Source organism: Dromaius novaehollandiae, chromosome 5 (genome assembly GCF_036370855.1).
Source record: "Dromaius novaehollandiae isolate bDroNov1 chromosome 5, bDroNov1.hap1, whole genome shotgun sequence".
In the NCBI taxonomy this organism is placed as follows: Eukaryota; Metazoa; Chordata; class Aves; order Casuariiformes; family Dromaiidae; genus Dromaius; species Dromaius novaehollandiae.
Genome location: NC_088102.1, coordinates 48,182,490 through 49,335,922, shown reverse-complemented (window position 1 = coordinate 49,335,922; position 1,153,433 = coordinate 48,182,490). Strand labels below are relative to the sequence as shown.

At 37.7% G+C, this 1,153,433-nt stretch overlaps 1 protein-coding gene and 1 long non-coding RNA gene across 15 annotated transcripts; both read right to left on the bottom strand.

Annotated features, from left to right (window-relative positions):
* Nucleotides 1-180,276: 180,276 nt before the first annotated feature.
* Nucleotides 180,277-207,174, bottom strand: LOC135328657 (uncharacterized). Its single transcript, XR_010389618.1, has 3 exons — nt 206,890-207,174; nt 204,531-204,612; nt 180,277-180,746 (listed from the first exon to the last, which is right to left on the bottom strand). It is a non-coding gene; the product is annotated as an uncharacterized LOC135328657 (long non-coding RNA).
* A 65,455-nt stretch (nt 207,175-272,629) lies between these two features.
* Nucleotides 272,630-818,833, bottom strand: LRRC4C (leucine rich repeat containing 4C). 14 transcript variants are annotated; one of them, XM_064512763.1, is made up of 11 exons: nt 818,097-818,698; nt 686,937-686,994; nt 600,513-600,602; nt 595,521-595,626; nt 560,261-560,421; nt 505,368-505,514; nt 451,232-451,337; nt 381,599-381,735; nt 330,329-330,460; nt 276,176-276,273; nt 272,630-275,291 (listed from the first exon to the last, which is right to left on the bottom strand). In XM_064512763.1, exon 11 carries the CDS (start codon nt 275,247-275,249, stop codon nt 273,333-273,335), a length of 1,917 nt encoding a protein of 638 aa, XP_064368833.1. In that variant the 5' UTR covers nt 275,250-275,291; nt 276,176-276,273; nt 330,329-330,460; nt 381,599-381,735; nt 451,232-451,337; nt 505,368-505,514; nt 560,261-560,421; nt 595,521-595,626; nt 600,513-600,602; nt 686,937-686,994; nt 818,097-818,698; the 3' UTR covers nt 272,630-273,332. The 14 variants fall into 14 exon arrangements, 12 of the variants coding, with proteins under 12 accessions (XP_064368833.1, XP_064368831.1, XP_064368836.1 ...); XM_064512761.1 differs by lacking the exon at nt 595,521-595,626; XM_064512766.1 differs by lacking the exons at nt 276,176-276,273; nt 595,521-595,626.
* Nucleotides 818,834-1,153,433: the final 334,600 nt, after the last annotated feature.

Genomic DNA, 1,153,433 nt, shown 5'->3' with positions numbered 1-1,153,433 from the left:
AAGTTGACTGATTTAATAGAAAAATTACCTATGAGTTTCTGTGAGAAGTACATCACTCTCACTGAAGTCTGTTAATGCTTTCAGAGGTTGAACCAAATCCTCAGATAGCATATATCAATTGCATTGGTTGTAACGGAGCTCCCCCAATTTACACCAGCTGGAGATATCATCCCATTGATTCCAACAGAGACAGGTTAGGTTAGATTAGCATCAGCAGGTAGTACCAGTTTTTCTGCTTGTGTCTTAGTTTACCAAACTAAAAGAATGGTAATACTGGCCATCTCACAGAGATGCTGAGAAGTGAACTGGTTATCTTTTGCAGAAGTGTCCTAGCAGTCTTGAATGTATTACACATACATCAGAAACACACTACAGAAACACATAAAGATAGGTAGCAATATGATAGTTTTCTCAGTCTGGAGAAAATACAAGCCACTTTTGACAGGATAAAGCCAAAGAATCTACATTTACTTAGAGCTCACTCTGAGAACAGCAGACTCAGTCATCAGCTGAGACAAGTTTACACTTAGAAGACCTGAAGGGGAGAAGTGGCTTACTTTTAAGCCATGCTATTGCTGCCTTGATACTGCAAATCGTAGTGCTGTGTATGGAGTCTCAATTTAGCTTCAAAGAAAATACGTATCTTATCAAAAGCAGTGTAGTTATAGCAGCATGAAGCTTGGCACAGGAAAAGTCATCCTGGTAAGTAGCTTATTTCAAGGTAAAGGGAATAAAAAGAAGTCTCTCTCTGCTACTGTATCATCCACCAAGGAGCATCTCCTTGGTTTGGGTCAAAACTGTACCTGAGATCCTTTCGAGTAGGACTGGGTTTCTGAGCAGTGACAGCAGCCATCTGCTGCTGCTGGACCTCTACCCTCCTGAAGACCATAAGCTCTTTCTGATACCTACTAATTCCCTTTGCATACTTAACGTGCTTGGTGTTGGAAAGAGTTGGAAGTTAAGTACCGTAAGTAGAGTACTTACTCCCTTAAGAGCTGATTCTCCTCCTACTGGAACATTTTGGTACAGAGAAAGATTTCTTCTGTTAAATGTATTTCTTCTAGCATTTCTTTCACTTATTGTTTTATTTAGGACTCCTTGAAGCGCTAACTAACACTTTTCATTGATAAATGCCTAAAAACACATGATGGAGCTAATAACATGGTTTTTTTCTTACCCAAAGATTCTTCTGCTGCAGTGCAAATCTTTGGACATCCTTGCAGGGCAGTTATTCTCTATTGTACGCCTAGCAGTGCAATGCACATGGAGCAAAGACTAAGCAAGAGCGTGTTTATTTTTGTGTTGTCTAAAGACTGTATAAAAGATGTTAGCATGTTGTGGAAACATATGCATACAACATTAATGTTCTCATCCATATATATAGCGTAAAGGGTCTCTCCGCACCCGTTGCAGTGAAAGCTTTCAAAGCCTGTATGCAAGCTTTTGGTGTTGTATAAGTTTAAAGATCATATTGACTTCTCCTGGAAATCTTTAAAAGTCTTTTTTTTTTTTTTTCAGGTAGCAAGATCTCTGCTACCATTTTATACACTACATATATTTCTGTATTTCTTTCAAATAGTTCTATCAGTCCAAATCTAGATTTTTCCTACAGCAAATCATAAATTCAAAATAAGCAAAATATTTCTAGAATATCCTTTTAATTCTTCAAAAGCAAACAAAGATAAATAAATTATTGTGTCCATGCTTTCAGTGAGGCTAAACTAAAGCAGTAATACATTACGGCGAAGAATTTACCAAATTACATATGAAAACTCAAATGACTGAAATATATACATGGTGAGTCCAGCTCTGCTTTCCTTTTTAATAAACATTTCAATGCTCTTTGCATAAACATTTTAGAGCACAGTTGCCTTTATTAAAACTAGCAAGATCTATCTTAAAAATTGTAGGTCCCGCTATCTAATTGGAAGTTGTTTAAATACCCAATGAGCTGATAGACGCTTTCTTCTAATTCCACCCTAAAACTATGCACGTGCGTTTGTCTTGTGCCAATGCTGTCTTTCAGCTTAAGTAGTTCTTTCCCTCCCAGGTTTTTACTTCAAAGTTGTATTTTACAGAGCGATTGTATTCCTCCAATCATACCAAAATCATACAAAAAATGTGGTGTCTTTTTAAAGTTCTTCTCACTTATTTTTCTTAAATCTTACATAATCTTAGGATTCAATGATCTTTACTTTAAAAAGAAAATCAGTGATGTGAAAATATTCATAATAAAGTATTAGGCCTGGCAGAGCAAAACTCCTTAACTCAAAAGGAACTGTAAGTTTGGGATCCTACAGATGCTGCGCATCTCAGAAAGGAAGACATAGCAACGATGGGAAAAAAAAAGAATAAAACCTCAAACCTTCTTTCATGTCCCTATACATCTTGGCACTGAAAAAATTATATCGGTGACTAAATAATCCTTTCTTTTAACTTGACAATATAATGTAAAATTGACATTAGCTTTTTTAGGATCTTTTCTCTAGATCCTTCTCCCCAAATCTAGCTCCTTTAAATCACATAAAAGACCAAGTAAGCCATAGGCAGACAGATGGATTTTGTCTTAGAACAGACAATATGGGAAAAAAAGCCACAAAGCTGCCCTCCTACTCATCCCTTATTGGAGAAATGGTGACGATTGGTCTGGAAACAAACAAATGGCTTTACAAGTTTTGTTACAGATCATCCTTGAATTGAGATGAGTGGATTTCTAAACTTTTCTTTCTGATATTTTTCTCTTTCATTACATCCCTTTTAACTTTATTGTAGTAGCACTTTTCTGTCTAGGTCAGTGACTGTGTAGTTATTTCTGAGTCAGACAAGATACATAATACTTAAGGGGAGACTGCTGTATCAAGAATAACAGAGTAGAATTTGCCACTTGGAAATAGTGTAAGGGCATAAATTATCCATATAATTTTTTAAATGACTCAAATTGCCATGTGTAATCTTTGGGGACATATATGCAGAGTTTGAGATTTTCCAGTTTAATTTTGATTTTGGTTTAGTTTCTTCCTTGTAAGCGAAAAGGATAAAACACAAGCAAATAAAAGCTACATCTATCCCTTCTCAGAAATATGGATTGGAAAGTCATTAATGAGACTTACAGACTGGTATCAGAACACTAAATTTAAACTTCAAAGTGGCTTCCCTGTTCTGTGGTTGTTTTTTTTTTCCTTCCCTCCCTGCCCCCCGCCCCCAACCCTGATACACTGTATACCTGAAGAAGGAGTGGAATAGGAAACTGCAGCCATGTATTTTTACTAGGGGCAATCCATTTTTTATTAAAATTTAACAAAAAGAGAAGTAAAAGCCTTATGTCACTCTCACAATTTCACTAGCAAGACTACAAGTTCATAAAAGTAAGTCCTCCTGACAAAGGTTTTAAAGCAGCATTTCGTTTTTGTTTAATAAAATTTGATTTTTATAAAGCCTTCCACATATAAAATGCACAGGCAGTTTTTATTACTGACTCCATGATTTTTTTTTTTTTTACAGTTAATCTTCTTACAAGACTAACCTCTTCTCATTACTTTAATTATTCCTTTATAACAGTATATGTTTCCCTTTTTTATTTATTATGTAGTGAATTATCAATAAAGAAAGTGTAACTTTTTTCTTATGATAGCATTTTAAGAAGTATAAACCTTCCAAATTAATTTCTTAATTAATATCTAAGAGAGGAAATGATGTGCAGGTCTGTTCGATATGGTATTATCGACTTGCTGGCTACCCTGAGTGGCATTTAGAACCTGTCCCTGGAAACCTTTCATCGGATGACTAATTTTTACCCTAAGCACAAAATCTGCTGAAGTGAAAGTGTGCCTTTTGCAACTGGGTTGCAACTAGCCTTAGTGAGCATGAGCCTTGTGAGCTGAACAGCTTGGATCTTAGAGATGATGAAAGACTGCATGGCTTCTGCATCAGGTGTGCCCCTCAGGGATTAAATACGCGAGGAGGATGAGGAGAGATGAACGTATTTCTTTTAATGCCCAAACCACTGCAACAAGCTGTGTTCTGAAAGTTGTTGCAACTCCTTCTTTTTTTCTTTCTTTCTTTCTTTTTTTTTTTTTAACTGGGGTGCCGCAGAGGGAGTGAATTGCTCTTGGTCACAGAGGTGAACTAGTTGCAGGCATGGTCCTTTTCTGAGGGTATGTAATTAAGGATTTGAGGGTCATGCCCCAAACACTGTATCTCAGTAGTTTGCATAGTTGTTGTATGAATATAATAATGCTTCCCTCTCCTCAGAGAGAAGGTGTGCAATTAGTTATCTAATAAATGCTTGTAAAGCACTTAGGAACACTCAAATGAGAGATGATTCTATTACTGTAAGTGGGGAAAAATGTAATTTTCTTCTTTCTTTTCACTGCTTCAGTTTCCTTTTCATGCTGAAATATTTATCGTGTGGACCATAAAATCTTTAAAACAGCTGGTATATCAAAGTTAATAAGCCAGACAGCACAGTGAACACACGTATTCCGATCAAAACATTATCAACATATCCTAGCCTGTGTGAAACTTAACATGCCAGAAAATGTTATGCTTGATGGATAGTTATGGCTGAGGAATTTTTCATCACAGAAAAAGAGATGTCAGGAAAGTGGAAGGGTTCAGAGTGCAATGAAATCTCAGGCTCATCCAGTGAATGGAGTGAATCTGAGTGTCAGATTCATCTGTGTGCCGGTACTGACACGATCTCGGAGATGAAGACAAAATGGCTCAGAGAGAGTCTGGTGCCACTCGCAAGCCAGGAGAAGGTATCGGTGAGGGATACGCCAGGCTGCATACCTGCTGTTTTTCCCCTGATGAATACAGCCAGGGCTCAAAATCAGGGCACAGGTTCACTGGTTTCCTCTTATCTCTGGGCTTTCTTCCACCTGGATATGGACATTTTTTCCCTTCACTTCAGCTCTGTCTCTTGCTTATTCTAGAAATGTGTGCTATTTGCATGTTGTGACTAGACCCTGCATGTTTAGTTTTAGAGCTTACGTGTTTTCTCCAGAATGAATGACAAAACGGGTGTCTTAGTATACAAACATATGAAGTTTTCCACTGTTTGGGGAGAATGAGATTTAGGATTTAGGAGAAAGACCCTTAAGGAAAGCCTTACTTTCCTTAAGCAGACAGATCAGAAAGACAGATGTTTCCTCCAGAATAAGGCACAAGTTTCTATTTTCACTGCAGTTATTCTCTCAGTAATTTTTTTGTTGCTGCAGCTATCAGTTCAAGGTTGATTTTTTGACCTTTTCATTTTTGTATATTTTAATTGTATTGTATGTAACATTGCATTAGGTAAACTTCTTCTTTGGCTGCTTTTCCTTTTATCTTTCTGAGGCATTTGGATTTGGAGTTTCAACTTTTACTCATTTCAGTAAGCCTTTCTTCATACACTATGTCCAAATATAATTTGGAATAAAGTCTAAAGCTCAAATGAAGTCAACAAAAATGCTCTGAGACATAAGAAAGAGTAACTGCTTGCCATTAAGAGTAATGTTTGTATCCTCAGGCCCAAAAAGTTATGGAAATTTGGTGGCACCTAAAACAGAATGGATTTTATTTCACTTTAAAAAGAGCTGATGAATTTTGTCCCCTGTGCTGATTTATCATCATGATTGTTAACTAAGTCCTTAGTTATCATACGTATTCACATTGCTTTAGGCAAGAAATCAGAAACATTTGCTATTTGGAACAAAAAGTACTTGGACATCTACATTAGGAGTTATAGAAGCTTTAGGAAAAAGTTGTCACTAGTCAGAGCTAAAAGTGCTTGAGCATGCTCAGTTTCTTCTTTTGGGCCTGAAAGATGCATACGCACCTGTGCTTCTGCTACCGTGCCTGACCAGCGGAGTTTAGGTTCCAGGTTATAGTCAAAGATGCCCCTAATTTTTCTGTGCAGTGCTAGACAAGGAGTAGAGTAAATCTTGCATTGACAGAATCAGTCTTTCCCAAAATACAGTTGCAAATGCATCCTTCTTTCTTAAAACCAAAAAAGAGAGTGTGGTAGCAGAGAGAGCAATGACGCCAAGAGATGCTGTCTACCATTCTGCAGATGATGCAAAGGTATTATTCCTTTAGTGTAGAGGGACATTAGCTCTCTGATTATTAGTAGCATGTGTTTGAACTACCTGTCAAAAACTGATTTTTGAATTGAGATGATTTGCTGTTCTTCAGAGGTAGTTACTTTAGGTAGCAATTATCCAAAGCTTTTTGTCTTTCCACCCAGCAGTGCCACCACCTTGCTAGTCTTGAACTGTTGTATGCCTAGACAATGGGACAAAAATATTTTGCTTTTGAAGGACAAGATAGTTTTAGACTGCCACTGTGAAACAATATAAAGTGTGTTCTCAGGTGTTCAGACTGCACAACTTGTGCCTCCTTGCTTTCTTGCAATTTGCAAATGATTGCTAACCCCTAGTGGCATCTCTTCAGTAAGTACCTGCTGATTTGAATGTAGCTGGCCCCTCAACAAATAGCTAATGGATTTTGGGAAGTTTTAGAAAGCGAAGGCTAGGATTCACTTTTCTTTCTGTGTGAGCATACATATGTGTGTGTTTATTAGGGATTATGATGACTTGGTTTTTTTCCTCCCTCAGGGAAAGCTTGTGTTAAATCTAGGAAAACAAATCAAGGCTAATTGGAGAAATTTCTCAGCCCATATTAAATTCTTATGAAGGACTATCTTCCTTAGACAGCAATCAGACTCAATGGAGTCAGGCTTATATTTTGAAAATAATAAGCTTGTTATCTGGTGCATATATATATACATATATATATATATATAAAAACATATATATATAACTACATATACAAGCAAGGTTAGAATGGTGCATCCAGGGCCATCACATATATTTAAAATGTAGAATTTATCACAACTAAAACCAGAAGCCTCCAGAAAATCTGGAAATAAAATGTTACACTGCTCCAGCTGTGAGGAGTCTTTCCAGCTGTACGTATTTGGGGCCTCTACATACTCTTCTTTATTCTAAAGCCTGGCAAGATCTAAAGATTGAGGTTATATCAGCTGTGGGTAAAGAGAAACAAAGTTTATCATCTGGTCTTCGTGAAAAATAGTTTTCTTACAGCTTTCTCATTCAAACAATAGGACTTTTCTTTAGGCAACATATGGTCTTGTTAGTGTGGGCATGGTCACATGCTATTGTGCCCTTTTTAAGTACATTCTCATGCCAAGGTCAATATAAACATCTTAAAATCAAAGCCAATAACCATCAGGCAGTCAGTAGTGATCTTAGATTGGCCACAGCAAGAGAACCATTTTCTACATAATCAGTAAAAAGATATTACTATGCTCAGGTATTATCACCTATTACAGAGCTGAGGTAAATGGGTATAGAAGGTTCTTAGAAAAGTCTGAAATGCAGCTGAGCAATTTTGTTATTCATTCTAGACTTGATTTTTTGTTAAATAGGTACCTTGCATACCTATGCAGAGGCATAACTTTTGATGATGATAATCAGTTATCTGAGAGAATCGGTGCTTCTAGTTGCTTTGTTAGTATGGAGAAAAGAGCTGAGACAGGAGTTGTTAGAGAGGTGTGGCAGGAGGTTAATGCATTTCAGTGGTTTCTGATGGAGAAGACAAGCACCCCATAAGCTCAGCATGCAGACACAGTTGGAGGCAGACAGTCATAAACTATGTATGCTCACAGGAAGCTTTATTTGCAAAGCTGATTTTGCTGGAAAGCTACCATTCTGTAACAAGAAAAATCATGTTGAACTTGGACAAAATTGTTTCAATTCCCAAATTCCACATTTGGTTGAGAAAGATGTTCTCCAAGAGAGATGAGGGTAAAATCATACTTTTATGTGGAAAAGAGTATTTGAGCTAAAGCAACTGCTAACGCTCTACTCAGGTATTCCGTTTTCACACATTGAGTAACAGCACATGCAGTGTTTAAAATATTCAAAATTTGCATAAGCATTTGAAATACAGATGAGAACCTGAATCTGCTCTTTGAGAAGACTGTGGGCACTATTCAAGCTGCTGGAAATACACTGATTTTTGTGGATTATAGAAAATGAAATGAGAGAACCTTATTTGGGTGAAAATATGCTCCCAGTCAGCATACTTTTAGGCCAAGGATCATGAGGATTAAGTATACTTCAAAGACACAGTTCAAGTGCTGCATGCATTTCTAGCAACAGTAGCACCCAGCATATGGTATTCAGACGTAGGGTTCTTTCTGTTTAATGTTTATGTTACACCCTGTTAAAATAAATGTCATTTACAAGGGAGGCAAGAAAACAGAACTCTGAAAAATCATACATATAGGATACTTAAATGAAATCTGGGTTTGCTTTACCTAAAAAGTAGCAGTAAGATTTGATTACCAGTTTTGGTTTCAGCTAAAGGATTTTCCCTGAACTGAAACTCAAATGAAATTAGACGTCTGCCCTAAAAAGAGATTTTGCCCTAGAAAACAATTAACTGACTCAATCTGCAGTACAGAAAATTATAGGAGGAAAAAAAAAAAAAGAAAAAGGAACAAAGGAAAGAAAAAGGTGGTAGTGAATGAAGCGTACAGTCATACCTTGACATGCATAGCCACTATTTTTGTTTCAATTTGAAATTCTTCCTGCAGTTCTACTGAGATTCTACTGTCTTTGACTTGTTTGTATTTGAACAAGACTTTCAGAAGCACCAGCACAGTACGTGGATACATGAAGGAGGAGCCCAAACCAAACCTGTGAATGTTCTGGCTTATGGGCAGCTCTGCTACTCCTCAGCAGCTGGTGCTTCATTCAGTATCTACCACGCTCACCAGCATGAGCTCGGTCTTTACTTACCCTTTACTTACTGTGCGTTGCTGTGTGTTTTATTTTGTGCCAAGTTCTAGGAATGCTATGACTTCTATTTGACTTTATGAAAGTATTGGAGAAAATGTTTCATATCATAGGTCAAACAAGGAGATAAAAACACAGGATATTACATTTCACAGACTACTGAGTCTATCATCATAATCATCAATAGCATCAAACAAAGGAAAAAAAAAACATGTTGGATTTTCAGTGATGTAGTGGCACTTTGAAAATAGCTGTGCCCATCAGCAGATATCTGCAGTACTGTCTGTGTTTTGAAGTGAGTGCTGCGAAGATGAGGCCTTTTCTCTCCAGCCTAAATTCTGAGGACTGATACTATCGTGGAAACATGTGAGGCTTTATACATACACACATGTGCACTTGTTTTAAGTCCAAGATTTACACTACTCTTCTGCTGGTAGCATTCCCAAGGTATTGGCCAAAGGACACCAAAACTTGCTGAAAGCACAGAGAGAAGCAAATGCATTACTAGGTGTATAGTGATTTTTTTCAAGGTATAATCCTATAAAAGCTGTAGCAGAGGATCGAAAGCACAATATCTCTTTTCTGTCACTCACTTAAAATGCTCAAAAGGTATACTCTGTCTTGTCTGGAGAGAACTGCACATAGAGGATTGAGTTTGATAGACTTTTTGTTTTGATACATCTCTGTGAAAATACATCATCTTGGCATGTTGCAATCTGGTCTTTCAGTGCGTAATCAGACCTTAATCTGACCTTATCTCAGTATTTTTGACTGTAGGAAATGTTTTAGGAACCTTTAGCCCCTTGGCTTAGGCTTTTGGGTAGTCCTACTATGGACTGCCAGATACAGTCTGTAAGAGAAATTTCCTGTAGGTATCTCATGAATATGAATAAGGACTATTTTAATTAATCACTTTCAATTGCATTATATTCATATGTAGTTTAAAAAAACTTAATTATCACTGCCTCAAATATTTACTGATAGCTGTCCAAAAACATTTTAACTGTTTAAAAAAAAATTTAAATTTCAAATCTTCAAAAACTATGGGGACTTTAGGCTACAAAAAATTTGTTATAAAAGAAAAAGTCATGCCTCTGGAACTGTTACTTATTAGCATGAAGGAGGAATCTGACAAGTGTTCTTGCAAAGAGCTTAACTTGAATGAATATTCAATAGTAGTTAATAATTAAGGATATGAGTCAGATCTTAATTTAAATAAATATTCCTGAACATTACTTGATTTTTTTAAATTAATTAATTTATTTTTTAACACTGCTAGACCAGTCTGAATGGTGAAAGGATAATCCATTTTGAGAAGTGTTTTTTTTTTCACTTGTTGGACTTTACTGGCACAAGCATTTTGCTGCTCTCTATAAAAATTACTTTTTTCTCAGTTCATAAAACATAATGTAGTGTTATTGTAAAACCAGATTTTACAGTGTCACAGCTTGATAGTTTATACGCTCATATTAAGCTTCAGGAAAACAAGCAGCTGTGGTAAGCAACACAGTAAACCTGCCTTACCTTATTCTCTGTTTTATGAACATCAGCACATGAGCAAGGCATGAAGATTGCCTTTTGTAGGCATAATTTCAGAAAGAAATCCCTCTTGCTACTGCTTCACCAATTGTAGCATTTGTTTGAAAATTCAACATAGAATCACTTACTTCCATATTTTATTACCATCATGTTAGTTAATCTAGTTAATTTTTAGTCTTAATTAACCTGATGGCTATAAACACAAGAAGGTGACAGACCTGAATCCAACCAAGGATTCCCATTCATAGTAATGCTAATGCAGATCGCAGAGCGGTCCTTCACTCCGCAGAAAGTACATTGCACCCTGAATTTGCTGCTAATACTATTTCTGATTTAATTTTCATAAGTAAAATTTGATAATGAGGGCTACCATAAGCACACATTATGGGGGATATTTTTTTCACGAGAAAATGCAACTGTTCGCGTGCTATGCACTGCCTCCTTCGCTTCTGCCTCTGCCAGCCCAAATGCTAACTCCTCCAAGCGCTGTCAGAGGAATTCGGACTTGTCTGAACCAAGATGTGTCAGCAGTTTTCATCATCATAAAATGTTACCACATAATAGGCCATACATCTGGCACGTAGCCTGAAGGAACCACAAATCTAAAGGGGATGGTAAGCCAAAGTAAATGTGAGATGCTAATATCAGTTTCTGATAGCACACTTAGGAAATCCTCTAGAAATCAACGTATCAAAGTCATTTCAGTCCCTAGGCAAGTCTGGTCTTTGTAACACTGGAAACATCAATTTCCTATAGAGGAGCTACTGGATCGTGCAAAGCAGACTGAGGAACAAATCAACATATTGTCTCAACAGAACATGCAGAAGTGATGTCTCTGTTTCCTTTGTCACAAAATAGTATGTTTTTCACAGGGATAAAGTTAAGAAGGTGAGTTTCGGAAAACATGTTTTGACCAGTACAGGTTCGTAACAGCAGGAATTTTTAATATTACTACCCTTGGTGCCAGTCAGCTGTAATCCTGCCACATCCAATAGCCTGAAAAAGATCAAGCTGTGTCTGTCCTTGGAGGGGAGAACTCCAGCTGCCACCTCGCTGCAACAAGCTGTTGATTTCAGTGATTGAGAGTGTGGCAGTCTTTTTTTTTGGGCTGTTAGTGAGCTAATGCTTCTGGGTGGTAGTAGAAGCCAATGTACATCTGCAACTGCAAATTTTCAGATGAGACGTAGAACAGACTCATTAAAAGATGCCATGTCACTTTTCCTCATAGGGTGGGGATTTGAAACCTGTTATTCAGACTATATAGCAACTTGACTAATACCTTTTTCCTTTGGAAATGCTGTCTGAATTGTCAGTGGTTAGTACTATAGTAAAGACGCTCTGTCATTTGCTGCTTTGAACTCTTGACTACTACTCCTATATGCTGCAACAGCTGCCTTTCAACTTGAAGTGGCTGTTTAACAGCAATGGTTGACATTATACGTAACGCAGATCTGTACATAAAATGCTCTGGGCAAAAATCATAGCCGTTATCATTCAATTTTATATGCATTAATAAATACTAAGAATGCACGGTACTTTTACTCACATTTACAACTGAATGTCAATGGAAAAATGCTCAAGGAACAAGATGCTTTAGAGAGCAAATAATGGGATAAATAATGTTTCATAATAAGGTAATGAGCCTAACTGTAACTCAGACATATAGCTACTTTATTACCAGGCTGCTGTTTTGTGACCTGTAAGAAATGAATGTGATGTTTTCCGCAGTTTGGTGCCTACATCCCAGTAGGACACTAGCTTTTCACTAAATGGGCTCTGCTTTTGGCAAGCCCAGATGGCAACTCAGTTTTGATTGCCAAGGGCTGACCAACTTTCATGACATCTATAGCAGCTCTCTTCAGATCAGAGAGGAGCTGAGCACTCCGATGGTTTTGTTTGGGGCTGAAGTATGCATTGCTGCCATTTAAGAGGTGTTGAGTTAGTAAATAAACTCTTCCAGTGTCTGAACAAAGTATCACTGCTTTCGTTGGCTTGCGATGTCTAAAGGATTTTTAAAATAATATTGCTAAATATTTTCTGTTCTGTAATTTCTGTTTTTCCTTCACCTTTATTTTAACAGTGGCAACTAAATACCTATTTTCTGTTTGTACCAAAATTTTGTCTGTGATCTTGCTCAAAGTCTCTGGTATGATACCTTTGATGTTTTCCCATGGCTCTCATCAAGTTCCAAACTTGTTCCAAATTCATGACCTTATGCTTTTTTTGGACTCCCTTCTCAGGCCTTGCTACCAAAGAGTAACTGGCAAGGTTTATTGGTCTCCTGCTGTAGTAGTTACATCACGTGGCTCCCCAAATTGCTTTATTCCTTCTCCTGGCACAAGGCAATCTCAAATGTGTTCGTTTGGCCCTTTGTACAAAAGCATGAAGCAGCACCAACAGCAGATGATGTGGCGAGAGCAGCCCGTTTGGCATTGGCAGTGGCAGCATCAGGAGCCTCAGCAGGAGCAGGGAACACTTTCTGTGGCTGTACCCCAATGCTGCGTCACGAAGCCAACCTGCTCTTGGCTTTCTGGTGAGAGAGAGGATCTTCTGGTTTGACTAATTCTGTTCCAATTTCTCTCCATGTAAGTTCTTGTTTAAAGGAGAGAAAGAGGGTGGAAGCTATTTTACTGCTTTGGTTCAAAATGTGTTTGCGTGCTGCTATGCAGGTTTCTATTGCAGAGGTGCTTTGTAAACGGGTCCCACACAGTGTTCTATACAGATCAACCGCAGCAAGTGAAACTAATAAAGTAGAGCAGTATAAAAACAGAAACTGGAGATGAAAATAACAGTGTAGAGTACTTAGTGCTTTTCTTCTAATGCAAGAAAATATTACAGTATTTTCTCCAGGCTACTCAAAATGTGCCAAGTGAAACAACCTATGGCATTTCCCTAGTGAGATTGTTCTGTTTTTTAATACAGCTCACCCAGGAAGTGTTTATTTGATATTCACTGTTCATTATTACTCTTGATATTTTGCTGTAAGTGCTGCATTTCGCAGTGATTGGGGTTTGTATGTGGATTGCAACCATTTTGAAAACTAAAAAGTCTCTATCTCAGTCTTTTTGGAAGAATTATCTTATTATGGACAAATTCTGAAATTCTGATGGACTGCTTGGCTGGATTCCTGCTGCAATGAATTCATATGATTCAGGAAAATAATGAAGGCTGCTGAAGACAGCTAGTGGTCCATTAGTTTGGATAAAACATACCCAGTATTTTAAAAACTCCAATAATTTTTTGGATATCATTATTGTATTATGAATTATCCATATAGTGATGTTTCTGCTCTTTTACCAGCTCTAGATATTTTACCTGTAATGTTCTTCAAAACAGTTTCCAACAATTTTTCCTCAGTCTAATAACTATGCTTTTATAGTAGTTAAACAGCTCTGGTCAGAATAAGGAGCCCCTCCAATATATAGTCTCACTGTTCAATCTCAAATCGTTTCCACTTTTATTAATCACAGATCCATGGCAAGTATTGCTGGTGACTGTGCAATTTAGTCAAATGAGATTGAGCAGTATAGTTGTAGTCAGTGTTTTTGACTATATTTCAGACTTTTTCAGTGTTAATAAAATTGGGGATAAAAGTCTGCCATTGATTTTCTTGGTGCGCTTGTACTACTCTGCAGCACTTATACTACTAATAAGAAAAGAATTTCTTGTTATTTCACTTGTAAGCGGAGGAAATTGTCTAGTAGAATAAGTCAGCAAACAAGAAAAATATGGAATTACATACTATTTTTACAAAATCATTTCTCTTACTATTTTATTGTAGCACTCCTTCATTCTATCTTGGATATAAATTGAAAAAGGTCCCATCTGAGAGTTCATAAGAAAAAACTATATGAGTCATTATAACAGAATCAAAGTTTACTGCAAGTGAGAATAAATGAATTCTATCCTGCCATCACTATAATTTCTAGAACATTATTCAAGTTGTGAAGGAGGTCTTGTTTTTTCTTACAACACAAAAAGTAGGTTGCCACCTGTGTCTCACAACATATCTGTAAATAACAGATTGCACCAATTATGTTAGTGTTTTTGCTGCCATGCATTAAAATGAAATGCAGCAGTGAGAATGACTTATAGCAGAATGAACCGTTTTGGTTTCTAAAGCTGATAAGCAGAGAAGCATGAATTATTAAACTGAGTAGCAGCTTTATAGAAAGGCGAGTAATCAAGATTTGCTTGCACAAAACAAGAAAGCTGTGACTAATTTCATATAATGATGTTTGCCTAACAAAATGGTACATTTAAAGGTCAGCTTAATAGTGGAAATCTGATTTCGAGGGGAAGGAGCACCTTTCCTTTTGCTATATAATTCAGCTGACACACGTATACAGCTGAGTGTGCTGAGTTTAGTTTTGAGTGAAATAGAGCAGATTCTTCCTGTTACTTCATATACAAGCTAAAAAAGGAGAGTCATTTAAAACATATTATAAAGCTATACATAAAAAAATCAGAATTTTTGGAAGCATGGCATTACAAAGACCACAAAGACCATAATGATTCAGACCTCATAAAAGTCTTTGAGTGTGTCTTACAAGGCTCAGTTTACAAACCATAGTAGGTCAGGCTTGACTTCTAATAATTCAGTTTTCTGCATAGGCTGAAATTAACTTTAAAGTATAGCTTTTTTTTTTCCCCCCTGTGTTTCTGCCCCTCCTCTCTCTTTCCAGTTCATAAAATGAAAAGCAGAGATGAGTATATATATGAAACTTTTTCTCTCTGCATAACCATAACTAAAAAAGAATAATTTTTTTGTCAAGACAGATGTTTTGTCTCTAACTCAGTTCCTATGGTTACAAAATTCTTCTGTACCTTCATTTCAAACCACTATCAACTGTGAAAGTCTCAAAATTAGAGTACTTGACTGAAAGGAAGTAACACAAAAACATGCTTAGGGTCATATCCAGAGCTACAATGTTAGGTGAATAATTTTTCAAGGTTGGCAAAATTAGCATGAATCCTTTAGGTCCAGTAAGCAAGGAAAACAAGGATAAAAACATTTCAAAGACTCTATACTGCCACATGACATTCATTTTTGTCCTGTGCTTTAGCTCCACAAGAGTGCAGATGGTTATTTTATGAATGCAACCAAGGTCATGGTTACTGGATCTAAGACTACCTGGGTCTATCAGGAAAGCCTCTCCGTTTTTGGAAAGCTAGCAGCAGTCTGGTCTAGACTTTCATGGTGATCCCTGGGAAAGAGATCGTCTTTTCTCTACTTAAAGATTTCTTTCCTACTACTTGTTTAGCTAGACTGTTTGGAAGCAGCAGGATTTCACAGCTGGTTTTCCCTGTGCTGTTCCCTTAAATGTGTTATCTTTGTGAGTGTCCCCATTGCTGATGTCTCTTCCTGCAAATACTCTATTGCTGAATTTCTTGTTTTTTTCCTTACTTTATCTAGTCTCAGCATGCTCTTTTTTTTAGCATAGGGACTGTTTCATCAGTAGTAAGACATCTTTAATTGACCTTTAATAAGAACTCTCCTTTCTATATTATAATCTCTCAAGTTTTTGTTCTGCACCCTCATGACTTTCCCTTACTTCTTTGTTTCTCTGAGCACAAGATGTTCAATTCCTTTTTGCTTTACTCATCTAACAAGAGCCTGAAGTTCCAAAAAGAAAAGAACATAAAGAAACTCATATCTGAGGCACTCAGAATCATTTCTGCACTTTCACAACAGATATACTGCAAACAGTCTTGTTTTTTCATGATGACAGCCCAAATTCTCCTTCTGATAGGCTTTCAGTTCTTCCAGCATTTGCATCAACTGTTTGCAGAATCTTCAGAAACACATTTAAAATATTTACAAGGCTTTGAGTGTTTTACATTTGCTGTCACCTTGAAGCGTTATTGATCTCAGATGTGGGTGCTTGCCTTGATTTAGCAACACTTAAAATGTTTTAGTTCTATAGTTTGCTTTGAGTATAACAAGATGAAAGAAAAGAATCATAGAGGAATAAAGAGTAAAGTAAAATGTTTCTAAAGAAAAATAACTTAGAATATAATAAAGGATCCCACATAACTCCCACGGGAAAAGCCATTAGAAAGACTTCTCAGGGAGATAAATTGAGGGGCAGCGAGGTGAAGGAGGCATTCTTTAGGGATGCAGAAAATCTCTTCCAACAAGTAATGGTCAAGGGATGTAAAATATACAGGATACTAAGCATGTTCCTTGAAGGTGCTGCACTTTCATTAAACTGTACAACTGTACATTAAACTGCACTTACATTAAACTGTATCATAGTGATAGACTGCACTAGAATACAAAAAAAGGGAGGGGAAGATCTTTCACTGAAGTTTCAAGAAGTTGGAGGTCTTTAAGTGCCAATCTTTTCTTATTTTTATTGTTACTATTGCTGATTTATACACAAAGGACAAGATCTCAGGCTATGAAATATATATAGGTCAGCTCAGCACTACTGACAGTATACAAGATGCATCAAGTGCTAAAGCTGGGAGCAGTTTACAGATGGTCTGAGGCCTTTACAACTTGCCGAAGAGGGCAAATGAGCCTGTGTGAAGTACAGGCTGTTTAAAGCTTGTCCCTACTGCTCCTTTGCTCAGGATCCCTGAAAATTAAGGTACCAGCTTCCCCTCATTTCATCAGCGATAGAAGAATAAAGGCATCTCTTTACTGAATCACACCTGAAATCTTCTATTTCCATATCTTTACAGTTTCCGATATTCGTCGCCCCCAGATGTTTTTGAACCTAAGACTGTTTCTGCCAAACTAGAACAATTTAGCTGAATCATTACCAACAGTCTCCCTCCTTTCTCCTTTTATGTCACATATAGAACTGGAAAAAAATGATCACTGCAAACAGGCCACTGCTAGAATAAATGTTGGGGCCTTCAGTAAATTAATCCATGGTACCATAATACTTGTCCAATCACACAATTTTTTAATTAGTGTAAAACCATATGGGATACAGGAGGAAGAAGTTTAACTTTCTAGTGCTTAAATCACTGGATTATTACTCAGTTGTTACTTGTGGTTGGAGCCATGATGTTTTTCTCTCTATTTTCTTTCCAATTTGAAAAGCTCTGCATTTATTCCCATCACAGACCACAAAAATCTTGGCGGTGACAAAACTTCCATGAGATGTTTCTTCCCCATCTTGATTTGACAATCTATTTTCTCAGGATCCACTTTAATCTCTTAGAAGAAGATAGTAAGAAATAATAATATCAGGTACAAAATAGGCTATATTACTATAAATTGAGGCAAAACAAATGCTTTTTCTTTTAGTTTGTAATGAAGTGGACCTCATTATTCTCATCCCTCCTCTGTAGTCAGTGAAGTGTGAACTGTATCAGCTGCAGCTATAGTCTTACTTTTTTTATTCTATTTTGAAAATCTGTAAAGAAAGTTCAATACATCCTTAGCAATATAAAACTGTAATAAGACTGTTTCAAGAACACAGCTAGCTAAAAATGGTTCTTACTGCTTTTAGAATGTGCTAAGCAGTTTGAAAGTGGCTTCTATCAGCATAGCTAAAACAGAGACCCCTTATATCAAAATTACTAGTTAGAATGGATACACAGTGATGTTTCTGTCAGTTTATCCCAATTCAAAACCAAGGTGAGACCTGTACAGTTTCTGAATGCCAAGAGAAGTACAGACAAAAAGATATGAATTAACCTACGCAAGTCAATGGGAACACAGGAAACAGAATCCATGCTCCTAAATTATAAAGGTTAAGATTTCTGCCATTTTACACCAAGACAGTAGCTGCATGGGTATATACTTAGACTTGATTCATGACAGTTTTATTTCAATACCTACTCTGAAGTAAATGGCTGTGGCTTTAAATACTTAACATGGTACCCTAACCACTGGGCTATTAAATATTGCTGTCTAACTCCTGGCCACCTTCTCAGAAGAATTCCCTACTGAGCTGGCATATTTTTGTCAGCACTTTTAAGCAGTTTTATTGCTGTACTAGCATTGTTCTTATCCTCATTCTCTATGGAAGTATCTGCTGGACAGCTGCATGAGTCATGCCATCTTAAAATTATTTTGAGATAACTACATCTTAACAGAAAGAAAAATAATCAGTTAATGATACCAGACAAAGGATAACACACATTATGTTGGGGTAAAACTATATAATTTGCTGCTAGTGAAATATTTAAGTAACATCTGTATAATGAAATTCAAATCTGAAATTCAGTGGTTTATTTGATTTTTAACAATTTAGTATAGCTTGTTGCCAATAAAATAATTGCTGAGGTACTTGTCCCTTGAAACCAATGATAGTTGTGTCATTTTGTTTCAGAAAACTATTACAGCATTCACTACATTCATATTTTTTGTAAAGTAGTCCTTGTATCTGTGATTTTTACAATTAGTGATGCATTGATAGAGTTTTTAGGAAAAATAATTTCTGAATTTTGTTGATGTACCTTTTTTTGGTTCTGACAAAAATGAACACATTTACAAATTTGAAATTGCTTATGAATAATTTTGGTTTTAATATGGCTGTTTTTCGCTGAGCAATTATTTTGAATCAACACTTCTCCCCACGTTTTATCTCAAGAACCTGTTCTAGTATTACTCTCAAAATACATATGATTCAAAGTACTACTCTAGAGAAAGGTTGCTTAAACCCATGCTTGAAGTGCAGAATATGCTTAAATGTTGGTTCTTTGAGCTAGAATGTAGAATTAGATAGCTGAAATAGGAACAGTGAGCTTTTCCAAACTACAAATCAGATATTCTGTGTAACAGTGTGTTCAGTCTAATGAAAGACACTTTATACTAGTTCCTCAAATATGTTTCAGCTGCTCATCAGAAAAGTAATTAGAGTCTTGTCAGTGTTGAATATAAAATGTTAGGACCGAAACACTTGTTTTTCCCCCTGCGTCCTAAAATGAAGGGGCGGGGGGGGGAAGTGCTGTGCTTAGTACAACCACGTCCCAAGACTGTCTTCCACCAGCCACTCTATCCTCCTACTGATACAGAATGGCGGAAAGCGTAATCAAATTCATGTTTCCAGGTAATAGTCTTCCTAAACAAGCAGGTTTGACTAAAGTTTTGCCACAGTACGGTTTATTCTAATTTCATAGAGTGATGATGTATCAATTAAAACTAATCCATCTTCGAAGTAGGAGCTGTTGAAAATTCTTTTATCCTCAGGAAGAGAGTGCATGAATCAGTAATTACAAAGCATTGCTCAGCTTCTCCATTTACTTTCATCTTGTGAGGAGATTAATAGCCATCCTTGGGACACCAGCTGCTTTCTATTTATCAAAGGGATGCCAGGGGCTGGCAGTTCTCCTGGAGGACTAAGGGGTAAGACAGGATGTGAAGAGCCAGCAGCATCTTTACAGTCAGGCAGGGGGAGGACAAACAAGTGCTAGTTTGTACATCTGATCCTCCCAAGTGCTCCCCGCACTCCCTGCTCAGTCACACTGTCTTCAAGGCTCCTTGTCATGCGACTCAGCTTAGCTGGTTACCCAGACCTAAGGTCAAGAGAATGTGTTATTGGAAAGAACTGCAAATTAAATTTAATTTGAATCTCTCTCCCCTTGCTCCCCTGTCACACCCCAACAAATCACAAGGCTGTCTCTCACCTAAAATTATTGTAATTAGTGTGCTGCAAGTCATGGAATTTCATTTGGGGGATCCATTTTGTGTTTCATTTCTCTAATGCATATGAGAATCCATCAGATTCATGCATCTCTCCATTTTATTTTATTTTATATTTTATTTTATATTTTATTTTATATTTCATTTTATATTTAAACACTGCATTTTTTTTGCAAATTCAGAGATGAAAGCAATCAAAGCAATTTTCATATCCGTGTCTTCTGTTCAATATCTCCCTGTACTCCAGAGAATCATGGTAAACTGGTGAAATGTTTAGGATTTTTTCTTTCTTTTTAACCTTTTCTTTTCAAATGTGAGTAGAAAACTGAGCATCTTGGGCTGTATATTCTGTAATCAGGTGACAGTTTGGTCTGGGTCTAAATGTCTGCAGACTATTGAAAAGGCATGTGAAAATTTGCTCTTTATTCTCTTAATTGTGCCTGGATTTTAACTCTTTTTGCAACTCCACCGAAAATGGTAGAATTGGGCCCAATAACTTAGGAACACTTTAAAATAATTTTCACTCATCTCAAGTATGGAAATTATTGATGGTTTACTGTTAACCCTAATAATATATACACCAGATCTAAAAATTCCCATTTACATTTAAATAGAGAGAAAATCCCATATGGCTTCAGTATACTTTATGTTTTAATATTGAGTTTTCTATCTCTATATTCAGCTAGTTGAACAAAATAATGTTTTGAATATTTATCCAAGTTTCTCAATCAGTATTCTTTGGTTGTTCACTGTTGACTCTCAGCACCAAATAATGCTTTATATAGTCCCAAATCTTAACAAAGTGCTTATTATGACTTTTGATAAATGGTTGAAATGTATCTTTTAAAGTTCATCTATCTCAATATTTTCATTGGTGGGAAAACTAATAGAAACAATAATGTATAAGTTACTTGGTATACAGTTCACAAAATATTCTTTTGAAATTTTTGTAGTAAGTATTCATAGGTGAAAATTGCAAGCATTATTTAGGTCATAGTCTCAAAAGAATGCTTCTATGCACTGTGAGAACAGTTATCTATTACTTCAGCTGAAACAGAATGATTTTCAAACTGTGATTACTGAATATTTTCTGCAAGCTGCTTACGGTGCAAATCTCAATTATTTACAGAAATTATCTGGCAATCTAGAAGAAATACAGTTGGATTCATAAAATGAGAAATGATCGTAATTAGCTGAAGAAGTAAAAATAGTTAGAATCAGATCTTTCAAGTTGTTCATCCAGCTTTTCTCTGTCCTAAACCAGCTCTGTCATCTTTTTTTTTTTTGAGCTGTCCTTGAGTAAAAACTGAAAATAGAGTAAGCACTTCAGAATTATATCATAATGAAGTTACATGAAAAACAGTAGTCCTAACCGGAGTGAGAAATAAATAGATATCTGCCTCACAGTGCAGACACATTCAGACTAGCTGCGTTGACTGGACAAAAATCTAAGTAGAACAGGTACCCAGACTGAGTCTGTATATTCTTAGGGTGATGATTTATCCAAGCTAGAATGTTTTAGTACTGATGCACTTTTCTTTCTGTTAGCTCTAAGATACCTGCACAGAGCTTCATTGCACCATATGGTTCATAGGATCACAGGATAATTCAAGTTGGAAGGCAGCTCCAGAGGTCCCTACTCCAGCCTCCTCAACAGGGTGACTGTGAGGCTGGACCATGTTACTCAGGGCTTTATCCAGTCTGGTCTTGAAATCCTCCAGGGATGGAGGTTGAACCAGCTGGATCGACACTATCTGCTGTGCCATGCTTCTTGAGAAGAGGAAATGAATTTCGGTTTTACCTGGAATGAAGGAAGGATTTAAACGGGAAGTTCATGATAGTCATTAACACAGGCAGTTTATTAAAATCTGGCTCATTGTCTTAGTGCAAAAATGCAACATGATTCTAAGAGATGTGTGTCATTACTTACCTGTCAGGAGAAGCAGCTTAATGCCACATCTGAAGGAAAGCAAAATAACTTCAGGATTTTGTTTGGATACTCTGTATCAGTTAAAAAATACCAATCACATTCTTAGATTTCGAAGTTAGATCTGAATGCTGATGGTCTGATCTCCACACATGAACAAGACCTCTTCTGGGATGTCCAGAGGTCAGACAAAGTACTGAAGCAAAGTATTTCATGAGATAATTTTCCTTTAAATATACACTGATGATATCTCTCCCTCGATCTCAACTGGCAAATGTCCATATTGTGAAATGTAACATGTAATAAGAGCTTAAAATGAAGTTAATTTTGGAATACTGAAGTTTTACAAGATTCATTTCTTCTCTGTAAATGATTCTTACTCCATGAAAGCCTTTATTTCTATGAAAATTCCTTTTTAGTTAAAAAGATATTTTTGTGGAGTTATAAATCTTAGGGACTAACATAAATGATCACCCATGAATTAATAACGCTTTAGAAACTCTCCTCTCTCTTTTTCATGGTATATAAGGCCTCCAATGTAAAGCAATATAATAAAGAGTGGGTATCTGAAATACGTCTGTTCTTCTGCTTATGAATAATCAGATCATAAGCTGTAACTTATCTTTTGTTTTTGCCTTTTAAATGACTCTTAGCTGTGACAGGAAGCTTAGTAATAAGAAGGACTAATTTTATTTCATATGTTCTGGTCATACACAATTCACTAGAGGCACAGGGTAATCTCATTAGCTTTCCTCGTGCCAAGGGTTTTCTCTTGTTACATTGATGACTTCCAGCATGTTTCACGTAAGTTTTATTTTCTTTTATCTAGTATTCCTCCTTCTTGGAAATAAAAAGACAATCTGTCACTGGAAATGAGATAATTATGTATAATTTTGTTTTTATCATTATCTATATTATATTACAGTACATCCCTGGGCAATACAAGTACTTAAGTTGTGTGGATAATATTGCAATAGACTTTCCTGGGTGAAGCATATATGTATTTTATTTTCATTATGATTGGCTAAAGCATTACAGTCTAATGGTTAGACCAGGGAAATCTGAGATACAGGATTCTGCTAAGCAAACCACAAACCAGTGAGCAAATGCTCTGATACATTTAATTTTTTTTTTCTTCTCTTGAAGTATCTGGGAAAGACTTCATTATTTCTTCTTCTACTATTCATAATTATTAAAATTATTTTATACAAAGCTGTTTTAACCTATGAGCTAAATAAGCTAACAGTAGATGAGTTACTTGTGAATGATTTCCTTTGCCTATGTCTTTGACAACTTTGCCTTTAATATGTGTAGTGTGTTTATTGGGCATCTGGATGATTTCTTTCCCTTGTTTTACTTGGAGATTAATGTTTTCAGCATAGACACATTAAAATCACTGTTCTTGCCTCTCTTTATTGAGTTATTAGTTAATAATTCAATGTGTTACACATATCCCAAACATGCTTTCCACATGGAACTAAACATCATTTGAAACCCCAAGTTTTGTTTGCTCATTAATATTTTATGCATTCCACAAAAATACTTCAGAAAAAAGACCAAAAAAGGAATGTGTACTGAATAGGGATTTGGAACCTAAATACAGAATGCCATAACCTTTTTGTATAATTTTTATTCTGAACCATATCACTGCTGATATGGTCCAGAATTTGAATTTAGGTAAACTGCTGCGCTTAAAAAACAGGCAAATTTTTTACCATAGCACTAGAATTTTGGGGGACAGATGAAAATATTCCTAGAGCTAAGCTGAACTTGGGAAATAACTTCAGCCTAAATAAAAATGATAAAAATATAAAAATAATGTTGAATAATAACATTTTGCAAAATCAGTTCTTATTTGCTACCCTTTTGCTTCAGGTCTTTTCTATCAAAAGCCAAAGAAATGAAGAGCTACATCACCAGTTTTCAAGGTGAACAGAAACCAATGTAACTACCGTAGTTCAATAGACTTCAATAGACTCTGAACCCTCAATAAAAATGCCTGAAGACACAAGGGAATGTACTAGAGGTATATATTTTGGATATCCCTGGAGGGGCTTAACTTGCAAATCCTCTTTCTCCAAAGCAGGTATCATTCCACAATGTATATAGTGTGTAAAATATTCATTAGGTTTGAGAGGGAAGCTAAGAAAAGTAATGACTCTATTACACAGTGATAAGGCGCTCACACTGGATGAATGCAATTTCGGTTCAACTCTCCTGTTTTTCAGAATAAGAGGAATTTGACTTGTCATACTTCTGTAGCTGCGCTTTTTGCTTTATTGTGTCAAAATTACAACCACACATCAAAAACAGGATACTATACCAAACGCAAGTAATAGACTAGGAGACCAGACCCAAATGATATAGATATGTTAATAAGAAAAAAGTGATACTTAATGTGTGCAGCAGTACACGATATCAGTGCATACCCAGTTCTGCAGAAAGGAACCTGCACAGCTAGTAGGTTTTGTTGCAGATTTATGTATGTCTAAAGACAGCTTGGCCTATGCTATGAGTTACGGGTAGCTTTTACAGGTTATAACACAGTTCTAAATATGATCAAGTTATGTGGTCACTATCCAATAGTTGGTATGCTTTCCCCCAAAAGGAGGTCCTTTTTCTTTTTAACATTTGTCAGGGTTTAACTGTCTAATAGCATAACTAAAGGCTTCACTAGCACAATCAAGCCATGCATGCCTCCTTGCTTTAGGAATCACTTTTGTTATGCCCTAAAACCTGTAAAGGTTGCATTTCTTTAGTGATCAGTAATTGGCCATCTGTTTTTATAGCCGTAGGGCCTCTGGTATCACCCTGTGCCTCTACTTTCAAGCTCTCTGCTATATTCATGTGGATCCTGTTAGGATTTCATGATTGTTTACTCTACATACAGCAGAAACTTAGAAAGGATAGAAAGGATATACACAGATGAGTGCTTGTATACATAAATATAATATTTATTTTATATTATTAGATTTGTTCTTTTTATAGTATATAGTTATAGTAAATATGTTTATATTTTACATATATAGTGCTTTCGCAACCTTGTTTTCATTGATCTCTGTCTAAACTTGTTTGATTTTCTTCAGGTTACAAGAGTCTGGCAGTGTTGACATGTTAGCTTATTGTTTATTTGGCTTTTATTTCAAGGCCTGAATGGTGAGACTTTCTAGTTCATTATTTCCTAAACATTTCCAGCTAGATCATTTTTTTCAAGTCAAACATTTTATTCAGCACAGAATAAAATATTTCAGTTTTTCATTTGTACAGGAAGAAAACAAGCCAATAGACCAGTGTGACTTGTGTTTTGTAATTTAATGATAGATGTGTTTGAGATTTAAGATGCCTATACTAGTCATATAAGTCTGATTTTGTTGGTGCCCTGACCAATTAATTTTTCACGAAGGTCTGCCACGAACAACTATGTTTCTCCATTTTTCTCTCTGGCCAAAACAAAGAATCCTGATCATATAGGTTAGAACTAAGCAAGCTCAGAGTTATTTAATTTTTGAAGATATATTCTTGGTTATTTAACAGTTATTAAATATATTTTCATTACTTGAGAATTTGTGGGCTGGGGAGTAACAGAGCCTCTAAACATACCTTAGAGTTTCTTTCTGTGTTATTTACCTGCTAAAATCCTCTCCTGGATTTTCCAGTAGGAGGAAATTGCCGGTATATAATCATCTTTTTCTTTTATTGGACTGAAAAATTCTGCTTTAGGAGGCAAGCTGTTGATGTACATTGTATTAAGACAGAAATGATAAGGCAAGTAAAAAGAGATTTTTTTTTCAAGATTCCCTTTGAGCAGATTCTGGCTATTGATTGTGACCGCTGCATGTCGGAGAGTGCAGAAGCTGGTTTTTGCTGCCACCCATTATTTCAGTAATCATGATGAAGCTCTTGTGCTATTGCTTTCTGGCATGGAAAACAGATATGCACCTTCTTCTCACAGAGGCACCTTTGTCCTCTTGATTACACACACATGTGAGACTTTGGTTAATACATTAGCACTTGAGGCTTATATGTCACTATGTATATAAATGTTCCTGAGAACAACTTAAGGAAGGAGTTGGAAAGCAGAGTATTCTACTGTGAAGAGGATTTGGGGGGACCATTTGAATGATTATTTCAAAGAGACAAAATTAATAAAAATATTACTTCTCCTTACAAATCTTTCCTCTTTTATGGTCCTTAGATCCTTGTGGCTATAGCAACGCTATTATTAATTAATGAGGAATTGTTCAGCTCTAATTTCTCTCTTTCATACAGAAAAGCTGGCATTTTTGTATCACTTGAATTTTGATGATAAGAATACACACTGTGTGGACTTTTTCCCTTTGTTTTTTATCTTGCTGCCGTTTGAGAAATATATTAATACATGAAGCATTGGGATTAAGCCAGCTGTTTTCTGTCTTTTGACTTTCTGCTAGCTTTTCTGTAGCGTCCACAGAACTGCAGGCTCATATGAGAATAAGGCCACTATTCAACATGAAGGATGATTAATGTCCCTGCACTGCTACCCCGAGGAACTGACCTTCGCACTGGTGAAGCCTGAATCAGTGAGAAATCCCTATCTCATCTTTCATTAAAATTACCCGTCATGGCCAAAGAGTGGCCTAGATATCGGACAGTTAAGCGAATCACAAAATGATCTTTCATCAGCAATAAATGCAAGCTCTCCCATGTATAGCTTTTACAAACAGTAGCTGTGTAGGAACTGAGGCAAAGGAAATGTGTGTGTGTGGGGGGGGAGAAGAATGCATAATGTATGGTTACTTTTCTGTTCTCCCTCACGTGGCATTTCTGTTCTTAAATAGCTCAGCTTTAATATTAGCAATTACATGAATCATGCTACGTGATTTTAACCTTCTTGGTTGTTATATAACAATAGCTTAGAAGTTTTCAAAATCACTTTCATTATGGCTGTGAAACTGTTCAATTATTCATTTTTTTTTAAGAACAAACTATTTTCTGAGTGTTCTTTCTATTGCTTTGGGCAAATTATCCCAGCAAATCTATCTGTCATACTCTGGCACCTCTACATTTATCTTAACAGTAATGCAATTAGAAATCGTTACTGTTTTTTGTTTTGTTTTGGGTTTTTTTGCTTTATGTTTATATCTGATTCCCTCAGCATCCCTCCGATGAACTTTCAAATATCCAGACTTTAGGTAAGCAGTGTCTTCTTCCAGTATTTGCAGTAGGTATTTGTTTCTCCTTCCCATTCCAGGAAAATGACTATCATGTAAATCCAATGGCAAAAAATTTAAGTGGTAAAAAAGCCTGTAATGTTAAGCCAATACCAGTAACACCAGTGGCAATATATATTATTCAGTTTAGTGGTATAAATGAAATTCTAAATGTAACTATGATATTGATGAATTATTTCACATAGAATAGACAGATAGAAAGGTCAGAAATTAGTACTGTGTAGTAAATGTCAGGTTCTTCTGGGTTAGTAGCATTTAATTGTTGAAGAGGAAACTTCTGGTAAAAAGGGAAGATTTTTCTCTTTACAAAATCCTCTGCTTAATTAAGTGGCTTCTTAACTTACTTATTCTTAAATTTTCAATTTAAAGAAGTCCTGAGCCCCTGTATTTTTATAGATATGTGCCAAAACAGAGTCAGGAATAGAAGAAGAAAGAATTCTAGAGACATCCAAGTTTTAAATGCTGCTAGAAGCTTGCATGAATTCTTTGCATCTGTAATCACTAGTGTATTAATGCTCATATCTTAGCACAAAATAAGGAGTAAAGGATTTGCATATTTGTAGGTAAGAGAATAAAAAGAAATACCAAAGGTCCTTCAAACTGCACTGAAGAAACTAGAGCTGGGCTGACTGAAAAATTCCAAAGGAATAGGCAAACACCTGTATCAAAAAGCTCTGCATCTTAAGGAGATAAAAAAATATTGTATCAGAAGACTCCTGGCTGAGACTGTGCTGCTGTATGGGACTTAAATCTGAAATTATGACAGCTTTTTGTCTAGTGAATGCTCAGTAAGGTTTGCTTGTTTCTTTCTTGGGTTACAGAAATGTTAACTGCATTGTTCCAGCCAGCTCCGTCTCAGATTATGGCACTGCAGTTGCATATGCCTGTATAAAATGCTGCTCTTTAGTACCATGGCTACTTGTGTCACAAACTGTAAGTGTCCTTTCTAGGGTGGCTGCAGTGATTCCTTCAGATAGTTTACACTTGCTAAATGCTTTGGGAGCTTATTTTGGGAAATGAACATTATTGCCTAAATTCCATATAGCATTGTTTTTTATATATAGCAGTAGCATGGAAGTATTTCTTTTTCCTTTTTGTGAGAAGATTTTTGAATATTCCATTCTTTCTCTCCTTTGCCTTATCCCGAGAATACAGAAGATCATATGAGTGCTCTTTGTTCTCTTTCCTCCACCAGAAAGCCTAGATACTAATTTACCTAATTCCAAGCTGATAATAATGAATACTAAAGTGATGAACACTACCTAAGAGAAGAAAGTGAGACATAGGAGTAATAATGCAGATAGCTATGTTGCCTTGCAGCTCTGAATTATGAGTTCAGTACTTAAGCTTCTGCTCTGAACCGTCTCCAGGCTTTGATTAAATGCATATGCTATTTACTCGCAGGCTTTTCTGTAATACCTTATTGAAAACTGAACCTCTGTTTCAGAAGAATCTTTTCTTCGACAAAGCATTCTTCCTTTCTTTCTTTAGATAGTATTTGTCTGCAGGCCCGGGTCAGGGGGCGAGGGCCTTGGCTTCAGGCCACCCGGGGCAGGGGCTTGTGCCGGCTGGCCGGCACTTGCGCCCATGGCCACCAGCTGCACCGTCTCTGAGCTGGCCACTCGGGAGAGGGGGGATGCGCTCAGCACCCTGATGCTCACTTTGGCTGAATTTAGCTGGGGTGCTTATTTTCAGTGTTAGATACATTAAAAAATAGCTCATGCTTATCTTCACCAAGTCCAAGGGGTGCAGACATCCAGAAGCTCCTCTGAGCAGGAGAATTCTAGCTCTCCTTTCTTGCCTTCCATGTTAATGCCCTATACTTATTTTTAAAAATGTAGTATCACCCTTTCCTGTTCCATTCAGGTTGAACAATTATTATGAATGAACAAATAACAGTCAGAAAGTTAGGTTCATAAGCTGACATTGATATTGACTATGTCCTCACATTGCAGGTAATAATACTAGATAAACTACTTAATTGCTCACAAACAACAAAGCCCTTTCCTGGGACTTCATCCGCCATCAATTTCTTATAGTCACATTTATTCATATCAGTCTATGTGAAATAGTTGCAATAATCATCCAAAGCACATAAAACATATGTGCTTTTTAAATGGGTATTTTATTATTTAACAGTACTTTAAAAATGAATTTGACACTTAGGAAAAGTGTTGACAGCCTTGGAAATTGACTTATCTTTTTATCTACAGAGGTTATATCACTAGCAGAAGTACAAGCTTCCCTCACAATTCTCTAAAAATAAGCCAATTGAATTATTTCCTCTGCTCATTACTGGGTCTTTAATTTGGAAATGATACAGGAGGAAATGTTTATGCTTTAGCTAGGACTGTCTTGTGTGACTGCCTGAAAGCCTTATAAAACGGAAAAGTAGAGATGGAGGGAGAGAAGAAAAGATGAGTAAGAACACTTTCTCCTTTAAATGTCAGATTTTATAACTGCTTATACTGAAATATGTGGTTTTATGAATATGCACTGAAGCTACTGAAGTAGCTTAATGAAAGACAGAAAATCAAACAGATTAATTCATTAACATTTTTTTTTTCTTTTAGTAGGCCACTATCCCTGCCCCTAAATGTATTTCATTCCTGATATGGATAATATTTCATCCACATTGTTTATTTTCTGCTCAATATACTTATGCTGAGATGCTTTGCAATCTGCCTGCAGGTTTAGCAAATACCTGTCTTCTTTATAAAAAAATCTGATCACCTGAGCCAACATCTTGATATTATAAGACTCCAGAGGCAGTCAATATAACATTGGCTATATTTGTGTTCTGCTGATACTCAAACTGTCCAATTGTTGGTTTATTTTTCAATATAAATCAGGCCTCTCTGCACTGCTTTAATTGACAACTGCCTACAAGTTTAAGTGGTTCTTCTAGCCAACAGATAACCCGGCATTATAACAAAGGCTAAATATCCTTTGCTCTTTCTGTACTTCTCAAGCCAGTGACCTGCAGTGGGGCAATTTAGTTGGCAGAAATGAAGGATTCAGCAAAACCTGAAGCTCTAGAACTTACATGTCAAAGAGTTGCCCAGGAGTTACTCTGACCTTACTGCACTGCTGTGGTAGGAGGAAGTTTCAAATCTACAGCAAGGATTAGTTATTCAAAGACTCTTTTTTCCAAAACCAAAACCCAACAGCCATCAGATGTTAACAGTTTTTATTTAGTTCCAAGTATATATTCTAAAATAAACAACTAATTTATTTGTATATCTCAAATTCTGAAACATACTTACAGGAAAGATAAATTTATTACTGATCTGACTTCACATTTTGAAATACAATTCAAATTCTTCAGAATACTGTAACAAATCAGATTAATCAATTATTTTGATCTAAGTAATTATTGCATAAAACTAAGATTCATGCAAAAATTCCTCAAGCAATTTAATTTTATTAGTGTCACATAATAAATTAATCATGGAGTTGATAATTGCAGCAGTGACTTTTTTACTTAAGTGAAATAGAACTTGTAAAAGCATATAGAAAAATATAACTAGTATTTATGAGCATAAAAATTATTTTAATTAAGGATCATATAAGAATGAACATATGCCTCCACCACAAGTTTATTTTGGCCTTCTGTGAGCATGTGGTGGTGCATTGAGGTATGACAAGAGAGAGATTTGCTGTTTTGATGGAAGCAAAATGGTAGATTGTAAAATGGGAACAGTAGAGTCTTATGGAGCACATGTGTATGGTTTTGGTATGGTGATTGTACACATACAGAGATAAGATTCACAAGCTATCATAGAGCAAAAGTAGTTAATTCTTATTTAGTTAGTTCTTTCAAGATTAATCTCCCCAGCCTTTTTGTGACTTCTGTTATGCCTTCCCTTCTGTTGTTTAGAGGGTTATATGGACTCATCAGAGGGTCACAGAAAATAATGTTCTGATTTACGTATTGTAGCTGGCCAGCAGAATAAATGAATAAGAACTGAATAGTGTAAAGAGCCTTGCTTTGCAGAGGAGAGATTAGATCTTGAAGAAACAACTTTATGTTTTGCACATATATAAAAATGCATGTAAAACATAAATACATGTGCAAATACACCCAGAGAAACATTACTTTGTATAAAATCTACTCTCATGTAAATGTGCACAGCTGCTTTTTTTTACAGATCTAGTGCAAAAGAGAGCTCATCACGAGCAGTATGTGCCTTATCCCAGGAAATTAATCAAATCATCCCCAGCATAGGTGATGAAATATAAAGGAGTCATTTCTTACCCAGTGGTCAATTGAATGACAGCCACTAAACTCAAACATTGTGAAGGAGTATTTTTTCAATCTCTGTACAATTAGACACTTACTCTTTACAGCTCTTGACCACTTACAGTTTTTTCTGGGAGGTAAAAAATACCCCTCTCATCATCTGTGAGATGAAACACAGCTTCAGGTGTGGCAGTGCAAGTTAGCTGTGTGCATATTTTGTTTGTTTTGCTTATTTCTCAGAATGGATTGAGTTTATACTGTTGCAATGGCACATAAAATATGAGCTTCAGTGAAAAATTTCCCCTGCCCTGCACACTCTGCATTGCCCAGCTTGCAACCTGAACAAGTCAGGAATCCAACAGAAGTTATGAAGTTTAGTTTCGTAATTGCTTTATTATCACATGCACATATATAAAAATGCATATACTTATACTGTTAAGCACATGAGATTCTTTAGAGATAAAAAGTTCTAAGTAAGTTTAACATGTTGTTATTAACTCTCACCAGACAGTTAAATAAAAGATGTTAAATCTACTGAATAGGAACATTAATGAAGTTATACTTTCTAGACAACTAATTAAAGGAATTTGCTTCTGCTTTTCTAGTGGGTTTTCTCATTTTCTGATATTTTACAGAATTCACACATCAGGAAATCAAATGACTTTAATGTTAGCAATGATTTGCTTATTGATATAAAGGCAGCATATTAATATAAAATTGACATATGTTTCTACTATAGTGAAGAGCTGCATTTAAACAAACCAAAAAATCTATGCAATTATTCTAATGATTTTTATTTGCAGGCTCTGTCATGCCAGTTTCTCATGTTCAAAGCCACAGGTGCAAAGACGTTCATGTCAATTATTATCAAATCAGTGAGAGGGTGCTTCAAAGACACTTTTCCCCAAAGATTACACAAAAATAGAAAGAGGAGAAAGAACAGAGGGCAAATTGCATTTGATGCACAAAGCATCAGGCTGAGCTTCCAATATTAATATTTATAATATAAAGAAAAAAAAGCATGATTGTTAAAAAAAGGCCGGCACTTTATCCCAGAAAGGGATAAAAGTAAGTTATATTGCTAGAATATCAAATTAATTTGCAGTTGTATAAAGCAATGAAAATGAAACATATTATGTCCTCTGCAAGAGATTTTTGTCTCAATGTAATTTCATTTACCGATTCTCCTTTTACTATAGATGATCACTGATATATTTTCAACTTCAATCCAAATAAAATGCATCATTGCTAAAATGATGTAAAAGAAAAGACTACATTTTTATAGTTGTCTGAATGAAGTTTCTTGCAGGGGTAGCGTGTGAGACATGGTAGTATATGCTGCTCTACAGTATGGTAGTATATGCTGCTCTACAATATATGTTGCTCTGCAATTCCCATTCCCTCCTACCTCTCTTGTTTTAGGTCTCCTTGCTATTCATACTGGAATCCCATTTGCCAGAAAGCAAACTTAGATGGGCTTTCTGGGCATAGCAGTAGTGCAAATAGCAGTGGAATCTATAACGAATGAATGGCATTTTGACAAGGGGGGAGTTTTGGGGTTTTTCAAATTTGCTTAATTCTCATGCCAGAGATGCATTTGATACTTTTATCAGAGGCATTGTAACAGCATGAAATTTCAATATCGTTTTGCAAGGCAATGATCTTTGACCCTGAGTCCAAAGCACTGAGATAAACTCAGTGCTCTTCTAATATCTTATCTGACTGGAAAAGGAAGAGTAGTGGCCGGCTCTAATTTGTACATTAGCTTCCAGTATACTTGCTGCTGTTCCTCCTCAGCACGGAAAACCCCTAGTTTTCAGCAGGGCAGCTAGTCAAAGATCCAGACTTTGCACCAGACAGCTTCTCTTTTCAGTATTCAGACTACCACAGTGTTTTACAGTAAGAGCTTAATTTTCCTTTTGAACCATTTATTAACATAATTCTTATCATCTTGATTTCATCTTGTATGGAAAAGTCAGCTGTATGCGTGTATTAGATAATTAAAAACATCACAATTCCTTTAATCATTTCCCTTCATTACAGTTCAGCTAAAAGAAATGTAATTGTGGCCACAGTAAAAGAAAAAGTAGTCATGTTCCTATTGCTGTACAAGAAGTCCTAATATTCACAGACAGGAATGTGTCAGGAAAAGGAAGAGAGAAACAGCTTTAGGAACCTTTAAATGTCAGGAGCCATTAAATAAAAGTTCATAACTAAAGCTATAGCAAGTGGTTTAAAGACTGCTAACATACCTATTTAAAAACATCTCCTCCTTTTCCTTTTATATCTAAACATGATGTTGCTGTTTGTGAAGTAGGCCAGATGGACCAAACTGGAGATACGGTTATTGCTTATTTACAAAATAAACTTAGCAGAAACGTCAGTGATGTGTTTCAACTGTTGTGACCCTGATGTAGAGCGATTGCCCTTTATGGTACATAAGACACGTAAGCCCATTAAATTGGCCTAGCTCTTCTTCATCAAAACCAAAATGCCTTTTTCTTTTATTTTATTTTTGGAGCCTCATGTAGAACCAGCCATTACAAATAAATTGTTTAAATTAAACCTGATTACTTAAAGGTAAAGTAATCTATTAAAGGGTCCCAAGTCTACCAGTCTTCTCTCAGGTTTTTAGAGCTTTTAGTCTAAAAGTGATTCCTCCAGCCTCACAGTTAGTAGAAACAGAATACATCCAGAGAATTCCTTTTTTATGTTCATTGCAAATGTTGATGCCATCTATTTAAAGCAAAATTTCAGTGGAGACGTTGCCTTACTCTGTTCCTACTTAGCTTTCCACTGCTAAAGTACCTTTGCAAATTTATGGTAAAAGTTTTCTGAGATTCCCAAAATAAAAATTCTAGCTTTAGGGACACAATATTCTTCATCTAGAGACTATGTGATTGATTTCTTTTACTTTGTAAGAGGAGCTGTCACTGAAAAGGAGGAAGGCAAGAAAACCCATGGATGTTAAAGAGGAACAGATCCTGGAACATCATGGAAGTAGCAGGAGACAGTTATATTCATGGTTGACTTTTCTTGAAGGACAAGCTCACTTTGAGCTCCCAGTCATATTGAAGACCTTTCCCTGACACCAAAGAGTGGCAGCCTAGCTGCCTGGTCCTTCGTGGGAAATGGATTTTGCAGGGATGTAGGTTCAAACTGGTATGGAGGCTGCTTGTGCGGAGGGTAGGGGTGGGGATCTTTCGTAAATATGTGCCATCTACCCCTGAGCAGTGAGTGCTATTGCAGGTCAAGTCAGATTATCTCAGGTTAATTTGAGGCAGTTCTCCTTTTTGAGATTGGTGGCATCACAATTTAGGGACTGGGATACTGGAGGGGAGAAAAGTGGGTTTTGTGGAGAAAAAACAGAAAAAGAGTTTTGATAGGAAAGCATAGTCTCTACTATGCCATACTGGGCATGTTTTGCAATGAAAATAAAAACTGCTTCTGCTAAGCTACTCTCTACATGTCTATTCATATTTTCATGCATGCTATCTTGTCTGCAGCCTATTCAAAAATGGCTTGGCTTGCTGGGCAACCTCCAATGATTTTGGGGAGAGAGGAAAAGGAATAGATATGAGCAGGCACGATCTCTGGCTGTGTAGAGAATACTGATAGAACGGACGACATATGTTGGGACGTTGGAGCATGCTGTGGTTGCCCAGTGTAGTCTTGCTTGGTTGCTATGTGGATTTATATTCACTGTTGGCAATAACAATGCATGGCTCCAAGCAAAGCACGCACCGTCTTGGAGATCCCATACGAGTAGGTGCCTGTTCTCTCGGGCAGCTCTTTAATCCTTATTGTTTGGGATAAGGTGACTCTGGATGCAACTGTGTGCACAAGCTTTCTACTGTCAATATCTCAAATGCAATTCCTCTGTGTTGCTGGAGGCCTCCTTGTGTGAAAGCATAATCAGACCTGTAGAGCAAGAAGCTAAGTCCTGCCTGTCTTGAAATCTTTGTGAATACCTCTGTAGGGGGGCTGGCTCCCTGGAAGTCTTCCAGGTCTCAGACACGGTCCTATTTAGAAGTGCTGGAGGAGGGAGGGTGTCCCTCAGGGTTTTTAAGGTACTTTCCTATACCCCTGGATGCCTTCCAGCCTCAGCAATACCAGAGATGTTGCCAGAAGTGGCTGTAAATCCAGCTCCCTATTCCTACCTACTGCAGAGCTGTTGGATGAGCTAGGAATATGTACTAACCCCATGAAAAAATAATTTCATCAAATACTTTTCATACTATATTTACTATTTGTCTTCCCACTCTTGAGTCTGTCCTTGAAGTTTTTGAGGGAAGGGAACTGCTTTTGCATTCCTTATAGAAGGCTCCAATTTAAGATCAAATCAAGTGTGGGATATTAAAGGCTGAGCTGCTATTGCATTTCATAGGTGGGCACAGGCTGAATACTTTGGCTGAGGATTAAACATTGAAACAGTGAGTAAGCAAAGAAAGAAATGGCATGGCCAGACTGCTTGGAGACTTGCATCACTGTTTCCATGGTTTATGATTTTGTTTCATGAAAAGGCATGAGAATTCCTGCTGGGTATAAAATAATAAACTGTTACGACATGGAATATGGAATGTTTTGCGTTAGCTTAGGAAATGAAATGTGAGGCAGTGCTGTGTACTTAATGATGAGCTCCTGGTGTTAGGAATGTAGCTTCCTTTAGCTCTCTCGTGCTTTGTAATGCTATTGTAATAGAAATGAATAATAATAAAACTGTATGCTATTTCACATGTTTTCATAGTCCTGTATATATAAATAATAAAATGGCATCATTTCCTTGCCTTCTATTGGCTGTCCGAGCAATAGTTAAGCTATTCTAAACTTAATATATTGTGGACTGTCCAGAAGAATAGAGGCATATTTATAATGGTTTCTAAGGCAACCTAAGTAGTTTTAAAAGTAAACTTAGTGATTTATTGTCTGCCCTGGCTACCTGTTGTGTTCAGTGCAATTCCCTGCTATTAGCTTATTTCTTGAAAAATCTTTGCAGTCCCAACTGTAAAATGAATGATAAACACTTTGCCACCCAGAAAGCCACCCTGTAGACCCACGCTATTCTTCTTCTTTTAAATATATTATTGGGGAACAACAAAAAATAACCTGAGGGTTACTCTGTTACATGGAGTGAAATGTAATGTTTACTTTAACGTAGATTTGTATTTTGGGGAAACTCACAAAAGAGAGATTTTACAGAAGAAAAGATAGTTTTAAAATATAATTTTGAAATAGAATCATTTTGCTCTTCACAAATAATTCTAAAAATAATTTGGTGAAAAATCTGTAAAATGAAAAAACTGTATCCAGATTTGTCATGGATTGAAAATACTCATTAGTTTGAGGAAAGTTTATACAAAATATCCATAATCCACTTTATCATAAATACAAACACCTTGAAATCCATATTTATTTTTTCAGAGGGGGAGATTTGCCATTTTACATGCTTATTATCTGGTTCATTTCATTAGGTCCAACTTGAACGGAAGTTATCCTTGCCTTTCAAACCAAACTTGTAGAGTGAAGGAGATTGCATGCGTCTTGAAAGGCAGAAATAACTCTGGAAATATATTTTTGCAAGAAAGAAATACACTCTGCAGCTTCAAAATCAGTGCTTTCCTGTAGCTGCAATATTGCAGACCTCCATGCTGGTGTTAAAAAATTAAATAAATAAAAATAATAGATGGACTGGAAAAAGAAACAGGTGGATTTTTTTTAGTTTTTTTTTCTTGTTGTTGAGAGTAGGGACAGTTGGAAGAAGTTTGAAACATTAAGAATTCCTGTAACATCTGGACAAGATCCCAGGCTGAATATAAACATCTTTACAGTAAAATCATAGGTGTTTTCGTAAAAAGATACCGTAGAACTAGGAAATATATGGAAAAGGATGGAAGGGAAGAAGACAAAGTAGACCAGGATTCTTCTGTTTGAAAAAGAGGAATAATGGGGGACATGATAAAAATCTATACAATGAATATTATGGAGAAGGTGAATAAAGGATTTGCTTTCACAATGCAAGACATGGAGATCGCTCAGTAAAATTCTATGGTTTTAAAAAAGAAAAAAATTGTTTTTTGCTGGTTTCCACTTTACAAATGCATTTCCACGGGCTGCTTTGGAGACTCAAAGGACAAAGAGATTCAAAGAATGATTACACAAATCCATGGAAGACAGAAATATTGCTTGCTACAAAAGAGAACAATATGGATGCAATTCCAGCTCAGGAAGTCCTAAATCACTGATTAATGGAAAAGGATACCTAAGTAAGTAGGACACTATATATGCATTTTTTTTGTATATTCATCCATTTTGTCTTCACTGGTATTACAATCCATCACAGGAGACTAGCCTAGACTGATATTTTCTGATAAAGAGCATAAGTTATAAATTTCTTATGCCTTCTACTATATTTTCTGAAAAGACAAGCATGCCTCATGAGTAAGGGGGAAATTCCACAACTGTAACTCCACCATCTATGGGAAAAAGAGTGTCTGTCTCCATGCATTGTGCCACTTAATTATTTTAATCTAGCAGGGTGTGCTCCAAATATCCAAGCATTTGTTTATGCAAGGAGAACTGAAATCCCTGGGCAATGTACAGATGATACCTAAGCATGGAGTTAATACTTATTTTCATTCCTTCCTTGGATTCTGAGAGCTTAGTCGGGAATCATAATATATTCAGAAGATCCATTATAGCCATGAAGTCAGAGAGGAAGTTTTCTTATTTCCCAGTTTTCTTATAGCGGATGCTGCTATCACTGTGCAGAAATTCTAAGATCTCCGGGATGCAAAGTAAACCCTTATGCTCTATTGAAAGTGAAGGAAACCATGAACCCTTTCAAATGGAAAAAAGAAATCAGAAAATTTTGAAAGGTCCTTTACTATGAAGGACGGTCCCTGTCTGTAAGTCTTTCAGTAATGAGAACATTCAATAATAAGCAGGCAAAAATCAAGAAAGGACTGCAAGATTTGTTTGTACTTCAACCTTTCTTTGCAGACAACCAGCCTATGCATTGAAAGTACCAGCTAGAAAACCCTGTAGCTGATATTTTGTGCTCTTTCTCACCAGCTGAGAGAAAGAGAATCTGCATACACCCCTTCTGTAGATAAAGGATTTTACATGTGTCTCTCATTCCTCAGCTTTTAAGTTCTTTAATCTGAAGAGTGCTTTTACCAGTGCTGCAGTTATGAATGAGAGTAGAGACCTGCATATGCTCCTGTCTGTCCTAAGTGTTGAAGGTTCTGATTTCTCCTGCACATCAAACACTTGTGTGTAAAGGGAAAAGATGAGTGAAATGTGGCCAGGCCATCAACTGTTCATTGTTTCTTAGGTGTCCCCCCAAGAAGTAAAACAAAACAAACAAACAGACTTATATTTTTGTATCTGGATGTGAATTTTAAACTATGCTAATTTTGTATATAACAGTTGTTCCAGGCAGACTCTATTTACAGTGTTCCTGCAGTTAGCAAGACATTGATATGCTCTGGCAATGAGTGTTTCCATAAGAAAACCTGCTATTGTGGTGCCTCATTCCAGTGCATCAGTCATATGTTGTTATGTTTTGGGAACATCAATCAAATACACGAGCTGAAATTAAAATAAATTCTAGATTTCTTTTAATCATTTGAAGCTGGAAATTTGCAGAAGGGCAGTGTCAAAATATGCCTGGTAAAAGTATCCAATATATAACATTCAAAACATACAAATTTGAACGTTTTACATTTAAGCTGAGAATGACCATAAGCTAAGGTCTTTCTGCCACACACAAGAGAAATGGATACACTGATCCAACAGTTCTGGCCTTTTCCAATCACAACAATTTGCTACATTGAAAGAAATCTGGTGTCTGTAAAATTCATGCTATGATAAGGAGAGAAAGAAATGAAGCTTAATCTACCTACAAGTCCTTCTGCACTTCGATTGCATCTGACTCCCTATGTTTAATGGAGGCATTCTTCTAGCTGTCTTTCATATCATAAAGAGCTTTTTCTCCATAGACTCCAGTCCCTGCTGCTTACAAACACTTCAAAAATGCATTAATGCAGTTTAGGCTATATGTAAATGTGGAGTGGTTGGATACAAACATAAAAATACCAAATCCCAAAATGAGAAAAAAGGGACAGAACATTTGTAGGAGGAAACTATCTGAAAGCTACAGGCAAATTCATCATGCCATCAAATTTTAGTTGTGTATCTATATTAAGAATTGTTGAGAATTTAAATCTATGGAGAGAGAGACACCTTCAAAATTTAACTCAAATCTTAGGTTGGATGAATCTGGACATTAAAAACTTCATTCATATCTCACATTTTTATATGCACATCTTGGACCTTAGATAAGAACATAGGAAAGGTCATTTATTTACAGTCCCATAGTTTACAGTATTTGCAGTTGTAGCAAATCTTCAATTATTCAAGGCTCTTTATAGAAAAGCGTAACTCCATAATACATCTTTTTCCTTACTATTACATGACCGTAGGCACATACCTTCTGCTCTAGTATAGTGGACTGAGTTTTGTTTATGGAGTGGAGGATACGTGCACACGCACACACACACACACACACACACACACACACACACACACCCCTCTTAATATTTTCTTCTGATATTTTAACTGAACTTTTAGTTATTATTAACCCAAAATTTCATACTTTTTAATTGCTGAAGTGAATTGCTTATCAGGCATCAAAAACAAATTTCCTTTCCTGTATTTGGCTGTATTCCAATACAGTTGTTCAGATTGAGTCAACAGCTAGGTTTTAATCTAAAGATGAGTGCCATGAGAGGTTTCTTCCCTAGATTGCACTTTTGGGTGAAGGTTATAAGCATGCTGGGGCATAGAAGCATTTACTCTCGAGGGTAACCTTACTGGATTATGCTCCACCATAAGGTCTGAAGAAGTTTTGAGAGTTATAGAGGTTATTCAGACAGAAGCGAGGAAGATGTTGATGAAACAATGTCAGGATGGCTGAAAAGAATTGTCTACAATTCTTTTCAGGCACAGTTCTGGAAAAGGATGGGTGGCTTTCTGCAAAGCAACGCATCATCTTAATCACTTCAGCACAGATAAGTTACAGAGTAAGATGAGTTAAAAAGAACAAACACCCTGGAACATACAGAGATGTCTACAGGGCTGAACCTTGGAGAATGGTCAGAACAATGTCATGTGTGATACCAAACTAGGAAGAGATGTAGTATGTAGAGGTATAGTGTGCACAGATGTGAGAAGTGAATTATTCACAGGAACATAAACTACTGCACAGCTTAGTGGGCTTTGAAGTGCGACAACTGATCCATTCACAGGTTGATGGATAAATGGAGAACTTCACTTGGGGGGACTGTGTTTGGGCATACACAGAAGTTATGTCTTCTGAAAAATGTCTGCATACTTGCATGTGCCAATTATGTTATGCCAGTTGTATACATAACAGTTCTAAGAAGATAGTGTTTGCAGTATTCTTCTTCTACCATTACAAAAATACTTTCCCATTTGTGGTAAAAAAGCAATACTGGATCAGCTTTCTCGTATCGCTTCAATAGTATTCTGTCAGGGCTTGCACAAACTACTACAAAACAGTTCAAAAAAGTCATTATAAGGGTAAGGGATAGCTCAGGTAAAATGTGACCTTTCTAATCAAAGAATTTGGACTTGGGGAAATGAGAAGGACATAGGTGAAAATAAAACTACCTTAAAATTAAAAAAAGGAAAAGAAGCTTTTTGGAATTAACATTTTTCCATTTATTTTGTATTAATATTAAAATTAGAATGGATAAAACATTCTATGAATGGTCTTCCTATATATTGTTTTGAATTTATTGAAAAAAAAATTTCTTAATATATTTTAAGCTTACACTTTAGTGACCTCTTTTCTCCCTGTCCCCCCAAAAAAGATTGCACCAGAAATGTGGGGGAAGTACGCAGCATTGGGGATAATTTAACTTTGCTTTTTTAAATGTAGCTATAGAAAACAAACATAGCTATTATTAGCCAAAGGGGCCCTTGCCAAGCTGCACTCATAGGATTTGAAGCAAGCTATTTCAGTCACAAATGATTTGATGCATATATTACAGCTGCGATATCTAAATACAGCCTGTTGAAAGTATGTGCTTTTTTGTTTCTAACAATATCACTGAGGATGAGGGGAGAACTGTCTTTCACAGATGAAAGTGGATTAACCTTATACCCTTTGTCTGTCCACTGAGATTTCCATATCAGACAGGACTGCTAAAATGAAGCAATCTCGTGAGTCACTGCACTTTTGAATACTTAAAGGAGAAATGAATATAATGTTGCTGAACAAATAATTTCATACTATGGGATAAAACATATTTTTAGTGGTATTACAGGATATTCAGTCACTCTATGACAAGAAAGGAATTAGGAAAATTACGGGAACTGTATATATAAAACGATTTATCTACCGGACCAAAATGAATATCATCATCCCCAGCTTTGTGAAATATAGCCAGGTAATGTCAAAAGGTTGGAATAAGTGCTGAGTATGAATTTTACTTGGTTGTACTTTAGCAATATTGCCACAAAACTTAGATTATTCATAAATACATAAGTAAAAACTTCATCATAGAAATGCACAAAATACAAGCAAAAATTATTCTTATCCATCTAGAGTCTCCATTATGATCATCAGTAGCAGAGATCTTGAAAAGTGAATTTAATCTTAAGATTTTCTATTGTTTTATTGCATAGTTTCTCTGGACAGTGTTTTGCACAACAACATATTTTCCTATTCATCCTAATGCAGCACTTGCATTAAACTATTGGAAAATGAATCCATGGTTTTTATAATTAAACCACTTCATTTCTGACTATCCTTAATTATGCTAGGCTTGGAACTTCAATAAATAACTTTTTTAACATGAATGAGTTCAAACTATATGAAAACCTTTCTCTATTTTTTGTTTTGTTTTGTTATTTTTCTTTTTTAAACATAGGCCTGAACCAATCATATCATTTGTTTTTATTTTGGTCTTTTAATTTAGTTGAAAAACCATAAACTCTTTATCAAGTACTTTCCTCCTCATTCTCACAACATGGAGATACAACTGTTTTTCATTTTTAATAATTTGTTCTCTATCTTTTCAATTAACTATCACAAAACATTGATATGAGCTGTAAAAAATAGATAAATGAGCCAATAAAATAATTTACCAAGAATTACAAGATTAGGTGTTATACGTTCTGAAACTATTTTAAAATGTAAATGAATTGAATTAAATTTTAAATAAATTTCATTTTCTTTTTAAATTAACAGGGTGCTGTGAGCAGAAGTTGAAAAACATATTCATTAAAATCTCCAAAAAAATATAAACCAGAAATTTTTGTTTGGGTACCAATAAAATTCAGAAAGAATAATTTTAAAATAAAATTATATGATATATAGGTGGTATTTCAGGAAGTAAGCAGAACAATATTTGTAAAGAAAGATCAAATTATCATTCTTTCACTTTCCCTGAAACATTGAAGAGAGGTAACCTAATGATAGAATAATTTATTTAAGTTTCTCTCAAAAATCCCTTCTGAAATCCATGAAGGAATTGTTTTAAAAAGTTTAAAAGTAAATAAAATGGGATGAAGAATATTGCTTAAATACACAATCCTTTATACAGTTCAAAAGTACACTTTCACCAGAAATGCTGAGACCTTCGGTTGTTCGTGTTGTTAATTGCTCAGCTCCCAACGTACGCTGTAGATAAGCCACACCTGGGCTCACTCTGGTGACTCACCAAGTCTTGTGGGAAGGACCAGAAGGCAAAGGGAAGCTTTGCTTCATGTTGCCTTTGTGTTGTCTCCTTTCCTTCTAACCCCTCTTTTTTTTTCAGGTTCTTTTCCTCACTAAGTTTTTTCTCCTTCCCTAGTGTGTTTCCTTTTTGCCATTCCATTTTCTGCTGGGATTTTTTTCTGTTTTCTGAGCCTTTTCCTCCTAGAATGTACTAGCTTCTGTTATATCTAATCTCTAATATCCCAGTCTCTAACGACCACTGCCATTACATCTACTGACCTGTGGTCTTATGGGCTTATCTGGATCAAGACGGGCATTTTTCTGTTGTGGTTTCTTGTTGAAAAGAAAAGAATAAGGATGTTCTTGACTGGGAGAGCAATATCTGTTTTCAAGGCAAGTTCCAACTAAGTTGATCCCATAACAGATAATATTTTCAATGCAATCTCATGCTTATTATGTTCAACATATTCATAAATCTACTAGAAAAAGGGGTAACTAGTGACTGACAAAGTTTGCAAATGAGACAAAATCATTCAAGATATTTAAATCTAAAGTTGATTGCATTTGTCGATACTGAATTTCTTCTGTCGTCTTATCAGCCAGTCATGTGGCATTGGGGAATCCTTTCACAACATGTACCTTACATAGTAATGCATATGGGAAAAATAGCTTTAAGCAGTGGTGAGTTCTGAATTAGGTACTGCCATTTAAGAAAGAGATCTAGAATCATTGTGACTAGTTCTCTCAAGCAGTAAGCTCAGACCTTCGTAACAGTAAAAAAGGCAAACAGAATATTAGGAATTATTAAGAACAGACTGAAAAAAACCAAAATGCAAAATATCATAATGACAGTATTTAAGAACTTTGGGCACCCTGTTTTTTGTTATTCCAAGAAGGTATAAAAGCACAAGAAAAGATAGAAAACAACACAAACGATTAGAGGTAGGAAGTTTCTTTTGTACAAAGAGAAATCCAGTACATTAGATGACATGAGAGGAGATATGATAAAATCTTTAAAATCATGAAAATACACAAAAATTATTGCTATTGTTTTGCTTAAGGGTGTCCTACTAAAATAGGTAGCAGATTCCACTTCCCAAACAAAAGAAAATTAAATTGTAGTACTCAGGCACAAGATGCTGTAGAACCTGTGGTCTCAGAAGGGGTTTAGACAAATATTTGGGGAAAAAAATATGTATTAACTGAGTGTTTACTAAACCATTGATGGTAAGAGGTGACATGGCAGTTTTAAGGTGTTTTTTAGGCACTTTTCTGAAACAGCAGTTACAGGTTACCAGTGGAGGTGAGATTCTTGTCTAACTCGGTATGTTGTTTCTAAAAGTCTTTTCCTTCTTTTCCTGTGTAATTTTAGGCTGAAACTTTCTAGAAAGACATGTGATAAATTAAGCATTTCTCATCTTCATGTATTTGTTCCCAGTAATCTTTGTCAGAAGAGGTGCTGGATTTTTAGTTCAATTTCCAGCTAAGGGGAGCATCTCTCTTTTGAAGTAAAAGATCAACATATTTGATTGTATTTTGTATAGTCAGTGATCCAAAATCAGAACATCCAGCTATTGATGTTTGAGGCAGCAAACTCCGGCGATGGCTTTTTAAAGATGTCTTATCTACGAATGATGTTTGGATTCAACATTTGCTAAGTGGCAGTTCAGTTGGGATAAACTCTTTTCTTACCATTGATGCCTTCCATTACAGTTAGGAATATATTTTGATACCATTTATAACATTAAACTTATTTATTAGATAACAGAGTTATATAAATAAGTAACTAAACAGAATATACCATGCTGCAGCCATAGAATATTTTTCCTTCCTGCAGGTCTGTAGGTTGTAATGTAAGGTACCTTTGAAATCTACAGCTCCTTCTCCTGATGTCTTCTTTAAGATGTTCTTGCAAAGCTTTCTCTTGTTCATGAATGGCTTTCTGACTGATCCAGGATGGCAGCTTGTATATCTGTACACTGGGGTTTGCCTAAGGATGCATTTCTTAATCTAGCTCGAACAGTGGCGTTTCAGAAGCTTCGGGGCTGCTTTTGACGAACCGGTTGTCTGCTGACCGTCCAGACTCTTTATAGCACCAGGTGCCAGTTGGAAGTTGGTAGAGTCAGTAGGGTTAAAAAAACATTGCAGGGATTGTCTCCAAATTCCTTTTGAACGGTCTGCAGTCACTGGAGACTGGTATACATATTATTTATATAGCGGGAGTTGGCAGGAATCAATTTTTACCTCAGTTGGCATGAAAAAACTGATAATAGCATTTACCAGTGGATGCCCTTTTGGGAACATACAGATAGCATATGAATTCCTGCAATTTCTGAAAGCGTTCTGGTAAAGGCTTCAACCGTAGTTCACATTCAAGTAAAAGTGCTGTTGTAAGTGTTAGCACTCCCAGGTTTCCCTTACCTGCAAAATCAATGACAGTAGGAGCATGAAGGCTAATCAGTGCTCTGCATACACCACTCCCAAGGAAATATGCTTCTTTAGTAGTGCCAGGATGTTTTTCTGGATTTGTGCTGTGAATTTTCCATATTAAGCATAAGTCATTGTTGATGAGCCCAAAGCAGAAGGGAATTAAAGACTGAAGGTCCCATGAAATAATACATCTCATGGGATGCTAGGTTGCCTTGTAATCGTCTTTGATTAGTCTGAAGTAGATGGACTGGCTCATGAAAGACAGAACTCTACCACATTTTTTTTCTCCATTTATGGCCTATATTTTGGAGGCCTGATTTGTTTATAGAACTGAGCAAACACTTTCCCTGCCATTGGGTCTTGTTATCTGTAGCTGTGTTCTTGAAGGAAATGCTTTTTGGATCCTTAGCTGCATTTCCCAGCATGTTTTAGTGGTATTTCTTGGTGAATAGTGAAAATTACATCAGTACTATGACTTTCTGCTTTCTTGAGGAGTGGTCATTACCAAGTACTTTCACAAGGTCTCAAAATGCCTTGTGAGCACTGTCCATTCTCCACATGGCAAGGCAGTGGTTTCATCAAATCACTTTTTTATTTTTAATTATTATTGTCACCTAACTAAAGTTGCTTTATTTGTTTTTCATAGTTTTTTTTTTTTTTTTTTTTTTTTTTTTTAATGCAGGTAATAGGGCCTAAGGGCTATGTCAATACCTCTCTAACTGTGTTTTGAGCAACAATTAACAGAAGGCAGTTTATCATACTCCAAAGTCCTGGGGAGCATATCACGGACGGAATGCAGATGCAGTATTCGGTCCCCTTCCTAGAGATGTGTATTCAGCTGATGGTAGTGTTTACGATATCCAGCAAGAAATCTGCAATATTATTAGGCTTCCATAATCTCTGAGATAACTAAGGTTCGCTTCTAAGAGAAGCAGGGTTTATCCAAAGGAGTAGTTTTGAAGGACTGTATTGTGATCATCTGCTTGCTGATTCATTTTTGTTGTTTCTTCCAAGTGGGCAATACTGTCAACATAATTATCTTTTAGGCAAGAAAGAAATGATTTCCATGCCAATCTAAGGATTATTCAGTATATCATTTCATGGAGGCTGACTGCACTGTCCCTCGATTACCTGTGCATAGCTCCTTGACACTTTGTGTTTCAAAGCTACAATTAGAAACTGCATACGCTGCAAACTGTGAACAAGTTCTTAGCATTGGGTAAATGAGAACAGCAGCAGCAAATTTCCCAAGAAACCAGTACTGTAGCATCCATCTTGGAAAATCAACAGAATTTGGAATGCTTATCATAAAAAAAAAAAAAAAAAAAAAAAAAAAAAAAAAAGATCAGATGAATCAAGTTAGTTCTACAGATCAGCTAGTTTGTCCCAGGCATGGCCCGCTCAGTTGATAGTTTTCCTGTCTGAAACACAAGCCTAGATTCACACTACAAGACACAACAATAATAACCATCCACAAGAAACCAGGAGACATGCAGAGAGTGGAACCTGCAGAGAGCTAGCCTTACACAAAGCCTGAAGGTACATAACAGCTTCTGAAATTTTTGTTGAAGTCAAAGTCCGTAAGTGAATCTGACGTAAGAATGTGCATTTAGTAGCATAAATTTGTCTTTATACTTCCTGAACCTGAAGCCAGTTTGGTAAGCAATGCTTCACAGAGATGTGGATCCACAGGGATGTTCTTATTTCTGATTTCTCTACTTAATAGGTGGAAGAGTTAGAGTGGCAGGGCTATTCATGAGAACTGTACCTTGCCTTGGTAAAGAGATCTAATATCTAGGTCAAATTCATCTTGATGTTTCCCTATGTCACTGAAAACTAAATTGAATCTGAGTCTTGATCCACCATTTACTCTGATTGAGTGAATTCTGGCTAAATTGTGGGTAAATTTGTGTGAAAAATCAGATTTTTCTGATTGGCTAACTTCTGTTGTTGCATCCTTTTAAATACCGACTTTTCACTCAATTATAAGAAAAGATCTGGGCATAAATAAACAGTACTTCCTAGATAAATGAGTTATCTGAACTCATAGTGGTTTTTATTTCTTTCAGGTTCCTGATAGTCACGTGGGCTCTGCTGCATTAATGTGCAGTTGATTTAATGAATGAATCTGATTTTCTCACATAATTTTTCCTTTAAAAACCATTTTTAATAGAATTTGCTACGTAAGTTATTATAACAGTAAACTTGTTTAACTGAAGAGGCCAACAGCAGTCTCCTAGCTGAAAAGTACAAAGTTCAGCTAGTGAATTTTAGGGGCTGGATGGCTCACTGGGTTAGTTTAGCTATGGACTTTAGACCTTAAGTGAAATTACACCAGAATGACTAAAATGATTAATGCAATCTTAACTCTCCCCCCCCAGCCCCTCCCCCCCCCCCCCCAAAAAAAAAAAGCTCTGAAGTTTGTGACAGGAAAGATACCTCCCCACACCATTCATTTGCATGAATAGAATATGTTCCTAGGCATAAACACTGCAAAAAGCACTAAAAAGATCAAACCAGACTGGAGAGGATCGTGTTCAAGACAGGCATATGTTCAGTTGGAAGTGAGTTTGCTGATTAACCACGCCTGCTGCGTATTGTAATTTGTCATTTTTTAGATAATCGGAGATCTTCAACTAATAATTACATTCTCCTCTCTAGAGCCCATTTGTCTGTGTGGTGGAGTGTTAAACTGTGATAGTCTGACTTATATGGTGTTTCTTCTATTTGACAGTGCTGTACTTCCATTAAAATGAAGTATTCTGGTAAAAGTCAGTGCTGAAACTTAATAAACAAAATCAACCGAAAGTGTCTCTGTAAAGGTAAATAAATGTAAGCATCTTCCATTTTGTATGTCATTAACTTTGAGATAGTTGTGTTTATTTTGCCTTAAGTACAAATAGAATTTCTGTTATTAGTTCTTAAAACCCTATTACGCATATATGTGTTTAAAGAATTATAATAAGTACCTAAGAATTATTTATCTATACATACATCATTCGATAGACTTTATGGAATGTGTGGTAGAAATAAATCAAAACCTTTATTCTTAACAGCATTGAACTGATGGTGGACTCTGTCTTGTGAAAGAAACCTCATGAGTGGCTACTACTGCAGTAACTTTGGAGAAAGGTCAGTGACATGTTCCTTAGCAAATATACCATTTACAGTTAACCAGCATCCACTCTGTAAAGGTGCCTGCCCTCTTGTATTTGTCACTGTGTTTTCTGAGCTAAGAAATAAAATTCATAACGATGTGAATAAACCAGTAAATAACAGGAGGCATTTTTCAAATAATTAGGAAGCAGGAGAAAGTATGCAACATCTAATCGTAACCTGTGGAATTCTTTGCTGGAGGGATTCAATAATTCATAGTAACATTTTTCACAAAATAATTTTAATAGGATTGGATAATTCCAGGCCTAATAAAAAATGTATTTTATGCATAATCAGATCAGGATAATCAAATTTCATGCTTCTGGGTATAGGCAGACCAATACAAGAGTAGAAACATTAACACCCTTCTTTCTCTTCTTGTGATAGAAACTATTGAAAAATGAACACAGATACAGTTTGAATGTTTGGTTTTATTTTCACATTTGGAGGGGAAAGAGGTTGCTCTCCATCAGCATCAGGTGTCACCTTAGGACTGTGGGAGAAGGTTTCCAAACACTGAATTAGTTGTCAGCACAGTGTGGCATAATATATTTTAGCACACTAAAAAGCAAAGGAGCAAGGTGTAGCTAAAATAATGAGAAATTTGATTAAGCAAAAGCTTTATACTCTTTATTTTCATTCCATCTTTTTTAAAATATAATTTTAGAGCTTGATTCAGAGTTACACTAAACCAACATTCTGTGTGATTAGTCCATAGCGTGTATTCATTGCTACTTGTGAAAGTATAATTTTCAAATTCCAGCCCGATCAGGGTTTGTTTGTGTATTTTTATATGAATATTGACAAAATAAATACAGGGCTTTAGAGAAGTTGAAATCAGCAACTTTTTAAGATTAAAAAAGATTTTTTTTCCCTGTTATTCCCTTCTATTATATTTAGGATATTTTTTTTGCAGTCAAGTGATTTTTTTGGACGCTTACTTTCTTCATTTTGTATTTGGTGCCCTTTGACTCTTCTTCCTGTATTCCATTTTTCTAACGTGTGGCCTCCGTAAGTGTAAATCCTCTTGGGGAAGAAAGACTTCAAGAATACTGAGCTGCAAGGTCTCACTCATATCTGGCATTTCCAATATCATAAATTAGCTCTCTTGTATCCTGGTGTTTGTCTGAACTCTTTAGCCTGACACAGTTGTTCTTCAAGGCGTAGCTTCCCTACCACATGAGCAGGCAGTGATGAGTAGTCTACGTGTCATAGCCTGAGCCATCATCCTCAGCATATAATTTCCATTAATATCTGACCCAAGACATTCATTGCATGGGTGATGGCACGAGTTCAGCTTGTTGTGGTCAGCAGTTCCTGTACCCTGCTGATCTGTGATCCACACCTGAGCAGCTGTGAAGCGGCAATTGCTGACTCAGGCTGTTCTTGCGGTATCGGCAGTGACAGCATACAGAGGGGTTAACACGCCTCAATACTAGGTAATAACTGACACTTTTATAAGCCTAACATAGATAAAATAAGAATGCCAAGATAAAGAGAATAGTCTAGCCTGAATATAGGGCATCTGAGCAAGACCAAAACTAGCCTAGGCAAAATTACTCATCTTCATAGTTTGAGTAAAATGCTCATGAGGTAGCGTGGGTTATTATTCTCTGAACTGAGCTGCACTTTGACACCTGCTCATTATTAATTAGAGTGCTAAACTTACTGACTCTTTCTGGGAGGAAATCTATCTTTGCAGGCATTTAGGGCCATGAGGGATCATTATGATCATCTGGCCTCACCTTCTGTATAACCACACCTGTAGTTTTTCACATCCAAATTTCTGTGTCTTTCACAATGAATGTACAGTGCTAATAAAGTGTAAAAAACACTGGTACCGAAATTTGATTGTATTTTTTTTTCATTCTAAGGACTTAAGAGTTTTATTCCCTTATAACTTTATTCTCTTACATATAATAGCTCCCCCTCTTTACAGAAAAAAGTGTCTATGTCTTTTGTAGTGATTATCAGGAAAATATCTTCTTACATTATCATATTCCAACAGTAATCAGTAGTATGGTGTCAGTGAAAAAGGATTTATTGGTCTTGGATTTCTGTGCAAATTAATGCAATAATATAATAGCTGACTTAAAAAGTACCAACTCATATCGCACTCTGTTATTTCTTCCTTCGAGCCCAAAGGTGTTATATGTTACTCCCCCGTTTTTTGCAGCTTCAGTGAAGTGAGGAAATATATTTTCATAAAGAGAACACAGGATCCCAATTATGTCAGTCAGCTGAGGTAGTGTAAAGTCTAGAGGTAGTTGCAAATAACAGAAAATAACACTAAAATCAGTTTATCTCATTACACCATGGACATATGATGTGTTCCTATGCTCATAATTACATTTCTTCCTACACAATATTCCCTGAGATTTTTCAGTGGCATCCTCCTCTGACAAGACAAAATCAGAGTGATCAGAGTATCCTACAGTATCTTTGAACTTTCCCCATAGAAACAGTAATACAAAACTATTCTAATGAAAATGAAAATTTAAATGCCCCGGTTTCTGTAGGTCTTACTGCTCTAATTAGATGGCAACATTTCAAGACTTGGGATGCTATTGTAACTGAGGTGATGGACTTGAATTTAAAAAATCCAAGTTCATTCCTAGCTTTGTAAAACACTCTTTCTAGCCTTGAGGAAATCCTGCCTTGTTTTTTCATTTGTACGATAGGGAATGATTACTATTCCTTAATTCCCGGAGGATTCAAACCTTTATGTATGCATGCTTTAACAGTGGTTAAAGCCACAGGACATCTTAGATGTTTAAAAGAAACTATAAAAAAATCTATAACTGATAAGAAAACTGAAAAGAAGATTAAACAGGCTACGTTACTGCCCTTAGCCAAAAACCTGCAGCAGTTGTGTTAGTTCAGCAAGCATTTTACCTCAAAGCCCCCTCCATTGGAAACACTTTTCTCCTCTTTTTTTCTTCTCGCTCTGGGATGAGGTTACTCTAGCTGTTGAAGGAAGAAAGCTTACTCTTAGTGTCATCCCTATGCAGCTACTCTAATGAGCAGCGAGGGAGGAGAACGAGGGCAGGAGTCGCAGAGCAAGGGGGGAAGGAGGCAGATCCTCGTGCCCAGAAGGGGCCAAACAGGGCTGGAGACTGCAGCCCCAGATCCCGTGCGTTGGCATCTGGTCCCTGTAGTGACGAAGTGAACATTACTTCGATTTCTGGAACAGAAGGTGAGTTCTTTCCTTAGCAGTGGACTTAATTACAAATAAAGAAATCAAGCTATAGAATATAATGATGTTCACCAAAGGATTAGAAACTTCAGTGGCAGGAAAGCAATTGGGCAGAATGCTGTTAACTAGTCTCAGCAAACGATCCCCATGAAGAAAGTGGCAGTTCAGAACTGAACATTTATTACACTGTTTTGCCTCTCCAAGTTAACAGTTTATGCATCTGACCACAAATACATGCTTTCCAAAATGCTTAGTTAAATTGGTTTTGTTCTGTCTAACATATGATGATACTAAAGTTCAAAACACCACCACATCTATACTCAATTTATACATATGTGGATGAATAAGATGAAGGGTGTTGTTGTTGTTGTTATTGTGGGCATATATGAGGCATGCAGTATAAATTTTGCAAGACAGTGCTACATGAATATTCAGTTTGAAAGTTGTTTTGTCTCATAACTACTGTTAAACAGGCTTTTTTAAACCCACAGTAATGTATACAGGTGCTAATACAATCACCAGGCTCTCAATGTCTCTGCTAAAGCAACCTTCAAAGTAAAATGGCAGCCTCAGCCCATCAGCAGCTCAGTGCCAATTTGAAAACGTTATCTTGCAAATACACTTCACAGTTCATTTCACAGCTATGGCCAGACATGGCTATGGTCTTGCCTCTACAATTTGAAATTTTCTATGCTGTGAAAATGGGAGATATTCTTTTAAAGACAGATGAAAACTACTTATTTTTTTCTTATCTTTCAAAAATTGTTACTCTTAATGGTGCAAAAATCTCTACAGATAAAATTTAGAACACCTTTATTCCATACAGGTCTACATGGAATTACATTATATGTAAACTACATAACCTACAACTAATATAACTCTCTATTTTTTATTCAAAGTACTCTTCTTCTTTCTCACTTTCTCTCCTTTCTGTTCTCTGCTCTGCTTTTCTTACACTTCTTTCTTTCTTTGCTGGTAGGTAGAACATGCTTAGAATTCATAATGCTGTCTGTGCATGTTATTTTAAACTTTTTTCAGTCCAAATTGATATTTTTAATCTGGTCAAATACTGCCAAAGGTCTATGCACTATTTTTAAATAGACAAATGCTAAAGATATTCCAAATCATAGTTTTAAAAAGAAAAGAAATCATAGTTTATAACCATGTAGTTTGAATATCCAAGTATTGTAAGAAAGTCCCTTGCTATATCTGTAATCTTTCTGAAAGTATCAAGAGAGTCAGCACAGGCATCAGAACCCAGACCTGTTTAAATTTCTTTTTAAAATTACACTAGCTCTGAGCTTCAAAGGCACAACTGTATTTTTACAGCAGTCAATGAAAGCTTAAAGTGAGCAGGAAGAAGCAGGATCTCTGTGTCAGTCATTTACTAGAATTTCCTGAAGGAGGAGGAAGAGGGAAGGAACAGTGGTTTTATTCCTCCTCTTCTCAAAGAAAAAAATTTTTTTTTGTTTAAGCTCTCAGAGTGCCCTGAAAGAAAAAAATAAAAGAATAAAAGTGAGCACACTATTCAAGAGTCAAGCTGGAACTGTTCTTCAGTATTCACTTCTGCCCTCTCTAACCTTGGTTCAACACTCTAGGAACTCTTCAGCTTTTACAGCCTGCCCTGGGCTATGAGCCCCAGCTCAGATCAACACCTCAGCATCCCCTGTCTCCTTATGTGCTACTTCCCAGCTGAGCATTACTAGAGTCTATCCTGTTTTTTATTCTCTTCTGTGCACTGCCTATGTCCTGCAGCTAAAAAGGAAATAATTTTATTTCTTTATTTATTTAGATTAAAAGGCAACAGAATTAAAGATGAGCCCAAACAAAACCCAAAGCTTTGGCTCTTATTATTAAGTGGAAATCCACTCTATCTAGCTCAGTATTGAAACCCTATAGTAAGGTTAAATGAACCCCTGAGTATGAGTCTGAACTTCACTCTTGGGAAGTTAGCTCCATCTCTAAAAAATCAGTTCTTTTTGATACACAGAAGAAGAAGAATATAGTCTCCTTGACTATGGAAGTAATGTCATCCTGAAAGACTCTTGGCTGACAGACGTTTTATCCTAATGGTACAGAATAGGCTGCTGTGACTACTGAAGAAATTCATTTCTTGTGCTGTGAGTGCCACCAGATCCTCTTTCAGAGTGGAGATTTCGAAATAGAAAATATTCAATAGGGCAATCCCACTGCAGTGCATTTCTGATGCACTGCACTGTGTATTATCAACAGGCTTAGTGGTTTCCTTTGAATATTAGACCCTGCATGGATTTCATCACTCTTTCTTCTACAAAAAAAATTCCTTCTCCTCCTGCCACTGCAGAATACTTTAGAGAGAGAAGCTGGCCCTGTTATCTTCATGCACTTCAGTATTTGTTAACGGAAAAGCCAATTCCTAACACCATAGCACCTTTAAAAATTTATTTAATTACAGCAATAATTTTCTGTTAGCCATGCTACTGATCCTGTTTGGGTTTAAAGTTATGGCTCATTATGTTTAGCATCTGCTTTATGCACACTGTTTTCTCATTATGAATAAATCAATAAATCAGTTAGGGGCAGTGAGCTTTGCATAGACATGCGGGAGAGAAAGTGAAGATTCTGTTAGTTAACCCATGGTGCATTGAGTACCTTTTTTCCTGCTACTGGTGTATCTAGAAAAGAGGAAAATATTGGCATGACAAGTTGAGAAAAATAAGACATCCCAGTGAAAGGGGAAGAGTTTGTCATACATCTGAACTAGATTCCCAGGCTGTCTGCAGGCTTGGGGTAGCTATGATCTGGCGTAGAGAATCTGGGATGAGTAGCCCTGTCCTAAACCCATGTGTTGCTTTCGACACCTGAACGGATGAGGAAGTGTGTGAGCCAGATGACCTTTCCCATCTATACAGATGCCACTGATTACCGTCACGGTCAGAGTACTGAAGTAGAGTTTCCTTTTGTGTCTTCAGACAGCTTCTGCCAGGGAGAAGCACTGATCTCTCAGTAAAAGTCCATGTCAAACTGTAAGGTATTCACTTAGCAATTTCCAAACCTTACTCTCCTCCAGCTCATGCCAACAAAATTGCATGGCATGTGCTACTTTAACTTTGCACCAACTCCTGGAGGTCTTTGGCTGATGTGGGGATGAAGTGTCTTGTTTCTAGATGGCTCTAAGTGGAATCTCCTGAATAATGTGCAAGTTTTCAGGTAGGAGTTTGTTGACCATGGGGTGTTACTGTAGGAGAGATGATTTATTTTGTGATGGCTTGTGTGTGAGATGCAGTATAGAAAGCAGGATGAGTTTTGTGTAAATGGATGAAGAGTGGACATTCAATAGGAGACTGTCAGGTGCAGTGTACAAGGCAAAGCTGAGGTTCCCTGTGTGGTGCAATTGGCCTGGCTTGGAAAGTTCATTTAGCATGGGGTTGTGAAGGTGATCGAGAAACTTAAGATTTAACTGGCAGTGTCGGCACCTTTCCTTCAGCCTGCCTGGGCAGGGAGAGCCAGAGGAGCAGAAGTGTCCCCAGGCAGTTCAGGGACCACTGCAAGGTTGATCCTCAGCAAATTCTAGATAGTGTCATGGATGGAGCATAGTTTGGTCTTCAGCTGTTAAACAGATAGTGAATTTAATTTTTTCAATAACTTTTAAATATTGTAATGGATTTGTTACAAGACATTTCTCCCTGTTTCACTGTGTTCTCTTCATTGCTGATGGAGATACTCTAAATTAATTATCGAAGCATGAACCCCGAAGAGATCTCTTATTTATTATTTCAGAAGATATCCTGAAGTACTATTTTTTGAGGGTGGAGAGGTGCAACTCATCGTTGCAGAAGGCTCCTTGCAATTAGTGAGGATCAGGAGAACACTTTGGTCAGAGATATTAGGAAAGGCTTACTTCTTGGAAAGCTCTGTGGAAACCAGAATGTCTTTGGAGATTGTATGCAAACTTCAGATTTCCCAGGTTTAAAGCTAGACGGTAATCGCTGCAATGATCTAGTCTGAATTCACAGATACTACACAGAATTCCACTGTTTGCAGTATTTCTTGCAAAAAGAACATGCATGCTGTTTAAAACTACATAAAGAAAATATATTTGACAAGGTTATCAGATGATCCCAAATATACTGGGCATCTTCAGAAGTATATTTCAGGTTGTAAATAAAGGATAAAGCACAATCTGAAACACTGGGCAAGAGTCTCCATAGATTATTTTCTAATACACTAGTATGCCAACTTCCAAGAAATATATTTCTTCATTTTGCAAACATGAAAAAGAAGAAAGGGAGAGACGAATGTTAGAAAAGTATTCAGATAGTCAGACTATAAAAATACATTTAAACAAATGAGTAAAAATCATGAACATTGCAGAAAATGTGCAATGTACATGGCAAGTATCACATTACTTAAAAAGGCTCATTGGACAAATTCTTGAAGTAGTTTAGAAAGTTAGTTGTCTTCTGCTATACATAGATGAGAGCCATATGGGGAAGTGTGATGGGTGGGGAGGAAGAATTGTAGAGCTGAAACCATATTGAGGCAATTGTACTACAAAATCATCTGACAAAGTGAAGGCGACTAATGAACAGGACTTTAAATTATTATTTTAGTACAAGGAAAAACACAACACATCTACCTGCCTGCCAAAGTAGGAGGTATTCTGCATTGCTTTAGATACCCTTTCTATTGCTACCAGGTTCTCAGGAATTTTCTGGCTTCTGCAGATAAAGGGCTGGAGCAATATCAGCAAGAATCCTTGTACATTCCAGCTTTCCAGGAATACACCTTTCTCCCCAATTACTGTTTCTGGGTTTGTTTCTTCTCCTTCCCTCTCCTCCTTGCACATTTTTTTGTTCCTGAAATCCATTTACATTATCAAAGAAACAAGCTTGTTGCTTCAGGGACATTTTTAACACTCATAAAATGAAATTCCATTTGAAGTCCACATATGGAAATACTGCAAGAGTTCTTTAAAATCCCTGAAACTAAAAACCGAATGGTGTCCTGTTAGTTGTCTGTGGTGTACCTGTCACTTTTTCCTCTGCTCAGATGACATAGAGTTTCCCTGGAATTAAGAAGATCAAAGCAAATTCTGACTTCAGGTAACTCTTGTGTTTGTGAATTCTGGCAACAGCTACAGCTACCTCAGAGACTGCCACATTGCCTGGAGTTTCAATTGTGAAGTTAGCAGAATAGTAGAGAAGAGAAGAGAGGAGGAGGAATAATGCTCATGGGAAGGGAAGCTGTGAGTGAGGTTCTTTATGAGTGTTAAGTTTTTCTCCAGAGTGAGCTAGTACATCTAGTAACCTGTGAAGGCTTGTCCTTATCCTAACCTTTCTCAGGTTCTTTCGGACATAAAATCTAATATATTTTGGTGTTCCTAACATAATGGACAAGAAGAAAGTGAGATTTCTTTCTGTTCCTTCTGTTCAATCTTTTGTGCACACATCAGAAAATAAGGCTTTTGATTTTGGATTTTGGTTGTTCTCCTTACAACTTCCATTAGATTAATAGCTATTTCTCACTTCCTAATTTAATACTTTTTATACTTTTATCTAAAAAAAAAAAAATCACATTTTAGGTATCTTAAAGAATAGTTTTATTTCATTTGGAAATAATTTCTCTTTATAATACTGTTGATCTGCAAGGATTTGTTATCGATTATCCCTTCCAACAAAATCAAAAGGAAAGAACACAAAGAAAAGGAGATTTTGTCCTTAGCATCTGGTTCCCCTGGACTTTTAGGACGTGGACCAATGACCAATGAAAATCTGCTACTCTGAAATGTGTTAATGTTTTGCATATTATTTGGAGACTGCTTTTTATGTTCCACAAAGCATGAAAAGTTTCCCTAGTAAAACATTTTCTCTTCCAACTTCATTTGTTGTTTCACAAATATTTTGTGTAAGACCAAAATCCTTCATATGTAATATCCCTTGATATTGCTTTTTGTTTAATCTTTTGTCTTTCAGTGTTCAGTTTTATTCAGGATTGGCTCTCTGTCTTAGCCAGGTAATCAAAACTGGATAGAATTGGATATGTGGCTGTTCTGCTCATTTTGTTTATCCACCTTATAAATGTTCTTCTCCTCAGGGTTTCTTTGGAAAAAATCCTCTTTACATTTTTCTTGGCAGAATTTGTGCACTTTTTAAATTGCTAGTTCGGGTAGAGTGTCCTTTGAGTTGTGAAGAACTAATCAGTTGCAAGGCTTGGATTAAATAGGTCATTTCTATATTTCTACTATTTATCAAGAACACATCTCTCTCATAACAGAAAAACCTCGAAAGACATATGATTGGATTTTAAAATAAACTGTACACTGTTACCTTCTGTGTTTGGGGTGTGGTCCCGAAATAAAAGTTTTAGTAGCCCAACAAACTAGAGATGGCTTGAAATGAACTTTGTATTAGACCTTCCATTGGAAATTAGAGTCGTCAAGGTATGGCTCCAAACTTAGCTGCTGTGGGATGCCATTGTCCCAGCAAAGTCTGGATGATTGGATCCATGTGTTCAAGCTGTGATTCCTCTTTTAAATATATTTGATAGAACTAGGCTAGTACTCAAATACATTCTCTGCAAGTACTAGTTCAAATTTTCAAAAGCATGCAACACAATCATGCTTGAAACCCTGGTGTTTGTTTTTCATTACATTACAATTCAAATTATCTTAATTTCTTCTAGAAATAGCAAAAGAATGAATTATAAACTGGAAAGGATTTTAATGCCTTAAAAAAACCCTTGCTTTGAATTGAATGATATGTGTTTGTGTGCCTGAAATGACACTTTCCACAACACCCTCTTAAATGTCTGAGATCCAAAGTTTTCTCTTTATGGGCTGAAAAATTGCATTCTCTATGTATCTATAGAAACAAATGTACTTATTACCCCTTCTTATTACGATTTTCCATTCAGTCTAATGAGATAAGATCCCATTCTAGACTTCATCTCCTATAATGCAGCAGACCTATGTGAGGAGTCTGCCATGAAATCAGCCTCCCTCAAAGAAAATCTGATATGCTATCATCAGTGCAAATAAATAAACAGATGTTCCTTGGCTTCAGAGGAGAATACAAGTCTGAGACACAGAAAATGCAATGCTGTAGAGCATTATTGCCAGAGCATGACTCTGCAGTATGCCAAAATTGAAATATTCTACTTTTCAATTTTTTTGTCAGCATTCAGCTAGTTTCATGGGAGAAAAACAATCTGATTAACTCATTGGATATTGACTGTTTGAGAAAAATTAACATACAGTTTGTCTGAGCCCGCTAAACAGGTATTTACATAAATCAGCACCACTCAACATACTACAGCTAAAGCTATAGATTAAATAGACATATTCTTTTGAAAATATATGAAAATAACAAATCATACCAGCTAATCTTGGCATAGCTGTTTATTTTTCTTGAGACAATATTTTGAGAAAGACTTGCAAATTGTTCAGACAGGCATAAATGTAAAAAAAAGAAAAAAAAAGTCTAAACCTCTCTTTTATTGTGTTCTGTTCTTGTCTTTCTCTGTTTCTGTTTCTCCCCCATGAGTTCTGACATCAGCCTTATCTCAATTCTAAAAGTTAAGAGTATTCAGTTTTCTGAAAAGCAGCACATCCTTGCTAAGAACAGGACCAAGAACACCTATTTTCTATTTTAAATTTCTATCAAATACTTTTAACAGGACAACCAGTTCATAGTGTAAAAAGAAAATCTCATCAGTATATTTTTCAAATAATTTTGCACAAGAAATTTTGCCTGAGTTCATTAAAAAAAAAGAAATACACATTAAAACAGTAGCTTTTAATAGCAGTAGTTTTATAGAGTACATATTAAAAAAAAGAGCAGCTTGGAAAAAAGTTTTGTAGTATAATTTAGAATGCTAGTGAAAATATACAAAGACATAGCATGCCACTAAATTCATTGGAAAAAAAGTTTTTAGCTTTTATACTAAGGTTATCTGGAAATCTGCTGCAAAATCTTTCTGTTATTTTTTAAACTATTATTTATTTTCCTGCTGTTTTTTTCACTGTCTTCTGCCTGTGAGTATGTAATAGCCATATTCACATCTGACTGTGGTTTCAAAAAGAAAGAAATGATGTATGTCTCTCAGTAGTCCTAAGTGGCATGAAACAAACCATATGCTTAAAAACAAAAAAGAAAAGGAAATTGTCCTGGATTTTTGACCAAAACTTGTGATATGGGTTATTTTAGCATCACTGGTTCTTTCCTCATTTCTGTAGTCTGTGTGATGACCATGAAATATTAATCAGCAGCTCTAAGTACTGATGAATAATAATCATCCTTCCCTAAGGATATGTTCATTCATCCATCCATTCATTTATTCATTCTCTATGCTGGCATGCATCAATGTTTGTTTAGAAAAGAAAGGCACTACCAGAACCAATGCCCAATAGTTAAGACAAATTCAAATATTCAAATTAGAAGTAATAAAAGCACTTTTAACAGTGATGGTAGTTAAAGTTTGGAAAATCTACAAAGAGAAATATTGGATTCAGCATCTTTTCAAGTCTTATCAAGCCTGGATGCTTTTCTAGAAGTTTTGGGGATAGGGACAGTTGTATGAAAGCATATTAGTTTGTATAATATAATAATCCTCAGTAGATGATCCAGGAATTTTTTCTAGCTTCAGTGGCTGAGAACATTTCTTGTGTTATATCAAGTGAGGATTATATCACTCAATTTCAATTCCAAACAGAATTGCTGGCAATTCAGAGAACACTCTGGTTTTCTTGAAGTTGAAGTCACCATATTCCTAGTGTAATATTTGTTAAACATGTGTTATATTGATACTTAAAATCTTGCCACTAGTGTAAATTCAGCTCTTGTTCCCTGTATCACAAGCTCTGGGAGCAGTTAAAAATTCTTTAAGAATCTTTCTACTAATTTACTAGCTTTGACTAAATAAGATGACCACAATTTCATTCCAGCATTGTTATATGTATTATTTATTTCCAAAAAATCAAACCAAGAGCTCATATGAACCAAAATATCCGAAGAACCAAAATTTGATGTGGAAGAGGACATAGACCAAACAAGTTCTGACTTTCCTCCATCAGCACTGCATGTGTCCCAGGTCATGACTGGGAATCTCAATATCCATGGAAACCTGAGCATCTGGGCACTCTCTCTAAAGTGTAAGGAAAGCAGCTCTGTTACAACTTTATGCATATAACCATGTTTAGTATTTCTATTAAACAAATGTATTTTTAAGAACGTTGGATTAGCTGATAAGAACATTACCTAGAATTCATTTTTCTTCTCTCTTCCCTTTTTGTAAAGTGACTTTGGATTTACTTACGCACAGAATAATATAAATTCCGCATGTTTAGTAGCTATTTCTTTCCCTTTTCAAGATCACCTTTGAACACCTCACTTTCTGGAATTGCTAGCCTCTAGTCAGGTGGGCAGAAAAGATCCCCCCCCCCCCCCGCCAAAGTTTCGGTTCTTTGGAGCCAGAAAACAACCTGGTTTTAGCTCTCTAAAATCACACTCTTTGGTGGCTCTCTAAGGTGATTCCAAGCCTTTGAAATCTTCCTAATCCCATTTCTCTTCTTCAGGCACCATTTGCATTGAAGAAAGCATCAGGCACCTCCTGACGGGAGCTCAGAGGCAGATGTCTCTCACAAGCCACTGGGAGGCCCCGAGAAGCTGCAGAGCTGGCAGGTGCCATTACTCACCTGTTTGGAGGACGGCAAATTTGGTTGTAATGCGGAGCAGCCCAGCCTGCGCGTGCCAAGGCTGCTGTGCAGCCCCGTCCTGAGGAGAGACGGGGCAGTCGCTGGTGCACGGCGGCTGCACGAACGCTCCAGCAGCCAGTCCCCGACGAGGGGACGGGAGCAGGAGTAACCTGACAGTGCTGCGTGCGGCAGAAACAGGCTCGGCAGACGCCTTCCAGCTGCTGCCTTCTTCAGAGGAGCTGTGAGTGAAGGCATACTCCTCTCCCGCAGAAGCCAGAGGTATATAAGTGTTAGTGCTGCTGTGCAAATCACAGAGCACCGGTCTTCTGCTGCCCGTGAAATGAGCGCAATAAAATGCTCTGCTCCGGGCTCAGCGCTGCTGTTGGCCAAAGGAATTTCTCCTTTGATTCAAAGCAGAAAAGTTTTACGGTTTGCTGCATTTTGATTTGATTATGGGAACATGAAATAAAATGAATTGCCTCTGCTGACAACATTATAACAAGCAAGAGAAAATATAGATTAAAAAAAAAAAAAAAAAAAACAAGAACAACATTTTTCCCCAACTGACTGCTTTAATAAAGTGTTGCATTGGATAATAAGTGCGCTGACTTGATCAGCATAAACAAAAGATACTTAACTGAAGTCACAAACCCTAGCTCACCACTTCAGAGGAGCTGGTGTTATTTGTGTCATAGTCCAGCAAACACTGAAAATCTTGTGCATGGGCAAAGAGGAAGCACCCCGATATATAAGTAAAGCCAAGAATTTGTTGTTAGTATAGTAGTTAAGAGTCTGATCATTATTAGTCCAGATCTAATTGTCACAAGAAAAGAAAGAATAATAATGCGGTTAAAACTGTTATACACACGCTTCTTAATTCCTGCACCTTTTCCTGGTATTGTGCTCCCTCTTTCCCTGCTCCTCTGGGTCCGAAGGTTGGTGGTTTCCTTCTGGGGGGGGCGCAGGTGGGCCAGGGGGGCTTCGGTGCAGTGGCAGCATCTGGAGTCCTCCTCTGGGAGGGATATGATGCTGGTGCTGATGATGTATGATTACTTCTTCCTCCCTCTAGGTCCCCTTGGGGTCATTTTTATATGTTTGCTAACATGCTTTTACACCTTTGCTCTTTCTTCATTGGTCTGCAGCTCCATGCTATATCCAGGTTTACTCTATATGGTCCATTTTACTTGTTAGGCACTATTTCTGTGTTCACTTCGTTACACCTAAAACCAGTTTTGTCCAATTCCAGTTCTGCACCTTTTTAACTGACCACTGATGATCGGTTTGTAGCTGCAGGATGTCCAGCACCAAACTGGGCCCCATCCCTTACCATCCCGTGCCAGTGCTTCTCTATACTGCATCTTATGTCTCCGCTTCTCAAGGCCTCTGTTATCATACCAGGTCTGTATTTCTCTGTACTGTGTCACTGTGTTAGAGTCATAAATATCTCATTTTACATAGAATAACTGCTTGTTACTGTTATCTCTATGAAACTATGGTTGTACCACAGAAACATAAACAAAAGTAAAGTAAATTAGCCAGAGACACCTTGTCAATTAGAGAAACTGCTGTCAGGCTAAAGCAAGTAAAACAAAGCTGCAGGCAGGTCAAGAACAGTTCACACAGAGCAAGCCTGACAAGCCTTAGTCCTGAGGCCTTGCAAATTCAGTACAATGCTTATGGCCTATTGCTAGCAATGGCAATACTGTATTGCAGGGCTACATGGTTACAACTTGACCTGTGCCAAGTAAAAATAGGAAAACATTGACAAATTCATTATTTCCAAAGGCATTGAGAATAGACACAAGGGGTATTTAGAACACTGGAAATCACTTCTGAAACTAAGGAAAGCCTTCAAAAAATAGAAAAAAATGTCAATTTAATCTTGACCTCTGCTTTAAAGAGTCCTAAGAATCAAATCTATCAACTCAGTTCGCTGAAGCAGTTCCTGGAAAGTATGTTTGCTACAGGATAGCAGAAGGCTTGTGCTCTTTTAAAGTTCTGTAGGCGCTTTTTTTATATCCTTGTTATGTAAGGTTTGCAGTTACTTTGATGATATAAAAGGAAAAGGTGCTTGAGTTATTCTCTAGAAACATTTAGAGCCAGGGACATATCCACAGCTCATGACAATATTTATAAAGCTGCAACTCATAGGGGTGCTAGCGTCTTTCAGATGAAATTTTAAAATTTATTCTTTTGGATCTTACTTATGAATATGATCTTCATGACATATGATGTCAGTCAGATGCAGAAAAGGTGAAGTTTTTTCTCACACCAGTTTGCTGAAATGATGCTAAGTGAACGTCCGCTTAGTCTAATGCCCTGTTTTGGGTGACTGAAGCACCAGGCTAGCTTGTAGCATGCTTGCGTTGCTCCAGTCTTGGCCGCCTTCACACTGCTGCAACAAAGCTCCTTCGTACTGACTTGCAACTTAGTTCTCCTTTTGTGCTAATTGATCAAAAACAATTGGTCTCTTAAGAAACACAAATTAATGTGTGTTTTAAAAATAAGTATAAAAGTAAATAAATAAAAAGACAGATCTGGGGTGCTCATAAATTAATTACAAAATCTGGGGGAAAACTACAGATTTTTTTTTTTACCTCCTTTTTCTTATTTCTAGGTCAGACATCCCACTTAAAACAAATAAAAATTGTTCACACATGAGCAGAAATACATAATCTAGATGGATCAATTAATGTGTATAGATATATCCGCCTCCTGTGGGCATGGGTCATAGTTCTGAGAAGAAGCAATTTCTATTTACTACTGAACCAATCTGTCAGCTTCTGTTTTTTCTCTGCCCCTGAGGCCAACATGATGTGCACACAACTAGCACAAAAGGACAAAGATGTTCCTGTAAAATGAACCATACACTGCAGTAAAAACATATAATTCAATCTGCTTCAGATTCAAGTTTCACACTTGTAACGGGAAATATTAAGACTTGTTGTCAATTGAACATATACATAAAACCTGATTTCCTAAAAAGTAATGGCATTTCATATCCAGAGTGAGATATTAACAGATGTATATCAGGCCTCTGGTGGGACTGTCTCTTTGAATATTTCCAGTATTTATCTATTGTTGACATTTTATACACATTTTGCTTGAAGAATTCATTAGCCAGCTGTGTTATCAGGGAAAAAAATTCTGTCTGCATTCAAAAAAAATCACAATATTAAGATAGATACCATTGTTGTAAGGAATAAAAAATGAAAAATGTGACAGTGAAGGAGATCAGCTGTGTGAAACTAGTTCCTATTGGAGACTTCTGCACAGTGAATGAACAAATATTTGACTACATTTTTGGCAGAGAAATATTTTGTCTTCTGGAAAGGTGCTCCAAAGCAAAGAGCTTTACTGATATCTCTTTAAATTTATTACATTTTGTTTAGAATTAACTTTATTAATCCAACTCGGTCTTTAAGCGTGAAGACTCAGAATATTATTCTCATTACTTTTTGGAGAATTGCTTGAAAATGTAAGGGGATTTCATAGGACACTTGAAAATCTGTTTGCCCACTGAGCTTTCTAGGTTAACTTCATCTATTTCTTTTCTCTTTGAGTGCACCTTTTTTACACCAAATGTAGTCTGCTCTGCAGTTCTGCTTTTAGATAAAGCAAAAGAATGCGCAAAACCTGTGGCACTTGTCTGCTACATTATGAGCCTAATCTTGCTATATATATAGTCAGATCCTTTCATCAAGAGGCTGAATCAGAGCACTTACATGGTTTCCTGTTTCCTATCTTTCTACTGTTGACTAAATATGGAGCTTAAGAGATGATTTGTGTCCTAGTTCTCTCTACCTTGTTCTCTCTCTAGTCAGCGACCTTGCTTTTCTTGCATTTTGGAGCTTGCGATCGGAGATACAGAAAGGCCTTCTTATACTTATTAACACACACTAAGTATTAGAGAACAGAATTCTATAGATAAAGAACTTAAATTGAAGTTTAATTCCTAATAATCCTACATCTCATTATAAGACAAAATAGTCTGCTTTACCAAGATATGTAAAAATATCAGAACTGATTAGTGTACCTTACATAAGCCAGGAAGACCATAATAGCCAATATAAAGACCATTTTCCTTAGAAACAGGGTGTCTTTCATCATTCTCCCATCTCTGTGTTATCTGCCTTTTCCCAAAGACACCTTCCTCTTTTTATGTACTTGGATCCAGTTATTCTGTTCTGTGATCAGATCAACATAAAAAGGCTAAATGTTTGCACTAGGCGTTTTTGCAGGGTGTGAAACTAGGAGGGCTCACATCAGCACCAGTGCTGGTTTTGAGAGGCCTCTCCTTTCTTCAAAATGCCATCTCTGCTCCATGTGTATGAACACAGCTGAGGCAGCAGGACAGCTGTGAATGAAAAAGCCTGGGAAGTAGGACCATTTCTTAAATGTCTCTGCCATTGACTGCTTTATATCATGGAACTACCATTTTACTTTCCCAACATACCTAATCTCAGCTGGACAGACAGACAGCCTGTCCTGGGGTAATGAAAGCTTGAAGCCCCAGAGGTAGATGTCTGTGGCATTTCCTTTTCACTTGCAGTCTCAAATTGCAATCAGTGATTTTTATCTGAAATAGGAATAAAACATATTTTGAACTATAGAGTTGTTTCACAAAGTAAAATTCAAAGGTTCTGTTGATCTTTAAAAATGAACAAGGTAGCAAATGTACCACACTAATAATTTTATTTTGGAAAATTAATGAAAGTCTTATATGTGTGACTTTTAAAAATTATTTTAGCCTAATCTAATATTGCCTGCAAAGAACAATGTCTGAGGAAATATTATGCTGCTGAGATTAGCTAGCACACGGAGTTTTTTACTGTAGGCCATGCTATTGAGCTTAAACATTATAGAATAAAGTTTCAAAATATGTCGCCTTCACTGGCAAACCTCAGTTCACAAGTTCCCACCCCAGGCTGTTCATTTCTGCTCACACTTCAATTCAGCAGAGTGCTATAGGTTGATCAATAATATGATACAGGCCAAAAATACTTGTGCTAATCTGTTTAATTTTTTCAGATGGTTATTTTTATTTAGAACTTTTTACAGATCTGGTTTACAGTATGATCCCACAAAACGTAGTCTGGGTACAATTTGGACAACACAGAAAACTGCAGCATGTCTTGACATTTAAATGGGTGACAGAGGTTTAGTGCTTTAAGCTAGCTTTTCTGTCAAAGCAAGCATATTTTGAAACTATGACCTGCTTAATTTACTCTTTGTGCTCCTCACATCATTCAACAGAAATTTAATGCTGATAGGAATCTATATAAAAGATTTTTTGACTATCTATGGACACCATCATATATTATAGCTTTATACTCTACCTATATCTTCTGACTCTGCTTCCATTTAAGTGTTAAATGCTTCTACTAATAACAGCCTGTGACACAGAGCAGAATGACAGGAATAATACAGATGCAGTGGTGCTTAGCCATGTGAGGAATTCAAGAAGCAAGTGTCAAACTACATTTTTCATGTGCCTTTATCACAGCACTAGCCGTCTGTCCTCTAATCCATCTTCACTTAGACTACGACTAATATTCCAGAATTCTCAGAGGCTTCCAATGGCTAATAGTTTTAACTCTAGTAAATCAAATTGCCATAAAAATGTTGCTTCACTTTCTACTAATGTAGAATTCCCACTTGAAAATTATATTGAACTGAAGAACAGAAGTGATATTTTTCACAGTGACATCAAGATGTCTGGATCAAGATTTAATGACTTGATCACTGTGATGTTGCAAATAACCAACTTTTCAGTTTTCCTGTCAAACAAAAATGTTGAAAAAAATCAACTCATATTAAATAGAATGTCATTTTTCTCAGTAAAATAAATGTTTTATAGAATGTGAGTGATTACATTAACCCCAAATAAAATGCCTGGGTTTGGTATATGTGATATAGACCTATGTGATAGGTCATCACTTCTCATTGCTCAACTTCCTCACTTTGAAAATTGAAGGCTTGGCAAATATTCAGTTCCTTTTCTTTTTCTGAGAAAATCCATCCACCTTTTATCATTATCTGTGGAGATTGCTCTAACAAGGGGATATTGGATATTTTGGGAGGAGGGGCAGAACACGTGAGTGAGAGAGACTGAGCAGTAAATTTTTTACCTCTTAAATTATGTAGAGCATTAAAATTTGCCAAATAATTTATGGAGAGCTGAGATTACATTTTTATGCTGAAATTGTAATAGCAGAAAAATACTTGGATCTCTATTTTTGACTCAGTTTACTAAATTTGTCAAAAAACCACTTGACTTTTCACTTCAAAGAACACTTTTTTTTTTTTTACTCGAGATCTGTTAGATATTAAGAACAAAAACGGGGCATCTAAAGTTTAAAATCAGTGCTATCTGTCTTCCTTGAAGATTGTTGTAGAAGTTATCATTACAAAAACAGAGCCTGATTTTTTATGTATAGAAAGTAAATAGTTCTATAAATATGTGCATAATTGTCTATATTGTTTTCAGGTCCACTGGAGCAGGAGTTACTGCTATATTTTTGGGTTTGCCCACATAACTTCACAAGCTTCGGAATACATGAGCTGACATCCTATTTAAGTCTTTCTATTATATTGCACTATTGTTTACTCTTTAACTGAAGATAGGCATCTCTAACTAAGTGCATGTGTTCACGTTCATGGATTTGACTGCTTAAACTATAGACTTTTTTTAAGCTTGCTTACTGTAACCATCTCTTCTTATTACTGCTTCAAACTAATCTTGTACAGCTTCCCTCCATGCTCATTGTTTTCTTCCTTCTTCTTCATAGTTTAATTAAATTACCTTCATAGGTGCACATGACATATTTGGCACCATGAATAATTTGGCAACAGAATACTGAAAGAAACTTGCACACATTTTTCTGCTTACCCTTTGAGATTGGATTTTTAGCTTTCTTTCATAATTTTATAGAGAAAATTGATGGATCTTGAGTCAACAGATTTCATGCCAGCTTCTGATACCGATCCATTCTTCTTACAGGAAAAAAGATTACTGAGGACTTAAAAAAAAGTCTGATTTCAATTTTTTAAAGGATTTTCTGTTTAGTGTCTTGTAAGACGTCTCTTTTCTTACATCAAGGGTTAAGATGCAACGTTGTGGTCCTATCATAAGCATTATCTACTCTTGCATTCTTTGCTTCAGGGTGGTGGAGTCAGACATATCAACCTTGATTATTAATATATTTTTTGAGAAGATTCTTTCAATTTTAATTCATCTCATAAATAATTTCTCATGGCTTATGTTGTGTAGTTGTATGCAACTTTCAGTAAGAGATCACCCATTTTTTTTTCTTTTTGAAAATAATATTTCCTTTCAGATGCTTGTTACCTATTTGGAGGTGGAATTGACAACTGAGAGTGGGGCCTGTAGTGCCTGCAGTGCTCTATGCTGTACAAACCTGTAAAGAAAGAACAGTTTCTGCCCAAAGGACCTCATGGGATAAATAGTTAGGAAAACCAAAGAATGGGGAAAGTAAACAGTGTAATTCCTGTTTTGGAAACAAGGTTTGATAAGATAAAACAGTTCTGTCACAAGAAGACTGCAGCAGAACTGAAGTAAAAATTGCACTCAGATTTCATGGTGTTCATTGCAAGTGGTCCGGCAGGAATCCCTAATAACGTTTGAACACCTAATACTTAAATCCATGATAGTTTTCAATATTGATAATTTTTAAGTAAAAGGATTGACTTACCAATGGAGTGATAAATGGTGGAAAAACAGTTCACAGAAAGCACAAAATATTAATTAGCCAACTCTGCATGTTTTCATATGTTAATTTGACCTTTGCTTGATTCAAAAGTAAAAATATGCACAATAATTATTTCAGTGTAGCAGATGTATAAAGAAGAACCTGAGAAATCATCAACAATATGATACAGTGACAGAATTAAACTTTTCTAGAAAAGTTGTTTTATTCTGAGTCCATTGTATTGGTTTGGTCTCCCTGCAAAAAGCTTGTAGGCACAGACACTGTTACTGAGCCTTAGGCTTGATAAAGTTATACTGTTCTGCTACTTCGGCACTGTTCTACTTTTCTTTTTAGTCTCTCAGAAGAAGAGGCATGAGCATGGGTAACTATCTTTTAGTCTGAGGCTACCTTGGAAAGGGAAAAAATAGGCCTCCTACAACTACAGAAAGATTTTCCCTTCTGCTCAGGAAGCTCTGTGGGACTTCCTCATGCCAGTTTAATTTGTCAAGGAAGTTTAAGGTGTTGTAGGGAAAGCCAATACAGAAAATAAAAAGATTTTTCTGTATGTGACTGTAAAAGTGATTTCCACAGAAATAATTTTCATAGAATATAACCACTGTTTGAATGGGACTAAAGAAGTTCTGTTTCTAGTTTTCTTTTTTTTTTTTAGTTTTGGGAGCATGGGGTTTTGATTAGAAAGACTATAGATGAAATGCTCTTTTCAGGACTGCTATACAAAACCCTTTTATCTCTGTTGTTCATGCTGCTTTCAAAGATTTTTTGACCTTCTTGTGAACACTATTCTGAAGTTCAGTAAGTTATCAACTTCCTTAAAACAATGCAGTTGTGCAGAAACATTCTCAGAAATCGTATAGCCTTGGAGTGTGGAAGAGAGGAAGAACTAGTCAGCACGTAGTCAAATTTTGTGGGGATTTGGAAAAGTCCTGTTAGGATTTAACTTGTTTGTTTGTATATTTGGATTTCTTATTAAATAGAGAAGAGGATCCTATTACTTTAATGGTGCCAGCTGAAAGAAAAGGCATTTAAGCTCCAGCTCCTTTGACATTTTGAAAATTAATGAAAGCTTCAAGACATCATTTCTGCTGCTTTAGCCATGGTGGTTTACATAGTCTAAATACATAGTTGATGAGCTACCAGATCTCTAACATGTATCAATACCTGTCAGCTGCCTAAATTTTCAACACATTTCTGTTCATTGTTACTTTAGTTTCACTGATATTTTGATAAAAGTTTTATTTCATTTACAATTTATCTGCAATCTGAGAAATAACATTTGCAGTTTGCAAGCAAATGTGGGGAACAGTGCCTTTGGGCACAGCTTGGGCATGAGCCAGTGGGAACCTTTGCGCCATGCTGAGTAATGCTGAACATTACAATGCAGATATTGAATAAAGGCAGCATCTGCTGTACCTCTTGTTTCGGAACAGCAATCACTGAACAGCATAGGAAAATGTATCTATTCACTTATAGACTGAACTCTTGTCTATCTTCCCATATCTGGCAGAAAGCAAAAATCACTGTGAAAAAAAAACCTATATTTGTAATTGTTTAGACTTTATTTTCAACCTCCTTTCACTTCTTTTCTTTGATGGAAGAGGAAATAAAGAAATAGAGGGAGAAGGAAGATAAAAAGAAAATAAAAAATAATCAGGTTTCACTGAAACTTACAGAAAAATATGCAAAATGTGAAACATCTGCAAATGTTTTTTATAAATATCTTATGTTTTGTCATTAAATGTATTACTGATCATTCTTTTGACCAACCTTATGTGGACTTTACTTTTTAAAAATGAAATGAAAACTGCCAAACTTATCTTCTGAGATTCTCAAATCTCCTCATATACATATAGGCATGTGAAGGACATCTCTATATGCATACCACTATAGATATCATTGGAACTATCCATTTCAACAAAGCTTTGCACAAGTGTTTGTGTGGTCCCTGTGTTTTCTGAGTGTTGTAGTATCTCTTTTCAGCAAAGATTTGAATATTTTATTACACTGAATGCTCAACACTGCAGATTGCTAGTGAAGTTTAAAAAAGAAAGTTCTACTATATTACAGTTATCAAAAATTTGATTATTGTGCCAGAACTGTCAATAACCCTTACTTGTTGTTTAGTTGACTTAATACCATTTTTATATGGGAAATGGTTCCTACTGAAAAAGTACTGATTCATTGAAATCAAAACACTTGTGGAAATGTGCTAATATTTAGTAATTTTTTTGACAGGATAATTCATAATTTTATAATTTGCAGCCCCAGAGAGGTGAGCAACAGAACAGTGCTCCAGGCTGTTCCTGAGTGTGTGACTCCAATGACAAATTCATATAATTTGACCTATGACCAAGACATCCAGACCTTAAAGGACTTCCATGTACTGAGATATAGAAACATGAATTTGGAAGTCCTGCAAGCACCAATTCTTTCTAGATCCATACTGTTGCAAACTCTCTAGGGAGTCCTGATGTTCGGTTAGACTTCTGTAGAAGTCGGAAAGCCAACCATGAAATTATCTGCAGTGAAGAATGAATAACCTACGCTCTGTCAAATACACATTATTTAACAAAGAAGCTTAAACAAAATCTCAAACAAACCCTTCTTAATTTATGGTCAGTTGCAAAACAAATTCAAATTCAATCTTTTCAAAGAAGATACAGAGAACTGTAGGGTAGGATCAAATTGCAGAGTTGGGGGAGAGGAAGAGAACAAGCAAGAGAGATATTCAAGAAAAGCAGAGACCTTCCAAGACCTCTATACAGTGTTGTAAGAAGCCAAGTGTACTAATAAATATAGGGAAAAAATAGGTTTTCAGGAGACAGAAAGTGTATTTGTTCAGAATAAGAAAGAAGGATGAAGGAAGGGACAGAATAAGTAAGAATGATTTCAGAAAGGAGATGGGTAGATAACAGAGAAAGTGCTTCTAATATTTTCCTAAGAGTTGTGCAATCCATAGGATTTTATTATTTGTGAAAATGCATATAATGGTGATCAAATGATCCGCTTGGATCTGATAGAAGCCAAATCACAGCTAGCTCTGTTGTCTTACCAGTTTGTGACCATTCTTGTAAGACCTGAGAGTGTATTGTATGAACCTTGGGAAATGTCCTGAAGCTTCTACTATCATCTCTTTACAACTGGAAACAAAACATCATGTGTTGGTTTGGATTTGACTGGAACATAATGGGAAGCCTTACTGTCTTACTAAGAAAGAAGTTATATTTGAGGGTTATTGACGATCACCTTCTTTGTATTAATAACAGTTAGATACTGTCACTGCAGAATAAAGAAAAAGGAAATGGCTTGTCTAGAAAAAAAAAAAAGCTCTTTAAATTCAAACCTTTAATTTATTAAAAAAGGCTGAAAGATGTCACCAGTTACCATAAGCCGTTTCAGACATTTCTCTGTGTGTTTGTGTGTGTGTGTGTGTTTGTCTATGGCAGTTGACTCCCAAGAGATAACAGCTTTTTGAAGGAAATCAAAATGGCCTGTTCCCTGACATATTTTCTAGGTTGATGCTTTTTTCTAGCAGAAGCCTGCTCCTGAGGCTTACTCTAGGCAGGGAGCTGCAGGGAGTTACAGGATCCTAGAGTTTATTTTACCAAGAGTCTTTGCCAAATGGTGGCTCATTTCTGAATGTATGCTACACTTTTATAAATGGCTGCAGGGTTATCACCTTGTCTTGGCACTCAAAACTGGCATTAAGCAATATGGAGAAGGAAATATTTCTCAAATTCTTCAACCTTTTGGGCAAGCAACTGTTTTCCAGGGTATGACTCAGCAGTATATATCTTTCGCAAATCAGTTCTCCAATACTATCGGACGTTTATTGTGCGTGTTAAATAGTCCTTTCATCAGAAGAACAAGTATCCAACTGAGGACAAAGAGCCAAATAGGAGCTTTTAGAAATTAAAAATAGTAAAAGTCAAGAAGCCCTCCGCTTAACCTGAAAACCAGTAGAGCTGTGTGGATTGAAGAGCATAAACTGCACTACACAAACAAATTACTGGTGCTGGAGAGGTGTCTGCTAGCGTTTCAGAGCTAGAGCATGTTTCAGAGTGAAATATACACAGGCAACGAAGTACCTCCCTCAGTTTGTTTCATTTCATTAACCGTAAGTGCTATGTCATCTTAGAAAGGCTAGGAGGGATGACCTGTCTAGCCAGGAATGCACTTAGTACCACGCGGAGAGACCTTTTAGAAAAAAAGAAAATAGTGTTGCAGATTTTCTTTTTAATCTGCTGCCTTTTCTAATGTAAATAGCCACAAACATTCAAATGGGTCTGCAATTGTCTGAAAGAAATAAGATCATCCAGGGTTTTTCTTTACAAATTTCAGCTGACATAAACAACTGCTAAAAATTTTGCTAGCAGGTAAGCATGAAAGGGCCTGCTTCTTTGCCCAGCAGAATTATCCTTAGTTTGCCTTTCTCCACAGACCCTAAGAAGAACGTTTATCGTCCTGGCCTCTGGGACAGAGCTGTAGCAAACTATTTTGGTGGTACTGTCACTGGCTCAGCTAGACTGGAGGAGGAGTGTTATGTTAACACTGCCCACTGTAGTGTTAAAGGCTCATGGTGTCTATTTGACAGATGGGAACGTCTCACTCACACCGAGCACAAGGATAGGACTGAACTTTTGGTCAGAATGGATTTATATTTCCTTTGGGGCATACTGAAGAGGTTTAACTATGTATTGCAAACACAGCTTTCAAGAGCAAAACTTTTGGAAGAGGCTACTAAAATCTTATCTATAGTGACTTTTGTATTTAAAAATACTGTTGCTGTTGGCAGCACAGCTGCATCGCTATTACCGACTGGGTAAGTCCTGCTAAGATGACATTTTCATCATGCAAAGTTAAGTGGCACAGGTCAGAAAATATCCACTAGAAATGGAAAACTACTTTGACTTCCAGTGCAGGTATTTACGGAGCGCAAGAACTTGTGTGGTGACTTTGTTATACAAGTTGACATGCACTGTAAATAACCATTATTTCAGTTTTATGGAAGAGCCCAGTGTTGATGAGTCATATAACAGCTACATTCTAGAAGCACTAAATGTTGCTTCCCTATGATACATCTAGGATAAAATTATTTGGTATTCCAAATTCAGCTAATAGGGGAAAATACAGTATAAAATGACTAGCAATATAAAATGACTAGTAAAGACAGGCACTGTCTGCAAAGAGGTCAAAAACTGAATGATTAATGGCAGCTGAGCTGTCCTTTCACTTGTAGAATTTGTTTTCAAGGTAGACTTGGAGAAGTTTGGGCAGAGATGGTAGAAACTTACCCTGTCATTTTCTGCTCCCCCCCTGTGGAGAACAACTTTTCAGTCTGGCACTTTTACAAACTCTCTTATATAAAAGTCTCTTAAAAAGTTGCAGTCCTGAGACGTTCCTAACTTTTTGACTTTGATAAAAGAAAACACTTTCTTAATTATTTATCCAAGTGCCAGAAATATGCAGAAAAGAAAAGAATTATCATTTCCCAGAGAGCATTTTTTATTCCAGCCATCTAAAAAAAAAAAAAAAAAAAAAAAAAAAAAAGGAAAGCATTTAATAAATAAATAAGAGGAGTATTTCATCTGCTGGCACTGCAGTAAGTGTATAGACAAAAAGAGTACCCGCTCGGGCTCCAAACAATAGCCTTCATCCATTAGATGTTAGACGCTGGAGACAACGCTGCTGCCTGCTTGTCCAGGGACACTGGGGCAATGAATTTTTCTTTCACAATACTTTCCACTTGTCTCTCTCTTTTCTTTTTTATCTCTCTCTTTTTTTTTTTGACATCAGACATTAATTGGATGTTTTAACGCCAGCTACAAATTTCATAATGTAGTAAGTTATTGAAAACTGAAGATAAACCTGTTAAAGAGAACAGACAAACGTGGATTTTCCGAGTGCCGCCTTTCAGCTCCTAGCATTTGAAGCATGAAACTGCTTTTAGAGAAACTCCCCCCTCTCTGCCTCCTTTTCCCCCTTCTTGTGAGCATACAATGTGGTCTTTTCAGACTAATCTACTACTCTTTACTAATTTTAAACTTGTCTTTAAAGAGCTCTTACGGAAGATTTTTCACCCCTCTGAGCATTTGTGAAAGGAAAAAGCACCGCAGATGCCACCATCGCACAGCGTGCAGTTTAACCCGCAGTAGGGCCAGGGTGGGCTGCTGTCAGCTGGTGCCTGGGTACCGGGCGGCAGGGCTGGGGGGCACTAGCAGGGACCCGGGGGGCACCGGCAGGGCTGGGGGGCATCAGAAGGACCTGACGGAGGTACCAACAGGACATGGGGGGGCACCAGCAGGACCTCAGGGGATATCAGCAGGCCCCAGGGGGCACCAGCAGGACGTTACGGGGGGCAGGGGGGACTGGAAGGGCTGGGGGACACCCACAGGCCCCACAGCCCTTCCTGCCACCTCTTCCTGGTCCCGGCTGCCTGCCCCATGCCAGCCTCATGCAGCGCAGCTGGTTCCCCTGGGAGGGTTTTGGCAGCCAGCTGTGGTGGGGGCAGAGCTGTGAAAAGCCTCCTCTCCCTAGCAGGTGCCTCTCCTTCACTTGGGAGCAGCATGCGTGCCTCAGCCCTGGGTCAATGCTGGAGCTGCGTGGTGCTGGGCTCTGGCATGGCTCCCCGCTGCCGTCACCTCTACCTGCCCCGTGGCCGTGGGTGGCTTCGATGGCTCTCAGCTGACCCGGCTGCCCGCGCTGAGGAAACGCGGCGCCCCGACCTCGCGTGTGTGCCTGGAATAGGTATTGTTGTGTTGTGCGTAAATGATACATTGCAACTGGATAGTTGCTGCATTTTCCTTGCTTGTCCAGATGTAATATAAGGGCAATTTTTTAACATTCAGTGGTAAGAAAGAGCTCTCAAAATTCAGCAACATGGAATAAATAGAACAGAATTGACTGTCACCAGAGGCTACTTCTGAGAGGTTGCCTATGAAGTATTTTTCCTTATTTCTGTTCTTGCAATGTGATGGAAAACTACTCATATGAAAGGCCTGCTGTTTCAAGGTCACTGTGAGAAAAGTTGGCTCGATACCAATTATGAACTGATATGGCACACATATGAACTAGCAGGGATATCTGACACTGAGAATGGTCCGTGACTCTTGCATATTAACTCTCTTTACAGCACAAATTATTGGTTTGCTTTGCTTCTAGTTAGTCTCATGGATTGGCTGATTTGGGTTAGAGCAGCTGGATGTCGTTGGTCACGACCTGAGCTGGCATGAGTACCTGAAGTGAGCCAGCCTTTAGTAGCTTGCACCATCTGATGCTCTGAGGACTCGCCTGTGCGCTCCCACCCTTCTGTAAAAATGCCATGGATTATTTATTTGCTTTAAAAGGCACCAGGAAGCCACGGTCAGCCATGGTCTCAGAAGATTAGCTCTGAAGACTACTAGAGAGCTAAACTTTCATCATAAGGTCAAATTTTAAAACTTTCCAAAGCCTTTAATGGCAAAGTCATTATTATATGAAAATTGCTTCATGGCCTGTGTTAAATGAGCTTTAAACTGGGTTCATATAATCCCCTGGCAAAAAGGGGATTAATATCACAAAAATCACCATCATTATAATTGACCATGTCAAAAGAAATGCCAAAGAGCCACATCTTGGTGGATGAAGGAATTGCATCCTGAAGAGCCCACTTAATGGGGAATTACATGCATCACAAAAAATAGCACTGTTATTGTTATCAAAGCTCACTGAAGATGAGTTTATCAGAAGCCTGAATACCTCTTGCGATGCTCAGCAAAGCTGCGCTTGGAAAGTCCTTGACAAAAGCTTTCTGGAGATAAGATGTCTCAGTAAGAAACTGTCTGTATTGCACCTGTCATGAATTCTACTTTTATTCTTTTTTTGGTTTGGTATGGAGCGTTTTTTGTTTGTTTCTAAAGCAATCTTAAAAGGAAGGTGCATTAAAGTTTTACAGCAATTTCTCATTTAAAGACTCAACCTAAAGCTACAGATCTGATAGTCTGTTGCTAGTCTTGCTTTGTCTCTCTTATAAATTACAGTATCTGTAAAGTTGGAAGTGTTATCTGAGGTCTAGGAGTTTCAGAATGTTACTGATCCCTTAAAAGGGGCAAAGATCTTGGGAGCTTTTTTCCTCAGAATTACACATGCATATTGGAATATATGAATGAATATATGTGTATACATAGATGTACATATGTATGTCTATATCTTTGTAAACACAGGCACGTAAACACAATCCCCTTCTGTCAGTGAAGACAACTTGCTTTGAGACCCCAGTGTGGCTAGTTAGTGTAGTCTATTTGCTTAGATTATTCTATTTTCTACTTTATCACAACTCTTCAACACTTTCAAGCTAAAAATGTCAGAAAGGTCATAAAAAACTAGCAAGGTATATCTAAGCTAAGACATGTCTAGGAAGGGAAATTACCTGTTTGAGTTATTAGATGCATTTCATTTGAAATATTTATTGTTAAATATTTACTATTTAAGTCATATATACAGTAGACATTCATAAACATAGATACAGTTAAAGAATGTGACAGAAGTATCACCTGTAAGGAATTTAGGATGAGATGATCGATACAAGTAGGTTGATTAGAAAAGCACTAGAGGATTTAAGTTAGTGCTGCACAAGAAATCAATAAGATACACGGGATATTAAACAATATTATTTTGTTTCTGTGTTGGATGCAGGTTATTTAGTGAAAAAGATCGAAAAAGCGGGAAAAAAAATCATTTAGTTTATTTTTCCCAGAGCAAGTGTCTCAGAGTTCCTAAAACCAGTTTAAGATCATAAATAGTAGTTTCTTCACTAGGTTACAACAGTGCATTTGTCAGCAATAAATAGGAAGCATAAAACCCTGTAAACTTTAGTGCAGAATGTTCATTATCTACTTCAAACAAGCACTATATTCTGGGCTAAATCCATTGCTGGTGTAATTTGAAGTTAATGACTTTTAAGCTAGAGGAAGTTTAAATAGGAGGCTGCTTGTTGAATAGGTACCTCTGACACAGCATGCAGTGTACTTATTTCATACCATATTATTTATGAAACATTACATGCTCCCTTCAGACTGCCATCTCTCTGGTTTAAACTGAGGATCAATGGAAGTCAGTTGACATCTACTGGAGGTTTTGGCTATGTGTGCCAAAGGCAGAGTGATCTTTGTGTAGGCATTAAAAGAATGCATTTAATGCCCCAAAACAAGTGGAAAAAGTGCAGCAAATGGATTAAAAAAAAAAAAAAACAGCAATGCTCAATATATTCTTCTATAATGAGTTTAAAACTAGCATTTGGCATTTTCTACCTGCAAGAAATTTTAATGAAGGCTTAGACTAGCATGTGAAGCTAAGCTATCAACACACTATTGACTACTACTTTGACGGCTTGCATTTCTGTAGGTATTTCAGTGAGTTTTAAAACAAAGGCAGTGAAGCAACCTTTTCTTGATGTTCAAGTTGGTATTGCACTGAAGGGCACTTATCTGAAGTTTACAGTTTGCAGTATTTTATCAATGAACAGTTTTAGCACCTTGTGTTTTGATTTTGGCTTGTTTGCTCAAGTTGCTGCTCTGTTTCTCCTCTTTGGCTTTCTGTTGTTTTGTTTTGTTTTAAGCTCATTAGAGGGTTTAAGCTGATCATTAGACTGTGAATGAAAATTCAAGCCATAGTCTAGAGCAGCACAGGATCAATTATAATCTCAAAAATTGTAAGGGTTTTTTTTCTAATTCCAAGTCTAATGCATCCACATGTGTGAGATCTCTGTTTATGTTAAACTAGTTCCTATTTTTAAGCAGTATTTCAAGATCTTGAAGTTAAATTGTTGCCAATTGGAGAGAAAAACAAAAGAATTCTGTTCCATTAAGTAAAAAGCAAGCACAGAAAATAATCTATTGACATTTTTTGTTTTGATTTATAAAATCAAAGAAGTTAACTTACATATTAAATTTAAAATAGCAAAGTTTCAGTGTTGTGAATTCTGAAAGCTCATGCTTCTTCAGTTTGATTCAGCCAGCTCTAACCTATTCCCTTTAAAAAGGATATGACAGGGGCTGTTAGGACAAGCCTATCCTACCACTACTTCCATGATCCCCAACCACAAGAGGAGAGAGTACTCCACCACTGATTTATGGCAGCAGTGAGAAACCCTTCTGATGCCATTAACTTCATACAAACATGTTGATAAGGTGTGCAGGAATATGACTTAGATTTTTAATACAGCACCCAGTTGTGCGATGATACTGTTTCTGCAGGTTTCCCACCACTCAGCTGTCGACTGAGGCAGGACCACATGCAACAGTGAGTGACATAGGGATGGGGACTCCTCACAGTTGCCATGTTATAGCTGCAGCGTAGTAATTGTGTGCTAAAGCCCCAAAAAGGAAGCCATGCTTAAAATGTGCAAGAGACTCATGCAGCTCAAGAGTCACAGGTTGGTCGCACCTGTAGTATAGGTGCAAGTTTTCTTTCTCTTGTAGGCAATCTATGGTCATGCTCTAGTTTCTCATATTTTCATTGCTTTCTAAAGGTAGTCTTTTTATCCTTCTGGGAATTATTTTGAGGTGCCTTAACAGCAAGCATCAAGGAAAAAATGTTTTTTATAAAATAAACCTAATTTTAGGAAAAGCAGATGACCTTTTCTGTCAGTGGTCATACTTGCAGTTCCCAGCTGTTCACATCAGAGTTTATCTAGGACAAGATAGGAATTTCCCTATGCAGAAGGCATATCTATGGTATTTCTAACTGTTTCTGATCTGTGGCTGGCATCACCAGAAGGTAATGACCATCCGTATTTAACAGGACCAGCACACTTTGCTCACAATCCTTTGACCCATTAGCTCAAAGCACCATGGAAATGAAACATGAAAGAAAAACCGTATATGAATTCTCCAATGAGTATCTTTGAGACCAAGGATCTTAAGATCTTTCCACTTTGCAACACTACGGACTTTAGGTTGCACCATGGAAAAAGAGGCCACAAGCCTCGTTAGCGTGATGAATATATTTCACAATAGCCAATTTCTTGGATTTGCGGTTCCCCTCTTTTTTAAAGCAGTATCACAGCTTTCATCAGATATCACCTACTATTTTGGATCATCTGAGTTCCCTGAAGCATAGGCTTTTCCTTGTCAGTTTTCTCAATGGCCAACCTATCAACTATCAGTAAAACAGCAGCCAAAACACTTCTTCATGTCTTGATATTCCATTCATCAAGAAAATGCCTGAGGGAATTTCGCTGTTTAGTTTTCCTTGGATCTTACACAAGTGAAAATTCTCTTGCTCCATTTTGAAAGTGACTGTAGTACAAGTTCATACCCCCCAAGTTCTGTAGGTCTTCTATAACTCCAGATAATTTGAGGCACAGAGTTCTCTTCACATTTTATGTGCCTTTCATGTTTTAATGATCACTTTAATGGATCAGCAGACTCAGTCTAAGAGAGTCTTTGTCTGAGATAGTCTTTGCATCTCTAATCTAATGTCAAAGCTTTATGTGAAAGGAAGTTGGCAAGAGGTAGTGGGAATGTTGACATAGATAGAATTCTCTCTGCTGAATTTTCAGTCCTTTAAATTAAAATGTAAAAGGAATAAAGCTTCATAAGACTAAATTCTTCTAGAATCTTGGGGATGGTTTAAATTAGAGGCCTCCTGTTTCAAGATAAATGGTTATTTATAGATATTTTTATTTAATGTAAAAAAAGTGCAGAAAAGCAGAATCTACAGTTCACAGAAGGAAGAACACAGGGGTGAGGTTTTTGAAGTTACGGACTTTTGGAAAAAGAAAAAGCTACTCATCTGAACAAAAAACTTTTGACAGTATTGCAAGAGGAAAGATGTATCAAACATAATGAAAAGCATGACTGAACATGTATGATCTGGGGAAAGGTCATTTTCAATAAAAACATGACACGCAAACAAAAATAATGGAAATGAAATACAGAGCAAAAACTATGCAAGCATAGCGAGACTTCCAGATCCAGAAATAATGGAAATAACTTTTCCCGTATAGTCTGGCACAGGCTGTCTTTTGACCTTTACAATACAGTGAAAGATTTATCTAGTACTCTATTGAGTATTTGCTTGAGGGAGTGGCTAATGTTTTGATGGGGGGCGGGGGAGAGATTGTTAGCTGTCTTTTCCTTTTTATTACTTGAAAAAAGAGACAAAAATAAAGTTTCAGTTAAATTGTGTACTTGTATACAGACTGAAGTACCTTCTTTGAATGTAAAATAGAAGAATATGTGCAGGAGTACAGAATTCCCCTTGATAAGATTTTGAAAGCTTACCCTGAGACAGAATTTAATTCACAGAATCAAATGTATAAAATGTTTCATGTGTCTACTATCATCATTTATAATAGTGCAAAGGACATGTAAGGTTATCATTCAGCTTTTGTTCTGCATGCCCTTTGTATTCATATTATACAATGATGCAAAAGATAATACATGGAAATAAACAAATCATACAAAGGAAATACAATGAAACCTGTTACATTTGGATAGAAACCTATTTAATTCCCTTACTCTAGAAACAAACATAGGGCCACATGTTCTGCTTTCACATTGCATCAAGTATGGAATGAGTTATGAGGCACCAGAATTCATAAATACATGGAGCATTTGCATTTTTTCAAAATGGAAAGCCCAGAAAAATCAAAGAAAGCAATAGAAGTATAAGGCTAATTCAGAACAACTTTAAAATCACCACTACAACCACTGGAGCAAATAAGATGAAGAGCAACATTCACTGCTGCACAATGAAAATGACTCGGAGAATGAAGATGTGTTTTACAGAAGGGAGAAAAACAATCTTTTTGAGGGGGAGAGAATGAGGGGAGATATATCGGGAGCTAGCTACAGAGGTTATGAAATGAGTAATCAGCCCCAAAATGTGTGGCATAGTATTTTCCTTAAGAATACCACCTCTTGTTTGCATGCATTTATTAAATTTTTTTTCCTTTTTACACAGCATTAAAATAATAGGTGCTATGAAGATATATTTTACTAAAATAACATGTAATTGAAATCAGTGTTGACCCAATCAACCTGAGTGTAGGCATACGTCAACCACAGAATGGCTGTGCTGAGCCAGTTCTTCCTAAAGCAAGAAAGGAAGGAAGGCTTTGTAAAACGTTCCGCAAAAACAGTGCGACTACTTTACATTTAACTGTGCTATGGCTTCCTTAAAGAGACAGAGCTGTTATACACTGCTTTTGAAAGCTGTTCATTTTCTGCTGCTTTAAATATTCAGAATGTTCAAAGACAGAAATTATGAATATTTCATTTAAATTCAGAGACTTGGAAGTGACTTGTAGTTATACAAAAGAGATTAGAGATATGAGCTAAACTCTCAGCTGAACGTACGAGAGACTATTTATTATTATGTATATCTACGCTCATGTCTCTCCTAGCCCCTGTCGTTTGGTTCATTCGCATGTCAGACTTTAGGCCTTACGAGCACTGGAGAATATTCAGAGCCTAAAGAAAGATTTCTTGTTCCAGTCAGCGAACTAGATGCTCAGCCTCCAGTGAGGACACATCCATTAGTGTCAGCATATTTTACAAACTCTTTTTGTGGCAATTGAGAGAGTCTCTGAAAGGGAGAATGGAATCGACAGAAAAAAAACACTAAATAAAAGATGAGAACAGACAAGCAGCAGCATCACAAATTGTGAAGGCCTGAAACAGGCCTCAATTTCATTTTGTAGAAGTGCGAGTCAGTTCATATCTTGCCTTTTTTTCTTCATATTTACTTTTTTTGCTGCTGAGAAGTTACCCCGGTGTTGGTCCTTTTCCAAGGTTATGTCTGAACCTTCTGTTTGGCTCACGAAGTCGTGCCCTTCACAGGGACGGAGTCACTGACTTGCTCGGCTCTGTCCTCCCCATGACATGAGGTGTCCCTGGTCCTTAGTAGGCCAGGTAAGAGCTGACACAGGCCCAAATTCTTTATCTCTATTTAGTGCTGAAGTGCGCAAGCAAAACACCTGCTTTTTCTTTTTTTCTTTTCTTTTTTTTTTTTTTTTTTGTAAAAGGACTGTGGTGAAGAAAAATCAAAATGGAGAGCTGATGAAGGGATGGATGAACATAAAGGGATTTCTTATGCCAGGAATTTTACAGATAACGCTTCAAAGGCAGGAAAAAATGTGACAAATTTCCTTACCTTTCTTTTTCCCCCCTGATATTTCTTCAGTATTTGACACTTTTTTTGCTTAAAAGATGGTATAATTTACAATAGTTCAAGGAAAAAAATTATATTTTATTTACTTAGGACTTTTCTGGAGAAAAACAGAAGCTTTTTCTTCAGCAGATGTTCTTGATGAATCAACACTTGCTAACAGATGAGACATACTGACATATGCAATTTTCCAGTATAAATGTTATAATTCTTGGTAAATGATAATTATTAATGGAGATCATATCCCATAAGAAAGTGGCCCAGATCAAAGCTTTGGAATTTCTATGATATTCAGAAACTAGGTATATATCCAAATTTTGCAAATGGGCTCTAACTTACCTACACCCAGGTGTTTAGCAGAGTTCAAAATACAGATCTTAAAGTAAATTAATTTTTGCTGTAGGCCATTTTATTAAAAAAATAGCATTTCTGTTCATATTGAGTGGTTTATATTGTTACTTGTCATTTTTTCCTGAACATTTTGAGACAGCCATTTTTACCATATACTTTAAACCGCTTCTAAAACTATTTAATAATTTGACCTGTTCTCTCTGCTGATAATATATCTGCAAGATATAATACACAGCCAGTTCTTCTGATCTATTTGTCCAAGTTGATCAGCAGCAGTAATAATGTACAGAGGACACAATTGCTATGCACTGAAAAAAGAAAATACATTGCTTTTCACTGATGCAACACTATGGATATCCAGCCTTTTCAATGGAGGCGATGACTAAAAGATGCCATACTGTAGATTCTGCAAGATCAACTATTTTAAGACTTGAGCTCCTTAGAGGTTTCCACAGCATGTTCTGTAATGTTTCAGGTGCTAATGGTAAAGGATGCTGAGAAGAGCACGTTAATGCAAACCTTATCCGAAGCATCTACCTTGAGATTAGGGATCTTTTCCTATGGATCACTGAAGGGAAGGGAAGAATGAGCATAAATGCATTGGGGTGTACAGTCCCTCTATGGGCTAGCTGAAGTCTACACAGCCATCACACACCTACTGGGTGTCCGCAGGGACACATTTAAGCTCAGCGTGCAGGAACATAGGGAAAATAAAATCGCTGGCCTTGAATTCTGTGAAGTACATGGATTTTGGTAGAATAGGTCTGATTTCCCAGATTCTGATTTACTTTTGCACAAAGCTGTTATGTGGCTTCTGCTATGAAGCCACCAGACCTCTCTCATGCATGCAGAGAGGGCTAAGATCAAGATTTATCCTACAAGTAGATATCAGAGTTGGCAGAATGATTGCTGACAACAGAAGGGGTATGCTTTTCATGATACTCATTGTTAAAACTTCCAACGTCCTTTTTTAAAAATTATTTTTTGATTTGAAACTTCCTTCAGCTAACAGTGTTTTAAATTCGGTATATGCTAAAGGATTTATTTTTCTAAAGTGTGTTTCTTATGTTTTTAATCAGTTCTTTTTTAAAATCTTGGTATCAAATGAGTTAATCATCACAGTAATGAGATAGTAGCTTGAAATAATAAAAATAAAAGTAACAACAATGAAAACCCTTATCAAAGTGCTTAATAAATATTCTGCCATTTCCAAGGAAGTGAACTGAATGAGGCTATTTCTGCTGTGTTCAACTTGCAGCTTGCTGGGCTGGAGCTGTGAATGGACTGTACCTCGTCCAGCTGACCAGTCAATTGACTGGGACTGCCATTTAGGCCTCAAGTGACAGATCTAAACATTAATGGATGTTTATCAAATTGAGGCAGGAAGAAGGCAGAAGTGAGTCAGTCTGCCACTGGGCTTAGTCTTTAGTTGGCATTTGAGGAAAGTGTAGTACATCATCCTAAGGATGTCTACAGAGACAGACTGTGACCCTTAAAGTCACAATCTCAAGTCTAGGTTTTCATTGCTTCAAGTTTATTTGAGCACAGAGCACACTGGTAGCAGATTAGAGCAGGTATACCGGATAGTTTTGTTCCACCAGCTTAACAGGGTTTGCAGAGCAGTACAAGATGCAAGGTGCCCTACTATGAAGCTAGGAATTGGCTGTTTTCTCTTGGGAAGTTGGACAAAACCAACCATCGTTGGGCACTTTTTCTGCAACTTGCCAGGAACTTTTAGTTCCTATTGACATTTTTGAGTATCTCACTGAACTAGAATAGAAGCCATTTATGGAAGGCATTGATTTCTGGAAGAGTTAATCATACATAATTAGAGAAATGCAAAGACATAATGGAAAAATGAGGGATAAATTGTCAGCTACAGTATTTTCACAAGTGCTGTTCGGAAATAAAAGTAGTTTTGGATTTGATTTTTATCAGTACTATATTTTATTTTGTAATATATGTTACTACTTAAGCTGATAAACTTTCTGGAAGGAACTATATCATTTACACTAATAAACTTTTTGGCATTTCTGCTTTCTTTATTTTCTGTAGAGAAGCACCCTGTTCTGCATACAGCCATATGTAGATGTCTTCTTGCACACATTGCTCCTCTATGCTGACAAAGCAGGACTGAAATCTCAATCTCTGTTTTCTTTCAATAAAGGTATGTATCGCAGAACTAGAATGTTAGAGATGGAAAGGCAAAATAAACGTACTAACTGGTGGAACCACCAATTAATATGCTAGCCATTTATGAGGAAGACCTGATGTGCTAATCATTAGAGCATCGTTCATTGTTTTACCACCCTCATTTCCTGCGTCTGTTCAGTGCTGTCCTGTGGACCGCCCGCAGGGGATACAGGTTGCAGTCAGAGGCCCATTCTCCGCAGCGGAGGGAGGCTGTGGGGCCAGGCGCTGGCAGAGTCTGTGGCCAGCTGACAGGGCCAGTATTTTTTACATGAAAGTAATAGGTGATTTATTTTTACAACTCAAAATGACACTTACTTTTTTTTCCATTTCATTTTTGATCCTGAGTGTGAAGGTGTATCTCCTGAAGTGAGATACAAGGTTAGGAGAAGAACATTGGAGGTAGAAAGTAGCTGCAGTGAAAACAATGAAAGTCTGTATTCTCCAGTGATTTCAGGAGTTTCTCCAGGAGAGGCTTGCAATTCTCTCTCCCTGGTATAGGTTCCGATTGTGATTTTCAACATTAGGATCTCAAAACATTTCACATGGTTGAGGAATCCCCTTCCATTGTGAAATAAAGACAGGAAGAGAGGCACCTATGGCTAAATCTTACAGACACAGAGTCAAAACAAAAATAAAACTTCATCTGTGAATGCTTTTTGTCATATCTGAAGTCCAAATTGAAATCCAAGTAATGTGTTAGATCAGTATCTCCTAAAACCCAGTGCTTATATCCACTGTATCTTGGCACTTGTTTTTGTGAGGCAGTGACTGTTTGTGGTGCAAGGCCAGATAACTGGTCTTCATGTCAATTCTAAAGTGATCTATGATGCCTGACTGGTTATGGGCATTGACAACATATACTCTGCAGTGTTAAGATTCATGGAATGAAGGTAATGGACATCGAAGTGATGCCCAGACTATTAGGTAATTTAAAAAACACAGTCAAAAATCAAAAGAGAAAATCAGCACTCTTTTATGATTATTCGTTTTTGGCAGTTTAGAGAAACAAAACAATTTGACTAACAAATGAAAAAAATGTCCATCAGGAGCTGTTAAACATAAAGTTGAAGATACAATTTTAACATAAAAAGTTATTAAACTGCAAATTGCTGGAAGCTGAGAAAATATGCCAAGGAAGTATCACTTTAAAAATTTCTCTATTCTGGTGCTCCTTCCCTAAGAATTCATGACTAGCCATTTTCAGAAACAACATACTAGGCTAAATGGATCCTGCATTGCTGTTCCACTGTATATTCTTTGGCAGAATAAATCAATCTTAAAGAAATATAATTTTAACTAATTCTAAAATGTGGCCTTCTCAGCCTCTGTTTGTCACACAATTTGTTACAGCAAATGAAAGCAATTGCTCAGTTTGAATCTACAGAAGAGTGTAAATAAACAAGTTTCATAATTACTCCACCCAGAAATTTTACCAGCATCTTGGATTAAAAAAATCTTCCTTGTAAAACATGCAAATACCATAAAATATGCGCATACAACCAGAAGTGCTTCCTCTTCCTATCATTTCCACTTTTTTAAATAGCAAGAATTTGTTGCAGAACAGTTTTCACTTTCAACTTTTGGAGTGCTCAAAAGTCATATTTTACAAATGAGGACATTGCAGAACGAAGGCCTGACCTACCCGCACAGCAAGTCAGTGACTGGGGCAGTGGAAGCTGTGCACTTACTTTTCCTTAATGTTGGACCGAGCAGCTTCTCCAAACACGAGCATCCAGGGTCTACAAGCCTGGTAGGCTTACTGCGCTTTCCCACATATCCTGTGGCAATTATACTCTAAATATTTCTGCTGGGAAGTATTTACCCTTACTCTGGATATGAATAATATATGGGAGGTTATAGAAGAGGGAGTTGAAGAATATAGCTTCCTGGTATCTCTCAATGATAGCAATTATATGAATACCCTGTGGCACATGCAGAAAGTATTTATCGAGTCCCAAAGACTTTTGTAATTCAGGCTGTATTTTTGTTCCTTGTCCCACAAACAAACAGCTTAGCTACTGATCATATGACATTCTGTTTCTTTCTTTTCTTTTCTTTTTTTTTTTCAAATGTCATATAAAAGCTTGCATGGATTTCTCTCGCTGATTTCTAGGTACTACTGACTTTTTGCATTAGTTACAGCACAGATTCTACTGGCAAAACCAAAATCACCTGAAATCACAAACTCAATTATGATGCCTGCAATATTCAGATAATATTTAGATACTATTGAAGAATGGGTCATTATCACCTATATGTTGAATAGAGCGGATCTGTATATCACATAATGTGAATGCAGAGAATATTAACTGAGTAAAATCGATAATTGCTTTCACTGTTATCTATACAGTGAAAGAAATGTTTTTCACTACTGTGAGAACATTTAAATAAAAACAACATGAAATGCCATTGGGTTTACCACTGCTGATGATGTTTTACACATCAATTTCCAATATGTAACTGCTTAAGCTTTAGCAAGTCCAAACTTCTTTTCTAATTAATTCAGCCTCCTGACATGATGATCTGCATTGTATTACCCATAGTAATAGGATTTTACTTCCCTAATTTATCTTCTAAGATTTATTCAGACTTTATGCCTCGAAAGGTTTTACCGTGGTGATTATCTTTGCTGTAGTAAAAGCACATGGATTCATAAAGAGATAAGGTTTTATTGTGATTTCTTTCTTTTGTTTTATGATATAGTGATTTGTATTGCAATAACCTTACTACATTACCCCGCATCCTTTCCCCGAACTACTCTGTTTGTCAGAAAGCACACCACAGTCTATGCTTACCTCCTTTAAAATGATGAAGAGATCATTTTAATTACTGTAAACAAAAATGATCTTATACTTCAGTACAACTTTAAATGTCTCAAGATCTTTCAACAAAGGATTGATTGAGGATTAAGAAAAATCCTTTAATAGTGTATTTCTGGACACCATTTTTATCCTGGAGTAGAGTACATAAAATACAAATCTGAAAGATTTTGAAAATATTTGTTAAGTATTTGGTTAACTTATGCCTGGAACAATTTAATCTTGTAGACTACTGCTATTTTTCTCTTCTCTTGTATTCTTTGGTTCCAAACAGGCATAAAGCATGGGATTTATCTCATCTAATTTCAAATGTCTAAAAGATTGTTTCAATCTAAGCTAGCTGAGTAGCTAAGTAAACTCTTTATTGTGAGATCTAGACATTGTAGGCAGATGGTTTGTCTAAGCTGTCTTAGATGCTCATCTTCACTGAGATGAATCATTCCCTGAAGGTGTTTATTTCTTTCCATTGACTATAAAGGAAGACTAGATGACTAGCTCAGGTGACAACTTTTAGTTTTCTGATGTTCACTGAGATGGATCCTACACAAAGTGCCTGGAAGCATTCTGGTTTATAAACGCATTGGAGCATTATCATTCCCAACAGAAAGAGTCTACATGTCCTTAATTAAGGGACAGATTTAACCTCCTCCCTTGCTCATCGATCAAAGTTGGTTTAGAAATATGTATAATTTAAAGAACTCATATATGGCTCCATAAAAAAGGAGGATTTTTGCCAAAAAGTTTGGATTCAGTGTTCTGAAGCCATATTGTACAGGACAAAATATGCAAATATGTTATGCAAATAGGAATAAAATGAAAAGATGGTAAGAATACTTTCAAATTTTCTTGACGATTAATTCCCCTTTCGCTCAGGGTTGTGATGATACTGAATAGATCAAAACCATCTTGCTGACTTAGCATTTGCCACCAAACCCTACTTAATCTCAGCTTTTAGTCACCTGCAAGTCACCTCATTATATACATCGTTTAAAGTTAACACCGCTGTGTCTCTTGTCTGTCTTGCTCATTCTTTGCAGTCTGTGTTGCAATTCTAAATATTTCTCCTGCAAGCTCTTAGCACTGAGACAGTTTCCTCATGGACAATATTGGGATATCATTACGCAGCCACTTCCTGCGTGAGCTAATATCGGGGACGGCTAACCAGGATCCCTGGAAGAATGTGCCCTTGGGGTGGCACGAAGGCAGGATGGAGGGTGCTATGGTATACCAGCCCAATATGGAGGGTGCTGTAATTCATAGAGCTGTTGCAAAGGGCTGCTGAACTTGAATTTCAAATATTATAAAAAATTAAATAAATTAAAAATAATAGTTCTTGACAGGTCAGTTTTGTTCTAACAGGATTTATATCAGATAATTTATGTCATAATGTTTTCACTGCTGTAACTTTTTTAGAGGATCAGGTATCATGTGCCTTCTTCTAGCCAGAATAAACTTCATATCACGTGCACTGGTTAATTTGACAAAAATTAGTTTCTGTGTCCAGACCTTATACAGGTCAGGCCTGCCTTATTTGATGGTCCACTAACAATCATTGCTATAGTATTAGTATTATTAAATATTAATAAAAGTAGAATTATGGTGTACATTTTATCTTCTCTGTCTGTAGAAGTCAAATTAGTCAATTTTTGATGTTTGTTTTTTGACTTATAACTGTTTAAAAAAAAAAAACTTGCTCCCTTTGTATAATGTTATAGAACAGGCTAAAGAAAAAAACTCTCTCAGAAGGACCTCCCTTTGCAAATACACTGTTAACTAGATTGCATTTATATTTCTTTTGTCCTTTGAGCCTATTCTTTACACCAAGCTTTCTAGGACCTTTACTCTTTTTGCAGCTGCTGCAAAAGCATTAAATTAAAAATAAGTACATCTAGGTCTAATGAAATGGTTAATCATAACTAGATGAATTAGTTCAGATACATTAGAACTTTAAACTTTTAGGAGCCTTTTGAACTCTCGCTAATGCTCTTTTGTCATTTTTTTTACCTCGATATCTCAGTCTTTTGTTCCAGAGAGGACTGAAATGAATATCCTATGATATGTCTCATTTTCAGCAATTTCTCACTCAGTTCTGAGGAGAGAATAAGTCAGAATAAACTTAATGAAGGTATCCCAAGCTGAAGGGCTTTGAAAATGTTCAAAATTCATCTATTACTTTTGAAGTTATTTATTTTCCTGCTAGTAGAAGAAGCTAGCATTTTGATAATATGATGGGAAACTTGTTGCATACAATATTAACAGATTAAAAAAAAATTTCTTGTACATGAGCTGTATTCTTATTCCATACTTTCGTTAGGTAGTAGTAATAATTAACACTCAGCTTGTTTGTTAACAAGCTACTAAATAACTTATCAGCTATTGTGAATATTCAGCATGATGTTTCAATGAAGCAAGCAGATTTTAATGTTGATTAGGTTAGCTTTATAAAAACTCAATTTACAATACAAGTCTCAGTGGATACATTTCTATTGTTTAGGTACTGAAGAATAGGATTTACTATTATATTTTTTGAATGCCTTGCAGAAACCGGTTCTTATCAAGGATGACCTCTAAGTTATATAAGGAATGGACTGGGCCCATTGTAGTTTTCTCAAAATAATATGATGCAGCTAGTATTCTGTTATACAATTGTAAAACAAAACAGGCCAGTATTTACTTAAGTGCTTTCATAAATACAGTTGAATTTAAGCACCTGCTTAAGTTCAAAAAATATATATCAGTGCATCATACTAAAACAAATTCCAGAAGCTCCATTTTCACCCAAAGCATTTTAAATAAGATGGCTCATCTGTAGCCCATTGATGAAAAATGCCAAAATTTGTAATAAGCCATGAAGATTACAAAATACAATCCAGAAGACCAATTTTTAAGCACAATTTTTGCCACTGTTCCTATCCTCTTGAGGAAAAAAGTTGAATGTTACTGAATACAATCCTAACAATTTATTTTAAAAGTCTGTGGCAGAGGAGAGTGTAAGCATTCTGCAAGCAAACTGAATAGATTTATTTTAGGCCTGTCATGTTGTATTTAGGGGATGGTGTTTCAAGTAGACAAAAAAAAATCTTGATCTATGTTAAACTGCTGTAGTCTAGTGAGATGTGTCCCATGTTGGCACATAAAATTACTGCTTTTATTTTTCTTTGTTATTTAGACAGAGATAATAAAAAATCATCAATGATCACATAAGACCTAATTTTAATTAAATGGTATCCTGATAAAGTTGTACAAAACACAGCTATTGAGAAAAAGCTAATAAGTCTAGACTAAATCTAAACTGTTTTTTTTATAGCTATCTATCTCACATATTTCAGTGAAGGTGAAATGTCAAGGAGAAAATGACATCTTTCTTCTGTGTTATAATTTTAATCTCATCAACAAACCACAGGGTAGCTCAAAAACAATATAGCTGGTTCCTATATCAGAAGGCATTTAACTGTGGGAGTACGGGATTTTTGTACTCGATAATTTAGCCTACAGTATCTGTGGCACACTACTAGGTAGACAAGACTAAGTTTTTCAGAAAGGTGAGGGAGTCACGTCCCTTGGTCAAACGTCACCCCAGAAAGGTTGAACTGTCATGTGTTGTTGTTTTTGTTACACTAAAAAACCCTGAATTTTAAGACACGGCAGTGAAAAAACTTTTTGCAGGCTTGAAGACAGAGGAGAAAGTATTCCTTATATTACTTCTTGCTTAAATGTTACCTATGTTGGACTGTTCTGAATTTTGAACAAACAGCAGAGCTGGTATTCTTATTTATCTTGAAAGTTGATGCCTAGCAACTCTGAAAAAAAATTAAAAATACCCTCTTTAAATGACATACTTTCTAAAGTTTTAAGCTTATGTTCCTAAATTATCCTACCATTTCAATAGTTCTAATAAAATATTCTTTATGTATCAAAATCATAAAATTGTTTTACATAGTGTGTTGTTTCCCACCAGCCTTACTTTCCACATATAAAGGGATTGATTGTATTTAAACACTTGAGTCCAGATATTATGCACTTCATTGTGAATTCCTCTTTGCCATATCCATCTTCTAGTCATGTTTGATTTTAATTTAATAGTAGAACAAGGAAATATGCCAGTACACAACCATAGACAGAATTTATGGTTGTCTGTCTTTACCCCACTGTATTTAGGACAGTTACTTGCTGAACAACAAGATTTTACAGGAGAAATGTTGTATGGTAACAAAAGATTGAGCAAGAGATAGGTAGACTGAGTGATCTTGGAAAACTGTCAACATATCCATCTTATTTCTGAAGGAAATATGCCAGTAGAAGTTGATTGGATCTAATCTGAATATAATGAATATGAGGTTTTAATGCTGCATATGACATTTCTTATCTTGGCAGCAGCCTTTCAGGCCTTGAATACCAATTGTCTATAGAAGCACAATTTATGTATGGTTTCTAAGTTGACTATGATGCAGATCCCCATTATAACAGCATATTTCATAAACATTAATATATTCAGTCAATCAACACCTCTGTGAGGTAAGGGACTATAATTAATCTAACGTTATGGACAGGGAAATTGAGGCTCAGACAGGACAAGTGATTTGCCCATGATTACTTGACCTACTCAGGGAGGTGCAGCTTCTAGGTCTGGCAAGTTGGTATCTTCTAAATTTTCCTGCTAAAGAAGGACATTCAGCAGTCACTGGAGAGACTTTAGTTATTCTAAAGAGCAACAGACAAAGCATTTTTCCTAATTATTCATTTTTCTTTACTGTGCAGGGCATGGGACAATCTCAGACCTAGTGATACTGTGGTCCCTAGAACTTCCAGAAAATTTCTTTTTTCTGCTAGAGCCCATTTGCTGTTTGTCACTGACTTTTTCCACTCACTGGTGAGATTGTATCAAATTTCCTGTGAAAATTAATATGTGCATTTCCTGTTGAAGGAAAATAACATTTTTCAGAAGGACAGAAACCACCCTGGTTCAGTACTTGGAAAAAGGGAGAGAGTCCTCTCGTGCCTCTTGTCATTTCTGACAGCTGGTAACACAGCCTCTCAGTGAAGCTTGCACTACTGGTGTTTATATCTCCTGCCATCATCCTAAATTCCTCTGATACCACCAGGGACATGAGGTTTTGTATGGCTGACAATGCAGGAACAAAAGTATGACGGATATTGGTAGTCAGATATAGAGCCTTACTTCTGCTATGTGAATCTTTTCAGATAAAGTTCATAGTGATTAAAATTCATTCCTACTTGTAGGCAGCTCTTTCATAATGAAATTGGTGTCTATGCATTTCTTAATAGAAAAATACTCACCTCATTTAAAAAAAAAAAAAAAAAAACAATCACTACAATTGGTGCTAAATAGCCCTTTTTCTTTAAGGCTTTCTAAAGCAGAGATCACCGTGGTAGAAAGGTATGGTACAAGGCAAAGACTTGTCCCTGAAAGTTGTAGAAAAGCTGAGATGCTCTGACGAGTCTTTAGGATACCTGAAGTAGGTAATGCATCTTTGCCAGAAAGAAGGGAGGAGGGGGAAAAAAAACCCAAAAACCCAAAACGCACACAGAGCAATCATGCCAGCTAAACCACTGTACTTTTCACAGATACAGGCTCTAGTCTCTTCTTTCCTAAATTAAAACAGTCAATTTCTTGATAATAACATCTAAATACAGTAAATGCAACTGCTAATGTGTTATTCTCTAGTCATTTGTTGCAGCTGATTAGGGAGAGAAATGTAAAAGGTTAATTTTCTAATTACATACTCCCCCGAGGTAAATTATGCATGTTATCACATCCGCTGACACTCTATAATGGGCACTTTTTATTGCAGAGTGATTTTCTATGAAGTAGTGTGTCTTCATACCAGTTCTTTTTTTAGTAGGCAAGAAGATGAAGGGAGGGAAAAAGGAATATCCATCCTATCAAAAACCACTGCTTTTTCTGGAGAGGTTAGTATGAACAGGATACCGAAGGTGGCCAAAACCCCATCTCTTATCCCTTTGTTCTTTTTTTTTTTTTTTTTTTTTTTTTTGAAATTTTATAAAACTCTAATGAATGGATGAGAGAGCAATGAGAGTGAGTAAAAGACAAACTAATTTTGGATGACTCTCAGTAAAAGTTTTAAAAATGGTTACAGTTGGCTTCCTATGAAATTCATATTTTAAACAAGAATTTCCTTTGGCAAGGAGTGTGGTGTTTTCCAGGAAGGAGTTGCATATACTCCCCAACCTTAACATCCATTAATTGTCAGCCTTCTGCTGCTCTCACCTGTTTTGAAAGCCTTTTGTAATGCTAAAAAAAAAAAAAAAAAAAAAGTGACACGTGAATCATGTAAAAAAGTTAAAAAAGAAAACAATTTAATTTCTCAGAAAATTAAATCATTTCAAGATTATTTTATGCACTAAACAACATTGAAATATATGTGAATGTATTGTTATTATAATTTGTAAACAAACAAACAAACAAAAAAAAAAACAGTATTTTTCAGGCCCAAATTGTTTTAATAGAAATTTTCAACTATCTCTAATGAGCGTATTAACATAAATTTGAAAATGATTTAATGACCATACTAAACAAAGTTGCATTGCGCTTAAAAGTTACTAGACCAGATTCAGAGCTTTGGGAATGGTAGAAAAACTTTAAGCTGGCAGATCAGACAGACAGAAAAGTTGAGAAGGAATTTGGGAAACTAATTTGAATTAGTTGAGACCCTGGCCTTATTTCATTCCTGGTCAGCAGACAATACTTTTTCAGGCAGCACTAGCACCCTGGTAGTCCTTTCTCCTTCACAGCCTCTGGTATAAAGGGAGCTTATGGCTGATTACTGCTATGTAAGGTTTGTATCTCTTCAGACTTTTTACCACTGTTACCCTTGTCTGATGTAGACTGTATACTGCATTTAGTCTATTGAATTTAAAGCAGAATAAACAAAGCCTAAATGTGTTTTATGAATCTGAAACTTTGCTAGTATAAATGGACAAACAGAGATCAACTGAAATTCAGCAGAGCCCAGTTACACCAATGGAAAATTTGACGCTTCGGTATTTTCAACGTTGAGATAAATCTCTCCTCTTCCTCTTTCTCTCCTATTCCACTCCCTTTATTCTCTCTTCAAAAAGAAACTCTGAAGAACAATCTTTGAAGTTGCATATACTTCATTTCTCCCATGTTGGTTTGCCCTCAACTGTTTATTACAGAAACAAAACAATTTATTCCCAACTCTCAGCATTATAGCTTATGAAAATCAGCCTGTCTCCTCTCTCTGTCCTCCTGTACATCACCCTCAGAATAGTCAACTAGTGAAAAAAGATGCCAATTCTAAACTGGTGATGAATGATGGATGAGCTAAAAGGACACAAGGACAGAATTGATTTCTTTAAGCTAAGAGAGATCAGCAACTCAGGAGGGAAAGAAACTGGATAGTTGTGGGTTTCTCTTAATTTATTTTAAATTAAATGAAGCTTATATGAGGTGAAAGTAGCAAAGTATTTCTAAATTTAAGATAAGAGGCTAGACAATAATCCAAGGGATCTATTTATGGGTTATGGAATGTTTCTTGTCTATGACACTGATCCGTCATCCAATTTATCTGAAATAGGTAATGAATGATAACTCTTCACAACTGAGTGGGAGTCTGATCCAGTCTTTAACTGTGTGGGAGTCATCCTGGGATTCCAACAGGTTTGGGACCAAGCTAAATACAGAAGCAACCAGAGGTCATGTTGCAGTTGCTGGTAATAGTGGCTACAAAGTGTCATGAGGGTATATTCCAAAAATTTACAATAATTCCATAAATAAACAGAATTATGGATTCCCTAAAAAGAGTAAAGGCATATAAATAGGCAAATGTAATAGAAAGGTTAAGAGTGGTGTGAACGGTGAGTGAACGGGAACCTTGTGCATAATCCATTCAAACTGCACTGTGATGTTTTTTCTGTGCAAAAAGTTCAGTAATAGACATTGTGAAGTAACATCTGAAACAGTATCATGCCTAGGTGTGTAGGCATGAAAAGGAGTAGACAGCAGGGAAAGGGCTCTCAGAAACCTGTTTTGTTTGAGTTTTTATTTTAAATAAAATCACCTTCTGCTTCTATAAGGTCTCATTGATATTTGCTACACTGTTGATATAGTGTTGCAACAATATTTCCCATATATATATGCTTTCAGTATATAGAAAGCTTATAGTATGAGAATAGTCTTGAGTACGTCAGAATGTGCATCGATTACCGAGTTCAGTAGACCCAAATTCCAGGGAGGGCTGTTTGCTTTTTAACGTTCTACTTTACATTTAACACTTTGACTAGCTTGTGTCCAATGCTAAAATTAGCTGGTAACAGGTAAGCCAGATGAACAGCATACAAAGAAAGCAGTTTTATGATGGTGTCTGTAATGAAGGGTTTCTTCTGAGTTGTCTGGAGAAAGAAATTGATGTTGTGCTTATGAAGAAAAAAGGGCAAAAAGAAATGGGAAAATACCTATACTTATCCAAAATAGTCTTAATGTGAGCACCAGACCTTTTCAAGTACTGAATGACAGGTATGAGTCAAATCTTTTTTACGAGCCTTAGAATTTCTTTCTATTTCACATCTTCATGGAATAAATGTAACATGATAGTTTGCTACTGTGTGTACACTTATCCACCAGCAAACTACTTTGATCCCTGGTGTAAGCATATCCATTCTAATAGAATTACACAAAACATGAATTTGGCCCATGTTATGCATTCGCACAGTAAATGCTATGAGTGTTTACTTTACTTTACAAAATCAACCCGAGCAATTACCCACAATCCATTCCCAGCACAAACATTGCTAAGGAGCTGGGCAAGAAGGGTGACTGGAGGGCAGGATGCTCTGATACTCCCCAGTTGATACGCAATCCCCTGTGACTGATACAGATTAGCTGAAAAATCCTAGAGAGCAATAATCAGCTTACTGACAGTGCCACACTAGAATGGATTCTAGCACAGAGGAGAATCTGAAGTCTTTTTTTCCTCCATCTCTTGTCATTTTTATAGCAATAAAATAAAAATAATACTGTGCAGATGTGGATGGCAGATATGCATGATAAGAAAATTCTTTCTTCCCTTTTATGTTGTTGAAAAATAATTTGCTAAAATTCCAATTATGGTAGAATCATAAAATGTTCTCATTTTTCAGTCTTATTTCAAAGCTCTCAATCTTCAGTTCTCTCATGTTGACTGATTCCAAGAATCCTTGTGCAAAATCCATTCAAACTCTGCTGTAATTTTTTTTTTCTGTCCAAGGAGTCCAATAATTAAAGTCTGCAAAATAATATCTGAAACAACATCATTTAAACTCTTCATGCAACTGGTGAAGCTATTTACATCACATCTGCAATTCAAGCACTTAATCTTATTCTTGCAGCCTGCAATATACAAACCAAACTGTTGTTTACCACAAGGCTTTTAAGTAGTGTTGGGTGAATCTTAAGAGCTATAGGCTAGCTGCTCCGTTTGTTTTCACTATATCCAATTCATTCCTTGTATTCACTATTAAAGGTGCTTAAAGGCGTTTAAAAATAGAATGTCTACACCACTCTCTTTTAAATGGACTCTCTCATGATAATAATGCCCATTTCATGCCGGTAGTAAGGCACGCAGTGTTATAATTTTCTGTTTACAGGCTGGTAAGGTAATTTACATTGGTGCCAGATAGAAACCCTAGAAATAGAGACCTTTTAAGTTAGCTAAAACTGTGGGTTGCAGGAAACTATGTTTTCCAATGCTGTCTCACAATTTAAGGCTCAGAATATAGTTTTCTTCTCTTATCTAAACAATAGTTGCTTTTTCTGATGAGATTACCTACAAGCCACCAAGAATTATAATGTTTTAATTGATGTAGTTATTGCTCAAAAAAAAAAAAAAACAAAACAAAAACAAAAACTGAGCATCCTTCAAATGCTAATTTATGCTTCAGCATGTTTAAGCTTAGCTGACAGTTCCAGGTTCTGTCACCAAATTCCTAAATCATCTAGCAGGATTCTACTCCGAATCTGTTGTACAGTAATGATGCACCATTTTATCAAAACTGGCTTCAAACTTCTTCCTCAACAGTCTTGCTTAAACCTTCAATTCGCATCCTCAGGGCCATCAGGTGGCATAATTATTCTGATATTCTTAACCACAAATATCATCTGGAAGCCCTGCTAAACATTTCTTTTTTAAATAAAATCATTTAATGAAATAAAAAATACCATTTTCTATTTAGGGATTGTCTTATCTTTATTAATTTTAGTGGTTGTGTATATCAATAACATAGATAAATGAATCTAAACCACTGGTGGTTGCTATATGTCTGTGTTCATAGAAGACAACATAAAAGGGAGAAAGGGGATAAGTAAAGGAGCTGAACTGATAAGCAGGAATTCTGTTTACTTCAAGTAACTACTTTTAGCCACTAAGCAGTGGTTCATCTTCATGGGAAGCTTGACCATGTGCCTGGGAAAGCCTGTAATATAGGCTGCTATAACTTTAAAAAAGCAAGAACCATTTAACCAATCCCTTCAAAAGACTTTTTTTTTTTTTTCTTTTCCCTTGATCAGATCAGATTGAGAAAGTGGTAACATCCAGGAGTGAAGAGAAGTTCATCAGAAATTTAACTAAATCCCAAGAAATACCCAGGAGTGATAAGGTAACTTAAGCTGGGAAAAGTCTTAGCTGTGTTTCTCTTTTAACAAGACATGTTTGTTTGGAGGTGGATAACAAAGTGTGCCATGCTTGTGAGCTGCCCTCTGTGCCCAGAGAAAGGCTTTTGAACTAGGCGGGAACTGTGGGGAAGAGGTATAGAAATAGCTGGATTATTGCAGAAGGAGCAACAGGATAACACTTGGATGGGCCGTTTTTGTAAATGAGTCACAGACAGCATTTGCCTGGAAAATGCTTTGGAGAAGCCAGGGAAAAAGCTGTTGTAGTTCACTCAAGATCAGGGAAATTGAAGTGCGTATAACCTAGTGTCATGGTCCCTGAAAACCTCTGTTGCCGAGTGTCCACTAGACTGTGAGTATCTTTGCTATGTGTTTGTTGCAAAATAACATAGAGTTGGGCATCTTTCTTTTACGTGCAGTTACCCAAATTTATTCAAGGTTTTGAAATTCAGAGGAGCAATGAGGTATACTGTTCTCTTTAATTTTAACTCGTTCTCTTTAATTTTAAGTGGATGTGCAGGCAAACATTGCCTTTTTGGATTAAGTCCCGATGGTCATGTGCTTATCTGAACTTTCATCAATATTCAGCAGTGTGTTGAAGCTTTTTGTAGGGGAGGAGGTTGTTTATTTCTTTTGCAGGGTTGGAAACAAAGATCAGAAATTAATGTCAGTTTTACTGGGGTTTTGTTGTGTTTCAATCTGGTTCACGCTTAACCTCACTTCATTCTGGAAATGGGTTGGCTGATTCAGAAGATGAGGATTTGTAAAAGATAAACGTCATTCCATTTCATTTCTGTCTAATTGGAGGATGAGGTGGGAGAACCCATTCATGTAATGATGATCTAATTATATGTTTGGACTGACTTTTAAAATGCAAGAGCAAAAATACATTGTTAATAGATTTACTAACCTTTTTAAATCCTTGAAAGGCTTTTCAAGATTTATTACAACTTATTATTTAGACTCATAACTGAGTCTCAAGCACTCCGCCTACTTTGAGTTTTGCATCTTTTTTCCTTCTACTCAGATGCTCCCTAACCCTGCTGGCAGGATTCTCACGGCAAAATGTCCAGTGTGTCTTTAAATATAATGGAGATGTTCTTTGCTTTAGCCCTGCCAAGTGGCTGATTGCTGGCAGCTGAAACAAGGGACAGATGGCCATCCAGCTTTATCTGCACCCTATTGAGATGAACAAGTGACAATCTGCAAAATGCTCAAAACTAATTTAAACTGTTTTAACCTCAGGAAACCCAAGAGTCTCTTAGGTTTCTTTGGTGATGTGTAGGCAGATTTTGTGCTTTTCCATGCAGTGCTGTCTGTCATAAAGAACTCAATGCTCTCACAAGTGCTTCTGATCCATCATGCCCCAAGTGCAATGATACCAGAAGTGCCTGTGAAAAAGCTGCAGGGGCATTCTGGCTGTTGATAGTCAAGCAAGTGACACTGAGCCCTGTGCATTGTTCCAGAATTCATCTATCCAACAATTCTTCAGCAAACACAGCTTTTAAGGTAGAATGATACTTTCTTAGGCCTTGTGTGAAACCAAAACATGTACTTAGCCTGAAAGCTATTGGAGCTTGGTTCTGTGCACCTTAGCAGAAGAGATGGAAGGGATAGACTAAGAGATGGCAGAAATCTAGTAATATTAGGTAGGTTAGAGGGATAGAATTTGAGCTCAGAATGATTTAACAAGATAAACATATTCCAACAATTATGTTACAATACTCTCGTTCTGATGCTGGTGGCTCTGAAAAGTGTTTGGCAGTAGATCAGATTTTTCTGTTACTCTTCTATACTTATTCCACTGCATTATAAATTTTTCCATTAATCTTTTCTTCAAAATTAGACAGAAGATGCTTGAGATAGAAGCATCTCATATTCTCAGAAAGTACTTTCCCGTGTGTATCCTTTCAGACTACGGCTCCACAATTACTAATACTAGATTTCTACCTGCTGTATCACCCAGCAGGATCCAGATCAGATGGGGAGGTATGGCTGTGTGTTTGTTTCATTAGCAAAAGCACATAATAGGGATTTCCTGCTGATGTTAGGCTTTCAGACTAACTTTATATTTACATAAGGGAACACATAACACACAATATCTGCTGATACTATATATAATGTTTTTAACAAATCTGAATTGGCAGAGAAAACATACACTAGATCAGCACTGCACAACATCGATCACAACATTATTCTGGTGTAAGGACCCCTAATGCTGGATTCCTTGCATTTTCAAACCACTTTGTCAAACTCCTTTAGCCTTTTTGTTAGGAAGCGCGGGAGTCATCTTCATTGGCTGATGCAGAACAAATCAGAGTATTCATTTGTCCAACTTTGCCTGAAACTCATCTTGGAAACTTTCAAAAAAAAAGAAATTGTTACTTTTTCATCAGCTGTGGTGAGTGGAGGAAAATTAAAGCCTTCCTCAAGGGTATCAGATTAACCCTCCAGATGCTGGGGGACTGAACAATAGCTCTAATCTTACAGTGCCTTCAAGAGGACTTTGCTGAGGCCTCTTCAAAATCAAATGAAGCAACAAAGTCCTTAAATTTAGGGACAGGGGTATACTTGCTCTGGTTTGTAGCCATGCATGCCCTCTGATGAGTGTGTTTGATATTGCGTACTCGTGAAAATGAAAGTGGATGGAAAATAGGCAAAGGTGGAGGAACTTTTAACAAACTTCTGGTTTCTCCTGGAAGGAGGCTGGAACATGCTTGAGAAGTAGAATAGAAGAAGCAGGATCAGAACAGAGAAGTCAGATCAGAAGTTTGGAAACCAGTGTTAAATCGCTGGCAACCTTTAGGTCAGTAATGAAATACTGGTTCTACGTAGACCCATAAAAGGTCTGATGCAGACTACATACATACCTACATATCTGGAGATTTTATTTTCCTATGAACTATATGTGCCACAGACAAAAAACACCATTAGCTATCCCACTGGCCTGTTTAAAAGCGTATATGCAAGTTATCTATTAATACATTGGTGTATCAATAAGATATTAGTACAGGAAAATCTACTTAAACTGTGTAGATTGCACTGTGAAAAGTTGCATTGGGTATTTCAAGTGGTACCTTAAAAATACGGCTAAGGACAAGTCAAATTCATCATCATTCCAGGAAGTGGCTTGGAATAAGATTCAGTTATGGTTTTCTGAATATAACTTGTCCTTGAACAAACTTAAACATCAGCTGAATTACAACCTGTTGCTGGCAATCATCATCAGCAACAAATTATGGCCCTTTCCTTGTCCGTTACGTGTCCGGAAAGGAGCAGTAATCTGGCTATAGAAAACCTAGTGGCTGTGAACTCTGACTTACTCCTTAACACTACATGCCCTAGAGATGGGTGAAAACAACAAATCAATAGTGAGCATACTTGGGACAATCTGACAGCCACTGAGGATCCCTTGTTGTTCATGCGGACACCTGAAATAGATTATTAGGACAAACATTTCAGGAAGGATTCCTGACTCCTAAATATAATCCATCTAAAAGTTAAGCACCTTGTCTAAGTGGCTCATCAAGACTCCCTCTAAAAGCGATGGAGAATTGATTCTAAAGGCAAATTAGTACCCATTCCAGGTGAGGCAGAAATATAGATAGGATAACTCAATGACTCAACCTCCAGACTTACTGATCTCTGCTTACTAGGGAAGCTGAAAGGACCAGTTTAAACTAGATCATCTTAAACTTTTAGGTACTTTTAGATGATACATGATGTATGTTCTGTGCTCTCTTCCTATTTGTCCCTTCCAAAACTTCTGGGATTTGCTGATGTTTTTTGTTTTTTTTTTTTTTCACTGCCTTATAACTATTAAAAAGTGTGAATACTCTTGTTTGTATTTAGAGTCTATATAAACATCATGTTCTTATCAAACCTCTTTGAGAGTGTTTTCTCCTCAGTGACTTACATTCTAAGCTAATGAGTTTCTCAGTATGATTATTGTAGTCAACTTTTTTTTAATGTGTAAACAGCCCAGGTGTGTAGTCAGGCAAAACTCATGGAGTACAGACATGGCAGTAGGGCAACATCCTATAATCATTCTGTGCTGAAATCCTCCTTGGAAGCTGCATATATGCCTCCTTGGAAGCAGTGTGAGTGTGCTAGACTTTGAGATTAGGGACAAGACTTCTAATGGTACTAAAATAAATGCTTTAGGTACACAGAGGGATACAGGTAGGAAAAGTATTTTTAGTCAAATATTTCTGATAAAACGGAGGAAATATCAAAATATTGCATGTCTTCAATTTGTGTTCACCCATCTGTTAATATGAAAAAGCCAAATGAAATTGTAAAAGTCTTAAGTGTTTCAAGAGTGTCATGTTAAATGGTTATATTTTGACTGTCTTTCAAATTACTGAAATATTGTTTTTAGATTTTCAATTTTGATTGACATGCTTTCTAATTGAGTTGGAATTGTAAGTAAAACTTCTCCGAGATGGTTTTTTGTGGGTTTTAATTCTTGAAACAAATGTGTTCTAGATTTTAAATAACAAATTATGATTTAAATAGAAATTTCCCCAAAATATTGATTTTTGGTATAATTCCACCACAAACAACTACCTTACCATAATTGCCTGCAAAACTGAAATAGTAGTTATTTACATGGCTTTAGGATGCGCTGGAACTTTATGCGTCCTCTGGCAAGTGCTATGATGAGTTAACTGAAGATTTGCAAGAAAATGATTCATGTTAAGCCTCTCATTTAACTTATAACAATAACGTAAGAGATTACATTAGTACTGCTTCTAAACAATGGCTAAATGCCATGCCTAGCATTGTGTGCAAGCCTGTTCAGAGTAATTAACAGGTGTGAATTGTTGTTTGCTGGGATAAGCCTCCCACTGTGCAGCCCTTTGTTGGCTGCAGGCTGCTTCCCTGCTGTATTAGGACTTCTAAATGAATCAATCCCACTTTAACGTGGTATCTTACGCACGTTAATTCTTAGTACACTTGTTTATTTTTAAACTAGTTGAGGAAATAACAGTGAATCTCTTTTAAAAATCTCTATTTCTGCAGGCTTCTAACTACCTCGCACCCCTCCAGCCTGTTTTATGTGGTTCTCTTTTCAGCGGGGTCTGTTTCAATTAAAAGAAAATACTGTAGTAACTTGTAGGAGCATCAGTCTGACTCCTTAGCTGTAAGACCAAACCATGTTCTGAGGCTTAGAGAATCATAAATCTGCCCCACTGGGTTCTTACCCAGAATTATACAAGAAAAGTACAGAGAGTATGGACAAGCCTATGGAATTCTGTATCTACAGGCTCAGCTCTAAAAAGAAAATTTTAATTTCGCTTTGAAATTCTCATAAATCTTCGTAAATCCCAGTTGGGGTCATCTGTAAAGACATGACAGCAGCTCTGAGCGGAAAAAGTTTGGGGGTTTAGAAATTCAAATAAAATAACTTTTTGAAACTCAGGTGTGAAATACTATTTCTCTGTCAATAGAAGTTTTGGGGGTTTTTTTTCTGCTTCATTTTAATTGCATCTCTTGCCTTTCACATCATTGTATAAACCTCTGCTTAACACTCTTATATGAACTTTTCTATTTTTTTCTACTGTTCATGTTTAAATTCAGTTGAGGAATGGCAGGTCCAGAAATAGAATCCAGATATACTAATATGTTTTCCCCCCATATATCTCTTTCAAATAATTGTTAAATTACAGAATCACTACAAATGCTCTTACATTTTAAAATGACATAATTACAAAAATTAAAATGTTTTTCTACTTAATTGTGATTCTGTTATTTTAGTTTATACAACCAAGATAATAAATTAATCCATTTATTATAAACATCAATGATTTAAAGTACTTTGTATTTCTCTTGCATTCCTTGCTAGCATAGGTCTGAATGCCTCCAAAGAATAATGTTTTACAGGTTTAAGACTAGAAAGACAGTTAGATATCTGATCTCTTGTATAAAATCAAGAATTTTAACCACAGAGCTGAAAAATTGCCCTTACAAGGACAAGATATTGTACGTAATCTTGAAACTTCTTTTAATGAGGCATTGGGACTATCACTTATGCTTACATTTTTAACTCTATCTCATTGTGCTGATGACTTTTTCTGCCACCTTAGTAAATCCAGTTTGAAGCTTACAAATATAGATAAATGCTATTGTTCTTTTATTTCCCTGCAAGCTACTCTAACACCAGTAATTTAATGTGGCTGAAAGCCTGATATTTTAGCCAATGTGTGGGTGGATTCCAGGAAATCTGCTTGTGATTGGTACCTCTGGCACCCATGAAATATTGGTTTCCTGATTTGGAACAGAAAATGGACTTTCCATACTCTAGTATAGTTAAAAGGCTTAATTCTTTCTCCTTTCAGCACAGAACAACCTACACCACAGCAGGAGAGTTAAATTATTAAGTCATTCTATGGAAAAAATAAATATTGAAGCAAATTAAATGCATTGTCTTTCTTATATATTAAGTATTTTATTTTAGATTTTATTATTTGTCAGACAATAGGAGAAGAATGTGCCTTTTTATATGAAGAAAAAACAGTACTAAGCTGCTACTACCCTCATGTTTCCAGTTCTGGAGAGAGAAGAGATATTTATGACACACTGTCTTCTTTCGTTTTTAATACAGTACCAATTTTCAGTGGACATTGTACAGATTAGACATAAATTGGCTAGAAGCGCCAATGGACAAAGCACTCAAAGCTCCTTACGAAGAGTTAAAACGTTGATCTAAATGAGGCCAAAGATATTCAATTAGGGAGCTGAAATCCTCTTAAAAGAGAAAATTCTGCCTGCCTAGAAAGCAGCTTTTGGTTTGTTTAGTCAGACTTGAATGTAACTGTACCATTGGAGTGTTTAAATATTTGGTAATAGAGAAGAAGTTTGCCAAGGATCTATCTTCCTTTTCTGTGTGTTTCTGATGCAGAAAAATCACATAAAATAATTGCACAAACAAGAAAAAAAAATATTTCTAAGGGGTAGCAATATTCAGATAAGATACCAATGTGACATCTTACAGATTACTACTTAGAATGGCAATTGTCGAATGCATCAGAGCTGAGCCTATCGTATCTAAATCCACCATCTTGAGGCTCTTGGACTGCATCTTACCAGAAAGAAGGTTACATCACTTTGTAACAGTCCTGTAGAGGCCACTATGCCTATATGATTCATGAGCACAGAGTGTGCCTTGTTCCACACAGGAAATGTTGAGGCTGGCTAACTCCATCTAAATCCTTCCCTCTGTGCAACCTTCAATGTATGAAGATACCTTAAAGTGGCATAAGCAAATCTGACAGAAGAATCACTTTGATTTCTCCTTCAAGACTATACCCTTTTCAGTTCCTTCAGTGCTTTGGTTAACGACAGACCAGAGACCAATGCCATCATAACACAACAATTCTCTCAGCAGAAGTTAGGGTAGACCTGAGAAGTTTTTGGGTGCTAGTGCAATTGCAATATCTATGCTGCTTGGCTCATTGGACACCCTTGTGTGGTCCTTCTTGGCCACACGACACCTCTGCACAACTGCTCTCCAAGCTGCTCCACATAAGCAGGCAGCGCTGCCTGCCTGCCTGCCTTCACGGGGGCTGGAGACAGCTCCATCCTCCTATAGGTAGGTATAGAAATTGATGGGCATCGATGCCTGTCTAAATGGAGAGATATCGATGTTGATAGTTGTTGATGCCTACAGAGAGCAAAATCAGGTGGAGAGGGAAAGATATAGATGCCTCTGGAGATGGAGAGGTATCGATGCTTATCGATAGGGATCGATATTGATAGGTAGGGAAATTGATAGGCATTGATGGCTATCGATGTCGATAGATGTGGATGGCTACCAAGAGCAAACTCAGTGCGAGAGCAAAAAATAGGGATGCCTGTCAAGATCAAGAGGTTTTGATGCCTATCGATAGGGATCGATGTCAATACCGATCACTTTCAATCTCTATGGATAGGTATGGAAATCAAAAGGCATCGATGCTTGTTGAGATGGAGAGGTGTCGATGGCAACAGTCATGGATGCCCACCAAGAGCAAACTCAGTCTGAGAGCGAAATTTGTGGATGGCCCTTGAGATCAAGAGGTCTTGGTGTCTATCGATAGGTATTGAGATCTTTAGATGTGGTTCCCTAGCTCTACATCTGGAGATCGATACTCATCAAAGCCTCTCAATATTAGGAATGGTCAACGTTGACAGTTGTTGGTGCATCCCAAAAGCAAGATCAGTCCAAGGGGAAGCTAGGGATGCCAGCCGAGACAGAGAGTTAACAGTGGCTGTCAGTAGGAATTGCTATCTATAGTTATTCCTAACTATCAGTACTTATCTTTATCAGTACCTGTCAATTGGCAAGGCAATGTACGGGCATCGATGCCTGCCAAGATCGAGAGGTCTTGATGCCTATCGATAGGGATTGATGTCTATAGATGTGGTTCCCTAGCAGTATGCCTGAAAATTGATAATCAGTGAGGCAACTCAATATTAAGAACGGTCAATGTTGATAGTCATTGGTGTGCCCGAGAGCAAAATCAGGTGGAGAGGGAAAGCTATAGATGCCTGTGGAGATGGAGAGCTATCAATGGCTGTCGATAAGGATTGTGCCTCTTCCTTTGCTGTAAATTTTCCTCTGTCCTTCCCTTCCTCTTCTACATGACCTTATGCTGTCTGTTTAAGTCTCCCCTCTATGGTAGAAAAGAAAGGATAGCACTGATGAACTAAAATCAGCAAGTCTTAATCAGTGAGCTACATCCTTGGTCCTTACCATCTTCAAGCCATCAGCAAGTGCCAGAAGAAAAACTTGAGGGATGCTAGGCTGAACTTCAGGATTTTTCTCATCTCTGACTTGTGTTTTTTAGTATGGCTGTCAGGTATCATGATGATGACTTCATTAAAGAGAAAAGGAGAGGAGAAACTTTTATCCATTCTAATAAACCCCCTTGATATCAAGTAGAAATTCTCGCATTTCATCAAAGAGCTTTGCTAATATTATTGGGCACTGCAGTACAAAGTCCTTATTCATAACTCTAAAAAGAGCTCAATGTGTGGCTGATATTACACATGCATTCCTCACCTCCATAAATTAATCCTGGTTAATTGTTCTAAGTAAGAATACTCGATGCAATGTGGTCACTGTTCCTCTGTGACTTGTGCATGCTAATATCAATTTTGAAGGAAAAGAGCTTCCTTGACATCCATTGAAATGCCTTCATTATAAGTTTGAGAAAATGCCTTATGCCTTTTGCCATCTTACTGTAAAGGGAAAGAGAGCTTAGATGCTTTGTGTGTCTCTTCCTGAATACTCTATAATCAGATAATAATACAGATACCCCACACTCTTTCTTCAAGGCCAGATGTTTTGAACTCCTGGAGAGTTTTCATGCTGAACAGATTTTTTTAATCCCTTGATATGTTCTCTGTGTGATTTGAAGAATTTGGATAATCTTTATGTATACATATTATATGTTATAGATTATATAATTATATGTTATATGTTATATAGTTATATAATTATATATTTATATATTGTGACTGACACTGGACAAAGCTTTTGTAAATATGGCTTTTCTCAGCACAATTATATATAGTGGATATATTAACATATATACATTATATATCATGTGTTAAGCTATTGTGTGTGTGTATATATATATAATGTATAAAAGATTTATATCCTTTATTTAGGTTTAATTAGTCTCACATTTAATAACAGTTCATGTATTTTCCAGGCAATGCTCATGTGTTAGTTCTTTCTTTATAAAAGCTGTATGTTCTAGCTGGAAAAAGTAGGAAAGAAAGCTGTCAAAAGTATGTTTGCCTTCCCTCCCTGCTACTTTTTATCAGTTATGTTACTGTCTCAGTCCCTTAGTTTGCCTGTGTGTATAATGTATAGTACATTCCAACTATTCAGAAGTGTTTTATCAGTAGTGGCTTATATGTGAAACTGATGTATTGGTTAGGATCACCACCAAGAAATATTTTAGGAAACTTTCCCTGGCTGAAATTATATCAGGAAGGTTAGCTGTGGTCAAAACCGTGTTGAATATTCTTAAACATTTAGGCAATCAATAATTTACTCATTAGCATTTTTTCCCCAGTCTCATGATCTCTTTCGGATAATTAACATCATTATGAAAATTTTGTCATGAGAAACATGGAATAAATTGAATTTTTTTCAATACATATGAGTGCTTTTATATTTATATCTGGTAGCAGAGCTCAAACATTTTGCTGTTTCTGTTGAAAAATGAACACGTTCTTTAATTTGATTTTCTTTGTTAGTTCTCATTAAATCACTTAGTAGAAATTTATGAAAGACATTCATATTTTTATTTTCTGTTGGTCATAGGTGTGAAAAAAAACCCAACCCCCTCTTTTTTTTTTCCTTTTTTTTCTCTCTGCTTTTGTCTGGCATTCTTTTTCCTCATCAAAATAAAATAATGAAAGTGAACAAAAAGATTTTTTCTTCTTTTGATGAAAGACATTTTCTATTAGAAAATGGTGCCAATAGGAAACTTCCAGCTTGAGTTTGGGTCCTACTCTACCAGTAATATTTCCTATGCAGCTAAAATAGAGTCTCTACAGTACCCAGAAAGCTTTTTTGAAAAGCAAAAATGTATGTATGTGTGTGTGTATGTGTGTGTGTGTATGTGTGTGTGTGTTTGTGTTGGGAGGGGTGCTCTTGTTACTTGTTACTTTTTCCTACATAATAAAAACACTAGTGAAAATATCCCACATTTCAAAGTCACCATAGCTGCTTTAACATATCCTTCTTAATTTTAAAGCTCATTCTCGAGTTTTCTTTTCATTTTCTCATCCTACTTAAATCCCACTGCACTCTGGAAGATGGGATAAGAATTGCTGCCAAATATGATCATAAGAAGTGAAAATGGATAGAGAAATTTTGCCCATATTTGATAATGTCCTTTATAGTCACCATAATATGGAACTGCTAAGACTGGACACTTCTATTGGCAAATGGTTAATAGCTGAATTTAGAATATGATATTCAGGGAGAGTGGAAATATTCTAGCTAGAATGTATCTCTGAAAAGATTGAAAATCCTTAGGAGAATCTCAGTAAGTTACCAGCTTGTTGTCATATTTGTAAATAAACAGAATTATTTTTATAATATTTCAGCAATGTATGACATTTATTTTAGCTGGAGATCTCAAATGAGCTCAAAGAACAGCTTTAGGGCTGAGCAGTGACTATATAAATATAAACACTGAGACAAACAGGCAGATTTCCTCTCTATATCATAAGAGCACATACTGTTCCACCACCAAACTAGCAAGCTTTGCATATATACAAGAATGTCCTGGAAAAAAAAAAAATGGAGCTGACCTTATGAGCATCTGGATTTTTTTTTCTTTGAACAGATGTTTCCAGTCTAGTCTGCCCCCCCCCCCCCCCAAAAAAAATCCTATTTGAATAATAGCTTGGCACATCCATTGTTTAAAGTTGCCATGTTGCACTGAGGTAATCAAGTGTCCCATTCCAACTCAGTTTTATTTATGGGGACAAGCAGAATTACTAACTGCAGGAAGAAAAATATATTTTCCAGTATTTTGAATGTAAATCAATTTAAATTTAGAATGTTTTTGAATGATATTTTGGGTTAGGAGGCCGTTTGTTTTCTATATTTTGGCAGGGGGGTTCTCCAACAAATTTGTGTTGCAGACAATGCATCCAGTAAGCATTACTATGGATGCTGTGGAATAAGCTTGATCTCAGTCTTGCTACTGGATCAGCGTGTTTTTGGACCCTGGCAGAGCCAAGCTGAGTTTGAGAAAATTCTGACTGAGGTCTGCTCTGTTTTTACTGCAGGACTGAATTTAAGGAGATTACTGTTTATGAAAAACTTAATGCTAGTCTTCAGAAGTGCAGCTGTCTTTTATTGCAAACCATACCCATTCCAGTGTCTCGAACAGTGGGTGCAGGGATGAATTTATCTGACATGACGCAAGTGATGATAAGCATAAGGGGGAAATTTAGTCTAGTGATATAGTTTTCCCAGACTGTGTCATTAGTCTAGACTAAGTCAGCTCTTTCAGGAGCCAATTCAGAGTACACTTCTTTCAAGTACTTAAGCAAGTTCTTAAAACTCCTAGTTGGAAACAGCCTGACTAGGAACCTGTCCCTTCTCTAGCTCCAGAATTATTCCAGGCATGTCAGCTTCCCAGGCTAACCATTATAACTACCTTGTTGAGATATGTAGATACTTTTATACACCATAATGTCGTCTTATAGGAGATCTCTAAGGGTAGCAAAGCTTGAACGTAGAATTAAAATGGAAGATAACTCTGGAGTTGGAAGATCAAGATCAACAGTAATGGAACTTTAAATCTGCAGAGCTCAGAATATAATTGTTTTTCTGCTCTTCCTCGGTCTTCTGTTACTCTCCCCATAATACTTACTGGCCCACGTCTAATGAGAAGCACTAGTATCTAGATCTCATCAATGACGTGGGGGTTATATATGGTAGGATGGACCACCATACTTCTTAGGCAGGTGTGTTGCTTTGCTGACTCAAGGTTTGCTAGCCTTCTTTCTGAAGGACAATCTGTTTATAGAAAGACTGAAGAACTATGCTCTAGTCATATCTAGATATATTCTTGAACAAAGAAACTAACAGACATGAAGCTTGTTGTTTATTCCAGGTCTAGAAAATAAAGATTTCTAAGCAGTATTTAACAGCCAATCTGCCCTATTCATATATGCAGTTCCTGAGGGCGACTCTAAGAGGAATCACTTAGTTCTGATACGTAAGACAGATGGAAGTCAGCACCAAATTTCTGTCTGTACCAGCCCCTAGAATGGAGCAATTAATACAGGTATGAGGAATAAATTTGCTCTAGTCTCCATCTTGTGGCTCAGGAAACTGCTTTTCTATAGGCTTCTGTGTAAAATCCACAGCTGAGCTCATAACAGTGAAGCAGTATCTCTACCAGAAGTGATAACTCAGAAAAATAAATTGCAGAGCAACCTTGCTCGCTGTGCAGGACATAATTCCTACATATTTATTGGGAAAAAATCTTAATGGAAGGTTGATTCTGGTGATATATGAGTTAAAGTGGTATCTTTGTATTTTTGTGGTTATAACACTGGTTGTGAACATAGGACTGCTACTGCAAGGCAATAAAACTGCTGTTTTATATTTACCATACCGAGGTGGCAGCTAGCTATAGGGCAAAAATATCATCAATTTTAAACCTTCAGAATTTACCACAGTGACTGGCAAACCAAGCTCTCACTTTTACCAGAAAGTACAGTTTTTCTGTACTTACAGTACTGCTCTTGTACTTCAAAAACTTGGGGGTCAGGTTCTCCTGTATGAATCTGCACAATCTGTTTAAATTGTTGTGTAGCCAAAGGAGAGGCCTGTGACACCTGTGGGTTACCACTGCACTATGCAAGATATAAGTAATATTAGTGTGCCTTGAATCCAATTATAAAGATACTATAGATTATTAGAAAGATATTATCTATCTAAAGATAGATACTGTTGCTAACAACAGTATGTAAGTATTTTGTAACACTGTGATAGCCTAGCCAGATGCAATGTCTAAGCATTTTACATAGGTATGTGAGCAATGTGACCACCATCAAGGTGTGAACCATTAAGGACCACAGCCATGAGAAGTAACTATCAGATCACAGCTAATTTATGAATGTTCTGTGATGAATGGATCTAGTAAAATTTTGCTTTAAAATTTAATACTGTCATGATTTATCAGTCTTCTAAACACTTCCATCACAGTGATATCTAATTGCCTTACTGCTTTACTGATACACATTTCCTAAGTTACTTACATTCAGGTGTAACATCCACGTATTTTGTTCCCTGCTTCTTATTTAATCCACATAACTTCATTAATCAGGTATCCTTATTTTTGTACTGGACCATTCATGTAAGCGCAACCAGGAGCTGCACTTTCTTTCAGGTCTTCCTAACTCATTCTTAGTGGCATTTGGCTCTTCAGGAACAGCAAACGGATATATCCTTCCCTGGAGTGACACAGTTAACCGAAACAATAGTTTCTACCAAATTCAGAGAAGTGCCAAAAGATTTGTAGTCTTTTTCTACCCTGCAGTGTGATGATGATAACAGGAAAGACAGAAAAATTTGTTAACAAGTAATTCTTTAGCCACAGATTGTCTAGGTCATAGTGTTGCAGACAGATTTCTTTAACAAAGGCTACCTCTGAGTAAATGAAGAGCCTTTATTCCTATTAGTGACAACTGTACTTGGTAAGGAAGATTAGTTTCATGCCTCTCTGTGTTAGCAGCCATGAATGATCACAAAGTGTGAAGCCCAATAAATAGGAAAGTGGCTGTTTTGTAAACACAAGGGATATGGGATGCTCTCCTTCTACAGCTGCAACTGTTTGAAAAATGTGTTTAATAAAGCTTCACACACTTTTACACTGATTAGTATTTTAAGACACAATTCAACAGCAAAGGTCCGAACCACTGAGCATAGTGGGAGGTTGTATGTTCAGCTTCTTAAATAAGTCATCAATTGCTTTAGAATGGTTGTTGGAAGGCGAATTCTTTAAAACTAGAATGCACTGCATTTTGTGCCTGTTTGTCCTCCCACAAAATATGTATATGTATTTGTGTATATCATTGACTTTTACTGAACAGAATGACTGTCAAGCACATTTTATCATGTTTCCTTATGACCACAGTTTACTGTTACTTTAAACTTAGACTCTGCTAAGCTTATCATGCAACATGCATGGAAATATGTTTGGATTATGTTTGGAAATGTGTTTTTCCAAGTTCACAATGTAAAAAAAAAAGCATAGGTATAATTTATTAGAAGAGTGGCAGGCAAATTACACAGAGAAGAATATCAGCTCAGGGACAGATGGAATTTTTGGAACTGTTGTGTGAGATAGCTTTTATTCTTACGGCTACAGCCAGAGGCACCTTAAAAGATTTGCTTTTCAAGCCCTTCCATAGCATGCGATACTTGTACAAATGAAGATCTGAGTTAATCTTATTCCAATTTGATTATGTCTACAAGGTCTGGGAGCTTCAAAGCTGAATTTTACTTCACTAACTGAAATAGTCTGTCGTCTCCTTTGTCAAACAACTTTTATTACTTGGATGCCTCCTGTGCACAAATACATTTGTCTTCCTATGCCCTTTTGGTGGTCACATTGCTCACACTTCTGTGAAATGATTATACAACGTGTCTGGCTATGACATCACAGTGTCACAAAATAGTCATATACTGTTGTTGGTAACGCTATTTTTGTACACTTATATTTGGGTTCAAGGCACACTAATACTAATTATATCCTGCTTAGCACACTCATAATTTATAGGTGTCACAAGCCTCTGCTTTGGTACCCTACTGCTGTGTTCCTTCTGCCTTTGACATGCAAGATCATGTTTTTAAAGGTATTTAGATGTTTAATATCCACTGAGATACATATTTTAAAAACATGTCTTTGAATCTCAGATTTTCCAGTGTGGCTTTTTTTTTTTTTTTTTTTTTAAGGACTAAATGACACTACATATTTAGCCATCTATCCTAGGATTCCTCTTGCCTAACTTTAGCTCAGATTAGATACCTTATTTTTAGATGACTACTCCCTTATGCTTCATCCATAGTCAACGGAAAGAAAGGCACAACAAGAAGTGATTCATCTCTTCCTAAAATAGATGTCTCAAGTAGGTGGGTTTCATCCCACCTACTGTGGTTCAAGTAACCACAACTTCAGCTGAAAAAGAATCTAAATTTGATAAGAAAGGACAGAACCATCCATGAAAGAGGACTAATAAGGCTTTTGACCTTTGCAGAGCATACTGAAGTGTATGTGAAATAAGACTATGCATTATATTGCTCTCTATCACTTGGCATGTGCTAATGCTTGATTTTCATTTTTGCACTGAATAAATCATATGCTCTGCTATTTCAAGAAGCATATGAATGATTCTGCTTTTTTAGGGTCTATAAAATGGATCCATAATTAACCCTTACACTAGGTACAGACAATTAGTTTGGTAAAAAGGAATTTACTATCAAACTGTCTCAAATCCCAAATTAGCGCAGAGATTGCAAAAATCTAATTCATTTGTTGTCTTGCCAATACTGCTCTTACTACTGCTACTGGTGTCTTTGATAACCCAAAATGTTTGGACAAAGGCTGCACATGGATTCTTTCTCACCGAGTAGCATGAAATGTTCCTGACTTTGCATAGAGACTGGCTCTCAGAGAGGCTTTCAACCCATTCTCTAAGCTGAAGAAGTTCAGATAAATGAGTTACTTAATGCTAAGGCTGCAACAGTTGTTCTTCACTTGAAATAAAAGGCAAAGAAAATGATAAAAATGTAGACAAGTTTTACCAGGGAACTGATTCTTTTTCCTACAGAAAAAGAATAATTAATTAGTATCCAATGTAGCCTAAGACAGATCATTCAGATTCTACTAGGGTGAAAGTATTTGTACTTTTATTTCTGCCTTTAAATACTTGAATAAAAAACTCTAGGTCATACTGCAGTTCTGTAGTACAGGTATTAGAAAATCTAAAAAATTATAAATTATGATGCATTTCATGTTGCATTCAGTTATCAACATACCTTATCAGAAAGAAAAGCAAGTCTCTTATTTTCCTGTTCCAGCATAATGGTAAAACTGTTACTTGGCAGTTTTTCTTTTTGTTCTCTTGCTGGCCACAGTGCTTTCAGATTATAACATGAATACTTTCTCAGATGAGAGCAAATGAGTTATTTTTAGGTACTATTACAGCAAGGTATTACAAGTTACCATTTCCTATTGCACAGCTTCTGCTTTTGAACAGGACCAAATTCTTCATTGCTTCACTGCAGCTTGACATGTGCGAGGTTTTGTTCTGTGCTGCTTTTTCTGGACTGCTGGTAAATCCTCAGTGCATGAGGGTGCCCACTGGATCTGATTCATGGATTATACAGAACTTAGTGGGTACTTGACGAGTAGATATAGAGATGCTTCCCTACCTTACTGGGTGACCAGAACGTCTTTAAAATAATGAGGTGTCAAATTTCAACTGGAGTATGCGCTTTAACCTTCCAGCTCATAGTGGCCTAGAGATCTGTACTATACAGATTAGGAACAGTATGAATAGAGAACAAACTGGATTAGCAGGACGTAAAAACACAAGAGGAAATGGCAGAAGGCATGGATGGCACCTGGGTCAGTAAGAGCACAGCGTATCTACAAGCAGTGTCTCAGGTCGCCCAGATCTGGAAAAGGATGGAAGCTAAAATGAGGGACAGTTTCTACTTCCTTTTGTCCCTGTCCTTCTAGGAATATTTTCTTCTGTCATCCTAACTCTTCTGTCTTGGTCTTCAGAGAGTCTTATCAAGATTTTGTTTTTCTTTCTCTTTCTTTCCAGGCCACAGCTATGCCCTTCCTCTTGTATGAATTGTTTAAGCTCAGGTAAAGGTCTCACCAATTCCAGCTAAACAGAATTAAAATCATATTTAAATATCAATTAGCACTTAATAATTTTTTTATCAGTGTTGTTAAGCATGTCGTCTATGACTTTTCAGGAATTGGCAATGACCCATATGCATGTCTTAGCTCTGTATAATTACCAAGACATTCTCAAATTCTGTGGTTAAAATATGTGACCGAGTCAAAAGTCCAGAAGACAGTTTAAAAAGAATACAGTCGCATTTGAAATTTTCACAATTTCTTGCTGTCATTGCACTCCACGCTGTTACTTACGTCTTTTTCTCTCCTTTGGGAAGAACCAGCAACATGAACACTATGGACCCAGAGCTGACAAGTACTGACTCACCCTTGTCTTCATGTTCAGGGCACAAGTGGTGGAATGAACATGGCAGGTTGAAGTGTATAAATCATGTTTCATTCAGATTCAGTGTCTGAAGTGCCAAATGCCAAATTACCAGTGGCCTACTTGTCTGTCACATTAATATTCATTCACTTTAGAGCACACGGGTAGTGTCCAGTGTTCAAATAAAATGGTATTATGTAGTAGAAGTGGACATTATGTGAAAAGACAAGCAGTTTGTTTCCATATTAGATTGCTCAACTATTGTTGTAGAACTGCTGACTCCAGTCCGTGTTCCTGCCTTAATCAGGCTGCAAAGAAATTTGGGCCTGTCTCTGTGACAAATACTTGGGAGGCACTGGAAGAGCAGGACCACATAAGTGTGCCGTCAGAGGGGTCTGAGTTAAACTGGAGATGTCAGTTATCTCTGCCTGCCACATACTTGCCTGTTAGGTGCTGAGAGTTGCTAGGGGACATCATAACAGAAGTTAACTTCTTCCTCAAAGATTTAGTGCAGGGCTTTTAGGCTCCTATTCAGTGAGGATATTCCATGAAAAAGGACAACATGGAAGGGCTTGAGAAGAGATAGGCCTTCAGTCAATGGAGTGAAGTGGGGAGGTGGACAAATTCAGATATAAAGAAAATAATTAGGTAGGGCTTAAGTCTTTAAGATGATTTTTTTTTTAATACTCAGATCTCCCAAAGAAATGTGAGAAGCAAAAAAGATAAAAATTTGGTTGTAACCAACCAGAATGTGATCGATTTGGTGGCTCTTCTTTTGTCTTATCTCCAGACGTTTCAGCTGAGGAGTCAGTTATGTTGCCATTGTATTTAGTTTCTCATGCACATATCACCCTCACTGTTCTTGTCAAAGCTGATGGGAATTAGTCATCTGGTGTTTCTTGAACTGAAGAAGTCCCATAATCTTTTCTGAGCTGGCATATATTATCAAATATACGTGTGTATATTGGACTATCTGAACATAACTCAAGTTCTTAAACAGATTTTAAATGACTCAACTAGAACACAAATTGTGTGCCTTATGTCACTTTCCAGTGAGAGAACGAATGATAATCTTTCATGATTCTTTATCCTGGTAATTATTTATATTTGCTTGCTGTGATTTATTCATGGAAAAGGCCATAGTCTTCACTCTTGCAGAACATACAAGTTTATTGATTCGTAAACATTTCTTTGATGCCTACATAATTCGGCTAATATACCAGGTCTAACACCATTATAATGCAACAGGTAAAGAAATAATGGGTAAAACTGCACACACCTTTATATCACTAATTCTGTTTGTTTACTTTATTTCAACTGCGAGGTTAGAGCTACCAAATTGTTTGATTAGCATCCAGACAGAAATAATTAATTAGGCTTTCTGCACATTTAATTCTATGACATTTTGAATTAAAGACTTTCAGCTTACATTTGAATTTTGTTTGACATCTGAAAAGATCAAAAAAATAAAATTAAAAGTCCTCTGTTATTTAGTCATTAAGTAAATGTTCTTACTGATTTAATTTTTTTAATGTAAAAAAGGGAGAAACAAAAAACTTAATGAAACTATTGCATATAGTTACCTTGGCAAAAAAATTGCTCAAACCACAGAAGTCTGTTGTAGAATCTTTTAAATCCCTTAAATATATAATTTCTTAAGCCCAATCAAGGCTCTTTGCATATCAATTTTAATATAAAGAGATTATTTTCTTGCAGTACTATATGAAGTGTAATTTTACCTTGTTAGTGTATATTGAATAACTGAGCATATTATGCAAATTAAAAAATAAAAAAGTTAAGTTACCTTATCATGACTTCACAGCAGCTGTCGCCTATCTTACCTAGGTAATGGTCCCAACATAACCCAGATACTCTCTGTAAAAAGAAGAATCAGCATGCAGTTAATGTGTGTTAGAAACATAGGCCTAATTCAGGCCCCAAACCACTGACACATACCATATTTCTGAATCACTGTTTCTAAAAGCCATGCCCTCTCATGGTACAGCACTTGACATAGAAGACAACAGGCTTAGTGAACTTGGTCTGCTTATGAGCTTCAGTTTTCTCCCTTGGAGCTCTGAGGGTGAAACTATCTTGCAAGACCAGGACTACAGAAAAGTAGAATACAATTCCTGAATCTCTTCACTGAATTTAGATCAAAATTTACTTTTCCTAATAATTTAAATAATGTATGCAGCTGTATAGTCCACATGTACCAGGCCAAAGTCCTACTTGAACTTCAGAGAGGGACAGAGGGGATCCTGTGAAAATTTTGAGTAAAAAATGAAAGGATTACATGACTTGGCCCACTGGTAACTACAGCTACCTAGCCCACAGCATACATGCTCTAGATGCAGGTTTTTGATGTCAGACATATAGCAATCGAATGCAAGCATCACTAAGCATTAAGAAATGAATGCTATATTTGCTCTTGAGTTGCCTTGTTTTGAAGCCTCTTTCAAGAAAACACAGTAATTTGAAAGTCTGTGGTTTTGTTTATGGGTTTCTTTCTCAGTTGTGATTTGTAAAACTTGATACTAGCTCTAATGATGTTAGCTATTTTTAATGTAATTGACTAATATAATTAATAAATGTTTGATTTCTGGAATACAAAGCTGATTGATATCAGGTAATGGAAAAATAAGTGTTAGCCACCTATTGCTCACAAGATTTTCTTTCTGCTAGAAGAATAGCGGGTTTGCTTTTTCACTTTCATTTTTTCAGAAAAAATATAAGTAATCAGCAAAAGGTGTATTTTAGTAAACATGGAAGTTCATTTGTTTTCACTTAAAATTTTGGCAAGAAATTTGTCCAGTGTAGAAGAAGCTGACACGTTGCCTCAGTTTATCTGAGTCACTGCAGTTTGGGGCACTGAGAACAAGATTCTGGTTTTGGTCTATTTCTTACAAGTTTTTAGCATACGGATGAATTTCAGATATGTGCGCTGAGTATCAAGATTAGAAATACTCATGAAACATAGGTATCAGAGATGGTGTCATGGTTATGTGACAGCTCCTGCATTTGGGGAAAAGGAAAGGGAAGGAAACACTGCCTAGCACCATCAAAGGAAAGATAATGTTGGCCTTCGTATATTAGAGTGCTTATCTGTCCAGCTTCGAGGCAGAAAGACAGACTGAGCTAGATGAGCTCCCAAAGTTTCTTCCAGACTTATTTTCTATGACTGATATACTTTAGAATTTTCTCTCTGTTCCGCTTATCTACCGTCTCTCTGTAGCTGCTCTACATATCTTTTTTCACTCCTTCAGACTCTCCAAAGGAGAAAAATTAGTCCATTCAAATAACATTTAATATTTCCACCCTATCAAATTAAAACTGAAGTTAAGCATCAGGGCTTTGCCCTTCAGCTGAGAACAAGCCACAGTTGAAAAGTTCATTATAGAATTGTCATCCTGATGATGTCCTTGCTACATGTATATTTTAAAAGACAGAAAGAAAGAGAAAACCTCTGCCAACATAATTCCATCAGAAAAATCACTTAAAAGACTTTTTATCCCCCACCTACACCTCTAAGAGAATGAATTCTTTCTTTACTGAAGAGGGCTTGTTCTATTCCGTAATATTATCTTTGTCCCCAGGGTAGTCTCTGACTTTCAGAGCCTGACAGCTTCATCAAAGTTTTCCAATTGCATTTTTTCTCCATTTCAAAGCAGAAGATTTTTGCTAACCTCTAACTGGAATCCAGTCACCAGCAGTTCACAGCCGCTGAGCCCCAGTGCTGATAAAGTTTTCATGCTGACCTTTTCACACCAGCAGTTTGTATTACCTTCATTTTTAAGCCCTATCCATTACAACAGATGTAGGTGTTTGAGTCACAAATAATCAGCTAGGATTGGGTGGGATAAAAATGACAGTCACTTGGTTAAATAATGGTATTTGGAGAGCTAGCTGTGGCAAATAATGTGCTAATACACAGAAAGATGCCACTACTGCCTTAAGGAACATATATATGTAGCTTCTGATACCTGCATGTGTGTGTGGAAATCATAGAAACATGACTAAGCCTTTCAGTGAACTTTAGCTGCTAATGTTCTACCAAAACTGTGAAGAATAACATATTAAATTCTATGAGTGGAAGAAATCTGCCATTTCTCAAAATCACAGAAATTAGATTCGCTTGCACACTGTGAGTGTTTTGTCTTGCTCAGGTACAGTAAGAGAAATCTGGTGCAGTTGAAGAAATTTGTTTTTTGGGGGGGGGGGGTTTGCTGGCTAAAAATCATGCAGAGCACCAATGACAGAAATGAATCTGATCTGAAGTTTCCATTAGTCCTTCTGAAATGATGCTTCAGATGAAATTTCCCATATTGCCACACAGGGAGATAGTCCTAGGCACTCCCAGAATAGATAAGAACATGGCAACGTCATCTCTAATTCATTTATGAGTTCTGACTCAGAGTCAGGATTTTCATCTTCACTGTGAAAAACCTCAGTCTTGCTGAGGTACTTCAGAGTCCTGCTAAGTGTTTCAACATCAGCATTTTAATTCTTTTACTACTTTTTCTCATTTTTAAATCAATTGGTACATTTTGGGAACTCCTGTGATTTGCACTGTTTTTATTATTTACTGGGACTTTAAACCAGAACCCATAGTCTAGAACTTAGAACTTACCTTCCCTTGGGGCTAAACATGACTGGATTAAAATAGGAAAAGAGCAGAAACACAAAGTCAGACTATCTACAAAATTGTTCACAGTTCCAGCCCACGTACACACACAGCAGGTGAGTTCTGCTAAACAAACTACACATAATTAAAACAGGTTCAGATAAAACATATTACAGTATGAACCCACACAGTCTTTCATTCATGAAGAGTATACATCTTCTGTAAAATTTTTATTTCAAATCTCAATCTTCTACCATTGTAAATATTTAAAAGGTGACATTTTCTTTCACATCTGCATGCAAAGTCCAGTCAGACGGTTTGAATGCCAACATCTGATCACTATTTCTTCTATGCATGTCGCTTTCATATGGGACATCATTCTTACCAGGCGCATGTGGCAGACACTGAAAAGTAAATGCATATGTGTTTGCAATACAAGACCGTATGCTCATAATATTTGGCAAACATTTGAAAACAAATCTTTTGTCTGTGGCATTTGTCGCAATCTTTTCCACCTACCTCTCATAACCTATCAATTCATTCTTATAATTTCTTTCTTCATTTCCTTCTTTGCCACCATATTAAAGTTCTCTGTCTGACCTCTGAAGCCCTGCAGAATGTTCTGTGAGCTTATAACTCAGATCTCACTGCATCCTTTCTCATTTTGTTTGTGCTGCTGTGGTTTCCGGTGTCATTACTTCTTCATTTTCTTTTCCTTTTCTCATTTGCAGGTTTTCTGCCATGCTGTCCCAGGTACAGAAGACAATGCATAAAACTTGGTCTTGCCACAGAGGCCCCAAACTCTACTCTTGTCAGACAAAAGTATTCTATATCTGGGCACTTTAGAGGAGAAATAAGAAAGAGAATTCTTTCTTCTCAACTCTACATTGGCAAATGTCCCAATACTACCTCCATCTTATTTCTCTTCGTCTTTCAACCTGAACGTTTTCTGGGCAAAATCTAGTAAAATATGCTTTAAGCATTTATGTACCAATATAAAGTTAAATTTACACATGTAAAAAATAGGAGTTCTTAACCAAAATGCAAAAGCCAATTTTTTTTTGTGCTTTATTAATAACAGCATCTGCTGTGCCTCACTCTCTGTGGTGACTGATTGTGAAGTATATCTTATTGTTTTAAAAGAGCTAAATCCAAAAAGAGCTTTTTGGATTTTAAAGTAGGAAAATATGACCGTGTCAGACTGGATGACTCACAAAGTACTGAATGGTCACATTTAGGTTATCAGTTGTAATGTAAGGCAGCTATTGGTGACTAAGAATAAGCGTTAACAAATAGCCAGCAGATGAACTGTAGAAAATTATTTGTGTGTCAGTCTAGATGTTAACTGACAGATATCCACTTCACAAAAACCTGCCACTGAACTTGGCAGCAGCTTGCAGCTGGCAGTCTCAGAAGAGAAGCCAAGACTGAAAAGAGGAGCCCAGAAAGCATTAAAAATTTTTCATCAGCAAAGCAGTGCTGCAGTCAGGACTGCAATACAGTTTAAGACTCCAGTGCCCCTTTTACACATATTTGATCCAGAAACATGTTATTTCTGTCTCCAGGTCTGCAGGTTGGTCCTGAATGCATAATTGATCTTGGTTTTGTAGTGTGACTTATGTATATGTACATATAGATGACAGGCTGTGGACTACTCATACATTAACAATCTGATTTAGGTGCCTAAAGTAGGAAATTATCTGCATATGTGATCTTTGTAGTGAATGAAATGGGAGAAACACTTCTGGAGTAGAATTCAGGGTAACTAAATCAACTTCTGGAGGGACCTGACTCGCTCTGGGTTGTAGAGGAACCTACAGAGATTAGCAGGCTAATATAAACTAACTAAATCAAGGGCTTAAAATTAGAGCCCCCCTATTTTACACCAGAATTATTACTTTAAATAATAAAGTTAATTTCAAATTTATTTTCATATTTCCTTAGAGCTAGATTCTGCTGAATATAAGGACATTCAGTTTAATAAGTGTGTTTCAGAATGCCTTTATATTGGTAGCTCTGGACAGTGGCTGTCAGCTGGTGTAAAATTGGTATACCTTTCTCTCGTGACTGTTTTAGGAGTATAGGGGAATGCAAAAGTTGGAATGAAATTAGGTTAAGACTGGGCTGGAGGTACAATTACACTTGCTGTTTATAAGTTGAATAAAGTCAACCAGTTTATTTTAGCTGTGTGTTATTTAGCTGGCCAAAACCCAGAAATAGTAGAACAAGCAGTGTCCTTCTCGTCTTTTGCAGAGATAATAACCTCTACTCCTCCATAATTGATGTTTGATCCCATAATATGCATCACGATACAAAATGCCAATAAATAATAAAGCAACTGCTAAGTCACTTTATTTCTTTACTCCTCATCCTCTCCAGAAGATGTTAAGTATCAGTGCATCATACAAATCCCCAGGTGGCTTTTTCTCTTGTAGCACAAACTCAATAGCATGAAATAGATTCAGTGATCTGTGGCAACACTTGTATTACTCATCTGCAAACACAAATTAACTCATTAGTAACAGAGGAATCAAGACTAAACTCAAGTTTTGTATATAGTCTACACCCAGTCTTTTAGGGTAAAAAGGGGATTGGTTAATTTTAGTTATTACAACTAACATAAACTGCCTCATGGAAGTTAAATACTTTGACAAACCATGTGCGTATTAGACTCTGGTTTATACACCAGTCTGACCAAGTGAGCATCAGATGAGAGAGTACTGGAGTATCAGAGCAGTTGCAGAAGGCAAGGGAGGGACAGCACTACAGCCTGCTGGTTACCTAGCTCTGTAAGCCCTGTAGTAAGGGGAAAGTACAGGCATAGGAGGAGGTTAAGATGTCTGCAAGATATTAGAGATGGTCTCTGGCAATTGGACTGAAAATATCTGAGAAAAAATTGGACCATTAGAGTACACACCCTATGAAAAAACAGTTATTCCTTGAACATACTATCCTTTCTGCTGACCTCTTAAAGTTACTCCCTCCACAAACCATTGGAAAGAGTCCATGTCTTCTCCACCTCTCCTTGGTGAACCAGTTAGCTATCTGTTTCATAAGGAGAACATTTTCAATATGTCTCACAATCTTTCCCCAGTTCTCGGTATGAACAGAGAAAGGGAAGCTCAGAGTTTGTGGCTGTACTTAGCTGTGCATGTTGTTGTGAAAGGCAAGGTTTTTGTTCATATTGCCTTATTCTCACGGTTTTATTTGCTTTGAGGAAAAAAAAAAAAAGAATTTGCCTGAAGAAATGGTGTCAATTATGTGGTCAGACAAATTGAAATTGTTGCAGAAGCCTCCTTCAGCAAAGAATTAGATCTTTTCTGCAAGGATACTAGATTTTTTTCTGATTGTACATAACGTTCCCTTGGGTACAGAATGCAAAGAAAGAATGACCTCAGTGAAATAGCCTCTGCATAGAAAAGCACGGGATGGGGGGAAATTTCCATACAAAATTTTGTGTTGAAATCCCATTTTGACTGCTTCATTCATTATATGTTGCATTGTTTCAAGATCATCAAGGAAAAACATACCACCAGAGCATTCTAGTATATCCTCAGTATCCCAAGGGCAATCTTGCACGGTATCATTCATGTTTATCTCGCAGATGGCATCTGTTACTGTGGTGGTTTTAATAATTCCCTGAGGTGAAATTGGATGACAGAACCATCCATTTAAACTGTCAGAAAGAGAAAAATCAACACATTTATGATAAGTGGATAAGAACTTTCTTATTTGCTTTGTAGTTGACATTTGGTTTATTTGATAACTTCTACTGTACAAAACCATTGGTGGGATCAGCTCATGACACTACCTGCTTCATCCTCCTGTGCCTAAAACTCTGTCTGGTTAAGGAGCTTTGATTTACAGGGCTTCTTAGAGGCTTTTAAAATTCCAGTTTCTCGATCTTCAGCTTAACTAAAGTTCATTTTCAGATTGATCTGAAATTTGTCTCTTACATTCTAATACATAATACACTGGGCCTAAGAAATTTGGCAGCTTTTTAAGTCAAAATTGTTGGATTTCAAGGTTGCTTACATACCTGAGTTATGAGTATCAATAAGAGATTAGAGAGGTAAGGATAGGTGAAATAATAAATTCACTGAATTCAGATTGGGTTTATGTTGCAAAAACGTCATGTCTGTATTGTTAGCATCTCAGATTTTTAATTATAAATGATCTCATCATTCATCTTACATTTTGTATTATATGATTTGCTTTGCTTTTTTTTCTCTTCTTTTATTCCCCGCATTCTGTTGAACAAAGATCTGATCAGTCAATTTGCTTTTATTTCTTTTGTGATTACTGTTACTGCTGATACTAAAACACTCTGTTGTTATTACTAAAGTTGTCTCCTTTCTATTCTGTGATTTATATGATCCATGAGTTATGTCCTATCTAGTAGGCAATAAACAGGGGTATGGGCTGTTGTTCTCTAGCAATTTGTACACAGCCTAGTACAACAGGCCTGATTGTGACCTTTGGTGTTACTGCAATAAAAATATGAGCATATTTTACATTTGCAGAGCTGTAGGAAAAGCCGATTTTTATGGCTTGCTAGCTGAACAAGACAAACAAACAAACAGACAAAGGTTTTTCAGGTCAAACAATTCAACCTGAAACTGAATGCTTCTTCTTTAACCTTCTAAAGAGTCAAATGCTTAGACTAAGCAACATGAGCTCCATCTTTAATCAGTGGAAACAGGTCTGTTGAGAAGATGATTCACCCAGCTTTGGACAGTCATATATAAATATATATATTTGTCCAGTTTTGGACATATGTATAAAGACACATGTAGAGATAAGTCTCCCACACTTGCTGTCTTTTCAGTGACTTCAGGGCTAAAGATAAAAAGAACTATTCCTAGAGATGCAGATAGACCTAACATTATTAATTATCTAAATAATATTATTTATTTGTCCAAAGTTAAATACAATAAATCCCACTTTAAATGCCTACCTTACAGGGAGCGGACATAGTTCAAAAAGTGTAAATTTCTAAATAAAATATTGTTTAATTTAAAACACTTAAGTAAAGAAATAGATTTATTTGCTGGCCAAACTAATCTGATGAAAAAACATGAATTTATATTCTATGTGGACTTAAAAAACCTTCCACATGAAAATGTCATCTAGCTCTACTCCTTATTACAGTTATTTCAAGGCTTCATTTTGTTACAGTTGATCAATTCATTCTTTCAAAATAACATTATATTTGCTCTTACATTATAACCCGCATCACACTTGCATAATGGAGTCTGAGTATTGCTTTGTGTGTCAGACTATTATAGAGGCAGGGCTGATATTTGGTATAAACGACATGTACATCTGGTGGAGTACTGAATTTTCAAGACAGCGTTGCCTACAAGCATCTGTGTTAGGTGTTGCTGGACAAAGGGCTCTTATCTATGTCTGCCTTCTAGCATTATTAACTGAGGTTGTGAGAGCTTTTGTCTTCAAAAGCATCTGGGGAAAAAAGTGCTGGCATCTAAGTCCATCTATGGAGACTTTGAGTTACCAAAGCACAACATTCTTATTTGCAAGGCCATTTCTACATGAAATAGCAGTTGGACTGTGGGTCTCTAGCACGGCAATATCCTCCCCAGGAAGGACAGTCTCTTCTCAAAAGGATGAGATTAGAAGATGGGGATGGCCAGGGTAAAAGAGAGAAAGAAAAAGCATCTTTGAAGTGTGCTGTCCTCTTTTCTGCCATGCCCAGCAACTATGGCAAGTCAGAACCATTGCTGTTCTCCTGACTTCCATCTCTGCCAGCTAATACTGTCTCCAAAAATAATAACACTGGCAGTCTGGAAGTAAAACACGAAGAGATCAGAATGGGGCACTATGATGGTGAACAGGTGACCAAGTGGTACTCTTGTCCCCAAATGCCATTTTCTCCATACTTTGTGGCTGTTGTGACCAATAACAGCTAATGTAATGTGGAGTTCAGCTTTGGCAGGCAGCCAGCCCAGACACAGCAACCTCAAGACTAACTTATGCTTTGTGCCATTGAAATATAGAAGAGGAACCAGACCTATTTTATTTAAAGTACTCGATGAACTAGTGCCTGAGTCCTTTAAAAATTCCTTTGTGTCAGAAAATATTGCAATAACAGAGATAACAAAATTGACAGTACTTAGGACAAAGCTTTGGGATCTGGGAAAAGGCATTTTCAATTAAGGGCTTCTGCTTGCAGACCTCACAATTTTTGAAGGAGAAATGAATCAATAACTAGATTACAGTGCTTTGAACTTGCCTCTTATGGAGGAATCAGCATAATTTCTGAACTTCTGGCACTAATCTTTTTGGAAAATTACTTCCATTTCAGTATTTAATGGGGTTAAGAGTATCGGGACAGGTGACTGCAAGCACTAAGCAACATAACAGGTTAAGCAAATTAGCTACTTTCATCTTCCTCCTCGTTACTTTTTTTCCTTCTACACTGTCAGAGCACCATATAAACTACATGCATACGCTTCCTCATGCTACTTCTGCTCCCACGTGCTCCTGTGGTCAGGTGGGCAGTGAGCATGAGGACATAACCACACCGGCACAAAGAAGCGTATCTTGAAAACATTCTGCATTAAATAATTCATATCTCACAAACAGTTGCATTCCAAGTGTATGACAATTTTCCATTTTTGAAGAAACAGACCACTATTGATATTTTTTATTTTCTTAAAAGGTTTGGGGTGTAGACTGAACAGCGAAGTTATCAGTAGAATCTGGCGGAGGGCAGTTGCGCTTGAGCCAACTTACTAGTTGTCTTGAAGGTGGCTCACTTGGAGTAGGAGGGTGTCTAAAGGAAAAGTTTCTCTTCTGAGTCTGGAATCACACTGCCAGCAGATTTGCTCTCAAGGCAAAACCATTTTTCAAGAAATCATGTGTTTTCACATTTATTTTCTCAAACGCTGTAATTTTATTAGCCATTGGACTGAAATGAAGAAGATATTTTACCACTTATCATAAATTAAACATGTTTAGCAACTCTGCTGTATAGTGAATTGCATACAGATGGGGAAGCCATTTTATTCATAACTACTGCATGGCAATACAAACACACGCTACCGAAAGAACACTGGCTATTTACATAAAAATGCTCTGACAGCATCAGCGGTGCCAGAGTTCATGATACAAAACTAAACTACTTATTTATTTTTTTATTCTTATAAACTATGAAAAATGCTCAAACAATGTTTGTTCTAAAGGAAACAAAAGTATCACAACATATGAAATGTCTAGCTCGTCAGATATAAATTATCATAATGATAAAGAACTCAAAAGCCTGAAAGCAATATGATAGCAATAATTACATATGTTCACATGTGCTACAGCAAAGACATTTGCAAAATAGTAACTGAATCATAAGTATGTGTGATCCGAAGCTGTTTCTGTAATGCTGAAATGATCTATTCTGCCCACAGACTTTATCACAAATTTACTTCTAATAATGGAAGTTGGCTCTAAACACAGCAGTAGTGAGCAGTTGAACATTTTATTCCAGGATAGGGATAATTTCAGGCAAATGCCATAAAGATAAACCAGTGCTGTTATGACCAAGAGTATTTTGCCAGCTGATTACTGTGTTATTGGTTTTAAAAAAATAAACCTATGACATACTGTATCCCATATGCATTAGGAGTAGTTAAACTATCAAAGCATAAATATTTGTCTGGTTCGTATGTTCCAAGTTATCCCTTAAAGAACTAAATAGACAAAAATAATTTCAAGCAAAATAAAATGGAAATGGGTGGCTTGGCCTCAAGAGATTCCTTACATACAGAAATTGCAGTCAAGTACTTTAGCTGTTTGGGGTGGTTTGAAGGAAGCAAATGACAAGAAGCTTATGAGCTATAATGTAAGCACAAAAGACCATTTCTATATTTGCCCACGTAGTTCAAAAGGACAAGCAGAAGTACACACTGTGGGTCTGTACGGCAGCTATGGCAATAATTCAAATGAAAGTCAGCGTCCTGAATCAGGTGGCTATCACATCAGCCACCCAACATCACTGCCCTTTGACTCTGCCATTAGATACATGCCAGAGCAGAATAAAGTAGGTGGAGGATAAAACTCACCAAAGAGCTGATACGTTAAACTCACAAGGTCTTTGAAGACTCTTGAAAGCAAATTTGAATAGTTAGGTAGAGTTTCTCTTTGTGTTTCCAAGGATCTCTCTCCTTCCTCTTTCCTTACCTACACAGCCAAATCCCAGAGCACAAACTCCAGCTTGGTTCCAAAGTGCATGTTGCGTATTTTCACAGAGGTCGATTTGATAGCCTACATAAAACTGATTAAGGAATGGACCCTCCTCCCACTATATTTAATATGCGCTACACAATGCACTTAACTTAAAGGAAGAGATTTTTCTTCAGTAGAAATCAGCTTCCCATCTAGGTTACTTCGGTGTAATGATGAAACTAATTACATTGTTATATTATATTTACATTGGTATTTCCAATATCAGAATTTGACCCAGGTGTCTTTTGTGTAGGAGCTGTTTATGCAGGAAGACTTAATAAGATGAACGAAAACTACTTACATGGATGAGGACTAGTCATATAAGTGAGATATTTAAGACCCAGCTCCAAAACTGCAAGCTACCAAACTGGCCTTCCAGAAATATATATTTTCTACTTGATGACCTTCCTAAATTTAGAAGACTTTTTTTCCCATTTTTTAATAAAGTCATCTCCAACACTTTAATGAGTAAAGTATAACAAATGACATTTTGGTTGCCATAGGAACATATTTTTTCTTATATACTGCCAGGCTGAATGCCTTTTTCTTTTCCCCTTGCTTTGTTTTAGCAGGATAAAGGCCACAGCTGTAATAAAAGCAATTTCACTTTTCTTTATTATAATGAATAAATAAATTTAAGAAAAAGGATATATGCCCTAATAATAGAACATGTTCATACTTAATTACTGGGTGCCATTATTTTGGAGGAATAGTGTTGCTGACAGACATCGTGGCTCTCTGCTCCACAGAGTAATTAATAGTGTTGTTTATTGTACTATAAGTTTTTCTCTTTTGTCAGACACAATTTGTTAAGTAAATTAGATACTGAAAGGCATATGGGTTTAAAAGATAGTGAATAATAAAGTATTAGCACGGATTTAATGATACTGAAATAGCTGGAGGGAAAAGTAGTATTCTGATGCAAACAGTTTCCATGGTAATGACTTAAAGCCTTCAATATTGAAGGGAGAAAATCATAATTTAAAACCTGTATATTTGTATATCTGTTCTAAAAGGAGGATGCAGCAGGCATAACAGTACTCCATTTCAGACAAAATCTTCCATCTTAGATTTCATTGAAATCCAAACCACCATCAATGGGTAGATGTTGTTGTCTCAGAAGATGTCACCTCTACAAGAATCAATGTGCCTATGCTCCTGAGCAGAGCTCAGACTGTTTTACCAAATTCTTTCATTCCATTGTAAGGCTTCATTGATCCATTGATCCATTGTAAGGCTTCATTTTGTTCATATTAAGCCAGGCTAATTAAATGTAATCTTCCATAGACTGGTCAATTCCCTTCTTCACAGGTTTTCTGTCAAAATCTATTAGCTATTCAACCTGTGAATTATGAATCACGTGAAATGCTTCTGCATCACTGAAATTTGGATCTCTTGAATTCCTTCTCTGTATCAAACCAATGTTTGAAGCCAGTATGACTGTGTTGTATAATAATTAATAATAAAAAAGACACAAATATATTCTTCAGATTCCTATGTCAGATCGTAAAACTTCTCTTTCAAATGATTGAAAGAGGTTGTGTTGTTATTGTTTTTGAGAATAAACATCCTCCTGACAAATTTTCTTTCCCATGCATAGCAAATGAATTTATAAGTTGAAAAAAAAATTCATAAGTTTCAATTTTTAAATGGTCCTTTCAATTTATAAGGCCAGTAAACATACTATTTCAACCTTTTCTATCCCAGGTAAAGCTTTCGTTTTCATGTCTGTATCAAAAAAACTGTTGTTTCAACATTTTGGTGAAAGAAAGTACAGCAGGTTATTCTAAGACTTATCTGTGATGAAGACCAATGGCCAGCAATATTCTGGCTGAAATTCTATACTCCAATGGGCATATGAAGATAGCCAATGTTCCCTCAACTTGAGTCAGAAAATCCCACCTAATGGCTTCAAAAATGCACACTTGTTATCTCTCAGCTTTTTTACAACTCCTTATGTTCCTCACCAGAAGAGGATGTCAGTACTTCATTGCATTACTTTGTGGCTCATCTTCGAAGAAGAAAGATGTCCACTAGTAAAAATCATATGCTCATATAAATAAGAGAATGCATCTAAAATCCTTAATTATCTATTTTCTTTTAGCAGTAAATTTATTTTTAATTCTTTCTATTTAGGCAAAAAAATTGAATAAGCTGTTCTAAGACTGCCCCAATACCACCTGCCCGTCACTACAGTAATATCCTTGTAGAACTCCTATCAATGAAGTAGTAGTTTATAGACTTGGGTTTGAATGAGGTTTATACTGTGATCTGATCTGAAATCAAATACCTGTGAGGCTCTATAGACTAGATATCAAGGAAAACTATTTTTCCTAATTGTTTTTTCAACTAGTAGAGCATGATAGAATACCCCACTATTTTGAACAAGTCTTTGTAGTTCATTACTTTTAGTTACTGATAACTGCATTGGAAATAGAGTTAAAAATAAGGAAATCTAGAAATTTTATTTAGGGTGCCAAATGGTCTCCAAATTAAAACCAGAGACTCAAATTTGTGTGTGAAGTTATATTTCAGATTATTGACAAAGAAACCAGAGGCGAGAAAGGATTAGACTGAGCTCAGTCATTCTGTAGTTAAAATTTGTCACAGATACGATTATGTAATGTTCTTCAGCATGAGTTATCCAGTATCTGTATAGTAGAAAAATATTCTTTTCATATCAAGGATCACTCTTGGGAAAATGGATTACTTAATTCATGCACTAAAGCATTAAATCATCCCTCATACCTTTTTAAAATGGGTGAAATGGATCACAGGGCGCTCTCTCTTTCATGCAGCTGAATTACTGAAAGAGACCTCAGTGCACAGAGGTTAAAGATCAGAAATAGAAAAGGTCTCTGCAACATGTTGAGCTGTTCTTTACAGGAACCCTCCTGTTCTGGCACCACCTGTAAGGTGGTTTTATTGCCTTTTCAGTTGTGGCTTAATGAACAAAAGTACATATAAGAAAGAAAGTAAAAGGCAGCTGTGTTGCCTTTATACCTGTTACAGAAATCTCTTGATGATTCTTTAAGATGGCTTCTAAACATTGTTTGCAAGTATTTACTGCAAATGCTACATTGCCACAGCACTGAAATGTTCCATGGCAGATCAGTCTCCTTCTTCGGGTATTCAAAAGATGAAGAATTCAGTCGTATAGCCAGATTTACACAAAAATAATGAAAAGTGAAATTTGCAGATGATCTGCTGGATAATCACTGAGGACAAAGGGATCACAGCTGTTTTGACTCCTATTTAACATGTGAATATTTGAATGCATAATTGAAGTGGAGACTTTTTTTTTTTAATGCCCTTTTTATGCTTACAATTTAGAGTGCCACCAAAAAGGAACTGGAGAGGTTGTTAGGGAATGAGCTGATTTCTGCCAGTAAATTCAAAAGAGAAGATTTGATCATCTAGGATATTAATAACAAACAGAGTCCTTTCTTTTCTCACATGCCCTTTCAATTCATTTCATCTATACCAGGTATATCTTTTTTGGAACAATGAAATATCTACCACTGCCTGAACCCAGTAAATGTCGGCTCCTGCTTTATATTTCAGTTGCTCAGCAGGGAGGAACAGGGGCGAGTGTTCATACGAGCTGACTTCAGGTACCCACAGTAGTTGCCCACTGAGCTAGGTCTGCAAAGCTGGTGGGGTGAATATTCCTCCTCCTTGCTGATCCCCCAAGGCAGCCTAGTGGTAATAAAAGGTACTGGAAGCAGACAGCTCTGTCTTGGCTCGTGCAGAAGGAAAACTTTCTCTTTAGAACAGGTTTTTAAGTCTACTGGCATGAAATCAGACATAACTCAATTGTTAGTGGAGTAAGGTTTTACCAAAAAAAGGAAGAAAATGGGATTGAAAAGTTCGGTAAACACATCAACATATAAACTTCTTACTGATTGAAGAGGCGTTCTGTAAGGCCTTCTGAATTCAGATGGCAGAGAAGCAAAGATCTTACATGCTTAAAGAAGAAGTCCCAGATCTGACACTTCTTTATCAGTCAGACCCTGCTGCTCTGTGACAAGAGAAATGAGCTGTTCTTCCTCCCTCAAGCAGCTTATTAAACCCTGCATTCAGATGTGCTTGAGGCCAGGAGGAACCATTAGATCATTTAGTTTCACCATTAGTGATCATTTAGTGTACGTCATGTAATTTATTAAGCCTAAAATTTTTAATTAAGCTAAGTTCTCTCAAGACAAAAGTTAAAGTAAGCACCTTGAACAGCTGTGACATTATTTCCCTGTCTATATTTGGTTGGTGTTATGTTAAGGGACATACATAGCTATCATCAGAAAGATGCTAACATACTATTTTTTTTTGATTTACCATAATGTTTGCTGTATTTTTATGTACTCAGAGACTTTCACTTTTGTATTCTTACTAGATTTTGAGGGAAAAAATCAGTTATAAAAGCCTGAATTCTTCATAATAGATGATATCTAGATAACATAACAAGTGTACAGTAGTCTGTATTTTAGAAAAATGTTAGAAACTTGAAGCAAAAACAGCATCAGAAACTTATCAGTCTAATCTAAGGGGAAATTCCTGTCTGACTCTAAATGAAGTGCAAAATATAATCCTGAGTACATAAACAAGGCAAAGCAACCAGACACTTTAGAGAGAAGATTGCTGTACCACGTCCAAGAACTTGTCTACTGTAACATTTGATTTCCTTTTCTGTTTTGTTGTGGCTAGTGTGTGAAGCTTCGCACCATGATACAACAATATAATAGACACAGCCTTATTTATGTCATACTAGGCGCTATCTCATAGCTCCTAAAACAAGATCAAAAACATTCAGGGCTCCCTGATGCAAGTCACTAATCAATCACTGTCTGCTCATACAGCTTTGTTAAGAAAAATAAAACAAAAAGGGAAAGTAAACTTTCAACCAGGAGCCTTTATGGCAGAGTTTTTATTTTTATGCTGAGTTCATTCTATCTTTTTGGGAAATCAAGATATAACCCATTGTCTTGTTCTTTTGCACAAGATAAAGTTGGCAAAAGAGCATAAAGCTGCTATTAAACTCCCTATCTTTTACTCTAAATAACTCCATGGAGTTGCCACTGTATGCCTGTACCTCTGGTAGACCATGCTTTAGTGGTCATGAAAAGATATTAGAAAATTAATAGTCCAAAAAAAAAAAAAATCCAAGCCTGCAATGTGCACAAAAATGTTGTTGATAGAGCCACAAATTATGCACTATAACTACTTTTCCAGGCTAACCAGCCTAAAGTTGCCTTTTTTTTCTTTTGCTATTAATGGAATCAGAATGGCATTCCTCTAGCTCTTTGCATTTTCCCCAGTTTTCCAACGCTTATTAAACACTAACATTAAATGTTCATAGAACTTCTCAGCTAGTTAATTCTAGGTCTTCAGTTACATATTATCTATGTCTGCAGATCTGAAATTCTTTAATTTTAGGATATGTTGCCCTGCTGTTCAGTTATAGATAGTTTTTCTTCCAAGCTCCCTTCCTTCCCATAGGATAATGTGGGAAGGTTATAATATATGTTTCAGATACAGAACAGGGCTATCTGTTTAACACTTCTGCCTTTCTCACAGCACTGTCTGTGGTTTTTAAGCCTCAGGTAGCAAAGACACTGTGGCTGATACAGGACATTTTCTTAAAATGTTTAAAGATGTAATCTTATTATTTCTAATTCTGCTGGCACTGAGGTTGCATAGAGGCTCTCTCTTCAGTAAGTTATATGCCTTCCTTTACCCTTTTCAAATCATTATACACACACACACACAAAAAGAAGAGGTAAATAAAAAAAATACATATAACTATTCAAGTGATGTATATTTACCACATATCTAATTAGCTAGTACGGCTTTTTCTCCAGCATAATGTCTGTGCATGTCAGCTACTCCTGACACAAGGCAGCCACATTTACTTTTCGAATTAACATGGGATTTTTGAAAGTTAGCAGACTGAACAGAAGGAAGAGGTTTCAAAGGCAAGTTTACCAGCCATTTTCAAGGAGACAAGACGGGAATGTCAGTCAGGGAGACGAACAGAAAAAGAGAATCCTGAATCCTAAAAAAGGCCCAAATTCAAAAGAACTGAGGTAAAGACAATGCTGAGAGAGAAAAAGAAAGGTTTTGTAGCCATAGATCTACGCATATTTCTCATTTACGTCCAAAATACAAAGATTTTAAAAGTCCCTTTGCAAAGCCTGTGCATGATTTAAGTGTCTCTTTTCCAAAGGAATAAAGATTAAATCCAGAGGTCTGGAAAAATTTTAGGGATATGCAGTTTGTTCCCAGATGAAGGAAGCAGAGGAGATCAAAATTGGTTTCAGGACCTGAATAGTTCAGGTTTTTTTAGGAAAAGGTTTTAGATTAAATGTATGCTTACATGCATGGGGGGTTTGATACAGTGACTGGGCTCTGGCCTGGAGCAGCCCAGCCCAGATTTACAGTTTAAATACATTGCAGCAACTAGGTGTGCATCCACAAGGGAGCAAATATCCATAGTTATAGTAAACTATTATTAAAATACCTATTTACAACTGACACAGAACTTAGTGTGGGTTTTTTTCTAGCTCATTTTTATATTGTCTATTGCTTTTTAACTGTCCTTTCTGTAGAAAGAGTTTATCTTTCTTCTGAAATGTGAAACCAGTTTCATGGTCAGGGATTATTTGCATAAACACTCAGTTACCCTTAACCAACAGCTGAAGAAAAGGTTTGTCTTTTTACATAGATGGTTTCCACACCCACACAAGGACGTTCCCCAGTGCTGATCAGATCTGGATTTGTTCCAGTAGCAGGACTTAGTGACCCAAAGGTTAGCATTTTGCTTACTGGAGCTAATCTGTTCTTGAAATGATTAGCACAGGCCATGACCCGCTGCCTTATTACCACTATTCATTGATCTATTTTTGCATGTCTTTCAGAAAGAACCTGTTGCTTATTGTAGTTTTCTTTCTTTCTTTCACTACATACTCATATATATATGTATATACTCTCACTCCTCTCATACATATACATATATATACATGTGTATGTTGTGAGGGTATATGTATGTACCTGTATATGTAGGTATGTCCATGTACCTTATAAATATATAAGTTATGGAATGGAAATGGAAATGGCTAAAATAAATTTTATTATAATTCTTTTTCAGTAGCCCAAACTTGAAGGCACTGCTAAAATTTTCAGACAAAATCTATGTAATGTGGGATTTGGTTACTGGCTTTCTCTTCCTCACAGCATACAAAACTGGCCAGCGATTAATTGAAATAGGCTGAAAGGAATTTGTAGACAGGGAGACTTAAACCTTAATTTTTGTTTTCTTCTGCTATTTACTGATTTTTCAAACAATTTCCATCTTCTCTCTTTTCTCTCTCCACTTCCTTCATTGTCTATCTAAAAGGAAAAGAAGGTTAAAGATGCCTGATGTTACTACTTGTTGATGTAGTAACTTTCCATGATTAATCATTGTTTTTAATAACATTTAAATCATCGTTCTTTCTATTATTACTACTGCTTTTCCATTTTCTTTAATACGCTGTCTGTGAAACTGAGATGGCTCTAGGGTCAAGTTATCATTCTCACACATACAGTATATTGCTCTAATGATAAATGATGGTTCCTTTTGCTTCAGCAGTCTCTCATTATGTTCATTCATTCAACAGGAAAGGACAATTGTCAATGGATTATTTGCTGGCAAGCAGTGGTTAAATCATATTTGATTAGATATTTACTTTAAATATTTATCCCTGTTAAATAATGCATTTCAGGTAAAATTATTCAAACTGCTCATTGCAAATCATGTTATGAATTAACATCCCAGTATTGATAAATAGTGAATTAACATTCAGTATTGATGAATTAACATCCCAGTATTGATTCATCCCAGTATTGATGAATTGTTTGAAAACCTGCCATGTTTTGGCCATATTTCTTAGATATCTGTCTGTAATCAATAAGCTGATGGAAAGCTGTTCATCAAAAACTGTGAAATACTTTGCTGAAGACACATCAAGCAATGCAATATTCACCATTTCAGTTGTGCTTGGTGACTGGGTTATGTACCTTCATTTTGGATGCTTGGGACAGGTGAATGCTGAATGATGGATCTCAAGTATGAAGTTTCAGGGAGAAATTCTCAGACAAAGGAAGTCATCCAAAAACCAAAGCTTATAATTTCACTGTATGTATTTTTCTAGAACTTATCCAAATACTCAGCAACAACAATTGTTATGACTAAACAAAACAGAGTATCACTGAACTTACTTGGTGGTATTACTCTCAGAAGTATTCACTCAGCAGTTCTTTCCTTACAGTGCAATGTACGGTGTGTACCTGTAGGTGAAAACAAAACTGACAAAATAAGTATAAAGTGTGGGCTTATCTCAAACTGACCCATAGTTCTATCAAATTCAAGGTCTAACTTTCTTTATGCTATAAATACATATTTATGCACATTTAATTTATGCTATAAATTACACAGGATCTCTTACAGACAAAACCTTTTTTGTACCTGATTAAGTGTACTGGGAGTATATACTCATACATTACCACTGCTACCTTTGGACCATGCAAACATACTAAAAATCCAAATTATTCTGCTCTGAAGTAAATTATTTCAATATTGAAGGTTGCTTCTTAGTAAATCTGATTGATCATAATATTTCTTCTCTCTCGTTTGCTCCTCACTCTGAAGTATTCAGTATGCATCTCTACTAGAGGCGAAAGTCTTCATGGGTCAGAAGTCTGATCTGATGGGGAGAAGTTTTTTTCCTAGGGATCTCAGGATTGATAAACTCTGTCCTTAGGAGAAACTGTGCTATGTCTGTGTTAGGTTGCCTGACTTCTTACATATTGGCAGAGCATAGTTAGAAATTATGGTAATCTTGCAAATTGCACAATGCAGTTGTGCAAAAGTGACAGATAGATGGGGCCGTGTGAGTTCTCCATGGCAACTCAGGGACAGAAAATCAAATAGGCTTCGATATGAGATGTTACTGCTATAAATGAGGCATGCTGTGCATGGAAGTTTTACATGAAGCTTCACAATGGCACCATGCTACAGAGGAAGGTACTGCCTTTAAACTCAATAAAAAAGATGGCTAGAGGCTAAATCAAGCAACTTAGAATTTTTTATCAGGTAGTTATCATACACCACTGGTTTTCCATTCCTCAATCTTGCCCTGACAGTGCTGGAGGGCAGGTGTTGAAGTAGAACAAGTGTGGGTGGGAGAGAGGAACTTAGAATAAGGATAATTTTCAATTTTATTGCTTATTTTTCAGCTCTTTACAAGTTTAGTTCTTTGAAATATGATTAAACATGATAAGAGATTAAAGTGATGCATTGGGGCATCCAGGCTCTGGACAAAAAGATACTCTTGTGATTCTTACCTAGGGTATGGAGAACCTTAGCTAGACAGTTAGAGAGAGAGAGAGAGACAGAGAGGCAGAGAGACGGAGAGAGAGAGAGAAAGGGAGAGAGACACCAAGACAGATTATTGTTATCTAATTTATATCAGAAATGAATAGATGAAACTGAAGAAGGAAAACAGAAATAGGGTGAAGTATAAACAGACAGTATTAAAGACAAAGCCAGTGGTTCAAAGTGTGTTTTCCTAAAACGCAGTGATACATCTATACAACCTCATTAAAGATAACTTCAGAATCAGATTATGGCCTTAAATGTTTTGGGGGAGACAATTATTATTAAAAGATGGAATTAGTGACTTCTGTTCCTAATTCTTCCTCATAGTGAGTGCATCAGGAAAGATCTCTGTGCCCCATTTTTCCAGCTAAAAACTGGATCCATGAGAAATAAAGTAAAATAAAGAACTGATTATCATGGTTTGAACAGTGAATAGGTCCTATGCTAGGTTTTAGGCTGAACCAAAGATCTTGGTATCTATCTTTGATACAGAATAAACTGTATCAAAAAATCCTAATTGTTTTATTGTCAATAACATTAGCTTAAGCCACAAGTCAAGGAATATTTCTGTCTTCAACAGGCAAAAGGTTTTTGTGCAGGGAAATAAATATCATTATAGCATACACAATGTTTCAATTCCATGTGTCTCAAACACTTAACAAAGAGCTGCTTTTGAATATAGTTTCTTTAGTTCTAGTACGCTTAGTTCAGCCTGCAGCTCTGCCATTTCCACTTCCAAATAATCCATCTGGCCTTCAACAGTAGGCACAATCTAAGAGTTACCATGATTTAGCAAAGTATGTTGTGTTATAAATATTACTCTGACAGTCCAAAATGGCCTTGGTCCAGTTGCCTAACCTTGCCGTCCAAATTTCCCCATGAGCTTAATGGGACTAATAATACTTGCTTACCTATCTGACAGAATTAATTAGCTAATGTTGCAATTAGTATATGACTATCTTACTGTCAGCAGGAACATGTGGGCTAGAGTACAGCTTGCTTCCATGTTTCCTGAGTTAGTATTGCTAACAGAGGTAGCATGCGGCTTGGCTGTCTACAAATCCAACTCTATGTAGCTCCATGCTGTGGCAGACCATGGAGAATGGAGTCCATATACATCCCTGAGCTACCTTCAAGCAAACAGGCCAAGCTATACAGTACAGTATACATTTAAACAGGAACAACGCCTTTTTCTATTTCAATAGAAAAAGCACAAGCTGCTTAAGTAAGATTATTTCAGCCTGTGGCTACACTACTTTTGTTTCATGGTCCATCTGCTTGAGGTACCCTGCCTGGTGCTCTGCTGAATAACAGAAATCCCCCTTCTGTCATCTGAAATTTCCCATTCTTATGCTTTAGTTCTGCTGAAACTTATGCATTTCCTGACAGAGGTAGAAAAACATACTTTAAAAAAAAAGTCTTAAACACTGGGCTGGAAATTTGTCCTAGCTGAAATGAATGAAAGGTATCTTTATTAAGATCATTAGAAAAGGCATTGTAGTTGTCGTCAATCTGCACTGCAGGCATCAAATAAAATACCTCCACCCCTTGCACTGCACATTTCTCCTAAGGAATCAGAGATACATAATTACTGTAGAAAATGTCCAATCTTTAAAATCCCTGTCCCTTTAGCTGCTTTTTCACAATGTCTGTCTGTCAGATCTTTCCACACATAACTGAATAGCAATATTCATATTTAAACCAGAAGTCTAGCTGATGGGAGGAAAACTGACTCTAAAGGGGATTACTTCGCCAAATCCCTGTTGACTTTTAAATCTTCCAGAGGTACCTGCAGCCTCTCAGAACAATAATCAAAGAGAAGTGGGCAGAGACAGAGCATGAGGAGGGGAGATCCTGTTTTGCTTGTTTGTCTTGTCTCCTTTTTTTTTCTTTACAGTGAGAGATTACTGAGCTGGAAAAAGCTATTAGGACCCAAACAGGGAGGTCTGATGCCTCCTACTTGCTTGGTGGGGCCATGACTGTACCTCATTCATATTCTAGTGGATTAGCCTTTTGTGGCCTGCTGAAAAGCCACAAAGGCAATGACAGCAAGAGTGACTGCATCACAAGTGCACCCTTTCTCATTGCCGTCTCTGCTCTCCTCAGAGACTCACATTATTAGAAAGTCAAATGCAGTCGCTGCAGGAGGTGTGTGTGGATTTTTTTTAATCTTTCTGCTTTATTTCAGCCACACTACCTGCTCCTTGCGTTCCCACTCACAGTCCAACCACTTCCCAGTGGGTCCACATTATCAGTGACGTCTGTCTCTCGTGCTCTCTCTGCTTTTTGTCTGAATTCATTTCCTCAAAACTCAGCTGGTTCTGTAATATGGAATTTAACCTTGAGAGATACTTCTCTAAAGATCTCATTCATAAAAAGGCATAAGTAAACATCACTACAAAAAAGTTAAATGGAGAAAAACAATGAAAACAATAAAAATTCCCTCAAAATCTGTATTTTGAATTAACTATGATGAAGATTTTTGATATATTTACACCTTAATGCCTTCCTTGGGATTGGGGCTCAATATAATTATAATCTTATTAGAAGTCACTACTTGACTCAGTCAGCTTAGACTCTTAACTAAAGATAAAATACAACTGAAAAGTGTAATCATGAATGGAGTGGAAAAATATGCAAGAGAGATTTAACACTAATAGAGACATACGATTAAATGAACAGCTATGATCTGAAGCTTCTGAGACAAGTCTTATTTTGGACATACAAATATGAAATACTGACTTTTCTCTTTAATCACCAGACAAGTGTTTCTCAACTTGCTTTTGATAATAGGTATCTTAGTAGAAATGAAAAAAAAAGGAAAGAACAGAGGTGGCAAACAGGCTAGTTAGTTAGTAGTCTTTGCCGCCTGATTGGAGATGAACATCTTTTGCAGGAAAGCAGTTTAAGAAAATTCTAAAAGTATATGTGAAAGAAATAGGCAAAAGAGTGGTAGACAATTAGCATTCAGTTGAAACAGGGATGACCACACAGAATGGCGAATGAGGAAGAGCACTGTTGGAAGGATTGTGTTTTATGGGAAACATTTAAACAGTGTATAAAAAGCAAATAAACTGAATGCCATGGCATTTACTATGCATTGGTCTTTCTACGCTGCATGGACATTAAAGAGCCTAGGGCAATTTTACTGTTTTCAGAATTTGTCCCTGAGCCCTTGACCAAAATTTGTCTTCCTCTCTCTCGTTGTGCAGAATACTGATTTTCTCTGGTCTGTTTGCTTGCCAGCATCTATCACCGTAGTAAATTTATTTCAGTGATGACCATGGATACATGGCTGTGGAACTCCCAGATATCTTTCAGGACAAAATGTCATACAGAAATTATGAATGAAAAATATTATTGTTATCATTGCTATTACTGTGTCATAAACACAGATTTTGGAGTTCCAGCTAGCATCACTCAAGTTCTAAGATCCAGTCCTTGACCTTCACGAGTTTAGTTCTGCTTCCTCTAGTTACAAGCCTGAGCCACCATGCTTGGAAACTGATCCAAACCTCTCCTACTTGGAGCTGCATGGGCATCTTCCCATTGTGCAACAGTTCTGCTTTTCCTGTTCTTTAAAAGGTATAACATTAAAAAGGAAAAAAAAGATATTATTTAAAGCCAATATAACAGTGCTGACCACTGAAGAAAAATTCATAAGGCTGTGTAAGAGGAATATTTCGCAAAAAGAATGCTGACCTATGTCAGGTACACACCTGTGCTCCGTAGTTGTTCAAGAAGTTAGCTTCTGTAGGAACATACCTTTCCTACAAGTTTAGAGAAAAGGATTTTCTTGTTCTCAGGAGCTGATTATACTGTGTACTTTTTGTCTTCAGTTGGTAGCTCCCTGCACAAGTAAATCTGCCCACATTTAGTCCGTCTGCCTAATGTACAAATGATACAAAGCACGTTATCACCTGTCACTGTAAACCACCCGCAATCAAAAGCAACAGCAGAAGCATGCGGGGCGTTGCTGCTGAGCCTGTGTTTAACAGCTAAGCAGCCCTTCAGACACCCTGAGACTCCCCTGCAGGTGGTTCCTCTGCTCCCAGGCACCAGCTGGGCTTGGCAGGACTGGGAGAGTGTGTGTACACACACACACACACACACACGCACGCACGCACGCACACACACACACACACACACACACACGCACGCACGCACACACACACACACACACACACACACACACACACACACACTTTCCCAGCGCAAAGGCAGCTTCCAAAATGCACAGCAGCAAAATCCCAGTGCTGCTGTTACCTTGGAGACAGCCAGGGAGACGATGAGTGAATGTGTGTGTGTCTGTGTGTGTCTGTGTGTGTCTGTGTGCGTACACGTGTACAGTCATGTGTGTGTCTGCGTGTGTGCGAGGGGGCAGATTAAGCCAGGAAAGGTGGGAGGAAATTCAGGAAGAAGCATTTTTCTGGCCTATTTTGCATGCAGAATAACCACTTTGTTCTGCTTCACCCAGCATTGCTGCAATTCCTCATCATACAAATGGGTAATGGTAGCAGTTTCAGCAGTAGCGCTATACAAAAGGTCAGGCATCTTTTGGCTATTTCGATTGTATTTTCTCTTTTCTTAATAGGCCACCATAAGGACTTTTCAGTGCCCTGTCTTTCAGAGGCACCAGAAGAATATTAGTCAAAAGACACACTGATTGCAGCTGAATTTGATATTAATGTTTACCAGAAGTAACCCCTTCTGCACTATTGCTGCAAGTTATATAACAAATATGTCCATAACATTTCTTTAGCAAATGTATAAACTCCCATTGAAACTAAGGGCCCTGCAAAGGTCATTGTTACTGTAGGAGGCTCAGCAGAAACTCTTTTTTATGCTGTCCTTTCACAGCTCATTTCTGTGCCTTACGGTCTGTATGCCGTTCCTGTCTGTCTTTGTCATCATGCGAGAGGGGCGATCTTCGTATGCAGACCTTAGAAAAGGTTAATGGTTATAACTGCTATTTTGTACGAGATGTAGAGTTCAGAATGACAATTCAGATTCATGCCCATACTTATTTAGGTGGATATTTGTCTTTGAATATCAGCTGAGCCTCAGCTGCTTCCCTCTATCAACGCACCTCAGTGATTAGCCATTTGTACGCCTGCATGCGGAGACGCTGCCGCGCTCCTCGCGGACTTGCCAGCCCCGCCATGCTCTGAGAGTTGTCGTCATTGATCAAAAGCAGCCTGTACTACTGGGCATCTGCTCTCAAATGTGTCATATGATACGGCTGTTTAAAACTTTGAATTAAATTAGGATTAGCATGAAAACGTCCAGGGAAAAAATGCAATGTCACCACCTTGTTTGGTACACTATTTTCCAAATGTTCTAGCTTTGAATGAACTCAATTGAGTTTTATATTAGAGAAAAACATGGAAAACAGGAGTACTTATTGGCTTAGTATGGCTGGTAGTGAAGTTGTGCATTGTTCAGTCATAGTTACTTAACAATTTCTTTTTACAAGAATCTTGTTTTCAGTTGTTAGTAGCTTTGTTGATTTTAATGATTTGGGCTGAGAGTTTCCGTGAAACATCCTGTCATAGGGTGAACCCATCAGGAAAGTCATTTCAGCTGAAATAATCCAGTACCTTGTGAGCATGTCTCTTGGTTTGCCCAGAGGAAAAACATTGTTCCATCTTTTTCACTTAGAAATAGTAGTCTCTCCATTATCGCTGTAGGTTTGAGAAAGAAGTGGCCTTTTGTCATCAGGAAATTTTTTTCTTATGTTTGGAAAAATTATGAATGCATCTGGGAAAAGGAAGGAAGGAGAGAGAGAGAGAGAAAGAGAGTAAGAAAGAAAGAAAAGAAAGAAGGAGAGAAAGAAGATAAGAGAGAAGGAGAAAAAGAAAGAAAGAAAGAAAGAGAGAAAGAGAGAAAGAGAGAATGTAGGCTCTGCTCTGGTACGGTGCCTAAACGTGTTGTAAACATGGAAAGAATTATTCATTTTCAAGAAGCTGTAGTTTGGCAACCTGGACATGTGAAATGCTGTATATATCTCCAGAAGAGATATGTCACAGACAGCTGCTCCAACTTTACCAATAAATTTTGGTTAAAGTTGGAGGAATAGCTTAATGTTATTTGGTCAATATTCTTATTCAATCCAGTTAAAATTCCTAATAAAATTCACAGTGGAAAATTTAATGTAGGCATTAAGAGGTCAAGAAAGTCCAGGATACCTGATAGAAAACACAGGACAGCTATAAAACCTCACATTTTATTTTTTACAAAAAGTAGAAGGCTTTGTAATTAAAATATAGCCCCTATTTTCTATGCATTATTCTGGATGAATCTGTATGTGATTATTGCTTGAAAAAAGCATTAATTTAGCTAAGGAAATGACTCTCAGAACTTCTTCAATAGGAACAGAACTTTATGATGAAAATAAAGATTGTCCCTTAAAACAGAAAACAGATTGTGAGTCTATCTAGATGTATTGCCCAGGAATACATAAAGAACAAATTTCATCTTATATGATGACCTGTCTTTAGACGATAATAATATTCCCTTGTGCAGGGTACATGCAGATTCAGTAACTTAAGAAACCTCTCCTTGGTAGCACAGGTCGATGGATCTCTCTTTCATCTACCACTAGATGTCATGCACTGATATCGGTCCCAAATGCGTAGGCCAGGATCACAGTTTCAGATACAGAAATGTATCAGAATTCTTCCCTTTAAACTTTTTCAGTTGTTCTCATCACTTAAAATGTCAGTGGTTATCTTATTTGATTTCTGGATAAAAGAAACACTATATCCAATTATGGATAGCAATCACAGATGGAGCTGAAGAGATCCAGGAGTATCAGACAATGGTAATGAAATAGGAATGCACAATTGTGATGAGTAAAACTAAATACAAAATGACAAAATGACATCTCCATCACATTTACTAATTTATGTTAGCAATTTTTTTTCATATTCTCAAAGACAGCCTTTTTTATGTGACATTTAATTGTGGACTTACATTTTTCTAATATGAAAAATAGTCTCTCCAAATGTAAATTAACTTTCTTAAATCCTATTTTAAAATATTAGAAAATGTCTACAAAGATTGGCTGGTTGTTTTCATGCTTGTATAGGTTAAGCAGAAGTGTTATAACAATTCAGAAAATGAGTAGAGAGAGAGTCTTAGAGAGCAGCATGACCATTAACATTATTCTTCATGTAGGCAGTGAAGTAAAGTAACAATAATAGTCAAATTCACCTCTGGCATCATTTAGAAGGATGGTTCCCCTCCCATTATTTTAGTTTAGACTGAACAGTACCAGATCTGATCAGAAATTTCCCTTTGAAGTATTTTTTTTTCCAGCAGAAAATGGTTCATTGATTACATTATATTTTTTCTAAGAATGTCCTTCTTACTGAAAAAAATCAATTTTTTCATTTTCAAGCCAATTTTTTGGCATTTAAAACTTATTTGGATTTTGCTTTTAGCAAACAAAAAAACCCAAATGTTTTCAAAGCATACTTTCTGCAAAGAGAAAAAAATCTTCTTCATCAGAAATATGCATGGAAAAATAGTTTCTTGGCTGTGTTTCTGTAGAAGCCCTTTGAGATAAATTTTTCTCTGCCATTTTATAACGAGCTAAAGTGATTCACCTCAGTTCATACAATCCATTGGTGACAGAAGCATAAATAGACTCCCAGCACTCTTGGTCTTTTGTTTTAACCGACTGTTCTCAGTTAAGCAGCTAGCAATACAATGCAAAGGGCTCAGCTCTCTCAGTGCCTCTGTGTGATTGCTTAATAATTCCTCCTCCCCCAATATATGTATAACACACTATTTAAAAACAGACTAGATATGTGGAGAACAACAGAAAACCATGGAAACAAGATGAGGTTAGTGGCACAAGTCCATGCACTATATATATATATTGAATGCTGCAGTTACTTCACTAAGCAACAGCTTAATATATGGTATAAAAATAAATGTTAGAACATTTCAGAATTCTAGATTAGACAAAAATGACATAAAAAGGCACAAGAGCCCAGCAGAGTGGCACTAACAGTACTATCCTGATAAAAATCTTTATTGCTGACAGAGCTGGGCCTGATGTCATTTATTAGACCTTGAAGTGGCTCTAAAGGTCATGAAGGCCTACATCTATAATGTGATTACAGTCTAATACAAAAAGGCAACTCACTCAATCCCCCAGCTACTACTTGGTTTCATTGAATTTCAGTACTCATTTCTGCTTAATTAGAAATTAGAATTAAATTTATTTCAATGGCAGGTTGTTGTCGCTGGTTTTTTCAAACCACATAAACAAAATGAAACTTTGCAGATGATATTTATGTTTGCAGGAAAGTATGGCTGCCTGTCTTTTTAATTGTGATTGATTGATGCCCCAGTCCTCCCTTGGTGGAGGACAGTGAAAATGGAATGATGTACACTTAAACCAAAGGCACACTGATTTAGAGAAGACCCTGACTTCACATGTCACGTTATGTTCTCCCGTTATATGTTCTACATTTATTAAGCAGATAGAAACTTAGACACAGTGTGGCTGTTGACGATTCATGTTTTCCTTCATTTTTTGGCTTAGGAACAAATTTCACGTTAATAAAAATGAAATACTTTACAGCACTGAGTTGAGCCATGTATGTCAGAATTAGTCAGGACAGCCAAAAGGTGGAATGTGCGGAGTATAGAAAGGTTTCACCAAACCTGTCAGAAATTCTTCAGCTGAAGATCTGCTGCTGCAGAATGCAGATTGCTCGAAATTAAGCATTTACCAGAGGCTTCAGTGTTACCAAAATGCTGACAGAAGTCAGGAAGGCTCCCCTGAAACCTTGCCTGGCCAAAGAAGCGCCGATACCTGCCTGCCCAGCATGCGCCCATCTTCTTGGGAGCCCTTTTGGCCGGCGGCTGAGCCAGGAGCGAGAGCACCTGCAGGGCTGGCTCGTTCACACGCGTTAGATTTAGGAGCCAGCGCTCCGAGAGCTCCCCATTCCCGCCTCCCTTTCGGTCAGACCCGTGCGCTGAAGGGGCACCAGGAGCCTGGCCCCGCTCACTGAAGCCTCCAGATGTGGCAATCAGCACACTCAGGCCTTTTGAGTACTGTTAAGGCAATGCAGCTGTGACACACCATATGATTTTTAACTTGTCAGTATCCCCTTCAATCTGCCTAACCAGGCAGTTTCTATGGAAGAGTGCGAAACTCTCCCCAAGCAAGATAATTCAATGTCCTATAAATATGTTCTTCTGAACAACTTTCAAACAGGGGTACATAAATTGAGTGATATTTAAAAGATAACCAGTAGCTACTATCAGTAACTCAGCGTTCATCATCTCTGCACTTTTCACAGTTACTTCGTCATATATTAAGAATAAAAAATCTAAGCCTCACTCTAAAAAAAGAAAAGATATTTTTGTTCTTGTTCTATGACTATTTTGAAACTACTTAATGCTTTCTCCCCCACTGTTTTACTGTTACCTGTGATCACCTCTTTAAGAGACTCCTTGTGGTCCTAAATATCTCATCCCAAACAAGAGCAGTCTCAAGGGCTGTAAGAACATCCAGTGCAGAATGCAGGTAATAATTTAACATATGATGATACAGAAGTTTTTCAGTCATGTCTCAGTAACAAATGTACTGCATGAGTGTTGATATTTATAGGTACATTGTTGTGATAACTGTAAGAGGAAATAAATGCTCTAGGCTAGATTATCTGCTTATGTAAAAGACTGAAGCATGTCAGTAGGACCTCAGTGCACAACGGAGAATCAGAGCTGGAATGTCTTTAACATAATAACCTCTGGCAAAGCCACAATTATCTCCTGTTAGCATTTTAAAATTGTATTAATCCAAAAATAGTCTGTATATATTGAATTATGAAAATTATGAATGCTGAAAATTAGTTTTGATTCTAATCATTTTAGGTAGCAATAGGGAGGGTTAGCCCTCCTTCCTTTCATCCTAACAGAATAGTTTTTGAAGGCATTCTTTAAAAATGACTTCCAATCATTAAATATCTTGTGATTTTAGGGAAAATTTTGAACAGTTCTGAAGCAGCGTGCTTAGGCCACTGGCACTTTTCAGTGAGAAAGAGTTGAATAGTGAGCAGCCCTGAAAATATCATGCTTGGAAAAATAACTTTTAATTTCTACTTTTATGCTAAAGCATTCCATTCATCTACTGAAGTGCCAAATGTGACTGAGAAGAAAAGACATATTCATTGATTACTTTTTCAATATATCTGACTTTGTTCTTCTGACATGTGCATACATACGCCTTTTCATTATAGCTTGTAGAGCAGCTTGGTGAAAGTTAATGGAATCTTGTAAAATGGACTGAGTGAGCTCAGAGGTTAGGGGAGCAGGCTATGCGAGTAACTCCTGGAGCCCTATTTAACAGGCTTCAGACTTACAAAGGCTTTGGACCCATTTCACATGCTAAGTCTTCCTTACTCATTGAATGACATAATCTATAGGCACGGATAATAATACACTGGCCTCTGAACCAGGGGAAGGAGTGCTGTCAACAAGTGCAAGAGGATTTCATAACTCTTCATAATCCCACAAGCAGTGGGTGAATTCTCACATTTCAAAATTACACATGGATATGTACCTAATTACTTGTCTTACCCTGCAGTAAATAACAGGATTACTGAATTATCTGTGCACTGTATGTATGATTCGAGGAAGAGTCCTGACACCTCTTTCCTTCCTGTCACTCTGTGGGTATGTTGCTTTTTTCTTTTGCCCTTCTAAGTTCCTCCCCTGAAGGGACTGGCAGCTTTGAACTATCTTCCCAAACATCTAAAGCAGGAAAAAGGATCCACACACCAGCGGTTTCTCTAGTAAACAAAGTCACACACCCCAATCTGTTTAAAGGACTGCAGAAAGCAATCAACAGAGGATTAGGGCAACTAGAATCAAAGTCACCTTGATATTAAGGATGTTAGAAAGCTGTTTTTAAGGACTGCATGAGAACATACGGTCTTTGAAAATACATGAAGAGAGAGACAGTTTAGTAGCTCTATCCATTTCTCTAACTTCCTTTCCTCCTTAAAATCGTAGCAATGCAAAATATAACTGGGCACTTTAACCTAAATTCTCAGAGCTTATTGCCGAGTTCCTTTACATTCAGCTCACACGGGGTGAAGTCACCTCTGATCTCACTGCTTCACAGTCTGGCTGTGCTACCTGCCCAACATCTTAAGATGGTGATTAACCTACATGCTCTCCAGAATGCAAGAGAATTCAAAAACTTCCCTCTCACACTGAGATCTGCCTCTGCCAATCTCTTTCTTGTAGGAACAGCTAGAGGAAATATTTTCCAAATGGAATGAATGCACCACAATCAGCTTGAAATCTGTTTACCCTCTGCTAGGAAATGCCTTGTGTAATGCTCACATTTTTTTGGCTATTTGAGTACAACCTTGAAAAAAGGGGCCAGGCGCTAAACAAGAGGAAATCACCATAGCTCCACAGAATATGCTAATTTCTACTACTGAGGATGTAACCTGAAAAATAGCCTTCTGCAGCACAAAGACAGTACATTGCAAGGAAATATAACTTCTCCTTTCTTTTAGCTGTAACAAAACATCTTGATGTGAAGAAAAATGATGGTGTGGATATACATGTTCTTTACTTATGTTCTGATGCGATCGGTAAGTGATAGGAACTAAGAATTCTCCTATATGTCCCTAAAAGGCAAATATTGAACACTGCTTTCTGTCTGTGACTTTTCCTCACAGCTTCTTTATTTGAGAGAAGTCTCTATGCTTGAGTAACTCCCATTGGCACAGTTGCAGGCAATGCACTACTGCCTGCCAAGCTTCTGAATAAATCACTGGTGAGTGTAGTACCCCAGGAGTGAGAATCTGGAGGCTTAAAATTAACATGAATTCATTTTTATTTTTTGTAGCTCTGGCACTGAGCGAAGTGCTTTAGAGCATAAGCTGCTGCATTAGCCCAGTTTTAAAAGATAGACAAAATAAACCATTTAGAGTTTTCATTTCTTTCCTACAATGGCTGAGAAGCTGGAATTCGGTTTGTGTCATTTAGTTGCATCAGTTGATACTTTGCATCATTTTGTCTGAAGTCTGCTATCTTATTTGGTTATCTTTGTCAATGGTTATCTAACAACAAACACTCTTAATTCTCTCTTACTTTTATATACAAACATAACAACAGAAGAAAACATTGCAGATAAGCACGCAAAGTCACACGTATTCTGGTGAATACATTGCGGTTGAATAACCCCAGAAGAAGAGCCTTTCCAGCCAGACCTGGTCATTAGTCAGCAAAAAGTCAAGGTTAGATTTTGATTTGTGTAAAACCTTAGGTTTCAAAAACTGTCTCTCTCTGAAAAAGAATAAGCTTCCTAGAATTGCTAATAATGTGGGCTAGAGGAAAAAGAAGATGTGGAGGTTTAGGGCATCTGTCTGGGATGATTCAAAACAGACTTCCGAATGATTATTAGCTGGCCAGGAAGAAACTGGATGAGGCAGAGGATAGCTTTGAATCCAGCTGCAATCGCCAGTCCAGTCTGGAGTTGATCTTCCAGCTTTCCCATGTGAAACATTCCCATGAAAAGATTTCCTTTGCTGACTCTATTCTTTTTCTAGAAAAAATAAATATTCTGAAGACAAATTCCTGGTCAGCTCTGCATTAGGCACTAGTCTTAGATACCTGAGTAGCTTAGGGGAAAACACCCTTTGATGAAGAGACAAAAAACAGATAGAAACTTGTTAGAATATATAAGGGCCAGCTGTGAGACATCTAATATCCTATTTACATTATATTTTAACTTGTAATTAGAATAACAATAAGTGATACGCGATAGTCAAGAATTGATATGCAGTCAGTCTATACTCCACCCAGCACGCACTGCCTTTCAACTACTGTCAGATCAAGCGAGATAGAGCTTATCTCCACGGGCGCTCAGCACCTCAAATTCTGTTGTCTTCTACTTCCTGACTAATGCAGAGAAGAGTTCTGTGTCTTTTTCAGGATCTAAGTTAAGCTCCCTAGCACTTTCTTCATAAGCTATATTCTCTAACTATTGACTTATTCTTGTTGGCTTTATTGGAATGCCCTCTAATTTTTCCAATGTCATCTATGTAATGGGAGGACCATTATTTGTATGAGAATTACAATCATCTGTCTTATTAAAAGCTTGTTCACTTGCGTATACTCCATTTCCCATAGGTTTCCATAAAGTTATTAGCCATTCCAGCTTTCACTGCTGAAAACAACACAGTGTATGAAAAATGTTCCAAACCTCCCTCCATGTGTATTCCCAGTTGTTCCTCTTTATTCTCTCTAATGGACTTCCTTAACAACTGTGGAACATTAGTAGTACCTTTTAAAAAGATTTTATGTGCTTCTATTAATTCTTGCACATGGGAAATGATCATGTTGTATGTACTTTCTATTTACTTCCAAAGATTAAATTGCTCTCCAATAAGCTACTTGTAGAAATTCCCACTTTCCAACAAGTGCAGAATAGCATGTCAGGTATTACAATATGTGAAGAAAATAACTAACTTGCTTGCCAAGAAGTTGCACTGAAAGTGATATTGCATCTGTAATCCAAAGTCCTCCTTTTTTATAAATATGCACTGGTGCTGTATTTTATTTTTCATACTTCTGCTGTACTTATTAATTACTATATATCAGAAGAGCATCACTTATTTTTGAAGAGAATTATTGGCATTTCATCGCCATCAGTCAGAACTTTTTTTTTGAAATATGAAGAGTTTTGCTACCCTATTCTCTGGTTTGAAGCACTTTGAAATCAAATTTTATTTTAACTTAACACTGATCTATTTCAAAAGACAGTCCTTGCCCCAATCTAAATATAAAAGACAGACAGTTCATTTCCAGTCTGCAAACGTGAAGATGGCAAGATCCTCCTACTTGTCACAAGGTTGGAAGAAACATAAGACACAAACGTGAGAAAAGATTTGCTTGAAATCAGACAAGAAGTTAACAAACAAACAGGAAATAAGATGTAGAGTATTTCAACAGCTTGTTCTCACCATTAGGTGCTTCTTGCTTTTGATCCCTTTGCCATGTTTAGTTTGTGTTCAACAGAAAGAAATCTTACCTTCATTCCATTAGCACCTTGTTCTTTCTTAATTTATCATACTGCCCCTTGATTTTCTTTAGAAGAATTTAGTTTCAGTGAAAAGAGCATTTCCTCTTTGGGTTATGGGTTCAAATACAGCCTCTTCTGGTAAAGTTAGTGAAGCACTCAGAAGATGAAAAGTGCTAAGTGCCATAACTGTTACTAGAAAAAAATTGTTACCCTCTAATAGTGTTTTGGTTGTTTATAACCTGGTGGCTTCAGTCCAGTCATAAGAAATGGTCAGATAATAAAAGCTGTCACTGTAATTGGCAGTCCTTATGCCAGTGAAATTATTGGAGTCTGTGACTGAGTAAGCATTACACATTTGAGCAGCTCTCACCTTTTGATGTTGATCTTCTGGTATGGATTGCAGGTGGCCTGTACAGTTTCGGTGTGGACAACACTCAAGTTTCCCTTTTGAATATGCTTTAGAAGAATATAAGTCACAGTTCTAAAATCCTAGTAGTTTTTTGCAAGAATAAAATTTATTTGGATTTTTATGTCTGTATGCTTTTTTGTTTTTCAAATAATAAATGGTAATGCTGAGGTTTTGCCAACGTTCCCTCACATTGAAGGAGAGTCTAGCTCTTCAAAATAAGGAAGATATTAGTAATAAATACAATTATTGTGCCATGATTATACCCAAAATTCATAATCTTTACTCATAATTCATAATAAATGCCAGAGGACTCATACTTTGACCAATATAGTTCTTATTTTGTAATAAGACTGTATAAAGAGAGTTCAACCAATAAGCTAAAGCCATATCAAGATGAGTGGAAGAGACAACACAGTTTTGAGATTAAGATACAACAGACAGATTTTATTTGCACATCTGGCAGAGACCCAGAGCTGCTTAAGGGTGTGAACACTGCATGTACGTGAGTGCTCACTGCCACAGCAGCAGAGCCTACCATCTCGTCAGATAAACTGTATTACTCATGCAGGGGGAACAGACACAAACATGAACGTAGCCTCCTGACCCACTTTGCCTGTATGTTGTGCTGTTGCCCAAAGACCAGGATTTGCAGCACAAGTGCTCGGCAACCTGTCCCAGCCCCTGTGAGTAGCTGCTGCAGCTTGGCTGGGAGGCACAGGGACTGCCTTAGCCCCGTGCCCTACGGCAGGCAGAGCTTGCCTTTGCAGCCATTGCCAGGTCACCAGCATTTTCATTGAATCCCACTGGAGTCAGTGAAAAAAAAATCATTGCCATTTGGTCTCACCAGAGAAAACACATATTGTGTGTATGGGGGTGGATCTTTTTAATACCTTAATTCTTTGCTAATGCCCCTTGGTGGGGGGCACTAAGACAAACAAGACCTACTAGACTTTTTTTGCAGCCCAATAAGTCAAAAGAAATAATACTTCTAATGTAATTCGGGTGATCTGAGGATAAATCCACTGCTGGTTATGAGAGCTCAGACACTAATATGATGAACACTGCCCATAAGCTGTTAAATAAATAAATTAATTTACCATTAATGTGTTGCCAGCTCACTCCCACAACAGTGATTGCTTCTCCTTCCTTCAGTCTCTGACCCTGCCACAAAACTCTCTCAACTATCCATGTAGCCTAATTTTTGACTTGGCAACTCTCAATCATTTAAGTGAATTTTTTTGGTTTTGCCATCTCCTATTTATATTTATATACTAGTACTACCATTAAACAAAAGAAACAGAAGTGATATTAGGCCTATCTGTTAGGCTTCTGTGATAGGCATTGTTACAGTTGCTTAACTGCCAAGAATACAAGATACGACAACACTTTCAGACAGGGAATGACAGAGAAAGCAATTTTAGGCAGTTAGAATGTTAATAACAGGCTAAAACCCTGGTGTGAAATGTCTGAATCGTCAGTTATCCCAAGAGATCAGCATGAGAACTTTGCATGCAAGTTTCAAGTTTGTCAAATTTGTATTTTCTGAATCAATATTTTTCCTGCAAATATAGGTTTATTTCACAAAGGGCTTTAACATTACAACACCATGCTTTTAGACCATTTCCCTCTGCAGCCTCCTAGGCTCCTTAGCTAATCCACAGATGAGTAAACCTGATATCCATACCATGCAAATTGGTAAAATCTATTTTTAAAATGGAATTTAGGAGCCACATGGATTAAAAAAAAATCTATTGGGGATGAATCAGCATGGCTTTTTTAAAGGAAATTAATTTAACACAAATCTAGTGAAATTCATTGAAAGAGTCAATAGGCATATCAGCGAGAGACGTCTAGCTCATGTCATCTACTTTGATTATCAAAAAACATTTGGCAAAGTCTTTCACCAAAGCCTCTTAAAGAAATTAAGCAGTCATGCAATAAGGAAGAAATTTTTCACATCGATAGACAAATCTGTGAAAAATATGAAATATGGTAAGAGCATGCAATCAGTCTTTAAAGTGGAGGAATGTCACCCATGGGGTTCTGTGTTGTTGCCTGTGCCATTTGACATAACCGTAAATGGGCCACCAACGGAGGTGAAATGAGGGAGGTGGAGAAATTATTCATGGTAATAAATGCGTTATTCCTGGTAATAAAGACAAGGATTTGCAGCAAAGAAGGACTTCACAAAACTGAGTAGCTTGGTAATAAAAGGGCAGATGAAATTAACCATGAATAAATGTAAAGTGATGCATACAGGGAAAAGGATATTCTAATTTCACATATATAGCAAAGGGATCTAAACTGATTATTGCTACTCATGAATGAGATTTGGATTTATAATAAGTTCTATGAAGTGCCAAGTTAATTATCAGTAGTCGTCAAGAAAGCAAATAGAATGTTAGGCACTATTTCAAAAGGAATAGAAATCCAAAGAGGAAACTTTCTTATGCCACAGTTAAATCCATGGTACATGTGAATTTTGAATACTTGCTCAGTTCTGGTTTTCTATTTCAAAAAGAATATGATAAAATGGAAAAGATACAGCAAAGGCTGATATTGATGTTCAAAGATATGGTATGCCTTTGTATGATGAAAAAAGTAGGTAGTTTAATAGTTTTCAAACTGGAAAAGAGAAAGATGGGGAGGGAATATGACGAAGGTCTACAAAATTGCAAGTGGCATGAAAAAACCAAATAGCTGATAAAATTGTTCTAAGTCTTTTCCAAAAGAAAAAGTAGAAAGCATCAAATAAAACTAGCAGGAGAAGGTTCAGAAGTAACGAAAAGAAATACTTCATACAACACCTATTTAATCTCTGGAATACTCTTCCAGTGAATGTTGTGGGTGCCAAAAGCCTTCAGAGGTTCAGAAAAAAAATGACTGTCAAAAAAAAAAAGAAAAATCCATCAAGGACTCTTAAATACAAAACACTATTAAATTCAAGAAATTTCCGAACCTCAAATTGCTGCAGAATCAGTGAGTATTGCAGTATCACCATCCACTTCTCTAATTCCTATGCACTGTCCTAGACATCCCCTGGCAGACTCGGCTGAAGGCAGAATGGTTTGCCTAGAAATGAAGTGGATGAATGCACACTTAGTTTGTTGCTCCAAAAAGTGTATAAGCATGAATACATCCTTAGATGTTTAGTATGAAGAAGATAGGTTAGGATGCTTCAGAGCAGAAGCATCTTCAGATGCTTCAGTTCAGAAGCAGGATTTTAGGTGCTCATGGAATTTTATTAGCAGGAAGATGAGATGCTTTTGGATACTAGGCACTTTCCAAGGCCATATAGCAGCTAACCCGAGAATTTGAGGATCCTTGTCTCAGGTTTACATGCCTAAATCTTTTTGTGGGCATAGCTCAGAATAGAAAATTCACAGCTTAATTTAAGATGTTAGATACCTTGAGTATGAAAGGTATCCATATCAAAGCAAATGTTTTAATCCAGTTATATTCAATTTGAAATTGCCGTAGTGGAAGGCGCCTTTTTTTTTTTTTTTTTTTTAAATCCGCTCATGTAAGAATTTACAAAGCAAAGAAAAAAAAGTATTTTTAATTTAAGTTACTGAAAGCCTTACATGTTTATGCATTCCTTTTTGGTAAATATGCAGTAAAATATGTAGTAGCACAGCCATCAAAAGCTTCATTGCTCCCTAATCCTTTAATAAATGTCCTCTATAAATCTTAGCAGCAGATTATGCACATGCCAAATTCATTTATATAGTGGCTGAGTAGATTTAAAGCCCAAAGATATTAAGTTAAGATAGGATCACTTTGCTCGTTATAAACAAAAATAAAGAACTGTGAGATTCACTATGAGCTATTTGTTATTTTCCAGATCTCACAAACCAAAGTTCTGATTAGATGGTACTGTAAGCAGAATGTTATTAAAAGATATCTTTCAGCTTTTTAAACAAACAATTCATGCTCAACTTGATCTGCCAATTGACAGCTTTTTCCCCCATTTCTGGTACTTCTTTTGATTTTAACACCAAAAGGAATAGGAAGATATTCCAAGGCTTCTAAGCTCACAAAACAGGCACATGAGCTTCGTGAAGATTTTTGCACTGCTGCAGCTCAAAGCACATTTTTGACATTAAGGATTTACCTTTCTTGCTCTTTCATAATTTAGATAATTACTATGAGCACTATTAGAAGTAGATGAAGACCTTGGAATTTAGAGGTTTAAGAGACTTCTCTTGGTAATACTTCAACGGTAAAATTTGTATTGATTTTAATGTGACATGATTGGGCCCTTAGCTTTTGAAGAAACATTATATCGTTGTTGGGTTTTGTTAGAATGTTTCTGAAAAAGAAGCCATGGCATATTGCAGAGAGCAAACTCATCTTTTAATCTCTATGTTCTAGAGTCAATTTTCTGAATAAAATGGACTTATCTGGGAAAAGGAAATTTGTGTGTGTGATCTGAGACTCCTGGAAAGGAGAATTGTTTGAGTGCTGCTCTTAAGTTCATTTGTTCTGGATTTGTGTATATATGTAAATAAAACAAGCTATGCTATGGGCTTATATGAGGAAATTTGCCATCATAATTAGACTGGTATCTTTACACTGCTACCAATAGCATTTCCTGTAGACAGAATTATTTTTTAACTTATTTACTTTTACTTTTAACTACAGTGGTATTATATTAATTATATAGTTTAATTATTAGATTAGTAAATATGCACATACAGGTGGATCCTTAAAACAAAGCCAGCATCTGTCTTTGATTTCTTTTTAACTGGGAAGCTGAAAAGCCTGGGATCCTACCATTTGACAAATGTCACATTTATATTAGAGCAAGCGGTTAGCCTTCAGATAATAGAAAACCGTTTGTTTCTATGTATGTGTAATTATACTTCATCTGTTAGATCATATCTACATGCCTAATTTGTGTCTGCAGCTTGCACTTTGATCCTACAGACCTTGCCTTACTTTGTCCAAATTAGGATACAAATTGGCATCTATCTTAGAGGCGAGATGAAAGGCACTGGACTGGCCTCCCAGCCAGAGGCGTTCTCCTCTTTTCTGTTCCAGTACAATCAACCGGATCAATGCAAACGCAGATGGCTTAATTTCAAATTCTTGACTTCGAAGGGAAACAGAGGAGAAAACGTGCTTATACAGATGGCTTTGGTCTCATGATCTGCCAACCAGGGCTGTGCATTTGTATGTGAACACTTTCTCACCACCCCTTTACCTGTGGTTTAATCTGACCTGTTCGACCTTATTCTGGATGCGAACAGAAGAGAAGAGCGAATGTCTGTGATCAGTCTTAACTGAGATGCATCAACAGGGGACTGCATCAGCTCACTCCCATGAAGTCCAGAGCTATGACCCTGTGCCCGCATCCTCACCCTTCCCTGACCCTAATGACTACAGAAAGAAGAAGAGCGATGGCACAGGATTAGTGTATTGGTGGTGTGAATGGGTCGTAAGCTCAGTCACAAACCCAGTCTCAAGCCTGGTCTGAACTTGCAAAGTAGACATACCACATTGTGTCCCATACTGCTCATCTTGCTCTGAGCTTTGGACAAGATAAAGGGATTTATCAGTCAGAATGAAAGCTATGCCAAATTTTGGGTTCTGCTTCACAGCCAAGCAGTTTCAGATGAATTTCACTTTGAGATTTTGTTTTAATTCAAAGCTGAAATTCAAGTCAACAACATGAGGTAAGAACTGACAGAGACAGAAATTCAGAAAGGATTTCCTTGAAATATTTTCCCAGCTTAACTCATTTCTAATATTACCTAGAGTGTCTTCTATGCTGCATATTATGAAAGGTGCTTAAGATTCCCTTGGTGCCAAGGTAAAACATACTAACATGGGAAAAGGGAAGATCTACCATTAGTATCCATATGTCTCTTTTGGCACTAATCTCATCAGCGCTCAATGTTCTTTTATATCATCACAGATGCATCTTACTATTAGTTTTTACTGAAACAGTAATGCATCAGGCAATTCAGTCCTCCAGAGCACTGATTAAAAAAAAACATTTGGGGCATCAGTGCCAAAGGATGACATTTTTATTGGTTGTCCTCTGCCAGCTTCAGCAGGGTGCCTGCTGTCTCTCCACTCCATGTCACGTCTGTTTTTCCTTCCCTTATTCTGCTTTTTCCACTCCTCAGCCCTAAAAGATACAAAACTCTATCCCAGTGATGTTATTCTCTGCTAATCCTATGTTCCCACAGTCCTAGTAGTTTCAGGAATCCAATTTTTAGAAAAAAAGATCTCAAACCCCAAAGCAAAGCTTAAGGGATTTCCGTGACCTCTGAAATAGCATTATTTTGTAATTTTACCTCCAGACGTGATGATGTTTTGACGCAACGTAATGATTTGGCAGTTTTATTTCCCCATGGGTCTGCCTTGGAAGAAAATCATTGCTACAAAAGTACACACTCAAGAGTAATAGTTTACTTATCAATGTATTTATTCATTTAAAAGTGCAAACAATTATGGAACTGTTTGCATTTCAGAGGCACTGAAAGTTCTAATCAAATCAAGACTTTGATTTTTTTTAAATGGCATCAATCAGCTAAAAATATATCTGCAGGTAGGGAAAATGAAACATCTTTTTTTCTTCCTAGAGACATTAGGGACTGATAACGGCAAAAGACTACATCATGCCTCAATGTGCAAATAGCACTGCATGTTAAGAGTTTAAGGTAACACTTCAGAAAGCTTTTCATTTTTGGTATAATATACAAAATTTAGTGTTACAAGTGGAGCTTATCACCTGATGGAATATCAGTGGAAGACTGTGAAATATTCTCCAGTGACTTTGAAAGAGGCTGCCGTGTATTTACACAACACAGTTTTCGGAGGCAAAGACAACTTTAAAAATTCCCAGTAATCTTGCCCCCGACTGTTCATTCCTATCCCAGCAGCAGTTTATTGCCCCTTCAGCTGTTTTGATACAACTTGCAGAGCCTCAGTATCAACCAGATGATTGAAATCGTGACCTGAATTAAATAAACACACTTTTGGAGAGGGTTATTTTTTTTTAACCTGGATCATTTCATAAATCTGTTTTACAACACAGTCCTACAAACAGTTATGCTGACACAACTGAATAGGCTGCAGATTATACCGGAGAACCAGAAATAATCAACCAGGTAGAAGAACTTTCATTCCCAAAGCTCTTTTAAAACAAGCAATTAAGTTCCATGTGAACTAATACTCACAGAAAATAAACTGGTCTCCCACTGGTAGATCTAACAGTGAAACTCTGGAGTCCTAACTTCCACTTTCCTACTTAACTGGATAATACGTCTGAAAAGAAATGCTGCAAAACCTTTGCTAACGTCCTGTGAGCTGACACGTACAGCAGAGCTCACCCTGCGGTTCTAGATCCGCATCTAGGTACACAAGCAGCATTGAGGAAGGCTTGCGCTCAGATGCTCTCTACTAAATATGGCCTGTAATAAATCCCTGTCACAGTATTTTCACTTTCAAGGAATATGGCAAGAAAGGAAAAAAATCCATATTTATGTTTGTTTATGTAGATATCCCAAAGTTCAGCACAAATATTGCTCAGACGCTGCTGCATGGTTGGACCACATCATCATTACAGGCTCCAGACTTCAAGCTCAGGGGAAGTCTGGCTTAGTCCATTTGCAGCTCTAATCAGCATTAGCTAGACTCAGCCTAAAACTTGGGTTATTGTAGGGATTTTTGCTTCTATTTTCTCTACTGTCTTCCTTCTGGTTTATTTTCTCACTGGCCTCATTTTAAATCATTTTTAATTTCTCCATTGATTCTAATTAAGCTGCTCCCAGGGCTTATGAGCTTCATTTAATTAAATTAATTAAGGTATTTATTTATATAATAAAAGCTAACTAACTCACTGAGCTTGCTTTCCCAAGCTCCCACAGCTCTAATAGAAAGAAAATCAAAGACACCTAGTTTAAAGTTAAGTGCCTGCAGCCCAGTAACATTGTGATAAAGTAACAAAACCCTGGCTAGCCAAATACTTCACAGTTGCTTTTGCTTTCTTTGACACTTTACTGCATCCCCTGGGTGTTTAGAGTATGAACAGAATATTTGCAGTGATGCTGTATTCTGAAAGGCATCTGCCCCAAAAGGAAAGGTCTTAACCACACAAGCGAGAGGAGTGTTTTTCTCCCCCCACCTCCAGGGTTTACGATGCATAAGGGAACATTTCTATTAGAATTATCTAAGACTCGCACAAGAAGAGAAATCGTGTAACACATTAAGGGTAAGGGGTGTAGAAATAAATTCATTTTCTGATGTAATTATATGATTGCAGAGGAAGAGCCCAGGATAAGATGATGTGAATTCTGATCCTTGATCTGAGTGCTTTGTTCAGTGCAAGATACCCAGTTTCAGCACCATGCGGGGTCTCAGAGGAGTACTTAGGACTTTGCAGGCTTCAGTTCTCCTATGACAAAGTTGGATAACTTTTATTTCACTATGCTCTGCAGTTCTGCTTCTTTGCAATCAGGATATATTGTTCTGCTTTGGAGACAAGAAGGCATTCCTAAATGTGTCTGGTTTGGATATGGACACCCTACAGTCAGATTGACATTAATCATTTCCATCAACACAACAAAAGGTTATTAAGTCTTTGCCATACAAACAAGATTTAATTTCTCCAGCTGGACACTGCCAGCCTCTTTACAGCACACTGCTCTTGTCACAGTGGTTGAGCACAGTTTTAAAATACATTTACTTTAGCCTCAGGCTAGTGTGCAGCCTTTTTGCTTGTTTGCTTTTGTTTCACCCTCTTCTCTCTCCTAGTAATAGAAGGAAGGTGCTGAAAAGGAAGACCTTGATAAGCCATGCAAAGCCAGGATTAGTTAAAGAGTAGAGATAAGGAATGATTCATCATTTTAATCAATTCATATATGAGAAATAAGATCCTTTTCTTTTTCTCTCCCTCCTGCTTTGAAACTCTCTCAGATGAATAACTTGTTTTGCTGATTGGGCAAAAAGAAATCTTTGCCTGCACTTACATCATGTACAGGAGACACATATCCATGTACAGAAGACGTATCAGGCCATGAAAATAGCTCCATACACCAATCCTGGCTTTCCACAAGATAAATAAACAAACATACAGGGAAAAAAAAAACCCTAAAAATCCCCAAACAATAGATCATAATGACATTATGGACTGAATCACAACTATCTATTCTGGACAATGCCCAAATCTTGCAGGCATGCAGATAGTAATGCTCAGCTCTAGAGGAGCACCTAGCGTTAACGCTGGCAGTGGTAAGGATTATCAACAGTATTAACTCACAGCCAGTATGTTAAAAATATTTCCATGAGAAGGAAAGAGACAGGAGTTATACTAAAACATCTGCACACTCAGCAATGGGAAGGCTACCTCAAAAATCATTTAATACAGTAGTTTCTGATACATATAGTATAGTAGTTATAATGGTTTCTGAGAGATGTTTACATACCATCGTACAATCTCATGGAAATCAGTTGGACTATTTGTGGAGTAAGGCATTAAATAAGGATTTTGCAATATCACCTTGTCCTGCAATTAAAAGCTGAGCTAAATTTAGCAGAAATTAATTCTTAAACCCAGAGAACATGATGGACAGCTGGAAATAACCCCAAATTAAGGGTAGCATAATAATTTCGTTTAGCCTTTTAAACCCATTCCTAACCCAGTGCCACCAAAATCTGATTTCAGAGAGGACTTTGGGCTAAAGTCTTTGATCCATTCATCATTCTTTTATCTGATTCATTTAATCTGTACTTGTTTGTTTCCATTAAGTATAGTTTATATCACATATCATGAGCTGGCTGGGCCAGTTCAGCTTTTCACTGTATACTCAGCCATATCACCCTGGGCAGTGTTTTCATCAGATATTGCAAATTAAGCAGAGTTGAACTAGGTCACCACCTAGGTGGAATGAAACCCAAAATGCTGAAATGGTTATTTAAGACTGAGGTTTTTCTTCTGCTACTATGTATGTGCTGGGAAAATGGCATTTACTTTCAGCAGAATATTTGGACAAGAATTACAATTTCTTTTATTTAAAATGACAATTTCCCAGAACATCATTTTGATTTTGCAAAGAAAGGCCAAGATAAAAACATACTTACATACATAAATATATAGATTTAAATGATTTCTTATCTCCTCATTAAAAAAATTAAATAAGAAACAGTTTTTTAAATCAATTAAAATAGTTTCAATAATGACTTCATGCAACACATGCCTCAGGGTTATCCTGGAAGTGCCCTATTTGGCTGAGAAGTAAAACAGACTCTGTAGATTCACTTTCATTAACATACCATATTTATCTGTGGTTTTCATAAGAGAAGAAGTGGTTTTTCTAAAGACCAAACCAGAATCCAGTTGGAGCAGTTGTCCCTGAGATAATAGTTGTGGACTTATTTGAAGACTCTGGTTTCTGTGTTACACAGAGTGGCAAAGTTTTAGTCCAGAAAACGTTTAAGTGTAGGACTAATATGTGGTGTGCCTACTTGAGAATATACCTACCATGGAAAATAAAACAAGGCCTGGGAGGATTTGTTGACCCTATGTCCAACGGCACAGAATGAATCCGCGCTTGACAGAACTTGGCCCTAGGTCTCTGGGGCCTTTAAGTTATTGTTAGTCTCCCTTTGCGTGCTCTCTTGTCCAGTCTAGTAGGTCTAACAATATAGGGGCACTATTGCAGTGCATTGGTATGTTTTTAATAACACAAATCTAAGGGTAAGGGCTGCTTGCCATAGATTGTGACATAAGGATCTATAATGTTAGCTGAAGAGGAAAAATTTACAATAGCCTTGAATAACCAGTAAGCTAAAGTAAACAGAACCTGTGACAGTCCTATCCATACTGCCTGTTCAGCATGCTTTATCCTCTGAGCCAGGCAAAAGTATGGCCTTGAAGAGCACTAGCTGGCATAGGACAAAACCAAGCAGGGAAGACCCTAATAAATAGTGAGGAGGATAGCTGCATTAACTAATTTAGATTAACTATTTCCCATGAAGTTCTATTTAAAGAATTCTACGAAGGAAGTGCATGAATATGCACAAAGTTTCACATAGCTCCTCTAAACAAATGTATTCAAACTACTGAAAATTTTTACAAAAATGTTTTTCATCTAGTTGCACGTGAGCTTATGACTACATGCTGTTTCCATGAAACGTATCCTCAATACAGATACAAGCGGATACCATTTGCTGTCTTTACCTAATCATTTTCACACAGGTAATCGCTCAGGTGAAAACCAGTTGTTGGATTTGGTCAATAATTGCTGTATCTCTAAAATAAATTAATGTACCTGCAACTAGAGTCTTGGGGAATTATTGGAAATAAAGTGAAGTCAGGTCTCAAACCATTAATATATTTATTAATTTACTTATAGAAACAAGCCAACAAGTATACTTCTGGTCTTAATTGTGCTGTTTTAGAATTGAAAGAACATAAATGATACTGAAAATTTTATCCTGGATTTATAAATGCAACAACTGTGAGCCCAAACTGGCCTAAAACCTGAAGATGAGACTCTCTGTTACATAATGCAGGGATGCAGAGCTCTAGTAGGCTCTTTCAAGCTCTTTCAAGGCCATCTTAACTGGCAACAGGGAATCAATAGATACACAGGATCACAATAGAAGGTGCAATGGCATTGCCTTCAAGATGCCATTATAGACGGTTGTTAGATAAAAGAAGACGCAAATAGGACACCCTGCATACCAGTGACCCCTAAGTCCTTAGCAACTATGAACTGGTCTATGCAAAACCGTAGACCTACTGGGAACCAGATAGAAATTGAGTAGAGGCTAGATAGGAACCAGTAAAGCTTCAGGATGGGAGAAGTGGAATAAGCTTAAAGCCAGCCAACAAAACATTGCCTCCCAAAGAGCATTCTGGCTACAGCCCAGGGCCTGAGCCTTGCGACACCTCCTGCCAGTAGAGCCACGAGTGGATGTTTAAACACCCGTCTGGACATTTCTCCAGCCACAGAAGCCAGACACTGGTGTTACTACATGTTGACCTGACAAATTAGAAATAAGGCAGGTAACTGCATTTCAGGAAATAAATCTAGCACCCATATTGAGGTCCAACCCTATTCATCGATAATGCTTTAGGAATCATCACTAAGCAGACTAACTGCACCGGCACAAACAACACTGACTAACCCTCCCCAGCACCTTCTGGTCATCTGCTAGCTAGTTATGAAAGGAAAAGACACAAGGGGTGTTCCAGTCTCTAGTCCACAAGCTGCTAACAGAGTAGTTAAAGAACAAATACAAGACATTAATTGAATTAAATCACAGTATGTTCCAAAAAATTCTCAAGTTCGGAAATTGCTATTTTATCTCTCAGAGTTTAAAGCATTAAATATAATGACATATAGCACTTGATATCCTCATCAGTCTATTATAATACATAACTCATCTTACTACAGAAACATTAACTCTTTAAGCTTCCCATCACCTTTGCGACAGACCTCCTGTGCGCCTCTGTCTGCCTCTTGTAGAGAAACTGAAATGCACATTTGCCAGCACAGACTGAAATTTTAGTGCAGTCATTCCCAAATTTGTTTCCTGTCTTTACATATGTTTTAGGAAAAAAAATTGGACACCAAAATAAAGTGACCCGTTCTGCCTATGAAATTTTGCCTTTTAGGGGACATGGATTCCACTCACTTTATCAGTCTCAGGAGGCAGTCAAAGAATAAAAGATGGTGGGAAGTAGCAGGAAGAAAAAGCAACAAGATTGGAGAGAGTAGACGTTAAGCTGTTAATAGTAGTCCCAGGGTGCTCATTTGTTGATACGCGACACAGCTTTTTTATTAGCAGGGTTCTGAGTGTCCGTATTTTTTCCAGCTGCTGCAGATATTGCTGCTTGGACTATAATAGTTGGGAAAGGTCATGCTGTCCTGACAAAACTTTGTGCTAATGACCAGAGCTGTGTGGATGGACGGTGAAGCACTGACATTCCTCAGTGCCAGAGTGACTTTCCTGACCCCAGCCTAGAGCTGCTTTGGCTGGTGACCTGCTGCCTTTGTCTCCCCGAAACAATTGTCAAATTTTACTTAAGCCCCACTCCTGCAAAAAACTCAAAAGACACTTATTGCAGAAAAACCCAAGTATGTAAGTATTGCCAGATCAGCACCTTTGGGTATTTAGGCTTGAAACTGAAAATGAGAGAAAAGTCAGTAAACCACAAAGCACAGCAAATCAGTTAGGTATACAAGGTATCCCACAAGTCACAGACTTCTTTGCTACCACTGGGATATTACCTAGTGAGGAAGAATTCAGGCTTCAGTCATATCACAGGAAGGCTGCAGTAAATTACAAATTAATGTTCTGAAGTTAATGAATTTAATTGATTTCAAGCAGTGTAAAGGAGTTAAGGATAGTATTCAAATACAGAGAGAATATTTAAATATAGCCATCACTGGCAGGTGCATCTTATGCTCACCAAATATCAAGGCTTTTCTCTCACAGTACACAGAGGGGCCATCTGAAGCCTCCCGTTTCCTTTGGCTGAAGGTGGAACAGGCTCATAATTTTCAGATTGGATAAACTGTAAATATAAGACTTTTGATTTGGGGAAATACAGTGGAATATATATAACTGCCCTCAATGGAAACTTATTCCTGAAGCTCACGGTATTGGTTGTCTTCAGAAACTTGAACCACACACTGGCAAATACCATTCTTTTCAAAACGCTCAGAACTCAATAAAATCTTCTAATGCAGAACTGCGTTCTTTAGCAGATGCATTGCTTACTGATGATATCTCGCAGCTCGGCAGGCAAGATTAAACGGAAGCAGCTAATTAAACTATTTTAAGTATAAGAGAAAGACTATAAAGGAATGAAAAGGCAGGCAAAAACAGTTACCAGCCACGATAAGGAGGTGCTATTTCATGTTCTTTCGCTGCTGCCATTTTAATGATGGAAAAATCGCTCTGTTTTTTCCATCTTAGACATTGAAGACTAAACCACCATATTGATTTCTTAATACAGTAATCAAACCCAAGTTTTTTTTTTCCTCAAGACCACGCTAAGCTTGTCACTACTGTCTTTAAATAAAAGTGTAATATCTTGTATATCTTTCAAGATAAGAATTACAGAATTTGTACATCAAAGGCCTGTTTGACATTCATTAACAGTAAAAAGAAAAATTGAAGCTGCATGAAAACATGCAGCTAGATAACATATTAAATATAAATACATGGCAGTGCCTGAAGGACAGCTCTCATTCTGAAATCAAGATAGCGTTCATGTACTAATTTGCTTCACATTCTCCATTAGATAACTTATGATTAGTGGTGTAATAATACTAATAATAATGTAAAACTTTTATTAAAGAGAAGTTTAGGACTGACATTTCATATCTTTAGATACCAGCATTAATATGACACAGATTTTCTGTGAAAACTGCGCAAGTATGAGAGAAATATGTAGGATAATTGAAATAATGTTTCTCTGCCTCACACAGCATTTTAGAGAGTCAGTGCTTTAATGTCTGTAAGGTATTTAAAGGTATCTCAGAAAACTATACCTTATAGTTGCAGAATTTTCTTTTTGATCTGTGACCTGTGTGAGACAGGTTTTCAAATACTTTCAAATAGTAATACTGGAGTTATGTAGAAATTTGAGCGATATACAAGGAATAAAAATAATGTTCTGAAACCTCCTTACTTACTGTTTTTGTCTTTACTGTTCTATGAACATTTGTTCAAACAATATTTCTTTGCTAGAACTTCTGGGAACAGTTTTTCTCACTTTAGTCTGTAGTATTCAAATGTACACATATGTGTGCACGTACCACATGTGTGGCATTTGTTATTTCTTGAGGAATGCCACAACCAATGTATGAAATGTTCATCATCCAATCTTAGAGTCTAATTACAAATTAATCAGTATGGTTATTTATCATTATTACTGCTATTACTAATTCTAATAATATTTCTGAAATGTAGTGGCTGCTAAAAGATTATGTTGTAGACCCTAATTCAGTTTCACTCACTGTGTAAAGACACAATAAATACGTTTCCTGCTCCACAGGGCTTAGAAGTAAAGTATAAGCTAAAAGACAGAAGATGACAGAGATGACAAGCAAAGGAAAACAACATGAGAGTAGGTAACAAGCAGCCAAAAATACAGCTGTAACAAATAGTTTATCTATCTACAATTTTCGTATAAGCCTTTGTTGAACAGTTCAGCAAGTCATCCAACTATAAAGTAAAATTCAAAAAATGAAGTCTGTTCAAGAATAACTCAGTGAATAAGTCCACGCTACAGTCACAAGAGTGCATAGCAGGGATGTATCTGATAGAGCCTTAAAGTATGTGTCCTTGTGCTACAGAGCCTGTGGTTGTGCACTGCTCATTGTAAGTCAGTATACTTCAAATACGCAAAGGCATGTTCACTAGTGGTTAGAAACCTACCCACTAAAGAAAACTTTGTATATTTTAACCTACTTAAGTTTTGTCTTTAGAGTTCCAACTTTATTTGAACTCTGAAGGGATTGACAGGGCCCACATAGTTGCTACACATCCATTTTCATTGCCTGATTTTCCCACAAAAATATTTGGAATCTGCTTTTCTTCTAGTTGCAAAACTAATATCATATCCTTCCCAGTGACACAAAGAAGTGATTTGAATGTGTTGTTCTCCTTGATAAATATGGAGCTTGTCAGCTTGGAAAGAAAAGTAATAAAAGTGTCAAAAGAAACCAAGAAATCACAGTGCTCAGTCAGGGAGCCAGAGGACAGGATATCCAAACATCTGCTCAGCTTTGCTAAGTATTTACCAGCCCCCAGTTTTGCACAGTTATCATTTCAGTGCACATATACAGCACTAAGGTAAAAGATACATTGACATCAGTCAAATGAAACCAGCAGCCAGGGAAAGACTTGAAGAAAAGAGATTGTTAGTTTAAGCAGAATGAAAAGCAATGGAAATGGTGACTAAAAGTTACAGATCAGGAATACATGTGATGCATATTGAAGCAATGTCTCTTTTCAGCTTTCTTGAAGCCACCAATCCTTGCAATAAGTGGTAAATCATTATTAATTCCTTTGATAACCATGGAAGTCATGTTAATTGCACACAAATTCTTTTGGAGCTGGTAGAAATGTCATGCATAATTCCACAAGCATCGTAGAGCACATAGTGAATGACCTGGAGAGATGAAGAGAAGATCATAACTCACTGACCAACATGACTACACTGATACCATAACAGCAGCTAAGCACTTTATCTTCTCTTTTTAACATAAAACTTTCTTTTCTCTTTTCTTTCCCCTTTAATATTGATTTCTGTCAGCTTGGGCTTCTGCACTGGAAGTGTATGTGTTAATGTGATTTTTTTTTTTATGAATGATTTGCTGTGGCAAGTCTATACACTGATATTTTAAACTAACTGTAGTTTCATGTGGCTTATTTTGAAAACAACTTACAGGGTTTTTTTAAAAATAGTTGTATATACAAATTAACTATCACAAATAACAGTAATTCGAAAATCTTACATCTAGTGCAATCTTTTAAGGTTGTATGTCAGGCAAAACTTGATCCACAGATTTTGTCTAGCATAGATCTTTTAAGGCAGGTTATAATGTATAGACCATGTCAGTGTCTAAATACAGTCATGATCACTAGGCTTGAAATGGGAGATGACGATTCCTGTGGAACCACGAGGGGGAGGGTTACTGTGCCCTGTGCAAACCACCCAGGACAACAGTTTTATCACATGAAGCAATCCCAGCCATCCCCACATCAGTATTTACCCCTGGGAGGTAAACTGGAAATTCTCCAGTAGCAATGGGAAAGATACTCACTTCTCTTTCTCCCCTCCCCCCGCCCCCAGTGCATCTTATCTAGGCCAGTAAAGACTCACACTGAAAATTTTATCATAGATTTAAAGAGATTCCAAGTGTATTTTCCATGTTTGTTTAAAAAGAAACTCTACAGACTGTTTGGTATTAATGAAATACAGCTGTGGATTTGCACTAATTACTGAACCCCCCTGTGATGTTCTGCAATTTTGTAAGGCTCTGAATAGATAATATTTGTGCCTAATTTGATGGAAAGAATTACAGTGATCCTCTCAGAGTAATGGGAGCCCGATCCTGCCCCCCCTGCCTCAGGTGACCAGCAGAAGGGACTGGAAGGATATGGCATCAGTAGCAGCCTCGGTGAAATGGGCTGGAAATATTTTTACAGGTCTTGCTAGTATTCTCACTGATTACTTGAGGGCAAATAACAAAAGTCTTTAAGGAGCCCACTTTGTGCAGCTGTTTCAAGAGGAGCTGACAGATGTGGAATAGAGCACTCAGTTTCCTGTTTCCAAGATTCCTGCCACTTTCAGGGCCCAGAGGTGACGCTCTGCATTTTTAAGGTTTGTGGTATTCTTCATAACACCACGGACTGCAACGTGAGGGCACTGAGCCTCCTTCCCTCCCACGCTGTCAGGCAGGGCCATTAAACTCAATGTGCGCGCAGGGTGGGTTTGTGCTCTGCTGTCCGGGGGTCTCTAGCCGAGCACGCGGAGCCGGAGCTGGAGCCAGCCAACGGCTGGGCAGCGGGAAGCGTCCACCCTGCCAGCAGCTCTGCAAGCTGGCACTAACACACCACTAACGCTCCCCACCTTGCCTGCCTTCTCTCTTCCCAGGTCTGATAAATCTTTGCTTTCTCTGCCTGCCTATTTTGTGAGTTTTCCTTGTTTTCCTTCCATTACATAAGGAATTTATACCTTTCTCTAGTGCTTTCTCACAGAGACTTGCAGGTTTAGTATGTTTGAGAGGGAGTGGGTTTGTACATTCATCTCCAATATCAATTTATATCATTTCATTCTTCATTTTTCTACAATAGAGTTTAGGACAGTTTGCCACCACATTATCATCATTTCCTTTCTCAAGCTTCTCTTACTGAATGGAAAGAAAGTTGAAAAATAATTGTTTATTATTTCATTATTTCATTCATGAAAGTTATTCCTTTATTGCAATTCAAATTCTGCCCAAGATAAATAGGAAATGCAAAATAAACTATTCTGGTATGAAAAAAAAAGAAGTTTTTAATGTTAATTTTCAATTTTGCAATAAAAGACTAAGAGATTCTAACCATACTGGATAGTTCATATTCTAATCATGGGAATGGTTCATATTTCTTTGGGAAATTTATCCCATAACTGTAGGTCTTTTCATATGCTAACAAAGAAGAGACAGTTTCTTACATTTTAAAAAGGCAAGAACATTTAAATAAACAAGACTTAAATGTCTGGAATCTCCAATTACCTCTAATAGCTTAAAAATAATTATTTTTTTCTAAAACAGAGAAACATTATTCTGCATTTTACCTTTTTCTTTTTCTCTCCTTGGAGTGACAGACTGAAATTTTTTGGTGATATATACCTTTTAGGCTAATTGCATTTTCTTCCTGGATGCTTCCCAGGGAATTTTATATCTTTCCTATAGGAAACATGAGTGAGAACCTAATTTATCTTTCTTGTAATTTGGTTCTTTTCCCCCCTAGAGCTCTTTTTTTCCCCCCCTGTTTTTTGAGATCTCTCAAACGCTGTAGCCACAGTAGCTCCAATAATGTAGATGAAGCCTATGTAGAAGGGGACCGTAGCCACAAAGGTGAAAAAGTGTCCTGGAAAAAATAAACCTGCAGTGGCCTCAGGGAAATGTTCTGAAAAGTCTAACAGGCCTGTCCTTGTTTTTAATTCAATGAAATAAGCTGATATTTGAACTTGCTTTTTGATAAGGCATAACAATCAGCAGCAGATTTCATGTTCAAAACCCTCTAAGCACACAAAAGTCTTGCTAGGGGAAAAAAGATTTCTACGTGAAAGGCCCTATACTGCTACCTATTCTTCTGTCATTATTTCTTTAAGAAGGATCTATAGGTGTTCTTCTTTTACTCTTTACTGCTACTCTCAGTGTCTCTGTACCATCCTACTGCTCGTATTTCCCTTTAACACATTTGCTCCTGTAAGTCAGAGAGATAGATAGCACAATGACTCTTTGCAATATTTGTTTTCATGTATTCCTTCCTTATGGAACTCATTTCAGCTAGACCATTAAATAACTTCCAAGCAGTGAGAGAGGCAGTATATCCATCACACAGTGAATACAAAGCTTTTAATGCAGATCTCAGATCGATCCTTTTCTTCAAATACTAATTTTTATTTATTTCCCCTCCCTGGGGGCCTTAGCAAATAAAATATGATATTCCTGCCAGTGTGGATTTATAGCACCAGGAGGGAGATGAAATAAGAGAGCTGAGCATACTCTATTAGCTGTTATTCATAAACTATTTCTATTTGTCAGATGCTTTCTGTGAGGCTCAAAACGTGTTATTTCCGACCCTTTCAGTTTGACCAAAGCTGGTGAAGTTGCTTTAAGTTTACACCTCACTGCAACTGAGAACAAAGTCAGTGACTGAAGGCACCCATTCCTGCTTCCTTGCACACTCACGCTATTTCTCCTTCCCAAAGAAAGCTTATTTATTATTCCAAAGGCAGAAACCAAGACTATGTCTTCTTAAGCATACAATTCTTCAAAGAAAAAAAAAATTATACTTCCTTCTGGGATTTTGGTCTTGATTCTATTTCTGACATTGTTGCTATTGAGAGTAAAGCAAGATCAGGCCTGGGGAGAATTCAGTCTCACTTTAGACTTCTCAGCTCTTAGGTGAAGCCCTTTCATGTTACCAAATTGATTTCATGTCAATATGCTGTCTAAAGTTCAAATCAGGAAAAAGTGATGCCATATTTCTGAAGAGTTCAGATGTAGTATACTTTCATCTTTCTGAATAACAGACTTTTTCTACCACCCTCTCTCTTATCTGTCTCCAGGCCCTCCATCTCATCAAACCTGTGAAAGAATTTGGCTCACGATGGCTTTCAGCTTCTGCCCATGGTCGGACTTACATGTGGTCCAACATGCTATTTTTTGCAGGCATAACTGGTTTTAATTATCAAGGCCTAATTGCTCTTGACAACTTCATGTTTTTTCCTTTGTGCTACTTCTATGCACTAATATTTAAGCATCTAGAAAAATACAGATAAAATTATTTTATATATGACATAGTCAAAAGGAGAAAAAAATTAGGATTGTTTTTAGAATAATGATCAATAAAATAAAATGTATTGACCATTTTATAATTTTCAAACTGTGAATGTGTAACAGGAACAAATTTTGATTTAAAAATGAAGAAAAGTAGGTTCACATGTTTAATTATCTCCTCCATGGGGACATTAACATTTCCAGTAAATATTTATGCCAGTTGAATCTTAATCTTGAAAATAACTATCCAACATCATCCAGAGAAGTTCTGAGTTTTTGAAAAAGAAAATCCTCAACAGATGCCAACAATTGAAATGAGATATCAGGAAAATTGCCACTGGTAAGAAGCCCTTATGTTAACAGTTTGGCATGAAACCACATAGTTCTAGAACCTCTTTTGTCAGTGGAAACAGACTATCATATGAGCAGCCTACAAAAGTTACATCTGTGGATGGATTTTGAGCCATGCCTCTTCCTCTTTTGGGATGTGGCTTCTTTAGAGCAATGCATAACTGACCTGAAGACACCATAAAATTTTGCAAAATGCACGTGTCAGGAGTTTATATCAATTATTAAAAAGCAAAACTGAAAAAATAGCTGCCTTGCTTGTTTATTACAGCTGGTATGTACATGTGCTCTGGCGTACCTCCCTTCAGCACGTATAGGAAAATAAGCTCTACCGATTTTTTCTAACATTTGTAAGAGAATAATTCTACATTCTTACCACTGTACATCTCTTAATACTTCTGAGAGATAAATAAGGGTGAAATCCATATTTAGAGAATTTTCATGTTTTGATGTTTCATAGATTTATATCCAGCCAGCCCAGAAAAACCTGTTGGTGATTACACCTGAAAAGCACTGGGTCAGTGAAGAAAATTCCCCACCTGCTTTATCAAAACTGGCCCGTCTATGAAGGACAGGGGATTAAGTAGCCTCTGTAAACTTGTGGGTTAGGAGGGAAGAACATACTTCCCCTAAAAGCAGCAGTTTCACTACTCCAACTTTTACACTGAATTCCTCGTTACCAACAAACTTGCTGGCAATTCACAAGCGGACGTGGTTTTGGCCATCGCTATTTGCCACTCAATGTTGTTGCACAGCTCCTGGGACCCAGGATTGCACTGTGAAGATAACATTCTGGATTTTTCACGGAAAATTTCTTGATCACCTCAGTTGGCTTTGCTTCAGTTCTAATTGCTTCCTTTCATGTTCCTGTTTGTACCAGGAGAGTCAGGCAGAAGACTTTGAGCATATATCTTTATATCTTTAGCAAAAATACCGGCAACCCAGAAGCCTGTCAGGGGAGCTTATTTGATCCCACAGTCTCAATATTTCTCCAGGATATGAAATTCTATGTCCTTGGTAATACTGTTGGTATAATAATTTATACTCGTCACAGAGGGGTCAGTGTGCACCATCTCTGCTTCTCCACACCTTGCTTCTGCTTCTGTTTTTTTCTTCTTTGTCACTCTGCAGTATGTAGACATTTAATCTCATGAAATACTGTCTAATAGGAATATTCTCTTAGGACTTGAGCTGCTGTGGAGAATAGCAGGATTTCTTTTATTATTTTTTAATTTAACTCTCTAAAATTCAGTTTGGCTCTTCATCACTGCAACTATTGCTTTTAGTACTGGTTTGCTAGTGGCAAATGCCAGAAGCACTTTTTTTTTTTTTTTTTTTTTTTTGGATGCCCTCCTCCTTCTTCTTCCATTTTGCCTGAAGGGAATAAAAGAAGGACACTGGTCTCTGCACTTTCTAAGATATTGTTATTTCAACAGTAAATCAGAAAAAAGTGGAACTGCTTTGGGCTGGTATAGTTCAGGCTCTGTGAAGGGCCTTTTTCTCTAGAGTATACCCTGTGCATAATCGAATCCTTTCTCATTTTGTAGTGCAAAACCTTGTTACCTCGAGATTGAGTAAGGACCCTAGCTTTTATGCAGGGACTCTCTCTTTCCAATACTTCCAAGAGGGATGCTGTAGTGTTGGGGGGGGAAACAGACTCAATAAAACTTGTATGGTACCTTCTAGCTGAACGTTTTGGAAAGAAAAAAAAAAAACACACACACAAAAAACCCTCTGCAATATCCCTTGCAAGCCTTTGTAAGTTCTCAAAGTTTCTCTCACTTTCTGAATGTGTCACCTCACTGCCATGAAGGTGGCTTGCTCCATCTATTCTGCAAAATCCTTCCCCTGAGGAGCTGGCAATCTCCCAGCAAAAATCGCAGGTTCTTTGCTACTTAGCACTGTGTAAAGATTGAAAGCATGTCTCTACTCTTGGTTCTATCACTATAAGACAGGACCTATTAAGTGCTGAAGGGATGAAATGCATATATCTATCATGAATTTGACATCCTTCCTCATCTTCCCTTCCTAGGTAAGAAAATTCTGCATTTTCATACTTGAAAAAGAAGTGCTCTGAGGGAAATCAGCTTTCATTCTTTTTTGTGGCTGACTTTGTTTTCTCTCAGGTTAGTGCCAGACTACGACAATGTGGGGTTAATCAATTATATGGTTTCACTATTCATTATGATAAAGGTCCTCCTAGAAGCTACTCCTTCTCTTGGACTACTCCCTTTTCTCTTGGAAAATTTGGTCCGTTCTTTTCCTTTTTGTTTTAAGACAAAATGGTGTCTCATCTTAGTAAACAGAGACCAATTAATGAGAAATAAATTGGTAGTTGTACCCCAAATGCTCTACCTTTGCCTCTGTGTATCATGATTCATAGATTCTTGAATCATGATCATGATTCTTCATTCCTAGAAGGTTAATTGTCCGTATGTGCAGCATCAGGTGGGAGCACTGGCTGCCAGGACGATAGTTGCTGAGATTTTTGCAATACAATGTTATTTTTTAAATCAGAAATTATTTTAATAGATGATAATATTTTGATGAAAATGTTTCACTTTTGATAATCTGCCACTGAAAACTACTTCACATCTGCATGTTTTCAGGCCTGCTCCTATACGAGGCACTTCTTGGGAGGAAAGGATTCTGCCATTCTGTCAAAGGGGACTGCCAGGGACTAGGAGACATATAGGCTGCTTGAGAGTGGATTATTTCAGGGTTTCTAGGCTTCCTGCTGGGAGAAACATTAACCTCAGTTTGTGATAGCTTTCAGTAAAAAACATATCTTTCAGTATGTCGGTGTCTGACAAAGTGTTTTCAAAGCTCCTGGTCTTCCTGCTCCTGTAGCTCAGAAAGAAACTGCCAGAGCTTCCTACTCCATCATCAAAATTTACCTAGCTTTCTATGACCTCCTGATCCCGATCTCCAGAATCCCTCACTTATGGTGCCCTGCATCACTGCAGATATCCCAGAAAATCTCTGAAGGTTGGCGTTAGCCCAAGAGGCTTGTGAGGCTCACTATAGTTCCTGCACAGTGGGAGAGGAGAAGCTCTACCAGCTCTGATGATACTTTGCAACTGACTGACTTAATTTCATATAGGAAAACAAAATAAAACAAAAAAGCACAAACAATGTAATTCTTCTCATCTATAACACCTGTAAAACACCGTGAGAGATACTACATTTTTAGTTTTCTATTCTGGCTTCTTACACGATGGAAATTCTGAATTTAAATCAGCTACCGTTATAAAGAGATGCCCATTGGCACTGGGAATGGAGGAAAGAAGGAACACGACAAGATCCATATAACTATATTCATCTATTTACATAATACTAACCCTTCCTAAGTGCTCAAAACAGATCCCAGTCTTTCAGTGCTCTCTCACATGCAAGTCCCTACTAAAGTCAACTGAATATACTGTGTAGGGAAAGGATTCAAAAAATTGGCCGTGCCATTCGGCATAATCCTTCTCCAGCTAACTAACTGAAACCGTTACTCAGAGTTTGCCTCTATTCCCTGACTGAAATCACCACAGATGCCTCAGTCACTTGTCTAGGGGGTTACAGTCAAGGGAGGGAGGGAGGCACCTGAAAAGCTGCAAGTAGACGTGTGCATCTGAGCAGTAACTATGCTAAATACAGTTTGTATGAGCCATTTTGAAAAGCAAGTAGGCTTAATGGCTGACCTAATAAAAGCCCTGGAAATATGGGACCACTTAATCTGGCAGCGGTTTTATGACACCTAAATAGGTTGTGCTCATGCAAGTAATATTTTTAGGTTGCTTTTCTCTTTCTTCCAAATTTGCTTTTATGTATTTTTAGTCAAGCTTTCTGTCTTCTCATGCTGAAAAATTGCTGATGTTTTTACTCTGCAGAAATTGAGGACATTTCCACTCTCCATGCCACATGAATCAGCAAATCTTCCCCTTAAAAAAAGTCAACGCTTTTCAGAACAAAGCAGGAATAAATGAACTTGCAATTTTTCTTTCTTCTTACTTAGAAACAGAGAGGAGTAGTCCAATAATTTTATTTAGATCTTCCTCCTAGAGCTCAAGTGTGATTTTTTCCTTCTACAACCTATCCCTCAATAGTTTGCAAAAAAAAGTCTGGGTTCTGTCCTATTACCATATTTGAAATCACACATATTTTATCTTTTTTTTATAGGACATCACTGTAGAAAACCAAACCTCAGCTTTTGGAGGAAGCAACATGAATTTCAGACCCAAAGTTTATTTTGCACATGCTTTTTCACATTTCTGCTCACTTTTCTTCACAGCACGTATCTTAGTGCTCCGCCCAATTCAGTTTAGCACATCATACATAGAAGTTTCCTTTCAATATTATGGCTTAATATGTAACCATATAGAACAAGGGTAGCTACTATTTACCTGTTACTGTTCCATCTTTCTGTTAGTTTGAGATATCTTGCTAAGCCAGCCATTATCAAAAAAAAATCAGGCGATTTACATTTTTACACATGTGCATGTCACTTTTTTACTTGCCAATAATTATATAAAATACACCACTTTTATGGGTTTCTGTAAGACACCAAGGCATCAAAAAGAGCAAAGAATGGCAGAAATAACAAAAAACTAGTAGAGGCTGGTTTTCCTCAATTTTGGGGGAAGAGTCTTGCAGAAGACTAACTTCTGGAGATCAACAGTCTTCTCAAACCATTCTCCTTTTCCATGTCTTGGAAAAGACTTGGAATTAAGCCTATGAAAAATTGCTTTTTACATTAGTAGAAAGTGGCGTTCTTACCCTGACTTTAAAACATAGGGACTGACAGAAGGGAAAGCAGCAGCTGGAGACTGAAGAAGAAGTTAGGCTGTACAAAAGCATCCCTGTATGCTGGAGCTTGCAAAGCTTTCACCCACAGTTCACCCTTCCAATGTGAATTGTCTGCCTGTTTTGTCCCATCTTCTGCTCCCAGCAGCACTACAGTTAGGAAGAAGTTTATATTTACATTTTCACATCCATGTATAAATAATTTATGTGCAACCTAACACTGTCTCCAGCATGGAGGAAAAAGGAAAAAACCACGATGGGATGGTAATATGTAGCCACTCTATAATGGCTACTGAGAGCAGACAAGCAATTTAGCATGAAATGTCAAAGAAATTTCTTTTGCCTTAAGTGAGAACTTGTTTCAAGAATTCTTATTTCTGAGACTGATGGCCTAATTTAGCAAGGTCACACAACAGAAGAGGGAAGAATAGAACTAAGAAAAATGTCATCTCTATATGTGCTTCTGGGTATGAATTCTTTTCTTTGACCACCTCAGTTTCCAACTCTCAGGAAATAAACAAAAAAGAAATCCACAAAGGCCCTACAGCTACTGTTGTTGTAAGGCCAAACTCAGCAGTATACTGAATACCCTGGTACCTCCTGGACATTCACTGTATCCTTTTCTATCAAAGCTACCAGCAGTGCAGTTTAAGGGCCAGCGCAAGAACCATGACTTGTGCCATATCTGAACATGGGGACGAGGACTACACCTCGCTTCGAAAAACAAGATACTAAATATCCTGTGATCCTCTCTGCTGGAGAGGTCAATTTTCTTCCTACCCTCCCCAAGCAAATGCCAGAAAGCTGCTAAATAGATCACTGCAACCAGACAGGATTTTCACCGGTAGCTCATCAGCTTCTTAATTCTTATAAATACTCCAGTTTCAATTCTTTCTTCGTCCTCACTGCTGTAAATCAGCAGTTATTTCCATCGACAGTGAGGCAGTAGCACCACTGTTGCATGTGGGCCCCTAAGTGGAGAATAAGGCCTTTTGGAGAATAAGGTCAAGAGTGTCAGCAACAAACTATAAAATCCACCTCCAGGTCATTAACTTCTTTTTCATTTCCTTTTTTTTAAGTGAAAGCAATGATATTAGCATTATCTAATGAAGTACAAATGTAAAGACTGTCTTTCTGCTTATGCTTCAAGAAAAAATAGACACAGAAAGATGCATGCAACAGGAAGAGTAGTGAATATTTTAAATTGTTTTATGCTACAAGGACTTACCTTTTTCTTCCCTATGAACACAAGGATAGGATGGGGGGATCAGAGTTCTCTGGGAGGAATTTAAACAAGAAAAGACTAGAAATGCTGGAACTGGGAGATTGTTAAATGCATTAGACACATTAAATACATTAGCAGAACATGCAATGAGAGGAGAATGGGCAGAGGACAAGAAGCAGGTGTCAGCAGTAACAGCCAATATAGTATTCACAGGTGGCGATGAATGAGAATTCAGCATCCGACCAGTTTTTAGTATAACATGTAGAACTAACAAAAATTTTAAGAGTCTGTGTGAGAGAGACATTTCTGTTTCTTTAGTTACTCAGGCTCTTCATGCCATTGGTCCTATTCAGAGTAGTCCAGAGCACGTAACATTTTGTCTGAAGTCTCATATGTACTTTGCATCCTTTATTTTCTGAAAGAAAAGAAAATATTTATACTACTTATTTCATAACCAGTCTCTCAATTTGGCATCCAAAGCAACTCATGGGATCAGCACTCCGTTATGTTTTACTCAGGCTTTGCATGTTTTGTTCTGTTATGTTTTACTCGAGTTTGCAGTCAGGTCTGCACCTTTTTTTGTCCTTTGTGCTGTTTAACCTTCTGGCTTCTCCTGGTTAGTTTTGGGATTTGAAGACTCAACCCTTTTCTCTCTTTTTTTACCTCTCCCTTCTGTAGAACAATCTGATTTTCAGCTCAGCAACAGACCTGTTTCTATAAGTCTGTTCTCATTTAGCAGTCATCTTCTAGGAGTTAAGAATAATTTCACACAAATCTGCTGCTTCTGTCACTGTTAGCTACCCTGCACACACATTACCTTGCAGCTGCAAGGGGTCGGACATGATGTTTTATCACACTGTATTTTCTCTTTGACCTTTTTCTACGATTCATAAAAAGTTAGAGCATCCTTGTTCATATCTTTTAGCGGTAATATAGTCAGGTAGTCTCATTTTGAACTTCCTGTTGAACAGTACTTTAGCTAATGACAATCCCAGGCTCAAGAGCATTGCTATGTAATTTAGCTATGCCAAGCAAAGATCTGAATCAGTCCCAGAATTTTTAATAGATCTTAGAATAATTATGACACTATTTTCTACAAGACCATTAGACTGTGGGTTCCCTGGGCTTAGAGTCTTGTGTTTAGAATTTTATTCTTCTGCAAAACAAATAAATGCAGAAAATCAAACTGTGATCGATTGTCTATAATGACCACAGTTGGTTTCCCAAAGTTTTTATATTACATGGCCTATAGCTGTATTCTTTAATAATGCCATTTCTGTATAGCGGGATAATAATGCAGAGCAAATATATTTTTTTCAGCATAAGCAAACAAATTTACAGCAACCTGTGATTATGGACTTATAATTTTATGAGACTTATTTATGTATGCAACATCAGATGATGATCTTTGCAGTGGCTTTCACTTTGATTTTTCATCAGATTTCTTTAAAATATTTTGGCTATCAGTTTGCATAATATAGCAAGAATGATTACTCTATTTTATAATGTTTTCTTTGTCTATGTTCATTATTACTATTTTTTCTCATTATTTTAACCCAGATTTTTAACTTACTGTCACATGCACTAGTGTTCTGCCCACAATATAACAGGAATTCTTATTGTGCACAAGCTAGTAATCTACTTACTCTTGAATAATTTTTAGTAGTTATATTCATTATAATAATAATTCCTCTTGTTCTTCTCCCTATATGCTCTTCACTTCCCTTCTGGAATTTTTTCTTTATACTTTGCAAAATGTTTTTCCTTCTAACAAATATGCAGTTTAGTACAAAGGCAGGACATTGCTTAAGCTTCACGAAGAGGCAAAAACCTTGTTTGAACCTTTTCCATTGCTCTCTACACCTCTAGAAAGCTCAGCCTGTGTTGGGGTACCATATTCTCCTCTTCTGACTTTTCTTCATGGGCAGAACTTCTAAGGATGGGATTCACCTCACCCAGTTTTGATGTTTATGATGCAAGTCTTTCTGAGACTAATCTCTCACTGTAGTCAGTTGAGATCTAGTTAATACAGTCAATAAATCTAAAAAGCAAATAGTCTAAAAAGCAATTCATCCTAAAGGAGAGACACCAACATTTGATCTGCTTAATCCCTCTCCAGGATATAGTGACTCTTCTGATTTTCTCACTATTAGTAACATTTCAGCCCATTGTTGCTAAAGGAAGTCTTAATTTGCTAAGCTGTTTCGCTGTAATATTGGCCATTTTTCCAATGAAAACTTGCAGTCTGATCTGATTTTATCCATCATCCTGGAAAATCTGATTGCTATTTTAAGTTTGAGACAGAAACTTCTATAAACCCTTATTCTCAGCTGTAGAATTCCAACCTCTTGAATTAAGAGTCCTCCATATTAACAGTCTCACAATTTTTTAAAAATTTCAATGTCTTCCACTTTTTGATTTCCTATATGCAGCCAATGCCTTAAGAAAGAAAAATCTTTCTAGTAGTGCAGTGTTTCCCCAAATTCTAGGTAGTGGGTCTGATAACTGGCCTGCTCTTCCTAATTGGCCATGAAACTGTACTAGAGTTTTCATCCCACAGACATTAACAAAATAGAATAAAACACTTATTTTTTCTTTAGCTTCACTTAACTTCATGAAGGTACATAATTCTTATTTGAATCTCTGACAGCTGTTTGTCTTATTTCCTAGCAATCTGAGCACTATCAGAACTCTGTGTAGTTCGTTCATGAACTTTTCTTTGTGGCTAGTCTTTCCAGAGGCACTCTCCTGGTTTTAGGCATTTTTACCATATCTAATATTCAGTGGCTCCGGCTTCTTAATGGAGCTATTATCCATATAGACAAGAGGGATTCAGAAAGAGCACAAATGAGAGGCCAAATCAACAGGAAGATTTAGAGTTCTCAGGACCCACCAGCGAAGGCAGAAAATAAAGAGGCAGCTTACTGCCAAGTTACATGGCCTTGCTGCGCAAATGTCTTTTCAGATCCGGACACCACAGCAGAACTGCCTCAAAAGAGTCTTGCTGACTGGGATCCACTCTTACAGGAAAAGTTTGGCACCATGTGCTATTAACCTGTAGCTAAAGTACAGGGAGGTTGGTATGCCTTTTGCCTGCTCACGGCACTTTCAGCTGGCAGCACAAGCCAAAACCAGATCCTGCAGTGCTGTTTTCTTCTCAAAAATTGATAAGCAATGACTTAGTCCAGCTCTTTACTTCTATGGGGACTTACAGAAAAAGTAACATAAACTGGATACTTTAAATGTTTGAGAGAGTTTCCGGAGAAACTAAGAGGGACCACAGCCGGTAATTCAGCCTGTCAATAGATCTAAGAAAGAAAATCTGCCCCTTAGGACTGCACGCCCAAGGGGTACACAGAGGGGGTTTTTAGAATTTGCTCCCTTTTTAATCTTTGAATGTTCAAAAGACTGCAATTTCTCCACTTCTTTACAACCATTACTCAGGAGAGAGGTTTCCATTTCGGCTGTAGACCATATAATCTCCCAACCATTTCTTCCCCTTCTGAGTATAAAATTAATCCTGGTATTAAAGTGAAGTTATTTTAAACTTTATGACTTTAAAAAAGTCATAAAACCAAATCACATTCTCTGGCAAACTGCTATCAGAATTCCATGGAAACTGCAGAGGAAAAAAGGCTAGAAATTGTTTTAAAGTGGTTTATTTTTAATCTAGCATTTTGCTGCTCGTTGCTAGCCTGGAATTCTCCTGAGTCTAGAGTACAGTGAATATAAAACATTGAACACTGGAGAATCTTTAAGGACATCATAAACACAGTAGTTACAAAGTTTTTTATATATATGTATAAAAAAAGTTCAAAACTATAGGCCTCTTTTCCATACACCGGTAACCAGATGCAAGAATATCTCTATTGCAGCAATAATAGCTTTGGATGGGATTAGACTAATTGCATGCTTGGTGGATGAAATAATTGATATACAGAAAGCTTTTAGTACCTCATTGTTTTCACCCTCCAGTTCCCATGCAGCAGATTTTTATTTGAGTGCTATGTCATTGGTGCCAATTCTGCAAACTTTAAACACTGCAGGTGTGCAAGGTTTATCACAAGGACGGTGCGTTCAGAAGCAGGAAATTCAGAAAGTTTTCTAACACTGTATGTGCACTGTACATGCACAAGTTAGCACTGCTAGAATTAGGGCGTTGTAAGGTCATTCAGTGAGGCCTACCTATCCCAAACAAACATGCAGACCATTAAATACTTTGCTTTTCTATATGATAGAACAGTTTCACCAGTAAGTAATCTTGCATGTTGCAGTGAAAATCTGAAATTTCAGAACCACAATGTTGACTGTTGTCTATCAGTTTTATGATAACATGAAGTGTAGATTAGCCTGAACTTATTTCATGAAGGACTGTGGTCTCATCAGATTTCATGAATTAAGTTATGCTAGGTCAGTATTTTGTTAGGAATAATAGGCATGTGTTTCAGGAAAAAAGACCTGAAAAGAAATTCAGTTCTCAGCATGCCACAGAATTTTGTTTGTCTTTAGGCAAGACATGAAGAACTCAGACAGGTAAAGGTAGATCCTGGTAGCTTTTGAGAACTTCTCCATCCCTCCCCTGTTTCCCTGAAGTGGGACACAGAAAGCTATGTTAGGCATGGACTTCTCCCTACATCGAGCAAGGGCAAGTAAGGCATCTCAAAACACAGTCGAAAAGCAGTCGGGTGCTGTGAGGAGACATATTCAGAGCTAGCTGAATGAAAACTGAGCACAAGTGTACATGCGCCATCCTTCCTCAAACCATCACCTCCCAAAGCCAAAACTATTCAAAGATACGTGAAAACATTTCTCGACATTTGGAGTGCATGGTACAGGCTGAGAGAAAAGCAGAGGAAAAAGCACAAAATATAAGTTCTGAATTTTAGCCCCCAGTCCTGGTGGGCTTGGTTCTGTATTTCACATCCATGTAATATTGAAATTTTGCAAAAAATTTCCTGAGTAATTATCAGAAGCGAAGTCTTCCTTATTTCTAGATAAATTTGTCAATCAGAGAGGTCCAAAGATTTCATTTTATACATCTTCTCTTTTGAATTACTTGTCTGCAAATGGCATAGCTTCGGCAAGAGGGGAGGCGACTGCATGCATTAGATTACAGCCTGCCCCACTGCTGAGCTGTCCTTTGAATACTGCCTTGGTTTTGGTACCACAACACAGAAAGTGTAGGGCAGCAAACCCCCAGGAAAGAGGAATAGCAGCTAGCTGACACTGACGTGAACTTTGGGAAACAGCTGAGGTTTTTACAGAACCAACCAAATCATTGTCAACACAGGCGAAACCCATCAATGTGCCTCTTACATCACTTGAACATGACATTCAGAAGAAAAATGAAAAACAAAGAAACACAGTTATAGGCATGAGAACTTACCACAACACTGTATTTCGTTAAGTTCCTCACTCTAAGTTTTGCCCCACACGGGGCTGGGCTATCAGCTGAATGGAGCTTATTACTGTAACACTGAGATAGCTAAGAAAGCTCAATTATTTAAAGCCTATGCATTTAATTGCTGAGGAAAATCAGCTAAATGGGGAAGGTAATTTCTAAATGAGAAAGGAATAAGGAATGCCACTGATAACTGCATTGTCTTCATGACAACATCTAATTGCTGACCCTATAATCCTATTGTGCCAAATGACAGCGGATCTTACTGATGAACTTCCTGATTCTGGGGAGCAGAAATGAAATTAAAACCTCGGATCAGACTGCTCCTGGGTCAGTGTGCTTACTGATCTTTATGGGCTGCATCCGGCAGGGTGCTGAACGCTGCTGTGACGCTCTGCTCATCTGCTTCTGCCAGCGGAGAGCTGGGAGCCTCCAGCATCTCTCCGGAGACCGCAGAACCCTGCTGGATGCGGCTCCCTATCTGGGGCTTAGGAAACAGCTTTAGGACCAATTACTGCATATTGTCTGCTTCCTCAGCGTTTAGCATTGATGTCATCTGTCTATAAACTTTATCAGATCAGATCAATTTCAAACCAAAACACTGACAAAAACAAGATCAAACTCAATATGTTTTTTTCTTTTGATTGCTAGCTTAAATCTGCCGTGTATATACCGCCTATATGCCGTATGGTTTAGACATCCCAGAATGTAAATGCGCATGTAGGTTAAATCAGCCTTTATCTATGTGGTCATACATATTACTTGTGAACTAGCATGTTATCGTGCTCTATGATACACCGTACATTAACACTTAACAGTGTAACACATATCAATTAGTTAAAAAAAAGTCTACAGGGTTAGCGAGTAAACTCATTAAAGTTAAGCCCCCTTGAACCTTAATTTAGCCAATGGAAATTAATGATTCACAGATTCTTACATTAGCCCAACATTTAATTAAAGGCATTAATTAGTGGGAGACAACATCATCTACAAGTTAGTACAGCTGAAAGAAAACAGAAGAGTGAATGCTGCTGTCAAGACAGTCTACTTTGGGGAGTTGCTTATTCTCTGAAAGTATGTGTTCCTGAAAATATACAGGAGGACAATAAAATCTGTAAGTGACATCTGTAAGTGTAAGTGATATTTTACAAAATATACACTGGGTGCACCAAGTAATTAAGACTGCCTCCTTTCCTGGTATTTTTTTGTTAGTACAGAACTAAATATACAGTCCAGCATAATTCAGTGATGTCTTCATGCGCCTTAGTTTCCTCAGCTGTCATATGGAGAGTATACTCCCTTTGCTTTGCTTTCCTTGACCTCAAATAGGAAATTGAACTGAAATCTTGCAAGTATTTGGGAACTAAACATTTGATCATTTCAAAACTCTTCAATCTAAAGTTTTCATTTTAATGTCTTTGAAATGGTTAATTTGACTTCACTATTTTTTAGTTATTAATTGTCATACAAATGAAAAGCTATTTCCAAAATATGTGGAACTCTTGCATTTCAAAATGTTGACATGTGAGCTTTTGTCTACTTCAGAACTGCTATCAGAATGTTTTCTAAATAGAAAATTTATCAAAACAGACTCCTGGTTTTGATGAATCTCTGTGTTCCATGAAAAAAATGATCAAAATATTCCTGAACATCTCCACTGTGAAGCTTTATTAATGTTTGATCAGCACTTTGAAACCATAGCTATAGAAGTGTACATTGCTCTGAATATCATTGTTAAAGTTTTGCAGCACTACAAGGAGACAGGAACAAAAGTTAAATAAAAGCAGGAGCGTGACAGTAAGAATGAAATTATTCTAAGTTACTCAAGAGTCTTGAAATTGGGTTGTCATTTTTTTCCAGTCACTAGATAGAATCGTGACCCATCAGGCTCACCAGGAAGGACAGAAAATATGGTCAGAGTGACTAAAAATTGCAAATACAATGAAAATAAAACTTCTTCAAATAACTCTAGTAAGTACCAGCAATATAATTCAAAAAGTTCAAGGAGATATTATAAAAATACTTTTTCCTATATCAAATAAATGGATGACTCAAAGAACTGTTCATGGCATATGCAGATTTCACATGCAGTTCCTATTAAACGGGAACATGTCTGCATATTTAATACAGCTTGGTCATTTGTTGCTCTGGAGAAATTTTTTGTGCCAGGAACTGGAGTAAAGTTTTTCTTGTACCAGAGGGATGAAACTAAACCAGTACAGATAGAGAGCATAATACCAAAATTGCTAAATCCCCAACTCACAAGCAAATAATCAGATCACAAAGATATTCAACTTTATGAATACTGCAATCCACCAAAGGTTGGATGCAAATGCTGCTTTGCAGATCTGCAAAACGTTACTAGGATGAGAAATTAAGCAAAAGTACTTTTTGGTAATGGAGACAGACTGGCAGTGAGAGCTACCAGCTTTCCCAGACTGACAGCCTCCAGGCAGGAATTCACTGTCCCAGGGTGCGGGTTCTTCAGGAGCGCCGTGGCACCCGTCCTGTGAGGAGTCATACAAACAAAGTATTATAGTAGCATGTATGCTAGTGGCTGGTTTGAAATGGATAGACAGGGAGATATTGCTGGCTGATTTACCTTGCTGCTTGCCCAAATACTTGGAGGCTTTGTAACGACCAGAGCAGGCTTTCTTCTCTATTGTCTGTGATTAATCTAACATTTCATTCTGCTTACAGTAAACCACTGACAAATCAACCTCCCTCCGAGCACTGATATACCACTAAATAATAGCACATTAAAGCTAAACTGGAAACTCATCTCTTGAAAATAATTAGTTTAAAGAATTCCCAATCCAGTTCATTTACTTTTTGCCTTCTGTTTTGTCAAAGATGAAGCACAGAAGACAAAATGCCGGAGCATTTACTAGCTGACTTCCCAGGGAGAATGGCATGGTTTGTCCAGAAATGGTAAGTGCCCCAGTTTTACTGTAGCTGCCAACCCTCTTTAATATTCAGAGCCTAATGTCTGCACAGTTATCAAAGGCAGACACTTGTTTCTGCTCACTCAGGCGAAGCAATATTCCAGCTAAAAGTACAGCCTCTTTCCCCTGGGCTTTTCAAAATTCTCCCTAATAAATACACATGTTGGGGGGGGGGGGGAGCTTTTATATTTCTTTTCTATCACACAATGCTAGATTAATGAGCTTCCTCATGTTTTTTGACATAACCAAAACCACCTCTTCCACCAGCATTCTCACTCCTTTCCCGTAAGACATAGATATTTGCTCCTGATCAAACACCTGACATTTTGTCTGGTGGAGGAAGAAATAAGTGAAGATAAAAGTCCACAGGAATGAGCAAAATAGATTTAAAGTTATCCCCATGCACCAGCAGGAACGAAATTGCCACCTTCTATCTGAATAAAAGAAGTCCGAGTTTTGAAAAAGGTTATGCACTGGCAACAAAAATAAAAATCTGACCTCTGCTGAACCCCATATGTGCTCCCTTAACTGTAGCTTCTGCAGCATAAAAGGCAATGCTAATTGATGACCACTGTAATTTGTTTCAGTACAAGTTTATCTGAGTAATATTTTGCTGCAGCTCTCTTGAAAATGTCTCCATGCGATATGACTTCCTCAGTTGTTTCTTAGTGCTTCTAGTTTAATGCTAGTAACAAACCATTGATTTTGAATGGATAAAAATTAAATTTGGGAACTTCAGATATTTCTGCACAATCTCTGTATAGATGGTAAATTTTACCCCAAAACTGGGTAATGTTAAATTATTTAAAATTTGAATATAAATTATTACTTTTGTTTGGGGGATAATTGAGGTAAAATAGTGGGGTTTGATTTATTAATTTAATAATTCATGAAGTCTTTAGTAAATAAGAAGAGCAAAAAATTCTGTTGAGACTGTCCAGTAAGAAAGTCAATTAGCTAGATGCTAAATTCTTTACAGAACACCTTCTAAAATGTTCACTTTAATGTCTTTTATTGAACTGGAATACGGTGCCTCATTGCAACGAAACAATCTGTCTTCTTACCCACAGAGGTTCAGGGGGGTCAAGCATCTACAAAATCTCAAAATGTTAATTAAAAATGGTGGCACATCAATCAGTCCAATAATAACTGAAGAAAAGAATAAAACATATAGTAGCCCCATACAGTCCTGGCTTTATTGTTCAGGCACTTCCATGGTGTGGCATGTTTCTTTCCAGAACTCAGTAAGTCCCTGTATTGATTTTACTGGCATTTTAGTACCTAGAATTTGAAGACAAAGACCGAAGACTTCATAATTACTACCAAAGTACAGAAATTTTCACATATGAAAAGTTTCTGTTTTATATCAATCTCCAATATCTATGGTTAATCCTTTTACCCCCCTTACACATATTTTCCTTCAGGGAAACCACTAGAATTGAGCCAGACCTTACATAGGCCAAATCCTATTTATTTTCAGTAAGAAAGATTCAAGATTCAGCCTGTAAGGGTAGTGCTTGTAATCTCTCAGGATTTGACCCAAATGTATAAGCCCCTTTAAGAAGTAATTTTATTTTTTCCTTCAGATCATTTATAAAAAATATGAAGTAGTATTAAGTTGAGAAGAGACCCCTGAGGAGTTTAAATAGAAACACCCCCCATCAACGGTGATTCCCCATTAGCAAGTACATTTTGAGAGCTGTTAGACAATTAGTTTTTAATCTTTTGAATATGAGCTATTTAGTACATTTTTCCATAAGGCTTTTGAGCCGAGACTCCTTCAGTTATGCCTGGCATACGCTCTGGAGTTGATCCACTTTTATATAATTTTCTTATTACTTTTCAAGAGCAGGGGGCAAGCCATTTTCTCTTTTATTTTATGAGATTAGTCCTTAATTTTAGATCAACAGGAAGACGAGTCAAGTAGGCTGCAGCTAATATCCAGCCAGTGTTGAACTCAACAACATAGAGCGCCGTAGGGACTGTTCTTTTACAACTTTTTGGTATCTTTCACACACACACACACACACAGACGCATGCCCGCGCACAAACACACACACGCTCTCTCTTTTTCTCTCTCTTTCCAAAATAAGACCCTTCCCAAATTTTCATTAACGTATGTCAGAATTGACTTGTGAAATGTGGGCATATTTATACTGAGTAGTCTATAACACCTTAAAATAATATTGTTTTAATCCCAATCTTTATTAAACTCTTAGCAGGAATAAGAGAAAAATAGTTGTTAGTAAAACAAGGCTGATATTAAATACACCAGCAAGCATGAAATGCAGCTTGGAGAGCTCAGGTAAGTTTCTTTTAACTGACGTTATTTTAAAGCTGCTGTTTTCTACCAATAATCTTACTTTCAGTTGTAACGAACAGTTGAGCACTCAGATGAGCTGCGCTGGAGATGGTTGATCTATTGGCTTATCAAGTTTAGGGGGGAAGACTACTTTGGGGGCACTTTCAAGGAAAAGGTCTTGCCTAAGAGCTGTGCCCACACTGCACTGGTCGTGGATTGGAGAGAGGAGAGTCGTGTCCAGAAGTTGCTCAGAAAATCTCTTGGGAAAATTTTGATGGAAATTAGTGATTATTGTGGAATCAGCAGATGGCAACACCAGAATGAAATTCTCTGTTTTGAGTTTCATGTGTTACAGCTATGAACAGCTTCAGCTCTCTGAAAGAAATAGGAGAGTAAGAAAGCAAGCGCCAAGTCTGTGTCCTAGAAATGGGACATATTATCTCTCTTCAACTCATCTTATAACAAAGTTGCATATATTACTTTCTGGAACTAGGTTAATGGGTGTTTTATTGCTTGTGGTATCCCTTCCAGAGAAGATAGGAAGCTAAAGCTCTCATTATTTTTATTCACTGAAAATTACTTTTGCATGATCACTGAATTTCATTCAAACACCTGCAGAAGTACGGCTCAGCCTGTCCTGAAGCTTGCAATATTCGTAATATATCAGCATAACAAAGACAAAATCCAGGCAAATGGACATGCCTTCCAAAATATCTAAGAACCTCCAAGAAAATTACAGCTAAAAGCAAGATTGCTGACAAGATCCTCTTGGAGATCTTAGTTTAGACTACTGAATGGTTCAGTTGCTATATTATACTTTAATTCAAGCTGGAAGTTACCTAACTGAACAGAAACAGTCTTCCTGAATAGCCGGTTCTATTCAAGAGATTAATGCTGAATCCTCCAGGTGTTGTTCAAAGTATGCACAAAAGGAGTTGTTTCTCAGCAGAACTGTAGAAAACTAGGGATGGATTGGACCTGTTCCAACCCAGGCTGTAAATACCTGTCATTACCAGGAGGTGTTTTTCCAAGCCTTTCTTACTTGGGAATAGCAATTTCTGATTGATTATTTCTTATCAAATCTTTGTGTGCATGTGCTTCTGCTTAAAAAGCACACAGTAATGCTACCTCACTTCCTTTTATACTCAAACCTCGGGAATACGTTCTATGAGAAAAAGCCAGTCCAGAGAGCTGTGTCAAACCATGCGGAGTCACACGATGAATTGGTACATTGCTGTAGCTTCACTAAAGCCATCATACTGTTTTTTGTGGCATACGAGAGGCACTACCGAATATTAACAACTCCATGTAGATTTTTCCTGTGTGCTTTGAAGAATGGCTTTTACTTTGCAGATAGTATAATCCCCTTGACAATGTTTAGGCTGAGAAACAACGGATCCAGTTCCGATATCAGCTACATGCATGTATGGTAAGAAATTCATTTAAGTTAACCAATTTTCTACAGGTTTCAGCCACAGAGCCCTTGCATGTTATATTTGATCTTCCAAATATCTACACAGATACTTTGCACACACGTTGTCCAGCAGAAAACATTTGATATATTCTTATTAAAAAAATTGTGTCAACAAGAGTTTACAGAAGGAGGCTATTATACTAAGAAAGTAAAACCTTAGCTAAGGATCCATTTGTAATAAGAACCACTGACCTGAAGACTAGACTTTTTATATGAAGGATCTAAGAAATGGTGTGCACTTTGTTTCGGCTGGCATCATAGTTTGAGATTTGTATTACCTTAAAAAAAGAAATAACCCAAAACACTAAGTACAGAAACCACCCATTTTCCCAAACTGTTAAGATAACCCAGTGATATCTGTTTAAGTTCTTCTATGTTCCTTTTAAGATTAAAAAAAAGAAAACGACAAAGATGAAAAAAATCAATAAGCTGATGCAGGGTCAGCTCAGTGAATGGGTTTCCATTGAGCTGCATGAATTAGTTACATTGAATTGGTAACCTCTGAGAAGGGAGAGATAGTAAATATCATTCAGGAAATACTGTTCTTGATATTACGAACTATTTTCGATTTCATGTCATGAATGTCTAGGACTCAGTGAAAATTCCCAAAGACCTCTGTTGCTCTTCAGTTTCTAAATCATTGGTTTTGACCTTATAAGGCACAGTTTCAGAGTCTCATTTTATTTTACATTGACATAACATATTTCACCATGAAAATTTCTAAACACTTTGTAAACATTCAAGATTCAATTTGCCCTCCAGTGAAAAAAAGTCTGATGTAAGGTGAAAAATAGCAATTCTTTAACTGCCTTAAAGTACATTTTAGGGCAAGACATGTTAAAAAATCATGATAACCAGCTAAAGCTGCAGAGAGCGTTTAGCTATGACACTAGGATTAACATTCTGTTACTTCTTAAAAATATACATACGGTTTAAAATAAGGCAGTGGGAGAACTCTGATCCTTCCTCAAACACCTCCACAGTTCCTTCCATTAGCTACCTTTAAAGCATAAGAAAAATCCCCTATAAAAATTACGAAGTCTTTGAAAAGCTTCCTGAGCTGTCAGGCCCTCATTTCACTAGTATCCAGGTTGAAAAGAGGGAAGAAAAAAAAAAAATTGCTACTTCTCACAAATCGTATTTAATTGGTCTTTTTCCCTCTACTTGTCAGAATCTGTCTGACACACAGACTGTAAGCTTTCTGAAGCAGCCGTCGTTTCCATTGCTACTTGTTTATATAATGCTTAACATTAAAGGGAGATGCAAGATGTGGAGGTTGTGTTTTCTTCCTAACCACAGTAAACAGTACTATGATCTGGTCAACACCTCTTGTTTTTAAAAGGATGTAGTTGGTAGCGTTTGAGGTTAGCACACAGACACTGAAGCATCATGTGAGGCCATTAATTCAACAGACCCACTGCCTAAATCACTGGTAGGGCTTGTGGCAGACAGATGAGTGAACTTTTGCCTTAAATATTTCTTGGTACATAAGGTGCAAGCAAACCATAAACCCAAACAAGCCATCTGTTCCCGGCGGGAACAGGACTGAGCTGCTGCGACCCCCGAAATGGTCTCCCTGCGACCACCCGGGATACACCGAGCCTGCGCTGAACCAGACCACGATCGGGCAGAGACTTTGGGACCTGGACTGTAAATTACTGCTGCTTAGCACAACTTCTATAAAGCTTGCTTAGCATGAGTAGCTAAATTTGCTGAAGCCTTGGGCCGCACTCCCTAGTTCAGTGAGAAAGGGTCCCAGAGCTGGTGCAGGCAGGAAAGACAAGGGGGTTACCAGCAGTTTGCATTCCCATGCTTCACGCTCCGGGAGGGAGGATGTCAAGGCATTGAAGTGAGGCCTGCTTGGGCACCGGGACCCTGGGGAGCAGGGCCTCCTCTCGCTGCGGAAACAATGCTGATTGGGGGGTCTGGGCTATCTCGGGGTCCAGATCATATTCCCTTTGTCTGGACCTTGGGAAATAACACCTACCGTCACTGCTGGGGAAGTAATAAATTGTCAGGGCCTTGAGAGATAAGGGCAGGACCTGAAGAATGAAAACGCATCTGTCAGCAGAAACCACAACAGTAAACAACCTACCTAGGGACAGAATAAGGAACAGGAGACCCCAGACCTAAATATTACTATTGGTCCAAACTACTGCATGAAGGGCGGAGAGTTTAGATTGGAAAGTATAATTGCCCAGGGATTTCTTTGGTCGGGGTCCCTCTTCGGAGGCACCCAGCCTGAGCTGTAATTCGAACGGAGTCAGCAGAACATCATCGGACTCAGAGTGGTGGTAGCTAGCTTCTCCTCTCCTTTTCCAACTTTATCTTTCCCCTTACCCTTGTTCCCTTCTTCCCTTCGTCTCCCCTTCGCCTTTCCCCACCTTTTCTCCCCACTTTGTGGAAAATAAAATTAAAAGGTTGTACGATATTTGATTGGTTTTAGCGTCTTAATCTCGTCCTTGAGATCGTAACGAAACCCCCCCGATATTGGATCGGGACAGGGCTCCCTGCAGCCCCCCGATTTTTCGTGTGGGTGCTGCAGTCCGATGCCAGCAGAGCCCATCCAGCCTTCAAGACTCTGAGTGAATCCCAGCCAAACTTAACTCAACTGATTATTTTACCAGACGAGTACTTCTTTCTACAGTTTAAATTTTCCAATTTTTGCTAAGAGTGAAAATTGCACAACTTCAGCATCCTTTCAGTTATCTTTCCTAGAGGAAGTAAAATATGTTTTAAGACCCTGAAAATTCCTGCAATTTGCACATAGATTTTTGTTACCTTCTTCAGTCTCAGATCAAGACAAACATCTGTTTGCCTTGGTACATTGCAGTAGTTTTCACCCTGAAAACGCTGAACTTCTTTTGCAAATTTATGATTGAGCTTTTGTCATTTCAGTGGTGGCTCAGCTAGAGTATTGAGCTGACTGGAATAAAAAGTTCTAAAAATGATTTACTACAAAATACTTCTGTTGCAGTCAATGCCATCTCTTTTCCTTCCTTTTTTCCTTTGTTTACTAGACTACTTCAAAGTTTGCTTCAGTTTTCGAGTATTCTGAGCTAGTGGCAAAACAACAGTTGGATCTGGAAATACTAATAGGATGGACTGAGAAAGCTAACAGTGGTAAAGAATATCACTTCTCCAGTAGGGAAATCACAAATAAAAAAGTAGATTAAATGTGCCCATTTGAGGTTCCAATCAGTAATGATAAATTCTGTATTGCCCAAAATAGAAGCAGGTAAGGACTATAGTCACCTTATTTTAATTCATGTAACACATTGTTGATGAGCTAAAATCAATGTAGGCCAATCAGCATGGCCATATTATGCATTGCAGTTTCACAGCTGTCCAAATTGAAGACACAAAATGTGAATTTTTACAATAGTTACAGATAGCTACATTTCCTGGAGATTCAACACCTCCATGAGGAGTAGATATGAATAATAAAGAGAAGGATAAATTAACATTTTTTTTTCTGAGATCTTGGTTATTTCCATTTGATAAATTAATCTAAAGCTTGATGACTAAGTGTGGCAACATTTATGCTTAGTGAAGAATAAAAATAGTTTTACCTTAGATAGTTTGCAATTTTAAGATATCCACCTTACAAAGCAAAATGCTGGGACTCTGGTGACTAGCTGGCAGAGTGACATTTGGCAAGTCACTTCTTGTCTCTGCTATATCATTTCACCCTGTAAAATAGGGATAATGTTATTGACAGAACAGGCTTGCAATGCCCAAATGAAACTTTATAATGAAATATTTAAGTTTTGTTTTCTGCTGACTCCAAAGTCAGAATCTTGCTTGTCCATCCCGCAGAGTGGGCCTAGCACCTGGGACCTCAAAGCTATGAATTTCTGCAGGCAGCATAACAACTGGTCTAAGGGCAAGGAAAGATGGAAAGGCCAGAACTGCTCACCCTGGGCCAGACACACACGCCAGACCTGCAGTATAGCTGACAGCCCCAGGGGGTGCTGCAGTCATAAAATCAACTTCAGAGAGGCATGAGATCAGGTGAACTTCAGATTTCCATAGTAAAGTAAAATAAAAATTACCACAGTAATTTTCCACAGTGTGTTGATTTCATTTGATTTTAGCCTGACTTGGAAATCTATATTTTCCGAGAGCTCTTATGAAACATTTTCAATTCATCTTAGGAAAAAAGTATATAAGTAAGTTTTTTCACCTCAAAAAAAAAAAAAAAGCGTAACTTGATATACCTGCATAACTTTGGACATAAGTCTTGAGGGTCAATGAGTAATATGGTGGTCCTATAAAAATGATGGTCAGTTGCAATGGGAAATGGTAACTGACTTTTACTTGAAAAGCAAAAGCTCATGGCATTGAGCTTTCATGTAGCAATTGCTTACAGAAACTCAGATAATATTGGGACAGTCTACACATCTCTCCACAACTTTATCTCATATTGTGAGACATTTAATTCACAGAGCTGGCCCACTTACTGTTCCGTTATGTCATTTAAAAAAACAAGTCAAGAAGAACTTTTTTTATCCACAAGAGGCAGGGACTTCTGAACAGTTGATTTCTTAAAGATTCCTATTAAATCAATAGATATAATACTTCTTATTATTTAGAATGCAAATGCATTTCCTCCATATCCAGGCTGGATCTGAAGCAGAGCTCTATCAGGTGAGCTTAGTGACTCAAATCTTCACTAGCATTAGGATATTTGCATGGTATTCTATTGCCCGATGTAGATATTTCTTCATTTCCAGCATCAAAATTCCTTAGCTGACTAATATTCTAGGCTGATGCAGCCTAACTTTGGACCTGTTTTGTATGTAACCTTCCTTCAGGATTCCTTTTCTTCTACAGAGTTGGATCCGACAGATCTCCTTAGAGGCTTCATCAATATTGTCTGCGGTAGGAGCACATTTCTGCATGCTCTAATTTTGAATTCAGTGGTAAACATGAGTTGTACCTACCTCGTATGACTTCTTTGGATTAAAAATCTATTCTACAGCTAGGGAAGGCACTCAAGTGCACATCAGCTCTTCTGCTGCTTTCTATGTATCAGGGAGGTTATCAGTATTTATATCAGTATGAAGACAGTGTGGACAACAGAAGGACTAGAATGCAAAATCAGGAACACACCAATACAAAGTATAGTTGCACTAAGGTGTAGCATCTAATAGATTGGTCTTTGCACCAAAAGTAAGTATCTTTATTATTACTATTATTATTATTATTCAATCAAGCAAAAGAGAAGGATTTGCTCAGGACACAGGAGAACTATGTTCCATTGCTCTGGCTGCTTGAAGTCACTTTGACTTACTGCTCAGGTGATTGCGCTAAACCTTGTAAGGTTCAAAGGTGCTTGGAGGCAGAGCTCAGCTCCACTGCTCTCCTTAAAGAAATTCATACAATTCATTAGTTCATTAAGTATAAATGGCACAAGAAAAGGAATCTGATTCTATGTTTTACAAGACTCATGGGCTCTTGAAAAGAGAAATCCAAGTTTCCAAGGATAATTGCTTGCTTTTTTATATTAAGTGCTTGGGAATTTGTATGTGTCTTACCTGAGGGTTTTTTCCATTACAGGGATACATAAATAATATATGCGAAGTGTATCATCTTCAACAACATCCTCTGTTTCAGATTTCCTTACAACTTATAGTTACAGCTGGCTATCAAAAGCTGGAACTTTGCATACTTTTGGGCAGAGACTAGGACACAGGTCTCTTGGCCCCTGCTCGAGTATTCTGTTCATGCAACTTCTGCTTTCTTCCAGTAGAGAAAGAAAGAAAAAGTCATCTCAGTACAGAAGTTCATTAGTGGAGGTGGGAACTGATTTGCAAATCAGAATTAGAACCTATATGCCAGAGAGATGCAAATTTTAGGAAATGTACTTCTCCTTGGTATTTTCTTTTCCTACTGACTAGGGTTTGGGTCATTCTTCTGCCTAGATACCTACCTCAGTAGATGTGGTTTGTAATGAGTGTGTTGATGCAATGAAGTAGCTGAAAATTGGTGCTATAGTATTCAGTGTTGTGATAAATTTTTGTAGATCTAATTTTTGAGGCAGAGGTTATTATTGACTCCAGCAAACTATAATAAATAATTCTTCCTGTTCTTACCGTTTGAACATCAACATATATATTACTGAGATAGCTCATAAAGGAGACCTGAGCAAATGTTCAGACCTAAACACACTGACTATGCAAGATTCAGATCAGATGCTACTGAAACAATAATAATGAACAACAGCTGCTACAAACGCTATGTAAACTTTTACTTTTCAATACATACCATGAACTATCCTATGCCAGAGATGACCAACAAACCAAAAATTTCCCTTCCCAATAATTTTGATGTGATCCTGGCACATATAAGTCACTATTTTCCAGAGGATCATCTATCTCAAGGTGAAATTCATACATATGTAGATAGACAGCACAGGATCTATGAACTTCTTATAACAACTCACTTACAGCTTCAAATTAGAATGTAATTGGAATGTAAATAACGCATTGGTCTACTGCCAGTTCCAAGAACAGTGATGAGTTTCACCCTCGTAAGAATTTAGTAAGTATGCAGAAAGATCTTTCAGGTAATTGGCCTTCGATTGTTCCCCATTTCTGTCTCCTCTTCTGCCACATTTAGGGATCAACAGCAAAAGACAAATCATAAGCTGTTCAAGACAGCAATTCAGAAGACAGAAATAAGTTTTTGTTTAGTACCCTGCCAATGCTGCCATTGTGAACCCTGGCAATCAAGAATCATCAGCGCCAGAGTCTGCAGTGGGTTCAGTTCAGGGCTCCAGGACCCAAATCAGGCTGTCGTTCACTCTTTGTTAACGTATAAATCATTTACTGAAGCATAGCCAGTCAAAACAGAATACCATTTGTGTGCATGTGAAGGTCTGGCTGTTCGTGCCAAGAGTGACTCATGTGTAAGGGGCATAAAAGAAAAAAGGGCTCAAAATGGATACTTACGGTTGCATTTTTCATTGCTTGTAGCTTGTATCAGCATTTCTACCTGTGCAAAATAGCATCCAGTTCTTTGGAAGGTTTAACACCTGCTTACAGAGAAGTAAATGACAGTACAAATTGCTAAGGTATGGAAGCTCAGGTTCACAGAATACACCCATATATAAAGAAAGGCCATATAGAAATGATTGGGATACATGGATGAGCTAAGAGTGAATGCTTGTCATGATTATAAAATGTTTCCTGTAATCCATTGCAGAGAAAAATGAGTTTTATAAATTGACTTGTACACTCCCCGTTTTCCCTAGCTGCTGTACTAATAGAAGTAGAAGAAAGCAGAGCAGGAACTGGATTCTGTGATCACCGCTTACACACTGGCAAATGCAGAAGCCACAATGTATAGTGCTGTAGTGGACAAAGATATCTCCCCTGCCTGGAGCCACATTGTGCTAGCAGCTGTACATGTATACAACAATTGTCCCTGTCTTAAGAGCTCACCATCTAATTCCCCATCAACATGGAAAAGTTTATCCACTATGTTCCTTTAGTTATCCCCACACTGACTGTCCTCTTCTTGGAATGCAAATAACTATTTTAAGTTTAGCTGAAACCACTTCCTGGGCAACATAAAATAACCAAAAGAGTGTTTTAATGATTGTTTACAATAGGGTAAATAGATTATGCATGTATTATATTACTTTAATTGAATGCCTTAGTTTCTGCTGGTATCAATTTCCCATGTAGTCCACCACCACCACACGGGAGAAACAAACAAATGCAGGACTTCACCAGATAAAATGGTCAGCACAGCAGTTTGTGGCCACAGTATATCAGGATCTTGCTCAAGAATCGTTATATTCAATGAGTTCGCCATTGATTGCAATAGCAGTAGGATAAAATCCTGTTGCCTAGCATTGCCAACAATTTGAATGCTAAGTAATAACTAACTTTTATCAGCAAGTCCCTGCATGTTGAAATATGACTAATAGTTTACTGATTTGGAAATGAATAATTGCTTAATAATAAAAATATTAATAACTATAAGAACTCTTGAATTACAGAGAAAGGATTAGATAATTATGTCTCTACTCAAACTGAGTGTCTATACTGACAATTCAGGAAGGGGGAGTGAAAAATATTAGTCTGCAATTTCTTTGTTCCAATGATTCCGCTGCAAGATTACACATTACGGTAGGTTTGTTTTAGATATTCCTGTTCCTTGCACTTGGCAAGACCTCCATAGACATGCACCTAAGAACAGCGTATGCATACTTCCATCTTCGTGAAATATTTGAAATAGTACCTGCTACTGAAATTCATCATTGTTTCTTACTAACTAAAAATCTGAGGGGAGTTAAAAAAGATGATAAACTTTGGCTCTTCCTGACAGCTGACCTTTCAAGGTTAAAAAAAAAGGATGATAATAACAATGCAAAATAAGTCCTGAGCTGGTCTCCACCATGTCAGCCAAGGCCCTGCTTAGAAAGCTAGTGTTTAAGGCTCTTTGTTCAGGTTCTGTAAATCCAAACTGTGCTCTTCTGTACATATGTGAATGAATTTAGTACCTACTAGAGAGAATAACAGGTCAGACTATCCTGAGTGGGGTGAAAATGTGAAGATTGATACCTTGCCATATGCAATTCCTCTGATAAGAACTTCATGATAGCCTGCAATACTTGTGGTAATCCAGATCTGAACCGCACATAAGTACATAGCTCCATCCTGACATACACTTCTTTTCACTATTCCCAGTCATATGACTTCTTACATAGGCAGACTCTCCCTGGAGCCCAGAAAAAGCAATGCCTTCCCTCTGTCCTTCGCAACAACTTTACAAACCTAGTTTCAAAATATGCAATGAAAATAAGCAAACTAATCCTTTCATGAACAACAACAAACCAACAGAACCTATGGCTACATGGGCATCTACGCACAAAAACCAAAACCAAAAAATATTTTCGTAAAGTACCAGAACTGAGGTTGTATATTTATTATATAACTGAGGCTGTATACATGTAGTTAATCCTGTACATGGCTATGTCTGTCTTATGAATTCAGCGTCAGTCGATTCTCTTCTTTCTCCTTTCTTACTTTCAATAAAGCTGTCAGCATTTTGATTTGAACCAGCAATGGGTGAAATAGTAATTAAAATAAGATGACTCTTCTGGAAAGTGGGCTGTTTCCTAAAGTTATTTGGTAGGAATGAAATAGTTTTTTGGTCTGTACCAATCAATGTAACAAATGACAGTGCACCACTTCATATGGTGTCTTCCAACACACATCTTTAACAGCTAACTTCATCTGGTGCACTGAAAACATGCTGAAAGATGCTACTTTAAAAACTTGTGTAAGATCTCTGCTAGCTTGACTGCTGTGTTTAAGAGCTCTCATAGAAAATAAATTCTCAAAGACACAATTGTACTGAGTAGGAATGTTTCATTTTCAGGAGCAGGAGAGACATATGTTTCTCACTCAGTTGTGACTCAAAACAAATGATTTCAAAACTCTGTCAGTAGTAGGAAATAGACAGAATTTTCACACTTTTGAATTTAGAAGGACAAACCAACCAGTCAACCACATTTGCATGTATTTTCCAATTTGGTGTCCAGACCACCTTTATTCCTTGGTAAATAAAAGAAAGGCCACTGTCTTTGCTGTGATTTTTTTTTAATGGCTGTCAAAATCTAGTACTACAAAATTGCTGTCATCTTATCAATAAGATTAACACTGATTTAATATACGTATGCATTATCTATTTCAAATAAATGAGTACACACCCTGAAAAAGCCATTTTTGTAGTTAGCACCTCTGTCGTGTAATTGCTTTTCTGTATCAGGATTTTCTCTTTTTTTGCAATTTTCTCTCCTTGCAATTGCCTTACAGAAATACATTCCTCTGCTTCACTGACTGACAAAAATACATCTTTAACATATTCATCTTTTGATTTTCTTCTCTTTCCTTCTTCCTTTTACTGGATTTCAATCTCTTAGGGCTTATGCTGGAATCTTAATCTTAAAAAGACGGCTTCTGATATCCACATATCCTTAAGATTATTTCACTGCACAGTGCTTTCCACTAGGATGGCTTTAGGACTGAGGTACCATATGAAAGATGCTGAGGATCTACTTTAAAATGACCATTTTTTTTTAGCATTTATGGCTAACACGTTCCCTCTTACAGTGCTGTGCACTGTTTCTTTTCCAGCAGTGAATCTTGAAGTCTGTTACAAGCAGTGCTAATTAAACCTCAGAACAGCCCTGCTACAAATGGCATGACATTCTTAATGACTCCTTTGGGTCACAGCCCCTGACTTCCCTAAATCAACCACAAGTCCTTGGAGACAGATGAGTGCAAACAATCTTTACATGTGTTTGTAAATCGTTAGAACTGCTACTGTATTAAGAATATTCTGAGTACTGATGATGATTGTAAGGTTACTGCGAATATCTCAACAACACTAAAAGGTCAAAGGCAAAACTGTACACGCTTCAGCCATGACCCTGTATGGCAAGAAAAATGCCCCTCTGGTGCTTTAGCTGCGACAGGTAGGTTATGCTCCGCTGCAGCCTGAGCGGCACACTGACAGGGCAGAGCAGCACAGACGACCGACTGGAGAACCAGCAGAGATTGGTAACTCCGTAAAAACATCACTGTGTTTCAAGATGCCATCAATAAAAGCCAGATATTTTGCCTTTCCTCCTGTCTAGACTATGTTTTACTTAAGTTAAGCCAGAGAAATTAAGTCAGAGCTGGAAAGAGCAAAAATCACAAAAAACCTGAAGTGACTTTTCAGTTTACACTGGCACAAGTCTTTCATGTCCCTGCCCTATCAAGTAACCAGACAGAGTGACAGAGCAGTTCTGCAATTAGCTGGCTGCAGTGTTTACAGTATTTGCTCTTTATTTACTCGTAAACTTAAACTTTCAAAGCTTTCTGCCAGCATTATATTTTTCAGTTGCAGCTTTTACCTTTTAGAATCTCATGCAAGTTCTTCTTTCTGGAAGGAATAATTGATAAGATCATTATTCTTTACCTACCTAACTCTGAGCAAATATTTTGCCACACCTCAGTACTTACATTTTGCCTCTACATGTACTCCTAAGAATAGTTTTTCCTGTCCCAGTGAAGTTCTGGGAGTTAACGTACATGCTTTTGTGGTAATCATCAAAAAGAAACATACCTATTTCATTTTTCACTTACTACCTCTGAAACCATTTTGCTGATGCCTGAAAAAGTCTTTCATAAAAGAAAATGATTTGTTTTCTTAATTTCTGCATGCCTGTGTTTACTTAGAATATCAGGGGGCACTTGCTGTATAATTTTGTGCCTTATATATTAATGGTATTAATGTAATTTACTCCACGTTTTTCTTCTAAATTTAGACTCTTCACATAATGTGTTCTCTTTCTCGGTCTCCTTAGCTCTTTTCATCTGAAAACCTGTTTGATTTTACAAAAAATTTAGAAATATGCAGAATACATGCCAATAAGAACAAGTAGAAATAGTTGATTTATATTAGAATGATAAAATATGTTATTCAGATTGAGTCATTCATCATGTTAATCATCTCTGCCATTTATTTTTCTATTAAGATACCAGTTTTTCCAATGATCCACAGTATAATTTTGTTCTACTAGATTTTCAAAGGCTGGAAAGAACAGTTTACCCAGAAGTTCACTTAACTATTGTAAATCAGTTTAACCTAATTGATTTCAGTGTTGCTTTGCTGACTTTAACTACCAGTATCAATAGTCAGTCCTACTCTTGGAAAGATAAGGACTTTAGTTGCAAGGTCAGGATTGTAAAGTTCATAAAATCTTACAATTACATGCAGGTATGAACATTGATGAACAGGGATATAAGAAAGGAGACCAAGTATACAATTAGTCCAGACAAATAGGATTATACTTCAGTTTCAGCAGTGCAATGAGGATCATAGCTGGTAGAGACCAAGATGATGCAATTAAAAAAAAGAATACGAAAAGTATATTTGAAATTTGGCTAAATGAAATCAAAGGGCAGAATATACTAACCCACAACCTTCACTTTGAAACTAGAAAGCCTGACAAACCTAAAAGGGAAGATGATACTTTTAAAAGATGCTCCAAGAAAGCCAGAAGACTTTACCTTAGTTCAAAGATTCAATTCTGCTCCCATGCTCAACCATCAGAATTAAGGCTGCCTTTCTTGGATGGAAATAAGGGATGACCTAATGAAAAACGAGATACAATACTTTCAGAATTGTTGTACAGAAACACCTGTTCATTTACCATATAATGATTTTTATGTCAGGTAATGTCAAATGTACAAATAGAATAAAGTTCAAATTAATTTTATATGAGTGATTATTTATCAAATTTAACACATTTCAATCCAAATGTTTTATTAAAAAAAAAAAACAACCCTTTAAAATAACCTCTTTCACATGTATAATTGAAACAAACTTGGTATGAAATTCAGTCTCCCAAGTGTGCTTGTCCAAATCTGCTTACATGCAGAAAACATTTTCCAGTGCTGCCATGGTTTTAAGGTAGAAGTGGATGTAATACATTCCATGACTGTTAAGAGACTGAGACAGCCTATACTGAATATAAAACATTTGACCATAACACAATACAGAATTCCTGAACAAAATTCACAGACTATACTGAATCTTTTAATAAATAACTCTTTATACAAACAACACATATTACTTAATCTTGGTCAAGATTTAATCTTTAATCATCCATAACATTCCTTTAAAAATTAACTATTCTTTTCCTTTTTTCTGAAAACAAAACATGAAATCCAACATTGAAATCAGGCATCTAGCCCCGAACAACACTGTTTCCAATTGTTTAGCATTACCATAATTTGGTAAACTTAATAATAAAGAATTTGCCATTAACTGTTTTCTGAAATTTAACCTTCACTGAATGAATTGTGTCATTAAGTATAACTCATGTATGATTAGATTGTTTTAGTTTAAAATTGTATTAAAAGACAGTTTTAGGACATATATCCTCTGTAGGACAAAGGAAATAATTCTTTGACCAAAGAAAGATGATTGCAAACATTTGTTATACAGCCTTGCAAATCACACAGCAATCATATGTGCTGCCCTTTGTTCTGCGCTGCAATTTATAAACTGGACAATTAGCTGGGAGAAAATATTCATTTTCCTTTTTTATCTTGCTATAGAGAGAGTGGTGTCACCTAAAGTTAGGAGTACCATTAACAGCTACATATGGTGATTCATTGTCAGTTTTAAAACCATTTGACAGCAATTCACATCTCTAATGCAGTTTCATTTCTGACTTGAAAACACTGAAGCAGACAATGGGTTATTTCTCTTTTGTGACTAGTAATGAACAGCTATGAAAAACATTTTGCTATTTCCATGTTTTAAAGGAGGAGCGTCACAGACATAACATATTCCCTTTTTAACAAGCTGTTATTTTTTTTCTTAATTGAAAGAAAGACTAGTATGCTGCTGGAAATTCAAAAAACTGTTGTATTACCCAGTCTTACCATGATGCTGGAAAACATGAATCAAGAGAGCTAAGTGGATGATATTTGACAATATTATAATAGTTTCTGGCTGCCTGTGCATTAGCCACCATATTTTCTAGATTTCTAGTTTTTTTCCTCAATTTTATCAGCAAAACCTTTTTTTAAAAAAACAACAAAAAAAAATCTATTCTTGCAATCCACCCGAGAATATTTTTAAGACCTTATTCAGTTTCACCCTTCAGGGGAGTGACAGCACCCTTTAAACACTTCCCAGTTTTTTTTCCTCATTCTGGTTCTGCAGATTTGTGTTTGTGGTAGGATCCAATGGAGATATTATTCACATTTTTTGCTAATGCTTTTTATGTTCGCCCCTTTCCTGAAGCTCCTACCAAACCCTACTCAATTCAGAGGGAACAAATTTCTTCTTCCACCTCCACCGCATGTTCTGACACCGCGCTCTGTAACCTCGCCGGCAGCTCAGAGCGCGCCGGTGCACAGCGCAGCAAAGTCCCTGGCGGCTGCACTACTCCTCTAGCGCAACCTCCTGACCTTGAGTAGCACTTTCTAGACACTTCTGGTAAGGACTTTAGAGAAGGCCTTTGTTATTAGGAGGAGCTGATTTCTATTATTGTTTTAAAACTATCTGTTGCATATAGCACTCTCTATTTTTTTTTCCTGCCAATAAAACATACTGTTACCTGCATGTTGAAGGAAGTGACAATTACCTTGCCTATTAAAAAACATTGCTGGAAGATGTCTTCCTGAGTTATTTTCTTCCTTTTTATTTTCCTATATTAAAATGTAAAATTCAAAAGGCAAGTATAATATTTTAACTAGTAAGCTAGTATAGATTTAACTCTTTCAAAACTTTAAGCTTAATTTTGTCTGACCACTGGATTTCCTCAAGCTTAATCTGACAGCAAAAACCAAGGCTACAGTACTCAAATTGCTCACGTCCGCTCTGCAAAGATTTGCTCAGTGCATTCAGCCCTACCTTATTCAGCAGCCCATTCAGAAGACATGTTTAACGAGGGAAGCTCTTCTTCAATCCTGACCCATCAGTAGCTCAACTGCATACACATGTGACATCTCTATTTCTTTTGCTTCCCAGTCTCCCTCCTGCTCTGTTTCCTTCCTTAAGTTAATTCCTTTCCTGAAGGAAGAATAAACACAGAATAAAAAAGGACCTAAGCAGGTCATGCAGAAGTTGCTTTAGGAAAAAGCGATAAGCTTAAATTTAGTTGGTTTTGCAGTTCAGAGCTTCTATCTAGGACTTATTAGCATTTCATAAGCTGGGGAACTCTGTTTTCCTGCTTGTTTTGTTTGAATCCCTGACCCCATTTAACTGCATTGTGCAGGAACAGGGTTGCATAAACATCTATGACCCTTTGGTCCAATTTAGTCCAATTACATTTACATGGCACTGAAACATTGGCTTTTAGACTTCAGTTGTCTAGTTAAAACTTAACAACTAACACACTTTAGCAGCTTTTCTGACATGAGCAGATATCTGCTGCCTGCATGTTGGCAATATTAATGTGGCAAACTGCAGTATTATGCGATGCATCACCTTTTTCACATCTGCCCTTTGTGCACTAATCCATACAACTTCAAGTGTTTTGTTTGCTAGTTTTTTAAAGCCTTTTTAAAAATTATTACATCTTTTGCCATCCATTAGCCTCCAGATGACCATGGTTCAAAGTTCATCACAAACAACATTTAATATATTACCAGTCAAGGTCTAAAATACGAAAATCTGATATATTACGACTCATCAAGAATAAAAATGGAAGGTCTATGGGAGTAGAAAGCAAGGGCTATCATTTTTGCAAGGACAGAAAGATCAGGTCCACAGTTTGTAAGTCAGTGAAGTATGCAGAGAATTTTATGATTCAAAGGAATAAAAGGAGCCTATATAAAATGGAAGATCATTATCATCATTTGCTCTTCTGATCAGAGAGCCCATGCTGTGACTGCGTAGGACTTTAAGATCCAGAAATGACTGTTGTATTCACATAAAAACGGAAGGACCTTGAAAAGGTCATTTCTTACCACAGCTTTCACTAGGTTTTGAACTCTAACAGTGAAATCCTAAGAGGGCAACCACAACAAATGACAGTGTTGGATTGCAAACACTGTCACACAACCCTAGACAGGAAAAATATTTCTCTTTCCATTTCATAGGTCATGCATTGTCCATGCTTTAGCTGGTAATAAACAGTAGTTAATTAAAGTGCATAACATCTCAAGGCCTTTATATTAAGTATTCATGTAATATTTACATTTCTCTTATTTTTTGCAGAACTAACAGTCAGTAGATTGGAATATTATTATTATTCCAAATGGAAACCCAACAATTTCCTATCACCACTGAATACACTTTTGCCATTTTATAGGAACATTTAATCACAGAAGACAGTTACACCATTTCATATTCCAAGAGAAGTCAGAAGGGAAAAAAATGTAAGCCTGAATGTATATCATAAGGCATTCAGTAGATTTAACTAAACTTTACAGGATTTTAAGCTTTATCTCTATGGTTGAGCATGATCTCTGGTAAAGATATAATTCTGCAAATATATCTGTTTCTTAAAAAAAGGTATTTATCTAACCACTCAGTGCAAATATCTGTGAAACGCTAAGCTGTTTCAGTTCCCATCTTTGAAAATAAAGGATACTCAGGACCTCAGAGAGTCACGCCTCTAGCTAGCACAATTGATCAGCCATTGCAGCTTATATTTCAACACAATTCTTTAGAGAAAATGAAAACAAAGAAATCTTTAAGAGAACATCAGGAAGCTGTTCTATTATATACTACACTTGCATGAATTTGAAAAGTTAATTCATGGTATCATATAAAGCTTTCCAAAGTTTATTTGTGATTATGAAAACATGAATTACCTGGAAAAAGTGGGAAAGCCCAGCATCAAGCTTAAGCCTTTTCATTTTCAATCATGTATGCATCCAAGTGTCATATTTTCCAGTGTCATAAAAAAAACCCAACAAAATAAAAACAAGTATAAGATAATTATACAGAAAAGAAGGCTTGGCAGCAATTCTTATAATCAATAGCCAAACCTGGGGAGAGCAGAGAGTAATATTTAAAATGAGCTCAAAGTAGACTCAGAGATATTGATTTGATTCCAGTACAGCACATTTCAAGCACTGCTATTTTTCTGTGAGTCTTATGGGTATAATTATTCTGTCCTTCAGGAACTATACTGGTTAAGAAAAAAAATGACAAACTGAATACATTTTATCTTATATTTTTTAGTACCATATCGCCCTTTAATACAGCGTAGGAAGGTATTTTTTTATCGTTTGTGGCATACTTAAGAAAGCAGGAATGATTGAAAGTGGGTAGCTCTTGACAATTTTCAGGTAGGCTTATTCTTTCATAAGCTGTGCATCCAGTATTCTTACATAAGCTTAGGATGCTCTCCGTTGTCAGGGCATCCCCAAAAATAAAGACAACAATGACTTCATGTTCTCCTGTCAGTTTTCCTACTTATAAAAGAGGATAAAAATTATATTTACTAACAAACCTACCACACTCGATGTATGGGAGGATGAACTTGTTGACAAGCTACATTCTGGAAGCCTAGTAAAGACCAAACATCTATTCAAATGTGCAATGCATGTGCATTTCTACAAAATTGTACACGTCAGAAGTTCTTAGTTATGCTTTTTGGAAGTAGTTTTACAGGCAAAATTTTGAATTTGCTAGAAGTTAAAGGTCTCAGTCTTAGCTAAACACAAATGTAGAGGCTTGTATTTCAGCGGTGCTAAGCATTTGTGAAAATCAGGACAACTTGGGAGCGTGCAAATCTGTTGCTCTCTGTGATACTAGCATATGTTCACAGGATGCAGAGTGAGGACCTTGCTCATTACACTGCTGATGGAGAAGAATCTGCTGGAAATGGCTACCTCCTATGTAGGACACTCACCCAAAAAGTGGGAGAGTGAGTTTAATTTTTTCCTTAGTCTGAACAGTATCCGACTTACATCTTTCATTTCCTTTGCAGATGCCCTAACCATGAGAGTGTATGCAAGATATTCTCCTGTTGCAGCTATACACTTTCCTATGAAGGATACAAGGCTGACCAGACCAAAGAGAGAGAAAGTACAAGACACCTTATGACTGTATTGTCTCTTCAAGATCTATAATTAGTCCTAATTAGTATTTAAACATGTTGCAGTGTTATCCAGAGTCTCCAACTGACTTCTGTATTCCCTTGTGCTAGACAATGTATGTGAGAAGGCATGGCCTGTGTTCACATAAAACTCAGAGTGTAACATCATTAATTTTTATATATTGGAAGTTCTCTGTTTCTTAGCAGTTTATCCCTTATCGGACCCCTAGTGCTGCTTATGGAATTCTCAGCCCTGCTGGAGGTTCTGTGTAATACATTTATACATACTTAAGCATGCAACACACTCCGGGTCAAGGCAAAAACTAGAACGTGTCCTTTTTGGATTCTGGCCTGGAATCTCAGAGAACTGGAATAAGATATCTGAAATTTTTATCCCCATGTGACATCATCTTTAAAAACCTCAGGCTTACCTTGTCTAGAATTTTATGCAGCTTGTGTGAATGAAGCTGAAAAGAATTTTCAAAGTAATATAGCGGAAGTGCAGCATTTAGCCTCCTGGAATAAAGAGTGAACCTCTTCAACAAAATAGACTAGTCAAACATATGTCACTATGTAAGGTTAACTTTCAAAGAACCAATTTCAATATTTTTCTGCTTAGCTGCCTAGAAGACCCCATGCATCTTGACATGCACATATTCATAATACATACATGTATGCATATTAAAATATTTACATATTTCACAAATAAAGATTATATTAAGTATACCACTGATGTGCAGGACTCTAAAATGAAGATTGTAGATTTGAATTATAGCCAATGTCTATTTCATCCACACACAGAGATATTACAGTTTCTAGATTTTTATTGTTTCCCATCAGCATACCAGGATTTTATATTCTTATCTATTATAAAAGTTGGCTCAATCTGTACAATGCTTTCAATGCATTGTAGTTTCACATTTGTAATTATACAGGTAAGTACATCACTGTGATAGTAAGACTGTTCAAGCTGGTTCTGCCAGTGGAGATCATTCATGGCCTACATCCCTCCATTCTAGTCTTGAAACCTCAATAATCTACTAAAAGATCACTCTGACTTGCTATTTATATGTTTTACTGATAAACCTCATTCCTCTGTTTGGGGAAATACTTGTATTTCAAATTTTCTTATTTGCTCAGAAGCTTTACAAAGCAATGCTGTTATTCTATTATCTTCCTATTATCCCCACTGTCCAATATCTATCCCGCTAAGCCCAGTGGTTTTGGGCTCAGATTGTAACCTTATCTTACTCAAGAGTAATTAATCAATATCCCAAGCAGGTTTTATCAAGAGACAGCTATCCATCAGAAAACTCTAGTCTGTAAGAGCTGCAAGCACATACATGCTTGCATTTCCTGATTAGGAAAGATCCCAGATCTGCTGTGCTCCACAAGGGCATATAAAATGAGTCTACCAGGAGCTCAAATCAGTGTTAGTTTAATGATTCTGGAGACCTAATTTTCTCCTGTATAGTCTATACTACCAAAAATCACAGGAATCAGATCCCTTTCCTCATTTACCCCGATAGATTACAAGGCTGGTAAACTGCAGTAACCTGAAATAAGAATTTGGCCTGGCTATTTAAAGATGAATGAAAGAGGGGATAAATCCAATTAATTTAGATTCTAATTCAAGCTTTATGAATAGATAGAGAATCTTGGAAGAAATAACATACTCAATCCTGAAATATCTTGATAGTTCCAGCTTGTGTTGGATGTATATCTACTCATATCTTAGATACGGGCTCATATAAGCAAGCATTTCCTGTTTGAATTCACTATGAATAACAGAAACTTGTTTGCAGGCACATCCTTTCAAAATTAATAGCAACATTAATACACATATGCCAAAAATATTGGTATAATATGTAAAAACTTTAAAACTAGTATTTTACATTCATATTGGCAGTATTCCATTAAGAAGCAGTCGTATATCACCAAATCACATATCACTGTAAAGGAATTAAGATTTTGATCCAAAGTCCAGTGAAGGCAATGCAGTCTTTACATGCATAATATATTATTTGTGATGGCTATTTGAGTTTAAAAGACTGAAGGAAACTCTCTTTCTAAATTGGTTTAAATTTGCTAATATTAAATAGAAAGTAGCTATGGAGATTACTGAGAAAGAGAATATAATTAACATGACCTATCAAACTTCAGAATTTTGAGCAATTACAGAAATTGAATAAACAGATTTTATGTAAACTCATCTAAACTCAGTAGTAATGTATATCAGTCAAAAAAGAAGCAGGTAGACAGCCTTAAGGAAATTATAGTTTCAAACAGGAAAATCAAACAGTACAAAATTAAGGTTTGATTCAGTCGTAAGGAGAAAGTTCTTTTGCACATTCATCCCGAAAACTTACCCACTGAGAGTTTAGGGTCTGTATTCACCTCTCAGGCTGGTAGGAAATATTATAATACAAATGTAGTTAAACTGTCTGCATATTTTTAAGGTTTGCCTCTCTCTCTCTCAATCTCATTTAAGGATAATAATAACCCCCCACATATATGGTTGCCCCTTCACCTCTTACTGCTAAAAAAGTTGAATACATTTTTTATAACTACTAAATTTCACTTTAGTTAGTTTTGCCCTAGACTTTGTAGCTTCTTTAAGTTGCACTCAACTAAAACTATCTGCAGAAGGCCTCCTACTCAAATCTCTGAATAAATGTTGCAGCAGTCTTGACCTCTTCTAGCTCCCAATCTTTGTCCTTTCCTAATTCTTCCTATTAGCTTCTATTTATAGTTCCTAGATATTCTGCCCAGGATCCTGCATATTCTCCTCTGTGATTCAGCTGGAAGGTATTACTGTTCATCATCTCTTTTCTGTCTGTTGCTCCAGTCTGGATAATGTCACCTATCCACACAAATTTATCTCGTATTTCTATGTGAGTAACTCCCGAATGTTCCACTTTTATCTTTTCTGTCTGAAAAATCTCCAGACTCTAACCTTAATTTTTCCTCATGGATGTCTAGCTGAACATTGTAAGACAACTTTCTGAATCCTCTCCTCCATGAAATATTCTTGTTATCACTTTCCTTGATAACTGTGGTTATTGTATCCTGTCTGTCCCTCAGGTCCATGAAAAGAACAGCATATTTGACTCTCTGAAGTGCTGCATAGATAAGCTATGCCAAAGTTCTCAAAATTGTTTCCCTATAACAGCAGCAAAATGTAACCCTTCTTATCTATCTGAAACACCTATCCACATTACTATGACACTTCAGTCACTGTCACATCCTTTCTCTGACCTTGACAAAAGCTATCTCATTCCAGCTGTATCCACGCTCATGCAAAGACCATTTTCCAAGAAAATTTCCTGGCCTCTGTTTAAACACCTACTATCTAATCTAAGCAAAATACATAATTAGCCTGATTATCAGATCTATAATAGAATAGCAGTAGACCTTCATTCAGCAAAGTAAATGTAGTCAGAAAGGTACTTAAGCATATACTTAAATAAGCAGACCGCAAAATAGCACTTAATGAACTACTGAAGCATAAATAGAGCCTAACAAGGGAATATTTTCTATAAGATTTCTTCTTTCTGCCTTTAACAGATACTTTCATAAATAATCAATGAATCAGACACAGCTGTTACTTGTTATTGTGATTTTTTTTGGAAAGACTGAAAGATTTTTAGAATCCCTCATATCTTCTTCAAGGTTAGGTGTGATGTAGGAGCATCAAGTACAGCTCTAGACCCATTAAGCTGTGTGTTTTGTGCAGTAAGACAGACAAAGCAACATTTTGAGCGTGATGAATACATGAGAGAGAGGCAGAGGACTATGACAGGGCAAACTAGTTTTGAGTAAGATTACTATAGCTGGTTGAACACTGCAGAACAGTGTATATGAACATTTCTTTGAATATTGAATTGCTATCTGGTTCAACCACGTTCATTCTTATTATCTCCTGTTCATGAACACATGTGCAGAGAGGCTTTCAGTCCCATAAATCCTGATGAGAGGTTGTCCTGCACAAGTTTAAAAATCTGCACAAGATGAAACTAGTGAATAAGAATTAAAGAACAGAAAAAAAATGTTCAATTCATGATGACTATTCACTATAAGTATTCAGCCAGCTTCCCTCTGAAAGATATTAGTCTAACACTTTTTAATATCCACCATCTGGTTTTGTCTATTGTAAACCATTATGGAGACGCAACCCTTAACAAAAATGGTAAAAGCAAGCTCTTATATAGACGTACGTATGAATCTGTATTGGGTACCTTTTCTGACTACAGTGAATTTCTACTGCTGTTAAATATAATTTATGCACCTTAAGATAGGAGATACTTTACACTTTTCTGAATCAAAACAATGGAAAAGAGACAGAAATGAATTACCTTCAAGAGACCTACTTAATTTGATTTTCTCAAATTATCTTTGCTCTGCTTTAGATATGTAAATGAGTTAAGATTTGAAAAATCTGTTAGAATTAGCAGGAATTGCATCTGTGCCTCAAGAGAAGAATAGGCCCCTACTGTTTATAATTGATTCATTAACAATGTGCACAATATTGTGGGCAAATCTTTAATTGCATTAGCTCCTGATGAGCGCCTGTGTCGTCATTTCTCACAGTGTTTACATTTTTTTCTTCAGATGACAATTTTATGGTGTACTTAGGTGTGCATTATATGCTTGTGGAAGCACATTTCAGGCTCAGAAGGATGTTCTTTTCTCTCCTGTCACATCTGTGTTCTTCAAAGTAAATCTAAAAGGGGACTTTCACTTCTATTTCTCACCTCTCCTGCCCTCTAGAGTCATCCACACTTCTGAGGTGGGTCCTCAGGATCCTCACACAGCGCATGTAGTGACCTAAACCTAAAAAAAGAGGTTTACACAAGCCAGAAAGTCATGGGGAAAACTCCCTAGCACAAAATGGCAAGAGAAGGATAGTGCTTTGCATCACTTTCTCAAGCCGCAAAGTGCCTTCTGCCAAATAGTATGCACACTCATATCTTTTAACTGGAGCAAGAAATCTAAGCCATGCCTATATTAAGATGGTGATGCTGCTACTTCCTAAATGCTTAAGTAGGTCAGAGAGAGCATCGGAAGTCTGGGAGACAAGCCTTTACCCTTACACATTTGGCATGGAAATATAAATCCTGATGTACCCTCTCATCATCCCAGAAAATTACCATGAATATTTTGCTGTGGGGTTTCCTGAGATGTGTCACTTCCATTGAAACTCTTCCACTTTCTAAAAAATACTTAGATACTCATTGAGCCAAGGAGAATGTGGAAATGACTCTATAGCCAATGCAGCAGCATACTTTCTTGGAAGACCTGCACTCTGTTCCCTGCATCAGTGAATATCTGAGTGTAACATAATCCTTGTACTGTTTGCCAATTCTTTTTCACAGTGGAATTTTTATTACAATTAAAAAGCTTTCTTTTTCTCATTTACAACATGAATGGACCTTCCCAAGCTTTTTCCGTTTATTCCTGCTAAGCATAAAAATGAGCAGGATTGCTTGGACTTACACTTATCAGAATAAAAAACACCGAACAAGTTCATTCTAAGACAAAAACAATTTTTATTAGTTATTTTTAGAGAATACTTTTCCAGATGTTAGCAAGATCACAATCCTAAACACCCATAGCTGAATGTTACACTGGAATGTCCAAAGGTGCATCCTGACCCACCAATCAGATATTTATGTTTAAGGTGCATAAGTTTTCTAAACTGTGTCAAGTAACATGGGTCACATGCAGCTTACACAGATCTCATATTCTGAAGAGTAAATATGTATTTACAGGTGAGTCAAATAAACTTTAATGTAAAAACCAGTTGAAATTCATCTTCCTGACTCAACAAAAAGGTGCAAGTTAGAATATTTAAATTATAAATTATCATTGCTCTTCTTCTTCCCAGTGAATTAAAAAAAATGTTAATTGAAGGTAGTTAGGTAAAGAGAGGATATTCCCAAGCAGAAGATGCAGGGTTTCTCTGGAACACCATTGGAGGCTGACAGCTTGCTAAAACATGAATATGATCAAAACTCTGTTTGTAAAAATAGCACCACGTTACTGGTTGTGTCTTGCTTGTTATATGTTGTGAGTCACATCTGTTTAGCCTAGTGACACAAAAGAAGTTATATTTTTTAATCACTGACAGCACTGCTAAGTCAATGCAGCTTGATGGCACAGCTGGGTCTGATTCAGCCTCCATAACTATTTAATAATTTTTTGTTTTAATTTATGATTTCCAGCTCTTTCTTGATGGTGTAGTTAGTGATGTAGCAGACAAGAAGTCCACATTTTGATTTTGGAAAATCAACTGAGTTAGCAATTAAAAATAAATACTTGAACAACTTTTACTTCATTCTTACTTAATCCAAACATCCATTTTACTTCAGAAGTAGTTTCATGTGAGCAGAAATGAGTAAAAAACCACAGGAGTCTGGCCACATGTTTTAAGCTGCAGTATACAAAACCAAGAAGTAAGAATAATATTTTGATCCTTCTGTAACAATATTCAACTAGAGCCTTCAAAAAATTCTAAAAGCAATACTTATACATTATCAAATAAGAAACAATATATGGGAGGATGAGTTACCTGCATGTAGTAATACAGTGTTTCAGTGGCTGAGCCGAGAAAGTAACCTAGGCTTTGTGAATCTAGTTCACTTGAAGTTATAAGGTCAAAGTATTATTTAACTTCCTACCAGATTGTTTCTTCCTTAAAAGCCATATATCGGAATAATTCTCTCCCTAGCCCAATTCAGCAGAATTTAGACATGTAAAATAAAAGGGAAAGGGGATAGCACCCTGGTACATCAGTACCTTCAAACCCTTCTATTTGCCCCATGGGAAGAAACTTCATGGCTGTTTGACTTCCTGTGAGAGATTTTTGAGACTAAAGTCTCAAATACAGCCTGCTATGTTCCTGGCTCCAGACCCAAGAGGATTACTGTTGGCCGAGATGAGCTTTGAAGACGTTCCTCTCAGCAAAAGATTCCTAGAGGGGATTATTGTTGGCTGAAATAAGCTTCAATATACTCTCTACAAAAGACTCATCCAAAATGACTTGACAAAAGTATTAGGGCTTAAAATGCTAATAGTCAAAAAAAAACACATTGGAATTAATTATTATTGAAGTATGAAATTTCAATTATTTGGGTCATTGATGGTTTATATAACATCTAAGTCATTTGAGTGTAGTGATTTTACAGGAACAAAAATTGGGTGACAGAAATCGTATACTTCTGACCAAAAAATATAAAATAACCCTGATAAGAAAACGTATTTAATTCAATGCTGTGTGTGACTGATGTTATCTCTTAACAGACACACAGTTTCTGAAACACAAATTGATGGTATAATATCAGGAAACAAAAATAATAAAACTTCTTCTCTCTTTCTGAAGGAATAAATATGATATGAAATAGTATTAAAGTGGATAGCTCATGCTCTCTGATTGCTCTGAGTGTTGTAAGTAACAGATATAAAACACATAAAAAGATTGTACACAATCCAATAGCCAACTTACAGCACTCATTCCCATAAGATATCATTAAGATCAAAATTCAGGCTTTAAGAAAAGATTAAAGGTTTATATAACATATGTATGTATATATAACTGGTAATAAAAATGTTAGAGAGAGAATGAAGAGAGAGAGACGGAGTCTGTCTTTCAAGGGAATGTAAGTGCTTAATTCCCACTAAAATCCAAGATGTAGGTTTATATATATTTTATACAGATAGACCTTAAAACTATGAAAACCCTTACAAAAATTGCAGCTCTGGCGCCACTGAAATAAAATTAAATTTTGGCATGACTTACGATGACTACATAAGTACTCTACAGCATAAGACCACTTCAAGCAAGTATGAAAAGAGAGTGAAGCTGAAGCAGAGCTGCCACTTCTAAAACAGCAAGAAAACCAACTAAGCTAGAAAAAAAGTTGCTGAATTGGTATGTGAGCTTACTCAGCATGTGAGCTGTAGATCAAAAAACAAGATATAAGTTCACAGTTAAACCAGCCAGGCCATCTGGAAAATGATGAGTTGGCAGCGTTAAACAGAAGTCTTTACAACTGAACTAATAATGAAACAACAGTTTAATGACTATGCCCAAAAACAAGCTCAGCAAACCCATTGTACATAATTCACAAATTCAGAAAAGTTTTTATGATTGCCCTATAGTTAAGACAATATTACCAAGTTGGTAATTTCATTATTTCTAGATGACTTTTTTGAAAGAGGGAAAGGAAGAGAGAAGAAAGAGAGAAGAAAGAGAGAGGAAAGAGAGAAGAAAGAGAGAAGAAAGAGAGAAGAAAGAGAGAAGAAAGAGAGAAGAAAGAGAGAAAAAGAAAGGGAGAGAAAGAAAGATGAGAGAGAAAGCAAAAAAAAGACAGAAAAAGACAGAAAAGGAAAGGAAGAAATGAAGGGAGAAGGAAAGAAGGGGAAGTGAGGAAGGAAAAGGAAGGAAGGAAGGAAAAGGAAGAAAGGAAAAGGAAGGAAGGGAGGGAGAAAAAGAAAATAAAAAGGAGATTTTATTATTTGTTGTTAAGTTCACAGAAAATTAGTCAGGTGACTGACATTCAAAACTAGGTCTATGCTGTTGAAGAAAAAATTGATTGAAAACCATTATAGAAATTATTTGAAAATTGACTGAAATGATAAGATACTGACTGATTTCAAGAAAGGCCTGAGTGTTTCTTAACAGAATAAAAAATTCAGTTGATCTGATAAAGTACCTATGAAGAGGGTTATATTAAAGCCAAGCTTATACCAAATGATAACATTTCCATTACTTTTTTTATTTTTAATCAGTTCTATTCACAATTAATAATTTGATTTGATCTAGAGGGTAGCTTTATCACTTTCTACTTTTGTAGATAAGCTTTACAAAGATTCATAGTTAGGAAAATGAATCCTAAGTTTCATGAAAATAATGGGACTTGAATTTCTTGCTAAAGTGCTCATATTAATGAGCAGGAAATATAATTACCCACATTTAAACTCTGAAGTCTAGACAGACTGGCAGCACAATCCAAGGAATGAAGCTCTATGTGTTGCTCTATTTGTAGATGTTGGAGGGCTTCCCTTTTTTTTTTTTATGAGTAGCTCCATTTAGTAGCTCCATTTGACCTTTTTAAAGAACCAGCAGTAACCTCAGATTTCACAATTACGCTGACCTTCCTCTTTTGAATGATACGACTCCTGATGGAATCAAACACAAAGAATTATAGTCATGAACTCAGAAGGAATATGTGGAAGTCCCACATTCTGTGCAGACCAAAAATTAGTAAATCACCTCGGTAGGCAGAGAAAAGTGTTAGGAGCTGATAAGAGTTTGTCCTAAGAATCAAGACTAAAGGAAAATCTGTTGACTCTCTGAAATATGAAGAGCAATTGTGCTGTACCACACTTGGGAAATGAAGGTTTGTTACATCTAAGTAATCCTGGTCTGAGTAGAAATAGAAATGCATTTTAGGAAGATGGAGCAAAAGTTGGAAAACAACATACAAATACATATTCTAGCTATCTGAAAGAAAGAAAAAGAAAACAAATACAAATATAAGCTCAGAGAAAGCTATTTTTAAAACAGATGGATTCTAAAGAATTAGTTTAGATCATTGTTAATATTGAAGGCAGGTACAAAAATTGGCTTTAATTAGTCTTGTTCTTGTTATCACAATTAAGTCCTCAATAATGAAGTTACAGTGTGACCGTATGTGATCTAAGATTGAAACTAGTGACAGGTTTCTACTGGGACCTTTATCATATATGGTAAAATTAGCTCTGTAGAGAAGAATCTTGAGGTAAACATTAATTCTTAATGTGCAGAAACAATTTTACATTCTAGGAAATATAGTTCACAAGTCATTTTTGCAGAGCAGGAACCATTACTTGCTTTGTTTTATCTGCAGTGAAGTTAGTACTGGTGAGCTGGAACCCCACAGGCTGAAGCTCTTTACCATAATTGACAAATCCAGTATAAAAACAGGAACACTGCTGTATTCTCTTTTCCAAATTTATCTTCTCTGTTCCAGAGAAATGACCCTTGCAATGAGAATTTTTTAGACATTTTCCAAAACGCATTTTTTTCCAAAAGCAAAAAAAAGGGCAATTAGCATTAATCTTCCTGTTGCTCAGCAAAAGTGTTTTTTTTTAACTCTGTTATGATTTGTGATCTCCATCCTGCATTTGTAACCATTGTGCACATACAAGAATTCACTTCCATTGACTGGGTTAGAGGGTGGTTCATCAATGACATTTTCAAGAGGTGGAAAGAACAGATGTTCAGTACTAGTCACCTGGAAATGGGCATTAATACAGTAAAGCAGTTAAGCACACAGTAATGTTTAACAGAGCACACTCCATTAAAGCTAATGTAACTATGTATAAGCTATAAATTAAACACATGCTTAAGTCATTTGATGGATCATAGGCATGAGCTGAAAATGAGCAATTTCAATATCTTACATTGATCCCAGGACACCACAATTTCGGTTGCCTCATGGTAAATAAAAGTGTATTATGTAGTCATGAAAACATGTTCTCCATGTCTCCAGCCTTTGAAGAAGTGTTACATATACCCCTTGCAATTTAAGAGGAAAATCACGTTCTTATGACCCTGAAAAAGGCAATAAAAAGGTTGTAAAGTTTAGTCAGAATCACCTCCTGTTATAAAGATTATCCTTTGCAACATTTTCAGATGAATTGGAACCATATTTTAAATCATTCTGTCATCCCTGTGGTATTAATACAGGTTTAGCTACCCAGGATGCTTTTCTTTTTAATGCTTTCAAATTTCTCTTTGATTTGAGGAGGAACACAAATACTTCCTCATTATTCACTGTTCTTTCCATTCTTTAGATGTCGGAAAGTTTCCTCCTGTCTTAAGCACCTTTGAGGACAGATTCTCGCTCTCCAGCACCAAAAATGAAGTACCTTAGAAACACCAGCAGGCTTTGACAAACAAAGAGAATTTTCCTTTTTACTACCTGTCTGATAACTGTTTCCTGCAATTTCTACGTGATTTCACTTTTTTTGTCCTACTGTGTGAACATTATTCCTTTGGTTAAAAATAATATCACATTCACTTGACTCCCACTTCCCTTGTATCAGGTGTGGTTTATGCTGTCGTTCCAACCCCAAAGCTAACAAGCCTCGCCGCCCGCTCAGGAAAGCATCCGTGTTCATTGCTCCTGAGCAGAGACAGAGGGCTCTGTCCTGAAATTATAAAGCACTCGAGTCTGCCAGAAAAAGAAAAAACAGACACTGAAGCCTTGGCTTTACCCATATGAATAGCTCCAATGACTTCGAAGGTTTTGGTGGGCTGGGTAACTGTGCCAGGTGTCACTGATTCCAGGATTAGAAAACTTCGATCATCTGACATCTCACACATCACAGAGCCATAGGCTTTCACCCAACAGTTCCTGCGTCAGACATGAAACAGCAGCGTTCGATTTAAATGCCTCGAGTGAATGATGCTCCTTCATATTTTTTTATTTCAACAGCTACCAAATGGTGGCCTCACTTCCAGTCTAAATGTCTACTCTTTAGACTCCACCCCCTAGCGCTCTCCGTGCCATTTCGTTATATATTAAAAAGCCATGAATCATTAGACAATTCTTTCTGATCACTTTGGTCACTCTGACCTTTCATTGGATAAAAAGAGCTTAACACTTTCTAGAATCAAAATTTTCTGCAACTCTCCAGCATCATTTTCAAGCATGCACACCAATACTGACACCATATTTTAGGCATAGATGCAGCAGTTCATGACAGAATCACTGAAATGGGAGTCCATATAAACAAGCCTTTAAGTGCATTCCTAAAAGGTTTTTAAAAGAGCATTGAACTGATAAACTAGGACAGTAAAGTCTCAAGATTTTTTTTTCTTTACCATGATAACTTGTACTATGTTTTGGCAAGCTCTGTGAATACCAAAATATAATATAATAATATATATGAGTAGAGGAATGTGATAGCAAAAAGTGTACCGAGAAAATATCCCTGCATGCTTATTTTCTCTAACATTTCAGAAATTCATTTTTGAACAGCTCTAGACAATACATATCTGCAAGTTATTCAAATGTAAATATATAATCACATGCACACTTGTAAAATGTTAAATTTGGTTCACACAAATGTCCGTGGAATCAAATAGAGGTTTGCAAGTGAGTTCATTGTTTCTGTGAGAATGAATGTTCTCAAATACTTCTCTGCAATATTTGCCCAGCACTAGTCATTATTGTCCAGTTTTGATTCTGCAGTAGATTGTGTCTTGATGCAGTATTATCCAGTTCATGCCTTAAATCTTAAAGTTAGGCAGTTTTACTTCTTTGCTTTGTCATAAAGACGTATTTGATTATGTCCTATAATTTGAAGAAAGAAATGCTTTGTTCTATTTTAAATGTTGGAGAAGAAAGTAACCGCTCAATTACACTGTTGCAGATGTCCCAGATGGATTGTGTTGTGTTTTGTTTTTCTCCCCACTTTTACCTTTTAGTCAACAATGCTTCATTTGGAGAGAGCTTGTCTCTGTTTTATCTATGACACTGCAGAGGAATGAGCCATCATACTAACCTATATCAGGCTGACTTTGGGATTTGTTTATTCCTACTTACCAAAGTATTTTTTTACATTGTTATTTTAATATACAGTTTAGCATTTTAAGTATCAGTCAGTCTCTATGCATAGTCATAATGGATAGCTCAAAAATGCTAGCAGCATTAAGGGCAAAATTGAATTTTCCACCAAAGGGACAGATAAAATCATTTATTTTGGGGCAGCTGGGGAATTTTCCTTTGTGGCAAAGGCAGAGTAGGAGGAAAACTCGGAGGCATCAGCAAAGTGTGAGGATACAGGGGCATGCCGGGGATTACAAGTATGTAAGCAGTCACATGACTTAGCACCCAGTGTTGAAACCATCTGCTAGTCTACTTCCTATCTGGCCTAACAGCCAAACCTTGCCCCTAAGAGAGAACATTTCTTCTGCACATTCTTGTTCTGCAAACGATCAAGGAATTTCTGTACCCATTTTAAATAATAGGGGATTACTCTTTGCATTTGAACGGTACTTTCTTGTTCTCCAGTGCATATACTATATCAACTTTTACTTATTCCTACATAAAACCTGCCATTGTCACTGTTGGAGGAAGAATACTGGGCTAGATGGACCATTAGTCTCATTTAATAGAGCATTTCTTATGTTCTTATTTTCTTTTCACTAGGAATTTAACTCATTGTCAAAGACAAATTTCCCAGTTAACACGGTCGTCAGGCAGAAACCTATATCCTTCAGTCAACAGTTGCATTACCAAGCCAAGTGTCACGTTCAGAGACAGAGAGCAAGCCGCAATAAAAAAGGGGTAAAACTAATTCTCTATTCCCACTACCACATCTTAAACGAGGATGTGATCCAGCATCCATGTTCCCATGGTCATCTCTGCTCTCTGATGCAGCAGCAAGAAGACTGAGAAAGACTAAGTAAAGCAAGAAGGAAGCCAACAGCGAATCCAAACTCAGAATTAGCACACCTCAGGACATCAGTGCCCAAAAGAGCTTTTCCTAACCATCAGTGATAAAACACATAGCTTTTACCTGAACCTTATCCTTCTCGCATTATTAGTCTCAATTTTGAACATGAGAACTGGCTGGACTATTCTGAGAGCTGTCATACCAGCAACACAGACATTATTATAATGTCTTTATACTTGCTGTATCTGTATGCATCAACATCACATTAATCCTTTTGAGTACTGGTTTGGAGAAATATTTAGTAGTCTCAGTCTAGTCTCCTGGCTGGAAACCACTGCTAATATTCCTGTTCTCTGTGAAAGGCTTTCTATTGGGTAATTATAAAATGTTTTGTTTAGTTACGCAGAGGGTTTCATATCGTGACCTGTCTGCCCTCTTATTCATTCATCAAACTTCTGCATCACTTTCAAACTTTAGCAGTTATGAGTTGATGTGTTTCTTTCAGACCATGGATTTTAAATACCACCTAGGCCAAGGGATAATTACTTTGGGTCCTCCACAGAAGCACAGCAACGCAGTTTATGGTTTCATTTTCAGACCTATTACCATGCCATTTAATGTGTGCCACATTGATTTTGTCTTATTCTTCTCTCTGGATCAAAATGTTTTGAGGTAAAGGACAATCCTTTACACTAGTGTGACGCTGATCCTACCATTTTCTTCAACCAAACTCATGATCTTCTGAAATAGGATATCTAGCTCCGGACTGCATAACTGGTAAGCGGCTATTACAACCAAATTTTTCCAACGTTTCTCTTTTCATCAGTGAATCCATCTGGATTGTCTATATTACTCACCTTTGGCTTTTCACTTACTAAGTCCAGAAGCAGACATTTAGTTTCTGCCAGGATCAGTTCTGAGACACTTTCCTCCCAAATATAACACAGGCATATTTCTGGAATATTCCAGCTTTTTCTGTGTTATTACTGACATTTTTACATTTCCATTCACTGTTATATTAGTACTATTGTGAAAATGTTTTATTCTTAAAGCTGTCAAAGAACTCTCTCTCAGATTTTTTCCTTCCTTTATCCATTTGCTATAATCCAGTTCTTTTCTATTATATTCAATGCTGTAATTTTCCTTTTTTTACTCTTTTTTGTTGTGAATTTTCTTCCATTTCTACTCTTATTCAATATATTTTTGAATGTCAATGTTGTCAACTTTTCCTTGCAGATTTTTTTTGCAATAAACTGGTTTAAATGTGATTCCCAAATGTCATTTACATTTTTCTGTTCAGTACTTTTTCTCCACATTATTTGGTTCATAACTATTTACATGTATACATGAATAAAATATGGATATTATTGTTTGTACATTACAAATCTAATAAAAATCATAAAATTTGCTTCTAAGCAGCACTCTTTTTTAATCTATAATCAGTTCTTTTTTTCATAATGAAATCATACCCAGTACAAAATTTTCCTATACCTGTGGCAGTCCCATTTGAATGATGAAGTTGTAACCCATAATTTTTAGTAATCTTGTCAACATTTCACTAGCCTTCCAGCAAGCCTGAAGTCCCCTATGACAACTTAGGTGTTTTGCCTTGTGTTTCATTTTTTTTTCTTGACATAACAAATATGTCCTCAGGGAGCCAAGCATCCTCTTCTGTCAGCATCAGTCAGAAAGAGGCCTTTTTCATAAAATGTCACTTGACCTCTTTTTCATCCAATTACATAGATTATTACTGTTGATGCTAGTATTCCAATCACACAGATTTTAGCACCATGCTTCAGTAATGTCAGATTGGTCAAACGTGCTCATAAATGAGTAAAATTTCTCTTTTTTTTATTATGCAGTCTTTGGCTTACAGTCACACCAAGAATGCCACTCATAAATTGTGGTTCCAGTTCATGTAATCTTTGCATCAATATTTTGATTTTTTTTTCTTTTTTTTTACATTTGCATTGTGTTTCAGTGTCTTCTGTCTCCATAAAACACTTGAATATGAAACCATGGCTGATTACAAAGAAAGCCCTGGGCAGTAATATAGTGCCACCCCTTTTTGATCCTATTTAAACTGTGTTGCAGTCCTCCTGTGTGATAATGCACCTCTCACTGGGCTTTCCCAGGGCTCCAAGCCCGGGGACTCCTCTTTTCTCTCCATTGCCCTGAAACCATGTCATTTCAAGACCTCAGTCCCACTCTACCAGTTATATTAATCATTTTTTGATATGCTGCCTACACAACTCAATACTAAAAGTGTAAAAAGCATTGCTTCTATTTTTTCCTACCACATCAGCATCAGAAAAGTGTGATAAGGAGATCTAAGTGGACTCTTAAACTCTCTTTTCTTCAGTTCATTTTGTCCAGAGGTACCTTTCTTTGCCTTCTGATTTGTTTTTAAGCATACATTACATCCTTTTCACATTGTAGCCTGTCCATTACGCGCACACACAGACCAAATCAGTCTGTTAGCAGCCTGCTTTTACTTACTGGATTGATCCAGCCAAATAGATACTTATTCAGTAGTTGTACTCTATACTGTAAAATCTGTGAAATCAGAATGACACTTGTTCAACCAGAGCAGAAGAGAACTGAATGAATCAATTAAATCATTGTGAACATAGATATTAACTTCTTAAACTCATGACTATGGCTATAATGGGGTATACACATCAATTTTTCCTTACTAGGAGGGACTAGGATCATTCAGGATAGCCAGACATCACATATTCTGCTGGGATGTCTTATAAACTTAACCATAAAGGCCTAAATAGTGACAAAGTATATCCTTTCCTTTTTACTTATCCACTTATATATGGTGTACTAATTATCAATGTACTTAAATGATGATTAAGCAAAATACAAATTTGCCAGCCCTAACTGCTAAATTTGTAGCTATCTGGGAGGTCATTTTCCACAGGATGATGGTAGAACCTATCTCATTAACTGACTTGCTGAATCGTTATCACCTTTTTTAGCTAACTGTTGTCTCAAGTTCATGCTCAAGGTGTAGAGTAAATTCTTGATGCAATTTCATTGTATAGAAATTCAGGGCCAAATGTTGTCTTTCGTGATAATATAGTCCTACCACTCTGTCCCCTGTAGCAGCACTACTGTATAAAAGGAATGACTTGACATTGTGACCTACTGGGAAAAACTGGGTCTAGATTTCTAAGTCACTATGTTTTACTTCTTTTCTTTTATTAGAATTCCCATTTCATTGTCTCCACTAAATAAAAATGCTGCCTCTTAACCATTTTTCAACAAATTTTGGAAACATCTTATAGAGCAAAGAAAAGCACCCAAAGCTGTAAAGAAAGAAAACTTACTGAAGAGGTATAAAGATGTATACAATGCATATATTAGAGCCCAAGGACACAGTAACCTGGATCCCAGTAGGAAATGGTTTTCAGGACCATAGAACGCTGCTACCGATAATCACTAGAGAAAACTGGTACGTCTCACAATACCTGCAAAAAGAAGTGTGGAATTGCAATAAACTGCAGTGTAATGAATCAGAAAATACATACACAGACATGATTGCCAGGCCTTGATCCAGCAAAATCCTTTAAAATTTTGATCAGTTTAAATATGCTCGTTGTTTAATTGGTGTCATCTCTGACTGCCTTCTTTCCTGTTGGAGGAGATGATTGTGTGAGCTTAATTGAATTTCTAGGGCTACAGGGAAACTTTGTACAAGGATAAAGAAAAAGCTTGTTCATATGAGGTCTGTCAACTGGAGAACATCTGGAGAGGGTATGAGGCAAAACAGAATTAGCTCTTCCCAGTAGCCCAGTGGCAACTGGGTTATCCGACAGCTTGTCAGAGATGGCAGGCTCCTGCATTCTTCATAATATGTAAAAAGATAAGTGTCCCTCTTCATCTAATAGGTGGCAAATGTCTACTGTCCTGTTCCTGATGGAACTGTATTTATTCAGGAAAGATTAGAGGAATTTTAAAACACCCCTGGAGAAGAAATCAGGTAGGCTTACTATAAGCACCCATCATCAAAAAAGAACTATACTTTCTTCGTTTGCTCTCTCTCTTAAACACAAACACACAAATAAGCGCCAAATTCCCAAGGCTTCTTTACAGCTGGATTGTAATAACTGAAATTCACATCCAATCAATGCAAATGTTATTAGTCTGTGTGTTCCCTTTTAGTCTGTTCCAGCTGACTGGACTGTTGAGTTAGTGCAGAGAAAAGCAATGTACTTTGCTTTGCTTTCAAGGACCATGGATTACCAGCTGACAGGGTCATTAAAAGAATTCCTAAGGAGAAAAAAATACAATTGACATTAACATTAATCTAAAAAAAACCCCAACAAATGACTTTGGCTAAAGGCACTGACTACAAGTATTTTTAAAAATCATTAGGACTAGTTCTTGGCCTATTTAAAAATTATAGGCAGGAAAGAAGGCAGGAGAAGAAAATACACTAGTGAGCGATGGAATACAGAAGAAGAGAAACTACCTGCTTGGTAGAGAGCGACTCGGCTATGGAATAGTAACCCTACCCACATGGGGGCCAAATATAAAGGAGAGGATAGAATGGCAATTTCAGCTCTTCTATAGAAGAAAAAAAAAAAGAGACAGGATTCAGGAACAAAATAATTGTGCCATGGATGAAGGAAGGAACAAAAGGAGAGGTTTGCATCAGACTATCCACAATCTTACCTCACAGGTTATCTTAGTACAAGAGCCCAGCACCATGCACAAATGCAGGTACAATGAAGCTCAACTGTCATGTTTTCCACCTAATTTATTTGATCTTATGACGTTCTATACAATTTTCCTTTCACTAACCTTGCTGAAGAAGAATTTACTATAGGCGATTACTTAAGAGTCTCACTACTACTAGTACATTTAGTATCAGAAAAAAAAAGGGACTGTAATTCTGCCTATCATTGTGTGATCCTTATGGCACAGACATCATAAAGAAATGGAAACAATTGCCATTTACAATTAAAATGAGAGACATGTCACTGAAAATAATACTTTTAAAATGGTACCTTTCTCTTTCAGTAGCTTAATAGCCAAGATCATACTGGGGATAAACCAAGGTTTGAAGACAATTTTCTGTTGAATAAAAAGATAAGAATGAAATATTGCATATGGCTAGAGAGTAAAAATGTCTGTGGAAACAAATTATCCACCAATAATCCAATTACCTGTTGCTTGCAGAACTCCAATCTGTTAATTATCTCCATTCATTCTGAATCACTTCTCCATTACTGAGATTCATTAAAGGTCCATTCAGGCCTCTCAAACTATTTAATATCTTTTGTGCCCAAAAAAGTACAGCATCATCAAGCTTTCAAACCTCAAAGGTAGGGTTCCGTCCTTGAATATATTTATGAATTTCTCATTGTAGTTAAATAAGTTGGAGTACAATAATTGATCCACCATATTTTTATTGTTTTATCACTATTTAAAACATTGTTTATATCTGTCTACAATTTCTAAAACCAGCTGGAGATAACCAGCAGTTTGATGCCTGTCTATCTAACTTTCAAAAAAAAAAAAAAAAAAAAAAAAAAAAAAAGCAAATCTGGTATCTACATGCATTCAGTACTTCTTGCTTTTATTATAGGGGCCCCGCATAATGTTTCAGCACCTATTTGGAACAGCTCAGTTTTCACATCAAATGTTTTTTGAGAATTTGTATCCATGCAACTACTTCAACACCTTGATGTGAGTAGGGTATTCTAACATAGACACTCAGTATGAAAATTGGACTCCTAAGTCTACCATCACAATTAGGACACAGTTTAAAATTTAGGTACCCTGTTGTTCAGAGGAAGCACCCCAGCAGGGTATTTATTATAATACCTGGCAACAGTTAGAGGCTCAAACAGCATACATTCCAAAAAATAGCAAATGAAGGAGCTTTGTAGGAAATATGAAGTTTGGGAGATGCCCAGACCTGTTCTGTCCAATGTACCGAGGATCCTAAACTCAGAGTAGAAGAAGATACTATCCCTATTACAAATAGGCTTGGGATTCACAAGAGATGAGACAAAATTAGTCTATTTTGCTTTGATTAGAGGAGCAGAAAAAAAGGCCTTTCCTGTGTCTAACATTTAGGACAGTTATCAGAGAAAGGAAAAACAGATTATTTATTTATCTATATCTAAATTATATATACATATATATTATATTTGTAATTTATTATCTATATATATAAATGCTTCTTCCGTGTTTCTGAAGCATTTGAAAATCAATGTATCCTTCAGGCTGCTCTAGTTGCTAAATGCTTTGAATTGTATGTGGAAAGTTATCACCACTGAATGCTTCATAACTCAAAGTGGTTGAGCTTAAACAGGCAAGCATTGAAAAGACCCCTTCATTACCCAGTTGTTAGCAGGGCTTTCTGAAAGGTGGAACATTATAGTTAAATTTCTATTTCAGTGCAGAAGGATAGATTTGAAATGCATTCCTCCATATCCCAAGTGGTTATTGTAACCACTTGGATGTCACATGAAAAGGTGGGATACTGACTTTCATCTGCATCTACATATGTTCTGAGGACACTCATTGTTTGAGGTAGATGCAGTAAAATCACTTTAATATCTTGGTTCCTCACTGAGGACAAAAAAAACTTCTGCCACGTAGATGTGGAGAAGCTTTATTCACAAAGTACTCTGCAATCATGAAAGTATCTCTGTATATTTTAATAACAAGTGTCTTTATAGAACCTGTAATTTGTATGCTTGGAATTGTATAATTGAATAATACTGTTATGTTCAAGCCTTTAAAAGCCCTGAACCTGATATTTCAGAAATGCCTGGATTTTTCAGCTAACTTGTTCACCTGTTCTAGACTGCATTTGAAGACAAAGAAAGCTGAATTGTTATATTCTGTATTTTATTACAATATATCACAGTATGTTACAGGTTAAATGAAGCCAAAACTACTAAGACAAGTTTTGCTTTCAGGATACTGGAGAAATGTGGGATTTCACTTTTTTCCTACGTGGTCTGCTTTATCTTGACTGTCATTGCGTAACTGGCTCCACAACGCCCTTTGTACATTGCTGCGAACTTTCATGTAAGGCCATGTCTATGGATCTTGCTTTTAGATTAAAAGATTGTTTTAATAGATTAATAGATGCAGAAGCTCACTGAACTTTTCACTGTTTTTAGGATATGAGAAGAGAAATATTTCAGAATGAATTTTGACTTTACTAACAAGAAAGCCTTTAAATGAAGGCTTCCAGCTACGTGTTCAATAGCATATTGCCTGACTTTTCCAAGATGACTTTGGGGAGCTTTAGGATTGGTACCGTAGATTCCTCAGATATTCATTCTCTAGGGAAGTATTGTTTTTCCCCTGTTTAATGTGAATTTAACTATTGAGAAAGGCATATGCTTGTCTGTTCGGAGTTTACAGCCTTTTTTCAGTAGAGAAGCAGAGCAGTAGGGATTACCGCAGTTGAATCCTTTCACTCTTTCTACTCCTCATCACTATTATTGCAGCCTCTACAGGACCACATTTGTGGCATCCCCTCAGTCCCCAGAGAATAACCAGACTTCCACAGATATCCTTGGGAACAGAATTTGGCCACCGAATCTTTAATAAATTTGAATGTGAAAGACAAATAAAGCGTTCAGCACAACTACCAGACCGCAAAGTGAATTTGTAGTCCTAAGCTTCAAGAGAAAGAATAACAATAATTACAACTAAAAGATCAACAGTCCCCTTCTCTCCCAAACATTCTTTTACTTATAAATTGAAGATATTTGATCTACAATCTCTAGAACATTAAAAAAAGAAAAAGAAAACACACACACACAAAAAACAGGCTTCCAATAGCTGTTTCTACAACTTTACAGAATGAATCTCCCTTAGCGCACAAAGCTATGGGTCACTTCTTCAGTATTCATTTCGACCAGAACATGAGAAAACATCTAACCAAATAAGGACTCACTCCTTCCTGCAACTGCATCGAGTAAAATGCTGGAAAATTATGAAAATAATGTAAGTAACCCAGAGGTGTATTCACATTGCATTGACAGCCACCAAGATGCTTGTCAAGGATTCTTTTGTTACGATAACTTAGGAGGCACAGATTACATTTTTCACTCATGCTATGATTCTATAGATATGGAAATGGATCTTATTCCAGTGTTTATGAAAGAGCTGTAGCACACCAGGAGCATCTTACAGTTTTGGTTGCATAACAGGCTGCTACTAGCTGTTAGCGTGAGCTATACGAAATAACCTGATGGAGTTACATGGCTTACATTTAAAAATTAATTCTCTGTGTGTAAGAAATACTTCCTTAACATTGAGGAAATACTAATACTAAAAAGGAAAAATGCTTAGTGGGGTAAATTCATTGTATTGGTATAAAAACAACCCTCTAAACTTAGGTCCTTGAAAAGGATGTCATTTCTAATAGCTGATCATATCAAATCTATTTCAAGATATATTAGTCAGCTTTCCTGGAAGCCTGTAATTAGTGAGCCATTAGTTGGGTCAGCATCTTCTTTATGCAAAATCTGATGATAAATTGTTTTATTTTTTATATTTACTTTTTCTATTAAGTCATGCTGGGGAGCAGGAAGTGAAATAAAGCAGCATACATGAAATAAAAGGCTCCCTGAGGTTTCAGTTCAACATTTTCAGTGCCAAGAGACAAAGAACAGAGGGTGTCATTTCCAAATGGGTGTGCATATATCTATTTAGGAAGAGGGACATGAATTCACAGGGTGGCAGTGTCAGCCAATAAAACATAGGAAGAAAACTCTATTTCCCCCCTTCCCATTCCACAGCAGTCCCAAATTCTGTGAACCATCCACTTCAATGTGCCCAGTAATTGCTGCAGAAGAGATATCCGATATCAAAGTTACCGCAGGTTGAAGGGTGGTAATTAGCTCTCAGAGGGGGGAATGCAAGGTGTGTAAGGAGAGTCATTGCCGATAAAGGGCCAATGTGAATTTGTTTAAGCTTTACAGCCTCAAAGAATGGCTGTCTGAACTTTCATCAGCTGTGCTGTTGTCTTTGATAAATCCAGCAAGAAAGCCTGACAGCCTCATAGCAAGTTACAGGACTAAAACTGTCCACTATGGCAGGCAGGCAGGCAAGACGGAAGGAAAAGAAAGAGCAAAGAAAAAGGAAAGCAAAGTAGAAATCCTAAATAAAGAATAATTCATTCTTTAACTTTATATTTAAAAATATCTCTGGAGATCAATCAGAAGTTGAATGTTTGGTGTTAAATCCTTGCCATACTTTACTATCCTTGTCAAACCATTATTCAGAGTATACCACCAAAGGTTTGCACACATGTACTAATTAACATTACATAAGTTAAAAGCACTTTGGTATTATCACTATAACTTGTATACTTGTGAGGAAGTGACATACTGGTCGGGCTTTTCAGAAACTCGTAGGGTCATATCAGTGGTAATTGCTCGTATGTGCATTATTAACCTAGGGGAGATTTGCAGACCAGCTCTGAGATCTCTTTAGTTCAGTGTCCGCTCAATTTTGAAGGGCCACGATCCTTCAAGTTTTACTTCTGAGCATGCAGAGAACTACTCCAAGCCAATGAGCTCACACCTACATCTAAAAAGGTCACATCTATTTAACTGTTAGCAAATACTAGCTATCACCCTGCTCAGGAACTGTTTGGGAAGGTGCAAGCTGGCGCAGATCAAAACCGCATCAGAGAACGTATTAAGGACTGTTCTCAGCACTTTGCACAGAGACATTGTTTTGGGAACAGCAAGAGTTTAAGAAGGCCAGAATAAGTTAAATCATGTTACTTGGATTCAAAGACCTGCAAATAGTTCCTGGTCTATTTTGTTCAAAAACAGTCTTCAAGCCTGTGGTCCAGTGATTAAGATACTCTCCTAGAAGACAGATTTTATCACTATTAGGCTAACAGAATAATTGAATTTTGACCTCCTTTAGTCTGACAATTGCTGCAATGACATTATACTAAAGATGGGTAATAGAGCACCATTACCACTTATAATACAGAGATAAAGTTCTTTCTGGTTATAAATGGATCCTGACTGTCACTAAATGTGTCGTAGCATTTCCCTGCAATCCGAAATTCAGCCTTTCAGCCCTGGGGCACAAGGAGGTGGCAAGGTAGGATTCTGGACCAGCAGTTTCCTGTATACTCTGAATTATAGGGCTTCTTCCTCAAAATTGAGTTTTCATGTCAATATACTGGTCCACTTAACTCTCCTAATGTGCTGTGGTGAAGCCAGACACATTTCTACCCTTGGATTCTAAAAATCTCCAGGCTAGAGTAAGCCTAAACACTGCTTTAGTGAGGGCCTAGCCCTAAGTATTGCAAATGCACTGAACCTGTACTAAATACATAGGACTGGGATAGCTTTGAATTTGATTGCTTAGGAATTCAGATTCACTTGTATTCATTAACCATTTAGCAAGCAGTATAGTTCTTTAATAAAAAAAGAAAAAAAAAAGGCATAAAATCCATGGATGTAACAGGAAAAAAAGAATAACATACTTTGAAGATCAAATTAATGTTAGTCTAATCTTGGAGAATGCAGTTGATATGCATTCATTTTAGATTTATAAAAGGCACAGACTGGACCCAGTGAGCCTATTTACATAACTGATAAATGAACTTGGCATGAAGACCACCCCAACCCTCTCACCGTGATACTGTTGGCACAAGAAAAAGATGGAAATTACACAAAAGATTTACAACATGTATTGGATATGAGGTTTAACACATTCAGGTTCTCTTCGACCAGCTACTGACTGTGAGGTAGGATAGTTATCAATTTCCGTGTACTTACTCAGGGTTCACTCATAGATTGACTTTGTCATTATGTCAGAAATAAGCAAATAAATTATACTTTAGTGAAATTGTGCTAGAATAGGCAAAACATAAGCATGAGCCAGAAGGTACCATGCCTCACTCTTGCAATTCAAGACTACAGGCCCTCAAACTTCCAAGTCCAAAGAATATCTTTCTGCATCATCTGTATCTGCATTAGCTGTCTCTAGAGATGCTTATAAATGTGATATATGAGCTCATAGGTTGGCTGCCTCAGATGCAGTGTGGTTCAGGATCAGTGCAAATGTTGCATAAAGTAGAAATAGTCAGAATTTGGCAGTCACCTGCATGTGAATAATTCCTAAAACAAGGGTCAGAGGTGTACAGCAGAACAAAGTTATTAGATCACATTCTGCAGCTTAGTGAGTTCTAGAAATGGTGCCTTCTCTGTCACCGTAGCCTTCAGCCCTCAGGAGGCATGAAGAGCACTGTTTCTATAAGGCAAAACAAAATCTTTTAATACAAACACAATACATGCAGGTTATTTCAGTGTAACTAAATTTAACACAACAGGGCATGCTGGCAAACACACAGCACCAGCTGTCAGCACTCAGAGCTGACACGGCTACTCTTTGCTCAGTTAATTATCTAGGTTGGTTCGTTGCTATATTGCAGTCTGATTACCACAGAAGTTAGATGATCACTCCTTTCACTGATCATTTGGCTCTATGGATTAGGACTTGCTTTCAAACACAAAATTCTCTGATTTATATCAATTTGTAATGTCAGGTTACAGAGATGAGCATTGGAACTACTCATTTTCTTTCATCATTTTAAAGGTAGCAGTTATTTTTACTCTTAAGGCTATCACTTGGTTTGAGGTAAAGAATGTGGTATGTGATGGAAGTGCCTCAGTCAACCTCCTAGAGCTCTGAATGCTCTGAAATACTCATCTTCTGGGAAGAGAGAGATTTTGCTCTTTCTTTGGAGTATAGGATCTGTGTAGCTGCACACAGAGCAATCACAAAAGGACGAGCCTCAAAATGATCTTCAGAGGGCTTGTTCACAACTGGAACTGTCCAGGACGGGCTTCTGGAGTTTGATAAGGATTGGGAAGTTTCGACTCACTAGGTCCAAAAGTGTTTTTGTTTTATCAATCAGCCTCCCAGCCCACACAGTCCATTCCTTCGTTCCTGCTGAGAAGTAATGGAAATGTTGTGAGAGACTCTATGAATGAAGCGACATCAGAGCAAATGCTACTTCTGAACAAAACACCAAGTTCTCACAAAAGCCAATTGTACCCATACACTTCTTATGAAGGGTCCTGTGATACATACTGATCACGTGGAACTGTTAAACTGAAAGAAACAGATTTTTGTTAGATTCCTTGGGCTCAAAGTAAGTATTTGGCAGCTTGAGACTCCTGCCATTTTGTGTGCATTTCCAAACGGCACAGATTTCGTTAGGCAGCCTGGGAAGCACAGCTCGCGAGAGAACCACTGTTGCTGTGCCGCATCACCGAGAAAGCAAGTGTGCTCTTTATATCCTGGAGTCTCTGTGTCTTTTAATCTGTGAAAGATACCAGGAACAAAGACTAACATATCTATTAACACTATATTTTACACCACGGATTAAATCTGGAATCCCACTGTAGATTAAATCCACATTATACATTCACAAATTTGAACTAGTTCTAATTCTACCTTCAACCATTTTACTAAGTACTACTAAGAGATATGGGAATATACCATGTCACCACTTTAAAGAAAAGTACTTACAGAGCGTTTTCTAAAAAAAATTGTGAAAATCTGAATGTTCAACAAAAAGTTTACTGCTTGTATCTTTTTTTGCGTGTACAAAGAAATGCAATTGAGGCATCCTGAAAGCTTGTGTTTGTCCTTAATAATCTAAGGCTTTACTCAGTACACTTGTACTGAATTTATCTCTAATGTGGCACTGCACCACACATCAAGTTTTTATCTCTGCAATTCATAATATAAAAGTCCATTTATAGCACAGAATAATGGGCATATTTTATTTCCAATTAAGATTACTCATCTGTTCACACCCACCAAGATTTCTACTGTGCTTTTAATTTATCATTGCTTACTTTAATGCACCCAGTTTAATCACAGTAGCACCAGGAATCAGATCATTATAACCAGAGCTGTACTGAACTAATTTAATCTTCTTGGGGGGGGGGGGGGGGGGGAAGCAAGAGCAAGAGAACATTTTAGATTCAAGGGTATGTGTGGTTTTTTTTTTTTTCTTTTTACAATGTTACTTTCCATCTCCCATTTTATTTCAAAGCTGCTTAAAATGATGGGACTGACACACCAGTTTGACTACCCTCCACCATAACTTCAAAAAATGTTAATTCTCCCTGCAGAACTGCATAAAGTGGGGATATATATTACAAAGAGAAAGAGTTGATTTAATGTAGCAGTAATGAACCAAAAAAAAAAAAAATCAATGTAAAGGCAGTGGCCTTTCACATTTCAGCTCAAGACTGAACTTTGTAAAAATTCTGGAGAATGGTCATATTTTATTGCCCACTTTTGCACATTTCAAAAGCATCATAGAAATTTTCCAGCACCTCTATCTATTTCTGTGCAGGAGAGACCCAGATAGAGGGAATATTGAAGAACAAGGACTGAGGTGCTCTGACAAAGTGCCTCAGGAGTACAGGAATGTTATTTCAGAAACTACTCCAAGCCAAGATCAAAATGCTATGTTGAAATAGCAGAGAACTACAGATAAGAATTACTACTGCTTGTGATATACAGGAGAGGCAAAGGAGTGTGAGTCCTGACATTGCAAATACATCAAGGGTTAGGACTGCAGTGAATCACAGTAACAGCTGAAGGATTCTCTCACAAACTTCTGCTAAGGAGGCATTTCTAGTACTGAACTGTCACAGTTGAAATATGCCGTTCTAGAAGTAGACACCACGTAGGCTAAAGTTTAGCTGTTTGTTCAATTAGCTCCAAATCTTTCACTTGCAGAAACAGAGGCAATAAATTCTGGGTGCATTTTCAGCTCCAGAATGCAACTGGCCAATAAAAGGTTTTAAAGCTGGTGAATATATTGATTTTTCACTGTTGCATATAGTAAGTTGGATTTATTTTATTTTTCCAAGTGTGTGCTTTTAAAGTCAAGGTGAGGTTAATTTTGTAGTTACTTGGCAAGTTTTCCTGCAAAGCAGTTGGTCAGCGAGAACTTCAATCAGAGAAGCAAGATGTCCCAAAGGTCATTCTCCAAAGTGAAAGTTTTAGGATGTGAATACCCTCTGGTTCAACAGCTGTTTGTCATGAAAAACTTCACTGTCTAAAGAGTTTCAGGGAGGTCCCAGGGAGAGGCAAGGAGCACAGAACAGGGAAATTCTATTATTCTGACACTTGACTCTATCAGTAGCCCCTTCAAACTCTGCAGTCAGCATAAAAAAACACAGCCTTCAGGCTTTGAGACTAACCAGAGTAGAAGCAACTGCTGAAGAACAGAAGAGTCATTGTAAACTGCAATGGGACTCTAGATAGATTTCCAGTAATACTGAAACTATTTGTGAAAACTTAATACCAATACAAGATTTATGTATATACATTTCTGTTCAAGAAGGTCTTGGCAACAGAAATAAAGGTGAAGGACTGAGGTGCATCAGCAGCGTGTCTCAAAGGTACAGAAATAAAATTTCATAAAGTGTTCCAAGCCAACAACAAAATCTAATGTTAGAAGAGAAGCTGGATACAGATAAAAAGCTAAGGAATACCACAAGATGTAGAAATGTCTAGCAGTAAACACTTTCAGAAATCAGGGATAGAACAATCTGCACAACGCTACAGCTCATGTCAAAAAGTAAGATACAAGTACAAGTAAGTAATTTTCATTAGTAAGAACTTCAGTATCTTTTTTGTGCAGGCTTTGCAGCACTAGCAATCATCTGTTGCTATACTGTCACCAAGTCTTTCTCTATCAAGCCCAGTTAGCATTCATTACTTGCGGTAATGAGTGACAGCTCTTTTGGCTCTTTTCTTCATTTCAAATACTACTGTACAAAAACCGCTATGCTTCTTTCTACAAAAACAATTGTAATTTTCAACCCAGCTTGAAATATTTTTGCTTGTTCATCTAAAATACATTTAAAAAATGTGCATATAATGTAATGAATTTTTATTTTTTATTTTTTTTTTGCAGGTGATCTACAAATAGAAACCTATTTACAGGTAAATGGTATTGCATTCTTCTATTCTAATATATAATATTCTTGTGTTGACACCGATACCTCTCACTCCTACAAATAGTTATCACTAGCGATATACAAAATACCCATATCAGTCCTCAGATTAGATGTGCAAAGATGATGGAAGACTCCAAGGACTCCTACCCCTGGTATGCAAGCGAATGCACTTTGAGACATTTGGTAAGCATACAAATGCGTGTTAGGAAAGAAGGCTAAAAATCTCTGCTACAAAGCCAGTAGAGCTAGCATGTTTTTTTTTGTTTTTGTTTTTCCCCAAGTCTTACTACAGTGCAAGGCATGAATAACATCTTCCCCCGCTCCGAGAAGACCATTAATCTTACAAAGTAGTTGAGATTTGAAGCCTTCAAAGATACTGTGGAAAAGGAAATCCACTCCAAAGACCACAGGAAAGATCTGTTCTGGAGGAAAAAGAAATGGGATAGGGAAACAGATTATTCCATATGGTTCATAAAGGGATAGCCAAGATTGTACCCAAGATTTCCACTGAAGGACTTTGGACAGAAGAAAAAGACCTAGAGAATGACAAAAGGATTAGCTGCATGAATCTGGATAATCAAAGCCCAGAGGAAGCAGCATTCTACAATGAATTTGTCCCTCTAAATTAGATCTGCCTGAGGTTGGAGCACACTGGTAGTCAGAAGGGAGCAGTGGGAATCTACAGGGGTCACTTCAGTGGCAGAACAGTGCTATGAATAAAGAAACTTCTGTAGAATTGTCAATCTGGCCTTTTCACACAACATTAAATTAATTAAATAACAAGACCAAAGCATTTCTTTGCCTGAGTTATTCCATTTTTTTTCCTGAAAGTGATAAAATATTATTATGCTCACATATGCAAGAGGCTCCTATACAAAGGAGAATCTATTAATCAGTTAATCAGGCCACGCTTCAGTAGAACCTTTAATGCTGTGCATCCAGGGGTGCTTTACCAAAAGGCAAATTAGAAACTCAATTAATTATGAATTTTTCAAATAAATGAGTTGTTAAACTGGATTTAAGGAGGTGATACATTTGCCAACACAGCAAATTAGCATTGGTATGGGAACCCCAAAGCTGGGGTGAACTGCTGCTGGAAACATTACAAACAGATGAAACTAAAGATTGCTCTAATCCGAATCTAGAAAAAAAACAGAAAGCCGCTGAGTTTTGAAGATCTTAAACAGAAGTCTAACACTGTAGGATCACGAGGAGAAAGTAAGTGTAACTAAACAATTCATACAAATGTCCCAATTGTTAACAGCATACTAGAGCTTTCTAGGTTTCCAAAACTTCCTATGAGATCCAGAAAAATTGGGGTTAACAGATCTGAAAAAGAGAAGCTTACTATAAGACTCGACTAAGTAGCTCACTTCAGGTATGCTTTGATCTGAAAACATACCTTTAGCAGAAGTCAGGTACAGCAGGGACCATTTAAAAAAAAGAAAAAGCATTTTCCATTCTAGGTACCTAATAACTGCAGCATGTTAGCATACATGCAGTGGGAACATGCTGCAGTAGCGCATTACTGTGTAAGGCCAGATGCAGAGGTTTTAATGGTGCCTACAGAATTAATAATAATTTGCTTTTATGCAGATCATATTATCTTTACTGAGGATTTAAAAAAATCCCTTTTAGGCTTTCTATTGCTCAAGTACTTATAGCTTACCAGGGACTTGGTTAAATTGCTTATATGAAGAGAAAAGAAAATTTGTAAACAGCAGTCTCCCTAATTCCCTGAACTACTCAGAGAGCTGTGCACTCAAGACAATAAAATGTCATACAATTTCATTGCTGTTGTGAGAAGGGAGAGACTTTCACTGTGGATGGTACCTGAGTATCACTAGCTTTTAGCTACGTTGATTCTCCCAGCACCGTAATCTTTACTCCTGTCAGCCTTATTTCCATCCCTCGATGACTCCTCACCCTTTCCAGATGAGTGGCTCTGACACCTTTCCATTGCTGCATGTTGTCTGATAAGCAGGTGACTGCCTCCCCAAGCACGCGGCGTGCTAGTCTCGTACAAAACAAACAGGTACGAAAAGAAAAACTCCTAAGTGTCACTCGTTTTGTTTGCTGGACTTTCAGAATACAGTAAACAGGGAAGTAGGGCTTATGTCATAACACCTTTGATGAGAAAACACGTAGATTGCTGAAGCAAGGAAACAGCTTAATGTTCAGCTGGATGCCCAGACACAAAGCCCTCTGTGGATACTTTTCCTGTAAAACGTTTTTACCCATGGAAAATTTTTTTAGTGGAAAATTCTTACAATAGTTAGAAAATATCAGCCTGTCATCTTCTCTAAAGATGGTAGCCAAGTGAAAAAGCACATACTGTCCAGCAGTTTTTCCATCATTTCTGGAGAATATTTTCCCCAGATGGAAACTTTTTTCCTGGCTATGTAGTCATGGCCTGGTGCACTACCGTGCTCGACAGAAAGGTTTCAACTAGTGACCAAAGCCCGGCAGTGGCAGTGCAGAGTCAGCCTCTAGGTTGTATGCGGAACATCTTTACCTGTTCTACTGGTATTTATCTGACATATTTCGGTATTTTTTTACTGAGCACTTTACCAAAGGTATTCTGATTACACTTTCCTCATTGTTGACATTTTTATCACCAAAATTGCAACCGAGTGACTTACGACCAAAATTCAGAAAGGAGCAGCAAGCACTGCTGAAACCCACAGCAGCTGTAGCATACGTGGTATATTGGTGCCAGCCTGGGCGAGTACTGTTGCACTGCTTGAACAATTCAAGGACTTGAAGAAAAAAGGTGAGGGAAAATAGCCAATTATACATGTACCAAAATAGAGATTCACAAGTGTATTCACAAGTCTGTACTAAGAAACCTGGAAGCAAACAAATGATACAAAGAATAACCCCTCCCTATCACTACGATCAAACAGATTTTTGCCTTTTGTCTTACATTGCTGTTCATGGTTACCTTCAGCTGAGTGTCTAATACCATCCAGCTGGTCTCCTTCTTCAGCAGATCTTTATCCCAAAAGTAATCTGCTGGTGTTGGCTTTATGCTTTATTCAGCAGCAAAAACATCTTTCTCCTATAGCAAATAGTAATAACACTGCAGCACTGCAATTTTAACCAGTACAGAAAATAAAAAACGACTTAGATGATAACTTAAAAAAAAATATTCCAATTTTCATTTTTCAGCCATTAAAAAGTTGAAATGAATTCGAGCTGGTTTACAGTTTTATCATACTCCATTGACCCAAAGCCATAAACTCACATCACAAAAGTGATCACAGACTGAAAAGCACATTAAAAAAAAGGTGAGAAGATTCTGCTTGCTTGTTTCTGCTATGGTTTACATTTCTATCGGCATACTAGTTTAGCTGTTAATATTGCAAATTTATTTGCTTTCCAAAAATACAGACAGATAAAATCACCTGAGTATTAGGACGTGTCAAAAATATTCAGAAATTATACCCGGTGATGCTAATACCTCTAGATGAAGAAACAAACATAGGGCTCAGTCCTGCAATGTAGTGCAGTTCCAGCAACATGAAGAATCCTTCTAACTCCCATTAAAATCAGTCTGCATTAGTAACGTCAGCAGGATGAAAGAGTACTAAAGCAGCCAAAGTTCATACTTTATTCTATTTAATTCTACAGTAAAGTAACAAATTACATTTTGTGCACATATGCATATTTATCTGAGAAATCTGAAAATTTGTTCTCTCCACCATCAACTCTGAATATAGGAAAGTTTAGCAAAGGATCACATATCCTTCTCTCTGCAGAATATGGGACATTAATGTCATGTAAGTGACTTGAAGTCTCCAAATAAGACTGAAGAAAATATGGGCATTTCAAAATTAAATAAGAAAGGTTTTTACTTATTTCAATACAATATGATTAAGTGTCATGCTCATTGCTGTTGGGAAGCTCTGAGGTCAAGAATTTAAGAAAGGCTAAGGATGTCAAAATTATCCAGAATTAGAAGAAACAACTCTACAAATTTGGAAGAAATAGTAAACCTCAAGATAATCTCTAATTTAGGTAATCTCCAGCTACTAAAAAACAAAGATAAGAACGGATGTGGATGTCTTATAGCTTCATCTGAAACATTAGATATTGGACATTGTTGGATTACTAGACTTTAGACACACACACACAGATAAACAGACCTTGGGTCTGGTTCAGCATGGCAAAAAAGTAGGTAGCTTTGTTCCTTATTATATAAAATTAAAACTTATTTAAATTTACTTTAAACTGTAGTGAAAGAGAAATTAGGACTATATAAGAGCAAATTAGGAACAGAATGACTAGGACTATTCTACAAAATATTTTTCTTTCTTTTCTACAATTCTAGTCTTCCTGTATCATGTGAGATACTTATGCTTGCTATAAACATGGAAACTGAACTGAGGCATATTTGAAATAATAGGCATTTAAAATAACCTTTGGAAAGAAAAAAGAAATTAAAAAAGATAAAGAAGCCAGATTATTGAGGCAAGAGAGCTGGATTCAGGCTTGACTCTTCCTTAATTTCTAACTCAGTGCAATCTGCTTGGATACTTTTCGAAGTTGTAACTAATGTGTGTAATACCATTATTACACACTTGCTTACATATAAGCACCTATACTGTCTTCTGGCAGAGAAGTATCTTTTAATATTCAATTATTGGCATGAATGTCTGTAATAAGAAACAATAGTGGATAGGGTGATTTTTGGAGGCCAAAAGATGATTATTTTGAAAGTACCTGGAATTTAGAGTTCTGAAATGTCTATCTTCTATAAAGCTCCTGAAGCTGGAAATTTAAAAATACTATTCACTTTAGGAAATTGCCTGCTCTGAAGAATGACTTCTACATCACTACTCCATTGTGAAGAGCAAAGATGTCTAATTCTTCACATGAAATAAGTTGTTTAACATCAGAGTAAAATAAAATAAATTCATAATTTATGTAAAAATGTAGCAGAAATGATTTATAAATGCAAAAATGCATGTGCAAAACTGAGGGTGACATTTTAGACATTATTCTCAAATGCCTAATACTTTCTGTGACTTTTTTTTCAGTAGAAGATGAGAAGAGAAGGGGGCTGTTAAAATAAACTGTGTGTTTTGGAAACATCTGGAAATCCTGAAAGAGAAGGTGATAATGAAAGCAAGGGGATTATTCGGTCTCCGCATGCCCTGTGATTCTTCTTGCGTTTAGATGTTTCCGCCTTTGCCCTAGAGTTGCTGAGGACACTGCAAGGGGCTGGTGTCCGTTCCCGGCTGGCTAGCTGAGCCCCTACCCTGGGATGAATGCTGAGATTTCTCAATGAAATACACGATCTACTACTTTATGAGGGGTAACCTCAAAAGCACATTATCCTCTGAACTTCTAGCCTGTTGTCAATAATTTTTTCAATATTAAAAACAGATGATTAACTAGATTAGGCCACTTGAAACCATTAATTTTAATCTGCCACAACATTTTTGAAAAAAAAAACCCAAAAAACAAAAAAACAAGTATAATTAGTAGTGCTAAAGCAAAATACTGTCAGAGTGCTTACTAGAAAGGTGTTAAAGGATTTACTATGTTTGATATTCTTTATAGTTTTATTTCTGGAAAGGGTAAAGCCATTTTTTTCATTTCATTTTGTATGAGAGAGATATTTTCCTCTTCTGACATCAGATGAACAGCACTGGGCTAACTTGTCACATGTCAGCTTACAGGTCTATTTATGACACTCATCCCTGAATCTGCGAGAGTCATTAGAATTAACATTCACACCGATGTTTAACTGTAGCAGAAAGTAGCGTTCACTTCAGATTTCCCTCTGTGAGTAATATTAGCCATATTCACCATCAAGGAATGTCTCTGAACATTGTGCATATTTGTTATGACTTAGAGACACACATGCATGTACATACACACACATAGGCCAAGTCAGCAGAAAACATAATTTAGATAGTTTTAGAAGGCCAACGGAACAGATTGCAGTATTTTCCCTTTAAAACTTCCACTGTACCCATAAAATGACTTCTTTTGGGTAGGAAGCATCTCAAAAGGCTCCTTGTCATTGTGCCCCCTGCATCCATCTAAAATGGAGTACACCCTTGCGCTGCGCAGGGGACACTGATGGGGACAAAGGTAATGAATAACCAAGCATCTCCAGAAGTCACCTGAAATAACTAGTTAACTAAGTGTCGATAATACGTGGTAATTATAACACCTACAATAGCAAATGGGTCATATTCTTAGTGATGAATAGAAAATTATGCTTGCAGCTCTCTCCTGTGCATTGTTTCCCTCATCCTAAGGTCATTGCTCTAGAAAATCACAAAGAAAAAAATTGTTTTTGGTCTCCCAAGTGGCAGGAAGGAAGGACACATTTTGATTTTCCTACCTCTGTAGCACTACTTACAGGCAAAGTAATCAGACATTAATAAAACACATTCAGTAGACACTTGCTTACTCAGAAACAAGAGTTAGCCTAAAGTGTGCTGTTGCTCCATCGTTGCTTTTGTTTCCTTTATACACTTCAAAAATTGTATTTCCTCTTATTCAGCTGTGGAAATCTTGTTCATCTTGCTTGTCACAGAAATTCAGTGAATTCAGTGATTGGCCTTAGAAAGTGCTTGGAACTACAAGGATTAATACAAATGGAAATTATGACTATATTCCAGTAGTTATACTTGAAATATAGAAATAAATTTCCTTGATTCTTCCTTGTTCATATCTTCAAATCAGATCTCTTTCCCTCAAGGCAAAAACTGGTACTTGCAACAAATACTGTCCATAATTCTGTGCAAAGAATAACTCTCTTATTTCACCCCCACTTTATGTGTGTGGAAAAAAACTGTCTTCAGAAGGGCATAACTAGTAAAATCAATCAGCTATAAAGCTAGATTTGTTTTTGTAGTTAATCACTGAACATGAGAGCCCAGTCTATTCTTTATTTTGTAGGCACAAAGTCCTCAGCAATCAATAAGAAATTATTGGAGATTGCTCAACTCCTTTAAGACAAATACAAGTTTGTAAGACTAAATTAACTTCAATATTCACTGAATTTCAAAGGCAGTTATAGGATTTTTTTAATTACTTAAAAAAAAAAAAACTTTCTAATGGGAAATAATTCAATCATTGCACAAGATTCCATTAACATTTATGGACAAATCAAACTTTTGGCTAGGTGATATTCTTCCAGTTTTTAGATGACTGACATTGTCAATCTAATGTGCGTTCTGCCCCACAAGAAGCAAAATAATGAAATTTTCAAAAGTAATCTTCTTCAGATTACTTTTCTTCAGATCACTTTACTTCAGATTTTCAGAAACCAAAAAAAAAAAAGAACGCATATGCCAAAAGAGTGCTTATGAATAGTAATGATAATGAAAACTTATGCAACCTAGAACTCATTGAAATTAATATATAAAATTCAGTTGAGCTGAACTCTGAACTGGATCTGAGTAGATGTATGCTGGTACTGCCCTGGTTGTCTAATGCCATTTGAGTCTTATGTAACTTATACATAGTGAATTTTTCACTGATCTAAGGTGTATCAGAAAGGAGTAGATGGCTCTGAAACAAATTCTGCTTTTGACTATGCTGGTGTAAATCAAGATTACTTCAGATAAATCAGTGAAGTGGCTTCAAATTTATGAAGTTGTTATCAAGAGTAGACTCCCTTACATCTGCTGCCATTATTCCTCCTTTCATCTTTTGATGTCCTTTATGTGCGGAGATGAGATGTTAGGAACATATTCTGGAGAGCTAGATTTCACCACCAGTTTTTATTATTACATTTTAATTGCCTTTGCTGAAAGTTCCACCTAAGCATTAAGGGCAGTACATGGTTGAATTAAAATGCTTTACAGTGAGATGGAAGTGTTTAAGCCCATAAAAAGTTTAATGCCATCTGATACTATGCATGATATATTTAAGATAAATTGTATCATTTTACAGCTTATACATAGCTTTCAAAATTTTGAGGATTTTGAGAAGAAATCCTTTAGTGCTCTATGTGGTTGCAAGCAATCTGGCTTAAAACGTTTGTGAAAAAACATATGCACAGGAAAAGCTCTGTAAAGCTCTGCATAGCTCAAGACTGCCTTATCTTCTAAAATACGAAAATGAGAGTCTGAAGGCACATGTAGGGTCATTTAATCTGGTCTCCTCCTTTGACAGATGATTTCCTTGTAGCTGCTCATTCATAAACTATTTAAGCTCTATCTTTAAATCAGCTATTTTGTTTTCTCTGCTTCTCCTTTCCAAATGTGGGACAGCCTCATTACAACCTCCTTTTGGGCTAAATTCACTCATAGTCAGTTTATCTCCATTTATTCTTGTGCTGAAATTGTCCTTAAGCTTAAACAGTTTTTTTCCATCTCTGATGTTTACCCTCTGAGACATTCACAGTGAGCACTCATCTCCTCTCTCAGCCTTTGTTTTATGAGGTTAAACATCATGCTATTCTAGTTCATAAAATAGGTTCTCTCTTCTCTTGATCACATTAGTTGCTCTTGATTCTGGGATTCTCCCAGTGAAAAAGGAAGTTCCTACTTTTGGTAGTAGAGTAGGAAATAAAGCGATGTCCAGCTTGTATTGCAAAACATAAGGTGTTGAAATGCTGTTATAGACAACATGTAAAACGGAGCTTTCTGTGGTTCAACACCATGCAACCATGACTTTTTCCACTTTAAGAGTGCATTGTCGTACAAAATGTCATGTATTGTCATCAATTATCTCCTAAACAGAATGATAAAATATTTATTGAAAGCCAGGCAAGGAGGACACACACAGTTTATTCACAATATGTTTGAGGCCAGAATCTCAGCTGTAATTTTGTCCACCTTCCCCGTGTAAATGGAATTATAACAGCTAAGGAGTTGGTCCTAACATGCAAGTCAATCAGAGCTGCTGTGGCTCAGGCCTTATACAACAGAGCAGGGAGTGTAATTATCTCCTTTACAATGCCAGCATGCTATTGTTTTTTAGTGATATAAATACTTCAGTATCCCAGAAGAATTATTCCCACCTTATTTGTAGTTTCAAAACATAATATATTAGGATATCTCAGAAAGACAACTACCTACTCCAAAAGAGCATGACATGCTGGAAAATACATGCTGCTCCTGGGAGAGCTTTAATATTGTACTCTCGTAGGGGTTAATGGACAAACAAGAAAGACTTCTACGAACTGCATAGGAAAAACTGCTGTTTCCTCTCCACAGTGCAAGCCCCAATGAAAATTTTATGATGAATAGTGATTGGATCCAATAACTATTAGTTTCAGCATCTGCCACATGTACCACAGGAACACTCGCATGACCTTCTTTGAGTTGATTAAAGATACCACTGACTCAGCTCAGGATCTATATCCTTTTGCCTTAGATTTGCAGAAGAAAACAGACCTTCCTAGGGAGCCATAAAGCAGGCAAACCAGGAGACAGGCTCCCCCTTAAACAGCATTTACTTAATTTAAATCTGGGGTGAAAGTAAGGTTAATTATCGCTATGCCAGCATTTTGTTTATGTGTAGCTATACAAACAGATTGTGATGTTTAATTCCAGTGTATCTAATTTATTTAAAGAGTATATAATAGAGGAGCATGAGAGTTTTCAAACTTTTTCAGAGCATGATTCTTATTTCACTAAAGATCGTTTATCCATACATATATTCCATATATATCTATACACACATATATACACACACTGTGTGTGTATATATCTTAGTTATATACACACACACATATATATTCCTACATATTCACAGTTACGTAGAGGAACTAACCATAATCTTTTTGTACCTTATTTCAGCGTGAACTGAGAATACACATCATCCAATCACTGACTTACTCTCCAGTTCACTTCATCTCCTAAACTTCATGTCTCTGTGAAACTGTATTACAGACCATTTGTCTGTCCATTACAACTTACACAGCACTACAAATCTATAATCTCTAGTTGTCATATAGAACTGAGAATATATTTGGGACCATGATTTGGGAAAATTAGAGATTGTTCCATCTACTGTAATAGAAGACTATAACCAAAGAGTTAAATAGAAGATCGATGCAGCCTCCTAGTTTTAACATCTATTTAAAAAAAAAAAAAAAAAAACCCTCTGAGAGATGCCAGAAACCAAAGTGCAGAATTTAAGGAGCCTTCTGCTGCACAAACTCCCTGTAAAGGGACATGGATCACCAGTGGATTCAAGCAGCTAAAGGCAAATATATTTTTGACACTGTTGGCAAAAATAAAGTACTTAAAACTACCGCATTAATATAGAATGAGTTCCCCGACTTCCAGTTATCCTGCAAGTTATCACTGTTGGCATGCCTGCAATTACTCTCATGACCAATTGGAAGGTACCAGCTACAGAAAAAATTCCACCTGTTGTATGAGGCTTCTTTACCTTCCAGACAGACAGGGAAATAATGACAAGACCTTATAGCTTAATTAAATTATCAAAATCTTACTTGGACCTTTGAAAGCAGAATATGTGAGCAGGGTTCATTGCAAATGCAATGCTTCGCCTCAAGTCTCCAGTGGTTGCCGCCGCCACATGGTTTCTTCTGTGCTATGTTGTGCTGCTGCTTTTAACTCCAAAGCCAGCGTGAAGCCTGCAGACTTAGAAAGAGGCCTGCTCATTCATCCCAAATCTGATGAAACTACTAGTAAGAAAAACAGTTCTGATCCCACTTTCAAAACTATTCAACTGTGTCCGCTCTATTCTATTTTCCTCCCCCCACCAGTTACGAAGCAGTCATTATGCAAAAGGCTTGGAGTGAAGCAGCGCAGCCTGCTCCCCATTCACATCACTGTGACGGGTGCTCACGTGGGAACAGTCATTAGCAAACAGATAAACCCAGAGCTATAGAAGAAAATACTGGGTCTTCATCCTAAAGGCACATTTTGCCTTTCCTTCCACATTTCTAGATACCTGCTTCATGACAACTTCCTCCCTCCCTGAATCCATGTTTCCTAATCAATTTGCAAACACAGATAAGAAACAAACCTATCAAAGTAGACAAGTAGGGAGAAAGAAGAAAGGAGAAGTTTCATCAGTCAAAAATACTGCCCTCTGAAGATGAAAAGACCTGACCAGTCCCCCTATAGTAAGATCCCTGCATTCACCTAAAGGGGCCCTTGGGCTTTGCAGAAACCATTCATGACAAAAAGAGCACCAAGCACATATGCAAGTGTTTGCAAGACTGAACTGCTGGTTTGATCTGATATCTATGGTTTATCTACCAGTTAACACCAGTTATCAGTTCTGAGCTCCATTAACAGCAGAGCTCACACTGACTTCAGTGAGAACAGGATTATCACCTGGCTGAAGCTCCATCCCAGCTGACTGCAGCACAGCTGGCCAGCAAGGGCAAACTGGCCCATCCAATTTGTGTTTCATGGAGAGGCAGGCTCAGTCCCTCCTGCCCTTGAGGACCAGCTGGAGGAGAAACCCACTGGGGCAGCAGCTCCTGCCACAGTTCCAAAAGCCTTTGGCTTCATCACGATAGCATTTTGTGGCCACAGCTACGTTTGTTCATATTTTACATTGCTTCAGGTTACTGTTTATAAAGTGAAGAAAGACAAGGCTTCCCAGTAACAGACAGATACTGTGATACCAACCTATTTAAAGGTGGTGATGCATGTGGCTACTACAGTGATTAACACCAGGGAGGTAGATAATTTGATAACAGGGAGCAGCTGTAGAGTTATGTGTTACCAGGTGAACTCAGTGTTACGAAGATTGGTGTCTACTGCAGAGGGACATCAAAATTCTGAAATGAGCTCTTTAAAAGCAAATAAAGAATGGGGCATGCATAAAGCCTTTTAAGAGGTACTTACTGGTTAAACAGTGGCAGGATATTATTCTGAGGCTGAATTTTGCATTTATAAATTCTTTGGATTTATACATTTTTTAAAGTCTTTTGATCCTATTTTTGTAATTAAAGCAATGCAGTCTAAGTGCACTTAATAGAAAGTGGCAGAACATGCCAACACACCTTTGGGAACACAATTGTGTGCTACTTTTGCTGCTTTGTTTAGTCCCAGAAAATTAATGCTAACATTGATACGCAATACTCATCTCAAATTCAGGTCAGGTAGTGCTTCTTAGCCTCATTCTGAGACTAGAAATCATTTCAAAGGCTTACATCTCCTTCTTTGGCATTCTCAGAGGCTTGAATTACACCCAGGGCACTCAGAGAGTTGCCAGCAGGGTTTCATCAATGGAACATCAAATTAAGCTTCATTTTAATGCTATTTTACATGTGTGCATGGGGTTGTGGTGAGAAATGAGTACAGTTGTACTTGATGCTTTGGTATCTGTAAATAAAAAATGAGTTTGTTTCTTGAAAGCAGGATTGGTGGCATTTTTTTTTAATTTATGTTCTTCTAGAGCTCTGATGGGAAAAATGTATGAATCTCTTATTTGTTTTCAGTCCTATAAACAGCAAAGCACTTTTTTCAAGGTAAATAAGTTTTGAATCACAAATGGATTTGACTGGGTAAGCTCCAGGGACTTGTAACAGGATACAGAGCATATCACTCCTATGACATTGGTTTGAAATTAGTCCAGGTGAACAGAGAGCAGGAGTCATTTTCATCTAATGTCTACACAAAATGAGTTCCTGGGTTTAATGCAGCTCCTTGGGGGTCACACAGCTACTTTATAGAAACCAACATTAATCAGTAGTCAGCCTGAACTATGAATATGCACAGCCAAACTGGTAGTAGTATGCAAAGTAATACATACAGGGAAGGAACTGCCCTAAATATACATTTGCATACAGTAATGTACTCCAAAGGATCTGTTGTCTTTCAGGGGAAAAATCTTGACCTCAGTGGTGGTAGTTCTTCGAAATCAGCAGAACAGAGCATGCAGCCCAATAGCAATCGGAAAGGCAAACAGATGTTCAAAGTTACTGGGAAGCATACAGAAAAAACAGGAAGCAGCACTGCTCCGCTGTATGACTCCATATTAGATTCACACCTTGAATATTATTTTTTTCTAATCACCCCCTCTTAAAAATACAGAAGATCTAGAAAAGTTATGGATAAAGGGAGCAAATATGATCTGAAGTATGGCACAGATTGAAAATGGAAAAAGATTAATTAGACACAATTCTTCAGTTTGGAGGAGTGTCATTGGAGAGATATGAAAAACTAACGCAACCCTGAACGGCATGAACAGGGAGTATGGAATGGGTATTCATTCTTTCACATAAGCGTAGAATTAGGGGGCATTAAGTGAAATTACCAGGCAGCAGGTATAAAATGAACCAACAGATATACTTTTTCACACTATACATAATTAAATTACGGAACGCATGGCCACAGGATGTTACAGAAACCAAACGTGGTTAGAGAAAGTGGTTAGACAGGTTCACGGAAGAAAAGCCCATCAAGGATTACAGATACAGTGCAGTTACAACCTCTGGCATGGGGGTGCCCAAGCTACTGATTACAAGGAGCTTAGAATACAAGCTTAGGGAAAGCATTTGTCTGTGCTGTCATTACTGTTCAATTTTTCAATAATATTTTTTCTCCTAGGCATGTGGAGGCTGTGAGGTTAAATGGTATGGCCATTTCTACAACTATCTCAAAAGTCCTACTTGCCTATCATTTTTGTGAATATATTCAAAGCAAACAAGAAATTGTCATGGCAAATGTACTTAAAAGGACCCAGCATCTCATCAGAATGAGCACAGGAAACAAATTATTCTCCAAGGGCAAAATACCTCCTAGCTTTTTTTTTATTTTTTTTTCTTAATGCAGCTGCTTTTTTATCATTAATTGAAAAGCACCATGATAATTGGCTCCCTGATGCACATTGAGAAATATTTTGTGAACTCACTGGAGTGATAACATCTATTTCAGGGGAGAAATCTGTTTAATACTTAAGGGAAAAAAAAACCCAAAATAATGTACAATATCTTGGCACTTTATACAACAAATTACTTGCTTCAAATTTAACATTCTCAATGCTGGTATTTGTTAGTGTCCTATGTAATGTCAAGGCTCATGTCAAAGCATCTCCTGTAGAGTTCAGCTTACTATAATTTAGAGATGGATATGAAGTTTTCTTCGCACAGAGAGTATCCACTTCTTGGTATAAGTTGGGACCGTGTATTATGATTTTATTTTCTGAACACTGCATCTTTAAGATGAGAACTGTTTTCCATATTTGTTACAGAGGAAGCTGCCATTTTCTAAATATGTGTAATCAGCTACATATATAAATATGTGCACATGTATAGAGGGGCATGATCACATTGTATAGGTCCCCTGTATTTACTTTCCCTCTACTTTTTAGTGTCTTAAAACAAAGTAAATTCTAATTCTTTGTGTGCTCTTGTCCATAAATCTCTGATAGATAGGCCCTCTGCATTTTTGTCTTTTAAACCAACATGTTGTGCTTTCAAATAGGTTTCAAACATCCAAGAAAGAAGTGGTTGAATTATCTTTGGGATTAAGCAAATAGTGCACAAAATGGACATTGTAGTAGAGTCACATGGGTCAGGGCAATGGTTGCAGAAGTGACCAGGACTAGTCTGTAACGCAGCCAATAAGTTGGGAAGTGCTTGGGATCCTCCAGGACCCTTGTGCATGAAAGCCATAGACATTCATACACATCACAAACATTACTGCTAAAAATCTCAACAAATATAAAATGATATTTCACATTGAACTAGGTTCCAGGTGAATATTAAAGTTTCCATATCCACATTTTCCAAAGGGGAAAAAAATCCAGTAATTTTACATGAAGACACTAGTAACAGAACTTGGCATTATTATAGGAATCAAATTTGAGTATCTAGACCATTATGGCACATAATGGATGGAAGTGGGTTTTTTTGCTGTTATGTCTTTGTGTTTAATTTGAAGTACTGTTATGCATCATAAGAAATGGAAATCACAGCTAAAGGAGGAATAGCCTCTTATGCCTAATTCACATGAAATATACTTGGACGTGATCTTTGAAGTCACTAGGCATTGCAAGCTGTTCATCAAGGTCATTAAAATAATTTCCTAATACATTCATGGTTACATTCGAAGGCCAACGTGGAGCACCTTTTAAATTCCCTACCTGTCAAGTGACAAGGAACATAAACTCTATTTCTGAAAGCCTAGGAAAAGGAGGGGATCATTACCAAACCGGAGGATCTTCCTGTAACAGTGGAAGGCCGATGAGAGCTGACAAAAGGACAGCATTAGGCTGTGGCCGAAGACCTCTTCCACACCAAAGTGCTAAAATCCTAGCTGAAGGGAAGCTAACAGAAACCTTATGTGGACCCTGAATATCTCACTGAACAAATTCCAATATATTTAGAGAGTAGTTTAAGAGTATTCTTCCCTCTGAGTCATGCACATAGCTTTAATTAGCTTCCCAAGCAGCTACAGACTTAGAATTATTTTAGAAAATGATAAGCTATACTTGGAAATTTGGGGTAATCATCAAGCAAAAAGATACAATCAGCTTGACTGCAGTGTGAAACTTAACTTTTACAGAACTGCTGTTTTAGATTCCAGTCACCAGAGGCTGCAGATCTTAGAAAAGAGAATGCAGATATTAATGATGTGAAGATGACAGATAAACAAAGCCAACAGACAATGAGCATTGAGACTGTGCAGACTGGGCATGAAAAGAGCCAAAAAAGACACAGGCCCACGTGGAAAGCGCATGCCTTGGTACACCTTAATTTGCATACAGCTGCTCAGTCTAAACCTAGCCCTAGTTTCCTGGTACGTAAATCATTTAAGGAAAGGGACGTGGTCTTTTCTAAGATATGCCTATCTTTTTTTTTTTTTTTTTTTTTTTTTTTTTTTTTTTTTTTTTGGACTAGAGACCATTTCACAATAATTCCCCCGTTGTGGACATGCTATCTATCTCCAGCATAATTTTCTTTTTTGGACATAAATCCCATTCTATAATTACTTGCATTCAAGCAAACCATATTTTCACTTTGACAGGATGACAGGGTTTCCTCGGCCTTCTATTATGATTGTATTTGTAGATCAGATTAACAAAAACATGGCTGAATAATTCATATAAATAATGTACCTTTTTTTCCCCTTCTTCTTCCATAACTGTTTCTTAGACCTGGTATATTCTTATATTCTGAGTCTCCAAGATTATGTTCATGCCTTAAATGTTTTAAGCTAGATGCCCCATCCCAAATCTATTCATATCAATTGATCCTTAATTCTGGTAAAATTTGTCTGATTCTTACCTGGAGTCCCCCTTTGACCCCCCTAAGGTCCTCCCTACGACCCATGAAGACAAAATTTCACCTCACAGATTTCAAAAAATGATGGAGAAAGCAAAATGAAATAAATAAAAGCATCAGAGTTCCCCTCAACATGCAGCTGTCTCCTGGTGGGCACAGAGCGGCTCTGGACCTGGGACATGTTTCTGAAAGGCACAAGGCAGCCAGAGACCTCTGCACGCCTGACCATGGAACAGAAAACAGGTCCCATCAGGATGTAAATCTTTCCATACTCCCCTATTTTTTTGCCTTTGGTTAATTAAGTTTTTCCTTCGATGTCTGTCTAGAGCAAGATGGTCTCCGCTTTGCAAAGATTAAACCCATTAATACCAATTAATGCATAACAAAGAAGGCTTTTAATGTTTTACAGCAGCAGACTAAGGAGGATGGTACGAAGGAGGATTGGGGGGGGGGTCACCTGTATCTTCAGTTTACGACATCTCATTAAATAATGTATAACAACTGCCAAACATTTTATGATGAGGAGGTTGTAAATGTTTAAGCTGGAGGATCTATCGGCTGCAGTGGAGAGAAGAAATGTTGCTCATGCTGTTATGATATATGTAGGAAAAGAGGAAAGGACAGTTAGGTCCTAAGGAAAGGAAAGACTCAGAGAGAAAACCTCCAGCACGTGGAGGAGCTGGTCACTCTCCCGCTAGCATGGAGGGTGAGAGTAGCAAGTCGTATCTTGTGTTTGTAGTGAAGGACCATAGCCAGGACCATGCTCAGGCATCTGCTATGTGATTTTGGACAGCCACTGAACTTGTCCATTTTTTCAAGGGTTTTACATACACCAACACTGTCTTCCGTTAGTAAAATTGTCATACTCCAGCCACTCAAGCTCGCTCCTGGGACCAGCTGTACTAGTCGCTTATACTATAACTGCTGTTATGAATAGGAGAATACGTCATACCGGTATGACTTTGTAGACACCACATGTAAGTATTTCCTCAGAGAGCCACACTTCCAATCAAAGCAGTTAGCACTGAAATCAGCCTTTGTTTCCTCATCTGCAGGGGGGAAAAACACACACACACAAAAAAAAAAAAAACAAAAAACCCCACCTTTCAGGAAATTTGTCATCTTCTATAGTGGGTTTTGTCAACATATCTCAAAGCCATCTGCAAACAAAAGCAATTACTACTGTCCCCATTTAAAGTTAAAAGCATTCGGAGTTCAATAGAGAAATTCTTTTTTTTTCTGATTAAAGGTAATGATTACACTATCTCAGTTTCTTTTATTTTTTAGCTCTAATTCTCCCAAAGAAAGTTTGTCTAAGGTAAGTGAAGTAATGTTTTTTTTCTGAATTAGAAATTCAGAAATGAATTATTAAAATTTTCATTTAAACTAAGAAGCATATATTTAAAAAAAAATAGTATCATACTTTCAAATGAAAATATATTATTACTAGCTTTCAAACTATTCCTAATACATTTTTACATAACTGAAGTGAGAAAGGGGTCCTCCTGGGCTAGAGATCCCTCCAAAATATTAAGGAAAAGCCCCAGTCCTGAAGCATTTATGAGGGACATCAGAAAGATAGACGATGTAAAAAAGAAGCATTATTGTCCTCCATTTACAGAATTAATGCATGAACAGGAAAAGTTCATATAACCTTTTTTTTTTTTAACAATGCTATATATCGAATTTATAGGTGAATTCATATTTCTGCTCAACAGACCCACACTCTTATTCCTGCTCCCCTTTTCTAAGAGATATGCTGAAACAACCATACAAAGGAGGGTTCAAAAAAAAAAAAATTAAATCTTCTTCCTACTTCCTATTCCAGTCTATTTGCTAAACTAATATCACTGCTGCCGACACATGCCTATCGATTCAGACCCTTCTTGCTCTCCGAGATGCTTCCCGCTAGTTGCTAGGGAACAGGAAGGATTTTATAAGCCAGCCCAAAGTTAGCTTTCCAGTTTAGGCATAAACTTTTGTTTTTTTGTTAATGCAAGCAAATACCTATGCTCTTTAAACTCAGAATTCATTAGCTGATGGCAAAATTACATCTCCGGGGGTGTGTGTGTGTGTGCTGCTGTCTGCAGCAGTACAGCCTCTTTGTTAGAAGCGCAGTGAGTTTACAGCAAGTGCCACAGGGATATCGAGTGCAGCAGTTCACAAAACAAATCACATTATCGGAAGAATTTCAAAAGGTCATTAAGAGCAATTTCCTTTCTACTAGATGATGTCAGACATGCTCTAAAACTTCAAATGAAGTAACAGAACAAACAGAGATACATATATGTGCTTGCATATGTTATGTGTTCACCATCCTTCATTCAAGAAGATCCCAGAAAGTATTACAGAAATACAGAAGTTTTGTATACTAGGAGTGTGTACATTCCTAGCAGGCTTCAGCAGCACCTTTGAGAAGAAAAAGAAAGAGAGAGAGAATGTGCATACCTTAAAGGACACCAACCTCCTGCAGCAAATTTCATCACAGCACATCTTTGCTTTCATGATATAGCTGCATAGAGTTATAATAGCAATGTCAAAGTTTATTAATCTCTCGACCACACTTTCTATAGTTATAGAAAGGGATATTTTACACCCATTAAGTTACCCAATAGAAGAAAGTATACACGCACCATGTTCATCTTTTTCATCTTTCCTTTTCCTCAGACCTACTCTCTTCAAATCTAACCTCTGACTTGACTACTCCTGCTCTTTGCATTGGACTGACTTACTCACAGCATGCAAATGCCTGGAGACCCTGGTGTCTGTGCTCTAAATCAGGCAGCTCTTTAAAAGATGCATTTTCCAAAAGGCTTAAGCCCATGGTTTACCCCTTAGTCTCTCCCAGAGAAGTGCTAAGAAAAGATACAACAGTTCAAATTAAACAGCACCCCGCAAATCACAGGATTTCTAACAGCTGCGCAACGTAACACTGCTCACTTAGTCACTTGGCTTTTTCACATCCCATCACTTCATCACCTGTACTAAATCTATTTAGACTGTAGTATTTGAGGACCAGAGAGTGTTTCTCTTCATGCCTGTACTCCTTGTATATCTTTAGAGGAAGTTCCCTTTGCCTCCATTAGACTATTTTCTGCTTGTTCATTAGGAAGACCTGCAGCACCAGAGTCTTTCCAGTCTAAAAACCCTCTGCTCTGTGTTCAACACCTGATATAAGGAACCACGCAAAAAACCCGCCATGCATACAACAGTCCTCCCAAGTCTCGTATCCTGCTGGGCACCACCCAGATAGCACTTACATTGTGTTTAGCATCATTACTACATAAATCCTGCACTTGGGATTATATGATTGCATTATGGCTGTTAAGGATACTACAGCTAGATAAAAACAACTCTCCCACACTGTTGATACTAGCAAAACACATCTTCAAACCCCAGAAATCTGATCACACAGAATTTGGCAAAAGGACCTAATATCCAATATAGTGTTTTAAAAATGTTGTGGCATGGATGATTTTATTGACTTTACAGGCCAAATCCAGTTCCTGCAATCACCACTGTCGTTAATTCAAAATCAGACACACACCTCTCCATTTACTTCAAAATAACAATAATAATAATATACCTCTATTTTCTGGTATCTACCCTCCCTGACTGTCATTTGAATTGTTTCTATGCTTCTGATATGACCCTGACTAGCAAATTCTGGTCTGAGAATGATATAAACTATGCACTGTCTGGATGATTGCAGTTGCCAAGGGGATCGTGATGCAGACCTCTCTTATCCTGGAGGTGTATAATTGCAGGTACTCAGAATAGACATGAATGCCCATCCAGTTTTTGATGATGCTCCATGATCTGCCCTATTATTTCATAGAAAAGGAGGAGCAGAGCAAAATTAAAAATGTAAAGGTACAGCAGAGGGAGGGGGAGGGGGAGGGGGAGGGGGAGGGGATGGTAATTTATCTGGAGTCACGTATGAGATGCTTGGATTAGCTCCTGAAGTAGTATAGCTTGTATGAGGTCAGTAGAAATATTCTGTTTAGACATTCTGAGAATCCAGACACAGAAGTGTGCATCACCATCAAAACATCACACAGAAAGCAACAGCATAACATTCAAGAAGTTCTTGTGCCAAAAGACGAGTCCTTCAGGGCGTGGAACGTTGGTCCTCATCCATCCTGCCCACCCGCTTCCTCACGCACCGGCCACCGCGTGCTGAGCAAAACCCCAGGGAAAGCTTTGCCCAAATGTAAGTGCGAACATCAGCGTAGAAAGTACAATTTATTTGTGCAACAAAATGCCCTGGTGGCTGGAGTCAGGCCAGCACAAGTGTTGCCATCTCCAGAAACTTGTCAAGACGTTATGAGAAGCAGCTGTGCCGACATGGTGATTTTGCATCACCATAGTTTGTTTTGAGCTTCTGTTTCAATTTTTCCTTTACTCAAAGCAGAACTTATCCAAACAATACATCACTAATTTCTGTTTCCAGAAAATCCATAAAGTGATTCAAGTTAATGTAAACCTCACTCCAGGTTCTCCCAAAACTCAGCTGGAGTGAGATAGATACCTAATATTACAGAGATCCTCCTTTTGGTCAACTGAAAGAAAGCCTGCATGTCCCTTGGAGCAAACCCCCTATATTTATTCCCCATATCAGATAAGTGGAGAGAAAGTACTAATCATCAAGCTATACATCATATACCTATTACTTAGATGGATATTTTCTGGAGGTGAAATTCATCATTATATAGATTAAGATAGCTTCCTGGTAAAGTTCACATAAAATACAGATGAAAGTCATTATTATAATGTAATTCTTACACTCTCTCTTGGAATGTATTTCCATTCTGTATTAAATCCAAGCAGAGTAGTGTTTTGTTTGCTTGGGGGAAAATAAATAAATAAATAAAACATTTAAAGTGATCAATGAAACTCTACCACAGTCCATGAAAAGACTTCAAGTGAGTCCCACTGAATCTACACACACACACAACCTTCCATAGCAGGTTCAAGACTGCAAATGCTGCATATTCAATTGCATTTTTCTGAAAATGGGTGCATGTGAGAGACTACATTTTGCAAAACTTTTCATGTTCAGGGTTAAGTCTCAACAACATATTCCTATAAAATGAAGCCATTTCCTGGCAGAATTGTGCTGAAGAATATAGCATTTGATATAATGACTTCTGATGGGAAAAGCTTCAAAATGGTTCAGTGGGTTGGTTAAGCTGGACACTTATTTGGAGGTCAGTGGAAATGACTTTAAATAGAAGCAGATTTTGCCATTGAAAGTAAATAACCTGGGAAGACAATTTCATATGCCATTTTGGCTTTCTTCCAATGTTGGTCTCACCAAAATACTGCAACAAAAATTAAGTTGCATTGGCAACAAAAAAATGACACCAAAACAAATCAAAGCAAAACACTCATAGCATTAGGAATTCCTGATAAGCTGTGAAAGAGTCAACATGGGATGAATTCTGCATGAGGGCTTAATGTCTTACTTTATGATATATGAAAGTGTTGTCACATCCCTCTGTGATTCAGCTCTCTCTTCAAGACATTAAGATATATAAATATTGTATCTATTTCATTGCATCTGTAATGATATTTGAAGGTATTTGCCATCTCTGGAGAGTATGTTTTTAAAAAGACAAATAAATAAATAAGCCCAAGCTGCCATTTTTCATTTACAGTGAAAAGTTTGAGCTCACTTAGCTGTAAAGGCCTGTAGATTTGCCTCAAGAGCTTTAGAAGCTTATTAAGTGGAAACTGTTCTCTAGTGCACTGCACATGAGAAAGAAGGATGTAGATTTGTATTTGGTTTCACTGGAGACACTTATGAATGCAATTTCATACACACACTCCCTTCTACATACTCACAGTCAGTCTCTGCCCAAAGAGGCTCAGTTACCACTCACAGATCAAGTAAGCATACATGACAATAAACCTAATCTTCTGCTGGTGCCCTTCGTGGTGGTATTCTTTTCTACAAGTCTCTAACACTAAGTTTGCTCACAACCAAGCAACTGAGAAAGAAATTCTTAAATTTTGAGAGGAATTTTAGAAGTCCATTATTCTGACAAACTTACACCTGCAACGAAAATCACCCCATAATTTCTCTTCATTAGAAGAGAAAGTCTTCCTGATAAATTGTTTAATACATTGTATTAAACCAAAAATGAATGGTTTAATGAGCTTGCTCCATTGGAAACCGCTGACTGCCATGTACCTTGTTTCAAACCAATGAGGATTTCTGTGTTGGTTGGGCAGTAACAGGCTGGATAAGGCACTCTTTAGACCTGCCAATGTTTGAGCTGCTCTCTTCTTGAAAGAAGGGGGAACACTGGCTTGATCTGATGCTGCTGGACCTCCTCACTCTCTCTGATCCCACCTATCCTCTCCAATATCTTAACATCTTACTTGAGGAAATAAAGTTAACAAATTGCATTCCATCCAGGAACTCTGTTTTTGCTTGAATTACCCTTTCACACCAGCTGCTTTTCAAATCTCCGTTAACAACCTGCTCCTACGGAGCGTCTGAGCGTGGCAGTCCTGGCATGGCTTTCATTCCATTTTGCTTTTACTTCCCAATGGCACGTTGCTTTCCTATTTAACATACCATCTCTTCCTTATTCTCTTTTACATATCAGAAACTGCGTCCTACAGCAAGCTGTCTAATTTGGGCAGCTCTAATCATGAACACTCCAAGCTATATTAGTTTTAGGAAACTAAAGATGCACCTGGGCAAAAATAAATATATAAGAATATGTATCTGTATAAACAGCCAGATAGGGATTTGAGAGTGGGATTGGGGGGGGTGGGGGGGGGAAGAGGGGAAGGAACGAAGTTGAGAACTGTAAGGAAACCAGAAGTCTTATTGCAGATCCAAAGTATATGTTGTGTGGAACCACACTCTGCTTCCCTTTTTTTTTTCCATAAAACTCATGTAATTCCTAACCAGTGGGGAATATTTTCAAATGAACAAATCAGTATTAGGACCTGGCTGTAATCTATTTTCTCCAAAGGGTGGGAATTTTAATTTTAGCTTTGGAAACCTCCCTCCTCCAAAATAAACTTCATTATACGACCTTAAGACCAATTATTTTCATTCTTCAAAAGAAGCGTCCTCAATGCTGAGCTGCAGATTTGTAATCCTCCGGTAGACTATGCAACGTCTCTGGAATTGCATAGCAGCCCTCATCACAGACCTGATCTGGCATTATTCTCCTTCAAACTCCAATCAAAAACTCCTTGTGGAAAGGGGAGACCCTGAGAGGAGAAACAAATTAAATTCTTTTACCCCTGGAAGTCATGCACAGTTAGCACAGGTTTCTTTAAATCTTGTATTTTGCTCTCCAGACTGCAAAGTCACCCTGAATTTATTGCTGGAAGGCATCATGTGCCCATTGCAAAGGAGAAGGTACAATATGCTTATGCATTCAAGTAAATGTATGAATTCAATTCACTGGATTTCAGTCAGAGGTCAATGTGGCTCTTCACAGCATAATTCAGTTACAACATAATTCAACTTTTTTTGGTTACAAGCATTCCCTGATGGGTGAGCTACACCCTTTCTACATTACAACAAGATTAATTCATTAGCAAATGGGTGCAATTTAATCACTTCCGTACTATATGGACTACAGCATGGAAGAGGGTTAATAATCCTCAGAGGCTGAATGCATTCCAAGTGCTGACCATTTGTTTAGAAGTGAGATTTAAGTCTCTTGAGTACTGGCTCACAATTCCTGTATGCTCCCTCAAATAACTATCACCCAAAATGTACTTTAAAAACACTCAATCTATTTCTTTATCTACTTTTTGTGATAATCATTGCTAGAAAAAGAATGCAACATAACTGCATTATTTCATACAATAAAACAATCATCCCCACAGAAAAAAATCAAGTAATTTAAAATTTGGTCATGATTGCCTGAACATCCAGCTTTTGATTCTAAGAGACCTGCTATATAATCTTGAATATAAATATTGTTCTCTAAGGGAAAAATCATCTTGCAATTCCTTCTTCCTTCTTTTGGAGGAGGAAAAGTGTTCAGCAATAATTTTTTTTTGTGAACATCTTGTATGCACTCTAGATATAGTAGTACAAAAAAATCCTAAAGGAAAGGCTAAGAATAGCTCATCCATTTTAAGAAACTTCAGAACTCTTTTTTTCCCTTTTTGGTCTCACTTTCACATAAATACACCTTTTTTTTTTTTTTTTTTTGTCTCTTTCTTTGCAGCTAAGGACTCAGACTGTGGACTTTCTTGTCATTTACTGTGATACCATAAGAAATACAGAAAACTGTTAATAAACCCCATAGACAAGGAAGGAGCAGGAGAAGGTAGAAAGACAGATGATGGCTATACCAAGAACACATTCTTCATAGGATAAAACTTATCTATATAGACTTCACAGGCCTGAGGCACTGAATTGAGATCAATTTGATTGACATCACATGCACCAGCCATCAAGTTAGAATCTGCATCTCAGCTTATCCAGTATTTAAGGTTTTTTTAAACCAAAGCTTTGGTTCAGACTTGACATCATTTTTTCCAAAGGTATTTAAACAAGCCAGAGCCAGCTGTAGCAGTGATGGGTGATTGCATTTGAATCTGGGCTCTATCCATAAATAAATGAATAAAATCAGTATCATTATCACATCAGGTAGCACAATACTATTACACTTCTTAGAACATAGGACGTGTAGGAGAAAGGATGAAGCTGGGGATCTCATCATTTTCTAATTACCTTTTGACTATCATATCTGATTTCCTGCAAGGCTTCACTCTATGAAGAACCCTATTTTCCAGCATTCTAGAAACATACCCCCACTCCAACATACTATACTTACTCCAAAGACCACCTTCTCTCCCTCTTCCCTTAGCCATAGGATCTGCCTTCTCAGCATGTCTCATCAGACCCCATTTCCATCTGAGGACACACAGAGCCTCATTTGACCTCATAGACATCACCTGCGGCTCCTAAGTGGGAAGAGGTGGTTGGGAAGAGGAATTAGAGTCCAGCTGGTCTGTCTTCATATCCACTTAATCATCACTGCTGCAGTTAAGAGCCTTAGTTAGGAAACTTAGGACTGACTCCAACTCTGATAAGGGAAATGTGTTGGAAGGCAAAAGCAACGTGACCTGGCATCACAGTACTGGACAACAACCAAGTGAAAGAAAAAAAAAAAAAAACCCTAAGCTATCAAACAGGCACTGAATAACTTTTGTGTTGTTAGATGTTATGTACTTTAAAACTGTGATACTATTTGTCCAGTATCAAACAATAAATCAGTATGAACAACATGATTACACTCATGCGGTGTTTGATAAAATCACTTATTGCTGTATGCCCACTGGCTGCAGTGCAGTGTAACGGTCTTTCTTCTTCATGATACCAACCACACGAAACTTGCTCCAGAACCCTTCTATAATTTATTTCCTGCAGTTGGCTCCAAACGAAATCTTTGTCCTCACCTCTCATAGCTGTAATGAAGGCCCCTTTCCCCACAGTTCAGTAATCACAGACCTCTGATAGCTGCTTGCTGTCCTTCAGAGACCAGGTATCTCTTCATTAAAAGGCTTTGTTCATTAAAAAAGTAATTATATAGGAATATTCTAAATCAGCATCCCCACAAAATCCCCAGTCTGCACAAGTACAATGAAATTAAGGTTCCCTGTAATATTTCATAAAGTTACATTGAATTTGTCATTTTTATGTTAAAAAAAAAACCTACTGTCCTATTCTTCCGCACAGAACTGTCTTTGTCATTTCTGTCTTAACCCAGATGGGCAGTGACAACAGCAAAACCATTGCTGTTTATATATATTATTTTTTCTACCTAGGTGATGGTGAGAAGTATTTTTTTTTTGCTTGGTGATTATGTAGAGCACTGGAAAAACTAGTCATCATAGAGAGAGAAATTTATCTTCTCCCGCTTTCAGATACCTAAACTAGAGTACTCTGAATTTACTGGTGAAGAGTCTTACCCTTCTCCCTTGTTATACATGAGAAAACATAGTTTTCAATGCTTAGGTTCATTGATTTTCATCTTAATTTGATAGCTAAGTAGTTAGAATGAATAATCTTGACAGTCAGTCAGTCCAGTGCCCTATGCATTCATCTAAGCTGCTCCATGAGAAAGCAGAACCAGCCAGCTCACAGATCCTCCAAACTTCAACTAAGTTGCTTGCACTCTGTGCATGGGGTTGACCCTCACCTCGGGGGTAGTGGGGGATCATCCCCACCAGAGCCTTTTTCACCTTTGGTGAAAGCTTTTTGCGTCTTCCCTCCTCTGCTAAGCTTGCCAGCAGGCATGCTAGCACCACGTCTGGCATCACAACGCACCCAAAAAGGAAGTGTACTGCATCTTATAGGGTAGACCAGTAAAAACCAGAGTAGCAACAGTGTTTATATATGTGTATGTTTGTGTGTGTGCGTATGCGTGTGTGTATGTACACAATGAAGGAAAGCATGGAATTTATATTTGGGTTGAATCTTTTGTGTCTTGACTGATCTATTTCTTCTAATAATTATTTTCATGGGCTCTTCATACAAACATTATCTGGATTCATGCATGTCCTGAAAGCAAAATTACCCACTTCTGCCATTACCTGTGTCACTTCTCTGAAGCACCCTGAGAAATTAAAATAGGAATAAAGAGAATTAATCTTATCAAATAGAATTGCAGAGAAATATGACGATTGGAAGCTACTATAAAGGATGGACTGAGAGCAGCTTTTATCTAATTGACAGACATACAGCGATGACTCATTTGCCTTTGCATAACTTTCTCTCCAAAGACAGAACTTTAGCTACGAAACACTCCGCAGCTTCACTAATGTGGAGATCATGTGTTGATGAAAACTTGAATGCGGATATAGAAAGCTAACCACGAGGCTAAACTCAGGAGGATGAGACATTACATTTATTATCCTATAACGTATATACTGTGGTCTATTTGAAATGTGTGCGATTAGGTTTGTGCCTTAGAAAAAGTCTGTATAGAGAATTGCACTTGTCACAGAGGACTGGTTGCAAGAAAGCAGATATGGAAACTGAATGCTTCTCACACACTTCAGCATACCTTTAAAGAACCACACCAAGAGCAGCATGACTTCAAAATTCAACTAGAACAGACCACTGCCAGTGGATTAGATGCCACAGATTAGTACAACTGTAAAATTCTAGCATCACTTCTAGTAATGTGCTTCCACGACCACTATATCAATACTTAATTGTCACTCCAAAAAGAACCATAATTAACTGTGGTCGGAAGAAAAAAAAATATTCTAAAAACAGGTTGACCCAATCCTTCCAGCAATGTTAACTGAATGCCAGTCTTGAAGTACTTCAATCAACCACATTTGAAATATGATTTCAGAAATCAATAGAGTGGAGGAACTGTAGATAAGAAAACAGCTTAATAATAATAATAATAATAATAATAATAATAATAAAAACCTTACTTGTTACTATGTCAAACAGTTTTGACACGAGACAGAGTTTCCTCCTCCCATCCTGAGATAACACCCTTCCTGTGCTGCTATACACAGCAGAAGAATTACCTTACACCGACCAGGTTATCCTGCTGATACTCTGTAGTCATCCATGATCCACCACAGCAGCTTAACAGCCTTTTGCTGTTAAACTTCGAAATTGATGCTGGACAGTCCTACTCTTCTACACATCCATTTAACAGCACAAACTTTGTGTTTGCATGGAGGAAATATACTTAATAACTGTAGGGGCTGACTGCCCTCAATTAGGCACAAAGTGAAACAACCAAGCAACGCTACAAGGGGACAGACTGACTGTGGACACCAAACATCAGCACTCCCATCAAGTCAGGGAGGATAAAAATAGCAGGGGCAGCTAGGACCCTACAACAGTGCATCACACAGGAACTGTGCAACGAGGAAAGACTCAGCTTTTGCAAAAATAGGTAGAGGGACAACTGAAGGTAGAGAAAAGAGCTGAAACTATAAAAGAGAAAAGAATAAACACTTCTAAACTATAACACAATAAAATGTATATAAAATTTTTTTGATCAGTGGAAGGAAAAAGCATATCAGAAAACTAAAGAATCATGAAATACATTATAAGAAGAGCTTAGCTGGGCTTCCTACCCTTTACCTGACACTAAAGTAGAATGAAATCAAGAAAATGATCAGTACATATACATCTTGCATCTTCATAAGCCTTGCTGCAGGGTCAAGTTTTTTATCTTGCTGTTTAATTTTCTTAACTTACATGTGTTTGTAAAGGGAAGAGGAAAAAGTTAAAAAAGAAAAAAAAAGACTAGGAGTTTTGCAAGGTATCTTTTTTCTCCCCCCAAATTCTAAGACCAGTCATATGAGCTAGCCAAAATGTTATCCCCACTTGAGTGGACAAAGGGGGAAAAAGCATGAAGCAACCAGCCTCTCAGTTCCTAATTAAAAATACAGTATTACTGAAAATAGCTACAGAAGTCAGAAAAGGATAGATCTACTAGGTTAAATGTTTCATTACTATCATCCTTGTCAATTTTAGTGCTTCTTCCAGATTAATTTTAAGGGATCGATTTTAAAATTAGCAGAGGCCAATGTTAAAATTATATTTACATGTAGAAATTGCCAATTAGGTGCCCCCAGTATGCAAATTTCCACATCTTCTCTAGGGAAACCATCTTCTACTGATAAATTATGAACAGTTTTTTTCAGATTTTCAAGTTAATTTTGTATGTTGCTACAGTAATCTCATAGTGTCTTAGTACAATATCATAACATCTTAAATAGTCCTCTGAGACTGGTTTGACCCATACCTAATTGAATATTTGTCTACAAATCTACACATGTTGCTTTTATTAGCTTTACAAATAATCCTTCAGACAGTTTTCAGTGTGATTTATTTAGCCTGCATTCATCACTGTGTCTAATCGTTATCAAAACAAAAAGCATGGAAGGAGAAGAAAAGGAGGGGAAGAAAAGACAGAATAGCTTCTCACTCCTTTTCATCTTCTTTCCTCTTTATTTTCTTTTTCACTCCCCATAGTGCTCTGTTATCTTCACAGGGCTCTTCTTTCCCCATTAACACTGCATTTTATTTCATTCTTCCTCTTTCTCACCGGGTTCAGCAGCCCTCTATTATTTCATTGTTCTGTTAGGTGGGCTAAGGCTTCCTTTTCAGTATAGAATTGATTGCTTTACTATAGGAGTGTCAGAAATAAGCAGGGAGATGAAAAGAGAAACACCCACAGACAATCTCTCTTCAGGCAGAAACAAGAGGTGACAATATTTCTGACAATAATTACCCATATCCATTCTGATCAAAACACTGCTGACATAGGCAAGGGAATTTATATATATTAAAAAAAAAAAAAAAAGCAGAACAAAATAATCTTTGTTGTGGAAGTCCTATGCATAAGGCATGCCACTTGTCAGTGCATCAGCTTTATTATTCAGTTTGACAAGGCTTTGATGACTTTCCAAATCCAAATAGAGAAACTGTTCTTGACCAAAAAAAAAAAAAAAAAAAAAAAAAAAAAAAAAGAGAGAGAGAGAGAGAGAGAGAAGGGGGAAGAAAAATATGGGAAAACATTGTGTAGGAATTTACTTTTCAAGAATCTGAGAGCATGGCTATTTATTGTCTTTTTTTTTAAGTGGAGTTTTATACAATTTGAAAAACTTTTATAGTCCAAAGACTGAAAGAAATGGATATTTGTTCTCAAAATCTTCAGCATTTGATCAAATACTTGATCATAAGGAAAGGTGTGCTCCAACAGAAAAAAAAAATATACATATATTTCAATCTGGAAGATTGTTAACTTACCCTCAGCAGGTTATCAACAAGTATAATCTTATATACAATATTCAAAAACTTATAAATTATTTATGAAACTGCTTTTCAGTATCAAAGACCAAATAGACTTAAATTCCTAGTGCCCAGGTCTTCAAAGGCTCTACTTAGCATCACAACAGTGAACTGTTAGTTGTCAAGTTAACCCCCGGAATTCAGCCCCAGGATGGGCTGGAGAGATGAGTGGCTCCGGAAGAGTTTTGGAAAACAATAGTTAAGCAGCTAGACAGAAACAGCAAGCCAGGAAAAGGACAGGGAAAACAAGACTTGCTTGATATCATGTGAGCGGTGTCAGAAACAGAACCCAGATTTCTATTTCCTTGCTGAGACAACTAACTGTCCTTTTGAGGAATTAAACAAGCAAATTAAATCAAACTGAATTACATGTTACAGAATTAAATTAGTCAAAGGGGTTGGACTCATTCTGTGGTCCACTAACTTCAGTTCAGTTTCACTAAAGACTCCCTCAACTCACTTATTCCCTCTTTCTCTTCTTATAGTTTTTTTCTTTTATTTCTTTAATCTCATCTGCACAGTCACCTTTTTAATAATACACACACACACCTGCATGCATAGCTTTCCAAGGTACATTTTTCTTCTTTTATTTCTTGTAACTTAGTTGAGTTTAACTGACCTACTATGAAAGAAACAGAAGTACTCGCTAAGTCAAGAGAATTCAAAATTTGTTTCTAATATAATACAACTGCAAATTTGCAATTCATACTTTAAATATGATGAAAACACAATCCATGAAAACCATCTCTCTAATCTAGGCCATGAATCAGGTATTGGTATTGCACTGTAAAGGATCAAAGAAATTAAGGAATCCTCCACTGTGCAAGCCACTGTGGACTGAAGAAAGTCCTAGGGAATGTTAAACACGAACCTGCAATGGAAGGAGTTGGAATGACTTAACTGAGGTTTCAGTTGCGTGCTCTGTCTGGAAGACTATTCCAGAGCTGAAAAAACAGATTATATAACACATATACAGTGAAATGTTAGAAGAAACAAGAAAACTATGAAGAATCTTGCATGAGACGAATAAAGTTTTTTGTTTGATTTGGGGATATTGCTGTTAACTTTTCAGTGCAGTATTATTGTCATGATCTGAGCAGCTTTCACATGAAGGTATCATCTACTTACTTTACAAATTTAATTAATCTTCACAAACCTCCCATGACACATAAATACTGGAATATAAACTTTAGAAAAGGGGTAATAGGTTAGAAAGATTTTCCATCCTCACCATTTAAAAGACTACAGGAATATTTATATCTGAGATAGAAAAGTTTGTGACAGCTCTTGTGAAATATTTTCATAAGACTTTGAAGCTAATTCTAAATACCATATTAATTTAGATATGCCTTTTCTGATGCTGCGATTAACTCACAATGCCATCAGTGGGAAAGGGAATCTTGAAAACTATTGCATATAATTTTTAATGCAGTAGAATATTTTAGCAAAAGAAAACCCCAACACCAAGATAATTTTCAAACATTTAGCTCTTTTCAAAAAAAAAAAAAAAAAAAAGTCCATCTTGTATGGTGAGTTGAATGAAACTTGCTTGCTTTTCACATGTTATTTCTGCATATGGCAAGATTTGTGAGACTTGGTGACTGTTCCAGAGAGAAAATGGTTTGCACTTTGTATTTGTACAGGACAGCAGGCAAACATCTTCAAACTCGATAAGATGAACTGAAGAATAATTCATCCTTTCTCATGAGCACACTAAAAAATGATATCTCATAATCAAGATCACAATTTTGTTGTACAATTTATTTTATATCATCCCCCATCTAGTATGTTACCTGCAAGGGAAATTTCATAAGAGCTTTCTAGCTGTTGTGCTCTGCTGTACAGAGACTCACTGCTTGATTCTTAACATCGCAGTCTAGGGAGCATCAGCAAGCTGCAGTGGCATGTGATCTGAGCAGCAAAAGCAGGCTGCAGAGCACTCCTCTCACATTAGTGCAGAGCTCAGCTCATAACTTGAGTTGTGATGTTCTCTAACTCTTAGTTAATCCGCAAAAGTAACAGGTGTCTTACAGAAGTAGGAAAGAATCATAAATAATCTTTAGGGTTGCAAGAAGGAAAAGTTATGTCTTCCCTGAGAAAGTCATAACTGGTATAATTGCTACAGAATACATATATCATCTTCCAACCAAACACCAAAACGCCTTTTATTTAGCCTTATCAGGAGCAAACAGGAATATCTGAAAGATACGAGGTTTTTATTTGATTAGCCAATATAAACGATTAACACTCAATAAGAATGTATCTATTATTTAAAGCAGTCACTGACATTATTTTGTATTAATTAAAAGAGGAATAAAGACTGCTACTGATCCTGTGTCCCACTTTGCAATAGCTATTCCTTTTTTCTTTAAGGCCTCTTCAACTTAATCTTCAGGAATTTGTAAAATGTGTATGCTTATAAAACCATGGTGACCATAAGTGACTTTAACAAATACTGGCTAGAGAGTAGCCATCATTTTCTAACATAAGTATGTTGATTACAGATGGCCCAGATTTAGGTTCCTTAGAAATATTTTTTTGTATATTGTCGATAAGCATTGGTCATAAGGCTATAATGGACATAATGTTATTAGCCAGATGGGCAAAGTGCAAACAGCAATGTACTTGCAATGTTTCTGCACAGACTTTATCACAATGCTTAAAAGAGATCACTAATGAAATGCTCTAATGCACTTTGAAGAAACAGGAGGCCAAGCTAGGAATGACTACTTCAGCATTTCACATTCAGGTCTATCTTCATCCTCTATTAAATTTCCCTTAGTGTAGATATTATTTTTCATGTAATACATCAAAGAATAATGTCTTGCCAAATGTTTCTTTGAGATTACTACAGGACTTTGGGTTTCATTCTGCATTATACTTATCAGAGTCCTTGCAGAGTGTGATTCATCGTCACCTATCTCCAGTGATCTCTTTAAATTAGGTCCTCTTCCTGCAATGTTCACTTACAACCTTGAGAACTGTGCGTCCTATAGGAGATATTTACCCTCTCAACCTATCTAATAGATATTCCTTCTTAAATTTGCAGAAGAGAATTATACTGTTCAGTATAATTCACCCTAAATGCTCCTGTGTACCAGAATGCTCCAAAGAGATTTTGATAAAAAACCAAGAACATTACTTACCTTGCAGAGCACCCTGAAACTCATAGTCAGTTCAGTAAGGAAGTCAGTGAAAAGACATTCAGACCTGATGCATAAGATTATTTTTCCTAACCTAAATCTTCTTAATATTCTTCTACTCACTTGCGAACACATGAAGTAGCTTAATCTGGCAGAACTTGGACACCTAGAAGAATAGTCTCCTGACAGCTGGTTTTCTTATGCAAACCTGTCCTTTTAGCTTTCAGCATACAAGTTATACGCCATTCCCATGCCAGTAAGGTAAATCTAGAAGACACATTATAAAAAGAAAGGAAAAGGATGTACATTTCCTATTGGTGACTCTGAGTTTAAATCAGTGTAAACTAGCTACTCTAAAGGAAGTTTAATTTGTCATGCAAGTTACAGTAACCTACATTCTCCTCTGATTTGGCTGAATCAGTTTTTTGTGTTTTTCTTTTTTGTTAAACCAAAATCCTCAGACTTTTTCCTGTGAGTTACTCCTTTAATAGTATTTTGGTATCATTTTGTACACAGGGATGCAGACCTGATATGTATTATAGATATCTAAACAAATTTTATATTTATGTCTAGAAAGACTACCGAAACAACTGACCTGGAAAACACTAGCTTTGAAACAAAGATGAATTTTTCTTATTGACAGTTATGGGTAGCAGAAAAACAGCAATGTTTAATAAGTTCTTTGTAGAACTTTTGTAGAACTTCTCTGGGTATTCTGGAATATATCTCTCAACACAAAGGAGATAAATGAAAATACTGTTAGAATGAATCATCGTAATTTTGCATTAAGAGTCAAGCATCCTTGTTTGCCAGTAGGTTGTTTACATATGCTAAAATGAAAACTATGTTATTCTTCAGTAATGATCCAAAATGCTTTAATTATTCTCTTTAAAGTGATTGTGTTTTGGGCCATCACAGAAGAATACTGTAAAAATTTAAACAAACTTCTGACTTTTAAAGCCACACTAAAAATGAGCTATATCCAAGTACAGAAAAAAACAATATTTTATTTATAATCTTAGTTTAGTGTTTGAACTACAAATTCTGGTTCTAGAATTGTTTAAAAGACCATGGGTTTCACAGGTTTGCACAAGTAAATTAATTTCCTGGGTTTTGTTTTTTGTTTTTTTTTTTTTTTTTTACTTTTTCCCACTTCTTCACAGAATGGTCCTTTTGGTAAATACAGAGAAGGTCATTACATGAAAAAAAAATTGTTTGTTTATTCCTTTTTCTCACTTGTAAAGTTGCTGCTAATATACCATTCCCTGTCAAATAATTTCAAAAGGGCATGTGAAAAGAAAAGAAAAAAAGAGTGACAAAATAGACCGAATCTCACAACTAGAATTCACCATAAAAGTTCCCAAAGTGTAACAGAATTCTTACAAAATTTCCTAGACCAGTTCTTTTAGGGAATCAAGATCTCCTATGAAAAATATGGCAAATGGGAATCAGGGTAGGCTGGGGAGGAAAAAGGGAAGGAGGAGGGTAAATAAGTGCAGCAAAAACAGGTTCTGAGGAATACACATAATTTTGTCTGCTTTAGATCACAATAGAATTTTTAATAAATAAATTTTTTTCTTTGTAAAGACACTTTTTTGAAACAGTAGATTTTGCCCAGTCATTTGTGTCATTTGTTTTATAAACCGTCTTTTGTTGTCCCCCCCCCCCACCCCATAATGTCATAAATGTTTTAGATTTGAGTCTCTTGTACATTGTCTTTTGAGTTCATTCGGATCAATAACGGTTCATGCACTGAACTGTGTATTGAATTTATTGTGTTAACTGTTGTTGTGTGGTTGAAAGGAGACTTGTAAGAGTTATAGTGATTTAGGTGCTCATGCTCTATTGCTGGCATGGGCAAGTGACTCTCTATGGGTGTGTCACCTGTAAGCTCGTCATCCACATTAATGATCTCTACAGTCCGTGTTGGAGCATGATGGTTCTGCCGGTGATGCTGTTTCCTCATTTTGTAGAAAATTACCAGCATCACAGCAGCCATAAGAGTGATAGCCACAAAACAACCAATTATGATTTTGGTAGTCTTCATAACCTCATCTATTCCTGGGATCCCGTTGTTTGCATCCGTCACAGGGATGGTGAATGTTTTTTCTGTTGATCTTGTGCTCTGTGGAGTGAGTGAGGTTGTCATGTTAGTGGTCTCCCAGTTGGTAACTGGTGTGGGCCCAACCTGCTCTGTGGTCTGTGCCTCATCCTGAGAAGGTTCCACAGTCTCTACTGTGACGGTCGAAAAGTATGTGTAACCAGGGTTATCCAGGGCAGTCACATTCAGTGTGGCAGAAGCTGTGGTATTCCCAACAGAGTTACTCACCATGCATGTATACAAACCCGTGTCTTGCACAGTTACCTTTGTAAAATTTAATGTGCCATCACTGAGCACAGCAATCCGAACTCTGTATGCCCCATGCGTCATAACAGATCCATTTGGAGTAATCCAAGATACAGAGGTCAGGGAGGTTGATGCTCGGCATTTCATCTCTGCAGCCATGCCTTCTGTGACGTTGAGGTCCGCTGGTGGCTCCACTATGACTGGAGCATAACATGTGAAGTAATTCAGGTCCAGCTCACCAATGTACCTTCCTTTCAAACTGGGAGGTGTGTGGCAACGGGCACAGCATGCAGTATTGGAGGGTGCCTTGTCTTTAATCCACCAGCTGAGCCAAAGGATATCACAGTTGCAGTTCCAAGGATTGTGATGCAAGTGGATCCTTTCTAGACGGAGTGGCGTGAACAGGTCATGAGGCAGTAGTGTTAAATTGTTGTGTGCCAGATTGATCTCCACAAGTGACTGAAGGTTATCGAAAGCATTCCTTTCTATCACTTGAATCTGAGACTGTATCATCCACAATTTTTGAAGATGCATTAACCCTTGGAAGGAACCTGGCCGGATGGCAGTCAGGTGATTCCCAGAAAGATCTAACTCATCCAGTTTTACAAGTGGCGTGAGGTTAGGAATCTCTCGAAGGTTGCACATGGCAAGGTTCAAATACCTCAAATTGGACAGACCTTCAAAGGCACCTTCTGAGATATATGAAAGCCTTTTCAATTCCCCCAAATCCAACCTCCGGAGAGAAGGGATTCTGTTAAAAGCATAAGAAGGGATACTTTCAATGGGGTTGTTTCTCAACCACAGTTCCTTCAGTTTTGACAGATATACAAAAGCCCCATTTGGGATAGTGGTCAGACGATTGTCAAAGAGTTCCAAAGTATTGAGATTGGCCAGACCATTGAAAGCCCCTATCTCAATTGTTCTGATGTGATTCCTGCTGAGCTGCAGGATTTCTAGGTGCCTCAGATGTTTGAAGCTATTCACTTTAATGATTTGGATCTGGTTCTCATGGAGATTGAGTAACCGGGTGTTGGTGGAGATACCGTCTGGCACGTCTCTCAGATTTTTCCGTACGCAAATCACTTTACTGAACTGGTTGCTGCAGGAGCAGACTGAAGGACAAGTTTGAGCCCTCACTAGACCAGCCACCACAAGAAGCTGAAGAGCCAGCAGCACCACAAGCAGGGGGTCAAATAGGGCCCTGTTAAACCTAGGACCTATCATTATCTGCTGTGGATGTAAGGTCATCTTGTTCAACATTCATAATTTATTTGGTATTGGTCCTTCTGGAATTTGAATAGCCTGAAAGAAAGAAGGGAGAAGGAGAACATTAAGTTAATTCTGAATATTTAAATCCACTCTCTAAACAAAGACTTTCAAGTCTTTTCAGTCAACTCTACCAGTTTCATCAAATTCTACAGCTACAATTTTTACAAATTCTCATACTTTATTTCTCGTACAGCTGTGTCAGTTGTAATTTGCAATGAGATATGACATATCCAGACATTATTTTTTTCTGCTCATTCCAAATAATAATATACGTAGCTGGTTAGCAGATAAAAAGTTCAACTACACTGGACACCTAAAAGAAATGTTCTAATTCAAGAAGAGAGTTGTAAGTAGTGACAAGGGCTCAACAGGCAAAAATGAGTAAGATAGGAATCACCAAAGTATCCAAGGTTTTAACTTTCTTCATACATTCTAAGACAAGACTTAACAGATATTATGAAGAGCAAGTGGAGGCTCCTGTTGCGTGTGGGTGAAACTCTTTGTCTATACAAATGTGATTGCTGCATGGGAGTTCAACTAGAAGTAAAGCCTTTAATACTGATCGTAGCAGCTGATGCAAACGTTAGAGTCAGATCTTGCTTTTTTCAGATTTTAAAGACAATAATGCAAATGAAACACAGGTTGTGTGAAATGCTGAGCATCAGTCCTCCCCCAGTGTTAAACAGCATCATCCAGTTTCATGATATTTCCTCCTCCATTCCTTTGTTTGGCAGCAGCAGCAGAGAAACACTCATTAGTAAATGTGTGCTGAACACAGAAATAAGAATAGCCATTTAAGTGCTGAAAAATATCTCTGTAGCTGCAGGGTTGACAATTTCATTGGTATCTCTAAAAAAAATCCTACAGATCTTAGTGTAATGGGAAAAAAAGACTTTTCCACTACAAATGATCATTACCATTCAAAGTTTTTCAGTCCTGATTCATTTGTGGTAGCTCTTAAAGCTCGCAGCCCTCAGTTCATTTTCAATCTGCTGCTCACTGCAAGGTCCCTCTGCTGTAGAGATTAATGAAATTTCCTATAAATCAGCCAAAAGTGAAGTCTTATAAATTACAGCAAGCTTAAAGCATATTTATAACCCAGAGCACCCAAATGCATAATACATGTATTCAGTAGAACAAAACACTGTCAAGCAGAGGATTTCTACTCCAAGCTCTGAACTGTTTCATTTTGTGTAAAAATCTATATTTCTTGAAAAAAAAACAAAGCAAAACAGAAATAAAATATATTAACTTGCATTTCACAGTAATTCATTTAATGACTTTTTTCTAATTATATAGTCAGATAATATATTTTTGAGAATTTACTTCCTCATTTTTTTGAACTTGTTACAATGTTTCAGACCTAGCAAGTGTTTTCTTCTCACTTTTAACAATTTACTGAAGAGAAAGCCAATGTAACAGTTAAAAACCTGTGAATGGTAATTGGAAGATCTGGGCTGTATCTGCTTGTTTGATCTGCTCTATAAGTGCTATTTATAAAACCTCAGTCTTGTTATGAAAGATTCATGAAACTAATGTGTTTTGCAACCTTGAGCAAGTCACTGAACTTCTCCCTCCATGGCTTACACTTCTGTCAGATGTCTCTGGAGAACCCTGGGGCTGGGGGGTCAGATGTCACTGCTCCCAGCTCTCCCTCCCTTCCCTCTGCCAGTGGCTAACCACTGTACTCCAGAACATCAGCTTCATGGGTTTAGGATAATGTACTAGACTCTGATCAGGTATGGCTGTGGTACATGCCTTCCTTTCTACTACAGGTTTACGAAGTCATTAATCTCTTCAGCAGTGCTGACCACAGCAGGTGGAGACACACTCTCAAACTACATCACTAAAATTCACTACACTAAAATTCACTAAAAGACAACTTCCTTTCCATAAAAAAACCAACTGTAATAAAAATAACTGCAAAATGGGGGTGAAAAGGACCAGGTTCCCATCTTTCTTACACTGTCATGAAGAAGAATCTGCCTGTTGAAGTCAACAGAATCACATCAATGAGCACAACACCAATTTCAGGCTCTTCTTTAGTTAAGATCTGTGATCTGTGAGTTTTGCTGTTGAATAGTTATTAACCATCTCCCGTGATCATTAATACGATTGTATTAACCTTTTTGTTTGTCTCTAGTTTTTTTTTTATTAGGTAGATTTGTCTTTTTTTCTCTTTCTCATTTTTTCTTAATTCTTTTAAATCTTATCCCCTAAGGACTTGGACCGAATAATGAATTCCATTAACAAGTAATAAAACAGATACAGAAACACACTGAACCGATCTTTTTTACCACTGCACTGGTGCAATTTTATCATCTTCACTGTAAGTGAGATGAGAACTCAGACTACTATCTTAAACTTTAGGGCCGCCAGTTATCGTTGAATGCCTGGCATGGCATGGGGCTTGCTTGTAATACTACAGGATTCTTTCATGTTTTATCTCATACCCATTTGCTATTTTGCCAACCCATTGCCAACTTTGCAAGATACCATATCGCTTCTCTACCTTTCTTTTTGCTACTTTCCAGCCTCATTCCTGCACATACCTTGCAGGAGTAGGAAAACTATGGGATTATTAGAACACGAAGGTGTAGCAAGAATAAGAAAGGATATGAGAGAGCAAGCACCTTCAGCATCAGTCAGTGTATACATAATCTTCTTTCAGTTGCTTCCTTGCCAGTCTCCATAAAGCCAGGCATGTCAAACCACGCTGCAAGCACTCCAAGGCACTTCCCTCCTGTCCCTAGTTTTAGCTCCCAAAGGTAGCTAAAAATCCCACTATGCCCTTCACCTCCACCCAAACTTTCCCTTTCCCTCACTACCCATATGCTCTATGGGAAAAAAAAAAGATAAAAACCTTATGAGATATGAGACTGATTAGCATAATCTGTTCCACCCAAAGCAAAATGTTTCCATGTTTCGTTTGCAAAAAGTTTTTGAAAAGAAATGCTCTTGTTTCGTCTTGAGCTAAATTCCCTATATCCTCCCTATGTTTGATTACTGAGTCAAAAAATGAATTAGTCACACAGAACAGCTCTTTCCTTGTGCTGAAGGCCAAACTAGCCTTTGGCATTTATGTTTACTTTTCTCCCTGGGTCCTGTGCTAAGTATGTCTCAATCAGCCATACCTCTCAGCACTATGCTCTCTCAAAGCCCCTGAGGGAATGTTTCTACATTATTTAAATCTATGTATACTTCAAATATAAACTTGCTCACTGACTTCCGATTTGTTGCCCTGAGTGTGTAAGTCCAAAGTCAGGACTGCCATTTTCTGAGACGTCAACATAAAGTTTTAGATATGTTTCCATGTGTTTTTGTGTCTTTGTTTTTTCTGCCTCTAGCTACATCCTGTTTAATACATGAGAGATCTACATTGTTATTCCTCTGGAATCTTTTTTTTCTCTCTGTGAGAAGCAGTGAGAATGAATCTTAGCTTTTGTGGCCACCATTTGATATAACTTTGGATTTATTTACATTACTAAACTTTTTTCCCTCTGTTTTTGTAAATAGAGGAATCAAAACGCAGTATTTAGCAAAGGACCACACTAACTGGGCTTGGTACTGCTGAAGTACAGGGGATTTGATGATGCAAAAAAGCCACCATGCCAATAGAAACTGCAACAGGCAACTGCTTGCAAGCTCTCACTTCCAACCTGTGAGCTTTGCATGAGCCAAGTAATATACTGCAGTGAGATTCCTCGTGGTGATATGAACGTATTAAGAAGGTCCTCTCTATTATACTGGTAGCTCTCCACAGCTCAGAGCTTAAGCATTCTGGAAGTCTTTGTGCAGTCATTTTATATCAGAGTCATTTTAAATCATAGTAATACACTGGGGAAAAAATGTAGCCAGTGCAAAAACACACTGGAAAATTCATTTAAAGCCTTGAAGAATATTATGGAAATATTTTAATGGACTTTACATAAAGACCCATCTGGAACTCTGTACTACAGTAATTTGCTATTCAATATCTGTCTATTATGCTAGAGACACACATGAAGGTTTAGTTTTATAAAGCCACACATGGACACAGACCATCAACCAGCTTCTTTGGTTTCCATTGACAACTTTTTGTCTTCTGAGGGATATTTTTGCATTTTTCTAGTGCCAAAATATCAACTCTATGGTCAATTCAATAACACTAGTGCCCTCTGCTGTATTTATTTAAAATGGAGTTTAAAACGCTAAGGATATCCTTACTGCACAGCGAGTTCCCCGAACACCATATAATTATTAAACTGTGTTTCCAAACATGACCTTAAATCTGTCCCTGGAATTGCTCTAATTACCAAAGCATAAATTATCTGTCATTCTAGTACAGTAATGTATATTTTGTTTATGGTCATGCAGACATACATACACACACACACGGGAATTTTTGTTCTCTCTTTCTACAGAATTCAGACAATCTTTACTCAAATAGGCATTTGATATGCACGTTCTTCTCTCTATATGCACGTTCTTCTCTCTATAGCTTATCTGATACTTCTTCAGTTAGTCCCAATGTAATACATATTTGCCTTTGAGCAAAAAGCATTGTCTTCTTAAGATCCAATACAGAAGACAAAGGACGTAATGACAAAGCTAATCTACCTCTGCAGAGAGGTACAGTGCAGGTTGCTTTAGGGACAGCTTGAAGGATTCAGCAGTTATTCTACTGTAAATTAACTTTGCTGAACACATGTATGCAGAGAAGTCTTCCTAAGGTGCACTGAAATGGAACAGATGATTCATTTTTCTATTTTTTGTAATTAGGCCTTAGGCCTGATGTGCTTTGCTCATTTTTTATTATTTTACCAATGTAAAGTGGTTATAACCGCTCTGATCACTGGCAGATTTTCCTGTAAGGGTGGACTTTGATTATAGAAGGGAAGTCCCATACCATTCCCAAACATCAGCCTAATGAGATATGGCAGGTAGCAGAGATATTTTTCTAAACTCCAGCGATCCTTACCTGCCACACTGGCAGTTTAATTGCTGTTAGCAACTCATACTCAGCTTTCTAGTGTGGGGGCCTATGAACAATCATCTCGGCAGTGGAGAAGACCCAAAGACCATGGTTTTACGCCACTTCCTCAGATGCACAGATTCTTTTCAATCACAGATAAATGTATAGGCCTTAATCTATTATACAATATATGGTTTATGATACAGTGTGATCTAACACACTTTGGTTGACAGCTGTGCATCTGTCCTAAAAAAGCAGGCTGTGATGCTGTATGTTGCTATACTGAAAATATACAAAGAACGTTTCAGGTATCAGGTGATTAAATTATTTGTATACAGATAAATCATCATAACTATATCACAGAATAAATCTAAACTAAAACCCAATTAAATCATCGCAACTCTCCTTCAGGCTTGTGCCAGAAAGTTCCAAGATAAGGAGCATTAAGATCACTTTTTACAACTAAGCTGACAACATGTCAATGCATTCAGAAAAGGCACCTTTGCTTCACTTTGTATAGCACAGTTACGTGTGCTGTACACCACACCTTTTTAAAGAGCTTACTGAGAAAAACCCTTTGCTAAGATATCTGCATTTTTTAGTAAACAAGCCACTCTACAGTTACAAATTAAATGGCAGATTTCCAAACATATGAAGAGGAGCGAGGTGCATCAAGCAGCTAATTATGCTGGAAAGTCTCTTCTGGTAGTATCAGCACTGGAGCATCGAAAATAGTTTCTGTATAGAACAGAGCATGGAGCACAATAATAAAAATAGGCCTAAATCCCAGGATGACCTTATGCAGAGGTGACTCTTTCGACTCTCTTTGAGGAACTCTGAATGCTCCCAGGATGTCAGACCGATCCCCTTTTAGCAGCAGTGCCAGCAGAGGAAGACAGGAGAGTTTTAGTCTAGATACCAGGAAACAGGCACACAATCTGTTTTAGCTGCACAGAATACTGAAACACATTAGGGTAAACCCTTGTCCCTGAACAGAGACTGAACTGTGGGCAGGGAGCTCCACTGGGGTCAGAAATCCTCAATCGACATCTGCTCCGCAGATGCTCCTGCAGCCTCAGATGTGTGTCCCCATATGGCTGTGGAGCGGTGGGCTGGGGGAACCACGTTGCTATGGGTTCGATCACCATACCCTCCTGCTCCCCTTCCGCCTTTCGGTCCTGAAATTCCTTTCCACCTGGCTCAGCCCCCAAGGAATAGCACTCTTCAGCTCCAGAGGAGTACAAACACCTTGCGTGCTGTTCTCTGCCTGTATATGGTACACCACCACCATTTTTTTTCTCCATAGAATTTCTTTGCCACCAACAACAGAATAACATGCTATGTCCTTATTAGAGTGTTACAATAAACATAATCCAAAATCAGTAAAAAGATTGGCTAAAGTCTGATTGCAAGTCCTTCTCTTCTTAATCTACTGTTTAATTTTTCTCATAGATTGGTTCCCATCTAAGTTTTTTTTTTTTTTTTTTTTTTTAACAGACTATTTTACAGGGAAAACTCATCATTGCAACCATAGAGCTGTGTATCCTTTCCTCCATTCTTAAAAATCAGTTTTCCCTTTTCATTGCTGTAGGACTTTAAAAGTCTCAACAACAGTTTGGGGAGCCATTGCAATAATGCCTAACAACCTGGGAGGTTTCAAAGCCCAGCAGCTTTTATCTATTTGGTTTTTATTTTATTTTTAGTTAAATGCAGTAGAAGGCAAAGAGTGCTAGATAGGCAGCCCGGCAATGCAATTTGATTACTCACGAGATTAGGTAAATGGAGACACTCACCATGCAAATTACTCTCCTCTTTGTGTGTCTCACTGGTTGGCTATGGGACACAGCCAAGATTCCCTATGGCCCCCTGAAGCATGTAAGTGTGGGAGGTTGAGCTGATATTGCTGTACCACGAATACTTCCCCCTTTCCCTTCTGCAAACCCTCTAAGACTCAGCTGAACTAGTAAGACACTGACCTGTAAGACCTAAATGTGGTTGGACACATTTAATCCTACTGAATCACCATTGATTTCAGGGGAGGTCAATCAAGGATGAGTTTGATCCAGTCTGCCTTTTTCTTCTTTTCTTTCATTTTGTTTTACAGAAAACAGATTTATTTTCCAGCATGATTTTAACCCCTTATTTTCCAGCACAATTTCATTTTTCTTCTACTACATCTTCGTGAGGTTTGTAGTTTTCTCCATAAATTCAGCTAACATAAATGAAGCTGAAATAGACCTTTTTAAAAAATGAGATATTTAGTGCACGTCAGTCCAGGCAAGATTATTTGCATTTCAGCCAGAAATTAAGAGGTTTCACAGACTTTCAAATTATATCAGTCTGGCAAGTCCCTTAATTTCTAAAATTTCTTTTACTCCCAAGCTCCATTTCACTTTGTATCCTCAATACAACTGGTAACATTTGCTAATTTTATAGGACAAACACAGAAAACATCAGATAAAATGTAATGGATATTTCTGTATGAAATACTGATTTTTGTTAAGAGGAATTTGTTGATATTTTTTTGGCCCTTATACTTTGCCTAGATGTCACCTGAAGGGTGAAAAGGCCAAAATAGTCCCAGTCTCTCTGTTGAGACTGCTCACAATGGTGTGAATAGGAGCAACCTATGAGCTGTCCACTATCAACTGACCTAAATTCATTTAATAAAAGCCACCAAAATACAGCTAGGTACATAAACATTCCAGAAATTTAATTGGAATTAACTTTGAAAGTGGGTTAATTATTGCATTAAATCTTTGTGTGGTCACTCCTATTTAGAATCTAATTTAAGCTAAACTGAATCAAGGCCATTGTAATTTTAATTAACAGTGTCCATAAAAGAATGTAATCCAGTTTAGCTAGTCCATTTTCAAAGTTAATTTGGATTCATTTTTTTGAGACCCCATGTAGGCATTAGGAACTTTCATTCTGTATTGACTTGGGCTCATTCAAACCAATTGCATACAGGTAAAAAGGTTTTCTACCTCATCACTGATCTCTTGGGTTATTCAAGCCCCACTTCACTCTTCTCACTTCGCTAATTCAGTTGATAAAACACAGTTTCTCTGAGGGTTTTTTTTTTGCTTCCCACTTTCATCTTCTATATTCTTCTGGACAGATATTTATGTGGAAGAAAAAAGGCAACTGTACAGAAGAAATTTTGCAATAGCCCTGAAAACCAAATTCTTCCAATTACTTACAGCAGCATATCAGTACTTCTCATGTGAAAACCATGATACAAACCAAAGCCATATAAGCACTTTCAGGAAATCATTATCTTACGCTAGAAATACCTCAGCAGGTAAAGATTAAGCTACAATAGCTCTATAATTATTAAAAGAATGCTTTCTTAATCCATTTTTGCTTTATCATCAAAGCAAACTCACAGATCCCCTTTTGGAAGGCATCAGTGAACAACAACAAAATTAGTAAAAAAGCGAACTTTATTAAAAAATTAAATGATAACCCAAAGCAGCGCTTCCAAACACTGCAGTTTTCACTCCTGTCATACGGGGGTCATTATCTTGGAACACCGTAGTTCTTCTTTGTTTTAAGCAGACTAACAGTGATTTAAGACTACATCTATTTAAAGGTACTGCACTGATGCTTCATTTTAAACAAACTAGTTCTGGTCTCATAGAGTATTACCATTTTTTTCATATGGAAAGATTAAATTATATAAATCAACATCATCTTCAACAAAATACTGCAAGATTTTTAACTAGCAGGCAAAATTCTGCAGGTTAAGGCTATGGAATGCTATAATACAGTGTTTTAAAAGATGCAAAGGCAAAAATATGTGAGGCTGGCAGGAACCAAGACTTTAGCCCCAATGCCTTCCAAAGCTTTTTGCTCACAGTGTATAAAAAAAGATGTAGGAAATGTCAGATCAGAACACCACATAGTCTAACAACATACATACAAAAGCAACCAGTACAATGAAGATCAAGGATAAAAATTGGCAATTAGAATATATACTTGCCCTTAAGAAAGTTTCTTCCAAATCTCATAATATTAGGGTTTATTTTTTAAAGCCCAAACCCTGAGGGTTTAACATCCTTTCCTAAATTACAATTTACATATTTGCCTATTGAAAGTGCCAGTGCTGAATATTGTTACCTATACAAAGTTTTTCTTTGAATCTTGTTGAGCCCTTGACCTCAGCAGATAATATAAAGTAGGAGACAGAAATATTTGTGCCAATTATTTTAGTTTAATGAACATATAATGCAGTTGGGAATCAGTAGTACTTTCTATATTTTGGCAACAGAGATGCTCTGGTTAACTTTGAAGTCATCTAGAAAGATCTTGAGATTATTTTGAGATTAACAAATCAGAGGATAGTCCACTCCAGTGGCATGAAAAATCATGTTTGTGATTTACAAAGTGCAGTTTTTCCAAATTCATTTTGTAATTTGAAAAACAGAGCAGATTGTGAGGTGAAAGTTAAATATATTAAAGCAGCAGTGCAAAATCTGCAGCAATGCTTTTTGTACTGTGAATTAAAATCTGCTTAAATACTTCAGTGCAGTAACACTGTCTTAAGAGAGGTGTTCTCCTGTTTTTAAAGTCTGAATTATTTGATGTTGAGCTGGAGAAGTGCTAGGTAAGTTTTTCATAACCTTGGTAACTATGGGCTCACTTGCTAGTATGCATTATTGTAGAGGACCTTTTGTGAGAAACATACCCAGCTAATAACACACTAAAGCACCAGACTCCACTTTCCATCATTGCATTTATAGTGACTAACTGAGTCCAAATTACTTCCTCATTCTGTTAATAAACAAAGAGACAAAGAGAAAAAGACAGAAGATAAAAAGTTAAGGCTGCAAATAGCCTCGAGTCTGGCAAATGATGGTTAAACTTCTTTGTCCTTCGTAGCTATGGAAACCCCATAAGGTAAGAGTGGAACACAGGCGTTTTGTGGTCTGCAATTTACAAGCTGTTTATTTAATTATGAAGGAATATGAAACTGTTAGGGGCAATGCAATTATCATACTGTGATAGCTTTTTGGTTAAAAAAATAGGTACAGAGAAATAAGAAGTTAATTTTTTGGAAAATTGCTTGTTTTAGGACTTCTTGAAACTGTAGCACATTGTTTTTTTACTGAGATTTGCTCCCCCCCCCCCCCCCGAAAGGGTGCGGGGAGCCAAAATTAGTAATATGACATTTTGCAATTATATCCCTCCATAGATTCATAGTAATTATGTCCATTCTATGCCCAGTGAACAAAACCAAGGTCAGAGTGTATTTCAATTAAACCCTAGGTGTTACCAAAACGCAGCACAGCCAGAATAGCAAGCACATTATTACCAGATCTATCACTGCTGAGCAATGAATAGGTCACAGGTGCTCTTGCATACAGTATTTGTACACCTTTGAATATCACAAATGGGAAAATGTTTCAATTCAATTTAGAAGGCAGCAAGTGAAATAAAATTAAGAGTGAAACTATGTGATGACTCATGAGGCCTATAACAACTACCTACAAGTATTTTCCTGGATCTGAACAACAAACTCCGACCTGATACTTCTGTCATTGGGAGCTCCAGAAACGTCGGGGCTGCAATGCCCTTTACACACAATGGAGTTTTGACAACAATCCATCCTTGACTGGGTTGCCTTAATAAGACATCAAACATAAATGCATCCTTACAAGGCCTCTGAAAAGTAGGTAGGTATTATTATTTTTAGTTTACGGCTGCAGAAACTGAGGCATTAATGCATTCAATCAGCTGGCAAAACATAGTATAGGTCTATGTGGTATTTTGCAAACAAGAGCTCCACAATCCACACTGACTAGGTGCGCGTTCCTCCAAATTACAGCGGTGTAGCAACTGTTAGATTGTTGCTGACCCTGAGCTGATGTGCCTTGCAGCACTGCTTCGGCCAAGTGCTCCCAAGAGCACGGACAGAGTCTGCATCAAAGCGGAGCGTGGATGAGGCTTGCTCTCAGCAGTCCACAAGAGACCATGTGGATATGCTGTAATGAAAGTTGTCAGCGGCACAGGCAGGACTAAGACTCACAACTCCAGAATCTCATTTCCACGGGAAGATACACTTTGTGTGCCTATTAAAGGGTGTGATGACGTTTTAGAAGACCAATATGCTATGACATTTAAATCTAAATTTGACAAAATACTAGAAAATGTTCTGTCCTATTCCACAGATTCCTGTATTACTCTGATGATAGTGTTTGAATACCTTCCAGAGATGCATTAAATATCTAAATTTGTCTTTTCATCTGTGCATTCTTTCTCTCATCTCTTCTCTTAAAGAAGGACTGTATTCAGATGGTGTTTTGTTGGTATTAAGTATCTGCTCCTAGCCGTTGATACTACACACAGGGCAAGTTTGAAGAAATACACTGTGAGCTTAGAATGATAGTTTACCATGTTTGTTATGCCTTTTATTCCTTCCTGAAACTCATGGGACATCTCATAAGAAACGTTTCTCTTTTACCAAGAGAACAGACCACAGAGGCTTGTAACACTGGATCATCTGGGACCCAGTCCAGTCCTTCCTGCAATGGGAACTGGCAGGGGGACTCCTGGGGAGCTACTGCCACCTTTTCCCTGCAAGCAGTTCCCAAAGCTTTCTCCCCCCAGGGCTTTCCAATATGTGTGCTATGATCTTCTGATTCTTGGCCTCAGAAAGGTTTTCATATAAGCCTCACATCAGACAGGGTCTTGGCAAACTCTGAACAAGCTATTCAATGTAAATGTTTAAAAGAACCAGAAAGAATATTGCTGCCATAGAAGTGAACAACTGGCAAAATGTGATGTTTCAAATCATTATCCTTTGGGGACAGCTAACCAGGAGATATTTAAATCACTCGAGAAAGAGCAATAGCTCACATTCTGGGGTCTATTGCACTGGCTGAGGGTGCAAAGGGAAGAAAGGAATCATTAAGAGATTCAAAACTGTTTCACAGTAAAGAAGGCAGACTGTCTTCTGGTCACGTCCACACCAGCCCATGAAAATGTGAACTCAACCTTTCCCGTCTGCCATAATCATATTCTCTCAAACACCAATCCTACTGCACCAACGTCTGTTTCTTACCTAGCAAAGAACTGATGCTGTTTCACAAACCATAGTACTTCTGAAAGACAGCATGTTCCATAACTAGTTTCACTCTAAAGTGAATCATTACTAATGTTTTAGTTACTAAGAGCCAATAATGACTGCACTGGCCCCTTGCATATGTTTGTATAAAGCATAGTTGTAGGGTCACACACATATATGAAAGACTACATGTGAAATATGGAAATGATTCACACTGCAATTTTCCACTGCCCCTATCAGGTGAAAAACATCATTTCTCCATATTTTCCTAACAGCTTAGTCAAGCACTGGAAGCGGAACCTGACCCACCACAAAGATACAAGTAATTGGAATTTTTTAACTGTGTTGTCTACTTTGAGCATTGTAAATAAAAATAATAATGTATTTTTACTTTGCATTGTTTTAATTTTATTTAAAAGTTAAGTTAATTTCAAAGTAACTTGTTAACACTGAAGCACTCTGTTTCTATGTACTAGGCACTAGCACACTTCTGCGTCATGGATTTCAATGTGTTTTTCCAGGGTATCCAAAACATTGTAGTGCACATCTCCACAGAATATATGGACTGATTCAAGAACGAGTAATGAGTAATGCAGATCTGCATGGAAAAGTTAGTGTTAATAAAGAAAGCTCCTTTGAATGCAGCAGCAGGGTGAAACAAAGGCTCCAAAGGAGTTTGTGACAAGCAGTGGTAAATTATATGAGTTATTCTCTTCCTATCCACACCATCTATAACTCCAAAAATCATAAATGATAAAGACAAAGAGATAAGAAGTCTGTGATAAGTCTTACAGAAAAAAACTAATAGATTACTTCATATAGACATGTTTTGTAAACTGACAAATGTACTTTTATATGATGGAATATTTTCTTTATGTAGACTGCTTATAGACCATTTATTGAAATCATTGGCCAAATTCAAAGTATTGTAACATCAGTGTGAGATTCATATTGATGCAGGAAAGTTAACAAATACCTTTTAAGGAAATGAGCAGGTTCACTGATGTACTATTTATCTGCTTCAAGCTAAACAACACGATAAAATGTCCAGTATCAGAAATGCTGCCTGCTTGTTCATATGCAGTGATCCTGAAGTGCTGATACAGTATTCTATATTCATGAGCTGACCACAGACTTCCATTTTTAACTAGACCATGAGAGAAAATCATGGGAGAAAAACAGCTCCTACAGAAATCAATGGGAGTTTTGTCTTTGATTTCAGTGGAGCCAGGACTCCATCTCGTATGTCAATAAGAATTTGCTACACAGAGCCTACTGCAGATTATCGTGGATGCAAGTACGAGGGCTTTGGCGCCATTCTTTTAGGATAGTTTTCAGGGAGATGGAAATTTAATTTTCATTTAATTAAAACTGTCATATAACATAAAAGGAAAAGTAATAACTGAGCTAGCTAAAAAAGACAGAGTTCATGTCTGTGAAAGTGTGCTATGAAACAAAAATAATTTTATACTTTAAAATATTAAGATATTAATATCTTAGATTCTTAAAAGATTCCAAGCCATTACACTGCTAGTTCAAATCCTTTAAAATGTGTATATCAACAGAATGAATCCAAGGTTCAAAACAAATCTGAAAATTCTCTCTCCAAAGTGGAATAAATTTGATGGCTGATGTTATTCAAGGATATAAACATGCCTGTTTGCCATAAAGCTTTCCATTACTCTGCTGACTTGTGTAGCAGTACAAATATATTTATCACAGACAACAGTGATACTACGTATTATTAAGGATGTCCAATATCTGCCATTACACAACACTATTTTCAGTTTCTTACAACTTGGTAAAATTTTAACCATTTACAGATGAAATGTTCCATGTTAGGGATATATCCATACTATATTCATTGAAGGTTATACAGAAATACTTGATATACTTTAAAGTATATACTTTAAAGCAGTTAGCATACCTTATGGTAACAAACTGTTGCAAAAACAGGGAGCTCATTGCCTCTACATACCCAAGTATTAACTTCAGATTATTTTTTTCATTCTGTGCACTGAATGACACAGGGTTCCTATGAGAAAAATATGATGTCATTATGTAGTTAAAGATAGTAATAAAACACATACAAGGCAGCCAACGAGGTTTGCACACAAATGCACATATTTATGTATGCGCATGTATACATAATACCCTTTGTAAATTATAGTTCAACACTTTCTAAAAAGCTATTTGTTTCCTATCAGGATAAAAGCAAAAAAAAGTATTTTCTGAATTTTAAACTTCTAACTAGTGCTTAAGCCAGAGAACATCAAAAATATAGTTGAATGACAAAATACTAAGGTAAGCAGATCTCTCTGGCTGACAACTTTTTCTTGGATTCTCTTCTATGCCATCTACTCCAGCATACTGCATGATGATAAATACATTAACAATTTGCAGATAGTTACTAGTAAGAGGATCATTTAAATACTTCAAGTAGACAAATAAACTGATAAAGCAGCCCTCCCAAAGGTATGCTGGTGAAGCCTTTTGGCACCATCATGCCCTCTTCTCTTACGAGACTATTTCACATCAGTTTCATGTGGTTTAGGGCTGCTATTAGCAATGATAACTGTAAGTGCTTACCAACGTAAGCACTAATGTTGCACCGAAATACAGGTATTGTACAGTGTATTTATCCCCAGCGCTGCTCTGCCTTGGAGACTTTCATCACACAGTGGACCATTTAGTCTGGAAGTTAGAAAATTAAATGTAGACTATTTTTTGCTGTTTGGCTGACATTTCTAGCTATATCCACTTTTGCAACCATGCCTAATGGTGGCTATTACTTGGTTGTCAATGTCTAACCTTGATCTGCAAGAATGATTTCAAAAACTGAGTTTCCGTATTTGGGGAAAAACACCTTCATTTGTTTATTCGCATTGCTGTCCATATGCTCAACACTTAGGAAAGCTCAGGAGCTGACAAGATATAATAGTAGCAGCTAGAACCAGTGAAGACCACCAGGACTGTAAAGGTTTAGTCTCACAGGGGAACTTCACAGAAGCACAGAAATCCCTTTTATTAGACCTGATTTCTGGACTGGGATCTAAATCTCAAAAGGATTTCAGTGAAGCCAGGAGGGCTGCTGGGTATCAGAGATAAGGAGTAAGCACAGATTTAAGAACTTCCCATACTACTGCAGCCATAGCTCTAAAGCTGACACTATCAGGGAGAGGATGATGGAAAAATGAAAATTTTTATATGTGAGCTCATCTGTGGCTCTGAGGAGAAAAGAAATGTGATATACATAGCACATTCCTGTGGCTTCTCTTCATTTTAATACTTTCCATTCCAGAAGTGCAAAGGCAATCTTCTTCCCTATAACTCTGCAGAAGCTGGCAGAACTTGATCTAGTTCTTAGATGGGTAAACCGGTATTGCTCCATTCCAGCCAATGAAACCAGACTGACTTTTATTCCAGCTGAAGTTTGGGACCCTTGTTACCCTCTAAACCAGACTGACCCATTCTTGAGGAATATCAGGAGGTTCAGCTAACTAATTGCTAAGAAAATGTAGCTTCTATAAAATAGGCTTCAACTGGCAGGGATAAGGTGAATCCTTTTGTTTTAACAATAAAGCAGATCTGTGTCCTGATGGCTGAAATGCTGAAGGAGGGTAATAGTACATTAGAAGACTGGATTTAGTTTTAGATCTTAAACAATGACTTTTGATTTTTTTTTTTTCTAAATGGTAAGTCTTTCCTTTCTTTCTCTCTTTTTTCTTCCTTACTGCTATGAAATACAGGGTTGAAATGGTAGCTATGAAATAATAGGCAGCAGACATACCCTGTGATGAATCAAGAGAGGTCCTTATCTCTAACCTTTATAATGTGTTATATCTGGTGTATGTGGGATTTAGGAGGTTTTACACTGACTAATAGATGATAATAGCTTACAGTTATATACTGACTTTCATGTAGAAGTTTTCCTGTGAGCTTTAAATCTTACATTGACAAACAACATATAGTGTATCAGAGTCACCTTTTCCTGCACCAAAATGCAGCTGTTTCTGGAGAGAAGCATAGTAGCTATTTTATAGTATATTGTGTTATGTCAAAAAATTCTGAAAAGTGCTGCCTTCAATTCAAATTGAAAGCATATTTTTGGAAATATGGGATATTTATCCACATTGAAATTTGACCTACAACAGTAGGGTAAACATCCCTACTGTTTTGGAAGGTGAATTTTGCAAAGAAAGCTTAACTCCCAGCAGGGTGCATTTCTCATTTACCTGTATCATGCTGGAGAACAGGCTTTCTGTTAGCGCAGCACTAGAGTGCTGCTGCAGGATTAGCCTGGAAGAACAACTTCCTATTATGGAATTGCTAAAATAGCTTCTTGCAACTGTCTCTCTTGTTCAGCAGATGTAACGGCTCTTTTTTCAGGACAGTCAACAAGCTTGGTATCCAATGCGAGGAGACCACAATTCTATAACCTTGACTCAACAGTAACGCATGCATACTGGCACTCAACTATCTATCAGTATTTGTAGAAAGATGTGCTGGATGGTCTCTCCTATCCTGACAGCCATCTTCAGTAAGCCAGCAAATGAGAGGTTACTTGGAAGACAGTTAGCCAGGCCTTATCTTGCTTGTTCTTTAAGACGAAGACAAATGCTGCAAGGGAGCAGCCATCATCTGGCAGAATCTATGAAAATTCAGTATCTGCTCTTTAGGCTACCTTCAGCAACTGCTGCTTCCTTTCTACTTGAAATGGGAACAAGTTAAAGCTCAGTGGCAAATATGGGGATTTAAAGTCCTCTCTACAGGTAACCACAAGTACAAGAGAGCAAACCTGTATTAAATTTTACCATAATTCTTTACGACTGTTTAAGGAGGTAGAGTTTTCTGCTGCTCAACAAAGCAGCCCATCAATGTAAACTGCAGGACTGCAGTATACTGCAGTCAGCAAAACAGCCTTAATAATCTCTCCTGAATATATAGAAATAGAATAGCAAGACACCTTTCAATTTAATTAAGGGTCTGTCAGGAACTTACAATCTAAAACTTCATTTTTCTTTCTTAAAGAGTACTAAATCCTCCTTTTAAAATTTAATTTACCTGCAGTATGGTGTCAAAGTTGTCAGAATTTTTTTTTCCTGAAACGCAGTACAAATTGCTAAGTCATTTAAAAATTATATAGCACCAAAAAGCACAGATTTTTTTTCTTTTAATGGTTTGGGGTGCTTTTTTTCTCACCAGGATCCCTCACATTTACACTAAATACAGCTTCATTTCTCAAAATGAAATTTAACAAGCAGTACTTAAGAGTGAGAAAGGCACTTACTAGGCTAAATTCAATTGCTCTTCACTGCTATTCTTTATCTTCCAATTTTTACTGAAAAGCAAAGTAAGAACGTACTAGGGAGTGAAAAGAATAAATTCATTAGTGACTGCAGAAGAGGAACGCAGCCACAGCAGACATTACACCTGAAAGTTGGTGTAGGGCTGTTACTGTCCTTCTCTTGAAATTCTTTGTTTCTCGAACTTGGTTCACAGATTCTGAGCAGGCAGTTGCTTTACCTCCCTTGCAACCTGCAAGGACTAACGCTGACTCTATTTACAACAACAACACCTTCACTTAATTTATTTCCCTGTATTGCCAAAGTAAGGTTTATAGCTGGGTGCACATTCTAAAGGGACCACTTGTGATTAGTTTGGCATTCATTCTTTCCTTCCTTCCGTACACTAGCATGAACTAGGAGAACCATCCCAGGAAGAGACCTTACGAAGAGCTTATGCCATATGAAGCTTACAGGCCATACCACTCTGCCCAGTATATTGTGCAGTAATCATCAGTTACATGAAGAACTGCAAAGATCCAGACTTTATACTTCAACTACAGTAATCTGACTCTTCGTCCCTCTGAAAAAAAAAAGAAAAAAGGTCCTTTTTCTGACCACACACTGAATTTTGCTATCTGGGGGCATTCTTTTAACAGGAAGTTTCCAGTTCAATTCAAAGCATGAAGATCAGGTCATTCAACACAAAATTTATTGCAGTTATGGCTGCTGAACCAGTGCTTTATAGCATGAAGAGCGCCTGTACAAAGTCCTGACTGTGCTGTAATACTGTTTACTGTCAAAAGTAAAATTCACCAGCCAGATCCACAGCATGTATAAATCAGTGTAGCTTCACTGGCACAGGATCTGGCTCACTGCATCCATTTAGATAGTTTCACAGTCTTCTGATCCTACATTTTTATCCAAGTGCTGATGACAGGCAATTGAGGATTAAAAAAAAGAAAAACATCAGAAAGGGTACCCACTCTTTTAGTTCATTGTTAATGAAACAACTGTTGTTAGATTCAAGGATGAAGATTAGCTTTTTAAATATGTCTGGTATTTAGTTCATTATATTCATGGAAAAATTACATTTAATGTCATATTTCTCAAAAATGTTTGACCTTTATCAACAGTAGGGTCAAAAAATTGCCGTACAACTTTTCATGTCTCTGTCTTTTAGGATGACTAATGACTATTGGATTTCTGTCACAAAGGCGGTTTCTAGAAACTGTGGATTAAATAATGACAATTACAAGAAATTCAGTGGTTAATACTGGTGAGAGTCTTCTCTCTGGAAACAGGGCATTAAATGGTGGAGAATATGAGTACTGCTGATGCATTATGACTTGCCAAGTTATATGGTCAGTAACTAACAAATTCAGGATGGGCACTCAAAGGTCCTAAGCTCAAGCTTCCTCTTTTCATCTAACCCAAATTGTCCCCTAAATAATATTAAATCCACCATAGGTTTACTTTTATGATCTAGTATTAAATGTTCAGTTGTTTTGAACCACAGAAATCAAATGAACCACTTCTTACTTTTCCTATTTGCCCAGACCTCTCACTCAATTACTTCAAAAGTGAATCAGAATGAGTTCTTCCACATATTTCTATTACATTTTTTGTGCTTTAAAAATGCACTGTGATACATTTTACATGTTTCTATGCCATTTTTACCTTCAGGGTAGTGCTATATACCTTACCAATATTACGTTTTCATATGCAATATGCAGAAATCTCTCCTTTCTGTTTAAAGTTACAGATTCATCTTAAACATGAGTTAACAACATATATTGGAGAAGATCACAGCCTTCCATTATCTTGAATGTTTGATCTTAATAAGGCCTGACTGCACTTCAATCCAGTTAGAACAAAGTGTGCAAAACTATCCAGACTGCGTTCAAAAATGGTAACCATAATCTCTGATGTTTTGATTCCTTTCTTATTCATTCAAAGGCAAGTGTGAGCTAATAGAATTTTTCTTGTTACTTAGAGCAGCTGTTTGCAAAATCTGGAAACTATATAAAGGCTTTGCCAAGAGATTGTACTTCAAAAATTAATCTATAGTTGATTGAAGACCTGAAGTTCATTGTCAAAATTGTATTTAAAAGTGTGATTTACTATAGCTTACAGTGTAATTCACAACATTTGACCAAGAAGAAAATGACTAATATTCACTTAAAAGGGTAGAACTCTAGGTTTCCAGGACACGAAAATGCCACTTGTCCATGCATACCATTCTTTCAGGGATTTTTTTTTGTTGTTGCCTTATCATCGCCTACCTGTACTATCTGATACCTGCAGTGTCTGAGCAACGGTGATGATTAATCTTCAAGAGTTAAGTTTAAACATGCTACAGAGAAACACGAGCACTGTCTGTAGCATAGTATAGCATGCAGACATGTGAGGGAGAAGCATGAATACATGTTTTCATTACTTGCACAACTCTACAGATACTGAATAATATTAGGTCAAAAGTTTGTGAAAAACTTTTTACTCATTAAATATTGACCATACCTCTAATGAATAAAAGCTTTTATTATTTAATCTGTTTAGTGTTTTTTTTCTTTAAAGCATGGGCCTTGAGAGTAGCATAGGGCCTTTCGAAATTCTAGCAGTACTGTACAAAACTTCTGCTAATGTCATAGTCTAATTCTTTCTGCTTTTGTCACCCACAAATATGTTACCATAATGTTACCCATTTGTCAACACACAGATTGTCTTGGGTGATTGTACAATAATAATTAAAATAAAAATCTGTGGCAATGTGTAGACTTCATGGGTCAGACAGGGAAGTTAATCAAGCTACAGATTCACCAGTACTGAAAGCATAGTCTAAGTAACTTAAATATTTAGATCTAGGGAAAGAATTAAGGGCAGTGGTGTTGTGGAAGGGAATAAGAGACTCGACAGAAGAAACAGATACTTCACATACTGAGCTGGCTCCAGGTTCACTTCTATACTAAATCTCTGCCCATGGTTTCTCAAGCAGTACCTAATGTTCCTATACGAATTATTGCTGCCGCGATGCAGATGCAGTGACATAAATGACTATAATAAGGAGTAGAAAAGGTGGATTGGGCTAGCATTAGTCAGATATACAAGTTTTTCTTAAACTCCTCAGAACAAGCATGACCTTGAGCTTCAAAATTCACAGTATGGACTGGATGACTGGTCAACCAAGTCACTTTGTGTGGTCTCTGCTCCCCATCTGGGTGACTGGAGGATGAGCACTTTCAGGGCAAACAAATTATAGCTGAAGTTGGAGTTTGCAATGGTAAATTGCCCATACAATTAAAACATGGCCACATATTTTTGCTGCAAGGCAGCACAGTAATGAATGAATATGGTCAAGCAGAATTAAAACTTTGATTTTGTAAACAGACTGGGGATTATTTTACCTACCACTTGCTCACTCAGAGTAAAGCTGAGTGGTGTGTGTCAAATTTGCTGTTAGTTGAAACACTTAGGTGAAGAAAACAGCCATATACCACAGCTAATGGAGTTATTCCCATAATACATGTAGCAAAACTTTTGTGCTGCAATGCTGAAGATTATAAATTTGCACCCTGCTGCTGAAAGATGCTGGGAGGGTCATTACTTAGCCTGAGCTGAAGCTGATTTGATCTTGAAACTCAGCAGAGCAGCTTCCTGACTCAAGATCATATGGTTATATAGTCTTTATAAAGAGTCAGAAAGGAAAAAAAAAAAAAAAAAGCTCATCTGAGTTAATTACTACAGCCATATCTGGCTCATTAGTGCCATTGATTCATGTGGTGTGAAAACACAACTGAAAAGGTTGCACCCCAGCAAACTAAACAAGAGAAATGCTCTTTTATAATTATGAATGAAGTAGAATCTTTGATTTATGGTTAATTATTGCTTTGACCACCTGATTTATCCATAATTTAAAGCTAAACAGGTAGACAATGCAAGAAACATAGGGCTTGCCAGAGAAATTTAATTTTAATTTAAGTTTAATTAGAAGTCATGTCTTTTTTTAAGTTGCCTTCTTAATATTCTTTCTATTCTTTTTTTCTACTTTTTCTTCATCTCCTCCCCCATTCCAAAAACTCTGCCAGCAGAATTTACCAAACAATAGCCTGTTATGCAAGACACTGAAATGTACACAGTGTTTTTGATAATAACAAAATCCAGAACCCTGGAAATACTTTTCACAGAGCCTGGGGATAAAAATCTAAAGAATTTAATTTCTATAGACCTTACAAGAGAGTTTATCCATGCTACAAGATAACCCCAAACCATTATCTAAAATAAATCATTTTTAATTAGGTTGTAAGGAAGTAATTCTGGTTTCAGTAAAATCATTAGAAAAACACCTTCTTTCCACAAGAGTTTCATTATACTCTGTATGTTTTTAGAAGAAAAGAAGTGCAATCTTGTTTAATTTTTACAAGATCTCTATTTTCTTCATCCCTGTTAAAAGCTACATCCAGATCATCTCTCTCAAACATATTTTCTGGTAGGTCAGCTACAGATAAGCATATATACTTAGAGAAGGAATGGGCTGAGGCCAACATATGTCACGGTAACCAAATCTTTAATTCCTAAAAGAGGAGTAAGGTATCTACGTATTTTTGAGAATCTGAGCCTGAGTTACTCTGTGTCTTTTTATTGTTTGGTTTACTGTTATCTTCCTGGACTTTTTAAACTTACTATCTTGGATTCAGTTGAATAATATAGAGACCTCTTACGTCTAAGTCAGAAAGCAAAGCATGTTGTGATGCCCTCTATCCCTAATTTAGTCTCATTCCTTTCAAGCTCCTACAAATGCCGTACTCTAGACAGAAATAAGAAGAATGATGTCTCTCAGAAAGACTGGAATTATACTGTACAAGGAATGTTTATACAGAGGGTCTGAAACCACTACTAGTCCTCTGAGAGAGTCCTAAGGGACTAGGATTTAACAACTTGAGTTTAGTGCTAGGCAAATGAAACAGAATTGCTTCTGGGAAGAGGAAGTGAAATGGGAAGACGAGTGTCTTTGTTACCATTTTCTATTTCATAGAACAATCCTACCTCAAAGCTGCTAAGATCAGTTCCTCAGATACTCTGTTTGCAAAGATGCGATGTGGGGTTCCAGACAAATAATGCCATGTTACAAATGCTACTGCATCCTGCCAAGGACTTCAGGCCAACTGACTATCTGTTCTGTTGTTAGCTGAGAGATGAATATATATATATATGTATAAACATACAAAGCATACATGCATCACAGACTCACATGCTTAAAAAGGAGGTAGGGACAAAAAGGAGGTAGGGACTGCAAGTAAGGCCTCAACAGAGGAAAGACACTCACTTGCCTACTGAATAACCCTAGTCTGGCTTGGTTTGAGGGCAGTCACATGTAATCCATTAATTTGAAATCTAATTATGCTCTGCTGCTAAGCACTAATGCACAGAACCTTACACATCCAAGGAGACATTTCGAAGCGTTTTCCTTTGCGGAATGTCTGCAATACCTACTTTTAAATTAAGGACCCAAGATTATACCTTCACTGAAATGAAGCTAATATTTGCACAGTGAACCAAAAGAACATTCTCCTAATGAGCAGTGTGCTGTATTAGGGCAGACGCAAACATGAGACAACTCCGATCCAGTCCCCACTATCAAACAAAGTCTCCATCAAATGTGTCTGGTGGAAGCACAAAGATATGCTCCTTTGTGACTGAAAAATTTGCATTTTTAAGAAAAGAATTTGCTTGCTCAGTGTTTTAGTTACAGTGGTTAAAGAGATCTTTGAATCCTAGTTCATCCTTTGGACTGAATAGCCTTGGAAAACGAGTCCGCCAACAAAAGAACAACGACCTGCATACCCTGTCTAAACTTCACTGTGACTCTTCCAGGATTAAATCACGTGGAAGATCTTTCTTTATGTTCCTCTTTAAAACACAGTTCCTGCAACATCATTGATATCCTTATGTCCAAAAATACTACAGGTTCTGGATTTTGTGTTTCATTTGAAAGGATCCAGCAGCACAACAAAGATGAAAAGCTTACTTGGGCAGAGATTCAGCATGCGCTCAGAAGACCTCCTGAAATATTACTTTTAGGTCCTGCATCACCAAAGATTTCATACTAAAATCTGTCACTTATGGTTTGGTCCTTCTGATACCTTGAAAATCAGATGACATTATGTACAGAGAACATTTTATTCTTATTATTATCATCAACACATACAATTCAATCAAAACTGTCACAGCTAAAAAAGATCAACAGAGATTACCGCTTTTAAAATTACATGATCACCAGAACATGGAAATCACTATGAATTTCTAAGAACAGCTGTAGGATGGACAGTGCTTTTATAACCCATTAATGCTATCTGAACTTGTACATCCTTATCAAGGTTCCGCTATTTCAACAAATTGCTACTTCAGAGGAGCTTTATCTGAACACACAGTGTTCCATACCGGTGGCCCTGCAATCAGCAATAAAATATAATGAAACAACATTAACAGCACAGTGTGCTAGCTTGAGCCGCATGTAATTCAATAAGTTCTGTTGGTTTGGCCAAGGCAATTCCTGTCTGTATGTTACTTTCTATCGAGTTTGATCTGCTTAAATGCTAAGCATACATTCTGATTTTACCACATTAACATCAAAACAAAAATTAGAATATGAAACATTAATAAAAGCAAAATGATTTGGCTCAAAATCATTTAACCAACCTGCTGGCTTGAAAACAGAGGGTATCTAGCAGGTTTCTGAACTACCCATGCTCAAATTTTGTGTTTGTACTGTTTTTAGCTCTCATGATTTCAATGCAAGCTTGTCATGGCTCATGCAGAGCAAACCTGCAGCCAGGATGAAGTTAAGGCATATACTTAAATGAATGTACACCATCTTAAAATCTGTCCTATGAGGATTATAATAAGAAATGGACATATAGAAAACTATCTAAAGACCAAGATACCTTTAATTTGCATGCAGAAACAGTATGAAAAAGTCAGTCAGGTCTAGGATTGTTTGTGATAAGCAGGAGAGTCTAACTGGAGGTGGAGAGCAGGGACTGGTGCACCTTTTTCTCTTCTCTATGTATCACTTGACCTGACTACTAAAGCAAATTTTTGTTAGGCTGATACAATATTTAAAATTAGCTGTGTTTTAAGAGGAGACTTTTCAGAGTCCATCCCAAATGCTGATTCAGGCAGCCTCTAGCAGTAAGGATGGAAAGAGAATTAAAAAAAAAAAGATCAGATATACTTTATACCTCACAGAGTTGAAGTAGTACTCTTTCTTGGACGTCTGGCTTGGACATCTATATATACTATATAATATACAGGTCTTTCTGTACTTGACAGAAAGAGAATAAACTATACATCCTCTTATGCTTTAGGGATCTGAACCCACACTGCTGACACCAAAGGCTATTTATTCATTTCATGAAACCAAATAACTAATCTCTTAAAACTAATGTCTACTACAAAATATTTACGGGTGTTATTGTTAGCACTTTGTGCCAAAGCAAACATGCAATTATCTGAGACATTAATTACGGATGAGACGTTTATGCAGATAATCATATGTACATATAAACATATAAGAAAATTAGCAATATCAGCATCTGTCCCTTCAGAAGCCTTCAATGCAAGAGCACAAGCAAACAGATCAAACTGCAATTATTTCTTCAATTAACACGAGAGCCAAGAGTCCAGAAGGGATGATCAAGACAGATCAAAAGTAATGTCACTATAGCAAATGTCTGAAAAGAGTTCCCTTATCTGAAAGGATGCAGGTTTTAGTTATTTGTCTAAGTGTCCTCCATATTAAAGCCTCTCTGGTGCTGCCATCCTGCAACATTTCACTGAAATTACTGGTCTGCAGATTGTCTACCTGAAACATTCAACAAAACTGTATGCATACCATGCCTGATTTGGAGCTATCTCTATGTAATACCCTGAGGGGAAACATTACATGCAGCTGCAGCCCTTCTGTTTTTTATTATTGGTATTTCTTTAGCTAGTTACCTACTGGCATATAATCTTTACCAACTGCACATATTTGGCTATAAGAGAAAGTAAGTATGCCCTTGCAATGTGCCTTTTCTGCACAAGAGCAAAGTATTTTCTAGCCCTACCATCAGTAAGGCTGCTGCAGCCTGTACTCTGTACTTCTGTAAAAGAAGCAACTGCTCTTTTATTTCAGGAGGCTAACAGAGCCAACAAAATAATCCCTTGTCTTTCCCATACCCAATTCTCTAGTTACATTGTCAGACACTTTGGGCTTCATTTGAAACATCAGGTATTGGTCACTGCTTAAGGCAAGACACTGGACTTCGTGGTTGTACGACCTGACCCAGCATGGTAAAGCCCCTGCTTCCAGGCGGCAGCCTGCTGGATCTCCCTACGGCACTGCAGCGGCTGCTGCAGCGACCACGGCGGCGTGTGCAGGGGCGCGCTCGCCTCGGGGAATTCACGGCTGTGCACTGCGGGCGAGGGGGTGGGCGTGCGGGGCGCGGAGCCGCCGGAACTGCTGGCAGCCCCCTCGGGCTCTGCTGCAGAAAAAATGAGTGCGAGGGAGCTGCTGACAGCCTCCACGCTGGATGATTGGTTTCCTTCTGAAATCAGGAAAGTAAAACAACACTCGGCAGCGATGAAAAGAAGTAAAAACAGCCCCGAACTATCGCTTCTCTCAGCATCCCAGAGACTGGCTCGGTGCCCAATGCAAAATTACATCTGAACTCTCACATGCAGCTGAGCAGATGAGAGAGAAATGCTGCGGTGTGCAGGGGCTATTGGAGCTGAAGTTCCCCTCTCTATTTGATCCTAAAAGCAGCTGAAGATCTCGACCTAAGGATTCCACCTAGACATTATAAATATATTTTTTCGCAGTCTTGCACAGACAAATGTAGTGTTGTTCAATGATGCAGGAGTGCCCCTATAGGAGACTTAAAACTCCTTATTCAAGAAAGCTGCAGCTCCTGGTAACAGTTCCCCAAAGCTGGGCTCTCACATCTGTGCTTCCCCGAAGCCAGGGAACCTCTCTCGGCACTGATGGCCACCCGGAAAGCAGCCAGGCTCTGAGGTCCACCGCTACATTGCACCACCGAGGGCAGGAGCTTGGCCTCTAACATGAGGGCAGGGCGGTTTATTGATACTGCGACCATTCAAAATGGCTCAAACCCAAAGCTTTAGCAAACTGAGTTTTAAAGCTACAAACCCTTGTGTTTTCAAGCAAGCATTCGTATATAATTAGATAAATTTAGAAAGAAAATTCTCCTATGCACAGGTTATTTTATAACTGCCATCTGTGCAGGGTTTTTATCCTTTCCACTGAAGCGTTTTGTGCTGCCCACTCTCAGAGATGGGAAACTGGATGAGCGTAATCACTAGGCTGAGCTAGCAAGGCAGTTCTTCAACTCTCTTCCTACAGGGAGGACATATGAATGAGGCTACAGATCAGTTCCAAGAAGAATGGATATTTTACTTTCTAAGATATTAAGGTACTCGTTCATTACAACCTGAAAGGTGAAGCTCTTCAGATAGCTGAAATTTAAATCAATCTACAATTCTTTTCACTTTCATGTCAAAATCTGCATTTTTTACTGCAATAGGTAACATTGCTAGCCTTCTAAAGCAATGTTGTTAGTTGTTCTCTATGCTGAGTTAGGGTTACTATATGTGAGATCAGCTTTTCTGAGAATAATCAGCATACTGTATTCAACTCTTGCAGGGGAAAGAGGAGCTAGTTTTGATTCCTCTTCATTTCAAGTTTAATTTTCTCTTCTTAATCTGAGTTTTAAAGGGTCTCACAGAAGTGTCAGCTATTGCTTGATGATGGAATTTCATTAGTCTAAGGTGACATTTTAGGTTTTGTTTTAATCATTTCTAGTGTTATTGCTTCCTGCAGGGAAGGATTCATTTAAATACTACACATTGCTGAGCACAGTAAAGACCTCCTTTGGCAGGATATGAGAAAAAAAATCACTTATTGCAGTGATAACTATTCAGACCCCAAAGAAGGACAGAGAGTAGAGAGGAATACAGCAGTCTGAGAAACTCTTAAGTCTGGCCAACTTTTGTAAAAAGAGTAATCAGATGATAATGCATGGTTTGAAATTACTACGGAAAATCTTTTGGCACTGAGAAGCAATTCCATCTCCCATGACCAGCATCCAAAAACAAATCTATGGCATTTCCTTCTGCACCAGACATATGTGTATATATGCATATACAAAGTCTGTATTAAGACGCTGAAACTTTATTTGCATTAACAAGTTCCCTTAGAAAGAACTCAAAATATTCAGCAATATACAATACACAGGAATTTGAAGAATCTGTAATGAAATTCTTTAGACCACAGCTGTCAAAGTTCAGCTCTACATTTTCTAAGTTACCTCCCATTCCTACTGATTTACATTTACCATAGCCAGCTGCATTCATTAAAATCAATGTCCGGCTCCCAAATACTATTCTATTAATTGTTCTAGAGAATGAAAGCTCAAGTTTCTGAACACAGCATGCTCGGTATTTATTTCTAAAGTTGTATTTTAGTGATGGTGCATAAAAATATGACTTAAACATTCAAAACTTTAATAAGGTACAGAAATGATTCACAAAATTAATTTTGTATCTGTTAATTCTCTTGCTTTTGAGCTTAAAGACAAGCAAACCATTTTTTTATCACTTGTTTTCATAAATCTGTCTGGAGCTTAAGATCTCAGTTTAAAAATATGGCTCTCTTTCCTACAAGGAAAGAGAAATGAATTTTTGTTTATCAGAAACATCATGAAGAACGATGACTCAATGACTCTACTAAGTAATGAGATTATCAAAGCCATTGGACACATTTAAATTTTGCATTATTTAGATATTTACATTTTCCATTAAAGAAGGGGATTTTACAGGAATGTACTGTCAACAGAAAATTTAATTTAAACCCAAGGGATTATTGGTCTTTTTTTTTTTTTTTTACCTTTTCTTTTTTACATTTTAACATTTTCCTGCAATGCTGTGATCCCAAATCACAACATTGTGCCGGGGCGTGAACAGCAGAAACCAAAACTGATCTGTGTTCATGCATTGTCCAAGCTGAGGAAAGTGCAGAGTGCAAAGAGCATGTGCATTAGCTATAAAAATTCTGTCAGCTTTAATAATTTATGTTATTATTAGTAACACTGTGTGAGCAGGCATGTTTCCCAGGATTCTCTATACACAAAGCAGAGTCCAAAATTCATGCCTTTCCTGTGGCTAGGCTTTATCATTGCATGGAAATTAGCAAAATAGCTTAGCATTAAAAATATATACATGTTTCTACGTAGACCTCCTCAAACTTCACTGCTGGTAGGTTTTCTCCCTTAGGATACCTTCATCTTTTCTCTTCAAAAAAGCCATTCCTACTTCTTTTATATTTAGGTCATGATAATGAGTTACCTGCCTCAGTGAGTCATTGTGCTGCTATTGACAATCCTTATGATTTTATAATGAGTTATTATTTTTAAGTGTCAAATTATATTACCTTCTCACAGTCAGTCATGATGCTTTCTGTTCTTTGAAATAACTGCTGGCCACATTCCTATATTGGCATTTGCTGCAGAAGCAAGAATGGTCCACGTATAAATATCCACTGCTTTTTCCTGTTTTTAATAAAATAAAGGTAGGCTTCCCTGTCCCTGAGAGTCCACCTCCTGGATTTGATTTTACACTTAATGGGCTGAATAATAAGACTGGTCAGGAATTTTACAGGACTTTTTTTTCTTTTCCACAAAACTCTTGCCAATAAGACAATTTTGTCAAGGCTTCCAGTGGAGTGGGAAGCCCAGGCAATGTGTGAGCCCTGTGTAGAGACTATGTCTATGACCATCCTTCCACCTGCTACTGAGTGAGAGGCTTGGTGGCCCTGGACAAAGTAACCTGGATGCTCTATAAGCCTGGCTTAAGCTGATTCTCCAACTTTCTTGTTGCCAATCTTTGCACCAAGGCTCCTGTAAGAAGAAATACTGGTTTCCTCAGCAGCCCAGGGATCTTAATATTTTGTCACTTCAGTTTGATTGAAACAAAATCTCGGAATTCCTATGTCACGTTAAATTCATAAACTTCATTCTGCTATTAATACTTTTATTTGTGATTTTTTTGATTTTTGCAGTGATGAATTTCAGCTCCCAGTCAGTTTTACCAGGTAAAGGGAGGAGGACATGTACGAAGAATGTGACAGTCTGAAGGGTAGCAATAGGAGGTTGAGGGTAATGCAGATAAATGCAAAATTTTGCAAAATAGGAGAAAACAGTGCAGGAGAGAGATTGTGAAGTTATAATGGATAACTATGAAAAGAATTTTAGAGCAGTCAAAAAGCATATTAACATTAGCAGTTATTAGAGAAAGAACAGAAAACAAAATAAAAACATCACCATGCCATTTTAAATGATTTACACTTCCATTTCTTGAATATTATGCCACATTTGAGAAAGGATTTTTAGAAAGGAAAAAGATTCACAGAATAGTAGCAGAGATGATGAAAGACATGGAATAGATTCTGCAGGGGCAAAGACCAAACAGACTAGGATTCTAGGAAAGAAATAGAGAGGGACAAATAATGGGAGTTGATAAAATCATGAGTGATATGGAAAAAATGAATAGGAATTCACCAATTTTTCCTGCTTCTTCTTACTTGAGAATTAGGAATTATAAAGTGAGTGTATCAGGAAGACCTAGGGGAAGTAGCACATACAGTTTGCCTGCTCTTGCTCTTTGGTGTGTACTTATAAGTACTGCTGGAAAGAAAATACTAATCCAGACAATCCCATGGTTTGAACCAGTATCGCCATTCTTATGGTAACAGTGTCATTCATCGCCATAAAAGCAGTTTTGCATCAAAACTGAGGAGACAAACTAGCAGAATGAAAAGCCACCAAGAGTACTGCTAAAATATCATCCCAGAGAAGTCCCAAGTTGAAAATACTGCAGAGTAAATCAATAAGTCATCCTTATAATCTTGTTCTTTTCCTATATTTCTCCCTACATAACCACTCTGAACTAGTACAGGAAAATGATACTGGACTAGATGGATCCATATTCTGATTTGGAAAGGCCATTCTTATGTTCATGCTCTTAAGAAAGGATGCCAGAGGTGAGAGACCAGAATTATTAGCAATATCATACGTTAAAGGAAACAGGATGATTAGATCTTCTAAAGAACTAATCCTCCTAGTGAGAGACTCCCTAGTGAAAGGAAAGAAGAGGCAGCACAGTGATTTGAGAAGAAACTGGAAAGAGCTAAAACATACCTGATAATATTAGAAATGAGGAGGTCTACCTTTCTGATTTTGCATTTCAACATGAATTTTGGACCTTAAATCTGAAAGCAAGTGGGTGGCTAAAGAACAAAAAGAAAATGGATAGCACATCCCACAAAGTGTGACTAGGATTCAAGACAGAACTCTTAAATACTTAATGCTAATGGCAGTGGAGTCAAGAGAACATACTTAACCCTTTTCTTACTGGATTGGTATCTGCATACTGAGTGGGATGTTTTAATGTTACTAGTACCAGCTAGTTACATAAAGAATTTCCTTAATCCTGTATATTTTTTAATATATACCCACACCTCAAGAAATCTCTCTTTTAATTCAAGCATAGGAAGTGTAGAAAGCTTTGGTGAATCAGTGGAGTTATTTTACAGTAGCAGAGAAAAATAATAATCAGTTCTACAGGTGGTCTTAGATGGTTAGGAGCTTAAAGGAAAGACTCAGTCAAGCATCTCCAGTGGAACGCTACCAAACAATACACCATTCACTACTGTAACACAGACAAAACATCTAAGTAATAACAGGATTCCACATCATCCACTCCTAGAGCAGACAGAAACAACTCTATTTTTCTGTTGCTAAACAGCTTACATTGTATCAATACCACACAGTAGAATAAGATAAATAGAAAGCAATTAATTTGTTTCTCTGCAAAATATGTTTCTAAGTTAACCCTCACAAGAAAACTTAACACACAAATATTTGACATGAGAGTGCTATATGCACATACATATATTCAAACACACACACAACTGTGCATGTGTGCACGCACACGCAAATCCTTGTATTTTAATTCCCAACCCTTCTGGATTAAGTTTTCATCTCTTAATTACTCTAAACAGCTGAAAAAAATTTCCTTTGATCCTTGTTTATGTATTTGTTTGTCCAAAGTTAGATGCCCACAGGGGAATTATCTCTCAATGTTTTAATATGTGATATAGCGATTGCTGCTGTTAAAAACTTAATGGACATGTTGATTGCCACTATGCCACCTTTTGCATTAAATATTAATCCTTTACTTATACTCCAAGATTTAGTACAGGGGAACATCCTCTAAATTGTCTACCAGCATTTAATTGCAGAGCAGACTTACAGAAGCAGAACAAAACCTACAGATAAGCAGATAACTCAGACCCTCAAAATAGCTTACACGTTCTTTTTCTAGTATTTATTTTTATTGCATGGCATACTGTGGTCTTCTCACAAACCAAGGTCAACCTTGACCCATCTATGTTCGCATTTCCACTAATTTGACAAGGTTGGGGCTAAGCTCCTCTTTGAAATAACCTGCAGTTAGAGAGATTTCATGCTCATATAAAGCTGTAGTGATTTTAGTGTGAACCTACTCATTTAGAACAATTTTCAAGTTTTGGGCCTTTCTCAATATTCCATGTGAAGCAAAACCAAAATTGCTCAGGAATTCTGCCTTCCCTCTAAATAAAACTGCAGCAATATCCTTAGGCAATGTTAAATGGAATTAGACTGCTGGAAATACTAGGCACATATAGTTTAAAAAGCATGCAAAGTATTTCTTTATACTTTTGGAAGTAGTATGTCTCTTTCCCAAATTAATTATAGCTGGATTATCAACTGCATTTCCGTCTTTTTCCCTGCAGTCAAAAGACTCCAATTACAAGCATATTTTCAACTTAACGTCTCTGTTCTGCTTTGTGAAACGACCATATTCCATGTGTAGTTTTATCCCACAATGCAGTTGGAAAGCATGTCCACAGGTATCTGAAGAAGCTGCGATTCCAGACATGCCTTCAATGGCAAGGAAAAGCAACATTCGTTGATAATCTGCAAGTAGGGAATTCTGAAGCTTGGTGTTTTCATGCTCAAGAAAGAAAAAGTTACATAAGTTTAAAATATATACTTTACGTATGGGAGTAACTAGGCCTAGCAGTGCAGATAAACAGAACACAAGAGAATATTTTCTTTTCCTCAAAGAAACTCAAGAAGCTCATGGGACATAACAGCTTGCAGAGCAAGGAAACCCTGCCTACGTGCCTGGGAGGTCTGTCACTGAGCTGTGAACCATGAAAGCTGCTGATAATAGAAATAAAATGGGAAAAAATAACAATTTCACTGATAGTTTGAAGGGAGCTTCCACTTCTTTCCCTCCCAAAATTTCTGAATTTTTCTAGTAAGTAGAAATCCTTTCTTTTTTTTAAAAAAAAAAAAAACCCTACTGCTCCTCATTAGAGACTTACAGAAGCATTTTATGACAGCATCACATAAGCACCAAACAACACTCAGATTCGCTCAGCATTGGCCTGTGGCAGACTGATGAATGAATTTTTTGCCTTAAACATTTCTTGGTGCATGGGGTGCAGGCAGGCCACAACCACTGGGCTGCTGCGACCCCTGAGATGGTCTCCCTGCGACCACCCGGGACACACCAAGCCTGCACTGAACGAGAACTTCTATAAAACCTGCTTGGCATGAGTGGCTAAATTTGCTGAAGCCTTAGGCCGCACTCCCTAGTACAGTGAGAAAGGGCCCAGAGCTGCTGCAGGCGGGAATGATAAGGGCGTTACCAGCAATTTGCATTCCTGTGCACTGCTGAAAGAGTGCTAATTGCTGGAGTTATCACCTTCTTTGTCAGGACCTTGAGAGCTAATGGCTGGACCTAAGAATGGAGACACACCTGTCAGCAGAAACGGCAACAGTAAACGGCCTACCTAGGGACAGTGATGAGACCCAATAAGGAGCAGGAGACCCCAGACCCAAATATTACTATTGGTCTGAACTACCACGTGAGGGGTGGGAAAACTTAATTTGAAAAAGCTATAATTGCCGAGGGATTTCTTTGTTCGGCCCCCCCTCTCTTGCTCCTGCTCTCGTCCCTCGCTCCTCGTCCCTCGTCGGAGGCCCCCCAGCTTGAGCTGTGATTCGAGCGGAGTCAGCGGAACATCATCGGCCTCGGAGTGGTGGTAGCTAGCTTCCTCTCTCCTTTTCCAACTTTTCTCTATCTTTTCCCCTTACCCTTGTTCCCTTTTTTCCCTTCGCCTCCCCCCCCCCCACACACGCCTTTTCTCCCCACTTCGTGAAAAATAAAGGTAAAAGGTTGTACGATATTTGACCGGTTTTAGCGTATTAATCTCGTCCTTGGGATCGTAACGAAACCCTCCCGATATTGGATCGGGACATGGCCTAATTCTGATGCCAGAGAAATCAATGAAGTGAGAGCAAAGATGGTTCAACATGAAACGCTTTCAAAAATCTCACTCCTATTCAACATCGACCTAGATGTAACCAAATGATGACTGAATTGAAAAATGTGGGCTACACATCCACTGAACTCTTTGTATTCTATGTTTTAGAGTTCAAACTATTTTTAGTTTTATGCTGCGCAACCAGGTAGGCATTTTTGTGCATTAACAGCTTAATTATGTTGGTTTCCCACCTTTTTTTTTTCTTGAAGAGTTGCCACTAAGATTAAAATTCTTGTTCAAAGCACATCTAAGCAAGAAGGTGACTTTAGGGTTCATTTTCTAATTGATCAAACAACGTGCTAATTAAATGCATCTGTGCCTAATCAAAGTATAGATACAATGGAGAAACACAGTGAAACTGTCAGCTAGGTGCATGAGACCCAGACCATAAAGGCTACTGAAGCTCAGTGTGTTTTTTATTTACATTAACACTAGGATTTTCAAAGGAGTCTAGCAGAGGGAAATGGCTGTATTTCTTTTGTTTCCTTGGTTAGCTAAGACTGTGGTTTAGGGGTGTCTGTGCATCTTAGCAACAATGTCTGTTCCACGGGACTGCTCTTGCCAAGCTTGCTCAGCTCCTATAGTCTTGACTCAGCACCTATGAGGTTAGTGTAAAATTTGGGCTGAATTATCTAAGTGAATGGTCTTGGTTCCATACTCAAAGTCAGACATACAGATCTGGCATGTCTGTAGTGTTTAATAAAAACCTTGTTTCTATTGTTTTAAAGCACTGACTCACAATATGGTATAGGCAAAACTGCTTTATGCCATCTCTCTCTTAACTCTACAGCCAGTACTATTTTATTTTTCAATAATGGCAACCCCCATTCTGAAAATACAAACAAGCAGCTGACTTGAAAGCATCTGTTAGTGTCTATGAGTCATCTGAAAAGAAAAGGAGATTGAGTGAAGCTACTGTATTCACCACATTAGCAGAACCTTTCCCATACTCGCACAGTAAGGCAAGGACAGTGACTTGTGAAGGACTGCATTATTTGAGAGCAGATATAACAGTCTATGATTGATAACACAGGTTGGAGCCAGAGATAATACAGGTTTAGGTCCATCTGAACAACAACAGGTTTGTCTCACTGATTCAAGACCAATATATTCAAACAAGTGATAATATATACTTTGCACTGAAGTGTTTCTCATGCAAAGGTGATATAAGTTATTTTTCATTACTATTATTATATGTATTGCAGTAACATCTGGAGGTCCAAATCATGCCTGTAATGCTGAAAGACTTTGAATTCACCTTAAAAGTGAGGACAGATGCAAGATGATTTGTTTGATGCCATTTACTAAATCAGGAGCACAACCATGACCAGAAATCACTGGCATCACTCTTCTACCTGAACTTGTGGGCAAAACTCCAGTTGTTTAATGATGTGGATAGAAACTCTAAGGCATGTCTCTGCCTGGTGTCTTTCCTGGTTAGGAAACATTGCCTCAGTGTTTAGCTTGCCCTGGAACCCAGCATGGCTTTCCCTTTATCTTACAGAGTGGCATCTCCAGAATGGAAGGAATTAGTAATCCTGTTCATACACAGCTTACCACATACCCATTAAGTGGTTGAGTGTTTTTGAACTCCTGATTACTATGAAAGATATGTAGCAATAGCCCCCAACAGAGGGAATTAAATGCTGTCATCCAGATGCATTTACGGCCATTTTTCTGGGTACAGTAGAGATCTCTGGTAATAATTCATACAAAAGTATTTCCAGAAGTCTAAGTAGGATGGATCTCACACTGTGGCTCTTTAACAGAAAACTGAAATAGATAATATGGTTTTATAAATTCAAACTAAACAAAAGTTAGTGGGTTCCAAAGCAAGAATCTAATGAAATTCACTTTAATGCTATATTATGAGAACAGGAAAGAAGACGAACTAAAAGCCTGTGTATTTATACAGACTTTGCAGTTAAGCCAGATCCCAGAGACTCTGCCTCTAATGATCTTCTCGAACATAGTCATTGTTCCTTACGGGAAGTATCAGCTGGTTTTAAAGCAACTTCCTACTGAGATTAGTTTAATATATCTACTACCAGCTCCCCAAAGATGACCAATGTACTCTGATTTGAATCTCAGCCATTGTGGGAATATCTAGCCACTGAATTTGAGTCTCCTATTAAATTCAATTTCACTTCATATGCTCCAGAGACTGCTATAGCAATAGAAATTACACTATGACTCTCCTAAATCAAAACATTCCAGTATTTAACAATTTCCATGGAGATTTCATGAGTACATCAGGAAGAAAGTATGTGTGTATAGGAATATACATATGCATATCTATATAAACTGACATATAAAGTTCCAGTTACGTTATCAAAGAGATTTCATATCTGACTTACAGTTTTCAGAGGTAACAGGCCATTCATCAGCAGTGCTAATCAATTACCACCAGTCCTTTCAGTTCTTCAGTCTTACTTTTGATTATTTTTACATGCACATGAACTGAATAACTTTGTCTGAGGTCAAAAATAAAAATGAAACCTATACCAGCATGTATCTGTAAAAAAAAAACAAAAAAAAACCCCAAACAAACAAAAAAAAACCTTCCATTTTTTCATTATTCTTTTTTTAATATAAGCTCGGAAAAAAGAGAAGCATTAGTTCAGAGACAGAAATTGTTGTTCCAAAGCTTAGCATGGTTAACAGTTTCAGAGTCTACTACCTGGATGGAGTTGAGAACACAGCTTTGGGGAAAGATCTTCATCTGGTAAATCTATAAAGCTCTAAAGTGTTAAGACTGACAGAAGCTGAGGGCTTTACCCAGATCCAGCCAAAACCCCCCACAAGAATAAGTTAAATTTAATTTTTCTGCACTACTGGGGAGGAGTCAGGCAAATTCCAGGAATTATAAGATAAAATAGAATAAATGGATAAATAGATAATAGTAGATAAAATCAGTAAAAGCAGCTTCAGAGTCAAGTAGTAGTCTTCATCCCATAGAACCCAGACTATTGACTTCTTGACACAAGCAATGGCTTCACTGCCTAATGTTTTGCCATATACAGATAGCACTGAGGAACCACTGCTGTTTTTCTGTCCTCAGAGGTCTGCTGCTTTAGGCAACTGCCTATTTTATTCATTTCTAGACCTCTTTTGAAAGGTTTAAAATCTCAAGAACTCACAAAAAGAAGCCTGAAAGAACAATATGTTTTTCCTCTTTTTTTGATGACAAAGGATTCCCAGCTTGGGGTTTCCATTTGCCTAAAGGTTTTTAGAACTGCACTTTGTATCTTGCCCTCAAGAAGCTTTGCAAGAGTAAAGCCATTTAAATCATTGAATCTTCTGTAAATGTGCTATTTACAAATTAGGTGTATTGAGAAAGAAAGAAGAGTTATAGACAGAAGAATGAACAACTAGCAGTGGTGAAGCATGAGCAGTTCTACTGAAGCCAATGGTTTACTAAAAAAGTCATTGCTCAAAAAAACTAAAAAGGGGGTTTGATTTGACTTTGGCTAACCTTTCAAAAACTTGCAGGAAACATGCAAGGAAGAAGGAACAGAAGACTTGTTTCCTGCTCCATGCCTTTGCCAGAATATCACCTTCCTATCATGGAAAGAAACTTACTTCCAGTCCCTAAATTCATGCTTTTTAGATTTTACAGCAAACAAGTGAGCACAGGTATTTATTGTATCAACATGAGAAATGTCTGGCAGCCTACCCCTCTGTAAATACACAGAAAGCACAAATACAGGAGCAACGCCTTTTTTATGCTCTTCTACTGAAATGTTGGCACATTAGCAGTCATATTTTACCACATAATTAGGACATTATGAAGGAAAAAATCAATTAATAGATGTTTCCTATAGGTTGGAAATATTGCAAGTAACACATTGTGTCTTGAAAATTAAGTACTTGGACACTCTTTTGAAAGGGGCCATTGCCTCTCCTGTTTCTAGGCAGAGGGAAACTGAAGCAGGGAAAGATGGGATGCCTTGGCACAGACTACGCTGCACATCAGTGGCAGAGCAGGGAGAAGAATTCAGATCTCTGACTTCCAGCTCACTTTATTTCCTCCACAACAGATGCATTATCTGCTCAAGAAGAGGGAGTAGTTTCATCCAGATCACTGACTAATTGCTCTTGTGTTTATCCTGCAATCTGCACTTTACATTTCTTCACAGTTCGAACACAGTGCAAGATGCCCAGCCAAATGAGAATGCTGTTTTCTCTCCTTTCAAAAATCAAATGATCCTTGCATAATTTGCAGTTACTGTATTAATTATGAAAACATCTATTTACTTAAGATTTTTCTAAACCACTCTAAAAGTAAAATCATTTAAACATTGATTCAGTTTCAGTGCGCAAGTGAACTGCCCCCAAGGAATCCCAGCCACTGAATCGCTTGAAAATGCCCTTGTAAATTAGCAAGCATTGCACAAACACTGCTGGCAAATTCAATCATTTCTGTGTCGTGCTGCATTGTTATCTGCTGTTCACGCAAAGAGCTGAAGTTCATTCTTCCTTAATTCCAAGCAGGCTAGTGAGATGATACGAATGACTTTGCTTAAGTGGCACTGACTCTATTAATATTTAACTACAGAGAATAATAAAAACAGAGCAAAAAGGCTTAGAAATTAAACAATCACTTGTCTGGCATTTCCTCATGCTCTCTATTTTTTAAATATCTATTATCTCCTGAAAAGTACTTTTCCATTAAAAAAAAAAAAAATCTTTGTTCAGTAATTGTCTTTAATGTAGAGCTATTAGAAAAAAGAAATACAAAAAGATCAAGGTTTGGGCTACAATAAATCTTATGCCTCTAGATCCCTATGGACTTCTACAGAATTAACTAGGGCCAGTATTTTCTAAAACAGATGCCCATAACTAGGCCCAGTCACTGGCTTCCATTACAGCTGTTGATATATCAGCCCTTGCAGAAAATCAGACCCTAGGCAGATATGAATAAAATAGAATAAAATAAAATAAACTTCTTGTTTATTATTTCATTATTTGCTTCCCAAATTATAGGAAATTTTGAGATAACATTGAAACCTATGCTTTTCAATGAAACTGTAATATCACTTATATATTCATTCAACAACAAAGATGATAATAGCATGTGAAACTCCTATGAACCATATATGTCAATGATAGATAATCACTCCTCCTATAAATCTGCATTACACCTGCAAGCAGCCATTTGTAAGTGAAAACTATATAGCTAAAGAATAAGAAATCAGATTTGAAAATGTATTCTCATATTTCATAAACTGTTTCTTAAATTTTAGACCTAATGTCTTTATTGTATAATTATTTTGATGAGAATATAATTATATCTTAGTGATTAATACAATTACATGAGTAAATATTTACCTCTGTTAGGTACTATAAATCCAAATATAAATATTAAAGAAAAAAGGCTGCATTTGTATTTTTTCCATTTTCAGGATTAGGTAATTTTTGCAGAAGATTATGAAACAGTTTCTAATTCTGTAAAAGGTCTAGAGTTCTTTGTATATAATGTCCTACTGCACTGCTTTTCATTACAACAGGGTTAAAAACGGTAACTCTCAATGGAGCAGTGACAATTTAATTGAAGTTTGCAAATGCTGTGTTTCCAATATTTGTAAAGGAGTATGAAAGATGTGCAGAGCCATTCTTATTACAGTATTACAACTGTTATTCCCTGACAGTCTATTAATATTTTCCCCATTTTATTCCCTATACTCAAATAATTTGAATGTTGTTCTCAGACATATTATAAACCTTCTGCTTCTTCTATTCTTTTAGTTTCCTGTACTCACAGCAATTGGCATTGTCTATATTTGTATAGACAAACAAATGTTCTTCCTTAATTCTGGAGCAATCCTTTCTTGCCTGAAAAATAGAAATGATTAAGCAACAGTTGGGTAGAGAACTACAGCCCTAGTTGGCTGCCCCTTCTACCAGCTAATATTTCAGCCTTAATGAAGTTAGTCATCTTACATTAAATATAATGGTGCCAGGCAAATTGTGAATGATGCCAATAACTTGTATAATTTTCTGAAAAGCCACTTTAGCTTATAAATTGTCTTACTTCTTCATTCTCATGATCTTGCTAATGGAATAATTTGAAATTAAGGCAAACTAAAAGTATAAATAAACTACAAATAAAATGGAGTTATCTGCTATTAGATGTGAGGAGGATGCCAGTCTTGGGTCCTGGTCTTACAAGCACTTAAAACAGACATGCTTTTACTTACATAGGAGGTTTACTTACTTTGTGAGACAAGATTCTTGTGTATAAAATGGGAGTAGATTTTAGTATAGGCAGGAAATTGATAAACTGATGATGTTTCACTTATGACATTTAAGCAAACGAGAATATTCATCACAACAGGGATGATGCCTTCAAATTCCAAAGCCTTTTGAAATTCAGATTCCACCAGTCTAAAACTCCAATTATAACTGGATACAAGTGTTCTTCAATATTTCCTATCTCAGTTTTGTATGGTATTGCTCTGCACTGTTAAATGGTTCCTGTAGACATAGTTATGTTTCAGAGACTATGGCAAATGAACAGCACTTGTGAGGTGTATTTTTTTTTCCCCCAACAAAAAGCATGAACCTATGGTCAAAGAGCAAGTTGTGATTTTGTTACCCCCTTTGAAATATCTCATGGTACCAAAAAGTATTAATAAGTAATCCTTTACAGGTTTTGGCCCATTTAAGACTGTCATGCCAGGAAACATGCCAGACTTGTAGCATTCTCTGCCTTGTGAACTCACTAGGGAATTCAAAATGATGAGGAGCCAAAACTGAGATACAGGCTGCAAGCTTGGAAGAAATGGCTTTTGAGTTCCTAAAGTTAAGCACTCTAACAATAATGAAAGTAAAATCATAAGGTGCTCTCCAAATGCATGCTTCAATCTCTATTAAACATCCATAATTGTTAATCTTAAAGCCTAATTTATGATATTGTTATTTGCACTGAATGTTTCTAAACTGCAGACAAGGTTGATAGGAAAACAATCTGCATTTTTCAAGAGGTTTATTTTATAATTAAAGACTCCAGTGGTTCACATGAAACATGAATAATGAATCTTTAAAATCGTCTTTGATACATGTATGTACAATAAGCAATCATTACTTAGAGGTAGAACTAAAATGTGGAATAACACAGGTATAACTAACAAAATGAAGCATCCTGTGTGGGGAGATTAAACAAAAAAAAAGACCCAACCCCTCAGGATATTGGGCTGATATCAAGGAAATTATAGGAATTTATTATTATGACTATTATGTATTTATAAAGCACCTTCCAAATGAGCACTTCAAAGGACTTGTCATAGAATTCATTAATTAGATCTCAGCAATCCAGTGAATTAAGCATTATGGTATTCATTTTAAAGATTGTTAAACTTGGCATGGACAGGTTAAGTCACAGAGGCAGAAGAAAAGCTCAAGTATCTTAGTTCTCTTGACAGCTAGGGAGCTGGAGGGGGAGACTTCAGCTTTCTGTCGTGAAGAATAGAGAGGGGAAAAAAGTACAGGTTGTGCGTGGAAAGGGATTTTGACCATCACAGGCTTAAGTGCTGTAAAGAATCAAAACTCAGTGAGGAGCAATGAGCAGATAGAGCCTGGAAAATAGAGAGAGGAAATAACTACTTTTTTTCTGTGCAGTGAGATTTAGTTAACTAAGACAAGAACCTAATGCGAACTGGAGGTGGCACAGAATCATTATGGGAAATTATAGGCAATATTGGGATTACTTTGATAGTAGACATGTGCTAGATGCCCACCTGATCAGAAGAGGCAAAATGAGGAGGAGATGATAACTGAAATGAAAAACAGGCAGATGAAAAGATGACATAGCTAGCAATCAATGGGAGATTTCAACGGCTGCCTGGGCAAATGCTGGAATCCATTAAATTGGATTAGAAAATGTCACTAGTGCAGCAGCCAGTCAGATTCACTTTACAGTAGTTTGGCACAATGGATAGGTCATATTTCATTAGGATTAGCCCTGTTTCCTGTTAACGTTGTTCCGTGAATATCAAGCAAGAAGCGATATGGTTCCAATTTTCACAACTTCTCAGGTTACTTGTATGTACCACTGTGATTTTAGATACTCATCTACAGCATATCTACAGCATATGTTTTTGCTGTAGCTGTGCTTGCATCAATGTAATTGCATCTCTCACACTGTATGTATCACTTCAGCAAGCAGTGAGAATTTTAAAATTCCCAAAGTCTAAACCTGGATTATCACACAGCTCTTTAAGAAGCAGTACAGATGCTTATCTTGTTTTCTTATGCTTGAAGTCTTTCTCATTCTATCCATTTCTGCATATTCCCCTTTGATCACTTGCTGATCTGAAGTACTGACCATGTAACTCTGGTCACCATCTTCATAGCTCCTGTCCAGAACTACATGCTCTCTAAAGACATACACGTAAAGAGGCTACCTTTAAGCCACTGATACCAAATCCAGCAGAGTAAGCATCTCAGGTTTTGTCTTTCACCTTGAAGAAAAAAATGTAAACAACAGTATTTTTGATATTATCTCTTACTTCCTCATCATTTGTCACAGAGGCTGTAGCTCCCTCGGGGCCTGCTCTTTGCAGGCATCATGAATAAAGCAACATTACTGATTAACATATCAATTAAATGAAGGTCCAGGTGCATTATGAGCACAGACTGTAATAGCCACTATGACAAAAGAGAATAAAATGATCAAGGTAATATTATTTCCAAATCATTTTCCACAGTCTTGGTTTCAAAATGCGGCATCTAATATATATATGAAGCCATATATCTGAGCCACCAGACATAAAAAGTGATGGAATGCAGCACTAAGATATAGGTTTGGATTTTATAAAGCACTGATCCTCCAAACGCCTTGTAACTTAAAACTGAATGTCAGAATACTCACTGTATTACATGTTCTTATTACTCAAATTGAATGAAATTTCTCTGAGTGCTCTGAGGCTCATAAAAATTAGCTATTTAACGGAATGCCACAAGAACTGTCCTCCACAGACCTGGGATGTTTTGGAGTGGTACGCTGCTTTGCAGGAACTGACTTTGGTCTAGGGTTTGATCTTTCTTCTATCCTCCTCAGCATAGTATCTGAACACCTTCCACACCATATGGATTGCAATAGCAGAATTTCCTTGTCAAATTTGTATGTTACTTGAACATGTTATTTGACTGAACAAACTAACATAAAAGAAATCAGGAAATAAAACAAAAGAAAAATCCCTCCTCATAATCTTTTGATATTTGAAGGCAAATGCTGCATGACGGAACCAGCCATTTAACAGCTTATATCAAATCATGGTCATATCATGTAAGTATAGAATTTTACCTTACAACGAACTTGAAAAAAATCAAGATGAATACATTGTATTTCATTATGTCAGGATGACACTCGGATATTGAGGGATGTCTTAAAGCACAGGAAACAGCTTAGAATTTCTGATGGGAATCATTTACTGTGATAAGTAGTAACAGCAAGAACAGTTTGGGATCATCTCCAGAGAGATGCTGAGAAAGAATTTAAGCATGTATTTTAGGTCTATATCCCTCAGTGGGTTCAACCACTGTTCTCCAAATGCATGATGCCTCAGGAAACAACACATTTTTTAATGAAATGGAACAATTATTCTCCAGGACAGTGGTACTCCATGGAGTAAGACTCTAACCTGTGTGTGTAAAAGAAAATTGTCAGTGGTTATTTACCAAATAGTAACTTATAGCAGTATACTCAAGTAAGCTGACGCAAAGACATATTAATGGCACAAAGCCAGGCAGATCTTAAATACTCAGAGAAATAGCCAAATGTAATAATTAATGATTAATTTAAAAGTCTGAGGTTAGCAAAATTAATCACATAGCACAGAAAGATTTCACAAGTAGATAGGAAACATTATATAGGGAAAGGGGATGGGGCTGCATTGCCATTAGCTGCCCTCTGTGATAGCTCATTAGGTTAGCTTTTACCAAAGGAGTCAAACCTAAGTATGTGTGTGTAGTAGTTGAAACATAAAAAGCAAGCAGGAAGCTCCTTCTGGGGACCTAGAGCACTCAGATTTCTCCACATGAGGCTAGAGAAACGTTTGGGGATACGTTCCCCTGCAGAGTTCAATAGCAAAGTAACCATTAAACAGCCAAAAGCATGGCACCAGCAGAAGAGAAAGACAAAAGGCAAAAAGCAGCTATAGCTGCAAAGTCCTGTGCTAGCAACAAAAACTACAGCACTGAACGTAATGGTCATTACTGGTATGTTGCCATTGCACTAAGGAGAAAAATAGGGAGATAGATTAGCAAAGCATTAAAAGTGAGCACTGACCATAAAAAAAGAGTAGGGGATGTGTGTTGCTGAAAGGCAGATACTTAAAAATAGAAAATCTCTCTGACCATACATCAGTGCAAGGGAAGAGAAGGGAAGAAATTTTTTTCTCCTGATCAGCGTAAGTAATAAAAGTCAAAAAGATTGATACGGGGAGAAACTGCCGCCTTATTGGTCCAGAAGTGATGGGGAGGAAAGTCTACACTGGAAAGTCAAACCAACTTACTGTGTCTTGCATCATCACCAGTAAAAGATAAAATACCTCACAAGTCATAATGCTTGTATCCAAACAGGAGCCAGCTCCTGCTCCTACAGTGACATGGGCTTGGCCTTGAATTATAAAGCATATGCCTTTGTCAGTAAAATAGGCTGCAAAGATCAGCTGGGAACAAATTATACTAGGTAAGAAGGCATCACCTCGCTTGACAAACAAGTAGGAAGGCCATGAGGCTCTGTGCAATTGGATCTTTCATTCCAGATTTCCATCTACTGGCTCCTATGCCTAGCTGACTGGGCTTACTTAACAAGCTTAGGAATAGCCTCACTTTGCTGTCATATATCTCCTAGTAAAATAAATACTGCTTGCTGTGGGTTGATGGGATGAGGTTCCAAGAGAGAAGAGAAGAGTCATAAGAGAACAGCATATGAGACATTTTCTTTAAAGAAAGGCTAGCATATGAGACCAGGAAGGGCACTGGATTAGTACTGGTTTCTCTAACTATGGGTCATAAATCTCTTGCAGATCATAAAAGGAAAAAAACGAAAAAGAGCCATCAGTGGACAACAGCTCAGTCCCTGCAGGGCTGGAAAATAAAAATGACTATTATTACTTACTCTAATTTTTACACTTCCCAGAAAACTTCAAATTATCTTTAATTGCTGGAAACAGTTCAACTCCTTCAAAATGAAGAAGTCAATAATCACAGTTGTTTTTCACTCTCCTGTCCCAGAGGGACTAGTTACTACTGACTGATGGAGATCACTAAAAAACAGATGAGCCTAAAGGGCCTTTAACTTTCAGAAAGTTGGTGAAATATAAGCATTAGAGTAAAAGATCTGGGGAGAGATGACAAGGCAAATAGATCATAGTTCTGCGGCCATTTCTCTTGGCAACAATGCCTTTTTCACGAAATTATTGCTTCCTGTATCCCCAACCACTTGTTTCCATCTCCTGAATATCCGTTTGGTTGTGCTGATATAATTCTTTGATCCCACTCCCTGCACAGACCTCCAGTTATTATTATTAACCCCTACGTTAATAACAAGCCTCCCCATAAAGACAGAATATCTTTAAAACCCTACCTGTTTCACCATGCTTTAAAACCCTACCTACAGGTTCCCTACCTGCTTTATTATGCAACCCCATAAATGGTGCAGGGGGCAAGCAATGGGGACAGAATCAGCTTAAGCATAATAAGCATCTACCTAATTGCTGCCTCAGAACGGAGGGAGAATAGAGCTAGGGGACAGAAGGACAAGGACTAATTACTAGCTAGAACACAGATCTGGGAGACAGAATGACAGTGTGTGTCAGGAAACCACAGTACATATCTGGGGCAGAGAAGGACAGGGTGAGTCAGCAACAAGAAAAACAAAAAAAAATCATGATTTGATGCAAATGAAATCAATGAGATGTTGGCAGAATTGTCTGCAAGTAGAATGTTTTTCAGTCATTTCCACGAGGTCTTTAGCAGAACCAAAATGATGAGGCTATCGAAGCTTGCAAGGGCAGAACTACAAGACCAAGTGAATACAGAAGCGTTGATTAAATGCAGAGGGAGGAGAGTAACAGTACATCGAAGGAGACCAAAAGCATCTCTTCAGCATTGGGAGAGGAAAAAATTGGAAGGTTAATCAATTCTACTTTTAACTTATATAAATAATACCAAGCTAAAAAAAGAAAATTAAGTCATATTATAAGAGAAGTCCATGCCTGTTTCTTTTGGAGAGAAACTGAAGTAGTGTAAAATAAGCAAATGACAGTACAAGTCAGGGCATCTAGAGGATTAGCCCTTAACGTCCGTCCCACGTTCTATCTACTGACAGAGGAAACAAAGGTCTAGGGAGGCACCTTACTTTCTGAGACACACTGCTGAGCTTAACTTGATATTCTGCTTTCCCTCTACATACAGATCTCCAGCTGTTTTTACTGGGAGTTCTGGGCACTGACTGACAGTGGGAAACCAGAGTTAAAACTTCCTAATAACAGCAGGAAAAAAGTGTACAGATGCATTACATCTAAAACACTCTCATAAAAATGTAAGTTCTTTCAGTTGCAAGGACAACGTTCTCTGCAGTTCCATTTTAAGTCATCCTTGAGCATGAATAAGGCAAGATCTCAATGGCTGTTGGTTATAGAGGAAGGAATACCTACGACATGATCACATTAGATAGCACCATAATACTTATGTAGATGTGTACAATATTATCCCTCCCATGTTTATTTTTTACTGGAAATAGCATATGAAATAAATTCATTTTGAAGAGCGGAGGAGAAGGAGGGGAAGGAGGATGGCAAAGTTCTGTCTCAGTGAGGTTTGTCCAGGAAAATGAAGAAAAAGTGAAAAGTGGAGGTGTTAATGGATTCTGCATGAACGCTTTTATTAAAATGGTCATAGAGTAACACAGGTTAAAATCATAAAGCTGAAAAGTTCCAAATTAATTTATGTATTGATAAGTTGTACAGCCCCCACAAATTTCATTTATTTTAATACTCATTATTATCAACACAGATTTGTATATGGAAGTATATGGGTCAACATATAGTTGTAGATATATATTGCTGTATCTGTCCTGCTCAGTATCATTTCTTATATGCACTAAGTCCATTGGCATGACTAGGGAATATGCAGCCTCTTCAACAGCAGATTGTAATGTATAAATAATGAGACTGAATTTGTCCTTCTTATTTGCAGGGCACTAGTAATAGCTGTGGCATTCTTGGCATGATAGTGGGGTAAGCATGATTCTGAGCAACCATACTTCTATGAGCTCCATGACCTCATTGTGAATTGAAGAAATATAACTTTTTTTTTTTTGATAAGCCTTGACTCTTATAAAAATAACAAATACCTCTTCTTTCGTGTCCTAAGCCAGTCCTCCCCTGCCTTTAATTTCATTTGTTCCTAACAATTCTGAAGTTTATGTTTGATCTGTAATAATGTATAAAACATTGAAATACATGTGTATAATTGAATTAACAATAAGAAAAGGTTTCTGCCCAAGCTGTTATGAAAATACAGGGAATAAAATAAATTCAAGTATATACACCTTCATGTACCTTAATGGAACTGCATCCTGTTACTAAGGCAAGAGGTCAAACCCTGCAAAAGGCAGAGAGAGTCTTTCCATCAGAATTAATAGGTTTCAGATCAGGACCTATTTACAGAAGGGCCTTGTTGCTTGAAAATGCTCATTTTTTACTCTATTTTTCATTCTTTGATGACTCCAGAGATAAGGAGTAATGAATGACTGAGCATACTGACAACTGCTTTTGAGACTAAAACTGGATCTGGATGATCCATAGTTTATTTTCGACATTTTCCTTGGTATAGCTACATTTTTTTTCCTAACTTGAAAATAAAGGAATGAATTAAAAGATACCTCCATGAGACACTTCTGTACTTTTTTTCAGGAAGTCATTTCCAAGCATGATGGAAAAAAGACTGCCTGTTATTTCATTTTGCAGACAACACAGCTTTGAGTGTTAAATCTGAAATTCTCACTGAATTCCACATTAGACTCTCCTAAAGGAAAGTCATTATTCACCCTTTGCTGAGGAAAATTTGAAACTTTGGCAAGTGAGATAAATAATGTCTAATATTCCTCCCTCACCACATTCCTTTCACAAAGGAAACTGAAGAAAACATTTGGTAAAATAGATTTGAAAATGCATGCCAGCATTTTCAAGCAAGAAAGGCTAGGTTTGCAGTTCCCTCACATCAGATTAAATACCAAGAGAATCAAATTTCACTTTTCACCTTCTAAAACATTAGACATATAGTCAGACTTTAATCAAACTGAAATAGGAAATAAAACAAAAATACAATTTACAAAATACAAAAATACAAATACTATTGCAAATAGCTGTACTTCTAGTTTGCTCAGATTTTCTTAGTGATCTTCAGCTGTTATCTGAATCTCATCGGCCTGTTAATTGGACAGTGGGAAGGTCTTTAGAAAAATATTTCTGGTAGCATTCTATCTGAAACGGAACCGTTAGAAGAAAAGAGGTCTGAGAATGCCCCCCCCCTCCATCCAAAAAAGAAAAAAAAAAGGCAAGGATGAACAATTTCCCAAACATGGAGTTCAGAAAAGTTGTAAGCTATTATTTGGTCTTGGATGAACATTTGAGAGGTTCTCTAGCTAGCATAAACATAGTTGAGCATAGCAGGTACAGTAATGGTGAAAACCACTGCTACTTTGAGGCAAATTCTTAAACCCAGCGCACACTTTCTACTTTTTTTGCTGTTAATAATGTTAAATAGAAGCCTGGTTTAAGTAAGTGAATAATCATTGCTTTCACTCTGTGACCATGCAGGATGCACAAAGTTTTTATGCAGCTTGAATTTATTACTGCTAACACATTTCAACCCAATGTGGCAGACAGGCCCCATTTTTCAGGCCCCCTGTTTAGACATGCCAGCTTGAAGCTTCATTTTTAAATGATGACCACATAGTCTCAAACTACTTACTTTACTAAAAAAAAAAAACAAAAAAACCAAAAAACCCCAAAAAACATCTTTTTCATGGGAATTTTAATTTCAATTTTTGGCTGGAGTAAAGGGATGGATTATGTCACTAACAGATATTTGCCAACATTACCCATTACTGTGGAACTCAGCAACTAGTTGTGATGCTTAGTATATATTTAGAAGAGCCCAGGACAGACAAAATAGGAATATCTGTTACTTAGAGCTCAAAACATATAGACTGAGCAGTACTGGAACTTCAGCATTCCTAGCAAAACTAAATGCAGATATTTGTGCAAGTGGCCAATAATCTATCGAGGTTAGCTATTAACCCCTTGCTACAGCAAGTGCTAGTCTATCTTTAAAAGAGTGTAGAGGACTGAAGAGAGGACCACCGCTGCCTCTCTTTATTCCATTCCCATGACTAAAGTAGCCTTGCATTCTCACAGAGCTAGAAAGAAAAGTGATAATGAACATAAGGGCTCTAAGTGATGCTTTCTGTAGGGAAAATGGCTTGGATTTCTACAGCAAAGGTGGTAAGAAAGGGGCCCTAACACCTAGTTTTTTGGAAAATGTCACATTTATTAAATGGTAGCTTTGTGTCCATTCCATGCATTGCCGCAGTTTTTTCATAATGTGATCTTACGCAATTCACTTAGAATGTTTATGGGTTTTGAGTTAAATTCTTAATCTCAGTGCTTCAGCTTTCTTGTTTGTAAAAGAGGAATAATGATCAAACAAAGGGAGTAGCAAAGATAAACAAATGATCTACTCACTTTTAAAATACACTGCTTTGAAATAAGATGTCTTGCTAAAGTCCACTCCTTAGCGTAATATTCAGGGAAGTTGAGCACTTTTGTGCTGCCTGGTTATTTAACACATTAGCCAGTATGCTGCCATTTTCATTATGATGTATTGTAATTTTAAGTATTGATCAGAGGCTCACTGTGTTCAGAGAGGCATCTCTTGTCACCATTCCTTTATGCATCTAAATGAATTAATGACTGTGAAGCAAATACTCTTGTAATCAGCACAGTAAAACAAAAACCAACACAGCTATAAGTCAGGAGGCTTAAATAAAGATATTGCTTCCCTCATTGCAGCATATGCCTGAAAGATGCAGAGCACTCTTTTGCTCTGTGCTCATACAGCTCTTTTCATAAGCCATCATAGGGACTGCCATCCTATAACAAGAAAACTATTGGAAATAATTCTACGACAATATATAAATAGATTCTTTGGCCAATCCAAAACAATGCTTTAATATATTTAAAATATCTTCACAACTTAGCTTTAGTTCATTTATGTTAGTTACTATGTTTTCTGTTGTATAAAATCAGCTGTGTTCATACTACTCACTTGCAGTGAAAAAAAATGCAGAAAAAAATGCAGGGTTTGCATCCAATACAATTCTTACTTTACTTTAAGTCAGTTGAAGTATCTATATGGCTGAAACAAACAACAGCTTACTGGATATTAAAGTAGTTTTCTGCCTTAAGGAGGCACAGCATATCCAGGATTGCCTGGTGATGTGGGCTGCCTCTCTGCCATCTGCTCCTAAGCAGGAAGAACATGGGACTGCTCTGCCAGAGGGAACTCCTTCCCAAAGGTTGGTATTTGGCAGCCACGGTCCCCATACTGATGCTTTACAAACAAGTAGGAAGCACTCCTCAGCACCTGTGTGTCAAGGTGCAGCTCCTCTACAGGTACCTGCATACATCTTCTTCTGACTTGTTACCTCTAGTGAAGTAGACAGCCTTACTGTTTCATACTGTGATTCATCTTGCTCCCCAACACAAGATGGGTTAAGAATAAAAACGAAAGATATACTTAGAAAGATTTGAGATAAAGGCTTTACATAGTGCATGTAAACACAGCATTGTAAGCAAAAAAGAAATATATATATATATGTATACACAAAAAACACAGTTCTAGTCTATGCCTACAACTAGCTTTCATTCACATCGCTCATGCAAATTTCTTTCAGTGTGTTCTTGCTCAAAGGCCGCATAGCTATGTTTCATGAAATCATACCCCTTCCATGTAGCTCCACAAGCGTACTTGTCATCTCCAGCTACTTTGATATACCTCTAAATGCCCTGGAGAGTTCTATCTGCAATCAGACAGTTTGTGTATTTAAGTTGTTTTCATTTTGCTCTTTTAATACTGCCTTATCCAGGCTGCTCATCTGGTAATCTTCAGTTCCTGTTAGAGATATCAATGCCTTCATAATAAATATTATACCAAACACTGAATATAAACACGTGCTGCTATGCTTCTGATCTCTGGTAAATGAACAACTTGGCACAGAGAGCTCACTTCTCACATACGTATAATTGACAGATCAGTAAGAAGTGATCTGCCTGATATGTCTGCGAGTAAATTTTTTCCCTCCCCTTTACCCTCCTTTTGCCTGGGTTCCTTGGTCACAAGAGGTTTAAAGTGGTTTGCAGATGAATTTTTTTGTTATCTATCAACCACGTGTTGCCAAATCAACAGCTAATTCTTCACCATTCCCAGAAAAGGAAAGTAAGGAAGTAAGGAAATAAATTTTACTGAGTGCTTTTTATTTAGATCAACTTCTCTACCACCAGTTTTACTCTATTTTAGCCAAAGTAAAATTTCCACTAAAATAAGTAAGTGTTAAGAAGTGCAAGACAGGAGCCTGGAACAGGACAAGAACCAGAACATTCAGAGGAAGGTACGTGCCTATTCAGTCTTACAAAGAATAAATAACCCCAACTATTCTCCTCCAGTACTTGAAAGGTAAGGTGAGCAGTTTTATGTCATCTATCATGAGAGAACTTGAGGGATGAGATGGGAAATCAGAAAGAGGAACACAGTTGGTAAGAAACGAAATAAAAATGGAGAAATAAATCCAAAGAGAAGATGAGAGGAAAAAGAAAGAGTATGGGTTTAAAAAAAGTGTGTGGAGGGGGGAGCTGAACAAAAACAACAGCCCTACGGAGAGGAAGAGAAGAAAAAGGAAATGAGACACTGCATCGTTGGCATACTGACACACTACTGGGGCCAGGTTTTCTCCCAGCCTTTAAAGAAGGAGGAATTTCACATAGTAAGTTTAAATAAAAAGAAGAAGACAACACTTTCTCCACATAGCACACAGAATTTAGGATATACAGTGTTCTCAGCTGTGGAGAGCGCAATGGATACGGCATTGAGTAATGCAAGTTAGGGCTGCATGGTAACTTGTCTCCTTTACATTTGACTTCTCGGATCATTCCAGAGATCCAACAGTCTATTCTTGTCATGTCACTATCTTTAGTCTTTTCTGAAGCATTAAAAGGAATTGCTACTAAGCTCTCCTGTCTCCATTTGTCTCTTGAGGGTTATTGACTTTGGTTTTATCTAAAGGTTCTTTCTTCTAAGATAAATCCCTGGAGGCCTCTTGGTGTAAAGAAAAGAAAAAAGAAGTGGAGCAGAGGAGGGGAGGAGGGGAAGAAGAGACTGAACAGAAGCTTCCCAGTCTTCATTTATAGAAATACAGAATATAAAAAATTACTCAGTTGAGCATTCCCTTTGTCTGGTAGCAATGGGCACTGCCTACAAAGTTTTGCATGGAAAATATTCTTGTTCTGTGACTGCAGTCTTACCAATTGCCAGCTGTGTATAATAGGCTGTGCACATGCAGGTCAGTATCTATAGCCATTCAAAATACCAGCTTTGTTCTAAACATGGCTATGTGGATTGGTATTAGGTGAAAAGAGTTTTTGGTTTGATCTGAATATCTCATTTCTGCCGTTCCTTTCCAAACTCTGGCACATGTCTCATCCTCAAATGGAGTTTTTCATTATGTTTAAGGACTTAATTCATTCTGATGTTGTATGCCCCTAATTGCCATTTTTTAAGATGGGAAACAAACTTTCATAGAGACTTGAACTTTTCCATAAAGCATAGAGCACAGCTGTGACAACTTTGACTTTACTACAGATGCCTTTATAGGAGCACAGCAACTGCCACAAATACAAAATTTAGGACTATTCATCTTACAATAGACCAAAAATAAGTATTTATCACACAAAAACATAACACCGAAATGCAGCTACCTCTAGAATAAATTGAGCAGCCAAAGAAACACACAGAAATAGTCAGTGGAAGGTCCACATGCTGAACTAATGTGAAGTTTAAGTGGTTCCGACCAGAAGCAGAATCTGGTAAGAATTCAAGAATATGTATTTGGTAGTGATGTCAGATCAATATTGTTAGAATCCACTCAAGAAAAAAAACCCTCTTGCTGAAAATACAAATCACCTTTAACCACGAAGATCTCAAGTCATATTAAAACCACATTATTTCCTTCCCCCTCCCTCAGTCAAAATGGCATTTCCAACAACACGCTGTATGAAACACAGTTTAAATGGTGAGTCAGAGACTGAAGCAGAAATCCATTCAGTATCCTGTGCAGCGCCTGAGAAGTTCCAACTTTATATAGTATGTTGCAGCTAAAGGGATCACAATGTCATCTCACCTAATTTCAATTTTATTTTATAACTTCTTTGCCCAGTGTAAAGCCTAGCATCCAGACTCTTCTCTATGACATTGAGATTAGATTATCACAAAAGCATTAACGAAGCAACACTACAAAACTCCCATGAGAGTCTATCCATTTTATAGGCAGAAAAAGGCCCATCTGAAACAGAGGTAGGCACTGCAGCCACAGCACTGGATCTCAGACCAGTTCCAACCTTAAGCAAGCTATTATTTTATTTTACTCACACTAAATTACATAAAACTAATTGATACAATTTTTATAAAGACTATTGGATCCCCCAAAACAAAAGGCTCTGGTAACTCATTTCTTCTACACAGTAGAAAACCAAATTAGCAGAAGAGTCTTGAAAGGCAGATTATAAACCAAAAATTATGACTGCCTTATAAATGCAAGAGGCAGGACCTATGCCTACCCTCACTTTCCTGCATCAGCCTCTGCCACAAATACTTTTATAATGTCTCCCAGGTAATAAAGTAGTTTCTGATCCTTCCAGAGAGGGGGGCTTTAGACTCTCACTCTCTTTTACAGCTACAGGTTATACAGAGAAGTAACTCTCAGTAATGTTATGCGACTGCAGATCAGGCTGTTCTCTTGCAGTTGCCAAGCCTGGTGAAGCACAGAAACAATCTGTGAATTGCAGCAGTGGAACCTCTGAATGGTTTTAATTAATCGATGCCAGGGACCTGGAGGGAGCTCACCAGCAACAAGAACGAAGGTATTTCCCAGAGTCTTTTGAAATCCTAACCTATTACTCAACCAGCCAAACCTTCTATACCCCTGAGCGAAGGAAAAAGCTTCCTAATTTAATGATGCTTTGTGCTTTTTGGGTGTCTCATGAGATGGGGGAATAGACCCTTATGATAACTTTTGCATCAAAAATTCCATTTCATTTTCCACCGGCATGATTTTCTATTGTTAATATTTTTACTCTCTGCATGTATTAAGGCACATTAATAAATGAAGGGAGCAAGTTAGCTTGTCAGATATTTCCTGAAGTATTGTGGGAAATGATTGGTTTAGGATGACTGCACAAAAACTGTTCAGCAAACCTAATTTTAGCTGAGGACCAATAAACATGTACATGGCATGGACATATTGAAAGTTAACTAGGCTGAGAAGTATAGCATATAGCTGAGCTTTTGGGACAGGAGAGAAGCTTAATGCTCACTGATCAGGATTTAACGTGAAGGAAAAAGCATTAGAGTCAGGCTGAAAGACTACAGATCTTTAGTTTGTGCATTCCCTTGAATTTCTCAAACATTAGCAACAAAAACATCCATAGTCACGGCTTCAAGGAAGAAAAAGAGTTTCCACAAACACAACAGTTAAGCTTGGAAGACAAGAATGAAATAGGCCCATCAGGCAAGATTATTTACAGTTAAAATTAAAGCCATTAAATCTCCCTGTGAAACAACAATTCATTATGCTAAATTGTTATATGGCTGATATGCTGGTATTTTAATTCTAAGTCCTACAAGGAATTTCTTGAAATGTTACTGCAGTCTTCTGATTTGTATTCTCTAAGAGGACCCCAGGAGGGCAAAAAAGCCCTGTAAGATTATAGCCTGCAAATTCTCCCTAACACAGGGAAGGCAGTTGAAACTCACTGCTCTAAGAAACTCTTCAAAGATTTTCAGGAGACTCAGTATGAACACTCAGAGCCTACACAGTATCAAAGATATGTGCTCCCATTCCCTAACAGTTTTGTGCCACATATTTGTTCCATGATATCCCCAGAGCTCAAAGAGCAAACTGTGTAGCAATATCCCAGGATGAATTACCTTTCTGTAGATTTACCGTCTGGGGAGGTGATGTTTCTCCTCGTTTCCCAAACTACCCCTGGACCTTCTCATCCTACTAGCCCATTGGAGACTGTTCCACAGAGCTGCCTGGACCCCCCTAGAGCATCCACCCTGTGGAAGAAACAAATATTGAAAATCTGTGATGCATCAATAAAATCTTCTGAACCCATGATAATTTGAAGACAGTGGGAGAGAATAATTAATGTAGATTAAAACAGGATATAGAAGGGCTCTCATTACACTAGCTAAGTAGGGAGGAGAGTTGTAGGATTGTTCTATTCCTTCAACATACTTGTGTGTATAATACAACTGCTGAAGGCACAATTAATTTCAGGAAGACTTGAAGACATAAAATATAAGCAGAGATTTCAATGGCAGCAATTAGTCAATAATGTGAATGCCTAACTTTGCATATGAAATCCTTGTCTATTGGAAGTGCTACTGAATTTTTACCTGCTTAGCAGTTAAAAGAAGGGTCTCTGTGTTACTACTGTATTTCTATGAGTTACTTCATTGTACACGTGGTACAAAATGCTGAGGTAGCATAGACACTTCTTGAGGACAATGTATGTCTTCTAGCATTGGGACCTTCCTCCATTTATAGTCTTATATGCACATGGAAACAATAAATGAAAATTGGAGCAAAGTTTTAAAATTAATTACTCTACTAAATTGCTTTTAAGGTATAGTCTAGAACATATTCCATCAAATTCCAATTTAAATCAATTAATAAATAAACATTAGAAATAATAATCATATATATAATTCCATTATTTGAAAACCCTAACAAGAATGTGACACAAAATTGGTCTTTTATTTCAGATCTTTTAAAATCATTGCTCATTTACTAAAAAAGAATAAATTCTGTACTCTCTTGTTTATGACAAAAGACAATCGAGTAAATGGTGACTCCAGATAACCCATAAGTCACTGGTACTGTTTTTCAAAGACATGCCTGCTTTCTATTCCTTTGGCCTCGGCTGCCTAGCAACCTCCATAGAGCTCTTAGTCTATACTAATTCTGGAGAGTTTGCATTTATATATTTATTTATGAGAATGTCTATAAGGAAGGCAGAGAAACAAAAAGCTGTTTGTTCCTTCCTTTTCACAACGGACTCCAGACATCTCACCTCAGTGAAGAACACAGTCCTTGGTCTTGCAGTGAGAAATTGCTTAGGAGCTAAACATCCTGATTTCCATGAGACAAAAGCTGAGACTCTGCAGGAAGCTCCTGCTGTAATGGGCACCAATATTTTTTGCCCTCCCTTTGATTGATTCTTTGATCTGCTTTATCATTCTGAAATACTATTTTCATGCAGCCTGGAGCTTCAATGTAACAAGAGGCAGCGTTTCTGCTGCTCTACTGAGTCACTAGCAGTTCCTACATCATCTGAGCACTGGAGGGAAATGGAGATTAAAACTCTGATCTCCTGCGGTGTCTGTGACTCAGAGCAGGATGGTTTGGAAGGAGATGGGACTACTTATAATAAGCAGTTTGAAACTGGATGCAGAATGCCTTTCCCTGAACCAGTTCAGAGTAAGAAAAGAGTTATTGTTTCCTAAAATGAGAAACAGGAAATGGGGGTGTCATCAGTTTCTCTTCAAAGAGAAGAGAAACTTTCCTCAGTTTTTTTTTTTTATTGTTATTATTTCAAAACAAAGGATTGCAAAGAAAATCTTCTCCCTAACACCACAGAAGAAAATACTTGCTTCTTTTCTTGCCGATTCTATTCAAACACCGCTTTCCAAATACCACTAGATCAATTTACTGCCTGATCAACACATCCCTTCTCTCCAATCAGGAAAAAAAAAAGAAAGAAAGAAAGAGAGAGATGGCCAAAGATCTATCCTAAGCCTAACTGGCTTTTCAGGATAATGAAGGCATGGGTAAGGCATGACAAGTATTCATAGCTTGTGGCTTACATGGCAACGATGTGGCTTTTGTGTCTCGCTATTTTTGAATCCCGAACTCATATGGCAAAGTATTCACCTACTTCTGGATCAAACTAACTGAAATATGACAAACTGATGCCTCTTGAGACATAGCAATATGCCAATATGCTTTGATCCCTTAATTCCATTTCTTCCTAATTAAGTCAACCTCTACCTGTATTTTGCACATAGGGAACATACAGGGAATCAGTGAGAGAACATAAATCTGAAATCAGAGCTCCAAACTTCCAGGTGCTGTTGCTCACCAGTGTAGTTATGTACACAAACATAAAGTTATTTAAACAGTATAAACTACCACAGAAGAAAATCCATCAGGTTTACTTCAAAGAAAAAAAGTGCCTGCATCCATTTGCTTGCAGCCATTTGCTTTGATTCACAGTCTGCTAAGACCATGACGACAATTGTGAGATTATGAAACTATTTGTAAATCCTGGTGTTTGCATGTATTCAGGCAGCAATGTTCACTTACCCCCAGTTTAATAGAAGGAAATAAGTATTTTTTTTAAACCTCCTTAATGTTATAACAGAAAACAGAAATTATATTGGATGATATCAGTGCCCAATGAAATACAATATAAACAACTAAATGGATGATAGAAAATGGCTCAAAACCAACCTCATGATTAAAAGAGTTTCATTTGTTTACAGGCACTTATGAACAGCGAAAACATCCATGGAAATTGAAACAGATGTGCAAAAGATTCATTAAACGAGGGAAAGAGAGTTACGGGCAGTAAACAGAGATCTGGGATTTCTTTTTTCTATTCACAGATTCACTATAAACAATTTTCTAAGTGGCTTTACCTCTGTTCTTCTATCGGATGACATAAGTTTGTAGTTCTCAGCAAAATCCACAATTTGTACTCCTGGGAGTTACTGTAATACAAATAAATTCTAATTCTAATCCATAATTAAGTAATTGCTTATTGATAAGCAATTTGCCCATATTTATGTTCCCTTTTCACACAAAATCATTATTAAAGCAAAAACTGAGTAGCTGATATTTCCCACCTTTGCAAAGTATGAGCATGTTTTCATATGCCCTTCGATTTTAAGCCAAGCTTCCTGGAAATAAACCTCCATGAAGAGTAACAGAAGCACAGACTTACTTGCCTACTTGCTCATTTACTTTAGTGAGCCGTCTGCTTTAAATGAGTTTGAGAACGTGTCAACTGACAATAGAAAAGAAAGAGATTCTTCATGCATTTTTATAAAATATTGTTATAATGAGCTTTTCTACAGAATGAAGAAAATGGGAATTGCGCCAAAGCAGCTATCAGAGGAAATCATTTGGAAACAAGCATAAACCATGGAAAGAGAAGTCTCTCGACATACATAGAAAAGTCAGTTGGAGTCAGTCTCATCCTAATTTCTGAAGACTATAATTAGGTTTATACATGTAATCTAGTATATGCATATTGTAAAAATCTCACCTGCCATGCACTTATGGTCAAAAAAGAAGAGGCATATCAAAAAGATTGATTTTGGCTCTCTTCCTCCCTTCCTCTGCACCTCAAAAGAAAAGAGAGAGATGCAACTGGCTTTGTTTTCAGGATACAAACTGGAACAAAATGCAGTTTTAAGAAGGTTCTGACAAAAGACATTATGAGGGAAACGAAGTTTTATTAGAAAAAAAGGTGAAAGGAAAACTATTATTAATATATGAGCATAATCTATCCTTGAATCAAGGTATACTACTCATCAAGGAGAACTGCAAGATACTTTTTGAAAACAGACAATAGTATTATTCCAACGCCCGGTTCCTCATGACAAGTGCACTGATTTTACTTCAGATTAATGCCAGTGTAACTGAGATCAACATTTTTTTTCTCTTTTTCTAAATTTTCTAAAAACTTATTATTATGGCAATAGCAACAGGAACTCACAGAAGTTATAATCAGGCTTTAGGAATTGTTCTCAAAATGGTTATTTTTTAAAAACTGCAAGGATATGAAATCAAAAAAACCTGCAGTTGAAGGAAGATTTATTGAAGAAAAAATACTTCTATATGTTCTACCATGATGACATAATATATAAAAAAAAAATAAACAGAAGAAAACCAACAGCAACACAGTTCCTGTTTTTAATAAATGTTCAGCATTTGGCTATCCATATACATCACGCATTCAAACAGAGGGACTCAACTGCCAAAAGAAAGGGGGCTATTTCAGATACTCCAAGTTACCATGCCTGGCACCGAGCTGCAATGCCAGGGAGCACAGGTTTGTTGTAGGTCCCATGTCATATCTGCCTGCCACTGTAGAAGTCCTCAACACCCTAGGACATCTTAAATAGCAATAGATGCTTTCATTTATGAATCTGAATCACTCATGTGCTGTTAGCAAAATATGTGTGAGCGCTGGGTTTTGATATGCTAGGTAACCGTGAGGGCAAAGTTAATAAAACAGGAAAAGTCACAATGTGCTATGTCCACATAAGACTTTCAACACTCTCAGAGGGTACAGAGAGAAAATGCTGCTCCACATATTTTCTTAAACAAAGCAATTCATCTTTATACCCATTCTGTATTATGAGTGCATATGAAGAAGTCAAGTTAAATCTCACCTCTGAATAACTGCTGATTCACTGTGCAGTAAAACTAGCTACCAGTGATTTCTTGATGATCTGAAAAGGTGCTCTTGCCAGTTTTTATTCCTCTCAGTTGTTGATATATTCCGCTATTTCAAAATTCTGTTTAATTTTATATGCTTAGCAGAAGAGAACTTTTCTACACTAAGAAATTGGCCAAACTCCCTAATCCTTGATCACTTATGGCAGGGTCCTAAATACATTTTTTCTTGATCTTTAGCCTAGTGAAATCCTGAGTAAGGACTATTCTCCTGTATCAGACCTATAATTTCTGAGTATTCTGCGCTGCTGATTTTTCCCCTCTCAAGAATGGCAGATGGAAACAAAACAAAGAAAAGTTGCAAGTCTGGTATGCTGATATTTTTATACTTCTGCATTTGAGTTAAGCAGATGGAGATTAGGTAATTCTACATAGCTCTCCCTCCAAAACAAGTCGAGTTAAGGTATAAATGTAAATTTCCAAAATCATGTCGAGCTTTTTCTGTGTGATCTGCTACAGCAAAGCAATTCATTCATATACTTACTAATATTGATTGGAAATGTTTTTGTACACCTGATCAATAAACTAGTTAATCTGTGTTGAACCAGTCTTCCAGACTATTTGTTGTATTCAGCCTAGCTAAGATAAAGCTGATGGAGTGATTCATTTCAGAGCAACAGTACAGTATGAAAAACAGGGCTGGTATCTTTTTAATAAGTGTGTCTGTGTGTGTGTTTTGTAAACACAAAAATGGCATTAAAAATATTTCCCCCTGCCAATATTCCTCCCATTTTCTGATCAGTTCTATTAACTACTAATAATAGTCTCCAGACACTCTTCTGACGAATGGCTGTTTAATTTAGTTTTTACTATGAAAGATGTGACCTGGTTTGTTCATCTATAAATACACATTTTTGTGCTGTAGATACAAATATGCATTTGTGTTAGTTTTTATCCCTGCTGTGTTTGTACAACACAGTGTGACATTCACAGACAGAAAGAAAAGAGATTGAAGAACATCTGATAGTGTTGTCTAGCATTTTAAATGCAGTGAAAGAAATAAATTAGTGCCAACTTCATCAACTGCTAAATTCACTGTGGCTGAAACGAAAGAAAGAGAGCAGGACAGACAGAAAAAAGTAAATCTCAGGTGAAAACGACATTTGCTCATGCTGTCTACAAAGGAATAGGATGAGTACTACTGATCTTTTTTTTTTTTTTTTTTTTTTTTAGCTATATTGTTGATTTTACATTTAGGTTTCCTCTCCCTGCTAGGGATCTGATATATTTTCAGCTTAGTAAAACTCCTGAGGAATTTTGCAATACCATAACATAAGATCAGGAGTAGCCAAGAATCATTACCTCTAGGAAAAAGAAAGATGGCAGTCTTGAAAAGACCAGAAGCTACAGAAAAACTCAGGAAACAAATTTAGTGAGTTCCAGAGACCTATTTTAGTCATGGGAAGTCACAAGTTTATTTTTTTAAGAAACAAAAATATTGTTTTTCAAAAGTAAAATTATTAAGAAGAAATAAAGTAAGCAAATTGATCCCACTTTCTTTGGAATACTATTCCTTTGCTATTTTATAACCTGCTTATCTCACCATTTTTGGAATCTTTTTCCTAATTAATGCCTCATAGTTAGAGGTTTCAATCATTACGTTGAAGTGGATTTATGAAAAACAGCTTCAAAAACAATACACGGAAGCCAAAAGCTTAATGGAAGCTACGGGATGCTCGCATTTGCTCGTTCATGTGGACAGCTCCTAGTCACAAAACATTTCCAAAGGCAATAGTACTCACAGTTTCAAATACATGAATGATGGAAAAGACCTACCCCGCTCTTTCATCTATTTTCTGCCCTTCATACCCTCAAAGTATTGCAAAAGAAGGTAATATCACTTGCTTGTGTTGCACTCAGGAAAAAATTCTTCCCTGAGGCATCAAAGAGGAAGATTTTCAGAGATACCTAGTTTTTAGCTGGCAGATTTCCTTCATAAGAATATGAAGAATATGATTTGTCTGATATTATATGTGCACAGCTACACATCATTGTTATACCTGTGAGAATACTCCCAAAGGGAAGTCTTCTCGGAAATTCATAAGATCATAGAGTTCTAAATCAAGAGGATAGTAATGAACTGCATTCAGGAAGTACTGAAGAGAAATAAGTAAATATCTGTGCTTTTGCCAACTCAAACAGTGCAGTCCTATTTATCAAGAATAATGCAACCTCAGTTGATAGCTTACTGTTTAATTAAGATACATTTAATGAATCATTTGGCCATCTAGGAATTTTATGATAATCATTATTCTGAACAAAAGACTCATTTGGAAATGAATAGGGGTGGCAAGCTAGAACTCAGACTGCTAAGCTCTAAAAGTAAAAATGGTTTCATTCATCTGGTGGAGTTACAGTTTCTTGAGTAATTCCAGTTCCACCCAACAGAGGGAGAAATGCTCATACACAAAAGTACAATTCATTATAAAACACACCTACTCAAATGATGGTATGAATTCTTGCTAAATTGATCAAATGCTTACCATAGAGCACAACAAAACATATTTTTATTTTAAGACATCATTTTCCAGCAGTCATGCAGGGAGCACATTTTATTCTGCATCTGCATTTGCAAAGCACTATGTAAATTTGTGGCAAAATAAAAATTTTAATAAGAATGTTAATGAATTGTTAAGCTCTACTTAATAATATCAACCTCAGGTATTAAACTGCTCAGATATTGGTTTTGAATAAAATCTGTATTAGTTCTAATAGAACTAAAATCTCATTTTCAATCTTTATAGCAATTTACCATACTATCAATACATCATCATATGCAATATGCAAAATACTCTCTATGTGGTGTGCACAATGTTCAGTTCAGAGATCTTAAAAAGGTATAACTAATTCATGTTTCATAGGGGGTTTTTATATTATATTTTTATAAACTATTTGTTAAAACAGATAGAGCTTGTTGCCTTTTTCTAATAAACAGTTGCAAGTTGGAAAATACCAGAATGTGCTAAGGAAAAGCACTGATAAGAACATCAACAATGTGTCACTACCTATTTGCATATATTACATCTAAACTAATTTATAAGTTTACACGAAAAGAGGTGAATATAAGATGGAGACTCTGGAGCATGGACTGATGCATAACTGATATTCCCTGCAACATACTGAATAGCAATCAGTGAGGCTTGTGTTACAGGGACATGCAATGCACTCTTACCTGCAAAAGAACAGAGAACAATTCAGCTGAAAAAGGACAGAAAACAATCAGAGTACAGAGATTAAAGATCAAAAGATTTCCATTCAGTATGCTACTGCAACAGGGTAGTCCACTAGGATACAGCACAGTAGTTAAAAATTATTTATTATTTTCCCATCTGCCAATTGTTTATAAAACAATGGCCTGTTTCCCTTACAACGATTTTTCAATCATTTTCCAAAAATAAATATACCTAAAATAATGAAAACCTGAAAATAATGAAATTTGCAGATTGATTATGTATGATTGGTCATCTAGGTTATACAGTACAATTTTGATGGTTCAGAATGGATGACCTAGCTTTATCAAATGGAAATAGGCAGAATGAAATATTGGTCTCGGAAGGTCTTTAGAAAAAGAAAGTGAGGTTTCAGACCTGGAAAGGATTTCAAAATCTTTTCCTGTCCTCTAAAAAGGACACTATTTGGAAATGACCTCCAATTTAAAATTAGTTCTATTCCCTCAGAGCAGTAAAAAGAGAACAGGTGCTGCTTCTCTATCAGGGACGTTTGCTTTCTTCCTGCTATACTGACTATTGTGATGTGAATAATGTTATCAGTTCCAGACCAACACCCCAACTGTGCAAAAACTGACAAAACCAGAATCACGCAAAAGAGGTACTCACACAAGCATAATGCAACAAACTGATAGAAAATGGCACAAACATAGCCAAAGGCAGAGTTGACATTTTTCAAAATACTGTCTTTGCTATCTGCCCAGCTTTGTGAGCCATCATGAGGATATATAGGCTCAACCTGTAAAGTTTTGCTCTCCAGAAAATGCAGTGCCCTAAAATGGGGGCAGACTTTAAGTTTGGAATCAAGTAAAGCTAGCAACTGGCATGCCTTATAAAGTCTTACAGTAGACTGAGACTCTGCAAGCTGGGTATCTGGTTCAGTCCTTCAGAAACTTTTGCGAGCAGATTTTTACCTTCCGAAGTAATAAATTATACTACAGCTCTGTGAATGACTGCTCTACCTGAATTAGCTATACATTAAAGCCTCACTTTCCTTTAATCTCAAATGAAGAATTGTGATGCTTGTAGGAATGTCCTGACTTTTTTTCCTATTTTGCTCTACACACATATTTAGTCCACTCTGTTAGATCCAGATTAATGCATAATGAGCCATGAAGATTCTGCTTAATATACTTAAATGTCTGTGATTTCCACACATCCTAGGGAAAGAAGTTACTAATTTAAAGGACAAGGAGTAATTTAAAGGACAAGTATTGTTCTTTTGCAAATAATCTGGTGGTTAGAGTATTTGAAAAGAAATAAAGAAACTTAGTTCAACTCTCTCTTCAGCTTGAGGGGCTGCACTTCGCCTCTTCAGAAGAATCTACCTGTTACACCTGAGGGGCCTGAAGCTGCGCCACTGTGCAGCTAGCTATGCAAAACTCCTGGGACTAGAAGGAAAACAAGGAGCATATAAACTGGTGATCAGCCTTTGGCAAGGGAGTATTGGGTTCTAATCCCTTTATTTGGCCTTATATCTCCAGTAACTGCACAATATAAATATTAAAAATACTTCAAGTTCGATAACCTGAAGCTGATCTGGAAATGAGTTCTTGTCTTTATAGTCTACGTTCAACTTTGTGACCAAGGGTACTTCAAAAACCTACAAATACCTACAGACACAAGATACAATATATTGACTAGTATTCTGGTATACCCTCAAGAAAGCAACAGGTATGTTCTGCTTAACAACAGGCTCAAAGTATTAATACCTTTTCAACAGAGTTCAAGAAGAAATTCAAGCTCAGATTAAACCTAGAGTGCAAGAAAAAGCTTAGTTGGTTGCCTAGCTGTACCTGTAGGAGGGTATAGGGAAGATCGTGTTGAACCTATACTGTATCATCTTCAATGATCTTAACCTCCTAAGACTCATGTTATAAATATTATCTAAATGATTATAGGCTATAAACTTCATCACCTTTTCAATTTTCATGCAAAATTCATCACTCTTTCAATTCAAAGGGAATGAATACAGAACTGGGTGACAGAGTTCAGAACACAACATAAGACAAATTCTGGACTATATTTTATTCTTGTATTTAATAGTTGCACTGAAGTGCAGAGTTCAGAGAAGCTCCAAAATTACAGTGGCCACACTGAACACAGAATACAGTCTAGAGTTATACCCTTGCCGGTAAAATCCTTCCAAGATAAGGTTATCCTGGTTATCTTGGAAGGATGCTTAACTGGTGATGTACAGGCTCCACCAATAAAGTGAATACTTCCAGGAACAAAAAAATATGGCACTTTCCAAACCATTCAAAACATGGATGCAAATTACAGACTATATGCAACAAAATTTCAGCACAGTATAAAGAAGGAATTTGAAACAGCTTCAGGATTTTTGTTATAAAAAATCTCTAAAATTGTGAAACTTAAATAAAAACATGACTTTTCCCCTTTCTTCAAATGTTCTCCAGAAATAAAATTTTTCCTTGGCTGAGATCCTGTATAATGAGGCCAAGTTTCAACTTGGGAAACAAATTTTTGTACCCAAGCAATTAAAAACTGCTCACAAACACAAAAACAACAAATTATGCTGCAATCGGAGTTCAGAAGTGGAAGTTCAGATAAACCTACGACTGTGACACATTAGCACGTCTTTGTCTAAGATGTGGTTTTAATGTTTAAGAGGAATATTAAAGTCTTCTCCCTGGAAGAATTTCAGACCTCTTCTCCTCCTTGGAGCATTCGAAACATTTTCCCTGATAAATATCCGGACTGTGGCCCAGAACCCATAACTGGTGAGGTAGAGTAGCTGAGCTCTGAACCACATGAACCACACAGAAGAGTGATTTCAGCATATCCAGCTCTCCATCTCTTTTGCTGACAGATCTCATATGTTATTATGACACCTCCAACGTTTGCACTTCCTACTCCTAGATCATGCAAGCAGGTCACTAGGTGAAAGCTCATTTTCTGCTGGTGTGCTAGTTGAAGAGACTACCTGGAATACTTGAAACACACATCCTAAACTAAGAAATAACCCCAAATTTAAATGAACCTCAGGATTATTAATTTTTGCTGCTGCCAGAAAAGTTTAACTTGATTTGCGAAAGCCTGGAAATGTCAGTTTTCTAATGAGTATATATTAATCGAAAGGCTACAGGACTGGCATTAAGCCAATTAAAGAAAATGGACTTATAATTGTGGAAAACAGCCCTAAAATGGGACAGAAACTGGCAATGCCCACAGTTTATATGCTAGAAGAATAACCAGTAGCCGGTGTAGAGAAAGAATACTTCATTTACAAACATTCATTCGATTATTCTTTGCTTATTAGCTAAGGTAGCCAAGAGAAATGCCACTAAACAAAACTGATGTCTTCTCTAGCAGTAACAGGAAGGAAAGGGAACATTTTATAAACGCATCCATGGAACTGATAAGCGATAACTTTAGTTATCTGCATAAGACGCATAGAGACAAGAAGCTTATGTCCCATTACTAATGCCACGAGCAGCCCAATCATCCCATCTACAATGACACTCGTAGGAAAGTATTTTGGGGCTAAACCATATTCCTTCTTTGACAAATGCCATTCTCCACATACTTTCAAAACATACGGCGCTTAGAGTTCCTTCCTCCTAAATACACGCTGTATAATAATTTCTAAAGAGCTAACTACTGAATATGTTTATCTGTGTTCCCAATGCAATTGATTGCTGAGTGCTTACCTCTTTCTAGGCTCAGAGCTGCTACTATCTAGAGGATATATTTTACTTTAAGTGAGAGAGTTCTCTGTTTTCGCAAAAGGAGGATGCAAGTTCAATATTATATCTTCAGGAAATTCCAGACGATCACAGACAGCAGCAAGTCAACAAACATGACTTCCCTGAATAATCACGATACGTAAAAACATGCAGAATACTATGGAAGGTCAAGTCTACCTACTTTTTTCTATATGCGATTGAAATTGTCAAAAACAAAATAATTACTGAGCTAGTCTACAGGTTTACTGAATTTTTGTATCATATGTTCAGGTAATGGCTCCTACGCCCATCCTAACAAATACACACAGCACAGAAAGATTTTGCTATACTGCAGCCATGGCAGGGTTATTTAAACAAATGAAAATGTCTCCTTAAGAGCTGGTTTCTTTCCGTGTTCAGTCACATCAGAGAGAAATAGAGCTAATGCTACGGTCTTATGAGTGCTTTATGCATTCTGACAAACCAAACGAGGGTTGTCAGGAGAGGCTCTAGGCAGCATGGAACTGCCGCAATTTTACATCTCATTGATTACCACAATGGGAATTGAAAACAGTTCTCTGCTTTCCACATGATATATAAAATACTCTTGCAGACCTCAGAAAAATATGCAGGTCTTCCTGTAGAGAGCAAATGAAGAAAAGCAACTTTGTACAGCATTGTTTTCTCCTGAATCCGAGTCAGGCCCACCTGACCTTTACGAAGGCTAATAATAAAGCAATAAGGTGACACACAGTAGAGCATGTCACTCTGTGAGTAGTTCTGCAATAGGTTACACGGAACAAAAGGGCAGTTCAATGCCCCAAGGCTTTGGGCATATGCTTCTTTTGTGGTAAGTGCATCCTGTATACACTATTAGCATTGCACAGAGTATATGGGAATGTACATATCATAACAAGGAATATTAAAAGAACAAGGCCCTAACAAAGCTGGTACGAAAATTAAGATATATTATTACTGTCACATTGCCTCAACCACCGTGGCTTGATCTTCTGGGGAGGTTTTCTACGAAATGTTCAGGGAACTGATGTTTTTATTGTTATTATCCAAAAATCTCAAGTCTTTCCTCTTTCCGAAGCTTTAGTGATCTGTTTTTGCTGGATCCATCAATCACAACCCACAGAACATTACCATTTTGTAAAGGATGGGCTAATATTCTCAGCACGGCAAAACAACCCTAAAAACCGCCCAGCATAATCTATAGTGACAGCACTGAGAGTCTGTTCTACTCAAAGATTGCAAATGACATATGTACTACCATGTGCTAAGCAAGCTGTGATATCAACTAACCCTTTGAGGTGCCTAGCAACCTCAGTAGCTTTCAGTGGGAATTGAAGACTTTCAGCACTTTGCAGAATTAGAGTCCTAATAAAAGTGTTCACATAGGATCAATCCTAGCAGCCCTCAATGCCCCTTAAATTCAGGAGGATGAAAGGGTACTCAGCACAAAAGCAGAGCAAGTCCTTAGCTTCTTACTGCCAAAACCAACTTAATTTAAAAAGGAAATCTCTGTATTAAAAATAATGTCAGTTTTATGGAAGTTCCAATAGACTGGACACCACACTGGGAATCAGCAAATCCAAGTTCTAAACTTTGTCATGCCTTTGCTGATACTTTAACTTTATTATTTATATTCACATATGAATACCTATACAAATTCTGTACCTATACATCCAATTCAGACCCATTTTTCACCGTATATATTGTATAATCAACCATTAGTGTAACAGCTGAACATAGTCAATTGAGTTTGAAACACTCCAAAAACTAAAAAGCAAGGTTCAGCAAGTTAATGACATCTATGTTACTCCTGCTAGGAATGCCCAGTCTCATGATGTTCAATGCAAACATTAAATGCAAGCAGTCCTAGGGACTCCCACTAGATCATATTGGGATCAATGTACGAAGTAAAACTAGGTCGGCATGACAAAGAAACATACTGAGCAAAAAAGAAACAAACCTCAAATGTCACCAAACTCCACAGACTACCAAGAGAACAAAACTCTCAGATGTTTGAGGGTAACTAATAGTTTGATCGCTAGCAGAACAGAAAAATCAAGATCTCTCCCCCACTCCAAAGGCAGCTGCTGAGAATATACAAGTAGCTGTTTTCTGCCTGACAAAGGTCTGAGCAAAGCAACAATCTACTCAGAAATGCAGTAAGTAATCTCATCCATCATCTTAACCACACAAAAAAATACAAGAATAGATTTGGGTATAAAATATCCCCTTAGGGCCCATGGACTTCCTCATCCTGTGATATAGATAAAGCAAGTAAGGCCCAGGGAAATACAGTGATGGGCTAAGCTTCCTGATTCCTGTTGAAAAAGCAATTTGTTAAAGTTAGGAACAAAAATTTGTCTGCTAGCCAGAACTAGCAAGCACTGAACTGAGCCTTTATTTTTTATGCAATAATAAGAATCTTGTTCACAATAAACAGTGTGCTGTGCAGAATGGCGTCTGTGACAACCATTCTCACTTATGGGTCTTCGGTCTGCTGGAGAGTCCTTAATGCCAACGATAACACTAATGGAATAATTATCATCCTTGGGTTAGCATTGTATTAGTAACGTATCACCTACCACTTCATGCAGTAATGATGCTTCACAGGATGTAGCCCATTACAAACTTATTGCAACACTGAACTCAAAAAGGTGGTTTTCTACATTTTTCTTTATTTTTCCACGTTATATAGGTATATAGCTAAAGCAAACATTATAACACCACCAGCAAGCTGGATGTGTGAGTCACAGAAGATTTAAAAGGAAAAAAAAGGAAACAGAAAGAGTACTTTTTATTTCAATTGATTATGACAGTTTGTAACACGAATAATGAATTTTAGTTTGTCTATTCTTCAGCGAAACTGGCCAAATATACTTATGGCCTCAACTGTTCCAGATGGTCATCAGATGCCATGAAATGCCTGACCTGATGATAATAGTCACTGCATGAATTCCATAAAGAAAACAATGAAATTTGGGCCATAGCCATTCCATGAAGACAGCGATTCGACAGAGTAATTGACAAAGTGCAATTTTGATTTACCATTGAGTGCAAATGTTTACCATTAAGAGGGACTATTAGAATATGCAAATATAACAGATTCTGGAATCACTCGTTTAATACACTGTAAAATTTGTTTCTTCTTTTATTACAGTGTGAAATACAAACAGTTTTAACACTTTCTCCTCCTTTTGCAACTTGCTGAATAGACAATATGTAGAATATGAGATTTTCTAGCAGACACTGTTTGTTATTTCTGTTTGAAAAGTAACAATCACATCACAGGCACTGCTACAAGCAAAAACCACTGCAGCTTAAGCCAACAGTCTCGGAAGGCACACTCTTCATCTGAAAACGTAAAATCACGATGATATACTAAAACATGATATTATACATAAAATGCTCAATAATTGCAATCTTAACTTTGAACTTTCCTGTAAACCTAGGTGTTTAAAGAGCTGAATTATAGCCAAAGCACTTTTTAAAAAGAAACTAACTCCAAGCTACTTAGATGGTTTTTTCAAGCTTCTGATTTTGGGCATGAAGTAATGGAAACCTAATGGCCTGAATTTCAGGGTTACTGAACTCCCAATGAGTTCAGAGTTATGTGTCATGAGCATTTTGTAAACTCAATCCTTGCAGGAATTTAATCTAGGTTACTCATAAACCAGCACCTCCAACACAGACCATTAAAAAAAAATGTAGGGCAATCCCCTCATCTAAAAAAGGATTCTATATTTTTAACCAACTTCTAAGAAGTAGTATGATCCTTAATTAGTGACATTATAAAATAATTCATAAATGGAATCCTACAGAAGTGCTAAGTATTGTTATGCTGCTCTCCACATTATTTTCTGTTTAATTTAATCAAAACTAAATATCGCAGGTATGAAACTTTAAAATATATGTGCATTCCTAATACAGATATGCCAATCTCCTTTATGCTATATTAGTGGCAATTGCACTGAGAGGCAGCTATGTAGAATAATGTTTGAAAGCTAATTGACAAAAACAGAGCTTTCTCTCAAGTTCAGCGATTTTTGGTTTCGAGGCAGAGGGATCCCAAATAACAGTCTCTTATCCTTGCTCTTTATCTCTGACAAGAAATGATTATCTCTGAGGAGGAGACATCTCAGTCACCAAAGCCTCTACCAGGTGCATCTTTTGCACACTGAAGATGTTGAAAGCAATACAGAATGACGTAGAAATTTCAGCAGTATACTTCACGCTAGCCAAGCACATCAGCTGCTCAGGTACCCTGCACGAATCTGATACAACCACGCCTAGAAATTTACCCTACTTCTAGTCGTCTTGTAATCAGAACCATTATGAAAAAGAGCATATCAACAGACGAGCCGGAACAGTGATCAAACGATTAGAATAACATTTTATGAGGACAGACTACTACAACATGGCTAAATAAAAATGAAAAAGGAATTTTATCATTTATGAATATCTGAAGATTACAGGTGTTGAGGAAGAAAATCTTTATTTAGTAGGGTAGAGGAGGGAGGATGAAACTGCAAGCAAGCAGAATAGTACAAAAGGAAGGTAGTAAGCTGAACATTACAAAAACATTTTCTGAGACTGAAATCTATCCAACAGAGAAATAATTCTGAAAGCGAGAAAATATAGAAATAAAGTAGACAAAGCATGAGGCTGCAAGAAACAGTTGTGTATTGATCATATGGAAGGCTAAATGATCTGTATTTGCTTTTTCTGCCTTTGAGATTCCTTCTTCTAGTCAATCATTCTGGAGCACCACTACATTTTAAATCCTCTTTCTTTTATCTTTTCCCCTTTCTCTTCATTTTACAAGGGCTATCAAAATGGATGCAATGTTACTTTCCGTTCTTTTCCTTCTGCTTTAAAGAAAGAGCTTGTATAATCAGTATATTTACCCTAACGTTTTCATGTCTGATTCTTTATCTCTGAACACCTATTTAGAGTAACATCTGGACACAGTGTTCAACATTCTTACTGTATAATACAGTCTTCTGCACCCATGTGATTTTTATAAGGTCACCCATCACCACAGTATCCCAGTAACCTTATAAAAAAACTAGATAGATAGATGAAGAAAGGTTTGGGCTGGGAAAAATGCTAAATACCATGACAGTTTCACAGACTCCTACATTCAGATATAGAGTTCAGTCACACAGAGAAGAGTAAGGCAGCACTCAATAGCTTTCCCAAAGTGAGGAAAAAGCCTACAAACCTGCAAGCATCTGATAGAAAATATTTCATGTTAACACAAGCCTGGAATGTAGGACTCAAATCCTTTTGGTGCCAGAATAAAATAAATACTTATCTCTCCTCGTTCAAAAAAATCAAGAGGTTTACCTTTACTGGGAAACTGCATTTTAAATACCTTAGAAGAAATACCAGGTATCGGTAAATCTGTCTTAGCTGAAATGCTTTAAATCTGCTACAGGGCAAGTGTGGTGAATTTCTTTTTTTTCTTTTTTTAAGTCACACACATTTTTTCAGTACGTAGCTTTTCAAATACTTTCAAATGTCAAAGGCAAATAAAGGAAAGATACAAAGATAGTTACTGGCACCCTAATATTGCATTTTTCCTTCAATAACTGCTAACACCTAAATTCTCCACTATAGGTATCTCTCTTGAACTAAAATGAAATGCTTCCATTATCATTTTTTCAAAACAAAAACCATTATCTACTATCAGCGTCTCTTGCAACGCATATCTGAAATATAAGAATTCCATAACCTCATCCCCTCTGCACTCTTACTATTACACCAAGGTCTTACCAAATGGGAATTTCTTGTCATTCAGCAAAACACCAAAGATTGCAGTCCCAATGAAAGAAATGAAAAAATCAAACAAAAATTACTTTCATGTTTTATTCAGTTTGCTTAAGTTCTGCATTTTATTTGTGGTCTGTAATAGAACAGTTATTTGGGGGTTCTAAGCATCTGTTGGTTTTGGTGGGGCATGTCCAACAGAAATATAGCACAACTGATTTAGATGATGTTTGGTGTGTAAGAGCAGGATCTTTCAGAGGACATATTAAATCTGTTCGGATTTGTTTTTGCACACACAAAAATTTGTGAGACATAATTTGTCAGGCATCTTTTTAAACTCACAGGAGCTCTCATCAACCCTCCCATTTCACCTCTAGGAAAATAATGGTTTTTGATTGATAGCCTGAAAGTATGATTTGAACTGATCTATTTAACTCTTTCTCTCTCTCTCTCTCTCTCCCCTTACTAAATTGATCTTAATTGCAGCATAATCTGATGAAAATCGAAAATTGGCAGACTCCACTCAAGACACACTTGAGAATGGAATAGCAGGGGCTTTGCAGATCTAGGACTGAGCAGCATAATGTGCATGCTGGAGAGCAGATGTGATAGAAAGGGTTTATGATAATAAGAAAGAAAATAAAGAAATAAATAACTTGTAGTCCTACAAACTCCTGGCCAGCTGACACTCTGTGTCATAGGAAACTACATGGAGCAGAAACTCTGGAGGGAGAACTCAGAAAAAACACTTGGAACTGAATCTTTCTGTGTATGCCTGAGAAGCTGCATGCAGTGAATTAAGTCTGGAAACAAAAAGTCACATGGAATACTACCGAAGTATTGGTAGGCCCCACTAAACACTAATCTTGTTTGAATTTGAAGGAGATTTTTGAGTATTGGTTTCTTTATTTGTTATAAAATAGAAACAAACTTTGAAATTAGTCTTTTCAAGCAGAAAAGCAAGAGATTTGTGGCTTTTTCTTGTAAATGTGATGAAGTGCTTCTTTAAAATATTAAACTAGTCACAGAATTTGACATTAAATTAGTAAATGTTTTATTCACCCCTATATTTTTTATATTTCTCTGTTTGGGGAGAAAGTGAGGAGAGAAAACAGTCAAAAAATATTCTCCAGCTGTGGCATCTACCTGTTAATGAGACAGCAACCAAAACAAACATTCATGTACTATTTCAAAAACAGATTCTGACATACACGGCTGGATGAGCTATTCCTGTCTGATAACCGTTGCTGCTTTCTTTTTTTCCCAATACAGACCAGTGAACTTCTGAAAAACTGCAAGTCAAAAGCTGGAAGAAAGCACAGCAATCTTTAAAGATGCCAGTCATCTTTCCTGATACTTTCCATGCTTTAGACAACTACAAAACCGGATGTGTCTACCAGGTGCAGTTTTGTGGAAAGGAGACCAAGAAACAACTGACCACATTAAAAGACAGAAACCGTACTTTACCTGAACACGCAGAGAATGGATTAGATAAGGCAGTCTGCTGTAGCCAAGCCGTACCTGGCAATTTGCTTGTCCTGGCAATTTACGTGACCCTTCCCACCTCTGTGGAGATGTCCTGTAAGAAGAGTGACCGATTGCCTCAGAGTAAAAAATGATTTACCCTAACTTGTCTCAAAGGCTCAGCCATTTGTCAGGGACAGTTGAATAAGAAATGACTCCATCCTTCCAGGTTCATGTTAAGGTAATTATAGGTAACATAATGCACATCTTGCATTATGTATGTTATCTATGGATCAAGGAGGAATTTTTCTGAAAATGCCATATATTATTGTAGGAAAAGGTGGGGGGCGGTTGCACTCTTTACAGAACATGGAGCGTAGTTCAAAAGCTGTTTTACACACACAGCTTGTCAGTCTTTTACTTGATCAGATGATATTCAGTATGTTCAGACAGCCAACAGTCAGTCCTCAGAAGCAAAATATATAGGTGGCAGAACTGGAGTCACAGCCCAAACCTAGCCTTGGTCTAATAGACATAAGAAGCCAAACCAGAACTCCACAATGGCAGAGCATTCTGCACTTGGATCCTAATCTCAAGAGCTGAAGGGAATCAACAGTAATTACCACTGATGATATCCTTACTATTAGAATAGTCAGTCACATCAAAATATTAAATATATTTATCTTTAACATACACTTGTGAAATAGAGAAATGATGTGATTCTACTACCACACACAGAAGAAATAAGATATTAAAAAATTCACAGATTGGGCCTTTTTTCTTTACTGAAAGAGGGAACTGAACTCTAATCTATTGAATCTAAAAAAAAAAAAAAAAAAAGGCAATCTAAATGCAGAACGATATCTTCAAGTGCCACTACTTTAGGATCCTGAGAAATTTTGGGACTGAGTCAACAGAAACATCTTGAAGTTCAACAAGAAAAAAGTGCAAAGCTCTGCATCCACTGTAGATCAATGCAGGCTGAGGTCTGCCTGGCTAAGCAGCAGCCCTGCTGAAAAGAGCCTAGAGGTTATGCTGGATGCCAGGCTGAGCATGAGCCACAACAATGCACTGGCATCACAAGGATGCCAAACCGTGCACCGTGTGTCCAGGAGGAGCATGGCCAACCAACAGATCAAGGGTTATTTATTGTCCTGCTCTACTTGGCACTAGTGAGGCTGCACCTGAAATAATGCAACCAGCTTTGGGCTCTGCAGTTCAACAAGGATGTGGAGAAACTGAAGAGGGTTCAGAGGAAGGCTACGAAGATGGTCAGGGTCGAAAGCACTTTCCTAGGAGGAGAGACTGAGGGAGCAGGACTTGTTTTGTCTGGCAGAGAGGAGGTTAAAGGGTGCTCTAATGGCAGCCTACAACCATTTGCGGGGATTTACAATGACAACTACAGCAAATTATTTGCAGGAGTGACAGACAGAAAAAAGGACAACAGCCAAAAAGTGCATAGTAGTATTTAAGCCTGGACGTTAGGGAAAATTTCTCCATTATGCAGCACAGGAGCCAGAGGGGCTGTCAAACATCCATTCTTGGAAGATTTTACAACTCAGCTAGACAAAGCAAGGGCTCATCTGATCCAGTGCTGCTGAGAGGCCCACTCTGGGTGGACAACTGGATTTGAGAAATTTCAGAGGTCGTTTCCAACCCATATTTCTCTGATTCTATGAAATTATAGCAGTAGAAATATTTTCACACATATTCACAAATACTTTCTCTTAAATATACAATAAAATCAATGAATAATTAAAATATGCAAAATGAATTATGTAAAAATGTAACAATATTAGGTAGTTTTAAGGGGGTTTTTTAGGCACTCCATTTTGAAAAAAATACACCAGAAATCTTTTAGAAAAGAGGAAGGAAAAGTAAGTTTTTGCTATCTAAACATCAAACTTACAAAAACACACAGGAAAACAATTTTTTTATGCTTTAATACTTTTACATAGGCACTAACCTACTTTTATAGATTAATCAACTGAATTTTATATGTGATATAATCCATTATTCACAAATAATTATTTTGTAAGTTAAAAAATAATAACTCTCTACGTGAAAAGAACAGAATGCTTGATCTAAAACCATTTTCATCTGTTTAATAATCTTTCCCAAGGGCCTAAAAGGTACTGAACAAGTACAGTCTCTAATGACTTTGTAATCCAATTTTGTACTTGGCTTATTATAGTAACTTGCATTTCTCTTCAATCGCTCAACTCTGCATGGTAGAGAGATCTAGTCCTGATCCAGTAAAGCGCCCTGACTCCTGCAGGTCCCATCCAGATCATGGAGCCTGGGTATTTCCTTTTAGGTAAGGAGGATAAAAGAAGTGGGCAGCAGAGTGAGTCTTAACACTACTTTCTAACCTAAAAGCAAGCTGAGCAAGGCTGATGCAAAGAAGATAGTAAGATGAACAGACTGCAATAAATTGTTTTCCTCATGGATCAAGGCAATGTCTGAGTTGGAACTGTAACTAAATCACAATTCCCTTCCTGGGATTCTTCTTGGATAGTGCAGCTGTATTCCTTCCTTTACTGAAGGAGCTAAACAACTGTTCGGTCTAGCTTTTAATTTACTCCCATCTGTATTGCTAAGTCATGCGCAATAAAATAATTTGAATTTTCAAGTTGGATTATTCATGTGGGTATGAGTTTTACGGTCATGCACTAATTATACTTTTTAATACATTTTTTTTCATCTTGATAAATATTTTTAAGGCACCGTTATTTTTAAGTGTAGCTTCTCTTGTTTGTTATCCTGTTTGTAATTAATTAAAAATAAGGTTTTTAGCCAAATAATTGTACACAATACTGACTATACATGTAATAGCAGTACTAAATTTTGCTGCACTTCTACTGTCCTGTGCAGAAGCAAGCATAATATGGTTGTCTTTTAGAAAAAGGATACCATTTAACATTGCTAGCTCTGTAGGCTATCGCCTACATCTTGATGACTCCTGAACTCCTGCAGTCCATTTTTGTCCATATAACTATTTATAAGAATAGCAAAAGCTATGAAAAAACAAAATTTACAAAAAAAGCCAAATCTTCCTGAGAATTAACACCAAATTAAAGGCCTTTGGAGGAGGAGAGAGGAAAGAGGGGGGAAAAGGTTCATTTATTGTATCAAGGCTCTCTATTAGTATTTAGATAGGATCTACTGCATGCATATGATAAGTGAGAACAATTACAGAATGACTTTTGATGTAAATTTCTTGGCCAGCTCTCGGACATTGCAGAAGAAGCCCAGCTGTTTCTTGACTTCACATTTGATATTAAACCTTGTTATATTTTGCTCAGTGCAAAGCAGAGAGATATTAGCTAAGTTAGTTACTATATAGGTTTTCTATAACACACTAAAGAGAATTGAAGTAGATTTTATAAAAGAATCGGATAAGAAATAAAGAAAGCACACCGTGCAAACACAGTGTATGTCACTCTAATACATTCTTACGCAGCAGGACTGGACTCAGACAGGATAGATGTGTTGCGTATGTATAGATTGGATCTAGCAATAAATGCAATTGCACAGTTAAGCTAAACTACATTTATCAGTTCTATTTAATAAGTGTGAGGATAGCCTGTACCATAGGACTGCAAAGTGATCATTCATCTTCTAGTCTATTCAAGCACACTGACATATAATCTAGCAACATAATCTTTGAAAAGGCAAACGTAAAACCAACTACACTAATTCTTTTTTATTTGAAAGACAGGTCTGATGAAATACATGATTTATATTATGTTAGGAGCCAACATTTTAAAATGGTGTTCCATGAGCTGCAGTCAGTGAGAACTGCAGCTACTGAGAGTCTTTGAAAAAGGCAGGCTATGCACATATACATGTTCAGATATAGGTTTAGTTGCCTTACTGAAAGAACTGAAGTTTGAGGGCTTCAGCTTACATCCTCTGCTATCACAGATAATGATGGCAGCTAATTCCCATGCCTCCTGGAATCCTAGAGATAAAGAAACTAGAAATACAAAATCTCTAAAATTGGTATTGGGAATTCCTGGTCCCAAGGCATTAATACTGTAACCTTGTTCTTTGAAGAGAACTGAACCCAGGCAGCCACTATTTACTTTTAGTCACGGTGCATAACAACTGTCACATATTTACTTACATCTCATTCACATTTATTCAGTAAAAATGCAACTAACTACGAATAGCAACTTAAACTGCTTGAGCAAGTTTTATCTCTAGTACAAAGTAAAGTACAATGAAGTTTTAAAAGGAAAGTCCCATTTTAGAGAATACTTAACTTTTTATCTCAGCTCTTTCAAAACATTGCAGTTTAGGAGGTTAAAAATATGCATAAGTTTCTACTTTGGCACTAACTCTTTGAGGGATGAGATATGTCCAATTTAATTTATTTTCCATCTGGTAACAGGAGTTTACTTACATCTGCAGAAGACTTATCTGCTGATCATTTCAAAGAAAGAATGTATCACTAATTAGGGCCAGCATTTCCATTAGCTTATGTTGTGTTTAGAAGATACTTGTTCTGAAAAACGTTCTAGTTTTTCACCCAAATTTAGAAAACCTATTGTATACCATGGTGAGTCTGATTCCTGCCAGATATGAACAAATAAGCAATAAAATTTCCTATTTAAATTACGATAATGTTAGTCATAATGATACCATTCAGTAGAATCACAGTTATGCAATACCATGTTTTCAAAGGTTCTGGAGCTATGGTACAATATTAACTCTCAGCATTGCAGCACAATTATTTTCATTTAGGGATTCAGAGGGTGGAGGGGGTCCTGCCGTGGTAAGACTTAAAGAAGTCCTTTAGCTTCCTACCTTCAGTCCACTGTTGAACACCCACTATTACTGTAAAAGTGGAAGAACTCTGTTATCACAGAGGAAGTAAATCAGATGGATTTGAAAAATCACTGAACTCTGTCAGGGATTTTTGGATGAAGAGTAGGGGAAGGGAGTAAAGGGCTTAGGGGAGTGGTGTCTGAAGCCAATCTGCTGTCTGAATGCAAAGCAAAGCAAGATGAAAAAAGGCCATCTTCTCTTCATCAACTGGAGTTTGTACAGACATCTCTTAACAGCCACCACAAAAAATAAAGAAAAATACAGTACGTTTGGCAGCTAGAGTGTCAGTAATTTTGTTTAAATTCCTAGACAGCCATGGCTCTGACTCATTTGATTTACTCAGTTTAATAAAATATGACCCTGTGGGAGTAGCCTGTTGCAAAATGGACCACAACTATCTTCTGCTTACAGTGTGAGAAATGAACTCTGAACATTTGGACAATTTCTCCTTTATTTAGTTCATTAACTGCTGAGGAACTTCTACATAACTTATTTCCTTAACACTCTGGCTCTACACAATTTAAACAATGAGGAAAACTTTGATAAGAGCCTCTGAATTAACATAAACTTTTTCCAGGACTTTTAAAACAGCATGAAGTAATGCAAAGGGAAAAAAAAGAAAAAAGGAGTAACAAACTGAATAATTATAAGATCAATAAACAATTAAGCAATTCGCTAAAGCTATTCAAAGGACCTTTCAAAAGAAAAAGACAAAGACTCTGTGTTAAACACAATTCTTAAAAGATATTTAATGTGCCAAGCAAAAGCAAGCAAGTTGGTGATATAGATCTAGATGTCCTAATTGTGTTGTTACCTCCACAGATGGGTTTAAAAAGGAAAAGGAAAATTAAAAAAAAGAAAAAAAAGAAGGATGAAACTGGAAAACACAACATAGATGCGTTTGTATAGCCTTGAACTTAGCACTACATTTTCACCCTGTCAGACTTCTTACTGAATTTTGTTTTACTGAATGTGTGGCTTTTAAGCAGTGATTCAACTATGGAAACAGTAACACTGTAATGAGAACCTTAAATTTGACCAAACATCTCCTCCTGAAAAGCCTTGCTCACATAAGCAGTTTTTAGTCACTAGAGTATTTTCTGATTCAGTAGCAGGCATGCCTTCCCGCGCAAGCTCAGGGTGAGCAACCTAAGCTGGGAAAAGGAGACATCACCAAGGCCTTTGGATGTGTGGGAAGGCTCCTAGGGCAGGGTGTTCACAGTAAATTGCCCTGAACTGTGAATTTCACTTCTCCCCTGCGAGTCTGAATCTGTTGACCTCCGAGTCACATCCCAAAGCCGGCGGCTTCTCCCAGGCTCCCTAGCTGCTTATTTGCATAAGAGGGAGGAGGCAAGTGTCTGGCTAAGGACAGAGCGTAGGCTGAAAGGCGTTGATTCAATTTCAGAGATTTTACTGCTGGTTCAAAAATGATACATAATGCCAGTTGCTGGCTTTATACCTTTCCACCCATGTTTACAAAGGGCTAGGTAGGAGGAGCAAGCACTGTTGTGGCTGAATCTCTCTCACTCCAAGTCAACATGAGCTGTATCAGGTCCTGACCCTTAACACAGCCAAAATTCTTTCTAATCACCTCAGATATCATCACTCAGCAATTAACTGTCTACAGCTTCAAGACTGAATTGCTCATAACCTTCCACTAAAACAAATTAAAGGGATCAGTTCCCTGAGTTCATTGAAAAAAGGAAATCTATATATTCAGGGAGTGCTACAGAAACCTTTCTTCCAGCAGCGGGCAGTGGTTCACCTAGCAAATACACAACAAATTGACATATCAAGCAGTGAAACTGAAGCAACCAAAGTTGTGAATTATGGCAGAGAACTTTCCACATTGAAAGCTTGTGAACTGCTGTAGCATTGACAAATATGGTAAAATCCCACAGAGTTTGGGGAAAACAGAGTTTGGGCACTGTGCTTTCTGATCACTCCTGTATTTAAATTAAAAATGAATGAATGATAATTTCTATGTAAAATGTGTAGCAGGCCTGGATATCTTTTACTCAAATAGTCCTTATTCACTTAGAGCTAGAATGTCAAAGCGATATTTGAATAAGCTGAGGTTCACAAGTATCATGAGTAAGAATTGGCTGGCCTGCAATCCTGCTTAACTTTCAGGAAGGGATGATTTTCTATTTGTTTGTTCAATTCAATTTACGCCTTAGGCAAAATAAGTCAGCAGAAAAAGGTCACTAAGAGTCTGAATATAAAATAGCTAGTGGTATCACAAAATTGCTGGTAAACTGGGAAAAATCTTTCTTAAGGATGGAAGCATAAGAAAGAAGATTTTGACCTACGTCTCTGGAATTGTTTCACTAATGGAATACTTAAGGATAAAAGATGTGCATGTCCTTTTGTTTTTCTGTCTTACTCTGCCCTGAAATGATATGTATTATGTATGATGCTACTGATTGCAATAAAAATTGCACTTATAAAATGCTTTTCACTCAAGGACCTTTCATGCAACTGTGAACTAAGCTTCCAAAACCTCTTCTTAAATCCACTCTCACTTCTTAAATCATATTGAACTGTCTTTGATGTCTGAACTCTCTTATATAGAAAATTTTGGCCCTATGAAGTGTGGAAGGATCTGTCCTGCAATATGAAAAAGTATCTTATGTTGCAGAGAGGTAAAGCTGAGTAGACGGTCTGTGTGATTTGTTTCACCCAACGCATCAGAGTCCACACAAAGACCAGAGTCAAGGACTCGCTAGTAGTAACCACCGCATTACACAAGAGTGCCCACTCTGCTACACCCATGTGTTTCTTCTAATCTCATTTTCCCGAGTACAGGGGGAAATCTGTGATACAAAATTTGATCTTTTTGTTCTTGCTTTTGTTTAGGGGGATTTTTCATTGCTTCTTTTGAAAAAACCTTACTCATTTTCCTTTCTTTAGAAGTTACTTCTTTACCTAGTTGCCATGCAGTCAGTGTTATAATTCTTCTGACAACTACATGACTAATGTGTGGAGATGTCTTACCCCCTCCTACACAGAGAGATTTACGGAAGTAGGTGCTTTGCTAAAGATATCAAAAAAGACTATTTCCCTGGTATTTTTCTATAATGCAACTACCTGTGCATAGGCTTCATTCCAGTCTGCTGGCCCATCTGCATAGAAGAGCCGGTGAGAACAGCACCATATCTTAGAAGTTTTTAACCCTTCATTAAACAGAGCTAGAGAAATGCTCAGGAAAGGGTAACTATTTCAAAAAATCACCTAGTTGCCCTCTTTTGAGTTCTTATGCTTTAATACTATATTATTTTTCCTCTAAAGAGCTACCAATATTGTTCCCCTTTTGCTATCATTATAGTCTCAGTCACTGTACTTTGCAATCTGAGTATTTTTAGCTCATTTGGCAGAAAAAGCCAGCAAAGCTGTCTTTTGTTCACTTCCCCCCTTTCAGTCCCAGCATCACTTAGGCTACAAGAAAGAATACACAATTCTGCAAATAGTGGTGGTTCCTGAAGAAACACAGCAGGGGACAAAAGGATGTTTTAAACACAGGGGAAGCTTTAAAGTATTCCACAATGATGGATATATTAAATATTTCATAGCTTTCACTTGTGTAGAAACTATTCTCACATAACTTTAATGAAAATACCTATTAAAAATGGAGGGGAAAACAAGGCCCAGACCACCACAATATCCTGATTTCTGCCTGACATGGGAGAATCCACAAACACAATGTCAAACACATGAAATTAAGTAGCACACAGCCTAGCTGAATTTAGATGTTACCTTGTACATAGCCTTCAAGCTCTCCTACATCTGATACCATATCACAGGCCTATAACACAGTGTCATCATGTTCCTGAGTTCATCCCTCTGAAATTCAAATAAATATTCTTCTCTTACCGTATCAAAACCTATCTATTCTACTTACTTGAGACCCTATTATGCTAGATGCTATATATACTCAGGAATCTGAAATGATAAAATGAAGGAAGCACATCTCCAGTTTGCAGATAAAGGCCTGACTTTTCATATGAAGTCTAAATATTTAAGACAATTATATATTTATCTGTGCAACCTAAACATAAACTGCCACACAGGTCAGGTTTTCAGTTAGTATGTACTAACTTATAGGCTCAGCTCTATATGCTAACAAAACCTTGAATGGTTACTAGTCATGGCTGAATTTTAACCACAGGGCAATCTCTGGCAGAAGCAGAATATTTGTTACCCAAAAGCAATCCTATTCTAACTGATAAAATATATTCTTGGCTTGGTTTTATTTTCAGAGAAACTAATAATTTAATCATGCAGAAGAACTCTGTGGAACAGACAAACAGCATTCAGTTTCGCAGAATAAAGAAACCTGAAGCTTGAGGTCTTCAGAACAAGAATGATGCGAAGTCATATAGACAAATTAATATTAAAAGACAGAATTTCCTAGATGCCATGCTATTTCTTTGTGTACTTGAGCAAACTGCCTGAATCAAAGAACTTTTTTTCATTTGTCTTTATTACAGAACATTTATGAAAGCAGCTTTGCAGATGCCACAGCCACCTTCCTCAAATTCATTCTAATGGGGAACAACATTTTACTTAGTGTACATCATCTTCCAAAACACTTCAGTGAAAGCTAATTAGATAAATTGTATTAGTTTTAGTCAAAACTTGAAATATTTCCATATTCTTCTATTAAAAAAATACAATATTTGGATGAGCTGGAACTGAAGCCAAATGTTTTATGTCTCTTCAGACAAATGCTGAGGCATTTTTGTATTGCTGGACACTGAGTAAGCTTTTCTTGGTAATGGTTTCATAAATGATAGAAATATACTTTAAGAAGTCTGGCTCTTCCCACATCTCCTCCTGGACACTGGCAATCTGGAAAAAAGCCTAGTTATCTGCTGCCTACAGTCTCTCACACAGGATGAACTCTGGGGATCTTATGATGAGAAGGATAGCAGTATAATGGGACATTTAAAATCTTTTGCTTGTCATCACTTTGATTATTAAGCTATACCATTTGATACTAACACATACATATAATATTAACCTATGACATTTTATATGCACATTCTGCACAAACAGCATTGTAACACCTTCGCTTTGGCAGTTAACTTTAGTTTGGGTTACAACTTTGAGTAAGAGAGCAGAGATATGGAAAAATGGCATCTAGGTTGTATCATATTTGTTTTCAGCAACTTTTCTTCAAACCATTCATCAATTTACTTTGCACAGCATATACATTACCACATTAGCACTGAGACAGCACATACATCATTTTCCACTGATTCAATTACAGTGATTCATTCTAGTTCACAGACATTTAAAACAGTCAATGCAACTTAGGAGGTTTTCAAACTTAGCAGCTTTCTATATATTCTTGTGCAAAACTGGCCCAAATATGAAGTTCTGATCTAACAGATCCCCAGTGGCTCTTTTAAAGAGATCCAGTAAAGGCAATGCAATGTCACTTTGGTTCACAATGAAAATCTAGCAGTAAAATTTAACTTTGACTTCTGAAACTAAGAAAGTGAATCAAGAGTGAACCAAGAAAAAAAGATACAGATTCATATCAATATCCATCAAACATCCTGTTGAAAACTGAGATATGAATCTGTGGACCACCATAGTCTGCAAGATACCTCTGCACGAGAGAAAAAGCCTCTGAATTCTGCTGCCGCTGGGAGGAGATGAGCTCCAGACAGACAATATCCATAAGGAACTCTAGTCAGGACGTGAGGAGCAATATAGCCAGAGTTAGCTTTACTAGTCAGCAAACTGAATTCATGTTGGCCCCTGTAATTATTTGGCTGGTCCCTAGGTAGGTGACTGGTTTGAGAGGTTATTACATGAACCTCTAACAAGGGAAGTTAGGGAGGGACTGGGTGAGAAAGGGTATATCCCAGGCAAGACTTTCTGCTAGACTTAGGCTTTGGTTTTCCCAACTCCCAAATAGTTGCTGCTCATAATAAGTTAATGGAACTATGATGCAACTTTTTAGCTATATTTAAATAATATCTTCATCAATTTAAACTCTAATGAATTAAACATTGCATAAAGTGTGTGCAAGAAAATGAGGGATACATATGAAAAGGGTGCCTCATGAAATCAAAAAACCTGGAAGTGCTGAGAGCACAAACAAAAACATAATGAGGAAATTATCCTAGACTGTCAGTTTGATAGAATTTCAATAATAGGAGTTACTGGCTTCTATGGGAGCAGTAAAGGATTTGGACATGTAACCTACTTCCTTGAAAATCCAAGACAGAGGGAACATACACATGGAAAAATGACTGGGGATATAGATCAGGTACAAATTTTTAAAATGCTAATTACTGCACGCCAGAAGCCCAGGCAGATACCCTTAGTCAGTACTAAGAGTGTCTGTGTATCGTAACCTAACATGCGGTAGCTATGTCAGCACTCTTAGTGCAGCCTAAATGCAGGTTAGTGTATTATAAATTCATACCATCCACAGTTTTCTCCCATAGACAAGCAATTAGATTATTTAACACATTTCCATACCCCTTCAAAAATAAGATTGTTTATCCGTATCCAGAGTATGGTAGAGAGTGCAGAAAGGAGCAGAATATAAGAAAACAAAGATAAAGAAAAAAAAATAACCTAAAGAGAAATTCTATCGATGAGTAGTTTCTAAAAGTCACAGTATTTTGCATAGCAAAATAAATAGCCAAAGCAGGATTTTATTGGAAGTACAGCCTTGTCTCTAACCACATCCTGAGCTTCCTAAAATCAGGAATATTTCAAAGGTCAGCAGGCTTTCAGCTGTCCCTGCTGTACTGAAAAGGAAGGTTGGTTAATTCCTCTATGAAGGACTCAAGTTCCCACTGCCTCGTATATAGTCATTTCTACCTACATCAGGACAGCATAAAATACTACTCTTTTGATTTCATTGTGTAAGAATCCCAGCGTTGCTCAGTGATAAATGACAATACAAGCCACAAGGAAAATCGGGCTTAATAAGTCTTAGCTTTCCTTTGGATACAATGACACAGTAATGCTGAACAGCACCTCATGAAGCACATTACTGGAAGAATATGTCCTATTATCTTATTCAGTGATTGCCTACAGAACAGTAATGAGAAGACAATTAAATTTAGTATCAAAGGATACACTATTGTTTTACATTTTCATTAGCTGCAGTTGATGTATACTGCATGAGCAGAGAATGATAAGTGGGGAAGGGAGGTCAGAGATGAAAAAAAAAGTATGATTGTTTCAACCTGTCACTGCAAAATACGCCTCCTTGCACACGGGTACTGCTGCAGCATCACAGACAGAGTGCGCATCCTGGAAACATTAATTAGGTCAGGACCTCCTAAGATGTACACATTTGGCAACTGTTTTTGAGAAAGAAATGAGGACTAGATATCTCAGGACACAGAACCTCGTGGCCGTTTATAGTTGATAGTGACTGAATATAGTTACCTACAAAGGAACGCCCTTTGCTATCGGAGAACATACACTTTGTCACAGTCCGTGACCTCTCGAATCAACCACATTCAGTTGTAACAATGAAATCGCCAGCTACTTTAGGAAGGCTCTTGAATGCAGGAAGCATTACACAAAAATCTGGCTTGGACTATGAAACACACTATGAAACTCAAAACTAAACTGAGTGACCATGGATCTCACCTCTAACTATGAAATATATACCTTTGTTTTAGATTTCCATCAGTAATTTCTCCACAAGGGTTTAGGACACATCCTGTCCCAGAAATTAGAAGGAGAGCAACTATAAAAACTAGAAGACAGCCCAGTCAGACTGCACATAGTTGCAGCCTACACCACCTAAAGCAACTGTGCACAGGTGCAGGGTCAAGTTAATTTTGTTCTTTGCTCTTCTATGCCTTCCCCTTTAAGCCATGTACACACACTAGCAAAACAAGCAAACAAACAAAAATCAAGTCTGCAAATGAAGTTATTTTATGAAGACCAAAAAATATATTTCCTGTCTAAAATGTTTAACAGCTATTGGCATGTAAGGTAGCACGAGAAAAATACAAACAGAGTATTGTTTAGTTGCCTGTAAGTACACAGAAATAGGCAGCAAGGTATACCAACTTTGATACCCCTATATTTAGTCTATCTCAGACTGGAAAAGAAGTTTTGAAATTCTTCATGAAAGGGAATCAAGCTGGCACCAAGACCAACTATCTCAAAAGCTGATTCATATCCAGAAAAGTACACTAGAAAGAAGCTCTGAGCCCACACATTTGACTCCCTTGGATTTAGGTGTCAAAGTTCTGTGTCAGCTCAAACAAATGGACTCTTTCAGGCTAGAGGCCCAGGTTGCTGAGAAGCCAGTGTTTCAGAGGTACAATACCCAAAGCTTGCAAATCTATCCACTCTTACTCAATTTGTCATGAACTATGAAGGAGATAGAAGCTTGATCACCACGATAAGTTAATGGATGGGCCACTGAATACAGAGGTAGATATGCATGGCAAATATTTGTTCATTCTCAGCAGTCTTCAAAATGAATCTCTATAAAACATTTCAGATTTGACAAATCAATCAACTTCAAAAGACATTTTTTCCAACCAACCAGATAGAAGTCTCAGGTACTGAGGTTCAGTCAGACTACTGCCACAAAGAAGCTGTCCACCCAAAACTTCTGGCGCCTTGTGCTAGCAACCTCAGCAGAGAGGATGGGCATAAAATCCTCTGTCCTTTGGGAGTCTCTTGCACGTTACAAGCTAGACATGTTTGTTGCTGATGGGGACTGGAAGATGGATTATGAATGTCAAGGCTGCATTGCTTCTACCTACAGAATCACAGGCTGAGACTACAAGGACCTCAGAATCATCTAGTCTGCTTTTCCTGAACGTCGCAATACAGCAAACCCAGTAATGTATGCTTCGCTACAACATTCTTCCACAAGGACACCCAATCTGTGTACATAGACACCAAGAGATGGGGAAAATAGAACTTCTCCAAGCAGTTTGTTAAAATGGTGAATCATTTTCACTGTTAAAAATCTATTCTTAACTTCTAATCTGAATTTGTGAGACCTCAGGTTCCAGCTATTGCTCCTTCTTAGCATTTTATTTGCTGCATTGGAAAACATTTAAACACCCGATTTTTTTCTCATTCACTAATCACATCAGTTCTCAGGTTTCCTACTCAATAAACTACAGTTTGAGCACTTTAAATTTATCACTGCATATTTTCTTCCTCTTCAGCCATGAAGTATTTTGTGTGTCTTTTCTTTTCAACACATTTTTTAAAACATGGGCAAACTGAATTGTACACAGAATTCCAGTTTTCCTAATGATGTTAAAAATCACTACTCTATTTCTCTGCTTATTTATCCAATGGCATGACAGAATCTTTTTTTAACACAGCATTACCGTCAGAGCTTATTGCTTGCCTGTTTTGATCCCAGATCCTTTTCAGACTCTATTTTACAGAGGAATGTCCCTCATTCGGAAGGTATAACCTGTATTTGTCATTCTTAAACATACCATTTTGTACCCAGTATCTGGGTATCTGCATATCTGCCTTACTTATCATGCTGCCACTACTTACTGTTGCAGGAAAAACTGCTCAGTTCACATAATTTTAATCAAATCAGGATTAAAGTGGTGTATTGATTTATCAACAACATGTAATTAACCAGCAATCACTGAACTATACATGCAGGATCAGATCAGCAGTACAAGAGATAAACCACAATACTAGACACTTACAAAATGAAAATAAACACCCTAAAAATTTCTAAACACCCCTATATAACAAATCCTCAAAAGTAGCATCACTCACATATCCTCATGGGCCATGTAGACCCCCTTTGCTGGGAGTGCAGGCTCCCCTTCTTGCTCATCTCTCCTCTTAGAGACATGGGTGCTCTAGCTCTGTGCTATCCCTTGCCATTCCCTGCTACTTGCAAGTGGACATGCCAGGGAGAAAGCACCCACAGCTCACATATGCATACCCACAGGGTGGGACCTGCATGTTGCATCCCCTATTGTCACTCCACTAGCTGGATGCAGGGTCCTCACAGCATCCGATGGCAGCTTGGTCAGGCCAAGCCAAAGGTTGCAATGACATGGGGCAACTTCTGGCAACGTCAAAGCAGTTTCTTGCTCTGTTATTCTCTCTCCTGCCCAGTTTCTCCCCCATTACAAATTTTCGTGCTTCTTTTATACTTCTCTTCAAGCTGACTCCTTCTTTGTCTCAAAAGATTTCTTGCATTTCTTCTCCTCTTTAGCATTATCAGTTTGGGGACTTGCCCTCTCAGTTTTGGGTATGTCATTTGCACACATGCAGTTTACACTCACATTTCCATCCTAGCAGCTGTTGAGATGCTGGCTATTGGGCCAAGGGTGGACCTCTTACACTTACATATAAATGCAATTTTCTCTCAGTGATCATTTATATATTACTAGATCATTGATACAAATATTGTAAAAAGAGTTATTGTACTTTGTATCTGCATAACTCCACTGGAAAAATCCCATTCAAAGATATTACCGCACAACAATTATTTCTATGAATATCTGGCAGGTTCTTCTAAGCTATTTAATAAGTATCCTATGCAGTTCAAAGTTCAAGTGTACTGTATTTCCATGGCAACTTTTATCTATCAACCTTGCAATATCATTATAGCCAAATCATTTGCTTAATAAAAAATACTTTCCATAAGGCCATACTGATTGCCATTAATTATTTTCCTTGCTTTAAATCTCTAACAGCTGGATCATGTGCTGCATTCACTGTTATTTTGCCTAAAACTTATGTCAGACTTACTGGTCAATGATTAACAAGGCCATTGCACTTGCATTGTTTGAATATTTTCCAGACATATAGTTAGTAGTACTCTCAGGAAAAAGATATCAGGATTATTGATTTAAAAATGTTTATTCCTACTAGATGTTGTCCAATAGCCTTTCACCTCCTTTATCTTTTCATGGTAAGTATACTTAATCCTGATTTGTCCAGCTACGGAAGTACTTATTGAAAACTTCTGTCATTTCTGCATCACTACTGCTAAAAACTATTTGTGGGATATCTGCAACAGCAATAAGAGGCCCTCATTGACGGCATATTCTGACTTCCATGCCCTCACCCCACCTTTCCTTTCCTATCAAGATTTTTTGAGATGTCTTTGGGAAATTCTCTCTCTTACCAATTGTATTCACTGTACAGCTTATGATTTATATTGGTTGTTATCTGTCTTCCTCTTTTTTCTCCTACTCTATGCTACTTTGTTTTGATTTTGGTTTAATTTTTAAATTTTTTACTTCATCCTCTCTTGTATCAAAGACAGCCTCATAGTCAAACATGAATTCTTTCATGATTTGGGTTTTTCTCTGGCAAAATAATATATTCTCCTTTCTTCACAATCTTCCATCTATATTTTCTCTCCAATCAATTTTTCTCATAATTTACCTCAGCTTTAGAAGATAGGTCCTTCTGAAGCAGCATTATTGGCTGCATTTTATCTTTCATTTGCTATAGGCAACGATCAACTTCATTGTTCTTTGGCACAATAAAATCTGATATAGATGATACTTGATATCTGATGCAAAACATTTTGTGATAGGAAATTATTATCTATAGTTCTCTGCAACTCTTAATGATATTTCATTATCACTGCATGAGATTTTCATATATATCCCCAAAACTGAAATCTCCCATAAAAACACAATTATTTTTTCCACACATTACAGAAAGGTGCTTAAGGAGTAACTCATCTTAAGCTATGGTTTGATTCAGTAGTCTGAAACAGATACGTCCAGTCCGTCACTTAGCGTATATAACTCAATCTTCAGGGCTAGTCTGCTCAGTGAAATGTGCATTACAGAAAGAGGAATATCAACAGGAATATTCGCTGAAGGTGAGTTTTTTTGACCACTTTCCAGTCCAAAAGAGAAATCCATTATGGTTTTAATTTCCTGCACCATATACAGTCAAAATTCACACAAGCATTAAATGCAATAAAAATCTTATTGAAGTAGGAGACTGTGCACTACATCTGAGCAACCTGAAAGGCTAATGGGGTCACCATCCTTTCCTTTTAGTAGCTGTGCCATCAACAACTCTAAGGGAAATGAACCTCAGTTCTTTAAATGATGTAACAAATATAAAAGTTTGCCTCTGGAAAAATAATATATAACCACTTGTAGAAGACCTTGCCTCTCAAACAAGGCCTCACAAATAGTGTACTGGCAGAGAAAATTCTTGTAAAACCAAACAGCTAGGTAAAAAGCCCTTAGCACAACATGTATGCCCTTTGGCAATGAAGCTCATGGAATCTAATATATTTTTGTGCACTTCATTTGAAAGTTGTATGCATTGAGGGAGGAAAAACTGTGGCTCCTTAGGTTAACCCTTTTCTCTTCTTGCAGATCCTCTTCTGTAGCCTTTAAAAGAGGAACTCCAAAACTTTTTGTTAACGTAACTATAACATGTCATAATAGTTATTTATGTGAACAGGCAATGCTCAGAATTACACCAGCACCAAACTCTCTTAGGCGTGACTGAGAATTCAGCCGAAAAATATGACATTTCACAAAATACTTGATTTTTTTAATGTAAACTGAGTTTGTGCTATAGCAGCAATAAGGACCAGATGATTTCAATAACCCATCAGTTATTACATTATACACTGATAAAAAAGAATCATTACTACCTGGAATGTCATTACAAACTGCAAAGGAAATGTGGAACATTTAGAAATTCAGACAGAAAAAGTGGACTTTGTAGCATATTGATTCAAAGTGACATTCAGATCACCTTTTTATGTCTGTAAACACAGGCATCTGTCATACTGTTGATTTCTGGAACTGAAACAGGTTTTGTGCTTCCTTTAGGAGAAGAAACAAAAACCTAAAACCACAGAGCAGGAACAATCCCTAACTGAAATCATTGACAAAGCTCCCATTGAGATTAGTTGGAGCAGAACTGGATTTCGTCATTGCATGGTGATAGAAGAGAAGAGGAAGAAAGAAATATGCAAAAGAAATGACATTATTTGGTTGCATGGAAAAGTTACTGTACAACAGACTGGCTCCTACATATTATTGTTTTGCATTAGAACAGAAAAATAGGCATTAGTGAATAAAAATCAAAAGAATCCTTTCAATTCATACTCTGCAAGACAGAATTCCCACTTTATACCAGTGCATAGATCATCATCCCAGCCTCCTCTGATGAAGACCCAATGACGAAGAAACTTGCCTAGCTCCCTATTTCAAATTCCAGTCAAGACAGTGGAATCTGATGGGTTTCAGTAATCTGAGTGGGCAATAGATTAGTGTACGAGAAGTTAGGTGACCATCCCCATCCTCATCACAGCTCGCCACCCTTTTGCCCATCTCAAAGACGCTGAGGGAAGTTCAAGGTACATGAACTGAATTAGCATCTGCTTAAGGTGGTCCTGTGCCTGAGGTGGTGATGCCTTCAGGTACACTGACAAGCCATGTGAGGAAACCTGCATTGCTATTACCCATGCTGTACTCACCTCACGGACAAACAAGAGGTTCTATAGTCCTTAATGTGCTTGACTTTATTTGCTACCTAACATGGCACATGAGTGCCCAGATTGTTGACATGAAAGTGAAGAGGTTTATAAGCAAAAATAAAATATGCCAGAGATCTGAACTACATCAATACTTTTTTAAAAATACTACCCACTGGCTCTCAGCATTAGGTCCAACCCTTAAAGCAATCATTCCTACATGTATAGTGATGGAGAAGCACTACCTACTGGGGCTTCCAGGAAGCCAGTTCATGTTACATTGTCCGTATGAATACGAAAGGAAACCACATCCATATTTCTGAGGATTATTTTGATGTACAGGACTGTACGGATCCCACAGCTGCAAAATAACTGAAAGAAGATCCTTCACACACAAATGGCATTTCTAAATGCTCCGAGTTACCGCTGGGTCTGCAGATGAAAACTCATTTATTTTACTTATTCTGCTGTGATATTCCTGAGCAAGGTTTACCTAATTGAATGTAAGGCATCATTGCTGGAGTTTTTTTGCTTTATTTTGGGGTTGGTTTGCTTCCTTTCTAATTCTCTCGATTTTCCTGCTACACTGCACCCCCTCAGTCCTGACATAACAAGTACAAGCTCTGCAGCAAATACTATGCGAGACTTTATTCGGCAGTCCATTGCTGCCTCTCTCCCTTTCACAAGCAGCAACAGCAAATCTCGTTTCCGCTTTGTGAAAACAGAATTTCAAGAGCTCTTACAGTTGGATGAGTATTTAAGTTTAGAAAAGCTCTGGTATATACCTGAAATGCATTTTAATCTGCCCAAGGAATAGATTCAGTCCTGGCAAGTTCATTGTTGTTTCTAATAGTCAGCGACTGCTACACTTCACTTGCCTGCAGCTATCCAATTAACATATCACCACTACACAAAATATTGTAATATGTTCAATGTCCTAACAACAAGAGCCTCACACTCCACTTCCATCCAACAATTTTCTCCTAATTGGGTTTCCAACATATTAGCAAATGACAGGGAAGAAGAAACAAATACACATGAGCGGACAGATAACGCAGCCATCGAGCTACTTTGCCCATTGCTGTGCAAAGTTCTGTGGCAAGATCCCTTGGTTGGTGAGGAGGGAGACAGGGAGCAAGAAGAAAAGCTCAACTCAAGAAGTGGAAAACATGTAACTTGTGCCCTGAGATATTGCTATGGCAACATTTAAACAAAGAACAGAAAGCCCTGCAGGATTCTGCTCTCGCTTCCTTGGATACCGAATGTAAATCCTCATTCTCTTTTATTGTGTGCGTGCACAAGCGCCTGATTTTCGCCTTTCTCTCTAACAGATAGCAAAATAACCAGGCTCCCTACGAGGAACTCTGTGTTAATCCATTTCCAGGTACTGTCGCTTGTGCATCTGCAACTAAAACACACCACTAGCATGCTCATCTCCCTCTTCCCCCAGGGGAAGAAATTACTCTGTGATAGTAAGTAACAGGGACCCTTCTTTTCTATATAACGTGATTAAATAAACCTCTCCAAAATGCCACAAGTCAAGCCCCAATGTCTTCCACCATAAAAGCAATTAAGGGGAGCTGAGACGAGATCCATTCTAATAGCAGCTCTCCAAGACAACTCCTTGCCCAAGCTGCCAGAATTGCAGAGGGTTACAAAGCTGGCTTTCAGACCTCCGTGGCTACTGCTATTACTAAATCTTTCTCATCTTGCTTGTCCTGTGGGGGCAGTCCTTTAAAACGGAAGGAGGCATATTTTTCATTATGCTTTTCATGGACCTGCTGGCAAGGGGATGGATGGAGTTGCAGAATGAGGCTCCCTCCTAGTAGTAGTCCAGCATCCATCCAGCTTGACTACTCTAGAAATAACTTGGTGGATGCTAATTGCATTTCTCTGGAGTCGTTTCCCTCCCAGACTGAAAATGACACTAATTCCAGCACCCTTTTCTCTCTCCTCCTTCCCTCACTGGCAACCAGAAGCAAAGGGCCATCTCCAGGCCAAAGCAAAGGCCAGTGGCAGGACTGAGATGGCAGCTTCAGCACGCTGCCACAGCGCACAGTGCCTTCCTTCAGCAAATATACTGAGCCTTCACTCGCTTGAGTCTAGCTTGTGCTTCTCACCAGCACCAAGCTCTCTCAGCACTTACTAAAAACCCGGCCTGAGCCCTGCAGAAAATATTCCTGTCTCGTATTGCAACAGCAAGCATTTTCATGTGAATGGGACACAGCTTTTTAGGTCACAGGTAAGTTATTTTAAAGCCTAGATGATGGAAGCCATGACAGTATCTTGGGAAACCCTCTCTTTCTCTAGTTTCACATGATTGCTTCTATCTATTTACATCTCAGACGTTCTTTGTTGGATCTCACCCACTTCAAAAATTTGTTTTTTACTTGCTAATGCTATCAGGGTGGGAGATACTGTGACACAGAATTTGCTCCTCCAGCAACCTGAACCTGCTCCTGGTCTAGATCAATGCAAATCATTCCTGATGTGTGAAAAGACACGCACTAGCTACCCCCTTGCATTACTAAACAACGGTTTGCCAATGAAACTTGAAGTTTGAGATTCATGATTTCTGACCTTCTGGAAAACAACTACAGCAAACATAGCAGGACTCTTCAAACACAGCTTTCTCCTTCCTTCTGTACTAGCACTTGGCACCTAAATATATACAGAATGGGCCACTGTACAGCGCCAAATTCCTAGCTGCCCGAGGTCATTACTGAATAGATTGCCCACATTTCAGAAGAGGAGACAGCCCACAGGATCAGCATATGTTGCTGAATGATACACCTGTGCTCAAGCACAAGCAGGTTGCTCCTCATTTAGGTACATGTTTGGATAGATGTTTTTGCCATTTCTTTTAGGACCAGTTCTTGGGGCTCTGGATAAGTCCCAGCACAAGCACTGAGAAATTCTAAACTCAGCCCTATTATGAGATTGAATGAGTTAAACTCAGAGCTGTTCCATGTGTCTTTGACTACTGTATTAAGTGAATGATTCACTGAAGTGTGAAACTGTAGCCTCTTTAGAAGCAGACATACATCCTCAGATTTTTAATGTTAACAAGGTTTGCCTATTTCAGCCCAAACTGGTGGCTAAATTTTGCCAGTGCTTCCTTATCACATCAAGAAAATCCTCCTGCTAGTTATTGTACAAAATGAATGAGGCACCTGTGGCAGCTTTCTATTGTCAAAAAGTAGACCTGCTCTATCAGATTTTCTGTTTATGTGCTCACTTGACAGCAATCCAGGGAAAAGCTTGGAGATGCCTTTTCCTTAGCCAGCTTCTTTTTCCTCCAGTAATTACTGAGCAGCTTAACATAAATTTAGCTGCTCTATTACTGCAACTGCTGATGTAAGTGTAGACCACAATAGGGCACAGACTTATAATAATACAAGAAGCAATGGAGAGCAGAATTTTCTGCTTATTTTCAGATGCTGGCAAACTTACTACCTACTTAGTGTCCCACCAGGAAACGTGTGCCCAGAGAAATAAAGGAGGCAAAAGTGTTTCATGCTAAATGATTTAGCTACGGAATACTGAGAAGGACAAGAGTAACTGGAGCTGGAAGGAACAATTTTTGTTGTGCCTGCTTCCTTCTTTATCTAAACACAATAGTGCAAAGGGTCTGATTCGTTCGTGTGGCAAAACAAAAACTTCCAGGGATTTCCTCAGGAGCAGAATTGGACCCTAAATTGTAATCCTCTACAAGTAGCCAATGCTTAAGAGGCATGACCTCCAAACAGAAGCACATGGGACACATTTGAATGGCAGAAGGTCTCATTTCCTTTACACCAAGAAATATAAGAGGCTTACGTGAAATAACAGTGGTGATGCAAGAGAATTTTGAAACGGGGGAAAAAAGGAAGAGGTTAATATTTATTTATGTATTTAGCCAGGGAAGTTAGAGCACAGGTTTCTGTTGCTTCATGCAGGAAGCTTGAGAAGGGGGAAACACTGCCAGAAAAAAAAAACGTTAAAATGAAGATTCGGCTCTACCAACACCTTTCCCATCCCTACTTCTTTCCCCACCTCCAGAATATTGCAGCTAGAGAAAAGTAAAATGAACGGCAAAGCTAGTTCTGCACCCTGCCTGCCAAAAAATGTCCATATCTGTCCAATGGTTCATTTAATTATGTGTTTCCTTCCCTCCTCCTCCACCAAATTTGGCCTAATAAAGACTTCCAGTTGGAGCCTCTACATGCAAAGGCCAAGGTTGAGGAGTGTGGAGGTGAGAGAGGACAGAAGGGGGAAAAAAGAGGAAGAAAATCCCTATCTACTAGGCAAGCAGTCGTGCCAGGAGAGGGGACAGAAGTGGCACTCTTTCCCACAGGAACACAAGGACCTCTATTTTAAACACCATCTTATCCTGCCTTTATTCCACACCCCCACATCACATTTCTCCAGAAAGAGACAGACATTTACTGATTTGTTACTTACACATCATTGCTAATCTGTGAACCCCACAAGCTACAAGCTATTTTTTATTATTTTTATCATGGTAATAACAAAAACCTCCTAATACCATAGTATCCTCACTGCCTGTCAATCAAAGTAAATCTCCTTCAAATGCCATGGAAGTCCTAGGGGAGCCAGGATTCACCACAAAATCACAAAGAATTTCCTAGGAGATCTGGAGGGCACGGGTGGCTTGTACAGCAGTTTTCAAAACTCCTCTTCAATAGCAGAATGCCCTCTCTCTGCCTGCTACTATTTGCTTTTAGCAATGGAGTGTAAAACACAGTGTTTCTCTCAGTACTGCGTCCTCAAAATCCATTACCACCTCTTTTCCTACCCCCCTCAACTCCCACCAAAAGCCACCCTTCACCTCCCTGCCTGATTATAAAATTTTCCTGTTAAAACACCATATTCATCTGCAATGTCAGACTGGATGCCAGGATTGAAATTGGAGCCCTTCTGTTTTAAACACTTACAAAATAAATAAATAAATCTCTTCCATGCATCCAATTCTATGCAAGTTGCAGCAGTTTGTACAGATTGGGCAATCAGGCAGCACACCACCACTCACTGCAGGGGCTTTCTCAAAAATTTTTCTTTGCTAGTGAACATTTACAAATGCTACAGAGAGGCAGGCATCTGCAACATCCTACCAAGGTTGGAGTTTCAGTAACAGGCACATTTCAGCTACTGTGGGATTTTGGTTCCATCCTCATTCCCTCCCGACCTCCCCCCCCAGCCATTAGCAAAATTCAATTCTTAGAATTAATCAGATTTTTTTTTTTTAAAGGCAGGGGACAGGTGGGGGGGATCAAACCAAGCGACAAGGGAGAAGGAAGAAAGAGGAGAGGCAATGGGGCATATCTTCTTTTACAACAAATAATAAAATGGAAAGTGCACTTACTGTATCCTCAAAGACTATCCAGCTGGAAATCTGAGCGGTTATGAAAAACCAAGGTGGGGGAGGGGTTAGGAAAACTATTTCATTTCAGCAACCAAACCAAAATTAAAAATAAGAAAGGAAAATAAAAATATAATATATCCAACTGCAATTTCCAATCACTTTGAGTCCATACAGGTGCCAATCCAACCCAACACTGCCAAATTCTCTCCCTCTGGCAATTTTTCTTTCTTCTTCTCTGTCCTTTTCTTCCCTCTGTCGCTTTGAACTTTTCTGCTTAAAATTGCTGTAGCGGTAGCATTGATGTTTGCCTTTGCTGGAGAAGAGGGGTTTAAAATAACAGGAAAAAACCAAAACCCTTACAGAGGATGAATGGTCCTTCTCCTTTCTGAAACTTTTTCATTCCACTGTGGATCCTTTGCCTAGTTTCCTTTTTCTGAGGTTTTCTGCCTCTCTGGCTCCTCTGCTCTCCATTGCTCACTATTTAGTTTTTCTCTGGAGAGCAGAAAGGGCTGCATTACTTTTTAAAGAACCTTCCATCTGTATTCTTTTAATGTAATTTTGTTGTGGCTGTTAAGATCCAGGTCTTGCCAGGCAATTTTCTTCTTCCCCCTTCTTTGCTGCACTATCAGTTATCCAATCCGTGCGTCTCCACATTAGAACGGAGGTTCCCATTCTTCTGTTTTCCCTACCCCCCCCCCACTCCTTCAGCAGAGAACTTCCTTTTGCATTGAAATTTTTATCTGTGTGTATCAAAACAATAAACTTTTAGTCTCTCTCCCCCCTCCAAAGATCTGATTAGATTTCCGATCACAACCCAGTGCGCAACTGGATTTTTGATTTCAGCAAGAAGCCAGCAATCCACAGCATCGGCACCCTCTCCTCGCTTCAAACTCCACGTTATATCCTTTTGCCTTGCCTCCAACTCCTCTGCATTTTCATAATCTCGCATTAAATGGAATGAAGGAAGGAGGGAGTGGAGAAAAATTCAAGGTTCCCACCAGCTGTCAAGAATAAATCCATCCCCTCGTTATTTTTTAAACACTTGGGATGCGTGTTTTTAACGCCCACTCTCCCCTTTGTCACCCCCCCCCCCCCCCCCCCGCCACACACACACTTCTCAAAATCCTTCTGATGTTAAAACTCCCCCGGTGGGGCACAGACAAACCCTGGGGAGGTGGGATTTGTCCTCTTAGCTGTGAATTTCACAAGCACCGGGCTCCCTTTGCTCTTCATTTCAGCTTCCTCTCCATCTTTTGTCCAGCAGCTATAAAGATCCAGCAGCACCGAGATGCATAAACTTCTATTTCTTCTTTGGGGAGAGAGGGAAAGAGAGAGGGGGAGAAGGATAAAAGCTCTCCAGTATCTACCTCCCTTTTCCTCTCTTTCTCTATTTCAAGTGCAGGTCCGATCTCATTTCCAAGCTCAGCCTCGTGTATTTCAGATCTACAAGTTGGATTTCCCTTCTGCACAGCAGTGAGTTAGGCTCCCATCTTCTTCCACATGCCAGTTATCTTCCCCCGTTTCTTCCTTCCTTCCTGCCTCCCTCCCTTCCAAGATGACACATTCCCAGGAGCGCTGCCGCTTCTTTCAGTTTTTAGTTTCATCCCTGAAACGCACAGCCCTTTGCACGGCAGAAGCCCCTTCTCCCTGCCATGAGCCTCAGCTTGAATCCCCCGTGTGCGTGCATGTACGTACGCATGTATGTATATATCCAGTTCCAGACAGCTGCTGCTGGTGCTGCTGCGAGTAGCTCCACTTTTCTGTCGCTCTGCCTTTCCCTCGCTCCCCACCTTTCGGGGGCACCCTAGGGTTCGCAGATGTCCCAGGGCCAATCTTCTGGCTACGCTCTTCCTTCTCCCCCTCCGTTCTCTCCCTCTTCCCCCCCCCCTTCCCCCCTTCTTTTCTCTGCTTGTGATCAGTAAAATACAATTACCCAATTACCTCCCATCAGCTCGGCACCCATTGGCCGGGCGCGTTAACACTTGATGGCGGGGACCGGGAGCGCGGCCGCTCCGGCGTGGCGCTGCTGCCACCTGCTTGCCGCCCCGCGAACCCGCCCGCCGTTACCTTAAGGAACCTCCAAGCGAGAAAGCAGTAATTGAAAAACAAGGGATCATCTTAAGGAAAGGAATGTCAAAACTCATTTTCTTAAAAGCTTGCCTGATTCTGGCAGATCAACCGATATTCACAGGTAGCCACAGAAGCAGAGGGAATGACAGTGAAATGAAACGAGGGATAACGTTCTCTTTGCACAAAAATAACAGCACAAGTGATTTGTATGGAGGGATAATCTGCTTTCTGACCAGTGAAATAAATGCTTGTTTAAAACTTGGATTACCATAAAAGTTACCTCAAGCTCCAGTTTGGCAGAGGTTCCAGGCCAAAAGCCCTATGAAGGGCCTTGAGGTTTCAGTGGGCTTAAGTGACAGTTTCAGCGAGGTGTTAAGTGACAGGCACACAGCAATACAATGTCCAGGCTTACGTGCCAAACCCACCGCAGCTTGATTGGGATGCCTTCTGACCAAGATTTTCCATTTGGGAGAGAAAAAGGATTGGGGATGCAGTGAAAAACAGTGATCTTCCAAGGCTTCTAAACTCCGAGTCTGACTTCACTAGTAAGACACTGACATTCGTGTTAGGGTCTTACCTAAACATGTTAGATGTACTTACTTAGATGTACGTTAATTAAAATGCTCAGAATCAGGTTTGTGCTTTGCATTTTCAGGGACCTACAGTCAATAGAAATTTTATAGAAACCTTTGCATGTATAAAGCTGGATATGCTACCTTCTGCAGGAGGAGGGGAAACAGAACATGGATGATGTATGCCGGCATTTGTCTCTCTCAAAATCAGAAAGAAATTATTTATAGATCTAACTCCTCCACACAACCCTCAAAAAAGAATTAGTCAGGCACTTTCATGGCAATTATAGCACACTTCATATATTAAGCAGTAACTTGAAGTTATTCCTTGAATGCAATGCTATAGCTTGCTCTTTGCTCTGTCCACTCTAAAATAGCCAAAACATGTTTGTCATCCTCAGCCTTCATCTTTGGTGTGAAACTGGCATACGTGAAATCTTAAGTTATATGTCATGATATAAGTGTTTTCTAAAAATTATAAAATACATAAGCTAGCTGAATTCAGCCAAACAACAGTTACTGAATCATGAACATTGACTTTTAGATTTATCCTACTGACTCAGCAGGCTTTCTGGCCAGCAAGGTCCTACCAGACACGAGTCTCAGACCAGGAACAGGGTCCTTCATCACTGCTATGTCAGCTGCCATCTCACCTTACCCTCCCTGGACACAACAGCCAGCACAAGCTACCAGCAAGGGATGAAAGATCCAGTGTGTAGTAATACTGAAGAACCCAAATGTAATGGTCTTTCCAGAATGCTAAAAAAGACTTGGGGGATTTTGGAGAAGGCTGCTGGTATGATATGGGATGAAGTTGCTGACAAGTAACTTTTTTTTTTCTCTCGGTGAGCTTATTTTGCTCCTGTCTGATTCACTGATGCCGCTGGTGTATTTTGGGCCTACAAACTTTTTATAAGAGTTTTTTTCTTTTTACTACTTAAGATCAGAATAAAACAGTCTTTTCTTTTCCCAGATGTATAAAAACATCACAGCCTAATAAACATCTGCTCCACTGTTTCTTTAAAAATGTGCCTGAACACTTTCCCACTAATATTAAAGAGCCTGTGAGCAAATGTGAAGGTTTCTACAACTGAATTAAATAAATGGGCCTTAGAAACAGAAGATTCTCAGCTTTTGCGGATTTAATCAGATTTGAAGGCCCAAGCACCTGCAGTAGATACAGCATCTCTGTGGATACAAACTAATATTCATTTACACTTTTGCAAGAAATTTGCATATTTTGTAGTTTTCATGTCCTTCAAATGCCATCAAAATACAAATTTCTAACAAATGTCAATACCTAAATATGTACATATATATATATGAAGATAATATATTTGCTGACATCAATATGATTAAACACAAAATTAGTATCAAGACTGTGATGTGCTGTAGGCTATGATATAATTTTCTCTTTTAATGTTTGTTATTTTTAATATACCAATTATGGTTTATGAGCTAATAAGCACAGAAAATAGAGGGATAAGCTACTGGGAGCATAACTTTAAAGCCATCTAATTTGTGATATTCATGAGATGACACCACATGCTATATGAAAAGGCAAAAGTCCTTTTATTAAACAAAATCCCAAATAAAATTGTATTATCTGATTTTCAAGCATGAGTCTCAGCTATGTGTCAAGCCTATTTAAAACATAAATATTTAAGTATTATCACAATAAATCATCCACTAGTCCAGTGTTAAGAGAGTATGATTATGGCTGGACAGACTTGTTTGGGTGACTTTTTTCTGCAGTGCACTCTATGTTGCTGAATAGCCTTTGAACTTTTTTTGCAGGTTTTCTGGGCAAGAAATACAATTCCCAACGTAATAGTTCACAAAGCCAGTCTAAGATGGTGTGCAGATATTAAACACAAAAGCACTGTATGCTTCACAGTATGAATCCATCTTCCTGTAACACTGTACAAGCACCAACAAGGTGATGGGTAGAAATGATCTTGGGGCCTCCCATCCAACTCCTGACCTGGGGAATTACTGTTCTTCCTGCCTGCTGCCACCTCCAGACTGGCTCGGGTGGCACCCGGCCGGCACTTCCCGCTAGCCACAGCGAGCCGCTGCCACCGCGGTACGAAAGCCCGTCACGCGGCAGAGGTCACTGGGGCCTGGCTCCACTTACGGACCGGGAACATTCCGAGTCGAAACGGTGACCGATGAAGAAAACGCTATAAGGGAACTAACCTTGTTTTTCACCTAAGCGGACAACTTTGCCTCATCTTGAGTACACAAGGAATAACAAAACTCGAATGGATGCACTGGCAAATGTTTACACAGGAAACACAGACGATCAGAGATTGGCCTAAAGCACCTTTTCCTAACCGACAGATGATGCGAGTTCAAGAACCGAACTTGCATGTGTGATTAGCACCAAGAAAGGCTAACGTAAAAGCCTAGACAGGCAGATTGTCCGTCATTTGGTGGAAGAGAAATATGATTAAAGCTTAAGCGAAGCAAATTCTGACTTCTAGATAAAGAAGAGGAGTAGAGGTCCACTGTGCAAAGAAACCTTAAAATTGAATAAACACTAACAAAGTTTAAGGAAAAGAGTGAAAGCAGATCATTTTGATAATACAAGGTAAAGCAAAAAGCAGCTTCAAAGTTATTTATTCTGAACCAGTGACAGTTCTGCCTGCCTTTTAAAATAAACATGAAGAAATCATAAAGGAAGCTGTGGAACACATTATTCTTTCTATTTTATTAAACATTGCTGACAAGAAGTTGTCTCCATATGGAAACAGTACTTGAATCCTCTTACAGCCTACTACTTTCCAAAAGGAACAAAAAATGCTGACAAACCTACCTTTGTCTACATGGATCTAAGATCAAGCTCACTCTAATTAATTTAGGGATTCAAGAGAGAGGCTAAAAAATCTCAGAGTGTATAGTACATTATATATTACATATACTCTCACAGGCAGACTGATTTTCATAACGCAATCAAAGCTCATGGTACGTACAGTTTTATGTGTGCGTGATTTTGCTGATTATTGAACATTTCTTTTATTATGAATAAACCTAAAATCAGATGCATAACCTCAGAAATGAGCAGCTATAATGCTGCCTCATTTATTCATTTTACATATTTTTCTTCTGATGTTTACAGTTCTAGTGTGAAGCTTTTTTTTAGAGGTAATTTCAGCTTGGTCACAGAGGCTTGGAAGAAGTAAAAGAAAAGATCACAGAATTACAGAATGGTTGAGGTTGGAAGGGACTTCTAGAGATCATCCTCCCCAAAGATTATCCTCCTTTCAGGAAGATCCGGGTAAAATAAAGCACATGTTTTTGGCATTCAAGAAGTTTAAGTGACTATTCAATGAACCCATCATAACCCAACTATAATATCAGAAGTCTATTTCTTCTGGTAAAGATGGAACTGAATGCTGGTTTTTGTTAATTTGATTCTTTTTGGAAGAAAGTACATGCACAGCATTTTTGTATTTTTATTGTCGAGTTGGCTTGACAGAACAAGCTTAGAAAAAAGTACTACAAATTTCATTTAAGAACCTCTTTGATGGTAACAATCCACCACTGAAAGGCAATTTGCTGTCTAGAAAGACCTGCTGTTCTATGGAACCGAATCCAGTATTGTCTGTTTCCATCATAACAGACACAACCAATTCATAATGTAATAGCTTTTAGAAGTATTCTTCCTAGAAGGAAAGAAATAAGCCTTATACTTATTTGGTAAAAATGTCTCTTCTAGTGTGCACTAAGGTTCTCATTCACCTGCGTGCCTAGGAGAGCTATGTGCCTGGTATCCACAGAGAATTAGCAGAGGAGGTTTTTTTTCTGAAACAAATGCTGCTTTGAAGAAAAAAATGTGAAAAAGATACACTACTAATAAAAAAAAGTTAAATTTTTCCTCAGTTTTCTCTTTGGACTCTTCTATTTCAGTTCTGACTAGGACCTATATATATAGCATCAGAACGTCTAAGAAATTATGGCCCTGTTTCCTAACCGAGGTTTATCCTTTAGGGTTAGCAATCACTTTTAAGCTTATTTTAGCAGGACTTTCGGGTACCTAATAGCTAACAGAGTTAGAGTGTTAAACCTTAAGAGTACCTGTAACTTTGGAAAAGCAACTATATATTAAAAAAAAGTAAAATTTTCCTTTGTACCCAACAGGAAGTCTGGTTCCACTGAGATCAATGACAAAATTTACTGACTTGAATAAGGCCATGATTTTACAGAGTATCTGTTTACATGTGGTTTTAAATTTTAACTTCCATTTCAAATCTGTCCGTAAAGATACTGTCTGCTCAGCATTTTCATCCAAGAAGAACATTCATGCTTACTCTGACTTTATTGCTACATTTACTCCCAAGAGAAGGAAGGACAAGCTTTTTCTGCTTCTGTGTCACAGACAACTCCCCACAACACGCGCGCACATACACACACTTGCTTTTATTCAAAATCACTCTTAACTCATATTTTTTTGGCTAGAAATAGACTCTGGTGGTGTCCCTTGTAATACAGGGCACACTTAATCTCTCCTGTGATGGTAGCACTATAGCCTCTTTCAATTTTTTTTTTCCCCACAACTTAGTCCAATGTTACATAGAGCAATTAGCCTAGACTAGGAAGAAGTGCCGGCAAAATCCTTCTCCTATGATCAAAACAAAACTGCAAAGTACAATCTTCATTTACAGTAGTAACCCTGCCACAGAACAAAAGCTGTGTAACACTACTACCAATAATAACAAAAAACTTATATTTTTCTATTCCAACTTCAAATCCTAGAAATGGCCATTTTTTTCAACTTCCTATAAAATACAAAAATTTTTGACTGAATGAATATCAGTTAATTTTCATTAACAAACCACTGCATTTAACATAAAAACACTAACTCACAAAATGGCTTGGAACAAATTGTCAAATACTTTCACTCCAAAACAGCCCTGAAAAATAGCCCAAGGTCTGCCATTTTTCTATAACATTAATTTCAGGCTTAGAATTTGATTCTAGACAAATTCTCTTGTGGCCAGGACAGAGCGCCACCAGCATCAGCATTGTAAATTCCCTCCACAGAGAGGAATAACTTCTCTGACCTCAATGGACTCTCTCCAGATTAACGCAGGTGAAAATGAGAGCAGAGCATGGTCCTTCATTTTATATTCATGTCCCATCTAATATGTATTTGGTTTTGTAAATGTCGGTAAAATAAAAAAGAAGAATAGGTATCTTTCTGTTACTTTTAAATTGGATTTTTAAGAAGGTAAAATTTAAGAACATAGACAACTAGACTCAAACATGAATGATGCATTACTTTGGAAATAATATCTTTATAGTGTGACAGCATTTTGGGGGGAAATTTTAAATAGCAAGAATCTGATACTCTGACATAGAGATGAATGTATCAGACTTCTTAATTTCTTCTCCTATGGAGTTATTTTGACCAGAAGACACAATTTGCATTTATTGAGAACACTATCTTAACTATATATGCGTCAAAACATTAATGAGAAACAACCTAGCAGCCATATTACTCTGCCTGTTTCTCATGTTTACCATAAATGCAGAGTGAAATGCAGTTTTGGGGAAAAGACCTTCAAACAGTTTAGCCTCTGAGCCAAGGAAAAAGTAACAGAACAGATTTCTAAATCTGGATCAGCAGAAAATGATAATGCCCTGCTTTAACTATGCAAGATGCCAAAGAGCTCCAGCTTTCTACAGAGTGGGGAGGGAAAGAATGGGTATATGTAAAGAGATCATTGAGAGAGCTCACTGCCAAAATGAAAAAAAATTAGTTCACAGCATAAATAACTGTTCCGTATAGCTCTGCATTAGGTGCTATGTTGCATATTCTTTTTACATTTTCACAGCTGAAAGTCGTTAGAAATTACAGTAGTTAAGAAAATAACTTCAATTTTCAACATCTATTTTCAGGTACTTATAGCTTTCTAAATAAGTTACTTTCAACTATATATCTTCAGCTTGTTCTGATACCAAAATCTGATCATAATTTTTACACGTCAGACAAATTTCCACTTAACCCTTTTTGGTCGATATGAAAAAAAAATGTACTTTATAGAGAATTTTTCTACTTTTTTTTTTCTTTTTTAATCACAATTAATTTATTCTTGACCCCCTCTAAAACAGTAAAACCTTTTTTTAGATTTAGCCAGATTCAAACAGATGGCAATACTATAATGCCTATGGTATGTACATAATCTGTTTTCTTACAGTCAGTTCTTGCAGGAGCACGGCCAGTGATGAGGACATCAAAAGTTATAGCCAGGATTCACTGGGATAATATTTCCAGAGTGCTTGTATGATCTCAAGGTAGGTCATTTGATTTCTCTACGCACCAGTCGCCTTACCTGTAAAATGGAAATAATACTTACTGAATGTGTTAAACAGGATGTTACACAGAAAACAGCATTAGTGTGACTAGGGAGTGTAAACAGTTTCACAACCATGTGATGCACCACACCATGCAATGCAAATAAGAAGGAAATAAAGTGGCAGAAGGGAAAAAGTCCTACCTTATTGTCATTGTTCTCTGTACCCTAGCAGTCCATACCTGATATTAAATAATTTAAGATCTCTGAATGCTGTATGACATAATTGTAGTTTGATTGATGTTGGCTTGAATAAGGACAGATTAAAAATTGAGGGAACAATTTAGGACCTAGCACTGAATTAAGGCAGGAGGCACCATATTTATGCACACAAGTGCACTGAAACACAGCATAAGATAGTTAAAAGACCAACCTTCACCTTGAGGTCTCTGGATTTTCTCCTTCAGTATTCAGGTCTCCCTTCCATCTTCCACATTCCCATTAAAACTGTACATAGTTTAAAGAACATAGGACACCTGAAATACCTAACCTTCTTTTCAGTACCACCTTAAAGAGGCAGATGAAAAACTGCAAAACAATAATGAACTGCTTGACGTTCTTTGGAATTAACTCAGCTACTGCCACTGCAAAAGACATCAATGGTCTGTCTACGCCAGCACGGTGTCACTTCTAAAGAGGGTACAGGATCATTCCATAGTAAGCAGTTCCACAACATCCATTTCATAAAGCAGTGTAAGTGGAAGAATAGTCCAGACGCATTTGCACTGCATAATGCTCTTTGCGAGTAAATATGATCGAAAAATGTTTGTTCTTCAGGGAAGAATTAAGGGGACAGTTCTTCCATAATGAGATGTTTTACTTTCTTTTCTCCATAGATAGGTAGGTAGGTAGGTAGATAGTATATATACATGCTGCAATTTTCTAGCACTCAGAAATGACATTAGCAGTGCAATGTTATTGAGACTTATCCTGGGAACTGCTTTATACTTAGATCACCTAAGCCCTAGGAAGGTTATAAGAAGGGGAAAATGTAAATCTATATTTTGGAGGCAGTAAGTGGAAATGTTTAATACAGATCTGTATCTTTTCCCTCATTAGGACAGCATTTCCTGAGAAGTTATAAAAGGAACCTGTGGACAAGAATAATTCTTTAATGACAGCATGTTAGAACTTCTACTAAGAACGTAAAAAATCCTGCAAGTCTAGACTGGCAAAAATGATGGTAAGAATATTGATTCTTTACAGTGTATATTTAAGTTTTGATATATTTATATTTACATTAAATAGTATATGTACATGTATGTATTAAATTATATTTATATATTACATATTAAATATTCATTTATGTTAAATGTGTATTCTTAATATTTACATATTAAATGTACATATTTATTTTTATCAATGATACTTTTAGAATCAGTTTTCCTTCCCTCTCTGCAAACTTCTTTCCCAGTCTGTATGGTACAGTTTTACATTGAAACCTAACTTACAGAACCAGATCTGATCTTCCAGATCTAGGGAAGAGCTGCCTGTTAAGGGGATTATTTCTGGTGATGAAGAGGGTAAAAATACTTGCCAGGAAAGAAACTTTGATTTAAAAAGCTGCATATCATGGTTACAGGTTTGTTTGGGAAAGCAGAAATCTGGATTTGGTCAGCACTTGTAGCAATTCCTATTTTGTTTTTTCTCTTTTTTCTATTACTCTCTCCTCACATTTTTCCCCTGGCTTAGACCAAAACAGCTTTTCTGCACTATTGTATTTGCTTTTCACAACTTTGTTCACACAGGTGGAAATTGCCTTCAAAATGCTAAAGCAATTAGTCCTCATGTAAGAGATGAGAAGTATATTGGCATCTATCACAGTACATTCTCCTGATAGCCTTTGACTGATCAGTAGGAATAGTACTCAGAAAAATAGAGTTCTAGACCAAAGTTTTCAAATTTTCCAAAATTTGCTAACAAATACATTTTAGTGAAAAGCTGGAAGGCAAGCAATGGGGGCTTTTATTTAAAATGTTTCAAGTAGGCCTGATTTTCAAAAGCAGGCCTAGCAATTTTTGCTAATCCACCCTGTTTAAAATGGGTTATCCAAAGATGAGGCAACTAAAATTAATTATCAGTTTTGGAAAACTTGTTTAATAAATCTGTGTCTGGAAACAGAGGCCCAGAGGTAGGAATCAACCGTTTGTGGTCTTAGAGTACCTACACTAAATTTTTTAGATTTTCTTTTCCAGAAAAGACTGAGATGATATCTGGGTTCAAAGTACAAAGTTAATGGAATCTCTCCCAAAAGCAAGGATATAAAGCTACTTTAATTTTGTATTAAAAGCTTTCACCAAAATGTGATGTTTAAACACAATTTAATTTTAAAATAAAAACATTGATAACATCAAGGTACTCCTATTTTGATAATTTGTGAACAAACTATTGCTTTGCTATTATATAATTAACTTTTTCTCTCAACAGTTTTTTCATTCTTAGGAAAATAAAAACACACAAAAATAAATGCTTCCAAAGTCATTTTTTTTTAACATAAAAAGTGTTTCCCCAGAACATTCTCTTAGCTATTCAAATAGCCATTAAAATCATGGAATTGCATTGAAATAGATGTTTTTCATTTCCACTACTATAGATATAAGAACCAAATATTAGTTTCTTCCTCCCTTCTACAACAGATACACATATTTTAAACGTATCTAGGGGCATACATGTTTATCATGGCACAACGTAACACTTAAACGTCATCTGCAAGCTATTTTATCTTCAACACCATTGCAGGAAGGGCTATTTTCATGAAAGAATTTTTCAAACAACAGTGACCTTTAAAACACAAATATAACTAATTTCTTGAATATCTATTTAAAAAAGGAGGCGTCTTGGTTATCATGGAGTATATGCTTATAAAAAACACAAAAGAACGTACTGGGATGAGACATAGATGTGGGCTGGTCCTTGAACTTGACAGCGCAAGACTTCCCGCTAATTCATAGGCAGAGTGGCACGGTTCCCATTAAACTTACGCATTTTACTCATGAGAAGTTGAGCTTGCTGAAATTATTCAGCATAAACTTTTCTTTTGCTAAAGTATGCAGTCTCAACAACATCAAGACATCACCAAAACTGAATTCACTCTAAAAATAAGGTCTCCAGGATAGATTTGATGTTGTATTCAGGTACTTAAACATGTGGGTTGGAAGCCTCTGTAGTTTACAAATTTTGTCCAAGTTAATCACGTAACTCCCATACCAGTCCGTCTTCACAACCCTTTCAAATAGGAACACTGTTTGTTAATATAACAGAAAATAACATGTGTGCTAAATGGGTAATGTGTACTTCATAGTTTTTTTTACAGGTGGTCAGCAGCATTCATGTCAGCTTAATCATGCCAAGATATTTGTGGCTATACCATTTTTCAAATGACTTATTTGTATTTCTTACTTGCTTTGAAAAGAAGAAAACCAGCAGCTTGTCACTGTGGTATTAGGTGGGAGGCAGTGTATAGCAGGATTATGAGTCAGTCATTAAGCCTGGTCAGTAAAAAAAAAAAAAAAAAAAAAAAGGCCAGGGCGAGCCTAAGCAGACAGAAAATACACTAAGCACTGCATTCACATATTCAAATTCATTTGAAGAACATACTAATATTAAGATAGACTGTCTGAGAGTCTACCTCCCTCTCTTGCCACAGAAAATGTCAAACACCTGCATCTCACATACTCCATCTTTAATAAACTGATTGATGTTTGTTCTGGACTAGTTCAGTAATATACCCACACCTACCTTTAGGATTTGATTTGGCAAGGTATTTAAATGGAGTATTTATAGGGCAATCACGCTGATGAAGACCTCGTATTCTAAGCTCTAGACTGGCAAGGATTTCTGCTTTGGTGAAGTGTGAGCGAGTATATAAATATCTGCCAGGCCTTTGTCACACAACAGTGTGGGAGGAGAAGAGTTTGCTAGGCAAGGAGCTAGAAGTGAGAGGGAAGCTCTACACACTTGCAGCTATGACACATTATTATTCATTTTGTGGTGTGTCAGTCCGGCTGTCATAGCGCTCAGCAGCGAGCCCACACTTCACGGCGAGACAGGGCAAGGGCACGGGGCGGCTAGGGGAAAGCTCTCTGCCCCGCTGCAGCCACGGCTTTGCCTCTCTTTGAGGGATGGATCCGGCAGCCCAGGCTGGGCGAGCACCAGCTGGTTACTGACAACCAACAAAATTCATGCACTACATACCAAGACCTATTTGTAAAGGCTTCCTGAAAAGGAGTCCAACTTCAATATGTACACTATTCACTTACTACTATTCAACCAAGTCTATCTGTCTTAGAGAAGGTGACCTGTACAACTACCACGTCAAAAGTGCAAACAGCTGTCCAAGCAGGGGTGTCAACACGACACTACGCGGAGTGAGGAGGTTAATCAGAGAAGATAGAAGCCGCAGGGTCAGAGGAGGCATAGTATAAAAATTTAAAATCACCCAGGATGAACATAAAGCAATAATGCGCAGGAAGTAAAGAGGTCATACACAGCTATCAGATCTTAAAAAAAAAAAAAAAAAGAAAAAAAACCAACCAACCAAACAAACAAACAAACAAAAGAAAACCCTAAGCACACACACAAATAGCCAGAAGAGGAGTCAAGTGGAGAGCAAGAAGGAAATGTGAATCTGCTGAACAACAAAAACTCACATTATGGGTATAAATAATTAAAAAAGAGCTTTTACAGCTTTGAAAATTAGCTTGTATGAACAAAGCTTTATATCTGTTATTTCCATTAAAATTTGCTTCCTCAAGTATTTGCAGAAAATGAAATCACAGTGAGCAAATTCACTTTTCTCCCTCTGTCCTTAAGCAGATTGTTATGTTAACATATCTCCAGTTTTTCTGCTTCTCTCTCTCTCTCTCTCCTTTCCCCCATAACACAGCAGCTGTCTCTGTTTAGGGTAATTTTTTTTCCTTATAATCTTCTGATTGGGAGTAAAGGATAGAAAATCTCAAAGTCAGAGTTTAGCAGCATTTCAGAGAAATAATTCTCAAACATAATTATGAGGTCAGGAAGCATTATTGCAATGCCACCGCAACCAGCCCAGCATGAGACCTTCTTGCTTCCAGCAGCTGCTATCAGTCTCATCTATGCTTCACTCATTCTAATATGCTTCTTTTCGAATACTGTGGATAACAGGATATAAGAGAAATTACATTAAATCACACTGTAATCCTCCTTGTTACAGCAACATTTAAGCAATAATGACTGAGGTACAGAGCATTTCCCAGGGAGCTACTGACTTAAAGGAGCTAATGATCATGGCCCTCTATCAATAATATCAATTCGTTATTAACATTATAATATTTAAAAACTATAATCTTATTTTCTTTAAATTAACAACAACAAAAAACAGAAAGTTCTATTTATGCAAGTCACATTATCACAGTGCATTTAAAATGATCAAATAGAAACCATTTCACAGACCACTGAAATGTGCCCAACTGTATGGTGGAGCATAACTTCTGGTAGATTATTCACAGCAGTATCGCACAAACCTTTCACATCCAAAAACAAGAACTGGTATTCCTGTAAAATTTGTTTTAAAATTTTAGTAGGCAAAAAAGGAAGTGGAATTCAACCAGGTCACCACAATATGTTATCATCATACAAAAGACAGTGATACCAAGGGAACTAAACTATTTAATTTGATCAGGAACTTAATAATCTAAGCAGCACAAAGCATGTCCCTCATAGCATGACCGTTTCCTACCTCACTGAATACTTTGAGTGCAACAGTAAGAGAACAATTTAAGACAGTGCTGCTGCTGGCAAAGATCAGGTAGGAAGGACAGAATGAATGTCAAATCAAAAACTAGAAAACTAGAACACATTAATACCTGCATCAACAAAACCAGTTCTTTCAGTGAATCCTGCATCATCTACATTTATTTTTTCACAACATTCAGAATTGTTATCCAAAGATTTTGAGCAAAATTTGGCATGACAGAAAAACAGCTTTACATGTTTTATGGAAAAAATAAGTGAGTAATAATCATCAAGAATTTAATCCTTGTCACTCCATGGAAACTGTGTATCGATGTTGTCAATATGAAATGATATGCACATGCTTATAGGACAAAGACTGTGACCACTGAAGGAAGAAAAGTGGTGAAAGCTGCTGAAAGCTGCTGACACACACTAAAATGCCTTTTCCTCACAAGCAGGATTAATTCTGTCCCCCGCAGGTGCTCATTATGGATTCTGTTAATGATACAAGAGAAGCCAAAATAACACTTAAACCAACACAGATTGTTAAAAAGTCAAAGTTTAATTAAACCAGATTCAGTTTGAGCACAGAGTAGCCACCCCACCAGCTTAAAGACAAACAAGAAGAGAGAAATTATATTATTTCTGTGTGTGACACTCTATTTGCAGCATTCTTGCTTTTTTTTTTTTTTTTAATCTTTACAAAGCACAAACTAAATGATAGAGTCATAGAACTATAATTTAGGTTGGAAGGGACCTCCAGGGGTTACTTAGTCTAACCGCCTCCTCAAAACAGGTCTAATTAGACCAGGCAGCTCGGGGCCATGTCCAGTCAAGTCTTGAACACCTCCAAGATGCCACAGCCTCTCTCAGCAACCTGTATTTAACCACCTTCATAGTAATTTTTTTATTTTTATTGCCCTTAATGTGAAGTATGTGAACTGGCTGTGAGACAGGAATGTTGCAGGAAAGCATTAGGTTGCAACTGTTGTTCTTTGCTGTCCTTGTTGCAGAATTTGCCACTGCAAGGCTGGGATGCAATGTCTGTACAAGGTGTATAAAATGGGAACCTGCTACATATCTGAGGAAAAAGCAGCAGCAGCTATGCTAATCTATGCACTAGAAATATTTTATGAGGGAAAACATCTTACAATTGTTAACATAGAATGAAAATGCTAAAGAGGCAAATCTAAAAACAGAAGATGAGGGAGGAAGGAATTAAGAATGAACAGGTAACTTCTTTATAACTCCAATATTTCATTGGCATTAGCGTGCCTAATAAAAGTGGTGAGTGTGATGCCAAATTATTGACTAAGCGTTGAGAGACATCTGGTTACCTTCTGAGAGTTTTGTTGATATCCTGCTGTTCCTTGTGATGGTCTGGTGTCCTGGACACATTCAGTATTGAAAATGAAGTTAGAAAGGAATGGAATTATCGAACTACAAAAGTTCATCTCAAATTCCAGTCTTTAAAATACACATACAGTATAACTGGTACCATATAAGCATTACCTAACCCTGTCAAAGTAGATGAATTTTCTGTTTTGGATTACCTTGGATCATTCTAGATGAAACTGGCCTAATCTGTCACACACAAATTTATGCTGTTATCATATATGATCTAGTTTTCTGAATTATAAGAAGTCAGGCTAAAAAGAAGTCTCATGGAAAATGCAATGCAACGACTTTTATCTTGATACAAAATTTTAAAGGTTTCTCTAACATACTGGTATGTAAGATAGAATGTGTTTCTTTTGTATTAGAGAAAGCCACAGATTCAATACAAATAAGATGATAGAAGCTATGAGATTTAGGCATAGGTAATTTTAGAATATGAATAATCTAAGGATTAGATTTACTGAGGTTATCTTAATATTCTGCTCTCAGGTGACATATGAAGCAATGTAAGAGACTCCTGTCTGTGGCTAAGCATGCTGTATCTTTAATGAAAGAGGAGGCCAAACATGTCCTAAAGACTAATTCTCAGACATTTCTAACCATTACTGGCAGTTCCTACTTTACTTGCTCAGGAAAGTACACATAATGACTTTATTGGAATTATCTTCCTGAGAAAAGTTGAATTATTTTATTCCCTTGCATAAAATGACTGTTATCTATGCTTATGCCTACTTATTTTACATATACCTATATAATTGTGTACACACAGACACACACACACTTATTTTGTCTGCTTTTTACAAGCAGAATTAGAGTATTTTTTCCTGCCAATATGGCTCTAAATATTGCCCTAGAGAAAGTAACTCTGAGATGCTGATAAAATTTAACAGGTTTCACATGAGAGAAGAGAAAACAAAATTATGAGAAGACATGAAAACTCTATTATGGATCAGCATATGAATCCAGGTATTTCCCGACAACTGTCATTCTTGTGCCAAAGTTCAGACAAGCAAAGAGATGTCTCACTCTGCCAAACTCTCTGTATGCTGCCTGCCAGCATTACAGCATTAAGGAAACCAAAACAGAACCAACTGATTAGAAACCTAGAGCAAAAGGAGACCTGATTGTTTCCTTTTTAATCATCTGTTTACAAGAACAACTGTAGATTGTGAAGACCTCCCAAAGGTTCTTTTATTTACTGTTGTCTCATCAAGGGACTTTCTCTATACAGGCTGCACTAAAGTTGGCTCTGATGGAAACTACAGCAAAATACACTTCTGGTTATATCCGCTTTTTTTTCCCCCTGTGTATGTAAGCCATGGTCACAGACCCATGGAAGAGCAGCTGTGAGACTGTAAAGTAGGATTTTGACTTATGCCTGCTGGATTGTACATCTTTTACACTAAATGGCTTACTTAAAGTTTAAGGATGCTTTGCTTTCAGCTCTCAAAATAATAATAATAACAACTTTAAAAATTAAATGGAATTACAATTATCATATGAAGTTAAAAAAAAAAAGAGAGAGAGAGAGACAGGATTGATTACTATTTATTCCCTACAGAAAACAGATTCACTAACTCTAAAACACAGTCCTGGACCTCCTCCAGAACACAGCTGGTAGGGGAAAATAAGCAAGACTAACTTGCATGAGTATCATCATAAATTGACCTCTGTTATTTGTTCTTCACATCCACATGAGTTAAAGCAAGAAGAAATCAGCTTCATTCAAAGCAGCAAGCTAGAAAGCCAGATAATAAGGAAAAAAAAAAAAAAACTTTCTAGCTTTCAGAAAATGTATGTAAAAACTTCTAGAAACTGCACAATAACCTTGTTTGTAATTCAAGTTCACAGCCCAAATCGGCTAACAGAAATATTTGAACGCGCCTGTCCTCCATGCCAAGTAAACTCAGGAAACAAATGAGTCAACTCTCAATGTTCTCCTTGCCCTCAATAACCATTCCAATGAAATTTTCATGAAAACCAATGTGCTTCTATAAAATAGCATTCTGCAGCAGAAAAATGGTTGTACACAGACTTTTCCAACCACCTCCATTTGTATGACCTCAAATTAAAAAGCATACTTATTGCATGTATGTATTTCCTGCATTTTTCAGCCTTATCTTGTCTTAAAATCTGATACACACAAACCAATTCCTGCTGGAATCATCCTCATGCTGCTGGAAACCAGGACAAAATGAAGAAATACAAACACCACATGAATTTGCCACAAATTCAGAGACTGAGAACAAAGCAATCATATCAGTGACACTGTTGAGAGCTGCACAGTTATTTTGCAGGGTCTCCGAGCCACATCTTGCTAGGGTAAAACAGATTGCAGTCACTCTTCTTCATTTGTATGGAACTGAGCCCTTTAAAGACTACAGTTCCCAGCACACACAGTGCTTAGCAACCTTCCACACACACTAGCCCATCTATCAGCTAGGAGACACTGCAACCTGTACCACAGTAACGCTAATGAAAGCTGCCCTGTAAAAGTCTGTTCCTGGGATATATTTACTTTGGCTGAAACATTTAGGTAAAATCTTGCCTGCTTCTTTACAGCTGGGAAGCAGCAGAATTTAACTACGGACTCGGGCCTAGGAAATCTGTGCCCTGCATGGTATCACAGACTCCAGTCTACGTTAGAGTCTGTTGCAGCTTGCTGCAAGCGCAAGTCCTCTGACACGTACGCCAAAATAGGAAGCACAGTCATGAATCTTGTAACAGTCACAAAGCTGTGGTAGCAATCTCAGTAAAACATGGCTAGGCAGGAAAGAATGAGACCTTCCTAGGCTCCCCGGAACTTCCCAATGGGAAATGCAAATGTTAAAGTTACATGGACTTGCATAATCCAAGCTGAAGGGGCCGGAAAAAGGAGCAGAGAGAAGCGTTCTGTGATCACAGTTGCTTCTCCTGCTCTGACTCATACAAAAAAGGACCAATATCCAGCTGTTCTAAACTGTGCTTGGTACCATCATTGGCTTGAAAAGAACAGATTTAATTGCTTCATTTAGCCCTTCACTTAATTCAGCATATTACTGTGCGTTTCAGCTGCCACTCAAATGAACAAGATGTGGTGCTGGGGGGAAGACGCGTCTACTGGATATCTCATAAACATGTAGTTGTTTCCCTTTGTGTGAAACAATAACCTACCTCTGAATTTATAGATCTTAGGAATAGCTCCTTCATCACTAGAAAAGGTGGAACAGCCCTGATCTGCACACACCTACTTGTTAGACTGGCCATGCTCTGATGATTTGCCTAAACTAAGTCACAAGAGAAAATCGACTCATTGCCCTTGGCAAAAATTTCAGAGTATCTCTCTGAGTGGCGTTGTGCTATTCTTGCACTTCATTCTCATAGACTGGTTCCCACGACCATAAACAGTTTATTTGCCTCTTGAAAGTGATCATAGTTAGTTTAAGCCACTAGTTTAACTAATTTATCCTATCATTGCCACTCTTTAAGAAAAACAAGTCGGTCTTGCAATCTATGGGAAAATCATTGCAGTTTTACACTGTAAGAGTCTGAAGAGAGGCTGTAAAAAGCAGTAACACATTATCATTTCAAAGTGAGAGAGGTTGTATAAACTAGTCTGTTCAAAATTTCAAAACTCAGAACAGGTTCATACCTTATGCAATATAAAAAGAAATACTAAAACTTAGAAATGAAGCGAGTTTATGAGGTTGGATTGTCAAAATAGACTTTACCTTGGATCTGGAACCCATCTCTCCTATTTCGTATTTAAAATGCAGAAAATCAGAGCCTTTAGCAGATTGTTTACTCCTCTACCTCTCTCACCAGGTCAACTGTTACCATTTCTGGTAGCTATTTTTTTGTAACTTGCTCAAAAAGACTTCAGTAATAGATATTCCACAATCTTTGACTCCAGAGTTTCAGTCTCTTTATTAGAAAGTGATTCCCAGTGTTAAACATGAAGCATCTTGCTATAGTGTAAAGCTCTTACTTATCCTGTCCACAATTCCCACTTTTCATGTGCTGAAAACTTTCATCGTTCCCCCATTTCCTTCCCTCATTCTTCTCTTCTTTACAATGTCAGTTGTTATGGTCCTTTCTCAAATGCCAGTTTTTCAGACCTTCTTTATGTTTGTTGCCATCCTACGGAATACCTCATTTTCAAAGTTCCATTTAAAATTTCATTTAAACCTCAGAAATCCTGAACAAAATACAACATTGTATTTCAGATCAAACAAAATGCACTATTGCCTCTGAAACAATTTTTTCAAGTTTGGTTTTAGTAGGAATATTAGAGAAATTTGTATTTTCATTTGACTAAAGAGACGAACTAGAGTATCAATTATGTGTATATTTCTACTTAAAAAGAGGGTGAATTCATGTTTGGTACCTTTCAAAGCTATGAAGCTTTGCACACAGAGTTGAAAATGTAAACCATTCGATAACCTCAATACCCAAATTATTAACAGACACACAATCTGCACTTACAAAAGAACTTATTCATAGGAGCTAGTGTGCTAGGATTGTCACATACACATCCAAAAACTGCTTTTGAAAATGTAAATCGTTTTGTTAATGTTTTGTCCACATCTTCAGGTACTTCAGGGTTATTTCCTACACTATATTCTGCAATGCTTTGTCAGATTCAGTGCGAAATAACTGTCAAGTCATTCAAGCAACATCGCTATTATTATATCCTTCAGATAGCTTTTCCACACTATAACATTAAGATTTTCCATTTAAATTTTCTTTGTTTGGTTGCTTTCTGTTTTGTTTTTCTTTTTCATTTGAAGCAACTGTATTAAACACAGTACTATATTTTATGAGGACAGACCACATACCACCCCTTTACATCATTCTTGCTTAATTCCATCTTCTTCCTCTAAATCTTCTGACCAATGCATTCCAGATGCTCAGTGCTCTTAATAGTTATAATTTTGATCAGCAATTTAGGAAAGAAAGAAAGAAAAAGAACATATATTATAGCAAAAGTGAAGATGAGAGAAAAAAATGTCATCATATATGACTCAGACTGATGATTTTCAGCTCTTCATGCTACCTTTGAAAAGTGACAATACTGATGCATGATAGGGTACAAATAACCATTACTTGCAGCAGTCTCTCTCTTTGTCATTCCATTGAAAATGCTTGTGTGGGTTTTACTAGAGAGGAAAAAAACTCTGAAAATCTCTACAAGTGCATTGCTGGGTTTAATAAAAGTATTAGTGCTGAGTGTCATCCTACAGTGTAACTTTTTCACCACTTACAATAAATGAAACTTCTGATCATAACTAGAAAGGAGAGGACATACTCTAAAATTGAACTTCAGGAAATAAAACATCTACAGAGAGAGAATGGAAAATACAAAGAGACTTAATCTACTCTTACCCAACACATTATATCACCATTGATGCAAAATAACTAGAAAACATAACTAAATCTGTTGGGCCACACCATCTGAATGGGCATATATAGAAAAATGAGATGCAACATTAAATTGCATGATGATGGTATCAGTTGAGGAAGCAACATCTATCCTCACACAGGACTGAAGTCTAAACTTTTTTCCATTTTGTAGTTTTCTTTTAAAAAGAGATTAATGAAAACAAATATATCTCTGTAACTCAATCATTTTAGGATGCTCTGAGCAGTCATAAAAAAACTTCTTATATCAGCAGTTGTTGGATGCTAAATATAAAAAGAAAGAAAGGACAGTTTGCTAAGAAGCACAGAAGAAAAGAATTCTGAAAATCTTATGTCCCATGCAGTTCCCAAAAAAACTACTGTTTTAATCAGTACTTTCAGCACCCATAATCCCCAACAATAAATTTACTGAAAGATCAACAAGTTCATCATAATGACTCCTTTTGAATAATATTTTTCAACTAAAAGTTAAAACTTTCTAGAAGTCAGCTTTCAAATCAAAGGTCAGTCAGGGTATTGAGAGCTGTGATATTCAAACGATATGACTTAGCATCCTAGGCCTCTGTCTGGAAGTGCTTCATTTTCCTTTTAAACCCCAGATTTGTGTGCCAGCCTGAATGACGCCTTTAGCCTGTTTAGGCTTCAGTTCCATCTCCACAACATGTGATACTTTACAACTTTAAGTGGAGTCATGAAAATAAATAAAGTTTTCTTTTTGTTCAGGTAATGTGGCAATGTCAAGGCGATAGACAATTTTTGTTTTAAGTAGGAAAGAAGGAAGGTTCTCTTCTACTATGAGACAAGTTATTCTAAGTTTTACATCTTCTCACTTATTAAACTAATCCACTGCAGAGTTTTTAAGCTATGTGAGTCATAGCTAATTGCAAACGTACATTCACTTTTGGAAGATTTAGTCCAAATACAACCTTCACACAATGAGACACGTTCATAGGAGGTCTGTTTCATATTCAAGAAGATTTCTATGGAAAATATTCACATTAGATGCAATTCCTCACACACACACACAAAAAAAATCTAAGCATGAGAATTAATAATCTCAGTGAAAAGCACTGAGATACTGAAGTACTAAAAATGGTAGTAAGAGTATTTTTCATTTCTCTAATTTTAGGATCCTTTGTTTGCTTTTTAATTTTAACACCAAAGCAATGAAGACAGCTATATGCTGTATACTGGACTACAGTATGTATTTCAGAAGCTATATAATAAGTTCAACTGGAACATGGACTCCTATGATTAATGTTATTTATTTATCCCTTCAGGACAATTCATAGAGGTGTAGAAACCCAACAGAAGGCCTAGCAATCACTTACAAACCATTTACGTTCTATTTGAGGACTTAAATAGTCTATAGGCCTTGTATGAGTTCTTTTACAGGAGCATGTCATCTGTTGAAATAAAGATTTCTTATTTATTAATCAGTACTGGGCTACATTTTGAATAACTTCTATACTTGAGTGACTGGAATGTAAAAAACAATTATATTCTAATAATCAGTGACCATTAGATCTGTGAAAGACCTAGAACATCTGAGGAGGCAAGGGGTACTTTAGACTTCCACAATTAGGTTTTTTCTGATGACAGAAGCTCCAAATCAGATCTGTGTTTGCAGCTCTTTGCACAACTAAAGCCAGAATAAATGTTAGTCTCACAAATTTTCCAAGCCATCTATATGTGTTTAACCAGATCCTAAGGATCTAACTTCCGAGGCATTTCTCCGGTCTCATATGTACATTGTTGCTTGTCAGAATTATTGTGTTTATATTTCACTGAAGTGTAGAGTGGCAAGAATAGAGAGCAATAAACTGTAACCAAAACTTGCTGTGGAACCATCAATCTCTACAAAACATACAACATTACAACAACTAAGCCAGAAAGCAAACCCTTCTATCTCAAGAGGTAATTGTTTCACTTTTCAACCTTCGAAGAGTACCTCGAGGTAAATAAAATAAGCACAGAGAAGTGTGAGGACAGAAAGAATGAGTTACCCATAACATTCCAGTGATGTTAACTTGAGCTGTTAACCACGTATCTCAAGGCATTTTTGTCTTCTTCTCATAGCAATAATTAAGAGATACTAAATTCCATACAATGCAGACATTACTATTTAAAGCAATACTGTCTATAAAAATAATAGAACTGAAGTTAATAATACTGCATTATTTTAAGGAGTTTCACTGTGAAGTAGCTGAGATATTCCAGACTGTCTAAATGAATCAACAAATCCAGCTGACTTCACAGATACCTATCTGAAACACCTGATGTCCACTCCAGTTTTTTTAATTTGCTTTTGTTGATATGCTTTCTATTTTACTAACTAGCTAATAGATGACAAGGAAAAAAACAAAGAGAAACGAGCAAGATTCAAAAGCTTTCCACTTCAGTTAATATCTGCAAGCAATTTACAAAAGAATAAAAAGCATCAAACTCTAGCAAAAGTTATAATGAAATATAACATCAAAGGAAAAATTGAAAGATTTTCTTTCTCCATTCAATACCCAAGGAAAAACCTAATCAAAATTAAAAATTCGATTCTTGCTTATGCATCTGCATGTATAAGAATGGATATTAGTTACTCATTAAAAGTGCACGTGGACACAGCATCATTATGAAGTTTTCTTAAACTTTGCAAAATGTGATACACCTAAGCGTCTATCAATAATAACCAGAAGTAGTATTTACTAAAAATCATTGGGTGACAAAGGGCTGGATGAATATGGTGACACGTTCTTGGCATGACTGAGAAATGAGCTTTGGCTTCATTGAGGTCTCTCAAATGTATCCTACATGTCTAGCTAATGAGGCAGGACAATCATTAAACTTGGCTGAATTAATATGATGTGAATAGAAGAATCTGCAGATGCAGTGACAGAGATGAAAGTAGGTCACATTCTCACAGTTTAAATAGAAACAGTCTAGACAGAATTAGCATGAGTCTTGTAAGTCATGTATTAAACCCCACAACCAGAATCTGTAACATCTATAATGACTGATAATAAATATAAGTAAAAATAAGACGAACAAGCATAAAAAGATCACAGCTATACTTAAAATCAGAAAAAATAAAAATGGCTTTAGCTAGAATTCAGTGAATGATTGGAGAACAAAACCCAGTAAATAATATGATTTCCAAAATCATCCAAAATAACTTATTTTACAACCACTTTGCAGTCATATCTTTCACTTCTTCTAGCATTGGTAACTGTAACAAAAAGTACAGCTCTCCGTTAGTATACCGACTCTATATGCATATTAATGCATGAGAGTGACAATACTTTACAAAAGTATTCAAAAGGTTTGTTTTCTCAAAAATTCTTGGTAGAAAATGCAACTTACTAAAAGAATTAAAACCAAAAGGCTGTTGGGGTAAGGATTAAAATAAAAATTCCCCCTCTGGTCCATTCTTTCCCCTGCCTTCCCACTTTTCTTCATTCTTTTGAAAAAAATACTAATGCAATATTTGGAGGACAGGGGAGATAGCAATGAAATGATGAAGACAAACAACTGAAATATGTAATGCTATAAACATTTGTGCTTTTACAAAACATTTCCTTATAAAAGAATGTTCTCCATTTAAAAAAAGTGTGAATAATGTTCACAGTAAATAAGCAGCTATATATTGATTTATCATTTGCTCTCTATATATGTAAAAATAAGTAATATATTAAATTTATATATATTTCTTTTAATCTGTCTCTCTATACATATATAATATTTGATCTGACCAGTTCTCAGGTGAACTTTCTCTATGAAATTGTCTTTTTCTGGGTCTTTTCCCCTCCTGAAACAGAATGAAGTGACTGCCAAATAATTTTCGAAGTCATGACTTTGCAGAATATTATATAGGCTGTTGCAGTTAGAAGGGTTTAATGCAGCAATTAGCATGTCATCATTTGAGTGCCTGATTGATCAGTTATGTCAATATTAGGATCCTTGTACTTCTAAGGGCAGTCTGACATAGCACTAAGAGGATGGTATTATATTTCATGGTACAACCACATTTCCATTTTGGGTAGTTACATTCCACCGAGAACCTCTACATCATCTATACTGCTTATAGTCTTCCTCTGTCCCTGCTTTCTTTTTTCCCTCCCATCTTATTTATAAAACAAATCAGCTGGAGCGTATGAATGTACGCATTCATTAGAATTTATTTATTACATCTTCCAAGAGACGCAAGTCAGAGCTACCTGTGCATGTTATGTATAATAGGTGAGGAGAGAATTACCTTAAGCCTTAAAGCATTTGCAAATCTTTAGTACATAAGGGACAGCATAGGCTGGGATCATATACCATTTTCTCATTTAATTTAGAGCCACACATATATTAAAGGTTCCAGCATTTTGTTTTTGCACCAAATGGTATTTATTTGCTACTGATTATGCATAGAGTAATCACTGTGGAGCAATGGTCAAAAATACTTTAGCTTGTTACAGTAAGGACAGACGTGGTTGTCTTGAGGTAAAAGTTCAGAGTTGTTGCAAAGATCTTACTTTCAGTTTTGTGAGACCATTCTGTGGGAGTCTAGAAATATTTAATTACTTTTCTGCATTTCTCTTTCCTTGTTTGGATACTACTACTCCTAATAATAATGTGTAAATATTTGTTTATTCAATGAATATTTATTCATTTTTGTAGAGAATGGGCTTTCTCCAACAAGGGAAAACAGTTTTTCAGCAACTTTTTTTTCTAACACTTTTGAAAGCAAAAAATGAAAAGCAATTTTGGGAAATAAATGCTTTAGCAAAACTTTGGATGGTGTAAAATATAAAACAGCAAAATATTAGTATTGTTCACATCTCCTATACGTCACTTCTCCTTCAAAAAGTATTTTCCCAATGTTACTTTTTTTGTACTGTCCTTTCAGTTCCAAAATTGGAGAAAGGGAAAACTAATGAGAATGCAACTCTAAAGATGCATAGCTTTAGAAATGGAGATTAATATATTTGAAGGATATTTAATTTACTGTTTTCAAAATTAAATTTCAAATGGAAAATTTGAAATTAAAGCAGGAAAAACTAAAACTCAAACTTTTTTAAATCTTGGGGGGAAAATGAATATTTTTTCAATCAATTATATAGTTGTTTTCAGTAAGGAATAATTTTCCTGGAATTCCTGACTAAATGGTTTTGTACAATGAGGCAGAAGCCTCTCTGCAACACTTACAAAAAGGCAAACTGAAATTTTAGCAAATGAACAAAATATAGAAACAAGTTAAATATTTCAGCTTTCTAGATCTTCTAAGAACTACTCTTACAGAGGAAGTAATAATAATAGATATTGACTGTTTTTTTTTCCTTAGGTTCACATAAGTACTGCGCAGCTTAGACTACTGCTGATTTATCCACTGGATCTAGCCAATACATACTAGCTTTTTAGTTGTTTTTTAATTATCGTTTCAGAACACATTTATAGTTCTTGTCTCCACAACCCAAAGCATTCAAACAGCAGTATCCTGAAATGTCAAAGAACTGATGCCATAAATCTTGTGTCTCAAAGATCTCAAGATGACACTGGAGAAATATGTAGTATCTTCAAACTTTCCTTAAGGTCAAAAAGCCAACTAAATATTTTATACCCATAACCCACAAGCTCATTCCTGTAAAAGTTTGAGGGAAGAGAAAGAAAAAGAGAAGAAAAGAAAAGATTTAGTTGGTAAATTTTTGAGAATTAAACTGACTACATTATAGGCCCCAATATCAAAAGCTACATAAGTTGAAAGGCATCTGGCTTGGACATATTTTTATATGATTGTTAGTCATGGATTTAAACCAAGAATCTCCCAGGGAGATTAAACAGCTTAACAGCCAGATGCTGCAGAGAAATATCTGGCATATGTAGAGTTGATAAAGTTACCAACTTCGAAGTGAACAGGAGAGACTGTAAATGTTCCCAATCATTACAATCAAAACAGCAGAATGTATAGGTAAAAGATGTTCACTGAGTAGTATGTGGCTTAAAGGAAAAACAAATACCAACTGGGACAAGGACCATATGGGATACATTTTAAGCTGAGTTATTCTGATATCCGGTATTCTAATTTCAACTACGCAGAACTATACCAGTGTAGTCAGGATAGCAAACAGACACTGTGCAGTCCACTTAGGGAGATGCATCATTTCTTTTCTTTTTTTTCTTTTTTCTTTTTTTTTTTTTTTTAATCTTGACAACTCTCTAGATGGGTCAGTAACAATGTTTTTCACTTTTATTGAAAGTATTATAACCAGTTCAGGAGAGAGATAAAAAGGTTGATTCTTCTCCTACTCTCATAGTCTGGCTTTATGCCAATGGGCAAAGGGCAGAAAAAATGGTCAAAACTTGTTATTGTTATTAATAAATTTGTCAAAATTGTAACATTTCATGGAAGATGTTCAATTTTGATGAAAATCTAATGAGATCTGCCTAATATAATGCCTCAGAGAGAAGGATGCCCAGTGGATTACAAAGGATCACGGGCTGCAGGACATTAGCAGGCAAATTACATCTCAGACATGGTTACATTCATTTTTGCAGAAAACTTTTTTAAGGTGGGAGGTTTTGGTTGGTTGGTTTGGTTTTTTTTTGTTTTGTTTTGTTTTTGTTTTTGTTTTGCAAAGTAGCTTTCTAGTGACATTAAAAGCAGCCCAAACTCGTTCATCACTATACCTCATTTTGTACTAAGTAGTGCAACCTGTAAAGATATATTCTTTCTTCTTTTCAGGAACAGGGGACTTCAGTAAAACAATGCCAGTTGATCTTTTCGAAAATTCCAAAGTCTGCTTTTGAAATCTCACCTGTAGGATCTGGTAAATACAGCTAACTACCTTGTTCAGCTATGCAGAATTTAATTTAAAACAAATTCACAAAAAATGTTTCTGGGGAAACATTCTCAAATCCTTTAATAACATCACCTTCCATAATTAGGATGGCACCTGTTCTTCCCCTTGTCATTTCAACAAGGCTACTGCTTTTCTCCCAAACAATTTCCAAGACAGCCTGACAGGCCAACAAGCACGTTGCGATGGATGAGAATACAGTACTAGACACATTGCTGCAGTGCTAACAGTACAAACCCCCCTTTACTAGTAAGGCAGTGAGAGGAGATGATCCACCTTGCCCAGCATTTTTATCAGCTGTATGAAATAGATGAGTAGGTTTATCTTACCTCTCAAGGGAAAGATGCCTATCTTTCCCTTGGCATAGGCAACATCAAGTTTAAAGCACTGGCTAGCATTTGTAGCAGTGAGGCAGAGACTGTGAGGCCCACAGCAAAAAAAGTTTCAGCTCAGCTCCTAGAAGCAGTCCCTCTGGAGCCCTCTTACAGGCTTTTCTGACTGTTAGAAGGTTATGCTGCCCTGTCTGCTAGACCTGTACTGGAGATGGGCAGAATTTCAGCATACAGTTTGGCTCTTGTTATCAGCTCCAAAATTCAATTAAACCTGCCTATGGCACTTCTCTGCTAGGAAAGGAACATTTAGCACTGCCACAGACACTCGTTCCGAGAAGAAGTCATTTTGAGGCCCCAGAGTGCTTTTTAAAATCTTTGCTGCGTATGCATGAACGCCAGAGTCCACAAGTACCTGCACACAGTCACTATCAGGAAAAGTTACTAATGGCCTCCATATACCGTCTTAAAGGTGACAACAGAAACCAAACAATGCCCATGGCTGGTTTTGACGACAATTCTGTTATTTTGACAAAGCACCTCTGCTGCACAAGGCAAACACTCTGGTCTTGCTCAAATTTTACAGAAGACATACTCTTCCTTCTAAGTCTTGTATTTTCCTGCATATACTAACAGGAATTCAAAAGAAAAAAGTGCAGCCCTTTGTTCCACTCTGGCCAGCAGAGATCTCCCATGGACACCCAACTAAAGCCTATCTGATATGCCATTTCAGTTTCAAAGACCCAACTTGTCACTTCATCCATTGACATGTAAGAAAATCCACGTTCGCATCAAACTACGTGTTTTGGGGATACACTAAAGACCTCAAAATCACTGGAGCATAACAGGACCATTCTCCTTGACCACATATCTGCTACAGCTTATACACCAGAAGAAAAATGGCACTTTAGGCCATCTATAGCTTCCCCATACAAGTTAATTACAGCTCTCTGAGTCAGAGCAAGGCAATGAGAACAAAGGTTTGGAATGCTAAAGCAGAACTCTTTACATCAACATAATAATTAGTGTATTTTTCAAATACACATAAAGCTGCCAATAAAGTACAACTTTTGCTTTGGTGACTGCTGTTGTCACTGCCCCATAGTACTCCAGTGAAAACAGTTACTTCAGTTCTTCTCTTGTATCTGGCACAAGCAGTATCACTTCAGTAGATCCAATTGTTGAAGGAGTTTCATGTTGAAATAATAGTAGTAAAACAGCAATTCTAAAAGGATACACAGAAGCTGTGTAAGATTTTTCCAAATTCTACCTTCATTTACAGAGAACTTCACAGGAGCTAACTGGTTTGCGTGGGTATAAACAGTAGCAGAATATTTCATCCTGAAATTATTATTTTAATTGGCAACGGAAGCTATAGTTACATCTTTAGTTAAAGGCAGAGAAATAACAAAATCTACCATAAACACCTCCTTTCATCCCTCCAAACCTAATCAGTAAGTAAAAACTAAGTAGGGGTAGGCAGTATATGTGAAAAAATGTAAACGTTCATTTAGTTAACCCATTTAAAGATGCTTTCCCAGTTACATTCACAACCATAAGCCTGAAAGGTATGAAAGATGAAATACTATCTGCAGGTGACTGTTTAGTAGCCTACATGAAAACAGGTGGTGATTTCCATAAATTTCTAAAACGTTTCTGTTATTTAGTTGAATCAGAAAAGCAGCCAGTGACAGGTTGGGTCATAGCTCCACCACTCTCAGTGATTCCTCCTGACAGTTATTTCAGCAGAGAAGAAAGCTTTCTTCAGTTTCCAGGTTGCCAGTCTGATAACTTTCAAAATATCTACAGTGATTCATATAGGAAAAGAAGAAACAGAGAAGAACAAAAACAAAAGATGCAGAATTGCTTGAAAACATTGAGATAATTGAAAGGAAAAATAGTAGCACACAAAACCTTGTTTTTCATCTTTCTTTCAAGAAAAATATTGATAATCTGAGCAGCATTTAGTAAGGCTGCAATAGAAAATTCTGACTGACCACGATATTCTATTATCATACAGAAAAATCTTACAGAATTTCCCTGGCAATCAGCCAAACATCTTCCAAATATTTTTCTGTAATAGCTAATTCCACAATTCGTATTTAAACCCATGATTAAGAGTATTAAGAAGATAAATATAATTTCAGACTTTGAAAGCATTCTAGTCAATAGATTAATTTTATTTAGAAGACAAATTAGTCCCCAGGTGAAAAATGTTAACCTATTTCAATACTTAATAGTCAGCTCCACTAGATGTCTTGGAAAAACATACTGATAATAAAGTCAGATTAAGTAGAAACAAGTATTAACAGATAACCAATTTTTGGCAGCCTTTCTAATTAGTCTGTTCTTCCTTAGTTATGTTATCTTCAAAGTAGGATGTTTAAGTAAACAGAGACTACTATATCTATAACAAGTTCAGGAACAATCCCAGCAGTCCTCCATCATTTAGTGTGTAATCGCTACCTGTGGAAGCCACTGTTGAAGACTCTTAAGTCATATGGCTATGATCCTAACTGCACTCAGAGGAGACAAGGCGGAGGTAAGGATTGGTGAAATCGCTTTAAAATCACTCCTGTGTTCTCCCCAGTTAGAACTATCCAGGTGCTTATTCTGGTTCCTGTCATAAATCAGAGCTAAAAATCACCTGATTTTTCAGTGGCTGCAAATAGAAACAATTAACCACACCAATGGGCATGGATGGCTGAGACGTAAGAGAATGCTATCAAGAGCACTCTTTTCCCTAGAAATATGCTGGCATCCAGAGGAGAAGAAAGAATTATTTTCTGTCGTGAACAACTATTGTATTTTCTCATTCTAATATAAAGGCATGACTTTTTTTAAGAGAAGGATGGGAACAAATTGTTAGACCAAGGGCCTGATACCTCCAAGTCTTCCTGTCCTGCTGCAATTATGTAGGAGGCTCACGTGAGAGCTCCAGTCGTTTGTAGTGCCAGCACAGCCACCTGCTCACATGGCTGGGGAATATGTGTCTAAAGAAAAGGCGAATGAGTTAACTCATTTATATCAATCCCTTTCTGCCTCCCACTCAGCTTCTGAACACAGACTGCTGCAAAGCTGAGAGCAGTCTGCTGTCTGGGCTCCCACAACTGCCTGACCTTTCCTCTAAGCACATTAGCCACAGCAGATCCAGCCTCAGTGGCCTTTGGGGGCCGTGGACTTTGTTGAGTTTTATCAGACCATCAGTGTTCTGAGCCCCAGGCAAATCCTTCAGTGCTGCTCTTCTTATCACAAAGTAATTACCTGGCTTTTTCAGGCTGGTTGGAATTCATGGGTGGAACACACTGAAAAGGTTAAGCAGTCCAAAAAATCAAATTAGAACATGTTTTCACTCAGTTTTCCTGACTTTATACCAGCTGGAGTCAGCAACTTGAGAAGTCTTACAGGCAACTGGACTAAATCTATCTGTGGTCAAACTGAGCAGTTTCACTTTTGCCAAAACCTCAAAGTTTGGGGATAAAAACAGGTGCATATATTCTAGTGACATTAAAATACATGCACTAGAGACAGATTTCTGAAATGACACAGTAAAATGCTCTGAGTGGGAGGATTATTTGCTTAAAAAATAGAGACTTTTCTCTCTAAGCAGAGTGACTGGTGACTATGAAATTTAAGCACTTTTTCATGTGAATTTTTAGTCAGGTGAAGCCCTTGGTAAATCAAAAAAGAAATTTCTTTGAAAAACTAATTTATACTCTCTCAAAAAGATCTGAGCAATAAGCTAGAGAAGCACAGACCAAGAAGTCCAGGGATACCTGTATGCTATGCTTTGTCTTGATCCAAGCGCCCTTTTGTTCAGATCAAGTTGGATAAACACTGAAATCTATGACATTTGCCGGTCACAACTCTCTCCACTTTAAATAGGTTTGAATTGCCAAGCTACCTGAATTTATTCATGTGAGATGCTGTTGCATACTCGACACATCCGTAAGATAATTCAGTAGCCTTACATGGGCTGCTACGCTGGGGGCCCTGCTGCCAATTACACTTTTCTCCTTACTAGAAAAAGACTTAGAAAGAGGATATACTTTCTAACATTTCCAAATGACACAATAAAAAGCTACATAATCAAAAATAATGACTAAATAGCACATTGGATGATTTGATATTTATCCCATTTTATGTGAAATTGATTTAACTTTAAAAAACATATGTCATTCAAAATTCTGAGATCTGGAAATGGTTCTAAATCTCGGACTAATATTCTTTGAAAAACAAAACCTAATCAGATTTTTTTGTGTAGAACATTGGCTAGGAATTTTGCTTTGGTTAAATTTAAAGTAATTTTTATTATGACATGAAGACATCTTTCAAATAATTAAAGAAATACATGGCTACTTACTTCAACCCCACCCCTATCTTTTTTGTGTCAAGCATTAGGCAAGATAATAATTATTTCTGAGATATTTTCATTCCAATTTTTCATACAAATGAGCTCTTTGTCAGCTTGCTACGTGAGTCTCTTTGACTAAGCTTTCAAATGGTGCAGCCTTTTGTCAGTGAGATTTATTAGGAAGTACAACAGTCTCTCAAGGGAAATAGTAGAAAGGAGAAGAGAAGATTCATTTCTGAAAGCAAAAAGCCCTCCAGAACAAAACATTCAAACATACATAGTTGCTTTTTAAAATTCCTCCATCATTACTTATGGCCGATATGTTGTAATTCGCACACAGGCTCTGTGTGTTTGTGTGTGCGCGCGCATGTTCACATATATATTGTGATGCATAGTTACCAGCATAAATACATGATTAGTCTTCCATTTATGCAAAAATAGCAGATATTGACTACTCATGTGAGTACACTAATATTAAATATTTACTATTATCAGATTTCCCTGATTAAGTGGACTTTTTAAACAAATAAGCTATTTTAATGTCACGTTCTTAATAAATTAAAGCATAGCTTTCCTTCTCCTCTTGTGTAGCATGTACTTTAATGGACTAATTCACATACATTTAAAAATGTGGCTGTGCTATACAAGTAAATAATTTTAATTTGGCCATCTGCCCTAGACTAGTGTCTTCAGTATAATACATCTCCAAGGCCATACTCAGCCTTCCTCTGAGGGACATCAGGGAAGATTTCTAATGGAAGTTTATGAGTGCACAGCAGATGTTCATTCCTGCTGTTTGATGATGGTGACTTCTGAAACTTTGGTCTTTTACTACTAAGAAATCTAAGAATAGAACAAGTCGTAAGAGCAGCATGTAAACTTCCTGCAAACACAAAGCTAGTCAGATCTTTATTAAATGAAACAATGGTAGAAAATTGTGTGAACAGTGGTAGGAACTTGCATGCAAACAAGTGTAGGAGCTTCTTGAATAGCTTACTTCTCATTGTTATATTCCCTTCCCATAGAAAGAAATTAAAAAAATTAAGACCTATGAGTGAGGCTCATTTTAAGAAAACTAAACACCTGATACTGTGTAAGGTTTTTGGGGTTGGGAGATCTCTACATAATCAGAGGGTTCTTATGATGAAGCATGTTCAACTAGATCACAAATATTTATTCATCTATTTACCTCACTGTTGGACTTAAAAGTTTACAGAGTGGAATGGCCATTGTTTTCATTCCTGTAAAGTTATTTTTGGAAATATTTACATATATATCCTCTTCTCAGATTCAATAGCTGACAACATGAAATCTTATCCTTGTTTTTTAAAAGAATTTAGGATAAAAATACTGCAGTACCTAAATGACAAGCCTAAGTCCCATTTTCCAAAATGACAGTGGCACCTATAGACCTAAATCTAATTAATAATCAATGGGGCTCTGGATTCCTACTCAGGTAATTAATTTGTGATTATAAGACTTAGACTCCTAAGTCACATAAGACCCTTTAGCAAGCTCCTATCAAGACTCATGAATAATTAAATTCACAAAGACTAAATGAACAATTATGTGATAGATACACTGAGGGATGGAAAGTTATTAGCAATGTTTGCTTGTAGTTGTCTGCTGATGCATCCACCTCCTGCTCTCTAGACCATCACTTCCATATCAAGCATGTTCCTGAGTCTTAACTTTTCTAGGAAGAAGTTGATGATTTCATTATACCAATGGAATTTAAGAATATTGACCTTATTGTTAGTGCTTTTTTTTTTTTTGGGGGGGGGGGGGGGACGGAAGGAGCAGGCTTCCAGGGATGACAGTTATCATGGTGATTTCAATAAAATGCACAGGAACCTGGGACTTAGCATCTGTTAAGATCCATAAAGATCAAAACATATGGTGAGCCCTGAACAGCTATCAGCTGGTGAAATCCTTTAGTCAATAGATTTCTACCAGGTACCTAAAAAATAACCTCACCCATTTCCATCTCTCAAGTGACTTGAGAGGGAAGAGGAAGGGGAAAAAAACAACTCCTGCAGCTTTCCAGCTTTCTTCTCCCACCCCCCCCCCCCCCTTTTGTTTTTAGCAGCCATTACTAAATTAGACACTGCAGTAGCAGATCCTTTCAATTCACTTCACTGGGCTTTAGATTCAATTTTTTAGTGACCAAAGGATAACAGAAAAAAAGATAATACTCTATCTTATGTTAAGCATTCAGGCTTCTGCAACCCTTACTCAGTGTGAAAATATATTTACACAGTATTGGAACTTCCTTCTTTTTATTTCAGTTCACAGTACATGTACGTAGGGAAATATTAAGGGGTTATACTAACCAGAAACAGGGACAAGACAGAAAGAAACATTTCCCAGCTCTTTTCTAAGGAGACCTGAACTCTTTCAACAGTCCACAGCATTCAGTCACAATATTGTTCTGTGCAAAAATCAAACGAAAGGCACAGCAGATGCAAATTATTCATGACTTTACAAGAGGTGACAATAATAATTACAGAAGTATAAATTCTTTTCCTTTCATGTATTACCCCTTCCTATGCATTTCCATCTCATTTTCAGGATAATTTGGTTTCGAGCCAAATACTTTTGTTTTGGTATTTGCAAGTTTTCATTTTTGTTGTTGTTATGAGAATGACTTACTGTGGGCAATGGAGCAGTAAAAGTGAACAACCAGCCTCCAAACAAATACGTGCAAAATCAACCTCATTTCCAGAGTCATTTCTTTTTGCCGTAGCAATTTTCCACCTTATTTGAGTTCTTATACTTAATGTACAGCATACATGTGGGGAAACCACAGCAGTCCAGAAATGCTTCTTCAGATACCCAGTTCCTAACTAGCTCCCTGAACCTGTATCTATTTTTTTAAATACGAAAGAAAAAAGTCTATATATGAGTAAAAATAAAATCTCTCTAGAACATCTTTCTACCAATTGCTGTTGTCTATCCCCTACTTAACTTTTATTCAGTAAAACATTTTTTTGAAACTATTTTTCTGAGTTCTGTAAAATAATGGGGCCACAAACATACTTTGTCAGCCATGCATGCCTCCACTGGGACCTAGTTTCAATTTTCTTGAGGAATTATATCCTTGTTCATTGTCCTGATAAAGTATTAGCTGAGTAAACGCAACCCTGACAGCTCGCTACTAACTAGGCCCTAGAAACTCATTCTTTTTACTCCTGCATCTCAGCCCCGCTCTTTTAACCTTTTCGACAAATCCTCACAGCTGACTGGCTCAGTCTCCAAACCAATTCTTGTGAGATTTTCTCTGAAAAATGCCCCAAAGCAACACGATTGCCCTCCTGCTAAAATGCTACTGAACTTCTCCTAAACTACAGAATAATGAAGAACTTGCATCAACATCCCATCTTCCAGGACAGACCATGTATCTATGCTTTGGCACTTAGTGACTAAGATTATAAATCAAATTAATAGATGGAGCAGATAAAACTATACTAAGGATAAACTAGGTATTGATAAACTTGATAAATCATGATATTACTCTGGTGTGCCATAGCACAGAGTGACATATGGCAAAACTCAATGTCATTTAGAATGCTGTAATGTGCTACAGTCTTGAGTCACGTCAGTGATATCACGGCAATCCTAAATAACAAAATAAAAATCTGGAAGAGTGATCTGTAGCAGTGAAAACTTTCAGCTTTTAGTTCTAGCTTAGCTAGACATAAGACAATAGAAAGAAAAGAGGACATGCTATTACTACCCTTTTTTTCCATTATCCCTCACCAATAAAAAAATACCTCTCAATTTAAGTAACTGAACACTTGGTAAGAATGGGGTTCAGGAAAAGTTACAAAGAAGGGCTAGTCACTGACTTTCAGATTATTAATTTCTGCCATTAATATCAATGTCATTGATTTAGGCAGGAAGACCAGTCGTAATGCAATCTCACTTATGAACATAAATACACAGCGAAAGAAGTTTTCGGTTTAGGATACTGTAGAATACTAAGAATGTACTACTGAGACCTTAAAAACCTGTACCCGCATAAAAGTAAGTACTGTCTTGGTCCATTGGCAAATCCTATTTTCTAAAACACTGTATGTTTGTATGTGAACAATTATATGAATATTCCATGAGTGCTTTAAAGAGATTTTCTTTATAAACAACCTTCCTTTTCTTATACATTTTTTATCTCGGAAGAGACTTTTAGTCAAAACTAATTTTGTATTTCTGAGGAATGTGCATAATTTCCTTACTTCTAGCAGAAAAAGAAGTATCAGCAGAAACATAGTAGAAGCAGATACAATATAATGGTTAATTTGACAGAGTAACAAAATAATTCAATAAATCATATGCTGTAGTTGTCATATACATTTTCACTTTCATGAGATCAGGGCTATACCTTCTGTACCAAAATCTACAATCTTCACAAGTTGTCAGGATTTGACAAGGGGCTCATCTAGAAAAGCATCAGGAAACAAAAATGAATTATTTGTTCCATGTGAGCACTTGAAATCTGGATCTCATTCGAAACACGACTCTGAGAAATGAAGGAATCTGCATTACAAAAATAATTTCAGTTTCCATTTCATGCAGAGTAAAGAGCGAGTAAGCCAAAAGGCATATTTTAAAAGAAATAAAAATAAAATATTTTATATAAACTTGACCTCTATCGGAAACTGGTGTATTTAATGGCATCTAAACTGACAGCCCTAGAGACCGACACACTTTATTCACAATGCAAGCAGAGAGTCTCACAAACTTTCCAATGAACTGCAGGATATAAGAACCATTTCCAGAGATGAGAGGATATTAATTAATTCATAAAGCTCTGAAAAGATTGTGGGGAAGAGCACCCTATTAACAGAATTTTTATTGCACATGTTATGATAGCTCTTTTTCATCACTTCACCTATTTATACAGTTCTCCCAACAATCACTTGTAAGAATTTCACTGTGCAGCCCTAGGGAGTGGTCCAGGCTCTATACTACAGAACATGGCAACAACACCACCACCCAAAATCACAGAAAAAGTTCCTTACCACTCTATCAGCAGCTGAAAATTCCCTTCTGACTTCAGAGCTAGTTACTGTACCCAGACACAACTGACCTGAGATTTCTATCAGAAGCAATGCATAGTCCATGTATTTGATTTCCAGAAAGAGACGATATTTGAATCTTCAAAGGAAGAACAACATACTAGCCCCTGTGCTCCTTTCATCCTAGAAGCTAGGCGAAGGAGTTTGTCTGTATGGATATAATATTTATAGTTTATGCTTTGAATAATTAAGTACAAAATAAATATAGTGATGACACTGTGAAGAGACAGTGATCAAGTCTCATTGAGGATATCAGCCAATCAAACCTCAATCATCTTAGTATGCCATTAGAAGACATGAACAAATGAAAAGGCTACAATAGAAGAAAAGGCCCAAACTAGTGTTAAAAAAAGAGGTTATTAGAATCAGGTTCTGTGAGGTCTTGTATGACCCATCTTTCTCCTAAAAGATCCTGTGAAGGAAGCGGTTTTAAGAATGGGTTAGATGAATAGCTGTCAGGAATCAGTTACATTTCATTTTACCTTTGAACGCAGAGATGGACTAGTTGACTCCTTCAGGTCTTTCTCTGTTGAGCTCCAATCATTCTGGATTATTATACTACTTGTAGTGTGTTTATTTGCTTTATAACTAACTATATCATAGTAAAAAACCTACTTAGTGACTGTAACTGTCTTTCAAAATATTAATTTAAGAGGAAAAGTAATTCTAAATCAATAGAAATAAAAATGTTGCGTAACCACCTCTGACTTTCATATTTTTTGCAAGATTCACGTTATATTCTGGAAGTCTTTGATGATAAGAAAAGACATGTTCTTTCTAAGGACTAGGGCAATGGAACATAACATAAGATTGGCCATCTCCTAATGAACCACAGGTAGTGATCCATGCTGATGTCACACCAGGAAAAAGTTTCACAGTGTATTTAGCTAATAAAGTAGTATGCAGCCCTGCTCCATAGCCCTGAGGTAAATTTACAGTATTGGTTTTACGGTCAATCAAAGAAGATTCTGGGCAAAAGAAGTATAATTTTTTCCTCATCTTTTCCATGGGTGTCAACTGAAGCTTCAGATCCAACTGCCATATGTTAATGTGAATACTATACTAACATTGCTACAGTCAGAAAATATCTAATCAACTTTAAAAAATATATATTGCCACAACCTTTGATACTATACTGAAGATAACAGACCTAGACAAGAAGTAGTACCAGAGCCACTATAATTTGTAGCTGAACAACAGACAAAGCTGGTGACAAGCAGATGGAGAAAGTCTACCAGCTATATAGCTCTCTTCTCTTTTAAACAGCAGTACAAAAAAACGGATCAGTTCAGAATACATACTGGTCAAATAGAATATAGAACACGAAGACCTGCTATCAACCTGCTGGAATCAGTTCTTTCTTTACTTGCCCAAGTAATGCATTTTTTAAGGATTCCGGTTGTAAACAAGGTGGGGTAACTTGAAGATCATTTAACAATTTGACATATACAGAGAGCAAGAACTGAGGCAAGAGCAATGCATGTGGCTCCCAGGAGGATAATCCACCTGAGTTATAACATTTTCAAATGTACTGCATAATGTAAGTATTAATAGGACACAGGTGCCTTTGCTGTTGCATAGAAACAGATGCACTGAAGCGAACCAAGTTATTTTTAATAAAGTAATTTCCATTTTAAACAACATAAGGTGGAGGCTCTAGAAACAGCTTCCAAATTCTAAAGTGCCTAATGCTGCCCACTAACACACAAAAGCATCCATGCTTTGCAAAAATATGCTACCATGTTTGATCAAGCATGAGAATTGGAGAAAGAATAAAACCCTTAGTGCCAAAAATTAATCCAGGAAACACTGCTATTTAAGCAGACCTACCAGGCTAAATGTCAAGGAGACAAAGAATTATGCCACAGAAAATACAACCGGCATACAGATTAAGCAAATTAAATCAATGTCATAAACTGGAAGAAGAAAATATATGCTGTAATAATATCCTTAGTTCGTACTATGACTTAAAATATAAGCAAATTTCTAAATACAATAAGCTACATTCACTGCAGGCTACTGTCATCACATTGCGATGCAGTCTTAGTATCTGATTGTAAAACAATGCTGGACTAGGCTTGGCTGTACTTGGATAGAAACTTCCAAAAAACACCAGGTGTTTCTGAACATAGTATCAGCGATAAACTACTCAGATTGGAGCCTTTTTGTCAGAAACATAATAAGCCAGTATTTAAGCTTGGCCTTGAAGACCTCTGATCTACATGAGTCTTTCATCCAAGTTTTATCCACTAGTCATATCTAGCTACTGAAAGAGCGCGCCTTTCGAGAAAGCACGGCTATTGTTGCTCCAGTGCCTTCAGCATGTTCCAGTCTGAGGAAACATACCACCTTTTCCGCAGGTCCTTCTCTACTTCCTCACCTAAACTATTTCGCAGCCTTGTTCAGTGCTAACAAACAGCTGTAGTATTCCAAACCAGAAATAGTTCATTTAACTGCTAAGCAAATGATAAATAGCTACAATTAGTTGCAGCCCAAGGGGGCAATGTTTAATGCTGATTACAGATTTGATAGCTTAGATTCAAAAGTATTGGCCCTAATAGTATTTTGGCTGCAAAAAATAATTCCCTTCTGGTACTAGATTTGATCCATAAAATCCAGATCTATGGCTACGCTTCCATATTTTTCTGCAATCCAGAGGGATCCCTGCTTCATCTCAATACATCTCTAGGCCATGTGTGCAAAGCATTATGGGAGTCTCTGATGGTAAAAGACACCATAAAAATATTTAAAAAATCATATCTATGGTCCATTAAACAGTATGATAAAGGAGGAACAGGGATGACAATGAGTATACAGATGAGTTATAATTTTCCATCTGTTATTACAAATCAAGATACTGGACATCTGCATTAACCCTGACAAGAGGAAAAAAATTATAACAACGTTGACGAGCACAGGAACTGTCCAGAAATAGCAAAATACCAGATGTAACCTACATCATGGTTTTATACACCTGGCACAGCTAACAGAAGTACTGTTAAAGAGACAAGGCGCTTTGGGGATGGTGGATTTCAGTGATCATTTGTCAACACTGACTGAAAAGAATTCCATATTTTTGAATGAAGAAATAATCTAAAACATTCTTTTTCTTAACTAATTACGTGCTTATTGAAAAGAATTTGAAAAGTTAGTCTGAGATATCTTCAAGGCAATTACAATAATCAAATCCTCAAACAGGAAACCCTGCAGATGTATTATAATTTTATCAGACCATTCTTCATTTTTCCATGGTGTCAGTGGGTTGTCATGATTTCTAGGAAGCTTGTATGGAAGTTCCTTTTCTTCAGGTGACGCAGCTTTCTTCTAATGAATGGACAATCTTACATTAAACAACCTGGGAGATTCATTTCAGTTTCTAAGTCTGCTATAGACTTCCCAAGTAATTTTGAATTTAATTTCACTGTACTTCATCTCTCCAGGTGTTCCGAGGATGCTAGCGTATTACAATGATGAAGACCACATAAGAAATTAGACATACGTATTGCCATCTTCTTTAACAAAAAGCTCAGGATTTTTTTCTCCTTCAGAAGACTTAAGAAGATAATAATGGAATGATATGCAATCTTAACATACTGAGGAGAAATGTTTTCATCAGGAACTTACTTTGTGTGCCTTGATCAGCTGTGTATCTGCACATTTATTTTATGGAAAAAATAAATGTCGGGGCCACTGGGTGAGGACTTTTAGCTCTTTTGGTTCAAAATTAATACTTCATAATTTCTACAGCGAGTATATATGTATAATATTAATCAAATGAGCATATACAGAGAGAATATAAAGATAATTTCACACATGGAAAAGACTTGTAAAAAGTGAACTCTCAAATGACATGCATCACTTCTGTATCATCTATAGCTAGCAACTTATTTTGAAGATGTGGTTACTGATGAGATAAATTTTCTGAGACCGCAGAGATTAATTTCTTGGTGTTTTTAAAAAAGACTGTTTAATGCCGAAACATTTTCAACTGAGATTAATTTATGAAACCTCTCTTTAATTTGGTCACTTTTTATATCCCTTATTCATCTCTTGTCTTTTTTCTTAATTTCATTCTACAGTCATCAACAAGACACGACACTAAAAGCACTATCAAATGCCCAGCAAAGAGGATGGAACAAGGGTGGAAGAGAATGAAGTGAAGGGATCAAACCATAAAAAGAAATAGACTGCTTTTATCTGTAGTGTAAATGCTGTAAGCTCCCATGCAATGTGTTCATCAGCATGTATTCTTGCTGATATTGTGTGAGTGAATGTAATTTATGTCCAGAGTAATTTATAAGATATTCCAACATGCTATACTCATTCTCCACACAGTAATAGATATGTGGGGTATTGTCCATAATACTGGCTGCCTATTTTGCAAAAGACTATTGCTTCCCTTTTGAGAACCTTTGATAATTGGCAACATTTAGAGAAGCAGCCAACATTTGACATTAAAGGTTCCAGCGGGTGCATCATGTGCTGATTGCTTTCTCTATATATTCGTTTTGTTTGCTCAGTAATGGGATAGAAATGAAACTACCACAAATATTCAGCTCACAAAATCCAAAGGAAGATAGACAGCCCGTTCCAGGAGTTGACCTGACAGTATTCAACCTTGATGGATCCAATTCAAAGATTCCCACCATGACAAAATAACGTGTGGCCCTTTCATAACCACCCTGCCTTTGGAAATATAATTATTGCCACCACCACAAATACTAAGATGTGTTAATTGTTGGCTGTTGCAGTTGCATTTTTGCAACCACTAATGGTACAAAATTAGTAATAGATGGATAGCTGTTCATCCTCCCCTGCAGAACAAGTTCACTCTAAATAATACTGAGTTCCTATAACAAAGCTGTCCCTTTTTGAAGGCCACTGATGTTTTAAGGTTCCAGTTCAAGGAGGGAAAGATAGATTACGCTACCTCACACTGAAATTCATCTGGAAAACACAGATGCCCCAAAATAATGGCATGGATCACACTAGAATACTTCTGGATGGAAAGTGAAAGGAAATCATTCTACTGAAACTGCAGAGCAAATGTAAATGGGCAGAACATAATTGTCAGAGTTGGAATCTGGACAGCACACTCAGGTTCAGATTTACACTTGATGGGAAGGACGACATATGAAGCATGCCACCTTCTTGGGTGCAAAGGCCTTAGTTTCCTAATGACTTGGAGAGAAGACTGCTGTCTACTGAAATAAAAAAGCCATTTCCTACAGATTTCTAATTACTTTTAACACTGGAAGAAAACTAGGGCCCTACTTCATCTCAGTTATGGAAGGCTATGGGAGCAAGTGTAGATTTTGCCATTTCCTTTGTGAACTAATACATAGCCATATATTCTGCTGCAGTCATTAGCTGAAGAACCCAAGTCAAAGCCGTACACAGCTGAGGGCGGGGGCGGGGGGGGGGGGGGATTATTTTCAACCCTGAAACTAAAGTTAAATCCTCCTACCTCTAAAACTATTTCCCCAAGTTCCTTAAAACAATATTTTATTTTCTATGAATATGTTCTGTATGAGGAAAGATACTTATAAATCCTGTTGGGAAGAAATACAGAAAGAAATGAACACATGTCGTAGAGCAAAACTGACTGCATGTTGGAAAGCATGAACCGAGCCAAAAGACAACCTAAATATTCCCAGTTACTTACTTTTCCTTCCGCTTAAGGAATTTATGATGGTGAGCTGCTTTGCTTCCTTCTCTAATAAATTTGATAATAGACTCTTTAAAAGCAGGAGAATCAATTGATCTAATTATTTTTTTTAAATCAAATATCATCCTTCCAACAAAAAGACCAAGGCAAACATGCCTTCTCAATCTCTCTCTCTCTCTTAAAAAAAAAAAAAAAAAAAAAAAAAAAAAAAGTTTAACTTGCTCTGAACTGAATGAAATCTCTTAGTGCATTGCTTCAGTGGATGTTTCTTTAGGCACTAAGTTTGCCTACATCCTGGGAGATCTCGGTCTTGGAAAAGGCAGTTTTAAAACAGGGCAAAGGCCATTCATCCTGGTCATTATCATTCTCAGATGCAAGCCTGCTGCTCTGTGGGACAGCATTCATAGAAGCCACGCTCAGCAAAGCTAGATCTTTGACAGATAGCTCCCTCCCTTCAAGAAGAGCAGGATTTCTGAGAAACACTTTTCTCCCTATTTTTTCTGCATAATACAGGAACAGAGGAAGATAGCTCTCCATGATCTAAACACAAGGGAGGAATTGAACCTTGGTCTTTGAAATAGTTTTACCTACTGCATTAAAGACTGCATAGTAAGCGAGATAAACCATCTGTGTAGATGTATACTGCGCTTTGGTACAGAATAAGACATTTCAGAGGGAAAAAGAAATAATATTCCTGTATTCACTTGGCAAATAATACAATGCAATACCATTACTAGCGCTGGGCAAATATTAATGCTTCAGAATTATCAGCGTTCCACCAAAAATAATTTGTTTGTTTGTTTACTTCCATGCTCATTTCTGTTTTTCTTTCAGCAAATAGTCTAGGAAACTGGTTTACTAGCAGAAATCTTTCCTGAAAATAACCATTAGATTGCAAATATTTACACTAAGAAATTTTTCATACGTCCAATGTATTTATTCAGGGTAGAGGCTGAAGTCAGAGACTTATAAGCTAGGAGCATGTCATTTTTCCACTGTATCAGAAATGACCATTATTTCTCATATTTTAAAAATGAAAAACTCACAATATTTGCTGATGATTGAATTATGGAAGAATTATTGCTGTAATTTAAACAGCAAATAATTGGAAATAACCAATACATTCAAGACGACACCAATTTCCTTGTGGAGTACAACTGAATACATGGTGCAATGTATCAAATAATCTATTATTTACTCACTCCATATAATCATATTCTATCTGCCTATTACAAGTGTGGAGAGAAAATCACTGAGGCAAAGCATAAGCAAGCCCTTTACGAAGAGGTTTACTATTAGGCCTTGCGGGGGTGGGGGGGGAATCAATGTTTCTAAAATAAACTTAATTTGGATCTTCCAATCGTGATTTAATTTGGGAAAAAAATCTGAGTTGTGAGGCTTCACTAATTCTCAATCTCTACAAACTTAAAATTTAGGCCCTTTTTTCCAGAAGTTTGGTAAATCTTTCAGATGAAACTCAGTCTAGTTTTATACAGAAATAAAAAAACTTGATTTCATTTAGTAAACCTAGATTAATCTTGGTAATTTTTAACTGATCTTTTATTTTAGCATTTGGATCTTGTACCCTGTCACTAACCACATTTCAGAGAGAACAAAAATATACAGGCAGAAGAAAGATTTTGTTTGAGCCCTGTGAATCAAATGTTATGATTTTTAAAGATTGTGAGGAAAATTTAAGTGAAGCCACTGTTTATTCCTTGGATTAACAGTAATGAGATCGAAACCAATTTTCATTCTATTTTACTATAATACTGGCCCCAATCTAGCAAAGCACTTAAGCAGATGTGTAGTCTCATTATATGCAAAAGGACTGCTCATGTTCTTAAAGTTAAGCAGCAACCCAAGTGGTTTATTGGATCGAAGCCATTTCCACAAGTATTCACTCCTTTTAATACTTGAGACTAGATCTGCAGAAGGGTAGAAGCTCAAGGCTGAGCTATAACAGCATGAGACATACATATAGGCTATCACCTGGAATCATGGGCAGTTCATACAATCCTAACTGAAGTATCCAGCAAGTATGAAAACGTTAGTTCAGCCCATTCACACAAGAATTGGATGAATCTAGTGGGCCGATCAATTTTTTTTTATGTTGAAATTTAAGAAAAAGAAGAACAGAGGAAAAGGAGTGTTTTGCTGTAGAAATTATGCAGTGTATAAACAGGTACCCAGCTGTTTTGCAACCAGGAATTGCTCAGGTTCTTAGAGTGCATGCTGTTGTGAGAAATGGGCATGCAGAATGTAGAATGCTGTCTATTTTCTGCAATCGACATCCCAAGACTTCCAACATTTTGGAAGAATGTTTCTACTCTTCCAGTGATTAAAGACATAATAAGAAATAAGATTATGAAACAAGATGAAAGACAGTCTTCAAATTGGTGGCTTACAGCAGCTTCCTATAACACCAAATACTGAAAAATAGTTTCAGTGCGTAAGGTACTCCAGCAGGCCTACAACAAGCAGTCTCATGTGGTTAATCAGACATTAGGGAAGTTCTGTGCAGAAGATTCATCAAACAAAAAAACTCACAAAGCACATGGAAAATAAAATCTTTCAAAAAATTGCAATCTCTTTGTCCAGACAGTAGTTTAAAGGGCTTAATAAATTCCATTTTTCCCCTTGACTTTGGATGGGACCATGTATTATTACTAGAAGACAACTATGTTGTATTAGTTAATCCAGATGCAGGCAACATTGAGACATAAAATATTGTAATTGACAAATTTTAGACTCCTGTCCCTAGATAGATGAAAGGGATCAATATTAGTTGTTTCTTCCTTACTCCAGGCAAAGTGTGCATGTGGAATAAGAGGTACACTGAAGATGATGGATGTTGGATAGATTTATTCCCTTGCTGCTTGTTTGCAATAGGTTATTTATCCCACCTGCCATCTGAGTTTGTATATGCCTTAATGATTCGTGTATATCTTTGATACAGGTATTTCAAAGCAGAAACATCCATTCTTAGACACAAAGACAGACATTGTCACAGATTTATCTGATGCTGTGAAGATGCTGAAACTACACATGTACTTCAGTCAAGACTAAAAAAAACCAAAAAAAACCCCACAAAACAAAGTACAATCACCCCATAATCTGCAAAAATTAGAAAATTAGAGTGATAGCTACAGACATTGCAACCCAAGATACAGCTGGGGATTTTAGTGGAGGCAAACCCCAAGCCTGTTACATCGATTTTCCTGTTTGTCAGCATTTGGAAATAGCCTGTCTATTTTCATTTCCACTTGCCCTTGAGGTATTTAAATTCCTTTGATTGATTTAGGTGTGCAGCATTCATTTCTGGATTTCTTACCGCTTCAGGATTGAACTATTTCAATGTGCTGGATCAAAGGAAGCCTCTACAACTCATCAATTTAATGAGAACTGGTCATTCATTTCTATTAGATTTCTTCTCTTCCTACCAAAATGAGTATGAGAACTAGAGATTCCTTTCAAAAAGTGTTTCTGCACACTTGCAGTAGTCTGGAGAGAGAAGGGAGAATAAAATGGGTGAGGGGCTAGAGGAGTGGGAGAAATTAATTAAATCTCTTGTTATCAACTAAATAGTTATTTACTTTAAAAAATAAAATAAAATAAAACCAGGATTGGCAGTGAGCACTACTTTTATCATTTTATTTTGATATAGGCAAACTATTCCAATGTGCAAACACAATCACTATAGAGAATCCAGTAATGAAAAAGACCAGTTTATTAATCAGACAAAAAGAGAATGATGGCTATGCTGCAGTTCAACAGGGGCTTTAAAGGACAGAGCTGTTCAATTCATGTTTAAAGTAGATATGCTGAAGTTTCACCAGCCCTTATAATTAAAACAAAAATAGTTTTAGAGAAATGTTGCAGTGAATTATTTGTGGACACTGGCTCAAGGGAAAAAAATGGATGTTGCAAAACATGACATAAGTTTCTAATCATTGCTCAGTTAGGGGAGCTAAAGTCCACAGAATCGTTCAGGTTGAAAGGGACCTCTGTACATCATCTCATCCAACTCTCCTGCTCAAAGCAGCGTCAACTACAGCAGGTTGCTCAGGACAGTGTTCAGTCAGGTTTTGAGCATCTCCAAGGATGGAAACTCCACAACCTTTCTGGACAACCTGTTCCAGTGTTCAACCACCCTCACAGTAAAAAAAAAAAAAAAAAAAAAAAATCCTTATGTTTAAATGTTATTTTGCAGCATTAGAAAAATGCTGTCAGGCAGGAAGAGGAAGAGAAGTGAGGGACCTTAAGGGGTTTCAGAATTCTTTGGAAAACGTAAAGAAGAAAGCTTAATAGTTGGGCTTAACCAGTGATTACTGGTTAAAAGGGGGCAGAGAACTGCCATCCTTTTGGGGACATTTAGAGGAATATTGTTATGTTTGTTGCCTGTGTTCAAACAGTCCTATAGCAGGTATGCGAAAGGTATTGAACATAAAAGTTCAGATAAAGCTTCTGCACAGAAATCCAGAGTATTGAATCCAGAGTTGAGCCTTAACTCAGTCACAAGTCACCACCACTTTCAAGAAATCCATTAAATTAGTTCATCACAATTACGTACCACAGTCAGACATATGGTGGTGCTACTTATCTCAGAGATCCACTGCTAAAAACTGTTCTGGTATTTGGGCCTGAGTGTGCCTGCCTCACATGGCAGAACAGTTGACTGTTTGCAAGTTAGTCAGTGTAAAAGGTCTGATACAAAATAATAAATTATTTGCTTCTCTCCATATCATCTTTTGATGCCAATATGAGCAGACTGCACATCTTCTGTTCTCTAAATGACAGTGTAACTTTTGCCTTTTTTTGCCCCAAGCTCTGAAAATGATTCTCTGCACTATGCTCATTGAGTCTGTGACTGACTAGCACATTTCAGGCATTGCAGTTTACATCGTTTAGAGATATTAAGATGGTTTTATGCCTCTCCCTTTGATCCTTTCTCCCCAACTCAATTAATTCTGCTAAGCTATACACTATATATTTAGCTCATTTAATCTTTGCTCATAAGTCAATCCCCTCTGGCCTCTAATCATTCTTGTTGCTCTTATCCACATCTTATGTATTTTTATTATCTGCTCCTACCACCTCTGAGATTTTAAGGTCAGATACCGATCAAGCTCAACATATGGGGAAGTATGTCATCGATGGGAAGAAGCGTACTAAAAACATTTGCAGAAATGTAAGAGTTTTCCCCCCATCACTACTGCAATCTGATTTGAAAGTGCCATTTAATAGTAAACAATCAGAATTTGGAATACAAAACAAACAAGTCAATACCCCTTCATGAAGTCTCTGATCTTCTGCAGAAAATACATAGACTGTTATTTACCTTTTATGGTTGCTGTGGAAAAAGCCACCTGACATATCAATAAAGTCTGCATGAGATTCCCTTCCTCTGTGATCTAGCTTATATATGTATTCCATCTGTGATCTAGCTTGTATTTGTATCTTCTACAGAATAGAAGTTCTAGAACGTGGCGAAGGGGGCCTGACAGTCATTTGAATGAATCACAATACACGACCTTTCAAGATGCTTTAAAAACCTTAGCAAATTAACATCTATTAGATTGTGAACTCCTCCCAAAAGGTGATACATTTAAATAGCTAGCTAGTACAATTATTAGTAATTATATTACTAATGTTCATACCAGTAGCAAAAAATAAAGATTAGCATACCTTATTATCATCTGCTTTTCAAAAATAGATAAACTGAGTCACAGAGTCTTAAGTACATTGTTACACCACCAAAATGAAACAGCTTTGTTCCAGCGTATCACGCTGGTGCTATACACCCAGGTCCTACAAGAATGGAACTTACCACATGGATGCAGCTGCAAAATCTGTCTTCACTGTGAGCTGGCTGTGTGCAGGCTGTGACTTCTTGTTAAGTAGAGCAACTTTGTAAAGACAAAATAAGTAAGTTTTTTTTACAATATCTGAGCTATTACGACATAATGCAAGCTTGCCTAATGACATCTTTGAAGTAGGCCAAATTCCAGTAAACAGGCCATACAGTGTAGTTGTTAAAGATGAACATGGGTTGGCATAGAACACACAGAAAGTGAATGTTTCAAGGAAATTTCACAAGACACCATTTACAGGAATAGCTCCTCCCTTGAAAATATGCTGCAAGTCATTTTAAAGGCTTTGTTAGCTCTTTTAAAAAGGCTAATCTTTACAAACGACTTCGCAGGAAGTTGAAATACTGTCTGCTCTAGAAACTGTGATCCTCTAGCCACAAGCAAGAGTAAAGAATATATAAATTTGTTCACTTTGACCTGACATTCCCTGGACAATTTCTGAGTAAAGAGAACTCAGCTTGAAGGAGACTGGGGGAAAAAAAAAAAAAAAAAAAAAAGACAACCCTGCTTAGCTGCCATTCATAATCACTAGCTGAATATTTTCTTAATGTGTCCATGAAAAATAATTAGTATGAAGAGTTTGGCCTACAAGGAACTGTCACATATAGGAACAGAAAAATTCTAAAAATAGACAAACGGTTAATGACACAAAGAGACTCTTATGAAATCGAGAATTCAAATGACAAGGACTTAATTGTCTAATCACTCTGATTTGTGCAAAACTTAACATAAATGAGCATGCTTCTGTTTGACAGTATTTATTTGCTGTAATAAGTGTGATAAACAGAGTAACTTTGACATGGCTTCCAGAAACTGAGAATGATAAATTCTTATTATATTTGAATAAATATAAAGGTAAAGGATATCTCATGATATGAAATTTTCATCCACAACATTTTAATTATATTCAACTAACTTTACTTTTGAATCTTTTCCAATTTCCTTTTGGAAACCTTAAGTTAATTTTTAAATTATACTTTCAAAATAAATTTACATATTTCCAGAAAATCTTAAGTTTCAGAATATTGAAGGGATAAGTTCAAACAGGAAATAAAACCCAGCTTTTAAAATAAAAATTCCTGTTAAAATAATTTTTGTCTCTTTGCTGTGCTAATTTCAGGATAACATTTCTCTAAATGAAGAAAATACTCATCTAGCTTTGCATTTTCTCTCTCAGATATGATTCTTCCTCACCAAAGGATGCAAGGTTAGAAATTGTCGGTATTCCAATTAGTTACTTTTGTTTGTTCAATATCATCCATATCTACCCCAGTAATGAAAGGGCTAAAACCAAGCACAGGCAGCGAATTCATTTTCATTGTGTACAGAGATAATAATAAATCATCTTAAAGTCCAGGTTTATTAGAAATGACTGAAATACATTACAGGGCAGCAATAACTTCAATGGTTGGTTTACCAACCAGTGGGGTGGAATTAAAAATGCATTAAAATTTATACAAAGGAAAGTAAATAACAGAGAGTTTAGATTGGTTTTGACATAGTTAAATGAAGCATTATTTCTCTTTGTGTGGCTAATAAAATAAAACTCTATAAAATAGGAGAAACATTCCATTTTGGAAGCTGAAATTTGAAAAAAAAATCCATTATAGATTTAATTTACTGTTTATTCCCTCCGCTGCACGTGCAATGACAGGTTTTCTGTCTGCCTCCCTAGAGCATTAGCTACACCCCTAGATTTTAACAAATAGGCTTTTGTTCAACCTTTGCAGATGTAAGTGTAAAACAAAGAAACACATCTGCACGGGAAAACGAGCTGACCTACGGTAACAAATGATATCTCACAATTATATAGCTCCCTGAATCCCAGAAGTTTCCCAAAGCTTTTCAGACCATTAGCCAAATTCCCTTTCATAGCCAAAGGTGCATGAAACAAGAAGAATGGAGATGTAAGAAGTGCAGGTTTGAGATATACTTCCTATACAAGAAGAATTTTAAGGAATTCTGAGGACAACATTGACCTAAAGGCTGTTTGTCCTCATGAGGCAGAGGCTGGAGATGATGCTATAGACCCGCACCCTGTGGAGATGAGCATGGAATTACTAGAGCTCAAGGAATTACAGTGCTTTCAGTAACTGCTCTTCACAGAAAAAGGTAAAAAGGTAATGAGAATGGAGCCTTAGGATGTATTTTGTCCCCTACTAGTGTTTTAGAAAGATACAAGACACTCTAGCCCATGAAGCATGGCTTACGTCCTAGAGATTGCATGAGACAACACATTGCCTGCCTCAGTTACAGTAATAGGCATTGGTGGCAATGAGAAAACAAAAAATACCCTTTTTCCATCTGAGGCTCATGGCAGATGCACTTAAATTCCTTTAATTTTCAGGACTTCTCCAATTACTTCTGAGTACTGCAGTTCTTCATTAGCCTCTAACCTACACAGATATTTCTACCAACACAAAAATGCAGGAAAAGCTCTACTGCTCTGACCTGATAGTATTTTACATTCACTTTGCACTGACCACACAGACTGCACACAGAAAAAAGCAGCCACTCATTATACCTAATGAAAAGAGTAGAAGAAAACTACAGTAGCAAATGTAATTAACCAACTCATATTTGACCACAGCATGAAGGTTATCAACCTGACATCTGTACTGTTATCAGATTCTTATTTTAGAGCTTTAATCTTCAGAGCAGTCAAGACCTGCTCTGTGTGGTTTTCTAGAAGCACAGCATGAAACTGCCTAGAACTGTTGCCGTGGATTAGTTAATATGAACTCAAAAGGATGTTGTCTGTTTCCATGTCCTTACCACTTCCAGGAGCCCAAGGTTCCCCCTTTAATATCTCTTTCAGCTACTGTCCAGGTTTGTCTGTTCATCTTCACATTCTCATTATGCCCTTCTTGCTGGTAGAAAAATAACTGTAGCTGATCAGTAAAATGCAAATTCATGAACAAACACCACCAGTCTGTATTATTTCTCAGAGCGCCCTCTAACCAAGTTAGGTAGGCCCAGGTCATCTTTTGTCTGCCCAGCATACAACTGAGATTCTAGGCAGCATCTCTCAGTTCAGGCTCCCAGCAAGAAAACTCCTGAGCCCCAAATAAGAATATTTGCCTACATCATGTCAAATAATAAGTCATTAACTTCCTTCCCTAGTCCCAGACCTTTCTTTTGTCAGATAAGTAGTTCATAAAATTCCCAAATAGAACAAGTTCATAACACTACTCCCACTGACATAAAGAGGACAATACTGTCAGGTACAATCAGTATTTGAATACTGGACTGAAAGACAGGTGCTTTCACTCAAAGAAAAGGAAATGAAAGCTTATGCTAAATCAAGTGTTCACACACCTATAAAAAGACATAAGCATTAATGTATATGAGAACTGGCTCTATGTATCAATTGGATAAATCCAAACATTTAGTCTATAAAAATAAGGTATGAAACTATCATCATAGCAGCACCAAAATCTTAAAGGACTGATTAAGATTTGAAAACACACTAATCTCTGCTGCTCATAAAGAAAACCTCTCTTTAGAGCAGCAGGAGGAATTAGAAGTAGTAAAGTGAATTATTTGGATGCTGGAATGTTTGAATTTTATCTTCCTCTGAAAAAAAAGATCAAGAATTTGCCAAAATGCTCTGAGAAGCTAAAAATTTCATGTTTAAGATGAAAGTGTTGGTCATTTGATTGGTTAGAAATCTAATGAGAGATTATTGAAGGTTTACTTATACAACCAATTTCTTTTCATAAGACAAACTTAACAATCCTTTCAGTTTTATTTAATTTTTTCTCACAGTATTTGATGGAATTACAGAAGTTATAGATAGGCATACAAATGCAATGCTACGGATAATCACCACAAACAAACCATCCTTACTTTCTTAAAGAACAAGAATTTCAGGTGAAATCTGGCGTAAGTATTCCCTTTAACAACAGTACGGTATCTCTAAGAAAAGCAGCATTCCTACCTACCTTGCACTCTCTCAACTTCCTCAAGGTTTCCAATAAAAATGAACATTTACCCTTTGATATTAAATGCAAGGTCGGACAGAATGAGTGATTGCAAACGGCCATTACTTTTCTGTCATCAAACCAATTAAGGTTTCCAGCTGTCAGTATCCAATGCTGCTGCACCATTAAAAATAAAGGGACATTGAAATGCATTGATCTGTGTCCAAAGTGGTTTATAGGAAAAAAAAATAGGCAGAAATGATAATTGTTTTAAAGTGTCAAACTATTAAATTGCAATGTAAAAAGGAAGGAAGGGAGAGGGCATCCCTTCAGTCCGGGTTACCCAGACCTCATTTGATGCAAATAAGCTAATTGCTGCTGCACCCTCCATTACTCTCACCTTTGACCAAGCAACCTGTCTTTGATCAGAAAGAAAAACCTTTGCAGAATACCTAAAGAGCTTAAATGTTCCACCAAACCTAATGACTATAGAGATATCCAGAAATGCTACAGGTATCTAGCAGAGATGTATATATTTTCCCAGAACATTAGGTTTTCAATTCTTATTTGTCATTGCTAAAAAATCCAACAAAACAAAACAAAACAAAACAAAAACAGCTATAAATTACTAGAAACTATTGAGGAATTAAACCTTGTAAATGTACTGGAAGTACTGAGCATACCACAGATTGAAGTGACATAACATAGGTAAAATATTTGCATTTAATAACATGTGATTAACATTTTTCTTTTATTTTGGGAGTTTTTGAATCAATCTTAATGCAAACAACTTCTTTAAAAAAGTCATATCTGGGAAAATCTATTATTTAGGAAACACTACAAGATTTTATAGTCAGTCTAAAATAAAAATGCAGTTACTGTTTTACTAACAACATGTTCTTCTACTTTCTTATATCCTTCCCCCCCCGTTAGCTTTACTGTCCTTTCTGGTTTCTTTTGTTTCTTTGAGTTTTTCTTCACAACTTAACAGAGAGAAGAAAGCTTTTTAAAATAGAAAGTGTTCAATATAGAATTCTAACTGAAAAAAAAGAAAACAAACCCATGATGATGAACAATTCCTCCTTTTACATGAAGAGTAAGTATAAGAAGAGAGAATAATGATCATACCATGATTACATACTGGACATCACTACAACAGCTGGCACATGCACGTTCTATGTTCCATATATTTTCTGTATTCAGAAATGTATTTTCTGAAATTGTTTAAACTCTTTTGTTCAAATTCATGTTGAAATTCATGTCAGGGGATCAAGTAAAAATCTGCATCCTCAGTATGTAAGGATCCTACTCAAGTATTTTTAGTCAGCTAAAACCAGGAAGACAGTGAGGTTTACAAAAGATCCAAAACAACTAACACAGCTAAGACCGTTACATAATCAATGGGATTAGTTGTTTACTAATATTGTTGTACTAATATTGGATGCCTAAATTTCTTTATAAATTTGGCCCATTATTTTTGAAAATGGAAATACCTTTGAAAATTGAAATATGAGCTAACTTGTCTCAAAAGTAGCAGCGACATTGGAGGGAGGGTCTGCTTGCATTATTCACTGAGGCTCCATAGATCCTCCATTCTAAGTTCACTGTAGAGGGATAATGTCTCACACTGAGTGATGCAAGCCCAGACAGCACCCATCTACTTTTCACCTTCTGTGTTTCTTCACTAGCAGATCAGATATTCAGTTTGTTGGCAAACAGTAAATATTTGGCTTTCCTTCATATATGACTGCTAAAAAGAAAAGAGGTATCTGCTTTTATACCATTACTGAAAGTTTGTGTTGGACTTCTTTCAAGGTCAGAGAAGTGCAGCTGGGTTGAAATCACATTTAGATAGCACAGCCAGAGTTTTTGAAATCATATTGATGGATGGGTGGGTGTGGGTGTGATTCTTCTATCAAAATACTTCAATATCAAATTTACTGTGATAATGATCTCCTGGGTTAGCAGATTTACTTTCATCATGGTTGGTTTTTAAAGAGTATGTAGTGCTTATGAAAACACAAATCAGAGGATTTGAGTACAAGACTCTTGTGACTGGGTCTTACTTATTTTATATCTCATTAACACATCTAGTCTAATCCTGAACACTTCACTGCCTTCTTGCTAGATCATTAAAGCTTTGAGAACCCTTCTGATACAGCTTTAACTATTGCTATGAGTGACAGATAAGTAACGAGTATAAAGATACTAAAATAATATCAATCAAGGTAAGAGTTTTAAAGTGTTTGGTAAAATTAAAGGAAGCTGCAAAGTTAACTTTAAAGCATGTGTCCTTTATTCTCAGCTTTACTTCGGATGCATGCCATCCAAAGAATACCAGATTTTTTTTTAGACACTTGTGCCCCACTCTCTGTTCTGTTTCTTTTCTTTTTTTTCTTTTTTTTTTTTTGGTGAAACAATCAGATAATGCCTTTTTTGGAATGGGAGGCAACACCATTGGAAGGAATATGAAAGTAAGACTGATACTCCTTGATGCTCTGTGTTGGAAATCTGAAATCAATCATTGTCCATCACAGAATCACAGTCTCTGAATCAGTATTTACAAAACAGACACAAGAAGAGTCAGTATCTCACTTTGCAGAAGATTCTGAAATACAAATATCAACTCAAATCACATCAGCTATGTCTTTGTGAATATGGATCTGCACAGTATATTTAAACATCTACACACATATTACTTGTATAAACCTTAAGGTGTTTTACACACTAAACTGCTGTGCTTTTTACATGGCAGGTGATTCTACAGCCCAAGCTGTAAAACCAAGGTCCTAGCAAACACAAGTTTTTAAATGATTTCATGATGCCATTCAAGAGCAAAAAGATCTTGTTCCTGCCATTCTGACAAACTTTCAAGATCCCTAGTTATGTTCGGATAACCTAGCTTTTTATTCTATTTTCAACTGAAGAATTTATTCCCTTTTCTACATCCCAATCCTTACCGTACAGTTAAGCATGATGGCTATTTAACCATGCAGTAGAGATGAGCACACACACTGAACCTTCCTCTGAACACAGCTTGGCCCAAAACAAATTATAAACCAGTTTATCAGGCTATCAGAGGACCACAACTCATGAAGCATAGCCAGGGCTCTTCTGTAGCTAGAAAGTCTTCAACATGCAGGCAGCAGGCTTTTCGAGGCTGCACTACCTGGATGCCAGGGAATGGCCTGCCTATGATCAGCATCGTTCAGAAAAATCACTTTGCGTGGTCACAATCTATTACTGCAATACATTCTGGCCCCGGATCAATCCTGATTATCCATTTAGTGTAGGCAGTAGCACTAAGCAGTCTTTTACAGAAGAGAGCCAAAACTGCTAAAATGACTTGTCTCAGACTATAAAGATAACTTTTTGCAAAGAAGAGAACTAAACTCGGACCATACAAGTCTCATGAGACTGCTGGTCTGTACTTCCAGCCTATTCAATAGTTCCTGGCCTCACCCAGCATCAATGGCCACAGGACAGAAATTCACACTGATCATCTTAGATCAACAGTATTAACGTAGATAACTTGACATATACAGCAAAAGTAAGCACTCTGCTATATAATAGGCAAACCTGGCATCGTTGCTATTTGGCTTCTGTTACATATACTTAGAAGATGACTCATGGTTCTCTGGCCTTACATATTTCCAGGCAAACTCAACATGCCATTTTGGTTCTCATTTTCCAAGGTGCCATGGAAATAACAGGCAACAGCATTATTGTACTGTAATTTACTGTTTTCTTTTTTTCCCCTTCTATTAAACTGATATCAGAAACAGCTGAAATGAAACTAGCTGTTTCAGTGATAATAGTCTCTCCACACAATTTCACTCTGAAATAAACACAAAGAAGCAGTCGCATGAGGCAGACATCTCCCTTTTATCCAACACGTCTAGTATAACAAAAGCTTTCTCATTAGCAAATGAAGTTGTGTGGTCCTGTGGGTAGTGGGAGAAGTAGTTATACCTATTCTTTGAAAGGAAAAATTATTCTTTCATTTTAACTGTGAGCAAGTTTTCCCTAATTTAAATGCTTCTTTAAAGGAGGCAAAAAGGCTCTAAGATCATCTTTGCAGATCATTTGAAAATAGTAACAGTGGCATAACAGTATTTCAATTCGATGCATCTTGCACCAAATACAAAACCTATGCTGCTTCTAACTGCAGAGAACTCTGTGGATGCTCAACAGTTCTGAAAATACGACCAGAAGTGGCTCAGTGACACACACAGCCAATAACTCCTTCTGAAACTTTTAACTTTTGTCTCCTTGGGAAGAAATCCACCCCATGCTGAGAGTGGGCACAGAACTATTAACCACCTAAATCATGACTGACTTAGTTGGTGCACAGATCTTGTACTTAAGCCCTGTTCAAGAATGACTTTCAGTTTTTGCAGCTCATTTTATCCACAATGTAGGTATAATAATTACATCTACAGGACTACTGTGAGATGCATTTTGTTAAGTCTGAATGACTTTGAAGTTCTTACATAGGAGAATCTAAATGCCAAGTATAATCCTGTAAAATGAAGTCTTACCTAAGGGTGTTCCACAAGCCTTGCGTTCGGGTATGCTGTCCCACTGGGAAAGAGACTAGGATCTAGAGTCACAAAAAACCCACCACTTACTGCTCTGCTTCTGGGCTGGGGGCAAAAGCTTCAATGAGTCTGTGCAACCTAACATACATTTCCAAAGCTCTGCCTTAAAACAGAGATGGGTGGAGAGGAAGGAAGGAGAGTCTATAGCTGACTGACAAAGGTTATGCTCTCCATTACATGGCTATTGATGATATACATAGGCACAGCAGAGAAACAGAGTAGGTGTGGGTGTACATAGAGGGCTGGCTGGGTAGAGAATGAAGTAAGCAGAGCTGAGCCACGAAATGTTTCCCATTTCTTCATTGTTTTATTATTTTCAGTAAACATGGATCCTTCCATCATTGTTCAGTAATTGCATGTTTTGTGTTTTGCAAAAAACCTAGATGCTGAAAATAACCACTTTAAACCCCTCAAGCTCTGAAGCTAGCAGGAAAGTCCATTCTTTTTCTGACAAGCTGCACTGGATTATTAGTTCATGTTGTCATTGTTTGAGTAAGGGTCATTGAATTTTAACATCACTACAGCCTTTTAAACGTTTACAGTGAGACAAGCTTGAGACCTCAGTGCAGCACTATCTATGTCTGGCTCTCTCTTCCTGTTTCTGTTGTAAAAGGGAAAGATAGACACTTATAGCAAGAAGCCCTCTTTCTTATCATGATGAGAGAAGTTGATAAATGTGGTTGCTTATTTATCATGGCTAAGATTTTCTACCAGCCTTTTCTTCTTTTTTTCCCCTAGAGCACGGGCACTAGTACTAAACCATAGAGCTTTGCAGTATTCTGGATCAAATACAGATTTTAAAAGCAGAATAATGGACTACTCTGACATAGTCCCCACAACCAGCAAGAGAGAATGCAGAGAGATCACACAGGCAATTAAAAGAGCTAAAGTAATGGAATCTGGCTTCTAGCTATGCCTTATACATACCAGTTTGAAACTGTGGCATCCATAAAAAAAATCCATATTCTATTAAAAGGGCTAAGCATTGCTAGGCAGGCTAGTTATGTGCCTATCAGAGGCTGAACCACTGGTCTTCCAGATGATCATTAATTAAAAGAAATGACCATTAAGAGCTTCTAATCAGCTATAAACTCCAGGCAGTAGGAGCCAAGGCAGGAATTTTCACCCATTCAGAGAACATTTTGCAGCTTAACTGAATATTTTTTTTTGTCACAGCTGACTGAGTACTTGACCCTTGTGCTCCTCCTGTGCTACATCACAGCTGGTTATTCTACACTGGCCCCTTCTTTTTCCTTTGATCTCCCCCTCTTCCTTCAGCATCCCTTCTTCCATGACTTTCTTATTTTAGCTTAGTCTTTTCCTTACTAGTTTGATCCTTACATAGTATCATAATAAACACTACTAGTACTGTTCTGTAGGCTGGTAAACAAGAGCTGAAAACCTGTTTGCTCAGTCACAGCCAGAACCTGTCAGGATACATGTAGTGTCCTCTCTCCTCTGGGACCCTCACTATCTCACTCCACACTCAGAGTCAACTAGAAAACTGAGTACTTCAAACTGAGCTAGTGCTATTATTCTACGTTTGCTTTCTCACAATTAATCATGACAAAATGAAAATTAAATGAATCAAAGTAGAGGCAAAATACTATCAATTTATATATTTGCTATAGACCACTTCTGGATTTTTAAGTAACATTTTAATTTTAACTTGCTGTAAAAGACTTCATGAAGTGCAGAGCAATAGAACGGATTTTTGATCTGTTGTCCATGAAACACAGGCAAAATCTCATAGACTACTCGCAGCAATATCACAGAACAATTACAAGTCAAAGAATCTCTCTCTTACTTGGAAAAAAAATAGGGAGAAGTACTTAGGAAATAAGAATATAGATGTTAGGCAAAATGGAATTTGGACAGAATACACACCATAATATATAACAGCCAAAACACTAGAAGAACTCTGTGGCAACATTAATGAACAGAAGTGCCTACTATTGCTTACAAAGCCTTAGCTTTAAGCTTCATTTAGAATTACTATTGTATTTACTGGGTTTTTTTTTTAAGGCAATTTCAGAAAAACACTGTATGCATATTTTTTCAGTCATATGGTATGATCAATATATCTCAGGTATCAATACAATTTAACTCTATAGAAGGTTATGAATTTTACACAGCTGTGACACAGCTATACTAACATGATGGATTGAATCAAAACTAGACTAATTTACTTATCTGCCCAGATAGAAAATCATCAAAATACCTGGAAATCCATAAGCCATATGCTGTAAGAAAATGTCCAGCCCCATCAATCACCATGAAGCTTTATTTATGCACAGCATTAATGGGCAAATTCACTGAAACCATGCAGCAGATTAGCAGCATATGCTACCCAACTGCTACCACCTTCATGCCATTATAGAAAGCAGCATGCATACACACATGCAAGCTGTGTCTGATCTGATGATCAATGTGGGCATCAAGCGATCCTCTGATTAAAGCCACAGGATATCCTGAAACATGAGTTCATCCGTTTTCCAAAAAGTGAACCTAAACTTTTGTTGCTGTTTCTCTGCATCTTCCTTACAGAAAAGGAAGAAAAAGGGATGAAACTCCTAACTCTTTATTTACTCTTTAACTCTCAGTATACTCTGAGAAGTGTAGAAGATTCATGGCCTTTAGGAAAGACAAGTTAAGTTATTTTCCTTAAATAGATTCAGTCCTTGAGATAAAAAAAAAAAAAAACATAATACTTCGGGAGCTGGCTTTGCAGTCGACTCACATCATCATAACTAACTTCAAATTTTCAGATCATTCTTATTTATACAGAACAATACTTCCTGGCCAAATACTCCAGTTAATACCTTCTATTTCTTTGGCATTATGAAAACAACTGATACAAGGACAACACAGAATCACAACAAGATCAGAAGAAGTCTCATCTGATATCACCAGATTAAATTCCAAAGATATTTTGGGAAGCCTGCATTTTCAGATTTTGAAGCATAACTTTTCATTGGAAACACAAGTGAACAGAAAACTCCTGACTAATCAGCCACGCAAAAGAAACAAAATGGCTGGAGTGCCATACTTACTGCTAAACAGCTCTGCCATGATACTTCTTCTCCACTGCACATCTACTATAGTGGATTAGTCCAATTTTAATTGACAGGGATCTCTAGGTATGGAATAGGGTACCCATGTGGTGATTTGATGCCAAATAGGTAGTTCAGTTTTGCACTCACATGTTAGCTGTTTCAGATGCATTTTTCTATAACGCCTCCAGCAAGACAAGCCTTCAAAGATCAGCATTGTTTTCTTGAAAATGGCAGTACTGGCAGCATGAAATGTTAAGACATTATGTGCCTCAAGTAGGGACTGCTAAAGTAAAACTGAAAGATTGCCTACAACAACAATACCTCACAGATCAAATTTTAATCCCAGAATATAGTCCATTCTCTTGTGCAGGAATGGAATGAAATGGGAAGGGAAGGGAATGATGAAAAATCTTCTTACAGAGTCACAGGATCTGAAAGCTCTGGGTCTTCTAGACAAGTTGACAAGTATCTTTTGGTGAAGACCTCACCTCTTAGAGATGATGTTTGTCTTAGGTCGGGGTCTGATACTGACTCCTATGATTTACTGAGTGTCAAGGGAGCTTTGGGAGTGGTTGACAAGAAGTAGATAACAGTATTTGCCCTTTGTCCTAATGCTCTGTTACAAAATGTGTTTGGGCTGAACATGTCTCTGGATGACAAGGTGGCAAGATAATGTTAATTATCAGCATCCTCTAGCTCCTTTTTTCCTACAGCCGAAACTGCTCAAAAGCTGTTTCTGGCTTACAAATCCGTAAGTTGACCATTGCCATTAAATAAGTATCTTTGGTCTTCAAAAGTTTCACAGGAAATCCTTTGGTCCCAGTTTGATGTCAGTAGACTAGAGAGTAAACCATTCTCTAATCACTATTCCTGCTCATTCATTCCTCAGGCAGTCACCGCTGTGTTTAAAAATTCATCAAAACTTTCCATTAGCCATATGTACAACTTGCCTTCAAAAACTCTTCTCTATGTGATGCCAGTGCTCTTTCTTCAGATCTGTAATTGAAATAAGTAGTGCACAACTGTACTTGCGGGGTGTTTTTGGTCTCTGCTGACCAATTCATTTCATCTGCAAATTTAAAGCAGTGCAGTGATGAATATTAATAGCACTGTTACTATGTAAAGGCAGCATTGACACTGATGCATGGCTAAATGCACAGAATAAGAAGGAGGGACATTCCCTCTCTCCTGTTAATGTCATTTTCTGACTATCCACTCCCCCTCCCCCACAATGCTTTTCATAACGTGTGACAATTTTTATAAATCTTTCAAGATGTAGCTACTTAATAGTAAGTCTTATTATAATATTTTCCAGTAGTAGATCAGATAATGTCCTTCTCCATACTCCGCCTTCTTTCACACTGCACGTACAACCCAAGCAGGAGGATGAGCATGATGAGCAGCTTGGATTGTTGTTGTTTCCTGTAGCAGATTCTCACTCTTTATACAAGAGCCTATTATGAAGTAGTGATTAGAGCTACATTATGCTGTATTATTTAATGAACTACCTAGCAAGGACTGGTTCAATGCACTAGGAAAGAAGCACGTGGTTTCTTACTTTAAAAGCAGCCATTTTATGAAATCTATCCTGATCATCATTATGATTTTATACAATAGGCAAAGCTGCTATGAACACCGAGTTTAAATAAAAACATACGGTTGCCTGCTATTCCCCCCATTTGTCAAACTATACCATGTTTTGTTTTGTAGTACTTTTTAGCACACGTTTCTTCCAAAAGCAGAGAAAAAAGGACTGGACTATCACAAGTTAGAAGTGACAAACACAGGATTTCTTTCTTCTACCAGATAGCATCTTGATGCTTGTCTTTGCAAGCCTAAGTCCAGAAACTTATTTTTTAGAATTGGTTGTCATTTTTTTGCTTATTTGCTTCTTAAGCAATACAAAATTCTGAACTAATTTCAGGAAACAGATCTTACAGAGAAGACTAGACTGACAATAAATGGGAATAATTGATAAAACTTTAATATATGATTATTTTACAAAAAGGCTGAAAGTTATTGGTTTTCCTTCCATCCAAGCTTTAAAAAAAAATAATTAAAAAAAATCCAGAGTCAAATTCCTCTATAGTTTATGAAATTGTTACTGATCATAACCATCATACTTACATTTTTGGTGCAAGTACTTTGGCCAATACTTCCATGATAAAAGGCACTATTTGTGTTAACAGTTGAGAAAAACTGTACATCTGAAACTGTAAATAAAGTTTTCTAAACAAAAGTTTGGAAGACTATCCATGTTTATTTTTCCAGTTACACAGAAAATTATTTCAGAACTATTTATATGTCTGAAGATGCAGACAAACATCTAATGGAATCTTAGAAGTCATCTACCTTCTTTGCCAAATGACAGAGTAACTTTATTTCTGCATAAAGCATTCATTGTTCTTCTCCTGCTAACTTTATTTGTAACTATCTCATTTACATTATAGCACTTCCAAGTCACAGCCCTGAAGGTGTCATGTTTAATTTACTTAATGAATATATGATAATTTATGTTCTGTCCTGTTGCTTGATGATGCATAAATGTTCAGCTAGATTCATCAGCTTCAATTCACTTTCAAGGAAAAAATACTCCAGGCTTGCAAATGCTGAGGAAAATGATAGCACTCTGAAAAGCAAAACATCTCCAAAGGATGGAGATGCATTTTTGACTTGTGCTTTGTGACCTAATTCTCTAGTTTATTTGAATAAGCAGCTTCATAATAATACATTCTCTTGTTATTATTAAATCATTTGCAGCATTTTAGCATATGTGAAGGGGATTTTGTTTTGTAATATTTCACAGATATAATGGAATCTAAAATAAAGATTAGTGTGGTATATTTAACACAAACTGATTTTTCTTAACTTTTTGTGCACTGCATCTTTCAATTTCTATGAAATTCTGCAAATAGTAGCCGTTTTAAATTTAAGTTTGCAATAGAGATTACATAGAGTTTGACCTCTGTTACAACAGACTTTTTATTTATTTCTTCAGGCAAATTGTTTTTATTACTTCACTGGGTGGGCAGTTATTCCAGCTAAGCACAAAAGAAGTTCAGCCGTTTAGCTGAAGTGCTTGAGACAAAAAACATGAACCTGAAGTTGCAGAGGAATAGTCTTGTCCACAGAAACGCAAAAGTGCTTCTTATGAACATTCCAAAAATCCCATGAAAACATCTTATCTGCATGATAATTTCTTCTAGTCTCCTGCTCCAGTAACTAAAACCACAGAAGAATAATACAATCAAAAATATCAAAGGGAAATATGTGAGGCCTTTCAGAACTTTTTTTTTTTAAAAAAAGAAAAGGTCACTATATTAGAAACAAGCAAAACTTTGATCAAAGACCTCAGTCTTTACACTAAGTGTTTGTGTCTCCATTTAGGACTACCCTCATTTTCTCCCATTTCCCTGCCTGCTCCTTAAGCTCTTCCCATTCACCGTTGTTTTGCTCTTCTCTTCATTCCCTGGCCTGACTCTCTACTCCTCATACACAGTCATAGCTTGCTGTCAGTCTATGGTTCACACTCCCTCTGCACAATCCACCAAGAAAGCAAATCAACTCTACCATTTAGAGGAATAAAACTTGTCTGTAAAGATAAATGCTTCCAGATTTTAAAGTGTATTTCCTATAAGTGAAGTCCTATCTAGGGTTAAGCTGATAAGATCCTTACCATTCCGAAACAGCCTGTCTTCATCTGTGCCTGACACCCTGCACAATCTCCCTCACTCTCTATCTTTAGCCAAAGGGAGAAAGCGACAAAGCTAATATTGGAGAAACCTGGTTCTAATCCAAGTTTCATGAACCATGCTTCATAATTAAAAATCAACATAAGTGCTACGAGGAAGATTTTAATTTTTTGCCATGACTTGTTTACTTGCCTCCAAATGCATTGCAAGTGACAAAAAAACTACACAGGTATGATTTCCTTTGCACAGGTCTTCAATATCATTACACGGAGGAAAATAAATCTGTAGCATATTATTCCATTAGCAGTGCTGCCTTGAGATCAAAAAACTGATACCTTTTCAAACATATACCCCAAAAAAGACAAGTAATTCAGGAAACGAAGAGCAAAGTGCATTCCCAATCACAGTGGCAGGTCCCATGGTAAACAGACAGGAGCAGTAGGCACATGACAGTCAGGAAAAAGATGCACAAATGGTTCTTGTGGGTCAAGATATTTTGTCCTTCCAAAGTGTTGACAGATGGACCATGATGAACAGATTCCTCAAGTGGGAAAAACAGAAGCCAAAGGTGATTAAAGGTCTGGCTGTGTCTCAAAGGTGAAGGTTGTGAAGGCCTAAAACAACTGTCAGCTGTATTTATACAGTTGTTTTCACCTTGAAGAATCACAAAGTGCTTTATCACAAAGGTTCCTCAGTTATATGTGCAGAGAAGTCTCTTTACAGAGAGCTGAAGTATTACTACCTCAGAGATGGAACAATGCAGATGTTTTGTTTTGGGGAGGTTTTTTTGGTTTTTAAACAGTCAGTGCAACAGACAAAACTTCCAGAGGAATTTAAGTATGCAGAATACAATCATCAGGATTCAAAATAAGCTGAAGTCTGAAGCTGATACTAGATTTCTTGAAAAACCTGCCAGGCAAATTCAATCTACAATGAACATAAACAGTCATGACTTTGCCAGCTGCTTAATCCTCAGAAAGGTAAGTGATGGCTATCAAGTCTCAGCTTCTTACAGTACCTGAAATCAAAGTTCCTTTTGAAATACCCTCAAGGACAGAAAAGAACAGCCCCTCTCACAGGACAGGACATATTACAACCCTGTTCCTACAACAACTTTGCTTAAAGATGTACTTCTTTTAAAACTAAGATCTGATCATCAAAATTAGTTATTTTATTCAAATTAGCTCTTTTCTATTTCTGATCGATAGTACTACATTTCTAAGCAGCAAAATAATATGGTATGTTTCTTAAGCGTTAGATTATAATGAAAGCAATTTATCTTCAACTGCTGTTTATTACTCATTAAAACAGCATCTAAGTTCAATATTAGGTGCAATGTATATTGTGGAAGAACAGTGGGCATTTTCCAAACCTCCCATTTAGAAAATGCATTCAAACAGATTACTGACACTTCGCAAAAGCTTAAGAACACCCACATAAATTCCCTTAGATTGCATGTTATTATATACACCTTAGGTAGAATTATCACACCTTATTAAACATCATAGATTCAAAGAGCTTTATTTACACCTCACACAATAGCCTTTGAGTTCTCAAAGTCCCCAAACTACATACTTCTACCTAGGAACAAAGTAGAGCAAATGACGTATATGTGCAAGCTCAATTACAAACACAAGATAATAAAGAATTTGATTTGGGGAGCACTATATAGTCAGTTTGCATTCACTTTCCTTGGTATGCATGACAACACAAGATTAAGCGGAAGGCAAAGTAGGATTAAGTGTGATCTAATACTTATTGCTGAGTGAGAAATGCAGAGTCCAGCTCCCAAGTCCACTGGAAATACTGGGTGGTGAGATCAGTGGGTTTGCCTCTAAGAAAGAATGAAATGCATAAAAGTACCTACTTTGCTTGAATACTGGGAGGTTTCAGTAATCATTTTGAAACAGATTAAAAATGCCGTGTGCGTATAAGTTATTATTGCTGTTCTGTGCTCATCATACCATGTAACCAGCATTCTGGACTTCCCGGTATGACTTGTGATTTACTGGCTGCTAGTTTGACTCTTGTGTTACAGCTGAATACTACGCTTCTTTTTAAACTCAGAAGGGTTGGCACCGACTTGAACACATAAAGGTGAGAAGTTCAGAGCATTAGACACCTATTTATAGGTGTCACAGGAGACACACTGATTTACTCCTGGGATTGTTTTTGACCAGCTGACCCATGTCAGGCTCCCTGCAGATGCCTAACAGGTAACAAAAAGTATCTAAGCAGTAATTTTCAAAGAGCTTTATCTAATCTGGAAATCACGTCGGCAAGACTCTTCCTACTAGGTCTTCACTTCCTGAGAACTCTCTGCTTATAACTACCACAGGTATTTTGAAAACATGCATTTCTAGGACAGTGATGCACTGATATTTATACAATCTTACTAGATACACCAGATGGTTCAACTATAATAACTAAATTTGCCAGATAAACATTACAGTTTGTTTTATGCATGCATTTTCCTGTCAATACCTTGTCATTTTAAGCTCAACATTTTGGGGTACTAACTAAATACACATTCTGTGGAGGAAAAAAAAAATTCCTTTAGGCTTGTAGCATTTGGGACATCATTATCTATCAACCATACATGTTAGAGGGGACATTACCAAATATCCTTTTGGACTGCCAAAAGGTAGAAAAACATACTTTCTTTGCTACAGAAGAGTTGCACGTAGTTTATTACTCATACACCAAAGCAACCCAAACTGGTAAATGGTATGCACTACATAATGCAGGCTGTCCACTAACCATACAAGTATGCATTCAGAAAAGCGAAACAGTTAATTACTTATTAATCTAGGTATATCCCAAACTGTGGGGCTAACAAGAGTTATTAATTTTTAATAGGCTTTTATTTCTTGATATCTTTTTCTGAATATAGCTTTAAAAGTAAACTGTAATGGTTACACAGCACAAATCAAATGGGAAAATATTATCCAGAGAAGTGTTCAGAAAAATACTATTCAGAAGTTCCTGAGGAAGCATCTTCATTTTGAAAAAGCGCCCTGGAATCTTCACTGCACCCAGAGCACAGACACATCGAACTGGAATTTCGTGCGTTTCATGTGCAGGATTAAAAGTTGTATTTGACCTGGCTGGGATTTCAGTCTATGGACATATTTGTGCGGAGCATTCATTGATACTTGTGTCTCTTTATACACATCTGAGTTTGTGTCTCTTTATACACATCTGAATAGAAAAGTGGTCACTAACATTCACACATTACGAGGAAATGAGTTATCTCCACTGCAGGAACTAAAGGGAACAACCACAAAACTGCTTTTTTAAAGATTACTCATGAGCTCTGACATAGAAAGCTGTCTTTACATGGGGCTTAAGCAAAACTCACATGCAGCACTACAGAAATTCCCGGTGCTTTGTGGACCACAAAGCTTATCTGGATCTGGACAACGAAAGTTTCTTTTAAATTTGCCTTAGTACCTTCCCTACAACCTCTAAGTCCTACTCCCATGTGGGGTGGCCACCTAAGATTTCCAATACTGGCACTGCTGTGCCTTTTCCTTGTTTTATTTAGGTTTTTTGTTTTAAAAAAGTGGAATACTAGATGCCACTGGTGAATAATTTAACAAATCAATAAAAAAGAACCCTAGAAAAATAAACACTAATTAAAAATTACTTATATAAATTTTCCAATTTTGTCTGCAACAAATTCAAAGCTCCAAAGATTCAGACAGTAAGATACAATGTAGCCGGCTTCCAGCATCACATCACTATAGCACTTTTAATAGGTTAAAAAGTAATAATAATAATAATACATGGAGAAGCAGCCAGCCAAGAAGAGATGTGCACTCTCAAAGCATTGGGGGGGGGGGGGGGGGGGGGAACGGACATTGTTTTCGCAGACAGCCTCCCCATGCCATTCTTCTCGTTTCGTTCCCTTGAGCATGGAAGCTACCCAGCAGGCATTTTTATCCAATATAGCTGCTTCCACATCACTTTCATATTCCTTTCAGTTTTTATATGGCTATTGCATGAATACAAGCATTTCTGAATCACCTGTGACAAACAGTTACTTCATTCCAGACACAAAGCCTATTCTTTAGAAATCCCCTACTGAGGCTCAACTTGTGCCAACAAGTACCACAGCCAAAGGCAGAGAGTTTTCATCAGAATCATCATGTCTTTATGTCCCATAGCAACCAGTGGTCCGCGCTGATCACAGCTAGCTGAATTACCTGGATGCCAAATACAGAGAGATTACCTAGCAGTTATAGTCTGGTTGTAGAAAAGAAATATATGTGTGTGTGCGCGTGTGTGTGTGCACGTAAACATATATATTTTTTTTAAGATTAATTATCTTTAAAAGCTTGTTCCTCCCACTTCCCCCACTTTAGATGGAATCAAGAACATCAATGAAAAAGGAGTGAAAGAGAACCATAAAAGAGGCAAACCAAACACAAGATGCAAATAAAGGGAAATAAAATTTCTGAATTCCAAAATTAACATTTTTTGCAATGTTACAACACATGTCTGAATACGGTCTAACCATGACTTGGAAGAAGTTTTGCTCGTTCGTGCATCCCGGCAGGGCACACAGGTGTACTCCTGTAAGCAGTTTGGCACAGCGTGGCTTTATGTGGTAAACAGACAGAGTGAGTAGTAGCCTTGTTACTGTGTTCACTACAGCTTTCCCCCTCTCAGCATGCTGTGCAGCAGGGCACTGCAGAGTGCTGTGCTTCACAGGGTGCAGGCACCGCTCTGCGGCTCTGATCCAACATCATGCTTAAATGTGTACTTCACTTTAAATATCAGGGACGTCACCTGACGCATGAATGGCTTGTGTTGGGAGGCCCAGAGAGCAGCCTGAAGGGCAAAACCGCCATCTGCCAGCACCGCTCGCTCGAGGAACATCCACAGGGCCGAGCTGGCGTAAAGGCATTCAAATTTACAAGCAGCAGCAGAGGGTATTTCCCATGCTTTGCTCAGAATTCAGGGACCCAACACACTGTGCAGCCTCTAGCAAAACCCTCTGCTTTTGCAGGGATAACTTCGGGCAGAGAAAACTGACTGGTTCTTCTTGTCAAAGGTTTTATGATCATTTCTAGAAGGAGATCTGTGTCCCCAAATGCAAGCACAGATCAGATTTGCAGTAATCTAATCTCAATCTAAATGCAGGCTGCCTGGAAAGACAAGTTTTGGTGCTGGAAATGTCTGAAATTCAGAATATTCAGCCACGTTTATGTCAGTAGCATTATTCCTGTATACAACTTTATTGACATTCATGTGTTTCATTGCATAAAGTGTGTTCCAGTCATCCTGCTGAGGTACTGGAGGAAATATGCTGATTTTTCCTGGAACACACTGAACCAAAAAGAATCAGTGTAATAGTTTTTAGTCACATAACTGTTCCTTGCCTGCACTGAGAGCAAACATACTATGGGAATGATATCTGTGTCACAAAAAGGTTAACAAAGTATTAACAAAATAGCCTTCCCCCCCCCTCCTTTTCAAATCTCAAAGATTCAGAGAGGCTTCAAATTAACTTTTCACATCTTTGACAAACCCCTACATAGCCAAAACGTTCTGCTCATCTAAACAATTCCTGTTGTTTCAGCCAAAGATAGGATTCTTCTGTCTTTTTTTCTGTAAGCTTTGTAATTGTTTTCCATTAAACAACCCTCAGCTTCTATCCCAGCCTTGTCTGCTCTTCAGACTTCTTGTACAGCCTTGGTTAAAACAGCAGGATTATTTCACCTGCATGTTTCTTAGCCATCTCATCTAAATGGCCATCCTAATCCCAATCACAGTAAAGTAGAATTCAAGTCCTGATAAAATTCTGCAGAACAAAGTTACTGTTGAAACCAGAGCCAGAGCAAAGAAACAAAGAAAAAAACACTTCAGCGCGAATTAAGAACTTCCCCCTCCCGCAATTAGTTTGTCAATGTTGCTTTCAACAGAAAAAAGAATTTGAAGTCTCTCTTGAGATCTACTGACTGAGACTTCTCGACACTGAGAAGTCAATCGATAAAGATTAAACATTCAGATTTGAAAACAAACGATGGCCACAAGATGAGCAAGGACTTTATGAACAGATGTTATCCTCATCACTATGCAACACAACACCTTAGATCAATTATTTTGACTCCTCCGGTGCTTTTTGTGCTACAGTTCTACTTCAGCTGCAGTTCATATTTTAGTAAAATGTCTTCATATGAAGACTTCCAGTGAGGGAGAATCGCCACATCTAGAGGCGCCTTTCAGTGTTTGCTTACTATTACTGTTCGGCCTTACTTTAGCCAGAATTTAGACTAACCTTACCTCTGGTACCCCTGCCTGTGCAGTCTCATTTCCAGAGCTGTTAACACTTGTTGCTCTCCCATAATAACAAGCAAGCATGGAGAACTTTAAATCGAGACATTCAGGATTCTCGATCTCACTATAAAGTGAGATAAAAACATTAAGGACTAGAAGCTTGTGAAGTAGTCATGGATTCTTAGATCATTCCGGTTAGTGACTCAGCTGGAGGCTGATACGCTGGTATTTAGGCATCTCAGACTATATAAAACATGCTGAAAAAGTCAGGAGGATTCTCATTACCTAGGGTGTTACAGTTGCAAAACATTGCCAAGTCTTGCAATCACCATTTTAGGAAAAACTGCAACTAAAGACAAAGGTTTTACCATCAAATATGAGTGATTCACAGATATAGCTCTGAGCTAAAGAGGTTTTTTCTCCATCTATCCGGGACATGAAGTGGATCAGTAGGCAGTAATGTATCATAACTCCCCCGTCTTAAACGAGAAAACAAAAATTGCTGTTCTGGGTGTGATTACGGGGACTCTCTCAGGCAGAGCGTTCATTCTTTAGTCCTGGAAGAACTCTGGAGCAGGTCAGATCAGGTGCTGCTGTCTCATCTGCAGTATCTTGCCTTCGTACACAGGCAATATCATTTATGACATATCGGACCAAAGAGCATACCCGCGTTCTCACTTCTGCCTGTCCCTCAAAACCCCTTCCTCCCAGTTACAACCCTGCATCTCAGCATTAACACGTGAATGTTAGTAGCATTATAAAACTCTTTCTAAACCACCAATGATTACAAAAAGCTGTCTCATTCTTCCCACACAGAAACTACAAAAGCACAATTAATGGGATACCGATTCTAAGACAGTAAACCCTCCTGACAGGCAAGGTGTAGTGCATCGGGTTTGGCGCTGCTCATTGGGGCTCAACGTCATGCTCGCTAAATCCACGTGGTTTCCAGTTAACACGGAAAGCAGTAAGCTTACTTGTGTCTGCCCACAATGTGCCACATATACATATTTGATTATAAGTGTTGCAATTGATTCAGAAACTAGAAACTTCTGTTCTTACTACTTTCTGCCAACATTTCAAAAGATTTTTAGCTTATTTTAGCTTGGCTTCAGAGCAGCAAGAATAGTAATACTTTCATTCTCAGTACCGATTCAAAAATTTTACGTCATGTCAGAGGGTCCGATTCTGATGTCCTTAACACTGGCTTTTCCATGGGATAGACCCTTTCATTGTAATTTCCTAGCAGAGCAAAGATGAAACAGAGAAATATCACTATTTAAATAAAACACTTCCTAGTAGGAAAATCTGGATTTCATTATTATATTTGTTATTCAAACTATTATAGCTTTATTCTTACTGCATTAACTCACTGCAAACTACTTTCACAATTCACAACCCTTGCTTAGTGTACCACTGATTATGAAATTAAGTTTATATATTCTGAAATCTTTTCTTGGAGGGAACTGGTTTCCCTTGTTTGCTAACTTTTATTCTCGAGATAAATTCGAGATAAACAGAGAGATAACGCTGTTTAGTTAAAGAAATTGCAAAAAAGGTTTTGTTTTCTGTCACCCACTGGTAAATCTGAAATGCCAAAGAAACATGGTTGGTTATAGTATCTTTAAATGTGTTTATGCAGAATCTAAAAAAATAATTACAATTTAAAAACTTTTATCATGCTTTAACTTTTCAGCTTATTCTCTTTTAGAATATGATTTTGAAACCATTATTAAAACAGGAGAATATCATTATGAATCATAAATATATATATACATTTTGCCCTCCTAGTGCATATACTGCAAAAGCCTCCAGTCTGAACATATTCAGAGGTGCAAAAGATTTTCACACAGAAAGTATACTATTTAAGCTCCTCCATATTTCAGGAAAACACTGATGGTTGTTAAGTGTTCTGCAAAAGATATTGGTGACTTCCACCTAAATCCTTTTTCCTCTCAGTGATGCTAACTCTTGACTGAAGATGGAAGGATTGTGGTTTTTTTAATACGTAGTTGTTACAGTAATAAGTTTTTCTATTAAACTCCAAATAACTTCTTCTTAACAACAGGCTTTGATTAGTGTGTTATTATTTGCTAATGCATTATATCTTATGAAACTCTTATTATAGATGGAAAATAGGAATAGTAAAATCAAGATCATGCACAACTTCATAATAAAAGCAGCTCTTTAAATGCAAGTTATTTGTACTGCTGAAGTTACTAGTTTATTGCTTCCTTATCAAACTCAAAGAACAGAATCACCTCTTCACAATACAATGTCTTTTCCTTTTTAACTGAAAGAGTAGCTTCAAAAAACTAAAGTTAAAAAAACAGCTATTTTTATAACGTATCTTCAGATAAAGTTACTTGGTCACATGTGAATCAGAGGAGGTATTTTGCCTTCTGACATAACGTAAATGCTCTAAATCAACTTCTAGATGCACTTAACTGATTCCACTAACTACATTAGGACCTAAATTTCCATATTTTGAGTCACATTAGAGTCCATTAATTAGATGCCTGAAGTAACCTAAAATTGATGGCAAGGATATTCTCCTGAATTTCAATTTCTCCTAATACTGAGAATATGAAAAGAACACTTCTGAAAATGTACTGAATAGAAGAAAAAAAAGTTAGAACTTAAAAGATTTTGAAAAATTATTCCCCATGGATAAAGGCAATTACAAGTGTATTACAAAGGCATTAAGGAAAAATACATATTCACAAAATGAGGACATTACTCAAACACAAAGCAGTACCTTGATAATAGAACGATAACAGTGGCCAATTACATATTTAGCCAAGCTTAAAACTGCCTCTCTAGACAAGAAACGTCAGTGATTCCGCAGGTAAAATTGTTCAGCACTCAGCGACACAAAACATGCCCATCTAGCTCACATCAGTGCTAGCTGAAGGCAATAGTAAAATGTTTCTTGACCTCAGTGAGGCAAAAAAGTCACTCCATAAACTCCATTTCAGTAAGTATATACAGAAGGTCAGAAAAACCTATTAGTAAATATAAATATTAATGAAATTCACAGGCAATTCATCTGATATTAGTGGAATTATACTAGGATGTCATTGGTGTAGCTGAGAGGAGAATAGGTGTTGAGTAGATTGAATTCGAATGCTGACTAGTTCATCAAGTTTATTGTATGAATCCATTACAATTATACTAGGAAAAGCATGGTAGGATGATATAAACAAAGTCAATCTTGAGCAAGACAGACTTAGCTTTCAAGGTAGAAGTTCTGTCAATTTTCACTGGAAATGTTTTGTTACAGAGAATGTTCTTTAGACGCACTAGGAAAATTGCCTGTGCATTTGCTCTCTACATATGCATTCATCCCTCTCCCTGGCTAAATTATCTGTGTGAGAGTGGGAGGGAAAATATTTTGAATACTGCCCTTCTCAGCAACTACAACTACTCCTGTGAATTTTACTCTTTTTCTTTAGAAAGAACAATAGAGGTGAGAGATCTTTAGGCAGGCAGGCAGGCAGGCATCACAGATAGACCAAGGGAAAGGAAACAGGAGGTCCTCCTTCTGCAGTTACTCCACAACCACTTATCCAAGAGTGGGGCTGAAAATGAACACTGAAAATGTAACCTAGGTAGTCACATCCCCAGGAAGCACTGATAAGATCTGATTCAGAGTAAAAGTGAAAAAATATATGTATTTTTGAATTATTTTAGAAACACACCATATTTTCTCTTTGCTGTTGCTGACATTTTACCTTGCAACCAGATGCATTTGTTTTCGTCCTTAGATCTGATTAGTCTTTAAATCTGTGTTTTACGTTTGCAAGTTAATACTTCAGAACTTAATTACTCATTATTCAAGGATGGATATCATGCAGGGAAGGTACAGACTAGAGACAGACGTGTATAATGTTTACAAATAAGAACCACAGGACTTGCTGGTGTAGGACTATAGACTACAGGACAATCGCCTGGGCCTCACAACTTTTGCAGAATCCTGAGCTCTAACCAGAAAGCTATGCTTAATAACATCAAACATGCTACTTTGTATTTCCAATGTGCTCCTAAGCATCTGTGATTTAAACAGATTTATTCTTGGTTCAAAGCTATGTCACAAAAATCGAAACTTCTTTAATCAAGCCTCAAAAGTGAAATCACAGATAATCTACTTACTGTAATTTGAGGTTACTGTTATCTGTTTTCCTTCTAACAACTGTACCCAACATCTATAATAGAAACCATAGTTTTTATAGGAGACCAGTGTTTTTCTGATGACAATAAGGTAAGCAACACATTCCAGAGCTACAGTTTGGCAAGGTAACAACGATTTTTAACTAATTAGTTTCAACAAACTGGAGAACGACAGCACCTGTTTCAAACCATTCCTTTTTTCTTAAATCACAACTTAATCTGAACTGTTCTTTTAAAGCCTTTGTTATACCCTGATTAGAACTGGATGGCAAAAAATTGTTTTCAGTTCTGGTAGAGAATAATGGTTTGAACAAAAAGCTCTGTTCCTTGGAAAAGCCTGTACAAAACCTGAACAAGTCATAAAATAAGTTTAGTTCCCCAAGAGATACCATCATACCCACCTTTTAATACTATATCGCACTGATCTGCAAATGATTTCAAGGACATCTTCACTTTGAAGATTTTTCATTGTCAAAGTGAACTCTATTCAAAACACTGTCGCTGAAGTGAGCCCTCATACTCTTTATTCCTGTCTCTCGGGGTGGCGAACTCTGCATTGCCAGGAACACTCTGCTAGCGCCTGCAAGGGCTCATCCCCCCGAGATTCCTGCCAGGAACTCTGCTGCTGACAGGCATTGAACAAACACATCATAGCCACGGGCATGCACATATGTATGAATCTCTACACTTCTGTTTCAGGCATTTCAGCACAGGATTTACCAGACAGGAGAGGAAGACAGGGCTCCCAGGGTGTATCAGTGTCCCACTCACTCTCCCTCAGTGTCCAGTTACCACGTGAGCATCACTCATATTTCCAGTACAGCCTGGTGCAATGGCTTCTTGTCCAGCCCTTATAAAGCCTGAAAAACTTGGAGAGAAGCTGTGGTGTTGCACTGGAAAGGCAACGAGTAACCAGGTTCTACCAGAATAAGGAAGGAGCTATAATCTTCCCCTAGACAAAACTATATTTTTAATTCCATGTCCCTCATATGACTCTTTTTACTTAATGATGTATTTTCTACGGTGATCTAGTTCTAGTTTAGCAAAGCTACGTTAATGAACTGTTATTAGCCAGAACTAGAACTGAACCAGAACAGTTTCAGTCACAGCTGAATTTGAACTGGAACTGAACTAAAAAGTTTGCTAGGTTTGATTCCCTAAAAATTGAGTTCTATTTCTTTTCCTGCCATAAAGCTCATATGCAGACTTTGGGAGCAATCAGATGTGAATAAAGGATATAGTAAATTTTCCATCATCTCAGCTCATAACCTGGATGTCATCTCTACCTCAGCCTTCAAAACAGCAAACTGCGGAATGCTCTAACGTATTTCTGCAGCACACAAAAGCTTTAAAATATTTCCACAGAAGTGAAGACTTTGGCTTCCCAACACTCCATGGCTTGCTGGCTAGGATACAGGCCTGACATGCGGGAAAGCTACAGTCAAGTCCTCCTCCACCTGAAATTTTCACCCCAGGTCACTTTGAAACAGGCAGAGCAGGGTCTTTCCCACAACCCCACCTGAAATCCTTACTTATCCTTACTTTCTCAATTGAAGTTTCAATGAAATTTATCAGCCTCAGTGAAAGGAGCAGGAAGAGGATTTTTGATACAAATTCTATAAATATGTGCTGTCCTGCTAAAGCATTCAGCTGGAAGTCAGTCTACTTTTTCCCTTGCAATGTACTGAATATGTGGTTGTTCATATCTTGATAGAGTAGCAAAGCTCTTATCCAGTCTTCTTCATCTTGTCTCTTGATCCTTGAGTTCTTCCACCCTGACCTGAATTCCTCTAACCTTGACCTTAGATTAATTCAAAATGGGCATTCTTTCAAAAAATCACTTTCATAACTTTGTTGTACTCATCTTTCCATTTTACTTTTATATCCATCTTTTGCATAGCAGCAAACAAATTTCCCATTCTCACATTACAGCATCTAAAGATCACGATCTCTTTTTTGTATTGCTATATTCCAGATTTCTCTCCCCCAATAATACTAACTTTGCCAATTCATATTTCCCACAGATAACTTCCAGAACCTTATACTTTCATACAAGTGACATGCTATCCATTTAAAAAAACTTTTTAACAACCTGCCTCTTCCTTGATTCCCCACAGACTGTTAACATCTGGCATCCGTTAGTTTTGTAGCACCTGTTGCTACTGAGATCACTGCTACAGGTAATTTATGGATTCGCGCCTGTTACTAGTGATAGCTTAACCTTTTGTCCCTTCCCTCTTTGTTGGTCTAGTCTCCTGTCATGTTTTATCTAAAGTTCAGATTGGGAGTTCTTTGGGGCAGGGAATTCATTATCTGTCTTTCTAGTATAATGAAGCCTTTTTTCAGATTGGAATCTTTCATCAGTACTTCAGCAGAAATAGCAATAATGATGGTCCTAAGCCTATGCTGGTCATGTATGATTGCCTAATTCCAAAATCATACTCCAGCACTCTTCAAGGTGCCCGCACTGCAATCATGATTGTTATCACACACATCAGTAACATGGAACAGGTGGGAGGACATAACACACAACAATTCTGCCCGACTACCAGCACTACAAAACTGCAGGCTTCAAAATGAGCACTCAAGGCTGATCTTTGACTTTGTACAATCCACCCACTTCTTACGCTGCCACTTAGTGAGAGGGACAAAACAGGAGAGAAACATTGAGTTATCCTGCCTTAGCTTGTCACGAGAGTCTCTGAGCTTCGGCAGATTGATCAGCGATATCAGACCTAGGACAGTGCTGCAGATCTTCATCTAGAGCTACCTTGCTTACAGAAATGATTTTTTTTTCTCCCCATTGCAAAATTTGTCCAAGTGTAATTAGAGGGTTTTTCTTCTTTGTTTGCCCAGAATTTCTAGATGTCCAGCAATTTTGTAGAAGAAACTCTAATGGACACTTGGACATCTGGAAACATCTGCTGCATGTGGGGATATCTGCTCCACAGTATATTCATAAGGTACTCAATATTAATTGGAAGTATGTAGAATTATACTTCTTTCCATCTGGGAAATCCTAGATACTCTTAGAAATACTTTTTAAACAATCTGGAATGGTGAAAAGCTTAAGTTAATAGAACAAATATATTAGATGTCAAAATACCTGTTAGGACAGTTGTTTTTCAGCAGTTACGCATGCCATACACAACTTCTGCTGCAACTGATGCAGACGGAATCCTCTTTTACTGGAAATAGCAAATCAGAGGCTCCTTACATAAAATATAAACAGAGACAAGTGATTGATTAAACCACTCAGTTCCTCTCCCTCTCTGCCTCCCCTCCCACTCCGAAAAACACACACGTTGTTCCCTGTGCATCATTTTTAAAAGTGTTTTGTTCACCTTTGAGCTTATGTATTTCTGTTATAATAAGATGAGCTTATGTATTTCTGTTATAATAAGATAGATGGAAAGAGAGAGAAACTAAATCAAAGATTCAGATAGAAAAGCGTAGCTTACTGACACAAAGTTGTGGATACATTTTTCTCTATCCCTTTCAGCAGTGTTTGGCCAAACTCCCATTGATCTCCCAGTTATTATTAGATAAAGCATTCATCTGCCTTTTCACCACTCCTACAGCCACAGGCATCACCTTAAATAAGCTGCAATTGAACATGACATTTAATGTCAAGCTCAGCACTGCTAATGCAATTGCAATTGTCTCTGGGACAACCTGTAGCATGACCTTCTTTCTGATGTATGTGAGCTGTGCATCCCTCTTTCCATCCTATTCAACGTTACTGGCTTAGACATTCTATGTGGCTAATATTGAATATCTTTGTTCCCTCCAGTCCATCTCACAAGCAAGCTGTGAGGTCCAGCTCCTCACCGCTGCCTTTTCTCCCTCCCATGCCTGATACAAATAGACCCACATCTGCAAGGTCTCAGGTAAGTACACAACACACACAGAGCTCACTACATCCATTTCACTGTTGATTCTGAGGGTTGGTCAGTTTTTTCCTGAGGTCAATGATTTTTTTTTTAATTTATGAGAATGAATAAAGAAAATTTATGCCCTTCTCCATGAAGGCTTCAAAAGTTATGAACACACTTTAGCCTGGCAATGGCACTTGAGCATTTTCCAGGGCACAGACCGGAGGTGGATTACACCAATGCAGGGAAAAAGCAAATGGAAGACTTCACTGAATTACAACAGCTCTAGGATTTCTGTTTCTCAAGCACACACAAGTAAACCTTTTTGAAAATGCATTTTGTGACAGAATAAGATATATTTGTATCAAATTATGATCTTCATACTCTACTGCACTCCAGATAGTAACAAGGGGAAAGTGCTAAGCACGCTGTTGTAAGACTATCACAGAAAAGCTGCTTTTGGCTTACTTGACTTTAGTCATAGTTCGCCAGTCTCAAATACCAGTGTCCTGGAACTTTTTCTTATTCCTCCTAGTTAGAGAGCTACAGTGATGATGGAGTACCATTTAAAAAAAAAAAAAAAAAAAAAAAAAAAAAAGGCAAGAGAGAGAACAGGAGAGACAGAAGAGAGCTTGAGATTTTGATAAACTATCCACACAAGGATAAGGTAGCACTACATCGGCCTTTGGAATAAAGCAGATTTCACCCAGTGCTCTCAGAACTTCTGACGTTCTACAGAACAACAGACAGAAAACTGGTGAATCTCTCTAACATGTTAATTCCACCAAGGACACAGCCTTACTGTGTTAGAACTATTTAGTGTTTTACACTGTCACTATTCACCATGGAGGGCTTTACACATATAATCAATAGCTACAGCAAAATCCCAGCATGGATATGATGATGATATTCATCCTGCTGTGGGTTAAAACTCAGCTTGAAGGAATACACAAGACAACTGAGACAAAAATGTTTTTTCCTTGTCAATACCAGCAATGCTTGAAAGATAATTTTAAAGAGAAAGGAAGAGAAGTAACTTTTCCTAACGATGGTTGCATGCCAAATTGGCCTGGTCTCCACTGGAAGATGAATCTCTGACTGAAGACACTGATACACCAGAGGACTGTGCTGCCATTCAGAGGGTCCTCGAGAGGCTGGAAAAGTGGGCAGAAAGGAATTTCATGAAGTTCAACAAGCGGATATTCCATGTCCTGCACCTGGGGAGGAATAACTCCATGCATCAATACAGGCTGGGGGCCAACCCACTGGAAGACAGCTTTGCAGAAAAGGCTCTGGGGGTCCTGGCAGACAACAAGTTGACCATAAGCCAACAATGTGCCCATGTAGAAAAGAAGGCAAACAGCCTCCTGGGCTGCATTAGGAAGAGCAGTGCCAGCAGGTCAAGAGAGGTGATCCTTCCCCTTCCCTCAGCACTGGTGAGGCTAGATCCAGAGTAATGTGTCCAGTTCTGGGCTCCCTAGTACAAGCAAGATATGGACCTGCTGGAGCGAATCCATCGAAGGGCCACAAGGTGATTAAGGGACTAGAACATATGAGGAGAGGCTGAGAGAGCTGGGATTTCACTGGAGAAGTGGAGACTCATGGAGAGGGTGGAGAGGGCAGGGAGATCATATCAGTGTGTGTAAATATCTGATGGGAAGGTGTAAAGAATACAGAGCCAGACTCGGTGCCCAGTGACGGGACAAGAGGCAACAGGCACAAACTGAAACATAGGAAATTCCATCTGAACACAAGAAAACACTTCTTCACTGTGATGGTGGTTGAACATGGGAACAGGTTGTCCAGAGATGCTGTAGAGTCTCCATCTCTGGAGATATTCAAAACACAACACCCAACTGGACAAGGCCTGGGCAACCTGCTTGAGCAGGGGGTTGGACAAGATCATCTCCAGACATCCCTTCCAGCACCAACTATTCTGTGAGAATGCTTCTCAGTCATCCCAGTGGTTCACAGGAGCAAACCAAGTTTTGGCACTTTCAAGCCAAATTTGGTCTTCAATATAATGAAGATTGATTACTTTTAGAAGCAACAACAAAATAGCAGAGGAATTTGATGGGGAGCCAGGAAAAGACTAAAAGCATGGTGGTTTAAGTAGGAAGAAGCTAAACAGTCTGTCACTATTTGTTGTTTTCACATTTCAAATACTATGAACTATAGAAGTCATTCTGGATATGATGGCTAGGGCTTACTGTAACCTGGTTGTTATGCTAGAGGAAAGGACAAGACTTCTTAAGAGAGTCTGAAGCTGAAATAAAGCATAAAAAAAAATGGTGACTGAAGGTGTATCAGAGTTTACATCAAAGCTTACCAAGGAATCAGATGGGAAGCTTAAACCTCAAAAGCTTTGAGAAATGGAGACTATTTGCCTTTTGTGAAAGCTAGAGACAACAACTTGTCCTCTTATTTGTGTTTTCTGTTTTTATCAGCATCTTTCTTTTTTCTTCAATTTAAGCCAACTGTTATTCCTCCAGAATCTCATTTCTTGTAAACATTCTGTTTTCTCCTTAGACACGACAGGCTATTGAATATAATCATTGGATAATTTGGTCCAGTTCAGTGAAATAGAGTATATTGCTGAAGGCTACTGTTCTGAAGCAATTCTTTTCTTGCTCCCTCCAATTCTTCATTTATGCCGTAGCTCACAATATTTTTCACAAGTCTGTTTTTTTCCTTATTTTTTAAAAAAGAAAATGTACTCTTTATTTAATCTCTTATCCAAAATCATTCTAACCTGCCTGTCACATGTTTTAGCACTAACTGGTTAGTGTCTAAACCTGGGGCTTTTTACAATGACCTCAAAGTGCTTTATAACATTATTTACTTTACAAGTTGAGTGATAATTTGCCTGTGTGTACACATACACACACAGAAAACAATGAAAGCTTTCTGTATTAAAACGTTCAAACTGTTTAAGTAGTAAGACAATTATTGCATAATTGCAGCAATTATCCAATGTTACAGATAGGAAAAAAAAAAACATGCTATGATTTTAGACTAAGCTAATAAAAAATATGCCGAGCAACTAAAAGGAATGATCTGATGAAGTAAAACTATGTTAAATTCCAGGGATTCATTTAATTGCAGCAAGGGGAGATTATTTTGAACAGGTGTAGCTGCTTTATAGTATAGAGAAGGTTTTGAAGTGTTTCATAAAGCTAAAATAGTGAAACAAAAGATGATTAAAAAATTGTCCCCAAGTTAAAATATTGTACATCAGCTTCTACCATAAGGGAATTTTCATGGTTGAAACATAAACCTTGAAAATGGCAGGGTGGGGGAGCTTATAATGAAAATACTGACAGACTATTAACAAAAGTAGCTCTAGCAGGAGACTCTACAGTTACTTGCACACTAGGCTTTTTCCCCAGTTCCATGTTACTGTAGTTATCATTGTGTTCGGTCAAAAAGCCAAAGATAAAGTACAAGTGATGCCATAGGGCCACTGATTTCTGAACATTTCCTGGTAAATGCTAGGAGTCACCACATATTTTTTTCTAATACCAAGACAACTGGAGGAAAGGAAGACAGTAAGTAAATATTTAATCCTTCAGCTAGCCACCCTCAACATTATTTTTGCTAGACAGCTAGCAGCTTTTAGCCATTGCCCCAGGATCCTGCCCTCTCCAGCTGTTTGAAGGGGGCATCTACATTCAAAGTATAGATTCACTATGTGTACACTTACACAAAAATACAGCAACTTTCTCATATGACCTAAACTATTAGTTTCATATATGCCAATAGTACTGACATGGTTCCACTAAAGGTGATGAATTTATGCTTTTCAAACTTTATTCACTGAAATACTTTTGTGTAAGTATTTACGCAAGGGTGTGAAACCGACACCACCAAACCAAAATAATAATTAAAAAAGGTAAAACCTATGTCATTGGTGAAAAACATCTGCAGTGTAAGAAGTAACAGACTGCATACTTTTTAGGATTATGAGATTAGTTATGGTTCCTGTAAGAGAATACTTTCAGATATGTGAGAAATGAGAAACATTTCATTAAATATGCACAGGGCTTTTTTGCATACTGAACGGGAAGTATAACTAGGGATGTACAAACTGATTTAGGCAGTAAATAATTAAAGCAGCAGTGCATAGCTGTGATACATGTTATTTCTGTACAGTAGCATGCGACAGATCAGGTATTAGATTCTCTTCCAGTTTTGGCATTGAAGCTTAGCAACAAGAAATTATGACACCTGCCAAAAGAAGTTAGGCTGCAAAAAGATCACATCAGAAGCTGTTTTTAAGCAGGCTCAACACTAGAGACATTCCTCTCCCTGCTACCACAAGAGTTGGGGAAAATGAGATGTCAGGAGCTGGTATAGATTTGATGCAGCATCTGACAGTAGTTACGTTAAAAGCACTTCCTTGTCCTACCGTCCAAAGAAACAACCTGTCAAAGCTCCTCATGCAACTGGGACATCATCACACAGCGGAGGTCTTGTCTCCGGATAAAATCTCCTGAGAACACTTTGTACTACCAAAAACATACAGTTCAGCTTTCTCATTTACGAGAGGGTTCAATTCTTGAGGAATCTATGATCCAAACTTAAGTCAGAGCAAAGTTTATCTTGCTGCAAGTTCTTTGAGCCAATTGGACATATGATGTTCTATTAAAATTTCAGAACAGCTGATCATAAGGTGTTTAAGGAGGTTTGATCCCAGTTCCCATTCTGTTTCACAGAGCATTAAACATTGTATTTCTCTCCTCCTAAAAAAAGTTACACCCAGATAAGTTTGTATTTCATTAAAGATATTGAAAGCCAACATCAAAAGATGAACAGACAAGAAAATATTTCCATTTACCTCACAGTCTTTCCACTTAAACATCTTATTTAATGTCTTTCTTGCTGGAGAATTATTTCTCCTCAATTCCAACACCTATATCAATGTGGTTAGCCAGGAAGTAGAAATATATTGCTATGGGGTGAACACAAGTGTCTCCATTATATTAAAGATGGGAAGTGACATTTTCTTTCAGAAAAAATTAATATTCTCCTATCAGATAGCAAGAAGCTTAGTAAGTGTGTTATCTGATTAATGAATAAGCTAATTATTTTTGTGATGGTGAGTTATGTTAAGTAATCTCTCTCTGACAGTTGACAAAAGGCTGTAGATTCATGTTAAGAAAAAGAAGGCGGCTCATGGCAACGTCTGGATTTTTTTAGTCAGTACTATATTAATTTGGGGAGAAGGGAAGCTGTGAACTCATATCAAAATCAGCTGTTAATTTTGATTTGAAAAATGACTTTTAAAGTAATAAGCAATTTTTACATTCAGATTTAATTTTTAATTTTTTTAAGAAAATTATCTTTTAATTTCTAGTCCTGAAAAGAAACTCCCTGAAAACAAAATGAAAAATGAATTCAATCAAGCTGACCACGCTATTTTTACTTTAATTTTCACTTTGTCAAGAGGACCAAAAGCAAGAGTACTGGGTAGTTCTGATTTTTTATTTTTGCCTTCTGTCTTTCTTTTTACCAGCACACCCAAGAAGTGATGCATCTTACCACTCTAGTGAGGAATCTTGCTTTTTCTTCCAGCACTGGGGGAAGATACAATCTGCTGGGTTGAAAAGGGGAATTCTGTTCTCATTTTAGCCCTTTTGACATTGTGAATGCTGTGAATACTTACTTGCCTTTTGTCTAGTTACAGGAAAAGGAAGTCTGATATAGTACGCTTGTATGCCTCCTAAGGTGCCATATGGCTAGAAAGTGCAGACCCTTTTAGTGTCACAATCTTCCACAAGAACATTGTGTGGTGCACTCGAAATACCAAATTAGAGTATTTTACAGTTAACACTTGAAGGTTGTCTTAAATGTGTATTTCAGGATATGACTAAGTCTAAATCACTTCTTTCTATTTAAACATATTCAATAGTTAAATGAATGCATTAATATTTGTCAACTCTGTAATGGGTAGCTGCTTCACTTATCAGATCCAAGGGGTCATTACCCTCCCACACATTTAAGGCCACCTCCTTCAATAATACTGAAATATCTTGTCATAGAAGAATTGCAGGAGCTGGATGAGAATTTTTTTCTTACTATGTTTCTTTCCTATATTACATTTCTCATTTCAAAAATACTTTAACCCAAATGTCAAACACTTGTCAACAAGGTCCAGCTGGGGACAACTGAAGCCTTCTACTTTGAAATCGTGATCTTATTTTTTTGTTTTTCCTGGTCTAAATTTACTAATTTTTCAAAATAAAGTGTATAAAATTGTTTTGAAAAGGGGTATTTCAGCACTTTCAGAAATCCCCTCCAGTTCCAAATACTGTTTGATTTTGACTGATCAGTCAAAACTATCTGTGTTGTGAGCAGTTCTGTCTCAGCAAATAAACATCTTTGGCAAGGATGCAAAGCTGGGAGTCAGTTTCTGTTTTTAAGAACTGTAACTTATTGCCTATAAGAAATGAAATGGCAAAAGGTACTTGCTCATATGATCAGGGGTTGCTCCTGCTTAGAACTTAAATCCTGCTTTAGATATCTCCATGAACTGCATGAAGTACCAAGATTAACCTCTCACAGTAACCTCAAATTCCAGATAGGCACAGCCAAGCATCACTCAAAAATTTTAAGTGAATTTGAAATATACAATGCATGAACACAAGATGTTTGATGGCATTTGTAGCATCTGAGACTATGGACACCATGCTTAGCCACAGAAGCAGTATTGCATATGCAGGACCATTCCAGACCACCACCTACATTTTAATAAGAACAGAACCTCTTTTTAGGAATGAAAGTATAGCTTAGTCTTTACAAAACACTAATTTTTTGCTTTTATCCACCTGTAACTTCCAAATGATGTGGCCAGTTAGTACAGCTGTGATGACTGCATCCATAATGTGGATGTTTGCCCACTGTGTAAGTGGACTGAGACCACCACTCATTTCCTGCCAGGATACATTTTCTTAGTTATTACACTAGGACGGATTTATGATAGTGACTACAAATAAGCATCTTATTATCCCATTCCCAATTTCCTGAGACACCAGTCCCTCTATGATGCTATTCTGAATGTTATTTCATAGTAAGAGTCTATCTAAATAGAGTAGGATCCCTTACTAAACGCAGTCTTGCCATGAAGCTGTCGAGCTGCGGGAAGCACGAAGGTTATGTAAATCAGTCTGCCTTTCATCTGAATTTTGCCTTAAAACACAAAAGGGGGGAGGCAGGGTAAAGAATTTTCTTTATCGTTTATGTAACTGAATTAGCCTGGTTCGCTCCATGTAATTCCCAGTGATTGCTGAAACACCCACTAATGAATACAACTGTAAGCAATTAGACCAGCAAGTTACTCAAGTCTAGACTGCTTGTCTGCTTCAGCAGCCGGTGAGAACATGGCCAATGGGAACATTAACCATTGTTTTACTCTTTCCTCCTAAGAGCAAAGGTCCTTTAGAAGTGCTATGTTCATTCATGCAATAATGACTTGCTACAACATACAGATACAAACTACAACAGGTTGTTATGAAGCCCCTCTCCTACTCTTGCTATGCGGTTAGCACAGAATCTTAATTTCTTAAATGGATAGGATATATTTAATAAATACAAAAATACAATAAATTTATAAACACTGTATAGGGCTGGATCAGGGAGTGGAAGATATTGTAAAATGATATACAGTTGTTTCTTTTATGTCGCTACGCCTCAGTCATACTGGGGGTTGGAGGAAAAAAACACAGGATGACTTCCCACACAAGAATATCCAAGTTTGGAACTCATCTGAAAAATGAGAAAGCTAATAACTTTCTAAGTCACTTATCCACAGAATAGAAAAACTGTCTATTACCAGAGCAGTTCAAAGCCAAGAAAGAGTTAAAAAATGACTTTATTGCCACTATGTAAGAATTGCCTGGGTCTGTCAGGTATGGTATCAGTGAGCTCTGACAGGAAGACAAGCAGAAAGAGAGGGAAGCCTGGAAGGGCCTTTATAGAAGGTTAGTCTTTTTAAGGTAGAAGATACTTAGATAACCTCATAGAAGATATTTAGATACTTACAGGCAAATGTGGACTTAGGAGAAAGACCATTGTTTTTAAGATGCACTGTTTTGAAGATACTTTTGTACTAAATAAATATCACTTTCTCTTGATGAAACTCTTTGATTATAGACTGTGGAGGTCATAATTGTAGGTGGAGTAGAACTGCGGAGTCTGGACCCCAGTCAGACCTGCTGAATGATCCAAGCTGAAGAGCACAATTGCATTCTGTTAAAGTATCTCTACCACCCACAGGGGATGTCAGGGTGCTAAACTTGAGCCTAAGTGAACTTGAGGAGTCACAGATGTAATTAAGCCAGTAATGAGATGAGCATGCTGACCTGATACTATTTACTGGTTAGCTAGTTTAATATCTTCATGCCTTTAGAACAATAAACAATACTTATCTCTCCCCCCCCCCCCCATTGTCAGTTTCTCTGCAAGAAGAAAATATTAGTGTTTAACAAGTATTGTTATCCTTTAAGGCAGAAAAAGTCATAAAAACAACCCCAGCTAAAGTTTAAAATCAACTTTTCTAGTTCTGGTATTAACAAATGTGATTATGATAATCTCTTGACATTAATACAATATCTTCTCACTTTAAAGAGATCCAGCATACTTTTCACTCTTGATATATATTGGAATAATTTCTTCTACCACTGAATGAAATCATAGTGAATACATAACAATACCATACAATAGAAAATGATAAATAATCTTGCCAAACAAGTAAAGCTTAGGGAAAAAAGGCACCTATTTCATGTCTAGCATATAGTCAAAACTTGAGTTTCAAATCTTGTCTGAAATGCAGAATCCATTATATCTGATGAAGCCAAAATAGGACAACAACAGAAAAGATAGTTCATCATTCATGCTTTGCAGGCCAAATACATCTTAACCATAGCAGTACAGTAGTTCAATTCAAACAAGAAAGGGATCTTACTAGGCCTGAAGAAAATCTAAACAGTTTATTTCCATATAGAGTCCTCCATTCTTTAATTCTTTCACATACTGTTTTCACCCAATAATATCGAGGTCCCCACTGAGGTACCAAGTTCCTGTTACACATACCTACAGAGACTGTGATCTGTGTTCTGCTTCACACGTACAGAAAAATGGAACAAAGACACATCTGCACCATTAGGATCAGGTATACCTAAACCCACTCCCAGAGCTGGGCAAACAAGCCAGCCACGGATTTGAGTCTACATACATGCGTTAGCAGAGCAGGCAGCCCAGTTAGATGTCAGCATATAGCTCATACAGGCCCACGAGTTCCAGACTTTAGCTCCACAGACATAACGGACCTGTGGCTACGTATTCTTCACTATATTCTTTACCTCTTGACTTTGAAACCTACATGCATGTATTTTGGAGCAATTTTATTAGCTTAACAAAAACCAAAATAGATATGGGCTGACTGAAATGGTTCCATACAGTGGAGAAGAGTGACAAGAGAAGTTTGCCTTCTGAATAAAGGAATGAAGCTCATATAGCAGATATATGTTATTTTCAAAGACAGGAATTCTAAAATCTAAACCAATGATCTATCAAAAAGAGTTTTAAGCCTTTTAGTCTCTAAATTATTTAATCTAACACTATCTAGTATGATGACAATATCTATTCCAAGGCTGCATGCTGTTTATTAACTTAGAGACCCAAGAACAACTAAGTGAAATAATTCTGCATGATGAATCAATTCACTACACGGCTGCTGAACCCATGAACGAAATGAAGAGGAAAAAATAAAGGCCTCAGCATTATAAGTCACTCCTTTACACACTTTTCTCAATTTTCTTTGTCACATAAACTGTCCTATTACTTTGTTTTCAGCTTATACTGTTGGCTTTGCCCAGCCAATGGGGTAGCTCATGTAAGACCCAGCTAGAGAAGGAACCAAACACTTATTTGCTTCAACTAGATTGCAGCAGTTTAATTTCTGTTTTGTTTTTTCCCAACCCAGTGTATTTATAAACCAACATTAATCCTGCAAAAACAGTCTCTGACAGTTTACCCTGCTTTATTTGGGGAAGGATCAGAAATGAAAGGCCATTGTCACAGTAGCGCACTCGGATCTCATTAGTGAAAAGGATAGGCATTCACAAATAACAATCCTCATATAAAACTCAGTAAACTGTTTGAAATTATATTTTATATTGGGAGCAGTAACTCTCCAAATCCACAGAGACTGGATTACAAAAATACCAGAGTTTTTCTGGGTCCACTTGGAGAGTGTTTACTGTTTACATTTCATTTTCTCTGTGCCAGAGGCACAAGACAGTTGCAGGGAAAAATAGCAGCTTTGCCATCCTCACGTCTTTGCAATCAGCCTTATCATTGATTTAGTCATAATTTCCTTGTAAACTTCCTCAGAAATCATTTATCCATTTTGGCAAGTATGCCTTCAAGTGTAATACATACAACCTGAATACAGGAGAGTATTTTCATTCTAAAAACACTGCAAGATTTTTCTACTTATGCGACTACTTATACAAATCAAACACACACAAACAAGCCACTGCTGAACTGAACTGCTAAGACTTGCACAAAGCTTTCATGACAAGACAAGCCATAAAAGTATCGTTTAGGTAAGTTCAGTGACACCATCAGTGCAGCATAGTGGCAGGTGTTTTACATTTTATGTAGGCAATACATGCTTTGCACAACCAGTCATACACCTATAACGAGCTAACAAATTAAGTGCATAAAATGAAGGGAGGTTCTAGGTAAAGGTAGAGATCAAAGGTTTCCACAATTCCAGGCTGCGTATCTCACAGAAAACCACACTCATCATCTGGTTGTAAGTTTTGGGGCTTTTCTGTTTAAGGAAATGACAGGTCACACCACCTTCTCTCAGAAAATCTTCTGTACAATTGTCCATACATTACAGACCACATACCTCTAAAATCCTTCCTCAGCCTCTCGTCCTCCTTTTGCAAGTACTTCTGCCCTGGAGAATTTACATCGGCTATGGTAGGGTGATTTTTTGTGTGTTTGTTTTTTTGGGTTTTGGTTGGTTGGTTTTGGCTGGAACACAGGCCATTGTCTTCTTGCTCTCTTCAGCACAACACTAGAAATCCATATTTCTTTGTCCTACCTGGTTCATAACAGACCAATTCTTGTGCAACCAGGAAAGTTATTTTAGTTTCTCTACCTCTAAAATGGTAATATCAACACTTACTTGGCAAGGGTGTTCTTCAGCATAATTATTTAAGGAATGTTTCAACTGGTGAGGTGACAGAAACCAACCACCTTCACGAATAGCTCATTTTTTATTAATTGCAATTGCTTACTTAGCACCCTGATTTCTTAGAAAACAGTAACATCTGCTACTAAAACCAAGACAAAGTAAGGAAACAGAACTGGGACAAACAAGCATGGATACCTACAGATCTTTATTCTTGCAATCCTTCTTTCTAACTCTCAGTCTCAACTTCCACAGATATTCTTCACAATTATACATACAGGTTTTCTCCAGGTTTATAAAAACAAAACAAAACCAACACACACAAAGCAAGAGCACCACTGTAGACATTAAAATGAACCAAGATCCATGTCCTATCCATACATCTCACGATCCTTGTATCGTAAGTAAATAAGACCCATATTGCTTCAGCTCCACCTTACAGAAACATTAGAACACTCCCTGGGAGCATAAAATTTTAGTGCAAGTGCACCCACAAATATATACTGGATTCTTCTGCCCAGTCTTGGAGCTGTCTGAACATCTCATACCCAGTTTTGTATTTATCTGTGATGGATGATGTGATACAGGATACACAAAGCAATCAAGTTACTAAGACGACAGAAAAAAAAGGCATCAGGAGTGCTGCCTGAGGCTTTGCATTTACTGACTCAGGCTTTATGTCTGTTCATTGAACTAGTTCACCTTTCATGGTTGATTTGGTTGGATGACTACCTATGGAAATAATTTTAAAAAGTAGGAAAAAATACTGTTGTGTTTTGTTGGAAATGAATAGTCAAAACACCTTCTGTGTTGCCTGCCAACAGAAAAGTAAACACAGTCATATTTGCAAGCAGTCAGCCTGCCTCCACCCCCAGGTCACAGTCTACATGTACAGCTCGGGCATCTGCTTTAACCAAGAGTTGAGCTGGGTCCCTGGAGGAAGATAATCATCTGCTCTCCATCTGAGTGAAGGACCCTGCCCCCAACTCACCAGGTGAAATGTAAAAGCTGAAAATTGCATTTTTGCAGATGCTATTCTGTCAGTAGCTGTTTTGTAGGTATTTCCAAAAGCTATCTAGAGAAAATAGGTTGTCTTTACTTCCAGTACTTTTGCTTCTCTTCTTTCACACTGACAACTGCTTTTTCATCTCTATCAGCCATTCTCATCTTTGTTCTCCTCTTCTAATCTCACATATTTTATAGGCTCCAGCCACTTGTTCCACTACAAACCATTAAACCTTTTCCTTCCTTCTCTGCACCTCAGTTTACGTGATTCCATTCAATACATCATTACCTATTAAAAAAAATTCTCGTGCTACTCATGTTCATTTACATTACTTGCCTTTTCTGTACATCACCTGTTTTAGGTAGCATTTCTCGTTATTTCCAGAACTGCATCTAATCTATGGCTAAATATGGCTATTAGTCCATCTTCTATTTCTGCAGTACTTGCTTGACTGTGGCATGATACTGCCTCTAAATGACAGATTATTGCTTCTGCTAGGTAAGGGGATCAATACTTCACCTTAATTGTAGAGATTCTGCTGGAGTGCTGAGCGTTCTTGGTTAAAGAGAAGCCAGACTGATGAGGCCACGTTTAAAGAAGAAAAAAAAGAAAAAAACTTGGTAAAGGGCTTCCGTGTTGGTAACTCCATTATTACTTTCATTTACTCCAATTGAGTTGCACTTAGATCCCCAACAAGTTACACTGAGACTCCGAGGTGTAAAGCTACACATAAATTTATATGAAGTCCAACGTAAGCCTTAATACAGAAAGTTTGCCACCTTCATAGAGGACACAGATGAAAGTAAAAACAAAACACAAGTTTTGGGGGTTTTTTTGTTTTGTTTTGTTTTTTAACATGTGGAGAATCTAGGGAGCAGATAAATTAGATGATTTCTTTATGATGAAAACTGGGCATCTGTGGCAGGGAGATAAACCATCACCTGGGTACATGACAAGGGCACTAATTACTCTGTATGCATCTGCTGTCAGTGAAGGATTTAACTCACTGTTCCTGTTTATTGTATTCACCAATTCATCAGAAATCCACAGACTGTAACAATCCACTAATTTGCTAATTAGATTCAAAGCTTGTTGATGGGAGCTTTTCCCATCACCCACACCCATTACCTTTTCCACAATTAATCCTTATGCTAGTGAATGAATGATGATGAAGTCCGTAGAAAGGCACTTCACTGAGATGTCTGGAATTCAGATGTTCAAATGTTCAGATTACATCTGGAAGAGGACACCTGCTGAGCTATATAGATTATCATTCTATTCAGTTCAAGTTTTAGTACCATCACTTTTACTTCATCAGGAAAAGAACACTTAGGATATGCTACAGATAAATGTTCATCTTTAAAAGAGTGCTTCTGATCACACTTTGTTCATGGTTTAAGACGATTTTAATTTAATTGTCAATGCTGATGTCATTCTCCAAGGAGAATGGATGTGATTTTCCCAGGCACAAATCAATGCTTTTTTCCTCCCCCTCTCTCACCCTTCCCTTTAAGCACCAACAGGTGCTTGTGGGAAAGCCACTACGCTAACCTAATCATGCTTGCTGTGATAAAATGCTAAGAGGCAACTCTGAGAGGAGAATGACAAAATGCATTTGCATAGTTTGCACTTCAGATTTTATTTAATTTTAAAAGAAAGGCCTGTGAGGCTTACTCGTTGTAAAAAACTGTAAATATAAAGGACCCTTTGGTATTTCTTAACGTAGAGCAAGTGCTAAGTAAAAGGTCCTTTGGATTCAGAGTTAAAGCCAAACTAATGAAGTCAGGCATCACAGCCTTGAGAGTAAGTCTTTGGAAGGAAGGTGTGGTATGAATAAACCATACTACCTTGAAAAGAGTCTATCAGTTACTTCATTAGAAGAAAAACAACTCGTTCAGCTAATGCTGCTCAGGACTACACAAATCCAATTTCCATATTGCATTGAACTGCAACCTCAAAACACTGTTCAGCTGTAAATTCTAAAATAAATATACACACAAAACTAATAAGTTTTTGCCATTTGCCGAAAAGCCCCAAAGACTTACAAAATGCTCTAGATTATTATCAAGAACTTCTTCTAGGTTTATATGCCTAAGCCTTGAAAGTCCTGTGCCCATATAACACACATGTGAAAGAGTTCGTTCAATATTCTCTGCTACCTTGATTGATGCAAGTATTTCCCTTCAACATATACATATTCGCAAAATCGATTTTTGTGATTCACTCCTCAAATTATTTAAATGCTTTCTAGAACAAAGACATTAATACTTACACTGCCATCACACATGCAACGCCCAGGTTCAGTGTTCTGCTTTGATGAATGGCTATTTGCACAAAGTAAAACATCTCCAAAAGGAACAACTGAGAAAAACCCTTGCCAAAAAGTTAGTGGTGTTCACCCAGAATGTGTAAGGCTGCTTTCCAGTTGTCAGGGTGCTGCATGGGCTGGCAAAGCTTGGAGGGATGCTGGGGCCAGCAGAGCAGGGGCCTTGCCAGCCAGGGCCTGTCCCACAGCCTCCAGCGAGGAAGGAGGGCAGACCCGGGGATGGCAGCCAGCTTTGAGCAAGGGCCCAGATCACCAGACAAGTCCATGGTGAGGAGGCAGATCTGAGCCAGGCTGGGAAGTCAGCCCGCAGGCCAGGATCTGGGTCCTGACCAGCGAGCCCATGGACAGGCGCAGGCCCATCACGGGGCACAGGCCTGGCTGCAACACCGCAGGAGCTGAAGTTCAGGGGGGGCTGAGCACAGGCACCTTGGCCTAGAGCGGCCCCATGGCAAGGGCCTGGCCCTGGCTGAGGCCTCCCCGCAGTGCTGTGGGGGAGCCTCTCCCCCAGGGCACCAGCAGCAAGGGGGCAGCCCTCAGCTGCACTGGCTGAGGGCAGCAAGTTGGCCCTGAGCCCTGGCAGCCAAACCTGCAGGAAGGAGACGCCCTCAGGGCCCTGACACCAGTTCATCTAGACATGTCACAGACCATGCAAGTACTCTGTCTATTAGACTATCCTGGGATAGAGATTTCTTTTCCCTCCAACTTATTACCTGCACAAAATATTTTGAAAAACCCTGAAGAGGAGAAAAGAAAATTCAAACTTTTAAAAAGTGCTTTGGGATATTTAGCTTATTTCCTACTCAGGGCCATGTAAACACACAGATACAGGCAACAATACTGCCATCTACTCTGATCACAGCGAGAAACTATCCCTCATAGAAAATGAAAAACTACCACTGAAGACCAGGACATCTCAAGCCATCAGTAAGAAAAAGCATCTTCAGACACACGCATTATCATTGCACCTGGCAACAACACACATGAATCAATACACAGGCAGGGACGCATACGACAGTCTTAGAAGTCAATGTGATTAGGGTCTACTGCAATCCTAGGGATCCAACTTACAAATAAAGAATACTTTAAAACCACAAAATGCAAATAAAAACAACAAACAACCCACAGAACATAGATCCCCTGACTTTTAGTTCCATTTGATCAGAGGAAGCACATAACTTATCCGTCTATGCATTCACACATATCAGTGCTTATTTCTTCTCTTTTTTTCCCCTTCCTTTTTTCTCTCCTACCTTTTCTTCTTTCTCCCCACCCCAAACCTCCCTCAGGAAAGTTTTCCAGCTTTTTGGTCTCTCACAAACATGCTAGCATCATGTAAGGTCTTTTATATATGAAATCATTGTTAGGAACATGCCGTTTACCTTGAACATTATAACTGAAAGTTTTCCTCTTCAGCAGATGTGCAACAGCCATGTTGAGGGAATACCCTAATATGCTGCACTTTGTATTGTAACCTACCAATTTATAAAAGTGAATAAATAACCAGACGTTCACAAAATTAAAAGGACAAGAAATGAAAGAAATTCTTCCTTAGTTTTTTTAATTATTATTTTTTGCCAGCATTAGACTCAGTAGATTTCAACATAGTGCTATAGCCCTGGCAGTTCCTACTTGTACAGAGCAACAGCAGAAGCCTTTCAGGAAACTGAACAACCTAAACCCGAGGGGCTCTCAAGCCCCTAAGTTTTACCCTCACAGAGACTGTAAGATTCACCTTCTTCCTTTTTGGCTTGGCACCATCAACACAGATCGCAGCTAGACAGTCACTGATGTGTTGGCAGCATTATGAAATAATTGCTACTACTGTCTAAATATAATTCTCTTCTCTCCCATATACAAAAGCATGAACAATAGCGCTGTGTACTGATAAGCAGCTTACACGACTCAGTGTCACAGAGGGAAAAGGTGTACCAAGCAACATGACCTGGCTGAATTCAAAGATTTAAGTGGACCAAGCAAGGGATATGCCACATCAGGAAAAGCTTTTCACATACACCATAACAGGCACCCATCCCAATTACCACTCCAACGAGCGGGCACAGTCATGCCCAGGAAAACATGACTGCCCTCCAACCAGCCACCACCAACCTCCCACCTCAGGCGCTCTGCTCCTACGTGGCACTGACATCCATCCCTCAGTGTCACCCCTGAGGTCTGTATAGCCAGGTGCTGGGTGAGGCTGGCAAGCAGATCTGCCTGTGGCAGCATTGCAGTGCGCCCTCCCAGCAGCTGCAGGCAGTCTTCTCCCATCAGTTGTTAGGCCAAGGCTGATTACACTCAGGTCCTGTTTGCGTTGCCCTGTTTGCAATGGCTCGTCATGCTCAGCCCCATTGCCTTAAGACTCAGCTTTTGGCCAAGACAAGACCACAATACACATCACTTGGTATATTAGATTTATATTAACAAAAATTGTAGTAATAGAGTACTGTTTCCAAACAGTGGGCCATATGAGATTTTATTTTAATGTAGACTGTTTTCTTTCACTCTGTCGCACAAGCCATAGGTACCTTTTTTTCCCCCCCTCAAACACAAGAAGGTTTAATATTGATGAACAGCGTACAAACTAGGATTCACGCTAATTGTAGTACTTGTTGCAGTGAATGAGCCCATTAGCACTTGTAGACTTCCTCCATAAGTCCTTGCAGGCTGCTTCCAGGATAAGAATCAGAGCAATATAGTAACTATGATTCAAATCTACTTTCACGCCCGATACAGTTTCCAGACCACCAATGGGTAGTTCCTTCTAGGCATACTACATTAAACAGGGGAATTTCAAGTTACTGTTGCCATTTCCTGTTAAGTTCAAATACTGCCTGAACTTTCTACTGTCAGAAATATGGAACAAATTCTCAATCCTGTGACAGGTAAGTCAAAATCCTAAACCATATAGAATATAAAATCAACACAAAGAGAAGAGGGATGATTTTCTGGTAACAGATTCATCTGGAATTAGACTTTTTTTTTTTTTTTTTTTTTTTTCAGATTTAACCCCAGTTTAAGACCATTACCTCAGGCAGTGAGATGGATGCTAATCTGGGTCATCTTGACTGGAAGTTGCTCTGTGTATTCAATCGCCTCTTCATACCATACAGCATGCCAGCTTTCTTGAAGAATGCCTAAAACTTCCACTAATTTGGGGGAGCAAGGGTATTAACACATAGCAGCTTTTGACATTGGTTTTATTTGGAAAGTGCTAGATTACATTAGTATCGCAGCTGTGTCCTTTCTTTGTACATATCCCCAAAGCATTATTACACAGAGACTGAAAGTGGAGATGGGACAAAAGTGGCGGCTAGCTTTCTGCTAGCAACACATTTCTTCGCTCCATAGATATGAAAGTTAAGGGTCCTTTGGCAAAGCTGTCAGGTGGGTCTAAATCTCATGTTAAAATATCTAATCTATTTTTGGAGATGAGTTAGGATGCTTGTTTACAAGTGGAAACTTCTTTCAGAGACATTTCTGTATACAATGTGCTTTTCAGTTCAGCAATGATTAAACTCTCCTTCACCTGCCTTTCTCCCATTTCAAATAAATTTCAAAAGCCTAGATCTGTCCTTCATTTTGACACTTTGAAAGAGTTTTTATTGCTATCAAAATGTCTTGTTAAGGGCCCTGTTCTCTGCAACACCCATCTAAAGCAAGTTTTTCTGCTAACTGAATACCCAATACTTAACTGTTTTGTCAACTGAAACTTGTAGAGGTTTCATTTTGGCTATAAGAGCCCATGAAAAGCTGATGCTGAATTTCTCTAAAGACTGTGAAAAAATACGTATAGAGGTATTCTCTAGCTAGCAAAAGGAAGAGATTATTTTAATGACTCATGTCATTAACAACATCCAACATTATGGACTATAAGCTGTGAAGCAAAGTGGTGCTGTAGAAACTAAAGCTGTGAGTTCCAAGATGTGCAGCACCATTTTGCTAAGCATGTTCCAGTCTTAACGTTCTCCTTTGTCTTCCTCTGATATCACCTAAGGGAACATTCCAGCTGCTAAAAATAAGTGTAATAAACAGAAATGGTAATGGGTAATACACTTTTCTTTCAACTTAGAGCTCCTGCTCTCTCAAACGTATTATTACCATGCCATTTACCCTCCTCATGAGCAAAAAAGTATTTGGGTGATGAAGAAGCAAAAAACTAATTTCTCTGTGCGTGTCCAAGCTGCTTTCAGATACATAATTTCTCTTAATTGTTGAATTTATTCATTTCAGTGAAGGTCAGTATGTGGAGTACTTATCCTTTAATGTCAATAGTATGCTCTTCTGATGGTGTCATTGATTATTTTAAAATGGATTATGTCACCTAGATATTGGCTGTATCAGAGGAGCTTCAGAAGCTTTTTAACACAACTTATTTGAAAAAGGAGGGACAAGAGCCATTGCCCTGCTCCTCCCTCCATAAAGCATGGGGAAAGGAAAAAAAAAAAACAAAAAAAACCCCCACACACATAGACAAAACGTACTGAATTAGCACATCACAGTCTGAAGAAAGTCACTGTTGCCTCCTCTACCATTCTATCACCTTCAGGAGGCATTATGCTATATCTTTTAATGATACTGCAACCACTAAGCCACCCTTCCAAACTCCATCTTGAGCATAACAGAAGGCATAGACTATCTTCATCTACACCAAATTATAAAGGAATTCTCAATGATAATCTCACCACAAAGAGTCTTATCTCTTATGCAGAAACTCAGATATGAAAGCATTATAGACAGTTTTGAACTGTACTGTCTGACCAAGTGGAGACAGCAGTTGCATCTCAGCAAGAACAGCAATGGGAAAACCGAGGAATCTTCTGCTCTTCTCTCATTTTAGAGAGGCTTCATACACAGGTACATCTTTAACCAAAGTCTGCTTTTCTAGCATCAGAAAATCTGTTGACAACAGTCATTGTGATGGTCAAAGAAGACAACAGCCATTACCAGGAGCAGTGCCCTGTATTCTTTAAGGCTATACCATACTGCCCATTAGAAACCTTCTACCAGGAGCAAAGCGGTCTCAACTCATCTGATAGCCATATAATGTACTTCCAACACAAAAGAGAATGAAATATGTCCTGTCTGCAGAATGTCCAAGGGTCTGACCAAGAGAATACCTCTGACAAGAGCAAGAAAACCATACTAAGTCCTTCCAACAAGCAGTAACTAAGTTTTGCAACTCTGCCAAAAAATTCATACACTTCTAGGGAGATTAAGCAAAATCTTGGGGTGTCTTTTACCCACAAGATTTCTCTCCCTGGGCCACCTACCAGACTGTGATTTGGCAATGACCAGCATAGGCCTTATGCAGGGGTAGGGATGAGGAGGACAATCTTTCTAGTAACTAGATCCAGGAACCACTTCTCAACATTCTCCAGCCCTGAATAAGGATTAACTTGCCAGCTTGGACATACTTGCATAAGACCAGCAATATTTGAACATAGTATTTGGCCTTGGCTGTTCTCCTCTCTACTGGTGGGGTAAGTAGATCCTGTGTCCACACTAAAGCACTCCATAAGGCAGACAAACTCAGTGCACAGAAGCACATGGAAAATAGCAAAAAGCATGACAGTGAGTTACAATCTGCATTTAATCCATACTTATCCCTTACTCAAGCACCTGCAAGTTTTCTCCTGGACCCCCACAGTGGTAGACTTGCACGTTAACAAACTGCAGCCCTGCAGAATACAGCACAGTGAAGGGTCTGTTATTTCTGCTTGGTGACCCAGCAGTCATGAAAACTATAGGCAACTACATGAAACTTCTACTCCACAAGACAGGAAAGGACAAGAGCAGGTGCACAGGCAAGTCAGCATTTTTAACTGAAAAGATATTTTAAAAAACTAATTACAGGTCAGCTATCAATGTCCATGGTGAGGCAGAGGCATAGCTGTTGCAGTGGTGGTACTCCTACAACATAGCTCAGGCCAGCCGTGACAACCCTGGCTGAAGTAATATGGGGCTCCTGGGCCCATGGGCAGTGGGGAGGCCCCAGATGAGGCTGGTCAGGGCTATTAGAGCCTATTTGTGCATTCACAGCCCTGTTATGGATGTTCTTGATCACCTGCTGGTGTGGGTGGGCCACTTATAATCATTTAAATTATAATCATCTGCTTGCTCCTCTGCTGCATCTAGCTGAAGTTGCTCAGTGTATGTCTACTGCTTTGGAGGTGATCTAATGATCTGTAGTAACTACACAGACATTCTGCCAATGTAAAAGAGACAGTCCAGCCTGCACTGCGCTCGCTGGGGCAGCTCTCTGGAGTTTCTTGAAACAGCAGTGAAGGTATTGACATGCCTGTACTTATCCTTACAACTCACAGTACACAATCAGTGCAATATTCAATTACATCCAAAGGTAATTTTTTTAGCAAGTTTTTTTTAATTTGCAACATGAAGCAGCTTTAATCTATAGTTCTAGCTGTGCTAAAATAGCACAGAAAACAAAAGCTTAGGTGAATTCATTAGACATTCATAGGGTTAATGAGAACATGTGAAATAAGATAATTTTTGAGAGATACAAAACCTCAAACTCCAAGGCAGAGATCAACTAGGAAATGAGAGAAGCTAAAAAGTTTATTCCATTATGATTTACTTCTGGGAATGGGCACAATCAGAGATTAGCACACTAGCTTGATCATAGGTTTGATCCAGTGTGAAATCTTGTATTTATTTATTTACGTGCCTTTGCTTACCTATAAGGTATCAGAACAAATTTTGACATAAAAAATAATGTATAGCTCTTCTAATTTTCAACCTTAACCAGAAATTAATTCATCTTATGCATCCACCTACTTCCCTGTATAAGTGTTTATTAAAAGGAAACATTTTATAGAAAACACGGAAGTACAAAAAGTTTCTACCTAAGTTTAGAAATCAAAAAGTACAACAGGGCCTAGGCAATTCTGTGCACACACAAGAAGATTAAGGCAATTAAAGACAAAGCCTGAGCCTTGGAAATAGAAAAAAAAGATTCCTAGTTTCTTGTTGAAAGAAAACCTGAAGCTGGTATTCTGTAGATGAAGATACATTGGGGAACCAGGAAAAATCCCCTTTAGTGGTCTTTACTGCTTATCCAAGGATTTCTCAAAACATTTTGTGAGCCTAATCAGGCCTCACAGTGCTTCCTCTGAAATGAAAGGGCATTTTTATCCTCACTTGACAAATAGGAGAACTGAAATACTGTGAAGTGAAGGCACTTGCTTTTGAAAAACAATTGGCTGAAAATGTTGTATAGTGCTGAGGTTTTTTCTTGGATTTAGGATACCTGGACTCAGATTTCTGCTCAATATAGAAAGCCAAGTCAGAGAGTAAAAGGTTAGTCAAAGTTCCCATATCATGTGTGCAGGTACTAGAGTTTTCACCAGTAAAGTCCTGTGGATACCATCAGTGATTCTACAAATACTGAGTATTGTTTCTATTATGTCAGAACTCTGGCAATTTTTCTTTCTTTCATGCCAAAACCTGAGGTGCACAGATGAGGTATTTTCTTCAGCATACCAACTCTGAGGCTTAAAATAGTAAGCAAATGCTCAGAGTACACCCAGCGAATACCTACAGAATTAAGGTCAAAAGAAAATACAGTTATATTCACCTCTTTCAGACTAACTTTTGTCTGGAAGAGGAGCTGTTCCTCTTGGCATGTAGGAGATCTGGGTCGGTTCTTCTTCCTCCTCCTGCCTTTTCAAAGAAACAAAAGAGCCATCCTTCAGTTTGTAAAAGGAACAACTGATTTCCAGTTTATACTGTTTTCATACTGGCAGGCTTTTATAGTTCCTGTCTCATAGTTACTGTAGTCATAACTATGGTCGGTCTCCAGGTATTGCATATATAAGTACCCTACAGTTCAGATGCCTGACCGGGGGGGCATTCTGAGAGTCAGGGATTTCCCTTTGTGGATGCAGACTTCAGTCTGTTGGTGTCTCTTTTCCTCATTTTTGCGACAGCATTCATAACACCTTTCTAGGTCACAGTGTGAGGAATACATGCTGATATTATTTAGAGAAACTAGGCCATATGGCAAGTCAGGGATTGTATTAGGATTCAGCAAAGCATATGTAGACTCCCAGTCACTAACTTCAACCATTAGCTTACTCTCCCCTCCTCCCATGTACTTCTCTACCTACAAAGCAGAAAGGCCTGAACCAAGGGGGTTGAGACCAGGGAGGTTTAAAGTCCTCAGGCTTAAGCAGCTCCCAGGTAAAGTCTGCCTGTGCCTGGATGTGGCTGCAAAATGTCCTAACAAAGTGGCCTTGATTCTGTGTTAACCTCAGCAACAGCCTGCTTGGTCTGCCTTTTAATCAGCTCCTCAGCTCATTTCACGATCCAGACCATTGCAGAAATACACCTCATATTTTCCTGGCACATCTCCCATAAACGCTAAAGATAGACAGCTACAAAGAACCCGCATTAGATTTTATTGATGTTTCCATACTTGGAGTTAAGCTTTGTCAGAGCCAGCCTCCTAACTACAAGAAACAAAAAGTCTATGTTTTTTGCAAGGCATTTGCACAAAGGGGCCCTTAATGGCCTGCCAGCCTCCTCACTCACTGACAGGCTTATTTGCATAAGTAGAGAAGCAGGAAGTGCAAGGAGACAGATGGATGAATATTAATTAATGTTTGTAATGCTTGGGAAAAAAAAGTAATTTGAAATTTCTAAACCTCACTTCCCAAACAAGCTTGCCTTATTTACATTATCATTTAATGCTAGCAGACAGAATGTACTAAGTGCATAAGGAGCTGCAAGATTTACATTAAGCATTTCTTGAAGGATAAGCCCAAAGGAACACACAGCTAAGTCTACTTCAGTGCCGCTCCTCCAGACACTGGCAGAGGGAAAAAAAGTCACTCCTCACAGGGCAGACAACTGTTAAAACCAGGAAACTATGTTCTTTAAAATTGCTATTAGCTGGAGATGCCAAGCAAAACTCACCAAGAAATAGAACTGTAAAGCTATTATTGAAAGTCAGATTTGATTCCTGCTTAGACACCAAGAGAGCAGCTAAGAATCGTAAAGGTTAGGATGTCAGTGTAAAGTTTTACTCTCCATGGTTTTGTGAAATGCAAACCACATATATCTGTGTTTATGGCAAACAATTACCACTACTGCAAAGCCTCTTCCTGACTGCCAGATTAAGCACAGCACAGCAGCTTTGATGCTCAATGTACTCCATATGTTGTTTCAGAACACAGCTGCTTCAGTATCAGGTACACGCAAACTTTACATCTACTTCAGTTCTGAAAACTACAGTGTGTCCCACTGAACGCAGATAGTACGTTATTGATTGAACGTATAACATTAGGAACATGGCTGCATTCTTTTCTCCACCAAGTCGGTCCGCATGCTGAATGACTGCTACTGACATCCATATAAAGCATCTACTGCGCTACTAAATGCGCTAGATACTGGCACACTAATGTTTTGCTGATATTATTGCAAGCTGGTAAAATTTTTTTGTAAGCCTTCATTAAATACCTACTTATCATACTTCAGTATGAAAAGGGCAGCTTTCACATGATTTGAAGATGATGGCTGAAAAAGGCAGATGAAAGAAGGGCCTTGAAACCAGAATATATTTTTTCACTATTTTCAGGCTTAATTTCCTTTTTAGGTAGGAAGAATGGGGCTTAAAAATGTATAAATGGATAAAAACGTTATGTCACTGATATGCAACAGCATGCTACCTAATTCACACCCAGTAGGAAATCAATGGACCTGTTCACATGTAGATAAGTCTAAAGTTCTATTAATTTTGCCACGAATTTATTCACAGTATTCCTGGTAACAACTCTGAAAAGTCAGGAAAAATGTATTAACAGCTGTAGAAACATTTGCAGACCAGCTTGCACTTAAACAATTTACAATGTGAAAAAAAATGCCTTATGTTAATTAGTATACACTTATGTAGCATCTTTCCTGAAAGAGAGCCCAAAGTATTATTCAAGAATCAATTCATAAGTAGAAGAAAGGCAGCTGGGATAAAATGCACAAGATGTTTCAGAGGCCACATCACACTCTCTGAGCAGAAGTGCTATTGCTTTTAACAGAGGTTGGATCGAGCCTTAAAAAAGGAAAAAAAAAAAACAGAAAGAAAAGCCTACAAAATATTTTCAGGCAGGTGTTAGACAGATACTTAACCTCACAGCAATGAACAGGAAATTTTCAAAGGCACAGTAATCATTTCAGAAATTGGAATTCCATCTGTACGTCATGATTACTGTTCTTGACCAAAAATTACTGGATCAAAGTTATTAGCAATGCCATCTCATTTAACTTTCTTCCTTTCCTTTTCATTATAAATCACACTCCTGTTCGATACACTTTAGGCTGCTATACTTGGATCCAACTAGCCAAAAAACCAAAGGAATAATAATTTAGAAAAGAATTTTATTTCTGAAGCACAACAGTTTTCTTAAATTCCCAAGAAGATCTTAACTGAAGTAGAAAACTTCATCCAGCTTCATCTATGATTTTAGCCAAGAAACAGAGATGAGCCCAAAACTCCTGAACAGCTGCATGACTTCCCCTTCTAGTGCAATAGTTCCTCCCTGTCACACACCTGGGAGGACACATGCAACCGGCACCAGAACTGCACAGCCAGGAAACACAGTCGCTGAGTAAACTCACAAAGTCTGGCTGCAATCTCTTGAAAGTTCATTGAGTTCAAGGTGATTTCATGAAATAGTTTCAATTTCAATCTACAGACATTCCCAACCACAAATGATGATGGTAGTCTAAAAGATGAACCAGCAGAAGCCACTAGTTTTAACAACTGCCCTTCCCTGATTTCTAGACTCATGGTCACTGGTTTACAGCAGTATAAACTTTCAGGGACAAATGATAGTTTAAGAAAAGAGGGATAGATTTTGTAAAGAATTTCTAAAACTGTGCAATTTTAACCTTTAAAACACACAAGGAGGGGCAAGCACTGTACTCATCTAGATAAAATACTAATTTCTTAGATATGATTCCTTGCCTCAAATTCCTTACTGCCCTTTAGCTATCTATAGTATTTTGATACCCATCCTTGCAATTTCATTCACAGATTTTCTGACTGGGAAGTCTTCCCCAGTTTTTGCAGTCTGCCATTTTAACTGTGGTTAACCCTACCCTCAACCATCTCCTTCCCTCCCTTTTCTTTCTTTGCATTCTGTACTGGTCTATCGCCCAGCTCAGCCATCCTTCACTGTTGGATTTTTAGATTCCTACATCAACAGCTCCATGTCTCTTTGCCTTTTTTGGAAGTTTCTCTTACTCCTTAAAACAGTAATTCTCTGCATTTGGGCTGGATAAAGATAGTTTCGCTTACCATTGTTCCATTTAGGCAATGGCTCTTCAGGTGTTGACAGCCTTCAAAGGTTTTTCCTGTCTCCAGTCTACGGAATCTGCTTTTCATCTTCTGAACACCAGAGGGGCAAGAATATGGCAAAATTTTAACAGTGGATTGAACATATTGTCTCAAACAGAATTCATAGATTGTTCACAAATAGATTCCTAATGTATAAGCATATCTCAATACAGAATAAGCATGATAGAGACAAATCATTACCATATTTTTTGTAGTTCTGTTCTATATGCAGAAAAAAGCCACGATAATTAATTTCAGACTTCTGAAAGTTATTGAACTTACTATTAATATAAAGGTTCCATGGCAGGGCTCATTTATAGTTTACTAACTTTCAAGCCCCTGAGAAGATAACAGCTGAGTTACATACCCCACCTAGATGAGCTAGCTGGTGTTATAATGGAATCAAATATCACTCACTCCAGCAGTACTAGCAGAGTCAGGTTTTGATGCGAACTATTTCTTCTAATGATATAAAGAAGACTGCAGTTTTCCATAACAGGCAATAAAACTAGAAAGAATGGTGGAGGGTAAGGTAAGTGTTAGCAAAGGAATAAATTTCAAATTGCGATCCATCACTGGAGTACAAATGCAGCTGGTCTAGTCTCAGGAAGATTATCAGTTGTTTATCTGCCTCAAATGATATAAATCACACATAAAAGAAGGTTTTGCATATGTCTCAAAAGACTCTGCAACCAAATTGATCCTCCAGCAGCTGTAGTGCCTGTGAGTATAAATCACAGGATGCCCAGTGAGGCTGGGATTTGAAATTGAGCTGGGACAGTTCAGAAAAGATCAGTCTAGTTTCCTCTAGGGTGTATTAATCTGCATGAGTAGCATTGACGAGGGGGAGGGAGGAGGAATACAAAAGGATGAAGAATGGAAATAAAACCAAGACAGTGTCACAGAGAAAGAGTTTAACCTCTAATTGCTGAAATTATGGGTTAACCACATAAACCACACAGAAAGGAGCTGCTTTTCCCTCTGTACCCCACTAATAATAAATTCATAAGACGACTTTGTTTAATTGTAATGTTATACTCATTATAATGACAACAGAATCTGAGGCTTTCTTTTAAGCCTTAGATTGCTCACTACGTGATTAACATAGAGTGCTCACTATAGGATTAACACAGAAGCTGGCGAATGTGAACCCATCTTTTCAAGAGGGAGCTGGGAATCAGCACTTCTGGATCATGTTCCACCATCTATCACAAGTGCTGGACAATCACATATGTGCATTTAAAAAACAGGACACAGCAGCTAACTTCGAAAATGTCCAGAATTACCCTATAGCCATATATAATTTAAATATAATGTCTGATATTTCTCAGATTTTTTTGTTGGATAAACACAGGGAAAACTCAAAGATAAGCCAAAAATACATCTTTCCTGATAGGCTTGTGAAGTCAATTTTATTAATGATTAGAAATTATTAGAAGGTCCTCAGTTGAAAGATGCAATAAGAAAACAAATAGTTATTTTGCTTCAAACTCCCTAGAGATGCCAACCCTGCAGCTTCCAGTATTGGCATAACTTTGGGGTGGCTTTTAGAACAGATTGCAGCATTTGCTTTCTCATTATAGAAGCAACCTAAAGAGCCACTGTCATCTAATAAGAGCAGGAAATGTTGAGCCTTTAATTGTTCCACTTTGTTCCAGCCTAGAGGTGCATGCATTCTTGAAGGTAAAATAATAAGTGCCCTACATATAGCCTTTAAGTGCCCTCCAGGCTTAAAAGGTTCTATATGAAAGTATGGGGTTATTTGGCTTGTCTGAAATGAACCAAGACAGACAATGAGATGTCCCATTTAGAAAATGGGACGCTAACAATTGAGAGAGGCCTTGGATCACGCGAGGTCTAATGCTCCCGCTATCACAGCCTTTCATGATTGAAGCACTACTGTTTGATCAGGCATTTTCTTCTAAATGACACCACTGATGACATTAATGAACCAGGAGACATAGTGAGTTCAATTAACATTTTTAACTTTAAAAAGTTATCCTGATTAATGTTAACCAAGACACAAAGTATAACAGGTAACACTAAGGAGTCCGGAATGACTCAATATGTTTAATGGTTGTTTTATTACATTGACTGTGATGTAAAGAAAGATTAGGAAAGTATTTCTTTATGTCCAGTTAATTCGCATTATTGCAAATTTTAGTTACACCTCCATTCCAAAAACTGAATGTTTCAGCCTGGTGTATAACTAAAGGTGATTTGTTAACATTTAAATCATGAACCCTGCCCTCAGACAAAAAAACAGTAAAAAACAAGAAATATGCAATTAGTCAGAGTGATGAAATTATTTCTAGAGGGAGGCTCCAACTGTGATTTCCATATAAGTTCACACAACTGCTGATCCTCTGAAAACAAAGCTAAACTGGGGAATTGTGATGAAATACAGTTATTGTGAAACAGAAGGCTGTAAAAATGTTATCAGTAGGCTTCATGTCACTGGATTTTTCCTTGCCCAGGCATCTCCACAGTAACTCCCTTTCCAAGCCCTTTTCCCTCAATGCAGTTGGATATTTTACATACGACTATTCATGGCAGTTACTGCAGGCTACGATTTCCTCCCCTGGACCTTGTATTTTGTTCAGCAGCTCTTCTATAGACCCTGAAAACCCAGCTGATCGCAGCCCCACATGTGCGGAATACCACCAGGGGGGTCTACGACCTATGGATTCTACTAGTTTCATTCCTTTCTCTCCTCTTTGCCTGATCACAAACTATTGCTCACTAAAAAGTCAGAATACTTCAGTCTTCTCCAAAGGTACACTTTGATATATTATGTACTTAAATTGCTGCCCTTCACTCGATTCCGTGTCATTCACAATCAGCATTACAGTGCTCCTTTGGGGCAAAGGTGCTTTTCCAAATGTCTTTTGGGCAAGAACAATGTAGCATCACATATGGTTTCCATTCATTACTGTGCAACTGCTCTGCTGAAAAATTGAAGGAAAAATTATAAAGTAGATTTTGAAAATGTGCTCAGGGAAGAATATGTGTCTGTATGAAGGGAGAGACGCACATGAATACACTTATGCAAAAACGCTGGTTCACCTTAAACTTTAAAAGGCTGATATATACTTATTATATTAGTTTATTAATATATACTGTAAACCTCTCAGTCCCAACTATATTTAGGAACCAAGCAGCTAGTATTGAGTAAACAATGGTCTGTATTTATCTGAAAAACAAAAAACCCACCCAAAATACCTCATTTAAAGGACTGGAAATACATGTGAATTCTTAAGCAGTTAACAGAGGTGAATGTCCTACCTTCTAAGCTCAACCCAACCAATTGGCACTTCAAAACCACCAATGAAAATACTCACCAATAATGAAAAACTGAAATCAATATTTATTTGTCCAAATACTGTAGCACCTAATCATCTTTAATACCATATGCTACAAAAACGTGAACATCTGGGAAGGCCCAATTCCTTCTGCAGAGCATTAGCAATTTAAGATCGCAATAGAGCAGAATAGGAGGACACATTCATCCATACGCACACACGCATTTGCATATGTAATTTTTACACTTCTATGTATACACACACAAGCTATGTCTTAAGTACACTGGGTAGATCTGTAGGTATTGCTAAGAAAAGCATGCATCCCAGGAAAAGCCAAGTCATCTTATATTCAAACCCTGAGATTATACTGATTCAATGGATCTTTGTTCTACTGCAGGGAAATCCACTTTATCTTTGTTATATTTCAAAATGCTCTCCCATTGTACTTTGAAGATAAAACATAAAGAGAGAATACATTATTTGGTTGCTTCTAAATTTTGAGGATGACCTAAAGGAGAGTTCAAACTAAAAACCAAAAATGATTTTACCTATACTAATTTCAAGACCAGCTCCAAATAATAAAGGTCAGTCACCTGAAATCAGGAAATTCTAGAAAATAATGATTTGTTGTTGTGTGACTGGGGGATGTCTTTTTTTTTTTTTTTTTTTTAATCTATCTATCTACTGTTTTCTGCACTTTAGGGTACATTTCATATATATTTGCAGATTTTTGCTATACAGCCCTAAGTGCTAGATATTTGTTATAAATGGAAGACTCTTAGATTCATTTCTATGACTGTGATGCTACAGAAAACCAATAAATATCACAAGATTTTCAAGACTGTGAGATTTTACAATCTTGCAAAAATATCATACATACAGTATGACTGCCTCAAAGCAACTCAGAGTCCTGAATAGACTAGATTTTGTGCAGCTTTAAATTCCCAAAGTAGAGAAAAACAAGCAAAAGCATATACAAGACCAAAAAATTGTAGTACAGTTGCGAAAGCACTTTGATTCCTATCTTCACCACACTTCCACTTGTAAATGCCACCTAGCACTGCCACCTAATGGTCCATCACATTCCTTACATTTAAATATTTATAAACTTGGTGCTCTTTATATCCTTTACAAAATTTCAGTAAGCTGATTTTTCACATTAAGTGGGACGAAGATGAATGCTCTGCGTATTTTAAGTAAAAAGTTAAATGAAAACAGTGATAGTAGAATCCAAAAGCATTGCAGCCAAACAGATCACCATTCATTCAGACTGAAGCCCTCCCTCCACTCCACCCCACCTACAGAGACATGCAGACTCCTTTCTCTTCTCCAGTAACCCACAGACTAATTCTGATTGCAACATTCTGCTAACACTTCCTTCCTTCATACTCCTACCCCTCCCTCCCTGATTACCATCCTTAGGGTTTCAACGCTAAATTCTCATCTGAAGCTTTTCTGAGCATATTACTTATATTTTAGGTCTCCTGTCCACTTAAGGCTACTTCAGCTGCCTAGGACACCCTCCAGTTGGAGTACAATTTTTACCCCAGGCAATTCTCACTCCTTCCATGACCCTCTCAGAGCCTCTTGGAAATGCTTGTACACCAAACCAGCTGCTGCCTCCTGGATTATAGTATCCTATAAAATCACAGTCTAAGGTGGATTGAGATAGTGTACAGAGTATTTCATCTGTGAAATAGCAATAAACCAATGTTACGTTACTACAGGCACTTTTGGTTGCCAGGTATAGGCTTTATTAAGAGCTTCATAATTTCATATTTGCCCATTAGATGCATCTTTTCCCTCTGAGCAGGAATAATTTTTAGGAGAAAGGAACCTGTAAGGGTAAGAATCTGGTACATGAATCAGATCGGCAACTATAAGCGACTAGATTATGCACTATACAAGCAGGTACAAGCAGCTGCAGCTGTTTATATACGTAAATTCTGCGTAAGAGCCCCATTAGCACAGTTACCATCTCTTCTGTCCACTGGGATGAGTGGGTACTGGGAACACAAAGTGGAGAGAGACATGTTTTGAGAGAACAATAGCTTTGGTGAAGCTTGGCAGTTTTGCAGGGGAGGTTGTTTCTGGTGGCTGAAAGTAAACTTCTGGTGTACCAAAGTGCTGCCCTCCAAGTAGGTCTCTTTAGACTGGGCCTACACAGTTATTATTTTAAATGTACAAATAAAACAGGGGGAGAATGTCCTGGGTCTTCATCCAATTGCCTTTCTCCCGGTGAAGAATTAACACTGTGGAAACTTCCTTCAGCAGGTCATGGGTCTGCATATACTGAGGAGACAATCCTACACTGGGAAAAGAAAGCTTTTTTGACACAATTGACTGCTTCTCAGTGATTTACATGAATCCCTGCTAAGGTGGTCTGGCTATTCCTGTGCTAAATCACTGCCCTAAGACATTCCTGTGAGCTAATTTTTTGCATATGTAGCAGGTTTCTGGCTTCTTTTCGATCTCTTTTAAATGCTTGTTTTCATTTATTTTACAAGGGATCTATTTGGCCTTTGAATACAAGAACATCAATACATATAGTAATGAAATAACCCATAAAGAAGAAAACATGTATCACTAAGAGAACTTAATCCTCACTTCAAAATGTATTTTGTTTTTTAAGGGAGTCCCTGGCTTACAGAAACACAATGCTAAAGTAACATTTATAATCATCTCAATTGTGTCTTGAAGACTTTGGCAAGATTTCATACATCAGAATATATTCACCCAACTTCTCCAGTTAAAAAGTCTTTCAACTATATCTGCACTTGAACTGGAGAAACAGATTTTGCACTATCAGTAAACAAAAGATTTTTTTTAATGAGATGTTGTTGGCCAAAACATCCATGGATTATATCATGGACCAACATGAACCTTCATCATATTTACCTTCTCCCTCTATACACACATACACATGCACACAACTTTCCCTTATGGCAGGCCAGCAGAGACACATACACATTATATACAGGGTCCACACACCCCACCTGCAGTTAGAAAGGAAAACCACACCATTGTGCAGAAGCTGAATTTGCCCATGGTGTGTTCAGTATTCTTGTCCAATACATGTCAAAGTATGCAGTAAGTATGTATCAATACATGCAATATTTCCACATGTATGATGACATACACACAATCCACAGATACATTTAGTATGAAAAGTAAAACATGACAGATACAAAGGCAAAATCAGCAGCTTTAGCTTATTGAACACAAACTTACTTTTTGGAAGAAAAACAATAAGGAGAAGAGTAATTTTTCCTCTTTCTTTTGTCTTGCACAAAAGCTTTACATTGTAGAAAATGCAGGATTGTCCTCTTTTTGAACCTTTATCTGCTAGGACACTGACAAAGAGGCAAATAATAACATTCTTATCTATAGGGCAGTTTTATTCATGGCTTAATAGAAGCTATAAGCCATTGCATTTTGCAGTTTATTAATCAGTAAAATATCTGGATAAAAATATTTGAGGGATATATTTGCAAACTGGGTTCCAAATTCATGAAAAGAATCAGTTAAAAAATTAGTATCCCCAATACAATGAAGTCTTTGTTTCAAAATGTTTAAAATTAGATATCGGTAAAAACATTTTGGTCTTTCCAAAATAAAACTTGATAAAATTCAATTTTATTTTTGTTTTGAAGAAGCATTCCTGATCTAAAAATTATCTGTCAGTGTTTTTAAAGCATCAAATCATCCTGACATAAAACAGTGTTTTTTAGCCTGAGCGAAGTGTATGTTTTGTCTTTTATTTTGCTTTTTTGCTTCTATATTTTTGTTGTTATTTTGTTTCATCAGGCCCTTCTTGAAAACCAAGTCCATTTTTGTTCTTCCTGGAAAGATATGTTTCTTTCTGATTTTCTTCAGTCAAGGCTTCAGAACAACTTGTTACTTGCCTGCTCTTATCTGGCATCACTCTGTGTAGTTAATTCATGTAACTCTTGGTTACTTGGTTAACTTATGGTGGGTTTATGTCACCCTAAGAATAATGGGAGGATCCTACCTGAGGGCTCAGAAAGCGGAACTCCTTTGCTTTCCTTGTCTCATTTTACTGTGCTCACTATCCTAACCTGTGCTTTTCTTTACAGCCTATTAATGTTTTTATGTAAAGAGATGAAAAATCATTTTCCAGGTTTTAAGCAAAGATAAGACTCCTATCTGGCAATGCTCATTAATAAAATACAATGGGAGCCTATATTCAGCGAGGATCTCCATGTCTGCCGCTAATTAACACGTTGGCTATGAATTGCGGCACGGTCTCCCCTTTTACAGGGAGACTTCTCCCTGCAATTACCTCGATAATGCTTACTCTGTCTAGAGATCTGATTTTATCCCTGTTTCCACTGCAGCCTATGTATTTCTATGATTTGTATTTGTGTGTTTTGGGGAAAATGATCTTTTCAACAGGAACATAGGACTGGAAAGACCACCTGGATCACACTGTAAAGTCTCTTCAAGAGCAGATGAATACTCTGAAACAGATGTCCAATTTAGAAGGTACATAGGACTTATAACATATTCTCAAACACCACCAACACCACTGTGAATTTAAGACCCACACTGAGAGACCAAATTCCACAACTATAATGTGCCACAGAAAGAGAAGAGATCAAAGATGATGGTAATATCATACATTCCAAAAGTAGGAATTCCTTAAATACAGTTCCTAGATCATCCTTGGAAATGGATCTATCCCCCTTCCTACATGGAACGAAGAGAAAACAAAACAAAACAAAACAAAATGAAAGAAGATAGCCAATGATCTATACTAACTTGATCTGAGGACATTAAATTTCCTTCTGATCTTAAATGATGAACAACTTAACCCTAAACACCTGAGCAAGTTATACAAACCAGCCACTTAGAATTTAATTCCAGTGCACCTTGCTACCATCTTCTCTCTCTTTGGGTTCTAGCCCTAGTCATTTAAAAACTGAATTCTGCAACTGGAGAAGACAAGGAAGAAGAGAAAAAACTCTCCAGCCTCAGCAAATGACCAAGGAAGCTGTGAAGCTTGGGATTAACACAAACAAAAGTGCAAATTAGGTGCTACCCAGACTCCTTCCAATAGCCTTAGATAGGCTCATACCGCAGATATGAGTATAATCATGTTCACCCTTAACTTCTAATATCCAGGAATTTTTGTGTGTATTTATATAACCCCTTTCATAGGTTTATGACAAGCCTCAGCTTAAAACTGTTTAGATTCCTTGACTCCACTACACTGTTTGAAAAATTATTTTAGAGCCTCACTTCACAGATTATGGGAGACCTCCTTTTCACACCCACTCCAAAATTATTTATGGCCAGTTAATAAATATATATATAGTTTTAAACTTATCCTTTAACCGAAACAATTTTCCCCTCCATGATATTTACTGTTAAAATATATTTATAGAAAATCACTCCATCTCCTCTCAGCTTCAGTTTGACTACGTTAGGCAGGCCATGCTCTTTCATGTCCTTTGAACTGCACCATACAGAAAGATATAATCCTTTACCTCTCTGTTCTCTGAGCATTAAATTTTATTCCTAAAAAAGTATACGATATGTCAAATTACATATTTTGTTGTATACAATGATGCTAATATTTCTCTAGACTAATAATACTTAATGCCTCCTAGAATCTCATTTGTCATTTCCCAGCTGCCGCATGCTGACGGCAGATAGTCATTCTCTAACTGACCACGGCGCTCCGATTTCCACCATCTCTGACTGGTAAGGCCCCAGTCTATTGCTCAGCTCCTAGGGGTCTCTGCATGCCTGACTTTAAGACAGGATTTCAGTCTCAAGCTCTTACTCAGAACAAGAGCACCCCCCAGCCTTCCCTGTGGACTGATTCTGTCCTGATACTGTCCTCTGCCTGCTGATAGCTCTCGCCATCGTGTCCCTCACCCAGCCACAAGTTCACACTCCCTTCCTACCCCTACATCACTTTTGAATGCATAAAGCAGAACTAGTTCCAAGAGGGATCTGTAAGGAAAATAAAGCCACTCTCTCGATTCTGATAATTCTCTTTTCAATATCACCTATTATAATTTTTATTTTAGCTGCTTTCTTATACTCTTTACATTTTTATTGGCAATCCCTAACATTTCTATCCTAAATAAGAATTCCTATGCCTTAGTTAAATTTAAGTACATTAAATATCTGCATTAGCCCTGTCTAAGAAATCATTTATCTTGTTTAAAAAGCTATTAGGTTGGATTTTTGCCTCCAGCTCTGAATCAGAAAAGTTGCAAATTTTACATTATTACCGTTACGTGTCCTTCATTACCTCAATCTTATTAGGACTACTTGTGCACCCAAATATATATTTATATATATATTTTTTAAAGGCCCACTACATCAACAAATACAATCCTTCTGTCATTAAGGTGGAACACAGTATCTGTTTAACAACTTCCAATGAAATATAAACAATTTTGGAGTGCTTCCAAACACTATTTTTAATTGAAATTACTGGTTAGGAAAACACACTTTCTAGCATTAAAAATATTAGAATTATAAACAAACAAAAATAAAATACATAAAACATTGTCTAAACATTATAATGTATTGTTTTTATGTTATAGTGTTTGAAATGAATGTCCTTTCTTGTCCTTTTAAATATTCCAGGGATTTCTTAGGAAGCCATAAAAATATTGTGTATCATTTACAGAATATTAGATAGGTAAAAATTAGAAATTAGAAATGCATGAATCCTTTTCATAACATTTCCAATAAAAATTAAATAAAAAGAATGTGTCTGTGGAAAATGCAGAAACAAAAATAAAATGTCAAAAGCCACAGTTCCTTTCAAAAGCGTTTTGGGGATTAATAACCATTTTCAATGAAAAAATCCTTTGAAAAGCAACAGGCTCTACGAACTATTTAACAGGAACACATCTCGAACTCCTGTGCATTAATCAATCAGCCTGAGCACACGGGAGAATGCCAGGCTACACGAGTTTGACACAGATGATGTCTCTATGAACAAAGTAACTCGATACACCTAATCGAGCAGATGACAACGGGGGACGTGCTGCTCTTTCGTCTGTCAAATGTCCAAACAAGGAACATGTTCCTGTGACATTTGCTGAAGAGTCGTTGTTAGCAAGTTCTTCAGTCAGAAGTACACATGCATAAGAACCAAATTTCCACAACTGTTATATGCATGATCTGAAAATCCTACAGTTAATTTGTGCCAGACTCCCAGTGTGCCTCACATCCTCCCCTCACAAATCAGGTTCACAGTGTATACGTTTTTATTACTCTCAAGAGTCTTCCCAACTGGGCAGTGATGTTTGAATCAAAGTGGGGTGCTGAACACATGCCAAGGAAGGCAGCAAAAGAACTACTTTATCATTTCAGCACTTCAGCCTTCTATTATGATTGCATTGGCACCTTTCCTAAGGTATAAGTGATTTTAATTTGCAACAGTGCTATACAGAAGGTGTGCTGCTATGAACCTTGCATTTTAATGCAAAACATTCTGGATAATTTTCAACTCAGTATATGGAAATTGGTGAAGTTCATGCACTTGGCTGCCTCTAAATCTGAAAATGCCACAGATCCACATGAAGAGTTGAACAATTCAGAAAATGAATGACCGTGCTGTGGACATAAGAAAGTTCTAGTGAGTTAGGGACTTTAGGTGTAAGAGACATGCTTGGATTTGCAGCAAACCTGCAGCTTTTTTATTATTATTATTATTTCTAATTCCCAAAGTCACCTATCACCCAGGGCACAAGAGAAACAGTACAGCACAAACACAAATGTAACATCCTTCCACCTTCTCTTACTCTAATCACAGCGTTTCAGTAGGCCAGGCAGGGAATATCAAGCCATGTGGTCCATGGCTTAACTCTCACTTGGGGGAAACCAGTGTGTTTTAGCTCTGGCTTCCTTTCTTAGGGGGACTAGGAGGGCCTGGCGGGGTAAGGGGAAACCAGCATTTCAGAAGTTCTAATGCAATTGTATGGTTGTAGTCACTCTCGTTTTACAATCCTCTCCTTTCCCTCCTCTCCCTCTGCCCCCACCACACTCCTCTTCACAGACCTTGCCTACCAGACTGGATCAGCTTGGATATGCCACGCTTCATCTGATCATTGCTGGATGTGAGCAATGAAAACAGAGTTAATGTTCCATAGTGAAAGCAGAAGTGACAGTAATGCCCAGGAATGGACTTTTAAACAAAAAACTCACTGGAAAAGCTCAAATGTCAAGTGTAACAGAAGTTTACATTACTTCAGGTTTTTTGACTTCTTGCCCCATCTTTCTTCTCTTTCTATCCATCCATGTATACAGAGTAACATAATTTACAATCTGAATTTAGCATAGCACTTTTAGTGATAATCTGTACAGTGAATCAGCAGGATCCCCAATGTGTGTGAAAACTCCTTGCAGTTGGAGGAAATAATTGTAATTATGTCAAGGCACGTGCTTTGAGGATGGATAGATCATACAACAGTCAAAATTCAATTGAACCTGACATTTGTTAATGCTACTTCTCTGAACTAGAAAGGGGGTAAGATCCAAAATAGTTTTTTAGGCTTTACCTACTCCCTACTGGCAGGAACTTGGTATTTAAAACTCCACCGGATCCCTGCAGCAAAGATCTCCCTCAGTTTCCCCAAACATTTTTCAGGCACTAACCAGCCCCTGCACCTGCCCCAGTGCAACGTGTTTCATTTCAAAAATTCATTTTCAAAATCAGGAAATTCTAAAGACTATGGTGGGTCATAACACAGAAACTATATTTGGAAACAAACATTTTCAGAATAAAGCTAGAAAAAAAACACCAGAATTCCCTATGAGCTGAAATATACCTGCGTACCACACACACCTGTGCAACTTTGGCTAGCTGAGTGAGCTTGCAGACTACAAGCTACAGCAGAATTTAATTCTGTGTTTATAAATGCCTATGACCTATTAGAAATCACGAGCCTGATTTTCAGAGCTACTGAGCACAGCTCTTCCATTTACTTTACCTGGAGGTGTGTGTGCTCTGTCAGCTCTCCCAGATATCAAAACTCAGCAACTTTACATAATTTTAATGGTCAGATTCTCAGACTTCAAAGGAGCTACACTGATTTTTATCAGCTGAGACTATGTCTGTTCATGCTGCATTTTGACTACTACAGCCTCTCTGCTCACACTGAAACTAGGAGAAAAAAGATTAATGAGATAGATAAGATAAATCAGATACATAAATAAAATAAATTAGATAATTAAAAAAAATGATGTTACTCCCAAGCTCTGATTTGACCCAAGACTTTATCAATGTGGTAAAAACAAAACAAAATAAAATAAAAACAAAAGTATTACTATAACATAGCTTGTTCCGGGAAAGAGTTCTTCTTTGGAAAAGTCAAAATGTAAATATACTAATAATCATTCTTCCATTTTATAGATAGAAACTAAAGTAAAAGGGCTGCCTTCTGACAGATTTCAGGACCAATGACCATTTGTCATATCCATTAGTTCATCTGTTTATACAGGAACATATCATACAAACTCACTTTCCCTGGAAGCTGACTATATTTAGCACTGAAAAATAAAAAAATAAACTCACTGAATATTACACTGGAAAATTTTCACAATTTTTGATATTTGAGGAATAAGTCTCTAAATTTGTTCACCCAGTAATTATATCACAGTCTCCCTGTGATACATGGCGCTAGTGACATATCAGTGACTCCAGTTTGGCAGGCACATCTATCTAAATGTCATACAAGCAGTCCAACCTGTGTTCCCACATGTAAGAACAGCCCTGGAGAGATCAGAGGTAGCGGCTGTCCCTGCCCCCATACGTAAGGAATGGATGGCACTGGAAGCACCTCTGCTTTCAAGGAAGGGAGGGGAAGAAGTACTGTTATTGCTCACAGCTTCTCCATTAACTCAGGCATAATCAACTGGCCAATACCACTACCTTTACACCACACAGCCTCAGACACTGGAAGGGATTCTTTGGTGAACACCTAGGAGAGCTTGTAGGCAATCTTAATTGCTACGACATGAATGTTTGTGAAGAGAGGGGAGATGCTGTTGACACTGACACTTCGAGGTCATGTGGGTATCAGGTCATCGGCTGCCCCCTCTGCAGGGTAGTGAACTTGGGAGCCTCTGTCTTCCTGCCCTCTGATCTCCTGGCCAAGGACCCCTTGCCACTCAGTACTGAAGATAAGGGCTGGCCATCGCTGCAGTGGGAACTGCGGGGAAGTTTGAAGTTGATGTGTGCTGCTCTCAATCACAGCACTGCTGCTGTGCTCCAGAAAACAAGCGTGCTTGTGCACCGCCATAAGGTTTGTTTTGTTGGTTGGACATCCACTTATTCTGCTAGGTCGGTTCTGCGCAGCTGGCACACAGAAGCTGTGTGTATCTATCATTCCGTAGATGCAGCTCCTGTGTGCAGAGAATGCTTTTGGGTTGGGCATCTACGTTTCACTGAATGAGAAAGAGGGGATCTGGAGCTTCATGTTTTCCTTCACTCTATATTCCTTATCAGCAGAGTAAATCCCACTTTGTTCAAGCCCCCAGAACTCTTTCCCTTAGCTATAAAGAGAGATGATAAAGAATTAGAAGAATTCCATAGCAGATTAACCAGCTCTCTGAATTCACCACCTTATCTTTACTAGATCTATTTCTCTCCTTCATCCGTTCATCCAGGAAGAGTGATTGAGAGCCCTCAATTATCTGAGAGGTACCTGACTCAACTTGCACACACACACACACACACACCCTGTCTGCATTTCCCAGCTCCTCTAGAAATGACTGTTGGTTGTTAGAGATCTCAGTTTCCAGTGATGACTCTTATCCAGCAGCTTCCAAAATTATCTTCAAATAGCAGGACTACGCAGTAGCCAGACTTCAGAACCATGTTACTTTTTCATTATGCAGAACCTATACCTGCTACCATCCACCAGCAGTATCCCTAGATCACTTATTTGTTTAACACCTAGCTTCTAGCCATATCCAATCTCTTCTCATTTTCCCATTTATTCTGATTTCACTCCCCTACGGTGCATGTTTATATTCAGAAGTGTTTAAATTGGCTGAATCAACTCAGCTAATTTCTTTTGGGTACCATCTATCTAATTCACCTCACACAGCACATGAAATGAAATAACTGTGTGTTTTATCTACATAAAGAAAAACAAAGCAAAAAAATACACAATATTAAGGTATATTTTCAGCAGTTCAGTTACCTAAATATATTATAAGCAGAAAAAAGGTTTTCTCTTCATGTACTATATGAAATCATAAAACTACTTGTTAAAAGGTTTAACAATCGTGTTTCCATGTTAAAGAGTTTAGAAAATTCATCTCAGGAATAATTTAACCCTTTTGGGGTCCACAAAGCTAGCAATTTTAATAACTTGAGTCTACGGACTTGAGAATAGATGTCTATTCTAAGCACGGATAAACATATAAGCATGTGAGCCTTACCAGTTGGTCTTTAGTGCTGTTTCAGTTGATGACTCATTTATTCTGTAGGTAGAAATAAGTATAGCTAATGAGATCACAGAAACCTTCTGACAGCTTTGATGTGAATACAATCCCTATATTAAGAATAGTGTGTGGAGGAGTAAAGAGGGGGATGTTCTCACTTGTTATCTGAAATGAGTATGGTGGATCTCAGCACAGTTCATAGAAGACTGATGTTCAGAAAAATCACCATCAACAGTCAAATTAAAACTGGCACCATTCTTGGCAGTACTAGCAAAACTTAATGATTAAATAGGCGCAGTAAGACCAGAACAGGCCTGCAATGCATTTGCTGAAAGGAAAGTGTCCTGGGAATTTTGATGTCAGTCCCATCTGTGCAATGAACCTGTGGTCAAGCCAACATTTTTAATCACAAATAATTTTAGTTTTTAAAATGTATAGAGTAAATTCTCAGCAGGCTTAAATCTGTGCTGCTCTACTGATTTCAAGAGAGTGATGCTAATCTTCGTAAGCTGAAAAATCAGCTCTTGTTTTCAAAAAGCTCTCATGGCATTCCTTAAAAGATATTTGTAGTTTACTACTACTAAAACTTTAGCTATGCCAAATGTTCAGTGTCTTCCCCTCAGAGCAGGCAACAGGAAGGATTCCACTAGGCAAATCAAGACTGGACGCAACTACTGAATTTCGCTTAGGTCACCTGCAGTGGGATTTATTTCATCTAACTTTAGCTATCTAAAAGTTAGACAGCTGCCCTAAACTACATACTTACGCAGGCTTGCTGCTTATTTGGCAAGAACAGACACCTCTCTAAAGGGCCATTCAGCCCATCAAAGCCAATTTCTCTCTCCTGTCGCAGAGAGCCCAGGCAGCAAAGCTATCATGGCACGGGTGCTGCTGAGGGACATACATGGAAGGAACTGTGAAGCTAATGTCGCAGAGCTGCTCAGGAGCCCACTTGCACTCCTAGGCTTAGCCCAATCACCTAGCCAGGAACTGAGAACCCCTAAGAAGCTGTTATCGCTTGCCACCTACACACTACTTCCCCTCCTCTGTTTTCTGAGGTATGCAGTATATGCCTTGCAGCTGTCAGCCATACAAAGATTTTGGTATGTAGATCACAGAACTGGAAAACTTGTGATCCCTGCTATAGGTCAAGTGACTTTTTCAAAACATTTATTTTGTGTTATCACTACCTACAATGGCAAAAGAACAGATCAGCAATACTGCTGCATCTGATGGTAGATACTCGTCGGGTCTGAAGGTAAAGGGAGGCTAAAGGTAGAAAAAGAGTATTACAAAGCTTTATCCTCCACAACCTTCAAAACATTACAAAAAGACCAATAATACAAGTGAAAATTTTAATGCAATGCAAACTTTTTGTAGGTCAAGATATATTAAACCAACTTTCCTTCTCAAAGCTGGTCACCCTTCCTTCTTTCTATGGAGCAGCTTTGGAGAAGCAAGAAATAGACCTTTTCTTGTGTGCAGAACATAGGAGTTTTAAGCATCATTAATTTTTCTGCAACTGCACACAGCAACAGTAAGTCAAAATATTTTCCACCCACAGCATGTGGCCAGGAAGAAACTTTCTAAGCTCTCTCTGGACAGAAATGGGAATAGGACTGAAGACACCTTGGGCATATAACACACTCAGACAGACTGATCAGCCCCAGACAAGATGCTATACTTGTCTCCCCTTCCTTACACTGGATCCACTTTGACAACATGATGTCTAAAAGCTGTTACTGCAGTCTGCACCATGACAAACCTTCCACAGCTTTGTTCTTTTCCTTTTATGCTTTGGATTTTCCTTTAGAGTGTAATAATCCCCAACTGTTCTAACAAGAAGGATCCTTCATTGTCAATAAATTGCATAAAAATTCAGGGAAACTTAACTAAGTTTGTCCTGGATAGCAGATCTGACTTACATTTTTGAAACAAAGATAAAAAATGTGGTTGTAGGAAAGTGTCATGGTCTCAGATCTTTCCTTCATGGGACTTACAAGGATATAACAGCTTTTAGGATAGTTAGATTGTTTATTAAGCTAAATCTACAGGTTCAGTAAAGTCAATCGTAAATTTACATCTCACAATGTTTACATTTCTAATGCATAGGAACATGCAAGTTCAAAACCTGACAAACACCTTTCCTTTCTGCCTCCTAATCATACCTGCCTGTTACTCTGAAAGGGAGTCTTTACATTAATATACCATTACACACACACACAGCCCCCAAGTAACCACACTCAATTTCAGAGTGGTTCTTGCTTCTCTGCCTCAGAGGATGCGCGATAATTGAAGGCATTCTGATTCAATGAGAGGGCAATTCCTCAAAGCACTAAAATGCTAATAAAAAATAATACTGACTTGGCTCTACCTGGAGAACTGCAGGCAGATGCTTGCTTGTCTAATTTGCCTGAGTAATTCCTGAAGTGAAGCTCTTCTGCAAGGAAGTATGCTGCTAATTCAACAAACTCCCTTTCAAGAATGAACTAAAATGCCTCTGGTAAAATCTTACTCTGTATTTTTCCTATTTTTCTCAGTTTTGCTGAAGCTGACTGTATTTTAACAAGTCTCAAAACCCTCCAAGAATTCAGTGCAATATGAGTAAGCAAAGGATCACCTCCCTGTCCTGCCCCAGTCTCACACATTTCATGGATTAACATGGCTAAGCAACAGAGGACAAAATGCTGTAAGAGTATTCCTTGCAATCAGCAGAGCTGGTGTGATTGAGCACAACCTCAAAGTAAAATCTTGTGAAAATTAACAATTCAGAAACCACTCTCCTTCTTCCCACAAAACTACAGATACAACAAAGTATGCTATTTTTTCACTCTTTTTTCAACACAGTTCTTCAGCTATATTACATCCTCCCTTTGGTCACTTGCTAGCTATAGTGCAAGTTTCTCAATACTGCATTCACGCTGCTGTGCAAAGTACCTGTCTTAATATTAATGTTCTGCAAATATTGTAAATAAAAAGAGTCATCTTATAACAATAGGTTATATAAAATAAAAGGCTTTTTGTTCTCGATTCCTCAAGGTCCACAGGGTGATAACCAGGGTTCGGAAACTGCACTGGTGTACACACAGCTGCACAGAGATTATGCTGGCCTTTCTTGGGCAAAGCAGTGGATGGCCTCAGTGCATCTGTGTGACACAGGCCTCACTTCAGCCCACTCAGCTTCATAAACAACGTAAGGTTTTGCGTAAAAGCCATGAAACTGAAAAGCCCCAGTCAAAAGAGGAAGAGCAGTTGTACTGGAAGTGAGAGTTACTGCAAGCAGCCCTTCAGCCCTCCTAGTAAGGGTCTTCTCTGAAGACAATAATAATAAGAATAATAGCCCACTGATTCTTCGAGCTCCACAGTGAATCTGCCAGCAAATATGCCATTTAGTGTCAAGCACCATTTAGTGTCAAATCATATTTTCAGAAACATCAGAGTGTCTACTTTCAGCCTAACAAGTCTTCTCCTCCTCACCAACTGAAAGCAAGTTTTAACTTTTAACACTTACTAAGTTCTAGGTACAAAGACATTCCAACAAATTAACGTCTCCTGGTTTAATACATAGAATATTTTAGAGTAAGAGAATAAGCAAAAAACTGCAGCCCAAACACAAGTGAACAATAAAATGGAGAAAATGTTAGCAAGCCAGAGTAATTTCTTGTAAACACATATTTAGAGTCAAATAAACAGCCATCACCAAAGGAGGAAAGTTTTCTTTAATGGAAAATAGGAGGGTTACAACCAGCAGACTCTACCTGACCTGGGCAAGTGCCTGCACATGGAGAGCTGGACTGAGTCCACATACTCTCTTCATAAATCACGTACATCTGGTGTGAAGGGCAGATGACAAAGCAAACAAGAAGCTGGATGCTTATCATCAAATGCGAGTGCACACAGTGCTGCATTTGATAAAAACACAGTAAGATGATTTTCCACATTCTTTTCTCCCCCCACTATGTTGCTGTTTTATTGTTTAGTTATATAAAGTATGCACTTTGCTAGCTCTACAGCCTAGTACAATTGCTGGAATAATCTCATGAGTGATCTTCCCAGTAGCATTGGCAGCTCTCCAGAAAAACATAACGTTTACTATGGTTTTACCTTCCCTATTTATCTAAATAAACCTGTATACAAAGCTAAACTTCCTATGATCCAAATCTATAAGGCTACAAGCATCTGAGAATTTCCTATTAATGCAGCTGCTAAAGAGTTATACACTCACCTAATGCCGTCAGCTCTTGCTGATATGCAAGCCTAACTATACTGAACTAAAAGTAACACTCATTTGCCAAGCAAAAGGAGGAACCAGATTAATGGCAATACTGAACTATAATACAAGACTGTATTTTGATAGCCGAATGAGAAAAAATGACATTCTCAGGATTTCACAAGTAATTTGGTGACAGATTGTTTAAACGTGATTAAATGGATTAAAATTTTACAGCAGAAAATGGAAGGTAGACAAATAGATTAGTGGATAATAAAAATACTTCTGTAAATGTAGAGTTCAGTAAATTGACAGAAAACCAGAAATCCCTGAATTTACTTCAGTAATTTATTTTGTATTATTGTTGCTCAATTTATTGTTGTTGTTCAATTACCTGTCCACTAAAAGTCTGAATCTGTTTCACATTTGCTGATTTTCATAATGGCAGATTAAAAGCACAATTTTATAGTAAAGGGTAAAAGATAATTCACTGTCTATCCTTGCTCTTCTTTAAATGCCATCCTTTATTTATCTGGCTACGATAAATAAAGGTAGGCAAGACTAAATCTTCACTCAGAATCTGCAAAGTTATGGGGTAAATTTGTCCAAACTGTCCATACATTATTTCCTATATTGTTGCACGGTATCTTGTACTGGTCTTCTCATTTCTTAGGGAGAGGGAAATTGCAGTGCACTCCCATGGCTCACAGCTTTGTAGCTGTTGTATAGTTCACAGTTAACCCAAAACAGTGGGAGTCAATGAGGTGCTTCCTGCTGGGCAAGCCTAAGAAAAATTACTCAGTGGATCTTGCTAAAACCTAATCCAAAAGCCTGGTCTGAATGGATTGGAGAGTAATCCTGGAATAGCAATAAACTTTTGAACTCTAAATGGAAGTACTGATAAGATAATCGATCATGATACCATCAAATTCCCCAAATTAAGGCAGTCTGCACAGTTTATGTGAAAACTGCAAACACAAAAAACTCCATCCTCCGCAATGAATAATAATAGCAATATTAATATTGATGATGGCCATGGTAACAAATTGTTTCCATAGTACAGGGTATAGACTAGGGCTGCATCGTGCTAGCTTTTTACAAATATACATGAACTGGATTGCAAATGCTGAGGAACAACTACACAGCAATACGTCAGGCAACGAATGAGAGGGTAGTGATCGAGAGAAGTAGCGTCCTCAGTACACCAGCAGTTTGCACATAGCAAAGAAGTATTATAGGCACCACGGAAAGAAAAGCTGTAAGAGCTTTTCAAGGAGTCAGCTCTGAAGACTTCTATATGGAACTTACTGCAAAAATATAGATCGGTCAGGGAGAATAAACTTCCCAAGAAGCAACTTCACGCTAACAAAAAGAGCATCTTAAAAAGTAGTGAATTATTATTGGTAGGACAGGGTTAACATTTACAAGAAGAAGACAAGCTTATTTTTAACAGAGAGATAAAGACAGTAACAATATTTGAAATAAAGGTCAGTATGGAAAATCAAGTAATTTGCCAGCACTAATCTCCCATGCATTTTTCAAAAACAAAGAATTTTTTTGAAATAATCAAGACAAAAAAACACTGCTGTGAGCCTGGACTGGAGTGGTAGCTGAATAGGTGACAGGAAAGGCCATAGGCAGAGACTTTAGCAGCCATCAGTTCACGACATGAAGAGAAGAATACATGATTGTATCAGGACGTATTTTCAAAAAAAGAGGAACTTTCTGCTCAAAAGTGATGGGGAAGGTCTTCAGGGAAGATTATTAAAAAGGTAGTTGTAAAGAAACCAATTAGATCTAATTCATCATTCAAAGATAAATATCTGACTGAAGAAATATTTCATTATAATAATTTTTTAATGCTGACAATAATAATTTTCTGATTCTAGTGGAACTTTTTGCTTACCCACAAACATGAACAGCAGCATTCATGTATTTCTATATAAATATGTGGGCTACACATCAATTAACACATATATTTCCAAAATCAATTACAATAGGAAAATAAGTAAATAAATAGGAATATAAAGCACTAGATTGGCAAAACTGGGCACTGAAAAACTGTTTATCCATGCACAGAATATTTAATGGTTGTGCTAACTTCTGCTATGCTTTCTTCTGCCTACATGTCTTAACACTTATCTGGTTGCATCAACACCATGACTTTATTTCCATTTCTACCTTCTGAAGACACTCCTAAAAGCTAAGAGCACACCAGCTACACTTAGAGAATAAAGATAAGTTTTGCCATAAGAACACCCGTCAGTCAGAACCTGGAGCGAACACCACTACCTTTTTCCAAGAGATGGAAGTAATTTTCATAATTCTCTATCTGGAATGGAAAGAATAATCTAGAAGGAAAAAGGTAATTTTCTGATTATTGTAGAGTTCAAGCAATCATTTCTTACCACAGAATGTTCTCAAACACATGATCATTTACAATATACTTCTCCAGAATTATATTTTATTATAGCACTATCCATATAGGAAAATAAAGGGATGTAATTCCTAAAATTGAGTGCTTTAGCTTCTGTTGACTTTGAGTTTGCTGGAAATTAGGTCAGTGGCTCAAAATCATAAGCTCCCTAAACTAAAATATCCTCCTAGAAGAAGAAACCATTGGCTCACGCTAAGAAAAAGGGTTTTTTCTACTTTACTCTCAAGACCTTATATTCCGTGGCCCAGAGAGAATCCTTTTTTTTTTTTTTTTACAGCTAAAGAAATAGATGAACCTACTGAGGTTTTACTGACCCAATAGGCTCTAAAAAAATCCCTGATGATTTCTTGGCATTTGCTATCACTTGTGACCTTTATTTTCTAGGAAGGATTATTATTACCTCCCTGCACTGTGCATTTCCCTACAGGATATCACCAGCCATATGTCAGCCTTCCTTGGGGGTTCTCATATACAGCTTGAACAATTCTTCACAGACTTCTAGTGTTCACTGAGAATTATGTACCATTTATTTCTGTAGTGATTCCTAGCTTTTTTCTATTACATGTAGACTTCTGTCACAGAGTTCAGTGCGTATTTACATAGATAAAATACAGAGACTTACTGGTATCAGTAAGTTAAGAGTGCTTACTTTTCATTAAACCATGCATATTAAGCCAAATATGTGAACCAAGACAGTTAAAAATATCTTTAAAAGACCTTTCTAGACTTGCAACTAATCATTCTATTACATACCATTTTGTCAGATGTTACTATGAAAATGCACTTGCCATGAACCTTTGATCCTCTTTTCTCACCTACACTTTGCTCACTAATTCATCCTCATAGCCTCTACTTTTGTCTCCTAAGGCACTGCAGAGATTCACATTGTTTAGTTTATGTTAGTGATTTTAACCCTCTGTCCCATGATTTGGGAAATATTCACTCCTGAATCTGTAAGTTTTGATATCCTATAATTTTGCAAAGCTGGAAATACGAAGATTTATAGTGAAAAGAGAGAAAAAATAATAATAATAAAAAAAGATTAAAAGAAAAAGATCCATTTGAAGTGATTTCTAGAGGATCTAAAATGCAAAAGTAATCCATAGGCATACAGATAAGAGAAACTGCATTCATGAAATTATTTTGCTACTTGATACATTACACTTTAAGATGGGGCGGGGTATCATATCTACACTCTATCACATGGCTAATGTTTTTTTTCCAATGTGTGGTGAGAGAGTTGTAAATGAAAGAACAGGAGTATTATTAAGAGTTGTAAAAGTTCTTGACTTATATCAGTACATTCAGTAACTGGCTTTAGCAGTACTGATCATTTTCTCAAGTAATGTTATTTTTTTCCTGGCATATGCAAACTTGAAAATGTTCTTCCATAATAACAGTGTCAATTCAATCTATATCCGTCCACAGGGAGTTGAAACTGTAGGAAATTTTCAGTACATTTGATCAGCAACATAATGATGTAGCTTTATGTGGAAACTGTATTTGTGGTGGCAGAGGAAAGGGAGAAGAGCAACAGTCATGTGAGTCACACAGTTGTTTGCTTAGACAGCAAGACGATCATGTCCACACCTTGAATCAGAAATAGAGCTGTCCTTCAACTTCCTATATTGCAGTTAAGACACAGTGCTGACAGATTTATGCTAAATATTTCAAAACCCCTGTGGGAGATGAGACAAATAATTTTCATTAATTTCAACTGGAATTGTGCACTCAAATTTTCATTGTACACTCCAATTTTCACCTGTGAAAATTTCCTCTTTTAGCACTTTAAAAATAGAGCCAGGGCTACGAAGAGAATAGGAGGGATGAAAAATAGTGATGCTTATATGCTTTCTGTCACTCTAGCTGTTTTCTTCCAAAAGAATTATTTTAATTAGTATTTAAGAGATACACTTTAATCTAATATATTTTTACATATTGAGAAACATTGCTGTCATCTGCTAGATACAATTCTCATAGCCATAGACTTTATGCATAGACTGTGTAAAATTATTAGATTTCCCCTGTTTTCAGGTTTCATTGCAGTTCAAAGACAGGCCAAGTCTGCTAGAGGTTTTTCAAGCCACATTGAGGAACACGAATTCACTGGCAGATTACATCTCTGAATGGGGAGAGGAGCCATAGGGAAAAGTTTAACCATTAATTTATGATGTCAGATGGACCAGGGTAGAATATTACCATCTGGACACACTTCTACTTGCTTGAATCAAACACCTCCAAGTGTTACTAAGACAGTGCAAATTCAAGAGAACATAAACCTACAAACATTTCAGTAAAATGTGCAAGTAAAAGCAGTGACCTACCCCCCCAAGCAGAAAGCAGCTCAGTCTTTCTGTGGCTGAGGAGGAGAAAGCAGTCACCATTAACTACTCTCTGCAAGAGTTGATGTTATTTGCTCAACTACTTGTTGGCGGCAGCTCAGTTCCTTGAGGACTAAACTGAACACTTCCAGCCATTAATAAAAGCTAATTCTAACTTCGTCCTTCTGGAATAACGACTGTTCCTCTACAGTGTCACATAAGGTCACACAGAAACTACCTTATCCAAAAGGCGACTGCACTTTCAAAAATTTTCAAAAAATGTTTGTACTAGCTTCTATCTTTCACCATTTGGACTTCTGCCCTTTGCTGTTTTCCCTCCCCCATTATTCTCATGGTGTTAATTCTAGCTTCCAGGTCTGAGTAAGTACCAACTAATACTGAACTTAAATAATACCAGTATTCTCATATTGAAGCATTTCTCACCTAAGAATAAAAGCTGTTGATAAAACAATCTCTTAAATTTCATTAGCTGGTTAGAAAGCCATGAATCCTTAGAGCATATTAAATTGATTACCAATTCCTGGACTAGTTAAAGTGTATCTACAATATTTTTCATTAATATATTGCAGTGGATTTGGGGGAGTACACTACCTGGCTTAAAAGTCATTAAGAATTGAGTAATTGCTTTCAACTGATGCTTTGTACTTGAGGTCTACAGAAGCTGCAAGCATGGTATCTTTTCCCACAGTGCATTGGTCCTCACACAGCCACTTGGGAAAAACTCTAAGAAAAATTTGCTGATGCAGATGGAGTCTGGGAGGACCCAGGTTCAGTACACCCAATTAGCTACCCAAGCAGGATGTGAAATTTTGAAAATAAAAGGTATTGACATATCATCTGTTGGGAGTTGATAACAAAGGTTATTTGGAATATTAGCCTCCTCTTCTCTTGAGAAAGGTTAGTTGTCCAGACTGCAAGATTCAGTGCAAAATTTGACCTGTAGGAGCAAAATGCCTAGGGCACATCCATTTATCTTCTTAGGTGAGGGAACAGAAAGATATAGCTCAGCCTAAGGGCTTTTGAGACATGTTTGGAAAGATTTGCTCCATTGAAAAAAACTTTTAGATGGGCCAACTCTTTCTGAAAGGAGCTGCATTTTACTTTTTTCAGGAAAGTTATAAGTTGCTTCCTTTTCAAAAGAAAAGAAAATTCACAAGTTTTAAAACTTCTGTTCCCTCAAGTTAAACCACCTAAAGAAGATAAAGTTTTTTTTTTGTTGTTGTTAAAAATGAAAGGATACAGTTAAAAACTCCTACTGCCGATGTATGATAGTGCAGCTGAACAGTTTTTGCATTTTTATTTCTATTACAAAAAAACTTCTTTAAGCACTGTGACATTATTTAGAGCTAAGCTACCCATGAAAAAAATGGCAGCACTATAATAACTGTTTTTATTGCATAGTATTTTGGATGCTATAATTTTGTCCAATGTATGCTTTCACACACAGCCTCTCAGAACTTTATAGTAGATAGTAAGGTTTTGTTGATCCTGAAAAACCTGCGAATCCTCTACCTGAGCTGAAGAAAAAAAAAATTTAACTGTTCTAATACAGCTCTGCATCATCCATGACAAGTCTGGGTATTTCTCATTTTTTTCAGAAGATAATAGTATAGGTAATTAGGTGCTATAAACACCATATATGCCATTTCTGTTTCCTCAAGCAATCTAAAAAACATATATTTCATGTAGAACTTTATGGAATGTTAATGTTAATTCCCACAGAAAAATTCTCTTCTGCGGTGTAAGACAGCGATCCTAAAATATATTTTTTAAAAAATATTTCTGTAGGTCTAACTGTAAAATATTTCTGTAGGACAGAAAATGTCTGTCAATTGTATGTCTGTAAACGGCCACACAATTTGAGGAGTTTTATATTTTAGTAAAAAAATCCCCAATACTATCCATCAGTAAACAGTATACAAAAATTCCCAAGTCACACCTGAAGCAGTAAGACACGTATAAATAAATGAGCAGCATTCTATCTAACAGGTGGTCAACACATTGGAGATAGGATTTCCCAAAGAGAAGTGGTAGTAATAGGAAAAATATCTGTGCTACAGAGCTATCTTTAATTCTTCTTTCTAAGAGGAAGAGCAGGAAGGAACACATACAAAATCAGACGTCCCATGTTCTCACATGTTTCTAGATTTGGAAATTCATTTAGATTTTCTGTCATTCTTTGATTTGCACCTAAGCTAATATTAACCAATATAAATTTATTTAACATCATCCCTGAAAGTCTCCAATTTTATTGCATCAGCACACCAAAAACTCTTAAAACACCTCTCAGCAGTCTCCAGAACACCTGATGCTTACCATTGCCCATTATTTTTTAATACTTTATCAGAGAATACATTAACATTCTACTGCAAGGCACACAGAAAGAGTGTTCTTCAGTAAGCTGGCTTTCTACACTTTCAGAAATGCAAAACCAAAAAGGAAAAAAATATTCTTTAGAAGAAAATAATACTCTTGATTTATACAGATTGTTTTTCTTTGGGGAAGAAAGTGATAACTGAAAAACAAAGATGTTCTGATAGTATCATTATTGCTATTTTTGTCTGTTATTTATCTGGAGAGCTTTTGTTGAGACCTGGATGCCTGTGAAACTCACAACTCAAAATCCTTCCCACTAAGTAGCAAACTCACAAGCAGCAGAAAGCTCAGAAAGTCATAGGACTCCCTCTAATGCAAAGAAAAAATACTTAGGGCTGATCCTCCTCTACCATAAAGTTTCCATTTAATTCTTTGCAAAGTGAATGTAAAACACTTATTCCAGTTCTGGTAGAAGTCAGAATTCACTTTTCACAACTCTGACTGTATAAAGATGCAAAGTAGTGAAGAATCAGCCCCACTGGACGGAAAGAGCCTCTGTACTCTAAATGCCTCCCATGATTCAGGATCCGCCTGTATAAACACAAAATGAAGGACTGTGCTAATATCAAGATACTTTGATGTTCTAACAAAAGGCTCCATGCTTGCCGTCCCTTACATCTGCATTCAGTTTTTTCTGCATAATTTGAATAATTCTTATATTTATGAGGTAATATTAAGTAAGTTAGGAACAAAATGTAATCTACGGCTTTGTGTAATGTTATTTGCTGTGATTCTGTTACTTTGTGTAATTTACAGAATATATTGACAAACAGCTACAATGCGCTCTATGCTACAGGGATGCCTGAGCTATTATTACCCTGACATACCATTTTTAGGAGTGTATTTCCGGTATCAACATCAAAACAAGAAGGTCATGCCATTTTTAAATTCCTTGTGTATTGCTAAATGTTTTCTCCCTCTAGCTAAGAGCTCAAGAACATCCATCCTTGGTTTCATTTAATTGCTGTATGAAGCTGTCAAAGCCAGAAAGAGGAAGAGACCATCAAACAGTTTTCCAAATACTTTCTTCATTAGTGATGCAACTAACACCCAGATCCAGAATACACCTCAAGCACAAACATGCACAACTGCAAGATTCACATAGATGAATCCTAAAAATTCTATTCCTTCCAAGTTACTTCTGTTTCCAGTGGAGGGCCTACAGTTTTCAATGTGAAAGTCTGTTTGAGATCTGCCCTAGAAACTCAACACCAACCCTTCTTTTAAAACTTTTTTTCTTACACAATCCTATGTGATTACATTAAAAAATACAGATGAAGCAGCCAAGACTAAGATTTGGGAAGAAAACAGCAGACCTAAGTAGATGCACAAAATTAATGAGCGGAAAAAGGAAGCGCTTTTCAGTTTACCTGTCTTCAGCAATTCATGGTATGATTAATTATCCTTTGTGCCAAAGTGTAGTCCACTTATTTTCTCAGATGGCATGCCATATCTTAGGATATTTCCATATTAACAATCTCCACTGGACACTTCTTCTTTCTTGCAACCTGCGTGCACTGGGGGGAAAAAGAACATTTAATTCTGTGGTGTTTTTCATTCTGCCAGAGCACCATATTATAACGTGCTTTATAATACCTGTATTTAGAAATCTCATGACAGTAATGAAATATAGGCACCTCTAAAGTACAAGTACTTAATATTTCTTAAGCAGAATATCTAAAAATACAATTCAAAAAGATAGGAAATAAAAAGAACTCCTATGGTTTTGACTACAAGTTATATTTTGTTCTGCTTATCTTCATACCAAAGATTAATACTAACAAAAGTAAATAACATTGAACTTGTTCTTGAGACACAACAGAACAGATAGTCTACGGTACAGCCATTATCCCATTTATCAGATGAAACACCTGCCTACCATAGCACCAATTCACATCATGATGCAATGACACAGAAAAAAACTACAAACATCATCATCTTTTTCTAAACTGTACACATAGAAACATCAGATAGTCTTTTTTTTTTAATGAATGAACTTATGCTTTATATCATTTGACAGGAACTGCACATTTGGCTATGCCAGGCACCCATGAACTTTAGTATTCTTTATGCAGAAACAATCTAACACAATACAGCTGCTTCCTGACATGAATTAAAACCTAGGTATCACTATGACATATATAGATCTTGATATTAACTGCAGATCTGAATTTTTTTTTTTTTTGTTTCTTTCCCCCATAGAGCAATCTTTTCATCACTCTGCTTCCATTGTGGTTTTATATATATATATATATATGTATATATATATATATTCGTATGTATGTATGTAAAACTGTTGTTAATGGTTACTTATATTAAAATGATTTCATTCACCTGAAACTATTTCATGTTATTCCACAGAAGAACATAAAAATTCAAAGGCAGGCATATACTGTGCAAACCTATGTTAATTTTGCACAAGATGCAACTGTACCAATGCTAAATATTTCTACCTGGCAATGAAATTTCTCTTAAGTAAAAAATATCCAGTAGTAAATAAATTGATGAATCCTAATAATTAACAGAACACAAATGTATGGTATCTGACAAGTTCATGCCAAAACCTTTCTATAGAAAAGATGGTTAGTGTAAGTGACTTAGATTTCAGAAGGCTCATTTCTTCTATGTTTAAAGGCAATATCTGAAGGAAAACTCAGGGAGAAAAAATTGGTAGCATTCCTTTATAACTAATATTGACCTTAATTTGAGATACTATAATATTTGTGTTTTTCCTTTTGAAATTTCAAGAATTACTACACTGCTCATCACTAACCATTGTGTATTATATCTCATCAGTTATATATAACCCTTCTGAAAAACTGAAAATGATCAATCCAGTTAATATACAGTACAGAAATATAGGGAATTTTTTGATCACATCAATCGTGCTTTCTGCTGTGTTTTTGTATCCTGAAGAACAATCATCTGCTTTTATTAATTAGTGTGAACCAGTGGATTTACTAATTAACTTGAATAAAATTATTCTGTTGCTATATTCTGTTCTCTGCTGACTGATTTCTGTCTATAGAAGAAAAAAATAGCCTCAGGATCTAGAAAAACAATAAACCATTACTTAAAACTTAACTGCTGAACAGAAGGCTACGGGAATACTCTAACAGAGTCTTACTATCAGAAAGAATTTCTACTTAGGCACAAATATCAAAAGCAAATATATCTGCCATCAAATTTATAGAATATAAAATTAAAACAGAAACATATATATAATTTTATAGAAAATTATATTAATATAAAATATAGAAAATAGAATACAAATTTTAAAAATAGATATACTTTAAAGTGAGAAAAGTCCCCCTTATACATACACCTACACCACTGACATATTATTCATCTTCCACATTAAACAAGAAAAAACAGGGGACAAAAGTAGAAATGAGACAAAAATGCATCAGCCATATCCACAGTCACAGATTACACCACAGTTTAACTTACTATTATATAAGGCTAAACAAGAGAGTTTATTGCTGTTCTGAAACAACGATTTTTCCTAGAAAAACTCTGTAGAAAGCAAATTTACTCCTGTGCTGCACGGAGATCAGAATTTGTCCTCATGTTACTACTAGAATTATGAGAGCCAGTTTGTCAAAAGGGAACACTGAATCTTGCAGTAATGCTTTACTAAATTTTAAATGGATTTCAAATATTTTATCTGCCATCAGTATTTTATCTCTCACACGGATGTTATGAATTACCTTTGGCAGCTGTACAGAAATGGATCAGATGGGATCCCAGTCTCCAAACCAGATCACATACTTTCCCTCTTTACACAGAGATAGTGAATATTATTCTATATCTACAGAAATCATTGCCACTTAGCATTAAAAGTATTAAGGTATTGCTTGAAGGAAAACCTTTCTTAATCTGTCCCATCCAGACAGTTCCATTTAAAATATATCACAAACCTAGTTAGCACTTAATAATCTAGATTTATCAGTACAACAACACCTGAAAGTTAGTCAAGATACTTTAGCAACAGCATAGAATTCACAAACACACGTACTCTGTATATAGTGGTAACTACCAAACAGTCATCCTCCAGCTCCTGTTCTGCTTTCAAACACAATTCAGGGGAAGGGTGGTGTGATGGTTACCAATAAGACAGGGACTCAGAATACTGAGGTTCAGTTCCTAATTCAGCCACTCATTTAACAGGGCCACAAAGGGTTATCATAGGCATTACACACAGAAAAGCATTCAGTATATGAATCCTTCAGCCTCTCTTTTCCCTGTGTAAAATGGCAATAGCAATTCATCATATCATTGACTTAAATTTATCTTCTTATACACGAACAATGGACAGAACTGTTTGTACAATCTGATAACCTGACACTGATGCTTTCATAATAAAAATACCAATGGTAATCTTTTTACAGTTAAACAAGTATTATAACAACAACTAAGGAATCATCTGATTCCATCTCAGAGGCCTGGGACCCTGCATTAATAAAATCTAATAATACAAGCAACAGAACTTATTATCTACACCTGTAAATCTACTAACGAGCATCTATGTTGTTGTATATCCAGCCACCTGGCCACATCTAGGCATGCTACCAAAAAAAAAAAAAAAAAAAAAACCATGAAAAGGTTTTTGCTTTATTACAAATCTTCACCTTTGTAAGAAATTACTATCTTACTTCAGAGAAGAAGTGAAATACAAACTACATGCAATACTAGAAAATACTTCAAACTATAAAATAGTAGTGGCTAGTCACTTAAGCTCAAGACCCACAAAGAACAATTTCTGTGAGCCTAGCAGGAATATGCACCATTTCTTTTGGAACAAGGAAGGAACTGTCCTGCCTTGAAAAGAAAAGGCATTCTCATCCCTTTTTTCCAGTTTAATTATCAAAGAAGAAACATTTTTACTGAGAAAAGATATGGTCATTCTGAGTTTGCCTCTTCCTTCTCCTGCTTCCTGATTCCTTTATGAATGCCTTCAGCCTCAAGATCAAACACTAAACCCAGCACGACTGAGGTGCCCTATTAATTTGCAAAGCAGCACATTTTTTGAAATACAGAGAAAAAATGTAATTGAATGTTGAGCTCTCTAGACCAAATCCCTGAAGCCAGCTTTCAAAGGCACCTATAATATGTTGAGGAAGATTATTAGAGTGAGCATTCAGTTTGCTTGCTTCTCCTGCTCCCACTACCTTTACAGAACCTTATTTCCTGATCATGTTGCTGCAACACAATGGCTACTGAAGAAAAGAGTGGTCTTTCGCCCATCAGCAGCGCATTATTTACTCGTAATAACACCTACCACATTCTACTGTATTTCAACAGCCTGTTGCTGTATCAAAAGTTTCAATTCATTTTTTCACCCTTTAATTTCAGATTCTGATTGGGTTCTGCTTTGTAGTGGTTTGACAAGATGACATCTGTCACTGTCTTCTATATTCTGCTTTATAAATGTTATGTCTCAATAAGAATCTGATAAACTCATCTTTCCACTATCTCTACAGCAAAGACTACATGACTGAGTAAGGACAAACACTCTCATCTATCTCCACTTTGTACTTAGATGAAACATCATGTAATACCTTATTTTCATAGTCCTAAACACCTGTCACAGAAATAATAGAGCCAAATTATTTAATGTAACAAACTTTTACAGACAAATTAGAAAAAAATCTATTGTATTACTCTTTGATGAGTGGTGGTTGGGATTGAATTATTCGAGTTTTCCTTCCCCTTCAGTAGTGTTATGTCTGTGTGCACACCAATAAGCAAAATGTATTCTGCCAACTCCTGTAGTTACCCAGAAATCCTAAGTAATAAATTTTCAGCCTCTTGTGCAGGATATGTTTGTTTTTTTTTTTTTTATAAAGGTTTTATTTACTGCATTTTTTAAAAAAATTAGGCTCCTAAATAGATTAGGTCAAAGTACCACATTGTAGGAGAGTTGGCTGTATTTATACTTAGGACTTTTACAGAAATTACTCCATTGTTCTTATTAAGCCGATAAATCATACAACTTGTTGGCATAGTCAGAGTTACAGACTTGGCATAAAACATGCACATATTTCTCTTATTTATGCATGGGGTGGAAAGATTAAAACTTGTTTCCCACACTGTATTATTAACAAAGACTTCTAGTACACTCACTGAAGTAAATTCAGTCAGCTCTCAACTAGAAGGGATTTTTAAATCTGTGTAAAAATAAGAATTTTTCTTTCTGATCCTTATGGGCACAGGAAGGCAAAGGGGAAGGAATGTTGGAAACTTCAGTGTGACACTCATGCACTCACACCAAGAAATGCCTTGCATGCACAACCCACTATGTGGCTTTTACAGTTGTAGCTTCCAGCCACACAGAACTGATTAAATTAATTAAAGACAGGTTGATAAACCATTTCTTTATCATGGCACAGGATATAGCCCAAACTTTAATCAATTTTTGAAAGATGTTTTCTTATTCTGCCATTACTTTAAACTGCCTGGCGTTTGGATGGTTTTTCTTTTTTTCTTTTTTTTTCTTTTTTTTTAAGTAGTTCTCCAATCTGAATACTAATTTCATTTACTCTGACAGTTTCCAACTACATATTTCTTCTGTGTAGAATCTTAGCTATCCCTACATTCCTATTAAAATACAAAGTAATTGGCAAGATAATGGTAGTTAACTGCTACGAGCCACCCTTTTTCAGTTCCTTCTCTGTGTCTGGCATCTGGTGGAGTCCTTAATACCAGCACAGAAGGCGTACATAGCAACCAAATCAGAACAGGTGCCTTTTTTACCTGCCTTACAGTGGTGTAAAAGATTACATTGGCTGCAAGTCAAAATTGCTATATTTAATTATGGGAATATCCAATTATAGCCAGGGATGTATTTGCACATCTCATTTGAAAGACAACGGCAGCAGGAGAGCCTCCCCCTCATCCTTGCTGGAGAAGCCACATGGTCCAAACAAATGGGAAGGCGCACCACCAGCTGATTCAGGGTGCCCTCTCCCAGGCACAAAATCTTCTCCGAGGAAATCCTTCTCACATCATGTTCAAATCTGTCCCTCTTACTCTTGAATGTAACAGGAACAGCTTGAGATACTGGGCTTTCGAAACAGGCTGGGAGACAGGACGGTGCAGCAGCATAGCTTCTTACTCGTTGCAAAGTTTTTAAAGGACATTTTACATATAAAGTTTGCATGAAATTGCAATGTATAGATTAATGCTGTTTCAATTCAAGTCTCCCTGTGCACATTCTATGCCATTTTAACATTGCATTATATAATGATTTAACTCATTTTTAAGCCATTGATTTAAGTCATTTTCAGCTGACTTGAACTAAATCAAAATATGACACTTATTCTGAAATATGAATGTCCACACTTGGGCTTACACTGAAATAACTGAAGATGTGAGTTATTACTGGATTTCACTACAGATTTATATCTGGACCTAAGTCATCTTCATATACTCTGTGATAGATGCTGCTCTCTCAGGAAAAGGCAATATAGATGAATCCCTTTACCACAGGAAGGGAAAACAACTTCTAGGCACAGTGAAAAAGACATATCATGATTACTATTTACATATAGAAAAACAAAAACTATTTTCCACATTGTTAAATTCAAATTAACTCACTCATCAAGACAGGACAATATTTAGCTGTAGTCAGAATGTATTAAAATAAAGGTGGCTAAACCAGAAAGATTCTCTATTTAAATTGCTTAAAAAATAAGCTTCATATTTATTCATTAACAATGGAACAATCTAAGTCACAGAATTTATTTGTGTATGCTTAGAATTTATAAACATCTAAAAATCTTGCTCCATGGCTAATTCATGTAAGATAATTATCCTATTATCATAAATATATGTATGTGGATAAACAATATTTAAATAAGTAACATCTTACAATCAAATTATCCTGAGGTTATGGTAATTGCTATTATATTTTAACAATGTCTTATAAACAGAATTTCAACCTGGCAGCAGGATGATATTGTAAAAAGTATTATATTATCTCTCTCTTAGAGCACAATGTGCTCAGAATTAAAGACATGTTGTAACATGTTCCGCAGTGTCTGAGAAAGTCAAAAGGAATCATGCTGCCATTAGTACTGAGATATGACTGGAACTAAAAGAAAAAGAAAAGGCAAACTGAAAACCTTGGAACTTGGATTTCTACACATATGTTTTTTCCTTCTTATTGTCATTTGCAGGTTTACTGATTTAGTTCTTTTTACTTCATAGTAAAATCAGTCCACATGTACTAAAAAGTGTATGTATCAAGCAAACATCAGTCTAAAACTCAGTTTTCTCAGAAGCTTCTGACCAAAACAGAGAACTCACCTAACTGGATAAAGTCATTATATCTTATCTTCTCCCTAAGCCCTTCTTTCACAAGCAGTATCATACAGAAAGGTTCCATGTGATTCTGCTTCTGCTCAGGATGGTTATATTTATTTCACAATTTGCAGTTCAGAGTGTCATGTCACGGCACACCTTTCAAACAGCACTTTAGGTCATTTCCCACCCTTCAGAGACTGGCTTCAATTAAAAGACATTTCTCATAGTTACAGGTCAACCAAGGTAAGACAGAGAAAGTACCGAAGGTATCATAAAGTACCACAGAGCACATTTGTTTAAAGATTCAAGAATTTTTTTACAGTTGTTTTTTTTCAGCAATACAGCATCCCTGTAGGCTGCAGATTAGGTTAAACAGGAAGAGAAGCTTGCTTTTCCCTACTGCTTTACTTTCCCTTCTCCTCCTCTTCCAAGCTCCATCTATGAACAGAAGCTTCCTTAAGAGGGTCAAGACACAAATCTGAACTCACATAAATATATAATTCAATAAATTCAAAAATAACCAAGAAAATTAAGATTACCAGACAAACAAAAACAAAGCAAACATTAACACACAAACCATAGCAACAACAACAAAGACTACAGCAGTTTCGCATAGGAAAGATGAAAGACTATCGCTCTTATTTCCTTGAGTTTCCACACAGGTGAATTACTACTTCAGCAATTTGAAATGTCTTAATCAGGATGTTTTCAGGACACAGATGAACTGAGGATTACACATAACTGCCTCTGGAAAAATGAACCTGAGAAAAAGATCAGCATACAATGCATTGATTTCCAAAGCAGTCAGCAGAAAATGAACATATATTGACCAATGAGTGGAATAATGGCTTTGTTGACAATCTTAGTGGACAAGTTCAGTCTCTGCAACTTAGTGGGTGATATGGTGAAAATCCCTATCCTCCCTATCATCTCTTTTCTCTGCCTTTCTTACACGATCATCCACTTTCAGTCACATACATGGCCACATGGCCACAGAGCAAGGATGGTGCATCATACAGAGCAGTTTGTTGCCTCTTCCGGCCACAGGTGACATGAAAACACTTCTCTTATCAGCAAAATGTTTCTACCTTGCCAAATAGCTCTATAGCTTATTGAAACGATTAATATTATTACACCCCTCCTCACCTCTTAATAAAGTTAATTCAGCTGGTGTCAGCAAATCCACAATGGACTCATGGTCCCAATTTATCCTTGTTAATGCTGTAAGGTCCCATGAGTATTATACAACTGACAATATGTGAGCTGCATGCGACTCTTCTAAATACATACACTACTCAAGAGGAGGAACAAAAGAAGAATAAATCAGTCTGAGATGGATGCAAAGCAGGAAAGGGAGAAGGTGTGACAAATGGATCCAAAGAGTAGATGGAATAAAAGACAAAATTGACTTTTCTTCTATTTAAGTACAAGCCTTAAAGCTAAAGTCTCTAGGGTAGCAAAAAGCAATTGCATTAAAATGAAGCAACTCTGGAACAAAATAAAAGCAGCCTATTTTTTTGTCAATCAGTCACAGCATTCAACACTGTAATGAGATGGTCTTTATGTCACAAAACCAAGGGAAAAAACATGCTGTGGAGAGGTGTTCACATGGGAGGAAACAGGATGGACCTGTGGAGAGATAAAACTGTTTAACTCTATATTACTTCTTTGAGTCTGTTAATCACAAGTGTAGGTGGCAGGGATATTTGATGGTGAAACAGCTGGGCTGTGGGAAACCTGTAGTCTGGAAATCCATAAAAGGATCATGGCCCTTTGCTGCCAAGAAAGGAGATCATTCTACAGTCTTACTTCAGTCTATTCTTTTATTCTCTCTAGGATCCTAAGTAGCTTCACATGGAAAACAAAGGTTGCTTTTTTCTTGTGTATAAAGTCTGTTATTTAATCTGTCCTCACTAAAGCATCTGAAAGTGGGCAAAAGAAATATGATCACATTTTATGGTTTGTCCAAGGTCTTTCACTCATGGACTAAAAAAGATTTCAGTTATATAGTTCAAACTTTTAAACTGCATATAGAAGGAATGAGGTGAAAAGTTTAAGACTACTAGACAGTCACTGGATAACCAACACAAGGTATCCATAATATATCAGGTAATGTTATTCCACTTTTAAGGCCACTGTACAAGATCTCATGTGGACTTTGGTAGATGATCCGGCCAACCATGTGCAAGGAAGATTAATTTAAGCTATAAAAGATAAGAGAATCATCATCAAAAGAAGAGAAATCCAATCTTATGAGAGGAATCAGAAAGCGCTTAGTCATTTACCCTAGCAAAATGAAGGTTAAGAGAAGATCTGATTAGAGTCTATAAATATATTGGCTGGTTAAAAGTAGAAAGATATGGGGAATTTTTAATGTAGAGGATAGTGTCATTAAAAAAAGTGTCTATCCTAACCATAAGCACATTTAATCATAAAAACAGAAGAAGTCTCTAAACATGAAAAATGTGAATTTCCATAATAGCTCTCTGCTTACAGAAGTAGACAGACAACCCTCCCTTTTAATCGGCAGTTAACAAAGCCCAGAGGATTTTGTTTTGTTAAAAAGGTTAAATTCATTTTAAGAAGAGAAGACATGATGTTACAATCTTACAGAAGGCAGAGCCAGAGTCAATAACGTATACTAGATCAACAGCATGAACAAATCATAATTTTACTTGATTTTAATCTCTGGCCAGCTTATTCTCAAAAAGTAGAATTCATCTTGATAGACTACCTTCAGATGCTTACTCTCCATAGACTGTTTCCAGAAGTATGCATTTCTTCATAGAGAACCAGTCAATAACATATATAGCTTTACAGAACTCTCCTTCATGTTCCACTGTGACGCTCACAGGATTAGCCTTTAAGTACAGTATTCACCTTGGAAACCAAGAATTTTTTGAACACTCTTCCCTTCAGAAACAAAATAATGTTTAGAATCTGTGGTACTTCATGCACATTAAAGTACAAATGGTCTGAAAACAGCCAAAAATAGATGCAAAAATGGAATCATGCAATTATTCCTACTCGTATGATTATTTACTTCAGTAGTCCCTACAGCTAGTCATTCCTCATCACCCCCAGCTTTACTAATGGGAGCTGTTATGGATGGATACAATGATATGCATGCACATTGAGTGGGTGTTGCAATACTCCAGGCATTCTCTTTTACTGACTACCTGACAAACAATGAAACTTGAACATAAAAACATATTCTTACTGGATTTTATTCACTGAGGCTTTCCTTTCTCTTTATTTTCTTCTAAATGGTTTAAAATAGAGATGCAGCTGAACTACATTAAGAATTCCAACACGTAGGAACAAGGACATGCCTACTAATGTTCTTCAGAACAAGAGACTGGCTGAGGGGGAATACAGAATAAGGTTTAAAAACATATTCAGATCTGCATTCAAAGTCTGGTGAACCCTGAATACAGACATGCGACAATGTCATCAAAGACAGCACTTAATGATCTACCCATCTAAATACTTATGTTCGGATAAGATTACGACGTCCATATTAGCAATTTCTCAGAGACAAGGTGCAGACAGAAAGAGGGGTGCTTTTTCCTTTCCTTGTAATAGAAATACTTGATGTTGCATCTCAAGGCTTTGTTTTGTTGACTTTGCAAAAATAAATTCCTGCCCCTGTCAGAATCCAGTACCCCAAAGGAAACAGCACTGTTGATTTATATAATTGCATAGCATTCTCAGTATATTTCTTTATTCTATGCATGTTAGCACTTTATTTGCTTTCATTACTCTGCTGCACATCAAGCTTTTCTGTATTTTCATTATCTGTCTACAGCAATACCCAGGTGCCTTTCTCTTGACTGGTTCCAGTTAATTTGGAACCTGACAACGTGTATCAGCATATTCTATTCCCTTTCATAATAATACGTTTTAAGGATCAATGATATGAGTGGTATTTTTTTTTTAATTAATGGAAATTAACATTTTAGTGATATACAAAATTAACTATTAATATATGTATCACTGCACTGGCCTTTCATTCAGATCATCAACTAGCCTGCCAAGAATCAAGTTTTTAAAAAATAAGCTGGATGGAAAAGTTCACCATTTTTTAGAAATGTCAGAGTCTGGAGAACTTATAGATCCAGCTGAATTACTGTGAACTGATAATTTAGCCAATTTAACCAATACATCACCCATTGAATTAATAAACTGTTTACCAACCTACCATGTTTTCTTACAACCATGCATTCTTTTCTAGGATACTATTTATTGTATAGGACACATAGCAGGATGAACAGGTAAGCAATACAGTGAAGATTAGTCTGAGGAGCATGTACTGTCCAAGGCATTGCATCAGTTATCCCATTGCTAATAAACATCAAATCCAGTCATCTGGGGAAGACTTTCAAAAGAACTTGCATCAGAGAAGTACATGTGCATGACAGAGGCAAGAAATGTAAAACATAACCTGTAATGCTTTTCCTACTACTTTTTGTTAAATACCTTTTTAAAAAAAAAAATAGTGACAGGTTTACTATAGAATCAGAAAATTATCCAAATTTGAACATGCTCATGAACAGTTAAACAAGGGGATGCTGAAGAGAAGGGGCCATATCCATCTGTAAGTTGTGTACTGCTATAACAACTGGCTTTTGGAGCAAGAACCATGAAAATCTCGTAGCTTTTGCCATTGAGAAATGCCCCATTCTCTATTCTTGTTTATACTCTTTGAGATGGGAGGAAAAGTTGGAATGTGGCCCTGGAGTCCTGCATTATTTTATGCTAAGGATTTTAGATTGCCTTAATCTAGTGCTATTCTCCTAAATAGAAGACCAACAAGAACAGAGAATGTGAGTAATCTTGTTGGGTGAACAAATCCCGCAGGTCAGATGTAAACACAGCTATTCAACTAAATGAAAAATAACTCACCCTTAAACATTTATGAGATTTAAAACAAAAACAAAACACAACAACGTAGCTTACAGAAATGTTGCAAATATTTTAAGGAAAAGAATGATCATTGCATTTGAAATTGAATTTTCTCTCTCTCAATAGGATTTTTGTCCTATTTGGAGAGTTCAGATAAATATCCAAAGTAGTGCTCAAATAGCCTTCTAGTGTTCTCCTGTTACCAGTGGCTTCACTTTAGTAACTTTTCTTGACTTGAGATCTTCTTTAACAGGAAAGGGTTTTGTGTCCTGTCCCATCCCCACACCCAATCAAGTGGTTCTGAGGAATCCAAGTACATGAATACAAAAGCAAAACACAAATACAAAACAAAACGTAGGACAGAAACACTGTCAAACCTCTCCACTCCCCAAACCTTGATGACTTCACCTATATGGCACCTCTGTCATAATTTAATATTTAAAAAGGATTACTTTCGTGATGATGTCCAAACAAACAGGCATTCACCAGACTAGTAAATCAACCCTCCAGAAATAGATCATTGGAAAGAGTTATCTGCAGCAGATTCCTCCAAAATCTAGTATGGTCAGTTTCTGAATCTTAACACTAAGTGCCAATGGCAAAAAGAAGACAGGGGATAAGGTGTCTCAAGAGCAGTCTTTTCATGCGACAGAAGAATACAGGAAAATGAGAATGTGAGCTAAAATGACAGGATGGCAGAGTCTGTACTTCTCCAGAAATAAAATGGGCTTAAGTGTCAAAAAGCTGTGCTGTGGCAGGGCTAGCTGTATTATTAGCGTTCCGCAACTGCCCCAACATAGCAATTCTAAACACTTTGTGTCTGGTCCCAATTTGTATTATGGGGTATAAGCTAGTTATTTTACGACAACAACAAAACCCAGCAAAACAAAAGTGACCACTTTTGCAAGCAGAGGCATTAAAGATAAAAATAACCAGCACCAGATATGTTGTTTTATATATCATACCCTTGTATGGGTGAAACTAATATAGTTTATAGACAAAAACTCTTGATATTCAAATGACAAAATCTAATTCTTTGTTTGTTGGCTTGTAGGTTTTTCCTCCTAAAGCAAAGGATGCGCAAAAACAGCTGGAAAAAAAGAAAATCAGTGTCAAATATGTTCTTTTATCAATTTTTTAGAAACTGAGCTATAGGAAAGAAGAGAAACTGAGGACCATCATAAAGAAAGAGGATGTCATAAACAGCTCTGGGGTAGTTTAACCTATCATTCTGTTCATTAAATCATTCTGTTCCCCAGTTACTGCTTGAAACATTCATTCACATTATCTCCTTTCACTGACTCTAAAATACGTATCCTTGAAATGACAGTAAAATTAGACACCTTCCCTGACGGGTAACTTTTAAATACAAATAATGATTCCTTTTCATTAGCAGTAATAAGCTCATTGTTTTGATGTGCTTTTACTGTATTAACCCTAAATCAGCAGAGTAAGTCTTCTCTGCATGCTCTCAGAACAATGTAAGAAATGACCATGCACATCCTGCCTTTAGCAAGACTTCCGTACAGATGAAAGTAGAAGTCCAATCAATTCCATATTCAAAACTTATCCTCCCTACTGAGGCACCTAACAAGAGGCATGATAATATCAGTTTGAAAAATTAGTTTTGCAATATTGGTATCTGCCCACATACCGTGGCTCAAGGTATTCCAGGTCTATATGGCTTCAACTTTCAATTAATAATTAGTTGTCCTAGGCCCACTGTGAAAACTTCCAAAAGAAGCAGAAGTTAGAGAGCAATGAAGAAAAATGTCACTAAGAAAAGCTTTCAATTTTCTTTCTAACATGGTAAAGGAAGAGAAATGCCAATCTGGTGAGTATGGTAAATAAACGTTAAAATTCTTACTTTATAAAGATGCCTAATTTTGCTCTTTCTTGCACTTCAAATAAAAAGTTAGGCTCAACGGCATGATGCCAGTGTGTAGTCAAGTTCCTAAGTTCAGTCTAATTTCCTAACCTGCAGAGAGAAAGCCAAATCTAACCACCTCTGACTTCAGGGAATACTGATTTAGAGAGTTCACCTCTATTAATGGGCACTTTTTTGTGTAACATATTTTGTGTAACATTTGTGTAACACAACATATTATGATATGTTATATATAAAAGTACCTACATAAGTAAATATTGACACTTGCCCTCCAATTATATGGCTATAATACTACATATATTAGTAAAATCACTAATGAAGCTGCTCATTCTGCATGCTCAGATTTAACTGTAAATATTACATATCCCTGTTTTCCAATATGCAGTGGAGTAACACCTTTGAAATTATTACAGAGGACAAGGAAGACACCTAAAACCATGTCAAGATTTTTGGGCAAAGAAAGTTTGAGATACACAATTTCTGATGCCAATACATACACACAAGGTGCTAAATAGTAGAAAAGTCACAATGAATATATTTCATTCTCCGTTATCCTTTAGTGTTCCATAACATATTCCACTGACAAAAAAAGTTTAGAAAAAAAACAAGAAATACTTCTCCATGTACTATTGAGTATACTCATCTGTGTAGCATTTTCAGTTCTCAGCATCAGTGCTGACGATATCTCTGAGTCAAATATTATGGCTAGATATCTAAATGCTGAATAACTGCATGACTAAATACATCTGTGTTCGTTAAGGCTAGATCAACATTCCTGTTTGTGCGGCAGAAAAATTGCTACTGGAATTACGAAGAATTTTAGGTCTTCGCTAGCTCTCCTGCTTCCATACAGCATGATGGGTCATCAGTTCTGTTGCAGGGCTTGTTTTGAGGTATCAGATCAGATATGGCTAGTGACTGAGAAATGAGTGTGTGTGTGAAATGACAATCATAGAGTCTTACTATATTTTCTTTGGGTTTTCAAATATGAGGATAATGATCAGAATTTAAGGCATTATTACCTAAGTTTGAATCATTGCTTTTACATACCTAGAAATATTGCTACAAAATGACACAGAGGCAGAAAAGCACAACGAGTACATCCCCAGTTATCACACTTCAACACTTCGGCTAGGCATAACCCATTATCTATTTATTGCACATATCCTTATGTATCACAGAATGACTCACAGAGCTAAAATAATAACTAAAAATATCTGAATTTTATGCTGGATTGACAGCCCTGGAGACTTATGTCTTCTGTTCATCCACAGTGCAGAAACAGTATAAGCAGCAGTACTACAAGCTTCTTCTCACCACCCACCCACTTGGAGAGACTACTGTTAAAGGTAAAAGACTTCTCAATTTTGCAGAATAATGCCTGCATCCTTGAGTCTTCTGTGGCCTCTTTTGCAGGGATGATAAGCACCTGCATCTCCAACTGACTTTAAGAGAAACTGAGAGTGATTTGAACCTATGGAGAGAGAAGGGGCAAGTCCTTGTACTGAACAAGACACCTCAGATTCAGGGAACCTAAATTAGCAGTCATCTTGTACAAAAACAAACTATGTGTTTCTCTACTGAGATCACAAAAGGAAAGTGGGAAGGAAAGTCAATTAATTTTTATTAAGTGGTTAACACTCCAAAAAAAGAGGGAAGCATACTACAAGAAAAAGAAACTGATTATATCTGATTTGTGATCAAGGGAAGATTTGGCCAACACAGATATTTTATCAGCATTAATTCAACTAACCAATAATCTCTATTGATCGTTTAGTATCTGGGCAATTTCTCATTCTCTGTTAGGTAAATATGAGTCTTTGGGTCAGAACTGTATTGAGAATTACCTTCCAAAAGGAGCGTAAGAAAACCAGTAGTAGTGAAATCAAGTTCAAACCCAACCTCACTTTACATCTACCTAACGTAGTAAAGTCCCACAAGCATACTGTAACATACAAGTGTTCTGTAACCTTTAATAACCTAGACTGACATTTCGTCTATTTTGCAACTGTGCTAAAAACAAAATATTATCCTGAGTTATAAACATAAATTTTCTGGTATCACTGTGAAAATTTTGGACATAATGATACTTTGAAGAAAATGTCTTTTCACTATCTCAAAAACAGGAAATGTTTTATTACTAAAACTTCTCTGGAGAAAGTGCTGCCATATTTATTTATTTTAAGATTAAGCTTTGACTAATATAAGCATTTCAAAAGCATATATGTATATAAAGATATATAGCATCACCTTTCCGTAAAAGGGTCTAATTAAGATTAAACTTGCCCCTGTGGTAAGTGTTAAATTATTTAATTATAATCAAAATTATCTAAATTGAATAGCTTCTATTTCAAAGACTCACTTGCATGGTGCTAAGAAGCTCATTAAATTCAATTTGCAGTAATGTACGGCTGTCATGTTTCCTTTCAGAACGACAGTATTATATTAAAGTTCTTTGATTATTTCCCTGTAGGGCAGCATTAATATGGCACACCACACAAAAGAAAAGCTCAGAAGATTCTTAAAGATCTACTTACCTTTTCTCCCCTTCTTAGCATTCTCTCTCAAAGAAAAGAAACATTAGTAGAAATATGATAATGCATTATGTAGATCCAAAACAAAAGTACTTTATGATAAAAACATGGCAAAATTACCAAAAGCCAAAAATTGCCAATAGGTATTTTTGTGCCAACAGTATAGCAGAATGTTCCTATACCATCAAAAATGAATCTTTAATGAGTTGTTGGTAAGAGCTGACATTTTTATGATGACTTCACATTCAACATGATTCATTTAATGTAAAAGCATTTTACCAGCCTATATTTGCTGCACATTATTTAAATCAAACTTTAAATTACTCATATGCCTCATACCAAAACTCTTTCAGTCATACAGTAATAATGATGTCCAGATAAGCCTGTTGTTATAATGTTTATATGCCTACAGACAATATGGTTTTACATGTAAGAGTTAGCATTACACCAAAGGTAGACAAGCTTGTGATGTATCTTCTTCGCTTCTAGTTGCTGAAGACAGAAGTAGCTTCTGTTCACACAGCAGCAGAGACCCTAAAGCAGAAGCGAATGAGACATGAGAAAGGAATATTATCTTATTCTGCCATGTGTGTGTTTTTAAAGTTATACTCACGCCTTAGAAAAATTTGAGTCAATATTTAATACGTTGACACATAGCTTGGTAAGGTCAGAAGAGATCTGACAAAGCTCAGAAGTCTTGCAGAAAATTCATTCAGTGGCACTGGTTTTGCGCCTCCAAATCGTAAGCTGACAGTTCAACATCATTCTCCTTGGGACTCCATATGCCAAGTGCAGCTGACTGCCAGTTCTGCAACTGTGCTCAGACGAACAGCAACAAGAAGGCATAATTTCCCACGGGTAGTTTTGCACTGTGGCTTGTCCTCTGACGTTGATACCACCTCTTCTGCAATTACACGAAACAGCCCATAGTGTCCTATGTGTTAGGCCAGGAAAAACCTGAGATGTCTGAGAGTGCTCTGATGGAAAGAATATTTAAGAGGATAGACCAGTACCTGTGTAATTAAAAAGTGTATTAATGGCATAGGGGGTAGGAATAGCTGAGACTCCAGTAGTTTCCTGCCTTCCCTTTCCTGTTACACATTGAATGCCTCCTTCCATAGGACAGACTTGATTCTGAAGAGTGTGCTGGACTGGCTATTACTGAGAAGACAATGCAAGGAAGGTGTAATTGAAAACAAGAGTGACCACTAGAAAATATTCCATAAGACTGTTTCACAGATAGCAATTGCTATCCATAGCTTCTTAGGGTTTTATTCTTTTTTTTTTTGGGGGGGGGGGGAGTGGGAAAGGGCTATAAAGTGTTGCCAACAGAGGTATGGATCTTCAGGTGAAAGAACTATCAAAAATATCACCAATTATTATTGACAAATCTGCTGGGGAAATTAGACAGAAATTTGGCATCACAGTTACTCCAATCAGGGAAGCTCTGATCATGGGGCAGACAGAATATTTATACTCCCCTCCCTGCTCCATGCTTATACTTCAGTGGAAGGAGAGAGAAGCGGGAGAGAGAAAGGGTGTTGGCTCTGGGGTCATATGAAATGTGCTCCAAACTCTTACTGTCATTACTGTAATACCAAAAAAAAAAAAAAAACCCACAGTGTAGTGACATGACTTCTGAGTAATCACAGATATCTACGGCTTTAAGTTTTATGAGGCAGTCTTTCATCACAACACTGAGGTTTGATTCACAAAAGATAAGCAGAGGGAAGAGCACACCTAGTGAATCATGTATGCCGCTAACAGGAAATTTTAGTTCTCTTCCAAGTTTCATCATCCAATGTCTAGCCCTGGTTTAGTCTGTATAAGCTAATAACATTACAAAACAAGATGCTACACCATTCATTGCTTTCCAATACATACATGAAAGTTGATTTTGTTCAAGTCAGGCAATTAAGTCTCCTGCATTTTTATAACCCTTTTGCTTACTGTTTATGCCCCAATTCCTCCTGCATTTAGTTCGCCACTTTTCCATGGATGCTGGTATAAAATATTTGCCATTTTAAAGCAGATTGCTTACTTTAAACTTTTCTCAGAAACACACATCTCAGGCTTAATTCTTGGGGTTGGGCTTACCCAGTTAAGTGCCTATAATAGAGGCAAAGAGCAATGTGCTAAAATTCAAATTATGCATAAAGAGTTTTCCATATATTAAAAGGAAAGACAAGTGAACCCAGATATACCTACAACATAGTCCACTTACAGAAGTGCCACAAGGTTTCACAAGGTAAATCAGCAGTGGAAATTAAACATGAAACAACGACATTTTTATGTTTTCCCTCTTTTTCTGGCAGAAAGCACAGCAATATCCCTGCAGACCTTGTTTCTTCCCTGTACATCCTTGGATCAGTCCTCTCTGAAACTGTTGACCAAGCACATTATCAATGCAATGTTTGTGAGGAGCACTCACTGCTGCACGTTAAGGGACCCATGCAGTCGTGGCAGCTGTTTGTTACAAGCTTAGGGGAAAATATCTCTGGACAGATTCCAAGAGCAGAGCTTAAAGCAACTTTTTTTTTTTTTTTTTTTTTTTTTTTTTTAATATAGATACACTGGAGTCAGCATATTAGAAGCCAGGGTACTACATTGTAACAAGCAGGTCATAGCTGGATGAGAGATTGAACAAGTTTTGTATTCTCCCACAAACTGTTTTGTTAATCTCCCAGTCCTCTCACCTATCTTCTCCAGCCTCTTCCTTTAGTTCCTGGTACCATTTCAAAGATCAGAAAGATAGGATGGGTATCATAAGAAATTTTGAAGAAACACCCAATGGATGAGATATCTTGAGTTGAAAATAAAAGACATGAAAGTGTGAGCCTTCTGGCAACCCTACTGCTGCACCTGTTTTAGTGCTTACGAAATCAGAAACGAAAGGTGCAAAATAGAAGCCTTATGTTCCATCCTAGTCACAAGCAACTTTAAACATCTGTTTATAAATGAATCAACCCACCTTTACTATAATTTAATTTTCTAATTTGTTTTCAAGTGTTATGTGACTATGTTACTTTGCCTCTCCAAGACACTAAAGTGTTTGTGGAATTCTGCATCTATAAAATTATGTTAGCATTTGGGACAAAAAAGTCACCTTTTTTCTTAGTCAAAGTAATAACAAAACATACATACTTTTTTTACACAGATGTCTATTATACCTGCCTTTGAAGAAGCAGTACGACATATTAAGTACATAACAAAACAGAATTGCTATTATTATTTTAAAATGCAGTGTAAGGATAGTCACTACTGAAAGGTCTCAGGATTGAACACCTAGAGACTTAAGAGGAAATTCTCTCAAGTTCAACAAGAAGTCTGTTACTGGAACCAGAACCACTTTGGGTTCTAATTGTGGGTTAACCCCTAAAAGTTTTGGCAAATATTTTCTCCCTTCTCGCCTTTCTCTAACGTTCCTCATAGGGATTCAGTTTTCTGTGATCCCACACTAGTTTTGATGTAGCACAGATGCTTAACATTGGCTCTGACTTTTTAGAAACTTGCTATGTTATGGGAAAGAGCTGTGACAAAATAGTCTAGAGACATAAAAGATAAGAAAGGTAAAATAGTAGACAGTGGTAAGATTGATGAAAATGGAGTAGTAAGGAGCTCAAGGATTCAAGAGGAAGAGTACTGACTTGAAAATAGTATACAAATCTAAGGGGAAAAACAGGGAGCTGGAATAAGGGTACTCCAGAACATCAAGTATCATCCCATTCCCAAGCGCAACTGCAGCCAAGCTTCCCCACCTGCCTGCTGACTGCCTGGCCAGCAAAACTCATCAAGTGTCTTAGCAAGGCAGATTAAGCAAATTAGTGCTTAGCCTAGTCGCTCACCTGTTCTAGCTACAAACTGTATTAGCCGATAAATTATCGCTTGTACTTCTACTTAGTGCATATCCTGCTTGCAGTCTCTCTGTGTATAGAAAAAGGTGCCCAGACTGACCCAGTGTAACCCTCTACTTCTCCCTGGACCTCTCCCTGTTTCGCCCTTACAGATTGTACCAGGCGGTCTCTCCACGGCTCTGTCCTTAGCAATCCAAGAGACAAACCTTCCACCAGTCTTCACAATATAATTTGATCCTAATGTTTTACAATAATTGGGCCAACATTGACCAAAATTTTACTCTAATTTTTTCAGATCAATAATTTAACTTATTGTTGTACAAATACCTAAATAGAGTACACATTTCACAATTTGAGCCAATATTAACATGACAAGGCAACGAGAAATGTGCAAGAGTAACAATGTAAAAAGTAACTAAAGCATTGACCTACTATTTCTTTGTTTATTTTCTTTTGGGGCTGAAGTGCTAGAATAACACTGTAGAGAAGGAAGAACAAAGAAAGATGTTCATTCTTACTCTAAAACACGTAATTTAATAACAATCTAAAAATATGCGAGTCCCTGTTTTGCATGCCATGCTTCACTTGCAAAGAAACTAACAAAAGGCATCATGCAATCTCAAGTCTGAATCATTTATTTGGACAAAACACATAGGCTATTTAAATGGGCAGTAATTCCCTTTCGCTGTCAGAAGATAAACGCTTACAATTTTCTTCTGTACAATACCTTTTACATTTGAGCATGTCATCGTGCTCTTTAAAAAGCAGGAGAGAAAGGGCTAGAGAGAAGCACTTAATTTCAGTGTTTTACCCTAGCACTGAAAGGGATTACTGTCAACTGTGAAGATACTTAATTCATGTCTTCTTACAAGAGAAGGCCAGTTGTCAGGTGCATTATATGGTACCACACAAATGTTGGCATTATTTTATAGCGTTGTCATATTCAGAAAAGTAACTACAGAAAATATGACATTAGGCACATTTGCTCCTTTCCTATCTTCAAGCAATTATCTGAGCAACTTTTTTAACAATAATTTTCTGCTCCTTTGAACTTTGCATAGCAAATCTCACTACTGGAGAGTAAAGTATATTGTAGCAAGCAAATCGCCCACATTGTTGTCAGCTAAATTGTGAAAGCAGTACTGAAAATGGGATCTTTGGACAGGTGGTGACAGACAGAAGTGAACATTATGAATACATCATCTGGCAACTGGTGAAACAGAAAAACTCCTGAATATCTAGAACAGAAAATAAAAACTAGCAACAATTTCTGAATTTTGAATGTCTAAAATTTTAACCAAAATACATGAAAACTTCTACCAATATTGCACCTAACTATTAAGCTGTTCCATTTTTACCCAGCTGTGAATTATGACCTGTATTAATGATATAGGAATCTTTAGAGGACTATAATCAGCTCTAGAAATGACAGAAATGCACCAAATGCAACTGTGACTGTTGGTCACGATTTAAAAGCAAACACTCAGAAAAAAGCAAAAATACACCAACATATTGACATTATCTGCCACTGCTGACTATTGACAGCAAATAAAAGCATTCCAGCTTCTAAATGGATCTCTCTTGTTGAAGGAATTCATGATTTTTTTGCTGGAGGCTTCATATTTTATGAAATATATATAACAACAGAAAAATCAGCAGCATCCTTGATTAGATGATGAAATGTTGCACAGATCACAGTAAGTAAAATAAATGTTCTAAAGTGCTTTCACAGACAAACATCCTGCGGGATGATCTGGAAAGTGCCAAAAACAATTTTTACTGAAATCAGTGATTCAGTTTTCAGGACTATAAAAATCATCTGGCATTCATAACTTGGAAACTGCAAGCCTACTTTCTCTCTGTCACGATTCAACTATCTCCTGTAATTCTGCTCTAGGAATACTAATTAAATTACTATGTCTATATATAATTGGTGGCCCAGACTGTATTCTAATGGATATCCTGTCTTTAATATGGAAATTAAAATACTCCACCAGTCAAAGGAAGAGGTAGTCTGTCACTCCCACATATTTAACTGATCCTCTTATGTCATACTGGACAAAAATGTATTTCTGTAATTGTAAGGCATTTTTTTAATCCAGAGTGATTCAGATGTTCCTACACTATAGAAAAGCCATTTCAGCATCCCAAAAGGTCATTCTTGACATGAGCTTGAATTATCAAAACCCAATAAAATCACTGGACTTTATTGCAGATCAGCACTTTTCAGAATCAGAACAAAATATTCTGCTAAAGAAGATTAGAAACTTATTCATGATGCAGACAGGAGCATCCATTGAAGTACAGCATAAGGATCATTCAGGGGGCTACAGCAACATGACGCTTTCCCAATAAAACAATCTGATTAAACTAGAATTAATTTTAATTTAATGGGTTTATGTTCAGATTTGCAGTCCTTTCTGCCAGACACCTAAACAGTTTAATGAAATGAGAGCCTACACACCTTTGAGTCTACTCTACAAATCAAAAATTTGTCTTATTTTTTCCTCATTTATTTGCACAGACCTCCAAAATGTTTACCTGTAGTAAAGAGGAATTCAGAGAAGAGAAATATAGGTAAGAATAATTTAATGAGAACCTTTTAAACAATTTTACACAAAGGAAGTAGTCAAAGGAATCCACAAGTGGGAAAAAGAATGCAATTCTAGCAGGTGGAAGTAGCAACAGTGTAATAACATGAAGAGGAGAAAAACATAGACAGCATATTAAAGGGGGGCAGGGAGAGGGCAGAAGGTTTCCCGAATGGAAGGAAGGTTTCACTTTTCTGCTGTTTTCTATCATTCTAAAGCAGGGGCTGCCTTCCAAGTTAGTATGGATTTAATATCAATGACTGACTAGCAGTTTACTGGTCACAACTCACAGTAAAATGGTGCAAGAAGATTGTACCACTTGTTCAGAGACGCTTGCTGGGTCTCCCATTAGTATTTCCAAGGAGCTGTGCCAGTGGCTGGATACTCTCCTCACTCTTCACAGTGTGGAGACCGTTTTCAAGGCAAACTGTCATCTTAAATGAAAATTCTCATTATGTGTGTACCACACATGTATGATTTATGATTTTGAATATCATTTTAATAATCACCATCTCTGCCTATATATTCCCATGTCAACAGCAGGATAAAAACCTAGCAGTTAGCTATACTAACAATTTGACTCATTATTCTGAAATCTGTTTTACCATATGAAAATCTGTCCTGCATGTTAATTGTCCATTTATAGCACCAGATGGTAAGTCACTAATATTAACTAATGTAAGGATCTGATGGGCACTACTTTTTCATTTGAACTTTTCCCCCTCTTTTCTATAAATTATCTTTGCATACACTGTATTTTCTCTTCCATATGTTTACCTCCTTTTTCCCCATCATATTTTTCCTATAATTCATTCTTTTTTAGTTTGAATAACTAACTTTTCCAGCCTTCTTTAGCAAAAGATAAATCCAATAACACCTGAGCATGAGAGTTCAGTATCTTTCACAATTTTGGGAAGCTGGTTGGCCATACTCTGCACAGAAGCTATTGGTTCTTATCAAAACTGTATTTCATGCTTAGTACTGTTTAACAAAACACATCCCTGAGAAGAAATAATAAAATCAGTGTGTATATCAAAAGAAGCTATAGAAGACGCAAACTGGCTTTTCTTTAATGAACAATGTCTTACTAAAATACACCATTTTGTATGTTTATTGAATGAAAGGGACTTCATTACTCTCTCAATAGTTCTGTTTTATCACATGCTACTTTCTACAAAATTCTCTTAGAAACCTGCTAAGCTTGAGATGTGGCCTTTTATATAAGTTTCTTTCCAATCAATTAAATACCTTGCTAACACATCTTCTTTTGTAGAATATAAGTGTGAGGAAAAAAAAGAAGCAGCATGTACAAGACACATACAAGTCAGCAGTGAATAGGATTCTTACTGTTGTCATCCAATTAAGAACATTCACTTGGAAGCAAGTGCTGATAAAGGACCACAGGAAGCCAACGATGCCAAACTATTCATACAGAATACCTGAAAAGAAACTCACCACTGTCACATATGGGCAATGGCAGGAAAAAAAATGGAAGGGGAAGAAAAACCCAAACAAACCAACCAACCTCTTTTCAAGAAAGTTTAGGGGTTTTTTTTTGTTGTTTTTTTTTAAAAAAAGACCCCCTGATGGATTAGTGGGGGATTAAAAAACCATGCTAGGAATACCAATGGAGAAATTTGGTTACTGAAGACTGTCTGTGACCCTACAAAAGAAAGCAAAGCCACAACTCCTATGTTTGACTTTATAAAGAATTATTCATTTTTTTTGAGTTAACCTCTGCATTTCCCAGTTCTGATACAATGCAAAGAAATAATGAGACTTAAGAGATTAAATCCTGCCTCCATTCAAATCAAAAGCCAAATTTCTATTAAGATGAGAACTTCTGTCAGGTCTTACATGTTCTGGAAGATCCTAATCAAACTTCCTGCAACCTCAGGGCATTCTTGATCTGTTTTTACATATCCACTAGCAATGCTCTCTTAAAATCTCATGTGAAAAATAGGGCGTAACTGCAAGGCATTAAAATGTTTCAATGATTCTACAAGCAGAAAGGAGGCCTGCTCAAGATCAAAATATGTCAGTAAGTCAAAGCAAAAGTCTTATTTTATGTGTAGAAATGTTGCCTTCCAGATTAAATATTCTGCATTGGATGTAATGTTACATGAAGGTACCCTTTACTTCATTATGCATGGAAGCTAATGAAAACATTAGAGTTGCTGGGGATGAATCACTTATGTTTGGTTGTGATATCATTTAAATTAGGCTGGTCGGGGCAACAACTGCTTTGCTTCAGGTTAAACTGGTTGCAAAATATCCACTCTAGATAAAATTGGCAACATTAATGAAACTAGAGATATTTGCACATAAGTACTCCTTTTGTTTCAAGATGTAAAGCCAATATATGGAGAAGAAGGAAGCAAAGTATGAATGAAAAAATGTGCGCTTGTTCATGACAGAAGCAGTGCTTAATTGCATTTGAGAATATGCCTTTTTTCCTTTTAGTCGCTATCATCAGTTCAACATGTGTGTAAAATGCTACTGGTTTTGATTAAGAAACATATATACAAAAGTGAAATAGTGTTATAATTACTTTTGATTGGAAAGAGACACTTTAACTTGCAAATACCCAACTCAGGATTCAATCTTCACCTCGTGAATAGCTCTCTAGGCGCACACACACTTACAGATGCTGTTATCTGAATATGCTGCTGCACCTGAGTGTGAACCTAGCCTTTTCATTTTAAAGGCTCTGTACTGAGGCTGTGGTCAAACAATGGCAAAAGCCCCTGTGGCTACCTGTATTTCTGTTTTTCCACACTTAGAACCTCCCCATTAGAGATTTTTGCCTCACAACAGAAGTAATGAGTAGATAAGTGGATATTCCTCATCTGCCTCAATGCAAAATAGACATATCGTGTGAACATAGTATCCTTTAATGCAAAAATCACAGGGATTAGTCTGCACCACTTCTGAAATCAACTGAACAATCTGTCCATTGCACCAAGACATGGGAGCACAAAAAAGTAGTTAAAAATACAGCTTACAGCTGTAATGTCTTAAATGTCTCTATCACTTTCTGCAGCAATTACCTGACCCTCACCCACTTGTCCTTACAACCTAATAACAATTTTGGATGACCATGACACACCATATGATAAACCTATGCACAGAAGAACAATTTAAAAAAAAATTAGATTTTACAGCCAGATATATTATTCATATATTCACTTTCCTTATTATTATATAAATTATTTATAGCTTGTAATATTATTTATATTATGTGAAGAACAATGTGATTAATATTAAATCTAATTAATAAATACTATATAATAAATATAGGATGTAATTAATAATATATGAATAATATATTGTTTATATATTCACATTCACTGATATCAGTAAAGTTAGGCCTGTGATACATTAGTGTAAGACCAAAATAAGGCTCCTCACCTTTCATAAGAGATCAAGGAAGTCTGCAAACAACAGAAGGAAATTAATAATAATGGCCTATACTGTATTAAGAGCAAATATGAACAAAGTGAAGAGAATTTTGCAGGAACTGCCTATTAAAACTTACTGATTCACATGCATCCAAGTTACCAGCTACTGAAGATGACACAACATCTCTACTATGAATACTATTTCACATAGCTTTATTCCTTCAAAATGTAATCAATTGGTTTGGCATTACACAACATGTTTGATTTCTAGCTGAGGGATATAGCCCTGCCAGCAAACACCATGCAACAAACTCCACTAGCGTAATTCTTCTACTTCACAGACAACAAAAGATGATATATTAGACACCATGAGCAGTAAATAAACTTCAATCTCTAAGGCGAAGTATTGCTCTAGTCCTAATGTTTGATATGCAGTTATGTAGTTACCAAAGCAGACACAATAATGCAGTTACTAAAGCAGGTCCACAACATGATTCTGATAAAGATATACATCAGTGAAGTGTAATATGTCACCTGTGACAGAACACTACACGTGGCAGCAATCTCAACTTTCAACATGTTAATTCAACTACTTTTTCAATTTGAGCCTCATTTAAAAATCAAGGAAAGAAGCTGTTTATTAATTAATGACAATCCTGTTTTAAAAAAAGGTAAAATCATAACATGTCGGTCATGATTAAAGTCATTATAATCAATAAGCATGAATTGTTTTCAGCACTTTTAAAAAAATCTATTCTCTCACATATCATAGAAATATACTATAGATATAAAATTCAGGATGATTTTATGCCAATGTGGCATATATCTTCAACACAGAGAAAAATATTATAATGCACAAGAAATGTAGCCAGGAATGAGTTATAAGTCTCTTGATAAATGAAGATTAATATCACAGAGCAAAGCTAACGTGTATGATAATGATACAACAACAATAATAGTTCCTACTGCTGTAGCATCTTTTCTCTGCGGAGCTCAGCGCACATTGCAAGCACTAATGGAACCTCGCAACCTCCCTGCAAGGCAGGTGCATTTTATTATCTGGCTTCTACAAACAGGAAAATGAAAGCACAGGTAACTAAAACAGCTTGCCGTAGGTCACAGAGCAAGTCACTGGTTAAGCCAGAGAGAAAACTCCTAAATTTGTCTTCTAGATCCCAGTTTTTATTCTCCTTTAGTCCTATGTGCACAAGACTAACATTAATTGAAACTCCTAACAGGACACAGTACTTGTCACATCCAAATCAGTGACTACAGTGCTCATTCCACTGGCAAAAGTTCAATGTCACCATAAAATTCCCAAACTGTGATAACGTTTTAAAATGTAAGAGGCACGTGTGTACACATGCACATTTGTGGCTGCAGGTGTGGGTATGTTCCTCCCAAATCTGGGTAAATCCCATCTCTGCTGACGGACTGTCAGATGTTGCAGATCATTCTACGCGACGAGAACACCACAGAAACAGCTTGCTGCACGGACTGCCTCCAAACAGACTGAGACACCTAATGTGCATCGTTTTAAGCGTAGTTCTCCGTAATGAGAAACAGGTGTATGAAGAATCTAAAACTCAATACTGCAGCGAAGAATTTTTCCATTAATTTCAAAGCCAGAGGATTAGACCCCAAATCCCAGGATAAAGGAATTAGGCACATAATACCCACTAATTTTAGTGCTAATTAAATGTCCAAATAACTCCAATGCTACGGATGTAAGCTATTTAGACATTATCAACATGACTCCCATTATTTCCACCAATCATTACTGCCTCCAATACTATTACATGGTAACAAAACAGCTCTCGACCACATAGGAAGGTTTTACACTCTTCAGATTTATACTACTTGGAGTATAGAATAGGCCATTATGATTTTATAGCCACTTTGGAAAAATGCTCATAGAAATATTTATGTATTTCAAAGGCTTCTTATGTTTTTATAATACAAATCTGGGGGTGTTTTTTCAAAAACATTTTTGGATCAATGTTTTGCAGAAAAAAATAGCATGTTAGACATTTTTGCAGAAAACATCAAGAAAATAATATTTTCAATAAATTAAATACATGAATTATTTTTGCAAAATTTATCTCTGAACCTTCTTTATTAGGAAACGGAACTGAAACAAATAATCTAGACCACTTAATATCAGATGCAATATTAAGTATAAAAAGCATCCTCTGGTACTTCTGCATTCGACTGTAAGCGGTCACCACTTCTATCTGTCACTTTCTGCCTCTCAGTTGGAGGTTACCATAGTTTTCTTATGTGGCAAACAGTGAGAAATCTGAATGAGGAAATTAGAATTAACATGAATCTTTAACATAACAGTAGATAAAGAAAAATAATTACAGGAAATCGAGCTGCATATTTCTCTCATTCTGTCAGTTCCCCAAACAGTTCCCCAAGCAAGCATGGTGCAGGGTGGTTTGATGGTTTCTTAGCCCAAGCAATAGGCCAAACAGCTTGTAGTTGGCATGAACAGTTAGCATAAGTAAGCTAAGACTGAAAACACAAAAACTCAGAACAATCAATGACTGCCACTTGTGATTTAGGACTCCCTAACCAAGGCTGAAGGAAATAAGGACAGGAATGCAGCAGTTAGGACTGGAAAAGCAGCCTCTGGATTAAGCAAAGTTGTTACCAGTCTCAAAGGAACAACTGGAAGAAGTATAAAAGTTGAGCAGAATAAAGAACACATGAACACCAGGAGCAACGAGAAGCTGACTTACTTCTACAGCATACCATCTCCCTCCACGTTCCTGAGACTCCAAGACTCAAGACCCTAAAGATGCCCCAGACTCCAAAGCTCCCCAACCTCTAGGTTCCCAAGAATCAGTCAGGCCAAGAGATCAGTTAGACCTCGTTAATGGGACAGCATATCGTTGCATAGTTACATATGCATGCTGCTGTTGTATGCGTAACCAACAAATGCTATCTCTTGCAGAATAGATTTCATTTTTAGAGTCTCCTCTCACTTGCTGATTGCTCAACTGCCTGTCATGCAAATCTATCACTTTGTCAATAAAGCCTCTAAGTATGCAAACTAGCCAGGGCTAATTTGCTCACAGTTACCCCATCCCACATCTGAAATGCTGTAATGGGCAAGGTGACCGTCCCTATTCTGTTTCAGGGCAAAGTAAAGCATTAGCATAAAGAACTATGAGGATTTTATTCTGCACTGATGTAAACTAAGGATGCTCACAGAGACAGGTACAGTGTCTTGCCATAGAATATTAAACTGCCCTGGAAGGACGGTGATGAACAGGCGAAGGAAGAAAGGTCTCAAACTGACATTAGAAAAGGAAAAGCATTATCTGTTTACATCCCAGTTTCCTTCCCAGAAGAAAGCCTAAAACAAGGGCATTAATGAATCCCAAAACCATTACCTCATTTTTCAGATTGTAACAGACTATACTTGTGCTTTCTTGTGAGCTGCTTTTATCAATAGGGCTTCAAAGGTTAACACCACATGGATTTTCAATCTACTTACTTTTCTATCAGCTGTGATTTTTTTCTCTGAACAACTCAGAAATGTTCTTTTAAAAAACTGATAAGCAATTTCTTTAAGTTTTAGTTTTCTGCTAATTTATTCGCCTCCCAAAATTAACAACTTAAACTAAAAATAAAATTGAAATTAAAGAACCCCATTCATTCAGTTAGTTTCAGATTTGATTCCCTCCCCCAACTGATATAATCTGAATCCATGCCTTCCCAAGCCAAGGAGAGTGAATACCCACTGTGTACTCAGGAACAGGTTCTCAGCGTCCTTTCTGGATACTGTTCTATTTAATATATGGATTTGAAGCAGGAATTTAGTTGTTCATCTCTCCGGTGAATCTTATGAAAAATCTACTAAAACATCACTCTTTTTCTGCTTAGGGACACATTCAGAAAATGGATGAATTTCATATGAAATCAAACATCAAAAGGGGAATGAAAAATCTAAAAACACTTTAGAGCATAACATTTAGGTGATCCTTCTGAAAAGCAAGTGATATGGAAAAGAGAAAAAAAAGTAAACAGAACCTAGGTTTCACAGAGCATGAGGGAATGCCTCAATCATTATGGGTACAAGGGATGCTGCTGCCTCTGGTATTAAATGGCTGAAATTGAGCTGTCTATTCTTACATTAAATATCCATCTTGGCCAAACGATTTGATTTCAAATTGCTTTTTTTTTTTTTTTTTTTTTTTTTTTTTTGAAAAAGGAACTCTCAAATAATTTTGGTCAAGTCACCCTTTTTTCCTTTAGCCTGAGAAACAAAAATAATTATTCATACAACCCAGTTGATATTTCAAAGCATATACACAAATATAGCAGTGTACATAGGATACTCCGATTGCTTCCATAAACAAGACAATTTGAAAGGAATTAAAAAGAAAACTATCAGAACTGCCTTACAGGAAACAAGAACTGTAGTATCTAAGGAGATCACAAGAAAAAAAGAGGCACTAAGACAGCTCTGTCCACAGGATTTTCCCCTATGGTATAATCTTGGGCCATCTCATCTTGAATACTCTGATCAGTTCTGGTTATTGCAACTCCTACACGTCAGAAGTGAGAGGTCCTCAGTATTGTGAGACTAACACACAGATAAAAGCAAGATACAGGACTAGGAAAACCACCAAGCTATTTGTGTTACAAGGAAAAGCATTTATTCTATTGGAACACACAGAAGCGCCTGTGAACAGATATGCCCATTAAATCAGTTAGTCAGCAAGGCCCCCTTTGAAACAACCACATGGAAAACATCCTCTCAGGCTTTACTTAACTTTCTATTCGAGGGTGGATTCTGAGCCTCCGGGATCAGTTAGTGACATGAAAATCTATCTTCCAAATCACTCGGGTGTTTTTCAGTAATGAGTTCCCACTTCCCCATCCCTGAAAGGCATGGCAAAGAGAGTCATAGATCAAAGCAGCAGCGCAGCCCGGTGCGCACAGCCGCAGAAAGGAAATGGCAGGGCTTCTGCATGGTAATTAACAGAGCCATCACTAACGGTCTGCTCTGGAATTCAGAACTGTCACTTACAATTTGAAACAAGGGATCCATTAGCTTGGTGCACTTTTTATTGTTATTGGTTTGCAATCCTTTACTTTCTTTTAATTTAAAACCATCATTGAATGCCTAACAGTCTTTTATTCCACAGAATAAGCCTTGACAATTTTGCTTTTCAAACAATTATTCTCAAATCACATTTTCTTCCTGCATCAGCTTCTCAATAAGTTTCATTAATATAGGCTTTCCTTTGCCTTATTTATGTTTTTGGCAGACCCACTTTTAGCCACATCTCACCTTACCACAATAACATTTTGCCATATGCCTTGGTTAAGACAGTGTTGCCCAGAAGGATTACTTCTCTTCCTGACACAGTGGGGTTTCTTTTAGTGAGCATGAACACACTTACTCAGACTTAATGGAAAAAAAAAATATACTGACATTCTCTCACCTGACTTGTGTAAACTGCAATGGAAACAGCAACCCTCCCCTTGTCTGATAATATACATTCAACTACTCAAACTTATGCAATGGAAAGTGGCAGGGGAATTCCAGAACTGCAAGCCCCAAATATCAAAACTAAGCTAAAAATCTGAGCCCAAATCAGGCTCACACAGAACACCTACTGTATGGCTGAAACCAATATTTGCTTTACACTTTGGAATGGTTATTTCTTGCCTCAGTGCACTCAGTCCTACAAAGCAATGAATATTCTTATCCCAGTCCAGTGAGGCACTCACATATATGCCTAAATTTAAGTATATGTCTAATCTGATGAGTTTATTCAGATAAATTGAATATATCCTTAAAAGCTTTATTGGATCAGGACCATAGTTCACTGCAAGACCAAAGCCAATGTCACTAAACCTTAATATCAATTAACAGTGCTGAAGACAAGGATTGCTTTGTAAACTTTCATCTCTGCTTCTGAATTAATATTAAATTATTGCAAAACACAGTAATATTATTAAAATGAAGAGCATCATTGCCAAATGGAACTGTATCAATCCTTCTATATGGCTCTAAAGTCAAACTGGAAAGGTATTGCTTTTTAATTGCCTTCTAGATTGATTCTTAAAGCCAACTGTCTGTGTTAAGATAATATTCAAATAATAAGAAAATAAAAGACAAATTCCAAAATGAATCTTTCATTGAGTGAAAACAAATAGGAATATATATATTTTTTGTTAGGGTTTGCCAAATCCAGTACTGCCACAGAAACGAGGCCATAATAAGCTTTGTACAATCCCAACATGCTCTTCCTTGCATCTCGTAATAAGTCCCACACCCCCACAGGCAGTAATGCCCTAAAGCCTGATAGGTCCTCTGGGGAGCCTGGTCATTGCCAGCTCATCTTGATGCCAATTTATCCTGCTGGGGTTCACAGCCAGACAGTGGAGCTGATTGACCAACCTCCCATGACAGCCTGGGGGGGGCGGGGGCAGAGCCTCTTACTCTGATTAGGTTTTGGGGGGTTCCCCACCTGTCACTGTGCCTCTGTGCTCCTCTGTGTGAGCAGAGATGAGCCTTTTATCACGTAACCTAACAACTTCTAACGTAACACCTTATATTTTTCACTTACTATGTTTATTAGATAAATATTTTCTAAATAGTTAAAGCTAAAAAGAAGAAGCCACTAGAAAGCTCTCACATGATAAGCTGAATCTAATTTCAGGCACAGGCAGAAGCATTTTGGGAAGACTGATCATGAGGGGACAGTCAGGAAACAGCCACTGCCTATAATATGTTTCTGAGAAAATGAAAAGGATAAAAGTGGATAGCGTAAGCTTGTGGTGCTGCCACATGTATAATCACAAACCCAGAGCCTATCCTCATAATATATTTCTCCTCGGTGATAGAGACCTAGTCGTGTTACAACAAGGCCCAATTTTAATTTTGTTACGTATTGTGAAAATTAGCTCAGAACTATTCTTCCATGTCTGAAGAAACTTCCAAATTGAAGCTCTGACACAAGCCCTGACCATTGTACAAACCCATTTATACACCTATATATGCATATAGATATGTATTTACACATACATATGCACGCACACACAAATGAGAAATGACCTCACATTTTTAGACTAGCATTGCTTTTGCATCCTTTCTTTGCCTTCTACAGCTTCACTGATCTGAGTTATTCTTCTGCTGCTTTAGGGTATGGAGTAGAGAGTTAGACAGCAACTTACTGACACTATACACTCCGTTGCAAATTTAAAGCAAAAACTGCACCATTTTATGAGGTGGCACGTGTTGCTTTCCACAGCTTGGTCAAATCAAGTTTAAGTAATTTCATTCTGCTTTTTTGAATTTGCCTCATTTGTTACAAGTAGACATTATTTCTCTTCAAAGTTCAATCCTGAAAACACTTCTGTTGTGCATAATGCTTGTTCTTGTGAAGCAATCTCACTGTAGCATTAAACATGGCAAAAGTTTATGCAGGACTGCAGCCCCACTAGACTGACGGACGATGCATGCTTTTAAACAGATACCATGATTCTGTCTTAAGGTTCCTGCCTTCTTCCAACATGTGAAATGATTACATTTCATAAAGTACTAGTAGGAGATGCTGCCACCTTGAGAGGGAGAATGACCATTAGCTATTGTTCATAATATTAACATGTTATAAATACAATATTAAACTAATAGGTTTGTAAATATGTTTTTAAAGTAAGTTGTGCATGCATCCATTCCCTTTAAAGCTAAACTAGCTTTAAAAAAAAATCATTTTTTCCGATCTGGTAGCTCTTTCTGCGAAGCACAATCTGAATATGCTTGTAGCTCCAACTTATTATTCATTGTCAAACATCCACAGCTAACCAGAACAGTCTGGTTTTACTTCCTAAGTTCTTTTGTACTGGGTTTCCATAGCCACAGAACTTCCTGCCATAAGAGATGCAAAATACTCTATCTGCACCACAGCTAACTTGGCTGATCTAAACAGCCTGAGATCCACAGTACTTCCAAGTTGCAACGCTCTATGTTGATAATGTCAAGGCAATCTGAGACCTGAAAAGGACCTTAAACCCAGTGCTGGTCACAAGACATCACTATTCATTTATACAGAGTTCCTAGATCCCTTGCCCTGAACCATATCTCAGAAAACTTCAGTAGTAGAAGAACTCATCCTTGTACCATCTTCAGCCTTTATATACTTCAGTATATTGTGTATATATACTATATACTTAGACACTTAATTGAGACATGAAAGTTAGGGTTCATTTTACAAACGTCTGAAGAGAGACCATAAGACCAGAACATCTGAAGAGAGACCAGATCATAAGATCTCCAAACATGATTTCACAAACTTAGTTGCTCAGAATATGTCATTAAATATTCCCCAGAAATACATGAAGTAATAGTTACTCCTCTAAAGATATGACTTTGCAGAATTAAAAAGTATCACAGAAGCATCTGCTTTTGTCAAATGAATAACACTTTTTCTGCTGTACAATGATTTCTGATTTTATGGTATGCCTTTTATTTTCTAGTGGTAACCAACTTCAGATGATTTTTCAGTCTTCCTGTGTCATATTTCAATGTATTCTACTGTGCAAGTGATGACAATATTGTTGCAATTTCTTTAGCGGCCACGAAAAAGAGCTCTGTATAAATTCCCAGCCAATTTTAGATCTTCAGATTATTCCAACCTATTCTCTCATTATGTTTTCTTTTTCCATGGTCTCTGCCACTTTACTGCATATTGTATTTTTATAAGAGAATTACACTGGGTATAGGTATTTTGATGACAGCGGATCAAATACAATCAGCCATGTAAGTTTTCTACTTATTTATTCTATGGTAAACTAGAATAATTGAAGCAGGCTATCTTTCAAGGAAATGTTCCAGTTAAAAGAGGACTGTTGAATTTCTCATTAGAATTTTCTCATATAATTCATTTGGTAAATTATTTTTTCTGTCTCTTATTTTCTGTATTTCCTTTAAACCTATCTTAAGCCAAAACAAAAGGAATCCTAAATTAAAAACATTCACAAGGAATGCAGGATTAATGAGCTACTGAATCAACAGCTAACATGGATTACACAAAGAACTATTTTACAAAAACACGCATATAATCCCCTCATTTCCTAAAATGCATGCCAAGAATAAAATCAAAATCCCTTCTCAAAACACACTTTCCTTCAAACTTGAAAAATGAATTTGCCTGTGTCAAAAATGACAAGTTAAAGGTATAATAAAGCAAGCTAGATGACCCAAATCCTCCTGAATTAAGTTCTTTTTTCTCTCTCAAGTATCAGTTTGAAGCCAGACACAGGAAATGTATTGGAGCTCACTCAATCAGAAAATTGAAGACATATCAAATGACAGAGCTGCTAAACATCTTGAGCTTCAGATCTAACCCAACAGAGTTTACCTGAAAAAACATGCATTTTTTGAAATTAATATCTGATCAAAGATATATTTAACAAAACATTAAAACTTAATTCATCAGGTAAAAAAATTTACTGGAGAACTTTATTCTGCTCTAGGTGCTAATTTACAGTAATAAAAAAAATACAGTAATATTTGCTTGGCAATCACATGCAGCTGACTTGTACCATTCTCTGTAGAATTCTACATAGTTACATATGGCTGGCCATTAACAGAACATACAGTTTTTAATCTCTGTTGAGGAAACACACTTGTGCTTGTGATGTGCTATCAACGGTCAAGACATTGTCTAGCAATGTAACACTATTTCTATGACTTTCTGCAAAAAATAATTACAATGGATTTTTTGCTTTAATTGTATTTTCTCACAATTTATCATAATACTGATCTGCCTAAGGAGAACTGAGCACTGCAAAACACCATGCGAAGACTGTCTTTCTTACTGTGTCCATTTGCCTAATCACAATGCTGGCAAGGAATCAGAACCCTGAAAGTCAACTCAGTATTCTGCACCAGCTTTGCAAATACTGCCTAGAGAAATAACAGCATTTTGTTATACGCATCATCCAAGGAGCTTGTAGGTGCTCAGATACTGTCCTTTTTTACTGCTAAGATGTTCTTGTAGAAGTTCAAGAACATAATGTTCAGTTTTACAAAGTTATGTATTTAGGGGAAACAGTAATGTTTGGTAATTCCTTTGCATGAATTGCTCATCAAACGTATCCCTGTTGATTTTCTGTAATCATTTCCAGTGCACTCCATTTCTTCTCAATCCCCTCACACTTTCTGCCCTTAATATCTCTAGCACATTTCCTAGGCATACATTCTCTGCCAGTTACCGCTTCACTGAAATGGTGTTCAGTAAGCATATTGACTGACTTCTAACATGCTGTAGTAGATTAAAAGTATACTTTCCAGAAACCTCAAATAGTAGGGTAGTCTTGGGCTAACACCACAGCAAGCGCAGCTTGCAATTGAGACAGAATTTCTGCACTATTTTTTAAAACACCGTTACTCTTTCCTCAGCACAAAAATAATAAACCCCTACATACATTTATTTTTGCCTCCAAAATAGGAAACACTCAAGCCTCCAAACTTTTGATCCTATACTCAGGGGAAGCCTAGGAAACACCTTCAAAAATAAAGCCCAGGAACTAAAATTCATACCTCTGCAAAATACTGAAGGTCATGGAGTCAGCAAGATACTAGTTTTATGGCACATTATAGTTTCTGCCCCTTAGCTCACCCCTTAGCTCTACGTGGCCCCGCCTTTTCTACTACACAGGTAACAACCACCTTTCCCTAGCAGATAATAATCTAACAGATTATTAAAACCAAGTTAAACTTAGACCAGTTATTTTCAACTTACATTTAAATTGGTACTTGCTGTTAGTGTCGAGGCTATTGCATGCTTCATTTCACTTAGACTAGATCCCGTAAAGAAGTTCACACCAGTCAACTGCATGATATTGTCCTGTGGTACATGATCTACGTGCATCAACATGTCTTCTTCTAGGGAAATTGCTCATCGTGAATCTAATTTTGACAGCTGCAATTATTTGTCCTCCCAACTTGCTTTAAAATTCAGCCATGGAATCCTATTTGAATAGAGTAGAAGAGCTTATTCCAAATTTTGTAGAAGCCAGTTTGTGGGGAAACAGGGTATAAAACAAAGTACATTTAATAGGCATATGGAGATAGTGAACTCCAGACACCACTGAAAAATATTCTTTTCAACATTCAAGAAATCTCCACTACATGGATATTGTTTGCTGGAGAGAGGAATAACACAGAATTAACTGAGACGCAAAAAATAGCCCTTTTGACAATTGCTTATGTTTTCTTGCTTACTGAAATGAAGAATTTCAGTGCCAGCAAAAAAACAACAAGCTTACATTTCCTCTGTCTTCCCTTTCTGGTGATAACTTTAGCACAGGGCAGGAAATTTCTCTGTGTACCACTGTCTCAGTTGTGCTGACAAAGACAGAGAAAGCAGCAATCACTGGCATGAACTCAAATTTACAGTCTGCATCTCTACTTTACAGACAGATTCAGCTTATACCAGTTCAATTTGAACTTATTGCCTTGTGGGAAAGACAGTGTATATTAGACATAAGACAGGGTACTAGTTTAATATGCTCAGCTTATTGTCTTAAATGTGTTTTCAATGACATTAGTACTATAAAAAATTTTTCTTTAGAACTGATCTTGATAAAAAAATAAGTTCTTTCACAAAACAGCAATGTCGATGAGAGGTGAAAGGATTCTTAGTAGCTATTAGGGCCTGGTCTTAAGCAGTTTGCATTTAAAAAAAGTTAGAATGTATTTTCAGATCAGAAACCTCTGCTGTCTACCTGAGTATTGTCCCTTGCTTTGCCAAGGCAAGACTGTCTTTAAAAATACATTTTTTAACCTATATCCAACCCAGTTTAAACTAAACCAAGGAACTAGGCTTTGTCTAATTTCTTTAACATACATTCTTCAAATTAATTGGTTTACAGGTCAGGAAGCTGTTTAGAAGTGTCCTTAAATTTTTTGCTTTGAAATGTATACAGTGTTTGCTTGTCCTCTCAGTCCACAGTGTACCAGTAAGTTGATACAACCTTCATGTTTAACCAACAGTCAGTCTTTCACTATATCCTCTATACTAGTGCTTCAGCCTGCCACTTACAGTTGTCACCATTTTATGACCATGATTCTTTTTCCTAAATATTTAAAGCAGCATGCTGGATATATGAATACACATGAGGAATAATTGGTTCTAGGTAAAAAAATATTCACATAAATCTCCTTTTGATGATAGCAAAAAGTTTTATTTTAAAAGAATCTTGGAGTTTGGACAAGCTTTTCATGTTTTAAACATTGATAAAAATAATACAAAAATAGCCAGTTAAATAACTTTTCAAACCAAATTAATCTTTGACTTGAAACTATTTTTCAGCATTTCCTTTACTACTGTTTCGTTGTTGTAAATTTCAAAATTAATCAGGTTTTGAATTTCCTGAAAACAGAGATGCAAGTGAAATAAATTCATTAATTTTCTGAAAATATCTATTAAAATTATTTTAATATTAAACTGTGATATATTTTGGTTACAATTCTGAAATTGCCCAAGTACCAATTATATGTTGGGAGTTTTATAAAAGTTGAAAAAATTTGTAAAGATAAAACATGAAGGTCATATTCAAAGAGTTCTAGTCAGAATAATTTTCAAATTCAGCTATAAATTTTGTATTTGTTTTATGCTCTGAAAGTCATTAAGAAAACATAAAAGGTATAGATGACTTTAGTGAGTCTTGTGAATTAATTTCACAAGAGAGTGTGTCTGCATCACACTCTGTAAAATCTATTCTCAGTTAGGTGTTCATAAGCAGTATGAGTAAAACAGAGTTTACAGTGAGGTGGAAGAATAGAAAAAAGCACTCTATAACTTTACAAATGCTGATCTATTCTGTATCAAAAGATTTTTGAAAGGACTAATAAAGGTCTTTCCAGGAAAAGGTTATACCACAAGCAATGTATCTTATAGTGCCTTTCTCTGTTTCCAGGGGAGTCAAAACAATAAATTCCTTTTTTTTCCTTATAACTACAGTAGCCTTTTGCTAGAATTGCATGCAATCTTAAATGTGTAAAAGATGAGGGGTAGTGAGAAGGAGACATCAACACATTCTATAAATAGTAGTTAGGACACTGGTTTGAAATATAGAAAAACCTTTCAATTTTTTGTTGTTTCTTTAAGAATAACTAATAATAATAGCAATTCAAAGAAAAAATCAGCAACCTCACTCTGCATCAAGGAGGCCAGAGATCTGAATACGATCTTAGCATACTGCAGATGACCCCTGTAACCATCAGAATAAGAGAAAACAAACCTTTTTATCTTTTCACCTCTTTTTTGCCTCACACAGGAAAATAGAAATAAAAAAGGAAGAATTAAGATTTTAATCAAACTGTTTTCAAGATAAATTTATACTTTATTTATATATATTTAAAATACATTTAAATATTTATATATTTATAAATTTATACTCAAAATTTACTTTTAATAAGTTTATTATTAAAAATTAGCAATGTTGAGCAAAATTCAGTTTTAAAGAATTCAATCAGTTTGGGTAAATAAAGCACATTGATGCAAAGAAAACTGTGTTGTTTTCAGAAGTGGAATACTCATATAAAAACACTTTTTATAGTGAGGTGGAAGGCTAACTCCTAGTATTTCACCTCGTAGGTGAGCACTCTAAATGCCACTTTATGGGGGGCTGAAAAGGACAATACCAGCAGCATAACCATTATTTCTTTCTCTGTTTCAAGTCTTCTTGTAAATCTAGCCATTTCTTTCACAAGTTTTGCTGCTTTTATTAAAAATATTTGAAATTAAACAGTTGGGTTCATTCGATCTCACAGGACAAATGGAAAATTTTCATGTTGGGTAAACCTAAAAGCACTTAATTATGTTATTTTTCAGCTTAACCACTGAGCAAAGAATTCAATTACCAGCATAAATAACATGCCTAGCTCTACATCTTATTAAGTCAAAATGTGGCCAGATGTAAAACATTTTTCAATTGTGTGTGAATCCATGCCAACAGTCAAATATCATACCATAAAACACTACTGCTTAAAAAACAGAATTTAGTAGAGGACCTGCCAACTGCGCGTGCTTTACAGTTCTAGATAAGTTTACATTTCAAGTGAAGGAAAGTGCTATTTGATAATACATGACAGACTTGATTAAAAATAATCAAAATGAACAAGCCAAAAAAACCATCCTGCTCTTCTTGCTAGACAGCTAACAAAGGAGGTTCATATTCATACAGTTTCCCCTTTGGGATCTCAAAAGCTTACGAGCACTGTCAGTACTGGTAGAACAGCCACCCCCCTTCAAGTTTTATTTGGCTAACAAATTAATAGACTACCAAGTGAAACATTTGTTGTGCTTTTTGCCTTTTGAAAGGAATCGCATGAGAAAAAGAACTGAAAGGAATGATACAGAGTATAGAAAAATGCATAGCTTTGATGACTCCAGTCTACCTTGTCAGTCTTAGAAGTACTGGACCTGTAATTTAGGCAACAGAAAAAGACAACAAACTATTGCTAGATCTCATGACTGTGAAAACAACTTTCTGTACACAAGCTGAATATAAGCCAGTGCTGCAAACAGCCTGCAACAGACTATTAAAGACATCTGAGACAAAAGATGTTTTCTCCATTCATCTCAATGGAATTGTTCACACTAAAGACCATCTCCAGAACAGAGCAGTCAGGTTTTAATAAGTTTAATAAGTTATTTGGGAGATATTATGTGGAAGACACAAGTCTTTATCATCACAGTTCACTGATACTAAGAACCCTGTAGGATTTCGCAGTCCTTGTTTGAAGTTCAAGTATTGCCTTACCTGCAACTTAAAATGATTAGAATTGCAAAGGCTGCTTTACTTGAGTTTTACTTTGAGGAAAATACTGAGAGAACATAACAGAGTTCAGCTCTATTTCAAAAACTGCCTCAGAGTACTTCTGAGAGCAATACTGCTAAAGATCGAACACCTTAAGAGACCTACCTTGTCTTGCTTACATGAAGAAGCAATTTCCACCCAGAATCTGGCAAAGCATCAAACTTTCTGTATTTTTCCAATGCGATAAGGTATTGGTTAGCATTGAAATGTCAGTCTTTCTGACGTGGTCTTTCTCCTGCTTGTTTTTGTCCATTCATGGCCCTTAAAACATTCAATCCAATGTCAGCAAAAAATGAAATATAAGCAGCATCATGGTTTATAAACAGGGTATCAATTCAGGGCAATGCATACGTTTTAGTCCCATTCAAATTAACACACAAGTCATCTTTGTTAGCAGAAGCTCCATGTTTGAAATGGAAAAAAATTCTTTTTCTGTTTGGAATGGTTATTGATTCAAAGGTATAAACTTTTGATAATCACAGTAGAAAAAAAAATGTTGAAATCTATACTTCAAAAACATAAAACATTTGAATTGATGGAGTTAACAAAAGTTAGTCCAGTATTTTTTGTGAACAGGACTGTGCAGTAGCAGTTGAGGAAAGCTTAAAATATGGTCCTCAACTGAACAGAGCAAAAGAAATAATGAGAAAGGAAACTATAAAGATTCAAAGATCCTTCTGAAGCCTAACTCCTCCATCATGATTGACGTATGCCAGTTTCTATTGCCAAGAGCTCATAATGCCTCAAATTACACATCTGCTCACTTTCCCTTTTCAGGCAAGTACCTGTTCTTGACAGAGAGAGACACATCTTTGGATCCATGGAAGACATAATAAGTGTTCCAGTATCCCATTAAAAGAAGAAAAAATAATAAAAAATCAGCTAATTTGAGGGCTTTGATCAAACAAGCCAGAGGTATCAGCAATGCAATGTTTGTGAATGAGGTTGCAGATAACTCAGTGAGTAATGAAATAGTTCTTTTGGCAGAGAAAGAATGCATTTAAACACAAAGAACCAATTATAAAACCTGCAAATTTTTTCTCTCATGATATCTACATACTTTCATTCATTCATCATTCTCCATCCTGTTTCAGGCACAGTAATACAACCCAATGGCTGTAGTTAGTCTGGTTACAAGCGATCCTGGGTTCTGTTCCAAATGTGCTGAAAAGCTGTTTTGTGACCTCTATAAACACAGGCCGTGTTGAATACAAATCATTCTTTATTCATTATTTTTTTTAAAAAAAGACAAGGTAAACATGAAAAAACTCCCATCTGAGTGGAGATATATTCTGTGTCCCCGCAACACTGACAAAATAGACATCTCAACTGAAAACTATATTCAGAAGTAACTTAGTTTTTCATGGGCTTGTCTCTACCCACAATAGACTGTGATGCACAGATGATCAAGGTGCAGGTTACTGCCCTAGCTCCAGAACCCAGAATCAGAGCAGTGAAATGCAGCCCAGCACTACCCCAGAACTAAAGAGCCCTATTAACTTATTAACAATACTATTCTATGAAGACAATTAGCAATCGTGTGGGAACCAGAATCCTCAGCTCGAAAAGCTACAAGGTATTCAAGAGTCGAATAGCCAAACCACACAGGCACTTCCAGAGCTAATCTAAATGCTACATAAAGATAGCCTTGTTTCTTAATAATTATGTAAATCTGTATCTTTACCAAACTATATAATTTGGGTTCCCTGTTTCATACATGGTAAAAACAAAACAAAATCACCACTTTTTGATAATTTTCACTTTAACTCAGCTTGAATTAATGCTTTTTTTTTTCGGGGGGTGGGAGGGAGTAAAGTTAACTGGCTAACACCAGATCAAGGGGATCTTCAGACTGATGCATTAGGACAATCAAACAAGAGCCCAACCTCTCAGCAATACACTGTTCCAGGGCATTTGAAAGATAAAGTGGGTTGTTCTCCCTTAAGCTATTCATGCTGTTTTGAAAGTCTAAGAGGAATGATTATCTTCTTAAAACAAAACAAACCAAACAAAAAACACTTAACAAGGAAAGTTCTCTGACAGCAAAATTGGAGAGTATACCTGAACACTAAGAATTCTAAAGGAGTCTGCGACGGTCCTTCTTGGAAGAGAAATGCTTGACTATTCACAGAAAATAGGGTGGGGAAAAACCTCAAAATATAATCTAGTTCATGTTTCATAAGGCAAGTTTATTCCTAAAACATTTCTGATTGGTATTGTCTAATATACCCTTAATAACCTTCAAGAAGTAAGCAACCTTAGTTCAAAACCCTTTTGAAGTCAACCTGTTTTAGACCTGTATCTTTCACCTTGTAACAGCTTTCTCTCTGGCTGGCTATTGTCTAATGGCTCCTGTTTAAAATGTATCATTGTGTTTGAGATACTGATGTCAGGTAGAGAACAGTGATCCAGGAACATTTCTCGACCCAAAACAATAGCACCTATCCCAGGGGTTACAAAAATCACCTTGGATTTAGGTTCCAAAATGTATCCACCTCAATACCAGAGTCTTTCTTAATTTTGGGCCCACATCTTTGGTATGAGTCTGAGCAAGAGTCCTATTAAGATCTGCCAAACCGAGGAGACGGCCAGTTGTCCTGGCAGAGGCAACCAGAACAGCGTTTGTTTGCAGATGGCACAGAATATGCTACAGTGAGAAATCAACTGCAGCTTGCTGCTAGGGCTATGCAATATAGAGATTTTTACACTTTTGTGTAAAAAAAATCTATGCTCTGCTCTTCTCTTGAAATTGAGATTTCAACATTAGATTACTAAATTTATACAGTAGTATAAAGTAATCAGATGTTCAAAGAAAACATACAGGGAAAAGATCTCCAAAGCTTATGGAAGTGTTCTTCCTGTAAACAACTTGTTTTCCTCTTAGAGAAAGAAAAGTTGAACTTTTCAGGAGAGTGATGAAAAAATGTCATCCTCCAGGCTTTTGCTTGTCAGAAGAAAGCTTGGAAATATACAGCTTCATAGCTCACTGATGTCGACACTGCAGTTACTGTCCTTGAAACACCATCAATAGAAAGAAATCACAGAAAAATGAACAAATAAATACATTAATATATCCTGGGCTTTCTTGATGGGTGTATATTTTTCCTAAAAAACAGGTTTTTATCCCTAGGGACTTCTACGCTGGTAACCAGAGCAGGAGCCAAGACGATCTGACATAATGGTAAGTTGCTAAGCAAAACAGAACAGGAGTACAGAAAGAAAACATTCAGTTTTCTCTGGGACTTCTGTTTGTCAACCCATGCCCTACAGCCCTAGCAAACCAACTCATGCCGTTACCGATGTGTGGTCACTCCACACAAATTTTATTAGGAAAGTCCATTGAGATTACTTTCTTAAAATTCACATTAGCACAGACACACTTGCAAATTCTTTCTAATATATCATTTGTCTTTTATTCAAATGCCTATTCATTACATATAAACACCAAGTTTACTAATCATTTTGTACTCTGTTTTGGACTTCTCATGCAGCCTTGGGCAAGTGACTTCATCTCATTGGGCCTTAGGTTCCTGTCAGTAAAATGTCAGTGAAACCCTGGCCATGTCAAAAACCTAACTGACTTCAGTAACAATTTCACATTTTCTGGAGGACTATCAATATAAACAGTTGTTCCATATACATACCCTAAATATGCAATTATATTTTTAAGAAGTCTAAGAAGCTAGCAGTTAGAACAAAATGAACTTACAGACACTGAACGATGTCTATTTAAGTTCTGCCTCAGTTATTTTTCAGCAAAACAGACTTAACATTTACCTACATTATCTTTTTATTACAAGCACAAATTTACTTACCTCTAGGGCACACACTACGAAGTAGGAAAGAAAATCATAAAAGAATGCCAGCCCTTTCACAAATAAGAAGCCTACTTCTCTAAATAAATTTGCTTTCAGTGTTTAATTTTAAATAACATGAATCCAAATTTCAGCTTTTCAATCAAAATTCACAACTTTGACACTTCAAATGTATGTGCATTTTTAAACAGAATATGGACATCACTGCAGTTGGGTGGCTCAAACACACAGTCCAAAGTGTTGTAACAACCATGAGGAAGGGTGGCAGACAGTCAACCAAAATCTAGAAAATCCCATCTCTGACTTTTCATCAGAGAAATATCCTTGATAGTAATCAGTTTCTAAAGAACTGTCATCCCACCTTGGTGACGATACCTCTGCCATCTGCTTCTTTCATTTTGAAGGACCTGTGAGTGCCCTCAGTAGGAAATCACTTTTCTTTGTCTGACAAAATTGTTTCATCTCCCCTGTGTATCCCTTTATGTCTCCTCTTTCTTATACTACTAATTTATGGTCTATGTCCTTCTTGGGCAGCACCAGCCTCATTAAAAATGACTCCTGTTGCTTTGGCTGAGTGTGACTTCAATGTGCAAAGCATCATCTGAGTGCACTGGTTGACCTGAAACTTATTCTTTAACTCTAGCCCAACCAGCTGTCAGATTTATATCAAAAAGTAGGTACGTTATAAGAGGGGACAGCTTTATCTGCACTACTTTATTAGATGTGTTCTAATAAAGACATGACCTACTGTCTCTCTTCTCACCTGCAAGCATTATAATTAAAGCCTCTCTAATAGAATAGTAAGTTATTTTTGTTCTCTCACCATTTTTAAATGTTAAATGCAATTCTGCAGGAGCTTGAGGAGTAAAAAATGTAAAGATGTCAACCCTCACACTTATTACAGAAAATTAGTATTTTTCTTGTGAACAAGGGTAGTCACATTTAAGCATTTAAATCAGTTTTTTTTTTAAAAAAGCACCAACTATTGTGGAAGTTCTGGGTGAACACTTCATCTTTTGATTCTAGCCAGTAAGAACATTTGTTGTGTTGCAGCACTGAGATTTAACACACTTGTGTTTGTTTACCCACAGATGGATATTCAAGGTCCTCATTATCAAATTTTGCTGGATTTTCATAAGTTCTAAATATGCAATGCTTCTTTCTTACAGTAATATTCATATAATAAAATACTCATCTACACAGATATTTCAGTGATGGTTTTAGACTGAATCTATGTAAGTGATTTGTTTGGTTTGATGTTGACAAAACCAACTGACAAACCAGAAGAAAAAATCTAAGTGAATATGCATCTCACTAAAACAAAAAAAAAAAAAAACACTTTCATTTTGTTTTACAGTGTTTCTACTTCTGAATATAAATGTCAATGAATAAAAATAAGAAAATATTTCAGAATGAAATGTTGAAAAACTGAAAAGGCATGATGTTGAAAATGACAGGAGAAATAAAACTTCTCAAAATTGATTTAGTTCATCAAATTCAACAAAATTTTGTTAAATCCCTAAGATGTCTTTTTAGGTGAATAATCACACACAAAACAAAATGAATGGTCAATTCTAAAGAATCTTAACATTAAGTATCTATATCTTTTGCCGAAGTTAAGAATTTGTGCTTTCATTGTTGATGTTAAGGTGATCTAGATTATGCATATGAGAGTTTCCAAACAGAGGAAAAGCAGTTCATGCCCCAAAGCACAGGAACATAAAAATAAATACATTTAATCACAATCCTAAGATAGTGAAGCACAACTGTATATGCGTATACTCATTCCACTTTGTGTTCCTTTGTCTTTTTCCACAGACTACCTGACAGAGAGCTGAAACAAATATTAATGTCTCTATTATATCTATCCAATAACCAGCAGCTTCCTTTCCAGATAGGCATTAGTTTTATTTTTATTGTAGTGCTAGTCAAGTAGACTAAATTCGGGGAGGGGGGGGGTTCAGAGTATTAGGGTTTGAACTCTCTCTTATCCATTTAGCGGCATACCGCACAAATGACGATGAGACAAAGCCAACCAAAAAATACAAGGACACGTTACAAAAAGCTTGCAGGTAGATTGGTACATGTACTTTGAGCAAGTTCTAGGACATACATGCGTCATTGCATGAAGTTATTTCAAATAATGTGATGGAAGAGAGTGTGTGGCGATAGTCAATGTACCACTTTAAACAAGAGTCCCCAGTAACTGAAATAGCATAGAGTGGCTGGATTATATGTCTCAGTTCTCACCTGCAAAAGAATAGTTATTCTTTTGCCACATTTCTGAGCATGAAACCTAATATTATCAACATCTATACAGATAGCACAGAATATTCACTACTATAGTTAAATAATTCATACTGAACTGCAGAAAGGACTTATCTGAAAGGATCAGCAAAAGGGGAATATAGTGGATCAGAAGCTGAATCCGAGTCAAAATCATGAAGTCTTAATGAAAAATGTAACCATCATACCACAAGATGTAGACCAGAAATTGTCTGCAAGACAAATGAAGTTCTACATTTGCTCTACTCAGCTCCAGTAGTAAGGCTTCAGCTGAAAATTCTCTCTCACAGGAAAACGCACATTGAGAAAGATGTCAATCAGTTTGAGAGAGTCCAGAGAAGAACAGTGATTGTTCGTCTAGAAAACATAATCTATGACAGTAAGTTAACAGAATAGCTGTTGTTCAGTTTAAAGATGACAAGACTGAAGAATGTAAATGACCATTACAAATGAACGAACTATTCTCAGTAAGCATTCGGGATACCACAAGAAGAAACATAATTGCCACAAGGGAGACTGTTTTTAGGAAAAGCTTTGTAAGTAAGCACTGGAACACATAGCCTAGAGTTTTCTAGAAACCAGTTAGATGATCATCTTCCAGAATTACATAGTACAGTTGCTCTCTTCCAGGAGGATAGAGAGATGGGCTACAGGACCTCCTGGTATTGATTCCTAATATTTTTTGAGTCATGGAGTATTTGTTTCTGATGTGTAAAGCATTATTTAAATAGTAATTTGTTTCACAATTTATGATTTTCAGCAACTAGTCTCAGACAGAAAGTGAAAGTTCCACAGTTCCACTGTGAAAACTCCAGTTCAACAGTGCAGATTTTCTCCTCTCTCTCATTCTCTGTTCCTCCACAGTGTTAAGCAAGATCTCTCATTTTGGCACAATCACAGTACTCATTTTGAAATGTATACACTATGTCATACATCAACCACAGACTTTATAACTTCTTTCTATTCTGTATTAAACATGTTTTGCAAAGTGTCAGTGGGATGCTCCAATCTGATGCAACATTTATCTGGATGAGAAAAATCATCACAGCAGATAGCTAAAGTATCTTTCTTTCAGCCCACTTCTGTTACAGCGCTGCTGCTCTTCCATAGCTTCCTTCTTTTCCAAGCACTTTCCTACCTTTTAACAATCAGCTCTTTCTAAAAAATAGGGCTGTAAGTAATGCCTTCACCTCTTCAGTCTCTGAAAGCAGTGCAAGAAACTCAGGGTTTGTTACTGCATTTTCTGTTGGGCTTCATATCATCTTTGGGATTTACTGAGTACGATGCTATAATCCACATTTCTGACAAATAGGGAGAAGCATTAAAAGCAGTCTTTGCAACAACATCCAGTGAGAGATGCATGAGATGTGACTGTCTTCTTCCCTGCTCTCCTTGCCATTCTCCATGTCTCAGGAAAAAAGCTGTACTTGCCTTATTGCACTAGTAGTATCCCTGCTAATTATTTAACTGTATTACAACAAAAGGCAATGAATACACTAATACCTATACACTAATTATAAGCAATAATACTACCTATCACATGTAGGCAGGGTGAAACCCATCCCTATTAAAGAGAATGTTCAGGTCCTTTGTAACATCTGGGTGCAAACATGCTTCTGCCTCAGAATAATGCTTTACACAGGGTAAAATGTAACATACAGCAAAAGCAGCCGCATCCCAAAGGGGCTCACAATCTGAGAGCCATGTAACACACTGAACTGTGTGTGGCAAAACACACAGCAGGAAAATCCAGTCAATCACTCAAGGGCTAGCAGAATCTACTATGTTAAACAAAGACACCAGTTCAGACCTTCAGTGATTCAATCAGTTTTAGGACCCTGAGGGGACAGGTTATCTGTAATTCATATTTGCATTTCAGTTTATTCTAGGGAAGTCTGGACATCAAAATATATTCAGGAGACAACAGGGAATAGGATTGACTGTAAAGCTAACCTTCCACAAAGTTAATGAAAGCTGTAATAAAATGCTGGTACAGCCCTTTTTCTTGATAAAATGCATAGTGCTATCAACATCACAGGGCAAAGTATGCACAGATAATGTTACCTATAGAGCAGCTGGGAATTCTATTTTTTTGCAACCTGCACAAGTGACCCTTTGCAAAGAAAAATCTGTGATCTTTCCAAGTAGCTTCAGTTAAGATTCTAAGTAAATGAAAATGTCAGAGGTCTTACTTGCAATTGTCTATCTTTTCATTCATCGCTTTTTGGAACATTACGCTGTCACAGTTACAGGCCCTTGAAGAATTTTGATTGCTGTTTAGAAAGATCAGTGACTTGTGGAAAGTCATATCTTAGCATTTGGTCTATGATTTGTTGTTAGGGACAATCCTTCATCCTCAAGGTTTTCTGTAGCGTGATGAGTAAACATGCACTAGTGGAGTAACTGCAAAACAGTTATTATTTAGAGCAACCTTGGGAATCCATACACTTTTGTTCCACAGTAAGACGACATGGTGGAAAGGTGGTCTCATCTTCTTTAGCTATTTGTAAACTCCAAAAGATGCTCACCTTTAATCATTATCAGATTAGCCATTAAGAGTGTGAAGGAAGAAACATTTATTTTCCCTACTATGCATTCTATCATATGTTTAGTAAAGCTTCAGGATTAAATCTCCCTCACAGGGATTTTATGGCCAACAGGTTATCAGCCAACAGGTTATCAGCCAACAGGTCAAAACAATACATTCACATTACAAAACTGGTAGGTCACTGAAAGAAAAAAGAATAGCAAGTGGCTTAGCTCACAAAACCTTCAGGCCGACCATTAGCTTTCCTTGTACTATTAGTCCCAGAAAATAGGCTGTAGGCCTAGTACAGCCTTATTATCATTATGGTAATGTTGAATAGTTCAGCAGTGTTGAGCAATGTTAAAACCTTTCTGTGAAGCAAATAATTCCAGCTATATTTAAAGACAGAGCACAAAAGATACTGGATGATCCTCCATGACAATTCCTATCTCCTAGGAAGATGTATGTACTATTTAAAGTAACGGGTAAGTCTCACTTTCATTTATGGCATACATTTGATAGAAAACTATCAACTTCTGTCACAGAATCCATGAAAATATTTACGTATATTTTCATTAGACTTGCAAACCACTCTTTCCTGAACACTTATATTACCATAGAGAAACATTAGAACAAAACTGATAAATGTAGCATGTTCTATGTCATTCAGTATCCAACTGAAAGTTAGGTATTGCAAAGAGGGTCTGTTTAGTTGCCATGAAAAGTGCATATGTCTGTGCCCACTACAGTCATGTTCATGTTGATGGGCTGTTTTTTCTTCCAAGGTGTTCTCGGAGGAGCAAAAGTTGCTTTTCTCTCACTGCAGATAAAGGAAGATTCAGTAACACATATTTTTAGCACACAACAAGAAAAATGATAATGATTCTCTACATTATTATTGACTACTTTGTCTCTGAAACTAAACAAATCTGAAAATAGACACTTTTCTTCAAACAAGTAAAGCACATTTTCCAAACTTTCCAATGTATTGGTTTTTACCATAGCTTTTCCTTTGCTCCTCATTTTGTCCAAGCCTTTCATTTTTAACTTTGAGTATTGCTATTTACTTTTTTTGGTGGATAATAATACATGCATATCAGGGGGCCATTACAGGCAACGTCTTCATATGCTATGAAACATCAGTTGTATAACCTCCTGCTGTCATGCTTCTAAGAAGAAAATTTTCTAATAGCAACAAAACCTTGAATGGTTCTTTTCCATCTCTGAGGTAGTCTCCACAGAGCACACGCTGCCTCTAAAAGAGGCAGTGAAAACTACTAGTGTTTTATTCTTGAAAATTTTCACCAATTGATAAATATAAGAAAGATAAGATGCAACGTTGGGCAGATGTGTCCAAATCCTAATGCTAAAGACAAGCTGGACTCTGATGAAAGGGAGATCAGAAACTATTAAAAGATAGAAAAAGATGAGAGATGTCCAAAAGGGTATTACCAAAAACATTGGAAAAGCTGTATGAGAGTATAATTTATTATCGAGGAAAACAACTGTAAAGTAACTCTAAAACAGGATTCTCAGCATTTTATTGTCATGGTCCATATCTTTAACAAAAACAAAACCAAAAAAAAAAACCCCAACATAAAATTCTGGGCATTACCTCTCCTTGACCCTACAGTTTGTCCTGTTAGCCATCACAGGAAAGCTCAGAAGCAGCTATTTCCATTTTTGCAGAGGAAAGTGAGGATTAGGAAATAATGCTATTTAAGTTTTCAATATATAATTTAGTAACTACAAAGCAAGAAGAGATAACAGCTCATAACTAGGTGATTCTCAAACAGCAAGAGTTGAACCAACAAAATGGCATGGCATGTTTGCCATATATTTTATACATCACAGTTTAGAAGGGACTCTCTACTGCAAATTGTCTCTCTCCAGATGCTCATGGAGATCATAAATCAAAATTTTCTGATGATGTATTGGTTGAGAGTGCTATAATCTTGCTTGAAATTCATGGCTAAGACCTGATTATTTGTCCAAAATCTCCCCCTCCTCCAACAACTGGAACCATATCAGTTTCTCTGTAAAACTCTCCTGCACTGAAATTCTGAGGCAGGATGTCTCCTAGTTAGTGCTTCTCAACATGCTTTGGAAATTAATAATATCAACTTCATGAAGATTTGTTTTCATAAATACATTACAGCTGTGCTGTCTAATCAGCTCTTAATTTTCTGTTGAACCGTGTGTCAATATACACAAAACTTTAAGTAAATAAATAAATACTCATATGCTTACACAATAGTAGATAGCCTCACAAGTTACCATTGTCAGAGATTTGCTGTGCTACTGTATGTTAACTGCTTTGAGATCCTTAAACACTGAGACAAATAGAAAGAGGAGAAAGCACAAAATCAAATGCTTTGACCAAGGCTTGACATGACAGAGTAGTGAATTTGTTTATGGCAGAGTCAAAGATGGAACCTCCAACTTTTCAACCACCATTTCTGCAACTTACCAACTAGCCTTAACTTTACTATGCATTAAAGTTCTGCTGGTGGGAGTTCAATGTCATATCAGCTTTTTCCTAATCTTTCATCTGCTGGGTAAACTGAAGACAATAAGATCAGAAAAAAAAATTAAATAGATGATTATAAATCAGCTAAAATGGAGAATTTAGATCCAGTAAAGCCCCATATTGAATTTTCTCATCAACATAATTCTCAGCATTTTATTGTCACAGTCCACATCTTAAAAAAATGTCGGCATTGCCTCTCCCTGAAGTCAGCAATACCCTGCCATTCTGTTTGTTCTCATAGGAAATGTGACACGATATAGCCTCCTTCATATTATTCTTCATTTAAATTTGCTTCAACTGAAAGTCCTGAAGAGAAGATGCACTTGAGGATTTTGTAAGAGCTGCAGTCTCCCCATCCAGTTTTGCCGATTCAGTAAAGCTAGAGAGATCAGTATGCATTTTTATTGTATAGGATTTATGCAACTGAAACCCAACACTTTAGAGCTGTTTCCATCACTCACAGTGTGAAGTGTTTACGGCTTGGTTCAGGACTAGGCAGAATAATCACACAATTGTTTTCACAGGAAGAGTGAGGAGAGGTATATTATTCAAGCCACTTAGGGACATCATCAGCTTCTTCACAAACAGGGTGATTCAACAGAGTAAGCGGCATGTATTCCATTCGCATCTCTGGTGTGTCATTTGAGAAAGTAGCTGAGATGGCATTTTCTGTCAGAGATGTTTTATTGGAAGTGATAAGCAAAGGAGGTGTTAGACCATTTGGAGGGTTCTGAAAGCAATATAGCACATTCTGTCAAGAAAGAAAAACTTGACCCTTCAATGACCCTAACGCTTACTCCAGTCAATGCAGTGATGTTTGCCACATTGCACCTGCTAAACCATCAGACAGAGCAACAAAAAGAACAGATTTTCTTAATGTCACTCAGGTGATTGGTCTATCTCATAATTTCTTTTGACACTACAGACAACAGATTAAACAGTAGGAAATGACACAACAGCTAAATTTCAAACACCTGCTGCCCATTTCAGCTGGGTTGTTGAACCCCTCCACATCACACATCTGTCATGCCCAAAGAACCACTGCTAGTGTTTCCATTTTACCTGATACACTGCAACATTTTTCTCCCATCAAAGAAAAAATTCTTCAGCAAAATAAAGACCATCAGGTCCACACTCAAGCAGGACTTTCAGGGTGAACGTGCAAATAGATCTCAGATCCCACCTCTCTGAAAACACAACCTCCCAAGGAAAATCCACATTAGTTACTAGCACTGTAAGGCTTATAATATTCAGCTAAGCATATATATGCAGCTAACTGCTGAAGATAAACTGGTTATCATGTATGTACCACGTCACTCAGAAGGAAACAGTGAGAAAACACATTATTGCTGTGTTTTTGGAGAGTAGTTAACCTGTGGCTAAAATAATGCTACATCTAAAAGTGTGCTTAGAAAAATAACTTTCAGATAGTATAAATTAGCAAAGCTCTAAATGGAACTGCAATAATTGAGCATAATGAAGGAAGAACAATAATCAATAATAAGTTACGATAGCCTGGCAAATCCAGAGGAAAAATTTTAATTGAAAGACTCTTCACAATGTTCTTTCATGCATATTGCAAGATCTATGACAGAAACAAAAGGATTTGTAAACAACTGTAACAGAAACATAAAAGACAAAGGAGAGACCTGTAATAAGCCACATAGCCTATTTCTACATTTCTTTCCATTATCTTCTATGTTTAAAATGTAACTTGCATCTCTAAGTCATATTCTGTAATGCATTCACATTCAGAATCTCTCTTGGCAGGTTTGCCAGACATCTCATGTGAAACCGCATCTCATACATTTCAGCCTGAAATCTCATGACCCGTATTTTATGTCTTTCTCCACATTTCTTGCACACTTTTTAATAGGGCAGTTAGAAAGCAAGGCTGAATTGTGAAAAATTCTGTTGTCACTTTCTTTATCCCCAACCCTGTTTTGCATAGTCTTCTCAGTCTTCACAGACTTAAGAGCTCCCATCTGAACATCACAAAAAAAGAGAAAGAGCATTAATTGGAGCAGACTGTAAAGATTAGTGGAGATTATTAGGAAAAAAATTACCAGATTTAATTTTTCACTATGGGACACTTTCCACCTTCTCATCCTTCCACATAACCCAAGGTTTTCTGTTCACCTTTGCTCACTGGATATTTCCTCCAGTCACCCCTAGAACCATACAGATGATTGCTACTGAGATGTCAAAGTAGTCTCTAGAACCATACAGATGATTGCTACTGAGATGTCAAAGTAGTCTCTAAAAAGTAGTAGTGACAGAGAAGGAGGTAGTAGGGTTTTCATTGCTTCAACTTCAAATCCTATGTCTTATACTAAAAGCATAAAGGAAACATGAGACAAGGTGACAGTTTGCATGCAATTACATAGAGGAAGCAAAAACTTAAAGAAACCACAGGAAAAGGCAAATTTTTATTTCTTTTTTTATACAATGCACAGTTTGAGTCTGAAATATGGGAAATTTCTTACATTTTGGGGTAAAAAACATAGAAAATTGGTGAAAGAAGAGGAAAGAATTACCTTTCTTAGCATTTTTAATCTGTCAAGGTGCCAGTTAGGAAAATTAACACTACCACAGAGCACACAAAGGGAAGGTACAATAATATTTTAGCTCTAAGCAGCCGGATTGTACATATGCACTTCTCTTTACCTTCTTAAGTTGTCATTTTCATTTTTTAAATGGATACCATGGTCTGTGGATTCAAAACTTCCATAACTCCATTCATAATGCATTACAATAGAATATGCTCACCTTAAAAAGAAACCGTCATCACCAATTTCTGTCATTCCTGGTGGCTGATCTTGCAGATCTTCGATCAGATTCAAGGAAGAATGGGAAGCTTTAAACTTGTTTGCAGAATGGAAGATCTTTGAAATTTGGAGACATAGCAGCAGATTACTGTTCCTAGAACCCTGCAGAAAATGGATTTAAGTGATCTATGAGCACTCAACTCAACAAAGAAAAAAACTAGTGCCTCAAGCCTGCAGATATGTTCATAACTATGCATTTGAGGGGCACAATTAAAACCAATGGTCCTACTTCTAAATATAAAAGTTAAGGATGAAGAGACATTTGCAATGCAGAGGATGACAACTTATAAGGGTGCTCCTCTAGCCTCAGTACGTGGGTGTGGAGGAGGAGGAGTGTTTTATTTAAATGTCTACTGACAAGGAAAATGTAACAAAAACATTTCTATATGCTTTTAGAAATGCCCTTTTCATCATTGCTAATTATTTTCAAATAAAAGAAATGCTATAGACTAAATTAAATGACAATAGAGTAGTATAAAGACTATCTCTTGTGGATCCTGTACAAGAAAAGCCTATTACAAGAGAGAGAGTATTTATCCCTGTGCAAGGCAGGTAGTGGAAATGATCTAATTTGGTATGAAAGTGACCATCTGCAAATATTCACTTTCCCAAGCTGACATGCTAAAATGCAGATGTGCTAAGATGACATTTTCTGTCTAACATCACATACAGTTTTAGAAGCTTTTGGTTCCTGTTGAACTTTTCAGTGCTATGTGTGCAGCCTATTTCTTTCACCATGACATGTGTATGTCACGGACAACAGTCTCAACTCGAACAGTTCTTAATTTCACTGACTGACAAATAACACCAATATCTAATTGTCAATTCAGATACTGAAAAAAAAACTCACAATCAAGCACTTCAGTGAATACCTTTCCTCCCCCTTCCCCAAGCTCAGCATATGTCAAATACGTGTCCTCTCCCCTTCCTAGTCTCAACTCGCCTTGTTTCGCTGCAGGTGACTAAGCCCAACCCAGCTCCTCTGGGGACGTGACGGGGGACATGGCACACTGCCACCTGTGCAACCGTTTCTTTCAAACACTCTTTGCTCCTTCCTCGTTTCTTCTGCCACACTTTGCTTCTCACTCTTTTTTTCTGCTGCTCTTTGCTGCATTAGGTTTTCCTGCAGCTCTGTTTTTTAGCAACCCTGCCCCGGCGTGGGTCGCCTGCGGCTGCAGTCCCTCAGGGGTGCCCCTGCCCCAGCATGGGTCACCCACAGCCGTGGTTCCTCGGTGCTGTCAGCACGAGGCGGCTCCTTCCAAGAGCACGTCTCCGGCCGTGAGCCTCCCCCTTGTGCCCCCAGCTGCCCGGTTCTTTCTCAAATACGCCCATGCTCCTGGGGCTGGCTGAAGCTGTCACCAGGGCGGCTGCTGCCATCCATTAGGGATCCGTCCAGAACTGGCTGTGATCAGCCCAGGGCAGCTCGTGGCCCCTCCGCACAGGGCAGCCGCAGCCCCCCTCGTCCCTGGCCTCCGTTGTGTCCCAGCCAAAATATCATCTTCCGGGGCTGCCGATGGCCAGCACGACAGCCAGCCTCATTTTTCTCTTCCTTGAAGGCTGCCAAAGCTGCCGGGGCTACTTCCTGAGGGCTTTGCGCCCTTCTCACACCAGCAGCAACAGATCCCATTCTGGCTACATCTGTGCCACCAGTGACGATGGCCCAAAATCCATGAATTAAACCCAGCTCTAGGAGGCCAACTTTGACAAGTTTTTCTCTACTGCGACGGTTGCCAAGCTCGCAATAGCAATCCCCCTATGTACTTCGGCCACATTCACGTGCAAGGACAGGAGAAGCCCCGTGCCCCCCCCCGCCTCACTGGGGCACTGGCTGCCCCCACCGGGAGCGAGGGGACAGCGGAGCAGTTACCGTGCCCACGGCCCTTAAATCCCTTTGTGCTGAGGGTGCACAAAAAAGATCTCAACGTGTTGTTGTGGGATTTACTGAAGCAAGTGCTGAATAGATTTCTACCAGCAAAGAGCAGACTGGTGACACAAAGTCACTTTTCAGAGCTAGAGGGAACCCGTGTCCCTAAGGCTGAATAAGAGCAAACACAATATGAGCTCACGCTAGTCTACACTATTGCTAACTAAAATAGGTTGCTGCCAGTTTAGAACTGAATCTGGATCCAGATTTACACAAAAAAAGATTTTTCCAGCCTTCAAAACTATTCATTTGTTGCAGGTTGTTACTTTGAAAAGACACTGTGTAACTAGACATTTCCAGGACACCGGAAAAAATAAAATAAAATAAAAATGCACATTGAGTACTCATGTGTGCATGTTGTAATCTTAACTGTGCATATGTAACCACAAATCCATGAAACCGCGTGGGGGCTTTACAGCTAGCAACATCTTTGCTTCGTGGTACTAATCTCCAGACTCCAATTGAGCTGTGCCCCACCCTTTGATGCAATCCTCAAATCCTCTCACAATCAGCACTTCTTGGGGCATAAAAATGGGATTGGGGAAAAGGGGCCCGTCCAGGATTCACACACATGTTCTCCTTTGTGCTTGTCAGGAGATTCTGAAATGGCTTTTGCTGTCTGATACAACAGCTAGAAATGTACTTGGTGTTTGACTTATTTTTCAGTGTTTGTAACCTTGGTGCAAATGTTTCATCTCTTAGATTATCTTGCCCTGGGATGCAGCTCATGAAAAATTTATCTTCCAAATTACATTCAATATTTGGAGATTATACCACCTGGAATCTATTTATTCAAACACACCTGGTGCTGTCTCTCTTTTTAGCCTCTGATACAACTTAGCCTTGCCAGTACTATGAATCATAATTTCTGGGTTGCACAGAGAAGCCTGTTTATTTCTCTCTCAATATATTACACACTAAATATTGTAGAAAATGCCTGAAAATTCACGGATACCATGAACTCCAAGTGCAATTCTACTGAAGATTCCCAACCAAGCTGAGAACCGACCTGAACAGGACTTTTATTTTATTTTATATTTCTCTCTTTTTTTTTCTTTCTAAATGCTGATGCTGATGAAGTAGACTAGGCACTTTCAACATTGGAAACCAAACATTTGTAACCACTGAGCACCTTCACTGTTTTGCTTTCTCTGTTCAGCTTCGCTATTCTCCAAACACTTCCTCAACAGTACATTTCCGGAAGAAACCACAAGTAGCCATGAAATAAATTTTTTTCTACAAGTGCACAACAGAAGGTACTTCAAACCCTTTGTACTTTAATGCAAGTCTTATGTTGGCAACTCATAAAAATTCTCTCTGCTAGGACTTGAACATCAAAAGAAGTAATTTAAAAGGGTTCATAGTGGATTCTTCACATGTATGAAACTGTTTGAAAGCCAAATACCATAAAAATTGCAAACAACAGAGCTGAATATAATGTACGTCATTAGAAGCAACATTAATCCATTTATGATCCGGTAATTTATCTTTGCCCTTCAGTTTATTACAACGGAAAACAATCTGTGATCCTTTTCCAGTACTGTCATTGTCAAGTCCATGCTAAAATATTTTAGCTGCCCAGGTTTGCTAGCCAGTTTTGGTTTGAATTACTGAGTAAAGAAGTAAGTTTTGTTTCAAAATTACCAAATACTTATTATTAAGTGTCCAAGGAAGGAAAATACCATCACACTGCTGCTGCCTAAAAATAAACCTTTTATATGCTATGTTTAGAATCATTCTCTATTAATTTGTTTCTGATTGTTATACTGTCTCTCCACTATTGGTTTGTCTAGAAAAGAAATTTTAAATCCTGGCAATTCTGTCCTCTGTTTGCTCAGGAAGGATTAACAAAATGTAGCAGGTTCATCTTGATCATCCATCTTACAGCAAGCACAGGGCTTTTTTTCGCTAAAACACTCTCATCACAACAGTTGAAGAAAGTGGGTCTCTCCCCTCTGAATACCAGGGGGATGCTTCAATTAAACACTTTGTGAAAGTATTTCAGGGTCAGTTTTTCAGGACTAACTTTCCTAAAATACCTGTTTTCATTTCTCCTGTCTTTTGATCTCCATTAGTAAACAAAACTTTGTTAGTGGTAATTAAGATTGTGGCAGAACACACACTACCTACACAGATCTACAATACCATGCATTATCAAACTCCTAATGAAAAGTCTTAGCAGTAACCTATGTTCTTCCTTGTTCGGTAGTAACAGTCCATTAGAGTGTCATCCCTAGTCAGCTTGCTGGTCAACTGTGTCAATAAATTGTCTTCGATGCTAACTACAGGTCTCCTGGACTGCAACGATGCCTTTTGAGCAGATGTTCAAGTCCCCAGTAAGAATCAGCATTTGTGATCATGAGGCTTTCTCCAAACATCTAAATAAAAAAGGCTTCACCTACTTTTTCTTTTTGATCAGTAAGCCTGTAGAAAATGCCCACCAAAATGTTACCCATGTTGGCCTGTCCTCTGTTCCTCACCCATAAGTTCTCAACTGGTTTGTCATCTCTTCTGAAACAAAGGCCCAAACGTCTCATTGGACAAAGCACAGCTCTTCCTCCTCCTCGACCTTCTGGTCCTCTCTAAAGAGCCTGCACCCACCCAATGCAGCACTACAATCATGCAAGCATATCTCATCACATCTTTGTATTTCCAATGAGATCATAATTATGCAACTGTGCCCAGACTTCTAATTTCTCCTATATGATTCCTATGCTGCATGCACAACATGAATCAAAAAAAAACTCAAAGGGAAACACAAAGTCCTGCATCTTGGATGAAATAATCTATGCAACAGGACAGACTGGACACCAACTGGATAGAAAACAGCTTTCTAGAAAAATGTTTTGGGTTTCCTAGTACAAGACAGACATTGCCATACTGGAACGAGTCCAGCAAAGGATCATCAGGATGATCAGGGGGCTGGGGCACATGATGTACAACAGGGGGCTGAGAGAACGGATTTGTTCAATTCTAAGAAAACAAGGCTAAGGGGGAATCCTACTGCCATCACGAACTACTTAATGAAAGGTTACAGGGAAGACAGAGCCAGACTCATCTTGAAGGTGCACAGTGACAGGATGAGAGACAACAGACACAAGATGAAAAAAAGGGATATTAGATTAGATATAAGGGAAAAGTCTTTCACATTGACAGTGGCCAAACACTGGAACAGGTGCCCAAAGAGAATGAGGAATTTCCATCCCTGGATATGTTCAGAACTTAACTGGACAAGACCCTGAGCAGCTTTATCTAAGTTTGTCCTGCTTTCGATGGGAAGCTAGACTAGACCAAATGACTTCCAGAGGCCCCTTCCAACCTAAATTATTCTAGGATGCTATAATATGATATCACTGCTGAGGTCACTAATAATGTTTTGTCAAGAGAGCAGTGTGTAAGATATAAAGACTTTATTGCTTCTGCTTTGTAGAAGCATGAAAAGCATACTGCTGAAAACAGTTGAATTTCCTTCCCACAAAGAAGTGAACGAGCACTCCTGAAATTTCCCCAAACTCTAAATTTCCTGAAGTTCCCATGCAAAGTCATACAGCACCACACTGATCCCTCATTCGCCTAAACCTTAGAGAAGGAAAAAAAATCAGGAGCCAAAAAAAAAAGCTCCAAATAAATGTATTTTCTTGGTATTCAAACACCTACTGTGTATTTCTAAAAAAAGTGGCAAGATAATTCTCAGTATACCACTTTTTCCTCAGAATTTCTGTTTCCTGTAAAAAACTACAAAGAAATAATAATGCCAATGAAAATGCCAACATACATTTTAAGCTTTTTCATTTTTAAAAAAGGCTAAAATAGTTGAGATATCTAACTATCTGGCAAGCAGTCCCAAAATATTTTATGTCCTGACAGATCTCAAAGCACTTCACAACTATATAATAATAGAAACATTCCATTTACTACTAAACCGCAGCCAACTCAGAGACAGAACACAGCAGTGGTTTAACAGCACAGATTAACATGGTCAGCCCTTTAGAATAGTAGGTAGAAGTAAATATCTTATCCATTTAAAACCATAGGGTGCTTTAAGACAGACAGAATATAATTAGCCAAACTTTTAAATAGCAAAGAGACTAGAAATAACATCTCTGTTCTTTGGAGGTATATTCTGCAATCTTTACTGAACACAACTATTTAAAAGTCACAAAATCACATTTATTTTTTTTTCTAAAACACAGCATCACTAAGGAAACATTACTAAGGATGCATAAAAGCCAACATATCCCTATTCTAAGTAGAAATATTAGATTTGATATGACTTAGTCAAAATTAATTCCATCCACTGAACTGATACTAGGTTTCCCTTTGAGGGCCAGTCAGTCAAATCCTGATCCATCTTGGACAAGCTTACTGAATTTGTTGTGATCCCAGCTCAAAAATTTTTACTTTTCATAGTTTCTTAATATTCTTTTAGTATAGCTCAAGTGCTGTATACCCCTAGTATTCAAAATCTAGGGCTCAATCTGTTGCTCAGATATAAACATCTGATGCTATTTGAGATGCTCCAGGCTATAAGAGACATTGCCAGGGGTCTGGCAGCTATGCCAGGATCTAGGGGAGACCCATGACCTTCTGGAAAGGCAGCTGGGGACAACTAAATCAAGCTTCTATTGCATATTCCTAAAAAGCAGCAAGCTGGTCCTACGCACACCACTTCTTTCTTACAACTTCTGTCCATCTTATCCAGTGACACAAATAAATAGGAATGCTTATGAAACTGCCAGTATTACAGTTTCTCCTGTTTTGAAGCTGGAAGGACTTTTCACTCTACCTGTTAGAAGTTACAGATTTCACTGGCAAAGTTCTGATTAAAAAATGTGTCCTTGACAAATCAAGTCATCAGAATCCTACTTTGCATTATAATTAGCCAGGCTGAGTTTCATAATTAGTAGGAACAGATTAACATTGTACCAATATTTGTCATTATGTGACAGATGTTACAAGCATTAGCTGGTAAGCCAGCCTCATTGTTCAAAATTGAGTGCATCCAGACTATATATTTGACTGTAGCCACAAGGACTAATATTTGAATTTAATCACTCTGCAAAGATCGTTTAAAATGGATAGTAACTAATACAAGAAAAACAATTAATATTCTCATATTTTGTGACAGTTTCAGAGTTAAATGTTGCTAAACTGAAGATGATAAATACTTAAGAAGTACCAGCAGTCCATTGTTTGGCCATGCAGTCTATGTCCTTAAGGTTAAGCGTAGTGGGAAGGAGGAAAGAGAAAAAAATTTAGTTGCCTTTCCTTACCTAAGAATCCTTTTTTGTTTATTTTTTAATATCCTAGAAAAGCTATTTTGAGTCACTGAATGCCTTTTTTTCCCCTTCTTTCACCTCCTTTACCTAATTTCTGCAGTTATGTCAAGAATCCTATGATACTGATAAGAAGGTCAAGGGATCCACTACCAGCTCTATGTAAATATATACAAAAAAGCAGTGTTACAGAAAGAGCAGGGAACATAACAAAGAAGTTACACATCCTAAAGTAATACATCCAGAAAGACAAAGCATTACTTCAGAAAGTAATTTTTCTCCTCTCTCTGACACAAGTAAAATTAATGTTGTGGGCACCATTTCAGAGGTATTTTGAACAGCTCACACTTTAATTTCCCTATTCAAAGTCCTCATGTGAAAGAAATTCACATTCTCTAGAATCTTTAGATAATTATTATTTCCTATGTCTTTCAGTTATACAAATACTTTTTCTTCTGGCTCTGCTTGAATTCCTATGCATGAGGCAAAGTATTCGACAGGGATTATTACTCTTCCTCACCTTTGTTGTTTGATATCCAGTTTGGATAGCCTTAGAGGTATATAATTTAATAACTAAATAAAAAAGGGAAACACCAAGCAGCTAGCCTATTTTTGAGGTTTTGACAGTTTCTTGCAATATTCTCACAATAACTAGATGAAAACATAAGATATTCATAGGATGGATGAAAAGCAGCAAGAAATAGGTACTGAGAGAATAGCTATCAATGGCTTTTTAAAAATAATACTAAATTAGATTTTATACTCATGTTTCTGAATCTGGTACTATTAAGTGCTTTTCTTCATTTGTTACCTATATAATACTTGTTATATACAAATATACATAAGATACAAAGGTGGGAGGGATTTGCAGCATAGTGGAGGACAGGCCATTGGACAGTTCAAGTGATTACAAGCTGGTGATCTGCTCCTAAAATAAGAAATTAATTCAAAAAAGGCAAGTACATGCTGTTTCATCTAGGCAAGCATAGTCAGCTAACATAAGTACAGGTCACGAAGCACTTTTCTAAACAACACTGCCTCAGAAAATGAACTGGAGTTGCAGGGAGGGGAGGAATAAGCTGAACACAACTCAACAAAATCATGCTGCTAAAAAGAAGGCACACTCCATTCTGGAAATACAGAAAGAAATATAGCTTGTAAGAAATGTGAAATTATCTTTCCCCTATATTCCAAACTAATACAGCCTTAACTGAAATACTGTCTGTTATTGAGTACCACATTAGAGTTCAAAAAGCAACATGAAAAATGAGAGTTTAAAAAGCACAACCACAAAAAAGATCAGAAGAAATGATGGGTTTAGCCTAAAGAAGATACAACTGATGGGCGACAAAGTAACAGCTGCAAAGAGGACAGAAATAGCTTCCCACTTCCTCATTGAATAGGACAAAAAATAATAGGTTTAACTTGCAGTAGGGCAGAATAAGGTGGGACATTAGGAAAAAATGAATAATGATACAAACAACAAACCATGAGAACAGTTTGCCTGTAGAGACCATGGAATTATCATCACCACTAATTTTACAGGGAAAATCTGGCTGACATCTGTCAGGAATGAAAAAGATTTAGATCCCCCTTTGGATCAGTAGAATGGACTGAGTGACCTGCCCATTCTCTGATTCTATACCTTTAATGAGGAATGAAAATTATACATATTCTGAAATTACAGATTTTTTTTTTTTTTTTTAAGACTGGTCAGTATATAATTTATTACTTTATAATGTTTTGACTTTAGATATAAGCAAAAGAACAAAATAAGTGCTTTGAGGCTAGATAACAACAAGCAGACCCACGTTGTACATGTGAAATATTAATCTGAATTTCTCTAATATTTCAAGAAAATTCAGGCCATGAAGCAGAACACATATTCTACTGAACCAATGACAACAGCTTGCAAAGGTGATTCTGAATCTAGATTTTGTGAATCAAGTCTAAATCTAATTATCACACTCTTATGGGTCTTATTATATGAAATGAAGCATGTGGTTAAGAAGTTCATACCAGAAACTGCATCCACAGACTCCCTCTTGATTGAGTCCCTAGTGGTCAAGGAAATACCATTTATTCAAGGTAATACAAGACCTAATACAATCCACATCCAACCCAGCTGACATCTCTAGAAATTCTCAGAAAATAAACATTAAATAAAATGAGAGCAACAGCTAGTAGATTGTATTGACTTAAAAATTCTGCAGGTGATTTTTCGTCAGAATACATTCAACTACATTAGCCTAACACTTTGTTTTCTTGCTAGTGATTTATACCATAGAACAGTGATCCCCAATGTTTTCCAGGCAGCGTCAGTGCTTGCTACATTCTCTTTCCATTTCCTTTTCCTCTAATTTTGCCACCGTCTCTATGCCTGCAGTATGTTGCACCCTCATCTCCAGCAGCACCAGTGTACAATCCACAGTGACACCCCAAACAGGTATATCTTTCCCATGCCTGATGAGAAACATAGGTACAAATAACTTGTATCCTTGACTCGTGCTTTGATCCTGTCCTGATTCTACCAATATCCAGTTACCCCATCAGTTGTAGAGCCAAAGTGCTAATGAAATGAGACAAATGAGAACCTCAGAGCAAATCCAGGAAAAGTTACTGTTTCTACCTTACAATCTTATTACAATTTCTTACTATAAAAATGGATAATGTAAGAGTCCTTGAATTTAGAATAAATAATCTAATTCAATGATGTCAGTTAGCATACTGCATTTAAGAGCTAAAACACATTCTTTACAAGTAGGGTTTGACAAAAGATGAAAAAGATGGAGATACCTTTATTCAAAAAGTACAGCAAAACATGAATATGTCATCAATCTTTGGTCAATCAACCTACTTTACTTGAAATCTTTTTCTCATTCATGGAAAAGTGTTAAAACCACCTTTTTTCCCCCACAGGCTGGGTTAATTCACTGCAGTGTTGAAACAAAGTTTAAAAAAGGCCATCTATTTCAAAGTTAGATAAATATTTTAAAAACTAAGAACATATTTCCCACTATTTTTCTAGTAAGGGATGGAGATGATGTATTTGAAACAGATCAATCTGAACAAACTACCCAAGATTTTGTGCTCAATTTTTAATTTAATCTTAGATGGACTTACACAAAAAATTAATTATGTACATTTTTATTGGATGTGAATACATCTGGTCATTTTATATTAGGCTATTAGCAGCTAAAGATGATACTCCTTCCCTGTGTAAACTCCATTGAGTCCAGCAGCATCACAGCACTTCAGCTGGCCAGTCTGAAAATGAAGAGTCCAATAATGCTTAGCTGCCTTATTATCTTCAGATAACATTTTAAATGACAAATGTTATTAATTATCACAGAGCCCACATAGTGGCTACATACTGCTGCAAGCATTACGTATTATGCGCAGGAATGTTATTTGATGTATCCCATCCCTGATTCTAGCAAAAACACCTAAGATCAAGTAACATGAGTTTCTGGACCTTTTTTTTAAAGCTGTCTTTAGGGAGCAATGTACCACCAATGCAGATACTCAAAGCAGCAACTTTCTCTTCGAGAAACAGTCAGTGTATCATGTCCTTCAATACCAAACCCAGAAACTCAGGCTAACTCTGATGTGGTGCGGAGAATACAACCTGAGCAAAACCAACAAACCAAAACAACAACAACCCACCATCAAAGACAAGTCTTCTGGGTCTGGGAAATTTTTGGAATGAATTAGGCTAGCACTGAAGGATCTCAGTCCTGGAGCAGCAACCCAGCATACTAGATAATGGAAAACAACGTTCCCACTATTGTGGAAAAGCCTTTCAGTACAGAGCTGATGCTGGATGCGAGAGAGGACGGCTCCCACTGGCCCACAACCCCTACTATCACCTTGAAGGCGCATCTGGGTTTGTACTTTTATCTTTTACACAAACACAGACACATTTAAAATCATTCTTGCAGTATTCTAACCCAATTCTAGAAGGACTTTCCTTGAGGATTAAACAATTTCTAATTAAAACTTAGCGTTGCTTTTTTAATTGCTTATCACAATTTGTCTTTGGGTTAAGGGAAATCCCAGTGAAAATATTTTTTTCTTCAGAAACTTACTCTTTTTGTCTAGAAATATTATTAGATTATTTGCTCTACAGACCATTCTATGCTGTACTGTTGTTCTCTTTAAAGGAATTTAATGCTTTTTTTTTTTTTTTAATATTAATCTGCAAGGCTTTTCTCCTTTCTCCTTAGAGGATTAAGGCAGGAAATAATGCACTACTCCATGCATAGTTTCCCAAGTCTAAAAATGGATTCCAGACTTAGAACAATAAATTTGATTTGCTAATCCTTATCTACCTGAGCAACGTTTACTCAATTATCTAATTTTTGAAGTGTTATTAAATATATTACACACATATAAAAAAAGATAAAGACACTAGAGCAATTTTTATTTTATGAAAACTTTTCTTACTGTTAAGGAGAATAAAAACTTGAAATTTTTCAAAAACAGAAGGGAAAAATCTATTATATATGTCTGTCTTGTTTCTTTATGCATTTTTTTCAATTTGAACATCTTATAGGCACAGTCGCTTTGTAAATTATGCCAGAATTAACACAGAGAGTTTCTCTAGCTTCTTTCTTCTTCCTACGCTGGCCATGTAACCGTTTGGCTTTGTAATCATAAAACTTGTTAACTTGGTAAAAAAAACAAATTAACTTAAATATTAATTGAAATATAGCAGCCAGCCAGCCAACACAAGCTACATTATAACAGTGCATTACCAGTGTTCCTTTAGTATCTATAAGTAACTGTTAACACCTACTATGCTAGAAGCTTATGATTTTCCTGTTTGCATACAGGCAACATTAACTGCAATTCAATTACCAAATGCGAAACAATACAACAGCTATATAAATATTGTATACAAACAAAATAAATATGTTTTTAATTTAAATCCATTTCAAAAATTCTGTACAGTTATGGACAGCACAAATTTGCTAGAGGCAAAGACATTTGTGTGCGCGTGCACATGCATGTATTTTGCTTAAACCTAAAAACAAAACTCTACAACAAAGTCAGATTCAATGAAAGCCCAAAAATAAAACTTAGCTCAAATTCAACCTTTAAAGAAATGATGCAAGTTGGCTAACACATTACAGCAGTATTAAAAGAGCTTAAACAACAGATTGAATACTTCTAGGCTATCAGTCAACTGCTTACCTCGTTTTCCTCATTTAAATGCAACAAGCTACTTCTACATCTGGTGACTGCAGTATTGCATAGATGGTAAAACAAATCAGAGGGATAAAGAACACTTCCTACTAAATGCCTATGCACTACCCTGTAAATTGACTATGGAGACAGAACTTCTCTAGCTTACAAAAAGGTTTCCATGGGTGAGGCTTGAGACATGCTGATGGATTCAAAAAATATGCATTGCATTTGTGCACACTGTACTTAACCTGTCAATAGAGAAAAATTTATGGCCTTCAGGGATGTCAACTGATAGCTTTCACCAGCACAAAAGTCATTATAAAAGAAAGCAAAGACATTAACAGAACTATTGAACCTAATGGAAGAGAGAAAACTGTAAAGCATATGCACACGGCTGTGGCTGGAATAAGAAGCATTCATTCATGTGCTCAGCACACAACATAAGCCATCTATTTTCTGTGCACCAAAGCACCATGTTCTGCACATCCCAGTATTTAAAGAACTTCATTTCAAATGATGCCTCCCCCCTTCTTTTTCCTTCTCTTTTCACCTCATAGAAACTACTATGGAAAATCCTTTGTTTGAAATATGACATCTGGGATGTCTAGCTTTGCTTCTATTTTCCTAAATAAGGTAAAAGTAGTCAAAGTTTCAGCTCTGATACTGTTGATCTTTCCATCAGATTTCAGATTAGCTGAACTGTACTAAACATAGGCAAGAAATCATGCTTATGCTAAACATAGTCAAGAAATCTTGACAGTACGGGATCCCACTGTCCTGCAAAGCCTTTATTATCCCAAGGGAAATACCAGGGCAGATCAGTGATATGCACAGTGTTTGCACTTAAAAATTTCCTTTTCCTCTGTAAAAAATCAAAAATTCAACAGCCCTCAACAGAATTATAACTGAAGTACAAAATTAGCTGAAAAGCTGATGGGACAAACATTTACAAGGGCATTCTGAAGTGAATCATTAACAGACGAATTTCAAATTTCTACATTTCTAAAATAATTGAGGGCTATGTAACAACAGATTCTCTGAGGCTTCCTTTATTTGTGCTTATTACGCTCTCCAAGTGGAAGGAAAGAAACAGAAGTTTCAAGCACTGATCTGAAATAGTTTTCCGCTTTTATATACACACTTCAATGACCATATGGCTATCCTGTCCTCTTACTCACTTTTTATTTTGCAGTGTTTGTATGCATTACTGAAGAGTTGCCATGCATCACCCCTGAGGATATAGCTGTGCTTCAGTTTTGGCTAATGGATTTGCTGTAGCATGCTGCTTTTTTAATTTTACTTACATTATCAGCAAAGTCGTTACAACACTGACACCTTCTGAAATACAAAAATGTTCACACAGCATAAGCTTATTATATTTACCTCTTTAATGATTTTCTTTAATCTAAGTGACATGGACACAAGAAATACGAGAGATTCAATAACATGAGCGTCAGGGAGCTCCCTACCCGGAATAGAGAGATCCACTCTGCCACGTTCTGCTCCACCAGTTTTACCACATTTTCTCTCAAACTAAGCCTCACTAGCTGAACCACGGAAGACAGTAAAATCATTTATATTTACTTCTGGCTACAGTCTGTCTACCAAGAATTCACATAATCTTTTAAAATCCTCAACAGAGACACTTATAAGTTGGTCCCAACTATTCTGATATTTTCCATGACAGCACACAGCAGAACAGCTTTTTTACTCACATGTGTAACCTTCCTTTTGCAGTTACCTAAAAGCTGACTGAAGGAAAAGATGAAGAAAAATCATTTTTCTTTCAGAGAAGTAGACAGCCAGCCTAGGACAAAGGACTATATTTTGCATAGTGAGATGCTAGGGGTTAGAGGAGCAGAGGTAAGTAGACAATAGCAATATACTAGAGAACACATAGGTCGGATCCAGTCTCTTGCTGCCAAGCAACCACAGTCATAATTATCAGAAACTGTCAAGTATCATGTGAAGAAGTACTGGATTTCTCTCCCTTTCCAGAAACTTAAGTCTCTGCTAGCTAAAATATAGCATACCTTTTTTAAATATTGCACTTGAATATATTCATGCTTAATTCCTCTGTATTTATTCATCTGCCAGCACTGTGCTTTAGTAGTTCTATTCCTGCTCTGGCACTTCCATCTTCGTGCACTTAGAGAAAATAAACACATTGTGGTCTCATTTCTCATTTTCCTAGGTTAAACATGCCATCCCCTTCTAGATCTTCCTTATAACATAAGCCACTGTTACTCTGAGTGTCCTAGAAGCTCGTTTGCTCTAATTTGAGATCGTCACTTGAAAATGGAACAGACAGAATAGACCTTAGCAGTGTAATGTACTACTGAATTTGTACTCTCCTACCTTCCACTGGAAATCCCTCCTTCGCTCCCTAGAATATTTTAAGATTCTATTCACCTTTCGTGACCCTGTAATCACCTAAGTCACACTCTGTGAAGTGAGAATTTTCAAAATCACTACGCAATTTAAACATGCAGATACTGGCTGGGAAAAAAATTGAAATACCACTAAACCTATGTGAAAAATTACACTGAAATCAAAAGAATTTGATAGTCTCTAAGAAAAATCAACAGACTTCCACTTGTCAGCACTACTGTTTAAAAAATCAATTTAACAAAAGATGAAAAGAGAGACAGCACCTACAATGAGCATACTCATTACACCAAGATTACATTTGTTATATAAAAGATATAATACTTCTGTCAAGAGCTTGAAAAAGATATTTTCACTGGACCTCAAACAAGATACTCAGGTCTAGCCTTCTCTCAGCCCTTCACTCTGAGTTAATGTTGCTTTTCCAGTAGCAGTCACTTGAGCAATCTGGCGAGAGCTTTGGATCATCAACAAAACTGTAAAATTTACTGTTCCCGATTTATAACAAACATTAAATAAATCTGGGTAAAATTCTAAGCATGTTTCTAATTTATAGTAATTTTAGGTTTGGCTCGATAAAGAGAGCATAAAACTTTGCAGCTAGAAGTATGGTCTCCAAATCAACAACGGTTTTTTTAAAACTCCTCTCACAGTTTGTATTTGTTTTCTTCTAATACTCATAGATAGAGCTGTGAAAGGATGAAAGATTTATTAAATGTGATGGAACTGAAACTGCCAGAAGAGACAGTTCTTTTACCGATACTCCCTACTACTTTTTAACAATATTTCTTAAACCAGGATTCCTTTAAATTGCCCTGTGAAAACTGTTATGAAGCAAAAGTGTTACTCAAAGATGTGACAGCTGGCCAGCTACTGAAACCTACGTGCAAGTTGGGTTGCAACATAACAGAAAGAAAGTGTGTGACTCAGGGGTCAGGTAAAGCACTAAGAATCCCTAGGCTGCTCTCTCTGAGTTCACTTGTGCAACAGAAAAGTATTTTCATGGCTTTTCGTTGTTTACATGAAGTGCATTTTACAGTAGTAAGCACCTTGCTAATGGACAGATATTTGAGTGAGAAGAAAAACAAAGCAGCATATCACAAATAGCACAGAGTTCATTTCGTGCTCAGCGTAGACAAAGCAGCCAAGAATTGGAAGGGCATTAATGTGAAATTCCCTCTAATTAGAAAACCTCAGTCACAGTTAAGCCGCTCTGACACAAACTGATTTAGGAAAGCATGAACTCATGCTATGCAGGTCTCCAGGGCTCCTCCTAGTACTGCACCTTAAAATAAAAAATAGCCCCTTTAACGAACAAAAGCTGATCTGTCCTCAGATCAACACTGCAACGGAGATGAAAGCAAAGAACACTTACCAGTTGCCAAGGAAATTCCTTTCTCAAATTTATTAACAGTGGTGGTGGGGTGGTGATGCCTCTGCTTCATAATTTCATTGTTTTGTTAACAGCGTTAAGTCAAGTTTTATACAAAGCTATGTCAATAACATCAACAGATGAAACTGAGAACAGATTTAAATCCAAACTGACAGGCATGCTCAGTTTGCAAGACAGAATCTAAATCTAATCGTTTAGAGGCCCACCAACACTCAAGTGCCTGATGTGTATCTAGTCTTTACACTCCTCATGTATCCTGCCTACATAACACACATGAAAGAGCAGTCCCTCCCATCTATTGTGCCCTGGCTGCACAGAACAAGGTATAGGAAGCCGAAGAGAGCTGCCAGATTTCTGCCATTGTATCAACAATTTTCCTCTGGATGAATATTAACGCAGAAGGTTTTAATTGGGGTAGGTGCTTCAATTTTGCTTGAAAAAGGAAATACAGCACAAGTATTTCTTGGATCAGATCTTTCAAGTGAAAGGCAAAGTAGCTTTAATCAACAAAGGGTGCCAGTGATCTGAAATCAAAAGTAGAGGGAATGCACTTTTCAGACTTGTAAAAAGATGCAGAAATAATTACCCATCAATTTTGGAGGGTTTGTTCCCACCCCCCAAAAATGGAGCTGCACTCTCAGTGGTTCCCAGTTGTTTCTTATACATCCACATGTTCCTCCACATGCAGTATTTGCTTCCGGAACCACAGAAGATGCGTGAAACACTACTCTCCAGACATTACAAACCTAAAATGCTAAACACAGCAGCCGCTAATAAAGATTTTGGGGGATTTGGTATAAGGTTTTATTCCATATGAGGAACAATGACGGTGCAGTTCTGAAAAGAAAAGTGAACAAGTGATATTACATAAACCAGTATCACTTAGCAAGTCCTATATCTCTACAAGTGTTTTTGTTTTGTTTATATTTTTCACAAAATATAATTAAACAAGCACATACTTAGAAAGAAGTTAACACTGCGTTGTTTGGATAGTATTATGTCAAGATTTCTTTGTTGATTAAATCAAGTCTTTTTTTTCCTCCTTACATTTGTCACAATAAAGGTGGTACTTAATCTTGCTTGCTAATGCCTCAAATAAATTAACAGAAGCTGTAAATGCACACAGATATCATCTGATAGGTATTAAATACCTACTGATGAATAAAATAAAAATAATTAAGAAATAGCTATATCTAATCCCTGTAAGCCTTACTGGAGAACCGATCAGCATGCGATCATATTAAAGGCTTTGCTAAAACGATCGCCAAAGTCAGGCCTGACTGGTGAACTGTGAATTCACTAGAAAAGTTTCAACGTGAAAACAGTCGAGACGGCAGCCTGCAGCCCTGCCAGGCAGGCCACGGCTGAGCTAGGCTTGCCACCCAGCGACAAAGAAATACGAAGGAGCAGCAGCACATGCTACGTGCCTGCAGCTTCTCCTGATCCTGCACCAGAAAGGGGGAATCAGAAAACTGGTAAGCTCTATGTTGGCCTGTGGGACATACATCTGTGCTAATGCGCTGTATAGCTACTTGGTCACTAATACTTTGACTGAACTGCTCTAGTAAGGCTATGCCTTTCTTAACAAACTAACCTGGCTTAGTTTTTTGGGAGTGTTTTTCTCCCTAATTTGTGCCTGTGCTCCTTGTCTGAGAAACAGGATCGGTGCTGAAATCTCCTCACCAGAATACCAATACTGAGGCCTCCATCCTGCCAGCACAAATACATTAACAGCAGCCAATGACAAAAGCTACTGCAGCAATCTCCTTCCTAACTATGTTGGACTGAAACTCCATCCTGTTAGGTTTTTTTTCGAACAGCAAAACTGAAGAAGCTGCCAAACTGAAGGATCTGGTGAAACAACATGTCTATTTCTTCTAGAAATATTTTCTCTATGCTAGACAGCCTGGACCAGATATATCACTGGATGGACCAGCAACCTATCTGCTATTGTAAATATTAGCCTCAAGAATGAATTTCCTAAGAGAGAGGATGATTCAAATGGGGTTGTCCTCCATCACATGAAGCTGTTTACATATAAGTTTTTAGGATATTTTCTTATGACAGGTACCATTTCCAAAACATATTTTCCCTTTCCTCTTTTTTGTATGAGGTTTATTATTTAAGTGAATGCAAATCACTGCCCCGTTTATAAAACAAACACATCGGGTACACCTCAGTCATCTGATCCTGACTGCATGGAAGAAGATTTCTCTATTATTTCCAATAATCCAAACATAAGGTCAGTTCTTTCTGCAGATATGTTTTTTTTTCCAGCTGTTACACTGAGAAATGCTTCAAGAAACAGATACTTCTTCAGACCACCTGGGGCTAACACCTCTGCAAATAGGCATAATTTGCTAACGAGTAAAGTTTCTGTTCTCTTACACCAGTTTCTCACATTGTGGAAGTGTAGACTCTGCTTAGACATTAGATGGTGGAGAATCACTAGTTTGCTTTAAAAACAATATTCCCTATGGTGTATTCTGAAATGCTCTGTCCAGTTCCATTTTAAAAGAGCCCAGGGCAGCACTTCAACTATATTCTATCTTCCCTGGGGTCTGATATCAAAACAGTTTTCACCATCAGGACTTACGTACTATGTTCTTCATTCTTAGAGTTGCTATGATTAATATGAGTAGGAATGAAAAGCATGTCTTCCCTCTTTCCCCATAATTGCTAAGTGGCTGTGCATTATCAAGTTTTCTTTAGTATTCTGACTTTTTCTATTCCATTTTTTCTCACCCTTTTTAGCATTTATTTACATCTTGTCGTAACCAGATGAGACAAATATTTGCTGGCAGTTTCAAAAGCAGTTAATGCTAACCTATCTTCTGCTGCCAAAGATGCATATAGATAAAAGAGAAGTCATAGAACTTTAATGCTTCTTCAGTCAAAAACTCTGCTGGAGGCTGTTTCCTTTTTCAAGGATGGCTGGGGGGCCAACCCTCCAGTGACACCAATGGGCATCGCTTTGACAATATTCAGATAAGATACAACAAGCAGCAGTAACATAATTTAAAGAGTCATTACAGGATATTTTCCCTTTAAAATTCAGTACTATTGTTTTTTGAACTTATGTACTACTTTCGCTGACACTATAGAAAACAGATTTCTAACAGATTTCTAACTGTTTTCTGGGGATAGTACTGGTACTATCGAGTTTGAATAACTATTCATGGTTTGAATCCTGCTCCTCTTTGGCTTTGTTCTGAATTACATCATAGAGCAATGTCCTTAATAAATCTGATCAGTTTTAAATCGTGCAGTTAATCCTAATTGGAGCTTTAAATTAGCCATTCCATAAAGCTGTCCTGGGCAGTACATGAATTAACTGAGCCAACTATAAATAGCAGCAAGAAGAGAGAGAATTTTTGACAGTTTTGAGATTTCTTAAAGATTTTCAAGATCTCTTTGACAGTCTGGCTCCAGACTGAACACTTGTACTCTCAGTAGGACTGAATGTGTATTGCTTCACAACCTTCTTTTTCAATTCCTTATATTTAAAATAAGAAAAAAAACATATAAATATTTTTCATAGGCAAAGACAATTAAAACCATTTAAAATTGTAGGTTCTTTACTGATATAAACTTATTTAGGAAAGAATAAACAGGACAGTTCAACAGAATAACATGAAACTGGAAGGGATCTCCTGTGTTATAGGGTCTTGGTCTGTCCTACCACTGTAAACCACACTGTGCTCCTTTTCAGAAAATGCATGTCACATTTGTCATGTTTGTCACATTACTGTTTTTGAAAAGCTGTTCCAGAACCCCATACTGACAGTTAGAAATGTTCCTTGCTGTGACAGCCTGAACTTATTTAAAGCCTTTACATACTTATTTGTATCTGTGCCAGCATTGCATCTTAGCTCTTACCCATTTCTAGTAATCTCCCTCCCGTTACAGTTTAGCTTCCCCTTCTCTTTGCTAGACAAAAGGAGCCAAGCTCTTTTAGATTCCTACCACAAATAAGCTTTCCCTTCCTCTACTCATTGTAGTGACTTAATTCTATGAATGTGACAACTATGATTAGTTTTTATTGATCATGACAGACACAAGCGTACAATATTCTGTATATGATCCCACCAATGACCTTTAAAAGTTTTCTTCATGCTAGTTTATACTGAGCCAGATCTTTCTCTGTCACAACTGACTTAAAAGCTTTTGCAAAAAAAGCATTTTTAATGACAAAGTTATTAACAATATTAAATAAAGTTAAGCCCCATTACCAATCCCGAAGGGCTCAAACCTTAACTTCTGTCTAGATTTATACTCCCGTTTAACAAAATCTAGTCTTTGCCCTACTTAAAATTCTTCCATTAAGCCACATCTCAATTTTATCCAATCTTCAAGTCATGAAGCTTGGATAAAAGTCTGAACTTGTTCATGTTTCTGTTCAGTTTAAGCTGAACACAATTCCCAGTCGTATTTAGCTTTCTAATAACTTTCTACATAAGTAAGTTAACCAACAGTTAACTTTACTGCAAATTGCTACTTTAAGACTTACCTTCTCTTCAGGGTTCACCCTTCTACCCTCCAATGTTTTGTTATGCACTTATTCTCTATGCACAGGACAAGCCAGTTATAATAATAGACAAATATCACCTAAACTTCTCTTCCCTCTCTCTAGTTTTTATTTTGAAGTTCTTATAAGATGTGCAGACCTGAAACCTAAAAGATTTGTACTTAAGTTATCTAATAAAGATACTTCAATCAGGTTTAAATTTTGGTATTGTTTCAACTTTGCCAGTTCAATTTATTAAAAGCAACGTAATGTTATGATGTACCACAATCTTTAAAATTATGCACAATTCAACCATCATGAATGACTGTAAATAATTTTTAAAAAGATGTCAATTTTACTGAAAGGATGTGCATATTTCAACCTGATTAAACAAATTCATGCAGAATATGACCATCAGTAACTTCACCATGAAAGTCTGATGCAATATCTGGCTGAGGAAATACCTAAATTGTTGTGGAGGGTATATATTATATATGACCTACTTTTACTTATTTTTTTAGTATCCACTATAGCATTAGTATATAAGTACGCTATCAACTTAGAGGATATTTTTTCTTGAATATTTCAGGTTGCCGAAGCTCCAAGATAAACTGGCATTCTCTTATTATATTATTCAAACAACATGCAAGTACTCATAATGAGATATCATTTCTCATTCTCCCTTCACTTAGTCTCTTCCTTCAGCAAAAAGAAATGTCAGAAAAAAAAGTAATTATTAAAACTGCAAATCATCATCATAGTATATATCACTTATATGTTTCTTTCACTTGACGTTTCATAAACTAATGGGTGCTGACTCCAGAAAGATGCCTATTATGAGAAATGGCAGTCAGGAGAGCAATCTTGAACTAAATTCTCAGCTTGAACAAAAGAGAAACTCCATGAAATACTCCTGCCTGGAAGAAGCAGAGCTACATCTCATTTATATCTTGATAATGAGGCATACTGTTTTTCTTTTTGCCACTCATTTCCAGTTTTGCAATCAAGTACCCTCAGAGCATTAAGAGTGGTCCCAGTGTAGTCTGAGAAGTCACCTTTCCCTTGCGGAGCAGCAAATCTACATTACAGCAGTACACAGGCATGTTTCCAGAACACTTGCCATCCAAAGCTTGTTTTGGTTAACTGTATTTCTTCCCCATCCTTGAAACCACTCAGTCACTCTTGATTGAGAGGTGACGATACTGAGTTTTGAGTCACAAAGGAAGATCCTCTTCAGCAGTCATAAACCAGTGCCAACCAACCACTGGAAAGAAATAATGACTCTGGAGATGCCAACACAGTTACAGCCTAAGCCTTTTCTTGTCACTGTTCCAGCTACTGACAGATATTTGCAAAGCAAGTTATTTCTCCTAGCTCTGCAAAGCCTTTTATGAGTGGTGGATGTTGATAATAGAAGTAATTGTTATGTATATTGCTCGAAAAATGACAAAAGAAACACCTACGAACACCATAATCCTATACTCTTTTCTAGAAAATAAAAAGATACATGAGAACTCGCAGGTTCTTGGATTGTGCACAACTATCATCTTCCTTTTAGCATAATAATGGTTGTGTATCCCTACAATTAAAGATAATTATAGGCTATAAAATTTGTACAGTGATTAACCAAAAACAACATGAAGCACTGTGATGCCAAGACAAAGACATCCATCACTGAAGTTTATATCCCTTAAACAGTTTCTCTCGTTCCTGTGTAGAATTTTCCTTCATTCCATTTTTGCTGCTTTATGCATTACAGTACTTTTCCCAGTATTCTCCAAAATCTGAGGTATTGAAAATATCACATCAAATCTGAACTGATTCATTACTTTATCCCAAGTCTTACAGGGAAATGAGAATATTTTACAATTATGATCTAACCAAAGAAGCACATTTATCCCTAATTCTAGGTTGTCACTCTTTGATTTATGTCCTGAAATAATAGATTTTATAATCCTTACAGATTTGCTCTCAACTAATATAATTGTAGATGCTCTTATTATTCAATTTACATGTCTAATCCCTTTTCGAATACCTGCCTTCTGTTATTTTCTGTAACTGCATAGATTATTCAGGTTAGCTATGCACAGAATATAATGGTACTTCCATTCTAATGCTATTTTCTCCATTCAGTTTAACAGCCATTTCTAACACTGCACATTAATTTCATATGATACACAAGCCTTTATTAGAAAGGGATATTTGGGACACCTTGCTTTATGAAAGAAAAGGACATTCTATCAAAACCTTCCACATAATGAGAAGACCACTTCCATATCAGCTTACTATTTAACACAGAAGACAGGAAAATACAGAACACTTTGAACACCCGTGGAAAGGTATTAAATGAAGTAACATATATTTCACATTTGCAAAGTGATAAAACACATAGCCCAAGGGATCAAAAAAATGCAAGGCACAAGCATCACAAAGCAGAGAAGACGTAAGCATACTTAAAATACATCCCCACATTAACTCCTACATATGTTTGTTGAAAGAAATGCAATAAAATTTATAATTCAGTCTCTTGATTTAAATAATCCTAAAATGTGGATTTCACAAACCTTAAGCTGAAAAACAAAAAAGGTAATATCATGAATAGAGGCTTCAGGATCAATGTTTTTCATACCTTCTCTTCGTATTTGAGGTTATAGAAAGCATGACCTACAACAGGCATTCATGTAATCAAACAATACACAATACTTCCCTCTTATAACATGACTGGAAATACGCAATTATTCTCATGTTTTAATTTGGAAACATGTTTGGTTTGTTCTGGCAGGAAGCCTGGGCTTTAGGAAGCCAATTTCTCTAGAGCTCTTTAGCCTAAACTCAAAGGATTTTTTGGATGCACTGTCACCATGTAAGTGCTTTTTTTTTTTATTATTTTTTAATTTCCAGCCCCTCTGTGAAGAATGCTACTAGACACAGCTTTCACTGGAAAGTGTGCACTGGCTGTTTTTCTCTCTATGACTGGAACAGAAAATAGACACTCTATTTAGGGATTTATCTATTGCTTTTTTTGGACAGGCTGGCTGAACAACTTTTAACTAATGGGTCAGTCAGTATTTTCTATTCCCAGTACTTGTGGGTTTCTATACACGTTTATATGCTTGGCTCTATAGGTTTCATGGCATTGCACTGAATTATTTGGAGCAGAAAAAATTCTGTTTTCATCTGATAAATTATTCATTAACACCCCATGACTGCTTTATTAAAACATTTTTTTTCTCATTTGTTTATACTTTTCACAATGGTACTTACTTGACGGGGTCAGAAACAATGTAACGAATTGGCAAGCTGCATTTGCAAAAGTCAACGCTTCTGGTGCTGTGCTAGCCTGTTTCAAATAGTGCACAAAATCAATTAGATAAAGTTACTCAGAACATTTCTAATGAAATAGCTCTTTCAAATTTATTTAGCTGAAAAGAGGAAGAGAAAATGCTAAGCTTACTCCGAAATGACACAAGTTTGTCATTTCCATTCTTCTACAAGATGAAGGATGAAAAGGGTCATTCATTTCACATTGCCATCTCTTGAACGCCTCAAAAATAAAAACAAATGCGGCTGCAATCCAAGAAGCATAAGCGGTCATCCAAGAAACTGACAATTTCTTTGGGGAATGAAAAATGATTGTCAGCATGAAAGACAGTGGGTGAAGAGATAAATCCCTTACTGTTCTTAGTTTGCCAGTCGTCATTTACTTCTAAGGTCTGACTAGTTTGGGGAGATGTCAAGGGAGCAGCTGTCACACTGAAGGCAACAGGATTGGGGAAAACAATGTAAGACTCCTATTATTTGTGATACTTATTATCCTCATTATTGCATGTTCAGCTTTAAAAATGAAGATTTGATCATAACCTGTGCCATGCAATCAAATAAGTATAAAAATAGACAAAGCAAAAAACGAGGAAGTCATGCTCTCATAGTTAAAAGCTTAGCAATAGTTTAAATTAATAGTCTCATACACAGTTGGTCAGAAATGTTCTGCTAAAATAAAGTGGCACTGGGAAATAATGATTTGTAGAATCTCAGATCTCTTCTTTGAAACATCTAACGCCGGATAAACTTGTAGAGAATGTAACGAAATACGAATGTAACGAAAACTCATTTAGATTCTCAGTCAGTCTATAATGTGGCCAAAGAGGATGGAAGCTGAAGAAATACCTGTAATATACATACATCTTTGTCTTTCCCTACAATTCTTCATCTCAAAATATCTAATAAATAAAGCATCAGTAATTAGAATCTTCATTTTTAAAGCTGAACATGCAATAATGAGGATAATAAGTATCACAAAGCCACTAATGAAATCCACAGGCGAGTTGAGAAAGTATGATGATTTCCTACTTCACAGTCTTAGAGCGGACCATGCCTTCTATTAGGAAATTGTTTGTGTGCACCCCCTCGGTTATGGAGGTGTCCCTTCCCCGCGACTACAGCTGAATTCAGGCCATCAGCCCACCTGACTTCTGTGCTCTGATGCTGACCAAGTGCTCTCACATGGTTCTTTGCCTTGTACCTCTGGTATGTGGTATTTTCAACTGATGTCTCATTCAAACAACAAACAGACCCCAAGGCTTTTCACTTCTGAGACAAAAAATGATTACCTGCTTTCAATCTGGCACAGCAGAAATGTGTTTATTTGTATATACACAAAATAAATGGAGGCCTTTTAGAAGATAAAGTCTTTGAAGCCACGGTATAACTGCTGAACATTGTCTCCAAGTTTTCAGCACAAAAAGCTTGAAGTGTTTACATCTGACAACTTTTTGCACTACTGAAGAAATTTAAGTAAAGAAGAATTATTCATTTTCAAACATCACAAACTCTTTTTTCATTACATTAGCAAAATATGAACATTTCGAAGATGAAATGCAAATGACTTCTGAAAATAACTATCAATATCTTGTAGCTTTACATAAAAAGCTAAATTAAGAAACCCCAAAAAATTGTAAAAACGTACATATTTATGTACTTGTTCTGGTGTACCACCTACCGCTATTCTAACTGGGACTCTCTGCTGCATTTACCCTTCACTAGAAAGCAGTATACTTTTTTTTTTTTTTTGGTCTCAAAACATTTTATGCAGACTGCATTGCCAGCATGCCAGGCAATTTTTCACCTTTATAAACACTTGATGTAAATGTGGTGTAGCTTTGTTGATATGCTGCAAAGGTTACTGAGCACTTGCAAAGATAATAGGCTGATTATTAACATTATTTGTTAACAAACTGCTGTCGCATATCATAAGTACAGCTTGTTATTACCAGACCCATTCTGAGCTTTCAACATTTGAAAATATTCACTGCAACAGACCTGTAACCACCAGATTTTTGATTCCTCCGGGAATTATTCCTGAAAGCACAAATACAAATGTCTCACTCCTGCCCTGAGCCGATGACCTACTTCCCTTACCTATCAGCAATGCACGGCCTATGAGGCACACTTGAGTAATCCTCTTCTGTTTGGCAAAACTGGTAGGCTGTAACAGTTGAACAGTTTATCCTATCAGTAGCAAAAATAGTAATGTTTTCACTTACCTTTCACCAATGGTCTTTGTATAATTTGCAAGCTCTGCTCACAACTCATCTACGACAGGTTGAAGCTCGCTTACAAGAACCGAACATGGAAAAGAAATACCTAATGTTCAGGCAGTTGGTCAAAGACAGAACCAGCCAAAGGCAACTCTCAATCCTGTTTTAGCTATTAAACACTGTCTTCTCCATTGGACTTGCAGCCTAATCAATACGAAGACAAGTAGAACCAGGCAAATGCATCAGGATAAATTTCTTGAACTTTATCAAACAAAACAAAAAAAGTAAAGATCACAGAAAATCTGGATAAATCTTCCCAGGAATAACAATTCATTAGAAAATGTCCCGATTCTCACGCTGCTATTGCTCATATTACACTTTCTGTGTATTTCAGGTTTCAGTTTAAAAAGTAATGATGTCTAACACTATAAGCTTTCAGAAAGACAAAGAAATAATGAGTGGAATTTTAAAATATTACATATATTTCCTTGGGAAAACATAGGAGTGCAAAGCTTTTCACATGCACAGTTTGCCAGGAAGATGTGGGAAGAATCTTTTCCTCCCCAAATTTGCAGACCACTCTTAAAACATAGACAATTCTAGAACCGTTCTCCTTGGAAATTATTTCATTATTTTACTTATTTTTGTAATGAAACTACTCTGAACTGTAAATGGTGTCTAGCTTAGTTTTCCAGTTTTCAGACAATATTCTCTAATTCTCTATGATCTATCTTTGAGTGAGTGGTTTACTGTTATTAACCCTATTCATTTTTTAATCCTTGACCTAAAAAGTTACATCAGTAAAGTTTGCTGGAATGTTTGTCTGCACTAGACAGAGTTGTTCTGCTTTGCTCCAAAGCCACACACAAGACAGCACAGAAGGAAAATCCTCAGGAGAGACAAATTCAGTCTTATAGCTTTTTCTCACTGTAGAAGACAAGTCTTGCAACTGTCCTATGAAAATCAGGCTCTCATTCAAAAGCCTCTGTCTGAAAAAGAAGAGTTCTTCTGAAGAGAGGGCTCTGGAGCCCAACAAGCCTTACCGGGAAAGAAACATTAATGTCTCTTCCTTCAGTTTTTCATTTGATAAGTATTCTCCCTCACAACAAAACAAAACAAAAGCAAAGCATGTCATATATAATTTTCCTAAGCCAGATCCCATATTCAAAAAAAAAAAAAAAGAAAAGAAAAGAAAAGTTCTTTAAGTTCTTTACACATTGTAAATTTGGAGTTATTCTTTAAGCTTTCACTTGGAATTTTATTTCCTCCAATCTTTGCTCCAAGATTTATTCCTGCAAGCTTATTTTTTGGTAAAGGTTCTCTGCACATGTCCAGATGGAAAAATCCAAGAGATGTGACAACCTAATCTCTTAGTACATAAGATTATCCTACTATTCCTGTACTAGAGTAGCATCTTATGGATCAATTACTGTGTCAGTTGTCAATATGCTGACAGCTCTCAATTGTTTCCCTTAAATTCGATGGCTTCTATCATCCTGTTTATCAGGTTCCTTTGAAGTCCTCTGCACCTAAGACAGTTAAGTCCTCCTCTCACAGTTTCAAAATACCGTTTTAGACATTGATATATTAAATTAGACTTTCTGCACATATTGCTTTTTTTTTAATCTAGGAAAGAAACTCCATGTCTCACAGTCCATGAAGCTACCTTGATGCAGTATATTTAAAAAGATATGACAACTCTGTTTAATATAGAGTTTAGCGAAAGTTATGTATTATATGTATAATAATTCTAAAGTTTTCAGCATCTGTTCATATGATAAGGAACTTTACACATAAAGACTGATGATGCCTCTTTTTTGCCATAGTATATGGGAAATATGTAATATATGGGAAATATGAAAATATGTAATATAAGGGGATGCATGGTAATATTTCCCATATACTATAATATGTAATATGGGAATGTTTTAAATAGGTATTTTTTACTTTATGTGAAAGAATCTTCTTCCTTCAGTGGTGATCACAGATATGAATAAATGCATAGAAGCAAACATAACTACGGCAGAAGATAAGTCCTATAAGGCTACTGTGTCAAGAAGCATAAAATCTTATTTGATTGGATAATGTCAAACAAACCGCTAGTGTTTGATAAATAATTATAATCTGAGAAATGTTACACAAAATAAGAACATAGACAAAATGCCAATAAAGTTAAGGAGTTAACACACTGTAAAGTGCGTGTGATTTGTTCTGTAAATCTTAAATTATTTTCAAGAATGTGCTTTTTCAAAAGAAAGTAAAACATCACAGTTCTGAACAGCAACTACTCTTCTCTATTCAAACAGGGCAAAAAAAGATAACTGGGCCTTTCCAGTAGTGACCTAAGAACATGTACCAAGAATGAGGGGTAACAGAAGCACAGATAAACCAATTTCATTCTAGCTATATTGTGAAATTTGTCACCATTGATGCTACATCACTCAGAATTTTATTTTTCTGAGTGGTCAACCACCACATAATGTGTCTGGCTTTTTCAGGCTATTTTATATGTTTATGAGCCTTCTGGTTATACGTATTAAAAAGCGAGACTTTTGCACTTTGTTGGCCATTCAGATATCTGTTTATGAAAATGAAGTAGAATAGAAAAGTCATGTTCAGAATACCATAAGGAAATTTCTATGAGAGGGAAGAAGAATTAACGACACAGAAATTGTGTCAGTATGGTACCAAAGCTATTCAGCATTGTTCATTTAAGCGCTTCAGGACTTATGAAGACAATAACATCAGACATAATGGAAGGATTACAAAAATATCATTCTGGCTTAGCCAGAAAGACATCTTTCTATATCTGTTCTCCTTTTTGCTGCTGATTTGTAACATGCATTGAGGAGTAACAAATAAATATTTGCTCTGGTCTGGCAGAAAGGGCATTGGGAGGGCAGGGAGTCTGGGCCAGCTGTTCATATTTCTGATACCTTTTCACTTTTTCTGCCTGAATACTTCTTCAGAAAGTTGGAGAGTGGCTTCAGTGGTACTGATGTAGTGAATGGGAACCAAAAGCTAAGTGCTTTTCTTCTACATTTTCTATTTTTTATCTAGGGAATATGTATTAAATAACATTCATCATTTTTACACCACTGTATTTACCTTTTTTTACTAGGAAATTGTTATTAAATGATATATAGTCTAACTGGAACATGAAATGTGACTATTTATCTAAGTTAACAGTGACAGAAATAGAAAAACAACTCATGTTCTCAACTAAGTATTTTCTAATGGAGTTGTAGAGGCTATGATGCTTTTTTAAAATCCAGTCTTTTATAAGTGGTGGCTTCAGTGTTATAGCTCTCTGAACCATGCCACTTCACTAAGGAGGAATCATAGGATCCTCAAAAAGATTTCTTCAACCCTCTCCCCCCATTTTTCTGAGGTTAGTTAAATTTTTTGATGCAACTTTCTCTCCAATCAAATCTCCCAAAATTCACAGAAACAAAAAAAATGTTTTATGAAAATTACTGTCAGCTCTAGGATGGAGCTGAAGGTGAGAAAGAACAAGAGAAAGATCTAAAAATAACTAATAATATCTGTTGGTTAACATTTCGCCTGCATTCAGATGTTCACAATTCAGATAAGGGAGGTGGCACAGAGTATTCTGCATCTCTAGCAGTGTAATAATTTGGGTTTGGGTCAGCTCTATCTTATTGTTTTTACATAATTCAGTCCCACATTCATAAAAGGGTCCCCCCTGCCAACTGGCTCCTATGATGTAAAAATGCCTTCTCTCACTGCTTGAGTATTTGTTCCCCCAAAGCTCACAGGCTGATGGAAAAGGGCTGCTGCAGATCAACAGAGAAAGTGATATACTGAGGTTTTCTACTCCAGGATCTGCCAAGGAGGTTTTCAAGAATTATACATTTAGTGCCTTGACACAGCTTGTGGCAGTTCTCTAATTCTGTTGTCTAGATCACTTTAATCGTGTTTCAGAGAACGGGAGTGATCCATTGTCAGGTTCACAGCGTGCAACCGCAGCAAGGTCTAAAGCTGCACTGCTGGTCTGATTCATCTGAAATGTCTTTAGGGTGACAACAGCTATATTCTTCACAGCGCGTGAAAGTATTCACAGCTTACTTTCGTCACAGGCCCAGTCAAGAATTCAGAACCGTGGTATCTGTAGCATGTATCAATGAAGAGTTTAAGATGACCTAGCCTTATATAGGGCTGGCCGGAGAATCGGGGTGAATGTTTAATCAACGGGCTGTTTACTAAAATAACTTGAACAACTGAATTCTGTCATACTGAACTGAACATCTTGTGAAATTTCTGGCACTTCGTATTTTTAAGCACATCTGCCTTCTCTGTGGATTTACACAGCTTATTTATGGAGATAAATGCAAGAAAAGCTACAGAAATATATGCTTTATTTATCAGATGCCTTATTCATTAGTCAACTGTTTGTGATTTACCATGTATTTTTAACTACGTCACCTAGTAACAAATCTGTTTCACCAGAATTTATGTTAATATTCCAAATGCAATCTTAGGCAGATGCTATTTCACATAATATTCATTTTTACTAGTCTTTATTTTCCTCTCACATTGTCCTCACTACAGTGGGGGTCAACATAAAGAAAGCATATGGCTTCTTCAGGCAGATATATGTGGTCACGTCCAACAACATGCTTAAAAGTATTGCTTTCCCCTGCTGAAAGGCATGCTGCCTTAAAAAATGAACACAACACACATCCATGTGGACACAGACCACCAATACCGAGAATAAAGGAAGAAACAGATAGATACTTTTGATTGCAGGCGGTACCCAAAGGTGGACAGAAGCACAAAACAGAACCAAGAAAAGAACAGGTGCGTGGGGGCACGTGTGTCTGTGTGAGGGCTTTTGGGGATATTGAGAAATTAATATTTCAGAACATGTAATAGATTTAGAATCGAGTTTGGTGAAGAAAGAAAGAAGCTTAGTTTATTTTAGCCAAACTCTGTTATCCATGCTTAATTATTTTTGTTCCTTACATTTTAAGTCATTCCATTTACAAGACTGATGGCTCTCTAACAAGACTGGCAGTAAGTACTAGAACTGAGAGGATGCATCTTCTCTATGACAGCTACATTTAGATATATAGAAACCTACAGAAAAATCACAGAGCTCAACATCTTATATTTGAGGGAAGTAGATCTACTAGAAAAATAGCTGTGTGTACTAAATAGCAAACTATCATATTGCGATATGAAACTCATCTGTTTATCATAAAGTTTATGGCAGAACAGTAGGAATAAGTATTGCTATCACAACATAAATGCAGAAGGTAGGCTGGAACTTATTTTCAGGCATAATGTGGTTTGTAGAGAAGAAATCAGTGACTCAAAGTCTTGCTATTCACTTCTTACACCATAGACATCACTTTACCATATCAATTCTGCCCCCTTGCTCAAGCAGTAACAGCTAACCATACACCTCAGAGGCTCGGAAGTCTCTGGCTGTTGTTCATAAAGCAGTTTGGGACATTTACCAAGCACCAGAATTGTAACAGACTGAAATTTTGACAAACAAGTACTGGCAGGATGCCGGTAAAAACAACAACAGCCACGACAAAGCGCTGAGACAAGAGCTGCATTGGTATCAATAACTTAAAACTGGGGAATTTCAGACACTGCTTTTTGCTACTGGTGAGAAAGTGCAACTCTTTTACACTTCTCTGTTGTGTTCAAATGCATCTATAGTGTTCAAAGTATTATAATTATGTCTATCAAAATTTTCCTTTCCAATAAGATCTTCTTATCGCATATATGGTCTTGGCATACACTTCACCTGCAAAACAGAGTGCAGGCTTTGAAGGCAGCACATCACACGCTTTCCAGTGCCACGGAGATGCTACTAATGAGGACGAGAGCCCGGCTGTAACATACGCTACAGCAGCCCTCTGCCTTCTGCCTGAGTGACGATAAAAGCAAACAAGAACACAAGCGAGTGAAAACAAGTTCTCCAGGACCGTGGTCGGAAGCTTATGCTTCTCATACAGCCAGATCCATCAACACTACAATGTAGTATCTGATTCTAAGGAGTAAATTCCTCTTTGCTTAACAGAAAAAAACTAAATACAGAGATTAATATATAAAAGCATAGGATTTTCTTAGTAACTAGTCACTTGTGAGAGATTTAATTCTTTGGTCCAAGAGATCACAGGATCATATAACAAATAGAGTCCATAGCTAAATATTCCTTCAAGCTTCTCTGCAAGATCAAGGACCCTCACGTCTTCAGATTAGGAAAAATTCACATCCTGAATGATTATTCTGGTATTTAAAGGGCAATCACAGAGAATAAAAGTGGACTAAGTGTTTTTAATTTTCCTCTTCAGGAACAGGTTGTGAGATTTATGTAAATACATCAAAGCTTTAAGGACATTATGATAAAAGTATGGCATTTGCCAATAGTTAGGGCATAGAATAGCTTTAAAGTTTCAGTTATCTGATGAACATCAATCGCACCATATTAGAGATGGTAGTCATTTAGCAGAAACATCATCTTTAATTCACAATTGGTCATGCACAGGATATATTCCTATTTTTGCTTAAAAGTGATGTTAAAATTGATGTCAAAACATATTTCTTAGTAACATCACTGTCAGGTAGAGCTGCAGTCTGAAAACTAAAAGCCTGCAAATGAGTCAACAGACCTTTTAGTTTGCGAATAAAGTGTATTTAATATATGATATATGGTATACATAACGCACTGTACTACTATCATTGCTGAGGATGACAGCATTTATGAAATGTAAATAATATTTAATTAATGGAATTAAAATTAATGTACTCTAAACATGTAAATAAATATTGCTGCCTCTTCAAGTGTGTTTAATACATGTGTAGGATTACTATAAACAGATTGAAATGAATGTGGTCTCAATGCAATTTAATTTAAATAAGTGCTGTAATTTATTTCTTTTATTTGCTGCTTTGGGTTTGTGGAATTGGCTTAGATATTTGGTAAAATTAGCTAGATATTGTTGGGAATGATACTATTGTTTGAAACGTGTCACAGACTGGCAGGCAAGACACTTTATGTTCAATTAATGTCAAATAGTGTGCTTACAAGCCAAGTACATCAATAGACACATCCAGTAATTTGGCAAGCATAGTTTTTGTCAGAAAGCTACAGGTGTACCACCGACTAATTTAACAGAATCATACAGAGAACATGCTTAAAATGTCAGGTATCTCCATCACCTGAATGTGCTTCCCATATCCGCACAGATGACTAGGTTAGATTGTGGAGCGGGTACTTGAAAAGACTATGCAAGAGCAACAGTCTCACTGCCATCGGTCTTGCTGTATCAAGTTTAAAAAGACACACTTCAAGTGGTCGATGTGGAAAAACAACCTGAAAAACTTGTGAGTGACCTTGACAGGCTGCTGAAAAATATGTATTTTAAGTGATCTACATAAAGACAGAGTACCTTTTCTTTCTAAAATGATGATATCAGTAGCATACTTCCAAAGCTTCAAATTTTGCCACTGATAATTGATTATTGCCAGACCAGAATTTGATCACAAACTTAAGAGCATAAGAGTTAGTCGGACAAGAGGCAAAGTATCAGAAAGATGTTTGGTGTCGCTGTAAAGCAAAGTAAATGATTTAAAAAAACCTACCTAAAATCTTTGATTGAAGCAACACAGAGAAGATGCTACATGGCATTACAGCCGCTTAACTGACAACGCACATTTGAAGAAACGGGACTAGTTCCCATTTTTAAACTAGCAGGCTTCATAAGGTTCTGCATAAGTAGTAGTGCCACTCTCTGGGAAAAATTACAACATTGTAATAAAATTTGATAACTTTTTTCAGAGTTTATACCTTTATACACACAAAAAAAGGTAGCTTTCAATATTTATTCACATACCGAACACAAGATCTCACCATAAACTAGGTGATGGACAACACCTGGAAAATTAAATGTTCTGCTAGATCACAAGGTAGATGGGATTTCTTATACTGACCATCAACCCACCAAGCAAAATTTGCTCTCATCACAAAGGATGGGATTGATGCTGTTTAACTTTTAAATATCTAAAATAAGTTGCTTAAGTCTAAGATAGTCCATGTAGACTCACCTTACAATTAATGAAATAAAAATAGGCACTTCTGTGGGGCAGCTCACCATACCTGTCTTCAAAATTCACCTAAGCACCACCTTCTAGACAAGAGGATCCTAGATAGTTAGATCTTAGATAGTCTTAGATACCTAAACTAAGCAAGATGAATATAACCCTGGATGCCTTGGAAATTATTCATCCCATTCATTTTTTTAAATCATAGTAATTACCCACAGTGGCTGTCTCAAGGGTCTGTCTAACGTATCTTAAAATTAAACCCTCATACAATGAATCAAGGAACAGGTGAAGGCTTCTTCAATGGGACATTGCAGTTGACTACTTCAGTGAGTCCTGCCAACACTCAGAAACAAACTACTGCCATAGCTAGGAAAAAAGGTGAAATAGTTGGTTTAGCACCATTTTTCGTAATGCCTGAAAATAAGCCAAATGGAGAGAAGAATTGGTAGTGCTGGGGGAGGAAAAAGAAACCAAAGTGTTTTACATAACACATCACAAACAGGTGGGGAAGCAGCCACGCTAGCTTTGGATGACATATGAAAGCTTCTGTTTGAAATCACAAAAGACATGGGCAAACTTTGTCTGAAGAGACTACAGGGTCGGTGCACAGTAAAGACCTTGCAGCTCCTCTTGTGGTGTCTGAGAAGGCGGGCAGTTCAGCACAGGGAGACAAAACCAAGCAATTAACAGGGCCTAGTGGGTGAAAAAGCCCCCCTTCTCCATGCGGTTTCCTTCATGAACATTCTTGAAAGAAATTGCAGCTCTTGAAAAATGAATGCTTCCTCTTTTCAATACTCCACAGAGATCATCATCACATAAATGATTTCGATCTGCCTGATTTCCTTCAGCATGTAAATCAAGAACGTTGCCTTCATTATTTCAGATGAGAAAAAAAACCTACCTGAGGCTTCTTCAATCTGAGCCTCTCTTCAATCTCAAGCACGATGCTGTTCCTTCTGACATTTGTTATGAATTTCACTCTTGAACCTTGAGCAATGCTGTAGTGGCTGTAGGTTTTGTGGATGAATCGATTAGAATTTAGAGTTATACAGATACAGTTTATAAAATCATTAATCAAAGTAGGTCCACAGAAGCTATGAATAGATGAAGTGTCTACACAAAAACATGATACAAGACAAACAGTCCTCCAAAATAACAGAGAGAAAAGGGAATAAAGAAGACATTAACTGAACATAAAGTGACTTAGTCTATGGTAGGGATGGAATGTGCATGCCCAAATGAGGATGCAAGCTTAGTCTAATCTGTTTTGATCACTGTACAAACAGGAGTGTCAAAAATCAGGCATGCTTTGTATCGGCCACAGGAAGCCTGCATGACCTTGTGCTAATGCTTTGTCACATGGCCTATATGCACTAGCATCTTGTCTAGATCAGGACATGTCAGGGCCATGCCTTGTAGACCCTGAATATGGATGAGCCACTGTCATGGAACCCAGCCCATGGTCCTTTATTAGACAAGAACAGTGCTGACGCTTCCAGTCGACAAATTAATGGATTTGTGGTTATCATTCAACACAGCTAATTACCCTGAAAACAACAGGTTTGTTTTCTCTCCTCCCCTCTGAAAGTACAGACTTAAAATAGGATATTAAGTAGCTAAAAAGTGTCACAGCCAGACCAAAAGCAGCAGCAGAAATGAAGAAATGATACTAAATTAGCAGTTATTTCTCCACCTGTAGGCTAGCATTAGAGAGCAAAAAGATAAATGCAGTAGCTGACCAAGAGCCCTGCGTATGATAAGACCAGTGTCTTTGTGTGTATCAGACAAAGTGGATACTAGAAAGGTGCTTCATGGAGATATTCAGCTGAGACTCTACTAGTACCGAACTGTATTAATGCTCTCCCGCACAGAAAGCACACAGAAGGGTTCGCTTAGGTACAAACACTACCAATTCCTGCACTTCAGACTGAACTTGAGACTGATGAAGCATGAAGAAGGTAAAATGACTCGAGACAGCACCTCTTCTGCTGCAAAGGAAAAATCTGTCTTAGCGTTTTAACCCTACACTAGCTGCAACTAGCTGGTGGCTACACTACGCCTAGCTAGTAGCTACTGTTAACAGAAAGAAATTCCTATTGGAGGGAGATCTGAAAAAAAATGAACCTGTTTCCAGGGACTTACCTGCTGTACTGCAAAATCTATAGGTGAAGCAACAATGGTCTGACTGCAGAACTTTGCAGTATTTATCAAAAGCAACAAAACTGGTATAAATGGCAGTGTTGATGCCCACAGATAGTTCCTCATATAGAAAAGTAAAGCTATGAAATCCTGACTGTGCCTCTGATTCACTAAATAAGCTGTATATCAAGCAGGAAAAAAATAGCTAAGGAACTGATATCTGTTCCTAAGAAACGGGAATACAAAGAAAGTACTAACATGGCAACTCAGTCTCCTCACCCTGACCCTGTACACCTCTGTTAGCAAGAAACAGCTGTCACAAACTCTTAAACAGTGCTGCAAAGCAGTATGCTGAGCCAGGTAAAAATGAAATAAAGCTTCCCTGAGTTCCACTGCCCATGCCCTTGTGGTTTAAAATGTGGCATTTAACTATATATATAAAAAAACTTTCCTATTTTAAGATTTTTTTAAAAAAACTTTTTTTGTCTTTTTTATATATGCCTCCTACTAATTTTTTTTTAATGTTTCTGAGGAATAGAAATATCCATTTACATATAAATACCAGTGTAAGCCAGGAAAAAGAAACCTATAAGGAAAAAAAATCTTACAAAGAGAAAAGTACTAATATAAAAAGACAAATAAAAAAAAAATCAGTATCAGAAGAACACCGAGTAGAAATATGTTCAGATTTTCAAAAGACAACACAGCAATAATCAGTAGTGCCCTTATAATTTAAAATTTGTTAGGTCTTCCATAATATTATGCCAAATTCAATGTTTTTATTATAAAACCCACAGTTCCCTCAGAAGTTGGCTCAACTAGTTTGAAAATTTTCATTTGTAACAATAAACGTGGACAAAATAAGAAAGTACATTGTGCACACTTACTAGTATGCATCCATATACTAGCAGCATGGAAACATTATTTTTGCAAAATGCATGCCTGAAATTGCAAGGATTCAAAGGCATTTTTATTTCAAATGAGTTTTTAAACAGTATGATTTGTCTAACATGTTTTTAGGGCCTCTTCAGATGAAAGGGGAAAAATGGATTAATAGCAAAGAGCATATTGATTAAAATGTAATTTCTGTTATCACAGTTAAATGATATTTTTGCATGCAAGCTGCAGCTTCAGTAAACAAAGATTATTTTAGTATGTGTCCCCTAACATATTGTCACTCATTTCTGTGCTTTTAGGGCCATTTTCTTTTGAACTGAAAGTAACAATGTATCAAGAAACTATACAGTATATAATGCTTTCAGTTAGCAGCTAATTCTCTTTCAAGAGAAAGAAATTAGTCATGTCCGCACAGTGTTTTCATCTGACAAATATTATTTACATAAAACTCCTGTAAAAATAATATATACGTGGATTATTATCAGCACTATTCACATGATTTTTTCCCAAAGTACACAGCAATCAAATTCATAATTCAAAATTTCTACTCCATGATATAATTTTGTAAGAACATGAATGTACTTTCTGAACCAAGAATAAGTCTAGAAAATTAAGAAAATTAAAGATAGTAAGGAAATGAACCAAAAAAGTCAGTTGTTGCCCCAGTATCAGAGACCAGGATCAGTCTGAGCAGGAACGACTAGGGCTCTCAATCTCTTCAGACCGGGAGCGCGCAGCCTGGCTAGGATCACATGCTCACAATTTCCGTGCTCCAAGTTTTGTGGCAGAGAGCTTGGAGTATCTGGTTCTTTCTTTATATAACTGTGTTGAAGGGGGTTCTCACAAATGGCAAAAGAATTGGTATTACTAAAGGTTTATTCAAGTGGGCTGTTCTGCTAAAAGACTGATGAAACTCAAATATTTCAATTTCAAACAACTGGCATGTTCTGATGACAAAACATTGTGTTGAAAAATGTAGATAAGCTCTCCTCATCAGCAGCATCATTCTATTGCTTCAAGAATACGCTGGATTTTTAACACCAGTCTTGAGAATGGAAACAAAGCTAAAATATTGCTGAATGCACTGAAAAATAAAACACCCAATGTACCAATGTGTTATTTTGGTAAGTGCTGTGCTGAGGCATTTATAATTATACCAGTACTTTGTGTAGTGCAACTTTTGCCATTTTTTTGCTCAAACAGAGATTATGAATAAGTATCTTTCCAGAAAGCACAGAGAAGAATTGGGCATCATAAAATTACAAGAACTGTAATAACAGGAAATGTAAATGATGGATGGCACGTAAGGAAAGGGGAAACTTCTTGCTAGCTTCACTCACTGGCTAAACAGTCACATTAGGCTAAGCGCAATCTAGCTTTTATACTGGACAATAAGGTAGTACTAATCCATTTCATATGTATTGCAAGTATATCTCTGTCTCAAAAGCTAACGTGCATATCAAGTATAAGTATTCATCTTCATAATTCAGTGATGAAAAATCTATTTTCTTTCCCAAACAGTGATAACTTTTATCTTAAATTATGTAATCACAACAAAGTTACAGATGTTGATAAGGGATGTCTGGTGATTTTATTTTTCCCCCAATCTAATCTTCTATAAAGCTACAAACATCATTGTCAATTTTCTAGCTAGAGGAGTGTTTTGACACCAGGCTTCCCAAAATTTCTTGACCAGAGAACCACTTTTATACCTTCTTATTATCAGGGTTTTAGTAGAGAATTATTCTGAGTTGTAGAAAAGTCTACATGAAGAAAGGCAAGCTGTCTGGCTGTGTGGCAGACCACAGGTTTAGACTATCACTAGTCACTCTATATGATGCACCATTTCAGTCAGCTGATACCATTTCTACTCTTGGACTAGAGCTTTTCTAAAAACAGTGACAGGAAGCTCACAACACTGAATAACAGGATGCTCAAAATCCTGCTGCTGCATGAGTACACGGCTATTTGAACAACAGATATTCAGTCCCCAAATACCGGAGCCAATAAAACCGTCTCCGCAAATGTTTGTGAGCAAAGAAGCCAGAACTGAGATCATGAAGAGAGCTGAATCAGTTAGCCTTTCAAAAGTCAATTGATTACTCAGAGCTTCTAGCAACATCAGTCTCAAGAATTAAAAGATCATTTTGCTGGACCTTTATCAGGCAAGAAATGCTTATGGCAATGAAATCAAGCATAAACAGAAGGAAATTAAAGAATGCCATCCCACCAGCAGTATCAGAAACAATACTGTTACCAGACAGCAACAATGCTCAGTACACGTTGTGATAAGAAGGAATAAATGGCCTTTTTCTCCTTCCCTAGTGTATCAGCACATTAAATCTCAGAAGATGATTAATATTACTTAGTGTCTTTTCAAAACTGAAGCTTTTAATCAGAGTTTACATTTCTGTCTGCTATTGCATAGTCTTGTCTTTGCTGTTACTGCTACAAAAGGTCACAGTACTGCTATTTTGGGAGAGACTAACAAATAAGGAAGTTTATCTAGAGTCAGGTCATTTTGCTGACCAGGTAGGCTCTGCATAATTTTCTTTAGAGCTTAGCTTATCAATTATCGTTAATCCTGACTTGTGTTGCCATGGATTTTCCAAAGCGAAGGTTATGAATGCATAGCAGAGCCCAGTGGAGATTAATGTGCAGAGCAAAACAAGAGGACAAACAATGCCTTCAGAAAGGTCTTGCCTCAGACACAATCTGTCATATTACCTTATCTGCTGCTGCAATAAAAATAAATTAGGAAAAATCCTTAACCAATGATTTCATTGTCAAAATCAAATCATAATCACTAGATGAATTGAACATGTAATCAGTGTTACAGTAAATTTATTACACTTACATGTTGTTCAGAATACCCAGTGGAACATCAGCTCATTTGTCTTCCACACCAGCAAATAATCATAATTTCTTGCAATAAAGGAATTCATTTCTGGAAAGACAAAGAAAAAAATATCATGAAGTTAAATGGCAGGTTTTTTCAGTACCCATGCAATGTCAAGTGACATTGTATGAAAAAATAAAATCTCGGTCGGGAAATTTACAAGAACATCTTATAATTTAATAAAAATCTTCATAATTATATCTTTATTTGTGCATGTGAACACATTATTAGCATTTTATGAGAGACAAGAATACATTTCATATCTAGAAAAAAAGTTATTTGAGTTGCAGGGACATAATTTATTATTTCTGTTTTATTTTGTTCTGTCAAGACCAAAGTTTATGCTTTTCGGGAAGCACACATTTCCAGCTTCAGCAGAACAGACATCATAAATATGTCCCTCCCCACCCCCCAAAGGATTTGGTGGCATCTTGGCCAAAACAAGATTTTTCCTGTGAAAAAATATAACCTTTCCCTCTGAATATTAAAAGCAGAAGGATTTGAAAGAAATCCTGTGGGTGGTATTCCAGAATACCTCCCATCATCCCTTGTCAATAACTTACTAGTATTTAATATATACTTTAATATAATATAAATTTTAATACCGACTAATGAGAACACATGAAGAAAACAGGTAGGCTGAACAGACTATCTAACAGTGAAATCTCCACTCTGTGGGGTGGGCTCCCAAAGAAAGGAAGAAGCTCTATAGTCAGATATAGTAGGTTTTATGAGGTCCAGTCCATTCCTACTGCTCTGACTGAAGCTTAACAGAGTTTAACAATTTCCTCTGGTAGGAAATAAGACAGATTTTTAAATTTTTTTCCTGTTACATCCATAAATAAATATCCTCTAGGTTCTCACATTAACGAGTTTTCCTTCTTGCTTACCCTGAAAGACCAAAATGTGGCAAGATTTCCAATCAGTGATGTGCAATATTCCTTGCTGTTGACAGGGTATTTCAAACATTTCTGATAGATGAACATATTCCTGCAGATTCCTGAATCATCAATTTAAACCTGATCTCAATAGGCTGGGTTTTTTTAATTACTCTTTTTGACTGCCTTCGAACTAGTCCTCAACCCTTCCACAAATGAAGGCAACAAAAGCTAAGAAAAAAATGATTTAGAAGTTTTTATTAAATTAAAGCCTGTCACAACTGAGAGAAAATACTACTGGGGATGATCGGCATTGAGAGAAATCATTATATAGTCTAATAAGTCCATTTAGTACCTAAAGCCTCATAAAATAACTTACAAAGAAGCAAGTGATGGCAGACAGCGACTCATGGAATGAATGCTACTAGCATGATACAACCTTACCGTTTTGTCAGCCCTCCACAGAACAGTGATTATGATGTATTTATCTAGCTATAAAGAAATGCAGACTGGCTTTAGGCACGTCTCCAGGTTCAGCTTGACTTACAATGCTAGAAATACAGTTATAGAAGCACAGCAGAAAAACTGACATAATTAAAAAGACATTGCAAAAGAATAATCTTGTTCTGGCAATTTTCAGGTTTCAAGCATGCCTCAGTAAGCTGGACTTTCCTCTTTCAAGAATTCCTTCCTTCCTCCTCTGGAAGCAAGTCTTAATGGTGGTGAGTCAGTAGGTAGAACTTCTTAGTACATGAAGGAGAAAAAAAATAAATTCCTCCCTTTTCATCTTTTGCAGGTATTCCCAATAACCGCAGCAGTTGCTCTTCAAAAGTCATAATGGGTTTACAGATAGTAGAGACAACCATCACACAAATTGCTGTAAAATCCTTTATCTCATCTTTAAATTTCAAAATCAGATAAATGTTTCATTCCCCTCCTCTCTCTATCAACCTCACTAAGCTTCATCTCCTACAGAATAATTTCAAAAGATTCATCTGTGTGCAAGTTCACCTCCCCTATCACAGACATTTCTCCAGGTCAAAAAAATCCCCTTATTCTTGACCAAAAAGGTAGCCTGATCCAGCATCTCAGGCTTAGATGTGCTGTAGATCTTTCTTTGAGCTGTAACAGACACTTATTTCAATTCTGAGTCAGGACTGATGAACTGCTATGGCTTTCTAGGCATTCTCTTCTTACACTAAAAGCACTGAGAAGCAGCTCTACTTTCTGGAAAAAGCTCCATCTCATATGAACACAAAGGTCATCCACCTATTAAGAGTACAAAATAAGAGGAAAAGGTAAATTAGGGGAATTTAATAGTTATGATATGAGCAATGAGCCGTGTGCCAATTTTACTGTACGTTAACAATGAGCTCCAAATTTCTGTGAGGCACAAAATTTACTCTTAAGGGATGCACCTAAGCTTTGTTTCATAGATGTGCACACGGTGATGTAGTACTAGGACTTCCACCTCAGAGTACAGGCAGGATTAGGGCCTGCAGCTGAGCGCACAGAAATATCCGGCTGCTATCATCTGGATAGTGTAAATACACAGTATATGGAACCAAAGATCACTAGAATCAAAATAAAATATTACAAAGTAGAGAGAGAAAAAAATGAAATGAAACCAGAGAAAATAAAATTTTGAAAAAATTCAGTTTTTTGACATACATTTTTGTTACATTTGTTTGTTCATTTTTTAACATCATTTTTTGAACTTCTTGCTCAGCAGTAGTGTAATACAGTAAATGTATCTACTTTGCAGTCTACTATAACCCCCAGCTAGGTACAGTGCTGGCCCTTTTCCAGCCCTCTGGGATGTTACCTCTCTCCATGAGTTCTCTCACACCAACTAACAGTTCCTAATTCCTTAATTGTTCCTAGGTAAAATTTATCAGGATATGATAAATATGAAACTTGCATACATCTGCTTTAACCTGTTTTCCTTTGTTCTTGCCTATATTTATGCTCTTTGTTATTAACTGTTAAAAATCTGCTTGTAATTTACCTCATTTGTGAAGACCGATAAAAATAAGGGCATCGAACACTTCAGCCTTCTCTACAACATGTGATATATGCTCCCTTTTCCCATGAACATCTTACAATATCTTCCACGCTTTGTTATTTCTAATGTTTCTAAAGCCTTCTCTTGCAGAGTCTTATAACCTGTTCAGTTGTTATAACTCACATTTTGCCCCAGCCTTTCCAATTTTATCCTGATACAGTTTTTTCTATACTCAGCTACAATTCCTTCTTTATGCTTTTAATGGAATTCTTTTTTTTGATAATTAGATTCTTAAGAACTGAGGCTGTGACGTTAGTTTTGTACCATATTCCTCAGATTTCCTGCTGCAGAGGCAACCCGTAGCACTTCCCTACAAAGTGAGCAAAGTTCTCTGTATGACAGAAAGAAGAACTGAGTTGACCCAAGGCCAAACAATTAGGTCACAACAAAACTCAAAACGTAAATCAGCATTTCAAGTGTTGAGTGCTAGTCAGTCCCTTTAAATTAGCTTACAGGAGCATAAGGTAAGAGGGAGGAGAGTAAAACAATGTTTCTAATGAGCAAAATAGGAAAAACATTTCCCAACAGAGAAGGCTCTGCTGCCCATACTCTGAATTGTGCCTAAATTCAGCAGCGCTGGGGAGAAAGAAGGGCCAGTTAAGGATTCAGCTTCAGTTTCAGTCTATCCTGAAAACAGATTAGCTTACCTAGATCTTATATAATATTGCTCTTATATTTAGACTGCATTCTTTACCCTAAAAAAAAAATTGTCAATACTGCAGAGTCCCACAGAAAACTAGTCCAGTAAAATCCCTTTGGGAATTCAGAACACGGCAGCTGTCTAAGAGCCAACACAACAGCAGCACAAAACAGTCCAAGATAGCAGTGGCTTTATTCAAACAGAAATTTTGGAAGTGATACAGCTAAGCAGAATTAACTCTAAGGGCTAATACTATGGTCAATACTACTTCTGCTAAAAGGCGAGGCAATACGTAATGCAACTACCACAGAAAATCTCAGGTTTGGTTTTATGTTTATGCCCAAAAGAGGAGGAGGCACCCTCAAGCCCTTTTTCTAAGGCACTCGTTCAACACAGGCTCATTAGGGAAGAGTGGTGCCTGCAACTCAAGAGCTTATCTCCTTCTCCTTACACAACTCTTTTTTTTCTGTTTTACAAGAGCAGCTTAAGGAACAGTTAGTGAAGGCTCAGTGAAGACTGCTGGTAAGTAGTGGGCTGTGGAGCACTTTAAGCTTCTAGGTGTGTTGAAGAGCGTGTGAGAAATGACTCAAATTACTGCACAAAGTGCTGTGGCTGCAGGCGCAGTCACGACATTAGGAAGCGCTGCTCTGGTTTAAAGCTCGATCCTCACAGCTGAATTTCAAAGGCATAGGAACTGTTTCTTCTGCCACCACCAGTGGCAGGGCGCGCCACTGGACAGTCTCACTATTTCCTTGTGTGATCTCCCCCTCTCTTCCCTTCCTAAACTAAACAGGATACAATAAATGTGTGGAACGATGCCAGGTACTGCCCCCACAAGATATCATTTTTAGTTCCATGAAGCTATTTTCTGAATTTATCATCATCAGGAAAAACCACAGAATCTTTTCAGAGCACAGAACGGTGCTGCTGCATCCCAGTAATGGCCATTTCAACCTGGTGAACTGGCTGTCCGGGGAATACTGTAAATAACGTAGGCCTTAGTTAATCTTTTTCCCATTTTAGCCAAATGCTTTACAATTCTTTTTTGAGCATTAATCAATTCCCGTATTTCAAAAGTGCTGGATCAAAGCTCTGGAGAGAGAGGGAGAGTGATGGAGAGAGAGTGATATATATGTAGAGAGAGAGAGAGAGAGAAACAAAAATTCTACTTCATTGCTGTGAGCCAATGTGTAACACCAGGGAGAAAAAATCATAGAAAAACAATCCAGATTTTGGTGAATTGGGTCATTCCCAGAACTGAAAGCTATTTTAAGTCAATGGACTTCAAGGTGCCTTCACAAATATTCAAAATGTACAGGGTAACATCTGTAACATTCACCTCATTTTCTATGTCTCCCTCATGAATTTTGCTATGTTACTTAATTTTCCCATTTAGTCAGGGGAAAATACAGATTGCTGGAGATAACTGATGGCAAATAGGCAATATACCCCAATATATCTATATCTACCTACCTCAGAAAGAATAAGGTCAGAGGGTACCTTTAAACAGGCTATACATGCTTTCAGTACTGCAGCTCTTTACTGCAATTCTGCATGTAAAGACACTACAGTCAGGATAGGTGCAGTATTTCTAAGCTCTCCAAAGCAAGTGGAAATTAGAGTTTCATTGTATCAGTTAAAGCAAAACTGAGCAAGCAAGGCATAAAAATTTCAATTGTATCACACTCAACACTGAAGATGTTATTTAACATCTGCTTGTTTTATTTGCAAGTGTGTAAGCCAATAATCATCAATTTCTTAGAATTCTCTCACTGCAGAAAGTGCTTATTTTCCAATTGGTCTTCAAATATTTATTACTTCCTTAGTACCAGAATAGTTGCATGAAGTTACAAACAGTATAAAAACAATTAGTAGACAACTTAAAAACAGTCCAGGAAATACCACAGGAACTCAATGTCATTCCTGTAAATTTGATAGATGGAGTATTTCCAGATAAGGAACATCATTGTGGGAACGGCAATAAAGGCACTGGCAGTTATGATAAAACCAGAAGACAAACCTGAGGCAGTAAGCCGTGCACTGATTCGTTCTTGAGATCTGACAGGATGATGGCTATGATGTGATCTTTATTAAACCCAAAGAAAAAAACCTACAGATTATTTTTAAAAGTGCCTGCCAGTTGCTGAGACAGACACTTTTTGAAATAGTAATCCGGCAAGCTATGACATTCATGCTATTAATTATCAAACTATAATTATACTTCTGTTGTACAATGTGTTTGCAATCCCTGGACTTATAATTATATCTGTGCACATAAGTGCCTGCACAGATACTATAATGAGAGCAACACAAAAAGTAAGAATTATATTCAGAACATAACTTACGCATTTTTAGGTTAAAATTTGTCCTTAAACCCAATGAAATTTAAATATGTGCCTAAAAACTATTTCAAAACCTTAATGGTCTGTTCAGAACCACATGTACTGGAAGGCTTTGCAAAGAGTATGTAAAGGCAGTTGGAAAGATGAGTGGGAAGGAAGGAGACTTTTAACATGAGTGAGAGGTCGTTCCAAGTAATGGAAGAAACATAAAAGTAGGTATAGAGCTCAAAGTGAAAGAAACAAAGGTGGGTGATTATGTACACAATCAAAGGGACTTCAGAGGAGGAGAAGTAAAATACATCAGCACTGAAACAAAAAGCAAATAAGCAGAATTGCGAAGAAGGTAAGGTGAAGGTGAACTTCAGGTGGTATAACAAGGCTGGAGATCCGATGGGGTTTGAGACAGAAGAAGTGGGGTGAATATAGATAAACAATAAGTGAGCTGATTTTAGCATATAAGCCCCAAGAGACCTCTAGCCATAAAAGGAATGTGCCAGCTTTATGCTAAATACTTCCAGAATGTTGACTGCGAGTATTTATTTTTACAGGATACAGCTTGTCTTTAGAGAAGACAACCTGCTATGTGTTTTGAATTTCCCATCCATTCTTCTTACATATCAGATAGTCTTTTCACAATTCAGATTTGGTTAGAATTCCTCCCACACTTCTCTCCTGGTCCGCGATTGCAGCGTAATGGTCATTCTCGCTTTAGATTATCTTGCCTGAGTCATCATCTCATCTTGAATACAGACAGTCCCTTCCCCTCAAGCTGTTAAGAAGGATTCAGCAATATAAATAAATATTCATATATAGAACTACATTGTCTCAGGCGCTCTAGTACAAGTCAAATAACTTCTATAGGTACTCTCTATTGCAGAGCAGGAGGATGCATTAACAGCAATTACAAACCCCTAAGTCTAGTCTCTATCCCTAGAAAAATAATGGAGAAAATAGAGGAATGAGGGGAAAAAAAAAAAACAATACTCAACTTCAGTAAATGGCAAAGCCATAAACCATACTCAGGCTTATTACAGGACAGATTCTACAATATGACCCAGGCTTCTCTTTTAATGGACTCTTAAAATTAGTGGATGAAGAGAAAGCAAGGTTTTAATATAGGTAGATTTTAGAAAATCATTGTCCAATAAAAAATTAATCTCCAAAAGAATCAACAAAAGTTTGTATAGCATTAAAGAACAATAACAGAAAGTCTATTTTCAGTAAAGATTTGTTGTAGACTAGCATAATACAAACCAGTCTATTAGATCTCTTCAATACAGACGACTAACAGGGACCAATCCAACGTGACCACAGAGCAGGGATAAAGAACTTGACATGATTTTTCACCTGATCTTCATTTACAGGATAAACTATCACAGATTTCTCTGATAGGCTCTCTCCTAACAGGAGAAAGCATACAATGGTCAAAGATTAGGATTTTGTGTTATCGAGATCAGAGAAGATTTAATGAAGAATCTCGGCAAATAAATGCATATGGCACATTGAACAGAGGTAGCCAAGAATTTTTAAATTATATTTATTATCATTATTATATTATTCATCATTAACACTACTATTTGGATGTCCCACTTCTTCGATAACAGTATTTTTCGACAGAATGAACCATTTTCAAGAAAAACTTATATGTGTGCATTTTTTCCCAATAAAAGATAGAGTTTCTCGTCAAACCAGACAGAGAAATACCTAATTTAGGCATTTAACTGAGATCTGGGAACAAGTAATAGCAGGGTCTTGAACCTCAAAATTCCCACCTTACAAATTAGTATCCTTCTAATCAACTATTGACTTTTCTGCATTTTTTCTTCTTCTCTGTTTTTAAAGGGAAAAAGATATTAGAAGATCATGCCTGCCTTTGATTAAGAATGGCAAAAATTCTAAAATCTTTACAAAAAAATCCACACTAGCAAAAAGCACAACTTGGTAACTGACATTAGATGCAAAACTAAATGGTGATACTAATAATACACTTTAGTCAAGCCAATTACTGTCTCTCAGTATAGAAGAAAATCCTCATATTCAAGACCCGTAACTTTTTTTTCCACCTTCAGAGTTCATTCCTGTATTTACAAAACACCAATTCATTGAGGATAGAACATAGAGGGAAAACCTTTGTATTTTGCAAATCAACTGATTTTCAGTTTCAGTGTCATATTTTGACAAGTGTACTACAGTACATATGAACAGAAAAAACTAAATATCTTTGAATCCAAATGAATTGAACAACGTGAGTGTCAAATGTTTGAAAACACCTCTGTTGTTTTACTGTGAAAACGTGATCACTTTCAAAAATCTCTCATTTCTTACTTGGAGTGGGTTGCTCTAGTTGCAGTTGTCTTTACAAGAGAGAGGGAAATACGGGATTTTATTTCAAGGTCTAGTTACAGATATACTCTTTTTTTTCTGTATTTATACTTCATACAAAAATTTACTAATGATGTCATAAAGTATTTAACTGACCATAACATTACCTGTTTGCTCTCCATAGCTAATATCCACAAATCCTGGCCAGCTTCATATTTTCTGTTTAAGTGTGGTTATAACAATAACTATTAACCTTGGTTCCGCAACCAGGTTTACAGTGTCAGACCAGCTTCTCTAGACATAAAACAAACCCTAAAGCTTTATGAATTATATATGCAACTGAGCAAGGTGAGATGGCAGATAGGTGGTCTACATCATGTATTCCTGGCAGAAGTGAGCCAGAAGGGAAAACTGTGATTTCCTGAGACAAGCTCAGTTAAACTCCTTGAGTGGAGGTAAATCATAGAAAACCTTGACTAAAAGGTTCCTTGTTCAAAGCTCAGGTACAACAGCACAAACACTTTAAATACATCTGTGATTGTAACTTACCACACATAGCAGAGCTCCAAACGTGTAGCCACTAGTTGGCAAATACAACCCTTCAGGTCACAACACATTTACTTCATGCCTCATCCTTGGAGCTAACTTCTGCAGGCTTACCCAGCAGAGCCTAATTTCTATACCTCCTCTCCGTCATCCTCTCCTCTTATATGAAAACCAGAGAGCAGCAGTTCAGATGAGGGATGAACTGGAAATCCATGCCTTGGTGATTCAGGCTCTGCCTGGACCCCAGGAGGATGGCTGTGCTCCTGCCCCAGCACAACACCAGTCCCATCCTGCGTCAAGGGTCTGACACCTTTCACCAGAGCGTGGCTGCCAACCTAACCAGGATCAAGCCCTCCACTCCTGCAGCTGTGCTTTGGGGTGGCTAGTCTTTCCCAAGCTTTTCTCTGGTTATGACTTTTCTGGTATTTACTGCCATCCCATACTGTTGGTTTCCTATAACGACATCTATTTTTGCTTATTGGACAAAAAGACAATATATCACACACATGTAGCAAACACATTATATAACAAATACCACAACTTTCCAGCATTTTTCGACTTCTTATTTCTTATGTTACTCTAAACTTTAGGCCAAGAGACAGTAATGTGGTCATCTGATCTGATTGACTATGTCACAGAGCGCTTCCACATTCATCAAATTTGTACTAAAAATACTTTGTAATATGACACATTTCCTTCAAACGAAAACTTGGGAGTTCAGAGTCTCATTTTTCACTGCAAGGACACAAAGTACACGTTTTGTACCCACATACTCAGGCCTGTAAACAAGTGAAGAGAATTTTTTCAGTGTCCTACAACCTAATAATTTTCACCATTGTTAAGATTTTTCTTGCATCTGCCTAAATATATCATTTTTTATTTTCTTTGTATAAAATTACATCCAACGTATTTTATTAGAAACAAGTAACACTAACCTGTTCAAAGGTCAGGAAGCCGATTCCTTCAGTGTAATTTTACATTTCCTAGTAGCAGTTTCTTAGTCAGCTACAGTGATGATAGTAGTTGTCAAGTGTTCTTGTATTCTCACAGAGTTAAATTTTCACTTCTGTATCTTGCCAGGAACTATCTTCTAATGCAAAGATTAACTGGATCAGAAATAGCTCTGACTATACCATTTTGGTTCCTGTCTAAATTATATTGTCAGAGAGCTTGAAAAAAATCCCCCAAATGCATATGATTTAAAATGAATGCAGTATTACAGGAACAGTATATATTAATAGTAGAGTTTCAGAACATACAGTATCTTTAAGAGAGTCCATAAGGAGGATTTCAAGAAAAAGATGAGGATTTCTCTTAAAGTGTAAAGGGAAGGGAAAAAAGCCAGTAAGAGAACTAGGAGAGAAAGTGTTTGCAGGATGCTGGTAAATTTGATGCTTTCAAGACGTGTCTTGAATAAGAAAGAGAGTAGCCCTAGCAGCCAGGGAGCACACAGAGGGGATTATCTGGCCAAGGACCAGAGTTTGCCATTCGGCTCAGCAAAGGAGAACAGAAGATTACAGTTGTCACCACCAACTAAAATCCGAAAAAGAAAGAGAAAAAGCCCTATGCAATCCGACATTGAGACTTTGTCAAAGACAATGTGAAAGGAGTTTAATCCAAACAAAGAGAGTAGCAGCTGCTGAAAGTAGTACTTCTGTTTATTATGTCCTAATGAACGATTGTGTCATCTCCAGGATGCACATCAAATACTTACTCTGCATGCTCTAAACTGACATTTTTCATTTCACAGCGCTGGTGCCAACTACACAATTCAAGGCAACAAATAATGTAAAGGAAACATTTCTACTTATTTCCCTATAGTCATCACAGATAACTAATAATTTTTCTGAAAATCTCAAAGGACAGGTAAGAATTGCTAACAAAATACACAGTGGAGACAGGAGACAACGACTTCTGAATAGGGGGAAAAAAGTAGTTTAAGAAAGAAGTATGGGAAGCAGACAGCCCCCTGTACGCGCTGTGTCTGTGAACACAGCAACACAATCGCACCTCAGCAAGCAGCAAGGAACTATATTAAACAGCAACTCTTGTAGCACCAGCCTGCTTCCACTCTGACTTGGTCCAACCCGCTCAGCAGCTCTGCTCTGCAACCTGCCTGGCTTCCAGATCGCTACAATAGAGCAGTTGTGGGAAGAAAATATATATATTTTTATTTCCTGTATCAGCCATTCTCTGCACATCTTAGTGAACAACCCGGGCTGTCTCAAATGCAAGCATGAATTGACTATATCACGCTGGCCAAGTCAGTATTAGCACAGGTATGGCAGAGGGAAGTGAATTCTGGTAGGGGGTGTCACTAAGTACAGGAGAGCCGGCCAGCTTCCTTACATCAGTGCAGACAACTCATTTTAAATGCAGAATGATCTCACTGGAACACGTAGACTCAAGGCTGACTTCGCAATATCAACCTACTGAAAAAGAAACAAAAATAATACCCCAAAAGTACAAGATCATCAAATAAATACCAATTCCAGAAAAACATTTTAACATACTGTTTAAAGACTGTTTTCTAACTACAGACACTGTTTAAAGGTGAAATACTGTGTGGCATGTCACAGTGCATGATGATTAAAACACAAGCCTGGGATTCAGGAAAGCTTTATTCTCAACTCTACTGTGCATTTACTGAGCATAGCAATACTCCGCCCTTTAATTACTCAGATTAAAAGATGCTTGCAGAAATTACTAAGTAAAAGAGAAAACAAGAAAGATTCCTCTTTAAAGCACCCAAATGAATTAGGAACTTCTTTTTTTTTTAATACAAAAGATTCTGAAGTCATGTAAGTGCTTTAAATATAAAATTTAAGAGAGGAAAAAAGAAAAATGAATGAAAAATGGAAGAATTCTCAAAAAAATCATTTGAAAATTTTGGAATGCTTCTTCTAACAAAATTGACTCTTTTTTGTTTGAATGACACTTAGTATTCCCATAGGCAATTGCTCTGTCAAGGGGAGGACTTGTGAATAAACAGAAAGGCTTAACCTGAAAAAAAGGGAAAAAAAGAAAAAAAAACACCTTCCTTCATCAGTTGCTCTATTCATACTACCTCAGTTTGAGTGACTATAAAGCCCTCTGTAATACGTGAATTATGTATGAGAAAAGAATAAAGTTAAACAGTTCTAATCGAGACTATATAAAATGATGGAGCCGTAGACTGAACCAAAATATCTTTTTGTTACAGGTATCATCAGATGTGTAGCAAGTATTGAAGGAGGTGGCTGGAGGTGATCATCTGTAAGGAATGGTTCACCAAATTCAGTCCCCCCAGATCACAAGCAACTAAAAGCACTTAATCTAAAAGGATCCATTACCTTATCATTATACAAACTACAGCGTACACCACAGCTTATCATGACAAACTTGAAACGCACAGTATAAACAGGTTAAAAAACTTAAAAAGCTAAAAAGTATGACAAAAAGCATGGGAGATCAAATTCATGAGAAAGCAGTGCTGTCTGTAATAACAGAATGACTCACAGAGGAAAAAAATTAGTAAGCGTCATTATTGGCATTAGTTTAAGTAAACCTAAAATGAATACAGCAGACCTATTTGGCTTGGTAAATTGAACTGGAAGATCGAAGAGATCTCATCAGGCCACACCATCTAGAATTATATGCAGCTGCTGAACAAGTTAGTCTGAAAGTCAAAGGTGCAAATCCGTGGCCTTTCATCATTCATTCCAATTAAATAAGCTTTTTTGTTAAAGTTTACACAAAGATTATCCATCCATCATTATACATATCTCAGTATTCCTTACATAGATTAACAGTCGGTGGTTAAAACCAAAGAGGAAATCAAGTTACGTCCTGAAGCTGCTATATGCTGATTTTACAGGCTAATTTAGGTTTTATGTTGCTATGCTCCTTAATGGGAAATGAAGGGCGAGTAGAAAAAATTATAAGGACTACAAGGATTACTGCTGATATTTTTGTCTCTACCCATTATTCCATTCTAATAGTACAAATGTTTTCTTTACATGTAATAGCTGTTTCATATTTATGTTATCCAGAGATGTGAAGCTGCATATAACAAGAACAACTAGCAATGTAAAATTATTCTTTTTACTTAAAAGAGTTTTAAAAAGCAGGGGAGGGGGAAGAAAAAGCTGTGTTCACAGAAGGTCACGGCACCCTCTGAAAGGACAGACTAAAAAAGGCAGTCAGATAATTACAATACACAAGTGATAGAATCTGCAGAGCTATGACTTTAACTAAAAAACATTCATCTCACAATGTGATGCAATATATTAAAATAATATATCCAGTTCAAATAACTGGATGTATTTTCATTCCTTTCAGCACTATGTCCTTCTAGAGTTTATAAAGTTTTATCTCTAAGAATGAGCTATATAGCAAAGAAACTTGATGAACATAATAGAAGCTCCCAAATACAGCCACACAGAAACTCATTTACTTTCTATTATTAAAACATATCAATAAATACATGAAGAAAGATTTTTTAAAAATCATCTGATTATGAACCAAAATCTAGTATTAACTATATCTACCATAAATAGACAAGGACTTTTTGCTGTCTGCTTATTTAGTCTCCTGCATTTTGCCTTGCTTTTCTTTCCCAGATTCCACATTATTCAAAGACTGCACCAAAACAACAAAACTTAAATAGAATATGACAACTAGAACAAGAAACAGATATGAAATAGAAGACATACAGAATAGCACCTTACTCAAGTTTTACGTTATGATTACCTCAATAGAAAACTATCAAATGAGTATCGTTCAATGTTTTACAGCCTACTGAAAAGTAAATAAAACAGAAAAGCTGACTCACACAGCAGGAGATTTTTTGGTCGTCCTAAAAAACAATTTTCTACATAGCTGACAAGTATAATGCTACAAGGCATCTTCCAGTGAGAAACAAGTCTACACAGCTATCTATTATGCTCAATCAACTTTAAGCAATTAGTTCTGAAACTTTTTTTCCTACGTTTTACTATAAAATAAATCCCTCCTTTTTATTCCCAGCTATATGGCGCGTTATTTTTATGTTGCATGTCTGGAATGCTTGATGACATACAGCCTTCAAGAATATATGCCATGCCCTTACCATACGCTTGGGGAAGCTTACATGGGCAGTAAGCTTCCAGTTTTCCAGATTTAGAAGCCAGTGTAACAGGAGTGAACACTCAGTCGCTATTTATCTTCAGACACCTTAAGCGTCCATCCATACAGATAAGATTTTAAAAGACGGAATTTTTAGATTCTGCCTTAAATCTAAGGGGGAGGAACAGAAAATTTCTGTCTTGGATGCCAGAGTAGTATTAGCACTCACAGAAAACTTCAGTAAGCAAATGGGTGAGTTCGAGTTACTTATAAGGTGTGTAAGGCAGATATAGCAGATTTATGAACCAGTTTGTTTATGGAGACGTAGCTTCCGATATAGACTTTCACATGAATGCAGTACAGGGAAATGCTCCTAATTCAAGACTGGTAGGCCTAATTACTGTGGTCAGACATATGGCACAATGTGGAATTAGCGGACTGTTTTTGAGTATTGATCCAGATTCTCTGAAATTTGAAATTCAAGTACTTGAAAAGAGGTTTGAAATGTACTAAAGATTTTTACACACGTGCACAAGACAGTTTCAGTTCAAATGTGAGTTAATCTGTCTAAGCAGGTATAGCCAAAGGATGTCTGCAAGGCCTAACTATCAAACAGTTTTCAGCAGCAATCAACTCTTCTGCACAGTGACAGTTACCAATGAGGACAGAATTCAAGAGGCTTTTCGATTACCTTCTGAGTGAAAAGAAATTCAGTTATTTGTAGAGTATAAGACTTCTTCTCTGTTTTAGACGGAACTTCTGTCTTCCCATCCACTAAAGAAAAAAGGTGCACCATCTTTAACGTAGTACATTATCTTTTATACACAACATCTTTTTTTGATGCACAGGCAGCAGTAGAATATTGACTGTATGAAAGCATTGTCCCAGTATTTAAAGCAGAACAAGGACCTTTAGCATGTTCTGATGTGACAAGCTGGGTTCCTAATACAAAAAATGATGACAAAAGTGAAAGCTGAAACACAAAATAAGATTATAGGTAGAAAGTTGAATTTGTAATAAATTAATAATAATAAACTCTATGATACATTAACTGCAGTGGCTATCCCCTATATCCCTTCTGAGTCATAAAAGATAAGTTTACTGACAAAACCAATTTTTATTGCTATACTAGCAAAGTAGCATAGCCAAGGCAAGGCAAAGCTTGATTTCATTTGGGCAGCTTAGCTCTAAATCAGTGATTTTAACATTTGGCGATGACTACTTACTGTAGTAAGTCACAAAAAAGGGCAATTTGAGGTGAGTACAAAAATTTAAGTAGGTATCATATAGTTGAGTCAGTCATAGACATATACATACGCACTTTGCTAGAAATTTAACATAATACATTCATGCATGTAAGTATAAAGGTATTGTGTTAGTCAACTAATGAAATATACATCTGATACACCAGAGGGTTATGCTGCTGTTCACAAGGACCTCAACAGACTGGAGAAATGGGCCAACAGGAATCTCAAGAAATTCACAAAGAGAAGTGCAAAGCCCTGCCCTGAGGAGCAATAACCCCATGCACCAGGCTGGGGGCTGACCAGCTGGAGAGCAGCTCTGCAGAGAAGTACCAGGGGGTCCTAGTGGACCAGATGTTGACCATAAGCCAGCAATGTGCCCTTGTGGCAAAGAAGGGCAACAGCCTCCTGCATAGGACAGCATTACCTGCAGGTGAAGGGACATGATCCTTCTCTTCTACACAGCATGGTAAAGCCACACCTGGAGCGCTGGGTCCAAGTCTAGGCTCCCCAGTACAAGAGAGATATGGAGTTACAAAGGCCAGCAAACGACTATTAAGATGATTAAAGGACAGGAGCATCTGACATGAGGAAAGGCTGAGAGAGCTGGGACTACTCAGCCTAGAGAAGAGAAGACTGAGGGGGAATCTTACCAGTGTGTCTAAACACCTAAAGGGAAGGCTGTAAAGAAGATAGGGCCAGATTCTTCTTGGTAGTGCCCAGTGACAGGATGAGAGGCAACATGCAGAAACTGAAACCCAGAAAGTTCCATCTGAATATAAGAAAAAACTATTTTACTGTGAGGGTGGTCGAATACTGGAACAGGCTGCCCAGAGAGACTGTGGAGTCTCCATCCTTGGAGATACTCAAAAGTCATCTGGACTGAGTCCTGGCAACCTGCTCCATGTGACCCTGTTTGAACAGGGGGTTGGACTAGACAATCTTCAGCGGTCCCTGCCAGCTTCAACCATTCTGTGATATCTATAGTGATTAATTAAAAGTGATTTTCATAAGTTTATTGTTGATAGAGCCTTAGAGGACCTTTGATGACTTAAGCACCATAAACATCTTGTTATATGCAAACATACTAAACATATTAAACATAATCAGTGACCATAGACAGCTATAAATCTGCACACGAAGCTCTCCTGGTGTAAAGATCGAGGGTGGTGGTGATCGTCTTATCAGCATGTTAAATTTCCAAAATGATCAAACATGAATTGGCCCTCCCTTCATCAGAGACTGATAATTTCAAGAAATCCAAAATAAAAGATTTGGTATATTGAAAAGTAATGGTTGTCATAAAGAGAGCAATCACCATGACAACCAACATTCTTTGGTAGGAAACTAAAAAAGCCCCTTCTCTGGACCTCACCTTCATTAAGACTCTACCAGCATTGACTTTTGCTTGTTTTTCCAAAAATTTCTTTCCTCTCCCCATATCATACTTTCTGGAACAGAACAAGGGAAAAAAATACAATGGGATTTAGTACAGCAAGGATTTTCATAACCTTTTTCTGTATAAAGTGCTGATAATTAAATTAAATTCAGAGAAAGATTAAGGAACTCTTGTGAAAACTAAAAAGAACTTTGTGATATCCTTGCATTTACATGCAGATTTCTTGGGGGTGGAGGTCTGAGTTTCATAAACAAATGTACTTGTCAGTTCAGTGTAGAATATCCCAGAGCTAATGCTCTAAATCCAATTTATTGATGGTATAGGAGGAGAGGAGAGTTTGTAATTTTTAATGGGGTTGAGAGAAGTGTTTTATTGTTGCTATGGTAACAAAGATATCTTTTTTGCTTTCTTTTATCATACCCTATACTTGTCAGGCTTTAAGCTTTCAGACTGGATGGATCAGGCTTCCTCTCCTACGTGTCAATAACTTGCCATAAAGAAGAGGGGGAAAAAAAAGGTTGTGATTAAAACAAATTTGCTTGAAAATATTTAATTAGATTTTAAGCTTTAATAGGGCAAATCACAGTAGTTTATTGGCTCACAGTAAGACATGCCTTTCTGTAGTCTTTGAGTAAATACAAATTGTGATCCAAATAATCTCTAAAGAATAATGTCTTTATGTCTTTACATAGGATGAAGGGGGACTGGGAAGCGGGCAGTAGGGGGAACATAAGAAGAGGGGAGTACAATATGGTAGGACTTCCGGTAGAGGGGGGGGATGAGGTCTTTTCTCTGTTGTTCCTGTTTATATCCCATTCTGAGATCTCCCGTGAAATCTGAAAAGATGAATTGCCAAGTCTGTTCTTTACTCCTGAAATTATTAGGACTTCAGTAGGAGCAATGGGTCCCCTAAGAACTGGAGACTGAACCAAATATCTCCAAGTAGAGTTAGAAGAGGACTTTTACACAAAAGTAGGAAATACTGGTTAGTAAAAACAACATGTTCTCCTCTTCCCCCATACAACACAAGAATAAACCAGAGTAAGCCCAGTGAAGGGTCACCAAGATAGTTGGGGCTGAAGCTCTTGCCCTGTGAGGAGAGGCTGAGTGAGCATGGCTCGTTCAGCCTAGAGAAGAGATGGCTTCAGGGAGACCTAACAGCATCTGCTGCCTCCGTTCCTAAAAAGAGGGTATCTTCACAATGGGGCATGGCAGGAGGACAAGAAACAATGAGCTGAAACAAAAGAGGTTCAGACTGGATTTAAGGAAAAAACTTTTTCACCATGAGAACAATCAAGCAGTGGATCAGGTTGCCCAGAGAGGTTGTGCAGTTTCCATCCTTGGAGATTTTCAGGATCAGACTGGGTAAAGCCCTGAGCAACTTGGTCTGACCTCACAGCTGAGCTTGCTTTGAACAGGAGGCTGGACTAGAGACCTGCTGAGGTCTTTTCCAACCTGAACAATTCTATGATGATTTCTATTTTGGTATCATTTTTATGTTACATATATGTACTAACAGTAATATAATGTAAAATATGTAACATCCATCCCTTTTCCAGTTAACCTGAAACATAGCCTGAGATCTTTCATTGATCCTGTATATGATTTGAAATAGGCAGATCTTAAGTTTAGGGAGAAAGGATTCTTTTTGGAGAAAGATTCATTACTTTCATTACTAACGATAACAAGTTATTGTTACCTCCTTAAAGGGCGAGTTCTGCTCTGAAAAGTTACTCTGTAAAAATGGCATTACACATGCCTGATACGTGAGATTACATTTTATTTCATACTTAAAGAAGGGTTGTTACTTTTCTCTAACTGCAAGTACCACAGCTTCAACTGAGACTGCTATAGGTTAACATGATTTCTTCTCCTAGATTATCATCAAGAAATACAGTTCTTTGTGTCTGTGTTATTCTCTTTTGTCTCCCAAACAAATGAATGAAGAATAATAGGGGTGCACATATTCAAGTAAGGGCATAATACAAGAATATTCAAGATCCTATCAAGTATATAATTTTCTTTATATCCTCTGTTTGACCATCAAATCCCAAGATAAGATTTGTATGACCAGAAAAATGCTTTTAAAAAACACTTAGAAAAATATTTTCTTTTATGGTAACACTGTGGCAGGATAACATAACAACCAAACATACAAATGACTCCTCTAAGATCCTACTTTACTGTACAATCTCTGCAACATTTTCCTTTCAAAATGAAAGTATAGCTCTTCAAAGGGAAGGATGGGAGAGGGCTCTAAAACATTTGGCAGAAAAAAAAAAAGACTATTCCAATTATTAGAGAATCTTTCACAGCTTGCTAATGGAAATAACATTTCATATACATCTAATCTCTTTGGAAACACTGTCCACAGCTGAATTTTTCAGCATGAATATTTTGCTGCCATCTTCCTCCTCTGATTCCTCCACAGATAGTAGATATGCCATGGCCACAAAGCATCCTATTATAACTCCTAATCATAGATATAAATATGGTCTCTGAAGGGAATGGAACTTGATTTAAGTCCACTGAAAATTAGGACAACTGCCTTAACCTGGCATTAGAAGCTAATGGAGAGTCAATGAGACATAAGCAGAAACTACTCAGTAGTTGGGAAGCTCAGTCTTTATCAGCTGAAAACTGATAGGATTGCACCACCTTCAGATTCAGTGAGTTACAACTGAAAAGTGTCTATTGAAAGAACTAATCTGGCTGTGATGTCAAGACAGGAGAAGTCTTCTACCAAGCCGGAAGACAGCATGTTCAGACATGGTACCACTTGGCTGAGTGCAGAGTGAAACAGCACTCTGCAACTTCACACCACCTATATAAATAAGACAACAGGAACAGTACCTCAGCCAGCTCTTCAAAGCATTTCTCCATTCAGACTAGGATCTTGACTAGTCTCAGTTTAAATCAGCTCCCCTATTCAAACAAGAACAAACATCTGGTAAGCATGCAAGCATCTCACTGCTTGTAGCAGCCACATCAGCGGACAGCAATATAGCTGAGGCATACAAACTGGCATCTAAGGACCTTGTTTCTCAGTGTCCCAGTGAGCTGCTGTGGACAACTGAGTACGTTGGAATATAGTGTGAAATCCTGTGGGACCTGGCAAGCTAATAGAGCTTTTACAGCGGGAACAGAGCACTCTATATTTACTCCAAGTTATCCTGGTGGGAACTGATTGGAGCCGTTGCAGTGCTGCATCACTTTTTCTTATCAGAACCAATTTGTGGCTTGTTTTGGGGCACAACTCCCATTGTTTTAAAACATAATATTTGCAACTATACTTCAATATTTGCAACTATAGACATAGGTTTTATTTCTCATTCAGGATCTTAAGCAGTCTTTTTCTTAATATTTTTATATCAAGATATCACAGTACACATTTCGGTTTAAATGAAACTGCATGTAGAAAAGGATCTATCAGGGAATACTTAATGTTTCAGAAAATTACTGATGTGAAAGCTAACACTTTCTACAAGAATGTATCTTTATAACGTATGGATTCAATAATGAGAATAAAGCTCTCAGCGTTTTCAAGTCCAAGCAATAACACCCATGATTTGGAGAACCCAAAAGTCTGAGATGGGTTCAAAATCATAAATGGTGAAATTCTAAATACTTTGGAGATTCTTTTCTTTTGCTATTTTTGGAGTTCTTACAGGCATGCAATCATATTTTAAACTTTTATGGAAATATGAGAACAGATGTCTTTCATAAAACCAAAACAAATCAAAGCTCTGGGAATAAAAAGCAGAAATTATGACTTCCCTGAGCTAAGATTTTAACAGAAACACCATATTCCATAAGAATTGACAATACTGTCTTATTAAATAATATATGTGGAGAGAAAATCACTCATAATAATGGATTCTGAATTTAAGTCTGTAATCATTCCCTAAAATAGCTTAAAAAGGAATCTGAAAATTTGCAAAGTTTTGCACAAGAGCTGTATCTAAAATGCACAGGTTGAGATTGCTAAGATTTGAATTAATATAAAAATCAAAACTATCAGGAAAAAGAGTTTTAGCCATACTAACCTAAAGAAACATGATGCATCAAGCACATACTTTTGAAATAAATAGCAATTTTATTGAATCATAATAAGATATCATATGACTTATCAAATATAAATTCTGGTAGAAAACCAAAGAAATATAATTGATATTGTCTTATTTTAAAAGAGGTGTTAAAATACTATTTGCATCTACCTAAACATATATTTAATACATGCTTAGTATTATTTTAAGGTTTCTACCAGTGATTGAAACTCATTTTTTGAGCAAACACAGATATGCTAGAAACACACATGAACTCCTTAGAACTATTCTTCAGTTTCCACTTGTGAATAAAGTGCTCTCTTAAGATAAAGCTCGAAATACACACGTCAAACAGCACAAATTCAAAAATTATTTTAAAGTTTCCATATTTCCAAAGCTTTCTAACAGCACTACCAATTCTTTCAAGCTTATCTTCTTTCTGACAAGTTGAAATATTTCCATTTATTAGTCCTAGTTCAGTGTATTTAAGACATTTTTAAAAATCTTTTTTTCATATTTATTTTTCTTTATAATTAGTGGTGAGAATTAGAATATCCCATGCTGTATTACACAGCAGTCTTCCCTTAATGAGTTCTGTTACATTATCTTCTGAGCACTTCTTAAACATTGTTTTAAATGAACATTTAAGTTTATTGGCAAAAGACCGAAATCTTGCTGCTGAAGCACTCTTTAATCTGCATTGCAAATTAGCAGCTAAGAACAGGTCTATCTGGAAATAATGCAGCAGGAGATACAGAAATCTCACAAGTTTCAGGATGAGGTTATCCTTCCGTGAAATCCATGAACCTGAGCCCCAAGCAGTTTTGTTCCCCTCAAGCACAGTTTTGTTCTACATTAATATTCTCATTACTTGTGCAGACTTGCTAAATATTACATGACATTAAAGGAAGCTCTAAGTCTTTTTTCATGTTTGAAACTGCTTCTATATTAACAGGTAAGTGAGATTCCTATGATAAATGGGTCCACATATGAAGGAGGTGTTAGAATTCATACGTGGAAACATGGGGCCAAGAGTTATAATACCGCAAAAATCGCAATAAGTGTTTACTGCACAGATCATATGAGAGCATCTCAATTGTTTCTCTTTCACAAACAAAAAAACTGTGACAGTTTGTTTGAATCAGATGTTCTGGACAAAATTCATATTTTTGAATTAAGAATTCTCTTTTCTTTAAAATGTGCTGAAAATTGCCCATCGTGGTAACCACTTTTGTTAAATACCACTTTGAAAATAGCAAGAAGCTATTTAGATAATAATTAGTATCAAACATTAATATAAAATGAACATAACTTAGAAGGAGGGGAAGAAAAGAAAAGAAGGAGGGGAAGAAATGAGAAACAGAAACTCCAGGGGGAAAATCCTTACTGTCCTACACTTAATGCTTTCCTGAATCAGTCATTCAAACTGCCTAAACAAAGTTACTCTCCTGTTCTGGATAGAGAATCACTTTGGCCCTTCATGCAGTTTCTGTTGCATTGGGGTAATCAGTTTAGATGACAACTCTGCCATTGGTAGCATGGACATATAATGATGATAAACAACCATTTTCTCAGCTACCATGTAGGATTCACAAAATACAACATAGTCATATCTTGTATTGGCTCTATGGGGCATACTTCCAAGCATGATCAAGGCAGACTAGTTGCCTACGTGTGTATTTGCTTTCTTTCATCTCCTCACAGCAGCAGTGGCTGAACAGAGCAGTACTTTCTCATCTTATTTTGTGTTTTACTTTGTGGAAGAGCCTGGAGTTTCACAATCCAACAAAACAAATTGGTTTGGTGGCTGCAGTTCAGATCTCATTCAGGTGGCAACATCATCAACAAAACCACTCAAATTCAGAAATGTGGTATTTTCCTTCAGAGACTGCATTACAGCAAACAAGAGAGGCATGTCCCTGTGCTCCTGCTGAGGTTTCTTCACTCCATGTCACGGTGACACATCAATAAAGCTGTTTGGGCATCTGGCTGTTGTTATGGGCTATAAATCCCACAGTGTTTGCAACTACTCCAACTCTGTTTTAGCAAAGGTTTGTTACTGATTAAATGCTCTATTTTTCAAAAAGCTGCATCTTCAGTTGAAAAGGCATGAAAGCAGCAAGGCTAACAAATTGGGTGCTGGAAAAGATTAGAGACAGTTCTCATTGTTCTTGAAAGTGATACTCTAAACTCAGGTAATTTACTGATATCCTCAAAATATATAAATTGCCATAATTGGAAGACTGGAATCAGTGGGTCTTACATAACTTTTCCTTCCTTCCATAAGAAGGGAGAACTTCCAAGTGTATACCAGGAGAAAAGAAAGAAGAAACCCTACCATGCCATGATATATTCCACATGTTATTTCTAAGTCTGAATTTATTTCAGATTTGAATTGCAGAGCCACATTTGCCACTTTTTGCCACTCTTCTTCATGAACATACTTGAAAATTGTTATGAGATCACCTCTTAATCATCATTTTGATATCAGCAGACTGAATTTCTGAAAGCTCTCCCTGATAGGGGTTCCCAGATCACAAGCCATTCTTGAAACTCTTCTCTGAATTCTTTCCAACATTTACATTATCATAAAAGCATGGACACCTAATCTGGACATTAATAGGTATAAGAGTTGCACTGATGCTGTACAGAAAAGCCATATCAGCTTCAGGCTCTTACTTGACATTGGCCTTCTAAACCAACCACATCTATGGGATAGAGAGGCCATTTTCAAAACGGTCAAAAGAACATAAGAAACCAGCACAAGATCACATGAAATAGCACGTGGCAGAACAAAAATACCTTTAAATAATTAAAGATTTATTGCAAAAATCAAGAGTTCAGACATTCAGTAGGCTTTACGTTTGCTATAACCTAATGTTGGAACATATGAAACTCACCTAACCTTTCAATTCTTCCAACAATTCATGATTCTCTCCACCAAGGATCATCTAATTATACTTACACTGTCAATTAACAAAAGAATGACATGCATGATTTTCCTCCCTCTTATCTTTATTTTTAAATTTGACAGACTTTAAAATGTCATGCAAAATCTTTGCTATCAAAATAAAAAATTGTCAACAAATACCATGCTGTTGCCTGCCTGTTTCTTTCTCATATTGTAAATATGAAGAATGAAAGGAACCTAGAGGTGGTCTCTCAAATACTGCTATTAGGTGGTTTGCATTAAATGCTAGTACTTCCTCAGCAATTATTACATGTGATCATAAACACAGTTTTATCTTGACCTTATTTTAGTAAAAGCATGATGGTATGTTTCCTTTTTTCACCTGCCTTTCCTATCTGGGATTTGTACTCATAAACCAAGTTCCACTTAAATACCATTCACTAGATGACTCCCTGCTCACCGTCTGGTTTAAAGTGTTTTAATTTCATATGGAATTTCAGACATACGTACTTCACACTGTGTGTGTTGATGTCAAGGCAGTCAGCACCTGTTGGATTACAGTCAAACACTTTTTGTTCTCCTTTAAAACCTTCCTCTTACTGGGTCTCTTCTGCAGAACTGCATGCAATTAAGAAATGTCTCTGGAATACACATATCTACTGATTTTCAGTTCTGACCTAGCTTGACTTGCCATATTAATTGAATTAAAGTGGGTTCCTGGAAGGACTTTTTTTTTTTTTTTTTTTTTTTTAAATTGATGAGATTACTTAACCAAATGTTAGCTTGGCTGGTATCCATAGCCAATATGGAGCTGTAAAGAAATCTGGGGTGGAAAAGCAATCAGATTGAAATTTGCTTCCTAGTTCCTTTTGAAAATAGGCTACATCAGATCCCAAACCTCCTTTTTGAGAAGTGCATAATGCAATCCATGCAAAGCTTTGAAATATATACAATCTTTTAGGAGGCTGTATCTTTTCAGTCCTCTCAGGAAAAGATAAAGGGCTGAGGGCAAAGCAGATGAGTCCTGAAGACAACTCTCTGCTTTTGCAGAGAAGGTCCAGAAAGGCTCTGGCTCCTTTGACCACAGGATACTGTTTCATGAAAAGAGAATATAGCCCAGGCAGATTAAAAAGTGTCTTTGCCTACCAATTCACAGATCTTGTGACTGAGGAGAGACGATAACAAAATCTCATAAGTAGACATCAGAAATGGTGACTTATCCTAAAAAAACAGAAAGAAGTGGAATATTCACAACAAAGAACAAAGGAAGGACAATGAGTCTGCACACCAAGCATCTAAGGTGATCACATACTAATCCAAGAAGTCTAGGCCTCAGGTAGGAGGCCTAGCATAGATTCCAAAACTAGGAAGATTAGGAGAGAACAGACTGTTTGGGAGAAATTGGCAGAATTTCCAAAGAATAGGGCCTTTTAATAATAAAAATCTTAATTAAGTAACTGGCTATTGGGAAAGGAATACTGTGTGAAACAGGCTGCCCAGCAACACACAGTAGCCTACGACAATTTTCTAATGCCTGATGTCTGATTCTTTGAGAATTTTGTTATATAGCACAGCGGTGGAACTGGAAAAGGGTGAACATATTCCCTGCATTTGGGAACCAAAGAAACTGGAGGAGTTATAAGACTTCTGAACTCAATTTCAGTTCTCAGAAAAATATTTAAAAAAATAAGAAAATAAGTAACAGCTATTTATTTCTTACTATGACAAGATAAAAGGTTCTATGGGGATTTCCCATACTATTATCTGAGTTCAGGGTTTTGATGCTGTCTCACAAGATGTTCTCATAAAAAGGGCAGAAAGCATAGTAAAGATGGAAATACATTAGGACAGATGCAAAGCTGCTAGAGCACAATTCTTGGAAAGTTCTTTCCAGTGTTTCCCCTCTCCCCAACAAAACAAAACAATACATCTGTTGAAGTTCCCTATTGATTCAGATCTACTCAGCATTTTCATTAATGAGCAGGACAACAAAATACAGAATATGACAGCAAGCTGGAAGGACAAACTTAGAATTCAAAGTTATCTTGACAGTATGGAACTATGCTCTGGAAAAAACAGAACAAAATCAAACAAAATTGCCATTAAATATGGACAATGTTCTCAATCTATGGTCAATAACCACTTACACAAATGCATCATGGAAGCAAACTGATTTCACAGAAAAGGACTTTGAAGGTCTTATGACTCAGGAGCTAAATGTAACTATTGCTCTGTCTAATCCATAGCCCTGGAAGTCAGTAGGAGTCTTTCCAGTGAAGAAAAGATAACCTAATATTTTGGCACACTATTTATGAATGGTCAATAAAGTTATCACAACACTAGGCCTTAGACATATAAACAAGTTAAAAAGACTAAACTTCCTTAAAATAACTGTGAACGTCCTTTTTGGACGTGTTCAATTTTTATTACTAACTCTAATCATATTGTCTGAAAATGCTCTTTGGGGAGACCTTCCACTGTCAGCAGCAGTTCCAAAAGGAACCACTGAATTCTAAGATACTCAGCCAGAGGAAAAAAGATGACGTTTCAAGCTAAAGGTCAGGATAGAACAAGAGAGAAAAAATACTTAATTACCTGATTTTTTACCGTAATAACTTAATAAAATAATTTAACAGGAAAAGTGTGAGAGAACAAAAAATCTTCCTCCTAAAATTCAAAAAGATCAGAAAGTTACAAGATTCATTTAAATCTATTAAGTCTCAGACAATACTACTTTAAAATGTCATTGCTTTTCCAACAACATAAAATTAACTCCATATTTGGGATGTATCTGTTAGCACTGCCTATAAAAGATAGGAAATTATCCTCTGCTGTACTTACCAAAGACAAGCCTCAGATAGAATACTGTATCGAATTCCTGGCATTCCTAGAAAGATGATGACCAGCTGCAAAGAGTCTAGAGGAGAATAAGAAACATTATGAAGAAAATATAACCCATGCAAAAGACAGAGAGATGGAGAGAAACCTGGAAAGAAGTAGGACAGAGTTATGATAAGTTTCCAAATACCTAAATAACTGCTGCAAAGAGGAAACCATAAGTCTGTTTCCCATGCCCAGGGAGAACATGACAGATCGTAACAGACAAACTGCATCAAAGAAAGAACCAAGTTAGTCTTAAGGAAAAAAAATCTAACCAGGCAGAAAATAATACATTAAAATATAATATGGAAGTTGGGGCAGCTCTGTCACTGGAATTACTTCAGAAGGACCTTGGTGGGCCAGGGACATGGGCTGACAGAGACCTAATTAAGATGAACAAGGGCAAATGCAAAGTCCTGCCCCTGGGGTGAAATAACCCATGCAACAGGACAGACTGGATACTGACTGGATAGAAAGCAGCTTTGTAGAAGAGGACCCAGCTGTCCCGGTAGACAAGCTGAACACAAATCAGCAATCTACCCTTGCTGCAAATGCAGCCAACTGTATACAGTGCTGCATTATCAAGGGAGCAGCCAGCACACTGGAGGAAGTGATTATTCCCCTCTTCAGCAACTGATGGACCCAACTGTCCTTCCCATGGAGTTCTTGTTTTGGGCTCCCCAGCATAAGACAGACAGTGAGATGCTGGAGCAAATCCAGCAAAGAATCACCAAAACGATTTGGAGGCTAGAGCAGAAGATGTACAAAGAGAGGCTGAGAGAACTGAGCTGTTAAGTCTTAGGAAGAGAAGGCCAATGGGGGATCTTCCCACTCTCCAAATGGCTTAATGGGAGGGTGTCAAGAAGGAAGAGACAGACCACCTCAGCAGTGCACAGTGACAGATGAGAGGAAATGGACACAAACTGCGACAAGCATAATCTGCCTAGACACAAGGGATAGAAATAATTTTACCAAGAGGATTGTCAAAGATTGTAACAAGATGCCCAGAGAAGTTAAGGTATCTCTGTCTTTGGAGGTGTTGATAACACGACTGGACAAAACCCTCAACAACCTGAACTAAGCTGGCCCTGCTCTGAGGGGTGATGGGACTAAATGACCTCCACAGGTTCCTACCAGGCTATTCCATGATTCCAAGAACTCATGAAAAAGCAATTGTCAGGAATGAGATAATGCATACTTGATGGTGTCTTATGTCACAAAGATGACTACATTCCCTTTAGAGAGCCTCTCAGCTCTATGATTTTCCACCTTGCAGGGGTATTTTGAGGATATATCTATTATGAGATGCTCAGACACTGAATAATCAACTTCACAGAATCACTAAACAGTTCGGGTTGGAAGAGATCATCCAGCCACACCATTAAAACACAGACAGCTACAGCAGGTTACTCAGGACCTTATCCAGTTGTCTTTTGAACATCTCCAAGGACAGAGATAATACCAAAAAAGGATGGCCACTGGTAATTAGTTTAACTTCCTGTTTTTCAAGTTCAGGTCTCTCATGCTCAGGCAGTTTTGCACAGTGCATTCCCACTGGACCCACAGACATTTGAGGATGCCATATAAAAGATGCCACTGGAACAATGGGCCTGCCTATAAACCAGGAGAATATTTGCAACCACCTTGACTCATTTTTACTTTTTGATTTTTATCATCATCACTTGTAATAACAACATAGCGAATTTGCTGGCTTTCTCTCAGCACAGCTGGAAAATTAGTCTCAATTTTGCCTTTCACCACCCCTTTCTCATGTACTCTGCCTGCAGTTATTTGTCATAAACAAATAAATTAGCCTTAACTGTTATGAGCACACAGATTGCTTTCAATTAGAGGTGGCACCTTCAGACCCTGTTCACTCACCAGCAGAAGGATGGGAAAATATTTCTGTTAGTGAACTCCTCGGCACTGTCTTGCTTGGGGATATTTATTTTAATAAACGCAAGGTCATTATGCTGGCATGAGGACACCACAGGTTCCCCCTAAGTGTTACTCTTTGATTACATGTTATCCATCTTGCTATTGTAACTCTGGCTGAATTTTGTCAGCCTCAACTGAGCAGCTCCTGTTAAAATTAGAAAAAACCTCAAGGGAGGCCAATCTCATAAACAGAAGACTGTAATTCTGGACAGTTAGCAGACAGCTCCATATGCACTAACCGTTTCAGCTACCTTTGTGCTGTTTGCACAATCAAGCACCTGTCACCTCGCACTAAGTTGCAAGAATTACGTCTACGGCTGCATATCGCTGCTGTCGTCTTCACCTTTTTTATTTTGTATGCAAAATGTAATGTAGAAATGGAGAGATTAGTCTGGAAGTAACTTTTTAAGAGCTAGAAATGTTAGAATAATATTCTGATCAAATCTAGAAGGAATAATTACATACTCTGTCAAAAACATTCCTCTTTCAGTGGATTAGGTATACTGTCAGACCAGCCAATCATTCAGTTTTATAGGTATTTTAGTCCAATGCTACTACAGCAGAACAAAAAAAGCCAAAAGGCCTTTTAAAGTCAATACAAAAAACCTATAATTTTTAATATACCTATAATTTATAATCTATATACATATATAATCTAATATATACATGATGACTGAAAAATCATGCATGGTCTTAGTGACATTCACTAAAAAATGTTGTAAACAAAGATCACTGCCTCTCAGTCAGACCAGTCTCATTGTGCCATCTTTGCTATGCCAATGAATGGAGAATTAAAGATTTTTTTAAAAAAATATCTGAGAAAGGTGGCATGTCCTCTGTCACTGATGAAACCACCAAATAGTCCTGTTCAACAATCAGAGTGAGAAAGAAAAGAAAACAACTAACTAGATCATTGAATGGGGGGGGGGGGGGGGGGAAGTACTCGCAAGTCTTCAATTCCCTTAACACATCATTTAGAGACTGTGCTTTTTCTGAATCAAAGATTCTAAATATAGAGGCCACACACTACTGTCCTGTATGTTAGAAACTATAAACAAAACCTGGTGAATTGAATTATATTCACCTGCCAGATACAGGCAGTCACTGTCTTTATCTTTGTACTCTATGCCACAAAGCACAATACTGTTGTCTGGTAAATAACAGCAACATGCAGGGAAAATACTGAGGAAAAAAAAAAATCTTTCTATTATGAGTCCTACACATAAGAGGCTTGGAGGAGAAATTATTTCAAGCTGAAAACTGTAGCACAACATATCCTCTTTTACATCCAGTTAATAATGTTGTGATTTAAAAGGAATGATTAAAAAAAGAATTCTTCCTTTTTTTGTTTTAAAGACTTAGAGTGTTCTTTTAAAAAAAAAATCAGATTATTTTTCTAGAGTCAGAATGAAGCTTCTAATATTCATGGCAAACATGCATATCTTAGAAACCTGCATCTGTGACCTAATGTTGTATATGGGGGCATTTGAGGAAATCATGTATATCCTACCTATCTGTCTTTCCTCAGGCTCAGGTAAAAATCTTCTCTACATCCTAATACATATGCATACAAATACATTTATGCAGCCTATGAAAATGGACAATGGTGTGGCTGTTGCCAAAAGTGGTTGACCTTCTTGCTAATTCTACCATTATAACAAAACCTATAACTGAGTAAACATTTTTAGTTATTTTCTGCTTTGACATTATTGACAATTATGGTAATACATCATATTTTCGTTGTTAGTAGTTATCTCCAGAATATGTGCTTTCTTAAATACTACCTAGTTCCTCTGTTTCCTTAGGATAGGTAATTTCCTCTGTACTTCTGGTGAAGACAGGCAACCAAACTTCCATTTTCAAATCCCATCATTTTTCCTATATACACTACTCGAAAATGCGTACCTGTAAGATTTGATGAAAATGGACAATTCAGTTACAGAAAGAATGCAAATGCAATCCTGTGCGGTGGCTGCCATCAGCCATTACTGCCATCTGGTATGTCTGCTACGCACTGACGTAGGTCACTTTCTAAACTTAACACCCCCTTGGTACAAATTGTCCTCTCAGTAACCCCAACTATACAAATCGCTTCAGTTTGCCCTTTTAAAATCTCCTTTAGTATATATATCTATATTGTCAATTTTACTCTTTGTTTCTGAAAATATTATTAAACACCTCTTCTGAGTCACTATTATATGTGTAAAATGTAACCAAGCATTTCGCAGCTTGTTTTACCAATTTTGTATGCACTCCATCTCAACTACAGATACTCTAATCCATTTTTGCCCTTGCAGTTCCCACAGGTGGTTCAATTGTTTTTTGTTTTTTTTTTAAATAAATGCTATAAGACATTAAAAAAGAAAAAAAATATGCAGGTAGTGGCAATGCTAACACTGAGTTTTTAGATGCAAGCATCTCTCTTCTTTAGTGTGCTATAGGCTACAGGTCTTCACTACATACATGTTGAACCTGTCGGGAAACAGACAGCCTTCTTGCAAACATGCTGCATGGCACCTGAAATTCCCGCAGCTGCATTCGTCCTTCAGCAAGAAAGTGTCCTACTTTGAGTTCTGCGTACCCTTCGAGGGGATGGAGAAGAGGAAGGACGGACAGCATTATTAACTCTTAATGAACTGCTGTACCATAAAAAGACAAGAAAGAAACTTACATTAACCAGAATAAGAAATTAAAAAGGAAGGTTAAACTGTTCAACATCTGTTCATATAAACAATTCAGGAAGTAGTGTGGAATAGTGCATTTTTCAATGCATTAAAACTACTTACTATTTGCATACAAGGAGAAAAGCCTCAATGTTTAGACCACAAGCTTAAACTGTGGGCTTCATATACGATGATGCCACTGATTTATATTGTTGAAAGTGTTTAATCTCTCTTTGCCTTGAAAATCTCCAGCTCAAAAAGGAATGCAATGCCACCATCCTTCCACTCTCCTCCTGCTGCATAACATCAGTCAGTCTTAAGTAATGTCCATGATCACTCACTGATATCATGCCTTTACTTTGAGTAGATTTACCCCGGGGATTAATTTAATCAAATTTGGAAAAGACTTTAATATCATCAAGCACAAGGTGCTGCATAAGGAGAAGGAGGGAGGCACCTATTGTTTCACATAAGTTAGAGATTTAATAAAGAAATCCGGTGAGTAATCACATATTCCTGAATACTGCTGTGCATTTTCATTTAATAGCTCCAAAAGTAATTATTATGCAGCCACCTCAGTGTTTTGGAAAACATAACATGCAGTTATTTTGTGATTACATGTTATTTTTTCATACTAACCTTGTCACTTCAAGAGGCTTTAGAACATAATGAAAAGATCAGCAATCCTCTGATTAAGCTAAAGAGAGGCTTGTGCTTTCAAAATTTGGCATTCAGGTACATCATTTAATAGCTCTTTAGATAATTTTAGATTAAAAGACATTTAATAAGTCTTTAATCAATCAACAGAATGAACGTTCCCATGTCTTTTATAAGGCATGCTATTATATTCAGGCATCATGAAAACCCTCCTTTTGAGTTGCTCTGTAAAGCATGCTGTAAAATGGCAATACAATAAAAAAAATCAGCCTGGTGATGAGTCTGGCAGGGAGGCAGCTGAAGGGTGCTGACCCATTCACAAAAACAAGAAAAGCTAGAGCAAACTGCTTACTCTTTATACCATTCATACCTCTTCCACACGAAAGATGTGCAGACAATTACCTGAGGACACGATGAACACTGCCAAAAGTAGCACAAAATTATGATTTCACTGAACAGTCTCGATGATACAACAGAATGATCTCGTAAACATAAAAAAACGTTTATGTCATGATTCTGGTCCATACATTTTTTTTTTATAAATTACATCTGCCAGCGTGCAATTATACTTAGGTCTACACAAAAGTAGTGGAGCAACTGTACTAATTTTAAATCACACTCTTCAGGATCTGAAAACCATCTAGCCAAAGTAACATGAGCGGAGCTTGAATTAATTTCTCTTGTTCTCAGCTACACAATTTCCAAGGCGAGATCTACCTCAGGTAAGCCAAAACCACTGTAAGCCAAAACCAGCTCAGCAGTCAAAAAGGGCATTTTCAACATAGTGTGATTTTTTCCATAAATTAACAGCACTGCTGAAAAATAAGGCTTTCAGTACTGAAGTATAGACCAGCATCTAAGTATCACACCAACACTGTTAAAATGCATTTCCCTAGTACCGGCTAGAGAAAAATTCCATCATCTCTATCTCTAAAATGTGGATAGCAGAGAAAGAGTATGAACCTTGTTTTGTTTCTACTAATACACTGATTTCAACTGGCAGGATAGGCAGTATGGGCAAGGACCTTGATATTTTTATCATGTAAGCATTATGGAGTGATTCACCTACTAGTCAGTGATCTACCATTCTTGGTTGTTCCCAGTTTCTTCCAGAGTACTCTCATGCATAAAAGTGACCTCTTCAGGCACACACAACAGCTGTCAGAAGGTCTAGAGATTTCACACAAATAGGCACCCACCTAACTGCCTGCGACAGAGCAGAAAATTTACTCAAGTATCAGTAATCCCCTGGCCAGCATCCTAACCCCTGGACAAACCCTCTTCATGACAGCAGAAATATCCCAATTGTTCAATGAACCAGAGAGCAAAGGGAGAACACCACAAACATTTTGCAACTGTACTTGAACCTTCTTTGCGGTCTGGCACATCATGCAGACAGCGATTCTTCATGCTACTATAAAGGCACGTTTCTGCTTCAGTAGAGCATCTCGAGAGACAAAAACATATGCACAGATGTATTAGCTCCTCTTCGAACAAGCTAGTTGTTACTGAGCAAAGTCACTCCAGGCCAGGACTGCAGACGCTGGGATCTTTCAGCTCCTCTGGAATCAGCAGGTTTGACTCAAACTAGAAAGCCAATGTCACCTCTTCAATACGGGTAGAATAATTGCTTTTGGTTACGCAGGTAGAAATACATGAGGACTACATACCCTTATTACTTGATAGCTTTCTAGTAGTTTATTAATTGCTTGAGAAGTTAATCAACTATTTTGCTCTCCTTTTCTGCACTTTTTCTCATAGAATAACCAAAACAAATTGAAAAAATTTGTCTGAAAATAAGATTGATCGTCTGCAATTCCACCAAGCAAACATGATCATTAATCCTTTATCTACTTTGTCTTCAAGACAGTCAGTTTTCCAGTGAAAATAGCCAATATTGAACTTACTCTCTTAAAACTCAGAAATACACTAAATGTACAGTACAGGTAACAAAGATATATGGAATGAAAATGTATTAATTACATATTAATTGTAACAGTTTATGCCATGGTTACTTCTTGTAAAAACAAATAAACCACTGAAACTGTGGAGAGGCAAGGAATAAGCTCCAATGTAAGGTGCTTAAGACTGGATTAATATAGAGAAACCTGATGAATTTTTACCAGTATACCTGGTCCATACACTGAGAAGCTAAATGTTTGCACAACCATACATTGCCCTTTATTAACCTCTGTCTAATCCATAGCCCTGGAAGTCAGTAGGAGTCTTTCCAGTGAAGAAAAGATAACCTAATATTTTGGCACACTATTTATGAATGGTCAATAAAGTTATCACAACACTAGGCCTTAGACATATAAACAAGTTAAAAAGACTAAACTTCCTTAAAATAACTGTGAACGTCCTTTTTGGACGTGTTCAATTTTTATTACTAACTCTAATCATATTGTCTGAAAATGCTCTTTGGGGAGACCTTCCACTGTCAGCAGCAGTTCCAAAAGGAACCACTGAATTCTAAGATACTCAGCCAGAGGAAAAAAGATGACGTTTCAAGCTAAAGGTCAGGAAAGAACAAGAGAGAAAAAATACTTAATTACCTGATTTTTTACCGTAATAACTTAATAAAATAATTTAACAAGAAAAGTGAGAGAGAACAAAAAATCTTCATCTTAAAATTCAGAAAGATCAGAAAGTTACAAGATTCATTTAAATCTATTAAGTCTCAGACAATACTACTTGAGGGGAAAACAGCGGAAAGAAAATCTAAGTGACCACAGCATTAGTAGTATGAACTTAATGTGTTAGATTTTCAAACAAAATTAGAAGGAAGAAATAATTACAATGACCTAGGAAAACAAAAAAATCAGTTAAATGCAACATGGAGTTAACTAAGGGTCTATCATGTGGGAATAACTGAACATCTTTGATCAGATAAGGGTCTGCCCACAAAAGGAAGTATCATCCAAATTATCTAGATATCAATAAAGCATTAGGCTTTTATGCTTTCTCCTGTATGAATATTAGAAGAATATTAGCAGATAGTTGGAAGTGGTTTAAAAAACTTCTTAACGGAGAAAGACAGTACAGGTTCTTTGCAGTGTTATTTAAAATGAAGGATGTTGCTGATTCAGGGACAGATTTATATAAATGGCCATTAATAAAGTTAGGCTGGAAATCATAAGAAAGCTTCTTATCAGAAAACCAACTGAATAGCAGTGGATATAAAATATGAAATAGATTTTATGATTAAAGATCAAAAGTTTGAGTGGCATTCTACAACATAATTGCCAACAAAAGCAAGTGGCGGCAAGCAAGATTTGGCAACTAGGCCCCTTTTTGTCTCAGTTTACTACATTGTGTGGTTACCAACTTTCAGAAATGCAAAGGATTTTTTAAGGTTGCGAGACAACATAGCCTGTTGTTTCCATGGTCACTTCATGTGATTCATAGCACATGCAAGACACACAAAAAATAACTATTTTAGTTTTTCTCATGAAAGTGTGAAATAGAATTTTAAAAAATTATGAATTTTACAGGATTCATGAACTACTTAATAGAATCCAACTACGAATTGTTTCTCTCCCATAAAATAAAATACTGATTGATTCAGGACTGATTCTGTTTCCTGTGACGTGATCAAGATTTACTTTTCCCGACTGATTTCACATACGCAGAATATGTCACAAATTGAAAAACAAAGATATTATGGCATTGCCTAATTCGGAAGTTATGAGTCAAGACTCAAAATTCCTTAAAATTAAATTGCTGAGAGAAAGGGGGAGGTAAGGTATAGTAATTCTTCAGTCAGCTTCACCTTCTTCTTGCAAAATAACAACCTCATGCATCTGAAAGTTGAAGAGGTCAGATCCTACCAGTATGAAAACACAAATCTACCCCCCAAGCAGAAATGCCATAAGTTAGAAGTAGAAATACAGTGCTCATAAGTAGAAATACAAGTGCTCATAACCTTCTCACCAGCCTCCCCTAGCAGAGCAAGACAATGAGCTCAAAGTAGTTCAAATGCCATACAGCAGTAGCAGAGGATACAGTAACCCAATTCTTATGTGAATATGAAATCCAATGCATCGGTGTGGAACATGTAAAATGCACAATGTAAAATCATAAAGATATTATACAAAGAAAAGCAGAAATGCCTGAGCTTTAACTCATGCTCTGCCAGTAACAGACCTCCACTATATGAGATGTTACTGCTTTCATTAGCAAGGCTACAAAACAGTTTTTATGCGGGGAAATACTATTTTCACTTTATACTGGGAAAATCAAGACACAAAAAGTTAGAGATCTGACTATAATAATATCTGAATAGCACAGACTACACTTCGGTACTCAGGTTTCTTGTGTAATTATTACTTAATATTTGTTAGCAAGCCCTTGAGTATACAACATAGATTTAAAGGAAGGATTAAATGTGCAAAGTCTAGTTGATGTGATCAGAACAACCAGTGAGCAAGACTCTTCTGGACTGTGATTTTTATATAACCTTGTGTGAAGACTGCTCCACCTGGCCTCTGTAGGGAAATAAGTACACAAGTACATACTATGGAAATTCAGTCAAAAGATTAAACTTCATGTTATTAAGGCTCTGTTAATAAAGCTACAGAACAGCGTTCTAGTTGTCTGTGGAGAAGGAAAGATCATACACTTTAAAGATGCCATGTATAGAACTCACATGATTTGATTTCCCTTATTTACAAGGAGCAAGGTTAATAGGGAGGTAGCAGTCTTCTGAATGCGGAAATCTTCTGCAGCAACAGGTATGAATCACAGAGAGGAGAGGGGGACACAGGTGGTGCTAAGGACAACATGAACAAGGGGAGCCCAGATGGCTCTGAGGCAAATACAAGTTCAGTTCTGGCCACACAGGCTTACAAATCAATAGCAAGGCATACAGGAATGAGTAAGCCTACTGCACAACCATCATTCACATTTCTCCATTTTATTATAGACAGAAAATGCACTTACAATATGTCAAGTTGAAATAGCTCTTGGCATGAGCCAGAGAGCAAATTCCTAAAGGTTCAGTCAGGAGGAAGCGCAAAACATGTAAAATAGACCAGTGAAGTACTCGTTTCTCCCAGTCTTTGGAAGATAAAAATGCACCATTTTGCAGAAAACCAAGTCCAAAAAATGAAGAATATAAAATTTCTCACTTCCTGATCATTGCTCAAAACTAAAACCATTTTTCTGTCCCCATCCCTCCCTATTACAAATCCAAGACAGCACAAAATGACATACAGACAAAATGGATGCATTCTAAAATACGTTCTCTCTTTTTTCCTTCCTTGCCTTGCATTTTCTCCAGCATTAAATGGTTTACTTAAACAAAAGAAGTTGAGGAGCAGAAGGGGGGAAATAGGAAAATGCTACTGTTTAACAAATGCAGTTTTAATACTGTGTTTTAGTACAGGTCATTCTTTATTCCACCTAGAGGCTAAGGCAAATAAAGGCTGTTCCTACACTGCCTACTAAACGTACTCAGATATCCTGAAATCCTCGTCCACTAACTGTCAAGACTTTGGTGCTTTTGAAGTCTGCTGCCTTTCTCTTTCTGCCTACACACTACCACCTCCCTCTGATGGAAAGCTGAATTAAAACAGTCTCATTTTGCAATCGGATGTGGCAAGGATACACATCAAGAGCAAGAAATGCATTTGCCTCACAGGTTAGACACAAAAAAATTTAGCGCTATGGATCCACACTACCTCTGAACTTAACAGAATTGATTGCTGGTGTGATGACAACCATGGCTGGTATCACAGTTTTTATGGGCAAGAACCAGTCACTGCTCTCCATTCTTTCACGTATTAGCAATTTGTTCACAAGTTCTTTACAATGATGAATTGGAAGGGAATATAGTCAAATTCAGTCTCTTTCCCATGGTTGAAAATATGTTTTACATCAGATGATAAAATGAAGCTGAAGAAGTCATGAGACATTATTCTTGCTCTTCATTTTATCAGCCTTCTACTACAGTGAAAGGACCATCAAAGAATGATGTTATAAGGGAAAAAAAACCCTCAAAAGTAAAACAGAAAATAAACAGCATAATTAACTTATGCAAAATTAATAATAAAATAAATAGCATAAATAAAAAAACAGCAGAAAAAACATCCAGAAAAGTAACTGTTTTGGGGTGGGGAGGGAATACAAGCAAGTTTAGGAGTCATACTCTCTGAGCAGCACAAGGGCATCACGGGCAGCAGCAGCTCATACTTCCTCTAACATTGTTGCTCCTAGTAAACAACCCCTCTGCTAAACAGGCCCATCAGGGCAGCCATTCCTATGAGCTATTCCTTAAACCTACACAAATTTGATCAGTTAATTTATGTAATACTGATATGCACCTTAGAGGTGAGATGTCAAGTCACATGACTGACCCACTGACACAGGATACAGAAATAAAAATTTAAATTAATTCCCTACTTGACAGTTATTTTGTTATAAATTTAATTCTGTTGCCATATTTTACACTTCCAAGGCATAATGTTCCCCAGACTTTGTTTAGGGGGTCATTCTTGGGTTTAAGATACACAAAATAATACAAAGCTTTTCTCTAATGCATTGTTATTAATAGTCTAGGAAAAGAAAAAAGACAAGGAAAAGACGGACTTCGCATAATACCAGAACTTCAACAACCTTAACGCTACCAGCCAAACAAATGCTGACTTCTACTACCTGCCAGGAGGGCGTCTGCCCCAGCTTCTCGCTATCCTCCTGCGCTTAAAGAAAAGGAGTAAAGTACAAATGAAGGCAAAATGCTTAGAGATTTGGCTTACAGATGTATACTATATGGTTAGGCTGACTTATCGATCAAATTGATCCTTCTTTCAATAGCTGAATACTTAACCAGCTGAGAGCTTGGTCACCCCAGTTACCTGTTTTCCCATCCGAGACTAAGGTTAAAAAAAAAAAAAAAAAAAAAGAAAGTTTACTCTGTGCTGAGATAATGCCAACATAGCCCCATTCCTCTTTTTTTTGAGGGGTGGGGGGGGTGACTCCAGATTAGACAATAGTCCACTGATTCGACTACTGACCTGGCATGCAAGAAGTGAGATTCATACATCTCAACCAGATCAGCCAGTGCAGTACCTAAAGCCCTTTACTTTCAAAGGCAAGTATTTTCCAGTCAGCTGTTCCCTAGTGAATCGAGTATGTTTAAGTCTGTCAGAAATTTCTGTCCTGTCAAAACTGCTAAATAATTCTTGCTGGAAAAATCTGGTTTGAACTACCTCAACTTCCAATAAAAGATAGCTTTACTAGGAAATTAAAAATAACTCTAAACACAAAGTCTGACTATCACAACATTAGTATCCATTTCTTAAGCCATCTTCTCTACATATTACTCATGATAAAAAAAGAATACCCAAAACAAACTATGTCTACCATCCTACATCCCAATAAACTAGCCCTACGGCTGTGTGGTATGAAACATCCCCACTCAGAGATGTTTCTTGCTTTCTGTTTACAAGCAAAACCAGAGAAGACGGGGACAAACACCCCACAAAAACAGATTGTTTTCTTACATACTTTTCCGCCTGGGGAGGTCTGTGACAGGCATGTGACAGATGTTAGTCACCACTGCTTAAGGCACACAGATATTGCAGTGATCTACATAGCATAAGACTTTGTGCAGATTAGAAGAGAATATTCAATCAAAGGATGACGATTGGTTTTTTGATTGGTCAGCAAAGCCCCAAACTCTAAACTTAAAGTGAAGATAGGATTGAATACAAAGATATGTTAGGGAGTGACAGAAATGCCTTTGCATGCCTTGGGATTTTAAAATCTTTTAACCTCATTTTAAGCAATTAGACCCTAGTAAACACATTTTTTTTCCACAAGCCTATGTACACATAGTGAACTCCCACATATTTATTTTATGTAAATCAGAACACAGAACTATCATCTTTCTTTCTTGGTCCCCTTAAAGGAAAAAAGTTTAGTATTTTTGTCTTGACATTATAGATATTTTCATTTCCTAGATACAGTTTGTTATCCCTAAATCTTAGAGATTTTCCTTCCATTCCGAGTGAGTGGATCAGAGCAAGGCAAGCGCAATAGAATTGGAAAGGAAACAGATTGCTGTGTGGTTTTTTTTACATACACACAGTATCAGAGTGCTCAACGAAGTGAGAAAACTATATCCCTGAAGAACGCAAACCAAAGGAAAGAAAAAAAGATTTGCAGAAAGACTGCTCCCCAAGAATCTTCTTCTACAAGGGCTTGAGCACATGCTCAGCAAAACCGAAAGCACGGAGCCTATGCTCTTTCTGGAGGGATGAAGGATTCTGGGTGATACCTGTAGTGACAAGGAGATGATATAGAAGAGGAAGCACGTACTGGAAATACAAGTCCTAGGGGCCAGTAAACTAAACTGACCACGTGGGACACAGCCATCTGGCAGTTGTTGGAAGGGAGGCAGAGAGGATGGGGGAGAGCAGGTTGTTGGAGCTGTGGCACAGAAATGTACACCTGAGCCAGGTAAGACACAAGTCACAGTTTTAATCTTTGTAAGTGTGACGCAGCTCAAGAAATGATCTGTTTGTAGCCAGTCTTACAACTATCAAAATTAATTTTACTTAACGATTAGTGGGATATGTATTCAATGCCTACTTCAGCTTAATTTGAGGAAATAAAAGGTAGAGTTCCAATTTTTCTACTGGAGCTTTCTCTATACTCAGCAACATTCGATCCAAGAGGTATTTCCTGCAGAGAGAGAAAAACTAAGATTGCAATCTACAATGCATTTTAATATGTGATGGCCCATGTGTTTCAGGAAAAGTTAATTAGCACAAAGTACATCTCTGAGAATAACTGCACTTCCCTATACAAGTTGGTCAAAAATAACAAAACAATTTTCCATAAGAAAACTCAGCATTTTGCAAGAATGCATTGCTGTGGGCAGAATTTCATATAGAACAATGTGGAAATGAATTATTCTATATTCTTACATATCCACCCTATAAGGTAAATATTTCATTCTTAATATCTTCTTTGTTTTGAACTAAGATGTTATAGTTAATATTTGGAGTGTGTGCAGTAAGTAAAAACTTTTGGTATTATTAAAAGAAATTCTTTAAGAAGCACAAGAATATCAACTTTTCAGTCCAGCTTGGAACTGTTACAAAAAATGATGATTTGCTGGGATTTCCCGCGGGACCGAAAATTCAAAGTTGTTCCTAATTTCAAAGGGTTGTTTATGGATAAATACACTACAGATTGGGAAACCTAAGTAAATCCTGATTTCAAGCCTAAACAAGTTTCAAGGATGTCTCCTTCAGTACTTTTGCAGCCTCTAACAAACCCTTAGTAGCTTCACCATGGTCTGTATCAAACTGAGAATCAGTATCAAGATGCAGTTACTAAGAAGTGGTACTTTAATTCATTGACCAGCTGTAAAGCAAGATGGTTTTCTTCTGAGTACATTGGTTATATATTCCACATATATGTCATTCTGATTATTTTCATTCTTAAAAATCATAGTTATTTACAAATATAGATTCATTTTACACATAGAGCTTCTTTTCCTGAAGCTCTATACTAGAAGAAACCCACACTGGATTTTCAGGAAAACAGTTAGGACAGCATATTTATATTACCTAATATTAGACACTGAAGTTCCCTTGGGTCCCCATATAGTTCACAATAAGCAAAAGACTTCTTCAGGAAACAGCTCAGACCGCAGTCAGGTTTCTGTTCACAGTCACCTGCTAGATCTTCTCTCTCCTCTTTAGATATAGGGGAATAGATTCTCAGATACTGAGCTAACAAATCTTGCGGAACTGAACACCTGCACCTAAACCAAAGCAGTGCAAGCATCCCTTCCTCTCCCCCAGTTTAAGCCATGTTCAAATTCCCAATTTCATAAAAGAAAGAATGACATGAGAAATGGAAGCTGAGACTCAGGAGACAAAAATTAATGCTGCAGTGAAGACACCATCATTCACTCTAACAGGATCAGGATTTCACTACCAAATTGTATTTCCCAAGTCCAGCACTGATTTGCTATGATTTGGTAGACAACTCTCAAACTCTCTGACCCTGATTTCAGTGATGCCAACAGACCAGTGTTGCTGTCTCCCCATCTGCAGAGGGATATCTTCGTTCTTAGGTTATACCCACCACTGCAGTATACATATGAAGGGCCAAAAGCACACCCGGTAGTGTTTAGACTAATTGCTCACTAATTGTAAAGGATCTTCCACATATAAAGTGCAGGTTAAGTACCACAAGCTCTTACCTCTTCTAAAAAGAAAGTTACTAGTGCTTGCAAAGGCAAAAATAACTCCATGTAATTAAGTGACTCAGACCCCTGCTAACCCAGCAGCACACAAGCTTGTATGTCGGTCAGAATCCTACACACTCAGGTCCAATCCTGCTGAGCTGTCCTCATTACAACAGGGCAAACAAACATGTTTTCTTTATGTTCTGTTGATAATTACATTTGCTCTGCCTCACTGAGGATCTCCCGCTAGCAATGAAAAGTATGAAGTATTTCAACGGGTCAGTCTCTGGCGGTTTTATTTTAATTTCAAACATAGTAGAGACTTCCTTTTTTTAAACTTCCAAAACAATAACCAGTGTAGTTTCCTCTCCAGTCTCTCCAGTAACAATGAGCCAAATTTCCTATCAACTGCAAGCTCAGCTAGCAGTTAATCCTGCTTTGCATACAAGTGAAGGAGTACATAGGAAAATGTGCTCTTCCGAAGACTTCAGAGATTCTGTCATCATTATTATAGCTAGCAAAGCTTTGGAAGTTCAAAGTTGGCACAATGATTTCTTTATATTGGATAGTCTAGCATATTCACCTTAAGCATGCATTTATATATAATACATATATATTTTTTTCAATCTTAATATACCTTCCTTTCAGTAAGTGGTTGATAACTGGTTGACTGAAAAGACTAAGGGATATCTCTTAAAAAAGGTTATAGAAGAAGATTCTTAACATGACAAACACAGTCTAAAACAACATGCATTAACTTCAGCCAGCATTACAAATGGTTAGTAGCTCTGAAAATCAGAAAAAATTGTCACTGAAAGGATGATACTTTCTGGCACACAGTATTTCTGGACAATTTTTCAAACAACATTAAAAACTCTACAGGTTAAAAAGCAAATAGTCAGTCTTCAGCTCACAGAGCAGTTGCATAACACAACTGTGACTGAAGTTTGCCAAGACCTGGAATTTGTTCCACAGGTGATTCCTAATTTTTTTTGCAACATGCTGTGCAACTAACTACAAATGCTGTAGAACAAAAAGTAGTATAAAGCAATTACACAGAATGTAATACAAATTTAAACAAAACCATATTTCTGAAAAACAAAAGCTACTTTTTTTCCATTTCATTCTATTTCAATTCCCTCAAGAAACTTTATGGATATTGACACATTTTCAAAACAATCTGTTTTTAGGTAAAAATGAAAAGAAAACTACAAAAATATTGAGAAGACTTGTGAATTGCATTCCCTCATACTGTATGAAAGTTTATAGTATAGTTTATAAAAATTATGATACCCCACCTTGCTTTACAAGGAATAAATGAATGGGAACTTATGCCACCAGCTTCACTTAGACCACAGTCAGATACTTAGTCCCATGGAATTATTTGGGGATTAAGTGGAAAAGGAACATGCACAAAAGTGGGTTCATTTCAACATTTCTTACTTCTTAGGTGCCCATTTCCACACTACAGCACAATAAGCATAGCTGCCTTTGCACAAGTGTAATGGAAAAATAAATCTCAAGACAGTACATGAATTACCTGGAACTATAAATCCAAGGTGAAAATAGATAAATAGAACTTTTTGATATTCTCACAGAACTCTGTGTTGTGAGACTGTTGGAATCATCCCAGGAGGGATCTTATAGCTGAAGAAGAGTAAGTTCATTACCAGGTAAAGCATAACATTTACAAAAAGATGTCTATGAGCAGGATTTTACAAAGCACTATCAAAGAAAGGTGAGACAAACTGCTTAAGTAAGCTCATCTCATTATGTCCTGCAACAACTGGTGGGGGCTCAGACAGCTCATTTAAAACGATGTCTAAACAATTACTTCACAGCCTTCTAGTATGGCTTTCAGCTTAATATAACCCAGCGCGCTTGAATCTTTGCCTGTCCAGTGTCATTCTGTCCCCTTCTCTAGACAGTTCCAGGAATTGACCATTAGTTTAGAGTCTAGTGATCGTATGTTAGCGGTAGGATGAGCTTCACTGAATGCACACACTGTCCAAGAGCAGTGTCATAAATTAAAGAAGCTTCCCTACCAGCATTAACCACTTAAGACTCATCTTCTATGCTTAGAACAAGCGAAGACTGGTTTTGATAAGTAATAGGGTAATACATCTTCCCAGAGCAAATTTTGTACATGTAGCTATGCAGAGGATGACATCTCTTTGTTCCCCTATCACAAGCAGGGGCAGACTGCAAGACACAGTGAAAACATCTCTACCCACTAAGCCTTTGGCATCAGGTAAGCCGAGAAAGTTCCCACTATCACAGTCGTACATTTGACCTCGGGAAAATCTTACAGTTGGCTGGTACCAAAGGGATTAGTAAATGCACCATTTTTCCAACAGTTTTCAATTACTCTGATGAGCAATTAAAATGCTAATTAAAAAACAATCCAAAACTCAGTACTCAGAAGGTTATAAAATAATAAGCTCTTGTAAACTCCCTGCAACTGGAGGCAATAAGAAGGTCACAATGAAGATGAGGCAGAAAAGTGCTAAAGAGAGGGACTGTGTTTCCATAAAAATTATGCTTGGGGTCATTTATTAAAAACATATTTTAAATATATCTCGCAATGTCTTTTCTAAGTGCTGGGTTAGACAAAGCTTATGTAAGCAGTATCTTGGCAGATATTGGCTTCAGCTCATTACCCACATAAGACAGTCAGACTTGAAAGAATAAAAATATGTACTCTGTTGACAAGAAATTCAGAGTTCATCACTCGGTCCTAAAATAATCATGAAGTTGTCTTAGTAATCAGGAAATTTAAAAAACAGATATAGTTCAGGCTTACATGCTTTCAGTTACCAAGCATGCATCTGTGATCAGGAGCGTTAGAAACTTTTTTTTATCTTTCTGTTGAGATTCTCATACAGTCATACAGATCTAGAAGTTGGTGTCTGAAGAAAACTACTAAATACTATGAGAGTCATGATAAAATAACAAGAGGTAGTAGCATTGCCTTCTTTCATCACTATGCATCAATTAAGTTCTGGTTTGGACGATGAAGCGGCACATAGCAGAGGTCCAGCAGAAAAAGCAAAGTGCTGAATCAAATTACTATAAACTCTTCTTCTACTGTTTATGCTCAAAGAAAGAGTAGCCATTATTTTGAATCAAGTTCTCTACAGATTAGAGTACATCCAGCTGTGCAAAAAATCACTTCTTCCCAGAGCACCTAGGGAGGCCGTGGAGGAGCTTGGGAATTCTCACACCCTGTACAATACTGAGACAGGAGTCAATTCATGCTCACGTGTAATTTCCTCTGATACGAATAGGATACCATACAAAACAGTATCTGATATGATATTGTTTTTGCTTCTCCAAAACTACCTGTCAAGATCTTGCCCATTAACCAAGTCACATTTTCCATCATAGCAACCAGTATTTACCGTCAAGGTTTCTAAAACTGCTGTCATGTTGCAGCTAAAGCAGCACAGGAGATCAAAATTTTTGTTGCAATACACTAAAGCTGTCATGCATGCTGCAACAAAATAAACAATCCTTTAAACGATCCTAGTGACAGTCAGAAAATGTGTAATCATTAAAGAAAAACAAAGCAGAACACATTACTAGGAAACCAGTAATGAAGATTAATGTAGAATTCATGGAGATTAATGTGGAATGTACATTACTAAAACTAGTAATATAACCTCACCTTCTAATACCTCTGAAATCCCACTATGATTCATTTAATAGCAAAACAAAAATGCTATTAAAGAACATGGGTTCTTGCCATATACTCAATAGCAGTTTTTCATGCTGTAAGAGGTCTTGATTTATGTGATTAGCATATATATATTTCTGAGGTTAAAGATTGAGATCTGCATTGTTGGAAAGAACTGCATAGGTTCTCCTATGAAGCAATGTTAATTTGTTATAATATAATATGTATTCAACCACTGATAATAAATTGTCAATCCCTTACATCTCAGTTTATCCACCTGTAAAAAAGAAGGAACAAAATTACTATCAGAGGAACCAAACACTGAGAATAGCCTTTGTGCTACAGAACATAATTCGGACATCTCAAGAATGATTAGAGGAACCCTCTGCATCATCCTGGTGATACGCTACCGAAATGGCCAGAGCTCAGAAACAAAAAGATGGAAGCAGGTGCTATGGCTCAGCTACAGGATTAGTACCGATCAGCTACCGATTATCCTGCTGTATTAAGTATTATGGAAAGGTTTGTCTTACCTTGGGAAAAAAGAGTACAAAATGGAAAAGGTTAATCAATTATTAGTCAGAAAAGCTAGTGTTTTCAGAGAAAAAAAATTCTTCTCAGTAAATGCTTCAGGAGGGTTTTGGGGGTATTTTTTGTTTCCCAGAAAGGCTCCGGTCCCACATGAGCTCATGTCAGCCATGTATAATAATGCCTGAAAAATCAATGTCTAAACTAAACCCAAATTTAAACCACCATCTAGACCATAAAATAAAATACAGAAATTCTTTGTTATACAGGCTGAAAACTAGAACAAGACACTGCTGAATACATTAGATGTCTTTTCTGTCAATAATATTAGCCTACAAAATTATTTGAAAATTAAAATTAGAATCCTTAAATTACACTTTCCACTTCAGTATGTCACTACGAATATTTCTGATGCATCTCCACAGGCCGCACACGACAGCTGTTAACAGGACCTGGTCATGCTGCAGGAAAGAAAGAAACCCGTTCTCTCCACTGGAAACTGCCAGGTGAAATTTCATCTGCTAACTCTAATTACCAAGATTGGATTTTGGCCAAGATATTATGAACATTAACACTGCAAATTACATGATATACATCGAATTAGCATTTCAAATAAATTTTACTATAACCATGCCATTAATTTTACTTGGATACACCTCCTGAAAAAAAAAGCTACTTTGTAATGTTATTAACAATATTTTACTGGGTACTGAAACGTTCAAATCAGAGGATCAGCAAAAAGAAGTGGCTGCACTCATGTTTGGGAAAAAGAAAAAAATCCCTAAAGTGTTAGCTTCCTTCTCCTTTATTTCTCTACAAATCCCCTTAAGTCTGCTAATCCAGCTTCATGCCTCCAGCATCATTTACATTTTGTGTGCTAATTTCCCAGCAGGTTCTGACTGTTCTCGGTATTTTCCTTAGCAGAATGCCAGACACTTCTTGCTTCTTTTCTCCTTTCTATATCCCTGTAATGCCAGCTAAAAAGTGTTGTGCTACCTGCTAGTAAGTTAGATTGCATTGCTTAGTTGACACAGTGAACGTGGTTTTACCATAATGCAAGAGAATCAAGTAGAAGCGATTATATTATTAGACTATTCTAAGAAAAGTGGTGGTAACACAGACTTTGACAGTCTGACTTCCTAATACTAATACCGTTATTCAATAAAAAGCATGGAAGAAAGTCACTGAAGGAACGGAGCAGCATTCAGGTTTCTAATCTGTGTATTCATTACATATATTAAGGAATGATATTATACAAAAGAACAGCAATAATTTATGGCATATATAAGAATACTGAACATAAACCTCTTGACAGTACTAAGAACTGAATGGATCCAACTCCCACAAGTTCTTATAACCTGAACTAGACAAGGAATTCTCCCAGTAGCTTTCAGCAGTATAAAACCTAAAAGCCAGCAATGAGCAATTTATGTTTCTATACAGTTGAGGGCACTATTCTGCCTGTATGCACAGATATCTGGCTAACTACAGTTTATTTAGATTTCTGTCAAATGTGAGGAAAATGTTATGCAACTTGTTTTGAGGTCAGCTGGTCTGATTTAAGGGTGCTGAAAATGCTTTTCACATAATCAGCTTTTCCTCTTTCTCCAATTATGCTTATCTCCATATTAATATGAAATTAGCAGCCCCTCTTTTAACTATTACTGAAACAATCATAAATAAAACTGTTAATACACAGATTCTGTGAAGAGCATCAACCAACCTAAACCCACAGCTTCAAGGACATTTCATTTAGAAAAGGACAAAACAATAAGTTGAAAACAAATAAAAAGGATCTGAAAGTTGTTAAAAAACAGAGAAAAAAACAGATATGATCAAAGAACAAAAATGGCCAGGTATTTTCCCACCTTTCAAAGGATAAACTAAGTAACTAGTCTCACCACCCAAACTGACTTTTCTGCAGTCTACTACTACTATTTCTTTTTTTGACTCATTTTGTCTCACAATAAAGAATGCATTTCTGATATTTTATATTTAGCCCTGAATTCAGAAATAGATCAGTATGCATCCTCTAATCCAGGTCTATCCTCCATGACTGAATTTCCTTCATCCTTTGTGACGGCCTAAAGAAAACCACCACAGGGGGGTGGGTGGGTGTGGGTGGGTGTGTGTAATCTGTATCCCAAAAGTTCTGCTGAAATATCAGAAATACATTCTTTATTTTAACACAAAATGAGTAAAAAGAAAGTAGAAAGAGACTGAAGAGTAGTCACAACCCATCCACCTCTGGAGAAAGAAGAAGGGGGTAAAATAGTTGGAGTTGAAAAGGAAAAAACAAGCATGATAGCAAGGTTTCAGTAAAACGCCTCTCCTGCTTTCTTTTTACTAGAGAAAAATAAGCGCCTGTACCTGCTGGGGTTTTAGACCCTCCCGCCGATTGCTAGACTCCCTCAAAACTGTTTCATTCCAGAAACGTATCATCTGTGGCTCCTTTCATGGTCACTGCATGCTTTTTTCATTCATTGTGTTCCTCCCTCTTTTACTTTTTACCCCAGGCATTTTCTCTTCCTTTCCCTAATTTTCTCTGCAATATTGTTGCTTCTTTTCCCAATATGTTTACATTGGATTCTGTGAGCCAGACAGTGGCTTTACAGCCAAAATATTTCGGTAATAGTATAACAGCCAGATGGCCGAGTTTAAAGTGTTCGAGTAGTGATGGTCCTTCACTAGCAAAATGCTGGATGCACAGTCTCCCAGGAGACGTTGGGAAGTAAGCAGTGTCCCCAAAAGCACTAGCAACCTTCCTTGCACAAACGTTCAAAGGTGCAGACAAAGCACTCCGTGCTGCACACACGTGAAGCAAAGAAAAGCGGTTAAGACCTGGCTCCATTAAAGTCATTGCCAATAACCCAGAAATTCACTATGAATTTTTTCCATGAGAAAAGATTTGGTAAAAGCAGCTTTTCTTTCTTTAGAGCTTGCAGTCCATTCCCACATATAGTTACTATTTTACCACCATTTCTGCTCAAGCCGACAAGGAGGGAACGCAAGAGACTGCTGTGCCTGCTGTATCTTTAAGAACAAAACTAAAAACACATAAAGCTCAAGGGCAGAAGGATTTGAAAGTTAACCTTCTACCCTCAGTGTCTGCTGGCACCACAAATGCACCTGTACTGTAGAGCCTGACAAATTGTTTGCTTCATATTTCTGTTCCCCTAAATAGTCCTCCTCTCAAAAGTTTGAAACTGTGTAACTACAAGATACACAAAAATGAAAAAAGAACCACATGGTATGACCATAAGGAGAGTAGGTGGAAATATTAAAAGGCAGACATCATTTATTTTATAGTGTGTATTTCCTCATTGCACCTCCCAGATGCACGCTTCCATCTTTTCACTCTAATATTTCTGTGCAGTCACCCACATAATTTGTTTTTATGTTTTTCAGCGTATAAATGAAGCCTCTAGTTTGCTAATGGACAATACAATAGTACCAGAAGTTGCATGCTGACCCGTATTTCATAATTTAATGTGAACCTGCACCTTTATAGGGAAAAGAAAAAGAAGCATAAAAGTTCGGGGGACTCATTTTATCACATACACACACATGTGCACACATGACAAATAGTAAACTTTGCTGCTTCTTCAAAAAATGCACGTGGCTGGCTTTGAACCTTCGCACTCCCACGGCCTCTTGCCACTTGCTTGCGGTCCATCCCTACAGAGGCACCAGCAGTTTCAATGAAAACTAAAGCAATGCACATTGAGGGAATAAAAATAAAATAAAATAATGAAGTAAAGATTAACAAAGTCTTCTGTCTGATCCAATAGTTTTCTTCCCTCTCATTTTGCAAGAGTGGGTAGGAGGAAAATGTCTGGCTAAAGACACGTTCAAAGGCTCACGGTCGCTTTCGTGAGTTAACCCATATCCTTAGATCTGCCAGGAGGAGAAGGCACTCAGACTCTCATTTTGTCAGAGAAGCAAAAGCTCACTTCTGGACTAATCTTACAGAGACAGCTTCAACACGGAACAGCTCAACAGAATTGAAACAACAGATGATCACGTCACATCTCTGCATACAGCTTCCTCTCCACAAGACAAAGATTTGTACAGCTCTACATTATACACAAACTCAAGCTGCAATCAGAGGTATCCTTTCTAAATTAAGTATATTTTCATCGTGATAATAGATTTCTGCTTCTTGATCATATATGCCAGCTTCACTTAATATCCAAAAAAACCATGCATTTACATTCTGTATCTTTAAAATGGGCATTAGCGTCCCACTAATTTTGAAAAACAAATTCAGCAGTTTTCAAAAACAATTTTACTTAATTCCAGGTTGCCAAGATGCTCGTCTGAAAGTCAGGAGACAGAAGCACAAGGCTTGGCACTGCCTTAGATATCATTGGACCTCACTGAGGCCTTCACCTTTAATACTGCCATTCACCAGAACACTAAGAATATAGATGGAAGATGCAAATCAGAGCTACCCTCTCAAAAATACAGATCAATCTGACAACTGCAGGACACCAGTTTTGACTCTTTTCCATGCTGTCCATGAAATACGCTACTCTTCGCATAGTGTCAATTTAATTTAGATCTCATTTCTCTATTTTGCTTCCAAGTGCCATGTGCTTTTGTTTCCATTTTTTGTACAACTACTACAGATTTTTTTCAAAAGGCAACTGATGATGCCATATTGATCTCTATTTCCTCTTTCCTCCATAGCATGATGATTTATCATTTTATCTTAACTTAATGTCTTCTGAAAATAGTCCTGTCGTCGATAATCCTTTATGCCTTGGGTAATTTCTCCAAAGACCTATGAAGTAGCACTCTGTATTACAACACCTTGGTGTCAACAGAAAAAAAAATTCACTTCTCATTTCCAAATTCATGAGGTGTTCTACAAAATCATGTATTTATCATATGCCAGAAAAAGTAAACTAACAGATTCAGCAAACAGATAACTGATAAGTAAATCTAATTCCCATTCTTAATGGATGTATATGACATAAGAGCAGTAGGGAGAAGAAAAAGTAAAAAGAGGAAGGTAGAAGTAGAGGATCAAATAAAGCATCTTATCAAATCTTGCCCTTAAAAAAATCTTCTTAAAAAAACCTCTTCTGTGTGGAAACATCTCAGTGGAAAGCGGAAAGACTGTCTTGTAAACATTTCATCTCTCATTTCTAAATCCATGAACTTTCTGCTCTCCTCTTCAGGAGTGGTTTTATCTACCACTTCTCTACTTATCCACCACTGGTAAAAGAACTGTGTACCTTTGTACATTTACATTTAGGCTGCAACACTTAAAGAACTGCGTATGAAGAGAATTTAACTGAGAAAATGAAAAATAGGATATAACAGCTGAGACAAGAATTAACATTACCTCATCACATTTATCATTCACCTGACTGAAAAGCTCAGTCAGACTCAACTAAAAACTCAATCATCTATTCAAAAAAAGTAACAAGTGACATATAGACTAGCAGGACCAAAGGTAGTGAAGAGCAAATAACCAACACAAATAAATTGTGCACTTTCAACAGTTCATTTCAGGCCATTAGCTGAAAATTGCTTGCTAAAAATAGCAGCGAGTTATGAACATCTATGATAACCACAGAAATAGGGAGCAAGTAACAAAAAGAGGAGGCTACATTTACAATTAGTAACACTAGTAATGAATAGTTTAACTAGTCTGATCTGTCATGCACTTTATTCCAAGCGCTCAGACTTGCTGATTCAGAAGTTATCTGAAAGGACAACTCCATGCCTTACTACTGTGCAAAACTGCGAGGGAGCAGGACGCAGCAACAGGGCTTACACAGCACATCAGAAGTTCGGGAGCTTTCAAACACCTAATACGAAACATGTTTTTAGAAGGAGCGCAGAGGTGACAGATGGGTTTCAGCACTGTTGCAGTTCATTTTACACTTTATTTTGAGCAAAACGACTCTTCCATTCCTTTGCTCACACATGAAGTATAGCTAAAGAGAAGAGTTGCTCCCCTACACCTGCTGTTGCTGCTGCATATTGTTTTACTGACCCTAAAGGCAAGCCAACTGCACGTTTGGTCAAAAAACTCCTTCTGGAAAAGCTCGGCTTTTTTGTCACGACTCCTCAGTTTCTAGACGGGCAGACCTCAGCAGATGCCTGGTAAAACCTATAACCTTTTCCTCTCCTGTTCTGCTTTGTACAGTGATACACATTTAAAAGGAAGTTTTCTCACAGTATGATGGAGATAGCAAAAGGATGACACTAAAAAAAGAGATGAATAAAACAGAGGAAGATAGGGAGGAAAAATAGCTTTTTAAATAACATACACTGCATGATGTAGCTGTTCTGACAAACTAGAATTAAATGCTTCTAATCCTGATGGAAAAAAATGATGAGTAATGATAATCTGTTAGACATGGCAATTTGTTAGATGGGCTCCCAAATCCAAGATACTAAATGCTGTTGTTTGTGAACATGAAGAACTAAAGAATGGACTTGGTAAACACGCTAAAGGGAAATGCAATCTCTCTTTTTAAGAATGAAATGTAAGATGGCAGAAATAGAAATCAGATTATGTTTTATTTATAGTTTATAGTGCACAGTAACAAAAGAACCTAACATTGTTCATACTTGTTCAGACCAAAGGTTTATCTAGCCTAGTTCACACAGTAGCCAAAAGTGGGATCATAGGAATAAGTACAAGCACAAAGTCACCATGTCATATTTCCCCTGCTGTCTCCCAACCTCTAGCCATTCACGGCTCAGACATATTTGCGGCTATTGAAGATTCAAGGAGTTAAGTCCTATCCAATGCATCTAATGTACATAAATTTACACAATCATACTGCAACTGCCATCATTGTGAACCTATGTATTTGCATTTTTGCAAAATTGAACATTCCCCCAGTTTCTAATTCATTTTCATTTATAGCATATACTGCTAATCTCCTGGACCTTACTGAATCAAATCATTTAGTCTCATCAAGCTCCTCATGGTCTATCTCTTGAATTCTTTAAATTCTGCCCCTACTGGGTTCTACAAGGGTTCTAAGATTTAATCCACTCTCTCCCCCATTTTTATAGGAATGGTCTGGTCAGTGACTGTTGGTATGATAATAACTATTTTTATCATGCATCAAAAGGCCAAGCTTGTTGAAATAAGTTCACATAAACCCCACTGGTAATATCAAAAAACCATCCAACCTACCTTTCTGACAGTGGTCAGAATAGCATATGACACTTCCCCAAGTACTCTCCCAGCTTCCAAATATTCACGATTCAGGGATTTCCTGCATCAGAGCTCATCTCTATGTTTTTAGTAACCCTCAGTGTATTGCTCTCCCAAATTGTTTTACACTACTTGAAGCATCCTGAAACAAGAAGTTCTATGGCTTAAATGACATCAGCTGAAAAAAACCACTCCCTTTTGACTGACTTGAACCTGCTACTTATTAGTTTCATTTGAAGTCCCACAGCACTTCCACCAAAAGCGGCAATAAACAATCAACCCCTATCCATCTTTTCCACAACATTCATGGCATTACAGACCTGTAGCATATTTTCCATCAGTGGTCACTCATCCAGATTAATGAGTCCTAGCTTAGTTGTTTCTTTTATGGGAGCTGTGCCTTACCTTTGATCATTTTTCGCTGAATGTTTTCACATCTTACTATATATCTTTTATTTTAACATAAGGACGTCAGAATTGAACATGAAATATCCAAGATACAGGCAAACTCTGGATTTATACAGTGGCATAATGAGTTGTCTCTTAGTTCTAATACTTCTTAACAGCCTGTTTGCTTTTCTATCTCTGGTGATGTACTACCATGTACTCAGCTGATATTTTTATGGGACTTTCTAGTATAACCTCACAGTCCCGCTCCTAAGTAGTAACAATCATCTCAGAGTCCATCATTTCATATGTAACTTTAAAATTACTTTTCCTGTGTGAATAACTTCACCTTTACCTATGCTGAATTTCATCTGCCATTGCATTATGCAGTTATTGAGTTTCATAAGAGCCTTCTGCAATTCTTCAATGATGGCCTCTCAAATTTACTACCTTCATTTACTGTCATCAACAAGCTTTCTTATCTCATTACTTGCACATTCAGACTTCAAATATACTGACTAGCATAGGTCCCAGCACTGTACTCCCCAGAGTTCCACACTGGAACTCCGCTAATGACTTACAGAACCATCATTCGTTCCTACCTTCTGTTTTCTACCTTTTAATTATTGATTTACCCATGCACAGACTTCCATTCTTATCCTCCTGCTTCCTTGAGTGCTTTCTCAAAAACCTTTGGGAAATACAACTGAATTATATCAACCACACTGCTCTTTCTTCAAAGAATTCGGTGGGTTTGAACAGCATCGTTCACCCTGCAGAAGTTGTGCTGACTGTTCCCCAATATATTTACCCACTCCACGAGGCCTTTCATTTTGTTTTATACAGTCTCTAATCACTTGTACAGTTCTCCAGAGCTTCTGGGAACCCTGTTTAGAAACATTTTGGGGACTTCACAGCCTTCCAGTACCAAGGCAGTAGGAAGCAAGAGGATGCGAATCACATGCAGTAGTTACATATAGCATATTTTGGCCATTTCATCCCTCAGTTCCTTCAAAGCTCTTGTATGAATTTTATCTGTTTCTGGCCTGTTCATTTCATCTATTGATTGCACAGCCTCTGCTGCTGACAACGCTTAGTCTCTGAAATGACATTTCTGAGCATTCATCTAGTTCAAGACCTCAACAGCTGTTGTTAACACTGGAAGACTGAGTAAAGAAATACTGCATGTCCCCACACTAACCCCATTTTAGATTGCCTTATTACAAGCATTTTGTACTGATAGCTTCATGCCCTGGAACACAAAGAGAAGCTTATTCATAAGAACAGAATGTCAGTAATTGGTGTTCCTCTCTTCAGCTTCATATCCCATCACAGCTCTTCAATTATGTTTTCAATAGACGACCTCTATTGCCAGTCAGGGCAGAAACAGAATCCACCACAGGCCATTCAGTACCAGTTGACTTTTACATATAGGACCATAAAAAAAAGGTTTGCGGTTGTATTGCTTCCACAATACTTTAAGCAATCTACTTTAATATTGAATATAGTAACTTAACTTTTAATATACTTATAACTTAACTTTTAGTATACTTTCAAATGAATGACTTGGCATTGTTTAGAACTAGCAAAAAAAAAAAAATAGAATCACAGAAAAGGCCTCAGACAACATCTCTGAGCAATCTGCATAGTTTTCTGGATAGCTGTTGTAACTCTGCTCTAATCCAGGGCAACTTTGGGTATAGAATATAAATACTGGTCTTTCCTGCTTAAATCTCCTTTCAGACAGATGCAGAAATGGTGTTCCAACATGTATTAAATAGCCTGTTATTCTTCACAAAGAACAGATAAAAGTGCAGACCCATAATTATACCCAATCCTTTTTAAAACACTTCCGTATCAGTAATAGACCAGACCTTACTAATAAGGAAGCTAATCAAAATCATTAGTGGAGCAGGCAAAATAGCTTTGGGAGACCACCAGCAGGCATGGAAGTCAAGTATTTACAGGGACAGAGTAACTTGCCTAAGCCAGGTCCCTGTCACTACTCAAATTCTCTCAGGTCCTTCAGATGTCAGCAGCATAATCCACCTGCATGATCTTCTCCCCTGTCATGGCTCTTAATTTTCTGCTGTCTCTTGACATCCAAAGTATGACACTGGATAAATACAATCTCACACATTATTAACCTGACATCTCCTTTTAAAAAACAGTTTTGGGCAAGAATAATAGAGTTTCCAAATATTCAATTCCTTCTACGCAGTGGTAAAAAGAAAAAAACAAAACAAAACAAAACAAACAAAAAACACGCAATATTCATGCTAAATATAATGGAACCTATTCCTATGCTTTATCACTGCCTTAGAGCCAGGATTTGTATTTCACATTGAAAATAAAATGCTGACCTAAGAGAAGAGACTATAGATCTTATATTACGGAAAAGGAGGAAATCAAGGAACAGAAAGGAACATAAATTGAAAACAGATGAGACTAAATTCATCCCTAAAATAGCTTTACTGAAAACAAAGAGGTTATTTCCAGCAAGGATGAATTCAAGCCAGAAATATCAGTTATTGGATTGTATTAGCAAACAGAGCCTTACAGCAGGGAAAATTACTTGGATCCATAGCACGGAATAGAAATGAAGTAGATGTCTTTCAAGGACAGTGCCTTAGCTTTCAGTGATGAACTTGGGACGTATTATATCTGCCATGTCCCTGCTGGAGTGACTCCCATCGCCTGCCTGGATAAACAAAACAAGGGGAAGGACAAAGTGTACTATAAAGAGATTAAGTAATAGAATTAAGAGAGACAGGAAAAAAAACTGAGAACTCCTAGCTAGACAATCTGAGAGCCAGAAAATAACTCAGGGAAGCACATTGCCCTTTTCTTCAGTTATACTAGCATGTGGTGAGAAACAGATGAATTGTCACATTCAAGGAACAAAGGGGAAGTGTTCAGATACCTTCTGTATGCTAAAAAAAATAAAAAAATAATAATAATAAAAAAAGATTGGGATAGAAATAATGAGGCAGGTGGGGAAAAGCAGCACTTTTAAAAATGACCCGAGGCTTGACTTTCTAACTTTTCCAAGATCTTCTCAAGGGAACTTTGTATTCTGCATTAGAAAAGGGAATCGGCAGCTATGAAACCACAAGCACCAACATGCCAGTAAGTGCACTGGATAGCTGCTGAACTCAATACTTTCTACCGCCAGTTAAGCACAAGCATAGATTCAGAGGAAGATTTTGTTTATTTGTCTTCAAAAAGCATCATTCAATGATAAAAAAGGGGGCAATATCTCAGAATTCACCCTGGTACTGCAAGGTTCCCAGCTTCGTCCTAAAACAGAGAACAGAAAGACTGCAGACTAAGCAGAACCAGAAGACTGGGGAAGAATATGATGTAACAAGATGCAAAGCATGATCTCCTATCTGAAAGTTTTGTAAGGTATAAATGACAAGACAGCAAAACAGAAAAGAACACTGAAATAAGTTATCCTCCTTTCCTTCCTCTCTAGGGGAAAAAGAGAAATCACTAAAATAAGCTGCATAGAGATGTACTTGGAGAGAAAACTAAGTTGCAGGTTCATTTATGGATTGATCATCAGACTAAGTGCTTGCCATAAAACTTTTGCCTTGAAAGGAAATGGCAACTCAGCCTGCTGCTTAACTTGTGAGTCTATAAGGAAGAAAATCCATGACTTCAAAGGTACACGAGAAATAGCTTAGTGTCAATGATCTACTGTAAAAATAAAAATAATATATCCAAACATGAAAATACAGCTTCACAGCTGCCTGGGAAATAATTAAAAAAAAATTAAGAAAATGTTAAGTAACTCTTCACTATAATGTCCCAGTATGTTCAACAGCTACTGTACCACTGCTACAAGTATATAAAGTTCAAACGCATAGTAGGGATTGATATCAAACAACTGATATTAAACAACAGTCCCCTACTAGTACGACGTTACGAGAAATACGGTTTGTCAGTATCATTTTTAAGGACCTAGTAACATTTGTTATACATAACAAAGATGAATACAGATGCTAAACTGACAACCTTGGAAGCATAAAACCTAGACACTAGATAGTGATTCAGGGAGAAAGAAACCTCAAAAAATTAAATCTTCAGAGGAAGTGTCAGTCAACAGTAACAAAATCCTACATTTAATGAGGTCAAATCAGGAAAGATGAAGTTATTTTGCAAACCAGCTGTCCAGTTAAGAACCAGAGAGCATCAAAATAGGCATTTACTATTTTATTACTTCTATTAGTACTGAAAGTTCTGTTCAATGCCATTTTTGGCTATGCCAGAAAAAATACTTTAAAATAATTAGCATTTGAAGTGTCTCCTGTTTTCTAGAGCTGCACTGGTATCTGTGGCCTTATCCCGCCTAACATGTAGGCAACTTGCAAACTCAACGTGAAATATACTGATAAGAAAATGTATATATGATACATACCATAACAGATACTTCATAATGTACTAACAGAATAGAAGTTTTAAGCATTAAATTGCCTTTATAGACAATTCACTGTACAACTACCATTCTCCAGCGCATGCTGCATCTTTTTGTTGTGTTGTTCTTGAATCAAAAAATTGTTAAGACACGCATCTTGCTATACCTCTCTTTTCTGCTTTTACTGAAACCTTCCCTGGAAGGTATCTCCAAGAACTCTGTCGCATTAAATCAGATCAGCTTCATTACATCCACATGAGGTAATATTTACTGTAGATGAGGAAACTAAGGCTCAAAAAGGTGTCTAAATTTGGGCTTAGGAGTTTATACAGCACAATAAACATTTAGGCATCTTAAAGGCTAATCACCAGAGATGCAGCACAGCAGTCATATGCTTTTGTTAAATATCAGTTGTATTATTATATAATTATATCAAGCATACCATGTCATACCGTAGCTGGTGGTTTGCTCCTTTGACTTGGGTCAGGTAGCACTTTGCTACCTAATGTGGCTCCAGCTGGAGGACTGATGAGAAGCTGATAAGGATAAATATATTGTCTGACCTCCTAGATGATTTTTTTGATCTAACATCAGTCAGATTCTTTTATGCAGCTGCAGCTAATTGATGTCTTTCAAGTATTCATTCTGGGCACAGGCATGCCAGCCTCCACTGAGCATGTGAGCTAGTGAGGTCTTTCCACTCTTACTGTGGACTTGTGCATCCTGGTCACACACAGGGAACAGGGAGAAAAGTATCTAATTGTGAGTTACTCAGTATTAAAGTTTCTGGATTACTGGCTTGTTCAAGGCGGCACAAAAGAAAAATCGCAGTTCTTCTCAGCTAGCACATGTATTCTTAGCATTGTGTTTTTCAAAGAGCACTTGAATCTATAAAGCAGAAAGTAGAATATAGATATAGAGAAGTTATTTATACAGTATTGCAAGAGTAATACTTGATTTTGGCACGCAGTGCAGTGCCATATTTTAAAACTTGATTAGGACGAACAAATAGAATAACAATAAAGGCCTACAGCTGAAAAAATGCACAAAGGTCTGTGATTTATATTCTTAGCTTATTAGAAAATCAAACAGAAAGGTAAGAAATAAATTCTACTTTTAATTATCTTCACTGGGGGAAAAAATAACAATTAGTAATCTATTCTTGAAACCACCAAAAAAAGGTTTAACTAATAGCTGAAAGGCACAAAAAGACACACTCATATGCAAAAAAAATCCCAACCATTTAATAATGCTGGTGACTGGCTGATAGTGGCTGAACAGTTTTTTCAGTCTTTGAGGTTTCTATAGCAAGCCTGAATGCCTTTCCAGGGCATAAGTTCCAGTCAAACACAAGTTCTTGAGATCAGGATGGGATAACTGGCTGGAATTTAATGTCCATAATAGAATAGAAGTTGAACTGTGTCATCTAATAGTATGCTCTAGGACTAAGTTGTGAGGCATAAACGAAGTGATGCCTCTTGGCTTTACTTAATTCTGGGTTTATTCTCTACTAGAGGGACCATCCCTGCTGCCCACCTTCGCCATCCCCTGGCAGGACTCCCGGCACACTGATACTGTCACTTCGCCACCAGAAACACCAGCACAGATGACATCAGCCGCTTCCTTAAAAGCAGCATCCTAAAACACAGCCAAGAAAATTGTGGCCTTTAGCTACACCACCTGGATCTGTGGGGTTCATGACCTAAATTCTGTTTTCTTCAAGAAGTGTTTTGAAAGCAGCTAGTCACAGACAATATTCCTTAGCTAGCCTGTGCAGAGTCAGTTCAAGGTATCCACAACGCAGGTTATATGCCCCACAAAATAGCTGTGTTAGTTCAGGACTTAATGCATTTTAGAACATACAAATGGAGATATGGTATTTCCAAACAACAGGTCACACACCCCCTGGGCTCAAGCAGAAAAAAAACTATTGAATTTAATTGAATGAAATACCAAAATTATCTTCATTTGAGTTATGCTGATGAAAAGCTAATCATTTCATCTTGATTTTCTTGGAGGAGGAAAGCAAGGGAGGGATTGTCAGAGAGAAAATACTAATAGAAAAAACTATTTTAATGAAATAATAGAATATTACCTATTAAGTAATACTGAAATATTTACTGACCTTAACAACAATAGCTATATCATTTTATACAATAGTTAAAATATGCAGCATATTTTGAACTATACAGAGAGAGCTGGGACAAAACTCAAATCTTTTGCTTCAGTAGCACAGGCCCCCTCATCATTTCCTGACACAAAAGATATATTCTCTAGCTATCTCCCTTCTCCAGGACATAACACAAGCAGCTGAGCAATTCTGATTTAATACAAAAAAACCTAAGAAACTGCTCAAGCCACAGCCATACTTTCCACATTTTTAAATGCAGGACTCTCTCTTTTATAATTTTTCCAAAAACCCACAACCTCCTTTCTCCCCTCCCTGCGGAGGAGAGAAGTTGCCCTGCTATGGGGAAGCTCTGAGCTAGCTCAGGCTGTTCTGCCCTGAGCAGCTCACTGAGTCCGTCAGCTCCCAGCGATCTTTGTGCGTATTCTATAGCAGGACCAAAAAGCAGCTGCTCTGTAATGTGTCTGAATGCCTTGTGCTAATCTAGTTATATTTTCCTCCTCACCGAGTACAACCTCCCCTCCCCCTGTGTACAGCTATCTGTCTATATTCATGTATAATTACCTTAGTTTAACAGTTAGGGAAAAGCAGTCGTGTAAATAGAACATCGAAGAGGTGTTTTTTTTTTTGAGAAAAACAACTGAGGACTGTCAATAGTCACTGACGTTACAAGACAAGGAATATAAAGGAGTATAGATAGACATAGATTAAGGAACTGCCTCTTAACAGAGGGAGGCATTTTCTCCGTAGACCTAACATGAGACACACCACCGCTTTCTTTGAGGATTTAGCCCTGGCAGAACTGCAATAATCACAGACATGTCTGCACAGTTTTGCTTTACAACAGTCATTAAATTATTGATGAAATAATCAGTTCTCATGGAAAATTTCCTAGCTGGAATGTGAAAGAGTCTGGTTTGACTTTTCTGGCAAACTCTATAATGGTATTTGACAGCTACCTAGAGTTCACTTAAAATCCTTGAGAATTGTTTTTGATTATTCCTGAAGGTACCCTCTTGGACATATAAACCTATTCTTCAGATAATTCTAAAATTATCTTAAAACAATAATAAAAAGAAAGATTTGAAAAGCAGGGAAATTATTGAAGAAGTGGAATTCTATTAAAACTATTGGTCCATTCTTACTGAAAATAAGAGCTGAGTGAACACTAAGAAACAATTTTTGCCTATTATCCAATAAAGAAATGCTGCATTTGATTTTAAAGGCTACATATAAGGAAGTATTTTTAGAAAACATTTGTAAATACTTTTTTTCCCAAAACTATTGAAGGAATAAAGTCTTACCTAATTGCATTTGCTTAAATGTTTGAAGAACAAGCTGTCTGTCATGATTTTCATGAAGAAAGCTTCTTTTCCCCTGTTCCTGGCATATTTCAGTCATTCAGTAACGAACCTGCAGTTTAGGTGACCCATATCAAACATTTGAATGTATCTTCAAAATAAACTTGAACAGTTATGAGACTGAAATAAATCTGTACAAATTATCTAGTGACACAACTGGAATATTAAGCATGCTAAGAAAAATTGTGCTGTTTCTGGGTAATTTGGGGATATAGAAACATGGTAAGTTCACAAAACCATGAATGCTATGAATAACTTGCTCAACTAACTAATACAAAGAACATCAAATAGTAAAAACGGCAAAAAAAAAAATAAAAAGGTCCAAAGTTTCCTGTTATGATAGAAATGTCTGAAAAGTCAAAGCCCACAGAAATGGATTCAAAGTATAAGATGTCATTTCTCCAGAGTGTTCCAATCTTCGCTACATTAGTTTTGATTTACCTTAGGCTTTCATTTCTCCCATTTTTTTCAATTCATTCTCCCTGGCACAATCAAAATGGGAAAAGACGACCACTGTGACATTGACAGATGGCATCAGCTGTCTTTTCTACCAAACATTATCTTCTTTCACTTCCAATTCATTTCTCCCTCCCCAATTTTATCAAATAACACTCTACTGTGCAACATTAATACAAAAACAGTAAAACTATCATTTAGAAACTTTAGCCCCTGTTTTTTTCATGCTTTTCTGATGCAAAGCATAATTAAAATGTCATAAAATATTGGGGGAATAACAAAAGATTAAAAGGTTTAAAGACAAGCATTTCTTAACTTTATCTACGAAGCAAAAGACCTACATTACTCCAAGAGCAATCAAAAGTAAATTTACTGATAACGAAGCATAAGCACTTATTGTCTACTGTCACTCCTTTTATGAAAATTAATCTCTTCGACCCTATGAGTGAACGATATTCCTTGTGGTAAATCTCCAAATGGAAGTGTTACATGTCAGGTAAAACAGGAAATAGCTAAATCATTAAAATGATCAATGTACAGAGCCACAGTAGGGAAATAAGCGTATTCATAATCCTACCAGCAGCTATACATTTCAAAATGTAACAAGAGCACAGATTTCACACCTTCCCCAAATCACGTCCCTAAAAATGACAGGATAGGATGTAAAACTTGTATTTGTCTAAAACACTGAAGAGCCGAATATTCTTTTGTCAACACATGTGAAGAACACATCTGCTAGCATGATATAACCCATTTCCAAATCCCCCAGTGTGTTAGGGCCACCTTTTAGTAGAAAAAGGATGTGAGAAAGGCTAGAGCAGCCAAGCAAGAATTCTTTTCTGGCATAAATCTAGAAAAGGTGACTCAGTCTCTTCGTGTGTGTTGGTCTCCACCAAGGCAACCTGTAGGAGAACAGGATGCAAAGGGGACACAAAATGGTAATATTTAAGTCTTTAGGGAAATTGCAAAACTAGGTTGATAAAATGCAAGGGGCTGCTATATCCAGTTATAACACTGAGTATCAGCAACTTTTATGTTTCTGTAATATGAGATATAAAGATCATTTGGGAAAGTGAACAGAAGATGTGCTATCTCCTGCATAATGAGAAAGGCCTCTTACTATGGAGACCAGCAGTGTGCAACTTCCATAACAAGTAGGTCCGCTGCACTTTTTAAAGGTGACCTACAAACTTCTGTGACTGCAAGTTAAAGACCTTCAGTACTTAGTGACTTGAATAAGACAGCTTTCTGCATGCCAACAACATGGTATAGCCCTACGGCTCCGAGTTTTATAGCCCAGTGTTTCTGGGGCTCATCCTCACCCAGATGGAATTCATATATCATTACAGTTACCTTTAGAAAGGTATGTTATTATATAGATTGCTAACAACTCTTGCATACAATAATGTACATGAAAAGACATTTAAGCCCAACCATTACATTAGCAGAGCTAAACTTTTGTAGCTACACTTCCCTACTAAGTAATCCAAGAATGCTGAAGTTCCCAGAGCCAAAAACTAAGGAACCAGCATCTTCCAAAGGATGATGTTTTTTTGTTCAGATAATCTGACTATATTGTAAAAATAATAAGCTTCCCTTAACTAATTTTAGTTAACCTTAATTGCTTCATATGTCTGAAATTTGGATGAAATACAGATGTGGAGATTCTAATCTGAACTGCTTGAGGTTTGTCCATCTTTCCTTTAACTTTTCTTTGGACACAGTGACAAGTTACTGTTCCAACAAAGGAAGATCACATACAGTTTTCCAGCTATGAATTCCTATTCATACTCCCTTTTCCAGAATTATCATCAGTTCACTAAAAAGTACGGAAGAGTATTAGCAATAAAGACACAACGGGTCCTTTTCTTTGGATGCAAACACGCGTAGCTGGCAATGCTGATGCATTGTCTTGCCTCCTGGACATAAAATAAAACCACCGAATTTGCTCAGTCTTAACAATCCACAGAGCATGGACTACTGTCTGGATCTTCACCATGTCTCAAGCACCTCTGAGCTGTTGAGATTGTTTTTCTGTTTTTTAAGAAACTAAACATATGCAACAACTTTTCTAGACCATGTAGTTGTAGTTAGTCTGTCACATACAACATAGACATTTAATCTGAATGGATGATCCTACACAAGAGTTCCTATCAAGCCTATAAAAGCTCTCTAGGAATCTTCTTATTATAGTACTGTCCTGATGGCAAATTAGACACTCATTTGAGGTCCTCTTTGAAAATCTATTGGTCACTTAACAATAACTCCAAAGCTATGAAGCTAGTCTTCCAAAAATCCTTCAAATAAATTCCAGCTTTGACACCATCAGTTCATGTTTCACATTTCCTGTCACTGATAAAGCACTAAGACTGAAACCATACGTGCAGTGAAAGCCTCTAAGGGGGAATAATTTTGACTTGCTTTCATAATTGAATTACACCTCCTGATTATGACAGCAGAGACTATTTGAATGAAGGTGCATGAGTCTATCCTATAAATACAGGAATTGCAGTTACAAAAAAGAAATAAAAAAATACAGCTAATTCGACAAAGTATCTTTCCCTCTGCTTCCTAAAAATAATTTTCAGATGCATTGCTGTAACTCCCACAGTTCCCAAGCAGTACTAGGGTCCTCCTACGTTGGGCAGCATACAAGTGTAATAAAGGAGCTCCAGCAAAGTAGCTACACTCTGTCATATCAAAATATACACACACCCAGGAAAAAACAGTTTCTGGGGACAGGATTTAAAACAGACGTTGGAACAGGTGATGTTGTGTACTGGACAAGCATTGACAGGGCCTGTGAATGCAATTCGACTCATAACTGGATTCCGCTGTTTTCACCACTGGGTAATTCAAGGGACTCTGGTTCAGGAGGAAGAGGAAAATGAACCATTGTAGTTGGTATTCCAAATACGTTGCAGGAGTTTACCCTACAAACACATGCTGCTTATTTAGTGTCTAATGCAGAGGTATAAGCCAACACTAATGGTTGTTACTAATTAGTTTTTTAAAGAGCTCACTGGGAATTTGTAACTAAAAATTACTGTGCCAAACTCTAAAGATCTGGCCATATTTTAACTGCTTGACTGTGCGGCTGAAGCAGGCAAAAATAGCCTCAAAATGTAGCATTATTATTCAGCTGTGTTACTAGCTACTACTCAATGTTAATTATGCATTAAAAGCAAAGAGCGTTATTTATGACTGTTCAGGGCAATATTTTATTTATTTATAATGTAGACTCAGGCTTTCTGACAGAAGGCTGCTTTGTACATGTTCCATAATTTCAGAGGGAAGAAGGAAGTCCCCAGATCTCATTTGACAAGTATGGTACTAATTTCTTCCTGTACGCTAAATATAAGTGGTCACTGAAGCTCATTTTCTGATCTGAGATGAATTATAGATAAGAGACATTCAACCACTAGTTAAAAAAGCAGAATAACATGCAAATCTGCTATGCAACTGACACCAACTTTGAGCACTGCTAACTAAAAAAACAATTACGTATGAAATACTTCCAACACCTTCCCCTCCCTGAATTTCACAGAAAGATGCATGAAACCCTGCAATGAATTCATGCAGCCATCAGTCTGCATGTGTTTCACAAGGAAATGTCACAAAAGACAGGGCTTCAATAAAAACGTAACTTCTGGGTTTGATTTTTAGCACAAACTTATTCTGGTCACTGTCAGACTATACCTAAAGTGAGCAGCACCATCCAGTAGCTGAATTTCTTTATCCCAGACTCCAGAAACTCCCTTGAACATAAAACAGTAAGTTTTTCCAGGATGGCCGCCTTCATCTAACGTTCGTCCTCCAAAGACATACTTTCTAGCATGCTGTAATTAACACGGTAGGAGACAGGAATCCCAGTTAATCCCAGTTAACAAGTTCTATATATTGCTTGTTCCTGGGGAATAAGGTCAGAAAGAAACATGATGGTGTAACACAAGTGACGAGGTCTATTGGTTACTATTGAGATTATATCTAATACAATAGCAATCCAGGGGTTAACTTGGGGGAGAGGGCGCAGAAGGGGAGAATCTGAAGACTGCAAAGACTAATAGATGTCAGCATCTGGGATCATGCGTACCATTTTCAAAGCCATATTCAAGGGCATTGCATCAAAACCATTATTCCATAGTAATCCAGAAGCAGATATAATCTGTCCAGTTACAGAAGTATGCAGGCCAGAATCACATTTAATACAGTTATAGGATGGCAAGAACTGTCCACATAACTATGTTACTATACATCCATTCAAGAGCAGATAGCTCATGAGAGCTTTAGAATAAACGCAAATGAACCAGAAATAGCCATTTAGGTTTATTCTGCATATGAGGGCAATAGATTTAAACCTCTAATCAAATGGTTGCAGACTTCTGCAGGCCAGTACTTTTGAACTTAGCAAAACCAATAAATAGCCTGACAAAAGATAACAATTCCTTGTTTCTTCTTTGCCATAAACTCAAGTCAATTTAGAATGGAGAGAAAGAGCACTGATTTTCAACCGATGGACAGTTCTAGGAGTGTCCCTGCTCACTTCATGCCATGAGTTAAACATGCTTACTTTTTCATTTCTTTTCCTACAGGAGATAGAAATTTTAAGGAATAGCTACTGCTATTTGTGAAGTTTCTGCCACAAAAAGAGGAGAGAGTGGGATATCAGTTACCTCCTTTCTTTAACATAAGCCTTTGCACTTTAACTCTCTTTTCTAAATCTGTCTTCACATCACGCCTCTACCTCTGGCTGCCTTTCACTGTCAGGGTGGGTTTATGACCTGTCAACGGACAGTTCACTCTTCTACTGCTCCGGGCTTTTCCCAAAGAGCAGACTGATTGGGTCTTGCTAAGGTTACTCCAAAAGGACAGGGAGAAGTTTCCTCTGTCTCTCCAGCTTTCTTTTTTCTGTTTTTTTTCTTTCTTCGAATGCTGCTGCTTGCATGAGTGACATAACCCTTGCCACTTTGTTACTGTGAAACCTTCTCAGCAGACCTCTAACCTCTCTTTTGTACAGAGAGAGGCAAAAAGACCATGATGGGACAGCTGAGACAGCATCCTTCTGTTTTGTCATGCCAACAGTTTGAATTGCTGTAAATCCTTAAACTGAGCAGCTTGCAATACAGACAGGAAGGAATATTATTCCATCAAACTCCACCATAAAGCAAGCAGATCAGGAATGCTGGAAGAGAAACTAACTTGAGATCCCTGCTAGATAGCTCATTGCCCAATGGATTTTAGAGGCAGCTCAGAGAAAATTGCCAACCTTGTAACCCCCAAGATCTCTACGAGTGATAATTTTCCATTCATGCAGACAGGCAGGTTTTTGCTAAAAACGGTTTAAACCTCCCTGCAGAATCATGGTAATAGCTGAATTTGCTGCATAGGTCCTCTTTTTCATGTCCCCCCCCCTTTTTTTTTCACTCCATAAACAGAATCACAAAAGAGATTTCAATGTCATTTGCATACAGCAAAAGGGGAGTGATATTATGTTCAGTTGAGTTATGGTGAATTTACAAAGGGTAAGGAAATAAACAATTTGACTTTGAATGCAAGGTATTATGATAAATGCAACCTGTGAGTCTAGTTAAAAGCCCAGTTTGGGGAAGTTTATACACATACAATTCTCATTAGGTATGACTGAACTTTGGATTTTCGGCCATACCAGTCAAACTCAGAGACATTTTAAAAAAGGTCACTTAAGCATCAATAGAAGCAAGCATGCTATCCAAGTTGCAGATCCTGACAGAGCTGGGCTCCTATCGCAGTGTCATGCACATCATTTATTCACGTTACCTGCTGTCAAAATGTCAGATTCAAAAAACCTTCAAGATTTACCCTTTTTTCCGGCTTTCAAACCTGAAACAGGTACCATGAGGAAATGAGCTGTTTTTCACTTCAGAAAATGCAAAACTAAGATTAAAATATTTTTATACTTAGATTGTGTCTTCTCCCCTCTTCTGGATGACAAATGTTATCAAAAGGGAGAGAGTATTACCCTACTACTGGCCCTGCAAAACTCTGTAGGGCAGCTGTAACACACAAGCCATTACGTTACAAGGATTTATGTAATTTACAACTCTTTATGTAATTGACAACTCTGCTTCACAAGAAAATCAAATTCTAGTTCAACAACAAAGGTGAATTTAATCCCATAATCCCATCCCCTAATCTAACCCTCTCACTGAGTCTTTCAAAGCAGAAGTTAGACTGTTCTGTCCCCACCTTTCCTTGATTTTTTCTAAGGCTGGACACCTCTCATGATCTTTTGATTTAACGTGTAGGACAACAAACAAATATACTCCTAAGAGAAACCCCATCTATGTGTTAAAGCATACGTGAAGTGTACCAACGGTATATTGCTTAAAATAAACCTACTGCTGTTTGAGAGATGCTCAGCTGTGTTACAATTGACAAACATTTTCAGAAAATCAAATATTCATCATTTCTGTAAGCTAAGCTCAGTGAACACACAACAGTTTCATGACATCCTCTCCCCTACCTCAGCAATTAAATTCTCCATACTCACCTGCCCTGGCCCTTTGTATTTCAGAGTTCCCCAAAACTGCCTTTCGCAGTGGTGCAGAACAACTAACATGGACCCTGATATAAGAAATGAGATGACTCCTGACTGTGTGCGTACAGCCACTGACTTTCATCTTTCTTATCCTGTGTATTTATACACCACCTGTGTACTTCTGCTGTGCACTTTGCTACCCTTTTCCTCATACCTGAGGGAACCCCATCACGACAGAGGGACCCCTTTAACTCTCCCAGTCATGTAACTCTGTGTGGACACCCTATTCTCCACAGCTTATTTTTTATTCTCATTTGTCACAGTAATATGGACCCCATTTATTTCCTTTCTCCTTTTCCCCCAAAGCAGGAACACCCCTTTTCACCAAAATGCAAACAGGTTTCCCAGTTCTTCCTTTACTGTATTTCCCACTTTCCTTGCTCTTTCACTGCCGTGCAACCTTCACTCCTCTGTTTTCTTATTAATTTCTAATTAATTGCCTCCAAAACTCATAGTAGGGGTAACTGTGGATCCTTTTCCCTTCACCATCTTTGGGGTCTCTTCAGTATCTCAAACGCAGTGTTTGTTCTCCAAAACAGATTTCTCCACTACTCTGCACAGCTTTCTTAATGCAATGCAGACTGTGTCCTTTCTTTTCTAATTCCTTAATCCTCCCTTTTCCTTGCTGTTATTGGCTGTCAGGAAGCTAAAACATTTGGGTGCCAAATAAGCGTCACCTGTCATTGAGTAGTTGTGACTACAAACAACTGCTGCCTGCTACGGTGCTTTAGCAGATAGCTGCTAAAACGATGGCAGAAACTCCATTTCTCTGCTATCTTCTTCTGACTTGATTTTTGAGGGTTTGGGATATATTTTATTTTCTGATACAAGGAACTACATGAAATTTTTAGTTTTCTGACATGAGGGAATGTATTAAATGGTCAAAGGAGCGTGGAAACACCTGATAACAGTCTAGATCAATCTAGAATATTTCAACAATTTAACATAGGAGAGGTGGGTAGAGTAACTCTTTCTGGCAAAGAGAAAAGGTGTACAATTAGCTCCAAAAGGAAGGATAAAAATGAACATCAAGCTGCTGAGGGGACCAGAAAGTTTTTCAAGAATTAAAAAGGGGTCATACTGGGGGCCATGAATTGATACAAGTTCTGCTACCACAGCCTATAACAAAGAACATTTCCAAGATGTTCAAGAGCCTCAAACAGAAAATACAGAATTGGCTAAGGGTATATTTCCTTTTCCTCCACAAAAGGAAACTGTTTGTAAACACATTCTGTGTAAAGTTCGCAAGAGAGCTAACACGGGCTCGTGCTCCTAGCAGAACAATATAGTTTACAGCGCAGGTTTACGCGAATTCATCTTTCCATTGGGTGATTTGTAATGCAGAAACAGATTAACACACTACATATTTTAATGCTAACAGAGCCAGATGAGCTTCATGGAACAGCTTGTTTAATTTTCTCTCACAATGCCTCACTGTCATCTGTCTTCCCTTGGTGTCTGTTCAGAGTTATTAAATTAATATTAAAAGAGTGATACAGAAATATAAACTATTGTTAATTCTTTTTGGTCTAATTAGTGACTCACCTCAAAACATTTTCAATATGTTTAGACTAGCCCTCTCATCCATACTGTTATTGCATTCCTCAGCACAACATACAGCTTCTCCCCAGGCCTCAAACTCCAGCTTGCAGACCCTGGCTTCAACTCTGCAGAGCCCTCCCTAACCTCCTTACGCTCGAAACCCCGGTTCTGACAGACAGCACCTTTGCCAAATCTCACCTCCGAAACTCCTATAAACCAACTCCTGGCCTTGAAAGGCTGTAAATTACGTCAGAGTAAGTATGAACTTTTGGTTAGCTCATTTCCTTGCCTTTAAATTCAAGTAAACTGCTGGGTTTAAAGGCATAGCCAAAAGTCTTTTGAATTCAATTTCCATAGGGATGGTGAGAGAAGGATGTATTAAACAACTCAGCTAGCCAGCCCCAACCTCCAAATTATTTCTCCTGAATTTCAATGCTTGTAAAGAAACATTGCTGTTTAGACAAGAGGATAATTTGTATTCTCTCAAGTCTGCCTGAAGGTCCTTTTATTTTTATTTATTTATTTTTAAGGCAAAGTTGGTAATTATCTGTTGTCAAGGAACCATTTTTTCAAAACAGGTGGACAGGTTAGAAGAATTTCAGACAAGTCGACAAAAGTAGCCTGATGCCTAGTCAGCACACAAACGCCGCCGCCTTGCCCTTGGCCTTTAACTAACAGCCCAGCCAGGATTCCCGGAAACGGCCACATTGTAGAGGACTATGGCCACAGAAAACTCCTGTCCTAAGATACGTGAAGCTTTGTTAGCTACTTCTATAGGTCTGTAGCATGAAAAGCTATTTATACCATGACACTAATTACACTTCCCTTTTACCATATCACGGACAGGGAAAGAACCTACAGGTACTATGTCTGTCATTAGTTACTGCTCACACACATATTGCCTTTTTCATTCCATGCACATATATATATATTCATCATCTCAGGACAACTAAAACATTCAGAAAACTCATGTAAGAATGTATGGTTAGGTATCTGAAAAACAAATGAAATCTTTGATTTTTTTCATTATTATTTTCTTTAAAAAAAAAAAAAGTTAGGTTGTTAACAGAGGGAAAATGAGAACTTTTAGGAATGTTTCTGCACTAGTGTGTGTCAAATAGTAGAAAAGTAATCTCTCCAAGGCCACAAGGTAAATGCACAGATTGAAATTCACAGTCTGCATTCACTGCAGTTTTCCTGTCCTTGAACTTTGCCACTAAACGGTAAAAATGTTAACCATACGCGCTGTACCTAGAAGATACCTAAGGAGAGCAATCAGAAGTACTTGCAGCCCCTTTGTGACAGGGCAGGGTGCTGAGCCACGGTTTTCATCAAGCTGTCTGGGTCAGAGAAACTGGTTTTGGGTGGTCAGGAGAAACTGTAATGTGAAATTTTTTATGCTTTTTTTCTTCTCTTCAAATGGATTTTATGATTTTTTTTTCTTTTCTTAATGTTAACTGCTTGGGAAGGGGCAAAAAAAGAAGAGACAGACAGACAGGCACCCTGTAGGATCTTGCATGAAAGTCTGATTTGCAACGATGAAAAAACTGAAGCGCTGAAAGTTACTACCTGAATTCTCAGGGAAATAAGGACAAAACAGTTTACTCTGAAGGCTAGTCTCTAAATGCAATACAAACGAACAAAATGAAGACAACAGACTGCATACTACAGATAAAACGTAGCCCAAGGGCAGACAGGCAACATGAGACATTTAGCCCACCATGGGAATTAAAAAACACATACCTTTTGAGTGAATAGCTAACCAGTCAGATAGAGCATATATCTTGTCCAGCAAATAGATATGTGACTGGGAAGCCAGATGGCCACGGCATCCAGCTATTCCACCAGGCTGGCTGCCTCTTAGCTGGCCATCACACGATGCTTCGATCGATATGTTTGCCAGCAAGTACATTGCACTACTGCATCTTGGAGCCTTGCCTAGTCTGGGGGATTGTGAATGGCAGACGGCATGTTAAGGGAAAATGAAAAAGAAATGGGAGTGTGGAAAGACACAGCTTGACACAGCTTAAGATAAGGAACAAACTAAGAAGCATACAGAAGGAGAAGTACTGCTATGGAAAGCTAGAGCATTTAACTTGGATTGACTGGAGTATTTGAAGGCTCACTCTGAATTTAAGTTGGAAACCACAGCACAAAAGAAGCTTTATTGGCATTACAGCTTTTCATGGTGGTACTGAGCACATTCAGACCACGAGGACCCTTGACAAAGGAACAGGTAATTCTCTCTCCCATCCTTTTCCTGAAACCACCAAAACTAAAGCTGTCATTCCTAAGCAGTGAGAAAAACAAGATGTTTAAAATATTTCCTAGTACCAGATCAGGACACAAAACTAAAATTTTTCCAATTCACACATCTGTAGACTCAGTGGGGAATCAAATAATGAGATGTTCTTGGAGACTAACTTAAGGCACTGTAACTGGTGCAGAATATTCTCTGGTGGTTTCTGGGAAAGTATATAAGAAATAGATGCTGGGAAATCTTATACTGCCTACTATTTCACCTCTGTAAGATCACAGGCAAATATAGGTATGGCATTTGGTTTGGAACATTTGATCATGAAATCTTAAACATATTCTTTAGCCTTACTTTCAGGAGTTGTGAGATTTAGCAACACTTCTTATTAAAAAACAAAAACAGCACCAAAAAAACAACAGCAACAACCACCATGCACACACTAAAACCAAACTGAAAACATTGTCTGCTGATGACCCGTGAGACAAAGGCAACAGACACCGCAACACAGACCTCTACTTTGAGCTAATAATGCACAGCTGTAGTAGCCCACTGTCTTCTAGGAGGTCAGCCCCACGGCCTCTCAAAGAAGTTTTGTTTTAACTTAGATTATTTGGTGATACAATGTAGGCAGCATAGACCCACAAACCATTCTGTCAACACAGCTGAGAAACTACTCAGCAGCTGCTATAAAAAGCATCATGAAACTACGTTGACAACAGCAGCATCCATCTACTTGCCTCAGTGGCTATCACAAGAGCAAAGAAAGATGAAGAACAAAGTACTCCCTTTCCACGCACACGTGGTAACATGAGGCACTTTTTGGAGTTAAGAACTAGCTAAACTATCCTACAGATACAGATGCAGTACCCTGACAACGGGCTTGAAAATACCAGTTTCTATCTTCATCGCAGCAGACTCTTATTTGTCCTGCAGACTGAATGCTTTTTCTAGTCCGCTTGTTGAAAAGACCCGCCTTGTGAAAAGACATGAAAAGACAGGCAAATCCCTCTCAAGTGAACAGCTTGAAACTAGACTATAGTAAAATTTCTCTTCTTCATTTTCATCAGCATTTTCCCACCCAAAGCAGCCACTTCATACTGAAAAAGCCTGAGCTTTTCTCGCCTTGCAGGTATCAGAAGTCTGGCAGTACTTTTGCTATTTTACCATGTATTCTGCTTACTCACTTTGTGCAGGGGAGACCGACTCAGCAACGCTCAGTTTGTTTTGCCTCAGTTGCTCTGCGTCACAGGAGCCGCAGTTTTGGTCAGGGCCAACGAAGACCGGCTTAGTTCTCCTGTGACATGTTTGCCTGAGCCCTGCGTGCTCTGTGTGACCCAGTTTACTGGCTTTACAGCCAAACTCTTTGGGTTTAATCCCACTGCAAAGTTTCCCAAAAGGAGCATCTTCCAGTGACCCGGTGTAGTACCCCAGATGTTCTTTTCTGTACATAATAACTTGATACAGATGTGCAGCTTCATACTCGGTTTCACTTTTTTCTTAACCTCAGTGTAATGAAAAACCTTTACTTTCTTACTCTGTTCACAGAAAAAAAACAAACATAACTTCCATTGTGGATTTGTTCCAGGCTCTTATTCACTTCAACAGTAACATAAAACACAGAAAAAAGACTTTCACAAATAGTACCATTAAACTTCAGCCAGGAATAATCACGTGAAACATTGTGATTCCATTTTTTGCAGCTTGTCTCTGTATTAAATGAGGTCTCAAGTATTTTTTTTTCCCTGACAAAGCTGCTATGATTTCAGTTTCATTAAAGCTGCAGCCCAGCCAGCCCTTTTTGGTTGTTGGAGGTGTCAGGGCAGGAGAAAAGGAGTGAAGTAGTTTAGCAACACATGTGATGACCACTTCAAAGCCATAAATCCTGCCAAAGTACCACAGAGAATAATGATCAGTCAAGACTTTAATCATCAGCAAAAGCTAGTTCAGAGAATAAGGAGGGTCCTAAGGGTAATAGCTGTAAAATGAAAGTGTCCACTGAGAGCATTTGTTTCATTACAGACAATTGAGCCATTTCTCAACCTTGTTTATCTTCAGCTTTTCCTGTTAGACCAGAGGGAAAGTAAGGAGTATTATTCCCATCTCCCTACACAGAAATAGAAAGAAAAATACCAGAAACGCTTGAAGACAGACAGCGTTGCTTTCACAGATCTGGTTATGTGCCCCTTTTTGGGGCAGACTCTCAGGCTGACTTTCAACCCGCGGTCCCTTGAACTTCCAAGAATCTGGCTGAAACCCAGCTCTGTTCTTCACCCAGGCTGCTTGGCACAATCTGGATATCCTGCCACCCGTCTCTGAGTGCGTAAAACCCTAGTGCCGTTGCTAGGATTATCTCCAACAATCCCATTGCACCCTGAGCCTTGAGCTGATCTTTGGTTTAAACGCACCCCATCCCAGAGCACTAGGGAAAGGTGACAGATGTGCAAGATACCTCACATGAGTCAGTTTTGCCCCTGCTTCTTGTCACTCTTTACTTAGCAGCGTGTGGAGAAGAAAGTTTTAAAACACAGAATTTACAATTTATCTGCTTCCATTTCCTTGATGCGTGGTTTGCCTTTTAGAGGTTCCCTCTAGTGCAGCTCTTCCCTACTGATGTGGATTAGTCCTGCCATTAACTCCCATTTCACAGATACGCTACAAGAATACCCAGCTCCATTTCTCCATGGCTCCAGGCTTCCTGTGCCATTCTAAAGAGCTCACTTTAACCCCCCTGCAAGTTCCTTTTAAACTTGTCTTGTCCCGTTCACCCAGTCCCGTTCCAGGAGACATGCAAGAAAGCTACTTCTTGCTCAGAGAATAAACAGAGTACACCTACTCCTTTCACCAGGACAGTCACTAAAACAGAGCGCTCTTTAGCCTTGCTGCAGTGGGGAGGTTCTTGCCACCAAAAGTAGAGTGGTGATTCTGTAGTCCATCACAGAGCGACTTGCACAGCAATTTCTCATCTCTACCCAGACTGCATACATTTCCTTAAGCATACACCTCTGAAATCAGGGTTGCCCAGTGCATGTTACTATACTCTGGGAAGCAAACCTGATTCACAGCAGCATCATATGGCATACTAATTTAACATGTACAAAGTTAAAGTCCTCAGGTGTAAGATCACATGTAAACTTATTTCTACTACCAAAGATAATCCGGAGGTGCACTTTTCACTGGGACCAGTAAAAACTTTATCTGAAGTAATTTAGTACCACTTGGTTTCCCCTTTCTTTCTCTGTCACTTTATGCATAATAAGTACCATTGTACCAACACATGATAAGCTCTTGCTGGTAAAAGAGAATGCTCATTTTTGTTTTTTAAATAAATTGCAAAGCCAAAAGGTCAGAGGAAGTTCAAGTAACCCTCTTGACAGAATAACTCAAACATGATGAGTCTGATTCAGACCATAATAAAGAAACAACATTCATGAGCATGTACATTAAAATGGGTAGTAAAAATAAGTATATTGAAGTAAAAATCACTGGTCAACATAAAACAGTCTAAGAATATCTATCATTTGTCAACTATCTCAGCTAACTACTGTTGTTGTGAGAAGTTGTTGGAGTGTGTGCATTTCCACTGGGCTCCCGGTTACATGAAGTTTTTCCACTCTTGGAACCAAATCCTGATCTTGTAAGGAACTCGATTAGTTGAACAATGAGGTCACTTCCATCCATAAGGAAAAAGCTAGAAACATTTTTTCTGTCTGCTGAAATTCTTCAAGGTAAAAAATTTCCACCCTAATTTGTCAGAAAAATGTAGACATTTTCCCTTAACCAAAAGGTAAGTTAGAAAAAAGAGACTAGTTCAACCTAAACAGTTCATTTTGATTTCTTCTCCCCACCCCACTTTAACTGTCTCCTAGTGTAACTTTTATTAAATTTTGAAATATAAAATAATGTATTTGAAAAAAGTTGGAAAGCATGAAAATAGGATGTTTGCATAACAAATTATTTCAGTGGTAATTAACTAAAATTAACTAGTACTTTTTCCAATAAAATAACTATTGAGTGAAAAAGCCCTGAGCAGAGCTGGATATGAACCTGTGTCTTCTATATACATGCTTTGGTATTGTAAGAGATGTTCATTTTCTGCTCTGAACACAGTTACTTGTTAATATGGGTGGGTCCTTTCTAATGGAGGTCTGTGCTTTCTCAGAACATGGCAAAGCAGACTTCAATATTCAGCACCACTGAAGAAAAAGCAGGAAGGAAGATCCCTAATACAGGTTTTCTAACCAAAACCTTCTATTCCATCAGTGACTGGTCACAAGGTCTCTCCCTGCCCCCCCATCACCATCCAGTTGCTCATCCCTGTTCTCCCCCAGCAAAGTTTTCCATTTCTTCAGGAATGCCAGTTCACAGTATCACATCCTGTTGGGAGGCAGATGGGGTGGAAACCTCACATGCAGTAAGACATGGAAGAGTAGCTGAAAAAGCAGTAGGAGAGCTGTATAGCTACTTTAATTCATAATGAAAGATAAACCAGTTATAGTTGGTAAAAATGGCCCACAAGCCCACTACCATTTTAACGGCATCACTAAAAGTTAGCCACTGTGGCATCTTCTTGCACAAAGATGACCTATTCCAGATTAAGAAAAACAGAAAAAGGAGTCACATCTTCCCAAAACGGAACAAAATTCATAAATAATTAAGAGCCTCAGTTATAATAGGTCTCATAGGACTAGTCTTCACTCCCCTGTGCTCTCTTCTTTTACACAGCATGCAGAAAATACCATTCTCTTAAAGACAAACTATAGAAGACTACATAGTTGCAGCTCATAGAACATTTTATGCAGTATGCACCAGCAATACTTGTGCATGCGAAGTCACTTTAGATTTAGGAAGGGCTTGAGAAAAGGGTTTGATTTTTCAGATATGATCTTAATAGGAGAAATATCTCACAACAGCCATGATGAATCTCCTGGTTTTGACATGATATGATAGAAATCTTCAGGGGTCACTGCTCCCGGATCATATTTTATGATCTAGCAAGACTTCTGATATATCTAGCTTACTCACATTCCCCATTTCCACCCCAAATTGTCACAACCACTTTAAGTATTTTATCATAGGGTCTTGTCCTGGCCCGTTTCTTCAGAATATTTAGAATGTTAAATAATCATTTGGCAGTAAACATTTTATAATAAACATTTTCCTTCCCTCCAACACTGTTAAAGTCGAGCTGCTTCAGGGCAGAATATTGAATCTTCTTCCTGTCTCCTTGCCAAATTGAGGATTTCCTCATTTAAACAGGTCTGCTCCACCCCTGCTACTGGGCAAACTATAAATCCTACAGGCTACCAAATTTTTTCTTGGCAGTACTAATTTGTTTGGTTTCCCCCCATATGTTTGTCTTTGATTTGAAAGATTTAATGCCTGACTAGTGTTTGGAGCAAAGCACGTACAGCTGTGCAGCCCAGCAGACCCCTGCGGTGGCCACACATTTGCAGTGCTGCCCCTGTGAAAGAGCGCAGCCTCGAGCAGCGCCCCGGCAGCACCTCACTGCGGTTCACGTACTAGAGAAGCTGTTTCCAGCAGCATGCTTGCTTCAAAAACGTGCAAGGGAAAAGGCACTGTAAACAAGAGTGGCATGGAAGCCTTAATGAGAATCTACATCTTCTCCACTAACAGTTAGTCACATAATGAGCAAACCAGACCCATTGGGTCTATGCATTCACAAGAAATTTGGATAAAGTTTTTAGCCTATGATACCCGTGGGTCTGACAATTCATCTTTATATGGGTAGGAAAAGCACTCAGTATACTGTAGGAGAAACAATTCAATGCAAACACTCAAAATACAGGCCAAAGAGGTGTCTTTGCATGACAGCTAGAGAAATTATCTTGAGTAATGAAGTGACCTGTTTTATTCATATTATTTATATTCAAGCTGCAAAAGAAAGTTCCTTCCAAAACTGAAAGGTTGGTGTACACATAACAGCTATTTAAGAAGCAATATAAAATGACTAAATTACATATCCAACATTTTCCCTTGTGCCTGGCCTCTAGGGTATGTTAAACCACTCTGACGGATTTATGTATTTTCATAGTGCAATGTACCTATCAAGCATCTAACAAGCACCTTGCCGGCAGGGCAAGGCTGAGAGAGAGCCCATAGCATTGCAATTCTCACAGAACAGAGATGTGCTCAGAAAGAGACCTTCATTTTCCGTAACTGACCACTTAACGTGAAACCACAGCACAATTTTACACAAAAACATCAGGAAACAGGTCATTTTCTGTCCATGTGGCTATATAATTGATCTTTAAAATGAAGGGAATCTAAAGCTTAAAAAAAAAATTCACCCTGATGCTGAGGGTTTGCAAGAGCCCCCTCCTCACGGCATCCTTGTCTGTGACCAGCTGGCTGCCTCAGTGAAAGCTGGGGAAACTTTGCAGCTGCAGAGCGGGATAACCAAGGTAGCACTCAAACTCCAGATACACTTCTTCACAACATGGAATGAATTTTGATAAAGTCATCTGTACAATTACTATAATAATGCTTTCCTAACTCGCAAACACTCGTGAAGGAAAGAAATGCTACAGGCTGAGAAATATGTAGTCACCAAGTTCTTGAGTGCAGTCCCAGGCTGCAACCTAAAACAGACCCAAGGGAACGAGGGTACGCTCCTGTTTATAAAATCAGATATAGGCACACAGAGTAAACATGGTATATGTTTCATTCCTAACATCTATTTTCCAGAGCCTCTCCTCTTCTTAGCAAGGAGGCCAGTTTCCAAAGCAAGCAAACTCCTCAAAAAAAGAAAGAAAAAAAGAAAAGAAAAAGTGAGGTCACACTATTCACTAGATTACTTATGGTCTGGATTGAATTGGCCTTCCTTTAGTGAGATAAGGAAAACAAAATTAAATAAGAAAGAATATGTTAAAAAAAAAAAAGCCTCAAACAATGCAAAAATAATTTGGTAGCTATGATTCCAGTTTTTATTGCAGTTGTGGGGGGGGCAGGGAGGGGAGGGATTATTTATTTATTTATTCCACTGCCGCTGCTTGAAAAGATGACAGCCTAATAACGTCTGCCTGGAACTGGACTGCAAGTTTCCATTACACGGCATGCGTTCTGTCATTATTGCACTGTATGGTAGGATAATGGTTTTACTGTACAGTACCAGAGGCAGAAGTTATTTCTGAAAATCACTTAGGAATCAGCATACCAGAAGATTAATCTGAATCACTTTTACTGTTATTATATGATTATTATTCAATAAGAGAAGCTAGCACTTGCATACCTCTCTGCCGTGCCTCTCTAGCATCATCCTGATCTAGGAACACTTGCTAATGGATCAGCGCAGCAAGCTGCCTGCTTCAAAAATACAGCACATCAGTGCTTTCAGAAGGCTTTAAAGTAAAGGCAAATCAGAGCTACACGCCAAAGCCCATATCTGTTATCCACCGTCAGGCTACATGTTACACTTCAGATCCCAGAGTGGAGCCGTTCCTACCTATCACGGGAAAATGCTGTGAAATAAATTCCAACATGAAGACTGGAACAGAACGCGTGAAATCAGGACACACGCAAAGAGTAAAAACTGAAATAGGAAGAAAAATAATCATTTGTTTTTAGAAGGGGAATTTGCTCTTACAGTGCGAATAGTTTAGCTGGGGACACCACTGAAACACCTTTTTTTTTTTTTTTTTCCTAACAAAAAAGTTAATATTCTGGAAGGAAGAAAATATGAAATACATTCTCACAAAATTACTATTTTTCAAATATGTTTACACACGTGTACACACACTCCTCATCCCTTCCTTCCCCACATACCTTTGCTTATTGCTAAGATAAAGCTTAGTCTCAGTTCAAAGCGCGAGTTCAAAGGAAGGCTGAAATGCTATTACAGCATGGGCAATTCATCACCTTATAATTTCACAATGTTGTTGGCTCCCCAGACCTGTTTACAAACACTTGTACCCTTTGTTTTGTGTCACTATTTCTTTTCAACATTGTAACAAGTCAAACTAACTGAGGTGCAGGTGGGCAGGCTAGCAGTCATGTTACATTAGACATACTGGTGCCTCCCTGGTGCAACCATCTGGCATACAGGGCTCCAGACTTTGAGGGACCTCAGAAACCTCCTTGCTAGGGAACTGCAGAAAAATTATCCCAGCTGCAGGACCGTGAGGATGTGTAACTTGAGAGAGCAAAAATTGCCAAGTTTCTTCAGTGCTACTCAGTGCATCTGGTTTCACTTGCCTTGCTTTGAGCTAATAGGTTCCTTCCTTCCCAATATACTATACTTTCTCAGCCCTTAAAAAAGGTGATTAGCAAAATTATATTTACCTTGTCATAACTACATAGCACTCTGCCACTACAAACATTCTTTGTTATTCCCCTTTCTGAAATAACCACTATTAGAAAATCTCAGGCAGCAGCTCTCATTTAATTTGTAATATCCAGCTTGATTCTAGGTGTTATATGGGTTAAAGGGCATATACTGGAAATCATGAGTAATTGATTGTGTCTGACTGAGATAAAGTTAATATTTTGTTAATGCCAAAACTGTCACTGTTGTTCTGTCATTTGCATTTTAATTTCTTTAATGTCAGGATAATGAACAGCATTAATCATGCAGGAGGAAAAAAAAAAAAAAAAAAAAAAAAAAAAGGCCAAAACTTCTGAAAGAGAAGCAACAGCTATAAAAGTTTTGCTGAAGATGGAAACATTCAGGGGCTGTTAGGTCTGAAATTTAGATCCCTTCCAAACAAGCAACTTGTCAAGATATGTAACACTCTAGAATAGTGCATGTGTGCAAGGTGTGAAGAACTGCTGTGAATTAGTAATACGATTCTCAAGGTAAGAGCTAAGTAAGTTAGGAATGTGCCACAGAACATAACACTCACCACTGCTGTAACCCTCCCTAATTAATCTTTTGCCTGGTCTCCTTCACTACCCACATTTTCCTTCCCACAGGTATTAGAGCCAGAAGGAGGCATTTCAAGTTCCATTTGAAAAATACATATTAAAAAAAAAAAAAGCAGCAGCAGTACGTGACTCAATCCATCTGTCTTCTAAGAACATAGGGTTAAGCTTGTAAGGAGCGCAATACTCATCGGTCTGATACAAGCAAATCCAGCTTTGGCTTACCAAACAACAACAAAAAAACCTAGTATGTATCTGCTGATGCATGCCAATGAATTACTAATAATTACAAGCTCAACTAACGCGATTTGAGACTTTAGGTTTCACAACATGAACAAACTATTGGTAAGTTTTCCCACAATTTATCAAGCTAACATAAATCGGCTCTTCTTACAAAATAAAATTGGGTGGGTAATGTGGGTACAGCATGAAATTAAGCTTCTAGAAAAGGGTGATGCACCTTATGTTACTGTCTCTCTTTCTTTTGATCCTGTTAGTTTTAGAGCTGCCAGAAACATCAACTTCCTCAAACGGTTGATGTGCTGTCACTGTATTGGAACTAATACTGCCCATAACCTTGTGTTCCCGCACTCCGTGCTATTGATCTGCTATTTAGTTTAGAAGCAAATCACAGCAGAAACCAGCTCTACCTACTTCAGCAATGCGTGGCAGAGCCAGGTCGCGACTATTAGTCTCATTGTTGACAAATGCAGTTCATGAGATTTGAAGCCAATTCCAGCCACACACTGATGTTCTCAGCACAGATAGCTCAGCCCTTATGCAAATATCTGTAGGAATGTACTTTAAATGAAATTACTGAAATGACCTGGTATTTAACAATAAAAAGTGTGGGGGAACAAGAAGCTACAAGAATGTGAGATTGTACCTCTTCAACTGAATCTTCCAATAGAGAAACAAATCACAGATTCCAGTGTGCTACTGCTATTCTAATATTAATAATCAGGAAAACTGTAAAGTATAGTAGAAGTCCCCACCAGCTGAGAAGAGCAACTGATAGTAACTACACACAAGCTTTCACTCCAATTTCCAGAAACCACCCTCAGGTCATGCTCCCTTTGTTTGCCTTCCTATTGTGCATTCGGTTGAACGAGTTGATCGCAGACAGCATTTGCCCAAATTACATTTCAGCTCATTTAATTAAAAGTTCATAAAGTACCCCAAGATTCGAAGCAGAGAGATACTGTAGAAGTACAAAGTATTGTCTCAGACCTGAGAAAAATAAGAACTTATCCATCCAAGTGAATAAGAGTTTTCTCATTGACTTCAATGGGCTTTGAATAAGGCCTAATTTCCCCACAGGTGCTATATTTTGCTCAGAGGTCATATGCTGAAGCAAACACTGCTCCTCCATATACCTATGACCAGCTCAGCTACAGGGTCAGCTGAGGAAGGTCTCCTTTTGTACATGGATATAGAAATCTCCATTATTTTGATATGAGAGTCAAAGTTTATCTTCAAATATTAAGGTTTCATCCAAGCTCAAGGTTCTTTCCCTTATCATAACTGAGATAACTGATTTTCTTAATTTCGCTTATACAAAGAACGCAATACGATAATGAATTCCCCAAGAATGCCCTGCCTGAGCTAGCGTTATTGGCAAATCACTGCAGAGCTGGCTGCTGCTTCTGAAATACATAGTGGTAATTGAGAATTCAGTGGAGCTTTCTACGTGCACATGGGAAATGTGACACAGCCTAAATTGCCAGCATCAAGGAGCTAATACAGAGAGCTACGGTTAGAAGAGAGCATGCAATTTACACTCTGAGGCTGGCTGGCCGCACTCGTCTGGAGTTACAAATCTCAACTGCTACCGAATTGTTAAGTACTCAGGAAGCCATGCGCTGGGACTGATCTTCCCAATATACATTTTGATTTTAACTTCATGGTATTTGAAGACTGTAGTTTCCTTCTGCCTGGGAATTAGGGATGTACTTTTTTTTTTTTCTTTCTGTCCTGGTTTCCCCTTTGGTAGGGGCAGAGGAAGAGCCTTTCACTTTGCTATGTTTATACCTCATAGTTAGGATCCTCACAAGAAGATCTGAACTTTTGTCTGAATTGCTGCCTCGCAGGTGGCTTCCCTGACCTCCTAGTTAAAAACCTGCCACCTTTGCCTTTCAGTGCTCATTACCTAGCTGCCCTCGTGCCCTGGCCCAAGGCCTCCAGCTGTGCCTACACGCACAATTGCTTTTCCTTCTCATATGCTTCCCCATCAGGCATCCTCCCCTTCCGTGCTTTAGTAACTCAGCCTCCACATTGCCAGCAACACTGTCCCATCTCTGTATTTGAGTTGCTCACTTTTGCATTTCCTATGGGACAATTATTCATGCCTTGGTGACTATAAAAACTGTTTTTCAAAATAGTTCTTCACCACTGAGGCAAAAAAATTGCCAAGTACCACATACAAGGGAAAAAAGGGTTTGACTGTAAACAGAACTACAGAACTATAAGCTTAAAAAGTCTGTTTAGACTTAGACTTAGATTTTAGATTACTTGCACTAAATCAACATGAAATTTTGACAAATATGAGATGTGTTCAGTGTCTTGTAAACACACTGCTACCTGTCCCCTGTGTACGTTAAAATAATGTTCTCACCACCACTCCGGAGTATCTGTAGTAAGATGCCCTTTCAGCTACAGAATTTCCTTGCCTTCAGTGTGGTGGTTCAGAGGATCTACTTTACAGAAACATGCAGTTAGTATGCTGCCCCTCCTTGCACACTGCATGGGCTTCCACTAGGTATCAGAAGATAACATATGAACAGACACAAATATTATTTGTATCCGAAATTAAAAGGTGTTTTAAAAGCCCTGTTTTACAGAGTAGGCAGCATTAAAAATGAATACTAATTGCCTCCATACCAAAAAATGATTTAATCCCCCATCACATACTTAATGTTTCCTACATCTAAATTTCAATCAATGTGTTAATTTGTTTTATGCTCCTGAACAGTCACTGGGGAGGTATGAAATCAGTGAAGTGCAGCTCTTAGAAGGCAAGACCCACCATCAGAAGGGCTTACCTTCACAAGTGATTATAATTGGACCTTTTATTACAGCACTCAGAAAAGATTATCCTACTATACAAATACTGAAGCACTGAGAACCACCTTATCAGGGAATAAATGTATCGTGCCAGTTTTTTTTGCATTTAAAAAATTTAATTCAACACTGAAAATAAAACATGGTGGATGATTTTTGTGTATTGCAAGTTGCATAAATAGCAAATCACAGGATAGTGGCATTCTGTTTTTTTGTTTATCTTCTTAAGTGAAGAAATATGAGGAGAGTCCAGTTGCCAAGTTAGAATGTGACGTGTTCATATTCTGGCTGTATGTAGGTAAGTGCCCTACCTTACAGGGCATGGAAGCAGGCATTAAACAAACAAAATTGGTTCACCAGCACTTGAGAGCTGGTGAAAACTCAGCCACCACAGCACAGAATAGAGAAGGAGAGCTTATCCCAGAGGTGTAAGTTGAACTCAAAACGCTCCAGAGACAGGGCATTTTTCATTTCTCCACCTAACACGTACAGACAACATCAGCACTGAAATTCCAATCAAGATTTTCAATTCGTGCTGTGCAACCTTCAGCAATTCCATGAATTATTATAAACTTCAAACTCAGATTTTTCATCTTAACCACTGAAATGGAAATGAAAAATACTTTAAGACTTTTTAATATCTTGAGAAGTATTTTCCCTTGAAGAAAACCATTATGACACATTCATTTATCCAGTTTATGCAGCGATTTTTTGCTTTATGTATAGGACCCATAACATTGAAATGCCTACAGAAAGTTCTCAAGTATAGGGATAAACTACCTGGCAGACAACAAGATGCATGCTTTTTAGGCAAATGCTGAATTGCGGATGCAGGAGGTCATCTGTGTCCTTAAGTACCTGCTTGCACATAGTAATGGGAGCACTGACACATTCTTTTTAGTATGCAAACTGTATTGGGAACAGAGCTTAGCAGACGCCTTTGAAAATACATTTCAATGTCAAGAAACTGATAAAAAAAAAGTGTTACACATTTTTAAAGCATCTCTGACACTTGGCATAAGAATATAGACTCTGTTCATAACATTTAATAAAGGTATAGTTTTAGAAGAGTACAGAGAAGAAAGAGGCATATAGCCAAAAACTGATTTTCTGCAATAGATCCAAAAGTATCCTTTCATTTTTTTAATTGCAACTATCTCTGTGTTGTCAGAGGAAGAGCACAACCTCACCTTTGAGAATGAGACCATGAAAGGGGAGACAAGTGAAGTCATTTCCCATAAGCATAATGAAAGCCCATTTCACAGTCCTAGCCAGTCTCTCCTTAAATATGTTTGCTGTGGTCACTCCCTCATCTATTTTCCAGGCCACACAAGAAAAGGAAAACACTCAATACCATGAGAAAAGTGTATTATGTTCTTAAAAGGTCTTGTCCACATTTCAACAACAGGGTTGTGGGTTCAACTTTAACTCAATAAAAACCGCCAATAGATTGACCCTGAACATCTTTCATATTTACCTGGTCCTCAGTGATCAAATTCTCCTGATCACTGAGGCTTGATATCAAACAATGATCTATATAAGCTCATGTCTCATTCCAGCAGATCTCAACAAGTGCCTTTAACATTCAACTGATGATTTGTACACTGTTTTATCAAGCACAGGTGTTCAGAGTTGCACTTCAGTACTGGCTGTTCTTTTTAATATTTTCAGATTCAGCTTTTTGTTACCACTGCTGAGCCAGGGCTTTAAAGGGCATATAGAGCATGGTTAATAGGACAAAAATAGGGCCTAAAAGCCACTGAACATAACATGAGGAGCTACTGACTGAGCTGCTTCCAATAGCAAATTTGTTTAAGATTCGGCCTTGAGGATGACTAGCATTTCCAATTGGATCTGAAAATAACATTATTTCTTGTATCATGAAGTTCAGTTGTGTACATATCACACCCCTGAAGCTCTGCCTTTCCAGAGGAAGAACAGATACAGTTCAGTACAGAATAGGCATCAGCTATTGCCAAGTGCAAGATGTAAATTCTGAAACAAAAATATAAAATATAGTCTACCATTCAGTGGATGTAACAATTTGAAAACAACAAAACAAGGACTACTAGCAACAATGATATATTTGTAACATACCACCTACCTACAGAAGTGCGCACACACAAAAGGAAAAAGCAGTCTTCTCCATTATCTCTTGAGGGCTATTAAGGGAACACAAACCGTAAATATCCAGTTGTAACAGATGTCAGGCCTCATGAATATATCAATTTTCATTCATGAGTAGATATTCCAAACAGCCCAGTGGGAGCTTGCACATCTCAATAAATATCCACATGCTCCAAAACCAGGAACATTTCTTACTTGTATGAGGACTGCTACATTACAAAGATTATTACAGTTATAGAAAAATACTCAAGGGACAAGTCAAGTTTTCCTTTGTAATTAAACTTTCTTTGAAACTGGAACAAAGGACTTGCTGAGAGGGAGACTTCGAAAGTTCTCAGAACACTCTTCTCCCATAATAGCCATGCAAGATTTAGCAAACATTAGCAATGTTTGACTTTGCTCAAAAGCAGAGAACTAATTTGGGTTCTTCCCTTTTCCTTTCCAGAAAAGAGCTTTATTTCAGTGCACTAGGACATAAAAAACAAAAAACAGTCTTTACAGTAGAAAGCGTCTTGGCATTTACTCTCACTCCCATGTGCAACCGTACTATCATTCCTCCCTCAGCTGCCCTCCTATGTTCCACAAGAAGTTCTCTAACGAAGGGTCAAATTTGGAATTACCAGTACCTGGCTGATTGCAAAAATAGTGATATAATGCATCAAACTTCTCTTATTCTACACAGTAGTTTTCACGGACCTGTTGTCAGAGGACAGTATTTCTAAGAATACGGTTTCCGTAAACTCAAAACTACTTGTGCAACACATGCAAATTTGGAAAATTTTCAACCAACTGTATAGTCAACGTGAAAAACATCATTCCAAACTCTCTTTTCCAAATATATCACTTCTTTCTGAATTTAACATGGAGAGGTGAAAAGTTTATCTGGATTTTTTTGATCTTTTTCAATCACATTTCTTTCCATTATTTTTAGTCCACAAATACCTGAAAACTTGTTCCAAAGCAAAACTAAACATTCTCTTTATTACTGCTGGAACTTCCTGCATGATGGAAAGCTGGCCGAGGAGGAACAATCAGATGAAATAAATGAAAATAAGAAAGTTCTCTCCCAAAGGAAAAGAGATAGAAAAGATTCTTCTCCAGCTCAAGGAGAAAATGTGAAAAAGTAGAAAGATTAATCTAAAGGAGAGGAAGCAAATATGATTTCAGTCTCATTACTTGAACTTGAGCCAGATGTGAAAGACTGAGTTTAGAGCAAAAAGAAAGCACCAGCTATTGTCACAATTTCACTTCTGAAGACCTTGTCAGGGAATTAGAAGTGGTTTAAATGAGAAATGGTTGCATGAAGAATGATTTGTGAATCCTTTTGCCTATTGTAATACAATGACCTAGTTAAGAGCAAACATGAAAAACGTGATACCGAGAACTTTTGAATAATCTTCAGTTAAGATGCATCCGAAGGGACAGATATCTATATATCTTTTTTTTTTCTTTCTTTCTTTTTGAACACCAACTCAGCAGAAGAAAAATTACCTGAGAAACAGAAGGGAAAAGCAGTGAGAGACAAAGTAATTTCTCACTAGCTGATGAAACCCCAAATAAACAGAATTAACATTGCAAAGCAACACAACTGCTCATGTGGCAAAATTCTCAAGAAGAAAAGGGAAATTAGTTTAAAAAATATAAAGATTTTGGAAAAACAGTGCAGACAGACTCACCACAAGCAGAAAACCCGCAATCAGACATGAACTGTGGCATTATATTATCCTCAGATATAAGCAGCAACCAGGAGAGCTAGCTGGAAGAGCAGATGAAAGGGTAAGGATGACATGCAGAGTTGGTCACAACAGGAAAATGACACTGCCACTCAGTGAGCCCATTACACCCAGAGCAGCTTCTGGATCCCCCTGGCACCCTTCACACATTCACCCTAAAGCCTCCCACTGCCTGTGGGGAGAGAATTCACAAAGCCCAGCTGTGCAATACAGACGTGCACACCTATATCCACAGATATGCACATGTATGTGCACATGGGAACTCCTAGGCTACGTGTGCCCTGCTGCCACGCCACAGACACTCTCCAAAACACAAATAAATCTCCAAGGCTGTTTGCATACTCCTGTGAGAGGTTTTGAGAGACTTTTACCAGACCAAGCAACCAGTGACTCGTGTAAAATAGGATAGGCAGACAAATCATAATTTCTACTATCACTACCACAACAGTAATAAGCAAAAAGAAACTTTTCCAAGTCCAAAATTAGAAAACATTATTTACTGAAACCAAAAGTAGAACGTGGAATTCAGACACACAGAAATTCCTTTCATGTGGCAAATAGCGATCATACAGAATCTAAAAGAACCCCTATAGTAGCCAAGACCTCACGTATACTCCTAAAAAAAGAAAACTACTAGGAAAAAGTAAACCTTTCCTTGCAAATCGCCAGCTTCTCCCACACAGGGAAATATGATTACTGTAAGCAAGAACATTATTTTATCAGTTTCCAGTGCAGCCTAAAGAGAGCATGAGATTTTTCTTAAGGAGGAAAATTACCTCATCCAGGAAAAATACTTAGGGAAATGAAGTTCACTGTATAAAAGGGACAGTGTGCAAATGGAAAGGAAGACTAGGGAGTGCTTTGGGATTTGACTTGAAATTGCTTGTAGCTAAAAGAAATGAAAAAACTGTTAAGACACAAAAATTCTTCTGAATCAGAAGAAACAACTGAGAATAGAAAATCAAAGAAAAGGAAGAATAGGAAGCTTAAAGACATATAGGAACCTTCCTTCTCTTATTCCTCTCTCTTCTCCCAGCCCCACACAGGAAGAACTCTCTTCCCATTTCAGCAGAAGAAAATATGCTAAGACAAAATCTTCCCACACAGACTGCAGAAGCACTCACAAACTGGCAATGTCACTGCATTCTCCTTACTGTTCCTGCAGCTGCAAAACAACTGGAGAAAGCGAAGAAACTGCTCTGAGAAAATAATGACAAACTTTTGCTGAGATAGAGGAGTGGAGACATGAGAATACATTCAGACAAAGCTCAAAATCTGATTTCAGTTAAGCATGTTTCTTCTGAAATCTGCATTTCTTGCCTCCCTCCCCAAGTTCCAGCGTAAGCACTTAAAATGCACCTCTTAAATTACTACATGGCACTACAGACCTTACTTTACCTTAATTATTCCCCAGACACAGGTACATCCTTTTTTGTGTTCACATGATTTCTGCTAACGTAGATTATAAAACTCATGAACAGAGAAAATGGCTTTAAATTTTAAACCAATCTTGACTCCTGCAGAAATACATGCTAAAAGTTCAAAACAACAGGTCAGGTCTGTAACCTCACTGGTTACATTCATCTCACCATAACAGAATACATCAGGATTTACTTCTTTCAGAAGCAGAATAAATTTCTAAATTGCTTTTTTTAAAAAAACTTTAATTTAAATATTTAGCTTCATTTTTAATACAATTTAATATTGACGTAACTGCTATTACTTACAGAAGAACAAGAAGAAAAAAAGCTAACCCTGCTCTAGTCACAGTCCACAGAAGTGGAACACAGACATGTGCGCCAGCTCCCCTACCGAGATGTGAATCCTTTTTGCGTACCTTTTTCTAACTACAGTGAGACCTGAAGCTTGGTAGGCAGCCATTCATGCACTCTGATTAAGTGTAAGTATTTTTTTTTTTTAAGTACATATACCTACATTCCTATATCCAAGTGGGAGCATATAGATATACACATAATGTAATAGAAAGCATTCTACGTTGCAGATGCATACAAAGAAAGAAAATAGCATCCTTTTTACATATGGGGGAAGGCAGGAGAGAATGAGAAGTCAATTAACTAGGCAGGAGTCAAAGCAAAAGCCAGGATTAAAATGCAGGTATCCCAATGCTTTCAGCAGTCCGATGAATTAATCTGTCAGTGCTGCTCATACTTCTGAACTTTGAGGATATTTTCTCCCTGTGCTTAGAGGCCACATCATGCACCCAGTATCACAGATGGCAACGCCTTGGGCCACTAGCTTAAAGTCATAGTGACAGCAGCTGCAGCCTTCTCTAGGCATTTATGTAATTAGCAAGGGAATTTCCACCAAAAAAAAAATATATATATACACCAAGGAACCAATTGAGTAACTGCCTCAAAAAGTGCATCTTAGCATATCTGCAGGGGAAGAGGAAGGAGAAATCATGGATAAACTGTGATCATTTTAGAAAAATCGGCCAAACTTTCTTTTTTCACAGTGTTTTCTGTAGCTACTTTGGCAAGGAGAATTCTACAAGGGGAAAAAAAAATAGGAACAAGTGATTATAAGACGCACACAGGCAGCTCCAGGTCACACAAGTGATAAGAATAGAATCCAGCAAAAGAAAAACTGAAAATGTTGCATTGGTCTCAATTTTAATTAGTCATCTTTTAATATATTTCTATTGATTTGGGATTTCAGCTCACTCATGTAATTTTAAATGTTTTCAGTTCATTTAAAACAAATGGATTTTATATGGTACTTTCAATTTTCACAGTTATCCATATAAAGGGCATATAAACATGGCTGCACAACTGTATTGCAGCAACATCTGGGGTTCTTGCTCAATCGCACCCTGCTACAGTGCCATCTATTGCTCTTGAAGTATATTACATTTAAAAGTTAAAAAATGGCTGCAAGTTTACAGCATGCTTCTGTACTTCAACAGAGAAAAAAAACAGAAGCATCATATAGCTTCATAGAGTAGCAGGGGATTTGTTTGTGCATGGTGTTTACCAGGAGGGATCCCTCAGTGAAATGTAGTAAACCCAATATGTCCATTTTTATTTGTACCTCTTGTGAGGTTAAAACATTACTCCATTACATTCAGAAACATTATTTTTGAAGTGATAAAGTATTTATGGGAACACCATTCTGTTCTGAAAAAGAACCAAACAGTGCTATTTAAAAATACAGTAACTATGATACTGAGCATTTTAAATCAAAGCTTTTTAGTATAAAAAAATAAGCTTTCTTTGCAAACCTATACTGACTGTTTTTTCATTGAAAAACAACAATTTTTGGCCTATTTTATTTTCCTTTTCCTTCTTATGTTCCTGCTTTCTTTGTTTACTGTTGTATATTGCATACAAAAATGAAAAGAAAGGCCAGAAGAAACAGAACTGCAGCACTGGAAAAAGGAGCAAAAGCACCACAAAAGCTCTATGTTATTTGATGTTCTTTTTCATTAAGAGAAATTCCAGGGAAAATTAGAGCAAAATAAAGTGCTATCTGTTCAGTTTATACATTGTACTTCAAAATACCACTCTTACAAGCATTACTGTGGGCCCTAACAACTGAAATCAGTCCAAACTGATGCTGAGGCATCAATTAGTAATTAAATAAGGGTGAGAAAAACCATCCTATGATTTCCATTATTTTGATACTTAATATTCAAAAGACGACTTACCTTTTTCCTCAGAGTATTGCTTACATCTGAAGACAGAATACCAGACAAGGCTTTGCACGTTATTAGTGACCCAGATAGATGAAAGGGGAACTTTTAAAATCTGTGACATAGACCTACTGAAAGGACTCTGAGAAAAAAATCTCAAAATAATTGGTCAATGCATCCAATTTTTCTAGAATATCTCAGGATTCAGTACCTTGAATAACACTGTGATAACACCCAGGCAAGGAGTAGGCAGAAGCAAATCTATACAGAAGTTTCCTTGAAGTCAAAAGTCTGATTCAGGGGGGAGGGAGAAAAAAACCCAAAAAAACAAGCCACCCTACGTGGGACAAAACAGAGTACAGAAGAGATACAGGCATCCTCTTATGAGCTGTGTTTTCTCACATGAGCAGGCACACTGAAGTCACTGAAACCAATCACGAGTAACGTTTTGCTTTATTATTTGCACAAATAATTACATAATTACTATGCAATTTTACCTGGGTGCTAGGAATATTATCCTGACACAGCCTTCAAAATAAGACATTCTACAGGCATGCACCGTCCACCTCGCATATATAGACCCTGTACTTAATATATTCAAGGCTATCCAAATAAATTTGGTATTAAAAAAACAATCTGCTGGATGACTCAACAAGCTGGGGGAAGGCAAAGAGTTCTCTGAGTCACAGGGAGAATTCAACATTGTGCAGGCAGATTTTCTGTTTTATTAACTAGAATTGCATAGGATTTAATGATCTGAATGAACCCTGTCTTCATGAAATGAACTCAAATGTCTTTCTGAAGTGAGAACGTACACACATCTGTCAAAAGGTAATCATGACGGTACGTGTACTGCATATATACATGCATGTGTAGGTTGCCTATATTCTGACAATTAACCAAAGAATTCAAAAGCTAAAAACATGGATTTGTGGGGGGAAGAACCAGCTGTGCACTCACATTTGCTTGATACACACTGAACCAGAAGGAATAACAAGAAGATAGTGTGCAAAAGAAATGGTTATTTTTCTAAAAAACAAATTGCAATTTGGGGGAGGGAAGGGGGGAATTTGCAAGTACGTGCATAACAAGATATCACTTCAGCAGCGCTGGACTGAAATGGCTATAGAGAAAGATTTTTGTTTTCACTACAAAGTTACAATTCAAAATAAATTTTAAAAAGTGATGCTATATTCTTCAATAATAATTCCATTGACCTCACTAAATTTGAGAAATGTTGTGGTCAAGCAGCAGAATTATCCTTGTGTGCTAAATAAGAAGTTAACAACGTGCCTACTTATTTCTAGGTTGAACAAGTACAGAGGAACAAGTCCATGCTGATAAAAAACACAGCTTCTTTTCTAAGACAAAGTCTTTCTTTCAGAGAAAGTCATCACATTGAGAGCTTTGATGATTTAAACAATTATATTACTGAAGTAAAAATTATAGTTCCAGATCTGAATTTGATGCCAAATTCATGATTTATTGATGCTAATATCAAAGAGGACTACTACAGCTTCCTCATCAAATCTTAATGATGAACTGCACCTCTTGTCCAAACACAGCAACACAGCAAGAATACTACAATTTAAGATGGAAAAACTGAGGGGGGGGGACACCTGGGGGAGGACGGCACCCATTGCTAATAAGAAGAAAGTCTTCCAGTTAAGATGCTGGATTGGTTCTCAGAAAAGTTTATTTCCTAACGATAAGTTTGCAGCATCTTTAACGTGTACTCTGTGGTCTGTTCCTCACCCACAAAGTGGAAACAATAACACTTCCCTGATTCTCAAGGTTATTACAGGGGTAAACACATCCATATTTATCAGGTTTATATATTAATGTGATAGGCCATATAATTACTAAACTTAGAGAGGATTTTAGAACAGAGTTTATGGTAGCCCCGCCATAACACACCTCTTTTTGGAAGAGGTGGTCAAAAGTAGAACAGGATTTTCCCATATAGTCATAACCTTCTCTGGCTGCGCAGTGCATCAGAAAAACGGTACTTCTCTCAGCGGATTACAGCCTAGTACCATCCAAGAGAATACTTCAATTATACTGACAAGGAGAAAAAAAAAAATGTAGAACTAAAGACTAACAACATTTTGCACTTAATTACACAAGAATTGCTGCAGTAACTGAGGGTAAGCAACCATAATAAAGACTATATAGGTTGGAACAAAGCTACTTACACTTTTCCAGGTTGCATAACAGGCTAATTTTGACTCTGTTACCTTCAATTATAATACAGTCTTCCAGAGTCTGCTGTTACTTGACGTTTACCTAAAATGCCAATGATATTTGACCTTAGTGAAATCTATAAGAAAGGAAATGTCTCGCTTGACTATGAATGACAAAGGATGCAAGAAACAGCAGCAAAGAAAAAGTTATGTTAAAATATGTTACTAAAGATTAGTTATATTACTGTAATGTCCTATCGCTTAAAATGTTGAAGAAAAATATAAAATCAATAGAAGTCAAGAGACAGATATGAAAAATGATTGAAGACCTGGAAAGACTCATGAAAATACAATGAAGAAGTATGGTTGAAAAAGAGAGCATCTCTTCCAGGCAGAAGATTAATACTGGGTAGTTACACTATCATCCTTGCTCCTTCCCTCCTCCCCCAAATCACTACTGCACTGGCAACAGATCTATTCCACATTGATTGGGGCACCCTTCCTATAGGGCAGCCACACTACCCTGAACGCACTTGCCACTCTGGCTTGAGGTGTGCCAACAGTGGCAATTATGGTAAATAAATTATTGCAGAGAGGGGTAGGGCAGCACATAAAGGGGTACTCCTTCTACTGCTTTATAAAGGTTGAAATATGAGTGCATGCACACACACGCACACTACAGAGTCATCAGATGGTATAATTTTCTTTCTTAGTGAAGAGAGAGAGATATGATCCAAATCATATTACACCTCATCACCATTTTGTGGTGTTCTTTTTTTAAATGACGAGCACCAAATAAGCAATGATAAGAAAACCCCGTTTTCTTCTCAGGATAACCAATTTAGCAAGGAGATGCATCCTTCTTCAAGGCATAAGCTATTAATTCTGTAGGAGAAGTATAATAACCCTAAGGTTCTTTTGTTCTTTGCACCTCAGAGAAGCCTGCTGTGAGCAAAGCTTTGGTGAAGCTTCACTGAAGAATGACTAGACTCGTTCCTTAGTGCTCAACAAGCAGCACTTGGGAATAGCTCCTATAGATTCTTCCAGGGAGCGCACTGCCAAGGCCAACGCTACATGCTATGCTACAGCGTTGCTTATGGGTTGCTCTAAGACATGTTTTCAACACGCAAAAAACTAAGTATTTCTCTGGATGAGATTGGTTTACAAAAAGCGAAACGGAAAAACAATAAAGGCAGAACAAAGGATGAACGAGAGCAATTAGTACTGTGTGAGAGATGATGAGTCAGATTAGGCTACTGACAAACAACAAAAGCTTGATAGCTGAACCCATTGTGTCTTCACTTTGTTTACTTAATTCGTAACAGTTCAGGGGCTGTTCAGCTCAAATCAATTTGTTATGAACTAAACTTTAAGTATTTGTTTTAAATCAGTGAAGCTTTTTAGTTGATTCTAACAACTTTCCAGCATACCAGGGGGAAAAAAAGGTGAAAATCCCTCTACTGCTAAGAAATCTAACTTTAAAGTTATGAATACACAAATAGAGAGACAAAGACATACATTTTAAAGTGATGCTGAATTCCACTCCTTCACTCCACACAAGACTTTGGGATATGTGAGAGGATTACACAAGCATCAGCAAACACATATAATTAAGATGAGCAAATGCATTGTTAAGTGCAGGACCAAGTATGAGTTGCCAAAGACCACACTGCCAATAGAAGGGTCCAGTTATACTGAAATGCTTTTGAGAAGCCTTATAAGGGTACCTCTAGCAGTTCCATGAAGATACAAGGTAGCACTCAGTTACACATTCACTCCTTTTGCTAGCTCTTGCCATGCACAAAACACATCAGTGACCTACCTAATACAAATTCCTTGATTACAGTGAGACCTGCAACAGATACTGAAAGGAATTTCTAGCTCAGGAAGCTCCTGAAACTCAGTCTGTATACTCAGTGCATTTCTGATGGTTTCAGAGAAACAAAACCCAATTATATCCACCAAGGATGTGTTCTACAGACAAAGCTTTCTCCTCTATTTTATCAAAAGCTGCTACCAGTAAGAACTCTGAAATCTTTTTATGCTAAAGAACAGCATCCCTGGAACTGATGCAAAACTGATATCAGTGGCTGCAAATAAGTTCAGCTGAAATATATGAAAGATTAAGAATTACTTCCTTTTGCCCACTCGTCTTGACACCAACGAAAAATTAATTCATAGCTCTCTTCCTGAGAGAATGAATAATCAAAGCTAAAGTGCCTCTCAGGACTGGTAATCCACCCCTCAATATAACCTTTGGTCAAGTTCTTAATGTAAGTATGTTTGCATTAAATAATAATAATAATAATAAACCCACCCCACAACAACTACAGTTTTCATGAAGGCTCCACACATTGCAGTGAAGAAAAGCAGCCAGCACAAAGGCAGTAGCAATAATACTCGCTATACCCTTCTGTCACCGCTGAGTTCCACCAGCTGTAACTTTCCTCACCTTGAACCTGTTCATCAGTTCAACAACTAAGAGAAAACAGTTGTACTGAGAAACAGCTAACTTAATAAAGGTCCTGTTTTCTGCTGCCCACTATTTACTTAGTCATTTTGGCTTTCATGAAATCATGATTGTTCAAATGAGCAGAATCTGAACATGTAAGTAGGAGTTAGAAAAAAAACAATCCGTCTCTTGCCTCTACTCAAAGAGTCATTTGGTTTTTTTGCTCTGCTTCTTCTCCTGCATGCATAAAGCAAAATGGATTTTTCTTGTTAATGTTATTGCTGTGAGATATTATTGTCCTACCTTGATCAACTGTTGAAAAGAAAGCATACTTAGTTTTGGTTATAAGGCTACTGCCATGTTTGTCTTCCGCAGATTAGTACATATCACACAATACATATCAATGTGCTGGTGTTTTGTGCCCAAGAAACTAATAGTGCTTTAAAAGTATTCATTAGATTTTATGCTACCCTGGAGAAGAATTTCATATTTCACAGATGGAGAATCAAGAATGAATGATCGAGTCTCTTGTCCAAAGCAATTTAGTGCCAAATTCAAGAACTGAACCCAAGTCTTCTACAGTATTTAAAAGGGCATACACTTCACTATCAACAGCTAGTATCAACAGAAAGTCCTTCTGCAACTCTTCCTGTTTAATGACTCTTTCTGATCAAATCTGCTACTAAGATGTCCCATTATTGAGAAAATGGATTATTTCTTCTCTACTAATGACCTGCAGTCTTGATCTGAAATGACAGTACTCCACTAACAGTCGGGGGTTTGGATTGCTTGCCATCTGTTCATTCATGTACAATTTCAAAGGGAAATTCATCAACTAAGCTAAATGAACAATTTTGTGATTTGAGCTTCGTAGGTCATTTATCTATGAAGAGTTAAGACAATCTGGCTGTAGCAACACCCACATTTTTATTATCCAATGCAGAATATACAGAATATTTGTTTTCCATACAGAATTTCAAATCATGAGAAGTAAAACGAGTATTTTAGATGCTCCATATCTGCAGCTACAACAGATTTCACTGACTGGTCAACATCTTTTGACTTTTTAGAAAGATAACAATGACAGCATCATTTTGAGTAATAATCTGGTAAGTCAATGATCTATTTGTTGAACTGTAATGAGGTCACCGCTACATATATTTCAGAATGTTAACTGCCCACTTATGTATTCCTTTTATTACCTAATTCTGGGATAGTTTGTTCTTACTATAGTCACTCTCAGGAGAGGCTTAAGAACAAGGAGACAAACTAAGTATTGTTATTCTATTTGGTATTCTCCTCTTCTACTCATGCTCCATCAGTTATAAAAAAGAGTTACAGAAAGAACTTTTTCAAAGTTAAGAAATAAGAGAATAACTTCTTGCAAAAGGTTGGAAGGGGTTGTCTGTATTTTTTTAAAAAATATTGCTTGTAAGTATTCAGAGATAGGAAAATATATTGATTCTGACTTCATACTTAGTGGGAGCTCTGAAATGTAATGGCCATGGCTGGAGAGCAGTAAGTTGTTAGATTCTCCTGGAACCTACCACTATTAGAGGGCAACGATCCTAACGGAAAAAGGCTAAGAAAGTTTTACCCATTTATTAGTATTTTTGGCTTACCAACCCACTTTTAAGTACGAGACATAGGAGTAGTGCCTACAGAAAAAAAACCCTACAATCTGACAAGGAGTTACTGACAAAAGGAACTTTAGAAACAGCCTAGTCCCTTGGAAAAGGTTTATGTGGCATTCTGTACTATTTCTTTAAAATAAACTATTCTTTAGAGAAAAGTTTCTGAAAAAAAAGAAGAGTAGTAACACTGAAAAGTGATTCTAGCACCAATATTTTGATTTACCTAAAGGACATTAAAATACAGGAGACTCATAAAGCAATGACTTAATACACAATTGATCAATACAGCACCATTTAAGATGTTTAAGTTTGCTCTATTCAAAATTTAGCCTCAGAAATTAAATGGGAGTCAGGAATTCAACAGAGCCATAGAGAAACTTACTGAAAATGTTGGAAACAGAGGAAGATGCTAAGTAAGTTAAAGCATTTCCTTCACTCAAGGCATTCAGCAGGACTGCTAAGATATTTGGGGAATTTACTTCTTTAAATAGGTTTGTAAATTTCTAAATTTTCATAGTCAGCCCCAGTTAACACTGAATTTAGTTTTTTTCACATTCACCTGTGTGAAGCCATGCTTTTAGTATCTGAAAGTCAGGATGTTGCTTAGTGACTTTGGATACTGATCTTAGTTTAGCTATTTTGAGAAAGGTGACTGCTTAAGAAACACCATGGAAACTGATTCTATGGTTGGCATTTTAGTACAGTAAGGACGAAGCGTGTCACCGAGTAAATGACTTCTCTCTCATACAGCATTCTGAAACAACCCCAGCAATCAGGCACAGAGTTTAATCAGAGCTGTCCAGAAATTGAAATTCAGAGATGCTTAGAATTGGTGGTTTGATTCAGAACTAAATCCATTTACAAAATTCTGCAAATTAATTGGCAATTAAGGTAAAGCTGAAAGGATGTTGAGGCAGCTTTATTTCATTATCTGATAGAAAGAAAGGAGATCTTGCTCAACAATGTTTCTTTGTTATCCCCTTACCTTAGGAGCCCTAGCCTAGGAGCTAACTGCCCCGATTAGTTCTTTTTCTGCTTTATTATTATAGCCTGACATCTTTGACCCATAAAAAACATTTATCACTAAATTGCAAAGTGATGCAAAATGAAGCAATGATCCATTTCCAACTTGATAAACAGAATGGCTGGGAAAAATAACGATGGTCACACTGTAGTTCAAGTGCCCAAGTGTCCATAATGATAAAAGGAGTGTGTTATTTCTGTTAACTGAACGAGCCATCCTCCTCCATTGGGGAGTTCGGGATGAACACTCGAGAGTGTTTTTCAGCTATGAAATGCAAAGCAGCAAGATAATGAAGTTGCTGCTTCACCCCACTGTTCATAACATACTTTTATTGCCTCCTTGCTTTTTAGAGGAACCGGACAAAAGCACAAGTTATTTCAATGTTTCGTTACTTTTAATTTATTTATAAAATTAAAAAGCAGTTGTCAGAGTTCATACATCTAACTGGAGAAAAGCAGCGGAAGTTCCCTTAAGAAAAATATATTCAAATATGCATTCAAATTCTGACAGATCCCCCAAGTGAAAAATAGAAAGTATCGTGGCAAAATTGCTCATCCTTCTCACATGGTATTTGTTTACTATGATACTGTAAACATCTTTTACTCCTAACACTGAGGTTATGAGCTTGTCCTCATCCTCATCTACTTGCTCTTTCTTTCACTCTCTCAGACCAGCAACCAGTTCCATCTATAAGTCAGAGAAACAGATTGTTTTAAATACTACTCTACTGTTATTTAGCTGTTGCCATTGTAATTAAAAATATTTAAAAAATTAAGCACCCTACATATATTATAATGCACAAGGGGGAACTGTGCAATAGGAAGTCACTTTCTATGCTATTTCAGGATTACCTTCCCTGTACTTGCTCTAATCCTAATTAAGCCTTCTGCTCAAAACTGCTGCATCCTCATTATTCTTTCTCTGCCCAGCCTCCTAAGAAGAACAGTTCACTCGAGTGATGCCCATCTGTCTGAGGCCTGAAGGTAAAGGGTTTTGTTTAGTTGTGGTAGGGTTCTTCTGTTTCTTTTTCGGGGCGTGCATGGGGGTGTGCGTGTTTATTTGCTTTATGAGCCTTGCAGCTGTGGTGTGCCATTTCCAAATGCCCTCCAAAACCCCCCCAAAGTAGTAAGAATCTTCCTTTCCCAGAAAGTCAATGTTTACTTGGGGTTGTTTTGCTTTGTTTTGTTTTTAAACATGAGCAGCACTGGATTCTAAATGTATAAAGCTATGTGAGGGCATGGTACCTCATATTTCTGCCATTTGCATTTTTTATATGCATTCATTTAAATTTAGTGTAGTATTAGCATTTACATTAATTTGCAATGAACGTAAAAGCTTTTGCCAAATAAACAGTACTTTGGCAACTCAACAGCCCATTTGCTCCTATGCATTTCTCTCTGAACAACCAAATAGTTTTTGCTTATGGAAATAGCTTTTGACTTCAGTATACTTGAGGTTTTTCCTCTCCATTCAGCTTGTGGGACCAGACCACATCCATTATCACGTGTGACGTGTCTGCTTAGAGCACAACGCTCCTTTGGAATCCACGCGCTGCTGCAGAGAGCAAGCAGAGCCACCTCCAAGGGAAGCTCTGAACGCCTTATTACTGCCACCAATCCGAAGCACCTTTCTCAGGGAACCATTCTGCATGAAGGCTGTCTCAGGGGAACTGCATTAACAAAATGAGAAAGGTATTGCCTGTAAGCCTAGAGAGGTATGTTCATACTTTTATCTTTGTTTTTAGTATTAGGCAATATGCCAGGCAATTTATTGGTGAAGAACACCCTACAAACTCATCCCTTACTTTGACAAACGTCAAGTATTACATTTCATATCAGTTAATAGCATGTTTAGTCAGGCTAACAGCATGACTAGCTTTCCAGAATGAGGTTAAAAGACTATCAGGTGATGCAAAAAGGATTGTCAATCCTGACTATGGACCACATGGTCAGTGTAGACAGTACTCTACTTCATACAAGATTTCAGGGTATGATTCATTAGCCTCTGACAGGTGACATCAATACGTAGGCTGAAGGGCACCCTTTTGAAATAAGAGATTAAGGAATCTGCTGAAGACAGTCTTCTCTCTGGATTCCCTGTTTTTTTATGAGGTCAAGGCCACCACATAATAATACAAATATATAATAAGTTTTCTTCCGTAATCTTAACTCATGAAAGACAAGGTATGAGAAAACAAGACAAGGAATGGAATGCGGTATTCACCTAAACTCACTTCAGAAAGTGTTTGTTCCATCTTTGTGAACAGCAAGATGAGGGATTGTAGCTTTTGCTTGCTTGATTCTTAAGTTACTTCTCAATTACGGATGGCTTTCACGTGCACACACACACACAGAACCTCTTAATATCTACAATGTTTCCCAAGGGCTCTCAGAGATGTTTGGCCCAATTTAAATTTTATGAAGGAAAAACATTGTTATGAATAGTTTAAGCAAAAATGTGCAATTATTCTTAGAGATGGTTTTTCATACCCGTTACATTTTAAAAAACCCACAAGTTCAAAGATCATAAGCATTAGAAAATCAAAACTCTTTCCATCAATAGAGAATGATTTTTTTCACTAGAAAACAATGCATAGGCCACGGCAAGGACAAACAGTGCTTTCCTTAATGAATTTATTTTCTTAACATTTTTAATTAAAAATTTAATTCATAATTTTTCAAAAAAAACTTTAAAATATTGATCCTTTGTAGTCAAATTTTGGGGAACAATTCAAACCCTAGTTCTCAGGCATTCCTCCCAGATGAATGGTTAGAAAATTCTAGTTATCTATAAAAGAATGGAACCAAAATCTTAAAGCATTCAAAGCTATCAGACAACCATTTTTGTTATTATTTTTCCAGTACTGGGTACCTCCTGTAAGCCTTCATTAGAAAAGGTTCCATTACCCCAACAAGTATTTATTTTTCTTAAAAGTCAACAAAGGAAAAACTCATACAACTGTTTATATAAATTGGCAGTTTGGGGATTTTTTTGTCCCCCCCCCAATGCCAAAGATCCCCAGTAGATATTTAGATATATCAGGAAGAAAAAAAAAAAGCTACAGATATTGTGCTTCAGGGTATATGATATCTTATATTTTTTTCTCTAATATATATTTTGAAACAGATATAAAGTCAAGCCTGCCTTCTAGCAGGGCCTGTTCAAGATTTATCTTAGTTATTAAAGATACCACAATTACTAAAGAATATCTCATGATTTCTAAGATGAATGAGGGGCTTTAGATCAATTCATAACATGCAAATACATTCCTTGCTGGCAATTTCAGCAGCTAGCCCAAGGATTTTATTACTATTGATTTGGGGGACCACTCTCTTCCCAGATCAGCACAAAACATCTCAGTGTGGCATACATATAGAACATTTTCCAGCTATGCTTCAGAATGACCTTTTCCTACTCAAAGTTTAGAATGAGGTTTCCACCCTCATGCCCCTTAGCTGGCAGCTGCTTAACTGATTTTTGTCCATAATTTCACATTATTGTATTTCTAGCTCATGATTCTACATGAGAACTTCTCATTCTCCTCTTATATTCTTCTGTTCACTCCTTCAGCAAGCTGTCATTCCCCTCTCCAGTGTTCACTAGGATTTTCATAGATGCATTATGTATAAGAAACTATAGTTGATGTCTAGCTCTCTACTTCAAACTTGTCTTCTCTCTAAAATGAAATCTTGGCCTGCTATCCACTAGAAGAAAGTATGATCCACAACATAAGCTCAACACAACTAAAACAGAGCTTCTAATTAATTTTCTTTCGCAAGTATTATCCTGAGTCTTTACTCCTGCTCCCTCATATTACCAGATCCATCTTTAAAGCCTAAGGCAGACATGAAGACAAGACTGCTACACAGAGAAGAGGCCATCTGTCTGTCACGTAACCAGTAGCACATACTCAGTGTCCTTTTCTCAATATCTTCTTTTCTGTCACTGCCACATCACTCACATGCTATGAAGACATTGTCTCCCTAATATAGTTGACTGATTTTACTGTTTCCAACAGTGCCCCCTGACCATTTTCCCATGCTCGTCACCCTTTCAGAGAGTATTGTGCATAAATGTTCCCTGTATCACTTAATTATTGAGTTTAAAATTCCTCTTTAAAATTTCTCTCTAGTATCTATCAATTTCTTTTATATTAAAAAACTGCACTGATAACAGGCCACTGTGTGCTGATCTCACACCTAACAGACAGCCCAACCAGGACCCATATTTTCTTTGCACTTCACCACAAGCACATACAAGCTGTACTATAAGATTCTGGGGGTAAGAACAAACTGATTTTGTCTGTACTTTCACAGTCTCTTGTGTAAGGGTCGTTGTTCATGATAGAGATGCCTGAATTTTATGGCAATAATGATTGCTAACAGAAGGGTAGTCCCAGAATGGAGATCTTCAATTTTTTTTTTTACGTGATCCTATTTGATAATTCTGATTTTGTACAAGATAGATCGATCCAAAAGAGAAATGCAAATTCAAAGGCTATGATACAATATGAAATGGTATTCTTTCATTAGATCTGATTCACAGAATGCAAGCCTCACCATTCCTATGTTATCAATTCACTAAATTCTCAAATCCTTACTTTCTAAATGTTGATTTCTATGTAATTAGCCCCTTTAGACAAATAAGGAAGACATATTTAATAGTATAATAAAGATTTAACATTTTAAAGAGATTATTAAAGATTTCCTATGCCTGTTAAAAATGACTTTGTCATTATTTTGTCTGTAGTATAAAAAGAGATCAGATTCTACATAATCAAAGTGGTGAGTTTTAATCTAATTTTGTTAACAATTTCTCCCCTTTGAGGGTCACCTTGCCTTTAACTTTTCTCAAGTAAGCGCTGTGCTGAACTAGCCAGCACAGATTAAATTATTTATTTCTGCCTGCTTACTGGCCTTCATAAAAACACTAACCTAGCCATGCAAACAGCATATCAAACATAGCTTCAGCTTTTGACCATAATGAAGTAGCTGAAACACTGCCAGTCTTTTAGATTCTGTCATTTCCTTAATTTCTAGGGACATACAAGCTTCATGATGAATTAAAAAAAAAAATGCAGTTCTGACCCAGATCCAAAGGAGTTTTCACTAAGCTACCTTTACGGAGAAAAAAGAGTGGAAAAAAATGCCTCTCATAACATGAAGTACCATTTGCATCTGTCCATCTTTTATAAACTTCTGTACTACACAATCAGGTTGGAAAGCCAATCTGACAGGTAACCTGCACTTACAGTCACTCAACAAATGTGATATCATAGGATTTAAAAGCAAGAAAGTAGACAAAATCAGATGTGAATTAGGTTTTATCAGTTTGAGAAATATAAATTACATTTACCATCATCCAAAATCTGCTTTTTCTGTCTCCTTCCCACAACAGATGTTTAGTTCATCTTCCTCATTATTTATAGTCTACAGATGCCACACTGAATTTTAGTTGATGGCTTAGCCCCCACCTCCTCAAAATATTAAACCTTCTTTTCCTGCCCACCAAAACAAGCAAAACTCAAGGGTCAAATCTAGATCCTGTACTTGCTTTGAGTCCTACTTTGTTCCTCAGATAGTTTCATTTATTACTCAAGGAGGACAGCATTTATTAATTGTAAGTAAAGGTTTCTTAATTTGGGATTCAATTGCTATATTCTTGAAGGATAGACAAGAACAATGGAAAAAATGGCAAAGTGGTATGAACAAAGGCTCAGGAAAGACACTGAACTCTGTTGCCCTGCTTACCAGGTGGCTTAGGCCCAATTTAATCCTGCTCCAATCTTGAACCCAGGGAAGGGCCAGATCCACCTCGCCCTTCTCCAAGCAGCAGCGGCAGTTCAGCCAGTGAGCCTGGTTCACTTGACCAGGGCCTCCACCACCTGCACCTGTTGCTTTCTCAGCTCTGATATCAAGTCCAAAACTGTCCTAGGAAACTGTCCTACAATTACTGCAATGACGAAAGACTCAACAGCATCGTCCTCAAAACCACGTGTTCCTGCATCATGAACCTAAATGTGCAAAGCGCACAGAAGCTCTGACCCTTTTTATGCCCCTCGGGGCCTGGGGAGCTGCTGGACCGCACCTAACCAGCTCCGCACCGGCACTTCAGCATCTATTTTCTCTCATGTTCATTCAGCATCCTTTGGCTTCTACATTCAGCCCTATAAAAAGCAAACTGATGGACTGCCCAGAGCCAGGGGAAAGGCATTCTTAGCTAAATGGCCTTTCGACCAGGAAACACAAATGACTCCTTAACCTGACACTACTGTTAGTTCTTTAACATTCCCATTCACAAAACATTATTACCAGAAAACCTCTTCTTTTACACACTCGCACAGCTTTATATTCAGTGTCATGCACATACTCAATTTCCACTTTCAGAATCAAGACTAGAGTTATCAAATAATAAGGCAAACTACAGAAAACACAGAGGAAGGGGAACAGAGTAGAAAGTTAGGGAATTGGAAAATTATTAATAGCTTTTCTGTGTGTACTGGAGTGTTTCACAGTTTCATTAATTTCAACAGGACTTTTGAAAATTCAGCACTTTTTTTAAAAAAGACCATGAAAGATTTAGTGGTAATTCAGATCTTGTCTATCTGTGTGTAGGCAACACAAATAGATTTCTAGCCTGTCTCTAAACTCAATCTATTTTAAATAGAATATGTAACTTTTTTAAAATTTATGCAAGGAAAGCAGGCCCTGTACAAAGAAACGTAAAGCAATATCAGACTATTTTAACTGTATTTCTGGTTCAACTGCAGAGTGAGTACGTGACTGTCTGTGAATTCTATAAACAACAGTTTTCAACGGTTTGGCATGAGGACACACAGCTTAAGTTATGATGCTCTACAATTCTGAATCACTGGCTATCATTAATCTCATCGTGCTAAGTGACTGCGACATCTTTTACACTAAGACCTGACATAGTCCAGTGATGAATGTCATAGAAAAGCCTTAAAGTAAATAAATAGTACATTGCAAAGACATATACAAAGCCAGGTCATATTATATTAATTTAATCACAAAACTAATTACCTCAGGAAGTGAAATATTATCTCAAACTACTCCAGTGGGAAGTAAGGAGTGAAAGTACTAATAACCACTGTGTTTCTGTATCTGCTTATATACTACTTGTATACTACAGATCTAACTTGAAAAAATATTGTTCACCTACTTCCATCCCACTAGATTGTGTTCTTCCAAGAATAACCCCCACAGATCTGGCGAGACAGGCCAACATTTAAAGTTAAACTATATTGCTGCAATAGGGGTAAGGAAGAGCACTTTACTGACACAGTACACGCATTCAGTGAACTCCAAATTCTGCACCAGAAAAAACACATAACATGCTACTTGCTGCATTATCCTTATTCAACGTTGACAATAGAAGGGGGAAAGAGGAAGGGCAAAAAGACTGGCTTTTTAGGAGACAAAGTTCTCTGACATCAAGGTGGATATTCATAGTCAAGAGTGAGGAATAAAATTAGTCTCTAAAGCAATGATGAAACAGAAAGAAAGGAGAAACAGGCAAGGGAAAATAAAAAGGAAAAGGAGGAATTCTGGATAGCAAGCTAATTACAGAAGTTGAATGGATTAAAACATTGCTGTCATTAAATACACAAATGGCTCAGTAGCACAGAAAAGTGAATTCCTTCCATCTAGTGAAGTTGTATCGCCTCAGAAAGTCTGTTCAGCACAACCTGCAGCGCAAGATCCAGTTACAAATAAATATGGCTCCTCCTTTTTTTGAATAAGAGCTTTCCTGTTTATTTAGTGATAATTAGAGGAACTAGGTTGGCAGCAGTAAAACTTGGAGTTCCCTAGTAACCCACATCAGCTACAGCCTGAATTTTGGCACAGCAATCGGAGATGTCAGAAGCCTGTGTGCGCTACACGCTCCTGCAATGTAAGCCACTGTGGGGGATCTTGTGCCCAATACTATTACAACTTCTTAGCATAAATTGATGCAATTCTTTTGCCTTCCGCTTGACATGTACAGAAATTCTGCTGATGTGAAAATCTGAAACTTTTTAATCCTCTCCACAGGAGAAACAAGGTGGCATACCCACCCTTTTTTTGGTTCTTTTAGTACACTTCTCATCACTCTATAGAGATGGACAAATATCTTTATGTTCCTGATAAGGAGCATATCTATTAAAAGCAAGTTTTGGAGAAACAGAGTTATTCTGAATTCAATTAATATTCCATTCAAAATTAAATTCAATTAATATTTTGAGATGTAAGAAGGGAAAGTTTAAATACCGATTATTCTGTTTTCTTAACAAAAGAGGGTTTTTAGAGGCATCACAGAATTTTGCTCTTTTTTTTAAATCATTGATTTCATTCATGACAGAATTTATCTGAAATTTACCTAAACTAAATAGAAAAAATTGTTATATGAAGTGGTTAAATAAAAATCTTTTTAAAAACTGAATTGACACTAAGTGTCTAAGTTCAGGGGTGAGGACAGAATTGCTTTGGTCAATCCTGAAACAATCTTTTTCCTTCCCTTCTTTTCCAGGTCAGACACCAAAACAGGCATTTCTTACTTGCTCTGCTTTACTGCTAAGTTCTTTTGATTTGCTCCTGCAATTTGCAGCAGAGGGAACTACTAAGACAGTCCTTGTTAGACAAAGTTGTTAGTAATGGGAGGAAAGCAACAAAAAGCAAATAAACAATCACTCTCCTGATACCTGTGGTCCTCAAAATAAAATAATGGGATAGACAATAAAATTACATTCCGTTCCTGGAACCTTTGTTATCCTTTCTTGGTTATTTCTGATACTTTACATTTCAGGCCAAGGTTTTAAAAGGGAATAATTATATCTCACACATACCGCATCTAAGCAAATTTTAAAATTTGTCTCTGTTGTATCTAAACATGGAAATAAAACTTCCTAATTTCAGTTTGGATCTTCTGGTCAGGAAGTGAGTAGTTCCACTGCATTTCTGGTGCAGGCCTCCTGTACAGGAGAGGTTTAAGGGGCCTGACATAGCCTCCATGTGCTGAAACGACCGCACACATACTATAGAGTTGATTTGTGCATGTACACATTCAGAAATCATTTACGGGAAGAATAACAGACAATTTTAAATGAAACCTGGGCATCTGGTAACCCTGCTTATAAGGAATCATACTTTTCAACAGCTTTGGTGAGAGTCATGCAGAATGATTACGGTACCCACGCTCTACAGTGCTTGTTAATTAGAATCAAAGTCACGGTTGTTTCCTGGTTATGGAGCCATCATACCGAAAGCAAAACGTTCAAGTAGTGCCTGAGACACCGAACAGAACCATTAGGGTCCTGCCATACCACAGAGCCTCCACAGAGTCAGGGCAGCTGAAGAACGTTGAACATCACTGCTCACTACATCTGCAGGCAATGTGTGGCAGCAAGGTGCCTATGTTTACTGCTTCATAATAAGCAGTGCTGAAACCAGGCAAAAGACATCATGAAACTAAATTTTGAGTTTTGCAGTTAATGTAAAAAGGAGCATAGGGAACACAGTTTTTATGAGAGAAAACAACAAAGATGGAAACAGTTTTTGAATGATCTAAGGCTGAGGACCAATCTTGCTACTTTTGAGGGCTGCGATGCTCATAACTTATTAGGTTGTGACTGGGATCTGAGAGTAAAAATTCAGGAAGAAACTGCCAGAAGACCCACAACAAGCTATCAACAAAGCAACAGGCATCTGCTCAGTAGAGAAAGCCCCAGAGTCCAGACCACAGCCTACACAGGATAGATGGTGATCTGACATGAACCATCTTGTATCATGCAAAATAATACAAGAAAAACACCTAGCACAAAGGCTTATGAAGCACAAAAGTCAAAGTCCACAAGAACAGCACATGGAATTGCACATGCTCTGACAAACAATATGAACCAAAACAATGCTCTTCTGTACTGTGCGTGCAACCCACTCACCTTGTGCTTTATAAACATTATTCCCACCCTCACCACTTAGACATAAGAGCCCTTAGCCAGCATGTGTCAAACCTCCTTTCCATTGATCTTCCAAGAAACGTCTACCTCCCCCTCTAAATCTGTTCTCTCATCTCTACATATCAGTGTTGTCAACACTCATACACAAAAACATACCTTATCTACTTCATCAGTCTCAATCATTTTACAATAAACATGCTATGTTTGATTCTCTGTTGAATTGCATCTTTTGCAGTCATTTGTTAACACATTTGCTACAAATCATTGCTTTTGTGATTTGAGAATTTTTTGTATTATTTTTACCTTGGCAGTTTTAACTGCACAAAGAGCTATGGCCTATCAACTCAATGCACAAGAGAATAACTTATTATGTAGTGTTTAAGATTAAAATTATGTAACCAAGATCTATTCTTTAATTGGCCAGTATGACACCCACCACGCAAATAAACACCTCATTTTATAACTGAAGAAATATTTTGGTAGTGAGACCTCAGCTCCACTGTACATTCAAAAACATTTGAGTGGAATCATGGAAAACAATCAACTTGATAAAGCAGGCAGATATTCACAGAGCAATTTGAAAAATGCTGTGCTACAATTTGGAAACATAGAAACTTCCACTAAAATAGTTGTGACTATGTTTTTAAGAAAACACACAAGTTGTACACATGTTGGGCAGAAAGGTGACCTAAAACTTGGAGGAGAGGAAGAAGCATAGGCAGGGGAAGACCCACTAGCAAGGATGCAACACGTGACTGAATGCTTTATGGACGTGAAAAACTCCTGTAGCTCTGCCTCAAATGCCTTATCCACTTCATTCCATAACAGATGAAGATCAAGATGATTAATAACAAAGTGTTTTTGTTTAAAATTTGTTTTCAAATAAACCTTTGTTTTAAAATGTTCTACCAGTCTGTGGTTTTCAAGGAGTTAACCTGAGTGATAAAATAACCCTGCAATCTCAGGGGACAGGGCAGAAGACTAACAATAAGGGACTACCTAAAAACAATAGTAGGCTGTTGGGTAAAAGAATATTAAGTAAGGCACACATTTTTGTTAAGTTTGTGAGTTTAAGTGTCCCATCTCCTCCAATCCCTCCCCCCAAAAAGTTAATTTGTAAGAACACTTAAGCTGAAATAAAGCATTCTCTCCCTCTTTAACTACTTTAATTTAAAAAATTGCAAGAGAAATGCCCTTTTCTATTAGCAATAAATACAGGTTTTCATCCCACTGTCAAGTTATTAAAGCTGCCATACAAAAGTGTTAAGAGATCATGAGTTGGAGAGGTGAGATTACAGAGGACAACCTGCCCCCACAGCCCTCACTGCAACTTTTATTGCAACAGCCTGGTGCAAGTATGATGTTCTGTGCTGACTTCATTTCTGAATACATAAACTAAAGAAAGTTGAAGTGATAGCCACCTTAAATCTGTATCAATCAGTCTAAGAACATTACAAAAAATATAACTCTAAGCACTCTGAAACCTACAATAAGTTCATACAAAGATTTTATAGTCATCCTTAAAACACATCTCTAATTAGACTTCTTCGAAATAGTCTAATGTCTTCTACAGTATACTCCCTCCCCCTCCCCAAGACGTATTATATGAAAGACTAGAACTAAGGGAAACATAAGCTATACTTTCTACAAGCCAGAGCAGAGTAAGGCATTTGTCTGCTTTGCTTGTGTTCTTTCTTCCACTCCCAGGTGCCCTGAATTTTAAGTGAAGAAAACATTATTTCTTCACTTCTGCTACTATTAATCAGTTGTTCTTGCCCTGATACAGAGGCTATTTGTTAATTTCTTTTTGTAATTCATAGGTGTAAACAGATATGATTTTTATATATATACACACACACAAATTTGTAAAGCAGATGAAATTGCCAGTTTCCAATTTGAGATCATTTATTGCTTTTCTTCCCAAAGCCCACATGAAGTTCACAAATATACCAGCTCTGCTTAAAAGTTCGATTCCTAAAACCAGCAGATTTTCTAGTACATACCAAAACGTCAGGAAACACATTGTTACTTTTTTTCTAGGATTGACGAGATGATTCAGTAAATGACTAAAATCCCAACATGCTGGACGAGGGCCACGTGCTCTCAGGGTGAATGGCTGTGCCACACAAACCGCAGCACGCTTAGCAGCTAAGAGTAACACAAGACCCCTAGTTCTAAATATACTGTGAACACACAAAAGTGTATTATAGAGATAATGTGACTAAACACAGGACACCAATGTGGTTTCATGCCTGACGCTACAAATGATATTACAATCATTCAACCTCTTTCAGATCATCCAAACACAGATACTGAGACAGACTCCTCTACAAGCAATTGTCCTTTGGTGTTAGCAACACACAGCCTATGACATAACTCATTAATTCCAGTCAGCAAAGACATGCTCTGCAAAACAAGGACACGCCAATATCATAAAATCCCTAAAAGACCATTAAAGTGTAACATTTAACACTTTTCTAAGTAAATAACTAGCAAACAATAAGTCTCTGAAGGGATGAACAGTGACAAGATTCAGAGAAATGTCACATTTGAGCGTCTCCTCAAAGTTCATTCAAACTGTGCAAACCTCCTGTATTTAAATGGTTCACTCCAAAGTGAACCACACCAGAGACAAGGTGACCAGCAAAAATTTAAAGGTTTAGCAAGGCAAATAACAAGCTTCCAATTTCTTTGTCTACTGTTAATTAGGTTTTTGTAGCACATTAAATACAGGGAGCACTTTCAAAATTCAGAGGACAGACATCTCTGCACTGACCATGGAGTCCTGAAAGACAGGGAGGAAGGAAAAAGGAGAACTTGTATCTTAAGAGATTTGGGTTTATTTCTAAACTGAAGTCTGATTTAGAGCACAGGCCTAAAAGCAGTTGCATCACTCAGTTGAGGACAACGAACTATAATGGCTGTTAGTGGGAATTAAGAGCTTGAAGCATACCATGACACCATGCATCCCAGTTCATAGGCATGCACCAGGAAACTACCATTAACTAAAGATAACTTTTCTAGCTGAAGATGCAGTCTGTTGGCAATAGATTCTACCCACAGAGGGACAGCCATCTTAATCAGAAGTGTGAAGTAATCTGTATTTTTTACAATGGATCATGCCAGCATCCTGAAGGGGGGAGGTAAATCTTTTGCAAAGGGGAGCGGCTGGGAACGGGCTGGAGAAAGCAGCAACTTGTACTGGATCTAATCTCAGCAGACTATTTGCATGGGCATGCCTCGAAGGAGTTGTATCACTTTAGAGATGTATGTACTCTGCAGTGTGAAGATATTCCCTTAAGCAGATATCCAAGACCAACTTGTCTACCATGGGAGCATCTATAATAGTACTAAGTATTTTGTTGCTCTCTGTGCCTTTCTAGCTACCTTTCACAGGCTTTCTCTATTATAGAAAATTTATAAAAGTGAACCAATGAAGGCTTGATTAGTTGGAGAGGGTTTGTGCAAACAGTTACCATTATCCAACATGCCTAAATAAAAGATAACAAGACACTGGAGCACAGTGGGCTTGAACTGAATACAGTAGGATTTCTTTACTAGAAATGCAATGCTTGCTTCCTGACAGTTTTAGAAAACCTATCCATAAGTCTGAACTGAAACACAGTAGCAAAACCTATCCATAAATCTGAGCTGAAACACAGTAGCAATAGAAGTCTGGTACTGCCTCTGTCTAAAGAAAGGACTCTTTGGTCAACTCAATTCCTTTAAGTAAAACAAAACCACAAAAATATTTAATTTTTTTTTCTGATCCTCACTCAGGGTTTTGTTTGCTTTAATGGCTGAAGATTGATCTGTATCCATCACCTACCTTGCTGCATAAAGCTTGCTCCCAGTCTGTTAGGACAAAGCACAAGAAGCCAGAAGGTGAGATAGTGTGGACATGGCAATGATTGGCAGCTAAAAAAATTAGTGAAGTGAACCATTCCTCAGTCTGTCTCTTCCTTCATTAAACTAGACAGAACATACTGCTACACAGCTTTTTTACCTCTTCTTCAGTTGTAGGATGGGTGCAATATTTAGCTCTACATTAGGCCAATACTGTAGTTTTGTTCATTTTCTCTGTACAATGGTCTATGTATAAAAAAATTTTCCACTATATTTGCTTTTATGTTTTTCTAAAGCAAATTAAATACTATTGTGGAAAGATTCTAGACAGCAACTTTAATACTAGCAAACATTTTAAAAGCTAAATTAAGCTCCGAAATCCACATTTAAGGTACCTACAAAAACATTTGGGTTTCATAATAACCAGCAATATTAAATCTACTATAGTGACGTTCTCACCAAGAAGTTCCAAATGTTAGGCCAAATGCTTACCTGTCTAAAGAGGGAAGGTAGGCAATTATGCTTAAAAATCGTCACAGTGCAATACCATTAATTACCACCTACTTATGTAGGTACTGTTCTTCATTAAGCTAGAAAATGGATCAACCATTCTTGCCCAACATTAGTCATCTGTTTTCAAAAGGAAGTCAACTGCACATCCCGTGCTATTATTTTAATGGAGGACACGAATTATATGGACTCTAAAATGTACAGTCAGCTTTAAATGTCTATCTTTATTAAACCCAAGAAAAAGAACAAACAAATAAGAGTTTAATAAAATATTTTATCAATTTCAATCCCATAGGCTCCACACACATCCCTCAGGAAAAAAACTCCTAAAAATGTATTCTTAGCTCTTAGATGAAATTTCAAACAAGAAACAGACCTTAAAAAACAATAATCAGATGGGGTAGAAAACCTACATGAAGGAGACTTGATTCGTATCAGTGCCCTAAATTTGAGGCTTCAGAATCAGATTGGCAATATTTCAAAGGATATTTACTCTTATTAAGAATGCTGCAAAACCAGGCAAGACTTACAGAAACTGAACCCAAGTTGGATAGACATCAGATTGTTTCAGAGAGTCACCCAATTGCCAAACTACTCGAGGAACTGTTCTTTTGTCTCAATTCATATTCTGAAATATTATTGTAATGAAAATATTTTACCACTTCGTTTTCCTCATCTTCCCCTCTCTCCCCACCCCCCCCCCCCCATACTCTTTTTTTCATCCAGTGCTAATCTTCCTCTCCTAAACTCCAGGATACTGTCAACATGTATTGCTACGTGGTTGGCATGATCCAAGCAGAATCCTCTCCAAGCTGTCTGCATCTCCGTTTCTTGCGCTGCCAAAGAGCAGATACAATATTGCATAAAGCTGAAGCCTCATCACTGCCAAGTGAGGCTGAACTACCCCATGATTCTTCTATAAACACCAAGATGAGATTTGACTGTCCTGCAACAGCAATACATTTCCGATTCATCTACAGTATCTGGTCTCCTGCATATTTCCAAGGGACTTCTTTGCACCACTTAATCATTTACTCTATTTTGTATCTACATATCTATTTTCTCTCTTATGTGTAGCACTTTCCAGTTATCTTCACAGAATTTTAAATCTTTATTTTTAGGTCCTTTTTCCAAGTAAACATCCAGAAAATTTTACATTCTAATCCTGTCTTCCCAAGCATGTAAAATTCCTCCCATGATAATGTCATGTACAAGTGTGTTTACTATTACTTCACCCACAGTGTTAATGAAAATGCTGAACCAGAGGAACAGAAAACTTTTCTGCTTGTTAATTATACATATTTATTTTTACTATCATTGTGTCTAGGGGTCAAGAATATGGATTAGAGCCTGTACAAAACACTAAATCTATACAACTAATGGGCAGTCCCTGGAACAAAACATTTAGCTTCAGTATACGTTGAGACAAAAGATAGATACAGGTAGACAACCAAGAAATGAATCTTTCAGATCCATATTTTAATAATTTTCTATGTCAGTACTTAACAGTTCTGATATACAAGACATATCAGAATTTACACACACAGAACATGAAATGGCTACCAAGATAAGCTATTCAGTGAATCTATAACATATCTATTACAACACTGTAATGGCCTACATGCACTCACTTTTTTTCTTCCCTTCAGTGATAAAGTTCTAAGGAAACCTACCTCATATTTGTAAGGGGAGAATTTAGGTCTGAGGCTAGGCAGTCATGTAGCAAGTAGAGAGCACACACAAGAACAAAAGCAGATTTTGTGTGATGGAGGACAAGATCCAACTTTGCTAACAGGGATCCACCTGAACTTCTGTGATGCACAGGCTTCCCATAATGTGCTGTGCTTATAAGTGGATTACCTACCCTTTCTCCTACAGTGAATTCAAATGTGGCATAGTATGATGCTTGTTTATAACCTGAAAAGTCTGAAAGCAATATGCCTAAGTAATACTTAAATTTGCAACACAGAAAATAGTGTATGATAGAGTAGCATAGATCAATTTTAAAAGAGTGAAAAATGATTTCCAATACCTGAGTTATTTCAACTATATACAAATTTGGGAAAAAACATTAGGTTTAATATTTTCAATAAACAGAATCTACTGCATGGCTTCTTAAATATAGAGAAAGCAGTACAAACAATGCTATCTTTTTCTCTTTAAAAAATTCCTGTCAGAAGTTTATTGCTGTTTGGGGGGGGGGGGGGGGGAGGGGGGCACAGAGAGGGGAAGGAAACCCATGACCACAATGCTTAACACTGCCTATAATGTTTTACATATTCCAAATGCTGGATAAATCTGAAGAACAGAAACTGAATCACAGAAGGCTGGAGGCTGGCAGGGACCTCTGGAGATCACCTAGTCCAACTCCCCTGCACAAGTAGGGTCTCCTGCAGCACGTTGCCCAGGATGGTGTCCAGGTGGCTTTTGAGGATCTCCAAAGATGAAGGCTCCACAAGCTCTCCGGGCAACCTGTTCCGGTGTTTGTCTATGCTCACAGTAAAAGTGTTTTTTTCTTATATTTAAACAGACGTTTCTGTACTTCAGTTTGTGCCTGTTGCCCCTTGTCATTTCACTGGGCAACGCCGAGAAGAGTTCAGCTCTGTCTGCTTTACTCCCTCTCCCCCCCAAGTCAGGTGTTGATACACATCAGTAAAACCGCCACATTAGGAAACTTTCAAGAAACACTGTCAGAGAGGAATGGTGTGCAGAATGAGCACAGTGCAGAACTAAACAAAAACATCTGCCCTCATACTGTATCTGTATTCTCTATTCCTGTCAAGATTTGCACTTTACAAAAATAATTGCAATTAAAAATATATTATTTGATATTGTGTTCATTGCTTATGAGACCAAATTCTTTTCACAAGGATATTTCTTTAAAAAAAAACTTTTTTTTTTTTTTTTTTTTTTTTTTTTTTGGCCTCCTTTGGGTTCTATATGATAGAAGCATTATGAGAGAAGGGGATGAGTAAAAATCCTATGTTTTTTTCCCCCCTCTCCTCTCATATCATCCACCACACACACTGGCAGCAAATCAAACGCATCTCCCGAGTTGCTCAGTTTTGACTTGTGGATCTCTGTGCTGCATCTCCCCTGCTTGAAATAAAAGGGGAGACACTTGGCAACTCTGTTGCTTTAGACTCTGCTGCACTGATCACCTAATTCAGTCAAGTGTGCATGAGCCTGGCCTCTTGCAAGGGTTCCCAATACACCATACAGGCACATGGCAATTATCACCCACAAAATTAGGCTGTTTAGAGCGTAAGATAAAAGCGCGCCCATTCCCTCATTCAGCACCTTTGTTAATCGCTCACGATTCAAGAGCTGATCCCAGCATGACACCTAGTGGCAGCAGATATTTAACCCTCTCAATGCACCGTTATGGCAGGTTACTCTTTCCAGGAGATTCACGTCTATTTTTAAGATCACTCAAGCTACCTGCAACATCCTGGATACATCGAAGTGGCAGGTGCAGTTCAGTCGAGAGAAAAGCCTCAGTGTCCTCAAAATCGGGCAATTGTTTCTATTTCCCTGCTTCAAGCCAGAATTGTCTGAGGCATGTTGATAGCTTTTCTAAAATATTAACAATCTCAGTGACAGTCAAAAAACAGTTATTAGTTATTCACTTATGACTTTATTGTTCTCAGTTCCTGACCAAGCTCTCAGAAACAGGAATTTCTCAAGTAAATGATCTTAATGAATCTGTGAACAGTTCTTCACATTGAAGTTTAATGCTACACACAAACTCTAAACACTGCTTTGCTTCTGTAGGTTGAAACAATATCCACAAAAATATCTAGGCAACTAATATCCCCTGTCTCATAAAGTCAGGAAATTCTGTTTCTTCAGGACTTGAGCCTCACTGTTCACTCTCCTTGGATGGCTTAAACAGGCTCAGCTTCCCTCCAAACCCTCTCTCTATGCCACAGTCCACTCCTTGTTTCATTGCTCAATCTCTTATTATCAAGAGCTAATAGGCGAAGGTAAAAATACCAAGATCATTTAGAAATCCAAATTTCCATCTAGCTGATAGGGATGAGGCTTATTCAGTGTTTATGACCTAATTTGTATGTTAAACTTGGAAGGTTAAAGGTGCTTATATAGCTAAGATGTAGGCAGGTGCTTAGTGAAGAATTACAAAGGCACCAAAAGGAGTCAACAAGTAAGTCAAAGCAATAAGGTTAGGCAATTTAAAAAGGAATAGTATACGTGGCTTTAAACTCAGCGTTGGTCAGGATGTGGGTGCAACCTAAGATGGGTTGTGGACTCATCAGTTACTTTGGTACTCCTAAAACATCAGCCTCTGACCCCTAATATGTCTCTGCAAGAAGGCTAGTGCATTTTCAGTACCCATAACAACAGCCTGGATCTGGCTGAACAATGCAAGTGTGACCTACCAGCGTGTGTTTACAAAAGCAGCAAAGGAGTATTTATAGTCACCTAAATTGTAGTCTGGATGCTTGGTAGACAGAAGCAGCAAATCCCCAAAGTGTTCTAATTATTTAGTAGAAATATTTATTTCAAAAGTTTGCACTAGAAAACAGGGTTTTTTTCCATTTTCCTGTTTAAAACAAACAAATAGCAGCAAGTGAATTCAGCTACCAACAGTATGCCATAATGAATTTTCAGGTGATAGCCTCATATGTATTTCAATGATTTGGTTGAACAGCCTTTGAGAACCTCAGACATTCACAGTTATCAAGGATTTGATCACAGAGCATTCAAGCAGGAAAAAGGACCTAAATTTACAGCTGATATTTAACTACCTTTTTCACAGCAGCATTATTCTATAGCTATATATGCAGCTCTCCCTTATGCTGACAGCTTTCTTTCCATATGGAACCATATTTATTTTTTGCTTCTGATTGCAGTTAGACTGCAAACTATAACGAAAACAATGGCAGTAGATTTGACACAGTTTGAATTCCAAGCAAAGGTTTTAGTAGTTTTTATTTCCTTCCAATTCATTCCATAAAGCCAAATATAATTCACTATTGGTCCCATGCTTGGGAATCAAAGCTTGAAGTTCTTAAACAGATCCCACTACTGCCAAAAGAGGCCAGGCAGTTCTCTGTATGCTAAAAGAAAAATAAAACTGACCCCATTTTTTCCTGAATTCTAAATCACTGCATCAAGAGCACTAAAGTGCTTGTAACCATAGCCAGCACTTTAATTACTACAGTCATATAAACTGAATACCAACATCAATAACATGAATCTAAACAAATAAAAAGTGAAACGACTTTGTACCTGCAGTAAGTCAACACTGAGCTATTTCACAAATATCTAAGCAAGTGTAATACATCGTTTTAAAAAGTCACTCTTGCACATAGCCTGAGGGAAAAAAAAAAATCCCCCACAACCTCAAGTCTTAAACGAAGACTGGCATTCTACAGATATTTGGCATACAAGATTCAGTGTAAGAAATTCTATAAAATGGAAAGAGGCTGAACTTTAGCAAAGTTTCTAATCAGAGAAATGAGATTCTAAAACAGACTTCTAGCAGAAGTAGAGGCCAATTTAATTTTTTAATTTCATAAGCGTATGAAAGACATTTACAAGCAAGATATAAGAGCAAGAAACTGATCTTCATGATCCCAGAGGTCCCCTTCCTGTCATATGCCTATGAATTTAAATTTATTCTTGCCTTCTTTTCTTGAGAAAAGATAAAGTTGTAATTATTAGAAAGGAATATTTTGCTGTATTCATGCATATTGAAAAAAATCCTGGAGAATCAAGTAAGTATCGAAACTCCAAGTGCAAGATAATTTTGTATAGGGGCAGCATTTGCTTTGAAAGCATACAGACTATCTAGAATGTGTAGTGGGAAGCAAGTAACATAAGCCAGCAGCAGGAAGAAAAAGCAATGAAAGGCATTTGCTTCAGGTCATATATTAAGAACATGAGCACAGCCTCATCTACCCTCTATTCTATCTCTGTCAGTGGCCAAAGGCTGATTTGGGGGGGGGGGGGGGGGGGGGTTGGTTAAACTTAGAGTGATACTTTCACATACTCATTTTTTTTCCAATGCCTTAAAATCAAACCTGCACAGGGCATGATGCTTTTTCTAATATATAACCAATACGTTTCTGCAGAAACAGTCTCAAATAGTACATTTTACTTCTAGTAAGACCGAAATGGTGAGATGGGATAATTAATGAAACGGTAATCTGCAAGAAATTGGCCATTACCACCATTTAAGACTATTTTTAGTTCATTATTTGAGCTAGCTGCCTCTCTAATATTCTCACTTAATTTCCTTAATTGACTATTTTTAAATTATAATTTTAGCAGATATTACTGTGCTGGAAAAAAAATATCTACTCAGATCAATTGCTTTTACTTGAAGTTATTGCCAAGTGATTTTACCATCTGGACATTTACTTCTCTGTATTAAATGAGTCACCACCACATTGGTGTAGTCACATGAAGGATTGCCTGAAGGGAAAAATAAACAAGAAGAAAGTCAAAATTTCACAAGTTCCTGAGATATGTGCTGTAAGTCCCATTTTCAAAAGATACCATTCATCTCATCTACTTTAAATGAAACTTAAGGTAAAGTATGGTGGCTTAACAAACTATCACCTATCAGCTATGCCACCGTAGCTAATGAAACTCTTGTTCTTAAAACAGACTGACAGACTTCTCCAAGACCCATCCGGACTTTCAGAAGACACCATCAGTCTTTCATCGCTCATCAGCCAGCCATTAGCAGGAGCTTACCAGCTTTGCTCCTCAGATGGTGACAAACTCAACAAAACAAACTTTTAACTGCTCCAGATACCTAACACTCCATTGCCTATTTAAGCTAAAACAACTGATACTAAGTTCACTAGATAAGGAGCCCTCCTGGATGATGTGTTTGTTATTGGCTGTAATTTTGGTGTGCACTATCTACCAGAATTTCAGACAACCCCTGGCAATAACATCAACCACTCCAGCCGTGGCAGAGCAGACCTATACCTAAATAAACTGGCTTTCCCCACCACTAGCAAAATTTCTTTGGCTTAGTCGCATATCAAAGCGCAGTCTGTATTGCACAGAATACAATCATTTCCAACCTAGGAACTGAATAAAGTCAGTTTTGCTTATATTTACATATGCTAGCTAAAGAGATATCACATAGTGGCAAGAGTGAAAAGGCTTAAAAAGAAGATCGGATAGATTATTTCAATATGTGTAATAACTAAGAGTATAATCCTGTTCAATTGTCATGCTTCACAGCATAAACTAACCATGGGGTTCAGAAAGAAATTTTCCCAAGGGATAGATCATTTTGTAACTCCCTAGGTTGGGGTGGTTTGTACATTTTTAAAAGTACCTGTTATGATATTTTCCAAGACACAGCAGGTAAATGTGCCACTAGTCGGACAAGAGAGAGCAGACCCCGCATATGTTCTTGGCTGAAATCTAGTTCAGCTCAGCAGTAGCAAATAAGCGAACCTGCCATCAACTGTGGTTTTGCTTCACTGTTCTTGGGGGGGGGGGGGGGGGGGGCTGTTTTGTTTGTTTGTTTGTTTTAAGAAAGCTTGTTGTTTCAATCAAATTGCACTGAAACCACTGTTGCCACTTTAGTTGAAGCTTCAGTAGATTGAAATTGCCCATCTTATTTAAGAGTGACGTTTCCAGGCCATAGAGAAGGATGCTGCCACAGCAGTGACAAAGGAAGACTGAGTTGGTTAGCCACAGTCATATCTGCTTCAAGATAGAGGGGTCATCACTGAATCCCACAGACTCCCATGGTGACTTTGTCCAAGTATGTTACCACCCAGTAAAAGCACGTCCAGAACATTTGTACATGACATTGTATACAAGTCGTCTATTTAGCTGCAGTTCTTCATGATCTAGTCTGTGACATGCAATAGTTACCAATAACCACCAAGCTTTGCAAATATTGTTAAGAGCCAGACTGACAATTTTTGTATTTCCAACAATGAAGTTACTGTGCAAGTAAATGTTTTCTCAAATATTTTCATTGCTCAGGTAAGGCACTAAAACTACATTAAAGACAAAAGTTCCGTAAAAGTAATTACTAACAACAAGATATAAACATTTTAAAGGCAGCCTTCTGATCCATGCAATACACCAGTCACTAATAGAGAGTGATGGCAACAATTAGCTTCATTTATTATTAGTCCCATAATGAGATTATTTTTCTGGCTCAACATAACAGATAATAAATGAAAACATACAAGTGGTGAATTGCCTCTGTTTCATTATGGTTGTCTGCTCAGAACTGGAAGTTTAGTAAGTAAATATAACATATGCTGTGAAGATGCACTACTATAACACAATTGTTAAAAGTTCAGATACAGCAGTGACTGTAAATGTGTCAGTAATCTACAACATAAGGAATTAGAATACGCCTGAATATATGACACTGATTAGCTGTGAACATTAATCTGAAGTTTCAAGATACACTATCCTCTTCATTTTTATTATCTATTTATATATTGTAAACCCAGAACTTGGATGACCTCAGAGCTGTAAGAAGATTAAAAAGTTAGAGTTCACAGACAAGAATGCTGAAGTTGCTGGGATATCGCATCTTTTGGGATCTTCCCAAGGAGCTGAGAGCCCAGACCCGAGATCCCTGGCTGTGGTTAGCTCCGAAACTGCTGGGCTCCTGGACCACAAGGACCCACAAACCAAGGTGGTGGGGCCTGCCAAGACATCTGTTGCTGACAGAGGCAGGAGCCAGGAGCCCTGCTTGCTGCCAAACTGTGACATCTGAGAGCACCTACTACAGCACAGGGCGCCAGATCCCAGATCAGAAAGCATTAATAACATGGAACAAGAAAGTTTCATTGGCATCAGGCTACATGAGGGGGTCTTCCGTATGGTTTTCTTATAGCTTTTTGATATCCTACCAAGGACAGGGGAGCTAAGAAGCTCTGAAAGACTATATTTGAATTCCCAGCCTTAACAGTCTGCTGACTCCCAGTCTGACAGAACTAGTATTTATCTTCCCGTCCCCTTCTTTTTCTCTCCACCTCCCCCTCTCTTTTGGTTATTTCTTTCTGACCCCCAAAATACTCAAATTTGGACTACAGAGTCCAAATCAGTCCAGGCAGCATGACTGCCTGCAACTTCTGACCCAGCCAAATGGGCAGCAAGTTCTCAAGGCATATTTTTGTCACAGGTTTATCAAAATTCTTGTATTTCTATGAAATGTGATTGTCAGAATCCATAACTTTTTACCAAAAACCTTCATACTACAAAATTCCTAAGGAATTCAATAGCCAGCCCTGCTAAACACAGGCATTCAGAAAATATCAGCAGAATAGCAATGAAAAATTGAGAAAAATGAAAGACTGTGATAAGTTAAGCACAGTTGAGTAAAAATTTGGAAAAGATACCTGCAGAAGAGGAGAGAAAGGACTCCTCTGGTCATTCTTGCTGCATTTTAAGGGACAAAAAACTCTGAGGTCAAGCTGAGAATTTGAGCGTTGGCAGAGAGAAGTACCCCTGGCCAATGTGGGGGAACCAGGAAGGGAAGGGGTCCATCTCTGAACTGAAATACAACCCCACAGCCTTTACAGAAGCCACTTTGAAAGAAGCTCAACTGCCCTTGCTAGAAAGGAAAGGAAACTGAAGATCCAGGAAGAAAAATGTCTCGGAGCTTGGAAGATCCGGAGGGAGTGGGCTTTAAAAATATTTAATTGTCATGGTCCCTGCCTTTGATTAAAGGAAAAACTAGAAGAGAGACTAAACGTGGTAGGTATCATGTCACCTGATAATATCATCCTCGACCACACTTTAATTTCAGCCTTCCTGCATTAACGCCCCATTGAATGCCCACACTTTCTATACTTAAAATCAGTATAAAAAGTCTATTCAGCATTGGTGTCTAAACCAATAAAATCTAGACTAAAATTTAGATAATTATTTCACCCAAACAGATTTAGTGATCACCACCATTCAATATTATATCATCGAATTTATTCTCTTTATCTGCCTTCTCTTCTGACAAGTATCTGCACGTCCAGGTTCTAGTCAGAACTGTGTGGGTTTTCATACAGGATTCATCGCTATAGTAACCAAGCACAAATCATCAAGTGTGACAGGTTTTCTGGGTTTTTTTCCTTTTTTCTTTTGAAAAAGACAGTGAACTAGGACAGAGATGATGGTTGAGATTTTCAGAAGCTTACACAGAATTCCAGTCACATTTGGGTATACCACCCCTTCAGGATCTATTGAAAATCCCCACATAAAAATCACAGACAAAGTCTGTGCGGTACTTTAAGCACATGACTATGATAAGAGTAAACGCTATTCTTAAATTTTACTGATAAGAAGCACAGAATAGATGAAAGGTTGTACTCACAGGATTTCTAGCTTGATTTTCCAGATTAAAATTTGAATGATTTCAAGACAGGTCAGAAACATATTGAAAACCATCAATCACTGGCTAAACAAATTATGGAAAACCTGACCGCAACAATTTGGATAAAATCCAGGAATAAACATTGCTGGTCCTTTGCATTCATTTTGAGAAAACATTTTAAGCAAAAGAGGAGCTTGTTTGCTTACAAGAATGTACATAAAAGTGATGGTCCTCAAAATACAAACACACCTGAAAATCACTGAAATCAACACCTAAGCAAAATTTATTAATTAAAAGACTATATACATACATACGTGCTAATCAAAGGTTAATGAGGGGTTTAGGCTGTCCTGTAAAGAACAATAGAAAGCAATTGTCTAAGTTTATCTTGTAAAAAGAGAAAACTTATTTAGTGTTCTTATTTATTCCTCAGTCAGCAGTGTTCCTTACTTAGATTCACTGTTCTTCAAACTGTGGACATAAAAATCAAATAGAATTACTGTGCAGTATATAATGATATCATCAGATCCCTTTCTCTTGCTTATCAGCTCATCTTCCTAACAGCAGACATTGCACTACAGCAATGGAGCAGGTATCAGAAGCATGCTACAATCAGACACAGATTTCTAACTCTCATATGCAACCTTGGAAATATTTGACATAACATGATCCCAGAATTGAACAATGCATAGCAAATAGATACTTCTCAAATTGAATCTATCAAATCAGTTTTAAAATGGACAATAATATAAATGAAATGAGTGTCTAGTAATTAAAATTCAGTCAACCACAACAACAGTTGACAGCATTATATGTAGACAGGTGGAAAGAAATGACAGCTCAGATATAACAGTCAAGATTCATCCTGAACCAAGATAAAATTTAACATGCTCATACAGTCATTAAGCACAAAGGTTTAAAATGCAAACATTGTAGAAATTGCTTAATCACATTATTCAATTTCTACCCTTTACTAATTAGAATGTTTTCATCTGCACACTTATCAGAGGGGAAAAAAATGTAATAGAGTAGGAAGACCTGTACATTTACTTGCGCAGGCAAGCAAAAATGAGATGATTGGATTGGAACGTGCGGGGGGTCAGACAGAGATGGAGTTGTTCGGGTTCAGGTTACCTAGTCAGTCCTTTACCAAGCAACAAAATATTTTTAGTATCCAGTGACTACTGGCTCATATATAATGATCTTTACTGTGACAGATCTGTTTGCTTCAGGTAAACAGCTATCCACATCCTGAAAAATCATCACAAGTGAAATCAGATTCTGCTTACATAAATGAAATCTCAACAGGAATAACAGGATAGAGCATTGATAGGACATACAGACCTAATCAAGTGGCAGTATGGTAGAAAAGCTACAATGCTGTTTGTTCACGGCCTGTGTTTAAGCAGTGGCTATACAAATATAGAGATGGCTCATCTCCTACATGCAAAGTCAAGTACTTTTCTCCTCCTTCAATTCTCATGAATTTTTATAAACTGTATAAAATATTTCTTAATAGGAAAGGTAGCAGCAAATTAACCTGCTACACCAAAATGCTACTTATTGCCAGTTTCATCTTTTAAAATAAGTGAGAGAAAACTGAGGGAAAACTCACTGTTACTGATTTAATAAAGTTGAGGATGAAGAGAGCATTCAGTCATCCAGTCCAACTTCCCGTCTGCCACTGATTTGCCCTTATACTGAGCTCAATTATCCACACTTGAAAGTTTAACTTGCATTTGGCTAAGGCATATTTTCTAGAAATCATATAAGCGACATCAAAAGATGAGAAAATACACCTTCCGTGACAGTTTTTTTCCAGGAACTAACCATGTTAAGAAAAATACCCATATTTAATTTAAATTTGGCTGGCCTCAGCTATCCAGGTAATTATGCTCATTACTCCTTTTCCTGGATAGATTAAAAAGCTCTACCATATTTTGTAACAAGCCAGTTATTACGAGAGGGTAATTCAGTCTCAGTTTCTCCCATCCTGATTAAAATTTTCAGCAATCAATGTTTTGATTCTACTAAGTTAGAAAGCAAGAAATCAAAGAACGACAGAAAAGTGAAAATGGAAGGGCTGACTATCCCTTACCTCAGTCTTCCAAAGCATGCCCCAAACCTTCAGCTATGTTTCAGAAAAACATTTGATAAAGAATACAAAAAAAGAGGGGAAAAAAGAATGCTGTCAAATGGGATCACTATGCAATACAAAAGAAATGCAGCACCTTGCTGATGTTCGCACATGAGGTCACAAGGATTTTGGACAACCACTAACAGATGTTGAATATATAAAAGTTCCTCCTTCTCACTCAGAAGAGATATGCTTAAAGCTAGCTTTTTGAGTTTCTTTTTTCCTTTAAACCATTCTCAGCAGGCAGCTTTTTTGTGAGGGGAAAAAAGTATCTGCATTGAGAACTAGCCACACCACAGTGTCATTTCTACAAGAATCCCAAACTATGTACTGAACAAGCTCCTTGAGCAAGTGAAAGAAAGAATATTAGCCTGAAAAACAAAAACAAGAAAATCCCATGAAAACCCCACCTGAGAACTTACTTCTTCAGTTGGCCAAGATGAAAAATTGGTAACTGAAATTTCTTCTTGAAATGAGCAAGTACAAGGAAAACTTTCAGGCTTATTATCTGTAAGTTAACACTGAGATGATCACAGCCCTAAAGCTATCCTTAAAAAGTATGTTTGGAAAGAAATAAATAAGCAGCATAGGAATAAAAAGTTTCAGCTCATTTGAGGACATGCAGACAAAAATCACACCCCCTCCTAGGAAGAAAATTCTATACTTACTGAAATCATCTTTGTGAGGAACTGCTGAAAAAATAGATTTCAGAATGCACGGTTAGCTTTCCAAAGGAAGCAGTTGACTAAGATAATATAGGCTAATTAAAATGGATTCTGTATTTTATACATCAAGGAGTTACAGCAAGAGTAGACAGGGGTATAAACCTAATGAGGCAGAACAACTATAGCTATGAAACAACAAAAAGGTCCCCCCAAAGGTCCGACCTACGAGGATCCAGAGTTCTGTCACACTGACAAAACTAATCTTCAGTGTTTTACAATATGATTTTAATCTCTCCAGAATTTGTGGAATTAAAAACCAAACAAAAAGCTTAATTTCTGCAGTACCAGCTTGGGAAAAACAAACTTTAGTTGGCATTGGGATACATAACGAAGAAATTTATGAAAACATTGACTCCATTAACTGCTATACTGTTCGTGTAAATAAGAGAATTGCAAAAGCAAATTTCTCTCTCAAATATGGAAAATGTCAGATTAAATCCCTCTCCTCCTGAAGACAGCACCTGACTAATGAGGATAGATTTAATTTATGTCAATAGTGACAGCTGTCTTACAAGGAGATTCACTGATACTCAATAACATTTTCCAAACTAGTTTCCGTAGCAACTGCCACCTCATGCTCCTGGCCCTAAGGCACAAAACATCTAATAAAACAACAACAGCAATGGCAGCAACAATACTATCTACTTCCACAATGCCTCATCGGGAGAGTAGTTAGATTTCTGCTAGAAAACAAGGTTGATTCTTACAGTGGGGGTTCAATCTATTGCAAACACATCATAATTTTTTCCTATTATTTATTTTGCTTTGTGAGATGGAAAACAACTATGCAACCCTCTAGAAAATTAAATCAGAGAGAACTGTCCTTTCATTCAAACCATTTGCTGCTATGGCAGTAATGAATTTTGGGAAGGAAAGCAGAGAAACATAAAAGGAAAAAAAGGCAACACAGCAAGAACAATCAGAGCAGCTCGAAGTCTCCCCTGTCAGTCAGGTTCTGCCCATTCGCCACCGGTTTTGGCAGTCCTCCTGACAGGTGTTGAAAGAACTGGGAAAACCTGTTAACTTTTCAAGTAAAGGACACCCACTATCAAGATCAGTGACATCTCTCCTTTCTTTGGCAGCAGCGAGCATGGTATACTCTGACTCTCAGAAAGTTCCAGGAGAGCTGTAAAAACACACTCTTCCGCTACAACTACTTCAATAGAGCATACGATTTTTAACCAGGTGGTACATCTGGCGTAAAGCCTAGCAGGAACACCACCGCACAACAGCGTAATAGCACCTTCCACTACTATCACCTCTTGCCATCCCCTTGAGGATTATGCATGACCTATATATGCTTCATTACGATTGTAAAACTGCCAACAGTCTGTGCAGCTGTAGATGGTGAAAAAAACTGATTCACAGATGCCCCATACTGTTCAATGGGAAGATATTTTGAGTTATTCCAAATAGAGGCTGGTATGGAGATACTCACAGCACAGTTCAATCTAATATTCCAATGTTATTTTTGGCCTGAAGACAAAAAAGATTCCTAGTACCATTTCAAGATAGCATGCACACCAACAAGATAGTAATAATGAGAATAGGGCACTATTACATAGAGAACTGAATCACAAAATCCAGGGAACAGCCCCTGCCCCCAAGACACAAACATACTTTTTAATACAACCTAGTATATGGCACTAGAAACAAGCATTCAATTAGAAACAGAGTCTGTCTGAAAGTTACAGACTCAGAAGCATTTAGGGTCATCACAGACCCTAATTTCGCACAAACTTAAGCCAATAAACATTACTAAGACTTTTGAATGTGCAAAAATAGAAGTATTAAGTATGGGAGTGATCTTACTAATACTCTGCAATACTCTGTATTGGTCTCTGACCATCGCTGCTGCCATTCAACCTCCCCCAAAAATGAGGAAATTGTGGAAATAAAACAATTCTCAAATAATAACATTTAGGGACTGAAGTACAAGCCTTAGGGCTGGTATAGCTCCACTGATGGATCTCATTTTATCCAAAAGAAGGTTGAGATGTGGTTTTGTTTCTTTGTGCACATATACACATTTACACATATATACATTCCTATGCATGGGAAATCATACATAGTGGAGAGCCTTTCTGTTTTAACTAGCAGAGGCATAACTTAGAAAAATTAAGTCTTGAAACAAAAAGCAATTTTTTAGAAATAAAGGAATTAACATTGAAATTGTCTAAGAGGTGAAATAAGAGGCTCCCATCACTTGCTGTCCCTAAAATGAGATGAGCTATCACTTCAGAACATGCACTCAATCTGCTTTCTGGGAAAACTCTCTCGTTTGGTTTTCCTCCAGGTCTCAGGATGCCTGGTCAGAGGAGTGTTTTCCATACCTATAATCAGTGAAGCTATTAATTTTCCTGTCTGCCTGTCTTCACAATAGTTTACTTTACCCTCATTGCGCTCACAATACTAACTTGGCATTTAGGTATCATTAATAAAATGCTGTACTTTAAGACATTAACCTCAACTTCAGGGCATAGACTATGCCACAACTGACTTGATAATCACGCTTATATTTGCTCAGGACACTGAGCTCCAGTGACAGCATGGAGTTGTTTGGATACTTATTCAAAAATCAAGCTAATTAGCAGATATAGTTCAAGACAACACTGACAGGAAAAACTGTTCCCCTCCCCCTCCTTCTATCTCACTTTGGATTATGAATTGTCAGTTAATCAATATACTTTCATGGTGAAGCCTTGCATAATGGTGATACCATGTTCTCTCCTGTTCTCTCCTTATATAATTCTGTTATTCTACTCTGCTACAACACCTCTCAAGAGACCAAAGTTATTGACTTCATCATGGGTTATCTGGACAAAATTTAATAACCCATAGCATACAAAGAGTCAGATTAAATGACCAACTAATTCTTTCCTGCTTTAAACTTACAACATCTGTGAAATACCACAGTTAAAATAGTAGAGCATCTGTATTAACTTTTCACACATTTTCAAGCATGCAGCTCAGGCAGCACACAGCTAAAATATAGCAGTGTAAGTTCTCTATGATGAAAACCTTGTTTCTTACTCAGGTGTAGAGAAGAAAATTAGAAAATTAAAAATAGAGCAGCAGTGATGGGTGATGAAGGGGTGGGATCCAAAGGAGTAATTTGGAGAGCTCAGAACAGCACCCCTCTGCATGATCCCTCACACACTGGCATTTAACTTAAAGATTGCATCACTTTAAATTTTCTGATCAAATTTGCCTGTGCATCCAAGGAAGCAACAATAAGTGAGCTCTCAAGTAATTCCATTCGTTAAGAAAGGGTGAGCATGTCAAAAGCAGAGCAATTCAGCTGCCAGGCTGCCTGCAGCAGTATGGTACCTGCCTAAGACATTTTGTTCCAACAGAATTCAGCTGGGGGTCTCTGACACTCAGCACCACCTCAGGAGGTTAAGTTTAGCTGACTTTTCCAGGACATCTGCTTTCACAGAGTAGTACAGACATGCTGAGGTTTGCAAGATTGGCTGCTACCATTAACAACCAATTCTATTCTATACAAGGGTCTGTCTTCTTTGACTGTAAGGCTTGGGTTGATGGCAACATAGGTAGAATTTATAAGATATATATAAACATTTAAAGGATTCAACCTTTTTCACAAAACAGTAGCAAGAAATGTTACCTTTTTCAGATTTTTTTTTTTTTTTGCACCTTTTTATCAGGTAAAGAGTACCAAGTATTTTAAATGGCTTAAACTCACAGCAACTTGAACAAAAGAAATGCATGTGTGCTTGTGTGTGCACACCTATTTCCACAAAGACGCACAATGTACGAGCTGCCTTTTAATATGTATGTTGTCAGTGATGAGGGTTTTTTGTTTTTTTTTTTTTTTGGTGATCTTGCAAATTCTCTCAGAGATTGAGTTCGCAAAATTGACATTGGCATCAGGGCAGTCGGAGAAAGTTTTGAAGACACTAAATCTCCTCCTTCTCTGCCCAGCCCCTGCCCCCCCCCCCCCCCCCCCCCGCCAACTGTGTAGGAAGGGAAAGACCAAAGGGAAAGAGATGACCAAGAACAGGTTGTTTAAGGGTCAACTTTCCAAAATGTCTTCCAGCTTTTTGTACAGGAGTAGCAGCAGTGTCTGGATACTCCTCTTCTGTTGTCTACTATCAATTTATTAGAAAATAAATGGGTAAAACAGTTGGGTAAAACAGTTACAACCCTGTACTTCTGTTGTATCATCTGCAAAAGTCAATATAATATTTATAGGATAAACATTAATTATGCCTTTCTTATAAAGCATTTGGAGATCTACAGTAAAGATATATTAGTTAATAATGATTATATTAAGGCACAACTAAAATTTGCTCTAAAAGAGAACCAATTTGCAACAAGTGACAAAATATCCCTTTTATATCTTCTTGTGCTTAAACAGCTTATTCTGTTAATAAGATACAAACTTAACAGTGCTATTTTTTATAGTTCAGATACGATATGAGGACAGTAAAATTCCAATAGGCAGTAACATCATTTTATTGCATTTTAACACTAAAACAATGAATGGTTCCAAGAGCGCTGTCGTAGTTACTTCTTGAATAAATTAATTATCTGAAGTGTCCCGTCAGCTACAGCAAAAGTTTATTGCTTTTTTTTTTTTTTTTTTTAAATAAAGGAAGAAAGTTAGAAAAGAGAAATTGTAGTCTTCTTAAACAGATCACAGGAGTGGATGGATTCTGGTCTACTGCAGAAGGAAGTGAGAAAAGGAGGGGAGACTGGTGGCAGTTTGTTGTGCTGTGTATCATTTCAGCCAGAAAGGATGCAGCATTGCTATACAGCCCTGTGCAGCAGATATTAACCTAATCAAGCCACGTAGCATGTCCAACTGGCTGCCGAGTTCAGCTGCAGCACGCTGCCTTGCCGTGTGCGAGCTTCACTTCTGGCAGGAGGCGAAGTGCTCTCACTCTCCAGCTCAGCAGGCTGCGAGGGCATCACTGCCACAGAGGGAGCCTGGGGAGAGGAGGAGGAGGAGGAGGAAGACGACTCCAGCTGCACTTGCTCACAGAAGAGCTCCCTGTTCAACAGCCTAGGAAACAGCCACAGCACCAAGTTCAGAGGAAGCCTGCACAGTGCCAAGTTGGCACCTGCTGGGGACAAAAGGAAGCTTATTAAAAAAAACACACCACTACAAGGAAGAAGAAAGAGCAACAGGGGCACTGGAAAGAATAAAGTTAGGTAAGATAAGTATTGAAAATGGGCACAAGTACCAATTTTCCTCTACAACTATGGTCTGGCAGGCAAAGCTAAAAATGCAGCCATTACCATCTCAGGTACTGGTCTTGCTACAGTACACAAACTGGGCAAAGCACAGCTCGGTGGACTGCTACATCAAGCAGACAGAAGGTTAAGTCAGATTACAGGATGTGGTACCAAAGATGCAGAATATCGTGTTCTCCGTCACACAGGACAATGTAATTTCACTAGCAGCATTATCTTTTAGGTAATGTATAAAACAAAGTTAAAATTAATCCTATCTAATAAAAAGTCTAATAAAAAGTTGAGAGATTTATTCTGTAGCACCCAAAACCAATTCAAACACTCCAATTACAATTTGCCTCCCCAAAGCTCCCCAGCGGTTACATGGGTGCAGATCCCCTCCCCAGCCCCTGCGGTCTGAGCTAGCTCATCTCAGGAGAGCCCTGGCACAATGCTCATCATCCTCGTAGCCAAAAGCAGGCTTGATGTTTATAACCATTAAAATCAAATGCATGTGAGCCTTACAGCACTTATATACCTACATATTGATACACCTTAAGAAGGTGCTATATGATTCACTGTATATAATACTTTTTAATCAGTTCAAAAGTGACAGCCATAAAATTTACTATTCCTAGAAGATTGAGAAAGACTAGGAAAGAAACAAAACAGTGCCTAACCCAAATGAGCTAAAAAAAGGGGGGGGGGGGGGGGGAGAGGGGGAGGAACCTGGAAGAATCCAAAACACAAGGATATTAGAAATGGATATTATACACTTCTAAGAATTTAGAATTTTGATTAAGAGAAATGCCAAAAAAGCAAATTTAAATGGCTTAGACACGTGAGAGTTAATTTCCTATGAAATACAGGAACAGATAGGACATCCTTTGAGCTTAAGGACAGCCCTTAAAAACACTGTTTTAATTATAGACTGTGCATACACTTAAGTTGTTCTGAGTTTATAAAGCATTTTTTCCAAAATTACTTGAGCTAATTAAATTCTCACCACTTTCTGAGTAACATAAATACCAACAAAAACCCCACAATATGAAAATTAACCACCTGTCATGAAATAACTCTAGGACAGAACGAGACCGTGTGTACCGATGCGGACGAGTCAAGTGGGCCGAGGGCAGGCCCATACGGGCGTTGGGGACCCCCCTACCAAAGCAGGGCTAAGAAGAGCCTTCCAAGCTTTTTTTTTTTTTTTTTTTTTTTTTTTTTTTTTTTTTTTTTTTTTTTTTGCACTAATCTCAACCTGGAAGCAGAATAAAAACTTCCAACCTCTGCCTGGCACAGCCACAAAACCCTGATTTTAAATAGAAAATAAAATATGCCCCATTAGTCTTTTTATTCTGTACCACAAGATGTCTTCTCAATTATTCCACTGAAGTTTCCTAAATGTTTTCTCTCCTTGGAGGCTCATATCTGCTTGTTGCCACTATGAACAAAATTGCTAATACAGATTAATGTAAAAAATCAACCTAGGTAATACCAAATTTCTCTGAGGAATTATTTAAAGAGGCTAGGAATCCAGATATTGCTCAGTTTGAGACAAGACCGGAACAGATATTACCGTTTCTGCAAGAAAGATGCTTACAGTGACTGTATGCTTCCTAATATCCCTAAAACTTTGGCATCTGCTGATTAAGATAAACAACTGAATTTAGCTGTGGGTAATAAAGGACCTGCGACAGTGTTCAGCATGCCTGTTGCTAGCTACCAGAAAGTACAGTAATCCCAGCCAGAGCAGTGTCATATGAACACACACTTTATATTCAACACAACATTTTAAGTGGAATATAAAGTAGAGCTCTTCATTGCACTTTTTTTTCATTTGATGACCAAACTGGGGGCAAAGAGAAGAGGGAGAGATGCATCAAATATTTTCAATGAAATTAAACAAAAATTAAAACTCTTATGTCAGGAAGAAGAAATATTCTGTTAGACCTGGAACAGAATTGGAAAGGGCAAAGGGTTATTTTAGCCATGAGTAGAGTCTTCCCAAAGGAAAAGCCCACTTCAAAGCAAGCAAGCAGAACAAAGACAAATGTGAAAGAAAAAAAAAAAAAAAAAAAGACTCCTTTCATTCTCCTCCTTCCTTATTTCCTATTGAAACTCTTCGCTGAATTTGATCCAAATTCAGTTCTGCCCATAAGATGTTTTTCATAAGCTGTAATGAATTTTCCCCAGCATAAAAAGCACTGAAATTCAGGACTCACACTGGAAAGTACTGTTTTGCTCTGCTAGTCAGAGGCAGAACCCTGCATCATTAAATCGATTACACTGTTAACCCTGTGTTCAAAGCCACAGACATCCCTAGACAGCATACATGAAAAGCAGCAGGAAAAAAAGTGAAAGATTAAGATACGGTTTCTGTTATACTATCTAAGGGAACATTATTAACTGCAGCTTTAGAAATAGCAAAAATTTTGTGCATAGGATTTATTGGTAGAAGATGGCTCTGACATCAATCTAACTTTTTTTAAAAAATCTCAAAAGATGCATGAAGAAGAGAAGAGAGGAAGAATGAATATGCAGCTATCCCTGGGTTGAAGTTACTTTGTAAATGCACAATTCTAGTTACTAGCACTTGAAGGTCATTTCCAAACTTTACATCATGCCTAAGCACAGTGAAACCCAACAGATTGTTCATTAAAATCTTCCATTGCTTTCACTGTTAAACAAAAAAGGTAAAAAATTAATACAGCTGATAAATTAAACCTGATGTGATTTAAAATGCAAGCCAATCTGGTTCTAATTCTGCAATCATTCACTACTCTGATTAAGTCAAAAGACAGAACAAGCTCAAAATATATTAAAGTTAAGTTTTGTGACACAAATGTCAGCATTCACAGTTTAGTAAGTTCTTTTAAATGTTATAGGACTTGTCCACATTACCTCAGCTGACAGGTTTTTTTTTTTTTTTTTTTTTTTTTTTTTAAGAGTTGTTTCTTAGTATGTATCAGGGTCCCTGCAAATCCCACCCACAATCACGCTGATCAAAATATAATCTGAAGTTATACACATTTGCTTCAGAATCACTTCTTGCACTGCAGATTGATATATGGAAACTATCTGGAGCCCTCATAGGGGGTATACTACACAGCCCTAGTGGAGAAAATTTTACTCCATAGAAACCACAGACAGATACATATCAGGGATAACTGGTACCAGATCTTAAATTATTAAATGTCAGCTGCTCCCTGGATTTTTCTCCCACCTCGAACCCAAGGTAACATGAATTACATCACCTTCCTTTTCATAAGCAGAGAAGGAGACATATATAGTTTAGCTTCCCTTATTATTCTCTGGCTCAAAACAAGCAAGCTAATGAACTGGTAAGTGTTAGGAAATAACTTTTAAAAATATGAGAAAAATGCATATAAAAACAGTGTAGAAAATAGACACAGTGAGTCTTCTAAATCAAATACTGTTTTACACACCCTCTTAGAGGAACTGTAAGTCACAAAAAGTTTGGGCAGACATTTCCCATACCAATACCTGGAATTATATGACCAAAATTGCCCTATTAAAACAGTGATAATCCCTGTGAGTACATTGTAAAGCAACTCCTCATCAAATAAAAGACACTTCCAGTCTCACCCCAGCAGTACACTCTGAGCTCTGCAACCTATAGACACCTCATTCAATAGAGTTGGATTATTTTAATTATTTTTCTTTTTGCTGAAAGACAGTGGGATTTAGCTTTGCTGTAATACAAGTAATAAATAAAGGAAACTACACTAAAATTTAGCATAAAGTGGGACTAAGAATTAGCTGTACCATGCCCTAGCATAAGCAAGCAGTGGATAGATTACTATGAATCACACAACACAGAAATAAGCATTTTCTTTAGAAAGACAGTTTGTGTTTTATCAGGTAACCACAGGTGTCTGATGTCCATCCTGGACAGTTGTCCAGGTAGCATACTTAACTTTCACTCACAAGTATGAAACAGGGCAGGGGAGGCTGGGAACAACAAAAAAACTTGCTTTCAAGCTAAGCATTGAAGGAGTAAGGTAAATGATACATTAAAAGCAAAGTATGTACAGATATTAAATGGAAAATATTTTCAAAATAGATATGCATAAACGAAAGGAAAGGAAAGAAGTTCCCAGCGTTGTGCCACTGGAGACGGATTCTCTTTCCCCTCTCACTCTGGGAGGTCACAATTCTACCAAGCAGCAACAAAGCTCCAAGCGCAGAATGATACACCATGGCTACTCCTCAAAAAAACAACAGGATGGGAAATGCAGTAAGTGTTGGACTTGAGCAAAGATCGCTCACTTTTTTAAAACTGTTCGGTCAAACACTTTTTAGAGGGAACTAGTGTGTGTCTCATCATAAAAAAATAGTAGGTCTACACTGTTATTTGTTTGGCAACAACACTCCTGTTCACCCATCTTTTAGTCTTTTGTACTATATGGGCATACAGATTGAAATCCTGACTGAATAACCTTAGCTAACAAAATTTCAACAGCAGATTAGAGCTTTAACTTTATTTAGGTAAGCCAGAGTCTATTCCTCTTTTCAAAGCCAATCCAACTACTAAGCAGCCTGGTAAACTTAAAGTAGTCTCCCCTCCATTTTGGCTAAGTAAAAATACTGCTTTTCTCACACTGACACTTGCCTAACAAATATAGCATTATAACAGGAAGATAATGTGAAAGTCTATGCTGAAGTGTATTTCTGAAAAATAGCAGTAATTTTTGTATAAAGGTCTATCAAATAAATGAAGTAGTAACAAAAGTGCTAAGTTTATCAGAATAGTACATGACAGGTTTTAAATAGTTCACATTTCCCTGCAAAGATTTTACTCTAGATATTCATTGCTCAGACTTAACAGGCACACCAAAGGAATTTCAAACAACATTTGCACAGAAAAGTATATTGCAATTCTGAAGAGCTTCCAACACATTCCCCCGGGATGTGCCCACTGTGTGTACTCCATCACCAGCTTTCTTGTTTGATTGCTTTTTCATCCCATTATCTTAACATACCACACTACTCTTTAGTGTTATTTTCTAGAGTTCACTAATGAATTGTACTGGCTTCCCCTTCCACAGGGATCAGGACACACTGAGGTCACTCAGCTTGTCATGCCACTTCCTAATGGGTGCTACCAAGTTTGCCCGAAACAGAAAATTGCTAATTGCTGCTATTCCGTTTGTAAACACAGGCACTGCAGACAAAATCTAAGCTCTTGTGAGCTCATTCACTGTATACTCCTCAGCTCTTCCTGATCCTGCTTCTTCCCTTCAGCAGCACCTTACATAAACACCCAAGTGTTATATCTATCTATATATATATGCCGCAGAGCTACAGGTCAACTGAAACGTAGTTCCAACATCTGCATCAGAAGCATAGGCTAGAGAATTATAAGTGGCAATGTTTCACTCTTATCTCATAGCAAACATAAAAGGGACAACAGAGATACTTCTTAAAGACAGCTCTCTCTCCCAAGAAACCTCATGCCCAACCGGTGAAAAGTGAGACTGTTAGAAGAAAGCAATGTGATAGTCATTGATTCTGAGTAACAAATATGCCAGTGCACTTCAGATACTAGGAAAATCATTATGATATTTATCAGAAAGATTTTTAATACATACGCCAAAAAACATCTAGCTACTGTTTATCTGTGAATTTTTTTTTTGAAGTACTTATTGGTAGCAAGCTTGTCAAAGCTCATTTAAAGCATTCGAAGCAGCTCACAAAGCGGAAATAGCAGCCACAATCCACCAAATATTCTGACTCATTACCTATTCATGAAAGTAACATTACAGACAGAATATATATTCTTTCAAAAGGATGGTTTATGGTTGTTAAAGACTATCATAACAGATATCTGATTACAACCATTTTCAAAAGCATGCCAGACACTATGATGCAACTACAGCATCATGGTTCATATCTCTAATGAAAATGGTAAAGGAGGAAGGAAAGGACTTTGCTCAGAGGGAGTCTGGAAAAAAAAAGCATAATGCAGAACAATGCATAGGTGAGGAATAAGGGTATATATTTGCAGAAAACATAAGCATCTCAGCTGCAGGGAGCACAAAGGTGGAACAAGCTACAAGACAGAAGGCACGAATTTGCAGTTGTGATCTACATCTGGGGAAAAAACAACCCCATACATCAGTGTAGGCTGGGAACCTACTAACTGAGGAGCAGCCCTGATGAAAGGGTCGGGGGCTACAGTAGATGCCAAGCTGAACATGAGCTAATAGCATGCCTTCGTTGCAAGTAAGGCAACCTGTATACAAGGCTAAAGTAGAGGTACGGCATGCAGACAGTTATTATCCCTCTCCCCACCCTCTGCTGGTGGAATATGCAGTAGTTTTGGCCACCCCTACTCCCTAGTTCAAGGAGGATATAGAAAAGCTATTGGACAGAGGACAACTAAAATAGTAAAAATGCCTAGGGCATGAACCTGCAAGAAAAAGACGAGTGAGCTGAACTCTAATAGCCAGGCTAAAGGGAAGGTAAAGGAGAATTTAGTACCAGCCTACAACTATTTAAATAGGCGTTAAAAAGAGATGACAAACTTCTCCCAGTAGTGCATAACAATATTCAGTCATCACAGCTCACTGCCTAGAAGCTTCAGACTAGACATTAGGGAAAACTTATTTCATTAGGAGGGTGGGACAGCACAGAAAGAGGTGCAGAAATCTCCATCCTTAGGAATTTCTAAGAGTCAGTAGAGCAATAATGTTAGCTAGTAGTCCTCCTCCTAGTGTGAGCTTGGACTAGATGGTGAGAGACCCCTTTTAACCAGCATTTCTAAGATCCTACAAAAAACAGTAAGAGGTAGAATGGCAGGAAGCAAATGGTATAACCATATATTAAGATATGTATATAAAGCAATGAATAGTATTAAGATATAAATAAAAAATTAAAGACATATTTCCAAATACAGGTTTGGTATTCCAGTGCCTCAATGTGATAAAACTAAGAACTGAACTGTAGAAAGGTTTAGGATAAATCTAGATAATACATATTTACCATCTTCAGCAAAATTCAATTAGAAATTCTTAAAATAAATGAACTGATAGTGTTTCTGAACAAGTCTCAAGTTTCAGTACTTGGTTTACTGATACTAAAGAGAAAAGTCTGCTAAAAAAAACCCTCTTTGATCTTCTACTTTGGTAGATTGATGAAATTAAACACTCCTCCTGTGCCTGTTTTCGTAAATATCTCTTCTTTCTGAAGCTAAGATGCCAGTCTAAACCAGAAATTTCAACAATCCAAAGCATGAACTGAAACAAAGCTATAGAATATTACAGCAAACATCCTCCTGCTCATCCGTAGAGAAATAAAGGGAAAAATAGAGTGAAAAGTCTCAATGAAAGTAAAAAGTCAATTTAAAGGGACTTCAAGAAATATTTGTTATAATAATGACCTAACACCAATATTGACCTAACATAGTTCATTTCATTGAGTTTTAATGACCCTTTATGCATAGTTAATAGTGCAGAGCTTTGCTCTAGGCAATCAAAACTTAAAGTTTATCCCAAAATGCAGCTTTATTTATTAAGTATCCTTCACAAGACAAACCACTCAAAATACATGCCAGCTGGGCAGAACTCTAGAAGCGCACAAAATCCAAATTGCTTGTTTTACCTAATCACTTCAAAACTATCTGAAAAGACTGTCTTTACCTTGGCAATCATTAAAAGCTAAAAGAACAGTAATTAAAACCGACAGTCTTTTGCTATTAGAGACTTGGTCGAGTCACTTAATTCCTAGAAGCAGTTTTGAGGACAAAGAAAAGAGTAAAAAACTAAAAACAAACAAGAAATAAAAAAAGAAATGCTAATTTTTGTACTTTGTCATTTGCAAGCGATATTTTTAATACTGGAAACAAATCCAAGTTTATGATAAATTATTTGAATTTCTTCATTTTATTCAGGTTGTTTTTTTCTTGCTTCTCACAAAAATAATACAACCTGTGAGAATATATGTCCCTATGAGCTATAGTGGACACAACTCTGTTTCTAGTTTCAAGAATTTCCATTTCTGCCTGATGCAGTTTGAATTTTAGTCACATTATAATTTTATAGTCATTATGACAGAGGCATTCACGTCTTAAACTGGTCCTTTCCAAATGATATTCACTTTTACATAAGGGCTCCTCTTCTACCAAACATGCATTTGTAGCCCATGCAGAAATATCAGAACTAGCTTCAGCGGGTACCAACAGTGAAGTAGCCACAGAACAATAGGTTCAACAGATACTGCCATCTCATTAGTACCCTAAAGATCTCGCTGAAGCTCAGTTCTGTGCCACCTACCAAGCATCACCCTCAAGCACAGGGTTCAGCTCTCTGCAATCCAAAGCCTTACAAGTGTGTGACCTTGGCTCAGTTTTGCTGAAAAAAATATTTCAAGATGTGAGGAAATACATGAGCTAAGAGCATGAAAGATTAAACAAGCTGAAGCAAACAGAAGTGTAGTTTTTGATACAGGGATATTTAACAGCTCAAGCATTTGAGAGAAAAAACACTGACGTAAAAAGCTAAGAAAAAAATGGAAGAAGACAGAGGATCAGCCTTTCTCAAGAAAGGAAAAGAAGCTGACTCTTCCTCACCTCACTGAGGACTGCTGGACAGCAGGGACTCATCTGCTGTCCCATCAAGGGTAGTAAGTATAATGCCATGTATTTATTGTGCACAACAGCCAATAAATACTTGCTTACATTTTGTATAACCTTTCTGCATAGTCTCTTTATACATGGTAAAAAGGTATCTGAACAAAACTGACTCAAAGAGAGAGGGCTATACCAGCATATGCACTAGATATTTTAAAGGTCACCTGAGTATGTCTGTACAAGCTGCAATTACATCTTTGGTTGCCCTATGCAGAATGTACATGCATACTATCATTAGCACAAAAGAGCTTTGTAAAATTGTTCTGTTAGGCATCCAAACAAAAGATTGTGATCAGAAAAAGATATGGAAAAAGTATGAAGAAAATTGTTTAAACAGTTACTGAAACTGCATCAGTTAAATTCTGAAGTCCTAGAGTTTAAAGCAAGACATTTCTCATTGTGCAATTTTAAAATATGATTTACAGGATTTGAGCATTTGACCTCTGGAAGATGGTTAACATTTCTTCACCCTCAATATTCATGCAGTGAAGAAGGGCCTTGATATTTGAATGCACATACATGAAATGGAAAAAAAACCCCCATCTTTTGTAGAGTGAAATTCAAATACCATTTAGACATGAAAGTAAGGGCTTAGGATGATTAGCTTTATACTTGAAACCATTAGTATCCGATTTCAGATTTGCCTGTGAAGTCATATTTCATACAGTAGCATTTGGAAGGATTTGGTTCAAAGATAGAAAAGAAAAGGTGATGGTAGAGAGGCTCAGCGCTTTGCTGGGGTGCTCCACATGCATGCCCCTTTGCAGGGAACAGGGGAGAAAAACTTTTCCAGAACAGTTCCAAAGACTCCAGGAGCACAAACCTTACTCCGAGCAAGTCACCTAGCAGGTCACATCTTCTCACCCTTTTGAAACCAGGCTACTCAAAGAGTCAATATAGAATATCCAGCAGATCTGTGATTATATAACAACTATGTTTTAATGGTTTGTCCCAATAAAACAGTGTAATTCTGATTTCTGTACTCTTCTCAACTCACCTAACCCTAGCCCCCCATACATACATATCCCATACCAGTCTTTAATGCTACATGTTAGTAAATGTTATTACCTCTATCAGAGCTGTGTATGCTGTAACATTGTTCAGGAGTTTTCACAGAACATTAAACCAGAGTTCAGGCTTACACTCCATGGATCTCTTTACACAATGACATACGGCCATTTTACTGGTACTCTTATTTACCTCTAGCACTTCAGTAGTTCTTTTGTATGATAAAAATACATTGCTTTAGAATCTTTAAACCACAGATCTCAGAGTAATTTATGAACATCTATTACACTTTTAAAATACAAGTAACACACAACTTTACTGCTGAAAAACATTGTTCCTTTCCACAGGTCAACTTGTGAGACGACAAATCTGCATCTACCAGAAGTACCTAAACGCTTTATAAGCGTACGACAAAGTCAACATTTACCAAGTGCTGATGGTTTCTTGAAAATATGCTAAGAGCAGTTAAACATATTTCTTTAAATTCATACAGTAATTCAGTACAGCTGGTGCTTCTCAGCTGTCGTAATCATAAAGATTTTTTGAAAGATTTTAGACACCAAGAAGTTTCTTTGTATTCTGCTTGTTTAATTTAAAACCAGTGTTCTCAATTTACTGATGCTAATTTTGCCTTTGACTCCTCTCAGCAAGAGTATGCCTAACACACAAAAGAAAGAAAAGTGAGAAGCGTCTGGCTGCTGGTAATGGAATGGTTTTGGATGTAAGGTGACTTGCTCTTTAGACACCCTTGGACTGATTAATCAGGTAGCAAACTGCTAAGTAGGAGCCCAGCTACTCTGTCCTTGGAATTCCACGTAGCAAACCATTCATCTGTGCAAATTAAGGGCTAGGGACAATGGTTATATCTAGACAATGGGAGAAGCTAAATTCCCCCAAAGCACTTCTTAATGTACTGAAAGAATATTTGGTGAATAGAGCCATAGACAGCAGGGATAACATCTTCCATATTCTTCAGTTAGAAATAAGCAAACACTCACCTAGGAAATAAAAACACTCAGTGTCCCCCAAGCTTCAAATGAATGTTTTATTGGGTATGATTTGTTGGGTTATTGAATCATGTATAAGTCTATGCAAGCATTTGTCCCAGAATATTAAACCAGCAAGAACAATTACCTTGACCAAGTGGGACATAGAAAAATAAAGTGCAGGACACCAGATATGGAGAAGCATTCTTCTGAAAATGCAGGACATTCTGCAAAGCCATTATAGTGTCGTAATTCTGCTTCTGCTATCAGAGTTCTCAGCTTTTTTCATTCCTATTTTTATTCCAGAAAGGGAAAGAGACTTTCCTTATTTGTAGATTTATAGGTTGAGCCATGCAATCTTCTCTACTGCTTTTTCTGTCTCTTAAATTTTCCAATATAAAGCTGGCCTTAAAGAGTGAAAGATTAAAGTCTTGCATTCTTAATTGAGCTTTGTCAAGAAGAATTTGAACCACAAAACTTTCCTCTGTTGGTCTTTTAGATTAAGTAGTCTTTCAGTGCAGGATGATCCCAAATAAAAACGTAATTCATCCAGCTTCCAGAGTATTTTTAATGTGAAATTATCCTACGTAACAGAGATCATACTGGGGGGACTACCTATTTTCACAGGTACTATATTTTACAAAATATTAAGTTAAGAGAAGTTGATTGTGTTCATATTTAATTAACAATATTAATCCCTGAATTAGAGCCTAAAAGAGTTAAAATTTGGTAAGTCTAAGAATGCATTTAATGGCTAACAATTGAAACATACTAGAACATACAAGCAGACAGAAGTGTATACCTGGTTCATTAGGTATATACACCAAAGATTTTAAACAATTTATGAAAATCTCTATTTATGGAAACTGAAGTATTCTGCTTTCTCACTAAAATTGTTAAGTGATGCATGGTTGGCATTAGGGAGCCTTTTTTTTTCCTTGAAACCTAAGTATAAACAATACATTGACTACGTGTAAATCTCATAGTCCATTCATTCAAACCCGTCACTTTTGTTTGTAAATGTATATCCACTTACCTGGCAGATCTAGCAAAGAATCAATGCTGGATATTAAATAGTAAAGGCCACTGAAAATGGGAATTTGAAGGGATAAACAATCATTTACTTCTGTGAAACAGAAGGAAGACACAGAAAACAGTTATTTGTGCGTGTGATAGAGGACTGGAGTAAGCGACTGCACGGACAGAGTACTGGTTTCAGAGTCCACAAAGAAAAAGAGCAAAAAGGGTTTCAGATGCATGAAGCCCTCTTGCCAAGTTGTGAAGCAGGACTTGCCTAAATGAGCAGGGAGAAAGAGCAAAAAAGAGCACCTACACACTCCTATTTGACCATCAATGATGTATGCCATCATGCTACTAAATAATGAATTATTTTGGAACAGCTAATTTAGGTGTTAACACATCTCCCAAGATACTAAAACTCAGTCAGAGGTTCAAGATCATTTAGATCAATTCACTGAGCCAAGATGAGAAAATAAGAGTTAGATGGTACCAGAGCAACAAAGCCATAAGTCTCCCTTCTTTGACAGAGGGAATTTTATTTGCAAAAGGGACCATCAGAGGTGTAGACACCCTTTTGATTTAGGGCACCAACCCTTTAGAGAATACCTGCACTAAGTGTTCTTTGCAGGATGCCTTGGGACATTCTTGGGAGAATAACACAGAATTACAGAGTTCTAAAGCACACAGACTATCAATTGCCTGTCATTATGGCACAGGTGAAAAAGTTCAGTTGTATTTCAACTCTGCCTGTTCACTTAAAATAAGAAATTCAACTTTAATTGATGCAGTTACTGTATAGTTTTATCTAATGTTTCCCATGCTCCAATTTCCTATTGTCATAAAACTAATAAAGAAACATTCCTTCACAAATCTCCTCCATTAGAAAATATCTAGATTCATTTGTGAAACAATTAATTTGGAAGAATCACTGATAAGAGATATAAAACTTGATCTAATGTATTCCTCATAAAACAAAAGCTAGCAGAATAAATTCAAAAAGAGAGAGCACAGATTGATCACACTAAGTGGCTGGGTATTTACTTTCCTTTTACTTTTGAAGTTTCATCAGATATATTGACAGAAACACAGAAGAGTGCTCTATCTTCATTTAAAAATAAGAATCAGATCATTTGCAACCTTCACAGTCTGACAAATATAAGCTGCCCAAAAAACTGCCCAAAAGGTTAATCTTTTGCTTTTTTACACACACATCCAAACAGCAATACAGCAGCAAATTTCAGTTTATAAGCCTTATGAGGGAAGTTGAAAATAGAAAGGCAGCTTATTCTTCCTGTAATATCATGTTAAAGGGATTTTAATTTTGAGAAGTATAGCAAAACAGAAATGAAGTTTTAATGGTAAAGAAAGGTGCCTGACCAACAAGTTGAAAGCAATTCTTCACATACTAAGTGCAACGAGGATGACAGCAAGTGAAACACCTTAACATGTCACATTCCAATGTAATTTTTACCCTGCAGTGATTGTCCTCAGTCACTGCAGGGTAAAGGAGAACTTATGCAAAGCCATGAGTGAAAAATACAGTTTCCCAGTAGTGTTACGACAGCACCAGAGAAGAGAGGATACCAGAAGAGGTATCAGGCAGTACAGATTCCAACTCTAGCTATGCCATGAACTGCCGCGTGACCTTGGAAAATCATTGCAGCCCTTTATGCTCATTTCACATCCCCATCTATCATCTTGCTTATTTATCCCAAACTTTACAAGGTTGGGACTCTTTCCACCAGGCATTTGGAGAGTGCCTAATGCGACAGCCTCTAGGCCAAACTAACTCACCAATAATTAAAAACAAACAAACCTATTACTTCAGAGTAATTTTTCCTCTAAAGAAAGGTATAAGAAATAATTTATTTCACAGAAGTCATCTAAGCAGCATCAGATATATAGAACACCTGTAGCTTTCCCCATATGGGTGGAATTGATGTAACAGGCTACAGGTAAAAATCTCACTAATTTCAATGTATCATGTTCATATGCACAACACACTATGAAATCATAATGCAATGACAGTTCTTAAGCTCTGGTATAATGTACTAGTGGCTCATAGTAACCACTACTTATAAATGAATACTGCTTGAAAATATATTATGCATGCTGGCTTTGAAGGAGTTTTTTACTATTCTGCCAAGCTACTGAAACACAACCTGATTCACAACAACTTTGAGTCAGGTGATTTTAATTTTGATCTAGTTAGAAGGCATTTTTCAAGATTTTAAAACCATATGCATACCGCACATAGACTTTAAAAGCTCAGAGTGCACAGATCCATTGCAGATATAAAAATGGAGGTGAATAAGTCAAGTCAGTGAGCAAAGGCAGAGTGCTGGACAAATAACTGGTGCGCTTGATTCAGCTGTACAGACACAGCTAAAAAGGAAGCTATTATGAATCAGCCAGAATGATTATTCTTAGCTACTCAAAACATCTCTTCATTATTATTTTTGGTCAGAAAACTTCCCGGAAGCTAGGAAACTTTAGGCCACAGTTTCCTATCTGCTGAATTTGGGGGGGGGGGGGGGGGAATAAAAATAAAATAAAATAACCCAGGGTTCCCCAGTTCTCAGAAGAGGGAGGCTCATTAAGCATTCATTCATTCATTATTTGGAGATGATTTTCTTTCCCTCTCTCTCCTACGGCAGATTTTCCACTTCGCATAATGGAATAAAAGAGTTTTCTCTGCAAAATTACATAAGACTTCACTTGAAAGTAATAGCTACCCTGTATACAAAAATGAGATATAGAATTTCTAACCTCACTTCTTACAGACATACACATATTATCACTTCTCCTTACATTAAGAACAAGTACAGTTATTTGGTGACTATTTAGAAAAATGAGTCTTCAATAAATATTATTTCCTCTTCAAATAAGAGGAAACTTCATATTTAATTCTAATAACCTCCTTAAATTAGACAATCTTTTTTCTCCCAAAAATCTATTTAATTAAATGTATACTTATCCAAAAATGCTAAGGGGACAAAAAAGGAAAGACAAAGATTCATATGAAGAGATCTTCTGATGGAAAGGAAACAAGACAAATACAAATAAGCTTGCACAGTCAAATGCAGATTCTCGCTTTTGAAATAACATACACAGAAATACACAGGTAAAACAATTAAAAATACAAGATTTAAACACAAGCCAAACTATTGATATTTCACATTTTGTAATTTGGTAAGGCTCACATCTGAAAACACAGTTTAAATCCCATTTTCCTTAATGTATGTTAAAATATAGAAATATTGCAACTTCTGATGACTTAAAACATAATGCATGCCTTGGCCACCTAAACAGCCAACATCTTTATTCTAGAGATAATGGAACAATTCATAAGAGTTCTGGAAAAAGGTTAAGCTAAGAGAAAATTAATCAACATTGTTTTCTTGAAGCAATGGTTATTCTGCACAATAAAAATATTGTACGGGGGGGGCTAACTACAAAAGAAATCACAAAGATAGATTCAGAACTCTTATTTCTAAATGGAAAAATAACTGTATAAATATTATCTAGGCAATTTGACAGTAATCTGTATCCCACAGTGCCTGAAGTGGAGTATAACAAATGAAAGGTAGGAGGCATTTTAAACAGAAGCATTTTGGAAGCTGATTGTGCCCACAGACCCCATTGCACTCTTAACAGGAAAATTAGTGTCCAAATAGCAGGTCAATCAAATAGACAAGCACTGCTACAGCAGGATAGCAAGTATATTTTAAAGAGACATTCATTTCCACAGGTGCTGTGTTCCTCTTATTATTCAGTGGCTGAGTAGACACTCACCTGAAAATCTAAACCAGCAAAGACAAGGTCTGTGACCTTGTTTCATTACTTGAAATGTATAAGCAAGGAGGGAAAGTGGCAAAAGTTTCTTAAAACTAGTATGGAAGGTCTGGTCCAAAACTAAAGTCAATTATTAAGTTATGCATGACATGATACTCAGGCTGTCCTTGCACTTAGAGCTAAAAATATCATTGGAATTGCTTCTCTTGCAAATTACCATTCAAAGGTTTAAATAAATTTGTAGTGCTAAATGTGATTCATAGAAGGACATCCAATCAACAGATTTCAGTTAGATAGGGAAAGACCCAATAACTATCAGTAACAGGTCTATATTTCTGTCTCTCAATGCTCTGTACTACCATATGTTTTTAGAAAAATCAAATCACTTTTTGGGTTGAACTACTGGCTATTTTGAACATACTATGGAAAACAAAACCCCACAAAGTAGTCAGGCAAACATTTCATTAATAGTCTGTCAGTAAAACCTGTTAGGATTTCAGGACTTTGGATATTAAGCTGAAAGGCACATGTTTTAATAGATTTCAAGCAACTTTTCACATGTAGAACAGAATCACAGAACCATTAGGGTTGGAGGGGACCTCTGGAGATGATCTGGTCCAAACTCCCTGCTCAAGCAGGGTCAGCTACAGCAGGTTGCCTAGGACCATGTTTAGTCAGGTTCTGAGTATCTCCAAGAATGGAGACTCCACAACCTCTCTGGGCAACCTGTTCAAGTGTTCAACCACCCTCACAGTGAAGAAGTGTTTTGTTATGTTCAGATGGTTTCCCATAAAACAAAGTAAACACACAAGCCCATTTGGTATTCATCTGTCCAGATACAGCTAAAGGACAAGTATCCCTGTTTAAACAAGTAATGTGTTTGCTCATATGTTAAGTTTACCAGTTAGTCAAGATTAAAATTGGAAATCTGTAGTAATCCCACCCTTTAAAAAAAAACAAACAAACAAAAAGATCATGTTCTTCAGCTGACACTTGAGCTCAAGAGCAGCGTTTTTAGAGGTGATAAGAAAAGGACAAACTAACTTAAAGTTCATAAAGAATAAACGGGTAAATGTCAAGGCCCTGAGGGCACTGACAACCCTTACCAGCTGTGCCCAGCCACCTCTGGGGCCTCTTCCCAGCCCCTGCCCAGGCCCCCATTTCAGCCCAGCCCATGGCCATTAGCAACATCATAGCAGTGCCAGGCTCCAGCTCCACCATAGCCCTGCTGCACCTATCCCAAACCCAACCCACAGGCTAATCGCACACCTCAGCCTCATCCCCATGGCCCTGCCCAGCCTTCATAGGGCTGTGCCAGATCCACTTCCCAGCTTGACCTTGGACCTGCCTCATCACCATGGACTTGCCTGGTGATCTTGACTCTGGTTGAACCTGGCACCATCTCCAGGGCAGTGGGACAGGCTGGTGAGGCCCTGCTGCCATGGGGAGTCCCCTTAGCACCCAGAACACAGGGATCTGCCAGCCTGCATGGTGCCCTGACAGGAAGCTTCATAGATTTTCAAAAAAAAAAATCTGATAAAACATTTTCCAGTAAGCAGTTTCTCATGAGATCAACTCGCACAATGTGGCTTGAGTGATATTCAGATAGATTTAAAGTTCTGGAAATCTCACAACTAATTCTTGCTTTCAGTATGCTAAACAAGTTCCTCCAACCTTCAATCCAAAAACAGGCTTTTTGGAAAGGTTTCATTAAGTGGATAAGGGTTTTCAGATAAGATTTTATTTAGCTTATTCCAACCAAACATCCTCAAAATGCTAGGTGCATTCATCACCTATCATTCTGCTGAAAGCAAAATAAATAAAAAAAACAGTAGTCTGTTAGCCTTGAGTAGGTTGGAGAGGATGTTCTTGTTTCACATAGATAAATGTAATTAATGCTGTGGGTGGCAGACTTCCCTTATTCTCCACCTTCATCCTTTGTAAAATTACCCAACTGCTATATGAACCATATCCCTTAAACAGAGCTCTAAATATCTACTCAGGAAAAATACAGTCTGAGGTGCTCATTCTAAAAATGAATAGAGTCATAGACACTTAGTGAAGTCGATCTGTGCAGAATGTATTCCACACAATAAAATCTGGAGCTAACTACAGTATTCAGATATTTTAATACACTGCTTGCTACCTCCTTAAACACATTTCTGAAAGTTTAGGGCATTCATAGAGGAATGAAAATGGCTTTTTTTTTTTTCTTTTTAAGGCACAATGCTCTGCATTTGACATCAGTATGAAGAGTCATTGTCTTCTCTATTTGCCTTTCTCTGAGCAGCTGCCTTCACTACAGAGCCATTAACCAAGTATATTCTATCCACAAGTGCAAAAAAATCTGCCTACAATAGGTGCTGCTTACACTCGTTGAAACATTACATGGTAGCTTTTATTCCTCCCAGGAAAGAATTTCACACAGACTATCTGTATTTGCTTTATAGTCTTAGTGATTCTAATTATAGATACACAACATAGTTCCCCACATCATAGGCCACAAGGACAGAGCACTCTGTCTCTGAAATTCCAGCTAGAGGAACTCTGGAGATTTCTAACCAGATGTAACAGAGGTCTAAACTTGCTCTCAAAAGTCACAGAATGTGCTTTGTGCTGGCCTGCATATAAAAGCCAGCCTAGAAGTATATTCAAACTTTTCTCACATGGTGCCATATGAATTTGCAATTCAAATGTGCTCAGAGAAGCTGCAGTACCTTTTAAGGGAAAAAGATGACTATAAAGCTTGTACAATTGCTGCATTGCTGTACATCTCATATTATAAAAAAGCAGGCTAAATGGAAAGTGGACCTACTGAACTCAACCCTACTGAGGAAACCTCAGCAAATGAAGGAATAGAAGCTATGTTTTGGAGGCAGGATTCTCTACAGGAATTTATCTAAAAAAAGCTCAGAAAGGGATGAATAATTGACCATTACAAGGAACACCCAAGAGTATAACATTGTAAGACAACCCACTAACAAGATAAAGATTTTGATTTACATTTTATCATCTCTTGAATGAAAAGTACCTTTTAATACATACATTTACAAAGAGCAAAGCAAGCCAAAAACCAGTGTCCATTGAACAAATCCTGAAATGATATAATTTTGGTTTTCAATTTGAACTTGTGTGTCTACTAACATACATTTCATGACTATCATGTGAAAACTAAAGACATGTTGGACATGCAAAAACACTGTTCTTTAATATATTATTAGAATATAGCATATACTGCTCAATAAAGTAATATCCAAGGTAAATGTAATGCTCTAGTTTAAAGAAAAAATCATGGGGGTGGAGAGCAAGAAATCTATTCAATATACTTGTTTCTAATCCATTAATGGTTAGGCCATGGTTGATTTTAATTCTGTGTTAGTGCTTTTTATCATGTGATCAGCATAAGACTCAGAGCTGACTTAAGTCAAGCCTTTCCTATTGCATGACTTTAGCTACACGTCTTCAGGTTGTCATTTCACAGTAGGTGGAAATGCTTAATGCTGACCCCTTTTATACGCAACATTACCTTCAGGATGTTTTCTTTATTATATTTTAGTTCGAGTACCTATGATTTAAAGTTCAATTTTAACAACATTATCAGAGTAGCTCTCCTACAGTTCTGGGACCTCCTTACATTCTTAATATTATAAGCTATTCATCAGCATTTTAATAATTAAGTAAAATGTTCCAAGAAGGTAATAACAGCAAAGATGATGCATTGTCACATATGTTGATCTGACCTTACACAAGAGTATCATTAAGAAAACACAGCAAGATGGAAAGAGAACAATGAAAGTCACAACAGCAAGATGATTCTCAAAGACAGTAATGCACACCTAGAAGGTTGTTCTCAGTTGTTAACTTTTCTTTAGCTTTCTATTGCCTAACCAGCAGAACCAAGGTTGCAGAAATACTTGATTGTGCTAAAGCAATTTGGCATCAGGTTCTAAGCTTAAGGGCACATAAGGCAGGAGGAAAAGAGTCACTACGGTAGACCAAAAGCAGAGAAAGAATGCAAAATGTACTCAGAGGTAAACTGAGATAAGGTGAGAGAGAACAAGGATGAAGAATTTGAGTTTGCTCCGTGGTACAGTTACTGAGCTAGAGAAGCAGCTTGGTCACTATTGTGCTAGTAGTCTAGAAATTTCTATACTAAGCTGAACTGTACCAGGCATCAAGAACAATAAAACTTCTGGAAATAATGCAATTTACTGCCTGAGGGGACAGCTTACAGTACTGAAACAAAAGGTAAAGATTCAAATTAGTGGGTTGTATTCTTAAGTATTCTCAGTTTTAATACACTGGTCTGGGAATAAATCAAATTGCCTCAACAAAGTGGTAAAATTCAGAACCTTCATGCTGAAAAGCATTAAAGAATTCCCTGAAAGAGACTGCCTCCTTCTCAAAGTCATCAGGTTTTAAGTAGAAATGGGGTAGTAAATTTCTGCTGGTATTCCAGCCTGTGTCCTCTCTGATTCACTACTTTCATTCATCTTGCTGCTGACTAATTTATAAAGATGCAGGCAAAGTATAAATATTCATGTCAGATCTGGAAACAGACCATGCAGCTTTCAGCCTTGGTTATGAATGCTTCAAACATGAAATAGTGCTACAGACAAGTTTTGAAAATGATACACTTGACATGTCCGTGAAGACTAAAAGAACAGTATGATTAAATCCTGGAAATAAGCTCCAGGACTGCTGTGCAGAAACACAGAAGTGGAAAGCTCAATATATACCCCAGAAATCTTACACTTGATTGTCTCTTCTCACATAGGAAAGGTAAATATCATTACTAATCTTAACATTCACTGAATACTTCACAGGATCAGATCCTGGGAAGTTACTATTTTACTACACTTGAGATTGCAAGAGATGTACGCAGTTTTCTGTGGAATAACAACACACTCTGGTGAAGTTTGGTTATGTATGTTACCAGCTACAATTAACCTGTGATAAACTGCATAAATGATAAACATCTAACTTTGGAAAATGCTGTTAACAGAGGGCTTCTCTAACATTAGAGGAGAAGATATCATGATGAAAATCCTACATATATGTCTAGAGCTTTCCAATAGAAGTCCCATTTATGCACATATTTGAAATGGAAAGGAACAATGACCAGACTTCAGCGTTTTCATGCTAGCTTAGATTTGATGGTATTAAAATTTCAATTGAAAAGTCTTTCTTCTACCATGATTGGAGAATTGAAGAAGAGAGTCTCATCTCAAATAAAACTATAATTATTGGCTACTCCAAAGAAAATCAGATTAAGTTGCCTAAACTTACCTCCCTACCTTTTCCCAAAATTCTGTGTTGTCTGGACTCTGTTTCAAAACTTTGGATTTTCTAAGACCTTCTCTGGTTCTCTACTTAGCACTAATTAGAGGCATTCAGATAAGGCATTAAAATTCATGACTGGATTAGTCAGATTCACTGACTAATTTTAAAGACTATTTTGTTCATCTTTTTAAGAACTATAGCACTAAACTTAAATTAAAACCTTGGCTAAAGAAAACATTCTAGATGTTTTCCATGAAAATATTAGGGTCTTGGGCAAATTTACCCTCAGCTCTATTGGAGCAGGAATCAAACCTGTGAATGTATAGAGTTGTGATCAGCTGAGAACATTGCACTATCTATAATGAATCAAAGAACCATTTTTTTAGAATGGGGGCAAAAAGAGACTAAACACACTCAGACTCAATATACAATCTTGAGAGTCAGCAACACTAAGGTCTGGAAACTAGATCACCTGGGAAGTAGCCTTGTACCTGGCTTATCAAATATCCTAAATCATTCTTGGCACCTTATAAATCATAATCACATTCAATCAGAAATATGCAGATTAGCTGAACTCTAATGCAGAGCAAACAATTTCTTAAAACTTGATACGAGAAGAAGTTTTGTGTCTAATGAGGCACTACACATATTAAACCAGCTCCATATAAAGAAGTATTTGGCAGAAGCCATGAATTTGGAAACAAAAAAAGGTGAAGACTTTCTGGCTTCATCTTTCATCAATAAGACAACACGCCGTGGCTACTCAGAAATCTTTCATAAATAAACTACAGGAAAAAAAAATCCTGAGTATAAACTTAAGATATTGATAAAATGAACTACATACAAAAAATGGCAAGATTTTCTTTATTGGTTAGACTACTTCTATTTCTTAATTAGATAATTTTTCCCCTTCCCTCTTGGACCTATTGAAATAGGTAACATTCCTCCCTCTCCCCTACCCTGAGTTTCATTCCTCAGCAGACTGTTCTTCATTCCATATCTCATTCAATTTACATGATTTTCAGACTGTTTCCTTCTTTTGATTACTGTTCCAAGCCCTTAACTGGGTGGCTTACAAGATCAAAATATCTTGTAATTGAAACAACTCAGTAATGAGAAAACTTGTTGTTACAAACAAAAGTGTAATAGGTTATAAATTTATTAAAAGGCAGAGTCTTTTACACTACAGCATTATAGTCTGTATTACAAAAACACATTTGAAATCTTCTGTGCTTTTGTTCATTAAGATTTCAGAGCCAAACACATATTATGCCCTTCCACTCACTGAGATCTAAATGATCTGCACCTGGCAATAAAAGCCACTGCAAAACAAAAGTACTTTCATCATGGCTTATATTAGAATCTCTTACATATACATTCCTTTCCCTAGCCTAACATAAAAATTAAATAATGTACCTATTTAGTAACTGAGCAGACTTTGAATTCCTGTGATCCATCGTACAGTCTCACTGTCTATTCTAAGCTATCAAAAAGCACTACTGTTCCTGGGGGCACATAAGTTAACTTGGTCACATCACATACCAAGACTCAAGTGTTTCAACATGCGGTAGTCTACCTGTATGCTCTGAAAATAACTTCTCAGTTATTTTCATTATGCATAAGCTGTATTTCTTCCTCGACTTTGATCTAGCTGGGCAACACTAAAGCCTGTACAGACTTTTTATTTCATTTTCCCCAGAAGGTAGGCAAGCCTTTCATATGCTATATAACAGTTATTCAGTTACTCGGTTATTGTTCCAAGGCTTGCAAAGTAGTTTTACCAAGGACCACTAGGAAGGAAGTAATAAACAGCTCTATACCTAATGGTGTCAGTATATACCTTCACAACTAGTAGCCTGAAGAATGAACTCCACCCCACTCCCTAGGAAGCCAGGAAAGAAAAACAAGGGTTGTCACACAGCAACACAAAAGGCAACATGTCTGAGATAAGGGCAAGGTCTTGCAGAAGTTTTCTTGTGGTCCAAACTGAAGTCCATCCTTTGAATAAACCTGCTCTACAGTAATAAAAACGTATTTGAGGAGTACTCTGTTGGTTCATGATTCTGAAATACACTATCACAGCATCCTTTAAGTTAAACAAAAACAACGGAAAACACAAAGCATTTCAGAACTAGATACTACTGTAATCAAATCTACTTTTCAACTAAAATCAATGACTTACAGACACAGAATCAAAGGTGTTTAAATCTTTATTAGTAATCCTCCGATTTCTAGAGATTCTAAAACATAGTGAAATCTTCCAACTTTGTCACCATTCTACCCAAATTTGTTTTATGCTCATGGTAATGGATGTTGTTCTGAGAACCAAAAAACTAAGAAGAGCTACACTCACCGCAGGCACTCGTCATCCATGCCAAACAAGAAAAAAAAATCCAGTCTACTCACTCTTTGTTTTAACAAACACTCCTCTCTCAAGTAGCGATTTACTCTACACTCCAAGGAGAAAAGCCGGGCATCCTTAGGAAACAAAAGATTCCAAGCAAGCAGGGAGAATTTCCAAAAAAAAATAAAAAAAAATTGAGGATTAAGAAACATGAGAAGGACACACTGCAGATCCCAGGTAAGCTGAACATTAATCTTCAGCACAGCCAATATTCAATTCTAGGCTGCCCAAAACCACCCACATAGCAGTATATTTATGAATACAGAGATATCTACAGCCATGTAGTCATCCTGCCAGTTGCCCAGTTCAATCTACTGTGTCTTTAGGGTCAGTAAGGAGGAAGCAACAAAATCATTACGTTATACTCCTCCTAGCAGTAGCCTGCTGGCCATTCTTATCATGCGATATGTACTCTAGAAAAGGTCAGACCTACTTTGAGTGCACAGATCCATTGCATTTCACATCAGCAACAGCTCAGTCATGTGGGTCATCCTCCCCCCACTCCCACTAAAATAAACTCTACAGTCTGCCCAGAAAGAAAGATTGAATTTCCGTACCAAGTGAAAGGTATAAGCCTAAAAGTCAGCATTTACAGTCCTATCACTGTGACCTGCTTTCTTACTTTGGACAAGTCAAACAGCACACCGCATTTATCTGTTCAAGCAATGAAATATTCAAGGACGCTCTCTTTACAAAAATGTTAGTATAATTCATTGCAAAAAGCCCCTGATTTCTGTAGAGTACTCAAGATAGTTTACTAATGTGATTTAAGCTAGATTAAAATTTGATTGGAGACCCATACAACATAAACAGATAACATTTTTAAACAAAAGTCACATGAGGTCTACTTTGGTCCAGTGAAAAAATAGCAAAACTACACAAAACTAAAAAACAGAAGATTTGTTTGTAATGGAATGAATGAATTTAGACTCAAAAGAACACCACACCCTGTTGCTTTTAATATAGGACTCCCCACCCACCCCCTACCTCCGCCATTACCTGTAACATTTGGCAAAATACTTCCGCTATTATTTAACCAAATTGGATTGCATAACATCCCTCTCCTCCACCTTTTTTAATCGTAAAGACTACACAATGCTTCATTTTTCATTCGCTTTCCCGTTTCACGGGCAACCAACATAACACAGAAGCACAACGTGATCCATGGGTATTTGTAGTGGTACACGCTTCATAATGTATCCTAATAAAATAATTACAACACAGAAGAGAATTAACAAGGTTGAGGGTAATTGAGTAGATATGTCACAAGTTAATTTTAAAAATGGGTTTTGAACAGTGTAATAGCTCATTCACGAGGCTGTGTATTTAGATGTTCTACATACAAGACAACAAATAACACTGAAGAGCTTACAGGAGGGGTCTGTTTTGTAGTTGCTGCAAGTTGGGGGAGACGGCTGGCTTGGGCGTCCCCCACCCCGCCCCCCCCCCACACACACTTTTTTAAAAACAGGGAGAGTCTCAGACAGGTCTGATAATCTAGTTGCAGAAGCAGGAACTGCTTCTGACTCTAACACCAGCTCTTGCTGGAGCTTTAGGCTCATGGCTTAACCTCTCCAATCCAACTTTCTGTAAAACAGAGCTGAACATATATATATATTTCTATGTATATAGGCCTGTTGTGAGGATTCTATCAGCAGCAAATGCTCATGAAGGACTTCAAAAACTGAGAAGTGTGATTTGGCAATTACTATGTATTACAATGCTAGCTAGGAAATACTCCTAGCTGGATGCTGCCTAGACTACTGTGGGTTTTGTGATTTTAAAACTATCACTAGGGGATGAGTTGTCTTGACAATTAAATAGAACTTGATAACACATTACTATCTCTTCTCTCTTCTGCTCCTTCTTTCCAGAGCATGCAGTCACACAGTTTCCTTTCCCAATCTGATTTCAAAGCACTGTGGCCAGAGAAGCTCCTGTCAGGGTGTCAGGATCATACCTACCCTAGGTCTGCAGTGACAAAAAGCACATCAAGTCCGGCAGTTGCTTTGAGGATCATGCAGAAACTATACTTTAGCTTCCATGTGCTGACCGGGGTATTCAGTAGCTTTTCATAGAAAGAAAGGTTCATTCCAAAGTTACCTGGGGTAAAAGTCTCAGTCTATTTCTGTTTGGAAAGATGATAAAGAACATTACTTGCGAGGCAAGCTCTATACTGATTTGAGAGTATCCATTAAATCCCAAGCACAGATAACTATCTCCATTAAAATCACAAAACAGAACATGATTCAAAATATTCTAATAGTGTTTTAGGAAGACTAACATATAAGTGGATCTGGCAACAGACCTGGATATTAAAATGGAAACATTTATCTGAAACTAAGAATAGTGGTGAAAGTTAAGATGAGATATTTATGTTCCTGCTTCTTAGAAGATCATCACATAAGCCACCATTACATTCAAAACAACAGCCAGGCAACTACAGAAAGCAAGCCATTCTCTTAATTTCTCTGTCAAGATTTATTTCTGTGCATTTTTATCATAGTCTATGTAAACCCTGTTGGTTCTCTCCCAAGCCAGTTTCTCAAAATTTTCCAATAACTCTAATTTGTGTTTCGTGAACTTCAACAGAAGAATTCAAGTTTCATTCATTTCTTTTACAGTGTCAGTGCTACAGCCAATATAGTCAAGTTCTTCACTGAATACCCAAAAGCTGACTAGAGAGCCCCATTATTTTATTATCATAACTTTGATTTTTATCTTTTGTGAGTAAAGCCAGTGAAGAACTGATTTTGAAATGAAAGAATTAATTTAAGAAGAATACATCCCAAGAACAAACTCCTACGCACGCTGTTGAAACAGACTAAATATGTTTGTCCTTTGGCTTCAACAAGAGTGACTATGCTTGTAATTTCCCAATAATTTGATATTTAAACACATTCAGCAAAAAGCCAAATAAGGGTTTATCCTCAAGGGGAAATGCTGCTCTGCTGAAGAAGTGAAGCAAATGAAAGCTTTCAAGGGTGGATGAGCTCCTGAGGCTGGGGGGGGGGGGGAAGGAACCATCCCTCCCCCTCACCCACAGAGATGTGGGAGGTTGACACTGCAGAAAAAGCCCTAAGATTTTCATTTAACTGAAAGTTGAAGCCATAGGTTTCTGTTTGCAAACTGAAGGCATCTTGTTAAAAAGCATGACACGTCCAAGGCTTTATGAAAACGTTTTCTTGTATTTGCAGTGAGGAGAAGTCATCTCAGATTCCCCTCTGCTGAATGAACCAAGTCATTAAACTGGCATTTGCATTAAAAGGCTTTTCACAGGCCGTTCTGTCAGGCCTTTCAAGCAGAAATGAAATGAATGAGGGCTGGCCTACAAATGACGCCTTGTTGTATGTATGTGGGAGCAAACAGCCACCATTGTGAGTGCAGGTGGGAAAGAAAAATGAATAGACAAGGAAGCTCACGGAGATGAAGAATCTCATTACTGATAGGCTATGTGCATGTCTAAAGAAGTTTATGAGGAAAGCAGAACCCAATAAAACAGGATTTTCCCCGATCCTCCTCTTTAAGAGATTGCGTTGACAGGAGAAGCAATTTCGGCAACAGCAATCTTAGAATATGCAATGGTGAAACATCTCAATCATTATACTAATTAATATCTAGCAAGACTCTTCCTTCAAGTATCTCAAAGCACTTTCCAGAACTCCATCAACTCATACTGTTTTACAGAAATATCCTCATTGCCTTTCCTTCAGATGAGGAAACTGAGTCGTAAGCACACAGCAAGTAACAGGAATAAGTTTAGATATAGTGTTCAACTCCTAGTCTTCTCAACAAATGTGTTACACATTGGTCTTCATTTCCTCTTCTCTAAAGGGGAATGAAACAGCATGCCCTAATCCCAGAAGTTTAATTAAAAAACCAAGAAGTTAAACACAACCAATGCTTTGATTTAAACCTTGACTGGAAAAAACAATTAGTTCTTGAAATCAAAGAGCTAACCCAAAATTGAACTCAGGAAGGCAGCACAGACTGTGAAACCCACTCTCATGTAAGCACTGAGGGTGTCTAAAGAGCCAGGATTCAGAAATACCTCTGTATACCTTTATACCTCTTAGCTCTGTGTTAATCATGAATCCCATTTGCTGGCGATCTTTGTGCATTCAACAGAATATATGGGTCTAAATGGGGACTAAATAGTGGATGTGTAAAAATCCTTCCGAGATTTCAAACCTTTTTAACTACCACATAAACTTGTAATCTGATTTAAAAAAAATTACAAAGCTAGCTTGGCAATGCTATTTTTCACAAAATTTCACTGAGTAGGACTAATTAGATTACCTTTTTACTCTTAGAAAAGAAATACTGGGATAGACATTAATCTACTCTGTTCTTTTTTAAATGTTGGTACAACACCACCAGCCTTCCTCTGCAATTTCCTGTATGTTCCTAGATTTATAATATACCAATGTTACTTGTCCACATCAGTTTTAAAATAGATGCAAGAAGTTCAGTCCAAATATCTTACTGGAATTTGCTTCAGCAAATACACTATCTACTAGGAAAATGGAAAATCGTCAGTTAATAGCATTATACAATCTGTCCTTTCCCAAAATACAAAGCAAATTTTATAAAATGTTTACTTTCTGGAATTATTATTAGTTATATTACTGGTTCCATGTACTTAGATTAATATCTCATTTCCTTTTTTAAATAAAAGCTTCATATTTTCCTCTGCTTACTACCCAAGATACCTCTTGGTGTCATTTTATATTATCATCATCCAAAATTTTCTTTAAGAAAGTACTTTTAAACATTTATTTTCCCCCCCTCCATAAACTATTTGTTTTGACCTATGGAGCCTCCTATTTCAGTTGTTGCTTTTAAGGTCATAGACATAAAATATTCTTAAAACTGTTCCCAAGCATAAGTCATATTCTTCTAAATTCTCTCTTCTAATTCAGGTATCTCATTTGTTTTCAATTGTGTTATCTGGCTGCACAAAAAAAACCTGACAGTTTCTATTGGTTTGGAGGGGGTTTTTTGCACATAGTTGTACATAAATCTTAATCCTATAATTTTTAATTCTCCCATGTTTTACTCTGTCAAGTTTAGGTCCCATATAAGACTCCCTACTCTGGGGATAACATTTTTGAATATGGAATTTGTAATATGCAAGAACCCTAAAGATGTTTTAACATTAGCAGCATTAGATCTCGAACATACACAACTCAAACTTTAGTTATGTTATTCTAAAGCATTTTTCTCACATCATGAAGTGATGAGCAAAGTAGTGAGCATTCCATTTTTTTGTGCGATTTGGCAATTTATAGCAGATAAATACCACATTTATGCTTTATATGTTAGGTCATGAATGCATGAGTATTCTAGATCATTTGCTCCTGAGTTATCAGGAATTTGGAAATGAGTAACATCATTTTTACATGAGTGCAACTTGATCTCACTTTTTACCCACTCAGTCATTCTTAATAAGTTCATAAATATTTATTTTAATGTTTCAATTCTAGGGACTGAAATAGACATATTTTAGTTACCACTTTGTCAGGTTTAAATTAGGAAATGAGCAGTTTCAATTAATCTTAAAAATAATAATAAGAATCATTAACTAACACTGAGTTTGGCAATTACATGATTTCTTCTCTTCCTGTTCTAGACATCCTGATCTTTGCCATTCTCGCTCTTGACTTTTTGCAAAATAAAAGGCTCATTTCCATTTCACACCTCCTCAGTCCTTTCATTAGCTTAAAGTCCTTTAGTTAACTTAAAGAGCTTCCAATTTGTCTAGCAGACTCCTTCTTAGAAAACAGCTTCCCTATATGCCAGGTAGAAGTCACAGAAATTGTACAGTGGCATCTTTCCATTGAAAATGAAACATACATTAGCATCATCAGCGCACTTGGTCATCGATTCACATTAACTGTCATCCTTTATTCACGGAACAGAAGAGACATCCAAAAAAATCTCTGGGACAATTTCCTCCTTTTTTCTCTGAGGTCTCTGAAGCAATCTATTTCTCTCTCAAAAAAGAAAAAAAAAAAAAGTGGGGGGGGGGCACATCCGTCAGATAGTAATTTGTCTTGCTGTCTACCAGTCTTTTGCAAAAGACATCTTTTTTTCCACCTGAATACAAGCTTCAAATGAGAACCGTCCATCTTCTAGGCATATGTATTGGTATGATAGGCATGAAATATTGGAAGCCTATATGTAAAGGCTATTATACAGTCAACTGCTATACAGCAAAATTAAAGACAACTGTATTCATAAAAAAAACAACCCCCCAAAATAAAAAATGAAAAAATATGCCACAAACTTCAGATCAAAAGTCATAATCTTCATTTATGCCCTAACTGTACTTGTAGCTAAAGAACAGGCCCAGACTTCTTTCAAACATCCTTTGACCCACTACTCCCAAGATCCTGTTGATCAGCCTTGTTCATCCAAAAGCTCCTTGGTAATTAACCTTTTTAGCAAATGCTTCTCCTTAGTGTCATAACCCTTTTTAACCAGAAGAAAGTAACCACTTTTGTACACCTAGTTTCAGCCTGTAGGGTTTATGCTGTCATGTGAACAGTACTGTTCCCATCTCTGCTGCTCTTTGGGGCCAGTCAGTCCTCAGCAAGATCCAGCTTCAAAAGAGTGAATATTCAATACTTCGTTATATCGCTGTACCTTTTTATAATACCCAAGTTAAAATCTACATTGTGAATTCAAAGGAAAAATTTAAATCCAAGTATTATGAAAAACAATCACCATTTCTAAGCTCTTTGGTTCCCACCTCATAAGTAGACATTTTTCTTGCTATTCAAATATTATACATTTCAGAGAGTTATAACTCATGGATTTTATTAGGCTCCTTTAGCTCATGTGCGCGTGCATACACACAGCCCTTCTGTAATCTTTGCTCTCAGGAATTCAGTTTGAATTATTTTTAGTTTGTACTACAATTCAAAAGAGAATCCTGTTTTTTACTATACGTAGTTAAGATGAAAATTTTACTATACGTAGTTAAGGGGAAATTTTTTTCTGCCTAACCATCTGCAATGTACTATCACATCTTTAACATACACTTTTCACCTAACAGTCACAAGGAGCGGCTCAGAAAAAAACAGAACGAACCACTATTAAGTCAAACATCAAGCTCCACCAGATGAACAAGTAGCTCAACTAAGTTGTAAAGACCTAATAGCATTAAAAAAGTTTTGAACTCCTCTTCAACAACAGTTAATAACAAGTAAATGGAAATGACACCCTGGAACTCATAAACTTGAGAAGGGCACAAAATAGAAAGTACTTTGCTACAAGGCTTGCCATCTGTTTTTAAATGCATCATGTGTGGTCTAGATAAAAAGTAGGTAAAAGATGATAATCAAAAATTTATTAGAACATATGTTAAATGATATATGACACCAGTTACACTAGTGATATTAGTCACTCCCAGAGATGAAACAAACAGCTGATACTAGCTGCGTTTAGTCAGGCAGCAGTTCAACAGCTCTTCATTGACTCTAGGTCAGAAGCTTTAGACAAAGCCATCAGTGGCCACTACATCTCAAAATAAATACAAGAGATGCAAGTTGTCTTAAAAATGGTTCATGATTAGCTCAGCCAACCAGACTGTGGATTGCTGCAGCTTAAGTACTAACAAAACAGAGACATGCAGTAAGACAGTTCAGTTTGCTGCAGGTTGTTGGCTACGTTACTTTTCCACTGGAACAGTAAATTAATCCAATTATTTGTGCAGCCACGCAAGTTTTTTTTTTTAAAAAAAAAAAGCTTACACAAGTGACAGCAGAAACACATAGCTAGAAGGCAAGGACAAAGGAGAGACCACCCTTCAGCAGCACGTCAGTCTTAACCCAAGGGCGCAACTGCTGCAGTTTCAGTCACTTCAAGATGGCATAAAACGTGTAAACTAGCAATCAAGCTATTGATTTGTGCTTCTGCCCTACTAATTCCTGTGCATCATTCTGACTCTGGAACTAATCCATCTGGAAGTTAACCAAGCAAAACAAAGTTTTTTTCTGCCACATCAGTTCCCTAATCTTGTTCAACAAGTAGACGTACAAACAGCTCCCTTCACTTGCTGATAGAAGGGGCTCAAAAGGATACATCCATTTTCCATTCACTTACAGAATCTCCTTCCTTTTTTCTTTACCATGTGAACACAGAAGACAAACCCTGAGACAGAGCTGAAAGCTCCAGCATTAAATCATCCTAGTGATTCCTGTGGGGTGCTGCTCTATTGGTTTTGTCTCATTAATGGCCAGAAGAGACAAAAGCACTCCAAGAACTTAAAATCCAAGAACCCTTCTTTTATGACCTCTCTTCTTAAACATTTTTAAAGCATTTAAGGACTATATTTGTCTTTTAAAAGGGATGTTTTTAGTGTTATAAACTGTGGTTTATTATAGTTGCCATGAGCCCCTGATAATTAACCTTTGTTATGCTTCCACTATGTAGGAGCGATCATGTTTTTTTATAGTAAAGCCTATTGTTATTCAGGATAAGAGAAGGCTATTTTAATAATTGAAAAGCAGCAGTCACTGTGCACAAAGATTTGCTTTTTTTCTTTTCAAATCTTATGTCAGAATTTGTCTTTGTCAGTATACAAAGTGAGATAAGGATCATTCCAGGCAAAATAACAAGTGGCTTCAGAAGATGGAAATAGAGCCAGACATCACTGTTGCACATGAAAGCGCAGACTAAGTTGAGTTCTGCTAAACACTTGTTAGCATCAAGTTAATGAGCTAGAGTTCTACAAAGAAACAGCAACTCAGACCTGCATCTTCTACTTTTTCTGTTTTGAACCACAGATCTATGTTCATAAGTCAACACTATGCATCTCTTTATACCACAGGGACTGATGAACTTTCTAAAAATGTTACAGTCAAACTACTAATTGGGGGTGTGATGGGGTGAGAGAGTTTTATGAGCTGCTTGCTCTAAACATTGTTTGATTCTTACTGATTACTTACCAGTCATTTTGTGCCGCTGATTCTCTAAGTCCCTCAACATAACATTTAATTTTATAATAATAATTACACCAATTGATATCAGCGGAATAAGTCAATTGCAAAGTCAGATACCTTATATGGGGCCCTTGCCTTTTAATGTTTAACTACAACATGTTACAGCTCACTCTTTTCTTAGCTTCAGCATTAAGACTAGTGGCATATGTGCTACCTGATGGCAGTATTCTGCTGAGGCTGTAGCCATTCTGTTGAGAATTAAGATACCTGTAGTGTTAAACAGCAGCGCCAGAAACAATGGTAAATCTCTTGCTAATGGAAACAACCACTTTACTAGTACTGCAGAGAGAGGAACACTGATGCCGAGACAACAACTCATTTGTAACTAGAAGATGACAAAGCAGTCAACAGGTTTTGAACAGTTTACATTCTCAAGTTTTTTATACTTAAACATACAGCTTAAAAGCTGAGCCATTTTTGTGTGACATATTGAAATATCAAAATATTAGCTTTATGCTCAAGTTATTCTTTTTAAACTGCTGTATTTAAAGTAATAAATCCCTGTTATAAGAAAGAGGAAGATTAGAATATTAATACTCTGCTACAATTTGCTGCAGCACTTGTAAACTAATGGGAAGAGGCAGTTTGCAGAAGGAAGAGGGAAATAACCACGTTACACCATTTCTGCAAGTGGAAATAATCACATTGCACCATAGTGGAAAAGAAATTAATTTCATCATATCAGGTCATCTGTCTTATTGACACTACTGCTTTTCTGGCCTTATTCCATTTGGAAAATGATCATTCCCATTTCTTTCCTATTTCACAGCATATCATCAATGATTAAATTATGTTATATACATACAGGTGGCTCACATCAGACACAAGTTTACATCTGAAGGGAAGACCAATTTTCACAAACAGTAAAAGAGACCTTTTTCTCTTCAACTTTGCAAACGACTGTGGTTCCCATCAATATTTAGAAAGATCTAAGTTATATAAGGTAGACAGAATAGATTTCAGCAAAAGAACACATAAAAAGCCTGCTCTATATTTAGAGACAGAATCTAATAAGAAAGCAAAACAGTCGCTAGTACTTTTACTTCCAGTCTCACAGTGAGATTCTCAAATGGTGCAAACAGCAGTGGGTCCAGCTAAGTCAAAGCTGTTATTTGTCCAGTGCAGCAATGTAAGTTTACTCTAGTTGTGATTGGGGCCATCTATAAGAGTCCTTAAACTCAGCTAAAAGCACTTCAAAAAATAATCCATAAAGTGCACTTAAAGGAATGTTTTTGTAACTTGTTATCAACGGAGAAACAGATCTCCAGAAAGACTAAATGATAAAGCTGCACATTGATGGTTCTGGATTTTTGCCAACAACAATGTTGCTAAGAAGTGAAGCTGAATCAAAGTGAAGTAGCAATGCAACAGGACACAGCCTATGATGTCCCTAGATGTAGCAGGTTTAGATATGCTACAACGTAATTTTGTCCAAACCCACAAATGAAAAAGATTTAGCAGTTTGACTCTACAGTCTCCTAAACATTGGTGAAGAAAGTTTCCAGATAGACATTAGCCAGATTTTTTTTTTAATGCATCTTTTTTCAGCCACCTCAGGCAACCCAAGTGTTAAAATAGCACAGTCCTACTGTTTCATTGTGTTTTCCAAAAAATGAAACAAAAACAATTGCAGTTTAGGAGATCCATATCATACATTTCCAACTAAAAAAAAATACCAGCAATCTGCCTTTATCTACATTGTGTGGTTCTGCAGCTTGCTGAGGATCATGCACAGAACAAGGGAAGACAGTGAACTAACACTATGGACTAAATGGCATTGGTTACATAAATGCAACTATACTTTCAAAGGTATGCCTGCATTTACAAACAATCTGATGGAAAATAAAAGCAAGTAAAACAGACGATGCCAATGCCTGACATTCATGCTATGCTCATTTTTGGGGCTATATTTTAGACTTGTTCAAGTTTGATCTGCAAACCAAATACCCATGACCATTTGGAGCTCGGTACATATATGCTTGGAGCATACCTTTTAGATGAATTGCAGACAAAACACACACACACTCCCTCTCTAAGACTGTTGCACAAGTCAAACCAAACCATGCTAAGCCATGAAGATCAGGAGATCCACTTCAAAAGCAAACTAAACTGGTCCAAACTGAAATACCAGCTCCTCCTGAAAAGAAGTACTGTTTACTATCACAGTGATAAACTACAGGTCTGTTCATGCATCATCGTCCAGTTGCAGCAGTACCAACATCACCAAATGCCCATCACTGCACCTCAGAGAAACACTTCTCTTCCAGCTTCCCATCTACTGTTACCCTAAATGTTCCCTACTACAGTCTAAATAAAGACTTACTAGTTGCAGAGCCTGAAATATTACAAAATGTTCGTGCAGATGAGTTGAGCTGGAAGAGGGCAGTCATGTACAGCAGACACTGGCAAGAAATTACAGATAGTTTCTTCACCTGTAAGAGTTTAAGGTCACCCAGATACACTGAAAGGGAAACATAAGATGCTACTGCTTCTTCACTTGAAGAAAACATATAGAGCAGTATCTGAATTTTTAATTCTGCTAGTTGACATCTTTAATATAAAAGATTTTCAGGGTTTTGGGGGGATTGTAATTCAGTAGTGTAATGGAGTTCTTTTAAGACATTTGCGGTAGAGGCCGGAGCTACTGCTACCTTTTTACAAATGAATGCTCTATCCCAGAGCACCTTTCAATTAACTTTTTGGTGAATTTCTCCCTTGTGTATCTACTAAAAAAGCTTCCCATGTCTAGCCAATTACTATATCATTGAGACAGCCAGAATACAACCTGACTCACAGAAAATTTCCTCAAAAAATTTTCAAATGTAAAGCCACACACAACTTGCCCGCATATTGAAGTTGGATTGGACAAGCACTGGACTACAGAAGAGAACCACGCTCTGTGCACAGTACAGATTAAGCAGGTTATCAAGGCGGGTGGTACATTATAACAGAGGCTTTGAAAGAAGGTAATAATCAGAGTTTGGAACATTTGGCACCTTGGAGTGCTTAACACTTGGGCATGCAATACAAGATACCATTGGCATACGGTGATTTTGCCATGCAAAAATAAGGATACAGCTCTGGTAAAAGCAAACTGCTTGTTACCTCTAGGGCTGGTGACCTGCGGTTCTTGACAGTGAAAGATGAGATACAGCCAATGTCACTTGTATGTCACAACCGTGCCTGTGTACTACATGTGCATTTATAAATGTATTATTTAAGAACTACCTAAATGCAACAAAACCTTTGACTTTGAAAGGCACATACGTTCTTATTCAAGTTATTTGCTTAAGCTCTCAAAAAAAGATAACATTCAATACCTCCAAAAGATAAACTAGAAATCTATTTCATCTGCATTTTGCATATCAATAGTCAGTAGCCAATACTGGAATTTTATACACATCTACACAAGCACGTGTATGTACACATCTCATTGTAGGCATGCTACCACAACATACTCCCAGATTACACTGTTGGTCATAATACCTGGGAAGTACAAGAAACCCATTGCCTACGCCTTGTTAGCATGCAGATCCCAAGGACTATTTATGAATGCAGAGGCCAAGAGCAGAAGGAGATAAAGTAATCAGCTCCAAACCAACAGACCTCGTTATATTCCCCCCCGCACACCACCTCTTGCTTGCCTGGCACATTTAAACAAAAGCACACATTCTCCTATCCACTACTTTCTGGAGCAATGGCATCTGATATCCACAGAAATGATGCGTGGATACTCTATTGCTATATAATGTGTATATTATATGACATAAACTCCTATTTCTGCAAGTTTTTTGTCTAGAGCACAGCAAGAACAGCAGGATCCATTCAGACTTTCACACTAAAAAACATCTCTTCACAGCTGGAATATCAATGCTTTTTTTCCCCTCCTTTTTAAAATTTTTGTTTTTTAATTTTTAAAGAGCTCTTTCTTTAAAGATTTTTTTTTAAATAAAGGTTTTTTTCCACAGATAAATTTCATGGTCATTAAGAGTCAGGGTCTTAATGTAGTTTCAGCTGAGAATTAATCATAACACAGGAAAAGACCATGCAATACAATCTTAACCTCTTCACAATTCTTTTAATGCATCCAAGTTGAGAAAAATTCTGCTATTCCAGCCTTAGATAGAGATGGAATTTTATTCCTATAATGTAGTTCCAAGCATACAGTTTCTGTCCATATAATTCCTCATACTCCTATTGCTCTATTTTTGGTCCTCCTTAACAACAATAGACTGTCCATCCCAACCGCCAACATACTGAGAGATTTTTTTGAATTCAAAATGCAGTATAAGCCCTACCCTCTTTAGTTACCTGTGCTACATTTAGTGACATATTTGCAAGCAAATATCAATACTGTGGCACTCTTCATCTGGACCCTATTTAGCCTTTTAGAACAGTTTGGCCTAAGCAGACTGGATAGTGGAACTGTGACAAATGAGAACAAATCTGTAACAAGTTCTTCAAGCCTGAACCTTCAAGATTGATTCAGCCATCTTAATTTATGACCAAAGTCATTACCACCAGGATGAACAATAACTATTCTGTACTTTTGAAGAAAGTATCCTCTGTGCTCTTACTTTAATACCAAAGCAGAGATGGATTTAAATTCCTTTCTTCCTCCAAACAAAAAGCCTCTGCTAGTGCTGCATGAGAAAGACAACAGAAAGTATGCAGTGAAAAGGGAAAGCTGACTCATCTAGATTTTATTAAATGCAGGTAAGATTTAAAAGTAAAATATTGATATAAGGGGTTAAAACAATGTCCTTAGTTTAGCTAAATTGAAAAAGAACTAGAATTGTCTTTTGCACAAAGATATTATGTAGAATAATCCTGAAATTTGTTTCCCCCCCATAAGCATATAAAGTTTTCAATTTTGAAAAGAAAAAAATCTTAGAAGTTTAAAACTCACATTCCTCTCCTCATATGCATAATTGTTTCCCATTTTCCCCACTGCTTCTTAGGTTTCCTGTGTATTAACACTAAATGTTACACTACCACTTCCCATCTTATGCAAGAGTCAGTATTCTAGTGAGCAGAAGTTGGATATCTGGAATGATTTTTCCAATCATTGTTTCTTGTATATGACTACTTTCTATATCATACTGAAAAGTCCACAGAAACAAGAATATATACTGATATTTCCCTAAGGAACTTAAAGCCTGAACAAGATCTTAAATAAATAAATAAAATGGACCTACACAACTAAAAAAGAAAAGGAGGGGACAGAGGGGAACAGAAATTACAAAAATAACATCCTATTGAATTCAAACTCTGCCATCTTTAGAAGTGTGCAGGCTTCTGTATAACACTTGGTGCCTATCCCCACCAGAACATGAATTTCTTAGTGACTTTAAGAAAAGATGAGGAGGAAGCTCATCATAATATCCTGCAGCAAGCAAGCAGCACATCACAGAAACAAGGTCATACTCCTCAAAGAAGGTTTTGTTTTGTTTTTTGGTTTTTATTTTGTTTTGTTTTTAATCCTTCTACACTGTAGGCTTTCTGGCTTGCTTCAGTTCGTCCCTCCCCCGCCAAACACTGTTCCCCATACCCATAAATGCATACAGAAGAAGTGGTCATCCTGCATGAAAGCTCTCCCCCGCCTTCTCCACAGGGCAGACCTCTGCCTTTCCTTCTTCTCCCTTTCCTAAATATTCATGCTGTTGATTAGCGCTCTTCTCTTTTAAGGTCATCAGTTGAGACTGATGAAGCAGTGGGTTTTTCCTTATATCAACTATCTAGGAGAACACAGTAAAATTTTAATGACCTGTTTCAGTCATTTAACATTATCACCCTAAGAACTGCCACAGTAACCAGCCATCATTCTAAATAGGTTGGTAATAGAACAAAAACACAAGAAACAGAAGTAGATTGGAAACAAAACCAAGATGTTTGATGCAATTCAACACCTATTATAATTAATTGCTTTGTATTATGAAATAGAACTAAAATTCTAGCAATAACACCAGCTTTCAGCAGCAGACCTAAATGAAGAGGACTAAATAGTAAATATGCTCTATAGCCCACTCCTAGTTTAACTGACAAATACAGGAGTTGTCCTCCTATCCAAGTTTTCACTGGGCCTCTTTTCATACTTAAGTAAAATACGGAGAACAAACCTCAGATCCTATTGACCCTGCTGCCCAGACAAGTGAGACTATACAATCAAGTGATGAGCTGGAAACTGTCAGCAGCTACGTTTTCTCCCATGTTGCTTACAAGAGGAACAGATAGTAACAATCAGAGCATTTCACAGTCCTCACCAGGGGGGACAAGAGATGAGAGGTCCCTCAGCAACCCACTGGGCAACAGACACTTATAATGTGCTTTAGATAAACAGTACTGTATTAAGCATTATCAACATGATCCATTCCTCCCATTAATTCAAAAGTCTGAGATGAGGTTTTAACACCAAAAGTAAGTTTAAAAAGAAAAAAAAAAGAAAAAGAAAGAGTGCTCTTAGTCATCATAGCCTCCTCTGAACTTAGTGACTAAAGCTCGCCTTGGTTTTCACTGCCACTGGCGCTGTGCGGTCAAGTGAGTCAGCTAGATTCTAATCTGAGTCACACAGCTTCATATTTAAGTTTCATTTCTAGAACTAAACTCTTCCAGTGGTTATAATCTTCCAGAAGACAGAGATTTTAAAAGGGTCATTGACTTGTAAAATCTTTTACTGGTGTGCATGATGAAGGAAGACACCTACTTTTACTGTCAGTGTTCGAAGTAAATTTGCGCTACTACAAAGAAAAGGTCATTTAACACAGTCATTCTGTAACATCAAATTACTCCTTAATAGTGTTATATAGCTATACAAATACAGCATATTGCATTCCTGAAAAAGCCCTTCCCAGCTAAGAAAAGATGATTCAAAATCTAATCTTCATAATATCAGAAACAGATTTATTTTGTCCATGTCTCCATTTTCACTATAGTAGAGGATGACAAAAAAAGTGGTTCTGTAATTCACACATTCACACCTAATATCAGTTTGATCTGGAACTGTGGGAATACAGTTTTTTGGTTTTTTTTTTTTTTTTTTAAACCAAGAGAAATGTTCATCACTTGAAATTGTTTTAAATAAAAATGTATTTTTAACAAAGATATTCCTCCGCATCTTTGACTGCACAAGCATACTGCTATTGACTCTGACTATTAATAAGGAAATGACTTGATCTGCTTTCTGTGAAATACTGAAAAATAGAGAAAAAACTTCTGAATCTCTTCCCATGTTTCTGATCAATACATTAGACCCAATTCTATTAGACTGCACTGCTTATATTCTCTTATCACACAAATTATGATACACATACTCTTGGAATACACCAAATGGCTACGGTATAAAAACAGAACATGTTTTGTATATACATAAAGTTAGACCCAAATTCAAATGTAGAATCCAAACATGAAAAAGGCTTTAAAAAAAATTGCCAAAAAGGCAGTAATTCATACATATTTGTTGTTTATACAAATAAACATTAGCGTCCATTCCTTGAGCTGGCACGACACAACTGGTTGTAAATGCTATTTGGAATCTTTCATTTGTCAACTGGTGACCACAAGCAAACGAGAAATATCACTGGTGAAAAAGTCTATCATTGTCCCTCACTTTAATTTTAATGTTTATTCTGTTGTCATCAGGTTTGCTCACTTTCTGACACTCATTCCTGGATTCAACCCAGATGTGGTAGAAAAATCATTACTGCTACGTGTATACGTGTGTATATATTTTATGTATAAGGAAACTAGTCAAAGAATATTATACCATAGAAGGAGAGAGGTGATAAGAAATGAGATGCAGCCAAATATATCTCTGAAGAAAAATGTATCCTAAAATAACCACAATCTACAATGTGCTCACAATTTCATAACTGTACAGGAAAAATATGTAGTAGAAAAAGCTTAAGTTTTTAAAGTTTAAAACTTTAAAGTTCAAGTTTCTGGATTTTATTTAAAAAGTGTGTACTGACAATTCATCTCAAAAACAATTCTAATAAATCTATGCATCCTCAAAAAGCTGAAACTATTACAGCATTTGATTTTAAAGAAAAAGCTGCAGCAGTACAGAGAACTGGGGAGAGTAATTCTTCAGCTTTCATCCCTACTGTGCCCCAGTTGATAAAGCTGTACACAAGTTATTTCTCTTCTTTTAGTTTAGGTTTTTCCATCCTCAGAATGCAGCTGCCTACATCAAAGCAGAAGTGCTATGAAGACTAATTAATTTCCAAAGAACATCTGAAATCTTATATTTGCATACCTTTGGATATGTCCTGCTAGATTAAGCTTATTCTCCTTTCCTAAGCATAAATGTTAAAGAAGTGTACCAACACTTGAAATTATTTGGGTGACAGGTAACTTAGTATTCTGGAGGGAATTAATAAAAAAGGAAAAGGAAAAAAAAAAACTATCTAAATATAAAGGAAAATTTGCCATAATAAAAGCACTTAATATTTCAAAATCATATACATAACATTAACCATCTAATCATTTTACATAGCAGTCTATAGATAGACATTAAAGTCACCTACAGATTAATAACAACACATGAAACAGTGACTGAACTGAAAGACTAATCAGTCCAATCAAGTTACTTATCTTTTTCCAGCCATTTCCAAATGACACAGACTTTCACTGAGAGGAAAATGTTTAATATGAAAACTACATCTTGTCATGTCTGGCAGGACATATAAGCTATAGTACTACATTCCAATATATTTATAATTTCCTTTTGAGAAATGTTAGGTTATGACACCGTATACTTCCATGCAAGCAGTGTGAACTGAATCCAGAATTTGCAACTCACTCTTACAAGGTATTGTGCTAACTTTTTTTTTAATTGCTACTTTACATCACTGTCTCTGAACACCACATGCCCCTCCTTGGGATTAATAACAAATTCCTGTTCTTTGATGTAAACTACTGAGACATGGACCTATTTCAATATTTCAAATAAGCTAAGTCTTGCAGTCTGACCAGTAAGAAATACCTGCAGGCAGTAGAAACAGAGTTGCATTAGGGCCAATTTACCTCTCTTCTCTAGTGTCTCTGAGGAAATCACTTCTGTCACACTGTATCCATTTTAGTTATATTTCAGGGTCCTCCTTCATTTGAAAAATTTGTTGTTGTTCAACTATGAATACAGGCAGCACTTGATTTTTAAATTAAGCACAATGTTGAACTAAACCTGGCTTTTTTAATAAGCAATCCATACAATGACAATAGGTATGAAAAAGTGTACCATACTAAAGGTATTGGGGCAAGAGATGTGTATGTGGAGAAGTTTTAGTAGTAGATTAGTTACAGAAATGAAGAAAGATCTAACAGCAGATACTGACTATGAAGACCTATATTTAATGACATAGCTGCCTTGCAGATAATTTAACAGTGTCTTGATATAGCTTAAACTTTGAGAACTTGCTTCTAAAATAGAATTGTTGGTATCAAAAATAGTACAGAAATGCTCTCAGCATGTGAGGCTCTCATGAGAGCACTGCATACAGCCCAGCCTTAGAGCTGCACAGACTGCTTCAAAACAGGATCTAGCATGCAGGAACTTAATGGCCTGAAGTGTTTAACACTTGGGCTTAGGCACTTGGCTTAGCCAAATTTGAAGCTGCAAGTACAGGAAGATTTCTGTACCTGGAGAATGGACACAGACATCATGGGGCAGAACTCGCTAGGCTCATACGCATGCACATGTTGAAAGAGACCTGTCTACTGAGAAGTCGGCAAGCCCACATGCAGCATCAGCGCTGCCAGAGCAGGGCTCATCCAAAGCTCCAGACATGACTTCTTCAGGAGATCAGCTTCCTTACCAGCTCATGACGTTACAGACAGATAACACTGGGACCCAGCTTTAATCCAGTAGACCATAAAGTTTATTCCTGCTCAACTAAATGAGCGAAGTAGCTGCACCATATGCAAGGCTACAGTGATTTCTCAGAAACTGTTATCTCCTGGAACTTCATCAGCTGATGCACCAAACTACCAGCAATGGGTACATTTCAAGAAGGAAGGAAGTTCTCTTACTTCACATTTATTAATAAAAGTTTTTAAAGCAGCCCTGGGGGGGGGGGGGGGGGGGTTGAAAGTCAAGATGTACAGACGTGATGCATTAGTCATGGCTGTCAGGGAATCTCTGTTTCAAGAACCGTAGGGTAAGGCTCCTTGTATATCATATCATTTGCTATGGTAATGGGTCAGCTGCCCATATGTTAGTAGCAATGACTGCTTACATAATCTAGTGGTAGGAGAAAGGATGGCAAAATGAGTTACATGACTAGAAAATTAAAATCATTAGGTGAACCTCTTTTGAGAAAGGGACAGTATTCCCTAATGAAGACATCTGGGGCAGTTCTGACAAGCAAGTCCTAAAGGCAAGCTGACACACTGACTGATGAGCCCCAAGAGAGGATGCTCTGTCACATCTGTTTACACTAAGTGAGACAGCAGAATAAAATGAGCGACTTAAACATCTCTGTGACAGAGAAACATAAGCATGTCAGAAGACTGTTCTTGCCACCCCCAGCAGAGCACCACGGGGGCTTCTAAACATGTATTTAATAACTTTAACAGAATTGTAATGTAGAACTACCCTGGATCTCACTGTAACATTTTTAACATATAGTTTAATATTAATCAAAGTAAAAAACAACAGCTAAGTGCAAGCCATCACAATCCATTTCCACATGATAGATGAAAATATAAATAGTTAGAAGCAACTATAAGACACCACTTACCTGTTTCATAAAAATGCTCATCCTCCCCCACCCCCAGTTAGTTAAGAAAACAAGGAAAGTAAAGTCACAGTCCCCTCCAGCTGTAAGGAAAAGTCAAACAAACCGCACTGTCATTTAGGTCCTGAGTTTTATCAATGCAGGTAGCTATGTTTACATATTATATTTAAACTTCTGAAGACTTGCAATTTAGTTCCACATACTGTTCTAATATATATATAAAAAAAAACATAAAAAGACAATTGTCAAAATATACAACTGATCTATTTATGGGTAACTGACAGATCTGAGAACTAACAGAGCATGAGAAATAATTATCCCTGCAGGTGTTCTACACAGATCTGTTCAGAGCTCATTTCTGCTAATACCTGTACTAAAATTTGGGGGGGGAAATAGTAAAATACTCATACCTGCTGGCAAAACCTGCCCATGGCACATTACTGGAGTGGTAAATAACAACAATGGTCCTGCTACAGAAGCTCATCAAGCTATCATGGCAAGTGCACAGAATTAAATTTAATGCAACTTACTGCAAGACTGTACATCTAATACAAAAAGTTATCAGTGCAATCCGCACAATATCCTTGGTAGAGGTAATTCGGGGGGGGGGGGGGGTTGCGGGGGGGGGTTGTTTGTTTATGAAGTAGGTTATGAAATAGGTTTTAAAAGCTGCCAGGTCCTCCATTTATACCACCTACTCTCAGCTTCTACTTCCCCCAACTACTTCCCTGCTGGCAATCCTGTTGTATGAGCTGAGGTATCAGAAGTACTGAAAATATGGCAGTATGTTGACAAGTTTGTCCTACAGCTAGGGACATCATAAGCTCACTTTAAGAAAGCAATTAAAAGTATTTTGCACTATCCGAGCCCTTCAAGATCATCTTAATGCCGTCCAATAACCTTTATTTACTTACTGAAAAAAACCAAACCTGAGGACAGTCTAAGGAGCTTCCACTTTTCAGAAACATTTGTTTACGCGCATTTCAGCGGAGAAATAGGTTTGATCTTATTTTGACTAAAGACAGATTTTGAAAACATGAAACATCTACATAATCAATAACCTCATTTTTTCAGTCAAATCCTAAGCTTGGAATATAACTGAAAGAAGGACTTAGTGTCAGCATCAGTTCAAATATGAGGCTTGCAGTAAAATGCTGCAGTTAAGCCAGCCAGTGTGACTCTAGCTACACATAAACTAAGCAATCTCAAGCATGAAGAGGTGCTATTACACCTGAATTATTACTTTGTGCTAAATATATTTTTAAATATCTTTAATCATACCAGGTTGCATATGTAGACGAATTAGAATGTTTAGACAATAAAATTATTCAAAATCTGAAAGACTGATAATCTTGCCTTTAATTTTTAAGAAGTGGGATTTATGTTACTAGAAGTGTATTGCACATCAAGAAATTTTTTAGAGGAAACATTATGAATAGACAAAACACACACACTTTAACCACATTAGCTAACTATTAAAATAAGTCACTTAACACTGAAGTTATTAGCACAAGACTGCCACTTTCTATAACTCAGAGAGAACATTGAACAGGTGCCATATTCTCATCTCTTTGTACTACCAACCACATGCAGGCTCACAAACTTAAAAGAAGCAGAACCAAACTCCTGGATGCTGCTTCCAGCTGTGTCACTGACTCAACTGTATTTATACAAGACCATTCCATCCTTCAGTTAATGCATTCAAAAATACATACTACATATAGCAAGTGCAAAGTGCTTTGAGCCTCAGATTTCCATTGCCAAAGTACAGATGATTACATCATTATAGCTTAGGGATTGCTATTATAGCTTAAGTACAGACCTGCTGCTCCCATGAAGTAAAAGCATACTAAGCAAGTCATAATTAATATTCACATGCCTTGAACATAGATGTAACCAAACTAAAATAACATGGCCAGCAACAGCATGCAACTATTTTGTAACACTGTTGCACTACTAGTAGTTATAAGCACCAACAAGCATCTGTAACATACCTAAGCATAAATAACACCTAACCGCAGAAGAGCAGAGGACTACGATACGGTTGCACAACTGTATCCACAAATGGGATACATACAGTAGCAAAATGTGTGCAATAACAAAGAGCGTTAAACTGATAGGAAAGATGTTCTGTAGGATTATTTTGGTTTCACTGGACAAAAAAAGATGCTTGGTGAAACCAGAATAAGTTCCCAAAATAACAAGCTATGCCAAAAGCAAATGAGATTACACTCTTCTTTTGGGGATCAGTAACAGGAGCATCCAACACTGATTATGAGCGAGGAAAGACAGGGGCGGGGGGGGAGGGCACGGAAAGGGAACACCCACTTGGCCTCTGCCTTGGCTCCTCCGTGAGCTCCCAAAGCAGGATCACCCCCACCCCAACTAAACCATCAAGAACTTGCAGCCCTGGGCACCAGCTAAGTGGCCTCACCTCAGTGGTGCTGCACGCTCACAGCTAAGTGGGATAAATTGTTTTGGACTAACTGTGGAAACAGGCAGGGATAATAATTAAGAACTAACCACACGCAATGTGTATCATTAATGAATGTCAATGAAGTAAAGCACTGTTGTCAAGGTTAAAACTGATCTGATTATCAGTCTTCCTAACCACTCCCCCAGAAGCAATCGTTAATGCCCCAAGACAGGTAAGTGTCTACACTAGCATTGTTTTAAAGGAGAAAATCTAATTCTTGATTAAGTTTGAACTTCTAGATGAGGGAACAGGAACAAGCAACAAAAAGCTTCAAAAGAGAAAGAAAATAAAGTTTTAATCAGGAAAGAGAGTTAAGAAATAACTTTTTTTTTTTTTTTTTGATAGAAAAGCATTTGTCTTCATTTGGGATCCAAAACGCTCCAGCAGAAAAGAAAAATACACACACTGCAACCTGACAGGTGTTAAGTCCATGGTCAGGCTGTGACAGATCCAGATTGAAGGTGCTGCTTTGTCTCAATCAGAGCCCAGATTGCCTGGATTCTCTCAGGAATCCCAAGCCAATAAACTACGCAGCAGACTATAAAAACACAGATTCTGTATTTCTCTGAAAGCTGTTGAAAACAAATGAAAGTAAAAGCAATAGGCCTGCATGAAAAGGTTTTACTTAACACAAAAAAGTTTACCTAGAAAGTCTACACAATTTCTAAACACAAGTGGAGACATTAGGTACTGACCACTAAAGAAAGTGGTGTTTCATAACATTTCTTCTTCTCAATGCTATCTGTAGGAAAACAAAAGTTTCAAATCAGAAGATTGGTTCCTGTTGCCAAAAGGAAACTGTCCTTATGTGAAGTCTGCGTAGTATACCTGACACTTACTGTATACCCTAAAATTAGCTATAGATACACCAGTGTGGGTGTGAGAGAGAGAAAAAGGAATTAAGTAGCTAGCTTACTGAATTTTCTTCTTTTAATTTACTAAAAGTAATTAGAATTTAACTACCTCTTATGACAATGACTCCACAAGTTAAATAACCCAGTAGTTCAAATCCCTTCCCGTCTTTTCCACATAACAGTGAGGTTCCAAAAGAGACTTAGTATTCCCGAGTGCATAATATGGTGAGAAGCACCACTGAAAGCAGAGCAAGTTTCTTGTAAAGGATGAAGCTGCACTGAAAAGCACTGTTGATATTAAAAACTTTTTTGCGATAAACTTATGCCAAGTCAACTGTCCCAGCCTCACCATGTTGCACAGCAGGACCTAACGGAGCAGCCTGAGCAGACTGCAGCATGGCCTCATTGCAGTGAAGGAGCCAAACTGAACCTCAACACAAGGAGACTTGTGGAGCTGCAAGTCACTGGAGCTGCATCCCCTTACCACATGTTACATTATGTTCCCAAATTTATTAACCCACAGTAGAAAGGAACTGGAGGACCAAGGAATTTTCTTCAACGAGTTTTGTAAGGATAAGACACTTCTGGCCCCTCTTTATTAAATATTTTTTTCAGGGCAAAAAACTTGGCTATAATGATGAATACACCAAGTCACTGGAGCTGCCAACATCCATGAAATCCTCTTCTGTCAGGTACAATATGGGGGAAAAGCTGACAGGCAGGCACAGGGTGAGGAAAGAAACCTTGTGTGCTTCAATGAATCTTCATTACGTACTCTAATTTATTATCATGTTTACAGACAAAACTGCAGAGCAAATTATATTCTACATCAGGTCCTGAGGGGGTTTCATTTCCATGGCTTGGACTGGTACCAAAATAAAGCATCTTAAAATAAAAACTGCAGTAAGAGTCATGAATATTTAGTGTAGTAGTAACAGCAGTGCTCCTCATCACAAAGAGATGGGGTAGGGGAGGGACAGGAAGATTCATTCAGATCTTAGCTCCACAAAAATCCTTTAAGCAAACAGAATCCAAAGAGATTTCAGGTGGCATTCTCAAAAATGAAAAGGAACACCACCAAATATCAAAGTAGAAATAAGTAACTAAGATCAGTCCCATGAGATAACAGTGCATAGGAGAAAATTAACTAATTACAGAAGTAGAGCAGAAAGAACTTGAAACTGCCCATGCATAGAGAGAAGTTGTCATGCAGAAGAAAACCAAAATAATCAGCAGTTGGCGAGTATAAACGAGTCAGCATGACAACACTGAAATTTCCATTCCCCAGCACACAAGAGAAAAAAACCCTTCAAATTGACACCACAAGGGGATCAAATTAAAACACAGGGAAAACAGTGTCTGGCAGCAGGCAGAACTTCTACAGCACCAATGCAAGTGGTGTATACTGTTAATTTCTCCATAGTGATTCAGGTACGATGGCAGAGGCAGTGCAATCAGTGCTAAGAGGGCAACAGGTAAGAGTACTCACACCGGTCTAGACTCATTTTCAAAACTGAAAGCAGATTCAATAGGTCACTTGTTTCCATCAGTGTTTTGTAGACTTTCTGCTCATCACAGCCAGTTAAGAAATCCTCAACTATTATTTCTCCAACACTTAGTAAGGTTTCTTTCTGCTCTTAGCTGAAGAGGGGAAAACAGCATGTTAGCTTATTGAGATGATGTAGGTACTTCTTTTCAGCCTATTTCTGGAGGGAAAAAAAGCAACTACCGAAAGTTTAGCTGTGAAAAAATAAAAATAAGATGCTGCATACACAATCTTTTGATATTCACCCAGATATAACTACAGCTTCAGACTGTCACGCAGATCATACTGCCTCTGAGTACTGACCAAGGACCAATAACCATCACCTCTCAGAAAATATACCTTTCCCCAAGAATATTCTGTGACTTTGCCATTGTTTTGTTGTTCATTTACTAGTATTTTTTAAAACTTGAGCATTCAGACTGCCTCACACTATGCAGACAGACACTGCTCAGATACAGCAGTTTAATCTGGTCAAATGACTTGAGAGATATCCTTCCCCATTTTCATGCACAGCTCCTTATCTCTGCCCATCCACTTCGTGCCTCAGAGCATCATTCACAGGAAAGAATGAAGGGGTCTTCGGAGCAGCAGGTCCTTGCCTGCCTGCTGGTCACCCTTCACTCATTAACGCAGTGGATGGATTCTCCCCCATAGAGTATATGGGGAAAGACTGAGGTTTCATTCTGCAACAATTGTCACTACTTTAGTCTATCACTAAAACATCCACTGTTTGAAAAATCTTCATGCACCCAGTCCTGTTTTGAGGCAAATACCTCACAGATCTAGAGACGGGAGCAACAGGAAACATTTTAAATACCAATTAGTTCAAGCAAAAACATCTTTTAGCATGGCACACATCAGAATTCACATCATGCTTCTGTCTTGCATTTTTTCATACTTTTTTTGTTTGTTTGTTTGTTTTGATCTTCTCCAGAATACAGTTTTCCAGACTGTTAGGAAACCTTCACAGCTGATACAGCTATCAGTAGAAATAACAAAGATGGCTACAAAATAAATACACACAGGTCACCACAAGTTCAGCAGTTTAGGTCCTGGTCATTAATTTGTCACACATTTTCTCGGTGATACAAGAAAACCAAGAGTTGCATGAGCGTTAATGATTAAGGCATTTGTTTCATTAAAGTTGGTATTGAACACCCCAGAGCAGCATTACAATTTATTGTACCTTAAATATTCTTCCAGAAGGAATTTCATCTCACCAGCGTATTTAAACTCTGACCTCTATTCAGTAGAAGTAACCAAAAGACCCACATTGTTTTGTAATTTAAATCAAACGCTTTGCAGAAATATGTTTTGCCTTTGAAAAAGTGTTACCTTTGAAAGAAAATAAATACCAAAATAAAGGCTGTAACATCACCTGAAGTAATTCTGTATTGGATTTACAAAAGCACTTAATGAAATCAGGAGTAAAGTCCTATTGACTTCCATCATTAAAGTATAGAGACAACTTTATTGTCTCCCCAAATTGCTGGCTTTGGATTTTCATATTACTATAACCTTGAATCAAACCCCAGTCTTTATAATAAACTTTGCATAACGGCCCTTCACACCTTTTACAACCTTTACACTGGTTGATAAGGAACAGTCTCTCAACTGCATCTGTCCTTTCTGCACAAATTCCAAAAGGCAAAAACTGATTCTGTGACCACAGGAAGCAGCACAGACACAGAAGTCTGCAGGGCTGCCAACTCAGAAGTGGCAACTTTCAGTCACACAAAAGAAAAAGCCCAGTTTCAAATGCTAAGAAGGGAGTGAAAGAAGAACTGAAGAAAGAAAAGAGACTTTACCTAGCAGTAATGCATTAGCAGAGATAGGGAAGAGATGACAGACAAAAGTCTCTCCCCTCTTTTGGTGGAGGAGACTGAATTCCCCAGGTTCCCTGGGGTTTACAAACCCCAGGCAATAGTGCTGCCTATATTCCTTCCCAGGAAGGGAAAATTTTGTGCTTTATGAACATTAAAAAGCATATGTGATGCAGAGGATTGAAAAGACACTAAAGACTCAAACCTGCAGGGCCCCTAAATCATGAGCTACAGAACAGGTGCTCACCAGAGATATTCTCCGGGAAAGAAATACACATCAGAGGACAGACAGCAGGCAGCAGAGGCATTAGAATTCAGCTTACACTTCCTGTACCCAGCCAAAAAAATATGAATAATGCAGGAAAATGAGAAAATTCAAGACAGAGGATTAGACCATTCATCTTCCACTTTGTAATTATCTTTCTTTCTAACTAATAATTTTGGGGAAGGGGAAGGAGCTTGTGAATAAGTATGCCTGGCTCCTCAGTCTATGCCTCAGTATGCTTGGCTGTTCAAGTAACTTGTCTGGCACCTCTTCTACTCGGTTCAATGCATCTTCACTACCACTTTGTACTTGCACAGAGTTCATTCCCCAGGACCCAAGAGGTGTCAGATCTAGTTATTCAGACTGATCAGAACATGTTACAAGAAACCTAACTAGACTTCCGGAAAAACAGTTTTCCCATTTTTTTATATACTCACACACACTCTAGCATATCAAATTCTCAGAGTATAACTGGTCCGCACTAGGTCAATACATGGAGAATTATCCATGAGAGTGAGGTTTTAATTTGCTTTACTTTAGATAGGTATGGATAAGGAATGTTTGCTTATAAGATGTTCTTCAACTAACAACACATTCCTGAGAGTGCTAGATAAGAGGTATGTGAAGTTTAAGATTTGGAAGAGCATTTGAGAAGAGGTAGCAACTAGAGATGCTTTCTAGCTCCTCTTTCAGCTGTGATTGAAAGCAGTCTGATGTGGTCTGGTTGTCAATATAGAGGGGAACAAACTGACTGTGATCTGCTATTGAATCACAGGTAACTACACAAGGAAGGCTGAACAGTGTTCAATCCCAGCTAAGGATGTACGGAGGACAAAGCATGATTAACACCCAAAGCCAAACCTGACACAAGCTATTACAGAGTAGATTACACAGAAGCATAGCTTGAAATTATCAGGCATTCTTCTTTTTATCACCAAGTCCTTCTCTTAAATGGAGCAACCAGTACTGATCCCATTGTCATGCTCTTACAGTAGTAGAGCCATAAACTCCCCTTCCACTGCCCTTCTTTTAAATGTACGAAGTTGACTGCTCCTAGACATTGCAGCATAATTCCTGGCCATTTGAAACATCAAAACAATAGGGATTCAGATTTTCCTTAATCATTGCTAATGGTATCAACCATTAGATCTTTCAGAAAATCTGAACTCATACATATGCTGGTATATGTAACTCAAATATCCCTCAAGACATGCATTTGAGAAGCCATGCAATCTTCTCAATAGATAGCAGCAGCACACACACCCAGCTAGCACATCTTTCTGCATCAACATGACAACCTACGTTATACTCCCCCTATGTTTACACCATGTGTGTTTAATGAAGCAAAATGATTACAGCCACAGCACTCACTTGACTTAATGCAAAGCAGACTTCACACAAAGAAGTGTCACGTATGGAAGACTTTACTTCAAATGGAAATTTTATCATTTTGCCGGGTGATATACCAAAGACACTGGACAATACTGACAAAAAATAAGAACGTTCCATAGCTAATAGTCTAATGAGAGCTTAAAGTGTACCTAATTTCCAAATGCAAAAACATCCATAGCTCAGACACTAACTTTGATGCTTAGGGTTTTTCTTTTCTTGGGGGGGGGGGGGGGGGGGGGGGAGGAAGAGGAGGAGGAGTAAAGGGGAACAGGCAGGCATGAGAAAGATTAAGCCTTGCACAATTATGTATCACAGAAGTAGAAGTGGAGGAGATCATCGCTCAAAAGTTTTGCTTAGAAAGTCAGTATTAATATCCAAAAGAAGTTGAGATATGCTACAATTTCTGTTTCTATCTGGAAATAGTCTTGGTATTTCAGAAGATTATTTTTACCAAGAAATTCCTTGTTTTTCCTTCAGTTGTCTAGACCATAATTAGAAAGGGTAAATAGAATTAAAGACTAATTTTTCCTCAACTTTTCAGTCTTGATTTTCAATTGAAAGATCAAATTAATTTGTAATGTATTTTAGAAAGAAATAGGGGAAAAAAGTCTACTAGTGGATGCTCAACATTTGCATTCCTCTCTAAGAAACCAATAGTTTACCAGTTGCAAGCCACTAAGCAGCCTGCACAAAAAAATGAATTATTAGTATAGAATTCAACTCATTTACCCTAACTGGACTAGACAACTAAGTTTCAGGCAAAGCTACTTTCAGTAATCAATTTATAGAGATAGCTACTATCAAAATGTGATTCAACCTACTATATTTGGTGTGTAAAATATCCATGTTGTATGAGTCATCTGCTAGGAATAGTCCTTTCCCTAATATTTACCTTACGGGAATAGGAGGATGAACTGCTCTTAAGCTTAGACCAGACACTAAACTTTTATATAGATAGATTTAGATCATAAGAGCATAAGTCATACCATACTATAATGATTTTAGTACTGGTTTATAGTTTTGATATGGAAAATTAGAAGAGAGAAACTATCATGTTATCCATGCATAATCTTGCATGTATAACCCACCACTTAAGCGGGTTAAAGTTGTTCAGTCATACAACTGGGTCTGAAACGAATTGAGCTGGAGTGACTAGTTTGAATAACTGGCATTTATTTCAGAGACTTACTACTAACTGCATTAAAAAAGCTTGTCTTTGATCATTGAATTAAAAGCCAGGAACAACTTCATTTTAGCCCATCAAGCTGCTAGGCTTCACATACATGAAGAAGCCAAATACAGTCATTGCAGCAGTTTCACATTCAAAACTGGCTCTGTGAACCAAAAATATTTGACAACCATACCAACTTGGATGAAATGTGTTCAATTCCCCAGGGTCAAATAGCACCAGCTCTTGGCCCCATCTGCTGCAAGATAGAATTCAAACTACCAGGTGTTCCCATACTCAGTAGTGATAAAGTACCTTCTATCTTCCTTTAGCTCAGTTCTCCAAGGCTCCTTTTCTCTTTCAAGACTGAATCCAACCCACAGAAGACAGAGGTACTGAACTGCATAAAACAATGACATTTTTATTGTTCTAGGCAGGGTTATGAAAGAACACTAGAAATCCAATCCTACATTTAAAAACATGAGCTGAAGTCAGAGTCAAGGATTACATAAAGACAGAGCATTTCTTTGTGCTGCTCTTGCCTTGCTAGCCCCAAGAATCCCCAGCCCTCTCAAATTCTGTTGCGCTTGCACAGGTTATCAACAAAAAAGCATTCAAAATGCATTCATAGCTTGTATACAGCACTCGAAAAAGCCTGGATATTTCAAAGAGATAAAAATCAATGAGTCAGTTTCAGACAAGCAGCCAGTGGTTGAGCTCCCTGAAGGTGTCTGCACCACACAAGTCAGCAAGCAAGAGAAACTCCTGTCCAGTTTACAAGCGTTTCCCTCCTTTGCATGTTTTTTTGTTTGCGTTTCTTCCCTTCTGTGGGCAATCATTCCATTTCATACACTAATTCTAACAACACTGAGGCACATAGTTTAGAGATGGGACACAAGTAAAAACACAGCCTAAGAATTATGGACTACAAAGGCTTCTTCAGCAACATATTGCTGGTTCTAATACTGTCTAGATTAGAATGGCCGAGACTGTAAATAGGCAATTTATATTTACTTTCTAGCGTGGCCGGCATGAAACAAGTTTGGTAAGTCTCAGATTGTTCCAATAAATAGGTATCTGTGTAGTACAAGTCATTCTCAGTGGCAGACTAATACTACAAATCATTCTCTGAAATTTTTTAGGCTTACAGAAGTCTTAGGAAAGACAGAAAAGGCCACATAAACAGATCTCTCCTTCTCCTTGGAAGAAGCTCCTTTCCTGCATGACTGAAGTTATCTGAGGGAAGACAACTACCCTGAAGCTGCTGCTGTTTCCTGTCTGTACTATGACTCCCCCTCCCATCAGGGAAAGGCCACTCATCTAGCTTGTGAAAAAAAGAATTTCTACTGTGAACAAAAGACTGAAAAAGAAAGGGCAACAAACATGTACCATCCAGTACGAACAGTAACAAAACAAAAGCGCATTGAGAATGGAAACCCACTTACGATGGCCAAGAACAACAAGAAAATTTAAGTGAAATAAAACTATATTATAAATCAGTTACCAGAGGAAGGACAGAGAATATCACTTAGTGTTTAGAGTAAACGAAATTCAAGCCAAATTTAAGGGGGGGGGGGGGAACATCACACACACACCACCAGCCAATGCACTTGGTGCTAAGGATAATCAGAGAGCAAATAACTTGCCTAGATAACTAACTCAGAGCTAGATTATAGCTCAGTGTTGGCAATCTGGTTCAAGCCAAGCAGCACTGGGGAGGGTTTAAATAAAAAAGAAACAATTGACAGCGCTTAGCAGACTTCACTTTTATTCTCTTGGTTTCAGGGAAAGAAAGTACTGAAAGGCCATGAGAAACTCTGTACATGAAGTCTCTAGCATGGAGTCCTGGATAAGTCTCAAAACTTCTCCAAAACTTTTAAGTGTTCAGGACTTTTTCTGTTTAAGATTACTTATATTCTAAGCATCACTCCAGCTCCATGGTATATAACCCCTTTTTGTGTATGGTAAAGGCCTAGGACTGGGCCATTTCTTTTTCTTTCAGATGGACCTCTGACAGCTCCCTTTGATCACAGCCTCCTGGAGAGGAACCTTTCGGTACACTTGAAGCCAGAGCTGTCAGTCTACTATTGAGCCACTTCCAGAATACTGATTTTTAAGGATAAGATCATTGAAGTGAGCTAGACTGTGCTGAACTGTCATTCTGGCCATTAACAGAAAGTGAGAATTCTGCCAACATGCAGTAGCTTGGCCTGTAACAGCACAGCAAGCAAAACTCAGTGAAACCATCTGACCTCCTAATACCAGCCAGATGATAACAACCATCCAGCCTGAAAAAACACTTAAAGTAGAAAGTTCTGATTAGAGCATAAAAATACAGCTTCCAAAGAAGCATGGCTTCTCCTCACGAAAGAAAGTTGGAAAGTAACCTGAAAGTGAATGCTTGTTGCACATAAGCCTTTTAAGGAAGAGCCTTTTAAGACACTTCAGTTAAATTATATCATGCACAAGAAGGAGGACATAACATTCACTAAGAAAACAAAGTTGTCTTAACTACAGGTCAGGAATGTTAGCGATTCAGGCACCTCAACAACAATCCAGGAAGAGGCATAAAGGTAGAAGAGGTTGGTTTATGTGCCTATTTGATCGTTACTGTCCCAAAATGTAGACATTTTCAGTTGAGATTTTCATTCAAGGAGATCAGAAAGCTATTGATAAAATGTTGTTCATTAAAAAAATATTTTCATTGAAGCCAAAGTATTCTGCAAAAATCAATTTCAACAGTATTCTATCAGGAAGACACTTGAACCATGGGGTTGAATGTCTGGTCACTTCTGGAAAGAGATCAAAAACTTGACCTTTTCTGTAAAATTCTATTCTGCAGAAAAATACTTGAAACTTCAGGAGCATGCTCAAGAAAATATATAGTTGTGTGTGTACACATATACATATATATAAAATTTGTAGGTAATTTCTGGTTTTATGGCTTTAGAATTTTACATAAGCTAATACTCAATGGTCAGCAAGAATTACATTCATTAGCTATCAGAGTTCAAGCCATTGTTTCTCAACACAGCTTACTTAAACCCTCATTCCCATTATTATGAAGATATCTTCGTAATAACCATTTGAAAACCCACTAAGACAAAGCACTGAGTACAAATTTTTCATTTTTCCAAATGAACATGAAACTAAAATTATCCTCTAACTGCTGTAGAGGAACTGTATCTCCCAACTGGCAACTATGACTTAGAAACAGCTGTTACCCATACCTGTACCACAAAGATATCCAATAGCTTTGCAATAAATCAACAGCAACTCAAACACTAATTATAAGGTTTTTTCCTTACTACAGCACTTCTATATACAAAAAATAGTTTCCTAACAAGAACAGAAGAGAGGCATTAACATTCTCCACCACAGCAAGGAAGAAACGCTCTGATGCAATACTTGCTATTTTGAACATAAACCCTTAAATCAGCCTTTTACAGTGTAGTTATAAATGCACCAACATCACTAGGAACAAGAACCTGTCTTTGCCAGGAATTTACCAACTTCCAGCACAACCCTCCTTTTCAGGATAGGAAGGCCAGACCCCAAACGGCTGCAAGTGCACAAGTATCTGCCTAAGCAAGGCTCTGCACGGCAGGCTCATCTCCCCATCAGTCAGAGCGCCAGTTTGCCAAATAGGCTCTGACAACCTGCCAGAGGGAAGGGCGCTTACTTGCTCAGGCGTATGCAGTCTCTTTCCCAGCACCTGCACAACCTGCAGCCAGCCTAGTGTTTCCAGCTGTTTATAGCTGTACTCCTCTCTCCAGCACTCAGGCACCCAGAAGGCATTTAAGATATGTCATCCAGATGTCTGAACAACACTTTACACAAAGAAAGCTCAATTCAAGTTACTGCAGACACTAACAGGCTTTCAAACTGATCAGTTTCCAACAGGTATTGGCTCCTCTTCACAAAAAGAAAGAAGTGCAAGGTGTTACAAATAGCCCTCTGCCCATATTCCCACACAGTCCATTTTCTCAGAAACTGTACTTTTGAGGGTTTATACCACTCATTTCCATTATTTTTAGCACCTGCTACAATCAGATACTCTCATAACCTTGAACCTACCCTTAAAACACAATCCTGCATCTACTGCATGTTGTCTAAAACTAAATTCCTCTCTTTGGTTTCCCTTCATTTATGACAAGGAAACTTGTACTGCTTTCTCCTTGCTATCACAGTTCTGGATTTCTCAGCCATTCGCTAGGTTCCCCAGAACAGAAAGTAAGATTTTTCATATTAGTCTCTAAATGCACACAAATATTTTCTCACTTGCAGTATAACATAAGAGAAATAGGAGATGTTTCTACAGATGAAGAGGACTGAGTGCAAACATCTGATTCTTGATATTGATACATCTTTACAGTTTTATATCCTTAGAAAGACTTAATAGCTAATGGCAGGAAACAGAGGTCAGAATTTCCTTATACTGTGAGAATTTAGTTTGTGTTCACAATCTATTATGAATGCTGAAAGTCTCACTGCCCACATTATATAAGAGCAAGCTTGCTATTAACAAACTGTTAAGAAACAGACCTTCACAGTTTGCACTCCTGGAGTTTTCTCTGCCTTTAACACTGCAGAAGTGAATTTCCATCAGGTTGTATTGATAAAGAAGTTCCTTCCATTGTTTGGAAGGACTTTTCCTAACTGCTCAACCATTAATGGGTGTAATATTTATGAGAGAAAAGCATATCAAAACCTAGTGGAGGCCGGGAACACATACAGCCTTTCAAAAACCCTACTAGACAAGCTTCAGCCCTATTGTTTACAATACAGTAACAGAAGTCATGCCACGTTTCTCAACACAATGGTGGCAAAGCAATCTGTTGAGAGAATCAGTACAAAGCTACAAGTCTGGCACACCTTCACTTGTCTGCAACAAGAGTGACAGAAAGACAGTATTACTGATGTAAGCATATACATCCTTATTGAAGATTTTAAATTCACAGAGATGTTTCCCCATAGGCATAAGAAAATGATTCATTTGAGTAGGGTTGAAAACTATGCTGCAGTTATCTGTTGTTTATATTAAAATATACCAGTTGGTGCTTGAAAGTTTTGCCAAAGCAGTCCCAATATTATAAAACGACTGTGTGGGTTTTTTTTTTTTTTTTTTTTTTGGGGGGGGGGGGTGTTATTTTTTAATGCCATAGTATCTTGAACACCTTGCTAAAGAAAACATTGCAGAAAAAGTGTCATGGAAAATACCATTTACTGTTCCTTGTAATCTCTGGATCTGAACTCCAGGTCTGAGCTACAGCTTTGAGATTAAATAGACTGAATCACATCACCAGATAACAGGAATGTCAGGAAGAGAATCCAGGTTTCCCAGTTCTTGACCAGGCCTTTCTCTCAACCTTGCTGCCTTCTCAACAGCAATATTCTAGGAATAAACAGTGCTGAGACATGAAACAAACCCCACCAAACCCCACCATTCTGGATGCCTTTTAAACTTCAGTCATTCGCATTTCTGCAGCATCTTGGCATAAGAGGTGACTTTAAGAAAATTCTATTCCCTTTTATCAACAGTGGTTTTCAGACAGAAATTCCCAAAATCTGTATATAATTTAAACTGGAATACAAACAGATGATTCCAACCACACAATAAACATAGCCAGTTCCAAGAAGAAAATTCTAAGATATTTATGGCATGCATTACGAGGAAATCAGTCATGTATACGTACTTCTGAAACTATACAACAAATTAATGGTGAAAGAGTCATGTTACTAGAGATCAAAATTGAATTAGAATCATACATTGACTTTCTTCATAATGAAAGGGTATCCTGTACAATCAGGCAAAAAACTTGTTTTTGGTAGTTCCAAAAAAAAAAAAAAAAAAAAAAAAAAAAAAAAAAAAGGAAGCAAATAGCTTTCAGATCAAATAAGTTCTTCCTCAATCTGAAACAAAACATTTAGTTTCAGCTTCAATAATTCAAAAGCAGAACTTGAATTCTTTCAAGAAAAAGGGTGTTCCAGCCAGGAAAAAAAAAAAAAAAAAGCATTGTGAAAGGTAGGGAGTTAAAGAGGGGGGAGATCATCTGTCCTTTAAAGCAGCCATTTAACAAAAATCAGTAGAAACCTCTATCTACTAACATGGGATGTTCAACAGCAGCACATCATTTTTGTCATGTTTACTTCCTAAAGCAGAGAGAGGGCACACTTAAGACTGCATTGAAGATTTTAGTCTAATACTAGCTCAGGAGGAGAAATGCTTTAGAACCATTTCCCTCACAACACAAGTTACCTGTGAACAAGATAATTCATCCAATGTTCTAGCTCAAACTCACATGTACTTTTATAGTCTTCACTTACAATTCCTCCAGCCTGGTTCATAAAGCAAGATATTCACTTTACCTCCCCAATTTCTCTTTGTATCTATTACCAACCTCTCACACATAAAGAGTAATTTTAGCAACTTGCTAACTCCCATTCATATTAGTTCCTCAGTATATCTGACTCATCAGTTCTCTTTCTCATTAAAAATTTTATCTGCAAGCTCCCTCTGTGTAATATCTTCTCCTCCTCCTTTATTCTCAATTTATTAAACTTTAGTGCTAGAGTAACATCACACTGCTTAACCTTCTGAAGCATTTTGGGGAAAAGATTGTGTATGAAAAATGTATCTAATACACAGCATTTTGTACTGACTTTGCCAATACCTGCTTAGCTTGCAAGAATTTATGGAAATAGTACACTGCTGCAGCTGCAGGCTGTTGAAGTCAAACTATTCTTTCAAAAACATTATTCCATTTGATTTACACTCCCCCCGCCATGTTTCCAATTCCCAGGTAGTCTCTCTGCGCCAACAGAATCATTACATGGATGCAGTAGTCATTTCCTTAACCTTGCTAGCTCAGCTGGTTTTCATTACTTCTTTTTCCTGGTGTTGATATATTAACAGAGTACAGTAACCATCAGGGATTGTAGAGCTGCAAATTATATATAAACCCAGTCTTCTCTTCAGTCAAAGATTAGGAGCAGATGAGGCAGAGGGGATTGTTCTACCTGTTAACAGAGTGTTAGAGAGCATACCAACAAACAATTACTATTTTACACTCACCTATGTAAGTTAGGCTGATATCAAGGTTCTTTGCTAGTGTTTAATAGCACTTTATCATTGTCAAAAAGAATCAAAGCACATATTTAAGGAGGAAATACAATTGCTAGAATTTTTCCCTGAGTTACAGCCAACATCTAATTAAGTAGTAGTCAGTTACACTTGCACTAAAGAAATAGTAGAAAAAACAGGAAAAGGGTTGTGGGACAAAAAAAAAAAAGAAAAAAAAAAACACACCACACACAGAGCATTTCAGCAGTCAGGAATTTACAATAAAAAGGAACAAGAAATGAAAAATCAAGTTACTGACATAAAAAAAATAACTCCAAGTAGTTAGAGCTTAGGAGAAGGCACCTTCCACCCATATTTTACAAAACAGATTATGTTAAATGATCTTAGTCAAGCACTCTAAGTTGGACAGTGATACTATCAAGGTTCAAATTTAAGTTCAAATCAAGTTAAAGTTCAAATTTAATTCATTCCTAATAACCATATTCTTTATTACAGCAGTCAGCAACCTACACCTTAGATGCAGTGGCAAGCAACACAGCACAATAGGAGCTACAGCACTGAGAGCTAAACAGCTGGTGCTGAGAACTCGGCACGCAGACAACATGTACTGGGGATTTACTTCAGACTAGCTCTAGCCTGGTCCCACGAATTGAGCACTCATTTGGAGCTGGAGCGCAGGAGATACTCTCAGCTTGTGCAGTGTCATATAGAAGTGCCCAAGGTTTTGTACTCCACAACTGCTGTATGATACGAGCTGATTCAAGGCAGGCAAGACTGATTGGGGCATTCATATTTATGCCTGCAAAGGTACTCTGAAGCTCATATTTTAGCAGAGAGAATTCCTCCAGATAATGTAACTGAGGCCCTGCAGGAAGGATCTAGTAATCCTTTGTATACTTCGCTATTGTTTATTGAGCCACAAGAAGGTGACAGTTTTCATGCCATTTTTCTCACTCTGAAGGCTTTTTCGCTCAAAACTTTGAGGGGCTCCACCAATCAGATACAACAACTTAAAGATTAGAAGAACAGATAGCCCATACCTAGTGAATTAATTTTACATCAACCCAACCTTGACTGTTTGATGCCAACTATGCAAAGCAGCAGCATTCCTTTTGAAACAGTCCACCAGGCAGATAAGACCGAAGGATCAGAGACAGTTAAACAAATGAGTTCTCCACCAAATTCAAGACAGCAAGCAAAGCACGCCCAAAAAGCTGACAAGCACACTCCACAATGAATCACACAGACCAAGTGTGAAAGCATACAATGCCAAATATAAAAAGGAAGATACAAATCTGAACTGGGTCATAAGTAACACTGGCAAACAATAACTGGTCAAAATAGACTGCAAACTCTTCCTTAGAAAACCCATTTGTTTTGATGTTTCTGTATCCTTATAGGTAAAAAAGCTGAAGATGACCATGCATCTTGCCCAAAGCAGAGCAAGTATCCATTCTCGCATTAAGGAATGATGGTTTTGTTCCAGTTCTTCACACAACTACAGGTTTACAGACGCTATGGGGTTCACAGCAGCCACAGCAGTTGAAGCATTCACATTGCATTTACTTCAGCCTTCACAAGTTGCAAGAAACCGCTTACATACTGGAGCCTAGGGCAAACAAGACCTCTTGCACACTATTTCTAATATTTCTTCTCCAAAAGTTATTATGTCTTACCCCAAAACTTCATGAAGACTTACCACCACCACAGTCCTGCCCTTTTGGGCAGAAAAACAAACAGAACAAAACAAGATTCTTCTGCACAAAATGGCATCCACTTCCATCTCCATAGCTATAAAATCAAGGCAGCTATAAAATTTGCCTCTATACCAGTCCTTATTCATTATTTTTGAAAATATTCAGTAAAAGCTGACCACTCACAAATAGCTTATTTTACTGAAAATACACTGTCACTTGCTTAAAAAACAAAACACTCCAAGCTCCATATCTGCCATCTTCTAAACCCTCTAAATACCACGGGCCTTTTCACTGGATAGTGATATGACACAGCCCATGGGAAATCTGACTGTTCTTAAGCAGTTTGTGTTCTGAATCATCGCCATTATAAGATATGAAGGTGGCTGCAAATTTTAGAAGTCGAGCCATTTTCAAATACTTTCTAGTTTCCTCCTTATTTTGCACAAGAATACATAGAAAGCACTGCAGTAACAACACAATCCATATTAAAGATAACTCAATATTTGAAAGCAGCTGCTGCCAGAACACCCTCTCTGTACCAGCATACATGAAGACTTGCTGATCATTTTTCCCAAAATTAGCTATGGAAAGCATATTCTTTGTGCTTACCAGCATATTCCAAGGATCACATTTGTTTCTCCTGATAACTGAGGTGAGGAGAAATGAACATGTTGACCACATTTCTGGATGGATGGAAGGAAAGCAGTTTACCTTGCTGGGATGAAAAATCACCTTTCATAATCATTCTGCTCTACTGAGCATCTGCCTTTATAGTGAATCTACTGTGTCCAGAATACTAGATGGGAGTTTTAAAAATAAACTGAAGTATATATGAAGTTCTACAACCTCTGCAGTATCACACCAGAGAGTTCCCCTGTTCTACATTGCGAAAGGAGATGCGTTTTTTTTAAGCAAAAAGCAAAAAAAACCCTACATAGTAACTCCTGCTGTTAGCAGCTGAGATCATCAGCCAGGAACACACTGGACTAAGATGGAAATTACATTCTCCGTTGCCTCATACATGGGCCACCTACTTCCTGTGCATGTAATGCCCACCACCCAGCCCTGGAGTTTGCTGATATAACCAGGGTGGGGAGAAAAATCAACATCCTTCTTAAAACTGAAAATCAGTAAAACCTTAAAAAGGACAAGTCATTCAGAAAGCAACAGTAGTAGACTATTTTTAAATACAGAAGTTATTTTACACAAATTTCTACATTCACTTTGCCTTTTTTTGTTGTTGTTAGAGGACTAAATACCACAAAACTGCATTTCCCCAGAAGAAATTGAGAGATTGTACAATCCCAGAGATTGTAACCAGCCACTGGGAAGCAGTAGGTGAGAATATACAGCAGGTGACCAGTCTATTGTACTTCCCACACAGACATACAAATTTATTATGACAGAGCCAAGATAACAGGTTTGAATGATTCACAGAGATTCTTTTTCTGTTAGGCAAATATCTCCATGCTATTGTTATTTCAGCAAAACATGGGAGGACAACAAAGAAAAAATAAATATATAACAACCATTCAGGCAAAATATGCCAGACAGTGACAAACAACTGATTAAATACAAATTGGGCAGCTTTGAATGTTGGCAGGAACGTCAGGGTTTTTTCTTTTCCATTTTTAAGCAGGGAGCCAGTGCCAGTGTTGTATGAATACAAGATCTAACTGGCACGGTGAACTTTTAAGCTGTGTCAGTTGGTGTTTGGGTTTGTTACACTCCCCCCTTCCCTTGACCTCCAGTGCATTTTATTTCATCTGCAAGAGGATCAAACAGAGCACTGCTGAAAGGAAAATTATGGCCGTCTGAGCTCTTAATCTATTGTAAAAATCTCTCTTTCAAAGCCAAGCAATGAATACACATATAGCACTTCTGTAGCAGTGATAAAAGATTCCTGGTGCATAGTGAAGATGAAAACTGATTCTCACTTGAGAGGGAAATTGCCAGAGGTGTCAGAAGACACGTTGCAGTGACGTAAACAGTGACAGACATTAATTTCAATAATCTGACAGTGAAGTGGTGCATACCTGAGCTCCTAATCCTTTATACGTTCCCTTCTTCACAACAAGCTTTTGTCATTTGGGCTCTTCAAAAGCCTCATCTCTCTCTCCTTCTCTAAGCCCTCCTGCCCCAAAGGAAAAGTACCTAGACATTTCAGTCCAGCAGGGAGCTTTTTTGCTAATTATACTAAATAGAGTGATCTAGAAAGGTCATACCAGCCCTTCAGCATGCCCCTTCAGCATGCCCTCTCCCCCAGTTAAGTACTTTCCAGCTGCAGTTGATTACCTTATTATTTAGGTTGGCATGATTTTGCCAAACTGCAGTGCAGATGGCATCAGTAATGTTACCGATCTTGTGATGAGCCATATTAACACCTGGTGTGGCCTCCATCCTGCATTCTGTGACACTGAATGGCAACACAGGCTGAACCCTTCAGAGTGACACCCTGGAAAGGAAGGGATGGTATTGGGGAGAGCTAGCACATTACTTATGTTATGCCAGTGCCAGGAAATAATACAAAGAGTACTCCTCAGTGAGAGCAAACTGCTCTCTTACCAGGTCCCCATCAACAACAAGCTGTTGACACTTATATAAAGAGAGAAGGCAGCCCACGATGAACCAAGTGATGAAGCAACCCTTTGCTTTCCTTCTGAAGGAGGAAGATTCCCACAAAAGTAACATTTGCATGCTGACTTGTAGAGAAAGCCAGATGCATGCTTTAACATATATACTTACCTCTTACAATGCTACACAGGACAAGTGAAATCTACTTTCAAATGACTAGAGCTACCCCAATATAAGCTCTACTCATTTCATCCATGTGTACTAGAGATCTGTCCTCAATATGGGCTACTCATGTTACTACCTATGCCAACAATAACTCAGTACCCAATATCACACCAAAACCTTCCTACAGCTCCCTGTTGCATATACCTGCAACATCTGCCCCTGACAAAGACACAGCAAATTACTGACCATGGAGGAAGGGGGAGTCTCTTTGTATATAATGCCAGTCAAAGGCTTAACTTTGTTGTATCATCAGTTCAGCAAGGGACACAGATGGATGGTCACCTTGCGCTGAGGCAGCTCAGAAAATGCTTTTTCAAGTAAAATATAAATGGGTCATGCGACTTCTTTAAAGCCTTAAATATTCCACTGGCACCAGTTCAGCTGCTTCCTAGTTCAAGTTTTCTGTTGGAACAGTAAGTTTGCAAAAGTTCCAGGTCAAAAAGACAGACCCAGTCAGCTCCTTCTGCCCCCATTTTTTTCCTCATCATTACAATGCACTCTTGGAGCTTTCAACTCCAGGGAAATGCAAATTCCTCTCAAAGATGAAATACACAAGGGGGAGAAAGTATGTGTGGGTATAAATATGACAAGAAAAAATTTCTTGCAGCACAGATGGGATGAAAAGATACAAAGATAGTGCTCTTCACTCTTCTACAATTGAAAAGAGAAAAATAGTTAAATTATACCTGTACTGAGGCTTTGTACACAATCTTAAGCAACTACATTTACAGCATCAACACTGCAGAAATGTGTTACTTTTGAGACCTTGGTTACAGCATGACAAAGTGATCTGGATACATCGATACAAATCCTAATTAAGGTTACGTGTCCTTTACCATAGATTCTGCCAGTCTCATGTCCTACTTCAGGCTTTGTAAAACAAACATTTTTATAACAGACATTAAACAAGCACAATAAACAAAGGCACCAATCCCCAGCAGGGCTCTTTATTTCTACAGGAGTTATGTTCCATTGGCTTATGCCAGACTGTAAAACCATCCTTTGTTCTCTAGAGTGTAGTCATGTGCGTGGGGGGAAGAGATGGAAGGAGGTATTGAAATAATAGAATGTGTTCCAGATCAAAATGATGGTTAAACATCTATAGAACTACAGGGGATCCCAAAAAATGGATTGGTAGAAAGTGAGAAGTGGATAAGAGACGGGGTACTTTGGGGTACTTGTGCCTGAAGGGGCTAAAAACAAAAGGAGATGCAGTAGCTATTGATAGTGCGCAGTATCACTGGCATTAGCAATTCATGTCCTCCTCTTTACCATGATTATTCCAACATAGCTGCAACATTTCAAATATTTTCCCCACAAGGTAGTATACCATGGGTTACACTAATATCAGCAAAACTGGCATAAAAAGTGAGTTCTCACAGATTCCATCAGAGGAAAGAAAAAAATTCCAGGTTAACACTAGGATGAACCTGATCTGAGGGCAAAAGGTAAAACAAGCAAGCCATGAGAAATAACTTATTTACTCATATTGTTCTTAAGTACACTGATCCCTTCCAGATGAAGGCATTTCTTTACAGTTGCACAAGAAACTTGAAGGGGTGGGACAAGGAGGAGCCCTGCTGAGGAGAGTTAATGCAAGTGTGACACAAAACAACAGCCAAGAGTCTAAAACAGTAAAAGCACCATGTCAAAAAAGCAAATAAATCCATAAACAGCATCAAAAAGCTCCTGACACCCTACCAACGGCTCGTTAGCATTCACTGCAGTGCAGCTGCTGTCTCCCTCTCACATCCTTGGTCCAGAATAAAGAGGGAAGAAAGAGCTGTTTGCTCCCCCGTCACCGCTAGGAACTCCAGAGCCCTTGTCAAACTCCCTGCAGCACCTTGACACTTGACAGTCTTACAGCGAGGGGCCCGGGAGAGAGGAGAGCGGAGAGCCCCAGAGCCAGCTGAACCGCCACCGCTGGACAGCACAAGAACCAGCCACCCAGGGGAGCTGCCAGCAAAATCTGAAAGGCCAACAAGACCTTATGAGACACTCTGCTTTGAAACACAGAATATCAAGGCTGGCACAGGCTTTGTCTCAGTTAATTAGCACAACAAGGAAGCACCAAGAAGCTTCCTCTTTCATCTTTCACAAACTCTCCATCCCTTCACATTCAAGGGGAACCTGCAGTGAGCTGATTGCTAGATCACCCTCAGGTGATGCCACTTTAGTATGACTCTTGGAAAGGTGTGCAGAGGACTCCTGATGGGGAAATCTGACTCCTAAAATAGATTTGCATATGCAAAAAATCTAACATACTACAACCCTTCACATGCACTATATTTTCTAATCACTTCTGTGTGTGTTTGAATACATCTTTTGCCCCTGCCTCATTACATGAAAGCACAGGATCTTGCAGGGAGAAATCATCGTTCTATATTTGTACAGCATATAGCAGAATAGGATGTCCCAAAAGCCCAAGAACTAATGTAACAAATAAGAAATAGAAGACCAATGCTGCATGGTATATGAAATAGACCAACTGAACAGCAATAAAACCAAACTAAGGGTTTAGGAAGAAAAGAAGGAATACTTTAGATTATATATTTGAAATCCAACACAAAGTCCACAAGAAACATTTAAGTTACTACTCAGGTCAGAAGAGATTCCATAGCTGGATGATAACTAGAAATAAAAAGTGATCAGAAAAAAAAAAATCACAAGCAAAGTAGACAAGGACACACATTATGACAGAATATCTTGCACTATAGCTGTTTATTATTTTATAGATTGTTTTGTATATTATTTTATATATTATATTTTATATATATTTTATTATATATATTATATATTTATAGTCCTGTAACCACTTTACAAACAGCAAGCAATTCTCCAAACAGCTAGAATTTGGCAACACTACCTTTTCTGCTTTAAAGAAAGACAGAGGCAGATTTTTTTTAAAATGACAAAAAGCTACAAGTCAGAGATTAACACACAGATTCCAGTTTCTAGAACCAAGCCAAGACTGCTGGAGAGCAGTCATCTACAGAGCCTAGATAAAGAAAGAAAGTTTTAGTAATGACTTGATTAATCTTATAGGGCATCTACCTGGTATAACTGCCTATGAAAAGAAGTTTGATGAACAGAAAAAACTTAAACAGATAAACAAGATACAGCTACATTATGTAGACTTCATAAATCTTAACAAGCAAGAGGGGAAAAATGCATATGGCTGATCAAAGCTGACAAAGTGCTTTATTTTGGAAATAAACCATGAGGTTGCTTAGCTCAGGATGCTTGTGTAAGACTTGGTTTTCAAGAACTGGCATGATTCCCATCTTGTCCCATCTCTGTTCCTCAGGATCCTGAGGCTCTCAATCCACTCATAAAAGAACATTTCTGTCCTATGTCCTCCTTTCCAGTCACTTCCTAGGTCAATCTACAGAGGATCTTCATCTACAGGGGATTTATTGAAGAGAGATTATACCACAGTTGCAATTCATTCGGACCAGTTAAATTCTATGTACCATCACTTATGAAAACATTCTGATTAAAGTTCATTCTTTTTGAAGACTAGAGGAGAGTTTACCTCCAATCACCTTGTAAGTTCTTTGAACTCTTCTTCACTCCTGACACTTACAAGCCAGTCAGCATTTGGATATCAGAGAAGGCAACAAGTAAGCACCAAAAAAACACTGACACCTACCAGAAAGCAGAGCAAAGCAGCATAATAAGCTATAAACTGAATCCCAAGAATGCTAAGTAACTAAAGACAGCTGAGAGCACACACAATATGTATGCACAATATTCTTTGATTCATTTCCCCTCCCAAGCAACTTCTTCAGCTGTTTTCCTCTGATGCTGATGGTGCTATCTGCTCTTACCTCTTATCCATTGTGTTTTAATTAGAGAGAAGAAGAAAAAAAAAAAAAAAGAAAGGTACAGAAGCTTATCCCTACCACATAAGGTAGCCTCAAACCCATTATGTGACATTTATGGAAGTGTACTTGGTTGTTGGAGGGAAGATAACATGGTTACAGGGAAAGTGACTTCACATAGTGAACTGCAAGATAGTAGGAAGAAATTAAATCCTAAATATGAGTTGTTCACATGACTGTCCTTAAACACTGTCTCTTTCCTCACACAACTCAGATGAAACACCTGCACTCTCTCCAGAACTAGCCCCAACTGAAACACAGCCCTGAAGTTTCCCAGAAAGTGTCTCACCCCTTTTAAAGCAGAAAATGGGAACTAAGTACTAGGCCTGGGAATGTCAATCTCAGAGAATTTTTCATGCTCTAATTAGAGGAGCATCGTTTCTGAAATCATCAGATACATGCTGATGGGAATAAGGATGAGTGGGTGGGTGGATGAGGGGCACTGGCAGCATTAATATTATCACTTGTATTTATAATATAATCAATCTCTACAGGCAACTTCTCAATGACTGCTCATTAGCTTCACATGAAGGACAAGTTTGCTTAGGGAGGCTGTGTATTCTCATCATTAGAGGTCTTCAAAAACAAGTTAGTAATCCATCAAAAAGTGACATGGGTATGGCTGATCCTTCTGTAAAGGGACACATGGACTAGATGCTATCCAGATGTCCTTCCAAGCTGATGGCTACATGAAATGAAGATTGTCCTTTGATATGCTTACCTTTGAGCCTCACAGTGAGTTTGTCCCTCCCACTGTATCCTCCATATTATCAGAAATGGTTCCAGAAATACAGTCCCTGACAAGATGAGACATCAGAAACTAGGTAAGGAGACAGGAATCATAGAAGGAGCACCCTAAAGCTTTGTGTATTTAAGGTTTCAACCCTCTTCTCCCCCAAACCAAAATCTTTAATTCAGGGACAAAATGTCATAATGGAATTCGGGGTCAGTTCAGACAATTCCTCCGAAACAGAAGTTCTGAAGTGGGAACTAAGGCCCACAGGAAGCTAGCAAGCTAACGGGAAGGTGAACGAACTATTTGTTTTTCATTTTTATCAGCACCTCAGGCCTTGAAAGAAAAGCAATGCTTGATTGACTAAATACTCAACCCACAGAGACATGACAATGTCATCCCGGCTGCGTCAGCCTACCAACTAGACAATCTTATCATTACCAACAATGCTGTGCCTAAAACAGCAAATAAATAGAGCAGAGAAAGAAGGTGTTTAGCTAAAATTTAAATTACATGGTCATTGAATCTATACAAGGCCAGAGGAAACAAAGGCTTGGATTTTCAAAAGCTCAATTTTCATTCATTTGTCCAAATAAAGATCATCAAGAGTCAACTATTACGCATCCAAGTCTTTTGAAACAAATATAGCTATTAATGCGACAATAAGATTGAAAAGTTCTCCATGTTTATTCAAAGTGAATTTTGTTTGCCTATCCAAAAAGGGCACACAATGTCTAAGAAACTCCACTTCTGAGGTCTCTTGATAATTGTCTAAAGTCTAAAAGGCTCGAGTGTGACATACAGTTTCAAGCTTAGTACAGCTGTTGTGAGCACACGTCAGTTACCTAGTAGCCTCAGTCGGCTAAATATTATTTCACAACTCTCAACAGTGATATACATAAATACCCAAACAGTAAGTTACAAAGCTTAATATATAAATTTAGAAGCATCATAAAACTTATCTGCAATCACCTTACTCCAAACTTTGAGAAATTTAAAGAAGATAAATATTTCTCCCTCTTCCACAAACTAAATCGGTGAATGATGCAGAGATATTTTACAGATGGGATGTTTTTCCATTCAAAAAACATGAGAATAAAACTTTGGAAACAGCTACTTCATGATTTCTAGCTTTGCTGCCATCATACAAGACATAGGTAAAACATTATCCCATTCTCTGTCAAGTACATTTGATGTAGAGACAGCTGGCCAGATGCATGCCTTCTCTAACATATGGCCCAATTGCCTCTAAGGCTACAATTCAACCTTTTTTTCTTTTAATCAGTTAGCACAAATAGCCACAAGAGCCCAGGTTCAAGTACTTATCTGATTACTTAGATGCCCAGAGCTGTCTACATAACAAAGCAAGCTATCCACAGTAAAATATAACTCAGCACAGGCATCTTCCATTTCCTATACCTCACACACTTGGCCCACTACGAAGTGTTTGAATAAGAAATGTTGTTAAAAAAAAAGCCCCGCACATTTATAACTCCAAAGCTCAATTTGTTTGAATTTCCTCAGCCCCCTGGAACTTCTCATTCACTGTTTGCAGCTTCCAGCAGCTTTAGTAGGGTGATCTGCTGTCTGGCATCACCTCATCTTGTTTGCATGGCCTCTTATCATATCTTGCACATCTCTTCTCATCAAGAAAGGCTTTATAGTTACTGAATTCCCATAGACTATAGGATGAAGTGAAACCAAGTCAATAGCCTTAAGGCATCACTTTGTGCCATTTTTCTTGATACATTTCCCTGGAATCCATCAGCAAAAAAAAAAAGAAAAAAGAAAAGAAAAGAAAGGTGCAGCAATATCTGCAGAAGACCAACTTGCAGTCAAAGTTCTAGTAGGAGACAAAACCAGTGACACAAAATTTGACCTAAAAGAACTGAAAGCACTCTAAACAGTCACATCTGTACTACACATGCACAGCTTACTGATCAGGACCTGACCCCCCCCCCCCCAATTCATTAAAACAGAACCAAGCAAGTCATTTTCACACCTTAAGAAGTTGTACAGAACTCTTATTACAGCATGTATGTCTGTATCTGTTGCTTATCACTATAAGCCTAAAAAACTCATGAGTTGTACTATAAGCCTAAAAAACTCATGAGTTGTACTATGTAAATGAAGCACAGTTATTTACTGACCTCCCTCAAATAAGGGAAAAACTCTAGTGCATTTAATTAGTCAATATTTGTAGAGCACTCTAAAAATAAAAAGCAATATAAAGTGCCAAACATTACTACTGTGTAACCAGCAGCTCAGAAGCATGTTGCCAAAGTACAGCAATAAGCTTGTCCTTTTAAACCTGTTCATAATAATTATGGCTCTTAACAATAGCTACTGTTCAGCTGAAAGAATGTGGTGAGACTTCAGCAAAGAGCTCTTATCAATCTGACATTCTTACAAATGTCCCTTGCCAAATGCCAAGTGATATTTTAGAGAGAAGAAAAATGCCTTTCTTCCTTGAAAAGTACGAAGTTTATGCAGATAAGAAAAGAAGGAGCAAGACAGAAGGGGAAGCATAACTGGCACTAATTCTAGCCATTTTCAGAAAAAAAATCCTACACAAACCATTAATCAGAAGGGTGTGATTCTAAGCACAGGAGGGGATCAGTTACAGTGCTGGAAGCTGCATCTTCATGACTCTGATATCACTCTTGTTACAACAAAAAAAGACAACAGACGAAACTGATTTTCTAACTCATGTCTCTGTTCTAGTGCTCCAGCAAAGAGTTATTTGATAGTGAATTATCAGATTAGCTGTTTCTTCATCCTTAAGCATCCTTAACAAACAGATACCTTAAGTTGTAGCATTGAGGTAAACCATGGCACATTCCATTACAAGTTTTTTCTGCACACACGATTTAAATATACAGAAGGGTTTTCCTTAAGTGGCATTTATAACACCTAGTAATGGCAATGCTCAATGTTGAGTGGACTTCTAGCTCACAGAGGACCCTGTACATCCAAGATGATTTCCTTTATGAGAGCGTAATGCATGGATTGAGTGCTGACTTTGTAGCAAGGAGCTCCTAAATGTTATCACCTCATCAAAAAACCACCCGCCCTCAGGAGAGGTGCCAATATCTCAAAATCATTTTCTGTCTGAAGAGTTAGTTTACTGTTTTTAATCACTAAGATACTGAAATAAACATTTTTAATACCTATAACGTGTTTTAGGGACATAAGTCTCCAGTATGTCTCATTACAAGCACCCATCTTTCACCCTTTCCCCTGTGAATATTAGGAATAAGATAGTTTCCATGATGCCAATGCATCTCATTACCAGCAACAGATGTATTATGGCCCTCTGTGCATATGGTTTTGACTTGTGCTATGGCCTTCCATATACATATAAAGCCATAGCATCAGCTACTACTTAAATAGCTTCCACAAGGAGTGCTGTGTTTTCAGAAAAGCAAAGGCTGATGTTTCTCACAGAAGTTTGGATAAATTGATAGAAATCCTGAATAAAAAAGAAATAGGCATGTTTGCACACTTTTCAAGACAGGTCTAAAGACTTGAAGGACTGACTATTCTAAACTCACAAAACTTCAGGGACATCTCCATTTTACAGTTTTGGGTTTTTTTTTTTTAAATGGTAACAAGAAAAGGGAATACATTAATTTTATACTCAACCTGAAGATACAATCATACTTAGTGTTTCTTCTTACTACTGAATTCATAAGTTACATACTTACAGAATCATTTAATCCATCTGTGTAAACCAGCCTGTTGAGCTTTCTATGGCACAAGTAGTTCTGCATGCCAAACAAGGGTAATCAATCTGACCCCTGGAGTACAATGTTTTAACACAAAAATGGAGAAGAAAACTTATTCAAATTCAGTCACATACACCCTTATACTACTAGTGGTATGTCATCACTTTCCAAAGCATTAGAAACTGGATGTGAGCGGTAGCCTGACACACACTTGAGTGTCATTTTCATGAGCATAACTTCTATGTGGGCCAGTTCTAAATTGAGATGATTTCAACCTCACTCCAGTTCAATATTTTACAACCATGGAATCTGCAAGAAGTTTAGCCCTTACCCTAGCATTTTGGTGAAGAATTTTCATTTAGGATAGAATGGCAGATTTGAAGGCGGAAGGCCTGACGAGTTCAAGAGAACCTTAAAAACATGACCCAGTTAAGAGTACTCTGATTACATACAGCAAAATCTACACGAATTCTGAAACAAAAGTTCTGAAGCATGTGATATTAATCTTTATGGGATTTTTCTCTGATACCTATGGATAACTAACCCTATTATCTATTAAGCATAAGCAGCCAGCTAGTCTTCTCCCTGCCTCGAGTCTCAGGTGAGCACCACAATCGAAGCCTCCAATCACTTTTCTTGCCACACTGATGGTATAATTAAGCAACTTCAGTAAAAGTCTTTTTTATTATTGTTTCCTTACTTGGGCTTTACTGCTTCCTTCAATGAAATTGCAGCTGATTCAACATGAACATACTATAATCGATCTTTTGTCGACAAAAAAAAAAAGAGTAATTAACAACCTATGAGTTAAATCAGAGGATTCTACCACATACACAAGATGTTACATATTTCTCCAGCTTCCTGTCATTACCATACTAGATGGCTAAATAGCTGTCATGAGTATACTCAGACACATCCATACTTCACTAGCCCATACTGCAATTTTAAATATTTCACAAAGGAAAGAATAAGTGAAGCACATGATCTACATTTGTTACCTATTTAAATAGCATATTATATGGAGTAGAAAAACAACTTGCCCTTGAAGTTGTATGAGAGAAAAAAAGACATTCATCACAAGGTACGGCCACCTTCTAAATCAGGTACTGGCCCCAGCTAGATGCAGACATCAAACTGAAATTAAACAATGGTTTAACTCTTCATGGTAAATTTTTGCTCTGTATTTAGAAACCAGATGAGAAACTCCAGTTTGAAAAGGGACTATGTAGTTTCAAAGTACTGTCATTTACTTTCTGACATTCCACACTAACTAAACATATGCGGGCAGAAGAATCCTGTGATGGAGCAAACTGCAGGGAAAAAAAAAGTGACAGAAAGGAGTGGGGGGGAGAAGAAAGAGGAAGGCATCTCTGTTCTGCTATACTGAAGAGAGAAATAATTTCTATGAATTTAACACTAACTGTTCTGAGGCACAAATAACCATCATTAACAAATTCTTACAGCTATGTTAAATGATGAATCTCCTTTATGGAGCCAGGCAGCTTAAACAGTAACCTCTATCATTAACACAGACAGGGAGGTATAAGTGACTTACTGACTATTCATATTAGCCTGCCTGGTAACCCAACAAAACAAAGGGTAGAAAAATCAGAGATCAAGAAGTTAATACACCAGAAAAACAAAAACCTGACTTCTATCCTAGAAAACAAGGCCTTCTTCAGATTTCTGTTCTGCTGTTCAATTCCTCCCCTGTTCACTGAACTGATTCACCAATATCAAAGTTGCTTTCATCAGTTTGTCTTCCTAACAGGAGTATTTGATGCCTTGCACTTTAGCTAGCTTTTTAGGTCAAAAATGAGTAATAATGAAATTAAACTTCAGTATTAGAGAAGTTAATGTCATGAGAAAAAAGGGGTGGGGGGTAGAGTTAGGAGAGGTAGTGAACACATTTCATTTGATCTTTATTGGATTGATGTACTTGCCTGTAAGCATATTAAGTCACATCAATACACACAGCTAATGAAATAATTAGTTGTTAGAACAACTACCTTATGTTTGCTTAGAGGAATCCTGTTTTAATGAGGTAAGCGATTCAGAATTAGGAGGATATCCTTAAGAAACAAAATTTGCTTCTGCTCTGGGAATGCTCCCGAATTCAAGGCAGTACAGATCCACAGCAACACCTAGTGCTCATAAGGAAGCATGGCAAGTTGCAGCTACTTCCAAATTCCACTTGGAATTGCCCTCAGGGCTTCTTACCCACTTCATTCTGTTTGAAGTTGTAATTAGGTGAGAGAAGTCATACTGAACTGGTGCTTTATAAGCCCTGCTGGTAACTTAGTGTTCCCAAGGTTTATATTGTAAAATTCAGTTTATCATGGCACAATCATGCTTCTTTTAAAGTTAGGCATATAAGGGTGCCAGATCACAAAGAAGAAAAACCAATTTTTGAAGTATCTACTTTACATCATGATAGAACTCAATAAGCAGTACAGTGAAGACAGCAAAAGGGAAAGCTCAAAACATTTAACGTAGAAATAGGGCTCACTGAAATGGTGTCTTTTTACGCTTAGCTCCAGATGTAACTTCTCAGAAAAAGACTGGGCAGGGGAAAGAACATTTAGATCTGTTCCTGTAAAGGCAGGAGTCAAAGGAATACGGTAAGCAAAGCTGGCAACCAGTTTGTGGCAGCAAAGAGGGCCATGCGGGGAGCGGGGGAACCACCACACTGCTTTTGTCCCCTTAGTTAAAATTTGACCTTCTTTCCACGGATTGCAGAAAAGGAAGAAAGGATCACCAAAAAATTCTGGTAGTCGTTCACCTCAGAAGTGTGAGAATTTGCTTTGAACAGAGAAATCTGCTTCTGTTGTAGCAGAAATGAGTGAATGTAATGGAAGCATCTGAGCCTTTTGTGCATATATACACAAACACATCTATTTCTTCAAGTTATTCCTAGTCATAGGCATCCGAACATGAATGCAATTCTAGAGAAAAGGTCTGGTATTCCCTGGCCATAGTCAGGGAAGTTAGTGTTGCACAGTGTTTGAAAACACTTGACAGAGCAGAAAGGCAAATGGTGTTTGTCTTTCATGAAAATTTAGATCAGAAGATGTGAATCTCAAGTTATTTCATAAAACAAAGTAGTCCAAAATACTGATACAGACAACATTGTTCCAACACGGACAGAAAAATCGTAAGACTAAAGTATTATTAATTTCATCATCTAAACTGCAGTTAGATCTGTGCATAAGGGTAAAGTGGCTATCTTGAAGTATTCAATGTTTCTCTTTATGTATTTTAACACTTTTTGGAAGAAGAATATACAGGGGGGAAAAGGACTGATAGAGGCAAAACTAAAACAACCTGTGTATCACATATAAGGATCAAAAACTTGAAAACCCACACCACAATTTTTTCCTTCTGTAAGTGCCGATTCAGGATTTTCTAACACTGCTGCAGCCTTTCTCCTTCTTCCCATTTTTCTCTAAAGCAAGATTTTGGTAAAACAAACATGAATCCACAAAGCAGTTTCAGTAAAATCCACAAAGCAGAAATTCAGTCAAAACTGATTTCCCATTGACCTGGCAAGCCATAAGAGATGAGACACTTCGTCTCCTTCATAAAAAGTTCCCTTTTCAGGTTTTAAAACATTAATTTCCTGAAACAGAAGTCAAAGCAGTCTTTATGAATTTCCTTCCCCACTTCACTCCCTACCCCAAGCACCCTTTCCCAATTATGCTGCTGTAACATTCCTTTTACCCAGTGTAGATGAAATCCTAAATGCAGAAGTAATGTCAACAGCAAATTTGGTCAGCATTTAAGATGTAGCCTGTGTACTACAACAGAGGTAATGGAATAAAAAGTTAGATTGCTCTTATACACAAACTCTATAGAAAAAATCCTAAAAGTAAATACATCTGGTTTTTAAGGACACATACAGAGGCAAGTTTCTACTTTTTAAATCCAAGTTTTCTATTTTGGGGCCCTTCCATCAAATTTAGAGAATCACATCCCAAACATCAAATGCTACAGGATGATCCAACAAGTCCTCTACAGAAAAGTGATATATGAATGTTTCATTACCTTCTGTAAGAGTAATCATCTTACATGTCATCTTACTACTTTTCTATGGAAGCCTATAATTTTCACATTTATTAAATGCTATGGGGACCTTCTTAAGGAAGAGAGGTTTCTCTAAATCTAAAACTGTAGGTTCATGTGCTGTAGCCTTATTTTCTTGAAAATTCTTAACACAGGTCTCATTTCACTATCAAACACTGGCAATAAATCCTCTGTTGGGACCAGTTGGCCAAACTGCTGTAGGGTCTCTAAGCCCTGCTACCGCGTGCTCTGGTTGTTTTGAGTTTTCCTTGTCACTGTCCTCAAAGAGGTGTCAGTCCCCAGGTTTCACTATGTAGCTGCAGAACAATTCAAGCAGCAAACCACCCACATGGGCTCTCTAATATTCAACTCTTACTCAGACAGATTCCATAGTTTAGTTTTTCTTGCATCTTAACTTGGAGGGAACACAACCAACCTTGTGATTCTAGAGCACAGTTTTGTAAGACAGTGTATTAACAAACGCTGCAGTACAGAGTAGGGCTGGAGCTTTGCATCCACTGGGAACCAGGGGTTGCACAAAAACAACAGGAAGCAAGGCCTGGCCTCCAACCCAGCATGGCAAAACTTTGCGTTGGGTTTAGTAACTCAGCACTTGCTCCATGCTTCTCAGATTACTCTGGGACTAGCTAGCGTGAGGAAAAAAATAAATCAGAAGCTGTTTATTTAGTCTCCATGCCCCAGTATAGGGCAGGCAAGCACACAAGCAAAAGACTGAATCAAAATAAAAAACCAAAACTCACCTTGCTGATATTCTAGCACCACCTTATACTTTAAATAACATGAAAGCAGTTTTACTACCCACTCTCTTGATGTAGTGACCCACCTTCCTCGTCTTCTCATTTAACACAGATGGCAGTTGCATCAGTTCTAGTCCGGGATCAGTGCAAGCCAACTTGATCCATTTCTTTGTCATCTCTGCTCTGTACTAATGCAGTATAATCTCAAATCTATTCAATCATCAAAAGTAACACAGAAGGCAAGAGCTTGCCCACTAAACAGCAAGACTAGTGTTCTGATCCTCACTACCTCCTTATGGAAGAGCAGCTTAATAGAATAATTTTGGCTTTTAAGGTCATAGATAACAAAAGACCATATAACCTGAATGACAGCTTTGACCTTACTGCACTACATTGATTATGCATCCTATTTTGTTGCACGTCTGACAGTATGATCTCAGAAGGGAGGTATTGCTTTGTCTCATGAAATGACTGAATTTAATAGTCATTCAACAATAAAGTCAGGGGGAAAAAAAAAAAAAAAAAAAAAAAAGAGTATTGCTTGCAGAGTGCCTACAAGTAGAGATTCAAAGCCTAAGCAAGTAAAAGCATTTCTTCATTATATGAAACTCAGGGCATCACATATATAATAAAGTGTCAGTAAGGATATTTCTTACTGTAACACAGAAAAAAATGTTAGTTTAAAATAGCACAACTGTCAGGAGCACACAAGATGGTGGAAGGGAAGCTTCTCATTTCTGTCCTGAAGGGTAACAGACATGCGTTGGGGGAGCAGCTACCAGCTGAGATACAAGTATGCTGTGCAATAGCTCAGTAACTTAGTAGTCTATACAGTATGTAAATCTATACATTCTTCACCATACAGGAGGAGAAATAGAGCAAGCAAAAAAAAAAAAAAAAAAAAAAAAAAAAAAAAAAAAAAAAAAAAAAAAAAAAAAAAAAAAAGCTATATGGATCAAAGTTATATCAGGTCAAATATAAGACTTCCAAAATTTTTTTTTTAAAACAGTAGCTGTCTTCATGCCCAAGGAGGCTTGTGTTATAGCTGATAGTGTTTTACTTTTTCCAACTGTATTAGCTGGTATAATAGGTTTTACCTCTTCTTAAGAGGACAGCTTCCTTAAAACTAGGAGTGCATTCATTATTTGTTTTAGAAAGTAAAGCAATTAAAATGTTTCTCTTCCCCTGCAGTATAAAAAGATTCAAGGAGTATTACACCAAAGAGCAATTTCCATTCTCATTACTAATAATGGTATAAAGCTTGTATAACTTTAAACCCTTAGCATTTTCTAGCATCTGTGTTGTCTTATTAAAGTCAAATGCAACAGCAGAGCTCTTCTACCACCAGTGACCTTTTCTCCACTGCCTTCTTGTGGTGCTTGCCATTAGGCTTAAATAATTAAACGTGTCTAAGCCGGAAGTGATTACAAAAGTGCACCTAACATTTGAAAAGTACAGTTTAGACAATGCTTTGTAGTACAGCTGGAGGCCATACCCTCATCCTCAAATGGACATCCTTATTGAAGCTATCTACCCACTTATACTGCCCGAGGATCTGGACAAGAACCAGAAGTGGCCTTCTAGCATACCAATTACATTTAAATAAAATGGAGGGGGGGACAACTATCAGCAACATTCAAAAATAAAAAAAAAGAATTTACAAGTTTCATATGCTAAGGCATGATTTCTGATAAAAAGGAGAGCATTTCAGTTGTGCAATAGACACATTTAGTCTGGATAGAATACCTTTAAACAAAATAATTCCTTAGAGTTCCTTAGGGTACATTTAGAAATACTGTGTATTTCCTCAAATATTCATAGATTTAGAAAAGTCATGACTTTCCAAAATGCACTATTTCCTCCTCAACCACCAGAACTCTTGAGATTGACAGCAGAGTTTTGATTTTAAATGGGAAAAAGTTACACAAAAATAAGTATTCTGGAAAGACCTTTCAGTAAGGTTCCTATATAAATGAAGCATCTATTTGCCCTGTCTTTCTACATACTGTAAGTATGCCTGGTTGAACACACACATCTGCTGTGTTAAATGAGATGTTTCAGACTTAAACTCACTGCTCTTAGAGAGCTTCATGCAAGTCCTCACAAGAAGAAACTCACAGGATCAAGGGAATTTTACCCTCTGTTTCTAAAATTCTAATCTAACACTTCCCACACAGGAAAACAGGATAATTAACACCACTTGCCTGGTGGTGAGTGTTCTCCATGCGAGGGAAAACATTCAGCTGTAGGTAGAAATGCAGAGAAGCTTATCTCCAAAAATAGGGCAGTCTAAAGAAGTAATTCCAGACTTACGATGATTCATGTATTAGTGGCATCCCAAGACAGCATACTACAAAACAGAGCCTGAGAGATCTGGAGGCAGGTGTGGAACTTCCCTGTTAATATAAAGACAGACCTTTCACCACCTACTTCAGAAAAAGAAAGAATATAAGAATTAAAGCAGATTAAGAGACTCTTTTAGGCAGCTTAAGACCCTTAAGCACACATTGCCAAGCCAAGTATTTATAATATAAGAAGTCTCCCAGTTACCTCTCTCTCCTGTCACTGTTCTCAGTATTGTATAAAGCTGCTTAGACTATAAAGCTGATTGTCAAGAGAATCCCAATTTGAAGAGATCTTTCATGGTTTGGAAGAGTTGTGACTTCCGTATAAGGAGGGCAACAGGTTACTGCAGGCAACCAACAAATATCAATGACAAAGGAGAAGGAAAGCCTGACAAGTCAGGTTATACTCTCACTCACTGCTCTGCTAAATCACAAGTTAGTTGCATAATAAAACAGAGCCAAGAACTAAGGAAAGCCCTGCCCACTGAGGCCATTTTGTTTCCCCAGTAAACTGTGCTGACACTCTACTGTAGGTTACACAAGAACCACACGTGGCATCCGAGTAGCACTGCTACACACAGACCCATATGCTAAAGACAGTTGCTGAAATTTCAGGTGCAAAAAAACATTCGGATCAGACTCCAAATGAAACATGAAGTGGAGAAAGAGAACATATGGTATTTACTGCCCAACAACCAAGTTACAACAATCCAGTTCAGCCAAATTCCTTTACATACTCTAGAGCTAATAATATAAAGGTTTTTTTGTTTGTTTGTTTGTTTTACTCAGAGATCTTTAAAGCTTACATAGTTTTGACTTAAGTCTTGGCTTTGGTTTTACCCCAAACTCTTTTCATGTTCAGCTGATCCAAATCTTAACTGTTGTGAATCCATTAATTCTCCCAACAATCCCATCCGAACTCAGCTTTCCTGTATGTGACTTTCCTGATGTGACTTAGGATTCAGATGCTTGGGTGGTATGCCGAGTTTTCTACAGCTGTTTCCTTGGACTGAGGAGGAAGCTTACTGTTTCTGCATTAACAAAGTCATCTTTGTAGAAAGGCTGCAGCGCAAGAGCTCTTACTGCTCAACTTAGACTGGTTACATAAAATATAGTACTGTTGATCCTGGAGAAGGATAGTGGGCAGAGATTTCTTTGAAAACTGAAGACTTCCTTTCTCAGAACATATACAGCATAGGCAACTGGAGCAAGGAGTCTAGGTCTTTTGCCAGTGTCTATAGAAAAAAAGCTTTTGGCATAGGCAATAACTGTTTTGTAACTTGCTGAAGTCTGTCTTCTGTGCAGTTGGCCAAAAATGGTAGGTATTCTGTCTGCACTTTGTGTATTGTCAAGGGCTAGTAGAAACATCAGTATAAAACAAAAGCATGATTAAGTTGGGACTGATAACTGCAAAGATGAAGGGCTTATGTTGCCACATATTTGACAGCTTTGAGCTTAGAACCTGTGGCAGGGAGGTTCTCCATTAGGCCTGTTAAGTGGTTGAAGAAGTTTGGAGATTAATATGTCATCAGTGGGTTAAATTCATGTTGAGAACTCACCAAGTCCAATGCACGTTGGTAGTCAGGGGCAGTCTGTTCCAGTTCTGTTACTCACACTGTTTGAGTGCAAGAACAAGGTTATATCATTTCTCAGTTTGGTTCCTATAAAATAGCTGAACTGTTACAAGGTATAGACGTGGGGAAGTGAAGTTTCTTAGATTTAATTCCCAACAGGAGCAAAAGGGTCCACCTTTTCAGCTGAGAGGACTTTCTCCTATGACTAAACAATGTAACAGGGGGCTATCACTCAGTGGGCATGTTTTCAATACCTGTGTTTTGGATTTGTTTCCAGTTTGTCCACTAGTACATCTTCACTGACTTTTCTGCAAGAATGAGCAAGAAAATCAGCAAGAAAGGAAGGAAAGTAAACAATTCATGTGTGTACATGTATATATATATATATATATATATATATATATATATATATATATACACACACACACCTATATACATGCACACACACACCTCCAGTGGATCATCTACTTGTTAGACCGGTATAACATCACTTTGCTATTTCTAAATAAAAACAGGTAGAAGCAGAAAGGAAAAGTAACAGGGAGATAACCCTGAAGATGAAACTATTGTTATATTATTGCATGGGTAATTGTGGGGCTTGTATTGTACAGGTTGCACATGGAAGGAAAAAAAAAAAAAAAACCACTTATCTTCAGTGAAAGTGGTTTTTGGTTTAGCTTGAAAATGTAAGCCCTGAACTCTGATAGCAAATCTGAGCTACTGTTCCTTAAGCAAAGTAATATGGGTAATATTGATTAAGAATGAACTAAAGAATATATCTTCTTGAAAACATATCTCACCATAGACTATTCCATTATTGTATTGTAACAGGGTTGTAAATGTTAATTTAAAAGAAGTAATGTTCTCTGTTAACCTACACAATCATTCCTCTCAGGTGGAAGCATAATCTAGTTCTGAAAACAAGTGAGATGAGGTACATTGGTTAGGCACATATATGGGACAAAGTAGAGCATACTATATGAACTAGAGGAAGGCTGCAGGTCCAGGAGAACAAGAAGCTTAATGTAGTCTTCATAAAATAACCCAAGGTAACCAGCATTTTGAAAGACAAGAAATTAAGTAATCTCCTAAGCAAACTTCATTTTCACACTTCCAAGTAGGTATATAGGAAGCAGAAGCTTAGCCAGTTTTAATCTGATGCTTAAAAGTTTTGAGTTCATTGAACATGAATGTTTTCCAATCCAGTCTGGATTTTGGGTCCAAGTCCCTTCCATTCCTAAACCCTCAAATGAAAAAAAATGTGAGGGGGAAGGATGAGTGATAAAGTGTAGGTACTTAACTGCAGTCAGCTAGCTGGTCAACTGAAGGGATATATTTGTAACTTCATTTTTTCCTAAGTGGCTAAGAGCAGTAAATTCCAGTAATCATTAATTATCTTAAAGAAATTTAAGAAAACTAACTCTATACACAGGAATTTGCTGTCAATTATTTCACTGCCATTAGAGGAGTACATTTTCATAAGCAGTGTGTGTATACTCCGTTGTGCATACAGCTTTTCCAGCCGCTTATATCAAAGCCAAACCCAGTGTCATCACATTAACGTAACATGATATTCTAGACTAACAATGATGAGTCAGCATTGAAAACTGTGTATTCTGTCATCCCAAGGAGCTTGTGCTTTTAGTTCAAGTCTTGGAACTGCTGGTAAATCTTCTCTCCCCCTCCTCCCCCTATGGCCTGTGTAGAGCTCCAAAACCAACTTACCAACTGTCAGCTCATCTTGTTTCAGATGGAAGGTGGAATTTGTGTGAAGTACCCTGTGTCTTAGGAAGACAAAAACATGTTCTGGAAAGTCTTATTGCCTGTTTGGCTAACTTTAGCCATAAGAAGAGGAAGCTGTTTAACTAACTGGAACTAAATGAAAAAGAAATTTCAATTTTCTTCATCTTCCACATATTCTTAGAACAACAGATAATCTGGCCCTTGAGAATCTCACTGTACCTACATTTCTGCTTAGAAATTTTCCCTATTATACATTCAGTGCAAGAGCTTTAACATGCCTTCCCTTCACAATTCCTGCAAGATGTGCAACATATAGTGGCATGAGCTCCTACAAGCCCCCAAACAGCGCACAGAAGACAGAACGCATTCCCCACATGAAAGCAACGCCAGATATGCCTTCAGTCCCACTCACAAAATGCAATTAAAGTGGGAGGCTCACTAGAACAAGGAGCTTAGATTATAAGAGTATTCCATTAAAGTACTTGTTGTAAATGGTTCTTATACAGTTCAACTGCTGCTAAAACCTTTTTCTACATAAAAGCTGGCAGGGCTGAATATATTATTGTTGATTTCCATTGTTGCCGTAAAGAAAATATTACAGGAACAACACTAGTTTCCTAAATGGTAACATGTTATATAGACTGTGTATAACATAACATATACAAAGAAAGACAAGAGAAAAATTAGGGAGCAGGACATCATACTTAGGAAATTGGAACTGAAATCCATGAACGGTTCTTTTCATTAAGTCTACTAAAACAATCAAAATATTTAGGTGGAAAGGGAGACAAAAGCACTAGGGTTTTTTATTCGGTCTGTTCATATGTACAGTAACGATTTGCATTAGTTGGCAGTATATAAGCAAATAATACTATATAAAAAAACCACACTGGTCTCACTCCTGCAGCCTTGATGGTCAACAAAGAAGGATGATTAATATTATCTTGACACCATACCAAGAGAATATTGACTTTTTTTCCCCTCTGTCATTTCAGCTAAGTTTAGATGTCAGCACTCTTAGCTGAAGCTAGCATATAGACGATCACCTTCCCACTGATTTTAGGGCACACAACACTACTGAATTGTATTGATGTAAAATATATGTAGGATTACTAGTGGAGCAAATGTGTCTCCTCTTCCCACAGAAAATTAAAGTTGTCTCATTTTCAGGCAGAATGTTTCCCTCTTGCTTTCTTCCAGTCAGTGTCTCTGCTTTAATGGCTTCATTGCATGCTTCATTTTAAAAAGGGAGTAAGTCTCTAAAGAGCACATGGGTTCTGTCTTAAAAAAAGAGTTGTCATTACACACAGACTGTTTCCCATAGTTAAAAGGGGAGGAGGGGGGCAAACTGCATCCTGGCCAGGATGAATTTGTTTGTCATAATCACATAAAGTAAAACCACATACAAGACAGAGCATCACTTCCCGAAAATGAGGGGAAACACACCTATAACCAGTTTTCCTTTCCTCCTTAATCCCTCTCTAAAGCCATTATGCAAAACCAGTGGCAAGCAGAGAGACTGACTGACAGGATGCAATAACGTTAAAGTGATTTGATTACTCCAAAGCAGAGCCTTTTCATTAAGTTTTTAGCTTTACAACACAGGCTCTATTACAAGACAGCTCATTACACTTCATGCTGAATGGATCAAATACAAGGACACATAAAATACGATGGAATTTACGCAAAATCTACACAGCTTCCTTTTCTTTACACATGTAGGCATACACATATAAGCCCCTCTAACATCTGACTATTCAGTAGAACTGTATTTTAATCTGCATCTTTTTAGATTAACTAATCAGCTACACATCAGTTCTTCAAATAGATGTCATATCCTTCAATATTAGTCATTCATATAATTAAGAAGTAAGTGCCTAGCAATTCCATTTGGAGAACCAAGCATCTTCAAAATGTATTTACAGACATTTTTCTCACCTCCTTGGGAATGCTAAGTGCTATCAATGCAGCAATAAAAAAAAAAAAAAAAAAGAAGAAAAAAGAAAGAAACCCTCAACTACAAGAGCTCTGATTCTATTGCAATGCAATGTTATTTTATTTCCATTAAATAATTGAAAGATGGGAAAGACCACAGCAATCATATTGTTACTGCAGAAATTGCCCGGGGGGTAGGGTGCAAAGAAGGTTTAAACACCAAGTGCCACAGCCATATGACTAATATTTCTGGAGATCTATCAGAGTGCCATGAACTATGCCAGACAAGACATTTACTTAGGTCACCTGAACACTTGGTGCTTACTCTCCATCCCAAAAATTAGAGTGCCAACAAGAACCCATTTGTGATTGGCACACTCTTCTCACTTGAATTTTTACTGTTTGACCCTACATATTTCATAAAGACGCATTCAAAAGATTAACAAGAAGCACGACAGATGAACTTCGCACAACAATGAGGATTTGTGGATCCCTACAGTTTCCATTCTGCCACCTTCTACTTCAGCTAAAAGCAGCTGAAGCAGCTTTTACTTGCATATTCATCATATTAGAGCAGACTGAAATGCAGAGGAAAGAAACTAAACAAGATTTATGAAAATATGGAGACTTCTATTGAAGATACTGCATAAGCTTTATTTCTTGCTGATTCTAATTCCTTTCCAAATATTTTTGCTGGTTTAATAAAGAAATTTTCCTCTCCATAGAAATTGTAATATCTTTGAGCTGAAAGGAGCTTTCTAGTGCTATTTAACTAACATTTCCTAGCACTGCGGATCATTATTTCACAAGCATTTTTGCTGTGCAAATGGCAGATAATCAGAAAAGGAAGCAAAAAAAAGGGGGGAGTGAATTATAAACACAGAACTTAGAGATGCGCCACATACTATACACACCTGCTACTTACATTTTAGCTTTTTTCCAAGCTGAAACAAACAAGCATGACTGGGGTAGCAGATAAGGGGCAGACAAACCCTCGGACTTACCTTTTGTATGGTCTCTCTTTAAACTTCTTCAAAGGAGATCTTAATTCCTCCAGCTGAACTTGATTCTTTTTCCCTTTCTCTTTGAGTCACACAGAAGAAAAACAATTAGTTTTCAAAGGTTCCATTTACCGATCTTCCATTCCCTGGCAAAATGCCTCCAGGAGATTATGCCAAAAGTAAGCCCAGAAGTCCAAGGCAATTGGAAAAGGAAAAGTGGGGGTAGCTGAAGGACCAGATTGTGAAAATCAGTAGCTTGAGTACAGAAATATCCCACTGTACCATACACCTGGCTTCTTGCTCACAAATAATAATAAAAAAAAAACCCACACACTGTAGTGCAAACTGTCAGTAGCCTCCAATAGCTGCTGTGTGTGCTGCAGATGGTATGTCTCACTGTTACCTTCCCAGATGGGTAGGGGATTCAAAGAGCAGCAAAACCAGGGGGGTCGCCTCCAAACCAGGTGGATTGCCAGCCACTCATTCACTCAGTCCAATTAATCAAGACAAGAACAGCTCAGTCACCAGAGGTATCTCCTTCCAGGGTGCACAGGATTATGGCAAGGTTATTAATCTTGCTTTGCTGCATCCCCCCCACCCCCTACATTCAGCAGCCTGCACCGAGATGATTGCCAGCTCTGTCTCTGTCCCTGTTCTACTGCATTTTGCTCAGCCCTCTGTTGCTGCAAGTGAAACACAGAGGAGGGAGGAATACTAATAAGGTGGTTAGCTACAGTTTCTTCAAGGCATTCTACATACTGTGTACGTGCATGTGTGTATCTTCTGTGGGGTGGTCTGGATTTCTCTGTAGCTGGAACAGGAACCGTTTCTACATGAAAGTCTGAATTAATCTGGATTATCACTTAAGGTATATCAAAGCCAGCAATTGTATTTTACTTGGCATAAGAGGAGAGTACTAAATGCTCTAGAATATTAGAACAGCAGCAGTGGTAACGGGGGGGGGGGGGGGGAAGGGGAGGAGGGGTCAGTGCCTCAAAGAGTGCATTAGGTTAAAAAAATTAATTCCACTGCGACTCAAGCACTACTTTGGAAGTCTCTTATGTCCTGCACCAGTCAGAATTTAAAGAAAAAAAAAATCAGTGATCTGTTACCCATCGTTACACAGTAACATGCTTTTCGTCTTCAGAAAATAGGATTTTTTGGTAGGAACAGTTGAACATGTTGGCCAAGTCAGACATTCAGCACTGAATTTACAAAGGTTTCTTGAGAACTCCCTTCTTCACCGAGAATTGTTCTTCTGCTCGCACCTTTTACTCATGAAATGAGTTTAGAATTCTCAGCCCAACAGCCAGTCTATCTAATTACCAGACCTTCACTGGTATATTAACCTGGGTATCCTGTTGCAGCAGGTACAAATCCTAGCTGTAATTCAATCCCATGAAATAGGAAAGCAGTCATATCACCTGTGCTCTCCCACAAGTGATGCAGGCTCACCACATCAGGCTCAGGATGAGAGTCATGCCGTCTCACTTGGTGCCCATAATCCCAACCTCTTGCAGTTGATGATGCTTCCCGAGACTCGTTCAGGAACCTGATAAACAAAAATACAGCACTCTTCAGAACTGGTGGGGGTCCCCCCTTCAAACTGTAGCAAGTTATAATTATATGGGACTGGTAATGAACTCTTTAGGCTTCCAACTCAATCCATTGAGTCTGAGCAGCCAAACATGCTTAATGGAGCTCCCTGTTGAATGAGATACAAGAAGCAAGTTTGGTGCTCTGTATCAAAAAGAGCTACCACATCAAGTTCTGGCAAATCAACTGTGATTGAACAAACACAGAGAGATAAACACCTCCTTAGTTTTAGGCAGTCCATCCATAGGCTAACTGGCAAGGATGCCTGAATAAACTGACCACAGCACTGTTACTTTAGCAAAGAGGACTGCAAACTACTATGACAGTGTTTGTAAGTACTATTGTCACGATATTTAATAGCAACACTGAAAAAGCACCTTCTGCTGGTAAATAAACCCTGCAATTTTGTTAGACAGGGAACTCAAAAACCATGCAGCTACAGGACAGCTGGATCTCCATGGCATCTGAAGAAGGAAATACAGAGCACTGTAGGGAACTGCTTTAGAAGATGGAAGACCAGCCCTGTTCCACTAATCACATGTGCTCACTTGGGCTTTTGTTCACTTTTTTGGCTTAACTTGCATTACAATTTAAATTTAAAATGTTTTATTTATATGAAAGTCCACAGAACTAACAGGAGACATTGTAAATTGAAACAATTTTTCTTCCCTTCCTTGCTGCAATTATTTCTCTTCTCTGCTCCACGAGCCGTCCCATTCCCAACACCACGTGGCACCTTGTCTTTATGTGTAAGCTCCGCAGTCAAGAAAATGGTTCTCATTCATCCATGAACATAACCAAGCATATCCATATTGGAACATAAACAGCAGTCAGGGTAGCTCAGACTGAAGGCCCATCTAACCAAAACCTTGTCTCTACTGGTCACTGTCACAGTGGAAAAATAATATCAAGGGAAGCAAAAAGTGACATTGCCCAAGTATACCATCTCAGCCTCTAGTTATCTGTGTCATAAGGAACTCTAAAGTCAGAGGCAGCATCTTCCTACTTAATAGCTATTGCTGGATTTGTAATGCTACACTGATGCTTTATTCTGAGATCTCATGCCAGATGACATGCTAGTGAAGTTAACAATTGATGTTCTACTTGCTAAGTATTCTGCTATTCTTAGAACATAAATTTGAACAATGACAATGTTTAGAGCTCTAACTAACCAGCTAAGTTTTCATAAGAAACACCTCACATGTAGACCAAAGTCTACTATAGACAGTCTTGACATCACCTTAACGGTGCTTCTCCAGGTGCAGTCAGAATCTCTCAAGCGCATTTACAAAACACCCCCAACCCCACACACACCCCAGAGATTCCAGCAATTCACACATTAAAGTTTATAATCCACAGGATGTTCCAGGGGAGGAGAATTCCTTTAAAATGGCTTTCATTCTAATTACCATTTCCACACCTCAGACTACGTCAAGGAAAAAGATTTTAATAACAATTATTCTTATACAGTGCTTTAACAGCATCCTCCAAGTATTGTCATAGACTAACCATAATTTACAGGCATAGGCCTCTGTCCTACCTCCTCTGTACTTACATCTGTGTTAAGCCATACCACCCATTAATTACTTTCATGCTAATCGAAAGGAAGATGATCGGGGGGGGAGGGGGGAGGGAAAGGGGCAGCACACAGCAATTTGAACAAAACATCTGATTGCTACCGTAACTACGAGTCTTATAAGGATCTTCATTCATGCACCCATGATGTTTAACACAAAGACAGTTTACCGAACACCACAAGCCAGGCAAAGAACTCACCCAACTTCCCTTCAGTCTGGCCCTCACCTAACTCAGCTGACCTTGATGACCTATCAGGTATCATACCTCTGGAGACAGCTTCTGGAATTCAGTTCAAGTTAAGCACATGATCCAGTTGCTCAGGAAGGCCCTCAGCAGGGAAACTACTGCCTTGGCACTAAAAGAGAAAAACCTCACAAGCCCTTCACTTGCACATGAAGTATTTTGCACACAGTTTCACTTTGTTAATTTTGTCTTAGCTTGTTTTGATTTAGTTAACCCCAAATATATATACACCATTTGTCATCCCAGTTCCATTGCTCCTTCTGCATTTTCAGTGAGTTTATCAAGGAAGAATGATATTTAAGACTATAATTTCCATACTAAAATAACCATTAGCAAGAACATAGCAAGGTTGAAAGATGATTCTAGAGGCTCATATAAACTAAGATTGCCACCAGGTATGACCAGGCTGAGGAGGTTTAAGCAGTTATCACTTCCAGCAGTCTACACTACACAGAACACCCTAGTAACAAGCACCAGAAGCAAATGCATACCAGTTTCTCAGTCACTACTCTTCTCAGCCCAATCATAACTTAAACCCACTATCAGCAGGTGATATAAATTTATTCACTGGCCTGCTAAGTGCAGCAACTGTGAAAACAGCATGCTTCAGTTTCTGCTGCCTCTGTTAGTGGGGCAGCAACCTTCAGCCAAAGGGCACAAAGGCAGCCAGTGGCACCGATTTCCAAAGGAACCCAGCACCCATTGCCACAGTTTGACTGAGGCACTTTCACATCTGACCTAAGCGCACAAATACTAAGAGCATCACGATTCCTTTTCAGTCAGCCTTTCTCCCAGAGGTTGTGAAGCCTTCTCAGAACCACAAGCACTTTCAGGAGACAAACAGTGAAAGGAAGTGGGGTCAAGAGGAAAAGCAGACATGCAAGCGATGATACATGCAAACGATGATACAGTCTATAATACGGGAAATTTGTTATTGGCAGAATTCTGAAAAGTTTCTGATGTTTATGGCCAAGACAAGTGATAAACACAGATTTCTACTGTGCTAAGCATTTTGTAAGCAGGATAGGGGCAGGATCTATCCATTCCTATTGTGATAAGTGCATAAATAATAGTAGTAGTAATAATTTCATCCTTAGCCTCTCCAGGGAGGAAATATAATGTAATAGCTTAACTTCAGCAACCACATTCTTTATTATCTTTACATATTGAAGTTCACAGTCATGATTTCATGGGCAACACAAGCAACCTCCTGGGGTGGGGGGAATGACACAAACACCACCACACACCCAAGACACTCTATATTTAAGCATTAAAATCCGTAAAATATGGGTAGGTCTAATTTTGGTGGGTGGGTGTGGGATTAACAACTTTTTTAGAAAGCTGAGTAATTTTCCATTGTAGGGATTTTTAGTTCCAGCAGTGACTTTTCAGATTCCAATCTTCTGCCTAAAAATCCACTCTAATTTGGTCCATCAAGCCTGTGACTTCAGATTAATTCTCGCATGCCGAAATACAAATCAGAAATCATAATCACCAGTTCTGTTGTTTGGTTGCTATTATTTGAAGACAGATTTTTTCCAACCCACATTCTGGACTTCAGCAAACAACCCAATTTGCATACACATTTCCTTACCTTTCAAAAAAACCACAAACACACACACACACCCCACACCAAAGCCTCTATTTAAGAGATTTGAAATAGTTTCCAAAAAGGCCACATAAAAAAATCATACAACTCACCACAAAAAAACAAACAAAAAAAAAAAACAAAAAAAACCACACACACACAGAAACCAAATACAGATTTAACAGATATATACTGTTCCCCCAACAAATTGTGTGTTTTCCTCTTCAGGCCAGAGATGGGAGAAAATGCTTGAAGACAAGGAGCATCGTCTGTGTTTGCCCTGCCTTTCCTCTTTCACAGGCACCCACTCACAGCTGCTGTCATGAACAGAATACTACACTACACGGATCCTCAGCCTGAGCCAATATAACTGTTCTTCTTGCATTTAATCCCCTACAGTTAATATCTCCCTTCTTTGGGAAAGGGTTTGTGAAAAAGAAGAAAAAGGGTACATTTGTTATCAAAAAAACAGAATTGTATCATTTGTCTGGATTTTACTCTCAGACTATTGAGCACTTACTAACAGCTTCTTGACATATACAGGCAACCTTAAATGCTGCAACATTGTTCAAGGAAAGAGATAAAGTCTACTGAACCAATGCAAAACACCCTGGATGCATTTAACCTATACTGAAGGAACATTGACAGCAAAAAAGCACTGTTTTGCACTTCTACATTTTTGCTCCCCACAAAGTCTTCATTTTTTAAGCAGTAAGGAGGGTGGGGGTTTTTTAAGTCAGTCATATCTCCTTGACCTTTAGCTTTACATAGATTCAGGCTAAAGTTATTAAACAAACAAACAAAAAGTTGTGATTGGTATATATATGCATATAAGAACTATAGTAAATAGATAACTATATATGTAATATAAGCATTTAAAATTCAACATGTTGGTTTAATTCTCCAGGAGCTTTGACTTTCCTGTCTGCATCCCTCCCATCCATGAGCAGAAATCCAACATTTACACTAACTCCAGTTTTACTGGTACAGTAACTAACTGAGTTAGTTACTGAAATTACAAAAGCCCACATGGGCTACTTTCATCAACATCCCAGCTCTTCAGAGACTGCCATTTTCCTTCCACCCGCCAATCTAGGTTTCCTTCTGAGTCTCACTTGCATGCACAGGAATTCAGCAAGCCAGTTTGACACTCATTTACCAGTGTGCAGTCTTATTTTAAGATCTCTGAGCAATAGGATCCCCACCACTTTCCAAGGGAGACTGTTCTAGAGCTTAATAGATCTCTGATCAAGTTAATGCTGTAAAGAGCTACCATGTGAGCACAGAGTTCCATTATCGCAGAAATAGATATGCTGATAAAGGCTATTACTATGGGTTTAGACAACTTATTTTGTGTTAAGTATTTTTGTCATCCTGTTACATCCACATCCTTCACATGCACAGAAGTAATTTCTGCACAAGAATTTCCTTTACTCTTCTATTAACACCTACATATCACCATGGGCAACAGACAGCAAGAGATTAGCTTTTCTTATGCTAAAGTTTAAGCCAGCAGATGATAAAGAAGGGTTAGAACAGATCAGTTTGGACTTCAAGTTAAGACTGTTTCCTCCTCCCCCTCATTCAAACCACTGCAAAATCTGAGTGCAAGTTTTAATAATGTGTTTAACAAAACTAAGATATCTATGGGTACGTCTTTCTTATTGATCATAGAAGAGATAGCATTTAATTATCCTTAAAGACTATATTCCTTCCACTTACAGTTAGACTTAGACATCTATATCCAAGCTTGCCATTTCAGACTCCTTCCAGTCATGGTTTAAAGAGATCTGATACTTCAGGGCACAATTAATTTGTCCTGTTTTAGGCATATACTTTTGCAAGAAGGACATGATATCCTCCAAGGCCCAAGGGGTTGCTAGCTAGAGTGACCAGCTCAGATACAGCTACCTTTAATGTAGGTGCTTACATTTGGCATTACCAGATTGATAACAAGGGTTAATATAGAGTCAGTCACCCTAGACACAATATCTTTCCACATTCATTACCTTTCTAGATAATAGATACACTCCCTCTAAAAGCCAAGGGAGCCACTGACAGTCAGTACCAACTATAAGAAGAAGGCATATTTCTTGAAATATTAACTCTAGAGAGTAGTGTTTTAAGATTTAATTGCCAGTTCTCGTTAATGGTACTGCAGTGTTCTTTGTCTGTCCCAGAGCAGGAATATAAAGTCTTCCATCGCTTGACAATCTTTGGTCTACACCCATTATTTGGGCTGGATGATCCAGGGATCAGGGTTGCCATACCCCATGATCTATACACAGGCTCGCTTTACATTTCCACCCTCAATTATCTGTGTGCCCTGGGGTCTGCTGCAATTACCGAAAGCACAGCTAAGAGAACCTCAAGAGGTTCACCAAATACATTTTGGAGATGTAATGAAAACTGAAGAAATTGGATATGAGCTACCTCTATTAGCTGCCATTGTGAGAAGCCTGTTCTCTCCGCCACAGGCAAGACAAACAAAGGGAACAGTAGTGAGGTGGTGGGGGGGAGGAGGAAGCTATTACAGAAAACCTTGTCCACAGCTTCTGGGAAGGAAGAGTAACGATCTCTCTGAAGGAACACAAACAAAATACACCAGGGACTATTGATTGGAGCGGTAGGATAGGGGAGGAAATCAAAGGACTGGGGAAAAAGCACACAGCAGACCACAACAACACTCCCCCCCCCAAAAAAAAAGTAAAAAAAAAACAAAACAAAACAAAGCCTCCCCCCTGCCCCATGCACAGCAGCAGGAGAGGGGGCAAAGTCAAGTTTCACATGAACAGATGGCTGAGGGATTAAGCAAGAGACAAAGCACAAGTGGAGATTTTTCAGAAGATTTTACAGGAAAGGAAGTATACATCTTGGAGACAACTTTTATGACTACAACTTTGTTTAGGAAGAACTCGAAATGATCCAGCTTAAAGTCTCCTCCTTCCATAGCACAATGCTTCATATAATACCCATCATAAACAGAGTCATATTCATCCGAAGACTCACTAGGGTTGGTTGTCCAGTTGTTACTATCAACAGTTCGTTACAGAACTTCATTTCTCCCATGCAAAATATTTGCAACTCAAGTTAACTTGCGAACAGCTTGTATGTATGCATTTGCTCTTGAGCCCATAGTCTTCTCTAAGTTTTCCTGTTTAGTTCAGGCATGAGAAGGGAAAACCTTCTGAAATGTAAACTTGATTTAGGTCTATCAGATTCACACAGAAGACTAGCAAAAAAACCCATAGCTCTTAGAGGTATACACACTCTGGGAGCAAAACAACAGACTGACATCTGATCAAGAGTTCAACAAATTATGCTGAAGCATAAAAAAAGTTTTCACTAAAAAAAGAATATTGGGTGAAATTAAGGTAAGTTTAGATTGCACAGCACAAAACTTGTAATTAAATAGTTTTTAGATGTGGAGCTGTCATTCAAAGGAAGTAGTAGAAGCTCCATCATTTACAAGTGAGACCAGACAGAATAATAGCACAAGAGCAAACAATCTTGTACTGACAATAAGGGGTAGTAGGTGACCTAGCAAAGGAGGTCTTTTCCATTGCTAGCTTCTATGTTCAGAGAAAAAATAAAAACAACAACTAAGAAACAGCTCATGGGACACAGCACAAGGACACAAATACAAGTTAAGAAAGGATTTTGTTACCATACAATGTACTAGAAAAATTTTGACACCAAAAGCTTCTTCAGTTCTATTCTCCTTTTCAGAAGGACTATATGCCAAATTATTACAGGGGTATTAGCTACACCATACATAATCAAGGTTACATAATACCATTCAACCTAAGCAAAAACAAAACAAAACCCTAGAAAACTCTGAAAATACTTCCTCCTTGGCAGTTTATAATTATGCAAGACTTCAGTACTTTTCAATTAGATGCTGTCTGTCAGACACCTCCTTCAGGCTAAAAGTTTCAAGATCAATTCATAAACTTTAGAAAGCAGAATGAGAATAAAGATACTTTGCTAAGGACAGTTATATGACTATTCCACTAAATTTTTGTGGTATACTTAGGCATTGGAAGAAAATTTTTGGTTTGGCAGGCAGCTCTCCCTAGCATCAGAAAGCTTTTTCTTCCACATTTTGAAACCATTATGAACTCATAAAACAGACAAGGAACAAACTTGATTCACACTCATTTAGCAGAGAGTTACAGCAAGTCAGTAGCCTGGTTACCAGAGTCTATAGGTCAGATTAGCCAGGAAAAACACAGAGGCTGAAGATACAGGAAGAACCAAAGATTACAGGGAACTAGAACTGAATTTGCACTAAAACCTAAGCAAAAAAATAGACAGTGAGGGTCACAAAAGTCTTAGGGACTAGGGAACTTTTCTAAGAATTACAAATGTTTTTCCTCACAGAGAAAATGAGCCTGCATTCCCTACTTCATGCACAGTGACTCCAGCTAACATCCTACTACAGAAAGAGTAGGCATTTTCCTACAGTTGTGTTTATACACCACACAACAAACAGATACAATAAAGTTTTACACATTATTTGGAAGTAGAACCTTTACCTTCAGAAGGGTGCTCTAAACTAACAAAGCTTCCTTGAGTTTAGAAGCTGAAGACTAGCAGAGTTTAGGAAGGATTTTACATGCATCTTACTCATCTCCACCTACCATCCTGTACTCAGCATTTCCCATCAGTTAGCAAGGGGCAGTTTCAACATGGCTTCAGGTGTGTATTCCTTACCAGTCCTCAGGCATTCAGGCTCTCCTCACACACTTCATAGCAGTTTTCCAAGAAATATCTTCTAAGAATTAGAAGCAGAAGTTTTTCCCCCTCAAACCCAGAAAAGCAGTTAACCCTGCTACCAGACCCAAGTAAGACACAGCACCACAAAAACAATAGGGAAAAAAATTCTTTATTACCTCAAAACCATGTGCCCTCCACAGCCTCTTAGCACTCCCTCTCCTTTCCCACACTGCACCTGAAAAGCTTGCATACCCCCAGCCAGCTGGGCACTGATTGCTTAAGTGCCTCCCAAAACACCTGTGTTCTCACCTGGCCTGGCAGTGAACCCTTACAGCTGCAGTCAATCAGAGTGCATGCAAGCTTGGGCCAAATAGCTTGAAATCTGAAATCCTAGGCTTCTCACATGGTGGGTCTAAAATTAATAGATGATTTTTTAATCTGAAACATTCTGAACTTCACTTGCATATGTAAAATGGAGATCATATTACCACCTTATCAGAGAAGAATAGAGGAAAATAACAGAGGACTATTAATATTCATAATGCTCTCAGAGAGTAGGAGGATAAACTCCATGGAAAAGCTTATTGCTTAATAATTTTATTTTCAAGAAAGTGTTTGAAGAGCATGCAGTAAATAAGGCAGAAGGTCAGGCAAAGTGAAAACACAAGTTTAACAGCGTATTGAATAAGCATAAGTCATTAATAAATTTTCTGTGAAAAATAAATATGAGCCCTCTTATGTCCTCATGCGGCCACCCACATAAAACCATACAAGTGTTATTCCTAAGGTTCTAGGAACTATAGGCCAGAAGGAAGCCTGTAAGGAGCTGGGCATCTCTGTCATAGTAGAGCTTTTTACACTGCTGTTCCAGGTCACATTTCTTGCAGTCTTCTGGGAATGCTTTCTATTCCCATTTCTTCCATGTATTGTGTGGCCTTAGGAAGCCATCCAAAGTTACTTGTGCTTCAGTTAGGCATATGTGCTAATAGCTAATGTTACCTACCTATCCTAAGGAGGCATTGTAAGGACTGACTAATTTGTATTTCTAAAGTAGTTTAAGATTCTTTCAGATACAAAGTCACTGGGGAGTGCTCTGTTAGTCACTGTCTTGCTGACTAAATACACTCTTGCCTCTCTTTTAGTAAATCCGTGTCTGAATGACATTAAAGGGTTTCCTCACAAAAATTCTGAGTCTCCCCTATCTGTTTACACATACACTTGCAATAGTTTACTATACGCAGTCTTGTGTGTATTGCTGTAAGAAAACCATAACCCTAAACTGGTATAATCTTTTCTTCCGGGCCTCTAATACATACTGATATAAAATTATATTTGTCAGCTATTCCTGTAAACCCACATATAAGCATCTTCATTCCCACATAGTTGCAGCCACAGAAGATTAATTTCTGACTACGTATTGGTTTGAACATTGTCCTGTAATTTATGAACCTGTAAACCATTGAATCAAAGCAGTAAATCAATAAATACCATGGGTAGAATAGCACCTAAACTGACTTAGGTAACCCTATAAATATTTATATTTGAGTTTTGACTAACCTATTCAATTCTGCATGTATGCATCATAGATCAGCCTCAGCAGTGCCCCCAGGTGAATATTAGGTGTTTCACTTCTTCCCCCATAGCCATTTAGTATTCCTCAGAGCGCTCCCGCACCTGGACTCAGGGTGCGCAGAGCCCCAAGTCACTGAGGGCTTAGATATATGAAGGTTTTACTGCAGTTTGATGAGTTACTGACCACAGCTCAGCTGAAGTATTTTTACCCATTGCAAGGGGAAGGTAAAATACCATAGCCTAACCTCTGCCACTGAGATGTAAGCTAAAAGAATTTATTTTGCATTTGTAGTAATCTGCTAGGCCACAATACTCCGCTGCATACCTAAGTTCTGAGTCTCAGTTGCCTGCACACAACTGAAGGCAAATTGGCCTTTAAAAACATTTGTCTTCTTAGTTTGAGAATACTCTTCAGAAAAAGTTTTATCATCAAAATGTCAGTATAGAAACCCCTGTAATTTAGAAAAACATAGAGCAGTTAGGATGCTTTATAGATATAGTGGGGGAGGGAACGTACTTAATTTCACAGATCAAAGGACTTTATTGAAGAATAATTCCCTGAATGCAAAGGTTAGTATTAGCATTACTTTTGATGGTCTGTAACCCAAGCAAGGATGTTTATTCATTGTCACATACTGCAAAATTAAGAAAAAAATCTCTGCAGACATCTCCAAAAGTGGTATAACAACGTCAGAGGGGGAAAAAAAGCCCTATACACTCAGTTGGTAACATTCAAGCTCAGAAAGACTGCACTTCTCATTAATAAGAGAAATATGGTTGTCATTTCACAGAAGAAAAATACCAGTTATAGATGCTCAACCTCAGGCCTTTAAGAGACATTTCAGGAAGCTGCTGCTTTGCTCATACTGACCTTCATCCTAACTCCTCCAACCTCCTTAAGAGAAAAATCGACATGCTAAACTCTGCTTGTGGGAGTTAAGTGAGGGATTTTTTTCCCCAGTGTGAAAAAAGCAGCCGTCCAAAGAGAAAAGCTGCGGCTGTTCAACCAAACACAAGTACGGTTGTATCTTCATTGCAAAAAGTGCTCTGATTTTTACAGATGCAGCCCAATTTGTTATGTCAATTGGGCTTGTACATGGTGCTGTTATGTCCATTGGGATTGTACGTGGTGCAGATTTTACTCCGAAGTTAGCTAATCACAATCAGCTTCATCCCTGCATCTCCTCTCACCTACCTAAACTGATTACGATGACATAAAAACCCTTTATCATTTTGTGTGATTTCAGGTTCTACGTCCAAATTTAGTTTTGCAGTGAAAGTGCAGCCTATTTAGCAGTTTTAGGAGAAGAAACGATGAAAAACCAAAGGGCAAATCTTCAGAGAAAGCCTTGTAATCTGAGCTGGAAATGAGACCATGACTACAACTTCCACCGTTCTCGCTCTTCTGGAAAAAATGAAGAAGAAATGAGATCTCTGATAACAGATTATCCTGCTCTCAAGATTTACGCCATCCAGGAGGTGCCACCACACAACTATCCTAAATACCTTTCTGATTCAAAGCACATCTCACTAATAGCAAGTCAATACCTTTATGAAGCTCTTTCACACAGTTATGAGGAAAGAGGCAGCTTTTGGGACGTGCCATTATCCATTATACGTAACGGTTTATTACGGTGGTGTTCAGCTGCCCTAACACATTTTGTAGCAGCGTTTTACTTTTCTCATTAAATCTTCTGAAATTCTAGCAGATGACGGTTAAAAAAAATTATGAAAATGTTAGCACTTTTCATTGAAGTTTAGAAGAGAACATATTGGGCCAAAATTGCTTGAAGCAGGCGGGGGGCTGCAGGGCGCCCGGCGGGAGCAGGCTGGGAACTGCCCTGCGCTGGTCACAGCCGGTTCCAGCCGGCACCCGCGCTGCCCCGAACAGCTCCAGCCCCGAAGCTTCGCCCTGAACAACTCCTCCAGCCCCGAAGCTTCGCCCAGGGGGAAAAGCACATGGCGCGGCCGCTGGTGCTTGGGGAAGGGCGGCTGCTGCTAGGGGAGGAGGTGAGCGCCGAGGTGCTCAGGAGGGGACGCACGGAGGAAGAGGCTGGAGTGGAGATGTGCACCGGCCAAGAGGCACTCAGTGCCCCTGTACTTCCTCTCTCTTTCTTTTTCCTCAGCACTTGAATGGGTGACGCCGCGTTGGCGTTATTTGGCAATTGAGTAAATACTCTCTAAATCGAGACTGCTTTGCCTGCAACAGAGTCAATAATTCTGTATCTCATTACCAATGCACATCTAGCCACTCTGCATCTCTCTGAATTTTTACATATTGCTGTGAATCAGCCACCATGATCACAGCTGAAACAGTGCATTGACCATATTGATCGTATAAACAATATATTCTTTGAAAAAGAAACACTGAGGCAGCTCTTCCCCAAAACGCTGATATGTTACTTTTTTTAACCTGCTCCTAAATTACTTTTTAAAAGACTATTTTTCCTACTGCTGACTATTTAGAAAGACCTATTTTCCCTTAACAAACTCATCCCCGATCCCTGTTTAAATCATAATTACTGACTTTTCCGAAACTGGCAAACACTTGCAATTCAGTGACCTCATTGATCTATTCCAGGTTTAAAAGAGGGAGTTGATTTCTCATCTGTCACTCATTATCACCATTAAAATCTATTTAAGTGTCTTTGTTGATCTCACATCTGAAATTTTGCATACTAAGTAAATTTCATTACAAAATCAGGTCCTGCTCTCCAATGTAACAGTGAGAAAATAACATGTAAGAGGCCAGGAAATCATTTTAGCTGTAAACCTACTTCAGTAATAACATCAGAAGAGTCACAGACTTCCTGGGGGAGTATTGTTTAGATCAAGTGTGTTTTGGCAGGCTTACACATTTAATCACCCCAAAAGAATCACTCTCCCTTGAAATACACTTTCTCCCTGCTATCCAGAGCTGGAAGTAACAGACAAAAAGCAAATTCTGAAGAGATTTATTTTCAGTCTGGAGTTGTGCTTGTGGAAGACTAGAATACAGTATAGCAGGATTCATACTACTGACACAGAAAAACACATTTAGATAGCTATGAAAATGGCTGTCATTACCCCAAGAAAATATTTTGTTTCTCTAGCTAGTCGAGAAGAGTATATATGTACACTGTATAGAAATCAACTAAAATATATAAAATAGTGTCTTCTGCACTGATTCTTCATCTATTAATTTGTAATTATCTGGTCTTGTATTTCTGTAAATATTTTCCAAGCATTGTCCTTATTGTGTCTTGAGACAGATATTAGTAATTAGAAAATTACTAATGAAGAACTGGGACCCAGTGAGCTTAAGCAACTTAAGTAAGTCAAAGAGTACTTTGTAGAGCACTCAAGAAAAAAGCTTGGATTTTCTAAGGCCCAGTTCCTTGCCTAGGTACAAAACCATCCACGTCACAGCTTCACTCTGTTGCAGCGCTATCATCAGCATAGCATCTGATAAGCAAAGCTTATCAAAGCTTATCAAAGTTTTTTATGCATGTACCTTCTAACTAGTTGCCTAATTCCCAAGTAAATTAATGAAATATAAACATGTAAGGAAGAAACGGGCACTTCACCGGGTACCTACAGGCCACTCCTTAAAGAATCCAAATACAAAGGTCAGTCATTTTAATTAGCAATCAGATGATGAATACACAGGTAAGAAACATGGACTTGTGGTGTGTAAGTGAAGTCCTTTAAATAGCACACTTTCTTTATACAAATGAAAATGTACATATGTAGAAGTTTAGCCATAGCTGCACAGACTTTTCAGTCTGGGGTAGAAAGCAACTTTAGATTTAACACAAGAGCAGCAAACAGGCATCTCTAGGCTTTCCCGTGTTTACCAGTGACTGTCCCCTTCTCCACTAGTCAGAAGCACAATACTGGATTAGATAGATCTTTTGGTCTGATTAAGCACAGCTGTTCTTGTGTTCTGTGTTGTCTTTCAGTATTTGATACTTCACTCTGCCTGGTGATTCCTTTCCACTCGAGGTCTATAAATTAGTGTGTATCTAGGCTCCAAAAGAGTTTGCTTACTGCAGATGTTAGAAGTGATAAACTCCTATGGCATGAGATGTCCAGGAAGAAGCTGACTGAATTGCTCTAAGGTACATTGCTTTGTTTTTCATTATTATCACAGCTACCACTGAACTGTTTGTACTTAAGTTAGATTAACTTCCAAACCCTCTTTAAAAAGATCACAGTAAGAAGCCCTGCGTTGCATTTTTGTTGGTGGTTTCCATGAATCTCTGTAGCATCCACCTTTGCAGATACCAAGTGGTATTACTGCATTGTATTGTTCCTCCCATGTCTAAAACTTCCTATTTGCAAATGACAGGCTCCCTACAATTTATCCCATTTATCACTCCCAGTCACTGTCATAATTCAACATCACTGCATCAGCTATCTCCCTTATTGCTCCAGACAGCTTACTGCACTGACTTGCTGAACTACCGCTCACAGCCAAGTATGTAACTAAATAACCCTCTCACCTTCTAACCATCCTCCAACTTCTCTAGACTCCTGCATGCCATCTACAGTTGCTCTCCTCACTCCTCGTAACCTTGGTATTAAACATATTAAACAATTGATTTCTAAAGGTGTTATACCACTCATGCATTTAGTATCAAGTGTCACATACACTGTTAAACAAATCTTGATAACTTAAAGATAGGTTTATCCGCTCTTCCTCTTCAATGCAGATTCCTAGTTGCTGCACAAATTCTGTTGTGCTCTGTAATCAGTATCCTGACTTTGATTTTTAAAAGTCATAATACATTTATAAAATATCGGTGGATTTGAAAGAGCCTGTTTACACTCCTCTGCTGCCACTACCCTGTTAATTTGATGCAGTATTCAGATTTCAGCAATTGCCTTACAGGCACTGGTAAAGTTACCTGTGTGCCTTTAATGTTCACAATCTGCAAATGGTTAAGGGAGGAAATGTAAGCAGTCCCAACAAATCCCTGATGTGACTCATGTACATGAAGTTACTCATTTATGTAATGATTTCTGGAAAGAAGACCATATTTTATAGATTAGGACTGTTTTATAGAATGCTTGGAACTGTTTTGAGATGTAGAATGTTAAACTATATCAATACATTATTGGTTTTTAAAGAGTTGAAAAGAAGAGGAAATTACTGTAAATCAAATAAAATGTTTCTGAAGACCATTATTTTAAACTCGTTTGACCACTGAATCAGATAATTCTGACTGGATGCTGAGTAGAAAGCTTCCTTTTTCTCAGGCTGTCCTTAATGTTTCACAGATATTTCTAAGTATATTGTTTTAAATTATTGAATGTAATTTCTCCAAGAGGAACAGTGATTTTTCTTCTTTGAGTTAGTCAATAAAAAGTGACAAGTTTCATTTAGTGAAAGAATTGGAGCCTTTGTTATTTTTCTTGGATTTCTCTCTTTTATTTCTTTTTCTTGCTCTCTTACGCATATATGAATACATGTATTAAAGAAGTAGACAGAAGACTGACAGGTTAGCTTTGTTCAATCCCTCTAGCTTTCAGCAGCTGCAGGATTTTTCAGTACTCTTCTAATATACCAGCAGTACTTATTGATTTCTGCATATGTGCTGATCATAGTCTTAAAATTATAGTTATTAATGACTGGCAGCATATATTCCAATAATGCAACTTAGGGCTGAAAGTATTTTGGGGTTCTAGTCCCGGTGTTATTAATCCAACATGTATAACTTCATAGGATATTCTCTTCTACTTTTAACTAGTAACTGAGTTACTAGTGAGTTAAAATTCTGTAGGCTTTGGTCCAAAGCCCAGGGAAGTCTGTGGAAAGATTCTCATCAACTTCAGTAGGTTTCCAGTAGAAGCTTAATACTTTATAAAAAGTGCTTTGTGATCCTTCAGTTGACAGGTGACATTTAAACACAAAATGTTATAAATCGATTTGTTTTTTCTTACTTTGTTATTGATGTTTCATACTATATATCAAAGAATGAACTCCAATAACAAAGGAAAATAATAAAAGCAAGCAGAAGACTAGAATCTATTGCCTTCTTTATATATGTCAGTATTAAATCACAGAGGAAATACAGCAATTATGTTAGCAAAGGATAAATCCTATTTGCTACACACCAAACAGTTTGAGAGCTTGGCAGTTTGCTTTGTATTATCCATGAACTATTCTAATATTTGCTTAAGTAAATATTTATTTAGCTCAGACTAACTTCTGTTATATCACAGTTCTAAAATAGTAGGAAAATATTGGGGGGAAGAAGCATACCGACTTACATAGGAAGAAGTAGTCAGACTCATGATTTCACAGGGCAGCCATTCTCCTTGGGACTCTCACAATACCACACTTGTAGTGGTGAAACTGACATACTGATAAACATAGCTCAGAATAATTTATAAATAAATATTTTTTAAAAACAAAAATTTGATCACATACAACCTAGTGTCAGGGACTTGAGGGAATGGCAGAGAGCGCTAGCAGCCAGCACCCTCAGCTGAGAGGGAAGCATTATCATCTTCGATCCATCCTACATGAAAGGAACAGTGGACTCTTTCCAACAACAGGAAAAGAAATAGATTTCGACGTAGCATATATTTCTTGTGTAAGCACCACTGTGATTGGAGCTTGTGTGGACATATCTGAGCTACTCTAAAACTAGTTAAGAAAAAAGAATGAGGAGAGAAAGTCTGCTGATGATAGTAAATAATTCACATAAGCTGGTTTATGCAAGCAGGGTAAGTCTAGCAGCATGTAGCTTAGTTTGGGCTAAAAGCCCAAATATTAACTCAGCTTGGATAATTTTACAGCAAGCACTAATTTCTTAGCTCCCACAGCTAAACTGGCATCAGTACCAAAGTAAGCACGCTCGATGCTAACATAGATTATCAGTGCAAGACTGCATTCACAGAAGTACACAGTAGTTTATGATTATTTCTTAATCCAAGACAAAGAAGTAATTCTTACTGTTTATTTTGCTAGCACAGATTATCCTTCACTCTCCTAAAAAAAAAGGACAGCGTCTATGTTAATAAATGAAGTCAGTGACCAGTAGTGGACCAGTACTGAGTATGCTCAGTAGGGCTCATGATTGACTGTAGCATGTCACAATTATTCAGGATATACTTGAGTCTATAGCTCATCTACTTCCTTGGCTCTACCTCTGAAATAGCACTGCATGTGCACTCTGATATTGCTTGAAGTAGGAATACCTGTACAGCTACACAGCCATCCCAGTCTCCTTGCATTTGGATTATGGTGTTGTTCCTGCCTGATGTACATCTTTACAGCTGTCCTCAGACTTTTGTCTGTCTTTACGTTGTGAGATTTTTGCAGTAGGATATATTCTTTCTTTTTCCTGGAGAAACTACTACTATCAGTGTTATAAAAAGCAAAGAGCCATATATTCTCAACAGTGAATATTTCTTCTAAGAGCAGAAGCTTTTGACATGACAGCTGCATTAAAAAAAGAAGTTACATGAATTATTCTGTTCTACACTGAGAAAAATATCATTATTCTTTGATATCCAAAACAAAAGAAATTTAGATTTTGTGGCCTTTTCCTTTGGAGAAGATACAGTTTTAGAACCGTGTATTTCATTGATGCAGTCCTGTTTATTTGCAAAAACCATGAACCTGACCATAAAAGGAAACAAACAGTTAAGAGGCAACTTATGTGCTCTCTCTTTCAAAGCAGTAGCATCTGGAAGCTCTTTCACTTTCCCACTTGAGCTTTTCAGGGCTGGATTACCAGCCTTTCCCTTACTCTCTCCATGGCTTACTTGTGCATTCTCTGTTTGCTCCACACAATGACTGGCTATCACAGCATCACCAAAGAGTATCCGAACTCCGCTTTTATGTGCAGTTTATTACACAGTACAGGCATTCTTGATATTCTTATATAAACTCTTCTGCACTGTCCACATGAACATGCTGCAAAGCTGTTGGATTCTCGGTCACTTTTCAAGAATTCTAAGCTTGTGTCCACCTCAATTTATTGTTCATTAAATCTACCTAGAAGGCAGGTATTTTTCTAGCTCTTAAAATTTTCTCACTTTTCTGTAGGTTTTTGATTGGAAGCCACATCTAGGCCTATTGCAAACCCACATGATGAAGGAGTACTGAAGGATACTTAATTCTATCAAATTCTCTACTCACTATGTACAAATATTTTTATAATTTACTTGCCTTAAGTAGCTTTTCCTGTTATTCAGTGTCTCTGACATCAGATTACTTTCACAAAGTGTTTCCCGGCATATTATTCAATCCTTAAACTTGAAATAATTATGTTCGTTTTAACCTTCTCTTGATATCGCTTACCTCGCTTCCTTCTTTTTTTTTATGGCCAGCACCTATTGCTGCATGTAATTTCCTCTGAAGTATGTTTGTTCTTTGCCCTCCTGCCAAAATCATGTTCTACTGCAAGCTTTCTCTACATACAGTATTAACATGGATTTTGCAATGTTTCTCCAGCCATGTAGCAGTTTGTGCTCTAAGTTCTCAGTAGTTGCCTATTCTCCTTTGAAAAAGCTTTTTTTTTTCAAACTGCTCACTACATTTTTAGATCATTTTTTAATAACTAGAGAAGCAGATAAGATTGCAAAGTGCTACAATAATATGAAAAGGCGGACAGAAACATTTTAGGGATTTAACAGAATTCTGAAAATCTTAAAGTGATGTTGGGAGTTTGGATCTTTTAGAGGGCAGATAAGTAAACATATTTAGTTTGGATTTTTGGACTTTTTTGTTTTTTCATATGTTTGGCTCTGTCACTGATTTTCATGTGTCCACATTGTGATTAGGGAACCCATGGAGCATTGTGAAATGTCAAGACTCTGGATTAGAGCTCTGTTCCAATTTTCCAAAAAAGCTGAAACTGTAATTGAAGCACTAAGTTTCACAAGAGATAAAAATGCTTACCTCTAGACACAGGCAGGTTAAGGTACTTTGAAAATTCAAGAATGAGAGAGACATTAATTTTAGCATAACCTCTACATAACACAGTTATAGAAAATTCACATCGCTTATAAATTTTTCTCCTGTATTATTTATGTTGCAAGGTATTAAGGGATACAGGTTCTGTAAAAGATGATACACATAGCAAAGTGCTCTTATTGCAGTATTATTTTATATACTCTCCAGCTGAATAAGTGTTTTCCGACATTCAGTCTACTTCCTAAGTCTTTAAAATCTTAGTTTCACAAAAATAGAAAAGATCCTTATCTACTGTCTTCTGGAAATTCTTCAATTATTTGCAAACCTTAACTGGGTCTTGTTGCATTTCTCATACTGTTTCTCATTGAGAAAACTTATAAAATAAAATGCTTTTGCTCTGTTTTTTAAATGGAAAAGCATTATCCATGTGTGCACTTACTACAGCCAAATACATAAACAGTGTATTTGCATCAGAATCTTTTAAAAAGTCAAGGTCAGGGATATCATTGGAGGTTGTGAAGAGGTCTTATATTAAAACAATCTACTAATGTTCATTCTTGTGTCTTATTATGACTGGTGAGACTATAAGACACCCGGTTTATAATCTGTTTAGAATCTGAACATTTGGAAGGTTACAAATGCTGTGGATTGTGTTTGGCTGATATGTGGGAATATATATCTACAATTAGGTACCTGAGGCAGCTACCATAATTTTTGTACCTTCCTATTGTAAAACATGCTACTTTGCTTGGTCTGGCAGCTTGTTTTGCAAAGATTGACAGGTGCTTGAGTGTTACAGAACAGTCACAATGTTGAAGAGGAGCTGCTAATGCAGCTGAAAGCAAGGATTTGGGGACCAGGAGTAACAGTACTGTGGGGAGGGCCACCTCTGAGGTTGTTTTTCCTCAGTTAGGGTTGTTGTTTGAAACCAGTTATCTTGGTAAAGGATAGTTTCTTAACCTAAGGTCAGTGATACCTTCACCTTAACTTAAGGCAGAATGAATACCCTGTGAATTGTTCTCAGAAGGAAACTGCTGATTAATAGTGAAAGTAGTGGCCACCTCCCCTCCTTGTCCCCCATGTTCTTTGCATGACTTTGCCACTGACTTGTTTTGTTACTCTGAAAATGTCAGTAAATCGTTCCACTGAGTTTATGAACTAGAAATCATTTTCTACTACATTCTGTAAGTCCTTAGAATAACTTCTATAGAAATACATATGTTCTATCCTTCTTACACACCATAGGCTTTTTCTCCATGGTGTCATTAGTTTTCAAACAACTTTATAGCACCGTGAATACAAAATAAGTACAGCTAGCACTGAAGAACAAAATGAGATAGGAGTTCAGAAGGGGGAAAAAAAGATGCGTTTCCAAGACAGCTGAGTTGAAAACATCTGCTACAAAATACTATGGAAGCATCTGCAGTGCTGTGCATTCCCACCAGAGGGGGAAAGAAGCTACACCATAGCAAGCAATTTGCATATAAAATCTATGCTCTTTGCTGTGAAGGGGAGAAAAGTGTTTGGTTAGAAGAAAAATTCAGGCCAGGGCATAAAATTCTGGCATTTGCATTATGCCAAATATAGTTGGGCCTAGCTAAAAGGAAATATGGTAACTTTGGCCAAGAATGCACAGACCTGAGGACCTGGCATATATGTATGATATAAATTTGAGAAAAAAAACATTTTAAAGCTACTAGCAGAAATGAATTGTTTGTGAGTACTTAGCAGTTACCTAACTGTACTGAGTAATGTATAAGTACTTTATCCATATCCATTTGACTCTGACAATGTGCTTCCTAAATTCTCCTTTGTGCCTTTTCCAAGTTAAAATTATTCTGCAGCGTGTATATGAACTGTATAGTTTTCGATTAGTCTTTTCTCACCCCAATAAAATCACAATATCCATTGCTTTCTCACTTTCCTCCTTTGAAATACATTAGTCCTTCAATGCCCTCCCTCCCTTTCTCACAGGGCCAGTATGTCTCGAGGTATTATTCTTCTATTCCTTTTCCCAAGCACTGTTATTAAGGTTTTAAATTCCCAAAGTCTTTTCTCAGTAAGTAGTGGGAGCAGTGCCAAAAACTTCAGGAGGAATTATTTAGAGAGATCTCCTTTGCTATTTAACAGTTTTGATTAGGAGAGGAAAAGTATGTCCCTGACCCCAGATCTGAAAGAATTGTATTTCCATAATATTCAAAAGATAAAGCACTCTTAAATTTTTAGGTGGATATGCCTCCTGTTTTCATCTTTTATTTTTGCTCAATTACAATTACTTCTGGGTTTTTTTATGCTGCTGGCATCTATATCTTATTGTCTAGGATATAAAGCAGAGAAGAGGATATGGAGGTTAAGGGTTATAAAAACACTCGCACAAACCCAAACACAACCTCACAATATTTCCTCTGTTCCTTTCCCTCTCCCCAAACAAGCACAAAATATTATTCCAAACAAAAATGGAATAATATATGTTGCAATATTTGTGTTTCAGTGATTAGAACTTGATAAGGCTGACTTTAAAAAGCTGTGAGCCATTTGCTTTCACACGAGTTCTCCAAAACATACCTGGGCTAACATATTCAAATCCTGGCAAGATTAAAAACATCCTATTCACATTCAGTATGACCCTAATAAGTTCTGAAATCAGATATCTACAGTAGAAAATTTGTCATGTTGCTTATGCTTCTTAGGTATCAAGACATCCTGTATCTTCTAAATTAAAGAAAACCATTCATTTTTGGTATCCAGGTAATATCCATCTGGAGAACTAAAATTCTTATTTCTTTATCTGGTCTCCTGAAAAACCTTACACATAAACACACATGACACTGCACAGCCTGTAAAGTCAGCCACTCTTAATGTTTTCAGCAGGGTTCTCTCCAGGGATTCTGAAAGGTAAATTGGCTCCCCATTTCTTTCCACCACACCTGCTATTCTCCCAGCAAGTTCAAGACCTTGTACCAATAAATGGCAATTGTCACATATGGTAACACCTATTATCTTCCCAACATCCAGATGAGAGTACTAGCTTTTTACATGATGAAGCAAAACATCTAAACCAGAAAGGAACGGACAAAAAAATACATTATCTTCTAACTTGAAGAAAAATGAAAAATGTAGTGGGGCAGAAGCAGTTTATTCCTGAAAATGCAGATCAGAGTGTCTTGGTTACTAGGCAAATTACAGCTTGGCTTTCCCCCTAGTCTCTCTCACAAAACCACATCTAATTCTTTGATGGGGTCTGTTCCTTCAGTTTCTAATTAGCACTAGTATCTGGGGGTTTAATCACAAGATTCTTCCTTTCTAAGGCAAATGCCTGGGTTATAATCCTGTGGTACTAATTCTGGTTAGCTCAGCAGATCTGATTATGTCTCTGCCTTGAAACTTCTTCCCTTTGGGACAATGCAATAGTTATCAATGGCTAAATTCCCCCTGCCCCAAGCAAATTAGTTTTTGCTTAGAACAAAAACATTTCAGGGGAAGAAAGATATAAAAAAACATGCCAATAGACTGTCTAGGATGTGGGAAGTACCATCCTCTGGATATGAGTAGTTACAAATTCTTTAGACTTTCTTTGCAGTATTTCTTTATATCTGCATGGCTTTCAGACACTATTTAATATTTCACCTCATTTCATAGGGCTTTTGGCTCTTTAGCCAACTCGTTTTATTCAACTGATAGATGTTGCCAGATGAGGAAAGCAAGCCAGCAGTGACATTTTCACTGGAGATGGGAAGGTAGTTTTGCCGTTCTGACTTTCCATACCCTCTCAAAATCAAGTTCAATAAACAGAGTCATAGGAGATCCAATATACAGTACCTTCCATATCTAACCCAGTCACTCAAAGCCAACAATGTTCATTAAGTGCTTTCCTCTCCATATTCATAATATTATTACATACAGCTCCACTTCTGTCATACAGGCGCTAGCTATAAATGGGATGGAGATAGCCACAGCACATGGAATTCTGTTTATGACATATCAGTCTTATCCAGAATGACTGACATAAAACACAAATACATCAAAACAGAAGCATATGTACATATTCCATTGCCTCTAAGCAGAGGCTTTGATGTGCATCAGGTGGCTCCATTAGCTCCCATTAATTTGTTTCATTCAGTAAAACAGAGATCATCAAGAAACAAATGTATCTTTTCATAATTTCTAAAATGGGCAAACAGAAAAGCTTCTGATTGTTCCAGTCTGCTTGCATCCACCTGATAGGTTATCCTGCCACTGCACTTCCAAAGTAACTCATTTTTTCATTTGTTTCCATAGTATGGATATACCAGAATAGGCCTAGCATCCCACAGTGTCATGCTGGAAATGTTTGTAGATTGGCATTCCTCTCCATATTCTCATATCCTTTGGTGCTAAGGTACCCTACACCAATCTGCTCACTGAATACTTAGCATATGAAATCATTCTAAATTTTTCTTGGTAACATCTCTTGTCATCAGGCCATCCATCTCCTGATGTCTGCAAGGTCACCACAAGGAGCCATAAAGCAGCCTTTCTGCTTATGTTGTGGATATTGCGCAGCCTGATAGCAGGAACAGCATTAGGTAGCATGGCTACATGCATGGCTACTCAGGTAGCTGTTTTTTCTTACGATGCTGAGGAGTTTGGGGAGACTGGTGAGGTAGGGCAGTATGTATGTACTAGAAAACCTCTTTTAATGGGGCCCAAAGGCAAGTCATCTAGTTTGTCCAAATTTGTTTCTCCTAAGGTGCGGCGTAGACACACCAAAGCTGAGCTAAAGCCTATGGTATGGACACATCTTACTCATGATACTCTAAGTTGAACTTAGAAAGAGTTGCCACAGACAGTATGCAAGTAGCCTAAATTTAGCTGCTTAGCTTCAATCTCCAATGTCTGAGTATTTTCAATATGATTGCGCTTTTGTAGTATTTAGGTGTGGCTGTAACTGGAGAAAAATAGAGTGGCAGAAATTGGCCTGATGATTATGCCAAAGTGGTCTGATGAAGATAATCAGAAAACTGAGCCTCTGCGGTCTTAAAAATTCAGACAGCTTTCCTTTTCATTGACATCTGGCCTCTCTGATTCTAGCTGGGAAGAGAAGTGATGAAATAATACTGAAAAGACCTGGGTTTTGCCCTGTCAGTACTTCTGCTTCTAAGTGCATATGGAACTGCACTGAAGCACACCATAATCTTTAAAGAAACAGGCTATTTCAAAGTTTTTAATTGCATGAAAGTTTTTGGAATGTTTTTGTTACAATTAAATAGCATTATTTCAACTCTTAAAAGTAAAGTGCACAATAATGTCTTAAAGTGTAGAAGGAAAGGTAGTTTTCCCATAGGATCACTGTCCCTGACCTTCATGGTTGAGAATGGCCTCCACCTTTTTAGACAGGGCAAGACCATGCTGCACTGAGTTCAAAGGTGTTCTTAATAATCCAACATGGCCCTCTAGGGCTAAAGTCCACCAGTCTGAAGGACAACTGATGTTGACCAAAACTAAATTATCTCTAGTCTCTTTAGAGCTTTTCATCTCAGTCTTTAGAAAAATAAGAAAAACTGTCTAACTGAAGTATAGTGGAAGAGACTGAAGCAGTTTGGAGTATAAGCAATATCTTTACAACGGATCAGTGCTCCCTGTCTTTCAGCACATAATCTCTACTATAAAAGGGACCAGATACCAACTAAGAGCCAATTAGAAGAATACAGTAGGCAAATATTGTTAATACCTATGTCTTGTTATAAAGCATCTAGCAAACGTAACATTTTTTTCTCTAGCTAAATCCTGCAGGCAAAACAAATGTTATTATGCCAGTCTTCATACAGCAGTTCCAAATAGTATTAGCTTAAAATTGTAATAAAGCACATTAGCTTTCACTATAATCTTTAAAGAAATAGAACTTTTTTTTTTTTTAATGGAAGTGCTTAATAACAGAAAGCTAAGACTTGGAAATGTGTTTTTCTTTGGTAGAATTAAATAGAATGTTTTCATCCTTTAAAAATAAGTCCACAACAAAACTTGATTTTAGGATCACTGACTGGAATCACACTAATAGCAATGAAATTGTGGAATATGATACATTCTGGTTTAATTCATGGGTCTATCTCTTGTTCTTCACTTTCCCTGTTGCAGTTACATTTTTAAATAGGTAAAACTTTTTTTTTTTTTTTAATGGATACTGCCGTTACGCTCATTTCACGGATAACCAGCCCTACAGCATCTTTTTATGAGGTTTAAAGTTAGGCCAACACTGGTAACAACCTGAAAAGAGATTTAATGAAATATGCAGGATAAGTAGCTGCTGGGAGAATTTCAGATTGTGCATTTGTGTATTTTTCCAATTATTTATCAGATTTGTTTAACATGGAAAGACTGTAGTTACAGGACCATTTAACTTAGACACTACAACTCTCTGAGAATACCCTACGTAAATATAAGGAATGATTTCTGAAAGTAAGTGCCTCTATGAAATAAATTATTCCACCATTTTGGCCAGACAGCTTGTCCTTTATCAGATGCTTCAATGGAAAGTAAAAGAAAATTCAACTGGAGTAGCCTTGTAACATAGCATATGTAAATCTTTTCTGAGCTATTTGGTGGCAATTTAAATGCCTTTAAGCATGCAGACTGATGGCCTTGGTAATTGTTTTCCCAGTCATTTGGGAATCTTCTAATTATTCCTTAAATTTTGCATCACTAACACCTGTACTCTCTCATCAGCTCCGACTTCTGTGCTGCTTTTGGGACTGTGGGCAAAGCTAACTGCTGATGTAACTCCAAATTTCACTGAAAAGAACATGTGCGTAGACAGCACTTGGTTCAGTGGAGATGTTATCACCCTATGAACAATGAGTATTAACAACTTGCTTCCTGCCATGCAGATTTAGGTGAAGAGGTGCTTTGTGCTGTTAAGAAATGCCAGTGTTTTCTGCTCCGAGTTTATATATCAGTTCACTGAAATCTGAATGGCACTTAGGGACTATGCATTTCGATGAAAGGAGCTACAGAAGTGGAGCTGATGCAGTGAATCTAAATACAAATTAATTCATTTATCATGAGACAGATATCTTAACAGGTGAGTATTTTCCTATATCCCATTCAGCCTCCTTTCATTTTCTTGCCATTGTTGTAAGAGACAAGATAAATCCCAGAAACTTTATCAGTTACCAAACTTTCTTTTCTCATATAACTGACAAAGAAAATAAAAATGATTGAGAATCAATTGTTCTTTGTAATGCTCTTAAGAACTGTCTGCAGCCTTTCAGCAGTTTTATTCAGCTATGTAAGCATCAGCCAAACGTGGTTCTTTTGTTATTAATTAGATTTAATTCATTTTCAATATGTCTTCATTTTTACATTCAATATTGTAGAAATCAGTACCATTATACTCCCACCCCTTTCCTTATACATTAGTCACACTTAGATGGCATGTATCTTCACCGCTGTCAAACCTGGAACCACTTTATGTGGAATGTCCTCAGTGGCTTATTGACTTCAGCAAAACTGTCATTGACTACAATAACTAGATCAAACCTTCTATTATGGAAAACTCTATGTGCTTTCTTTTATTGCAGCCATTTAAAATGTTTCTCTGCTCACACTTAGCAGGAGTGTCTGTAGCAGGTCAGCATAAAGGTTCATCTGGCCCAGTATGCTGCCATCAGTAATGTCAAGGAGGGAATGTCTGCATGGCAGGCATACAGTGCTAACTCCCTGGTACACTCGCCTGGCTCCAGTGGTTTGTGGCTTAGAGATTTCCTGAACCAGAGATGTTATCCCTGTAGTTAATAACCCCCTCATGGAGCTGTCTTCCATTTGTCTAATTTGTGTAATCGCTTTTCGACACTATGTAAATGTTTAAGCATCCACACTGTCTTGCTGTAAGGAATTCTTCAGCATAATTATGCACTGTGTAAAAACAGAGTGTCTGATCTGCAAAGGGCAAACCTGGCTTCTAAGAGACTTCACAGTTAGCCTGGCCTTTTGAAAGGATTTACGATGAATTTACTGCGACGGGCTCTTTTTGATTAGAAATGACAACCTGTAGGTTGTCTGGGAGTAGATATCTGAAAAGAAGTTCCTGAAATGAGAGTTATGGGATGTAGATATGCTCCTGCATTGGAATTAGGTGCTTCCTTAGCAGGCAGTTCAGGTGAAAGGAAAAGTTACCAAGAGCAGGGGAAGCCCTAGGAATAAATAGAGGGCAAGGTAGGAAAAATAAAATCTGAGCTGATAGTTTTATGTGTGAAAAATGAAGCTGACTTTGACCTGGATTGTGGATTGGTATCAGTCATCTGTGAGCTGGGGTAAATGCTAACAGTGTGCATACTGTAAAAGGAACAAACACTGTATTTACTGTTATTCATAAAAGTTTGTCACTTTACTATGTAAGGTATAGCTCAGCTTTTCTGCCTCAGAGGAGAGCTAGAAATAATGATCTCATAAATGGATTAATGTGATGTATTAAAAAATGAAAAGGATTAAGCTCTTGCTAAATTATTTAGGCCTGCTTATGAATACACAGGCAAGTATGGACAGAGCCTTTGGTATTTTACTCAATGATAGGTTCTCTTTTAAGAAAGAAAAAAAAGTATTAAATAAGGATGAAACTGAAGTCCTTCTCGCTTATTTAATTCACACCTTATTCTGTAAATAAACGTGACCCTTGTTTTGTATCAGTTGCATTAAAGATGCTGATCCCTGTACTTAGCCCCAGATATTTTTCCCTTGAGTGACAGGAAATGTGATGAGACCTTCTCCTCTGATAAAAATATAAGTTCACTGTGGTTCAAACACATTGTAAAAATGGCTGGGTTTTCACACAGACAGAGCTGTGAGCCACCATTAGATCACCAGTACATCTGTACAGGCTGTTCATGCTGAGATGGTGACAGATGCATATGTTAAGATGTCTCAAGCCCATAGTGAAGATCTGAATGTAAAGAATTTCAGGCTCAGCGATGCATATATATGTTACAACTAAGGAGGCAGTGACAACCAAAATTAATATTGCAGAGGGCTTCTTTTCTAGCTCCGTGTTTCAAGTTCTCAAAAATCTCAAGCACTCACTTTTGTGACTGAAATATTCCTAATATATATCTAATATATATATTATCCTAATATATATCTAATATATATATATCCTATATATATCCTAATATATCCTATATCCTCTATATATCCTAATATATATCTAATAAGCTTTACTTTAGCATTTACAGCACAATGCTAGAATTGTAAACACTCTGAGCAGGAACATTTCAACCATTTCATTTGAGTAGGAGAGTGAGGAAAAATGATTACAACCTGGCCACTGTAAAAAGATTATTTAAATGATCTTCTGAGTAGTTTAAACAATGAAGCATCAGTGATTATAGTGATAAATATAAAGATATAGCCTTCACTGAGGATGCATTCATATGTGGTCTAATTCACATGCATGCAGCATAAAACAAACTGAAACTTAATCTTACACAGCACACAAAAAATCAAGGTGGTACAACCTGACATCTTCTGAGCAAAATATTCCATTTTAACCATCATCTTCTAAATTGATTTATGGCACTTTTTTTGCCACAGCAGCATATTGTAGATATTATTTTGGTACCTGATAAAGATGTCAAAGAACTTTCTACACTGGCATTGTTATATGTTATTTCAGAAAGATAACTTACATCTCATATTGAATCTGACTCAGAGCAAGGAAAGAGAAGTTCTGAGATAACTTTATACCCTAAGAGTTGAAAAAGGCCCTACTAAGACCAGTCAACCCTCTGTGCAGTCTTACCTGAAGGCAGCAAGGCTAGTTAGGCTGAGTTGCAACAGCCTGAGATACACAGATAACAACATCAGCTTCCATTCAGTGACCATGCATGGAGATCAAGTGGTCCAAATACCCAGGGTGTGTTTCAGCAAATAAATAGTGTCCTTTTTTGGTCTGAAGGGATATGAGAATTACAAATGTTACCATGCAGTGACTAAAAATTTAAAGGCACTATCCTTGTTTAAGAAATAGCATCTACACTTTAGCAAGTAGAGTTTTAGAAACTCCAAGAAGTCTTGTGAAGAGTTTTACAAGGACTTGTAGCCTAAGGGTTTATTTAGTTTTCCTCGTCTCATTTCCTCTGTCAGTAAGTGGAGCTAATAGACTTGAAGTGTCTCAGTGAAACTGTCAACATCTGATCAGTTATACTAGTCCAGCTCCAACATATGATATTTCCTGTTCTAAATACTACTCCCCCTGAAACTGATTTTATACTGCGATATTTTGGATTACTGTAGTATCATGCTGTGGGTAGAAGAGAAGGGGAAGCTTTATCAGATCAGCCAGCCAAGTAGCATAGATGTTCCCCTGTAAAACTGTTTCATGGAATATAAAAGTGACATAAAAACAAACTCCTTTGCATTTACCTGAGTTAGGCCTTTCCCGTTTGCAACATAAATCCAGACTGCTGCCATGTGCAAGGTTTGTTGCATAGTTTTCTTCTGAAAGTTGCAGGATCACATGTATCCCACTCTGCAACTATCATCTCAGATTCTCTATGTTTTTTTCCCTACATGAGGGGAATTTACAGCTGGTGAAAATTAAGAGGAAATTTAACAAATAAATAGAACCCTCCTTTAGCATTCACATTTTGCTGAGAGTACATTTTTTGTTTCACTGCCGATGATACAAGTTGAGCTCAACAAGCCAAAGTCTACCCAGTGAAATGACAGAAGAAGCACAATATTGAGTATATTTTATAGCCCATCAGAATGTTTGATATGTCTTGATTTTGTGACTCCTCCATGTTTTGTGCATGGCAGCAGAACAAAGAGACAAGAGTTATAATTTGAAACAGGAAGGTTCCAACTTGGTACTAGGGAAAAAAAATTAACAGTGCAAATAATTAAGTGTTGTCCTGGAGAGGTTGTGCAATCTCCATTGTTGGAGGTTTTTAAGAGATGACTGGACAAAACCTTAAGAAACTTGGTCTGCATCCAGTATTAACCTTGCTTTGAGCAAGAGGCTGGACTGGAGACCTCAGGAGGTCCCTTCCAACCTGAAGGATTCCATGATTCTGTGAATCTGCTTGGAGCTTAGCCATTTCGAATAAAAAAACAATAATTTTTTGTTTCTAAATACTGTAAGAAAATGAAAAACAAAACATACAACAGGAGCTGAGTTAACCAGTAGTACTTGTAAGATACTTTCTTGCCAATGGATCGAGAGAGGGATGTCAGTTAGGAGTAGGATTTCACTTAATATATTACTCTAATAAGCCCTCACTACAGAAGTGCAAGGTGCTTATGACCAAATATTAAACATATACATCAAAATGATGTCAAAATTAAGTTACCAAGGTTTAAAGGAAATACACATTCATCCATAGCACTGACTTGCGAGCTGTGGGAAAACAATAAAGAACACTATTTCATCACCTAAATTTTAGATACCTCAGTTTGATACCATTTTTCCTGTCCTGAGATTCAGTTTATGAATCTGAAAAGTAGCCATATTACTAAGGCTATAGAATCATCAGACAGTGGTATGTTATACTGTAAGACTCTTACCCTGACAGCATTGCTAGCATTCACATTGTATGTGTGAGCTTAGAGTGAAGTTTCTTGATGAAGGAAGAGGCTGGAAGAAAGAGGTGGGTTGACTTTTTCCTGATGTCTCCCATTATAGTCCACATTTGAGATAAGGTTGTTTCCTGAAAACGAAACACAGAAATTGAGTCTGAAACTGCAGAAAGAATTATTTGCATTTTGATGGCCGCCCGTTTTATGTAAATAACATAAATTACTTTGAGAAGTTATCTAGACTGTGTGTCACTAGCTAGTCATCCGAACAGAAACTGACCCACAAATTTTTCAAGCTGAAAAATGGGAAATTCACTGCAATTACTGCATTCAATGCAACTTAGTTTAAATTTCAGTTCAATTGCATTTGAAATTCCTTCAGAAATATATTCTGTATGCATCAGGTCCTCAAGATTTAGTGTCAGAAGTGTTATGAAAAAGACATTTGAAGCCTGAATAATTACATTTTGGATGAAAAAAACAAATGAGATTTTTATAAGCTCATTTTAAAAGGAACAATTCATATACATTGCATTGTGCTTGATGGCTGATTCATTCAAGAAGAAAAGAATAGCATATGTCTCAAATATTTATAATTAAACAGCTATATGAATTTTTGAATTGGGTATATTTATAATAAGAGATAAGCAATCATCATTAGAAATTCAGCTTACAATTTCCATTGGCATTTTGTATTATTATTTACCTGTTTTTCATAATTATCTGCACTGTACTACAAAGAGATCATGAATGAGCAAATTATTTTTCCACCATGAAAAAAACATGTAAAAATGTCTTCAAATAAACATATTTAACATTTCACTGTTCATGGATTTCAGAAAATCCCTGAAAAGAAAGAAGGAAATCTTTCTTTATTTTGAATTTTATTCTACAGCTGTTGTAAGGAGAATTATATAAATATACTACAAAATAACACTCTTTGGAAAATGCTGTTTCATATAAAACAAACTATTTCACTGGAAAGTGCAAGTTCTGGCAACACTACAAATAACAGTTTTTGATGTTTCATCTTTTTTTTTTGGAAATACCTTTCTATGAAACATTTTGAAATGTCAGCTTTTCAACCTGTTTGGAGATGAAAAATATTTTCAAAATGTGAGAACTTCCAGGCAGGTAGAACCTCCATTTTCCTACCAAAGCTAGTAGTTTTTGAAAGCACATCAATTATCTTAGTTGTTTGCTCGTATACCCTGCCTCATGGATTCTGGCATTCTATAGTCTTAGACCAATAATTTTTTATTATTTGTGCATAGATAATTTTTGGCCTTAAGTTATGCATCAAATATAAAAAAGAGACTGTGAAGAACTTCTCAAGAATTCTCAAGTTATGGCAGCCTTACACAAGGTACATATGCATCAGAACAGGAATGAAGAATTTGCTTCCAGTGCTTAGTAGGACAAATACTTTAATGATATATTCCTTTTTTGTAAAAATAACATAGTTATGCACAGGATTCATGACTTAACTCCTTTTTTTTCTTTTTTTTCTTTTTTTTTTTTCCTGTTTACATCCCTTTCCTAAAATTTCATCCCTTTCTCCTAACTTTTAGGTACCATGATAGTTCAAGCGAATCTAAATCAAAATGATCAACAGAGTGGTCCTGCCTTTTCTCCCTAGTCCCTAGGCACACAGTTATGCTTACTCCCTTCTTTCAGCAATGCTGCTTGTCTGATTCTGAGTGAGCTAGCTCACAGAGGTACACTGGCAGAAAATGAACTCCAGCAGAAAGAAAGAAAGATTTTTCTGCTAGTTTGCCTTCCTGAACTAGCTTAGAAGCTGACCATGGGAATGCCAGGAGCAAGACAAGAGGGAGAGCGGGAGTACCTGAACATAGGAGACATGGGAAGATAGCACTGGCCATGCCAGCTTGGCTGCAGTATGGTGCTGCAGAAGCACAGTACGAGTGAAGGTTAGAAGTACTTTTGATATTACACACAAAGATTTTAATGCATTTTAAAACAACTGTAATCTGTAAACAGAAGTGTCTATAGACACCTGACTTTTTTTTAATCCCAAGTTAGAGGTGATACAAAAGTTGTGCTTCATTCCAAATTCATGTATTTCAATTTCCCTTTTTCTTTTCACCCACTGACTATTCTCTGCAGAAGTTAAGTGATGGAAATTTCTGACTAGTCTTTGTACTCTTGATTTGCAGAATTACTTGCAATCTATTGAATTAGCACCTTAAATTGCTTATAGAAGTTTAGTTGAGCACACTAATACTTTATTTGGAGAATTTTACTGTTTTTCTTTTCCTTCAAATTACCCCAATAATTGCCCAGTCTTGATTATATGAAATTACTAGCAAAAAAAAAAAAAAAAAAAAAAAAAGAAAGAAAGAAAATAACACTTGATATGTGGCTTATTCACAGAGAGTTCATTCTAAATGATAACCAGTGACTTCTTCCTCATTCCTCATGGATAAATAACCGATATGGAGGAGTTGGTGAATGGTAACAGTGGAAAGAAAAAAATTGCAGCTAGGAGAGACTGAAGAGGAAAAGATGCTGTCTGTTCAAGAGGATTTTTCTTGTCATTCTCTGTATTTGCTTAAAATTATCTTAAAAGCACTGACAGTGTAAGTCAGGGAGGGCTGCCTTTTTTGCAACAGAGGAAGAAGGAGTTTTCTGCCACAGGATTATGAAACAGTATTTTGGTTTGGAGATCTCAATAAGTAATCAGTACAAGATCTGTAGTCATGTCATAAATATTAATCTGTTTGACTACTTGACTATGGCTACCTCATTATAAAATACTGCTATAATTTATCAAGAAACACATATTATCTAGAATAAAAAAAATAAGAGATCTTGGAAAACAATTCTCAGTATGGGATTCATAATCAAGAGGGAGCTTCTCCTTGGCTCAATCATGGATTAACACTATGCCTCTACTACACTCCTGAAAATTGCAAAAACCAGGGACGTGCTGGGAAGTGGTAAACCCTTTAGCACAGAGAAGTGCTAAATGAGAAGGGCAGAGTAATTTGTTTGAGGTGGCAAGTTAAGCATTCAAAAAAGATTGCTTTCTTGCAGTTAAAACTGAAATTACACATCTCTGAAAAAAACATAACAAAACAAAAAAACCCCAGCCAAACACATACAATGAGGACCTCATCTTAAGAATCAGATAAACATGTAAGATCTTAACAGACTAGGAACTCAAGGTAAGCTTCCAGTATGAAGTTTTGTCAAATGGGCTATTAAGATGCCTGGATAGGTAGTAGTGGGTGGAGTAGAGCATGATTATATGTGACTGATGGGATCAATACTAGAAAATGACAAGCATTCAGGTGCTCACATATTAGAAGATTTTGAAAAAGTTAAAAAGGTGGAGAAAAAAATCAGAAATGAGCTAAGGATTACAAAAATGCTTTACGGTGAGAAATTCTAAAAGTTCAATCTGTTTATTTTATCAAAACACAGCTGAAGAAATGACCTGATGATAGCGCAGAGGTACCTTTTGATCAGTGACAAAGTAAAAGCATCTTTTTAACCAGCTTTTTTATTCAGTCACTAATAAATAGACGTACAACCTGTCCACTTACAATCAATTACTTGCATAGCCCTGATGATCACCCCTACTTATAATCTAGAGGGCAGGTATAAAAATTTATTGAAGAATAAGGATGAGAAAGTGCTTCTTGCACTCTGAAGGATTTTTCCTTCATTGGTAGACTAAGGAGATTACTGTTCCTTGGCCCCAGAGAAAGTGGGTAGACTGACAGTTTGAATGGCAAACTGGAAAAGATGGGGAATTGATAACATGCTGGTAAAACTAGTTTGCATTTGTATTTTTCATAGCCCTTGTTAGAATATCTCAGGAAGCTCTTTAATAGTAACACAGTGTAACCCAGGATTTAAAATCATTTACAAGCTGTAGCAAACAACTAAAAAATACAAATCTTTCTTTCACAAACAGTAATTTCAGAACTGTTGTAAACTATTCTCAGATCAGTTTAAATTTATAACTGTGGCAGCCAAATAGTCTGCATTCATGCTGATACTAATACCTATATAATCACTCAGCAATTCTAAATGGGTACTGAAAGGTGAAAGCCTTTCTGTTTGGTTTGTTTGGGGGATTTTTTGAGTTGTTAATACATCACTACAGAACAATGATTAGAGTTAACAATCAGTCAAGACTTGCTAGGCAAATGGGCACTTTATATTTATCTATCATTTCTCTGAATCCTGCCTGTAAATCTGACAACTTTGTTTAGCAGATTTGAGAGATATGTCTAGATTTTTTTTAAATACCATCTATCTCTTATTCAATTTGAAAGTTTCATAAAGCACATAGGCTAAATTAGCTGCTGTTTTGCCATTTGCACTCTGCCTCTGCACAGTGTTTTAAGATCTCTCGAGGTAGAACAGCTGTATTTTATATCCACTTTCCACTTACTCTCTGTAAATGAGTTGAATTGTTCAAGTGTGTAAAGTGGCAGAGAAATAAGATTTATATGTGACCTAACTAGGAATCTTAGTGGAGTTACTTTGTGTGCACCGCCATTTCCTTCAGTATCCTCCAAAGATGAACTTCCACAGTGAAAACTTGTGTAGTTGTACTGTTTCAAGGAATGGAGAAACTGTGACATTTTAGTATCCGACTTGTTTGTGCTGTCATTGAAGTCAGCAGCAAAACATCTGTTGATTTGTCTGAGACACAGAAACGCTGCTAGTGGGCTGAATCAGTTTTCCACACAATCAAAAGCTTTGACCACAGTGGAAAGCAATATCACATTTCAGAGTAATGTTCAAGAGACCTTGAAGGAAGCAGCTATAGAATAACCCACTCTACAATTTCTGTTCATTCATGTTGGCTTATGTCCCAAAGCATAACAGAAATGAGGAGTTTGTCCTCTTTATTTCAATCTTACGTCAACTTTATTTCAAGATCTCTTTATTCCAAACCTCTACTCCTGTAATTTTAGAACTTCTTATTTTTCAATATAGGAAGCAAAAAGAACTGCATATAGAAAATTAGAAAAGCAGACCACAGCCTTTGAGAAAACAAATGCAGAATGTACCTATTGCATTCTAATTTCATGGAGTAATTTGGGATCCACAGAAGTGAGCTTTCCGTGAGGTCCTTGGTAAAAGACTGGTTACAGATGGGCAGTAATAAGAACGTAGTTCCCAAGTTGGTAGTGAAACCATCCCAGCATAATCCAGGCCCATGATGTGATAAGCACCTTTTAGAGACAATTTAAGTGGGAGCTGGGTGAGAACCAACAGTACCAGGCAGTGGTAATTTATGACTTGACCGAAAGATCTTACAGAAGAGGTATGCATTTTTTTCACACAGATAGCCAGAGCTTCACCTCCTGAAGAACAAAACTATTTGCAAAAAGGGAAAAGCCCTCAAGTTCTCCGTGGTCCTCATCATTCTCCTTTACATCACCTCATCCACATGACAAATGCTAACAAGCTTGAAGCAGAGGAGTTGTGTGGTGCACCAGTTAGGGATTTTCCTGTTACAGGTAGCACCTACTGGAAGAAATATAGCTGTTGGTACTTAGCCAGTGCATTTACTGGACCTTGGCAACATTAGCAAGATTGTAAAGAGAGGCTGTCATCTGAAGTGATATGCCAAAAACCTGAAGGGGAAAAAAAAAAACAAACCCACAGACTGGTGTCACAAGAGACATTTCATTTCAACTATAATAATTCTACCCTTCTTTTATTAGAGAAAAATGGGCATAGGAGAATAACAGCCATTCAGAGCCCTCTTAAAACCTTAAGTAGTTAGTTGGAACAAGCTCCCTGTCAAATTTCAGTGGAAATCACCAATGAATAGAGAGATAGGAGATAATCCACAACAGTTTGGTTAAGAGAAGAATCCCAAACTTTGTTTGAATATCTCAGCAGTTTGGTTAAATTGGCATGGGATTCTCACAGCTGCAGGAGATCTCCTAAGAGGTGCGTATTTGTATGTTCCAGCATTCACAACAACCCTTCAGATAATTTTGATAGGACTCTTTCACACGTTGTGAACAGTAAAGGCTTATTTCATGTTGTTGGAAGTGACAAGTAACCTTCTTGAGTCTGGCTGAGTTTTACTAATGTCAAATCTGTAGGAGAGCAGACTTGGACACCAGGAAAGAAAACTATGTATATAATCAAAAGAGCAAGTAGCTGGCAACATCCAAATGTTAATTGCTGTTAAATCCAATACAGTTCTGCAAAGTATTGCTGTTAAATAACTTTTTTCAGTGAGCTGTAACACTTTGATAAGCAGATATTCTGTGAACTGATGTGATTTTACAAAAAAAAAATGTATATTTTGATTTATGAAAGAGAAAAACATGCTCCCATAGACTCAGCCTCTAGGTGAATTTATTTTGCAATTAGATACCATTTAACATCACACTGCCAACAACTGACTGCAAAAGAAGTGAACCTAAATTTACAACTGCACCCCCCTGGTGTAATAACATAAACACAAGGGTAAAATCCAGCCTATTACCTTAGGAAGACTATAAACAAAACCTCATCACTGATAGACTGAATGAACAGATGGGCTTTCTACAGCCCCACAGAGGCTAGCAGAGTCTGAGGCTGTCGTGGAGGTCTGGGAGGGCTGTCTGCTGGCAGTGCTTTACCCCAAAATCGCACAGTGAAAGCATGCAGGTGTAGAGGAAAAATGTAGGATTACCTAAAATCACCTGCATGCTGGTGAGTAACAACAGAGACAGACGTTCAGAGCTGGCTGGCCCTTCAGCCTGTGACTGGCCATTAAGGTTTGCTGCTGAAATAGTTTTTGTTAAGATAAACTTCTATAGTAATATCTCCTGGTTTTGATGACTCTGTCCAACTGTTGCACTTCTGATACCCTTCAAATACAGTTATTGCTCTCACTACGGTATTCATTCACAAACTTTGGAAAATAGGGGGATATCGCTTTAAAGGGAGCTTTCACCTGGTGGACCCCCCCTGAATGAAGATGGGCACAGCAAATATTGAAAGTCAGCTTTCCCTTTGCCAGCACTGCCCAGAGCTGGATGAGGCATGATACTCCCTGGAAACTCTTTGGCACTATCACAAACCTAAGAATTTTGACATTTGAACCTGAGTCACCCCCCACATGCCTGAATGCTTTCACTGGCAAGCTGGTGGAAAAAGGCTTCATGTGGATTTGTTCGTTATGCACATTTCCCATTGGGGCTGGTCCACTGACACAGAAGAGTCAGGGATTGCCTTAATGAGATCCTGTATGTGAAGCAGTGATATGGGACAAGGAAGAATGAGATTAAAGCGTGCAAGCCAATGAATATTTAATTTAAAAACATATCTCCAGCAGGGCATGCAGAGACTGAAGCACTCACAATAAGGGAATAATTTTGAAAATACTGGCCTACATATTAAATTTGAGGTCACACAGCAAGTCAATAACAAGGACAGGCAGGCAAAACTCGCTGATGTTGCTTCTCGGCATATGTTCAGTTCACTTGACAATGATCCAAGCTGTGGGTGACACAAACCACAAGGCCTTCAGAAGTGTAAATGAAAATTCAGTGCAGATGCCAGAAAGCGTATATACATGTAATGATCTCTTTCCTAATTAAGGTTTTCCGTGATCTTAGAGACACAAAGTTCTGTAAGCTGATTATTCCCCAGCAATGAATAAAGTCTCTGAGTGACTTTGTTACAGCATTTAGATAACAGTGTCTGATCGGAGAAGGGGGGAGGGGGAGGGGGGGAGAGAAGGGAGAGATGAAGTTTTGCCTTAGGCAAAATTATGAAATTCTGTGTGCTCTGTTGTCTTACAGCATCTTACAGATTCTTAACAATTAAGGTTGGAAGATCCTGGACTGCGGGTCATTCTGTGCATTCCTGGCCAGAAAGAGGGCTCCCTACAGACTATTTTTCGCAGGTCTGTTACACAGTCAGTGTCAATGATAAGGGATACATGATGATAATGCTGTAAAATATTTGTGGATCTAAACCATTCAGTATATTTAAACAAACTGATTATTGGGATCATTTTTCCCCATCCTTTAGGATATTATAAGCCCTGCCTTTGAGCTGAAAAAGACCTTCTAATGGTTTAAGCCAGCAGCAGTCTCTGTTTAAAATTTAGTCTACACTTTTCTTCATTGTACAGCCAAGCCTATAGTAGTTTCCTCTTCATGAAGGTGTTAAGTAAGAAAAGAAACCAACCAAGTACCGAGACCTCAGACCTTGCACTTGCTGCCGATCATCTGTCTTTCCTGAGGAGGCAAATGCTGGCAGCCTCCAGTGTTTTTCTCATGGAATTTATAACTATCATTGCAAGGACTCTGAACTGCACAGGGATCAATATAGTTATAGGCAAGAAAAATGTGAAGTTCCCAAACTGAAAATCCCATGCAGTTAGTGGAAGGTGCTTTTTACAATTAAGATAAAGACAGGAAGAAAAAACAGTTATATCACAGGCAATCCCTTACTATAGCTTTGAGTAAGATATAATACAAAAATTGTGAGAAAATAAAACAGGAACATTTGCCTTATTTCAATGCCTTCTTCTAAATTTATTGTATTATATTGAAATGTTTTAAGTACAAACTATTCTAATAATTTCCATTTTTCAGTGTGATTGGGTTTAAGAGGTAATGAAGATTATTTTTAAAAAAGCATTTAATAAACTGTTATTTTTGCAGAGTAATAAACAAAGATTATACTTAGCAGAAACATTTATGAGAGACAGTGGAGCCACTGTGCCCAGCAACAGCAGTTTACAGATCAAGGTGAAGTCACAGTAGGTGTCTGACAGCAATATTAAATTAGCTATGTGATGTATTCTGAATATCTTTGAGATGCACGTACTATGTTAGGTTCAGCTGTACTCTGGAACTGAAAACAGATTATTTGAATAATTATTTGGGGGTTTTTTTGGTCATCATACAAAAGTATGATGAGGGGCTTTCTTGGTTTCCAAGTATGTAAAGAATACGTTTTTTTAGTCCATTTTTGTTGTAAATGTAATTACGCTACTCACAATATGTGCAAAGGCAGAATACATGTTGAACAGTACAAAGCGACAAAGCTTTGTCTTCTGGCTAGTGAGATGATGTTATAAACTGATACAAAGCATGTCTCTCTCTAAAGTGACATGGAAAAATTAAATTAGTCCAGCTCTAACAAGTAAAGGAGTTTGGATAAATTACAGGTACTATACTTGGCCTGTTTTCCACTGTAAATTTCTTGAACTATATATTCAATGATTCTGATCCGTGAAGTCTGCCCATAAATAGACCCAGTAAAGTCATTTTCAGAGGAAAGTGTTTGTTTCTGTTGATGCTTTTAGTTTTTAAGTTTGGTCCCTTGAAGTGCAAAGCTTTCAAGACACAAGTATTTTCTATGGTGGACGCTGTGTTTTTCAATAAGTCATTTATTTTAAATTCTTTTTTTTGCCCCCCTTCGTCATTTTAGCTGGTTATGCATTCTTCACTAAGAACTACTTAAATGTCGTACTTGAAAGCTTCAAAGTTCCATCTTTTTAATGATTCTTTTCCTTTCTGATATACCATGTCAGGAGCACATCAGGAACAATTCTGAGAGTTTCGGAACACAAAAATCATTTTGTCATTAAGGAGTTGATACAATTCTAGGTTTTATTAGAAACCAAAAGGTAGTCAAAACCCTCTACTTAAACCCAAGATTTGGTCTTGAACTATTCAAGAGTGTCTTTTTAATGTGATTACTTAGGTTAATTATACTGTAATCACTCAATTTAATTTTCTTCTGGTTTATATAATTATAACATTAAGAAGTTAATTATAGAGATGTGGCATATATAATGCAATCTTAATTACAATGTGTTTAAGAATATGCTGGTAGATATTTTGCATTTATAATAACTAGCAAATTTATCTTCAGTGAAGACCTCCCCAGACCAGCACTTTCACCCTCTGCTCACCACTGAATTACATTTTTACTGAATTTCACCCTGCTCTATCCAGTCCCACTTGCAATCTGCCTCTCAGCCATGCCAGGCAGAATTTTTCCGCCCTGAAACCCTGAAATTAAAGAAGAACAGGGCTCTCATTCACAAAGCCAGCATCAGGAAAAACAACCCAAAAGTGGTGATATTTACATTCTGTCTCTTCCCATCACTTTTAATGAGGAAATGCTCTCAGGGTTAAGCCTGTGACAATTCTCTGTGGACACCTATGGAATAGGAGTTACTTCTCCTCGTCTCTGATATGACAGACAAGAAGGAGGTATGTTTTCCCAAGGCAGGGCTTCCACTGCTCATGGCTGAGGTTTTTAAAACACAGCTAAAGGCTACTTCTCCCCCCGCCTCAACACTTCTTTTCTCCTCAAGCCTCCCTTCTTCACCAAGTCTTTCCAAAACAAAGCCACACTCATCACACCTGTACAAGACTGGCCACGACTTAACAGTGCCCCTGAGTACACTTGCCCGTGTCTCAGCTGCCTGCCTCTGCACTGGACGTAGGGGGCCTGGTGGTCTGTTGCACAAGCAACCTGGGGAGTGTTTTTCCAAAACTAAAACCTTGCTGCCTGCCCCTGATTGCCATTTACATGCACTGTTCATGGAATAAAATGTGCAGTGGTACATCCTCCTTCTCCTGAAAATACATGCATGGAAAATGCATGTCAGTATTATCAATGTGTATACAAGGAAAAAGCAAGATCTGCTTGTGGAAAGAGGTAATCTTCCTATGAGTATATAATTACTCCCTACTCCCCTTGAGTGCTAACCAGCCAAAAGGGCAGAGACTATCTCTGAATTATAATAAATATTTTCTCCTCTGCACTGTTATGTCTTCTCTGCTACTGCAGCTCAGGACAAACAATCTGTCAAGGTTCTTTTTTCTTGTACCTTACCCAACACCACTATCTGCGTGTGCTTAGCAGAGAAGTATGGGAGACAAAGGTCCTTCAGGAATTGTGCTTTGCCAGCAGCAGAATAAAATCATAGAGTGCCATGTGAGCAAAGCTTATGTAATTTTGGGTAGCTGAACTCCCAAGATTTTTCTAGCTGGTCTCCAAACTTGAGGGAAGAATGACTAGAAAAATTTCTTCTAGTGAGGTTGTGGAGTGCATTATTTGGAGGGAGGGAAAAGAGATCCAAGCTTTGGATAAGCTTAAAAGGGAAATGGTAAAGAAACATCTTAAGGTTTTATTGTATTACTTCATGTTATTTTTGTTTATCTATTAAAAACTAATAAACTGTTTTTTTCCCAAAAAGATTTGCGTAACAGACTAGCCAGAGACCTCTAATCTGAAGTTATACTCAACAGATGTCACAGTCATTACCTGATGCACTCAGGTGAAAGACTTATTCTCAAGTAAATTCGATTCCCTGACCTAGGCTTCAGACTCCAGGTTTGCCCTAGCAATTAAGAAGCTATAAAATGAAAGACTTCCCATTTTCAAAACCAGTTCTGTTTCACTTATAGTTACTCATTACCAATAAGGTTGGAAACCGGTTTTTAGAGAGCTTGGCAGACCTTTTGCTGCTAAGCTGACTGTCCACTTGCAGAGAAGAAAAAAGTACCTCATCTCCTTCTACTCCTCAGGTGGTAATTTACCACTGACAGGATTTGAAGAGATTTCTCTCTCCTATCCTGATCTTTGGCTTTACCTCAGGATACAGAGGAAGAAGAAGAAGTGGTACAGCACCCCCCCACCCCCACCCCATGAGCCCTTCAAAAAAGTCAAGCAGCTGAACATGAAAGGGGGTAAAATTGGTGGGGGTTGGGGGTGGAGATAGAAGGTCTTCTGATTCCTCAGAGAACAGGTATGAATTGTGGCCAGGTTATCATGACACAGCACAGCATGCACTGAAAGCAGTAGGCTGACATGCTTTTGCATTAAAAATAGAAGAAAGTGCTTGTGGATGTGTGAGCCAGGCCTGGCATTAGCAATGTGTTTCTCTCTCTTGTGACCAGTCTCAGTTTAATTGTTAGGCTTAGATTTGAGAGCTTCTTTTTTCTCCATTGTGGTATGTGTTCACATATCAATCTTTAAATAAAACTTCTTGTTAACTTTAAAAATCTGAAGGGTTATTTAAGTCATTAAATTCTGTGCAAAAGTTTAATCGATTTCTAAATAATAAATCAACTCTGGGTGCTCTTCATAATCTTGGTGTAACACATTTCAATCCAGAAGCATTACACAGTATTTATCTTTAATGAATAATAAATGAGACATTAGTATTGACTGAGCAAATGATTAAATATTCCATCAGTAACAGAACATGGAAATAATTTTTAATTATTAATAAGCTGCGGATTTTGCTTGTCAAGTGCAGTCATCTTTTGACATGAATGACTTATTTTCTTAGCTGTCAACCATAGGGGAGATGAATTCAAAAGACAATTAAGGCTAATATTGGACACTTAGTACATAGATGTTCTGCTATCAGTCTTTGAAGCCAGAGAGATAAGTTGTTTCAGAAGATATCAATGGTCTTAAAGCCTGTTTCAGTGTGCTCTTTCATTCATTCTGAAGTTCTGCTCTGATACATATTCATATTTATTAGAAAGTCCAGACACTAAGAGCCATAAAACCAGATGTGCAGATGACCAGTGCAAGAGGAAGTTCAAATCGCTAGGTTTCTTCTACAGCTTTTGCACTGGCTGAGTTTTTCCACAGTAAGATGCTGCACTTTTTAATGACAAATTTTGAAGTTGCTTGCAGCAAAGCCATCACCAAGAATATCCCTAAACAAGAGTTTTTCCTGTGTCAGCTACCCTGAGGCACTTAGAGTCACCCACATGCCATGTGAATAGAACAAAATGTGTTAATTATATCTAAACTAATGGACCTTTTTCACTAGCCTGTCCTTCTGGGCTCCCAAAGCCATATGGTGACAGCACCAAGTCAGAAATCCACACCAGCACGAGAACAGACTCCCTCTTCTCCCAAAGAAAGAGGTTTTTGTAGGAAGGGAACTGAGGTGTTCAGGTGAGAAAAAAATGCTGTTGCACACTCCAGCCAGGACCATCATGGAGATCACTAAGGACCCAGGACTCTAACCTGTGCCAAAATACACATCTGCCCCTTGATGTAGATGGCCATAGCAAATCTTTACTTAAAGAAAGACATTTTATATGGGACAGTATGTTCCATTCATAGCTTGCTGGTACTTTTACCTCAGCTACAGAAGTAATGAAAAGTTAACATTTGTTCCTTTATACCATGCTACGGAGCATCACGTACCACAGCTGGAGTATCATGCGAAAAAACGCTATCCAAAATGAAATTGTTTTGACACCCCCAGCCTATAGCAACCTCTAGTCAGGTAGGATCATTCCCTTACACATGGAAATGAAGGTCATAAGAGCTACCTCTCCTTACTTGTCTCTGTCTACCTCCCCAAGGTTACAGAGTACCCTAAAGACAGGATGGTGTTTGTGGGGGGAGGTGTCATCCTGATAACATACTCTGAATTATCCAGCAAATGTTATTGTTTTCTTTGGCAAAGTGAAATTCCACACCCTCTTTTACCAAGTTTTGCCTTAGGAAGGAACCAAACCAAACAGCTGGAGCTTGGATTTCCTGCACAGGGCAAACAAAGCAAAGGAGAGCCTGACATGCTATTACACAGCTGTAGTGGATCTGCATGCCTAATAAATATTAAAAACTTTCCCTTTGTGTCCCCTGGAACTACATATGTGTCTGAAGAAACACAAAGAACAATTCTGTTGTAAATTATGGTTTTTGGATCAGTCTTGTGCTTGCTCAATCACAGTCTTTCACCAGCTATAGCATGGCAGTGATAATATGAAAAGCCTGGGAGAGGAAATTTGAATGCACTAGTTAGGTAAAATTGAATTAAATCATTAAATTTGTCAAAGTGTTTCCTTGATAAGCTTTTCCAAAGAATGAGAATTAAGAAACACAGAGGACCAAAAAGATATTTTGGCAACATCGATTTCCCATACATAGAGTGAGTGTGCATTTCCAATACACTGAGTATTAGTCAATGACTCTGCAAAAGACAGCAGGTTGTGTATATGGCTACACCTAATATTTTAAAATCTAGAAAAAACACTACCACCCCAAACTCTCCCTCCCCTACTCCAATTTTATCTTCAGCATTAAATGTTGGTAAGGTTGGGAAATCTAGACTGAGAAATATATTTATATGGCCTGACTATATGTTTAGTAATAGCATTCGTGGTCTTTTCTTTTGGTTTGGCTTTTGAGGGGCAAGGTTGGTATTGTTATTTTATTTATAATTTGCAGTTTCTGCTCGATGAAAACGAACTAACATAATTTCCAGTTTGCTAACAAGCACAGTAGTTTGAATGCTGTTATTTCCTCTGTGTAAAGTGTTTGTTTAAGAAATTGCATTTTATTTTATGATGACATTCAGAATAGTTCTGTTTCTCAAATAAAATGCTGAAAGGTGTTCTGCCAGGTGGCTCTGAAGTCAAAGGAAAAATTTTGACATTGATATCACATATTTTAACTATTTTAGAGCTAATATTTAAAATAATAAAAGAGATAAGCTGTCAAACTTTTCTCCTCTAGAGAAAAAAAGGAAAAATAAAAAAGCCCAGAGATGGAGTACAAGAAAGGCAATTTCTAGGAAATTATATAAACTGTAATAGGGTTATAAAGAAAGGATTGTCAAGAGATAAATATAAAGCTGATGAAAGGAGAAATTTTTTAAACATGATGCATAATTAACCTGTGGAACTCATTGCCACAGGGTATAGTTGAGGTTAAGAGCTTAAATGGAATTAATAAAGAATTATACATTTATATGGATAATAAGAACTTAGACATGATATAAATTTACAAGGATATAAACCTTCATACTTAAGGGCAGAAGCCAACTGCTAACAGGTAACAGCCTGAATGACTTTAATAAGCTTCTATATCAATTAAATATATTCTGGTTCAACCTTAGGTTTTTATCGTATTCATTCTACTAGTACACTACACTGATTTTCTTTTGTATTTGGGTGCACTTTGCTCTGCTGCCTGTAACATTTATTTCCAGGGAGTGGTAAATGTTTAGTTGCCCTAGTTTCTCATAATATTCCCCTTCGTATGGAGAGAAAGAGAGCTCATTTTAATATATTCCTTCAAATCTAATCTGCAGCACTTTTGGAGTCCCTGCTGCATCATTATACTGATATCTAAATCTAACACACACTTGAGAAGAGAGTTGTCAGGAGCTGGTAACAGCAGTGGACAGGGTGGAGCTGTAATGTGGCTAGAAGAACCAAGAAGTGACAAACATGACATGGAAAGGCAGTTTCAAGGCAACACGGGAAGCTAGGAGAGGGAGAGAGAGAGAATTTATGGATCCCAGGAAACAGGAAAGCCATGTAAAGCTCTGAGTTTATAGATATCTCAAAAGCTACTTTAGACTGACTGAAAGAAGATGGGAATTGATGCAGAGAAGAAACTTAATGGAGATGATGTGAAAAATTAGAAAGCTATTACTTTCACAAAAAATTACTATTCTTATGAGAGCATTATTTCAGCTGCAGAGACCAGATACTATCCTTGTTTTGTCAGGCTGGTATATAGCTCACAAGATGCATTCAATAGCAGGCATTTTGCTGTTTTGCTAAAATGAAGTAGTGAATAAATATATTCTTTAATTCTTAGAAGAATTCAGAACCTAGGCAACATACAAATAAGGGGCGCTTTGTGAAGTCAAGTCAGACCTTGCTGGATCTGGAGAAGTAGAAGACATTTTATCTCTGTCCATATCCAAGAATAAGTCTGTGCTCCCTGAATGAGGCAGAACTGTAGGTCATGCAGTGATGGTCGTTGGAAAACTTGCAGATGAAATTTTAGGTTAGCCTCCTCTGGGGATATGACAAATATTAAACATTGTTAAAATTCACATTACTAATGTGACCAATGGATAAGTAGGTCTTTTAGGAATCTTTCTTACTTTATAAAGAATTTATTTTAAATGCATTTGAGGCTGATGGAACTTTATAATCAAAACCAATTAACTTGTTTATATTCTGCATGACAGCTGAAAAGCCATTTTGCATATGGTAGAAGTTTCTCAGCATTTGAAAGAACCACAAGACTGTAGACAGTGGTCATGGTTAACTTGAAAAACCTGCATTTTTTCCTTGAAATTCCCAATTCCTGAAATGGTGTAAATATGTCATATTCTCAGCTGTGATCTATAAAGCAATTTTTCCCTTACAATTTCAAAGAAAAGTTGAGAGCAAGTCTGGCTGCACTATAAATGGCTCAAAACTTAAAACTCAGATCTGCTCTTTTCTATGAAAACTCAAATTTTACAACAGTTTAATGAGGCGAGGATGGTGACCTCACTCATGAGTTCTGGATAGGAAATACTGCACTAATATAAAGCAATGGAGCTGGGATGAAAGGAGCACTCTGAGTACTTGACTGGGAGACTGCAGCCCTGCTGCAGTCTGGGATGGATGCAACACAACTCCATACCTGCTGGGCAAGACTGTTTTCAGGGGGAGCTACTGGATGCCTGTAATACCTTTCTGTGAGACAGCTTCGTTACAAGAGTGAAACACTTCCTGTGGAGCTTTCGAAACCCCAAGTACTGAAAAAAAGGTCTGCAATGCAGAATGTTAGTATTTAAAGATATAATCTACATTTATCACATTTGTCACTTGCCATTAATTTAAATTCCCTGTATATGTCTGTTCAGGAAATAATTAGGATTTTATGCTGCAGTAAATATGCTTGTTCATCCGTTAGTGCAAAGCAGAAGATTAATTGCATTACAATGGGAATCAGGACTACAGTATTCAGAGCTACAGTGATAAGGGTGACAGCTGGGCTGCCCATAATACTTTGCTGCAGTAAGCTTCAAAACCAAGCTTAGATGACAAAATAATTAAACCCCTGACAAGGCAGGGTTATTCCTGTTCTTGTTGTATGTGCAACCAGCTAGACAACAACCAGAACAGGGGATCAGACTAAAACCAGTAAGACCATATTGTTCCAAAAATTGTTAATCAGCTGTTTTTGTATATACTTAGTGCATGTGCATATATATACACCATACGAATCATGAAATCTTACATTAAAATAACCTGAGTTCTCTTTAAACACCTGTGGTAAATGTCCAAAGTGTCCTAAGACATAGTCAGTCTATATTCATTTTGAAATAAAGTTACAACAGGGCAAAATATTTTAACTGCTACTAACTGAAAATGACACCGCAAAACTACAGCAAACACAGAACAGAATGAGTTAGAAAGGAGAGGCAGGCAGCTGAAAACACCGCAAAATTTCACCAGTGTTGCTGTGTCTATTTGACTGGAGACAAAAAAACAGTTGGGTAGTGCAACTCTACCAGGCACTTCAATCCTAAGGTGTTTATGAATGGCCAAAATTCTCCTGGTTGTTATAGAAACAGAAGAAACCTGAGATTATTCCTTTTCCCTAGATAAAACATCAGTAAATTATGCAAAAATGTCTCCTAGGTGAGGCTCCTTGTGATAGTGCTTGTTTGTGGGGATTGATGAAACCCGTTGATAAACTCAGGGAAAACTTTCATTCCCAACATACCAATCATTTGTGATTAGCCAGGGTTTTCATACTGTTAGAGAACAGGTCTACATGACGCATATCACTCTAGTGCATTGTATCAAATAGGCTATTGTTGAGGTAAGTTTAAGCTTATCAAAAGCTAGGCTATTTAGGAAAATTTTGTGATCCTGATAATGATTTAAAATCAAATACAAACTGGCAATTGTTACAGGCTTGGCAACTAAAAATCTGCTGTTAGACTCAAAGTACATTTTGTCTTTGGTGGCTGCTCAATAATTAAGGCCCCATCACCCTGATGAAAGATAAAGCATTTTTACTGCCATCATATCTGCCTGAATAATTTTTTTGCAGCTATTGCAAAAATCTTCTTTATCTAAATTGTTAGGTGACTCATTTTGTGGCATGTAGCTGTGATCAAAAGCAAAGAAAGTATTGCCTATATCTCCAAACTAACTATATATCTCCTTTTTAAAAATGGATGAATGCTTGAGATGCATGTGACTGTCAATGGGATGTCCATGTATTTTACATGTAACACTTCTGTTTCTTTTAAGAATGACCGATGCAATTATCACAGACTATTGGGGGGGGGGGGGGGGGAAGGTGTGCCAGAAAGCATGTTAAAAAAAAAAGTCTTAGATTGATGTAGTCGCTTTGATTTTGATGTGGTAAACTAAGTCTAAACAAGAAGAATTTATTTCAAGTGACATGGGTTTGTATGAAGCACTGGCTTAGCAGAATGTAAATAATTTGATTTTACTAAACATTTTTCATCAGTAGATTGGAGCAAAACAGTTTATAAAAAAAGTCGCTGAAAGATAATTAATTGGCTGTCAGGGCAAATAGGTTAGAAACAGATCTTGACTTTCAGGATTAAGACTAATATTACAGATAACCATTGAACTGCTAGGAAACAAGTGTCTGAACATTCCAGATTGGATACCAAGATATTTTTCATTCCTGTGTGTATTCACTCATTCTGTAAACTGTATTTTGCAATAGCTTAACTTCAATGACTGTTGTCAGAGAAGTGGATTTTATTTTACAGGATGTGTTAAAGTTTTCACATCTCTTTGGTCAATCTCTATGTTATTATTCAGGATGTTAATATTGGCAGCTCCTTCTCTATTTGAAGATCTTTGTATCTCCTCTCTCTCCCTCCTCTCCTGAGGAATGAAATTAGGAGTGCCTTCCACCCCCTCACCCATAAATATTTGTGAACATCACAGGTACCTTTCAGTGTTGCTTCAACAGAAACAACCACACTTTCTCAGCTGTATGTGGCATGCTTCCCTCTCTCCCCCCCAAACTTGTGTTATCATGTACTTCTTATATTAGTGCTAAAGGAGCAATTTAAAAAGGAAGGGGAGGAGGAGGCCAATACTACTTACAATACATGGAGCATTTTGGATTTTAAATAGAGTTCTCTAATAGAGCAGTATACCAGCTATGGGTTAGTGGAGGACAGCAATTGCCTTGCCTCTGGCACGAGGATGCAACACATTTCCATGTGCTTTGTGGGTTGATGTAGACTGAAACAATTGATTGTACACCTGGCATTACGTACTCAGCATCCTTTTTTTCCTCCTGTCTTGCTGGGGTATAGCTGTAAACTAGGTAGGAATTTATTTGTGATGAGATGGATTTTGAATAAGTGAATATGATGACAAGCCCCAGACTTGTAACCATATGGAGAAGTGCAGGAGAAAAGGCAGAGGCAGGGAATGTTCTGTCTTGCACTGGATTACTCTGATACATTTTCTCAGTATGAAAATTCGCTGTTAACACAGGCAGATAGAGATGTAACAGATTGGGATGATTAATTTTCTTTATGATACTTAGGGCTCAAATTTACAATGTTTTATTGATTTTAAGGTCAATAAGTATGATTTGACCATCTAATCAGACCTCCTATCTAACAGACCATTGAATTTCATCTAGTCACTCCTGTATAGAGCCCAATAATTTGTGACTTCATTGAATAGGTGAAGAATGGACAATTTTCCTAAGTAAAGTTTTGCAATGGTTAATTACCCTCACAGTTGAAGATGTAGGCTGTATTTCCAATTTTCATCCTGTACTTTAAATTATAGACATCATTTCTTGTTATGTATGTCTGTACTATACTGCAGACCTTTTCACTGTCTAGTATTTTGCTGACTGTGACGGTGATTGTACACCATTACTGATCCCCTCACTTTTTTTCCCTGATAAGTTAAACAAAGTCTCTTTGTATATTCCTTCCAGTCCTCAACTTCTATATTTTCCTCACTGTGTTCCTTAGACAAAGTATGTTCATTACTTTCATGAGTGATAAATACAGCAGTAAAATCTTTTCTCTTCTTCTAGTAATTACTCTCATAGCTATCCAAAGTTTTTATTTTACTTTTGTGCAATAGCATTTCACTAAGAAACTTCTAAGAGCTCAAGCAAGGTTAAATTACTGACTTTGACCACTATTCATATGAGTTTTAGACACTAAATGTATTGTCATGACATTCTTCATACATTAGACTGTTTGGAGATATAGGTAGAGAAAGAAAATTTCTTTGGAACATTGGCTGAAATGTCATAACAACACTTAATCCTAAACTGTACTTTTTAGTACAAGTCACCAGCAGGACACCTGCTAGTGCACAAATCAGAGACATCTTTGAAGGTTTCTACTACTGAAGCTGTGAAAAGAGGAAAAAAAAAAAAGTGTAATGCAAAACAGTGGTTTACTGGAAAATATCTTTGTTTCACAAATTTACATATGCTCCTGACAGAAATATTCTCCCCAAAATTGTTTTCTGGAAAGCTGAATGATAAAGCATAGAAGAGAGATTTACTCATTCTCATGGTTTTCATCATCACCACGGTGGGTATTAGCCACTACTAGGTATGTTCAGCTGCAACCCCCAATTGCCACAGGCAAACAGTTATAGGTAAGACTGTGGATAGCAACCAAACAGAAGAAAACAGATATATACTGCTGGGTCTTTCTGTTTTGTTCATTTGTTTCAGCAAGACCATTAATGAATATGCCTCGAGATAAGCTTGTGATGGATGGCACTGTATCACAGAAGAGGGCCTGAGCTTGTTAGAAGCGTTATGGACAACCTAGTCACCTTTAACTGGTTGACAGGTACACAGATAGGCCACCTGGCCTTCATTTTGGTTTTGTGTGTTTGCCTCATCTCTTCCTTTTTCTTTCTTTTATTTTCTGCTCGCTAGTTATTTTTCAGAATTCTGCTGAACTTCATGACATGGAGAACATTTAATCAATATGTTCTGCCCATTAAAGTGTTAATTTTACCTGCCCATCTGACTCCTGTTTCTGTACTGCATGGAAATCCTAATTCAACAATGGAACAACACCTCTAGTCACCCTGCTATCCAGATCTCTTGAGCGAGAGATTCCCAGTACTCAAAGTAGTCTGAACTGGCAAGAAAAAGTTATTACTTAACTGTTAAAACAAAAACGTAGCATCCAGTCTGCGTTTCTTTTCTTGCCCCCATCTTCTGTGCTGTGACTTCTGTACATACAGTTCAGTATCTGGTCTAATGGAATTCCCTTTGCATTGCTGAAATCAAGATCAGACGTGGTCCACAGCCTCTACACAGGAAAACACCTACTGGTGTTAAGTAAAACCTTACTGGTCATGAAAGAACTTAAAAAAATCTACACAGTTCATAAACTTTAAATTATGCTCAAGTATGCAGTTTTTATTAAACTGGTTCCAAAGAACTGCCAACTATCCCCAGTCTTGAAGACCATAATTGCAGGCCCCAGATTAAAACACTGCTTTCCTTACTGCCTGGTAGAAAGACCTACCATCAAGTACCTCAGAAATGGTTTTGAGAAAGGTTTCTTGCAAGGTAGACACAAGGTCATTTTTTTCCTAATTGACTATACAACTGACACAGTATTAGAACCAGTTTCAGAAGTTGTAAATGCAGTGTGCAAACCTTCCTCTGTAGATTAAGTATTACATATTGTGTTTCAGTGGCTCTCTGTGCAAAGAAAAGAGAAGAATGGGATTATGGAATACTGATCCGCCTCTGCTTCTGTGTATTCTGGTGAGGCACCTCCATATTAGTTAAGGTCAAGAGAACTTGCAATCTTGCATGTTAATTCTGATAGACTGTAATGCTGTAGGAAATGTGAAATTACTGATAATGCTTCCTTTAAAAAAGTTTATTTTGGGATTTTCAGTTTCAGACATCAAAACAAATTACATTAAAGCTAGGTGTCCCTTTCTATATTATATTCAGGGCCCACTAGATGGTGGTATGCACTAGATCTGAGGAAAAGTACACAAAAATAACTGATTCATGTGTTCCTCCGCTGTTTGAATAGGAACTTTTTCATTCTCCACTTTCCAGTCTTCTTCTGGCCAACCATCAGATATTTATCTAGGTGATTGCTTATAGCAGTTACAAAATTAAATTGAGGTCTTCCCAGCCTCTTCACTGAGTTTACATGACAATAAGATTTCATTTTGAGATAAACCTGAAAATTCAGGATAATCAAAAGTTGGGGAAGACTTACAGACACACAATGAAAAACAAAAAAATACTTACATATAGCTTGGCTTATGATGTCTATCAAGATTTAAATGATTATAGATACCATTAAATGTAAACTTTTGCTAAATTTTTAATATTAAAAACTATTTATGGGTGCTACTACCATTAAGTACAGATGACCCAGTGGCCAATATGGTTTAACTACTAGCGTAGGACCTATGTATTCAACACCATTTTAGGAATCCACATTTACAACCTTCTTAAATACCAAATGTGACTTGTTTGTTTCTTCATATTAAGCATAAACCCAGACAAAACTATATAAAACTGCCTAATGTATCTATCACTGGACACACTGATTTTTGTGCCCTCTCCTCCTCTGCCCTGCTATCCATATTGTAAGGGAGGCATGCAAAATGGAAATCTGGGATTCTTTTCCACCAACACCCAGTTGGAGTTTAAGAAATTCACATAGCAAATCAATGCTAGAATAAGAAACTGCAAGACTCTGAATCCCTAGCTATCCCTATTACATGGTGATGTTATGTTTCTGCAGTATGTCAGTCCTTATATGTGCCCTCTTCTGCCCCCTATATACTTCTCCTTATTCTGTTTTCCTTTCTGTCAAACTCCATCCAGTTGATTTGGATCTCCTACTTGGCTCTGCCAGCCCATATAACAGTTATATATAGCTCAGTAAAAGACAGTAAGTTAGAAATCTGACCTGCAGAGGAAAGCCTTATGCAAGCACAACAATAATAAGAAAGTATGGAGATACATAGTACTTAGAGTACTAAAGTACATGTACTTTTAATCTAAGAAAGCTAAAACATAAGATACAATCATGAGACAGAAAAATCATTCTATCATTCTATTTTCAGAAACTGCAGTGATAGAAAAGTCAATAATATACTGAAACCCATGTAGACAAGTGTCTAGTAATAATAAACCTGTTAAAGAATAAATGCTGCTTGTGCCACTATTTTATTATTATTTTCAGTCTCGAAGGAATTATTTTGAATGAATAAGATACAAATCAATCATTGTAAAGGACATTTGAAAAATGAGAAGCAAACCTTAATGGGAATGAAAAGCTTTTATGTTAATATAACAATGTTTAAGACTCTCAAGTTGTTCTGTGGTAATTCTAAGAGAAAATGCATGTTCGGATTCAGCTACAAAATTTGTGTGACATACATCAATTGTGTAGGACACAGTGCCTGCTCATTAGAAAATCAAAGGTAGAAGAACACTCCACAGGAAGGAAAAGCAAATAGTTTAATGATGCTGTTGCAAAGTGATGGACTCATACCTGTGCTACTGTTACTTTCTTTAGTTCTAGAGGATAGCTTTATTTGTCCAGCCCTCCATCTTAATGGTGTGCACTGGCTAGCCAAATTAATGTATTTTGAGAGTTATTGACTTGTAGGAAACAATGATGCAAAAGCATAGCAACAAGGTCACAAAGATCAATGAAATCTTGTAGGAATAGAGGGTGATCTGATTTTGAGACAAAACTGATTTCACTCACTAGCATTCACACTCTTACACCCTCAAACTTACCAGCACCAAGCACGCGTATCCAAGTAGCCTGTCCAACAGTCAGATACCAAGAAGATTGCATCTAAATGATCTGCATCAGATTTCTTGAGATGGCACAGAAAACAAGGAGCATCAACTACTAAGTCATTATCTCTCCCCTTTTTTTAGGCTGGTGATTATATGCTTTAGGGTCTCACAGTGATTAGTCTCCCCACCCTGTCTCACTTCTGTGAGTCATCAGTATTTACTCACTGTCCTTGGTCTCCCCTCTGCTGGGATCTTGATGACCTGATAATTATGGATGATCAACACCTGCCTTTCTCATTAGCTTCTCTCCTGCCACTGTTTTCTTCCAGTGCTTCCATACCCAGACATTTACATTCATTCCCATTCATAATTTTCTTAGCATTTTATTACAATTCTCCACTAATTAATACATCAGGGAACAGTCAACTGCCAGGAAGCCAGAAGAAAGAGTGGCAGTAACATGTAATAGTGTTAAAGCTGATGGAAAGCTTTCTAAAGGATATCAGTCCATCCTATACTTCATACATATTTATCCAGATAAACTGGATAACCAGTTTATCTAGGTGAACCAGAAAACTAGGACACAAAGAGATGGGATACTGTGTCAAACTTACTAGGCCTAGGACAGCCTCTTGCAGTCTCAGCATGGGAACTGACTGTGCTCTTTCTACTTGTACAACACAGGTGACTACCTGTTACACTTTTTTTATGCTGCTTTTTTAAAAAATAAATGTCTTTGTACAGTTGAAAATATTTCAGTGGGACATTCAGTTTTCCATAATCGCTCTGTAGTTTTATATGCATGCAACTTATAGTGGTAAAATAGCAAGACTTCCCTTTTCAGATTTCCTTCATGGGCAAAAAGTAGTTGGACTGACAATTAGTAATCTCCCCTGTCCATCCCCCTATATATGAAGCCTTATTCCACACATATATATGGAGAACATTCACTGTTTTCCTATCCTGTCCTGTCCTGAAATATCCCTATTGAATTCACAGTTGTTTCAAATGACATAAAAATATGGTTTCCTGTTATTTTTTCTCCTTGAAATGTCAAAATATACTATGAGGAGCAAAAATGAAGCTACTCATCCTCTCCTCCTGCATCATGCTTGACATCACATGATGAACCCAGTATATAATGAGGAACAAAGGGTCAGTCAGGAGACATCAGTCAACTCTGTTTCCAATTGCAAAATATTAGATCTGATAAGCTAGTAACCTCAGTCCTTTAACCAACAACCACCATGCTTCTCTTGTCAAAAAAAAAATGATGACACATCTGTAATGCCAGACCAGAACAACGTGACATTGTGTATTTAATACTAAAAGGCAAGTAGTGTTATTCAGTAGTAAAAGAGGGAAAATGAGACAGGGTTCCAGTCCTATTTTAGCAAGATTTTTTGCCTGACAGATTTCTTATCCATCTCTGAAATGGTGGGAGCAGATCTTCTAGTTCTTAATAAGGGAAAATGTGGCTAAATGTATGAATGTTGTATGTATTGGTGGTACTTAGATCCAGATGAAAGACGGTTTTGCGCTTGCTCTTTGTGTTTGTTTATATGAACATTCAAATATAAAAGCTTAGGAAAAATCAGGTCCTTTTCCTCAGCTAAGCATGAGCAAAGGGGAAAGAGTGAAACTTTGGAGTGTGTACCAGGACAAATCATGGAGAAAATTACAGCTTTCATGAATTTCAGCAGTTAGACCTGGGAGCTAACTTGAATGGTTAGTAAATTAAAATTTCTAGGATAAGGATCCAGCTTTACTGGAAAGCACTGATTCTGTTGACCCACACGGAAAGCTGAAATATCCTGAAAGCTCAAAGTGTACATTTTTAGAATACTTTTGCAAAAGCACCATCCCCTACTTCCTCATCCCAACTAATGGCATGAATTATTAAATTGGAACTTTGTTTGCTATGTAAGTGTGTGGTGCTTTTTTCATTTTTTGTCTCGTTTTCTAAATGGTTCCCTAGAGTCCTTATTTGGGGCCTGTATTTTTGAAAGACTTTTATGCTCAGTCACGCTTTAGGAAACATTTTAATTGACCATAAATCACTTTTGCTTGTATGTATTTGCCTCAGCTGTGTGGACAAAGAAAGATCTGTGTGTGTCAAAACAAGTACAAAAAAAGGCATCATGAAAGAGTGAGGTTTGTGTACCTAGCAGTCTCTGACAAGGTGCTCTTATGCTGCCTGTTCAGTGGAACTCTGTAAAAGCATGATTAGCTCCTCAGAAGTGCTCACTGCCTGCCAAGGTCGCAAGGGTAGAAGAGCAATTGCAATAGCAAATGGGCAGCAGTTGCAAACAATGAGCCAACAATTCAGGAACAAAGGGAAGCAAAGGAGATAGCATTAATATGAAATATTGAAGTCAACCAGGATGCAATGTATACAGTAGAGAGTGGATAGGACAAAGCTTTTTGTAAACTCAACCTCCAGGGAATTTTCAAAGTGCTCATAAAAATGAGAAATCAAGAAAGAGACCACGTCCTCTTATCTATTTTCTTGGGAATAAAAAATTGCTTCCTATAGTTTTATTTCTACTACTTTGTCCTGGCTACTTGTGAATGTCTTGTATAATAGGTCCACCACTACCCCAGGAGACTATTCCACAGTCTAAGAAAACTTCATTATTAGACTACATTTTTTGATGAAATACACCCTAATTTTTCTTCCCTTTTTTTTCAACCCAGTAGTTAAACCTGATATTTCTGTATTGATCCCTTTATTGATATTCACTGTTTATCTTTTCCTCTGTCAAAATTATATATTCATATCTGTTCTTTTGCATTGAAAATTATTCAGGCTGGGGACTGCTATTGGTATTATGATGATACAGACACCAAAATCTGCTACCCATCAGTTAGCATCTGTCAGAAATCAAACATCTTCATAATGCATACCAATAATACCATATTTCACAGCCAAATGATTTGCTCTCCTTAAGCATACAGATTCTTTTCAGCCCATTATAGGCTGCCCTTTCTGGTTACCAGAATAACACCAGCCTTCAATTTTTCCTCCAGTTATCAGATACTACATGACAGATTTTGTGATCACTGCATTTATTTCCTATTCAAGGTGATATGGACTTACAGAAAATCAGGAGACACACTGGAAAGATTTGTTCTCTGAAATTAGGACTGGCAGTTACAATAGGTGTCCCTTTTTAAGCCTGTTTTCTCCTTCTTGGAATTTCTGCACAAGTTACAGAATTCAGATGGTTAATATAAATTACAATAATTGGTCCCAAATAGCTGCGGTTCAAAGAGATTTTAAAAGTGTTGGTTACATGCATTTTCAAATTTTATCATCCTCTAAGCATGAAGGACTACTTAGTGAAAATAATACACTGCTTCATGTATCTGCCACCTACACCACAGCCCATAAAGTGTCTTCAACAGAGTAATATCAATTAGTCTGGTAATTTATGTATGAGGTTGACTGTATCTTTGTTATGAACGCACAGAATTCATATCCCATCTGTAAACGGGGAAAGACTATGACATGGTTGACATATTCCTATTATTTTATTAATTTACTTGAAAGAAAAAATATTATTTGTTCCTCCTTCAAAGATTTTTTTGCTGATTAAATTTCTCACCATTTCTACTTATGCATAGTCATCTCTCCTATTCCTTTACGTCTTCCTTATCTGTCTATTTTCTTTACCAGGGTCTCTCATTTTCCACAAAGGATCTGTACTGCAACTCAGAACTTACCAGGGTTCATCCTCCATTCTGCTGTTTGGGGAACGGAAAGCTTTCAACAGCGGGGACACGTGTTTCAATATCTGAGGCATTTCTCTTTTAACTTCACCTCACTGTTTCTCAATATGACTCTAAAATTCTGCTGATTTGAGGCACAAAGGAGAAATTCCAGAAGCATTAAAGATCTATTTTTGCAATAAAGGATATGTGATGTCTTCTGTTTCTCTCTGTGAAAGGAAGGATAAGAAAGAACATTTTCCTTAAGGGACTGATGGGAGAGGGGGGAATGAGAAAGGGGGAAAAAGGAAAGAAAAATAAAGAGAACCTTAGTTAACATTTGATATAAGATCTCCAGCAATCACATTCTGTGCAGTTACCCAAGATCTACCTGCATGCAAAATTTCACTAAATAAAAATAAAAATCTTTATGTTTTGCTTCCTAAACAAATAGAAGAAGTCAGCATTTGCCCAATATTTACTGTTATTTATTTTAATTAGAACACAAATCTTTTCTGAAGATACCTGAAAGACTCAGATCTAGCTGAAAACTAGTCTGATTTTCCAGCAAATTAATTGCTGGCTTTGTTTGGTCATAGTATTTTGATGCCTGTGAAGAAGACCAGAGATATCTCATCGAAGAGAAAATTAAGAAAATAAAATGAGGAGATGAGAGCCATTAGTTAGACAGGTTGTTCAAAGACTGAAGCATAGATAAGGGGTAAGAAGATCTGGATTTTGCGCTTGGCTGAGCTACCGGTTTCCTGTAAGCCCTAGAAAATGTAATTTAAGGAAGCTTTCTATCTCTTGGGCATTATGAGATTAAGTAAATCAGGGATTGTAATGTCTTTTGAGATCATTTGATTTATAACTTTATAAAAGTGAAAAGCATAATTAGAACTTCGAATGATTTTTGAAGTGAAAATAAAACACTCTTTCTCATGCCAAGCCTTTGGGATTTTTTTGGCTTTCCATGAATCTGAAATACTCAGTATTATAGATGTAGCCTCATCAGACACTTGCAGAATTAGATCCAAACTCATTGTACTTTAATGGGGATATCTTGTGATACCTCTTTTCACATGGTTGACAGTTCGCTAGGTGATACATGGCTGACATTTCTCACCAATTAGCACAGAAGATGATTGCTCAAAATAAGGCTGTTTATCCAATGATTCCATTTTTTTATATAGCAAAGCAGGAGGAAAATGTATAATATTTGCTATAATTAAAGTAATACCCATATAGCTTGCTCTCAGACAAATGATTGATGTGCTTTTTCCACCACTCTAAAATATCTGGGTCATACTTCTCCCTCCGAATACAAGAGAAGATTTAAAACATGGCTTTATGTAGCATCTCTGTGGCTTCTGTAAGTATACTGGCTTCTATTAAAAGAAAAATCACCTTGAACTACAACTGCAGGTGCAATTCAGAAGCAATCTTGCTCAAAACAAGTGCAAATGCAGTTCATTGAGTAATTATGCTGAGAAAAATTACTGGAAAGGCTTTATTTAACCTTTTATTCATACAGTGAATTGCAGCCATGTTCTCCAGTTTTGCTAATCCCTCAGGCTCTGCTTATATAGTGCATTCATATGCTCAGGATAGTGCCTCTGTGATCTGAAAGTGTGCCATCCCTGATGTGTATAAGTGTGCAAGTGTATTCTGGCTTCTTGTTCTAAACATCTTGGCAAGATCATGGATGTTAATATTACATGAACAATTGTAGACTTGGAAGCTGATAACTAGTAAAGGGCAAAACCAGGTGGAGTAGGAAAAAGCCTACATGGCAGGTGTTAAGCATTTAATAAATAACAAATTATTAAAAAAGTACAACATTGATGCCTCTTCTCCCTCCTCCTCCCAATTCAACAAGGCCATGTGCCAAAAAACAGTCAATTAAGCTTTACAACGCCATCAAAGTCCACTCTCCACTCTCCCACAGGTAAAGAATTATCCTTATCACAATTGCTTTTATCGTTGGAGAGACTGAAGAGTCTCTGCTCTAATAATGTGCCATTCCCTACCAGGGCTTCCTCTTACGCTTCTGTAACAAGTTATAGGATAATGTGAAACATAATGGTGAGTATTAGTCAAATTCTGAAACTTTCTATTCATGTGAACTTTCCAAGAGTATTTCTTTACATAAAACTTAAGCAGGTTGTTTTAAATTTTGCATGGAAATTTTGTACAGCATGTGCAGCTGACCTAAAACATTAGCTTCATTTTAACCAGTTAAAGCAAAGGCAAGCTACACTGTCCCTGACTCGAATGTGCAGTTCTTTTTAATAGGCAGATGATATACAAATTTTTGCTTTAGCATTTTATCCAAAATATTTCAATTATATGCTGATCAAAAAGATAACCTTAACTTCTCATGGAAATTGTAGAATCTGAAAAGCTTCTTGGGTTTATATACCCAATTAACCAACAAGTTTATAGAAGCAGTGTCTGCTGAGCAATTGGTGATATTAAGACTTAAAGAATCTTTTGTGACAGTTCAATGTAGACCGTTTGACACAGGAAATTGCTGTAGACAACTACCTCTAAGAAGCCGAAAGGGTTAAAATATTGACTAGGGGTACTTCATTTAAAGGTTTAACCTGGAGTCAAATGATCACTCAAGAACTGAATGAGGCAATTACCTGAGGTAAATACCTTTCCAAAAATAATGGAACATCTGCTGGCCTTGGGCTGCAGCTCAACTGAAACATGCTCAAGACAACTGCTTAACACAAGCTGCAGGAGCCTCAGAGAGGGAGGGGAAGGCAGCGGCAGGGGCACCTTGACCAATGATTCCTGGACTTAGGAAAGTATTGGAGTAATTGTGCCCTGCGACTAACAAGACTGCTAAAATGGCGTCTTTACTCAAGAAGTTGGTCCAGATGATCATTAAGCGTCACTTTCTTAAAAAATCAGTTATGCCCGATGGTTATCTGAACTTTTGTGAAGGCTTACAGAGCCTGCTGAGTCCATGAAATTAAGGAGCTCGGGCCTACTCTTAGAGGCAAAGTAGTGTGGGGGATGGTGGTGGTAGAGGGCCCTTTCACAGGGGCAACAGAAAGGCCCAGCTGAACTGGGGTAACTCACCGAGACTTTGAAAGGTTTGTGAATAGAACAAAACTCTGTAGCACAAGTCTGCAGACAGGTTGCAATATGGAGAAGAAAACATTTAGCTCAGGTTTGCTAACAGGTCTCTAACTTGGGAGTCATTCTCGGATTCTACAGGTGAATGACTCGGGAAGCCTCCCGACATGGTTAGAATAGCTTCATTGCTCTGTCTGGACACGCTGACCTTTTACAGAGTGAAACTGAACATTAATTTCATCATCATGGCATGGCTAGGAGGGTCACAAGGGAAATCTGCAGCAGTCAGGAGAAAATGCATTATTAGTTAGCTGCAGTTCTGTTCCTGTGTCTCTCCTTGCCAATTTCTAAAATGTAAATCCAATTGGACTGTTTTTCCAGTTAACCTTTAAGTTAAATATTTTATCTTTAGACAATTCTAGGCTAATAATATTAATAAAGTGAATGTGCCTGAAGAAGCCAGTCTTAACTGTACAGAGGGCCAGATCATGAAGTAGCATTGTACAACAGGTCTTGCTTTTCCTGTGATTCATTTTTTCACACACAGAAGCCGCCCCCCACCGTAATAATACTTTAGACACAACCTAGGTGCAGTATGGCACAGAACACATGCATTTTATATGTGAGGTGTTCAGTCTTGGGCAAGTAAAAGCAAAGCGTGATTTTTCAAAATTTTGAATTTAAAAGCAAGACTTCCGTCCCATCACACACTGAGAATTTGAAATACGTGCTGTGGATGTTTTAACTTGAGAAATCCCATCCACTCTCCTGGTCGGAAAAACAATGCAGAGGTATAATTTCATTGCAGGTGTCTGTGATTTGTAACTCATGGCTTTAAGATGGACAGCCACTGAGGTGAAAATCCAGATTTTTTTCCCACCTCCTCCAGGAACGTTAGCACACAACACTTCTCCTTGCCTACAAGTTTTAGTTATCTCCATGAGGAACAAATACGTGAAGAGTGCCAAGTTAAAAAGAATAAAGTTAGCTAAAAGATTTTCAACCTCTTTAGCTCCTGCTTTTCTTCCATTCTTGATTTATTGCTAATGTGGGAACACAGATCTTGAGATCCTGTGAAAGATGATCTGACCTTGTGTTGGCAGTAATCCTGCTCTGAGCTGGCTAATTGACCTCTAGAGGCTCCTTCTAACCAGTATTTCTATGATTCTGTGATACGACTCTGTTTTTTCTATTTACTTTCCAGGATACTTTGCTTATAAAATTTACGACTAAGTGGGCATGGCCTCCAATATATGCATTTTATGGAACTGATTACTATAATGATTGTATAAGCAAAAATGTCAGAATAGGATTTTTCTCTCCACGTCTCTTGAAATAATTCACCTATTTCTTCCTCATCCATTTAAAGTTGTGTCAACTGAAAGGTCTTGGGCAAAAGGACTGAAAGAAATGGCTCATCACTGTCAGCTAATCATCACATCATGCTGTAAACTGATCATAACAACATGGCTTGCTGCCACCAAGAGTGCTGCAGTGTGGCCAGATATCAGACTGAAAGAGGAAATAAGGAACCTTCAGCTGAGGTGTAGAATCCCATCAGTGGATATCTTGAAAAACTGATGAAGCAAGGCTTCATCAAGAATATTAGCATGGCTTTCCTAATGTTTTTTTAAAGAATACACGTAGCCCAAATATTTCCAAAAAGCTTTCAGAAGGCTGGGATAAGTGTATACTCTGGAGTATAAAAATAGCAGGAAGGGTATATTTTTAAAGATGTGTGTTCAATTTGCTTTTACCATTGGGCTCCCTCATGGTTTCTGACTAATTCAAGAATGGGCTTGCTCAAAGGCCATCCTTGCTGGATTGGTTGGCTGGTGATAACATATTAGAGGATAAATACTCAATTTACTCTAAAATGGTATTTGAAATGTCCAGCTGTTATTGGGCTGGGGGAGGTGGAGAGAGTGGAGTAAAGTGACAGGCATGTCTCATAGTTGGTTACCAAGTGTATCATCTTTCATTCCACTGTTAATGTTCTACTTTAGTTTATGTTCAAGGAGTTAAATGCAAAAGAAGATAACAAAATCTTAAAGTGGGAGAAGGATTATACATTAATGAAATGAATGGCAATGTCTCTATTTATTTTAATAATTAATCATCAGTTTCTATCCACAATTATCCCTTGCATTCACTGGATAACACCTGGCAATATGCTTTATGATGTTGCCTTCTCTCATCTTTTCTTAAATAAGAGAGAGCAACATTTTCAAAAGCAGTAAGTGTAAATTCCTCAGTTTTAGGGAATCTAATCTGAGACATCCTTATGCCCAATTTTACCAAGATGCTGAGATCCCGTGGTTCCTAATGTTATAAATCCCCACTTCATTATTTTTTACGAGATTTTGTCACCTAAAGTGCTTGAAGAATCCCCCAAGAACCTCTCCTGGGGGAAAAGACTTCTAAAAAATAATGATCTCACATATGAATCTCTGGGTCTGATCTTCTTCCAGCCTTGAAAAATGCCCTTTGGTATTTTTTCCCACAAAGTTTTAGTCTCTTGTTTTGACAGCCTATGGTCTGGATTTGGTCAGAAAGAATCTCACCTTATTATTGAAGATGTTTAAAAAATGAAAATTAAGGTGAAAGTTAACTATATCATTTTTTAAAAAATTACATTACAAAGGATCAGGGCGTAGGGTGATATATCTATCTTTCCATTCAGTAGAGTCAGTCTGTAACATCACTGAAGAAGCAGGATGTGGAGCTCATGGCATACTGAGAAGTTGAAGCACGAGCACAGGGAAGCCTAAACTCTTGCATTGTTCAGAGCTTCAAATAAGTTCTAGAAATGCATATTCCAAGTATGAAGAAGAATTTTACTGAAACCTTTACCTGATTCTGTAACTAGATTTGAAGCCTTGCAAAGGCAATTTTTTTCCTTCTTTTTCAAGCATTGGTTTCAGCTAAGATCAAGAAGATAACTGCCAAAATAATACAAAGTTTCCGAGTTTTTTAAAATTCATTGTCCAGATTTGCAATTTTGACCCAAGTTTGCCGCACATCCGAATTCATTGGTGCTGATCCAGCTCCATAGCATCCGTCAGCTTATATAACTGTTATGAACATTTTAGATGCCTTAAAAGTGGGAGGCCAATCTTTTGCATAACCATACCTAGCAAAAGAATTAATTATATTACTTGGTTTGTGGCAATTTTTAATTACAAATTAATTAGTTCCATCTGGTCTGCAATTTTCCACTTAGCAAGTAATAATTTTTGAAGCATCTGTTGCTTCTGATACAGATAAGAGAGTACTGAGGATAGTAATTCTTATTCCTTGAAGTTTTCTGGTTAGACAGTGGTGATTTTTTTTTTTTTTTTTTTTGAGAATCTTGGTTTATTTCAAATGAGGTCTTCCCTGTACTGAATTCTAAATGTCTTCATTTGCCATAAGTGCTTCTGGCTCATTACTGGCTGCTTTTCTTGGTGCTGATTAACGTGAGAAATTTTTGAAGTTGATGTTTGATTGTTGTATTTTTAATTTAAAATTGACTGACTGATTAACCTTCCTTATGTCTGATTTTCCTACTGATGAAGAATCTTTGCTACTGTATCTGGTGTTGAGGTACAGTTCAGGTAAAAAAAAAAATCTGTATTCCCTGAACATAAATAACCGAGTCTACAAGTAGTGAAGTTGCGTTCTTCAGCTGTGTCTCATCTGGGAATTGCTAGAGCTCCTGAAAAGAAGAAAAACTTTTGTGGAAAGAAAGTAGGTTTCTCCTTTGTCTTTAGTAATGTGCTTATCTTTAAAGCTCTGAGACAAATTCAGACCTTTGGTAATCAAGCCTATGGCATTTAATTCCAAAATCATAAGTTAGATTTTCTGTAGAACGTCCCTTGATTCATGACTTTAGAGATTGAGCTATGTATCACTTCGATGGGTTTTTTTCTTCAGCTCTGTGTTTACAAACATACCTTGCTTTTGTTTTGTTTTGTCACTTGTTTGGAGAACCATGCTCTTGTAAAATGGTTGCAGTAAGGGCACACATGACAACGCATCCTTTCAACTGGGAATTCTATAACATGTTATGACTCCATATTTGTTGCAGACAAATCTGGCCACAGATGTTTATTCATTTTATCAGTTTAGACCTGAATTTGTGCAAGGATGCATAGGAGTTCCCTTCACAGCACACTCAAACTTGCATTTATGGAGGCACATTTGCTGCAAGTCTGGTAAATATCCCTACTTTGCACTGTCAGATCCATTTCTTAACCCTTGTTTGATCTGGTTTTCAAAGGTGTCACAAATTAGTTCAGTCTAACGACTGCTCCTATTCACAAAGCTGATTTTTATTTCTGAGGTCTGTGACACAACAGTCAATCAGCTCACCTGATGGCTTCTCTCTTGCAAAGAAAATAAGTTTCCCCAAATGCCATTCTTGTGAAGATGAAAGTGTTCTTTCTGTTTTTTGAATGTCAGTGGCTGCCATTATCCTGGCCCTAACAAAATGCATCATAAATCTCCCGTGCCTCTCCAGTGCCTTTGACATGCAAGAGTACAGAGAGATTAATTTATGTCTGTGTTCGCTGTGCAGTATTAAGAATCTTGGGAAGCCAGACTGACAATTTAGGTGTCAAATAACCACGTATCCTATTTACAGATGTGCTGGACTTAGTTACAGATACACACTGCTGCACTCTGCAATAAAAGGTGCTACTAGGAAAAATCAGAATTTTCTTTATTTCTCTGCCAGATTCCTTTCCAGGTGGCTTGATTTCCTCTTTTACTACAAAGACTTATCTTCTGACACTGTATCAGAAGTGCAGTCAGAAGCAAAACTGTATTTAGTCCCACACATCTGTACTGGATCCAAAATACAGAGAATATTTTTGTCACAGGACAGCACTTAGTATCCACTGACACTAGTGACTACTGCCCTCACTCAGATTTTTGCTTCAACTCATACATTTAGACAAAAGGGAGATGGATCAAAATATCCAAACCACAAAACCCTTCATCATAATTTGCAGTACTTGGTTTGTCTAAACGTCATTCACCATCATGACAGTTTCTCTAAATGTCATGACTTTAGATTAAAAATGCATTAAATTCCTTTCTCATCTTAGGAAGTACTTTCTGCCTCCCATAGGCAAGACATTTTGATGAACCCTGCAGTATGGTTTCTCACACCATTTGCTTTGACCTTATTAATACTTGTGAAATAGTTACAGTTCAGCACAGGCGGGCTGCAGCCCATGTCAGATCCTCAGTTTAGCAGCATGTTAAAGCAGGTCTGGACATTTTTCTCTAATCTGCAGCATTGCTCTTTCCATCAGAAACCTTGAGCTTCCATTCAGTAAGGTTGCTGACCTAGAGCTATTTTGCAATAGGCTGGATCATGTCTTTATCTGCTGCTGCCACCTTCAGCAATAAAATAGCTCTGCTCAGATATTTGTGAATATTTCATAGAGCAGCTTGACTCTTGCAAAGATGATGCAAACTCTTACCAGTACTGAGAGCTAATAAAAATCTCTTTCCCATTTGGTGAAAACACTGGAGCAAGAAACCCAATACTCCATTTCCTGTGTCATATGTATTTAATCAACCAGTGACTGTAATATGTTACACTGCTTGAATGAAATTTTGCTGAGAAAGACTGCATAAATATTGCAGAACAAAATAAATAATTTCCCTTATGTAATACAACTCCTTTTGCAAACACTGCCCATGCACAGCTGAACAACTGGTGTTCAGAGAAAGCACGGTTAAAGTCAGAATCCGATCATGAACAGTAAAGTAAAAAGCCATTTATTGCAAGAACTATAAGAGTGGGCCTTGCCTGATGCAAAAAAAAACCCCCACTTGAGACCTCGCCAAGAAAAATTAAATTAGCTAAATAAGGACTTGACTGGAAGCATTTCAGCTAGGAACTTTCCTGTCCAGGCAATTACTTTGAACGAGTATCATTAATGGAGGTCAAAACTGAGGCTCCACATCATGCCAGACAACTGTGGGAGTCCCTAGTTTTACTGAAAGCAACACCACTGACCACAATTAGACAAAGTATTTAAACAACATGTTTGTAGACTTGGTAAAAGCTGAAAAAGAGCCTAAATCCGTTCAATAAGTACACTTGCAATTCTAACTGCTCGTTACCAGAGAAGGCAGCAAAACTAACATTTATGAATCACTTGCAAACAGTGATGTGAAATGGGAAAGAGCAGCATTTTTGCAGAGTCAAGAAAAATATTTATTTCCTTTAAAAATATTCATAAATGGGCCTCTGTCAGGGGAAAACCAATAATCATGATTTCTATGCTAATTTAAATGTAGGCAGTACCTAAAATGAAAGAAGATTTGAATTTTGTCTCTCAGGAGGTAACTGACTAATGCGCAGGGAGAAAAAAAAAATCAGTTTTTTCACGGGTAAATTCTTTACAAAGACAATGACTCAATTATTCTGTTTATCTATATTTTTTAAAGATGACTCTGTCTTGCACATGTCTTCCTTGATAAATCACATTATCTCATTCTTGTAAGCCTTGCCTTTCCTTCCCCAACTGGCTGTTTTGTTTCCTTCTTTTCTTTTTATTGCATCACATGTGCAAACAGGCTACAGCCTGTTTCTGGAAACTCAGCCAGCTCCTTGGAGTTCACTCAGATGTAATCATTCTTCAGAACAAAAATTGTCTTTCTAGCTACACTTGCAAACATGGTTTTTTGGGTGCTGTTCCTTTGACTGAAGGTATATACTTTGCTCTAAAAATTGAGACTCCATATGTAAGCGTGCATAAAAGCAGGACTCCTTAAACAGCAGCATTGTTTTGTCTCTGGGTAAGCAAGAGCCCTGAATTTTCATCTAATTTATAGTGACAATAGCGAAATAGATGATCTTCGCTCCCAGTGATGAATTCAACTTTGGGGGAAGTTTCCTGTGAACTCGATTAGCGGAAGTTCTTTCCTATTTAAATCTCCACTTGTATCCCCAGTTAATATTTTTTATTGCCTTTTTCAATGCTCTTTTTCTTCACCTTTGGACTCTGCAAATGCTCCAGTCTTTTCTTTGGAGAGTGTTCATTGTTATCAATGATGAGATAGCCTTAGAGACTCAAGAGTTTTAGCTTCTTTTTAAGTATGCTATTGTCAGCTCCTTTAATACCTCTGGCTGAATGAGTGAGCATCATGGCTTATCTAGTGATAGTGCACACTCTAAATGCACAGTAATATTGTACTGTGCTTTTAAGCAATTAAAAAAATACAACTAGCAAGCATGTCCAGCATTTTAGGTTGGGATTTCCAGCAGAGCTTAAGGCTTTTATGTTTCCATAACCGAGTACTTTCTGATGTGTATTGGATGTCCAAAGTGTCCTAAGGAACTCTGGTTGCTGCCAGGTTGGAAAGCAAGGTAGCTGTGTGAGATACTCAGGATACAGTTGAGCACATACCCTCCGAGATAAATGTAAATAACTGCAGTTATTACATGAAGAACACTGTTGCCATTGAGAACAAGTATCAGGGCCTCAGCAGACAACAGATACCACTGGCTGTCTGGCCCCTAGTGTGTTTGGGGCTAGGATTAGCTCACAACAGAGACCATTCTGCCTCCTGTACAGAGTACAGGACGAAGGAGCTTTAGCTTCTAAGATCAGTTAGAAGGGGCAGAATTAAGCAGTAGACATAAGGAGAAGCTTTTTGAACATCATGGACAGAGCAGCTTGGGCAGCCCAAAGAAACAGAGTGGATAAATAAGGAAAGAACTTGTGAGTGAAGGGGGGAGGGGGGAGTTTGACATGGAAGAAAAGGAGATAGCAAAAGAATATAGAGAGATAAAGAAAACTTATTTTAGAAGCTGCATGTTGAGAGACTGGTCATTGACATTTATGTGATAGAAACACTAGCAGGTGAGGAGATGAGAGTAAGCAGGAATAAAAGACAAAGAAGGTCTGGGCAAGTCAGTGAAACTTCTCCATCATCACAGATTATTTCACTTATAAACATCCTTCTTTTGAGGGCCTTTCACATAAGTGTATTAAATTTGCTCTTTGCTGTCAACAAAGGTAGTTCAACACTTCCTCTTTCCAGATGTAGAAATCATTTTTGACTCTCTAGTACAGAACAGAATATGTCATTAGAAAAAGCACCACTGTTCCAACATGAAAGTCTCTTATCTAGTTACTTCTATCTATATCTAGTCATTGGGGGGCAGGGGGCACATTTCAAGAACTGAAGAGATTTGTAGGTTACTTTGAAATCTGCTTTCATTCCTCCAACTTTAAAACTGTGTGCAAATCAGTTGCAAATAAAAAACTGTTCTGAAATTTCTCAGAACCCAAAGGCGAGTTCAAGAAACTGACCTTGGTCTAGGACAAAACAAGCCAGTCGTCCCCTTTGATAGCCCTAGCCGGCTGCCTAAAGCGAGTCTGGAGCTGCCACGAAGCTGCCTGAAGACCTCAGCTAATGTGCCAGATGTCACCCAGAAAGAGAAGAGAAAAGACAGAAGCGGAGGGGGAAAACTTTCAAGCTGAATTTTTGAGGCTGACATCTTGCAGAGGAACATCAGAGGATATAGACTCGTCATCTTTGCCTATAGGAACAGAAAGTGAAGGAAGGAGAAAGGGACAGAGCACTCGGAGAGACAGCTGGGAGCCTCAAGAGACAATTTCTGTGAATAGTTCCTTAATGCTTGGGTTATGTCTAGGTCAGGAGAGCAGCCATAAAATATCACCTTGATCTGCAGTCATCCCAGAAATTGAGGGAGCATTTAGACCCATTCAAAATAGCTATGTTCCCTTCCAGTGCAAGATTTACAGTTTGTTTACTCTTGAATTTTCTTTCCTGCATTCATTTATTAAATTTGAGTGCCATTGCATTTGTTCTCCACCAGCCACTTTCCACATTAATCAGTTCCTCATATCCCACTGCCCTGTAGCTGGAGTAACAGTGTTTTTTTGTTGAGAAACAAAAGCAGATAATTATGAACAGGAAGATATTGTTTATGAAATACTAAACCCAAAACATCTTTAATATGCATGCCTGGGAGGCAGATAAACTCATAGGAATGGTCTCTTTCCCACCATCTTTTCATACCACCTTGAGAAGCAGTAGCTTTTCTAGCATAATTCATGATCCTAGAGCAAGTAGAAACTCTAACGCCATGGCTGAAAATACCATTTCAAAGAACTAACACTTTGCACTTTCTACCTTCCCTAATCTGTTCAGTTCAAAGATTAGAATAACCTATATCTGAAAATTAATGTCAAAAGTTGCTAAGTGTCATTACAGATGCTATCTGTGCTATGAACACCCCATCTAGGAACCTCTCGTTTCCTACAGCTTATGGCTGAGATGATGTGAAACATTCAAGGTCTCCCCATCCCATCAAGACCAACCAGAAGGTGCAGGAATTGCTTTTGTAGGTGAGTTAGATAGGGCTAAAATGACCAAGTCAGAATAAGGACCCCTTACAGTGAGAACAATCTTCTAGGCAGTTCTACAACTCAGTCCTACAAAAGTCTCCTGCCAACTTAAATGCCATCACAGCAACTATTTTGGCAGCCCTAGTATTGGAGAGGATCAAGGTTACATCTTTTTCTTACTCTGGTCTCTACACCAGAACATCCACTTGATTCTCCCTGCATTTAATCCTGGAAGAGTGTGAAAGGAAGATCAGAAATCCTGGACTTCTAAAAACTACGCAGGTTATGAGTAGTTTTTAACTCAAGAAACCAAGAGCTGTGAAATAGCTATGCTGCCTTTAAAAGTCATCTATCCAAATAAGGGACTGAGCAGGACTGAACTTCGGGAAAGTCCCACGTAGAAAAGACAAATATCAGATCTTTGCTAGTCTTAAATGGCACCATTGTAATCCAATTATCAAAAATTCCATGTTTCCACCAGTATAGCATCGACCAAGCCAAAGTCTCTGTTTTCTGATTTTAGGCTGTCACATTTGCACATCATAATTCACAGGGGAAGATACATTTGTCTGTTTGGATAAAGCCTTTACCAGTGAAGAAGTTCCTGAAAGCTTTTGTTAGAGATAAAAATTTGTATTCCATTTTACTGCTGTGCACATTGGATTAATTTTGCTCTTTCTTATCCTTGCCTGCTATTGTAACAGGATAGCAGCAACAGGAGCAGCCACAGCAACATCTCTTTCAGGAGAAGACTTGCTGGCATATTACGTCCTCTTGGTGAGTGGGCTATTTGGCTTGCTCATGGTGAAGTGCTGGTGCTGCATAGGCGTATGTGCTACTTGCCGATTTCCCCACTTAGGACTCCAACAGCAAACAAGAACTCAGATTTTTCTCTCCTATCCCAAAAGGTACTGTGGATAATGCAGTTTTTGAAAGGATCCCAATGGTGCTAATTGCTAACTCTCCTAGATTTTCTTATTGAACTTGCTACAAAGGATTTTATACTGATGCTTCATAATTAAAGACAGCACAAGAGAAATCCTCCTTTGTTTCCAAGTCCTGACTGACTCTGTTCCATCCCCCAAATCATCATTTTGGTTTAATGGCTTTAGATCTGTGTTTTCATGCTAGCATAAAACAGTCTGTTGCTTGGATTACATTTTTAAAAAAGTGATGTGACCTATAAAACTCATCCAATCTCATTTTACAAAGGATGACTACAATAGCCTGATGTGACTGGCAATTCATATCACTGGCCCTGTTGCTAACTGGCTAGAGCAAAAGTCTGCTCCTCTTGGTCTGGAGTCTGGAAGAAGGAATTTATGGATGGCAGATAAAAGAGGGAGGGTTAAGGAGGCAGAAAAAGTAAACTGCTATAATATTATGAGCTTGCTTAAATAGGAGTACAGTTTTAACTGGGTGACAGCCTCATCGTCTCAGTGTCTTCCTTTGACTTTGCCCCTAAATTCCTCCTACTGTTCTTAGCTTTTCACTTGTCTATAGCCTTTCACTTACCAGTGCTTTATCAGTCAGCTGTACGCCCTCAATCTAAAATACACGCAAGCTTCGGCAGAAAACACAAGTCACCGATGATGATGCCGGGCTTAGTGCGGGGAATGTGCCCCAAAGGCCAACTTGTTCAAGCACTGCTTCGGGGTCTCAAATGTGGTCTGACCTAAACTGAAAGCCACACTGAGCTCCCACGTTTTCAACTCATTTGTTCTTTTCCATTCTGCGCACCCTGGAAAGCAGCACTACCCTCAGCAAGCGCATACAAATACTGCAGATATTGATGGCTGGATAGAGAGTGAAGGAAAGTTAGAAATGTAGTAATAACACTTCTGTCCTGGAGTCATTGAATCTTGTTAAAATAGGCTTTCTGGGATTCACTGTGTCAATTTGAATTGAGAAGTGCTCTCTTTCTCTTCCTTATTGTGCTATCCATCCTGCAGGCACTGATGTGTAGTCACATCTTGTAATAGATACTTCCAGCAAGATCTCCCTGTTGTGAACGTGGCTTTGTTTTTCCCCTGAAGAACCACAGTAGCTGTACCAGGCTGTATCATTTGTAACATAATCTACCAGAATGATCCTCAAGGAGGAAAATTCACTTCCACAAAGAGTGAAGCCGTTTTAGGCACAACCATGGAACAGGCAACGAGTAACTGATGGTTGTAGGGAGGACTCAGTGACTGGTCAAGTTCACCTGTCTTGACAGGGGCAATATTTGTGTTTGTTTTTCACTTTTAATTACACTTTTACTAAGAGGGCATATGTGAACAGTAGAAAGGAATTTGACTATAGTTCTTTCTCAGGAAATTTATTGCAGTCCCTTGGCTTCAGAGGAATTGTGACAGAATATACTTTGAGCTAAAATCTTCATTAGAAAGTCATGTGTAGAAGGAACGTGTCTGTACTCTATAGCTTTTGCAAAGCCTTTTGTGTGAAATGGATTGAATGACAAAGCAGATATCAGCTTTCAGATGCTTCTTAATCCAAGCTGTTCTTTACACTCATTTCTCATTTCTTAATTTTTCATTCTACTTAACTGCCTATTTCCTACCACTCTGTCAAAGATCCAAGTGTTCTTAGCAAATTTAAGAGTGGCACAGCACTATGTCTTCTTTTCTCCCACTCCTTCTTAGTAATCACTCCCTGTGTGGTGATTTTCTAGTGCCAGGTGGAAAAGTCAGCTGAGCATTTTGGAGGAGTAAGGTATAGGTGAAAGACTCTTCTAATGATACACTCCACCAGGCCAGCTCCATTCCATCACAGTTGATATATGAGCTCATATGAGAAAGCTAACAAACAGTTTAAACTTTTTCCTGAATCTGCAGTTTTTCCCCTCAGAAGTAATTTTAAACTAAGAGAGAGAGAGAGAATTCCTCTTTATCTTACACCACCTCCCTCCAACTGCCAGGACTATATTCCAGACCATCTAATAATTATTTCTTTTCTTGCTGAAAGAAAGGTGATAATAAATTAATCTTTCCCATTTATACAGCATCTTTCATCTTGATAGGAAGCCAAAGTACGTTAAAGAAAAATATAGGGACTTCATTTTAGAGTTGTGGGAGCCTGGCACTTTCCAAAGTTAAACATGCAGCTCACTCTTGTTCTCAAAGAAACTCTCCCTACAGCAGACAATGAAAGAGAGCTAGAGAGTGAGTGAAACATGACTTAATCCACTAATGCAGTGCAACCTTTCACTATGGCAGGTGGAAAACAGCAGCTCAGTAACATCTTGCAGCCACTCTGAAAAACCAGGCAGGAAGGACAGGAAGTAACTAAGACTAGCATATTTGGCCAAATGCAAGAAGATTTTACGTAAGAATGTAATTACCCAACAGCTGGTCTAGATGAGGTTCTAATACTGCTGCTTCTGCACCACATCCCTTGTTGTCTGCAAAGCTTTTGTATAGCAAAAGTGTTGGTGTTGCTTCTCATCTACAGTTCTTAAAATGTGATAGCTTATCCATTGATGGTTTAGGCTCTGCTTTCAGTGAAACATTGGTCATCGCTAGAAATGGGAACTAGCAATGGCTAAAACAATTGGAAGTATTTACTGAAAAGTTGTCTGCATTACGCAGATATTATTAGCTTGACACATTGATATATCAGCTATGATATGCATGCAAAGATAACCGGAAAGCTGTTTAAAGTACAAGTATAGGAGAATATTTCATATGCCACATTCTCCAGGTTACTACTGACATTTTTAAATGGTTAGCATAATATTAAGTGGCACAGTTTATTTTGAACTGTTCTATTTCATTGTAAAATAAATGTCATGAGAAAAAGAGTATATGAGTCTTCTCTTGGGGAATTTTGTACAACTGGGATCAGATTGTCTGATTCTGTGCTATTTTTGCTACAGAGCCGCTGAGCATCAGTAACTAAACAAATAAGAGCCAGAGTCTGAATTGAAGTGAGTTTGCAAAAATTAAACTGTCCCCCTAATTCATATGATTTTCCACTTAGTTTCTTATCTTTCCTCCTTGCTAATGGGTATTATAGCTTGGAAAAATGCATCCTTAAGTCTGAGGTAGGAAAGAGTTTTAAGAGCCTATGATAAACTTACCAAGCTCTCTCACACTGTCTACCTGCCTGTTTGCAAGGTCTGCTTTACTAATTGACCGTGTCTTCACACACTATATATGTAAAAATACACCTTTTTTTGAAAGATGCTGACCTTAAGAAACACCTAAGTGTCAAGGTATCTTTGTGATAGATATAGTTGATAATTAACATTTAGCAAGAGATTGGGTGCAGAAGATATGAAAAATACACAAAATAAGCAATTAAAGCTAAATTACCTTAAAGTTTTGAACTGGGGTCATCCCTTCTTAAAAGGAATATAGGAATAGGATTAGCATGCTAATTCTAATTAACATTAATTCTAATTAACAGAATGAAGTTTTTCATACTTATCAATTGTTATACTTGATGTTAGAACCAGGGACATGAAAAGAATATGTTCACCTGCTCACCTACTGCAACGGTGTTGTAGGGAACTGCTGGCTCTCCCAGTCCCAAGGCAGCTGCCAGCTCAGGAAACGGGGCCTGGAGCAGGGCAGGAGGGGACTGATCACACCGCTGTGCCATTTCTTGTTCTCCTTCCTAAAATTTTCTGTTGGCATTGGCCGCTGTCAGGGACAGGATCCTGGTCTGGCCCAGTGTCTCTGCTCTTCTGAAGGGTCTGACATTAGTTAGTGCAGAGATTGAAATAGGAGGGAACATCAGTTTGTTTGATAATACCTATGTTATTAGCATGGAGGGCACTGCAGCAAAACAGAAGAAATTGCTTTTGTGTAAAGGATGGCATGACATTCAGTTTGGAGCACTGCCTGGCAGACAGCCTGAAATTACAGGTGGAAAAGACTAGTATATCATCCTATTTGTTATCCTACTAATACAGGATTTTTCCACTAAAGTGTTTCCTCATTGAGATGCCTCATGAGATATGGCTGCCTTTCATAAAAATCCATTTCTGAACATTTTTTCTGGTTTGCCTTTAATGCCACAAGGGATGATGCTTCCACTGCTTCTTTTCACAAGAGCAGTTCTCTTTTAGGAAATTTCTGCCACTGTTCAGCTTAGATTTTCCTTTCCTCAATCTATTAGACACCCAGACATTTATAACTTATTTTCTTTGTTGTTGTTTATGCTCTTGAAATACTCATAGGTTGTTATCTCACAGCATACCGCAATTTAGCTGGGAACTTATATATACTTAGCAACTAACTCCTTTCGTAACCTATATTGGAATTGAGATTTAAATAAATTATGAAAATTTCCCACTCTTTGGGAATAACTGCAGTTTAAAGACTAATTTAAAAAAAAAAAAGTTTTCCCTTTGCTATTCATTTTGAAGGCATTAGAATCATAATTATCTATGAGTTAAAGTGTTTAAACAGACATACCTGATAGAAGAACACTTGAAGACTCAGAAGGGAATGTCAGAAGCAAAAAAGGGAAAACATCTGGGAGCTTTTCTTCACTGATAAGAGCAGTTCACTAGCAACATGAATTGTTTAGCTTGGTATTTGTGTTTTAAGCCTAGGTTTATAAAATTATTTGTCATGCACAGCAGATCAGTGAGGCAACTCACATCAATACATCAGCAGCTTCTCTTGCATCTTTTCTCCTGCAATCTGTATTCCACAAATATTTACAGAATTAAAAGAAACAGTGAGGGAGTTAAATAACAAATAACAGCAGAGGGAACTGTGAATTTAAAGGCAAGCTATGGCAAACAAAGTGGCAAGACCCTCAGCTGTCATCAATTGACAGCCTTCAGTTGAAATCACCGAGGACTTAGTTGTTTTCAGCTGTGATTAGAAAAACTGAATGATGTGTGAAAATGGATCAACACCAAGAAAGAAAAGTGATCATATGCCTCAGTAGTGAGCAGCTTATAAGGCAGAATTGAACAGATGCTTGTATGATGGACAGCAAAGTCATATGGAGGATCAGAGATCAAATCAAGTACGACTGAAAAGTGAAGGGGACAGAAATACCATATTAATTTTTTCTTTTTCCTTTTCTTTTTCCTAGCTTCTTCTGAATAAAGTACAGCTATTATTAGGTGAGCCAATTCAACAAGAAAGAAAACTGAAACATTAAATTATTATCAGGAGTTTGTCCACAGCTGTTGAGTAAAGATCTTCTCAGTAACTTCACACATACACATGGTATGCAAACACCGTCCCAGCTGGTGGCTTAGCTAGTGCAGGGGAACTGTGTGGCAGAGTGGTTTATTTTACATCATCTTTGTTGATTGCAGCAGGAAGAGCTCCCGGGCTGAGGCCACGTGGTACAGCCTGGCTTGTCCTCACAGCTCGAGTGGCCTGGCCACATCCGCACGGCACCACGCTCGGGCGCCGGGTCTCTGGGCCCCCATAAGGCATCCCGCTGGCCCTGGCACAGCATCACGACCACTCCCTGTGTTTGTGCGTGTTGCCATTTCATTACTGCTCCCTGCATTTTTGCGCGTTGCCGTTTCATTGCCGCTCCCTGCGTTTGTGCATGTTTCCCTTTTGGAAGTGCTAGAGGAGAAAGCTAAGTTGCAGCCATCAGAGTGGTATTTGTAAAACACGATGCTGAAGCTGCATGTTGTGTGCAGGCTTTCTGGGATAACATCAGAAGACTGTCCCAGATAAAAGTGGGTAATGTTGACATACTCCATGTCGACATATTCCACATAGTGCCTTTCAGGAGTGGACACCAGAGGAAGCAGTCCTTTGAGTAGTTCCCTCTTGTAGGAGCCAACTTGGCTCCCTCCAGAAGGAGCCTGGGATCTGTTGTACATGCAGCAGAGGCTCTCGACTGAGAGGGGAGGAAAAACACACTGACATTGCAAACACACCCCTTCTGCTTTATGCTGGGCTCATCACTGTACCATCCGAGTTAAACATTCAGACGTTGCATTTCCCTCATTCTAAAGAAAGTTTAAGGACCAACAGCCCCACGGCCTGTCCCAGCTTGCAGCTTCATTGGGTATAGCCTGTCATCTCATGGATCGCAGAAAAACAGACAGACATTGCACATGTTTGGTAAAATAAGCCTGACTTATTTTCCATTTTTCTACTACTTGTGAAGCCTTTTTAAAAGAATTAAAAAATAAATCACTTTGCTTTTGGTGTTATTTTCAAATCAATGCAGCAGTAGTCATGCAAAAATATCCTAGAACAAATGCATTAACATCACTGTGGCCAGTGTGTGACTCACCAGTGACATGTGCCTGTTTCTTAGGGTACAGAACTTCCCCTGTACTCCAGTGTCTGAACGAATTTATCATGAGACACTGAAGAAGAATCATTAATGTTCAATGGAGCAAAGCAACAACATTTTGTTGTTACAAAACAAAAGCCTTCCATTAATGAACTGGAATCCAGGACATCTCCAGAGTCCTCAAAACAGTTCCGGAGGGAAATGAATGTCACCTGAAAATCTAGGATATATGGCCACTTATCTAGGCTGAAGCCTGAGCCACTGTGGTTAAGACCAGCCTGCGGATACTTTGCTGTCTCTTTGCATTACCTTGAGGCTTCTTTCAATAAGCAGTCAATTTCAGTTTTTAAGTCAGTCAGTATATAGTTCCTTTTATTAGCAATGAAGTCCACATGGTGATTTTTAAACAATACTGGTAAATAATAGCTTAGGAGTTTAGGACCATATAGACAGTTATTTTTACTACTAAGTAAAAACAGGATCATGAAGTTAGTTTTACAATATTAGGTGGTCCTCTGTGTACCAGAAACTGTCTTCTGTACAAACCAGTTTGGAAGCTCATATCCCTGTAGTTTACTGCTGTTAAAACAGCAAACAAGCTGTTAATTAATATGCCCTGTAACTGTACAATATAAATACAAGGTATATTCATGTATTACATTCTTCATGAACATTTTTTCATTAAAATGAGTATCTTTCTTTAATCTTTTATCCTCAGTAAACAAAATAATTTATTAGAAGGAGGGTTTGAAATTGTATCTGCATTGGAAGGGACTATTACAGTTAGCAAAGGTTGCTAGCAATGACAGCAGATAATGCTTCTGAAGTGAGAAATTCATAGAGGGCAAACTTTGGAGCCAGGTATGTCTCTGCTAAAACCCTTTATGCTAAACAAGACCATGCAGTGTCTTACTTTAAATTTCAAACTGAGAATAAACCTTGTGCATTTCTGTAGAGAATCCTCTGACTAAAATAACCATACCAGGTATTAGGAGACTTTGATTTTCTTTCTTTTACTAATGCTCCATTAACCTCCAACATCTGTTCTCTCTGTGCTCAGTCAGCAGCTCCAATAATCTCTCCCTTCTCTCTCCTCTCCTCTAGCAGGAGCAGTCATCTTTAATAAAGTTGTTCTCTCTCCAACTCCCTTTCTCTACTCCACAACCCCATTCTGGTCTATTAGTGCATGCCATGCCACTGGGAATCAGTAGCGCTGCCTAGGCATTGATTTTGCTTTGTTTCAGCACTTTTCAGCCCTCAAGCAGTGCACTCACAGGTCCATTAGAAACTTTTTATGTGAACTGATGCCACCAGTATTATGTGTGAAAAGCTTTAGCAATCTTGAGGTGCAGCCTAAGGCCATGGTCATGGATATCTGGTAAAATTTGTCACTGAGAGGTAGAAGCCAGAGACTTAGTAGCTTTTAAAGTACTTTGTCTCATAACTTGCATATTTTTTTCTTGATGGTTCCTAAATTGCTGACAAAATATGTAAAAGTATTACTTTGTCTGCCACCTAAATTGTTTTTCTTTGAAGCTGAAGGTAGCAGCTAACAGTTCACAGCACCACAGTGCATTATGAGGAATCGAAGAATATAATGCAGTATGTACATTTGCAAATCGCAGAGGTACAGCACTCTGTGTGAGAGAAAACAGTCCTGGATGGGCTCACTCACATGTTACAATGCTGCTATCTCTAGACCTGTACACTGTGTCTATTGCTTTAATTGAAATAGCCTATGCCCTGACTGTACTACTAATACTAAAGTTTCTGTATTTCTGTCCAAGAAATCACACAGCACCTGTGTAAGACACTTGAATTCTGCATCTTCCTTAATTCAGAGGGAGCAAATTCTTCAGGGCCAGGAACACAAATGTAATATCACTCTGAAGAAGAGATTCCTACTTTCTGATAAAATCTATCATCAGGTGCTTGGTGTCCTGCCCTAATGAACTTATATAAACAACTCTAGTATTACCTAATGTCTGTGAGGACTTAAGATCGTCTTTTATCATCTCATCTAATATCACCATTGCAACACAGAGCTGAAAAGACTTCCCTGGAACTCCAGTCATTCCAGTGCCCTTTTTCTCAATATGTTATACAAATATCTTCAGTTACTTTTCTGGATGACTGTCTGTTAGCTCTAAACTAGATTTCTGCATTTGCTAGTCTTAGATATATGCAATTCCCTATACTCTCTAGATGATTCAAAGAGAAGATGAGATACTAATGTATGATTTGCTGAAGAGGTGATAAGAGAGAAATCAATCTGCTAGATGAAAATAACTCTGTTATCAGCATGTCTCTGAACTGATAGATTAAAAGTATGCTGAATTCTGAATGAAAAACATGTTTACACAGTAATATGATTAATGGCCACAGCAGTGCTATGTGCAGCAGTCCAACATCCCTAACATTTTTAAAAGGACTTTAATAACCTTAGGCAGCCCTTAGTTCAAATGTAGGATCCAAATTTCATTACTTTTTGAGATCCATATGCAAACCAGAACTATGTTCTTACAAAGTCTGTCTGTTAATAAAAGGTTGAAAAAAGTACACGTGGTGTTGTAGGTATAGCACAGTATTCCAAGTCTGGACACCTGGATTTTGTTTCTGGTTTCAGAAATAATGTTTAAAATAAGAAGGTAATAGCTCTATTTAATAGATGTCTTGTAAGAAATTGTATTAATACATATGCTGTATGCAGCTGCTATATGGGCAGTAGTGCTTATCACTGGATTCAGCCTCACACTAGACTCACCTTGGACAACCCCCTTACAGCTGTGGAAATATTCCTGTGGGAGGGAGTTGAAGTCTTGAAGCAGACTTAATGAGGGCTGGTCCTTGCCACACGGGAACTCGTACCACTGACTGCCTGAGATCCTCACCTGGTCTGCACTGCACATAGCCAGTGGACAGCATCAACAGAAATCTGGCCCATGCTTTCCACAATAAATGCAGTATCAGTTTTGCTGCTATCTACAAACTATTCTTCGTGCTTCACCAGTGGAAAAAAGCTCCCAATCATTCACTGCACACTGGAAAAGGGTAAGACTATGAAGAGTTTCTAAATGTATTTTGCCACAGTTTTTAAATTAGTGAAAATGATTCTAAACCCTGTGCTACATAATTGGGATACTCTAATAAATTGATGTTCTTAATACTTTTCTGCTATTTACTGAACATTCAATCACCATTTTATTAGGTCTAAACGAAGTGCACAGTGAAGTAGAACACTTGATATAAAGAGCCGATTACTGGTAACTGGTGGTTACCAAAATCAAACAAAGCTCCCTCTTTACACAGATTGACGTACTTCTCTTGGGCCTCCCCACATGTGCAACGAGCTGTCCTTTGCCAGGGTGTCCTGTAACACCAGTGACTGCAATGCGGATCTCTGAGGAGCTTCAGCTTACATGTGGCTTGCAGTTAAATATGTAGATAAAACAACCGATGGCCACAGCCAAAGCATGGGTTGGAGCTAAAGTGTTTCGTGGTGGAAAGAGAGGGTTCATTCTTCAGTACTAAACTGCGACTTGGAAGATGTGCCCATATGGGAGTGCAGGAGGCAGCACTCATGGGCCCTGCGCACACCCGAGAGCTGCCCTGGCCGTCCTGCGCCCCGGCCCCTCTCGCCCTTCGCTCCCCACCTCCAAAGTGAGCACAGCCCAGGCCTCTGCAGGGTCATCTCGGCAGAGCTCAGGCAGGAAATATTTTCAGCTGTAGCTGCAAAATAGTAGTGCCACAGCTCACCTTTGGGCACCGAAGAGGAGGCAGAGAACTGAATTTCATAGAGGGGTCAAATCTCCAGGGATCATCTTGGTGCTCTACAGGTTAGTAACCAACACATTTTTAGGATTTATTAAGGCTTCTCCACGGTGGGAAAAGTTCAGTCAGAAAAGTACTGAGTCATGCTGCTTTTCAGAAAGGGCTGTGCAAATAATTGATTTCTTGGTTCAGCAGCCAAATCTAAAAATGATTTTTTTGATCTGAACCAAATGTAGCATGTTTTCTTTTCTTATTTTCATTGAGACAGCTTCTGCCCTCCCTGCTGTTAGGTTTTCCACTCAATTTATAATAAAAATGTTTCATCTTCAGCATTGCCAAAACAACAAAAAATCCAAACACTTCCTATTTTGTGGCTCCATGCCCATTAGCATCATTTGGTGATCAGATCAAATGACATGGGGAATTCAGTTTGACATGGCAAATAGTTTGTGGATGCTGGAAACTGCATTTTCCAGCAAGTTTACTATTAGCCAAAAAAGAAAAAAAAAAGACAAAATAATGCCCCAAGTCACTTAGCTCTTTTTACAATAGCATTTGTGAAATGTCTCTGCTGCACAATGGAGAAAAAGAAAAAAGCTGCAAAGAAGTATCAGGGACAAGCCAATATGTCTATCCTGTGTGCCCTTATCAAAATGCCGATTGCATGCTCCAGATACATGTCTTTTTCCTTCATATCAAAGCAAGTTCTGAACACACAGAACAGATCTGAATCATCAGGGGAAAGTATGCGTGTGGTGGGAAAGAGGGAGGAAATATCCTTAAAACGGCTTTTTAAAGTTTTCTCTATCTCATCTACAGTTTCTCAGTAGCATTTTAAGGTCAGAAGAAAAGTCAGAAGAAAATCTCACAATGCTTTTAATAAAGCTTCCCTCAGCAACCAGCCTGTTTTCAAGAAACTAAGTAAAGCAAAAACCGGTAAGGGAAATTGGCTGTGGCAGTCTAACATACTGTGGTTCCTTTAGCTTGACCAAAATGAAGGAACAGAAACTAGCATTAAAAAGAAGTCCTGCTTTCCTTTCCAAATTCTTCGAAATCACTCTGATTTTCTAGCTGTAAACAGTCAGTTTTCTGCCCATCATTTACTTGGAATATTCTGACACCTAAGACTTTTGTCAATGATATCTGGGGAGTGGAGTTGATGAAGTGTCATTGTAATTTCTGTGCCATGGGAGCGTGCAAGGAAGATCAGAAGCACTGGTGAGCTAGGGTCCAGTACCATGACTGAACATCAAGGGTCCAGTTCTGCTTTCTCCTTAAATTACTCTATTAAAATCATTTCAATGAGTGTAAAATACCACTAACACTTTCATCAGTACTACAAACTTGCTCAGTTACAAGATGTTGACAGTCTGTATGACAGATTTCACACGAATGAAGGAAAATCACCTAGCCCTTCTGAATTTATGTAGAGAAAAAAATCAGCAGAGCAGCTTTTCACAGTTGAGGGTTTTTTTACTGTGAAAAATCTGCATTTCAACTATATGACAAATTTTAAGATGCCCTTCAAGAAGAATACACATATTTTATCATTTTTCCCCAATATTGCCTGTGATGACAATTTTTAATTTGGAAAGGATTGATATAGATTGGAACTGCAAACCCTGACAAATAAATGTGCTGGATTCCTCAGAATCATTTCTGCTGGAGAAAGAGCAGCTTTCCAGAATATGATAATTACCCTGTTGATTCACATCCTTTGTTCCAAAATATTTTTTTATTGCTAAGTCACCACATAACTCATGAATTACTCTCCTTTCATGAAAATATCTGAAATTATATCTGTTAATCATGCGCTTTCTTTATGCCCTCAAAACAGTCATCCTAACTGAATAACACACAAATGACAGGTGATGAAGCAGAATTTAGAAGTAAACACTGTTTCATCATTTTCCAAAAGAGACTTCTGTTCTTTTTTTAATGTTCAAGGTCTTAATAGGATAAATACCTGCTAGGAAGGACAGATTACTCAAGCAAATACCTAACATCCTTCAGAACAAACAGCTGAATTGTTTAATTGGTGCTGCATTTATCAGGAGAATGATCTGGGGAACATTCATTACCACAACCAGAAATATTTTATAGCACACATCATGGAAAAACTACTGTTTTACAGACATGGTGATCCACCACAGTGTAACACAGAAATTAGAGAAAGAGTCAATAATTCAGGGCTATATGGATCCAAAGGCAAGTCACTTGCCTGCTCCTTCATTTCCCAGTGTATGACTAAGAATAATCATTTTATAAGAGGATTGTAATTTGTAATCCTTACAATTTGTCATCATGATAAACACTAAAAGTTTCCAACAACACAGCCATTATCATTCTTCAAATCAGGGAACATAGGGAAGCAATTTTTAGAGGAGGTTTTTAAAGAAGCTTCAAAAATTGAAGGACTGAAAACAGGTACAACAGTGGAGAGACATGACATTAGAGACATGATCCAGTTTTGTTGTGCACATGGTTCTTGGACTTGAGTGACTTTCCAGGGATCTGAACTTCGCATAGAACTTTCTAGGAAAAATCTAAGATGTCTTTTAATTATGCCTCTTCTGCCTGTTGGCTTTGCAAAGTATGCATACTTTGATTTTTCAGTTCCAAGTCAAACTAAAAAATAGCAAAAAAATCCTGCTGGAGAGGCCCCAAAAGGAATTTCATTTCAATATGGCTGATGAAATGTCCCACTTTCATTTTGTTTTAAAACTGCCAAAACTTAGATTTTAATATGTTATGCTTGGAAGTCCAAAATATTTCCTTAAACCAACATTTCTATGATCACATAGACCTTTCCTATTATTTTTCCACTTTAAAGGCCTTTTTGTGATGAATTAATATTTGGATAAATACATTATTCTTTTGCCTTTCCCTGATCTTCCTCTGGTGAAAAATAATCTGACTGGAGTGAGGTCAGTTATGCTTGCAGAGGATGCTTCTCTTATCTAAAGAATTTGGCCCATAGATCTTTCCATAGCCCTGTTAAATGTTGCAAGCACCTCTGTGATGCATACATCAGGAGGGAAATTCAGATGTTTTGTTGCATGAGATAATGAGAACAGTTTCTTCTTAAAATATATTCCTGGACATCTGCTTCTAGAGATAGCAGGGAAGTGAACTATTGTGAAATTATCATGAAAGTTGAACTATTTCAAACTTATTAAAAGCAAATGTGAAACATTTGATTTTGTTTGGCTGTTTAGACAAGTGCCTGTTTCCCAAAATCATCTCACCCATTCACAGCAGATTAATCACCAATCTTGGTCCATGTGGCAGGCCCTCTAAAGTCAGTGTCATGCTCTCCATTGACTGCAGTGGGTTTTCTTATATATCTCTGTAAGAAGTTGATTTGTTAAACTCTTTAGAGGCTGCTGTTCTTTGCAAGACAAAATATGGATGTCACCAAGAGAACAACCTCCTTCATTTCTAAAATGAGAGATGGTGATAAAATACGCTTCAAAACATGACTGCTGGTGAGGCATCAAAGAAGGAGCATGAAGGCAGGGAAGATTTTATTTTCATTCCTTTTATTCATTCTTGAGGGGACAGAAAGAAATCTTGCAGCCCTTGAAAAGATCAGGGGAGAATGATGGAACAAGATTGAGGTAATACTTCCTGCACTTGAAAAACAATGTCTGCACAGTTCTCTGGAGGATGTATTGCAAATTCTCAAATTTAAGCACTTTTTTGAAGAATGATTTTAAGAGTTTATCTTCATCTTTCTTTTTTTCTCATAATCTACTGTCTACTTTTCACACTTGTACAGAATCCTGAGGGCTTAACATCCATATTCGGCTCACAGGAAATCTCATTATCTTCAGCACTAGGAAGTCCAGGGATCAACATCCCATCCCGCTGTTGTGCCAGCAAAACAGGCTACTTCTGTGAGATTCTGTATATTATGGTATTCCCTACTGTGGGATGAACATGAATCATTCAAACAGGAAGATACAGCAGTTCCTCCTGCAGATGCCCATTTATTTACAGAAGTCAAAGTTTTGTACACCAGCAACAGAGTGTTATGTGCCTGGGAAAACTTGCAGCAGAAGTGAAGAAATACAAAAAGCATCCAAAATGGTGAAGTTTCTGTTCAGCACTTTGAAATGTGAACTCTCTGTGATCAATTCAATTTGCTCTAAGATTGAAATGCTTTCAATTGAAAAAACTGTAAATAGAGCTCCAATCACCATAAGTGGCAGCAGAGAGTCATTAAGAATGACAAGTGGAGCATTTTTATAGTATATTTAGAGAAATCTTGAACATACACGACACTTCAGCTTTCTTTATCCCCCATATAACTGCCAAGCCTTGCTGACGAGATTGCACACTTTGCAATTCCTTCCCCAGTGCAGTCCTTTGAATGAAAAATAAACAGCTTGGGGCTTTTTCTTCTACTGTAAACATTGCGTGGGTCATGAACAGAGTGGCAGCAGAGCTGGGTCTGCCAGCCAGTGACCAAACACTCAAAGGCTCTTAGCTGGATGGTAGAGTTTCTCATCTGCTCAGGAAATCGGCCACGCACGTCAGTGCTACGTTACTGCAACTAGACTGGAGCGGGGTCCTGGGGATCTGCAGAGCAGAGCTAACCAGATAAGCAGCAGCGAGTAAGCGCTAGTGAACCTCCAAGCTGTGTGGTGAACTCCAGTACTGTGCAATACCCCTAAGAGACTAGGCGTTAAGGTTCCTGGACGTAGCACCGGGAAAGCTGCAGTGAAACGTACACCAGCCAAGAATAGGCTACAACAAAATGAAGTGAGCCGCAGGACTGCTATGCGGTAATGCTTGGAAAAGTGTGTTCACAGCACAGCACTGCATTTTACCATAGTAAATCTACGAACAAAGCAAATACTTAGCAAGTGAGCTACATTCAATGAAAAAGAAGGAAAAAAAAAAGGGAGCATCTGTTAGCATAACATCTTTTCCATCCTTTGCTAATCTGTGCAACAATCTGTAGGTGGCAGTGTGGATAAACCATCTCTGAATTTGTAATATTGAAGTGCTTGGCTTCTTTGCATATCATATGTAACACAGTGATAGCTAAGCTAGCGCAGACAGATCTTGTCAGTAAAAAAGCACAGGACATTTTTGGAAACAGGCACAAGTGAACATTAATGTGGCAAAAGACCTCCTGGGACATATCTGCTTTCTGAACTGCAGCTAGGTTAGGTCCTCGTTCTCACTACCCCTTTTATGTACCATGACAAGTCTAATTTGTTATTACCTGTGATATACCTAGCATTATTATTTCCACTTATATAACAGTTCATAGTGGTAAATAATATATGTTAAGAATAACTGCAGAATGGCTTCAGGTAGCTGCTTCTCTGTTTCCAGTGTTTGGGACCAAAGGCAAGGCTCAGCTGTGGAGCTAGAAACCTCTTTGCATTTAGGGCCCTTGGAATTTTCACCCTAAATTTACAGCCAGAGATCAGGCTGTCTGTTAGCTGCTGCTCTGGAGTTTCCAGACACATACCTGCGATTCATATCCATGCAGCTGGCGCGTTAGCCTATTCCTCATCAATTCCAGTAGAAGAAAAAACAGCCAGTTTTTGTTAGGTTTCTCTTCAGAACTATTTCCCAGACCCTGAAGTGATGACGCACACCACTTTCATTGTTGTACTGTGATCCAAACCTATATGACAAAATAAAAAGCCTGACACAGATGATATTTCCACCAGCAGTCAGAAGTGAACGCTTTAAAGCTCTTTTGCAATGGACTTACATATGCTAATAAACCTGCGTTTTGAAAAGTTTAGAGCCATTTAAACTTATAACTCAAACAGGTGTTAGAGAGATAGAGAACAAAAGCCCTTTCCTCATTTCTTTCCTCAGCCAAATAGAAGCCATATATATTTTGAGTACAGGTCCGTTGGTCATAATCTTTAAAGATCAAAGCCCTGCCACTCCACAGGCAGTGAAGGAGTTTGGGTTTCTAAAGGCACTGGGCATCTTAAAGCAAGTGTGTTTAGACTGAGGCCAGCATGGGGCTATAAGCGGTAGAGCCTTATCTGTAATCCACCGTGTCTCAGCAAACAAATGTGCCCTCATGTATAGATGGCAGAACTGCTTCCCTAAACAGTATTTGTTATGGCTCCTAGGAGAAACATTAACTGATACAAAAAGAATTCATCTACAGTCTTAATGCCTTATACTTCCTCATCACCATCTTTACAGCCTACTCCACTGGCACGGATGTACATTTCTGGCAAAACTTGATCCTATAATGTAGCCCTTATTTTAAAGGTGAACAAACACAAAACCTGCTATTGGAACTCTCTGTTTACTCCTTCCTCTAGTAAGCAGGATGCTAGTGAGTTGCATCCAAGTTTTTATCTGAACTCTGAAAAGTTCAGGGATGAATGAGGCATATTTGCCTTCTTGCTTCCTAGTTTGGCTCATCCCTACTTTGTTTTAGATTAATACTGACCTGACCCTGATTTGTCAACGAGAACAGTAAAGCTGCTCCACCAAGCCAACAGTGGAAAGTACCCACATTTGCAATATAAACACATGCCATCAAATTGTTTTCAAGGAAAACCCATTCATAACAGATGTAGAATGTGTGCCTGAAATGAACTGATTTTTAATATTTAGTGATGATGACTGATTTCCACTCAGAGGCAGAGGACAATTCATCGGTCTTTGTACCACTTCATGTAGCATCTCCAACTTCCTCATGTCAAACTGTCAGGCAGAATAACAGCGGGAACTTTCAGCACTTCAAAAATAGAAATATTTTGCATTGTTGTTCCCAGCAAGCTGTTTTCCTTTCTTTACACATTTTTTTGTTAACAGGACGATTATTATATTTAAAATAAAAAGGGTAGTTGAGGATTTTGAGCTTTAGCACTAGGAACAGCTACTAGTGTTCTATGGAGGCAGATTGTAGATTCCCAAATAAGGGATTTAACCTGAGAAATGAGGCAAATGCCCTTTCATAATCTTGTTAAAAACAGTAAGGTTACTTAGCACAATCCAGGCTTCTGTTTTCCATCTCAGTTAAAAGTGGGCATATTTGTCAACACAATGCACTGGATGCATTGATTTTTTCACTGACATTCATTCAAGGAAATGATACATTTCATGAAACTCAATCCAGATCCACCAACACCTCATGTGATACTTTTTTTTTTTTTCCACAGAAAATTTGCACCCAAATTTAACTCAATCATGAAGTGTTCTTAGAAGGTCATGATTGCTGGTTTTGTGGAGAAAGGACAGAGGTTTCCCCTGCAGTAATATGATTTTTGATGTTAGTTGCTATGTTGCTACAGTTTACTGGATCAAAAGTTACAAATATCACAGGCTTCTTCTTTTATTATTGCTGTTTATTTTTGCAGTAACCATTCATCCAGTCCAAAAGGCAAATAAACAGAAAAATAAAGTGCAGGGGGAAAAAATGTTAAAACTCTGTTCTTTTAAGTTATTCATTACTCTTTTCCTTTAACATCCAGCAGGAAAGGTTTTTAGGTATCTTTAGGTACAGTTCACAGAACACACCAAGCCTACTCAGTAGGATATTTTAAAGTAAAGTAGTACAGACATATTTATGTAAGCAACCCTTTCCTGTTAGGCAATCATTGTATCAAATATTTATCAGAAAGTCTGTTCCTTTTTCCATATGACTTACCCATAAGTCACCTACATGTTCTTGTTCTTTTTCCAGCAAACTTCCCATTCCTATACAAATTTTTCTTAGTTTTGTGTTTAACATATCCTCTCTGATTTCTCCAGATGCCTGTTTGATAACTGGATTTCTAGTGCTCACTCCTTTGTATCTGCCTAATTTTTGTATTGAGAAAGTACCAGAGCGGAGACTTGCTGGAGAGTGAAGACTTCTTTGATCAGTAGAAATGGTGTCGGCTTCTCACACTTTAATTCAGGTCACAGCCCAAGAGAGGCAAGATGCGGAGACCAGTCTGAGGCATATTCGTACTCTGACTGCTTTGATTTCAGCTGAGGTTGCCTTGCACAGTTGGTGATGGACAAAATTCAAGGTAGCTTTGCTCTTCCAGCGCACAGCTGTTCAGAGGCGAGCTCTGTGATATTATGGCTCCCCCTTGCCCTGGGAGAAAGTTTAGATTACACATTCCTATGATTGTGATGATTATGCTCATTTAAAAAAAAAAGTATTAATTAGAAACACAATGAATTTTGCAACATGGTTCTCAGGACTTAACTCAGCAGGATATTTCAAAAACATCACAGATATCTTACTAAACTATTTTTGCCCTTCTTTCTGATTGTCAAGATCTGTATCTCTGTACTTTGCACAGCATTTGTGTTTGCTCAGTTTTTTTACTGACACTCTGCTCACCTTCCCTGGAGCTGGCTTCTGGAAATTACTTTTTTAAAAAATAAATTAGCTGATATTCGCTATATTCAGATTGGTTTTTTTCAGTCTCATTGTCTTTCATTCTCTAGTAGCCATCTGTTCCTGTTACTTTCCCATGAAGCTGCTGGATTAATGGTAAATGCAGCAAACATTTTTTTAAAAGACCCTACAAATATGCTATAATATATCTGTATATTGCCCAGAAGAGTAAGATTTGCAGGGACCGCCTTTTCATTGGCTACTAAGAAAGAAATTTTAATGACATGTGCTATGGCTCTCTTGCAGTCTTAATCAATAGTAAATATAGAAAGATATCGAAACAGGCCTAAGATTTTCAGTTAACATTAGGCAACTGTGCAAAGCAAACAGAAGACTATTAGCTCCTTACATCAACGCTGAAAGTAATGCCTAATACTTCTCTGATTCTCCCATGAGTTTTCCAGATTCCCATAGAAAACATAAAATTAATGTTAGTTTTAATAAGTAATAATTTTGGTACCTAATATTAAGACTTTTTGCTACAATAAACAGAGCAACAGAATTTATCTGAGCAAAATTTCCTATCTTCCATTTGCATTTCTTTTATATTCAAACATCCTGCCAACTGCCTTGAAATTTTTATTGGCAGTGAGAAGAAACCCAGGAAGGGGTGAAGGACAGAAATGGGGATATAGTCTTACTCTCTTTAACTGAGGTATGTATATAGCGTTTGATGGTGTTTTTAGCATGGTTACTGAAAGATTAGTTTTAATTATAATGATATGCACTCACAGAATGCATAGAGAAAGGGCTTTTATTTTTTATTTTTTCCTCTCTCATATGATTTAAAGAATCTGGCAGGTAAGGTATTAAACTTTTATGACTGCAGTAAAAATTTGAGTCCTACTTATAACTCTCCTGATTGACTTCCAGGCAGGAAAAATATAGCAGAGAGACATCTTTATATCAGTTAATCATATGCATTTTCCATCTTCATAAGTTTTTTCATTAATGCATGAATATTGTCCCCAGCTAACTTGAAATCCATTCTAAACTGACTTTTGATTACGAATGCTTCCCTTCATCTCCCTTCCATTCTGTATATAGGTCTTTTGCATTGGTAAAGCCTTTCTGATTGGTTTCGATAAACCATTAAATCAAGAGCCTTCACAGAGGGTAGACTTGTGATAAAGTCAATAGATTTACTCAGTGGAACATAGGGTTTTTATTCGGGAAGCTGGTTCTCTATAAACTTGTAAACAAGTGAAAAATCAGTATATCAGTCTTGCATACAAACTGGGAAATAGTTTTAAAATATAATCTATCACTCATCTTGCAGAATCTTACATAGTCTTGGAAGAAATCAGCCTGGGAATCCATCTAAGTACTGTCAGTGGCTATAAAAGTCGCAGCTCAGGAGTTTGTTATGACCAGCCTGAAATGACTTTCACACGTTGAAGATGCAGTTGATGACTAATGTGCAAATACTCCACCAAATGACTTAATGATCTGCTCTTTTGTGGGAAATCTAGGAAATACTCCACAACACTTTCCACACAGGATTTTTTTTTTCTTCCAAGATGTTGTCAATAAGGCATTCTGACCAATTTAATTTTTTACCTCTAGCAAGGGATATTTGGTCACTATTGTGAAAGACGCATGTTCCACAGCCAGTTCCTCTGATTCATCCAATCCTCCATTATCTTCTACTCCACAATGATGACAAGTCGTTTTTAGGAACTGGTAGAAGAATACCTATTACCATGTAGGGTTGGCTCTTCCTCAGTCTTACTTGCAAATTACGTCATGCTCTGATTTTGTTTCACAAATAACATCTTCCATCAAATTGACAAGTCTTTTTAACTTGCTTCCATAATGAATATCCCACCTCTTAAATCCATTTGCATCAGCAAAGATATTGGTGAGGCAGGAGGAAGGGTTCTGTGTGGGCAGAGGACAGTTTTGTCTTCTGTAGCTATTGCTGAATATTTTTATTTGTATTTTTACATCACTTCAGCATAATGCATCTTCTTATGACTGACAGGCCTGTAATGGCTGTTTTTGCTGTTCCCATCAGGTTTCAGAAAAAAATGGATCAAGTTTTACCAGTATAGACCTCTAAGGTTTTGCCAACACTGGACTTATAAATTATTGTGTGTTAAATATAAATAACAATGGCAATGACAATTTTATAATTCATCCATTTGGGGATGTTAACTTTTCTAAAACTATTTTCTCTATTTAGATCTTTAGTTAAATTCCGGCTCATCTGGCTTCAGACCACAGACACAATTCAGGAACTGAGTGATGGTATAAGGCTTTCATTAACCACCTACAGGCTTTGCTTACTTTCTGATTCCATGGAGATGATTGGTCTTCTAGCTTATCATGCCGTCAAACAGAAAACAGTGCATTATGTATTATACAGAAGGTCTTTTTAAATTTAAAATCAAATTAATAGAGCTGACAAAACAGTGAAAAAACAACAAAACCAGGTTTTGCTTGACCAAAATAATAATTAATATCTTGTGTTTAGAAGATTAAAATATGAATTTTAAAAAGACTCATATGCTTGGCTAAACTTTTCAGATTGGAGTTTTCTACAAAAAAAACAGAAAAGTATCTTTTTACTATTATTTTTTGCAAATCAGAATGTTGTATATTTTTGCTTTGATCATGAAAATACTTTGGAATTTCTGATTGATTCTGATTAGAATAATCTGACTGTTCACTCTGCTGGAAGAAGTTGCTGGATTTGGACCAGTTTCCAATAGAAAGGTATTTGTATCGGAAGAAAACTCCTTTGACAATAACATCTGATTAGTATATTTTAGTGATTTCAGCAGGTTAGCTAAAGACTGAAAAGTGAACCAGAGAGGAAATGACTTTTACTACTGGAGGCAATCTCTCCCAAGCCAGTTAAAGCCATGATGTGGGTTGGTTTGAAGAGAAATTCTGTAGAGCTGCCATTTGTGGTGAATCTATTGTTAAACAGAGTACTTATATTTCAGATCTGTCATTTTTGCAATGCTCCTTGATGCTAAATAGATCTTAAGTTAAAAATCCCAAGAGTGTGTTTTGTTATTATCGGACTACCTGGATGATTGACAGATGCCCCCCCACTGCTGCAAAAACACAAATGCAGACGAGGAAAGCCTGCTTCTATATCTCTGTAGTACGTTTTGTCTGCCAGGTTATATTTCAAGCAACATTACCCTTTGCTTGAAACAATATAATTAAAAGTGATTTACCTGACAAATGGAAAGTGATATAAAATGGCAATACACCAAATGGGAAAGTGCAAAATCCAATAGTACCAATTGTTAGGAAGCTGTTGACCACATTAGGTAATCAGCATCAGCAAATAATCAAACAAGTGATCAATCAAGTGCTTCACAGGAAAATGCACAGTTCTCCGGTAGGTCTAGTATGAACAGAAGAGCCAGTCAGAGTGGATAATGTGTTTTATACAGCTCCATTTCAAAAAAAAAAAAAAAAAAAAAAGTACAAGACATGCATGGGTTAACTTCAGACACTATCAAAATATGAGCTTTTGCAGATTGGAAAGAAAAAGCTAGCTGACATACACTGCACTGAAGTGTACATTAAGTGTCATGTATTACGGTAAGTGCACAAGCAGCACGCTGTATTACCATATAGAACATCTGAGGCAAGTAGCTGTGAAATCAGTTGGGAAAGAGCTGAGTACAACATGTTTCCAAGAAGATGAAAATATCAGAATTCCTGCATTTTTGTCAAAAGTGGCAAGAAAAAAAATGACCAGCTTGTTTTTGCTTAAACAACATGCAGAAAAAGATAAAGCAAAGGAGAGAGTATGCACCCCTCCCATTATATTATTTGGCGTCTTCCATCGATAACAGAATAATATTAGTTAGCTGGTAGTTGCACAAATGAAGTCATGAGTTGTTCATTAACACCTAGAAGTATCTGTATAAGGTACGATACTCCTCACAGATTTGCATGAAGTTTAGTGTCTATTTATGACGAGTTGTAAATACATATAAGCACGATGATACTGTACATGTTTTACAGAGCGAGAACCCTTGTACAAGGTTTTGGAGTAGATTTTACCAAGTAGAGATACAGTGAAAGAGCAACATACAAGCACTTGGCAAGTATTGCATGTAAAAGAAACAAGATTTCTTAGCATGGGCTATTTGGACACAGTTTTGTAACTCCGAAAAAATGTGACTCACCACCTTTGATCAAGACCTGATATTGTTCTGTGTCAGACTGAGAAGCTGCCCTGACCCCATTACAGACCCAGTGCTAACGGAGGACATACGGCTGCACCTCTCCCTCCCTTTCTCACCCTGTAAATCTACACGTGCCTTTGGGTACCAGCGTGTTCATTTTCGGACATCAGTGACTTCTGAAACAAAGGCAGGGTTTTGCATACAGCTGGTACCTGCACTTTTGCTGCAGGGGAAACCAGTATCTTTTTGAAGAAACATTCACCCTGGCCCACCTCAAAATTCACAAGGCAATTGCTTGGATGGGCGTATTTACCTGCGGGGGTGAGGCTGTGCAAATATGTTCAATTAATTAGGTGTAGGTTCCAATGTAAATGGTTTGCGTATGCTTGTTCTTCTAAAAACATGCTTGTATGAATGGTTCCCCCTTACTCCCTTCTGTGAGTGACTAAATACATCAGCCCTACAAAGACTTGATTTAGGTAATTTTATATACGCAAGGCAGATTTTAATGTGGCTAAAGCGGTCAGTTGAAGATTCCTCCAACTTATAGAGCACACCAGGTAACACAGAGCGAGGACACTCATAGGATCTGACAACCTTCCCTGACAGTCATTAGATAAAAGATCACAGATTTCTAAATAAACTGGAATATAAAGGTTACCAGGCTCCACAAACAAACACAAGTACCTGTGTCCCCTTCCCCTCTCATTGCCAGTGCATTCCAGTTAATATTTATTTCTGGAGACACCTGCTGAACTGGTAGAACTTCAGTTAGCTGTATTTAAAACAGAGAAGATAAATACAGGCTCTATTAATTTATTTTAAAAATGAAAGTAGGAGATAAAAACCTCAATTTATGGTACACTTCTAATATCTTGAAAGTCACAGTTAAACAAGCAGCATGTGGGCTTGACTGGGAGAAGCCAGGATTAACATTCAGCATTAACACTGTTAAATGATGTTTCCCACAAGAACCATAAAAACATTAGGATGAAAGCTCAGTTGGCTCTGCTAAAGGAAGGAGTTGTCATTGCTAAGCGAGCTGCATTGGAACTGCCTGGCGAAGTGGAAGAGCTCAGGCACTGCATTAACATTGCCCCTCAGCGTAAATACGGTTCAAAATTACAGGTATGGCTAGAATTATACATCTTCTGTGAAGGTTTAGAAATAAAAACACTTTCAGGTGAATGATCTGAGGATTTTACAAGTAAACCAATACTTCATGTTGATGCATAACTATAAGACTCCAGTATAATTATTATTCATTTTGAAAGGAAGATTGTTGCATATTTGTTTCTCCTTAAAGGAGAAGTAACATATTCAATTAAACATCAAAACCAAAATATCATACATAAAACAGTATAAGAAAAAAGGGATAGTTTACAAGTGTAGGGTCTGATATTGATGTCTTTAACTCCAGTTTTCCACCACTGTTTTTTTTTTTTAATTCATGTGACACGAGAAATTACAGCCCGTTTCTCTCTTCTGATCATCTACTTCTTCTTACATCACCCCTAGAATTACATATTCTAAAATGATTTCGAATTTAGCACTTTGGTATTTCCAAAATCCATTGCGTTTTTGTTTTGTTTTGCTTTGTTTTGTTTTGTTTTAATTTGGAGATAGATTCAAAGACTGTGTAGGCAAAATCCTGTGTTCATATTCAGTGATCCCACATGGAAAAGAAACTAGGAAAAAAAAAATCTCACTTTCTGAATGTTAGAGAAGTCTGCCCTTGATACATGTGATTTACATGAAAAAACGAAAAAAGCCTAGATTCTGAACATTATGGAATGCTCAGTTTTAAGACCTTTCTCTTTTTTTTCTTTTTTTAATTTGAAACTTCTTTTGTTTACAGTTAAACAAAGTTGATTCCAGTCTTTTCCCAAATGGGTTCACCTAACTGGAAAATATTGAAATACCTTCATTGCCTATTCTCTCTAGTTTCTTTCTTTCTTGAATATTGTATGCTGCCTCTTATTATATTTGAGCTCCTATGATGTTTGCTAGAGCTGATTGTTAACACTTGGAGGAAACCCTATTGCATTAGAATGGCCTCTTCCACTTCAAGCAACTATCTACGCTGCAAAACAGAATCATGACTTTAACCTTTCGCTCTGGAGAAAAGCCACAGAAAAACATCCCGATAAGCAAACTGACCAATTTTGGTGTTTCATTTTGAAATCACTTTTATTTCAAATCCTTTGGTTTTGTATTATGTCATATGGTGTTGCAAATAACCTTAAAATATTTTGTTCAGGAGGAATGGAATTTTCCTTTACAGAGAATTTTGGACTGCAGAGATTTAGCTCTCACTCACCGTGAAGCACGGCTCTGAAATGGGCATGTCTCCTATGGCATGGAATTTCATGCCCTCACCATTTTTATCCAATAAGTGCTGCATTCAAGGCTATGCTATTTTAGCATATGTTGTTCCTTCTGCTGGTTCATTTTTGACAAGGTACAGAACTATGCATTTTCCTGTTGGCCACATACTAAATTTAATATCCTAGAAGAAATAGTTGTTCACGTGGTTGCCTTGTATGCATGCACATACACACCCATCCATATGTAACAAGTCTTTGCATTTTTGCCTTACAGAGAGATAAGCAAAGAGAAGATCTAGTTCACTTCCCCACTGAAAGTTATTATTTGGCTTTGGTATTAATTCTGATTAGTAATGTATGGAGTAAGTTCATATCAAATGGCAATTTGTAAACTACCCCTCAAAAAAGAGAAGATATTAAATAAACCAAGAATTTCAGTGCTTTCCCCATGATTTGCAACATTTGGTTCCCATTTACTAGGCTATCAAGCTCGATTAGGATCCTTCACAACAAGCTATCAGTCAGTATCTTGAAACCCCCATATCTGTCAGAGCAGCCTCCACAGTGTCTTTTCAGTCTCCTCCCTAAGATATGTGGGTGGGTTTTGAAGCATTAGGGTTGATATTTACTGATGCTAATGTTTTCTTCTCCATTACTCACAATAAGACTTCTTGGCTTTTTTATCCTGAAGTCCAGCTGCCTTCGCTCCGGTGTTCGCTGCACTTTGCCTGGCTCAGAGTCAGTGGCACGTGAGTAAAGGTGAGAGAGGAGGGGATGCATGAAGAAAAATCTAACACTTTTCATTATGTAATACAGAGGTAACAAAACCCAAAGCCGATACTCTGACATGAACCAACGTACGCAAACAAATAAAAAATCCTGAAATTAGGAGCAGTGCTACACTTAAAATTAGGAAGTGCATCTTTACAGCTGGACTCCATACTAGACTGATGCCATTTTGTATGTGTACATGCAGGCAGCAATGAAATGAGGCAGAGGAATACAGCGTAATGATGTGTGAAGAAAATCATATCCCTAGAAGAGGTAGTTGTTGATAAAGGAAGAGATTGCCTGAGATAGCCAAAGCAAGTGGCATAACTTTTTTGAGCAACAGTTAATTGATCCACTTAGGGCTTATGGAAGATGACATATTTCTTGTGTATACAACTTAGAAATACAGTAATAAAAGGAAAGCAATCACCGAAAAGTAGTCATACAAGTCCAGTGCCAGCAATGTCAGACCATGTAATTTTCTTGAAAAGACATTATTGATGTAAGCAGTCATACTGAAAAATACCAATCTACAGGAAGTGGATGAAAACATATGGACAGTGTAAGACAAAAGATACTGATTAAATAGATAAGACTACATGGAACTGTATGAATAAAATGAGTATTAAGTGAGTCACAAAAGTATTACTGAATGTCTTGAAGGGATAATTTTTGAGTACTTCACAAATATGTGAAAGCAGTACTGAAGTGCACACTTGGTGAAATTGAGAAGCTATGGGGAAAAAGTCAATTAAACCATAAGAGCAGATCAATGGGAAACACTATAGTTAAAACACAATAAAGCCTAATCGGTATAAAAGAATGAGAAACAATGAGGCAGACAAGTAATAATAAAGTTGTGGGAAGTAAAAGATCTGAATTTCAGTATTTCACTGCATCACTTGAAAAGGACTTAAAGCAGAAATTTTTAGTTCAGTCAAAAAATATGAAGAAATACAGAGATACAACAATATTACAAGCAAAGTAAGTTGTTGTAAAATGAGACCTTTTTTTCAGAGAGTTAGAGTGGAAGGATGCAAAAAATACAGTGATAAATGAATAAAGTATGACTGATTTTTTGGAAAGAACTGTGAGAAAGAAAGACATGGCAACATGGATTGACAAAAATAAAGTCTGAGTCTAGTAGGGAGCTTCGGCTGAAGCAAATGGAAAGGTACATGAAGATATATGAGGAAGATGATTGAGAAAACTACCTAACTGGAAAGCACCAAAATGCAAAGGAATTCACAATTACTGATTACCTAGTTTAGCAAGCTTACACGCTCATCTCAGAGTAGACTGACAAGAAATAGTAGAAAAAGATATAGCTGACTGGCTGGTTAAAGATACTAATTAAAAGAGCATAGGAGAGAACAACTGATGCTAAAAACTGAGGACAGACTTACCTCTGATCTGGAAACTCTAAGCAGAATCATTAATGCAACAGACATTATTCAGAAAGCATGAAAGACAAAACTGAAGTATCACTACCCCTGGAATTATGACTGTAATCTCTACCAGTCTCAGCTTGGTTAGAGAAGCAGAAGCAGGAGCTGAGACTCTCAGTTGTGATCAGGACCCGAAGGAGTCAGCAACACACCATTAGCTCAAGCCAGGCTTGAGCGGTGCTAGATGCCAGATTAAGGGCCTGCAAGCCAAGGCATTGACTTATATCAAGTCCAAGGAGCAAAGCAGGATCAGAATGGAAAGCCAGTGGGTCAGACTGCTACGAAAATCCAAACAGCGGGACCCAAGAACGGGAGCAGGTGTACAATAATAATTATTTGTGTTATGCTAAGATCCTCTGATGGAAATACTGCACTGGCACTGCATAAACTGAAAATGAATTCTGTTATAAGAGAACTGTTCCTTCAGTAAACAATCTTTATGGTCAGCTCTAAAATACTGAGTAAGAAAACTTTCTACGCTCACTCCTAGGTGAGGCTAGATTTGCATTAGTGGTTTTACCATATGGCTTTCCTCTTCCTCCTCCTTCAGATCCTGGCTAATGGCATAACAATGTCAATTTAGATAACAATAATAAAAACAATAACCTCCTTGGCAACACTAAAGAACTTTCTCAGGAAAAAGAAATCCACCACCAGGCATCAAAACTGCTGCTGTAGGCCCCTTCCTCTCAAGACTGCCCAATATCATGAGCAATGCTGACTCTCTGCAAAGACCCTGGGGCTGCTGAAACAAGGGCTCCCAGCTGGTGTTTTCTGCCCAATACCATTGCAGGAAGATAGGAGGACAGTGGAGGCTGTATGGTGTACACCACGCTTTTCCTCTGGGCAATTTAAATAGGATGCCCCGGCACCAGTCAGGAGGGCACTTCTGAAAATATTAGTATTAGTTGGCTGCTAATTTGACTTTAAGCATGTTCTGGGGCAGCATGTAGACATAGCCAAAAGTACTGAGTTAGCACTCAGTCCTCTCAGTTTATGCTCATCTCAGACGCCCCTTATTGAAAGGGCCAGTCCTTACTGTGTGAGCTCAAATCTGCTCCACGGTGAACTAAGTTACTTTTACTTTAACTCACCTCCTCAGATTTCTCTAGCTTTCAGAGGAAACATTTTTCTCTTCCTTTGCTCACTTCCGCTCTCTTGTAGTCTTGTGTGATGTTGAAACAAGAGGAATGAACCCCTGGAGAGAAAAGAGGTAAGCTTACAACCACATCCTTGGGAAGACTGATGGCTCTGCAAAATTTTGCTCATTCTAGCTGCCTACCTATCACTGCCGGAAAAATACACACTAGAGAGAGATGTTTAACCAAAAGGTGCTTGATTACCACTTTGAATTTAAGCTTTCTGTTTAGAAAGACAAATACAATTCAGCCTGGGTGTGCTGACTGACGTTAGGCTGTCTTCTGCAACATTTGCCAACTTAATTATCTAACATCGGAAGTTTTGCCTTAAGGAAATGCAGAAAATCACAGCAAGCTACATTAGAACCATCCAAAACATCCGCTCTGTCTGCTGAAAGACCTTAAATTACTTTCTCTTGTACTGGCTGAAGTCCAGTCTTTTTTCATCTCTGTTCAGCACTGTAGTTGTGAGCAGATCTTAGAGCTGTTTTGCAATTTGTCAAAAAAATGCATGGATTACATCTTAGACTTTGAAAACTGCACAACTAATTGGATATTTTTAAACTTCTAGCAATTCTGATCTTTTTCTTTCATTTGACATAAAAATCTCACTTTCCCATGGAATTTTGCCAAATCAGGAACAGAAAAGATATTTAAGACCATTTAGTTACAGGTTTGATCTTACACTAAGTTATTCACAGTTATTCCTTAAATAAAATTGATAAAAATACATTTTATACGTATACATTTCTTTAAAAGTGATATGATGAGTCTGACAAAATCAAGATGAACTTGTGAACTATTTCAGTGCTGTCAGAACTCCCCAGGACATTTAGGCTCATTATCTCTACTCAGCTTTATTCTTAGAATGATGCTCAGTCACGTAGACAAGCTAAGTGCCTATAGCTTATGCAAACCGGTATGGTTTGGATCTTACAGCGAGTGCATATTTGAAATGGTCAACTCTCCTCTGAAGGTGGACGTTATTTTGTTTACAAGAACGTTGCAAGCTATTCCAGACGCAACGTAAGGACTCCGTATTCTCTCTCTCAGAGAGTTACTTTCACCACTGTTTTGCTGGTAGTCCTTGATCTTAAATAAGAGTGGTCTGGCTGAAAATACAGGGTGATCACCAACGTAGGACAGGATAAGACTTAATGAACAGGAGCCAGGAGCAGTATCTCTCATTCCCGGAAGTACTGAACACCAAAACATCCATTAAGTTCATGCTCTTTGCAATAAATTCACTGTGATTGCAGGTGACTTTCATTGGTCAGTCTCGGTCCTTCTTTTCTCAGCTAACGTGCTTCTCTGTTTCCCCTACTTTACTGAAATCATTCAGGAAGACAGAGGTAGGAGAATTCCAACTGGTTTCATTCTAACTATGCAAATAGGAGCTAGAAGACTTCAGATTTACTCCCAGTTTAAGTAAATTATCTTGTATATTTTTGGACAGATCACTTCTACCATTTCTAGTATATGGAAGTCCCTACTCTTCGACATTTAACCTGGGACAGCTTGAAGTGCATTTTCTGAAATATGCCTGAATTCCCTTGCAGCTGCTAGTGCTTTATGGTTCTGAAAATCTTGAAGGTCTGCAGAAACCTGAACAGCCACCCCAAAATGAGCAGTCACTTCTTTATAAGTTTTTTTTTTAAAAAAAAACCAATTCTGTACCCTAATTGCACAGTTGTAAAAGAGTTATGAGTAAATAAATGAAGGAAGTTTCATAAAACCTTTACTTAGGAGGTGTTTTATAGAAGTCATGTGTAAACATATATATATTTTTTTCTTCAGCAGCCAATGAAACATATGATCATAAAGCATTTTCATCTAAGCTGCAGATAAACAGCCAGAAAGCTGGAAAGCTGCAGAAAGCAACCTAATTCTGCACACAAATATAGGAAAGGTACTGAATGAATCTATGCTGAAACAGTTTCATGGCATTACATTATTTATTTTATATAATAATTACTCACAGTTTAATCAGACAGTTATTATTTTCATGAAGAAGTTTGATAGTTACATAGCAACTACTTAGTAAATAGTCTTACTCACAAAAAAAGTAACATTACTTCTACCCACTCTTCTGTAGAACTCAGTTAGTAATTATTATCTATCTACAGTGATCCACAGGAACATGAAAATTCATGATTTTATATTCTGACATTTGTTTTAAGAATCTCTAAATTGCAATGTCATTGCAAAGATTACATGATATTTGTGCTGTGCATCAGAATCTGAAATCAGGTTTACCCTAAGACCACTTACTTACTGTTCCTGTTCAAAACAGGATGGGAAGCATCAGAATGTCACAACATTTTTTCCCTTCTGTTTTTGCAAAAGCCTTTGACTCATATATTTTTGATTTAATCTGACACTTTCAAGTTGCTTTATGTTGCAGCATGTCATCACTTTTATTATAACAAATGCTCACCAATAGATTGGACACAGCTCTCCAAGCTTCAGGAACCCAGCTGCAAGCAGTCGTGTGTTCGGGTCTCACTGAAACCCAGATCCCTGCCTTCCCCCCAGCCAGATGCAGGAAAGAACAAACAGGTGGAGCCGGCGGTCACCAGGGAAAGAGGGAAATTGCAAACTTATTTTCTATCTGTTCTGAAACTCTCCTGAGAAATTCTTCTGGGGCAACTACAGAAAGGGTCTGCTTTGGCAGCTCCCAGAAGTCACGTGCATGTGCATGTGTCTGCACATGTCTGTGCATATACCTAAGAAGGAACGGTAAAATGCAAGACGGGAACTTGAGTGACAAGTCACTTGGGAAAGCTACCATGTGGCACTTGTGCTGTGATAGCTGTTGGCTATGAGAGTGAGTTTTGAGAACTCTAGGATGTCATTTACAGGGCTGTCATTACTAGAATAATTGCAATTACTGGCACACAGAACAAAACTTTCAGAAAAGAAGCACAAGAAATAAGTGACTTGCTGAAGGCAAATCTACTGAAAGATGATGACAGGTCTCAGACAGCTATGGAAAACCTTCACAGAAATGAGCATGGCTACATGGACTTTATCTGTTTCCTGGGTGTTTTTTATAATACTTTTTATTTACATTAGATTCTGTATGAATATATGAAGGAGCAGTTAACCAAAGGACAAGATGTACTATTCTATTTTTACCTTCTCTGTTTTACAGATGAGGGACCTGCAGCATAAGGGATTAAAAGGAAAAATTTCAAAGATACTAACAGGCATGTCTACAGCATGAACTGAGCATCAACCACAGACTTCACGTCAGTGCCAAATGAGCTGGCTTGGGAACTGTAACTAGCAAAGTAGGGCTCAAAGACACCCTGCTAAGAGACAGAGCTAATTAACTTGAGCAGAGCTGCATGTTAACGTGGCTATACTGCTTCAGGGACCCAAAGCAGTATCTCTACATGATCTGGTATTGTGGCATGTTTTATGCTGTCTGTCCCAGAGCTAATTCAGGCATCTCTAGAACAGTGCTGCACTGTGCTACACGGACATATTTCAGGATGCATATTATGAGACTAAGACTTTTTCTCGTAGAAAAAATTAACCAGGAAACCTCTATGCAAAAGGGAGGAGTGAGGCTTCTAGTTATCTACGAAAAATTGTTAACTATCCTTGGTGCTTTTTAATGTCTCCCTTTAAACATTATAGGAAATCCACTGAATTTTGACCTTTAAGTCATTGAGGAACTTCAGATCATTTAACACTAATATTATCAAAAATTATTCCCCTGATGAGACAAGAAACTATATAACACTAGTCCCTGACAAAACAGCTAGTTAAGGAAAAATGTGAAAACCTCTAGAATATTCATAAATAGTTTCATCAGCTTCTGTCAATGTGCACTCACAGATTCAGACACAGGAGTGACATTTTCCTAAGCTGTTCGATTAACCACAAGTGTGTTACTGTAGCACACACGTTCTCTCTGATGCATTTTAGCTGAGTTTCACTATACTGTACCTGACTCTGCTTCGATACGTTTAAATGCACACATGCACACTCACAGCAATACTACTTCCCTTAGGGCTTCCATGTATCTAAAAAAGGTGTTTGACAAGTCACGTGTACAAAAAAGGACTGGAGGGAACATATGATCCCTCATAAATAATTCATGGATTTTTTTTTCCTTATGTTCTTCAGCTAATTTGGGGTTGTTTGGAGGATTTTTTCCCTCTATTTAAAATGAGCAAATGCCTGGCAAGTTATCTCAGATGTTGTATCATCTGGAATCATGCCTAAGGAACACAAACTAAAGTTCACCTGCTTGCTGGTTCAATAATCCTGGGATATAGCTGATAGGAAATCAAGGATTACACATAATAGTCTTTTGGCATCTTGGCTTGCTCTGGGGAATCGGCTAATGGGCCGAGATGTTAAATTCCATAGCACATGGAAAATATGTGATATGGTGGATAAAGTTAGAAACAGCTAATTACTGCAGGAGATCATACTGAGAACTCACGGTGACAGATTTTTCATAGCAAGAGCTCAAGGGGATCCTCCACATTGCTTCCTGCACTAGCTGCTCAGCACATAAATCAATCAGTCTCTATCAAGGACTGATTAAGCCAAGGAAAGAGCAAAATGTTTCAGAAAAGGGGCTATGCCACAGGGTAGATTTTTTGCTTTGAATATTGCACACGTGACTGATTTGACTACTGAAGAGTCACAGCTTACTAAAACCTGGATTTTGAATAGAAAACCAATAATATTTTATTACCTAATACAGCAGTAGTTTTCAGAGAGAAACAAAAGCAAGAATGAGCATTCTTATGGCCAATACTTTAAGAACTAATTAATAGTTAATTGCTTAAAGATACAAAAATATTTTACCTTAAAGAAAAACTTAAGGGAAGTCACCAAATAACAACGTGAAAAAAAAAGTCTCTGTAGCTTATCACACACCATGGAAAGTGAATGTTGAAGGATGGCACGTGTAGCACTGCTGCTCTGGCACTTGTGCCTGCTGTCCACACGGGTCATGCAATGCTGCGTAAGAAGCAGGATGTAGCAGTACCTATTCTGTTTTCTGTCGAGTGTAACACTGATAGCGGAAACCTGGACTGTGCTATTGTTGTGGTTGTTAATTACCATTTATATTGAAAAGTACCATACTGAGCTCAGTGAGGTAGCAAAACAGGAAAAACCCTAAGAGCTCGCAGTTAGAAGAATTTCTACTTGCATATATGAGATACTGCATTTGAGGTATTTTACAGGAATGCTTTTATCAGAGCAGTGGTTGGAACATCAGACTAATTTTGAGTCATAGCAGGGTTTAAGTTGGAAGGGATGTGTGGAGGACATCCAGGATTCACAGTTAGTATTCTCGGATAGCACAGATAAACCTGACACACGATCCCTAGACATATTGTTAAAATCAAACCAAACAGAACCCCATGTCTTTACCCCTTCCATTTTCAACAATATTGCCAGCATGTTAATTAAGCTGTGTATTACAATCTGTGTAAGAATTATTGTCACACATATATATTTCAGTGACAGAGAACGTTCGTCAGGTTATTCTGTAGTGCTGCGCAGGATGGCTGGATGCATTTAACTTACTGGCAAATCCCCATTTGGAAAGTGTCATTTATGAGGAACCTGTGCATGTTGTGGATGCGCACACAAAACATGGAACAGTAAATTTCAGGGAGCAATTCTGACTTTACTTAGTTTCAAAAGCTTGGAACGCTCCCTTTGGCACACTGCACTTCAGTATCTTAGAAGCACAGTTCAAAACAGCATCAAAGGTTTTAAACATAACCAGGGATCTTTCTGTGCTGGGATTGCAACTCTCATCCTAAGCATTTTCCCAATAAATACTACAGAAGAGTAAAAATTTCCATAGCACAGAAGATGTTATTTTTCAGTAACTGAATGTTTCTAACCACTTGGGCAGAATGCTTCTAACCACTTTTGATTAGGAACACAATAACTTTCTATTCAGTCAGAACAGAAATTTACAGAAATAAAATTTTAATATGGCACTCCCAGAGGAGTTTAACAGTTCATTTTGGTGTCCATATCATTTAGTAGTTGTTAGAAGGGAGCAAAGGATAAATATTCTCATCGCACTTCCTGCCAAAGCCTGCTTTGTACCGGGAAAACCAGCCATCCATTCAGCAAATGGAATTCACAGAATCTCAAACATACACATTTACTACAGACTTTTTTTTTTATTATTAAAGAGAACATAAGAGCAATGTACATTTAAGAGTAAAAACTTGAATTACTGTAATCAAAAGAGAAATCAGTTGTACATACTGGTGAAAGAAAGGAAAGGGTGTTTTTTCTTTTAATTGGAGAGAACAGGAGTGAAGCTGTCTGCTGCTGCCAGCAGTAAATGAACTGATAGAGCCCCCAGAGCTCAAAGCATCATATGATGAGAGCTTTCTCATCTCAGAAAAGGGATTTCAGGCCATGCCATAAAATTAAGAAATTGATGAGAAAGTAAAGAAGTTTTGCGGAGCTGAAGACTTTCCTTGAACAGCAGGAAATTTTTAATTGAGCAAAGGATGTCTGCATCTCTCGGCTTTGTAAGTGTTACCGTGCTCTGCTCACTTGGCCACTATGAGTTAGTGTTACCTGTGCATGCCCCAGGGTCTGTGCAGGCTCTACAAACTCTGAGCAACGGAGCTGCACTTGACGTAGTGAAGAGACAGGCCTTCAATATATGGGGAGGAAGGGGGGAAGCAAACAAAACTAGAATACATAAAACCCAGCGTATAAATATTAATCGCACAACATTGGCTCTGAGTTTTTCTGCATACTGTGCAAGAATTGCACTATTAAGTTGGACCTAAAGCCTAGCTGCTGACCAAGTCTTTGTAGGAGAAGAGCTGGAATAATTTTGCATCCATTGGGAAAAACAAATAGGACCGCTCCTGTTTGGATAGCATGGTCAGCATTGTGCGAGTGCCACTGTAGTGCTGTGATTTCACTACTGCAGAAAACTGAAGCAATATAGGTCAGTATGGGTCATGCTAGTGAATCTATACCTTGATCTCTCCAAAAGAGGTAATCCAACCCTGCATAATCTGTACACTTTGGTCTTACTTACTTGATCAATGAGGAAAGTAACATGTATTTGCTTAACATACAGGGCAGCTGGGATTACTAAGGGTGGAATTATGAGTGAGGCTCTTTATTTCACCATATTCTGCTGTTCAAAGTAGTCCAAGGGGGAACAAATTGATTAATACTCCACTCCCTGAACTCTGAAGAAAATGGGCCTGCCTTGTCTCATTACCTTTGCTTCAGCCCTCAGGGTCGCCTCACAGTAGTTATAAACAACTCTGCAACATGCCTGAGAAGTGGCCAGGTGCCCTCAAGGGGTTCTGAATGAACAATGCTGACAAAGCCACGTTCCAACAGAGACATACGTTGAGATGCCGAAGATATCTGTGCCTGCTCTACCAAGACAAGAGTGAAAAGACAATAAACTAACAATTACCAAGTACTTTCATCTCACTCATGCTCAGCAGATTTAGGGCACATTACTTGTTGTTGCATTTAGGTTTCCCCAGCTGCTGATTTACCATTCCAGTTAACCTGCCTAAACCTATAATGACAGTGTTATAGTATGGAAGGTGAATCCCAGATATGCAATTTTCAGCTTGTTCAGAACCTTGAGGGGGAAAAGAGATGCCATTTTTGTCCCTTATAGCTCCATTTCTCTCCCTAGCAAGACAGTATAAATTATAGTCCAGAACACCATAACACGAACTTTTCCAGGGCTGAAAAATACCTCTCCTGGAGCACCAACAGAAAGGCATGCTGAATTCATCCACCGCCATTGGCACTTGGAGTCATTCCCCTTGTAAATGCCAGAGTCTGCAATGTTCTCACAGGCCTTTCCTTCTCATCTGGCTTGTTGTGACTGAATTTTATCCATTTCTCTGAATCCCTTGCTCTACTCTTTGTATGTCCACATATTTTAAACATGCCTGAAAGCTCCTAGTGTTACATGGAACAAGATCTGTGCCTCCTTATGGAGCTGTCAGTACTTTTTGATCTGTAAAGAAACTCCCAAGATAAATGTAAAAGAGAAAATAGTAAGGACAAAATTTAGGCTCTCCATAAAAATAAGGCCAAATACAGCTATTTATCTCTGATACTCACTAGGCATCTTACTGATTTAATTAATGGGCTTGTATTCTTGCTGATCCTTTACTGTATGAGAGGATATGATGGGCTTCTTTCAAGAAGCCAATATCCTGATCAGGATCTGTGCAACTGGGAGGCCGGATCACGCACTGGACAGGTTGCTGTGCTGGCAGCTGGACTTGGAGCCTCTTTAGTGAGAACAAAGAAAAGAACACAATCACTTGAAGTTATGCAGAAATCCTATCAACACAGTCAATTGGCCACACTGATGGTAAATCAATGGTTAAGCCTGACGAAACAGTGTGGCAGTAACTGTTTTGGCAAAGCAGTCCTTTTAATGGAAGAAAGATGATGTATGTGCGACCTGAATTTTGTTAAAGTGGAATGCCATTTGTTAAGGACAACTTGACATAAGGCCAGATAATCCAGAATGACTCTGTTACACCCCTGTTGGCTTCTCTAAGTCATAATAAACTAACTACTCAGCAGTAGCTAGCAGAAACTGTTGCATGCCCATGTGAATCTCTGATTAATGAAGATAAAATGTAGGTTGCAATGGAAATAAATATATAAGTGCCTAGAATAGCTGCGTGTGTTGTCATCTTAATCAGTTCAGAGAAGATCAGTTCAGTGAAGGAGCTAATTTTGCATATGTAGAGTGAAGATAAGAACTTGTCAGCTACTTCACACCCAAGTGATGCATATTCATCCCTGTGGCCATGGCAGCCCTCAGGCTTCTCCAGCACAGTTAGGGAGCCTCTGTGGCACAGAGCAGCACTGGAATTAGAGCTGTGAAAAGGTGCTATAAGTACCTCTTGATGCACATGTCTTGATTTTCCCCAATCCCAAATCCAGGCCCACTCTGTAGTAAAAAGTGGTTAAGCTTATTTAGTTTAGTTTTCTCATGCCTCTGAACTTCCATATATATATATATATATATATATATATATATATATATGTATGTATATATATATGAAAAACACAGTGAATGATGTATTGAAGATGGTTGCAAGTGAGGGGCGTTTACAAAATTGATCTCCTATTGGTTTGTGAACCATGTGTTTAAACCATCCACACTTGCAATCCTTTTTCTCTGTCATGTTTGCATTGATATGACAGAATTTACAAAATCCATTTACACTGTTTGTCCTGCAATATGTGGTCTTTACACCTTGTCTTGACTGACAGTTCGAAAAAAACCCATATATCAAATTGTGAGATAAAAAGAGGAGAAAAATCTTTCTTTTAAGAAATGAATGCATAACATGACCTAGTTTCTAAGTATATAAAAATGGGGAGATTAGAATCCTCCTACCTTCCTGAGGTGTTCTCAGACTTCATAAATTGAGAATGTGCTATAGAAATGTCAAATATTATTTGGGATGCTATAATCTAGATAAAGCCACCCTGCTAGTTATATATATCTGCAGGCTGTTACGCTTCTTTATCTGAAAGTGCCTGTAAGAAGGCATCTGAAGTCTAAATCTCTCCACATATCACTTCTACAGAAACAGTGAGCACTTTCAGAAATTAATGAGCTATTCCTAAAGATTTTCTTAAGCAAAAGCAAGGCTTTATTCCTTTAAAAAGAAGTATTTTTTATCCTTCTGAAACAAACATATGTGGCAGTAAAAATACAGTAAAGACAATATACTTCAATTTTACCAGAGTAAAATCAAAGGTCAATCCTTAGACAGGCACAATGAAGAATACAGCTATAACAGAAAAGAATCTAAGCTTCTTATTTGTCCAGAAGTTTATACTGGGGAGTAGTGCCATTGAAATCATCTTTTTCATGACCTTGAAGAGTCAGTGTTTTTATTATTTATAGCCTGTCATTAAACATTCACCTATGTACAACCTCAGGCTAACATCCAGAAGTCATGGCTGCATACCAAAATCTCTTTTCAAAAAAACCAAAACAAAACAAGCTCATTTTAGGTATAGAATGTTCAAAACACCCAGCTGCAATGGCTAGTTTTTAAAACAATGTTTTATGGCTGGAGATCGGCTTAGTGCAATGGAAAGCAACTCATGAGAAAAAAAAAAAAAAAGGTCTTTCAACTAATTACTGCTTTTGTCATTAAATTCACTGAAAAAGTATTGACTGAGGTTTGAGTAGTCTTCAGATATCTGTCAAGTGACACCCTTCACTTAAAAGACATGTTATTTTTCTTTTTGCTTAAAATAAGTTTTAGGGCTCACTTGTAAGCACTGCTGTGTTATTGAAATATATTGATATAAACTGCATAAAGTCCCTAGTTTCCTTTTCAGGTAACTAATTTACTAGATAAACAGTCTCCTGAATTATTCATAGTCCATGAAGGCCTTGGAGAAACTATTTAAATATTGTGCATATTTTGGTGTCCTAATATTTTGACTGGCATAGTAATGTTAACTTGCTTCCTCAGTCTTCTCTTCACTTGATTTATTCTTGCCTTGTAACTCCTGAACAAAAGGGCCGCCTTTACGCAAAGGCGGCATCATTAATTTTTGAGAGAGCAGAGCTAGAGTCTTCTGAGAGAGATGACTTTCCCTTATTTTCTGTACCAGCACCCACTTAGTGAACTATTTTAAAATTCTCCCAGGACTGATCTACTAGTAATCTCCTCAGTTTACTTTGGTTCAGAGACCTTCTACTTCCTGATGGTGTCCAAAGGTCTAAACCAAAACTGGAGGCTCAGTTGTGCATTAGCAAGTGCAGACAAAAGCTAATCCTATCTTTGGCGACCTGGCATCTAGGCTATTTTCCTTCCCTCCCCCTTAAACCTTTCCAGGCCTGCAAAAGTCAGCCAGGAATACTGCTTGGCGCTGAGAAGAAAAGGAAGAAAGGATAAAAGCCTCATTACTTCTTTCTTTCTAAAGAGCTTGATCATTTGTGCAGTATGAAGAATTGAATTCCTCCAACTCTTTCTGTCATTCCTGCTAGCAGTCCTAATACGTCTTTCATGTAATAAAGTACTGTATTGTTAGTTAGCGATCTTTCGTGTGGCACCTCAAAGGGCAAGTCTAACAGTTCCACTTCATGGTGTCCTTTCAAAGACTAGAAGGGTAATGGCATAGGCATGTTATGAAGAACAGTCAGTTATGCCCACCAAGATCACCTGAGCAAATAAGGAACAGCATGTCAGAGGCATCTGTATCCACATCAGAAAAGAATATAAGTATCTTAACATGTAAGTTTAGAAGATGTCCTAGTAGAGGTTTTTATGCCTTGACAGTATTATCTTTTATTTTCATTTGCCACTGTGATGAGTTGCTGGCACGGAGCTATTTCTTTCAGCTCAGGAACCCAGCTAAGTCTTTGTTTGCATGGTCAGGCGCTTCCTGGCCTAGCAAGAGAAAGATTCACTACAATAAAGCAAGTGAGATCTAACAAGGAGGGGAGAAAAATGCAAGTGCATCCTATAGAAACAAAGTTAGCAATCAGGACCTGACAAAGCTGAGATCAGTAGAAAGAAGTCTTCTCTACATATTATTCATAAATTTTACAGGTCTCCAGGTTCTCCCTTTCTCAAATGCAGGGGTCAGGAATAGAAAAACCACTCTCAGCATTTCTAATCTACAGCTCACCCTGTAGCAATGAAAAACTCAAGACATTCTCTTCTACCTCACAGTCAGTTAAGGGTAGACTGAAAAAAATGGAAATACACTTAAAGATAGTGGCAGTTTTAAGGGCAGCTGTGCATACTGATGGGAGAGGAAGAGGTAAGAATTAGTAGGCAGTCTCTGTTGAAGTCCTTGTTCACCACAGACTTTGTGGAAGACTACAAGCAAACCACTTTGAACTTCAGTTGTCCGCAAAGTGAGGATGCTGGGATTTCTTATTCCTCACCGGCCTTCAATGTTCTAGTTGGGATCAGGCCAATAAAAAAAAAAAATCTCCATGGATCATCCAGAATAAATTTCAGACTGGGAGACTTAAGTTATTTCATCCAAATGTATAGACAATTAGCAGTTCTTTTATCTCCTAGAACAAACATTAAATTTATCTTTGAAGTAAACCTACTTATTGAAAGGTCTGTAGTACTGACAGACTAATAATATATCTAGGCTGCCAAGTGTGACTAATGCTTTCCATGAAAAAGCTACAAGTTCATGACACTTCAGTCATATGTGCCCCTGAAATAGCAATGTAGAAAGTACTACAAGAATGAAAATCAAACTGGCTATTCCAAAGTACCTTAGCACCTCAGTAACCTGCCTGGGAAAACTTTTTTAATAAGGAAGATTATTTCTACAACTCGGCATTTGGAGAGCAGCATGAAAGCACTGATTCTAACAGTAGTGTTTATTTTTCATGGGTAGCTGAGCAAACAAAGTAGGATGCTCTACTATCCCAATGATTTTAGTAGCATTTGCGCTCCTAAAATATGTAGGCATCTTAAAATTCCATTTTAAGAGCCTTTTAGCGGTATTGAACATCCCCAGCTCCTGCCAATTCAAGTAGGAGTTGACTTGTCAGCTCAAAAACTGCTGATCTCGCCACAGCTCTATGATATTCAGTATAGCATTGTGAACATACATTTTACACAAGTGAATTGAAGGGCAGAAATACCTTCCTTATCAAAAGGGAGAGGTAGCTGCACAAAAAGTATCAATCTGAAATAAACAAAGCACCACTGAGACACTCACTTGTGTGCACATTTACTTTAATTAGTAGGTGGCTATTTGCTGTTCTAACAGAAAAGAAACTTTAACAAAATAGGATGAACCCACATGACTCCCTTGGCAAATGCAGAGGAGAATTACATTCTTATTAAAAAGAATAGAAAGATCAGCACAAAGAAGGCAAAGAAAGACAAAAAGCATAAGAAATGCACCCTCGACAAAATGTGGAAGTAAACTACAAGTTGGATTCTGCACAAATATAATCATTTGGGAATACAGACACTTCCCCTGCATCAAGAGCTCCAAAAGATTCACAATTGTGAAATGCTTGCTAATGTTGCAACTGGTGACACCCTTTTCATTAAATATTTTTAAGCTGATTTTAAATTTTTTTAAACAGCAAAGAGAATTCTTCAATTATTGAAAGAAAAAATGTTCTACTTGCTAAGAACTTTGGGTAGTTGAAACAGAGATGTAAACTAATTGGATACTGTAAGTATTCTAAGTTTGTTACCTTTATTCTCGATATCCTTCCATGTGACTTAGTGGCATACTGCAAACATAATACTCTAGGGAAGTATAGCTATACGTACACACTAAACGGCTCCAGCTGCAAAAGGCAGAGAGTAGCCACAGCTCATACTGACTTCATTTCATTATGAAACTACCCTGCTGATGTAAAGCACCCCAACTTTAAAAATTTTGGCCTTGCCTTTTCTGCCTATACTGTCACATCAGAAGGGATCCAGATTCCTTACTTGTTTGCTTTCAACTTCACACTGTAAAAGTAGATGAGCTATTTACACATTCTGCTTTTAGTCTCTGCTCTTCTGGTCTTGAGCCAAGTAAGAACTCAAGTGCTTCAGTTTGCATCTCTGCAGGGAATTTTAATATCCTTTTTACCTTTTTTTTTCTTATTTGGATGTCTTTTAAACCATAAATGTTTACATCAGTAATATTAATTATGTCTATTGTTATCCACAGTAGATTCTGTTTGTGTCGGGGTAAAACAATGAAGTCTGTCTGGGCTTCTCCCAGCAGTGAGAGGTCCAAATGCTTCAAGGCCTAACCTCATCCAGGAATCACAAAGGGGAGAGATGAGCAGGAAGACAGACTGAGAGGTGCAGTCCATGGAGTGACTGTGGAAGCTCTTTATAAAGTCATTTCATTTACTTACAGTACTAGACATAGATATCCTGTCCAAGAGCTCAGAAACAGCACCTGGGAAGAGTCAGATTAAAATAAAACAACTTTCAGATTGACACATTCCATTTGCCAAGATTTAAACAAGACAGAAACACTGAGTAGATCTAACAACTAAAAGCAAATCCTTTAAAAAAAGGAAAAGGGAAGTCCCTACCCAGCTTCAGAGGAAATTAGACACCATAATGCTGTCTTAGTGCAAAGGGCCCTGAAAAGTAAAAGTGAATGGTGAGAGGAAACCTGTTAACTTAATCTGACTTCCATATTCCATAATGAGCATATAATTTCACTGTTCTTCAGTGTAGAACATAATATTAATTATGAGTACAAAGAACAAAAATATTAAAGCAAAATTAGAACTGTAATTTCCTTCTCTTTAACTGCTAAATGAAGAAGGAAAAATAAGGCAGTAGCTCACAGCTTTCTAGCTCACACTCTAAAAAATATTCATACTAAAAAATCCTGCATAATTAGCTAAGCATACAGTACATTAATTTTTCTAATGTAAACCTTTTCAAGTTGCTTACTTTTTTTGGACATAGACACATTATCTCAAAAATCTCACATTTCAAGCCCTTGCTGAAAATACCAGTCCCATTTCAAGGCAAACAAGGTAATGAGACACAGCAAAGGATCTGCAAACATACAAAAAATGGAAAGAAAGATTTACAAGCGGAACATATTTTAGAAGTGTTTTAGTTTGGTACGGCTTAAAAGGCCAAAGAGTAGACTTGGCTAGTTGAATATTCTGACCCTTCTGGATTCGGGGAAAATATAGCCTTTGGGTACCTCTTCATTCTTGTTAGATTTCTCAAGCCTAGAATGCCAAAGATCAAAAGATATACATTTTTTCCAGGCAACTGGTGTGACTAGTTACATCATAGTTTTTATATTAAGAAATACAGAAGCCCTGATGCCATAGTGTGTTTCCTCCTCCTTCATCACTCTATTTACTTCTCTTTTGCCCTTCTGCCCATCCATTGCTTATGGTTAACAACAAATTTTTTTGCTGTGCTGCTTCCCTTTTCATGCAGATATAACCAAGGATGCAGCATTTTCACCTAAGCTCAGGACAACATAATAGGTATGGATTCTGTTGGACTGGATACCCAATTCTGCTGTGCAGCTCTGTGAATGAGTTTCCACAAGCAGTAAGAAGAGTCATATGGTATCTTCTCTATGAACACATTGTATTATTAACTAATAAACCACCAATGAGGCAGAAAATCTTTCTTGTACCCTCTAAGTTACCTATCAGCCTGTACAAGATTGTGACAAATCTCTGGTCATCTAAGTAGTAGCTATTCAAATCTCTGTGGTAGCCAGTGGAAGGACAGAAAAGAGCCTTCCCAAATTAGTTTACCTAAGGCAATGCTAACACCTGCCAAGTGATAACAGTATCTTCCCCAGCATGATTTACCTGCTCCACAGTGGCCCCACAGGTGGAGACTCTTCTAGTTCTTGGTAAAACAAAGATACCTGATAGGCAACAATACACTCATGGTCAGCAAAAAGGAAGCAGCAATACACACCACCCACCCGCCTGTTTGCCCCAGTGCATTCTGCAGCACTGTGTCTGGATGACTTCTCTCATGTCCCAGTAATCTCACGTGGGACCTTGCAATTCAAGTTCAGATTATTAAAAGGCTGGTTCTACCAGTAATTGTGCTGACAAAAACACTAAAAATGCTGAAAAAGTTCAATCAGAAGTTACACAATCACTCATTGCAAGTTTTCAGTTCTTGAAGGTGACAATCTCTTTGGACCTTTCTCTTTGCCATTAGGGAAAGGAGGGGAATACCTATTTTCTCAAAGCTTATAATACTTTGCTTTTTACCTAAAGGGATTATGTTGTCAAGAATTACAGATGACTTGGCAGCACTTTGCTGCTTCTGTACCTACAGATTGGAAAAGGGGAAAGAAAGAAAGAAACAAACAAAATATGTAAGAAGGAAAAGTGACAGAAGCAGAACTAGCAAAACTCAGAAATCAGGAAATAAATATGACAAATAGATTAATGTACCTGCAAGACAGATCTTGCTAGTGTGCAAAGATTTGATTCAGTTTGTTGGGTTGGTGGTAAGGGAGGAGGTCAAACTATGCTTGTTTTTTTTGAACATTCACCACATAATAGCAGACACTGCTGTCATCTAGTATTGGGATATATTGAATCCAAGTGACACAACTGACAAAAAGAGTTATGTGGTTTCATGAGCTTGTGTACTTTATTGCTCACATTAGTTCCTAGGAAAGAGAGAAAGGGATCTCAATGGACTGTAAATCTTCACTGACACGCCTCGTGATACTGTCTCCTTGTATTAGGGAAAGTGAAGGTGACATGCACAGCGCCTGCCTATCATGAGTAAGGCCAGTGTGAGATGTTGCTGATGACCAGACACCTGACACCTATCCTAGCTGAGAGTCAGCATCCAAGAACGGACAGAAAAGAATGCAACTGGCAGCACAGTTTTTCAGACACAATTTTCCTTCTTGTTATACACATGCCTGTAGGAAGTCAGGAAATGTCACTTAAGGGAAACATTTTGAATTCTTTGCAGATTCTCACTAAAACAAGGAGTTTGGATTAAAGAGGAAAAAACAGCATAAACTTCATTGTCCTCTTACATAAAGCAGTCTGAAGAGGCTGCTGAGAAAACTGCACAAACTGGCTCTATTCAATTTGCCTTGCCGTGGCAGATCTAACAGCTGCCAAATCACAACATTGCCTCCCACCAGTTGTCATGCTGTCAGTGAACACACGTGTCAGAAGGTGTAAGTTAGGCTGATTTATTCACAATAGGGACATCAGGAAGGCATCCAGCTACCACAGTGTGATAAGTGTTGTGGATAGATGAGGCAAGTTAGCAGGGACACAAATACTGCTGGTTCTTAGGCCTGCTGAGTCAGAATTAATAGGCTGCGTTTAGATAGTTTAGACTTGCTCTGCTTTCGCATTGTATTCCTACAGCTTGATGCTCTCATTCTCACTGACTGCAAAACTGATGCAGATCCAAAAATAACAAGCATCAAATACAGAAGGCACACTTCACCATTGACAAGTTTCTGACAAATACCTGTCATTAACCAGTGTCTCTGATGGCACAGAACACAATATCTGTGGCCTCCATATCCATATGTGATGGCCAGCACCATAGTTTTATTTTTGGTCTCAAGTGCCTTGGCAGATAGTGGATTAGTTTAGAATGATTCAAACTGAATAGTCTTGGTGTGAACCAAACTCCTTTGAACTCAGCTGCTAAAGTCAGAACTGTCCTGGTTTTAGTTTGTGGGTCTGAGGGTATAAATTTCTCTTCTTGCCTTAAGAAAAGGTTTCAGGACACTTTCTTGCTTCTCATGATGAACCTTTTTACTGGTAAGACCTAAAAAAGGCAGAAAATTAAAAGGAAGCTATAATTGTGTAGCTCTGTTGTGTCATGTCAGACTGAATTGGTTTAAAATGACTGGCCTCAGTCATTTTGTGCCTGGCGAGAGGCACATCATGCCTGGTAGCAATTCTACTCCTTTCATTTCAGTGGCTATTTGACTACTGTGTTACTAATTCCATTAGCTTTGTTGCTAGTGCACTATCATGTAGATTCTGCATAAAGTTGCATATATGTATGGCATTATAAGCATGACAATTTGACATCTGCTTAATTTAAAACCTATTTACGAGATATTATATGAACCAGGAGAGTTTATCCAACCATCTTTCAGAGATCAAATCTGTTAGACAAAGACAAGAAAAAAAGTGTATCCCATGCATAGGGAATGGCTGTCACTTGTTTCACCAAGTCAACACAGTTGTCTCATGACAGCACAGTGCTTAAGCCCTGTATAAGGCTGCTGAAAACAAATCAGTTAACTGCTATTTGTATGCAATGCAGAGTTCTCATCTATAAGATCCAGTATCAAAGGAAGAGCAGTTTTGCACTACCTACGAAAAAAGACAGTGACAATAACAGTAACGCCTCCTGGTTCTGTTTAGCACTTTTCCAAAATCATTTGTAAGAAAAGTCATTCCCACTGTTCCTCTTTTTGCAGTGCTGAAACTGAGGCACAGGCAGGTCACCCTTAGGAGGATTAGTGGTACTGATGAGAATAGGAAATGCATCTCCTTAGACCCAGTGAACTACTATAGCCATTCAGCACGGCTTTTTTCCAATATTCAGTACGAATTGGTTGACAAACCTCAAGCTTCAAAGCTCTACCCAGAACATGAATATCAGGCCAGTTACCTAAAACACAGACAAACCCTGTGGGGTAAGCCAAAACTAAGTTACTCCCTGAGAATAACAGACTTTGGCCTGCAATGCCTGATACTTATGCCTTCTAGCTACAAGTCTATACTAACTGTTTCTGAATGTGCTAGCAGAAGAAAAGGGTATTGAGAGTATTTTCATTATCACTGTTTTGTATGATTAATTTCATATAAGCTATATTTCAAACAATTTTAAATGGTACAGTCAGTGTTAAAATAATCAGATGCAACTAAGATGTTAAAAAGAGCAATTACATTGCTTTCCAGCTTGTTTGTATCATGCTTAGATAGCTCCTATTAATGAAGTATGCAAGCACCTCAAAGATGTTAATGAACATATCTTTGCAATCTCATTACAAAATAGAGTAATATTATCAACCCAATTTTACAGATGGAATTCTGCACCAGAAAGATTAGATGACTTGCATATGTTTAAGTAGCTTGAGGTAGACCAGGTTATTATTCAGCTGAAGACTGTACTGTGCTTAGAGAGGAGTTTTGGAAATACAAATCTGGAATTACAGAAACAGGTTTCCACATTGGACACTAACCTAACTGCAATCTACTTTGTTTTCTTTGGAATGTGACTGGTCATTTCTACTCTTTCTGGCTTTTTTCTCTATGTTCATTCTCACGGGAATAAATGGCCTCAGCATTTTTCTTCTGAAATGAAGTGGTGAAGGAACTCCTGAGCGACGCTGGCAATAACATTCTGTATGCACGGAAGCCTACAGAGCTTGGGTTTTGAAGGCCAGTAGAAAGGGAGATGCAGTAATCAAGGCAAGGAGGAAAGGGAATAAGAGTGCTCACAGTGCAAACTCCAAACATAAGACAAATGAAAAAAGGGATGTAAAATGGTGTGAAAATGCAAATCATTTGTAATTTCCTTTAAACCAATTTGCCTGACTCAGTGAATAATGTTACCTGCCTGCCAACAATAATTGGTTGGTGTTTGCAAGGCCAGCTAGGCTTGTGTTTTATCATTTTCTTTCTGTTTCCACATTTTACAGAGCAGAACTTTGACACTGTTTTAAGGCTAAGGCTAGCAGCGCACAGTATTCCTTTGCTCCTTTCATATTAGCTCAACTGAAAAAGTTCTGCCCAAGAAATGGTCACAGCCACCATGTAACTACGCTTTCCATCACAGCTTGGAACAGCCAGTCCTTTTCAGGAGAATCCTCACTGTGGAGTAGAGAGATATGTATGCTTTATGCTTGATCTGAGATTTGGGATATTACAAAACATATTCCAGACATTTTCAACAGACTCACCCAGGCTCTACTTTGTACAGTTAGTGCATGTATATTTTATGTATATAGATATATAGTGGTGAATAATTCAAGGAGATGGATACACTTACTAAAAGGGATGTGTGACATTCTCATTTGATCTGCTTTGGTAAAATTATTTTCCATCACAAAATTTACAGCAATGATGTGCAATTTAAATATTTAATAATATCAGAGACATCAACATCTATTTTCCTGTGAAAAATACTTAATTATATCAGTTTAGAATGATGAAGCTAAAGCCAGAATTGTTTAAATTAGATTTAACAAGGGGCAGGCAGTTCTTGCAGAAGTTAATGTTTTTTTCAGCATCCTATATACACTATAAACTGTGCATTTGTAAGTGCAAGCTCAGTTAGAAAAATAGGTCCACAGAAATAATGTTATCAAGTTCTGTGTTATTTTCTCAATGATTCTGTGTACAATTTGGCTGAACATAAGTCAGAAGATGCAGATGTGCATGCTTACAGACATACACGCCTCTATAATAACTGTGCTGTAAATTCTATATAATCTCTTGGTTGCCCCTCCCCCCTTTTAAAAAAATCATCCCTTCCCCCTTCTGCAAAGTAACAACAGCAAAATGGAACCCTATTTTGCTTATGATTCATGAAATAGGAGTAAAACAGCTGACTGTCCCACCTGGAATTAAAATTTAATATATCTGATACTAACATTTGAAATATTTATTGGTACCTCTGTTCAGGAATCTGATAGGACTTTAAGGGCAACTAAAGACGCAGAAGGTTCATAGGCTATGTCTACAGAAGCACATGCACACAGATCCGAATTCTCTGGCTGTGTTTTCAGCCGGCCCACGGGAGCCAGCTCTGCTCCAGAAGTCACAGACAGACAGACAGAATAGCAGCGCCCTGCGGCCAGAATTCCCTCTGTTGTCTTCTAACAGGGTAAAGACACTGTGCTACATATGACTCCTGGATGAGAGTTAGATTACATCTATCCACTCAGTTTGTGAGCAGAACAAACTCTGGTGTAACTGTATTTGCCAATGAAAACCTGCTCACAGTTTCACAGGATCTAAATTAAAAGAATCCATTATATTCCTTTAATCTAATTGCATAACACAGACAATAGAGTTTTACCAGATGTTTGTTACATCATTCCCATATCTTCTGAGTTGTGCTATAGCACTTCTTTCCAGGATGATCTCCAGTTTTAGTTAAAAGATTGAAGAAAAAATGAGGAAAAGTTACTTTCCTAGTAATACTTCTACGCTATACCACATGTCAATCAGCCTGAAGACTTCGGTCTTTTATTGCTTTACTAATTAGATTAAAAAGCACTCCTGCTACTAGAAATAGTCTCATAGAGGTACTTACGTCCTGTGTTCAGCTCACCACTTAACCTTCTTTTTGTGTTTACTAGCAGAAGGCCATTACCAAGTTCAACTGAAGATAAATGGTAGCTACCAGCAATCAAGAAAATAATCTCTTTCCTGTGCTGGAGGGAAACAAAAATTGTAAAGGCCTTTTAAGGGGGAGTCATTGTACATGGCAGTCTGACTCCCAGTGATCACGATAAAGACTAGCCCCATATCACATCTGGTATTTGATAGAATGCAATTCCTCCATTGAAACAGGAGCTTTGACCGTTCATTTGATCCCTGGCATTTGTAAATCTTTCACCATACCCTTTCTATCTTCACCCATGCTGGCTAAGCACTAGCCCTTCCTTTCTTCCTCAATATTGCAAAATAGTTACACAGTCATTAGTCAGACTCACATGCACCTCTCCCCCCAACACACACCCATAGACAGCCCTCCTGAAAACAGTTTTTTCAGATGCTTAGAAATAACCTATAAACTATACTTGAAAAGTCTTATTAGAGGATATATCCCATTTTCTCATCTTGGGAAGCAACTGTTTCAAAAGGTATAGTCTGTGCTGTTATCTAATTGTAAAAGACTATAGAGATAAATACCCTGAAAAAGTTTTCCATAACCAAAAAACTCTCATGCTTGAGAAGTTCCCATGATGCATAGACTAGGTCTTTATCCTCTCTCCCTATTAGTCCTAGCTAAGCCTCCTTAAGGCACAACAGATAATTCTTCATCCACTTTGGTATTCAAAGTATATGTAGATGGCTTCCATATCTTTTAACCAGTCTGGTTTTTAATATAGCTTCCTTTAGGTTTCTCAGTGTCACGCCACCATTTCACTCTTCCCGTACAGTACTGACATAACAGGTCCCAAAGCCAAAGTACTTCCATTGATGTAGTCAGCACAGGGATCAGGCACACAATCACCCTTTACAAATCTAAAAAGCCTACTCATTCTGTCACTGTACACCATTCCAAGGCAAAGGATATAAAATCACTGTACTTCACTGAAGAACATGTGAGGAAAGGGTATCCAAGTAGTTCTTTACAAGATGCTTCACCTTCTTTGCTTGATTCATTCATAACTCATTCAACTGGGCTCTCATCCTTTGTTGAGCTTAATGTCTGAGACAAATATTAAACCTTTATATTTTGCTTAAAAATCAGTATCTTGCTTTGTTCTTCAAAAAATGCAGGCAGCACCTTATTGCAAATTCACATTTACTGTCAAACATCACTTCACCTGCCTGAGCCAAGCTAAAAACAGTATAACTAGATATATGTACCTGAGCAGCAAATGCAGTGTGTATATGTATGCACTTTATAAACAGACAAAATAACTGCTAAGCAGCAAAAGAACACGTTACAGCCTTCAAATTTATCACAACCTACATATTCCCTTCCAAAAACCCCCCTTTGGTTTTAAAAATACATTGAAATACTAAGTGATATTGGAATATGCTTCTCTCTGACAGATGCTATAAAATTAATAAAACCAAATTATCTGGTTAAGGAAACAGCATAGTACAAGAGCTACCAAATCAAAATGGTGGTGGGAAGCCTCAGCTGCTGCTTCTGCTCCCCATGCCACTGCACATGGCCACACAGCACCCACAGCCCCATCTCCAGGGCCCCTCTCTGCCCCATCCGCCATGCAGCCCTGGCTCAGTACCTCACGCCAGCCCAGGGCTCCCTGCCACAGCTGCCCAGCTCTACTCCCACAGCCCCCTCCTGAGGTACAGCCTTCCTCGCTGCTCCCACCAGGCTGGAGGGAAAAGAGGCCATGACCTCCAGCACAGGTAGGAGTAGACTGCCAGACCACGGCAGGGCTGCAGGGCAGGTGGGGCCACTCAGGGCACTTAAGGCAGTTAGTGCACCTGGGGCCCTGGCCCCTTCCCTCATTTCCTTGTGCCTCAGCTCTCCTGTTCCAAAGAGAATTAAACAGCCTCAGGACCATGGATGAAAATAGCTCAACAACTCACATCATTGCCTTCCACTTCAGTAGGCTGCTGTTGTTAATTAGCAACACAAAAATTATCACTGCTGTGTTGTACACTAATAAACACTAGGGTAAAATTCCTCTCTGGAAGCTGCAATCTTTATTTCGTGTAGTACTAATCATTTTAATTTCATTTCACCCTCCAGGCATGTATAATTCAGCCACTTATGGTGGAAGAGGCTAGAAATCATCCTGCAAAGAGGAGAATTATTCCACAATTAGAGGAGGAAGAGGTAGGTCAAGAGCAGTTGGACAGGGTCCTACTATCTCTTGGCAAAAACAACAATGACAAAAAAGATTAAGAAAAGGTTTCAAAAGCAGGATCCTAATTTCCCTACTACAATCTGTCCGAGGTGTCACCTGTTCTGGTCATTCACCAGAGTTGTGGTGGGCACGTGAAGGTGAGTACCTTAAAACTGTGTCTTCTTTTCAGTACATCTACCATTACAGGTGCAGAAAATCAAGTGTAAGTGCAAAAAAGGAGTGACAACAAAGTTAATTAATGTCTCTTCTTCGATGGGTCTGCACATTTTAAGACCTTTGTAGATAATGAAACCATCTATCATTAAAAATACCCATGTGAATTTTCACTAATGCAGAAAGCTGTTATGGCTTCTGCTGCCTATGACTGTTTCATGAATTTCACAAGGTTGCCAGCATTTGTGCATAGTAATAGAAGGATTTTTCTAGAAAGACCACATGGGGTACAGTCAGCAACTCCCTCAGTAAACCTGCGGGAGAACATTTATCCATTTATGCCTCATAAAGCTGACCAGAATTTCTTTTGTAGGCATGTGCTAATTTGGATCGGTAAATCCTGGTGGCCAGGTCTGTCCATTCCCAATTCAATGATCTGCGTGCTGTGCAACAGTTTGCATCTCTGCATCACATGCTATCTTACCAGCTGGAAAGAGGCAAAGAGAAGAGCCACACTCCCTCTCCAGGCCATTAATGAGGTTTCTGTCCCGGCCTTGCATGATGTGGCTGGAAATATTATTGTACATCTAATATTTTCAATAGCCTCAAATTGTGCAGAAAGACTGAGAAGATTCCAGTCAGCTGGAATAGCAAATGTAGTGGGAGTGAAAGGGCTACATCAGACCCTCCCACTGTGGCAGGGTCATTTTTCACATTCCATTTACATTTACGCAGGTAAAGCAAATGTCACCCTGTGGGAACTGTGTAGTCAAATAAGGTAAATTTAGTAAAAATTTAAAAAGTACCAGAAGGTACTAGTTAGTCAACAGTATCAGAGAATGGGGATATAGCTTATTCTAAACTGCCCCTCCAATAGTTTTATTCCTAAGGTGACTCAAGCAACTCCACAGGAAATGAGAGAATGGAAAGTTATTGCCAGTATGCTTGTTTTTCGGCAAGTGAAGGGCTGCCACTTTACAATTCAAATGTACCTCTTTTTTTTACAGAATGTTAAAAGAAAATAAAGCAGCCAAGTGGAAAAGAAGAATCTGAGGTCCCTTGAAAGAAACAGCTGATGGACAACATTGGGGAGCAGAAAACCATTCCATAATTGAAGCTGGTCTCTGTGAGAGGAAAAAAGAGGCATCACGTGTGAATGCAACAACTCCTGGCAAACATGTAGGGAGTATCAGGTCTCAGATGAATTCTTTCCCAGGTTCCAGCACTGAGTTTGCATGTCTGTACATGAGAGAGAAACTCTGAGAGTACAGACAAAGGAAGGAAGCGGGAACAATTCATTTTAAAGACCTATTTACTATTGACAACAAAAAGGCAACAAGTACAGGTACCCTGGATATGGAAGAACCACAGCTATAGTACATTTCTTTCTAGTGAGAGGTAATGGAGGAGGATAATTAAACCTCAAAGGTATTTTTTGTCTTGTGCAATTTTTCTTTGAGTAGAAAACATGCTTTGAGGCTGCTCTAAAACACTTTAGGTCTGCTATAGCCACAAACACAAAGACAATTAATGAAGATACCGCACTGATGAGTTCCCTTTTTTTTTTTTTTTTTATGAGGAGGCACCTTAATATTCACTGGGGAAAAAGCACTGACTAAAAAAATGAAAGAAAAAGAAAAGGAAAAGCTGCCATTTCTATACTTAAAGGAATAGGAGAGAATACTTTATTCTCAGGAAATGCAGATTTTTATTATAAATGATCAGCTGAAGCAGTCTGTCTTGCACGTAAATATATATATTTCTGTGAATAGCAGCTGCTTGCTAGTTTTTGTAGGGGGAAAATTGCTAGGGGTGCTAACAAAAAGTGATGCAAAAGGGCTAAACAGAAGCCAAGTAAGCTACATGTAAATTATTTTTTAAATGTTGAAAATGTTTGGTTCTGAATCCAGCAGCACTACAAGAGAAATACTTGTCTCTGTAGTGTAATTTCCATGCATTTGGGATGACCCCCAGACCTCACTTCTTAGACAAGGTCTTAAAGATCTTCCAAGGAGCATGTCAGCATCACATTTTCTCTAAGGTAAAGTGACTTTCACGATGTTTGACTCTCCCAGAAACTCTTTCAGTCTGAAGTTGAATGTTTCTATAGCACATATAAGTATATCACTGGAATTGTAATGGCCTTTCTTGTTACACAGACTTCCTTCTACATCCAAGCACCATATAATTAGTGACCATATAACTAGGAAACATATACAGTTAGGACCATAGAATAGGAACCACATAGTTAGGGAAGCACACACACCTCTTTCTTGGAGGGTAGCAACTATTAAACCATGACCACACAACATTTTACCTCAAAAGGTATCTTCTACAGCTGATGTAAAACATTGGCCCCATTCAGGCCCATGGAAGTGTTGTACTGTTGTGGCGTTCCGGGGTCAGAACGGCATCCTCGGGGAAGCACACTACAGTTTTTCCAGCTACATTTACTGTGGATGCTTCATGGCTAAGCAGCCTGGCTTCATGCCTCACCCATCTCCCAACTTTTTATCAGAAGGGGACCCAGAAATACATCACTTCTCCTTTTTCATTAAATGCAGCCTTTAGTAATTTCAGTATGCCTTGAACCAGGCCCTTTCTTTGAGAACACCTTTAGGCATGAATCTAAATAATACTGGTCTTGAAGTCAAGACACATTACAGATTTTAAAAGATCCCACTCTTCTCCGTACACAAGGGAATTTTGTACAAAATATTTCTAATTTTCAAAGCTGCCAAGCAATCAAAAACTGCCTGAGAAAGAGTCATATGGACTCAGAATTTCAGAAAAACAGGCCTCATACTATCTGAAAGATAAGTCCCAAATTTTAAAGTGCTCTTCATGGATATCTTCAGGGGTTTAGTATAATTATACACAGAAGAGAATCTGTGGGACAGTATTCTCTATTTGTGATATCTCCTGTAACCTTTGAGATAATCTTTGTTGCTTTTCTTACGGCCAAATGAATTCAGTAATTATTTAATGTCATTTTTGTTTTTGCTAGGTTTTCTGTTTCTGTTATTTATTTAATTATTTCCTTCAGGAAACAGTTTACCAACTTTTGGAAGTACAGAGATAGCCTAGGGATTCTTTCAGCTAAGCACAGCCCCAGCATCAAAAGGATGTTATCATGGAATAGAATTGCCACAAGGCAAATACTATTTACGGACCTTCTGGCCCTATAAAGCTGCAGTGATAAGAAATGTCACTGTGGCATATTGTGCTGAATAATAAACATTCTTTACCTACCCCTTTTTAAACTGCAAGGAGCTGGGGCTTCTAGTTATCATTAGAATGGAAAAAGACATTTTGCCCTTTCTTTTTGGAAATGCACTCAAAACCTTCCTGTTAATTATATCTGTGGTAGTGCAAAGAGTGGAAAGTTCTGAGAATATCTATATTATGCACATGAAATATAGTTTGTCCATTTTAATTAAATAAGTTCTAAATATAACCCACTTCAATTCCAGAAGCTAATTAAAAATGAAATTAGTTAACATTGCTGTGTGACATCATTAAATAAATTGTTCATATAAAAATGCAAAAAGCCCTATAGGAAACTTGGTGTGTGTTTACTGGGATCCTTCTGTGATGTTAATGATGAACAGAGTGATAGTGTTCTGCATGCAGATAAATTTACCCACAGGAAACCTTTTTGGCATCTTCAGGATGATCTTGCTTATACAGAAAGTTACATCAGTATAAGGTAAGGGCTAATAAAGCCCTGTACCTATCCTGATAAAACTCTTAAGCTAAACCAAAACAAAATGCCTATACAGAGACTAAAACTAGCTGTGAATGACCTACCGATACCACAGCGGGGTCACAATTTGAAATACATATGAGATGAAATTAGTCCAAAGTTATTACATGCCAATATCATCACACCAGTCACCACATCACATGCACAAGACTTGTAGCTGTGATAGAAGTCCTGTGCCCTGGTCTTGTAAATCTTTTATGATTTTGCCAGTTCCTGTTTTTTATCATTTGTCTGGGTTGTGACTGCACATCTCTCCCCACATATGTTTCCATCCCAGAGTTGATACTGCACTATCTGCCTAACACCTCTACTCTTGCCGTGCTTCTCTCTCTGCCCAGGAAGCAGCTGGTGGATTTGAAGAGGGTAGTGCTTGATGAAAGCAGCTAATGTGGAGCGCAGAGAAGGAGGCAGTCCGAAACCTCCCTGCACTGGGGTTGACACTGTGGATGGAGCTCCTCACATGCAGTTCTGAGTCCTGCAGACAAAATCAGTCAGCGTGCTGTTTAATTAAATAACTGTAATTATGCCAGTTTAACATCTCATAAATACAAATCCTGACTTTGATTGCTGCTGGTATCCATTTTTATTTGTTCTATTTCCTTTTGTTGTTGCTTTTTTACATTTGTCCAAAGGCAGCACCACAGAAGAGGGAAGCAAGAAATCTTTATTAACGTAACTCACACAAAATAATTTTTTCCATAAACATGATATCAGAGTGAGGGAACACAGACAAATAAGAATTCAATAGTGTGTATAGATACATTCACTCACATGTAAAACAAAGGTATGTTTGTTGTTCTTTTTAATATTGTGTTTCTTCCTGTTCAGAGATTATACAAGCATTTATACAGGCAATACTCCCACAGTGAATGAAATCTTCTGTTTCTGTATATTGTCATAGGCAAAATTTGGAAATTCACTTTACTTCAGTTTAATTACACAAATGTTTGTGGAAGTGAGCTCGAGAGGAAAAGACACATGAATAATATGAATCCATTTGAAAATTTGATGAAAATTTCTGGGAAACCTATTTGCATTATTGGCTCAATTCTGTACAGCACAGATCTCATTTGTGAATACCTCTAATGTCTGCCTTGTAAAAAGGATTATTCTTCTCACTAAAATGACACCCTGCTTGATATCCTATCTAATTTTACACTTTATTTTGGGTATAGTCTAACTGCAGAACTGGTGAGAAAATAGGAATAGTGCTTCCATTTTTCCATTTCTTGAGGTTTTAAATATGAGGCAAACTAGAGACAATTCTAAGAAAAGCAGTGATTTGGGGGATACAGTAAAGATAAATTTTCTGAAGAAAGTTTATTACAAGAATAGAGCCAAATTCTGAGCCCTAGTTCTGCTTGATTTTAGCCATCCTAGCTGCACAGAGAGAACATTATCTGTCTGAAAGCAGTCAGTTGAAAGCGCTTCTAAATGAAATGGTACGAAGGCCTTTAGCTGACTGTTATGCTGAATGCCTTTCTGGGTATATTGAGATGGTGAGCATGACATGTTAGAAGCATCGGAGAGAAGGGAATATAACTTCAAAGTGTTCCCAGATTTTATTAAAATTTATGAGATGAAATTCAGTTAAGAGAACTTAAGGAATATTATTGAGCAAATCCTCTTAACTGTGTGAGGAACTGGAAAGAAGATGACTCTCCCAGAGAAAGGATGGAAGTTTCATCATTTCAGTAGCTAAACACAGATGAAGAAAACAATTGGATTGCCTTAAAGGGATGGGAAATGAACTAGGAGGCCAAAAGAAAAAACAAAGAACTCTGCACTGACAAAAAAATAACCAAGCCACAAGTATTTCTGAAGAAAAATAACACTGCTTGGACAGTTATGCTGTCTGAAAGTAAATGTAGCATATTAGATCCCTGAATGGACAGGACTTTAATCCCTGCCTGTCAACATGCATTTTGTTTTTGAAGATTCAATAGGACACACCACTGTATCATACAAAATGAGTTATAGCATGATCATTTAGTCACATGGAGAATTAAACACTGACATATAGCTCTATCTAACTACTCAAGTATGAAAGAAGACTACAAGTAGCCCCCATAGAACTGAAAGAGGAGCTTAGATGGATCTTAAGGAATACTTAAATTTATCACAGAAGTCAAGTCACAGTAGGTCATTTATTTTCCACCATTTCTAGGGATAAATAAATGGATGAAGCATGAGGAGTTGCTGACTTGGGGTTCTTGCCCATCTCTGTAAGGATTCAAGCTAAATTTTGGCATGACATCTAAGATGGTCTTTGTCAAAGCCCTGAATACACCAACAGGCCTGTCAGGGCTTGGCTTCCCATGTTCAAGGGCACCCCTGATATGGTCATTCCATAGTTGGGTCACTCCGTTCCTAAGTTTTAGACCAACAGTTTCAAAAGAAGGGGGAAATCCTTCTTCTATTCTTGTTCTATACTGTAACCTGTACTCTTACCTGATAAACAGATGGTGATTTATGTTTTCAGATATTCTAGTCAGGGGCTAAGGTGACCCTTGCTCATGTAAAGTAAGTACAGCACTTTAAGTCCCTAGAATCATATAAATGGAATGCAAGTCATAATCATCGTCATTAAAGAACCATGTAGAAGGGCCACAGATTCATCTACTTTTTAAAGTGACTTGAAGTCTTTCTTTTTTAATTTGTTTGACAATTGTAATCATGTATTAGTCTAAGCGATTTTATTGTTTTTGATGTACTTTAACTGCATGGTTGTGAGGTAATTAGCAGATTTTGTTGAGCAGCACCATAAAAATAAAATGCATCCTTATTAAACTGTTACCTCCAGTGCTAGCTACTGAAAGCTTGATGGGAAATTTTCATGAGTCTCCCTGTAGGTTTCCAATTGATAACGAATCACAGTGCTGTTTCCTTCTGTTAAAAGATGCCTGCAAACTTCCACAAACTTCCACTGTTTGGCAGTAGGTATTATTGTGGTTATCACATTCACCTAAATAAAAAAAACAATCTTGACAATAATAATACTTCCTCATATTGTATCTTTTACACTGTTCATGGTGTTTCTCCCTCACTAACCAATTCTAGAGCTTAATTATCATAAGGGCTTTTTTTATTTTTTTTTTACTTTAAAATGTCACAATGTCTTACTTTACCCTGTCACAAACAGGGTATCGGTATCTTGCAGGTATAATCAGGAACTGAGTTCAATGATCTTTATGCTTATACTGCTTAAACCAGCATTAACAAAAGAATCCTTTATATGTATACAATATTTTCTGGCACTTATGTAATTAAGAGTTGAATGCCCAAAACACACTGGTATATTTCAGAATTCAGAAATACTTCCTACATACGAGGAACTTCTAATTCCATCCTGTGAGTCACAAAAGGGAGACTATGATTCAGAACGCTAAATTATTTTTACTTTGAGATATAATATATAGTGGGAAGAAAATCTTCACACAATATCTCTGTCAGTGTGTCTTCCTGCTATCCTGTTAGCAGGGCAAAGTTTGCTTTCTTCCAAGGAAATTAGCCATGAGATAGGTCCACTGCACATCCTGCTGGTTCCTTATAGATCCCGTCAATACAAGTCTCTTGCCTTTCCATGTTCTCTTTTCCTGCAGCTGCTTATGTGTGCTGCCTTTGAAGCCTTTGGTCTGCTCTTCATCTTTTGTCACATTGGTTCTTCCTTTACAAATGATCACAAGGGCTGGGCAAAGTGCAGAAACATTTGGTGGTCTATTTTGTTTCAGATCAGCATTTGAAAGAAAGTCCTTCTCTAATGTCTTGCCTACATATCATTATAATGCAGACAGGACTACTACAGTTTCTTGTCACCTCCTGGCTATGTAAACTGTACAAATATGCTAATCATAAGTGAAGTTACATACTTGCTAAAGAACTGAGCCTGTGTATTTTGCTTTCTTAATTACCCACAATTAAGACAGTAAATGTGAATGGGCAGACTGATGACAAATGAGAAAAAAATGCTTATTGCTATACGAAATTGTCTCTTCAGTTTCTGAACAGTTTTAATCTGTCTGATCCCAGTAGAGAAAGTATGTCCTTATATGCATAGTATCTGCTTTCCTATAGCCACCTGCTAAGGAAGAGTCAGACTTGTCCTCGGACAGCTCTCTTGGCACAAAGGTAGAGAGCATTTGAGCCTGACGTGCCTCCTACATGGTACACAACACACACGGTGGATAAATAAGTTCCAAACAGTGTGTTGTAGCCCATTTGACAAATAAAAATACAATCGGCTAATGGCAAGGGAAATAGACCTACTAGAAAACAAGCTGATGCAGTTTTTCCGGGTGCAACACTAATTAGAAAACAAGGTCTCTCAAGCCTGGTAAATCACAGTACAGCCTGGAATGCTTATTGGTGGCCACAGGGTAACTGTCTAACAATTCATTGCACTGTAATGTTTTCAGATCTAATAATTCCTTCTAATCTGTTCTCTTCTTCCCTCTGCTGTGTGTAAGCATCCTGTTATCATGTCTCTTCTGGAAGAGTGAGGCTTTGTAGACATTAGCATATGAAAGTGTACTGTGATTAATTCTACTTGTTGCAGGGAAATGAAATTGCTTTATTAGGAGAAAGGATTTATGGATTTGGCCAAGTTTAGCTACCTTGCAGCATTTATCTGATACAGAGATGATCACCCTCTTTGCACTTCTGTTCCTCCCTGTGCTTCAATGCAAGATGAATGGAAATGATATAGAAAAGGATATGATAATCCCTCAGATCAATGGAAGAAGATTCCAGGAGACCACTGAAGAAAGAAACTTGCACCTACAAAGATTCATTCTGCTACTTGTACCTTCCAAGAGTCCTACAAGTTATTCAGTGAGATTTGGGTTTTAAATTAAGAAGAAACCTTGCAGTGCAGCAAATTATCAGTTATGCTTACTGGAATACACAGATATTTTGATATTTTCTGTAAAAGCTGTATGACCTCTGAATCCTCTGTACTTTCTGTCTGAATCTTTCTGACATATGCTAAACAAATGTTATGTTTAACTGAAAGTTTTTTTTCTTTTTTTCCACAGAAGGCTGAAACACTGAAAATTCTGTGTGTTAGCATGTTTGATCACCATGTTATTAGACTAAATATGACCCTGAATTCACCTCAATTATTCATACATGTAGTGCAGTGGGCTCACTCATGAAGTTGTATAAACAATACTTAGCTCAGCACAGTTAGGATTTTAGGTTCAAAAAGCGTTTAAGGAAAAGCATGAGCACTATAGTCATAGTTTTAGAAACAGCTATTAAAACCAAGAGATGTGTGATCACCTAGTCAAGACAGGGATGAAAGCAGAACTCAGGTTTCCTGCCCAGAGCTGATTGAATGGTTGTCTGCCCTGCAAGAAAATTCTGCCTTCTAGGAAAGAAAGGAGTGTATGTTTTGAAGGAAGAGAAGGAATTTCAAGAATTTCCAACTATGGAGAAATAAAATTCAAAACAAAATTAGAAAAATATTGCTTCAGAAGCTTTGCTGGTGGGAGGAAAAAAAAAAAAAAAGAAAAAGAAACTTGAGAACCCAAGGTCTGAGACCTCCAATCTCAGCTATAGTTCCCAGTGCTTCTTATTTCCCAGGTCCTTCCCCATCTCTACTGTGGAACAAAAGGAGTTCCCTTCTTGCCCTGCAAGAAGTGCTGAGTTAGTTGTTGAATTACAAATGAACTAGAATATTTTAAAAACTTGAGGTCACCAGGTCCAGAGCTATCTAGGACCATATTCCAGGTGTCCAGCCCTAGATACAGCTTGGATCCCAAAGGCAGAAAATCTGCAGGTAACCTGCAGAGCCCCAGCTCAGGCCAGATCGCTGACCACTTTCAGGTATTTTGCCAAAGACCCTGGACCCCAGACCCACACCTAAAGCTCAAGTTTCCCTGATGAACATGTAAGTCTCAGACACCAGAATCTCAGATGCAAAGTACCCAGCCTCCCATGCAAATTTGCAGCTATCCAAGCAGTGTTTGAATACAATTTATTGGAAATATTTAAAAGTTAATTTATTTTCAGTGGACCTTTCTGGTTTTGATAAATCAGAAATTCTGACTAAAATATATTTTGTTATAAAGGAACGAACCATGTTTACTCTTGACTCTTTAGATACTATACTTCCATATTATTTACAGTTTCTCAGATATGAATACTAACAAGGTTTCACTATTTTTGAATTTGGACTTAGTGAAGGAGGGTCTAAATATAATAACTTCTACTTGTATAGTAATTTTCAGACTACCTTGGTAGGGAAATCTCTTTTAAGTCTTTATCTCTTAAGTCTTGATTAAACATTTAAAATCTTTAAGAAGAAAAAGTGTTAATCACCTAAAAGAAAACTATTGCGTAATAAATATCCCTAAACATTAACTCAGTAAGATTTCTTGACCTTCCATATCTCCGCAGGAATTTATAGAATGTCTGTGGTACCTAAACCAGATCAGTCAAATTTTGGTTTTATTTACTTCAGTAACATCTGAGTACTGCTGACAGTCAACTTTTAATCTTAAAAAAGTGTGGACTTTTTTACTCAGTGTCAGCAATTGACTCTAACCACATATTGCCACAGAAGGTTCTCAGTGTGGCAACATGTGGCATCAAGAGCTAAACCTCAGAGCGAGATGAAAACAATTATCAAAAACTGTTTTGATTTTTACTACTGAAATAGAGGCTACATAGATCCTGCCCTCAGTTTGCACCAAGGAGTTGTGGTGTTTTCACACGCACTCGAGCTACACGTTTGAATTGTAACTGGAGTCAATTCTGTCCTTAAAACAAGCCAGTGGGTAGAGGACAGAACTAAACATGTTCTGGCTCCGTGTGATCTTTGACAACATAATGCCATATTTAGATAACATCGTGGAGTTTCTTCACTACTAGAGATACACAGGAAAAAAATATATTGTCTAGTTATCATTAACTAAATTCCACAAACACTGTATCCTTGATGGGGCTTATAACTTCTGATATCACCTGCAGCAGTATGTTGGTCTTGTGCATGTGTGAAACTCTCAGGAAAGAATCATCACTTCCAGTCATCTGCTGTTTCAAATGTCTTTCTCAGTGCAGGACTACCCAATTCAGAAGTGTCTGTTAGCATTTTTATACCTTAAAGAATATTAGGGAAAGCTATTTACATTTACAACATTAAGCTTTTCAGATTATTATTATTATCTGCAGTTGCTAGCTACAGCCAAAGAATGGCATAAATGTGTGCATCACACCACTTAGACTTGATGATTCCTGCTAGTCTTTTAAAAAATGTTCACTCATCAAGGGTGGGAAGCAGAGAGAAAGGATAAACTGGAATACAGATCTTTGAAAAGTTACTGGGATAAAAGGTAGAGATATGGAACTGGACTGTATGGAATAATATAATCTTTTCATGAATTATGCTCATACATTGTAGGGGCAGACAGCCAGTAATTGGACAAGATAGAGTTAAGGAGCCGAAAGCCTTGGGAGGAATAAATAGCAGTATGTAGATAAGGTAGTAGCCGCACAGAATGAGAAGGAGTGATGATGGGAACATGACCTTCGAGAAAGTACCGATCCGGGCTACAGCTTATATAAAGGGCTTGCTTGCTTGAATAAAGTTGATTCTGATCCAGCATATTGGATTCCGTGAATCAGACCGCCACAATACATTATCTAACAAAGTTACTTAATATATTTTAAGAAAAAGAAAATTCAATCTTTTGTCATATTGGCAAAATCGGTCATCTGTTTTTCTGAATTTGGTATTGGTCTCAAAATGCATTTGATGTAAAGATACTCTTTTAAAAATGGATTGGTGTCTTGATTGTTATCCTTTGGTATTCTTTATCACCAATATTACATGAAATAGCTCTAAGCTTTAGAAATGTAGTTCAGTGAGCTACACTTTGTGCTAAACACTTTGATACATTTATCAGATCTCATTTTTATTTTACTGATATCTTTTTTTTCTGCTGTGATTGTAAATTCCTTTTAAAAGGATTCTTTACTTCTGTTTGTTACTTTTCTATGTATTCTGAAACAGAACTGGGCTCAAGCCCAGATTCAAACACAAAGGAATTTAGGGAAGTTCAGATCCAGAGCTAAACTTTCAGGCCATAGGCCATTCCCCCTCTCTCCTCACCTACCTCCTTTCCTCCCTTCATCCAAGCAAAGTAACAACTCTTTGGGATCATACAAAGTATGGCAGAAGCACAGGGCTGGAGTAGAGGATTGTACTGGTGAGGCCTTCGCCAATCTTTAAGGGCAGTACAAGGAGCACACTGTGTCTACTAAAATGTATAGAGAGAAAGGGGTCTGCAGGGGCACAAGAGATCCCAAGAGCAGAGACTTGCTTGGTAAAACATTTACCTGAAATGGAGTATCAATAAATGTTTAAAATGGTGAGACATGTTCAGAAATCATGGGACAGGTTTTAAAGTTAGAAACAATTTTTTTTTGATATCTTATTTTTTGTTTTCAAATGTTTAGAAGTCATCCATGCCATGTACTTAAACTTTTCTCTAAAATCAAGAGAGCGAGCAAGATCTTTTTGTTTTTAAGTGAATATTAACATTTCTCTTTAAATGATTAAGATTCTCATGTGTTCAGTTGACTGAACTCCCCAGAGCTGAAACATTAAAAAGTGCCAACAAATATCATAATAAAATGGCAAGAGTTGAACGTATAGAAATTGTTTTAACTCAGAAGAAGTCTCTGCTCTGATTCTGATTGGAGCACTATGGAGCTGGGAGAGAAGTCACTGATTTTATCTCTACTTTTTTTGTTCTCTAGTGATGGAGGCTCACTGAAAAAAGAAAAATTCTGTCACTGATAGTTTTCTAGATGCTGAAAGTGACAGTTGATGCTTTGCTTTTCATTCTTAATACACAGGAACAGTGCCTAAAGTTGATATGCAGTAAATTACATACTCAAAAAATATTTTTCTCTTCATCAGCATCTTTTACAACATTTATAGTAGTAGTGTTTGATTTTCTTTAACTGAAAAAAGACTTTCTATACTACGATGCTTAGAAAACTGATTCAGAATGCATGAATCCAAATTAAAGTCCATTCTGCAAGTGACTGATGGTGTCTTCAGATGAAAATCTCTGTGCTGTATGTAAAGGAAGAGGAGCCTCAGCGTCCTGCACTATATGCCAATGCCTCAGCTAATGGATGACACATACATACCTTTTCTTTGACAACATAAGCTAAGACTTTGGTTCTGAATAGATATCTTAGCATAATTCTGATTTTTGCAAACACTCTCAGAAGCTTTCTTTCTAGTTCTGCTGTGGAACAAAAAATTTCAGAATCAAAGACATTGTCACGGAATGGAAATGTCAGCTCTGGTTAGCAGATGCACATTTCATCTCCCTGTGCCCCTTGTTAGCAGTTCCTTGTAGAAGGAGTTGATAATGAGACACTATTCATATGGCACTTTGGAAAACGTATAAATGTTATCTTTTATGGGACTAAAAAGAGTTTCTGGGGCCAGTATGAAATGAACACACTACTGTAATGAAAGAAGACTTCAGCAGTGGGGATGTAATGACTCTTCAGTCTGGAGCAGACTTATCATTATGAAAAAATGCATCCACTCTTCCCAATATTTCTCTTTCATCAAGGCAATCTTTGGCATAATGCTATTTTACCTCGGCAAATCTTCGTAGGTTTCCCACTTTTACAAATCTTGTTCCCCCAAGACAGCTCTGTAATGAGAGTGAAGTGTTTTTATTATTGCTTTTGTTAATCGTGCTTCCTGCATCCTGCAAAATGCTTCTTATTCTAAGCTATGCCAGAATTTTTGAGGGATTAATCAATACCTTTTACCAGTCATGATCACAGCTGTTAATCACATTTGTAATTACCAATTGATTAATTAGTGTAGCCCTGCTCAAAAGTCAAGACTCATTAAATTTCCAGTACACTTAACTTTAAATTCAGCCCAATATACACAAAGCTCTACAATTACATTTCAACTACTCTAATTTATTACCCATTGCTTTTTTAATAACTTTTATTTATTATATTTTTTTCCAGTATCCCAACCTGGATTCCTAATCTATATATAATTTCTTATTGTATACCTACTCTAAATATAATAATTCATTACAATTCCTAATAAATGATGATAAGGTCAACGAAAACACAACCTGCACATGTTTAGGGACCTTGCTTTGAATTACCCTTTCAGTGTGATAAATGTCTTAGCCAAGGAACAACATTTGGGTGTATTCCAGTGGCTGATAAACTGAAGTTATTTGCTTTCTTCTGCTGGTGAATGCAATTTATATTAGCAAAACAGCATTTCATTCTATTAATGAGGGTACTGGCTTATTTTTACTGGAAAGTGCATGCTATGTAACTGCTAATTCATTGACCTTTTTTTCTGTATAGTTTGGGGTAAGAGAATGTGAATCCAGCTCTTGGCATTTTAACAGAATGAAAAGAGTTAAGCTACCAGTTACAAGATAAACATATTTTCTTTATGCCTTCTTATTACTTATTAGATTTACAAAAACCTATAAAAGAGGCTTCTCTGGTAAAATAACCAGTCTGCCTTCCACTCTCTCTACTCCATTAAAATTGGTCATATTAAAATTCAAAGGTCAGTCTTAAGGCCATGTGTCATCTGCCTCCACTTTGAGACACAGTGCTACTACACCTTACTTCTCAACATTTTGACCTCCTTTAAAGCTAATTTTGGCTGTGTCATGTTACCTTTGTTAAGAGGAACCATATAATGACACAGCTTCAGTCAGACAGTCCCTTCTTTAACCCATCTTGTTCCTTGAGACCGGTATAATTGGTCCCTGTAACTGTCAGATTACTACAGCCCCTGTACAAGCTCACTCACTGTGGGAAACAAAGTTACAACTCCACCAGTCCCTCCACCAACCTCTCTCAGTCTGGATTTCCCTTACAGAGAGTCTAGAGATTTCACGCAGGAACTGCTATGTCCTTACATCATACTGTCTCTCTCTGTAATCTAGCGTTTGGTTTTCAAGGCACCGGCTGAATTAGATTCTATTTCTTCAGACTCTCACTAACTTATTGTTTGACTTTGAATAAGACACTTAAGGTCTAATATTGTAAGTTCTTATTCAAGTGACTATTCCTTGAATTCAGCGCAGCTCCTCGTATAAGAAATGGTTTGATGTCAGCAAAACAAGAATTATCTGCACTTCAGTGCCTCAGAATAATTCACAAAAACTATATAAAATCTGTAGCAAGCTGTTGCAGCCCATGTGGAGCTCCTGAAGTACAATAGTCCATAGGCCTCAGTGCTTGATTCTCCTACCTGGGAAACCTCGATCCCAGTCACTGCTAGTCTCTAGGTCACAACCTCCCCGGAATACCTCTTTGGTACAGGGATTTTGTATGACGCCCTTTCAGAGAAGTTGAATCCTGCTGCCTCACACTGCTGGTTCTGCTAATGCTGCTGCCCTCCCCCAAACTTCTGCGCTGTCGGCCTGCCTCCTCCCAGAACACTTTCCATTAGGAGCTGGGGTTGGGGTTGCTACTTCACTCCTTTGGAGATGTCAGAGTGCCAGGCCCTCAACACCTCCCCCCAGCAAAGAATCACGAGAAACCTTCAAGATTCCTTGACTAAACACCACACTGTGATGGCTGAAAACGGAAAAGGCAATCTGTTTCTCCCGTCTTGCTATGCTCCAGTTTCCTGCTTACAAAACATGGGCTTAAAATGATGTCAAGGCTCTGTAGAGGCATGCGCCATCTATAGCTATCACTGTTCTGGAAGTGCTCAGTACATGGCTGGAAATAGTACACAAATATTTAAACAGATAACATCTGAATGCAAATACTCTTTATTCCAAGGTCTCTCCTCAGGGCTTGGCTGCTGGGGCTTGGGACAAATGTAGAGGTCAGGCAACTGATGGATTTGAAAGAAAGAGCTAGAAGAAGCCTCAGCCAGGGCCACCTCCTTCCCATGGGAGCTGCTTTTAAGCTAAGGCTCTCGCCCTTGGCCTCTGCCTGTGCCTGGCGATGGACCCTGCTGGTCCAGGCACTGACCATCCCACGGCTGACTTCTTGGCCTGCTCTCGGACCTGCCTCACCACTCTGGCTGTGCCAAGACTTCGGGGCTCTTGCTGACTCTGTCTGCTGTCGCCAGGCTGCCTTGCCCCTGATGCTCGGGCAGGGTGGGAGTGGACCCCACAGGCGAGGGCATGGCCTGCCAGCCCCGCTGTCGCCCTCTGCTCCCCCTCCCTGCCAGAGCCCTCTGCCCCTGCTGCTCCCTGACAGTGAGAGAGAGACTCTCTTCATTTTCATCCATATCAGACATAAATTATTCCCTATTTGAGACAGTATAAAGCCCAGGCAGCTATAAGAATACTAAACACATTTCGCTACTTCATTTCTCTTGTAACTTGAGTTTTTCTTTGGATTTTGGAACATAACCCTTTTTCTAGAAGGGGCATGTTCCCCCCACTGCTTTTCTGCAAATGACATCTCCCTATTCTGCAGCCAGATTTTCTTTCCCATTTCCCCTACCCATCCTCCTCTCCCCAGTTCCCTTCTGTCACCAGATGCAATCAGTGATCTTTTACCTGATTACCTCCTGATAAAGCTTAGTATGGGAAACTTGGTTATATCACTGGTCACAATCATCTTTTTCTGAAAATGCACTATTTGAATGGACCATCATCAAAGCTGTACATGTAATATTTTATTATCCCTCTGCAAGGTACACAAATTTTTGCTATCAATTCCTATGACTTTTCAATGTAAAAAAAAGAATATTGGAAAAAACTAGTCCAATGTTTAAAATAGTGTGCAGTACCACCAATCCTGCCCAGCAATCAAACAAAAATAATACCCTGCACATACACATATCTGCTTGTCCTATCCACCTTGAGAAACCAAGAAAAGATCAACTAATATGTAACTGCAAAACATTTTCCTGAAATACATTGCTCTAAAAATTTTAAAAACTATTAAATAGAACTAAGAAGACCTTGTTTCATTTTTTCTTCATATGCTATGTGATTTCCACATGGTAAATGCTGTTCCACTATCTAATGAACACCAATTTGAAATACATTTACCTTTTTATGTATTGGTAATATTTAAATATTTTAAGTAAAGTAAAATAGTTATGCATTTCAAGGGGATATAAAGATATTTAACTAGAGCTAGACTTTTATCTTTCCATACATACATAAATGTATATATAAAGCATATGTACATATAAAGACATACCTGCAGACCATGAACTTGTGCATACTGCATACAGACCACAAACTCAGACCTGGGGAAAAAGGTTTTGTCCCATATGTAGTTACACTATCAAACAGTACGTTCTTCTCTTACATTTAAACTGGATAAAGCACGGTAGAGATAATAGAAAGTACTGAAAATGTAATGGCTGGATCACTTGGATTTCTTGATAGTGTTATACATTACATCCATATTAAAAACAAATGGCCCTAGCATGGATAATGGTGTTTTACAATGAATGCCCAAGGAATTAGGAGCTATTAGCTATGTGTGAACAGCTCTGCAATATCTTTGTCAGGTGAGTTCTGAAACTGGGCTGTCTGCTGTACTCACTGGATCTCTCTCGCTGCCACCGCTGCCCATCCTAAGTGCTGTGATTACCGCTTGCAACTTGCTAAGCCATGCAAATTTCAGTGCTCCTGGGAGCAGAACAATAAAAGTTATGCATTGTTAAGAGCACAGCTGATTCAACTCCCATTTCCCTCAGAACAGTTTTACAGTTGATGTCCATTCAGTGCAACAGTCTCACAGAGACAAATAAAAGGGGATGTTTTCAAACACCAGCCATCTAAAGGATGATGTGTCACGGTCTCTTGGCAAGTGACTACTTCAGTGGCAAAGGAGTATGATTTGCAACCATTATAAAAGAGCTATTCCTGACCCTAGAGCATAGCAGAGTTAATTATGGTAGTAAGCATTTTGGAGCAACTAATTTATATTGGGATGCTTTAGCTGGCATTAAAAAGAAGGGATTTGTCATAGTGTACTAATCCATCTCCCCCAACTCTTACTTTATTTTTAAATTCAAGAGTAAAAATCTTCTTGCTTTGTTAGGACAAAGACAAAACATAATTAATGGAAGGCGAGTCTCATTTATTGCATATGTACTTGTCCTTAAGGCTATATTTCCAAAGGATGTTAGGTGACAGGCCAAATATCATGTAGAGTCTTTCAAAAAAGGAGTATTTTGTTGTTGTTCGCACAGGAACTCCAAGTTACAGAATGATAGCCATTTGGCAAGGCTAGAGAAGACTTTCAAGACTAAGCATATACTAACTGAATCTCCCTGTGTTTCTTAGCTGCCACTTAGTTTATCTTTTGTCATCACTAGGTAGCTATACTAGTGACTTAAGACACCTTTTGTCACCATTTTCAGGTGGGCAACCCTCTTGACTGTAAGACCAAAATGTCAGCGATAAGAATGCAGAATTCACGTGCGTACGCTTTACGATGGATTATCAGAGAACATTTAATGCTGAAGGGCAAAGTAGAACAACAGATGTTAGTTTCTAGCAAAATTTTCAACAGCTCACTTTCTTCATCCCCGGTTGCAATTCATGGTTCTCAAAGGGATTGCTACCCACAAGCTTAGAAAATTGATCTAAGCTGTACTCAGACTTCATCAGTTTGAATCTGTGTGGTGCTTAATAGGACTTTATTTATCTGGAAGCTTCCATTCTGCATCGTCATCTAAACTCTTGTTTTGTTCATTTCATTAAGTTCTGCAGACATAAATAAAATAGCTGAGCTCCAGCATAGGGTTTCTGTACTGCCCTCTCTATTTAAAAAGTTCAGTGTGACATGAACATTAGGTTTGGATGGTCCACCATCTCTGTATCCCTGCTTGTACCCACCTAACAGATGAGTAAAGAAAAAGAGTATCCAGGGCAGTGAAACGAACAGTTGTGTTCTGTCAGGTCACACCCATAGGACTGGCCTGCTGCAAATGTGAGATGGGGAATATGAGTCAGCTCCTCTCTGCTTTGTTACTATCTAAATTCTCTTTTTTTTTCTTTATGCTAAATATCCCTTTCCCCATTATTTTGCCACCAGTCTAAAGGCACTGTGCTTCTGGACCACTTCACCTGCTCCTCAGAGTACTATGTAAGTTATGTTGTACATTATATTGGTTCTAAGAAACAGAATGACACTTTTGGCACATATATCATCAAGATAGATATAAGCACCATGCAATACTTGCCGGTGAATAAAAAATAATAAACTTCAGTTTATGAACCAAGCCTCTGTACTGGTCTTGGCTGATGTGTGCCTAGTGGAATAAGAGTTATGGGAGGGAAAAACAACCTTCCTCATTTTCCTGCTTAATGGATATTCTGTTCCAGAGCAGTAGAATTTCAATAAAAAAGAAAGCAATTTTACTATTGCCATTTACAAGAGCATGACACTTTATGATTTGATAATTTGTATGACTGAGTTTTGACAGAGTTCATCAGCACTATTATGTACACAGGATGCACAATATCACATACTTTATACAAGAGAATAGAGGATTCAGATTCCAAATTCTTGACGGAAGATAGCAGAACAAAAATGCCATCATTAATAGATGAAAGTTAGGGCACAAACTTTGTCTCCATTTAAGAACACACAGTTAAGCAATGTATGTCCAGGTCTGAGAAACTTCATTTCACATTGACTCCAAAGAATTTATATTACCTGTCAAAATGAGGCAAAAGATCTCCTCTCCAGCAGTTGAACTGTGAAAGTCAGCAACTAGTTTGATAAACTTGGACACTGATGACTTCCCAGGGTTGTCTGCAACCCGTTAGATATTCTTATAGGCATTTAAAAATTTCCTAAAATTTGTAGTACACTGCATCTTTTGTATTGCCCATCACTACAGACTGAATGAAGAAGTAGACCAAACCCATAGAACCCCTACGAAGATTAAATCATGACGGCATGCAAATCAAGCCACAATTCCACATTCCTTATCATCTTCCCTTAGCAGGGTCTGCTGATGGGGCAGTTTACAGACAGCTTCAGAATTCCTTGAGAACCTTCCTGATGCAAGCTCCCTAAGGCTCAGTGGATGTGCTCTTGCTCAGTTCTATACTGAAAAAATGACTCTTTCCAAGATAAGGAAAACTGAGCATATATGTGTGCTTTCGTACACTGCCCATACCATCCACCAGGACTTACTATTGCATAGCTCAGTACTACTGATTTCTGACAGAAGACACCTGAGCAGAGAGGCCAGATACTCTTTATGGGTTGTTAAGTTACAGAAAACATAACCAAAAAAGTGGAATGTCTGTAACCAACTTATTAAACTACTCAGAGCTTGTGTAACTTGCACATAGAGAAAACTTTTTTTCTTCATGCAGTATGAAGGAATAGAGGTGAGAATTATTTGCAGAAGCATGCAAGCTTTTCAGCAGCTTTTCCTCTCTTCTGTGTGCACACACCATCATGCCAAGGCAGTTCCAATAAATAATGCTTTTGGGACATGGGCAGTGGACTTTTCTAACTTAATGAAACGGAGTGTTTTCCATTAAGAAATGGCAAGTACATCCCTCCTAAGAGAGGCCCAGCTGGCACCTAAAGGCTTGTAAAAGCTATCAAAGCAGACTGTTGCAAATGTGTAAGTGACATGGCATTATTAACTGAGACAGAAGAAGCCAATGACCTATGTTCTCCTATACATGAAATAGCTCTCAAGGCCTTGCATCTTCCAAGAATTTTCCTCATTGTTCCATGAAACTCACTGTGGAAGAACTAAGAGCTGTGGCTGCCACAGAGATTAGACTAGCTGCAATGAGAGGGGAGGCAGCATAGAATTTGGGAAGCAAATATATTCCTAAAAAGTTTTCTTTTAAAATCCCAAAGCACTGGAAAGCTGATTTCTGCAACAGATGAGAGTTCAAGCTTATTAGTATCAAGTTACTATCGGAACTCTATGAAGCAATAACAAACTTCTGTGAAGAATCAGTATCTGTTAGTGAAAACAAAGTACTGGCAATACCATCCCATCTCTATATCAGTGCAGAAAATGGCTTATATTTCTAATATTTAATGCCTATTGGTTGGAACCAGATGTTACTAGGTCTTCATGCACATTTACTGAAAAGAGGAACATGATCTCACTATGTTCCTTTGCAGAGTTCCAATCCAGATAACAGCTTCCAGTCCCTGTGGTCTTAGTTGTGCCTTCTGTAAGTGCTGGCCAGAGGAGCGGAGGAAGCCTGAACAGCTGATAAAATACAATGGAGTATGGGAAGTCTCTCATGGAGTCTCTCATATTTCACACTCTTCCTGCAGTTACAGCTGACACACAGACAGTGGAAAAAATTAAGGGAACTGCAACCTCCCTCACCTGTATTTCCCAGGATTAGCTGGTGTTACAAAGTCATTTGAGACCTTTGAGGTTCATGCTCTCTTTTGTGACAGGTCCATGAAATTTCCTGGATGATGCGACCTCTACGAGCCTATGTCATTTGGTTAAGCTGCATTTTTTTCTTTGGATACTCTGGGACAATGTATTAGGATGATAAAAACTCTAAGTTGATTTCAGCCCTGGAACTTGAAATGACCCTTTTCTCATGTCCAATAAAAATAAAGACAGTAATATTATTTATTCTAAAAGAAAAAAAGTAAGTAGACAGTATATTGTAAAGTTTTATGAGAACATGGACAGCAGAAAGGGAAAAAAAGCCTTGTTTAACCTTCTTATCCAAAGTTGAAGTGTAAAATGTCCCTTTCTCTCTGTATCCAGCCTGTGCGGAGGAAAGAAATGTTATTTAGCAGAGGCTCTTAGACTTCCACCCTTAGTTAAGATTTCCTAGTTGGATCTTTCAAAATCAGCTGTGATGATGAATATGGTGCTACTGACTCCCAAATCTGACCTTGAAGTAGCACATGACATATTCATTGATCAAAGAGTCATAAGAAAACTTCTTTCTCTGCATTCTGCCCAGCTAGGCAGAAGAGGCTACAGTCTGGCCCACTAGAAAAGCCCGTCATTCCTGGAGCTTACTTGCCACATGAACATATTTTCTGGATCCTTGCTGTTAAGTGCTGCCCAGGATGTTCCCTGACAAATTGCCATTCTGTACAAAGAAAACAGCAATCCCTCATAACAAGCAGCAAACTATTAATGCTTCTTTTGTTATTCACTGTCACATCACTAATCACAATGAAAATCCCTTTGACATTCTTCATGTCCAACAACTAATGTTTACTCCTAAGGGAGAAAGCTTGGTGACACTTACTATTAACAAAATAATGTTGATTTTTTTTTTTAAGGCTGCCCCCAAAATGTGTCTTAAACAGAGTCTTCCTATCTAGGGAGAGAGGATGAGCTGATACTGCAAAAAATCTTAGGGCAAGTACTATTCCCAGTAGCTTTGAATAAGTTCTTCATATCCGATTTTCACAAGTATCCTCTCATTCTTGCTCATCTAACATGAAAAATCTTAGGCTGAATGATTAGAAGCACTCAACACTCAGAGTTGTTAAACAGTTTTCTCTGCTAATCTCAACCTGACACCTCAGTTTGCTCATCTGCAAAAGAGACATAATGAGTTGCCAGGTCATGGTCAGTGGAAGTGATGGTCCATCCTTGATCTGAATGATAGTATGGTTGCTGTCCCATGACACTGCTCCCTGACTTCTAGTCTATGTGAAAGAAATGGCAAGCCAAACAGGCTAGGCAAGTCACCTAGGCATAGTCTATGTCTTTATAGTCCTCCTTCTATGTGCATGCACATATACTTAGAAGTTAGGTCCTCTGCTGTGTAAAATGACAATGGTACAAGTCTCTAATCACATACAGGACTCTCTGCAATTCCATACTAGTGAATGAAAAGGAGATAACTGGATGATAAAGTAGGAATAGACACTGCTCATATTATTTATTAGTATTATGAGTCATTCATTCATCTTTATGGATAGGGCTGTCAGCTTTTTCTCCCTCACATAGAAGGAAAGAAAAAACAAGACTTGGTGCTTATTCTTCCAAAGAACTGTGTGAAGATGAACTAAAACCAGATGGCAAAAATGATAGAAGGAAAAGGCCAAACACAATTCACATTTAATGCAGCTTTAAATACAGCTCATTCCCAAGAAAATATAGGAAGATTAGAAAGCAATTTGCACTAACACCCTGTAACGTGCTGTCATTTACTCTCCTAAAATATGTGTGTAAACGTATATGAGAATTACCACCTTTCTGATCTGGCAGCATCACGCTCACCCTTTGCATCAGAGTGAAGTACCAGAAATGTAGCCAATACTGAATTGAGCTTATTATAGATAAAGACAACAATCTGACAGATACGGTGAGTGGAAAAGTTATTTCTAAGAGAGATAAAACTGAGCTGAACATCCTTCTACTGTCAAACACCTGAAAAACAAAATGAATCAGTATCAGAAAAGGTATTTTGTACCTTATTTTCCCTCTTGGTTTCTGAAGATAACTCAAACTCCAGCAGCAGCAGAAGAGATTGCAAGCACCTTTGTAAAATACAAAGTCCAAAATCCATGAAAGAACTACTGTCAACTAAGGACCACAAATCAACTACTCCTCTTCATAGGCAGGACAGAGAATTTTACAGAGCTGCCACAGTTGGCAGGGCCTTCTCTCAGCAAAGTGCGAGGGAGTCTGTGGCACCCTTTGGTAATGATGGAATCATTGTCATTATTCCCATGTGTTCAATTCTTCCAACAATTCATTTTTTTGGACCAGGTGGAATCAGTCCCTGGTCCACCTGGAGCATCACCTCACCAATAAACCTTTTTCAATTACATGCCATAACTAATCTTCACATTCACAACTCTTAAATTTCGAAAATCTGGATCTAGATTAGTCCAGCTGGCTTCTCACACCATCATCTGTTAAGAAAAAATGCCTGGAGACAGAAGCTTGGCTGTCAGATTGGCTTTGCTTGTCATGCTGTTAGCAACACTGTGAATAATTTGCAGCTTCACTCAACTTCTCCATCCCAAACAGACTCTCAGGGGACCCCCAGGGAAACTGTTGAGTATGTTAATAGTGTATCATTGACAAAGATGGATAAACCTCTTTCATTCACTTCTCTTTCTGGCAACTACCTTAGATTTTCATCTTCCAGCCTGTGAATCATGTCTTTAAATATAATGGTAAATATTTTTTAAAAGCCACTGATTTCAGAGAATGTTGTTCCTGGGAGTCAAATAAGAGAGTGCACAGAATGCCAAAGAAGTGAGATGTTCAGCAAAAAAGGCTGTTTTCAGAAATTTGGCTACAGATGTTCTCTGGTCACAAGAAATCTGACACTGTTGCGCTCAAGCACTGTTTAAGTAATCTGGCCTAAACAGAACAGCAGGGCAGAAGAGTCAGCAAACGTAAGTGCCCAGCCTCAGTCAGGTAAATGCACAGCTTTTATTAAACAAGGAAAGATAGAACCATTCTTTCCCCTGTGTTCTCACTGTTCAGACACATGCCACAAGTGTTACAAGGCTCACCATAAATTTCTGTTTCCATGTTCATATAATCTCCTATTATCTATGCTCAGTCACTGTGAGGCAGCCTAATCTATTCCTCACCATACAGACCATTTTATTCTAACTACTAAATAGCATTTCCCATTTGGATTCTCATATCCAGCAATTGGCTCATTCATTTAAAGTGAGTTTTTGCATGATTTACTGAAAGCTGCCATTTTTCAGCCAGGAAATTTAAGCACTCTCCCAACTTGGAAGATTAAACCACAGGTTTTGTGTAAATGTATGTATGCATATGTGTGTCTGTGTGTGTATATAGTTGTTATTTTTTAAGGCAAAAGCAACAATCACCAACTCTTACAGAAAGCTGGTGATTTCTTGTTGTGATAATGACTTTAAAACTTTTTTCATTGCTGAATTACTATTAAAAACCCATATATGTGTCCTAAGTTGCAAAGCATTTTCACACTTCACAGTTGTTTAACGTCAAGCAGCTATTTACTCAGTGGGACTAGCTGTATGTTTACAGGACTAACCTAGTTTTAAATTAGTATCAGACAGTTGCTAGTTAGTGATGACTGCCAGGCTTTTTCCCTTCCACGAGGCTATGACAATAAGGTGAGGACACCTGGCAAGTTATTGACCAAAAAACACTAACCCAACCGTCACTCACAGTAATGAGGTGAACGAACGCTAAGACTAACTTGTTTCTTATTACCACATCTGATAGACAATGGGGCTTATTAACTTCTTTTTAACTTACAGTTGTTAGTTAATTTGTCCTCATGCATTGTCTCTCATTGACATCCAACTCTGCATCTCATTTTCAAACATATCTATAGTCTACCTAGGTACTCTTAAGTCAGCACATAACACACTAAGTAGACATATGCATGTAGACTTATGAACAGACTAGTAAGATGATCACATATAAATATTGCCTTCTTCAGATCAGAATTGATGTGAGATAGATGTAAGCAATGGCCAGTTTTCCATCAAAATGATGATTTCATAGAAAATGTAGACCTTACAATATCATATTTTCAGTAAAATTTGCAAACCAGTCACCTTTCTATCAGGAAAAGCAAACTAAAACATTTGAGGTGGGGTGGGGAGTCAGTTTATCTTCAATGTCATGAATAGTCCACAGTATCTCAGGAGTGTGCCTCTATTTCCAATCCCATGTCCCTACCCTGAAAGAGGGTTTCCAGTTAGATTAATACAATAACTTGGATAGCTTAATGTATCCACAAAAAAAAAATTATTTCACAAGGAGTTCTGGTATTTCAACTTTTCAGCTTGATTTTCTGATGAAAACAAATGTGGAAATACCAAAACTTTCCATGGAAGAAAGATGTAATTTTTACTCCTTAGCTGTCCTTAAAGACTTTTAAATATGAATGGGAGAGAACACTTGAAAACATGCTTTAGGAGTAAGTCCTGCGCTGGCCAGAAAATGAGCATGTACTCCAACATTGGGTATGCTCAGCTTATATAACTCATAGGTTATATGGTCAGTGAGGTCTACTTTTCTGGCCCTCCACCTGCTTTCGAATGCCACCCTTCTTGGGCTGGCCTTCTGGCAGCAGACTTTAGGTTAAAGAAATTATTCTTATGGGGACAGCCTGTTCCTGGATGCCTTTTCCATCATTCTGAGCTGTACTGCTCATGAGCTGCACACTTGCAAGTGTTCAGGTAAGTCTCTGAGAAAAATGGTGGCCAAGAACAGGCTGCTTGTCACTGCCAGAACCAAGGGTTCTTGAGCAGCTCCTTCTGCCTGTGCTCCAAAGTGCGTGTGGGGCAAAGGGTAGCCAGAAGAATTGCGGACCTCTCCTGAGGGGAGACACTGGTCATCCTCTTTCCTACGGTGGTCGAATATACTCATTTGTGCTCCAGCCTTAGGTAGAAGATGTTCATTAAACCTGATATTTTGGTCAAACAGAGTCCTTAATATATCAACTGGAAAATTTTACTGCATGTATTGTGAGATGAGAGTTTGTGCGGCTAAAATGAATGAGTAGCAGAGCATGTGAATATTAAGCCTTCACTAATGGACCTGCATAGGACTTTTCAACAGGTAAGGCCATTTCCAGGTAACTGAAGCCAAAAAGGAAGCTGTTTATGACTTTCTGCTATGAAAAAGGCAGCTGTGGCGCAAACATTCTAATGCTGTCTATTTGTACAAGAAAATAAAAGTCCAATCAATTACATTACAAACACAGTGTTGGTAAATGTGTGTTTCTTGCAGGTGGCACCCTGCCATCAGATATGTCCCTGAATCCAGGACTAAAAACTTTTCAAGCAAGATATAAAAACAGCAGAGGTTGTAGCAAACTGTCATACAGTATCTGATGTCACTTAGGGCTGGGGAAATGGGAATGCTTCTCTCATATTCCAGTAGTGGTTTTCCTGGCAAAAAACTTGAAAGCAAGAAGTGATGAGATACACCTTTCCACTTCTTTGCATGCAGTTGTGCTGGGCACAGCACCAGAAGCAAAGTCTTTAATTTCCAACTGCTATTTGGTCTTCCCACACTGATCTTATGTATGCAGAACTGTTTAGTTTCAGAGAGACAATGCTAATGATAGGTATGAGCCTTTAATTACATTGGCCAGAAATGATTTTATTATAGTAATGGAGCAAACTGAAGATGCTTCTTGCTTTCCTGATTAAAATTTATTTCAAAGCTTAAATAGTTGATCAGCTCCCAAAGGGTGCACTGCCTTTATTTTGATTTCTTTTTGATTAGTAGAGAGTGAAAGAACTGATATACTCGCCCATGAAGCAAGACTTTTTGAGCAAATAATGCTCTACTTGGGGTAGGGAAGCTGGTTTGCAGAATGCAATGATCCACCAAAATCTCCACCAGTTTGAACTGACTCTCAAAATAATTATGATCAAAGAAAGTGAAGAATGTTTTGTTTTTAATTCTATTTCAATCTTTCATTAGATTTCCAACTTTATATGATGTTGTGTTAAGACTTCCCAGGGACTACATGCTAAAATCCCGTACTTTCCATAGAAAGGATTTTCTTCTAACATTTTGGGCCTTGTTCGTAAACTCAACCACAAAAGAGAAACAGGGTAGATAAAATGAAAAAAAAAAAAAAGATGACACTCAAATGGTCATTCTTAGGCATCAGAGTTAACAATTCTCAGGGATGAAGGAAGTAAGTACATTGCTCAGGTCAGAATGATCAGAGTCAGGCACACTGCATTGTCAGCCTTACTTTCTGAGGCTTTACCATCCAATCAAGAGTTACTGACCTTTATTAACAAACGAAAGGAAGCAGATTCTGCTATAACATGGGACTGAATTATATTCTATCATCATAAAATCATGCTTCTGCTTAGGGGAGAATGGCTGAATTGGCTGTATGTGTGGAAAAAAAAGGTCTATCTCTTTTTTCTCAATATGGCCTTTCTGTGGGAAGAACAGGATTATTTTTGAAAGCCACAAGGGGAAAAAGCCATTTTGCAGTGCGACAATGACACACAATGCTCTTAGGAGAACTGTATAGGGACAGAGCTGTCTTGCTTTACTTCAGAGCAGTGTAGTGTCACAAGATGTTAATGCAGCATCATGGCAACATCTCAGATCCGTGTGGCATGTACTGTAACATGAATCACAGTATTCAGGTTGGATCCCTCAGAGATGAACAGAACAGTTTCAGGCACTGATTCATATTCTCACCTGAAAGCATTACAACTGCAATTTCATGTCAGCTTGAGTCCCAAGAGGGCATGAGGTTGGGCAAAAGAACAGAATCTCCAGTCAAAACACTGCAGAAAGAAACAGAAAAGAAAGAACAACAATTAGAAAAGACAAACACCACTCACACCCTTCAGGGCTCGCAAAGTTAGAATCAAGCTCTTTTATGCTTCTCAGAACACTCGCCTTTTGTTCCATGAAGAAAACCCAAGGAATCAAAGGAAAAGTTCTCAATGCAAAAATCACCTCATGACACATTTTTTAAAAACGTAGAACAAGAAACACTGCATTTACTTTGGTAAATGCAAAGTTCACAAATAGTATGAAACAGCTGGTTCAAATGGGAATGAATAATTTTGCTTGGGTCACAATGTGACAGCAAACTTTTGCTGCATGCATACATAAAAGAAAGATCAGAGATAGATTTTATAACATAGAAGAACAATTTATCTGGCTCATCGATTCATGAATATTTGAATGGGGAGTTTGTGACTAGGAAAGTAGGCTGAAATTTCAATTTCCTGTCATTTCCCCCTTTTCCAGTAATATGGAGTTCTGATGCTTACTTCTAGAAGTTAGGAAATATGTTAAGAATTTTATTTTCTTCATATGGGATTATATATATTTACTGGGTATAGGAGTTGAAGGAGAGTCTGAACTCTTAGATTATATTCTGAGCTCTTTGAGGTAGGATCTTCTGGCAATGAAAGACATGGAACTGGGAGGCTAGATCTGCAAAAGTGGAGTGCTCTAGTATCTACAGCAGGGCTGAAGGGCCATTTGGTTGTTGTCATATACCATGAACAGTTTAAACCACTTATCTGTTCCCGCAGCAAAAGTGAATGGATGAGAAGAAGAGAGAAAGAGAAAGAGAGAAAAATTGTGAGAGAGAGAGAGATAAAAGGAAGGAAAGGGAGAGAAAGGAAGAAAGAAAAAGAAAGAGAAAGAGAAAGAGAAAGAAAGAAGGAAAGGAAGGGGGAGGATGGCAGAAGGAAAGGAAGGAAGGAAGAAGAGAGAGGCAGGCAGGTAGGCAGAAAGGAAACAGATGCTGTGTATACTAATGGCGATGGAAAGTCACCTAACATACGGGGTGATTATCAGAATAAACTATGAGAGCTCTGAATTAAAATATTGTTTACTAATTTCCACCACAAACTGTGAGTTGTGGTCTTCACCACAGTGATTTATAATATATTCTGAATAGGAAATGAATGGTATCATACACACAATACGACCCATGAAATTTTACATACAACTGAGAAAATACGGGATAGATGAGTGGGAATTTTCAATGCTTGTAGTTTTTCCGTATAGAGTCAGATCACATCTGACTCTGGGATAGAAGTTCATTTTGCACTTCACAAAGAGGAGATATGTAAGGTGTTGGGATTGTATTTTCATAAATGAAGACAAGAAGTTGCAGACTACAAAAATATATAAACAAATGGTCTTATAGAGCCCATTTTCCTATAATGGCTATTTATAAAACGTGAAAGAATAAAACAGCCCAGTCAGATATTTTCTGTTATAACTCTTGTGTTATGAGGATTAAATTGTTTCTTTAGTTGAACATAGGATCCTTTTGCATTTTAATCTCATCCTGTTAGTTTCAGTCTGCCTTTTCAAACTTCTAACACAGGGTGGATTGCCTGTCATTGCTGAGTAGAGTAACATACAGAAACAAAAATGTGTCCTGCAAGCTTTAGTGATAACCTGCGCTCTTCTCTCTTCAGGCCCTGAGATGAGCTACCACTCTGATAAACTACACCAGCATTCCTAATGCAATGATCATTTTAAATACAAAAGTCACAAACCAGTAAGAGCTTTGAATCTTATATCTGGGTTCATTTTATCTCATTCACTTCTAGCCTTCCTAGCAGTAGGCTCCATTCTGTGTTAGTTATCTTGATTTCATCTATAGTTTGTAGTAAGACAAGAACTTCTTTCTTTCGGATTATAAAGGGAGAGGGATGATTAGATACCTCATAAGTACTAAGTGAAAAAAATCCTAACCTCAGGCCATTGTCTCCCTGTCTCTTTATTATTGCAGTGTTCATACTTACTGTTTTTATTGCAGTATTTCCCAGTATCAAGATTTACTGAGAACAAGCCATTCAGATATGTAAAAGTCCTTACTCAAGACAACTTACAAGCTAAGTATCAGATAAAAGACAGCAAACTACATAGAGTAAGGACAATTTTGGCAAGGAAGGCAACAATAGTGTGATTGGACAATTTAATAATCATATGTTAGGCTTCAAAGGTAAACATCCTGTTGAGGCATTTATGTTTTTCCAAGCTCTTGCTACAGGCTGCATACGCACATGGAAAGATACTGCTGCAGTTGGTCATAAACTGGCTTGCAAAGCGAAATTTTTCCTTTCCAGTCTGTGGCTTTGTAATTTCATTTTTGTAATTAAACAACGAAAAAAGCAACTCTGAATATTAGATTCTGGAACATAAGATGGCAGTCTCCAAAAACAATCCATTCATCAGACTGCCTTTTACCAGACTACTTTGATGAACATGGAGAGATTAAAAAAAAAGGAAGATGCTTTGATCTTTCAGAAGGTAAGGCAGTAGAGAAAGCAAAGTGTACTCAAGACAAATATTTACTGCAGATGGGCTTTGACAGAATTGGACAACTTATGAGAGGTAACAACATTTGTAAGACAGCAATAGGAGCTGCCAGATCTCATGATTTAAGTCAGAGATTAATATGTTATAATATATTAAAATACTGTATTTTATATATATATACACACATATATATATGTATTTTTTTCCCCTTCGCTAAGACAGTGAATATTGTCCAGTGTCAGAGATTTAATACCTGACTGGACAATATGTAGCACATTAAAATGTCTTTATGGCAGCCATACTACTTATATAATGTGAAATGCACACCATAAGAGACTTCAGCAAAAGCTTTAAGAATGCAGGAAATCTGTGCACAGAGGGTTGTCCAGACCTGCAGCTATTCCCAGCACCAGGTCAATTAGGAATGCTCCATAAACCCATGTCACAGATGAAAACAGCTACTGAAATCTTTGACTGCAGAGGTCCCCATATTTCTCCTACTGCAAATGATAATTTTCCTACCACATACTCTAGAAGGCAAAGTCCTGCACTGTAGTGTGGTGTTTGAAAAGCCATTATAGAGGTTCTTCAAAAATCTTGCAGTTATAAATACGAGTGCAGAGTCAGAATGTGACAACACCAATGAGGAAATAATCAGATGATCAGAAGGCCATTTTCCCCCATACTTGGTGTTTTACAAAGGGATTCAAAGAAACAGTCAAGTTTCTCTTTATCGCTCTATTATTTTTTAAAGCATTTTTATGCATTTTGATCCCATTTTGAACTTGTGCAAAACTGTAGCAGGAATCAGGAAAGTGAATACAATAATCTCTTTTCCTGTCCACGAAGAATGCAGCTTTAGGCTCTAATCACACAGCTGAAAGGGCAGACATCTATCTTCATGAGCTTAACTGCGAGTTCAAGTACTTACGTGCCCCACTTACAAAATTCTCTCTTAATTCTGTTTTTTTTTTTCTTTTTTTTCTGGTCACACAAAAAGCTAAAAAGGGTTCAAAAGATACTCAGCTTAGATAAGTGCTTGTTGCACAAACCAGATCACATATCTGTCTGGAAAGAGAGAGCAATCCTCTAGCCCGGAAGTAGAGGGGAGCAAAGTAGCTTTCTCCTGTTCCTGCACTTCTCCATCCTTAAAGGGATAGATGTGGCTTACGAAAGCATGTAGCAGAATCCATTAGAACATCTAGTGAACAGAATAAAAATAATTAACCCACTTTTTGCCAACCAGTCAGCAAATGGAAACTGATTTTCTGGAGAAACATTAATACCTTCTGGTGTACCAGAGTCGATTAGGGGGCAGGAAGGGAAGTTAAAATCTAAGTGGAGACTACATGCCTCCACGGAACCAACAAGATAAAAAAAAGCAATGGGGTTTGCCTTTGTGTAGATGACATTGAACAAATGTAGTCTGTTAACATAAAAAGTTTTTAGTGGTACACTGTAAAAAACAGTAAATTGGAAAGATGGTTGCCATGAAACCCATCCAGGCTTCCCTCTACTGGTTGCACAGGCTATTCTCGCTGATATTTTACAAACTAGAGAACTACATTTCCTGGGTTACTAGCTTAGTTTTATTCCTTCTGATTAATTTTAGAATGGATGTTCTGGTGCATTGAAGATTTGTACTAATCGCAAGCAAAATTTTCAGGTGAGTTATACCCAAATTGTTTAATTTCAAATTGAGATTTGGAAATATATATTTTTAATTATTTTTCTCTGTCTTTCTGCTCCTATCCTACTTGGTTTCATTTGGGTCTTATTTTGAGTTTTTCAGATTACAAAGATTACAACTTTTTTCTATTTGTATATATCATTGAAGATTTTAGGGAAGTAAAATGAACTTTGCAATAAACTAGAATTTCTTAAAGTTGGCATAGCTAAATGCTTTTTAAGCACAAAAACCCTGATTAAATCCTAACTCTGACCTTTGGTAGGGCTCTCTGTGTCCAAAATATAGAATGGGCTGACAACAGTCACCTATGTCACACAGCTGTTTTCACCAGTAGCACAGAGTCTCCTAGGGGTGGTTTAGAAAACAGAAGAGATTCATCTGTCCTAAGTAGGCCCCTTCTGTTTCAGCATGCATTCAGCTGAATAGACATGGATTGCTCTCTCTAGCCTCTTTGTCTCCATCAGGCTTCCTTCTCCCTGGCTTTGGAACAGCAACTTTGTGTTTATGGATTTATTCTGGCAACAGCCTAGCAACACAGGCAGGCATAACTGGAAGGGAAGGGGAACTGCCACACAACTAAGTGACTGGCCCTATCTGCACAGGCAATCTGTGAAGGAGATGATAGGATTTGAATGCCATCAGAATATCCCAGCCCACCAGCCTGATCTCTGCCAACCTCTTTCACAAGCTCCCCTAGAAAACTCTCACTAGTAGGTAGCACCAGTGCAGAAGCAATGCATAAGAACCGCCAGAGCAAAATAATATGACATAGAATTTGTTGTGTAATTATCACTGAATAACCTTGACTGATTAGCAAACCAGACACACATTAACCGCCACGCAGCCTGAACACAGGAAGTTAGCTTAGTTTACTTGCACTCACAGTAGCCAGATTTTGGTAATAAAGCCCTACCTGTTTTCTCCCCGTTGAAAATACATGTCAGAAGCTTTATTCTGATTTTCTTTTTCTTTTTACAGAGCTCCTAACAGTGGAAGTATTTAGTGACAACTAGCAGCTTGCTCTCTAATGTGCCATTCAGTCTTCCTCTATTTGTACAACTCACATCCATGCTGGCACAATATAAAATTACAGACAAAAAAAAATTAAATATTTTGTTTTAAAGTGGAGCTACAGGGAGAAATCATTGCCCATTCTATAATCTTTCTAGTTGGGATTCTTCCATATTTTTATGAGAGGAAATAAACAAAAGATATTGCAACATATTTCAAACCGTAGGCTTTTAAAAAGCACCATTATCTTTTCTTCTTTCCAGTCATAAGAGCAGAACAGCCCACAGGTGCTGTGTAGGGTATTTTGCAGCCTCATTTATTTAGAAATTAATCTCACCTTGCAAAGTAAAAACTATTTGCTATTCCCAGCAGTGATGACCTAAAAAGTCAGCATCAAACAGTATCTGTCAGACATTTTATAATGTAATCAGGCCTCTTTATTGATGCTTGCTGCTGAAAGGGACAGAAAGATTCTCCCAGGAAAGGCAGCAGAAACTCAGTTTCAGCAATTCACTTAAGCAGGTGCTTAATTTAAATAAGTGTTTCAATTTAAGCAGGTGCATCAAGGTAAATTGGTCTCAGAAAGGTACCTCCATGCTGTGCTAAAGCTGGGCTAGTGTTTTGATCAAAACCTAAATTTGGAAACATTTTGATTTCTGCCTTTTCTTTCAAGATTTCAGTAACAAAATTCTTTCAAGAGAATTTCAGAGTTGCTACTTATGTGTTAATATATCTGCAATGAATAAGACCTTTTACTTCCTGTATGTTATATCTCAGTGGCTGATGAAGAAAATATAATCTAAAATTTAAAAAGGTAAACCAGAAATAATAGTCTTACATCTTCCACATTAAGAAATGCCAAGTCAAGGTGTGCTTTCATTCCTGTAGCAAGGTGAATAGCCATAGAATGAAGATCAGCTGTGCAGCAAAGGTAACATTCACGCAGACATTTCCACATTTATCAGCGAGACAAAGCTGAGCCTGTGTCCTTAGCACTATGCTGCAAATAGATGTTCTCCGTCCTTGGGCCTGGTGAAGGCCCCTGGACCCTTTCAACAGAGCTTGTGGCTGAGCCATGGCATGCTGGCCACATGTCACATACACTCTTAGTAACCACATTCAGCAAAAGAGACCTCCTTACTTCAGTCATTTCAATCTAGTGAGATAGCTTTTTTAAACATTTTCCCAACCCCTGTGCTGGCCATCAGAGTTACTGCATTTCTAGAATGGAAAGGACTTCTTGTTTACCAGATTCCCTAGATCTCTAAATGTCTCTGATGGGAGTTATTCATGAGCAGTAATGGTACAATTAATACTGATAAAAAGTATAATAAACATGTACAGTAATCCATATCTCTGCTGTAAGGAGTTTTATGTATTTATATATGAATGATTGGGTGAAGGAAAATGACATTTATGAATACATGCAAAAATAGAAGAAGAAAAAAGAAATAGCATTATAAAGTAAATATTTTGCTCAACAATTTTTGTCAATAATTATTCAGGACTTTGGAGAAGGGGTCTATATACTTGTGTTTTATTCCCAGTATTGCCAATGACTTTTTGTGTTTTGCTAAGTCATTTAACCTCTGGAAATTGATGTGTGCTTCTGGGTAAAAACTATAAGGAAGGTCAAGCATATAGATGATAAAAAAGCCACAGTCCTTCTGTGTGAAACCTCTTTCATCAAAGATTTACATATACCCAGAAAGATCAGATTCCTAATTTGTGGAGCATTTGGGGATTTTTGGAGATGAAAGGCACTATTCAAATGTTAGCTATTACCATTGCAGAAGGCAATCTTCACTATTGCAGTACAGGTAAGTGCTATAATTAGTGTTAGACAGTGCTGCAACTCTTATTCATTTATACTAGTGAGAGTTCTGAAATTACCTTGAGGGGATGGGCAGAAATAATTTGAGAATCTATTCCTGATTCCAATTCTAATTAATTGAGTGTATAATCCCTTAGAGGCATATACTCTTTTACCTGAAAAATTACAATAGTCACTGTTAGCATGACTGCCAGGATATTGCTCTTTATGTGCAGCTGGATACTGAACATGACATTTGGGACTTTTCTACTATTAATTTCTTTTGAACTTTCAGATTCAAGCTGCTACCACCTGATCCACGAATGTTTTCTGATCCACTGAGCAAGGGGTGCTCATTCAGATATTTAGCAGATACTATAACTGCTGCAACATAACTGGGCAGAGTGGAAATGTTTACGAATGTTTCACACACTCAATTTGTTTTTAGATTTTTTTTTTTTTTTTGAAACATTGGTGTATATGGCTTTCATACCTGAACATAAAGTTCATACCTGAACATAAAGCTTGGCATTAGCATGTTTATTCATATGCAGGAAAACATGAATGTCGATTTACAGTATACAATTTATTTAATAACAGAAATGCTCATGCTGCCTGACAAAAATTTCACTCATCCAGAACTAAACTAATGAAAAAAAGACAGTGTGACATAGGCAACTGGTAACAGAACTGCATCAAAGTCAGCCTAAGTGGCAATCGTGGATTAAACGTATTTGTAGAGAGCGTTCAAGAAATTTTGCCCAACAGGATTCATGGGTAGGATGTCTAATTAATGAAATACACTATTTACTGTGAATAAGGGTCTTACAGTTAATCGTTTGATAACACAGAAAGAAGAATAAAATCCAGCTGATGTCTTCCTCTCTGTTAGTCCTATAGCAATAACAGCAGTTAAACTGTTTTATCAGGAGTTCAGTGCCAGGTATTTAGGATGTGTAAGAAATAGCTGTATTTGAATGCTCAGTTTTGTAATTTGTGTCCTTGAAGATTTAACCAGCTTCCATATCTGATACAAATTATGGCTGAGATATTCATACCATCACAAGGTATTCAGGAATATCCTTTTCCTTAAAATGAACCAGAGTGCTTTTGAAGAAACTGTTTATATTTTCTGAGGGTTTCCATACCCACTTTTTCATGCAACATGTGAATCATTATTGTGCATAGCACGCACTGCACTGTAATGACAGCACAGATCTAAGCCCAAGGAAAATATCAGTTGAATATTAATTGTGATAATTTCCTACTGAACTTTTGACAAATCATTTACACTACTCTGATATTTTTCATACAATATTTTAAGATATAATAATTTATTTCAATTTTACAAAAGCCATACAAATGTATGTGTGGCTTGTTTCAATAAAATTTTTAAAAAATTACTTTATCATTAATATGTTTAACATACCAGATATTGATAATACATGGTATCAATAGATAAGAATAATGATAATATTTAAAGAAGTTGGGAAAGTTGTGTAAGTCTACCTTAGCCTACTGAACCATCTTTATCAACTGAAGGATTTTTGCTTTCAAACTCTTTCTTTATTATTTTGTCAAGTCTGGTTTTTACTACCCTAGGTGACGTGGCTTCCGTATTTTCTCCTGAGATTATTTTCCTGAGTAAGGAAATCTCTCTGCTATCAAGAGCCTAAGCCATATACCATACAGAACATCACTGCAAGCAGTTGCTTTTAACACTTCTGTGACTGGAGCAGAGACTTGCACTTAGCCTTTAATAATTACTTATTATTGCCCTTATTATATTGCCCAATGTCTCACTGCCTGTTAATAGAGCTGTAGAAATTAAATAGAGCTACAGAAATTTCCCAATAATTTTTTAGACTTTTGTCATAGTTAAGACTTTTCTCCCTGTGTGGGTTTTTTGCTTGCTTACTTATATTTGCACTTCTAGAGATTCCCTAGAATAATTTACATAACTTATAACTCTGTATTCAGGTTATAGCTTAATATCCAGGAATCCTATCCTTTCTTCCAAATCATTTACTTCAACATGATTCTGATAACATATATATATATATATGCATGTATATATGGTAGGGCTCTGACAGCACCATAGACTTGGAGATAGATATATTTCAGTCATGTGATATGGTACATATGTAAATATATAGCCCAAAATATATCAGAATTATCTATATCCATATTGCATTGCAAAATTGTTTTCAACAAGCTCTTCTATAACACTCTACAGTTTAAGATTCCTGTTTCTCAGGCTTTTCTTTCCAATTAAAGCCACATTTTTTGGATGCCTTTTCTATACATATTTGTATTGAACATCTCAGATGTCTCTAAACCTCAGTTAATCGCGCAGTTTAGATAGTAAAAATGTAGCAGATGCATTTTGCCAGATTGATTCTAAGTTAAATATCTGTTCATATTCCTAGTCTTTTCAGGTGTCTTTATCGTTTTTGAGAGTTCACAACTTCACAAAGTCATCATCATCAGTGAATTTCTTTAATACAACTTTACCCCTTCGGTTCAGAATATTAATGAGGGTGTTTAACAAGAACAGGCACAAGATCCTGCACTGCTCTATTATGAATAACTTCGATACATTTATTTAATACTTCGAAACTACTCTGCTTCTTTATGACATACTATATCTTCTCTATGAGACTGCTGTTCCAGTTTGGTACTGCATATGTTGATTTGTGCTAACACCCCTATACACTAATCTTACTAATATCCTTTACATTTATTTGTGTCATAAATCATGTTGCACCGCACTTTTGAGTTCTTACTTTTCTGCCATACATATTCATGTTGCATTCTTTCCCTATGGTGAGTGGAAATTTATTCTGAGTTGGCTTTACTGCTGGTTTAGCAAACATTATATTTTTTGCAATGCACTGTAAACATTTACTTTCATGACATATCCATTATGACAAGTGTTAAAAGCACTTTGCTATGAAGTGTGTATCATTTTTTTCAACCAGTTTATTTCAATTTTACTACATGCAGCATGCTCTGTAGCACTGTATGACTTTAGAAGATCCAGTAAGTTCTGTAACACCAAGCCTAATATTCATACAGACAGCCGAAGATGCTTTTCTTTGCATTTAATGTTGCACCTTCACTCTCACTACTTCAGAGTTCTGAGTGATTCTCAGAACAGTTAACGTATGCTTGATTTTCATCATTAGGCATAAGGCGAAACTGAGGCTCAAAGACATTAGCTGATGTGCTAAGGATCTCATAGTGAGCTAGTAGTAAACCCGTTAAAATAACTAAGAAATCCTGGCTCCCAAATACATATTTTATCTTCTGATCATGAAATCTCTTAGATGCTTGCTCTGTTACAGTGTTACTCCAGCCATTAATATCCAACTAAATCTCACGTCTGTATACGACACGTTTAAGCATGTTATACTAATATTTTCCAATCGTTAATTGTAATTCATTGTTTCTCATTTTACAGGCATTTATTTTGTGCAGTTCTTGTATCCACCTGCTCAGTGGATAACAAAAAGTTATTAGTATTTGCCTATGGATGCTGCAGTTTACCAGAAGGTATAGCAATAGTTACTGTCCTCTATGTAGCCATGTGATTCATACTGCAGCATTGATTTGAACATGAAGTAAGAAAGGCTAAAGGAAAGATATGCACTTCATTTTTGTCATTCTACATAGCTGTTTTCAGCCACTGATTGAAATGGGCTCATTACCTCTCCCTGTATTTGTAATTCTGAGTGCCACGTGTGTGCTAGTGTTTACATGATGCAGCAAAGGTCACAGCATTCCTTCTACCCTTGGGTTGTAGAGCTCAAAAACAGGTAAAAATAGGGCTGGCAGTTAGCAAAGATATATATTAAGGAAATGTTTCTGAAAGTGGCTGGCAAGTCACTGTTCTGTTCCCAGCTGCCCTGCTGAGAGCTGTGCCTGTAAAGCCATTACAAGGAAATAACGAAAGGAAGTTCTGAAAGTTCGTCCAGTGGCTGGTTCAGGATCAACGTGTGTCCTGTTGGGGTCTGGTCCCCAGATCTCTGGCATTTTAGCTGTTGGCAACAGATTTCTGCCTTCCATCAACAGAGACCAATCAACTATTTACTCGAAGGATGACATGCTGCTAGCTATTTACTTACAGAGGGCCGAAACATTTGGAGCGGACTGTGAGGATATATCGATCCCCTAAAGCTCTGAAGGGTCTAGCTGTCACAATGCAAAATCTGAATACCCTGTGCAGGCTGAGAGACCACCTTTGAATGAGTAAATGTCAGGTTTACATTTGCATGCTAGAGTAAGGAGTTCAGTATTTTGCTGCAACTTAGTATGGGGAAACCTAAAATGTGTGCAACACCATCACACATATCTGCTACATTTTGCTTAAAACCTATCAGCAATGATCTACATTTCAAATTATAAGGTTTTACACTATACACAGTGTTATATGTTAACAGACTTTAGTATCAGTTTTACTAAGGAACTATATGTCATTTTTCTGCATGAGTATGAGAACTATTAATTTTTGCTTATCAGAGATTTAAAAAATAATAGCCCTCTATACTACTGTCTCAAAATATTACTATGTCCTATATTTAAGAAAAGTTAAGCTCATGTGCAACAAAAGAGCACATAGAAGTATTATGCATAACACTGATTGACTGTTCCCCTGTCTCATTATAGCATATGAATGTTAAACCATCGGTTTAAGTCCTATGTACAGAATATCCATTAAGTGGTTCTAATCCATGTGGTAAAGAGAGAAAGCAGTATGACAGCTGAGTGATTGAAAGGAAATTTTGTCTTTCTAATATGTATTAAAATTGGAGTAGCTAAAACAAGAAGAGGTAAGACACTGTACTGGCAGGAAAAGATGCATTGGACATTTTAAAGATTATAAATTCCAATAGGAACTTCTCTGCAAGCAACACCAAACTGAGTTCATTTTCCCCATCACAAAAATGCAAATTAACCAGTACCTTATTGAATCTTGACATGTTGAGAATAAAAACAATATCCAGTTTTCCAAAACAAAACTGATTGATTCCAAAACAACCCCCAAATTCTGCATCCTACACCTGTTTCTAGAGGAAATCAAAGCAGAGAAAAGGGATCATAAAAGCTCTTCTAATACTTCCCAGGTGACTACCAAGCTCAGTTAAAAGGGCAGCTGTTCCTCCCTCTCCATGGGAACCACTAACACTGCAAAGTTCTTGTTCTTTTCAGGGTCAGGCTTTACTTGCTTTGATGTCTTCAAATGCATTGTGAAACAATTACAGTGAAGCGCTCTCCCAATTTCTTCTCCTACGATTGTTCTGTTGATATAATGTGTGTTGCAGGTTCAGCTTCACGGCTGAGTGGGATCAGTGAACACTGGCCTTCCGAGATGGACTTCAGGAAATCCCACAGACCGAGTGGCAGATGGGAAAATAGTTTTTGGCAGCACTGGCTTTCTAATTACTGCAAGAAGAACCCAGCATCACGCCTCCTCCCCAAGCAGCTGTACTTTAATTTACAATGGAAAAAATCCAATCATCTCCCTCTTATCCCTCTCTTCATTTAATCCTTCCTTGTTTTATTTCTTAATGTTATCATATTATTGGTGGGGTTTAATATTTTAAAATAAGTTTCTCTTTTTTTTATAGACTGGCTGCCAAGAATTTTCCTGTGATAGGATTACTTAGAGATAAGCCACTGCCAAGAACTCTCCTTAAGTGTGATGGGATTATTTAGGGAACAAACTGTTGTCACGTTCCATCATCAAGAGATGGGATTCCAGGGGCAGGCCAAACTGTTCAAGCTGTTAAGTCACAAATGTTTGAGGGAAGGCTCAAAATGAGGGCAAGACGCAAGAAACTGATGTTTCAGGATAGTCAAAAAGTAAAAGTATCTACTCCCTAGGCAGGGAGCATGAGGTTTCCCAATTTCTCATTTCAGATGTAAATTAATGTGCATACAAAATGAATCAGAAGGCTTAGGTCTATTATAAATAGGCTTGCTGATGATTCCTCTTCCCAGCTCTAGCACCCACCAGGGTTTCCATTATCTTGATTTGGCTTCTTTTAGGCATATCATGCAGTCAGATAAGGCAGTTATGCTCACAGTGTCACCTGGGCATACCAGAACATTTCTTGCCAGAGAAATGGATTTCCTCTTTTCATGTGCTAACCTGTGCACTGCTACCCTCTTCAGGATGGAAGATTACTTAAGTATGTTTTATGTGCTTCAGATGGCTACCAGCTAATGACTGATATATGTGCTTTTGGAGAAAAACTGTGTTTCATTTATTTACTGTAGCAAAATGTTGAAGTACCATGTGTAAAGTGTCGACCAGAACAACATGTTAGGCACCAGTTTTCTAAGACAAGTTTATTACTTTGCACAAGTAAAATGTGATGTGTCAACTCCATGTCTTTATCAGTTAGTATGTTCTGCATGGATTCACAAAAGGCCAGACTATAACTCAGTGCACGTTGCCTGTGTAAACAAGCCCAGCAGACTCGTCGATGTAAATGCTCACATAAGTCTGAAGTTAAAACTCATTTCCGCTTGGAAAAAGTGATGATTTAGATCTCAACACAGTCTCAGAAAACTTTATTAGTTCCCAAGAAGGCAGCTCACAACACATGCACTTTGTCCTCACAAAAGCTATCTTCTATCGTAAAAGTGGGCTAAAAGTGAAAAAAGAAGTATGGTGGGAAATCACCTCTCCTGCTTTACAAAATGGGACTTATAGTTTAACCCTTAGTTAGCCAGATGGTAGTTATATACAAAAAAAAGAGAAAACTGAACCAAACCTTGCCCTATAATCCACATGCTCAGTAGAGTAATTCTACTAGCTTCCCTTCTACTTTCCTAGCCCTTTTACCAAAGTGATTTCTCTTAAGTTACAGTAAGGTTCATCAAAACCAGTTTATCTATACAAGTATTGGGTTTAGAAGGACAGGAACAACCCTCAAGATTAAGATCTTAATCTATCTAGGCCTTAAATGGCTTCTGTTGTTGCAATGCTTAGGTAGCTCAGAAATACAGATTCTGCCGAGCTTATGTGTACCTCTTAAACAGACCAATACAACCACTGATAGGAAGACAGTGAATATTTCACACATTAATTTTTAACAAGCAATTTATATATACAGAACGGAAAACAATTTTCAGGGCTTACATCTTAAAATAAGACTGAGGTTTTTAATTTTAAAATAGAGATACATATTTTATTTAAACTTGTGATGAAATTTAATTTTTGACTGCTTCATATACTATTTTTGTTCTGTTGTACAACATGGAAACTGGCTCACTGAAAGATAAACACTGGGCAGAATGCAAATCTATGCTGAAGCTGAAATTTGAAGTCCTAAAAGACAGACTGAAACACAGGCTAAAAACAGACTTAACTGTTCAAATAAGTCTTGTGCCAAGTCACAGCTCAGGGGTTAATTTCAACTCCTTGCAAACTATAGGAAAGCTAAATTTTCAGCACCATTCCTTAGTCCTTATTTGTTCTTCTCTACTTCAGATAAATTGCCAGCTGGAATCACCAAGAGACAGATCTATATTTTTCCCCCAGAGAAATGTGTTTCCTAACAAGGTGCATCACGAGAACTGCAGGGAAGCATGTTCTAAGTAATTGGAACTGAAGACAACTCATATTCTGACATAAACAGAATTTTGCTGTATCAGAACCCATTAGGAAATGATTCTGTCTAATATTAATTCCATTTCATAAAGCCTTGGTTGATGTTGACAACATCGCCTTTGTTGTTAAAACGTAACTCAAAGTAATGTATTTGCAAAGCACATTCTGACAAGACAGTACAAAATAATTATTGTTATTTATTGGACCATAACCCTCTTCCAGCTATAAGAAATAAGGTTTAATACTGCATTATAATTTTTTTCAAACTGTGTCCTTGATGAACTTTCAGATGGTGTCTACAGGCTTTTCATCTTAAAGCTAGTTTAAAGAATAAACATTCCATGGCAATGATCTAGACTGCATGAGATAGCAATTTTTCACTGCTCTGCTAAAACTTGATATTTTTCATTATCTGAAACTTCTAAACAGAATTCAGTGGGAACAGGCCTGGGCCCACCTTACCAATTCTGTAAATATTTTGGATGTGTGATGACTGTTTAGTTTCATTAAGGGTGTACCAAAGTTAAATATTAAGGAAACTAAATGGTATCGTAGTCTGGTTTAGCTCTGACCCTTACACACCTTGGAATGGTGTAGACATAAAAATTTAAACAGACTGAATCTGAGATTCATGAACAATGAAATGATATTTTCCTGAGAGCTCCCAAACACGGCATGCTACCCCATTCTCATGACATTGGCCACTTACCACTACCAAGGAAAAGGGAAAAATATATTTGTGCATGTCTGTTATAGATGGGAGAATAAAATACAGAGCTTGTACCAGCTCTGATCAATCTTTTATGCAAAACCCCTCCATCAGTCATTTGGCATATGACACAGCATATACTGTACCTAAGGTGTTATAACTGCACCAGTAGGACAGGTCAAAAGGGCATTTACATAGACACTATCCCATGGCTCTAACTCAGAGAAGCATTTCACACGGCCCTTCAAGGAAGCTGCAAGTGATCAGCACCACATAGGGGCAAGCACACAATAATGCTCCCAAGAACGTGCGATATGTAAGTGGCAGAATCTGAGGTACATGAGATTCATTTTTGACAAGTACATTAACACAGAACTGCTAACCAAGTAGACTTGGAAATGGCAGTTACTGAATGCCAGCTCTCTCTCAGTGCCATACAATATCTATCACAAAGCCTGGTAAGGCAGTAGGAAGACAAAAGAAAACAGCGTTGCTGAATTCATGAATGATAGATACTGTGGACCACAGCTAACTACACTCAAAGACGCATACAGTGAACAGAGGAATAACCTAAGCCAATTATTACCCACACTACAGTAATTCTAATTTTACAAAGCAGGAACAATGTTTTAAACTTAAAGGGTTAACTCACTGACCTCTAGAACAAACAGCATGTGTGTGTGTGTGTTGGGGGGGGAACTGCTTTGAGACTGTTATGAGGTCTTTCTAAAAAGTCAAAAGGCAGGGGGCAATTGAAACTGTCACACAGCAGACAGTGATAGGTGTCATATATACAAAATGTTACATTGGAATTTCAAAACTGCAAGTCAGCTGACACCTCAAGGAAAAAAAAAGGAAAAGAAAAGGTACACCTGAGTACTAGTCAAAATCCACGTCAGAGGAAAGACACCTTCAGATAAGCATAAGGCCACTTTCTCAAGCACTGAGCAAATGAACAAAGCCACAGCACAGTAAAAGCTCCTAAATTAGGAAAGGAATGGGAGGAACAAGTTTTTAAGCATCATTTGTAGCAAATATCAATTAAAACATGCCTCCTCCCCTCCCTACGTTCCCTGAGAGACACGAATCCATATGCATGCTCCAACAAATATGTGACAACACTGCTGCACACAGGCCAGTTTTGGAAGGGGAACATTCATGGGGCAGAGTACTGGTGATCTGCTCTTTGGCTTCCTCAGCTGAGACAAATCTCATAAAAATCTGAAGTTCACGGTTTGAGAAGAGACCAGAGGCAAAGTGTATGTGTAGGAAAGATGTAGGAAGAAAAATGAGGCATGATTTTTTTATTCTGGAAGGAGACCAAGGTTCTCCTGTCCTCTTACAGGGATGATGAACTTTAATAGGCAGAGATGGGGGGAGTAACTTGTTTGTCTGCTTGTTTTTAAGCGCATGTACAGAAAAAAGGAAAAGTTACAAGGAATATGGGTAATTTCTTAACCCCACAGGAAATATCACATAAGAAGTCTTTCATGAGGGATGCTTGTAAAGCACAAAAATATTCTTTTTCAGCAAGAGTTTCCTGGTGATTTTAAGGTCTCCACTGATCTCTTAATAGGCCACATTAAGTCTTGAATAGCAAAAACTACTGGATTGGAGTCTTCTCCAAACTCTATGTAATTAATGTACCTGAGAAATTACTTATGTTTTTAGAGGTTCATGGCCAGGATTTAAGTGAATTAAAGGCCTTGAGCTAGAAATCAAATTGAAAAGTTGGCTTAAATATGGACTAATAGTAAAAATGAAGAAAAGCCAGTGTCAGAGGTAGCTCGAGACAGCCCTCTACAATTCAGTGCATCCTGCTTGCATTTTTCATTTGTGCATATAAACATTTGCAAATGTACAAATACAAATACTGTATCTTGTATTCACTCTTTAGACTGCCATAGAAGGAACAGGACTGAAGGCCATCTAAGAATACAGATGAGAGTCCTGTTAACTTCTGTATAGGTTTTGGACAATCAGTCTTTAAAATTATATTCTTTGTTAGAGTTAAGGCACTGCAGATACTATTGACACAATCCCACTTTCTCCTTGGAAATATGTTTACACTAGATAGTTTACAGGTTTTGCAAGAGGTTCCTGTTCATGTCTTGCACCTGATTCTATCCCATTATATAAAGCTTTCATTTGCAAAAATTGGTTCTCATAACTTGGATGAGGGTGTTGCTATTCAGACTGAGTAACAGTTGTTTGAGTTAGAGGAACTTTCTCCAGTTTAGTGGGAGAGTGAACACCGAAGATTAGTGTCACATGCTTCACAGCTGAAAACCATAGCAGAAGCACAGATGCTCCTGGTACATCAGTGTTGTCATCCTTTGAATAAATCTTATGGCAATAAGAATACAAGCCTTGAATATATGGTATCATATGGTAAACAAAACCAATAATTAGCATTAGTATTCGGAAGGTTCTAGAAGGGCTTTGTAAAAGCCTATGGTATAAACACTTTGTTCACTACTGAGAAGCAAATCACTCTAGAACAGCACGTGACAGTTGTTAAAAAACCAAACCAACTCAAACCAAGGCATGCAATATGATACTTTTAGAAAGAGAAAGAAAAAAAACCCCATAGTATCTATTCATCTTCCCAGATTACAGGCACTAGGATATTGAAGTAGCAGAACCTGACCGCACTGAGTGGCATCTGTACACTTAAAAAAGAATGGCATGAAACTTAAGAAAACTAGAAACGGCCAAAGCCTGGGAAGCAAAATACATGGTTGTTCTCTCTGGGCATTTCTTCATCTTTCAGTGCCCTCCTGCTTTTTCATTTTATATAAGCTATTCACTTGTGAATAAATGCCTTGGAAGCTATTTCTTGATTCAAACAGGAAACATTCCTAGCAAGGGAAGAGAAATAGTAGCTGAGAACAACTTTAGATTAAATATCAGACAATGATATAAAAATAAATTATACTCAAGTCAAACTAGGGTAATTCTCTAGGAAATCTAATAACAACATGGAAGCTACTACCACTTACAACAGAAATGTATTTAAGCCAGTAAATGTGTATTTACAACATCTATCATTCCAAAGAATTTTAAGTGCACATTGACTGTGTATTACAAGTCAGAACAACAACAAAAAAAACCCCAACAAATAAAATCCTCCAAGTAGCCTTACAGAAATATAATTTGCTAAGCACAGTACTCCGCATTTCAGAAATAACTCAGCTAAGGTTTTCCATATAATCTTAAATTGGGAATTTGTACATATGCATCCAGGTACCAGCTTTAGTTATCAAATCTTAAACCCTTGTTTTTAATTATTTTATGGGAATTTAATCCATAGTCTGTGTGCAGTCCTCAATGAATACGATTCAAGGTGAATTTTCCTTCTTCTTCTTTTGTTCAGTGTATGGACCATTTTTATTATTAGAAACTGGGCAGTGATTAAGGACTGCATATAAACCTGAAATAATTTCATTGCTGTCTTTGCAAAATCATCCCTGAGAACCAATATTGCAGAATTCATGATTTGTAGATCCTTTATATATGTGCTGGTGCAAAGCTTGCTGGTAACAGAAATTATAGATATTTATGTGCATAAACAGTAAATAACATCTATGAAAGAAGCTTATCTTACTAGCCAACTTCTTTCTTTATAAAATTAATCTTTAAAATAGTAATATAGGTAACTTTGACTTCAAGGTTATGGGTAAATTATCTTTATTTCAGTTAGTATCTAGAAAATGTAGTGGCTTCAGTGTGTGAATCCCTAAGTAGTTGTCAAAAGTAGTTACCTCCAAAGTAGATTCTGTACCTTGTTGTGATCAGGCTAAAGTGAAACAACTCACCTGAAGGCCTTCCACCATCTGATACTAGCACAGCATACTACTGACATATGTTTTTGTTTCCCTGCTGCTATTCATTCCCCATGAATATCATTGTTCAGTATTTCAAGATGCTACAGCTTCATGAATTTGCTAAAGGGAAGGATGAGCATTCTTAGTGAGAAATGATTGACCAACATATGCTGAAGCAACTCAGTTTTGCTTTGCACTGCCAGGCAGAGGTCCTTGCTGAAGGTTACTCATAGACAAGCAGAAACAGAATAAATGCTTGAAAAAGGAACCCTTTTTTATTTCCCTTCAAGTTGAAAGTGATGCCTTATTATAGCAATGTCCTAATAGGTGCTCTGGTGGAGTCTCCCTTAAGGCTGATGTAGCATGAGGTTGCTCGATGAATGTAAATTTTTTCCTATCTATCTGTCAACTGGGAAAATCACTTCAATTCAACCATCTGTGGTGCAGCTGTTTACTGCATCACAATATATATTGCAGTTTAGTGCCAAATATGAAGACAGAAGTAGTTTCAAGTGAAATTAGAGAACAGACGAAACACTAGTTAGAATTAGCTTTCTTATTTTCCCAAGCCTTTGGTTTGGTCTGTACTATTTATGCACATGCAGTCAAAGCATTTTTTTGATCACAGGGGCTGGGCCTCTGGTTATTCATTAAGGTAGCATTGTTATTGACCACATGCTGTTTATCTAAGGTTAATGCTGACTGAGAAAGAGGAACACTGTATCTACCAGTATAACCTTTTCTGGAAACAGATTTACATTCAGATCTTTCCGTCAGCTGCTGACTATACTCTGCTCTTGAGTTCTATCATTATTTTTCTACTTTCAATATAATTAAACAGTTCAATGTAAAATGCTAAGCAGAGACATTCTGAAGGTCGGTTGAAACTTCACACTCTTTGAAGGTAATCTCACTTCTAATGAGGGCTCTTGTGCTGTTTAAAATGCAAGAGTTCCCAAATGCAGTTAACTCTTCTTTGGGTGGGTAACAGAAATTCTATTAAGATCTGTAGTGTGCTTCTGATTTTTAGTTTGTCTCTGTTCAGTTCCTACAATAGTACTCGCTCATGCCTACAATGTTTATTTTTAGATACACAAGAAAACTGTCCAAAGTTAAAAAAATTTAATTTAGGATTAAACTATTTTAGAAGATAGGAAAGAAAGGTTGGAGGTATACTCTTCATAATCCTACAGTGCTTTAAAACTTACCTAACCCAGCATGAAAGGTTCAATAGGTGAAACCTTGCTGTTTCATTGTCTTTAAATACAAAATGTGATCAATATCACTATTGATTGCCTGACATCTATTTCACTAGCATTTTCCTTTAAGGGGGGCAGGAGGAGAAAGGAGTTTTCCATTTACATTTCTCACTGTAATAGACATTAAGCTGGCATTGTTTCTGTTTCCTATTTGTTGGTGCTATACCACTGCAATTAAGAAACATCAGACCTGCTCTCTTTTCTTAGGGGAACAAATTACATAGCAGTCAGAAGCCTTATGTTATTTAGCTTTTTGAAGTATTTTGTAAATATTTCAAGATGAAAAGGAAAAAAAAACACAGATTTTTGACACTCGTTAAGGCACGAAGACTGGCTATCAAAGCCAATGCAATGCAATAATTCTTTCTGGTGTGTGAGCACTGATGAATGGCACTAAGTGAGAATGCCATCCACAGTCAAAATAGTAATAGCTAGGTCAGGCATAACAGTTGGCATCATTCTATAGTTATGTCTTCATTTGCAAAGGCTAAGATTTCTCCCCAAAACCTGTTCCAAATTTTCCAACCAGAACTGTCCGAACTCTGCCTCCATTTTCCCAGCAGCTTCTGCAGGACTCTATGGTTGTTACCAACAGGAATGTGGAAGACTGCACAAAAAAGTGGGAAAAGTGAGAGGAATTGCTTCTGCTAATGCCTTACAATAAAATTGCAAAACAGAAAGCAACCTTAAGAGGCCCTCTAATTCATTGAAATGGTGATAGAATAATAGCATGTCTATATCATTCTTCTTAAGTGTTTTTCTAACCTGTTCTTCATGGCACCTGAAGAGGAAGGCTCCATGATCTCTACAGACCATTTATTGTAATGTATTGCATTCTGCAGAGTTAGAGAAAAATTCTTATTCTAACTCATTCTAAAATTTAAACTCATCACTTCCTGTCCTGGAGAGCAGATTATTCTTTCCATCTTTGTAGCAACCTCTGACAGTGATATCTCCCTTCTTTCTTTTTTCTTCTTAAGATTAGACAATCGCAGGACTTGCATTTTACATGAAGTCGTGTTTTCTAGATTTTTTTTATTATTCTTATACCTATCTCCTGGAATTTCTCCAATTGTCTACATCTTTCCTAAATTCAGTAAAATAATTCCAAGACCTTACCAGTACTGAATAGAATGAGAGGCTGTAGTCCTGTTTATACAGCTGGTGTGATTTGTTCTAGCAGTACAATATTGTTACTTCTGTTCAGTTTGTGATTAACTATCAGTCTGCAAGTGTCTAGATCCTTTTCTGCAGAACTGTACCTAACTAATTCCTAATCCTTTATCTGTACTGTTGATTACCCCTATGCCTAAAGCAGTGTACCTGTCTACATTCCTTAATTTTCTCTTTCTCATAGGTCCTGATTTATGCAAAAAAACTTGCATTGTACTCCTATTCCCAATTTACTTGCTATGCTTCCCAGGATTTGGTGTCACTTAAAAGTTCAATAAGCATCCTATGATACCATCATTTATGAAACAAAGACTAGTAAATGTGTTCTTCTATTTTAATAGTGAGCTCTGATAACTACTTAGTATAGTGTATAAGAAATGAAAATAAGAGAAGTTTATTTTGGAGCAAATCAACATTAAGAGACTTTAATGAGACTAGAAGTGTTATGGAAAGGGAAGATAAGCAGATAAGAAAGAAACAAACAAGAGACTAGAAAAAAAGGAAGTGAACTATCACAGAACATGAAAAGAAAGAGAGAATTGTGTGATAATAAACTTGGAACTAGTTCCAAAGCTCAGCAAGTGTCCCTACTTTCCTTCAGATCTTTTCTAAAAATCAACCTGAGCCAAAACTCTGATGTCCTATATTAATGTCCTCTAATTACAACTAGAGGACATGGCTTTAAGATTTCCTTTTTCTTTGATGCTTGTTTTTGCTTGATCCCTATTAGACATGGTATACAGATAAGTCATTTTATGCAGAGCAATTTCCTCTCTTTATCAAAAATACAGTTTCTGATTTCAAATACTACTCTGCATCACTATATGTTTTCACTGTCAAGTCCTCAAAACAGCTTTGTTTCCTTGCTCTCTGTAAAATACCTGGCACATCTCTGGTGCTATATATAATGGGGAGAAAGGAAAGTATTCCCAAGTGATAGAAAAAATTCACAAAGAAAGTCAGCAACTTGCATTAGTAAGTAATTGCAAGGATAGAAAATAAAACTGAGGTCCTTCATGTGAACCACTTTATTATTGATTTAGTCCCAGTATCTCCTAATATTGGAGTACCACTTAGTTTGTACAGAACATTTTCACAAATGATTTTACAATTATGAATTTCAAGGAACTTAATGAACAGAAATGGCAAATATAACAGACTATTTTCATAAATGGATTATTTTTATCTGCTGTGGTCTAAAATGGTTTTTAGAATGCTTAGCATTAGCTTATGTTGGTACACAAAATTTAGCAAAATAAGACGGCATCCAATTGTCATAGCATGAGACAGATACTGGATAGACATAAATATTTACTATAAATAGAGATGCCTTGGATACATCTCTGCAAATATGAAAGGAAAGTCACAAGATACCACCTTTCACTTCAACTAAATGGAAGAGAAATTCCTTTGTCAATTTATTTGTCACTTATAGTCCACCAATATGCAGACTGGAATCCCTAAATTTCTGTACACCTACATCTCATACTTACAGCTGCATTGATTAGCAGACTACAATTGTACCAAAGCTTTGTATAAATGTCAGTTCATACAGCAAATGGTTTCAGATGAGGTCATTTGGTTTTCCTCAACCTCGGCATGTTTTTTTAATTACTTTTGAAATTGCCCAACAGTGTGTAGCTATGGCTGACACACTGTCCAAAGAATTTCTCCTCTTGCTGCTTTGCAGACCATGACTAGAATGTGACTATATTGTGCTGGTTATCATAAGTTACCATTGACGTAATTTTTGTGTCCAGAGGCTATTAAGGAGACTTGCTCCCTCATCATGTGCTAGTGATACTACCTTCCTATTGAAAGTGGATTGGGTCTATTTCTGATTTAGGTTGGAAGAAAACTCCTTCCCCTCCCTGAAAGCATTGGGTAGACAGTTCAGCATGTTGCAGCTTGGTTTGTGAATATGAAAAATCTTGAAAAAGAAGGTCTCCTGCTAAAAGAAGCTGCAAAAGAGCAACTTTGTGTATTGCAACTTCATGGGTTGTTGCAACAACATGTGACTGTATGTCTAGATTATGCAGACCACAGTTGCCCCAAATGATGTAGATACAAAAATAAGATTTTGTATATGTTTCTATAAAATTATGGGTGGTAGCAAGGGGTAATTCTGCTCTAAAATGGAATGATCAAAAACACCCCGTGGGAACTGTCTCAGTCTAACAAAGCAAAGACTGCTTCATGACTTAAATTCACTGGACTTCACTACAAACATCCATTATAATAATCTAAAGAATTCACAGTACTTCTATTACGAAATACAAGAAACAACACAAGGAGGAGAAACAAACATGTGGAAGATCACTGGTAGGGAACTATAAGTATATGAGAAATAGAAGTGGAGGAAAGGCTCAATAGTGTGAATATTTGACAGTCAGATAGCAGGCAATCTGCTGAGGTCAGACAAATCTGTCATTGCTGTCAGGCTGGCAGACAAGGATGGCCAGAGCCTGCTCTGACAGCTGAAGATGAGCTAATGCAGGTTAAGAAATCTTCTCATCTGTCTGAGTTTGAGTCTTCTGTCAGTACATGTCTTCATTTACTCAAGTGAGTCACCAGTGACAGGGCCATTAGTGGAAGCAATTTAGCACAAGCTCTACTTCTGTACAGCTCCAAAGCAAAAAATCAGTGGCATTGCTAACAGATGCTTGGCTACATGTTGCCTTTGGTCTTACCAAATAGAAGGAAACTTCAAGTTACAGGATCATTTTATATCTAAGGTAACTTACATAATCAAGGACTGTTTTTCTGGAAAATTCTTTATTACATTTTAAGAAGGATATGCAGTTGCCCTGCAAAATTATTTCAGAAGCTGTTCAAATTACTTGCTATGTTGCATATGTCAAATACTTAAGGCTCCTGTGCAACAGTTTTGAGTTGCCCCAAAGTTTCCAGGAATAACAACAGAAATCAATCGGCAAATTTTGGTTTTTGTGAAACAAAAGATTGTGCTTGAAAGATCAACTTAGTATTTTACCTTATTCTGCTAAAAGGTATTTAATCTTACATAAGTCAAATGTTACCATTTGTGAACATTTTGAAAACAAAACTCAGCTGAGTGATACCTCCCAGATTCTATATGAACTCATTATGAACTGAGTTGACGAATTGCAGTGTACATTGCTGACAGTGGTGGCACACTTTTGTCACAAAACCCATTGTCGCTGTCTCTGTGAAATGGTGCTTTCTTCAGATGTTTTCATCAGAGAGATTTGGAATGAAAACCATGACCTGGAAGTTCATGGGAGGATCTAAAAACCACGTTCTCAATGCTCAGATGCTGTAATGCAGCTAGCTGCTTTCCCTTCTATTCCTTTCCAAAGCAGACAATCTAAGAGGTATACCACAGAAGCTGAAATGAAACCAAGAGATTATATAAAGAAGAAAAGGGAAAAATGTGCATATACTCTAATTGTTTGAGTTAGCAGATGAATTCCTAGATGACAGAAGAAATTGTTACCCAAAACCTCATTACAGAGTAAATCAAATCTCAACACACTTCCTACGCAATATCATTGTTGTAACACTAATATACATGGCATATGTGAAGTAATGCCATTGCTGCTTAAGCCACATGCTTTTATGCTTTGCTTTGTTGTCAGAAGCATTTTATTTTTTCCATGGCAAGGCTGTAAAAGAATAAGTTCCTAAACAGATATTAGAATATACAGTTAGAGAAAGAGCTAACAAAATGCTAATAAATAGCAAAAGATTAATTAAAAAGGGTGTAATGTTTCAAAAAGATCAGGCACTATCTTAAAAATACATTTTAAATGGAATAGAAAACACTGCAGTAGATGCCTCAGACTCTTATGCTTACAAGGGATCTTGGAGAATGGAAAATATCGCTCTGTGTTCTTGCTTTTCTAGCATCCCCAAAGCTTCTCAACATTACTGCTAAAATGACATGCTGTGAACAGTACAAAGGTTTTGCTTATATTGTCATTAGGCTTCAGAGTTAACACTTTATTTGTATCACAGCAGCCATTCAAAAATTCTGTAATGCTACTTGCACAAACTCAAAGAGATCAACAAAATTAAATAAAGGATGAATTTTTACAGTGGCAAGATATTTTGCTGTTTAGATTCCCATGTAGCTAGCAAAGTGGCTAGTTTCAAAATAATTGTGACCAAACCTAATACCACTGTACATGTTCCTTTAATTCTGAAGAATCACAGTGCTTAGATTTTTCAAGTTATAGTTTTCTTCTTAAAAATAATATAACAAAGCAGAACATTAACTAGGTCATTGTATATCAGGTGTTTCCACGTTCTGAATATTCATGCAGTTCTGGTCAGCTCCTTTAAAAAGGTTTCTGTAAAACTAGAAAGGACATAGAGGCAAATAATGACAACTCAGAGGTGGGAAACAGCTACCATACAAGGAATAACTAAATAAAACCCTTAAGCTTGGAAAAGCAACAGCTGGGATGAGAAATGTGCTAGATAGCTATAAATCATAAATGGAAAGGAGAAAAAGAAGAGCGCAACACAGGAATCAGAAGTTTCCCAGAGAATCTGTCAGGAAACAGGACTACTGACAAGTGGGATAAGTATTTTCTGGTATGATACATAGTACACTGTGGAATTCATTGCCTCAGGATCCTGTGCAGAACAGAAGTATAGAGGAGCTAAAAATGTGATCAAACTTATTGAGGGTAGGTGCCTGAGTAGCTCTTAAACATGGTAGTGCAGATCTAACTTCTGCTGAAAAGCCTCATGACAATTCTGTAACAATTAATCCCTGGGAGCTGTCCAGATATCCAACAGAAACAATCTCTCCATGTAGATGTCCTGATCGTCAAAACACCTTTCAAAGCATTTTTATAGCCACAGAGTCAGCCTAATAAGTACGGCTTTCCTTCGGTTCCACAGCACATGAACTGAAAGTATTGTCCATTTTGTCATGTAAAGCTGGTGGGTGGCTAGTAGTTTATATTTACTCTGGAGAGTACTTTGAAATACAGCAACTTTAGCATCTCTTGGTGATTTTCAAACAATCAGTTTATATGCTTTGTTTTCTAACAGTCACATAACTAGAATCTTAATTACTTTGGCTATATTTCAGTCTACAGTTTTGCTGAGTATTTCCTAGCTGAAATGAAAATACAATCTACAACTAAACCTCTCATCATTAACTGGTGTAAATAGTAGTAAAAATATACTTTAGATGCAAAAGACAATATAAAAGTTTGCATTTAGGGCATAGATTTGTTTTGCTGGAGAAAGACATTTTTACACAGTTATTCTTCTGACCAGAAGGGCATTTAAAAACACCCCTTCATAGTATGTCTGTATTGCAGATTATTTAAACATCAAGATCATGAAGAGTTAGTGTGCAGGCTGGCTTCCTTAAACACATTCTTGTTGATATGAAGCTGAATCCAAAATAGTATTATACAGGGTTTCTGGCTCCACCATCATAAAATCTTCAATAGATTCTGAGGGTGTCTCAGGTGTTTAAACTGCCATTTTAGTGCCTTTTTTGTTGTCATTATCTCTTCTGTAATTTATTTTTCCCAAATGTACTTATATCCTTGCACTCTCTTGCAACACTTTCGCTAGTATCATATAGCAGCAGAAGTGTTTATCTCAAGCTGTTAACAGCCTTCATATCTGAAAGCTACTGTCATTTATGTTATGGAAATGAGGCTTGTCGGCCACCATAACAGGGCTCGACCCTAGGTTCCCGCAAGTAAAGTTCAGAGCCAAATCAAAACAAATTAAATTTTCATCATGCACATGCCATAATTACAGCTCGAGCTGGGTGCCTCCTAAGAGGGACCCTAACGCAAACAAATCCTGGGCAATTATAGTTTTTTCAACTCACATTTCCCACCCCTCATGTGGTAGTTAGACCAATAGTAATTTTTTGGTCTAGGGTCTCCTGCTCCTCATTGGGTCTCATCATCATTCTGAGGTAAGCTGTTTTTCTCCTTGTTTTTGTTTTTTGCAGTCTCTGATGACAGTTGTACCTCTGTTTTTGTTGAGTCTTACTGTTGTGTCTTAAGGTCCTGAGGAGGAGGTGATTCCTAAATCATAACAATTAACACTGCCCCAGCAGTGAGCTAAGGCTTTGTCCCTCAAGGTCCTAATGCCCTGCACTGGTCTTATTTCAAAGCCTTGACACCCTCCCTTTTGGAGTGTGAGACGCATTCCTGCAGACACCCTCCCTTTCTGAGTGTGAGACGCAGGAATGCAGACTGCTTGTAACTTCCTTATCTTCCCAGCCTGAACCAGCTCTGAGGCCCTTTTCTTACTGGACTAAGTAAAAGTTCATTATTTTATCTAAGTGCAGCCTAAGGCTTCGGCAAATTTAGCTACTCATGCTAAGCAAGTTTTATATAAGTTGTGCTAAGCGGCTACCTCTAGACAGTTTCAGATCGCTATTCTTTAACAATGTATACTTAAAATATTTTGTTAGAGTTTCTTGCTTAGTTAAGGGTAGAGAAATCACTGTTAGAATATTTTCTTTCTTCAAAGAAAGCTGACTCCACCAACCAAGCAAGCAGCAGGGCTGGAGACAAAATACAAAAATATTCTGATTCCATCCTTTCCTTATGTTAAGGCTGTAAAACATACTGCTTGTTAAGACTGTAGAATATATATGGTTCCTTAGGGCAAGAGCCATGTCTGTTTATTCTACAAAATGCCTGGTACATGAGGAACTTTAAAAAAAATTTCCACGCTACAGTTCTTAAGCATTCTGACACTGTATTTATATTGACATTTTAAGAATATTTCATGCTACTGCTTTTAGGGATTTTCAGTAATTCATGTAACATACATGAAAAAATAACATATCCACACAAATGCAGTGAGTGCCTGGGATAAAGGTACTTGAACCTATGCAAAGAAGAAAAGTGCCTTGAATTTTTATAAGTCTAACTTTTCCCAGTATGGTTAGAACCACCATACAAGATTAATACCAAAAGAGCTTTAGGCATAAGCAGCTGAAAACACATGCTTAGGACAGCAAATAACAAGACAGTAAAATCATTTCCAGGTCCTATGGGATGCTGACAGGGAGCACTGCTGCATAGCAGGAGGCTGCCGTAGGCAGTTGTTACTGAAAGTCACACTCAGTAGATCCTGCAAAAGGTCTTCAAATTTGTACAGTGCAGCTTCTCCCTCCAAGTCCTTTGAGGGACAAAATCTAATTTTGCTTTTACTGCTGAGATACCTTGTCCTCATTTTTGCATAAGAAACATCTAATATATGTTAGACCTGCATATTCATAGTTTCCCTTGCCAGGAATTTTGCATAAGCTCATGGAACTGGCATAACATGGAACATGGTGAATTTTTTTAAAGCCACACTTGTCCCTTGGGATTTGGCAATAATTCATCTTCCAGCTCTGACGTAACTCTAACAATCTCAATTTACTTTTTTCTGTATCATTTTTGATTTACATGAACAGCTCACCCACAAAAAAGAGAAGACTCGATCTTGTGAGAAAATTTTTACACATGTACAGGCTAAGACTATGAAGACAAAAAAATTGGAAAAACACCCAAAACCTTTTGGGGCTCATCTTGTGCAAGTCACTCAGAATTTCTATACCACTGAATTTAAATTGCTTTTGTTACTTTAAACTGCACTAGGATATCTGTAGATACAGATGATATAGTGCCAAGCCAGGAATAACAGGTCACAGAAATTCTATAGTTGTGGGCATTAGAAAAGTTAACTACTCAAGTCTATTCTTACAGGAGTCAATGGAACTTTTTTCTTTTATACTGACTACAAGTGGAAAACAGATATTACATAGCTATCATTGTTATTTCCTATCCTTAAGTGTAATACAGCTGGAAAGTGCTGCTATGTTAACAGAAACCCTGGTGGTTTGTAAAACCTTCAACACAGATCATCTTTTTTAAAAAAAATAAACTTGAGACAGTATGCCACAGGGAAGAACAAGAGAAACTCCTTTAACAAGTGCTTTCCCAGCTGACTTCTATTTTCCAAACAGCACATGGGAACCAGAAATCCCTCTAGTTCTCTCCAGGGATCAAGTAAAGTATCTTGCATTTCCTAATTAACCACACAACTCTCACAATTTCAGTTAAGTGTTTGACAGAAGAACATATTTTAAACAGGGCAAGACCATTTACAGTGAAGCAGCAGAATCTTTCATCAGTCTTCTGCAGAACATGGAGTCAGTTTTTCTTAAAAAGTCTAGCAGAGGAAGAAGCTTTTTGTGTGCACGTGTCTCTGCACTTTTTATCTGTTTTTGAAGGCAACAAGACTTGCAAGAATTTGTGAGAATCTTTAAAATCAACTGTGTCAAATATGTGAGTACTATCTATTTTTGTTTCACAGTGCTGGAGGGCAAGTTTCACAAGATTCATAGACTTGACCTTAGAAGTGGAAAAATCTTACATGCAAGGAGTTTTGCCCATAGTAATTGATTTTTTATAATTTTTTTACTTGAAATGGTTCTTAACAACAGAATATACACAGCAATAAAATTTAAGACATATTTTAAGCAAAAAGATTTAAGTGCTATAACAGTACATCCATAGTCCTAGGAAAATAAACCAGTGATGCTCTTTTAGTCCCTGTGCCATTGTTGTAAAAGACAACTGATTCTTACTTAGTATATGGGCATCTCCTATTTACCTATTTCCATAAATAGCCTAAAATCCAGAAAAGTACTCTTAACTCCAGTTTAATAACAAATGAGGTATAAGATCTTAGTCAAGATACAAAATTGAACTTAGCTTTCCAAATTACAGTTTAGTGCTTTAGTCACTGGTCCTATCATTTTAGTTTAGGCTAATTCATCCCTCTTCTGTCTCCCATTCATTTATACTTAACTCATTTAGACCATCCAGAACACAGGCTGATTCTACCCACTGTACACCTTTTCTGTTGTGGCCTCAGAGGAGACAGGGAATGACTGTTAAAGCAACAGATTACACTGACAACCAAATAAATACCTGTCATTGTATCAGGGCATAGCTAGCAACAGCCCTTGCGCTGATGCTCCCTTTGCCACAATCCCCATTGCATCCATGCTGCTCATAAAAGAGATGCAAAAACTGGTGTCTGGACGCAGCCGTGAAAATGGTTTTACAGCACGCCTAAGAGGAAGAGTTTCTGCTTAACAGCAGTCTTCTGTCACTGACTTGTCATTCTCAGTTGGCTGCTACAAAAAAATCAAGGAAGGAATTACAAAGCTTGTACATTTAGGAAATTACCTTTAGTTTTGAGCTCAGGAATGTTAGCATGATGATAGTACATACAGACACAAAAGATCAAGATAAGCAGCAATAAGCTGCTGCAAAGACAGACAAATGTTGACAAATCTCACAATCCTATCAGGAATCACACAATATTTTGAGGCAGTCTTCAAGCCCCAGGCACTACAATGAAGTGATCAAATAAGCATGTCAGTTTTATTTTTAATATACAGGATACTTATCTAGGCCAGAAAGGAAAGAAAAAAGCTATTTTTCAAAATCAATCTAATTATAAATCAATATTATAATTTTTGAATGCTTGATATAGACAGTACCAGATCTCTGAAGAGGAAATGAAAAATGAGTTATATTTCATTTGGCAAGATATTGAAGGAAATTCAAATCAGCATATACTTCAAGCCTGTTGTTTTTGAAAAGGGAGTAGCTGATAAGCAGGATGCAGTCAAGAAAAGCTAGTGCAAATATCTTAAGACACTCCTCCAAAAGAACAGCAATATATGAGACATTCTAACATAAGTGGAAAGTTGCTTTCTTGGGGCAAATTTCGCTTGGTAGGGTATGAAGGATACAGGAAAAAAACTCATCTGGTGACTGGATAACCTACAAACTTCCTCGTTTCTCATTTCTTTACTTCTGTGTTTTGTACAAAGTAGGATATATAGCTTTAAAATCAGATACTACTGAATGAGCTGTTATTTCCTCAGTACAGTAATTGCCTTTGCCCTACCTGATTTACATCTATCTCAGTCTGTTCTGAGCACTCACATTCTTTCTAGTTGCATGTATTTACCATTTGATCTCTGGCAGCTACCATAACTATAACCATGTTGATTGTTACTGCCTATTTCAAGGTGACTGATAATCAAGGAATCAAGCCAGTGAGCAGGAGGAGTCCAAAACTGCTAGTGGGATCACAGCATGGAAGAGAGCTGACCTCTCATGCTGACAGCATGCAACAATATACCACTGAGAAAAGTCTTTTTTTAATATAATTATTTTCTCTCTGCTAGGAAGAATACCAAATATAAGAACGAAGAGATGAAAGTAATATGTACTGCCCCAGGTCTCCCCTACCTTTTGTGTATAGGAGATACCAATTGTTTCAGCTGTTACTCTAGCAACCTGCAAACTCAATATCTTTATTCAAAATTGTTTTAAAATTACAGAAGTGATAACCTTACCAGTTTCACATTACTCCAAATTGTACAGTGCTCATTCACAAATAGTAGAATTTTCTTTACTTTCTCATTTTCATACAAAAAATACAAAGTATAATTTAGGCCTTGAAGAAACAAGTTAATTCCCAAAGCTAGATGCTTTCTGAATGCCAAATAAATCCTTTAAAAAAAGATCAGCAATGAGAATTTAAAAGTCAAATCTTGACTACCTATCAGAAGAGAACAATTTAATGTTTCTTCTTAGCATAAACATTATCAAGGTCTTCAGTGAAGAGAAATTAGATAAGGTCCCTTCTGCAGCCTGTCAGAGCTATTCTGATAACAGAAGTGTATGACTTAATCTAGAGCATGCTAGAGTTACTGCCATTGCAGAGCAAATCTAAGGGTCATATTGGATAGGAAGTGGGATATAAGTCAGCAATATCATGCTGTTGCAAAGTAAGACCAATGATCCTATTAAAACATACAAAATACTGTGTTACATGTCTGAAGTAATGATTCCAAACTTGTAAGGCCTTTCCTAAAGTACTGTCCAGTTTTACACAGGAGACTAAGAAGGAAATGGACATTTGGAGATAAACAAAGGTCACTGGAAACAATCAGAGAACTAGTAGTTGAGTTCAGTGATGAAAGGATGAGAGAAATTGAGTACTCACCTGTAACAAATGGTAAGGAGCCTGCAAAAAAATAACACTAAAGACAACAAGGGAGATTATGTTTGTGTTAGATGTGCTAATGGTAAAGATAGAAAAAACACTGCTTTAGTCTGCCTGGAGACCATGGAAGATTTTAAAGAATGCCTCAGAGAACATCTGTCAAGAACAATATAGGTCCTGCCTTCTCTGGCAGTGAGGAGAGACAGTGACTTCCAAGGTGCTTGCCATTCTCTATGATTTCCTCTAATTTTCATAGAATGAGTTGCTAATTTATTAATAGTTTGGGTTAATAACTTATTCATTACAGTGGCTTCCTCTATAATCTAAACAATACACTGGGTCAGTGCAACATGGCCTATTTTGTTCCCAATGGCTAGAAATATTAGTATTTATTTCTTCTTAGATATGTAAATCCAGTCTGAAGAAGAGCTGGTCTGTTCAACACATGACAGAACTAGAAATGAAGACTCTGGCTCTACCTCAAAATTGGAAAAAAATCAGCAAGTGATAGAAGTTTTAACAGGCCACTTGAACCTGAGAACTAGACTTCTCCTTTAGTCTCTACTCATCTGCAGTGAACACTCATGCTCCTTTTTCCATGTGCACATCATCTTCAATCAAAGTGGCTTCTCATGCCAAACAAGTTACTGTACATTCATACTCTTCTTCTGTTAGATGTTAAGCCACACATTGCTGAACTTTCCAAATGATTTGGTGAAGAAACCAAAGTGAAGCAGTATAGTTGCAGATTTCAGAAAAAGTCAGCTTCTACAGATGCACAGGAAAGAATGAATTCATTACCAAAAGACTGACTGCAATTACAGTTCTTTATCAAAGAACTATATCTGTGGGTTTCAGGAAAATACCAGTAGTACCAAAAAGGTTTGATCACCTCAACCCAGTGTGCATCCTCAGCATTTATTCAGGCCACCAATCCATTCAATATAGACCAGCCTATTAGTGCCAGATATTAATGTTCTGTCACCTATCATCTTCATGAAGAAAATTGCTGGAGTATGAGCAAACAAATTCAAAACTGGATTCTCTGGGAAGCTGACTACTTTCATGTTACAGTACTTCCTGGAGATTTTAGGGATGTCACCTACTAAAAACAGTCTACAGTAATAAATACAAAGCAGGTAAAAAAAATTAAGCATAAGCATATCATCTCTAGACCAGTTGTGGTGAAGATATCATTCAGACTGATCCCTAGCAAACTAAAATACAAGGACAAATGAACAAAGATAAAGGCAATCTTTTTTATAAGTTTTTCCAGCTCAGAATTCATTTTAAGAGTGATCCAAATACTGACGATTTCTGCCAGCAGTCCCCACTGATGATGTTGTAAAGATTGGCCAGTTGGATTAAAAAGAAAATCAATGTAACATCTTATTCCAACAATTTTGAAAGATTGTTTTGATCAAGTTTTTAAACACTGTGGTAATGATAAAATGAATTTTTCAAAATAAAGTTGTTTTCTGAAAAGAAACTCATTTAGAAAATGCTGTAATAGTAGGCTTTAAAATATATTTTTAATTTAAAAAAATCAAAATTTATATTTTACCATCTTTTTTTTCAACTCCTAGGACCATCGTTCCTGAAAAACTTTAATTTTGGACTTTTCGCACTGAGTTTTCCACTCAGTTTTCCCAGAAAAATGTTGTCCAGAAGTTAGCAAGACTGCATAGTTTCCACTTTAAAACAAGAAATAAATATTTCCAGGTATATTTTCTCACCCTTTAAAAAATAGTAGACAATATATCAGACTAAAGATTGCTTTATCCTTTGCCTGACTTTTTACCCTCAGAAACTTTAAGCCTCAGAAACTTCATGGAGATGGCTGCATATCTGATTATGAACATATTACATGTATTTTTGAAGTAACTTTTTCCCCCTCAAGTATCAAATTTCAAAGAATTTTCTCTGTTCATTACAGATCTTAGTGTGCTTTTCATCTCAGCCACCTTAGCAGAAAATAATGTTTTCCCATTCATGTATTGTCCTTCTGCAAGCTCCACCATGGCAGTATTTTTCAGGAAATTCTCTGCAAAAGTTATATTGAATGGAACCGTACCATTTGATAGGAAGGTGGAACACCAAAGGTGATATGGGAGAAGGGGAGAGATCCAGGATTTTTGTTTGGGCTCACCAAATAGAAAAGATACTGTTATTACAGTATAACTACTGAGTCCCAAGCCTGTAAAACTCAATAAGCAAAATTTCTAGTATGTAAAAGAGTGGGGGGGGGGCAGGAAATGCTCTGTCAGATTACTTTCTAAATACAAAAGAATCTCTTCAGTTTGATCAAGCCACTAATGCGGGTTAAAGTCACAATATTTAGAACTGCTAATAGGAATTCTACGCCATTGCCTGCAACAGTGTAGAAGGTTAATGTTCCACAGACTGTTGAAGTATCTGAAATATGTCCATTGAGATTTTACTTTTTAGAGGAAAATTTGCAGTACACATTCTTGTAACATTAACTGCAGGAAAAGCATAAATTATCTCTTCTATGTTACACTCAATTGCTCTTTTGGGTCTCAGTTGGGACACTCAAGTTTATCAGTCTGATTGAAAAACCTGGGAAAGTGTGCAGAGCAACAATTTTAGGTATAGCAGAAGCTGCAGTTCCAATTTTCTTGATTTAAAAGGGACTGTATCAATAGAGTAGCAGATACATTTAAAAATGTTAATGATAAAACTATTTATTGAAACAAAAATAGTTAAAAAATACAATTCACATTTCATTGCTTATAACATCAGGATGAGGTGAAATTGGCCAAAAACACTGTCTATATTCTGTTGTAATCTGACTAGTTCATAAGACTACTGAATTTTGGATTCTTAGTTCATTTAAATACATTAAAAATCTTAAATTTGTTTCAAATAAAATGGGAAGCTTTTCAATCTATAATGGATTTTGTGAGCAATAGCCCAAGTCTTCATTTATTTTTTAGCATTAGCCAGAATTTTGGTGGTTACATTTCTTGACAGTGTTCTTTTAAAGATTCATGTATTTAAATGCACTGAGAATTTTGTAGCTAAATCTGTATCCTGCCTTGAATACTTAAAAATTAGTAAAGGGTTTACATACTATAAGAACATATCAGTGATTTTTGGAGTGGGGCTGATACAGTAATCAGTATTTCTGTACTATCCTTTTCTAGATAACATAACTCTGCCTCTCCTAACACATTCAAATCCTTTCAAGCAGCCAGCATGCCCTCAGAGATCAACTTAGTAGTTTTTATGAAATAAGCTAGTTCTTTAGGCATCCTCAAAAATTCCTACCAAAAATGACATCCTTATGAATGTGCATCACTAATACTGAGAGGTGATCCCTGAAGGCTGAAAGCTGAGATGAATGGTGATACAGTTCAAGTGAAGTCTTTGGTAATTCTGCCTGTTCTATGCTGTTCAGTGAAGGAGCACACAGAGGTCAGTCTAAGGTCATCAGTTTGGCGCCCTTAAGGGAGGACTGAAAAGTCATGCTTTACACATAAGAGGACACAATTCTAATCTCCTGTACTAAGGTAAATGTTCTTGGTACCCTTCAGAGTTTTAAAGTCTTCGTAAAATATTTAAAAAATTCTGGCTCACATTATTTCAAGTAAGGAGAAGCACAGTATCACATGACAAGTATGAAAGTTTACTGGCTAGCATCTGAGTGGCTTCGAGGTTTATTGGATGCTCAAGGATATAAATAGATGATCTACAAGCCTTATGTGACGCATTTTAACTTCCTCTTACTGAAAGCATCATCTCACTTTAGGACATAACAGCTGTAGAATTAAGTATGGTTCCTGTCTTGCAAAGATCCTTGGTAAAAGCCTTTGCAATAATAAAAAATGCTAGGTTGATCTTTGAAAGCAGATAATTATTTGATCTTATTTGCAGTGTTTCTTGCAAGAGACTAATAAAAATTTATCATGAGCTCCATGTGAGGTTATTGACATGCCTTACAAGTGAACGTCCATAAAAAGAGGACTCAATTATGGCTTCAGGAAGGCATAATGTAAGCAGTTATATGCGTTTTTCTCACAAACACACTAGCAATGAGTTCTCACATGGTTCATTAGAACCTCTTGCCTGTACACACGTTGCAGAAGTCTATTACTGCATCTCAATTACAGCCTGCAATCTTTTCCCCTATTTTTGGCTCTGCATTCCCTTCACAGTTTGACAACTGCTCTTCAGGCTTAACTGCCAGCATGCCCTGTTGTAACAGTCATTTCTGAGGGTAGGCTAGTCAACTCCTCCAAGCAGTGGTTTCAGATAAGAGTAAAAGGATGGATCAAAGATAATTTTCAATAATATAAAGGAAGGGACTGCCAGCATTTCACAGGCTAGTAATGAAAGTGGTTGCAGTCTTTCACTGGCTAGTTGTGGTCTCATAGCCAGAAGATCTTCTGGCTTGGCCTTTGAAAATATCATACCAAAGAAGTATCAATGACATGATGAGCAGAAGTTATCTAGGTCTCTCCATGGTCACACTGAAGTAAAAGGAAGACTGTTTGCGTGCATGTGCAAGCGAGTGAGAGTGTGAGGGAGGATTTAGAGCAAAACAAAAAAGCCAGTTCTTATAAAACATGAGTAGTGTTGTGCCTGCTCAATTTACTTCCAAGCAAGCCTGTTGGAGGCATGGGGAAATAAGGATGTATCATTTAGATTGATAGTTTTCTTCTATGAGTACTGACTAGACTATGTAACATACTACATGTATGGTTGACATTTTCTTGGGTTGCAGACTTACAGTGAAATAAAGAATCAATCACTTATCTAGCCAGTCCTGCTTACCAAAGATCACATGCCCATTTTTCCCCTACATGTATTTTTCCTTTATTAACATAGGGGTATTTCAAAAGCCAGGAGTATAGCTAGAGTAATTTCCCTGCATTTTGAATTGTACACAAGTGTACAATTGTGCTGTTTAAGTTGCTGAATAACAGGAATATTACGTACCAGAAATGGCTACATTTCAGTAAGAATTAATATCACTTACACATGCCATGTAGTTTTCTAACATTCTTCTGCGGTTTTAGCAAGCACCATAAATAAAGATGAAAAATTCCAGTAACAATATTATAGGAAAGTCAAGACTGCTTATAAACAGTTTCTTCAAAATGTTATACTCCTTGATTAACACTTATTCACATATCAAGTTTAGCAGTATTACTCATTTAAATAAAGCATCACAAGAAGTTTCTAATATGTCTTTTAGTAGTTCTGATTGTTGGGTTTGAGCAGTTTTAGACATTTTATATAAACCTTGCGTTTCTTTTTTCCATTCTGGTAGAAGATTAAAGCAGAGTGGAGAATTATAATATCTAAGTTATTTCAGAAGCTGAAAATCTTACTGTGTCCCAGTCTTAAAAACAGATTAAATCACTAAAAAAAGAATCTAAGTCTATTGCCAAGCATCAATGTACTCTGTAATTGCCCTCTGCCATTCTTGCAGTTGTTGCAGACCAAATTAAAAGTAGCTGGCAACAAAGGGCAAGCACAGGGGGACCTGGTGCCATTAGTAATTGGAGGTGATGATTAGCACAAATGGCAAAGAAGACATTAAACTGTGCTAAGTGGCTAGGGAGAGAGACTCCAAAACACAGGCAACATGGGAAGGAGGAAAAAACAAGTAAAGCCCAAATGACAGTAAAAATATTTCTTGGCTGTAGCCTCTTTATGTAGAGACCACTTAGTGAGCAAAACCCTGGCAACTAAATAGTCAGTACATTAGAATTCCTCTCATCATTTCAAATGCTTTCTTCTCCCACGCCCATTATTTTCTCACATTCTTTTTACCTGTGTCTTTTCCTTACTTCTTCTGACTTGTGAACTGGTGGAAAGGGCCAGATTGACAGATACAGTGACTGAAGTTCTTACTAGTTTTTCCAATAGACACAGCATGGGCAGCAACTGAAGAAAACTCCTTGACTACTGCCTGCCAGTCTACTTTGTGCTGCAGAGAAATGAAAACTCTTAGAAAGTGAGAAAGTATCACTTCATTGGTTGATCCTTTCAACCACTGCTAAGGCAGGCAGACTATTTACTATAAATATGGTAGGAATTACTGTTCCCTAGATTGAGTTAACAATTGCATATCATGAGAGATATTAAGGTGATAGATGTGGCCAGTACAGAATGAGACTAGATGTATACAGGCAATTGTCATTCCTCTAAACTGTTATCTTCAGCCTTGTCATGAATATAGTATATTTGATGTGTGCCTCTGGAGTGTAGCAAGATATTATATGATTAGCAGATTTTGTCCTTTTTGTCTTTTAGAAGATTCCTCCTTAGTAGCTATTATCTCAACATATTAAGAAAATTCTAAATCAATAGGAGCTTGTGTGATCCCATCAAACTCTGGTTGCCATCTTTGATATACATAAACTGTAATAGAATGAAGAGATTCTCTTTGGAGATAGATTCTCTCTTCAGGATAATAGACATTCTCTTTGGCAACTCTGGGAAAAAGAGTTGCCCCTCTAGAGCAGAGCACATTGATTCTCATTGACTGATATAAGCTGTAAAATCATACTATATATGATGCTTATCTGAATTACAACTATCTGAAGACTGAGTCACAAAATCAGCACATCCACAATACATGGAGTTAGAACAGATCTCTTCTTGCCTTCTTGGACCTCAAAGATCACTTGTGTAATACACAATTTTGAGAAGATACCTATAGTTGATAGTTTTTAGTCATGAAGATAAATATCAAGATGATAAAATATATCAGGAGATATAGAGAAATGTATATTCCCATGACTAGGCCATGGCAGTAAAGGAATTCTGATATCTTGCAGATGAGCTCTACCTTGGGAGTTTCCTAGGAGAAACTGCTTCATTCTACTGGAATCTTGATTTCAAACACCTGCCTTAATGGGTGGAGAGAGGTATTCTGTTCTGCCTTGCTTTGCACATTATCCTCTTTTCATCTCTCCATTTGCTTTGGATCTTTCCAGGCCCCTAGTAAAAAGTCAAAACCTTTTCCTGCAACCTGATACTGAGCTCTCGCTCTCTCTCTCCCCCCCCCCCCCACTCCAATCTTTGAAATAAATGATGTAGACACTGAAATCTGTACAAACAAGCCCCTTCAAGTGACACAGAAAGCTCAAATCATCACCTGCCATTCTAGGCAAGATTATTAGATGCAGAGCTATATGCATCATTTAAAATCATTAGCATAAAATCAATAGCTCTAGGAAATAATTACAGTTTTCACCATGACCTTGCCCCCTGTGGTACTTCATCCTCAAGGGTTATTTAATTAAGGAACAAGGATGGTTTCGCTCAGTGATTCTGCATGAAGTTTAACTGACAGATATTGAAAGACTCCCCCTCCTCCATTCTGAAAAACCCTGTGCTTCCTTAGCCTTGAATCCAACTTAAGGTCCTTGTAAGTCTGATGGTGTGACTGTGATTACAAATAGGTTTAACCTGTGGCAAGTAATACTCAAGAAAACTTTCCAACTATAGAATTGCTGAAGCACTAGAATGAAGAGCTTACCAGAAAGCTTAGAAAGGATGTATGATTTCCTTTGCTAGCTATCTTTAAGAATAAATTTGACTATTGCTTACATCCCACCTTGGGGCAGCATAGGTTTACGCACTCTGCATTGTTGTCAATAGGTGAACTGGATAGCTTCTTGAGGTCCCTTCCAGCCCCACCTTTGAATGATTTATTTCATAACTAGATAGCTTTTTGGAAGTCACCTCATGTAACTCAGCTCTACTTAGGTTCCCTCACTATGATGCCAGTGTGCATCCAAAGAGTGTGAAAATCAAAAGCTGTTATTTTTAACTGCCAGATCCATAAACTTGCTTTATGATTGAAAGGGATCTTAGCTGATAATTGAAGATGGTTTATTGGCTGAATTCAAGTTCTCACTAACATGGCTTTCTAAGACAGGCTATTTGGAAAGGATGGGCTATAGCTAAGATTTAACACATACGGCTAAGATGTCTATTCCTAACACTAGGACAGGCTCCTTTTGTGTCCTTAAGAAAGTCACTTAAGCCTTCTTAGTTCCTCCATTTCTGCAGAAAACAGTTAACTATTCCTAATTTATGGAAATAATGAGTATTCAAGTCACTGGATGTCTCAGAAGCAAAAGCAAGCCAACTTACACATCAAGCACTATGCAGAGTTCTGCACAAGTTGTTTACCACATTCAGAACTGTACGATCATCTGTATATTTACCACACCTATCAGGTATGTCCCTATTGTAGCGCTCAGCTTTGACTACAAAAGAATCATGCCTCTCAGAGGCAGCGAGAAATCAACCAGTAAGGGTCATACAAAATTTGATTTGCTACAAATCTAGAGATGTTAAGTATACATTAGTCTAACTCATGAAATTCATTAAATTAATATCAGAGAGTGACATGCTATGATTTCATTCTTTCCAATTTGATTAGAAGTATCTGAGCTCTCAAAGGATTTGTTCTTACCAGACTTCCAATGCAAGTTTGTCAATTTAAGACATGAAGAGTTTAAGGAAATCAGAGTTTTCTTAAAACATAGCTATTAGGAAACATTTAGAACAAAATGGCTGAGATGATTGATATCAATTTCAAGAGGAAATACTTGAGTGCCATTGAAAATTTAAAGTTATAAAAATGGAATGAAATTTAGAAAGGAAAAAATGTAGGCAAATTTAGACTCAAAAGAAGTCTTTAAAGACCATGGCTATCCTTTCACATCTATGATTTATGGGTACAAATCAAGTGAAGCAGCTTGAGCTGGGAAAACTTAAGCACATTAACTCTTCCAATATGGGCAAGTTAACCATTGACAGATAAAACTGAAGAAGCCTTGCTCAAGGGAGTAGTCTTGGAACAGAAGTAAAGCAGGAGTCTTCAGCACTGGGGTACAGAGCCAAACATCCCACATAGATCAGTTTAGGTTCTTATAGTCCTGAGATCAAAGCCCTGGGGGCAAAGTACTGCTGATTCCCTAGAGCATAAATGTGAAATTGCAGTAGATGACTGCAGAAATGTTTGCCAAAAAAACCTCTGATTTTTCTTTTAACTAAGCTTTGGGTCTTTCGATCAATGTGGTCTGATTCTATTCAGATTGTGGTCTGATGCTCTCAGAAGAAAGATGGAAAAGTTACACTGGAACACATGAAGTTACAATTAGAACAACATGGTAACAAAGGTGCAGTTGTGTACCAGATTTCAGTTTCCAACAGTTACAATGCCATGTTTTTAGAGATCATGCAAATTTGTTCAGCTGCACTTAAATTAAAACCAAGCCACCTAATCCTAAATGACAAGTACAGTATAAAGTTAGCTACTAGCTCTTGTTCTTTAATGCAGACTGTCACCAGTGAGGCCAATTTTCCTGTCCTGCTCTGTCTTTGCAATGAGGCTTAATAAATACTGACAGCAATTACATTGAAAAAAAGATTTTAAAAAGGTCCAATTCAGTCCATAGAATGGATAAGATGCTTAATAAATATGCTACAACCATTACAGAGGAGACTGCTTCTGAAATACAGCCTGGCTCAGGTAAAAGCTATGGCACTTTAGATACTTTCAATACTATGACATAAGGGATTCCTGCCTGAAATCCCTTCCCTTAGCTGTAGCCAAATTGTAGCCTTTACATTCTGGTTGAGAGTTACAAAAGCAGTTCTGATATGTCCTGTGCTGGGAGCTGCAGTATCTTTACCCTCCCTGTAGATTTTTCCATTACCAGGAAATTCAGTTCCTTTTATCTGCATCTTCAATCTTTCAGATTAGGTACACAATCACACACTTCTTCCAATTACCATATCTTTTATTTATATCAATTATTATCAGTATTATAGGAACACACTTAAAATGTGAACCCTTAAGTACATTTGATGGCAAAGAGGAAAAAAAATACAGTCTGAAGAAAGTGGGATACACTAAAACCTGGGGATTTGGTGGAAGCTAAGGTATCATCGAGCAGCATGCTCTATAATACCACAACTAACTATAAAAGTGTTTGACTTTCATTTTACAGATAATTTAATCTGGCAAGAATTTTCTTGTATGGCAGGCAAGGTGAGTGACTTACCTTAGGGCCAAAATCTGAACTCCTAATTTAGGGCTGTACTGTATTTAGATTGTATATTAATCAAATGGTATAGGCAGGAGTAAAAACTCACTTTTATAGTTAACTGAGACACAGTTGACACTGCTTAAAGAACATGAATTACGGAAGTCAAAAAAACTACAGTGGTAGGCCAATTACTTGAATGTTCAAGAATTTCATATAACAAAAATTGACAGCAAAGATAATAGTTACCAAACAAAGAAACTGAAAATAAGAGGTATGGCAGTAGCGAGAGAAATTTTCCACAGGAAAGAGGCTGAAATTGGGAATTCCTCATTTAGGAAAGCAGAAGAATAAGAAATACTATCACTAAATCTGAACAAATACCCACAGAAGTTGTTGGTAAATTTTCCACAAGTTCACATGTATAAATTGCATTCCCTGCATCTTCAACATTTGAGTGACTAATTTCCCTGAATGTTTATTAAACAGGTTACACTTACTACCATAGAGAGGCATTTTACTCAAGGAAAGCTATTCCTTTCATGATGCACATCCAGCCAGGTAAGAAAAATAATCATCCAGATATCCAGTTAGAATAGATTGTTTCTCCTTGCAAATATTTCCAATTCACAATTTTAAAATAATGTTTAGAATAGTTTACATGCTTTTTGTACTTTATTTTCTGAAAGCTTTTCTAAGTTCTAAAAGAAAAAAAATTAGAATACCTTTCCTTGTTAACAAAGTATCTAAGACAGAACTCTAAAATGTAATGAGTAAGAGAAGTTCTGATGTATGATTACATCTATTTTTTCAGGGCCTGATTCTTGTACTCTGACTCCATGAGATCGCTCTAACTTCTGATTCAGTGTTGTTTTCTCTTACATCAGTCAAGGGGAAAATAAGTTCCATATGGCATTGGGATTGCATCAATGTACAACGGCTGGCTTCATAAAACCTCATACAATACCCCCATACATACATATACACCACAGGTCTGCATTCATTCTATGTATGTTTTTACATTCCATGCTGTCGCTTTACTGCATGTTCAAGATTCAGGCATATGTGTACATCTGGATTTTTCTGGATCCTTGCCCAGAACAGAACAAAAGTGTCTCATACATACTTTATGGCACCATTAGACACTTTACTAGCATGTATTTTGGGTCACTCCCTCCACACAGCTACTTCTCATGATCTAATAGCCTCCAAAGCAGCAGCCAAAGGCATCCATGTAGTATGTTAAACCTTTAATACAAGCTGAATGCTGTGTCAGCACCAACATGAGCTATTCTCTTTGGTGCTATTAGATACACATGGTGAAATTTCATTCCCATCATGTGTATAGTTTCAGCATTACCTAAGGGGGTTATAAAACCTAGTGACATGGGTATAGTTTCTGTGGCATGGCTAAGAGAATAGCCTTGAACTCCGAGAATGATCTCCGGATGTAAAGCGGCAATGGACCATCATTCACTCCTTTCTTTCTAGGCTGCATTAAACGACACTTTGGTATCTAGGCATCATGCACAATCTGTAGATGCTAAGTGAGAGGGAAGAGGGTTATTCACAAAGTGGCACTGCAAATTCAAACACAACTGGGGGGAAGTCTGCAATAAGAATGCCAGAATTACTACTTGACACCTCACTCTGTGCCTTAGAGCTTTTTAAAATTGTCAAAACCCGAAAACTAAATAGCTCTCCCAGAGGTGGTAGCACCTGAGGTGGACAGATGACTGAGCAGGGAGGTATCATGTATTTTTCACTGATATAGAAAAGGAAAACAGAATGAGAGTGTAAGGACATTTGTAAAGTCAAATTAGTTCAAGGCAAGATCTGATGCTGCATTTACCTGCATTGTTTTTACACACTGTAGCTATTCAGTAGCTGCCATTGACAGAAGATACTTGAATATGAATAGCAGTATCACTGTTTATACCATTATATAGAAATAATCCAGCTGACCATTTTGTCTTTGCCATTAGAGGTGGCAAATAGTGCTAACAAAACAGCACAAGGAATAATCTATTAACTGGAACATAGAAGGCACTTTGAAGACATCTGTTTCAGACTTTACCAAAGACTCTGCAGCTGCACCTAGCTATGGTTGTGTGTCACAACTGATACACTGTCTCAGTCTCTCCATCAACAGGAACACCCTTCTGCACATTTCCTTCCAGTGGAAACCCACAGCTCCCATGATGTCAAGTAGATCCAGCTAGTGATTAGTAGGGCAAATGGTTACCTAGACCAAGGACTCACTCTTCCAAACCTGCTAACTTCAATATAGCTGAGCTTTCCAACATGTCACCTCATCCCTCCATGCCTCTGTCTTGCATTTAAGAATAACAATCTTGTTTTCCTTTATGCTGGAGCAGTAACAATACACTTCTTAAAAAACAACAAAATAGCCAACAGTAGGCTCTTCTTTACCCAAACCACAATAAATGAATAGCTGTATTTTAGTTAAGTTTAGCCAGAAGATGGTCTCTATGATAAGAGTCTTTTCTTGTATAATGAACATAGCTGTTTTCTTAGGAATGACCTTTCCTTGGTAGCTATGACTATATGAAATCACAGGAACCTTACACTGACTCCTTTTTAACAGTCCTAATGCAGAAAACAACATAAACACATCTTTAACTTAAACATATATTCAAACACAAGCTTCACCTAAAGCATAGACTCCAGCTTTTTTTTTTTTTTTTTTTTTTTTTTTTAAAAAAAGCAAAGCACTGCAACAACTTCTGCACTGCAAAGGCAATGAATAAAAACCAAAGGGGTTTAGGTCATCAGTGAGTATTGAGGGCTGACTTCTGCCTAAGGGACAGGATGCCAGGGGCTAAGGAAGATAACGCTTCACCAGCCAGGGCCCAGATCCACAGTACCTCAGCAAAGGAGCAGGGCAGGCCTGGGGGCAGCAGCCAGGTTCAACCAAGAGTCCAGATCATCTGTGGTGAGACAGGTCCCAGGTCAAGCCTGGAAGGCAACCCACAGGTTCCAGACCAGCAGTGTCCACAACCAGGACAGCTGTGGCCAAACTGGAGACCAACAATCCTATAGTAGAACTCAGGTAAACACCAAAGACCAAGACCCTGCCCCCAGGCTGAGCTTAAATGTGCTCCTGGGCCTATGGGTGTGGGGGAGGCCTCAGGTGAGGCTGGTCAGGCCATTAGGGCCTATTAGTGCACTCAGGGCCCATACCTGACAGAGGTAGTCCCTATCCCGTCATTGCCCTCTGAAAATTAAACAAAACCCCCAAACTTGATGGGATTTTTTAAAAATAAAGAATAACACCTTTTTTAATTAAAGGCTAATAAGTGTTTTAAATTCTCTTTCTGACTTCTTCTATTTGAAAAATAATAATTAAAGAGTATATTAAAGTTTGTGCAATATGACATAGAAAATTTGAGGGGACCCTCTTTATAATTATAGCTTTTAAGAGAGAGAAATCAGGAATTAGTTCCAGCAGTTTTATATAGGTATATAACTTTGCTATATGGGCAAAATACATATTGATTCACAGTCTTAACCATTATATTGATAGCTAAAGATTGCTGAAAGATAAACAGGATGACATGCTTATTTTCCCCCAGTTCGCAGTTAAAACTTTATCACTTTTTACACATCAAACATGGAAGGTAATTTTTGACACCAGTTTAACACTTGTAATTTTTTAAAAAAACATTTACATTGAAAAATAATGGAAACAGCTGTCAGGGGACCTTAAAAATGACAGTGTTCTCTTTTTAAAATCTTTTCTTTTTTACTTCTTGATATTGCAGGACAAAGAGTTGTGTCTAGATGTAGTCTCATGTAGTCTCATTTAAGATGAAAAAAGACCATTCACACTAGGTGCCCCATTAGGGACTCTTTTGCATTCCAGTGAATCTGTAGCCACCTAGGATTTCACAGCTGTCACTACGTGGCACTTCATGGTCACTTGGAACTTCATTAACAATAACAGGAATAGGAAATCACAAATACTTCTTCATTGAATATGAAACAACATAATTGCTGTTACAAGTATAGGACCCATGACAAAGCTGAGGAGTTCTGAGTCCATTTAATCATGGCTTGTGAGGAGTATCTACACTAGCTAGATTGATTGATTATTGAATTAAATATAATTGTATATTCTTAGGATAATATTGTAATGAAGAAAGTTTGAGATCTGAAGATGTCGTTTAAGAGGAGGATTTGTCTAGTTTTAGTAATCCTGAAGCCTGTAAAAAGGAATTGAATGGATTTTATTAAACCCATTTACATCTTCCAGCTCAAATCTATACCATTGAGTAGTTAGGACATGTGATTTAAAATCTCTGAAAGAGGGAATCAAACATGGCAAAGGAATCTTGATTCACCCTTGTGCAGAGGGGCAGGACACCCCACAAAGTGACTCGTGGGCAGAAAACTTCAAATTATCAAATGCAAATTTGCTTTGAAAATCAATTTTGGAATGCTTAGTCAGAACCTGTCATAAGGAATTACTGATTTAAAGCAGAAAAGTGTATATGCAAATCAAAACTAAATTAGTTGGTTGTTCACAAATAACATTTTATTCTCTATTCATACAAACGGTCACCAGAAAGAGTAAAAGGAAAAAAGGAAGAGAAGACGACATAAGACACAGATTATTGCTTGCTTTCAAAATAATAAATACCTTGGATGAGATCACAGTCCTGCCTTTTTCCATCATTTACTGTGTATTTTCTGTACTAGCCACAGTTATGCCATAGCTTTGTCCACTTCTAGATAACTTCATGGGCCCTCAGGATGGAGGACTGGTGCCCACTCTGAATGAAAGCACGTATGGAATATGTACTACAAGACAAAATTGATCACAGAAGAACAGGTGAGGTAGCAGATTTTGGATGGATGGATGACGTCCTTTGTCTTCTCAGAATTACTGTTCATTTATACTCTATATTTTAGAGAAGATTAAGACCCATTAATTTCTTGTTCTTGAACAGATTATCTGTTCTTATCCTGAGAAGACCTGTTCATTTCCTATGCAATGCAGATTGTACAACTTGATCCATGATTATAGCTAAAACCAGATTATAAATGAATATTATTGCATTCACTGACCCACCTGGTAGATGAAAAACAGACTTTAAATCTGTTTATTCAGATTATTTCCTAAGAGTGTCATCGCAAAAGAAAGCATTCCCATTTCTAGTTACCTCTCAAAATTGTAAATGCACATCATGGTTTGTGCTGCTTCTGAACTGACAGCCCTGGATAATGTATCCTTTGTACACAAACCAGAATCAGTACAAACTTTTCTCCTAAGCAGCTAATTATGAAGCGCCGGGGTCTAAAAAGCCCATCTCTCCAGGGTACACAGTAAGACAGCTTTACAAGCTGTTGCCGTTCCCGGTTTGTTGGTTGACAGTGCTAAAGTGGGTAACAATCAATTTTAGTTACCCTGGTGTAGTTTGAAAGTCAAACATCATTTCCTTAGAAACCAGTTTAAAAACTACCAAATCCTGTCCGAAGGAACCACAAGAGAATCTTTCGGTTTGTTCTGATCTCAGCTGAATTAATCTGATGACCAAGCAGAAAGCTGCTCCACATTCCTGACTGCAGATATGAAAGGGCAGAATTTATTTTATTGAATTTTTGATTTTTTGGAGTAGATCAGATTTTCATGCACACATGATAAATTAATGTTATATCTAATCACACATATGGCTACACCTAGAAATATGCCCAACAAACCTATAGCCTCAAATGACTGTATGGAACAAGTTAAAGGAAAGTCTTTCTTTTCTACTTCCATACTGCTTGTATCACCTAACAATACTATATGTAAGACTCTCTTCTTGTAGAGCAGATACTAAAAAGCAGATATCCAGCTTTATCAAACACGAATCTTAATGCAGTCTTAGCACTGACCTCATATGCTTTCATATTAATTACACCAATAAGCAACAGATCTCACAGTCAAGCAATTTATGCTTTTGAGAATTCTATTTTCAAGTCCATTGTCTGTGGTATATACATTGTCTTCTTTCTGGATAAAAATGTTATAATCTGTTCTTTAGCCTGTATAACTGATATTCTAAGAATCAGCATTTAAAAAAATGAAACTGTCATGAAAACATGGGTTCCCATGTATGACAGGTTTCTTTCCAAAGAAATACCAAAAAGGAGAGAATCTAATGAAAAATTGACAAGAAAATGTTTGTATGTATCCATTTATTATAAAACCATTTAAAAATTCAAAGAGTTCTCCAGATATTTAGACCGTGGTTTGCATTTTGTCATGCAGTGTATTTTTTACAATATGAAGGTTTAAAGCTGTTCTGTACTACATTTTTAACACGCCCATCATCACAGAGCCATATTTAGTGCCTCCTGCTCATTTTTATAACACTGAAAGGTATTAAACGTAAATTTGGATCCCACTAAGCTCTCTTTTAGCTATAGATTTCAATTTGGCCAAATCGTATTGTCTATAAACATATAAAATCATTGTGCCACAACAGTAGATGATAGATGAGAGGACTCCTTAAGAGCCTTTTCAAACTAAAGCATTATCCAGGCAAGACAAATGGGTGTATTTGTACTTATAGACTAGGAGATGCAAGAAAGAATCGTAATACAACATAATTATACCTTGTAGACAGTAGCTCTGCAAATGCATTTCATTCCTGACTGTCATTGCTCTCTGTTATTCTGTACCATGGTTCCCAGGCAGCTGTGTACCTTAATGCTAACTTACTGAATTTACCTTCAAAGCTAAAACTACCATTCATACTGAACTCTGCACAAGAAAGGAAAGTAATAGAAGAGGTCACAAAACTCATTTTCTCTAATGACCTAAGCAAGTATCCAAATATGAAAGATCAGTGCATTTGATTTGCTCTTAAAATTAAGAGCAATTAAAAAAAGAGAGGTATTTGTAGTTGCTTTTTTCCCCCTAAAGGGCTAAATAATTATGTTCCTAGCCATTCATTCTGACAGGTCTTAAATAAGTGAATACAGATGAAGGGACAAATGATAGATGAGAGATTTAAGGAAATACCTTTCCGATATTGATTTTATGGTCTTTGATGAGCATCTAACAGCAAGCTTGACTAGCAGTAGTATAAGGACAGCAAAGTGATCCTGAAAATATGGCAGGAAAGGAACTTCTGTAAACTTGTGAAAGCTAATCTTTAGCCAATAGATTCAGTGTCAGTCTTGGTGGTAAAAACTAGTAATTGCAGATATTTAGAAGGAGCTGGGGAAAAATGGTTCATTCATTCCTTCACATAAGTTTGTAAATATATTTGTAATGACAATGACAGGTGAAGAGATTGGAGAGTTTTGATTATCTAGAAATGAAAACAAAAAAGATGTCTCTTAAAAAAGTACCTCTTTATAAAGAACAGGCATTACTTCAGCAGGACTAAAATGCATGGAACAAGAGATACTATAATACAAAAGCAGATTCTCAGTCCTTGTCCATGAACGATGTTCAATTCTGAATAGCTATTTTTCTAAATAGCCATTATATGTATCTGCTTCTCTTTATGTTAGGTCATAACTCAAATACGCTATGTATAAGAATCTCCTACCTCCTCTCACCCAGAGTTTTAGCTTTCTTTTTGTTCTATCAGCGAATGTTTTCTTTGATATACAGAAACACAATGTTCAGTGATAGTCCATCTACCGGGCAGTACAACCTCTAGGAGTTTGTATAAGGATTTATTGTCAGCATACTGAAGATGGTGCATATTACCTGAGAAAGTACAGAAAGTAAAACAGGTGAACTCCCTTATAATACATCCAGTGAAAGCAGACAGGCTGGATGTGAAAGCAATCAGTCAGTCTTCCCATTGTCAACTGGACCATTCAGTCTATAGTTTTTACTCAGTCCTGTAAATGGATACAGCTCTGTACGGTTGTCAATAATCATATCCCTAAAGGGAGGAAGGGAGATTGAGAGAGACGCATTCTGAAAAACATCAACTGTTTATTCCTGTAACCACTAATTCATCAGCTTCCAGGCTCAGTTTCCATACACACAGATACACCCTGCAGGCAAGGGGCAGGCAACGCGTGTCCATTGGTGATAGATTGTGATTTGGAAGCATATTGTTCACCAAGCTTTAAGTTTAAGTCACTAATGATAACAGCTTTTAATGCCTGGCTTATTACAAGTGGCAGTGTGTTATATCGGTCATTGGGTTTAGACCTCTTAGTACCGCTGTGAGATTTGCTGAGCGAGTAGGGGTTTTATTCTGCCTACTAGGTGTGTCTTAAGTCATCAGCCAGATACTTGCTGGCACTGTTCCCTCAGCAGTGCTAATGAATTATGACAGCTCATCTCAAATTGCCCAGCTCAAACATTTAAATGTCCACCACAATCTACCAATGAACCCATCTGACTGCCAGTGGGGATCAGCGGGAGAAGCTTATTAATACACATAAGATTTGGCAGCATGTCAGGCTTAATATATCACAACAGCTGAGATAATACACATGTGCCTTCTCCTCCCCTAGCCTATGGTGGGAGAAGTGAAGAGAGCGCCAGCACTGCACTACCACCAGAAAGTGCAGTAGTGCCACCCGGCTTTGCTGCATCTCACTCTATCTTCATCCAGTGCCTTACATGGTATTCCCAAGAGTAGTAACATTTTCTTCAAACAAAGAAGTTCTAAGCTTTGTAATAAGTGAAATAAACTCCTAAAAAGTATCTTTTAGAAGTATTTAGGAAATCTATGGCACACTCATTAATAAGCACAATACTCATCTGACTGCCCTCTCCTATACCAGAACCATGACTGAACAACTGTGTACCGTAGGCTACTAACGAGCAACAAAGCCTCTAGCTCAATTTGCTAGTGCCTGCACATTTTTCAAAGAATCTGAGTATTATCACCATGAAGTGGCTGGAGCCACACAGTGAACGTCCTATTAAGTAGCTCCAGATGGCTATGTTTCTTTGCAAAAAGCCTGGAGAAGCAATTTGGGATAGAAGCCTTTTCATCTTGGAAAAACATTACTGTGTGTGTATGGGGCTATCTATATATAAAAATATATTCTATGCTATGAATGATTACTAATAATTTAAGACTCATGCTTTATTTCCAATCCAAATGAAAAACAGTTTTCTCAGAAGATGCTACTGTGACCATATGAAATTCACTTTTTTTTCCCCTTATGATAGGGGTACTACCCAGCAGAGAGAAACTTTTTGATGACAGAAACGTCTCCGGAGATACATAATGGGAAATTAGGCATGTTACAGCTCATTTACTTATAGCAGTTATGTGCTAAATTGCGGATGAACTAAAATAGAATAATTCTTTGAAAAAGGCAGCAGTGAAAGGGTTTAGAAATCTATCCCAATAGAATTGCTCTTTGAGTTAATATTTTATGGTTTAGTATTAAAATAATTATCCACATTATTGATCCTGCCTATGTGGTACGAGCATCCAAACTGCACTAAATAATGCTCCTAGGGTCTTCTCCAACAGACTAAAACTTGGAGTGGATTTTTTAGCGTGTAATTCATAGATCGGATATAAAGAGGATTTCTTCAATCAGTTCACAATTCATTTTCACTTATGTCAGCACCAGCACAAAAATTAGAAAAACACTGCTAAAATGAAAAAACAGTTGTGTATTCTTTGCCATAATCAGCCCCTTCTTTTAGTCATTCCCACAACAAACTGCCACAGGATTTAAATACATAGACAAAAGGGAAAAATGTTGAGGCTTTCAAGTGGTATGTGAAAGTCATAGCATTTGCACACGTCACATAGTGCCTGGCTAGGCTAGATCAGCTGCATATGCCTTAGTGTGCAGTGGTAACATCATTCTGAGATAAATCCCTCACTTAACCTGGTTTATCTTGCACTGGTTCCATTTGCAGAGCAATTTCAGTACAGGCTAAATAGATTCCTTTGAGAGGGAACTAAATCAGAATCTCTGCTCTGGGTAGGCTCCAAACACCCTCCAGCTGTTACTGGGGACAGCAGGGTCTGAACTAAAGACTGGTCTTCTGGACAGCTTTAAGCCATATGTGTGGTGGGGATGACTGATCCAGGGGACAAGAGTAAACCTAATCCAAAGCAAGACTCCCAAACTGCCTGTAATGTGGGTGTAAGGTTTTCAGCACCTTCTACTTCTGCCTGCTTATCTAAGTCCTACTGCACCAAATTACTTGCTCATACAAACCTCATCACTAAGAGCTTATTTGTAGCTCATAACAAAGTATAGCCAACAGCTGCTATGCTCTCAGAAGTCAGAAAAGCACTCATTTTCAGCCATGGTTGCAGCTGCTCTTAAGGAAAGCTATCTTCCTCCAGTGGAAGAAGGGTGTCTCTATTAAGAGGGCAAAAGTAACAATAATGAAAGAATTCCCAGTCTAGGCTTTTATTTGTGGTCATTTGAAAACTCATTTGAAAACACAGCAAATCTCACTGCCTTGCACAGCTTTAGAATTAATTTATATCCTTTTCCTTCACTTTCTCTCAGTTGACCCCAGAGTACATTCATTTCTTAACTGGCAGAGCCCTCCTGCCTGTTTGTACTCAGTGGGTAAAGCTGTCCTCTCTCCTCACCCTAAGTGTGATCCTACAGGACTCTCATTACAAGTCGACCAAAGTATTAATTGAAATATTTACACATTGCTTTGAGGCATCAATGATCTTCTACCAATTTTTGCCCTTAACCTAGTCCAAGAGACAGTATATTACTGAATGAGCATTAATTATTCTGCTTCTTTTACTATAACAATATTGGTCTGATTCCACATTGCATTAACACTGAAAGTCATTGCAATGGGACAGGTTCTGTAGGAGATATTTGCTAGATGCTGGCAACCAGTTCTTGGTAGACAGTAATTTTAAATTGGTTTAGAGTGATTTAGTTCTGGTGAAAAGCATTGGATCTGCGTTCCTGTGTAATTAACTATTTCTTCATCTGCTAAATTTAGAGCACAATGACAAAACAGTCCTAGCAACTATACCAGTGGACTACAATAGTGAGACCCTAAACTTTGTAAGCATATCTTTAAATCTCTTTAAAGATAACAGAAATAAATAAGGTTTTTTGGTTTTTTTTTTTTTTTTTTGAAAGAAAGATTTGAAGCATTGGCACACTTTCATGAATTTGACTCCCTGCTGAAGCCAACTAAATAGCTATGCATTATTATTTTTGGAAGACAAAATGCTGCTTTCAATCACTATGTTCTGGAAGGGAATATATGAAGAGCAATTAGTATCTAAGTTTCCATGAAAGTAACAGTGAGGCAGAGAAGATGGTTGTCTTGGCACAATGAAACATGAAGAAGCAAGGCAACAGAAATGACTGCCTGATACTCAATTAAATTAAAATCTCTGAGAAACACAAAGAAAATTTATGTAGCTCCATGTATGAAGATCAAAGATGGGAAAAGAAGGAAGGCTGGCATTCCCATCAAGAGAATTACTGACAAAAGATCAAAATCTGCACACATCCATACTCCTGCACAAAAATGACTGATTCGGCTACAAGACGAGTACACTGCAGTAGTCTGTGCACCAAAATCAGTGTACTAGCTAATAATAAGTCAGCTCACAGGCAGGAAAATCTGAATTAACTAAGTACTCCACCCAAAGTAAGTAGCTTACACTATGTACATACATACATACACACATACGTACATACACATGTATACACCCTTGCCAATGGGAGTGATGATTTATCTTTCAGAATAGGATTCCAAGGATTATTTGCTTCTTGCTATGGTAAGTCAGACTGTATAATCTCATGACTCTTGATTCTGGATAGGGTATTGCTTCAAAACCTTTCACATAGGTGGTAACTCATTTTATGCCCAGATCTGGTCAGAAACTCAATCACTTCCACAGCTCCTTTAAAAGTTTGTGGTCTACTTCAGGTAAAACAGCCAGTTCACCTTTTCTACTAAAGCTATCGTCTCACATGAAGATAGCACCAAGATTTTTAGTGTCTGACTTTTTCTCTATCTGCAATTCTTTGACCTACAAATTGTTGTGCCACCATTGTTCTCTTTGGCTACTGGGCCAGACTGGTTTGATTCCTCTTACTTCTATAGGACTGCTATGTTCACTCTGGGACTGCATCTCTCTTTTCCAGGTTCACAAACAAGCCATTTATAGCTCACTGCAGTTACAGCATCAAATAGCACCTTTAGGATCTTTCTTTATCTAGCAATTGCAGCACCAAATCAGAATGACTAGACCCATTGGTGAATGTTATGAGACACAACTACTCCTATATTCACACATGCAGAACAAATGGAGACATGATTTTCAGAAGCATGAGTGATAAAAGGTCCCCTCCAGGAAAATAAAGTCTTCTGTGGTCCCAATCTGTTATGTATCAAGATATAGAGGGAACAAGCTCACTCTGGTATTCACTTAAATTTAGGACTTGGATATCTCTACATACACTGGCTGGTTACCACTCTGACAAGATAATCTTACTTCTCCAGGCAGGGAGAACTCTATTTCATATCTCAACAATAAAAGCACAAAAACATTTTCAATTCTCCACTGAAGCCAGTATCAGAGCAAAGTCTGAATAATATATGTGCCGTTAATCCACGGACCCATTGCTCCTCCAGTTCTATCTCTATGTTGCTAATGTTTTCCTGTAGCATTTTGAATCAGAATGGATTATGCATAAGAGACCTTCAACCAAGGAAGTTACTTGAGAGTTACTTAAGGCCTCTAGTTTAATTAGCCTTCCCCTGAGTTGATAAATGCCATATTATCATGTTGCAAAGGAGGTTTATGACCACCCTAATAACAGACATTTAAGCATAAATTTCCTGAGTTGTGGTGATACAAGCATCACTTCCCTAACTTCACTAATATAACTAGGTGTTAACTCACATTACAGGTTCTGCAGGAAAGTTTATAAGAGAAACAGCAGCTTTGCTGCATTCACATACCCAAGACACACAACTAATGACGGTGAGATTTAAAGCTTGTCATAGCTTCTTCGAGAACTTAATCAGAGAAAATCCTTAAGTGATAGAGCACCTGAGAAATTCTTAACATTGCTACTCTGCTGGGATGGAAATATATCATGAGAAAGTGATTTTAAAAGCACGGCGCAGCTAAATAATTCAGCAAGAAGGATGCAGGCAACTGAATAGACAGCGGCAGAATTAGCGTTTACTGTTATCATTAAGGTGGAATGAGAAGAGGTCACATCAGCCTATGCAAAATAACAAACAGTTTTAGATAAATTCAAATGGGAGCCCTTTGATATAGTACCAAAATACAGAAGGGCAATAGATTTTAAAATGACAAAATAAAATGCTTTTTTGTATAGTTATCCTATGGAAATTTTGACTACAAAAATTATCAAGACAAAAGGTTAACAGGCTTAAAAATATACATGAATCAGATTTACACAGCAATAGACAGATAGAGGATTAAGTTAGGACAGCTTTGCTTAATATCAGTAAAATGTATCCAGGCTAAGTAAAATATGTTTATGTGTGTGCATGCATGCATGTGAGTATAGTGTGATAAGGGAGGCGGAAGAGAATGTAATTAATGGGATATTTGTCATGATGATATTTTGACCTTCATGATGTATCTCTTTATCTCATTATTCAAACCTTCTGAGGCAGATTTTTTTTTTTAGACATTATAGCTTTTTGTAAATACAGAATATATTTTCTTAATGTAAAGTTTCACAGCAGATTTCTGCTATAGAAGAAACAGGCTACAAATATTTCCTATGGTTCTATCTTGTGGCTTTGCTGCTAATTCTGCCTTCTTTGACTTTTTCCAGATAGCTTGTCCTCTCTCTCTGGAGAATGTATCTTTCTAATACTTAGTTGTGAGATGGGCCTGCAGAGAGAGGATGCATTACTAATTTCATAAGAAGTGAAAAACATTCTGCTGCCAAAATTCTTTAACAAATGTAAGTGTTATTTTTACTTTTCCAAGGAATATTTAATAAGCATCAAATATTCATAGAGGACAGATAATATTTAAATGACATCTTTAAATGATTAAAAATGTGCAACTCTCTGATAGGGATTACTACATTAAGGCCTGCAATACATTTTCATTAGGCACAAACTGTCTCCATGATGATATCAAGAGAAAAAGCTTTCAGAATTCTTTGTGCTATTCCTAAGGAAGCTCACACGAAAGCTTCTGTTTTCAGGATGAAAACAAGTCAGTATTCAAGTCAGTATTTGGTAAAATGATAGATGAAATCAATAAAGTGGTGAAGCAAGGTAAATAAAGTTTCATTCAGTGCATCATTTTCCCCAGCCTATGTTCCATTTGGCTAGCTTTGGTGTTAGCCTGCTCCTCTGAATTAAACAACAGCAGCTATTCCATTCTCAGTCACGATTCTATTCAAACAGGCTAAATACCATTTGGATATAAGGCCATAGGAAATGGTATAGGAGATTTAATATTGACTGTGTAGTTATGTAGTGTTTTAAGATGATGCTAGGATAATACAATTCTGTTCAAGGTATCTTCTTGATACAACACAATGCCTTGGTTTTCTTGAGGAAAACCTGTTGGAAAGAGCTCCAAAAACTATCACAGTTTTTTCCTTCCTACATTTCTTCTATACCTTCTGTCAAATTGCTGCTTTGAAATGCTCTGGAAAGTTACTGTGTACCCTGGAAAAGAACTGCCAGGATTCCAGATACATGAAATGCTGTGAAGGTAGAGCTACAAGAAGAACCAGAAATCCGTGTGATTAAGCTGTAGTACACAGAAATATAAGCCTGTTTGTTTATATAACAGATGCCTCAATAATTCACAGTAACTACTGAAGGACTCCACTGTAAATGACTGAATATTGTGAATTAATAAGCATGATGAGCATATACAATGAAAGTTAATACTTCATAAAATTACTTTTTTCACTACAGTTGATAATTGGAATTACTTTCAATTCATAATATTTCTTCCTATATTAACAGATTTACCATTATTTTAGCAAAAAAATGAAAACTTAGTAAGAAGAAATCCCATTGGGATAATATGCTTGCTACTAAACTTATGCTGAGAAATACAAAGACAAATTAGATTATTAAAATATTAGATAAGCAAAACCAAACAGGTTTACACAATACCAACCCCCAAAATACTGAGTAAATATCTTCTGTATACCAAAGCTAAAGTTTTAACAAGCTTCCCACAAAATTTAGTTTTCTTCTTTCTATTTCTTTCTTATAAACGTAAACAGAAGAAGTCCTGAATTTAAAGACATCTAATTCCATCTTCATCTTGCTCTACCAGTATTCATTCATATTATTCAGGCTCCTCCCCTGTCATGTCTATATGTAGATAAAGTAAGGGTAGCTATGTCTGCCATTTTTAAACATTTATTTTTAATGAGAAAAGGCAATGTCAGGTCTACTCTATTCTACCTGCTTAAGAGAAAAGTTCTGAATGAGGCTAGATGACTTAGCTCATTACTTCATTAAATTTTGCAGCACAGCAAAGAGATCATCTGACTATCTCAGAAGTGTTTACTTTCATTGTTCAGTAAGCCAAAATTCATAAAGCAACGAGGAAGAAGGGACAGTCTCCAGAATGACCTGGCAAAGACTTGATTGTGCCATTACAAGAAATGCTGAGAAAACTCTTCCTGATAGGACTGAGCCACAGGAGAACATTTAGTCAGCCTTTGGTTTTGATCTGTTTTTATCTCCCGCTGTCAGGAACACAGAGGAGGAGAGCACACACCAAGGCCAGAGGCCTCGCCCAAGAACATTCTGTCTTTCTTCTTACACTCCTGGCGAGAAAAGTGAGAATCCCAAGTGCCTTGCTAAGTGCTTGTTTTCTGCAAGTGTCAGAGAAGTAACAGAAGACACAGAAGAACACGTAGGGAAAATCCCCCAGAGCAGCCTCTAAGTATACCCCAGCAACACCTTTCCTGTTCCCAAGCACAAGGAAGTTGCTTTACAATTCTTCCCTTCTGATCTGCTTCTAGTAACTTATCTGAGCAACAACCTTTTTTTTCCTGCCCTGAGGGACAGAAGTGTGGGAGTGGAGAAGGGTGAGGCAGCAAAAGGGAAGAGAAAATTTGATGTTTTCAACATATATTAATGAGGATTCTCTTGTTTGGGCACATTGTACAATTACATTAATTGCAGATGCTCTATGATACTATAAAAAACTGAAAACACATTAAAAATAAAAATAATTAAGTGATTCTTTAATTTCTCTACTTGCCCCTGATTCTTGTTTTCTATTTCAAATTCACTTCTGCTGCTAATAGGGTGAACTAAGCATTAGGGAGAACAGCAAGGACTGAGAGATTCACCTTAATATCAGGAAGTTTAGGTATAGAACAAAAAATGTTGGACTATCTGCAATATCCTGCATTCACAGAGCCACTTGGACATATTCTAGAAATGAAAAGTGAGAAGGATGGTATTTTCAATCCCTGTATACTGATGAGTTATTCCTTCTTCTTAAAGGAGTCTTGGTCTAGGTTCTCGCATTACAGACCACAGCAGAAGCCTGCCAACAGAAGCATGGATGGTCGTCACAGAAGTCAAATGTCAAGTAGTCTGCTGTTGTGAAGACTTTGCTCAGAACAATGAGACATACAACCGTTTGTGACTAAAATAAAGGTTTCCTGCTCCCAAATAAAGTCTTTCCTCCATATGCACTTATTTCTCTGCTATAATTCTTAATTCAGATATAAACATATAGCATCAGTCTTCTATCAACCACATTCTACAGTGAAAAGGTTGAGAGTGTTGGGACATCCAGGCCTCCTCTCATGTAACAGGAAGTTTCTGATTTTAGAGCTGAGGTATTACCAGTTTCAACAATTGCATATTTATTTTAGGATGTCCCAGGGAAATTATACAGTAAGTACTGATTTTCTTACCACACGCTGTAAGTCTTGCTGTGTGCTGTGGCTGTTGTGAGACTCTGATTATGTGGACTTAGAACTTCAATCTCACAAAGACAATAAAATGGCAATTTTTTCTATTTTTCTTTAATATGCATTAACTATCTTTGAGGCATTGATTTACCTGCAAAATTTTAGGAGGTTGGTAAAGACCCACAGTGGTCTCCATGCCTCAGTCTCCTGAAAAGTAGTATGGTGTTATCCAGTGAGCAAGTTGTAAGGCAGAGAGAAGGAAAAGGTCAGGTTAAGTACCTCTGTGGACTGGAAAGCTACTGAATGTTTATTGCCAAAGAGAATATAGTGAGGGAGAAGGAATGCTGAATTTCTCTATCAATCATCATCCTTCTACAAATAATCCTTTCGGTATCAGCTAAAAAAACCTACACTAATCAGACTGGTCCATGCAGTGGAACAGAAACTTCTTCATGTCTGGGATAATCACTAAAAGTACTTTCCCCATAGTGCCAGAAGCAGGATTACTGTTCTGTCATTTAGAGGTAGCTAGACAATTGCCAGTTACAGAGAATATGTTTTCATCACCAGGGGTAAACTCAGCATTCTGTAGACAAGATTAATTAGACCAAGAGCCATAACTTGCTTGAACAAAGTCTGAGTTACGCAGCTCCCTCATCATATGCTTATTTTTCTCCTACATCATTTTGTTGTATATGGCAGATTCCTAGCAGAAGAAATCCATCCACAGAAAATCTTCTGGGAAAATAAGATATGGAAGTACTAGCTGCTCAAACTGTCCAGTCTACATGGGTACTATAGGCAGCTGGCACAGAGAAGAAAATGGAACAAGCCTACCAAAAACCCAGTTGTTCTGTGGCTGATATGCTAAAGTACATCCTTGGATGGGAAGCATGGGAAGACTGGAAGTTTGCTGTTTGTCCTTTCTACTTGGTATGAATCTTCACTATGGAAACAGTATCAGCAAAGGCTAATCAAGGTGAATATATTATTTCATACTTCCATGGATACTTTTCCGTCTTATACCTAAACCAAGAGCCAGTTCTAGCCACAGATAGAAGGAGTTAAAAACAAATACTTGCCTCTGTCAGCTTGCTCAGTTTTTTTGAGATTATCTGTGGCAGGGATACTATTGCTAGCTTAGATTTTTTTGAAGAATACACTTGATTACCCTTGGGATAGGCATTTTCTATTTCAAAAGATCCCAGCTTCCTCTGCAGCAGTCTTATCTCTATTGTCGCCTTCTGATGCGACACTCTCCCGTTCGCCTGAGACGGCACGGAGGCTCCCCCAGCCTCCGGGCCAATGAGCACTGACACCAATATGAGGATGCTGCAAATGGCGTTTATTGTACGCATGTATTTGCTTATATACCTACAAGCATACTGCTATCTCTACGTCATATCCTTCCTCTTCCTTCCTCTTTCCGTGCCATCGCGAGATCTTCCGATCGCCGTTCCCTACATCTCCCCCTCCCCATGCTTTGACTATGCTATTTGCTTTAAATTGCCGTGTCGCGGGTTAAGCGTTCATAGTGTGGGTGTGGGTGGGACCACCCCTTTTCTAGCAGTTGTCTTACCAAGCATCTAAACACTAGTCTACATACTAATATGCCTAGCACAAGCATCAGCAGCAGGTGCAACTCTTCTATTAGTAATTGCCTGGCCCATGGTCCTAGCCCAAGCCAATTACCACTACTGAACCCAGAAGGTCAAGCTCTTGCGGGTCCCAGGGCAATGACGCATTCAGCGTGTCAATGCTCTCTCAGCTTTGGTAGGTCTACGGTCAAATTCAATGGGACCCCTATTAAGCATGTCTTAAAAGGGCTGCCCCGCACCCACCAACGTCAGGCAAAATTGCTTATTTCCTGTCCGGTTTGCCAGGTGAGTCATAGATTGTTACTACCCCATTTCGCTAACATTGGTTCGCCTTTCACCCCTTGGAGTCCCAGTCCCAGCATCGCTACGAGGAGAGCTACTTGGGTTGCTCCCCCTGCCATCTTCTCGGGTTTTCTGGTTACGCGTTCTTCTTGTAGTTTCACGCGCCTTTTCTCATCTGTTCTTCTTCTCCTGTCTGCTGTCTTTGCTGCTAGAAGGGATCATCAGCTTTTCAGGGTGGTCCTCCCCTGCAATAAAACTCAGACATTCATTAATTCACCTGACTCTCTGCTTCCTGTCTTGTCCTTGCCCTGAGGTCTGGGCGTACCCACTTCATAGGGACCCATCTTACCATTTCTCCCTGCCTGACCGCTGCATACCCTCGTCCTTGGGTTACCAGCTGCCACCCCTCTTCCCATTCCCCTTTTTCCGGGATTCGAACCTTTACGTCTGGTCCCTCGTGCGTCGCTCGGACCACCCAATGCTTTTCCGCTGGCGTCTTGTTCTCCTCCCCCCTGATGAACTGATTCAGACCGAATAAGGCGCGCATAATTATTTCTGATTGTTTGTGCGCGGGGATTCTTTGTGTATATCCTTCCCCCTCCCCAAGAATCTCAATCCTTTGCTTTAAAGTGCGGTTTGCTCGCTCGACAATGGCTTGACCTGTGCTATTATAGGCAATACCGTGCACTAGCTTAATTCCCCACCGTACGGCCCATTCTCTCGTGCTTTGCGCTGTGAAACACGTGCCGTTGTCTGTTTTAATAGTTTCTGGGGCACCCAGCCAGGCCATTGCCGTGTGCCAATGCAACTGTGCCGCCCGCGCTGTGACTCGTTTATGTTGGGTCGCAACGATGATACCGCTGTGTGTGTCTACTGTGACAGCCAGCCAGGGCCGTGGTCGAAGTCGCTGGCACATTGTGAAGTCCGTTTGCCATATTTGGTTTCCTTTCAGCCCCCTGGGGTTGATGCCGGCGCCCCACAGGGGGGTTTTTTGGCAATACGGGCAAGCCGCAACCACTTCACGAGCCGTGGTGAGGGGGATGTTGCAGCTTTTTGCCAGTGCTTTTGCACCAACATGGAGAAGGTCGTGCACCTGCCTTGCTTCTGCGACTGTCCACACACCTTTGGCCGCTTGATCGGCTTTATTGTTGCCTTCTTGGTACACTCCTTGGATTGCCTCATGACTCCGAACATGAATAACAGAGGCAGTGGCCCGCCGTTGTTGTAGGGCTTCTTCTAGCATTAGCGCAATGGGCGATCCGGCCCATCCGGGATACGACATGTTGTGTAACAATTTAAAGACGAACATGGAGTCTGTCACTACATTCAAATGCTCTTCTGGCCACATTTGCAATGCCTGCGCCACAGCTCGGGCCTCTAAATGCTGTACGCTACTGTCCGGCTCGCTGATCTTCACTCGGTGCCATTGGGCCTTTTGATCTTGCCACACAACGACCGCTGCCCTGGTCACCGATGACGCGTCGGTGAACACTGTGCGCCCTGGTGCAGGTCGCTGTAGCACTCGGGCTTTCAGATGGGGCCGAAGGACGGTGAGGTGTGTATACATCTCCAGCACAGGTGATAATCTGATTGTTCCTGGGAATCCTTCTAAAGCTATTGCTATACTATCTTGTTTCTGGACCACGCTGTCCCATTGATTCCTTTTTACCGGCAGGTAAATGGACTCAGGCTCCTTCGCGAAGTGCCGAACGGTGGCGGTTCGTCCCTTCTGTATCATCTGTGCCAACGCTGTTACGATTGTGACGTATGCCGTACTTATTTGGTTTGACACTATCCACCATACGACTTCCGGACGCTCCGGTGTCCCTTGTCCTAGAACGCCTATGGCTCCTGTTCTTGTAACTGCCACGTACAGATTGATTGGTCTGGCCGGGTCGTATCTCGTTACTCCGCCCTTTGCCATGAGATCTTCTATTTTTCGGAGGGCTTCTAACGCGTTCGGTGTCATCTGCCTCGGTTCCCATGGTTTGTGGCCCTTGAGCAACTCGAACAGTGGCTCCATCCACTGCTTGGGAATACCTATCAGCCCTCGCAGCCATTGGAGAGCTCCAACCAATTGCTGTACATCATGCAACGTCCGTATCTCTTTATTGAGCTTTATCGGCTGTGGGACCACAGCTCTGGGGAGGATGGTGGTTCCCAGATAGTCGACAGATTCTCCCCTTTGTGTCTTTGCTTTCTGAACGTACAATCCCGCTTCATTTAGGCAGTTAATTACTGCCTGTTCTGCCTGATCGGTTTCTTGCTGGGTCTCTGCAGCTATTAGGAGGTCGTCCATGTAATGGATGATAAGCGCGCGCGGGAACTGCGCTCTTACCGGCTGCAATACCTTAGCTACTGCCGCCTGACAAATCGTAGGTGAATTTTTTATGCCCTGCGGGAGGACTGTCCATTGATATCGCGCTGCTGGCTCCTGCAGATTCTCTGAGGGCAGTGTGAAGGCAAATCGAGCTTTGTCCTGAGGGGCTAATGGTATAGAGAAAAAGCAATCTTGGATATCCATCACCACAACTGGCCAATTCTTTGGTATTGCTGATGGTAGTGGCAACCCTGTTGTTTGATACATTCCAACATCACCGCTCCTTTTGCAGCGTCTGGTAAAGATGCAAGTTCTACTGCTGCCTGTAGCCTGTCACAAAACTTGTCAAACGGCTCTCCCACTCTCTGCTTCACAGTCGTCCATGGGTCTGCCTGCTGCACCAGTGGCCCAATATCATCAAAGGCCTTTCGAGATGCTTCTGTTGTCACCAGTATCTCCCGAGGTGTCAGGCCCGCTGCCTGCTGCTGGGGTGTAGCCATGGCCGCATCATTTCCTCTTAACCGCGCTAGGGTGGATTGGCCCAGTGGGTTCTGCGGGTCTGCCTGTGCGGCCATCAACGCCTGCTGCAAGCGCGAGGTCCACGCTTCTTTCCACATAAGGACCATCGTGGGCGATAAAACCAGTCGCGCGAGGGCGCGACAATCCCACGGTATTAGGCCTCCCGCGTGCGCCGCGTCCAGCAACGTCTGTGTCACCGGGTGTCGCAGGCCCTGTTCTTGCACTGCTTTCAATAGCTGTTGTACCGTCTTTGGGTCGAGGGGCATCCATTCCACTGCCCCCCCCCCTCCCCGGGGCAACTCGTACTGGGAAGGCCCCTATTGGCGCACGAAACTTGAGGCCACTCAGGGCACACTCCGTCGCTATCAGTTTCCAGTCTGTTAGGGGAATTTCTTTTCCCCCTCCCGCTTGGGTGAAACCTGCTGTCTCTGATGGCCCTCTTTGTTTAGCTGCTGCCTCTAATAGCCCTCTTTGTTTAGCTGTTGCCTCTAATAGCCCTCTTTGTTTAGCTATTTCTTCTTCCAGAGCTGTAAGCAGCATAAACATCTGCTCCATATCTCTTGTGACTTTCCTCCTCTTTTTTTTTTTTTTTTTTTTTTTTTTTTTTTTTTTCCTTCGCCTCTGACTGCGGCGGGGGAACTCCGCCCTAGTTGCTGCACCTGAGTCTTCAGTCTCCTCCTTCCGCAATGCTGGTGGACACCCACTCCTCTCTCGGCCAGCGCCATTTTTTCCCGGGTGCGGGACCCTCGGTTTTTCCCCTGCTTCTGGTCTTTCCCCTGCTTCTTCTCTTCTTTCGTCCTCCCACTGCACCCGAATCATGGCCCCCGGTAGCCAGTCTCGGGGATCATCCACTATAAGCAGTCTTTCCTTTTCTTCTGCCTCCTTCACTTTCACCTTGCTTTCTTTTCCTCTACCCGCCTCTGGCTTTTTCATATCTCGGTCTCCACAAAGGTCTCCTGGTTCTCCTAGTTCTCCCCCTTCCATCGCCCTCATTTCTTTCCACGGATACCGCGGCGGAGGCGGAGAAGAGGGCGTTATTGGGTAAGCCTCTGGAGTTTTTGCCTCCCCCTCTCCCCGCTCTGGATCTTGATTAACCGCCTCCTCCTTTATGTCTGTTTCCACACTCTCCGTTTTCACTTCATCCCCTACTATCGCCTCTCCCTCTATCGCCTCCGTTCGCTCCTCTGCGTTCGCTGCTGTCTGTGTTGCCATTTCCGCGGACATGTGTAGCGCCGCGCGGGCAGCCTGCCAGGTCTCAAGCTCCTCCCTAGTCCTTTCTAAAATGATCGTTATTTCTCCCCACGTCTTAAGCTCTGCGGCCTTCTTAGTGGCCATAGCTCTCTGAGCAAGTGCACGAGTGCACTTCTCCCAGTTAGAAGGGGAAAAAATGTCCCCTGGTCTAACTATCGCTCCATCTTTCAGGAGCCGCCCGACGCAGTTTGCTACTGCATTCGCTCTCATAGAGAGCACCCATTCCCGGGCACCCACGCGTACAACCTTAAGTACCGCGTCCATGATCCGGATCCTCTCGACCGCCTGCGGTCCGCCGTCTCAGCTATCACGTCGGGGTCACCACTTGTCGCCTTCTGATGCGACACTCTCCCGTTCGCCTGAGACGGCACGGAGGCTCCCCCAGCCTCCGGGCCAATGAGCACTGACACCAATATGAGGATGCTGCAAATGGCGTTTATTGTACGCATGTATTTGCTTATATACCTACAAGCATACTGCTATCTCTACGTCATATCCTTCCTCTTCCTTCCTCTTTCCGTGCCATCGCGAGATCTTCCGATCGCCGTTCCCTACACTCTATACTGTGCTATTTAGCGCAAACATTTTTTCTGTGGAAACTGGACAAATTTATTATTGCTATGCAGTACACAAATGTTAGTGAAAAAGGAAACCTGCTATTTTACCAGTAGTACAAATGCTTTGACCCATTTCTTTTATTCATTGACTCCACATCATAAGCGACAGTAGAGAAAAATGTTGCCTAAACTGACTGTAACTTTTGAGTATAATGGAGATGTGGAATGGATTTCTCTAATTCCTCCTGATATACCCAAGAGTGTAACTAAATCACTTTAACAGCTTTCTCAGGCAAAATGTGAAGGCCAGAGGTAATGTTCTGCATCTCTAGGCCTAGTTTGATAAACTCTACCCATCTGTGCTTTGCATTTCTTTTCATACCGGCATTACAGGCAAACTGCCATTGCCAAAATCATTTGAAATGACACCGTAGAGCATGGATGCCTCTGACATGGCCATTATAGACTGTTACAATACAATATGAGTTCCAGAAGATCTCAACACCTTCAGCAGCAAGACGTAGTGTGAAAACATTAATGTTTATCATCAGCCTATTATTGTCAAACTCTGCCTCCAACCATGTGAATATCAGAACAGTTCAGCAGCATTTAACATCAGGCTATTTTGTGAAGTCTGTGTGTGTGTGTCCTCAAGCAGTGCAGGATATAAAGAAAGGCTGATAATGCTAGAGGGTGTGTGTGTGTGTTATTATGCAATATAAAACAAATAAATAAGACCAAGTACACACACTGATATCTTCTCAAAGTGAATCTTCTTTTTAAAGAAACTTTCTAATAACAAGGGATGTATATTAGGCTTTAACTCAGATAGAAAGGCAGAGGGCTGCAGGACTAGCTTTTCTACTTCTTTTCAGTGTCTTAACTCCTTAACACTTTTTGCTTTCATTGATTAATTTGTATTGGTGCTGCATGAACTTTGAACAAAAGACGTCCTTTACATAGAAAGCCTCAAACTTAAGTATGACACAGGAGAAGACTATAAAATTGTCATCATCCACTGATCAGCCCAGGCAGTGCACGGGCTGCTTGTTTACCTTCCTGTATATATACCTCTCCCTGATTCTCTTACCTTTGATAAACTGAGATCCAGAAACAGAGAAAAATACTTAACTTCAGAGATGTGGTAAAAGGAGTTGACAAGAGTCCTAACCTAGCTACTAAATGTCCTTCTCTGCTTTTCATGAAGTACCACCCATTTAATTCAAATAGCTTTTAGATGTTATTCCCTTTGGATCTGGCAATAGGTCGAAAGCCAGCAGACCACCACAAGCAGAAGCAGAAAAGCTATTCTGCTGAATAGCTGACGGAGTCTCAAAAATCTGTAATTATCTGCCTGAAACATTCAAATAGCTAAGAAAAACTAGTGTACCCTTTAAATATTGGAAGGATTTGATTTCTTATGCTGTAGAAAAGCTATCATGTCCTTACTCTTATCTGTTGTGCAGGTATGCAGACAATGGGAAAATCAAATTGTCACTAATGTTAAACTAGTAATATCTCCTAATTACTAGTTGCATATCAAATTTCTGTTGGACACATGCCTGCAAATGCACCTGAGCCCTGCTGTTCCAGCTTTGTTCATCCTCTGAGACAGACAGTTATTTATTAGACAAAACTCTCCAAGAGATTTGGTCACTGCTAAGATGGAGGATCATACCCCTATATTAATTCTGACATCTGAATTTTAGCGTGGTACTTCATTGGAAAATGTAAAAAACCTGTCTTTGGCTTCATTATGAATGTCATTGTTTTTCACAGGTCACCCTGTAGATCTTGAGTAATGTATATGCTCTGTGTTCACATCTGAGACATGTAATGAACTGACTTGCATTGTGTGAGAGGCAAGGTCACAGAGATGTTTACTTGATAAATGTTCTGTTTTAATGCTTTGGATTCTTAACTCTGGTGCTTTGTCTCTAATCCACTTCTGAATTGGAGCTGCTGGGGAAAACACTGCTATTTGTGTATTGGGAAGGTCAGACAAATGGACTAGCATGAGAAAAAATATCAGTAATCTTTTGGAGTTTCCATCTCTCAATTTATCATGCAACAGAGGAAATATTACAACTGATCTTTTAATGGGATTGAACATGCAAGTAGCTGAGATGAAAAACCTACTCACACATTCTTTTTTTTATGGGAAAGTGTTTAATGATTGCATTTGGTGCAACTTTGGGTTTGGTGGATCAAGTCCTGCATATTTGCACTAGCATTATCTATTAAGAAATCTTTATAGTCAAATTCTTGACTGACAATTTTCCACACTCTCCATTTTAAATCACTTGGCTCTGTAGTTCTTCTGACTGCTACTATGCACAGGAAATTACCCTGATTAAAAATCCATTTGGTGTCACCATAAGGTGACAACTTAAGGCTTTAATTCTCCCTCTGATTTGCAAGAAGAAATAGACACTGTTGTCAAAACACAAGAACAGTTACTTAATAAAGTGGCCAGCTCAAGTATCAGAATATAAGAATGCAAAAGAAGGAACTTGCTTGGGTTATCCAAATATTTGTGATGAAAAGGAAATGTTTTATGTCAGTAAATAAGTTGTCATATATACAGTAGCAAACTGAGGAGCAGAAATAAATAAAAAACTGGATAGACACACACCCTGAATTTCCTGTATTCTTTTTATCCCTGCCACCTGAATGATATGGAACACAGAATGACAAGAGACTCTAGCTGATACTTATACTGTTCAAATTCTGGCAGGCTTAGGGCTGCAGGAGCCACTTACATTCATTAAAACAGACCAAAAGTTTGCTATAATTTTATGGTAGTTTTATAGTCATCTAGAGGCTATCTGGAAAGCAGAATTTCTATATAGCATGTTACGAAAAAAATCCCTCGTAACTGTCATTTCTGAGCCCAGCTTCAGTCTTGCCTCTCAGTATGCCCTATTCTGGAGTTCTGGAAATCTCCTGTACTAAAGAAATCTCTATTACTCTTGTTTGCCCTCTTCAGTTGATGGTGCCTAGAGGTAGTATGTGCTGCTAAGATGATGTAAGAAGGTCCTGATAAAAGGGAACTCTCTTCCACTGATTAATGACTGAGAATAACATAAGGTTATCTATGCATACTGAGTGTTGAAATCAAGGTGAAAAGTCAGAAGACAGAATGACAACACAGTAGTTTTATGTGAAGTGGGATGATGCGCATCTCAGGAGACTTATTTTTCCCGATGTAGCTTCCACCACTTGAACCACTATCTTTTTTGTGATTTGAAATGTACTATAATATTTAAAAAATAATCTAATACTAAGTAGGGGAATAAGCTGCTTAATAAAAAGAGGTATTAGATTACAGAGAGCAAAAGAAAAAAAATATGAAGTTGTAGCATATGGATATAATGGAGTACCACAGGAGCTTAGAAAGGCAATAACCCATCTACCAGATCTTTTTCCATTACTTTCATTCATTTTTTTTCCAGAAAAAAAACCTGAAATAAAGCAGGATAGCTATCCGGAGTACGCTGCTGATCTTTGAGAAAACTTTTTTCCATTAGATACCCAAATTTTCAAACTGTTGAGATCGAGTCATTAAGATATGAGTACAGAATGTTTGTACTGCTAAATTGGTATGGATTCTTTCTCCTTTTCCTGGTATCACTCTTTTCTCCATCTCATTCAGACAAAGCAGCACATAGGCTCTTTTAAATTTCTCTGAAGATTTTGTCTGCATAGACTTAATATTTACTATTATTTTTATTTTACTGTTTGTTTCACTTTTTTCTTTCCTTGGTCTGCCCACCATGATAAATTCTTCTGTGACACAAGATTAAGGGGTTCATTAACCAGAGAAGATAGCAATGCTAAGCATTGGGTATGCATTTTTTTTTAATCAGTAACACGCAAGAACTCTTCCTATTGTTGCTTAAATTCTACCTAAAGATAAATTTTAAAAGTCAAAACCTGTTAACTTTCAGTCTCCTTTCATGCCTATGATTGTGTCAAAATAGGGGTTTAAACATTGATATTTTTAACATATATTATAACAAAAGCAAAGATTTCAGGTATTTCAGTTATATTCTAATTCCTGGATTAACTGACACTGATCACTTTTCACATTACACCTCTGATCCTCTGAGATTCTGGCCTAGTCTTGAAAACTTACTAAGTAGTTGGTCTCTTTGTTTTCTTTAATGCTGTTTCGTCTAATTAGTTCACATGTCTGCAACAATTCATGGGTATGTGATTAGCAGACTCGGGATGAAACATTGACAATATTGGAATATGGCCAGCAGTCAGCATGAAAGCCAAAATTTTTCTTTCTCTAAGAAGTCCTTTTCGAAAGGAGACTCCTGCCCTTCCTTGTCAGCTGGAATTAAATGTTATTAGCCATCATGACTGTTAAGTCCAGTTTCATTAGTTGATCTTTCTTGGAGTGAACAGGCAGCCAACATACTTGTGATAGTTGTTTGCTGACACAGTCTCCTTAATGAGGAAGAACGGAAATGTTGATACAGTAAGAATAGAAGAACAGCCCAATGAGGGGGCCAGGAGGAAAAAGCATTTACATATAAGCTGGCCTCTTAGCATCAAACAGGCATACATCTAATTCACAAAAACACGTTATTTTATCCTTGTGAAATAAGGAGGATCTTGAAACCAGGAAAATGACTTCAGGATAAAGTAATAAGTTGCATATGAACTAGCTGAGCTATTCTCAACCCTTATATCCTCTAAAAAAGGAAACTTATTTGTCTCCTCTCTTCCCATCCGATCTCTGATGGTTTATAAAATATCATTTGGCTGACAAATGCCATTGAGTGGCTCTAATATACTGGTGAGAAGCTGTTTCGGTCTACGCAAGGAGCTTCTGAACATCTGCAAAGAGAACTGGTTGTTCCCACAAATTATATATTTGACAGCAGCCATGCTGCAGTGTAAAAAATTTTTTAAAAGTTACAAAAAGACTTGCATGATCTTTCATTTTACTTTTTCTCACTTTTGAATTATTTTGGCATGCAAGTACGCTACTTGAAAGCTCTGTATCCTGACTGGGTTTTCCTTGCTAAAACAAAATACACATTTTAAATAGAAAGCGCTCACATTTCCCTGGTTGTCTTCATTCTTTATGAAATACATCCCCATTGTATATTTGATAAAAGCCTGAAAGTGAGAGTTGCAAAGCACTTCCTGCAGAGTGTTCAGTTCCCTCAATTCCCTTTGAATGCAGATGTAATTATTACTGGGCCTGAATTATAAAACATATACATGAGGCAATATAGTTTTGAACAACTAACAATACAGGGCAGAAGAGGAAACTAAAGGCCTTAACTAGAAGTAATCTATGCTCTTTAATAGCTGAAAAGTCTCCACCCGATTTCAATAGAGAAAGCAAAGGAATCATTTCTTGTTATGAAAGAAAGAACTTGAACAACAGATGAATGTAAACGGAAAAATTTCTGGTGTACACTACCAAGAGGTAACTATGATGACTACAGTGAAGATGGGTTACCCAAACATAGCAATATCTGGAAATCTCAGAGAGGATTTTCTATCTGTTTGTAGGAAACAGTGCTCCATTCTCCAAGTGGACAGGCAGCCTATGTATCAGTGGGAGGCAAGTCTTCCTCTTCCCATGCCTTCCTGTAAGCAAAGGTACGGGCAGAATCCAAATTTGATGCATTCAGTCTTCCAGAAATGGAAAAAAAAAATTAACATCTGAAATATATGTTGTGATGGGCTTTAAGGAATAGGAAAGGAAAACAGAAAAAGGGTAAATAATCAAGTATTTTCCAATTTATTCTGTGGTAAAATCAGCTCTATTAGTTACGGCTAATCACTTAGCACCAGTCTTCATTGTCCCCAAATATTTTTCTCCTTCCACCCCCAAAAAGTGCTATTAAAATATGACTTCGTATTGAGGGTACTGATTAGGTCACTATATGAATGTATGGGAGAAAGATACCACAAAGATACCCTCATTCTTCAGGTGTGTGTGCTTTTGCTTCCTACTTGGGAGGACCATCTCCATAGTCAGGAAAGGTGCTTGGTGCATGTCTTGTGTTACATATGGATATGACGACAGTCCCAATCCATGGCAGTTTTGAGGAGGCAAAAATTTATCTTTGCTCTGCACTGAAATGATCCCGGAGGTAGTTTTTGTCCCTCTGTGAAATGTTTCAACTTTGAAGATGAAGTATATTTCAACAGAACTGTACAGTCAGAAATTATCTGATCAGTTCCTCTCATCCAATGTGTTTGGGATTCACTGTCCTCTATCCATTTATCCATAGTGATTTTATGGCAACTTGCTCTGGAGTATGAGGCTGCCTCTTCTTCTGTTTCTTTTCTCCTCATGTCAGTGTTGCTCATTTTTCTCCTGCATCTTATTGTGGTGAGAAATCATTTATGCTTCAAGGAAGTATTTTTCTGGCATTTCCCAGTATTTTTGAACTTAGAGTAAAATGTCTTTCTTTGACGTACATGACTTCTACAGAAGACTCAAAGAATCTTACATGAAGACCAGCAGGGAATGTTCCAAAAGTGGATTCAATTTTTTCTTGCAAGCATGGATGCTATCAGAATTTTTATGGATGGACTATGGCAGCACTTGAAGATGAACTATATGAATTCATTCTCTTTACACTCCAACAGGATAAATAAATAAATAAATAGGCAGCCTTCAACATAAGGGTGAGGGAAGGAAGAAGGAAATGGGAATTCATCAAACTAGTGACAAAGAACAAACATCTCAACAGAATTTCAGAAGACTGATGTCTTTTCTAAATAATATTCTAACAGGGAATGGGTTGGAAAGCTACACTTCACCCTTTTGGGGCTTATCACCATTGTGAAAGATTTTGTGGTAAAGCCACAGGGAAAAGGTATTGCTGTGTTGCTTTTTTAAAGAGCTCTTATCACATTTTACCTTATATTTTATTTTGTGCTTCTCCATGGGGTCCACATGCAGATAAAGAAGAATGACAGAAATGTGGAGAGCCAATTTCCCAGCTAGCAATTACTGACTTTCCTAGCAGGACTTCTCATGGATCCCAAATGTTAAAGAAAATGAGCTACATTATACATCTGCATTTAGGCCTGAGACAGTCATAAATATGTCTCTTCTACAGTTTATCTTTTCCTTACCTTTTTATCTATGTTCCTACTCTGCCACTGTCCCTGACACCCTCCTTCATCCCCAAACAGGAGCAAATAGCTGGGGAATGCTGAATTTCATAAATCCCATCCTTCCACCACAGTTATCTCTAGTTCACTGAGATTTCACATTTGATTACTGTGACAGTTAGATTCTCCCATAGATCTCTGAGGGAAAGAAGAACCTAGAAATTCCCAAATATTTTCTCTCCTGTAATAGGCTGCTCTTGGGGGAACTACAAAAAGTTGGAGCTATTTTTAACTTATTTCAGAGCACTTTGCCAGAGCTTGAGAAAGTAGCTTCTGTATGCATATGACAAATAGTGGAAATTCAAGTTGTAATAAGCAAAAAAAACAAAAACAAAAACAAAAACAAAAACTAGAATGTTGGTGGGCCTGATTCTTCATTGTTTTTTACTTTATGTCCCTACTAGCACTTAGGAAAGGAAGACACGATACACTTCCTTTGCTATGTAAATAGGGAGCACGTGTTAATGATGGTGCAAAATGAAGCACAGTAGGGAACTGTACTTCTTACCTTATAATTGCAAGGCATATAGAATACATACAAACAAATGGTAGGTCTTGTAGACTCTATGGCCTATTCCTTGCAACCTTAATTTCCATGGTATCTATATATAATCAGAAAACATAGAGCATTAAGTTCACATTTTTGGTTGAGACGTGTTTCGGTTCTTATTTTTCCCCTGATTCCATCAGAAGATTTCCTGGTGTGCTGTATAGGGAACAAATTTCATGGCCAAGATATCTGTAAAGAAGCCTTTGTTTAGCATCGAGTTCAGGGGTGAAATTATACTAAGCAAATTCATAACCTCATTGAGCTTCAGTTCCTACATCTTCACTCAGAGATAATAAGCTCCTTTATGGGCTGTTGTGAAACTAAACTAATGAATTAAAAAGCGCTCAGCTGACTTGGGCACTTCAGTGCCCCAACTTAATTCAGTGTATATTAATTGCTTTGACATGTTGAAACATGTACATGCTCTACAGTTTTTCTTCTTCTCCAATATGTTTAGACAACATAAATTATTCCTCAACAATATGGACTTCTGTCAGTTGTGCCACCTGCAGCCCTAAAAATTCACTGCAAGGATTAATATTCAAACTTCAAGTACTGAAGGTTTAGCAGATATATGATAAAGTTCTGCACTAGCATAGTTTTATTATATCCAAACAAAACATACTGATCTATACAAAGAATGTCTCCGTGGAGCATTCTGTCAGAAAACTACTAGTGTGTAATAATCAGTTACACCTTACTAAGCGAACATGCATATGTAAAAAAAAAATTACATATCAATGATATGGAGTTGATAGCTTGCACAGGAGAATCTTCTGGCAAAATTTTGGGTTCCATTTTCATAATGAGCTTTTAAGTATGCTTAACATCAACTTCCAAAGGTAAAATTGTTACGTTTCTTAAAAATAACGAATTACATTGATGACTTCTCATTGTTAGCTGTCACTGAAATTCCACATTGTCTAAATGCTATAGAACTATAGGAGAGAGAATTTTCCCAGAAGTTCTACTGTGTTCAACTCCAAAGTAATACATAACAAATAATAACAGTAGTAGAAACCTGCATTCAAGAAGAGTGAAAAAAGGAACTATGGAAATAAGCCAAGCTTGGACAAATCTTATTTATCACCTTTAAAAAAATTTTGCTTTGCAAAATGGAGAAGAAAATTTCATTCTTAGATGCTGACAACAGAAAAACTGTATTTTATTTTTCATGTGGGATGCAGTTATGGGCAAATAAATCACATTCCAGAGACAATCTCTAGGGTCTTCCATATTTACTGTTCTTCAAATTTTATCTCCTTCAAATACATAAGTGCATACACATACGCAAAACTGCTATACAGTTTCCAGAAAAACCATAAACACAAATGAAGACAGGGTAAAATAAAGACAGCCATAATGCAGACAGATGTGAAATTAATCACATGACCTTAGGGAGTTTAGATTACAACTTCAAGTATACTACCAAGCCATATACTAAATTTCCTGTCTTTATTCACTTTGTCTCTCTCAAAACTCAGCTATAAATGCTGACACTAATCATACCACTAAAGAACATGTAGGCTTGAAAAGGAAATCTCCCCTAAAATAACTTTCCTGTGGGGCATATTTGGGAATCATTGGATTAGGCTCAGACTAATAAACCAAGAAACAGGGGTGGGATTAGGGTAAGGGGTGGGAGGGAGACAAAGACTGGTGCTGCAATTGCAGTAGGGTGGCAAGTAAACTGTCAAAGGAAGGCTTATGCCAAAAAATGAAATGAGGGATGAGAACTTTTTCCTCTGGGCCACAGGCTTGTCCCACCTTGACACTTACCATAAAAGTAGGCCTTTAGTCATCACAGCCCTTATCATGTTTGACTCACTTAAGTCATGGAATCACAGAATAGTTGGGGTCAAAAGCAACCTCTTGAGACAGTCTAGTCCTACCACTCTGCTCAAAGGACAGTCTACTATAGCAGGTTACTTGGGACTGTGTCAGTTGGGGTTTTCAGTATCTCCACAGATGGAAACTGCAACATCTTAGGGCAACCTGTTCCAGTGTACTAACCACCCTCACAGTAAAAAAGGGGTTTTGTTTGTTTATATGGAATTTATTTTATTTCAGTTAGTGCCATTGCCTCTTGTCCCTTCACTGGGTACCACTGCGAACAGTCTAGCACTGTCTTCTTTACTCCTTCCCAGCTGGTATTGATATACATTGACAAGATCTGCGCCTCTCTCCGAGCCTTCTCTTCTCAAGGTTTAACAATCCCAGCTCCCTTAGTTGCTCCTCATATGTCAGATGACAGATTTAGGATAAGATTCTGGGTTTGGAGAGAGGCAAACTGTAGAGCTGCAGTTGGAGTGGGGCTAGAAAGGGGCTGCCAAGGGATGGGGAAGGATGTGAAAAGAACTCTCCTGAGAACTTTTTCCTCTGGGCCATAGCTGTGGCTGACTATGTCAGCCAATGCCAAATCCTCGGTTTGCCTTCTTTTTCATCAGCTGTGTTTGTTTTTTGCTGTCTGCTCTTAGAAGTGCTTCTCTATCACTATCAAAACGTTTCAAAGGGCTAAACGTGCAATGGTGCATCACTGTAACTGTGGCAGATGTCAAACACCTAGCCAAAAAGACAGTACAGCCCCCAGCTGCTTATCATAACCATTCTTCTGTTGCTTTCCTCTCAAATATGCCTTGATGCTGTAATTATAGGCAAGGGACAAATGCTAAGGGTTCACAAAAAACTTGCATCAAAAATTTAAGTTTTATTTTCCTCCCTCACCCAAAATATTATTTCAGCTATTCTGACATTTTAGAGTCCACTGTCCAAAAATGACATATGAAATGCTCTTTACCATTATTTTTCTAGCTAAACATAAACCAGAAGTCTCAGAAGAACTAAAGAGTTCAGAGAATTTACTCTGATGACCAAAAAGACCATATGGACCTCAAGAGTAATTCGCAAATGCAATTTCATCCATCTGACAACCACTCCCCATAACTCTTACATTGTTTGGCATGATTGGGTAATTACCTTGAGGCACTGCAAAAATAGTCTGATCATCAAGGAATTTCCTTACCTCATATCTTCTTCTCTCCTCAGGCAATAGAGATGGTTATCCTCCTGATCATAATGTTTAGCAGTATGTGTAGCATATGATGCCTCCTGCCAATAGGTGATAAGAATTACAAAATGAAATTAATAAAAAGATTTGAGATACAGAAGCATATACACACATGTACATGAAAACTTACTACTTTTAGAAGCAGGTGACATTAGGGATACAGTCAAACATAGATGGCTGGAGCATTCTTATAACCTTAAAGGACAGAATAGATCCATGCCACGCAAAAACTGAATTACATAAGGAGGGTGGGATGAGGCAGCAAATACTGAAGTGGAAGACAATTAAAAGCACTGATCAAGTTTGAAGTGTACAACCATTTTCAGATGCAGGGCTACAGCTAATTATGTTGAAAGTAAGTTTTATTCAGGTTATAGGCATTCAATAGATAAGTTCTTTTTCTTCCTTACAGACTATAACCATTTTTACAAATGAGTTAACAGATTTCCAATAACAGATGGGTTTTCTTTCCTCTAATCTCTTTATCCATATTATCTACGTGATATCTACTCTTAGTATCTAAATCAACAGTAATTGTTTGTGGTAGCATGAGAAATTTTTGCCCCATTGATTTCCCATAGCACTGAAATGTCATATTAGCTCAAGATGAAGAAGCTAATAGGATGAGAAAAATAATAACAATAATCAAAATAATAATGGAAGGAATTATGCACCTGATTGCACATAAGAAGTTAAAATTTCATCTTTGGGTTCTTGTGAAATTTTATACTTTGAAAGTAAAACAAAAACGGTTGTTAACAAAGTCAATGTCTAATCATCCCCTTATTGACAAAACGAACATACTTACACATGTTTGTGTATGAAATAAATAGGAACAAAACAAACTATTGTTTACTAACATCAGTTAACTCTCCTAATGATCTGCATAATATTTTTCTTCCATTGTTTGTTATTCCTCCCTCTTAGAAACAATTGTGGGTGGGTGGGTGGGATGGAGAAGGAGTGGGTCTTAATACTTGCTAGACAAGAATATCCTAAATCAGGTCTTGTATCTCTCATGGCTGTGACCTGCCTTTGACAGTGTCTAAAGTGAAAGATAAATGCTTTCATATTCACAATATATCTATTAACAATGGAGTAGTTCTTTGGGACATAACTCCAGACATCTTTTTATTGTTTAAAGCATGAGTTCAGCAATGTAAAGGTAGCAATCTTGCTAACTGGTTATAAAGAATGTGCCTGTGCTATCGTGTTAGCTCACAGTCAAGCTTGCACTCAAATCCAAAATATTCTGTTACTCACAATGCAACATTAGCTTGTAATTTCACTTAAACTTAGGGGAGCTCAGGCATTGGTAGAGAACTGTCCAAATGCCAACTCTCAAAGCTTACTAGGTAAAAACCATCTTGACTGGTGGGACAGTGACCACATGCTGCTTTTCCTAGTGAGTACAACATTTGGCAGAGCTGAAAGTTCTCATGTGAAAGTTTTGCTCCCACTGCTGGTAATTCCAACAGATGCACTGGAGTGGGCCTTCACAAGGAACAGCTGTAAGCCAGAGGACAACTGCATAATGGTGCAAATATGCATACTTTGAGACATGGGATTTATGAACTTGAAATTAAAGTACATTATCACAGCCAAAATTTCTACTGCTATTTAAAAAACAGGTTCAGTATTACAGCATTACAATACTAACTGCTGCAGTGACCCACATCCACACTACTCTTGATTGCTCATTGAGGTTAACTTATTTGACTCTGTATGCAGATTAATCTAAATACCCATGCCTAACACTATAAATACATGTCAGTACCAGGACAAAGCAAAGCATCATCTAACTCTGTGTCCTGCCCCCCCATGATGGCCAAACATGCTCAGGGAGAAATATAAAAACAAGGCAATCAGTTTTATTTCTTTTATTCATAACATATTCAAGAGGTGGTTGAACCATAGCTACAGCAGCATAATGATGTTTTGTTTTGTTCTCTGTTTCTTTTCTAATAATTTCTAACATTTGACTGCTTTTTGACAATTGCTGAACACTGAACTGATGCTTTCAGGGAGCTATCTGTCATAACCCCAAGATCTCACTCCTGAGTGGTAATGATGAGCTTTAAATCCATCTTTTTACATTTGAAAATAAGATTTATTTTTCTTACGTTCATTACTAACATTTATCTACATTGAATTTCATTTTTTCATTTTATTATCCACTCATAGAGTTTTGTAAAGTCAGTCTGACAATCTGTGAAGATGGTCCTCATCTATACTCTTCTGAAAACTAAACGTCATGAGCAAACTTTGTCACTTCACTATCCATTCTCCTTTACCAGATCATTTACAAGTATGTGGAAAGCACAGTTTGGCCCCTCTAAGTCTATGAGCAAAGAATTCTGTCTGTGAGCAAAGAATTGTAATCAACGGTATTTCCTGTTTTTTTGCCCTGACCACTTTAAATGATGTATCAAAATGATAAATCCTTTGTAATTTACCCTAGTGTATATGCAAATTGGTTTTTGTTCAGTTAAATTAAACCGCTACCTATGCTGTCTTGTACCAGTGAAAACCATTTGTCTCAATATATTTCCCCTTCTCTCCCCACATTTTTGGGCGTTGATAGTATCTCCAGATGTTTCAGTATGAGGAAAATAGTCCTTGCTATACTATAATTTGACAGCACCTAGAGATATGCTGATTGTAAAAAATTTGGCCAGTCAATATTCAGCTCTATCACATGTTAGGTAATATGACTGTGCATGGCACACGGACACATACAGGAGTATAACCACTGTAGTAACAAATTTCAAAGTAATGAACTAATCACAGGATTTCAAAAAAGGCAAACTAAATTCTATCGTCTTCCCTTCAGCTTCTAGGGGCTTCAAGCTAAGGAAAACAAGATGCAAGTGGCCCTAAGAACTAGGGTAGATGGGAAGTAGAACATCTGACTAGAGAAACTAAAAAAAAGTTAAACCACCTACGTGAGTCCACAGGCTTTATCACTATGGCCAAATCTCACATGATCTGATTTCTGATCGTATGCTCAAACGATTCAGTTGTGCTTTCTGTAATTATTATTTGTTGTTATCAATTTAAAAACACCATTGTATTAGAAAAAAAGTACTGAATGCTGATAAAATTGTTAACTTTGTTAGATAATTATGTTTTATTGTAAATAATTAACAGGTTCCAAATTATGGCAACTGAGTCTGATTATCCTGAAATTATCTACTGTAGACAGTAGAGGCAAATAGGGGTCTTAGGAACCTTTGACATGTGCTTTGTTCTTAGGCATCCTGAAGTAATCACTTAGTAAAGAGCAAATCAGATGAGAAACACACTGAAATGGACTCAATTGACTTTGGTGACATGCACACTAATGGCTCTGACTGAGAACGGCGAGCAGGGCAGCCAATTTAATTCTCAGAGTCAGAAAGCAATTAAATCTGCTAATTACCAAATAATTTATGCAAATGCTCAAAGGCAAGCAGAAGCACTGATTATCCATTTTGCAAAAAAATTCTTCCTTCTTTCTCTCCTCCTCTTAGTGGCTCTTCCCAAAACAGGATCAGCTTCAGCTAACTTAATGTCACACTAATGACTATTGTAGCCTTTGCTTTCCGCATGGAGATGGCCTACCTAATGATCCCCAAGTGCCAGGCTGGGAGAGTGGACACTGTATTTAATACATGGTCATAACCACTATAATAAGAAAATTCAGATCAATTAATTAATCATAGGAATCTCCACTGAGAGATGGAAAAGCAGAGTAAATTCTGGAGTCTTGCTTTTCAAAGGTGCAGAGAAAAAAAACATTATCAGAGAAAACTTGTTGTCTGTAACTGTTAAAAAGAAACCAGTAAAATCTTGGGTGCTGTAAGAATGAAATAGGCCCAAGACTCTGTACTGCCAGACTGAATGTTTGTGTTTTTCCATATTCTAGAAGGAGACAGTTATTTGCCACAATGGCTTATTCAAAGACAACTTAAAACAAAACAAAGCAAAAAAACACCCAAAATATTCCCTAGGAATCTTTTCTGACAGATTTCACTAAGTTCATAGAACCTAAAGGCTGCTGAGTCCTGCACGTGAAGAGGTTACTGTGAAGGTCTAGTGCACAAGAAAAAAAATAATTAACTAAAAGAAAGTTAATGTTAACTTCAATAAATGGTCAATACAACATCATCAAAACACACTCTGTTGCATTCTTTCAATGTGAAGCTATTCCCTGGCATATTTATTATGCTTTAACATATCAAACCAGCATGCTGCTGGAACAAGGCAGAGAAAAGTCTGCTCTAGAAACATTTGATGACTCTTAATATCTTCTACTTTTACGGCCATGATTAGATCAGTGAATTCTGAGGAATTCTCAGTCTTTGTTATTCTTCCATGGAAATTCTATTCCTTCCGTCCTCAATCCCCATTTACAGCAGAAGAGTTGTTAGGAGAGAAAAAAAAAGGTCTCTGAAGGTTTTAGTCAATCTCCTAGCTAAGGGCATTCCCACTGAATGAAAGCCATCAGTGTAAATGATGCAATCAGTTTGCTCTGTGTCTTCTTCCAGACAAGTCATATCATAGGCATCAATGTCCTATCAGTGCTTTTAATCACAAACGCACTTTGAAACTTGTACCGATAAAGAATCAATAAAATTGGAAAACTGGCACAACAATTATAGATGGTCACTTTATGCCCCCAAATATACCTTTTTGTGTATTATAAATTACAACTTAAATTCTCACTCCACTTTAAATCTCAGAGCCTTTTAAAATCTTATTTTGCCCTGTGCTTCAATAATGGTTTGTAAGAGTGAATTCTACAGGCTATGTATACAGAAAAGTATTTTGTTTTAAGACTTTAAATATGTTGCTTTTTAGAAGTATACTTTTTTTTCGCAAAAGAACAAATAAATCTGATCAGCTTTCTTTTGCAGTCACTTTGGGATGCTATCATGTCTCTTTCTGTTTATAAACTAAAATATCCCAGGCTGCTAACTCTATGGGTAGGCTTTTCTTTCCTTTTTTATCAGGTTTGCCCACAGACTGCTAAATTATAAAGCATGCAGGCCCTTCAGGGTTATCTAATCTGACCCTTTGTAAAACACAGGCAACAGTACTTCTTCATGTTAGTGGAAATTTGAAATACAGTGTATCTTTCAGAAAGATATTAAGTTTTGACATTAAAATACCTCGTGTTGGAACAACCTAAAACAGATCGGAATGATTCTGTCACTATTAAGTAGTCTTCCTAGTAGCAGTGTAAGCCATGTTCCTACTTTGTCAAGCAGCCGCTTCCAGAGCTGGAATCAAGGTAATCTCTCGCTGTTGAGCTCTGTTTTAACATATTTTTTATGCTCCTGATGATACTCAGAAGCTGTGATCAAAACTATTTCATAAGCTGAAGAGATTGAATCCTTTCAGTCTTTCTATATGGCTTCCAAACCATTTGCAAAGCCCCAGCTGAATCTATCATAGTTTTCATCAGCCTTGATCATCTACTACATCTCTATTTCTTCTGAGATACACTGACCAAAAAGAAAAACTTTTCCTGGTCTAGGTATAGTGTTACGTTTTATAATTGTTCCACAGTATTCTTAACATTCAATTTTGTTCCACAACAGAGTATAATTAATTTAGAATTTGCAGTTCCTATTCCTCCCTTCGTGTGTTACCTTGCTTTTTTCCCTTGATTTTGTCATTCTTGGATTTTAGCTGTCATTGTCTACTGGCCTTTTCCCTTCAGTCAGTCATCACTTATCTAACTGAAAGCTTGTTATGCTTTAGCCATGGCCTTACACCATAGCTATTCCAGTAAAAGAACTTTAAGATTTCAAGATGGAGTTCCAGTGTCTGATGTAACAGGAAGTCAGGTTGAATAAAAGGCACCTCACAGTCTGGTACTAGATGGATCATGGCAGTGTCCTTGGTGGATCAGGGCCCTGAGTGTGCTAACGGCCTTAGTTGTCCTGACCAGCCTCACCTTGGACCTCTGGCCACTTACCCTATGCCCAGGTCAAGGGAGCTCCGTTCAGTCTCAAGCCTGGGCCTTCAGTCCTTGCCTGGGCTACATCATAGATCTGCCTGTTTCTAATCCTGTCCCTTACTGATCTTGGATTGTTTGGATTTCCTAGATCGACCTTACCCCCAGCTAGTTACCTTGTTCTCACCTGATGATCACTGCACTATTGATGGGACCTGTTGTTGTCACTGCTCAGCTCTGCTTGCTCAGGTCAGGAGCTGTGATACTGCACCCTGTCGGTGAGGTCATTGTGCCTGCCTGCACTGTAGTCATCTTCGGATCTCAGCTGACTCCTGCTTGCAGAGAAGCCTGGCTCCTGCTGCTCCCTGAGAGGCAGTGATTACGTAAGTCAACATGTTTTAAGCTTCTACTACATCTCATTAGCAAAAAAATTCTGCTATTAGGCATCAAGGTAAGTTCTTGTTCCTTGCTCATTCCCCTATTAAAACAGGTTCAAAACCATTTTGATTTTTACAAAAGAACAAAAAGACAACTGGTGAGATCACAGTCCAAAACGTAAAGATTTTCAGTATTGAACGGCTGGGCTGATACAATTAAGAATGTAATGAGTTTCTTCCAGTGGTAACAGATTAAAGAAAAAATTTTTTAAAGTTCCCTGAACCTCTCTAAAACTATGATGGTCTCAATTTAGCTGGTTTTTCATTTTCTGATATTTATGTAAATAGTCTGAGGATACTGAAAGATTTGGAGGGAACCAGGCATTACAGGAATAAGGTACTGCTGTAGCTGGTGCAGGATATGGGTACTGCACAAAGTGAAGGCTTGGAACAGTCCCAACAAGTTTTTCCATCTGCTCACATGGAGTCGCAGTGCTGGATTGCTCTTGTATACTGCGCAATAGTACTCTGGTCAGGTCAGAAACTATTCTGAAGCCCCCAGAGATAAATGAGCTCCTTGCAAGACTGTGGGACCCTTATCGCATTTTTTTTTGCACATTGTCGCTCTCTCTTATAGCCTTGAAGCACTTCCCGTTTAGCTCTGCAGGAAATTGTCTACAGTTCAAAGGATGTCCATCTCATAAGGCTGTAAAGGATTAAAATTAGCGCTAAGATCTCACTTTGTAGTTGATCTACAGCATCCATGTGCTGAGTGAGACTCCATAAAGAAAGAGCACAAAGACAGACAACTGAGGAAGAGCCCAGCCCCTACATGTGTGTCAGCCTGCCACGTGGCTCCCAGATGTCCTTGAAGCAAAGGCCTAAACAGAGGTGTGATTCTGTTTACTAATTTCTGCTTACCAAATTTCTCCAATTTCTTGGCAATTAGAAGCACTGAAGAAGTTTTTTGCAATTAAGGGTCAAAACAGTGTAACTAAACAATCTTGCAGCTAAAGAATGCTTAACTGCTGTGGTTTAACCAACACATTTAAATTGCTCTCTTGAGTTCCACGTGTCTGGTAGTCCAGCAAGTATTAATACTTTACAGAGTCTACTGGACTTCCTGAGCATTTGTGCACTCCAGACATGGCATGCAGATGAGTGAAACTTTGCCATATGTTGGGGATCTGCAACATGATTTTAAAAGATATCCTGTGTCATCTCTACTGAGGAATGTCCTCTCTCTGTTCCATACTCTTTTTTGTTGTTGTTTTTCCAAGATTTTTGGAAGTGTATTTCAACATTCCCTGCAGATTTATTGAAGAAAAAGACTCTAGTGAAACATCATTAACACTTAAGCCTGTATCACTCATGGGGGTCCACCACAGTGAGGACCCAGAAACATCTGTTTTGCTACAGCATGTCCTTATGGGACACTTTGAAACACAGAGTAAGCTAAAGGGAATATGTTGTGTTATTTATCACTGGTGTTTCAAAGATAAACAGGTACGTATTACATTTATCAGTATGTGTGTCATTAGTCCTCTGAGACAGGACTGTAAAAACTAGATTACTGTTTATGGGAACTTGTGCTTCCTTTTCTTCTGCCTGCCCCCTTTTGCTTCCTCAGTTTTTGTCAAAATTTGTGGCAGGGAAAGGGAAAGAGTGTGTTGACTCTAAAACGGGTCTTCAGTCTTAGGTGCCTGTGATAGTAAAGGCAGAAAGAAAAAAAATAACTTCATGACACCATTGTCTCTTGATCTTTAATGTTAAGTGCTTGACTGCTTTTCCAAAAATATGGCTACAATCTATCACTGCTGCTATGAACACATATATATGTAGTGAATCACACACATTAAGCTAATAGCATGCAATATATGGTAGAGCCATATGAAAAAAGTAGTTATGTATTATTTCTCACCTTGCAACCAGTTCTTTGACAACTGTAAGTTTCCACAGGGTTTGGTCTTCTAACAGTGAAGTGTCTTGAGCAGCTTCTAACTGTTCAGTGGCACAACAAAGTATGTTCATCCTCTTTTTCACGTACATGGAGTTTCCTGTGATAATAACAGGTGGCAAGACCCAAGATTCATTAATATGATATATACACAAAAATGATGCAGCTTTATTGATTGATATTTCATAATCTTGGAAGTTCTAGGAAAATGATTTTTTTCCCTGCCATTCCAAAGGGAGGCATTTTTATGCCTTTTAACATTTTTTGGAAAAGTTAAAGGGTTTGTTTAAATAAACATATCTATGATAAGAAAGATATATCATTTGCTTGTAGATAGTTATAAAAATAGTCCCTATAGAATATTTAATAAATCTTTAATATGTCAATTTTTTCTGTTCCATGTATGTCAGTGACCTGTATTTTTAAGTTTTCATAAGACTGTCAAAACACATTCAGATAATTTTGTGACTGCCTTACTTGACCATCTATCTATGTTTCTAAGTTTACAAACTAAAACGCAAATTTTGAACTTAAATTCCTCAAGCTCTCTCTTGATACATAACTGCTCTCTCTAATTCATACGGACTACTGATGTAGTAAGATAATATTCAGTGGGAGCTGATTGTCCCTAAATAAGTAGTATCATATCAGGAATAAATAATAGGTGGATTGTCTTCACTAGCAACTTAAGAGTTCATTGGTGGCTTTACCATTTTTGAATAATAGTTATGATTTTTGCATATTTCTAATATGCACCCACATATATGTGGCAGTGATTCCTCTCCTGCCCTTGCTTAGCCTTTTTCAGAATTTCTGCCCTTCTTCCCCTATCTTTAAATTTAAAACGTCTCTAGGTTTCCACAGAAGTTATGAGAATTAATTAGCATTTGAAAAGTATTTGCATACAAAATTCTTGGATACAAAAATGGGCTATCTTATTTTTTCTATCTGCATTGATACACAAAAGCTTCATTGACACAGCTCACCAGTGTTTTTAAGAGTCAAAAGTACAGGGACGAAAGTGCTTTTGTAAAAAAAATCAAACAAAAACAGACAAAAATAGGTGCCACTCTAGTAGAAAATGGAAATACCGAAGAGATTGTCCAGACTGAACACAATGAAGGTCTTTTATGGCAAGAGAGTAACAGCAACAGAGACTGAATTTCTCCAAAAAACGAAAGATGGATTGTCACTCTTTGAACTCTTACATGATGAAGAAAATCAGTACATCTGAAAATGAGAGCTCCTGAAAATATATCGCCTTCTTGGCCAATATAATTCTGTAGAAAAACCTTTTATTGCTATACGGTGGAGTGACACAATGTATATTATCCTTCAGTTTAGCGTGTGTTTTTCCTCTCAGTGTGAAATAATGTGGGACAACAGTTGGCTCATTTTATCAGGGCTATCCTGCAACTGCCTTTTGATTCTCATTTTATTGGCTATGCACAGTTAAGATGCCACTTAAAACTTTGATTGCCAGGGAGAATTGTGAAATATTTACTGAGATTTATTCCTTTCTCTTTGTGACGTACCTTCACAGCAAAGTGACCCTGGTGGTTAGGAAGCATATTGTATGAATAGCAATTTAACGAGATCTTGGAGACTGTGAGGTCTCCAAAGAACACTTCATTTTGAAATTTCCCTGTTACGGAGTATTTTATGAATAAATCCTGCCAGGAATTCCAATGAAGATAACCTGGATCATTAGCCTAGGGAGAAGTTGGGAAAAATAGAACAAAATTATAATGTAATACTTTAAACATTGGTAAACTACAGATCCATGTAAATCTAATCTTGCAGTTTAACTGAAATGATGAAGTGAGGCACTGAAAGGAAGAAAGGTCTAAATTTATAAGAGACATAGCAGGTAAACAGGCCTGTGTATTTTGCAAGTTTTTGGCAAGATACTTAATCACAGTTTGCATAATTCACAGTAAGAATAATAATTCAGAATGTAACAAGTATGTTGATAGCTTTCATCTTCTGAAGAATGCCTATACAATAGATGTATTGCATATTGTACTGCACAGCAGATTTTTTTAAATTCACATTCTGCTGATACTCTACTGCAGTCCTTGTAAGAGAGATTTGAACTGCCTCATTCATTTTATCACTTGTTAACTTTGAAACATAAAAATGGCCACTTATATGTCAACATTAAGTATTTTGCTGCTGATCATTATTAGGAAGAACTCACTTTAATATGCTCAAATCCAACCTTGTATTCATTCCTCACTTTACTGAGGCATCAGACTCCTGTGTTCCTTTCAAAACATTCTGGTTCTTCCTCCTTTCTGTCTGACCATTCTGGAGATGCTCTTCTGTGTTATCAAAACAACTAGCATCAGCACAGTAAAAAATTGATAAATGTACATCAAACACAACACTTCAATAAATAGCTTTGGGGAAAGGACATATACCAAACTAATAGATTTTTTTTTTAATCCAAGAGAACTTTTATAATCTGATCAAAATACAGTTGTATTTACTGATATAGAATTAATGGATTTTTGAAATGGAAATGGGGAGGGGTACATGAGGTTTTGCAAATTAATGGAATGATGTTAAAGTCAAAATATATGCAGACATACCCTGAATAAAGTAAAGCTTGGAATGACACACTCACAGCCTGTGACTATTAACATCACAACTACTCTGAAAAGGCAGTCTGTGACAGCCTGAAACACAGCACATAATTTACAAGATTAAATGACCAGGTTGTATCTGAAATGGAATACAGTGGGGGAAAACAGCGCAGTCAGGTTTTTGGCCTTTGACACTGATAGTGACCATAACCTGACAGAATAGGTGTCCCTCCTAGCTATTGACAAGATCCTCAGACTAAATCAGGTCACTTCAACAGTCCTTTCACTTTGTTTTTAAGATGGAGACGACTGGGGATTCAAGCAAGCATCACCAGAGGTGAGAATCTAATGGGGCCCAAAAGATGGGGCCTCTTCCAGCAGAATTAAAGTTTGCAATGGCCATTTAAAAATAGTTGCTGTCCCTGTCTCCATAAGATACTTAACAACAAACATTCGCAGATAAGACCAGTGATTGTATAGACACTCATCCAGTCTAAAAATGAAATCCTCTGCTAAACTGGTCTATAAAATTAGAACAGGCAGATTCAACACCAGAAAAATCATCTATTCATATAGACGTCTGCCAATGAAGGAAATAAATGACTTTTCAAAATGTCATTACACAGAGCAAAAAAAACAGACTTTGTGCCTCCCCCCACCCCTCCCGCCACCCCCTGCAATCTTGGAATCAACATGCACAAGTAGCAGGAAATCAGCCCTGCTGGTCTTCTATTTTCCTTGGCGAAGAAGCAATCATAAGTCGCTTCCCAAAGAACCTAGTCGTATTTTCCCTTCTTTTACCCTTATGGTTCCTTTGTTCTGGCATCTCTGTGATTTCCTCCCTCCCTTCCCCGCCCCCCCCCCCCCAAAAAAAAAAAAAGAGCCAGGAAGATGCCTGGCCTCAGACGGTGGCTCCCCGCAGCAGCCTGCAGGCTGCCCACTCTCTAGTAAGAGCCAGCTGCCCGCGATGGCGCCCTGGCACCCCAGCAGGGAGAGGGGCCTGGCACTCTGTGTCCTCAGCAGCGACATGGGACAGGGGGCAGACAGGAGCCAGCTGTACCTGTGCGCTGAGGCAGGCTGAGGATCCAGGTAAGGAAAGGCCAGAAGCCTCATCCACCACTACAGCTCCACCGAAGCGTTATTTTCTCAGCAAGCCAGCTGCTCCTCCCTGGCATGGAGGAGATGCGACCGGCCGGCGAGGTAGCTGTTGAAGTCGAAGGAGCAGCCCTAGACGGACCCCGCCCCCACAGCCTTGCCATACCGGCCGGGGGTGTGGCACACACGGGGCAGGAGCAAGCGCCTAGCCGCCCCTCATAACCCCACTGACAGCAGCCTGCCTTCGCCAGCCCTCTCCCCCAGCACTCCCCGCAGCCTCCGCCACGGAGGGGGTGAGCTCCCAAAGCCTTTGCGCTCCCAGCGCTCGTGGCGACACACCTCCGCAGCTGCGGGCAGCTGCCTTCGGGAGGCTCCGCCTCGCCACCCCGAGGCTATGGCTGCTCAGGCCGTCCGGACGGGCCCGCGCCCTCGCCGGCGGCCCGCCGGGGGAGAGGGTGGGGGCCGCGGAGCGCGGCTGCTGAGCGCGTGGCGGGGGCTCCGGCGGGGGCGCCGCCGCCAGGACGCTGCGGCAAGAGGGGGCGCGGCGGTTGGAGCCGGGCCGTTGGCGCGCGGGCTTGGGCGGGCTGCGCGGCCGTTGGCGCGGCGCGTGAGGCCGGGCGGCGGCTGGCGGTCGAGGTGACGGGCAGGGAGTGTACAGGGCGGCATTGCGCGGTCGGTGCCCTCAAGTGTGTGCAGCAGCTCCGGGCTCTGCTACCAGCTCTGCTGGGAGCTGCTTCGAGCGCGTTGGGTTCCGGTGTACTGCGGCGCTAGGGGCTGACTTCTAGTGTCTGCACGAAGGAGAAAAGGCGAGTGATGGCTAGGGGAGACGGAGCCACCCATTTGCAGACCCGACCTAATGCCTCGGGAGGTCTGCTGCTTGCCAGGGACCAGGATCTGGGATGCTCCGGAGAGACTGCTGAGGCTTGGCAGGGCCTCAAACTTGTCGTCTTTTGCTGCTCTGCCATTTGGGCAGCAACGGTGCTGCCAGGAGTAAGCTGGGAGTGTACCTAGAGCGACTGCAGAGCTCTGGGGGCAAGAAAAAGGCAGGGAGGCTTGTGGTGCTGTCCTCAGTCCTGCTGGTGAGGGGGAAAAGCTGGGGCAGAAGTGGACACATCCAGCAGGTCAGCACCAGGCCGTGTGGCTGGTGTCTAAAGTAAATTCTCATTGAGGGGCAAGGACTGTTCAGCCACGATGGGGTATATCCAACTGAGTGGGGCAAGAGTGTCTTTGCAAAAAGGCTTGCTAACCTAGTGAGGGGAACTTAAAACTAGATATGAGAGGGGAATTTTACCATAATATGAACACAAGTGAGGGCACAGGAGATAGTGACATCATTGTGCTTGTACTTCTCAAGGGTCAGTGTTAGGACTGCCTTCATTACTGACTTGGATGACAGGATGAAGTGCACCCTCAGCAAGTTTGCAGGTAACACCAAATTGGAAGGAGTGGACAGTATGCTATTCAAAGGGACCTGGGCAGACTGGACACATTGCCTGACAGGAACCTCATAAATTCAGCAAAAGCAAATCTGAAGTCCTGCTCCTGGAGAGGAATAACCCTCTGAAACAGTACAGTCTGGGGGCAGCTGTGAAGCACCTCCACAGAAAAGGCATCAGGGATCCTGGTGGACAGCAAGCTGAACGTGAGCCATAGGTGCATCCTGGCAGCAAAGAAGTTCAACAGCATCCTGGGCTGTACTAGTGAGCCAGCAGGTCCAGAGAAGTGATCCTCCCCCTCCATTCAGCACTTGTAAGATAGCATCTGGAGTGCAGTGTCCAGTTTTGGGCTCCATGGGCCACAATGCAATATTGTATGTCTCCATGCATGAGCAACAAATGGCATGCTTTGCTGCTTTGTTTCTTCTTCAAAGAAAAAAAAACTGGGTCACTGATGTTCTATAAGTAAGATTGACCTTGGTTATAGGAGGACAAGGCTGGCCCAGCGGTAGACCTGACAAGATGGTAGCACCTGTCACACAGGGAATGCAGCAGTGGCAGCTGGAGATGCAGCCTGTTGTCTCCAGGGCCACTGAGCAGAGTTTGGCTCCATATGCCTGTATCCAAGGCTTGATAGTGTGGGCATGTGGCACATGAGAGAAGACAGATGGTAAGTGTGGCATGCTAAAGGGTGGTTGGATAAGTAGGCACAGTGGCTTCCGGAGTATGTTCTCAGCCAGGGATTACTCCAAGTGCTATGTAGTATGGATGTAGCAAATCAATTTTAGAAGGGGCTAGCCATGAACAGCCTGGATGCACACTGTTGCAGATTAATTGGCTAGGGGAAACAGCAATTATTCCCTGAAGTAGATCACAAGAACAGTATAGATATAGCCAGAAAAATGCAAAAATGTGTCTTACAGCTGTGGCCCAGGCTAAGGTTGATTTTTCCGTTATCTCTTTTATATACTAGATGATAAAAAATTAAATGACTATTTTGAAACTTCGTATTTTTTCTAGGATCTTATCCTTTATGATGTTGTTATACATAACATTTATCTTTTATTATGTTGTTTTTGTTATTTTTAATTTTTCATCAACTTTTTTAGTTTCATGAAAATGTGTTTACATTCTTTGGAAGACCATCCTTATATCAAAACACCTACTTGGATCTAAACATTTTTCTCCCCTTTTTCCATTTTGTGTTAAAATACATTAGAATCTGTGTTAGGAAAAGTCAGCCTGTCTCCAATTTCCCCTTCCCCATTGTAACAGCAGTTACTGTCAAAATGGTGATCAAAGCTTTTAATAACATCACATTGAATTTTAGTGAGACATTTAATCCAGATTCAGATTAAAATTCATTTGGATTAAACACCGTCCTTTTCAGAAATCAATAAATTTTATTTGGGGGCTTCCTTTCAGGTCCCTTGAAGAAGCAAGAAACATCAGTATAATCCATAATTTTCTTCACTAAGAAGAATTAACATATTTAATATTTTTCACAGTATTTACTAAATGCACTAAAAAGTCTACCAGTGTTAAGAATGAAAATGAAAGGTAGAATTAGAGGTTCCGTCTGATCAATGATAATATTTTGATGGTGCTAAAGTAATAATCAAGTGCTGTTGTTTTAAACTTGACAGATTGATTTCTGGCTCTAGATTTTCTTTAACAGCCTATATTTTCGAAGGGAAGCCAGCTATTGTTCATGGGCAGTTGTTCTTTTGACTGGTATAAAATCTAATTATGATGAGTGTATTTCTGATCTTTTTTTGATGTCATGAGCATGTGGTGATTGTCTAGTATCTCTTAGAATCAGACTCCGAAGCAATAAACTAGCAACAAAATACCTACTATGTCATCTGTTTCCGTATTCTATTCCAATAATGGTGATGAGCACTCAGTTCTTCAGAGAAAGACTAACTTGTGAGCTCTATACATTCAGGAGATTTTTTTTCTGGATTCTGCCATGGATTAATCTTCAGAATTATATCTGTCAGTCTTTGTTTACAGTAAAACATGGCCAAGGAGGTAAAACCAGTTGCAAATTATATGACAGCTGTGATCCAAATTCTTATCCAAACTGTAAGGCTAAGATTTCATGATGGAGTCAAGGGCACAAAAACAAATGAAATTACTGAGATTTCAGCCTCAGACTGAAACATTCTTCCAAAAGCTGTAAGTCTTTTAAGACATTCATCATGTTGAATTTCATATTAAGAGCTAAATTCTTTAGGTAAAGCACATTTTTACCACCTTGGACTCCTATCTTTTTTGCAATAAATGAGTTTTTGTTATACCTGAATAAATAGAACTGACTGAGTGCATTCCTGGGTTTTGGATTGAAAAGTAAATACTGCTGAAGAACTTGAGTTTATTTTCAAGTATTTTAAGGGATCACTTCACTGTTACCCATACAAAGCAAGTTACTAGTTAAGATTAGATTTCTGGCCCCTCTTAGTTTGTTACTTGTCTTAAAATTGTCTTTGCTCTGTAGCAGACATTCTATACCCAGCTGGTTGAGAAGTGATACTGTGTCCCTTGAAACATGAGAGTAGCTGCAGATTAAAATGACTTACAGTAGTTTGAGTTTGAGGATGGTTAGTCTGAGCACTTTGAAACAAAGATCTTGTGTATTAAAATACTTTATTCTTAAGTAAGTCTCTTTGTACCATGCTTTTGAATTTTATAGATAGTACATTTTATGAGTTTTTTATTAAGATGCTTTAAAAGTTCTGCTTGAGAAATGAGAATAGTGACTCTTTCTGCTGGTTGCGTATAAAGACGGCGGATTTTGCTTGATTTGTTTTTATCATTCATGCAGAATGCATTTTAGTGAGTGCAGGCTTTACAGAATAACAGGAAGGTTCATGAATATTGTGCGCTGATGTTCAGGCTATTAAGAGGCTTTTGCATTCAAGGAGCTTATTCAAAACCCTCAGAAGACACAAAGTTTCAGGACTAAAAAGATGCTTTTGCAGCTTCATTTGGTTCCATGCTTCAATCTGTCCTTTAACATTGGAATGTCTTCAGCTCTCTCCATGCCTGTCAAATGGTGTAGGAGATCACATGGAAAAGCTAATACAACAATTACTCTAACTCCTCGTGAGTCCTTGCTCTAATTGGATCCTTCTGTGAGTATCCATCTAATGGTTCACCTCCATCAGAGTTTTAGATACTAGTTTGTCTGTGAAATCTCTGTGTTTTAAAAGCTAGCATATGGATTGGTATTCCACTTTAACAACTGCATCTAGGCAGAAATATCTGGGAAGCGTGTACATATATACACACATACATGCATACCTTCTGGCAAATGAATCCACTGAGACTTTAATGAAATTTAGCTCAATCTTACTTTCTCCCTAGCTCTCTGGAGAAGGAATTAAAATACATGGTTATATATTTTAAATAATGTAAGGAGAACGTGCTTCTACTTCCCTTTTTATTATTCAGTAACAGCTTCCAATATGCCAGCACTACTTACAAAAATAAAAGACCACTCTTCTAAAATTCTTGTGGTCTGGAAACAGACAAGGGAGGGAACCTACAGAAAAAAAGGAAAGGAAAAGGAACAAAATTGGAATGGTTTTGTTCCAGTTCATGTGTAAAGAACTGGGTGAAGGAAGCAAGTAGCTAGTATAGATAAGAGTTCATGTCCATGACAGAAGAACTGCATCTGTTCTCCAGTCTAACTCAGATATGATCCAAGGAGAGCAGTTCTCCTTACAAAGAGCTTTCAGAGTGTATTGGTTGTGGAAAAGATAAAAGGATAATAGAGCACGTGGGTACTCTAGATAGGTGGCATTATTCAGAAAAATTAAGTTGGAGAAGAAACTTAAATGATGTAGTGGCTTCTATTTTGAGGGAAGCATAAAGATATAAGACTTGATCAGAGCAGTATGCATGCTAGAGACAGGAAAATTTAATCTTGATGTTACTGCTAATAGAGAGTCTGTGCAGGTGTTGGCAGGGAGAAGCGTATTATTGTCAGGCATAGGAGGAAAATCAGGGAGAGAAATTTTGCCCCTTGTGACTGCTGTACCACACTAAGGCCTGTAAAGCTTTCATCCAAAAACACAATTATGGTTCTCACAGCTTAACTACAGATACCAAAAAAAAAAAAACCTTGAAAATGTTTCCTAAAAACACCCACACAATAATTTGCTTCTATGTTACAGTTTTCTTTTTTTTCAGATTGTTTTGCTATTGTATATACATTTTTTAGTATAATTTTTCAATGCATTTAGCAACCCCCATTTTAAAGATGAAAATGTACTTTGCAGTAAGCAAACCATTCCAACACAAATATTTTTGATGACATGTGTTCCCCAAAGTTAACTCTATTGCCACTCAGCATGAAAGGTGTATTGATTCTGGCCTCAGGAACTGCATTCCATTCTTCCCCAGTTTCAGCAGGTGATAAATCAAAGGTGACACAGCAAAAGTGAAAAAGAAGTGGGACTCCGTAGAGAGGGGTAAGGTAATCCCTTTCAGCTAGCTGGAAAAACAGCTTACAAACAACTGTATTTTGTACTTAAGAAAGCTATTCAGTGTTCAGAAGTATGTTCAAGAAGTTTATAAGGTTGATGTTTTTTCCTTAAGAAAAAGTCATTTCTTCTTAAGAAAAGACTTAGTTTATGAAAAGTGTGAGTGTTCTTTCTATGATTTGTTTACTTCTGTTTGATAGTCTTTCCATTGGCTTCTTGAGCACCCTTTTTTCGATATCTGCACTTGTCTGATCGTAGTGCAGTAATAGAGATGGAAGTGACTTCTTAACTTAGTCTAGCTTTTTTGTCTGCCTGGACCTGTAAGGAGCTATCCTGAGAGGACTGTCCCAGGCTGCCTTTTTCCTCCCTGGGCAAACAGAAGAGCAAACAGAAGGTAAATAAATGGCAGCAAGTCTTAACTTATCTTGAAGCATAAAAGCAGTGATTTATTCACTTCAAAAACACCTTTATTTGCACTAAGAATAAACAAAAAGCAAGCACCAAATTTGCTTGTGCTTGTTAATCAGATATTCATACCAGCTGCATTGGCAATGACTTAGAATACAACAGAATAGGCAGTGAAAAAGGGATGGAAAATATATTTTAAAAAGATACAATTTCTCTTCATTTGCCATCTATGGCGTCTATTTTCCTGGTGAGTACTTTATACATTTCAAGTCATTACAAGGTTGTCTGAGCGGTTGACTGAAGGGGCTGTGCTGGGAGGCTGCTCCTGCTGTTTTAATCAATATAAGAGAAAACAAGCAAGAAGCCCAGCACATCCTTGAGCAGCTGATGCACTATTTACCTTCCCGTAGGCCCAGTTATGGAAATAAAACAAAGTGAGTTGGATTCTATGAACTGCTGTGGCTTTACAAGAGCAACGTAATAATTCCTCTGTTGTCTCTTAGCTGCTGACTCCAAGACATGGTAAGTTTGAAAAGAGGCACTTACTGCCTTTGCCAGTGAAACACTTTAATTGATAAGAGATTGAGAAAAGAGAGACTGTGTACTCACACTGGAGCATCATCTCTTACGGGGAAGTCATTACCTATGCCAAGCAGGTGGTGTCTAATACTTGTGCCCTTTTGTCTTTTCTCTAGATGTTCTCCCTCTTTCTCACCAGTTTCTGATTATGAAGTGCCTCAAATTGCCATTCTAACCCATTACCACCTGAACAGCTTCTTCTTCCTCAGCTTTTCTTTCTAGAGTAGGTCCTCTTCTCTAGGTCATCTGTGTTCTGTATACCTTGTCACAAAGCCTCCTGTAATATCCTAGATCCAGTCACAACCCTTCTTTTTCTCTGACTTGCATGTTCTGTTCTCACTGGTTTACATCTTTTCTCCAGCATCCCCATAGAAAAGTGTCACAATTAATGACATAACTTTTGAGTCTTGTATTTCTTTTTTAGGGTTCCCTGCATATGGTTTAGGTCTTTAACTTTCTGTTCAAGAATCCCCCACTTCACTTTTTCTAGATGGGGTTTCTAATTGCAGACCCCAGAAGACCTGAGTCCATTTCAGCTTGTGCAAAGAGCTACCCTACAGCTACTTTGAAAAGCTACCGCTATTAATGAAAAGACTACTTTACAGCTGAGTAAGTTTCACAAAGTGAAGCAGAGTTTATCCAGAATAAAGGCATTTCAGGGAAGCGCCCCAGTCTGTTTACCTTAACTGTCAAATGCACATTTTCTATATAGGGACCTTGCCAAAACTAAAATAGTGTAGGCCTCAGATTATGGCCTGTTTTTTGACCATAATCTCAGGACTATCAGATTTCAATTATTTTGCAAATCAAGGATGTTATTTTAAGTCATTCATAAAGCTTTCCAACCATTGTAAGCCCGCCTATGTACTTCCCTCCCAGTGTCCCAGACTAAGTAAAACTTCAGGATATTTCTTATCTACATTTTTTTTTACTTCTGGAGATTATTTTAATAGTCTCTCATTCTTCCAGGAAGCAGTTCTTATTTTACTGATTTAACCAAAAATACAATTCTATTAAGACTGAAGAGTTATACCATCTAGAATATAATACTGTTATCTTTAAGCTTTCTCTAGCCATTTTTATTTATAGTTTTGCCTTTGCATTCCACTGAAATTGTTTGTTCCACAGAATCCCTCTTGGCAAGATTTCTTCTTTGCATGTATTCTCCTTAATCTTTGGCTTTCAAAGAAGTAATTTATTACTACTTCTTACCAGTGTGTTTCTGGGACTCTGCTTCCTCTGACATACCTCCCATAATACTATTTTAATCACGTATGTAGTTTAAGAGTTTGTGGGTTGCCTTCTCCTTTTACCTTCTCTGTCATAACCTTCAAGTCCAATTTCCTGTTTTTTTTTTTTCCTTTTCCTATTAACTGTATCTCCAGGGGACTCTGTACACCTCATGACAGTTATATTTTCACATCTACCACTCTTCACTTCTATCTGTGCTTAATCCTGCACATCCACCTAACTTACCCTCATGGGCTTTCTACCATCATCAGTTATTAAATTAGTGAAAAATCCTTTGTTTTTTTACTTACATATTTTAAAGAAACTTGGTGGAAGTCAATAACACCAGGAGACTACATAATATCTTCATTAGAGGTTGCTTTCAGTAATCAGTTCTATGATTGGTAGGGACTGGTAGAAACAGTTTAGGTGTACTTTAAGACTGAGGATTTTCTTGTCTGTGAAAAGCAAGAGAGCTTCCTCCCGCTCTGATCTTGACTGTGATTAAATATTCATTTGCTTTCAGGTTCCTAGCTTGTTAAGGGATTAGGCCTCCTTGAAATTAATTCCACTATCAAAACCACACAGTATTTAATGTAAAATGAGTGACTGTCTTTGTGTTGCTGCCATCACTGACTGTGGGCAAGAGGAAGGGAATTTCAGAGTTGGCAATGTTTTATTTTTCTGTAAATATATGCTCTTGCCAAAGATATTTATACATGCACTCCTGTTCTTGAACAAAGTAATTGAGGAAAATGTAAATCTTTTACTGTTATATAAGCCTTGGTGAGCAGAGCACTGACCTTGAACAGAAGAGAGAAGGATTCTGTTCTGGGTTCTGCCACTGATATTCTTGACAAGCTTAGGAAGTAATTTCACAAGTCTGTACCTCAGTTTCCCCAAAAGAAATATAGGGAAGATCTTTTATATAATAGTTGGAGGACTACCGATGAAGAGTACTTGGCATTATTTATATTTTATTTTAAAAGGTTATATTAGTTACTATGTACATCATGCACAGACATAACTTTATCCCTGAAAGCACCTACTAATTAATTGAAGGATGATAACTGTGTAACAGTACATAGCAACATTATAAACACTTCACATTAGAAGAGAAATTAAAACTGCAGAAGTGATTTTGGGATAGCATCATCCAGTCTCTTTCTAATAATTGTTGCTCAGGGAGCCTTGTTCACTTCAAGCCAAAAGAGACTGGTGTACAGACTGGAATAGGGATGACACACACTTTTCCTAGACAGAAGTAAAGTAAAGCACTGTGACTGACCTGGAAATATTTCTGATTTAGGAAGCAAGTCCAGCCCTCCTTACTTAAAGGAAGACAGGAGTGATATAAAAAACTCCTGTAAGGGAAGGGGAATTAGGCATATAAGGAGGACAAGAGCATCCTTCACAAAACAATTATCACATACCAGCCATTAATTTTCTTTTTTAATTAACAAGGTCTTTTGTTACAGAGATATTCACAACGCCCTACCTTCATATTTTGCTCTTGATCTGCAGTTTCACACATGAGTTCCCAGTACTCCAGTATCTTCAACCTGTGTATTTTTTAGTCCTCTGTGTACTTGTCCATACTTGGCAGGTGCTAAATGGATTTGGCACTTTTACCTGCAAGCACTGGAGAAAAGTTGAACCCTCGGTTAATTGATGTATTGACAATTACAAAAGAGTGCTGCTTTCATGAAGGAAATAGTTTGATGTGAGGACCATTAAAGCCCTGAGTGAGCTTGGGACCATCCTCCTCTGTATTCATTATTTACATATTAAGTTGCAAATGGCTATTGTCTTTAGCAGTAGAAGAAAAAAGAGAAAAGAAACCACCTGTGTAGCAGAAACAAAGTGTTTTAATGGAGTTTGAGGAAGTAGTAGAGCAATCAGGACAGTAGAATCGCTGGGGATTACAGAAACAAAAAATCGTGTCAATTAAAGTGGCATGCCAGCCTTCATTAATTCTGATCCATTATCAATATGCTAAGTACCAAATACTTTATCCTGAGGAATGACCCTGGTGGATCATAAAGCCTTTGTCTTCCTGGTATTGTGTCTTTGTACAAAGCCCGCCAGCTAGAAAGAGGCGCATTCTCACAGACAGATCAGACACACATTAACAGAGAAACAGATTTCATCCATTACTGAGTGTATCTCCCTTCCAAAGTTGGTTGCAACTGCGTGGGGTGGTTGTTAATTTAGTATACCTAACAGCAAACTTTTACAGGTTTTGTAAGTCTTTTCTGGAAATGCAATCTTTTAGAAGGAAAAAGAAAAGTTTCAGTAATACTTTCAGACTGATAAAAGAGATAGATGGATTCATTTTATCTAATTCTGAAGCTACTTGAAGATGGAGGGTGTGGTAGCTTGATTTCAAATCGTTAAGTTTGTATTCTGCCTAGCAGAATTTGGTGAGGGGGTGGGAAATGAACACAATAGGAGAAAATGAAGAAATAAAAACCCAGTCCAGCATAAAGACTGTGAAATTAATTCCAAGTAGGAGAGAATGCAGAAGAGAAATCTAAATAATAGATATACTGGGTGGTATGTATAAATTACTATTTACTTTTTAGGTGCAACACAACAATATCAAAGACAGGACAAAACTGCTTATGTAACTAATACAGAGTCCACCAACTCAAGCTCCACCCCCTCTGTGAGGTTTTAATGTATATTAATGTTCTTTGCACCAGAAGAATCAGTGATAGAAGCAGGCTGCTAACTCTTTTTTTAGAAAACTATTTAAACATGCTTCCTTGTAATTTAAACACAATCATACTTTCTGGTTAATCCTGCAGATACACATAAAATACTCTGAGCCAACTTCTCATCCTACTTTGAGCGCCTTTGTGCTGCAAAAACAGGTAGATACCTGCTGTAAGGGGGAGAGTCCCTTGGTAGAGGGATATTCTTTTATGGCTTAAAGCCAGAATAACCAGAATAATCCCAGAAGAAGTCAGTGACCCATCATTTCTAACATATGCCAGGTTGTTTGACTTCTATGGAAATCAGAATCAATTCAGGTATAAAAATACGGTTGATTTCACAGCACTGTTTCCTTCCCCACTTTCCTTGTTGGTGTAACAGCTCACTGGACAATTCCTGACCAGCTGTTATTTAGGAGTCTGATTCTGCACAAATGATATTTTAAATTGATGATAAGACATCAAAGAACAGATGTCAGAATGAAAGAATTGTGAGTAAACAGTGATGGAATAATAGCAATATAAAAAGGTATTGTGTCTAAAATGAGAATAGCACGGGTTTGTGAACACAGCCCAAGGGAGCCCCACAGATGGACCCCTTTCTTCCACTCTGTCCCATAACTAAAAATACACTGAAGAAGCAGCTAGCTAAGAAGAAAGAAAATCAAGAGATGATTGCATGAGGGAGGCACGGAGACTGAGAAAGATGGAAGTCTGTAGGGGACAGACAGAGGTCTATTTTCAGCTCCTTTCTTTTTCCACAATCTTGCAATTAGCTTTTCTTCTCCTCATATAATTTATTATACATCAAGATCACAGGGTATTTTCAGTATACCTGGTTGCATTTTTGACTCAAATATAAATATATTTCTTTTGCCAGAAAGAAAATCTAGTGATCTTAAACTTTAACATAATTTCTAGTGGGAAAGAAAGAAGTCCAGACCTGTTAAAGTCCCAGCTGCAAATCCAGAACTCTTCTCTCCTGTGTGGATGACTCAGAATAGTGAGTCTGTTTCTTGCCCCAGTAATGCTTAATTATTTAGTACATCTGAAACAGCTCCAACAGGAGAGACTGAGAAAAATGAAACATTTGTCTGCTTAAAGCAGAAGCTCTCAGTTCGGTGGGTGGCACTCGAATTTCAAAGTCCTGCTTTGAATTCCTTAAACAGTATTCCTCTTCTCCGCAGTAGTGCTCCAGTCACTGGGCTGTTAGTAAGCTAATCCTTCTCTGTTTCCCCATTTCCTCTCATATATAGATCGGGTTGTTCTGTGCATTAGAATTGAACAGGTTTCAAATCTCCAAGGTTTTCCTCAAAAGATAGTTCTCCTGCCGTGGCTAACAGAGACCGTTACTTTTCAAAGGCTGATCTAAGAGGACAGAGAGGAGAAACATAAAGCCCAAGTAGGCTATATTGATGTGACTTTAGGAACTTGTTGGGAGCTTACTGTGGGATTAAAGCCTGGCATACAGTATGCCTTTATGAACCTTGTATAAGACCATGCTTCCCCAAGAGTGACTCACAAGCCACTTGTTACCTGAAGAGACTGAATAGGTCTTGATCATAGACCTCCTTGATAAAACCAACCAGTCATCAGACTGAGATGCCCAAAGGTCTTTTCTAGCTGCTTTGGGTAGGAGTGGTTAGAAGACTGGAGTTATCACCCAGTAAGAGCTGGAAGGAGCCAGAGCCTATTAATGCACCTAAGTTTATTTTGGTACCTTGTCTGCATCCTGATATCCCAGCAATTTTATATTCCTCTATGTATAAAATATTGGGAGCCCTGCGAAGGATAAGGCTTTTCCATAGGAATCTCAAAACCTCCCATAAATCTCATTTGCCATTGTGGTAATGTCAGAGTTCCAAAGATCCTTCCAAGAAAGTTCCTGACGTGTTCTGCGTCGAGTGCAAATGGGAGATACTCTGCAAAAGGCAAGATAAACATGAGTAGTACTCACTTTTGTATTGCAACATTCTCTAATATTTACCCTCAGGCCTCTTCCTGAGCTTGTAGCCCAGCAGCGTAAGTACAAAGCAACTTCAGTTCTGCATGTGTTTACTCAAAATGCTGTATAGACATTGACATAGATTTTGGTGGAAGCTCAGAATTGTCCCAGATTTCTATATGAGTAGATGAATAGTGCAAGTCAGAGCAGATGAACTAGGGATGTTTTTTTTCTTTCTTTTAACAGCTTATGAATGCACTGTCTTTAAGTACAATATAAAGGAAGTTCTCTGAAGGTTAAGAGGATGTATTAGCATCACACTTTCTTTGAAGTATCTTATGTGAGTGTCAAATAGGCTGGATACTCTGCCAGCATATCAATGTATCATTCAGAAGGCTAGTTCTGCAGGCACACCTTGCCCTCAGAGATTTTGGCTTGCTTGTTTAAAGCACTCGGTGTATATTTGACTTGGGTGTCCCCTTTTAGTGGGTATTTTGTAATGAAGACAATTTTATGCTCCAAGCTCTGCTCAGGTAACAGCCTGTTTCACATAGGACATACTTAGTTCACCTTGGAAGTAACAACTTTGCTCATTTATTGTCCATACTGACTCTGAAATTGGGATCTAGATTTGGCTCTATAATCCTATTACCGTCTCTCTAAGCCAGCCAGTTCACATCACTACATTAAGATGGATGGGTATGTCAGTTCCAGGCCTAATCAATTCTAATAAATACCTTCATATTACTTCCAGTGATACAATTTGCCTTTGTGGACTAGAGAAACACAGAAAATGAGCCACCACTAAAAGCTGAATTAAAAAAAAAATCATTCCCTCAATTCAAAACCTTAAAGACTTCCAACAGCAGGGCTGTAGTTTCCCTAAAATCCTAATTATAGTGAATTAAATGACTAAAATGCTACTAATTACTTTTTAATTTCAAGAGAGATGTTTACAAAGCACAGTGTAATGAGTAATACAGTACTTCAAATGATTACTAATGTTGCCATTTTGTCTGACTTAATCTCAATTAGTATAAATCACAATGTCATCATTGCTAATTGCCATTCCTTTTGAGCAAAATGCTAATTTCTCTTTACAATCATACAATTGCTGTTTGTTTTTTCCCTTAAATTATTCCATTTGAGAGGCCCTGATAAACAGAGTGTTTAGAATCTTTTATGTTCTAGAGCTCAAGTAGAGGAAACCATGGGCTCAGGATTTTTGGTTCTGTATGATTTTTCAGTTTTATTTTGCCTTTTTTATTCATTTTTCCTATAAAAAAAGAAGAAAGCTTTCATCTCTGAAATGAATCATCAAGCAAGATGTAAATTCCTACCACCCTACTTTCAAGGGATTTTATGTGTTTTACTGTCCATTAGAAAATGTCTTCATTCTGCATATCAGACATTTGATTTTTTTTTTTTTCACAAAGAAAAATAATACTTTATGCTTATTTTGGCTCCTGTCTTACAAGGATCTCACTGTGCTTTGAGATGTTAAATATCAGCAGAGAAAGTTAAAATGATTTGCTCAAGGTCAGAGAATGTGACAAGGGAGTGACATGGCTGAAATAAAACACAGATCTCCTTATGCTACCTTATGCACTTAGTAGTAGTCTGTGCTTCTGCTCTCTAAAAGGCTCACAGAAGTGGATCTCATGCTTAGGTCCTTTGAGCAGCATATGCTTTGCAATGCCTGTGTATTTCTATTCTGGCACTGTATTAATGAATGGGGACAGAATACAGTACTTTAGTACTGCTAGCTTTACCATTGTTCACTGAGATCAACTACTAACCTTGAGCCATCAGAAATGATTAAAGCTCCATTTGCCCTGTCAGCTCATTTAAGGCACTGGCTTCCTCTTCGAAGCCCTTGGTAGGATCAGACCCAGCCATGCCGTAGCATTTCTTCCTCTTTCTTTGTATTGTTACAGCAATGTTTCGATCAACAAGGCTTGTGAAACTGAATGAGGCAGGAAAGAGGCTCTAGAGAATGCCAAAGTTGACATTCTCCGCTCTAAGAAATCTTGATTCTTTTAGATCAAAGTTAATACCTCAGGACCTAGTTCACTTTTCAATACCTAGTACTAGGAATATGTTTGAAGGACAACGAGAAAAATTCATCCCTCTTTGCTGAGAGATGGTGGAAACAGAATAGATCTAAAAAGCTTGTACTGACACCTTTTAACCATCTTTCATAGAGAAAACTATGAAAGAAGGAGTCCTATGGACTGTGCCCTTCCACTCCTGGTATACATTTGAGTGGTCCTTCTGAGAAACTGGATGTGGTACAGAGGCCCAGTATTTATCTTTCATTATGTATTTTCTCCTTCCCAAGCTCAGTCATAGTATTTATGCTGCCTGGAATATACTCTTACAGTTAAGCAATAGTCATAATTTTTAAGGCACTGTGCAGGTTATAACTCCTGTAACTCTGTCTTCCAGGAATGAGCAAAGGATTCATTTCTTATTTACTCCACACTTATGTTATAGATACAAAATACACCAGTAAAAATGTAAAGTAGTGTGTTTTCCCAATAGATAGAGTAACATTCCACTAAGCCAGTAGCCGCATTTTATTGTACGTATCACTTGATAGTTTACTACCAGATTCTGCTTGCAAAGGTATCACTAACACACTGTTGCAAGAAGTTTACTAGTTCAAAGTTTGGGCCTGTGGGGAGTGACATGTCTGGAAGGCAATTTGTCCTACGGCATCTGTAAGCATTCATTGCCCAGTCAGCCCAAAGAGGAAACTAAGGGGATGAGAGGCACTTTAGTTATCTTTTTATTTGCCAGCTGGTGACCAAATTCCTGAATCACCAGAGTTCATAGGATTTCCAAGGCAAAGGATGAGTTTCCAGGTTGGAAAGCCCTTGTTTATCTTGTTATTCCAGATACAGCTTGCTAGCTGCCTTCAGAAACATAGTCATACCGGATTCCCAACTTTGTAAAAAAGACACTGAGAGCAACAACTCAGTATGGTTGATCCCTAAGTGTGATGAGAAGCCTCAACTGCAGATTAAGTCAGCACAAGTGCTTCAGCACCTGTGAAAATTAAATTGGGCAAGATTTAAGAAGGTGGCCTCCAATATTCTAAGCATCTGCTTTGGAGAAATTCCAAACTCCAATATACAGGTGTGTATGTAAAGCTATACAATTTACACATTTCCTGAATATTCCCAATGACACTCACTACACAGCATACACCCAGGTACAGTGTCAGCAGTTTTTTAGATTTGTGTGAGCTCATGTTGAAATATCCTGAAGTAATGGGAATTTTGCCACTGTCTTCGGTTTGAACAGGCTGGGACCCAATGGGACTTGTAGCTGATCTACCTAGCCATATTCTGTGCATTAAACAGCCTTTTCCCCTCTTCTAGAACTTTCTTTGTAAACTTTGTTAGTCAGTGTAAAAGTAGAAAGCTTTATGTTTTTTCCAGCCTTCATTGTAATGCAATTATGTTGCCCTTCAAGATTGTTTTTCCATGCTGATGGCTAAACTTTACCTATTGTGCTAGTATAGGCAATACCACTAGGACTGTGCCACTGTTGACTTAAAGAATAACAGAGATGGGATTAAAAAATAATTGCTGTATGTCTAATCATTTTGCATTTTCCAAGCTTGCACAATAAATTGACAAATCAATCTTCTAAGAAAATATGCCTTGGAAGGGTGGACTGCATTGTAGAGTGAATATCACTGGCTTTATTAGGCTCATATTCTGGTTACTTGTCACCTATATATAGCAAATGCAACCAAGGTGACTAGCCACCCTCTAGGGATTCTTTACCATAAAATCTTGTTAGATTTTTTTTACGCTCATCTTCTGTATTTTCACAGTTTTGTGGTAAATGCATCTCTAGGGATTAGAGACAGAATTGTGTATTATTTTTACTTCATTTTGCCAAAATGCTTCCCTATCTTCCTGTTTTATTTTAAGCTTAAACCAGGTAAACTTGGTGCATTTCTATGCCAATTGATATTACTTGCCTGATAGCTACTTGCAAAATCATCTTTTTTGTCCTCTTCTGCTTTCCTGCTGTATTTATCACTGGAAGATCTAAGCATCATATGAAATTCAAGTTTTAATTTTTTTTTCTATTTTCCTCTAAATACAGAACTGAAATTTTTGGATTTCTCTGTGGTGAATATTATAGTCTCTTTGGTCCTTGCAGCCAAAAGCCTGTGATCATTGTATATGGCTGAACTTTCTACACTGACATACCTTGTAGCTCTAACTCATTTAACTAGGTCATTATATTTTCATATACAATGAGATATTACAACACTGGACTTCAGATGAAAAATGTACAACTGAAATAGTCTCCAAGTAAATGATGCTCAGGGGTTCCGTCTCTGTTGAGTACTAAGATAAAAAAGTCAGTCATAAAAGTCAATACAGGACTAAGATCTGTATTCTTCTAAACTGTGAGTTTGTTTTGAATCTGGGTATATTGTTCATGTCTAGCTCTGGTGTAAGACATTCACCTATCAGCCTTTGCTTTTTAAAAATGCTTTGAGATTTTGGAAGAATTGTTATTTACAAGACACTGAAGCATCTATTTGGAAAGCAAAGGAGGAGCAAGTAACCACTGAATATCAGCAGAAACTGGAAGAAGCAGGGAAAACCTTTGTGAAACCAAACACACTATGAATGAATCAAATGCAATTATCCCACAAGTATTCATTTAGAATGCTTTCTATCAATGTAGGGACAGAAAGCAAATTCAGGTGCCCTCAATCCGTCAGGTGCAGGAGGCATGCAGAACTAAGAACAGAGGATTACTTCCTACGAACCATGTTCCCATCTCAGAAATCCTGAAGGCCTCGATTTTGCACTTGTCACAATTTCAGTCTATGAGGCATCTTCAGTTAATAAAGGCAGCAAATCAGTTAAATATAGTCATTACATGGTTCTGTATGATAGCAACGGACTAGACTTGATGTCTCTTTTTTCTTATGTTTCCTAAATAGCAGGTATTGCCTCTTCCATTTTGAGAATTCGCTGAAGGTTGGCCTGGTATTGCAAATTTCCTAGACTTTGATGTAGTCAAGAAAGTCCCATTAGCATCCTACCTTTTGCTGATCTTATAATAATGAACACTAAGGAGTAAAGTACTGTTCATAAGTACAGTTATGAAAATCGAAGAATTGTAGAAATTCTATTTGGGATTGACCTCTGGGTAGATATCATCCTACTACCCATGCAAAGCAGGACTAGTGTCAACACTAGATCAGGCTAGCCATGACTTTGTCCAGCCAGGTCTGGAATATCTCCAGGATGGAGATTCTACCACCTCTCTGGACAATCTGTCCCAGTGCAGTGATATCTTCCTGATCAAATTCTTTTTCCCAATGTCCAGCCTGAACCTACTGAGACACAATTGGTGGCTTTTGCCTCTTTTTATACTGACATTAATGAGAAGAGTTTGGCTTCATCATCTTTGTAACTACTGTAAAAGTAGTTAAATACTGCTATTAGGTTGTCCCCTACCTTCCTCTTTATCAGGCTAAATAAAGCTGGCTTCCTCAACTGCACGTCATAAGTCATGTGCTCTAGGCCCCTAGCTGTCTTCTTAGCCTTCCACTGTAATCTCTCCAGTTTTTCCTCATCTCTCTTGAAGTGGAGGGTCCCAAACTAGCCACAGTATTCCAGCTGCTGAGGGTATACTCCATCACCAGTGCTGAGTAGAGGAGGCTAATACTTTCTCCTGATCTGCCTCCTATGCCTTCCTTAATATATATAGTCTGGTATGTGTTTTTCTTTACTCACAGTAAGACTGCACTGTTGGTTGATGTGCAACCCTATGTCCACCATTAGCCCCCCTTCTTTTCAGCTTGTTAGTTCCCAGTCTGTGTTGATTCAAAGGGTTACTTTCAGTACAGAATTGTGCACATTTCCTTGTTGAACTTCAAGATGTTTCTAGTGGCACAATTCTCATGTTTTTAAGGTCACTCTGTATTGAAGCTCTGCTTGTTTTGTCAGCCACTCCCTCTACTAGCTGGTAGATGGTTACTACTATCATTCTTCAGGCAACAGTACTGGAGCTGATAGCATTCAACATATTTTTTACTCACCTGGATGATGGGATGATATGTACCTTCAGCAAGTCCATGGATTGGGGGGAGCAGCTGATACACTGGAGAGTATGACTGCTGTTCAGAGACTTCAACAGACTTGAGAAATGGGCTAAAAGGAACCTTATGAAATTCAATAAAGACAAACGCAGAGTCCTGCACCTGAGATGTAATAACCCGAAGCAACAAGGCAGGCTACATGCCAAGTGGCTTGAAAGCAGCTTTACAGAAGATAACATGGGGATCTATGTGAACGACAGGTTGAACATGAGCCAGGAGTAACGTGGACAAAGAAGTCCAATCACATACTGCAGTATTAGTAAGAATGTCAGTTGAGGAAAGTGATTATGCCCTTCTATTCAGCACTTATAGGCCACACTTGCTGTGTCCAGTTTTTCTATATTTAATGGATACTCTGTGGACAGGGATTTTCCAGATCTCACGAGACTAACTGTTTCAGTCTGTTGAAGCAATGCCAGAATTAACAAGGCAGATCATCCAGGTCAGTCTGATGGACACATTTACGTCCACTTTAACTTTGACCCTCAGTCTGGTGCTCATTTCCCAAAACAGCAGAAAGATCCCTCCAGACAAAGCCATGGGCTTGGTTTTCGCATTGAATAACATGTTGTCAAAATAAGTCTGTTATTGGAAATTGCTCCTCAGTCAATAGTAGGAGACATCAGTGTCATATCTTATCAGACGGGGTAACTTCAGAAGGAGACGGAGGGTCAAGCATTACATTTTAAACCTTTATTTTAAATCTGTCCCTCGGTGAGTGCCAGTGCTGATTTCTAGAAGACACAAATGCTTTGCATTCTGTTTTCTAGTCTAGATAGTAGTTGAGCCTTGGAGAATATTTTGCGATCCATTCTGACAAAACAAGGCAAATGACATTGGGTTCCTATCTCACGTGAGATCAGTTAACTGGGTGAACATAAGGCAGGATGATTGCCATTACCAGTAGTGAAAATTCATCTGTAGAAAACAGGAAAAATGATCACTGACACTTCAGCACTGTAGATCTTCTACTCAGTAATGCTTCGACCCTTCCTATGGCACCCTTGATTTTTCTTCTAAAAGCAATTGTTATTCTAGCAAATAACAATCTCTGACCTACACATCCTTAAAATCACATTTGTGTTTTTAGACTGCTGGTTAAATTGGGAGGTGTATCATAATCATAAAACATGACAAACTCACAAAGTGTTTTTTTATTTCATGATTGTTGGTTTTTTGTTTGTTTCTTTGTTTTCTTGCTGTGATAACAGTATGGTATAAATGCAATGAAATCTTATGCATGTATAACTGAATGGATAACAAAGACTCTTGATTTGCTTCTCTCTTTTACTGGAGTCATTAGAACTACACAATGGCTGAGCTAGGCATACTATAAAAAGGTCTAAGTTCTTTAATAAAGTCTTGGAATACGCAATTTTTGTACCATATCACGTCACTGAACTATCAAGTTACGAATCTGTCATTGGCCATAATAATACTCACCAACACATGTTGTAATGCAAGGTCATTTTGCTTCACCTTACTAACTCTTCTTGACCTCTGTGTAAATCCGGACTGATACGTAAGATTTTATCATCCTGTTTTAGCTGTTCTGTCCATAAATGCCATAATTATTAATGCCCATTAAATTAGTGAGTTTCTTTTAAACTATAACCACAGTACAGGAGTTTAAGAATTGCTGCGTTGGATTTGAAGTATGCTTCCTTTACTCAACTCTCCTATCCCTAGAACTTACCAGCAGTAAATGTTTCCAACACTGTTGTGGTAAGTTACACATGAGTCCAAATAGGTGTGAGACAGCTTGCTCCCTGTGAAGATCTTGCTCTGTTCTCAGTAATGGAAGGTTTCCTTAACTGCTATGGTTCCTTAAAAGCATTAAATTTTTCTTTCTTCCAAAAATCTTTTTTAGTAACACGTTCTTGCAGACTGAAGATATTCTGAGCAGTGGTAAACACAGTGCCACTCTTCCATGTAACATTAACACTTCTAAAGGGCCATACAGGAATTATGACAAAAAATCTTTGTTATCTAAAGGTAACTACCATTCTAAACTGTCTAAGATAATGCTTTGCCCAGAACAGGGATTGGCAACATATTTCTTAAACTGTATGCTAGGTTTTTGTGGTTGTCACTAAAATGTCAACCATTGATCCACAGGTAATATTATCTGAGATTCAATTACAGTGGATCAATGTTGGCTTTTTAACAGTGACCTTTGGAACATGCTGGGCAGCACTGGAAATATATCCTTCTCCACATACCTAGTACCAATTGACAGCAGTGGCATTGTTAACATAGATAAATGGGGAAAGAACAAAGCATTTAAGAATCAAGTTTGAAGCATTTGAGAAAGTTTGAGCACTAAAGCATGTCCAACATAAATAAAGGGAAAAAAGTTACATAGTATGATATGACTATTTAACAATATCAATTAACTTGTTACAACTATTAAATAGAATTTGAGCTATTCTCATACATTCACCCAAATATTTTCCTTTCTATATATTCACTCACCAGAGAACAGATCCTGAGTTAGAAATGGAAAAACATTTTTTGTTTTCAGAGAGTCCTTGATGTTACACTGAACTTTGTTTTTCTAGCAGTTCCCCTCCAAAAAGTCTGATTGCTTCAAATAACACCATTCAGTATGGCTTCTATTTCTAAGTTTATTCCTTTCTTTATATGACTGGTAGAATGAATCACAGCACTCAGACTTTCATCCACTTTCTGCTGCAGGGTTCATGAATGATGATAAATTTATTCTTTTCTGTCAAAGAGGAGCAGTAACCGTTTCCCCCCTCAGTCTATCATTTCAACCTGTGGTTTGGGGCAAAGTGTGTATGTTACCTGTGGCTAGCCCTAGAAACAAAGTCCTTATTTCAGCTTATAGGCATTTAAATAGCATTGTGATCCAGCAAAAGAAATTAAAAATTCTCCCAGTTTTAGAGGGAAGTTAACACAGGTTTATAACAGATACATAACCAGAGCCAATAATTTTTTCCTGATTTGTGTTTTTTCACAAAACCTTTATGGGTCTCTTTATTTATTTATTTATTTATGTGGAGAAAATTTTACATAGTCCATAAATAGGCTGCAAAAATTTACTGTTCTTTCCTGTTGTGCATGTTCAGCTGCGCTTTGTCTTGGATAGTTAATGAAGACTTCTGAAATTTGAATAATAAGAGAATGAAGAGTATGCATCATGAAAACCTCCCTTACATTTTGGATTACCTAATTATGGAAATACAGGTGTGAGCGTTAAAGCATGCCTTATTTTGTCTATATGCCTTATTATGCTGTCCCCAAAAGGGCAGACATTGTTCAAAAATCAGAGCTTTCTTCCTCATTAACTCTTGTTATTATAGAAATAATAATGCAACTCCATTATCTTTTTTTTTGCAATAGTCTTCAGATTCCACAGAGGAAGATGATTAACAGCTTTTGAAAATTTTTCAAATCTGGCATCACTCTCTGGTTCTATCACCTCCTATGGCCATTAAAATAAAAATTACCAGAACCATGCTGTTCTGTCTTAAATGACTCAAAAATAAAAATAACAGTTCAATATAGCTCTCAAGCTGTGCAGCTGTAGCTGAGCATACTTACAATACCCAAGATATATTAAAGAGAATCTAAGATGAGGACTAGATTAGTATCAGTGGTAGCAGGCAGATAGCACTGAAAGGTATGAGACTTGGGGATAAGATGTCAGCAATGCAGAGTTTTGCACATGTGCAAAAGAAATTTCTTCCCCCCTTTCTCCCTAGTCTTTCTATTATTCATCTTCAGAATAAGATACTACGCTCTGAGTCTAAATATCTTCACAAATCAGGATGCAATGGTCAGTAACTGTATATACACACCTTTCTGCACAAGAAGTTTAAATGAAGTGCAGGGCAACAGCTCATTATAGGCACTTACTGCAACTGCAGGTGACATGTTTGTGTTGGCTTAGGTAAGGTCCTCTGCTTGCACAGGGTAGCTGCCTCAGTATATCGCTTGGAAACAATTTTGCCTCTCACTAGAATGGCATAGTAAATAGAAAAGGTAGAAGTGAGCAATCCAGTGAATAGAGGAATTTTTAGGAAATGTGTTTCGTACAAATTTAATGGTGGATTGAGGCAAATGAGGGAAAATTACCCTTAGTGTGTCATTCAGTGTATGTTTTCATTCCCAGTGAGGAGGCGTGAAAGGCTCTAGTTCTTATGTCAGTGCAGTAATCATGCACTGTCAGTATGTCAGTGCCTTTTTAGTGGGTTTACTCGGTTATGCAGCTTTAAAATTGTCTTATTTGCCAAAGGACTATCTAAGGATTAGGTGTAAATTAAGGATAAATTTATATCCTCTCATTTTACCAGATTAAAGGGGAAAAAAGAGAAGGCACAGAGCGTTTTCAAAGACCTACTCTGAGATTTGTTTGTCTTGGTGATCAAAATCTGGATTCCAGGTTGATTTAAAGATCATCTTATGTCACCAACCACAGAAGTCACAGCTGAAAGGCCATGGAAGTCTGGGCTGTTCGGCCTCATTCTGTGCATCTGAAGGCTGGGAAGACTGAACGTCTTCCATGCCCAAGGCACTACCCTATCCTCAGGCTTCTGGAGACTCTCCTCTTTCCCCAACAGACTCTTGGCATATGTAGAAAGCAACATTTTGGATTGGAAAATACCACAGAGCTTTATGAGTATATCTGAGCCCCCTCCTGCCTGAAGGAAGAATGATCTGCCTTTGAATCTATGGGACAAGATCCTTTAGGGAACTGAGTCTTAAATCATACAGGGCACTCTTGGTCAAGAAGTGATAAATGAATGTCTTCACTCCTTCGAGCACTCTGGTGAACAGGGAAACCCTTAACTTGGTGACAAGTCAGTCTGTGGTTTGTCATACTGAAGGAAGCCTGGCTATTAAAAGATAACTGATAACAGTGACGTGTTTGAGAATATAGTCTTGACAGAAGTGAATACTAAATAACTGAAACACACCAAGAGACAATTCTGTCACAAGCTTTAGACAGCTGAAATTCCACAGATATTACTAGTATAAAAGAGGTCAGACTTGGGCCCAGCATCTCCCTTCATAAGTAAGCTCACAAAGAGAATAATGCTAGGAATTCGACAGTAGAGTGCAGGAGAGTCAGCACTTGCAGTCTAGCATCTTCTTCTTGTACTGTACAAGTGAATGGAATGGTTATATCTGCAAGTGTCTAACCTGAGACACATGGCCTTAGCCAAGGTGACACTTAGTTCAAGAATCATGCATCACTGAGACTGCTCACAGAGTACAGTGCTACTCAGTATATGAGAAGGAGGAGCAGAACAAGCCCTCCATTTCACTTTCAACTAATTCTGTAAACTGAGCTTGTCATTAAAAAAAGAAGAAGGAGAAAGAGCTATGCCCTGGAAATTTCTGTAACCTTTAACAAATGCATTAAAGACAAGTAAATGACTCCAAAGGAGTCACACTTAAGGCTGTTGTTTGCTTCCAGGTTCCGGCTATCTGTAAGAATTAGTTAATATAATTAACAGTTTGATCTTTTTGCCTGGGAAAGTGTCCATTAGGGAGAAGAGTCCTTCTAGGCTGTTAATTTCTGGGCAAAATTCGCCCTTGTGCTACTTGCAGAGGGAGTATCATCTTGTTCTTTAAGAAGTCAAACTTGAAATTGAAAATCAAATTCTTAGATGAATTTGGACAAGCTTTTCTGTAGAATACACGGAGACAGAGACCTCTCCATTACTTGAAATTTAAGCTCTTCTCAGGAGGTACTGCTTTAAAAATTTGTATTGGCTTTGTACAGTGCCTGGATCAGCTGGGTTTCAGTGACTGCTCTGTTCCAAAACGTACATCAGGAATAGCTGCTGTGCTCCTGGTCTGTAGGAGTAAGTGTGAGTAAATGATACAGACAAGGCAGTTGCTACCTTCAGTAAAACTGAATTTCATTCTTTGGGCAAATTTTCCAGTACTAGCTTCCACTCAGTCCGCAACTGAGAAGTTAAAGCTACTGTGGAAAATCAAGAACTGTAAGACTGAAGCAAACGTTCAAAATCCAGCCATTTTAAATTGCCCATGTTATCCTTACATGGGGATTTCAGCCCTCTCCTACCAAACTATAATGAGAGGTTGCTTATTTTGTCCCATGTGCTGAAGCCTATCTGGCTGTTCGGAAGAAAAAGTAAAGACTTCTGAAGTCTGTGTACTATATATAGCTTCAGAGGGAACCAGCAAATGTAGGTGAAGTTAAAAGGCACTTGGGACCCAGAAACAGTTTTAAGAGTTACCTGTGCAAAACAAATTAGAATTCTCAGTAGTTCTTTGGAACAGAGCAAACTTGAGAGTAATAATTTGTTGAAAACCCATAAGGATTGCCATTTTCAGAAAAAGCCAGAAAATCCAGGTCTTCATATTTGTTGTCCTGTGAAATGTGTTTCTTTGCTTAGTCATTAATTAGAAGGAGTAATAGAATTTCTCAGTTAAAAAATATTGCCATAAAACAAAGATGCTGCAAAAGATATTTAGTGGGAGCTTCTCCATTATTTCTGTAAAAAAACTATAGACTATAAAAAATGTTGCGAGAGAAAGAGACATATACACCCACATCTAAGACTAATATGCAGTGCTCCCATAAGATATATTTAGAACAGATTTCTCTGACATCTGAGTCCCACTTATTTTCCCTGTCATTTTACAATGAAAGAAGAATGGTGCTTTCTGTAGGCATAGTGAAAAGGGGTGATGCTATTTGTAAAAGGCAATGTAAAAATAACATTAATTAGCCATCTCTGGGTTATGATTCAGCCTTCTTTCCAAATATGCGTTGTTTCAAAACGAGAACATAAACAATGCAGTATCTCTTAAACCAGAGTTTCTTTATCCAAAACTTACAGAGCGTAAACTTCCTCTGACCATTGGTGGGATATCTTGGGGTTTCCAGAAGCAGCTTAAAAAAGAGAAATTGCGTGAATATTTCATTTTATTCACAGCACTTAATCAGGAACTTTATTAATCAGAGTTCACATTTTCTGCAGTTCCCTTGGGCAGACAGGTGTGTTTGCAGGGATACTAATGAGGGTCAGACTGTATCTTCTTCATCAGATGTTCATAAATTACTTTCTTCTGCTTAGCTAAAAGTGCTTGTTCTTTATTGTAGAAATGTGGAGAATCCAAATCCCTGCTATGGGAGATAACAGTGCCCACTTTTTCTGATGGATGAATCATTAGGAGATCTGAACTTCAGCTGCTGCTTGCCCCACACATATTAGCTTTAATTTAGGTGACAGGTTATTTCATTCTCAGCTTAACAATCAAAACATAGTAAACTGGGTCAAGCAGGGAAACCAAAGATAGAGATGTGACTGCTGAGTTGATCATGTTACATTTATAGCTCTGATATTATCTCCTTCATTTGCTCATTCTGTGAAATGAGGATAATAACACTTACTGACTGTATGGGATGTTGTCAACTTTTATGTTTTAGAAAGCTGTAAAGTACTAGATCTAATTACTCACTAATTAGCATGTTTTTGAATGTAAATATGAATATCTAGTACCTTGTTGAATGCTCAAAGAAATGTAGTTAGGTAATTCTCATCTACTAACTTTCTACTTAGCTGCTAACAATTTGTCCAAAAAGTTTACTTGCTAATGAGCATCAAGAAGTTTGTATTTAAATTCCAAGACGTGTTTCTGCTATTAAATGAGAAAATTATTTTAATGCCTCATTTAATGGAAATGAATCAGTCAATCAGATATATCCAGGATAATAGGAGCACTGCAATTACAAAGGCTGTGCTGGAATAGTTTTTTTTTAACAACTTAATCTGGACATTCCTTCCTCAGCATAGATTTCCAATTAAACTGCATTGTTGTTGATATATGCCATTTGTACAAGCTTTATTTTAGTTAATTCTTGCCAATGAGACTTAGCAGCTAGCAGAATTGCCAGTTTTCTTATGCAGGGAGGAATATTTTTGCCAACATTTTCTAATTCACGTTGTGATGGAAGTTTGATTTTACACCAACAAGTACAGACTTTTTGTTTAAGAGATCCATTTTCATGAGGCTTAAAAAAAGCCTGAAGGTGGGGAAGAAATGTGATGTTGTGGTTATAAGGAGAAGCACCGCTGTTCAGGGATCAGGGTTTCATATCAATTATTTACTAGAACTGGATGCACAAAAGAGAATATATTTGCAAAAATTTACCTGATGGTTTTTCCCACTAGTTTTCATTGAAATACTGCTGCATTTTCAGTGTAGGAATGTTCAACCAACTGTACTGCATTGGTTGATTGCCAGTGACTGCCACCTTTACAGGTAATTAGGCATACAGATTATAGTTAAACACATCAAAATGGGAAGAGAGTGCTAAGAAAACTCCAATGAAATCAATGGCATTTTCCTCCAAGACACGCACTGGAATAGTTTTAGACACAATTCAGTCACTTTTAGTTACATGTTATGAATGCAGGAAACCACTGCTTGTTTATGTTATTCTTGAATGTGGTTTGCTTTGCTTTTCAATAAATAGAGATTTGTTTAATCTTAGACAGTTGTAATTAGTAAATACGGCCATTTTTGGCTTTCCTTTGCTTTGATATTTAATCAATGAGACATGCTGGCAGATGACATGCTGCAACCATATTTTAGAATATAAGGCTAAAGACTAGAGTTAGGTGACATTTTTAATAAGTAATAAATTGAGTCTTGATCCCCTAGGAACTCCATTTACAAAATTCAGGTTAATGTCTGCGAATACTTTCAGATGAAACAAACGGGGAAAAGATGCTGAAAATGTAGAAATACTCATTTTTTTTAGATTGTTGAAACATTTGCTTTGATAGCCATTTGACAATGAAACTTTTCGATTCTTTTGTTATGAAAAGAATTTTAAAAGTGATTTAAAATGCAAGCAGATAAGCTATTTTGTTTTGCACAAGAGAAATGTCAGGAAGGTGATCCAGAAGGACTTTTCTGCTTTATTTCGTGGTGTTATTTTTCCCAAGCCTCTCCATTCAATACGTTTCTCTTCGGATTCAACGCAAACTGTATATTTTTCCCAGGTGTTCAATTTGCTTCTTTTACCAAGTGGCATTATTGGCTGGCCATCGTGGTATTCTCCTCCTGTGTTTGAGCAGCCCTATAAGAACACAGCTGAAGTTGTCACTCCAAGGAGAAACACGGTGCTCTTTCACCCAGAGCTATTTTTTTTGACATATATGACACAAATATATGCATTACAATTTTAGTTGCCCTTGAATTCTGCTCTCAAACTTCTCACAGTCATAAAAACTAGTCAGAGTGCTGCATTGTATTTTAGTAGAGGAGACAGTCATGCATTTCTTTGATGCAATCTTGTACACATGTTAAGAATTTACATGAAGTCCTGCATACCCGAATACAGCCACGCGCTCAGTACTCTTCTGGAATCTTTGGCTTTTATTGCTCTCTCTTTATTGGTGTTTCCTCTTGCCTTCCTGGCATACAGAGATGCTTTCAGATTTCTCTACTCAGTAACTTTGACCCTCTGTTTATCATAGTCACTACAAATCAGGGTGTTAGTTTTGTTGTTTTCAGCAGTTTCAGAAAATTTTAAAATTTCACATTTTAGACTGAATAAAAGTCTGGTTTATGACCACTGATTTCCATCAATAATTAACCTTGTTAGTGAAATTGTTTTTTCACAAAACCAAAAAGTAAAAGTATTGTATTTAAAATTAATAAACAACCCTTTATAGTTACAGAAGCAGAGCTGATATGAAACTATTTCCTCGTGTGATTCTGAAAGTTTTTTTGCTAACATTTCAGCTGAAAAATACCATAGCCAACCTTAATTTTCAGCCAAAAAGTGCTGTAAACTAAAAATAGTTTAGGATATCAATCAATAGGTCCTGGAGTTTTGGGTTTTTTTTTTTAAGTTTTTGAATGAAAATCCAAAGCAGGCATCTTTCTGTGAGGATTATTGCTTAGTTAAAAATACACTTGTTAATGTAAAAGTTTTACCAGCAGGTTTTCAACTTAGTTTAACATATTCTCAGTTGATACTCTGCATTTTTGAGTACAGAACATGAAACTCTTTCAGTTCAAAGAGTAAATATATTCTTTCAAAAAGGTCAAAAGGCTGTAAGCAGTCTTTGAAGGCAGATTTCCTTCATTGCATGCTTTTATTTTAATGGAGCACTAACAGCCAACAACAAGATTCCTGAAGAACTCCCCTAGAAATGGGAAGAAGCCAAATTCGTATCTCATGTCTGAAACTCCTAAACTGCCTCCAAATTTGAACAAAAGCTTCATAACTAGTTCTTACATCTTGTCAGGACCATGCCAGAACCTGAAGTACAACACCAATAAACGGTGTGAATTCTTGAGCCAGAACTTCTCCTATCCTAACAAAGTCAAAAAGGGGAAATAGTGCACATAAATGTGATGAAAAATTGTGGAGAGGAAAAGAGGAAGAGAAGAGTGTGGCTACCTAATAATGAAAAGCTTCTCAAGGACATGTGGGAACTGGATACTGTTCACTTTCTCTGGGAACAGTAAATCTTGAATTTGAGCTGCAGAAAATGATAATGCTAGCTAAGACTTTAACTCATTCCTCTCCACTCATGTTTACAATGTATTGGCTTTTTTCTCATGGATTATTGTGCATTCTAATCATTACATCTTTTATTAAGAATTTTTCCTCTTTAAGAGTTGCTATACAACTTAAAGAGGACCAACTTGAGGGAATGTGATTCAGACACTCTCATACACCACTTCTACTCTTCTAACAGTAAAGTACTCATAGCAGAGGTAGAACTTCAGAAAAGAGAAGTATTTGAGGGAACAGCTTTGTCTGTGTTTGAGTGAGTCATTTGGTTTCTGTGAGCTGTTAGATGTTGTTCCAAGCCCCTTTCCCTGCAGGATACAAGGCTAAGGAGGAATACTCAGTCATCAAAACCACACTGGCTCAGCTTGTGAAACACAATCCTCTAAACTCACTGGGGAAGTAGATATATCTCTTCTGGGATGCTTCAGGCCCAATTTTTGCCTCTCTGGGTATTTTAGTTGGCAAAAATGCTTTCCAAGGTGAGCCCTACATTCAAATGGTACTAGCAGTGGAAATACGAGCTGTTGCTAGAAACTAATTAATCTGGAAATCAAAAATCAGTTAGGTTAATTCCATGATGAAATATAAACTTCACATATTTCTTTTCTCACATAGGAATCTCTGTGCTGCTGAGTCTTTTTCACAGTGAAGCAGTAGCACAATGGGCACTGCTCTGCAAAAGAGGAAGTAGCCTTGCTCTGTGATTTGGTTTAAACTCTGGGTTTTGTTTCTGCATTTGTAAAACAGAGATAATCATACTTACTAGTCAAATGAGAGCACTAACATTTTAAAAGTGATACTTTGCAAAAGAAGGAGAAGTGTCATTATTTTTAAAATTGCTGATTTCACAGATACTGATTTCTGCTTTAGTGTAACATTATTATAATTTCAACTTCTGTTAATATTCTTGGATAAAATGCTGGATCTGCAATAAAATTAGCATTGTTTTTAAAAGACACAGTCCCCTCATCCCGTTAGTTATTAGTAGTAAAATATATTACCATTGGCAATATGCAATGTTTTCTGATAGTGTTCTTATGATCACTTACATCAGGCCTGAAACTGTCCCTGTTCTTATATAAAACAATGTAATCTGTACTGCCTTATTATTTGAAGCACTTAGTACTCAGCTTGGGACCCCAAGGAATTAGTACATTTTTGGAACAGTGATAAATACTGCCTGCCCTGAAATATTTGAGTTCTGATTAGAAGCGGACTTTGGAAGAGGCACATCCCATTCAGTGGGTGTAAAGCAGAAGCACAGATCAAATAATTTGTCTGTAAAGTTTGGGGTCAAGCCAGAAACTGTACTTGCAAACCTGAATCATAGTTCCATGAGCACATCTGTTCTCACCTTTCGCATCACAAAACTTGTGGAGCAGTTTTGTAAATTAGCGAATTTCAGAAGAGCAACCAGAGTGTTTATGAACTGTGAAAGACCTCCAGAGCTTCAGGGGTCAGTTGTACTTTACATTGTTTCTAGTCACACACTTGAACATATAAAGCACACTGCTGACACTTGATCTGTGATGAATAAGGCCATTCACCGACCTGCCAAATGCTATTGACTCAGCATAAGTTTGGTTGTTCTGCCTTGAATACAGTCCTCATCCTCTTGCATATGTGTAAATGAATGTTATATGGAATATAACTGAACAGTGATAGCTGAAACTGAGTTGCAGGACTGCACTGTCTGTTTAGGCCGTGAAGGCACCCTCCATCACGATAGTCACTATCCAGTGTTACCGAGGCCAGTGGATAAATAACTCTCAAGGTTGGAGTTGCAGAAGTGTAACTAGGCCAAGGGTGGCAGGACATATTAACTGGTGTTGTTCCTGCCCATTACATCAACCCTGGGCTATAGAAGCTAGAATACGTGCATTAACATTATCAGCTAACTAATGACTCTATTCAAATTATCAAAATGATTAAGCTGCTAATAAGCTTATTACTCTTCGGATGGCCCATTCCAAATTATCCATAGCAGAGCCTAAGCTTATTCTAAAATTAAAACTAAAATCCACTCAAACCCTAGAACATGGATTCACCAAAAGAGGTAGCTCAAACCCTAATCTACCAAGTAACACAAGATTATACCCTAGAGGGTGAGTGGATAAGTAATCTGTTCACCAGTCAGAGACTCTCCTTATGGCTGAGCAGCCTATAAGGTTCCCTAATTAAGATATGAGTAATAATCATTCTGTTATTGGCATGTTGTGTTATTACCTGTGTATGTGATTGCTTACAAAATATGTTACTGGGTTCTATACAAGGATACTAGAGAATGCTTGAACAGGAACGATTATAAGAGGGCAGGGATGCCCACAAAACAAAAGAAAAGGAGGGACTGTCAGATATAATAGCATTTGCTTAGCACTAGTAGCTAAATTTACTGAAGCCTAAGGCCGCACATTGCTGAACTTTTCCCAAATTTGTTTGAGCCAGTTCCAACAAGGAGGGAACAAAGAGATAGGAAAGTAACAAAACAGCATCAACAGTGATCAGTGAGTACCATAACTCTGCCTGGAGACAATGGGGAAACCAACCAGGAGCAAAGAAGCTACTACTTGTCGAGCAACCATTGGTGCAACAAATCGGTGAATGGGCAAAGAACTTAACCCGTAGGGGTATAAATAACCAGGGAATTTTCCGTTCAGGGGTCCCTCAGAGGAGTCACCCAGCTAGAGCTGTAATACTGATAAAATCATCTCATAAAGAATTATTTTGTATCTTTTGGATAAAGTGGAAACCTAGAGTAGAACCCTGTTAAGGACACTGGATTGAACAGTTTCCCTAACAGCTACACAGCAAGGACTGATCCCAGAGCACCTACTGTTTATCTTATATTAAGGTAAAGATTCATACCTCTGGCATGGGTGAAAGTAGCTGTGTTGTGCTGTCATCCATCACACTTCCTTTATCTCTGCATGTGTGCATTCTTGTTGGGAGAAAATAAAGCTAGCTTTCTCCTCTAAGGGTCAATAAGTGACAGGAACTGGCAGACCTCGAAAGCATTAATCAAGGAAAAAGGCAACCATCTTCCATGAATTGGGATATTATCTCATGCATTTAGCTATATAACTGATGTCTCTATCCTGTTCTTTTGTGTTTTTTTTTTTTTTATGCCACATCCTTATACCTTTATGGAATCTGCCTTTTGCAGAAACAGGCACTCCCTGTGTGTGTTTTAACAGGAAAGGACCCAAATACAGTGACCTGCCTGGAATACTGCAGTACTGTTTGTCCTGAAGAAAGTTGTTTCACATTAGCAGCATCTCTTTATATTCTGTGAAGTGATGTAAGAGAGGAGTAGGGTGCAGAGTGTACCTCTGAAAATTTCCATAGTGAGAAAAGGACGTGGCAAGGACCCTTCGACATGCTTTGCAGAGTACCAATGGACCTATAGGTACACAGCATGTCTTTCATTAGTGGTGTTTGTGGCTAAGTGAGACATACACCCCATGGTAAGAAAGCATGAGGGCCTGATCCAATGTTACAATAAAGAGGCTTTGATTAATACTATTTCATACTTCACCAAATAGCAGGGTTTGACTTACTGGCTGTCAATGGTTAGTGCCATTTATCACCTCATCACACCTGGTCTTGGTAGTTTTCCTTTAGATTGGCTGATTCAAATGTTAAATGAAAAGAGAAAAGGCAGAGCTAAATCTCTAGAGACAAAGGGAAGAGGCACTTCTTCAACGTGGACATAACTGATTGCATTGTAAGATGAACATAAAGATTTCTTTCCTGCTAGACAGTGAATTCTGGTTTCTGTATTTTTCCTGCAGTAGCTGTTCTTCCATCCCTAGCCACTCTAATACTGCCATCATCAGTTAATGGAGATGAAAGAAGAAAAAGTTCACTAGTTTTAGGGCAGTTGTCAGCTATCTTCCCTTACAATCTTTGTGAATTCCATAACAATGCCACACCATCCCTTTGCCTCACTTACATTCCACTTAGCCCCTCCAAACAAAATTTGATTGCTTAAGTCTTGTTCTGGTCGTCCGTGTGTGGCTGAATTTCATCCCAGTGCAGGACTGTTGCTGACAAAACAATCATCTCCTCTGCTTTGTCCAATTTGGCTGTAAATGACTAAATCAATGTGACCTTCAGAAAATCTCCTGGATGATTATTCGGTAGCCTTTACTGCCAATACTAAGCACTTCCCGTTTATCAAAACTCTTCACAAAGAGGAATTCACTAATTGGACAGGTGGCTATTTATTTTACAGAGGGAGAAACTGAGATAGTTCCTGATACAAGATAACACAGAAAGTCACTTTTGGAATATGGCTAAGAAATTGTGCTCAGGCTGTCAGGTCCTGCCAGAACATATACTGTGCAAAATCCCATTTTTCTCCTTGGCTGATAGCCACTCTGCAACTTTATATCCATTTTATTATTCTTAGCCTCTAACTCAGCTATGGCAGAACTCCTTTCCAAAGCTCTGATCTCTCAAGGCCCAGCCTACAAACATACACGTTTGTTTAATTTTTAATGAACAGCCCCACTGCAGGTATGGAGAATCAGGACATATTTAACATTACATTTCAAAGAACTTAGTGGGATAAAAATGGATTAATATCCCTAGTGCTACTAGATCGTATAAATTTCAAGCTGCGCTCCTCAGGACATAAACCTATCTTTAGCTAACCCTGGATTAGAAAAGAACTTTGCACCATGTATGTACTATAGCATACAGTGCTTGAACAAGTATCATCTGTCTTTTGCTGATGCATGTTATTGATCACTGCAGAAAAGAAGAGGCAGAGAAACTGGAACCCGTTATTCTAAACCAATATGGCAACTCCTATGCTTCTGCCCACTTCAGTGGTAAAGAATATTTCAGGTGTTTTTTTATGGTCCAAATCTGAATGACCACTCTGGCCATTACGAAAGACAGTAGTTTGAGTGTAGCCCACTGCCCTGCAACACTTAGCTAGAGGGAATGCTTAGGGCAAAAGACTATTTCTTACTTTTCACCAAGAGCTATAAGATTCTGGTTTCTTCTTCCATTTTCCTTGGTGCTCCATTAAAGATCATTTTTAAAGACAGTTCAGTAGATCAGACATTAGAAGAGCCTTGCTAATTTCATCCCTTTTATTTATTAATGTGTTTGTTTTCCCTTCTGCTCTCCTTTTCCTTTCCAACATGCTTGTCAAACCCATTTTAACTCCCACACACACACACCCCATTTTTGTCATTCTGTTTTTCAGTGCTTTCCCCTACAAGAAGTAACTGACTCCACAGAGTTCTTTTTTCCCCTCTTTTATTTCTTTTTACCACACATTTCTAATCCTTCCTTTACCAAGCTAAATTGGTAGCTGTTCAGCCTGGCATTTAGAGATGAGCAAGTAATTTGCAATGATTAATACACTCATGAAACATAGCTTCTTTCTGCTTCAGGATTATCTGCAAGAAGATCTTGATCTGAATTGTATTAGATACTTGAGCACTTTTGATTAATATCTTTTAAATTTTGTTTATCTCTGGCTGATCACAAGTATTTATGCTGCCTAGTTTGTGACAGATTGAAGAAGTGATGTAGCACCGATTGCTTCACATGCAGGCATACTTTTCTACACCAAAACTGGAGGTCACAAATAAGTGGAAAAATTGAGGGGAAAAAGGAGCTAAAGTATGAGTAAGAATATGAGTGAAGTATGAAAATATTGATATGTAAACCTCAGCATATTTACAGATACATATTTCCTCTCAGTCATTCTATTTTTCCCATACTCTTGTTCATTGAAACTTTAGCTTATGATAGTTTTCAGCATGGTGCTTTCTCATGATGCTCTAAGCCTTCCTCCATAGCCATGCATTTGAATCCTTCCACCTGTCATCCTTGCTCAGTCCGTTTCTGATTGATTTGGAGAGCAATAACATTGCAGGAACCCAAGCAACATTCTTCACAAGCTACTTTAAAGCAATTTCCAAATGGACTGTTACAGTGAGCTATTTCCTCTGCTGTCGGGGAGTGAGGCCAGTGCACTAGGTTATGAGAGGAATGACAACAGTAGAAAACTACCACTGCACAATTATTGAATCCTTGATGAACCCAAAAATATATTTGGCCACTCTATTGTTAAATAAATAAACCTGGCATTTCATGGCCTTTGCAAAATTACTCAAGAAATCCCAAATTCTTTAGAAGTTTTGCTCTGAGTATTCTATTTGCAGAATCTGAACTTTTTCTGTGTTTCACTAATGAGGATTCTTGATTTACAGCATTTACGTGACAGTGAAAGGAATAAAGCATCTGGAGAGCCAGAGAAACCACTGAAGGTGATCCATAGACTTTTTTCTTATAAAAAGGGAAATTTTGATCAGGGAAGTGTAGCCTTTTCATCTGGGAAATGTAGCTGATCAGCATTACTGCTCAATTACTGTATTTATCATTGAGACTTGAAACAGCATGCTGCCAGCATCTTTTAAGAGATAATTTTACTCAAAAATCAGTTTTGCCAGTACAGTCTGGTGACTACAGCTGGGGAGAGAAGTCTAGACAAAAAAGAAAATGGAGGGATGAGGAGTCTGTATCCTAGTCCCTGTTCTGCTAGATAGCTGCTGTGTGTGACCTTGGGCAAGTCACTTAACATCTATGCCTCATTACTTTCACTGCCAAGTTAAATAAGGTTGACCTGCCTCTGAGGGGGCTGTTAGCTTCGATTTGTTAACTTTGGAACACAGAACTGCTCAAATGCTGCAAAATACTGGCTTTTATTATTGTAACTAAAAATCAAGATTTCAGTGCAGAAGAAATTAAAAATCAGCATTTTATTCTAGCAGCCTTAGGGATGATGACGTAGATCCACTTGAATAAGTGCAGAAAGGCTCTCAGGGACAGGAAGACTAGCAAATCACAGAACAAACAGACGAACAGAAACATCCAGAGTAAGTTTTCTTAGCTGTCCTCACCTCTGCTAGTTTGATTAATAGGGAACAATGAAATAAACAGTGCTGGAGGACAAACTGAGCAGCAAAGAATTGTAACTGACAATTTGCTGCTAAAATACATAGTCCCCTGTAAAACCTATTGATTAATGGAGTCTCTCTACTAGCATAAAAAATACACAAGAATAGAGGGAAACAAATTTGAGTAAATGCTCTCATTAGGAAGTTCAGCACCATGCAGCATTTAATCTGTCTGCTATTCAATTACAGCAGCACACACAAGTAACTTTTCTCTTTCATTATTACTTGCACGGAGCTATTAATCATTGACCAACAAATAAAACACCGAAAGGAGAGAGAGGAAGGGATGAGCCTGCTTCTCCCTTGACGCTCAGCAGCTACTGAAGAGGGCAGTGAGCCCAAGCAGAGGCCAGAGCAGCCCCCCAGCCCTGGCAGAGTGGAGAGGGCAGGGTTTGTGAGCACGGGGGAGCAGAGGGGAGGGAAGAGAGGAGCTCTGTTTGCAGTTGCAACACAAGGTGCCATCCGCAGGACCCTGCAGTTAGTCATCTTCCCTTGCCAGCCAAAGTTTTTAGTACAACACCGCCATCTATTGCCTAAAGTATCAGCTTCGAAGAAGGTCAGATATTACAAGGTTGTCTGTCCTGTAAGATAGTCCCAGATCTGAAACCATATGCGGCTCCCACTAGCCCAGTGCTGGGAGAGTTCAGCCCTAGACCTGCACTTTGATCTTCCAAACCAAGCACATTATCATGAGAAGTTGCTGGCTCAAGACTGCATAAAGAAAGATAAGCCGACTGGTTCGAACGTTTGCAGATAAGACAAGAAGAAAGGAAAGAGGTGCTCTAAATGTCCTCTTCTGAATAAAACCTTATGAATTAACGTGCATTAACATTTTGAATACCACAATGGAGTTGAGATTTATTCAGAAGGTGCACAGTGGAGGAACAGGAAAAGCTGAGTTCTTCAAATGATTGCAATATTAGAGCAACATTAAATAAGCCAAAGGTCAGAGAGGCATTCTTGTACAAATTAGTCTCATTAATAGAACATTAAATCACTCTAAAGCAATGATTTAGGTGAGGGTAGATGCAGGCAAATTGTTTTTCCCCTTCTAAAATAGGCAGTTTGTAAAGCTCACCCACTGTTTGCTATCCAGCCTGGAATGCACATTTCTTAATTCATTATTGCACACCATTATGCAGATGGATAAACATAGATATGTAGAAATAAAATGCAGAGTTATAAAAGCCATTGTTTTTGGAGCAGAGACTATCACTGAGTTGCTCACAGCCAGAGAGTGAAAAGGATTCTGAAGCTAGTCAAGGAAGACAGAACAGACAAACCCAGATGCAGTTCAGTGAATCCTTTATGTTTCAGTTCTGACAAAGAATTAAGTTGTGTGCTTAGTTCTCCCAGGGATACAAATTGAATTAGGTCTGTACCAGAGACAGAATACAGATTATTAGACTTTCCGTATTGGTAAGGAAAGGACCAGGAAACAAAAATCAGTGGCATTAACAATGTGACAGCTTACATCCGCAGAAAGGCTAGTTTCAAAAAGTATCAAAAATCCAACTGAAATCTCCTCATTTTCCTTCTTTCCTCAAACTGCAGGCAGTTCTGTCCTACCAAGGTGACTAAAGCTACTACATTAGACTTCACTCCATAGTGATGTTTTGTCTTTTGAAATGAATTTGTTTAAATCTCTTACCTGAACAGTACTAGCTACCCACATGAGCTCAGTCCTATGAAAAAAACACACAAGCTCGGGGAGAAGGTCCTAGGGTCACAAACAAATGATAGGGGGGATATTGTAGGCCACATGGAGTCATATTTAATCTCTCTGAGAACTCTGGAAATATAGTAGAAAACTGTCAGTAGAATAATTTGCAAAAAATGTCAGCCCAGTGTTCTCATGCTGAAGTTACTCTGATCACAAAGACAGCTGACTCCACATCCTCTGCAGGCTACCCCCAGCTCACCCATCTCTTGGCCATTCTGTCACATTACACAGCTGCCATGTAGCTTGCATTGAAGCCTGATACACTTTATTGGAAAGTTAACAGCTTGATATGATTCTTTTTTTAAAAAAAGAAGGAAAATATTTTAATTTTTCCTCCATATTTGGTATATGGGAACAGTCTTTTATGATTTATCATCAACCCCACTCTGAAAAATATTTTGTTTACTTGGTCGTAATTCTGTTTTAAGGGCCTTTTCCCCCTATATCTCATCTCCCTCATTTTTTCATTTTCATTTTATTATTAAAAAAAGGAGGGGGAAGATAGAGGACAAATAAAGGGAAAAATACCAAAGAGAAAGTGAAAAGAGTTGATGGAAATAAACATTTCCTAATGACACTCTAAATAATTTAAAACAAAATACAGAATATTTTGATGAAATGTTTAAAACAGCTGCAATCCTGAGAATCGATACACTTGTTTTCCTATACCATAGGTCAACAAAACTTAAGGTAAACTTCCACTTCTTCCAGCAAGGTCCAAGATCCTCCCCAAGTGACCCTGTATGGGCTCTGTTATTACTAATGCAGTTAAGATTTACATACTATTTATAAATAATTATGATAGTAAATTTCTGCATTTCATTACATATTACATTGATTTCCTATATCAATGATAACATTATGTCATTGTTAGGATTTATTAAGCTTTGCTGTTTATTCATCTAGAACTGTTTCAACCCCAGCTAACATTTAGTGTGCAGGACCAGGGTGACTCTGCAGATGAGCTGTGCTTTGCTAGTCAATGTCATTACTCCCCCTCATGTCCTCCCAGAAAAGAAAGGTTCCAGTAGAGCTTTTAGTAACCAATCTACATGGGCTATATCATCTCTAAGGGAGCTGTTGTGAAAAACAGTAGTGCATTCAAGTAAACTTAAATAAGATCTTACAATCTATTTAATAAGGCAGTCCTGGGATATTTCCCCAGACATGGAGTTTTAAATACAAACATTTCAACCATAAAATTACTCATGGACTTGACTTGTAAGGAGAGAAGAGCATTTTCAGTTTTGCCTGCATGTGTCTTGTTTCTAGATAATCAGTCCAACAAGTGTCATCCTCGGTGAGGGGTGGAAGAAGGGAAGAAAAGAAAGGGGACTAAACAATTTATGTAATTTAAAATGCAAAAGGAAACTATCTTGTGATAGTTTGAAAGATTAGAACACTTAAAATTAATGGGGATTCTCCCATCGTCTATTTAAACAACATGAGGAGAAAAAGGGGAAGGCCCTATAGGCTATGTGTACCTCCAGCAGTTGCTGATTTTGTGAAGAGTACATGCATTTCAACCCAACCCTGCTTACCAAGTCATTATCCGAGAGGCTAATTCCCTTCCTATTGTCTCTTGCCATCCCCCAAAATAGTTCTGATTGGCTTCAACTAATGGATGAGCATACACAAAATGTAGATACCTGGAACTGGAAGGCAGAAAATCCCTATCCTTTGATTTTCTTTGCCCTAGATTTCTCCTAAATTGACTGTGAAGTGGAGTTGTGCTTGATTTACTCCAGTGTTAACTGAAGGCAGGACCATGCTACCTGCCAGTAAGTGGATGCAGCCTTACTTTTTCTTTGTTTGGGTACATTGTAGGACTAAAAGCTAGACTAGACCAAAGGTGCAGCTAGTATAATATCCTGTTTCTAACAGTGGCAAATAGAAGGCACCTGGGGAAGAATGTAAGTATAAGGAAGAAGATTGATTTATGCCATTAATGTATTTTCAACATCCAGTATTTCTTGGCATCAGCAAGGGCCAGCTGCTCCCTAAAGGATGGGGAGCCAGGAACTGAGCATGATACCATGGCTGGCAGGGCAGGGGCCTCCCTAGCCTCCCTGTTCTACAGTATCTGAGCGAGGCTAGCAGGGCAGACCCAAAGACCATGGCCAGGTTCAGCCAAGAGTCCATATCATCAGGCAAGTTTGTGGCAATGACAGAGGTCTGAGGTCAAACTAGGAAGTCTATCCACAGGTCAGGGTCAAGATCAGGATCAGGCTTGTGAGGGTAACCAGCGTCAGACACCACCCAGTGATTGCTGGGTAGGTCCATAGTGACATGACAAGTCCAAGGTCAAGGCAGGAAGTCAGTCTGTGGGTCAGGGCCCAGAGCAGTGGGGTCCATGGCCGGGCCAGAGCACAGTTATGGCTGAGCTAGAGACCAGCACTGCTACAGCAGAGCTCAGGCAGGGACTGAAGGACCCCAGCTGAGGTTAAATGGGCTCCTGGGCCCATGGGCAGGGACTGTGGTTGGAGGCCCTAGGTGAGGCTGGTAAGGGCCATGACGGTTGACTTGAGTACTTTCTGAGCCAGAGCCTGTGACTTCATATTCAGTAATCCTTGGCATATTTTTCTTCCATAAAGTTGTCCAACTGCTTTTGAAACGTATGTAAACATTTCCAGTATCTTGTGGAAAGAAGTTTCACAGATCATTTGGACAGATGCATGAAGAATCATCTCACATTGACCACCTGCTATACAAGATACCATCAACTAAATTTAATTTCAAAACATACATGTTCTAGTTACAACTACACCCAGAGTGTAACAAGGTGGCTAAGCACCATATATAGGATTTACCTATATAACTAAAGATCCTTGGCTTGTGAATACTGATGAATAACTTATCATAATAATTTTCTCTAACCTGGGTGCCTTGAGTCATGGTGAGCCCTAGTTAATTTTTCCTAGTTTGATCTGCAGGATATCTTTATATATTGATTATTTAATCCCTTTTAGGTAGGCAAGGAGGTCAGAATAGCGACGGAATGAACCTTGGTCTGGCTACATAGGTGAAGGCAGTGCATCCCATATCTCTGATGCACAGCATACCACAGCCATGGCCTCTCTCCATGTCTGGTTGAGACGCAAGCACAAACCATCCATGTGCCAGGAAGACCAGGTGCTTGGATAGAATTAAGGCATAGTCCAACATATTCCTGATTCCGGTTTCCACATGGTACTGTGGAGAATATCACAGATGCACCTGTCCCTTGACTAGGCATTGCTATAACCTCCTCAACTGATATATCACAAGCTTAGATGGGTCCAAATCACAGTATCCTCTTTAGTTTGTAAAACCAGATGAGTATCTGTGAAAAAAGCTGACCTCAGTTCTTTCACACCAGAAAAAATGCAAATTCAGTTTGATTTCATCAAGTTGTTGTAAACAAAATAATTATGGAGTTTATGTTCAGGTTTTCAGTATTAAACACTTATTTTTCAATTTTAACTTGATATTTTTATTCAAAATTGTTTCTGTTCAAAATGTGCTTTTATTTCTTTCTAACATTTGGAAACATTTCTAACATTTGGAAAGCTCAAAACCAAATATATTTGAACATTTCAGTTTGCCATGAAATTCAGGACAATGTTCTTAGCATTTTGACCAGAAATACTGTTTCCTGATTTTTAAAACTTCCAGAAAACCAAGAAGAGTAGTTTACCTGCACAGATTCAGCTATTTGCAACACTTTTGGTACTCCTTTAGGAACCTGGGAATCCGGCTAACTGCAGCAGTCCCCTTTGCAAGTTCAGAACTTGTCCTAAAGCTGTCTGCATCTCAAGGCAATGTTATCATTAGATGCAGTAAGCACTGAACTGAAGAGGGATTCTCCTTCCTGGTAACATTGTGATGCCAGACTGTTAGGGAAAACTGAAATTCACAGCCTAGATGACAGTAGTATCCCTGGACCCTAAAGTGTTACCTGGACTCCACGGAGGTTGTCAGAGGGTTTTTATATCATGAATGTGCAAGAAGTTCTGTCAAACTCTGTAATACAATACCTTTAAGAGGCTGCAGCCCTAGTCAGTACCTTAAGCGTGTCAGTCAGTCTGTAAACAAATTACTATGAGAAAAAGAATACTAAAGTGGTTAGACATAAATCAACATGACTAACTGTATGACAGCTTCTCTTTCAGGAGGAAAATATCAGATGGGGCATATTCATAGCCTCTGATCCAATCCCTGTATGGTATTTCTGGCAGCTGGTCATGTAGCATTCTTCTCTTCCAACTCAGCCCCATCCTCACACCCCAGCAGTTTTGATCTTTAGCCTCTTAGACTTAATGCAGCACAAACTAACAGCTTTAATTATCACAGTTCACATCAAAAATTTTCAAATAGGAATAATGGAGTCAAACTGTGCCACTGAGAGAGAGAAAAAGTGCCATCAGAGTGTGGTATTTGAAGGTATCCTAAAAATCACAACAGGTGACTAAAAAACACAACAAATTTAATTTTTAAAGATGTTCAGTCTGGTAAGGTATCAATTTATGCTTCTCATTCTCCTTAAATATTCAAACTGTCAGTCAATGGAAACAGCTTAGACTTTCTGTTGTAAATTCAGACAGAAAAGAAGAGTTTTCTTTTTAATACATCTGGAACAGAGTTCTATTCCAGTAAAAATACACGTTCTAAGAAATACGAAATCTCATTTTGCAAAGATAAGAACTGCAAAGTTAATCGGAAAGAGTAGTGAGAAGAAGGTCTGCTCTGAACAGATAAATATCAGCAGAGCAAAATGTCTCCTTTAATTATACATTTTTCTAATTCTGTTTGAAATAATAATCCTTCTTAAAATCTTAAGAATATTTCTCATTACCAGAATTTCTCATTGTATAACACAGTAAAATAATAAAACATTATCAGTTGATTTTTAGGATTAAATTGTGAGGTCTGTAACTCAGGAGATCATTGCGCAAATGGAGGTGTTAGAAAAATGCCTGGGCTACATAACTAATAGTAAGTCCAGCTAAAATTAGAGAACTAAACACATTTTGTGATGTGTTTGGTTTTCGTCATTGAGTAACACCACATTAATATGGTGGGATAGTGTGTGAGATGTGTGATGTAACTAACATGATATAGGCTCAGGCAGCAGCATAGCAAAAATACATGACAAAAAGGGGCAAAAAATAGAGCCTTGGTATGGAGTTTGTCTAGAACTGTTTCATACAAGTAACATCACATAGAAAAAATCATCCAGCGTCAACAAACAGCATGGTTAAGCCACTGTTAGATAGAAACAGCTGCAGCACTTAGGCAATGAAAAACAAGTCAGTATGTGCGTAAGCAGCCTATCAGCCCCTTGAACTCAATCAGCAGAGAAAGATTCAGACCTTTTTCAGTTCTTGTTACTAAACTTGTGTCTATAGTTCAATCTGCAGAGGCTCAGGTGTCTTTGAAGGCTACTGGTTCAGTCTCTATGAATGGACCAAAACAGTAGCTGTTGTGTAGGATAGACGAATCTATCAAGGCAGCTTTTTATTTCAAGCTGCCAAGAGTTATATTAAGCACACTTAATGCATATTCTTGAAGTGGATCCTCGAATATGAAATGTCAAAGGTGAAAGAAGGGTGCTTATGTGGGTTACTGCATGGGTACTGATTTGTATGGACGAAATTCCTTTTTACAGGACAGTAACTCTCCCAGAGAGGATTACGTGTGTCATATGGCCTGCACTGTGTTAACTGTTAGAGGTTTTCCTTTGTCTGGAGCTTTTCCTCCTCTGAAGGATAAGAAAGCAGGATCCGATTCCCTTTAGAATACTGAAAATTCAAACAGGAAGTGAAGCACAGTGGCCATCATGTGTGAAAGTGTTGTAATATATTAAGATAGTTTTAAAGTACACCCCTGTAGTATATCAAGATAATCTGTATGGTTCACAACAGGAGCCACAGGGAATGTGATCATACATTGAAGTGTTACCAGCTAAGATACTGACTAACTGTGGAGAACAGACAAGGCTGTGTTTACTCCAGAGGCCTGCTGAAGAGGGGAGGGTATCACTGTTCACAGATGGGGAGTGGGACCGGGCGTAGGCTGGGCAGTCTCTCCCTGCCTGTGGACACACACCCCAGCTTGTGCAGGATATGATAACAATGCCTTTGTCACCACCTCCGCTATTATCTGCTACCAACCACTTGCGGCCTAAACTAATGTCAAGAGCCTGACCCACACCAAAGCTGCCTCATAAATCAGGTGAAAAGGGGAATTAATATCTACAACTACATGCTGATCAGGCATGAGAGCCCATGATGGGGGGCCTCCACTGTTTAGTTCTCTAAATCTGAAGGATGGAAACCTTTGTCACAAGTTTTCATTAATTTCTTTTCCCTTCCCTTTTGAAAACCCAGTCAGCAGGTGGAGCCCAGAGGAGCGTGTCAGAGTGACATAGGTTCTGGCTACTGATAAGGATGCCAAGAAACCTAATCACAATAGACATGCGCCTTAGAAGCATATAAAATGTGATAATAACAACAGCTCTTTGGAGCTCCCTCTCAGCTGGTCTGGGACCCCCCCCCTTATTGCGTCCTGCACACTTGAGACCCTCGCCCGACGTGGAGCAGGTCGTATTACCCCCGCTTGCTCTGTATTTTTACCCTGTTAAATACGGAACTTGCTATATTGTTTAAACTCTCTTGCTTCAGGATACTGGTGTACTTAATAAATATCTGCAACCTGATAACCGCCTGGCTGTTTGGTCAGTGAAGCGTTAAAAGAAAAAAATACAAGTCACCCTGCTGGCCATGAGCGGTGTTCGTGACACTAACATAGGAGATTTTCTTCTTTTCCACTGTGTCCATGGAAATTGCATCAGGATGGGACAATCAGATGGCATTTTCAATGCAGATCGCAGAAAATATCTCTACTGTTGGTTTTAAATAAAGTTGAAAGAAAAGGAATTCTGCAGTTTCTCCTGACTTCAGTGGAAATGTTAGAGAGATCAGAAACAATGTAGCTAATCTATTATATATAGCACATTTCAGTAGTGTATGTAACAGACTGGGTGGTCGGTTTTATTTTACAGCAAAAGGGAATTAGAACCTCTTGTTAAATATTTGGAGGCAAAATTTGTACTGACTCAGTGACCCCCCGCAGAGCTGGTTCTGAGATGTTCCAGTTCTCTGCACAGGTACATGTCCACCAGTTATGCTACTGGCACAGACAGCAAAGTTTATAGGTTTTCAAACACTCTGATAATCCAAGTTCTCAGTAGCATTTGATGTGCTACTGAGACTGCTATACTGGGACGGAACATAAAAAGCATGGCTATGAGCACTTGCCCAGAAATGCCAATGTTTCTCCAGGGGGTCATAGCAGATCTGAACCATTAAATATGTGCTTTCAGAAGCACTAGACTTAAACAGAAGCATCAGACCTCCCCTGTCTACCGGATTAGCATGCAGCACATGGGCTTGCTCCTGCCTCATTCTGTTTCTGGCACTCTCAGATATATGGCAAAAGGTCCACAGCCTTTCATGCATTAGTTCATCTGCTGTCACCCTGCAGTAAGAGCAATGTCAGACAAGAGAGGCCTTAAGAGTTTTCTTCTTCTGTGCTCTCCAGAATTTATCAGCTGGTCACATTTCCTTTATAATCCAGCTGTCAGGTTTTGTAGAGAATTATGTCCCTTCTCATTTAAGAAGCCTTTCTCCAATCTCTGCAATGTTTGTTATGCTGGCTACAATGTAAATCTGTTGAGCATGTTTTGGAGCAGAAGTGAGAATCCCATACCAAGATATAATCCAGTTCTGCTGTGCAGTACAGAATCCATTGCTTCTCTAGAATTTTCCTTTTCTGTCCTTTAAGTGGAGGTAATCTTAAACCACAACTGAGCGTGCCTATATAGGGTATATGACTGCCGAGCATTTTCAGGTTCAAACTACATATTATTTTCCTTTTTCGAAAAGAATCTAGGCAAGAAAGCATCTTTAAAATGGTAAGAGAAGACTTCACACCAGTGACTGATGAACTCTGTAAGAGAGCTGGAAAGAAACCATAATAGCCTTTTTTCTTCCACATCTCAAAAAACTCTGGCACACATCCCACTGCTATTTAGTTTAGGAAATTTTTATTCTTAAAGACAAGCTGGCCCCCTCTTCAGCTCCCAGCAAATGGCGGAGAGCTGGATGGTTGCTGAGATCCAGAGAAGGTGACCTCCAAAACTGAACAGTATCTTCTAGTTATAGGAATGCAGCTGCCATATGTGCTACAGGATACAAGTTGCTTTATAGCCTCAGATTACCAGCTGAGCTTTCTGCTAGTTAGAGGGCATTGGCACCTGTGATAAAATGGGGAGTAGGACTGGAAACTTAAGAGTTAAAAGCATGGACCTTTCAGGAAGCCACACCTTATCTGCTTTGCCCAGCTGCAATTTAAAGGACATGTCAAGCAAATAGGTGAGGAATTGCTCTCCTATCTACCTATGCTACATAAGAGCTTTTCTGCTTGTGTCACAAATTTACCAAGAAATCCAATTCTTTTTCTTTTCGCCCTTCTTGGCAATGGGTATGAACTGGGATATCGTCATGCAACACCAATGTCTTAGATCTCTCCTCAGCGAGTGCTAGAACTAACTGTTAGTTTTCTTTTGGGCTAAATTGCTTCAGTCTAGCAACTAATTGCACTAGGATCATTTATACATGTTGGATTTATTATCTATGGTTATGTGGTTGGATCATTTTTCTGCTTGCTGAAATGAAGTATAATTGGACTATTTTTCATAGCAAATGGAGTGTGCCTGTACAGAAGAAGGTTGGCTTATATCAGCTTTTGCCTCACAACTTTTAATAGCTCCAGCAGAGAAAGGGTTTCACGTCTCTATTGGGGTCTTTCCAGTCTAATGTTTCTCTGTTTGTTTAATGTCACAGAAGTTGGTCTCTGTCATATCATTATGAGTGATGAAGTGTAAGTCCTGGTGATTTTTACATTGCTTTTTTGGAAACAAAGTAAACAAAGTCCAGAAAGAAGTATTACTATATGTATTTGAATATTCTATACTAAAGAAACATTAGTTACCCAAACCAGTGAGCTGCTAGCCAGAATAACTAGGTTTATTTCATTTTAACACAAAATCAGAATGTAATGCTTGGAAAATATCCCAGCATGGCAGTCCTTTATTGGCAGTTTTGAAGTCTATTAATGCCTGATCTAAAGTGGACACTGTGGCAAAGAGAAAATTAATTCATCATGGTCTATGAATAAATTTAGTATAGCTACACAACTGATTCGGTGTTATCAATGAAACCATAACCTGACTTGCCATGCCTGAGTTTTTTCTTCGCTTATGATGTTGTACAGGTCACAGGCATGTTCCAGCAGAAAAGAAACGTTTAGAACATTTCATGAAAATCAATGAGACTCTTCCTCTTTGAGTATCTGCTTTTGTTTGCTTTATGTTTTGCTAGTGACTGTTTGAATCACAGCTAAGGAATAGCCAGGCACACAAGGAGAACATCAGGCACTGTCTTTTTTCCTTTATGCCTTTATTCTCAAAAGAGCTACTGGGTAGGGAGGAGAGACACAGCAGGGTAGTAGCAATCAAGTCTGCTTTCCAGCTATTCCTCTGCTAGGCATCTCGTAAGGAGCACAGATGTTCATTTCCCATATTGCCAATGTTGGACCATCAGTTTAGATGTAGGTTCTTCAAGAAAGATGAGTGTTTGGGTTTATTTTAACACAAAATGAGACTGTCACACTTCGTAACCCTGTTCCCCTTCTCCACATAGTCTCTGGGGGGTGAGGGGGTATATGTGTGTATGTGTGTGCATGCACTCATGCACATGTATGCACTCAATTTATTTAGATAGGCAGTTGCCACCTTGTTATAGTATGTTTAGAATCTTCATACAGCAGATTACCTGGTTTTATCTTAGTCAGTTATGCCTTGATTTCTTTAATTGTGATGAGCATGAGATACAAAGGCAACTGCTTTTCTCTCAAGCTCCACAGTTTCTGAAAGTCTGCTGTATAAAGTGGTATGGGGCAAACTTCAAGGAGGTCAAAAATGCGCAAAAATTCTGAATAATTGTTTGGCATCAATTTCAGGCCATTACTTTCCTTTCCAAAATAGTCATGTGAGTGGTGCTCACAGCATAAGCTCTGTGGCATACCTCCAAGAGTTTTGATTCCATAGAATAAATATCATTCCATAGAATAAATAAACCTTGATATCAGTGTATTTTAATAATTTGCGCAACAGAGTACTTTGGTGAAGACTGAGAAAGTAGAGCAATTTATGTATTTCATTCATTTATTTGGATTTATATGAACACTAGTTTTAAAGGAAAGATCTAGATCTGAAAGCAATTTTGCAGTCTATTAGAAATATATGCAGTAATGCAAACAAAGCTTAACACAACTTCTTCCAAAATGGTCTAAAGGAAAGCAAAGTCTAATTGACCCCAGTATGAAAGTGTTATCCTTCGGCGTACAAACACTAGCTCTTACCATAATTGTTTTTGTTACTGTGATGTGCATAGACCTGATCCAAAATGAGGGCTTCATTATGTTTGTATAATGTTCCCACAGAGAAGACATTATGCTATTTTATAAATTCATTATAAGTAGTTGAGTTGTGTTAGAATGTGAGAAAATACAGAGACAAGTACTGCTTTCATACAAGGAAAAGGTAAGTGAGGCAAGACTATTCAGATAGGAAAAGATATGAGTGAAGGTGAAATATAATAGAAGTCTATCAAATTGTGAAAGCAGAGGAGAAGTTAAAAGATGACAATTAATTGCTCTTTCTTATGAAGAAAGAAGTACAGGGGACCCAATTAAATTGTCAGGCAGAAAGTTTAAATCAAATAAAAGATAGTACTTTTTCTCACAACATATTCTTAAACTGTGTTTTTCTTTTCTTAGGCCATAGTGGAAGCCAAAAGCAGAAACGTTTTCGAAAAGGGATCAGAGAACTTCATTGAAGGTAAGTCCATCAGTGACAAAAACTCACAATGGTCTAGATACAGTCTCTGGCACAAGAAGTCTTTGGATTATTGACTGTCAGAAGCTAGGAGGATGTATCAGGGAAAGTGCATCAACCCAGCTGCTTACTGGAGTACTCAAACATGGATACTGAAATCTGTTTCACTCAGTCTCTATCCTTGCCCACCTCACTGTATCAGATTTATATTTGGAGGTGCATATATTTCAAGGAAAGATTACTGGGGCTAAAAAGCATCAAGGTTCACCCAATGCGTGATGAACTTGCCTGAGAAGAACCTACATACATTCCAGTATCACTATTTTTGGTGTAAAAGCCTAAAGAACACTGTAAAAGCATAAAGAACAATTGTCAGTGGCCAAGTGATTGGCCATAATTGCATAGCCAGATGGCAGGAAAGGAAACAGAGGCACAAGAAGGAAACTGATTTCTTCAAGGTCACTCTGTGGGCCAGTGGGAGAACTAGAAACAGAACGGATTTCTTCCAGTTTCCAGTCTGTTACCCGCCTTTACCTTCTCCATTTCATGTGCACCATTGCAGTCTTGTGCATGGCAAAAGAGATGGATGTGGCAGTTTGTCCTGAAGGTCAAAAGATTGGCAGCTGAGGGTCAGGATGCCTCCCTGAGAACTTACTGTTGGAAGCTCCTTTGAAGCAAAGGTGCTTGAGCGTGTTTGCTGATCAGAGCAATGACTGCATTGCAAACTCCTCCCAGTCTTCAGGTGTGAAGCCACAGGAGCTCCTATAGATCAAACCCAGTAATTTGTATCACACTCTGCCTCTTATCTGACTTATGCTACATTTCCATGTATAGTGTATAGCAGTAATCCAATTCCCAAGTAGCTAAAGCATGGATGATAGCAGCAGTGTCCTGGCATCTGAAAGAAATGGTTGCAGTCTACTAACCAGGTGCAAATGCACAAAGAAGTAATTTTGGCATAAGAAGATCTAATTGCATCTAAAGATTTTATAGCCTTCCATCTTCAGTGCTATGTCAGATAAAGCAGATATTATGCACAACACTGATAAGCTGAGGGATTACAATAATCAGGGAGAAGCACTACATTGATAATTTACTTCTATAACAATACAGTGAATCTGTGACTGGGAGACGCAACCCCTTAATCAGGTTAATATTTGCAAATTCCAAGTACTACTGAAACTTGATTTTTTTAAATTTTCCTCCCTTACCTAAAACAATTAAAGTTGCAATTAACTGTACAGAGAAAAAACTTAAGAGATGTGTAACTTCCCAAAGATGTCATAGCAGAATTAGATTACCTCTTTCCATTAATGCTGTTTGATAAATAGGTTTCAGGAACATACATTAGTTAACATTAGAAATCACTTTCAAAAATTTATCTAGCCCCAAATTTGCCTGTTCCAGCTGATCTGGTTTGATAATACTTAAACTTGCATAGTGTACTTGTTATTGCCATGCATTTTTTTAGTGGAAAGCATTAATAGAAAACCTTTTAAAAAGTGATTCTTTTACAAGAAAAATAACTTTGCATTGTCTGTGATGGGTAGTCTGATCTTACTTTACATCAGTTTACACTTCACTGACTTTAACAATGCTTCTCCTCACTTTCACCGCTCTAAGAGAGCCCCGAACCAGGCCTTAAATTTGTATTCATTTATATGAATGCTCAGCTAACTCTGATGTAGAATAACAGAATCTGGCATGCCAATCATCTGCATTTCTCACAGACAGTTCACTGCTCTTGCATTTTTATTAAAAGCCCCACAATTTGGGGTGTTTTTTCTTACAGTTCCAGTTTACAGAGTTATATTATTTCACAAGAAATTCAATTTTCAGTTTTTAGAAAGTAGCTTCAACTTTCTCGTGGCTGCTAAGAGACATTTGGAAAGGTTAACCTGAAAGGATCAAACACTAAAAGGCAAATCATAAAAAGATCCCAAGGGATATTACTTTTAAAATCTCATGATTTTTAAGCCAGTTTTATAGGATTAAATTGCAGCAGGGGAGATAGAGGTTAAACATTAAGAACACCTTCTGCTGTAAGGATAGTTAAGTAGTAAAACACTTTGTCTAAGAACCCTATGGATTCTCCACCACTGGATTTTTTTTTTTTTTTAAAGGACAAGTTTCTAGCCATGAATGATTAAGCTCTCGTTGATTCTGCTTAACAGGTGGAGTAGTAATGGGACCTTGCGAGGTTATCTCTTGCCCAATTTTCAATAATACAGATTTCTGTAAATCAAAGTGAATTACCATTTTGAACAACAATAAATGCAAAAAATGCAAAATCGACTCCTCCAAACCACAGGAAATCACTGCTTGTAATATTTTTTTTAGCAATATAGTTTAGAAAAATCTTTATAAAAAGTCTACATTAGAAGAAAAAAAGGAACGGGTCCTTTAAGAAAAAAATTGTTTTCCCCCCTTCCTTAGGTTCTAAGAGACTTCCATTTAAGGTATGTTTTTAAAGACTGTTGAAGCTATATCTTATCAGCCTAAAGTAATCCCCATGGACAGTTTTTTGTTTCATTTTTTATTCCCTTGTAAATGCCTTGTTTTGTTCTTATCCTACTGTGATTTTATTTCTGGCATGTTCATATATTTTAAATGTTACTGTATCATTGCTTTGCAAATTCTTTTGCACAGTGGCCCAGCTGCTATTTCAGGTGGCAGTTTTCTTATATGAAAATAAGACAAGGTTACCTTGTTAGCAGCTGGAAAAATCAGGTCAATAAATACTTTGGCAGTGACTTTAGAGCTAATTTTCTGTGTGTTGACTCCTTCAGCTGTTAGCAAAGAACAAATGCAGTGCACAGCATGTATAATATGTGACCTTGATATAAGAAATCCTCAGAAATAACTGGCATTGTGCGAGAGAACAGAAAGGGCTAGAGGAGTCAGGATATTGTTTCCTGCCCCCCAGCCTAAAAGCACAGTACACAACTGAAAACCCTGGAGTGCAGCAGCTCTCACTCTAGTAGACATCCCACTATGTATTTCTTGTCTATCTAATATGACATGCAGAAAAGCTACATGAGCAGAAGTGTGTTTGCTTGCATAACCCATTCGGCCCTCATTCCGATTATTGAATGAGGCAAAGCTCTTATACGGAAAAAAGAAAAAGAAAGAAATATGTTCATGTAGTCAAAGCCTCAGCTACAATGCATATATATAATGCACAGAAAAGTCAAGTTAAAGTTTTCTCAAGTCAGTCTGGTATTTCTTAGTTTAGTCATGCTTCATGTTGTAGCCTAAATAATATTATTCTTTGACCTTGTGGTCTTCTTAAAGAAAAAAAAATATGCAAGAACTCTAACATCCCCCTTCCAGCATTGCCAGTAGGATTTTATTATCAGCCTTCAAAATGGACTTTTTGTCCTTGGAGCTATAAAGCTCATGTTAGCTTTATATTTTTATTTATTTAATTGTGGTGTCTAGCTATGTATGTATTTATTGTTATTATTTATTAGCTGGCAGAAAGTTACTTGCAATCAGTCTAGCATGCCTGAGTCAAACCTGCTTTTCTTTGTGCCTCTAAAAAGTTGAGAGATTTTTAAAATTTACATTGTGTTCTCTGAAGGCAGAAGAAACCATTAACCATGACCCAAGAAGTGGTTAGAAGAACCCCTAGAGATGGGCTGAATGAGCGTAGTGCTGAGTCCAAGCACTCCTAGTCACTTCTTTTCTTTCAATGCCTGCTAATATGATTACCCCAGCAGATCCTATGAATTCCTAATACAATGCTGTGCTGCTTGTGCTTTGGGTTTGCCACACATTTTTGATACAAACCAAAAAAAGAAAAAGGCAATTCTTTAAATTTCAAATGCAACATGGTTTGTCTCATCCTTAAATAAAAGTGAAGTTATATGTCAATCTTAAAAAAAAATGTAAAGTTGTAATGAATTTTTGCTCTTGTCCTCTTCCTACCTTACAGTCTCAAACTAGGACTTGAACAATCCAAAACCATCCATCTTATAATGAGGGTATCATCATACTATTAATTCTATTGCTGTTTCTCAGTTCAGGTCAAGAATAGTGCTGCCTGATATTCCATCCACTAAGGAGTGAGGTCAAGTATGGTCACTCCATTAATTAAAAGTGGTAAAATACGGTGTTCTGCTCTTACTGTTTCCTGCACCCAAACCAGAGTCCTTTAACCATCCCCATGCTAGTGTGTGCCGGTATCTATCCCTCCAGTTCCACTTCATGGAAAAGAAAAAATTAACACATATTTTGCACCAATCCTATAGTTTAATGTTTGCTATTAATAATGGAACTAGGCTATCTCAGGAACTCTTCTGGGCTTTTTATTACTAGAGGGTGAAAAAGTTACTTAAATCAATAGAACTACTTTTTGTTTGCAATATCAAAGTTAATGCTGTTCAATGGAAAAGACTGAACCTTTCAGAAATGCCTGTCTCAACATCTCTCTTCTGTGCTGAAACCCCATACGCTGTCTCTTGAGAACTGTAAAAAGTTAGCCTAACTATAAATACAGAAGTATGTAACTTTCTTAGCAATGGTTATAAAAATGAATCAAAGCAATATGCCTCCTTCTCCTCCAGTAAATAAGCCAAAAAAGCAGTAGGCAGCTTTCTAGTAAAAATGTAATTAGTTTGATACACAAAGGAAGATAAAGAGCTAAAACCCACTGCCAGTTAAGCCTATCTAAATCTGAAGTAACCCTTCTGTCATCCCCAGCCATCTACTTCCGATCTATACTAGTGTAATTGAGAGGAAGTATTTGGCTCAAAAGATAGATTAAGCTATTCCTGTGCCTCCCTCTGATTTTGAATGAAAACGAAGTTCGTGGCGTAAAACCCTCCCTCTCTCTACAATGTAAATCTCAGATGGTGCCACTGAAGTCAGTAGATTTACTGTGAACATAGCATAACATAAAATTTGTCTTTTCTGTCTGCAGATACATTTAACTTAAAAATTCTGCCTAATGACTTTTGGGGGCAGATCTATTTCTTAATTATTTTATTTAGTTTTAATGTAACATACAGTTAGCTGACTGACAATAAATCTTCATAACATCCTAATTGTTGATCAGCCGTCATGGTCATATATTATTGTATTTATGCTGGCTGAGACTTCCTCTAGAGCCAAAATTTGCCTTGCATCCAGTTTATTTAAAGACAAGCTGTACTTCTCCTCCACAATGGAAAGGTTTGGTCTGTGTTATCCTTTAGGATGGACCCAAGTTTTTGAAGTGAGTGTCCCATATAATGCTTAGAGCAGGAAGCAGATATGTGACCGGGGGGGGGGAGGTGTGCGGAACAGATTAGGCATGTAACTAGAGTGGAAGAGCCAAGAGCTGAAGGAGAGCTGAAGTAAGGCATCAAGGCAAAAGCAGGGCTGAAATAGAGACTAGAATGAGGAAGAAAGTTCAGGCAAAGCAAAAACAGCAAGAAGCTTCAGACAGACATCCTATTGCACCCAGAGGTGGGGGACAAAAGACGCTTAGGAGAGTCTGTCTCCAAAAGGTTGCACAAGCCCCTTTCAAGCCTCCCTGATATGATGGTATTGTGGGAGCAGCAATGGCTGTTGCTCATGGGCGTTGCTCATGTCCATAGAAGTGTCACCCTCATCTCTCACCAGGGATTATTGTGATGATGTCATTGATCAACTGCAGGCAGAGGTGCGTGCAGAAGTCCTTTTTCTGGGAGGTCTTACTGTGTGGAGGTACTATTGGTGGCCAGAACTCAATCCATCTCTGTACAACCCCCCCGAATTATCCATAATCTGTGTTTTGTATTGCTGTTGGTGTGTATGTTCAGGGTCAGGTTAGCTCAAACTAAAACTAAAGTCCACACCCTGTTTCAGTTCAAGAATTAGCCGGAGGTGATGGAATAGCATTAAAGTCTTTTTTGCTGAAGTGATTAATTGATTAATAATGGTAGCTGAGGGCACATAGCATCAAAATGATTGATTTTACAAGCCCATTAATCATACAGGTATCATAGCACAGGATTAGGAGCACAGACTTCAGAGAAGTACCAAAGTTAGAGGTCAGCAAGACATTTAGCAACCACAGGAGAAAATGAAGAATCCAAGAGAAAAAAGGAAACAAACATCATTAAACATTTGAACAATGTGAAATGACTTATAATATTTTTTTTCTAATTCCTAATTTAACTTTAAGAGCTTCAAGTGGCAGGAGAACTCTGTATTGCATAATAATCCCTTGTACTTAATTTTTGTTTAGAGGATGACCCTGTCTGCACTTCTTTCCCACAGCCAAAACAGCTTCATTTGTATCATATTGGGAACCATACCTTTAAATAGTGTAGCTCCAAGCACAAAGTTTGAAGAATGGCTGGAGGAACCCAAGTACCACCAAAGCAGCTAAAAGTGGTGAAAAAGAAGATCAAGCATTTTATACTAAACATTTTCTCTGTGTCTGAAGCAAACAGACTGTAAAGTGAATTACACTGAATGGACAAACAGAGCTGCTAAAATTTAGAGATGAATCTGTCTGGAAGAGAGGTAAACCTGTATCTACAGGATAGCAAAACACTGTTAGCAGGTTGTATGATTCCTGACACTAGAAAGTTCACTTAGTTTATGAAACTTTTTCTGTGTTGCTCCAAAGAAGAAGCTATGATCATGAGGCCCTGTTACAGAAATTTGAGGAGTGCTGATTTCACAAAGATTAAGCCTGCAAGAGGTTTTCATCCTAAAGACACACCTGATATGTAGCCAGAAACAAGATGGTACTGAAAGAACCAGGCAGTGGAAAGTAAACAAGTAAAACTTTGGTCTTACAGGGGCCTTCTTACCCAGTTAGGTAAGCACAGAGTATAGGGTATGCTTATGTACAGTTGAGGAAGAGTTGGATGTCAACTTCCAGAGGACAAAGAAGCTCTTAACAGAGTAATGAATAAAGCTTGAAGAGCACAACCACTCCACAGTTCATGCCCTGAGTTTCCTTTGCCTGAAAGATGAAGGTCAGGGAGCAACTAAATAGGCTTCTTGATTTGTAAATAGAAGAACTAGTATAGTACATGCAATTGATTAATGCAAAGGAAGAAATTAACAGAATGCTTTGCTTGTAGAGAGATGCAAAAGCATTGAATAAAGATGTAGAAAAGAAAACATTTTTCAAATATTTTTCAATAAACATCCAAGGGAGAAAATCAAGGCCATATGGCTGATGCCAAACAACTATCTAAAATAGATGCATCAGCACGTGCCCTTATACCGTCAGTGTACATGTCCAGAATAGTCAACGCTCCTTTGAGGAATTACTGAAGATTGTTATTTGGACTTGGTTTGGCCCAGGAGTTGGTTCCCTGGAAAATATAGCAGCATTTTTGATGATATTGAGATTAAAAAGACTTAATGGGATCACATTTTTGTCTGTGAGAAAGCCAATATCCAGACATTCCTGGAAGGTCTGAGGAGAGGGACAGCTTTTGGGTTACAGATAAAAAGAAAAAAAAAAGATCTGTGAAAAGGTATACATTAGAGTTAACACAGGAAGCTGCACAGACAAGTCATGATAATTTTGAGACCACCATCAACATAACTGACCTAACAAACAAGACTTCATACTGAACTGAAAACAGCCACATCAGAAGATGCAGTTTGGACTTGCAAAACAGCAAGTCAGGTTAAAAATCTTCAGAAAATAATTCAGGCTATTAGCACAGATTGGTTGGGCATTTCCCAGATGAAAGCTCTAGTCCTAGGTGATACGTTGCTTTGATTATGATGCATTACCTATTGGAGCAAACTAATGAGATAGGATCCTAAAGGTCATTTAGGGACTGAAAAATCTAAAAGAAGGTACAGAAACATTTATGAATAATAACAGTAAAGACACTGGCTTGGCATTTTACAAGTGCCAAAAATACAGTAAGTTAAGCAGAAAGGCTGCACTGGTCTTGCTTGAAAAAATTACCCCTGGAAGCAAAGTAGGCATAGATTTATTTGTGTCAACTAGAAAACTTTGTAATCATTTTAGATCATTATTCTTACTTCCCCAAGAGATTGCAACTAGATAATACTGTGTATAGGCATTTGTGCAAATTTATTTCTTGCTAGATGTTGCATATCTGATATTGGGAGCATTTAGAAGTGTATAAAATTCAAGAAGTTTTCAGTGAATTTTCCACCAATGGCCTGGGAGTAATGTAAATGGCATAAAGAGACAGAAGTCAGATTCTTGTAGCTACCTACAGAACAGCACCAATGAAACATAGTTTGTCACCCATAGAACTGAAAAGCTTGTAACCTTAAAAACTCATCACAAAGAACTCAGGATTTTTTGAAGTAGACAACTCAGCAGGGACAGGACAAAATATTCAGTATGAAGTTAGTATGGAAGCCAACAAGATGCACGCTAGATACAAATATCTAGCTCACTAAACCACAGGCTCCTGGAGGCTGGGAGGATATATGGCAGAAGAATCACTGTATTCTTGCCTTGTTCTTGTGCTCTTCCATAGCTGTTTACCACAGGATGCTTTCAGAGGAAGGAAAGTGGTTAATAGGCTTTTGATCAATCCTGATGTGGTAGTTCCTAGGCAGCAGACACCAAAGATAACTTGAAGCAGTGGTGTTGTATGGTGTTTCCTCAGTGTCTTTGGACATTCTCTGAATAGACACATAATGCAGAGGAGGAAGAGATACTTTATCCAGTCCTTGGAAGGGAGGTAAGAAGTGGATACAGAGGTGACTGTTTTGCCTGAGAATTGCTTAATGTGGCAAGAACCACAAAAAACAATGGCAGCCAAGGTCCAAAGTTTAACACTATGAAGAAATTTCTTCACTGACTCTTCACAACAGTAATATAAATATTTCAAAGGAGCTTTACAGAGCTAAGCTGCAGCTGAAGGATAACTGGATGCCATTAGCCAGTTTATTCAGTAAATTTTACGTAAATATTTGAGCGTAACAGAACTTATGCCTATTAAATGTTAAGTTTTGACTGTGAAAGGAGAATGTGGTTAGGCTCTGCCATAAAGAGGTGACTATTCACATTAAAAGGAGGATGCACTAAAGGGCTGTATCCCCTGTGGCTTTCTCAGTGCCCAGGCCGAGGAGCAAGCTGGGATGTCCCTGACTGTACCATTGCTCATGGCTCAGGTGGCTGGTGTCTGCACTGCAAAAGGGCATCCTGAATTCACTCAGCCAGCAGAGATCTCCACAGGCTGACTGGCTTGACTGTCAGTCATGTGATACTGTTGCCAGGTCAGACTGTGACACTGAAGTGACTCTGCCTGTAATAGCCTGTGCTGTGGTTCAAAGTTTTTCTCACCAGTGCCCCTTACCAGCAGGGCCTGAAACTTGCCCCCAGCATTACAAATGCAGGCATTGATCCACTCACAAAGGACCTTGGGCAGAGGCAGGTGGGCACCTATTTCTACAAATGTGACAGCTCTGAATGTTTGCTTGGAGTTTCTGAAACAAACCTTGGTTTGGGCTCCTGCCGTGATCAAACTGAGTTTCCAGCAGACAGCAACTTAATGAAAAACTAGCAAAAATAAAATGAGGATTTTGACAAGGTGTCATCAGAAAGACTTTTCCAAACACCCAGGGAGGCTGTTAAAGCTCTTTCAGTATAATTCCTAATATGACAGGGACTAAAGCTTAACACTTGGTCATTCATTTTAATTTTAAACCTTCCTGGGTCAATATACTAAAACCACTCAAGAAAATCTTGATGCAGAAGTCAAAGAAGGAACTGATGCAATTTAGTTTGGACACCCAGGCTGCAGAATTAAACATCAGTTCTGAGAGCTGCACTGGCATTGTACTGTCCTCTGATGGACACTGTGGATGTCACAGGAACAGGGCATAATAAAGAAGTCATAACAATGACTGGCCAGTGGAATTTTCTTTTACAAAAAACAGAAGATGTTCTAAATACCCACCCTATTACTCCAAGTAATTGGAGATGGAGTTGTCTTGTTGAAAACATAAATTGATATTGTAAACATCATTTTAATAAACTAGTACACACAGAGTGTTTTAGGTTGCTCAACTGAACTGACTTACAGCACATCAGGCACTTAGGAACATAAATTCAATTTTCTAATCACCATTTTTCATATAGTCTGGTTTACTGTAGCTCTGTGAGGTTTAGCTAGAACTAGAGAGACCTAAACATTTCAATGGATAGCATTACCACAGCTGTTCTGTGAAATACACATATATCATCCTTTGCATCAGGGCATAAGCTTTAATTGTGTAATTAACTTTTGTCATGAAACAGGATTTATTTTTGCACAGTGGTTCCCATCTGATGATAATGCCAGTTTCAGGGGGACTTGTCCTCTGCTTGATGCAGTGAAATCCTTTCTTTCTCACTGTCTTCCTCGAGAGAGTGATGTAACAGCCATAGGGTTCCTCCTTTGCCAGGAACTTGGGAAACAAGCTGATGTTTCTTCTTTTCATCCTAGCACATGGAGGTGGGACTTCCATTGCTCTCTTCCTCTTGCAGCACTAGTGCTTCTCCTGGTGGCAATGGCAAGCAAAGAAGTTAAGTAGTGTGGAAGAAGACACAGATGCTATTATCCTTGAGCTCATGGAGATTTAGGAGTGTTGAAGAAATTCTACAACAGATGTATCAATATATATGAACACACTGAACTATCAGGAGTACAGCTGAAGATGCAAAGATGATTTAGACTTTAGAGACCAATGAGACTTTGACCTTTCTACCAATAGCGCCAAAAAGAAGGTCAACTTTTGTTTCAGTAGTAGGGAGTTTTGTGATATGACTGCCTGTTCAACAAGAACAGAACTATGAATATATTCTTTCATATTTCCAGTTCTTCTCACACCTGGCGGAACAACTTCTAGCTAGAAATCATCTTTCACTCAGCAGGGCTAGTGATTAAAAAAGGGGTAGGAAGGAGGCAATTCTGCTAAGAGTGTTGACAAAAGTTAAATATTTAATAGTTCTAGAGAAATCTAATACAAAAATAAAAGGTTCAGTAGTCTTGCAGCACATGATCTCCTGTCCTCAACTGAGACTAATGTTGAAAGCATACAGAAGATTCCCCATTAAAGTTCAGTGACCCAACTGAGTATTGAAATGACACAGAAATAATGCAGTATTTGAGAGCCACTGAAGTCTTGCTCCTATGCAATATTATGCATAATGAACCATCCTAAAGTGAAGAAAGGATTAATGTTTTACAATGAAGTAATTGTAAAATGATATAAAATCAAAAAGACAATTATGAAAGTCATCAACAATTTAAATTCTGATCTAAGTTATTTTTTGTGTGAAGGTTATTGTAGCTCTAAGGTTCTGATTTTCTTCTTTTGTCATCCTTGGCATGATGGGAAGAAAAGCAAACAAAAGCGAGACTCACCTTTTATTCCGAGATACACTTGAGTGCTTCAAAGAGCTGATTCCCCATAAACAAGATTTTATGGAATTGTGAATCATGATATTCATGTAATCTCATTTACATCAAAATAAACTTTAATCTAAGCCAAATCCCTTTGATTTGAGATTTTTTGCATGCATACCGTCAATGGCGTGATGACACTGTTACAATAGGTAGAAGGCTCTAATGCATGTTCTTCTAATGTGTGTTTACTGGGGAGAATAGTGAATATAGTTTGGAAATATATTCGTTGACCCATCCTTTTTCTTATTCTTTTCAGTTTCTGCTTTTCAAAAAACATAGGACACTATGCATATACTCTACACTTCTGAATTTTATAACAAGTAGTTCAGAAGCAGAATTATGATGCTGTGGACCAGGGTTTTAGGCACAATGACCACATTCTGCATCCTCTCAGGGAAGGTGGGGAAAAGTCCACAAAGGCAAGCTCATTAAGTCAGATGCCCAGAAGGGCCTGGTCCCCACAGTTTCCAATGGAAACTGAGTTATTTATTATGCCATAGAGGCTAATCTGTTTTGTCTAAGTAATACACGTACACACTTGATATGCATCCTCAGATCTAAGGTGGATTATTGCATGCTATTTAAATAATTGATTCATAAAAGCAATGATGTCCAAAATTAATAAGCATGAAGTCATATGTATTTACTGCAGAAATTACATGTGAACTGACTCAAGATTTTACTAATATGCTGAAAGTGTCTATTGGGCATGGATCCAGCCTTGCCAATTCCATTAGGCAGTACTGTTTTGACTCCAGCCTGAAACATTAAGAGTCTGCACGTGGCATTATCATTGATCTATTTCTGGATGTATCTGTAAACTCCATCACTGATGTGCATCATAGCATCTGAGAGGTACTTACTCTCTGTGACCCTGCTCAGTTCACTGAATCGAAGCTGCTGCTGCTGCATATTCTGTTTTGTTCAAGGATGGACTGTCAAAGCTGGGAATCACAGGCTGGGACTCAGTCTGAGATGCAGCTTGTTCTGATTCAGTTTGAGAGAGATGTATGCAGAGCATAAATAAAAGTCCTGAGAGAAATGTAGGTAGAGCATAAATATAGTGCACACTGCAATTTTTCATGCAGGATCCTCCTTAAATTTGGTGCGGACTTTGACATTCTTTTTGATTTTTAAGGTTTTTTCTGAAGCAGTTTTAGATTAATTGACTCAATTCCCATTCTCACATGTTTCCAGTAGACCATTTCTATATATTTATACAGCAGGGTGAAAGACATAACTTCTGTTTTGTAGGGAGTTCCAACACTTCCATTTTTTTTAATCCAGCATCAGAACTAAAAGCCAAATTTCACAAATGTTTGTAAAAAATTCAGACCCATTCAATCATATCACTTCAATACTTTGTTGAACCATTGTAATAGAAAATATTAAGCACAATAAGTGATTTAACATATTATATTACAAAATTAAGATTAATATTTTAATATAACTACAAAGTCTAAAGGAATGTCCAAACCATGAGGTTAAAACTAAGCCCTGCACCTTCCTGGCATAAATTTTTAAAAACAATTTTAATAGTATAAAAACAGAATGAAATCTGAGGAAATTATTATCTACTTTCCCATTCAAAACAATGTCAAAATCAAGTTATTTCTAAAAAATGTTTTGAATTTAATAAGATTGCATTTCCAAAGAAAATCAGCTTCAGTTTTTTAAATCTCTTCTTCTAATGCAATTTGACACAAGTGTACTCCTGAAAAAGCAGCGCCCTTCAGAATTTGGAGAAGTTCCTCTATCATTTAAGATGTTCTGCTTGCTGCCAGCTGATCATGATTAGCCAAAGCGTGGCTATACAACACAAGGATGAATATAGTCCCAGTACTACTTAGTGGACCTTTGGCTCATACACCAGGTAATGCCCCAGGTTTGGGTTACTGGGGATGTATTTCCTCACATCAGCTCACAAGACTAGGATAGCCTTATCATATGAGGCTTTAAGTATATGAAAGGGGAATAGGAGGGTTATATATAACATACGTATGCACACACACAGATTTTCAGCTGCTCTATTACCTCTCTGGATTTGGAGGCACTGGTGATAGTTACAGTAGTGTGCAAAGGCTAGAAATACATGAGCAGCCAACACCATGATGGGACGTGCAGAGAGAAGGGCAAGGGAAAAATCTCCTCTACTTCACTCTTCCTCATAAATCTACAAGATTCATCTGTAGATATCTTGTATCTACCAGATTTTATCTGCAAGATAAAATAGTGAATTAGGATGTGTTGCACTGTGGATTTCATGAATCTAGCACTGGCAGGTCTCTTTTGGGGCTACATCTGGTGGTGTCATTTTTTTTTCTATGGGAAATATAGGAAAGGCTTATTTCTTTCCATGAACTTTCCAGTAGACACTGGTTTGGTTTCTTTCAACTTACATTTGTGTTTTAACCTTTCCTTCTAAGACAGTAGCACATATATTTTTCTTTACCAAAGGCCAAAGGTTTCATCTCTACCCACCCCTCCCCAGCCAAAATCAGATTACATTAAGAGATCAGAAAACTGCAAACAAAATACTTCCTTTTAAAAGTTTGATTAAGTTGAAAAATAATTTTCACATAGAAAATCTCTTGACTGAAAGTCTTTGGCTAGCCATCTCTCTTGTGGTAGCTGTATTGTGCAGGCTGTGTTCTGTCCAGAAAGCACACTCGTTTTTTCCCTGACATCTACACAATGAGATCAGTATGTTCACTTGCAGGCAGCTGCTCAGCATCCATATTAAAAAGCCAGGTAGAAGCTACCTGTTATGCAATATGGCACACCTCTCCAGCCATTTACTCATGTACACGCAGCTGTGTGCACACCACTAAGTGTGCATACGTACAAACAGTATAATAAGAAGAATTTCATTGCTTTTTCAACCACAGATAATTGCTTGGTCTTGTCAGAAGAGGCTGTAACTGAAGATAAACAACAGTTCTACTGACTATTCAATTTATCCTATACCATGTCAGTAAAAATAACAAATATATTTTTGCTATAAATAATACAGGTTACTCTTCTAGAATTTCCTAACTTCAGCAATGCTGTCAGAATTATGTAAGGCAAAATGCCCTGTAATACCAATATTTCATGTGTCACATTGACACCCTCTGCAGGTTTTTCTTTAGGCTTCAATGATTCGAGTGAAGATGGTAGAAGAGGCATTAACTAGCTTAAGTAGAGCACCTCACTGCCAGTTCTCATTCTGGACTAGTTTGTTCAGGGACAGCCTGAATCTCTGCCTCTATGGTACTACACAGCACAGTGGCCAACCCTCATCTCTGGCCACTGTGAGTGCTGCAGCAAGAAAAATGATTCATACTTGATTTTGAAAAAGTTATTTTGGAACCACTTTTAATTAGCAATTAATCCCAGGTCTCTGGAGCAAAAGGGCTCTTGTGTACCAAACAGGTTCCAAACAGTCATGTTAGAATAGGTGAGAAATGGGATTTTCACATTTGCATCTTCCTCACTTCTTTGCTGAATGATAATAACAGGATGACCAAAGCACAATGTCTTTGTGCACTTACATTCCTAATAGCATAGAATATTGTATCACATCTCCTTAGCAACACAGGCAACTGAAAGCACATCACATTTGTCCTCTGCTCACTAAAATGGCTTACTATAAAATACTGAATTGAGTTCAAGGTCACAGTTTCCCTTAAAAGCATTCGGTTGTCTGGGCCTGAAATAGCTAAAGTTTGAGCAGGAATGACAGCTTGGACCTTGAACACTTTGCAGTGAGGCGAAAACTCCTATGTGCAGGAAAAGCTGTCTTGGAAATCAGGCAGAAGCTGCTGGTGAGCTCTCCCAGGAACACAGGACCACCACAAGCCTTGCTTTTTTTCCAACCCAAATGTTGTTTGGTTCTTTGACTGATCCTCTCTAATGTATGTATCTTCTCTAACACATACGTTAAAGAAAAATAATGCAGCATTCAAAATAAGATGTTCCAGACTTCCTTCCACAGCAAGAGGGCAAGGGGACAAGCCACACACAGCAAAGGACAGTCTGCAACTTAATTCGTTAGAGCAACTGACTAGAACAGAATAGCTGCTACCAGAGGTCCACTGCTCTGGTGTGGGCAGAGGCTAGGGCACCTGAATCACATGAACCTCCCGTTCATGTGATTCATCCCCCCAAGCAGAGGGTACTCTTGGGTTAGACAACAGGAGACTGAAGGACAAACTCTAAGTGTGAAAAACATACTTCAGAGAGCTCAGTAATGAATCAGTGAACTGTTAATCAGGAAGGTAAATTGTCAACACAGCACACCTGCATGCTCTGCAACTACATTCAGCAGCACCAAGTGTTTGCTCTATGCTTAAAAGCAACAGCTCTTCTGACAACATAAATTCCATAAAAGAATTTTATTTTTTTACCAGGTGATTAGATTGCAGTAATTTATTCTAGTTTTATTACAGTATTTTTCCTCAGGGATCCTAAAAGGTTTTTACTGTTTCTCATAAAACACTTCTAATAATTAATATCGATTCTACTATATCCCATTATTGTTTAGATTTATTTTCATGTTTTGCATGGGAGTTAGGTATTAATATCATTTAGAAGAAATGAGATAGAGTGCTCTGCTTCAAAATTTTCATGTTAATAAATAATTAGCTTTTCCTCTCATTTCCAGATAATTCAGAAGCATTTATACTGAATTAGAGTTTTGATACATAATACACTTTCTTTGTACTTCTGACTTCTGAGTTAAAAAGTTTAAATAAATAATGGGCCTTTCATTTGGGAACATACATATAATTCTAAATAAAGCTTCTTCTCACCTCAGTAGGATTTTAGCTGAGGACAGAATTAACCCTTTTTGAAATCTGAGGAAAAACACAGTTCATTTCCAATGTGTTATCAAGTGTCAGTCTAAACCAGATAAATAATTCAGGCAATAAAGCCTTGACCAAAACTATTTTCTTTGTGAGAAGTCTTATGTATTCCATCCAACATAATTAGGAAACTCGTTTTTCCTTGTTGAAACTAAATGTTCGTTGACTCAGTTCTGTCCCATAGCTCCTACATACATCTCTAATAACTGCCCCAGACAGCCTCTGTTGTAGTCTGCACAAGCAGATGTGGAACAGAGTCTCTTCCAGAGCACCCTGCATGCTTTCCTGTCCCATGCTTTGCAGAGATCTATTTTACATATCAGAAACATGATAGCAAGTAAAGAGAAGCATTTTTCAATAACAAGTTCAGCCTTTTACTTTCCATGCATTCCAGGGCAAGTAATTTTCCCACAAAAGCAGATTTTTTTTTTTTTTAATGAGGATAGAATTAAGGGAAATTTAGTGCCCTGTCCTCTGCAACTAGCTAGTGTGATCTATATTTACTGCAGAGATGTCAGAAGGAATCAAACTGAAAAAAACAGGGATTTATTTCCCTGTCTTGGAAGAAGTGGTGTGTGCTTGTGTGACTTGTCTTTGCATTTTTTAAAGCTAGATACTAGCACAAAATAAACTTGCTTCCATATTGTGAACTGGCAGGGAGGCCAGGCCAAAACCCAAAGTTTCTATATACAACTTCATTTTATAAGGGAACTGAAAAGCATCTCCAAAAAAACCAAACAATAATGATCTCAGATTTATACAGTGCCTTAACTCGGGTTCCCAAAGCACTTTCAAACCATATGCCCAGAAGTTACTTCACCAAGTATTAGAAAACAGCCATTTCAAATGTGGCATATGGACAATAATAAATAGAAAACAACAGGACTAGACATCAAGTTAAGGCAAGGAGTACAGAATAATGCTAAATCTTTTTACACTGCCTAGCACAATGGCATCTAGATCTGAGATGAGGATCCTAAAGCAATCCTGTAGTAATAATAAATAGCAATAATGTTAGAACATCCTTATTTAGAATTGTAAGAAAAGTGAATAAATGTCTAAGAACTTTTTCTTCAGGAATACATCTGGTAGATTTTACAAGAATTCCATTTTAATCCCATATCTGAGCATACAATAAAGATACTGTGTAATAGAAGCATGCTTATAGTCTTGAAACACTCCTGACTAAAAGCCAAAATGATAATGAAGCATCAGAGCGCTTGGAAACATGTCCTCCCAGAACATTTCCAATCTAAGCACCAATAGGCCTGATGCTGCTTCAAGGAGAACTGTCAAATACATATTGCTCAAATTCCTGGTTGCTTTGTTGTGGGAGACAAGAATCGGAGTTATCACAAGGGCTCCATAATAATTAAGGAAGAGTGAAATCAGAATCTTTTCAGTCTGTTCATATTCTGAACTTTGAAGGAGCAGGAGGACCTGATCTAATTTTTTTTCAGTATGGTAGAAATATGTGCGCTTGCTTCACTGAGGCTTAGATAATGTCTGAAGTCGGTAGGAGTAGCCTGTACTTATCCCAAGATTACAGTTTGCCTTGTAACTGCATATTACCTTCTCAGAGTAGATTTCCAAACAAAAATGAGCATCAGATGCCAAATTACTGTGGATTTTCCACGTAAATTCCCACATGTCCTATGGGAAAGCATGACAGAGGAAATAGTATAAGGGAATCATGATAACTCAACATACATTACGTTCTTGGCACCAGCTTTGCTGTGGGATCTTTGGGTATTCTTTCCAGGGGAGAGAGTAGAATAGAGGCTAAATCTGCAGTTCTTTATGGATGGTCTTTGATACAAAAGGTCTCTGAACTGTTGAAATCACCACTTCATCCTATTCTCACTTAAGTTGTGAATCACTGCAAAGTCAGTAGAAAGTATACAGAAAACTACCAACACAAAACTCCAGTATTTCAGCAAACAAGAGGACATGATACATATTCTGAGGTTCCACTTAGACTTTATAAATGAAGAGTTAGTAAGGTACATTAATCAAATCGTTATTCAATTGTTATGAAGCTCAGCAGATCAAACCACTGCTCAGAACTATGGCTTAAAATAAGCTGTTACATTTCCTACTGAGGGACTTTATCTACAGCCCCCCATTCCTGTCTAGAACCTGCTTAGAGTAACTATTAATAATGTATTAATCCTTAATGAATTATGTATAAATGGACCTCTAATTCAGACTTTGACCTCCTACTTAAAATACTATTCTGTACAGTCCACTAATACTAATCAGCCAAATAATTAAGTTAGCTACCTAGCTAATCTAGCCAGCTAATTTCTGATGTGACAGTATCTCAGGAAAAAGAATGATACCAATTTGCAGTAAATTTATCTTCTGGTTACACACTAGGCTGTGGGTCTACAACATAATTACTTGTATTTTTGACGCTAAGCTCATTATAATAAGTATTATCACTTCATCTATGTTCTGCTGTGTTCTAACCACCCTGTTGATGTGCAATAAATAATAGTGGCAAGAGCACACCTCTTGGTACTGCTACAGGCCCTAATTCGCAGTACACTTTATCAGGCCTGTAGGCCATTTTTATGGCTTTCGGCTATGTAGGTCATCACATAATTGCCAGTAGCATTAGTGCGTTTGAACTATCCATGTGTCATCCTTTAGAACAATCTGTCAGTCACACTGGAGCTAACAAAGATTGTCTAGCACTTAAAAAAAAAGAAGATATCCACTGAAAAAATGTCACTGAGCAATAGACGTAAACCTTCATTCATCACTCCAAGAGAAACTGTTCTCATCCAGTAATCGCCCTGCAGGAGGAACAGGACATTCAGCAATAGGTATAATATGGTAATGTCTCAAATGTGTGATTTTCTATCTTTCTTTTGTGGCACTCTGCTTTCTACCTGAACTGATACTTTCTAAAACGTGTGTCTTAGTTCAGGCTATAGTAGTGGTAAAATAAGCAGGGATTGTGCTGATGACAGCTCATTGTAAACGCTAACAAAGTGCCCAGTGGGTCTGATGTTTTCCTCCATCTACTACAGCCTACAGTTCTACAAGTTAGTAGTGGGACAAAACTCAGTTATGAAGTCTATCCCTTGTTCCAACATTGGCAGGATTGTTTTTCTAGGGATGTATATGGACTATGTTTCTAAACATTGAAGCCCAGTTTGGGGCTTTTAAAGTGCATAAATTAGTACGATTATTTTTTTCTTCCAAACACCACCATAGCACCAATTGACACAAAGGGATATTAACTAGATTAAAAAATAAGTCTTTTTGCTATGGTGCCTATGTATGAAGTTAGAGCCTTCAGTGTAGATACCTTTCCTGGTCTAATCACTCAGCTGATCTAATAATTCGTTGTGTAAAATTAGCCATTGAGTCAGACCCTTCTGATGGAGGGGATTCTATTTCTAATTTAATCCTAATTTCTGATGATATTTTTACTATATCCGCATAATCACCATATCACTATCCCCAGTGAAATCCAGCTCCCATATCTGCTCAAAGATATTTCCCTTCTGGATAATTGTCTTTTGTAGTTTTTTGGCCAAGTGAGTTAGGTTTTATGGTGTCATTCTTCCTATTTGCAGGATGTTTGAAACTCGTGACAAATGGCAGGCAACGGCACGAAAAAGCACAAAACCTGGGAGAAATACTTGGATGATCATTTGTTTTTAAATTCACAATGCTTTTAGAATGCATGAATGTTTTTGCTAGTGAAACACAATTTGTCTGAATAGTGAAGGGTGTAACAAATAATCTGACCCAACGAATAGCAGCTGAGTGAACTTGTCACATTTATCTTAGACAGTATTTCCGAGTCCATTTAACTAGTATTCATTCTGCTGTAATAATATGTCTAGGCACTATGAAGACACTGAATCAAATGATGTATTATCCTTCTGTCTTGACAATGCAAATTTTGCCCCAGAGGTGGTGAGAACTTCCCACAGCTTTTGCAAGCTGACAAGTGTTTGACCCATATGGGTGAACTGGAAGGCAAGGCTGGAAGAATTGTTCCTTTTTACTTTTGTGTTAATAGAGAGGTGGGGCTCTGATGCTTACATGCCAGGGAGGCATTAGTTCTTCACTCTCTTGAGATTTACTTCTGGAATTTTATTAGGCAGTCGTCATCCAAGAAGTCTCTGTTAAAAGGATTTAAAAAATATAAATATAAAAATCTGTTGGGGGAGTGTGTAGGCAAGGGAATGCTCAAAACTTACAGTGGCAATTGCTTGCTCCTTTTAACTTCTATAGGATAATATATAAAAGAGCCCCTGAATACAGAGGAATATGCAGGAGGAGCCAGGACTAACGGCTATAGCTGCTTGGTTCAAACAACACTCACAGTTTCTCTATGCCATTGCATGTTAAAGCCTTGAAATCTCTATCCATCAGTTCTGGTCTACAGAAAGCAGGGGTTTATGAATATCTGCATGGAGATCATTTTATAGCCCTTGAGCCAATAACACACCAAATTCATAACCATATGTGAGGAAGCCGGCAAGAAACATATTACTGTAGTAGGAGCATGTTAGTCATGTGACTCACATAGGCATAGCTGCATGACTGGTTAGCATGTAGTCTTGAAAGCAAAGAAAATAGATAAGATAAGGCATTTGGTGAACAGTCTGTCCAAACAGAGAACAAAGGTTGCCCCAGCACCTCCAGAGCCTCTCCCAGTCCAGAAAGCTGTGAGTCAGCTATGTGGAGCGGCAAAGAAAGAGAAGGAGCAGGAAATTTGACCAATAGCACGTCCCAGTTTCTCTCACCCAAATGAGAACTGCATGTCTGACCAGTGATCTGGCTTGAACAGGATTTTTACATGGGATATGAATCCCTTTGGACTGAAGTCCATGAACATCTGCTGTTCTTCCAGTCAGTTCTAGACAACACGAATTTTAATGCTGTCTGCATCATGGGTACATTTCACTCAGGAAACAGTATCAATATTGAGATAATTGTCCTTCATATGGAAGTAATGTGGTTTCTGTAGGACTTTGCAATTTAACTCTACAGACAACCTATTAATATGAATATTTTTTTCTCAGGGAAACACGGTTCCTGCATGTACAACATAGGCTAATTTAAATCCAGCATAAATAGGTAAAAAGGATACATCTCTTAAGAAACTTGGTTTAAGTAACTGCTTACTTATTGTGTCCTCATTACTTTGAAAACAAATCTAGAGAAAGTAATGACCACAATAAGTGAAAGTAAAACATCTGTATAGCTTCCCTGCTGACCCTTCTGCAACATGCCTTTTTTTTTTTTTTATGTTGTTTTACAAGAATTTTATGATAGTACTCTTTCCGGCTGTGTTGACATCTGCTGCATAAACAGAGTTTGTGGTGAGATGGATTTTGGTTGTCCAAGTTTTTCCTGAGTTAAGCTTTAAGGATGACATAACTATTCTGGAAACCAATGTCTTCTGTCCAGGGTTGTTTGCACAACCTCATCTGGAAATCTTCCTAATGACTTTTTTAGCATTAAAGAAGTAGCTAAGATCTGGGGCTCCTAGAAGGAGATTTTTTGCTCATCTTCTGTTGCATCCACCACCAAAAATTCATCTCCATGCTCCCACCAGTAATTCTTGAGCCTATAAGGTTGTCAGTTAAAAGTGATAAATGTCAGCATCATTTTTCTCAGTAATCCATCACATTGAGCACTGTAGAATAGCTAAAGGACAAAAACAGGCAGAAGGGAAAAAGTTAAAGCAGAAGTTAATTTTCTTTGCCCTGCAATGTGTGTTTGCCCAGGTGCAAAATGAGAGTAAAGCATCACCCTATTAGGATACTGTGAAGGGCAACACAAAGTATCAAGCCTGTAATTCACTAAACATTTGCTCAGAGCTGAAAAAGTACTGTCAAAGTAAGACCTCTTTGAAGCAAGATTTCACAGGAACTCCTGTTCAGGAGGTTGGTGACTCATATACTTGGGTTCCAGCAGCCTAGAAAATGCAGATTCACATTTCGTCTTTACTTAATTCAGATCTGGGATTTGTATTTATATCTTCCAGAGTGGCATTTGTTTTGCCTAACTTTAGGTATGCACACCATAGACATTTGTATGTGAGCCCAGCACTTTAGGCTACCTTTATTATCTGTGAAAAAAAGAAATCAATGCAAATAAGTACTCCTAGGACGTGACTTATCTCATCCCAAAGTGGGTCATATAAGCCACTCCCTACAAGTGCCTATTTCTGTCCATTGACTACAAAGGAGTTGAGACAACTAGTTCAATAAGTTGTGTTCTGTACATGAATACTGAGCCATTTTTCCAAATATTTTAAATGTTTCATATAAATTGGCATAGATTTGATACAGTAACTCATGTACCTGAAATAATATGTAAGAGTATACTAAGTTAAGATAGGATAAAAAGAGGGAAGTGTCTTATATATCATGGGTGCCAACATTTCATCCGTGGTCTGGAATGCAGATAGAGCTAACTCTGCTCCAAGTATCACACTATAGATAAAACAAAGAAACATGGAATAATTTATGTTGGAAGGTCCACTGGCAGTCCTCTGATTTAACCTCTCACTCAGAGCAGGGCTAATTTAGATCAAGTTGTTCAGGGCTTTGCCAAGGTATTTCAGGGCCTTGCCAAGTCAAGCTCTGAATCAAAGATAAACAATGTAGTGAAAAATATTACAGAAACCAAAGGCAGATATAGGTAAATAAGGATATAAGAAACTAAGAGAATTGCTCAAATCACAGGACTTGGTAGCAATGGCAGATTTTAACTATCCATCTGTTTGGAAAGAAAGACTGTAGGACATGGACTGTTCTGAAAGCATAGTTTCTTTGACTGGATTCTAGTCAACAGGCAAGTTGTAAGGATACAAATATGCAAAGCAATATGAATAAGACTGGTCATGAAATAAAATTTACAAATCCTGGAAGTGTCCTGGAAAAAGAAGAGAGCAGAAAATAAAACAATAGTCTTTAAGAAGAAAAATTCAACAAGCCCAGGAAAATGTTAAGCAGAATGTCACTGGAGGCACATTTAGGGAAAAAGAGAAATAAGAACTGGCAGTTCCCCAGAGAAATGGCACTAAGTAAACTCAATTTATCTTCATGTAAAACAACGATAGCAGGTGCAGTAAGAGTCTAAAATGACAAAGTCAAAAGTTCCTAAATATGTAAGAAGTACGTACATGAAAGTGGAATTAGGTTAGATAACTAAGAATGAGTACAAAAGAATCTCATAAGCATCTTAAAAATGTGGAAACCTGGATCCCTAGCATTAATTGATTGGCTGTTCTTGGTGGGCCTGACTCCAAAAAATGTCAAACAGTTTCAAATCATTTTGATGCGGACTGTTTTTTCCCCCCAAAATGAATTTGCTTCAGAATATAACTCTAGTCTTCTGACCTATTTAGCATTTTTAGAGACTTTCAGGCACCCCACAGCCCCATACTGATTTATGAGATGAACCCTATTGCCTTGTCTCTTAAGTAGAAATAGAAATTTGAAAGGAAACATATAGCAAACTATCTTTAGAAACTGAATAAAATAAAGGATCTTAGAATCTGTTTTCACAGTTAATATGAGAGACTACTGTGTTCTACCAATGACCCTCTAATAGACAGGAAAAAAAACATATACAGCTTTTATTGAAGAAATTGTTCCATATGAATAAAACAAACGATATCTCAGAGACATTAGCTGGTTGGTTATTCTTTATTGCTTCTCATCAGAGCCTAAGGATTAAGCTGTGACAGAGTAAAATTACCAGTATTTTTTACCTGTGTTTTTTACATTCTCCATTTGAACATGGAATGAAGTGAAAAGAAGTGACAGTGAATTTCAGGGAATCAAATTATAAAAAAAACAAAGATAAAACCGTAAATCTTCATTTCAATGTAAGCCATATATGGACCTTTTTTCCTGTCATTTTTTCTACACAAGTGAGTCAGACCTCACTGAAGGATGGGGAAGGCAAAACAAAATGAAAAATACAGTAAAGCAAGGTCTTTCTCTGTCTTCCATCAGAGACACGCTCTGTGTGTCTTCTAATGTCATAGCACGTTTTACCATTCCCACAGACTGCAACTCTTGTGGCTTAAGCAAGATGCTGAGCAGAGGAATTGATTTAAAAAAAAGGTGACGAGAGCCTTTTGCTTGGTAGATGACTTGTTTTAATCAGGCCTATGCTATCTCTGGCCAGAGTGGTCAACATCTGACAGCTTTCTGGATGAGCACGAATGAACAGGGGTAGTAGAAACAATTCCAAACGGGCTGGGGAATTTGACCATGCCACAAATTTAGTATGATGCATCTGTCATTCACTGGCTTCCTACACATGGACTACAGCGAAGACTCTGTGCCTAAACTGGGGTTGGAAATGAAATGCTCTCTCACATTAGTTGTAATTCTCCTGTAGGATGACTGAGAGAAATATGAGGAAAACAGTTTGGTCTTGACTTAACTGAATAAATCCAGACTGATGGTTTTTAATAGCATTCCAGGCTGTACAAAGCAAAGTGAATTGTTCTGTGGTAATAGATAAAAAACTCCATAAAACAGTGGGCAGGAGCTGTTTTTGCTTTTCATGAAGGACATGACTGAGGAGTAAACCGAGAGTTAATCTCAGCAGAGGTGTACTGTACATTGGAACAAAATAATCCCATCTGTCTACATTTTACAAACCATTTCCCCCATCCATTCCCAAAGAATTTTATGTTTGTATTTTCTAAATGTCTAAATTTTTATTAGACTCCTTATGGTCAACCTGACAAATTGAAGGTTGTATAAAATCCACATGGCAGTAGTCAGGCAAAACCCTCAAAAGACAAAATTATTTTAAAATGTTTTAAAAATCACTGCTTTGACTTTCTTTATTATTTACAGAGGAATAAACTACAACTAAGTTACTCTCCCCTCTTATTTAATCCCCTGACAAAATTGAATTCAGGGTGAAAGTACTGTTTGGTAGATTAGATCAACTCAAATGAAATTCCTACACTACTGTAATACCTATATCTTCCATTAGAACAGGTATCTGCTGCCTGGGAAGCAGAAGTGGATGGAAAGACGTAAACTGCAGCAGAGATCACAAACTATTCCCAGTCTACAATTAGGAAAATCCCTCTGATTCTTTCCTTGATCAAGAGTCCTGCCCATATGAGTGCAGAAGACACACATGTAAGAATGGTGCTGGTTTGGCAGTGAGCAGTTTTCTAACATCTATCATTTCAGAACCGGTACAACAGCTGAAGAATAGGCGAGTAGAATACTTTGTGTTTAGGAAAGAGTCCAAACAAAGTAATGTGGCTAACTATAGGGTGCTAGTCTGACCATAAAATCATGGAAAGCTATAGAGCACATATGGAAGGGAAAATAATTAAGACTCTGAAATGAAAATGGAATAAAATGCACCACTGATTTAGTAAAGCTAGTTCACTTCTAACTATTTACATAGCTCTTGTTAAGAAGACCTCTGATTTTGATCACTGCAATCTTGTCATAGCCTTCAAAAGAGTGCATTCACCACTATTTAAGAAAAACAAAGCAAAGACTTTTGGGTTACAGAGAAGAGGTACTAGTACTTAGTTCCCATTCAAATAAATCTGCTCAATTCCTCTTACATGTTATGTACAGTCATCATGTTTCCTCTACACTCTCCTTTTTAATCTGCTTTGCATGCAGGTTTTTGTCTGGATTTAAAATAGGTAACAGAGGTAGCAATGATCAGTAAATGTTGAATTATCATGATTTATTCTCTACTTGTTAGATTAATTAAAGAAAAGACTGCTTATACAGTGAAGGGATGAGTACAATATATGCTAAATGGATCATTTGAATAGTAGAGGCAATGCATTGCTGGTCAAAGGAAAGAATATTACAACTAAATGTGCAAGCTACTTATATAAAGTAGAGAGGAACGTGGAAGAAATGACTAGGTAGGTTATGAGAACCTGCTCCCACGTGTTTCTTTGGCCTAAGAGAAAGATACTGAGGGCCTAAGAGAAAGATACTGAGGTGGGTTTTTAAGAGTTCTGTATATATTCACTTAAAGCCTGTGGTGGCTGACAGTAAACCAAACTAGTTTAAACAAATCTTTTTGTATCAGTAACTAATTACATCCCTGCTCTGCCTCAGTAACACAGACTGATACATCCATTCTAGTGTTTAGTTAGAACTGTTTTTAATTTATCGTTAAGAAATGGTCTATTTGGTGAACAAACAGTTGTTACAGGCACTATGCCACCAGCATGATTGTTCCCATACCAAATGGCAAACTGGTCCATGAATGGCCCCCAGAATCTCTGTTGGAGAGAGGTAGTCCACAGTCTGGCTGGTTTCATCTGGGTTTTTAACAATTTTGCAGATGTTACCTGCAAAATTTGTGAAGAGGGATCTCCTGCTGCAGCAAATGCTACATGGTTCCTTGTCAGAGGAAGGCTCCAAAAGTAGAGCTAGTAGCACCTCATTGCATCATTTGTGCCTCAGCTGTAGTCTTGTGCTGCAGACAAAGAACAAGCGTACTGAGAGGGAGGAACAGCCAATAACTCTGTATTTTTTGCTATCACTTCCTTGCCAGCTAGTGAATATAACAGATTCAAGACAGTGCTGGCAAACAGTTCTTTATTTAGGCCTCTCTTCATGCAGTGCTTCTTTCTTTCTTAAGCATGTGAAGGACAAGAAGAGAATTATAACCTCTTTTTTGTTTTTATCATGCTCTATTAACAGGGATACTGAGTCATGACAGAGACACAATGCCATATATTTTACAGAACTCATGGCTTGCGAGCATGATTTCGGGGAAATGAAATGCTATTTACATTTGGAATAGCCCTTACACCAAAATCCAAGGTCCAAGAAGCCTTCTGAATGCTGATGCCAAATGCTGAATCCCTCACACTGAGCCTTGAACCTGTCTCTACATTGAATTGAACAGGAATGAGAGCTTTAAGTTTTTTATGCTTCAAATCTAGCAACATAAAGATCTCCAAAATAATGTTCCTACAGAGGAAACAACTATTGAGATACTTAGCATATAGGGAAAACAGTCATTTGGCACAGATGATTGCTATGTATTTTAGAGTCATTTGTATTTAAAGCAAAGTGTAATTAGAATAAACATTTAGTTGATAATAAGAAAAGCAGCATAAAATAAAATGTTCAAAAGACAAGATAGTTCTGACTCACGTAACATCCCATCGTACAAGCTAAGATTTATCACTGTCATCCTAAAAGATAACAATTGCTGTGTGTAAAGTAGACTACATATGTAGGGGTCACTACTGAAGTAACACTATTGAAATTCAGCTGCTGTGGGGTGCAATGCAGCAGCTATTGAACAGTGTCTGCAGATCAACTTTTCTGAACAGGGAACAAACCGAGATCTGAATGCTGCTGAAATGTTGGGAGAATTTATATTAACCAGTGTAGTTACTGTAGTCATTGCAAAAAAAAAGGCATTACAACCTGATCTCCAAGGCAGAAGAGGTATGCCTCATTCAGAAAGATTCAGGGCTCTATTAATTAGGCTGTGTGTTTGATTCAATATGTGGTACTTTTTTCTATGTATGTCACATTGTTGTTCCACCAATCTCCTGGCTGTTGAATTTGTTGGTGGCAGAGTGATAGAATAAACATCTCTGGGATCTGTGCATTGCTGATTGAGACCTCACTGAGCGGAGACACTCTCTCCCATGGTTTGAGTACCAAGACCCTAATCCTGACTGGGAAGTATGCACGGTGCAAAATGCCATATAAGCGACCAAGTTTTCACTGAAAATGAAACCTGGCTGATTTGCCAGGTGACTCCCTCAGTCCTAAAGGCTGGGGGGAAGGGGGTGGTTCATTCCTCACTGACAGGTAATTGTCCCTGAACAGAATTTGTAAATGCTACTGTATCACAAATGATTCTTTGTGAATTGGAATGACTTACTAATATCCATTTAACTATCAGCTGTTTCATATGTTAATAGTGTTTGCGTATTTAACTGAAGCATGATGTTCAACAGCAGGAAGTGAAGCAGATACCAAACACATAGGCTGACACACTACCTTGGGCAACTATCTTACAAATACTTATGAAAGTATCCATTTGCTGTGTACATGCAGTTAGATGATATTTTCAGAACTGAGGATTTAATCTCCAACTGAACTCCATGGAAGTGTAGCCTAATTAAGACCTAAATAAAATCTGAAGGAGTACTTCAGGAGTTAGTCCAATTATCTTCACAAAAGAGAGGAGCACCATAAATTTTTTCTAAGTGTTTTAATGAAGATGGACTTAAAATCATCATTTTCAACTAGAAAATACAAAGATAAAAGTTTATCTATAGGATAATTATTTTTTTAGAAGGATTTTAATGTATTTTGAGACTATTGGAAGCAAATGTATTTCACTTCTCTTAAGCACTCTCTATCAGATGCCGCCTCACAGAGACTTCATAATATAAAAGTTTGCTGGAGAAGACAGAACAATGGAGATCACTGCCTTAATGTGCATAAGCCTTCCACCTCATTGCCTACAGTTGACTCCTACTTGCAGTATATAATGAAAAGTATGCTTCCCAATTAAGAAGCGATACACTTCAGGTTTTTAAGGACGTGTTTAACTATATTCTATTCTATGATTCTGTTTAGAATCAGGATGATGCCAAAATCTTCTATTAGCAGGGGATTGTGTAGCTGTCTTTTTATAACTCCAGATTTTCAGAAGCTGCCCCTGGTACAAGAGGTGGGAACGGTAGTTAGTATTGCACTTTTCCAGGAAAGAGAAAAAAGACTAGGCGAGTGGGTAATGGAGCCCACCATAGCAGCCATAAAATAATCAAGGACTTTACTGATTAACAAAAAGAACACTCCTGGAATTTTTTGCAACTTTGCAACTAGCCAACGTGAGCCAATTATACTGGAGAACCAGGGCAGGTGGAAATGAGTGCTGATCAATTTGGTAGATTTGACAGACATAGGAAACAACCCAGAATGGCAGCAAGTCAGCCTGAAAAAGCTATTTCTTGAAATCTTTAATTCGAAAATATATATAATCACAATAGGAAGTAATATGAATACTGCCAAAAGTATTAATGTGAGTGCAGAGAGGCCCATATACTATCCATATTAGTATTTATCCATGAGTAGCTGAGAACCTTAGCTGAAGAAATGTTATCTCTGGCTGGCCTTCTGATGAACAGAGAACTGTGAAATTAAAATGCTATTTTGCCACACAAAGAAGAATTGTCACAATTAACTAGCAAGTCATTTTGGTGAAGTACCCAGCTCTCAGTTTTGATCTCAAATGTTTATACATTACTCTCATTGACTTAGCATCTGGAAGTAGTCCTGACATTTGATGATGTTCTTTGTCCAGATTATTCACATGAAATAACTAGTGCTAGATGTAGCATTACATGCAGAGAAGTCATTCCTGTCAAAGTTTATATACTGCTGGAATAGGGTGGGTCCTGACTACTTTCTCACTTACATATTTCTGACTGTTTCTTTTGTCTCTAAATTCTGCAATAAACCTCATATATCCTATCCTTTCTCTGCAGTTGGCTTCTTTGCAGAGAAAATCCTTTCAAACATTTATATCTCCACATTATAAAAATAAGATGATAATGAATATTTCTGTAATTTTAACTGTCAGTTAGAAAACATCATGTAATTATTTCTAGATCATTAATGTTGTGGCAAGCTCATCCAGAGGTACCATTTGTGGAACTTGTGATCTTCTACAACACTGAAAGCAAACAGAGGCCTAAGAAAGGTCTGTATGTAGCATGTAGGTAGCATGAAGCTTTTTATAAAACATTCCATTCTTACAAGTTTTATCATTCAGCTTTACAGATCCATGAAGATGCAGGAGGTTAGAAAAGCGCCAGATATGCAGGCAAACATTACAGTTTTCTCTTCCTTCCCTGCCTTCTCCCTCCACTATATCCTCCATGCCAAGAACACAAATGAATTAGCCCTTTTAGCATACACTTAAATTCTGGAGAAGTATTTTAATCAGTTGCATTATAAACACCATTGATAAAGTCAGCTTCATTTTATTGTCCTCCAGATAAGACAAGATGTAAAATTAGATAACAAAATTTCAGAAAAGATTTGGGCCCCAACTTTCTACATGGTTTATGATGCAACTATCACAGTACATCCTTTCCATGTGGGCTTGATTGAGTGATATTTTCTTTAGAGTCTGGATTAACAGCTCACTTGGGTTTTAGAGGGGACTAAGTAGAAGCAGGAATTATCCTTGCTCCATTAATAGAAGTGCTAGGGCACAGAAATATTAGATCTTTTATTAAACACACATAGTCAGAACTGGCTGTGAGTCTTTTTACCATCAGTAAAATATTTCCTTCTAGTGGGTTTCAGTCACCACTCAAACAGTTCTTAAGCTACCTGTAGTAACTGTCTCTTTTGCTGTGGCAAAGGGCTGTATCTCTAATTCTTGCTCTGATCTTTAGACCAGCGTTTTTTTCCTCTTATATGCCTTTGCATGTAATAGGAGCAACGTATTTCTTATGGCTATGCTAAGGAAGATTGTGATGGTATAATGAAGAAGATTGTCTGTTAACCTGGTTTGTGCCCAGATGACTGCCCTATTCCAGCTGTCTAGCTTCAACAGCAGCTTCAGATGTACAGCATATTGTTTGTGTGCATATTCGGGGGGGTGGTATATCTTAGTGGTAATCAGTTTCCCAGAAACAGTGCTTCTTGCTCCATCTGTACAGTACCAGGCACGTAGATTGCAGTTTAGTGAATTACACCCAAGGGCTAACTCTAACCTTCAAATGTTCTACCATATTATTTCATTTTCAGACAGTTTAATACAGTTCTTGATCGTTAATATGATTTTAATATCTGACAGTGCAAAAGGGTAATAATGTTGTGGAGCTGAGAAAGTAGAAAAGAATAAAATAGCCATCACTGTTGTTGATTCACTACTGGTGTGTTATCCCTAAAAAATACATTTTATTGCCCCAGCATGCCTGCACAGCTAAGGGAAAGAATCAGTCACTCAGCTCTCAGACCTGTAAAAATCATGTTAACTCAGTTACCATCTCTCCTCTCTTCCCCCTCTTCTCCTAGCACTTGGCCAGACACGGTCTGTGACCAGCAGGTCCTGCTCGGCCCCACATTTGCAAACATCTCTCGCTGGCTGCAAACTTTCCTTGGTAGTGTGACTGACAGCTACAGCATGTGCTTGGGGGTGAGAGGCAGTGACTGAAAGAAACGGCTGTGTGGTCTGCTCAGGAGGTTCGCCAGCATGACCTGAAACTAGCTTGCCAGTGATATTTCTAGGTTGCTTCATATTCTTTTCCTAATTTGTCCTGTGTATCCCTTTTCGTTTTAGATTTTTACAGAGATTTTTAAATATACTTATAGGACTTAAGTGCCTCAATCACACAGGTTTCCAGCGTCCTGTCTGACTCACACGTAGTGGAAGTTAGTACAGGGATCCTGTGGCTAGTGCAGACCATTGCTTAAAGCTGTGCAACTGTGTCACCATGACATTGCACCTTAGAAAGTAAAATCCAGCTGAGAGGCAGAACTTATCGTCCTACAAGGAATGCCACATTAACACAGCCAAATTGCTTTCAGGACTGAAGATAACATTTCTATGGTCCTGCAGTATTCTCCATATAAAGCTTAGCACACACAGAGCTAGCTCAGGGAACTCTGCTATCTTGTACAATAAAGGCATAACATCAGTCTTACAAGCTCTTGAAGCAAAGTCTATATTCTCTCTTTGGGAAGATTTGTGTTGTAACTGTCAAAGAGTACAAGGCATGGCAAAGACTCCACTGGGTGACCTCCTTCCACTACCAACACTGACCATCCCTTCCCCTCATATTCTATCTTTTAACTATATAAGGGCCTTTGCTCTTACTGCTGGCTGATTAATCTTTTTAAGAACCTGTGGCAAAGGAACTTGTTCAATTACTTTTGAAAATCCAGGCAGACCATATACCAACTGATTCTCCCTTACCCATGGCTGTTAACTCCTTCGGAGAACTCAGATAGATCTGTAAGCTATGATTTAGTTGGTGTGGTTTCCGAAAAGCAATATATCTTATTTAATTATGGGTCAAATAATTATATACTTAAAATAGTTTCTATCAGTTTGATTGGTAGAGTAATCAGGCTTATTGGTCTCCCCTGGAAGCCTTTAAAGGCCTTTAAGATAAACGTGTGGCTGAGAAATCCATGGTATTCTTTAACTGTGGTGGGAAGGTCTCCTAAGGAAGGATCTCCATGAATGTCTGCTGTATAGCAGCCACTCACAGCCTGGTCCAGCATGCTTCCCTATAAGAAGCATTCTTTGTCTCCTGGCATGTTACGCCGATGGTCTCAACTGCCATGGCATTAGTCAGTACATGAAAACACTTTCCTGCAGACTTGGACCTTACATGCAGCTTGTAGGATTAGGGCTACAAACTCTGGTTCACTTGATTTCCTCAGTCATTTCCCCTCACAGTACTCTCCTGTTTGGTGGTAATAAATTAGATAATCATTACCACCAAGAGGATTATGAAGATAATAATTAACAAATGAGGTTGTTGAAGGATTTATCATGCTGGCCTGATCCTGGACTAGTTTGCCTGGGAAAGAGCATCATCTAGCTCACATTTGCCAGTAATTAGCTTTGCCTTTATTGCATTGTAAATACTGCTTTAATTACTGAACTATTTAGCTCAGGAGATGAAATTCAATTGCAATAACTTAAATGGGATTCTCATGCTGTTTTTTTTCCTTAATTCTTTATATTCTTAACTCCTTTTAAGATAAGCACATGACAATAACAATTGGCAAAGACATCTGGATTTGTTTTCATGATTAAAACCTTAAGCAGGACTTCCCTACCGGGGGAGATGAACTCAGTTTTGAGGCTAAAAAAACCACCCCTTCAAGGGACTGCCATAATGAATCTGTGCTGGGGTACAGCTATTTTCTATTATTCCGGTGGTGTAAAGAGACAAACATTCAGACACAGAATGCCAGCAGAGGATTTCCCTGGCTTACAGGAACTCCTGCTGCTGTATATGCTCTGTACTACCCCCTACCTCTATCCATCCAAACTCAATGAAAAGATGTAATTTCAGTCTAGTAGATGTCACAAACAGGAAATTCAGGTGAACGTTTGCTATGTTTCATCCATAGAGAAGCAAGCAAAGGAAGACAGAGCAGAAAGGAGGGAAGTGCTGATGTTCCTCACTCCTAACTCAGCCTTTTGTTGATGCAGAATTCACACAGGAGCTCATCTTGGTCAAGTAAAGCAAGATGTCAGGGCATCTGCTCTTCTGACACTGGGGAATATAAACTCTCCAGCACTTCGAACTCCCCATATCACATGGGGTCTAGTGACAGACATGATCTGCCCCAAAACATCTGTCCTTGCTGTTAAGCTTATCAACAACTGACTGTTCGACTAGAAGAAAATGGTCATATCCCCACCATAAGAACTGGGAGGGCTAAGCCTATTCTGTTGGTGCAGTAAATGCTACTTGCTCCTATCCCTCTGTGCAGGGGCTCAAAGAGAGTGCAAGAGAACATATCTACTTATCTGATGCTCAAAGAGAGAAAAACTCCCCTTTTACTTTTTCTGGCCTTGTCAACAGATGGGAGCTATAAAATTCTGGCAGCACTTCAGGAAATATTTCCTATCAGAGACATCTATTAGGTTGTGATTATCTCCCAGAAGGTATGTGTGGAGCCTCATTACTTCAGATATTTAAATCTAGACTGGACAAAGCCCTGATAATTTGCCATCATGGAGGACATCAGTAGGAAAAGTCCTTCACCTCCTAATGGAGTTTGCCTTGTAGAGTCATGAGGGGCTAACAGAGTTTAGTGTTTTCAGTGGTGCAGAAATGTTAATCAGGGAATTTTCTCCAGAGCCCAGAAGTGAGAGCGGCTTGGAAACATGTGAAGAGTTAACTGAAATTAGACTGGAATTGCAGCCAGCTTTTGTAGAGCACATTAAATAATTATTCTGATTTTTTTCCTAAATGAAGACCGACCTCTCTCTCTTTTTTTTTTTATTTTCTTAGTGTGGCATGCTAACTCCATTCCCTTGAAGATCAGAGTTTACAAATCAGTTAATAGATAACTTGAAAAACATGAGGAAAATTGAAGCAGAATAATTTATAATAGAATTTTTGTATTACGTCAGCACTGGCTATGAAACTACACAGACTACTTGATGCTTTCTTTTCCTTAAAAAGAAGGGTTTTACCGGACTGTACTAATTAATTTCCACTAGATAATTGTATTCTGCCTATTCCTGCAGGTGAAAGAATGCCTTTGCTTCTAGTCCTAAGCTGTTACGTGCTTTGTTGCAACTTTTATTCTTTACAGTCTGAAAAAAACACTACAGCGGGTATCAGTCTTATTAAAAAGATGTGCCAAAATGAGATATGAAAAATACTGTTTCTGCTCTAACTGCTTCTGAGGGCACCTACAGTAAGGAGCACACTAAACAGCACCAAAGGGTTCCCAGTCTGCTCACTGTTAGAAGAAGATACCTACCTATCCCCACATACTGCACTGCAAAGCATTTGCTGAGTTCTTTTCCAGGGGTGGCTGTACTTCAGCTATGAGGGAAGTAGTCCTCATGTATAGAAAATCAGTAAGTATTTCGAGATCTTCAGATGAAAGTCACTATATAGAATTCTCCCGCTACAATGAAAGATAAGTGAGCCTTCTTAGAAAGCAGGCCTGCCAGCTTGAATATTTGATGGAATGCTTCCTAGAGAATATTGTGCTATCCTTGGGGTGGGAAACATCTATGATTTAATCCCTCCAACCTCTGTTAGAGGCTTTGTGCCACATACTCTTTGTGTTACCCCCATGTCACCATTCCCCTTCCATCAAATGCATTTACTGTCCCAGCAACAGAAGGCTGGGGGTGGATAAAAAATGTGCCTGCACAGCTAGGAGTGCTTTGATGCCATTGTAATGTGGGCATAAAATCAAGGAACATATGTAGAGGCAGCTGCTCACAGTTGTGAAGGCATGTAAAAAATATGGGACTGTTGAAAAACTGATAGATTTTATAACTGGGGAACTATATATTTTTATTGTATACGATATGAAACCACAAAAAGTGATGTTTTTCTTTAGTACATTTATTCATTGCTCGTTTACAACAAAGTAATTCCATCATGCAACAAACTGGAAGGTTTATGCCCAGTCTCTTCACTGAAAGTTGTAAGTTCATTGCACTAAATCTGTCTGACAGAGAAACCAAGATAGTGGCAAGGACTGGGGGTATTGTGGAGAGCACTGATCGCCCTTTCTGATGGTGAATCACTTTCCTGGCCATACTTCAGATGCTTCCTAAAGGAACTAGGGAAAACTTTTTTTAAGCTAGAGTGGGATCCCAGAGCAGAATGTTTGAGGGAAAGGCCAGAAACTAAGTGTGAAGTTCTTCTCCAAAAGAGCAAGTTAGTACATATCTAGTCCTCTTGGAGTACCTTCTCAATACAGTTTTGATTTTTATCTTTGTTCAGAGAAGGGGCATACACTCTGCAGATCTTCAAATCAGTTCAGGTGAGATTCCTGCCTTTAAAGGAGAGTTAATTTAGACTGCAACAGCAGAGAAGACAAGACATAGAACAGTCCCAAATTCACCATCCTTAGGACCTTGCCCTTTTAAAGCAATGCAGGAACTATAAATGAAGAAATGCAGAGGTAACCAAACCCGAGGACTAGCAAAGGAGAGACTGCACACTAGAGTGAACAGCTATGTAGAGAAAGGGCAGGAATTATGTTTGAGTCAGCCTTATACTATAATGCCAATGTCCCAGTCCTGGAAATTTGGCTCAAGTTTAGCATGGGCAGCATGCCTAATGCCTAAGCATGCCACTGCAGACTGGATATCTCTCACCCTCACCTTGTGTGAGGCCATGAGAAAGCCACCTAATTTCTTTATCAGTGTCTTGATGTACAAAACAAGTAAGCAAAGAAATCTCTACCTTGTGGAAATTTTGGAAGGATCACCTAGCTAACATGATTGAAGTGCTGTTGAATGTATGCACTTTGATTAGCGACCGATCCCTTCCAGAAAGAGGGAAAATAGGAGATATTTGTTGTTTCTGTGTCTGTCACTAAGGTTCTAATTTATTAATTGACATAAAATACCAGATGGAGAAACTGAGCAGTCTGATGGGAAGAGTTAGCTTGCAGTAGCTATATTCAATATTCTGTTTAGTGAAAAAGTAGGTGAGGCCAGGCAAGGATGTGAGAGTGGGAATCATGGCAGTTTGGACCTCTGTCAGAGTGTTTCACTAGAAGCACCATCACAGTGTGCGTGCTCCACTTAAAATCAGTGATTAGTGTGGCTAACTTGACCTGCGAGACTGATAGTTTGGTAGAACCTGTCAGCGAACAATTTCTCTGTACACCATTGAACAAGCACAAATCTCTGCTTTTGAAATAAATTTTAGCTTATTGGGAAGTTTGTGTGTGTACTCAAATATAGAAAATACTCCTAAAATAGAGGGAATAGTAGCTAGGGAAAGTCATATCCATGGTGGACATAAACAATTAGCAAATGAAACCTCCTCACTAACAATAATGTTTTCTTCCAAACTGGCATTATAAAATAGCCAGACACAAACTTTTACCTTCTGATTACGGATTCACAATTGGGACCTGATTAGATGAAAGGGAGAGCAAACATCATCTTAAAGTCTGGTGAACTATGTGAGATGTGTAAGCAGTCTCTGTCTAATCTCAAGCCACAGTTGTTGATCATTTCATAAGAAAAAAATAAATTAACAATTTATGTCCCCTGCTTCTAAGAAGAACACACAACAGAGAGTTAATCGATAGACATTTACAGTGCAACTCTGTGCCGTATCTTCCTGTGGATAGAGGTCTGTAGTCTCCACAAATGAAATTCCCAGGACTTGATAATTATCAACATTAAAAGACCCTTGGCTTCTTTTGCAAAAGGAACTCTACTAGAGTGTGGTAGGAAATTATGCTAAATTTTCTTCTTACCTTCCTTCCTTCAGATCCTATCACCTAGAACTAACCTGAAGGATTGGCAGACTTTTTTTTTTTCTTTTTTTTAAATCAGTGTTATGTTTTACCTGGTTCCTTGCTGTCTTTGAGACTGAATTGGAAAAACAGATGGCACATTTATTCACTGCTGCTGATACAATTCTGATCTTTCTAATCTTTCTCTTGCTTTTGCTTGCTATCAAAATGCTACTGATTAGTTTATGTCCAAAAAGCACTTTGAAAATGTAAAACTCGATGTAAGTGCTAAGTATTAGTCAAGCATAGCAGAGCTGGTCTAATTCAGCATTCAGCAGTGCCATTTCAAATATGCTACTGAAATGGAGGTCATAAGTGCCTTGTCACCATATGCTCCAAGCAAGCTAGTGCCAAGTTTCTGTTCTCCAGAATCCTTATAAATCAACATCTGCTACCTTTGGTGAAATCCCTACTTGTCTCCAAAGTCAGGAGGCTGTTGTCCTCCTCACCACATGGTCAGTCTCAGTTTCCGCCACCCCCACCCCTTTTCTAACTACACAAAGGAAAAGTCCTGCTTTTTCATAAAATCGAGAATATGAGTAATTGCATTAATTTCTACTTCAGCAATACCAAGACCTGGGAGTTAGAAGCCTTCAGTAACTTACCTCTCTCACTGTCACCGGTGTTAGCCCATTTCTTGGCCTTTCAGTGATCCGGGGGTGGAGTACAAAGCTACTGGCTGGAACTGTGAGTGACTCTGCAGCAGCTGTGCTTGGCATCTGGTAAGGGACTGGCCTGTCCTGGTCAGAGCAGAGAGCAGGAGAGCCAGGTTTTCTTGACTCTAGTATTCATTGTCAGGGAGCAGCAAGGGCCAGCTTCCCTGCAAGAAGGGAGCCAAGACAAGAGCCAAGGCAGGCCTCACACAGGCCATGTTTTTGCTGATGGGCACTGTCCTACAGAGGCTGATCCAGGAGCCAGGGCCCTGCAATAACCTTGAGCACAGCAAAGGGACAGGCCAAGGCCTTATCTGCGTGTCTCTACGTGCATATGCACATCTGTGGGTCCTACCACTAGCAACAGCAGACAGGCCTACAACGTGGGTCTGATAGGCACAGCCAGGACATGCAGGTTGGGACAGACACCCCATCAATATTATCGATGCCGATGGATATCGATGCCTATCAATAGGTGTGGAATTGGACAGGCTTCGTTGCCCCTCGATATCGAGAGGTGTCGATGGCGAGACTCCTTGCATGCCTAACAAGAATAGGGTCGGCCCCGGCCCCGGCCCCGGCCGCAGCCGAAAAGCTAAAATGCCCGTCCAGATCGACAGCTAGCGATAGCCATTGATAGCTAGGCATGCCCCTCCACATCGATGCCTACCCCTGGCTACGGAGCTGTCGAGATCGACCGCTTGTGACACAGAGCGAGAGGGCTCGCGATCTCTGCGTGTCCTTCCTGCGCCATGCCTAGGGAAATCGATGCTCTGGAAGGGCCCGCGATCCCAAAAACGGTCAATGTCGATAGGCCTCAGTGCCTCCCAAGAGCAACATGGCCCACACACCAAAAGCTCTGCATGCCTCTCACGATTGGCATCTCCCGCTGCCTATCGATAGGCATCGATATCCATCGGCAGCGATATTATCGATGCCGATGGATATCGATGCCTATCGATAGGTGTGGAATTGGACAGGCTCCGTTGCCCCTCGATATCGAGAGGTATCGATGGCGAGACTCCTTGCATGCCTAACAGGAATAGGGTCGGCCCCGGCCCCGGCCTCCGCCGCAGCCGAAAAGCTAAAATGCCTGTCCAGATCGACAGCTAGCGATAGCCATCGATAGCTAGGCATGCCCCTCCACATCGATGCCTACCCCTGGCTACGGAGCTGTCGAGATCGACCGCTTGTGACACAGAGCGAGAGGGCTCGCGATCTCTGCGTGTCCTTCCTGCGCCATGCCTAGGGAAATCGATGCTCCGGAAGGGCCCGCGATCCCAAAAACGGTCAATGTCGATAGGCCTCGGTGCCTCCCAAGAGCAACACAGCCCACACACCAAAAGCTCTGCATGCCTCTCGCAATCGGCAGCTCCCGCTGCCTATCGATAGGCATCGATATCCATCGGCAGCGATATTATCGAGGCCGATGGATATCGATGCCTATCGATAGGTGTGGAATTGGACAGGCTTCGTTGCCCCTCGATATCGAGAGGTATCGATGGTGAGACTCCTTGCATGCCTAACAAGAATAGGGTCGGCCCCGGCCCCGGCCTCCGCCGCAGCCGAAAAGCTAAAATGCCCGTCCAGATCGACAGCTAGCGATAGCCATCAATAGCTAGGCATGCCCCTCCACATCGATGCCTACCCCTGGCTACGGAGCTGTCGAGATCGACAGCTTGTGACACAGAGCGAGAGGGCTCGCGATCTCTGCGTGTCCTTCCTGCGCCATGCCTAGGGAAATCGATGCTCCGGAAGGGCCCGCGATCCCAAAAACGGTCAATGTCGATAGGCCTCGGTGCCTCCCAAGGGCAACACAGCCCACACACCAAAAGCTCTGCATGCCTCTCGCGATCGGCAGCTCCCGCTGCCTATCGATAGGCATCGATATCCATCGGCAGCGATATTATCGATGCCGATGGATATCGATGCCTATCGATAGGTGTGGAATTGGACAGGCTCCGTTGCCCCTCGATATCGAGAGGTATCGATGGTGAGACTCCTTGCATGCCTAACAAGAATAGGGTCGGCCCCGGCCCCGGCCTCCGCCGCAGCCGAAAAGCTAAAATGCCCGTCCAGATCGACAGCTAGCGATAGCCATCGATAGCTAGGCATGCCCCTCCACATCGATGCCTACCCCTGGCTACGGAGCTGTCGAGATCGACCGCTTGTGACACAGAGCGAGAGGGCTCGCGATCTCTGCGTGTCCTTCCCGCGCCATGCCTAGGGAAATCGATGCTCCAGAAGGGCCCGCGATCCCAAAAACGGTCAATGTCGATAGGCCTCGGTACCTCCCAAGAGCAACACGGCCCACAGACCAAAAGCTCTGCATGCCTCTCGCGATCGGCAGCTCCCGCTGCCTATCGATAGGCATCGATATCCATCGGCAGCGATATTATCGATGCCGATGGATATCGATGCCTATCGATAGGTGTGGAATTGGACAGGCTCCGTTGCCCCTCGATATCGAGAGGTATCGATGGTGAGACTCCTTGCATGCCTAACAAGAATAGGGTCGGCCCCGGCCCCGGCCTCCACCGCAGCCGAAAAGCTAAAATGCCCGTCCAGATCGACAGCTAGCGATAGCCATCGATAGCTAGGCATGCCCCTCCACATCGATGCCTACCCCTGGCTACGGAGCTGTCGAGATCGACCGCTTGTGACACAGAGCGAGAGGGCTCGCGATCTCTGCGTGTCCTTCCTGCGCCATGCCTAGGGAAATCGATGCTCCGGAAGGGCCCGCGATCCCAAAAACGGTCAATGTCGATAGGCCTTGGTGCCTCCCAAGAGCAACACGGCCCCCACACCAAAAGCTCTGCATGCCTCTCGCGATCGGCAGCTCCCGCTGCCTATCGATAGGCATCGATATCCATCGGCAGCGATATTATCGATGCCGATGGATATCGATGCCTATCGATAGGTGTGGAATTGGACAGGCTTCGTTGCCCCTCGATATCGAGAGGTATCGATGGTGAGACTCCTTGCATGCCTAACAAGAATAGGGTTGGCCCCGGCCCCGGCCTCCGCCGCAGCCGAAAAGCTAAAATGCCCGTCCAGATCGACAGCTAGCGATAGCCATCGATAGCTAGGCATGCCCCTCCACATCGATGCCTACCCCTGGCTACGGAGCTGTCGAGATCGACAGCTTGTGATGCAGAGTGTGAGGGCTCGCAATCTCTGCGTGTCCTTCGTGCGCCATGCCTAGGGAAATCAATGCTCCGGAAGGGCCCGCGATCCCAAAAACGGTCAATGTCGATAGGCCTCGGTGCCTCCCAAGAGCAACACGGCCCACACACCAAAAGCTCTGCATGCCTCTGACGATCGGCAGCTCCCGCTGCCTATCGATAGGCATCGATATCCATCGGCAGCGATATTATCGATGCCGATGGATATCGATGCCTATCGATAGGTGTGGAATTGGACAGGCTCCGTTGCCCCTCGATATCGAGAGGTATCGATGGCGAGACTCCTTGCATGCCTAACAAGAATAGGGTCGGCCCCGGCCCCGGCCTCCGCCGCAGCCGAAAAGCTAAAATGCCCGTCCAGATCGACAGCTAGCGATAGCCATCGATAGCTAGGCATGCCCCTCCACATCGATGCCTACCCCTGGCTACGGAGCTGTCGAGATCGACCGCTTGTGACACAGAGCGAGAGGGCTCGCGATCTCTGCGTGTCCTTCGTGCGCCATGCCTAGGGAAATCGATGCTCCGGAAGGGCCCGCGATCCCAAAAACGGTCAATGTCGATAGGCCTCGGTGCCTCCCAAGAGCAACACGGCCCACACACCAAAAGCTCTGCATGCCTCTCGCGATCGGCAGCTCCCGCTGCCTATCGATAGGCATCGATATCCATCGGCAGCGATATTATCGATGCCGATGGATATCGATGCCTATCGATAGGTGTGGAATTGGACAGGCTTCGTTGCCCCTCGATATCGAGAGGTATCGATGGCGAGACTCCTTGCATGCCTAACAAGAATAGGGTCGGCCCCGGCCCCGGCCTCCGCCGCAGCCGAAAAGCTAAAATGCCTGTCCAGATCGACAGCTAGCGATAGCCATCGATAGCTAGGCATGCCCCTCCACATCGATGCCTACCCCTGGCTACGGAGCTGTTGAGATCGACCGCTTGTGACACAGAGCGAGAGGGCTCGCGATCTCTGCGTGTCCTTCCTGCGCCATGCCTAGGGAAATCGATGCTCCGGAAGGGCCCGCGATCCCAAAAACGGTCAATGTCGATAGGCCTCGGTGCCTCCCAAGAGCAACACGGCCCCCACACCAAAAGCTCTGCATGCCTCTCGCGATCGGCAGCTCCCGCTGCCTATCGATAGGCATCGATATCCATCGGCAGCGATATTATCGATGCCGATGGATATCGATGCCTATCGATAGGTGTGGAATTGGACAGGCTTCGATGCCCCTCGATATCGAGAGGTATCGATGGCGAGACTCCTTGCATGCCTAACAAGAATAGGATCGGCCCCAGCCCCGGCCCCAGCCCCGGCCCCGGTCGCAGCCGAAAAGCTAAAATGCCCGTCCAGATCGACAGCTAGCGATAGCCATCGATAGCTAGGCATGCCCCTCCACATCGATGCCTACCCCTGGCTACGGAGCTGTCGAGATCGACCGCTTGTGACAGACAGCAAGAGGGCTCGCAATCTCTGCGTGTCCTTCGTGCGCCATGCCTAGGGAAATCAATGCTCCGGAAGGGCCCGCGATCCCAAAAACGGTCAATGTCGATAGGCCTCGGTGCCTCCCAAGAGCAACACGGCCCACACACCAAAAGCTCTGCATGCCTCTGACGATCGGCAGCTCCCGCTGCCTATCGATAGGCATCGATATCCATCGGCAGCGATATTATCGATGCCGATGGATATCGATGCCTATCGATAGGTGTGGAATTGGACAGGCTTCGTTGCCCCTCGATATCGAGAGGTATCGATGGTGAGACTCCTTGCATGCCTAACAAGAATAGGGTCGGCCCCGGCCCCGGCCTCCGCCGCAGCCGAAAAGCTAAAATGCCTGTCCAGATCGACAGCTAGCGATAGCCATCGATAGCTAGGCATGCCCCTCCACATCGATGCCTACCCCTGGCTACGGAGCTGTCGAGATCGACAGCTTGTGATGCAGAGTGAGAGGGCTCGCGATCTCTGCGTGTCCTTCCTGCGCCATGCCTAGGGAAATCGATGCCCCGGAAGGGCCCACGATCCCAAAAACGGTCAATGTCGATAGGCCTCGGTGCCTCCCAAGAGCAACACGGCCCACACACCAAAAGCTCTGCATGCCTCTCGCGATCGGCAGCTCCCGCTGCCTATCGATAGGCATCGATATCCATCGGCAGCGATATTATCGATGCCGATGGATATCGATGCCTATCGATAGGTGTGGAATTGGACAGGCTTCGTTGCCCCTCGATATCGAGAGGTATCGGTGGTGAGACTCCTTGCATGCCTAACAAGAATAGGGTCGGCCCCGGCCCCGGCCTCCGCCGCAGCCGAAAAGCTAAAATGCCCGTCCAGATCGACAGCTAGCGATAGCCATCGATAGCTAGGCATGCCCCTCCACATCGATGCCTACCCCTGACTACGGAGCTGTCGAGATCGACAGCTTGTGATGCAGAGTGAGAGGGCTCGCGATCTCTGCGTGTCCTTCCTGCGCCATGCCTAGGGAAATCGATGCTCCGGAAGGGCCCGCGATCCCAAAAACAGTCAATGTCGATAGGCCTCGGTGCCTCCCAAGAGCAACACAGCCCACACACCAAAAGCTCTGCATGCCTCTGACGATCGGCAGCTCCCGCTGCCTATCGATAGGCATCGATATCCATCGGCAGCGATATTATCGATGCCGATGGATATCGATGCCTATCGATAGGTGTGGAATTGGAAAGGCTCCGTTGCCCCTCGATATCGAGAGGTATCGATGGTGAGACTCCTTGCATGCCTAACAAGAATAGGATCGGCCCCGGCCCCGGCCTCCGCTGCAGCCGAAAAGCTAAAATGCCCGTCCAGATCGACAGCTAGCGATAGCCATCGATAGCTAGGCATGCCCCTCCACATCGATGCCTACCCCTGGCTACGGAGCTGTCGAGATCGACAGCTTGTGATGCAGAGTGAGAGGGCTCGCGATCTCTGCGTGTCCTTCCTGCGCCATGCCTAGGGAAATCAATGCTCCGGAAGGGCCCGCGATCCCAAAAACGGTCAATGTCGATAGGCCTCGGTGCCTCCCAAGAGCAACACGGCCCACACACCAAAAGCTCTGCATGCCTCTCGCGATCGGCAGCTCCCGCTGCCTATCGATAGGCATCGATATCCATCGGCAGCGATAATATCGCTGCCGATGGATATCGATGCCTATCGATAGGTGTGGAATTGGACAGGCTCTGTTGCCCCTCGATATCGAGAGGTATCGATGGCGAGACTCCTTGCATGCCTAACAAGAATAGGATCGGCCCCGGCCCCGGCCTCCGCCGCAGCCGAAAAGCTAAAATGCCCGTCCAGATCGACAGCTAGCGATAGCCATCGATAGCTAGGCATGCCCCTCCACATCGATGCCTACCCCTGGCTACGGAGCTGTCGAGATCGACCGCTTGTGACACAGAGCGAGAGGGCTCGCGATCTCTGCGTGTCCTTCCCGCGCCATACCTAGGGAAATCGATGCTCCGGAAGGGCCCGCGATCCCAAAAACGGTCAATGTCGATAGGCCTCGGTGCCTCCCAAGAGCAACACAGCCCACACACCAAAAGCTCTGCATGCCTCTCGCGATCGGCAGCTCCCGCTGCCTATCGATAGGCATCGATATCCATCGGCAGCGATATTATCGATGCCGATGGATATAGATGCCTATCGATAGGTGTGGAATTGGACAGGCTTCGATGCCCCTCGATATCGAGAGGTATCGATGGTGAGACTCCTTGCATGCCTAACAAGAATAGGATCGGCCCCGGCCCCGGCCTCCGCCGCAGCCGAAAAGCTAAAATGCCTGTCCAGATCGACAGCTAGCGATAGCCATTGATAGCTAGGCATGCCCCTCCACATCGATGCCTACCCCGGCTATGGAGCTGTCGAGATCGACCGCTTGTGACAGACAGCAAGAGGGCTCGCGATCTCTGCATGTCCTTCCTGTGCCATGCCTAGGGAAATCGATGCTCCAGAAGGGCCCACGATCCCAATAACGGTCAATGTCGATAGGCCTCGGTGCCTCCTAAGGGCAACACGGCCCCCACACCAAAAGCTCTCCATGCCTCTTGAGATCGGCAGCTCCCGCTGCCTATCGATAGGCATCGATATCCATCGGCAGCGATATTATCGATGCCGATGGATATCGATGCCTATCGATAGGTGTGGAATTGGACAGGCTTCGTTGCCCCTCGATATCGAGAGGTATCGATGGCGAGACTCCTTGCATGCCTAACAAGAATAGGGTCGGCCCCGGCCCCGGCCTCCGCCGCAGCCGAAAAGCTAAAATGCCCGTCCAGATCGACAGCTAGCGATAGCCATCGATAGCTAGGCATGCCCCTCCACATCGATGCCTACC

Bases quoted from the DNA above. Each gene is read 5' to 3' on its own strand.
- LRRC4C (XM_064512763.1), bottom strand. From the start codon at position 275,249: ATGTTGAACAAGATGACCTTACATCCACAGCAGATAATGATAGGTCCT.